This window comes from Pongo pygmaeus, chromosome 5 (genome assembly GCF_028885625.2).
Source record: "Pongo pygmaeus isolate AG05252 chromosome 5, NHGRI_mPonPyg2-v2.0_pri, whole genome shotgun sequence".
NCBI lineage: Eukaryota > Metazoa > Chordata > Mammalia > Primates > Hominidae > Pongo > Pongo pygmaeus.
The window spans coordinates 71,929,808-73,041,189 of NC_072378.2; the positions used below are offsets into that span (position 1 = coordinate 71,929,808).

Genomic DNA, 1,111,382 nt, shown 5'->3' on the forward strand with positions numbered 1-1,111,382 from the left:
GGTTTGATTGTCTTAAAATCAGTAACACTTTTAAAATAACTTTCTGTTTCTTTTTTTTTCTTTTTTTTTTTTTTGACAGGATCTCCCTCTGTCGCCCAAGGCTGTAGTGCAGTGGTGCGATCTCAGCTCACTGCAACCTCCGCTTCCAGGGTACAAGCGATTGTTGTGCCTCAGCCTCCCATGTAGCTGGGACTACAGGCGTGCACCACGACCACTGGTTAATTTTTGTATTTTTAGTAGAGTTGGGGTTTTACCAGGTTGCCCAGCCTAGTCTTGAACTCCTGACCTCAAGCAATCTGCCTGCCTCGGCCTTCCAAAGTGCTGGAATTACAGGCGTGAGTCACCGCGCCCGGCTTAACTTTCTGTTTCCTAAGCTCATTTTGTTGATATATATTTTTAGCTTGTAAGCATAAGTTGTTTTATACTACGTCTGTTAATTTCAGTATCTGAATTTTTATGGATCTCTATTGTCTATTTTCAAGCAAGGGCTTCTTTACTTCTGGTTCATGCTTATTCTGCGGATATAGCTCTTTTCAGACTCTGCAGTTAGGTAGAAACTGATTTTTGAAGTGTGTTCCCTTGTATCAGGATGCTGCCAAAACCACAGTTCGGTTTCACAGTTGTTTCTTTCAATAGATAAATACCCTCTGGGCAAAAGCAAGTTTTAGTTTGGGACATAACTCTCTGAATTTTCAGTTTATCCTAGATTTGGCCAGGTAATTTTTTACTATCTTGTTAGCTCACTTACGCTTTTCAGAAATGTTTGAAACATTTTATCTAGCTTTTTAAGTTGTTATTTCAGGATGTTGTGGGCCCACCATACATTATTCTGTATTATTTTCAAGTTTGAATCATGTAAAATAGTATGAATTTAGAAATTACACATGCACACACCCCCACACCACACACAGGTTGAGGAAGGACTCTGAAGATGTACTTGTGAGAGTAGGAAAATTTGGGAGAAGTTTATCAAAGCTATCCACACCATAATACCCTGTAAAATCAGCCACACAACCATGGAGTCTGTGTTTTGTTATTTACTTTTGAGGCTTAACAAAAAAGATGTACAGATTGCCAAAACTTCTTGGCACAAATACAACTAAAACATAGAATGCAGCTTGGGGTGAAGGAGAACAGATTTATTTTCCATATTAATCACATAAGTTCATTTACTACTAAATGTTTCTAAGGCAGTTGAATTTAAAATAATCTATCAGGTTTTTTTTCTTTAGTTTTAAAACTGTGCTTTCAAATTAGCTAAAAGGAAAGATGATAATGGGTAGCGTTACATTCAGTGTGTACTCACTAGCGTGCTGAGCTCTGGAAAAGTCACTAAATGGAGTCTACGAAGGTAAGAGAGTGCGAGCAGAGTCCTACACAAGAAAGCTCATGCACTGATCTATCATCAACTGAAGACAGGCCTCTATAAGGCAGTAACAACTTCAAAAAGCAATAGATAAGTGGATCTTAAATGAGGCCCTTGGTCAGCAATTATGCCTTAAGCAAAGAGTTATAAATTATAAGCAGCTTGAAGAAGGAACAATTAAGATAGCACTAATAAGAAAAGATAAAGATACCCCCAAAAAGCTGAGCGGAAAATAACAAGAGCATATATTTGACAAACATGTTCTTATTTAATACCCCGTAAATAAAACATCAATTTAGGTGGTTATGAGAGATGACAGCGTGCTGGCAGTCCTCACAGCCCGCGCTCGCTCTGGGCGCCTCCTCTGCCTGGGCTCCCACTTTGGTGGCACTTGAGGAGCCCTTCAGCCCACTGCTGCACTGTGGGAGCCCCTTTCTGTGCTGGCCAAGGCCGGAGCCCACTCCCTCAGCTTGCAGGGAGGTGTGGAGGGAGAGGCGCCAGCGGGAACTGGGGCTGCTTGCGGTGCTTGCAGGCCAGCTGGAGTTCCGCGTGGGCATGGGCTTGGCGGGCCCCGCACTCGGAGCTGCCGGCCGGCCCTGCAGGCCCGGGCAATGAAGGACTTAGCACCCGGGCCAGCGGCTGCGGAGGGTGTACTGGGTCCCCCAGCAGTGCCAGCCCACCGGCGCTGCGATCGATTTCTCACCGGGCCTTAGCTGCCTTCCCAAGGGGCAGGCCTCGGGACTGCAGCCCACCATTCCTGAGCCTTCCCCCGCCTCCGTGGGTTCCTGTGCAGCCCGAGCCTCCCTGACGAGCGCCACCCCTTGCTCCATGGCGCCCAGTCCCATCCACCACCCAAGAGCTGAGGAGTGCGAGCCCATGGCGTGGGACTGGCAGGCAGCTCCACCTGCAGCCCCGGTGCGGGATCCACTGGGTGAAGCCAGCTGGGCTCCTGAGTCTGGTGGGGACGTGGAGAATCTTTTTGTCTAGCTCAGGGATTGTAAATACACCAATGGGCACTCTGTATCTAGCTCAAGGTTTGTAAACACACCAATCAGCACCCTGTGTCTAGCTCAGGGTTTGTGAGTGCACCAATGGACACTCTGTATCTAGCTGCTCTGGTGGGGCCTTGGAGAACCTTTGTGTCCATACTCTGTATCTAACTAATCTGATGGGGAGGAGAACCTTTGTATCTAGCTCAGGGACTGTAAACGCACCAATCAGCACCCTGTCAAAACAGGCCACTGGCCTCTACCAATCAGCAGGATGTGGGTGGGGCCAGATAAGAGAATAAAAGCAGGCTGCCCCAGGCAACAGTGCCAACCCGCTTGGGTCTCCTTCCAGACTGTGGAAGCTTTGTTCTTTCACTCTTTGCAGTAAATCTTGCTACCGCTCACTCTTTGGGTCCACACTGCTTTTATGAGCTGTAACACTCACCGCGAAGGTCTGCAACTTCACTCTTGAAACCAGTGAGACCACGAGCCCACCGGGAGGAAGGAAGCGCCGCCTTAAGAGCTGTAACACCGCGAAGGTCTGCAGCTTCACTCCTGATCCAGCGAGACCATGAACCCACCAGAAGGAAGAAACTCTGAACACATCCGAAAGTCAGAAGGAGCAAACTCCAGACAAGCCACCTTAAGAGCTGTAACACTCACTGCGAGGGTCCGCGGCTTCATTTTCTTGAAGTCAGTGAGACCAAGAACCCACCAATTCCGTACACAGTAGTACTGACGGAAAAACAGTAAGATATTTTCATATCAAAAGAACTGTAATTTCAATGAAGACAAAAGATGATTCAGGATATCTATAAGTCCCATGGAACACAGTCTGCAAGAAAAAGATCATCTGTGAACAGACTGCAAATTCTCTCACATCAAGCTGTACTTTAAGATGTCTTAATCCTGTACATACAGCAATCTTAGAAGGTCAAGAATAGTAGATTGGTGAGCTGTCATTATGATGCTGTTTGTCTCTTCGCCCCTCACCAAAAAATGGCTTCTCCTGTACCAAAAAGACATTTTAGAAATTACAGATGGGTTGACTTATTCAGAATCAGATCTACTCTGAGAGCCTATGGAATATCTTACAGGAAATGAACTAATAAAAGTTTCTGTTAGTTATCACATTTTGAATATGAGTTTTCCCTCCAGCACTTACTGGAGATAGTTTTTTCAATTATTTTCATTAAATATTGAGTAGATACAAAAATACTTATAAAATATATGTAAAGTACAAAAATAGCAATGCAACCCTTAAATAAACACGTTTACCTACAATCCAGTTTAAGAAACACAATATTACTATCACTTTGCAAATCTCATAAATGCTGTTCACCAATCCTGTCCCATTTCTTGGCCCTCCCTACCATTCCAAGTAACTACAATTTCTGTATCATTCCTTTGTTACTAAATATGTTTTTTAAATAGCTACCAAATATGTTTGTATATGCAAACACTATATTGTTTACTTTTGCATGGTTTAATACTGTATTTAAATGGAATTATCAAGTATAGCAAAATCTTCTTGAATTTGGCTTCATTGCTCCTATTATAAGATTCATTCATGTTGTATGTGGTTATAATTCACTCATTTTACTGCTATTTACTGTTTCATTGTAGGAATATCCCACATTTTATTTATTCAGTTTACTATTGGGTTGTTTCCAGGTTTTGCTGTTAACAGATAGTGCTTCTAAAGACATTCTTACACATATTTTTTGGTATCCGTATGCATGTGATTTGAGGAATATATAGACAAAAGTAGAATTGCTAAATCATAAGATTGATGCATCTTCTGCTCAAATGGAAAACATCAAATGTTTTTGAAGTGATGGTTCAAATTTATATTTCCACCAAGAACACATAGTGGGCAGGTGGTTCTGTATACCAGACAAAATATGATGTTCTCAGATTTTAGTATTTTTGCCAGTCTGGCAAATATGAGTTAGCTTCTCTTTGTAGTCTTAATTTCCATTCCCCTTAATCTTAACGATATTGAATATTTTATATATTTTCTGTTTCAAGTGAAATGACTCTTCAGATTTTGTTTTCCTTTTATTCTTTTTGGCCCATTCTATTGGATTGTTTGTCTTTTACTTGTAATTTTGTGGTTTCTTTATATATTCTAGACTCTAATGCTTTGTCGGTTATATGCATTCCAAATATCTTCTAAATTTAGTTTCACTTTTTATTTACTTTATGAATATTTTGAGCAGAAGTTCTTTATTTTAATGTGCTCATTGACATATTTTGGGGGGATCTTCCTTTAAAAGCCTTCTCTGTGCTGTAGGCATAACGATATTCTCCATCATTACAGCAGTTGAAAATTATTTTTATGTTTGGGTTTAGGTCCAATTTTATTTTTCTCCATAATTGTTCCAATACCTTTTCTGTTTTAGTCCCTTAATCGTCATTAATATAAAATGTCAACTCATCATCAAGTGAGTTTATATATGTTTTATGCTGTTTCAGGGCACTCTTCTATTTTGTTGACTGGCTTAGTTACTATAGTGTTATAATTATCCCTTAAAATTTATCTGAATAAGACACCTTTATTCTTTTCAGAGACTTCTGGGCTACTTAGGGCTCTTTGCTCTTCAGTATAAATTTTAGAATCAGTTTGTTAAGTTCATCATAAAATAAAAGACAAGCAAACAAAAAAGAAAATTTGTCAGAACTTTTACTAGAATTGCACTTAGTTCATAGATAAATGGAGAAGACAACTGATATCTTTATAATATCGTATCTTTCAATCATAAACATGGTGTGTCTCTCCGCTTATTTAGGTCTTGGTCTTACCTATTACTTTTCTGTTAAGTTTGATATTTTTTCTCATTAATGTCTTGCATATTTTTGGTAATTGATTCTTAATTTTTTAATGTTATGTGAAAGGTTATATTTGTTTGATTCCATTTTCTCTTTGTTGCTAATATATAGAAGTATGGCTAAAGTTTTTTATTAATTCATGTGTCCAGCAGTCTTGATAAATATACTCAATTATTCTTTAGAGGTTTCTAGATTTTAAAAAATCATATCATCTACGAAAAATAAGAGTTTTATTTTTCCCCCCTAAATTTCATAGATCTTTTATCTTCCCTTGCTGCCCTGACAAATGCCCGACTAGAAGAGGTGGCAGCAAGAACCGCTGTTTCTGTCTTATCTTAAAAGGACTGTTTTCTGTTTTATCATTAGGTAGTCTCTGGGGTTTTGAACATCTTTAAATAGGGACTTTTTTACTTTCAAATCTTGGTTTGATAAGAGCTTTAACACATACAAAGGTTTAATTTTATTAAATTATTTATCTGTACCCATTTATATAATTATACATTTCTCCTAAATTTGTTAATGTGGTATATTACTGAAGCTTATTTTCTGTTAAACGACCTTATATTCCCAAATGAACACACATTTGCCAGAATGTTTATTACTTTTAAACAATGCTGATCTTTTCTTTAAGATGTTAACATATAAGTTCACAAGTTAGTTTGGACAGTAATTTTTGTTATATATTGTCCTCTAAGTTTCAGAACCAAGGTAATGAAAGCCTCGTAAGTTGAGCTAGGAATAGGTCATTATCATTTCCTCTATTTTTTTTAACCATCACAATATTAAGGGGTCTTCAAAAACGAGTTTCTTGAGATTTCTTTTTTTTCTTTATTTCTTCTTAAAAAAATATGGGATATATGTGCAGAACGTGGAGATTTGTTACGTAGGTGTACATGTGCCATGGTGGTTAGCTGCACCTATTGACCCATCCTCTAAGTTCCCTCCCCTCACCCCACACCCTACAACAATGTGGGTTGTTCCCCTCTCTGTGTCCATTTGTTCTCATTTTTCAACTCCCACTTATGAGTGAGAACATGAGGTGTATGGTTTTCTGTTCCTGTGTTAGTTTGCTGATATTTCCTCTATTTTTATAGTTGAGGATAGTTTGGGTGGGATTGGAATTAATTCATCTATTGAATGTTTGCTGGACTTTATGAATAAAATAGTAGAAGCTTTTTTGGAACACTATATGAGAAGGAAGACTTTCAACTACTGATTTTATTTTTTTAATAGTGACAACTCAATTTGGGCTTACCCCCCGTACCTATTTCTACTTAAGTTAGTTTGATTTATATTATTATAGAAATTTGTCTTTTGTACCTAACACTTTAAACGTATTGGTATAATATTTGAACAATAACTTAAATTACACAGACTGCCTAGTTATGTTCCCCACCCCTCCACTGGTAATAGTATTTTTCACTCTTTTCTCCTTTGCACAGTCTGTTTGTGAATTTTGACATTCATTTCCAATAATTTTTGGCGTTATTTATTCTCTCTGTTTTCTTCTCATTTGATTTTCTATCTTCGATTTTTCTATTTTCTTTCATTTGATTTTTCTATTTTATATGTCTATTTTCCTTTCATTTTCTATTTTGGGGGATGAACTCAGGGTTTTTTTCTGTTAGTAATTTCTTAAACTCATTCATTAAGAGGCTTTTTAAATTTTCTAATATAATAATTTGAAGCTTTCTGTTTCTTTCTAATAACCGCTTTAGCATTATCACATAAGTTTGATATGCAGCATTTGTATTATCATTCAGTTTCCAGTTCTTCCTAAGTTTTGTTATAATTTCTTCTTTGACCTATGTGTTTTTTTAGAAATATTTAACTTCCAAAAGTGTGAATTTTCCCTAATCTTTTTGTTTATTACTTCTGACTTAATTATACCGGGGTCATGGAATTTGTTCTGCCTGACTCCAGTCATTTGAAGTTTGGCAAACCCTGTTTTATGGCACAACATGTGGTTAATTTTGTAAAAGTTCTAAGTGTCCTTGAATGGAAGGGGTATTTTGCAGTTGATTCATTAGGTTAAATTGTTAATTGTGTTATTCGAATATTCTGTGCTCTCACTGACTTTACATGTCTAATCTTGCAATTATTAGACAAATGTGTTAAAATCTCCCAGTCTTATCGTGTATTTGTCTTTTCATCCTTTTCATTTCATACATGTACACATACGTAAAAAACTGTGTTTTTAAGTAGATGCATACAAATCAGAAATCTTTAGTCTCACCAGTAAATTGAAACTTTTCTCCACTTTGCAATTACTCTTTCATCTCTATAAATGTTTTTGGCCCTAAAATATATGTTGTCTGTATTTACATAATTATATGGTTATACCACTCTTTTTCTTATTTCGATTTTTTTTAACTTTTTTGAGACAGGGTCTCGTCTCACTCTGTCGCCCAGGCTGTGGTGCAATGGTACGATCTTGGCTCACTGCAACCTCCACCTCCCTGGTTCAAGTAATTCTCATGCCTCAGCCTCCCGTGTAGCTGAATTACAGGTATGCACCATCATGCCTGGCTAATTTTTGTATTTTTAGTAGAGCCAGGGTTTTGCCATGTTGGCCAGGCTGGCCTTGAACTTTTAGCCTCAAGTAATCTGCCTGCCTTGGGATTACAGGTGTGAGCCACCACTCCTGGCCTCAACTTATATTTTAGATATACAAGGTACATGTGTAGGTTTGTTACATGGGTATATTGCATGATGCTGAGGTTTGGGGTACAGATCCCATCACCCAGGTAGTGAGCATGACACCCAATAGGTAGTTTTTAAACCTATGCCCCTTTCATCCTCTTCCCTCTAGTAGACCCAGGTGTCTATTGTTCCCAAGTCTATGTCCATGTGTGCTCAGTGTTCAGCTCCCATTTATAAGTGAGAATATGCAGCATTTGATTTTCTGCTCCTGAGTTAATTCACTTAGGATTATGGCCTCCAGCTATTCCATGTTGCTACAAAGGACATGATTTTATTCCTTTTTATGGCTGCATAGTACTCCATAGTGTATAAGTACCACATTTAAAAAATGCAATTCATTATTGTTGGGCACATAAGTTGACATTGACCTTGGCAAAGAATTTTTGGCTAAGTCTCCAAAAGCAATTACAGCAAAAGCAGAAATTGACAAGTAGAACCTAATTAAACTAAAGAGCTTCTGCACAGCAAAAGAAACTATCAACAGAGTACACTGAATATATTTGCAAACTATGCATTCAATAAAGGTCTAATATCCAGAATCTATAATGAATTTAAACAAATCAACAACCAAAGAAAAAAAATTAAAAAATAGGCAAAGGACATGAAACAGACACTTCTCAAAAGAAGCCATTTATTTTTTGACGAGCATTTTCCCAGCTTTGCTCCAGTTGTCCATGTTCAAATTGTTTCCTGAAGGTTTAGGTAGGTCTTTCATTTTTTAATCAAGACTGAAAATTCTTGTCTTTTACTGGATCATTTTAACTGGATCATTAATTATATTTTTATATTCCTGCAGGTAAAATTAGGATATGTAATAGTAACAACACAAAAATGCAGATTAATTTCCCCAAATATCAATAAAACATTCTTACATTCATATAACAAGCTACCAAAGACTTTTGCATTATGTAAAGCAATTAAATCACAACTTTTGAAATGATTTAATGGCTTTGTTTAATGGGCTGTATATTGACTCTGTTGTGTCTAGTGTATTTTGTAATGGATGCAAATTTCCTTGACTTTCTATGCTCACTAATAAATGTGTATTGTTATGTAACCAAACAAAGAAATCATATGTTTAAAATGGCAGGGACACTATTTAAATTGGATCTAGGTGTTAAGTGCCTTCAGATAACTGACAGACACAAACAAAGAAGCTAAACCCAAGGAAAATCATATTAGTTAGAAAAAAGACGTTATCCGTATAAGAGCTGGGATATTCAGCAAGACCTATAAAACCTCCTTCCTGAACATACACACAACTTGACATTTTGCTGGTGCATTCATGTGTATATCATAGTTTTTGTCTCAGATATTAGATCACTACAAAATTAATTGTGGATTTTGCTACTGAAAGTAATGGCAGAAACTGAAATTACTTTTGCATCAACCTAATAGTAAATTTTTAATAAAACATTTGCAAGTCATTACTGCAAATATCTAAATGTTGAGAGTTGAGAAGAGAGGGGTATTTATTTGGATTTATTTCTACTGTCCTATTTTTGTGCTATTTGTCCCTCTTTATCTGTTCCTTTTTCTAATTTGTTGTTTTGGGTTGTCTTCTTAAATATTGAATAGATATTTTCCTCACTCATGTTTTCCTCCACAGATTTGAAAGTTACATATACTATTTCTATGTTTTATTGGTTACCTTAACATTTTCAGCCTGTATACTTAACTTATACAAATCTGAACATACTGCTTTAAATAATGATTTTATTAAATTTTAAGTCGATCACTCCTTCCTAACTTATATGTAATTATTGAATACCATAGCTTACCTTATTTTAAACCCCCAAAAAGTATTGTTTTAGGCACTCAATGTTGTTTATATTTACCCATATATTTACCACTTTCTTTGTCCTTTAATCCTTTTTGTATTTTCCATGTGGAATTGGTTTTATTTTCCTTGAGTATATCTTTTGAATTTTTTAAGAGAGTGTCTTTTGGTTGTGAAATTTCTCACCTTTTCCTCACCTGACAATAACATTATTTTTCATTCTTCAAAATTATTTTTGCTAAGTATAATCCTACACTGACAGGCGTTTTCTCTCATCACATTGAAAGTACTCCACTGTTTCCTGGCTTCCATTATTGTTGCTGAGAAATCAATTGTCAATCAAAATATAGTTCCTTTATCACTGGTAATTTTTTTCCCAATACATAATAGAAGGATATAATTTTAGGGTACATGTGATATTTTGATACATGTATAAAATGTGTAATCACCAAGGCAACTGGGACATCCATAACCCCCAAAATTGACCCTTTCTTTATGTTGGGAACATTCCAGTTCCTCTCTATCAGTAGTTTTCAACTATATGACAAATTATTGTTAACTGTAATCATCCTACTGTACTTTTGAACACTAGATCTTATTTCTTCTATCTTTAACTGTATTTTTATACCCATTTAGCAGTGTTCCTTCTTCCCCCCACCTCCCTCCTATCTTTCTCAGCCTCTGGTAACCACCAATCAACTTTACCTCCACAAGATCCACTTTTTTAGCTTCCACGTAAGTGAGAACATGCAGTATATGTCTTTCTGTGCCTGCTTATTTCATGTAATACAATGACCTCTACTATTTATGTTGCTGCAATGACAGGATTTCATTGCAATTATTTTTGAGGCTGAATAATATTCCACTATTTATATGTACCACATTTTCTTTGTCATTAAATTTTTAAATGATATTGATACAAGAGATAGAAAAATTATTTAGGCAGATAGTGAGGGTAAAAGAGTCCTCAGCAGAACTTCCCTTCTAACAAAAAGTGGCTCAATATTTTTTTTTTTTTTTTTTTTTGAGATGGAGTTTCGCTCTTGTTGCCCAGGCTGGAGTGCAATGGGGAGCAATCTCGGCTCACCGCAAGCTCTGCCTCCTAGGTTCAAGCGATTCTTCTGCCTCAGCCTCCTGAGTAGCTGGGAATACAGGCATGTGCCACCACACCCAGCTAGTTTTGTATTTTTAGTAGAGATGGGGTTTCTCCATGTTGGTCAGGCTGGTCTCAAACTCCTGACCTCAGGTGATCCGCCTGCCTTGGCCTCCCAAAGTGCTGGGATTACAGGCATGAGCCACGGCCTTTTTTTTTTTTTCTAACAAAAAGCAGCCTGAAAGATCAAGCTGCAAACATAGACAAGGAAGCTGGAAGCTTGCATGGAGGGATACTAGCAGCTGCACAAAAAGAAATGGGCTACCTGGGGGCCATCCATGTCCACCATGGGGGTTCCACCTTCCCACTTTTTTAGCATACACACAGTAAGAAAGAAATGAGCAACATGGACAAGCTCAGGCAGAGAACCCATCTGCATAATAAAAGATTGGGGTGGGGCTGCCAGAGATTCACGCCCTATGTAGATGGCACACCAGGTCCTATGTTTGTCATGCCCTATGCAAATCAGACACCGCCTCCCGACTAGTTCATCTATAAAAACACCTGCATTTCATCACAGATCTGCAACCCATTTTTCTGGGACCCCTCTCTTTAACAGAGAGATATTCTCTTTTTTTACCTATTAAATTCCCACTCTTTTTTTTTTTAAACATTTGTACTTTTGCTTTTATTCAAAAGTTCTGTTGGATTTATTTCAAGATTAAGGACCACAGTATGATAGTCAGCCAAGAACTTAATTTTAGTGTACAAACTGCTTTAAACTACATATACATTTTCAGAGTTAGGGAAATATAATATAGTGTCCTTCAGTTTAAATGTTGAGAAAAACTTTGCAAACATACAGAAGAAAAATCGTTTTTATATATGTTCCTTTGGTTCACTAAACTTTCTCCTTTTTGGTACTGACTTGACTAGAAGAATCAGAGTGATGGAGCACTATTCTCCCAGATTCATGTTGACTTCTCTTCCGATTTTCTTCGGAAGATGTTACTGGTTGATTTCCATTTGCCATTATTCTGAAAGACTTTCCTCTTCTTGTTTTGCTTTCAGACATATCAAGTTCTGATGTTTTATTGACTAACTGCTCAACCTGAGAATGAGAAATGGAAAGATCTGGACTTTCTTTATACCTCATAATTTCATCTTCCTCACAAACTAAACTTGGTTCTCCGAGTTCAGAAAATCGAGGTTTTTTGGTTTTTTTTCCTGCTCTTCCATTTTAGTTTCAATGTCCAAATCATCACTTGTATAATGCACCTGTTCATCTTCTACATCTTTGTCCCTCAGGATTTTGTGAAGTCGTGATTTTATTTGTTTTGGTGATAGTATAGTTGAATAAATATTTTCCATTCGTTCTCTCTCAGTGGTCGCTTTTACTTTGAAGGTGTGAAAAGGTGTTGAGACTTTGCCCACATTTAAATACATAGGTTCCCCTTCAAATATAACTCCTTCGCAATCACCATCCTTAAAACTGGGAGGCTGGTAATCTGGGGGTATAACTTCGTCATAGTAAAAACGTTTCATAGTCAAACAAACATCACTAGGTAAAGGCCCCAGATTTTGCATTAGGATATAAATCTTGCGAATGAGGAGAGTGCTTGCTTTCTTGGTGTCAGTACATAACATGCTAGACTCGTTGCTTTGGTTTTCACTTATGAAGTCCATAAGTGATCCATTATCGGTGTATTTGAATTTGAATTGGTAACATTCTGAAATTGTCTGAGGATCTTCTGGGTTTGTGTATATATAGCTAGAACAGCCATCCTCAGATATTTTTTCTGTAAAGCATCGTAACATCCTAGTATCCATTTCACTAACTGTGTAGATCCTGGGCAATTTTTATCTTCTCTCAGTATTTTGACACAAAGATCATCTAGATATCTGGTTCCATAAGCACATTCTGGAAATATTCCTCTCAAATACGTGATACAGGATACTGAAACTGCGAGGAGCCTCTTCACTAACACCAAAGACAGGTGATATCTTATTGGGAAATACCAGTGCAGTCATGGAAGTCCTCTGCAACTGGGCAGTGGCCATCTTCTTGTGATAAAATATTTTCTTTAATTCAAAATTATGTCTGAGGGGCAGGTGCCAGAAAATTCCCACTCTTAACCTCACTCTTTGTGTGCCCACATCTTTGATCTCCGTGGTCGTGAGACAACAAACCTCAGATGTTACTCCAGACAATGAAGCCCCTTCAATATATTTTGAGAGTACATGTAATATTTTGATACCTGTATACAATGTGTAATGATCAAATCAGGGTAATTGGGATATCCATCACCTCAAACATTTATCTTTTCTTTGTACCACATTTTCTGTATCCATTCATCCACTGATGGACACTTAGGTTAATTCCAGTATTTCAATTATTTATTTTTAATTTTTGTGGGTACTATATATATATACACTAGGTGTACATATTTATTGGGTACCTAAGATGTTTTGATGCAGGAATGCAATGCATAATAATCACATCATGGAAAATGGGATATCTGTCCTCTCAAGGATTTATCCTTTGTGTTACAAAAAAATCCAATTATACTCTTTTAGTTATCTGAAAATGTACAGTTAAGTTATTATTAACTATAGTCACCCTGTTGTGCTAGCAAATAGTAGGTCTTATTCATTCTTTCCAACTATTTTTTGTATCCATTCACCATCGTCACCTCCCCAACACCCTCCACTACCCTTCCCGGTCTCCTGTAAGTATTCTTTTACTCTCTATCCTCATGAGTTCAATTGTTTTGATTTGTAGATTCCCACAAATAAGTGAGAATGTATGAAGTTTGTCTTTCAGTGCCTGGCTTGTTTGACTTAACATGATTACCTCCATTCCATTCATGTGGTTACAAATGACAAGATCTCATTCTTTATGGTTGAATAGTACTCCACTGTGTATATGTACCATGTTTTCTTTCTCCATTCATCTGTTGGACACAGGTTGCTTTCACACCTTGGCTAATATGAAAAGTGCTGCAACAAAAAATGGGAATGGAGATATCTCTTTGATATACTGATTTCCTTTATTTTGGATATGTAGCCAGCAGTGGGATTGCTAGATCAAATGTCAGCTCTGTTTTTAGATTTCTGAGGAACATCCAAACTGTTCTCCATAGTGGTTGTACTAATTTAGATTCCCACTAACAGTGTACAAGAGTTCCCCTTTCTCCACTTCCTCACCAGCATTTGTTATTGCCTGTCTTTTGGTGTTTGTTTTGAGACAAGGTCTGGCTCTAGCATTCAGGCCGGAGTACAGCGGTATAATCTTTGCTCACTGTAACCTCCACCTCTTGGGCTCAAGCCATCCTCCTACCTCAGTCTCCCAAGTAGCTGGGACTATATGCAGACACCACCATGCCTAATTAATTGTTGATTTTTTTTTTTTTTTTTTTTTGTAGAGGCAGGGCTGCCTAGGTGGGTCTTGAACCTGTAAGCTCAAGTGATCCGCCTGCCTTGGCCTCCCAAAGTGCTGGGATCACAGGCATGAGCCACTGCACCCAGCCTTGTCTGTCTTTTGAATATAAGCCATTTTAACTGGCATGAGATAATGTCTCATTGTAGTTTTGATTTGCGTATATCTGAGGATCAATGATGTTGAACACTTCTTCATATGTCTGTCTACCATTTGTATGTCTTCTTTTGAGAAATGTCTATTCAAATATTTTGCCTGTGTTTTGATTGTATTATTAGATTTTTTTCCTCTTATATGTGGCTCTTGTACACACATAAAATTAAATACCTAGGAATTAACCAAAGAAATGAAAGATCTCTATAACGGGATTTTTTTTTTATTTCTTCTTCAGATTGTTCACTCTTCGCATATAGAAATGCTACTGATTTCTGTATGTTGATTTTGTAGCTGGAAACTTTACTGAATTGGTTTATCAGTTCTAACAGTTTTTTGGTGGAGTCTTTAGGTTTTTCCAAACATAAGATTGTATAACCTGCAAACAAGTAACAATGATAATTTGACTTCTTTCATTCTAATTTGAATGCCCTTTCTTTCTTTCTTTTCTCTGATTTCTCTAGCTAGGCAGACACACGGGATCTCTGTCTCTGTTTTGAGCCACGTAAAGTTGGGGTTGAAGTGACACACACACCACTGTGGCCACCACCACTAGGACGATGGCTGGGTCAGACCTGAAGCCAGAATGGCACTGGGTCTCACCCAAGGCCTACTGTAACCACTCCCTGGCTACTGGCTATGTTTGCTCAAGACCCTGGGTTTCTACAATTAGCAGGTGGTAAAGCCAGCCAGTCCTGTGTCTTTTTCTTCAGGGCAGTGAGTTCCACCATGCCCTGAGCAGGTCCAGAGGTGCTGTCTGGGAACCAGGGACTAGAGTCAAAAACCTTAGAACTCTACCTGATACTCTATTTGTACTGCTGTTAATCTAGCACACAAATCACAAGACAAGTCCTTCCCACTCTTCCCTCTCCTTTCTGAAGGCAGAGGAGCCTTGCCCATGGCTGTTGCCACCACAGGCTCATGGGGTGTCCTGCCAGACTATGGTTGATGTTCTCTTAAGTCCCATGACTCTTCAGTCGGCTTGTGGTAAATGCTGTCTGGGCTAGGACTTACCCTTCAGAGCAGTGGGCTTCCTTCTGGCCCAAGACAGACCCAGAAATGACATCCAAGAGCCATGTCCTGGAATTGGGGACCTCAAAACTCACTTGGTGCTCTACCCCCATGTAGCTGTGCAAGACAAAGTCCCTTTTACTTTACCCTCCACTTTTCTCACATAGAAGAGTGTAGCCCCATAGCAACCATAGTTGGAAATGTGCTGAGTCTCACCTAAAGCCAGCAAGTCTCAGAGTTTCACCCAATGCCCTCAGCATAGTACCTGGGTATCATTGCTGGCTATTCAGGGCCCAAAGCCTCTTCAGTTAGCAGGTAATGAATCCTGCCATGACTGGTTTCTTCCCTTTAAGGCAACATGTTCCATTCTGGCCCAGGGTGTGTGTAGAAATGTCATCCATGAGCTTGGGCCTGGAAACGGGGCTTCACTACTCTTACAGGCACCTTATCTTACTGTAGCAGAGCTGGTATCCAAGATGCGAGACAAAGTCCTTCCCACTTTTACCTTTCCTCTCCTCAAGCAGAAGGAAGGGGCCTCTTTTGGAGCTGTGAGCTGTGCAGCCTGGGGTTAGGGGAGGAGTGATGCCAGCACTCCATTAGCCATCCCTGCTGGTAACTCAGTAAGTCCCCCCAGTCCACTGGCTCTGGGCTCAGTTCAGCACTAGGACTTGCCTAGAAGTTGCAGTTCTTGTGGCCTAGATTGCCTTTCAAGTTTATTTAGGGCCCCAGAATACCTTCAGCCACAGTAGCGAGGTCTGTAGGAACTCAGGTTTGGACCACTGGGATTGGCAGTTCCCCTCTGGCTAGGGCTGGTTTAATGCTCTCTCTGTGGGCTGCTGTCAGCTGAGTTTGGTCCAGTTTTGCTTTCTGCTGTAACAGGTAGTGCTGAGTTCAATGCCTCACAATTACTGCACTTTCCCTCTTGCCAGTGCACAGAAATGCTCTCTGCACCATGCCTCTGCTGCCAGGGGATGGGGACAGGTGGAGTCCACAAGTCAAGACTGTTTTTCCTACCTCTTCAGTGCCTCTTTGAGTGACATGAAGTTAAAAGCAGGTACTGTGAGTGCTCACCTGATCTTTGGTTCTTACTAAGGTGCTTTTTTTTCTGTAGATAGTTGTTAAATTGGTGTCCTTGCAGAAGGTACAATTGGCAGAGCTTTCTATGCTGCCATCTTGCTCTACCTCCTGATTCCATATCTTCACTATTGTGAATAGTGTTGCAATAAACACAGGCGTGCAGATATCTTTTCTCTATACTGATTCCCTTTCTTTCTTTGAGGTATAACCAGTAGAGGGATTGTTGGATCATATGGTAGTTTCATTTTGAGGTTTTTGAGGAACCGCCATACTGTTTTGGCATAGTGGCTGTACTAATTTACATTCCCACTAATAATGGGATATGAGTGTTCTTCTTTCTCCTTACCTTTGCCAGCATTTGTTATTTTTTATCTTTTTGATAAAAGCCATTCTAACTGGAGTGAAATATTATCTCATCATGGTTTTGATTTGCATTTCCCTGATGATTAGTGATGTTGAGCATTTTTTATATACCTGTTGGCCATTTGTATGTCTTCTTTTAAGAAATGGCTATTCAGATATTTTGCCCATTATTTAATTGGGTCATTTGATTTTGCTGTTATGTTCCTTACATATTCTGTTTATTAATCCATTGTCAATTGGATAGTTGGCAAATATTTTCTCTCATATCTCTTCACTTTGTTGATTGTTTCCTTTGCTGTGCAGAGGATGTGATGCCATTTCTGCTTTTGTTGTCTGTGCTTTTCAAATCTTACCAATAAAATATTTGCTCAAACCAATATCCTGAAGCATTCCCCAATGTTTTCTTCTAGTATTTTCATAGTTTTGGGTCTTAGATTTAAGTCTTTAATCTATTTTGATTGATGTAGTTGTGAAAGAATTTTCAGCTGATCTATAGCATTCCATAGTTTAAATTACATAAGTGAGATGTTCATTTATTTTTATTTATTCTGTTTTAGGTTCACCACTTTATAGACTGATTTTTTTTGTCACATCATCAAATTTCCCAATTTTTTTTTCAAATATTGCTTCTACCTCATTCATATTCCTCTATTTCTAGAACTCCAACTTTTAAAATCGGATTAGAATTTTTTACTCTGTTCTACCTAATTCTTTTCTGTCATATTTCCTCTTTTTCTGATTGTGTTACTTTCTGAATAAATTCTTCAGATCCATTATCTAGTTCACTAATCTTCTCATGACATATTTAATCATCCATCATATCTAACCATTATTTATATTTCAATATTTTTTCCTTTCTGAAATTTTTACTTTGTTCTTTTTTAAGTCTGCTTGTTGCTTGTTAATTTTATAGCACCTTGGTGTATTTTAATCCTCTCTTTTGAAGCATATATATGTTAAAAATGCTAAGTGTTGCCATTTTATAGTGTGACTGATAAATCTAATATCTAAATGTTTTGCTAGTTTGAATTATTTATTTGTTTACTCTGCTGGTACTCATTCATATTGCTGTGTTTCCTTGGGTGCTTGTGATTTTGGCAATTAACTTCCATTTACTAGAACTTTCTCTGCAAGTATTCCTTGAGGCCTGGCTTGCTATTGGGTAGCTTGTTTTCATTTCCTTCTTTTAAGTTCCTGAGGATGCTACCAACCTGGTACACTTCTAAACTAAAATAGTATTAATAGCCTCTTTGAACTACCCAGATGATATGAATTCAATCTGCAATGCTTATGTACTGACCTATTAAATTATTAAGAAAACTTTATCTCCCATAAATCTAATACTAAGTTTTAATACAACTAGTTATTTTGTAATCTGTTTTCTATTAGCCCTCTTTATTCAGCTCCTTGGAGTTCTAGGCCGGGAGAAACACCTATGAGACCCGAGAGAATCACCTATGAGACCCTACCTTGAGTAATTTTGTCTCTTGTTACTATCTGCCACTGCCCTACGAAAATTAAGGTTTAAGTTCATCTGAATGTTGGCAATTATCTTCAGGGGGATAGTTCCACTTGCCTGCCAGAATTGTCATTTCATATTCGTTTTTGACCTCTGAGGGAGGCTGAATCAGAGTGCGTCTTCTTCCACAATCCCAGAAACGGTCCTTATTATGTCAATTAGCGTGTGTATATGCACATGCAAAAACACATATATATGCACATGTATGTGTTTGGGTTGTTTCAGTTTTTGTTGCATCTGAATCCATGAGAGCCCTTCAAAAAAATCATCTACATAGCCTGTGAACCCTATCAGCAATACCAGGTAATGATTTCTGCTTGTCCTGGAAAGGAGATTAAATAAAATTCAGATTCTTGTAACCCTTCCCCAAAGATAGAGACTACGTAATGTCCTCAAATTCCCTGTTAAATCTTTTTATTTGTTTGAGGCTTGTGTAGTTGATTACTTGCTTATTTGTTGCTTGCAACAAATCATACTCTGACATTGCCCACAAATAATTGCCCCAGAAATAAAAGGTGTAATTTTTAAATCTGTGTATTAATTTTTATATAAATGCCAACTTTGTGGTCACAATTCCAACAGACTGATGACATTGAATATGATTCTGTCCTTGCACCTCGGAATCACAATCTGTGGAACTTGAACTCTTTCAAGGGGACAAGCATAAGGAATATTTCTATGGGTAGGGGACATTGGTCATGTTTTCCTACTTGTCAGTTGCTTTTGAGTGTTCTTGCTTTGTTTGAGTAATTCCAGGCTCTAACAGTGCCAGAGCACCACGATAAAGGCAGGAAAAATAGAATGGTCCCACTTAAGACTTTGAATCGGAAATGAGTAACTTAGGAGGTAGAACAAACTCAGCTTCCATTTGGTTGGCTTAATGGAGCAGTGTTGATTTTAAGACCAACTACTAGCTAAAGGAGATATCATGCTGTTGGAAATTGCAGTACAATAAAGAAAAGTTCCAGCAAATAGGATGTTCACTGTGGCATCAATATTATCAGACCAGTTTTGCATGGTTTGGTACATTGTTCCTAAATGCTTAGCTTTGGGTCTTGTTCTCTAACCCTTGCCTCAATAATGTGTGCAAATCAATACTCTCCAAATAAACTCCTTTTAATTTAATTAATCAGAGCCAGCTACTGTTGTTCTCATCTGAGAACCAGAACCAAAACAAAAGTCAATGCCAGGAGCACTACAAGGAACAAAGGGCCCAGCCATTTACAGCCTGGGGAGCCAGTGACTCTTGATAGACACTACAGACAGGTAGTTGCATGCTAGATCTGGAGTATAGACAATGTGCCAGCTGAGGTTGGAATGTTAAAGCAAATGCTACCAAATTTTCAGAATATTTGTGTGTAGTAGACTTAACTTTCTGTTTTCAGCAAATTTCTACAAGAAAGAGATGAAAACCTTAATGATTAGCAACTGTTCTATTTCTAAGAAAGATATGTTAAATCTTCCACTGTAATTGTTAATTTGTCAAATCCCTCTTGTAGTTCAGTGTTTGCTTTATATATTTTGAACCCGTATTATTTCATCCATACAAATTTAGAATTGCTGTATTATCCTGGTGAGTTGAAACTTCTATCATTATGAAATGCCTCTTTAATCTCTAATAATGCTTTCAGCCTTAAAATCTATGTTGTCTGATACTGGCATAATCATGTCTTTTTCTGTCCTTTTACATTCAACCTTCTGTATCTGTGAATTTAAGGTATGTCACTTGGGTAATCAAGGGGGTGGCCTATTGTAGACGTTGCTGGTTGTCTGTCTGTTCCCCATTTGTTTACATGGTTCTCAATTATTTCCAGTATATCCAACTAAAATAATTCACTTTCCTTACCTTACTTGTAGTTGTGGTTGGTCATGAGATGGTTCTGGCCAATAAGCTGCAGGTAAAAATTCATCAGGAGGACACCCTTTCTGAATAGGAAGCAAAGTCCATTTTGCCCTTGAGCCTTTCCCTTATTCTCACTTGGAATTTTATACATAATGTCTGGAAACATAGCTGCCACTGTTGTGACCGTAAGGATGAATGACACATGCTAAGCAGGTGAAAGTGGCAAATGGATAAAGTTAGGCCTTATGTCTTTGTGGAGGCTTGCCTGCCTGACTCTTGACTCGAGGCTTCTCTGCTTGAAACAAATAGGCCTTACTTAAACCAGTGTTTTGGGGAGGGGGTCTCTATTAGCCGCTGAACACATTCTTTTTTTTTTTTTTTTTTTGAGACAAAGTCTCACTGTTTCCCAGGCTGGAGTGCAGTGGCGCAATCTCGGCTCACTGCAAGCTCCACTTCCCGGGTTCACGCCATTCTCCTGCCTCAGCCTCCCAAGTAGCTGGGACTACAGGCGCCCGCCACCATGCCCAGTTAATTTTTTTGTCTATTTAGTAGAGACGGGGTTTCACCGTGTTAGCCAGGGTGGTCTCGATCTCCTGACCTCGTGATCCATCCGCCTCGGCCTCCCAAAGTGCTGGGATTGCAGGCGTGAGCCACCGCACCCGGCCCACATTCTTAAGATACAATTATAATGTTAGGATTCAGAATCTCCAGGAAAGGGGTATCTGTACACCTAGAAATACCAGGTTCAGTTAGGGAAGTGACTCTGTTCTTCTCTCCTGTGTTTGAAGCCAGAATGATCAGTGTTTATGGGCCTTTGCAGATATATCTTTCTTCTTCTCTTATATGTGGCTGTTAATAAAATTTCTAAATAGACAACCCTCTATTCCTAAAAGCATTTTCTAATTTGGAGAGATATATGGTTTTGTGGTTAAGATCACAGTTTCTGGAGTCAGCAATTGTTCCTATTCTGTTCATATCCCCACTTTTTGGTTACTGCTTGTATGATACTGAGCAATCTCTTAATGTTTCTGAGCTTAATTTCCACATCTCAAAAATGGGGAGAGTAGTAATGCCCATGTCATATAGTTGTGGCAGGATCAAATGCAATTCTTCAGAAAAGCATGTAGGAGAGTGTATATTGACTTTTTTTTCCATCAAGAGTTACAATTTAAAACTTGGAACTATTTTAGAATTTCTGCATTGGTTGAAAGAAATTTAAACTCCATTCCAACTCTAAAATTCAATAGCTCTGTTAAATATATGAGGGTTGCGTGATGGAGAAAATCAGAACAAAAAGTTTAAAAAAAAATAGAATGGGAGAGGGAGGCTGAATTTATTCAGATTCAAGTACATGTATGTTTCTGTATATTTACTTTAATATAACTTAGCTTTGGAACTACTAAAAACATGATAACTCATAGTCTGAGTGATGTTGGATTTGCCAGTTATGTTCCTTTACAAGAAGATATCTTAAAATAAATAAACATTCCAATATGTTGTGACTCTTAATTTTTTCTCCTGATACTTTTCTTCTTTTCTCCATAACAAAGCTGGAAGCCATCCATAAGTGTTATTTAACATTTACGGAGCACCTAATAAGTGCAAGGCACTGGCATCTATTATACCGAAACACATTATTGTCTCTCATTTTGAAAATGAGAAAACTGGGGGACCGAGAGACTAAACACTGCATCCAGATTTACTTGTATGTTAAATAGGGTTATTGGGATTTAGGTTAATCCATGTAAAATCTCTGATTTTGTCAGTATAATTCAAAACAGAAAACAATTTTGCACAAGTTTAATCATTTTTTAAGACAAAAAATTAGAACATTGTTCCAGGAGTATTAAGGAAATAGGAGTACTTTCATAATTCAAACCTGAAGAGTAGCTTTATTTTTCTTAAAGGAATGACTTTCTTTTCCAGAACAAAGAAACTTAAGGACCCCAGTAGATCAGTGAAGATGGAAATAAATGCAATATTTTGAGGATTTATGTACCCATGAGCTTACAACCAAATTGAATATGAACATGTATATACATAAAAAATAAATACTACCTATGGAAAACCTATTTTTGATTTAGCAGATTAAAAACAAGCTTTTCCAAAAGAGAGGAAAATTTATTAAGTAAGAAAATACATTAAGCCACTTCTGGCCTTTTAATATCTTCAAATTCTAACAGATTTCCTTCTAACCAGAGACCATTGTTATACAAAAAAATTTTTAGCTGCTATAGTACATTCGTATATTCTATACGACATAGTACATTCGTATATTACTAACTGAAGTAAAAAAATGTCAGTTTGATACAACTCTTCTAAGGTTATGAATGTGTATTTTTATTACATTTCTCAAATATGATGCAGCAACCCACAATGGAAACACTTGCATTAAAATGACACTCAGACCAGATGTCCATGCTTGAATCTCTCATAAAATGTCTCTAATGAAGTGGTGAATAGGCATCTATGAACTCTAGTTATTTTAATTTGCTAATTGATATTTTATTACCACCTTAATCTAAAGAGCCCTTGTATAAATTTATATGGAATTAGATAAAATTATAATAAACCTATAGTGTCATTTGAGGCATCTACATTCCAATGCAATCAAGAAAAAAAGTCTCAGAAGAGCCCACAAAACCCTGAACCAATTAGCCATTTATTTGTTCTCTGGATTTTTTGCTGCCTCTTTCATTTCTATCCAATAGTAGAAGCAGGAAGGTATGTTCATTTTTAGGTATACAAAAATACTGTTATTATTTTAACCTTCTAGAATATTGCAAAGTCTGACATGCTTACTCACCTGTTGACTTTCTCTGGTTTTGTATACATTGAAAGATTTTACTTTAAGTGGAAAAATGTTTTTCATATGAACATCTAGCATCATTTCCCCAGGTGTATTACAAAAACTAAAATTCTAAATATAGAAATAAATGGTATGTAGACCAACAAATATCACCAAATGGCAGCAAGCAAAACTGCCCACCTCAATACCTTCAAAGGCTGACCTAAAAAGTTTGTTTAAAGCAGGGTTTCTCAACTTTGGCACTATTGACATTTTGGGCAGGATAATTCCTTTTTTGTGGGGAGCTATCCTGTAAATTGTAGAATTTTTAGCAGCATCCCTGGCCTCTAAACCCAGATGCCAGTAGCAACAATTTCCCACACCCTCCCCCATAGCACGTACTAAGCCAACCAAAAACATCACCGGACATTGCAAATATCATCTGGGGGGCAAAGTTATCACTGTTGTAAAGAATTAGCTCCAGAGGAATAAATGTTTATAAAACATGTTAGTTGGTTTGGGGTTATCAAGTTTTAGATAATTTTTCTATCATTCCATGTTATGTATTTAAGTTCGCTCTAAAAATATTTTACATCTTTTGAAAAAATACAGTAAACTATGGCATGAATTAGGTAGGGATAATGTTTGTTCTACAGTTTTAACATACGGTAGGAACTCAGCAATTGTAGGTTGGATTGAGGAATGGATAAATTAAAAAAATTCTCATTAAGGGAATGAGATAGGGGCTTGGTCTAAACTCAAGCATTATTAGTCATGACCCAGCTAGCCACTGTAGAACTGAACACTGACAGCCCAGGCAAGGGGCCCAGGCAAGGGCTGGGGAGAATGGCCTCAACATCAGGTGTGGGCAGGAAATTGTCTGCTAGGCAGAAGAGTGTATTCTTTTTTGTAGAATTATGCACTAGCAGGTTATTCAATGTGTATAACACAGAAATGCTAGAGCCAAGATGACATCCAGAGGTTCAGTAGGTGGGTAGGCAGGCAATTGACATTGTGGAAGTAGGTAAACCTGTAACAGGACTCTAGTCAACATTTTAAGATATGGGTCAAGACTTCAATTCCTGAGAGATGACTGAAACAAAAATGAGTATGTCCCATGATAGCGTACTGGTTAGGCGGCAGAGATAAAGACTTAAGCATAGAAATGACTTTAGTATACTTACCAGAATTGAGGTTCTGGCTGTACTCATAGTCTTCCCTCGTACTGCATGAGTAGATTCATGGTAGTTTGTATGCTTTAGTGGGCAATATTTTAAAGCTTAGATTGCAACTATATTAATACATATATATGTGTTTATATATGCACTCACTAAACTACACATACATACATGCTCTTGGCTTTAAAATATTCAAACTCTGCCAGGTGCCATGGCTCACACCTGTAATCCCAGAATTTTGGGAGGCCAAGGGAGGAGGACTGCTTGAGCCCAGGAGTTCAAGACAAGCCTGGGCAACATAGTGAGATGACGATTCTACAAAAAATGAAGGAAAAAAAAAAAAAGCTAGGTGTGGTGGCATGAAACTGGAGTCCCAGCTACTCAGGAGGCTGAGGTGGAAAGATTGCTTGAGACCAGGAGTTCAAGGCTGCAGTGAGTTATGATCACAGCACTGCACTCCAAATTGTGCAGCAGAGTGAGACCCTGAGACTCTGTCTCTAAAATAAAAAATAAAAAGTATCCAAACTCTGGAAGACTAATTTGGAATAGAAACACCATTATTCTGAGTAAATGTGATCCTATAATATAACCATATGAAAAATGTAATGAGAGTTCAAGGCTATTTTCTGACAGAAAGACCTATAACAAAAATCCAAAATCTCAGTTCAAGGGCTTTTTAGGGACCACAAACCTTTCTGTCCTAGATCCTCCCTGATAGAAGTGTCATCAAGGTACTCCCAACCAAATCATGAGAAATAATGCAGATTACCAGGGATGTCAAGGAAGTTCTAGCTATTCCAAATTTTCCCATATATCCCATATAAGTCATCCTGAAGATATCCTCAAGAGAATCTTTGTAAAATTCATTCCTTTGGCTGGGCGTGGTGGCTCATGCCTGTAATCCCAGCACTTTGGGAGGCTGAGGTGGGAAGATCACGAGGTCAGGAGTTTGAGACCAGCCCGGCCAATATAGTGAAACCCTGTCTCTAAAATACAAAAATTAGCCAGGTTTGGTGGTGTGTGCCTGTAGTCCCAGCTACTCAGGAGGCTGAGGCAGGAGAATCGCTTGAAACCAGGAGGTGGAGGTTGCAGTGAGCTGAGATTGCACCATTGCACTCTAGCCTGGGCAACAGAGTGAGACTCCATCTCAAAAAATTAAAAAAAAAAAAAACAACTCATTCCTTTAAGAATTACAGCCCAAGGGCCAATAATCTGGGATTGATTAGCTAGGTTTTTAAAAATTATTTCCAAGAGTCTGTGAGCCTCAAAAGTTGAAATTGTATGCAAAATTATAAGTTTTTAAAAACTTTTTTGAAGGCTTTCATCAAATTCTCAGACCTCTGCCATTCAGAAAACTTTAGAATCATAAATTCACAGATATTCTAGAATAATGAATTCAACAGCTCTCACCAGACATCTGAAATATCACAGATATTTTAGAATGAAGGATGAAATATCCATTACCATTTGAATATTGCTGTTAAAAGTAGAATGATATGCAAAACTCTATACATTAAGGTTTACTTTGTTTAGTTGTATCTAGTAGTACTTTGTTTAGTTGTATTAATAAAATATACATCTATGACTGCATAGCCTGGTACACTATGAGACATAGTTGCTTTCATCTGCTTTTAAACTTCACAAATAGTCACTTGAACGAGATCATCTGCAAAACTTAAAGTTTCTCTTCTGGGTTACCTCAAGGTTTACTCATATAATCTGTTTTTTTTTTTTTTTTACAAGTTTACATTACTATTTTTTTGTATCTGCTAAATTTCAGCTAAATATTAACAATTACAGAAGCGAATGTTTCAGAGAATTAATCAGCTATTATTTCAAATTGCAGGCTAAATCACAAGTGGAACCCAAGCTAAATCTTGTTATACATAAATATTAGTAGTAGTTAACATTTACTGAGTACTTATTATGTGTCAGCACTAAGATAAGACCTTTACATAAACTATTTTGTTTAACCACCCCAAAAGTCCTGTGATAAGGATATTATTATCCTCACTTTAAACATGAAAGAAACAAAGACTTAGTGAGATTTGGTAATCAGCCAGGAATCAAGATCCCACAATTCATAAGTTTCTTTATGATTCCAAATCCTTAGCATATTTTAAAATATATTTAAATATGTATTAGTATTTATTGCTCCACTTTCGATTTTTCGATTTTTGTCATCAAAACTAATATTGGGTCTGTGGCCCCCTGCTTCTTTCTTTTTTTTTTTTTTGAGACGGAGTCTTGCTCTGTCACCCAGGCTGGAGTGCAGTGGCCCGATCTCATCTCACTGCAAGCTCTGCCTCCCGGGTTCACCCCATTCTCCGGCCTCAGCCTCCCGAGTAGCTGGGACTACAGGTGCCTGCCACCTCGCCCAGCTAATTTTTTTGTATTTTTAGTAGAGACAGGGTTTCACCGTGTTAGCCAGGATGGTCTCGATCTCCTGACCTCATGATCCACCCGCCTCGGCCTCCCAAAGTGCTGGGATTACAGGCGTGAGCCACCGCACCCCGCCTTCTTTCTCATTTTTAATCTTCCTATTCACAACAGAATATATCTTCTTCCTTAAAACAATTTCAACTTTGTGTCTCTCTCTTTAAAAAAAAAAAAAAATTTCAGTCTTAGATACAAAATAACATGCAAAAAGGAAACCAGAAACTTGAAAACATGCCAAGTAATACTCCCTTTATGTCACAGTCCCTGTATTATGTATCAACAAAATTTTACACCAGAGTGGTAAAATTCAACTTGATTGCAATCTCACATTCCCTTTCTTTTTTAGGACATTTGCCTCTTGCTCCAATTAACTCTTTTTACTTTCATGATTCCTACACAGGGCCCACACTTTGTAGTGTTTAAATCCTAATGCTTTTTATAATCCAGAGAATCCAGTCACTGCTGCAGACCCAGGATAGCCAAAAACTCAGGCCCACCACCTCTGGCTATCACTGGCCTCCTCCTTTTGTCTTAGTGGACCACGAGCCTTGTCATTTTGTAACTGAGCCATGACTCAAAAATAGGCAGGAAGTATCCTTTTTTTTTTTTTTTTTTTCCCCCGAGACGGAGTCTCGCTCTGTCGCCTGGGCTCGAGTGCAGTGGCAGGATCTCGGCTCACTGCAAGCTCCACCTCCCAGGTTCATGCCATTCTCCTTCCTCAGCTAGGACTACAGGCGCCCGCCACCGAGCCCGGCTAATTTTTTGTGTTTTTAGTAGAGATGGGGTTTCACTGTGTTAGCCAGGATGGTCTCTATCTCCTGACCTCGTGATCCGCCCGCCTTGGCCTCCCAAAGTGCTGGGATTACAGGCGTGAGCCACGGCGCCTGGCCTGGAAGTATTCTAAATACTCCAACAAACAGGACCATTCTGTAGTTCAGTGGTTTTTCAAAAACAACTTTAATAGCATTTCTGTTAATATAATTTTATGCAGAAAGCTAATATGTATATATAAGAAAAAAGCAAATATCTTATTGAAACTCCAGAAACTTGATGACGCCACTCTTGCCAATCCCTGACCTGTCTGAGGGACTCTCGGTATCTCCTGTAGCTTTCAGTAGCACTGTTGAAAACTGTGTTGAATACTTAGCAGGTATTGACTTTCTTTTTCTGATCTGGTCAGTTCCTCAGCCTTGATTACAAATAAAATCAAACAAAAATGTAGTTTATCTAGCATGCATTTTCCTTCTTGGTAAAACTAAACATGAAAAATGCATACTTATTAAATAGAATTTTTTGAAATGTTAGAAATAAAATATAATGGCTTTTATTAAAATGTTATCAAAGTACTCAATAAAATCAATAAAAGATGTCCAAGTTGTTGCAGGCCCCACAATTGACAGTGAAATAGTATCTGTCAAAATTGCAGCTTAGTTGTCCAAACACCTGTGCAGGCTCAGCCTCGGGACCTTTGAGAGTGGCTGTAACAGCCACTCAAGTCTCAAGTGAATCAACATTATTTTGTGTAGTGCCTTCTTCAAACCTAAATCTTCTGCTTGCTTCTACCACTTTAAAATAATTATCTCCATTCCCTTATCTTCAAATTGTTTCTCTGCTCACTCTGATCTAATTTCTATTTCTACAATTCTGCAAGGAAATAAAAATAAAAACAACTTCTTCAAATGACCTCTTCGTTGCTAAATCCAAAATCCTTACCTTATTTGATTTCTTTCAGGCATTTCCCTAATGAAGCTCCTTTTTTCGCTATTGTAGCAGTGGTCCTCAGTGGTTACTCAGGTTTCTTTATTTAAGTCTCTTTCCCTACTTGCTCCTTCTCTCTTATCCTGAATGGTCACGCTTACCAGGGTTGGGTTCTCAGGCCTCTTCCTTTTTAAACAAATCTGCATGCTTCCCCAGGTAATTTGATTCCGACTTATTGATTTCACCCATTATAAATATAGGTTGATGATTCTCAAATTTCAATTTCTAGCTCCCCCTGAGCTGTAGGTCCATATATCCAAGCATCAACTGGATATCTCCACTGAGCTGTCTCAACAGGTATGTCAAACTCAATACAAAATTGAACACCTTTCCCTTCTTCAGACTGCCTTCTCTTTGACCTTCGATTGAGTAAATGATACCATCATTTACTCAGATATTTGTACCTGAAATGGGAAGTTAGGCTTAACTTGTGTCCATGGATTGGTAGCTTCACAAACCTACTATAGCATAAACACTGTATCGTTATCATCTTTGAGTCTCCACTTGGAACAGTGTGTGCCACTTGTAGGTGTACAATCCATATCAAGCCTTTTCTGAAAGTAGAAGTAGTGACATGTAGTGTTTCTGGCTTAACATTCTTCAGTGGTTCTCCCCACTCACGTCAGGATAAAATCCAAAGTTCTTGCCAAGACTTTGTCATACAGCCCTTGTCTTACTTCTGCTGCCTCCTGCTTATAGCTACACCTCCAAAAGCCACTGAGCTTCAGTAGAATCCAACTACTTATTATTCTCAAAGTATGATCAGCTCTCAAAATTTCACATCTTCTCTGGCTGGGCGTGGTGGCTCACATCTGTAATTCCAACGCTTTGGGAGGCCAAGGTGGGCGGATTATTTGAGGTGAGGAGTTCAACACCAGACTGGCCAACATAGTGAAACCCTGTTTCCAATAAAAGTACAAAAATTAGCTGGGCGTGGTGGCGTATGCCTGTAGTCCCAGCTACTCGGGGGGCTGAAGCAGGAGAATCACTTGAACCTGGGAGGTGGAGGTTGCAGTGAGCTGAGATTGTGCCTGCACTCCAGCCTGGGCGACACAGCAAGACTCCGTCACATCTTCTCAAATGTTTTCTCTTTGAGCTATCCCTCATGTCTTCACCAAAGTCTAGTTATTCCTCAAGACTTAGCTCAGCTATTATATTCTTTAGGAACCTCTGTAGCTTCTATAACATTCTGTGCAAACCTCTGTGAACTCATCACCATGTTATAATTACTTGCTCATTTATCCATCTCCCCCACTAGTCTATGAACATAATAAGAATCAGGACTGTCTTTCATCATTGCACCACTCCAGGTAGCTGACACCTGATAGTTGAAGATTACTTGTTGAAGAGAGTAATAAGTTTTGAGAACTTCGTAAAAGAAGCTTTAATTTCCTTTTAAAAAACAATGGTAAAATGTCAGTACCACTAGGGGGCACAGACTAGTAACAGAATTTTCCGGTACACTAGCTTAAAAGAGATGTTTGCCTTCTGTGGCAACCTCTTCACATAGTTTCTAAATATTTGGATCTTAAAAAGTTCAACTAACTCTATTATTCCCAGAGAGATATGTTTAAATAGTTGGCTAAAAGATAGAGAGCAGTGCTGACATATTAACATGTCAGAAAAAATGAAATCAGGTATGGCCAAATACGATCAACAGGGTTTTATAAATAAAGCTGAGAATAGCATTAAGAAAAAGATCAAAATGTAAATACAATTTCAAGAAATTGATACTATGAGACTTGGGACTATTTTTAAAATTTCAGCACAGAAGAGTATCTATGCAGGGAAACTCCTACTTCCACAGGAAAAGTGAAGAGAAATATTGAAGCTATTTCTGTGTTTAGAATAAAACCTCAAATCCTCCTCCAAGATAACCAATAGAAACTTTCCAGTACTTTTCATTTGTAACAAAACCCATTAAGATTATTAATACACAATAATAGGCTAAGTATTTTTTATTCAAAAGCTGATATAGATTACTAGTTAAAAATCTAGTTTTGGTTCTGTTTTTGCCCTGCCTCAGCTAATTTTTAGTTTAAAAAAAATTAACTTGTCTACACCTCAGTTTCTGCCCCTATAAATTGGATATGATTGTAGTGCCTACTTATGAAACTATTGTCACAATTAAGTGAAACTTATTTTGTTTTATTTTATTTTATTTTATTTTGAGACAGAGTCTCACACTCTGTTGCCCAGGCTAGAGTGCAGTGGCACCATCTTGGTTCACTACAACCTCCACTTCCCAGGTTCAAGCGATTCTCATGCCTCAGCCTCCTGAGTAGCTGGGATTACAGGCACCTGCCACCACGCCCAGCTAATTTTTGTATTTTTTAGTTTGGAGACGGGGTTTCACCATGTTGGCCAGGCTGGTCTTGAACTCCTGATCTCAAGTGATCCACCCACTTCAGCTTCCCAAAGTGCTGGGATTATAGGCATGAGCTACCACATCCGGCCTGAAATAATTATTGTAAACCACAGTGCCTAACACATACAAAACACATGATAAGTATTTGCTATTATTTTGCTTCAACAATTGTGATCAGCACAATATTTCAGTAATTCCTAGAAACAGTAATTTTGTTAGCTGCTGGAATAAAAATGGTGAGAACTTGTTGAGCCCTTTCCGCACTATTTCTCTACCAGCCTCTCCTTACAGCCACACTCATTCACAATCACCTCCTTTCTGCATCCCTGGGGCAGAGGCTGTTCTGAAGAACAATGTCCCATTTGCTGTGTGAGGTAGGCCTGGGACTCCTACTGTGTTATGACTCTCATGCAGTCTGGTGAGGCTCATATGATCTCTGACATTGTCCTGGGTTCTCTGATTAATTTCTGCTTGTTGAAGAAACAGCATGAAAAGTTTGTATCATATCTCTTAGAGATAAGAATTGTTGATGACTGATCAAAACAAATGGTATATTATGCTGATACATTTAAAATAATAGTAGGAGATAAATATGTCTACTGAACCAATGGTTATTATATCTATGAAATGCAATATAGCTGCTATGCTTATTGGTTTGGTTATGGCCTGATTGGAAGGAAATAAAAGCTAAGGAGAAGGGTGGTGTAGCTTAAAGGGACCCCTATTCAGGAGTCTGGAGACTTCAGTTCTACCCCTAAGCTTACAAGGCAAATTGCTGAGCCCTGTGCACATCATTAAACAGCAGTCAATCATGAATTTCCATTTCTCCATTAGTGCACTTTCTTTTTGTTGATTATTTTCTACTTTTTTAGTTTTATATTTGCCCCTTCATTATTTTCCCAAGCAGACTCATGTCACATGCATTTCCTTTTTATTACAGGGTTTAAGAATTCTATTTATCATTCCCTGTCTGATTAGTCCAGGAATTTCACACTGGATCAAAATGCATCCATATCACTAAAGAGTGGCTACTAAAGAGTGTATCTTGTAGTAGGAGAGGGGGCAAATGAGAAAATGGGTAGGCATGAAGAAGAAGGAAAGTGGGAGAGTAATGAGTCATTGATGCTTTGTGAAACTTGTCCAGATCCAGTTATTCTGCCCCTCTTATGGGCATTGAAAGTCGTTTTTTTGTGCATCTCTAGCTCATGTATAGAATTTTAAATATTATTATTTCAGAGTACCTTTCAGAAGAATAATACAATGGGATAGAAAACACACTGAGGCCAGGAGCAGTGGCTCATGCCTGTAATCCCAGCACTTTGAGAGACTGAGGTGGAAGAATTGCTTGAGTTCAGGAGTTGGAGACCAGCCTGGGCAACACAGCAAGACCCCATCTCCAAAAAAGAAAAAGAAACACACTAAAATAAAATATCTCTAGAAACTACGTTCAGTTGAAACCATATCCATGTAGACTTCAGAAAATGTTTCCAAGGTCATAAATTTCAGGCAAGCATCTTAAGAGAATGAATGAGTAAAAGCAAACACATCTCAAAAGATGGGGAGGGCCAATCAACTCACATACTTTACACTAGCAGTTAACATTTGCCTTTACCTCTACCTCTTCATAATGCTCTAATGTAATTATAATGCATAGAATATACACTGTTGTTTTACTCACTGCTCAGTCTGCCTATCCTCTTTTCTAAACTTGAATTTTAATATTTCAGCAAAACGAACTAATAAAAGGCAGTTTCCTAGCAACGTCTGTATTCAAAGGAACAACAACAAAGCTTAATCACAAACACCTTATTTTCTCCAAAGTTAATTCCCGTCTTTTGAGGGAAGTTAGCAGGTAGCAGATAAAGCAAGGTGCAAACAGAGACTCTTGTAGGAGAGGCTGGCACAGCCTCACTTGGCTTTTTCTTCCTGGGCATTGAAAGGTAGTATGGTTAGAACTTCAGCTAAGCCAGTCTTTCCCAATGGTTGCAGTCAGAGATTGATACAAAACCCCAGAACTGTTTGCTATTTTATCCATCCTCTGCTGGAGATGCAGATTGATTGGTGGAAGGAACAGTGAACTAGGAAGCCAGGTTGTTGGATTCCTAGTAACTCTCACACTACCCGCGAAAACTTGAGCGGGTCCTCTTTTTCTGGGCTATGTATCCAAATGGCGGTTACTCTAGAAGACATAAGCAGCTCAAAACTGCTACCAGTAACCGGGTCTTTTTTATTTTTTAATTAAGCTTAAATGGCATTTGCTTAATCAATAACACAGTTTCACTAGAATTAATGCTGCATCCCCAGAAAAACATCACTTAGAATAACAGCTGGCTGTCTTCCAGGGAAACGTGTCTCGGTGTCCTGCCTTCCTGACACTTCTTGCCTGTACGCGGGGCCCAGCCGCGCCAGAGAGATGGAAGTGACTTTACCTACCCAGCGAAAGTAGAAGTCTGCAACAAGGAAAACAGCTAAGTTAAGAGGAAGTGGTTTTCATTTTACTGCTTGCAGAAAGGCCAAGATTTTGACGTTTAAAGCGGGCACACGAGTCATTTTAAGTCTCTAGATCTTTCACCCTGAAAGTCCCTGCACAGAAACTCCATAGGGAGTCTAAATATAGCAACAGCACCCCCCTCCCGCCCCCTCTGCCTTCAGTCAGGGTCCCGAGCAGCTCTAGGATTGCAGAGCTTACTCCAGGGCGCTCTCTGCATCTGCCTCGAATAGCACCGCACGGAGCAACCTCTCTCGCACCTCCACAGTGCGTGGGTGTGAAGTGTATTAGGGGAAAGCTAGAGAGTGACTCTGGGTAATGGTGCTCGGCTCACAGTCACATGGCGTCGCCGCCAGCTGCACAGAGCTCCCAGCTAGCTTCTGCTGCCCAGAGGCTTGGGAGGAAGGAAGGAGAGAAGCAGGCTCCTGCTGGTGACCAGGAGCAGGCGAGAGGGCTTCACACAAATAATAGTGATAATAAAGAGTAAAAGCAAAGCATTTAAATCGAGCTATTGTAGAAGACACAAATCAGCTGCCGCGGGCGTGGGTGTGTGTACAGGGTGGAGGAGAATTGGGAAAGTATTTATCTCAGAGGGGCAGAGACAGCTGCAAGAAGATTTTTGTCTTAGCATTGTTTTAATCTTAGGAAAGGAAAAGGCCCGAAGGAATCCACCTTGCAACTATCTGCTATGTCTTTGTGGTGGAAGCTTAGTTTTCCCTTCAATTTAATTTGATGATTGTTTTCTTTCATATTTGGGGAAGAGCCACTCTGTTGGAAGAAGTCCCCGAGCCTGGCACCCTTCAGTTTTCCCTATGCTGAATGTGAGGTTTAAACTGCCTTTTCTTTGTAATACACTGTTTCTGAAGGCCAGAGGCCGCGGCCAGTGGCACCGTGGCCTCTCTCTCCGCCAAGGGCGCATGGGCCTTGGGCCACCCAGGTGCCAGAGGTGGTGGAAGACCCAGTCAATTGTTCCTTGCAACAGGTCTCTAAGCTTGTATGTTACAACATAAGGTGGGTGGGGTCGGAACCCCGAAAAGCCGGCGTCCTGGACACCCCATCCTCCAGGTTTTCTTTCCCAGACACTGGGGTCCTCGCTGCCGCTGCCGAACTTCTCAATCATATGACTTTCTCGGACTTAAATGGAAATTTCTTGACGGAGGGAACTGGGTTTGTTCTCCCAGGCTTCGCGCTGCAATCAGGCAGAGCCCCGGGGCAGCTCGCTCACCGCGGAGGAGCCACTTTGGAGTTGTACGCCCTTTCCACACCCCACCCATGGACTGGAAAGGATGTTCAGTTACTCGCGGGCTTGTTGTCTGATACTGGGATGGAAAGTCACAGTCCGCAGGCTGGAGTGAGGCGCGGGAAGATGCCTGGTCCTTGCCTCGCGGACTTGGCAGCCGCGTCCTTCGAGTCTGTCCACTGAACTGCTGAGGACTCGCCCGTGTGCGGGGACCCGAGTGCCACTTCCCGGAGCGTTACCTTGCGCTGCAGCCTCCAGGCTAGCTAATACCTGGAGGGCAGGGCAGGGCTGTTCCCGCTCTCACCCCTTGCGGAAGGATGGCAGAATCCGGCGCAGCGACGTAGCAGCGGGAGAGCACAGGGACCTGCATCTCCAGTTTCTCCTCTGGACACAAGGCTGACTTCACCTTCCGGACAGCTGCAAAGCCCCCGCCAGAACCAAACCAAACTCGCGCCTCGGAGAGGGGCTTCTGGGGCCGGTTCGCTGCAGGGCGTGGGGAGTGGAGAGAGGGAAGGGGAAGCCTGGAGCTGGGTGTGCGCGCGTGGGAGCGCGCCTCGGAGCGCCCCGCACTCCCCCACTCTATCCCCGGGGGCACTTTGGGAAGGAGGGAGTGGTAGTCGCGGGAATGAGGGAGCAAGAGAAACCCGCTCAAAGTGACGCCCCAAACAGGTCCGGATTTAGAATTCGAAGCTAAAGGCTGTTAGAAATTGGGACTCCTTGGCCTCCTCTGCAGCCCCTCCTTTCCCGCCCCGAAGCCCGGGCGGTTTGCTGGCTGCCTGCTTCCCCGCCCCCGGCTCAGAGGTCTCTGGCTGGCGGGCGCCCCGTCGGCCGCCGGCTTCCTCCTTGAAACCCGCCGGCGCACATGAGGCCGCTGCCCCCGCCGCAGGCGCTGGCGGCCCCCTCGCGGTGCCCGTGGTGATGCCATGCCCCGCCACCACGCGGGAGGAGAGGAGGGCGGCGCCGCCGGGCTCTGGGTGAAGAGCGGCGCAGCGGCGGCGGCGGCGGGCGGGGGGCGCTTGGGCAGCGGCATGAAGGATGTGGAGTCGGGCCGGGGCAGGGTGCTGCTGAACTCGGCAGCCGCCAGGGGCGACGGCCTGCTACTGCTGGGCACCCGCGCGGCCACGCTCGGTGGCGGCGGCGGTGGCCTGAGGGAGAGCCGCCGGGGCAAGCAGGGGGCCCGGATGAGCCTGCTGGGGAAGCCGCTCTCTTACACGAGTAGCCAGAGCTGCCGGCGCAACGTCAAGTACCGGCGGGTGCAGAACTACCTGTACAACGTGCTGGAGAGACCCCGCGGCTGGGCGTTCATCTACCACGCTTTCGTGTGAGTACCCGCGCCCCCTGCTATGCCCGCTCCAGGGGACCACTGTCCCTGGCCCCCCGGGGCGTGCTCCGCGCTCGCGCCCTTGGGCCCCGCGCGCGTGCACACGTGGTGGCTTTTATTTCTTCGCACGTGTTCGTGGTCTTCCTTCTGGAGCATCTCCCCTCCCCCAGCCCCACTTCTCTCATCTCTACAGCTTGAACCTTTTCCCCGAGGACACCCAATGAACTGCCCGGTAGCTTCAGGCTCCCGGGGCGAGAGCCAGGCAGACGTGGGACTTAGGCTGCGCGGATAATTGGGAGCAATTAGGTCCCAAGATACGTAAACTTCAACCGAACGGGGCGCCCGGGAGCTAGGGAATGCAAAGGGAGGACAGGCACCCGTGTGAGGCTTGAGAGTATATTGGAGAGGTTAGGAGGTGATGGCGGGGTAGGACGGGGAGAAGTGAGGGGGCACCGAGAGCTAGGTCCTCAGTCCTAGGGGCGGAGTAGGGGAAGCTGCTACTTGGAGAGAGCTGCTAGGTTTTAAGTGCGCCCGGAAACACGCCTCGCCACCACCCAGCCACCACCAACGGAAAATCTGTCAGTGCATGTAGCCCTTCCTGCCACGGAGAAGGTGGCCAAGGTCTAGAGGAGGCCAGCAGGCCAGGCGAAGCAACGCTTCCGCGCTGCAGGGGGCGGGGAGGCAGCGGGGAACCTGGGGCGCAGAAACGCTGGCAGAGGTGCGATAGCAGAAGCGCAAATGGGTCGCCTCGGACAGAGATCGGGCAGTGGGTTAAGTCCCCGTTTGTGGCGCGGAGTCAGAGACAGAGAGAGAGAGAGAGAGAGAGAGTGTGTGTGTGTGTGTGTGTGTGTGTGAAGTAAGCCTTCTCCATCTAGCAGAGAATGCTTAATGAGAAAATGATTGGAAGCAAATGTTTATTTTTCCCTTAGGCATTTAAAACCTTTCAGTGGCTTTAAAGTTTACTACTGTTTTTCCCACAAAGTCCATTCATTCAGTCTCCTATTAGAGTTACGTTTATCTGGGCATTTTAAGGTTGTTTTATAATGTTACCTCGTGTCTAATTCTTTTTTCTTCCTCTTCTTCTTTTGCTTCCTCTTTTTTTAGTATTATTATTTCTGCTTCTTTTTTGTTAAGATGAAATATAAAGATATCAACCTTAGAAGACCAGTAGAGAAAGTTGCAGATACTTGCTGATACATTCCTTGTTTCCTAGTAAAATAAGTTTTGAGCACACGGACTAGGTTTCTTTTAGAAATAAGTTGTGTCATCCATACGTAGCTCTCTCCTGGGATGTAGAATTAGCATCAACACCAGAAACGTGTTTTGAAATAACATGGAAGAAGGGCTGGTTTTGTAACTAGGTGAACCTGGAATTTACCCACATAAGAGTCAGGAAATTGGTGGAGTCTACAATCTGTGGGGCTCTGGTGTCTGGAAAATTTTACAGTCCCAGATTGATGTGAACATGTAGCATTAGGCAGAATATTCCAGCCAACTTTCCGTTTTACAATGCACGCAAGGAGAACGGTTGTGTTGCATCATTATTACATCAAAAAGTGTAACTTTTATGTAAAATTCACATTTATTTAAATGTGGTTAGGATAATGATAGAGAAATGCAACTGACACTTTTCATGTTAATCTCCTCTGACCTGATATATAATTAAACATATTACTTAATAAGCCTGGTAAATTATTTTGACCTGTCAGAATATACTGAAATAATTTAGCAATTAAGATGCTCAATTTGGTAGCAAATATATATACTGTATAGGTTATGGTTTTTTTCTTTACAACAGTATGCTCAAAACATTTCTAGCCTTTCTTTTTTTATATTATGCATTGTATATTCAGAGAGAGTTAAAGAAAGCGTTGGTTGGTGCGCATACTTTGCATCTCCTAACTTGTTCTTGAACATGAATGAGAACTTGCAACGCAACATTTTCTTTTCCATGTGTTGGTGTTAACAGGTTTGTATGGGCTTACAGAATTTTAAAACATTGATAAATGATTTTTCCAAAGGTTCAAGGTTGGATACTTCTCTATCTACCAAGCTTTATCAGTCTAGCAGTATCTTTAGTAGTAGACAGGAAATAAATTGTGTACTTAATAGATGTAGCAAATGTGAAGTTTTGCATTATACATTTTAGAGTCTGAAACTGCAATGCCTCAGCAATTAGATAGGGGTGCTATATCCACATTAGCACAAAGAGGGAATGGATAGGATCATCTTCTGGGAGGATTGTGCACAACTAAGCAGACCCTGAGGAAAGAGGCCATCTTTGGAAGTTGCTGCTTGTGATTTTAAATGAGCTTTAGAATAGCCAGACTTTACACATTACATTCATTTATCGAAGTTGCTTTATGCTGTAAGTTTAACTAGACCCCAATAAAATAATTTTGAGAGAGGTGTAACTAACTAATTCCCTGCCAGCCTGGGAATCCCCAAATCTTATTTTAATAACAGTATTTGTAGCATATTAAAGTTCTTGCCAAGAACAAGTGCACTGTGATTAATGAGGTACTTCGGGGTGAATTTACTTGGTCGACCAGTGTTTTCACTGCCAAGAAACAAGAAAAGCATGTTTAAAGTTATGCTTGAGGTAAATATAAATTTCTATTATTTATGCAAAAATAATTATTATAATGGTATTTTAGGGTTATAAAATGTCTTTTCAAGAGTACATATCTTAGCCTATTGATAGGATGGCTGGACAGAGCAAGGGATGATCTACTTCAAATATTTTCCCTTAAACTTTATAAATTAGTGGAGATTAGGAGATCCTTGCCCTTACTATTCTTTAGGATTTACCTGACAGCCATATTTCCTATCTTCAACTTTTCTTCATTTTATTAGTGTGCTATTCAAACATGAGGTGACTCATTTCCTTGAATGTTGTTTGTCCCTTTTTAATTCCTCCTCATTTAAGGAAAATTTTGAAGAATAATGACGGTAGTAGAGAACACAGGATGGGGCTTTGTATATAAATTTGCATTGATGCAGCAAATGTGGTTCTGAGAAGTTACATGGGAAATGGTGTTGCAGATACATGTAATTGATCACTTTGCCTAATGTATCTTTGCCTGACTTAATGCTATGGATGTGAATTTATAGATATTAAACAAGGAGACAAGAAGTCACCCAAGCTAGGAGCTCTGAAGTCATCCTTTTTATCATACTTACTCCCTCTGGTCAGACAAAAGGTCATTAAATACTGTTTGTTTACTTTATAGGTATTTTTCAAATACATTCCCTTTTCTTCTTTACCACTTCTATTCCATTCTGTTTCTTACCTCTCCATTAGATGATTTGTAATATTCTCCTGCCTGATTATCTGGTTTCTGTTCTCAGCCTTCTCTCTGCTCTAACATCATAGTATTGTTCGTTAAATGCAAATCTTACCATATCATCCCCTTGCCTAAAATATTTCCATGACTCTCATCATCTACTCCTTCATCTATTTATCCATCTACAATTATTGGAGTGTGTAATATGTGCTAATTCTCAAATTAACAAGGCAAAGGCCTCCACTCTGGAGGAAGGAAAAGACGCCAGCAAGGGACTACTACAAGCCTGTGAACAAGTGTGAAACAATGTTATTGGTGTGCTTAGAGAGAGAGGTTACAAAGTGACATGAGAAAAGAAAAAGAAGTGAAGCCTGGGCAGAAAAGTCAGCACAGGCTTCAAAGGGGAATTGAGATGTAAGCTGAGTTTCCACAAATGAGTAGTTAATTTTCAGGTGGGCACAGCAGGAGGGAATGAACAATCTTGACAGAGAAAACAGCTTGAGTAAAGATATGGAGTTGTGAATCAGCGCAGTAATTCTAGGTACTGTTAAGTATTTTCAGGGTGAGGAAAGCCACAAGAAATGGTGATAGAGCAAAAGGCAAGTCACCAATCTCTTGGATAGCTTCAGATGCTGACCATAGAATCTGGTATTTATCCTGTAGGCAGTAGTGGTCATTGAATGGTGATAATCAGGGGAATGACATAATCAGATATAAATTTTGGAAAGATCTGCCTTTCATTAGTTCAGCAAATAAATTGGAGTGCAAAATGGAGTCAATATGGCCTATAAGGAGATGATACCAATTGTGCAAATTTTCCATTCATTGTTGCATTCATTTATTCATAAACTTATTCTGTAAATGTCTGTTGACTATCGACTATATGCTGTGGATCATACTAGAAAGGTGAGAGATGATTGCCTAAGGAACTAAGGCAGTAACTGTGGGGTTGAGAAGGAGGAGTTTAACCAAAGAAATGTTAAGGAGATAAAATTTGCAGATTGTTTTCACCAGTCTGACATGTGGTATGAGGAAGATGATTCTGACTTGGTTGATTTGAGGAATGGAAGTGCCATTCACTAATATATGGGACAAAGAGTGAAGGGCACATATTCTGGCGAATATAATGGGTTTGGATTTGAACATGTTGGGCTTTAGATGTTTTTGAGTCATTCAGGTGGAGATTTTAAGTGGTGGGAACATAGCAGTGAACAAGGCACAGTCTATTTCCAACCATGTTAGATCAGCAACCAGAACTGTTTCTGGCACATAGATAACACTCAATAAAATATTTTTGAATGAATGGAATCATTTACAAATCTGGAGTTTAATCTAAATATATAACCAGATATTTAGCTTTGAAAGCCTATGTCAGTTTTGCGGTAGTTAAAGCAATGAGTAGAAAAAATGAGATAGTCCAAAGAATATATAGAGTGAGTGAGGGCATAGTGGAAGCCAGAGACTGGGGAACACCAACACCAAGCAGTGGATGAAAAAGTAAGAGAGCCAATGGAAGAACCTGGGAAAAGCTTTACAGCAACCCAAAGGCCAAGGGAAAATCTGGGAGATCTTATTTTCATGAAAGCAAAGGAAGATGCATATGGAAAAAAGGTTATGGCCAGCAGTTTCCAATGCTGCAGAAAGGACTAGAAAAGTTAGGTAAGATTTCATTGGATTTCTTATGAAGGAGGCCACTGGTGGCCTTTGCTGCTGCAGCTTCAGTGGAGTGCTAAGGGTCATAAATATGATTCAAGTGGACTGAGGAGTGGTTAAGACTTGGGAAAATGGACACAGTAGTGTAGGTTAGACTCCAGATTCCTTGGAAGAGTTCACACAAGACCCTCAGGGCATAGACTACTGTATAGCTACTCCCCTCTAATAGGCACTCTAAGCCCCACCCTTACTGCACTGCTCCACCCTGTGTCTCACCACCCTGTGTTTGCTCATGCTGTTTTCTTGGATTCTCCCCACATCTTGCACCCTTGCTATTAAACTCCTAATGTTTCTTCAAAGTATGTTCAAAGATCACTTCCTCTTGGGTATATTTCCAAACAGTTCCCTTCCCTCTGCCAGGATGAGTTAGGTGCCCCTTGTTTCAGGTTCCATGGCACTCTACCAATGTCATTATAATGGTGCTTCCCCCATTGTACTGTCATCGTGGGCTACTTGGTCTGTCTCTCCCACATGAGAGCGAGATTCCATACAGTGAAATTTCTACTTATTTCTAAATATTAAGTGCCTAACAAGGTGCCTTGTGTCTAGTAGACCCTCCATAAATGCTTGCTTAATTGAGTAAGTAAATAATTTTCCTTATAAGCCTTCCACAGAGGAGCTTCAGGGTGAGCCAAAGCTGAAAGAACTACCAAGTCTTTTTAGTTTTCTTAGAAGTAAGATACTGACGATTCATTTAAAAGAAAAAAGATGTGGGACTAGAAGTAGGAGATTAGTGCTTTGCTTGTAGCTTTGCCACTAATTAATTCTGTAAGTCATTTCACACTTCTGGGTCTCCAAATCTTCATCTGTGATATGGGCACAATCGTGTCTGTGATCCGAGATGGTGGAGGATACTGTAGAGAGTCTAAAATGCTATCATAAAAGAGAAAGAGTATTTGGAATAAGAAGCAATCTGATCTTTTTATCATTTCCTTTCCTCTTCTCTTAGCTTGAGGGTTGCCTCTTAACTAGTTGCTTTAACTTAATTCCTAAATCCCCAAGGTCTCTGTGCTACATAGTAGCCAAAGTTATCTTTCTTTCTTCTTGTTTGTTTGAGATGGAGCCTCACTCCATTGCCCAAGCTGGAGTGCAGTGGTGCGATCTCAGCTCACTCCAACCTCAGCTTACCAAGTTCAAGCGATTTTGCTGCCTCAGCCTCCTGAGTAGCTGGGATTACAGACGTGCGCCGTCATACCTGGCTAATTGTTTTTGTATTTTTAGTAGAGATGGGGTTTCACTATGTTGGCCAGGCTAGTCTCATTCTCCTGACCTCAAGTGATCTGCCCACCTCAGCCTCCCAAAGTGCTGGGATTACAGGCATGAGCCACCACACCTGGCCCAAAGTGATCTTCCTAAAGACTTAACAGAACACATCACTCCTCCTCTGCTTGGAGGAGGATCTGTTTATTGCTTGCCTCTCCCCTGACACCCAGTTCTTTAAAGGCAGGGGTTTCTGTCTTATTCATTATTATATCACCAGCACCCAGAACACTGCCTGTCACATAAAAGATGCTCCATACACACTGATTCATTTACTGACACCCCAGATCTCCAAAATACACTATTAGTTCCCTTGTGGCAGATGGAATTTTACTCTGTTGGCCATTCTATGTGTCAGACTCACTTAGACCTAATGAATTACTTTACTACTTACATATATATTCTATTCTGAATTAAGTTTATGTCTATAGAGACTGATGTTTACATATTCTTTTTGCTCCTGCATTCCTTTAAAAAATCACTGATTTCTCTCAAGTCTACAGAGGCCTTGTAGAAGTTATACTGCTTTATACTGTGCTGATATATAAAATGTTTCATCCTCTTCTAATCAGTCTTTAGAAATCTAAACAATGCTATTGTACTTGAAGACCATATTACAATTAGAAATGTTGAAAAGTATTACAATATTAGTACTGGGAATATGATAGCCTAAAAGGAAAAAAAATGAAAAGGGTATTTCAAAATGAAATGAAGGACTGATACAAAAAAACACTATAAACAAGAAAGATAGCCAGCAGCATTCTGAAAATTGCTTGCAAAGAAGTAGTGCCAGTTTTAATTTTTAATTGCAAATGGCTATTTTGGCAGATGAAAATGCCAGCAGAGCATGTTTTATCCTAGCCCAATGGTGTGAAACTACTTGAAGCCCAATTGTTGAACAGTCACAGCTCACAGTTATGTTTAATATGTATGTGTTTTCATTTTAATTTCCTTTTTCTTCAGCCATTTATGAGTGCGTTATTTGAAGTTTTATTTGATTGCAACCTGGGAGAAAGATTGGCCACACATCTGCACTTTTTTTCATAATTAAAAAAATTCTTTGATGGTCTCAGAGTTTCAGGTGATCTTTTAATCCTTTGCAATCAGTGTGTCTGAAGAATGAGCTTCCTAAATGTTATTAAAGTCATCAATTTCTAAACTTAAAAATAGCTTGAAGTTTTTCATCATATACATTTGTGTATTGTGCATATATATTTCATACTCATACAAATACACATGCAACATGTGCACATACATACTGTTATCTTTTAGCAGAGAATTTGTGTTAGTGTAAATATGTCTATTTCCCTTTGTTTTGATCCTCTAAAAGTAAAAAACACTTGAATAAAATGCAGTTTAGAAATAAAAAGAACATTAAATTTACTCTTGATAATATAGAGCTTATCTCATAATTTGAAAGATAATTAAATTTTTACATGATGAAGAGATATACACTTTTTACAAACTCAGTCATAGTGGTCATTGTTCTCATTTATTGTACCTGTGAGGTAATTCTAGAATCCCTATTCCTTCTTCAGTCAGTGGCTGGATAATCTAATTATAATGTTATAATCCATCATTTCTCTTTTTGAACAGTCAGTTTAGTTTAACATTTGCTTAACAGCCATTATGAATGCCAGGTAATGTGCTAGATGCTGGTGGTTCAAAGAAAGGAACGATGTGGACCTGACCTCAAAGAAATCCATTGGAGAATATGACAGATTTAGATTTAATGATCAACTTTACTTTTCCTATACAGGTACCAGTTTCTTAATCTATAAAATATCAGTACCAGTTTCTTAATCTATAAAATAGGAATAAAATATTACTTCAAGGTGTTATATGTATAGTATATGTGTACATAATGTTTAATATATACATATTAACAATTAGCATGGTGGCTGTCACTGAAACTAGAGGGAAAAATAGAGACAATGTGGTAGAAGGCTGTATTTATATGATAAAGGTCTAGGATTTTATTCTCTATGTGATGGGCAATGTTTGAGGAAGATAGGATTTAGGCAAATAATAATGTCATTGGATTTCCATTTTAGACTGGTGATTCTACTAGCTCTATCAGTGATGGCTTGAGGGAGACAAAACTGGAGGTAGAGGATACATTTTAAAACTGTTGTTCCAACTGAAGCAAGAGATAATTGGGACTTAGACTGGGGCAGTGGTAGGAAGGATGGGGGAAGGGTGTGACAATAGAGTTGAAATGTATTAGTGAATGATTGAATGTGGAAGATTAAGAGATACAGATTTGTTATTTCCAGATTATTGGATTGGGTGCTTGGATAAATAGTGGTGCTATTGACTGAAATCAGTAGAGGTGGAACAACAGGTTGGCGAATTGCAGGGGTGATAAAATGAGTTTAGCTTTGGAAATGCTGAGCTTTTGGTGCCTGTGGGAATTCCAACTATAAATATACAGCAGCTCTTGGATGATTATTTAAAAGATGTAAAATACAGACAGGAGTTAAAATCACGAGGAAGGCAAATAAAGATAAAGGGTAGGAGGTCAAGGATGGAAATCTAGAGAATACCAACATTTAATTGATAAGCAAAGGAAACAAGGAATGAAATGGAGTAGACAGGAGGCTATAAGGAAACACTAGACAAAAAGATGGTCAGGGTTGTGGAAACAAAGGGTATTGAAAGAGTTTCAAAAAAAATAAAAGTAACCAACTCTGAAATGTAGAGAGTGGTTTAGTAAGATAAAGACCCATCAGAAATTACCTTTGGATCTGGCAATGTGGTATTTATTCTTCAGTGATTTTATAAACTCATCAGTGTTAACCTTCAGTGAAGCAGTGAGGGCAGAGGCAGATTGCTGTTAGCTGAGAAATGAATCAGAAGTGAGGAGAGGAAACAGCATATTTAGGCCATATGTTCACTTAGTTTGGCAAGAATAAAAGGGAGATTGGACACTAGCTACAAGGAAATACAAGGCTAAAAGGAAAATCAGGAGAGAATAAAGTTATAAAGAAGAAGTTTTTTTATCACAAATAATCATTTTAATGATTCTGTGCTGGACATTGTTCTAAATGCTTTATGCACATTAATTCTTTTTTTCCTCAGAATAACCCTAATAAGTAATATTAGTGTTATCACCTTCCTTTCAGCAAACCAGAATACCAAAGTAGGGGGAGGTTTAGTAACCTGTCCAAAGTCAGCTACTGAGTTAATGGCAGAACAGGGCTTTGAACCAAGGCAGGTTGGCCGAGAGCCACACATGCTTATCTGCTTATCCACTATATTTTATTTCCGTTACTTTGCCTGTTAGAGTTTTAGATTTTTTCTTTCTTTCTTTCTTTTTTTTTTTTTTTTTTTGTTGAGATGGAGTCTCACTCCATCGCCCAGGCTGGATTTCAGTGGCGCGATCCCGACTCACTGCAAGCTCCGCTTCCTGGGTTCACACCATTCTCCCGCCTCAGCCTCCCAAGTAGCAGGGACTACAGGCGCCCGCGACCACCCCTGGCTAATTTTGTTTTTGTATTTTTAGTAGAGACGGGGTTTCACCGTGTTAGCCAGGATGGTCTCCATTTCCTGACCTCGTGATCCGCCCGCCTCAGCCTCCCGAAGTGTTGGGATTACAGGCGTGAGCCACCGCGCCCGGCCAGGTTTTTTTCTTTTTTTAAAAAAATCAACTATTATTTTAGAGACAGGGGTACTTGTGCAGGTTTGTTACATGGGTATATTGCATCCAGGTAGTGAGCATAGTACCCAATAGTTAGTTTTTCAACCCATGGCTCTTCTCTTCCTCCCGCTTCTAGTAGTCCCAAGTGTCTATTGTTCCCATGTTTACATCTGTATGTGCTTAGTATTTATCTCACACTTCTAAGTGAGAACATGTGGTACTTGGTTTTCTTTTCTTACATTAATTCACTTAGGATTATGGCTTCCAGCTACATCCATGTTGCGGCAAAGGACATGATTTCATTCTTTTTTATGGCTGCATAGAATGCTATGGTGTATATGTACCATTTTTTTTTTCATCCAATCCACCATTGATGGGCACCTAGGTTGATTCCATGTCTTTGCTATTGTGAGTAGCATGGCAATGAACATATGAGTGTGTGTGTCTTTTTGGTATGATGGTCTATTTCCTTTGGGTATATACCCAGTAATGGGATTGCTGGGTGAAATGGTAGTTCTGTTTTAATTTATTTGAGAAATCTCCAAATTGCTTTCCATAGTGACTCAACTAATTTACATTCCCACTAACAGTGTATAGGTGGTCCCTTTTCTCTGCAGTCTCACCTGCATCTGTTGTTTTTTGGCTTTTTAATAATAATCATTCTGATGGTATGAGATGGTATCTCATTGTGGTTTTGATTTGAACTTCTCTGAGAATTAGTGATGATGAGCATTTTTTCGTATGCTTGGGGGCCGCTCGTATGTCTTCTTTTGAGAAGTGTCTGTTCATGTCCTTTGCCCACTTTTTAATAGGGTTGTTTTTTGCTTGTTGATTTGTTTAAGTTCATAGACTTTGGATATTAGAGCTTTGTCAGATGCATAGATTGTGAATATTTTCTCCCATTTTGTAAGTTGTCTGTTTACAAATCAGAGACGGCACAAATAAATGGAGAAACATTCCATGCTCATGGATTGGAAAAATCAATATTGTTAACATGGCCACACTGCCCAAAGCAAATTACAGATTCAATGTTATTCCTGTCAAACTACAATGCCATTCTTCACAGAATTAGATAAAACTATTCTAACATTCATATGGAGCCAAAAAAAGAACCCGAATAGCCAAAGCAATCCTAAGCAAAAAGAACAAAGCTGGAGGCATCACTATCTGAATTCAAACTATAAGGCTATACCAAACAAAACAGTGTGGTACTCATACAAAAACAGACACATAGACCAATGGAACAGAATAGAAAACTCAGAAATAAAGTGGCACACTTACGATCTGATCTTCAACAAGGCCAACAAAAACGAGTAATGGGGAGAGGGCTCTCCAGTTCAATAAATGGTGCTGGGATAACTGGCTAGCCATATGCAGAAGAATTAAACTGGACCCCTGCCTTTCACCATATACAAAAATTATCTCAAGATGGATTAAAGATTTAAATATAAGACCTCAAACTAGAAAAATCCTGGAAGAAAACCTAAGAAATAGTTTTCTCAACATCAGCCTTGGCAAAGAATTTTTGACTAAGTCCCCAAAAGCAACTGAAGCAAAACCAAGAACTGACAAGTGGGACCTAATTAAACTAAAGAGCTTAGGCCGCTATAATCTTGATTGTGGATGGTATGTGTGGGCCCAGGGCTCCTCATATCAGATGGGTAGAGTAATTATAAAAACTACTTTGGGGTCTAGTATAGCTCTCAGCAATATAGTGTGTGCACAATAAATGTTTGTTGAATAAATGAATTATAGTTAAAATGCCTTATTACGTAGTATCAAGGAATTACTTTTAACTTTGTATCAAGCATGTTTGTTTCTCTGCCTTCACATTCTAACCAGCTTAAGTTCTAATTTTTCTTTAAATATTTTTCTGACGGTGCTAGCTTATTTTCTTACCATTATGCACCTCCCATAGCCTTTATTATTTGGACTATGTACTTTATTCCTTAATTACATTATTACATTGTATTCTAATTTGGTTTTTATCTAATTCTTTATAAATAGTTTGTGTATGTAAAGAAACCAAAGTACCCTCTTTCTTTTGTATCCTATATAGGGCATTATGCCCAGGTTTTCATTCTTTTGGTTTTGTTTGTTTGTTTGCTTTTGTTTGTTTGTTTGTTTTTGAGACAGAGTGTCACTCTGTTGCCCAGGCTGGAGTGCAGTGGTGCGATTTCGGCTCACTGCAACCTCCGCCTCCCAGGTTCAAGCAATTCTCCTGCCTCAGCCTCCCGAGTAGCTGGGATTAGAGGCTCCCACCACCATGCCTGGCTAATGTTTTTGTATTTTTAGTAGAGATGGGGTTTTGTCGTCTTGACCAGGCTGGTCTCGAACTCCTGACCTCAGGTGATCCACCTGCCTCGGCCTCCCAAAGTGCTCGGATTACAGGCGTGAGCCACTGCGCCCGACCTTCATTCTTTATTTTTAATCAAAATTCACCTAGCTTATTACCACCAGTGGAACTATTTGAATGTTTAACTTTATTTTTCCAAACAGGAATTTCCTTAAATTCTACTAGTTTGTATTGCATAGCAACTTGTATTGATTATCTGAATAATAATTTGTTCCCCTCACTCTTTTTTTTTTTTTTTTTTTTTTTTGAGACAGAGTCTCTGTCACCCAGGCTGGAGTGCAGTGGTACAGTCACAGCTCACTGCAGCCTCCATCATCCACGCTCAAGCAATTCTCCCATCTCAGCCTCTTGAGTAGCTGAGACCACAGGCACAGATCACCATGCCCAGCTAATTTTTTTTTTATGATTTGTAGAGACAGGGTCTCACTATGTTGCTCAGGCTGGTTTTGAACTCCTGGGCTCAAGCAATCCTCCCGCCTTGGCCTCACAAAGTGCTGGGATTATAGGCATGAGCTGCTGTGCTTGGCCCTGAATAATAATTTCTTAATGTAATTTCCTATAAACATTAAATTCCCAATTTATACAGTCATCATGGAATACCTAAGATTCACTACAAAATAGCATCATTGCTTCATTTAAGTCTCATAATGGCTGAATATAGAACATGTTTACTCCAAACTGATTTTTTGATTTTTTTCTTCTCTTTAAAATAATAAATACTCATTTTCTTTACACTAGTGTGAATATATTTCATTCAACTTCCATGCTATTCTCTCTCCCCTCCCACATTTACATTTTCCCTGGATGTTTCTTACTTTTCCTTTCCCCTTGGTCTAATTGTATTTTTCCTCCAGTTAAATTGCTCCTAGTTTTTTTTTTTTTCTTTCTCTCTGTGCTTCTACCTTTCTGGAATGGTGTTTCTCCCCATTTCTTTATACAAAATGTTACTTTCTCTTCCTCTGAAAGCTGTCTGTTCTTAAGAGAGGCTTGAATTTCTAATTACATGCTCTAAGAGTGTACTGCCTAAGTAGACTGGGTACCTAATTTACATATTGCTCTATGGTAATTAATAGAGACTTCTAGAAAATGTGGATTTTAGAAGTATAAGGGGAGAACCCTATTTTTCTAGGGGTTTTAGTTATGCTCAAATTTCTTAGAAGATAAGGAGTGAAGCCTTAAAATCGCTGAAGTTTTCTAACATCTATATATTATTTCTGAAATTTGGGAATAGTCAGATATTCAGTGAATAATTTTAAAAGTTTATACCTTCCGTTTTGGAAGTTGACTACTTTGAAAGTTGACTGTATACTTTGGAAGTATATAGTTAAGAAATAAATTAGAAATTAGTTTTTATGCCATGTAGAATTATTATATAAAAATGCACAATAAAGAAGTCCAAATATATTTGTAACATAGTTAAATATCAGTTAAAAATATTTACCCCAGTGGCTGTTATAATCATTAGGAGTTTCTTTACTCAGTGAGCCAAGAATAGATCTATAATCTGGCATCACAGAGCTGTACTTTTTCTGTTTTATTGAGAGGTTAAAGCATGGTCTCAAAATGCAAATGTATCATAGGAGTACATAGGAGATAGAAAACCACCTGCATTTTTTTCTGGTTGAAAATTTTTCCAAAGCATAGACCTCGTGAAAGCAATTCTCATAACCTTTTCTAGAATGAAAAACAAGTTTAAGGCTTCTATTTCTCTAAACCTGTTTTCTCTCACACCTGAATGAATCTAGGAGGATTGGATGGAGTTGAGAATTTAGATTCTTCTCCCCATGTTTTGAGTCATTGGCTACATTTCTCAGCTTTCTGGTTTGTAAAATTAGGATATAATTCTTCAATGTTTGTTTAATAACCTGACCTCTTGCTAAGTGTAAGGCCCTAGAGTAGGAACTACAGGGCTTAACATAAATAAGACATAGCATATTCCCTCAAGAAATTTTCATCTAGAAGGATATTCATTTACTGTTTACTGAGCCTCAAAAACCATCTCTCTGAATTGACTTAGGATAAAAGCAAAGTTTGGCCTTTCTACAGTGGCATTAGCTATTGCTCCTTTTGAAGGGATTTACAAGGTAAACTCCAGGATCACCATGTACAGAACTGCTGATTGCCAGTTCTCTTGACCCCTTGGGAAACTTTGGAGCTTGGCATTCAGCTGCCTGTGCAAGTGGGCGTTCTGCTCAGGGCGTTCCCACAGTGAGACCAAACACAGGAGTTCCCACTGATCATAGTAATTTCTAAACAGTAGTAATTAAACTAGTTAAACTAAGTGTTCTAGTTAATAAAACATTCTGAGTAGGTTTAATTTGCTCCAAAGTATTTTAAAAAAATAAGAAAGAATCCAATGCTGTTTGATAATACTTTGTTTGGAGATGTTATTTTTTTCTCCCTAAATGGGTTAAGAATAATAATATAAACCAAAAAGTTGTGTTTTTTTTTAACAAAATGAAGTGTCTGTTTATTTTCAGTATACACTTTAAGCTTCTAATATTGTTCTCTTAATTCTATTACATGAAAGGAAAATATTATACCTAGCCTTCCAAGAACACAATATAGAGTGGACACTCAAATATTGAATGAGTGAGTGCCCAGTGCATATTGTGTTATTGGAACACTTTGGAAACACTTCTTCCATTTGTTCAACTTTCTCCAGTCATGTGGAAAATGGCTTTTTTCTTCAACTAAGAGTGGTACTTCCCAGTGCAGCTAAGGTCAAAAAGTGTTAGAAATGTGTGTTCATTGCAATCTCTAAGGTGCTTTTTATCCATCTTTTAAAGACTGCATACTTCAAATGGATTTCAGACCTAGATCAGCAGTCAGGTTAAAGAATCGCCAAGTGAGATTAAACTAGTTTTAAATTTATCATGCCTGATGATAAAATCCTATAGTCCTGTTTTGGTATGTCAAATGGAAAAGGCAGAGAAATTGATTGGCAATCCAAATGACATTTGGGAACTCACTTAGAACCTTCACGATAGGATCCTGAACCCAAGGACCACCTACTCTTACTCATCTAGTCCTTGACATAGAATAAATTACAGTTTGTTTTGGGGAAACAGTTTTAACAAGCTCTAACATTCAAATTTGCATTCCAGTATTTTTCTCTAGAAGAAACCCGGGTAAGTTCCCTTAGCTTCAGATCCATCAAGGAATAAACAAAATGAGATGGGTTAGGATCTTCCCAAACGAAGCAGCTACCCTGGTTACGTAGGTCCTACTTTAGTTGTGCACTGAGATCATCCTGCAATCCTTTCAAAGGTAGGACAGGAAGCATAATAGGAAAGAAAACTATGTAGTCATCATATTTGTGCCAGTCGTGTGGACTCCTATACAGTAGTTCAGGCTACCAATTTGGTTGGGCCATGCTTCAGTAGCCCATTATTCCTTTTGCTCAATAGAATGGCCCCAGTCATTCCCCTGAAATTGGAAGTTAGAGTTTCACAGTATCTCTAGCAGGAAAGATTCCCTTACATGGTTCCAGATCTTTTACATCTAGTATTGGACTTGATGAGCTACTTTACAAATTACATTTCCTAAACTAGTTGGGTCATGCTGCTGAGAGCTGTTTTCCAGAGGTAGTGGGTATGGAGTTTTATTCCAGGCTTCAGGGCAGGAAGTGGATAATAAAAATACATTTATAGATGGCACTAAGTGAGGTAGCCTAGAAAACCGTAAATAAGAATAATCAAACTATCAGGTTGTACTGGAGAAGACAGAATATTCCTCTAATTGAAGGGTAGCTATCATAATTTACAATTGTCATCAATGAAGGATTGTACTTTTTTTCTCCAAAAAAGGTTAAAGGCAAATATCTATTTTTTTTGTTTCTTGTTCATTCAAATTCCCTTTCCACACTGCAATCTTAATATAGATTTCTGGAGCACGTGATAATATACTTAAAAGACCTATTCACAATAAATCTGTTATGTTTTTGTACTTGTTTCAAGGGTGACATGTAAAGTTAGTGGTTGCTCTACAGTAAGCATCTGGTAGTGGAGTGGCAGTGCAGCTTGACAAGGACCTGGACTGGAGTGTCAGCCCTGGGAATGTGCAGAAACGGAGAATAGGAGAAAATTCAAAGGGAGAACTGGAGTTCTTAGCTCTCCATTGGCTTCTGGTTGGCAAAAGAGATGAAAGAATCAAAATGTTCATGGTTCCAAGCAAGTGTGACTGTGAGCACGCAGAAGTTACTTAATTCTGTTTTAGGTAAAGAACAAGCACAAGCAGACATGTGGCCTGTTTGGGCTTTGGGAAAGACAGGGGATCATCAGTTACCAATGTAGAGGGATGGATGAAGAAATAAGGTGCTTGGAGAAGAAGAGTGTATGGAAAAAGATTTAGGGAATACTGGCATCTTGGGAAATGAGAAGAGAAAGATTTGCAAAAGAGACAAAGAAGAGAAAAACTAGGAAAATACAACATCCACAGGAAGACTGTCTCTCAAAGGATTGCAATGGGATAAAAATATTACAAAGAAAAGAAGTGAAAATGTATGATAATGTAGAAAGCCAGGATAGAAGGCTAGGGGCCAGAACCTAGAAGAAAACTTTGCCTTCTAGGAGTGGATAGCATCTGCAGTGCCGTGTGTTAGGAGGACATCCAATTTCACAGGAAATATGATGTCCTGGAAAAAAAAGGCCAGAACAACCCAGCAACTAGGTTGTGTGCAGACATAGCAATCAGTTTTTCAAAAGGGACCATGCAGGGTGAGGAATGTCCCTGAAAGTATCACTGTATAACTGGGATGGAGACTCCAGAAGAGAGGGTGATATTTAGGGAGCCTCGAATGAAACCAGGGATATCTGGCTGGAAAGCAATCTTGCAGTCTCTAAGAGAGATGCTGATAAGTGCAAAGCAGTTCTAAAGAGCTTGAGATAACGCACCAAACAGTGCTTGCAGAGGAGAAGGGAGACAGATTAGGGTGCATAATTGATAAATAAATGGGTAAAGAGAGAGGGAGAATGGTAGATTAGGAATCAAGAGAGTAAAGCTAAACTTTTATTTCTCCAAGCAGCTGGAGGTCTGTACAAATAAAAAAGCCTCAGGAACCCCCTTCCCTGAGAAGGGGAAAGATTAAAGTAATTGAGAATAACAAGATCCTGGAGTTATGGTAAATAAAAGTTTAAGTTGGTTAAAAAAAAGTTTGGAATGGCAACATTGGGAGCTACGATAAGGCAACGTTGGGAGATAAATAACACGATGTCTTGACAACTGCAAAGGCCCTGATAGAGTTCAGGCATGATCACGTAGAAGGCTACCTGGTGTGTGAGACTGTGAGAATTTCTCTAACAGTAGTGTGCAGGGTAAATTTTAAAAAGCAGATGGAGCCCTAACCCAAGTCTGGCAACTTTGTAGCCAAAGTAAAGGGAATGAGAAATTTTCTAGAAGTCACACACATTGAACATGTGTGACCTTGACCTTGGGCAAATCGTAAACCCCTCTAAGCACCAACCATCTGATAAATGTGGAAATAAGGAGACAAAGTGTTAAAGCTCCTTATATAATTGCTGGCGCAAAAAAAAAAAAAGTAATTTTTATACTTTGTAACCATATATAGTCTATAGCCTCTTCAGAGGAGGAAATGCTGCAATAATAGACACGTGAAAAAACATGTGTTCAACGAATAAATGAGTGAATAAGTGAATTAGCATAACACTTATTTAACAACAGCATTGTATTTGGTGCCAAGATTATAGAGCCAGATATTTCCTGTTGTGTGTACAAGTTCTCTGAGCTTGAACAAAAAGATTTTTCTTCAGAAATAAAGCCATATTTTATAATCTCTTTATTTTTGAGTGTGTAGATAAAAACACACTCTTAAAGCAGGAACTACTGTTTTGACACATTTAAGTAATAGGATTAGAGAGTTGGAAGGACCTCTGGTGACCGACTCTGGTGCTGTCTTTTTTAGATGGGAAAACAGCCTGCAAAAATGTTAAGTAGCTTCCTCAGGATCAAGTACTATTGGAGCCAGCATTGGTGGTCAATCCTGTATAGAAATGACTTCAGTTGTAGATCTGTGACCTGCCTTACTTACCTTCCTCTACCGAAGGTACTCTGTAATTCTAAATAAATGAATATTGACATTTATTTTAAATACTATTGTTTGTTCAACTATTCCATGAAGAATATTCTTTAAATAAGCATTGTAGTGCTAACAGGGAAAATATTTTTCCCTTTTATAAACTTATAATAGCTGGCAAAAGATAGTAATTTCCATGACTTTTCTTTCTTCTAAGGAAGTTAAAAATTCTGAAGACGGTGTTTTTCTTGGAGTTAAACCATATATTGACTTGATCTTTAAAGGATCTAGTAAGTGAATAGATCAAGTAAGAAACAAATTAGTATTTAGCCCATTCAGTTGCAGCACAGTGGTTTCTTTCCAGATCTGAAAATGTGACAAATATTTCCTGAAATCAAGCAAGTGGGTGTGGGAAAGAGTATGTATAAATGTTACATGAGGAATCCAAAATCATCATCATCATCACACACACACACAAAAATGCATTTATTATTTCACACACAATTTCATTACACTTGGTAAATTAATTAGGGCAAGGCAAATGTATTCATCCAGACATTCAAATAAGCAGAAACATCTGTGCAGTCTTTAAATCTGCCATGTTAAACAGGCCTACCACTCTGTTTATATGCCCCAAAGAGCCTGAACCAAGACAGATGTAAGTAGGAGCAGCCGGATTTGACCCTAACTCTTGAAAATCCTGCCCTGCTTGAGAGGTGAGGCATATCTTCAGCTTTGCAAGCACACTATTTTGTGTGTGTGTGTGTAAGAGAGAGAGAAAATGATTAAAATTAATATGAATTTGGTTCCCCCTCCTCGTATTTCTTTGTCTATATTAATATACTTTTTAATTGTTAATATTATCATTAGAAAGGTGATGGTTTCATGAATGAATTATGAAGGAGAAAAGAATTTTGATATTTAAAATTGTTGGCCAATAATTGACCATTTTCTGCCTGGGTCACGTACGTGCACTGAGAGGTTGAAGTGTACTGTATGTGCTTCTTCAGGCATTTCCTATTTATCTGAGACACTTTTGAGACAGAGAGGTGACTGGAGAAAATGAAGGGGTCTCATTTATTTTTATGAACAATTCTCTGTGACTCATTACTCTCACAATTTTTGAATATCTACAATCTTTTCTCTCAGTTTTCTTAACCTCCACGCTGATGGTTCTGATTCAGAGCTACTTCATTTATTACTCAAACACAGCTTGGGGAAGGGAAGGGGGATGTAAGGCAGTAGAGGCTCAATTCCCCTTGTTATTATACATGGCTATTGCTATTTGTCCTAGGGAAGAGAGTTAGCTTGGCCCTACTAGATAAAGAGCATGTTAAAAAGGCCTCCCAAATTTACAAGTAAAAAACATTTTCGAGTAAAAAACAAGCAAACATATCCTTTGCCCATTAAACATTTTGTTTTGTTTGTTTTTTAAAATGAGCAAGGGATATGAACAGACATTTTTCTTTTTAAACTCTTATTTATTTATTTATTTATTTTTATCCACTTTTATTTTAAGTTCTGGGGTACATGTGCAGGATGTGCAGGTTTGTTACATAGGTAAACGTGTGCCACAGTGGTTTGCTGCACAGATCAACCCCATCACCCAGGCGTTAAGTCCAGCAAACAGATACTTTTCAAAAGAAAATATATATGTGGCCAACAAGCACATGAAAAAAATGCTCAATGTCACTGATCATTAGAGAAATGCAAATCAAAACCACAATGAGATACCATCTCACACCAGTCAGAATGGCTATTGTTAAAATGTCTAAAAATAACAGATGCTGGCAAGGTTGTGGAGAAAAGGGAACTCTCATAACCTGTTGGTGGGAGTGTAAATTAGTGCAATCATTGTGGAAATCAGTATGATGATTCCTCAAAGAACTAAACATAGAGCTGCCATTCAACCCAGAAATCCCATTACTGGATATGTACCCAAAGGAATATAAATGGTTCTGCCATAAAGACACATATACACGTATGTTCATTGTAACACTATTCACAATAGCAAAGACATGGAGTCAAACTAAATGCCCATCAGTGGTAGACTGGATAAAGAAAATGTGGTACATGTATTCTACGGACTACTACACAGACATAAAAAAGAATGAGCTTATATCCTTTGCAGGAACATGGATGGAGCTGGAGGCCATCATCCTTAGCAAACTAACACAATAACAGAAAACCGAATATTGCATGTTCTCACTTATAAGTGGGAGATAAATGATGAAAACACGTGGATGCAAAGAAGGGAACAACAGACACTGGGGTCTACTTGAGGGTGGAAGTTGGGAGGAGGGAGAGGAACAGAAAAAATAACTATTGAGTCCTAGGCTTAGTACCTGGGTAACAAAATAAATCTGTACGACAAACCCCTGTGACAAGAGTTTACCTAAATAACAAACCTGCACATGTACCCCTGAACTTAAAAGTTATTTTCAAAAAGGCCTCCTTTGGTCATGGAGATTTGTACACAAACACAGAGCATTTTCCATTGATCCTCAGATAAAGGCACCCTGCAGTTATTTAACCCTGACTTCACATACCAAAGGAAGTCTAATTATTTGATGTGTGCTAAACATCCTCAGTGTGGTGCTGCTGTTCAGCCACATTAAATTCACAGGACAAGTCTGCACCCTATGTAGTACAGATTGAGTATCCTTAATCCAAAAGTCTGAAATCCAAAATACTCCAAAATATGTAACTTTTTGAGTGCTGGAATGATTCTCAAAGGAAATGCTCATCGGAGCATTTCAGATTTTGCATTTTGGATTAGGGATGCTCAACCAGTAAGTGTCTGCAAATATTTCAAATTTTCAAAAAAAACCTGGAGAGGCCAAAACACTTCTGGTCACAAGCATTTCAGATAAGGGATACTCAAACCTATCAATCTATTAAACTTTTTGATGCCTCCTAAAGACAGCCACAGCTGTTATGTATTTGTCACAGAAACCAGAATTTTCTTTAATTTAGAGATTTCTTTAATTTAGATAGTTTGCAAAGATGTAAGCATAAGAATGTTCTCTGAAACATTGTTTTGTAATTTTAAAAGTCTAGAAAAAACATAAAACTATGTTATTAGCATCTAGTTAAATCAATGATGGCAAAACTGTCCAAGGGAAAACTGCATCCTTTGAAAAGAATGAGGTGGATATGTATGACATGGTGTAGCATGATTTCTAAAATGAAAAAAAAAAAACAAGGTATAAACCAGTATGTACAGCACATACAGGTATTCACTTTGTAAATTAAAAAATACACACATAGTAGGTTGTTCTCATTCTGTTCCATAAGGTCACTGCAAATACTGAATTAGCAAATACCGACTCATTGCTCCTAGTGGAAATACAGGGTTAGGTCCTACGAGCCTTTGGTCATAACATTTTCATCAATGGATCAATACATAACCTTATTTTATGTGTGTTTCTGTTTAGAGATACATTATTTAATATATATTGTTGATTCATTAACACTGAACTCACAGTCTGTAACTCATACCTGAATGTTATCTTACACATATTTTCTCCGTAAGGCACATCACAGCCTTCCTGTGGTTAGGAACGCTAGATCACCCTTCAGCCTGGTTCAGTGTTAGCTGGGAACATATGTGAGAGGAGAGGTTCAAATTTTTGGCTGGTCTGCATATGTCTGCAAATGACCTCAAAAGTGCTGTATTAACTTAGAGGTTACAAATCAATTTTGAGTAGATAAATTCTTAAATATGAAATCCACAAATAATGAGGATCAGCAATACATAGATAGCATGTATGCATGTATATAAATGGAAAGTTTCTGGAAGGATTAAACTACTTGATGAAAGTTATCTTTGGCGAACAGGGCTGTGGGACAGGAATGAGACAAGGTGCACCTTTTATTGTAACCCTCTTTGCCCTACATGACTTTTTTACTGTGTGCATCCCATAGTCCTTCTTATTCTCTGTCTCCTCCTTTTCTCCCACCATCACTATCATCGTCATTCTCTCAGCAAGCCAGTGCATCTTCTGAAGAACTCTAGGGACAAGGTTTTATTTGAGCCAAATTGCTCACAGTGAATATTCTCTGAATCAGGCTCCTGGAAAAGTTGGTGTACATAATTTTGCAAATTAGGAGTATTTTACAAATGCTAAGTATGACACTTAGAACATGAGTTCTCAGGGTAATTTGTGTCACATAATATTACCCCATATCCCAGCATGCTGGGACGGCCTGGACTTTGAGTACTTTTTGTCTGTCAAATACTCTTACTTAGGGGTCATACACAGTGGCTCATGCCTGTAATCAGCACGGTGAGAGGCTGAGGTGGGTGGATTGTGTTGGAGCCTGGAGTTCAAGATCAATCTGGGCTACATAGTGAGACCTTGTCACCAAAAAAAAAAAAAAAAAAAAAAAAAAATTAAACATAGTAGCTGGGTATGGTAGGTGCATGCCCTAGTCCTAGCTACTTGGGAGGCTGTGGCGGGAGGATCACCTGAGCTCAGGGGTTTGCAGCTGCAGTGAACAATGATGATGCCACAGCACTCCAGCCTGGGTGATACAGCAAGACCTTGTCTCAAGGGGGAAAAAAAAAAAAAAACACTTACACACAAAACAAACCAAGAAAAAAACCCACCAAATACTCTTACTTACATTCTTATTGCAGGTTGCCAGAATGGAAGTTTAATAAGTAGGAAATGAATAATATTAATAATATAACAGTAAGTATTAAGTCAGCATATGACATATGGTATTGAAATTCTCTTCAGGTTGAATTCTCGTTTTTAGTCTACCTGCATCTCCCTCATAGAAAGGAGAAGAAGGGAAGAGGTAGTGAGACTCTGGGTTTGGTCCTTGCTGGCTTTGTGCTGGGCCCACTCAGAGTTCTTGGGTCTCACCTTCCTCAGGATGTCCAGACTCAAGAGCATTCAGTTGTGGTTTGTCCTTATCATGCTTGGCTTCTTGAATGAGTTTGAAATCTTGCTATTTTTAACTTGTAACTTTAGAAGATTGGAAAAGGTTTTAATTTTTGTTTGCTTCTTTCTTTGCATATCTCATGGTGAGTCCTTTAATGAAAGAAAAGCCTGAAGAGAAAGTAACTACTTACCTCCATGAAAGGCATTTTTTTTCTTAATGAATGTAGAGATTTCCACTTCCTCCCAGGTACTTCATGTGATGTACTGTGCCCCTAGTTAAAAGTAAGCTGAAGCCAAGCTGACTGACAGTAGATCAAGAAAACAATGTATAAGGCATGCCCAATTATAGATGGAATACATTCATATTAATGGTATCCCATGGACTATCACCCTATGTCCATTGTTAATCTGTAATCTGAAATAATTCAAATCTCTATATAATTGGGTTTCTTACAGCAGGATCCCATCCATCATACTACATCTTCTCAAATATTGAGAATATTGTCTTTTAAATATGTTTGTATACATATACACATATATATGTACATATATAATGAAACTGTGAAAAATACGTCTTCATTTGATAAAAAAAGTCAACAGGCTTATAAAGAATAACTTTAGCAGCAAATGATGAGTTTATTTTAAAAATAAATTTTGTAAATGTATGGACCTCTAAAAATAAAAATACTAAAATTTCTTATATGTTTATTTTCCTTACCAAATATGACAGTTATCCACAAGTGGAACAGATTGTAGTTATTGCTGATCTTATGTCTGAAAAACTACATGGATTTGGGGGAAGAAAAAAAGCATATGGTTATCTATTGGTCTACATAGTTTACTGTTGCATGGGTAGACAGAAGCCTTCAGTAAAACTAAAGGGACCTTTTCTGATCAAACCCTGTGTATGGCTGATATATGTTCTGCCAATCCAGCCTTGCTTGAGTTTAAGGGTGCCTTCTAGCCTGGGGTCAATTTCTCTGTGATTGGTTTAGTGTCATTTGCCCATAAGCATACATTGCAGGGTGCTGCCCAAGGGCAAGTGCACAGCTTAGGTACATCATCTCATTTACAAATCACCATCCGGCCATGTCTATGAGCACTGAGATATGAATCATCATTACTTATACACTTTAGTCACATTTGAAGTTCTTCTTGCTTACTAACCCTATAAAACTCTCAAATGAATTATAATCCTCAAATTCATATAACTATCCTATCCATTTCCTGTAGGCAGAGCCATATGCTCTGAGAGGTACTTGGTAAACATAGGCACAGAACAGACTCTAATCACGTCTTGTAAATCTGGGGTCAATTATAAATAATAAATAAAGTTTTATTGAAACACCATTATGCACATTCATTTATTTACTGTCTGTGACTATTCTTACATTACAACAATAGAGTTGAGTGGTAACAACAGTGATCTACAGCTGAAAAAGCTGAAAATGTTTACTATCTGGCCTAGGCGAGAAAACTATGCTTTCTATGATGTGTCCTTGCCATGTAGGCAGGTGACTTATGGAGAAATGGGATGAAAAAATGGACATGGTGAGTCAATCATCAGTAGAGTTGAATTGAAAGAATGCCATTAGTTGGAGGCAGAGTCATGGCAAGAGAGCGAGAGTGCAAGGTAAAGTTGTGAGGAAGAAGAAGCCATGCATTAAGAAGAGAAACCTGGTCAGGAGACAGAAGGCTGCACAACAACCCAGAAAAATAAAACAACAAGAGATGCCATAAGATGAAAGAAAGAAAGAGAGAGGCAGAGACAGAGACTCAGAGACTGATCATCTGGCATATGGCCCTGAGGCAGAGATTAGCTTGTTCCTCAAGTTCCCTAGGTTTCTGACAGCTGTTCAGTTCACAGATACATGTACGTAATGCCCCCGACCTCCAGGACCCCCGTCTATGGACAGCAAGGAGCTCTTTTTGCAATCAAAAGGGAGGGACCAAAACAGATCATTATGTATTGGGCCATAATGAGGCAACTTTATTTCTTTGATTTGTGAGTTCCTATGGGAATGACTCCCCCATTAGATCTCAGTATTGACGATAGGTATGAATAAGCTAATTTGGGTAGAAAAGTCACTTCATGTAGTAGAATGCAATGTTGACCATTAAGATATCTCATACATCATGAAATTAAATAAGATTTCCCTTTTATTTCATTTGTTCAGCCACTCAGTAAATATTGAAGACCTATTAAGTATAAAGAAGTGCAAGACAGCTTGATGGATTAGAACATGTATGTAACAGACCCACTCCCAGGGAACATGTACAATCTTGTATGAAAGTTGAGACAGATACACTGATGACTACCACACAGAGAAACCTATGGTAATTAAATTTAATAATTATTTATAGCAGGCACATTATGTACTAAAACATAAAGAACATAAGGCCATTCACCATGGCTATTGAGATGGATGAGGCTGAGCCTTTGACGTTGGAAGAATAGTAGCACTGTGCACAAGAACCGAGGATCACTTCTTGCCGTCAAGACCAGGGAAGCCATCATGGAACATCGTGCGGTTGGCACAAGAGATAGAATGCCCATTGCAACATCATTGGTAATAGAAAAAAATGAAAATGTCCATAAGGATAATAATGAGTAAATAACTGGCAGTGTCATTATATAGGAAAATACCATACAGTAATTGAAATGAATGAATTAGAGCTACATGAATCTATATTGATATATCTCAAGCCTAATGTTGAGCCAAAAATAAAGGTGCAAAAACATTTTTATAGTGTGAGACAAACTATACAATATTTTAAAACATGGCAACCAATACTTTTATATTACTTAGACCAGTATACATATGTTGTATAGATTTTTTTTAATGTTTAGACTTGGTAGATACAAGGATAGCTTTTAAATATGGAGGGGGAAAAAGACAGGAAAATGATATTGAGGAGGCATATGCAGGAGTTTCTACTGTATGTGAATATTTAAATTTTTTTAAGACCTAAGCCTGCAGAAATATAGCAAAATGGGAGATGAATACATGGGCATTCATTTTTTTTTTTTATTCTCAGAGGTCTTCTGTTTGAAATATCTCAGAAGAGAAAAAAGAAAAGCCTACGTGTGTTTATGTGGAGACACATTCCAAAGAAGGGACATGTGGCTGGTTATACTCAAGGTGGTTATGTTCAGTTAATCTACCAAACTGGATGATATGGGTCAGGACCCAGTTTTAGTTCAGAGGTCCTCAGTTTTATTGTGTGCTTAGTCGTATTACTCAACTGAGTGAAATTAGTTTTTGATAGAGTCAGGGTACCACTTCGTGTGACCAAACGAATGTACGAAGCCTGGAGATGGCTGTGTTTGAGTACAGGCTTTGTCCTGCTCGCACATGTGCAGCTGTGCATCTATGGACAGCAGTAGAGGGCTTCTAAGAACACTGGTGGCAAATATGTCAGGAGTCCCTGGCCAATACTGTTGATGCGAAGCTAAGGTTCTAAACTGTTTTGGATCACAGCCTCTTTCAGAATCTCTACGTATTTTAAAAACCTGTGAAGAATGTCCTTAAACAGACATACACATGTATGTGCACATATGCACGATTACATGAATTTCCAGAAGTTCATAAACTAAGGGGTTTAAGAACCTTAGGAAACTCGTGTATAAGCACATTACCTTAGATAAATTTGGTCAAATCCTCCAGTGAAGATAACTAATGGTGCAGTTTCTGTGAAAACACACAGGACTCTGGAAATGGAGCTACAGACCCAGTAAAGAGTTTGTACAACTCAGTGAGACTTCCTAAATTCATTGATTTACATACTCTGCTAACCACCATCAATCTTGGCACACAAATGACCAGAATATACCGAATCTATCTTTGCTTTATTTGTTTTGTAATGGTTCTTGAATGCTTCTTTAAAGAATAAAACTACTGGACATAGAAAATTCTTCAGCTTGTACAATCATTTAGGATGGTGTAATTCAGATGAAGCATTACATGTGAAAAGGAAACTCAGTCAGATGACAAGCAGATTCTTGGCATCCAACCCTGACCACCAATGCAGAATATGACTAAGGAATAACATTTTTAGTAAAAGGTCACAGACAACATGAACTTAACACATTTTTATTCACCTGGTGGCAAATAGAAATGAAATCCCAGAAGCTTGGCTCCTTGAATAAATATTGCAGTGACTGACACATCCAAATATATTTAATACAAACAGTCTCTCATTGCAAGTGCTGTGTTTTTTCTGACCATTACATATTTTTACTCATTATTTACACAGCTAATGACTCTTTTATAATGTTAAACTCCACCTTCCATTTTTCTGAAATTATGTTTATATAGTTATTGGTTTGATGGAATAATTAAAATGCACTTATGTGAGATATAAACTAAGTTTCCTTTTCCTGTCTTGTTTCTTATAATTTAATCTGTGTTAGGTCATTCAACTAGTAATTGTTATTCTAATAATTTCCCCTATTTTCTTTTCTTTGAACTGGCTGACTAGCTAAAGTGTATAAAAACAGTGACTCATAGACATGCGTTTTGAAGTAACCAATATAAATAGGTACATTCTGGTTATATCACATTTTAAACAACTGCTTAGTCAAATGAAATGCAAAAAGAAAAACAGAAAGAAAAGTATTTCAAATACTTTGAAATGTGCGCTTCAAGCTGACTTTCAGAATAGGTGCACATTTATGTAGCTATGTAAAAAAGAGGGGGAAAAACACAGAAATTCCAAAATATTTTCAAACTGGCTTAGACATCTTGACACTTTACTGTTTTCCTCTGCCAGGAGAGTAAATGAGTGGTTTGCCCTCTGGGGAAAAATCCATTTAAAAGCGAAAATATTTTAAATGCACACACCTTTTTACAAGAAAGAAAAGAATAGTTCTTAGTAGTGGGGGAGTGGGTGGGATATATGTGTATGGAAGGGCACAGTGAAATGTATTAGTATAGGGTCTTGTTTACTTGTATTTTCTTCCTTTTTGTCATTCCTCACACATTTACATGGTTAGCACTGGTGATACAAAGAAGAAAGAAATATTCCTAGCCTTCACGTGGTTTCAGTCTAAAGGGAGAACACTCAGGAAAAACAGTGTGCATCAACCTAGAGATTCTATGAGAATGAAATGTGCAGTATCTAATCCCATGGGCAGAGGAGAGGATGGTCAGAGGAGGTCATGTTTAAATTGGGTCAATTAAGGTTGCAAAGGGTCAGCCTATTTTAAAAGGACACATGGGAAGGAATAGGAACAGAGGCCAGATGCAGGAGATAATATTTTGTAAACTGTTTTGTAAATGATAAATTGTACCTTCTGTGTGGAGGTAAAGTATGAGGGGAGATTTCTGCCTTCTTCCTATCTTGTTCTCATATATTTGTTTATATATTTAACATAGCTACCCCCTTATGGCATTATAATTACCTGATTACCTTTTAATCTACTCTGTGAAGTCCCTAAGAGTAGGAGCAGTACTTTATCCATCTCTTTTCCCTAGTGCCTAACAGGTCCAGGCAGCTGGTAGATACAAAATGAAGACTCTTTTAGCTGAACTGAGTGAATGAAAGGATGGACAGATGGATGGATAGATAGATACTCTGTAATTACAAAGAAATGTACTTGGGCTATGACTCCTTCAGTGGAAAAAGCAACATAGCAGAAAAAATGCAATATATGGGGTGTGGTAGAATTGTAAAAATATTTTTACTAGAAATATTCTTGGACTTTATGACAAATTAGAAATTATTTCCTTCTATGCCTGGCCCTTCCAAAATTTCACATTCATGCATACACTAGTATACTTGTTAAATTGTTGGACGAAAATCTCCTTCGATTTAGAAGTCTATTATTTTGTTGAGATGACAGTTTTTAACTAGTAATGAAAGTTTTCCAATGAAAACACTCTAATTTTGAATTATGTGAAAATAAACAGCTGAGTATACTGGAACAATCTTAATTCTGTTCAACTCCTTAAAATGATATTACATATCAAAGAGTACACCTTTAAACTACTAATGGAGGAAAATAAAATAACTCAAGGAGAGAAAGCAGACAGCTGGAATTTTTGGGAAATGTCTGTGGTATTTGGGTTTATTTTTAAGGGAAAGAAAAATTTCCCATTAAATTTTATAACACAATAACACTTTTAAAACTTATACTCAAAAAGAATCTCTATAATGCTGTTGTAAAACTCAGATTATATTTTATTCATGAATTACAGATTTCTTTTTTGATGACGATGGTTAGGGTAAGAAGCAGGCTTTTATAAGCTTCATTTATCTCTTTTAATTACCTCCTTCTCCTGTCTCAATGCTCACACTTACACTCACTTTAAAAAATTTTTATCTTTCATGGGATCTATATCTAAATAACACCACATCATATGTAAATTAAGAAACATTCCAAATATTCTCTGGGACATTGAAAGGAAATCAAGCAAACCATTCTGTAATGTGTAGGCAACTTTAAAAGTGCTTGAGGCAGAAGCAAAAAAAAAAAAAAAAAAAAAAGTGAGAGAAAGAGGCTTTCTAGCCTGTGTCTTTTTTAGTTAGATGTTTCAGAAGATGAAGAAGTTTTAATTATGTGCTTCCTTAGAGTGGGATATTAATTCCTCTGAATCATTCTCTCCAATTTTGAGTCCCACTCTCATTTTTCTCTCCCTCTTCTCCCGGTTTTTCCCCTCCCTCTTTACCTTTTCTCCTCCCTCTTTTTCCTCCCTCCCCTTTCCTTCTCCCACAAAAAGCCAGAATTGCTTGGTGGTAATTCCCTAGAATTGAGCAGGATTGAACTGGGGGTCACTCTGGCTTTGTACTGTTCCCTTTCTTATCTAACCTGAATATCCTTGGATCCGTAAGACTTTTTCTGATCCATATCACAGTCTTTTTCTCTCCTCACCCTTGCCAGTGGGATTTCTCGTGGGCTTTTGGAGAGGTAGAAGGCATACTTGTGAATGTCAAAAGAACTGTATTCCTGTATTCTGTTTTAACCCTGAAGAGAGGCACTGTGCTAGTGAGGAAAGAACACCCAATCCTAGTCAAAGGACTGAGTTCAATTCAGCCTTACAAGAGGCTCTAAGTATGATCTCAGACAAGGAAACTTCAGGCCCCAGTTTTGCCATCTAGAAAATGAGAATGGTTAGAACTATATCACACTGAGGATTATGTGAATTTATATATATATATATATATATAAAGCCATGCACCCAAATGCTGTTTACAGCATTCTGTGATGAATTCCCTATTTCAGTTGGTACCATTTATTCACAGACAATCACAGGTATTCAGAGATTGTAAGAATTATGGTAGCAATTGCTTACTATAGTTTGTTTATTCCATTAGAGTGGCTTTCATTTCTTTTTAAAAGAGAGACCTCTCCCTTGGATTTTCGTTATAATATGTTTCACCTGCCACATTTTCTGAATTTTCCATGTCTCGAAGCCTTTGTGATGGTGTTTCATAATGAACCTGCAGGTTGTCAGAATCAGTGGAGCATGCCATTTACTGCGTGTCTTAGATACGCTCAATGATTCTTTCTTTCCCGAGTGCTTCAAGTTTTGGCTTTAAAGATCCTCCTTTGTTTTAATAGATTTTCCATTAGTGTCTGCTTATGTAATTTTATCTCCATTTCTAATTGTGAAATTTGTTACATAGATGTAAATTTTCTTTCAGTATTATTCAGAGAGAAGATAATGGTTGATACCCAAAAGAGGAAGCTAAAAATGCCTTTTAAAATTCTTACTATATTTTGGTGATTTTTTTTTCCTGTTGGTCTCTGTTGTTTATTTATTTATTTATTTATTTATTATTATTATACTTTAGGTTTTAGGGTACATGTGCACAATGTGCAGGTTAGTTACATATGTATACATGTGCCATGCTGGTGCGCTGCACCCACTAACTCATCATCTAGCATTAGGTATATCTCCCAATTGGTGATTTTTACCAATGGCGTTATTTTATAGTTGTGGTCATTATACTGTTTATTAAAAATATTTATTTGAAATTACTGCATGAATGCCAATCTCTGAATAACATCTTTGCAAATATAGCATGTTATTTTGTCAGTCCAAATGTGTGCTAAATACTAATTCATGTTGTTAAATGTGGATACAAAAATAGTTAATTCTCTTGCTAAGGGTACTCATTTATCAAAGTAAAGTAACATTTTAATATTTTTCAAGACAACTATTTTTAAATATTTATTAGAGAAACTGTTCTAGGAGAAAAATTAAGATAAGGTATTATGTATTTTACTCTGTTATGGACACATACATATTTGGATATCGGATAGTTTCATATCAAATTACATATCTTTGTACTCAATAAATATTAGAAAAACTGTTTACTCATCTGTAAAATATAAATAATAGCATCTTCTCATTGAGTTACTTTGAAAATAAATAAAAATAATACATACATACAGGACTTAACCTAGTATCTACCATAATGTAAGCACATAATGAATACTTAATACATGATTGAGTACATGCTATAAATATAACCCAGAATAAGACAATAGGAACATAAAAATAGAAATGATCAACATTTTAGATAGGGGAAAACAGAAGGGAAATACAGAGAAATGACATCATTGTGTTTGAGACCATATGGTATTAGAATTGGAATAGAAGGAAACTGGAGTTGGGGGAGGGAACTGGAAGAGTGTTGGGGGTTTGGGAATGAAGAGGTGATACTAAGTTGTGTTTGGGAATATATTGGATTTAAAGTGATAGAAGGTAATTGTAGTGAAGATGGACTGTAGTCATCTCATGGATTGGACCAGAACTTTAACATTGTTCATTTAGTTTTCCGAGAGATATTTATTGTGGGTCAATACTATGTGCTAGACACTGTGCATTGGTACAGTAACCAAGGTACAGTAAACCAAGGATGGAAATACATAAATTTGTGAGTCAGTTTTCTGAGTGAAAGTTAGAAATGAGGATCAATGTACTAGGCATGAAGTGTTGGTTAGTGATTACAAATAGGAGAGGAGAAAAGAAAAGTCCCCAATGACACAAGACTAGAGGCTGAAGACATATCAAGAGAGTACTGCACGAGGGGAGAAGACAACTTTAAAACATTGTGATTTTCAGAAGAATCACTTTTATATAAATTGAATGCTTTCTAGAGCTTAAGATCATTCTTATATGTTTCAGTAACAGAAAATGAAGATAAAGATAGATTATTCTTGGCTTTTTACCTATTTACACATGAAAATGATTACACACATCTACTTATTCTAGTATGATACTATTTTCATTAAAATAAAGGTATTGAAGCAATTGTTCAATGAACGAAGAAAACTGTACTTTTGACTAAATTGTAATTAAGTATGCTTGAACATTTTTAAATGCTTAGTTCTGTAATTTTCTGCACAATATGTAGTAAACCAGACATATTTCCAATAAACGCTGCTTACCTTCTTTTTGTTTCCATGTTTAATAGCCAAGGTCTGTCTTTCATTCTTTCTTTCTTTCTTTCCTTCTTTCTTTCTTTCTTTCTTTCTGTTTTTCTTTCTCTCTCTCAGAAAAGAAAAAACAAGCCTTGGATTCTTGTTTCAGTAGCTATGTGCAAACAAAATGGAAAAAAAAAAAACAGAGAAAAGTCCTCCACAATAAATCGTAGTGGACATATAATCTGTATAACGCAAAACTTAGTCACCAAAGGATACTTGAAATGCTGCTAGATCAGTTCAAATCAGCAAATATGTATTGACTTCCCATTTTTTAGTACTATGTTAGGTGCTACAGACCACAAGCTCACAATCTTCAAATTAAGGAGACAGTTATATAAATGACATAAAGGAGAATCTGTCCATCACTGTGAGACATCCAAATGGCTATGAAGATTCCAAGGAGAGACAGAGCATCTCGTTGAGAGAGAGCAAGAAGAAATTCCTAGAGAAAGTGGAATTAGAGAGGAATGGGGAGTAAGAAACGAGAGTAATGCCAGGCTCCAGATGAGGAACAACATGGGCAAAGACATGGAGACAAGCTTGGTGTGTGGTGTTCCTAGGGAATTATTGTCCTGTTGACTGAAGAAAAAGGGACATAAAAGTGGAAGACTGATAGGAGATTTGGATAGAGAGGAATATGTCGGGACATACTGTGAGTGCTATCATGAGGAAATTCAGATTGATTCAATAGGCAATGAAGAGCCATTAATGGATTTTGGGTAGGGGAATTACATTACTGGAGCAGCAATTTAGAAGACTGATATGACAGCAATGCATAGTATATTCTGGAATGAAGAAAAATGGCAATTGGAGAAACTGGCTGGGAACCTATTGTTATAGTTTAGCAGTTAATGAAAGTCTGAACCAGGATGGAATGAAAATGAAAGAATCTATATATGGGTCTTCCAAGATGCAGATATTGAGAAACATTCCATACATCCAAAGTTCACGTCTGTATAGTATTTTAAATTTCCATTTGCCCTCAGATATTTGGCACAGATCTGAGAGTAACCTTATTGGCACAGGTGATTCTCAGCTGCAGAGCACCACTTTTGTCTGTATTAATGGTGTCTTCTCTTCTTTACAAGGCCACCAAAGTGGATGCATAATTAAAATTTGTTGCTGTTTCTACTCTACTTGTCGTGGACACTCATGCAGCCAAATTTCATTGGGGACCCAGGACCACACAAAACAGTGTGGTGTTATGAGCTGGTTGCCCCAGGAGTTTTAGAAAGTCTTCTTAATTACTTTAAAAAGGCAGCAGCTCTCCTCACCCACTGTAACTTGAACATTGCATGTTTGGCCTCTAGGATCAGTCTTCAAATGCATCTCTACCTAGTATTCCATCAGGAGCAATTGGTATATTTGAAAATGTATTGCTTTATTTAATTTTCATGAAGCTCAGTTTCCCACATAGTAAAAACAATAATCTCTGAGCAAAAATAATTTCAGTTATTCTTATCACATTGTCTATTCATCTGTTATATCTTTGCAACATTAAACTGCATTTAATTATAATAAAACATTTAACACAAGTAACTGAAAAACAAAAATCTTTCTCAACTGATTATTCTTAGTCTTGCTTTTATCTCCCTTTTACCTAATAAAAGCAAATTTAGTTTTTTTCATTTATGAATCCAATAAACATCATAGACTCAACTTCCTGATATTTATGCTCTATGAGGGTTTCTCCACCACACAAATTTATATGCACTGAGAGCATCTTATCTCTGGCTCTGACACTTTTGGCCTGGACCTAATCACTGCCATTGACCATTGCATCTGGGATGCATTAGACTCTGTCACTAGGTGCTTCAAGATTTTATTGTATAACACCATTTAACAAATTATTTTATTAATAACCCAAACCCTGGGAATCAAGGTGCATTTTAAAGCCTAATAAAATTATGGTTTGGGAGGCCAAGGTGGGAGGATCACTTGAAGCCAGGAGTTTGAGACCAATCTGAGCAGCACAGTGAGACTCCATCTCTGCAAAAATAAAAAATAGAAAACATTAGCTGGGTGTGGTGGTGAATGTCTATAGTCATAGCTACTCAAGAGATTGAGGCAAGAGGATAGTTTGAACCCAGGAGTTTGAGGTTATGGTGAATTATGATTGCACCAGTGCACTCCAGCCTGAATGACAGAGAAAAACCCTGTCTCTAAAACTAAAATAAATGGAAATAAAATAAGATAGAAAATAAAATTAAAATGATGGCATGGGAGACCACTCACATTTCACAAATTTGTTTTAGCCTCTACACAAATACTAGTAATTAAATCATATTTTTTAAATTGTAAGATTTAGAAATGTGGATGTGATTTTCCATATGTAAGAGAATCACAATTTTTTCTCATCCTCTATAAAAATTCATCCCCTGATTAATTCACCCAGTTGACAAATAGATACTTTTTCAATGAAATATATTTAAGTATTATAGTGCACTTTCTCAGACCACAAGAGGTTATTTATTTTACTTCTGAAGGTTTTGAAGTTTGCCTCATAGACTATAAGTGCCTAAGGAAAGAAACAGGGTCTTGTTCACCTGCAGTGGTTCCTGGGAGATGCTCAGAAGTTTACTCAGAGTTGCATAATGTGCCAAGACTATAAAAATTTTTTCCTCAAACTAAAGCCTTTGTAGATAGAAATCTATAGCTTATTTGCAAATGATGCTATGCTATGTTATAGTTACAGCTTACTTTTATATTTGTTGCACTTGTATAATTGTTACAATTTTATAAGAGAATTTAATGCAGCCTATAAAGCAACATTAGTTTATCTTTGATATTCCCAAATCTACCTATTCTCACTTGTTATTCATACTTTGAGACTTCTCCAACCTCACTTTTCTTGGGAAGGTCCACAGAATCTGATGCATTGAGGCCACATTAAGATGTAAATGATTACCAGACTTCTGAAATATTTGCATTTTAATCCACAACTTAGATTCAAGTGAGTCATAGCTATGTTTTGTATTCTGGGCATCTGCAGGCCAGGAAGTATGATGGGCAGCCCAAGAAGTTCTCCTGAAGCTCTTGAAATCCTTCCCTTTTGGGCTTAGAACATTGATAAAGATTCAGTCTGAATTCCAAAATGTCTGTTTTGAAAGAATAAATGCCCAGGAAGACCCTTTGAAAATAAAATGGGTTTGTTCTACAAATTAGATATTTATGTTTGTCAAGTTAAATAGTTAATTACTTCATTTTTGGTGATGTGTAAACAATTTAATTTTATTTATTTTTTATTTATTTTTTTGAGACAGAGTCTTGCTCTGTCACCCAGGCTGGAGTGCAGTGGCACGGTCTTGGCTCATTGCAACCTCCGCCTCCCAGGTTCAAGCGATTCTCTTGCCTCAGCCTCCCAAGTAGCTGGGATTATAGACGCCCACCACCATGTCCAGCTAAGTTTTATATTTTTTGTAGTGATGGGGTTTCACCATGTTGGCCAGGCTGGTCCCAAACTCCTGACCTCAAGTGATCCACCTGCCTCAGCCTCCCAAAGTGCTGGGATTACAGGATATATATATATATAATATATATATATTTTTTTGAGACAGAGTCTTGCTCTGTCGGCCAGGCTGGAGTGCAGTGGCACAATCTCACCTCACTGCAACCTCCGTCTCTCGGGCTCAAGCAATTCTCCTGACTCAGCCTCCCAAGTAGCTGGGATTACAGGCATGTGCCACCATGCCCGGCTAATTTTTGTATTTTTTGTAGAGACGGGGTTTCACCATGTTAACCAGGCTGATCTCGAACTCCTGAACTCAGGTAATCCACCCACCTCAGCCTCCCAAAGTGCTGGGATTACAGGCATGAGCCACCTCGCCCAGCCTACCCAAATATATTTCACGATACACATTTCTTAGAATCATGAATTTTTTTACAGTGGTTCATGGCTTTAAAAATTAATGAGAGATTTCTAAACATATTTAGAATCCAGACATTCCCAAGGTGTGCTATACATACAGCTTAGCAATTAGGCAGATATTGTAAGGATTTTTTAAACGTCTCCGTTAATGGGAAAGATCAGTTTACCTACATTTAAGATTGCCTTCTTGCAACTTTCCATCTCTCATTTGAGCCTTATTCTGCACAATATAATTTAATCAACAGTAATCCACTTTTAAATTTCCACCCATATCTCTTGTTTATCCAACTGTCTTATTAATATTTCCAAGGATGGCTATAGACATTTCTGCCTGAATATGCACAAAGCCAACTTCCTGGTTGTCCTCATCCCCTCATTCCAAACTTGAACCTGTATAATCATCCTCATCTAGGTATCTTGCCACACCCAACTCCATTTTTCTAGCCACTCAGATAAAAACAACCCAACAAAAAGGCAAATAAACAACCATCTATCTTAGTTCATTCGTGCTGCCATAACAAAATACCATAGACTGGATAATTTATAAATAATATAAATTTATTTCTCAGATTTCTGGAAGCTGGGAATTCCAAGATCAGAACACTAGCAAATTTGGTGTCTGGTGAGGGCTACTCTTTGCTTCCGAGATGGTGCCTTTTTACGGAGTCCTCAGAAGGGAACTAATGCTGTGTCCTCACGTGGAAGAAGGAATGGAAGGGCAAAAAAGGGATTAGGGTGCTCCTTTCAACCTCTTTCATAAGGTCACTGAATCTTTTCTTGAGGGCTTTGCCCTCATGACTTAATTACCTCCAAAAGGCCTTGCCACTTGGTATTATCACTTTGGAGATGGATTGTCAATATATAAATTTGGAGGGATACATTTAGACCATAACATCCCCTCAGTCCCCCATAAAAAGCAACAATTTTGAATTATCTTGTCCATTTTTTTTCTTTTTGAAAATGCCATGTCCAATTGATAAAATAATCCTTCATGATATCTCTATAGCCTTTCCACTTCTAACCACCTTCTCCACTTTCATCTTGGTAGTTTCTACAGTGGCTGCCTACAGAGTTTCCTACTTCCGTTCTTGTCCTTTGTGGGCTGTTTTCAACACTGAAGCTAGAACAAACCTTTTAAAACCTAAGTCAGGTCATATATTTCCTCTGTTGAGGACGTTTATGCAGTATTACTGAAGTGTTATGAATATTATTAATAATAGTATAAGCTAATGTGTGTTGATCACTTACTCTGTAGCGGAGCCTGTGCTAAAATAGTACAAGCTGATTCTCATTTTATCCCCACCACAACCTCTTACTCCTATTTTATGCATGAGAAACTGAGCTATAGAAAGTGAACAATTACTCAAGATCGCTTAAATTATGAGGTGGCAGAGCTATCTTTGAGCTTAAGCTGTCAGATTCTAGAGCACGGACATGAAAAAACTAAGCTCTATGTTCTCTCCTTTCTTTGTAACTGTTTAACCTCTTAACATGGTATACTCAAGGTCTATCTGATAATCCCTTTTTATCAGTGAAAAGGCGAAAAATAACATGTGCCATATTTTGAAGGACAGCTTTGTAATGAAGTTTCTTAGCATCCTGTTTTTTAAGAAGTAGTTAGCAGTACACTGAGTAAATACCAAATATTTCTTTTGACATTGATGGTCCCAGCAGCATTTCAGTGTCCCGGAGCAACTCCTACTAAGTTTTAATGTTTATCTTGCACTTCACTCTTCATTAAAATTCTACTATTGGTGTCCTATTTTGACTTTTAATCATAATTTGTCCTTTTAAAATCATTGCTCATTCAGGCAATAAGTGAGTATAAGTAATAAATGCTGTTTTCAGAAAATTGCATTAATAAATTCTGTTCTTCATGAGAACAAACAGGTACTAAAATGAATGTAATTGTAGATAAAGAAGAATTTGTTCAGTTGTGAAGTGGTACTGTGTTTTATCAGACTAGTAATGATGGCTGGAACCAAAGTTATTATAACCTAAATATTGGCATATAATAAAAAGTACTCTTTAAAATTTATAGAGGTCTCGTGTGTGTCGGTGACAAAATTTTTAAAATCATACTTTTTTTCATAAAGTTTAAACAAATATAAATTTCATCCACTACCCAGTTTTAAAATATTTATTATTTTCCAATATTTCAGATATTCACGTCTAAATAATTGTCCAAAGGAAACTCATTATATATATATTGATATTTAACCCTGTTGTCAAGAACTGAGCCACTAATGTGTTAATACTTATTTTCTTAGAAATGTAATATTCTATGTAATTATTATTTATATGTAAGTTATAATAACACATTGAGAATTTACCAAATGGAGTACAACATAATACTGACATGAGTTTCTATTTTAAAGTATTTCTAAAACTATCTCCATAGTTTTTCTTTAGTCCTATCATGCAGGCTTATCAGCTTACTTAGCATGATGACTGTTTCACAATTATACAATTAATAAAAAGTGAATGACTTCCTTGAGGTACAGGAGTTACTCTAGAAAAATATAAGTTAACCCACCATCTATAATAATCTCAAATTACTGTAATATAATTGAGAATACATGGAAGATTTTTTTTCCCCATAGGAGTCAGTTTCTTACCATATGTTTTCCATTTATTCAGCCCGACTTTTTTAGTGTTGATGTAGGCTTGGAAATGTTTTTACTATTGCCCTGCGTTTTCCATGACACACACCCAATATGTATCACTAGAGTGTAGTGATTAGATGAGATTTAGAGACATGAAGATTGGGATTTAAAGGCTGCCTGTGACTTAACTAGTTTCGTTGGCTTGTTATTTGGTGTTTATTTAATCTCCCTATGCTTGTTCTTCATGGGTTCATATATGTAAAGCATTTAGCATACAATGGTGCATAATGGACCATTTTTCTGCATTTATAGCATCTCATCAATGGGCTAGAAAAGCTTCTTGAGATGAAAAACTGGACTGTTTCCAAATTATTTATTTATGTTTAGCCATCACAGCACCCAACAGAGAGTGTCACATTCAAAATGAACTTATGTGATAGACATGGTGCAGTGCTCATGCTTTCCCATACAACCCATCTTTTTTCATGCAGTGTTTGGTTCATATTTTCTTCCTTCTCCTAAACTTCTTTTTTGCATAATCTTTCTTCTTATTTCTTTCCTCATCTGATGCATAACTGTTTCCCTATTTAGAAAGCAATCTTTATTATTACTTCTTTTCCTCTCAGCACATTTATATCTTAAACCTTATTTTTTAGTGCAGCTGAGAAGAATAAATTCTATTGCCATGTAAGCACATTTACTTCAGTCACAATTTATCCTTAATATTTTTAATGATCAAAAGTACTAGCCATGAAAAATAGGTATTTTATGTCCTAGGAATAAGAGGAAAAATAAATAAAATTTTGTACTTTCCTTCTATAGTAAAATATCTGTGCCTTGTTTCTTTTTAATTCTCTCTAGCCAATCAGAAATGTGGTGATGATATGATAACATAAATAACTTTTGTCTGGAATGTTTTTATTGAAAAGCAGATGTGAATCAGCTACTAGACAGATATCATTACACCATGCCCATGAGAGACAAAAAAGAAATTAAAAATTAAATAATATTCACAAATAGCTAAACTAAAGCAAGTAAGACATCAAAAACTCAGGTTAACTCCTGGGAAATAACCTTTTTTTTTTTTTTTCTTTTACCTTTAGAAAGGCTCCTGATATTGTTTAGCAAATACAATATTGTGGCCAACTTAAGAACTGAATCACTGTTCATCTTTTTAGGAGATTGCTTTGTTCTGTTTTGTTTAAGCTGCCCTAACTATTAGTAAGAGAAAAACAAAGAAGGCTATTTTGAGAGCTACAAATATTCATCATACAAATATAATGATCTAGAATAATTGCTGATTAATAAATAAACCGCATTTATTGCTTATACTCACTGATACTACTTTCTATGCATATCAGTGAGTGTATGTTGCTCTTTTAAAAACCTTCCAAGAGAAAATATTTTAAAGCTCTTCCAGAAAACTCATTCCTGATACAATAGTAGTTGCTTGAGAATTAAAATAATCCTGTTTCTCAAGAACAGAAAACCAAACACTGCATGTTCTCTCTCGTAAGTGAGAGTTGAACAATGAGAACACATGGACATAGGGAGGGGAACATCACACACCGGGGCCTGTCAGGGGGTGGGGGGCTAGGGAAGGGGTAGCATTAGTAGAAATACCTAATGTAGGTGATGGGTGCAGCAAACCACCATGGCACGTGTATACCTATGTAACAAACCTGCACGTTCTGCACATGTATCCCAGAACTTAAAGTATAATTTTTAAAAATCGTGTTTCTAAGGAGGCCTAAAGTTTCACTTCATTAAGATCTGTCAAGGATGTAAAGCATTAAATATTGCAATTATAATCATATTTTGTAATCATATTTGGTATTTTGCCCCCTACAAGGTTGACTGAGACTAAACCAGTCTTCCTAAGAGTGAGTACACCAAAAATTTAGGTAACAACCTGGTTACCTTAATTGCTGCTTAAAATTAGTTCTTAGGAAGTCACACTTCTCTAAAATTAAATGAAGTTTTTAAAAAAGTAATATTCAGATTTTGGTTGTAAGTATAAAGCTGTAAGTCGAGAATAAATCTGAAATTGGCATAATTTATGCTATGTCCAAAAGATCCGAAATACAAGTTCCCAAAAAAGGAAATTAAAGTTTAGGAACATGACCTAAGTATAGTGCTTTCCCATTAAAGTGTGGAGCTTTTAAAATGCATTCTTCAATTCCGAAATAAGACTTTCTTTCAAAGGCACTTCTTTTTCAAATTTTATGGTGTGAAACACAAAATATATTCTTTAAAAAAAATAAGTTCTTCTAGTGTTCTCAACCATTCTTTATATGTGTGTTGACAGTGTGTCCTATGCTTTAAATCTTCAAGTATATTATCTGTACTCACTTTGGCTATCTATTTTCAGACCATCCAGTTTCGGATTTTGTTTGGAGATATTTCTCTGGACCATCACCCTACACCCCAGAGTTTCTAACTAATGACCTTGTTTCCTTCCTCCCCCTTCAACCTGTCACAATTTCCTAAATACTTTGCACATTTACCTGTAAAAGCTGCTGACTTCAAAAGGACTTTAAACATTATTCTAAAGTGCTAGTGGACATGGAATACAGGAGTGACCAGAAAGTGTTAGGAGGGGATGTAGATAATGAATCCTGTGTGATGGGGAAGTGCAAGAGGGGAGTGCAGAGTTGGAATCTAAAGTTAATACAAAAAAGGAAAAGTTCATACAGTTAAATTTATTCCTGAAATCTCTTAAAACGTCGGGTCTTCCTGTTCCTTGACAAATAACAAAATGTATTCTAAAAACACAGTTTGTATTAATGAAATATAAGTTTAGTAAATATTATTTGGAAATCAGACCAGGTGCGGTGGCTCATCCCTGTAATCCCAGCATGTTGGGAGGCTGAGGCAGGCAGGTCACTTGAGGTCAGGAGTTTGAAACCAGCCTGGCCAACATGGCAAAGCCCTGTCTCTACTAGAAAAAGCAAAAATTGACTGGGTATGGTGGCACATGTCTGAAATCCCAGCTACTCAGGAGGCTGAGGCAGGAGAGTCCCTTGAACCTGGGAGGCAGAGCTTGCAGTGAGCTGAGATCGCACCCACTGCACTCCAGCCTGGGCAACAGAGCAATACTCTGTCTCAAGAGAAACAAACGAACAAACAAACAAAAAACACGAAAGCTATATAAGAGAAGCAGGGAAAATAAACTGAGCTCATGAAATGACAGTTTGAGAAAATAATATCATCAAATGACTCGATGTAAGGCCATGACTCAAAGGGATTTCATTGGGATAATGTGAGTTAAATGAATACAAAAGAAATAGGACATTATTCAAAACTGTTACTGTCATTTTTACCATTAAATGTAATTGTCATTAATCTCATAAATATCCCCTACTGAATTCCTGACAACAAAGTAATTAGCTACATAGACATTTTATCAACTAGGTAGGCACACTGTAGTTTACAAGTACAAATATATTTTTGCGTAAAAGCATTGTTTTTGAGAATAAAATAAAGCCTTCAAAAATATGTAACTGCCTGGGTGTGGTGTCTCACGCCTGTAATCCCAGCACTTTGGGAGGCAGCAGTAGGTGTATCACTTGAGGTTCAGAGTTGGAGACCAGCCTGGCCAACGTGGTGAAACCCTGTCTCTGCTAAAAATAAAAATTAGCCAGGTGTGGTGGTGCACGCCTGTAGTCCCAGCTACTCAGTAGGCTGAGGCAAGAAAATCACTTGTACCTGGGAGACAGAGGCTGCAGTGAGCCAAGATCGTGCCACCTCCAGCCTGGACGACAGAGTAATACCCTGTCAAAAAAAAAAAAAAAAAAAAATCTCAGTTTTAAGACTGTGAGTTGAGGATAAACCCCATTTGTGTAATATGGCGTTTTAAAAGTAAGTACGAGAGTCTAAATCTATTGTCATCATTTAAATCCACCAAAGATTTGCCAAGAATTTCTGAAAAGAAAATCAGTAGCATTCTGGTAAACCTCTAACTAGTTCTGTGTGGCTTATTCACATTATAGATTGGCCATTACATAAGAAACAACTTTCCAAATCAGGACTCACATGGGGGCATTAGAAGCACAGTCTCTGCCCAAAGCAACCAGACTACTTCCTTTTTTTCCATATAACTATATTTTTCATGGATAGTCCCTGTTTTCAAATTTCCACTTGTTTACCCTTGTTGGCACAGATCATAAAGAGTTGCCGCGTGAGGGTGATTATAGGGTGCCAGAAGTTATATAATGCACACTCTGTTGTCTTTGAGGTAATAGCCCCAGGAGGCCACACCACTGCTATATTATATTACAGAGTGGCTATTTCTTAACCTCTTTGGAATTGACTCAGAATCCCTTAATGAACTACATAAGAATTTTAGTCATTATTTGGCTTCTGGTCATGAATAAAGTTACCCCAAACCTGTTACCCACCTTACTCACTACTCTTGGCTTCTCATGACCTCATATTTGTTTCCATAATCAGAATAATAGGAAACAATTCTAAACCAGGAGTTCTATAAATGGGTTCAGCTGTGGGAGTAAAATAGGAGTAATTTCATAGCTTCTCCGTATAATTGCACTGTATCTGTAAGAGTAGAAGACTTCAATCTTAAAAGATTTGAGGAGGTTATTTCCACACATTAAAAGGTAAAGTTAAATATCATTCATTTTTCAGAGGTAAATAACGATAAATAAAGAGAGATATACATTACGATATTAAAAAGGACTTTAATGTTATAATTTAAAAAGTCTCTAAACTCGTATTCATTTTAGTGGTGTGTAAAAGGAAAATAACAACTGGAATAAATTTACGTATTGATTTGTGGAGAACTCACATCTTATCCCAAAATTATGACATTATCAATTAATCAATATCACTATCATAAAACTGAATGATTTAAAAATGAAAGAGCATTTAATATTTTTCGCCAAATTTAATAGGCTAAGTGGTTTACTTTAAACTCTGTTTTGAATCAATTTAGATTTATAAGTTTGAATCTCATTTGTGCCTTGAAAAAATTATTTAATTTCTTTTTAAATGACTTAATGTATTGAAATTATACCTAATGGCTAATTTGTAATGAAATTATTCAAAATACTTACAAAATTTACTCTAAAGTGATCTGAAATACAGATTTATTTATTGAATGTTAACATGAAGTTTTGAGAAATATGTTAATAATGTACTAAAGTAAAATCCTAGTATTTTATTATGAACGTTTACACTTAAAAACTTTGAGAGTGCATTATTATAAAATTCACAATAAAGTCCAGTAAGAAACTTATTAAGTATATTCATGATACAATGGTGAACTAACTCCTAGGGTTCCAACTAAATGTGCAATTAGTAGGTTATGGTTTCCATCTTTTACAATTACATGTTCCATTGTTTTTAGATATACTACAATAAACATGCCTAAAATACTGGTCATGATAAATTAGCAAACAAATCAATTGAACAACTTTTAAAAGATGTGTGCTACTATAACTTTAGCAAATATTCATTAGGAAATAAATGAAATACTTTTTTTTCAAAGAAGATGTGAGAAACAGCTTCTGATAAGAAATGTCTGGTGTCTGCTGCTACTCTTCTGCCACTCTGCCCCCACATCTGTTTTCAGTTGCCTTTACAACAAATCTTTAGGATAGCTCAGCTCAAAAATTGGATCTCATCAAGCAAGGGGAGTGGAATGGGCTTAATCTATCAAATTAAGGCAGCCACCAAAGATGACTTAAGCCTCACCTCTGTCTCTGCTCTAGAGTTAGGCACCATTAAGCCTCCTATTGTACTTGTGTTGATCACTCAGACTCGTATCCCAACTTCACCCTGCATTGCCCTATCCAGGGGAATTCAGGCCTTTGCCTTTTTTTGTTTTGAAAGCTGACAGTTCAGGAATAAGAAAATTGAAAATCACCATTAGATAAATACTATAGAAATAGTTATTGATAGCAAGATCTGCCAGTGGGTGTTAAAATAAGTGAATAAGAGATGAAGGAGAAACAGGATGTTTATATTGTCTCAAAGTATTTCACCCAAGATATTTATTAATTACGAAGAAAAAGATAGTCACTTTACAGTGAAAAAATCAAGCAGGCACCAGTTGATGATTCAGTTAATGTCAACAGTAACAGGATACATTTATATCAAATGATTGAGGTTAATATCAACAGTAATAAAATATATCCATATTATGTTTCCTAATGTAATAGTAATAGGGCATATTGAAATCATGTATTCCTATATGGTGGTATTCATGTTAACAATGCATAATCTTAATCTAATGAGAAAATATCAGATGAGTGCAAGCTGAGAAACATTTTACAAAATAACTGACCAGTAATCTTCAAAAATTTCAAGGTCATGAAAGGCAAGGAAAGACCAAGAGACTATCACACATTGGAGGAGATTAAGGAGATATGACGAGCAATTACAATGTGGGATCTTGGTTTGGATCTTGGAACAGAATAAGGACATTATTGAAAAAACTGTGAAATTCAAAGAAAATTTGTAGTTAGTTAATACTATAATAATATTAATTCCTTGGTTTTGATAAATGTACTATGATTATATAAGAAGTTGGGAAGGCTGGGGAAAGTGTACAGAAACTCTCCTATACACGATAGTATAGGGTGTACAATTTTTGCCTCTTTTTCTATAATTCTTAATAAGTTCAAAATTTAAAAAGTTATTTCTTAAAAAAGGAAAGTTGACAGCCCAAATCAATGTAATTCAACTGCATTGACTAAACATAATTACTGAGCATCAACTCTGTGTTAAGCATTGCAGAGGATACGATGATGAGAAAACGGAATTTCTGCCTTCAAGCAATTTACAGTTTGGTAAGAGCAATGAAATAAATTAAGGTAGCTATATGAGAGTTGGCACAAAGAGGACAGAAATGACCTCCTGTTGGGACTCTGTGTGTGTGTGTGTGTGTGTGTGTGTGTGTGTGTGTGTGTGTGTGTGTGTGTTTTGGGTGAGGTGGTAGGTTTAGAAAAGTTTTTTTGTGAGCATAACATGAACTAGAACTTGATTACTCCAGGTGTAACCAGAACTTGGTTACTCCAGGTGATTCATTAGTAGATGTCTTGCTCAAGTCAGGCTGCCATAACAAAATTCCATAGACTGGATGGCTTAAACAATGGAAACCTCACAGTTCTGGAGGCTGGAAGTTTCAGATCTTGGTGCTGGCTGATGTGGTTACTGGGGAGGCCCTCTTTCTGGGAGCTCATGTTCTCTCTCCCCACTATGTGAGAACATGGCAAGAAGGCAGCCACCTACAAACCAGAAAGAGGGCCTCCTCAGTAACCACATCAGCCAGCACCAAGATCTGAAACTTCCAGCCTTCTTAGAAGGACATTAGTCCTATTGGATTATGGCCAGGCCCTAAAGACCTTCTTTAACCTTAATTACCTTCATACAGGCCCTGTTTTCAAATATACTTATTGGGGATACAGACTTCAATGTATGAATTATGGAGGGACACAAGCATTTAGTCTCTGACATTCCACCCCTGGGCCCCCAAAATTTATGTCCTTTTTTCGTGCAAAATGCATTCATTCCATCCTATCAGCCCCAAAAGTCTTAATGCATCAAGCATCAACTCTAAAGTCTAAATTCTAAAATCTCATCTAAATATTATTTAAGTCAGATGGATGAGACTCAAGGTATGATTCATCTTGAGGCAAAATTCCTCTCCAGCTGTGAAACTGTGAAACCAGACAAGCTAATGGGCTTCCAAAATACAATGATAAGACAGTTATAGGATAGATGTTCCTATCACAAAAGGGAAAAATCAGAAGGAATGAAGAGGTGATGGATCCTGAACAAGTCAAACTTAGCAAGGCAAATTTCCATTTGATCTTGAGGTTGGAGAATAATTGTCTTTGGCTTGAATAATCCTCTTTGGCTTGAATAATCCTCGTTGACTTTCCAGGCCTACTGGGGTTGGCAGCATCACTGCCACAGCTCTGCAGGGTGGCCCCGCCTTGTGGGTCTCTGAGGCAGCTCCACTCTCTGAAACCAAGCAGGAAAGAGCCTTACCCACCTGTCTTCCCCTCCCCCTGGGCCTGTGGTGGGAGTGGCAGTCCTGACCATCTCTGAATTGCTTTCAGAGTCATTCTTCCCTTTCTTTGAAGACTAGTTTGTGTTCATAGACAAAGAGCTCTATGGTCTGGTCCTGTAGAACCCAAGAAGTTTGAAGCCTTCTGTTATTCCATCCCATTTTCTGTCTCCCCTATTCTTCAAACTGGCAGAGTCTCTGCTAGTGTAATCCTATTCCTGGCTCTGCTGAGATGGCTGATTACATTCATGAATTGCACCTATGCTCTCTATCAAGCAGTTGTTCAGCCATACCCTTAGCGCTTAGTGTTCTCTTCAAAACAAACTTTCTTTCCTTCTTTTTTTTTTTTTCTTTTTTGGAATGTGGATGGGCTGAGAAATTTCCAAATCTCTTAGTTCTGGTTCCTTTATACTTAACAGTTCCTTCTTCCATTCATCTCTTTCGTCTTGAATTTGACTATAAGCAGTGAGAACCACAGCTACAAGTTTAATACCCTACTGAGTGTCCAGTTTTATTGCTCACAATTCCTTCTTTCTACAAAACACTAAAGCACAATTCAGGCAAGGTCTTTGCCACTTTATAACAAGGATCAACTTTCCTCTAAGTTTTAATCACCTGTTCCTCATTTCCATCTGGGCCCTCATCAGAATGACCTTTAACGTCCATATTTTTACTAACATTCAGTTCATAATTATGTATGTATTCACTAAGAAGATGAAAGCCTTCTCTCCAGCTCTCCTCTTTTCTTTGTGAGCTCTCACCAGTGTTGCCTTTAATGTTCATATTTCTACCTATGCTCCCTTATGGCAATCTTAGCTTTTTCTAGCATGTACCTCCAGCTCTTGCAGCCTCTACCCATCACTGAGTTCCAAAACCACTTTAGAACTTTTAGGGTTTTTGTTTTTAGGTACTTTTTTACAGCTTTACCCTGCTTCTTAATCCCAAAATCTGTCATAATCAGTTCAGGCTGCCATAATAAAATGCCATAGTGGTATTAAACAACAGAATAAGTGACTTAAACAACATGAATTTATTTTCCCACAGTTCTGGATGCTAGAAGTCCCAGAGTGAGGTGCCAGCCAGTTTGGTTCTTGGCTTTCTTCCTGGCTGTAGACAGACACCTTCTTGCTGTGTGCTCCCGTGGTGGAGAGAGACAGTATGAGATCTCTCATGTCTCTTCTTATAAGGACATGAATCTTATAGGATCAGAGCCCCACTCTTACATTCTTGTTTAACCTTACTTACCTCAATAGGTAAGGACATAAGACATAAACAAGGACATAAGAGTGGGGCTCTGATCCTATAGATCAGATCCTGTAGACCCGGTAGGGCCTCCAAAGGCCCTATCTCTAAATAGTCATATTGGGGGTTGGATATTCAACATTCAAAACACTAGAGCACAATTCAGACAAATTCTTTGCCACCTTATAACAAGGATCACCTTTTCTCCAAGTTTGTATAACCTGCTGCTCATTTCCATCTCAGTCCTCATCCAAATGACCTTTAATGCCCATATTTCTACCAACATTCAGTTCACGATTGTTTAGTATTCACTAAGAAGATGAAAGCGTTCTCTCAGGCATTCTCCCTTTTCTTTCGGAGCTCTCAGATTTGAGGGATTTTGAGGGGATACAACATTAAGTTAGTAAGAGTAGACAGCCTTTACTTTGGGAAAACTGAATGAGTCACTTGCTCAGGAGAAAGGAATAGGGATACTGATGAGTTTCATGGGGAGTCTACAATGAGGGCTTGTAGGGCTGTGTGGAAGGCGTAGATGTGTTTATTTTCAGAATAGCCAGAAGGATTTCTCATAGTTATGCTACTAGCATTTTGATAAAGTCTCAGTAATTGTGACTACTGAGGTTTTCATAAACTTTATTCCAAACCACATACCTTTGTGGTTTTTACTTGAGTCTTGTTTTCTAGAGAGACAAGATAATGACAATGAACACATTTTTATTCATCACTTTAAACTTGTGCTCCCTCTTGGGCTTAAATTTTCTAATATTATTTTTTTAAGAAAAGCACCAATTTTATACAGAATGTAATACTTTCACCTTTATACATGACAAAGTATTAGGATTATCAAAAATGTAACCATGACAACAGGCTTCCTTTCAACCTAGTTCATGATAGCAGAGTACATGGGCATGCAGATTCTTGGCAGGAAATATTTTTTGGTGGTATATGTATATACATAGATATGCATAAATATACATATATATATCACCAGAAATTTTTTTGTTGTTGTTTTTTTTTGTTTTGTTTTGTTTTGTTTTTTGAGATGGAGTCTCGCTCTGTCACCCAGGCTGGAGTGCAGTGGCGTGATCTCGGCTCACTGCGAGCTCCGCCTCCCAGGTTCACACCATTCTCCTGCCTCAGCCTCCCGAGTAGCTGGGACTACAGGCACCCACCACCACGCCTGGCCAATTTTTTGTATTTTTAGTAGAGACAGGGTTTCACTGTGTTAGCCAGAATGGTCTCAATCTTGTGACCTCATGATCCACCCGCCTCGGCCTCCCAAAGTGCTGGGATTACAGGCATGAGCCACCACGCGTGGCCAAATTTTTTTTTTTTTTTTTTTGAGACAGAGTCTACTCTTATCACCCTGGCTGGAGTGCAGTGACATGATCTCGGCTCATTGCAACCTCTGCCTCCCAAGTTCAAGGTATCCTCATGCCTCAGCCTCCCAAGTCTAGGACCATGCCTGGCTAATTTTTGTATTTTTTGTAGAGATGGAGTTTTGCCATGTTGGGCAGACTTGTCTTGAACTCCTGACCTCGAGTGATCCACCCACCTCTGCCTCCCAAAGTGCTGGGATTACAGGGGTGAGCCACTGCACCCAGCCTTCACCAGAAAATTTTATATGTATATAAACATAGAGTAAGCATTTTTTAATAGAAGATAGTTAAAAAGACACGCTAAGATCCACTAAGATTATTTCATAGACATAAGTAGACAGCCTAGTGTTTTTAAAAGTAAAAGTATATAAGTTTTGGTGTCAGAAGTTCTAGTTTCTGATACAGTCTTTGGCACTTTCTGGCTATATATGCTTTGGAAAGTGACAACCTCCTGGGGCTTTAATTTCCTCATCTGAGGAAAACGGAAGCTTTATCCCCTGCCGTACCTACCTTACAGAATTGTCAGAATCAGAAGACATCATGCCCAAGAAAGGACTTTGTAAAGTATTGATTTCACTCATTATTTCATTACTATAATAATGGTTGTTTTCTAATATGTATCACTTTCATTTCATAACTAAAGATGATAGGAAAAATCTAGAAGTATCAGAGTTAGAGTAAAAAATGATAGGAATGATAAAAAGCCCTTGTGAAAAAATTAAGTGATTTGTAGTGATTATGCATGAGAAAGAGAAGGCTAGTAGGTAATCCAATAATTGTCTTGAAGCACTTGAAAACTACTCCAGTGAGTTAATACTGATGACCAGACTGGGAAAGTTCAGCATGAGTTATTTAGGCTAACTAAACCAAATAACTTTCCAGTAGTGAGGTTACTACAAAGTAGAATTGGCCTCTGGGGAGGCTGTGGAATCCCATTTGTGACAGCTGTCCCATTGCCTGGGGATAGCTAACCTCCAGTCTTGCCTGGAGTCAAGGACTGTAACTCCAGAGACTCAGGGCTCCCACCCCTTCAGCTTTGTGCTCTGTGCCTCCGTATGGATCTAGGGTGTTGGGTGAGTGGGCAAGGGAACTTCTTATTTTCCTGGTCATAATTGTTTACTTACAGAAGAAAAAGCAAGCAGTTGAAAGAGACACCCTAAATATATAATGCATCAAGTGTATTTTCTTCCTTGAAATACACTTTACTTTTCCTTGGAAAGTAAAATGTCCAATTTTTATTTTAAAATATTGGAAACAATATTGTTTACTGAATATAGTAAACAATAGAACATACTTCTTTCCAAGGTTATTTTCACTTAAAGTGATTGAGATGTGAAAGAAGACAAGAAAAAAGAGGTAGACTAGGAAGAGAGGGGGCAAAGGGAAGGAGTCTGGAATGGAGGGATTCAGACAGGCAAAGGCAGTGACCCATGCGGAGGAGTGGAGGGGGTGGAGAGGTAAGGCAAGGAAGGAGGACGTGGAGTGGGAATATTTTAGGTTTAGTAAAGGGTGCACCCCACTCTTCCTTTGGACTGTGGAAATTGGCATTGTTATCCTTTATCCTCTGCTTTCAAAGAGTTAGTTAGCTGGTTAATCACTATGTTCAGATCTTCAACTATCTGATACCTTTACTTTGGTCCATTACTTGAGAGGGTCACCAGATTGGACACTAGAAGTTATTTTCTATGCTTTGGTAGCAGTGACAAAGCAGTTTTATTCAGATTAAATTGAACCAAATGTTCTCAAACTAGAAGTTCTCCACTTCAACTGTATGGAGAGGATAATGTGAATCAACTTTTTTATTTCTAGAATTTCAACCAGTATTAGTATAATGTTACTCTAAAAGCATTGCTTCATTATTTATTATAATAAAAATGTTATCTTATAAGCTACTTTTCTAGCCTTAAAGACTTAAAAATTGAAACTGTACCATGAATAGTAAGTGTCACTATGGATCCTTTTTGGAAACAGGAGAAGGAAATATCTATCTGTATGTCTGCCTATCTGTCTGTCTATCTGTCCATCATCCAATGTTTTGATTTTTTTTTTTTGGAGAAATTATTTCCCATTTTTCCAAAGTCTTGATAATACTTAGAGTTAAATTTCTTAACTAGATTAATTGCAGAATGGATTCAAGAGATGCTAAATGGAGATCCTTAAGAAAGTGGGCTATATATTGTGTACAGTGCACATTGCTCGGGTGACGGGTACAACAAAACCTCAGAAATCACCACTAAAGAACTTACTGTACCCCCAAAACTATTGAAATAAAAATTTAAAATAAAAAAAAATATTTTTAAGTTAAAAAAAAAGAGACCGGGTATGGTGGCTCACATGTGTAATCCCAGCACTTTGGGAGGCCAAGGCGGGCAGATCACTTGAGCTCAGGGCTCGTGACCAGCCTGGCCAACATGGTGAAACCCCGTCTCTACTAAAAATACAAAAATTAGCCAGATGCTGTGGCATGTGCCTGTAGCCCCAGCTACTCGGGAGGCTGAGGCACGAGAATTGCTTGAACCTGGGAGGCAGAGGTTGCAGTGAGCTGAGATCGCGTCACTGCATTCCAGCCTGAGTGACAGGGTGAGATCCTGTCTCTAAATAAATAAATAAACAAAGTTTAAAAACAAAGAAAGTGGGAGTAAGTGTGGCAAATTTTCTTTGATCATCTAACTAAGGCTTTGCTATCAACTAATTTTGATCTTCCACTTCAGAGAATAGCTCTATTTTATTATTCGGTGAATAAATATGTGTGTGGGCCTAACTGCATGGATGCTATAGATCTCTTACTTTAAGTAATGTAATTATTACATAAAGACTGCTTTGTAGAAAGTTCCTTGCTAAGTTGCACTTTAGATTTTTCATTACGTAAGGCACTGAGTTCAGTCTTTAAAAAATTCAGTAGTTATTTTTTGCTTTGCTCAGGTCTTTTTGAGGCAAACAAAACCAACCAACCAAAAAACAAACAAAAAAATTTTCTCTGGTTGTATTTCCCAAAAGACTTATATATTGGTACCTGGGGACCACTCAGTTTTCAAAACTGAATATCCAAAGCAGTCTTGGGGACACATAAGGCTTAGTAGTCATGAACATATTTGTTAAGTTATTAAGTTAATTATACTTTCTATCCAAGGGACTTCTAAGGAACTACAAAATTGTCATCTATTGTAAAGGAAATTTTAGTTCCCGGGGAAAATTAGAGAAAGAGGTTTAAATTGTATTAATTTATCTTGGAATTGAAGTAATATTTAAATTAAAACATTGTGCTTCTGAATTCTATTGTGGAAAACCAGTCTTTGCCTAGGGCCCACTGATTTCGATTTTCAGTTCTGCCTCTGGTGTCTGCCCCTACTTTGTCTTGCAGTCTTGCATCTTACCAAACAATCTGATATTAACCATCAGTAGTTAAGATTCAGTGACTGGACAATAGCGATAACTGCCAGTGAGATAATAACTGAACTTTCTTGGCATGCTTCTCATACCAGCTTTCTGAAGGTATGTGTGACAGTTTTCCAGAATGACTCCCAGTGAAACTTTGTTTTTGTGGAATTCATGTCCCTTATTTCACTCTAGATTCTTTTAAACTAAGCCTTAGGGTTTTATATTCCTGTAGCCTTATACTATTAATATTTAGAAGGATTTTCCAGTGATTTATGAGATGGGAGCATTGGCTTAGAAAAATTGATCCATTTTAGAATTGAGGGAGTAAATCACTGAACATTTTAACCTAGTTTACTAGACAGTCTCTTTCTTTTGTTTTTAAGCATATCCATTCTGAATCTTTTATTGATGTTGAAACTGGTTATTGCTCCTATGTAACTGTTTAAGTAAATTCAGAGCATTGTATCTTTGGAGGTACAATTATTATAGGATTTAATTTCATTAACTCTTGCAAAGACCTTTGGACTTTTGAGGTTACAAAAGCAGTGTTTTTGGATAATGGGAGGTAACTAACCTGCCTTGATCTACTGCACATCCTATTTCGTACTTCATGAAAACGACTGGCTATTCTCTACTCTTATCTAGAACACAAAGACACATCAGCATGCACATCAGCATGTGAGTTAGGAATGGGAGAAGTGTGTGGGAATGTAATGTATCTGAAAGAATGGAAAATTTTGTCTTTCTCTCCCTTTTTCTTGGATTGTTTAAATTTTTTTATGTCACAAAGTAGCAGAATAAAATTTCCATCATAAAGTATTTTACTCTGTTATAAACTCAATTTTACTGAGTCAGAATATGCTCAGGGCTGACACAGGAGGGAGAAGATATTTCCGTTGTGTGGTAAGTCTGAGAAGAAGCAGGTTGGTATCTCTGTTCCCAGTTTTTGAAGTGAATTTCTGGTGTAAGCATCTCAAATATTCCTAAATTAAGAAAGAACATAAATATTTCTGTATGGAAATGTTAGAAAACAAGATTCTGGTAATTAGTATGAAATTTTACTATTCATCCCTTTAGATTGCCATGGTTGCATTAATTGACCAACATTATTTTTTAAAAATGCTGTCACTTCTCCTTGTTTATATCTATTTTTGCTTTTTTCCATACATTTGACATTTTCTTTAAAATCTGGGCATAATCTTTGTTATACAAATTTTATTCTGGTTCCTTATAAAATGCTGATTAAAAGTATTTTTATGTGGAGATGAAATCAATGTGTCAAGATTCTTCATTTTATTTTCCTTCAAAAAAGGCTGCTGTAACATAGGACGAAATGTTAAGGGTGCTTGCTGGCATAACTCCAAAGCGGTGTTTTTGGATAACAGGGAGTCTTTAATTCTCAGGTATAATTGATATTTTTAGTTAGTACTTTTCTTTTCAGCTTTGTTTTTGGTTTGATTTGGGGTATATGTATGTATGTATGTTTCCATAACAAGTTTTGAATTTTTTTGAAGACTTATCTTCTTAGGCCACCAAACCAAATTAGTTCAGTAATTATAGTCTCAGTTTACCTTGTTTCCCTCTCAGTGGGTCAACCAAAACCGCATGGCATACTACTCTCTGAAGCCTCTACTACCCTGCTCCTCCGTGTTGACATGTGGTCAGGCAAGCCAGGACTTACTCACATCAGCTACATCAGTTACTAGGGTAAGAAACGCTGGGCCTTTCAGATGCTGTCCTCCAGAAACACCAGCACCAGCCTTTGGGTTTAAGATCACCTGGTGAGATTGGTTATCTTTAGTGAATGGTGCAGATGGGATAGTTTCTAGACAATTTGGGAACCTCAGAAATGGGAGTATTTATATTAGGATGACATAAAATAACTCTTTGTGCCCCAGGGATCTTGCAGTAAAGATTATCATCACAGTTGGCCATACCATGAACTTTTCTAAGCTATTTAAATTTACCTTGAAATGTTATCCATGTCTGCTGTCACAGAAATTAAATGTATCTGGCATTAACATTTTACTCATGCTTGCCTTGCCTTTACTAAATCTTATCTTGTAATTGAAGAACTTAACTATTTTTAATTCTGAATACAATATGCCTCAGAATAAGGTTTTAAGGTTTAGGTAAGGTAAAGTTTAACTTTAGTTTGTATCTGTGACACCTAACACAATACTAAGGAATTTGACTGAATGAGAAATTTATTCTAGGCACCCACCATATTCAAAACATACTAAGTACCTAGGAATTACTTATAGAATAGATGTAACTCTATTGAACTATAAATCAAATATCAACATACAAAGTTGAGTGAGCAGACTTGTTTGCCTCTTTTCATTTTTTGTTACACCGATGGATACCACATGTCTTAGGTGATTGGGGGTGCAGTGGCTAGTAATTACTGCCATTATTGTCTGTGATACAGCAGTGTTCAGATAGCAGCTATTCTGCTTAAAATCAGATGAACAAGATATTATGTTTGTCTTTGTTTATGGAAAAAAAGACATTTTATTAAATTGTGGTTAGAGGCCTTTTAGCATAAAGGATGAATGGTTTCTTGGAATTACAACTTGAATATTTTGAGAGAAACAAATGAAAAGTATCTCACTGTAGGGCTGAATTGGTTTGTGACCTTGCTTCTTTAGCTGAAATCCATTGACTCTCTCAGAAGTGTTGCTAGAAGAAGAAATAATCCTATAAAAGGATATTAAGCAATGCTAAGAAAAAGGTGATGATAATAATAATGCTTTCAGCTCACCATGTGCCAAACATCATATTAAACACTTTAAGTGCATTATTGCATTGAATTTTCACAACCCTATACCATATCCTCATTTTACAGATGGAGAAAATTGAAGCCTAGAAAGATCAAGAAGCTTTCTCCAGGCCATAAATAGAGGAAACAGGATTCAAATCAGATAGATCCCAGGGCTTGTTCTCTTCAACACCACATTACCCCACATTATTATTCAATTATTAAATAAAACCTTGCATTAGTGGCATTTCCAAATGCATAACAAAAAAAATAAAGAAAAAAAGTAACACTGGTCATATGTATGTGTGCATTTTTTATACAAATTACATTATTCCATTTGTTTTTCTGGAAATTTTTATTGCATTGAGTTGCTAGAATACCATAATATAAAACTTGGCATTTTCTCAATAAATGTGTATGATGCTCTAGTAAGTGTTTAAGATGTCTTTGGAACAACATTTAATTTGTAAGATCTTTTTTATTAATGTGCTGAATTAAGTAATTATTTCTTTCCCACTTTGGGTATGTTCCATATTTGATTTTCTGCTGCTTTCAAGAAGCCATACAATAGAATTCTTAATCCCGTTTTGACTCAACTTCTTTCCAAAAACTAAAATAAAAAGCATGAAGCACTTGTTTTATCTTATTAGAAAAGCCAATAAAATGAAAGAATCCTCAAAGCAATTTTTTCAAAATATAAAATTGGCAGAGTACTTTGTTTATGAAACTATGGAAACCAAGTTGAGATTTATAAACAAGGACTTCAAAACTTGTTTTGCTAATGCAGTGTCACTCAAGAATTCACTGAACCTCACAAGGTAAACTTGCAGAGAATGTTTGTTTTGGGAAATGATGATGATGACAGGCAAGAATCTTCTAGGTAGAAAATTGAATTTTAATTCAGCTACCATACAATTCACTCTTTCAAAGTATGCAAGTCGGCCAGGCATGGTGGCTCACATCTGTAATCCCCACTTTGGGAGGCTGAGGTGGGCAGATCACCTGAGGGGTCAGGAGTTCGAGACCAGCCTGGGCAACATGATGAAACCCTCTCTCTACTAAAATTACAAAAATTAGCTGGATGTGGTGGTGCATGCCTGCAATCCCAGCTACTCGGGAGGCTGAGGCAGGAGAATAGCTTGGACACAGGAGACAGAGGTTGCAGTGAGCCAAGATCGTGCCACTGCACTCCAGCCTGGGCTGGGTGACAGAGCAAGGCTCCATCTCAAAAATAAAAAATTTTTTAAAAAGTATAAAATTCAGTGAGTTTTAGGATATCCACAGAGCTAAACAACCATTATCACTATGGAATTCCAAAATATTTTTATTATTCTAAAAAAGGAGCCTCCTTATCCATAAGCAGTACTCTCCATCCACTACCACCACCCCTTTCCTAGGTAACCTTCTATCCATTTCTTATCTCTATGTATTTGCCTATTCTGGACATTTGGTACAAATGGAATCATGTAATATGTGGCCCTTTGTGCCTTTTCTTTCACTTAATGTTTTCAAGGTACATTCATGGTGTAGCATGTATGAATATTTCATTTCTTTTTACTGCTAAATAATATTCGGTTGTGTGGATATACCACAGTTTGTTTATCCACCAGTCAGTTAATGTGTGTTTGCATCAGCTTATTTTGTTTATACTAAAATTCTGAAGAGTAGGAGCAGGAATACCATCCATGCTAGTTTCCAACTGGAGAATGATAACACTCTTGCCTTCTCTCTCAAATTAAACAAAATCACAGCCAATGAAATGAAGATACCTTTAGAAAGAAAAACGTTGACTTATTTAGGCAATAGATAACCATTTTTTACTCATTAAAATGCTTCAGTAAGTTAATTTTGCTTCTCATTACTTTGCCTAGCATTTGCTAGTGTAAATTCATTGTGTGGAACCCCCCCAAAATCCACATTTACAAAAATATAAGAGGAAATATCCCCTTTCAATTAAGTATAAAAATAACCAAGGTAGTGTTATGAAACTAAAAGTATAAATTAGCATTATGTTTTCTCATTGGCTTTGTTGGATTAGTCCTAAATAACCCAAAAGGAAACATAAATTTCAATTTGTAGGGGGTTTGTGATCTGATACTTTTAAGTGGGTGTTTAGCAAGTGGCAACAGAAGAAAGAGCACTAGACTGCAATTACTTACTGCAAATCACAAGCTGCTGGAAACACTGCTTACTGATTGTATACCAAAGCGCTTGAGTAAAAAAGTGTGGAAGGGCTATGAAAGCCCTGCTTCTCCTGTTACTTGCTTCTGTAAACCAGGACACAAGTTGAGTGAGCTGTGCATTTATTAGAGCTCTCTTATAGAGCACGTAGATCCTGCATGTTTGGGAAGTTACAACATTGAGGACGTGAGAAGAAAGCAATGGGGGCTTTCTGTGTATGTGAGAATAAAGCAACGGGGGCTTGCTGTGTGATGATGCTAGTTTGTAACTACTATTATGATAACAATAACGATGATAAGAGATAATAATAGCTTTTTTTCATTGAGTAATTATTCTCTGTTGGGCTCTTTGCATCTACACATTACCTCTTAGCATTACAACCCTCCTGGATAAGTTTTATTATCTCCATTTTACAGGCAAGAAAAGTATGCCACTGAAGAGTGAAGTAACTTTTCCTTGTGTCAGCTAGCTAATAAGTAACAGAACTGAAATTCAAACCCAGATCCAAAGTCTCTCTCTTTGAACTAGTCAAGGATGGATAATTAATGTTTGACATTAAAACCATAGATGCTTCAAATCCATAATATTGATGATAATATGACTTATGTGGCCCAAAAGATGCAGCCTCTCCATGCATGCCCTAAGTAAACCTGTTTTGCCAGCTTTTGTTCTGGATCTTGCACCTTCACAGTTGCCCCTTTAAGCTTATCCCCACAGCTTATTATCATCATGCTGTGATCCCAGGACATTCAGAAGATGTGATAGAGTTTTCATGGGATAAACCTGTGAACCATTCCCTTTCAATACCTTCAGTGCCCCTTTCTAACTTATAGAATATGGAGTCAGTCTAAAATATTTAAGTTTTCCCTTGAGAATTCTCTAGACCTATCCTAGATTTGCTCCTGGGTTGCCTTGGAGAATAAAGAGTTCTTCCCTAAGGGGGAACTGGAAAAATCCTGGAGTTCCCCAGGACTTGAGGATTTCCTGGAGTGACCTCCTTCTTGTGAGATCCTTCAGATCCATGGTCCCAGCTTTAAAGTATGTGGAGAAAAGTGCCTCAGTAGAGTTATCTCTGTCCCAAGCCACTTCATAAAATACTTCCTTATATATTTTAATGCTTAGCAGTCCCATCTGTAACATTACAGGGATTGGACAATTCCTCCCATGGTTATGTTCTTTGGCCAGCACAGTATTAAACAAAACAAAACAAAACAAAAAACCCTCTATATTGTTTTTAGGAACAAAATGCTTGCTCTAGTTCTCCATAGTCTCCTCCAATATCTATTGTATCACAACCAGCCAACTTCCGTGATTAACACTCCCTGCCTGACCCTAAAGTTGTTTGCTTCTGAAAGTACTGGAAGTGATCATCTTCTAAATTTCTTCCAGCTCTACTATCCTCTGATTCTCTCCTTATTTTCAGTTTACAAAAAGGATTTGTACCTTTTTTTTCCTTTGGCCCCACACTTGTGTCTTCCTTGCTTCCTTTCATTCTGCTTTTCTGACCTTCCCTTCAGTGCTCAGACATCAAGTGCTTCAACCCACTCTTGGCTGCCCAAGTTCTCTGCCATGGCCTCTTTCCCTCTCTCAGGAATCCAGCCCTCAAAGTTCTCCTCTTATACACCTACTTTACTCTTAATACATTTTCTATCTCTATGAAGAATCATGAAAGTAAGCTCTTTAAATTGATTCATAATGAAAATAGATTATTCCTGGTATCTTCTATTTTACCATTAGGAAGGAGGGTGGGAGTGGGATGAGGAGGTGCTTAGGAGCTCCAATGAGTCTTTAATCGGTCAAGGCCAGGGTGGCGAGGATGAAAGGGTTGTGGAAGGGAAAGACCTAATCTGCTGATTTTTTAACACTTACCAAAGAAAGAGGAGAAAGGCTCCTCCAGGAGCCTCTTTACGTTTTTATGTTGAAAAGAGGAGCTGATCGCTGCCCCACTTAGAAATGTCTCACTACCTTCTCTGGAGAGGATGCCTTCTTTAAGGATGGCTCTGCCCTCAGCCATATGTGATTTGTTAACTCAGAGTGTCTTCCTTGGCCTGGATGCCGAGGATGGAAGATGGCGTCCTTACTGCTTCACCTGTTTTACCACAATTTTGTTAAGTGGAGAAATTATGGGTAATTAACTGAAGTTTACACAAATGCTAAGTGTTAAAACTAGTTCTCAAACTAAAGTGTGTCTGAACCCCAAAGCCAAGCCTTTGCTGTCAGACTTTCTGAGGCTCTCAGAATCCCCCATTTTCAGGTACCTGTGGTGAGAGGAGGGAGAAATCAGCACACACATTCTCACTTACTCTTGGATTCTGGTCTTTGGTGGGAGCTTGAAGCAAGTGCTTGTTAGCCACATACCTTTTTTTTTTTTTTTTTTTTTTTTGAGACAGAGTCTCGCTCTGTCGCCCAGGCTGGAGTGCAGTGGCGCGATCTCGGCTCACTGCAAGCTCTGCCTCCTGGGTTCACGCCATTCTCCTGCCTCAACCTTCCAAGTAGCTGGGACTACAGGTATGTGCCACCACACCGGGCTAATTTTTTGTATTTTTAGTAGAGATGGGTTCACCATGTTAGCCAGGATGGTCTCGATCTCTTGAACTCATGATCCACCCGCCTCGTTCTCCCAAAGGGCTGGGATTACAGGCATCAGCCACTGCGCCTGGCCCACATATACTTTTTCTCTTGCCCAGCTGATCTTAATTGTATATGGTTTAGATGTCTCTTAGGAATGCCTGGGTTCATGTGTTTGGTGTGGTAAAAAAAAAAAATGCCATTTGTGTAACTGCTTACCAACTACCAAGTTATGATGAATAAAGTAATTATGTCAAAAATTTTAGGTTTACATTGTCTGGAGCTTATAATTTTATAATTGCTGTTAACAGCTAGTTTTTCTTTTATGTTTTCACATTATTTTCTGTCTTCATGGAAAGTCTTAACCTGTGAGAAAGCCATCAGTATCTTCATTTTAGTAATAATGAAACAGAGACTTAGTTTACCAACCCACATGGTCAATATCAACACACAGGTCTTTTGATTCCAAACCCTACAAGAAAACTCTGTTCATGTATGTATAATCATTACCTATTATGCACATAGCATGATCACCTGGTCTCTATGAAGCAAAAACAAAAAGCCCGACATGATTCTCTCAGCCTTCCAATTCTGAATGAGTATGATTCCACCATCCATAGTCACCAAGGTCCTTATTCATTGAAGATCCTTCCTTAGTCAGATCCTGAGGCTTTTGTGTGCACTGGCAGCGATGGCATCCCACACTTCCCTGACACCGGAGGTTACCTACAGAAAAGATCCTAGTTGCTTGCCAATTTTAAGGCACATCCATGTAGTAGAGTGAGAGCCTGCACCGACAAAGTATTGTGGTTTCTTCCCAAGAAACTGTTTCTTAACTATTTTGCCTGGAAAACTCCATCCACAGAGGCAGACAGTAAAAGTTTCCAAAAATCTTTCATCAGTGTCTTTGAGATAGACTTGCCTCTGCCACCTGGGCATTAGTATCAGGCCTTGATATTGATCATTACACATTGTATACATGTATCAAAATATCACACTGTATCTCCAAAATAGGTACAATTGTCTGTCAATCAAAAATCATAATGCAAGAAAAAAGTGTTGTTTTCATGCACTTGGAATGGGCCTTTGCATATGTTATCTATGTAATACTATGCATTGTCATTTGGAAAGTTTTAGTTCACTGGTTATGAAAACCTTCCAAATACTGACATATTAATTTATGAAATAACAAAATGTTACATTTATTAATATGAATTAATAATGCTGGCATATGATAAAGAATGTGTGTGTATGCATGTGTGTCTGTGTGTGTATATGTGTGTATTTCTCTGTGTGTGTATGCGTGTGTGTCTGTGTATTTCTGAGGCCCCTAGGCATTGCTCCATTTCTCCTCTGTATAATTCTTAAGAAACATTTCCATTGGGCTGCATTTCTTGGCCTACACCATTGTCCCTCCCTCTATTTTGTTTGTTTATACTTCAGGCCAAAAACAAAACAAGCACAAATAAGCACACTGAACAAAAAAGAGAAAAGGGCCATTAAAATGAGATGAAAAGAGAGGGTGTAGGACTGTGTTGTGCAGAATGACTGAATGAGTCCAGGCAAACTCTGATTTGTTTGTAAGTTCTATTTTATCTATTTTAGTAACCTGTATTGAAAGCCTGGACCCAAAGAGCTGAGATCCTAATTCAATGGTTTCTGTCTGTGATACAAAAAGTTTCTGGCTACTCACTAAGAGGTTTGCTTAGAGTAAATCCCTCAGTCAAGAGAAACATACTGTTTTGAATTGAAGCTCAGTTTTTAGTTAACAAAATTATATGCATTCCAACATACACTGGTTTTGTTCCTTTTCTTTTGAGCTGGATATACATGAATATAATACAAAATCAAAAGATATACGATGGTTAACAGTGAGAATTCTTCCACCCCATTCCTGGCCGCCTGACAACCAATTTCTTACTCCAGAGACAACTACTATCCTTGCATTTTTTATATCCTTCAGAGATGTTGTATGCATTATCACTATAGATGTAAGTTTTTGTTTTTTTCATAAATGTTGTATCATACACACTGTATATTATGCCTTAGCAGTTTATACAGTACTGCCTTACTCATTTGCAGAGTATACAGAATTCCATCAACTGGATGTGAACTAATTTATTTAACTGCCTTCAATTATTTCTAATATTTTCTATTATATTTCAAGGAAAATGCTTATATGAATGTCATTTTACTTGTATGTTAGTGTATCAAGAGGATAACTACCTGTAAGTGTATCTTGGGCTCCTCTAAGAAAATACCATTGCTGAGTGGCTTAAAAAATAGACATTTATTTCTCACAGTTCTAGAGCAGGAAAGACCTAGATCAAGATGCCAACAGATTCAATTCTTAGTAAGGGTCCTCTTCCTAGCTTGCAGATAGTTGCCACCTAGCCGCGTGATCATGTGACCTCTTCTTTGTGCATGCTTAGAGAGAGAGCTGTGGTATCTCTTCTTTTTCAAGGATGTTGACCCCATTATAGGGCTTCATCTTCATGACCTCATCGGAACCTGATTTACCTCCCAAATGTCCCACCCCCTAACAATATCACATTGGGGGTTAGAGCTTCAACATATGAACTTTAATATGTTGAAAATTCAGCTCATAACATGACTGGGTCAAACTGTGTAAGATTTTGGCAGATTTGCTATTGCTTCACATGGGGTCCTGCCCGTTTCCAATATAAGAAAGAGTAAGACTTTGAACCTTGCCAACAAAGTGTATTATCAAATTTTGTGATGTTCCCTCCAGCTGATAGGTCAAAATGATAGCTCAGTATAGTTTCAATTTACATTTCTTTTGTTAATATATAAGGCGGATGAACATTTCATATGTTTAGTAACTGTTAGCACTTTATTTTTCTAAGAAGTAGCTATTCACAGTCTACCCACTTTTCTGTTGGATTGATGATCCTTTTCTTATTGCTTCATATGTGTATGTGAAAATTGTCATTTTTCTTTCATATAAGCTGTAAATACTTTTGCCAGTTTGTCTTGCGTCTTGATTTTTGTTAAGGGTGTTTTTATTTTTCATAATAACTTTCTAAAAATTTGTCTTGTATTGCATCTGAAAGATGAAATTATAAATTACTTCACTGCCCATCTTTGAGAATCTTTATGGGTTTGTTTTTTTTTTTACTTTTAAGTCTTTGATACATCTGGGACTATTGTACATGTTATGAGATAAGAATCCAATATCTTTGTTTGATTTTATTGTTTTGTTCCTTCTTTTAATGTTACTCAGGTGTTCTGTATCTGTTTATTTCTTCAGAAGAAAATAGGTTAATCTATCAAATAAGGGAACATATCTCAAAAAAGTCATAAAAGGGCTAAATTATATGATTCTATATGATTATCTACTGATTTTTGTCACTGTAAACATAATCTGGATAATTCAGATTTAGAATGTGTGTGTAATTAAATATATTTTAGGACAGTTCTTAATTTATCAGTTAATTGTGTAACTCTTGTATTTAATTTACAGAATCTATAAATTACATTTATATAGTGAAGAAGAGTTACCTTGAGCAGCCAGAAGTAGCATCAACACCAAGATTCTCCAAGGCTGTATTTGAAGCGTTACTGAATACTTAAGCCAATATTGCTCTCTGCTCTGTTTCCACTGACGTTGATTGTCTGGACCACATATTTGAGTGGAAAATCATCTTCCTTATTATGTTATTTCTATTATATATGTCTTATCTACCTTCCCCAGAAAAGCTATGAACTCCTTAGCAGAGAGATCATGATCTATACTTCTATTTAATCTGTTCAGCAAATATATTGAATGTCTACCATGCTCCAAACACTATCCTGAGGACAAGAGAGACAAAGAGAACCGTAGGCCCTGCCTTCAAAGAGCACATGGCTAGTGGAGACAGTGAGTCGACAATGACAATACATGTGACCATATTTACAGCGCTCCAAGAAGTTAAGAAAAACGCCATCTGATTTGGACTGGGAAGAACTTTGTGGGGATTTAAGGAGATAAAAAGTGAAAGCATACTTGAAGTGCTAGGCAAATGACGGATATAAAGTAAGTTTAGGAAAGTCCTGAGTAACATTTTACTTCTGTTTATATTATAAGCATTGTGTCTCAAACTGTAGAATGATGTTTCATTTATTTGGCTTTTTCTAGGAAAAAGAAATGAAATATTTTTCCTAAGAAGTGAAAAGAGCCCATAAGAGCTCAGATTTGCAAAATGCTAGGCTTTTTATTGATCCTTTTTTTTTTTTTTTTTGCCACGGAATGAGTCTCTCTCTGTCACCCAGGCTGGAGCGCAGTGGCACGATCTCGACTCATTGCAACCTCCACCTCCCAGGTTCAAGCGATTCTTCTGCCTCAGCCTCCCAAGTAGCTGGGACTACAGGTGCGCATCACCAAGCCCAGCTAATTTTTGTATTTTTAGTAGAGACGGGGTTTCACCATATTGGCCGGGATGGTCTCGATTTCTTGACCTTGTGATCCACCTGCCTCGGCCTCCCAATATTGATCACTTTTTAAAGTGTTCTAAATGCATGTTACATTGCTTTCTTAATCTAACTATACTGAGCAGAGTTTACACTTTATTTGAGGTTTCAGAAATAGCATTCAGAACATCTTCTTTTGTACAACACAGCAACTTCAGGGGCTCTTCAAGATCTCCCGGGTTACTAGGTTCTTGAAGTTCACTCTTTTAAGAGTTTCTTTCCTATTGTCTAAGTCTAGACTAGGATCCAAGTTTACTTCCAGCATTTCTTTATCTTTATCCTTCTTCATTTGCAGCTTCTTCTTGTTTATGCATTGGGAAACCAGATGAAGAAACTGGTCCAAATTACAGTATACCTAAAAGGAGAATTTACAGGGTCTCTGTGGCAGAAGGGAGTTCCCGCTTGTAAATAAATATAAAAGTTTTAGTGCAAAAACATATGCAATCAATTTTTACTGTCATCATATCTGTTAAAATTATTGTTTGTTTCTCTCAGCAATGTTCAATACAGTTGAGGTTTCTGGATAAGTTATCTAAGTATATACGGAGTATGGTCATACATTAAAAAAATACAAAAGGTTTCAGACAGCTTTTAATGTCATTCTTCAAATTCTTATTAAAATTGCATCGTATTTGTCTATAGACAATATTTACCCACCTAACTTGTTTGAATGTTCTATAATAATGCAAAATGTCTATGATTGCAAGAAAAGTGAGTTTTTAAAATTTTTGGTCTTTTGGTGTGTTTTTTTTTCTCATTGTAACTGAGTTGCCCAAAAATATAAGCTTGGTAAAAACTTATTACCTCAAGAAATATTTCATGTCAAAACAGAGCACATGTTAAAGTAAAAACAATTCTTTAGACAGAGGAAAACATTATAGCTATAAAAATAATTAAAGAGTTTTGACTATTAAAAATGTAACCTTAAGTCATTAAGTGTTCATTACTCATTCAAAGTTCTTGCAGTTGGGAATTTACTGATGGCCTATTTGCAGTTAATTTTGAGGTTTAAAGTAAATGAACTTACCAGATATAACCCTCGGGAGTCCTGGTTAGAAAACAAAAACCTTGCAGCTACTCCCATAGCTCTACAAACCTGTGGTGCTTTCAAGCATCAATGGCGGAACAGAATGAGTAAGAACAGAGACAAGGGGGCAGTGACTAAGGGACCTTAAATCATGAGTCTAATTCCCCTGGGACATAGCTAGCCTTCACACAGAAAAAACAAAACAGAAAATCTCCACCAAAAAGAAGCATTCTTCGATCTCAAGCAACATCCCTAACTCATCCAAAGTGGTCATTTGTCCAAGGGGGACTGGATGAGAGAGCATCAACCCAGAAAAGTTAAGGAGCATCTGGCAGATGCGGAATCCCAAACAGCAGCCTCGCTAACAGAGTAAAACACATTTGTGAGAGACCCACACTGGAACATTTCAGTCCCTTTAGAAAGTTTCAGAGGTGGCAGACTTTGTAGTAGCTGAGAATTTGTGTTTAACTAAAAATTGGAAGATTATATATACTTATACCCACAAAGTATTAGGCAAATGGTAAAAGTTTTAAAATTATTGATACTGTGGTAAAATTTACATACCTGAAATGCATTACAATTCAGTAACATTGCATGCAGTTTTAAAATAACTTAGCTATATTTAGTTTTTCTAGTCAAAAACAAGCTTTTTTTTTTTTGCAACGTCAGTGCAATAGGAAAGTGAAAAACAAAACAAAAACCCATAGTAAGTTGACAGTAATCTGATTGGGTAACTGATTTTTCTTCTGTTTCAAGAGTTATTTAGTTATTTAAGAGTTACTTAAAGAGTACAAAATTAAATTTGTAACTTGAATTTCCAGATTTAGCTGGAGTGGCTTATAAAAGCATGAAAATGGCCAGGCGCAGTTGCTCACGTCTATAATTCCAGCACTTTGGGAGCTGAGTGGGTGGATCACTTGAGACCAGGAGTTCGAGACCAGCCTGGCTAACATGGTGAAACCCCATCTCTACTAAAAATATAAAAATTAGCCGGGTATGGTGGCGGGTGCTGTAGTCCTAGCTACTCAGGAGGCTGAGGCAAGAGAATCGCCTGAACCCAGAAGCCAGAGGTTTCAGTGAGCCGAGATCCTGTCTCCAAAAAAACAAAAAAGAAAAGAAAAAGAAAACATGCTGTTTCCACAGAATTAATTTGTTACAATCAAACATAGTTGCTGTCCTATGTTTATTAATATAATTTCATCATCATCATCATCATCATCATCATCATCATCATCATATTTTCAAGTTACTCTTCCTAAATTTTTTTTACCTGCTTCTGAATCTCTGTTCTTTGGTTCCCGCTCTTCTCTTTGCCTCATCTCCCTCACTGAATTGTGTGTTTCATGAAAGGAAATTTGTTTCCTATTTAGGGTTGTGGACAGAGGACTGGTAAAATTTCTTGTCACCTACTATTGAATCAAGTTTACTTAATGTAAAACATTGATGTTCCTAGTTATTTGTAAATCTACAAAAGATTTACAGTAGAAGAGGCAAAGCCTGTGAAGTGTCAACATAAAGGCTGCTGCTGCTGTCAACATCTGTTCCCCCAACTGCATACAGAACTCTAATGGGGCACCCCATGCCTCCTGAAATCTGTTACCAAGAGAAAAAAAAAAAAGCCTAATAGTAAAATACTTTTTATTTCTTAAGCCACAACAATAGTGAAACTGTATGTGTTCTTTTGCAGTTTTTTTCCATTCTTCATAGGAAAGATGCTAAAGTATAATTTCATTTAGAATACCATATATAAATTATATATAGATGTCCTTTAAGAATTATAAAAATAATGAAAATTATATTTATCCTTATGCCTTATGTTTTCCTTAATATTTCCTAAAGAATTGTTACATATCAGAAAACAATTCAAAATATTCAGAATTATTAGCCTCTTAACCACTGTGTTTATTAGCTTAAACTAGTAATAGAGAGCAAACTGGCTTTTCTTCTTAGCATAGGTTTTTGGAAACTTGAACTCAAAAATCAGTAAATTCAAAAGGAGTTATAGTTTCAGAGTATTTGGCATAATATATTTGAAAAGAATATTCTCTTCACTTATCTTTGTTTGCATTAGACTTGTGTTAATTATGTGATTCCTCTCCATAGCATCAATAATAAAGAGATCTCAAGTTGGAATGTATAGTTCTATTTTTCATAAGTATCATTTAAAAACCAATTTATAAACCCTGTGACTTATGAAATATTTGTGAACAAAACACCCAATGCCACTGGAATAATTCAAATGAAAGAGGGTCTTACATTGAGCAATTTGTCAGTTTAATACCTGCCCTTTACAATTGCTCTGCAGTTGACCCTTTAGTCCTATTTTGAGTTAGCAGATGAAAATAAGGTTTCCCTTGAAGTAGTGGTTGCTAAGGGCAACTGGTACTGACGCCAAAGACGAATACTCTACCTCCTTAGTATAATGCCTACTTTGTGAGCTAAATAAAGAGCTAAATTGTAGAGAAGAAAGTTGTACAAATGTGAAATATCAAGAAAGGAATAGAAACAGGAATATTAGAGATGGGAAAATACGAAAAAGAATTACTATAATCACTTTTTTGGTAACTGCCTGGCATTTTGGACAGATGTCCTTATCTCCTGGGCACTCTGCATTTCCACCTTTCATAGCTAGAAAATTAACATTGTTCACTGGGGCAAGACTTTCTTTTGTAATATGAATTCATGTCATTAGTTCTTAATGGATTTTGGCAAAATGGAAGTGAGACTGTGATAGAAATATTTGTCAACTTTTTAGGCTTGAATTTTCAAGCGTAAATATTTTGTGTCAGTAGAATTGCTTTATGCTATTTGGACAACTTGTAATGTGCAGGGTCAGTTATCTCTAACTCCATGTCAGTACAGATTGTTTTATGAACATGTTGGTTTAATGAGAGAGTCTTCATATAGAATGTGTTATAACAGTGTTCATAATTTCTTTGACCAAATTGCACTTAATGTATTCATTGCTGTGATTTCAGAAAGGTTTTTAAAGACTTCATTGTATCCTAGGCAATGCTGTTTCTAAAGGGTGAGTTCATTACTCCTTTATGAGCATCTGCTCGATGCCAGGTGTTTTGCCTGTCTACAAGGAGCCCACAGACTGGGAAGATGGACATAAAATCAAGTAATTACAGATAAGTATACTGTGAGCTATAATCAAGGCATAAATTTGATGTTATAGGAGCACAGAGTGAGACACATTCACTGAGTAAGTCACATTTAGCTTGCAGGATGGTTTGGAGTTTGCAGGTTGTGCGAGAAACATCTGCCTGCAGCAGCATTCCTTCCATGATTATCAAGGTTCATGCAACTGATCTGTTTCATTGCACGTGTTTGAATGTCTCTTTCCTTCCTCTACACTTCTAGAATTAATTTGTTGGTTAAGGAAGATAACTCAGCTAGAGGAATCAGTGGGTTTTTTAATATGAGAGTCTGCAAATACATTTCTTGTAAGTGTGAACATTTTGAAATTTTCTAAGGTGATGAAGAACAAAATGAAACTCTGTAAGGCGCAGCTAGGAATGGCCTCTGCAGGAAAGTGTCAACTTTATGTTCCAGATTTCTCAGGACAGTCTAGACTCCAAGTGAGTCCTTTTACCCTGCTAGAAGTTTGCTTATCAGACCTTATGTACTGATGCTCTTGATCATAGAAATATGGTCAATGTAGCAAAGACACAAAGGAATGAAGGAGGGCTGGTGAGGCCCTGCTGTAATATGGTGCAGGATTTATGAGACTGGAAAAGTAAGTAAAGACATACTGTAGAAGGTTTTGTATGCAACACCAAGAAATTTGGACTTTGTCCTCTAGGCAAAGGAGCCATCACATTTTTCAAAAAGGAATGAGGAGGTGGAATTATTTTTATAATTTATTTTCTATAAATTGTCTGGAAAGGGATTATTTTTAAAAAAGAATATTTCAAATAGCAATATAGAGAATGGATTGGGCTTAAGTTTTCAAGAAAAAGACTAACTTTGAAGTATAGATTTATGTGTTATTAACTTATAGATAATAATTAAAGCCATAGGAAATGGGTGGGAGAACCCAAAGGAAGCATGTGGAATAAGAAGACAAGCAGGAAGAAGGAAGGAATCATTAAAAGCATATGTGAATATGAAAAAGAGGAGAAACGTGCACATGAGACTTGGAAGGAGTGTTTAGAGAGTTAGAAGAGAATCAGGAGAGTGTATTTGGGAGCAAGATGTGGAGAGATTTTAAGAGAGAGGAGTTGATAAGGAGTGCCAAATCCTGTTAGGGCTGTAGGATGAGACTTGAAAAAGTGGATTTGGCAATTAGGCCATTTGAACCTTAGCACTGGTAGATTCACTTCATAAGGTCTTCTTTGTTAGAAAACAAAACATAACAAAGCTGTTAGTAATGGGATTCAAGATTCTTTAGCAGGGCAAGGAAGTAAAAGTTTTTCTCTGGAGGGAGAAAAAGGGGAAGATTGCAGGAAAATGAAATAAATGTTAGGGCCCAGTAAAGGAAGCCCTAATCATAGAATTGTAGGACTGGCTATTACTGGTTGTTTAAATTGTACCACCATAGGTCAAAACTCCACCTAAACTATTCCAGAGAGGTGAATATTGTAATTGCTTATACAGAATCCTAATTATGAGCTAATAAGAAGAGGCATTAAAACTAGCACCCCACTGATTTAATTTGGAGAGAGACATTTATATTAGCTGTTTCTAAGACTTATCTTTTAATTCTTCCCAAAACCAGTTATTTCACAGTTGGCTCACAGTTTTGAAAGTAGAACAGCTAGAGTAAAGAAAGAAATTTACAGCTTCAGACGTTTAGTTTCTGAAGGTGTCAGAATCCCATGTTTCTCTTTTATTTATTTTTCACTGAATTTTGGAGAACACTGATTAACTTAAAGTTTTAGATTTAACTTTTTCGTATGGGCCATTACACATGAATGCCAGCTGTCTTCTGCCAAGCAAAAACTAGGACAGTCCCATTCCAGCCCACCCTGTTTTAAGCTACAGGGTCACTGAGAATGTAGTGAGAAATTATGCATTTTTGATCATGTAAAATATGGATCCTTTTTTTTTCTAGTAATTACTGTCTTCCATATTTCACAATTTATCATTTCTGTGAGTAATAGCAGCACAAAAAATATGCAACATCTGTGTCCCTTAGAAGGGGCCCTCAGAGAGGCCTTGCATAGGGTTGTGCCCCCCTGTGGCTGGGCAGGAAGACTTGGTCTGCAGATAAACTAGCTAGATAATGGATGGTTTCTGTTATTTTGGTCTGAAGGCTTGATATGTAAGAGATGCATCCTTACGTTGTGCCTGTCCTTTCTTCTCATGGATTAAGAGATGCGGAGGGGTTATGTGGCAGAGTTAGGAGAAAAAAACATTGGCCTGGGTAGGAGTTCTGGCCTCTAGTGTTGACCTGGGCCCATATAAACTCCGTAGCTGATGGTGGGCAAGTCAATGAAGCTCACTGAGCCAGAATTTCCTCATCTATAAGATAAAGGTGGTTGTGCCACCCTGACTACTTCATAGAATGGCAGTGAGGACCCAAGGTAAGAATACCTGGACAGACTACCTCAAGAAATGTGTTATTGTCATGATACTGGAACTACACCTTTTTTTAAAATAATTTCAACTTTTAGATGCAGGGCATACATATGTGACTTTGTTACATGAGTATATTGCATGATGCTGAAGTTTGGGGTGCAAATAATTCCACCACCCAGGTACTGAGCATAGTACCCAACAGTTTTAAAGCCTTTCCCCGCTCTATTAGTTCCCTATGTCTGTTGATGCCATCTTTATGGCCATCAGTACCCAATGTTTAGCTCCCACTTATAAGTCTCACTGAGAACTTGTGGTATTGGTTTTTTTATTTCTGAGTTAATTCACTTAGGATAATGGCCTCCAGCTGCATCTATATTGCTGCAAAGGATATGGTTTCATTCATTTTTATGGCTGTGTAGTATTCCATGATATATATATATATACCACATTTTCTTTATCCAGTCCACCAATGATGGGCACCTAGGTCAATTCTATGTCTTTGCTATTATGATTAGTGCTGCATTGTACATATACCTCTCTATATTCTAGGACAACTGCTGTCAAGATATTTGTACACATAAATGACCATTGTTGTAAAACATAGCATCATGTGTCTATATTTCATGACTTCAATGCTGTTTCAAAAGGACCTTAGTTTTTACCTAAACTCAATAACATTTTTATTTCTATTTTTTCTTTATGATTTTTTAAGCTTACTGAAAAGTACAGAAAACAATAAATATTTCCATACTTTCCTCTTATGTAAAATGGTGCCACCATCTTGTCACATTTCCTTCAAATTTTCTTACAACAAAACAAAGCTTACAGAGGTTGCTGAAACCCCACCTCTCCATCCCATTCGCCTCTTTTCCTCTCTGAATGTTATTATCTTTAAATGTTCACACAATGACAAAAATCATCTAACAACACTTCTCAGAACATATACATGCCATTTAGCTATGCATGACTGTGTTTATAATATATAATATTACATATATTGGATTATAAATATTATGTATGATTTTATGTAAATATATATGTGTAAACATACACATATACACACGTACACTTATTTTGCGAAGATTTAAACTTGTACTTAAATTGTTTCATTCAAAAATAAGGTTTTCAAGAGCTGGGCGAGGTGGCTCATGTATCTAATCCCAGCTATTCAGGAAGCTAAGATGGGATAATAGCTTGTGCCCAGAAGCTCAAGGCCAGCCTGGGCAACATAGCAAGTCTCTGTCTCTAAAAAATAAAAAATAAAGAAAGGGTAACAATTTTTTTAAAAGTGAGCCAAAAGTAATGTTTTGAGAGATTCAGCCATATTGATGCATGCAGTTTTAGTTTATTTTAACATGAGAAGAGAATGTGGCTATTAAATTGCTGGTAAGAAGGTACAAATATCTAGTAGACCAATTTGGAAAAAACAAGTAAATTTGGGGGAATGTATATCCTGTGACCCAGCAATTTCACTTCTCCGCATGAGAAACTCTTACACATGTGCACAAAGATATCTAAAAGGTTGTTCGCAGCAATGGTTTTAATAGTGAAAACCTGGAAGTAATTTAAGTGGCCCTCATTAGTAACACGGGCAAACAGTGGAATATTATACAGCAGTGAAAATAGCATTTTAATAAAATGAATTATGGTAATCAGAAAAATTGTCAAACTATTAACCACATATAAATCTACAAACAATACTTGATAAAATATGGGTGTGAAAAAATTTTTAATATTAGGCACTTTATGAAGCAAGATGTTTTTTTCTCTTATACCCTATTCATCATAATTTTTACATAATCTGTTTCCTTTTTAAATGAATGTATTAGGCTTGCATGAGATAATTACAGAAGAATAATAAGACATTTTCAAAAAAGATTCAGGTTAATAAATGGGCAAGTTCTATTTTGCAATTTTTCTCCAACATTTTTGTGTGATGCTGAGTGGCAACTCTTTATCTCTTAGTGGGCCACAATCAAAGAACTCCATAAATTAGTGTTATTTATGGGTTATCTGCTTTAAGAAAATCTGGCATATTAAAACATAGACTTAAAAATATATAGTAAGCTGGAGATTTTTTAAAATAGATGTATACTTGGATTTATAATTGGAAACACCTTTGCATAGGAACACTCCTAGTATCTTAAATATGGCTTACTATGTGAAATTTATTTTTTCAAAGCTTCAAGAATACATATATTGCATAAAGAAGAAAAGTATATTGATAGTAGTAATTTTAGCGCTAAATAATGATTGACACTTCAATGCCACATATTAGTAGCTCTAGTGATAAAAGTCTATCAAAGATGAAGATAATCAGTTTACTTCTCCCCCTTCCAAAGTCTGATATTTATTTGAGGTCAATCGTGGTATCATTCTTTAATTTCATATCTTGTCATGTTCATCACCATAAAGTTGAGGTAAAATTCTTTTAACTCATTCTGTAAAACTGTTAAGCTATAAATCAGATGTTCATTAAAGTCAAGTAGAGTTTAGTTTTGTGATTTCATTCTCCTCAAGAATCATTAAGCGATCTTTTCCCTGTGAAACGGTACTTCAATGAGGATTGATTTTGTAGCTCAAATAGGATGGTTGTTTTTACTGGTCATTCCCCATGTTCATTTATCCTAATCTTACCAATTATGCACTTCTGGGTACCAACTGAACTGTGGAAGGAGCAAGTGGGATGCAAGGGAAGACAAAAGGGCCATATAGAAGTCATAGGACACAATAACTCATGGTGGGTCACAACTTTATTTCAGCAGTTTCTTCTCTGAAATGTGGTGTGCAAATTCTAGATTTATTCCTAGATTTAAACCTTAAATTCTAGATTTAAACCTTAAACTATATACGGTGAAAGCAGCTGATGGTAGTAAAACAAACTGTAATCCAAGATGAATTTCAGAGTGAGAAAATTTAGAAGAAATTAGGATACAATTCCTTAGGCTTCTGTGAAAAATAAGCAAGGCAGGAGTGATGAAGAAATATTTGGTGATGAAAGTCAAGAGAATTACACTAAAATAAATTACTTAGGACATGAGTTTAGTTACTGCAGTTTTATGTGGAAGTTTACATTTTTAACTATTTCATCTGTTATGTTGTTTTATTAAAAGGGTTCCTTTTTTCAGCTTTATTGAGGTGTAATTGGTAAATAGATATGTTAATTAGCTTGATTATGGCAATTATTTCACAGTGTATACACAGGTCTAAATGTCAAATTATATACCTTAAACATATACAATTTTTACTAAAGAAGTTCTTGGTTAAAAAAAATACCTTTTCAAAGTGTATCAACTGGGGATGGTGGCTCATGCCTGTAATCCCAGTACTTTGGGAGGCTGAGGTGAGAGGATTACTTGAGGCCACTAGTTCAATACCAGCCTGGGCAGCATAGTGAGTCCCTGTCTCTACAAAAATAAACAAATAAATAATAAAAGTGTGTCTGTTGATGTTTGTAATTGATTTCCGCTCAAGTAATCAAGTCAGTAGCTTCAGAATAAAGTTATTCTTTATTTTAAAACCCAAATAGGTAAAGCACCAGTAAAAATGAATGTATTTAGACTTTTTTTTTCTTTTTGAGACAGAGTTTCACTCTTGTTGCCCAGGTTGGAGTGCAATGGCATGATCTCGGCTCACCCCACAACCTCCGCCTCCCGGGTTCAAGTGACTCTCCTGCCTCAGCCTCCTGAGTAGGTGGGATTACAGGCATGTGCCACTATGCCTGGCTAATTTTGTGTTTTGAGTAGGGATGGGGGTTTCTCCATATTGGTCAGGCTGGTCTCGAACTCCCGACCTCAGATGATCCGCCTGCTTCGGCCTCCCAAAATGCTGGGATTACAGGCATGAGCCACCGCACCTGGCTTGTTTTGTTTGTTTGTTTGAATGTTGCAATTATGGGGGGATTTTCTGGGCATTATATGAACATGTTGAAAGGTGTTTAAATAGGGAAAAGAGAATAAATGTTCCATGATAATTTGGAAGTAAATCTATGTTTTTTTCTTCTTCTTCTTCTTTTTTTTTTTTTCTGGAGAGATAAGATATCACTCTGTTGCCCAGGTGGTAGTGCTGGAGTGCAGTGGCATGATCATAACTCACTGCAACCTGGGCTCAGGCAATCCTCCTGTCTCAGCATCCTGAGTAGCTAGGACTGCAGGCATGTACTTCCATGCCTGGCTATTTTTTTTATTTTTAGTGTTGTAGAGATGGGGTCTTGCTGTGTTGTCCAGGCTGGTCTCTAACTTATTGCCTCAAGCTGTCATCCTGCCTTGGCATCCGACAGTGCTGGGATTACAGGTGTAAGTCACCATGCCCAGCCGACTTAAGTTTTCTTAAGGATTTATTATACTTTAAAAGGCAGAATAGAGTTAACAGTAACACAGTCTCATAATTAGAGATTATATTGATTTCTTGTTGGAAGTGCCAGAAGGTACCCATTCTAACGCTATTTTGGCTGAATCTCATAGATAAGGATTGCACTTTGGAAAAACTAAGGGTAAGATGGTACATGGATGGTTAAAAATCTGAATCAGCTATTAGAGCTGAAATCAGGTGGGACCTTCTAAATTTTAGATCCAGATTCTCTTCTAGGGAATAGCTTTTATGGAAAGGGAAGTGAAAATATTTTTATCTAGTCTGCTTTGTGGTATGAAATACTGTTGATCAGACGACTGCTCAGGTTCAAATTAACAGTGACTAAAGATGAGATCAGTAGTTAAGCGCTGACAAACTGTCATTTAGAGATTCACAAATTGTGCCAATGACCAAAAGGGAACTTAAATATTTTTTATTTGTATCAGCTGAGTAAGACCTTTCTTGGCTCCTCTCTTGACCTCCAGAATGAATGATTTAAGTCTAATGTTTTTTCTTACCAGGAGAGTTACATTATCCTGCTTGGCTGCTTATATCAAGTTAATTAGAAGATTGCCAATTTCCCCACTCTATTAGAAGCTATATAAATATCACAATTAAAGGACAAATGATGGCTCTGCTAATCTCAATAATTTATAATTTGATGATCTAAAGGTTTATTTAATATAAGAATATTTTAACAACATAAATTTTTATTCTTAGCCACTTAGTTTAGTTCATGTTGGGATTAAATGGCTAATTTGAACTTTGGTTAATTTGAAAATGTAGCATAATACAGTTCAGACTTAAGTACTCTTATTTTGGAGTACTGTTCATTACTTAGACTGTTAAATTAAACTTCTGTGAGCAAAGCAGTTAACATTTATTGAATCTATGTTTTGGGCATCAAGCTTTCCATGCAACACGCCTTACTTTTCATGCATAATTAATTGTTCCTTATTGTTCCTCTTCATCTGTAAAATAAGCATAAGAACTAGAACCATTTCAAAGGCTTGTTTGAGGATTAAGTGAAATTTATAGAAAGCACTTAAAACATTATAGAGTAAGCACTCAATAAATGTAAAATATTAAAATCAGCTGCTTTGACCGTCAAAACAGTCATATGTTTTGTCGTGTTATTATCATGTTTAGGCATTATTGTTGTCCCAACTCTTAAATGGGCAGGAAGCTCACATAACTAATAACTAACAAAGCTGGGATACAAATTCAGTTCTGTTTGGTTTTAGGGTCCGGTCTTTTATCTACATTCAAAGAGATAAATGGCCAATCTATATATCTATATCTATCTATCTATATCTATCTGTCTGTCTATCTCTCTCTCTCTCTCTCTCTCTTAGTTTAAGGTATTCTGAATTCTTCAAACAATTTCTGCCATGAATAATTCCATCCCTACCATCACTGTTCTGGCTCAGGCCCATTCAACTTTCTCCCATTCCTTTTTTATTTTTTTAAGATTGATTAGGTTTTGGTGGAGTGTCTACTCTTAAAACACAATATCCAGTTCTGTGTTTCTAAACCACGCTGAAAATTGCTTGATGTGTCACAAGTAACTTTTTTCAAACTAGTAAAATAGTACAATAAAAATCTAAATTTTAGAAATGACTTTTTAAACCTAAATTCTAGCAGATATAAGATTATTCCTAAAATAGTGACCCATTCACTCCGCCATGATCTTATATGCTTTCTTGAGAGGGAAAGCAATGGTGGAGCTGCAAGCAGTCCTCCAGCAACCTTACACAAAGCAGAGACCGAGCACCGGCACATTCCCAGCACAGGCTCTTCCATTCCCTCCATCACGGAGGCCAGGTGAAAGGCCCAGAATAGCTGAGCAAACCCATCCCTCAGCTAAGCCTCTGTGGAGGTTTTCTTTCTGCCTTAATTGACCAGATAAAAAAGAAGTATTAATATTACCTAGAATCATCAGATACCCTGTAATTTTAAAAGCAAATCACATAGTTTTCATTCTTCTGACATGCGACTACGTTGCTGTTTACTAAGTTCATTGTAGACATGCAACAGCAACAACTGCAACAAAATTTCCAGATGGGACTTTAATACCAGAGATATGAGGGGAAATTTCTAGTAACTTGAATTACTAAAATGACTCTCTGAGAGATTAATAAATTGTATTTTGGTGTACTTTGTATAGAAGGCTATTTGTTAAGTACTAGCTCAAGGTAAAAGGATGTTTAATTAAAGCTTCATATTCATGAAAATTTAACGAAACAATCAGCCAAATTGTTTTACTATAGTTGTGCAGCAGTTAACTGAAACTCACATAATGTTTAAGGCTTTTTACCCCAACTTCAGACCCTCTGAAACAAACTCCACTTGGTTTAACCTCAAAAATACTGCTTTAGACAATTTTTTTAACTTCTGAGGAGCAAGAAGCAAATTAATTTTACGATATCAGTTTTGCAAATAAAATGTTGTCAAAGGATGAATAACAAATTTGTTAATTTTGTAAATAGTGTTGCAAATTCTATAGCTAAGAATTATTTTGTACTCCATGCATACGTAGAAAAGAAATAGAGATTTGTGGGGGCGGTTCTTTTTTTGATTTTTGTTTTGTTTAGAGTTGCGGGTCTCATTCTGTTGCCCAGGCTGGAGTGCAGTGGCACCATCATGACTCACTGCCTCAAACTCCTGAGCTCAAGCAATTCTCCCACCTCCACCAAGCCTGGCTAATTTATTTTTAATTTTAATTTTTTGAGACAGAGTCTCACTCTGTCACCGAGGCTGGAGTGCAATGGTGCAATCTCGGCTCACCGCAACCCCCACCTCTGGGGCTCAAGTGATCCTCCCAAGAAGCTTGATGTGCACCGTGAAGCCTGACTAATTTTTGTATTTTCTGTAGAGACAGGGTTTTGCCATGTTGCCCAGGCTGGTCTCCAGCTCCTGGGATCAAGCGATCTGCCAACCTCGGCCTCCCAAAGTGCTGGCATTACAGGTGTGAGCCACCATGCCCAGCTAATATTTTTTTAATTTTGTGGGCTGTTTTTTGAGGTATTTAAATAAACTCCATGTTACATCTTCATACATCATTATTAGAGAGAATGCTCAACTAAATTGTTACATTCTTTCCACAGCACAATAGAATTACAGAATAATTCAAAGCAAATACAAATTATTTTCTTAGCCCATCTTCTTAATTTGTAATGTTGTCCCAGAATACCCTTTCAGAATAAATTAACATTTACAAACAAATGAGTTTTCAATAAGGATACATTATGAGTGTGAGGTTGAGCAAAGATAAAATACTAACATTTGTGTAGCAATGTGAAGGGCTGCTTAGATAACGGTAGGAAACAAATACACAATCACCAATTCATGTGGCTCAAGGGAAATAAATATGAACATTCCTGAGTTATTGGCCAAGATTAAGGAAATACAAGGTTTTTTTTTTCTTAAGGAGTATGAAAAGGTTTAGGAAACAGGTAATTTTTTGCAAGTGATAAAAAAGTATTAAATGCCTGGAATGTTGGAATAAATAGCTATGATCGAAGTAGAGAAAGATGTGTTTTTAAGGAACAAAAGCTCCCTTTGTTTTGTTCCACTCTCTGTGGAAATGCTTTAAGACTTAGCCCTGAGGACTGTGAAGCATCAGATAAGTTGTGATGTTCTCCCATGTCTTCAGCATGTGACCCATTCACACAGAATATTCAGATACAGATATGGGTTCTAACTGCCAAGTAGTGTACATTTCCCTAGACTTCATTGCAATTGATTAAAAAAAAATGGCCACTTTACGGTATGATTTCACTTCATAAAGGTACCATTTTGGCAGATTCAGATAAAAAGAAATCATTCATATTTATTATCATTCTGCATGTTTAGCCTTTTTCCTTCCTTAGAATCAGTCTTGATTACTTTTAAAGGGACTTTACTAATCTTTATCTTCCTCTCCATCCTGCCATCACTGACCTGCCTCAATCCCTGTTCAACTCTCTCTTATTCAGTCTCCTATGTGGGTTGTCCCACTGCTTTCTGTCCTCTGCACAGCCACAAGGCAGTCTGTTTAGGATGCAGATCTGTTTCTGTCATCCCGCTACTAGACCCCCACAGTGGCTCCTCACAACCAGCCTATAGCAGACAAGCTTTTATTAGAGCAGACGATACTCCTTGTGTGCAAAAGTGGTGGTTATTTGCCATCTACTCTGCCCTTCAGATTCTCAACTCCACTCCAGCAACTCTGAATTTCTTGCAGTGTCCTGCCCTTCCCAGCATCTTATCTTTGCCCATGCTGCTCCTTAGCATTCATTCTCTTTCCTCTTACTCTAACTTCTCCTTTTAGACTCAGCTCCCATATCACCTCCTCCAGACATTTGTTGAATGACCACGTTCTGGGCATATCTGAATTACTGCACTTCTGTGGTTTTTTTTGTTTGTTTGTTTTGTTTTGTTTTGTAGTTAAGTATCTGTCTCCTCCAGTAGTGTTAATTTCTGAGGGATTGGAACAATGTCATACTAATCCAACAAAACCAGAAAGGCTGAAAATAGTTAGTTAAACCATTTCTTAAAAAATGTTTTATTTGGCCAGAACCAGGGTACACAGACATAAATTCCTGTAAACAAGCATTTGCAAAGAACCCAGTTCAGTTTATAAAGTAGCAAGTTTAGGTGGTTTCGATGTATGTCAGTATTTTTAAGTATTCCCTCATATGGTCTGATTTTTTAAAAAACATTTTCCATTTATTGAATTCTATTTGTGATGTGTGTTTCAATTTTCAGCTAGATTGCAAGAATGTATATGGCCCTGCAAAGAAAGTAATTACCTAGGATGAAGACATTTGATATATTTGCTGTTCCTGTGAAATTTGTAAAACTATTCATTCTAAGAGATTTTCTCTTAAAATGAGATTTTTAGAAAGGGAAAATTCATTAAATAGTTTACTTGTGGCTGCTTTTAAATACTAATATTTTGTGCTATACTTTGTGTGCCTTAAAAAATTTGGCAAAACGATACTTTTCTACGAAAATAAAAATGAGTCTTAGCCTAGTTCTTTCTTAATACTGATAACTGCATCTAACGTAGGTGTTAATTTTGTTAATTTTTAACAACAGTTTCTGTTCTAGGGTTGAACTTCACACTTTCAGATATGATTTTATTATCAAAAATCAGGCTTTGGGGAAGGTCATTTCCTATTTTCCTCTCTTTTATGTATGTAATTATAAATCTTTAGAGAAATATTCCTCCCTATGTTTATGGAGTAACAGTAAAATCATGTTAAATTCATTTTTAAAAATTGTTTTCTAAAACCTCCAAAAGCAAACTGAAATATTCGCAGGTTTATTATTTAAACCTTTAAATAATGCATTCACAATATGCATGCTCTCTTTGTCTTTATAAATTACTCTGGTTATTTTTTCCCAATTTCTCGGAAATTACCCAGTGAGAACCCTGCAGGACTGCATGCAGAGGTACTCAGTAAGTTAATTTAGGCAACTGCAGTAATGGCTTTCTTTGCTTAGCATGATATATTAAATATTTTGCAAAAAATAAAATCACATGTAGAATGACTTATGTCTATAGAAATTCTATAATTTGATGGGTTCTTTCCTAAGAAAAAGGGGATATTAATTGTTATAAATGATAAAAAAAAGTTACTTCCATTCATGTAAAATATAAAGTTTCCTCTTTGCTTAGAATTACCTTTTAAAACATGGAATATTACTATCTGATCTTTATGTATCTTAATCCTATTGCAAATCTTTTGATTTGGTGATACAGCAAAGAACACGCTATGTCTTTCCCTACCTCACTAAGTTTATTACATTTAAAAGATGATTATAATGCTATTGCATTAAATGTATAAGTTGTTTACAGAGAAAATGTTAACTTTGTAAATTTTATTATGCCCCCCTCAGTTCAGAAATGTGGAGGCACACCTCTGACTATGCAATAGCTTAGCCCACCTTTCAAGTTATTTCTAATATGATTCTTTCATGGTGTCTTTGCTCCGAATAAACTGAACTAGTCAGTGTTTCTCCAATAATTTTTATTCTTTTCTGCCTCTCTGCCTTTGCTCAATCTATTTTTCCACCTGATATGCTTTCCTTGGTGTTCAGTCCAAATCCCAAACACATCATTCCCCTTAACCACATAGGGAGGTGGTGACATTCTGGATACTTCCACCATGGGGCGTACTAAATAACTGGTTATTCACTTCAGTCTATATAGTCAAGTTGTGAGAACTGATATCCTGGATCATTAGAATTCACTGCGTGTCTGCCAGTTATCAATAGGTTAAACCACAGAAAATAAAGCTAGAATATGTCTTTGTATTGAATGCATTTATTCTTTTTTCAATGTTTGACATGTATGAATAATACAGATATACTTTGCCAAGATATATATGTTAAAATTGTCTCTATAGAGTAAAAGAAATACAAGTTGCTTCTTTGTGAAAGCTTCATGCTTTCTTAAAACAGGAAACTAAGTAGGTGCAGATTGACATGTTGAAGCATTTTGGTGCAACTATTCTTAAAAATGCCTAGAGGTTTTACTGTCCAAATTTTTTTTGTTTTTTTTAATTGTTGTTTTTTTTGTTTGTCGTTGTTGTTGTTGTTTTGCTAAAGCACAGCTAATACAATAAATCAAAATTTGTAAAATGTAATCTCTTCCCCTGTAGGATTTTGTGGTCCCTTTAAAAAATAAGGTAGGGAAGAAAATTTCAAAGCAATTATCAGACCTAATTTTTAACACAAAAGACCTGTCAGATTTTATACCCTTATTACTTTAATCTGGGAGGTAATTTGTTATATTGTTATAATGTTGACAGGCTCAAATTCCCTGAAATAAATTATCAGAATAAGACGTGTAGTATAAAAGATAGAAAAATTTATTCTTTTGGGTATTGCTTCCTACCAAAAAGAAGTGAGATTTGTGTGTGTGTGTGTGTGTGTGTGTGTGCACATTTAAACAAAAGAAAAAATAACAAACTATTAAAATGAAGTATTATGTTTGCATAAATTGATTTTACAATAAATATTGGACAAATCTTTGCTGCATGAAGAGCTGGTTAATTTATTTTAGAATTTTGATTAAATGAGGCAGCAAAAGTCGGAAATATTAAGCACTAAAAAAATGAAATTTGGTTAAAATGTCACTCAAAGTATAGTTATGTTTTTTCTTTTTATCATGAATTATTGAATGGATCAAAACAAAAGCATCTTATCTACCACTGTAAATCTAGCCATTATTATTTCTTATTTTATTAAAGCAGAAACATAACATGCTTTGAGTACAAATTCTGAAGTGGAAAGGATGTTTTCTGTGTAAGATGAAGGATTCTGATAAATTTAATATTTTATAAAATATCTTGTTACAATTAAAATTTAAAAGATGCCTTGCTTTGCTTATGGCCCTGTGGTGGGTACTAAAGTATTTATTATGTGAATAATATGTTCATATATATGCATAATTTTATAATTGAAGAATCTGAGTCCATATGTGAATGTATATATTTACATATTTTAATCAGCTTAAGAATATCAATCTGTAACTATTTGTTTCTTATTATTCCCATGCCCAAATCACTTTTCAATATTGGCTTAAGTGAATGACAAAATATTAACTACTTTAAGTGATAGGTTCTTTACCTTAGTCAGTTCCTAATATAGCAGCCTAAACTGATGTCATAGAGGCCTTGAAAGCATCAAGGTGCCTTCTACATATCTGAATGAAAACAAAAGCATAATTTAACTGAAAAGAAGACTGTGACTACTGCAAATGTTCATAAAAAGAACAGAATAGTTTTCTATAGTAATCCACACCATCTGTGATTAAAAAGTGTCATCTTTACTATTCCCTCTTGTCAAAAGAACAATACTTAGAACCACATGTAATAACTTTCCATGCTCATTCATATTTATAAACATGAAGACACATATAGCAACATAATCATTCTACCAGTATTATACTTTTAGGGAAAATTTATTAACTTAATTGTTTCTTGGTTTTTATATCAGGGACAAAGATGTTTAGCTAACATGATCATACAAACTATGAGTGTGTGTGTGTATGTGTGTATACACATTTAGGCATGTGCACCAACCAAGGTTTTCAATTGGAAATGGCAATTAGCTACTTCATAAATGCTTTTGGCTATGTATGCATATTCACAAAGCCACCTGCTTTTTAAAAGTATTGAAAATTTTTATTACTAAATTTCAAATCAGAATTTTACGAATGTTGCCTATCCTACTAGAGACCAATGTTGATTAATACTCTTTTAAATATCAAGGCAGAAAACCCAAATTAATATTAACATAATTAAGATAAATCAGTATTAATTTGTGTTGCTAATAGGGATGTTCTGTATGTGATCATTGTGTCCTGTGTCCTCACCTGCAGGCATTATCCTTATATGTGTGTATATATATATTTATTTCAGAATTTTAAAAATGACATTGTTATACTTTATATCTGGATTCAGTAGGGAATGAAACAAAGTTTGTATTTGTTAATTGAAATGCATAATATTGAAAACTATCCAAAAATTGCCTTGAGAAAAATTATAGCCAAGATAAAATGCTTAAATATTCAATTTATTTCATGATCCTTGAATCTCCTGGAACTTAAATTATATATTAACCTGATAATAGTTAACTTAGGACAGAATGTAAACTTATAAATTTTATGTGCACATGTTTAACCATTCATCAGACACAGAACTTCTTTTATTTTGAGACAGTCTTGCTCTGCCACCCAGGCTGGAGTGCAGTGGTGCAATCATAGCTCCCTGCAACCTCGAAATCTTGGGTTCAAGAGACCCTCCTACATCAGCCTTCTGAGTAGCTGGGACCACATATGGTGCCACCACAACTGGCTAATTTTTTTATTTTGCAGGCTGGTCTCGAACTCCTGGCTTCAAGCAATCCTCCCACCTTGGCTTCCAAAGTGTTGGGTTTACGGGCGTGAGCCACTGCCTCAAGCCAGAATGTCTTGATGAAATCTGAATTGAAAAGATTTTGTTTCCACCAGCTATCCAGGGCAAAACGGAGTAGGACCACAGTAATCCTTGATAGTAGCTCTCTTTACTCTTCCTAGATTTACTCTTAGATCTGTACTTCTCAATAGTCTTTACTTTCTTAATCATATGACCTCCTACAATAAGGTTTTTGTTTTATTTGGGTTTTCGTCAATGTATTTGTTGATATTTAAATTTTAATTGCAACAAAATGACAAAACTTCATGAATTTTATTTTTTTCAAATAATTTTTCACATTAAGACATATATTACATATATTAAGATATGAAATGAAAAGAGGGTGGAGAAATATTTGGAAAAATTTGATTATATGTATTAAGATGTGAAATGCAAAAGAGGGTGGAGAAAATTTTTGGAAAAAATTTTGAAGTATAAAAGGGAAACTTCTTTTAGATGTTCTTAAAGACATGAAATCACTTCGAATTTTACTCTATTGCAAAGAGAAGAAAAAGCTACATTTGAGCTTATTAAGCAAATACATTTTTGGGGTGGGTGGCAGGGGGGACAGGGTCTCACTCTGTTGCCCAGGCTGGAGTGCAGTGCTGCAATCCACAGCTTACTACAACCTCTGCCTCATGGGCTCAAGCAACCCTCCCACCTGAGCCTCCTGAGTAGCTGGGACTATAAGCCCACACCACCCTGCCCAGCTAATTTTTGTATTTTTTGTAGAGACGGGGTCTGGCCATGCCCCGCCTGGTCTCCTGAGCTCAAGTGATCCACCTCCCTTCGCCTTCTAAAGTGCTGGAATTATAAAAGTGAGCCACTGCACCCAGCCCACAAATACTTTTTTTTTTCACACTTCTCCCTAGGTTGAAAAACAAATCAATGGCAACAAAAGCCAAAATTGACAAATGGGATCTAATGAAACTAAAGAGCTTCTGCACAGCAAAAGAAACTACCATCAGAGTGAACAGGCAACCTACAAAATGGGAGAAAATTTTCGCAACCTACTCATCTGACAAGGGGCTAATATCCAGAATTTACAATTAACTCAAACAAATTTACAAGAAAAAAACAAACAACCCCATCAAAAAGTGGGCAAAGGACATGAACAGACACTTCTCAAAAGAAGACATTTATGCAGCCAAAAAACACATGAAAAAATGCTCACCATCACTGGCCATCAGAGAAATGCAAATCAAAACCACAATGAGATACCATCTCACACCAGTTAGAATGGCAACCATTACAAAGTCAGGAAACAACAGGTGCTGGAGAGGATGTGGAGAAATAGGAACACTTTTACACTGTTGGTGGGACTGTAAACTAGTTCAACCCTTGTGGAAGTCGGTGTGGCGATTCCTCAGGGATCTAGAACTAGAAATACCATTTGACCCAGCCATCCCATTACTGGGTATATACCCAAAGGACTATAAATCATGCTGCTATAAAGACACATGCACACGTATGTTTATTGTGGCACTATTCACAATAGCAAAGACTTGGAACCAACCCAAATGCCCAGCAATGATAGACTGGATTAAGAAAATGTGGCACATATACACCATGGAATACTATGCAGCCATAAAAAATGATGAGTTCATGTCCTTTGTAGGGACATGGATGAAATTGGAAATCATCATTCTCAGTAAACTATCGCAAGAACAAAAAACCAAACACCGCATATTCTCACTCATAGGTGGGAATTGAACAATGAGAACACATGGACACAGGAAGGGGAACATCACACTCTGGAGACTGTTGTGGGGTGGGGGGAGTGGGGAGGGATAGCTTTAGGAGATATACCTAATGCTAAATGACGAGTTAGTGGGTGCAGCACACCAGCATGGCACATGTATACATATGTAACTAACCTGCACATTGTGCACATGTACCCTAAAACTTAAAGTATAATAATAATAAAATAAAATAAAATAAAAAAGGAAAAAAAAAAGAAAAACAAATCAAAATGACAATAGGTGTAGCTACTCTTTTGGCTCCAGTACTTTTCAGGAAGTAATCAGGTTCCTACCATGATATGGTGGAAGAGAAAGATCACAATTCTCTAAAATTTTGCAAATATGATATATATAGTTTTTATTAAGTTACTTCTACTTTTTGATAAATTCCAAAATAATCTAAATATAATGTTGATCAGTTTTGTTGAACTCCTGTCCTCAACTGACCCGCCCACCTTGGCCTCACAAAGGTGCTGGGATTACAGGCATGAGGCACCATGCCCAGTGATCAGTTTTCCTTCCTTTTAAGATTCTCTAAAAATGAAACATGCATAGAAAATATATCTACTTTCTTAATAATACTTGGTTTGAACTAGAAGTTATTCTCAAAATGTGCTTTTATTGCCTTGTTTTTAGGGCATTTATTTCAATCCATACAAAACATCCAAATAATCTGGTCTTGGAATCCCATTCATTAGTGAACTAAAGGACCATCCAAAAAAATAACAGTCTGGGGTTACACTTGATCCTTGGAGAGGAAATATTTCTAGAAATATAAATTCTGTCATTCTCTTTTCTCCTGTAATTTACATAACATTCTGATGGCGGTTTTATGGCCCCTAGCAGAGATTTGGCCCAGAAAAGACATGCTTAAACTGAGGGTATACCCCTGCTAAGTCAAAATGAATTGTGAAATCACTAGAAATGGCTACAACTTCTCTTCATGTTGTGCAAATTGTTTCAAGATGTTTTCTATAAACTTTCACTACTTTTGCTTTATTTTTCTTTCATTTAACAAATATTTACTAAGAACACACCATGTGCTAGCCACTAGATCTTAAGTGCCAAGTCACTGGTGAGCATAACAGACATTCTTCCTGTACTACAGAGATTACCCTCTGGTGGAGAAAACAGTAAGAATCAAATAACCATACAAATAAATACACCCATTAATTTATTCAAAAAATATATATTGAGCGCTCCCTGTGTTATGAATCTGTACTAGATTTGTGGAATATAGTACCTGAACCCATGAATCTTACATTCTGGTGCACAAATTAAACAGTAAGCAAATAAACAAATAAGTAAATATTATTATGGCAGGTGGTGCTATGAAGAAAAATAAAGCTGTATAAGGGCATAGAAAATTTGAGGGGTTGAAATAACATGTTTAGAGAGGAATGGAGTGAGTAAGGGAAAGAATGGTAACAGATAAGGCCAGTGAGATAGGAAAAGGCCTGGTCTTCCACATGGCAAACAGTGCTTGTTATTACAAATGGTGAAAGTGCACTGTAACAAATACAAGATGTTAAGAGAATGGACAACTAGAAGCCTACCCAAGGGAATCAGGGGAAGCTTCTGTTAAGAACTGAATTGTGTCCTCCCAAAATTCAAAATTTATTTAACTCTCAATGTAGCAATCAGAATTCAATTAATAAGCTGGCATTGGTAAGTTCTTACCATTCAGTAATTACTTTGAATGTAAATGGATTAAATTATCCAATCAAAAGGCGTGGAGTGGATGACTGGATTAAAAAAGTTTAAAAAGCAAAACAAAACAAGACCCAACTGTATGCTGCCTACAAGAGACTAATTTCACCTTAAAATACACTCAGACTGAAAGTGCAGGAATGGGATAAATTATTACCTGCCAATGGAAATGAGAAGAGGGGTAGCTATACTTATTTCAGACCAAATAGACTTTGGGCCAAAAACTGTAAAAAGAGACAAAGAAGGTTATTATGTGGTGATAAAAGGGTCATTTCATTAAGAAAATATAGCAATTGTAAATACATATGCACCCAACATTGGAGCATCTAAATATATAAAGCAGACATGAAGAGATTTGAAGGGAGACATAGACTGCAACAAAATAATAGTGGGGGACATCAATACCCCACTTTTAACATTGGACATATCATTCAGACATAAAGTCAATAAGGAAACATTGGACTTGAATTATACTTTGGGCCAAATGGACCTAACAGACATATACAGAACATTCTACCCAACAGCAACAGGATATACATTCTTCTGAAGCATACACAGAACATTCTGCAGAATAGATGTTAGGTTAGGCCACAAAACAAGATCAAAATTAAGATCCAAATCATATTGAATATCTCTTCTGACCATAGTAGTAGGAAACTAGAAATCAATAAGAGAAAGAACCACGGAAAATTAGCAAATATGTGGAAATTAATTCCCCGTGTGACTGTATTTGGAAATAGGGACTTTAAAGAAGTAACTAAGGTAAAATGAGGTTGTAAGAGTGGAGCCTTAATCCAATAGGACTGGTGTCCTCCTTATCAGAAGAAGAAGAAACATTAAGAATAAATGTACACAGAGAAAAGACCATGTGAGGACACAGCAAGAAGTAGCCATTTACAAACCAAGCAGAGAGGCCTCAGGAGAAACCAACCCTGCCAACACCATGATCTTGGACTTCCAGCCTTCAGAAATGTGAGAAATTAAATTTCTGTTGTTTAAGCTACCCAGTCTGTGCCATTTTGTTATGGCAGTGGTAGCAGACTGATAAAAAAGAGTTAACCCCTTGAAAAGAAGCATAAAGGAACAACATGTGCAAAGCACTTGGTGCATTTGAGAATCTGAAAGAAAGCTGAAGCTAGAAATGACACATGAGAGTGATGCCTGGGGAGATGAAAGAGGTAGAGGGAAGCCAAATCATACAAGGTCTGGTGGACTTTGGCCTTTATCCTAAAGGGCTGACATGATTTGATCTTCATTTTTAAACATCATCTGACTGTGGAGAATTGGAGTAGGGAAAGTGTAGGTGCAGGGAGACCTATCCAAAGGTACCAGGTGATAAATTACGCTAGATTTGGAAAGGTGAGAGTGGAGTTGGAGAGAAGCGGATTGATCTTTAAGAATGAATTTGATGGAACAAGGATTTCTTCTACATTTCTGGGTTTTTCAGATGGAAGGAAGTTGGTGCCATTTTAGAAATGGAAAACATTGGACTTATAATTTTATCCCCAACTTGACAGTTCCATTTTGGCCATGCTGAATTTGAGATGCTTCTGAAACATCCAAGTGGAGAATCAGTCAGTGAATGAATCTGGAGCTCAGAGAACAGATGGACTGGAAATATAAACTTGGAGGTCAAAGCATATGTGTAGTAATCAAAATATGCTACAGTTTCAGTTCTCTGTAGACAGGGATTTTATCTGTTTCGTTCACTGATGTATGTCAAATGCATGGAACAGTGCTGGTATACAGGAGGTACTGAATACATGTTTGTTTTAGGAATGAATGAATGAATGATGAATGGATAGATTACCTAGGAAAGAGTTTGACATAAAATGAGAAACAGATCTAGAATAAAACCCTGGGGAACACCTACATTTATAGGCTTGGAAGAAGAGAATCAGCTTACAAAGAAATAGCAAAGCAATTGTCACAGACAGAAATTCATAGAGTCCAAGGTTTAAGCAGCCAGGGGAAGAAGGCGCTTCAAGAAGGAAAGAGAATATATACTCTGAAGTGAGTAGCATGCAGCAGCAAGCCTAGCATATGAATGAACACTTCTGAATCCTAAAAGCAAGACCAGCTTTAAAATACTTGAATCTGTTTGTCACTCTTGTCAATCTTTGAATCTAATAAAATTTAATTTATTTTGTGTAAGATTTACCTCAGGTAATAGCTGCTTGGAACTACCTTTGAAAGCACATCTCTGACACATTCTCAGCAGGGGTGGATATACGATAACATCAACATTCTTTGTATTAAATTATGACCATAATGACAGTTGGGGAAAAATGTAAGCAACTAATAGAACACCAATAGGTTTTCTTGACAAGCTCACTTGGAGTATCCTCTCTGGATGAAAGCTCAATAATTTTTTGCTTTACTACCTCCTCCTGTTACTTCACTCTGTACTCCCTTATACTTCTGCATAAGAAAAACTTTATTAACTTCATGTATAACCACATAATGAGTCATAATTAAGATTCAGATGAGCAGTAAAACAATTTTATATCACCACCTGTATATACCTTCTAAAAATAGATGTTTATTAGTTACTTAGTTTTGGTCAGTCTTCCCTTGGAAGATAATCTATGTGGGAACAAAAACTCTCTCTCTCCTATTTGCTGCATTCCCAGACCCAAAACTGTGCCTGACATATTTCAGGTGCTCAGTAATATGTACATAATAAATAAATGAATACATGCTTAAAGTCGCACGGCAGGAGGTAGATATAAAAATGCTGGTTGGGTTTGCAGCTTAGCCAGAGATGCAATTCCTAATATCAAGTTACGCATTTGAAATCCAAGCAAACATCTTGGCTTGCTAACATCTCTGGCTGATTTTTAAGCCCCAGCCCCATTTCAGATGTTTCCACATGAAAGCCAAACAGGCATTTTGAACTCCAGGTGTCCCAAACGTGACTCTTTCCTTTTCTTCCTGCACCACCCTTCCCCAGCCGTCATAACTTCGCCTCTAAAAGGCTTTTCTTATCTTTGAGAGAAGCATCGCCATCCCATCAACCTGTTCATCTGAGTTACAAAAATTTTCTACCTTCATCAGAAGTCCAACCAATCACCAAATTCTATTAATTTGGCTTCTACAATTTTTTTTCATATCCACCTTCCAAGTCATCTTGGTTCATAGAATGACTTGCATTTTCCCAGCAGTTGCAGTGATCTCCTAGGAGTTCTGGTGCCTCTAGCCTCTCTCTTCTCCAGTCAGTATTCCATATTGTCAGCCAAGATTTGCTAAAATAAGCAACTGATACAAATCTTCATTAACCAACAAGAGAACATCAGTTAAGTTCCTTTTATGCATCTATTCTAGGCTAAAGGAATAAGTGCTTGAAGCCAACAGAAGGTTCTTTGTCTTAGAGAGGGGCATGGAGACTAGATAGGCTTATGTCACTGCCCTTCTCAGGCTTCTTCTTTACAGTGGAGTAAAACTTAACCACTTAAGATGATATTCCCAGACCTTTAAGTTCAGACTCTCTCGCCTTTCTAGCTTCATCCCATATCATTTCCAAAATCCTAAATATAGTCTACCTGGATCCTGTGTTGTGTCGAAAGAGTTATGCACTTCCATCTGGAGTTATGCCTTTTTCATCTTATTTCCCTAACTGGAATGAGTTTCCCTTTCCCCTATGCACAAGATAAAATGCCATTCATTCTTTGAATCTCAACTCAAATGTTAGCTCACCTATGTGTCCTTACCCATTACACAGACTTCATTTATTTCTCTGTAAGAACAATTACAACTGCTGTGGAGCAGATTCTGAGCAACATAGAGACATATGTTCCTAGTGAGTCCATTTGTTGTTGAGGGCCTCTTCTTACTAATTCTTAATCTCTACCTAATTAACTATCTTAGGTATTAAGTTCATATCAACTACTATGTTTGTAAGAATTTCCTAGATTCCATACTTTATGCTCTCTAAAGCATTACCCATCATTGTGCAATGCTGCAATAGCTGCTGGGTTCTTTATTTGTAAAGTTCTTGTCTCTGATCTGTAGCAATGGAGAAGCTTGTCATAACCCTTTTGGTAGAAAGGCTCATACCATCTTTGGAGTTCAAGATGGAAATGGATCCTCCACTAAACTGAAAAAAAAAAGCCTTTATAACACATCCCATGCAATGTTGTTAAATACTTTGCTTTTCCTTCTCTCTCTGATATGGCTTAGGAATAGTTGCTTATATAATTCATGCTTAATGTTGTGTGGGTTACAAAAGGACATGAAAATATCTTTTTATCATGAGTATGGATAGTTACCTTGGGTATTGTTTGATAGCTAAAGTGCTTTCACTGATGACCACCCGACCAGTTTAATTGTCAGCTGATACATGTCAGAACTCCTTCATATACTGGCTAATTTCTGTCAGTTTCTAAATGATAACTGCTAATGTCAAGGCAGTTCAAAAATAGCAAAAACTTGATTTCCTCTTAATATCTTGAGGATCATATTCATGGGCACCAGGGAGTCTGGAAAAAAAATCTGATGGATTTTTCTCATCATATTTAGAATAAACAAATCAATGCTAGAAATTGTTTCTAACAGGAGATAATAAAGGAAATGGGCAAACAAAAATAAATATATAGTCTCTGTGAGCCAATTGTTTTTGTAAACTGCATGAGATTTTTTTAATGTAGGCAAGAATTCTAAAATTATACAGTTAAGCTAAATAACATAGTATTTGTTCCTGTCATTAATTGTCTTTCAATTGGGACCAAAATTGGTGTTTAAATGTTGTATTATAAAGAAATGCATGCAAATTATTTATTAGTGAATATTTATTTAATTGGACAGAGGTAAGTGAGAGTGTTATTTATCTGTAGCCTGGCCAATTTCAGGCAAGTAATTGCAGGATGAGGAGCAACTCCAGTCCCTGTACCTGCTGGTGAGATCACTGAAGAACTCACTCAGTGTTTGTAGCACACAGAATGGCCACGGTTACATACCTGAGTGCATTCACAGTATAACCAAGCCCAAATCCTCGGCCAAATCCCTAAGGGAATCTGGGTTTTACCTTGCAAACTTTGGCTGCTAGGCAGTTACAGAGCCTTGTTATGCTGTAGGCTCTCAGTAAACATGTTTGCCCTGCATTATTACAAAGACTTTCTTGGTACAGAAATTCAGACAAGATCATGAAGCATAGGGTGAAAATACAGGAATAAGCAGAAGGAGCCAATTCTAAAGTTTTCTGAAGTCAGCTCATACCTTCATAAATAGTGAGCCTCCTTGGTCGCTCACTGAAACAAAAAAGATGGACATGTAATTTACCTAGAAATATGGATGCCTCTAAATTTTCAAAAGGAAAATCATTTAAAATATGACATTTATAAAGTATCTTAAGATAATATTTGGTTTTATACTATGGTATTTTAATGATAATTAGGGAAATTAAATGCTATGAAATTCTAATGATATTCTGGTACTAACTAGGATAATTATTTTACAAAATCTGAATAATATAATCTCCGTTTTTCATCTTTTAAGAAATATTATATCTAAATATAATAATTTTCCTTTGTTATGTATATCAGAATTCAAATGTTTGTGATTGATACTTATGTTATACTTTTTACCGTTGATCTTAACAACAATCACTCTAATAAGCTTTCTACTTATGCCAGTGATAATATTATAGAGTTCCTCTTCTACAATTTGCCTTTGTAATCAAGTTATGAGCCACATAAAAATTCCTAATATGTTATAGTTGCATCTTGTTCTTAACTCAAATGTCATTGCTCATCTTGATTATTTATGTTGTTTATCATAAGGAATTCCAACTGATTTTTCCACAGCCCCCCAAAATAAAATTTGTCTTTTAAGTTTATTTAAAAGAATAGGACATACTTCTGAAAAAAGTAAAAATCGATTCTGAAATATTTAAATGGCTGTTCATGAGAATAAATGCATACTTCACAAAGTGACTATTTCATACAGGAAAGCAATTATTTGGATGTGTAAGGCTTGGTATGTGTGGTCATACTTTTTATCTGTTTACTTATAAATGAATAACCATATTAGCATGAAAAAATTCTTAGCATCAAGGAGGCTTTTGTTTTAATTCCTGGTTTTAAGTTCATTTGCTTAGCTGAGTATTCATTTGGCTTTTGTAATACCTAAAGCAGTGGTCGAAACCTGGCTTAGGGGCTACTTCATGGCCTTTAATTGTTTCAGGAGAAGCTTTAGTTTTTATCGATTAATCCTGGGTACCACATTTTGTACAGAAGATTGAATTTTTTTTTTTTACACAGGTAAGACTTGTTTAGTGACATATGGCCGTATATAGTAGGTGTTTAATTACTATCTATTAAGTGGATGTTGGATGTCAGACATGAACTGTCATATTTAGATTTTCTGACATTTGAGAGAAGCATTCAACTTTGGTGAGACAAGAGAGAAGATTGTGTTTTCACAAAAGCACCCTTTAGAGAACAGATTGCAGGGATGTGTATTCATAAAGTGACGTATAAACTTTTTGCTCAGCTTTAACCACTTTCCTCAATGCCATCTCAAAGCAGCAACTTAAATTCAATTATGCATTTGATCAACACAATGTTTATTAAACACCAATTGCATGCCAAAGAGTCTTCCAGGGATGGGGAAAACAGAGCTTCTATGGAGTTTGCATTCTAATGGAGGGAGTGATGATAATTCTCAAAGATGCTGCAATTCATTTGTGAGCATGTTTCTGATTATTGACAAAATGTGAATCTTAATCCCCATGTAGTGGAATCTCACTGGCATAATATGATGAGCTTCACAAACTGTGTCACAGCAGGAAGTGCCAGTTATTTAGTTTGAGCAAATCTAGACAATTTGAATGTCTAACACCTAGTCTTCTTTCACCCATGTTGTAAATGGCCTGCTTAAGAGGAATGGTTGAGCCAATCAACAGTAAGTTATTGTATATCTCAAAATTGCTAGAAGAAGGGAATTTTTATGTTCCCACCATAAAGAAATGATCAATTTTAAGGTGATGGATATGCTAATTACTCTGATTTGATTATTATACAACATATACTTGTATTGAAACATACTGTATTTCATAAATACGTACAATTATTATGTGTCAAAAATTTTTAAAATATTTTGAAAAGAGAAATGGTTGACCACTCTAGATTTCACAGGAATTAATTACCAAGTAACATATCATGAGAGAACATTCTTGGATGTTATTTTAGAAAATAACACATGTATTGTCAGTATGGGAACACTTATTTTTGGTACAGTCTTTAATAAAGCCTTTATTCATTTATCTGGGGCCTTGGGGCTCTCAATCTTAGCATTAACCACGTATTTAAAGGGTGATAGGCACAACATAAATTGAATCATTAGTTTAGAATTGCTCCCCATGAGGCTGCCTGTAGATTTTTGTTATCATCCATCTAAGCCACAGAAATAAAAATCGAGTGAATACTTTTGTTTATGTACCATGAATGCATTTCCCAAAAGCATGAAAAATATTCCTAGCACTAAGGAGGTGTTTGAAAAATTTATTTATTAAGGACCATTTGTTTAGTAGAATATTCACTCAGCTTTTACAGTACAGTACTACCAAGAGTAGTTGGATTTCTGCCTTGGAGTCTTCCATGGTATGACCTCACACAACTCTTTCTCCCAAACATCATATGCCAGTCATTACCTGCATATGTCTAAGAGGGCAAGGATCCCACCCTCTATGGCCACCCCAAAGCATACATGCCTCATGCATGAGGTTTATTATTTACATTCTTACAAATTGACTTTGGGTGAAGAGTTTACCCTGTATTGCTAAAAATTTGCCTTGAGTGACTTTCCTGAGAAACTGAGGTTCCCTTGGCAGTCAGTATTTACTGATTCTAAATTCCATTAGAAATCCATGATCTTCTAAGAAAGTTCCTCCAAGTTGATCCTAAGAAGGTATGAATAGTTAATTATGTTACAATGTATGCCTCTCCTTTTGCTGGTCTGCATGTTCTGCTTGCCAGTTTTCCACATGCAGTTGGTGGCATTAAGCAGCAGCTGCATTCCTTTTATCTTGGTTTTCAATTGGAGATTGAGGAGCTAAGCCAGGTCTTGAGATTCTTCCTTTCTGCTCTTTTTTTTTTTTTTTTTTTTTTAAAAAAAAAAACAGCCTCGCTCTGTCGCCAGGCTGGAGTGCAGTAGTGTGATCTCCGCTTACTGCAACCTCCGCCTCCCAGGTTCAAGTGATTCTCCTGCCTCAGCTTCCCGAGTAGCTGGGACTACAGGTACGTGCCACCACGCCTGGCTAATTTTTGTATTTTTAGTAGAGACGGGGTTTCACCATGTTGGCCAGGATGGTCTCAATCTCTTGACCTCGTGATCCGCCCACCTCAGCCTCCCAAAGTGCTGGAGGCGTGAGCCACCGCACCCAGCCTCTGCTCCGTCTTACGGTCTTATTTGAAATACTTTCACGCATTTGGGGTACCTAGACAAGGAGAGACTAAACAAATGATAGTTTCTCCTCAGCTTCCGTTATAGGTTCCATTTTAAGCCTGCTATTGTAGATCAATTGCTCTTTTTGCATTGAAATGTAAAGATAGTTTAATTTTGTTTTATAAAAATAACTCCTAAGAAATAGTTCAAACATGGATGTAAAATGCTGTCAATGGGAAAAATGGAGACAGGTAGAGGTATTTATGTTTAGCATTTATTTATTTCTTCATTCAATAACTGTTTACTGAGAATCTCCTATTTGTTGGGATCCGTGGGGCATAAATAGATAAGATATAGTTCTACTTCATTAGAACCTGTAGTCTAAATGGGAAAATTCTAATCTTGCCCTGAACCAGCAGGAATCTGAATTCCCGTTCAGATATTTAGACCAACTTTTCTGATGGAAAAGTATTCTGTCTTCCCTGTGAGGCGTATTTTGAAAGACTGACAATGCTCATTGAGGTGGAAGACAGAGGCAGAGATCTCTCTGCATTAGGCATCCCTTGCTGTTTCCATTCTACCTGCTGTTTCCAAACATAACTAGGCTCAGAAGCCCCTCTCTCATGGGTTTCTCTGAGTACATCCCAATATTCTTAAGTAATGATGAAGTAACAGGAAAAAAATTAATAACCGAAGTTCAGCTATATACCAGCAATATTCCATTTAATTCTCTTAACAATGAGATGATATAGATATTTGGCTAATGAAAAACCTGGATACTAAATGGCCAAGCCAAGCCAGGATTCAAAGCCATGTCTATGTGACTCCATAGGCTTGCACTTTTAAAGTCCTAATTTTGGGGCCTTTTGCTTAGAGATCCTTCTCTGTGAAGGTGGCACCTATTCTTGGCAGTGGTGGCCCAGTGAGCCCTTTGTGGGTAGCTCCCATAGGTTCCTCTCTTGCCTCTCTGGTAACTCCTTTGCTTTCTCAAACAACTCCTCAGGGATTGGACCGTGCAGTGTCACTCTCTCAGCACCAGCTCTAGAACCCTCTAATGCAGGCAGTTCTCTAGACTGTTCCCGAGGCACTTACTCAGGAACTGACACTCCAGACTTGGGGCCTCCTGTCTTGAGACCACAGAGCTGGAGTTTATCACCAGTGTCTCAGGTCATCGAATAATTTGGCAAAATCTCATATTTCCCTTCATCCTCATCCTTTCTATGCCTGATATGTACACTAAACTTTGGTGGGGACTCAGCAAACATTTGAGTCAATGTTAGACAGGTGACCCGCCGCCATATCTGTTAGGCATGCGTGCAAGGCAGTGCTCATCATCATGCCACCATGTGGCCTCTGGCAGTGTCCTTTGTCCCATACTGAGGAACTGCAGACACTGTGCTTTTGAGTCACAGTGTCTCAACTTTTTGTAGTTTTAGTATCATCTCCATTGCTTTTTACTGCTATAAGTGCACAGTCCACTTAACCTTCTGGCAAGTTAGCTGCTTTTAACCTGCCATGGAATGGATACTCAGGGTATTACAATGCTTTTTTACATTATACTTAAAAGGACAGATGACAAAACTCCCAGAAAATGACTTCTCTATGAATTAGTGAATTTGTTTAAGTTTTGAATGTACCAAATTAATTGTTGCCTGTTCTAGGGGCATTTTTGCTTCCTCCGTGGTTCTCACCTATATCATGTTATTTGTGTTGCTGAGTCCTTGGAAAAAGTGATTGCAAAGGCTATTTTCTTTTCCCTTGTTCCCACAGATTCTAGATAGGGTTGGACCTTGTGATTTTCTGCAGTTTCTTTCCTACTTAGCCATTTTCCAGCCAAAGAGGTTTCTGCTAACATGTAGAATTCCTTTTATGAGGAATCCATGCTATCATCAGTGCGGAGTGATATGTGAGTCATAATTGCTATACTCATAAAACTCCTAGAAATGTAGAATGATAAGATATTTTACAGATTAGTTTGTCTCATCTTCTTATTTTCAGACTGAGAAAATGCAGACCATGGAGATTAAGGGATTTATTCAAGGTCCCAGAGATAGTGGGCTCCAAATCAGAAGAAAATTTCAACTTCTAGCTCTAAGTCCATTGCTTTTCCCTCTCTCAATACCTATTGCTTCTTCTTCTTAAAAAGAATCAGGAATATCTATTAAATGATTGTAGATTTCATATTTAAGTTTTTGAGTAGTTAGTCTCCTGTAAGTGAGCATTCCTTGGAAGACAAAGCAGCAAAGTAAAAAGTGTATGAATTTAGAAGCCAGACAGACAATAACCAAATAGAGGTTCTATCATTTCCTACCTATGTGATAATGGAAAAGCTTTTTTAATCCCTCTACACCTCAGCTTTCTGATCCGTAAAAACAGAGATTATAACATCAACATGTAGGGTTACTGTGAGGATTTTAAAAATTAATATTATATAGTGTTTAGAACAGTACTCAGCACATAGTAAGTATTCAGTCAGTGAGATGTGCAGTTCTTGGATGTCTTCTTCCCCTTTATCAGAAACAGGTAACTTTTTTTTTCCTTTATGCTTAAAAGAGTGAATTTTGTTGCAGTGTTATTATTTTAGGTTTGGGATAAATCTTACAAACAAACTAGCGTGTAAACAAGCTTAAAATACACTTTTGATTTGCACTTTTTCTTTTTAAGTCCTGATCTCATTCACCTCATAGACTGGGGAAAGAGTGAATGTAGATTTATGAAGACGTTTACACGTCATAGCCCAGCATTTCCCAAACCATGGTCTTAGACCACTTGCATCAGAATCATCTGTAGGGATTGTTTAAAGAAGAAGATTCCTGGACTCCACCACAGACTCATAAATACTGTATCTTCATCACAGATCCAGTGATGAAGAGGCCCAGGAACCTCTGTGTTATAACAAACACGAAATGTGTTTTTATACACTAATTTTTGAGAACCACTGTTACAGATGAATCACCAGTTAAACTCCAGATTACTTGACCAAAAATATTACTTTAATCATGCTACTTCCCTGTTTTCTCACTTGTCTTCAATTGGCCAAGGAGGGCTATCAGGCTGTGTGAACTTTATGGCTGTCCTACCTTATGGTACACTGAAAATATGCCCCCAAAGATGTCCATGTGTTTGTCCTCAGGGTCTGGGAATAGGGTACCTTATTTGGCAAAGGAACTTTGCAGATGTGCCTAAATTAAAGATCTTGAGATGGGAAGATTGTTCTGGATTATACAGGTTGGGCCAAGTGCCATCAAAAGGGACTTCAAAAGAGAAGGAAGGAGAATCAGAGTTAATACATGATGACAGAAGCAAGAGACTGGAGTGATACAAGGAAGGGGTCCTGAGCTAAGGAAGCTGAAAAAGGAAGGGAAACTGATTCTCCTTTCAGAGTCTTCAGAAGGAACCAGCCCTGCTGGTACCTTGACTTTAGCCCAGGGAGGCTGATTTTGGACTTCTGACCTCCAGAACTATAAGATAATACAAGGCATACTGTCCCTTTGCTCCATCTCTGTCCACTACTTCTATGAATTTTTCAAAGTTCTGAATAAAACATTTCTCCTGTCTAAAAGCCGTCCTTGGCCCTTCCAGCCAAGAGTTATTTCCCCTTCTCTGAAGTTCTAAGTCAATCCTGTCTAAAAGCCGTCCTTGGCCCTTCCAGCCAAGAGTTATTTCCCCTTCTCTGAAGTTCTAAGTCAATCAGAATCTGTGCAATTTATTGTGCATTCAGTTATGAAAAGCTCTGTCTAGGAGTGTTTATATGCAAGATCTTTCAAATCAGAACACCTAGGTTTAAATCCTGATTCTGCCACAACTACCTTGGAGAAGTTTCTTAGACTCTCCAAATCTCATTGTCTTCATTTGTATCAATCGCATCAGATGGTGAAGTTTAGAGATGCTCCACCTAGAAGTGAACTGACATGGTGGCTGAATCAGAGTCAGGACTTCACACATGTGGCAATCATGGGAGGCATTGTTCCTTCAGCATAGCTCGGATTATTGTCATAAACATGACTATTCAGACCATGTTGTTGACATTTTATTAACATGTTCATGTTTCTGTTTCCCTGTTAATCCCATGAAATTAAGCATGATAATAATTATGATAACAATAATAATAATAATAGCAAAGTAGTATAGTGAAAGGAGTGTTAGGGTTTGGTTGACTTTTTTTTTTTTTTTTTTTTTTTTTTTTTTTTTTGAGACACGTCTCTTTCTGTCACCCAGGCTGGAGTGTAGTGGCATGATCACAGCTCACTGCATCCTTGACTTCCTGGGTTCAGGTGATCCTCCTGCCTCAGCTTCCCAAGTAGCTAGGACTACAGGTGTGTGCTACTACACCTGGCTAATTTCTGTATCTTTTGTAGAGACGGGGTTTCACCTTGCTGCCCAGGCTGAGCTCAAGCAATCCTCCCTGGGCTCAAGCAATCCTCCCACCTCAACCTCTGAAAGTGCTGGGATTACAGGCATGAGCCACCACGCCCAGCCTGATTTTGGTAGTCTTTTGTTTCAGTTCTAGCTTTGCAATTTACTGGAATGTGGAAAGAAAAGTACATGATTTGTTTATATTTAAAATGGAAATAATAATGGTACTTACTCTTAATTATTTTAATATGAAGTAAGATTTCAAGATTAAAGTCTTACAGTACCTAACACATGGTAAACATTTAGTATGTGTTAACTTATTAACGGTAATTGGTATCTAATTTTCTTTTTTATTTGTTTCTGTTCTATACTATGAATCTTGATATATCTGTTACTTTACATATGGCAATAATATGAGAAACAGGAGGAATAATACTGGATAAACATCTAATATTTAATGTTATGCTTTGCTATCATATGCATTATAGGATATAAATCTCACAGACAGGGTTTGCTGTTGGAGCAATGCTCATGCTATGAATGTGTGCAAGAAACACATAAAGCCTGCCTAGGAACCTCTATTCTCCCCTCACTTTTTTTACTTCTTTCTTTTCCTTTTTCCTTCCTTTCTTTCTTTCTTTCATCACAGGTGATCATATAAATAGTTTGGTATCTTAAGTACTTTAAAATCCATTGGATTTTAGAGCAATTTTTCAAAAAAAAAAATCTATGATTCAATACATTGCCATTCATCATTACCTTGCCTTTACAACTCTTCATGCTATTTTAGTGCAGATGAGAACTCTCCTATTGTAGCTAATTTGAATTCATTTTTCAAATGAGAATCCATGAACTACTATGCTAAAATTAAGGTCTGTTACATCTTCTGCACTTCCATTGTCTGCTAATGTTGTAATATGATTTTTAAGTAATTGACTTTCTTTTGACATGCTTTCTTATTTAGAAACTCAGGCTTATTTGTAAATCTGTTGTCTCTATAGATGTTTATGTATTTTACATAGATGTTTTCTCTGTGGTTTGTTCCCTAATTATTTTAGAGAGTCTTGGAATTACTTATTTTTATGTAAGACATATAAAATAGCTCCATATGACCAAGGAAATGTGATACAAAAATGCTAGGAAAACTTGGTAGTAATACTACTTTTGTGGTTAAAGGCAAGGAAAGGAAAATCAAGCCAATTCCTATAAGAAGAAAAAAGTATACTTGAATATACTAAATAGATGATCCTTGCCATTTAATATTTTTAAAGCAAATAAAAATTACCTCTTCTTTTTTCTTTTGCTTCTTTTATTCAAAGAAAGACGTAATTTTATAAATAACTTGCAGGATTAAAGTTACCTGAAAGGCAATTGGGAGTTTCCCCTCTGACCTGTGGGATAGTCAGTTCTTTGTGTATTCTTCCTAGAATACAAAAGGGGTAATTGCAGTTGTTGTAAGCTCCCCCTAGAAACTTTTTCTAGTAGCCCAGTGCCTTGGAAATTGTCCATGAACTTACACACACACACCACATGTGAATTTAATATGAGAAATGGAGGATTCATTTGAAAAACTATAAAACATGTGCTCTGTTGAGAGATTTATGCCTCTTGTGTCCCTCCTTGGCCACCGTGCATGAGTGCCGTGGCTGAGAAGTAAAAGTCAGAGCTGAATGAAGCCCACATTACTTTATAGACTTGACGACCTGTGGTTTTACTCATGAATAAGCAACAACTCATGCTTGTACAAAATGCCTGTTTGTCTGGGTCTCTCTCAGTTAAAAAGAGGTATTTTAAGTCAAATAGAAAATATATTGTTTAACTTACCATAGGCTTCAGTGCAGAAATACAAGTCATATATTATTTCATAACATGGTTGCATTGGAGAAGGGAAACCATATAAACAATTCAACATAATTCTAATAATGTCTTGTTCACCCAAGATAAAATTAACCACCTATCTTATAGAATACACTACGTTAAAAATTTATTTCTTATGTACTAAAGTGAGGATGTATTTATTACTTAGAATGTTTTCTCTGTTTTTCCCCAAAATATGGTTTCTATTAAAAAAAACTTTATAGAGAATTTGGTATCCTTTCAAATAGACTTTTTAATGCAGTATGAAATTATAATCTAGTTGATGATAAAATTACATTGAGTTATATTAACTATTAATATATATATTCCCCAAATCTGTAAACTCTTAATATCTTTAATGAAGATTAAGTAGTAATGATTATTTCTATGCTTGTACAAGTTTTCCCAAAAATGATTAATCATATTAATTGTTGTTTTGGGGGGAATTCCACAGATTAATTTAAAAGTAGTATATGTGGGGGGACATTTCTTGAGGAAGTGTAGTAGTAAAAGAGAATTTCTATAAGAATTATTTTTGAAGGTTGAACTCACAGAAGTAGGGAGTAGAATAGTGGTTGCCAGAGGCTGAGGGAGGGAGATGGAAAGGGAAGGAGGAGATGTTGATCAAAGAGTACACAATTTTAATTAGGCAAGAGGAATAAGCTTTAGTGGTCTGTTGTGCAGAATGGTGGTTATAATAAAAATGCATTGTAGGTTTCAAACTTGCTAAAGGATGAGATTTTAAATGTTTTCACCACAAAAAAATGGTCAGTATGTGAGGTGACAGCTTTGTTAATTAGCTTGATGTAATCATTCCATAGTGTAAAAATATATCAAAACTTCACATTGTCTCCCATAAATAAATATAATTATTACTTGTCAATTAAACATTTTTAAAATGATTGTGTTTAGTCACCAAAGACAGTGTCTTTTATTCTTAGTAACAACCTCCATTTTGGATTAGAATATTTGAATTTTATAGTGAAAATAATCTACAAAATCAGTTATGCATTTATCAGATAGTTTATAACAAAAATGGATGCATCACAGTCATAGCTTTCTTAGCACAGTTTTCTGAAATGACTTAATCCCAAAGTAATTTACAGGCAGACTAAATGGATTTATTAAGTATAAAAATCCTCATCTCACATTATCTAAGAAAAAAATTGATGTGTGGTAAAAAAAAAATTAATTCACAATAATAACATGAGCCCTTACACTTATCAGAAAAACCCAGGTATTTACAAAGTATAGATAAAAATCTGTTTTTAAAATTTTTTTTAATTTTTTTTTTTTTTTTTTTTTTTTTGAGATGGAGTCTGGCTCTGTCACCCAGGCTGGAGTGCAGTGGCGCGATCTCGGCTCACTGCAACCTCCACCTCCCGGGTTCAAGCAGTTCTCCTGCCTCAGCCTCCCGAGTAGCTGGGACTACAGGTGCCCATCACCATGCCCGGCTAATTCCCTGTATTTTTTTTAGTAGAGATGGGGTTTCACTGTGTTAGCCAGGATGGTCTCGATCTCCTGATGTCATGATCCGCCCACCTCGGCCTCCCAAAGTGCTGGGATTACAGGCGTGAGCCACCACGCCCAGCCAAAAATCTGTTTTTTAATATTGCCATATTCTCACAACAAACAGCTTCTTTTCATAAATTTTAAAGTTCAAGGTAAACACGGCACCTTTTAAAAATCTTGTGAAAGGTGACTGCCAGTGCAGGCATGGCAAATAGGGGGAGATGATCAGATGATTAAAAAAGAATGGAGAACAGATTATGAATGTTGTTGAATAAATGCCGAAAAAATTTAATATTCTCTTTAATTCTCTTTTGTAGTTAAAGGAAAGAAAGAATAGTGAGGAATAAAATAGAGAGGATACAAAAAGCAGAAGCAAAAACAGATGAAAGCCTTAAGCTCTAATGATTTTTTAATTTTTTTCAAATTGTTTTAGAGATGGGGTCTCACTGTGTCACCCAGGTTGGAGCGCAGTGGCGTGATCAAAGTTCACTGCAGCCTTAACTTCCTGGGCTCAAGCAATCTTGAGGCTTACTTTTAAAGATAAACCATTCAGATCACTCTTAGTCGTGACATACAGAGAAGTGATTTTTTTGTTGTTGAAATATAAGTCAGTTGGTTAACTACTATAATACTTCAGTAAGGATTTCAGTCGTTAAATGTGAAAATACTTTCTTGAAATTGAGTAAACGTAACCATTAATTTTAAACTGTGATGAACCATATACCCCACGTAGCACAGCAGACCTGCCATGGGGGCAAGAGGGACAAAAAGTGAGAGATGTTCTGAGCAGTAACTTCTCACATAGTCACTTCTAGCTCCTGGGCTAGAGATTCCTACTTTACATCTTGATCAAGATTTATGAGGAAATTAAAAATGCAGAAAATGTCAAGCCCATCTCTGAAGTATGATTCCCAGTTTGTATAAGATTGTCATCTCATAATATCTAAACATTATTCTTCATATTAAAAATGTTTTCACATGAAAATTCAATGATGGCATTTATGTACTCAGTGTCCATCCCTCTCAAAGAATATCCCTGTTGTTTTCTGAGGGGCAGCTACTTTGATTTCACAATTTTTCTGGATTTTTTTTACTTTTGTAGACATATAGCAGTGATTTACAATGATTGCCTCTAAAATAATTTAGAGTCAATAGCTAGCAACTGGTACTCCTTCAATAATGCCTCAGGTTTCTGGATTGGTGTGTTAGCTGTTGCCACAATAATACTGCATAATATATTACCTAAACCTGAGGGGTATTCAGGAAGTATTTATTTCTTCCTCTCAGTTTGGCTGGGGTCAGCTGAGGTTTGGCTGATCTAGGCTGTCTTCAGCTGGGCTTGGCCTTAAGTTGCAGGTTGGGTCTAGGTCTGCTGCACCTTGATTTCATTATTCTTGAACCAAGAGCTCTGTAAGTCAGAGTCTTCCCATGGCCTTAAGTTGCAGGTTGGGTCTATGTCCACCGCACCTTTATTTCATTCTTCTTGGGCCAGGAGCTATATGAGGCAGGGTCTTCTCATGGCAAAAGGCAGAGTAAATGCACCAAAGCCCAACCTGGCAATAACATTTTAATCCTCTGCTAGTGTACTTCTGCTAACATACTACTTGTCAGCAGAAGTCACATGGCCAAGCCTAATAACAGTGAGGAAGGAAAATATCCTTTGATTCCAGTGGTAGGTTATGCAAAGTCATATAGCATATGGTATAGCTATGGGAAAGAGTATTAGAAACAATAATGCAATATACCATGTTCCACCTTCTAGATCACAATTATTCACATGCCACCCACACACAAAATAGCTTACTTCTGTCTCATTTTATATATAAATATAATTTTAGGAAATTCTCATACTTTTAATCATAAGTATGAAATCAAGTTCAAACTACAGGATCTTATTATTTATACCTGTTCCAGATGCAGTTCTTCTTGATCTGAAGGCCTGTTAATTTAAAAAAACAAATTATCTAATGCCCCCCAACACACACTCCCAACATGTAATAGTGGAGTACTTTGGTCAGTGTGCCTCTCATTGTCCACCTTTTGAATAGAATATTCATTGTGATTATCCTGTGAACAATCCATTCAAAAAGGGGGACAATGAGAGACACACAGCAGTCATTGGTCCATAGCAATTCTGAAAATTGCCAGGTCTTCCTATTCTGGAGGAAGGTAATGTTCTTTGATTAGGTATTGCTTCTGTTCCCTGGAAATTAGCTAGAGAGAAAAAGAGGTTGTATCAACACTTGCCTTGGTGAATGTATTCAGAAGCCATCAGGGTCTTCAAGACAAACAAAGAAAAAAATTTCCTTTTATTTTTGACATTTTCTGTACTTCATTAATATGACATCTCCTGGTACATAACTACCCAGGTCTTGAGATTTCTAAAGTTCTCAGTGATATGATCTTTTCTTTCTTTATCTTACTAATAAATACTTATTTAGGTTTTTGCCTAGATAGCATATTTTAATGACCCAAGCATCAAAAAGTATGCAAATGTATAAAGTGAACATGTACTTCCCAATATATTTTTATTTTTCTTATCTTTTTTTACACACACAATAGTAGTATACTATAAGTACTGCACAATGTTCTTTTTTTCACTTAATATATATCATAGATTTTTCCATATCAGTGCATTAAGAGTGCCCTCATTTTTTAGAGCTATATATTATTCCATTTAATGGACATACCATTATTTATTAAAGGATAATTAAGGTGTTTCCAGAGCTTTTCTATTATAGATAATTGTTGCAATGACTAATCTTGTATGTGTGTCTTTTCACACATGGGTTAATATATTTGTAAAAAAAAATTATAAAAGTGGAAATGTAAAGTCAAAGGGTTTAGGAGGTTTTGTTTTGTTTTGTTTTTCTGTCACCCAGGCTGGAGTGCAGTGGCACAATCTCAGCTCATGGCAACCTTTGCCTCCTGGGTTCAAGCGATTCTCCTGCCTCAGCCTCCCAAGTAGCTGGGACTAGAGGCGCGTGCCACCATACCTGGCTAATTTTTGCATTTTTAGTAGAAACAGGGTTTCGCCATGTTGTCCAGGCTTGTCTCAAACTCCTGACCTCAGGTGATCCTCCTTGCTGGGATTACAGGCGTGAGCCACCATGGCTGGCCTAGCTTATGAGTTTTTAATTTTAAAAGAAACTACTGAATTGCCTTCAATAGAATTTCTAACAGTACTTACTCCCACCAATAATATAAAGAGGGCTTCTTTATCTACAATCTCGTCAACACTGTGTTAACAAACTTTTGGAATTTGCTCAATGAAGTGAAAATGAAGTTGCTTTTCCTTTTTATGCATGAGAGAGAACTTATTTCAGGTATTAGAGAAGTTTTTGCATTTTTCTAAACAAATTTACTTTCTTATACCGGGCCTATATTTTATTTGGTTGTTGGCTTCTACTGCCTTCAGTAGATATTAGGGCTAGGCACAATGGCTCACACTTATAATCCCAGCATTTTGGGAGGCCGAGGTGGGAGGAACTTTTGAGGCTAGGAGTTTGAGACCACCTTGCGCCACATAGTAAAATCCCATCTCTAGAATCCAAGATTCTAGAGAATCTAGAACCCCATGCATGGTGATGTGAACCTGTACTCCTAACTACTCAGGAGGCTGAGGTGGAACGATCACTTGAGCCCAGTACTTCAAGGCTACAGTGAGCTATGATCACACCACTGCACTGTAGCCTGGGTGACAGAGCAAGACCCTGTCACTATATAAAGACAGAAATAATAAATAAATAAAAGATAAGTGAATATTTTGTAGGACCTGCATATATGCCAAGGAAATTAGTCCTTTTTAGGTTAATTGAATTGTAAATATTTTTCGTATTATTGACTTTACTTATATTTTAAACAACTATTTAGATTTTTTTGTCTTTCTTTAATATGGATTAATTTATTAGTTTTTCTATTATGGCTTTTAAATTTTAGGAAATAGAAAGGCCTTCCACCACTTTGAGGTTATAAAAATAATTCTCCTGTACATTTATTCTAGTACTTTTGTTATTTTGTTTTGTTACATTACTCTCTGATCCTTTTAGAATTTGTTTCTGGTGCAATGTAAGACAGGGATTCAACTTTTTTTGTATGGCCACCCAGTTGTCTTAGCACCATTTATTGTACAGCTCATCTTTTCTATACACATATGAAATGCCACTTTTATCATATACCAAAATTTCATTTATTTTTTGTGTCTGTAATTTTATATTTTGCTTCTTAAATTTACATCTCTTCATGCATATATCATTTTAATTACTGAGGCTTTATGGTGTTTTATGTGGTAGAGTTACTCATTCTTCATTACACTTTTTCAGAATTTTCCTGGCTGCTCTTGTTTGTTTCTTTTTCCATATAAACTTTAGAATGAGTTTATTTTGTTCTGAGAAAAAAAAAAAGTATTGACATTCAGGGTGCCATTACATTTACAAATTAGCTGTGAAAGGATGAATGTTTTTATGGTACATTTTCTTATCCAAGAACATAGTACGCATTTCTATTTATGTATTTTATGTCCCTTAGAAGCATCTTAAAAGCTTTCTTCATATGGTTCTTGCATATTTCTCATTAAATGTTTTTCTATTTCTGATTCTATTTATGGCTTAGCATATGTGATACTAAAAAGGAAGGACTCCAGCTGTTTTAACCCTGGTTCTACCTCCAAATTCCCACAGATTAGAAGAAACAGATAGATGTTATAAGTAAGCAGATAAAAGTTTTAAGTGAAAATGAGGGGACAGGTGGGTAGAGATAGCATATTGGGTGCTAACTAGTTTTTGTCATCCTATCCAAGGAAAGTCACCAGATTTGTCTGGCACGCACAACACGGGCAAAGCACAATGGAGATAGAAAGGTCTCAGAAGGCAGAGCAGTTGTCATTTAGAAGCAGAAAAGCAGTGGATCCAAGAATTTTTATTAGGCTTGGCTCCATATAAAAGCTATCCCAAATAACAGTGTCTTTCAACACAATAAAGGTTTATTTTTCTCTCATGTAAATGAGTTATGGGTATAGGCATTCCAACACTGTTATGGGACTAACTTACACATCTGTGATTCAGGCTTCTTTATTTTCCCTCATTACTATCTTTAGTGTGTGATCTCCATCCTCAAGTTTGCCTCATGGTTCATGATGGCTGCTTAAGCTCTCACCAACATGCACATTTCAGGCATGAGACAAAGAAAAGAAGAGTTAGGAAAAATGTGTGTACCTTCAAGCGAAGCCGGTTCTCTTCTAATACTTTTCAAGAAGCCCTACTCTGTCACTCATCTCCTCCTTAAGTATACAAGAGGTTGCTCCCAACAATATAGAGATTCTATTACTAAGGAACAAGGAGAGAATGGATTTTGGGGAGACAACTTCCAGTCCTGCCACGAGGAACAAACCTTCAAAAAATTATATCCTCCAAACGTGTTGAGAAGTGAGAAGGAAAATACCAAGAAGAAAATAGGAAAGTGAATAAAATGAGTACAGTTCAATTAGTTATCATGTTTTAGAATAATTTAAGACAAAGTAGTGCTCAGAAAAACCTGAGCTAGATATTGCTTCTTTGATTTTTTAGTTTTTGAACTTGAAAATGTTTTCAAGAGTAATTGAATCACGTGTTCCCTTTTTTCCTTTGGAACTGGAACCTCAGTAAGGGGTTAAAATACAATCCCCAATGAGTACAGTTGGTACAGGGGTCACAAAGATGATTAAGACATAGTCCCTGCCTTGAGTAATATGCAATTAGTGTGGAAGGCAAATAGATACAGAGATACTTCTAGTGTGGAGTGAGGAGTGATCTGACAGAGGTGAGCTCAGGGTAAGAGGGACTACATATTACAGGAACCTGAGGAAGCCTGAGTAGGGGAGTAGCATTAGGAAGGGGAGGGGAGGTGGAAATTGCACTGAGTCCCAAAGGATCAGTTGCAGGGGAGGGTGTGGATGTATATGAGGGAACGGGAGGAGGTAGTGGGAGGATAGAATTAGTTAGCTAAAGAGAAGAGCCAATGGGCAGAGAACTTGCCCAGCAAGAACAGAGTATGTGAAGTCTAGCAAGTGAAAGAGAGCACTGTTTATTCAAGGGCTTTGCCCACTCTTATGTCTATCTTCAGTTGGGAATGACTGAAGAGATGAAAGTGGAGAGGAAGCCACTGGGACTAGATCATAAAGGGCCTTTGGGACAAACTGCTTGATTTTTCCATTATGCTTGAGTGCAGGAATCACTGGAGGACTTGAAGCAGGGATGTGATGTGCTCAGACTTGCATTTCAGAAAAATGAATATAGAGGCACAGTGAGAATGGGTTGGAGGTCAGCAAGATTCAAAGAAAAGAGTACTAAAGATGCACATTAGACAAGAAATGATAAGGGCTTAAACAAAGTAAAGAGTGGCAAGTGACTTGCAAGTCCTTAAGGCGGGAAAAGGGGGAAGAAACTACAGTATTTGGCATGGACTGAATCAGGAAGTGGGGAAAATGGGGGAAAGAAAGGAGGAGGATGCTCTAGTTTCTGTCCTGGACAACTATGTGAAAAGTATTACTCTTCATTAAGAAGTGAAAACAGGAAGGAAAGTAGATTTTGTAGCAAAAATAAGGTGTGTTCAGTTTTCTGTGAAATGGGGTTAAGATGCTAGTTGGACATTCACATGGGACTAGAGAGGGTTTGAACTTAGGAAAAGAACTGGGCTGGAGAAATAAGTTTAAGGGTAGCCTTAAGCCATGCTGTGACTAAGCCACGGTGAGTAGGGCAGGGTGAAAGGAGGACAGAACTATGAATAATACAACATTTAGGAACAGGAGGATGAGTGAATAAAGGAGGCAGAGAAGGAACCAAAAACAAGGAGAAGTGAAACTAGGCAATAGTAGCACTGTAGAAGTAAAGAAAAACACTTCAAATACTATAGATGTCAAGTAAAGTAAGAGCCACCATACTTATTGGATTTAGCCATAAAAAGATCGTTGAGGAACAACGCAAGTTAGCTTTAGCAGAAAGATAAGGATGAGGAGTGCCTGAGCACCAAGGAAGATAAACGTAAAATACTTTCAAGCAGTGATGCTCATTGAGTTAGGGAGAAGTTAGACTTTATATCCATCTTTTTAAAAATGGAAGAGTCATGAGCAAGTTTAAAGCCAACAAAGGTGAGAGACAGACAGTATAAGAAAGAGAGGAGATGCTGAAGCAAGTTTCTGAGAAGTTAGCAGCAAGAGGAATTTGGAGAATATGTGAAAGGATTAACCTTGAACCTCCAGTGTAAGAGGAAGAAAGAAAACCTGGATAAGTGTGGCTAAGAGGCTCCTAAGTGCTGGGGAGGACAGCAATGACAGCAACTGTACGTCTTAATGGTTTCTAATGGGTAATTGAGGAATGAGTTGCCTAGGAACAGATCCTGCATCGGTCCTGCAGCCCCATGAGGCTGAAGATTTCGAATTTGTACTTCCTCCAGTACACGTGGCTATGTCATATTCTCCATTAGTGCTCTGCTCAGTAATTCAGGTATAAGGTAGCTGAGAACAGTTTGATTTACACAGGGTTGAAGTTCTCCCAAATAGGTGTGAAGGGAGGACAAGGGGACAAAGAAGGACAAGAGACTTGTTGGTTTGGGCAATAAAGTGGCTACATTGGAAAGAGAATGAAGACAAAAGACCAACATGGTTAATTCTGCGGGATGGGCTTGAGATTAGATCTTGTTGATATTTAAAAATTAATTAAAGTCAAAGTGAGAAGCGAGCTGTAAGTTTGATTGCAGAGGAGCTTTGTAATACTGTGATTTCCCTTTCAAATTCAAGACTGAAAAATGTTATTTAATTGAATGTTAAATTGTTATTGCTTGATCCAAAATGACTTAGTCTCATATGAATAATCAAATATTATCATAATATATTCCTATTTAAAATATGGTATCAAGTACTTAACACAAATTTTTTAAATCATGTTCAATAACTAGTTTTTGTTGTTGTTGTTGTTGTTGTTGTTGTTTTGAAATGGAGTCTTGCTCTGTCTCCCAGGCTGGAGTGCAGTGGTATGATCTCGGCTCACCACAAGCTCCGCCTCCCAGGTTCACGCCATTCTCCTGCCTCAGCCTCCCGAGTAGCTGGGGCTACAGGCATCCACCACCACACCTGGCTAATTTTTGTATTTTTAGTAGAGACAGGGTTTCAACTAGTATTTTTTTTAAATGCAGCATTGAAGTTATAGCTGATTTCATTTGATGTTTGAGACTTTTAGTTGTGCTGTGGTTTCAAATCCCCCTTTTGATACCCAGTTAAGATTAATCTTTTTTACTTACAAGCTATTATTCTACTTCATAGGCATATAACCTTTTATTGCAGTAGAGCCCAGAAAAACTGGTGGATGATGTTGCAATTTATATATCACAAACTGCAATAATTTTAGGTTCTGTCATATAATTTTAGTAATTTTATTTAAAATTTAAGATTACCCACTTTAGGCCCTGTAGTAACAGAATAACTTCTTCAGAGATCAATTTTCTCAGCTATAAAATCAAGGGACTAGATTGCTTGTTAACTCTAATTCTATGATTCTTTATTTTAATCTTATTTTCAATTTCACTTCAACTTCATGATAATTCTAATATCAGTTAATTAACTGTGCACAGTTACAAATTCTGTAACTCAGTCTCTAAGCCTTCTACATTGGCACAAGAGGAAGGCCATTGGTTAGAAGAGAAGTCAAGTGACTACTTGTGGATAGTTTAGCAAATATCTAACATACTGGAAAAAAATTCAAGATGCAAGACTTGCTGTTGGATAACTTGGTGATCAAAAAAACTCTTTTCTTAGACTAAATATCTAATGACAATTGATTATTATAACCTATATTTAAGCTTAACACTAGCAGTATCTGTAGGATGGTTCTTCTGAAAGAATTATATAGTTCAGGACATGTATGGACAAGGCTGCACCTTCAGAATCAAGTATTTTATTTCGGCAGAATCCAATATGAAAATTACCATTTCTTTCAAGAAAAGTGTTGAAGACATTATTTGCATTTTAGATGTTTTCAAATGACATATTTTGAAGACTAGGTTGAAGCCATTGTTATAATAAATAGCTTCCAATGTTTCTCTTAAAAGAGTTATTCTTTTTGTATACAATAGAGTACTACTAATATTTTTAATGTCTTAATAATGCACTAAATATAGTGTCTTTAAACTATCTTCATAAAAAATGACTATGTATCTTTAAATAATCAAAGAAAAATCTTAATTTTTAGAACTATTTTTCATTTATTTTTAAAACAAAGTTTTGAATTAGTGAGTTTCAAGCACAATACTACTTGTCATTCCTCTAGATTTAGAATTCAGATTATTATTGGTGACTATTAGTTAGAAGGGTCTTCTATTAAGCAAATTGGATTGTTTTTATTTTTAAGAATTTTATAAATGTAGTCATTTTAGATGCTTTGAAAAATGAAGAAGCTTTCATCTCTCTTCTAATTTGTATAAAAGTTTTATTTATATAACAAGTAGAAATTTAACATTTTTCTAGCATTTTTTAATAAATTTGAAAAACTACTTAGACAATATTATTTTTTATCTTTTTAAGCTAAATAACTTAAAAACAAATTTTTATGGCAGAATGTGTATAGCTAGTGTAGCAACTTCAAAACTGGATATTTCTTTTATTTTTGTTTCTTTTTTTATTAATAGTTTTTTTTAAGAAACATGAAACTCACAATTTAAGATTCACACGCATATGTGCATACACACACATACACACACACACACACACACGGATTCCCCAATTGAAATTTTTAACAAGATTTGTGACACTGACAATTTTTGTCAGAATGTATCAAAAGCTCTAAAATATCTCGTCCCTTTGACCCTTGAATTCTATTCCCAGGAGTATAACCCAAGAAAACAAGAAAAATGTTTCTGTACAAATAATTTTAGCAGTGTTATGTATGATATTAAAAAGTGGCAGCAATCTCAATGTCCAATAATAGGGGGCATAATTGAGTAAATTATGGTTCAATAGTAGTGTGGATTACATTGACAAAAAAATGATGAATATAAATTGCTAAGAAAAAATATGATAATCTGCTTATGAAGTAATATAAAATGAGAAAGTGTAGAATTAACATAATATAAATTATGCTTACATGTAAAAAAAGATTTCAAAGGAAAAAATTTACATAGGCAATACGTAAAGGTGAAAGTATTCTTTTTAAAAATACTTTAAATTTGATGTGACAGTAAACATATTTGTAATATAGAGCTTTTAAAGAATGTCAACTGTATGATGAATATAAACAAGGTTTCTTTTTTTTTTTGAGATGGAGTCTCACTCACTCCGTCGCCCAGGCTGGAGAACAGTGGCGCGATCTCAGCTCACTGCAACCTCCTCCTCCGGGTTCAAGTGATTCTCCTGCCTCAGCCTCCTGAGTAGCTGGGATTACAGGCATCTGCCATCACGCCCAGCTAATTTTTATATTTTTAGTAGAGGCGGGATTTCACCATGTTGGCCAAGCTGGTTTGAACTCCTGGCCTCAAGTGATCTGCCCGCCTTGGCCTTCCAAAGTTCTGGGATTACAGGTGTTAGCCACCAAGCCCAGTCAGGTTTCATTTTAGTAGTAACAGTGTGATCATAACTTTCATCATATATATTATTTAATGCTAGTAAAATATTTATAATAAAAGAAGAAAAACTACGTAATTGTTATGATATGTCTAATCAGCAATCAAACAAAGCTAGCACTGCCTCTGATGGAACAACAATATACAAAGGATAAAGGTGTGTGACTTCTATCCAGAAAACACAGGTGATTTTTTTTTTTTCTCTTGGAAAGCCACGAGCCTGGTGCAGTTAGAAGCATTTCCTGAGAGTGTCTGAGAGAAGGCTTGGGTGGACATTGGAGGACCTGCGAATTTTGGCTCATTAGTAGGGCTTGATATCAATTTAGTGGATAGAGAACTACATATTGGTTTTTGTTTGCTTACTTTTGTATCATATATTTTGGAAACTTTTCCTTTTACATTTCAATGCTAATGAAATCACATTCCCTATTGACTTTCTTATATTTGTACTTTATAATAATACTTACAGGTAAGTATTGTTTCATGAAACTTGTCTCAGTTTTATCTTCAGGGAAGGTGCAAGGTGGAGAGGTAGAAGGGCAGAGGAGAGGAAAGGAGAGCAAGAATATAAAATTTGTTACTAGGGGCTGGGCGTGGTGGCTCACATCTGTAATCCCAGCACTTTGGGAAGCCAAGGTGGGTGGATCACGAGGTCAGGAGATCGAGACCATCCTGGCTAACACGGTGAAACCCCGTCTCTACTAAAAATACAAAAAATTAGCCAGGCGTGGTGGTGGGCACCTATAGTTCCAGCTACTCGGGAGGCTGAGGCAGGAGAATGGCGTGAACCCAGGAGGTGGAGGCTGCAGAGAGCCGAGATCGCGCCACTGCACTCCAGCCTGGGTGACAAAGCAAGACTCCATCTCAAAAAAAAAAAAAAAAAAAAAATTGTTACTTATGGTTTGAGTGAAAAAACTTTGAAAAATAATACCTTACAGGGCAAAAATAATCTGTTGACAAGACAGGACTCAAAATGTTGACTTTCCAGGTTTCTCAGATTCAAAACAGCCTCAGGCCCTTGTGACCTCATTCACCAGGAGAAGTTCTTGGGCTGCTTTCAATTCCCAGAGACTTCATTATAGAATCCAGATATTCTGGTATGTAAAAAAAATTTATTCTCTAAATTACTATAAATATATTAAAATATTATATTACACTTTAGGTTCTCAACTTTGTCCATTTACTATTTTTTAGTATATCTAAAACAGTATGCTAATAAACTGGTAAGACTTTTAGTTTACATATTCTTTATAATATCTTATGTTTCTTTATTTCTTTCTGCTATTGTATTGATTTATGACATTATTTTCCATGGTCAATTACAATAATTTGCATGGTAGCATAGAAAAAAAAAATTAAGAAATGAGGGCAACCAAGATGTCCTTCAGTAGGTGAATGGGTTAATGAACTGTGGCACATTCAGACAATGGAATATTACTCAGGGCAAAAAAAAATAAGGTATCACATCATGAAAAGACATGCAGGAACATTCAATGCATATTACTAAGTGAAAGAAGCCAATCTGAAAAGGCTATATGCTGTATGATTCCAACTATATGACATTCTGGAAACAGCAAAACTATAGGGATAGTTAAAAGATCAGTGGTTGCCAGGGGTTAGGGAGAAGGAGGGATGATGAGGCAGAACCCGGAGGATTTTTAGGGCAATGAAACTACTCCATGTGATACTATTATTATGTAAATATGTTATACATTTGTCAAAACCCAAATAATGTACAACACCAAGATTGAACCCTAATGTAAACCATGGACTTTGGGTGATAATGATGGGTCAGGGTAGGTTCGTTGATTGTAACCAAGGTTCCAGTTTGGTGGGGGATCTCAATAGTGGAGAAAGCTGTACCTTGTGTGGAGCCACAGGGTATATGGGAGTGCTATACTTTTGCTCAATTTTGCTGTGGACCTAAAAGTGCTCTTGAAAATAGTTTATTTTAAATAAAAAAAAGGAATTATGAATTAATATGAGAATTGCCAAAAGGATATAATTTTGGGGGAATTATAGAAATCAGCTACATAATAATTTTGGGGGAATTATAGAAATCAGCTACATAATTCCATGGAGTAGCTCTGCTGAAAGTCTAACAATAGTGCTGTGTCCAAAGGACTGAAGCAACCATCTGTGGTGTGCTATGGGGGCCAACACAGAAGACAAGGAAAAAAATCTTAAATTTTACCACATCCTGTTCTATCAATGACCTTTCCACCAACTGCTTATTTTAATTTTACTCTGCTTCATCTCTATTGCTTCTGAACTTCCTTTTCGTTTCATAATAGAAACTCTGAGCCTTTGCCGCTTCACTAAATTTCATTTTAAAACCTATTCTTTCTTAGAAATGATAATACAGAAACCACTTTTACAAATACAACATTTAAAGAAAATCACAGTCACCTAAATAATTTGTTTCTGTATCAGAGAAGGCAGTGGAGCTACAGACGGTTTGTTCAGTCAGCTGAGGATTTAGGACTGAGGAACTGTTAATTCCCACAGCAGCTCTACTGACTATTCGATAGTCCCAGGACCTGAAGTCTTTCAGAGTCTGCTTCATGCACTATAAATATATAAAATGAGAAAATAAAATTAATTATTGTGTTTTAAGAATATTTATAGCACTGTAAGTTTAGGCTATTATATTAATTATCTATCTCTGTGCAACAAGATACCATAAACTTGGTGCCTCAGAAGCACATAAATTTATTATCTCACAGATTCTTGGGGTCAGGAGTGTAGGCAAGACTTACCTGGATTATCTGCTCAGGGTCTTACTTGGTTAAAATCAAGGTGTTGGCCACTAACAAACTGAGGTACCAGAGAAATTGTTTTTCCAAGTGTTTATTACAGTAATCCCCTAGCCTTCTCAATAGGTTTCAGTGTCTTCCCTGGATAGTGACATTGCAGAGAGCTACTGTCATTTTTCCAACTATCTTCAGTTCAAAAATATTTACTAAGTACTTCTTATTTGCCAGTTTAAAGCATTGGAAGTAAGAGACAAATCAGAGGACCTGTTCTCAGGGAACATATGATCTACTAGCAAAGCAAATTGGGGGAATGATGTGAAGGGAGACCAAGTCTGAGTCATTTTGAGAAGAGGATGGAAACTCAGGTTCAATTTGTCTTGAGAGAAACTTCCCCACTAGTGAGTAACTAAAATTCTATGCAGATGTTACATTTGCCATGAGTACCTGTTACATTTGGAGACTGAAACAGTCTGCAGAGGTTATCCAAATTGAAAGCTAAAATGAGATTCTCAAAGAAAGATTAAGTCCAAATAGCAATTTTATGGCAGGGTTTGTGGAGGATCTGGGCAGAGATCACAGGCAATGGATATAGTTGAGCGATATAGTTGTATTCACCCAGCCCATAAGGGAGATGAAATTCTGACAAGAGTATCATAGGGTGAATGAAGACTTCTCCAAGCAGAGTTATGCAGATGGATGAAAAGATTCTAGGAAGTTAGTTGGATTGTGTGCTGAAAGTGTCAGCAAGCTGCTGGTGCCATTTTATGCCCTGAACCCTATAGGTAGATCCCTAAGGATTTCAGCTGCTAAGCCCTGAAATCCTGTTAGTGCTTGTCTCCTTCTCCAGTCTCCTTTACCTGCCCTCTAATTATGACTTTACTGATGCTGATTGAGCATCTTTGGGAGGGAGACCTAGGAATTGTTCCGAGTCGTTCAGTGTGTTTGCAGTGTAATGACCCTTGGTGCCAAAGTAACACCATTAGAGGGCTCTTTCCTGGGGAAAAACTTAAAAGTGTCAGGATGACATTGGTCACCTATAAATTAGGGAAGAGAGTGCAGATGAGAATTCAGGTGAAGTCAGTGATGTCTTGCCCTTTTCCTGAGGGCGAAATACAGGAGTTGGGATGTTTAGAAAAGCTGAATAGGCAACGAGTTGAACTTTGATTGGCATGAGCTTGAATGTCAGATTGCCCAGTGAAAGTGTTCTGAAAAGAAGCTCCATGGTTAAGGTGTCAAAGTATCACATCAGTGAATACAATGTTTCCTTTTCTGTGGCTTTTCTAATAATAATGAATAGCCAGGAAGATTTTGTGGTTTACTTGCAGAGATGGCACCCCATGACTTCCTATCACCTTTGGGAGCCAGCCTGTAAGGCAGAGAGTCCCAAAGGTGAAGAGACTCTCTCTCACCTGGGAGAGTAGGGGTCCCAATGTCTCTTAGGGCAGTGTTTCTCAAACTTACATGAGCACATGAATCACCTGGGACTCTTACTAAGATGTAGGGTCTGATGTAGTAGGTTAGAGAGGTGGAGGAGGTGAAAATAAAAATTTGCATTTCAAACAAGTTTCCAGGTTATTCAGGTGCTTCTGGTCCATAATCTTCATTTTAAGTAACAAAACTTTGGAGCATTAGAATAGGAAAGACATACCTTAGATGAGGTTATTGTGGCCTTGATATACTATAAAGCCACAAAATGAGAGGAAACATAGCTTACCCCATTAGCTGATGTACGAACTAATAAAAGAACGATTCAGGATCACTTACAGATCTATGAGAAAAAAACAAAACCCAGGCAAACAAATACGCTTCCTGGTGGTAGTTTCTGTCTTTTCTTAAGAATATGTTATAAAAGAACAGGAAATCTGGCAGTTGCTAGAAAAGCAGACAAACCTAACTCCATTGTCCCCTAAGTCTGAAGGACATAATCTTCTGTTTTAAGTTTTAGGGGTCACTTAATACCAGATGGTTAAGTAACTTGGTCATGCTACTACCCACAACCTACCCGCTTCATGCCCTGCCATTGAGCCTATATCTCCCACTGGCTCTCAACTGCCTTCATACAGTAATACTGGAAGCAACTGAAGGTTTACTTGCTTGGGGATGAATTCTATGCTTAGTTATCAAGTATTCTAGAGTGACTTGTGGTCGGGGGAAGGGTTGAGAATCTCTCTAGGAGTGGAGTCACAGTGGAGCCCTGGTTAGAAGATAGCTTCAGTATTCTTTATTGTAAATAGGTCATTTGAATTTTTAATGCCATGCAATTCAAGGATCGCCACATAATTTGTATTTCTCTTAAACTTAATGCAGTGAAACTTTCCTTGTGTAATAGATGCTTTTGTAACGCAATCTTGGAAATAGTTTTCAAAGTTCATAAGGGTTGCAAAAGTTCTACTTGATCTGCTCGCATATACAATTGTTCCTTTCCCTGCTCCTCTTTCTACTGCTATTTATATCAACTGTCCTCCAGGAGATCAGTTTTCTTCTCAGTATCTGATATAAATAACCACAGTTCTCTAAGCATGGTCTGTTCAAAATTTCCAGGTAGTTCATGGACTGATATCTGGTTAACTGTATTCATGATGTGGCAGTGACATGCATTTCTTACTAATATCTATTAATACTCTTTATATAAAATGCAATAACGGTTGCACCTGACCTCAATGATATATTTATTAAAAACCCTGCTATTTTTAATGGACAGGTAAGATGAGTTTGGATACTGCAGGGTCATTCAGAAACAAGCAGCAGTGATATTCCTTTAGGCCATGCCCTTGAGTTGAAATTTTCCCTGAGAGTCAACTCCAAATGCAGAAATGAACATAATGTACCCAATAGAATGCAGTTGTCTGATTTGCCCCAAGCCTGTTCAATATCTTTCAGACCGAAGGAGTGTGGGCTTCTGCTTATTTTCATGTTCCTTATACTTTAACTAAAAGAAACCGGAAATATTCTTGCTTCTTTGAAAATATTACAGATAATAAAAACTGGAATACAAAACTCTCTTTTTAGGGGTGAATATTGTTTTTAGTTTAAAATTGTCCATGTGAAAGGCTAGTCAGTCTATCTTCTGCAAAAAATTCTTCAAAAACCTTTGATCATTTTAACCATTTTAGGTGTATTTTGAGCTAAAATGCACTCTTGACTTCAGGTAATATAGCAGCAGACATTAAATACTTAGAAGATTTAAAGGTCAAACTATGGAACAGAAGTAGAAGTTTTAACTATATAAATAACAGCATTAATAAATAGGCTTTAGTTTTTCTCCACTGGTAATGAGTCAAAATATTATTAAATATAATTAATGAAATATCTTATAATATACATTATGTATGTTAAATATTTTTTATTTTAGTCATCAAAACAATTTAATGATTTTAATAGAATTTTAATAGGTTTAAGCTAACATTACCAAGCAGCTTCATAATTTAAATTTTAAAATGAATTTGTAGTAAACACAAACCCATTTTATTTTTATTTTATATTATACAATATAATGGATGACAACAGAATGTAATGGTAATTTTTCAAATCCAATTTATTAACGTACCTAGTAGTGACCATACCAAGATTATGCTGTGGTAAACCCTTTTTTTTTTATTATTATTTTTTTATTGCCATGAGTAAGATTTTATTTTATTTTTTGATTTTATTTTTTCTTTTAATTTTTTTTTCTCTTTTTTCTTTTTATTATTATTATTATTATTATTATTATTATTATTATTATACTTTAGGCTCTATGGTACATGTGTGCAACGTGCAGGTAAGTTACATATGTATACATGTGCCATGCTGGTGCGCTGCACCCACCAACTCGTCATCTAGCATTAGGTATCTCTCCCAATGCTATCCCTCCCCCCTTCCCCCACCCCACAACAGTCCCCGAAGTGTGATGTTCCCCTTCCTGTGTCCATGTGTTCTCATTGTTCAATTCCCACCTATGAGTGAGAATATGCGGTGTTTGGTTTTTTGTTCTTGCGATAGTTTACTGAGAATGATGATTTCCAATTTCATCCATGTCCCTACAAAGGACATGAACTCATCATTTTTTATGGCTGCATAGTATTCCATGGTGTATATGTGCCACATTTTCTTAATCCAGTCTATCATTGTTGGACATTTGGGTTGGTTCCAAGTCTTTGCTATTGTGAATAATGCTGCAATAAACATACGAGTGCATGTGTCTTTATAGCAGCATGATTTATAGTCCTGTGGGAATATACCCAGTAATGGGATGGCTGGGTCAAATGGAATTTCTAGTTCTAGATCCCTGAGGAATCGCCACACTGACTTCCACAAGGGTTGAACTAGTTTACAGTCCCACCAACAGTGTAAAAGTGTTCCTATTTCTCCACATCCTCTCCAGCACCTGTTGTTTCCTGACTTTGTAATGGTTGCCATTCTAACTGGTGTGAGATGGTATCTCATTGTGGTTTTGATTTGCATTTCTCTGATGGCCAGTGATGGTGAGCATTTTTTCATGTGTTTTTTGGCTGCATAAATGTCTTCTTTTGAGAAGTGTCTGTTCATGTCCTTCACCCACTTTTTGATGGGGTTGTTTGTTTTTTTCTTGTAAATTTGTTGGAGTTCATTGTAGATTCTGGAAATTAGCCCTTTGTCAGATGAGTAGGTTGTGAAAATTTTCTCCCATTTTGTAGGTTGCCTGTTCACTCTGATGGTAGTTTCCTTTGCTGTGCAGAAGCTCTTTAGTTTAATGAGATCCCATTTGTCAATTTTGGCTTTTGTTGCCATTGCTTTTGGTGTTTTAGACATGAAGTCCTTGCCCATGCCTATGTCCTGAATGGTAATGCCTAGGTTTTCTTCTAGGGTTTTTATGGTTTTAGGTCTAACATTTAAGTCTTTAATCCATCTTGAATTGATTTTTGTATAAGGTGTAAGGAAGGGATCCAGTTTCAGCTTTCTACATATGGCTAGCCAGTTTTCCCAGCACCATTTATGAAATAGGGAATCCTTTCCTCATTTCTTGTTTTTCTCAGGTTTGTCAAAGATCAGATAGTTGTAGATATGTGGCATTATTTCTGAGGCCTCTGTTCTGTTCCATTGATCTATATCTCTGTTTTGGTACCAGTACCATGCTGTTTTGGTTACTGTAGCCTTGTAGTATAGTTTGAAGTCAGGTAGTGTAATGCCTCCAGCTTTGTTCTTTTGGCTTAGGATTGACGTGGTGATGCGGGCTCTTTTTTGGTTCCATATGAACTTTAAAGTAGTTTTTTCCAATTCTGTGAAGAAAGTCATTGGTAACTTGATGGGGATGGCATTGAATCTGTAAATTACCTTGGGAAGGATGGCCATTTTCATGATATTGATTCTTCCTACCCATGAGCATGGAATGTTCTTCCATTTGTTTGTATCCTCTTTTATTTCCTTGAGCAGTGGTTTGTAGTTCTCCTTGAAGAGGTCCTTCACATCCCTTGTAAGTTGTATTCCTAGGTATTTTATTCTCTTTGAAGCAATTGTGAATGGGAGTTCACTCATGATTTGGCTCTCTGTTTGTCTGTTATTGATGTATAAGAATGCTTGTGATTTTTGTACGTTGATTTTGTATCCTGAGACTTTGCTGAAGTTGCTTATCAGCTTAAAGAGATTTTGGGCTGAGCCAATGGGGTTTTCTAGATATACTATCATGTCATCTGCAAACAGGGACAATTTGACTTCCTCTTTTCCTACTTGAATACCCTTGATTTCCTTCTGCCTAATTGCCCTGGCCAGAACTTCCAACACTATGTTGAATAGAAGTGGTGAGAGAGGGCATCCCTGTCTTGTGCCAGTTTTCAAAGGGAATGCTTCCAGTTTTTGCCCATTCAGTATGATATTGGCTGTGGGTCTGTCATAAATAGCTCTTATTATTTTGAGATACGTCCCATCAATACCTAATTTATTGAGAGTTTTTAGCATGAAGGGTTGTTGAATTTTGTCAAAGGCCTTTTCTGCATCTATTGAGATAATCATGTGGTTTTTGTCTTTGCTTCTGTTTATATGCTGGATTACATTTATTGATTTGCGTATATTGAACCAGCCTTGCATCCCAGGGATGAAGCCCACTTGATCATGGTGGATAAGCTTTTTGATGTGCTGCTGGATTCGGTTTGCCAGTATTTTATTGAGGATATTTTCATCAATGTTCATCAAGGATATTGGTCTAAAATTCTCTTTTTTTGTTGTGTCTCTGCCAGGCTTTGGTATCAGGATGATGCTGGCCTCATAAAATGAGTTAGGGAGAATTCCCTCTTTTTCTATTGATTGGAATAGTTTCAGAAGGAATGGTACCAGCTCCTCCTTGTACCTCTGGTAGAATTCGGCTGTGAACCCGTCTGGTCCTGGACTTTTTTTGGTTGGTAAGCTATTGATTATTGCCACAATTTCAGCTCCTGTTATTGGTCTATTCAGAGATTCAACTTCTTCCTGGTTTAGTCTTGGGAGGGTGTATGTGTTGAGGAATTTATCCATTTCTTCTAGATTTTCTAGTTTATTTGCGTAGAGGTGTTTGTAATATTCTCTGATGGTAGTTTGTATTTCTGTGGGATCGGTGATGATATCCCCTTTATCATTTTTTATTGCATCTATTTGATTCTTCTCTCTTTTTTTCTTTATTAATCTTGCTAGCGGTCTATCAATTTTGTTGATCCTTTCAAAAAACCAGCTCCTGGATTCATTGATTTTTTGAAGGGTTTTTTGTGTCTCTATTTCCTTCAGTTCTGCTCTGATTTTAGTTATTTCTTGCCTTCTGCTAGCTTTTGAATGTGTTTGCTCTTGCTTTTCTAGTTCTTTTAATTGTGATGTTAGGGTGTCAATTTTGGATCTTTCCTGCTTTCTCTTGTGGGCATTTAGTGCTATAAATTTCCCTCTACACACTGCTTTGAATGCATCCCAGAGATTCTGGTATGTTGTGTCTTGGTTCTCGTTGGTTTCAAAGAACATTTTTATTTCTGCCTTCATTTCGTTATGTACCCAGTAGTCATTCAGGAGCAGGTTGTTCAGTTTCCATGTAGTTGAGCGGTTTTGAGTGAGATTCTTAATCCTGAGTTCTAGCTTGATTGCACTGTGATCTGAGAGATAGTTTGTTATAATTTCTGTTCTTTTACATTTATTGAGGAGAGCTTTACTTCCAAGTATATGGTCAATTTTGGAATAGGTGTGGTGTGGGGCTGAAAAAAATGTATATTCTGTTGATTTGGGGTGGAGAGTTCTGTAGATGTCTATTAGGTCTGCTTGGTGCAGAGCTGAGTTCAATTCCTGGGTATCCTTGTTGACTTTCTGTCTCGTTGATCTGTCTAATGTTGACAGTGGGGTGTTAAAGTCTCCCATTATTAATGTTTGGGAGTCTAAGTCTCTTTGTAGGTCACTCAGGACTTGCTTTATGAATCTGGGTGCTCCTGTATTGGGTGCATATATATTTAGGATAGTTAGCTCTTCTTGTTGAATTAATCCCTTTACCATTATGTAATGGCCTTCTTTGTCTCTTTTGATCTTTGTTGGTTTAAAGTCTGTTTTATCAGAGACTAGGATTGCAACCCCTGCTTTTTTTTGTTTTCCATTTGCTTGGTAGATCTTCCTCCATCCTTTTATTTTGAGCCTATGTGTGTCTCTGCACGTGAGATGGGTTTCCTGAATACAGCACACTGATGGGTCTTGAGTCTTTATCCAATTTGCCAGTCTGTGTCTTTTAACTGGAGCATTTAGTCCATTTACATTTAAAGTTAATATTGTTATGTGTGAATTTGATCCTGTCATTATGATGTTAGCTGGTTATTTTGCTCGTTAGTTGATGCAGTCTCTTCCTAGTCTCAATGGTCTTTACATTTCGGTATGATTTTGCAGTGGCTGGTACCGGTTGTGCCTTTCCATGTTTAGCGCTTCCTTCAGGAGCTCTTTTAGGGCAGGCCTGGTGGTGACAAAATCTCTCAGCATTTGCTTGTCTGTAAAGTATTTTATTTCTCCTTCACTTATGAAGCTTAGTTTGGCTGGATATGAAATTCTGGGTTGAAAATTCTTTTCTTTAAGAATGTTGAATATTGGCCCCCACTCTCTTCTGGCTTGTAGGGTTTCTGCTGAGAGATCCGCTGTTAGTCTGTTGGGCTTCCCTTTGATGGTAACCCGACCTTTCTCTCTGGCTGCCCTTAACATTTTTTCCTTCATTTCAACTTTGGTGAATCTGACAATTATGTGTCTTGGAGTTGCTCTTCTCGAGGAGTATCTTTGTGGCGTTCTCTGTATTTCCTGAATCTGAATGTTGGCCTGCCTTGCTAGATTGGGGAAGTTCTCCTGGATAATATCCTGCAGAGTGTTTTCCAACTTGGTTCCATTCTCCCCGTCACTTTCAGGTACACCAATCAGACGTAGATTTGGTCTTTTCACATAGTCCCACATTTCTTGGAGGCTTTGCTCATTTCTTTTTATTCTTTTTTCTCTAAACTTCCCTTCTCGCTTCATTTCATTCATTTCATCTTCCAGGACTGATACCCTTTCTTCCATTTGATCGCATCGGCTCCTGAGGCTTCTGCATTCTTCACGTAGTTCTCGAGCCTTGGTTTTCAGCTCCATCAGCTCCTTTAAGCGCTTCTCTGTATTGGTTATTCTAGTTATACATTCTTCTAAATTTTTTTCAAAGTTTTCAACTTCTTTGCCTTTGGTTTGAATATCCTCCCGTAGCTCGGAGTAATTTGATCGTCTGAAGCCTTCTTCTCTCAGCTCGTCAAAGTCATTCTCCGTCCAGCTATGTTCCGTTGCTGGTGAGGAACTGCGTTCCTTTGGAGGAGGAGAGGTACTCTGCTTTTTAGAGTTTCCAGTTTTTCTGCTCTGTTTTTTCCCCATCTTTGTGGTTTTATCTACTTTTGGTCTTTGATGATGGTGATGTACAGATGGGTTTTTGGTTTGGGTGTCCTTTCTGTTAGTTTTCCTTCTAACAGACAGGACCCTCAGCTGCAGGTCTGTTGGAGTACCTGGCCGGCCGCCGTGTGAGGTGTCAGTCTGCCCCTGCTGGGGGGTGCCTCCCAGTTAGGCTGCTCGGGGGTCAGGGGTCAGGGACCCACTTGAGGAGGCAGTCAGCAGGTTCTCAGATCTCCAGCTGTGTGCTGGGAGAACCACTGCTCTCCTCAAAGCTGTCAGACAGGGACATTTAAGTCTGCAGAGGTTACTGCTGTCTTTTTGTTTGTCTGTGCCCTGCCCCCAGAGGTGGAGCCTACAGAGGCAGGCAGGCCTCCTTGAGCTGTGGTGGGCTCCACCCAGTTCAAGCTTCCAGGCTGCTTTGTTTACCTAAGTGAGCCTGGGCAATGGCGGGCGCCCCTCCCCCAGCCTCGCTGCCGACTTGCTGTGTGATCTCAGACTGCTGTGCTAGCAATCAGCGAGACTCCGTGGGCGTAGGACCCTCTGAGCCAGGTGTGGGCTATATTCTCCTGGGGCACCGTTTCCTAAGCCCGTCGGAAAAGCACAGTATTCAGGTGGGAGTGGCCCGATTTTCCAGGTGCCGTCTGTCACCCCTGGAAAGGGAACTCCCTGACCCCTTGAGCTTCCCGAGTGAGGCAATGCCTCGCCCCTGCTTCGGCTGGTGCACGGTGCACTCACCCACTGACCTGCGCCCACTGTCTGGCACTCCCTAGTGAGATGAACACGGTACCTCAGATGGAAATGCAGAAATCACCCGTCTTCTGCGTCGCTCGCGCTGGGAGCTGTAGACCGGAGCTGTTCCTATTCGGCCATCTTGGCTCATGAGTCTGTGGTAAACCCTTTTAAAATCTAAATCCTTTCCTTACTATTAGGTCCATGCTTATATTCACTTTTTATCTATTACAAACAACTTTAGGGAAAGAATGCTGGAACTGGATTCAACCTCTGGTTTGTATTCTTACCAGATCTGTTGACACTGAGTCTTAGCTTTCTCTTTGACGAATTGCGGACTCTAATCTGTACGTTGCCTATTTTTTGGAGTAATATTAACTGAGGTGAAAATAAAGTATTAGATGTAACATGAATTTTTTTATTGTATCTTTCATGGTAGACTGACTAGGTTTTGCTGCAGTAACATAAGAAAAACAAAGCCCCAAGTCTCAGTGAATATAATCTTAGCCCATAGGCAGAAGTTCGTTTCTCCCTCATGCTTCATGTCTACAGGAGCTCAGCTTATAATCCCTTTGAGACCCAGCCTAACGGAAACCCCATGTTAGCATGTGTTTTCATAATCACCAGGTCAGGGAAAAGATACTGGTAAATCATGCACTGGCACTTAAAATGTTCTTCCAGAAATGATACCTCTGCTCATACTCTGTTGGCCAAAGTAAGTCACATGGCCACACAGGTAAGCTCAGAGTAGGTGGGGAAGTGCATTTCTATCATGAGCTTAGAGGGAGAGGGGAACAGGCATATCTACGATGAGATCTAATGACTATCACAGGTATTTAAATGTAAAACTGTAATCTATTTATCCTATGGTGAAGTTAGTGGAGAAATTATTTTTGCCTTGCAATGGTAAGGAGGACTGTTATGTAACTTTCTACTATGAATTATAGATGTGTACTGCCCTCTACTTCTCATCTATTGAGAAGGGGAGATGTTCTGATATGAAATAAATAAGCATCAGAATACTTTTTTCACAATATATGCACTATTATGTTTCTATCAGTAGGAACAGACAGCTATACAAAAGTGAAATAGAAAAAATGGTAAGAGGGCCGGGCATGGTGGCTCATGCCTGTAATCCCAGTACTTTGGGAGGCCAAGGTGGGCAGATCACCTGAGGTCAGGAGTTCGAGACCAGCCTGGCCAACATGGTGAAACCCTGTCTCTACTAAAAATACAAAAATTAACCAGGTGTGGTGGTGGGAGCCTGTAGTCCCAGCTGCTTGGGAGGCTGAGGCAGGAGAATCACTTGAACCCGGGAGGCAGAGGTTGCAGTGAGCCAAGATCATGCCACTGCACTCCAGCCTGGTGACAGAGCGAGACTCCATCTAAAAAAAAAAAAAAAGAAAAGAAAAAGAAAAAATGGTAAGAAAGGCAACAGAGGTACAACAGATTTGCTGAGAAATCCTATAGTTAGAATGGGGGAGGTTCTTTGGGAAACATGAGTTAAGGACTGGATATTGAAACCTGGAATGGATATGGATTTATGGACAGGAAAGGATGATCTATAATACAGAGAAGTATAATTCAACACAGGAATTCTGATTTCCAGGCTATTACTAGAATACACTATTTCCAGGCTATTAATGACTACATTTATGTTATTTTTGCTAAAATATCAGGACCTTTTAATCTAATGACTCAGCTCTTCTGTGTCTTTGTTTTTCTTGCACTTTGTCTTATTGCTTTGCCATTTAAAAATCCAGCCATGAAAGGAATTTTGGAAATTGTGTTCTTTTCCATGTATGTAATTGCTCCTTAAAACTGAAAAGATCAATTAGGAAATTATTGGCTCCTTCATACTTCTTTTACCACCTCTATTTATTAATTGATTGAATTGGGTTCGCCAGGTTTAGCTCTTTAATATCAGATCAGTAAAAGATGAAATGTTTAAATTAAGTGAGCACATGTAATTTTCACACTCCTTGCAATTTCTAGGAGCCACATCCAATCATTCAGGATTGTCAGTCACTAACGGCAGCAATCAAGGCTAGAATCAGAGTACTTGCAACTTTTCATTCTTTTTCCTAAACTTCAGCCTACATTTATGGGAATAATAATGCAGCCATGCTTTCCTCAAACGCAGTTTATATTTTTGTTTGACATTAAAGCAGCTTTTTGAGACAAGAATTAAGATTGTTGCCCTGATGCTAGTCATAGTGAATTTCTAACCCTTCTAACCTTTCTTAAAGGAGATGGTTCTTTGTTTCCTTGGGCTGCCGTATCAAATTACCACAAACTGAGTGGTTCAAAAGAACAGAAATGTATTCTCTCACAGTACTTGATGCCAGAAGTTTGAAGTCAAGGTGTGTCTGAAGGTCATATTCTTTCTGAAGGCTCCAGGGAAGAAGCCTTCCTTGTCTCTTCCTAACATCTAGTGGTCCCTAGCAATCCTTGACGTGTGTTGGCGTGTAGCCGCCTCACTCCGGTCTCTGCCTCTGTCATCACATGGCTTTTTGCCCTCTGTCTCCCCGTATCTCTAACTCCAAATTTCTCTCTCCTTATAAGGACACCAGTGGTTGAAATTAGGGTCCACTGTAATCCAGTGTGATCACGTCTTAATTATATCTGCAAAGACTCTATTTGCAAAAAAAAAAAAAAAAAAAAAGAGTCACATTCACAAATACCAGAGTTTAGGACTTCAACATATCTTTATAGGACTTCAACATATCTTTATAGGAGACACAAATCAGCTCACAACAATGGCATTATTGAAACTTTTTTGTAATTTTTTAGCATTCTATTTGCAGGATTCTGTGGGATACTTCCGCTCCCAGCCCAGAAATATATGCCAGTTACTAATTTCATCAAGATTTTTATTCCCCTTGCTACCGATTGCAACCTTATTTAAAAGTCTGCATTATTGTTCACCTGCCCCAAGACCTGGTTTTTTGATATCCAGTCGTCTCTTTCTCATGATTTTCTCCGTGCAACTTGTTAAACTTTTACTTTCTTTCAGAAAGCACTGGGAGGCAGTTCAGCTGTACCAGGGTAGACAGGCTGGTGATCAAGGGTGAGTCAGGGATTTGCTGACAGGTACTAATGGGAGTAGTCATTGAACTAAACCTGAAGCAACGGTGAAACAAAACAAGGTTTGCATCACTTCTAAAGAAGATACTTAGAATTGTTTTCTTCCTCTTGCTTCAACAACTGCATTGGATATATTTAGCTGAATGCTTTATTTTGACTCTAAGCAAAATCTCATAGCAATATCTTCTCTTTCAAAGTACCATTAATGTAATTTTGAGTACAGGAATAAGGAAAAAAGTTAGAAAATTTCATTAAGCATAATAAATTGAGATCAAACACCACCAGATAATACATCAAGAATATTAACATTAACAACATCCTTTTATGTTATGCTACATTATTGTGTTAAATTAATGTATGCCATACATTATAGATACTAATGTAGTAGTTGTGGAAAATAATGAAGCTCTTTGATTCTATCTAGCAGAACTGCAAACTCTTAATTATAATAACAAAAGATTATATGTTACACTCTAAGTCTTGCCTAGAATGACACAAGATATGGATTTTGAGTTATTTTAAGGATTATATTATAATACTTATATTTATGTTCTAGTTCAGGGGTTGATGATAACCTAAGGTCCAGAATTTGGATAGGAAAAAAATGTATTTATTTTTCCTAACTCTAACTGATATTTGATATCTCCTTCAATTATTAATGTAAGCCACAAACCTCAGTGGTTTTGGCATCAATAGAAATCCTAGATTAATTTTAAATTACATCACAGGTATTGAATATATCTCAAATATAATTTATACTTAGCCCTTCTTCAAAATTATGTTAGCTACTTAGACCTGCTGTGATACCTTATTTAATGCATTAATAAAGAATTCTTTTAATATTTTGATAACTATTTCTATATAATCATTTTTCCTTGTAATATTTTTATTTTATGCATTTTAAAACAATTATGTTAAAAAGGGTTCCTCGGGTTTCATGGGACTGCCAAAGTGGCCCATGACACAAAATCAGATAAAAATTTCTATGCTAGTTTTAGTACCTTCTGTTTCATGATGGCAAATTAAAAGACAGGTTCAAATGTCAGCGTTATATACTACAATTTTATTTCTTTTTCAGTCAGACAATTCATTAATCATCTGATATTTTTTATAATACGATACCTAACATGGGGATAAATGACTGAAAAAACAGGGTTGTAAAAATAGAAGCATAGCATACATTCCTGTCCTCAATGATATTCAGTCTAGTTGGTTACATAGCATATGAATTGCCATTGTCCATATCATATCTTAAAATAATTCTTATACTGTATTTTTATAATGCTTTAAAAAATGTACTCAAAATGCTGTCCTCCGTAAGAATTCATTGAACACCATCAACAGGGTTATTAAATTGGTAAAGCAAGATCCTACTAGGTTTATAAATAAAGAAAAGGCTTTCCCTTAAGTAGTGAGAGATGAAGCAAGAAAACAGCTCTCCCAAATTGTAGTTCAGTGGGACTTTCATTTCACATCATTTCCTTAGAAAAATCCTACATCAGAAAATCTTCAGTCTTTTTCATTGTATAATCTATACATTTCCAAAAAGTGTAAGATGGCTTGTTAAGAATAAAGTGTGGTTTGGTTGTGTAAGACCAACCAGAAAGGGGAAAGAGACGAGGAATGATGTTGAGATTGGGAGTAGTTGCTGTCTGTGATCTTTTATACAGTTGATGTGTGATAGTTGTTTGTTTGTTTGTTTTTTAATTCCAACCTGTTCTTAAATGCAAATACAAAAACTAGAGAAAGAGATGGAATCAAGCTAAGGTTAAACTCAAAGTGACTTCAGTATCAACTGGTTGGTTGTATGTAGCCTTTCTGTCAAAAAAAACTGTGCCCTGGGTTCTTTTTACTCAAGAAGTATTCCATAAAACAACTGCCTATTGGTGCATTACTTCACAGCCTGTTATGAATGAGAATCTTGAGTCCCACCCCAGACTTAATGAATCAGAACCTGCATGTCAACAAAATTCTCAAGTGATTTGAATATACAGTAAAGTTTGAGAACCACAGATGACTTTCAATTCACCCATAATAACTGAGAAAAGACTGTAAATTCCTACACCTTGTTCTTCCATAATTTAAGGAGTTTCTTGCTGTTGTTTCTACCTTCATTAAGGGATATGAGGCCCATGCTAAGAAAAATGCATTTAATAACTACTTTGAGTGAAAAATCCCACTAAATCAGGCAGTTGTTCCTAAAGAGGATTTAAACAGATTTTCATCATAGCCAGCATGGTATCTGAGAAAAACCTGCCCCTGTTGGTGCTGTACCAGGCAAACTCAGTGAATGTAAGTGGCAAATGTTTAGGGAGAACAAGAAGGCCCAAGTATTGCATTTAGGCAAATCATAAGTGCATAGTGTGCCAGAGAAAACAAATGTTTTTCCTGCACTGGCTCTGACACGTTCACACATGAATGTATTTCATTCAGAAAAAGTAAAGGCTCTAGAATGGCACAGTCTGGTTTTATGAGAAACAGATGTGCCATGGTTCACCCACTCCCTGACCCCCTGTGGTTTGCCCATGACTCAACTTTCTTGAATGAGGGGAGTTAACTCTTGGATTCTGAACAAATTCTAAATTACATATTTATTTTCTTCCTCCTCATACTTCTTTTCACCATTCATTGCCATGATAGAACCTTACAATTCTGAGAAGTTTGAATTCTCAACACCCCAAAACATTTTCATTTAAAGTTGAATCCTTGCTAAAGGTGAATCCTTGCTCTGATATTTAGATTGAGATTCTGTTAGAAGTTCAAATAGAATACCAATTTATCCAGCCAGTTAGAGTGATTTTTGGTTTATATTTTAAAGCCACCTGGTTATGAGGTATCTTTACTTACTGCCTATTTTGTTGGTTGAGGATAGGAATTATTACCAGTCAGAAATATGCTTTTGATGCCATTGGTTAGTCACTTAATTTTCAGCTACCTCTGTTTATTAGAATAATGTGGAAAAATTTTAAAAATATGTTTCTCAAACTTTAATTCAGTTAATACCTGCTGTTAAATGTTACTGTGAACTACTTGCTCCAACTGCTTACAAGCAGCCAAAAGGAAGGATTTGAACTTCATTACATTTTATCTCTCCTGCCATGCTCTGCCTTCCACTCCACAGAAAAGGGACAGGGAAATAGTCCAATCATAGGTAGGTGGATGGAAAAATACAAGGCACAAATAGCCCACATAGGGAATAATCATACCTTAAACAGTCACTGACAACATTTAAAAAATATATTTTTATTTCCATTTATGTAATCAACTTAGGGTTGTTTTTGACCTACCACTGAGGCATTTGGTTTTTCTTTTCATAGGATCTTTTTCATTTATTTCTTCAGAAGCATTATCTAATTAAAAGCAAACATTTAAATTAACATGGCCTGTCAAGGAAGTACAAACCAGTCATGAGTTAAACTATAATTACAATGACAACAATGTCAAAAAGAAAAAGCAAAAACCTTTTTAAAAGCCTGTAATTACTTCATTGTTTATAATTTTTAATTGGAATGCAAGTAACAGGGAATTCAAATTTCATAAAACCATGGTCTGTGTATCTTGTTATCAAAATGCTATCCAAATAGCACATGGCAAAATGTAATTTTTTTATGTAAATGGGGAGACTTATGAGACAAAGAAGCAAATAATCTGGCCACAATATGAGTCTTTGGCAAACCTTGGAAGGGAACTCCCAAGTGCATTTCCTGAAAGAGTACTTTGTGTGTTCAAATGTACTAACTCTATCCAGAGTGAAAGAATGCCTAGGAATGAATAATCTGCACAGTCTGATAGAATTAAGTGTTAATTATTTAGGAGTAAAATTTACTAGAAATCAATTTCAGTATCATTTTCAGATTTGGTTTTCAGAAAAGGAAATACCCTGTTTTAATAGGTTCAGAAATGCAGGACTACTTAAAGTTTACTCGGGTAAGATAACGCTTAATAAATTATCAATGTACTTTGGGATTTATTAATTTTATAAACAATAAAACTAGATGTTGCTAGATTTCGGTAATAGACTGAGCTGTAGAAAATTAATGATCTTTTAAAAAGACAGTTGATTTTTCACATGGCCACTGTATGATGCTTTTTAAGTTCACTTGATTAAAAAGGTGACAATAATAACATTTCAAAATTTAAGTCATTCTATATGATCGAATATGGTTCTATTTGATACATTAAAATATCTTAATTTGAAGTTAAAAATGCTTTGAATTAAATAGATATATAATAAAAATGTTGAATTCTTGTGTCATGCATACTGATTTTGTACCTCATAAGCAAAGCTACAATGGTACTAACAGGGTGTAATTTGTTCAAAATAAATTTTTATACCAGATGATAGTAACCTTAAAAAGGATTTTTATTGCTCAAGCCTTCCACTTCCATTCCTTTGACATACTTAACGAGTTTCATCAATTTATGTCATTCAAAAAGATACATCTTCTGAGTATGCCAGTTGACCAAATCTATTATTTTGGGTGTTTGCTCAGATAGAGCTGGTACTGCGATGAAAAAAAAATGGCTAAGATATGGTTCCTACCATTAAGAAGCCTATGATTTGGCTAAAGAGAAAAATCTATCCAAAACTAGGTTTAATACAAGAAGGATTATCCAGAGTGCTGGTAGGGAGAGAGACACATAGGAGAGTAAGAAGTAGAATTTGAATTGGGTTTTAGGGGATAAGCAATGTTTTTTTTTTGAAATATTGAAAGGCAATTTCAGGAAAAGGGTACAGTGTGAGCCAAGGCATGGACTCAAGAAAGTACAGGATGAATTTAGGTAATGAATCATCTGTGTAATTTGGAATCAAAATGAAAAAAAAAGGTATAAGAAAATAAGAGATGAAAACATAAGTCAAAGCCAGATTTGAGAAAGCTTAAATGATGTACTACGGCATTGAGATGAGTCTTTAGATCATGAGGGACCAAGAAAAAAACATAATTTTTTGTCATTAGGTAAAATTCATGTTCATTATTAAAAAGGAGAAATGTAAAGTAAATATACACATTTACAATACAAAAATCATCAAACACTCTGAACCACTTGAAACTGCCATTTTCAAAAGTCAACAGCAGTCAAATATCATCACTTTAATATAGCTCATCTTAATAATTGATTTGGAATCAGAAATGCGCATTTTACCATTGCCTTTTTTTATGAAAATAGATTCTTAAAAAGCAGCATAATTAGGATTAATATAGGCATCACTCTTATTTAGTACAAAAAGCAATGGATCAATTCTGTCATTTTTGACCACCTACTGTGCTCTGAGCATACTGTAAGGCACATTACCTACCTTTATTCATTCATTATTACTTGAATCACTTTAATGATAAATGATGGTTAGAAAATATTTATATAGATTTTCCCAAATCATCTGCAAGTAAGTGATTTCCTATCCTTTAAAGATAGGAAAGTGATGCTCAAGATATTTATATAAATTTCACCAAGTAGTTAGCAAGTAAATGGTGGTGATAGGATTCAAATGTACATCTTTTGCCTTTTGTTTGTTTGGGGTTTGGATTTGGTTTTTGCTATTATACTACCATACATTGCTTCACGTTGGGGGTAAGCTATCTCCATAGCATGACCCAGCAATCCCCCAGTGAAAAGTCAAACATTTATTGAGCATCTGTCTTGAAGGAGACCCCAAATCAGGTGCTGGGTGTAAGGGCTGACAGCACGAAAGACATTGTCCTTTTTCTTATGGAGCTTATATCTGAGTTGGGAGACAGGTGCAAAATGTTAGTTACAAACTAATTTCTTCACTAAAGTCATGCTATGTGCAAGGAGGTAAAGTACAGATGAGTTGATGTTGTATAAGAGGAGGAAGTTAATCTCCAAAGCAGGAAAAACGACCTCAGACATTTAAGCTAATACCTGAAGGTAAGTAGAAATTAATGAGTTAATGGAAATGAGAGAACTTTAGGCAAAGAAAACAGCCGAGGTACAGATTTCTGCTTTCTTTAGGTAACAACTATATCTCAAGGTAAACAAGCTTGGAATAAAAAGCAGGGTCCTAAAGAACATAGTTTCACTCTGGCTCTGCCCCACACATTGATATGAGCAACCAATTATCTTCAATTATTTCTGTGAGTCTCCAGGTTGTATTCATACATGTTCACAACCACAGTCCATTAAACAATTTGGGTCTTCATACTCTCCTGAATTGCCTAAATTCCAAAGTGTGTACAGTTTAGGCTAACAAATGAGAACAGCCAGTCCATGTAAAATAGGGGACTAGACTAAGTTATTTTGAAGCTGTATTTCTGTCCTAATAACCTATCATATTGTGTTTCTGATTTTCTACAAGTATTAATGCTATAAAATTAAATGTTTGGTTTTATTAGAAACAGGGCATAGTGGATATGTACAGTAACAAAGGACAGGAAGTGAAGAATGAATTGATCGAGGTTCTTCTAGATAGACTCTAAAAGAATACTTCCAAGAGACAGGAAATATTGTATACCTATTGTCAATGTTTGAATATTATTAATGAATTAATAATTAAAATGTAAGGCAAGTTCTTACTTGCTAAGAAGACCTGTGCAGTCATGTAACAAACACCATGATGAAGCTATAGAATGCTTCCATAACCCCCAAAATTTCTCCATTTCTCTTCCTTTGGTACTAGTTTCTGACAGTCACTGATCTGATTTCTGGCTCTATAGTTTGGCCTTTTCCAGAATGTCACATAACAGGAATCATACAGTATGTAGCTTTTTATGATTGGCTTTTTTTCACTTGGCATAATGCTTTTAAGATGAATCCATTTTGTTATGTGTATCATTACCTTATTTCTTATATTTTTGAGTTGGATCCCATTTTACAGGTATACCATAAAAGGATAATTTGTTTATTCTTTCATTAATTGTTGGATATTTGGTTTGATGATTATGAATGAAATTTCTATAAACAGTCTCAGATAGATCCTTGTGTGGGGACTTTACTTGGATAAATACATAGGAGAAGGAGTCCTTGATTGCATAGTAAGTGTATATTTAACTTTATAAGAAAATGCCAAATGTTTTCCAAAGTTGCTGTACCATTTTACATTCTCTTCAGTAATGAGTGAGTTTCATTTCAACATCTAAACCAACACTTGGTGGTGATTGTTTATAAATTTTAGCCATTCTACTTGGCATCTAATAGTATCTTATAGTTTTAATCTAATTTGCATTTTTCTAATACTTAATGATGGTGAACATCATTTCACATGATGTTTGCCACTCATATCTCAAGTGATGTACCTTTTAAAATATTTTGACCAATTCTAAGAGAAAAATGGGTTGTCTGCTTTTCATTCTTGAATTGTAAGAGCTCTTTATGAATTCAGGATGGAAGTTATATTTAATGAGTTGGGTGTTTTACATATATTTTCTCTAAGTCTATGACTTGCCTTTTAATTCTGTTAGTATGTAGTACTTTTTAAACTTGTGTAGATTCTTTGAGATTTTCTACATAGACAATCATGTGGTCTGCAAATAAAAGACAGTTTTATTTATTCCTTTCTAATATGTATAATTTTGATTTCTTTTTTGTACTTTATTACATTGGTTAGAACCTTCATTATGATGTTGAATAGAAATAATGAGAGCATTCTTGCCATATTCCTGGTGTTAGGTAAAAACACTCATTCTTTCACCATTAAGTGTGATGTTACTTATAGGTTAACTTTAGGTGCCCTTTTTCAGGTTGAGGAAGTTCCTTTCTATTCCAAGTTTGCTGAGGGTTTTTATCATTAATAGATGCTAAATTTTGTCAAATGCTATTTTTATATCTGTTGAGATGTTGATTTTTATTTGTGTAATAGTTGTTGTTAATATGCTGTATATTGACCCAAACTTGCATTTCTGGGATGAGCTCACTTGGTCATGATGTATCATCTTTTTCGTGTATCATTAGACTTGATTTACTAAAGTTTTGTTGTGGTTTGAGAGCATACTTTATATCAGCGCTTCTCAACTAGGGACAGTTTTGCTCCCCAAACAACATTGGGAGTGTCTGGAGAAATATTTAGTTGCCACATTTGAGGGAAGAGAGAGGATTTTCTACTGGCATCTAGCAGATAGGGACCAAGGATGCTGCCAAATATCCTAAATTGCATAGGAAAGCACCCCACAACAAAGAACTATCTGGCCCCAATGTTGATAGTGCAAGTTCAAGAAATGTTGCTGTATGGGATCTCAAAAATTTTAAATTTGTTCAGATTTATTATTTTATGACCCAGAATATGACTATCTTGGTGAATGTTCAATGTACACATGAAAACAATGTTTATCCTTTTAAGATAGGGAAGAATGTTGTATAAATGTCAATTAGGTCAAGTTGGTTGACAGTGTTGTTCAAATTTTGTATATCCTTACTGAATTTTATACCTACTTATTCTATAGAATCCTGGAAGAAAAGTGTTGAAATTTCCAACTATAATTGTGAGTTTGTCACTTTTTTTTTAGTTCTATGAGTTTTTTACTGTTTTTTTACATCTTATTTTATTCATGTCTATTAGTTTTTTGCTTCTTGTATTATGAAGTTCTGTTGTTAAATATATTCAGGTTTTTACATATTATTGAAGAATTGACCTCTTTATTATTATGTAATGTCTCTCTATTCCTGGTAATATTTCTTGTTCAGAAGTCTACTTTTTCTGATAGTAATACAGTCACTCCAGCTTTTTTTTGATTAGCATTTGTGTGGTATATTTTTTCATCCTTTAATTTTTAACCTATGCCTTTATATTTAAAGTGTGTTTATTTATAACACATATAAAGTACATTTATTTATAGAGTTGGGACTTTCTTTAATTTAATTTGACAATTTCTGTCTATTGATATTTTAGAGCATTTACATTTAATGTGATTATCAATATAGTAAACTTAAGTTTACCATATTGCTAGTTGTTTACTATTGATTTAATATGTTCTTTGTTCCTTTTCCTTCTTTTCCTACCTGTGGATTAACTAAATATTTTTATGATTCCATTTTTATCTACATTACTGATCTATAAGTTCTTCCTCTTTTCAAATATTTTTAGTAGTTGTTCTGGTATTTACAGTAAATATCTTTAAGCTATCACAGTCTATCTTCAAGTAATTTATATCATTTCACCTGTAGTATCAGGACCTCACAGCACATATTCCATTTACTCCTTTCCATTCTTTGTGTTATTATCATACATTTTACTTCTACTTATAAGCCTCACAATACATTGTTACTATGCTTGATTTAGGCAGTCAATTATCTTTAAAAGTGATTAAAAATAATTTTTAAAAATATCCTTTATATGTACCTTTATTTCTGTCATTTTCAGTGCTACTTATTTCTTTACATAGCCCACAATTTCCATCTGGTACCATATGCATTCTGTCTTAAGGACTTCCTTTAACTTTTCTTCTAGCATAGGTCTGCTGGCTTCATGCCTGTCCTCCAGCAGCAGGCAGTCACCTCCTGCATGCCTCTGCCACAGCAGGGACCTCTCTCTCGTTTCCTGCTCCCAGTCTTTCTCATAAGCACCTCACGTAGGCCTGTGGAAAAGTTTATAAATAAGTGTGGGCTTCCCTGTGTGTGGAGTTCCTAGGTATTTCAAACTAATAATAGTTCATACTTGTCTTTTAGAAATATGTGAAAATTTTAGCTAATTTTTTCCTACTCACATTTGTGTAGGGAGGCCACCTATTTTTCCCATGCTTTGCCAAAGATTAAATACTTTGTGTGTCCCTCTTGAGGGACATATCACTCTTTGAACTTCAGTTTACTTGGCTGCCTTGAACCTCAGCTCTCTAATGGGCTCAAGGAAAGTAGTAATTTTGTACATCTTCTGGCTTTTGGTTGTTGTTAGCAGGAGCAACCTTCTCTTGTATCTGTCTACAACATTTACCAAAGTGGAACTCCTCTTTTCAGCATCTTAAACAAATTTTGGATTTGAAATGGCTCAAAGCATTTGGGAACTCTGTTTTACATATATTTTAAAATGAAGCTTCTATAGTTCTGTGGTATCTTATATGATCTTAACTGTTAACTACTTGGAAGGATATGTGTCATCTATTAGTAACTTGTAGGGTTTTTGTTTTTAGAGATTATTTGTCATAACCCCAAAGGGTCTATTTCTACATAAGTATTGAAATCATTTTTCAAAAAGCAGCAATAGCAAAAGCTGCTATAAATTTCATGGCTAAAGGTTGGGAGTTATTTGGGCGTGATGGTGTCTTCTGATATTAACCTTGTGATCAGCCTAAATTCCTATTTATTACATTTTTACTTGTTTTTATTCCTATAAATATATATAAGATTAATAGTCAACTTATGGAACATTTGTCACTGGAACATATTTGTCATTCCCTATTTATATATATGCAAATGAAATACACATACTTGATCAAAGTAAATGCATTAAAAACAATCATTATCTTTAATTCCTTTGAATCTGTACTACATACAAAAGACATAGGTTTAGGATTCTCTACAAATTCTTAAGTATAATTAAATCAGAATTAAGGTGGTCATCTACATATTGAAAGCTGCCTTCCAAATGAACGAAATGTAATATAACATTTCAAATATAAAAGGAAATGTTGATGCCCATGAAATAATTTCATCTTCATTTATCTAGGATCAAATATTGTGAAGAAATTTAACATTATCTATAGATTAATATAAAAAGAAATGCGATGGGCTGTAATTGAGCATTCAAATTAAGTTTTTCATATAGTGTGCTCATATGTTAGACCTTTAAAAAATGTGAATCAGATCTAATCATAGCAGCAGTGAGTGATAATGCAGTTTGCCAGCTAAGGCAAGGCACCCTAGGAAAATGCTATTCATATAACATTGCCTAATCAGTGTATATCTAAGTCATCTTTAAAGGAAAATGTATACAGATGCTCCTCCATTTATGATGGGGTTATGTCCAGATAAAGTCATTGTAAGTTGAAAATATCATTAATCAAAAATGAATTTAAAACACTTAACTTCCCAAACATCATAGCTTAGCCTAGCCTACCTTAAAAGTGCTCAGACACTTAACATTAACCTACAGCTGGGCAAAATTATCTAACACAAAGCCTATTTTACAATAAAATGTTAAATATTTCATGGAATTTATTGAATGCTGTACTGAAAGTGAAAAGCAGAATGGCTGTATGGGTACTTGAAGTATGGTTTCTACTGTGTGCTTATTATTTTCATGGTGTCATAAAGTCAAAAAATCATAGCCTAACCCTGGTTAAGTCATGGACCATCTGTATGTCCTTCATATACAAGATTTTATTATTTTACTTTTCAGAATTTCTCACTGTGATGAAATTAATGTAGTTGGGAAAATAATACTGGATTTAAATTCATTTCTAAGAACAGAAGAAAATTAAAGATATTAATTATGAAGTTACAAAACATATCAATGAGCTCTTTTTGGAATTTGAGTTTAGTATTTGAGTCAGAGTGATGTGAGAGATATTTATTTGCTAAGCATGAAGCAGAGACTTCAGTGGCTGCAGTAGCATAGTATCTGCTCCCAAGTGGTTTCCAGTCTGGTAAAGGGGTATACAGAGCCTCAGTCTAAGTGCTGCAGGAGGCATGGACAGGATTCAGAATGCCCAGAGGTCCCCCAGGCAGCCAGGGAAGGGAAACACTGAAGATGGAGATCATTGGAGGAGGATGGCATTGCAAGCAGAAGATAAGAAAGAATCCCTTCTTCTCATCCACATGACACATATCATAAGATCATATGGCCTCAAAATCATAACTCTTCTTATTTTCCTTAAGAACATGGAGTTTCACATGCAATTAACTTAAATCTTCCCAGCCCTCCATTCTCCCTTCAATAATTACCTTTCTATTTTGCTGTTCATCTAATGCGCTTTAACACTATGCTATGTTAGAACTATTTTTTCTATTCTGTTTATTTTCAGGCTTTTAAGAAATTTTTATCAGACGATTTTAGTAATTCATGTGAAAAAGCATAAATTTACCAATCTGTAGCAGCAGATAATCCAAGGGAGAGTTCATGCTAGAACTGGGGGACCGGGAGTAAATGTTCTCCTAACTAAGAGCTTAGGTCAAACTAGAATCCAAGAGAGTAGAGAGGTAAAGCCTGTGCTAAGAGCCAGAATATAGCAAGAAGCCTTTGATACTCTCAGCTGCCAACTAGGAAATGGGTGAGAACAGGCACACAAATGAGCAAAGGGGTAGAAATGAGATTTACAGCAATTGTGATATATTTATTCAGTGCCTATAATCATCTTTGAATACACTCATTTGTTTAGATTGTGCATTCTGTGTTGCGTATTTGTTGATTAACATTTTCATTAGTTTACCATTGTAGAAACAAAAATAGTAAGTTATGTGTCTGTAAGAAGGAGACATGTCCTGCTAGGCCCTGTCCAGAAGTCTTACTAACTTGGATGACTTAAAGATATGATTAAAGGAATAAAGCCATGTTAGGAAGAAGTGGTTATTAACATCACCCAGAATGGCCAGAAATTTCAGCATAAATATTTATGAGAGAGTCCATTGAAACTACACATTTAGTAAGGGAAAACAAGATTTTTGGCTTTTGAGAGCTTTCTACTGGACAAAAAACTTTAAAGTCAAAAGCTAGTCAAAGGTGCCACGTGATACTTCTTGTTTCAGATGAAGCTGGCTGTCTATCACAGAACAACCACTGCACAGCATCCAGAGTTAGCATTAAACCCAAAAGCTTTGGAGATGAATGACTCCCTTAAGATTTCTCTCTGAGAATGTGAAGAGATGGGATCTAAACTCAAAGACTCTGATCCATAAATTTTTGGAGCTGTAAGTTTGAGGTCAAAAGACGTGAATCTTAGGAAACAAATTTCCTTTTCTCCAGGGCTTCCTGTCTCTTTCTTCTTCCAGTTATAAGGGAAAAAAAATATTACAGTAGAAGAAAAAATGGTCAGTGCAAGCTGATCTTGGCTAAGGTTAAAGGAGGCCCATACAATAATGGTCTGCCTCTTTCCATTTTTATTTAGCTTCCCAATAGAATAATGATCATGCTGTGGAATGTTTTGGAATAATTATTTCTGGCAGAGGCATCACTCAGGTTTTGCCTGTATGTAAATGGAGGACTGTTTCCTTGTGGGTAGATGACCATGCCTCCCAATTTACCTGGCACTGTCTCAGGTTGTGCCCCTTTCTTCTCAAAATACCATGATTTGGATGGAAATATAAATGGCCACCCTGTTAATGAGCCACTCTTTTAGAGATGGCTCCCTCCCAGAAGGAAAGCTACCTAAAATACCCTCAGATGGTATTAAATATTAATGAAAAGTAAACTTTAAATATTTTCTCGTCACATTGAAATAACTAAAGTAAAAGAAGTGCAATTAACAGTAAAGGGATAATGCTTCACATACACATGCATGCACACACACACATTCACACACACGCTCTGGCCTATTTTTCAAATGGAAGTGCCTGTGAGGCTTGAAAGTATGATAAGAAAAAAAGGGAAGAAAATAGATAAGATGTGCAAATGAGACAACCCTTACAAAAAGGGTGAAGGGACAAGAAGTGCAGCCAATCCTGAGCAGAATGTACTGAAACACTCAGCATTTCTTCCCCAGGATGGCACGCTCCTCTGAAGAAATAATTTCATATGAAGGAGAAGGGTCCCCTTTCCAGATAACAGGCTTTCTCTTCAAAGCGAGGGTATGCAACTACTGGACTTTGTCTATACTTGGTAACTTTTATAAATAAACCAAGTCTGGTAATTCATGCTGTACCAAGAAAGGCTCTAGTTAGAAGAGCAGCATTAGCATTTTAGATTTTGGTCTAACAGACAGTGTAGCAAGGTCTCCTGGGTAAAGTTTTAAGAGCAATCAGAGCTAATAAAAAGATAGGCTTGTCAGCACCTGAACAATGTGGAAAAGGAGAGCCAGTGGCTTGGCTTTTGATTTTGAACTGGACCCAAAACAATTTGAACAATTGTTTTTTTCAGGAGTACGTGTGTGTGTGTGTGTGTGTGTGTGCACGTGTGCTCTTGTTTGTGCATAGCCTGTGCGTGGGGTGAGGGGGTTCATAAACATAGATACAGTTCAGCTTTGGAATAAAAGTGAAAGGCATTTTTAGTTGCTTTCAAAACCTCTAAAAATAGCCATAAGTCTCTGCCAAAGCTAATATAGACAGGATTCCCATGGAAACCCTCTGGGCTAGAAGGGGCGGGTATTATTTTTTCACTGGTTATTCGTTAAAAGACTCCTACCCGTTTTCTATAATGTAGGAGTGTGTTTACTGTCAAAACTGTTGAACCAAATCTTAAAGGCACCTGCTTATCTGTTCTACTTATCAGGAGAGAAAGTACAGTAGTGTCTGTACTTAATAAAAAATTTTCACAAGGAATGCGTTACTTAAGAAAAAAAAGTACCACCTTCTTTCACATTCTGTGCTTATATGTTCTGTAGCTAGTTTTTAAATTCCTACTTTGAGTCCATGGTCACAGCCAGATTTCATGATATTTTTACCCATATATTTATCTGTGATAACAGTCATCTTTTTTTACATTTTCTCATTTTGGGTGGTGCCTTATCTGGATGTACGTGTCAATTCCGAGGAACTAAGAATTAAAGGATGTATGATCGGCCTAGAATTTGACATTGTGAAGTTAACCCTTAGGAATTTTCATTTTCTTCACTTTCAGATGGAAGATTAAAATTTCAAAAAATATTAAGAGCTAAGAATGATGAACTTATTTCTTTTCTTTTGAATTATAACACCTTAAGTATTTTAACAAAATAATTAGCTGTTATCACTATCAGTTTACAAATACAGAGATAAGAAGAACTTAAATATTTTTAATGATTACAAAAAGCAAGAATACAATAGAATTATAAAAGTATTTTCCATATATTTCAGTAGATTCAGATTATGACTAGTTAAATGATTAACTGATAGTTATTTTAAAAACTTTGATTGCTTTATTCTTTGATTTTATTCTTTTTCTTCTTTCTAATAATGCATTTTCTAAACCATATTATGAGTAATAATTAACATATGTACATGGTTCTTAATAACCTACTAAACACTTCCATGTAAATCATATTTAATCGTCATAAATATAAACATAAAGGTTTATAAAGTCACCATTTTTATAATTATTCTACAATTATGAAATAATATAAATATTCTTTATATGTCATTTCGTTGTATTTCCTCATGTGGTTAATGTCATTTAACCTATAGTTCTAGAAGATGTTTTCTAGTAACTACAATATGCATATTTTTTTGCTTAGTATTTTACATCTTTAAGTAAAGATTGAGGAGGAAACGTAATACCCTAAAATATTACAGCTCACCAAACATACCATGGAGTTATACTTTAGTATATTCTTAGTCCCAAATAGCAGGAGTAGTGGCTAGAAACAAACCTTTGATAAGTAGAAGTCCCCCAGATTCCTAGATAGTATCTGGAAGCATCCAGGGCCTGGTGCTGAAAGGATCTGGTTTTCTTCTTCTGTCGTAGTGGCTAAGAGGCCTGTATAGAAAAAGTTGTGGGTCTCACAGACAGCGATCTTATCACTAGAGCTGGGTTAGGGGTATATTCAGGAGGCATTTTCCTTCTTCTCAGCCCCACTTGCAAGAGACATTCACTATACCCAGAGGCAAGTCCAGTAGAAATGCCAGGTAAATCTGAAATATGTACTACCATTCTATATAGGAAAAATTCAAAAAATCACGTCAAATATCTGGGGGGAAGGAAAGGAAAGGGTATCACAATCAGGAAATAACGTTTTTGTGGTTAACTTTGCAGATTTTAAATTGTTGGTTTTAGTTTTGTGAGACTAAAGGGAGGTGAAAAGGGAGGAGGGAGGTCCTAGTGTAAAAAGCGTAGGTTTGGGAATTACTCAGGCCTGGGTTTTAAACACAGCTTTGCCATCCAACTAGCCAATGACTTTAGAATACTTAAAAAAAAATAGAATATGTTTTAAGTTTAGATCTTACACACTTTTTGATTGAAGACAGCAGAGTTAATTATATGAGGTGGATCATGTATCATTTTAACCAGGCATCAGCTTTCACAATGGTTAAACAATGCTTGACACTGAAGGATTTTGAAAACATCAGGACGAAAAGGTGGTGTAGTATGGCCAAAAATGTGATACTGTTGTAATCTGCCAGAAAGCTGATTTAGCTTGGGCAGTGTTTCCTAGGTACTAGAATAAACACAACTTATTGTCCAGATGAGAAGAGGATGATAGTGTGTTGTGATTAAATGAGTAAGTAATACTTATATATTGTTTGCTGCTGTTTGAACAACTAACATTTACTGCTGTGTCTCATGAATTACTTAAGTATATTACAATCATCAATTTTAGTTAGATTTTCTCTTCATTTACTAAATCGGCCTATCATTGTCACTTAAATCTTATTTAAATATTTAATCTTATCTTCCCAAGATATAATAGTAATTGGGCAGCACTGAGCCATTTTAGTAATGCTTGTAGTAAGCACACACATGCACACTGAAACCTATACAAGTATATTGATAAGCTATTATCCAGAATCAGATGTTTTCATAAATAAAAATTTGTTCCATAAATGGTAGATTTTAGTTTACCTAGGGGTAAACTGTGAATCATGTAATGCATCACTTATTTATTACAAACATAAAAGTTCACTTTCATATAAAGATATATCTTTATATTTATTTTTCTGAAAAAATGCTAGCACTCTGAGCCCTGGGTATGTCACTTCCATAGCACATTGAATGGTATTAACAAGCCTTACGTTAATTATTTTTTAAACAGGCTTAGTAGCCCCACAGGCGGGATGTGTTGGCCTTAAAGGGCTGAGTTATTATAAACACTATCTGGGTAGACATTTAAAAGAAACAGTGTGGGAGTTAAAATTACAGGTTCAAGAACCTATTTTTCGTCTTTCTCCCACACATATACTCATCTCCTGTCATATTATTTCCCAAAAGTTTGCAAATTTCCAGCATTTCTCCATAAATCCTTCTTTTAAATAAGTGCATAAAATGTCAATTACAAGTCATGCTTGGTGCCCTTTATTGTCTTAAGATTCTTAATATCTGAATGTTTAGAATGTAAATTCTTACAATTCTAATACCTTAGTATTTGAAAACATTATGTTATGAGTACAAAGGTGTTCATTTCAAGACTGAGGCTTCTATTGTAATTTCTGTCCTAAAGGAGGCCTCCAGCCAGGGCTTTCTCTGAATTCTGTAATATTCTAGTTAAGGGTTTGGCAAGTAAGGAGAGGGAAAGCCTAAAGAGGAAGATACGTGAAAGAACAAAGTAATGTTTTCCAATAGTCCCTTGAGGGGTAAACATGAGCTGTTGTGGAAAGAAACAGGACTTTTGGGAGAGAAAAAACCTGGGTTGAATTCTGATTCCACCATTTTGTTGTCCTGTATCCTTGAGAAAGTATGTAATCCCTTTTCACTTTTGTCTCCATTTCAATATAGAACACTAATGAAAACAACTTTTTTATCAGATCCAGTACTCTCTTTTGTAAAATGATTCAGTAACTCTAAGTTACTGTGCAAGTATAAGGTCTTATAATCATTATTTTGATAATAGCTACCAAGAATGAGGAAAGAAAATCTAAGTAGCCAAGTCACTAGAAAGGCTGCATTTGCCAAGGTCATACTTAGAACACCGGGAAAGGTTCATATGTGACATCTAATAATGAAAAAAACACTCTGATAGTTTAATTATAAAATTAGGCTCAATTCTAAATTGTACTCATTTGGGACAACAAAAAGAAAAATAAAAACCAAGCAACCAACAAACTGTATGAGACTTTATCAAAATATATTCCCCTAACCCACTAGGTAGAAATTGGTGATAAGACAAAAGAATATAAAGTATTTGGTGTGAAAAATAAATATGAAGCGTCTACTATGTACTGGCTACTATTGGAAGTGCTAGGGATACTGTTTTGAACAAGGAAAGCACAATCCCTGATCCCTTTTTTATTTTTCTTCTATTTTTAGTTTTTGTGGGTAAGTAGTATGTGTATATATTTACAGGGTACATGAGATGTTTGATACAGGCCTGCAATGTGAAATAAGCACATCATGAAGAATGGGACATCCATCCCCTCAAGCATTTATCCATTGGGTTGCAAACAATCCAGTTTTACTCTTTAAAAATTTATTTTAAAGTGTACAGTTATTATTTACTATAGTCATCCTTTTGTACCATCAAATAGTAGGTCTTATTCATTCTCTCTATTTTTTGTACCCATTAACCATTCCTACTTCCCCCTGCCCCCAGCACCCCACTACCCTTGCAGGCCTCTAGTAACTATCCTTCTAGTCTCCATGTCCATGAGTTCAATTATTTTGATTTTTAGATCCCAGACAAGTGAGTGAGAACATGCAATGTTTGTCTTTCTGTGCCTGGCTTATTTCACTTCACATAATGATCTCCAGTTCCATCCATGTTGTTGCAAATGACTGGATCTCATTCATTTTTATGGCTGAATAATGCTGTATTATGTATACGTACCACATTTTCTTTATTCATTTATCTATTGATGAACGCTTAGGTTGCTTCCAAATCTTAGCTGTTGTAAACAGTGCTGCAACAACATAGGAATGCAGATATCTCTTCAATATATTGATTTCATTTCATTTGGGTATACACCCAGCAGTGGGATTGCTGGATCATATGGTAGCTCAATTTTTAGTTTTTTGAGAATCCTTCAAACTGTTCTCCATAGTGGTTGTACTAATTTACATTCCCACCAACAGTGTGCAAGTGTTCCCTTTTCTGCACATTCTTGCCAGCATGATCCTTTAGTTTATATTCTGGTTGTGGGGGAACAGTGGGCAGGGTGGAGGGAGGAGAAATACAATCAATAATCAATAAATAAGAATCTCAGATAAAGATAGGGCCATGCAGAAAGCTAAAACAGAGCAATGAGTCAAAATGACCAATGTCTACTTTACACTGGGTGGTCAAGAAAGTCCATGGTGATATTTAAGCAGAAGTCTTAATGATCAAAAATAAGCCAACACTTTGAAGACTGAAATAAGCGTGTTCCATGAAGAGGGACCAGATATTATCAAAAAAGATCCTAAGACGGAAATGATGTAGAGGGTCTTGAGGATCAGCATGGCTGGAACATACCAATAAGGCAGACGTGAGGATTCATGTACTGAGAAATAGGCAGGAGGCAGCTGATATCAAGTTCCCTATATCACAGGTAAGCTGTTTAGATTGTATTATAAGCATGATGAGTTACCACTGTGGCGTTTTAGGCAGGAGAATGACTTGATCTGATTTGTGTGTATATAAAACATAATGCTCTATGGTGATTAGACTGTATGTGGGAAACAAGAGTGGAAACTGGGAGACCTGCTAGGAGATTATTACGGAAGAGACCTAGTGGCTTCAACTAGGATGATAGTAACAAAGACATTAATTCATTCATCTGTTTATGCCTTCAACAAATATTAACTAATGATCTACTGTGTGCCAAGTCCTCTCTAGACATTAGGCATGCACCAAGGGTCAAAAGCAAAGAAACTGCCTTTATGTGGCTTATATTCAGTAGAGGATATAGACAATCAAGGGGAAATAAGAGTGATGGGTCTACTTTTAGATAGGACGGTCAGGGAAGACTTCTGCTCATACCTAAATGAAGAGAGGGAGCAAGCATTGCAGTTGTCTGGGACAAAAGGGACTCAGACAGAGAGATAGCAAGAAGACCCTAGGATGGGAATGTGCTTGAGGAGTTGGGATAACAGCACTATGGCTGGAGCACATTTGGGTAGGAGACAAATGGCAAGAGTTTAGATCTGGAGGCCAGCTAAAAGCTAGATCATGCAAGGCTGGGTAGACTATAACACGGCCTTTGAATTTTGTTCTAAATTCATTGAAGGTCATCAGAGGGCTTTGAAAAAGGAAGTGACTTGATCTGATCTGTATTTTAAAATAATCACTCTGGCTACTGTGGGAAGAAAAAGATAATGGATATGGCAGTACTAGAAAGGAAGCAGTAGAACCTATTTGGAGACTATCGGACTAAACCAGGCAAAAGATGATGGCGGATTGGCCTAGGTAGGTACCAGTGGAAGTAGTAAGAATTGTTCATTTTCCAGATACAATTTGAAGGTAGAGCCTGCAGGATTTGCTAACACTTTCTATGTTGGAGATGAGAGTAAAGAGCCAAGAAAATTCCAAGGCTTTTGTCCTGAACAATTGAGCAAATGGTGACACCATTTGCTGGAGATGAGAGGGAAAAATATGGTATGTTGGGGGCAATAAGGGAAGGTTGGGGATCAAATGTTTGCGTTTGGGCGTGTTAAGTTAGAGATGCCTATTGTGGAGTTTGCTAGTAGAAAGTTGTATATATAAAGCTAGAGTTTAGAGTAGAAGATGAACTTAGAGACATATATGTGTGTCATCACAGCATAAAGATGGTATTTAAGCTATATAACTAAATGAAATCAGCTAGAAAATGAAGGTAGGTAGAAAAGAGGAGATGAAGAGAATGAATTTAAAATGTGCTTTGAAGATAGAGATAAGAGAACTTGCTGATGGGTCAGGGTAAGGAACAATCATAGCTAAATTTGTTTTCAACAACCGAGTGGATAGGTATAATTCACTGAGTTGGGAGAGACTGGAGAAGGAGCAACAATAAGTTTGTGGGAAAGGAATGAAGAGTTGTCTTTCGGTATCTTAAATTTAATGTACCTGTTAGAAATGCAAATGAACTTGTTAATGCATAATAGACATTTAAAATCAAGAGTGAAATCAGTTAATGGTGTTAGGGTAACTGGATAGCCACATGAAAAAGAATGAAATTGGACCCTTACCTCATATTATACACAAAAATTAAGTCAAAATGGATCAAGACCTAAATGTAAGAGCTGAAACTGCAAAGCTCTTAGAAGAAAACACAGGAGTAAATCATTATAATCTTGGTTTTGAGAAAGAATTATTAAATATGACACCAAAAGCCCAGCAATAGAAGAAAAAATTAGATAAATTTGATTTCATCAAAGTTAAAAAATTTTTGTGCTTCAAAAGACACCATAAAGAAAGTGAGAAGAGAACACACAGAATGGGAGAAACTATTTGCAAATTGCATATCCGATAAGATTATAATAACCAGAATATATTAAAAAGTCTTACAACTCAATAGTATAAAGACATTTCATTTTAACAAATGAGTGAAGGATCTAAGTAGATGTTTCTCCAAAAAAGATACGCAGATGGCAAGTAATACATGAAAAGATGTTTGATACCATTAGCCATCAGTGAAATGCAAAACAAAAGCACAATGAGATACCACTTCACCCCAACTGGGATGGCTATAGTAAAAAAGGCAGATAATGACATGTGGAGGAGGATATGGAAATACTGGAACCCTCATATATGCTGGTAGGAATGTAAAATGGTGCAGTAATTTTGGAAAACAGTCAAACAGGCTGGCAGTTTCTCAAAGGCTTAAATTTAATATTATCATATGACCCAGCAATTCCACTAATAGACATATATCCAAGAGAAATGAAAACATATGTCCACACAAAAACTTGAACATTAATGTTCATAGAAGCATTGTTCATAATAGCCTAAAAGTGGAAATGCCCCCAAATGTCCATCAACTAATGAATGGGTAAATAAAACGTGGTGTGAGAGGCGGGGATGTGTCAGAGATAGTTAAGAGGAACTGGGCAGTGACTACTAAAAGGTACAGGATTTCTTTTAGAGGGAACCGTCAGCTGAAACCTAAAAAGAGGTTGAATACAAGGAGACCAGATGACTGACTATTGAGTTTGGTGGCCTGGAAACAATTGGTGGAGAGCCTTCTTGGTGGAGTTGAGGAGGAAAGTCGAACTGGAATGGATGGAGGAGACAAAAGGTGAGGAAGGGAAGATAACTTCTGATAGCTTCTTCGAGAAATTTTGCTTTGAAGACAAACAGAAGATGGGACAGGAAATGGGTTAAAGTTGACTTTTGTTATTTATTTTCTTTGTTTTAGAGCAGCTTTGCTTTTTGATGTGACTGTTGTAGTACAGAAAGAGAAATTGATGGTACGAATGGGAGATAGAGAATAATTATTGAAGTCTCTGAGAGAGAATGAGTCCAGATGGAAAACGGATGAACCTTAGATAGAGATGGGCCCTTCATTCAACGTAATTGGAGGAAAGTGGAAGACTGAGTAGGTAAAAATAATTGGCCCCAGTTATCATATCACAATCTACTTCATGAGAATTAATGAGCTTCTTTATAGTTACCTTATTTTTAAAACCACTGTGTGTGTGTGTGTGCACGTGCGTGTGTGCATTAATGTATTAAATTTATTTTCATTGTAAAACCGAATTTTTGTTTCCCTTTCATCATGTCCCAATCTGGGATCATCCAACATGGTTTACATTTAAAAATATTTCACTGCCCACTTCACAATTGGAGCTATCTGTAAGGCTTTAGCCAACAATTCTTGCAATGGAGGAGAGGGAAGCATTTCATCATATGGAAAAATAGCCACTCTGCAAATAGTGAATCTCCCAATCTTTGGCCCTAGCCCGGAAGTCCCCAAGTACTCTCCCTTCCTCAGATACTTTGCTTTTCCTATTTCCACGTATGCAATGATCAGAAAAGGATAAGCCTCCAGAAGAGAACAGAGTTAAATAATTTTGACTCTAAAACAGAAATAATCATGCCATGCCAATACATGAATAGAGAACAAATGCATATATATTGTTTTGTTCATATTTTCAAAAGGAATTTTGAATTTTTGAAAGTAACATGGGAATAAAATCAGTGATATAATGTTTAATGCTATATGCATAATAAAAATACATACTTTTAAGGTAACAGCTATGTTTGGATTGTTGGATAGAATAAAGTATCAAAATAAATCTAAGCATGATCAAATACAAAATCATAGATACATCATAAAATACGAGGGCTATCTGTATTTTTTCAATCCTTAGAATCATCTGATGGAGTTTCTAAAATAAAATATCAATGTCTAAGCTCCACCCCAGATCAATTAAATCAGAATATCTGGAGGGGTACCTGAGCAGAGATTTTTTTTTTTTTTTTAAAGCTCTGTAGCTGATTCCATGTGCAGCCAGGATTGAGAACCTTTGGGCTGATTATTGACAACTTCCTGTAGAAATGCACAGAACTGCCTCATAAGCTTGAGTTCTGGACATTGCAGACTGCCTGCTACTGACATACGGAAGGAAAAAAAAAAAACCACTAAAATGCAATTCTACACCTTCTGAAACTTCTTATTTCATAGCTTTGTCTGAAAACAAAGCTTTGTATAAAGGACAAGAAGTTAAAATGTTGGGCTTTTCTCTTGGTTTGTTTCAATATGGGGAGGTAGAATAAAAAGTTCATCAGGCTTTGGAGATACAAAGAACTCAACAGCTGTTAATTTGATTGAAGTGGGAAGTCAGCCAGACTAAGAACTATTTTTAGGCAGTGTGTTGACAGGTGTTTTACCTTCTCTCACGCCCTCCTGGACAGGGCTTGCCTAGAGTAGATCTGAGTTTTAAAACTTTCAATAAAAGAAACAGAAGCCTGTAAAAACAGAGTCCACAGCAAGTAAGCCGTCTCTACACCATCTCAAGCAACAGGTTGAGAAAGCTTAAATGGGAGATATGGTTTCAAAATGGACTTTAATGGCTCATTTGACTGAAATTTATTTTAGGGAGAAATGGATTCTAGAAAATGTTGGCAGTTATATCAGGTGAAATTATTTTGTTGTCAATAATCCAAAAATGAGAGCAATGGGAAGAGAGGAAAGAGACAAAGGCCAAGTAGGTCTAGCTCTTGAGATGATGGACATGGTACCTCAGTAAGCATTGGGAAACATCTCACATATTATGCTTTTGTGTTAAAGATGATAAAGCATTGGTAGATGATTGTGAAATGTTTCAGTGATGGCTTGACAAGTAAATTTATTTCAGGGGTTTGACAAGAATAAAATATAATGAAACAAAATATTATAATCTTTGAAAGATACAAAATACAATGACGGTAAATATTATAATCTGCAGAACAATCAGTTTTGTTTTTAAAAACAGAGTCTGTAAGATGACCTGAATCACACATTTATAAATCAAAAATATTTAGTATGAAATCAATAATTATTTCAAGGAGAAAGGAAACATTATTTATGTATGTGTACCGATTTTATTTTCCATGCTTTTAGAGTGCTGTATTGCCTGTGGACTTTAAATATTTAAATTCCTAGTCTGTTATTAATACTAATTTAGTATTTGCATGCGAATATCATTTTAGTTTTATCATTTTCAGTTGTAGCTGAAAAGCTAAAACTACTTAAGGATTCCATTGTGTATACGATCATAAATTAGTAATATTATCCCCTAAAAGTTTTATCAAAGTAAATATACCACTACAGAAAAGATTCCTTCATTTATTTATTCATCCACAAACTTTTACTGCTCACTAATGTGTCAAGCTCTCTATTGGCTTTCACATTTAGAGAGAAATATGAAATTCTCTCAGCCCTCAAGGGACCCTCAATCTAGAAGGGAGAAGGGGGTGGGGAATTATAACCAAAGAATGCCAGTAAATTTGGTACACTGAAAGAAGTTGTTGCACATATAGTGAAGGAGCAGATAAAGGAGTGGGCAGCCTTCTGGAGGGTGAGTGGGGATGAAAGTGAGAGAAACAGGTTTGCTGTGTGCATGCAGATTTAACTGTGGCCAGGCAGAGGGGAATGGGTGGGTGTGGGGCGGACAGTGACAACAGCAGGTCTCAAAAAGTAAGTAGGCATTTAGGGTTCAGACAAGATGGAAGGGTATCCATTTATTCAAACTTATGAAAATAACAATAAATATATCTTGACTTAAACTTAATTTTTTGAAATAAAGGACTTGAAGAATGGGAGGACGTTCAATCTATTAGGCAACCAAAGTATTTTTCAGCAATTTAAAAGCCAATAGTATACAAGAATTCCCTTTTCTCCACGCCAACACTTGTTATTGCTTGTCTTTTTGATAATAGCCATCCCAGCATATGTGAAGTTATAGTTCATTGTGGTTTTGCTTTGCATTTCCCTGCTGATTAGTAATGTAGATCACCTTTTCATATTTAGGTGCTCTTCCCACACACACAATAAAGAGTAACTATGTGAGATGATGGATATGTTAAGACATTTGAATATAGTAACCATTTCACTGTGTGTGTGTGTGTGTGTGTGTGTGTATAAATATATATATATATAAACATCATGTTCTATACCTTAAATATATGCAAAAAAAATGGCTTCTGATGGTAATGTTACTTGTAAGTAGGAACTTTTTTCAGGCCTCATTAAAACAAGACTTCTGTGATTTTGATAAGAGATTTATGTAGTAGCTCTTGTGAGTTGAAAAGCTAGGGAGATAGATACAAGGAACTAGAGGATGGGATCTATGGTTGGGGTATTTATGTATAGGGAACAAGGACCTCATAAAGCCCTAGACTATTATACGCAAAAAGCATGCTTTTGTTTATTTCTCTGGGGAGATAGTCTATAGTTTTCAGCAAATTCTAACGTGATTCATAACCCTAAAAAGTTGATTTTTTGCCTTAAGGACTTACTTTATATTTTATGATACTGACTTTTCACTGAGTATCTTTATTATTGTGAGTTTGTGAAAAATATTGCACTATGAAATTTAGCCCTAAATTAGCAAATTCTCTATCTTGACTTACATTTTCTCTAGTGCACTTACAATTTTAAGGATATTACATATCTTTTAAAATACTTACACAGAGAATACATCGATGCAAAAGATCACATACAAAATTTCAATGTAGACCTGAACTTATAATCAACCATTGCAATAGCCTCTAATAGCCTATTTTATGACAAAGTGCCATGAGGAAACTCTTAAAGCTAATTGTTGAAAAGAATGATAATGAACAAGTTTTAGAGAGTGGACAGCAGGTTATAATATTTATATATAACTCATTATAAATTGTCAAGTGGCTTTATACACTAAGAAGAGAAATTTAATTTTTATTCTGGTAAAATAAATAGCTTCAGAGAAGTGAAAATAAAAACAGATATTCTGACAACATTAACATGTGTTAACCTTGTGAAATGGCCACCCTTAACCAGCCTCCATCTGGGGTTGTTCTAATGAGATAATGTAGGGAAAGTGCTATGCATCTAACATGTCAGCCGAAGCTAACTCAAAATCCACTAAATCCCACAAGATGTATTGAAGGGCTGTGCAGCATTCCTACTTGCTCAACCTGTCAATTGTTGCTTGTTGGATAAGAAAACAACATTACTTTTAAAACATGTCACTGAACTGCAATGTTCAGAAAAAATAACAGCACCACCCTTTCTCACTTGCGAACATTGAGAAATGTTCAACTACAGCTTTTTCCTAAGAACTCTGAAGCTACCAAAGAGCTTTTATTGAAAGAACAATGTCTGCACACCTACCACACCTGAATTGCAATAATTCTTTATAGTTCTCTAACAGGAAATTTTAAAATTAAACTATATCGTTAAGGACATCTTTTGTTTCCATGTCACGGATAATCTAGATTTTAGCTTATCAGTGTTGCCCTTTATAAAACACTATATTGAATATATCAATAAGCAAAAGGATCTAGGACTAGAAATAACCATTTGACCCAGCAATCCCATTACTGGGTCAAATTACTGGGTATATACCCAAAGGATTATAAATCATTCTACTATAAAGACACATGCACACATATATTTATTGCAGCACCATTTACAATAGCAAAGACGTGGAACCAACCCAAATGCCCATCAGTGATAGACTGGATAAAGAAAATGTGGCACATATACACCATGGAATGCTATGCAGCCATAAAAAAGGATGAGTTCATGTCCTGTGCAGGGACATGGATGAAGCTGGAAACCATCATTCTCAGCAAACTTGTTCTCACTCATAAATGGGAGTTGAGCAATGAGAACACATGGACACAGGGAGGGGAACATCACACACCAGGGCCTGTCAGGGGGTGGGAAGCTAGGGGAGGGATAGCATTAGGAGAAATACCTAATGTAGATGATGGGTTGATGGATGCAGCAAACCACCATGGCATGTGTATACCTGTGTAACAAACCTACACGTTTTGCACATGTATCCCAGAACTCAAGTAAAATTAAAAAAAAAAAAAACAAAGGTAATATTATATAGATGCTATTCACTGGTCTAAATGTTTTTAAAAGTTAAATTTATATTTAGTTTGAAGCATTCTTTTCATACCTGAAAAACTATTTTTTCAAATGGAAATCTTTTTTTGACTTCCCTAACAATTAAAATATTTGGCAAAATCAATATCAAACTTTCTAAAATGTGTATGGAAATGTAAAGGGCAGCTAATTCTTCAGATGGATTTATATTACAAAATATAAGACCTATTATACAACCGTAGCATTTAAGACAGTGTAGTATTGGTGAGAGGTTAGATAGCAATAAATCAATGGAATAGAATAGAGAGTCCAGAAGCAGACCCATGCTTACTGGTCATCTTATTTATGACAAAGATGACACTGTGGTGCAGTGCAAAAATAATTTTTTTTCCCCAGCAAGAACTGCAAGGTCAATTGGATAGCCTTATGGGAAAGAAAAATGAATCTTGACTCTTTCATCACAATATACACGAAAATCAATTCTAGATGAATTGCAAATCTAGGTGTAAAGGTTAAAAACAAAATCTTCTAAAATAGGGGTTGGCAAACTTTTCTTGAAGTGCCCAATATTAAATATTTCAGGCTTTGCATATCCTACAGTCTCTGTCACAATTATTCAACCCTCTTCCATGGTAGCACAAAATAAGTCATAAACAATATATAAGCAGATGAGCCTGTCTGAGCTCCAGTAAAACTTTATTTATAAAAACAGGTGACAGGCTGGATTTGGATTGCAGGCTATAGCTTTCCAATCCCTTTTCTAAAACATCTTTTTGAAGCTCAAGTAAGCAAAGATTTCTTAAACTAAAACAAAGGGTAACCAAAAAATAAAATGTGCTGTATTAGGTTACATTAACATTTAAAAAATGTGTTTATCAAAAGACACTGTTAAGATTATGAAAAGGCAATCCACACAGTGAAAGAAGATATTCAAAATACATATATTCAACAAAGAATTTATATCCAGTATATAAACACACACACACACACACACACACCCTACAGATTAATAAGAACAAAGACAATCCAACAGCAAAAAAGAACAGGAAATTATGAAAGTTTCACAAAAGATAATATCAAATGGCCAATAAACATGAAAAGGTTCTCAGCTTAATTAGTTATCAGTAAAATAAAAAATAAAATGTCAATGACATACTTCTATGTATCCACAGACGAAAAAGATTGGCAATTCCAAATGTTGTCAAGGATGCAGAACAAATGGGACTTGTACCCTGCTGGTGACTGTGTCAATAGGTACAACTCCTTTGGAAAACTGCATTATCTACTTGAGGTAATCATAGGTGTCCTATGATCTAACAATTTCATTCTTTGGTAGCAACACAAATGTGTCCATATGTTCATGAAAAGACATATCCCCGAATGTCCATAGTGGCAGTATCCATATTGTCACAACCTGGGAACTATCCAACGCACAGCAACAGAAGGAAACATAAATGCATGTGTTATATTCACACTAGGAATAGCATACAGCAGTGGGAATGACCTACAACTATACATATGGAAAGACACTGTGATATATTTACATAATATGCATTCATACTACACAGCAATAAGAATAATCTAAAACTATATGCAGCAACATGGATGAATGTCACCTCACCTCCACCTCCCCCAAAAAATATTGAGTGAAAGAAGCCAGAAGCAAATGAACACACTTTGTCCCTTTCCCTGCTTTATGTTTATTTTGTTCTCCTTTTATTTCTATTTAATGTAAATTTGGTGTTTCAAAAATAACCCACAATTCATAAGCCTATACTGATACAAATAAGTGATTGAATAAATTAATCAATGAAGGAGAAGAGACACATTTGCCATGCAGAAGAACTCCAAATAATTTATGTAGATAACCCCCATGGAGCTGGAGCATACCTCTGCCTTTTAAGGGCAGTCTGCACATAGTGACTTCCACAATATGGACAGGAGGGGAGAAAAATAACTTTACAGTGGAGAAGGCTGGCAAACGTTACCTCAGCCAGGTGATTGTCGTCGACATCATCACTCATAAGTCATTTGACAATATGCAGCCTTGGCATGATGTGATGAGAATGGCACTTCACATCTGCGGTCTTCCTCCCCAAATCCCATAACCCCAGTCCCATCATGGTAACGTCAGACATGCCCACATTGAAGGACATTCCACAAAATAGCTCATCTGTACTCCTCAAAACTGTCAAGGTCATCCAAAACAAGGAAAGCCTGAGAACTTGTCAGAGCCAAGAATATCCTAGGAGACACGAAATCTAAATGTAGTGCAGTATCCTGGATGGGATCTAGAACAGAAAAAATGATATGAGGTAAAAACTAAGGAAATCTGAATAAAGTATGGACTTTAATAATGTATCAATATTGGTTCATTAATTATGAGACAGGTACCCTACTAATGTAATATGTTAGCAATAGGGGAAACTTGGTACAAGATGTACTAGAACTTTCTGTACTATCTTTGCAAGTTTTCTGTAAATCTAAAATTATTCCAAAATTAAAATTGTATTTAAAATAATAAACAATTCATATAGTAGGCACTGTGTTACACTGCAACTGGGAAGCATGCTCTCCAACATCAAGTTATTAACAATAAGAGAATAGGTAGAAAACAAGGAATAGTTGCATAACCCAATAGCCATTTATAATGTAGTAATTATTCTTTGTTTTTTCTACAAATTTAAATAGATTTCTAGTCATTAAACTTTATGAATGTGAATTACTTCTGTTTACTCCAACACATTAAGGTAGGAGCTTTATGAACAATTACTTAGAGATATTTTAAGTTCAACTCTTTATATATCAAACTTCATGCAGAAGAGATGAGTGATGAAATAGGGAATGTTTTTGTTAGTAATTATGGACTATTAAAAATTAACTTTCACTCCATTACACTCTTCCAACAAATATAATAGAAGCATCACAGAATGTTGGAACTGAAAGGGACATTTAAGAGATTAGTTCAGCTCCTTAACTTCACATGAAATAACTGAGTGCCAGAGAATTTGAGACTTGCCCAAGGTCATAATAAATTTGTGGGAGAGTTGGAATTCACTTATTCAGTTGAGTGAGCGTTTACAGAGTATTTATTATGTTTCAAGCACTGTGATAGGTGCAAGAGATATAAAAATTAGTGAGAATTTATCCTTCAGGTGGAGGAGGCAGGGACAGGGAGAGGCAGAAAAATAAATAGATGAATACAGTACAGTGTAGAAACAAGCCAGCAGACATGAGGACAGGGTGCCATGAAATGAAGGAACAGATTCATTTGATACAACTCAGGCATCACCTGAGCCTTTGGAAGATGCGTGGGATTTACACTGGTGAGGAGGCCAGGAACAGACATTCCAAGCAAAGCAGATCACATGAGCCAGAGGTAAAAGAGGGAAAGGGAAATAATGTGTTGTGAAGAGCTCCATCCAGCTTCCAGGAACTGCAGAATAGTGTAAGCAGGGAGCTGGGATGGATGAAACCATAAATGCTAGATCCTGGAGAGGATTTTGTACCATTTAACGAGCTAAGTCTTTATCATGTAAGAAATAGAAAGTTATTGTAAGGTTTTGAATTTTAGTTTGGCCACTCAGATGGCTTAGTGGAAGTTAGATTCGAGAAGGACAGACATTACTGGGAACCCTATCAAAGAGAAAAGTGGTGATAAATATGCAGCAGGGGACGTGGAGTCAATAAATATTTAAGAAAAATGATTTGCGATTAGTTGGTTGGGGGTGGGGTAAGTGGGGTGGGTGGATGAAGGTGTTGGCCGAGGAGTCTTGAGCTAGACTCCTAGTCTATACTACAGATCTTTGGAACTTCAAATCACAAGAAGCACATATTAGCCCCGAGCTACATTTACACATTTTTCCACCTCCACCCTAGGAAGCAGCTCTGAATATCAGCAAGTGAAACAGTTTTTGATAAGCATTTAAACAACAACAACAAAACTCACATCCTTTTGGTCTTATCCTAGGTCAAAAGGTACCTTCTTGGCCTACACACATATAATCAAGAGACCACAGAGGTGATTCTTTGAAGAGCCAAGAGAATTTGCTTCCAAGGCTTTTGTCTTTACTCCTAGGCTACAGAGCCTGCCCTAAATTTCAGGTATACCCTATAGAGGCCATCACCTTGAATCTCTGCCCCGACACACCCTCCATTAGGCTTTGACTGTGGGTGATTGTGCTGCCTATAAAAGAGAATGCATGAAGAGGATCAAGAGAAAATATAATGAGTTCACCTTTAAAAAAGCTAAACTTCAAATGCCTGTAGAATATTCAGTTACAGAAAATCAATTGGCAGTAGGATAATCAACTCTGAAACTCAAGGAAGGCATACAATTTGAAAGTCAAAGGTCATGGTAAGAGAAAAACATGAACATGGATGCTATTTTTCAAGGAGAGTCTCTAGCATAAGTGGAAAAGTGGAAAGAATGTCAGGCCAAAGATGAAGGTCACAGGGTCACCAGCACTTGAAGTACAGCTCTCCAGCAGAAAATTCAATGAAGAATTAATAGGTTTTAGAAATCTATTGCATAATATGATGACTACAGTAACATAAGCATGTACTGTATACAGGCCAGGCGCAGTGGCTCACGCCTCTAATCCCAGTACTTTGGGAAGTGGAGACAGGCAGATCACTTGAGCTCAGAAGTTTGAGACCTGCCTGGGTAACATGACAAAACCCCATCTGTACCAAAAAATACAAAAATTAGCCAGGCATGGTGGCACTTACCTGTGGTTCCAGCTACTCGGGAAGCTGAGGTGGGGGGGTCGCTTGACCCCCAGAGGAGGAGACTGCAATGAGCAGAGATCATGCCACTGCACTCCAGCCTGGGAGACAGAGCAAGACCCTGTCACAGAAAAAAAAAAAAAAAAGAATATACTGTATACTTGAAAACTGCTAAAAGAATAGATTTTAAATATTCCCACCACAAAAAAAAAGATAACTATGTGAGGTGATAGATATGTTAATTAGCTTGACTATGGTAATAATTTCACAATGTGTATGTATATGAAAACATCATGTTGTATAGTGTAAATAAATACAATTTATATTTGTCAATTCAACCTCAATAAAACTGGAGAAAAAAATTTAAATAAAATCAACAGCACAGTCAGAAATGTATCAGAGAAACTAGAAGAGAGTTGTATCCCAGAGCACAGAAGTTCAAATAGTTTTCAAAACAAAGTGATCAATTGTATTGAATATAGAAGAGGTGCCGCTATAAATAGCTTTGTAAAGATATTCATTAAATTTGGTAATGAAGAGGACAAAGGTAACTTTAGTGAAGTGATTTCACTGTAGTGCTTGTCTTTAGTCACAGTGAGGTGGATTGATGAGCATGTGAGTGAAGAAGTTGAGACTGCTTTTCCAGACTGTTCTTTGAAAGTGTGGATGAAATTGGAAGGAGAAAGGCAAGAAAACATTTAGGAGCAGAGCCATGGGAGACTCTTGATCTTGTCTGTTTGATTTGGGATGAGATGCTTAGTATATTTTTAGGCTACAGGGAAGGATGCCCCCTAGAAAGCTGGTGTTGACAAGAGAGGGCATTATGAGGCAGAGTCCTGGAGGAAGAAGGGGAGGCCCAGGCCAGGGTCACAGGCACACCGAATGGGGGCTGGCATTCAACAGTCAAAGGATGATAAGAATATTTCTTTCTCAGACCCAGAAAGGAAGGAAGCAAACCATTATAAGTGAATATGTAGACAAGTTTGTGAGAATGTGCGTATGTCTCTCAGAAAGACTGGTGGGACAGAAGGGAGTTGAAAGAGATCATATTTGACTGTTATTTATTTACTTATTCATTTTTTTTTTCCTAGTAAGAGGTAAGGTAATCTGCTGAGGATAAGGTTAGGTGGAGTTCTAGGAGAGCAGTGAGTATTTGGATGAAGACTGAGGAGAGCAGGCAAAGGAATTACTGAGGAAAAAAAATAGGAAGATTAAACTAAGCAGGAGGGTTCTTTTGGCATTTTGTTTTTTGTTTTGAGACAGGGTGTGATTCTGTTACCCAGGCTGGAGTACAGGGGCACAAGAATGGCTCACTACAGCTTGGACCTTCCAGGCTCAAGGGATACTACCACCTCAGCTTCCCTAGTAGCTGGGACCACAGGCACGAGCCACCATGCCCAGCTAATTTAATTTTCTGTGTGTGTGTGTATGTGTGTGTGTGAGAGAGAGAAAGTAAAGACAGGGTCTCCCTCTATTGCCCAGGCTGGTCTCAAACTCCTAGCTTCAAGCTGTCCTCCCAGCTGGGCATCCCAAAGTGCTGGGATTACAGGCATGAGCCACCATGCTGAGCCAAGAGTGGGAGATTCTTAATTGGGATCAGCAACAATCTATAGTCTTGCATAACTTTTCAGTTGTACTCAACTACCACTATTTAGTTAAAGGCATTTATTAAATTTTCTTTGCTATGTTCTTGGCATTATGCATTGCAAACATTACCACAAACCACAGTAGGTAGGTACATTTATTACCCCAATTTACAGGTTAAGTAACTTCTCCAAGTTTGCACAGCTGGTAAAAAGGCAGAACAGAGGCCGGTCCAACTCCAAACCATATGTTATTTTCCATATGTTATACTTCCTCCCAAGGAATTGGAGCTTTAAGAATTGATAAGACATTTTGCTTAGCCTGAGGAAATTCCTAATGCACAAGAGAAGATATGCCAATAAATAATCACAAGCAAATGTGAGGGATTGATATGCTCAAAGAGCAGAGAATAGGAGCCCATCATTCTGATGAAAGCTTCAGGGAAGCCTCAGGGGGCTGACACCTGAGCACTGACTAGGTCTGAGTTTATATTCACCAGGTGGACAAGGAGTCTGGAGCATCCCAGACTTGGGGACTGTATGAGCAAGGACAAGGAGGTGTGAGAAGTCATCCCAGTTTTGCTCAAGGCATCTGGGACATAAAGTGACTGTTGGGTGAGGAGTGGAAGACTTGGGGGGAGATATGAGATCAGATAATAAGCGGTATTGTATCTACTGAGAACTTTATCTGGTAATCAACTGGATAACATGTAAGGTTTTAAATAAGAATGATATTAGATTTGAGTTTTACAAACATGATCGTGTTGGTAACAGGCAGGGTGGAGTATAGAATAGGGAGATCAATAATTATAATAATTATAAGCTGTCACTTACTCCGTCTGGATCAGGCACTATGTAAATGATTTTCGTAGATTCAGCAATTTAATCATAGAAAAGAAAGAACCAGCCCCAGGTTTCTAGCTCTGAAACCAGTGTTCTTTCCACTGTTCTCTTATTTTTCATAGTTTTCTTGTTTATATCTAAACATAAATCTTCTGACACTAATAATCATTCAAATAGTGTCCCTACCCAAATTCGTATCTATGCAGAATCTCAGAATGTGATCTTATTTGGAAATAGAGTCTTTGTGGATGTAATTAGTTGTTAACGTGAGGTTGCTAAGAGAGTGGGCTCTAAAGCCCACGACCGGTATCCTTGTGAGAAGAGAGGACACACAGAAAGGAATATGAAGGCCAAGACAGAGATTGGGATGATGCAGCCACAAGCCAGAGAATGCCAAGGATTGCCAGGACCCACCAGAAGCTAGGAAGGGGCAAGGAAGAATTTGTCCCTAGAGTCTTCAGAGGGAGCATGGCTTTGGTGACACCTTAATTTAGGGCTTTTAGCCTCCACAATTGTGAGAGAATAGATTTGTTGTCTCAAGCCACCAAATTTGCGGTGGTTATGGCAGCCCTAGGAAACTAATACACCTTTCTTGTTATATTTCCAGCTAGGGATATATTCTTATATGTTTATAACTGTGTGGATTTTGAGGGAGAAATCACTCACAGTTGATGATCTCATGGGCCTGCCATCTTTGTCTTTATTGCATTTCACTGTCATTTGCCTGATAGGTTAATCTCATTTGGATTCCCTGGGGCAAATCTTGTTTTATCTTCATGTTGATATTGCTGCCCATACTCTTAAGTATTTTGGGTTACAAAAGCAGAATTGTCTTTTAACCCTAGCCTGGCAGTAACATGAAGACCTACTTTATAACCAAAACAATTTCTATGCTTGAAAAAAGTATTATATAAAAGTGCTCAAGCCTGCTTTCAACTTGACTTTTGCACTGACCTAGGGGTTGACAGAGTCTGCTTTTATTCAAGACTGGAAATATCAGGAGCTGTTTGCAAAGTACATGATAAGCCAGTTAAGCAGTTGAACACAAAGAGAGTCTTTTTATATCTTATTTGAAACCCTGAGTTTCGACAACATAGAACTGTAAAATTTTAGAGCTAGCCAAATAGAATTGACATGCAATGAATAGGAGTTAAAATCATTTTAATTTTGATCAAAACAATAGTATTGACTTTAACCCTACATCATTTGTCACTTTTGCTGCCAACCATTTTCTTGTTGACATGTCACTTACATTTGTTACCTACTTCACAAATGCTCCTGGGATTGGTTCTCCTTACAATTCATTTTTCATAGAGGAAAGCTGGACATAAATGCATTTGAGGTTTTCTAGGGTTACCTATTCAGACTCTTCAGTCACAGAGACAATCTTATGCACCCTCTCTCTCTCTCTCTCTCCCACAAGAGCTTTCAGGTACATCCTGATGATAAAGAGAGAGACATGATGACTTGAGCAGTTCTATGCAGAGCATCTTCTCCACACCCTATACCGTGGTCCCACACAGCGCAGTTCATTTCATGCTTCCCCATGAATGAGAGTATTGTAAGTTGTATGTGCATGAAGAAATAAATGATTATCCCATTCTCCAGAAACACAAATGCAGTATCACAAAGCATGCACCATTTTCCTTTTAAAATTCCTTCCTGAAAAGTGTTTGTGGTTGTTGTTTTGATGAATTAATCATATTAGGACACAGAACGCAGATCATAAGGTCAGTGATGAAGAAACTCGTAACACTCAAGTTTCAATGGAAATGTTTCCTGCTCAGAAAGTCCCCTTGTCCCTCTGTGTCTCCTAACCCCCATTTTATTTTATCATAACATCAGGTTTTATCATAATACCTGGTTTTCTTATTTATTAATGTATTCATTGGCCTCTTGTCTGTCTAGACTTATAGGCTCTTATGTGCCTCACCACTACATTATCTACAGAGCCTAGAATGGTTCCTGTTGCTAATCAAATGTTTTTCAATGAATGAATCAATGACTACAGCTAGATATCCCAGGAATTATAAGGAGTAAGAATTCAGAGAAAGAAGAAGTAGTGGAAGCTGTAGGTAACTGAAGACAGGTTTTTTAGCAGAGCAGTAGAAGCCGGGACTCTGGTAGGGGACCTAGAGCGAAAATCTTTGGTAATGTTGAGAAGGAGTTAGCTTCAAGTATTCAGAGACAAAGGAAAGAGGCATTCAGAGGATGGGCACAAAACAGTTATGGGTGGGAGAGGATGAAAGGGCATTTCCTAGAGTTGTGTCCTTCAGGCAGCTGTAGAGAGAGATGGTGGAGGGGGTTACGTAAGCTGAACACTCTCAAAGCTGACCTATAAAATATACAAAGTAAATTGGACTCTCAGTAAAGGAAATTGCCCAGTTCCTAAGCACCATTTTCAGAGGCTTCACAATAAGAGTATTCATTCTGAAATCCTACATTTGCGTGTATATACATACTCCATGGAAAATGGCCTTATAATATAGCAATGATGTGCAATGCAGTAACATGCTGGAAAAAAAATAGTGTAGACTTTGAAATGAAGTAACTAAATCACAATATGCAAGACATATTCAAGCAAATATTCAGATAAAGTTACCTGTCAGTGGGATGTGTCTTTGCCTGTTCTCTCTACCTGTGATTCCACATGGCTTTATATAGGAAACAAGAGAGGCTTATTTCACCCAAAATATCCTAGGTATTTTTTTATCCTCAATATTGCCAGATAAAGAAATTACAGAAAGAAGGCAGAGCATATCATTGTGTTGAAAGAAAAGTAAGGAACTCTAGTTATATCAACATTACCCAATGTCACCTGGTTACATTAAAAAGTTCTGAATAAACAACTTGAGGGGAAAAAGACATTTTCCTTTTCTGAGTTAATATGTCTCTGTGCTGTAATCTGGGCATCTTTTCAACTTTCCTTTGTTGACTTGGCTGTTTTTGGATTGGAGGCTTCTTTTTCTTATCTGTGTGGAGGAATGCTTTTCTAACTAGAGCCTGATGATTTTGCTGAGATGACAAGGCTTGTGTGGGTTTACCACAGAACACAAAAGGCCGTGTAGCCCAAAAAGAACTTAAATATGTTCTCTAATACCCAAGGGCTTACCAAATGTGGAGGTAACATTCACATTCCAACATGAGGAGCTGCCACACCACCTCTCCTGACTCTATACCTCTGGTGGCAATCTCACCCTTCCTCGAATCCTCAACCCTTCTGGCCAAGGGTCTGGGCACACATTCAGCCAAGTGCTGTGATGGACACTCTTTCATTTGGAGAGAGCATGATCAAGATGTGAAGGAGCTGCATGTGTTACTGACTGTGCTTCCAAACCACCACTGCTGTTCAGGGCATTGCATTTCTCCTATATATAAAACCTTCCCTAGATTCCAAACTTGATGAGTCAAGACCTGACAGAGAGAAGAGAAGGGAGAGAGCAGAGAGAATCAGATAAGTGGATGAAAGATGTAAGAGAAGCACAGTCATTGGGAGATTTCTGCTGTGGAGGGGAGAAGACTTTTATTATAATAATATTATAAACAATAGTTACTCTATGAGGTAATGTTGTATTCACTGCAGGTAATAGAAAATTAGACTAACAGTAGCTTAATGAGGTCAGGATTTATTTTCCCACACAATATAAAAACTAAAAGAAGTCAGGCCTCCACAGTGTCATGCAGGACTGGGGCTCTGCCTGGCCTACTTTCCTCAATGTGTCATCCCCATGTTCATCCTCTCATGGTCACAAGATGGTTGCTGCACCTCCAACCTGCATTCCAGTCAAGTGGCAAAGTGACCAAGAGGCTACTAGCAAGGCTTTTCCTTTTTATGGGAAAAGATCTTCTTCGAGGAATTCCTACCCATGTCCCTTTGGCCAGAACTGAGTCATGTGGTAACCCTTATGTGCAGGAGAGACTCAGAGCTTGGGAATTCACTATTCTAGCCTCCGTGGTAGAGATTACCCCAGAAGAGAGAAAGTGATGGTAATGGATTCTGGATTAACCATTATGAGTCAAGCCCAAATTATCACATAATCAAAGGAAAATAATACACCTAAGCACCAAACTACAAAAAGCTAAACAGCAGTTAAAAAATGATCAAAGATTATCCAGCCAGAGGCAACAACATCAGCCAATAAAGATAACACCAACCAAAAGCAATTGACCAACACTAAAGTGCATTAGACTTGCTTGGCTTTCATTTAGCATCTCATGAAGTATTTCTTCTCTTATATCATTGAAGACAAATAGAAAAAGAATATTTTAGAATTAACACAGAGCATTTTTTCTCCTGGGATGTTAGAGGAACACATGCCCGCCTGAGTCTCCCTGGCACTGTGACTATGCTCCTTTGGTCTGGGGCAAAGCTTCTAGTAGCAAAGGTTGGAGACACCATGGAGCTGGGATTGTAACTGGAAAGCATGACAAGGATAGGGAGTTAGTCAAGAACAGGAGCCGGGGTCAGGCACAGTGGCTCACACCTGTAATCCCAGCACTTTGGGAGGCCGAGGCGGGTGGATTGCCTGAGGTCAGGAGTTTGAGACCAGCCTGGCCAACATAGTGATACCCCGTCTCTACTAAAAATACAAAAAATTAGCTGGGCATGGTGGTGGGCGCCTGTAATCCCAGATACTCGGGAGGCTGAGTCAGGAGAATCGCTTGAACCTGGGAGGTGGAGGTTGCCCTGAGCCAAGATCGCACCATTGCACTCCAGCCTGGGCAATAAGAGCGAAACTCTGTCTCAAAAAAAAAAAAAAAAAAAAAAAAAAAAAAAAAAAAAAAAAAAAAAAACACACACAAAACAAAACAAATCAAAAAAAGAACAGTATCAGGGCAGATTTTGTGTATTTTTCTCATTTGTCCTTCCTCTCTGGCACCTGATTAACATTTAGCCTTCAAGTTGAAGCTAAATCATCACCGCTTGCTTGGAGTCTGTTGTACCTCCTGGGTGCACACATCACAGAGTTACATCCATTCCCGCAGTAAACAATTACTTAGAAGCCACCATGTTCCAAACTCTGCCATAAACCCTGGGTTTAGAACAGTTCAACCTCTGCTGTCTAGAGTAGCACTACCCAAGAGACATAAAATAGGAGCCCCATAGGTAATTTAAAGTTTTCTGTTATTTACATTTAAAAAGAAACGGGTAAAATTAATTTTATTTTATTTATTTTATTATTATTATTATTATACTTTAGGTTTTATGGTACATGTGCGCAATGTGCAAGTAAGTTACATATGTATACATGTGCCATGCTGGTGCGCTGCACCCACTAACTCATCATCTAGCATTAGGTATATCTCCCAATGCTATCCCTCCCCCCTCCCCCCACCCCACAACAGTCCCCGAAGTGTGATGTTCCCCTTCCTGTGTCCATGTGTTCTCATTGTTCAATTCCCACCTATGAGTGAGAATATGCGGTGTTTGGTTTTTTGTTCTTGCGATAGTTTACTGAGAATGATGATTTCTAATTTCATCCATGTCCCTACAAAGGACATGAACTCATCATTTTTTATGGCTGCATAGTATTCCATGGTGTATATGTGCCACATTTTCTTAATCCAGTCTATCATTGTTGGACATTTGGGTTGGTTCCAAGTCTTTGCTATTGTGAATAATGCCTCAATAAACATACGTGTGCATGTGTCTTTATAGCAGCATGATTTATAGCCCTTTGGGTATATACCCAGTAATGGGATGGCTGGGTCGAATGGAATTTCTAGTTCTAGATCCCTGAGGAATCGCCACACTGACTTCCACAAGGGTTGAACTAGTTTACAGTCCCACCAACAGTGTAAAAGTGTTCCTATTTCTCCACATCCTCTCCCCCACCTGTTGTTTCCTGACTTTTTAATGATTGCCATTCTAACTGGTGTGAGATGGTATCTCATAGCGGTTTTGATTTGCATTTCTCTGATGGCCAGTGATGGTGAGTATTTTTTCATGTGTTTTTTGGCTGCATAAATGTCTTCTTTTGAGAAGTGTCTGTTCATGTCCTTTGCCCACTTTTTGATGGGGTTGTTTGTTTTTTTCTTGTAAATTTGTTGGAGTTCATTGTAGATTCTGGATATTAGCCCTTTGTCAGATGAGTAGGTTGTGAAAATTTTCTCCCATTTTGCCTGTTCACTCTGATGGTAGTTTCTTTTGCTGTGCAGAAGCTCTTTAGTTTAATTAGATCCCATTTGTCAATTTTGGCTTTTGTGGCCATTGCTTTTGGTGTTTTAGACATGAAGTCCTTGCCCATGCCTATGTCCTGAATGGTAATGCCTAGGTTTTCTTCTAGGGTTTTTATGGTTTTAGGTCTAACATTTAACTCTTTAATCCATCTTGAATTGATTTTTGTATAAGGTGTAAGGAAGGGATCCAGTTTCAGCTTTCTGCATATGGCTAGCCAGTTTTCCCAGCACCATTTATGAAATAGGGAATCCTTTCCTCATTTCTTGTTTTTCTCAGGTTTGTCAAAGATCAGATAGTTGTAGATATGCGGCATTATTTCTGATGGCTCTGTTCTGTTCCATTGATCTATATCTCTGTTTTGGTACCAGTACCATGCTGTTTTGGTTACTGTAGCCTTGTAGTATAGTTTGAAGTCAGGTAGTGTGATGCCTCCAGCTTTGTTCTTTTGGCTTAGGATTGACTTGGCGATGCGGGCTCTTTTTTGGTTCCATATGAACTTTAAAGTAGTTTTTTCCAATTCTGTGAAGAAAGTCATTGGTGGCTTGATGGGGATGGCATTGAATCTGTAAATTACCTTGGTAAGGATGGCCATTTTCACGATATTGATTCTTCCTATCCATGAGCATGGAATGTTCTTCCATTTGTTTGTATCCTCTTTTATTTCCTTGAGCAGTGGTTTGTAGTTCTCCTTGAAGAGGTCCTTCACATCCCTTGTAAGTTGGATTCCTAGGTATTTTATTCTCTTTGAAGCAATTGTGAATGGGAGTTCACTCATGATTTGGCTCTCTGTTTGTCTGTTATTGATGTATAAGAATGCTTGTGATTTTTGTACATTGATTTTGTATCCTGAGACTTTGCTGAAGTTGTTTATCAGCTTAAGGAGATTTTGGGCTGAGACAATGGGGTTTTCTAGATATACAATCATGTCATCTGCAAACAGGGCTAATTTGACTTCCTCTTTTCCTAATTGAATACCCTTGATTTCCTTCTCCTGCCTAATTGCCCTGGCCAGAACTTCCAACACTATGTTGAATGGAAGTGGTGAGAGAGGGCATCCCTGTCTTGTGCCAGTTTTCAAAGGGAATGCTTCCAGTTTTTGCCCATTCAGTATGATATTGGCTGTGGGTTTGTCATAGATAGCTCTTATTATTTTGAGATATGTCCCATCAATACCTAATTTATTGAGAGTTTTTAGCGTGAAGGGTTGTTGAATTTTGTCAAAGGCCTTTTCTGCATCTATTGAGATAATCATGTGGTTTTTGTCTTTGGTTCTGTTCATATGCTGGATTACATTTATTGATTTGTGTATATTGAACCAGCCTTGCATCCCAGGGATGAGGCCCACTTGATCATGGTGGATAAGCTTTTTGATGTGCTGCTGGATTCTGTTTGCCAGTATTTTATTGAGGATTTTTGCATCAATGTTCATCAAGGATATTGGTCTAAAATTCTCTTTTTTGGTTGTGTCTCTGGCAGGCTTTGGTATCAGGATGATGCTGGCCTCATAAAATGAGTTAGGGAGGATTCCCTCTTTTTCTATTGATTGGAATAGTTTCAGAAGGAATGGTACCAGTTCCTCCTTGTACCTCTGGTAGAATTCGGCTGTGAACCCGTCTGGTCCTGGACTTTTTTTGGTTGGTAAGCTATTGATTATTGCCACAATTTCAGCTCCTGTTATTGGTCTATTCAGAGATTCAACTTCTTCCTGGTTTAGTCTTGGGAGGGTGTATGTGTCGAGGAATTTATCCATTTCTTCTAGATTTTCTAGTTTATTTGCGTAGAGGTGTTTGTAGTATTCTCTGATGGTAGTTTGTATTTCTGTGGGATCGGTGGTGATATCCCCTTTATCATTTTTTATTGCATCTATTAGATTCTTCTCTCTTTTTTTCTTTATTAATCTTCCTAGCGGTCTATCAATTTTGTTGATCCTTTCAAAAAACCAGCTCCTGGATTCATTAATTTTTTGAAGGGTTTTTTGTGTCTCTATTTCCTTCAGTTCTGCTCTGATTTTAGTTATTTCTTGCCTTCTGCTAGCTTTTGAATGTGTTTTCTCTTGCTTTTCTAGTTCTTTTAATTGTGAAGTTAGGGTGTCAACTTTGGATCTTTCCTGCTTTCTCTTGTGGGCATTTAGTGCTATAAATTTCCCTCTACACACTGCTTTGAATGCATCCCAGAGATTCTGGTATGTTGTGTCTTGGTTCTCGTTGGTTTCAAAGAACATCTTTATTTCTGCCTTCATTTCGTTATGTACCCAGTAGTCATTCAGGAGCAGGTTGTTCAGTTTCCATGTAGTTGAGCGGTTTTGAGTGAGATTCTTAATCCTGAGTTCTAGCTTGATTGCACTGTGATCTGAGAGATAGTTTGTTATAAGTTCTGTTCTTTACATTTATTGAGGAGAGCTTTACTTCCAAGTATGTGGTCAATTTTGGAATAGGTGTGGTGTGGGGCTGAAAAAAATGTATATTCTGTTGATTTGGGGTGGAGAGTTCTGTAGATGTCTATTAGGTCTGCTTGGTGCAGAGCTGAGTTCAATTCCTGGGTATCCTTGTTGACTTTCTGTCTCGTTGATCTGTCTAATGTTGACAGTGGGGTGTTAAAGTCTCCCATTATTATTGTGTGGGAGTCTAAGTCTCTTTGTAGGTCACTCAGGACTTGCTTTATGAATCTGGGTGCTCCTGTATTGGGTGCATATATATTTAGGATAGTTAGCTCTTCTTGTTGAATTAATCCCTTTACCATTATGTAATGGCCTTCTTTGTCTCTTTTGATCTTTGTTGGTTTAAAGTCTGTTTTATCAGAGACTAGGATTGCAACCCCTGCCTTTTTTTGTTTTCCATTTGCTTGGTAGATCTTCCTCCATCCTTTTATTTTGAGCCTATGTGTGTCTCTGCACATGAGATGGGTTTCCTGAATACAGCACACTGATGGGTCTTGAGTCTTTATCCAATTTGCCAGTCTGTGTCTTTTAATTGGAGCATTTAGTCCATTTACATTTAAAGTTAATATTGTTATGTGTGAATTTGATCCTGTCATTATGATGTTAGCTGGTTATTTTGCTCGTTAGTTGATGCAGTCTCTTCCTAGTCTCAATGGTCTTTACATTTTGGCATGATTTTGCAGTGGCTGGTACCGGTTGTGCCTTTCCATGTTTAGTGCTTCCTTCAGGAGCTCTTTTAGGGCAGGCCTGGTGGTGATAAAATCTCTCAGCATTTGCTTGTCTGTAAAGTATTTTATTTCTCCTTCACTTATGAAGCTTAGTTTAGCTGGATATGAAATTCTGGGTTGAAAATTCTTTTCTTTAAGAATGTTGAATATTGGCCCCCACTCTCTTCTGGCTTGTAGGGTTTCTGCCGAGAGATCCGCTGTTAGTCTGATGGGCTTCCCTTTGATGGTAACCCGACCTTTCTCTCTGGCTGCCCTTAACATTTTTTCCTTCATTTCAACTTTGGTGAATCTGACAATTATGTGTCTTGGAGTTGCTCTTCTCGAGGCGTATCTTTGTGGCGTTCTCTGTATTTCCTGAATCTGAATGTTGGCCTGCCTTGCTAGATTGGGGAACTTCTCCTGGATAATATCCTGCAGAGTGTTTTCCAACTTGGTTCCATTCTCCCCGTCACTTTCAGGTACGCCAATCAGACATAGATTTGGTCTTTTCACATAGTCCCACATTTCTTGGAGGCTTTGCTCATTTCTTTTTATTCTTTTTTCTCTAAACTTCCCTTCTCGCTTCATTTCATTCATTTCATCTTCCAGGGCTGATACCCTTTCTTCCATTTGATCGCATCGGCTCCTGAGGCTTCTGCATTCTTCACGTAGTTCTCGAGCCTTGGTTTTCAGCTCCATCAGCTCCTTTAAGCACTTCTCTGTATTGGTTATTCTAGTTATACATTCTTCTAAAATTTTTTCAAAGTTTTCAAGTTCTTTGCCTTTGGTTTGAATATCCTCCCGTAGTAGCTCGGAGTAATTTGATCGTCTGAAGCCTTCTTCTCTCAGCTCGTCAAAGTCATTCTCCGTCCAGCTTTGTTCCGTTGCTGGTGAGGAACTGCGCTCCTTTGGAGGAGGAGAGGTAGTCTGCTTTTTAGAGTTTCCAGTTTTTCTGCTCTGTTTTTTCCCCATCTTTGTGGTTTTATCTACTTTTGGTCTTTGATGATGGTGATGTACAGATGGGTTTTTGGTGTGGATGTCCTTTCTGTAGTTTTCCTTCTAACAGACAGGACCCTCAGCTGCAGGTCTGTTGGAGTACCTGGCTGGCCGTGTGAGGTGTCAGTCTGCCCCTGCTGGGGGGTGCCTCCCAGTTAGGCTGCTCGGGGGTCAGGGGTCAGGGACCCACTTGAGGAGGCAGTCAGCCCGTTCTCAGATCTCCAGCTGTGTGCTGGGAGAACCACTGCTCTCCTCAAAGCTGTCAGACAGGGACATTTAAGTCTGCAGAGGTTACTGCTTTCTTTTTGTTTGTCTGTGCCCTGCCCCCAGAGGTGGAGCCTACAGAGGCAGGCAGGCCTCCTTGAGCTGTGGTGGGCTCCACCCAGTTCAAGCTTCCAGGCTGCTTTGTTTACCTAAGCGGGCCTGGGCGATGGCGGGCGCCCCTCCCCCAGTCTCGCTGCCGACTTGCTGTTTGATCTCAGACTGCTGTGCTAGCAATCAGCGAGACTCCGTGGGCGTAGGACCCTCTGAGCCAGGTGCGGGCTATAATCTCCTGGGGCACCGTTTCCTAAGCCCAACGGAAAAGCACAGTATTCGGGTGGGAGTGGCCTGATTTTCCAGGTGCAGTCTGTCACACCTGAAAAGGGAACTCCCTGACCCCTTGCGCTTTCCGAGTGAGGCAATGCCTTGCCCCTGCTTCGGCTGGTGCATGGTGCACTCACCCACTGACCTGCGCCCACTGTCTGACACTCCCTAGTGAGATGAACACGGTACCTCAGATGGAAATACAGACATCACCTGTCTTCTGCGTCGCTCACGCTGGGAGCTGTAGACCAGAGCTGTTCCTATTCGGCCATCTTGGCTCCTCCCCCCCATAATCTTGGCTCCTCCCCCCATAATCTAATTTTAATGATAGATTTGATTTAAACCAGTATATGCAAAATATTACTATTTTGACACAATTGTTATGACATATAAAAATTATTAGTGAGATATGTTATACTCTTTTTTTCATACAGCCTCCAAAATCCAGTGTGTATTTTAACACAGCACACCTCAATTTGAACCAACCACATTTCAAGTGGTCGGTAGCCACATGGGTGAGTGGCTGCTATGTCAGACGACGTTGCTCTAGAGCTTACAGACTGTAAATAATGATTTATTATAAAATGTGCTTAAATTCTTTGTAGATTCTGGATATTAGCCCTTTGTCAGAAGGATAGATTGCAAAAATTTGTAACAAAACTGCATGTTCTACACATGTACCCCAGAACTTAGAGTAAAATAAATAAATAAATAAACATGCTAACTATGCCTGATAAATGTCTAATTTATACAGCTCACATCATGTGGTAATGGGGAAGCAGTCTCATTGAGGAAAGGCAGTGGCTTCTCTAGTCAGTTCTCCAAATGAAGTCATTTGTCTCAGTGATTTCTCCATTACCCAGAGTCTAGATCTCAGCCACATCGGTTTAGAAAACTTGATTTATTCAAAGTCCTAAAGTTTATTTACTTCGCAATGCTGGCTTCTCACAACAGAATTCTGAGAGACCGGTGTATTAGAAATGAGAATCCTGGTTCATTTGTGATGAAACAAGTCTTTGCATTTGTATTATCTCCACAGATCAGGGTTTGGCTACCAGGGTTTGGCTACCACAGACCAGGGTTTGGCAGCCCCCCCACCTGTTTTTGTACAGCCACAAACTCACAGTGGTTTTTGCATTTTTACATTTAAAATGGAAGAAGTCAAAAGAAGAATAAAATTTTTTGATAGATGAAAATTGTACAAAATTCAAATGTCATTGTCTATAAATAAAGTTTTACTGGAACACAGCCATACTCATTCATTTAAGTATTATCTATAACTGCTTTTGTGCTACAATAGCAAAGTTGAATAGTTGCAACAGAGACCATATGGCCCACAAAGCCTAAAATATTTACTATCTTGCCCATTACAGAAAATGTTTGCCAAACCCATGTTATGTATGTGAATCACTTGAGGAGCTTTAGAGACGTACAAATATTCAGCACTACCCTCAAGTAATTCAGATTTAATTAGTCTCTGGTGAGGCCTAAGTATCAGTATTTAAAAAAAAAAAAAAATTGAATGCTGTAGCCAATCTATGTAGGAAGCCAAAGTAACCAGAAGGTTGTGTGGAAATCATGGATGCAGAACAAAGAGAATCAAGAAAGTAACTTGAGTACCCGTCCTCCCAGTCCATGCCTGTCAGCATACAGGACACTTGAGTCAGCATGCCAAGGCAAATTCTTCTGAGTCAGTGCTCATCCCTGTTCCTATTCACCTCTGTGACCTTGATGTTCCTACGTTTCCAAACTTAACCAGCTCCTCTATTGATTGGCACATTCTTCCTGTGCATTCACCAGTTAATCCTGCCTTATCAGCCTGAGGGCCAATCTGTCTCTCTAACATGATTCTGTTTATGTCTGTTCTGAGTCACTATGTGCTGCTTTAATAGGTTTCTTAAGACCAATCTGATTTTTCTGTTTTGTTGTTTTCCAAAATGTTTCCTGGTTGCCTCAGTGCCCATGCCTTAGACAACTTACATTCCAATTGCTGCTTTTCTTGGGTATCTTTGCATTTCCAGCCTGACATCAACTAGTCACTTAAGTGTTTGGTGGATGGGCTCATTGGTAGCTGAATAAGTGAATGGATGAATGAGTGGGGAAGAAAAGTTGGAAAAAAAATACAGGAGGAATTTTGTAGACTATGTATTGAGCTTACAGACTACGTATAGAGCTTACAGACTATAAATAATGATTTATTATAAAATGTGCTAACAAACCAGAATGTCCAGATTCAAATCCTGACTCTGCTACTTTCCCTGGAAAGTCCCATGGGAAGATCCTTTTGCCTTTATTAACAAGACTTCGGATATCTGTAAGATGGGAAGAGTAACACATACTTCACTGAATAGTATGGGGATGACTTATCAAATACAGTAGCACCTACTCCAATGCCTGACTCATAATAGCTTCTAAATAGAAAGTTTCCTTCTTCTTCCTTCTGTTTAGCTAAGGCATCCTTTCACACTTAAAATGGCCTGAATTGTTTATAGTTAAAAATAGTTTGCTGTCTTATTTATTATACTATACAGCAGATAGCAGTATTATTAAAGAGAACTTGGTAAAAATATTTTATTGTTTGAACAAATAGTTTATAACAATTTTTCAAATAATTCTGGATTCTATAATTCTATATTAACCTTATAGTTTGATGTCATGGTTCTAATAATGGAATTTTTACAATAACAGTATCATATACCTATTCATTTGTAGTCCATGTCTTTTTTTGTATAAGATGAAATTTTATTTTTTCTTCAAAGGCTTTTTAAGTTTTAAGGTAGGATATTACTTCATTTGAACCCATGTCTTATATTTTATATCCTTAGGAAAAACACGGGCCATCCTAAAAAACTTGTCCTTTCTTATTTGTTGGTTTCTGAATAGCTGTAGATATTGAAGGATTAAAAGTTTTCGACCCTAGCTTCACATTAGAAATCCCAGAGGAGATACTTTTAACCTTTAAATACCAATGCCAAGCCCCAGTGCAAACCATACTTTCTGATGGTGGAGCCAAAGGCATTATCTGTTTTCAGTCTTCCAGATGATACCAATGTGTAGCCAAAGTTGGGAGCTACTAATCTAAACCCACCCTCTATGGTTTTTGTTAGTGTATGTGTGTGTGTGTGTGTGTGTGTGTGTGTGTGTGTGTGTGTTGAGACACAGTCTTGCTCTGTCGCCTAGGATGGAGTGCAGTGGCACAATCTTGGCTCACTGCAACCTCCGCCTCTAGGTTCAAGGGATTATTGTGCCTCAGCCTGCTGAGTAGCTGAGATCGCAGGCACCCACCACCACACCTGGCTAATCCACCCTCTATGTTTAACATATGAGACAAAATGAAGTACAGAGGTGAAACGATTGGCCCAAAGCCCTTCAGCTTAACTGAAACTGAAACTCAGGTGTTCTAGCTCAGACCAGTGTTTCAGGCTAATCCTAAACCAAGAATTTTAGGACATACAGTTTTCTTGATGCATACAAAAACTTCACTGTAAGGAATATTTTTTAAGTTAATTTAAATATATAGAGAAAGGAAATATAACTTGTTATAGAAAGGGTATCAGTAATAGAAGAATTAAGTATACTTCATGTATTAGATGTGGTGACTTATTCATCATTAGGTCTGTTTTGTGAGGTAGACATTATCATTTATAAATTTCATATATTTTAAATGAGGAAACTGATACACAAAGAGATCAATAGACTTGCATTAGGTCACACAGCTGGTGAGTGGCAAAGTCAGGAAAGGAACTCAAAACATAGGACGCTTAGTCCCACCTTTCTTTTCCCTTCCTAAAAATAGAACCCTATATTTGTACAATATAATTTTTGTTTTGTTTTGCTTTTGGAGGCCGAGTGGAAAGGACCTCTTGGATAGGAGTGGCGAACAAAATGCACTTACGTTTCACAGTGGACCATTTTATAATTAACTTGGATGAGGCCCAGTGTGAGAGAACAGAAGAATAGTATTGAGATGAGGGGATCCTGCAGTGTCCAAATAGAATTAGAACTAGACGCCACTTGTCAAGATAAATGTTTGACAAAACGGGCATGTCTCTCCAGAATTCATTAGAATGTTGTTTTAATATTAACAATTTCTTAAAGCAATGCTGTTGATGCTTAAGAAGTTATACTAACAAGTTTTCCTTTGTTCTTCCTTGGTCCAGTTCTTTTGTGCTCTATAGAATGACTGTAATCACAAAATAAGCTCCCAAAGTAGTGAAAGTTCCTTAGTATAAATGATAAGGTCAGTAAAGCCCAGAGAAGCCACATCCAACATCACTTGAGCTAGAATGCAATGAAGATGAATTTAGTAGCTAATTCAATTTGACATCAAGTTGAGCTACAGATTAAATATAGAAAAATAGCCAGGCACAGAAAGACAAACTTCGCATGTTCTCACTTATTTGTAGGGACTAAAAATTAAAACAATTGTATTCATGGAGATAGAGAATAAAAGGATAGTTACCAGAGGCTGGAAAGGGTAGTGACAGGTGCTGTTCTTCACAGCGAAGTGGGGATGGTTAATGGGTACAAAAAATCATTAGAAATAATGAATAAGACCTAGTGTTTGCTAGTGCAACAGGGTGACTATAGTAAAAATATTTTTATTGTACATTTAAAAATAACTAAAATAACATGATCAGATTGTTTGTAACACAAAGAATAAATGCTTAAGGGGATGGATATCCCCTAAATAAATAAATATAGAAAAAACTTGGATAAATGTTTCTATTAGGGAAAAATAAAGTCATTTAGAACATTAAGGACATTAAAAGAATAAAGTACACAGTATTAAACTTGAAGATAAAAAACAGAGTTTTTAGGTCCAAAGAATTATATTCAGTGTTTGTTTGTTCAACAAAGGGTTTTTGTTTGTTTGTTGTTTTGTTTTGTTTTGTTTTACTTGTTTTTAGTATGTGCCAGAAATTGTCCTGGGTCTGGAGGTAACAATGGCACACATGGGGGGAAATCATCAATAAACAGTCAATAAGTCAATAAACAAGATCATTGCATCTTTGTAAGTACTCTGAAGAAAATAAACAGGATGTGGTCTTGGAAAGTGGATGAGAATGGCTTCTTCCATAGAGAAGCTTCAAGGGCCTCTCAGGAGAAGCAGCATTTGAGGTGAGATCTGAAGGCTGAGAAAGAGCCAGCCACAGGATGAGCTAAATGCCTGATACAGCAGCTATGCATATGAGAGCGATAGAAAAGAGGCCAAAGTGTGCTGTAATATATGTCCACGTACTCACACATGCATATCCACACATGTGTGTGCATGTGCGCACTGAATGATGACGAAATGTGAACATCATCTAAACTAGTATCCAGAAATCAGGATAGGTAAATTCCCTTGACATCATATTTTGAAGTGTTCTAACTCCCTTTTCTCCTACCCAATGCCCTCCCTCTCACCCCAAGCACATACATGGAACCTGGAAAAACATTAAAAATATTGACTTCCAGAAAGGTACATTACATCTTTATCTCTAGTTCAGGATGTCATATCAAATGACTCCTGCCTATGTTTGGTTGGTGGATGACTTTTGTAAATTCAACTATTTGGAAACCACTAGTTTTCAAAGGACTAATGTGCAGCAAAAGAAAATGTCTAAGCCTGCTTTGTGCTGCTGTCACAGAATACTTGAGACTGGGTGACGTATAAAGAACAGAAATTTATTGTTTCACAGTTGTGAAACCTGTGAAGCCCAAGATTGAAGGACCATGTCTAGTGAGGGCTTTCTTTCTCTGTCATAATATGTTGGAAGGCATCACGTACCAAGAGACCCCGCAGGAGAGATGGAAGGGGCCAAACTCATCCTTCATAAGGATGCCACTTCTCTGATAACAGCATTAATCCATGTGAGGGCAGAGCCCCTATGACCTAATCAACTCCTAAGGTGCTGCTGTCAACACTATTGCATTGGAGATTAAGTTTTCAACACATGAACTTTGGGGGACACAATCAAGCCATAGCAGCCAGCCACTATATTTTCACGGAAAGAAAACATATTGAGACTCCCACAAAGTAAACTTCTTTGGATGCCATGAGTGTAAAATCTTGATTTGAGCTTCATTTCACAGCTATGGTGGCAAATCAAATTGTTAAATATATTTGTGAGTCTGTAATTATGGAGAAAGTCATTGTCTCATAATATATTCCAAAAATGTTTAAATATTTGTTTGTTTTCTTCTTTTTTCAGTGTCTCATAGTCTTTCTCTTTTACCATGCCCATTTATTTCTCGACATCACCATTCATGAACCTTCCCAACATGGTTTTAAATTCAAGTTTCTTGTTTTTTCTGCTTTGGTAGGATCTTGCCATACCATTCCCTTGCCCTTCGAAGTAAAATAAAGCCAATAGTAGAGACATCCTCTTGTATCAGCATTTTGGAATCAATATTTTCATAAGTGTTTTACAGGTAAATCAGCTCTTGGATAAAGTGGAGCTTTAAGAAAGTCTGGCCTTTAAAATGACTATATTCTGGTAATCACAAAGTCATGAAACAGAGCATTTCAGTGATGATGGGTCATGTTTTTTCAGTCTTAATTTAGATTTTTTTTCAACTGACTTTTGAGTTGCTGTTACAATTCAACCTGCCTCTGGTGTTTTATATGCCTTAAAACTTGTTGCTACTGTACAATAACCAGGTGAGTGTAGCTACAGGGTTCCAATTACTTTGGCAAAGGAGGCTTATTACATTGTCTCCAACTAAGCACATAATTAATGTCTCTATTTCAAGGCTATTTCAGCAAATTCAAAACCCAGAATCTATCCATACATATTTAGGGATGCATGGGAACACTTGTGATGTCTTCATTGCAGCAGACAGTAATACCAGAGGAATTTTTGGAAGAATATGGAATACTTTATCATGGGTTGCAAATAGTTTAAAGATGTGATTTGAAATTAAACATGTTGTTCTAAAAAGTCTCCATGGAAATAGAATGTAATAGAATTACCCACCTCCTGGGAGAGTTTTTCTATGGGTGAGACATTTTCAGATTGTTACAATGTCTGAGCAGGCATTATATGGCAAGAGAGCACATAGGAGAGAAATATCTGTCTACAGTGCATAGGGCATTTGCACTTTGAGTATACTGCTGGACAGTTATGTAGGTAAAAAGTCTGTTTATAATCATCTGAACTTCAGCTTATCTCCATTTTGCAAATAAACACAAAGTATTTTTGCACAATCTTAACACTCATTGAATTTTGCAGGAATGCAGCTACCATATACATGAAGAGAATATTGTGGTTAGTTTTGTTTGGAACTTTACCAAGAATTGGTCGCCATTTCAAAAAAAAAATCACACCATTGATGGCAGCACAGCTTGTGGCATTTGAGTTGCCAATAAAACATGCCCATATTATTATACATTTACAGCAGTTGCAGTTGCGAGGATTCTGCATTTAGGTGCCACCATCCAACAATTTAATTATATTTTGTAATCAAGCAGATCATGCCCAAACATTTACCTATAGAAATACATTTTTGTCATGAATTCCTCTTCTTATTTTTCCCCTTATATTATGGGGGAGTTGGCATTTTGTGTTTAGGCAAGTTATTTTATTTATTAATTTCTTTTCAGAATATTAGAAGGACATTTAATTATATTATCAATGGAGAGTTAGGTGAGATAAGATCAAGAACAATTCTGAAATATATCACTCCTCCAAGAAAAAGGGGGATGTGGTGCATGTGCACACATGTGCCCTTTAATGCAAAGAAAGAAGCAGGAAACGGAGATGGGAGAATTGGCCTTGATTTCAGCTCTTATTGAGTGTCAGGCCGTGTGCCCAGCCTTTCAAATCCATGATCTCATTTTTTGTGCACAGCGCTGAGAAATGCCATGTGTGCTTTGAATCCTGTAGCCCCAGAGTGCCACATTGGGAGCTGACTGCTTGACATTCGGAGATCAGAGAATGAGAGGAAATGAGCACATGAATATTCTTGACATTGCTGGAGTGTTAGAATTATTTAAAAGTTCTATTAAATAAGTGACAGTCTCAGAGCCTGATTTATGGTAGTTAATGAAATTTTCACAAAGAAGTATTATCATAAAATTCGAAGAAAATCATAGTAGCTGCGCACACAAATTCACATGCATATGAATGTCAGTGCACATTGGTGCATTCATGCTTCCTATTTATAGCTTTCGGGACACATCCGAAAGTGATAAATGAACATTGAAATGCTACACATATGTTTATATCCACTTATAGCTATGGGGTTGTCTCAAAATGTGGTATCTCCACTGAGCCAAATCCCAGGCATTTAGAAAGTACGAAAAATTTAAAACTTTAAAGTGAACCAAAGAGGAGAGAGAGAAAAAAAAAAACCCTAAAACTGAGAGATATGGCAATCATAAACCTGGCACCAAATTACTTTTTAAAGTGCAGTATGAAAAATGAAATGTGTCAGAATTGGTTACTAATACTTCTTTGTTGGCTAATTGTCATTTTTAAAGTGTTGGCTAATTGTCATTTTTAAAGACTGATAAAAGAGGACCTTTCTGATACACAGACATCGCCATGGCATTTTTAACCCTTGAGGATAATTTTACTATATATAATATTTCAGGGGTGCAAATGTAAACATTATAATTTCAGATAAGGGACAGATTGCTTTCTTTTAAAAATGCCCAGGTAAAACTAAAGGTTAGCACTTAATGAGGGGTGTGTGTCTGTTCATCTCTTTTTTTATTGACCCAAATAATGCTGTAAGAAGAAATAAAACAAAGCAAAAGAGACCAAGTTCAGAGGAGAGTGTACCTGTGCTGAAAAGATGGCGTTTTGCAACCACTGCAATAAAATGAAAATGACTAGAATTTTGAAAACCTTTTTCTTAAGTTTCATTTGGTTGCAAGTTGCAGAAACCCAAATAAAACTGATTTAAGCAAAAAACAAAATGTTAGGTCACCTGACTAAGAAGTCCAAGGGTATTACTTGCTTCAGGCATAGCTAGATACAAGGAATTGAATTTTGTTAAGTTGTCTATCTCTCTTGCCATCTCTTGACTCTGCTCTGTCTCATCTGAATTGACTTCTGTCTAGGTAGATACTTCCGACATGTTGGTGGACAGAAGCATAATATCTAAATTATTCTAGTCCGAGCAAAACAAAACTTTCTTTTTCCAAAAATTAAAAAAAGGGGGGAGTGAGTGTCTTATTCAACCAACTTGGGTCATATGCCCATGAAGCAAATACTGTGGGCTTGGGGATGAATTATGCTGATTGCCAGGCCAAGGTTATGTGTCTCTAAGATAGGAGCAGGGAGGTGTCAGCCCCATCACAACCTGAACCAAATGCACTGATACCACAGGAGATGAGATTCTATACCCTCCAATTGCTAGCAGCCCAACCCAAGAGGGAGCAGTCAGATATTGCAAAAATTTGTATTGCATATATTATACTAACATAAATTTTAATTTTGTACATATCCCTCTTGAGATGCAAGAATGCATAGTTAGAGAATAACTGAATTTCAAAACTGAAAAAGATCTTGTAAGTTATGTAGTTAAACATCATCAATTTAAATATCTTTTTGAGAATTCACTCGTCTTTAAATTGAGTCTTACTAATTGCAAAAACTGGTTATTGTATAGCAGTGCAAAATACTAGGTAGGAGTAATATAACGTATGAATCAGAATTGTATTAAAAGCATTTGTTTTATATCCCAAAGATATTTTAGGAGTCACTCACTGATGTGAACTACAGGGATTATTACCAAAAGTTTACACAAAAATTGTTTTAATCTGATTTTCCCCATCCCAGCTATGTTATCACTTCTAAAGTCTCTATTATTATCATGACTTTTTACTCAGTTTAAAATGTTCATTGAAAAGTAATTCTAACTTCTTTTTGTATATATATTTGTTCCTCTGCTCACTATTTCTCCTAATTATTACAGAGAAGGACAACTGGTATGCCCTGTTTACTAGTAAAAAACAATCACTTCATAAATATACACCTTTCAGAAAATGTACACCTTTAAAAGAAATCCAAAGTGAACCCCAAATGTACAGTCACACACTTAAATCCAAATTCCAATAGCTCACACTAAATAGAGAAGTATTTATAATAGAAATGTATTTGTGCTTCTAATAACCAATAAGTATATGAATATTCATATTTGCCTATTATAGGCAAGTCATTATTAAATATAATTTATGGAAGCAGTTACAAAATATTAAATATATTTTGAAGTAATTGCCGAGTCCTTTGTACAAAGGAAGAGAAATTTGACCCAACTAATAATCTCCCATTATTAGAGATTTTGTCACTGTCAGTTTGAGTTTACATTTGAAAATTATGTGACTGCCTGTAATCCCACTCCCAAGCCCGGACAATGATGTAGGTGTTGTATTTCAAAACTAGCCAGGACCACAGAGAGCTAAAGGAGCTCTTTTTTGCCTGCAACTGGTTACCTCAATTCATTAGAGCTGATAATGAGGCCAAGGCCAAGGCCAGGGCTATGACCTCTGTGAATGTCCTAAGCTCCCTGGATATGAAGCCACAGACCATAGCACTGTCTCTGTCCTTAAGGAGAATAAGATTCGAAGGATATGGACAGAGTAATGCAAAACACTCTCCAACATTATAAGGCCATCTACATAGCATGCTGTCCAGTGCTAGTGGCCAGACTCTTCATTCCAGAGTTATTCACATCATAAATGGGAATTATAAAATGACAGGAATCTTTGCTGACCCATGAAAGCTGATTTAAGGTTTCAACATAATTAGCTGTATTTGTGATATTAAGACAGTAATATTAAATTTTGCAAGAAATAATGATATAAAAAATTCCAAAGGTCAAAATTGAAATACAAATAGACACTATAATGGGATTAAAGGGCAAGAACATCTAATGGTGAATCTGTTCAATGAATATAATGAGATTATTCTCAGGCAGATGAGTCCCTAGCTTAAACAAGAAAATGAGCTATGCAGAGCAGAGATATAATATTGCAACTTCTATGAACTCACTGCCTTTACATTTTGTCAACACACATTAATTCTGATTTCTTTTAGGAAAACCGAATTACTATGAGAAGTATCAGCAAAGCTTCATGAACATAAATAAATTTTTATTTAATCCTAAATTTATCTGAACTAGCTAATTTATTCACTATTCCAGTTAGAACAGCATATCAAATGAAAACTCACAATGCCCATGAACTGTACAATTCTTTGATTTATCAAAATATTAAGTATAGGCCAGGTGTGATGGCTCATGCCTGTAATCCCAGCACTTTGGGAGGCTAAGGTAGGCAGACTGCTTGAGCCCAACCTGGGCAACATGGCAAAAACCCATCTCTACAAAACATACGAAAAAATTAGCTGGGAATGTTGGCACGCACCTGTCATCCCAGCTACTCAGGAGGCTGAGGTGGGAGAACCGCCTGAGCCCAGGAGGTCAAGGTTGCAGTGAGCAGTGATCGCTCCACTGCACCCCAGCCTGGGAAACAGAATAAGACCCTGCCAAAAAAAAAAAAAAAAAGTGTTTAGTATAAATACTGCTTGTTACAGTTACATTGACAAATACCCTTAACATGCTATCAGAGCTCAGCCACTAAGTTAATGTTATATTTAATAGGTTATTATAGTGATACTGTTTAGCCAGTTGAGGTTTTAATTGTGTAAGTAGGATACATTACAAATTAAGAAACTTTATTAGATTTTTATAGAATCGTGGCTTAGTGCATGAGTTATAACATAGACTTATGATGTGAATAAACAAAAAAATAAGATCAAATTTTGGCCAGTATTTTGAGCAGGAAAAAATCAACATATTAAATCATTGGGATATTATTTATAATTATAAAAACATTAATTCTTAACTAGAATTATACCTTCTATATTCATTATTAGTTGTGAATTAATTATTAAATGCCTCAAATATGAATATAACCATGTGTAAGATGCTAAACCAGTCACTGAGGTAAAACAAATAAATGTGAAAATTGTTGACCTTTTTAAGGAATTTATGGCCTAGAATGTATGCAAGATATAAAATACTAAACAAGAAGCAATTTAAAGCACTCTGTGATACCCATGAGTGAATTGGGGTGTAAATCCTCTAATAGTTAAAAAACAGAACACAGTCACTATGAGATTTTAGCTAGGTCTTCAGAGATTAATATACTTCATATTAGTAACATGTGCTTGAAAGTTCATGAGTATGTCCAGATACTTCTTATCTCAATATTTCCTTGGATGTAATTACTCTACTTCTTTGAAATATCTTTTAAGCCGGTATTATGGTTTGAAGGTATCCTGCAAAGTTTATGTGTTGGAAAGTTAATCCCCAACGCAACAGTGTTGGGAGGGAGGGCCTAATATGAGGTGATTCAGTGATGAAGGCTCTGCCCTTAAATGGTTTAAAGTTGTTATGACAGAAGTGAGTTAGTCATCAGAAGAGTGGGTTTGTTATTCAAACGAGTTTGGTTCTCTCGATTGCATGTGCTCTCCTCCTCTTCTGCCTTCTGCCATGGGACAATGCAGCAAGAAAGCACTCACAAGACACAGGCCCCTTGGACTTCCCAGCCTCCAGAACTGTAAGAAATACGTCTCCATTTTTTATAAACCACCCAGTCTCAGGTATTCTGTTACAGAAGCACAAAACAGACTAAGCTGTTATTTCCATTTCAAGCATTAGGTTTCACTTAGTGTAATACATAATATAATTTAGAAATATGAATATTCTCAGTTAGGTGCACAGAATGGGATTGATCAAGCCCCCAGTTCATGGTACACAGACATTAATAGTCCTGAGATTGGCTTCCTTTTTATATAATACTTCATTTTAAAAATTGTATTTGTCTACCCTATCTCCTATTTTCAATCCCATTTTCCCTATTTGTGTATATTTAATGTAGGACTGTTCACTTCATTTTTAGATTTTTATGAATGCATATATATGTATATTTATATACATATATAAAACATATGATTATGTGTGGGATATGTTTTTAAATTTACAAACATTTAGTTATATAAATGGCAAAGAGTGGTGTATCAGCCAGTGTTCTCCAGAGAAACAGCCAGTAAGATATTTTATTTATATAGAGAGACAAAGAGAGAGAGAGAAGAGAGACAGAGAGACAGATTGCTTTCAAGGAATTTGCTTGCTTACACAACTGTGGGGACTGAGAAGTCTGAAATCTGTAGGGCAGGCCAGCAGACCGGAAACTCAGGAAGGAGCTGATGCTGTAGTCCTGCTGCCGAATTTCTAAAGGAACTCTTGGTTTTGCTCTTTAGTCCTTTTGGCCAATTGAATGAGGCCCATCCGCACTGTCAAGGTAATCTCCTATGCTTAAAGTCAACTGATTGTAGATGTTAACCACATCTACAAAATGCCTTCACTGCAACAGCTGTATTATTATTTGATTACTGGGTACTATCATTTAGCCAAACTGACACATAAAACTTGTCCTTATACATGGCTTCTGGTTTCCTGTTCTGCTTAAGATTTCCCCCACTTCTTCAAGTAACTTTATTTTAGTTTAAAACTATACACGTAGCTTCAACAACAGAATACACTTGTGGACTTAGGTTGTATATCACTTCAACTCAAGAAAAAGAATCTGTATTTCCTACAGTCCAGTCTAGTAACATTTCTTTGAGATCAAACACGGAGGTTCCAGAGTTTGAATGTGAAATGAATATGATGGAAGCACTGAAACTGGTTCTTGGCATCATAGTCCTTAACTGTGGGACTGCCTGCAGTCCTGTCCTTGAATGAGAGTGATAACCAGCCTTCCTTGAGCACATTCTGCATGCCAGACCTTGGGCCAAGAGCTTTTTATGCACTTTATTTATTTCTCACAGCAACCTCATAAAACTCTTCCAAATGGTGTAACAGAGAATTAAATGTGTAGCCCTCCAGATGATACTGAAGACGCATCAAGCTACTTTGAAAAAAATATATTTTAAATTTTATTTATTATATCATATGTTCTGTTTACTATATTTTAAGGCCATTTAGAATAATTCAGATTAAGACAGAGGAAAAAAATTTACTTTGATTACTAGTACCTTATTGTGTACTTTAAATCTGACTCTTGATAACCAGACTAATAATTATAAGAGAAAGCCTACCTTTATTCCCACTCCTATATCAGACTGTCTGAGTTACAATTTGAATTTCAAAGGTAATGCCACACACTTTTTATTGATTGGAATAGTTTCAGAAGGAATGGTACCAGTTCCTCTTTGTACCTCTGGTAGAATTCGGCTGTGAAACCATCTGGTCCTGGACTCTTTTTGGTTGGTAAGCTATTGATTATTGCCACAATTTCAGAGCCTGTTATTGGTCTATTCAGAGATTCAACTTCTTCCTGGTTTAGTCTTGGGAGGGTGTATGCGTCGAGGAATTTATCCATTTCTTCTAGATTTTCTAGTTTATTTGCGTAGAGGTGTTTGTAGTATTCTCTGATGGTAGTTTGTATTTCTGTGGGATCGGTGGTGATATCTCCTTTATCATTTTTTATTGTGTCTATTTGATTCTTCTCTCTTTTCTTCTTTATTAGTCTTGCTAGTGGTCCATCAATTTTGTTGATCCTTTCAAAAAACCAGCTCCTGGATTCATTAATTGTTTGAAGGGTTTTTTGTGTCTCTATTTCCTTCAGTTCTGCTCTGATTTTAGTTATTTCTTGCCTTCTGCTAGCTTTTGAATGTCTTTGCTCTTGCTTTTCTAGTTCTTTTAATTGTGATGTTAGGATGTCAATTTTGGATCTTTCCTGCTTTCTCTTGTGGGCATTTAGTGCTATAAATTTCCCTCTACACACTGCTTTGAATGCATCCCAGAGATTCTGGTATGTTGTGTCTTGGTTCTCGTTGGTTTCAAAGAACATCTTTATTTCTGCCTTCATTTCGTTATGTACCCAGTAGTCATTCAGGAGCAGGTTGTTCAGTTTCCATGTAGTTGAGTGGTTTTCAGTGAGTTTCTCAATCCTGAGTTCTAGTTTGATTGCACTGTGGTCTGAGAGACAGTTTGTTATAATTTCTGATCTTTTACATTTGCTGAGGAGAGCTTTACTTCCAACTACGTGGTCAATTTTGGAATAGGTGTGGTGTGGGGCGGAAAAAAATGTATATTCTATTGATTTGGAGTGGAGAGTTCTGTAGATGTCTATTAGGTCTGCTTGGTGCAGAGTTGAGTTCAATTCCTGGGTATCCTTGTGAACTTTCTGTCTCATTGATCTGTCTAATGTTGACAGTGGAGTGTTAAAGTCTCCCATTATTATTGTGTGGGAGTCTAAGTCTCTTTGTAGGTCACTCAGGACTTGCTTTATGAATCTGGGTGCTCCTGTATTGGGTGCATACATATTTAGGATAGTTAGCTCTTCTTGTTGAATTGATCCCTTTACCATTATGTAATGGCCTTCTTTGTCTCTTTTGATCTTTGTTGGTCTACAGTCTGTTTTATCAGAGACTAGGATTGCAACCCCTGCCTTTTTTTGTTTTCTATTTGCTTGGTAGATCTTCCTCCATCCTTTTATTTTGAGCCTATGTGTGTCTCTGCACATGAGATGGGTTTCCTGAATACAGCACACTGATGGGTCTTGAGTCTTTATCCAATTTGCCAGTCTGTGTCTTTTAATTGGAGCATTTAGTCCATTTACATTTAAAGTTAATATTGTTATGTGTGAATTTGATCCTGTCATTATGATGTTAGCTGGTTATTTTGCTCGTTAGTTGATGCAGTTTCTTCCTAGCCTCGATGGTCTTTACAATTTGGCATGATTTTGCAGTAGCTGGTACCGGTTGTTCCTTTCCATGTTTAGTGCTTCCTTCAGGAGTTCTTTTAGGGCAGGCCTGGTGGTGACAAAATCTCTCAGCATTTGCTTGTCTGTAAAGGATTTTATTTCTCCTTCACTTATGAAGCTTAGTTTGGCTGGACATGAAATTCTGGGTTGAAAATTCTTTTCTTTAAGAATGTTGAATATTGGCCCCCACTCTCTTCTGGCTTGTAGAGTTTCTGCCGAGAGATCCACTGTTAGTCTGATGGGCTTCCCTTTGTGGGTAACCCGACCTTTCTCTCTGGCTGCCCTTAACCTTTTTTCCTTCATTTCAACTTTGGTGAATCTGACAATTATGTGTCTTGGAGTTGCTCTTCTCGAGGAGTATCTTTGTGGCGTTCTCTATATTTCCTGAATCTGAATGTTGGCCTGCCTTGCTAGATTGGGGAAGTTCTCCTGGATAATATCCTGCAGAGTGTTTTCCAACTTGGTTCCATTCTCCCTGTCATTTTCAGGTACACAAATCAGACGTAGATTTGGTCTTTTCACATAGTCCCACATTTCTTGGAGGCTTTGTTCATTTCTTTTTATTCTTTTGTCTCTAAACTTCCCTTCTCGCTTCATTTCATTCATTTCATCTTCCATCACTGACCTCTCATTCTTTATGCGGCAAAACAATGGTAGCAATTTTAGGTCACTCAAACATTTTTACAACAAAATAAACAATCCTCTTTTTACTTAATCTGCAGATAAAATTAACCATCGACTCAGCTTTGTCCCTTATGTGGGCAAAGCAAAACCCAACCTCATATCATTACTTTAACTTAGAAAGAATTCTGTTTGTGTTAGTTATAGTCTCATTTCAGTAACATAGATCGTAAGACATAATTCTGAAGATGAGCTTTTTGCATATTTCTGAATCAAAGTAGTTGGTTTGGAAAGAGCCCTATAGTCTGCATAGAGGAATCCTCTTAAGGCCCAAGAACTCATGTCTCACCACCAGTTGAAAATAGAGCAGAGGCCTGAATTCGGAACCCCCGGCCCTGACCCCAACTGCAGCCCAGTCAATTACACTGCATTCTGGTCTTACTAGAGCTCAGTCTCATAGAACTTGTTCTTGTAAACTCTGTGCTCATATAAACATGCACCTCTGCATTGAACTTAAGGAATTATAACATCATCATTGTATTGCCGTGACTGCCCCTATTTCCTTATGATTCTTCCACAGCCCTATCAACTCCTAGACTGCATCACTGTTAAAGTTTCCTGAGATAATCAGGAAGATTTTCTAAGAGATTGCACCAGGACATTTGTTCAGGCCTCTAATAGCAGAACCCTACTTGTTTCTTGAGGCAACCATGGAGTTCAGTCTCAGACCAACCACAGTCAATAATTGTCTTAGACACAATCTTTGTTCCTATATTCCCACTGATTCTCCTTGTTTTAAAAGAAACAATTTCAGAAGTGAAGAGGGGCATGCAATGCCACGTACATGTTCATTCTCACCATTTTAATTTTTGCATATAAAAACCTATATAATAGACTCAACAAAAATCTGGGCTGCGAACAGATAGTTAATGGGAGAAAAGTCACCTCACTGCCTCATTGCTAACTACTAAGAGCCATGCCTCCCAAAGTCTTGTATGAGAATTGCCAAACGTATAAATTTCTCCAAGGACCTTAGCTCTCACGGGCTTTTCTGAAAGTTTATGCTTAATGGTTTTCATTTCCAAAAGTAGAGCTTATACCAGCTAGTTCTGCACAATGTGTCCACACCAGAATATTCCCTACAGGCACTGGATCTGTCCTATAAATTAGTCTTTATCAGATTTCTTCTCAGAACTCTGGAGGTTTGATGACATTGTATAAATACTTTAATTGTTATGTAGTTTTGAGAAAAACAAAAAATACTCCTAATATGTTCACAAATCATCACCCTAGAAAGTATTAGACCTACTTGTTGCTGTCAGATACTTTTTAGTTTGTTGGTTCTTTGACTAAATACTTAATATCATGATCTTCCTCTTCTTTTTAATTTTCCTGAAGTGGCTTTTCAGAGATTCCCCTAAGATAGGTTCTTCTAAACTGTTATAAATAATACTTTTGTTTGTGAGTAATATAAGCCCAATAATCTTCGTTTGAATAACTTTAGTAGCTATAAATAGATGCATTTCAGGAGATAAAATAAAGCATAGCAAATTATAAAACATAGATTCTTGAATATAAGCTTGAATATATAAATATAGATTGATATAAACTTGTGCATTTATATAAACTTACATGTCACCATTCTGACTTTTTTGAGAAATGTTTTACAGTATACTTTTTAATGTTAAATTTTTGTGAGTACATAGTAGGTTCCTACGTTTATAAGGCATACAAGGCATGATAATCACATCACCTCAAGCATTTATTCATTGTGTTAAAATAATCCAATTATACTCCTTTCATTATTTTTAAATATACAATAAATTACTGTTGACTGTAGTCACCCGGTTGTGCTATCAAATAATAGGTTTTATTTATTCTATCTAACTATATGTTTTTACCCATTAACCATCCCCCCACCCCTCCACTGCCCTTCCCTAGCCTCTAATAACCATTATTCCACTCTCTATCTCCATGGGTTCAATTGTTTTGATTTTTAGATCCCACAAATAAGTGAGAACATGTGATGTTTGTCTTTATGTGCCTGGCTCATTTCATTTAACATAATGACTCTAGTTCCATCTATGTTGTTGCGCATGACAGAATCTCATTCTTCTTTATAGCCCAGTAGTACTCTATAGTGTACCATGTTCTATTTATCCACTCATCTGACAATGGACACAGATTGCTTCCAAATCTTGGCTGTTATGAATAGTGTGCAATAAACATGGGAGTGCAGATATCTCTTCAGTATACTGATTTCCTTTCTTTTGGGTACATACCAGCAATGGTATTGCTGAATCCTATAGTAGCTCTATTTGTAGTTTTTTGAGGAACCTCCAACTGTTCTCCATAGTGTTTGTACTGATTTATATTCCCACTAACAGTATACAAGGGTTTTTCCCTTTATTCCACATTCTCACCAGCATTTGCTATTGCCTGTCTTTTGGATAAAAGCGATTTTAACTGGAGTGAGTTGATATCTCATTATAGTTTTGATTTGCATTTCTCTGATAACCAGTGATTTGAACACCTTTTTCATATACCTGTTTGCAATTTGTATGTCTTCTTTTGAGAAATGTCCATTCAGATTTTTGCCCATTTTAAAATCAGATTATTGGACTTTTTTCTATAAAGTTGTCTGAGCTTCTTACATATTCTGATTACTAATCCCTTGTCAGATGGATAGTTTGAAAATATTTTCTCCCATTCTGTGGGTTGTCTCTTCACTTTTTTGATTGTTTCCCTTGCTGTGCAGAAGCTTTTTAACTTGATGTGATCCCATTTGTCCATTTTTGCTTTGGTTGCCTGTACTTGTAAGATATTACTGAAGAAATCTTTGCCCACTCCAATGTGCTGGAGAGTCTCTCCAATGTTTTCTTGTAGTAGTTTCATAGTTTGGCATCTTAGACTTAAGCCTTTAATGGATTCTGATTTGATTTTCACATATAGCAGGAGATAGGGGTCTATTTTCATTCTTCTGCATATGGAAGCTTCCCAGCACCATTTATTGAAGAGACTATCCTTTCCCTAACATATCTTCTTGGCACTTCTATTGAAAAATGAGTTCACTGTAGATATATAGATATATGGATTTGTTTCTGGGTTCTCTATTCTGTTCCACTGATCTATGTGTCTGTTTTTATGTCATTACCATGCTGTTTGGGTTACTATACCTCTGTGGTACAATTTGAAGCCAGCTAATGTGATGCCTCCAGTTTTGTTCTTTTTGCCCAGAATAACTTCAGCTATTCTGGGTCTTTTGTGATTCCGTATAAATTTTAGAATTTTTCTTTCTATTTCCATGAAGAATGTAATTAGTATTTTGATAGGGATTGCACTGAATCTGTAGACTGCTTTAAGTAGTATGAATATTTTAACAGTATTGATTCCCCACCTATGGACATGGAATATCTTTCTGTTTTATTGTTTCCTCTTCAATTTCCTTTATCAGTGTTTTATAATTTTCATCATAGAAATCCTTCAATTCTTTGGTTAATTCCTAGGTATTTTATTTTATTTGTAGCTGTTGTAAATGGGATCACTTCCTTGATTTCTTTTTCAGATTGTCTGCTGTTGGCATATAAAAATGCTTCATAGTATACTTTACTTCATGGTGCCTGAAATCTGCTGAACGGCAACTGGTGACAGAGAGCTGAAGAAAGTGGAGCCCAGAAATGTCTTGGATTTTGACTATCTCTTTCTTTTATGGTCTTTCATGATGCTAAACAAGTCCTGTGTGCTTAGATAGAAACTGAAGCTTGTGAGAATGTTTTCTCTTTTACCTGGGGTGGATTGGGATCCTCACCATACAGCATTAATTTCTTGGCTATATATATAATCATAGAAGACAATAGAGGCATCATTCCAGACAATATTTTTAAAGCCATTTGGCACAAGAAATAAGACAAGCAAAAATCCAAAAAGTGACAAAAGCTCTACCCAATGAGGGGGTCAGTCCCCATCTAAGTAATGCAAAAATGGGATTGGCTTGAGGAAGTAGGAATGGGAACTCAGTACTGAAGTTACAGGCCAAATCAAAAGATAGGAAATGTGGAAGACATATTTCTTCAAAAAGATAACATAAAGTGCTTAGGGTCAGTTCAAGAAAAGCCTTAAGGATCAAACCTGAAGAGACAAAAAATAGCAACAGATGAAGTAAGGCAATAAGCAGAGAATCATAATACTTACACAACTTCAAGAGGTTCTCTTGATATGACCTGCTGAGAAATAAAATATTATCTGAAAATTGCAAGACTCCAAGATGTTGGCCCAATGTTCCTATTATTAAGGAATTAAATGTGTCTTCTGCATTTCCCATATTTTGATTTGGCTTGTAACTGCAGTACTAAGTTCCCATTCCTACTTCCTCAAGCCAAACCCATTTTTGCTCCTTGCACGGTAAACCACTGGACTGAATCTCATTAAGTCTTCCTTTCAAATTTTATTTATTAATTTTCAGTTTCGTTTTTCTCCTATATGAGAATAAGATCGACAAACAGCTTTACAGTTTGAAAAACTTCTTTCTATAAATAATAAACATTCAGTTTTATAAGCAGCCTTTGTCTCTGTTACTATTTATTATGTATATGTTACATTTCTCATGGACATTTCTCAATGAGAATTTTTAATCTCTGTGGTAAGGTGTTTTCTTCCATTTATTTATTTATTTATTTATGCATTTATTTGTTTATTTTGATGTCAGGAAGCCCTACAATTTAGTTGACTTATTTAATCATTCAAGAGAATAATATTGAAACAGTGAATTTTGATAGCAGCATGTCTGGGTTCAATTATTAGCTACATCTTGCTAATCTGTATAATAGTCATACCATAGGGCTTAGTTAATTGTAAATACTCAATATATATTTATTTTTAACCTCACCATGTTTACTTAGTATTTATTATGAAAAAACAATACAATAGTTATTTCAAAAGTAATTGATTGATTTATGCAATAATTATCTTTACTTTCAAGAGGGTTAAATTCTATTAAATTATAAATGATAAATTTAATTATCATCTATAATCAACAGCATCTTTTACTGTTTAGAAATTATTTCTCTACTTAGTATCAGGATCTCTCCTGTCCTGATGATTATTATCATTACTTTTTTTTTTAGTGACAGAGTTTTGCTCCATCACCCAGGCTGGAGTGTGGTGATCCAATTACAGCTCACTGCAGCCTCAAACCCCTGAACTCAAGGGATCCTTTTGCCTCAGCCTCCTAAGTAGCTAGGACTAAAGGCATGCACTACTATCCCTGGCTAATTTTTTTAAAAAATATTTTGTAGAGACGGGGTCTCAATATGTTGCCCAGGCTGATCTTAAACTCCTGACCTCAAGCAATCCTCCCACCTAGGCATCCTAAAGTGTGAGCCTCCACACCTGGCCTAGACCCAAAGAATAAATAATAATGAGTTGCTCTGTGCAAGAGGTTGACACAGGATGTGGAAAAGTGTTCCAGGCAGAGGAAGCTGCAAGTGCAAATCCCTACAGAGCAAAAGTACATGGTCTTTGGGGTAACTGGAAGTCCAGTATGGCTGTTATAGAAAGGGAAGTGAGAAGAAAGTAGGTAGTGTTAAATAACTTGGACTTCATCCTGACAGTATTAACTTGCCAAAGAAGAGTTAGGAGGAGACAGATGTGATCAAATATGTTTCACTGGCAGCAGCATGGGAGTTCACTAGGGGCAGGGTGGGGACAGAAATTGAAGGAGAGAGTCAATGGTGGCCTTATCTGGGCTAGTGGCAAAGGAAATGGAGAGAAGCGGACTGATTTGAGTGATACTTAGGAATATCTAAGAAAGAAAAAGTTGTTACGATTTTGAATATTTTGCAAACAATCAAACGCACACTTAAGAGAGGATACATTAAAGGAGTATTCACTTTGGGAATGGCAAAAATGGAGAGATGCAATATAAAGAAACAGAGACTAAGTTGATTTATTTTTGTATGGTCTGGAATATTTAGTTAAAGTGTCTACATCAACCAAACCAGAATACAAGGCGTTGTTCCGTGCAAGAGGGTGCACAGAGCACTGTATGAGGGTACCCATTATCAAAACCCATCATGTTTTTATTAGCTATTAATTTTCTCCTATTTCTTATGTTACTCATCCTGATAATCCACTGCATCTATTTAAAATAAATGGAAAGGCCCTTTTTACTTTTTATTTGTGTGTCTAGTGCCCCAGCACTTTCAAGGAGCCTTTCCCAAGGCAGGTAGTGAATGAAGAACAACTATAAAAGTGACACCACTGCCGGGCGCGGTGGCTGATGCCTGTAATCCTAGCACTTGGGAAGCCAAGGTGGGAGGATTGCCTGAGGTCAGGGGTTTGAGACCAGTCTGACCAACATAGTGAAACCCTGTCTCTACTAAAAATACAAAAAACAAAAAATAATAACCAGGTGTGGTGGCATGTGCCTGTAATCCCAGCTACTCAGGAGGCTGAGGCAGGGGAATTGCTTGAACCAGGGAGGTGGAGGTTGCAGTGAGCTGAGATCGCGCCACTGCACTCCAGCCTGGGTGATGGAGTGAGACTCTGGCTCAAAAAAAAATAAAAAGTGACACCACATTTTTTGAGTCATGTCTATGTTGACTAGGTAAAACCTTGCACACAGAAGAACACATGTAAAAATTACAATCCATGTGGGCTGAATGCTGACTATGTTGGATGGAAATTTGCACGTAGGGCACTTCTCTACAATTCAGTCCTAAAAATGTCAAGACAAAGGAGCATTTAGTGGCAGTCATTCTGGATAACAAAGATGCACTGCTTTCTAATGCTTCCCTTTACTTTCACATTTTTCTAAAGTTCACAGATGTGCCCTCGATGTGGTCTGCGTATTTTTGTGAACTGCTGGAAAATTTCACTCACACACCAATGGATCCAATGAACACAAAATACCTCTTCCAGAGAGCAGTTGCCAATAAGCAGTATTTTTAGAGGCACATGTCACAGTTTCTGTTTGCTTCTGTTGTGACTTTTAATGGGCCCTGAATGATTAAGAAACAGCCTCTGATAAAAGGCATCGCCCGACTGCTTCATTATGTACTATGGGTAGTAAATGTTTACTACACAGTGGGCTCAAGCTAACATGTTATTAAACCATGTTCCAGTTACATCAGCGCCCAGAGAATAGCTTTTCTCTTGAACATGTTTATCATTTCCTTAAATGCTCCTTAACAATGATGTCATATTATTTATGCATGCTTCCTCAGGAAAATACGTTGGTTAATTTTATTAATTATTTGGTAAACTTTGTTACTCACTCTAGGAGACTACACCTGTTTCCAATAATTTTCTCTTACATGTTGAGTACAGGAATTCTATTGAGATAAGAAGTGAGAAGTGAAGGACACAAATATAGATCTAAACACTAGAGCTAATAGGACATTTTATTGCATAGAATGCATGTGGTATGTTGCTGGGACTAGTTTTCCTGTGAGAATTGGAGAACCAGGATTTCTGCTATCTGACCAGAGTAGAAATCTATTCTCTTTTCTCATTGTCAGAGTAATGACAGTATAAAAATTTCTCACCCTCCAGCATTAGCAGGGAAACTTTCTATTTCTTCTACTGTGATTGGAAATGAAAAAGGAAATGCTTGCTTTTGAAAACACTTCCAGCTACTATAATGTTAATACTATAAATTATGATGGCGAGTAAGAGGAGGGGAAAAGTCATTCAGGTGCCATTTTGGCTTTCCATGAGCATGGCTATAAAAATAAAGTGCCTCTTTGGGCATGCTTAGTCATTACTTTGGGGTTAAAGTTGAAGTCAGAAAAAAAACTATCTGAAACATAGACATGTGTTTTTCATTCTGACATAAAGAATTAACAATTTTCCCCAGCTACAACTATGGAGGGTTAGTATCTTTTAATCTGTCTGTTTTCTAAAACAGCATGGTAACATTTTATTTTGGCTAACCTAGAGGTGCCAAGAATACCCTGTGTCTGGTTCTCCTTGGTACAGAGTATTCGCTGTATAAACTGATGAGGTTCATTTCCATGTGTTTATAAAAAGGCAGGAAAATGTCTTCTTGCCTAAAACTCATGCATGGCATCATTGCAAACGGCATTGCTCAAGCACAGATCTCGCCTGGTGGCTCCAAAACGAAAGGAGAGTGGGGAGTTGCCAGGGTCAGAGCCTTCGTGCAAAATAAGCTGCCACTAACTGGCATTGAGCTTCCGTAACTCCCTGTGCTGGGTTTGCAGTGAAGGAAAATTGTGTTGATGGTCAGTTCTAAAAGCATATTTCTGGTAGAAAAGAAAAATAGTGGAGAGAGATTTTATTCTTTCTACCTCTTCCCAGACTACTCTGCTCAGGCTTCCTGAATCTAAGGAAGTCTAATAAATTCTGAATTCTAGAGAGTAAATTATGAAGGTTCATTTGAATGTCATCTGCTACCCAAGTTCTATACACCCCCTCTTAGGAAAGAATCATAATTTATTATAATTATTTTTCTGTGTTTGTGGATAAGTATACCATAAATGATATACACAAGCATCTCTTTCCTACTAAAAAAGAATGCTATATTCTACCAGTAGTTTTCGTAAAAGAGTAAAAGAGACTCCTCTCAGAATTAATCTTCTACACTCCTATAGCTCTGTCACAGTAACAGCATGTGTCACAACTGGCATGTATTGAATTATTTAAGGATGATTCTTTCTGCCCCAGTAGATTAAGAGCCTGTGGAGGCCAAGTTCCAGGTGTCTCTCATTCTTGGACTTCTGTTACCAGAAAGGGGTCCCAGTTCAGACCCCTAAAGAGGGTTCTTGAATCTCACACAAGAAAGAATTTGGGATGAGTCCATAGAGTAAAGGGAATACAAGTTTCTTTGAGAAATAAAGAAACAAAAGAATGGCTACTCCATAGGCAGAGCAGTCCCAGGGGCTGCTGGTTGGCTATTTATAGGGTTATTTCTTGATTATCTGCTAAACAACGGGTGGAATAGTCATGAGATTTCCGGGGGAAAGAGGTAGGCAATTCCCAGAACTGAGGTTTCCTCCCCTTTTTAGACCATATAGGGTGACTTCCTGACGTTGCCATGGCATTTGAAAACAGTCATGGGGCTGGAGTGTCTTTTAGCATGCCAATGCATTACAATTAGCTTATAATGAGCAGTGAAGATGACCAAAGGTCACTTTCATTGCCATCTTTGTTTTGGTGGGTTTTGGCTGTCTTCTTTATTACATCCTGTTTTATCCGCAGGGTCTTTATGACCTGTGTCTTATGATACCAGTCCTGCCAACCTCCTGTCTCATCCTCTGACTAAGAATGCCTGACCTCCTTGGAATGCAGCCCAGCAAATCTTATCCTCATTTTATGCAGTCCTTATTCAAGAGGGAACCACTCTGGTTTGAATGCCTCTGACACTACAACGCGTGGGCCAGCACTCTACCTGTAGTAGGTGCTCCAATCATGTTTATCGAATGAAATCATATTGTACAGGGAGCCCATACGGAATATCATTTATACTCTGCTAAAAAGCATTTAATTTTAGGATGGATTTAATGGCAAAACTTCTGTGTACTGACATGGGACTTACTGCTAAAATTGTGTACACAGGGGACCTTGGAATTGCCATGATAAAAATCAGTAAGAAAGAGCTAAGTGCCACTTTTGTATGAGGAACGTCACTCCTGGCCATAAATGGAGTCAGAGAGGCTTATTGACTTTGTGTAGAATGGAGCTAGGTTGATTAGATTGGCTCCAAAGGCTAGCTCCACTTAAAAGCCATAGTAAGTGGCACATTAAGTGCACCCAAGCTAAATTTCTCACTGTAAAGAAACATTGCAAAGGCTTTAAGAACAAGTGACAGCAAATTACAAAATAAGCAGCAAGCCAGGATTTACCCTACTACCTACTGTCACAACAATTACCAGGTCAAGTGAGGGGCATTTTAAAATGGAAACACTATTTTTTTAATTTAAGTGGATTAAAAATGCATATTTCCCTGAGTGATTTATAATCTGTTGATAATTATTTTATAAGATACTATTACAATATAGTATACACTGCCTTGAAAACATTCCAAGTGAGATTGCTTTCCTGGTGAACATGCATTAGTTTTAATTTTTCTTTGTCATGCCCCACCTAGAAATGCTGTTTATTCACTCATAAGGAACTATGATGTTTAATCTATTTGATTTTCTGTTCATTGTATCTGTTTTTATCATTTACCTATGACTAAAGTGAACAGTGAGAAATATATATTTAAACCAAACAAAACTTTTAAAATAGCTTTTTTTCAGGGGCTTATTTCCAGAATTCTCCCAGAGTGAAAGTCGTACCCTAAGATTATGTTAGGCCACCTGGGGAAACATTTATTTTTTATTTTTTTCCATAAAGTCTGTATTCTTTGTTAAATGGAAACATTTACTTTTGAAGCCTACTCAGGTATAGTTTATTGCTTCATAAGAGTAATTTGAGTTTACAAAGCTTTCCATCAGTTTGTTAGCATGTTGCACATATCTGGGAATAGAAACTTAACTGTTTTTAATCCAAATGGGCCTCTTCCTTTACTTCCCACAATTAATAGAAATTACTGTCTCTCACACCCACCTCATGTACCACCTTTTAAAGTGAAAGCTTTAAAACGGTTGTCCCTAGGTATCCAAGAGGTATTGATTCCAGGACTCCAGGGATTGGTTTCAGGACCCCTGTGGATACCAAAATCTGCAGGTGCTCAAGTCCCTGATATAAAATGGTGTAGTATTGTATATGGCCCAAGCACATTCTCTCATATACTTTAAATCATCTGTAGATTAATTATAATATCTAATATAATGTAATTGTTATGCAAATAGTTGTTTTACTATATTTTTTATTTGTATTACTTTTTTGTTGTAATGTTATTGTTTATTTTTTCAAATATTCTTGTCCTCTTGTTGGTTGACTCTGTGGATGTGGAGAGTCGACTGTACCCTGTTGTACTCCTTGGATCAGGTATTTAGGAGCAATGGCTGGATTATTAGTGGGTTATTCTGGGCTTGCTGACTGTATAAAGATTTGGTTTATGTCACTGTCACCCAGAGCCTATGGGGCCAGGCAGGATCAGAGGAGGAAAGAGGGCAGGCAGGACTGCTACCAGAGCAAGAGCATGGCCCAGTGCAGAGCCAGGCCCAAGGCCACTGATGCACAACATTTTGGATCTAGGAACAGAAGGAAAGGGAACGGTAGGAAGCAGAAGACAAGGTGGTGGTCCTGTCCACCCTGGAAAATGAGTGTCTGCCTCTGAGAATAGGATGAATTAGCCAGGCTCAGTGGTGCTCCTCCACCGCAGTGCAGTGTAATGGCTCACTATCCAACCTGCAGCCAGGCTGCCTGGCTGCAAGTCCTCACTCTGGTACTTACTAATTGTGTAACCTTAGGGAGATTACTCAAGCTCTACAAGCACCTGTTTCTTCATCTGTAAAATGAGGGTTATAAAATCATTACAAACCTCATAGATTCCTGTGAAGATTACTTAGAAAATGTAAAATACTCTAGCTCACTCCTGTAAAGAGCAATGCCTGACACAGGAAATTAAGCATTTTTGCATCATATGTCTTTTGCAGCTCCAACTGCACACCATTAAACTCTTTAAATTCTGTATGGCTTTCTTCTACCACTACTATCTGCTATGCTCTTTGTTTCTGTGTCAAATCCTTGGCAGTAAATTAATTTTTTAATTCAAATCCAGTGGTTTACTCATGTCAAGCACCTAAGCATAGCGGCATAGTCTCAGTCTTTCCCTTTATCATCTTGTTAATTGTCAAAGCTGATGAGGACACTACCAATCCAGGCCACAGTGACATAAGAAGAATTAATTCTTTTCTTGGTTATTTTTGTATGCATTTCCTTTAAAGCAGAATACCCTCACTTAGAGTTTTAAGTAGGAGACAATTTGTCAGAAGATAATGCTTATTTGGAGTTTTAAGTAGGAAACAGTTTGGTGTAATATTCATAATTTTATATGAATTTGTACATAGAATCTTATCAGCTGAATTCAGAAAACAATGAGCAAATATCAGGCAAGGAGAGGCATGGGAAGGGAGTGGAGAAGTGGACCATGGTCAAGAAATGTGGGATTCAGTTTGGGATAATTTATTTGAAGTCCTATATGATGTATGGAGTTCTAGTGCTTGGGGTTTTAGAAGATGCAAAGGAGAATCAGCTTTTACTCTCAAGGAGCCTATAGAGTCAGGTGGGTGATACATAACATGTAGATGGGGACTTTATAACCTCAGAACCTAACACATGCCTAGCACATAGAAACTGCGAATCACTCACTTTTTATCCTTAGGACACAGCAAATGAGAAAATTTAATAAAAGGTTAAAATCAGATTTTTATAAGTATCATAAGAGAGGTGTAAAGTTCTATGTGGTATACACAAGGAGAGATGAAGGAAAGATGTGGAAGACCAAGCACTTGACTGGGTCTTCCAAGATGTGCAGAATATGTGGCTTTGTGGGTGGAGAAGACATGAGCAAAGGCAGCAAGGTGAGAAGATTCAGGAAACATTGTGAGCAGTTTAGTTTGACGAAAGGGAAGTGGTGAGAAATGAAGTTGAAAAGTAGATTGGTTCCAAACCAATCAGGACTTTCAAAGCTAAGCTTAGATATTTGAACGTGATTCTACAGGCAATGAGGATCCAAGGAAAACTTTATATCAGAGTAGCAGCATGATCAGATTTAAGCGTCAGGAAGTCACATCATTAAAATGGATCAACAGCTTAACTATTGGGCAGTGAGTTTAGAAATGAGACTGGTGCAAGAGGGATTTATTTAGAAGATAAAATTGATATGACTCATTTTGCACCTCTAAGTGACAGATGATGGTGCCACTAGCAGAGCCAGACAGCCCCAAAAGAAGATCTGGCTTGATGGAAAGATGACGAGTTTAACTGGGGGCACATTAAGTTGTTGGTGCTGGCAGGACATTCAACACCAAAACTCATGAGAGAGATTTTCAGTGGAGAAATCATTCATGTACAGAAAATAATTGAAGCCTTGGAATTACCAAAGGAGAAAGTGCCTGAGAACAGAGGCTTAAGCCCATTTCCTTAAGGAACACCCCCATTTGCAGAGCAAGAGCACACAAAGAGTGAATGGCAAGAAATGAGGTGAATGCTTTGGAGAGCTACAGAAGTCACAGGGGGAGAAGGTGTCAGAAAGGAAAGTCCAGACAAGAATTTTATTGTCGCAAGTAAATATGGAACCTGAGAAGAGATGCTGAACTTGATGACTAAGAGAAAACTGGTGACCTTTCAGGAGAGTAGAAGAGTAGTAAGGGTCAAAGGCATGCTGTGAAAGATTAAGGAGCGAATAGGTGGTGAGCAAGTAGAAGCAATGAGCATAGAAGACTTTCTCAAGATGCTTGGTAGTAAAAGCAAAGACATCCTAGAATTATCTTAATTTTATTATTTGCTTAAAAGTCACCAACTTCATTTGACAACTTAACAGAATAGTAAAATTAAAGTAACTTTGTAAGAACAGGGAGACTACAACAGGCTATAAACTGGAAGAAAGTTTCCAGTGCCCCATAAGGGAGTAAAATTGAAAAATAACAGTGGGTGGTGAAGACCACAAAGCAAGTGGGAAAATATGGGATCAAGGATATAATTGACATGTTCCAATTTTATGAAATCCACGTTGCATATATAGATTAATGTAACAATTAACATGGTCTCCCAAACAGCTCAGAGATGGCCACGAGAATTCCAACAGTGTATGAGCCATTTTGTAATCCAGTCATGTGGTCACCCATGGATGTGGCCTGTCTTCCCGAGGATGAATTAATTACCTTATCTCTTTATTCATTGTCTTTCCATTCCCATTGTCTTAGTAATATCAGAGAAGTAGACTGAGTAATCTTTTCACAAGAGCACTCCTCAAGGTGGAAAAGGAAACTAGACTCTCAGTAGCACATTCAGCAAAGAGTAGAGAGAAACAGTCCTCCTAAAACCTGCCTTGCATGTGAAAGACAGGAGTCAGGTACAACTATTTCACTGACCTGAGAAATACAGAAAGACGTTTGGGGTGTTGTCCAGGGACTGCTAGGTTGCATTTATTGTCAATGTGAGTAAGAATTGTCTAAGAGTAAAATATTGAGGAAGACAAAATGAATATTTGCCTACTTCTACAACCAAGAAGGGATATATAGAAGAGTTCATCTGGAAAGTAAAATCACATTAAAATGCTACAAATTAATGTAGTTTTTATTGTTAATATTATTATCAACACTAATAGAAATGGCATAAACATACCTTCACACTTGCTACTATATATTGAATTAAAAAATGGGAGAGATAAGGCTAAATTTTTCCTAGTTCAACAATGATTCAATTCATATGAGAAAACTGAGCATGGTTTGTTCATTTTGAATGCCTTAAACCAAATATTTTAACGTGCATTACTCACAATTAGATTCCAAAAAGGTAAAACAAACGTGATGCTACAGCACTAGTACAAACGCAGCAAAAATGCATTTTAAAAGCAGGAATACTACTTCAGAAAAATGTATTAAAATTGAACATGAGCTTGAGAAAGTACCACTCAGTGCAATCATGGAACCACAATTAAAGCTAGGCAAGACGTGGAAGGTTTCCTGATAGCCTTGTTTTATAATTGCAGAAACTGAGGGCTGAGCTCAGTTGCTCATGCCTGTAATCCCAGCACTTTGGGAGGCGGAGGTGAGTGGATCACTTGAGGCCAAGACTGTGAGACCAGCCTGACCATTATGGAGAAACCCTGTGTTTACTAAAAGTACAAAAATTAGGTGGGCATGGTGGCGCGTGCCTGTAATCCCAGCTACTCAGGAGGCTGAGGTGGGAGGATCACTTGAGCCCAGGAAGCAGAGGTTGCAGTGAGCCGTGATTGCACCATTGCACTCCAGCCTGGGGGAGAGAGCAAGACTCTGACTCAAAAAAAGAAAAAAAGAAACTGAGTCCCACACAAAAAAAAAGAAAAAAAGAAACTGAGGCCCAAGGTGTCCAAGAGCCCCATTAAATGAATGCTTAAAGAGAAATCAAGCAAAATCCCTTCCATAAATCAGTAGGATACATAATACTATGATAGATTTTATATTCATCAGTTAACTTTTTAAAAAATCGAAGCTCAGTTTGAATGAACCTTAACTTAAAAGTAATAAAATCAGCCCTTTTACATCATAAGAATTTGAAAAAGTTGTGAATAAGCATTCACACATACTTATTTAAACTTGTATTAAATGTGAAGAAAGGCTGAATAATAAAAAGGAAATTTCACTGAGAAATCATATGTTAATGTCATCATGGTTTCAAAAAGTTAACTTGTTTTCTCTCTTGATTATAACCATACATCTCTGATTTAATAAATTTTGTGAGTCTGTATTAATACAGTTGTGTGTATTGTTAAGAAATTGTCAGAATTTTTTAAAAATGATTTTTCACAGAAAGTAAGCATACTGCAAGAAGAAAACAGCAAGGAAGGGTATTTTTCTGAGTACTATACATTTCAGTTATATTTGTGGTACCTATGTGACAATCTTAATTATTGGTTTTATAAAAGCTAAGATCAAGTAATTTGAAATTTACATAAACATTGCCCTTAATATTTAACTAAAATATAATATAAATTAAATTGGAGATGTTATATTTGATTTATCTTTTACAGAAGTATAAATATTACACCATATGAGTTATTTTATTAACCCTTGTGTTAACAATTATTTTTGAGATATTTTGGAACTTTTAATAACAGAATTACTTAATGATTCTTTAATAAAGAATTATAAATTATGTATTATTTTAAAATAAATAATTTAAATTTTTAAGTTTTAAAAACATTTTCATATTTTAAATAATTTTTAGTATTTCTTTAAATAATCTTTAATTATTTATCTATTTAACAAAGAATTAGTGTTTTTAATAACAAGATAAAATTGGCATTGTTTTCTATTTCACAGTAATGCTTCAGTCAGATACATTTGCTTTGTTAGACATGATACATGCTCTGAAAAAAGAGTTAATGACTGTGCGTGCATTCATTATGAGGTAGAAAATTCTTACTACTATTGATCTTGTTATTTCATGATTTGAAAATCTTAAAAGTTAGTAAGATGTGCACTAGATGTAGGGAATTAATATTTGTTTTTTGGTTTTCTTAACAGTTCGACAATTTTATTTTTAATTTTTTAATTATTTGTTAAAATTTGTGTGGGTGCATAGTAGGTGTATAAATTTATGGTGTATGTGAGATGTTTTGATACAGGAATGCAATGTGAAATAAGCACATCATGGAGAATGGGGTAGCCATCCCCTCAAGCATTTATCCTTTGAGTTATAAACAGTCCAACTACATTCTTTAAGTTATTATAAAATAAACAATTAAGTTATTATCAACTATAGTCACCCAGCAATAAAGCTACTAAAAAATCAGCATACTGATGAATGAAAATACCAGGAATTTAAAATGGAATCGTATTACATAACTTGATTCATATTATTTCATAATTTAAAGCTCTTTTTGTACAAATCACTATTAAAATCAGTACTATTTAGTGTTTCTTCCAAGAGTATTCAAAAGTAAGAATTATCTGATATTCCATAAGCAATCCAAAGTGAATAGTTGGTAAAACTGTTGGGGTCCTATAGATACGTGCCCTTGCTCCAGGAAAAACTGCTTTCTCCCATCTCCTGGCTTCCAGTCCAGTGTCCCAGAGGCTCTGGCTGACAGGCTAGCATGAGCCATCATGCCTCTTGGTATGTCTCACTGAAGTAATTTCTCACCTATCATGTTTTGCCATCTCAGCTTTGTCCCAGTGCCTCTTGAGCTTCTCCGAAGGTAACCTAAGCTTCCTGTTTGTCTGCCTATTGCAACAGAACCTATTGCCACTTCCTTGGCAGCCTGTTGACTTGGAAATAGAACTACATTTGATTTCTGCTCCTGACACTTTCTGAGCTTCCTCTCTGGTCTTCTCTGCTTCCATTCCTTCCTCTGCCTTTTGCTTTACAGATCCCCTTTTAAAGTCCCTTCTATCTGGGTATTACTCTACTCTTCCATTTTTCTCCCTCTTCATATCTGGGGCATTAGAATCCATTGTACCAGTGTAGGCCCATTAAGGACAGATGCTTCCACTCTGCAGTAAGAATTGTGTCTCAGTTTATATTTTTCTCTATAGACATATGTCAACTTCTCTTGTCATAGTGCGTGTACATGGAGGTTGAACAAGCAGAGGACCTCATGGTTCCAATTTGACATCCAAAATACTATCACCATCAGCTGTAAATTTGGGGAAACTGAGGGACAAAGAGGTTAAATCACTTGGATGAGTCATCCAACTGGTGAGACTATGAACTGGGATTCAAGCTCAGAGAGTCAGGATGATGAAGTGTTGCTCCTAAACACTTACCTTAATATGAGGGTAAGCAGGCAGGGTGAAATATTGAGGACACTAACAAATCTAGTCACCCTTTACCTGGGTCCTTCTTTTTCTTTCTTTCTTTTTTTTTTTTTTGTAAGTTGATTTAATAGGTTGTGAGTTTATCTATGAATTCCAAAAAGTAGGTGTGTTCTTTAATAAGCAGTGTATTTGAGTATCTCGTTTTCCTATAGAGAGGAGAATAAAATATGTAAAAGCAGGAAGACAGAGGAAGCCTGGGTGAAAGGCTCAGAGAATGTGGTAGCATTTTTTTTTCTCTCCTTGGCATCAAATCAAAGACAGACTCACAGAAAAAGACAGGAAACCCTCAAGATACTAATGAAATGTATCATTTCCCTCTGTAGTGAGGACCTGCCTCTGATCACCAGTAAAGCCTCAAAGCCATAACAACACATATGGTGTTTATGAATTTAGGATTTTACAGAAGCATTATAAGAGTTGTCATTTTCCAAACAGTGCTTTGTATGTTCATCGTGTACTTGCTGGAATATTTTGTGAGTACATGTACAAACTGTGTCACTGGAGTTTGGCTGGGCTTCTGGAGAAAAGAAGCTGATACATGGATAACGGCAAAGCATGTTGTGACGTGGATGCAAGGGCAGAGAAATAAAAGACATAGGTCTCACCAATGACTGTGTAGCTTCAAGAGCTGGGGGAATGAGGAAGACAATGTGGGGATGTTGAGACAAAGAGACATAAAAGCAGTAAACCACAAGGGACAGATGCTAGAGGTGTGTCAGGGGTTGCAAGTCTATTTTATAAACGGTGGTAGAATATTTGGCCTAGTCACCCAACATTAATGTTCTAAGCAACCTGAAATCTCTCCACAAAAGAAGCTTTCTATGCAATTCCTATTTCACACACTCCAACTGTCCCCTAAGGAGTCATTCTAAAGAAGGAATACAAGAGATCCATCCTGAGTTCTAATTCTCTTCTCTCTAACATGTGGACACTTATAGATATTATCTTTCTCCTTGAGCTCAGCTGCAGCATGCATATAAATAAGAAACAAATTTACTTGTCTACCTCCCAAATAGTCTTTCATTGAATTTCACGTATTAGGTCTTGTTACTATGGAAGACATTTTGGGCTAAATATTCCATCACAACTGAAATGCTACAGCCGTTTATCTCTCCTTCTGAATAGTATTTGTGACAGATCAGCCAGCTGCTCATGAAGTTTCAAGATTTTTTGTTTGGTTTTTTTTTTTTTTTAATGTATTAGAGTTTTCTCTACATCTGGTAATTTCTGACATTACAAGTCTCTCAAATCATACCTGTATCTCTTTTGCTTCTGCTTTTATTGAAAAACAATTATTTCTTGCCTGGACTATTTTACTCCTCTTCTGTTGCATTTCTTGGGGCCTGGGTCTGTAGTACCCTCTCACTGCAGTGTCTTAGTGTCATTGCCAAAGCTGCCCTCATAGAACTCTATGTAGTGATTTCTAGTTTTTCTCTCCAGGTCCGTGGCCATGCTTCTTATTGCCTAATGAACCAGGAGCAAGGAGTTCGATCTCTGCATTAGCCTCTGATCACAGCCCCTGAATGGCCGTGTCTCATCCTTCATGCATCCTCTCTGCGACTCTCAGAAAGAGTTTCCTGGTCAGTCTTTTCCCTAATAACCTAGGGCTCATAGCATGCTCCATAATGCCCTTTCTTTTCCCTCAAGGGACCTTTGAAAATATCTCTGGCATACAACAGGAGGGGCCTGGATGTCTAGTACCTTCTGTGACCAGCTGCAGAGACTATCAAATCCCTGAAATGACTGCCTAAGAATGCAACTCCCAGGCCACCCCACCCTGCAACATCAATTTAAATTTTCCTCAGAGGAAATATTATTATTTCTTGGTCAGCATCTGCCACTGTATGTGGTCATTTGGGCGACTGCAGTTCTGCAAACTTACCTCTAGACATAAGAGATGTTTAAAATAGACACTTAGGGATTTACTAACTGATAAAATCATAGAATGATATGCATGTTTTTTTGGAACTTTTTTGTACTCCCTATTCCTTATGTATTATCTGCTGAGCTTTGTTCATAAGTTTGGTCTGCACATGGTTAGCAGGGACTAAAAACCACAAAGTATAGAGATAGAGACATCCACAAGATGCTTCCATAAAGCATGCTTTCCTAGTGCTTTCAGGAACTTTCGGATGCTTCTGTCTCTTTGTTTTTTTCTTAAATAATAAGTTTTATCTTCTGTCCATTATTATTGAGGGTCTAGCATTTATGGAGAATAGGACAGCAAATCAATCTATAAGCTCTTTTAGTTTTCCTACTACTGCTAAAACAAATTACTACAAACTTAGTGACTTAAAACAACACAAATGTATTATCTTATAGCTCTGGAGGCCAGAAGTCCAAAATAGGTCATAGGGAATAAAATCAAGGTGAATGCAGAGCTATATTCCTCCTGGAGGCTATAGGAGAGAATGCATTTCCTCTTTTTCCACATTCCACAAACCACCTGTATTCCTTCACTCATGACCCCATGTCACTTAGATCCCTGCTTCCATTGTCTCCTCAGACTTGGACCCTCCTGCTTCCTTTTTACAAGGATCATTGTGATCACATTGGGCCCACTTTGATCATATAGGATAATCAACCCGCCCCAAGAGTCTTAATCACTTCTCCAAAGTCTCTTTGCCATATGAGGCAATATATTTATAGGTTCCAGGGATTAGAATGTGATTCTATTTGGGAGACCTCCCCAACCCCCACTTAATTGTAAATTTGAACCTACATGTAATACTTTTCACATATTGCATTGAAAATAAACATGTTAATATTTTTATTAAGACAAGAAAGTTGTTTTTTAAGATCACAACAAGCAGTTACTTGGAATTTTCATGAAAGAATATTTACCACATGGTCTTAGTACATCTTGGTGGCTAGATATCAAATTGTGGTTGCTGACTTCTTTACATTGATTGTATGTATCATTAAATATGGATGAGACCTAAAACTGCCAGAGTCCATCCAATACAAAAATACAAGTGTTTTTAGGAAACTCTTAGAATTTTCACATGTAAGAATGTGTCACATTTCTGAAAAAATTCTACCCAGTGACACCATTTCTTACTATGCCTATGTGTTTTTTCAGCGTTAGTATTTGAACGTAAACACTTTTCCCTATAAAAGCCTATAAGACAACAGCAGCTGCAGAAGGGAGGCCTGCATGTTGTTGGCAGGCTCTGGGGCTCACTCGGGTTCCTGACCCAGGCCTTTCTGAGTCTTCCAGATGCTTCACACTTCCCTGCACATCCTACTTCTGTGACACCCCCGAAGTTGCACTTATGGTCCAAGCTAAATGCTACCTCAGGAGCTCAGAAACAAAGAACACTGGAGTGAAAAAAAAATTCCGAATTATGCTTGTAAACCAAATATATATGGATAGTGTGAATTGTGCAGACAACACATTCAAATACATTTCATATGGTGAAGTCTAGCCAACCTCAAATCTATTAGTCTGATCTGCTTCATCCACTACATTTGTGTAAGATTACCCTTCCTTCATAGTAAACACATATGTAAAATATTTTAATGTGTTTTTGTTAGATTCGTTTTGTTTCCAAATTGTTTCTATTAATAAGTACCATTTTATATGTTTTCTCCTATATTTCTTGTTTTCATCCAGGACTGCTAGATTCCAGTAAGAAGAAAATTAAACATTAGAGGTTTGTCTTCCATATTGTTTCAGAAAATTAGGTTCCCTTTTTAAATAATTACTAATATTTGAAGATTATGAAACATAAATTAATCACAAGTGCCATACCTATTATTTTAGAAGCAATTGAGCAATATAAATGGTCTTCAGTTTTACCAGTTCTTGATCTGTAGTAAATTCGGGGAGTGGCAGGGTCTGTGAAGTAATGAAGAAAAAAATTTATTTTAAAAAAGAGAGCAAAAATGATACCTAAATTAGAAAATCATTGGTTTTATTTCTTGTATCAAAATATCTGATAATTTTAACATTCATTATGTGTTCTTAAAAGAACACATAATGTTCATCAGTTTTCTCATCTTTTTTTTTCTTTTTCTCATCAGTTTTTCTGTTTTTCACTTGGCATTTACTGATATTTTCTATCGCCTGAGTAATTTAAGAGCCTGCAAAATTAACCGGCCTTTCAATTTGCACATGTACTTATTATGGTAAAATCAATATTTTCACCCTAGGATTGATCATGTACTTTGCAGTCTAATGATAAGGAGAAAACTAACCTCAGAAGAGTGAAGCTATGCTGGCCAGCAATGGAGATTTGATAGGGAAGAAATGTGTCATATCACCTGGATATAACCAACTAACAGCTTGATATATATGATTACAAGCCAAACCCTACATTTAGTCTCTCTCTCTTTCTTTCTCTGTCTCTCTCTCTCTCTCTCTCGTCTTTATACTGTAGATTATAAAGTTTGGATACATAAACAGTCATCCCACTTATTTCTAACACAATTCTGCAATAATAATGCCTTTTCAGTGTGTAGCTTTCATTGTTTTCAAAGCACCTTTATAGCCATTCTCTCCCTTGATCTTTACAACAACCCTGAGAAGTGGGCAGGAGAGACAGTAATCTTCCCATTTTGACACATGAAGAAACCTCTTCAAGCTTCACTGTCTTTGAGGACCTCTGGGTAATGATGTCATCTGTCCTGAAACTGCCAGATGACTTTTGCTCTAGAAGCAGGCTAGGGAGAAAAAACAAAACAAAACAATAACAACAACAACAAAAAACGAACATTTAGGCTGGGAGACTGAGCTGTCTTTTCCTCCTTCACCCCTAAAAATCTACTTTGCAAAGAGAGCAACATCCACTCACCATCCCCAACACTTTCTGTTCCCCTTCCCTGATTTCTATTTTTTCCACAACACTTACTGCTTTTGGTTGTGCTGCACTGTATTTCATTTATTTACTTACTGTACTTGTTGTCTGGCTTCCCCACTAGAATGTAAGATCCTTGAAAGTAAGGATTTTTGTTTGTTTTATACATATCTCCCCTGCAATGAGAACAGTGCCACTGGTAGAAGGCATAAGAAAATGCCAGAATGAGTCACTGAGTGCAGACTGGAACTGGGAACAGGAACAGTTAGCTGGTGGTCCACAGGGAAGGTTCTCTCCTTTTCCTTGGTGAGAGTGAGAAGTCTTTATTTGCGAGAGGAAGAGAGCATGACTTAGAATAACAGTTTGGCTTTAGGTGGGACCTACATTATGCAACATGTGGAACTTGGAGGGCCTTGGAGAAGCTGAGCTTGGGAGCAGGCTCACTTGCCTGGGGAAGGGAAGTCTCTCAGCCCATTATTTGGCCACCTGGCAATAGTTGTTAGTCAGTCCTGTTTGTCTACCCACACTGGCACATGGGAGACACTGTATTTGTCAAATGAATGAATGATGAATGAATGAAACCAGTCATTTGTATATTGAAGTAAATCAATGTCATGGAATGTTTTATGTTTAAATGAAGAGAGAAAACTTTAATCAGATTAAATATAGAAAGGATATTTGGAATCTAGAAGGCCAACCCTGTTGTTCAATCACAGTTGCCTCCATGGGGGTCAACCTTAAGCGTTGTGCCTGCAAGCAATCACACTTCTCTGGTGGAAAAGCCATTCTGATTCTGGGGCCCTTTTCCCACCATTTCCCTTCATCCACAGCAAGGAGCTTCAGCTCTGGAGACTGTAATTTGCACAAAGCAATTCAGGGTATAAAAGCAAAACTACATACTTGCAAGGTAAAGATACCAATTCATTCGACTGTAACCATCAAAAGATACATATACACATATATGACATGAGGAATACTTTAGTCACCAGTTACCCTTCCTGCAAGATTAGTCATTAGATCCCATGATAGGCCTTGTTAATGCCTTGGGGAAAAAACAGATAATTATAATGAGTTAAATTTAGAAACAACAGTCATTTTCTGTGGATTAGAAATAGTGAAAGTCAGTGTCTTTCTATCAGTCTTTCACATCAAAAGCTACAAGAAAATCATAAGAAATAATGAATAGAAAGAAATATGTACTATTTCTAATTGAAAAATGGCTTTTATTTCAGCTCCCTTGTATGGCTACCTGCTTAAATATAATCATGCTTATGTTTAATGTCTCCTATAGGTTCCTGCTATGATCTTATTTTTTTCAATTGTTCTTGGGTTTTAAAAAAATATTTGTTTGACAAATAATAATTATACATTTTCATGGGATAGATAGTGATGTTTCAATCCATATAATGTATAATGATCAGAACAGGGTAATTTGCATATCTATCATCTCTAATATTTATCATTTCCTTGTGTTAGAAACATTCAGTTATTTCTTCTAGCTATTTGAAACAATATAATACATTATTGTTAACTGTAGTCCTCCTACAGTGGTACAAAACATTATAACTGATTCCTCCTATTTAGCCATAATTTTTATATCCTTTAACAAATCTCTCCCTATCCCTCTCTTCTCCCTACCCTCCCCAGCCTCCAGTTTCCTCTGTTCTACTTTATACTTCCAAGAGATCAACTTTTTTTAGCTTCTGCACATGGATGAGAACATGTGGTGTTTAACTTTCTGTTCCTGGCTTATTTCACATAACGTAATGTCCTCCAGTTCCATCTATGTTGCTATGAATGATAGGAATTCATTCTTTTTATGGCTGAATAGTATTCCATTGTGTATGTATGCCACATTTTCTTGATCCATTCATCTGTTGTGGTACACCTCAGTTGATGCTGTATCTTGGCTATTGTGAATAGTGTGGCAATAAACATGGGTGTGCAGATGTCTTTTTGATACAATGACTTTCTTTCCTTTGGATAAGTTCCCAGTAGTGGCATTGCTGGATTATATAGTCATTCTATTTGTAGTTTTATGAGAAACCTCCATACTGTTCTCTATAGTGGCTGTACTAGTTTATGTTCCCAACAACAGGTATAATATACAGTTCCCTTTTCTCCACACGCTCACCACCATTTGTTATTTTTTGTCTTTTTTATAATAGCCATCCTAACTGGGGTAAGAAGATACCACATTGTGGTTTTGATTTGCATTTTCCTGATGATTAGTGATATCAAACATTTTTAAATATATTTGTTGGCCATTTGTATATCTTCCTTATACAATGTCTGTTCAGATAATTTGACCGTTTTTTACTCAGATTGTTTGTGTTTTTTGCTGTTGATATGTTTGAGTTCCTTGTATATTCTAGATATTAATCCCCTATTGAATGAGTAGCTTACAAATATTTTCTTCCATTCTATAAGTTGTCTTTTTGCTCTGTTGATGTTTCCTTTGCTGTGCAGAAGCTTTTTAGTTTTATATAATCCCAGTTGTTTATTTTTGCTTTTGTTGCCTGTGCTTTTGAGGTCTTGATCATAAAATATTTTCCCAGACCAATGTCCTGAACTGTCTCTCATATGTTTTTTCCTAGTAATTTTATCATTTCAGGTCCTACATTTAGGTCTTTCATCCACTTTGAGTTGATTTTTATATAGGGTAAGAGGTGGAAGTCTAGTTTTATTCTTCTGTGTATGGATATCCAGTTTTCCCAGCAGCATTTATTGATGAGACTGTCCTTTCTCAAATGAGTGTTCTAGGCACCTTTATTAAAAATCAGTTGGCTGTAGATATGTGAATTAATTGCTGGGTTCTTTATTCTGTTCCATTCTTCTGTGTGTCTGTTTTTATGTTAGTACTATGCTGTTGTAGTTCCTGCAGGTTTGTAGTATATATTGAGGACTGGTAGCGTGGTACCGCCATCTTTGTTCTTTTTGCTCAGGATTGCTTTGGCTACTCAGAGTCCTTTGTGGTTCTATTCAAATTGTGTTTTTTTTCTATTTCTGTGAATAATGTCATTGGTATTTTGATAGGAATTGCATTGAATCTGTAGATTGCATTGGGTAGTATTGTCATTTCAACAATATTAATTCTTCTAATCCATGACCACAGGATCTTTCCATTTGTTTGTATCCTCTTCAATTCCTTTCATTAGTGTTTTGTAGTGTTCCTTATAGAGGTCTTTCATCTTCTTGGTTAAATTTATTCCTAGGTATTTTACTTTTTTGTAGCTATTGTAAATGAGATTGCCTTCTTGATTTCTTTTTGTTAGTTCATTCATGTACAGAAATGCTACTCATTTTTGTATATTAATTCTGTATCCTGCAACTTTACCGAATTCGTTTATCAGTGCTAAGAGTTTTTTGGTAGAGCCTTTAATTTTTCCGTACATAAGGTCACGTCACCTACAGAGACAATCTGACTTCTTCTTTTCCTCTTTAAAAAATATCTTTTTACTACCTACCTCTATTTGTCAAAATGACTTTTTCTCCTTTACAATGTGGATGCCTCTTTATTTTGTCTGGTCTAATTGCTCTGGCTAGTACTTCCAGTACTATGTTGAATAAAAGTGGTGAGAGTGGGCAGCCTTCCTATTCTAGTTCTTAGAGGAAAAGCTTTCAGCTTTTCCCCATTCAGAAAGATGTTAGCTGTGGTGGTCTTTGTTTTAATACAACCTACAAAATAAAATACGTTTATGTACATATCTAGATATATATACACACATTAAACATAATGTGTATGTATCCATATATGTATATTCATATTTATATAGACCTAAATACATCTGCGTAGATATATGACATGTTCATGATAAACTAGTTTGACTGTGGTGTGGCCCACACACCTTTGCTTGCCTGTTTCTCCTCCCACAGTACTGTGGCTCCCCAGAGAGGCTCTCATATATGCCCTGCTCCAAGAGCCCCAACATGTATCCTGTTCTGCAGCAGGACTGCTTATGGAGATGCTCTTTATCAACTAGGTAGCGCTCATTTCTGTATGTTCCTGAAATCTGGAAAACCTCAGGACAGAAAATGAATTTATTTTTAAAGTGGAATTTAATGCAGCAATTAGACAGATGAGAAATATTTTTGGCCCAAGGCATTTCCGTTCACACCTTATAAAGGAGCATTTTTGGTTCTGCTTACAAATGACTTTACCATAGTATTGAAAGTGTCTCTCTCTCTCTTCTCTTCTCTCTCTCTCTCTCCTGCTTAAAAATGACTTTACCATGGTATTAAAGGTCTCTCTCAATTCTTTCATTCATTTATTCAATATATACTTAATATATTCTATGTGCAAGGCACAGTGCAAATAACTCTCGAAGATGTTTTACACTTGTAAGACATGTGCCCAAAATGCTACAGCATTAATTTGCCACATGTATTATTTGGACAATTCGGTAGATGTCATAGAGGTTCTAGAAGAAGGAATGTTTCTGGACCAAGGATCAGAATAACATTCAGGGAGGAGGTGGGAAGCATACAAAGATGGAATGAAGAGATGTTTGAGACAAAGTAAATTTTCAAGTTTACATAAAAGAGAAGGTTTTTCTAAGAGAGAAGTGGGAAAGTGGGACTAAAAAGAATTGTAGCAAACAAGTTGTAGGTAATTCCAAATGTGGGCTGAGGGGCCTTAGATTTGTGTATTGACAGGTAAAGAGAGCCATACCAATAACAGACAGAGAGCCAAATCATGAGTGAATTCCCATTCACAATTGCTTCAAAGAGAATAAAATACCTAGGAATCCAACTTAAAAGGGATGTGAAGAACCTCTTCAAGGAGAACTACAAACCACTGCTCAACGAAATAAAAGAGGACACAAACAAATGGAAGAACATTCCAGGTTCATGGATAGGAAGAATCAATATCGTGAAAATGGCCATACTGCCCAAGGTAATTTATAGATTCAATGCCATCCCCATCAAGCTACCAATGACTTTCTTCACAGAATTGGAAAAAAACTACTTTAAAGTTCATATGGAACCAAAAAAGAGCCTGCATTGCCAAGACAATCCTAAGCCAAAAGAACAAAGCTGGAGGCATCATGCTACCTGACTTCAAACTATACTACAAAGCTACAGTAACCAAAACAGCATGGCACTGGTAACAGAACAGAACAGAGGCCTCAGAAATAATACCACACATCTACAACCATCTGGTCTTTGACAAACATGACAAAAACAAGAAATGGGGAAAGGATTCCCTATTTAATAAATGGTGCTGGGAAAACTGGCTAGCCATATGTAGAAAGCTCAAACTGGATCCCTTCCTTACACCTTATACAAAAATTAATTCAAGATGGATTAAAGACTTAAATGTTAGACCTAAAACCATAAAAACCCTAGAAGAAAACCTAGGCAATACCATTCAGGGCATAGGCATGGGCAAGGACCTCATGTCTAAAACACCAAAAGCAATGGCAACAAAAGCCAAAATTGACAAATGGGATCTAATTAAACTAAAGAGCTTCTGCACAGCAAAAGAAACTACCATCAGAGTGAATAGGCAACCTCCAGAATGGGAGAAAATTTTTGCAATCTACTCATCTGACAAAGGGCTAATATCCAGAATCTACAAAGAACTCCAACAAATTTACAAGAAAAAAACAACCCCATCAAAAAGTGGGCAAAAGATATGCACAGACATTTCTCAAAAGAAGACATTTATGCAGCCAACAGACACATGAAAAAAATGCTCATCATCACTGGCCTTCAGAGAAATGCAAATCAAAACCACAATGAGATAGCATCTCACACCAGTTAGAATGGCGATCATTAAAAAGTCAGGAAACAACAGGTGGGGGAGAGGATGTGGAGAAATAGGAACACTTTTACACTGTTGGTGGGACTGTAAACTAGTTCTACCATTGTGGAAGACAGTGTGGCGATTCCTCAGGGATCTAGAACTAGAAATACCATTTGACCCAGCCATCCCATTACTGGGTGTATACCCAAAGGATTATAAATCATGCTGCTATAAAGACACATGCACACATGTGTTTATTGTGGCACTATTCACAATAGCAAAGACTTGGAACCAACCCAAATGTCCATCAATGACAGACTGGATTAAGAAAATGTGGCACATATACACCGTGGAATACTATGCAGCCATAAAAAAGGATGAGTTCATGTCCTTTGTAGGGACATGGATGAAGCTGGAAACCATCATTCTCAGCAAACTATTGCAAGGACAAAAAACCAAACATCACATGTTCTCACTCATAGGTGGGAATTGAACAATGAGAACACTTGGACACAGGAAGGGGAACATCACACACCGGAGCCTGTCGTGGGATGGGGGACAGGGGAGGGAAAGCATTAGGAGATATGCCTAATGTAAATGACCAGTTAATGGGTGCAGCACGCCAACATGGCACATGTATACATACATAACAAACCTGCACGTTGTGCACATGTACCCTAGAACTTAAAGTGTAATTTAAATTAAATTAACGGAAAAAAAAAGAATGTCTTTAAGAGACGGACATTGTTGCAGAGCTCTTTTACTAGGGTTAAACTGGAGTACAGAGAAGATTAGAGTGGGGCTTTAGTGAGGTGTGTGAGCCTGATTTCAGGGAGTATGTAAAGGCTGGGAAACATGAATTGTAAGGCAGAGATGTTGGGGGCTAACAGAGAGGGAGGGGGTCAAAGGTAACCAAGGTGTCAATCCTAGATGTCTGGTAGAATAGTGTAGCATTTAATGGAATCAGAACATCAGGATGAAGGCAGTATTAATTGCCTACAGGTGATAAAAGTTGTCCGCAGAAAATATCCAGCAGGTAGCAGGAAAGACAGACAGAATTGGGATTTGGGAAAGAGTCTGGACTAAAGGTGCATATTTGAGAGTTGCTCATGGAGAGATGAGAATTGATGAGATGTGGCAATGGATTAGACGTTTAGAAGAATGAGAGGAAAGAGAATTAATGAGAGCAGAATCCTTTTTGTTTTTACCTAAATTTTAATGATGAGCCCTAGCTTTTACTGTCCTCCCTGTTTTAACTGACTCTCTATACCCTCAGTAGTTCTCAACTGAAGGCAATTTTTTTTTTAAGTATGAGAAGGAGAGGGTGTGATACCACTGGCATCCCTGGGTAGAGGCCAGGGAAGCCACTAAGCATCGTGTCATGCACGGGACAGCCCCACAACAAAGGATTCTCTGGCCCAAAATGTCAGTATTGCCAAGGTTAGAAACACTGCTCTGTGTCTGCCAAAAGAAAATCCCTTCGGTGTCTTGTTTAGTCAAGCAAACTGTCCCCTAAATTTGGTTATCTCCTACAAGAAATGGAAAGCAGAAATCCTTTCAGAACAAAATACGCTCTCCCACAAGGGTCTCTAATTCTTCCTGCACACTTCTCCATAGAAGAAAGACTAAATATTCAAGAATGACAATTTGGGAGTAGATTATTTTTTATAAAAGCAAGCAAACACTCATCTTATTTTTCAAGTAATTCCAACTGAACACATATATGGTAAAAGCCACTGGGAGGAAAACCAGGAAAGGGCTCCCACATGCTCATATCTGTTCTGGATGTTCACAGACATATATGTTAAGTAAACAGCATGCCCATGTACTTGAGCAGCCCAGGTCTGCCTTTGAACCTTCTTTCCTGCTTGCCGTGGGCAGCATTGATCTACATGGGCTGTGTTGTGCTTGTACTTCATTGCACAGTTTCCAAGTGTTTCTGCACTTGGAAATAATATTTTATTTTTGCAACATTCCTTAAGGGATGTCTAGTTGATTCATTGTGATAAAATTGGAACAATAAGAACATGTGAAAGAATCTAAATATTCATGAACTGTTCGACAGGCCACTTAACTTCTCTGTGTGACAGCATTTTAGCACAGTGCTTAAGGGAGGAAATTCTGTGCTATTCTGTCCAGAACATCTCTTTCTCTGTTTCCTCATCCATAAAGTGAGGATGGTAACGTGCCCATCTCGTAGGGTTATTCGGGAGGTGGAGTAAGCTAAATTATTAGCCACATCCCCTAAGTTCTGGAACCATCATAACAACATTATTCAGCATTGCTTGCTTAGCGTTTCACCAAACCAAACTCTTCATATTTTATTATATTGTATACTTTGAAGTGACGTGTATTACCCCACATGGATATACTGATTTCTTCCCTTGTCAATGACACAAAAATAATCATGAAATATTTCTTAGCCTGAAAAATGTTGTGTTTTTACCAGGATGACATTTTGTAAATATGTGTGGGTATCTTTAGAATGCCCCCATACCAAAAATATTGATAGGGTTTTAACATTAATTAACTTTATAAATAGTGAGATCAAAGAAATTTTGCTTCTTCTTTGCTTGGTTGATTTCTAAAATGTTTTCACTGGAATGAAGTTAATGTTTAAATTAAATACGAGAAAACAACGAATATTTAAATATAAAAGTTGCATGGGTTTTTTTCAGTATTTATTTTAGAAAAACCTGAAAGTTCATCCATAGAAAAGTAGAAAAATTATGACATATTTATATGATGGAATAACTATACAACAATGAAAAGCAATGACATTTTTATATTTGTTGATATCTATAGATCTCAAAAATATAAGGTTGGATGAAAGAAGCAATATACAAAAGAATATATAAAGTTATACTACTTGTGTAAATGTAATAAGAGACATTATGCAATGGACTATGGGTAGCAATTGTATCTGGTAAAGGAAGTAGAGGAATAGGCTGGGGAAGAAAAGGGAGACCTCAACTTTATGAAAAATGTATTTCTTTTATAAATCCAAATGAATACATAAGAATCAAAATGACAAAATGTGAACATTTGTGAATTTTGGGGGTGGATACATGAGTGTTTGTTATATTATTCTCTGTACTTTTCTGTATTTTTAAGCCTTAAAAAAGAAAAAAAAGACTTTCATTAAATTGGGCTTGGATATAGAAAAAAAGAATTGAATTGACTGCAAAGTAACAAGTCTAAAATTAGGATAATTTGCCAAGACCTGTACTGCTCAAAAGTAATTCTCATTCCCATTCCAGTAAGAAGTTTAGTGTTGGATATTATGGATATTCATCTGACTCTGAAATATGTGCCTATATAGAATAAATGATTTTATTGTTTGAGTAGAGACTCTAAAGAGAATACACTGAAAGATGCTTGCAAAATATAGGAATTGATTTTTATAATTTGCAAGACCTGATTACAGGTAGTCTGACACTTGTCAGGGTTTACCCAAAATAGTTCTATTGAACATAAGCTACCCTTGGATAAGAAGACTGAAGCACAATTAAATTCTATCCTTTTTTGCTCAAGGAAACCTTAAGATTGGTCCTTTGCTGCAAGACCCTGTTGACCTTCCTTCTTTTATGTGGAAATAGAATTCTTGTACTCCTTAGAAAACCAAAGCAAGGTCTATAATCCTTTTTAACATGCATGTGTAACTTCCATTAACACATATCCCAGATAATATTCCAGCACTGCTATTTTTGTTGTATGGCTCTCAGATGGAATGTAGAAAAACAGCCAGGAATGATTTTCTTTTGGTTCCAGGTCCCATGCACTTTATTTCATTTTCCAGCTGCCCTTCCTCCACAAAACTGAAACTGAGCCAGTTTTGTTTTCTGGCTCTAAATTTGATCATAAATTATGTAAATTTATAAAGTAAATTTTATAAATGTTTTACTTAGTCAACCTCCATTTCAAGTATGTGAAACCCCCAAACTCAGGAATATGTTCAAGTGGTAACTTTTTTTTCTTTACAAACAGGATACAACATGAATTTTCTCCAGACACTGTAAGCATAGACCCAGCTCAAGGATGGTCAATGCGTATAATGGTTTCTTTCCTCCCCATCACTAACCATAGTGGCTATTGCTCATATATTAAAGTGGTCTTTCCTGCCAATCTTAGAAGCAACCTCAGGATTTTCGTCAACATTACACGCTCAATTAATCTGAATTAATACCCAAGAAGAAACCTATTTACTCTTGCTGCAGATGTATTCCAGAATGTATGGAATTCCTTTCTGCTTCATAATCTGGCTAATTAAATATTGCATCAATTATATTGGTTTAAATATTGCATCAATTATATTGGTTGAGACCATTTTTCCCTTTCAGTTTCTAATAGTAGAGTACCATCAGCTGTCTAGGAAGCAAAATTGACTAAAATTTTGTGATTCTTAGATCACAAAATAAGAAATATATTTTTTCGTCACTGAAATTTCACTCACTATTTTTATCATGAGTAGAGTAAATTTATCAACCATGTTATTTATTATAATACATGGAGTGAATGATTATTATGCTTCAGACATTGTGCCAAGTGTCATACATGTATTTCCTCATTTTATCTTTGCAACAACTTCATGGAGTAGGTTTTATCATTATACAGATAAGAACACTGAGGTGTAGAGAGATTAAGGAATTTGTCCAGTAAAACCTGAAAGTGGCACAGTTCTGTTTCAAATCCATATACCTCCCAAGCTCTTTAACCATTACGCTACACTCGGTACTCACTTTCTAATTATTTACTCGGTTTTACTATTATAACTCTTTGGTTTATTTACATCTATTGTGTCTTCATAATGGAATGACTATATAATAGTGTATCGCTGTGCTGCTTCTCAGCTCCACATTCAGTGGCATCACAGTGGTAGCTTGAAATGAGCCATAGACAGAGAATTTATGCCACAGAAGTTGGCAAATGCTACAAATTAGGGTTTTTTGTTTTATTGAGACCCAGTTGTTAAACATTTACCAGAATGCCACTGACCACATTGGTGTTGTTCTTGTTATTTCTGTTTGTTGTTTTTGCAGTTGGTTTTGCCCTCATTGGCTTCCTCACTAATAATATAATTTTGAGTGTAAGTTAAGATTGTGGTGGATGAATCTAATCAGAGAGTGAGAAGAATGATGAGCCTCATTAGATTATCTAGTCAAGCTGCAAATTACTTAATTAAAAAAGCCTGAATTTTAAGAACAGAAATATTTATTAGATGGCAAATAGAAAAGTAGAAAATGGGGTTTCTGAGAATAAACTGATGATTATGTGACCCTCAGATAAGTATCTAAAATTTTTAATTGTATTTATTAGAGCAAAACTGGAGAAGAATTTACAAATTTGGTGCTCTCTCTCTCTGTATATATATATATATTTGAGACAGGGTCACTCAATCACCCAGGCTCATAATACAGTGGCATGATTGTAGCTCACTGCAGGCTCAAATTCCTGAGCTCAAGCAATTCTCCCACCTCAGCCTCCCAAGTAGCTGGGACTACACTTGTGTGCCACCACACTCTGCTAATTTTTTTTTTTTTTCTGTAGAGACAGGGTCTCACTGTTTTGCCCAAGCTGGTCTTGAACTCCTGTGCTTCAGCAATCCTCTTGCCTCAAACTTATATTCATTTTTTATGTAAACACTTTGATATATTTTATAGTCTCCAGCTATCTGCAATGTCTGGGATCACTGTCTATACAAGGTAATTTATCGTTTCAATTTCTAAAGGAAAGTGGTGAGATTTTGAGAGCAGAGCTGGGCCTGTTTTATCCTTTTATTTCCATTCTCTATCCCACCCTCTGTCTTTTGATAATGCATTGCAATTTGTAAATACTGATAAATAACTGGAATTCATCTAGCCATAAGATTCATAGCTGGTGTTCTCTTTTTAATGTAATATATTGTATTTCCTGCAAGTCTGATAGAATATGGAACTGGGTGGAAAATCTGCATATTTCTGTTCTCATGTAGAATTGCTAAATAATATTCTACTTCACCTTTTATATAAACCTTCATATGAACCACTTAGCACTTCCTGGAGACCAATATGACATCAAATTTTCAAATTAATAAAATTACATCATAATTCATGTGTTCATTCATTCAACAAATTTTTGATGAAGTAAAATAATAGTATAAACATAACAACTACTATTTATTGAACACTTAATATGCTCCAGGTTCTAGTATACATACTTTACTTGCTGTATCCTATACAAAACACACAACAACATCATGAGGTAGCTGTTAATATTATTCCTATTTAAAATATGAAGAAACTACTATTTGGAAAGTTGAAGTTACTTGTCCAGATCTGAATCCAGATAATTGTTTCTTAATTCTGAGCTCTTCATTATTTAATACCTTGCCTTTGTATTTAACACCTGTACTAGATGTTATATGGAATGTCAGAGAAACCTGTAATATTGTTGTGAATATTGAACTTTCAGTCTCATTGGAGAAAATATACATGGTAATGATTACATTGAAACTGTGAGTATGTATTCATTTAGCCTCAAAAATCCATCAAATGTAAAAGGCATAAATGTAGGACTTTCTTCTCAGTAATACTGGGTTTCTGTTGCTATACTGCTTCCTTTTGCCAGCATAAGATATTCATATATCATGGCAAAATAGATCAGAGAAGTCATGTTATATGTTTTTTAAAGATGTAATATGTTTAACATATATATGTTTAAACATGTTATGTATACATGTTATATATATATGTTGAAGCATGTTATATATGTTTAAACATGTTATAGGTTTTTTACCTTAAATATTTGGAAAGTACACTATACATTGAATTAATCTGGCTAAATAGAAACCTGATAATATATGTTACGGACACCAAGTTTTTTTTTTTTGGATTCTTCGTCTTTATTATTATACTTTAAGTTTTAGGGTACATGTGCACAACGTGCAGGTTTGTTACATATGTATACATGTGCCATGTTGGTGTGCTGCACCCATTAACTCTTCATTTAACATTAGGTATATCTCCTAATGCTATCCCTCCCCCCTCCCCCCACCCCACAACAGGCCCCAATACCAAGTTATTTGATAGCTCTTTCATGGTTTCTTCAAACACCAACCTCTGTCACCAACTCTCTAAATAGGATATCAATGTCCGAGACTTCAGTAGCTCTTTTCCTATGGACACCAGTATTGATTGAATACTTCCTTTGCTTCTTGTGCAGTGTGCTAGAAAGTTGTCCCCAAAGTAGAATAAAATAGATCTCCGTACTCCCTGAAAAAAATATTTTGTAAAAGGAAATCAGTAAATGAGATTCAGTAATCACTCACAAATATTCCCTACCATCTTTGCTGTGTCTAATGTATACAAAACATAACTTAAAAACATAGCTTAACAACACTGCTCTCAAATTATATCACTTTAATTTTCATGAATTATGTTTACATATTTTGTATCATATAACCTAAAGAAACACCAACACTTAAAAAAATAGTTACAGACCACAAATTTGTGAGAAATTTCACTTCACACCATTTTATATAGTTGGTATTCTCCTTATAAATGTTATTATATATTGTATTCTCTAGAAGTCTGTTAGAATATGGAGCTGAGTGTGAAATTTGCATATTTTTGTTCTCACTTAGGATTGCCAAGTAATGTTTTAGTTCACTTTTTACATAGGACTGAGTCCAAGTATTTAAAAGGATTTTTTTCTTGGTTAATTTTAACTATTTTATGGCCTTTCAAGAGCAGTAGGTTTTAGGTATTTTTCTGGACTGTGTATTTGACTAACAACACATACAGTTCTTGTGTGAAAATTATTTAGAAATACACTTTCTTCCAGATACTACTTCCATTTGTGTGGAAATTGTCTTAGTATACTGGTGATATTATTTTTATTTTCTCTGCAGAGATTTCATATCATTTTATACATTACAAGCATTTTTGTTTTATCATATTGAGCATATTCTAATAGCTGCTTTAAAATATTTGCCTTATAATTCCAAAATTTGTGTCATCTTTGGATTGGCATCTGTTGGTTATTTCTCCCTTAAAAGTAGATCGTGTTTTCCTGGCTGTTTGTCAAATAATTTTGAATTCTATCCTGGACACTGCAGGGTTCATGTTGTGGGGTCTCTGGATTCTATTACATTACTCTAAAGGTTGTTGATGTTTTTGTTTTAGAAGACAATTATCTTGGTTAGACTCAAACTGTGAACCATCTCCCCTACAGTTATTGGTAGCTCAGTTCACCATTCAGAGTACTTTTATTTTGTTTTTTATTTAAGTTTTTGATTGACAAATTATAAATGTATATATTTATGGAGTACAACATGATGTTTTGATATATGTATATAATATGGAATGATTAAGTAAGCTAATTAACATATCTATTACCTCACATAATTTTTTATGGTGAGAACACTTGAAATTCACTTTTGGTAATCTCAAAATATATAATACAACATATTTTTAGCTCTAGTCACCATGTTGTGCCATAGATCTCAAAAACTTATTTCTCATATCAGTGCATGGGTGGTTTGGTGGTAGAATTCTCACCTGCCAAAAATTTATTTCTCCTGTCTAACTGAAACTTTGTTCCCTTCGACCAATATCTCTCTATTTCCCTTACCTCCCAACCTCTGGTAACTACCAATCTACTCTCTGTTTTTATGAGTTTGACTGTTTAACTCATCCAAATAACAGAATTATCTTTTTTTAAGGCTGAGTAGTATTCCATTGTGTATATATACCACATTTTCTTTATCCATTCATTCGCTGCTGGATACTTAGGGTGATTCTGTATCTTGACAACTGTGAATAATGCTGCAGGGAACATAGCAGTGCAGGTCTCTCTTAGACATACTGATTTCAAATCCTTTGGATATGTACCCAGAAGTAGGATACCTGGCTCATGTGGTAATTTTATTTTTAGTATTTTAAAGATCCTCCATAATGGTTTTTCATAATGCTTCTATTGTGTCCTGTGCTTGCATACTTAAAAGAATAGCAAGAGACGAGCGGAATTTATACACAAAACTTGGAGTCCTCTTTCTCAGGCTCTCTCCTTTATGAAGTTCCCCAGCTCACTCGCTAGTGGTTCTTTCCTTATGTTGCTCCAGCTACCCTCAGTATAAAACTGTGAAGATCTAAAACTCAACCCATACCAGTCACTTACTCCAAGTATTGACTCCCCTTCAAAATCTTCCTACTTTTGTTCACTCTCCAAGCCCCCCGGCTAGTTGTTTTTCTGTATTTTGACCAGTTGTTATTTGCAAGAGGTTCAATTAGGAGCTTACTCTTCCAGATTACAAATGTAAACTCCTATACTGATTTTAGAGAGCAAAACATTTTACTATTTGCCAGAAACACCTTGCAATAATATAGAAATGTGTGAAGTTTGTGATTCATGGACTAGGCAGTGGACAGTCTTCTGTGAGCAGCAGCTCTGATAATGTATGCATATTATGGCACCAGCGCACACAGTTATTTTGATACTATTAAGCTTATGGATGGTTGTTTTACATAAAGTCTACGGTTATGTTTTACATTTGCCCCTGGTCCTCACCTTCACTGAGATGCTCACCTAAAGCACCAAAGTACGCATACTGTTGAGAATCAATTCCGCTCTCAAGTAACTACAGAGCTTTCCCATCATGTTCTGAGTAATTCATTACAATACGTAATATAGAATTGCCAAGAAAGTCCAACTTAAATCTCACCTACTGCCTCAGTCACTGCCACACCTGCAAGCTAAATCCTACACCTCTTCATAGTCTCCCTTTCTAACCACACTGCATATTGCTCACTACTTGTAAAACTATCGTAATTTCTATTAGTTTTGCATCACCACTATTTCGACTACGAACCCTTGATGGTGAAGACAAGCCATGTGCCTCCTACTAACATATTGAATCGAAAACTTCTACCTAGCTTGAAAAGACCTTCTTGAACTGCATGCATCCCATTCTTCCAACTTGTTTTACTGCTGTAATTATGGACTTGTCCCCTTCCTTATTACGTCATAGGTATAGCATATCACTCTCCACGCAGACCTTTGTTGCAAAATGCTTAGGATATTGATGACAACTGGAGTGGATAACTTAAAAAATAAATTTAAAAAAACGCTTAGGATATTGAAAGAAATACCTCTAAATTTCTACATTCTTTCTCATGCACATTCCTCCTAAAACTAATTGTTAAAGAGTATAGTGCCATATTTCTTACATGCTCTTTTTATTCCCCATAATCTCTTAGCCCTTTTTCTGCCAATGTTATACCAGATTATTCCTTTATATATTCCTATATATATTCCTTATATTTCATATAAGCATGAAAATGTTCTTTCTCTCATTTGGATATGTAATCCTAATTAAACAAAGTCCCAGTATTTTCTTAAAAGATATGGAGCTCATCTGTCGACTTGTACCAATATCAGATTAATTACTGCAATTATCAAGAAACATTTGAGGAATGTTGACATTCAAATCAACTATAGCATAAAACATGTACCAAAAAGATGATGATGTTAAATAACTTTTAGAAGACTATGAATCTTGGTTGTCAAGGGGTCCTTAATTGCTATCACATTGTCTCTTGCTTAATGCACATAAAGTATAAAAGTAACTTTAATAAAAACTAACTCAAGAATAGAACAAATCAGAACTATAATAGGATTAGTAAGTTCTATTAGCTGGACATTCACACACATCACGAAGCAAGGGTTCGGGAGAGATCAGGCTAAAGAGGTTTCTGGTGGAGGAGGGTCAACTCTAAGGAAAACATTGGCAGTTGATAGGATGTGGAAACATCATCTGTTGAAATGACTTCCACAATGAGAGAGAAACATCTTTCTCTCTTAACAAATCATTACATCTCCACTGTCCATTGCACTTTGGCCCCTGTGTTTTTAAAATAGCTGGAAAGTATTCACTGTGCCTGTAGGGCTAGACAGCAATAGGAATGATAAAAAGAAGAGTTGACAACTATGATTCATTGAATGTATACTGCGTGCATACATGGTGCTCATTTGTATTGGCCAGACAATTTGTAAAACCATTATAATAATCCTCATTTTTCAGAAGAAGAACCTGATTCTCAGGTCACAATGTAGTTTATCTAAGATCACACTGATGGAAGTGGCATAACTGGGATTATAATTCACACCCATCTGACTCTTAAATTTAAGCTAGTGGCTGAACTAATTTACACTCCTACCAACAGTGTAAAAGTGTTTCTATTTCGCCACATCCTCTCCAGCATCTGTTGTTTCCTGACTTTTTAATGATCGCCATTCTAACTGTCATCAGATGGTATCTCATTATGGTTTTGATTTGCATTTCTCTAATGACTAGTGATGCTGAGCTTTTTTTCATATGTTTGTTGGCAGTATAAACGTCTTCTTTTGAGAAGTGTCTGTTTACATCTTTTGCTCACTTTTTGATGTGGCTCTTTGTGTTTTTCTTGTAAATTTAAGTTATTTGTAGATTCTGGATATTAGCCCTTTGTCAGATGGACAGATTGCAAAAATTTTCTCCCCTTCTGTAGGTTGCCTATTTGCTCTGATGATAGTTTCTTTGCTGTGCAGAAGATCTTTTTAATTAGATCCCATTTGTCAATTTTGGCTTTTGTTGCCATTGCTTTTGGTATTTTAGTCATGAAGTCTTTGCCCATGCCTATGTCCTGAATGGTATTGCCTGGGTTTTCCTCTAGGGTTTTTATGGTTTTAGGTCTTATATTTAAGTCTTTAATCCATCTTGAGTTAATTTTTGTATAAGGTTTAAGGAAGGAGTTGTTTCAGTTTTCTGCATATGGCTAGCCAGTCTTCCCAAAACCGTTTATTAAATAGGGAATCCTTTCCCCATTGCTTGTTTTTGTCAGGTTTGTCAAAGATCAGATGGTTGTAGATGTGTGGCATTATTTCTGAGGCCTCTGTTCTGTTCTGTTGGTCTATATATCTGTTTTGGTATCAGTAACATGCTGTTTTGGTTACCATAGGCTTATAGTGTAGTTTGAAGTCAGGTAGCATGATGCCTCCAGCTTTGTTCTTTTTGCTTAGGATTGTCTTGGCTATATGGGCTCTTTTTTGGTTCCATATGAAATTTAATGTGGTTTTTTCCAATTCTGTGAAGAAAGTCAATGGTAGCTTGATGGGGATAACATTGAATCTATAAATTACTTTGGGCAGTATGGCCATTTTCATGATATTGATTCTTCCTATCCATGAGCATGGTGGGAGACAGTGTGGAAATTCCTCAAGGATCTAGAACCAGAAATACCGTTTGACCCAGCAATCCCATTACTGGGTATATACCCAAAGGATTATAAATCATTCTACTATAAAGACACATCCACACATATGCAGCACTGTTCACAATAGCAAAGACTTGGAACCAACCCAAATGCCCATCAATGATAGACTGGATAAAGAAAATGTGGCACATATACACCATGGAATACTATGCAGCATAAAAAAGAATGAGTTCATGTCCTTTCAGGGACATGGATGAAGCTGGAAACCATCATTCTCGGCAAACTTGCTCTCACTCATATGTGGGAGTTGAACAATGAGAGAACACATGGACACAGGGAAGGGAACATCACACACCAGGGCCTGTCAGTGGGTGGGGGGCTATGGGAAGTATAGCATTAGGAGAAATACCTAATGTCGATGACGGTTCGATGGGTGCAGGAAACCACCACGGCACACGTATACCTATGTAACAAACCTGCATGTTCTGTGTTCTGCACATGTATTCCAGAACTTAAAGTATAATAATTAAAAAAAAAATTAAGCTAGTAACCACTGCAAGACACAGTGCTTTTTGGAGAGAATGAGCTCATCAAATAAGCGCATACCTTGTAAGCTCTCTCTGGAAAGATTCAAGTTATAGATGTGAAAAAGCTTTGAAAGCCAGAGAGTGCTACAGAGATGCAAGGCATTGTTCCTGTTTATTTACTTTTCTTTGTTTTTCCCCTTTTCTGTAGTCACCTTTGGTAAATAGGAGAATCATCTTAAAAATGTGCAATTCTCTTCAGGTTATTCTCTAGATCTGTTCTATAATGAAACGTATTCTTCAGTAACCTAAGACAGTATAAAATAGTAGAATTACTATAAGATAAACACCTAACCTCTATAATTCAAACTGTACATATCACCCTTTATTTTCTATTAATCTAACCTTTTGTAATGCGTACCCAAACATAAGGATCAACTAGTAAACCTGACTCAAGTCTTCACCTTCAAGTATTGCATAAAAGCAAAATTATACCAATGAAAATAAAAGGCCTCTGTAAAAATCCTGCAAAGTACATAATTTTAAAAAGTAAAACAAATTGTAAAGTAATCAGTCCTATAGAAATGACATCCCTAACCTTTCCCTAAATTACATGAAGGTTGTGACATTTCGTGGCCACTGGCACAGCTAAATATAAACGGATTATTCTGTGCCTGCTCCCTGTGCTTTTGCTGACTGACACAACAATTAAGGAAACAAGTTTCCTTCGTAAATTATAGCTCCATGCAGCTTTGAGTAAGCAGAAAGTGTACATTAGAAATATTTTTAGCTTGACGTGAAACTTTCCAAAGGCTCCTAATTAAGCAGTTAAGTCCAAGAAACTATAATTGCAACTGCCAAAATAACTGGGAAATCATACCTTGGATGGGATCAATCTTAAACTAAAACTATTGTTTGGAAAATCTTATGAAAAGACTTTATTATTCTTTAACATCCTCCTTAACAGAAGGGTACTTCTAATATTGCCCACTTTCTGAGAAATTCAGGTGCACTGTTTATTTGCAGAGTATATATACAGTGAGTGTGTAAACAAATCCTAGCAAAAAGAATGACTATAAGCATTGGTCATTTGTCACTAGAAAATAAACCTCCAGAGTCTTGTCCTAGTGAACACTAAGACAGAGCATCACCAACCCATGGGTCAGATATGGATTCTCACCATGGATTCAGCTATCAGAAACAGTAGAAGAGGTCTTTTGAGAACACCATCTCACTTATACCTTGATCCAAAAGCTATTTAACCTCCGTAGATGTGTCACATTTCCAAAAGAATAGTAGCAGAGTTTTATGCAGACTATTTCTATACAGCTCAGATATCAGATATTGTTATATGAAGGTAATGATTATTATATTTTAAATGCTTTCAGGTGAAAACATCAGTTGCGTTCATGGGAATGTTCAGAGTCAGAGCATATATGAATTTAAAATAACAGTCATCTAGCTCCTGTTGTCATAACAAAGTCATGTTATGGTCACTGATGCAGTTACCTTGACAAATCTGTGATGGTGTTTAGAGGATTTTATATTCATGTAATTTAAATAAATAAGCATATTAAAGTGGTGTTTATTTCACTATTATCTTTATTTGAATTTCTTTATGTTATTATTTTGATTCAGTTTAATCCCAAATTAGAAATGTTGGTAGCAGATTAAGAGGCACAAAGTGGGCTGTCAGTAAAACTTTTTTGACAGCTGCATTTATCGAATACTTATCATGGGCACCAGGTAATGCATGCATTTACTCACTGAATCCCCAATGCTAATGTTATAGCCATTTCTACTCAGATGAGGGGACTGAGGGTCAGAGAGGTTAGGAAGCCTGTTCAGGGTGACACAATACAAAGTGTCATAAATTGGGTTTGTACTCAGCCACTCTGGCTATTAACATCAGCAGTATGTTAATGGGTCAACGCTTGTTAAGTGTCCCAAGAATGAATGCAAACTACTCCAGCTTAGAGGAAATCATCAAACAACAGAATATAGTGTCCAAAAATGAGACTTAGTTTTAAACAAACACATCACATTTGTTTCATATATATATAGTTTCAGAATAGGTCCCCAGGAACGCTCTCAACCTATACTAATGGCATCACCATTTCTCAAAGAGTTGTGGCGCTATCCTTGGGAACTGATTTTAGAATCAGTTAATAAGCCACTGTCTTACACAATGTAGCCTAATGGCTTCACAGTCTCACCACTCTTCTTCTAAAACTGAAGTGGGGCCTGGCACAGTGGCTCACACCTGTAATCCCAACATTGACGTGGGAGGATTGCTTGATCTCAGGAGTTTGAGACCAGCCTAGGAAACATAGTGAGACCTCATCTCTACAGCGGAAAAGAAAAAAATCAGCCAAGCAAGGTAGTGCATGCCCTGTAGTCCCAGCTACTTGGGAGACTGAGGCAGAAGGGTCACTTGAGCCCAGGAGGTCAAGGCTGTAGTGAGCCACCATTGTGCCACTGCACTTCAGCTTGGGTAACAGAGCAAGGCTCTTTCTAAAAAAAAAAAAAAAAAAAACAAAGGTCTGCCCTGACGCTTATGTACCTTCCTTCCCAAACTTGGCTCTGAATGACATTTGACTGTTAAAAGTGTCAAATTCATCCTCAAAGGGTGAAAATGTGCCAATTGTCAAAGTAGTTAAAAGGTCCTATTGCAATTTACTTTAATCAATTCCAAAAATGTTTTGAGTAATGAAGGCATTATTATAAATGTGTAGTCCATTAAGTTGGAAGATCTGATGAGGATCCTATTCATTTGGATAAATAAGTTATTTAAAAAGACCCCCAAAACAGGCCTCATTCCTTTAAAGTCCATGTGTGAAACTTCTGCCTTGCTCCACATTCTGTGCTAGGGGATATATGGGTTGACATAGAAAGTAAGGTGGATAGTTACTGATTCTTTTTTTATCCTAGAAAGTTGTAAGGTTGACATTGTCTCTTAAAAAAATAATAATAATAAAATAAATAAAAAATAAAAATTCCCTTGCACTCCAATATAGTTGTTGTTTTCTTTTTTTCTTTGAGATGGAGTTTCACTCGTATTGCCCAGGCTGGAGTGTAATGGCACAGTTTCAGCTCATGCAATCTCCACCTCCTGGGTTCAAGCAATTCTCCTGCCTCAGCCTCCTGAGTAGCTGGATTACAGGAATGCGCCACCACACCCGGCTAATTTTGTATTTTTAGTAAAGACGGTTTCTCCATGTTGTTCAGACTGGTCTCGAACTCCCGGCCTCAGGTGATCCGTCCACCTTGGTCTCCCAAAGTGCTAGGATTACAGGTGTGAGCCACTGCATCCAATAGAGTCTTTACATGGTTGTGGTGGTGACTGGGGGTGGACAACAGCAATTTACCAGAAGTGGAAGAGTAAAGGATTTTAATTGAGAATTGGCCTTAGGCAAAGCTTAAAAGTCAAAACTTTGTCTTTCAAAACCCCGTTAGATCTCCCCAGAACCTCTATTTCCTCTCCCAGTGAGCTTCGCTCCTCCTCCAATCATCCTCCCATCCCCTGTATTTCAATGCTTGCTGTCAGAAAAGTACTAGCTAATGGCAGCTTGCCATTATGTATATGGCCAACCACTTGTATTTGCATTAGACAGTGAAACTTTCAGAGAAGGAAAAAGCAGACTAAGCCACAGAGGAAAGCTTCTATCCTCTGCACCCACTCTTCTTCATGGAGACTTCCAAACCAAACCATCTCTGACACTTAGAGTGGTAGCACCTTCCTCAGATCGGGAAAGCCAAATAGCTTAGAAGATTACATTAAATTTACTGGTATAATCAAAATAATATATCACAAGCCATGAATATCTGAAGAGACCCTTGAATTTCTGGCATTGTATCTCCATCCAGAAAAGCTAAAAAAAAAACTCCCAATGAAAAGCGTCCAATTTTAAAGGAAATACCTGAAATTAGTCTACTTCATGTCCCCAGGAGGCAAGGATACCAGACCTGTGGTATTTCCTAAGCACTTGAAAGGCCAACAGTGACCTCATCATGTAAATATCTTTATGATAAACTCTCAGGACAGCCTTTTTTTTTTTTCTTACTTTAAGTTCCAGGATACATGTGCAGAACATGCAGGTTTGTTACATAGGTATACATGTGCCATGGTGGTTTGCTGCATCTATCAACCCATCATTTGGGTTTTAAGACCTGCATGCATTAGCTGTTTGTCCTGATGCTCTCTCTCTCCTCGCCCCCCCACCCCCGACAGGCCCAGGTATGTGTTGTTCCCCTTAATAGTGATAAAGTTTACCCTCGACAAGAATGTAACATTGATCAACATTAACACTGACTAATGCTGGTTCATTAATAACAAATATGTTTAGTTAACAAGATTAAAATTAAAGTTTTCTTGTGCAATTTGGAATGAAGAGAGGGGGACCCTGACTTAGTTTTGTAACTCAAATAACTTTACCCATCCCTAAAAGTCTATCTAACCCAAAAGAAAAATGACAAACAGACAACTTTTAAAAACATCACTTCAGCCTTCAGACATCTGATTGACAAGACTAAACATATCCACATGACTCCACTCCACTATGAAGCCATGTGGTGGGAGGTTATTGAATCGTGGGGGCGATTACCCCCATGCTGTTCTGTAATAGTGAGTGAGTTCTCACGAGATCTAATGGTCTTATAAAAGGCTTCTCCTGCTTTGCTCAGCACTTCTCCTTGCTGCTGCCATGTGAAGAAGGACGTGTTTGCTTCCCCTTCTGCCATAATTGCAAGTTTCTTAAGGTCCCCCCAGCCATGCTAAACTGTGAGTCAAATAAGCCTGCTTCCTTTATAAATGACCCAGTCTCAGGTATGTCTTTATTAACAGTATGAGAACAAACTAATACAATGCCATATTTGACTTTCTGTTTCTGAGTTGCTTCACTTAATAGCCTCCAGTTCCATCTGTGTTGTGGCAAATGATTTCATTCTTTTTAATGGCTGAGTAGCGTATGTACACATACACACACACACACACATGCACATGCACATGCACACCAAATTTTCCTTATGCAGTCATCCTTTGATGGACATTTAAATTGATTACATGTATTTTATTGTGAATAATGTTGCAATAAAATACAAGTGCAGGTATCTTTTTGCTATCACAATTTCTTTTCCTTTGGGTAGATACCAAGTCGTGGGATTGCTGGATTGAATGGTAGCTCTATTTTTAGTTCTTTGAGAAATCTCCATAGTGTTTTCCATAGAGGTTGTACTAATTTACATTCCCACCAACAGTATATAAGCATTCCCTTTTCTCTGCATCCTTGCCAACATCTGTTATTTTTTGTATTTTTAATGATAGAAAGATATTTCTGATTCCTCAAAAGGCACTGTTTTTAAGTAGGTCTGAGAAGTCCAGTTGAGTCATAAACTGGTGCCATGTGGTTTCATGTTGGCATGTGAAAATCTGATGATCTGCAAGAACTACATGCCCACCAGACAGATTCAGGGAAAAGGGGGCAAGCAGACAGAAATAAAAAATTCCAGCAATTTAAAACTTAAACAATGTATCAGTGTTTCTTTCCACATAGCCCCTCTATGTTTGTGGAGAGAGAGGTCCTCTTCAAGAGGATTCATCAACAATGGAAGAGTCTTTGAAACATTGATCCTGTCAGGTCTTGATCCTATCAGGTCTTGACTCTCATGAACCTTTTCTCTCTCCACTCAGTGGTGGATTTATTTATAGTAATTCACAAATGGCTCCCAGAGTCACCAACTTGTTGGAATTTATAATACACACCCCAAAATAAATCTTAAACATTCTACTATTTAACATTTTTCTGCATCAAATATAATCGTTATCTAAATATATTGGGTCTACAGAGAATGTTTTTTGAAGATGTCAACTTATGCTGGTTTCCTTCTTGTACACTTAGTCAATTTATGAATTTTTAGGACAAGAAATTTTATAACATTAGGGTCTTTTTTTACCCAAGATAAAAAATGCTTATTTAGAAGAATAAGTTTGTATGAGTTCTAGGAAGGTACATTGTCAGGTAATAGATATAAGGCTGGCTGTGTCTTAGATCAGCCAATTTCATGGAGAACAGAATTGCTGTCCAGTACAAATGAAATATGAGTCAAAGTCTGGACTTGAGTTTGAATCTAAAGTAGTTTACTTATCTGAGATGGCTTGCACAGTTGGCACGATCTACAATGGCATTCATTTCAGAGTTGCTTGAAGTTGGCTTTCTATGTAAAAGAGAGGCAGAGCTATGGCTTTTTAGCTCTTGCTCTAAGATTCAGATCTATTAAATTATTTTTATTGAGCGCCTACTACACACGCAGCAGCAGCACTCTGTCAATTTCATTGTAACTCCTGGAAAAGACATCTCTGGTATGACTCTTGTCCCCAGATCTCCTGCGGGAATAATAATCTTTCACACTCACTTAGTTCCTGGAGATGCTGTGATAATTGACAAGTGAATGTTTGTGAAGTACTTGAAATCCTCAGATGAACCTGTTATGTAAACATGGAAGAATGCTGCCTTTCCAGGTCACAGCCATAGCTGGAGCTTCTCTAAACAACCAGGTTTTCCTGGTTGGATGCTACTTGCCTAAGACTGTTATTTTGAGATAGCTGGTGTGTCCTTTATTAATATGTATCCCTGACTCTTGGCTCAGTGGAAGACAAAGATATGATGACCAAATTATATTTTACATGGGCTAAATGTCTCCTAATCTCTCATTTCTTTTGAATGGAGTGCCTCAAATCTTGATGATGATTCATTATACATTTATAAAAAAAGCGAAAGAAAAAGAAAACTTGCTTCTTGACTAACAGATACTCCTCGTATTCAGGAAGATTCTTGCAAGGATATTAAAACCCTCAAAATAATAGTCTGCTTAGAAGTTGGTTCACATATAATAAAAGGGAGACATTTCTCAAGTTCTATCAAATTTCAAAATAATTTAAGAAATCATCACATTAAAACAATGTATTATCAGATTAAGGATGGTATTGTTATAACCTTTTCAAGTAGTTCAAACGTTAGAAAACTATTCATATGAAGGTTTTTTAATAGACTCAGTGAACATCTTGCAAATTTATTTTGTAAGCTGCTGAAAATCCCTACTAGTTTAACTTGTCAACATACATCTTAAATTATTAGTTCAATGACACTTTCTACAAAATACAATTTTGTGTCTCTTGTAATGTGTGTCGACAGTTATCTGTATTAATTAGCACTCATCAGTCAGGAACTGAGCTCATTTCCAGCTGTTACTCTGGGACCAGCTCAACAAAGACTCCCATTATCTAAGCAAGCCCAGCTATTGGTCCTTCAATCTAAATGTCATAGTTTTCTGGGTAAAGCTTTATTCCCACTTGTTTTTTTAATACCTAAACTATTATTGTCATGGCTTGCAATTTACTGAAAAGATCATTTTCTGAAGAAGGCATGTAGAAGGCAAAACACAAATTTTACCCAAAGTAGATTTTAGACTTTTTCAGTCTGTGATATATATTCAACTGATTTGAGTCCCGTCAACTTCTCTCCACCCTCTACATTCATTTACATAAAATCTAAGTTATTCTGTAAACACTTTAGGGGCAAATTAATACTTTAAAAAATTACCTATACTTATTAATAAAGTTAAGAATAGTTATTATTTGTTCGGTAACATTTTATTTTACAGAGTTGTTTTTCTTGAAAATAATTGAGATACTTTTTCCAGAACAAGATTTTTATATGTAGATATCAATAAATTTGTTATATGTAGATTGATATCAAGAAATTTCACCTTATTAATCTAGATACCTGTAATGTAAAAATAGGTAGCTAGAGATGGAGGTAGTTCACTGCATATATAAATACACATACACATACTATTAGTAGTTACTATCCTTTGTGTTTCTCATTTTTCTTCAGTAAAACTAATTAATAAACAGCAAGGTTCTCTGTGGCCTTCCTAATAGTGTTTAAAATGAACTCTTTAGCAATATTAAAGAGAACACAAACAATAATTTAAGTATGAGTAAATGGGACATATTTCATGATATTTATATAAACATGAATGTCTACCTACCCCAGTGGTGTGCTGGAAGTTGCTCATACAAGCTTGTGAGAGCTGGATGTTAAATTTTCTGGATTTTAGAAAGGAAATCAATACATCAAAGATATATCTACACTACCATGTTTATTGCAGCATTATTCACAGTAGCCAAAATATAGAATCAACCTATGTGCCCATCAATGGATGAATGGATTTTTTTTTAATTTGGTATATATACACAATGGAATATTATTCAGCCATAAAAATAATGAAATCCCGTCATTGCAACAACACGGATGGAACTGGAGGCTATTATGTTAAGTGAAATAAGCCAGCCACAGAAAGACAAATATCACATGCTCTCACTCATATATCGGAGCAAAAAAAAGTGGATCTCATGAAGATAGAGAGTAGATTGGTAGTTACCAGAGACCAGAGAGGGCAGTGGAAAGAAGATGAAGGGGAAATATATATATATGTAAATGGTACTTAATGGTAAAGATGTTAAATTTTGTATGTATACTTTACCTCAATAAAAAATAAGATAAAATAATTTTTTAGGAATTTTATGAGCCCACTTTTAAACACACAGGTCAAACAATTATATAAACATAATTAAATAAATTACATTAAAAACAATAAATACTCCAAACTTATCACTCTCTAATTATTGTATTGCCTATGTTCTTGGAATTATATATTATCTCTACATGATGAAATATTTTATCATAGAGAGCTACCATTACAGACTTCTTCCCAACTTCACAGTCAATGACATCTCTTTTTAAAGCTTACAATAGCAGAAGTATTTATACCATGGAAAACGGCAAATGCTGTGCATTAGCATTTATTTTTCCTGGAGAGTTGATTATCAAACAATTAGTAGCACACCACCAATTTATCCTAGCAAAATTCTTAGGTAAATAATTATGTTGATCCTTTATATCAATTTATCCCTCCCTCCTGATAGACTTTAGTCAAAGTGAAGAAAGTACATCTTATGTTCCCTTCTTCCAAGAGACAGTTATCCAATAGACAGTTGGATAAGACATATGTATTTATCTTAAATTCTGTAAAAAGTGCTTTGAGATTTTGTGATTCTAAGCCCTCTTTCTAAATTTGAACTTCAGGTGGGATCCTAGACAACACTGAACATTTCTTTCCTTTTGGGAGGCTGCGGGGGAGACAGTGTCTCCTTCTGTTGCCCAGGCTAGATTGCGGTGGTGCCATCTCAGCTCACTGAAACTGTCACCTCCCAGATTCAAGCAATTCTCCTGTCTCAACCACCCGAGAAGCTGGGACTACAGGCACGTGCCACTACGCCTGGCTAATTTTTGTGTTGTTATTAGAGACAGGATTTCGCCATGTTGGCCAAACTGGTCTCGAACTCCTGGCCTCAAGTAATCTGCCCACCTCTTTTTGTATGTAGGCTAGCAAATAATTTTTGTTTTGCACCCTTCTGTGGGGCAGCCCTGGCTGACGTGAAGCCATGTTGAGTGATTGTCCTGCATCCAACAGCAGGAATGAAGCTTAACAGGCACTGAAGGGAAGTGAAGCAACCCTGGGGAAGGGGAGGATTCGGTATAAATGTAACACATCAAAGTAATTCATCAGTAGTGCCCTTTCCAACAATAGCCCAAGTCTTTACAGTTCCATTTCCATTCATTTTTATTTTGTAGTAAATTATCATGTTTCTTATAAATATTTAGAGAAATGTATAGTTGGATTATTAATATGCACACTGAAACTTAAAGGTATATTTATTACTTTCTGCACACCTCCTAGATGGAATAAATATGCCATTTTTTGTAAACCACTTCTAACAGGGACCATGACAGACGAAATCATGCCAGTGCCCTACTTTGTAGTGAAGTATCTGTGCAATGAGGTTACGACGACCTAATAAACGGATATACCATGAGAATGCTTAAGAACCTGCGTGCAACATTACCTTTAAGATTTAAATGAGTTCTTCTCTGAAAATATAATGCAGATCTTTTCAACTTAGTAGAAAAGCATGCTTTTAGTTTGCTTAGTAGAAAAGTAGTAACATTAGAAAAGGGGGGAAATAGATGTATGAATATAAATAATTTTTTTACAATTTTGTTGTATTGAACTTTCAAATTAGCCAACTAATGGTACATATAAAATAATTATAATCACACTTTACTTAGACAACATTAAATATGGGATCATCAGAGTATTATCTGTGATCGCAAAACTGTTAACAGATTATGTAGCTTTGTTAGAAAAAAAGTTTCTTTTCACTATTAATATGTGTTCATTTATGTAAAAAATTCAATAGCACTATAAAATTCTCCTAAAGTTTTTAAAAATAATCCAAAAAACTTTACAATGTCTATCATTAAGTCTTAAAAGAGAGAATAAGAGTGAGTATATGTTAAAGGATTCTTTTATTATACTTCAGTCCTTTGAGGCATTGTGTTTTCTATTCATCTTTTTTATAATGTCAAAACATGAAAAAATCATATCTAAATGACTTGTTAAGGAGTTAGTAACAACCTCTCTCTTTCTTTATACACACACACACACACCATGGTTTGTGTGTGTGTGTGTGTGTGTGTGCATGTGTAGATTAGAGCAAGCAGATTAACTTTATAATGCTGGTTGAGAAGTGCCATTTATGAGTTCACAATTTTCCAATTCTAATTACATAGCCTTGTGGAAGGAAAGACATAATTATCATTTCTAGTGTCCCTGGCCTCACTGAGCAAATGGCTCTTGATATTGACATTTTGTACCATGGATAATGATACTTTCCCTTCATTTAGTGGAACAAGAAGTGCTATACAAGCACTCACTCATCAATGACCATTGTTTTATCATCAATTATCACACATTAGAAAAGAAACAGCACCAAGCCTCACCCAGTATAAATTATTATGTTCTCACCAAGCCTCACCAGTATTAAACATTCAAATTTAGTTCAGGCTTTGGATAGGAAGATAAGAAACTATGCCATGGTGGACCAAATTTTTTTAAACCAGTTCTAGCATTTTAAACAAGATAAATTAAAACTATTTGAAATTTAAACGTTTATATTTAAGGAACATGAAAGCCTGGCTAAAATTAACTAGATACTTAAAAAAAAAAGTTCATCATCTAGTTACACTAAATACATTATTTTACTAAAATGCTAGGTTAAAAGAAGGAATTATTAAAATAAATGGCAATACAAATAAAGAAAGGTAATTTGTGTTTTTGTCTATATCAGTATGCATACATACATGCACAAAAAATAACTTAAGCAAAAGTAAGTAGATCTTAATTTTATACACCACAGTCCATTATATTTGTAGACAAAGCTAAGATACAAAAATTTTATTGTTTGCTCAAGTATTTTTATTTATACTGACAAGACACCAAGGAAATGATGTTCATATGGGTTAATGTAGTTTGGAAAGGCACTCTGGTGAAATTTTGGCTAATATTAGACTTGGGGGAGAAAGCACTATTATGGAAACCAAGGGCTTGGAAGTAAATGGTCTATGAGTCAGAAGCATATTATGCTGTAGAAATAATGAGTGCTACCAGCTGAGATACAAAATTCACCATGCAGATTTCACCCTCTGGTATAGAGATTTTAAATTAGATTTTAGCTAAAGGCCTATTTTCTGAAAATCTTAACTAAAATTGTTGCCTGAAATTTGTCAGTATATCTGAATTTATCTTGACTTAATTAACCAAGAAGTTGAATATGGGATCCTGTATAAAACCATTGTAATTCACATCCATACCTCTCAAAAGAAGCAAAAATGAGAAGTTTTGTTTCCTATGAATTGAGGAAAGTATACACTCTTACTGTGAAAATTTTGAATGAACATTTTAAAATATCTTTATTAGGCACAGCTGCATACAAATGGTATTTCTAGTTTGGCTCTGTTCTATTAGCAATTCTGTTGTTTCTATCATTGACTTTTTCCATCTTTCTTCAAGCATTCTGGAAAGAGTCCTTCTAAGAAATCAACGCACATAAGACTGGTTTAGATTACAGCCTAACTGGCATGTATTTCTTTGCTCAATTTTTTCATTGCAGTAATCTTGAAGTTGACAGTGACATAAGCCTCTTACCTTAAAAGGTTCAGAGATTCCCTACATGAATTTTAGTTTCTTAGATAAGGGTTTTTTTTCATAATTGGAAAATGTATAATTTAATAAGAATTTAATAATAAAAGGCCAATAATTTTACCAAATCCTTGATAGCAATATATATGTATGTATACATACACACACACACACACACATATATACACACACACACACACACACGTATGTGTATTTAAATAAAGGTGCTTTCCAGCAGGGTAGACAAGTTGGGCAAGGGAAATATGGTATGAGCTCTCTCCTTTATGACTCCCCTGCCCCATTGAATCCTTATAAAAATATTAGACTAGTGATGGAAATTTGTCAACAGTTACAGAATAAGAAAATACATTAAATCTGAATATATGGTGCTGAATACAGACAATAATTCTTTAAAAACTTATCTAATGACAAAGAAATATTTGTGCATTAATTAAAATTGATTGATGAAAGTGCCCAGGATCTAGACCGTTGTATTGTGGAGGTCCCCATGGCCAGCAGATCTACTCCATGGCCAATGCTGGTGATGTAGCTTCACACACCCCAGGTTGTGCTACAGTAGAAGAACCCCAGACCCTGCCCCTCCCCCCGTGGGGCTGGAGATGCAGAATGCTGGGGACATGCCTGAGGGTTATGGACAGACATGCTTAAGCAGAACAAAGGAGGACATATCAGGCCCAGAATAGGGGAAGATACTCTGTCACAAAGTGGCAAGCCCAGCACAGGCTGTGAAGGCTCTTAACTCCCACTAGGGAAATATCACAGGCCCATAGCACTCATGTGGCCATGCAGGGGCCAACAATCTGTGCATGACTGCCTTTCCCAACAGAAAGATATATGACTAGAAGAAAAAAAGGACTATTCAAACTATTCTTAATAAACTTTTTTCAAAGAAATAAAGCTCTTATTCTCTAGGTTTCTAATGTTTTAAGTTACAGTATACTAAACAAATATTTATTTTATTCTTTTTTCATTTCCCTAAGCATTTATAACTGGCAACGAGAGAATTTTTAATGTTTACATTAAAAATTTTTAAAGGCCATGGATCCATCATAATTTTTTCCATTGATTATTAAGATCACTTTGCACAGTTTCAATTTTCAGGCATTTTCATGGTCCCATTTTACTGTGAAAAGACTGACTATATGCTTCTAATGTTGGTATATGCTACAGGAAGGGCAGTTTACATACAAAACAAGTTTACAGGATGAAGCCTTTTCAATTGCCTCAGTAATGACCTTGATATTCTGTCTTTGTGATTAAGCATAAAACTAAAAGACCTTAGAATGTAAGTGAGCATCTATCCAGTGAAATAATTTGTGTTTTTTGCATATTTACAAGTCAGGGAAGAAAAAACAATGGCAGCTTCGTTGACCCAGTATGTTGATTTGTGACCTGAAATACTGGAAATTTTCTCAGTACATGTTATATCACATACTGATTATTAACAGTTATTTACTGATAGCTCAATACGTATGTAAGAGAGGAGACACAAGTGCATGGCATGGACCCTACTCTCAAAGAGTTCACAGTTTAATTGAAGAATAAAGGTATGTTCACTAATTTACACAGTAAACATTTCTTGAATGCCTACTATGTGCCAGGCATTGGGCAAACTCTTGGTATTCATGAGAAAACAAAATGCACAAATAACTCTGCCTCATAGAACTTGCATTCCTCAATAGTGAGTAAGAAAAAATATATTCAAGTGAAAAATGGTGTAGAACAAAAAGGAGAACGAATAGGGCTTAGAGGTTGCGAGAAGTCATTAGAGAAAGCAGAATTTGAGCTGAATTATAGCTAGTAGAACTATATATGGAGTACACCTTAGAATAAACTTATTCTAAATTTTTCCCATGACATTTAACTTTAAAATACATTTTTGCTTTGAAAAAATTCATTTATAAATATAGAGAAAAATTTCACAGATGCTGAGCTATGCTTTAAAATTGTTTCTATATTTCTACGAAAATATATGTGTGGCATGTCTCTACATCCATAGAAATTTATTTCAAAAGTTCGTTTGCATTTGCACGCTGAGATCAGATGTTCCTATGTTTCTGTCACTTCATACTCTTTTTTCCAAGAAAAGAGACTGTTTTGCTGACACACATAAATTTTTGGAGGGTTAGATCATTTTCTTATTGTAGAACATGTATACATATTTATATATATTTATATTTTTCCAATATAAATATTGGAAAACATTTTTCTGAAAATAGTAACCTTCAAAATGTGATTTTTTTTAACATTGTTGCTCTCCAACCCTCATATTTATATTTTCAGTTTAGTACATTTTTTCTTTATATTTAATTTTTCCATTATTTCATTTTAAACATTCTGGTTTTATATCCCGTTTATTTGTCTTTCTAAGAATAACTTTCTTATATATAGCATCTCTCTGTTGTCTAACCCTTCCATTCCAAGATGTTCTCCAGTTCTGTATCTTGATTGTGGTGGTGGTTATAAATCTATGCATGTAATAAAATTTCATAAAATTATACACACACATTCAAAAGAGCATAAAAACTGGTGAAATTTAATTAATATCTACAGTTTAGTTAATTTCATTGTGTCAGTGCTGTTTTCTTGGTTTTGATGAAGTGTTATAGTTATGTAAGATGTTGCCATGGAAGAAGCTGGATGAAATCTACACAAAACCTTTCGATGCTAGTTTTGCAATTTTTATGAGTCTATACATATTTCAAAATAAAAAGATTTTTAAGAATATTCTCTAGTTTTCATCCTTATTCAGATTAGACCTGTTTATGCCATATAAATGTAAAAGGTTTATATACTCAAAGAGCGTATAACTTCCTCTTTCAAAAACTCCAAGGCTCTCTGATATGACACAGACAGTTTTATTATAATAGAGTTGTATTATAATATTTGAAGTTTTATTATACTAGAGTTCTATAATAATAAACTTTTCCTTTTAACTACATATGCCTATTCCATAATGCCTTGAGAAAAAATTCCAATCAGTGGCATTGAACACATCTATTGATAGAAATTATATTTTTTTAAGCATGGGTGGCAAAAGTTATTTAATGAAGCATCTTCCAATGTGCAGAAATGGTTGACAAATAATGTACCCTTGTTTTCCCCATATTTTTCATATTTTTTTAATTTGACTATATCATACATCACTTTTTCCAATATATGATTTTATCTTTGCTTCTCCTAAAATGCCATTTCTCTATTTTTCTCAAATTTAACTCTGTATTTTTTCTTGTATCTTGTGCCTACCTCCCTCACTTATTCCTGACTTTTTTTTTCTTTTGGAGCCAGGGTCTCATTCTGTCTGTCGCCCAGGCTGAAGTGCAGTGGAGCAATCACAGCTCATGGCAGCCTCGACCTCCCCAGGCTCAGGTGATCCTTCCATTTCAGCCTCCCAGATAGCTGGGACTACAGGCATGCACTACCACTCGCGGATAATTTTTTCATGTGTGTATTTTTAGTAGAGACAGAGTTTTGCCCTGTTTCTCAGGCTGGTCTCTAACTCCTGGGCTCAAGTGCTCTGCCTGCCTTGGCCTTCCAAAATGCTAGGATTACAAGTGTGAGCCACTGTGCCTGACCTGTTCCTGATTTTTAAATACCTGATTGTCCTCTTCTTTTGTCATTTCTTTATTATTATGTAATGCTATTCACCAAAAAAAAAAGCTTTTTCCCCTTTTGTTGTCTCCATCCCCAAAAAGTGATTATTGATCTCTTCTTTATGTAAGATACTAGGCAGGACCCCAAAGGGAAGACAATGCCCTCTCCTGAAAAGCCAAGGCCCAGTGAAGAGATGAGAGACAGGTACAATGAAACAAATACAAACGGTATGAATAAAAATACAAATGATGTGAGGCTCCTGATGCTAAGTGTCACAAGCACGATGACACTTCTCCAGCCCTATTTCCATTTCTACTCTAAATTAATTTTGTCTTCTTTTGAAGTCTCACCTGTAAGGTAGCAGACCATAAAAAATACCTGACCCTCTGAACTACTTAAACTTAATTCCAATTCGATTATTTCAACAGGACCTTTTCAACATGCTCGGTCTTTCTTGGTGGGGGAAAGTTTTTAAAGCCCTAAAATACAGGAATTGGAGTCGTGACTTCACCCTTTATTAAGTGTGTGACTTTGGCTTACTTAGTCTTTCCTAGGCTTCCGTTTGCTCATCTGTAAAATAATGGGAGTGATGATATAGAAGTGTTCTGAGGATCCTGTGAGACAATTCATGGAAAACACTTAGTACAATACCACAAAATTTGTCAGCACAGTGTATATTATTTTTCTTTTTTTTTAATTATCAAGGTCAGTGACTTTTAGAGAATCAACGTATTCATTTTCTACTGCAAGAACTTTAATCAAGTAGTATCTAATTTCCTTGTAAAAATCTGTTCCAGAGATACTTCCCCCTTCTAAAACGTTACTGTATTTCATACACTTTGAGGTATGAATTTAACTCCTATGATCTTTATTTCTGTTTATTCTTGGTATTAATGTATTCCTGGCTCATCACTGTCCTTTTAAGGCATGTGTGTGTGTGTGTGTGTGTGTGTGTGTGTGTGTGTGTGTGAATGTTTTACAGGAATAGAGGAAGGGAAAGGAAAAGAGGCCAGACTCTACTCTGAGTAGTCTTCTCTTTGATTGTTATTTTTTGTCCATTTCATAGACATTAGTGATTATATATACAATATTAGAAGCTTTATCTGAAGTGTTCTGTGGATATTAGGGTTGAGAGCTCACGATTTTTAAGATAGCAATATAAGTATTGCTATCCAGTCCTCTAAAATATTCCCAGGCTGATAGGATTAGAAGAGTGGCCACCAGGCAATTTGAAACCCTTCAAGGACGTGATGGAATGAAGAAGTCCAGCCAAACAGGGAAAGAGCATGTGCCTCATGAATTTTCTTTTTTGTTAATAATGACTCAAGAAGAAAACAGGTGGTTGTAACTATGCAGACCAAGCAGCAAAATTCCAAATACAGAAAATAAACCTCAGAGATTCCTTTAAAGGATGATTTAAACACACAAATAAATTCCTAGGGGGACAGTAACAAAATTGAAATATGTAGAAGAAAGACCAGTGGGGTGTGTAGGGAATTAGAGAATGAGCTGTGAGTGTGACCCTCAGAATCCCGGGAGCACATAGGCTTCCAGAGATGAAATGGCCAAAGAAAGAATTCACCAGAATGTCCCTAAGTAAAGGTCTCTAGAAAAAAGTTTCCTTGGAAATTCAGTTCAGATTCCTCCTGACCTTCTGCAAAAGATCCTCCTTAGTGTGTATCTGGATATCTTCCTCAGAAATGACTTGCTTGTAAACAGAGGGAAAAGGAAATTAATGGAGCTTAAGCTTTAGGGCCCCTCACTTGAGCTTCATGGGACCCTGTACCAAATTGTCTGTTGTAATTTTGAATTCTTCTTCTGGAGAAGGCTCCCAAAATGATATATGTTTCAGGCCCCATAAAACCTGGATCCACCCCCAGCTGTCAAGTATAAAAACTCCTTTAAACCAACTAGAGTAAGTCATCTCTCCTGACGTCTCTAGCTTTTTCTTTCTACCCTTTTCACTGTGTCTGCTCCTTTTTCCTGCCCTCTGCCAGTTTTCTCAGCCTACTCGTGACTTCCCGGCCCTACTAAATCTTTAGTACATGTGGTTCTGGCTGGCAGTGGTGCTAAGTCTGGCTCAGACTCTATGTGAACTTTCAAACCAAACTCCCACAAGCAAGTTAACTGACTCCTGTCCTTCTGCCCCAATTCCAAATTCCTTGGAGAGGGACCTGTCTGTCTAGCACAAGCTGGTTGTCACCTGGATCCAGTCAGCTGTAGCTGGGCTAACTGGGGAGGGTCCTGTCATGGGCCCATAGAACTGCTTCTTGGAAAGTGAGAGGGGAAATTCTCTAAGGAGGAGTAAGTGAGGAGGCCATAAATGTCATGTCTACTGTATTTAAAAAGGAAGTTGACTAAGTGTTTTCAATCTGCCAAAGATACACTAATAGCTGAACAGGGAGGGGCACTAGCAAATAACTTGCTTTCTCATTATGATTCCCGTAGTGTTCCAAAGCCACTGCTTTCCTGCTGTCTCTTTTTTTAGTACTTTTTAAATCCCTCAGTAAGTTTCTTTCAAAAGATTTTTTCTAATTAACAGAATATGTCATAAGCTCATTCTAGTATTCTACCACCGTTATAATCAAGTTTTGTCCAGTGAGTCCATTAGGCTAGGGGAAAAAACCTAGCCAATGTCTTCCTACTTTTTTTATTTATTTATTTATTTATTCATTTATTTATTCATTTATTCATTTTTGAGACACGGTCTCGCTCTGTCACTTAGGCTGGAGTCCAGTGGTGCAATATTGGTTCATCGCAGCCTTAACCTCCTGAGCTCAAGCAATCCTCCCACCTCAGCCTCCCGAATAACTGGGACTACAGGCACTCAGCACCATGCCTGGCTAAGTTTTTAATTTTTTGTACAGAGAAGGTCTCACTGTGTTGCCCAGATTCATCTTGAACTCCTGGACGCAAGCAATCCTTCTGCCTCATCATCCCAAAGTGCAGGGATTATAGGCACAAACCGCTCGCTGCACTGGACCACCAATGTCTTTTAAATATCTAAAAATATAATAATTCTTTGTTTTTCTCTTCGCACTGTTATTCATAGGAATGTTGCCAAAAAAGAGAAATTGTGTTATTTTCCAGAGAAAATAGGCGAAAAACCAGAAGCAGCTTATGGCGGACTAAATGACTCAGTTGCTACTGTGTGTATAAACATACCCTGTAAAGTGTAGAAGATGCATTTCTCAGCAACAGGTGTGCCTTAAATGTGTTAGATGGGAACAGAGGAAAAGCATGGCCCCATGCTTCTAGGAAAAAAACAGCCTTTTCCTGCCCATACTAAATAGCCACTTACAGACTAGAGTTTTTCCAGACCCTTATATGTTAATCCTTTTGAACAAGTTACCAGATAGCTGAACACAAACTGGGTCAAGCAAGTCTGTTTCTCAGAAGGCAAGATGTCCCATCCTAACACCATAAATCATACTCACTTTAGAAATACGTTTTTCTTTGATCCAAATGTCTTTTCTTAATAACTCATTCCTAAGATTTACATTTTCAGATTCCTGTTTTTGCATATGATTGCATGAAATATTTTTTGCCATTACACACAGTGCATTTTATTGAAAGGACTCTAAAGGGCTTAGGGAAAGGAAAATTTCCCTAAGCTGCAAAGAAAGTCAGATAATCATTCTGAAACATAATAAAAACTAGTTTTTAAAAATAGCTCATGATAGGTAATGGGGAGTAGGTAGACCCAAACAAGACTGGTCAGTTTCTACCTGGACAATAAAGTAAGGCATTAATTTCCGTCAGATATAGGTATTTCTGCAGCAGATATTTTTTAGAATTTTTTTAAAAGTTGTATAAGGGTGTTTTATTTATCAGAGAAAATAAATGTATTTTGAAGTGTTTGAAATGTAATCAAAAAATTACAGCTGAAAACATCAATTATTTACATTTATGTTACACAAATAATTGTAAGTCTTGCATACTGGAAGTAAACAATAAAAGTGTGAATTTTCTTTTGACCACCCCTTTCCCCTACCAGGAGAATAATGGCTCTATGGCAAAGGCAGTTTGTACCTCAGTCCATATCCATCGCCTTCTTATTGGCATTGCAGAGGGATTGCAGGCTCCCTGCGGCAAGTAGCTCAATGACCAAATATCAAAACTGTCTGAGTCTGTACCCTGCTGCCCATGTCATAAATTCTTGTATCTTAATGTATCAATTTTTATATGCTTTATTTTTGCTTATGCTTTTTATTCCTATGCCCTTTCCCTTGTACTCTACACCTACCTGAAATGCAGCACGCATGCCAGCCATGCCTATATCCCATGAACGCTACCTCCAATGCTACCTGACTATCTACCCTTCCACTTTTCTTTTCATTATCATTAAAGTAATAATGGGCCATTAGTACTACTCAAGACACAAAGCCAAGGAGTTTACAAATAATAAATTACTAAGTACTATCCTAGGAGCCTTCCTAACTTAATGCCAGTTCCAAAACGGCAAACTCTTTGCCCAGAAGCAATATATGTTCACTGAGAAAATCTGGGTCAGTACATGGCCTTAGTTAAGCCACTTGTTTTTTCTTTATTTCATTTTCCCCCACTGTGGAATTAGCCTGATTATTGGCAAAACACTCTGATATTTTTATTAAATATTAAAATGTTAGCAGTAGCCAAAGCTTGAGTGAATTCGATTTTATGAAGCCATGCAGAATTATTTGGAGATGCTAGCTTCTCTCAATAATAACATCACTACATAATTTAATTTCATACACATACACACAGGGTCCTAAAAGTCTTAGCACAATTTTAGGCTTAACTAATTTAGAAATATAAGTGCTACAAACTTAAAAAAAAAAAAAACTCCACATAATTTGAAAGTTTAACTAGACTTCTTTCTCATTTGTTTACTTTTGTCAATTTTTTATAATAAAATTTTAGTTTTGATTGTTTTTGTTTAAACATTTGCTACTTTCAGTCAGAAAAACTGATATGTATTTCAAGGACATGGAAAAACTAGCATTGTAAGAATTACAGAGCTCTTCACATCTAAGTCAATATTTGTACATTGCTTTAAATATAGTTCATGTCTTTCATCCAGGAAACACTTGTTGAGAACCTTCTACCTGTAAGGCCTACATTACATCAGTTACATTTCTTCATTTAATCCTTACTGCATCTTTGGAGTTAGATATCATATTCCTCACTTGGAAAATGAGGAACTTGAAGTCTAAAGGAGTGAAGTGACTTTACCATGATACTTAGAAATTGTATGTGGAAATCTGGACCTCAATCCAAAATCCTCCAGGTCTGCATCTCAAGTTCTTTCCACACTCTTGAATTATCACTCTCCTTGTTGATGTTCTGCGTATAGACTCTATTTCATTCAAGTGTGGATATATCTAAAAGTCCTCATGAAAATGTATATTGAAAGACAGTCTGGGCCAAAATACAGAAAATTCATAAGCCAAATACCTCATAGGTATAATCTCCTTTATCCAGCATAATTAAAGGAACTAAGCAGAATTAGTGGATTCACTACAGAATATCGAACCTATCTCAGGTCATATAATGGTCCTGCCACCACTCTTCTCTCTGTAAGATTCAGTGCATTATCTCTTTGACAGGCTAATCCCTAGGATGAGCTCTTTTGATCATAAGAGATCCTGAACAGGATGTTTTGCCATCCAGAAAACCAGCACCACTGAGACGCCAGCTGGAGACATGTCATGAAAACTTGGCCCTAATTCCAAAGCCAACAGTGTGTTGAAATTAGGGCATATCATTTGCTTAGTTCCTGACTGCATACTTTACAACTGACAACCGAGATTACTAATAATGTCTTCTACTCATGTGTACCCCTCATCCAGGAGGATTCCAAGTCATTGTATCAGTGTGTAGCAGCCATTTAAGTCTCTGATTATAGAGTGCTTTTAAGTCCTCAGAATCTTTATTGTGGAGCAGTGCTTTTCTGCAGAGAAGGATTCTCCATTAAAGATCTAAACCTTATAAGCACTTCCTGGAACCATACTGCCTGTGTCAACTTGCCTGGTAGACAGACAAACATTTTATTGAACATATACTATATCCCGAGAGCTTTACATTATGTAATCTCAATTAATCCCACAGTATTTTCAAAATAGCTGTTATTAAACCCATTTTTTAAACAGGAATACTAAGACTTAAGTAAAATAGATAACTTGCCCAGAGGTCACATAATATAAAATAACAGAGACAGGGTTGAAATCATGTTTGTCTGATTCTGGAGTCTTCATGTTTACAACTTTATTATGCCCCCTCAGAATTTCCCCATCATGCTTATTCTAGTTTCCTCCACCATCTCTCTTTTTTTTTTTTTTTTTTTTTTTTTGAAACGGTCTCACTCTGGTTGCCCAGGCTGAAGTGCAGCGGTGTGATCTCGGCCCACTGCAGCCTCAACCTCCCAGGCTCAGGTGATCCTCTGACCTCAGCCTCCTGAGCAGTTGGGACTACAGATGCACACCACCATGCCTGGCTAATTTTTTGTATTTTTAGTAGAGATGGGGGTTTCACCATGTTGCCCAGGCTGGTCTCAAACTCCTAGACTCAAGCAATCCATTCGCCTCAACCTCCCAAAGTACTGTGATTACAGACATGAGCCACTGCATCTGGCCCAGCCATCTCCATCTTTATCCTCCTTTATAAGAATCTTAGGCTTATCCAAACAAGCTAAAAGAGATGATACAGTTGTGTGTTTACAGTTAGACGCATAGATCTGTCTCCAAACCACACTTAAGTCAAACCCTTTAGTTCATTTCAGTCCCTGCCATACATCCACATCAACAATCAGTTAATTTGAAAGCATGAAAACAGTTTCAGAATTTAGACTGTGACCTAATCTAACCATATTGCCTAAGGACCTTGAATCTCATAACCTCCATCATTAACATTCTCAACGCCATTAAAGATGTAATTAGAGTATCTCCCTTAATTTGGAAAACTACATGAACTTCTTAATTTTAACCACCTCCCCTTTATCTGCATGAGCTCAAATTATTTCCTGGCAAAATGTATTTAATTTTTTTTCTGTCAAGCCCTTATGAATTTAATTGATTAAGCTCTGTCACTGCCACAACTGATACAGGCATATATTGGATATTTGAGAGGCTCGCCTATTAGTTTAATAGTTCAATGATAAATATATGTGTATACATAGAATTGAAGGAAGATAGTTTGAAATTATGTATGGGAATCAGCATTTGCTCTATGGAAGGAAATAAGTTACTAAATTGTAATCTAACTAAATATATCACAAAAAATTGGCTTAGCTTTTGCTTTCTCAGAGTTTCTCACAGTTTTCTTTATACTCCTCTTTAAAAAAGTAATTGTAAGAAAATAGTTTGGTTTTGTTTCATTTGAGAATTATTTAAGTTAGAATGCTTGATACCTGAAGCTCAGAGTCTCTCTTGCCAGTCTGTTAACAACTTTCTTTGGTCTTAAGGTGCCTTAAAAGAAACACAGAATGTTGTAGAACAAGGAGAATTATAAATCCACATTGGTGAAACCAACCTGCATTAGTGCTGTGTGTGTTTAGGGCATACTTGAAGAAAAATATAGATAAATGGAAGCATATTCCAAACAGAGCCAATAAGAAGGAGAAGGGATTTTTAAAACTTCACAAAGAGGTATAGTTGAAGGAACTCAAGATGTTTAACCCAAAGAAAAGAAATTGCAGAGGAAATAGAGCAGCTGTTTCCAAATAATTGGAGATTCTGGCTGAGTATGGTGGCTCATGCCTGTAATCCCAACACTTTGGGAGGCTGAGGTGGAAGGATCACTTGAGGACAGGAGTTAAAGACCAGCCTGAGCAACATGGCAAAACCCCTTCTCTTAAAAAAAAAAAATTAACCAAGTACAGTGGGACATGCCTGTGGTCCTAGCTACTGGGAAGGTCAAGGCAAGAGGATTGCTTGAGCCCCAACACACAAGACTTCAGAGAGGTATGATCAGCCACTGCACTCCAGGCTGGGCAAGAGTGAGACTCTATCTCTAACAATAATAATAATAATAATAATAATAATAATAATAATAATAATAATAATTGGAGAGTCTTGTGTGGAAAAGCAATTTAGACCTGTTATTTGAGATTCCAAGGAACAGAACCAGGGCCAATCCATCAGTCACATAGAGTTACATGGACTGCATGTAACTTCATGGGAGTCCTCCACAAGGACTTCCAGACAAGGAGGTAAATGTGGGCTGAAATTTTGCCATGCTCCTATGGCCAAGCACTGTGGCTTGGATTAGGCTGTGGTATGTAGAGTTTCTTTTAAAAAAATTGGTCTGTCTAGAAGAGATGCCTTTTTGTAATGTGCCCAAAAGCACTGTGTGTGTTATGTAGACCCTGATTTCATGTTCACAGAATTAAAACATTTCTAATTAGTCATTTCTTTTCATGAGATAAAGTCAGCTTCTTCAAAAACTAGTGGCCTCTTGGATCTCCAAGCCCCAAGAAATTGGATGATGACTTCATAGAAATTTCATTCTAATCATGATACACACAGGCCTATTAACCAGAGGGAGTCTGGAAGTGGCCCAGACCTGAGCCTCAATTCTGGCACTGGCAGTGGTTGTTCGAAGAGTGGACCTAGCCGCAATGGAAGGAAATGTATTCAGGAGGCTGCCATATTGCATTCAGTGAGTGTTATGATTGGCAACCGGTAACTGCAGTTGCAGCTGGCATCAAGAACCAGGCAAAGGTAACAGTCAGGTGGAGCACAATCACGGGAAAGAGAGCAACCAGTAAGCTCTATGGACAGAGCCAAATGGATGGCAGTCTACATGGTAGCTGAGCTCCCATAACGAGATGGTGTTCTGAGGAGATCTGCGGAAAGTGAGGCAGCCCCCACTTCCTAAGGAAGGTAATGAAAATAGGGATTCAAGTACAAGAAACAAGGCTGAGGGACTGGGGATAAAGTGGGGATGGTTAATGGGTACAAAAATATAGAGATAGAACGAATAAGGTCTAGTATTTCGCAGCACAACAGAACAATAATTTACTGTAAACTTAAAAATAACTATTATAAAAGAGTGGGATTGTAATGTTCCTAACACAAAGAAATGATAAATGCTTGAGATAATGGATACCCAATTACCCTGATTTGATTATTACACACTGTATGCCTGTATCAAAACATCACCTGTACCCCACAAATATATACACATATTATATGTACCCATAATAATTTTTAAAAATTAAAAAGAAAGAAACAATGTCAAGAGCCACTTTCTGGTCAAGACTTAGTCTCTGATAAAAGAAAAACACCCAGTAAGAATTAGTGCTTACCTATAGTGCAGGATTTGTGAGGGGGCTGTCTCCCCAGTTGTCAAACCGGAATTCCTTCTATCCCGGACGTGTTGGGGATCTGAGCTTGGGGCAGACTGACACTGCAGGTGAGGGTCATTGACTTACTTGAGAGCAGGGAACCAGGCAATTTGGAAAATGAAAATATTAGGTTAGCATTTAGACAAAATGGTCCTTTAGGTATGTTCTAACCCTTACATATTCTGATTCTGTAGTAATAGATGGACTTCGTTGCACTTTAGTTTTTCCATTTTCCCATTTACTTTGGTTAAATACATGAGTGTCTTTTCCCCTGTAGGCTTCCTCGCTCATCTTTGACAAGCATCGCCTTTGTAAAGACAGAACATTTTGACACAGCCTTTTTGATATTCAGTCACGTCAAGATATAAAAATGTTTTTACATTGAAAAGGATGAAACTTTTGCTTTGTTAAAGAAGTACTTTTTAATGACAAAAAAAAAAATGGGGGTGGTGTTTTCGAGTAATGTGCCTAAGGGATGTTTTCACTTCTATGCCTTCCTTCAGGATATTCCCCACAGGGGGAGCGAGGCCCAGTGTCAGGTCAAGGCTGGACATGGGGTGCAGCACAACTTCAGGGCAGCCCACAAGGCCAGGGTGCGATGAGGGTCAAAGAGAATTTGGATAATTTTTGTGCAAAGAACTTGGTATTTAAAGAAGTTAAAAATATAATGGTTTGCTCTTTAAGGCATATCAAAATATTCCCTTGCCAAAATTGCTGCATTGAAAAGTCCACACCATTAAAATGGCCCTGTCAAAATTTCACCTGCACGTGCTCATACTGTAAAGTACAGCTATTTCTGAAGTGCTGGTGTTTTGATTATTATTCTGTTTGGCTATTATTTAAAAATGTTAAAATTTAGAATCATGGTATAATTATTACATTGTATAGTCAGATACCTGGATTTTTGTCATGACTGCGATGACATCAGGATAAATAACCCTGCTCCTTGGCTCCTTGGCTCCTTGGGCGATGTATTTGTCTTTTGGCTTTTGGGGTTTTTGTTTTGTTTTGTTTTGGAGACAAGTTCTCTCTCTGTCACCTAGGCTGGAGTGCAGTGGCATGATCTGCAGCTCACTGCAGCCTCAACCTCCCAGGCTCAGATGATCTTCCTACCTCAGCCTCCTGAGTAGCTGAGGCTAATTTTTGTATTTTTTGTAGACATGGTGTTTCGCCATGTTGTCCAGGCTGCTCTCAGACTCCTGGGCTCAAGTGATCAGCCTGCCGCAGCCTCTGAAAGTGCTGGAATTACAGGTGTGAGCCACTGCACCCAGCCGGGTGGCATATTTTATGTCTCTTCCATACTTATGTGCCCTATAATCTTGGCTAAAAAAATACAATAAATTCGTCATCTTTATTAAATAGCATCCAAATACTTAAAGCCACTCATTTTTTAAACTGTTTTATTATAATTTGATTGTTCTGAAAAATTACTTATTTAAATGCCTATATTATTGATTTGAATGCCCCTATACCTAACACGTAACCAGGTAGAAATTTTAATTATACAGTGTACTAATAATCCAGTAATGCAGATTTCTTATGTGTGTCATCATGATAACTATAATTTATACTACACTATATGTGGTACATAGGCTTTTAAAAGTCAAATATTCACTAGAAGAGGATGATGGTTATTTCTCTGCTGCTTCAGTTTTCTTGTGTTAAATTTTTCCTTTCATGTTTTAACCATTTGGGAGTAAAATCTTGAAAAGAATAGGTTTTTTAGCTTCCAGGTAGATACCCTGAGAATACACACACATAGCTCCAGGATTGGAGTGACTGGTGCTTTTCATATAGTAATAGTCCCTGTTGAGCATCCTCTATGCCCCAGTCCTGCGTACTCTGCCCACTGCATCGCTATTATCACCACAAGCTTTTGAGAAAAGAACAAGCATCCTCATTTCGTAGAAGACTGAACCAAAAGAGGTCTTCTTCATTAAATAATTTTTTTTAATTTGGAAGAAGAGATCATTTAAATATATATCACTGTTATGGTTTGACTTTTAATTTTTTGGTTCACCATGTGACATATTCTGATTTTGATTCTGCAAAACCTAGTAGGAAATTCTGGGAAACAAATGAAGTAGATTGCTAGCTTTTCCCTTCTCTCATTATTTTCCACTCTTTGTAATGCATTTACATATTCATGTAGTAAATGCTGTGATGATATGGCGGCCAACTCCTTCATCATTTAATCTGTTAAATAAACAAATGTGCGTTGGAATCAATCACTAAAGAAATAGCTACTCACTAAAGTCAAAGATTTATTTTACTTTGAGTATAATAACTCGCTTGTAGTTGTAACAAGCAAACTTAAACCAAAATATTCTAAATTATACTTGCCATATTAATCCAAAAAGAACAATATTTAACCTAAATGTAAACTAAAAGCCAACATGTTGATCCACTAATTACAGAATAATAAAAGCCAGACTAAAATCAAAGAAACTGCCCCAGGTTCCTTGTAATATACTCTGACTCTGTACTTAAAGTTACCTCTCCCACTTTCTCCCACCCCTCTGAGTATTAGTCCAAGTATACATTTTTCCATCTATCAAAATCTGGGATTGAGCAGGCATTCATCTGTAACCTCATAGTTTTTCCTCAGATAGATCATTGAAAAGATAAATGTTCTAACTGGGAGGAATGGAGAAAATTTTGCTCTTTCCTCCCTCTTCCAGGATAGGAGGCTTCCCTAAAGAACAAGAAACAAAAACAAAGAAAGAAAGAACAGCAAAACAAATAAACAAACCTAGATGTCCAGGAAATTATGCATGTTTCTTGACAGAGTTTCTTCAGTCTTTGAAATGGACAGATGGATGAATAGATGGAAGAGGAAATGATTTTATGTAACAGCTTTATCCAAACGTGTTCACATGTACCTCTCTCCCTTCCCTTTACTTCCTAAAGAAGTGCTTTCAGCATGCGTTTGAGTCATGACCTAATGTAATATGTGTTGTTATTAACCTGCTATTAAAATTAAGGGCTGAAATTTTTAAATTCTGATTTTAAGTTAAATCAATCATAGCGATCTCTGTTATAATGTCACTTTTGCTAATTTGCCTTCCAGTATATTTGTCATAAGAGCGTAAGGAGGTCTACTCTGTAGAAAATGGACCAACAAGGGTGTGTTGCACATGTGGACGTGGTTTGTCTTGTGAGTCTCAGCAAAAAACAAAATGTTAGGACCTACTGCTCTGAAATAGCAATCATAGCTGGTACTTGCTGAATAATTTCTATATGCCAGAAATTGTTTCAAGATCTTTACATGGATTATTTCATTTAAACCTCTCAAAAGCTCTGTTAGGCAGGTATCGTTATTCCTATTTTATAGCCTAATGTGCTTAAGTAACTCAACCAAGGTCACACAACTGGTAATTCATAGAGCCAGGATTTGAACCCAGACCATCCAGCACAGGCCTACACTTTGCTGATTTACAATGAGGAAAAATTTTCATTTTGCAATTTGTACAAAAATAGGGGGACCTACATTCAAAGCAACTTCATTATTCAATGAAGAGTATTATTCAATACTCTCCCATCTCTGGAGAGTATTCAAATTATGAATATTGTCAACCAAAAAACCTTGAAATTGATGTCCATATTTTACATCAAATTATTTTTATAGAGAATTCATTCATACAGGTATTGGAGAACCTAAACATAATCCCTGTGAACTTTCCAGATAGTTCTTCTACTAAAAATCAGAAAGATATGCATGATTTTTCTGCTCTAAAAGTGTCCGGAAATGAGAGTGCTCACATTTTTGTAGCGGCCCACTAAAGCATTTTATACACTTACAGAATCTCCTTTCTTTTAAATCTAAGCCTTCCTAGAATTAATATATCTTTCACTTTCTTTTCAATCAATGAGCTTTTGTTTTCATTCTCTATAAATACTTTATATTCAGATAATTTTTCTAATCACTTTTTCTCTCTTATTAATATTGCTGAAGCTAAAATAAAATGTACCAGTTGAACATGATATTTGAGTTTAATGTTTTTATTTGTATTTAGTTATTGGAATGAGACATGCTCTTCACCTTGGGTAAGTTAAAAACCATTATTATAGTTTAAGGTTCTGTGTTACATCTGTCGCCAATATGGTGTGTTCTTCCTGAAGTATATCATCAATTTTGTAAAACAACCTCAAATCCCAGTAAGTAAAGCAGTTCTGCAGGTACTTGTACAATCTGGGTGAGATTTTATTTGACCCCATCAAAAATCTTACTCTAATACAATCCTCCAACCTTTTATGGACAGGAAAAGAACAGAAATGCTTACATGATATTTCTGCTTCCAGATATCAGATGTGATTTATTACTGAGTAAGGCAACTGGCACAATGGCTTTAACTGGCTTAGAAGAGCCTAACTGTACTTTCTCCTTAATCATGTTAGTAGCAATCTTAGTATTTAATTACATTTCCAGATCATCTCAATAGGAGTAGTGTTTTTCGTACATTAAAAATAATCTAGAAAAAACTGTTTTATTGTTTCCTAGACAAATGAGATGAGCTAGTCTCTCAGACCAGAAACATTCTAAGATAATAATTCAATATATATGCTTATATTTTAAAATTCTTCTCTTATGTGCATATATACATATATCTTTTACAAAACTTTAATGACAGTCAGCAAGTATGTTGATAATTATGAGTTGAGAAAAAGCTGTATAAACCATTACACTCGGGGATATATAAACTCTGGAATGTATTTTTGATTAAAGCTCCGCACTTTACTTAGATATAAGTAAAGATTTATATCTTTACTTGTATTTTATTTATATTTATATTTCTAAAATCCAGCTGATATTACATTTAATGTTTTTAATTATGATATCCTTTAAGCATTAAAAATCATAGTTTTTAAGCTAAATGAGAATGCCCTTCTCAAAACTGAAAGGACAAATATTTTTGTCCTTTGCTATATTGAGTGTAGGAAAATAAAGGAATATCATGGTTTTAGTTTTCTGGAAAATACATTATGAATAATTTTACCTAATTAGATAAGCTAGACATGGTTATGTATAATTTTTTTAAAAAATTTTACAAAGTGAATTCATTCATCTACCTAGAAGAGATAAATATGCACTAAATTTCTTAGATCAGATAAGGTAACAAAGTTGTAGAAATGGGGATAAATAGAGTTTGGGACCTGGATGGTCTATCTACATAAATATTTATTGCAAATGGTTTAACAATCATACAATGAGATTTTGCAGGAAAATTTATTTTCACTTTAATCACTGAAATAACTAAGACCAAAACAGAAAAACCTATTCTTCCTCAAATCCAATGGGAAGAATTAATGAGAAGAAAAAGAGCCAAAAGGCCTTTTGTCAAATAAATAATGATACCATAAATAATAATAATAACAGCTACCTTTTACTGAGTGCCTGCCACAAACCTGGCACTGTGCTAGGTACCTTACATTGTCCTCATTCCTCACAGCACACAAGAAACTGAGCGTCACACTCTAGTTGAAGGGCAGAACAAGATTTCGGTCCCTAGCCCACGTGCTTCATTGAGTTACACACTTCTCTGAAATGCTTGTATTTAAAAGTACGCACGAAAGCATAAAACGATTACATCTGTACAAAATGGAAAAACACATTTCTCAAAAACATATAGCAGGGTTTATATTGTAGCCAATTATTATTTTCTTTAACTAACATTGTACACATTTTTTCCAATAATGTTACCATTAATGAAAATACTCTGGGGATGTGGTTCTGGAATTGCCTGAAAATCCTACAGCATATTCCCTTTGATTGTCTAAACTGGTGGAAGAAATTTGTCTGGGGAGATTCATTTCATTTTTAAAAGCAGCCTGAAGGCACTTAGAACCTTGTTTTATGCATAAGGTGGTGATTAAAGTAGTTAATACAATATTGCTCAAAACTCTTTTACAGAAAGTCCATTATGACAACCTCATCACAGTGAACTCAGCCACAGCCACACAATCCCTTGGCTTTGTTTTATGCAGAATCTCTCAGATTCATCATTATTCCTCTATAGCAATCAATTTAATTGAGCATTTTATCCAATAATATGAATTCTCCAAGAATGTCATTTGTATCACAGGAATAAATCAACATTCATTTCACTTAGATTTTCACAAGTAAACTTTTCTCCATGTTGGAGTTTCCAGTGCAGACTTTAATTGTTTATTTCCAGGTTTTATTGGAAACAACATATTTCATCACCAGTTACCAGTTTTCTCAGATACACATTATTTTGTCAAAAGAACACAACAAATGTCAAGTTGTCACTGCTTGTTAATCAGTCATAATGTGTGAAACATCTTGGCAGAAACTTCTTTCATTCTTGCTTTGTTTTAAATGAAAATGTTTTGTTATGTAATTTTAATTACTCAATCATCATCTTCCCAGTAAATCTATTTTTTAGTAGCCCAAATCTATGTCCAATTCAGTATTTCTATTGGTCCCTTGGGTTCTTCATGTATTTTTATTTGAATTTTTACATCAGAAATATTAATTGAAATAATTTTAACATATAATGGATAATATTATCATCACTAATGTACCTGCTATCAATAAACAAATATTAATTTTTTGTTATGATTATTTTAGTGTTTTGAAAAATATTTCAGGTAAAATTTCATGTGCTATCTTCCCTTCCTCAGTTGACATTTCTATGTTTTGATTACTGTTTACATGGTAACCCATATATATAATGTATAGAGTTGTTTGTGTTACTTTTTTATAGAAATTATGTCACATGATATAATATTTTCTGTAATTGCTTTTTCACTTAACCTAGTCAATTGGCTTTTCGATATCTTAGGGGAGGTGTCTTTTTTATACAGAAAACAACATTTATAGTTAGTTATTTGTCTCAAAATTATTATCCTGTTTAAAAGAGTTTTAATTATAAAGCCTAGTGTTTCATAAGATTTTAGAGCAAATTTACAAATTTAAAACTAGTAATTTTGTGAATAAATTAATATATCATCTTTAATTGTTCTTGAATTAATATTCCATTGGTTTATGCATTTAATAGGTTAAAATTCCCTATATATTTGAAAATATCTAAAGAAAAATTAAGCAAGCTCTCTTAAACATTTTTAATGAAAACCACGAATTGGATATATCTGTTTCTAGCACTTCAAACACCCAGGAAGCAGACTCTCAAATACTCATAAAAACAATAAAATCTTCCTAAGCACTCAAACACTGCTTGTAAACAATGAGCCTAAGTGGATAATTCTAATAAATCAGATTGCCTTGAGCATCTATATATTGATTTAAAATTAAGGTAAATCTGTTTAAGTATTTCAATTAAAATCTCGTCTTTTACGTCAGATTCCTTTAAATGCCTCTCTTTAAAAAGCAGATAGCACAAGTTAAAATTAACAAAAAAGATACAAATCATTACTACACTTGGATTTAATACAAAAGTATTATACTAAGCATTTGTTTCATGTCTTTTTCCATCTCCATCATGTGTCATACTATCAAGAGTTAAAATTGTTTATCACAGAAGCAAAATAACCATCTCAAACTGGCTGTTTAGTTAGAGATCAAGTTTACAGAGTACAGAATTAGGACCTTGGTATGTTTGCAGATTTGGATTATGGCAAGAGATTTGAGACTAAGACACAGGAACCTGAGTGTACTTTCTTACATGGCAGAGCCAGTGATCATTGGGATGGGATCTTCCTCACACTGCCATCTGCTGCGGTGTCAAGTAGTCTTTTGCAGAGAAATGGTTTCTCATGGTCTATCCCGTATACATCCCTTAATTATCACTCTCACTCATTTTTTTTAAATTTTGTTTTACTTTAATTTCCAGGATACATGTACAGAATGTGCAGGTTTGTTACATAGGTATACATGTGCCATGGTGGTTTGCTGCACCTGTCAACCTGTCATCTAGGTTTTAAGCCCCCAATGCATTAGGCATTTGTCCTAATGCTATCCCTCTCCTTGCCCTGAACCTCCGACAGGCCCTGGTATGTGTTGTTCCCTTCTCTGTGTCCATGTATTCTCCTTGTTCAACTCCCACTTATGAATGAGAACATGTAGTGTTTGGTTTTCTGTTCCTGTGTTAGTTTGCTGAGGATAATGGCTTCCAGCTTCATCCATGTCCCTGCAAAGGACAAGATCTCACTCTATTTTATGGCTGCCTAGTATCTCATGGTGTATATGTACCACATTTTTTTTTTATCCAGTCTATCATTGATGGGCATTTGGGTTGGTTCCATGTCTTTGCTATTGTAAATAGTGCTGCAATAAACATACATGTGCATGTATCTTTATAGTAGAATGTTTTATAATCCTTTGGGTATATACCCAGTAATGGGATTGCTGGGTCAAATGTTATTTCTGGTTCTAGATCCTTGAGGAATTGCCACACTGTCTTCCACAATAGTTGAACTAATTTACACTCTCACCAACAGTGTGAAAGCATTCCTATTTCTCCATGTCCTCTCCAGCATCTGTTGTTTCCTGACGTTTTAATGATCGCCATTCTAACTGGCATGAGATGGTATCTTGTTTTGATTTGCATTTCTGTAATGACCAGTGATGATGAGCTTTTGTCCATATGTTCATTGGCCACAGACCTCATACAGACTCCTTGAATTTTTACCTTCTGACTTTTTCTAATGGAACTGAGGCAAATAAAATACAATACAGTTAAGTTTCAGTTAAGTATCTTCTGTAGATGTTATTAAAAATCCATAGGCCAGGTACGGTGGCTCATGCCTGTGATCCCAGCACTTTCGGAGGCCGAGGCGGGTGGATGACTTGAGGTCGGGAGTTCCAGACCAGCCTGACCAACGTGGTGAAACCCCGTCTCTACTAAATACAAAAAATTAGCGGGGCATGGTGGCATATGCCTGTAATCCCAGCTACTTGGGAGGCTGAGGCAGGAGAATCGCTTGAACCTGGGAGGCAGAGGTTGCAGTGAGCCGAGATTGCGCCACTGCACTCCAGCCTGGGCAACGAGAGTGAAACTCCATCTCAAAAAGAAAAAGAAAAAGAAAATCCATAGATGCCTTTGCTTTCATATATCTTCTATCATTGTCCTAGTTTGTGTAACATTATGAACTCATGACCTTTGACAGGATTATCATTTTCTTTTTTGGTACTCTGATTGTCACAACCCCAGGAGGCTTTCTTTCCCCCCTTACAGAACCATTCCCAGACATCTTTGAAAGCATTCTCACTTCCTGGTAACAATTACATAGTTCAAATACAACTTTATTTTCTCTACCCCATGACAGGGAATCAAATACTCTCCAAGGAGTCCTGGCTGGCTACTTTTATGGAATATAGAGACCAAAATCTGGGCATTAGGGGTGCAGGTCAAATTGTTACTCATGAGAAAGAAATGGTGACATTTTCCCAGCCTACGTAATGACTGAGCTGGGAGAGAGATTTTTTGAAGTTCATGTGAACTTCATGAAGTTCATTTAACCTTTAAATTAAATTGTATTAAGCCTTGTTAAAAACTTTTTTGTTCTAATATAAAATGTCTTTTCTCATTTATTTCCCTTTCAGACTATCATTCTTTCACCACTCTGAATATGCCATTTTATTAGTTGCTATATTAAATTATGTGATTAAATTATGAGAATGTCTAACCTTTGTATAATTAGATGTGATTTGCTAAGATCATGTATCCCTCTCAGCTGCCACTGAGTCTTTTTCTTTATATAAATCATAATGTTATAGTCATATTTTGGATAAGCATTATGTTTTCAAGAAACATTATGTTTCTTTCTATGTTATATATAATTTTTGACTATAAGAGACAATGCTGTAAACAAATATCCTTATGTATGTCTCTATCACTATCTGCCAGTTTCTCTGAGGTCTAAATCTAAAAGTATAATTTTTAGGTTATAGGTTCTGCTCACTTTTAATTTTACTAGATATTGACAAATCACCTTTCAAACTGGGCAGACAATTTGCACTCCCTCCAAGAGTGGTGGGAGATATGAGATTTCCAATTTCTCCTTATTCTTACCAATACTTGATACTGTCAACTGTTTTAATTTTTTGCCACTTCTGATAAGAAATTACTCCTCTTCATTGTTTTACTTTTCACTCCCTTCATTACAAATGAGATTGAACATCTTTTCATGTTTTTATTTCCTGTGTAGGATTTCTGTTTAATGAATTTCTTGTCCATATCCTTGCCCATTTCTGTTTTTGTGTCTTTTTCTTTTCCTAATGATGTTTCATATTCTAAATATTTACCATATATGTTAATATAAATCTTCTCTTAGGCACTTTACTTCTAACATTGTGGTACCTTTTATTGTAGAGACGTATGTGTCTACATAGACAATTTAACAGTTTGTTTAATCGTCTTGTGTTTTGTGTCTTATGATACAAAAAATACTTTCTTGCCCTAATGTAATGAGGATATGCTCCTAAATTTTCGAGATGTCTCAAGTTCTTTTTTCACATTCAGGTCTTTAAATCATTTGGAGTGGTTTTTTTGTGTGTGATTTTTTTTAAAGTCTAATTTATTTTGTATTCCTTTCCAGTGGCAACTGTTCCAATATCACGTTTAGTCCATTTTCCTATTTTCTTTACTGGTTTTTAATACCAAGATCAATATATGCTCGAGTAGCCTCCTGGGCCGCATATTCTTTTGCACAGCTCTGCTTTTCTTCTATCCCTGTAGCCACCAATATTCTTGATTACTACATATTTATAACATCTGGTAGAACAACTCTCTACTTCCTGATTTCTTTTTCTTAATTGTTATGTCTAATCTTGGATCTTTACTCTCCATATGATAATCAAATCACTTTTTCAGTCTGCCCTTTCCCCAGGGAAAACTGTTTATGGTTTGTTTGGAAAATGACAGAATTTATAGAAAAATTCAAAAGAACTTATATCCAAAAAATATTGTGTCTTTATCTTTTCAAGGTGCTATGACAAAATAATATAACTAGGTGGCTTATAAACAACAGAAATTTATTTCTCAGTTTTAAACTCTGGGAAGTCCAAGATCGAGGTGACAGCAGATTCAGTGTCTGGCGAACAGGCGCCTGCTTTCTGGCTCATAGATGAAACCACCTAGCTGTGTCCTCACATGGTGGAAGGGGAGAGGGGTCTCTCTTGTGCCTCTTTTATAAGAGCACTAGTCCCATTCATGAGGCTTGACCTCCATGACATAATTACCTCCTAAAGGCCCAACCTCCTAATATCATTACCTTGGGACTTAGGGTTTTGACATATGAATTTGAAGGGGACACAATTATTCAGACCATAGCACTTGTTATCCATGCACTTGTGTGGCCAAATTCCGGTCTTCTGTGAGTAACAATGAAGGTTACAGACATATGCGTGTATCTGTTATATTTATGCCTGAGAATCTTAAAGCTTTTGTTGCCCCTGTGAATAGTGTCTTATTATTCTATTTCATTTTCTACTTTGCTATTGTGGCTGCAGAGTAACACTACTGATTTTTATGTTTTGGTCTTATATCCTGGCAACCTTGCTGAATTACCTAGTTAGCTTTACTAGGTTTTATATTATCTTGGATATTATATATAAATTATGTCAACTTTTTTCTCTACCCTGCTAAAACTCAGTTTCTTGCCTTATTGCTTTTACTAGAATGTCCAGTACAGCGTTAAATGGTAGGACTGATAGCCCTTAAAGGCCAAATACCAAGAGCAAAAACATGAACAGTTGAATTGATCCAAGATTGATGGAGCAGAGAGGATTAAAGATGTCGACAAGATTCTGTATACAACTGGACAGTGCTGATATGATGATGGCAATGATGATGATAGCCAACTTTTAATGAGTGATTGTCACTACATTTCAGAAACAGGGCTAAATATTTTATATTTGTATTGTACTTAAACCTTAGGAAAGCCATAGAGGAAGGAAACTCTTATTATCACTATCTTAGGGATAAGAAAATCAGTCCTAGCAAGGTTTAGTGGCTTGCTCATGGCCACACAGCTATCAGTTGATGGACACAGAGCACTAATCCAAGCTGCAGGTTCAATCCCTTAGAATCCTCAGTGGTAGACCATCAACTAGTTCTTTAGCTCTGTGAAGAACAGAATTAGAGGTAATAGACTTCAATTTGGGCATAAATGGTTTTAAGCCCATTTTCACTTCTTCTTCAAGTATGTCTCTGATTATTTTCTCTGGAGTTTTTGAAAACAGATAGAAACCCATGTTTTTTAGATTTCACTTAATAAACAATTATTGCACACCAATCATGTGACAAGCATGATAAGATAGTCAAAGATATTATCTATCAACATTTCTTCAAAGAGATTTCAGTGTACTAAAGCAGATGAATGAGGATATGACCAACTATAATTTCAAGCAGAATTTTAAAAGTGTTACAAGTAAAAGTACAAGCAAAATGCTACCTTGGATAAAAGCCAGGGAATAGATTATATTACTTTTTATTTTATTTTATTTTATTTTATTTTTGAGACAGTCTCACTCTGTTGCCCAGGCTGGAGTGCAGTGGCATGATCTCGGCTCACTGCAGTCTCCACCTCCTGGCTTCAAGTGATTTTCCTGCCTCAGCCTCCGAGGAAGCTGGGATTGCAGGCGCATGCCACCACACTCAACTAATTTTTGTATTTTCAGTAGAGATGGGGTTTCACCATGTTGGCTAGCTTGTCTCAATCTCCTGACGTCAGGTGATCTGCCCGCCTCGACCTCCCAAAGTGCTGGGATTACAAGCATGAGTCACACCTGGCTGTATGTAGATTACCTTTTGAGACAGTTTTCAGTGGTGATTCTGCAATTCAGTCATTATTTTTAGGATTTTTGATTGTCTATTCACTGATTAAAAAAATAAAAGGATGGAAATGAGTAAATTTATCTGGACACTTGCCCATGCACTTGATTTTTTAAATGAACGGAATAAAGAAAACAAAAAGACAGTATACTTTCCTATTAAGTAATAATTTTGTAAAATATGTGATGCCACTTCAAAGGCCAAAATATCCCAATTTAAATTTTTTTTTTTCTTTTATTATTATTATTATTATTATTATTATTATACTTTAGGTTTTATGGTACATGTGCGCAATGTGCAGGTAAGTTACATATGTATACATGTGCCATACTGGTGCGCTGCACCCACCAACTCGTCAGCTAGCATTAGGTATATCTCCCAATGCTATCCCTCCCCCCTCCCCCCACCCCACAACAGTCCCCAGAGTGTGATGTTCCCCTTCCTGTGTCCATGTGTTCTCATTGTTCAATTCCCACCTATGAGTGAGAATATGCGGTGTTTGGTTTTTTGTTCTTGCGATACTTTACTGAGAATGATGATTTCCAATTTCATCCATGTCCCTACAAAGGACGTGAACTCATCATTTTTTATGGCTGCATAGTATTCCATGGTGTATATGTGCCACATTTTCTTAATCCAGTCTATCATTGTTGGACATTTGGGTTGGTTCCAAGTCTTTGCTATTGTGAATAATGCCGCAATAAACATACGTGTGCATGTGTCTTTATAGCAGCATGATTTATAGCCCTTTGGGTATATACCCAGTAATGGGATGGCTGGGTCGAATGGAATTTCTAGTTCTAGATCCCTGAGGAATCGCCACACTGACTTCCACAAGGGTTGAACTAGTTTACAGTCCCACCAACAGTGTAAAAGTGTTCCTATTTCTCCACATCCTCTCCAGCACCTGTTGTTTCCGGACTTTTTAATGATTGCCATTCTAACTGGTGTGAGATGGTATCTCATTGTGGTTTTGATTTGCATTTCTCTGATGGCCAGTGATGGTGAGCATTTTTTCATGTGTTTTTTGGCTGCATAAATGTCTTCTTTTGAGAAGTGTCTGTTCATGTCCTTCGCCCACTTTTTGATGGGGTTGGTTTTTTTTTCTTGTAAATTTGTTGGAGTTCATTGTAGATTCTGGATATTAGCCCTTTGTCAGATGAGTAGGTTGCAAAAATTTTCTCCCATTTTGTAGGTTGCCTGTTCACTCTGATGGTAGTTTCTTTTGCTGTGCAGAAGCTCTTTAGTTTAATTAGATCCCATTTGTCAATTTTGGCTTTTGTTGCCATTGCTTTTGGTGTTTTAGACATGAAGTCCTTGCCCATGCCTATGTCCTGAATGGTAATGCCTAGGTTTTCTTCTAGGGTTTTTATGGTTTCAGGTCTAACGTTTAAGTCTTTAATCCATCTTGAATTGATTTTTGTATAAGGTGTAAGGAAGGGATCCAGTTTCAGCTTTCTACATATGGCTAGCCAGTTTTCCCAGCACCATTTATTAAATAGGGAATCCTTTCCCCATTTCTTGTTTTTGTCAGGTTTGTCAAAGATCAGATACTTGTAGATATGTGGCATTATTTCTGATGGCTCTGTTCTGTTCCATTGATCTATATCTCTGTTTTGGTACCAGTACCATGCTGTTTTGGTTACTGTAGCCTTGTAGTATAGTTTGAAGTCAGGTAGTGTGATGCCTCCAGCTTTGTTCTTTTGGCTTAGGATTGACTTGGCGATGCGGGCTCTTTTTTGGTTCCATATGAACTTTAAAGTAGTTTTTTCCAGTTCTGTGAAGAAAGTCATTGGTAGCTTGATGGGGATGGCATTGAATCTGTAAATTACCTTGGGAAGGATGGCCATTTTCATGATATTGATTCTTCCTACCCATGAGCATGGAATGTTCTTCCATTTGTTTGTATCCTCTTTTATTTCCTTGAGCAGTGGTTTGTAGTTCTCCTTGAAGAGGTCTTTCACATCCCTTGTAAGTTGGATTCCTAGGTATTTTATTCTCTTTGAAGCAATTGTGAATGGGAGTTCACTCATGATTTGGCTCTCTGTTTGTCTGTTATTGATGTATAAGAATGCTTGTGATTTTTGCACATTGATTTTGTATCCTGAGACTTTGCTGAAGTTGCTTATCAGCTTAAGGAGATTTTGGGCTGAGACAATGGGGTTTTCTAGATATACAATCATGTCATCTGCAAACAGGGACAATTTGACTTCCTCTTTTCCTAATTGAATACCCTTGATTTCCTTCTCCTGCCTAATTGCCCTGGCCAGAACTTCCAACACTATGTTGAATAGAAGTGGTGAGAGAGGGCATCCCTGTCTTGTGCCAGTTTTCAAAGGGAATGCTTCCAGTTTTTGCCCATTCAGTATGATATTGGCTGTGGGTTTGTCATAAATAGCTCTTATTATTTTGAGATACGTCCCATCAATTCCTAATTTATTGAGAGTTTTTAGCATGAAGAGTTGTTGAATTTTGTCAAAGGCCTTTTCTGCATCTATTGAGATAATCATGTGGTTTTTGTCTTTCGTTCTGTTTATATGCTGGATTACATTTATTGATTTGCGTATATTGAACCAGCCTTGCATCCCAGGGATGAAGCCCACTTGATCATGGTGGATAAGCTTTTTGATGTGCTGCTGGATTCTGTTTGCCAGTATTTTATTGAGGATTTTTGCATCAATGTTCATCAAGGATATTGGTCTAAAATTCTCTTTTTTGGTTGTGTCTCTGGCAGGCTTTGGTATCAGGATGATGCTGGCCTCATAAAATGAGTTAGGGAGGCTTCCCTCTTTTTCTATTGATTGGAATAGTTTCAGAAGGAATGGTACCAGCTCCTCCTTGTACCTCTGGTAGAATTCGGCTGTGAATCCATCTGGACCTGGACTTTTTTTGGTTGGTAAGCTATTGATTATTGCCACAATTTCAGCTCCTGTTATTGGTCTATTCAGAGATTCAACTTCTTCCTGGTTTAATCTTGGGAGGGTGTATGTGTTGAGGAATTTATCCATTTCTTCTAGATTTTCTAGTTTATTTGCATAGAGGTGTTTGTAATATTCTCTGATGGTAGTTTGTATTTCTGTGGGATCGGTGGTGATATCCCCTTTATCATTTTTTATTGCATCTATTTGATTCTTCTCTCTTTTTTTCTTTATTAATCTTGCTAGCGGTCTATCAATTTTGTTGATCCTTTCAAAAAACCAGCTCCTGGATTCATTGATTTTTTGAAGGGTTTTTTGTGTCTCTATTTCCTTCAGTTCTGCTCTGATTTTAGTTATTTCTTGCCTTCTGCTAGCTTTTGAATGTGTTTGCTCTTGCTTTTCTAGTTCTTTTAATTGTGATGTTAGGGTGTCAATTTTGGATCTTTCCTGCTTTCTCTTGTGGGCATTTAGTGCTATAAATTTCCCTCTACACACTGCTTTGAATGCATCCCAGAGATTCTGGTATGTTGTGTCTTGGTTCTCGTTGGTTTCAAAGAACATCTTTATTTCTGCCTTCATTTCGTTATGTACCCAGTAGTCATTCAGGAGCAGGTTGTTCAGTTTCCACGTAGTTGAGCGGTTTTGAGTGAGATTCTTAATCCTGAGTTCTAGCTTGATTGCACTGTGATCTGAGAGACAGTTTGTTACAATTTCTGTTCTTTTACATTTATTGAGGAGAGCTTTACTTCCAAGTATATGGTCAATTTTGGAATAGGTGAGGTGTGGTGCTGAAAAAAAATGTATATTCTGTTGATTTGGGGTGGAGAGTTCTGTAGATGTCTATTAGGTCCGCTTGGTGCAGAGCTGAGTTCAATTCCTGGGTATCCTTGTTGACTTTCTGTCTCGTTGATCTGTCTAATGTTGATAGTGGGGTGTTAAAGTCTCCCATTATTAATGTGTGGGAGTCTAAGTCTCTTTGTAGGTCACTCAGGACTTGCTTTATGAATCTGGGTGCTCCTGTATTGGGTGCATATATATTTAGGATAGTTAGCTCTTCTTGTTGAATTAATCCCTTTACCATTATGTAATGGCCTTCTTTGTCTCTTTTGATCTTTGTTGGTTTAAAGTCTGTTTTATCAGAGACTAGGATTGCAACCCCTGCCTTTTTTTGTTTTCCATTTGCTTGGTAGATCTTCCTCCATCCTTTTATTTTGAGCCTATGTGTGTCTCTGCACGTGAGATGGGTTTCCTGAATACAGCACACTGATGGGTCTTGAGTCTTTATCCAGTTTGCCAGTCTGTGTCTTTTAATTGGAGCATTTAGTCCATTTACATTTAAAGTTAATATTGTTATGTGTGAATTTGATCCTGTCATTATGATGTTAGCTGGATATTTTGCTCGTTAGTTGATGTAGTCTCTTCCTAGTCTCGATGTTCTTTACATTTTGGTATGATTTTGCAGTGGCTGGTACCGGTTGTGCCTTTCCATGTTTGGCGATTCCTTCAGGAGCTCTTTTAGGGCAGGCCTGGTGGTGACAAAATCTCTCAGCATTTGCTTGTCTGTAAAGTATTTTATTTCTCCTTCACTTATGAAGCTTAGTTTGGCAGGATATGAAATTCTGGGTTGAAAATTCTTTTCTTTAAGAATGTTGAATATTGGCCCCCACTCTCTTCTGGCTTGTAGGGTTTCTGCCGAGAGATCCGCTGTTAGTCTGATGGGCTTCCCTTTGATGGTAACCCGACCTTTCTCTCTGGCTGCCCTTAACATTTTTTCCTTCATTTCAACTTTGGTGAATCTGACAATTATGTGTCTTGGAGTTGCTCTTCTCGAGGAGTATCTTTGTGGCGTTCTCTGTATTTCCTGAATCTGAATGTTGGCCTGCCTTGCTAGATTGGGGAAGTTCTCCTGGATAATATCCTGCAGAGTGTTTTCCAACTTGTTTCCATTCTCCCCGTCACTTTCAGGTACACCAATCAGACGTAGATTTGGTCTTTTCACATAGTCCCACATTTCTTGGAGGCTTTGCTCGTTTCTTTTTATTCTTTTTTCTCTAAACTTCCCTTCTCGCTTCATTTCATTCATTTCATCTTCCAGGGCTGATACCCTTTCTTCCATTTGATCGCATCGGCTCCTGAGGCTTCTGCATTCTTCACGTAGTTCTCGAGCCTTGGTTTTCAGCTCCATCAGCTCCTTTAAGCACTTCTCTGTATTGGTTATTCTAGTTATACATTCTTCTAAATTTTTTTCAAAGTTTTCAACTTCTTTGCCTTTGGTTTGAATATCCTCCCGTAGCTCGGAGTAATTTGATCGTCTGAAGCCTTCTTCTCTCAGCTCGTCAAAGTCATTCTCCGTCCAGGTTTGTTCCGTTGCTGGTGAGGAACTGCGTTCCTTTGGAGGAGGAGAGGTACTCTGGTTTTTAGAGTTTCCAGTTTTTCTGCTCTGTTTTTTCCCCATCTTTGTGGTTTTATCTACTTTTGGTCTTTGATGATGGTGATGTACAGATGGGTTTTTGGTGTGGATGTCCTTTCTGTTAGCTTTCCTTCTAACAGACAGAACCCTCAGCTGCAGGTCTGTTGGAGTACCTGGCCGGCCGTGTGAGGTGTCAGTCTGCCCCTGCTGGGGGGTGCCTCCCAGTTAGGCTGCTCGGGGGTCGGTGTCAGGGACCCACTTGAGGAGGCAGTCAGCCCGTTCTCAGATCTCCAGCTGCGTGCTGGGAGAACCACTGCTCTCCTCAAAGCTGTCAGACAGGGACATTTAAGTCTGCAGAGGTTACCCAATTTAAATTTTAAAAGACCTGTGCTATCACAGATATATTTAATCTCTGAATTTTAGTCCTGCTGTACAAAGAGAGCATCATGTTAAAAGTAGATGTGGGTGGTTCTAAGATTCATTTGCATAATTGTTAGTAATGCAGAGCAGAGTACAGGCATCAACTAGGAAATACTCTTTATGAAAGGCCTGAACTTGCACAAGCAAATCTTGGGGAAACTTCCTCTGAATACATAAGATACCATAAAAATAAAAATAAAAATGCCCCTAAATGCAGTGGAATGAGTGAGAGAATCCATCAGCAGGTGATGTGTTCAGGGAAAGTCCAAGACATGGTATTGTATAAAGTTAAGAGAATCAGATTTAAATGCTCAAAATTTTGGTCCTTTTACTTGGCTTTTCTTTGACTTTTGGATATTCATTTTTCTAAAAATCAACATTTTAAAATTCACTTTTGAGGGTTTGGGAGTAATTATGCACATGTATGGACATATTGCTTTTATTTTCTTCCCTTTGATCAGCACACATCATAGACATTCTAGGAATGGTTTAACTCATGTCTCTGCATTCTGCTGGGTTGGTGCTGATTATGAGGTGATTTTCCAAAGAATACATGGACGTTTGACAACAGTGTATGCATGCAACATCATAAGAGCTTTATGGTCTTTAATTTTGGAAGCAACTTTTTTTCATGTGGGAAAAATAGATCGATATCCCATTTTATCTTCAACTTGATTTAGATAATTTTAATGTGACTAACAAGTTATGACTCACGCATTTGTTGGTCTGTAATTAATCACAGGCCTAAGATCCATCAGAAACTCACTCTTCTGTGAGATTTCCAGTAGTTGTGAACCTTATGTTCACCAATCTTCTTGCTTTACTCTTAAGAGGTGTCAAGTAATCATTGTCTGATGAGAGCAACTGAAAATAAGAACAGCACCCATGCTCTGCACTCTCAAAATGTTAAACAATGTGATTTTCCCTCTTACACTGTTTCTGTCTATTTATTTATACTACCATTACATTGTAGAGTAGTAGTTGATGCCTCCTGTTCTCAAAAGAACAATGTTGTTGTTGTTGTTGTTTTTCTGGGTGTGCTGTCTTTGTAAAACAAAGTGAGAAATTATAACATGAAAAATCCTGATAAGACTACTTTTTCTGCTGAGCTCATGCTCTATTAAAAAAATCCCTGAAACATCCATTGTTGGATTTTTATAGATTCCTCTTGAAAATTCAGAGCCAAAAACTTTTAAAAGGTTTAAGAAAAGAAATAAAAAGAAGAGAAAGTCCAATATGAAGCAAATACACTTGGGATGGAGCTGACTCAGGAAGAAAGAAGTCAAAAAAATAGAGCATTTGCAAGGAACAGTGAGAGATAACATCAGAAAGACAGCATTGTATACGCGCAGGAGCCAGGGGTGCAGAAGAACTGAACAGAAAAGTTCTCATTGCTACCTGCAGGAAAATCTTATGCTGAAGCTCATTACACAGCAGCCAATGAGTAAGAATAAGAGGAGACCAGACGGCCACCTGGGCTGCCACAAAATATAAGGAAATGGAGAGAACAAAGAATACAGAAAGTAGGAACCTAAAATAAGGCAGATTAAGAAGAGTGAGGTGGTACTTCAAATGCCAAAGAAGTACAAGTACCATTGAATAAGTACAAGTTGCTGCTGAAAGGATGTCATTAATACAATTAAATGCAACCATATATGACATAGTGATCATTATGGTTATTGCTTGTAAGAATCAATATTCTTAAGGACATATGTAATAGTCTTCTTTAGTTTCTCAGAATTTATATGATGAGATTAATCTCTGCCACATCAAGTAGATCTTCAAAGATATAACTCAATTTAAAAACCTGATATATATCAAACAACTGAGGTTTGAATTATCTGACCAAAAAGTTTTACATCATGATTAGAATGATGTTCTTGCCTGAAGATACTCCCTTGTCAATCTAGGATATAACCCAGAGCCTACAAATCCTGGTAAAAACTACTTTTCACAGCTCATGCTATATTAAAAATCCCTGAAGCATTCATTGTTGGATTTTATAGACTCCTCTTGAAAATTCAGAGCCAAAACCTTTTAAAGGGTTTAGGAAAAGAAATATAAAGGGAAAAGAAATATAAAGGAAAAAGAAGGAAAAGTCCAATACGAAACAAATACACTTGGGAAAGAAAGAAGTCATCATAATAGAGCATTTGCAAGCAACAGTGAGAGATGAGAGATAGCATCAGAAAAAGAGTATTGTGTATGCATAGAGGGTCCATCCTCAGAGATACAGCCTCACTTTCCTTTTGATGTGTTCAAGTGAATCTCTGAAACCGTGTATAGTGTTGAGTCTATAGCAATAGAAATCATTATAAAAATTCAAAGAATGAGATACTTTTTTTTTTTTGAGACAGAGTCTTTCTTTGTCAGTCAGGCTGGAGAGCAGTGAGGCAATCTTGGCTCACTGCAACTTCGGCCTCCTGGGCTTAATCAATCCTCTTACCTCAGCCTCCTGAGTAGCTGGGACCACAGATGCACATCACCATGCTCGCCTAACTTTTTGTATTTTAGGTAGAGACAGGGTTTCACCATGTTTCCCAGGCTGGTCCTGAACTCCTGAGCTCAAGCGATTCATCCACCTTGGCCTCCCAAATTGCTGGGACTACAGGCGTGAGCCACCTTGCCTGGCAAGGTAATTTAAATTTTTAAAATGTAGGTCATGGCTAACTATCATAATAATTATTATACTCCTCTCTTCCTACACACAAGTCACTTCTCTCAGCCTCAGTTACCCCATCTTTAAAATGAAATATTAATAATGGCAAATTCATAGGATAGTTATGAAGATTAATATGAGACAATACGCATAAAGTATCAGAACAACTAGACAACTTGCTAAATAAATGATTCAACAAAAATTAGCTTGTATGATTTTTAATTTGTCAGCTTCATAAGTACAGGGATGATTTCAATTTTGACTACCTTTATAAATACAGCCAGCTTCATACATCAGTGCATTAGTAAATAACAGAAACTTATTATTTCTTGACTAAATAAATTATGACATGGTAAGAAATGGTTCCTGCCCTCAGGATGAACACAATCAACTGAAAAAGATAAAAAATTCGACATTTACAAAAGAATGTACTTTGGTAGGCTGAAGCAGGAGGATCACTTGAGCCCAGGATTCCAAGTCCAGCTTAGGGAACGTAGTGAGACCCTCTCTCTAAAAAAATTTTTAAATTTTTAAAAAGAATGTACTAAATATTATAAAATGGGAAATTTGAAGCACTATGAGAAGGACTTACCTTTCTAACAATATGACAGAATATGTACTCTGAAAATCCTTTTTATAACATCACTTACAAAAATACATAGTTGAGCTGACAAAAAAATAAGAGAGCCCCTTAAAGGCCTAAATTAAAGAGCGATTTTGAATTCAGAGAGAAAATAGTTGACGTCTGCCATGTGCTTCTGCCATTGCCTAGTGGCTGAGAGCTTAGATCACACATGCACAAGGGAAAGGAAGCAGAGCCTTCTAGCTGGTAAGAGGGTCCCAAGTAAAGCAAAAACTGCTTAAGGACAATTGCCACAAATAAATAAAAAAATTGGGTGAGGGAACCACCTCAGAAAGGGAGAGACTAAAAAAAATTAATCTATTTCAACCTTGGATCTCATTGGAGGGAGGAAAAACATCTCCTAGCTCTTACATCAGTGTCAACTTGAGTTCACATTATCTGTGTGCTCCCCCAAACCTAAGTTCACACCTCACATAAGCAAAAGAAAATCATCTCTGGGAGAATAACCTTTACCCCAAGACTCCAAGAATTCTAACAAATGAATACCCAAAGAGCATGAGCTAACATGAGTGAGGGTCAGCAAAAGAAACAAATTACAGACTCAGACCATCAAAGATTGCAGATAGTGTGTCAGGCAGTTTCAGAATGTAAAATAGACAAGTAAAATCTTCAATAAGTAGAAGAGCATTCCATAAATATGAGTGGGGAGCAAGGGAACATTAGAGATACACAGGCATCATACCTGAAAGAAGAATGAATATATTTCATAGAAATTATTATGTGTATGTATGTGTGTGTGCCTGTGTAGTAAACATTAGCATCTTAGACACAACTGAAGAGAGACCTAGTAAAGTAAAATATAGACATGAAGAAATTACCCAGAATGCAATATAAAGGGGAAGAGGATGAAAAATATGAAACAGAAGTTAAAAGGTACATTTAATCAGAATTCCAGAAAGAATACAGAATTATAGAGAAGAGGAAATATTTTAGAACATGATTGTTAAGAAATTTCCAGAATTGAAGAGAAACAGCAGTTATCCAATTCAAGCAGCAAAATTTATTCCAAAGTGGAGTAATAAGAAGAAATCCATACACACTATAGACAAACTGTAGAACACAGAATAGTCTCATTAGAAGCCAGAGAAAATAAGCAGACAACATAAGAAAGAATGACAATTAGACTGACAATTCTTAGCAATAACGGAATATAGAAGACTGAAATAATTATTTTAAAGTTCTGAGAGAAAAATTACTGACAAGTGTAATTGTATGTGTTTCAAGCACAAAAGCAAAACAACTTTGTTTTTGGTCATTCCAAAAAATAAATATTAAAAACTGGGACTAAATAATTTATTACCCAGAAACCCTCACACGTGTATTTTCCTAAAAGGTCTACTTCAATAAGTAGGCAAATTGCCCCAGAAAGGATGTTTTATCTAAAGACAAAAAAGAATGATGAGTATTATTATGTAATTATAAGCAAATAGATGGAAAAAGCTAATTGTTATAGTGTTAAAAACTACTGTAAAACAATTGCAAATAAATTTTAAGAGGATTATCAGAATAAAAACGTTCTAAGAAAGAAGGAAAATTTTCTTAAAGGAAGATGTATTAGTCCATTTTTATGCTGCTGATAAAGACATACGTGAGACTAGAAAGAAAAAGATGTTTAGTGGACTTACATTTCCACATGGCTGGGAAGGCCTCACAATCATGGTGAATGGCAAGGAGAAGCAAGTCACATCTTACTTGGACAGCAGCAGGCAAAGAGAGAACTTGTGCAGGGAAACTCACCATTTTGAAAACCATCAGATCTCATGAGACTTATTCACCATCACAAGAACAGCACAGGAAAGACCCATCCCCATAATTCAATCACCTCCCACCATGACACGTGGGAATTGTGGGAGTTACAATTCAAGATGAGATTTGGGTGAGGACACAGCCAAACCATATCAGAAGATCTGAGATACAAGAAAGTATAATGAATAGATAAATCTAAACAAATGTTGACTACAAATAATTGAAAATAATATTTAATTTGCACATTAAATAATACAATTAAAAAGCAAGACAACAGCATATCAGTTGTTGATAGTGGTGGTGATTAAAGTTGTGTTCAGAGGTCCTTGTATTATTCCAAAAGTGGGTAAATACACTGATTAAATTTAAACTTTATTGAGTTATGTATGCATATTAGGAATTAGAGTAACCACTAAAATTATAGAGTTCAAGACTGCACTTCCAAAACTAGCAGACAGAAAAACTAAGAAGAGGAAAAAAAAACCTAATTAGCTCAAGAAGACGAAAAGGAGAAAATTTTTAAAAGCACAAATATACTGTTAACCAAGTTAGTGAAAATTGGCTAAATACTTGAATTAAAAGACAAAGAATGACAGATAATACATTTTAACTAACAGTATTATGTTTATAAGCAGCCCACTTAAAAATATAACACATTAATATTAAAAGTAAAATTGTGAGAAAAATAACTACCAAGAAAACAAACCAAAGGGAGCTGATATAGCTTTAAAATCAGATGAAATAAAGTTTAAGACCATGAAAAACATTGTCAGAGATAAAGAGGGTTAATACATAAAGTAAAACATTAAAATTTGGCAGAACTACAAGAAGAAACTAGCAGATCCCGTCTGCTAAGAAGTAGAAGGTAAGTTAATGCATCCTAGGCAGTACAAGGAAGGTTTTCCGGAAATGATGAAACCTGTATTGGGACTCAAAGATGCGGAAGTTGGCAAAATAAATAGGGTAGAATTGATAAAGGAAACAAGTTTACAAAAGCAGAGAACATAGCATTTCTGAGAAACTGCAAGTACTTTAACATGATGCTGTGCACAGAGGGCCGGTAATAATGAGGAGTAAATGAAGAACTAGCATACTAGTTTTATGCACTGTTAGACTTCATCTTGAAAAATGCAGAAAATCACTGAAGAACCTTAAGCAGACAAGAGTCATAGTCAAATTTTACTTTGAGACCAGTAATTCTGGTGGTGCTGAGCATAATGGCTTAGAAGGAATCCAGACTGCATTTGTGATGAACCACACATGTTTCTGGTCTCAGAATCGGGGGACCATAAAGTAGTGACAACGACTGTAAAACCAAATGTCAGTCCACATGACCTGGGCCTTACTGCTCTTTGTAATGCCCAGATAATAAATTTCCAGTTCCACTAAGTGTTAGTGAATACCCATCACTTGGCCAAATATAGGGGTGTCTTACTTTTCTGCCATGTTGCATTCCTGAATAGTCCTTCATTCACATTTTTAAATTCATTTAATATTTATTGTGCAAACTACTACTTCCAAGCACACTTTTATAGGCACTGGGGATACAGCAGTGGGCAGAAGAAAAAATTCCCTGCCTTCATGGAGCGCACAGTCTGTATGTACATCTTTGTGTCTGTGTCTCTGTGTGCTTGTATATGTATAGGAAGATACAGACAATAAACATTCCACATAAGTAAATTATATAGGACATTAAAGAGTAGTAAATACTATGGAAAAATAAAAGAGAGTAAGGGAGATGGACAGTGCCCGAGCAAAGAAAAGATTACAATTTTTAGGTGTCATGAGGGAACCTTGCTAAGGAAATATCTGAACTAGGACTTGAATGCAGTAAGGAAAAAACCATGCAAATATCGAATGAACAGTATTCCAGGCAGCAGCAACAATAAAGTTAAAGACCCTGGAGTGTGATTGTGCTTGGTGTGTTGAAGAACATCAAGGAAGTCACTGTGGCTGGAACAGAATGAGGCAGAGGGGAAGCAGATTAGATAGGACCTTGGAGCCTTGGAAGCCACTGGGAAGCTTTGATCAGAGAGCTGCTCAACAGCATATAACTGATGCATTTATAGTGTGTATTAGGAATAGCCTGAGATATATTCAAGTAAAGACTTACATTCTCCCTTCACCTTCTACCCTCCTTTCTTGCCATCTCTGATAATTGAAGGTGTAAAATGAAGCAGTACCACCAAGGCCATGGTAAGAGAAACAAACTCACCTTGACTCAGCATCTGCTATGTGCCAAGTGCCATGCTAGAAACTATAGTTTTATCTCAATTCAGCAGCAAAATCAGTCTATCAGGTTTCAGTGGCACAAAGAAGAGAACTCAGAAATATTTTAGTCAATTACCAAATGGTAAGCTACAATTTTTTAAATAAGTACCCCCTGCATAAAGAAAAGATAAATTTTTAAGTTGATGGATTTCTGAATTACTCGGATTTGATCATTAGACATTATATGAATATATCAAAATATTGCATGTACCTAGAAAATGTGTACATCCATTTTGTATCAATAATAATTTTTTAAAAGCCCCCAAGCCCTCTCGGACATTTGCTAAGGGCATTGTGGCTGTCTGCAGCCCTACATGCAGAAACCTCCATGAATATGTAGGGTACAAGGCAGAGAGAACTGAGTTCAGTCAGAGCTGAACGGTGCCTGGAATGTGCCCAGCCTCCCAAGAAGATGTCTATTTACCCTCAGCGAGCAGTCACAGTGCCCTCTGCCCAGGAGGGCAGGATTAGCTTTGAAGCAGGGTTGTTTGTTTCTCTTTTTAGAAAAGCTCTGTTGAAACATAACTGATATATTTAAAATTGCATATATTTAATATATACATTTTGATGGGTTCGGACATATGTACATACTTGTGATACCATCACCATAATCAGCATACTAAGCATATTCATCACCTGTCAAAATTACCTTGTGTTCTTTTGTGGTTTTGTGATAAGAGCACGTAATATGAGCTCTATCCTCTTAACATACTTTAAAGGGTACGATACCATAATGTTAACTACAGCTACTATATTGTACAGCAGATCTCTAGAACTTACTCATCTGGTATGACTGAAACTGTATATAGGGTTTTTCATTTCTGTGGCAACTCTCTATATGAAAGAGCTGTTTGTGGGGGAAGTTATTAGGATGCATTAAAACAAGTCATTGAGAATAGCAGTGGGGTTGTGGTGTGTGGCAGTGGCTGCTGCTATGGGAGGTTGTGTGCCTAGTGATCATGAATTGTGCCACCACTGGCACCATTTGAGAATGGATGGAATACTAGGACACACCAGGATCAAAACCATCTTGCTGAGGTTCTTATTCTTGATCGAAATAGATTTGTATTTCATAAATCATCAGATAAAAACCTTTGTGTCTTAACTAAAAGTAAAGTGGGGGTCCCAGCGACAAGCTTTGCAAAATCCCCACATCACTTAAGCACATCATATCAGAAGACAGCAGAAAGAATTGTGAACATCAAGATCGACACCAAACATCTGGCCCTTGTAAAGAGAACACGTAGCCCTCCCAAGGGAATTCTAGTAATTGGAATGGAATGAACTCTATCCAAGTATATGCAAAACTCTTAAATGAGTTTAACAAATTATTGTCCACTGTTGTGGAAGAATTTTGGGAAATGGGAAAGGTGCTGGAAGACTAGAGACAGACAAATTTTATTGTTGATTCTACTATGTTAGGCAATTTCAAGAGCCAACAAGCTTCATATTGATCAAAAGCAATATTCCAGAATGTATTTAATAGGTGGGTATATGAGTACTTTGAAAAGCAAGTGTCCTTGGGATCCTGTCTGTGCTCACCAATAGCAAGTCACATTACTCTTACTTTAATTCCCTGTTTGACAGATTTACTATGTCCATAATGCTAGTATTGCAGTTAAATTCAGATTTCAGTAAAGTAGTTGACAAAATCTAACATGAAAGTCTTCAGAAAATGTTCATTTATTCAATTCTACACTTGAGTATGTGTAAATGGTTGGATGTGTAAATGGTTGGATGAGCATACTCAAAAAGTGTCAATTCAGATATTCTAGAGAATTATCAATATATGAATGAAGATATGTGGATAAAGGATCCTTCATACCCAGATAACCTATGATTTTAATACTCTTACCTGATTACTATCACTATTAACCATGGCTAAAAAGCCTAGAAAAAGGTGAAAAATTAAAGTGACTTAAAGAAAACACCATATAACTAAAATTGCCTGCTCCATATGCCCCCCAAAATGGTTACATAATCTACAGTCATGTAATGAATGCCTCAAAAATAATGGAGTTGCATAATTTATGCACTGATGTTAGAATTCAGTGCCACCTAAGGTGCAACTCTACCATCTTGTTTAATCCTTTCTAAAATAAAGAAATATATAAACATATACTGATTTTAGATGCTGAATTTTAAAACAAAAATATAATCGCTATTATCAGGCAAGACTATTCTAGGATCCCCTATCATCCATTCTCTATTTACCTCAAAAATCTGATAGTAATCTAGAAGGCAGGAAGGCTTGAATGTCCACACATTTGGATATAGGCTTTCAGAGGCTCTCAGATATTGGATTATAGTAATTATTGTTATGTTAACAACACTGTGAATACTACACTTTATGGTCAATTTAAAGGAAACTTAGGGTCATTTTTACTGTGTGCAATGGTATGTCTTTCTCATTAGATTTAGAGCCTAATCCCCACGTAAGAGGCTACTCTCATTTGCATTAGCTATATATACACTCTCACAGAATGATGGACAAAGATTTCTCTCTCCCCTCAAAAAGGAAAACCATTAACATTTACTGGGTGCTTGCTAAAAGAGCATCATTTTAGGATCTCTAAGTACTTTAATTAAAACATACAACCTTCCTTCAGGAAGGTCAGAACTCATCTCCATCAGCAGCATCACTTTATGCACAACTGAAAGTTCCTGTTCTTAGGTTCTTACTGCTCTAGGTGATCTTAGACTGGTCTAGTAGATCTAAAATAGGTCAAGTTTGATCAGATAATTTGTAGTGCATCAATTGGTCAGAGCCCTTGACATACATAGGTCTTCTCTAGTTTTGAGGAGGAACATTGCTAACTCACATTTGTGATGAAAGTTCACCCAGATCCCTGTAGCAAACTATGCCGGTGGCTTCACTACAGAGGTACCTCTCTGGCAGATTTGGAGATTGCAAGCAAATGTATCAAACCCTAATGTGCTATGACAGGAGGATTTCCTCCACCAATCACAAGTAGAAATGCCTGGGAGCTATTATTCAATAGGAAACAAAGCTCCTTCAGCTGAAAAGCAATTTGCAGACTGACACTCCTGCTGCAGCAATTTTTATCATGAGTTTGTACTTTGAATCGAACCTACCTTAAAAAAAAAAAAGACAATGTGTCTTATATCCTGGATGTTCCAGATTTTGAAAAAGAACATTCATAGCAGAAAGTATCAGTTTTCGGAAGCTCTTCTGCTCTGAATTAAAATATCAGAGTTGGGTTTTTTTTTTCTGTTTAAACAAGAAAAAAGTATCGTGCCCATAACAAATTATATTGTTTATCAGTCATATAAGCTCATAAAGCAGAACCATATAAATACAGTCCCTGTAAAGTTATAGTAGGAAAAAATAGACATATTGACATCCTGGGGGAAGAGGTGGCCATGTTCATTTTCCATTTGCCTACCCCAGAACATTCCATATTGTGTAAAATTTTTCCATGCATGTGCATCTCCAAAAATGAAAATAAAAATTATAAAACAGTTTTGTGAGCATGCTGCCAGCAGGAGAGTAGGGTAGGGCTAGATGCATAATCAACCTTTTTGATGTAAGGACTGCTGGCAAAGCAGTGTGGGCCAGCAGAGCACATGGGAAGCTGAGGAGCAGCCATAGATACACTGGAGACTTCTCTGTCCCCGGCTGCATTGAGATGTATGCATCAGGCTATTGTGCTTTTTTTTAAATACCAATTCTAGATTTTTTTTTCTTTGTAAAATAAGGTTATCAAAAAGAGGAGCGCAGAATGTTTCTGCCAGTTTGTGAGTGTGTGACAATGGGCAGGAAACCTGGCTGTCTTCAACAGAAAGAGAACCACCAGGAACCACCAGGAGAATGGAAGAGATGCTTTTACAGGGAGCTTGAGAGAAAATTTTGACACACATCTTCCCCAACCTAATCTGCAATGCAATGCTTTAGGGAGAGCCAGGCACCATGTTAAAATCTGGTTAAACTAAATATTGTACTGTTTTCTTTTCTTGGTAAACACTGACTTGGTAAGAAAAAATGATATCCTTTGTATATGAATTTGTTCTCCCGGTAATAATAATGAATTTAGAGCTATTTTTCCACACCATTTTTGCTGCCCAGGCAGATATTATCAAGCCAGCTCACTAAGTTTAAGTGAGTAATCCAAGAACATTCATTTATTTAATAAACTTTAATTAAGCATCTACTCTATGCCAGGCACAGTACTTGGTACAATCACAATAGAAATATTGCCTCTACTCCAAGCTCCTGCTTATTGAAACTATACCAGGGAGGCTTAGCTTTCCCAGGTCATCCTGGGACCCTGAACCCACAGCTCCTAGCAGGGATTCTCATCCTTTCTGATGTTCTAATACTATATAATTAGGTATATAATTGGGTATTGTGAACCACCCTCACTCCTAAAAGTATGATTAGAGTTTGTTTGTCCTATACATTAAAATGAAAATAATTTGGTGTAGAACTTTATAGTAGACTTCAAGATAACTAAAAACGTTCTCAAACACTGAAATCTAAACAACCATTCTGCAAGAGCAGCTTTTCTGGGCCCTTTTAACATTTGTCATCTCTATTGACTCAAATGAGTCAAAGCAATTATTCTGACACTTGAAATTTTACCTTTAACGTTTCCTGGGAAACATAGCTTATACTCACCTCTACACTTCTTGTGGGTTCATTTAAAGAGGAAGTAATCTGGAAAACAGCCGTGAATAACAGAATTACCCAGTACCTTGATGTTTTCTCATTTCTCTGCCAGCATTCAGCCCAACAGCTGTCACTGTACCTCTATAGGAACTTAGTTCTTGTATGGCAACTTGAGTGGCATTGAGCTCTGATAGAAGGTCATAACATCTTTGTTAGAAATAATATGCAAATTTTTCCAAGAGGTTATGTCTCAAGTTTCTATTCTAAAAGCAAGAAAAGTCACAAAACAAATTTCTTTGTAGATCAAATATTAAGAGATGAAGAAAATTAATTTCCATCTGGCTTTTGTCTTGGTTGACAATTCTTCTGGGATAAGGTTGATTATTTTTATGATTCCTCATGGAGACTGTCAGCTCTGCCTGATTAACTGAAAACTAGCATAAAAAGATTGTATAATGAACATTATTCATATAAAATCATTCCTTTTAGAGGCTAAATAAGAAAATTTGCCTTACATAGAGGGAAACTTGGTACTCTATGTTGGTTGTCTTACTTTGATTACCAAAAATCACTTTTTGAATCCTGTATGATAACTCCCATATTTTAGAGTAGCAATTGATCTCATAGGGAGTAAATAACATGGCCACACAACTATTATGTGGTCAGACAAAGATTTGAGTGCAGTAATTATTACCTGGGAGTGTTCATGAGCACGTGTGCACACACACACACAAGCCTCAGCTCCACATGTTCTGATTCAGTAGGTTTAGGGTGTAGCCCCAGTAATCCCAGCACTTTGGGAGGCCGAGACGGGCGGATCACGAGGTCATGAGATTGAGACCATCCTGGCTAACACAGTGAAACCCCGTCTCTACTAAAAAAAAAAAAAAAAAAAAAAAATTCAAAAATATTAGCTGGGCGTGGTGGCGGGTGCCTGTAGTCCCAGCTACTTGGGAGGCTGAGGCAGGAGAATGGCATGAACCCAGGAGGCAGAGCTTGCAGTGAGTAGAGATCGCGCCACTGCACACCAGCCTAGGCAACAGAGCAAGACTCCGTCTCAAAAAAAACAAACAAAAAAAAGCTCCATAGGTGATTCGTGTGCTCCTCCCAGTTAGGAACCACTACCCAATATGCTACTTCAACTACAGAAGGGCTGTGAAATGACAAGAATGCTCCCCGAAACATCTGATTAACAATTCAAAAACGTGCCATTGAGAATGTGATTTTTTAAAATAAGACCTTTTGAAGGAAAAGAAGAAAGGGTGCAGTTATATGTATTCTTTAAGAAAAAACAAAACCAAGGAGAACGAGGGTTAGGAGGAACATTAAGTAACACTTTGAATTAGTCATTACTGTGTACAGTATAATGAACTCAATTTCTGAGTTGTTTAACCACTGAGGAATATGTATAATATATATTCAACATATATTATTTACAGTCAACGTATATTATATATAATATATACTATATATATATTCAACATATTTATAAAACTTACCCATAATAGGCCTAATGCATTTATTTAATGTTTATGTATATTAAAACTGTTAATCTTTTTAAAGAATGGAAAAAGGACTTTAGAGGCTTTTCTCTTACATCCAAAGTAATATGTATTAATTCAAGGGATTTATAAAGTATTACAGGTCAGAAGGGCTTTGTATCTATTCCAGAAAATGAAGTTACTTACTAGAAATTTCAGTGAGATCTTTACTAGATGGATTGGACAAATTCTAAGATAGTTGGACATTGTAGAAGGATTTTTTTTATTTTAAAACAATGTGCCTAAGTCACAAAACTTAATAGTCACAAAATAGAAAATGGATTGAGTTCCAAAAGTTTATTTATTGGCAAGTCTATTAAATTATAACAAAGTTATGTACAAATTATAATAAAGTACCCAATAAGAGTTTGTAAAGGAGGTCACAATGTAGCTGAAATGTCATATAGTTTCCTTGAAAAATACTTGAAAATAATACTTCTATACTTATTTAGCAGTATTTAAACCAAGTCTTTAATTGAGTAGCCATAGTAGGTATAAAAACACTGTTGGAAACGGCAGACAAAAAGCAAGTTTTAACTTGGCATGTTGACTGTACTCTAAAGATACCCTATGTGGATTATTTACTTAGTAAATCGTATTAATGATGATCTCCATTAAATGTTTAGAGGAAGATTATTGAAGAAAAACAAAAAGAAATATCTACCTACTTATAGTGGGTCTCGAATTTCAATTGCCAAGAAACTGAACAGTTTATGTAAAATGCAGATTCCATGCTGTAATTGCAGAGATTCAGACTCAGAAGGTCAGATATTGGAAACTTTATATTTTTAACAATACACAGTAAGAAGCACTAAAAATTTGTCCATAACTGTACTGCTTTTTGCTTGTCCCAGTATAATTTTTAGTAACACCCACTCCCAGTCTCAGTGTACTTATTCAGATGATAAATTATGGTCAACGGAGGTTTAGAGTACGCGGAATTCTCTAAAGTCTTCCAAGTTGTGAAAAGTGCCGCTCCTAGAATTGGTAGGACTCCCTGCCACCGTATAGTCACGGGTACCTTTGCTGTGTGGTGGTCACAGAGCCATCTCTCAAAAACTCATAGAAAACACAAGTATTGTTGAAACCACTCCAAAAGAGGTCTCCTTTGGTGTTCTCTTACTAGGGAATCCTGAGTCCTGGTTTTTTGTTTGTTGGTTGGTTGGTTGGTTGGTTGGTTTTTTGTTTTTTTCTTCTAGTAAGTTCTTATCTACCATGCTCTCATATGACAGTCATCTTAGGAGGTCATTCCGAGCAACATGAAAAGCAAGAATAAGAGCCCCAACATAGAAGACAGAACGTATTTGGGTAATGATGGGAAGAGCAGAGTACTCCAGGCATAGAAGGAGAAAGAAGGTAAAAGTGCAGATTGGACCACTTTGGGGCCCAGGATAATGGGGGAAAAAATCGGGATTACATGGCTTCTGTGATGGAAATTATTGGGAAAAAAATGTATTAAAAAATGAGGGTCCAGCAGGGCAAGGTGGCTCATGTCTGTAATCCTAGCACTTTGGGAGGCCGAGGCGGGTAGATCACTTGAGGTCAGGAGTTTGAGACCAGCCTGGCTAACATGGTGAAACCCCGTCTCTACTAAAAATACAAAAAAATTAGCCGGGCATGGTGGCACACACTTGTAATCCCAGCTTCTTGGGAGGCTGAAGCAGGAGGATCGCTTGAACCTGGGAGGCAGCTGTTGCGGGGAGCCGAGATTGTACCACCACATTCCAGCATGGGCAACAGAGTGAGACTCCCTCTCAAGAAGACAAACAAAAAAAATGAGGGTCACTCAGAGATGAAACTTTTCTTAACTTTTTCTTGGTTAACTAAGAGAACACATATGAAAATACTTGGTAAACAAACAAACGAACAAACAAAAATAGAACCAAGAGAAGAAATAGCAAAAGAAAAGGCAAAAAGGAGGAGAGGAAGTACGAAAGCTGTGGCTCCACTAGGACAGGCCCTAGAAGTAAGGAAGGGGAGGACCACAGCCTAAAATCATGGCTTTGTTGGGGATGGGGGCCAGTGGAAGGGAAATATTTCTGAAACTAATTTTAAGTGTAAGTGAACTCCCTAGAAAATATTTTTGTCTTATAATTGATACTGTGCTTCTTCTAAAAAATGAGGTAGTATCTATTCCCTCTACACTTCCCAAATCCTGTCAGTCCTGTTCATACTACCAAAACAGACCAAGGCAGGAATGGTTTTCTTGAATATTTTGTTCATCTTCCATGACAGATGTAGAAGTTCAAGTACTAAAAGTTTGCTGTTTAATTAATATTCAGGTAAAATACATTTTTTATTTGTTAATGAACAATGGCACCTGAGAGGAAAATGTCTGTATACATGAGGGGGAAACGTTTGTGTAATGAGATTTTTTTTTAAATTTTACTTTAAGTTCCAGGATACATGTGCAGAACATTCAGGTTTGTTACATAGGTATATGTGTGCCATGGTGGTTTACTGCATCTATCAACCCGTCAGTGAGGTTTTAAGCCCTGCATGCATTAGCTTTTTGTCCTGATGCTCTTCCTCCCCTCGCCACCCCCCACCCCCGGCTATAGGCCCCAGAGTGTGTTGTTCCCCTCTCTGTGTCCCTGTGTTCTCATTGTTCAACTCCCACTTATGAGTGAGAACAGGTAGTGTTTGGTTTTCTGTTCCTGTGTTAGTTTGCTGAGAATGATGGCTTCCAGCTTCATCCATGTCCCTGCAAAGGACATGATCTCATTCCTTTTTATGGCTGCATAGTATTCCATGGTATATGTGTACCACATTTCTTTGTCCAGTCTATAATTGATGAACATTTGGGTTGGTTCCATGTCTTTGCTATTGTGAATAGTGCTGCAATAAATGTAAGTGTGCATGTGTCTTTATAATAGAATGATTTATATTCCTTTGGGTATATACCCAGTAACGGGATTGCTGGGTCAAATGTTATTTCTGGTTCTAGATCCTTGAGGAATTGCCACACTGTATTCCATAATGGTTGAGCTAATTTATACTCCCACCAACAGTGTAAAAGCGTTCCTCTTTCTCCACAGCCTCTCCAGCATCTGTTGTTTCTTGATTTTTTAATAATTGCCATTCTGACTGGCATGAGATGGTATCTCATGTGGTTGTGATCTGCATTTCTCTAATGGTCAGTGATGTTGAGCTTTTTTTCATATGTTTGTTGGCCGCATAAATGCCTTCTTTTAAGAAGTATCTGTTCATGTCCTTTGCCCACTTTTTGATAGGGCTCTTTGTTTTTTTCTTGTGAATTTGTTTAAGTTCCTTATAAATTCTGTATATTAGACCTTTGTCACATGGGTAGATTGCAATAATTTTTTCCCATTATGTAGGTTGCCTGCACTCTGATGATAGTTTCTTTTGCTCTGCAGAAGACTGAGACATTATTAAACAGATAATTCATGACCTGACATTTCATTTACATTTTAACAAAAATATTTTTTCCTGATGTTCCATGTTTTTCTCAAAAGTCATTTCTAATAATCATGTACTATTCCAACTTGTACATGTACCAATATTTCCCAGCAACCATCATCCTTTCTTGATACATTTAAGATTCTTTTTCTTTCAAATATTGCTGTGCATTGGATTTTTCCTTCTCTCAGATCATTTACTAATGATAGAATCATGAGAGTGTGATTATGGGGTCAAACAATATGAATAGTTTTGAGGTGCATGATACATATTTCCAAACTACTTGAAAATAGATTTATACACACATTCTGCACTGTGTAAAATTTTTATCTCAAATTTAATTATTTTGATAATAAAATATATTTATTTTTCTTAATTTACTTTGGCTTACTTATTAGATCAAACATATTTACCCATATTTTCTCTTTCTTTGAAGTTTTCTTCTTTTCTTTTTTTATTTTTCCATAGATTATAAGGGTACAGGTGGTGTTTGATTACAAGAGTGAGTTCTTTAGTGGTGACTTCTGAGATTTTGGGGTACCCATCACCAGAACAGTCTACACTTCATGCTATGTGTAGTCTTTTATCCCTCGCCCCCTTCCCACCCTTCAACCCAAGTCCCCAAAGTCCACCGTATCATTCTTTCTGTTTTTTTTTTTTTTTTTTTTTATGAGACAGAGTCTCACTCTGTCACCCAGGCTGGAGTGCAGTGGCATGATCTCTGCTCACTGCAACCTCCGCCTCCCAGGTTCAAGTGATTCTCCTGCCTCAGCCTCCTGAGGATCTGGGCGTGCACCACCATGCCCCGTTACCTTTTGTATTTTTAGTAGAAATGGGGTTTCACCATGTTGGTCAGGCTGGTCTCGAACTCCTGACCTCGTGATCCACCCGCCTCGGCCTCCCAAACTGCTGGGATTACGGGCGTCAGCCACTGCGCCCGACCTATTGTACCATTCTTATGCATTTGTGTCCTCATAGCTTTGCTCCCACATATCAGTGAGAACATACAATGATTGGTTTTCCATTCCTGAGTTACTTCACTTAGAATAATAGTCTCCAATCTCATCCAGATCACTGTGAATGCCGTGAATTCATTCTTTCTTATGTCTGAGTATCTATATATATATATATCTCATCATATATATATATAAAGAAACTTTATATATATGTAAAAAGAAACTGTGGTATATATATGATGGAATATATATATATATAAACTGTGGTATACATATGATTTATTTTATATATATTCCATCATATATATATACTCCATCATATATATATATATTCCATCATATATATATATATATATATATTCCATCATATATATATATATATATTCCATCATATATATATATATATATATGTATTTATATATACCACAGTTTCTTTATTCCCTGTTGATTGATGGGCATTTGGGTTGGTTCCACAATTTTGCAGTTGCAAATTGTGCTGCTATAAACATGCATGTGCAAGTATCTTTTTCGCATAATGACTCCTTTTTCTCTGGGTAGATACCCAGTAGTGGGGTTGCTGGATCAAATAGTAGTTCTGCTTTTAGTTCTTTAAGGAATCTCCACACTGCTTTCCATAGTGTTGTACTAGTTTATATTCTCACCAGCAGTGTAGAAGTGTTCCCTCATCACTGCATCCACGCCAACATCTACTGTTTTTTTTTTATTTTTTTAATGGCCATTCTTGCAGGAGTAAGGTGGTATCATATTGTGGTTTTGATTTGCATCCTCTGATTATTAGTGATTTTGGGCATTTGTTCATATGTTTGTTGGCCATTTGTATATCTTCTTTTGAGAATTATCTATTCATGTCCTTAGCCCATTTTTTTATTATACTTTAAGTTCTAGGGTACATGTGCACAACGTGCAGGTTTGTTACATATGTATACGTGTGCCATGTTGGTGTGCTGCACCCATTAACTCATCATTTACCTTAGGTATATCTCCTAATGCTGTCCCTCCCCCCTCCCACCTCCCCCCACCCCACAACAGGCCCCGGTGTGTGATGTTCCCCTTCCCTTAGCCCATTTTTTGATGGCATTTATTTTTCTTGCTGATTTATTTGAGTTTGTTGTAGATTCTGGATATTAGTCCTTTGTCACATATATAGATTGCAAAGATTTTCTTCCGTTCTATGGATTGTCAGTTTATTCTGCTTACTGTTCCTTTTGTCATGCAAAAGCTCTTTTAATTAAGTCCCCGCTATTTATCTCTGTTTTTATTGCATTTGCTTTTGGCTTCTTGGTCATGAAATCCTTACCTAAGCCAATGTCTAGAAGGGTTTTTCCAATGTTGTCTTCTAGAATTTATAGAGTTTCAGGTCCTAGATTTAAGTCCTTAATCCATCTTGAATTGATTTTTGTATAAGGTGAGAGACAAGGATCCAATTTCATTCTCCTACATGTGGCTTGCCAATTATTCCAGCACCATTTGTTGAATAGGGTGTCCTTTCCCCACTTTATGTTTTTGTTTGCTTTGTCAAAGATCAGTTAGCTGTAAGTATCTGGGTTTATTTCTAGGTTCTGTATTCTGTCCCATTGGTCTATGTGCCTATTTTTATACCAGTACCATGCTGTCTTGGTGACTATGGCCTTATAGTATAGTTTGAAATCAGGTAATGTGATGCCTCCAGATTTGTTCTTTTTGCTTAGTCTTGCTTTGGCTATGTGGGCTCTTTTCTGGTTCCATATGAATTTTATCATTGTTTTTTCTAATTCTGTGAAGAATTATGGTGGTATTTTGATGGAAATTGCATTGAATTTGTAGATTGATTTTAGCAGTATGGTTGTTTTCACAATATTGATTCTACCCATCCGTGAGCATGGAATGTGTTTTCATTTGTGTGTATCATCTATGATTTCTTTCAGCAGTGTTTTGTAGTTTTCCTTGTAGAGGTCTTTCACCTCCTCAGTTAGGTATATTTGTAACTATTTTTTTGCAGCTATTGTAAAAGGGGTTGTGTTCTTGATTTGATTTTCAGCTTGGTCGCTGTTGGTATACAGAAGAGCTACTTATTTGTGTACATTAGTTTTGTATCTGGAAACTTTGCTGAATTCTTTTATCAGTTCTAGGAGCTTTCTGGAGAAGTCTTTAGGGTTTTCAAGGTAAACAATCATACCATCAGCAAACAGTGACAGTTTGACATCCTCTTTAATGATTTGGATGTTCTTTATTTCTTTCTCTTGTCTGATCACTCTGTCTAGGACTTCCAGTACTATGTTGAAGAGGAGTGGTGAGAGTGGGCATCCTTGTCTTGTTCCAGTTCTCAGAGGGAATGCTTTCAACTTTTCCCCAATCAGTATTATGTTGGCTCTGGGTTTTTCATACATGACTTTTACTAAATTGAAGTATGTCCTGTATGTGCCAGTTTTGTTGAGAGTTTTAATCATAAAGAGATGCTGGATTTGTCAAATGCTTTTACTGCATCTATTGAGATGATCATGTGATTTTGGTTTTTAATTCTGTTTATGTGGTGTATCACATTTATTGACTTGCATATGTTAAACTATCCCTGCATCCCTGGCATGAAACCCATTTGATCATGGTGGATTATCTTTTTGATATGTTGTTAGATTCGGTTACCTAGTATTTTGTTAATGATTTTAGCATCTATGTGCATCAAGGATGTGGGTCTGTAGTTTTCTTTTTTGGTTATGTCCTTTTCTGGTTTGGGTATTAGGGTGATGCTGGCTTCATAGAATGATGTAGGGAGGATTCCCTCTTTATCTTATGAAATAGTATCAACAGGATCGGTACCAATTCTTCTTTGAGTGTTGGGTAGAAATCCGCTGTAAATCCATCTGGTCCTGGACTTTTTTGTTGGTAATTTTTAAATTATTATTTCAATATCGCTGCTTGTTATTGATCTGTTTAGAGTAGCTAATTCTTCCTGCTTTAAGCTAGGAGGGTTGTATCTTTGCAGGAATTTATCCATCTCTTCTAGGTTTTCTACTTTATGCGCGTAAAGGTGTTTATAGTAACCTGAATGATCTTTCGTATTTCTGTGGTGTCAGTTTTAATATCTCCCATTTCATTTCTTATTGAGCTTATTTGGATTGTCTCTCTTCTCTCCTTGGTTAATCTTGCTAATGGTCTATCAATTTGATTTATCTTTTCAAATAACCAACTTTTTGTTTCATTTATCTTTTGTAATTTTTTGTTTCAAATTCATTTAGTTCTGCTCTGATTTTTGTTATTTCCTTTCTTCTGCTAAGTTTGGGTTTGGTGTGTTCTTGTTTCTCTAGTTCCTTGAGGTGTGACCTTAGATTGTGAGTTTGTGCTCTTACTGTCTTTTTGATGTAGGCCTTTAGGACTATGAACTTTCCTATTAGCACCACCTTTGCTGTATCCCAGAGGTTTTGATAGGTTGTGTCACTATCGTCGTTCAATTCAAAGAATTTTGTAATTTCCATCTTGATTTCATTTTTGACCCAGTGATCACTCAGGATCAGGTTATTCAATTTCCATGTATTTGCATGGTTTTGAAGGTTCCTTTTGGAGTTGACTTCCAGTTTTATTCCACTGTGGTCTGAAAGAGTGCTTGATACAATTTCAATTTTCTTAAATTTATTGAGGCTTGTTTTGTGGCCTATCATATGGTCTATCTTGGAGAAAGTTCCATGCACTGTTGAATAGAATGTGTATTCTGCAGTTGTTGGATGGAATGTTCTGTGTATATCTGTTAAGACCATTTGTTCCAAGGTATAGTTTAAATCCATTATTTCTTTGTTGACTTTCTTTCTTGATGACCTGTCTGGTGCTGTCAGTGGAGTATTGAAGTCCCCCACTATTACTGTGTTGCTATGTATCTCATTTCTTAGGGCTATTAGTAATTGTTTTATAAATTTGCAGGCTCTAGTGTTAAGTCCATATATGTTTAGGACTGTGATATTTTCCTGTTGGACAAGGCCTTTTACCATTATATAATGTCCCTCTCTGTCTTTTTTAACTGCTGTTGCTTTGAAGTTTGTTTTGTCTGATACAAGAATAGCTTTAAATGTGTTTTGTCTGATATAAGAATAGCTTGCTTTTGGTGTCCATTTGCATGAAATGCCTTTTTCCACCCCTTTCCTTTAAGTTTAATGGTCCTTATGTGTTAGATGAGTGTCTTGAAGGCAGCAGATAGTTGGTTGATGAATTCTTATCCATGCTGCTGTTCTGTACCTTTTAAGTGGAGCATTTAGGCCATTTACATTCAATGTTAGTATTGAAATGTGAGGTACCATTCCATTCATCATGCTATTTGTTGCCTGTGTACCTTGGTTTTTTGTTTGTTTTTTTAAATTGTATTTTTGTCTTATAGGTCCTGTGAGATTTATATTTTAAAGAGGTTCTGTTTTGATGTGTTTCCAGGATTTGTTTCAAGATTTAGAGCTCCTTTTAGCAGTTCTTGTAGTATTGGCTAGTAGTGGTGAATTCTCTCAGCATTTGTTTGTCTGAAAAAGACTGTCTTTCATTCATATATGAAGCTTAGTTTCTCTGGATACAAAATTCTTGGCTGATAATTGTTTTGTTTGAAGAAGCTGAAGATTGGGCCCCAATCCCTTCTAGCTTGTAGGATTTCTGCTGAGAAATCTGCTGTTAATCTAATAGGTTTTCCTTTATAGGTTACCTGGTGCTTTTGTCTCACAGTTTTTAAGATACTTTCCTTCATTTTAATAACCTTCATTTAGATAACCTGATGACAATGTGCCTAGGCAATGATCTTTTTGTGATGAATTTTCAGGGTGTTCTTTGTGCTTCTTGTATTTGTATGTCTAGTTCTCTAGCAAGGCTGGGGAAGTTTTCTTCAATTATTCCCCCAAATATGTTTTCCAAATGTTTAGATTTCTCTTCTCCCTCAGGGATGCTAATTATTTTTAGGTTTGGTCATTTAACATAATCCCAGACTTCTTGGAGGATTTGTTTATATTTTCTTATTCTATTGTCTTTGTCTCTGTTGGATTGGGTTAATTCAAAGGCCTTATCTTCAAGCTCTGAATTTCTTTATTCTACTTGTTCAATTCTATTGCTGAGACTTTCCAGGGCATTTTGCATTTCTATAAGTGCGTCCGATGCTTCCAGAAGTTTTGATTTTTTTTTATTTATGCTATTTATTTCATTGAATATTTCTCCCTTCACTTCTCCTATCATTTGTTGGATTTCCTTGCACTGGGCTTCACCTGTCTCTAGTGCCTGCCTGATTAGCTTAATAAATAACCTCCTGAATTCTTTTACAGGTAAATCAGGGATTCTTCTTGGTTCGGGTCCATTGCTGGTGAGCTAGTGTGATTTTGCAGGGGCATGTTAAAGAGCCTTGTTTTGTCATATTACCAGTGTTGGTTTTCTGGTTCCTTCTCATTTGGGTAGGCTCTGTCAGAGGGAAGGTCTAGGGCTGAAGGTTGTTGTCCTGATTATTTTGTCCCATGGGGTGTTCCCTTGATGTAGTACTCTCCCCCTTTTCCAGTGGATGTGGCTTCCTGAGAGCCAAGCTGTAGTGATTGTTATCTCTTTTCTGGGTCTAGTCACCTCGCTCCTGGCTGGTACTGGGGGTTGTCGGCACAGGCTCCAGGCTAGTACTGTGGGTTATCTGCATGGAGTTCTATGATGTGAACCATCTATGGGACTCTCAACTATGGATACCAGCACCTGTTCCAGTAGAGGTGTCAGGGGGGTGAAATGGACTCTATGCTGGTTCTTAACTTTGGTGGTTTAATGCTCTATCTTTATGCTGCTTGGCCTCCTGCCAGGAGGTGGCACTTTCCAGAGAGCATCATCTGTGGCAGTATGGAGAGGAATCAGTGGTGGACAGGGCCCTAGAACTCCCAAAAGTATATGCCCTTTGTGTTCAGTTACCTGGGTGGGTAGGGAAAGACCATCAGGTGGGGGCAGGGCTAAGCATGTCTGAACTCCTTGGGCAGGTCTTACTGTGGCTGCTGTGGGGGATGGGGGTGAGGTTTCCAGGTTAATAGAGTTATGTAGGTAGGAGGATTATGGCTGCCTCTGCTGAGTCATGCAGGTTGTCAGGGAAGTGGGGGAAAGCCTGCTGTCACAGTCCTCACCCATCTTCCACACAATCTGAAGGGCCGGGCTCACTCCCACCACACCCTTGCTAGCAGCACTGAGTCTGTTTCCAGGCAGCGGGCAAGCAGGGCTGAGAACTTGCCCCAGGCTACCTGCCTCCTAGCCGCAAAAGAAAGTAGGGCATTAGTTCTTCCTCCACCTGTGGAGTCTGCATGCTGGATTTGCACCCTCCCCTGAGTTCTGATCAGGAGGTTTCTTGACCAGTTCGAATTGTTACAAACTTCAGCTGGAGATTTCCTTTTCCCTGTCGTGTTTTCCCTCTGCCTCTGGCCACCTTCCTGAAGGGTCCCTGTGGTGCCAGGCAATGACGGCCTGCTTGGGGACCCAGCAAGTTCCCAAGGCCTTTCCCGCTGCTTCCTCTAACCCTGTATTTCACTTGGCTGTCTAAATTGACTGAGCTTCAGGTACGGTCAGAATCTTCACCTGTAAACTAGGCCTTTAGTTTCCCCAGTGGGGATGTGTGTTCAGGGGCAGAGGATCTCCCTTTCCCACTTCCACATTTGGACACACACAGTATTTGGGGTGTCTTCCAGGCCTGCAGGAGCAATCCACTTCCTTCAGAGGGTCTGTGGGTCCTTTCGAGTTCCCTGATTTATTCCTACAGTTGTTCTGGGGCAAAAATTCAAGATATAAGCCTCCACATACTGCTCCGTCCATCAGAGTTGGGGCTGCAGTCTAGTCCTGCCTCTCATTTGCCATGATGGATTATTTTCTTTCTGAAGTTTTCTGATTATGTTATTATCTATTTACTAGTTGGGGTCATGTTTTTCTTAAAGATTATAAGAAATCTTGTAGTCAATGACTGTCATATTAGTGACCATGCTTTTTTTCCACCTAGATTATATGGTGCCTTTTAGATTTTAGTGTATTCCTTTGAATCACGTAAGAATTTCAAATGTTTATTACTTTTACTGTGTTGTTTTGTGCATGCTTATAAAAGTCTACCCCCACAGAGGAGGGAGAGGACCAGAAAAAATACTGTTGGATACTAGGCTTAGTACTGGGGTGATGAAATCATCAGTACAACAAACCCCCATGACACAAGTTTACCTATATAACAAATCTGCACATGTACCCCTGAACCTAAGGTAAAAATTTAAATAAATAAATAATAAAAGTCCATCTTCAAATTGATTTTCTATAACTAATCATTTATATTTTTATTTAGACTGTTTGGAGCTTTATTATTTACAACTAGCTTCAATATATATGGAATGTATTTTTGGTTAATGCTGTGATACAAAGACTTCACATTATTTTCTCTTTATAAATAGCCACTTGTCCTACAATTTATTAATCCTTCCTTCTCTACTATGGTAATTGTGGCTATTTATTTTACTATAAGTAAAAGGAGCTCGGTGTTTATTTCCTCCTAGGCTATCTCCTTTTCTTCCTTGACAGTCTTATCAATCATATGACATGACAGACCATCTTAACTATTATACCTTATATTTTTATTAAAAATAAGCTTTCAACAAAATTTATGACAAGTCAGTATAAATGATTTTACTTTACTTGGAGAAGAGATTCTGACCAATCTTCATCTGCAAAATAGGTCAGCTGAGGTTTCTAAGCAATCCAGTAAAGACTTTTTATAAAAGTGAGTTTGGGTACTTTTTTTTAATGAGAAGGAGGTCACTTAAAAGATGTAATGTTCCAAATCCACATCATTAAGAGAATAAAAACTTAGTGGTGCCTTTTTCTGTTAATTATTTCTAACCACCTATCATGCTGTGACACCAGTGGAGATATAGGCTTTTCTTTTCCTAAGAAATTAGCACATACAATGAACCATGACAAGTAATTATCATAACTCTTGAAATTTTAATATATAGGAACATTGCCACAGTGTTATTTTTGAACAGATCTCCTAAATTGCTTTCTACTAGTCTTTCAATGACATATACCTTGAAAATGTGGAACACTTAAAAAGAGCTTAAATACACAGAAATAGAAAATGCAAGTGTGATTACCATAGGTGGAGAGAGGGAGAACAAGGGGAGATGTACACCAAAGGATACAAAATAGCAGATATGTAGGATGAACAAGTCTAGAGATCCAATGTACAACATGAGAACTAAAGTTAATAAAATTGTGTTGTGCTTGGAATTTTTGTTAAACAAATAGATTTAGCTGCTTTTGTCACAAAAAAAGTAATTATGTGAGATGATAGATATGTTAATCTTCTTCACTATAGTAACCCTTTTGCTATCTATATGTATCCCATAACATCATTTTGTAAAACTCAAATATAAACAATAAAATTTATAATTTGTAATTTTGATCTTTATTTTCCCCTAGACATTTAAAAATATGTCAAAGAATATACTTCATCCACAGGCAGATTTTTCATATCCATTTAACTATGTCTCCAGAGAGCACTTATTAACAGAAGCTAAACATATGGACTTTCTAAAATTAAGAAAACCTTTTTGGAACTTGAAAAGACTTTTGAATAGGGCTAGAAGCAACAAGCCATAGTGAATTATTCAAAACCAGGATATCAAAGAAATGCAGGAAGTAATTTCGTGCTGTAGAAGCAAAGCTCTGTAAATTGATATGTGATGATATTCAGGATAGTTTAATTTGGTAGCCTGGAAGAGAATCAAATGAATTGAAGAAATTCTTATAAATATTTCTTTCTTCTTTTTTAAAATTAAAGATATCTGCTAATTTGAATATGCCACCTGTGCTTTACTCCAATGTTCAAATTTCTTTTTATGAATTCCAAAAAATGCATCTAATTTTACAAATATTCCTCATTCTCTACAATTAAAAATATATGTATATAATTTAATATTCTTGTGAAATCAAATATCTAAAATAGAAAAATCCTAACACAGACCTTACTTTATGATCATCTTTGTGATATTCTAAATCCTCAGATATTTTAAAATTGAAACAATGGGGAAGTTTTCAAATAAAAGATCTTATTTCACTTGAAAGAAAAATGTAGGTGTAAGGGGAAAAGTTATAGGTAATAAGATTTAATGGCTGTGAGAAATAGACAAAAACTGATAGTGTTCTCTAGAGAAAATAGCTTTGGGGCAGACAGAAGAGAGATGAGGTGTGATACTGAGTGAAGTTTTAAAAATAAAGAAAACAGAAGCAGTAATAGCAGAGAAAGAACAGGAATTAAAGAGAAAATTTAATCAGAGGATAACGTGTGAAGAGTCCCCAACTATTTTCTTGATCAATATGATGGGAAATTAAGCGTTAAATTTTTCCAAAGTGAGAATAATGATCTTTGACCAAAATTAGCTTGTTTCCCTGGATAGAGGCTAGGATAAGGTAATGTTTGTAGTGGTTTAGGTGGGGAGACAGCCTGCATTGAGGCTCTGGGCCAGAGCTGGGGCCTCAAGAACCATGATGAGAGCTAAGCAGTTCAAGAGGATGTTTTCTAGAACTCTTGAACCCTAATGGAAACCCAAAGACTGGAACAATGTTGAAAGATAAGACCCTCACTCATCATGTGCCTATTTGGAGGTTTCTTAGCTTCCTAATATAGAAGACAGAATTCAAAGCAGATACCTAAAGGAATATCTGGGAGATTTCTAAATTAATAGACTGACTGTATCTAAGGCAGAAAATAAAATGTTTCAAACTGTTAATCACAGGCAATTTTACTTTAAGTGAGATTAAAGATTTTGGACATCCTCTCAGCCAAAATTTAGACATCAACCCACATTTACCGGACAAAACAAAATGTGATAATCAGTGAGAACAGTTCCAGGTTGTTCCTTGCTCTTGAATGTGACTGACATTCATATCCATTTAACTGTGTCTCCAGAGAGCACTTATTAACAGAAGCTAAACATATGGACCTTCTAAAATTAAGAAAACCTTTTTGGAACTTGAAAAGACTTTTGAATAGGGCTAGAAGCTACAAGCCATAGTGAATTATTCAAAACCAGGATATCAAAGAAATGGAGGAAGTAATTTTGTGCTGTAATGTGGATATGAACTCCACATTAATGTGGAGTTATATATCCATTAATAAAATGAAGTCATCCCTTTATCAAAATATATGCATCCCTTTATCAAATGCAACTCAGTTATATTTTTTTACTTGAATTGCACAGTTACAAACACATTACTGTCACCAGTTTGTGAATACACCTAAATCACAGGAATACTATTTAACTATAATGATAATCTGATTATTATTTATAATATTAAGTTCTAGGATTCATTATGATTTTATTTCTCACACATTTCCAAGGAAATTCCAAATTACTAAGTTTAGAGCTGGACAGGACCTTTAAGTTGAATTCTTTTAACCTTCTCATCTTATAGTTGAGAAAATAAAACGATACAGTTTACATTTGTTCAGTGTTAACACAGTGAGGGGTAGAAAAGGAAACATTTGCCAGTGCATATAATGCTTATATTGAATATTATAAGAATTGCATTTTTTCTACTACTGCCTATGGACCATTCTCTTACCTATCATTCTTCACCCGATTAGCCATTAGTGTGTACATATTCATAAACCTAAACCTTTTCAATTATAATAACTCTTATAGAATGGAAAGGTAGGGGGGTGTGTGTGTGTGGGTGTGTGTGTTTGTGTGTGTGTGTGGCTGATAAATTATTGACTTCTGTGTACTATTCTTTACCCATACTTTATCACTTCTTACCTGGACCTCCTTCTCTTCTAACTCAAATACGCTTGCACTCTAAATTTTGTTGCTGTGTCTCTGGATAACTTCATAAATAAGAAACCGAAAGAGGATAAAAGTGAACATAAGTATCAATTTATATATAAAGTGGGAAGCATGAATTTGACTTGGTACTCACTCTATGAGCAGCACTGAAGCAGGTATAGGGATTTATCAGCTTCATGTCAGCTGACCACCACAAGAAGCCATAAATGGAAGATACATGTTGTCTTAGACACTTGCAAGGGAGGATAAGTGAGAGAGAGGCCTGAGCAAAGAAGCTCACACACAGGGCCTGTGCCCATGACTCCAGATGAAGCCAAGGTCAGGCTGTGAACAGGTCTGTTAGCTATACTAACCAAGAAGTTTTTAACTGTATCCCAAGGGCAATGGAAAGCCGATGAAGGCTTTACAGCAAGAAAATGACAAGACGAGATTTATGTTTTGGAAGAATCCTCCTGGCTTAAATGTACAGAATGGAGAAAGAGTGGTGCAAAGGACAGAATGTTTATGACACCCAACCCCAAATTTTGTTGAAATCCTAACTCCTAATGTGATGGGATTAAGAGGTTGGGCCTTTGGAAGTTAATTATGCCATTAGGGTGGAGCCCTGATGAATGTTATTAATGTCCTTATGAAAAGAGGCCAGAGAGCTAGCTAGCCTCTCTTTCCGCCATGTGAGGCTACAATAAGAAGTTGGTAGTCTGCAACCCAGAAGGGGGCCTCACCAGAACTCCACCATTCTGACACCCTGATCTTAGATTTTCATCCTCTAGAACTGTGAGAAGTAAATTGCCATCATTTGCAAGCCACCAGTTTATGGTACTTTGTTAAACAGCCCAAACCGACTAAGACAAGTGGGAAGGGGCTGAGTAGTAAGATCAATGCCTAGAATAGTGCTTGGCAAATAGGAGATGACAGATGAATAACTGTTGAGTATGTATGACAGCAGAAAAACCAATTATGATGCTGTTGAGAAATCCAGGCAGGAGAAGGCATCACTGGGGCCAGCATGGTAGCTGTCACTGAGTGTGCATTAGGATTAAGTGTCTAATGCAAGTGTGCAGAACTAAGAACATCCTATGTTTTTATGGTGTGTCCAAATCCAGAGTAAAGACAAAGTTTTTTATTTTGTTTGCCAAGGTAGCATTTTCCTTTTAGCAGTTTTTCTTCTTTAAAGATGTACTCTTTCACCACTAAAGTTGCATTACCTCTGAATTGGCAGTTTTGCTGATGGCTTCTGTGGTCTGGAGGCTTGCCCATTTATTTTCTGATTTCCCCTTTGGCAGTGCACATTTCTGCTCTCATTCTTCACTGCAAGGTTCAAATATATAAGCATTCTAGTTACTAACAACCAAGAGACGAAGAGATTGGGGGATAAAAGTACAAGAGCAAGCAGATTCATACCTGATGAGTTATTGGAGTGTTTCCCTTAATCAATGCCATTGTCATCCCAAATGTTGACAGGCCAAGCTTGGATAGGATCCAGTATACTCACTGTCACTGAAACTAGTTAATTACTTGGAGGGCATTATGTGTGGTGGTAGCACAGGGCTATGTACATATAGCAAATCAAAAAAAAAAACTTAATGGGCATATTAATTCATAACTTTTTCATAGTAAGCATCGATGGATTAGATCTGTTTACTAAATTTATAGATACTTCCACTAGAGAATAAAGCTTTTCACCTCCTTGTTAATCCAGGGTCCTCCTTGCTTAGTTTCAGAGCTATTTGTGATTTACCAGCACTGACAACTACTGTTTTCCTTTTTGGTTCATTTATCAGAGAGGTTTCTAGCCTTGTGTAATGCAAAATGCTCAGGCTTTGTTACCATACTAATTTGGGTTTAAATTCAAGTCATGGGATATTTTAGCTTGGTGACCATGGGCAAATTGTCAAATTTTTCTGAGTCTGGCATTCTCCTAGTATAATAATCACAATCCCAAAGAAGTGCTTGATGAGTTTCATTTGATTATTTATGTTCTTTTAAGTCTAGCACAATGTTAGACACATAAAAGGAATGAATCTTCATGACCGTTGTATCAAATAAAAAAGTTCTCCAATGCTATCTTTGTTGTATTTAAACACATTAGATAGGCAGAAATATTTTTAAATAGATGCTCAGAGGTAATCACACTGGTGTTATTTGAATTCTATATTATTACTTGGAAGACTGCATTAACTTCCTTTAAAAGGACATGGGGACCTTTCAGAGGGTGGAAGGTGGGAGATGGGAGAGGATCAGGAGAAATAATTAATGGGTACTAGTCTTAATACTTGGGTTATGAAATAATCTGTACAACAATCCCCCATGACACAAATTTACCTATGTAACAAACCTGCACATGTACCCCTGAGCTTAAGATGAAAGTTTTTTTAATGGTGCATACTTCTGCATTCTCATTTATGATATATACATTAAGCCTAATTTAACTTAGATAAAAATAATAACTCAAAATATCTGGGATAATAGCTTGAAATTTTAGGTGTATCTTTCCAATTTCTATTTTTTCACCACAAGTAGATTTCAGTAAGATTTTAATCAATGGCAGTGTTGATTCTAAACAAGACTGGGGAACTCTCAAGTTATCCCTTGTGATAAAATTATGGAAATTCAGACCTAAAATATATCTTCAAGGCCACTAGATCATCATGAGTTTATGGTAGTAAGTGGCACTATGTCAACATAACTATTCCCTAGAGCAGTGGTTCCCATTTGTATTCTGAGGACCAATGGGAGACTTTGAGTTGTGGCATGCGGTGTGTGAGTCCCTGGGTCCACTGTTAACTGTAGAAAATCAGTATTATGTATCCTACATATGTATGCAGCTGCTTTTCAAAAGTATACAGGCACTATTGTGATTAGAAAAATACAAATTCATTACAAGGCATCACTGCATTTCAGTAGTGTTTTGTTATGTGTTTTCTTAACCAACCGTTGTGTAAAGTCTATCTGTTCTCATATGAAAACTGTAAACATTTTAAACAGTGTAGGGGAAGGAAATATCTTCTCTTCCTATCTTAGAGTCATGGCTGAGGCCCCTGTAAGAAAAGATAGATTAACAAGGAAAGCTTACAGATTCGTTTAATGTAGGTTTTCATGACATGGGAACCTTCATAAAGAAATGAAACAGGTAAAGTTGTGTATTTTTATGCTTAGGTTTGATAAAGAGTGGACAGTCCTGAGAAATATGATTGGAGGACAAAAGGGAATGACCTAATGGTAACAAACTGGGGGAACTTAACACGGCGTGTTTGTTCAGATTCTTCTCTGGGTCTGTGTGTCATCAAAGATAAGGATGTTCCTTTCCTCCAGGTATAGGGAGGGCACCTCTGGAATGAGGATCTTATGATCTGCTTCAGGGAATACGAGGGAGGGAAAGGTAAGAGTGACCCTGCTGCTTAGGCTGTTTTGTCAAATACCAAGGTGACATGCTTTGGGGTAGAATATCCCGAACCCCCACCAATGGAGTCCTTGTATTTGAAGGTCAGAGGCTTGGATTTATTCATATGGGCATAACAACTTTGAATAAAGAAACCATGGCATATGCAGATAGCATCTGGAGTGCTTACTCAGTTTAAGCTGGGGAAGAAAGTAATGAGGAACTTGATAAGAGAATAACAGTACTAGAGAAAAGCTATGAAGGATACATGGGCTTACTTTCTTGGTGAAGGAAGATGATTTTTAGCCTGCCAATGTTTTAATTTATTAAACTACCAGAAGGGAGTACTTTAGGGAAGAAATAACAAAGCTCAACAAAGGGCTATCTTTCACAAGCAGGCCACCCTGTGAACTCAACCTCGTCAGTGCCAATAAGGAGGACTGGTCTCATGCTTCAAGATTCCAGCTTCCCCCTAACACATCTAGCATGCAATAGGGTTCTCTCTTGCCCATTTTAGATGTGAAAATATAAATTTAAACTTAAAACAAGGAATAAATTAAACAGGAAAACTCCCATTGCTATGACAAAAGAAGCTTCAAACCCTCAAAGAGCTAAGGAGTAGATCTTGGTTTCTTTGCTAAGGAGCTTGTCTTATGAGGCTAAGTTGATGGGGGCTTTCTAGCCACTGGAGGCCATGGAATAGCCATTGGCTAGATCCTTACATTCAGGTCTCAAGCCAGGGGGCTCGGGGAGTAATGTATTATACCTAGGATGGAGGTGGGAGCCTTTGGAAGAATGCAAGCCCAGCAAGTCTCCTACTCAAAGGAAACATGCAAAACCCAGACCAAATAAACACTCTGGCTATCTGGCTGTCTTCACCTCTCAGTAGAGAAGGTTGCCTTTTCTATGGCCCTGCACTTTCAAAAAAGATATCGAGAGAAAGTTACAAGAATAATACAAGAACCAGAGTATAGAACTGTTAATTTAAAAAAAGATAAACAGATTGAGGTTATTTAGTCAAGAGAAGAGATGCCAAAAGGAACATCTTAATAATGGTTTTTTAGCAAAAAGTAAAAAATAAAAATAAAAAATGCTGCAGTGAAAATGCAGATCTATTTTTTTCCACTGAGGCAAAATAAGAAATAGCCAGAGTTGGCAACAAGTTATATTTAGATTAGGCATGAGGAAAGACTTCTCAGTTATGAGGGATGTCTATTCTAATTATAAAGGGTATATAGCTTGACTGCTTATACAGTCTGTCTTCAAGGATATTTTGCCTCTTATTTTTAAAAGCTTAAATAACTATTGATTCTTTTCTCCCAAATAAAAAGGTTCATGCTTTTTGTTCTTTAAAAAAAAATCACAACAAAGAATCCAACAAAATTGATCAAATGGCTTCCATAGTGAGTAATTTTCCTGAGTTTTTCCCAAATACATATTCCTTACATCTCCCAGAAAATAGCAGATTCCATCTTAAATATTTAAATTTTAGAAAATGTTATTTTTAATGAGAAATGTATTTGTCTCTGCTAAGAACTTAAAGATTTAAAGCATAGCAGACATTTTCCTGTGTCATGTGTGCCTCACCTGTACACATAATCACACACAATCATGCACACACACAGGCACACTGACTAAACTTTAAGTGCTGTCAAAAAAATAATCTCCAACCAATAGAAAATGACAAGTGCATTTATTGTATGTCTGTTTTCACATCCAATCTTGTATAGTTATTTATGTAAGATCTTGTACCTGAATATTAACACATAAAAATAAATCTGGCTTGAAATGTTAAGATTCTTGAAGGACATAGATGCTACTAAAAATCATAATCAGTACCAAAATTCTCACCTAAACTAGAATTTCTAGTGCAAGCAGAGCCTCACACATGAATTTGCTAATTGAATTCTTCCCTAGACTGTGGATATTAGGCAGCTTTGGTTTTTATCTCTGATAGATAATCCTGGGGAATTGAGACATTACTGTAGAAGTGGTCTTTTGGAGAAAATTCATTTTTAATGGTAAATTATTAAAAACGGGGCTCTTTTATACCACAGAGACAGTGTGGAAACATTGGTGTTTCTATGGCAGCAATTTCTCATTTTATGTCTTTTTCCCAGCCACTTTATTATTTACACAGGTTTAGTAATAGGTATTAATTCCTAATACAAAGTAAAAACAATTCAGGTTTCACACCAAGCATTACATGGTCATAACCCAGTAACTACCAGATATTCTGCCTGCCTTTGAATATTTAAGATTTAGTTGATATTAGCTCATGCTCTCTAAGACTTTTCAGGAGAATAGACCAAAAGAAAATCTAAGTAAGCCAGAGGGGAATAAAAAAAAGGAACTGTGCCGATGATAGAGAGAGGCAGATTACTATGAGATGCCAACTCACTTCACTCCCCCTTACAAACAGTTGTGCAAATACCACTGCTTCCTAAGCACTATCGGAGGAGAAAAGCATGTTTGTATTCAGCCTGATTATTCCATCCGCAGATCTTAGCAGTAAAATTTTCTCAAGTCTGAAAGGGAGAACATTTTTCCTATTGTCAGTTCCACGGGGGTAGAATTGAATTCTTCCCTTTCATATCTCATTGTTAAGTAAATTCAAAAAGTTTTCCTATATAACTACAGTCTTCTGCAAGATTTTATTTAATAATTGATTTTATTTACCCCCCCCCCAAAAAAAGTTTACTTGATGGGCCATTTCTGCCTCTGGCAATGATGTTTCCAAATGAGGAATGATGCCTCTAAGATGGAGCCTCAAGTATTGGAAGTTTCAACTTCTGCAGTCACTTACAGGGAAGATTTGAAGGTGGCTGGGTAGACCCTGTACTGAAATACCCGCCTAGAGAGGTGTCTAATACTTCCACATGAATGCTCATTTTCTTGTCCTCTTCCTGTATCATGAACATATTCCCTGGCCATGGAGGAATAAGGCATCAGTGTTCTCATACATCCACAGGAATGAGTTCTACGTCCCAGAAGAGAGGCCAGGCAACTGGAGAGGAGCCCAGGGTGCTGAAGGGAGATCTGATGCAGGGAGGAGTTAGGGAGCAGACAGTCCTCAAAATTTCCTCTGCTGATGCTTATCTTCTATGGTGTGTGGTAGAAATAAATTAGATTGAATAAATCTTGAGAAAGCATTAAGCCAGAAAAAAATACCAATATTTATTTCACCCTTACTTTCCCTTTTCTGTTGTAAATTTGAAATATTTTTAAAAGTATGAAAGTAATAACACTGTAAGACATGAACAAGCTTTTTGTTAAACTGAAACCGTCAAAAACCTACAGAGAACTTAATCTGGAACAGATTCTGGGGGATTTAGGAGCCCCCCAATTTTTTAATTTTAATTTTAATTTTTATTTTTTTATTTTTTTGAGACAGAGTCTTGCTCTGTCACCCAGGCTGGAGTGCAGTGGCATGATCTCAGCTCACTGCAACTTCCACCTCCCGGGTTCAAGCGATTCTCCTGCCTCAGCCTCCTGAGTAGTTGGGACTACAGGCACATGCCACCACACCCAGCTAATTTTTGTATTTTTAGTAGAGACGGGGTTTCACCATGTTGGCCAGGATGGTCTCGATTTCTTGGCCTCGTGATCCACCTGCCTCAGCCTCCCAAAGTGCTAAGATTACAGGCATGAGTCACCATGAGCGGCCAGGAGCTCCCTTTTCATAATGTGTTTTGCCCTGGGAAGGAAGAACATGCCCAAGAAGCCTGCTGCCCACTCCCTCCCACTCCACCCTTCAAGTTACTATACCCTGGATCAGGATTTCTCAACATCAGCACTATTGACATTTGGGCCAGATGTTTCTTTTCTGGGGGGGGCTGTCCTGTGCCTTGTAAGATGTTTAGCAGCATCCTTACTGTCTGCCCACTAGATGCAATAGCACCCCACATCCCTTAGTTGTAACAACCAAAAATGTCTCCAGATATTGCCAAATATTCCTGGGAAGGGTGTGAGGGCCAGGGGGAACAAACTGTATCCAGTTGAGAACAATTGATCTAGATGAAACTTTCCAAACTGAGTTTCCTGTGTCACTATGCCCCATAAAAATGTGGCCTCTTGGGAACTGGTGCATGCTCTCCTCTCTCTTAAAGATGCCTGCTGCACAGTGGCATATTAGAATCTCTCAAAGTCCAGCTTGTCTTTGTTTAAACTCCTTTAAGTGTGGGACCCCTGTTTTTCACTAATGTCAATCAGTACTTTGTGGAACTCTTTGTCTTTGAAACACTCTGGATTGCCTTGGACTGATAGACCCTAGTATAATGGACAATTTTGTTTATATTAATTGTTCATGTGCTCAAAAGTCTCTGAACATGAAAGTTATCATTTTTGTGAACATGTCTCAAGATCATGAGAGACGTTTTTATATGAGGAAAGGCACATTTTATTCCTCCAGGACCTTGAAAATTTGGGGAAGAGTCAGAGTGATAGAGAAAAGGACAGAGGTGACAGAAAAGTTCCTAATTAGAACTTCAAAGAAAATTGAGGGCTGGCTGGCCCTACCTTCCTTTCCCTTCCAGAAAATCAAGCCAAACCAATCAATACAATGAGAGGGAGAAAAATGGAAATACCTGGCCTAGAGAACCACCAAATAAAATTTTAGGGTCCTATCTACTAATTGGGGGCCCCTATGCTGTATATACTTCTATGATACTATAATATGTTAGGGTGAAAGAACTGAAGTCATGCAAACAAGCTGAAGTAAACAAGCAGCAAGTATTGAAAAGGAAAGTTGCATGAAGTCCAGATTTATAAAGACTAGAGTTAGAAAGATAAAATTTCAGGAGCTGAAGTGCTGCCTTCTCTTCTCCCTTCTTGCCTTGTCTTCTCTCCTCTTCTTTTCTCTCTTTTTGTTCTCCTTTCTCTCCCTCCCCTTCCCTGCCATCTTCCTGATGGTTTCAGTTCTCATAATTTCAGTTAGCACATGACTTTGTGACTTTGTTGTGATCTAGGGCTGACTTTGGCCCTGATTCTAGATGGCTTTTTCCCAAAATGACTTGATCGTTCATGGCCAACCAATGGACTAGGTGGCCTTGCATCAGGTGTTTGCCTCTGGTCCAGTCATCTGAAGCCAAGGAAAGATGGGGCAGGCAAAAAATAAATTAGAGGGTCACCTAGACTACTCATTCAGCAGGCTTTAAGGACAAAGGCAGCTCTTAAAGAAGTCATGGGAAAGACAGAAACCTCAAAACATAGCCATTGCCACCTATGCTGTGTATAGTTTAAGCAGTAGTAGCCACATAAACAAAAACAATAATAATAGCATTATTGAGTGGTTGAGTGCTAACAACAAATATGTCAGGTACTTTTCTAAATGTTTTTTGGTAATACACTCATCTTATTCTCAAAACAAATCTATGGGTTAGATATAGTTATATGTTGTATTTTTCAGATGAGGAAACAGAGGACTGAAGTTCAGTTCCCAAAATCAAGCAGCTGATAGATGGTGTAGCCAGGATTCAAACCTACGCATCTGGCTCACAGTCTATGCTCTTAGTTAATCTGCTGAGCTCCCTTTCTGAAAAAAAAAATTAATCATAATAATCAGAATGTAAAAAATATAACTTCAGGAAAGTAGATGCCTAGATTTTGGCAAACTGTTCTGGGTGGGCTTGCATTTCAGAAAAAGTATCAGCCAATATTGAAGGAAGCCTGCCTTTGGTTATAGACCAATCATGTCATTTGTCTCTGACATTCCATGCCCAAGATGGATGTGTTCTTCGAGAGCTCACTAGTAATTTACTCCACTTAGAGTTTGTCTGTTTGTTTGTTGCTTGGAGCCAAGAGCCTAAGCCCAGCAATTGTCCACTACAATCCAGAGCTGGAGCCTGGCTGCTCACCAAAAGTGTCTTGCAGCAGCACTGCCTCTACCTCCATTATATAAGAGAGTAGGGCCAGGCACAGTGGCTCATACCTGAAATTCCAGCACTTTAGGTGGCCAAGGTGGGCGGATCACCTGAGGTCGGGAGTTTGAGACCAGCTGGCCAGCATGGTGAAACCCCGTCTCTACTAAAAATGCAAAAATTAGCCAAGCAGGTGCCTCTGATTCCAGCTACTCGGGAGGCTGAGGCAGGGGAATCGCTTGAACCCAGGAGGCAGAGGTTGCAGTGAGCCAAGATCACCACTGCACTCCTGCCTGGACAACAGAGCAGGATACTATATCAAAAAAAGGGGGGAGAGGGATTCTGCCTGTCTCCTCACTTCCAGTCAGTCTGTCCATCTGTGTTATAAGATGTACCTCTCTTCTTTTATTGGTAAACCAAAAGAATGGTTTGATCCCTTTAAAAATGGTAGAGTATTCTGAGCCAGAGTGTTGGAATACGCATCTAAGATGATCCGTGACCCTATGCAGATCATTTATACTCCCCATAGCTTGCTCTGTTATTAATAGGTGGCCATTAAAGCCTCTTTCTGAAGACTTCTGCCACTCAGGTGTTATTTCAGAATCAGGAAACTCAAATCTTTAACATTTTTCTGACATTTATTTGAGTGAAGAAAAAGCCTGACACTCTTTTCTTTTTCTAGGTTCTACATTTTTGCTCAGAATAATATTAATAGTCTGTCTTTTAGAAATATTTTTCTTACTAAATCTCAGCCAGTACTTTTTATATGTGTATTTTGTCTAACTTTCTAAGTACAGTGGTTTTGCCACACACTAAAATGTGGATGGATCAACCATCTTCTTTAACTAGGGAGTCAAGGGGTTCTGCTTGCTACCACAGCACTTATCTGGCTTCAATAGATGTAATCTTAGGCTGTACATTTGAGTTGTTTTCAATTGGGAACAAAAATTACCTTAAATGTTCTTCCTTATGTGTTTAATTAAACTCAATTCAACAGACATTTATTGGACCACCTGAAACATGAAAAAACACTATGATATTACCCTAGTGAACTCAAAGAGCAGTGAAATAAAGCCCTGCCAGAAAGGGGCTTATTGTCTAGTTGGGCTGAAGGGATAGAGGAAGAGACAGACTAAAACAAGAGTTAGAGTAAGCAGCCCCAAGTTCCATATTAAGATTGATCTCGTAACATGGGGAATAATATACGAGTTATAAAATCAGTATAGCCATGCTGCTTGAGTTGAAAGGAAACAGCAGTAAGATTCAATTAGAAATAAATAGGAAATGCTTCATTAGAGGCCACTGTGCAGGAAATATAGTTAGGAGAACCAGATGGTCAAATATATGAAGAAAGACACAGAAATAAGAATACACATGGCAAGTTTAGAAAATAATGTGAAGGTTGATTGGGCTCAACAGCATGTTTGGCGTGAGTAGAAGATGAGCAATAAATAGTTGACCAGGGGCATTTCTGGAAAGCCCAAGTATGTAGTGAGTGGCAAAGAGCAAGATAGTGGTGTACTGGGGAGTTTCGGGGAGTAGACAGACGTATCAGGGTTTGAATCCTGGAGCTGCTACTTACTAGTTGTATGACCTTGCTTGCATGAGAGATTCTCTTTGCGCATCAGTTTCCTCCTCAGTAAAATTGGGAAGGGAAAATAAGATAATCTACTTCACCAGGTTATTGCAATAATTGCCTCAGCTAAACCATTTTAAGTTCTTTTTAGGCACTCAATAAGTATTTATTAATAAGTACTCATAATAAGTACTCTAAATTTGTTGACTAATGTTTGTCCTAGAGTCTTGAAGTGGACATTTTTGACAGAAAATTTCCCAGTGGACCAAAACAAAGCTGGGTGTCAGTAATTCATAACTCACTGAATCACTGAACCTAAACCCAACTTGGCTTTATATTATTGGCTGAATATATTAACTTTGTCAGTTAAGGATGTAAAGAAAAATTTAAGACATGTGGCTCCCTCAACTTGAAATTCTTGATACAGTTAATGAATGTTCCTCCAAAAAAGGTTGTGGGTGGGAGAGAACAGAGCCAAGAAAATCCATTTACTTACAGCTTTTGGTGGTATGTAACCAGCAATTCACTCAAACGATATCAGAGGTACTATCCCCAGTTCTGTAAGACCAACTTCATATTTGTGGACATATTTTATGTATAAACATCCTAAGGAATCTAAACATATAGCAAAAACTCACTTAATCCTCATGGATTATTTAATAGATAAGAATATTATTTTACTGTCTGTGCTTTAGCTATCTGTTATATAATGCTCTACTTTTTATGCAATCTTTGTTATTTAATTTTATTTTTCAATTGAGAAATAATATTATATATACTTACAGTTTACAACATGATTTTTGATATATGTATACACTATGGAATGACTAAATCAAGATAACTAACATATCCTTGACCTCATATTGTTTTTTTTTGTAGCAAGAACATTTAAAATCTGCTCTCAGTAATTTTCAAGTAGGCAGTACATTGTTTTTAATCATAGTTACCATTATCCACAATAGATCTCCTGAGCTTATTCCTCCTGTCTAACTGAAATGTTGTATGCTCTGACCAACATCTCCCCATATCCCTCTCACCAGCCCCTAGTAACCACAATTCTACTCTCTGCTTCTATGTTCTCAACTTTTTCAAATTCCATGTAAAAGTGAGATCATGTGGTATTTGTCTTTCTATGCCTGGTTTATTTCACTTAACATAGTGTCCTCCAGTTTCATCCATGTTGTGGCAAATGACTAGATTTCCTTCTTTTTTAAGGCTGAATAATATTTCATTGGGTATATAGGACATCTTTCTTTCTTTTTTTTTTTTTTTTTTTTTTTTGAGATGGAATCTCACTCTGTCACTCAGGCTGGAGTGCAGTGTCTCAATCTTGGCTCACTGCAACCTCAGCCTCCTGGGTTCAAGTGATTCTCCTGCCTCAACCCCCCAAGTAGCTGGGATTACAGGCACCCACCACCACTCCTGGCTAATTTTTGTATTTTTAGTAGAGACGGGCTTCCACCATGTTGGCCAGGCTGGTCTCAAACTCCTGACCTCAAGCAATCCACCTACCTCTGCCTCCCAAAGTGCTGGGATTACAGATGTGAGCCACCGCACCCAGCCAGGACACCTTTCTTTATCCATTTATCTGTTGATGGACACTTAGATTGATTCTGTATCTTGGTGATTGTGAATAATGCTTCAGTAAACTTGAGAGTTCAGATATCTCTTCCACATACTGATTTCATTTCCTTTAGAAATAGAAGTAGAATTGCTGGATCATGTGATAGTTCTAGATTTATTTTTTTGGGGAGTCACAGAACATTCTGTTTTCCATAATGGCTGTAATAACATTCCCACCAATAGTGTACATGGGCTCCCTTTTCTCCATATCCTCACCAGTACTAATTATCTCTTTGTCTTTTTGGTAATAGCTATCTTAACAGGTGTGAGGTGATGTCTCATTATGGTTTTAATTTTCATTTCCCTGATGATTAGTGATGCTAAGCCTTTCTTTATATACCTGCCGGTCATTTGTGTGTCTTCTTTTGAGAAATTTTTTTCATCCTTTGCCCATTTGTTGCAGTTTTTAAAATTTCAACTTTAATTTTAGATACAGAGGGTACATATGCAGGTTTGTTACATGGGTATATTGCACCTAGGTAATGAGTATAGTACCCAACAGGTAGTTTTTCAACCCAAATTTGCCTTTCTCCCTGCCCTAGTAGTCTGCAGTGTCTACTGTTCCCAAGTTTATGTTCATGTGTGCTCAATGTTTAGCTCCCACTTATAAGTGAGAACACACAGTATTTGGTTTTTTGTTCCTGCATTAGTTCACTTAGGATTATTTTGCCCACTTTTATTTGTTTTTTTTTTTTTGCTAGTGGGTCATTTGAATTATACAATATTTAAATAAAAGAGAACCATAAACAGTTTTTGTCTTAGGGGATAATTTTTTAACACAATGGTTTCCTTTTCAGGTCAAGATGAGCTCAGAAAAAAGGTACTAAAATAATTCAATCATAGTTTACTAAATGAGAACATTTTGCTAATACTTTATGGGTTACATGAATAACATTCAACTTGGGAGATTTTTATAGTATTTTTCATTTTGATTTCTTTTTCTAAAGAATATTAATGTCAAAACAAGTTTTCTTATAGTTCATCTTCTAATCATTATACACCATAACATGCTCACTGGAGATCTACCAATCATTTTTATAACAATTTCCAATGCAGCTGAGATGTGAACTCATGACAGATTTTTTTAGTTTTTTGAGATTGAAGAACAGATTTCAAAATAACACATTGAACTAATCACAGGAAACTAGGAAGCAGAAATAGCAATTTTTCTGAACATAAATTAATATTGGAACTATCAAGTCAGTAATTTTATTTGAAAGTGAAAACTGGGGTCACCAAAATCCCACTTAGAGGTTGTCACCTCACACTGAAGACTAAGATAAAAGCGACTTCTCAAGTGGGTCCCCATCCGCATCCTAGCTGTGGGCATCCTGTTCTTCCAGACCCCACAGCCTATTGTCATCAACAGCACATCTCTGGCACTGTGATTAGCTCAATGTGCTATTTTTAAATCTACTATTCATGCTCAGAGCTCTCACGCAGGTGGAAGACCCTTGCCTTCCCTTCCCAGAGCTATGCAGTATTCTTCTCCTCTCTCACCCTCCTTCCACTCACGTACCACACACACACCTTCAACACTTCGACCTCCCTTATGGGGTGAGCAACTGCTGTCTTGGTTTGCCTACAACTGAAGGATATCTTGGGATATGGAATTTTTGGTACTAAACCCAGGACATTGGGTCACATAGGTGAGGAGTGATGAGGGGTGAGATAGTGAGGGACCTCTGGCTGTTCCTCATCTTATTCTTTTTTTTTCCTTTTGTTCCCTAAAAAATTATTCATATAAACAAGGAACAGAGGATCCTTTTACTGTTCAATTAGTTCTTCTCAAAAATGTATCATTTAAGGGCATGATTTTCTTAATCTATTAACCGTTTTCTGAAAAATGTCCTAAGATTTATAAATCATAAAAATGTTTATGTTTATTTGATAATATGTAGCAGAAGTAGATGGACCTACTGTTGAAAATTCTCTCTCACTAAAACATTAGCACCTCTTAATAAAGGGAATAATTGAGTGATTTTTTTTCTCAGAAAGGTGTCTAAATAAGTATACCCAACATTCTGGATAAGAATGTTCTCATGTAGCATCCTGTAAATGAGTGAGAAGAAAACAGAGGCAAGATAATATATATGGAGGCTTGGAAATCTAGATGAGTTTCCAGATGGATCTCTTCAATCCAAATCTGTCAACTCAGTAAAGATGTTTATAAAAATCAGTCAAAACAGCTGCCAGGCATCTGAATCACTTAATTAAATGCTCTATATCTCAACTAGTTGCTTTTGCATCTTGTAATAATGTCCCTAAGAAGGCAACATCATCAGAATAGATCCACAAATGTTCATTTATGCATTCAAATATTTCTTAATTGAGCATCCAGTATGTGCCACTTGCTCTTCTAGACATGTTCTAAGAAATATGGCCTCAGTTCCTGTGCTTAAGGAGTATATAATACACTGGGGATACAAAACAGAAAACAATAACCCATTAAATACATAACCACAACCTTCAGCTGCTGCTGAAGGTGACAGTCATTAATTGTAGAGAATTTTGAACGCCAAGACAAAGGCTTTGCATTTTATGTGAAATGTAATGAGAAGCTACCGAAGAGTTTTACACTTAGAAACTTAGATATGCAGTCCATTCAATGTTGGATAAAGATTACTCTATCTACCTTTGTGAAAATGACATAAGAATGAGAGAAAAATAGCAGGGAGCCAGAAGAGGCTGCATCTCAGCATCTGGTGGATCCAGAATTGTTCTCCTCAGCTGTCAGGAGGCGGAGGATTGAGAGCTGAGGCTGAGTGTCTGCTTGCTTACCCCTTTGCCTTCAGGGGTCCACCCTCATTCATCCTATGAACTACCAGAGATGATGATAAACTGCTCTGCCCCCACTGAATTTTATTGGTTTGGGACACAAAACTGACTTTAAAAGGTTAATTAGTATTACTGCTGCAAGGAATCAGCTCATGAAAAGTTATACTGCATTAAAAACTAGCAGGCTTACATTATTTATGGAAAACAGCTGTTGACAATTGTCTGCTAAAGCTTCATTTCTTCCCATTTTCCTTCTCTCTATCTGGCACTTTATTATAATTTCTAGAAGTTGGTGTACTTTTTAACTATGATCATTATTTCTGATCATATAGTTGGTGATGTAAACAGTGGTAATGACTCCTTAGGCTTCAAATTATATTAAAAGACAATGAGCAATATCTAAGCGGTACCAACAACACTAATATTCCTTAGAATTTTTCATTTAATTATTTGAAGAAAAAAACTTGTAATTGTGAAGGTTTGAAATCCTCTTTATATAATGTTTCTAAGAGAAAGATAAGAGTTGTAGTTTGCTGAAAATCCTGTAAGAACAGTGATGTGCTCCAACAAGTTTCTCATTACCATGGTGACTTCTCTTCTTTTAATTTCAACAAATCATTCTTAATACTTGATAGATGTTTAGACAGAGTCAACACTTAGAGGCTGCATCTAAAAAATAAAAAAGCCTCACAAAACATTGACACAAAATTAAATTTTATAAAACTGGCTAACTTTGGGCCCACTGGGGGATGAGGGGGAGGATTTATATGTGTTTCAGTAGTACTTAGTGATTCTTTATTAGCCATGTGGAAATGCTAAAAGTTTTACAACCCGAATTCTGTAGTTTTAATTTGTGGCAAATATCCTTGGACTAAGTCCCACTGAGCTTCTCAAATATTTCAACTATGACAAGCTTCAAATTTTTTTCAGAAAATATGACTTGTTCATATCTCACTTTGGAAAACTGTTTGATTTGTTTATACTACAAATCAGAGAAGCAAGTCATCTCTTATTTTGTGATGAATTGTTTTTGTCATGTGTTCTCCTATGACTTTAGAGATCCTAGAGATTTCTACAAACAACAGCTTTTAGCCTAATCTAGGTGACAATGAGACGAACACAATAAGAATTTTAAATAAATTCAGTGTCTCACAACAGAATCATATCAATCTAGAGAAATGAGAAAAAGAGGTAAGTAGATAAGAAAATCTATCTTCCTACTGTTGGAAAACAAACTATTTCAAGATCATGATGTAACTAATATGAATACCAACTCAACCATACTCTGTATTTTTCTTTAACATTACATACTTTATTGCTTCCATTAATTGAATTTTCTAAGATTCTATTGAATTTACCAGTCTATAATGTTTTAATTAAGCATATTGGTATAAATTTGCAGTCATTTATAGGTGACCAATACAAGTTTTTTTTCACTTGTTTTGGAAAAAGATAGATAATTCTGGACTCACAGATCTCTAGGCACTGTTCCTGGTCATAACAAGTATTCAAGAAACATTGGTTTCCTTTCCTGTACCTAACACCTTCTACACATTACAGGAAGAAAAACATGTCATCCTTGAAGAACTTAGTCTGGAGAATAAATACATGAAAAGGAGGGAAAATAGAAAAATTACATGCTAAGAAATGTGTACTGCTTGAGAACTCTTTAAGCAACAAAAGTGTTGTCTCTATTAAAAGCAGACAGGTGAGGTTACCTGAGAAGAAACCCGTGCCTTCATGTTAATCTCTTTATCATGGGGCAGGTCCTTAGGTACAAAACAGATCTGAACTTCTTGGTTTCTGTTACTCCTAATTTAACTGGCTAAATCAGTAATATGACTTTGCTTTTAGCCAGTTATACTAGACAGATATTTTATTGAGTACTCTTTGAATTTAGAAAATAAAAAGTTCTAAAATATGCCCAGTGATGTAGGAACTATATGCAGTTGGAAGGACTCTTTGCCAAAACTCTAAAGAATCTTGTAGATTCCTTGCAATGTGTTTCATAATTGCTACCTGGGTTACGTTCGTACTAAAATCCTTTCTTCATGGGAATAATCTTAGAGTTAAATAACTTTCTATTAACCTTTTAACTACCTCCTCTCTATAAATTTTTAAAGAAAATTCACTTAAATTAATTTTAGTATGGGAGACTGTAAGCAGAAGGCCCCATAGATTTTGGATCTGTGGTAGCACAGGAAATTTTCTTTTCTTTCTTTAAATAAGCCTTATTTTAGAAAAACAAATTTCTAGCTAGCTGGCTACAAAGATAGATAGAAGTAGACAGAGATATAGATATAGGTATGGAGTAGACTCTAATATGTCTCTATGTATATCTATGAGGAAAAGTAATTCTTAGTCTAATTCCTATGGAAATTAGACATTAGAATAAATGCTAATATACCTAGCACAGTTCTCTACTCTGCAGGTGCCCATAAGCTCTTTATTTTTTATTCATTAATTCTTCACTCAACCACCCAGGATTTATTAAACATTCTGTGCCAAGCACTCTGCTGGGTGTTAGAGATATAAAGATAAGTAAGACTTGGTCCCTGTATTTAAAGACTCACAAAGCATCCTAAGGCTAGCTCCCATTCCTTAAGTCATGTGTATAGAAGTATAGAGAGATCATTATGATTATATTATTAATCAGTCCTATAAACCATATTTTAAAATCCTAACCTCATAAATGCTGACCCATAACAGAGGTTCCTCATAACTAGCTGTAAAACCATAAAAAAGTCCTTTAATTTCTCAATGCATTAAGAAGTTTGATTTGTAAAATGTGGTACTGAAACTAAGATCCCTTTTATATTTGTAGGATTGAGCTGAAAGTTACTACTGATTGAATGCCATGTTGATGTGGATGAAGAGAGGAGTTGAAAGCTTGTCAGTTAACCAACAGAAAAAAATAAAAGTTCGGTGGAATAAGACCAAATGGACAATGAACTGCCCACTCGCTAAACCTCCCACAGGCACATAAAGTGACTGCCAAAAAGTGCACTCTCAGTTGTCTGGGCCCATGGAAATATCTGGCACAGTCTCTTATCCATTAAAATCCTAAATATATTAATTAAGAACCTTGTCTTTGGAATTGCAAAACCAACTGCATGTGTTTCATGTGGCTTTAAACTGCAAAGTTGTCAATTTATAAGTTTGCAGTCGTGCCAATGGAATACATAAAGTACCTAAAGTACAATGGAGTACATAAAGTACAATGTACATAAAGTACATAAAGTACAATGGAGTACATAAAGTACTCTAGTTTGAACCAGAAGTTTTATTAAACTATTGGATAGAGGAAAATGGTCCAAGATAAGAACATGCAAATCCAGAACATGAAAAATGCTCATTTTACCCAGGATAATTTAAAATGTATACAATTTGTTAGATATAATTGTTGGTGAAATTAATAAAGAATATCAAAAAGCCCATTAGGTAGATATTTGTTAATATTAAACACAGTCTTGTGACAGGAAATATCAAGAACAAGGATTGCATTTTATTCATTTTTTGTTTAGATGAAACTTATATAATTTAACTTTTCTTTATTCCATAACTGTCAGGAAGCTTAGTGTAAGATTTGATGCTCATTCCTAGTAACTGGTAACTATTTGTGCTCTCCTCCTTTTCTTACATTTGATGTTATTGTTTAGTGTTTGTCCCACTTTATGAATGACCATTTTTTAGGCTTTCTTAAGTCATCTTTGCAGAGGTCATATTAATAAAAAAAAAGTGTGCCTTTGTCTCATCATAGAGTTGAACAGTGTTCCTTATGTGGAGTAGGAGCTTAACACGTATTTGCCACATTGTTAATTCATTGGTGAAGGATTTCATAAATAAACCTAGAGAAAAAGATATCCACTAACATATTAAATATTTTTTAAAAGCAAGTTCATCTGAAAGGAGCAACTATGTCTATTATCTTAAAACTTCAAAGGAAGTTTTTCTTTAAATGTAAAACATACCTCTTAATTCCAGAAAGACTGATCCTTCATTTGGCTTTTGTGCATTTTAGCCAGTCTTGGCTTTCTAAATCATGTTGAAAACAAACAGAGCATTTGTGCCATGTTTGCTGTTAACTAAGTAATAAACCAAGAGGCTTTAGCTAATTTTTTGAGGTCATTAACATGATGTAGTTAATCACCTTAGTTAAGACATATGGACATTTTACAAAAAAAAAAAAAAAAAAAAAAAAAACACCGTGCAAATGGTCCTTGAAATAAGGTTAAATAGATCTAATTTATGTTAAACTTTAATTAACCATATGCACTACTGCATGATAACGTGCATGCATATGTTGCTTACATTAATTGCTTTCATAAGTTGATTACTGCAACACACTTTGGCTTCTGTTCATTTAAAACTTAACAAATGTTCGCACCAGCTGTGGAAGTGATTGAAGGCAATAAATGAATGAGTAAACCATTGGTTTACTTGTTTAAATTAAATCTGCTATCTCAAGCTGTCCTGTGTCTTAATACATTAGAAAAGACACTTGGGAATCAATGATCATGTAATTCCTATTTTAATAACTGTTAGTCATACTTAAAGTAATAGGGACATTGAACTTTTACATTTGTTGGCTAACCTCTGCTTTCTAGAATTTACTGGGCCATCATTGACTATGGTTTACTTTTATTACAGCAGAATTGAGCTATACTTTCATATAATTAGATATTTGTGTGGTCTTTGTATAAAAGCATACAGACTCTGTCATGCCTGATGTCTTTTATTGCCCACTTTAACTGGATACTAAAGTTTGTGTTTAAAGAGATGATTTATACAGACAAAGAACTTCTTCTAAAAAATAATAGAATTCATATTTTATTGAAACTAAAGTTTACTTTTTTATTACATCATTTGTCTCTCTGAATCTGTAGCATGTTGGCCAATATAGTGTGATAATAAATTACTACTAGAATACCTCATATGAAAACTTATATTTTTCTTGACTATTATTTGAATCACTTTTTTAAGAATCAAATTTCAGGATATCTGGTTAAAGATGGTGGGTTGAACACATACATTAGCCTCTGAGCCCCTTCTGAAACCACATCAAAATGAATATAAAGAGGTCTTTTAAAGATCCTAAATCACTAGGACACACGAAATAAAAGAGAACACAAACAACCCTGGAAAGCATATGGACAACTGGTTACTGACTTAGCAGAACCTAGAAAGTTAAATCCTAAGTCAGCAGGTGGGAAAGCCAAGAAACCTGATTTATATTGCAGACCAAAAGGCGAGCAACTAGTGGCTCCAGGCACCTCTGGAAGTGGAAGCAAAGTGAGGCTAAAACAAAAACCTTCTTGTAAATTTCCTTAAGAGGCATTTAGACACCCAGGGCCCCTTCCCAACTCTGCATGCGAGGTAATTGCCTCACACTTTGCCTCACACTTTGGCAAAAATTGGAGGAGGATTCTCTGGAAGGCCTGCCAGAGAGAGCTTCCAGATTGTAGTCCCCAAGGGCTAGAGTTGAGGGAGGAATACTGGACTGAAAACAGGCAGGTAAAATGAAAGCTAATACATTACGGATAAGCTCTCCCTCACTTGACTCCCAAAACACCCACCAGGCACTGGAAGAGGCTTCTCTCAGGAATCTGCAGCCCAAGAATAAACACCTGACTGCATAGAAATAAGGGCAGAGGGGATGATGTGGGGAGCTCCTCATGAAAAGACCCAGCCACATTGCCCTAAAGCCCATTTAGCTAACAGAGCTTCCAATTAGCATCTACTCTTCTCACCAGTTGGCTTATCTGAGGATGGAGTTTGTAAGGTCTTAATAATAGAAACATTGAATATGAATTATAAATCTGTCAGGTGAGAGCTGCGACATGGAAAATATGTGTGTTTTTGTGTGTATGTGTGCGTGTGTATGCATGTGTGTGATGAGCGTGGCAGGGAAATAAGGAGAAAGGGAGCTACATCCTCATCTTCCTAATAGGAAGACAATAGATGAGGCCTAAACCTGGATAACTGAGAAGCAGCAAATAGGCATCTTATTTAGATTTTCTAACTAACTGATTTAGTTAGACCTGAAAGCAGTTGACTTGGGAGCAGGAAACTATGTGCCTCTCTCAATGATATGCACATTATCACTTTGACAAAAATAAACACTTCATTTAAAATTGTAATAGATGCTTACATAGTTTTCATTTTAAAAACAAACTTTAAAGAGAGTAAGAGAAAGCCGTTTTTCTTTTTTTAATCAATTTCCCATACTTGTTATTTTATAACTTATTTTCATGTAGATCCTCTGATTATCTGCTATTTTAAGACCCACATAGCCTAGGAATTAGCATTTTTGGACACCCTGTCCTACATCATCTCATATACGGTATCTTAAAATGCATCTATATCCTGCATAAATTATATGTGGTATAAAATTAAAGAGAGTTTTTGTAATGTTGCTTTTTGAACTATTATCACTTCAAGAAACTCATCTACTTTATGACTTATTTGTTAGCATTGTCAGCTTTTCTGTGCTGTATTTTATACTAAAACTGTTTCTGAAAATGCCTGAAAAAATGTTTCTTGAAAATTCATTTAACATTGCCTTTCTCAACTAAGAATATATCTGCCAATTGACTATGATTTTTATAAAACATTAATTATGTTGCTTTAAAACAGGTTTGAACATGAAAAACAAATTCAATGTCATTCTAGAGTAATAACCCTCAGGAAAATACCAGGACAGGAGAAAAATCTGAATATTTAATAAGCCAATATATTTTGGAGTATGACAAAATCACCTTCAGATGCTCAGATTAAAAAAATTCTGGACAGAACTTACCATGTTAAGGATTTAAAAGTTTTAATTACATTAGGATTTACCTTAAGAGATATTGTGATAACTATAGATAAGAGCCAAAAGGAGCCCCATGAGATTAGCCTTTCCTGGCCCGAATGTTTTATCTCTCTGCATCTGATTAGTTTCTATCATCTGTTGAAGGATTATGCCTTTGCTTCTGGCGGGATGCCATCCATAATTCTTACAGGATGAACTTCCCAGTCTGTTGGCGGTGGAGGGGATGAGGGAGGTTAGGAGGCAGCACCCTTTTTCTTCTGGAGATTTGCACCTTGCTTCTAACCATATCATGTTAGCTCAGTCTCTGCTGTGAGTACTGATTAATGATCTGTCATCTGTCACATGTAATTAATTCTACTTGATTGGTTCAAATTAGCTCTAGTGAGTTGACCGTTACTTATCTTCCACTCCATAAACCTAAATCTTGAGATCCTTAAAAAATAGGTAAAAATCATGCTGCAAAAATACGGTGTATAAATCAATTGCATTTCTTTGACTTATAAATTGTTACTTTCTTTAATTTGATTACATTGAGGTCATGTGTCTCCTCCTAACAATAATAGTAACTGTTTGGTAGAGGGTTTTACAGTTTACCTTTGCACTCACAAATACTGATTTATCATTACTATAAGCCGATAATTATTCTAGTTTTAGGCAAGGTCCCTGATCTCATAGAACTTTTTTCTTGAAAGAGGCTATACAAACAATAAACAAGCAAATAAATGTAATTAAACAGGTAAACAAATAAATGTACACCATCTCTGAGCCCAGGAGTTAAAGGCTGCAATGAGCTATGACCACACTACTACACTCCAGCCTAGGCAACAAAGGGAGATGCTATCTGTAAATAACAATAAGAAGAAGAGATAAAAACTGGTTGTTTAAGGAATAAAGGCATGTCAGAGGCATGAAGATCCTACTTTAGTTTGAGTTACGGGGTTTCTCTGAGGAGGTAACACTTGAAATGAAGGCAGATAATCTGCTGAACATACATCTAGGGACAGAGTGTTCCATGCAGAGCCAATAGAAAGGCCCTAAATTAATTATGGCAACCTATATATATCAGTGATGATGGTGATGATGATTGATGATGACAACAATGATCATGGTAAAAAGGAAGATAATGATGTTGATGATGGTGGTGGTGGTAATGATGATAATGGTGATGATGGTGGTGATGACAGTGGTGACAGTGTGATAACGGTGGTGGTGGTGATATCCTACATTTATAAGTGTAGCTCAATAAAACTAAATAAAATGCCCATGGTCACACAATTAGTAAATTATATAGATCCCCGGACAAAGTTATTTAGTGACAATGAGATTTCAAAGGTGATCTGAAGTTTGGCCTTTTGGCTGTTATATCAGAAGTGCTTTAGATAATTACCATATCTTTGCAGGAATCCCCTAATTTCAAAACTCATCTTTAAGTGTTTCCCAAATTATAGGGACTAATCCTATGCTGAAGGAATCCTAGTACTCCATCTTGGTAACAGGAGGCTCTTTCTCTTTTGTCTGGGCTCTCACGGCCTATATAGCTCAGCTATGTTTTTTCACTCCACTGATCAACAATGTCAGTCAACTCCGAAAGCTTGGTTTTAAGCATCTCACTTCTTATTCTTGCAACACTCACTTTAGTGTCCCCAATCCCATTAAATCTTTGGCCCATTGAAACCTCTAATACAGTGACACTGACAATACCCATCACCTCACTCAGGTACTCACTTTCTTCTTTTAACTAGTACAAATTCCATGTACCTTCACTATGACACTCCCTTGCAATGAATCCCCTTTCTCAACAAAACTTCCAACTTTAACTGAATCCATATATTGGCCTTGTCCTATCTTTTTTTTTTTTTTTTTTTGAGATGGAGTTTTGCTCTTGTCACCCAGGCTGGAGTGCAATGGCGTGATCTTGGCTCACTGCAACCTCCGCCTCCCAGGTTCAAGTGATTCTCCTGCCTCAGCCTCCCGAGTAGCTGGGATTACAGGCGCCCACCACCACACCCAGCTAATTTTTGTATTTTTAGTAGAGATGGGGTTTCACCACGTTGGCCAGGCTGATCTCGAACACCTGACCTCAGGTGATCCACCCACCTCGGCCTCCCAAAGTGCTGGGATTACAGGCATGAGCCACCTCACCCAGCCAGCCTTGTCCTATCTTTGTCTTGTGCCTGAGAAACTAAACACTGGGAAAATCACATAATCATGCTGACTGGTATCCCTTTAAGTCTATGACCATGTGTCTCAAATGGGTCCTCATTCCCCTGCTAAGCATACTGCCAGCACTCAGAAGCAGCTGCATCAAATCTTCTCTTCTTTGCATGATTAGTTGTTTCCTTTCTCTTGCATCATTCTCACCAGCTTTTTGACATGATCTAATATATCCCTTTAAAAACAAAACAAACACCTTGGCTCTGTTATCCCCATCCAGCTTATGCCTATTTCTCTGTTCCTCTTTATAGCAAAACCTCTCAAAGGGATGGTCTCCACTTCCTTCACCTCCCATTCACTCTAATTCGTTCCTACTGAGGTTCCACTCTCATCTTTTCAATGAAACGGTTTTTGCCAAATTCAAAATCCTCACTGTACCAAATTCAATGGCATTTCATCTGCCCTCCTCTCACTCTACCTCAAAGCAGTATTCCATGCTTTGGATCCAGTATTCCAGATCAGCCTCCTTGAAACTTTCTTTTCTTGCATTCGGAGACTCAACACTCTCCAGGTTTTCTCTTCTCTCCTAGGAGAACCCTTCGCAGCCTTCTTAATAATTTCCCTTAAATGGTCGCAGTCAATGCTATGTCTTCAAATCCCATCTCTTCTGGTAATGCCCTTTTTTATTTGCTTCTCTGATCTCCAGACTCCCAACTAGAAGCCTCTCTCACATTTCCACTTACTTGTCTGAGAGTCTTCTCAAACTTGGCACAGCCAAAACAGAGTCAACTAGAGTTTTGATGTCACCCAAAAAATCAGAGAAATAATTTCCCTAATCATTTCATCTGAAATAACCTACCCACCTATTCTCTATCCCATTATTCATTTTTGTTTTCTTCATGTCACTATCAGAAATTTTTACTCACTTTGTTATTTTCTTGTGCCTGATCTACTTTCCCACCAAAATGAAAGCTCTGTGGGGGCAAGGACGAGGAGCTCATCTGACTTATTCTGGCTTTAGTCTCAGAGCACAATACGATGCCTGATTCATAGCAAACACTCAGTAAATATTTATTATAAAATTAATTAGAAAATGAATGAAAGAAAAATTAAACACTTCAACTTTAACATTAAATTTAATTCAAAGATCTAAGTGAGGGGTTTTCCTAAAATAAGGAAAGGTAGCATAGAATTAGATGTTGTATTAAAATGCATCACATGCAAAGTTTTAAATATATAAAGGTATCATTTTTCCAATCTCTTGCAACTGAAATTATAACCACAGAAAATATTATATTTTGTATTCTGTAATTCAGTTATCAGATTTTTTAAATTAATTAATCTACTTAACTCATTAAAATATAAATTCTCTAACAAATTCTTGGCTTTTGTCAAAATCTTTTTCTTGCCTCCCTCTTCCTCAACTTAAATTTCCACATGTAATTCAATTTCTCTGAGCCTTGGTTTTCTCATCTTTGGGCTTGATGACTTCCAGTTTTCAAATTCTCTGACTCTGTCTTAACATTATCATATACAGATGTGTTCTTGTTCATGGATTTGCTTGTCTCTAATTTTCTCACATTTTCATTTGTGTATTTTGCATAATTGAGATAGAACTGCGGCTGTAACTGTAACTGGAGCTATATGCGTCTCCAGAGAGCTGAGAGTACAAACAAAATAGCTAACTTATAAAAACAACTATTCATATTGATAAATTACACATATGAGCTGAGGATTTAAAAGAGTAAAGTAAAATTTTATTGTAGTAATTTACAAATAATGCTCTACAAAAAATGAATTAGTGCTTTATGAACCCAGAGATGCTTTAAAATTCTTTAATAGTCACTCTCTCCTCAATTTTTTTGGATATCCAGGGAAAGCAGGACTTGCTCCTGTATGATATTCTGTAAGTCCTGGACAAATTCAGCTGCCAGCTGAAGTCCATTTTACTTCAGGCAAGGAACTATGTCTTCCTTTGCTTGAACCAGCAAGAATCTGCCCTGAGGGACAGGATAACAAACCTTCACAGGCATGCAACCACCAGAACCACATTTAAACGAAAGTTATGCTTGCCTCTACCACAGAAGCATACGTCTGTAACATATAGCACACATTACCAAAATAAATATAATTTTGATCAAATTAAAGTATGTTTCAATAAAAAGTAATTTTCTTTTCTTCTGTAAGCCTTTTAATAATTCATTCCTATATCAATTTGGCTATGTAAAAGCAGGTGGATTGTGCATCCTCTCCCAAAATGAAGAACAAAATTGAACAATCAGCCACACAAAGAAGTCCTCAGAAAGCTGCATGCTCTCAAATTTGCCAATTAACAAGAGAAAAATGTGTGTTACTCTTTTAAGTTCTCTGTTATTATGCATGTGTAAACCTCATTTTATAGTAAAAAATTTTTTATTTTAATACATAAAATCAATTCAGGGTTAAAGATAATGGGAGTTTTTATTTAAGTTCTACATAAAGGTCCAAATATATTTATGTAGACCCCAAGTTTTCTCAGTAGTCTATCACCCTAATTTGACCATGATGGAGTTAATACTGGCTATGTAGTCAAAAGGCATAGCTTTATCACTTACAACTGGGAAATGTGAGCATATCACTCACTCTTTCTAAGTCTGTTTTTGTCATTTTCAAAAAGTATAACCCTGCCCTGACCACCTTACAAGGTTGTTCTGATGAAATGAGATGATGCCAGATTAAAATACTTGGCATACAAATGAAAAGTTGGATTTCTTGAGCAGAGAGCACTGTGTCCCTAGTAACTAATTAATTCATTAATTAAGACATTAATTTAATAAACTAAAGCATTTCCTGAGGCACTGGGGCTTCAAGAATAAGTAGGACAAAAAAATAGATTCATGGTTGCCTAAGCCTGGGAGGTAGGAATGGGGTGGAGGCAAATGATCAGGGGACTTCTATTTGGAGTGATAGAAATGATTTCATAAGATGTGGTACTAGTTGCACAATTCTGTAAATGTACTAATATCATAAAATTGTACATTTATTTATGTATTTATTTATTTTTCTTGAGATGGAGTCTCGCTCTGTCACCCAGACTGGAGTGCAGTGGCATGATCTCGGCTCACTGCAACCTCCAACTCCCAGGTTCAAGCAATTTTCCTGCTTCAGCCTCCCAAGTAGCTGAGAATACAGGCATGCACCACCACACCTGGCTAATTCTTGTATTTTTTTTTAGTAGAGATGGGGTTTCGCCATGTTGGTTAGGCTGGTCTCAAACTGCTGACCTCAAGCAATCTACCTGCCTTGGCCTCCCGAAGTGCTGAGATTACAGGCATGAGCCACCATGCCCAACAAATTGTACATTTAAAACCATTGAATTTTATGATATGTATATTATACCTCAAGAGAGCTTTTTTAAAAAAATAAAGCATGGTTCCTACCATCAAGAAGCTTATAGTCAAGTGGGGAAAACTGCCATATAAACAAAAGAAGGCTACAGTATGCTAGAGAAATGTGGATGTTGTTGTTGTTCGCCTAAAGTTATACATAATTGAAACTTCAAGTGATTTAAGTATTTTAAAAGAAACGTTAAATACTTCTAACATTAGTAATACTGTTTCAGACCCAGAACAGATTTCGTGCTCTATTGTAAGACATATAATATCTAAAACTTGCAAAAACTCATTAACCCTGTACCACGCTTGTCATCTATGAGACTGTATTTTAAGAAACAAGGCCTTGACATGTCTGGAAATGTTGCCAATATTGTCAATTTGATGTTCGTTGAGCATTACAGAACGCTCAGTGCTTTTGGCGAGCAGGTGGAAGCTGGGTTGAGGAGGAGCGGCTGGGCCCTGGCACACTTGATTGCTTGAACCCAGTCCCTCAGGGACACTAGCTGGCAGGGCTCCCGGATCATCACAAAGCAAGCAGGACAGAAGGGGTAGGCAGAGCGGAGACTGCCAACCCACCACAGCTGGGGGCTCTCCTTCCACTCGGAGTAAGTCTGCAATTCCAGCCCATGCGTTCTTTCTCCAGAGACACTTTTCTGCTTTAGGGAAATGTAAAGGACACCCTTATTCTGGGTTTGAAATTGGATTTCCAACTCTGTCAAGCATCCTTTATTTCCAGAAGTTGTCCTAGTTTAAATTCTAAGCCTCCAGACTTTTTCTTTAACTTACAAACAGGTCGTCCTTGGAGAAACACCTCTCCACTAAGCACCTGCCTCCCTGAACACGTGTCGTATATTGTTTTCTTCCAGCCTATTCCATACACCTCAGAGGAGAAATGCCTCATGTATGCTTCCCCACTGATTAATTTATGCAGTCTTTCATTCACTCAACAAATACTTATCAGGGCTTATTATCTGCTTAAACTTGATGCAAGCCTATGAATCAGAGAGTATCTCTGGTATAGACCACTTAAAGCTACCTGCACATCTCCCAACTGAGCTGGTATTTGGCCCCTGGCTGCCCCATGAGCACATGTTCCCTTAGCAGAGAGTAGGCATTTCTTTCTTTTCACGTCTACGGAAGATGAGTAAAATGTACAAATGGGTAGAAAGATTAATAGCAACAATCATTTACCCACTGGTTTTCTCTGTTTTGTAACTAAATGTGAAGGCAGCACATAAAAAAGGTTTATTCTCCATGGTGTCTTTCTCTCTGAGTCATTTTAAGGTTTGAAAGAAATATTCATTCTTCTTAAAATGCCTCTCTGGGCCTTAGTTTTCTCTCTTATAAAATGAGGTTGTTGTATTCACAACCTCCAAGCACTCTTTAAGCTTGAACATTCTTTGATGTTCTGAATCATACCCAAAATTCAGCCCTTTATTTCCCATTGAGAGGTAGAGATTTGAAGCAGAAGCAGAAAGGGCCTGCCTATTCCCAAAAAGAAGATTTAATAATTTGACAATGTCTACCAAAGGAAACTGAATCATTATGCATTATTATTGAGACAGTTATTATTTCAGCCAAATTATTAACATTTCAGCAGGAAACTTTTTTGCCTGGCTCTGATACTTGTTTTAATGCCCAAGACAGGTGTTGCCTAACCTGGCCTGAATCGTACCTGACTGGAGAGTCTCCCCAGCCCTACTCATGCCCCAGCAAGGGCTGCAACAGTCATGTCCAGTCACTGGTGATGGGATCACTGGGACGATAAGAAGACAGGCCCAGTGTGACTAGGATTCTGGGATGCTACCAGCTGTCAGTCAATACTACCAGATGGGGACAGAGATGGCTTTAATGTGTATGTCCTAGTAAACCATTTTAGTCAGAATAATAGAGACCACTGAGACAAATCACTTCAATTGCTTAATAATCTGCTTGCTCTACAAAGAAGCAGTATCAGGTAGCAATTAAGCACAAGGATTCTGAATCTGAGTCTACCTGTGTTTGAGTCATGGCTTCTGCACATACTAGCTCTGTAACTCTTAGCCTTAGTGTTCCCTGTTGGTAAAGGGGGAATAACAGTAAAGTTGTTTTAACGATTAAATAAGGGTAATATATGCAAAGTATTTAGAGAAATAGCTGGCACATGATAACCTGCGTTAATTATCTGTATGCTATAACTCCCTGTGGAAAAAAAAAATTTAATTAAAATTCAGTCATAAAGAAAAAAAAATTAGATGAGTGAAAAAAATACGGCATAATATGAAGGACATTAGTGTCGAGTGGGGTCTTATTAATAAAGGTTCAGAAATCCCTGTTCCATAAGATGGTCATCAGACTGAAATGTTTATAAAGTACCTAGACTAAGATAGATCTCGGTGAGTATTAATTCCCTTTCCCTGTCTAATATCCTCAATTTTATTTCTTTTGCCTTCTTTTTAAATTTATTTTTCTGTTTATTTTTTAACCTTGCTTCCTTCTATCTGCATGCATAGGATGGACGTTGCCTAACCTGGCCTGAATCTTATCTGTCTGGAGAGTCTCCCCAGCCCTGCTCATCTTCCTTCCTTCTTTCCTTCCTTCCTTCCTTCTTTCCTTCCTTCCTTCTTTCCTTCCTTTCTTCCTTCCTTCTTTTCTTCCTTCTTTCCTCCCTTCCTTCCTTCTTTCCTCCTTCCTTCCTTCCTCCTTCCCTCCCTTCCTCCCTTCCTTCCTTCCCTCCCTTCTTTCCTTCCTCCTTCTCTCCCTCTCTTCATTCCTTCCTTCCTCCTTCCCTCCTTCCCTCCCTCCCTTCTTTCCTTCCTTCTTCCCTCTCTCCCTTCCTTCCTCCCTTCCTCCCTCCCTTCCTTCCTTCCTCCCTTCCTCCTTCCCTCCCTCTTTTCCTTCTTCCCTCCCTTCCTTCCTTCCTCCTTCCCTCCCTCCCTTCCTTCCTTCCTCCTTCTCTCCCTCCCTTCCTTCCTTCCCCCTTCCCTCCCTCCCTCCCTCCCTTCCTTCCTTCCTTCCTCCATCCCTCCCTCCCTTCCTCCCTTCATTCCTTCCTTCCTTCCTCCCCTCCCTCCTCCCTTCCCCACCCCCACCTCCCTCCCCATCTCTTTCTTTCTTTCTTTTCTCTCTCAACTACTGATTGCTGGTTTCCTTCTCCATGCCAGGCACTTTGTGGCTCCTTGGGATAAAGTTGGGAAACAAACCAACACTGTTCTGACCCTCTTATAGTCTAATGCAGGGAAAAGTTATTCATCAGATTACTTCATTAATGAACGTGTAAATACAACTTTAGATAAGTGTTCTGAGCAAACACAATGTTGTTTTGTAAGGGCATATGTCTGAAACACCATGCCTGTGAGAGGCTGTGAGAGAGTTTACCCAACCCATAAGTGGGGAAGGGCATTTTCTGCTAAAGCAGTAACTCTTACAGAGAACCTGTGACCAGAGCTGCCATTTTAAGAATGTGACTGAAGCTCAGGGAGGCAGGTAACAGAGGTGCTAAGGCTCTCTACTGGAGAGATTTCAGAGAAATAGGACAATATCTAGCAAAAATTTGCTTTGCCTTATATATAACCGAACAGTATTTTATGATTTATTTCTAAATAAGAGTTTCTTTTCCATTTACAGAATCACACGTATTAAATATGTAAATGTTATTCACTGACCTGGAGTATCCAAATTAAACCTATTTCTCTTATTCCACATAAATTAATGTTAATATTATTTTCAGTAATTGCCCCCATAACAGCCAAACATGCATCGAGAATTGTGTGATTATGTAAAAATTGAGAAGTGGAATCATTCTTGACACCTTAGCTCCGTACCTGCCAAGTAGACATAAGGAGGCTCAAAAATATATGCTACAGATAAAAAATTAAAGAGACTGACAGATAAAAGAATTAAAGAAAGCATAACCTCAGTGGCAGAGAAATTCTGCTTTCAGTATACTAATTGCCTTTTAACTTTTCAGATTGTTTTGGGAAAATTTGAATACAGAAGTGAAGGTTCAAAAATATCTGAGCCTTCTGAGCAGAAATACAGGTTTCTTTAAAATAGTTTTTCGTCCTGTGTTCACTGTGGTGCTACGGGGACTCTAAGGTGATATGGAATGACTGCGGTAGTGGCAGTGTCTAAACCTAACATGTCCAGTTTAATTTGCCAAAAAGTTTCTCACTTTGACCTTGGCCTGCATCTATCTGGATAAGCCTATTTGGCTGATTTCAGGAAGAAAAATGGCTATAGTTTTGAATGAAAAAATCACCTTTTTGAAGTTTGTCTTTCACTTTATGCCGTATTTGGCATACTTGGCTAGATTTCACAAACTGTTTAAACTTACAAAGCTGAACTGCTCTGAGAGGAGATTTGGAAATTAAATAATCGATTTTTTTTTATCCTTTTCATGATCATACCATTGATGCAACTAAAGGCAATTCAACATTAAAACAAACACAATTTCTTTTTGTTTACTACTTAAATGTAGCCTGCACTGTTAGTAATACATGTTATTTTCTCACCCTTTTCTAAATTAAATGTGTAGTTCAACCATTTTTCAAAAGCATCTGCCTCTTATACTGTCACTGAAAGATGATTGTGCCCTTCCTTGTGCCATACAGAATCTGCATAAATATATCCTAAACTACAAGCTATTGTTGAGGTTCTACCACTTCAGATGGGGAACTGAACATAAAGAATTTGCTAGTGTCAAATGAATGCAAAGCTGGTCTCTCTGTGATGAGGCTTATTTTTAGTTACTAACAATTTTTGAAGCCTAAATTACAGAAAATAGCAATCATTTTCTAGTGCATTGGCTCTTAAAATTAATCAGGCAACTGGGTTAATAATAGCATATTTTTATTAATAACCTACAGAAACACCTGTACTTATTCATCAGAAATCTTCAAAATGATATTCTAGTCAAGAAGTGTCAAATTATCGTTTGAAAATTATTGAATAAATTCTAGGAGTAGTTTATTACTAAGAGTGAGTTAAATACCTTTTCAGCACATTCATTTGAGGAGACACAGTGGCATAGAGGTTAAGAGCAAAAGGTACTCAGTTAGACTACCTAGATTCCAACCTTAGTTTTAATGGCTACTATGTGATCTTGAGGAAGTTACTTCTCTGGGCATCAGTTTTCTCATCTGTAAAATGGGAATGATATTAGTAACACAAAATGACTGCTAAGATCTGGCTCCTACTTTGCACAAGGCACTGTGCATGAGCAAGAGAGAGAATGACAGATAGATATTACATGCCTAGTACTCTTCTAGGATTTAACCTTCACAATAGCTGTATAAGGCAGAAAGTATTATTTCCCCCTTTTTACAGATAAAGACATTTAGAAACCAAGAAGGTAAACAACTTGCCTGAATTTATCAGGGAAAGTATCAGAGCCTGAATTTAGACCCAGAATGTTTAGCCCGAAAGTCTGCCTTCAAACACTAATCTACAATGCCTGATTCACACATCAACATATGGCTGTTATTTAATGAGATGATATAGATAAACCACTTAGATCATTGCATGGTTCCAGTAAATATTCAATGAGTATTCATTACTATTATTAGTTTATGTATTGTCTCCTTTATTGCATTAAATACTTAATTTTCCACTAAGATTTTTTTCTTATACCCTCTTTTGCCACATTTTGTGAGATTTGGTAAGATTATCTTGGGGTCAACACATAATAAAAGGCATCACACATTTTTTGTTTCTAATAATTTCATGCACCAGAGTGTCAAACAAATCAAGGTCAATTTTTAAAAAGGTATTCATTCATTTTTTTCTACAAATACTTATTGAGCACCTACTACATGCCCGATATTATTTCAGGACCTATTCTAAGGCATTCAGCAGAGAACAAGACAAACGCCTGTCTCTCACACAGGTTACCTCCTAGTGAATCATTTTGTCATTAACTGAATTCAAACTTGAGCCTTTAATCCTGGGAAATAGTGCTATAACTAAAACTGAAATCTTCCACTGTTAAAGACTTGGGACATTAGCAGGAAAATGTTTACACAGCCCACAGCCCTCTGTGTCACTGGCCTTTCCTCATGGGCTTAAGAAAACTGCTTCAGAGAAAACCTCTGAAAAACCTGCCACCAACCTGTGGCAGCCTACCTCAAACCAGCAGCTGAAGGACAGAGCACAGACATTCCAGGATCTCTGAGAACTGTATCCTTAAATAAAGCCCATTCAAAAAGGATGCACTGATCATGTTTTTCTCCACTGGAACATGAGTGGATGTTTCACAAGTCACCCATTCTCCTCATTGCTGCGTGGTGAAAGCCACAAGTTCCAAAATAGATGCTGAGGCTTTCAAATTCCTGAGGACAGAATTTGATTCTTATTCCCTTAAGTTATTTTTCTCTTGCCCTCATCCTTTCAAAAAAAAAAATTCATATTCTGCTACTATCGATATCTCATGTGAAATAATTATATTAGTGAAAGCTTTTCATATCAGATTATGTCCTTTGAACATACAAGGAAAAAACTCATTATTGTAACAATATGATCATTCAAGATGCTTTTTTTAGTCATTTTATTATTTGAAGGGAAATGAGTTTATAAAAAAATATAATTTCCTACAAATTTAAAGGAAAAGCATGTGCTTCTTTTTTCTTTTTCTTTTCTTTTTTTTTTAATTATAAGTTTTAGGGTACATGTGCACAACGTGCAGGTTAGTTACATATGTATACATGTGCCATGTTGGTGTGCTGCACCCAGTAACTCATCATTTAACATTAGGTATATCTCCAAATGCTATCCCTCCCCCTTCCCCCCACCCCATGACAGGCCCCGGTGTGTGATGTTCCCCTTCCTGCGTCCATGGTTTTTTTTTGTTTTGTTTTTTGAGACAGAGTCTTGTTCTGTCACCCATGCTGGAGTGCAGTGGTGCAATCTTGGCTCACAGTAACCTCTGTCTCCTGGGTTCAGGTGATTCTCCTGCCTCAGCCTTCTGAGTAGCTGGGACTACAAGTGCACACCACCATGCCTGGCTAATTTTTAAATTTTTTAGTAGAGACAGGTTTTCACCATGTTGACAGGCTGGTCTCGAACTTCTGGCCTCAAGTGATCTGCCTGCCTCGGCCTCCCAAAGCGCTGGGATTACAGGCATGAGCCACCGCTCCCCAACTGATATATGTATACATTGTGGAATGATTATATCAAACAAATTAACATATCCATGTTTCTTTATTCTGCAATACTGGTGTAGAATATTCTTAAGAGACTGAGGAGGAGAAAAGAAGTACATATATTGACCACTCACAAATTTTAACATTTAATCTCATTTAATTCTCATAACAACACTGGAAGTAAGTACATGTAACCCTCATTTAACCAAGTGAAAACAGAGATTCGGGAGAGCCATGTAACTGCTTCACTTTCACTGACACAGCAGAGCCAGGACTAGACCAGCTGTAACCAAAGGTCATGTCTTCTCACGAACCACAGTATTTTACTTCAGCAGAGGCCATGTAGATATCCATAAGATCACCGCTGTTCAAGAGAAAACAGTTCCAAACAGCCTTTTATAGAACCAATTGCTACATATATCACATTCATATTAACATGAAAAACCATCTATATGTGTTCCTGTAGTTCATCAAAAAACTATCAAAACAATGTTAAAGCAATTATGCCTCTCAGATGAAGTGTTACATTTTAAACAAATTACGTGATGATTCCATTAAAAGGAATAAAAATAATGTAATTGACACAGGTGAGATTAGCACCTTTCCCCATTCATTTTATGATATAACTTTTAAAGACATCATCATCATCAAATAATATTTATTACACACTGTAATTCCTAGAAGAGCAGGATTTGGACTGAAAAACATGACAGTTACAAGCAAGACTTATTGCTTATTTAATACATCATAGACTGCTATAGAAGTGTTATGTTTTTATATAATGATTAGGAAAACCTTTGCATTAATTTGTAGAAAAAAAAATAGAGAAAAATCAAAAGCCTACAAAAATTTTTGTACAACTTTGAATTTAACTATTTCCTCTAAGAAGCCAAAGACACATTTATTTCTTCTCTGCCTTAACATTCAATGTAATTGAAAAAGCTAGGAGACAAGGAAATAAATATGGATTTGTTTAATGGTAAAGTGCTTGATATTGCTGTTATAACTTGACTATTGAACAACTTGCATTCAGAAATCTTAAAGTATCTCAATCATTTACAACACATTGGAGAGGAAGATTCCTTTCTCTCATTTTCCTCCTATGATAATAAAGACCAGCAAGGGAATGTACAGAGAGTTTCACAATGAGTACTCTCATTGTGTAATCATGACCAGTCCCCAGACTTTCGAGTCTGATGGTCTTCCAGTCTGGCAGTCTCACAACTCTTCATATTCCTAGCCTTTGCACTTTTAGTTTTCCACCAGTGATTATTTTAACCATATCCCTAGATGACCAACATCCATATAGCCTTTGAACCTCAATATTAACCGCAGCTGTATTATTGAGCTCACAGGGCCTTCTATGTAGGCTTTCGTGGATAATATTTAATAAGATAATGTACAGGGGGAAAAGGTAAACAATTTTTCTAACATTGAAACTAATATATATGCTTCACTTAACACGCTATTTTTCCTGAGCTTTGAATATGAAATAGGCATTGTTTCACACTACAAATTTGAGGTCAGGCAGTTTTTAATTTACTCTTTTCATGCTAAATTTGGAGTATCTAAAGTTATTATCATCATCAAAAATATTTATTCAGACTATACTTTATAGAAGAAGGGCAGAGTTTGGACTGATAAACATAACGGAGATACAAGCAAGACTTATTGCTTACTTAGTAGGTCATTTTCCGTTTTAACTACTTTAGAGGTGTTAAGTCTCTTCTTAGCCGCTGGTTTGAAATATCTAAAGCTCAGCAGAATATCTCTAATGAAATACCAATGGAAGTGTTGAAGGGTTTCTTACTCTTAGTTTGAAATTCAATTCTGATAGATATAATTGACTGCACCACATCCAGAAACATTATCTGTTTATCTTTGTGCATTTCAAAAGGCAGAAAAAAAAGTTGACTTACCTTATAAAGAGATCTCATGGCATGTATCTATATCTCTCAGTCCATCAGTCAACACGTCTATCAAGAATGGCCATGTTTATTCTGTCAAATATTAAATGATGAGACTTATGATTGCAGCCAAAGAGGACATATCTATTTGGAAAGTTATACAGATAAGTGACATGAAGATAGAGAGTTTATAGTTCATTTTTGTTTTACTAGAAACAATTACAGAATACTTTAACTAGAACGTTGGCTTCTGTACAGTTTAGATACAGTAAAAATATTTTTAAAAAACATTTTAAAAAACAGTTTCATGAAACTCTTAGGGATCCAATTATAAAATATTATGGAGAGCTACTAACATACTGAAGTTTTCCAGAACAACAAGAAAATCAATTAATGTAGCACCACATCAGTTTAAAAAGCAATTTATCAACTTTTCCTACCAACTCAGGGTCAAATTTCATTGTGTCAAAAAGTTAATTTTAAAATAATTGCTGGAGTGAACTTTGATTAACAATAGCACAAATTTGAAGGAAATGTGTTAAGGTTCCTTGAGGTCATTCTAATGAGACTAAGAAAAGGAAAATATATTGGCTTCACAAATGGCCAAGATCTTTTTAAAACCAGCTTACAAGTCCAACTGACCTGTCGTTACCATACTTCACAGTTAAGAATCATGAGAACAACTTGTTCCGAATCTTCTGGCTGACTCCCCAAGCAGAGTGAGCATTGAGTATCTTCTGTGATTAACATATAAACTGTTTTATTCAGTTTTGGCTTCCTTTCTCTCTGTTCCATGAGAGAAAGGAAAAGAAAAAAAAATTCTTTTTCTTTTTAATGGATTTACAGTCAGTAGAAATTTTTCCTCTCAAGGTATGTATTATAAGAAAAAAGAAAGTGGACATTGATTTTATAGTATTTTTCTATACTTAAACCTATACCCAAGTAATGTATGTTTTACATTTTCAAAAAAATTTTCCATAAGTTATTATCTATATGTTTCAGTATTTAGGTTATTTGTTGTACTAATAGATTAACATATGCCAAGAGTTCATTATCATTTTCTTTAAATAGATTCAGAAAGGAAAGCCTGAAAGAGCTTGAATTTTATAAAGAGAAGATGAAGATTTTACATATGATGACTTTAATTGATGTTGACAATATTATCTCCTTGAAATTTCTTAGGATAGGAGAGAAGCATACTTGTGGACCAAAGGAAGTTTTAAACAGCAAACAAATGCACATATACTGTCTTGTTGGAGCCCCATTCTCTCTGAAAAACACTTTTTTAATTTTTTCACTCTTTTTTGGTTAGTATTGTTATTGGATCAAAATCAAAGTAGTGTTCCTTGATTGGCAATGTTCATTTTTTTTATATTCATTCAGGAAACAGCAGAAAAGGACACTTATTTTTAACTCATTAAAATTAAAGCTCAGACACAACATCTTTGGCTTTCTCAAATGGATGCTGAAGGCTGGAAAGTTGAGTCTGGCTTGCAACTAATATTAATTTTCTGCAGCATTATATAAATCATCTGCCTGTGCTGTCTCACAGAAAATATAAATAGTGGAAAAATTATTTTCTCTTTTGGAGATATTATGGCTTTTGGCTCTCATGGTCTAGGCCAAAGGGTGCAAAATAGAATTACATGTGGCAAATAGCATTTCCAACCATGTCAAGTGGAGCAAGACCCTTAGATCCACCATGTTGAAACAGAGCCTCCCATGTAAAGTGGTGGACAAGGACAGCTGTAAATATCCTTGTAATACTTTTGTGTCTCTCTCATTTCTTTAAAGTAGATTATGAAACATCAACATCAATAATGCAACATTTTTCTGAGCTTATACTCCATATGCATATTGTAGTGCCAATATTATAAACTGTAGAGAAAATTTTTAACTACGTGAGTATAGCTTTAAACATTTTCATATTACACGCATTTTTACATGTACTTCAAGCCAATATTTGATCACATTCAATTTTGACATTTTTGCTCGAAATTGCCAAAATTTTGCACTGAATGAACACATGAATGAACATTTCTGCAATAGTTAATAAATCACTCTTTCCATTCTTTTTCATAAATCATTATGGGAATAAAACTAGCTGCTGCTCCCACAAAAATTACACTGGGAAGCAAGAATAACATTTCCCTTGCCCTTTCCCTCCCCCAATAAACTAAATTTGTTTTTTTAAATGGTTATCAATTTAATGCTGTATTTAACCATGTAAGAAGAACAAAAGTTCTTCCCTTTTTTTCAAAATGCTATATCCTCTCAAATAGTTTTTTTATTTAAAACTCTCTTGTACAATCTTTTTATTCAAAACTCTCTACCCTTTTCAAATTTCCAAAAGAGATAAAAAAAAATTGCTTTTGTTCCTTCAGGAGCAGAATTAGTATAAGAATATCCCAGAAATTTCTCTTGAATTATATTTCAACAAGGATCCTGGAAAGCCACATCACTAAAAATCAAGAATAGCTAAAAAAAACTAAGAATTTTGCCTGCTAGAAGTTTGATCCCTTACTGCTTTTTAAAAAAATCTGTCTTGATAGCAGTTTGTAACAATAACTGGTAGCGTATTCAGTATCATTTCTTCATGACATGCCACTAGCAGCCAATCTTGGTAAACAAACTGATTAAAAGATTATCTGTCACCCAGGGTTTCATCATCCTCTACAGTGATTCACTTGTTTGGAATCAAGGCACAGTCTGAAGTCACTGAATGGAGCTGATGAAGCTAATGCTTCACAAATAGAAAATGAAAATCGTCTGAAAACCAGAGAGAAAATCCTCACTGATTATTGCCAACTTGTTGGTAGAATTCTGACAGTATGGTCTCCATGCATGAATCACAGGAACCATCGGTTGCAGCAGAGCCCTTCAGCTGTCTCACTTCCTCCAGTGGCATGAGCCTGCTGCTGTACTTTGTATTCACCTGGTGACAGTGATGACAAAGATGCTAACACCTGCTGCAGCGATGAGCACACAGGCATGAGCAGTCCTTCCACAGTTGTGTGTGTGTCGGAGGGCACTGGAGGGGAAGTGAATTCCAAGGGCTGGAGCGGTAGAACAATTCCAATCTAGCATGATCTGTCTTGAATTCTAAGAATATGTTTTCATAACTTGGAGGGGGGCCATATCATGGAAGGGGGAAACCCAAATATTGACGCTTTTTGCCTATCATGATGTCATAAGGATTAATCATCCAAATGTAACTTTCTGAGCTCTACAAAAGGTCATGTGATATCAAATTTCTATTAGTAATTAGATAGATATCTGATCCCAAGCCCTCAGAGCAATCTTCTCTGGCCTTTTTTGTTACTGCTGCTTAGAGCTGAGAATCCCTGTTTTCTGAAAACTTTAAGCCTGATTTCTAGTTCCTCCTGCCTTTTCCCAAATCCCAAAACATCAATGTTAAATCAACTTGAGTATTTTCACATGCAAAGGAAGTATTTGAACATGGAACAAGTGTGGATATTCTCCCAATTATCAGGATTTTCAACTTTCTTATTCTTCTCAGATCCTCTCTTCCCCCTAAAAATTATTCTGTTAATTTAACCCCTTAGCCTTCTTTTGTTGTTGTTGTTGTTTTGTTTGTTGGTTGGTTGGTTGGTTTTTGTTTGTTTGAGATGGAGTCTTGCTCTGTTGACCAGGCTGGAGTGCAGTGGTGCAATCTCAGCTCACTGCAACCTCTGCCTCCCGGGTTCAACCAATTCTCCCTGCCTCAGCCTCCTGAGTAGCTGAGATTACAGGCACCCACCACCACGCCCAGCAAATTTTTTTTTTTTTTTTTAGTAGAGAAGAGGTTTCACCCTGTTGGCCAGGTTGGTCTTGAACTCTTGACCTCAGGTGATCTACCCCCTTGGTCTCCCAAAGTACTAGGATTACAGGTGAGAGCCACTGTGCCTGGCCTAACCCCTTAGCCTTCTATTAATAATACAAAAAGATATGTCCTCCCCTAAGATACGCAACCTTTCAGTAATTATAAAAGTACATACCTGTGCTCAGTTTTTATTCGATGATGCTGTTTTTATTTTATTTTAATCCACAGCTATTTTCCACAAAACATCCTATAGAATAGATACTTTCTTAGGGATGAGAATTATGTATTATGTACTTAGAACAAGGGCAAAATTTAATTCTTAGTACATGGCAAAGCTGATCTCATTCCTGAAGAGTGTAATGTACTTCTAGAACTTCATCTTCTATCCAAATCCATTAAATTAAAAGAGATTGAGGGAACTGAGTGGAAAAGTCATCAACATTTCACTAAATAAAATGAAATCTCTCTGAAATTAGTTTGGCTTATAAAACTCTAGCTAGATAGAAACGTTTGTTCCTGACACACTGAAGTCATTACTTAAGAGCAATTGTGCATTTGGGGAAAAAAATGGCCATTGTAAGTTTGCAAAGTTGAAGGTAAGAAGGATGGATGGTGAAATGGAAGCAAACAAGGTTTCAGTAAGATTAGTATTGTTGGATAAGGATAGTTGATGTGTCACACAACAGAGCCAACTTTAAAGTTTGGCTTCAAAGAAAACTCTCCAAGAAAACCCACTTGTGCATGTACACACACACACACAAAGCAAACACAAACACTTGGTAGTTTCTCCCTTTCATTTGTGCTAACAACTTTTCCATTCTACTTGGTCTAGGATTTTCTTTTCCTTTTTGATATGCTTTAAGTTTTGCATCCTTGAAAATAAATTTTATTAGACATGATGCTAGATTCACTTTAGACCCTTGTGTTGTACACTTCTTAATAAACATAGCTCATAACTTCTCCTTCTAGACCACAGTAGTCTAGAATCTGTCTTGCCACTGTGTTAAGAAGCACCCCAAAATTTTAGAAAATATTTTTATAGTGGTGTAAAATTACCTTAATAAAATCAGAAACTCTATAAAATATTTCAGCCTTGTATACCAATGCTAAATTCTAAACCTAATTTCATGTTGTAAATTATTTTCTAGCTTAAGCTAAAAAGTTTAGACCTTGTGACACTCAAAGCCAACTGATCAAATTCTACCTTCTTTGAAGTGCCCTTTCTTGGATAGTAACTGCTTCTTTCCTCAGTAATTTTCTAACTAGCAAAACCTTGAAGACCTTTCTCAGGAATCTTCCCTACCATTCATCCCTTCTTTATCATCCTGCCAAAATCATTTCTTCACTGGGACTTTTTGCTATAATTACCTCAATTTTGTTGTTTAACTCAAAAGTAATAAACTCATATGCTACATCTAGATTACAAATTCCAGAAATAGAGATTGAACTCTTTCCTGCATTTCCTGTTTTTTCTGAGGATCCAGTAATGTGCCCTTGAATGCAATAAATGCTACTCACCCACTCCAGTAGGCTGTTTCCATCTGATTCTGTTGTTCATCCCTTCAGTGATTATTTGTTAAGTACCTAGTGCATTTTGAGTGCACTGTGTGGCTCTAGATACACACCACATAGTGAAACAGACTTCGTCCCTGCCCTCGTGGACCTTACAACCCCATGATGAAGCCCACATAACAAGAGATTTCTCTGGACACAAATTTTATCCAGTGAAGATGTTTTTAAAATGTGATTAATTAACATTTTTTCAGGTGAACTTTAGCCTGACTTGCAGCCAACTAGCTACAAACCAAGATTTCTTTCTTGTGAATAACAATTTAAATTGGCAAATTGTGAATCCCAAGATCTTTCCAGTCCTCACTGAATGTGATAAAGCCATTTATGTTGAACCCAGTGTGTGTTTTAGTTGCTTTCTCATAATGTAGGAAATGGCATCAACAAATTGTAAAATGTTTAATGACTGAAACAACAATTATACTTAAATTCCTTTTCAAATCCAATGAATCATACTAACCTGTAACCTCTGTCCCTCTCCCTCCCCACGGAATAAGAGCTCCTCTCTTATGGCAGCCCCCACCAATCCCTGCTGCCCCCTTTAAAATCCCTTCATGCCCATCCCTTCTGTAACTAAGAAATCTTGGACTGTTTGCACCAACTTCAGGAAACACGAAGAGGTCTCACATTTTTAGTTGCCTTTGGAGATGGGAGCAGGGTAGATAGTCAGGAGTAGAATGAGACTTCCTCAAGATATGCACGTTACAGAATTTTGACTTTTAAAGATTGAGAATGTACAAAAACTTAAAAGAAAAAATATGACGAAAATAAAGAGAGGCAGTATGGTGAGAAAATGAAGTGACTGGAGGAGACAGCATAGCCAATATTTCACGCACAATCATTAGTCTTTATCTCATCTTTCTGGACCCCAGATTTTCCCTGGGGTGACTTATGAAATTTTGATTAACGAACCACCAACAAAGAACAGAGGCAAAACTGAGTCAACAAAAGGCCCTTGATACTTAAGTTCAGATTCCTTGGCAATCTTTCAAAGTTTTTCTTTGGCAGACCTCAGCACAACCATGTAAGAATGTCTACGTCTTTGAGTTCATCTTCATATTCTTTATACAGCTTTCTTATCTGTGACACAGAAAAAGTTTCACTAAAACCATATCAAGCTTCTGGTTCCAACTATAGGTCTGTGTTAGAGAGCCACACCTGAAAAATCAAGCATGTCAGATACAGACCTGTATGCCTTTACTGCTGTTCAAGAGGAAAGTGTAAGTGCTGTGGGAGGAAGGGAGGAGGAGGAGCCAGAGGCTTGGTAGGGGTGAAGGTAGATGGAGAAGAATGACTAAAAGTAAGTGCAAAAAATACTGCAGGAAAGCAGTTTGAGATATCTAAGGCAGCATTCCAGTGTATCCACTTAAGGAAGGGTTGTTAATACAGCTATACTTTTGTGGATAAGAAATTAACTTACTGTATAATTGCATTCTCAGAAGATCTTTGAAGACTCTTCTGTGTGTGTGTGTGTGTGTGTTGATAAAAACTCTCACTTCTAGTAAACTTAGAATAATAGGCTATGTCTTGCTAATCTATCTCATTGGTTATTGAAAAACTGTCGCTCTGTAGTCAGGGGTGGCAGGAATTTAAGTTGAAAGCATGATATGACTACAAAATGTGCATTTCTAGATATGCAGCCCTTCCCCATACAGACTTGGCAGAATAAGTTAGTTTAAATGGTTGGTTCCATCTGTGTGGTAAAATTGTGTCTGACATCTGTTTAAAATGAGCACATGATGCTTGAAAAAGAAGGGCAAGCCTCACTGTTGAACGTGATGGAATCTGGAGGCCATGGCCCTCATGTGTATGTACAAGCTCACAGCTCACACGGTTCACCAGTCTTGTCAGCTGTTACTACCTTTTTATCTGGATCCTGTTAACTTGAGATTTGTTCTTAGCTTATGGAAAAGGTCTCCCTGTGTTTTCTTCCTCCAGATAGGAGAAGTCTCTTGGCAGAGTTCTTCAAAGGCAGTTAAGTCAGTAGCATCATGGAAATTTGGCAGCAAGTTGAGTACCAGAGCAGATCTAAATGTTAGTTTAGGTTATTTTCACAAGCAATTGTTCCACAATTTTTCATCCCTTTATTTTAGCAGTTAGCATAATCACTCACAACCGTTCCTAAAGTGAACCTGCTTGTCCATTCTTATCATTGTGTAGTCTGAATAACCATGAAATTTAAATTTAAATTGGATACATAAACATGGCAAAACATGAATAAATCATCCAAGGCCTTCTGAATTGTTCAGTTTTCACCTGCTTAAAGTTAATGCAAAAAGTCAAATTGAGGCCTTTGATTAGATAAAAAATTGAACAACTAGATTACTTTGATATATTTCATCTCTGGTAATTTTGTTCTTTTGCCTTTTAAATCATTTTAAATTGCTTTGAGTGTTGGCAAAATGCATGCTCAGCCTAATCTATTATAACTATAGTAGGAACTTTGTGCCTCTAATTAAAAAAGAAAATGTATATTCTAGGTGATTTAATCCATTCTGTATTTGTTGGGTTACTGGGAAGTGTTGCAGATTAATATAGAAGGAATTAGGACTTGGTCCTTGAATAGTGTCTCAGATATTAAAGATCTTGAAACTGAATTATTTTGCATTTTGTACTTTGAAAACATTGTGATGCACCAAAGTAACATAAAACTGGGTCTTCTAAGGTTATGTTTTTTAAAGGTACTATGCAAAAACAATAATTCTTGCCTGTAGTAGCATAAAAATGGGTCTTCTAAGGTTATGTTTTTTGAAAGTACTATGCAAAAGCAATGTTTCTTGCCTGTAGTAGCATAAAAATGGGTCTCCTAAGGTTATGTTTTTGAAGGTACTATGCAAAAACAATAATTCTTGCCTCTAGTCCCAGCTACTAGGGAGGCAGAGGTGGGAGGAATGCTTGAGCCCTGGAGGAGGAAGTTGCAGTGAGCTGAGATAGCACAACTGCACTCCAGGCTGGGTGACACAGAGTAAGACTCCATCTCAAAACAAAATAAAACAAAACAAACCCAGTAATTCTCAAAATAAGGCCAACCTTAAAATATCCCAGGTGCTAAATCATGTAGCCTATAATCTGATACCACTATTTAACAGAAACTTTTCCATTGCTGTCAACTAAAAGGGAAGAAAAGGGAATGAAACTAATAAATTCTGAGCACATGCTTCATGTTGGTTACATTTAGTACTTTACATTTGCTTTTTGTGCTAAATCCTTTACTAAGTTTATCATTTCATGCAATACCTGCAATAACCCACTGACAACATCTTTATTTTACATATGAAAGAAACAGATTCAGAGAGGTTGCTCAAAGCCACACAAGTCAGTTATCAGAAGAAAAAAGATCCAAACCAGAGCCAAAATTATTTAGCAGCCTCAAAAAAATTGACTTCAATGTCTAACCTTCCCTCGTGTTTAAATACTCTTTCCAGGATAGGAGATGTAATTAAAACAATAGCTAAACAAAAACTCAAGCCATTATATCCCTTGAGGGCTGGGGGGAAGATTTAAATTGGTTTTGTTGTTATTTGGTTTTTTTCTTTTTTCTTTTTTCTTTTTTTTTTTTTTTTGAAGCTTCTTTTTAACTCTTTTTTCTTTCTTTCTTTTTTTATTTGTTTTTTATTTGTTGTGGTTTTTTTTGGTAGAAACAGGGTCTTGCTATGTTGCTCAGGCTGGTCTCAAACTCCTGGCCTGAAGCTATCCTCCCATCTCCGCCTCCCAAAATGTTGAGATTATAGACATGAACTGCTGCACCCAGCCTTTGCTTTTTCTTGACATGAAATCTTACATGCAAAACCTACGTATTCAACAGATTAAAACTGAGATACTCTTGTTGGAGGAGAAAAGGGGCAAGGTAAGCTGAACTCCTGAAACTCTGGCTTTCCCCCTCTCCCACCAAGATGGGCTTCTGACATCTCAGAAGGACCACTGGTTTAAGTTATGTTAAGCAATCTGAATGTATAATAGACTTACTGTTAATAGACTATTTAAAGGTTCCTGAAAAGTAAGCATGGATGAAAGCAGATGTTTGGAGCACTAGGAGTTCAGGCCCATTGCATTACAGTGCCCAGACACTAGCAGCCAGGCTGGGCTCTGCCTCTACTTTAGAGCACAGCCTTGAGTGCTTCACTTCACCTTGTGGATCTGGGTTTTCTAAACTTCACAATGAGTAAGGGTGGACCTAGAGCAGCAGATCTCAACCCTGGCTGTAATGTACATATGTAGGAAGCTTTTTTTTTTTTTTTTTAAGATGGGGTCTTGCTCCGTTGCCCAGGCTGGAGTGCAGTGGCACAATCTCAGCTCATTGCAACCTCCACCTCCCAGGTTTAAGCAATTATCCAGCCTCTGCCTCCCTAGTAGCTGGGATTACAGGTGCACACCACCACACTTGGCTAATTTTTGTGTTTTTAGTAGAGACAGGGTTTCACCATGTTGGCCAGGCTGGTCTTGAACTCTTGAGCTCAAATGATCTGCCCGCCTCGGCCTCCCAAAATGCTGGTATTACAGGCACGAGCCCCTGCACCCAGCCGTAGGAAGTTTTTAAAATGCCAATACGAAGGCCTCGCTCCCAGGGATTCCAATTTACTTTCATCTTTGGAGCAAGCCTGAACATGATCATTTTTAAAATACTCCCCTGATGATTCTAATATGCAGCCAGAATGGAGAGCCACTGGTCAGGGTGATCTCCCTATTTCCTTCCATGTCTACACTGATTGTTTTCATCGAAATGCTAATAAGGATATTTTTAAATGCCTCTGCCTCCTGTTCCATAGCATCGGGAGCTTAAGGAAAGTTCATTCTTATGTCACTCTCCTAGTGTCCATATTATTCATGGATTGAATTTAATCACGTCATGGTCCTTTTTCATAGAAAACCTGAGAAAAAGGTGGGTAGCTTAAGGAGCTCCCCAGGAAAAGATTTCATTCTTGTTCTCATCTTTTTTTCCAGGTCTTTTCAATGTTTTCTATAAATCACTCTTAAATGTTAAGTCTTACAAATTATAAAAAAGAAAAATTCTGAGCCCTCCTTCAGAATGACTACATTATTTTCTAGATTCCTTAAAGCAAGTGCTGTGCCTTATGAACTGATGTGTCCCCAGCACCTAATATAGTGAGTGCCTGGCACATAATAGGTGCTCCATCTTTTTTTTTTCTTTTTATGAATGAAAGGCATCCAAGCTTTCAAAATTCCGACTCATGTTATGTGGAAAGGGCTCCCTTATGAAGCTCAAACTGCCCATTACAAGAGAACAGTTCGAACATGATATAAAACAAATGGGCAGTAGAGAGGTAGTCAATGCGATAGCCTCCCCATCCCCATCCCAAGGTTACCAGGTGGGAAGATGAGTGGTTGATTTGATAGGGATTATCTCACATAACCTCTTTACAACATATAGTTAGTAGAAGCACAACTTACTGTTGTGTTCAATTTATAAACACTGTTTCAAAATTGTTTTTCATGTGAGGTTTAATATCCTGCCTGTCTAGCCCCAGATACCGATTCTACACACCCCTCCATCATATCCATGGGCACAATCACAGCCACTCCCTTCATCAAACACGTGCTCACTTTCTAGGCTCTCACTTTAAGTGTCTATCTGTAAGCTATCAAAGTCAAACATTTCTGCTATATTGATATGGTTAGGGGATTTAGATTATTTTGTGCAGGTATATTAAGGTAAAACAAAATATGAAAACCATATGAGGCCTAACATATGAGGTACATAGTAAATATGTGTTCAATTAATGTTAGCAGGCCTTACACTAAGGTCAAGAATCAGGTAACAATTCCAGTGGCATAAATGGAAGAATTGCCCTAATAAGTAAATTGGAAACATAATTTCTTACATTTTCAAAGTGCAATACATTATCTGAAAACAGGAAAAAATGTGGTAACCATCCATAGTAACACATTAGGGAGAGATGTTAATGTTCCTATACCACAGCCAGGATCTATTTCACTAACAACACCAATGAATGCAAAACTTTATGAAAGCCTATATATATGCTACCCGTTTATGGCAGTAAACGTGAAGAGAAGAGGTGTTTATCTTTCTCTTTTCTCCTGAATACATCTGAATTATACCTCAATACTTAGAATATTAGCAGCCAGCTAGTACTTTTTGCTTTCCCTCTCGAAAATATGAACTTTAAATCAGATATTTTTGCAGGAGAAAATAAGTTTAGTAATCCGGGGTCTTGTTATGAGGCAGAATATGCATCAATAAGCAGAATAAAATGCATTCAGCTTTCAGGCTAGGCCTGGGCAATAACGACCCTGCAAATCAGAGCTAGAATTCTAAATGCTGTGCCTGGGAATCTTGCCCAGGGCCTTTTGGGCTCTCATTTTTGCTGTTTTGTATTTGCTATTTCATTTATATGCATCAAACTAATACCAACTTTCATATTTGGGCAAGAAAAGGAAGAGAGAATGGTTGCTAGAATTAAAGAACTCCAAGGAACTCTCTAAGGAACATAGCTCCTAATAAAGGTTTCAGAGTTCTATATTTTTAGAAAACATGTATGTATTGATTATCTACAAAGATATTCAACACACATCCTTAATTCTAGAAATAATGCTACTAGTTGTGGATACCATGAAAATATTTTAGGAGGCAGTTTACTACAGCGTATCTGAGTTGAAAGAGTAGCAAGCAATATTCTTTTGGTTATATAATATGCTGGGCAGCCCTGAGATTCAGAAATGTTGAGGAAAACAAGAGTTCTTCCCCATAAATAAATCACACTGTCTCATTTTAGAGTTTACAGTATAAAATGATAGTTTTTATCATTTTTTAAGTTGCTTTGGGGAAAACTCAAACTGAAACTGTTGGTGAATGAAATTTTGTAAACTTGAGAATCCAGGAGATTCACGATACAATTCAAACCTAATTACAGGAATTATATCCCAAAGCACAAAAGTGTGAAAAGTGTCTTGAGTGGGTTTAATTTCTTAACTAAGCTTTCAACAATAGCTCTTTTCATCTAAGACTTGAAAACAAATAAATATAGAGTGATTTTATGCTGCTAAGGATTTTTGAAAACAGGCCAAGTTGTAGGCCAGAAGGGAAAGGAATGCTTTGATACACGCTATTTTGCGTGTGCTGAGTTTTTATCTCCAACAGAGTAGGATCATGATGAAAGAAGCCTGACAACACACCCTATTGACATTATTGTGACATCAGAGCCCCTCAAATAATGGGAATTACTAACATAAAACTAAGTAAGGGGGAGAAAGTGACCAAATGATCCCATGGCCATTCCGTCACAGTATCACTAGCACAAATGATCAAGATCTATCAATAAGCAACTAATTAAGACAAACTTTACACTGCCTATGATGTCAATTTATAAAAATATTTATTTGTGAAATAAACATCTCCAGTCCCTTATTTTCTTAACTTTTTAATAAATATTTAAGTGTATCCCTCAATATTCTATTTCAGTGCCCCCAAATAAATTTTTTGTTATTGTTGTTGTTTTGTTTTGTTTTTATTTTTTGAGACGGAGTCTCACGCTGTCACCCAGGCTGGAGTGCAATGGGGCGATCTTGGCTCACTGCAACCTCCGCCTCCTGGGTTCAAGTGATTCTCCTGCCTCGGCCTCCCAAGTAGCTGGGATTAAAGGTACCTGCCACCATACCTGGCTAATTTTTTGTATTTTTAGTAGAGACGGTGTTTCACTATGTTGGCCAGGCTGGTCTCAAAGTCCTGACCTTGTGATCCGCCTGCCTCAGTCTCCCAAAGTGCTGGGATTACAGGTGTGAGCCACCGTGCCCAACCCAGATAAGTTACTTTTATACAGAATTGTTATCTAATGAAACAAAAAAAGACTCTTCTATCCAGGCACGGTGGCCTGTGCCTATAGTTCCCAGCACTCAGGACCCTCTTGTCTTCTGAGTAGCTGGAACTACAGGTGCAGGCCACCATACTTCAGAGGTGGGAGGATCATTTAAGCCCAGGAATTCGAGGCTGCAGTGAGCTGTGATCACATCAATACACTCTAGCCTGAGGGACAGCTCATCTCTTTAAAAAAAAAAAAAATGCAGTTAGAGCCAGGCATGGCGGGCTTGTACCTGTAGTTTCCACTAGTGAGCCTGAGGTAGAAAGATAGCTTGAGCCCAGGAGTTTGAGACCAGCCTGGGCAACATAGTGAGACACTGTCTCCAAAGTTACTATTCTAAATGGTTAATAATTTATTCACTTCTGAAGCTGATGAAACTTAATAAACTGAAAAGTAAATATAAAATATGATGTGGACCCTCATTATATACTGTGGACAAGAGTGATATAAAAGAAAAATTAGATAATGACACAAAATATACATTTATAATCACATGCCAAACTAGGCAAGACCACAAGCGTTTTTTGGAAATTATTTCAGGTTAAAGTGGAGTGGACTGGGGAAGGCAGGGTTGGTGGGGATTTGGATGGGCTGAGACGAGAGGATAAAGCATTTCAGGTGTGGACTTCAGAAAGGATGAACAAATGAGCTTGAAAATGATGAAATCCATTCACGTAATTGTGCATGTGGAGAAAAGAGGTTGACAGAGGAGAACAGAGAGATTATATCTGTAAGTGAAGTAACTCAGGAATGGAAAACCTAAAACCACATGTTCTCACTTGTAAGTGGTAGCCAAGGGCAGGTGGGGTGGCTCACACTTGTAATCCCAGAACTTTGGGAGGCCAAGGCAGGCAGATCCCTTGAGTCTAGTAGTTCAAGATCAGCCTGGGCAACATGGTGAAACCCCGTATCAACAAAAAGTACAAAAAATTAACTGGGCATGGTGGTGTGCACCTGTAGTCCCAGCTACTTGGGAGGCTGAGGCAGGAGGATCGCTTGAGCCTGGGAGACAGAGATTGCAGTGAGCCAAGATCATGCCACTGCACTCTAGCCTGGGTGACAGAGTGAGACCTTGTTTCTCTAAATATATATATATATAGGAGCTAAGCTATAGGTATGTAAAGGCATACAGAGTGATAAAATAGACATCAGAGACTCAGAGGCGGGAGAAAGAGAGAGGAGTGAGGGATGAAAAACTATCCATTGAGCACAACATACATTACTCAAGTGATGGGTGCACTAAAATCCCAGACTTCGCTGCTATACAATTCATCCATGTAACTGAAAACCACTTGTACACCTAAAGCTACTGAAATTTTTTAAAATTAATAAGTGAAATAAATCACTAAGCTCAGAACAAACAAAGAGGGAGAAACCATGTCTGGGTCATGCATGGTGGCCTTGAAAGGCAGCTGAAACCTTGTTTAGTCCAGAGGGCCACAGAGAATCACTGAAGGTTGTTAGAGATGGAAACCGAACTGAAATAAGGAGGAATTCAGGAGTAATTTATAGACTGTGTGGCAGCAGAGAAAAAGTGGAGCCAGACAGACTAATAGGGAACCAATGGCAGCATCCAGTTGTGAGGCCGCTGGAGCCCGGACTGGATGGAGACAATTTACTTGCTTCTCAAGACCACACACTGTCCCTCTGCAAAGGACCTTATGCTTGCTATTATGCAATGCCCAACTACAATCAACACCTATCTTTCATTTAGGAATTTTGTTACCTGAGAATTTAGATGCATTAAAGACACTGATTCTTTATTTCCTCTAAATTAATGAGATTTATATCTCATACTTCTCTGAGGAAAAAAAAGGTTTAATCCTAGTTCTAATGTTTGTAAGCTGAAACATCCTCATTTCTCAAAAAATAAATAAATAAATAAAGCACTAAGTTAATTTACATATTTACAAGAGAAAAAACTTTCTGCAGTTGGTTGAGTTTATGTGACGAGTATTTTCAGACATTTTGGAGTGAGTTTCCTTTGAAGACAGTGATAAGAGTTTTAACTTCAGGTCTAAAGTAAAATATTTTAAATGGCTCCTTAGCTTTGCTTGCTAAAAAGTAGAACATCATCCAATGGAGATGGAAAAAAACCCTCTTTGCTTGGCCAGTGCAATACATGGGCTGCATATATGGAACTCATACTTGCAAATGGTCTATTTAAAGCTTGAGTCAAAATATGATTTGACTAATATATTTTAGCACCTGTTTTTCACTGAACAAACCTTAGTCTTACTGGAATTAAATGTATTATTTATTTTAATTTATGACTATTTTGTCTTACTAAATGCCAAGAAAATCAGTTGATATCTGCATTTCTAATACATGAAAATGCCTAAAATCTGGAAAGGAGTATTGTTTAGCAAATAAATACACATTGCTTAAATGATAGTATAATAGAAAACATTCATGTTAAAAACTGAGTTGGAAACTTTCATTTAGATTGCTATAGCTATTAATCACAGCTTTTATTTTATTTATTTATTTATTTATTTATTTATTGAGATGGAATCTCACTCTGTTGCCCACACTGGAGTGCAGTGGTGTGATCTTGGCTCACTGTAACCTTCGCCTCCCAGGTTCAAGCAATTCTCGTGCCTCGGCCTCCTGAGTAGCTGGGACCACAGGCACGCACCACCACGTCTGGCTAATTTTTAGTATTTTTTAGTAGGGAAGGGTTTCACCACGTTGACCAGCCTGGTCTTGAACTCCTGGCATCAAGTGACCTACCTGCCTTGGCCTCCCAAAATGCTGCAATTACAGGCATGAGCCAACTCACTCAGCCCACAGATTTTATTTTTAAGATGGTGAGCTTTGTATTTTTTTTGTGAAGTCAGTCATGATGAGTTTCAGTGCCTTATTTGAGGTCTCACAATTTTCTTTTGCTTGAGAAAATTTTTTAAAAATGAATATTTACTTAAATGAATCATAGCAATGCTGTCTTGACCACTTTTACAACATTAGTTCTCAAGTCAGTGAGTTTCTTGGCAGCTTTGTATTTATTCAATCAGTGTACTCAGTAAACGTAATTGTGCCCTGATAGACTTTTAAATGTAAGTTATCAAACATTAAAAATGATGGCATCATTTAAGCTGCTCACTTTACTCCTCTGGATGACCCTTGCAATTACATGTGGATTATTATAGAGATCTGGTCAAATGTTTTGTATTAATCAATAGTAGGAACAAGCCTCATTACTCTCAAGTTTCTAAGAATATTTGCAGCCTCCATAGGTTTTCATGTTGTAATTCTGTTTATTTGTTGATTCTAAAACAAACCACCTTTATTTATAGTGAAAATATACCTTAGGGTGCAGAAAGACATTATATGTATATGAACTATAAATACCTTATTGATTTCCCATCCTCGGTGATTATAAGAAAATATTCATTTAAGATCATCTTTTATATAATTTAATAACAGCAATACCATTCTTTGCTTTTTAAATAAAAAAGTTATGATACTTAGAATTTTACCTATTTTGAAATTTATATGTAATTTATACAGAGTTGATCCTCAATATTATTAGTGTACTCCATGTTTACAAATTTGCTAACCCACTAAAAATGTATTTATGAGGTGAAATCAACACCTATGGCACCTTTGTGGCCATTTACAGAACAACAAAAAAATTTTAGTCTCCCAACATTCGGGTTCTCAACTGAGTTTGAACAAACTGACACTCTGTCTTCTTGTTTCAGCACTCACACTGTAAACACGTGTCCCTTGCAAGACCTATTTTCTGCTGTTTTTCACATTTTCGTGCTTTTATTTTTTTAAAAACATTCTTTTTTGGTTTATGTTTTATTTATTTATTTATTTGTTTATTTTGTAGAAATTGGGTCTCACTATGTTTCCTAGGCTGGTCTCAAACTCCCGGTCTCAAGTGATCCTCCCACCTCGGCCTCGAGTGCTGGGGTTACAGGCACGCTCAGCCTTTTGTGCTTTTTGTTGATAATTTCACCACTTAAAATTGGCCCCAAGAGTAGTGCTGAAGTGCTGTCTAATGTTCCAAAGCACAAGAAGGCTGTGATGAGCCTCTTGGAGGAAACACAGTTGGTTAGATAAGCTTCTTTCAGGCATGAGTTACAGTGCTCTTGGCTGTGAGTTCAACATTAATGAATCAACAATATTAAATAACGTATCATTAAATGGAAGCACAGGTAAAACAATAATATGTATTGATAAGTTGATGAAACTGTTGAGACCAGAGGCTCCCGGGGACTTAGTCCTGTATATCCCTACGAGCAATGGCTTGGTATTTACTAATTCAGTATTTGTAGTGACTTCACAGAACATAACTGCCACTGCAAATAATGAGAATTGGCTGTATTTCCTTCTGTTTTTTTCTTTCCTAGAAGCCATTTTCTCAACATTTCTTCGTGAACTATTATGGCCTCATCGGGAATGTGAAATGTGGCATCTGAGCAGATGTTCTTATTGTTTTCCTATCCACTGACCCACAGCATCAAACAATTCAGAGGAGAAAAGTGGCCCTGTCGTCTCCAGAGTTATTATCTATTTTATTTTTAAATCCAAACTTCCACAATCAAGTTGCTATTAAGATTTATCTTATTAGCATTTAAATGTTTAGGAAATGCTCATTACTGGGTTAGGCACAAAAAAGTCATATTGCTTGAAAAGTGCTATTTGTAAAACAGAATGGCCCACTTTGTCTATGTGTAAGAGGATCTGCTGCACATTTTTATGTGGAATAATATTGTCATGGATTTGGACATATGTGGAAGTGCTATTTGTGTTTATGCAGATCAACCTCTTGGTTTTACAGAAGAGAGATGCCAGTCCCAGGCAGGTTAAAGTGCCTGCCCAAGGCCGTGTGCTGGAGCAGAAGGGGAGGTGCTGCCTCCAGTAGAGTTAGAGCACTTCCCACCATCAACCACCATGAGGTCCTGAAGCCAAATACAGAAGATAGCATATATTTTTATTACTTTGAGACATCATCCTGAGCCCAAGAAGAATTTCTTGTTGCTATCTCATAAATATATTACTTTGTTATTCATTAGTTTAGGCACTTTATGATTAGCAGTCAAATATTCCCAATAAGGTTCGAATCAAAAATGTTATTTTGTTTTTGAATTATGAAAAGAAAAGCAGGCTAGGTGTGGTGGCTCATGCCTGTAATCCCAGAATTTTGGGAGGCCGAGGCAGGTGGATCACCTGAAGTTAGGAGTTTGAGACCAGCCTGGCCAACATGGTGAAACCCTGTCTCTATTAAAAATACAAAAAAAAAAACAATAGTTGGGCATGGTGGCAGGCGCCTGTAATCCCAGCTACTCAGGAGGCTGAGGAAGAAGAATCTCTTGAACCCGGGAGGCAGAGGTTGCAGTGAGGCAAGATCACCACACTGCACTCCAGCCTCGGTGACAAGAGTGAAACTCCATCAAAGAAAGAAAGAAAGAAAAAGAGAGAGAGAGAGAGAAAAGAAAAGCAATATTTTGAAAGATATCCTCTTAAATTTGTGGTGACCCTCAAATATTTATGCTAAAACTTAACTTTCATTATGGAAACAGAAACATGGGTTCAATTTAAAATCCATGACTGGATCATGAGCGGGGCAAAGTGAGAGGCATTGTGAGATAGGGCCAAATGCTTCGAGAATTTACTCCATACAGACTGTGTTCCGGAACCCAGCACTTCCTCTGTGACTCAATAACTGGCACATGTGGTTGGCAGGGACTATCAACAGCTGATTTCAATAAAAGTTACCCAATTACACCTTGAAGACCTGTTGTTTCTGGAGTGAGTTGGAGGAATTAAGGAATGTGGACTGAGTTTTTAAAATGTATCTTATAGAAGTCAGAGGAAGATATAGAAGGACAGGGATATACTCAAGATACAATATTTTCTTCTACTGTACTTTTTGTTACATGGAGCAGAATTTTAGCGTTGGATCCCTTCAGCTGTGACAAAGGAGAAGGTCCATGGTTATAAAGTTTTTCATTAGACTCTCCTCACACACAGGAAATGAACTTCCATAAATTTAATGATATGACTCTTAGGGTTTTATTTCTCCCATTTTATAACCCTCTTTAGGATAGAAACACATTTCTTGCACTATAAAAATTTTAGTCAGTAAATTTTTCATATTCTCACTGTGATTTGATAATCAGTCTGCACACCCTTCCTATGCAATAACTTTTGATCAGTATATTGAAATATAATAGTATTATGTAATTTAAGATGTACATCTTAAAGACAAAAAACATCCCTTTATTTAATTCGAGATAAATAAATCAATGAGGAAAATGTATGGTGAAAAGTTTGGGCATATATTTGTTATCTTTCAATATATTTTTCATTTTTTTCTTTTTATTTCCTTCAACCATATGATGCAATCAACGGGTATTTGTTGGGTGCTTTGATGTTTTCAGATCTATGCTATGCACTACAAGAGTCTCAAAAAGGAATGAAGAACAAAGTCCCTGCTCTCAAGAATGTAGAGTTTTCCACACAAGGTTCTAAAAACCATTAAGGTCACTTAAGATATCAGTCAGAAGGTGAATAGGATGATGTTCCTGGATGCAAATTTTAGAAATGTGGCATACTAAAATCTTCCCCTGGAACTTCACCATTCACACCTAAGAAGTTAAAGATGTCTCAATAGGGTCTCACTATGTTGTCCAGGCAGGTCTCAAACTTCTGGCCTCAAGAGATCCCCCTACCTTGGCCTCCCAACATGTGGAGGTTACAGGCATAAGCCACTGCACCTGACCCATTTTCTCCTTCTGAAAACTCTTTTGGATTTCAGGATACCATGTTCTTTGGATTCTTCCCCCCTTACTCTGACCTTCCTTCTTGACCCTCACTGTCTCTTCCTCATTCGCAGGGCCACTTCTCCTTAGGGACCCCAACACAACCAAGTCTCAAAATTAGACATCTGGTATATGTGACAAAGATATGTTTTCATTTATTTAAAATGTGAATAGAAACTTACATACACACAAAAACATACAAACACACACACACTCACGGTGTCTCAGAAGTTCTGCAACAAAGAAATCCAGTTATTGTCATTGAACCCAGAACTCCCTAAATGTATTTGAGAGAGCAACTTTTTCTTGAGACAGATCTATAAAAATCTCTTGGGATAATGGTGTTCTATGGAAAACAGTCTGGGGAATATTGAATTAGAGAACCATGTGAGACATTTTATTATTAACATGCAAACTCAAAGTGCTGAAAGTGTAGAGAAGAGAAATATCATTATGATCTAGGTGGGTGAAGAAAAGAATCTCAAAGGAGGATAGGCTTTTAAAGAAATAAGTGAAAAAAAACAGAACATTGTGATGAGGAGGGGTAAATTCAGATTATATCTCCCAAATTGATGATATTGATTATTTGAAAGAGGAAGGCAAAGGTGTAGACAATGATTATTAATGACTTTGACTTTCTAAGTTATACATTTCTGTATTGTTTATGTACTTGTTTTTACAAAGTTTTACAAATGTTTTACAAAGTGGCTTATTCTTATAATCCAGAGATATTTTCCTAAAACTAACTAAAGTTTATTTATCAGGTTAACTAATGATGTGTATAGCTCTTACTTCCACAATTATCCATATATACATATATGCAATATTTACAAACTTAGAGATGTACAAATATAATATCTTGGCCAAAAATAATTGAAGCATCAAAGTCAACCTACATTGTAATCTTGGGCAGCACCTGTTGTTTATTCATCTCTCAAATGTGGCTGACTTCAGGGATGAGAATAAACAACGTGATCTCTTACTAAGCTTCCCTTTGGACTAGTCATCCAATTGGTATGTGATGACTTTATACCTGAAACTAAGGAGTCGAGGAATAAGCTGAAAATAGCCAACTTGAGTTTCCTAAGTACAGTTTGGCTTCTGTAAGAACTGTTTGGTTGCTCCTCAATTTCAGTGTATTCATTTTTTAAAGTATATTCATTTTAAAAGCGGCAAATTCAGGTATTACTTAATAATTAAGAAGCACTTATGCCCAAACAGAAGATATGTTTACAATCAAATTTGAAAGTAATTGAACTGATAACCCTCTAGACAAAGGAGATGTGTTATAATAAATATTATTGTCAGCTTTCCTTCGTCTTAAGATTTTTTGAATCTTGGAAGAAGATATGCATGAACTTTGTGTTGGGTATTTATAAATGTATACACATATATACACAGCAAAGTGTAAGCACAATACAGGTATAACATGTAAGGTTAGACCATGTAAACTTGCTGAAATTCAGTTGTTTCTGACCTACAATAATGGCAGTTTCATATGGTTGAACCTAATGGTTTGTCTCAGTCATTAGTTAGTGGTGCCTCCTCCCTTAGGTAGAGTTTGCCAATTGTGTTGGGATGGTATTTTCACTCTTGTAGCATTCCCAACTTGTATCAGAATTCCCTTCATCTTGCCTCCTCTACCTTTATATTATTCTATTCTGTCATTTTTCTCCTAGATACGACTGGACAGATTGTTTACTTATAGCAGTCCCTATATGTTAATCCATTTCTTGGTCAACAAATTCTCAAACATCAGACCTTAAAGGTCAAAGAAAATCCCTGTGTTGAATTCATTATCATGTATACCGAATTAGTCAACTATTGCGGCTCTTTCCCTATTATCTATCCCTATTTCTGTTACTGTTGATGTTGTCTGGGAGTATCTAAACACTCCCAGGAATTCAGGTACTTAAGAGGACTGTCTGGATAACAATGTCTGGTTATCTGATGTCAACTTCTGAACCTCTTGGCAGGAGTCCTAAGGCCTGCATAGAAGATTGGCTCTAGGACAAATGCTATCAAGAAAATATTCCCATTGGGTGCAGGTGACTCAGCCCTTTAATCCAAATCACTCAGGAGGCTGAGGTGGGAGGAGTCCTTGAGGCCAGGAGTTTGAGACCAGCTTGGGCAATGTAGCAAGATCCTATCTCTAAAAAAATAAAACAAATTAGCAGGGCATAGTGGTGTGCACTAGAAGTTCCAGTTACTCCAGAGGCTGAGGTGAGGGGATCACTTGAGCCGGGGAGTTCAAGGCTGCAGTGAGCTATAATCACACCACTGCACTCTAGCTTGGATGACAGAGCAAGACCCCATCTCTAAAAATATAATAAAAGACAAAAAAGAAACTACTCCCCCATAATGCAAACATGCTTATTACTATTTGGATTCCTATAGTTTATTCTTCCTTGCCCCTCACTATGATTACAGATCAAAATAACTTCCAGCTTCAGTGGATTAAGTATTTAAACCTTGATGTGACCATCCAATAGTTTGATTACTACCATGTGTGTATTACATATGCACATGTATTCAATGCTGATACAATAATCTGTAAATAGAAAATTGCAATAGTTTTCTATATGCAGTTTCAGTAGTACCAAAGCTAATTACCAGTTGAGAAGAATTTGGCTTTATAAGAGGTAAGCCAAAAGAACAAAGTTGGAGGCATCACACTACCTGACTTCGAAGTATACTACAAGGCTACAGTAACCAAAACAGCATGGTACTGGTACCGAAACAGAGATATAGACTAATGGAACAGAACAGAGCCCTCAGAAATAATACCACACATCTACAACTATCTGATCTTTGACAAATCTGACAAAAACAAGCAATGGGGAAAGGATTCCCTGTTTAACAAATGGTGCTGGGAAAACTGGCTAGCCATATGTAGAAAGCTGAAACTGGATCCCTTCCTTAAACCTTATACAAAAATTAATTCAAGATGGATTAAAGACTTAAATGTTAGACCTAAAACCATAAAAACCCTAGAAGAAAACCTAGGCAATACCATTCAGGACATAGGCATGGGCAAGGACTTCATGTCTAAAACACCAAAAGCAATGGCAACAAAAGCCAAAATTGACAAATGGGATCTACTTAAACTAAAGAGCTTCTGCACAGCAAAAGAAGCTACCATCAGAGTGAACAGACAACCTACAGAGTGGGAGAAAATTTTTGCAATCTACTCATCTGACAAAGGGCTAATATCCAGAATCTACAAAGAACTCAAACAAATTTACAAGAAAAAAACATACAACCCCGTCAACAAGTGGGCGAAGGATATGAACAGACACATGTCAAAAGAAGACATTTATGCAGCCAAAAGACACATGAAAAAATGTTCATCATCACTGGCCATCAGAGAAATGCAAATCAAAACCACAATGAGATACCATCTCACACCAGTTAGAATGGCAATCATTAAAAAGTCAGGAAACAACAGGTGGGTGAGAGGATGTGGAGAAATAGGAACACTTTTACACTGTTGGTGGGACTGTAAACTAGTTCTACCATTGTGGAAGACAGTGTGGCGATTCCTCAAGAATCTAGAACTAGAAATACCATTTGACCCAGCCATCCCATTACTGGGTATGTACCCAAAGGATTATAAATCATGCTGCTATAAAGACACATGCACACGTATGTTTACTGCGGCACTATTCACAATAGCAAAGACCTGGAACCAACCCAAATGTCCAACAATGATAGACTGAAATGTGGCACATATACACCATGGAATACTATGCAGCCATAAAAAATGATGGGTTCATGTCCTTCGTAGGGACATGGATGAAGCTGGAAACCATCATTCTCAGCAAACTATCGCAAGGACAAAAAACCAAACATCACATGTTCTCACTCATAGGTGGGAATTGAACAATGAAAACACTTGGACACAGGAAGGAGGACATCACACACCGAGGCCTGTTGTGGGGTAGGAGGAGGGGGGAGGGATAGCACTAGGAGTTATACCTAATGTAAATGACCAGTTAATGGGTGCAGCACACCAACATGGCACATATATACATATGTAACAAACCTGCACATTGTGCACATGTACCCTAGAACTTAAAGTATAATTTAAAAAAAAGAGGTACTAAATATGATCTAGTGAGTTCTGTGGCAGACATTTTTAGGTAGAAACAGGGACAATATCTTGTTATGGCTTCTTGATGGGCTCAAAGGCTGTATTGCCTTTCTAGCTACTGGTAAAGAAATTCTCTAACCCTAACCAACAAGTGCCTCAGCCTCTACCTCTGCAAACTGCAGTCAATCTGAAGGCAATCTGCCATGCCAGAAAGCCAGTTTTCAGAATCTCCCTTTCAGAAATCTAATATGGAAATAGACAGTCTTGTAGACTTGCATTATCTATTTACTAGTGAATAGATGAATATCTACTTGCCATTAAATATAGCAATTAACCAATAGAAGTCAACAATCATTGAGCTGCTTCTTTTTTTTTTTTCTTTATTTCTTCTGAAAAAACAAATGGAATACATGTGCAGAACATGCAGTTTTGTTACATAGGTATATGTGTGCCATGGTGGTTTGCTGCATCTATTGACCCATCCCCTAAGTTCGCTCCCCTCACCGCCTACCCCCCAACAAGCCCTGGTGTGTGCTGTTCCCCTCTCTGTGTTCATGTGTTCTCAATGTTCAACTCCCACTTATGAGTGAGAACATGCGGTGTTTGGTTTTCTGTTCCTGTGTTAGTTTGCTGAGGATGATGGCTTCCAGCTTCATTCATATCCCTGCAAAGGACATGATCTCATTCGTTTTTAAGAGCTGCTTCTTTGTACAAGTGCCTAGTGGTTAACACAAGTGCCTAGTAGGTGTTCAATAAATTTTTCTTCCACTAAATTAAAAGGAGTAAAATAAAGGCCTAATCTCAGGGGCACTATAATCCTCTCATAAGAATACAATGTGTTTGTATAATGTTTGTATTTCATCACCTACATAATCAAATCCTATCTACACACAGCATGTATTAGACTTCATTTTACCAATGAATAAAATTGAAGCTAACAGTACATCAGAGATTTGTCCAACAGTTACAACCTAGGAAGTAGTGAAACTCAACTTAACTCTAGGCCTTCTAATGTGTAATTCAATGATAGTTCTACCACATCTCCCTGGTTCACTAAATCAAACTGAAAAAGAAACACTTTGGGTAACAGAGGAAAACCATAGCCACATTCACTGATGTCCCAAATGGGTTGAAAAATGAGTCCCACTTTCTGCAATAAATGGCCCTCAATTAATAATTTATTGGTCATAGGTTACAGGTTATCATAGTCATATCATATTGATAGGCCTATAAATGTTTTACCATTAGTAAAAAGAAAATCTCAAGATTTGGGAGTCATGGGAAATCTTTGCACCTTCCTCTCAATTTACTGTGAACCTAAAACTTCTCTAAAAAAACCTAAGTCACTCAAAAGAAAAATATGGGTCAACAATACTTTTTTAGAGATGCCATGGATTTTTTTGTCAAGCATTTTGCAATTTTCTTTTTACTGGAGGGAAAGGATTTTGTAGAAATCCTTTGAAAGGCTGAATTATTATGGGAAATAATTTTGAACTTTGAGAACATTAAATTGCTTTGTTTCCCAAAGCTTTGTGGCAAAAAAGAGATGCTCTGGAAAACTTTTCAAGCACTTAGAATTTTACAGTGATGTAAAAGTTGTCTGATACCCATTATGGGTAATAGTACCTGGTTAGTTTTCTATTGCTTTTCTTTGAATTACGGTTTTCCACCAAGCAACGTTAAACGGGAAAGACAAAGATCAAATACTCTTTATAGCAGCATGATTTATAGTCCTTTGGGTATATACCCAGTAATGGGATGGCTGGGTCGAATGGAATTTCTAGTTCTAGATCCCTGAGGAATCGCCACACTGACTTCCACAAGGGTTGAACTAGTTTACAGTCCCACCAACAGTGTAAAAGTGTTCCTATTTCTCCACATCCTCTCCAGCACCTGTTGTTTCCTGACTTTTTAATGATTGCCATTCTAACTGGTGTGAGATGGCTGCTATAAAGACACATGCACACGTATGTTTATTGCTGCATTATTCGCAATAGCAAAGACTTGGAACCAACCCAAATGTCCAACAATGATAGACTGGATTAAGAAAATGTGGCACATATACACCATGGAATACTATGCAGCCATAAGAAATGATGAGTTCATGTCCTTTGTAGGGACATGGATGAAATTGGAAATCATCATTCTCAGTAAACTATCGCAAGAACAAAAAACCAAACACCGCATATTCTCACTCATAGGTGGGAATTGAACAATGAGAACACATGGACACAGGAAGGGGAACATCACACTTCGGGGACTGTTGTGGGGTGGGGGGAGGGGGGAAGGATAACATTGGGAGATATACCTAATGCTAGATGACGAGTTGGTGGGTGCAGCGCACCAGCATGGCACATGTATACATATGTAACTTACCTGCACATTGCGCACATGTACCATAAAATCTAAAGTATTATAATAATAATAATAATAATAATAAAAGAAAAAAAATGGGAAAAAAAAAGATCAAATACTCTTCTGATCGACTGATGCTCATTTTATCTAATACAAATGACAAAAAGGGAATAGTAAAGAACAGAAACAGTTTTTCTGTCACTTGCAAAATAGTATTGGGAACTTAGTTCTGCCAAAGAAATTATGAAACATGTGACATCTCTAACTGCCTTTATTTTTCCTTTGGTTATTTTTGTATTTAAAGAGACAAAAACATTCAATAGTGTACATAAATTTTTCCCATGTTTTAAATTTATTTTTGAATGATAACCTTTAAATTCACAATAAGTTCTGACATAAAAGTACATTTATGATGGGCCCTTTATCATGAGCACCTGAGTAGGAGGAGACATACACTGAAAACCTTGCTGGGGGAGAACTAACAATGTCTTGCCAGATGAGAATGGAAATCACATTTTAGCCCTTGTAATACACTAAACCGAGGGTTAGTAACCTATGGACCAAATCCAGCTTTCCACTTGTCTTTGTAAATAAAGTTTTATTAGAACATAATTACACCTATTCATTTACAGTTTGTAGCTGCTTTTGCACTACAACTGCAGTGCTGAGCAGCTCCTAGAGAGACCATATGGCTCACAAAATCTAAAATATTTACTATCTGGTCCTTTACAGAAAAAGTTTGTCCACCCCTGCTATAAATCTTTCTCTCTTCCCTTCCTCTCCTACAGATGGCAATAACTAGTGGCAAAAAAAAAAAAAAAAAAAAAAAAAAAAGGCCTAGACTCTCTTATGGCAAGAAGTGAAAAATAACGCATTTTTTTCTGGATTGTGCAGGTGATACTTCTGGGTCCCTGCCAGCCTCGTGCATTTTCAAGGGCCTAGGAATCAGAAACCATTTCTGACTTTTTGACAGCATAGCCCTCCTCCCACTACTCTCTAAATAGAAGCACTGACATCAGAGTATCCTAAAACAACTGAATATGGGACATGTTTATTTACTGCATCCCTGTCAGCTTACTAATTAGAAAACTGAGTTATGTTTCTCTTTTAAAAAATAGGACAGGTGCCCATGAAAACTGAAAATTTAGGGCAAACTATCTATGCTAATAACACTTTCTACTTTTTTTTTTTTTTTTAGATGTAGTCTTGCTCTGTCATCCAGGCTGGAGTGCAGTGGCATGATCTCGGCTCACTGCAACCTCCGCCTCCCGGGTTCAAGCAATTCTCCTGCCTCAGCCTCCCAAGTAGCTGGGACTACAGGTGCACGGCACACTCGGCTAATTTTTTGTATTTTAGTAGATAGGGTTTCACTGTGTTGCCCAGGCTGGTCTTAAACTCCTAAGTTCAGGCAATCTACTCGCCTCGGCCTCCCAAAGTGCTGGGATTACAGGCATGAACCACCACTCCCGACCCTAACACTTTCTACTTTTACATCTCCTAACACCATTTAATATGTTTTAGTTTCAACTGTGCACCTAAAACAGTAATAACAAAATTTAAGTAAACATCTCTAGAACTTTCAGTGAAGGATAAAATATGTTAGGTAAAGCCACATTTTTATCTTTCTTTTTATCCTCCTAATGTGTTTCTATCTACATAAAATCATCAACTTCAATTTTTTTTTGGTCACAAAAAAAAGCTTGATGCTTATATATATAGCAGCAGCAAGAAAAAAAAAACATACCTTTTTTTTTTACTTACCAGACCCCAGAGGAGTGACTACAGCTTTAAAGCTGACTGTGAATATATTTTTGGAGAGAGGAAGTTTGTGTTGTCTAGTGTCCATCGCTTGCCAACTTTTCTGATCTATAAAATACTTCAGTGACTTCACACACTGATGCTGGCTTTCAGCTTTCTTTTAGCTCTGGTCACCAAGAGCAACAAGTGCCATTGTAGGTCAATCCCTAGAGAAACATCTATCTTCTCTATTCCTTGGGCAGGTACTTTCATGTGTAGTAGTTTCAGAGTTTATGGTTATTACTCTCTGGAGACCATCTGTCTGCTGGGTTTATTTTTTCCTGATGTTGTACCACATCATAAAGTCTACTGCCAAGAGTACTTTACTCAAGAAGATTTTGTTTTCTGCTGTTTTAGTCACTTCACTACTTTATTTCTGTAAGCCAAATCGAGTGGAGAAAATCAGTAGCAATTCCCCATTCCATAGGCCCTGTAGCATAACCTGGCTCAGTTTGGTTGCAAGTTCTTATTTTGTGACTGCTTTAAAACATTCTCCTCACACAAGAGGTGATGGGTCCTCTTGTATATACGTGTAACAAAGAGCTGCACTGAGATTTTCCATGAAATGTGAGTGCGCTCAGAAAGCCTTTCCAAGTTTTTTAAAACAAGTGAATTACGTAGGTCTAATAAGTTGAAAGTAACCAAATTCATAATTGATTTTTATTAGCAAATATAGTACTTTGAAATAGCTTTTTATGCTGCGTGACCCATGGTTAACAAAAAAATAGCTTTTTGTTTCCAGGGAAAAATAAGTTTAAGCTTATTTTTATCCTTTCTTACTTTAGTTCCCAATAATCATATTTAAATAAATGTACTCCAGAGTTTCTATTTTTCATTTTCAGATAATGTAATGGTTATTATCATATAGTCATAGAAAATTGCAATGATTAAGTCATTATTTGCCTAATAAATTTACAACCTTTTTACGGAAAAATGATTCTGGCCAGACAAATGTTGTCAAACATCTTTTAATGTGTTTTCAACCTTTGTCATAGCTCACTTTCTTGCATAAACAGAGCCTTCCAAACAAAGCATGGAAAATTTAATCCACATAGATTCATATTATCAAAACTATTACACCGGATTATTTTCCATAGTGTCAGCATTTACATTAATCTCTTGAGAAGATAACTTTAAAAGGAACACACATAGATTTTACAATGTCTCTTCCTCACCCTTACAAATAATTTTTATTCTATTCACGGCTATAATTAGCACTTCCTGTAAGGCAGCCCTTTTCTCGGTTGTGGATGGGCACACTGTGAATTCATTAGCATGGTAGCCAGGTCAGCAGAGTCATTAGTGGTCATTTTAATGATGACTTGGAAACCCTGCCTGGTCAATTTAACTGAGGCTCATTCCCATGTACTGACTGCAGCCAAGCAGCTTCACAGTATTACCCATTTATTTAGGCGGCTTCAAATAGTTTCCCAGGAACTGGAGTAACAAGAGGCTGAATGCAGAGGTCTGTGTGTCAAGAAGTTTCCATGACTAGTGAACCCTGAGCACTTTTCTGTACACATTCAAACCCAACTTTTACGTTCATTCTTCAAATGGGTTTGCTTAGACCAAGCCAGATTACTTGAGCACCTTAAATTTTGCTGGGTATTGTTTCATGTTTTACATTTATAAGCGTTTTGCATTTTAAGCAGGGATTTTATATAATAAACCAATATAATTCATTGTCATAATTGTTATCCATGTTAGCGAAAACTTGTAAAATTATGTAGCAATTATGTGTCAATCGGCATTTTTAACTCTCTTTGGCATTTATTTATTATGTTAAAACACAGATTCTCATTTTGAGGCTATCTCATTTTATTCTCAAAACAATGCTAGAGGAGAAGTAGTGAGGATGTGGAAAGGAGGCCATGTACCTGGGACACGAAGAGTATGAGCTTGGGGATCAGCTGACATCTGACTTGCAGACTGTGGCTGCAGGCAGGGGAAGTAGCAAACAAAAGCATGAAGTTTCATTATTATATCATGTTATTATGTTACAGCATGATATTGTGCAGGAAACAGAAACCAGCCAGACCTGCCTAGAAGGTCTATCTGGAGAAATGGAAGAATTAATGTTCTTGTGAGGACCTTAAAAGCCAGATGAATGAGTCTGGATGTGATAGCAAGGGAAAGGAACCATAAGTTTTAAAACAAGGAATTGGCATGATAAAAGCAGTTCCATAGAAAGCAGGGGCCGGAAGACCTATGCAGGCTGAATTCCAAATGCACCATTGCTTTGGCTTGATGACTTTAGGTGTTTGGGGGTTTCACTTACAGATTCAATAAATGTCACCTTTTCAGTGAGAGAGACCTTCCCTGACCACCCTGTCCCTACGTTCAACTATCCCCACTTCTGCATCCTATCCTCTTTCTCTGCTGTTTTTTTCTCCTTAGCAGTTATCACTTTCAAAAACAGTATGCATTTTATGTAATAATACGTGGTTTATGGCCCATCTTTCCCGCTATGATATAAGTTCTGTAAGGGCAGAGATTTTTGTCTATTTAGTCACTATTACATCTTCAGCACCTAGAACACTGCCTGGCACATAGTAGCCCCTGAATACTACATGTTGAATGCATCAATGAATTGGTTAGTACCTGTACCAAGTCCTATTCTTGATACTAGAAATAAAGTAGTTAATAAGAGACATAAGTTATCTGCTCTCATGGAGGATACATCTTAGTAGAGGATACCAAAATAAACAGAGTTGTAATTCCAAATGGTGCTGTTTGCTCAGAGGAAAATATAACATAGTTAACAAGAATATCAAATATCAAATAAATGCTCTCCTGTTGCACACATTGAATATATAACAGTCGAAAAGGCTGTTTTGGTTTCCAGTTTTGAATTCATTATTCCTGAACAATATACACTGGTTTTTTAATCACAGTTATTTTTCCTGGAAAAGACACAGAAACAGCTTGCAAAAGCAAGAAACTGACTGTGATAGATTTCTAAATTGTAGATCTTATTCCATTCAGCAAGATCATTCCCAGCCATTCCATTCAGACATGAACTGCATGTCCCATCTACTATGATGAAAAACATCCTTTTCAACTGCTATCAAGAAGTAGACACTTTTCATTTATTTTGACAGGCCAGTATCTATTTGGTTCTTTCCACACTGAATGAGTATCTTCAAGAAACTCAGACTTCTGATAGGGACTCAGTGATGAGGCAACGATTAAGAAGAATCTGGACTTTCCCATTCCAAAGCCTCTTCTCAAGGCAGTTGTGATCCTTTTAAAAAACACAGACTGAAGTAAGTGGACAGAATAAATACATAGATAAAGAAACACAGAAGTTAGGAACACAATTTTTTTATTATTATACTTTGAGTTCTAGGGTACATGTGCACAACGTGCAGGTTTGTTACATATGTATACATGTGCCATGCTGGTGTGCTGCACCCATTAACTCGTCATTTACATTAGGTATTTCTCCTAATGCTATCCCTCCCCCATCCCCCAACCCCACAACAGGCCCCAATGTGTGACGTTCCCCACTCTGTGTCCAAGTGTTCTCATTGTTCAGTTCCTGCTTATGAGTGAGAACATGCAGTGTTTGGTTTTCTGTCCTTGTGATACTTGCTCAGAATGATGGTTTCCAGCTTCATCCATGTCCCTACAAAGGATAGGAACTCATCCTTTTTTATGGCAGCATAGTATTCCATGGTGTATATATGCCACATTTTCTTAATCCAGTCTATCATTGATGGACTTTTGGGTTGGTTCCAAGTCTTTGCTATTGTGAATAGTGCCACAGTAAACATATGTGTATATGTGTCTTTATAGTAGCATGATTTATAATCCTTTGGGTATATACCCAGTAATGGGAATGCTGGGTGAAATGGTATTTCTAGTTCTAGATTCTTGAGGAATCGCCACACTGTCTTCCACAATGGTTGAACGAATTTACTCCCACCAACAGTGTAAAAGTGTTCCTATTTCTCCACATCCTCTCCAGCATCTGTTCTTTCCTGACTTTTTAATGATCGCCATTCTAACTGGTGTGAGATGGTATCTCATTGTGGTTTTGATTTGCATTTCTCTGACGACCAGTGATGATGAGCATTTTTTCATGTGTCTGTTGGCTGCATAAATATCTTCTTTTGAGAAGTGTCTGTTGATATCCTTTGCCTACTTTTTGATGGGCTTTTTTTATTTTTTCTTGTAAATTTGTTTAAGTTCTTTGTAGACTCTGGATATTAGTCCTTTGTTAGATGGGTAGATTGCAAAAATTTTCTCCCATTCTGTAGGTTGCCTGTTCACTCTGATGGTAGTCTCTTTTGCCATGCAGAAGCTCTTAGTTTAATTAGATTCCATTTGTCAATTTTGGCTTTTGTTGCCATTGCTTTTGATGTTTTAGTCATGAAGTCCTTGCCCATGCCTATGTCCTGAATGGTATTGCCTAGGTTTTCTTCTAGGGTTTTTATGGTTTTAGGTCTAACATTTAAGTCTTTGATCCATCTTGAATTAATTTTTGTATAAGGTTTAAGGAAGGGATCCAGTTTCAGCTTTCTACATATGGCTAGCCAGTTTTCCCAGCACCATTTATTAAATAGGGAATTCTTTCCCCATTTCTTGTTTTTGTCAGGTTTGCCAAAGATCAGATGGTTGTAGATGTGTGGTGTTATTTCTGAGGCCTCTGTTCTGTTCCATTGGTCTATATCTCTGTTTTGGCACCAGTACCATGCTGTTTTGGTTACTGTAGCCTTGTAGTATAGTTTCAAGTCAGGTAGCATCATGCCTCCAGCTTTATTCTTTTTGCTGAGGATTGACTTGGCAATGTGGGCTCTTTTTTTGGTTCCATATGAACTTTAAAGTAGTTTTTCCCAATTCTTTGAAGAAAGTCACTGGTAGCTTGATGGGGATGGCATTGAATCTATAAATTACCTTGGGTGGTATGGCCATTTTCACAATATTGATTCTTCCTATCCATGAGCATGGAATGTTCTTCCATTTGTTTGTGTCCTCTTTTATTTCATTGAGCAGTGGTTTGTTCTTCTCCTTGAAAAGGTCCTTCACATCCTTGTAAGTTGGATTCCTGGGTATTTCATTCTCTTTGTAGCAATTTTGAATGGGAGGTCACAAATGATTTGGCTCTGTTTGTCTGTTATTGATGTATAGGAATGCTTGTGATTTTTGCACATGGATTTTGTATCCTGAGACTTTGCTGAAGTTGCTTATTAGCTTAAGGAGATTTTGGGCTGAGAGGATGGGGTTTTCTAAATATACAATCATGTCATCTGCAAACAGGGACAATTTGACTTCCTCTTTTCCTAATTGAATACCCTTTATTGCTTTCTCTTGCCTGATTGCCCTGGCCAGAACTTCCAACACTATGTTGAATAGGAGTGATGAGAGAGGGCATCCCTGTCTTGTGCCAGTTTTCAAAGGGAATGCTTCCAGTTTTTGCCCATTCATATGATATTGGTTGTGGGTTTGTCATAAATAGCTCTTATTATTTTGAGATATGTTCCATCAATACGTAGTTTATTGAGAGGGCTGTTGAATTTTGTCAAAGGCCTTTTCTGCATCTGTTGAGATAATCAAGTGGTTTTTGTCTTTGATTCTGTTTATGTGATGGATTACGTCTGTTGATTTGCATATGTTGAACCAGCCTTGCATCCCAGGGATGAAGCCAACTTGGTCTTGGTGGATAAGCTTTTTGACGTGCTGCTGATTTGGTTTGCCAGTATTTTATTGACGATTGTCACATTGATGTTCATCAGGGATATTGGTCTAAAATTCTCTTTTTTTGTTGTGTCTCTGCCAGGCTTTGGTATCAGGATGATGCTGGCCTCATAAAATGAGTTAGGAAGGATTCCCTCTTTTTCTATTGATTGGAATAGTTTCAGAAGAAATGGTACCAGCTCCTCTTTGTACTGCTGGTAGAATTCAGCTGTGAACACTTCTGGTCCTGGACTTTTTTTGGTTGGTAAGCTATTAATTGTTGCCTCAATTTCAGAGCCTGTTATTGGTCTATTCAGGGATTCAACTTCTTCCTGGTTTAGTCTTGGGAGGGTGTATATGTATAGGAATTTATCTATTTCTTCTAGATTTTTTAGTTTATTTGCAGAGAGGTGTTTATTGTATTCTCTGATGGTAGTTTGTATTTCTGTGGGATCTGTGGTGATATCCCCTTTATCATTTTTTATTGCATCTATTTGATTCTTCTCTCTTCTCTTCTTTATTAGTCTTGCTAGTGGTCTATCAATTTTGTTGATCGTTTCAAAAAGCCAGCTCCTGGATTCATTGATTTTTTGAAGGGTTTTTTTGTGTCTCTATCTCCTTCAGTTCTGCTCTGATCTTAGTTATTCCTTGCCTTCTGCTAGCTTTTGAATGTGTTTGCTCTTGCTTCTCTACTTCTTTTAATTTTTATGTTAAGGTGTTGATTTTAGATCTTTCCTGCTTTCTCTTGTGGGCATCTAGTGCTATAAATTTCCCTCTACACACTGCTTTAAATGTGTCCCAGAGATTCTGGTTGTGTCTTTGTTCTCATTGCTTTCAAAGAACATCTTTATTTCTGCCTTCATTTCATTATTTACCCAGTAGTCACTCAGGAGCAGGTTGTTCAGTTTCCACACAGTCGTGCAATTTTGAGTGAGTTTCTTAATCCTGAGTTCTAATTTGATTGCACTGTGGTCTGAGAGACAGTTTGTTGTGATTTCTGTTCTTTTACATTTGGTGAGGAGTGCTTTACTTCCAACTATGTGGTCAATTTTGGAATAAGTGCGATGTGGTGCTGAGAAGAATGTACATTCTGTTGATTTGGGGTGGAAAGTTCTGTAGATGTCTATTAGGTCTGCTTGGTGCAGAGCTGTATAACAAGTCCTGTATATTCTTGTTAACCTTCTGTCTCATTGATCTGTCTAATATTGACAGTGAGATGTTAAAGTTTCCCATTATTATTGTGTGGGAGTCTAAGTCTCTTTGTAAGTCTCTAAGGACTTGCTTTATGAATCTGGGTGCTCCTGTATTGGGTGCATATATATTTAGGATAGTTAGCTCTTCTTGTTGAATTGATCCCATTATGTAATGGCCTTCTTTGTCTTCTTTGTCTCTTTTGATCTTTGTTGGTTTAAAGTCTGTTTTATCAGAGACTAGGATTGCAACCTCTGCTTTTTTTTTTTTTTTTTTTTTTGCTTTCCATTTGCTTGGTAGATCTTCCTGCATCTCTTTATCTTGAGCCTATGTGTGTCTCTGCACATGAGATGGGTTTTCTGAATACAGCGCACTGATGGGTCTTGACTCTTTATCCAATTTGCCATTCTGTGTCTTTTAATTGGGGCATTTATCCCATCTACATTTAAGGTTAATATTGTTACATGTGAATTTGATCCTGTCATTATGATGTTAGCTGGTTATTTTGCCCATTAGTTATGCAGTTTCTTCCTAGCAACAATGGTCTTTACAATTTTACATGTTTTTGCAGTGGCTGGTACCGGTTGTTCCTTTCCATGTTTAGTGCTTCCTTTAGGAGCTCTTGTCAGGCAGGCCTGGTGGTAACAAAATCTCTCAGCATTTGCTTGTCTGTAAAGGATTTTGTTTCTCCTTCACTTATGAAGCTTGGTTTGGCTGGATATGAAATTCTGGGTTGAAAATTCTTTTCTTTAAGAATGTTGAATATTTGCCCCCACTCTCTTCTGGCTTATTGAGTTTCTGCCGAGAGATCCACTGTTAGTCTGATGGGATTCCCTTTGTGGGTAACCCGACCTTTCTCTCTGGCTGCCCTTAATATTTTTTCCTTCATTTCAACCTTGGTGAATCTGACAATTATGTGTCTCGGGGTTGTTCTTCTCAAGGAATATCTTCGTGGTGTTCTCTGTATTTCCTGGTTTGAATGTTGGCCTGCCTTGCTAGGTTGGGGAAGTTCTCCTGGATAATATCCTGAAGAGTGTTTTCCAACTTGGTTCCATTCGCTCTGTCACTTTCAGGTACACAAATCAAATGTAGATTTTGTCTTTTCACATAGTGCCACATTTCTGGAGGCTTTGTTCATTTCTTTTTACTCTTTTTTCTCTAAACTTCTCTTCTCACTTCATTTCATTAATTTGATCTTCAATCACTGATACCCTTTCTTCCACTTGATCAAATAGGCTGTTGAAGCTTGTGCATGCATCACGTAGTTCTCGTGCCATGGTTTTCAGCTCCATCAGGTCAGTTGAGGTCTTCTCTACACTGTTTATTCTAGTTAGCCATTCATCTAATCTTTTTTCAAGGTTTTTAGCTTCCTTGTGATGGGCTCAAACATCCTCCTTTAGCTCGGAGAAGTTTGTTATTACCAACCTTCTGAAGCCTACTTCTGCCAACTCGTCAAAGTCATTCTCTATCCAGTTTTGTTCCATTGCTGGTGAGGAGCTGTGATCCTTTGGAGGAGAAGAGGTGCTCTGCTTTTTAGAATTTTCAGCTTTTCTGCTCTTGTTTCTCCCCATCTTTGTGGTTTTATCTACCTTTGGTCTTTGATGATGGTGATCTACAGATGGGGTTTTGGTGTGGATGTCCTTTTTGTGGATGTTGATGCTATTCCTTTCTGTTTGTTAATTTTCCTTCTAACAGTCAGGTCCCTCAGCTGCAGATCTATTGGAGTTTGCTGGCGGTCCACTCCAACCCTGTTTTCCTGGGTATCACCAGTGGAGGCTGCAGAACAGCAAATATTGCAGAATAGCAAATATTGCTGCCTGACCCTTCCTCTGGAAGCTTCGTCCCAGAGGGGCATCTGGCTGTATGAGGTGTCAGTCGGCCCCTACTAGGAGATGTCTCGCAGTTAGGCTACATGGGGGTCAGGGACCCAGTTGAGGAAGCAGTGTGTCCATTCTCAGATCTTGAACACCATGCTGGGAGAACCACTGCTCTCTTCAGAGCTGTCAGACAGGGACGTTTAAGTCTGCAGTGGTTTCTGCTGCCTTTTGTTCAGCTATGCCCTGCCCCCAGAGGTGGAGTTTACAGAGGCAGGCAGGCCTTGTTGAGCTGCGGTGGGCTCCACCCAGTTTGAGCTTCCAGGCTGCTTTGTTTACCTACTGAAGCCTCAGCAATGTGGATGCCCCTCCCGCAGCCCCTCCCGCAGCCAGGCTGCCGCCTCACAGTTTGATCTTGGACTGCTGTGCTAGCAGTGAGCAAGGCTCCATGGGCGTGAGTCCCATCGAGCCAGGCACGGGATATACTCTTCTGGTTTGCTGTTTGCTAAGACCATTGGAAAAGCCCAGTATTTGGGTGGCAGTGTCTCGATTTTCCAGGTACAGTCTGTCACAGCTTCCTTTGGCTAGGAAATGGAAATCCCCCCACCCCTTGTGTTTCCTGGGTGAGGCAATACCCCGCCTTGCTTCAGCTCGCCCTCCATGGGCTGCACCCACTGTCCAACTGGTCCCAGTGAGATGAACCAGGTACCTCAGTTGGAAATGCAGAAATCACCCGTCTTCTGTGTCAATCACGCTGGGAGCTGCAGACCAGAGCTGTTGCTATTCGGCCATCTTGGAACCAATCCGAACAATTTTTTTTAATAACAGTAAAAACAAGAAATTTGAAGCCCCGGAGAGGGCCTATAAGAAAAGCAAGAAGTCAGGCACAGTGGCTCACACCTGTAATCCCAGCACTTTGCGAGGCCAATGCAGGAAGATCACATGAGATCAGTAGTTAGACCAGCCTGGACAACACAGTGAGACTCTGTCGCTACAAAAATTTTTGTCTAAATTAACCAGGCATAGTGGCATGCACTGGTAGTCCTAGACACTTGGGAGGCTGAAGCAGGAGGATTGCGTGAGCCCAGATGTTCAAGGCTGCAGTAAGCTATGATCTGGCCTCTGTACACCAGTGTGGGCGACAGAGCAATATGTTGTGACACATGCACCAAAAAAAAGAGAAGCAAGAAAGAATGTAGGAAGAAATCAATCTTGTTCACCCAGAAATTCTCCAAAGAACTCAGATTTTTTACTCTGTGTTTTTAAATATTGAGAAAATGGAAAGCATGTTAACTAACAGCATATTTTTAACAATTTAAAAAACCACATTTATCAAGAGTAATTTCAGATGAGCTGAAAGCCAGATAAACCACAACATTCCCCTGTCCCCAAAAAGGACTTTTTTAAATTACAGGAATAGAGAAGAAATAATCCCACTTGTTGGTGGCCACTATTGTTACAGTAACACCAAGAGATGAGAGCTATGAAAATCATAACCTCTTCCTAATTTTCCATCAAAAAGCCTGATTTTCCACCACGGAATGCAAATGAAAACCACAATGATATTTCATCTCACACTAGTCAGAATGGCTAGTATTAAAAAGTCAAAAAACAACAGATGCTGGTGAGGCTGTGGAGAAAAGGGACCACTTATATACTGTTAGTGGGAAGGTAAATTAGTTCAACTACTGTGGAAAGCAGTTTAGAGATTTCTTAAAGAACTTAAAGCAGAAAACTACCATTTGACCCAGCAATACCGTTACTGGCTATATACCCAAAGGAAAATAGATCATTACACCAAAAAGACACATGTATTCCTGTGTTCATTGCTGCACTATTCACAACAGCAAAAATATGGAGTCAACTAGCTGCCCATCAATGGTGAATCGGATAAAGAAAATGTGGAGGCCAGGTATGGTTGCTCATGACTGTAATCCCAGCACTTTGGGAGGTCAAAGCAGGTGAATCATGAGGTCAGGAGTTCAAGACCAGCCTGGCCAACATGGTGAAACCCCGTTTCTACTAAAAATACAAAAAATTAACTGGGCCTTGTGGTGGGCACCTGTAATCCTAGCTACTCGGGAGGCTGAGGCAGGAGAATCGCTTGAACCCGGCAGGCAGAAGGTGCAGTGAGCCGAGATTGCACCATTGCACTCCAGCCTGGGTGACAGTGTGAGACTCCATCTCAAAAGAAAAAAAGAAAGAAAGAAAAGAAAGAAAAGAAAGAAAGAAAGAAAGAAAGAAAGAAAGAAAGAAAGAAAGAAAAAGAAAATGTGGAACACATACACCATGGAATACTACACAGCCATAAAAAAGAATGAAATTGGGGTCACCGTGGAGCAGGCTCTCATGTGGAGGTGGGGAAGTTTGGCCCATCAGAATGATCACCAAGACACACAAAGCAGACCTGGGCCCTGGGCTCCCAGAGAAGAAAAAGAAGAAAGTGGTCAAAGAACCAGAGACTCAATACTCAATTTTAAACAATGATGATTACTTTGCCAATGTTTCTCCTATAAGTGCCACATCCCCCTCTAAGAGTGTGGTCCAAGGGAAGGCACCTGAGATGCCTCTAGTGAAGAAAATAAGAAAAAGAAGGGTGTCAGCACCCTTTGCGAGGAACACGTAGAACCTGACACCACACTGCGTGCCAGACGGCCAGAGAAGTCACCCAGCCCCAGGAAGCAGGTGCTTGGCCATTTGGAGTTCCTCTGTGAGGAGAAGAAAAAGAAGTCACCTCCAGCCATGTTCCATGCCTCTGGGGTGAAAACTTCCCCAGACCCCAGACAGGGTGAAGAGGAAACCAGAGTTGGCAAGAAGCTCAAAATACACAAGAAGGAAACAAAGGGGGCCCAGGATCCCACAGCCCTCTCAGTCCAGAACCCTTGGTTCTGCGAGGCTGGGGATGCTGTGGACACTTGCTCAGTGGGGAAGAAGGGTGAGGAACAGGCAGCCTTGGAAGCAGAAGAGCCCCAGGGAGTACAGTGGGAAGGTGAAGAAGAAGAAAAAAAAATCCACCAGGAGGGAGACGCCCTCCCAGGCCACTCCAAGCCCTCCAGGTCCATGGAGAGCAGCCCTAGGAAAGGAAGTAAAAAGAAGCCAAAGTTGAGGCTCCAGAATACATCCATCCCCAAAGGAGATGGCCCTAAGGCCCCCGCGAAGAAAAAGATGAAGTCCAAGAAGGTAGAGCAGCCAATCATTGAGGAGCCGGCTCTGAAAAGGAAGAAAAAGAACAAGAGGAAAGAGAGTGGGACAGCAAAAGACCCTTGGAAGGAGGAAACAGACACGGACTTAGAGGTGGTGTTGGAAAAGAAAGGCAACATGGACGAGGCACACATAGACCAGGTGAGGCGAAAGGCCTTACAAGGACAGATCGATCGAGAGTCAGGCAAAACGGAAGCTTCTGAAACCAGGAAGTGGACAGGAACCTAGTTTGGCCAGTGGGATACTGCTGGTTTTGAGAACGAGGAACAGAAACTGAAGTTTCTCAAACTTACGGGTGGCTTCAAAAACCTGTCCCCTTCGTTCAGCCGCCACCCCCTCCCTGACCCCCAGCATGATTGCAAGGTCCAACATAGCCCTCAGCAAGAAGGCGGCCGACAGCCTGCAGCAGAATCTGCAGCAGGACTGTGACCAGGCCATGAGCTGGAAGTACAGCCGCGGAGCCGGTCTCTGCTTCTCCACCGCCCCCAACAAGATCTTTTATATTCATAGGAACGTTTCCAAGTTAGTCAAGCTGGAAGATTAAACTCTAGAGTTTTGTCCCCTCAAAACTGCCACAATTGCTTTGATTATCCCATTTATGCTGGAGATTACAAGTTTTTTTGTGTGTGAAAAATCAGATCTTGGTGATGACCTTGAGCAGTAGGATATAAATAACTCCCATAAACTTAGCGTTCCAATAATGGAACACTAGGCATAAATGGGTTATTCAGTTGTGCTGATGAAAGCCATCTGACAGTTGGCTCACATTGAACACCTGTGGAGACTAAGGACAAGGACAAGGACAACTATCTTGATGGGCTTGGATGAACTGGGGAGAGGCAGCTCATGTTTGGGGAGCCAGGAGAACAAGTGAGTGGCTAAAACCTCCTGTTTTCTGTGTTAAACATTCCGTCCCTGTTTGAGACATCAGTGTGTACAGATGACCTTTGTTGAGTGTTTAGCAGGTGCTAGGCACATACTAGTGTTTTCCTTAATGTGTTTAATCTTCATAATTATGAAATGGGTGCTACTATTATCCGCATCTTATAGATGAGGCAACGGAAGTTCAGGGATAAAGTAATAAAATGCCCTGGGATCACCCAACCACTAAAAACAAACAAACGAAAGAATGAAATAATGTCCTTTGTCCCAACATGGATGGAACTGGAGGCCAAAGTCCTAAGCAAATTAGTACAGGAACAAAAAAACAAATACCAGATGTTCTTACTTATAAGTGGATGCTAAATGTTAAGTACCCACGGTCGTAAACATGGGAACAATAGACACTGCGGACTACTAGAGGGGAGGGGAAGGAGAGGGGCATGGGTCAAAAAACTACCTACTGGGTACTGTGATGACTACCAGAGTGTAATACCCATGTAGCAAATCTGTAGATGTACCCCCTGTATCTAAAATAAAACTTGGGGGAAAAAAGCATGATTTTCTTTTTTTAAACTAAAAGGGATTTTTAAAAATATGATTAAGAAACAGTGAAAATATGAGATGGGAAAACTGTTGGCTATTAATGAGTTCATATTTTTGCATTTAGATTTGTATCATAAGGCATCAAAGTATTTGGAGATGAAGCTGAAGAACTTTCATTAATAATTTCTCATAATATTTTAGCTTTTATTTATGTTCAGGAGTATGATAAATTTTAATAAATCTTGAAAAAATGTGATGAATGCCAAATGACCAGAGAGAGAGAAAATATCCTGAGTGTCAAAAAGGAGTAAAATAGGAGGCCCCGGGCTTTGTATATTGATAAGCTCAATAACAATTCCTAGAAATATTCTAGATAGAATATTAAGCAAATGATTTATAATAAATTTGAGGGCCAGGCACAGTGGCTCATGCCTGTAATCCCAGCACTTTGGGAGGCCGAGGCGAGTGGATCACTTCAGGTCAGGAGTTCAAGACCAGCCTGACCAACATGGTGAAGCCCCATCTCTACTAAAAATGCAAAATTAGCCAGGCATGGTGGTGCACGCCTGGAGTCCCAGTTACTTGGGAGGCTGAGGCAGGAGAATCGCTTGAACCCAGGAGGTGGAGTTTGCAGTGAGCTGAGATTGTGCCATTTCACTCCAGCCTAGGCAACAAGAGCGAAACTCTATCTCAAAAAAGAAAAAAGGGAAAGAACAACTATCATTACTAGAAAATAACATAAGTTCATCAAGAGTAAAAAAATTACATTAAATAATGCTTAATAATGCTTATTTCTTATTTTGATAGGTTAACCAGATTGCTACATCAGGGGAATACAGTAGATAAAATGTCTTGATTTCAGCAAAGCACTGATAAGTGTTTTATAATATCTTTGAGGGAAAGAAAGAGAAATTCAGGTAGGTTGATAGTAGTCTTGGGAGAAGAGGTACCTGATAGGGGGGCTCCAGAGTCAAGATATAGTGTTTGTAAAGAAATCCGAAAGATAAGGGTAAGACATTAGGAGGTTCTTGTTTAGGGAGTGGGTAGTTCATGCTAGGAATAAATGAATCAAGATTACCATAGTAATATGTAAATGTAACAAATATAAAGACTTTCCAGAAATCCAAGTGAGCAAAATCTATTCATTTTCATTTAAGTTCAATTTGAATCAATGGTGTCATTTAGTTCTTTTAAAAAGAATGCAACTTTAGATTGAATACTCCCATTTCAAAGAAAGAGTAGTAATAGACAAAAACACATCTTTACGGCTTTTGTTATTTGGTCAAATATATCCTGAATACCTTGTAACGTGCAGAAAACATCTGTGGCTGCTTACATAATATATGTAGTATAAGTGGATAAAAATAAGCAAAAGTTTGTCTTCCCATTTAACTGAAAGCCCTGGTTAGGACACAGACTATGCCTGAGTTCCCAGTTCCTGGTACAATGTCTGTAAATATTTGTGATTGATATAATACAGTGAAAGTAAGGTAATGATAGAACAGTGCAAAGAAATTGGGAATGAAGTCAATCCATAAAAATGTATGCCAGAAGGATCTGGGACACTATTACTATTTGTAATGTGGGTCCCAAATTCACCTTTGAGCCTCTTGACAGCCAAGGCACGGAAACAAATATGTTAAAAGATCACAGTCTCCAAAACCTAAAACTTCATCCCTTTTGCCAGAAGCAATGTGTTAATAGATTTTTCTTGCAATAAAATCCTGAGAGAAATTTCCCACAGGATGCCTCGTTGAGCAAATACAATGTGAAATAGGGAGAAATTCTTAAAATACAGTAAGCTGGTTAAATGCTTTTTACTCCTTCTTAACGAAATAGCAGAAAATCCAATACAGTTTAGTTAAAGTAATTCCTTTAGGGACCAAAGAAGTAAGGTCCAAGTACGCAGATTGCCAGTGGTCAGCTTTGCTCCAGGCCCTGTGGTGTGGTAGGAAAAGTACAACAAATTAAGTGATTGCATATCCTTGAGACAGTCTTTTTTGAAACCAAACTTTTGCTGTAGCTGGGCAGTATCAAGTTTGAATCTGTATTCCCCAGCAAGAATGGACAATGCAGATATTTACTGTTGGTGATTAAATGCCAATTCTTTTGCTTACACTGAAGAATGAGAATGAGTCTGAGTCCCACTTTGAGGGATGTAGCAACAAACTGGGCAAACGTAAAGAACAGTGACAAGGAGAATGACATCAGGACATAATTTCATATGCAAAGTAGACAGCAAACTGGGCTCGGTATATTGAATCTGAAGACCAACAGGGAAGTCATGATAAAACCAACCTCAAACATCTGAAGAACTCTCTTAGGGAGGAAGGAGCACACATCTGCTGTGGTCCAGATCCTGACCAAGGAGTAAAGGTCCCAGACAAGGAGAGCAAACTCAGGAGAAAATCAATTTCCAACGGTAGAGCTGTCTGTAACAGGGCTATGCCGCCGTAAAATGATGGGAGGGTCCTGGATTCTGGAGGGGTTTAGAGAGAGACTGCACAACTGTCTATCAGTGATGTTTCAAAAATAATCCCTGTCCTCAAAGGGAGACTGAATCAGAAATCCTTCTGGCCACACGAATTCCCTGATCCTGGGATGAGAAGGCATGCTCCATGTCTGTCTATGCAGAGTCCACTGACTGCTCTAAGGGAAACCTCTTGAACTGTTTATGGGTTCTGTTGCCATCTCCTAGCCATAGTCCTCAAGAAATACTCTAAGCAAGCAGAAACGACAGTTTCCCATATCCTCCAATTTCCTCTTAACATCCCACATGTAAAATGCAACATTTCATTCTTTAAAAACTGTTCGCTGATGACGATATTTTTAAAACTTCACAGGCCGGGCACGGTGGCTCATGCCTGCAATCCTAGCACTTTGGGAGGTAGAGGCGTGCAGATCACGAGGTCAGGAGATCGAGACCATCCTGGCTAAAGTGGTGAAACCCCATCTCTACTAAAAATACAAAAAAAAAAAAAATTAGCCAAGCATGGTGATGGGCGCCTGTAGTCCCAGCTACTCAGGAGGCTGAGGAAGGAGAATGGTGTGAATATGGAAGGCGGAGCTTGCAGTGAGCCAAGATTGCATCACTGCACTCCAGCCTGGGTGACAGAGCAAGACTCTGTCTCAAAAAAAAAAAACAAAAAAAAAAACTTCACAGAGATTTCAGTGATAGTATTTATTGATTAGGGTCTTTGTTAATATTTAAGATTCATTGCACTTGAAAAGCAGAATCGTGTAGTGTTCTAATCAATTATTCCAAATCACCGTTAAAGACACCAAAAATGTCATATTTAATTTTTATTGCTTTGCAATGGAAGCTGAGGCATGCTCTGGGTAGATCTCAGGTGCCAAATGCACTTCTCTTATGGAAACATTATGCAAAAAGGATATTTTGCAAAGTACCAAGTTTAGAAAGAAAGGTAAATTTAGGATGCTGGAAGAAAGAAATGACTCCAGTGCTTCCCTCTTCTGATGAAGTTTTGATTTCATTAGGTGGCCTGTCCTCCAGGCAAAGTGCTGTGGCAGCCAGTGGGGTCAGCTATAGTCTCTAATGTCAGCATGCACACTCCAGTCATCATAATTCATGAAATGCTTTCAAGGTCCCCTTGAGATCACTGAAGGTCAGTGAGAGCACTGAAGATCATACTTCATCAAAGCAGTACTTTAAAATTTATGAAAAGTCAGAAGCAGGGTTGAATTTCCTTTGGAAGTTATTTCTGAAGAATTGTTTTCTTAAAATATTCTATATCTTCTTCCTGTTAGCATCTTTTATTTCAATCCCATGGTTCCATTCCATTTAAAACATTTAAGGGCCGGGCACGGTGGCTCATGCCTGTAATCCCAGCACTTTGGGAGGCTGACGCGGGCGGATTACGAGGTCAGGAGATCGAGACCATCCTGGCTAACACAGTGAAACCCCATGTCTACTAAAAATACAAAAAAAATTAGCCGGGCTTGGTGGTGGGTGCCTGTAGTCCCAGCTACTCGGGAGGCTGAGGCAGGAGAATGGCGTGAACCTGGGAGGTGGAGCTTGCAGTAGGTCGAGATCACGCCACTGCACTCCAGCCTGGGCAACAGAGCGAGACTCCATCTCAAAAAAAAAAAAAAAATTTAAGATCTCCCCTCCTTCAAAACTTTCTTAATGAGTATAACTAACTTACATGGGCCATTATGCCATGGAACACTTACAGTCTGCCAAAATGCTTGCAGAGAGCACCTGCTAGGTGGAAATGTGTGTTTGCTTCAATCAGCAAAGCCTACTCTGTTGATTGGACTGTTGCATCATGCTAAGTTCAGGGAGATGTCTACTTTAAACCTCAGCTCCATTTCTCCTTTCTTCATTGCATCATTCACAATTGTTTGTGAGTATCTGGGGATTGTGTGTTTGTGTGAATGCCAATAGGGTAACTTGCCATGGTTCGTTCAGTAGAGCTTTTCTGAATGTTTTATTTTCACATCATTTTCACTCTTGCTAAATGAATCTGTGCTTGATGCACTAGTTCTGGAAGCTAGACATCATCTGTTATACAAGCACCCATGAGATTCCCAAGTCAAGCTTTTTGTCAAATTAAATCTGACAAATTGATTCTTAATTAACCCACAAGAAAGGCTGATGATAGTTTTCTTGAGTAAACATAGAGTCCTTTGAGTTGGTAATATTTAAATTTTTTATAAATTTCCTTCTTTTTCTCTTACAATAATCAGTGCCTTCCAAATAAGTTTTGGATGAAAGATCTAGATCAAAATGAATTTCCTCAGAAACAAAATATAAATGACTGTTTCAGGCAAAATAAAGGCCAATAGCTGTTCCAGACTAATTTTGAAGGAATATCCATCTTATGATACCTCAGGATTAATGTATACATGGAAAAACATTCATATTTTTTAAACTCATCATAAAGCTGACAGGTGCAAAAATGGGCCCTCTTCCAACCCCGTCTTACCAATTCTCAATTACAGATGTCTTAATTTTTATGTGTGCCATGGGCCCTTCAGCAATCTTGTGGAAACTATGAACCATTCCTCAAATATATGTGACTACAAAAGGAAAAATTATGTTGAAGTCTATTATTAAAACATTACACAAATTTGCAATATGGCAATGCATATGCTTCTTTATTAAAAACAACCCCTAGCAGTGGGGCTAATAGCTACATAATCTTGAAATGATGAGCAAAATCAATATTCAAGATGAAACAATTATGGTTTCATCTACAACTGTAAAATGAAATTTTAAAATCTGTAATTTTTGGGAGCAACAAATTCACAAGTACGGCTAATACCATCATGATCTATTGCCATGGTTAGTGAAAGATAAACACATGATTTTTCCCCCTCTATGTTCACAACCCCCTAAATTTTACACACAGATCCCCTGGAGGACCATGGACTCTACATTAGGGTAGCCTGAGCCCAGTGACTCTTGCCACTGCTTCTACTTGTATTCAACCACTAGAGAGGTGCATTGGGGTCATGGTCAGTACTCAGCATGCATACATGTGCACAGGATCCTCAGAAGCAATAGAGTCAGCAAACCCACACACAAACCCCACTATGTCACTGCCAATCAGCCCAACATCTGAACACTGTCACCTTAGAGGGGTCACTCTGTGTCAGTTCAGTGTTTTCTCCAGCCAGAAAGTCTGCCTCTGGCAACGATACCAAGAGCTAATTCAGAGCAGAATGTGTTCATTGTTCTCCATGATGTCATTTGCCAAATGAAATAAATCGTTCTAGAATATCCTCTATGCTTATTTACCAAAACTTTATATGCTTGGTCTGCACTGTCAGGATAACATGTTCCATACATTTACTTCTTCTAGGGGGAAAAAAAATACTTCCATATCTCCAGCTAGAATTTGTACCCGAGATTTAAATCCACATTTCCATGTGAATGTCTAAAACTGGATTTATCCCCTTCTCCCCAAAACCAGTTTCTCCTTCTGACTTTGACTTTTCTTCTCCTAACTTGTACAGTCATCTCAGACTTCCCAGCCACCACACCCGCTTCCCAGACTCCACTCCCCAATTTACAGCATCCCTTCAGTCTCCCTGTTTACTCCATTCTCATTTCTACTATGTTCATTTACAGCCTAACCTGGATTCACTGTTACCCTTGTTCCTGCCTCTCACTACTCAGATCCATTCTATACACACTGCTGCCAACTTAATTTTCCCAGAAGGCAACTCTGATGACCCTTTTATCCTGTCCAGAAATCTTCAATGGCTCCCCATTTTCTACTGAACTAAATGCAGATTCTGCCCTACAAGCCTCTCCTCCACTTAGCTCCAGACTCCCAATTCAGCCACCTGTTTCATCCTGTTCTGCAAACTTTGATAATTCTTGTTCCATGAAACAAAAGGCAAATAGTTTGCCTCATTCATTTTCTGACTTGCTGCCTTTCACATTTTGTACCCTCCTTTTAGGATGTGTTTCTCCAGAAATTTCTCTTGTTGAAACCTTACTCTTCCTTCAAAGACCATCTCAAATACCATCTCTTTTTTGGAACCCTTCTTGATGTGCTCCCACCTTTCCCAACTAAATAGAATCCCTCCCCACTTTCAGCCTCTGTAGCATTTTTCTTAGCACTTATCTGCCTCTGCCTTTCATTCTGATCCAATATGTTCACTTTGCCCACCTCACTAGATTTTAATTCCTAATGGTAAGAATTTGTAGACCATTCCTGAAAATCCATTTTTTGCATAGGAATTATTTCAATACAATTGAAAACATGTATTGAGTACCATTGTAAAAGGCACTGTACCAAAGGCTACCAGCTGTACAAGGCTAAATTAAAACAGCATTCAAATATTGATGAAGAAGGAACTAGCAATAAGGTGTGTTTTGAGCACAGACATAGAGATTATAAAACTGCCATTGGGATGCTCTTGAAGGAGGAAAGCATCTTAATGATTAAATAATCCCCTGCTTGCTTTTCCAAGTGTTTTCTGGTAAACCTGGACTTGGTGGGGAAAGGGAGGGAATATCCAGATAACGGCTCCTCACCAGAGGAGAACATCTATCACTGTCATCTGATGCCACATCATCCTCCCAACTACCTTAGTAATCCCTGTATTTCACTTTCTCATTTGTAGTTTGGGGGTCAGGTAGGTGCACTGGATTTTGACCACTAGTTTGCAAATTTTAGTCCATTAGGACCAACTTAAAATATAATCCACAGTATCCTGAATCATTAGATGCATGAATCAAAAGTAGGATGATGCCAGACACACTGTGGGATGCTGAGGTGGGAGGATCCCTTGAGGCCAGGAGTTTGAGACCAGCCTCAGCAACATGGTGAGACCCTGTCTCTACAAAAAATTTTAAAAAAAAATTAGCCAGGCCTGCTGGCCTGCACCTGTAGTCCCAGCTACTCAGGAGGCTGAGGTGGGAGGATGGCTTGAATCCTAGGAGTTCAAGGTTAAAGTTACAATGAGCTATGAATGCACCACTGCACTCTAGCCTGGTCAACAGAGAAAGACCCTATTTCTAAAAAAATAAAAATGAAAAATAAAAAAGCATGATGAATCCTTAACATCGTGTACTAGGTTTTTTCCACTAGCAGGATCTTTCCTTTTGGAGACTTCTGTTTAGAATGGCAACCCCTTTCCCCTCAGTTTGAGGAGATAGAGAAGTGTCTACCTGAGCCGAGAATACCACCACCATTCTCATCTCTGTTGCTTATTCAGCACACTGCGTAGAGGCTTAGACTACACAGTGCTTAGGTTCTCTTTCTGCTACACAACCTTGGAAAAGCTACAAATGTTAATTCTCAGTTTTCATATCTGTAAAATTGGGATTATAATAATTTTATTCCATAAATTGCTGGCGATAACGTAGAGATAATTGATAATGTAAGAATGAGGAGAATGCATTTAAAAGGGGCTTAGCACAGTATCCAGCTTATAGGAACCCCTCTATGAATGTTAGCCATTATTATCAGCATAGAAAACATGTTGGGATAAATATAAAGAAACAAGGAATAAATGTAGTGGGGTCATCTATTGACCCCTGAATAGTCGGGGGTCAACAAACATTTCTGTGGGCCTTACTGTCCCTGTTATAACTACTCAGTTCTGCAATCATAGCATGAAAGCAGCCATAGACAATACATAAATGAATGACTGTGACTGTGTGCTGATAAAACTTTATTTACACAAACAGGCATTAGGAGCCAGATTTGTCCTGTAGGCATAATTAGGCAAACTCTGGCTATAGTGCCCAAACCCTGGCCTTTGGGAACTTCCAATCAAGTGTGGTGGTAAGACTTGTAAGACTTTTCAGGGGAAGCAAGGAGGAGTCAGGGACTAACTTCACCATCATCCAGAGGAGCATAGAAACTTGGTATTTTAAGACAGCTTACTATATGAATTTCCCAGAGAGGAACACAAGTAAAAAATACGGCCTAGAACAAGTAGCTCAGGTTTTTTTTTAATACTGCCTTTCAAAATAAGTAACTTCAACTTTGAAACAGAGCCTTCCCTTTTAGTAGACGTTTTCCTTGGAAACTCAGCTCCCTCCTTGATTGTAGAAGTTACACATTTGTAGGAATAAAAATATCTGTAGATTAATTGATAGACAATGCCTGATCCTGACTTCTGTTCCTTATCCTTAAATATGAATAGACAGAGCTGAGAAGTCATTTATCCAGCAGTTTGACTAGAAGGAAATGGAAAGTGTATGGGTAGCAGAGGAAATCATTCACTTCCTTTTCTATTCTTATTATTAATATATGATCTTATTATTAATAATATAAAGGAATAGCAAATGAGAATCCATGAGCAATATCAGACCCTGAAAATGATCCGGTGGCTGAGTAACAACCAATTAGGACACTTGATAGTTTAGTAAAGTTGCCAAACAGGAGACAGACTCGGCTCCTTTGAATAAAGTGTGACTGCAGCGTGGGTTCCCCAGATAGGAGAGAAAGAACATACTTTCTGGGCCTCTCTCAGGATCGTTGTTTGGGAAGGAAGTTGTATGGGAAATTCACAAACTCTTAGATGCTAACATTTAAATGCAGCGTGCCACACACACAAACCCACAAACACAACCTTTTTTTCATCAATAAAATTGCAGAGGAGCCCCATTTGCACAGTATATCATATTGTATTTTAATATCCAAAATGGCTAGTCCCTTCCAGAGTTTTTATGAGTTCATGTGTGCTAATTTAATGGGCCTGGTGCTTTATTCATTTGAAGCAAGAAATTAAGTCTGTGATAATAAGGCAAGGTTCTTATCAGATTTTTCTTTTTTGTTGTTTTACAGTTTTCTCCTTGTCTTTGGTTGCTTGATTTTGTCAGTGTTTTCTACCATCCCTGAGCACACAAAATTGGCCTCAAGTTGCCTCTTGATCCTGGTAAGTGAAACATGAACAAGAACGTACATGAATGTTGTATAAGAACTGCCTATAACATTTATACTATGCATCTTATCCTACAAAAAAATCCTATCTAAAAAAGAGTTACTGAGAAATATAAAAATTTCAAAGATTACTGAAACATTTGCCCACCAATTTAACATGTAGTCAATCCTTAGAAATACATAGAAATGTTCAGGATTACTATTACACAGCAATATCTTGTGTTGTAGATATATTATAAATAGAAGGCAATATTAGAAAGCAGTTTTAAGTATGTTTATCTATGCTAATAAACAAATTATATAAGAAGAGTCAGTATCTATGAGCCCTCTCATTATATTGTGAAAGACTATAGAGTAGAGAGCATTTTCCAATAACTGTAATTTGGCAGTAGCTAAATATAATTGGCCAAGAACTATGAACATATGGCACCTCATAAGAAAATAGAAGGCTCCTTCATGCTCTTTTCAACCAACAGACTGCATTATGAGTTTTGCTGCTAATGCAGTTACCTGGTGATAAATTCTGCAGTTTGCTCTGTTTCCATTATGCTGTCAATCCTCAACCACACAGAATTGCTCAATTCCCTTTAAAATGGAAAAAGACCCGAAGATATTTTTATCAGAATTATTCTGAGCCTTTTAAGCTCTCATACTTTCTATTACAACTAAACTATAGCACTGTACACTCAAATCACATCTGATTGAAAGTTTGGTTCATTTTCAACTATTTTGACCCACTCACTTTGCCCAAAATTATCAGATTTGACAGTCTTAGAGCTATTTGAATGAACTATAAACTGGAACAGCTCACTGTTTCTGTAAAGCCTAGGGGTATACAGAAGCAGGAGGAAAACGGTAAGATGGTTTACGTGCCCTAATAAGCAGAGGTTCATTATGTTACAGCAATAAATATTGAATATGAAAAAATTGTTACTACCATGAAGGTGGAAACTGAAAGATTTCAACTCATATAACCTGAGAGAGGGGGCAGATGCTTTTCCCACCTTTGCTTTCAGATGGCTAGTTTGTACTTAAGGTTGCTAAGACATCATCAAGTCTTTCAGTGCAATATCAGGGAGAACTCATTTTGAATCTGTAATAAATCTCTCTGAATTCATTTGCATACAAATTGTGCTCTAGCAGCATATTGCTCATGTTAAGGTTACCGTTTCAAAGCCCAAGGTAGAGAACAGATAGACCAAAGAGCACATCAGAGATCTGTTCCATTTGCAAGCTTTTCCTTTGGGTAGAAAGTAGGCTTTTAACCTTGCCCACCCTTTTGATAACACGAATGATCTGAGCTCAAGGGCTAAGGTATAGCTGGCTTTTACGTCCACATATAGAACTACAACCAGGAATTTTAGACTGAAAATATAAATCTGATTTTTAAACTTGGAAACAAAAAACTGGATCTACTGCATGACCAATATTGGGAATAAATCAATCATTAGGAATCTCATGAAAAGATTTCTTCCAGAGCCAGGTCAAAAATCCAAAATGTTAGATTTATGTCCTCCAAACCTCTGAAATATAAATTCTGTCATTGCTAATGAATTTCTAAATAGTCCATAGAAACCCATGTAATCACAAAGTCTAAAACTGATTAGTATCTTGACTTTTAAAACCTGTTGAATAGTGAACAATGGATCAGAGTTTAGTAACTAGAGTTCATTTAGTAGAAAATAAAAATGTAGATGTCAGTCTTGAATGCTTTCCGATTTAGCAAGGTGGAAATGAGTTCCTCTATGCAGGTGAGGCCTTTGTTTTGAGCAATGTGGTTAGTGCTACAGATAGATATTCGCAGAAACCTGTTGCAACAAGGCTTTCCATAGGGAGAGGGTTTGTTAATCCTACTATCTTTGTACTGTAGTGATACATTGTCAAAGTATATTCTCAAAACCTACCTAAAAATATGCAGACTGCATTGCAGAGCTAAGATTCACTGATAATATTCTTCACCAATGTTTTCTCCAAAATCTTTTTATCTGGACAAAAAAATTCAAATACAGTCTTTGTTTTACTTTTTCTTTAGCAATGAATAAATTAGGAAAGCATTAATATTTTAATTATTTTTCACAATGAGTTAACATAGTATATTATAAAAGTTCAATCACTTGTAGAAGATTTGGAAAAGTCAATCGTTAAGATGACAAATCTTAATGATTTAAGTAATGTCTCATTTATTACCTTTCAACATGTATTTTTGAGACAGTTACTATGATTTCAAAGTCACAGAACTCATAGAACACGATTCTGATTAGCAGTAAAGTTCCCGAGATGAGACATATCGAAGGAATTACCATCCAAAGGAAGAAGAAGGATTATCATTCAAATAGTAAAAAGGAATGGCTTTTAAAATGCTTGCAAGACCAGGCACAGTGACTCACGCATGTAATCCCAGCACTTTGGGAGGCCGAGACAGGCAAATCACTTGAGGTCAGGAGTTTGATACCAGGCTGGCCAACACAGTGAAAGCCCGTCTCTACGAAAAAAACACAAAAATTATCCGGGTGTGGTGGCATACACCTGTAATCCCAGCTATTTGTGAGGCTGAGGCAAGAGAATAGCTTGAACCCAGGAGGCAGAGGTTGCAGTGAACCGGGATTGCACCACTGCACTCCAGCCTGGGCAACAGAGCAAGACTCCATCTCAAAAATGAATAAAATAAAATAAAATGTTTGCAAAAATGTACAATAAATCCATATTTGTACACTTTTCATGTACACTGTTGATGTATAAAGACAACACCAGAGGTGTACATTTAGAACTATGTATAAATCCTATATCGGGATTGTGTATTTTTTCATAACTTCCATCCCTTTTGGGTTTTTTAACATTTTAAAATATGTTCAGATATTTCCTACAATTCTATTTCTGTGCAAGTGAAAGGCACCCACACTTGTGACAGGGAGCACACTACAGGCAAACCTGGCTTGTAGACAGAGCCCTCTTTGACACTCACTCTTTTCCACCTAATTGTTCCTTTGAGGGCACCAGTGTGTTAGGTGCAGGCCATCCCTTTAGACATCTCTTGCTTGCCTCCTGGGGGCCCCCATAAAGACTTTAGCTGTCCATCCCACATCCAAAAAGGAAGTCTCCCCTCATTTCCATCCAGAATGGCACTGCCAACGCTCTTGTAAACTTGTAACTTCACAAACTTGCCTTGGTTACAAGCCAAATGAATACCTGTGTTAATTTGCTCATTTATTCTTTTCAGTTGTGGGAACTGAGGTTTCAGCCTATACAACCAGGTTCCTTATTTCTCTCCATAGAAGCAGTAGAGCATAGACTTAAGAATGTGATACAGATCATAGTCGGGCTCCATGCATTCAAATTTCACTCCTGTCCAATTTTAGCTGTGCGATTTGGAAAATCACTCCACTGTGCCTTAGTTTTCTTATCTGTTAAAAGTGAATAGGAGGATTCTAGAAGAAAGACAGAGTAGGAATCACCAGGATTCTGTCTCCCCACCTAAACAACAATTGCACTGACAGAATTTGATGTAATTCAATGGATGAAACTCTGGAATCTATTGAATGTTTGCAACTTACAGAGGAAGGCTTGGATGGTAAGTTGCAGTTAATTTTGGTCCATTTCAGCTCTTAGCACAGTGATAGCTACCCATCCCGTGAGTCCAGGCCCATTGCAGGCAGCTGTGCACATGTTCCAGGAGGGACCTGAACACAGCTTATAAGGGCCAGGATGGGCAAAAAGAACCCTGTCCTCCAAATATCAGAAATCTGACCTCGGACCACTAATTGCTGCTTCTGATCACAGAGGCGCAGACAAAAAATGTGGCAGCCATTGCTGTTGCACCTTCACCCACTGCTGTAAGCCCCTCCCCCACCAGCAGAAGTGACTTCTAGGGGGTTAAAAGGATCCTCCCCACATCCTTCATTTTTCTTTTTTTCTTTTTTGGAATACAGTGTATAAAGATGTAATTATGTAACATTAATAACCGAAAGGTGTAGGGCTAGAGATGTAAAGGAGCAGAGTTTTTGTATGCCATTAAAGTTAAACTGGTATAAATTCAAATTAGAGTGTTATAACTTTAGGATGTTAATTTAATTCCCATGGCAACCACAAAGAAAATAGCTATAGAATATACACAAGGAGAAGTGAGAAAGGAATTCAAACATTTCACTACAAAAAAAAATGAACTAAACACAAAAGAAGGTAGCAATTCAGGAAATGAGAGACAAAAAAAAACTGTAAAGTATATATAAAACAAAGAGCAAAATGATGAAAGTATCTCCTTATCAGTAATTACTTTAAATGTAAGTGGATAAAAGTTTCTAGTAAAAGACAGAGATTGGCAGAATTGATAAAAATACATCATTCAACTATGTATATGCTTAGTACAAGAGACTTACTTTAGATTCAAAGACACAAATACATTGACAGTAAAAGGGTGGAAAAGATATTTTATGCAAATAGTAAACAAAAGAGAGCAGAGGTGGCTATACTAATAACATACAAAATAGACTTTAAATCAAAAAAGTTATAAGAGATAAAGAAGGGCATTATATATTAATAAAAGGTTTAATACACCAAGAAGATGAATAATTATAAACATTTATGCACCTAATAACAGGTAATAAAATACATGAAGCAAAAACTGACAAAATTAATGGGAGAAATGGATAGTTCTACAATAATACTTGAAGACTTCAATACCCTACTCTCAATAATGGATAAAACAACCAAACAGAAGATAAGTAAGAAAACAGAAGACTTAACACAATAAACCAACTAGGACTAACAGACATATACAGAACACTGTACCGAATAACAATAACATAAACATTCTTCTCAAGCGTACAGGGACATTCTCCAGCACAGGCCATTATGTTAGCCCGCAAGTTAAGTCTCAACGATTTTAAAAGATGGATACCACACAAAGTATTTTTTCCAGCCACAATGGGATGAAGTTAAATATCAATAACAGAAATAAAACTGAAATATTCAAAAATTAAACAGCATGCCTTTGTTTTATTTTTTTTTCTTGAGACAGAGTCTCACTTTGTCACCCAGGCTGGCGTACAGTGGTGGAATCTTGGCTCATTGCAACCTCGACCTCCTAGGTTCAAGAGATTCTCCTGCCTCTCAGCCTGCTGAGTAGCTGGGACTACAGGCATGCACCACCACTCCCAGCTAATTTTTGCATTTTTAGTAGAGGCAGGGTTTCACCATATTAGCCAGGCTGGTCTTGAACTCCTGACCTCAAGTGATCTACCTGCCTCAGCCTCCCAAAGTGCTGGGATTACAGGTGTCAGCCACTGTGCCCAGCCTAAACAGCATACTTTTAAACAACCAATGGGTCAAAAAATAAGTCTTAGAAATTAATGAAAACAAAATGCAACCTGCCAAAACCTATGGGACACAGTGAAAGTTGTGGTAAGATTAAAATTTATAGCTATAAATGCTTACATTAAAAAAAAGAAATATCTCAAATCAGCAACTTCATTTTACAACTTAAGGAGCTAAAAAAGAATACACTAGACCCAAGCTAGCCAGAACAAAGGAAACAATAAACATGGATAAATGAAATAAAGACTAGAAAAACAATAAAGAAAATCAATGAAACCAAAAGTTCGCTGTTAGAAAAGGTTGACAAAACAGACAAACCTTTAGATAGATGAACTAAGAAAAAAGAATACTCGAATTAATAGAATCAGAAATGAAAATGAGAATATTGCTACTGATTCTACAGAAATAAAAAGGACCATAAGAGAGTACTATGAACAATTGTATGCCAACACATTGGAAATCTAGATGAAATGGACAAATTTGTGGAAACACAAAACCTACCAAGACTAAATCACAAAGAAATAGAAATCGAATAGAGCTATAACTAGTAAGGAGATTGAATCAGTAATAAAAAATCTTTCAGCCACAACAAAGAAGCCCAGGATCTGATGGCTTCACTAGTGAATTCTAACAAACATTTAAAGAACTAATATAAATCCTTCTGAAACTATTCCAAAAAAATAAAAAAGAAGCAACACTTCCTAACTAATTCTATGAGGCATTACTTTGATGCCAAAGACATAAGAAAAAGAAAACCATAGACCATTATTTCTTACGAACATTAGTGTAAAAATCATCAACAAAATGCTCGTATATTTAGCAGAATATCAAGAGGATTATACACCTTAGTCAAAGGGGATTTAGTCCTTCAATGAAAGAACAATTCAACACACAAAAATTGATGAGTGTTATATGCCACATTAACAGAATGAAGGGAAGATGCCACATAATTATCTCAATTGATGCCAGAAAAAACATTTGAAAAAATTCAGTACCCTTCTATGATCAAAATATATATATATACTCCACAAACTAGGAATGGAAGAAAACTACCTCAACATGATAAAAGCCACATATGAAAAACCTACAGCCAACATCATACACAAAGGTGAAAGACTAAAACTTTTCCTCTAAGATCAGGAAGAAGGCAAGGATGTCTGCCTTTGCCATCCCTGTTCAACAAAGTACTAGACGACTGTACTAATTGCTAGCTACAGCAATTAGGCAACTATTAAATAAAAGAAACAAAAGGCATCCCAACTGAAAAAGTAAGTAAAATTATCCCTGTATACAGATGATGTGATCTTATATGTAGGAACCCCTGAAGATTTAAAAAAAAAAACTGTAAGAAATAATAAATGAATTCAGCAAAGTAGCAGGATGCAAAGTCAATATACAAAAATGAGTTTCATTTTACCAACAATGAAGAATTTAGAAAGGAAACTATGAAAACAATTCCATTTATAATAATATCAAAAAATACTTAGGAATTAACTTAACCAAGGAGATGAAGAACTTGTACAATGAAAACTACAATAACATTGCTGAAATAAATTAATAAGACATAAATAAATGGAAACTCATTCCCTGTCCATAGTTTTCAGAACTTAATATTGTTAACATGTCCAAAGTGATCTACAGAGTCAATGCAATTCCTATCAAAATCCCAATGATGTTTTTTGCAGAAATAGAAAAACCCATCCTAGAATTCATATAGAATTTTAAGGGACCCCCAAATTGCCAAAACTATTTTGAAAGTAAAGAACAAAGCTGAAGGACTTATAATTTTTTATTTTAAAACTTACTACTACAAAGCTACAGTAATCAATCATGAGGTAGTTTCCTATAACATTATGAATGTATTTAAGCTACAGTAATCAATCATGATGTAGTTTCCTGTAACATTATGAATGTATTTAATACCACTGAACTAGACTTTAAAATGATTAAGCTGTAAATTTTATGTTATATATAGGCATAAAGACCAACATTTAGACCCATGGAATAGAATAGAAAGTCCAGAAATAAACCCACACACATATGGTCAAATGACTTTTGACCATTCAGTGGGGAAAGGGCAGTCTTTTCAACAAATGGCGATGGAAATATTAGATATCCACATGTGAAAGAATGAAGCTGGACCCTTACCTAAGACAATACACAAAAATTAAGTTGAAATGCATTAAAAACCTAAAACTATAACATTGTTAGAGGAAAACATAAGGCAAAAGCTTCATGACATTGGATTTGTCAGTGATTTCTTGGACATAACACCAAAGGCGTAGGCAACAAAAGAAAAAAATAGAGAAACTGAACTTCATAAAAATTTAAAATGTTTGTGCATCAGAAGGCAGTATCAACAGAGAAAAAAGGCAACACACAGAATGAGAGAAAATATCTGCAAATAACATACCTGATAAGGGGTTAATATCTGGACTATGTAGAGAATTTCTGAAACTCAACAACAAAAACAACCTGATGAGCAAAGGACTTGAATAAACATGTCTCAAAAAAAAAAGAGGTACAAATGGCCAATAAGCACATGAAAAGATGCTCAACATTATTAATCATTAGGGAAGTGCAAATCAAAACTACACTGAGTACCACCTCACACCCGTTAGGATGGCTACTATCACAGAAACAGAAAATAACAAATGTTGGTGAGGACGTGGCAAAATGGAATCCTTGTTCACAGTTGGTGGGACTGTGAAATGCTATAGCCACTATGGAAAACAATACAGCTTTTTTTCCCTCAAAAAAATAAAAAATAGAATTACATGATGCAGCAATTCCACTTCTGGATGTCTGCCAAAAAAACACTGATGGCAAGGTCTCAAAGAGATGTGTACACCCATGTTCATAGCAGCATTGTTCACAATAGCCAGAATGTGGAAACGACCCAAGTGTATACTGACAAGTGAATGGATAAGCAAAATATGGCATATACATACAAAAAAAGTATTCACCCTTAAAAGGAAGGAAATTTTGACATATGCTTCAACATGGATTAATGTTGGGGACATTATGCCAAGTGAAATTAGCCAGCCACAAAAAGAAAAATAATGTATGATTTCACTTGTATGAGTGAGATACCTAGAATAGTCAAAAAATTATAGAGACAAAGTGGAATGGTTGTTGCCAGAGGCTGTAGGGATCAGGGAATAGTGAGTTATTGTTTAATAGATAAAGAGTTTCAGCATTACAAGAAGAAAAGAGTTAGGGAGATGGGTAGTGGGGATGGTTCTGTAACATTATGAATGTATTTAATACCACTAAACCATACTTTAAAATGGTTAAGCTGTAAATTTTATATTACATATATTTTACCACAATAAAAAAAATTGAGAAAAATCTTTTAAAAGATTAAATGAGCATTAGGAAAAATAGCTAATACACGCTGGGCTTAATACCTAAGTGATGGGTTGATAGATGCAGCAAACCACCATGGCACAAGTTTACCTATGTAACAAACCTGTACATCCTGCACATGTACCCCGGAACTTAAAATAAAACTAAAAATTAAAAAAAATTAAATGAAATTTAAAACTCAAAAAAAGTGGTTAATGATATAGCCTACTTCATAATGCTGATGCGAAAATTAGATAAATTCAAGTGCTTAGGACTGGGCCCAACAGAAAGAAGACTCTTGGAAAGCTAGCAAATACGATCATCATGGGATCTTCCATGTTTAATGGAGACCTCATAGGGCCACAAGTACAGGTGAACTGTGGAACATTTGAAAATGCTACACTTGAGAAAATATTATATTTTATAACAGAAAACAAGTATCTGTGTAAGAGTTTTCTCACCGCAATCAAACACTGTTAATTATGGAAGCTTGCTACATAAACATGTTCTCTAAAAGTGACTCAGTGGTATACATTCAGCATGCAGCATGTGTTCACAATAGCCACTTATTTCTGGTGACTAATGAAACTGATTTCAATTGTTGCAGCATTTTAGTAAATATGTCTGATGACAGTGCTTGTGGCTTTATATCTCTTCTCTCGATGTCTGCATCTACTGAGTGAAACATCGGGCAGGAATAAATCCAGATCTGATGGACTTGCTTGCTCTGCCATCACCCTGGTGATAAAATTTGTGAACTCAAGAACATGTATGAAATTGTGTGTCCACATTCCAAGGACAGTTAAAAGCTGGTGTTAATTTCCTATATTTGGTGACTCCATCAAAAATGAAAGGGAGCCAGCATTTTTTAAGTACCCTTCATTTATTAGGCTCACTGATTTCTCACTAGAAAAATAAAACTGGCAATGTAAGTATCCCCTCCCATTTTCACAAATAGTTAAATAAGTTGTGCAAGATAACACACCAAGTGTAAAATAGCCAAGATTCCAGCTTAGGCCTGGCTGAGGAAAAGACTGGGCTGTCTTCAGAGCATCCCGCTGCCTCTCATTCTCCTGCTTCTTTCAAGGCTGACAAGATTACCAAAATGCATTTGCCAGCACCCAATGAAGTGCTCATGTCTAAGGCTTCTTTTTGTTCCATATGTGCCAAATGAGGCTTACAACACTTTTACTTAGGATGCTATGCTTTCATAAAGAGTTCCACTTACCAAGTTATCACAAATGGGCATATGAATTCAGACCACTAGAAGTTCTTTGTACTGAGAATTCTAAATTCTGTTTTGCAAATATTCAAGAGCCTGATTCATGGGGTAAATAGTCAAGTATAAAAGTTCATCTTCTAGCCCCAGTTCACTTTACTCAGGTGAGTATCATGCTGTTGAAATGAGTTCTCCTATTTCCAGGTTAGACTATTGTGGTAAGTTTTGTTTGGTTTGTTTTGATTTCATTAGCCAAAGGTTGTAGGTTTTAGCATTGTATTTCCCACCTTTTTGAGAACAATACTGTCTGGAGTGAATTTCCTCTCTGTTAAAGAACTTCTTGCCATCCAGATTAATTTTAAAGTATTTATTTTAAGTTTTTAGATGAAAATTGTCCATCATGTTGAGAATAGAAAACTCCATTTGATGAAAGTGATGCATATTATTTGCAAAATTCTTATTGCAGGTTATCATTTCTAAAATTGCCCACCCATAAGCAGTAAAAGGAATGCCACTATCAATTTTAGCAAGATAGAGCCTGTCTCAGTATATTTGTTCTTGTACCCTCCTGCTGTGTTAGAAAGACTCCAAACTACAAATGGATCGTGCTCAGCATCTGGATGAGTACTCTATCCAGGCTTTCCAAAACATCCAGATGTTTGACAGCTTCTACATATGCATATTTTCTCCTTATGCTTCAGGTAGCAAAGTAAACATGGGTTTATTGTTTCCTTGCACAGTGACTCTGCTCCTGAATTGTGTACAAACTCAATTTAGGCAGGTCTAATTATATCTTAAATGTACTAGTGGAGCTTACTATTTAAAGAAAATCTATAGGGAATTCTTTTGTAAAGTGAAGCATCCCCTTGAAAAGGTAATAACAGCTACATAATTTGTTACATGTTTGTTTTCTTTTTAATGCGGGCACATGCATTTTTAATTGCCATATAACTATTCCCTGTATATATATAACATGGTATTGAAGAATTGGAGACATTGTTGCCACTTCCTATATACCAGTATTAACGGGGGAGGGAAAAATCAGCCACAAGCACATTTACCAATCCTTGCAAAGTAGAAAGGTTTGCACATGAAATTGTAAGGGTTTGATATAGAATGAGATGACAGTAGTCTTTACATTTAAAACTTCTGGTATTAAACATTGTAAGAGAGGATAACAGAGTGTAAGGATAAGAATCCATTTGAGGATATTAAATCTTATGTTTGTAAAGGCAGTAACACAGTATGAGATATGAAGCAATCAGATGTGAGGAATGAGCGATGCTTCTTTAGATTTATCACATCCCTATAATTTACTGCAGAAAGCTCTCAGAATATCCCAATGAACATTGAAAACTGCAATTATTTTCCTTTGCTTTTCTTTCATCAAGGAAAATGCAAATAAACTCTAAAATGATTCACAGAGACTAACGACCCTCGTCAATCTGCCGATGACTGAAAAGAAAAAAGCAGGAATAGTTAAACACCTACACTGAATCTTAACAGAGGGATAATAACATAGTAAGTTGCCCCATAAAAAGTATTTCAGATATTAGAGGAAAGAATTTTTGAAGCTAAAGATAATTATTGTGCCTGAAAAAGACCATGCCTCTATCTACAATTAAGGAAGGAAAGAATTTTCCATATTTTTGTGCAAACATTGATGTCTAACCAAGTGGTCCAGGCTATACCACCGAACTCTATACAACTTTGTTTCAAGACTTGACAGGCTACCCAGCAGACATCGTTAGAGCTATAAATGAGCCATATTCAACCAGGTCCACACTGATGTTTAGCTCTTATGCCCTTTTGAGCTTCACAAAAGTATATCTGACCGAGAGAGAAAGAGAAACAAGGTAGTATGATAAATTTTACAGGGTTACTGGAAAATAAAAGAAGTCAAAATGTTTGTCAGTAAAAGGAAAAACACCCTTCCCTTACTATCTTTCCATGCTGTGATCGTTTCCATCATTTGAAACCTAGACCAAATACCTCCTCCTTCCTGAAATAAACTTTCTTTCCTCTAACTTTCCTCAGTCCTGTCTACTTGACATTGTATCTTCTCCATTATTCATTTATTCAACAAGATGTGTGCAGTACCCAATATGGATGAGGCATTCTTTTTTAGGAGCTGAGGAGATAGCAATGAACAAAACAGCCAAAATCTCTGTTCTCATGGAGCTCATGTTTTTGTAGAAGACCTAGAATAAACAAACAGGAAAATCAATATATTAGATATTACAAATGAAAGAAAAGCAAGTAAAAGGAATAGGTAATGAAGGAATGTTTAGATAGTATGTTTAGAGAAGTCCACTGAAACGAGTGGCAGAGACTCGAATGGAATGAGGCAAATGAGGCATGCAAACATTAGGGAAAAGAACATGCCGGGCAGATAGAGCTTCAAGGACATAAGCTTTAGACAGGAGCATACCTGGTGAGACAAGGAAGGGCAAGAAGATGAGCAACTGAAGGAGGGTAAGCCAGGGGTGGGAGAAGTGGAGAAAATGAGGCACCAGTTGAACTGTAAATTTCCTGAGAAGAGAATCCAAAGATGATTCAGTGACACCACTTAATACAGTAATAGTTGGTGGCAAATCATCAGTAAATGAAAGGAGATGGCCCATTTAATTTTATAACACTAATATTGACATGTTCATGGAATCATGGATATGGCACCAAAATTCAGACAATATGCAGGACCTGACTTTAGAATGGACTAGAGCAGAGAGTAAAGGGATAGGAGACATTTAGGAAGCAAGTGAAGTTATTCAAGTAAAACACAATAGAGCCCTAAACCAAACAGAGGCAGCATGAATAGGGAAAGGGCATGGACTAGAACAATATAGAGAACTTACAGGTTAAACCAAAACTGTAAGTCCTGTATAATTGGTTTGTGCCTCACAGAGATTTCTGGGAGGGCTTTCCTCAGCAGATTAGAAGTATTCTGCCCCTTCAGTTACTACATAGCTGCAGGTTACCTGCCTACTGCCAGACGTGGTTTGCTTTGTCTGTGGTTCCCATTTGCTTACTGCCTCTCTGATTGAGACCTGCCGTCTTGCTCTGGCCTACGTATCCCAACTCTGGATTTCCCACTTGGTCTCTGATCCTGTGGATTTCTATAGATTTTCATATATTTCTCTGGGTTCTACTTACTTCCTCTTCTAATTTCTCCAGGTCCAGTCCCTTAACTCATGCAATTTTAACTCAAATATATATTAAATGCTTCCTACATTTTAGCCCCTGTGCTGGGGTCTGGAGTCCCAAAAATGAATAAGGCATCGCCCTGCCCTGGAAGAATTCATTGTCCACAGTATGGTATTTTCTACAACCTCTGACTGATTCCAGAAGAAAATAACCTTGAAATCATGGTGAAATTACTAAATTAGAAGATGAGAGAGACATAGGTTAATTCATCATTTTTTAAGTTCCCACTTTAAGACATATCCACACAAGAAAATAGGTCTATCTCTAAGTCATTTTTCATCTTGGAGATTACAAATGAGATGATCAAAAACTATTTTCAATATAGGTTACTACTGATCATGCCCATTTATTGAATATTGCTTTGATACTGCACAAAGCCAAAAGCTGGAAGCAATAGGGTAGGTCCCACTGTTCCCCATGCAGGCATACACACCAGGGGTTACAACTAAAGTGAGAAGACACATCATGCCTCTGCAAAGTAGATTAGAGAAAAATTTTCCAAGCTGTAAATGGCAGCTTGACAAACAACATTACAGGCTGGATTCAATGAAAACGCTGCAGACCTGGCTCCCTCCAGGGCTATAAATCACAATGAATACACAGAACATTACTGGAAAATGGAGAACAGAAAAGAGACTGTGCAAGTGTTACAAGCCCTCCAGCCTTGGCTCACTGAAGACTAATTGAGGGAGATTCAGTGCCGCAAGGTCTCAGCATCATGGGAAAACCTGGAAAGCCCTCCTCACGAAAGAACACTGCAGAAGAGTCTTAACAAAGAAATGGAAACTCCAGACCAAAACAGCTCTCAGGGGGTACCAGGAGGGTAGAAAGTAAAAGAGGACCACCCCTAGGAGTGCAGGGCAGGAGGGAGGACTCACGCTGGTTCTCACTCCCCACCCCTTACTCTCCTGAACGTTATTTTTTAAATCAGGTGAAATCAAGTATGAAGAACATCAAATGCAACCTTAAAAGAAAGAGAAATCCCAACATATTATGTTGGAGGAGTGTTATGCAGAAGTGGAGAAGGGCCGGGGGGGCATTCCTGCCTCTTTGACTTAATGATAATAATGACTGGAGAATTTGTGAGTTAATTACACCTCTATAAGTCTGGAGGTTTCTCTGCCTGTCAGTTAGCCCACCTGTTTCTCTTCCATAGGCTCCTTTCTGAGTCACTTTCTGGTCTTGACCTATAGCCTACGGCGGTGGAGAATTGGATGCCCAGGGTCACTGTAGCCAGGCAGGGATGCGCATACAACTGGCTGAGGCAAGTGGGCTGTGTGATGAGGTTGGGAAGCTTGTCAGTTTGTAGAGTCCGAGAAAGAGCTATGGAGAGCTCTAGGATAGAGGTCAAGCTGTGTCCTTCGAAACCCCAACACTGTGAGGACAAACGTTTCCTTGAGTCACTTCTGCAGGTTTTTTTTTTTATCTTGAGCTGTTCATTGATTCATTAATTCATTTATTCACTCATCAAATATTCACTAAGGACCTACCAGGTATGCTGTGAGCCAGGGGCATGGCATACATTATATAACAGCTGTACACTGAGATACTCATATAGTCCCTATCCCTGTCTGTGATGATTCTTTAAAATTATTTTCCTAGTTAAATCAGGTGGAGAATGTGGAGCATTATGCAAATACAGTCAATCTGCTACCTTAAGTTTCCCTAATGCAAGTTACCTCATCCACAATTTATGAAATTGTACATACAGTAATGATGTCAATGTAACACAGAAGTTAGAGATTATTTTTCTCATATAATAGCAGCTCAGCATACAACACATTGGCCTACCTGAATGCACCAAGCTTGAAGGAATGCAGTACTGCCATGTCTACCTTCTTTATTTTGGATACTCGCTCTTCCTTGGAAGTTACTTAGGCAGGTCTTCCCAGTCTTGTGCAGAAGACACAAACATAGATGGTGAACAGAAGTAATCCCTCATTAGCATCACCACATTGTATGCAAAGCCAACACCTCTCTCTACCTGTGACATATGACAGGGTGACCTTATCTCCATAATGCAGCAGCCTGAATATTTACCAGCATCCCAGTCCATCAAGCTCTCTTCACCTACGTGTAAGTGAAGGCCAAGATTACTCCAGCATTTCCTTATTAGAATTTGACATGCCTTTTTAATTGTACTTCTATCTTATTAGAATTGTTTTCGTTAGGTCTCTGTTTACAAAGTTTCCTAGGTTTAGAGTGGTTTGGTTGAGTTCTATTTTTATCATAAGCCCTGTTCTTTTTAGTGTGAAATCTTGCCCGAAACTATGTTTTCCAGCAATGTATATATGGCACTGTGGCAGGAAAGCCCATATTTAAGTGGATAGAGTTTACAGCATTCTGCCTATTCAAAAGTACACTATATTCTGATTGATAATGCAGTGTTTTCAAGTGAAAGACATCAACAACACAAACTAAGCTTGGAGGGTATTATCCTTAGGTCCCATAAATCAAAAGGATAAAAGGATAAAACCTGCATCAGGACATGGTTTGGAGTATTCTTCATCCAATCAAACTTTTCTACTCTCCTTTATCCAGCTATATTAAAGAAATCTTTAAGCTTTACAAACCGATTTATCAAAAGTTCAAATTTTTAAAATTAGCCTAAATTTTAATAGAGGAAACTATCAGGCAGTTTAGATTGAAAAACAATGTTATATGGTGTTAAAGTTAGAAACAAATTTTACAGCTATTACTATAGCACAAACAATATTTTATTAAAAATATAAGACAATCTGATTTAATAATTATAAACTTTCTTTTTCACTTATTTATGTATTTTGACATTTTCTCAGTGCATAACACCTATAACATTGGGATCATTCTGTCTTTTCCTATTTTTAACCCAGAGTAAAATTCCAAATTTTTTTAGAATTAAAAGATTTAATTCTTTACCTTATCAGAGAGGAAAAAACAAAGTCTTTTATCTGTCCACTCACAATAGAGAACACTTCTTACACCAGATGTGTGGGGGTTTTTCCCTACAGGCAAAACAAGTGATCAGTTTTACAGTGGACACCAGCTGGGTGTCCTCTAATTCAATTCAGTTCTGATACTATCCACCTGGAGATAGAGTCAGATCCCACAGATCTTGTGGCTCAGTCCCATGAGACTGCCCCAACTTTCAGATGCCAATTGCAAGCTTTAGATTTGTTTTCTTACCTATGCTTCCAGCCAATCAGCTATAGATCAGAGTTCTCGTGACCTTCTCCTTGGGCTCAATTAATTTGCTGGAATGGCTCACAGAACTCAGGGAAACATTTATTTCATTTACCAGCTTATTATAAAGGATATTACAAAGGATACAGATGAAGAGATGCATAGGGCAAGGTTATGTAGGAAGGGGTGCCAAGATTCTATGCCCTTTCTGGGCACACCATCCTTCAGGAACCTCCAGATGTTCAGCTATACAGAAGTTCTTCAAACCTTGTCCTTTTTTATTTTTATGGAGGGTGCTTCATTACATAGACATGATTGATTAAATCATTGTCCACTGATGATCAACTTAACATTCAGCCCCTTTCCCATCCTTGGAGGTTGGGTGGTGGGATTAAAAATCCCAACCCTCTAACCCTGTCTTGGTCTTTCTGGTGACAAGCCTCCATCCTGAAGCTGCTTAGGGGTTTCCAGCTACCAGTCAATTCATACAAAAAGACGCTTATCACTTTGAAGATTCTAAGGATTTTAAGAGTTGTATGCCAGGAAACAAGGAGAAAGACCAAATATACTGTGTATTTCACAGTATCACACCTTGCTACACACAGGCTTCTCACACCCTGATCTTTCCTACATCTGCAGGCTAATTTCTGCACCAATTTCCCTTAAAGGTGCCCACATATGCACCAGTGCATGTGCACACGCACACAGTACACGCACACATGCACACACACGCACACAGTCATGTGCTACACTCCAGCAATACTAAACCATTCATATTTTTCATGCACACACTGTCTCTGTGCCTTTAGAAATAATGTTCCTTCTATTTGAAAAACCCAGTTCTACCACTTCCCTTCACCATCTTGGTAATTCCTATCAATTTATTAATTCTCAGCTCGCTCTCTTCTTGAAAGTTTTCCCTGACTCTCCGGGAGTTGTTACATTCCCTACCCTTGTGTTCTGGGGTTCAACACAGCTCAGAGGGAATGGTCTGTAGCAGTGGATGGTCTATAACAGTGTTCATCACACTCTGCTACAGTTGTTGTTTCCTACGTACTTTTATTTCTGTTAGATTGAAAACTATATAAGAATAGGAACTATCTGTTAGTAGTCTATGTATTTCCTAGTATGTATCACAGTACTTATCATACAAGAGGTGCTCAATACCTATGTGAATAACCTGACCATTCAATCTAAGGAAGCCAGCAGTGATTCTCCACATGTATTCCTGTTTTATTGTCTTTATAGAATTTATAACTATTTGATGTTTGCTGGCTTATTTGTTACTGTCTTTCATTATTGGTTTTATTATACATCAGAACATAAGCTCCCTAAGAGTGGACCCTTATTGTTTTGTTCATCACTTTACCCCCAGTGCCTAGAACAAAATAGGTATTCAGTGCCTGGAGCAAAAGAGATGCAAGATAAAACTGTCAACTGCATGTAATGAATGAGTAGATTCAGGTTTTTCTCTCCTGTACTAATAGCAAGCTTTTTAATAAATTAGTATATAGGTTCAATGCCTCCATGGAGACATTAAAATACTCTGGTTTCAATTAATCTTGCAATTTTAGCAGTATTAAATTCCAAAAACAATTTTTCACTAATTTGGAAGATCTATAAAGGCAACTGTAATTAAGTAATGTGGAACACAAGTTTCAAAATCTAAAATAAAGTGATTATTTGCTCATTTTGTGCCTCTTTTTTTTTTCACTCTTCCTCATTTTTTTCTGAGATTCACTTACCCTTCTGAGTCTGGGCTAATCAATCATTTATGTTATTAAAGTAAACATGCTAATCTAATATCAAAGCAGTATAATCATTCACATTAAAGAATAATAGTATAACATGAGTCTGTAGCCAACATTAGAAATGCATAAGATCATGTAACAAGAATTACTGCAAAGACCTAGCCAGTTATTCAACACTAACATATTTTAATTAAAAACTCATTTAGTAATAACTGAATGATTCACTAGTGATCTCTAGATGCAAAAAAAAAAAAAAGACTAGTGTCTTCAAACAGCTTCCTATAACATTTTAGATCAACTGAGCCTAGTCAAACTAAAACATAGTTATCAATCCCTCCTCAGACCTCACATGATACTTTTGTTTTTCACTTTTAACACATATTTTGCTTTCAAAGCACTGTGTCCAGTTAAACATAAACTGGACACAGTGGCTCATGCCTATAATCCCAACAACTTGGAATGCTGAGGAAAGGGGATCACTTAAAGCCAAGAGCCCAAGACCAGCCTGAGCAACACAGTAAGTCCTCATCTAGCACATGCCTATAGTCCTAGCTACTCAGAAGGCTAAAGTGGGAGGATTGCTTGAGCCCAGGAGTTCAAGGCTGCAGTAAGTTATGATCATGCCACTGCATGCCAGCCTGGGTGACAGAATGAGTTTCAGTCTCTGGAAAAAAAAAAATGCATTAACCAAGCATTTCTTGAGTGCCCACTAGTTCTAAGTTCAGTGCCCTAGCTCATTCCTGACTTCATTCATGCTTAAATGAGAGGACCTAAAGTAAGTAGAATGAGAGCCTAATTGGTTACAAGAGAGGAAGGGACTCATTTCCACTGGCAATTGAAGGTAGCTTCCATAGATGGAGACATTTGAGGTGGTTCTAGCATCACAAAGGTCTTGGTCAGACTGGCTACATTTTATGGGGGTCAGGTAGATGAACAGAAGCTCAAAGGAAGATTGAAACAGAGAAGAACCTACTCTTCTGGGTACAGTCATTTGAATTTTATGTTGTAAGTGATTGGAAATGGAAAGGAGGTCCTTAAGTAGCACAATGACCTGATCAAATTTGGTTTTGAGAAAGATAATTCTGACTATGTCTTGAGGAACAATTGGAATGGAGAAGGAATAGTGGAGGGCAGGAAGGAATGGAGGCTGCTGCATTGCCCAGAAGCTGCATGAGCATCAGGACTGAAATAGAGGCAGAAAAGATGGAGAAGAAAAACTGAATTCATAGAACATTTCTGAGGCCAAGCCATCAAGGGGTGGTGTTTGAGGTGGGAGGCTGGAGGTGAGGATTCGCACTTTCTGACTTTGGGGCATGGTCAGATAGTGATGACATCAGCCAAGACTAAGAACACGTGGTGTTCAACAATTTCAGAGGAGAGATAGGCTGGTTTTAAATATATTACATTTGATTCATTTGGGGACCATCAGAAGGTACGGGAAATATTTATCTATAGTCCAGGAGATGCGGGAGTCTGGATTTGGAGATCATGGCTATGTAGAGAAAACGAAGGGACCTCGTGAGGTGGAGAGTGAAAAAAATGGATAAGGAAAGAGTAGCCACCATTATGATGAGCAAAACACTCTGCAAACAGACCCAATATTAACACTCTTCATTTTTGTATTAAGCCCCTAGGAACCTTCGTTTAAAGCAGTGCTTCTGTTAAAATTTAGACTTGAGGCATTTCATCAGGTGCCTTCCCAGGGCATGGCCTAACACCTGCATCATTTTCAATGCTAGCATTTAACCGGTTAGAGTATTAGCTTACAGAAGTCTTCATCCAAAGTCCTGGTGGTCCGGGATGATGGAAGCAAAATTGGGGATGGAGTCTTCTTCCTTTGAAAGAGCTATGGATTAACATTGCATTGAGGACTCATTGAAATTAATTTTTTTAAAGAGCTCACTGGGAACCATTCTTAAACCTAATCTAGGATTAAAAAAAACAGAAATCTTTAGGGTAATTGCAATCACCTGCTACTGCCAATTTTCCCGAAGGACAAAGGGATGGAATTCTCCAAGAAATGGAACACCTTGGAAGGTTTAGGTTTTTTATCTACATAAATATCATTCTTTGCAGGATACTAGCATCATCCCCAAATGCCAATTCTCTTTCCAATAATTACTGGGTCAATCAAAATTGCCTCCTAATGCATCAAAGGGAATGTCTTGCTCTTGACAACCACTCACCTAAGCTATTATGAACTGTAAGCAGTCAGTCCTTACCCTTAAGCCTCTGGCATAAATAATCCTGGCCAAATACCTGAGCAGCAAATATCAATATAGGAGTTCAACCACTGGCACAAGCACCTGCATCATTAGGACAGAATGATTTCAAAGGACAAGGTAATTAAACAAAAAAAAATAACCTTAGGTTACCCACATATGTGAACCTCCCTTGATATGCCATCAACTGAAAGCAATAGATAGATGATAGATTAGATAGATAGATAGATAGATAGTTGATAGATAGACAGGTAGATCTCAAAGTTTGAGGTTTGCAGCAGATGAGGGCAGGAAGGCAAAAGAGAAGAATTAATTGCTTGGGAAAAGCTCCAAGAAAAGAAAAATTCATCTGGAATGAGGGATTACTCTTTCTCTTGACTCAGTAATATTCAGAAATATAGAGGAATAAAATAAAATCTTAACATAATTTGACTCTAGCCAGAGCCAGAATTCAGTTTTATGTTTCTTTCAACTGCCAACAACTTTTTTTTAATTATAAGATGGAAATTTCTAACCACTATAGTGACTAGCAGCTTTTTATAAGACTGACATTTCAGATGAACAAAAACATTATTCAAGGAGATTCACTTTCCAACAGACAAAATGTGACCAAAGCAAATAACGACATTCAAGTTGTATGAATCAGGCCCTAGCCTATAAATGTTCAGTGCATTCTGCATGACAATAGTCATCCCACTGCCCACCTTCCCGCCAGCACAGTGTCTCTCCTCAACACTCAAAGATTTCAATTAAGTAATAGTATCAATTATAAGCCACATGCTTTTCTTAATATTTTGAACACTCAACATTTGATTGAGAGGCAGAGAAAGATAGGTATTATGTCCCTAACTTCCTTATTAATATTCTCACTTCATGGCCACTCCTTTACACGCAGTGCTAAAGTCAGAAAATAAGATAAATTCAAAGTCTCTACTCCCCAGCTTTGGCTTACATGCCAGAAAAAGTGAAAAGTGATCTAATTCTCTCTATTGTCATATTCCAAAGACATCCGAGCCAGACATTTGTCAAAATTGGAGAAAAGGATGGCAATTTAACCAAAACTGTTGCAACATAATTGATGCTCTAGATTTTCCAGCAAGAAGAAATTGAGCAGCTGAACAAGATAAGCAAGCATTCTACAAACTTATAAATAAAAACATTTCAGCCGGGAGCGGTGGCTCATGCCTGTAATCCCAGAACTTTGGGAGGCTGAGGTGGGCAGATCACCTGAAGTCAGGAGTTCAAGAACAGCCTGCCCAACATGGCGAAACCCCATCTCTATTAAAAATACAAAAAAATCAGCTGGGCGTGGTGGCACACACCTATAATCCCAGCTACTCAGGAGGCTGAGGCAGGAGAATCACTTGGGCCGGGAGGCAGAGGTTGCAGTGAGCCGAGATTGCACCACGGCACTCCAGCCTGGGCGACAAGAGCGAAACTCCATCTCAAAAAAAGAAAAAAAATTCAAGTGTTCCGAATTCCCATTTAAATGTATTTTGGAAAGTATATAAAAATCAAATATAAGATGGTTCTTCCCATATCTGCTGTTTTTCTTTCCTTTATTGCCAGTAAACAATACCAAATCTCACATTGTTTCTCACTCCTCAAAGACATTCTTGGAAACTTGTCCGTTCATGGCCACATTGAGGACCAGGGCTGAGTAGCTGTGGGTTGGCACTTGGCAGTGAGCAGAATAGTATTCACTTGAAAGTTCTCATAATTATGGAAAATCGTCTAATGAGGATATGATATATTTATATTTTCAAGCCTCTGCTTTTAGCATGCATCAGGGAATGCCTTGTTCTTAGCTTAGATTCTCATTCCTATTCCCTTGCCTAGAATAGACATACTTATGAGTCTTGTCCCAGTTTCCATGCCCTGATCCTCGGATCATCTCCAGGTGCCCAGTTCCTTTCAGAGGGATCTTCTGTCTCTACCAGAACCTGGTGAGGGATGAGAGCAGCTGTGGTCAGAGCACAAATCCAAACTTCTGGCCCAAGGCCTTTGTCCTGGAATGTACTCCCCATTTCTTGCAGAGTAAAAGTCAAAGTTCTTACAGTGACCTAAAAACTATGTAGGGACACAATCTAGTCAGCCATTCCCAGATATCCTCACCTCCTATCCCTCTCCTTTTACCCAGTCTACTTCAGCCACCCTGGTCTCCTTGTTCCTCATTCACACTCAGAGTTTTTGCACCAACTGATCCTTCTGTCTTGAAACTTCTTTCATCAGATATCTGCTTGACTCCCTTAATAACTTAAAGTTTGCTCCAAAAGGCCTACCCTGCTCCTGTTTAAAGCTGGAAACCTTCCATCTCTTCCCGGCACCTTCATCCTCTTTTATCACTCTCTATAGCACTTATCTTCCAATGCTCTATCTTTCTATATCCCAATGTACTTGTTCATTATATTATCTGCTTGCTTCCACTAGAAACATCAAATGGACATGGATATGTTTACTCTGTTCAGTTCTGTATTCCATCATTTAGAAGAGCACCTGGCTCACCAAATATTTAATGAGTGGACTTATTTTATTTAACAGAGTTAAAGTGATTTCTATGTATCAGGCACTGTTCTAAGCACTGTAAAAATATTAATTCATTTAAAGTCTGGTAACAACCCTATTAAGAATGGATTTTTCATTCCAATTTTATAGAAAAAAAACTGAGGCACAGAGAGGTTAAGTTAAATTGCACACATTCCATAAATGGCAGAGCGCCTCCATGCTTCTATCCCCTGGGCTCTGCTGAATGAATGAATGAGACATAGTGGAAACCACCTTTTCTGCACTTTGTCCTGAGCGTCCCATTCTGACCAAATTAATGATCCCAGTGTTTGACATTGACCCAATGAAGTCAATGTGCTGGCCCTTTGCTTCCCCAAAACTTGTAGCTTATTAGTTATTTAGAAGCCAGTATCAAGGAGAAAGAGGCAAGTAGGCCTTATCTACTGGGATAGGTCTACCTTTTAGTAGAAGTATGAAAAGGATCAAAACAGAATATGCAAATACAGATCAAGGAACTAGTGAAGATAGGGCTGTGGAAATGAATCTCAAGCCCCTTGGATCAGCGGTAGACCCTTCCTTCTGGTCCAGCTTGTCATGCTTTGCTAGGCTAAGGGCTGCCTCCACAGATGGCAGGAACCTGGAACTTACCTGTGGGACAGACCGACACGTATTTGCATAATAATTTGTACAGCTAGCTGTAGCTTATTGGAATGATTACTTCAATGTTTGCAAAATATTTAAGATGATTGAAAGGGGGTAATTAGCATTTGGGAGGAGGCATATCTCCTATCAATTTTCCTTTGAGTTGATACTTAGGGAATCTCTGCTAACAAACTGTTGCCAAATAAAGATCCTGCTGGGTTTTCTTTAATTAATGAGATGGCTTGATTGTAATTATTCCATTAATTGTTTAAATGTAAATAAGTGCTATTAAGGGTCTTGAAAAGTGTTTCCTCTTAAATATGCTAAATCTTCCCCCTTGTTCTCTCATTTCTGTTCTGAATTTGCCTAGTAAATCCTCTTTTAATAAATAATACAAAAATAAGCATCACCCAAACTCTAGTGGTAAAATCACAAATTCTGAATTAATGGAGTCTGAATGGAAGTGATGAATTGTATTAGTGTTCTGGAAGAAGATAAGATTCCATTGAATCCATATTTACTATGCAAACAAGCAGGGTAATAAAACAGAAGAAGTTGTAAAAATGGGAACTTTCAACAGTGTAAACAATTTATAGTCTCTGATGAGATACCAATCTTGGATATATAAACCTAGTCTTTGAATACTGTACTTTCAGTGACTCTAGATACTCTTTATTATGGGGGAAAAAAATTCTCGCCTTAATACAATTCTATTCCCTGCCTGCCAAGATATGGGCCTGGGGGATACTGTACTTTCAGTGACTTTAGAAACTGTTTATTATGGGGGAAAAATGCTTGCTTTAATACAATTCTATTCCCTGCTTGCCAAAATATGGAGCAGCAGAGTCTCCCCAGCTCCCACACCTGCAGAGAGATTCTTGGGGCTTCCACCATGACAAGACGGTGTGAACAACACAGCTGCACAATCAGGCTACCTGTAGGGAGGTGTGAGAGCATTTCCTCCCTCAAGGCTTCGTGGCTGGCCTGGAATGTAAGCAAGGATGAAAAAGGGGATGTAAACGAGAGAGGCAAGAGTTGTTTCCTTTTCAGCTTAGGAAATTTTTCAGAGCTCTCCTTGTTTCAAGAGGAGAATCCACTGCTGTGGGTTCCTTGTTCCTTTTTCCTTCAGCCCAGCCACCCCGTTCACTCTGAGCCAGGCTGTAAATTTACTTCCTGTGCACCTTGCTCCAGGACTTCTTTTGTCTAGATTTTACAAAAGGTCAACTTGACACCGCTGTATCACTTTACATCTATTCAGGCATCCCATGCTGCTTAGGAAATAGTAAGAAGTGCACTTTCTCTCTCCAGTACATTCTTTTCTGGGCAGACTCTTGGTTCTGAATAGACAGTTATTTTTGCCCAGAGCTTATTTCTTGTTGATGTCCTGTAAATTCAATATATGGGTCTATATTTCCATGGCTTTGGTCACTAGTTGTGTACAGGATGCTTTATTAGTTAAAATTGTGAATCAGTCCTCTCATATATCATTAAACTACTAGCATGGTCTCCAAATCAAGTGTCGTGTTGCCAGGTAGGAATAAATCTACAACCAAATAAAGGAGCAGGAGAGTAGAGAAGGGTTTCAAGTTACTGTGGCAGATCAGTTCCCTCCTATACCAAGTGATTTTCCAAATCAATTCAAGCAATGGCAATTCATCCTGCTGTGGATGGAGGCCATCACCCATCAGAGGTTGTTTGGCAAGTGTGTGTGCATAATGGGTGGCAAGCAGGCAGTGATGTATTAATTAAGACATATTGATGATGTGAGCAGAGGTGTATGACAGCAATAATATTCCAAACACTACTGTGAGCAAATAAGAGTGATGGCTTATGTACAATAGGAGTCATCTCTATCAGAGATAAAGGTTACACTTAGCAAGCAAGGCATTTTCTCTCCAGCAGGGAAACTTTAGAAAAACAAATGGGAATCAGAATGTAGCTTGGTAAATAACACAACAGAGAAACGGATTGTGATAGAAAAAAAGGATACTCCCATGAATTCCTGGATTCAGCTGTCAGGATAATTCACCATTAAATTTAACTGCTAAATATTTGCCATGTGCTAAGTGTTATGCATAGGGAGCATTAAAAAAAAATGCATTCTAAAACACTTGGAAATTGCCCAGGTAGTTCTCTTGTTTTTATCCTCAACTCAGTTTTTTTTTTTAAGCCAGTATAGAAACATATTGATTCTTAATCTATTGTTTAATGGTTCAAATGAACAATAAGCAGAAGAGATTATTAAATTAGTTCAAGATTATCTCTGATCAGGCCTTTCATCTTACTCAATTTAAGAGTATACTTGATTTGGCTGGGCGCGGTGGCTCACGCTTGTAATCCCAGCACTTTGGGAGGCCGAGGCAGGCAGATCACAAGGTCAGGAGATCGAGACCATCCTGGCTAACATGGTGAAACCCCGTCTCTACCAAAAATACAAAAAATTAGCTGGGCGTAGCTACTCGGGAGGCTGAGGCAGGAGAATGGCGTGAACCTGGGAGGCAGAGCTTGCAGCGAGCCGAGATTGCGTCACTGCACTCCAGCGACAGAGCCAGACTCCGTCTCAAAAAAAAAGAGTATACTTGATTTCTGGCATGAGTGGTCTTGAATGATTTTGATGGATGACTGGAAACAATTAGAGATATAAATAAATAGCACAGAATCATGACAGATTTCGTGAAGAATACACTGCGAAGATTCACATGGTTAATAAAATTGAAATTATTAAAATAAAAGAGCCTGCATATATTAGATTTTTCTTTGTGATCTAGTTGTTCAAAGCAGCAGAAAACTTTAAATTTTCCTTAATTTTGAAAGTGTGATTAATGGAATATTGTTACAATGCCATAGATTTATATACTTTGAGGATCGTTAACTTCTTTATGTTTATTAGAAATTGCACTGAGAGCTAATATGCAGTTTCTATTGGTGGTGATATGTTCTGTTAACAGGGCCTCCTGTCAGTTTTTATTCGAGATTTTTGCCTTTCCTGTTCTTTTGCATGAGCCTAACTGACTGAGTTTCAATATCAAGTTCTGAAAGCAAGTGAGCATACTAGTGTGCATGCAATATGCACAGAAAGATGTGTTTTCCTACCTCTCAAAGCTCACCAAAGGATATTACTCATATTGCCACAAAGTACATTTACACCAATAATATACACTTTGGTAATGGGAAAAATAAATAATCTTAGGTAATAAAATGCACTTTGGTGCTTATAAAGGAAAATAATCATCATAGGTAGAAGAGGAGGAAGGCAAGACTAGGTTTTGATTCAAAATGTTTTCTCTTTTGCTAGGAAGTCTAGAAGGAATTTGGTCAAATGACCTGAGGAGGCAAGGAGATTTCTCCCAGTGGTATATGGCGGTCCACAAGAAGCCTAGGGGCAGAGAAACAAAGCAAGATCGTATCTGATTTCTACAGGACTCCAACACTACCCTGCCGATAGCCTTTTATCCTCTGAAAGCCACGATCCCAAAGGTTTCCATTTCTTCCAGGTTTTTCACATTCTACCAACAAGCAGAATGTCTTCCCCACTGACAGCTCAACAGTTGAGCTTTTCCGGGTTCTACCCCTTCATCAACACAGCCTTTGCTTTCCTGGTTACTGAGTAAATAAAACACACTGGCCACTTCTGCTTAGCCTTCAGGAGCCACTCTGTCTCCACCCTGAAGTTCCATTTCCTCCAAGAACTAAGACATTTGGAGATTCTGCCTAAAATATGCTTAAATAAAAGGGATAAACTGTCTCTCACTTTCTTTCCCCAACAGCTTGTCTTAAGAACAACTGTGTAACCATTAGTGAAAAATCCTTTCAGGCTAGTAAAATGTAAAAAGAGAAGAGATATCGGGTAACAACAAATGAAAATAAAATCATTCAGTGGTAGAAACCATAGGAGTGAAACTGGGTAGTTACTGTCCTCCAGCTTACATTAATCAAAATAAGCCCACACTGTCACTAAGACACCTTGCAGTAAGAAGCCATTCATCCCCTCATTGCAATTAGTGTCATAAAGCTGAATAGACAGGTCAGAAATGAAAATCATAGGCCAATTAACTTCTTCTCATTTTTCCACCTCCAGCTAGCTCTTTTTGAGAATTTTATTTTAATAGATAATAAAACAGTATGCTAATTGGGTGGTGATGAGCCTGAAGCCTTGAACTGAAGGAAACTTCAACAAACATTTGGCTAGGGTCTTCTCTAGGCAGAGGAGCTACGACAGTGGGTAAGGCATTTCTCCAGAAACCACCACTCAGCAGAACTTCTGGCATGAGATTTTGTGAGTTTTCTAGTGGTGTGTCTTATCTTCCCCCAATAGATTATAAATTCCTCGAGGGTGACAGAACACATTGCTGATCTTTATATCCTGCATGTTTATGGTATTCAGTAGACATTTATAAAATGAATTCATGAAAAGCAGAACATCTAGAAATGAAGTCAACATTGCAGTGAAGTTAGTTACACTAAACTCTGTAAATACCCTCAAGGAAGAAGGAAGAAGCAGATTTTCTGGAAATCAAGGGATCTCCCAGTATAAGAGCAATTCCTTTGGTCCAAAGAAGGGCAGCTATAAGAATAGAGACATAACTCCTCCGTAAGAAAGATAAAAATTCTGAAAGTTCTCTAAGAACATGCCCAGCCCTGACCTGCCTCTCACTCTTAGTAGCATGGAAGCCGTACCATCTCTTGTCTTGACACAAGCATCTACTTCAATCCACAGGACAAATATCACCAATATGAGAAGATAAGATCTGTTTTATAATCAACTTGGTTGACATGTACTAATTTCTCAAGGTCAGGATAGCTCTCTAAATAGAAATACTTGTTTGTTTTAAGGAATTTTATTTAAATTTGTGTATCTTAAATTTTAATTTGATCTCGGCTCACTGCAACCTCCACCTCCCAGGTTCAAGCAATTCTCCTGCCTCAGCCTCCTGAGTAGCTGGGATTACAGGTGCCTGTCACCATGCCTGGCCAATTTTTGTATTTTTAGTAGAGACCAGATTTCACCATGTTAACCAGGCTGGTCTCGAACTCCTGACTTCAAGTGATCTACTCACCTCGGTCTCCCAAAGTGCTGAGATTACGGGCATGAACCACTGCTCCCGGCCTCATGTAGTTCTTAAGAGGAAGAAAAGCCTATAAATTGGTGAGAAGTAGACAAATTAGCCATTTGAATCAAATGAAAACTTGGTTTGATTTCATTCATTTTGGAGACACTTTTGGTGTTTCCATTTTGATCTGATTCAGGACATTGATCTTCGATTCTAAGTTGAACTGGTTAATTTGTGATTATTTTACCAAATCATAACAGAATACATATCTGGGTCCAGTTCAAGGTACAGCAAGCCATTTTCAATGTTTCCAGGTTGGTGTTTATGATTCATACATGAATCATTTGGGCATGCAGACACACCCAAATAGAAACCTCAAACCAATTAAGGTATAAACAGGTTTAGGATGGGGGAGGATGGACAACCAAAAAAACCTCGACGAGGCTCCTGCACAAAGGGCACCACTTCAGCTTGGTCCCATGGGCAGACTTCACCTGTGGCAGGTGAAGGGGAAAGCCTAAGACTTCCTGTGCCTTGATGCAGATGTGACTTACAGAACATAAAACGTAAAGGCAGAAGGGATCATCTGGGTGGCTGTTCATACTAGGCAGGCATTATAGCTGCTGACGAGAGCCAACCCATCCCTAAGGATCTAAAATCACTACAAGAGAGGACAGAAGTCCTCTCATCATGGCATCCCAACTAGTAACTGGGATGCATAGGGCCACTCCAGGTAGGCAGCGAGGGGTAAACCAGGAATGTCCTGCTGTTCCCAACTCTTTTCCCCAAGAAGGGGGCACCCACTTCCTGCCTCCAGCCCATGTGGTCTCAATTCATGGCCTCAATACCTGATAAAAACCAGCCTTGATCCTTCCTTAGTAACAAAGTGTCAATCAGTCATTTGGATGGGGCATTTTCAAACTATTGCCTTCCTTATGATCTTCTGAAGAACCTCTGGGATAAACGAACATTGTTATTTAGGTATGGTTAAATGAATTACTTTTCAGGAGCAGATTTATATATTAACAGGTGTGAAAAACTTGAATGGATAAATCATTTATAAAGAAATTTCAGGAATCAACTAATCCCAAGGGGAAGACCCACTAAGGCACTAGATTTTGCTGGAGCTACTCAAACAAATTCATCTATCATATCTTCCTAAGCCTTCCAATCAATGAGGCTAACCACAGTGACACTGTCTGTCAAAACTACCTCAGTCATTTTTTTCCAAGGCAGGAAGCATCCATACCCCTTCACACATTAATCTAGTTTCCCCTATCTCCACCCTACTCCCATTTCTACGATCCCCTTCTCCCCATACCCACCCCCTGCAGCATCTACTAGCCAACTTAGTAAAGTTCTGTCACGCTCTCACAACCACCTCTGTGCAGCAATGATTCTGTAAATATCCATGTGTCCTCAACTCCAGGTCAAATTAGTTCCTTTGGTAAAAACATTCATGCCCTCAAATTCTCTTCCAATACACTAATATACCTTCCCAAAAAGTAAGGAGAAGTTTGAAAGCTACCTAGATTGATGATGGTATGTGATGTTCTATAAGTTATAGTTAGTAAGCATGTTTGTAGGATATTTTTCTGCTCTCCAAAGAGACACAATTCCGGAAGATATTTACTTTTGTATATTTCCACATTTTGGTTTAAGTTTGGAGCCATCTCTAGATCTTAATTTCATTCCCCTAATACGTGTTATACTAGTAGAATTTTCCAAATTACATAGAATTATAACTGCAACCCTTCTTACTGATGCCTTTTTTTTTTTTTTTTTTTTGCATTTTACAATGCAGTTTACGTCACAAATTCTTTCCCTGCAGGGATTAAGTAAAGAGGCATGTTGACCTGCTAGCCCTATGTTACTTTAAGTATATGCACACACACAAAAAGGAACAAAAATAGCTGGGAATTGATTATGTTGATATTCTGAATAAAAGCAATAGTTCTAATTATGTATGTCTAATTAGCCACAGCTCTTCAAGAATTGGTGCAAATGTCACAGGGTTTATAATGTCGGCATTTCATCTTCACGAAAATGCTATTTGATGGCATAAAACCAGAAAAAACTAATGGTCACAGAAGACAGCTTGTAGATTAGACAAAGGTCACTGTGTTTTAATGAACAGTGCTGTTAATTAATGAGAAAACAACTGGAACATGAGCTTTTAAGCATTGTGAATTTGTACCCAAAAAATCAATCTGCCTAAAACAATTTTAAGTAGCTAAAAAACAAAATAACTGCAAAAACATAATTTAAACCTCAAATAGTACAGCAGAGTTATATGTATCAATTAAATTGAATCACCGTTCTCAGGTATGACATATGAAGAGGCTTCTTTAATGCCTGGAAAAGAGGGTTAATATGGATTGGTATTCTGAATACATATTGTAGATAAAATTCAAGACTAGCTCTACCACTGCCTCTTTTTTTTTTTTTTGAGACAGAGTCTCGCTCTGTCACCCAGGCTGGAGTGCAGTGGCACGATCTCGGCCCACTGCAAGCTCCGCCTCCCAGGTTCACACCATTCTCCTTCCTCAGCCTCCTGAGTAGCTGGGACTACAGGCACCCGCCACCACGCCCGGCTAATTTTTTGTATTTTTAGTAGAGACGGGGTTTCACCTTATTAGCCAGGATGGTCTCGATCTCCTGACCTCGTGATCTGCCTGCCTCGGCCTCCCAAAGTGCTGGGATTACAGGTGTGAGCCACTGCGCCCAGCCACCACTGCCTGTTAGGAGTCTTAATTTCCTTATCATTTAAGAAGAATAAGAAAGTTCTTCTATGTTTTACCAAAATTCTGTGAGGACAAATGAGGAACCATTGTAACTCCTACAAAGTGAGTGATAAAAATAATAAACATTTATTGCCTTTGCTTTTGTAAAGAGCTATCCAAGACAAGCTTCTAGGGGCTTAAATAAGGAAGGACAGGACCATTGTTAATAACATCAAGTTTCCACTACAGCTTTCCTCCAAACAAGTCAAATATTCTGAATATTATTCACTAATCTCTTTAGCTGCCATTTCAGTAAATAGCGAGCATTTTATTTCAACTAAAACCAAGCAAGAGAAAATGAACTACTTTATCCTGAGGTACAGCAGCAAAGGCACCAGAACTTGTCTCATGGCTTACCCAGCAAGGGTCAGAAGAACCATCCCTAATTTAAATCATCTCGACTGAATGTAACAGATTTTTGTATTTTCAACTCATACGAAAATAAAACAATGAGACCTCATCCAAAGGATGATTTAGACAGTACCTCTAAACAAAACACAGTGAGATCAGACCTAGCATCTGGATTTGAAGAACACATTTCCTCTTATGAGTCTATCCCATTGTCTAGATTGCTGGCAATGGCTTTAATTTAAATTGTTATTGAGATAATTGTAGATTCACATGAAGTTGTAAGATATGGTAGACATATCCTGTGTATACTTTACCCAATTTCCTCAAAAGGTAATATTTTGTAAAACTATAGTATAATATCACAACCAGGATAATAATATTGATACAGCTCACAAATCTCATTCAGATTTCTCCAGTTTTACTTGAATACATTTGTGTGCGTGTGTGTGTGTGTGTGTGTGTGTGTGTATTAGCTCTGTACAGTTTTATCATATGCAGAGATTAGTATATCTAAAACAACAATCAAGATATTGGACAGTTCCGGCCGGGCGCAGTGGCTCACTCCTGTAATCCCAGCACTTTGGGAGGCCGAGGCAGGTGGATCACGAGGTCAGGAGATCGAGACCATCCTGGCTAACATGGTGAAACCCTGTCTCTACTAAAAATACAAAAAATTAGCTGGGTGTGGTGGTGGGCGCCTGTAGTCCCAGCTACTCAGGAGGCTGAGGCAGGCAAATGGCATTAACCCGGGAGGTGGAGCTTGCAGTGAGCCGAGATCACACCACTGCACTCCAGCCTGGGCAACAGAGCGAGACTCTGTCTCAAAAAAAATAAAATTAAAAAAAAAGATATTGGACAGTTCCATTGTCACAAGGATCTCTCAAGTTGCTCCTTGCTAACCACATCCACCTTCTCCTTCGCACTTGCACACCCCTTCCCTTCTCCAGCCTGACCCCAGCAACCACTAATCTGTTCTCCATTTCTGAAATGTTTTTATTTCAAAAATGTTATATAAATGGAATAATACAGTGTATAACTTTTTAAGACTGACTTTTTTTGCACTCAACATAATTCCCTGGCAATTCATTTATGTTACTCTGTGTATCAATAGTTCATTCATTTTTATTATTGAGTAGCATTCCATGGTATGGAGGCACCAGAGCTTGTTTAACCATCCTCATGGTGAAGGACATCTGGGCTGTTTTGGGGGTCTGGTCATTATGAATAATTCTTCTGTGAACACTCATGTACAGGTTTTTGTATAAACATAAGTTTTCATGTCTCTGACACAAATGCCCAAGAGAACAATTGCTGAGTCATATGGTAACTATATGTCCAGTTTTATAAGAAACGACCATGCTCAGAGGGACTATACTGTTTTACATTCCCATCAGCAGTGTTTGAATGGTCCAGCTTCTCTGCATCCTCCCCAGCATTTTGTGTTGTCACTATTTTTTGCCACTATTTTTTATTTCAGCCATTCTGCTAGCTGTGTAGTGATACCATTGCAATCTAATTTGCATTTTTTTGATGGCTAATGATGTCAAATAGCTTTTCATGTGCTTCTTTGCCATATCTTTTATGTATGTCCTCTTTTATGAATATCCTGTTTATACCTTTGCCAATTTTCTAATTGAGTTTTTGGTTTTTTACTGTTGAGTTTTAAGGTTTCTTTATATATTTTAGATATTAGTCCTTTGTCAGATATGTGATTTACAAACATTTTCTCCCAGTCTATGGCTTGTCTTTTCATCCTTAGTACCTGGGCTCTCACAGAGTAAGTTTTTACTTTTGATGGAGTCCAATTTGTCATTTTTTCCTTTTATAACTTCTGCTTTTGATGTCAAGATTAAGAACTCTTTGCTTAGTCCAAATCCCAAAAAGTCTCCATTTTTTTCCTAAAAGTTTTATTATTTTATGTTTAATTTTTAAACCCATGGTCCATTTTTAAATGATTATCATAAGACAGGAAGTATAGATTAAGGTCCACTTTTTTGCCTATAGATGTCCAACTTTTCCAGCATCATTTGTTGAGGGCTCTTCTCCCTCCATTGAAATGCTTTTGCACCTTTAAAACAAATCAGCTGAGCATATTTGTGTGGGTCTAGTTCTGAATTCTCTATTCTGTTCACTGTTCTATATGTCTATATGTTCTATATGTCTATGCCTCCACCAATCCACAGTCTTGATTACTGGAGCTATAATAGTAGGCCTTAATATCAGGTAAAGTGATTGATCTTGTTTTATTCTTCTTTGTCAGCATTGTTTTAGCTATTCCAGGTCCTGTGCATTTCCATATAAATTTTAAAATAAGTTTGTATCTACCCCCCAAAAAAAAACTTTGCTGAGATTTTGACAGGAATTTTATTAGACCTGTAGATCAATTTGGGAAGAATTGACATCTTTGCTATGATCAGTCTTTCAATTCATAAACATGGTATTTCTTCTCACTTATTTAGGTCTTCTCTGATTTCTTTTATCTGCATTTTGTAATCTCAATGCACATAAACTGTATGTGTTTTTCTAAGTGGATATTTAAGTATTATTTTTATTTGGAATTATTATAAATAATAATTTTGTGTTTCTAATTTTCGTTTCCACATGATCATTGTTAGTATAAAGAAATATGATTAATTTTTTACATTGATCATACATCGTGCAGTCTTAGTGAACTCACTCGTTTCAAGAGTGTCTTCGTAGATTCCTTGGGATTTTTCTGTAGACCATCATGCCATTTGTAAATAGAGACCATTTTATGTTTACCTTTCCAAACTGCATGCCTTTTTTTTTCTTTTATTTGGCTTATTGCAGCAACTATTAATATAACTTACAATACTATGTTGAATAAGAGTGAAAGTATACATCTTGGTTGTTCTTAATGTTGGGGAAAAGCATTCAGTCTTTCACTAGTAAGTATGAAGTTAGGTTTGTTGTAAATGCTATTTATCGAATTAAACTGTTAAACCTCTTTTCCTAACTTGCTGAGAGTTTTTTTAATCGTAAATGGGTGTTGGATTTTGTCAAATGCTATTTCTTCATCAGTTTATATGGTTATATGTTTTTTTCTTTAGCTTTATTATATAATGCATTATATTGATTGATTTCAACCATTGAGCTAGCCTTGCATACCTGGAATAAATCCTACTTGCCTATATATTGACTGATTGACTGCTAATATTTTGCTGAGGATTTTTGTGTCTAAGTTTATGATAAATATGGGTATGTAGTTTTTGTTTTGCTTTGTTTTATTGTCTTTGTCTGGTTCTGGTGTCAGGATAACACTGACTTCATAAAATGATTGAGAGAGGTTTTTCTCCTCTATTTTCTCGGAGAAATTGTGTGAAAATGACGTATTCTTATTCAAATGTCTGGTTGATTTTGCCAGTGAAACCATTTGACCTGGACATTTCTGTTTGGGGAGATTTTAAACTATGAGTTCAATTGCTTTAGAGGTTATAGGGCTACCTAGATTGTCTATTTCTTCTTTGTTGAGTTTTGGTAGCTTGTAGTTTTAAAGGATTTGGTCCATTTCTTCTAAGTTATCAAGTGTATGGGCATAAAGTTACCATAGTACTCCTTCATTTTTTCAGTGGCTGTAGAATCTGTACTGATATCCCCTATTACATTCCTGACATTGGGGATTTTTGTTAGCTTTCAAGACAGAGATTTATCAATTTTATTGATTTTCTCAAGGAACCACTTTTTTGTTTCATGGATTTTCCATATTGTTTTCCTCTTTTCAGTTTCATTAATTTTTGCTCTTTTCTATATTATTTCCTTCTATCTGCTTCCGTTGGGTTTATTTTACCCTTCTTTTTCCAATTTCTTGAGGTAGGTACTCAGATTATTAATATGAGAACTTTCTTCATCTATAATGTAAGCATTTAATGCTATAAATTTTCCTCTCAGCACTGCTTTTACTGCATCCTACATATTTTATGTCATTTTTTTATTTTCATTCGGTTCAGTGTTTTTTTAATTTTTTGAGACTTTCTGTTTGACCAATGGATTACTGTGAATATTGTTTAATTTCCAAATGTTTAGAGATTTGCTTGTTGTCTTTCTGTTATTGATTTCTAGTTTTATTCCATTGTGGCTTGAGAACACATTCTATCTGATTTTATTCTTTTAAACTTGTTGAAATTTGTTTATGACCCAGAATATAATCTATCTTAATAAATGTGCATGGGTGCTTTTAAAAAATGTGTATTCTGCTGATGTTGGGTGAAATGTCTCATATCAGTCAGATCCTGCAGGTTGAATGTGTTGTTTGAATAGTTCACATACTTGTTAATTTTCTTTCTAGTAGTTCTATGCCCATAGTTCTGAGCAAGGATAAGATGGGTTGATGAAGTTCCCAAATACGACTTAACATTTGTCTATTTTTCCTTTCAGCCCTATTAGTTTTGCTTTATGAATTTTGAGACTGTCTTGTCATTTTTCCCTCACCTCCTTAAAAAAAAAAAGCAGCAAGCAATATTTCTGAACAATAGGGCTTGAATAAAGAACTTGTAAATGTAATTTATCCTGCCTTACTGCAGCATAGGAATAGTGCAGTGACTTTGGCATACCTAAGAACAATGGGCGTATATCTGTCATTTGTTAAGAAGAATGGACATATTGGTGTCATCTGTTTCCATGAAAAAGAAAAATTACTACACGGTAGTGTTCTGGGGCTCAGGCCACATTTGGGATTTTCTTGGGATCCCTTATAATATGAGTACTCAAAACTGGAGTGCCAAATGTCCTGGAATAAGTAGGAATTAGGGGCAGGGATTAAAAAGTGGATCTGCCATTCAACCTAGGTTGGGCACAGGTACAACTACATGGGCATTTTGGGCCTGAGTATGTTTTCCATATTTGGAAAGATGTGCTGGATTAACAACAAATGATCTGGCACTTTAGATACCTTAATAAATGAACAGACTTAACTACCCAGATATACATTCAAAACCAAAACAAAGCCAAAATCAAACAAAACCTTTGGATCATTAATGAATGTATGTTGACCCTAGTTTTGGTTATCTGTGCATAAAGTCATCTTTGAAGGTTTATCCTATAAGTAATTTTGAATAACTGTGAGTAAGCAGTGATGATATTGGGTATTTATTTCCCATCATGAGAAATATTTGTGGATTACTTAGTGCAAAATAAGAGAAGGATAGAATGATATAGCTCTACTAGGCATTTCAAAAGTGCAGCATATCATCACATGCTCTAATTAAAGAAACAGACATTTGCCTGAAATTTGCAACAAAAATGCCACTTTTATAAATTTGGTAACAGTTTTTATCCTGCGAGTAAGAATGGGAGAATGGGGAGTAGGTTAGAATGTTTACTTTCTCTGCTTTATATTTCTGTGATGTTTGAAAGTTTTAATAAAGACATTATATTATTTTTACAATTAAGCTATTACAACAACAATCTATAAATATTGTTCTACATTATAAATGTTGAATCAACCCTCGTTTTAAAACAAGAAAGGGAATTATTTTTTAAAGGAAAAACAATTTTGATAAATTAAGTGCCTGTCCCTATAGAGACAACAAGGTGACTGTGCTAAGCTTGCTCCAGAAATGCTTTCATTTTACAAATTCCATTTGGTTTTTCATTCTACCACCACTCTAGCTGGCCTTTCCCCAGGGTTAACTCACAACTCTTCCTAAATAATCTCAGTCATTTTCCTGGAGCAGGTGTTGTTTTCTAGGCAGCTCTCGCCTAAGGGCAGCATAATAATTAACAAGCTTCAGATCTGGAGGATTCAGGGTCTCATTTCTGGCAAAGGATATGTGTGTCACACTGTAATGCTTTTGAAACTTACTGTTTTATAAGGAGATTTTGACACTGTAACGAAAGAATTCAGTATACTTCTAAATATTTGCTTCTTTTTCTCTAAGAACAACTCTCGAAGATTTAGAGATTATGTCACTCCTTGCAGCAAAATGAAGCTCTATTTTCCGTAAAACTTGCCATTATATTTCAGGATCGCTATTTTATTTCAGATATTTCACATGTTACTGGGTAGTTAAAGTCAGCTACACTATAAATTCCAGACGAGACAGATCCATTATTCAGCCTGCACATTTAGTATTGAAACTGACTCCCAAATTTGCGAAGCATTAATGACTTGAAAAGGAATAGCGTTCCATGATAGGAAATGCAGACAGTATGAGGTTTAAATGCCTTCCAGATTTAGTTTGATTTGGAGAAAGGAAATGTTCTTAACTTTAGATATTAACAACTAGATCCTTTAGACAAAGTGCCTAAATGTTCCAAAGTATTCATAGAGCTTCTTACCATGGTTTGCTCCATAATGCTTCTCTCTGATATGTCTTATCTGATATTTTAGGAGTTCGTGATGATTGTCGTCTTTGGTTTGGAGTTCATCATTCGAATCTGGTCTGCGGGTTGCTGTTGTCGGTATAGAGGATGGCAAGGAAGACTGAGGTTTGCTCGAAAGCCCTTCTGTGTTATAGGTGAATATCAGAGTCTCAGATACCTGGACTATGACACCAACATTCTTTTCTTCTATCTCCTGTTTTGCGATATTTGATTAATATTAAAAGCTAACATCCATGGAGTACTTATCATGGACCGGGCACTCTTGTGTTTTGAAAATGTTGACTCATTTGATGTTGTCTCCACAGCATTATGAGGTAGATATTTTTATTATCCCCATTTTACAGTTGAAGAATTTGAGGCAAAGAGAGGCTGAGTTAGTTGCTGAATGTCATACAGCTACTAAGTGGTAGAGCTGGAATTTTAGCCAGGCAATCTGGCTCTAGAATACCCACTTATATCAATTAACTTATATGGAAATACATATTTCTCCAGTGTTGCGCTGATTTAGGGGAACATTGATTTCAGTGAGTATAAAAAACCCTTTTTGCTCTACAATGTGACACCAGGTTATGCTCTGGATCAGCTGGAATAGATAGCCATACATTGGTACTGGTAATGCATATCAATTACCATTCTTCAAGAATGATTATAAGTATGGTTTGCTTAATACATTTGTAACTGTAGACTGGACAAAGTGCTCTACACTCTGAAATACGAATCCCCCACCTCCAATCCAAAATACTCAAATACATAGCACATCTCTGCACCTCCCTAGCTGCCATTATTTCTGAGAGACATCATTCATCTGGGTTCCAGCTTGAAATTATACTTCCTAATGAAGATGCCATAGAGCATTCTGGAATTAAGATCTAACATTTCCCAGTAATATTTAAAAGTATTATAAAATGGAAAAGTCTATATATAAAAGCTATTATTATTATTATTTAGCAGCTAAATTTGGCTCTCTTGCTTTTTTGTCTTTCTCACTTCTTAGGCAGCCATTCAAATCCAAATACTGAAAATTCTTGATGAGGCTTATTTATTTCAACTATCTTCAACCTGAAAAAGTAGGTTTTTAATTTACAAAATAGTTTAGGCTATCTTCTACAGCTACCACAGGTTTTCTGTTTTGTTTTAGGAGTCAGGAATTGTTGAGTAATATTCTTAGTTTCCTCCCTTACTCCTGTTCCCTATCGTGGGGGCAGAGTGGATTTAAGGAAGAAAGTGTATCACCATCCATGGGCACTGTTAAGAAGAATCCTTTATTCCATACTTCTTTTATAGTATGCACATCTCAAAAGTCTCCACTTATTAAACCAGAATTTATGGAAATGTGGCTGTGTGTGAGGCACTGGTGTTACAATAGTGAATCTAGTGGAATTCTCAGTTAAATCTATCTTAAAATACCTTGTTTGGCCCTCATGAATGCAGTCTGTTTGTCTGGCTGTCTATCTTCTCCTATAATAGGCTTTACTTCTTTTCGGAAGCCATCATGCTAAGGTATGGAGCAAAGTAGGTGGTAACTCCAAGCCTTGCAGGTTCATAAAGCCCAAGGCATATTAGTGAAGGCATTAGATTTTTCTCCCGGGAGATGCTTTTTTCTCTCTGAATTCTCTACTCAGGCAGCATTACAAAGGACTGTAACTTGATGTGAAACTACTGCACAAGTACTTTCTGTCCCCTAAGGGGCCCAAACAAAACAATTCACAAGGCAGATGGTTAGCCAAGATTCACTCAACTTCTACAGGATAAGGTCAGTTCATGGATGACTGGAAAAATGTTTCATTCCAGATTTTAAAACCAATTAAAAATTCGTTTTGTTCCAATTTCAGAAGCAATGCCAACGTATCTCTGGCCTCCATGCGAAAAAGAAAGCTTTTTCCCAGATGTCTGCTGCCTTTTGATAGCTGTTTTCAGCTATGGATACATCAACACATCTTAGTCCTTTAGTCTTTCTCTTCCTGTCTCAGGTCCTTGCAGGTCTTGATATAATATGTAGTTCTAAAAATGGTGTTATGTTATCTATAATCTTACTTGCCTTTGGACGTATCAATAGTGACCTTAAAAATTTAGTATGATGCCTGGCGCAGTCACTCCTGCCTGTAATCCCAGCCCTTTGGAAGGCTGAGGAAGGCAGATCACTTGAGCCCAGGAGTTTAAGACCAGCCTGGGATGGAAAGACCTGTCTCTACAAAAATTTAAAAATTAGCTGGGCATGGTGGCATACACCTGTAGTCCCAGCTACTCAGAAGGCTGAAACTGGAGGATCACTTGAGCCCAGGAGTTTGAGGCTGCAGTGAGCCATGTTCCTGCCACTACACTCCAGCCTAAGTAAAAAGAGTAAGACCCTGTCTCAAAAAAATACTAGTATGACATGGTTTAGGCATAATTGCAGTTTTGTTAACCCTTCAGACCTTTTCTTTATTTAGATATTTTACCTCTAGTAAATTAATTGCTTTGGAAGAAAATTTCATGGGTAAATATATAATGAATCCCCATTAGAACAAAGTCTAGATTTGTACTTACAGTTAGGATAATTATGAATTTTTTTAGTCTTTTATTAAATGTACATGTTTGAACCCATGTTCCAGCTGAATGGATGTTATAGTGAAGCATGTTCAAATGTGGCTTATCAGTATGAGGTCAGTAAAATTTAACCTACACAAAGGAATCAAACATCAACTTCCTGAAGGCAGCAAGCTGTACCAGATGACTGTTGAGACTATTTCTAGGCCTGTTCAACAGGTTCATAAAAATGCTTGATGTAACTGGTAAAATACTAAAGTGAACACTGTAGTCCCCTTGTTCAACCTAATTTACTGTGACAAAATGAAAAAAGAAATAGCATCTCTTATCTGCCCATGATAACTGTTCTGAATGGGTGTTTGGAAATATAGCTAAAACCTCTCAAAACTTCATGTATTTGTAAGATTTGATTACTCTGAACATGCCAAGTACACACCCAAATATGTTTAGAAGTGTTGAGCATTCGAGAAAAGAACATAGAAAAGATTGTGGTAGACTGGCTGTGCCTTCAACCTGGGAAATGCTTTCTGTAAGCACACCAATGTTTTTCTTTCCAGTTGGAAACACACTGAAGCTGCTAGAGTGGTCAGCTAACAAGCCCCATGTACTGTTGCACCCTATTAACAAAGGCCCAATTGATAGAGGTTTTATGGGCTAATTACTGAAGATTTTAGCATGTCCCCTTCTGAACTGCCCACCTTCCTTACCCCCGCACTCTAGCCAAAACCAAGAGCATTTCAAAAGCCCACTGATTTCACAAATCCTAAAATCATTACGTATTTGTGTTTGGAAAACATATTTTAAACAATTGTAACATAAGGGAAGAAATAAATCTATTTAATTTTTTTAATTAGGTACTTTCTTTCATTACTACTGTATATTGATTTATCTCTGCTTGGTTTTAAGCATTTGCTTTGAAAATTAGTAAAAATCTTATCTAGAATATAAAATTCTTCCTCATATCTGTATGTTCAATTTTTATCTCTCCCCTAAGACTCTTCTGTCATAATAACATTCTATAGCTATGAGCACTAATTGCTGTATTGCTGATGTGAATTGTCAAGTGTGTTTTGGGATGACCACCCAAGCTGCCCTTCATTTACCCGGACTGGCTGCTTTATGATTTCTCTATGTGAAAACACAAAACACTCACCCAATAACATCGGCATAAAGAATTTGTGAATAACCTCTAAGACTGATTTCATAGTCATTCTTTTTTCTAGCTTTCACTACTGACCTACCCAAAAATTGCAAATAGACCAAAGGCTGAAACTCGGATCACAATAATGAGCCTGATGTGTCAGGAAGCCAACAAATTACTTCTCACAGTGGCTTTTTTTAGATTCCTTGGTGACGCTTTCCAAAGGCAGATATAACAGGGCCATATTTTTCAGTCTTGCAGGGAGTCTCAGTGAGAAAATACCAGCCTGTTGTTAGTCTTGGATCTGTATTTGATGCTAAGTGTAAGTTGATTTCTTATTGTTATTTTAACAGTTTATTTTCAGTGTAATTATTTCCATAAGAGGACAAAAGAGACATAAAATAAAATTTTATTTTATCTTATGTGGATAAAATAAAATTGAAGCCTTTATTAAAATCAACCACATGGCTGAGACTACTCTAATATATCTATGATTTCATCTTATTAAAAGGCAACTTAAGTTGCTAATGTGTTCAAAAGTTAGATGACAGACTCCCAAAACTGCCACTGTGTTCTAAATTGATTTGAGACATCATTTTTCTGTTTCTCTGTCTTCTCTATCCTTTGTTCTAAGAGACTTACTCTTCAATGGCATTATTTTCTATACCTTCTACTCCCTTTTCCCCTTTAGTAGAAATTATATTATTTCACTTATTTTCTGTTAGTCATACACTCTTCTGCAACTTTTTACTTCTAAGTGTTCAAACTCCCTTAGTGCACATAGATTCCTTCCATGTGATTAACTGGACCATCTGAGGACAATTAAAACCTGTTGGATTGGCTGATCACAAAACATTAAAACAATTTTAATCCCTCTAGTTAATAGTAGCTGATATTTATTGAGAACTACTATATATTAGGTACTACTATAAGCGCTTTATAAATATGGTCTTATTTAATTCTACGTAAGTACTATAATGTCCTTATTTATTTTATTTTATTTTATTTTACTTTACTTTATTTTATTTTATTTTATCTTATTTTATTTTTTGAGGCAGAGTTTCCCTCTATCACCCAGGCTGGAGTCCAGTGGCACAGTCTCAGCTCACTGCAACCTCCGCCTCCTGGGTTCAAGCCATTCTCATGCCTCAGCCTCCCGAGTAGCTGGGACTACAGGCACATGCCACCACACCCAGCTAATTTTTGCATTTTTAGTAGAGATAGGATTTCACCATGTTCAGGCTGGTCTTGAACTCCTGGCCTCAAGTGATCCACCTGCCTCAGCTTCCCAAAGTGCTTGTATTACAGGTGTGAGCCACCATGCCTGGCCTTTATAATGTCCTATTTTATAGATGAGGAAGTAAGACAAGACTGAAGACTTTATAGATGAGGAAGTAAGACAAACTTAAAAAGATGATAGGTGAAAGAACCTGGATTTATTTCTCATGATTTCACTCTAGAAAAATATACATACCCAACTGGAAAATTGTCTTTACTGTTTATTAGCATTTTAAAATTAAATTTAATTGAACCTTATCTGTTGTCATCAACTTGTAAACAGAAGAACATGATACTATTATGCTTATTATTAGTAATTCAAGATCTTTAAAGAAAAGCCAGGCTTTATAGAACATTAATTGCAGTATCAGCCTTAATTATATCAACTAAATTATGTTACCTATTGCTGCTCTCTAACCTGAATGGGAAATTAGGACCTAAAATAGACTTACTTACCTGTATCAAACTTGCATATGCTCTTGAGTTGATGTTATCATGAGGCTCCCTGTGTATTTCCAAATTGGAGACATCTGGAGAGTAAGTAACGTTACTCGCAGGAATACCTTCAAATGTTTTTTAACATTAATAAACTATTAGTAATTTAGGTAATTGTTGACCTGGTACACAAACTTGAAAGTTGAACTTACAAGGTAGCTTGATTAGCTGATATGGTTGGACCACATGAAGAAAATTTATTTCCAAAGAGGAAAATGAATAAGGATTATTTCCCACTCTTTCTATAAACTTTAGTAGAGCACTATGATATACTGTATTAACATTCTGTACTATCACATGTTACATAAGAAAATTCATTCACAGACAGGGTATTTATTATGTGTCAAACACAATCTTAAGTATAAAGGATTCAAAAGCGACTAAAACATGGTCCCTGCCTGTAAGAATAGAATCTCCTGTGCCCTTAGAGAATGGCAAAACTTAAAGGAGGTATACTATAATTATGGTGTTACAGAGCAAAGGTGATGGAAATTGAAGTAGTCCTAGAAAGAAGGCTATAGAATATCATGAATGATTGTATAAAACAAAGAAGCAAAGGACTACCCCCAGGTTTTCAAATTATGTTTGAGTCATCCACCGAACATTTATACAATTTCTACCATGTCCAAGCATGCTTATGGATGCTGGAGAGGCTGTATGGCACCAAATGGACAAGGTCTTCCTTCTTATAGAGATAATATTCAAGTGGACAAAGAAAAACAATACACAAATATGTTTTTGAAAAACAAGATAATGTCAGCTACAGATAAGCACAATGAAGAAAATAAAACAGAAAGAGTAGAGGCTACCTTAGCTTGGGTGGTCTGAGAAAGTCTTTCTAAGTAGTTGACACTTGAGTTGACCTGAATATTAAGAAGAAGCCAGCCATGAGAAGGTTTAGACACAGATCTTTCCAGGCCAGGGAATAGTAATTGCAAGGATTATTAACAATTGATGAGCTTGGGTTGTACAAGGTGGAGACATAAGGTCTTGTGGCTGGAGCTCAATGAGCAGTGGGGAGAATAGCAGAAGGTGATAGGGGAGACAGGCAGAGGTCACACCCTGAAGGCCATGTAGGCTCTGCTACCCTGAATCAAGGTTCCTTCTAAAGACAGGCCACCAGGCAAAGGTCCAACGGGTTGCTGGCAGGCCTAATATGAATACTATTATGAGGCCTATTATGAATACTGAATATGAACAGCATTCTGAATATGAACAGCAACATTAATCAGGCAACAAAAAGTATGGCTGTTTAATGCCCTGGGTTTTTTAGTCATCTATGCCTGTTGGAACTTCATATCAGCAATATACAAATTATTACCCATTCTGAAAAATATAAACATAAGTTTATAAGGAAATAATCCTTTGAATTTTCTGTTTCCTATATTTCTGCCCTTAGAAACATAAAATTTTACATTGTTTTTTAAAATGTTATTTTTCTATGAGGAACTGGAATTAGAATGTGATGGAAACTTTTTTACAGCCCCAGTGGTATCACCAGTAAGCAATTCCTAAGATCCTCCTTGCCAAAGGACTCTGTTCCATACTCTTAGTTATGATGATTGCAGTGCAGAATTATTTCATTAAAGATTGTTTATTTCTTTTGCGAAATTGTCCCTTTTTGCCTTGAGATGTTATCTGAAACTGTATGATCAATAAGAAGCATTAAACTGTCACTATGGGGTAAATTTTCAAAGTGGTGCCTGCAATTTGCCAGTATGAGTCCCATTAACTTCAGTGGAAGTCCTGCAGTTAAACCCCTGCACATGGCTTTGAAAATGTTCTACAGTTTGTCTTTGTGGTGCCTTTTTTATTTTTAATAAATATCACAGAGCAACTCAGTGCATAGTTGATTGCAGTATTTAAGAATATGGATAATGTACTATGCAGGAGGAGACTTTTAAAATTAGATTTTAAAGCTTCATTTCTATTAAGAGTCACAACAATAATATAAATATATCTTTAGTTCTTCAAAGAGCACCTTTCTATAAAGGAATTTGAAGCTCAATTAGAATATAGAGCTTATAAAGCAGCACCATGTCTCTCTGAGACATTGTTTATTTCACTCTATAGACAGAAAAGTCGAGGCACTGTGAAGTGAGGGTGCTTTGTCCTTAGCCCATAAATCAGCAGTAAAGCTAGGAATAGCATGCTGGCCTCCCAATAGCCCATTGCTCTAAAGCACTGCCTCTTGTTAGAGTCAAATTTAATTATAGTATAATCTGTTTAATCTACATGTGGAGAAATAATGAAGGAGCAGGAAAAATGAATTTCTTAACAGATCAGTGGAAAACCATATTACATAGATTAGCAACTGTCTTTTCAAGATCCATATTTTCAGCATGTACTAGATGGTGTCTGATGCCATGAAAGCAAATATTCTAATTCCACTGGCCAGAACTGGCAAAGAACTTCTTATTTTCCTCGCTTTGAAACATAAGTAAAGGGGTTCCACTTGAAAATTAATAAGCCATGTGATATGATTCGATTCCTGTCCCCAAATCTCCCTCCTTCTAGGGGCCATTGTCTAAAGTCTAAAAGAAAACAGACCAGGCACAGTGGCTCATGCCTGTAATCCCAGCACTTTAAAGGGAGAGCAAGGTAGAAGGATCACTTGAGCCTAGGAGTTCAAAATCATCAACCTGGGCAACGTAATGAGACCCTATCTCTACAAAAAAAAAAAAAAAAAAAAAAACAAAACTGTAATAGCTGGGTGGAACACACTGGTAGTCTCAGCTACTCAGGAGGCTGATAGGAGAAGGTAACTTCTGCCTAGGAGTTCAAGGCTGCAGTGAACTATGATTGTACCACTGTACTGCAGCCTGGGCCACAGAGTAAGACAGAGAGAGAGACAGAGAGACAAAGAGAAAGGAAGGAAGGAAAGAAGGAAGGAGGGAAGGAAGGAAGGAAAGAAGGAAGGAGGGAAGGAAGGAAGGAAAGAAGGAAGGAGGGAAGGAAGGAAGGAAGGAAGGGAAGAAGGAAGGGAAGGAGGGATGGAGGGAGGGAGGGAAAGAAAGGAAAGAAAATAGATGTAACTATTATCAAAGATGTTCAATTTTTTATTTTGGAATAACTTTAGACTTACTTAGAAGTTGCAAAAATACTACAGAATTTCCATGTTCAAATGTGCTCTTTACCTAACTTTCCCCAAAATATTTTACCTACGTATACTGCAATTATCAAAACTAGGATATGAATACATACTATTAACTATATTCTTTATTTGAATTTCACCAGTTTTTACATGCGCTCAATTTTTATATACACTCCTATAAAATTTTCTCACATGTATATATGCATTTAACCACCACCACAATCAAAATACAGAACTTTTCCATCACCCTAAATAAACTTGGAATGATATACTTTATATTATTCCTCTACAGGTACTCCCTCTCTTCAATCCTAACCCCTGGGAACCACTATATCTGTTCTGTTTCACTATAATTTTGTCATTTTTATAATGTTACATAAATGAAATTATAAAGTAGTAATCTTTTGAAATTGGCTTTTTCTTACACAGTATGATGCTCTTGAGATCCATCCAAGTGCATCAATAGTGCATTCCTGTTTATTGCTTAATAGAATTCCATGATCTAGATGTAACACAATTTGTATATTCACTTACCTAATCAAGGTCATTTGGGCTGCTTCTAGTTTTTGGCTATTACAAATAAGGCAGCTATGTACATTCATGTGTAGGTTTGTGTATGAACATAAGTTTTTATTTCTCTAGGGTCATATAGTGCTGGTTCACCTTTATCAGAAACTGCCAAACTATTTCCTTTTAAAATATAGAAATGCCAATGCGAACACGTGCATGGAGGTCAGCAGCCCCACCCCCTGCCCCACGCTGCCACTGCTGCCAGTGTGAACATATGCATGGAGGCTGGCAGCCCCACGCTCACCACTAGCCTGCCCCCGCACTGACACTGCTACCAGCATGAGCTTGCACATGGAGGCCGGCAGCCCCATGGCCACCAGCACTCTGCCCCAGTTGATGAGCATTCACCCCACCACACTGCCACTTGCTCTTGGCACTGCTCTTGGCACTTACAAATGAGCACAGATCCTGCTGCCACCACCCCAACAAAGTGGTTTGGCTGGCACCACCCATCAGAGTATTGTGGCCAGAGGTTCAGGAACACCTCAGCCCCTCCACTGCAGCAGTTTCCTAACATCAAGGGGCCAGAGAACAAAGTCAGAGATCCAGTAACAGCCTCCCAAAGTTGCAGCATGCAGCCCAAAAGTTCTGAGCTGAGCCTTGCCCCCTAAATTCTTCCAGAAATGAAGCCAGTCAACTGAACCCACCTTATATGAGATTCAAACCTTCCAGGGCATCAAAGAAGATAGAGGCAAAAAAAAAAAACCTATCCAAAGGACAGCAATTTCAAAGACTGAAGGAAAATCAGCCCACACAGATGATAAAGAACCAGTGCAAGAGCTCTGGCAACTCAAAAGTCAGAGTGCTTTCTTACCTCCAAACAACTGTAGTACTTCCCCAGCAATGGTTCTTAAACAGGCTGAAATGACAAAAACAGAAATCAGAATGTGGATAGGAACAGAGATCACTGAGATTCAGGAGACAGTGAAAACCTAATCCAGGGATTCTAAGGAATACAACAAAGTGATACAGGAGATGAAAGATGAAATGGCCACTTTAAGAAAGAACAGAACTGATCTGATAGAGCTGAAAAACTCACTTCAAGAATTCCAGAATACAATCACAAATATAACAGCAGAATCGATCAAGCTGAGGAAAGAATCTCAGAGCTTGAATATCGCTTCTCTGAAATAACTCAGTCAGACAAAAATAAAGAAAAAAAGATTAAAGAAGAATGAACAAAATCTCCAAAGTAAGGGATTATGTAAAGACACCAAATCTATGACTCACTGATGTCCCTGAAAGAGAGGGAGAGAAAGCAAGCAACTTGGAGAACATATTTCAGGATATCATCCATGAAAATTCCCCCAACTTCACTAGAGAGGCCAACATTCAAATTCAGAAAATGCAGAGAACCCTTGTGAGATACTACACAAATAACCACCCCCAAGACACATACTTGTCAGATTCTCTAAGGTCAAAATGAAACAAAAAATGTTAACAGCAGCTAAAGAGAAGGGGCAGGCCACCTCCCAAGGAAACCCCATCAGGCTAACAGCACACCTTTCAGCAGAAACTCTATAAGCCAGCAGAGATTGAGGACCTATATTCAGCATTATTAAAGAAAAGAAATTCCAAACAAGAATTTCATATCCAGCCAAACTAAGCTTCATGAGTGAAGGAGAAATAAGATTCTTTTCAGGCAAGCAAATGCTAAGGGAATTCATTACCATCAGACCTGCCTTATAAGAGGTCCTAAAGAGAGTGTTAAATATGGAAAGGAAAAATTATTACTGGCAACTACAAAAACGTGCTTAAGTACATACACCATTGATGCCAAAAAGCAACCACACAAACAGATCTGCATAATAACCAACTAACAACACAAAACAGGATTTGATCCTTCAAATCCACACATATCAATATTAACCTTAAATGTAAATGGGCTAAATGCCCAATTAAAAGGCACAGAGTGGCAAGTTGGACAAAGAAGCAAGACCCAACAGTATGCTGTCTTGAATAGACCCATTTCACATGCAGTGACACACATAGGATAAAACTAAAGGGATGGAGAAAAATCTACCAAGCAAATGGAAAACAGAAAAAAGCAGGAGTTGCTATTCTACGTTCAAACAAAACAGACTTTAAACCAACAAAAATCAAAAAAGATAAAGAAAGGCATTACATAATGGTAAAGGGTTCACCTCAAAAGGCCAGACTTAACTATCCTGAATAGATATGCATCCAAAACAGGAGCACCCAAATTCATAGAGCAAGTTTTTAGAGACCCACAAAGAGATTTAGATAACCACACAATAATAGTGGGAGACTTTAACATCCCACTGGCAGTATTAGACAGGTCACTGAGGCAGAAAACTAACAAAGAAATTCAGGACCGGAATTTGACACTTGACCAAATAGACCTAATAGACATCTACAGAAATCTCCACCCAAAAACAAGAGTGTATATATTCTTCTCGTCTGCACATGGCCCATAATCTAAAATTGACCAATCAGCCATAAAACAATCCTTAGCAAATAAAAAAAAAATCATACCAACCACACTCTCAGACTACAGTGCAATAAATATAGAAATTAATGGAAATTAACCTGCTTCTGAATGACTTTGGGGTAAACAATGAAATTAAGGCAGAAATCCAGAAATTATTTGAAACTAATTAGAACAAAGATACTACATACCAGAATCTCTGGGACACAGCTAAAGCAATATTAAGAGGGAAGTTTATAGGGCTGAATGCCTACATCAAAAAGTTAGAAAGATTTTAAGTTAACAACTGAACATCACACCTAGAGGAAACAGAGAAACAAGAGCAGATCAACCCCAAAGCTAGTAGAACACAAGAAATTAAAATCAGAGCTAAACTGAAGGAAATTGAGACACAAAAAAACCTACAGAAGATCAATGAATCCAGGACTTGGTTCTTTGAAAGAATAAATAAGATAGATAAAACGCTAGCTAGACTAATAAGGAAAAAAAGAGAGAAGATCAAAATAAACACAATCAGAAATGACAAAGGGATGTTACCACCTACCCCACAAAAATTTTAAAAACCCTCAGAGACTACTAAAAACACCTCTATGCGCACAAGCTAGAAAACCTAGAAGAAATGGATAAATTCCTTGAAACATACAACCTTCCAAGATTGAACCAGGAAGAAATTGAATCCTGGGCAGAGACCAATAATGAGTTCCAAAATTGAATCAGTAATAAAAAGCCTACCAACCAGAAAAAGCCCGGGACCAGAGGGATTTACAGCTGAATATTACAAGAAGTATAAAGAAAAGCTGGTACCATTCCTACTGAAACTATTCCAAAAAACAGAGGAGGAGGGACTCCTCCCTAACTCATTCTATGAAACCAGCATCATCCTGATACCAAAACCTGGCAGGGACACAACAACAACAAAAAAACAAAACTTCAGGCCAAATCCTTGATGAACATAGATGCAAAAATTCTCAATAAAATCCTAGTGAAATGAATCCAGCAGCACTTCAAAAAGCTAATCCACCACTATCAAGGAGGCTTCGTCCCTGGGACACAAGTTTGGTTCAACATACACAAATGAATAAATGTGATTCATCACATATACAGAATTAAAAACAAAAACCACATGATCATCTCAATAAATGCAGAAAAGCCTTTTGGTAAAGTTCAACATCCCTTCATGTTAAAAACCCTCAACAAACTAGGCATTGAAGGAACATACTTCAAAATAATAAGAGCCATCTATGAGAAACCCACAGCCAACATCATATTGAATGGGCAAAAGCAGGAAGCATTCTTATTAAACACCAGAACAAAACAAGGATGTCCTCTCTTACCAGTCCTTTTCAACATAGTACTGGAAGTCCTAGCCAGAGCAATCAGGCAAGAGAAAGATATAAAAGCCATCTGAATAGAGGGGAAGTCAAACTGTCCCTGATTCCAGTCAGTATGATTCTATGCCTAGAAAACCCCATAATCTCTGCTCCAAAGCTCCTTGATTTGATAAACAACTTCAGCAAAGCTTCAGGATACAAAGTCAATGTACAAAAATCAGTAGAATCCCTATGCACCAACAACATCCAAGTTGAGAGCCAAATCAAGAATGCTATCCCCCAAGCCTGCCACCATGGCCACCAACAAACTGGTGCAGATCCGGCACAGTGAGAGTGCGTGGAACCTGGAGAACCACTTCAGCGGCTGGTACAATGCCGTCCTGAGCCTGGCGGGCCATGAGCAGGCACTGCAAGATGCTGGCTATGAGTTTGACATCTGCTTCACCTCAGTGCAGAAGAGAGTGATCCCGACCTTCTGGACAGTGCTAGATGCCATTGATCAGATGTAGCTGCCAATAGTGAGGACTTGGCTCCTCAATGAGCAGCACTATGGGGCTCTAACCGGTCTCAATAAAGCAGAAACTGCTGCAAAATATGGTGAGGCCCAGGTGAAGATCTGCAGGCGCTCCTATGATGTCCCACCACCTCTAATGGAGCCCTACCATCCTTTCTACAGCGACATCGGTAAGGATCACAGGTATGCAGACTTCACAGAAAATCACCTACCCTCCTGTGAGAGTCTGAAGGACACTATTGCCAGAGCTCTGCTCTTCTGGAATGAAGAAATATTTCCCCAGATCAAGGAGGGGAAACGGGTACTGATTGCAGCCCATGGCAACAGCCTCTGGGGCATTGTCAAGCATCTGAAGGGTCTCTCTGAAGAGGCTATCATGGAGCTCAACCTGCCAACTGGCATTCCCGTTGTCTATGAATTGGACAAGAACTTGAAGCCCATCAAGCCCACGCAGTTCCTGGGGGATGAAGAGACCATGTGCAAAGCCATGGAAGTTGTGGCTACCCAGGGCAAAGCCAAGAAGTGAAGGCCAGCAAACAGGCACCCTCCCTGCCCATTGCATCCATCTGCCCCTCCCTCCTGCGCATGTCACACTGACCACATCTATAGACATCTTGAGTTGCAGCTGCAGATGGGGACTGGTGGCTCCCATTTTCATTTTAGCCATTTTGTCTTCTGCACCCACTCCCTTCATACATTCTAGTCAGAATAGCACTTCTAGGGCACAGGTTCTCAGTCTAAGCTGTGGAAAAGCCCCCCTTATCCAAGAGAGTTCAAAGGTAGCAACTTGGGTTTTTGCAAGTGCTTTGTTTACTAAGGACTTGTGAGGAGGAACCATGCTGAGTTACGACCAATGAGGAGAAGCAAGAGAGCCTGTCTGCCCCCAGGAGCTAGTCCTGTGCTTGTCTGTAGTCAGGCCACTGCCTGGGGGCTCTAGTCATCCCAGTGGAAGATGAATGTAACCTGCATGGTGATGTGACAACTGTTTCCTCCCTGACCCCAGAGGAACTGGCTCTAGAAGGTTGGGATCAATCCTGAATTTAGTTTATGTGTTACATTTACTTTTATTTTTAAAAAAAGTATAGTGTATATAAATAATACAGAACAATAACCCTTCTAAGAGTTTCTCGTGGTGGTTGAAATAGTCCCACATGTGGTCATCAGAAAATAAGCCATTCCTCATACCAATATGGGATAAGCTCCTTGACCTCTGAGGGGCAGGAGTGCTTCATGCTGTGTGTTTTAGAATCCCTCTCTGCCTTGTTTCATGGCAGTGAAATGCCTCTTGGTCCTCTCCAAGTGTGTTTTTCACTGATTTCTGAATCATGTTGTAGTTGCTTGGCCCTGCCACATAGGTCTAGTGTTCATTTGCGCATAACTGTATTAAATCCTTTTTCCAGATCAGTATAATAAAGGAGTGATGTGCAATAAAAAAAAAAAGAATGCCATCCCATGCACACCAGTTAGAATGGTGATCATTAAAAAGTCAGGAAACAACAGGTGCTGGAGAGGATGTGGAGAAATAGGAACATTTTTACACTGTTAGTGGCACTGTAAACTAGTTCAACCATTGTGGAAGACAGTGTGGCGATTCCTCAAGGATCTAGAACTAGAAATACCATTTGACCCAGCCATCCCATTACTGGGTATATACTCAAAGGATTATAAATCATGCTGCTATAAAGACACATGCACATGTATGTTTATTGCAGCACTATTCACAATAGCAAAGACTTGGAACCAACCCAAAAGTCCATCAATGATAGACTGGATTAAGAAAATGTGGCACATATACACCATGGAACACTATGCAGCCATAAAAAAGGATGAGTTCATGTCCTTTGTAGGGACATGGATGAAGCTGGAAACCATCATTCTGAGCAAACTATCACAAGGACAGAAAACCAAACACTGCATGTTCTCACTCATAGGTGGGAATTGAACAACGAGAACACTTGGATGCAGGGTGGGGAACATCACACACCGGGGCCCGTCATGGGGTGGGGGGAAGGGGGGAGGGATAGCATTAGGAGATATACCTAATGTAAACGACAAGTTAATGGGTGCAGCACACCAACATGGCACATGTATACATATGTAACAAATCTGCACATTGTGCACATGTACCCTAGAACTTAAAGTGTAATAAAAAATAAATAAATAAATAAAAATTAAAAAAATAAAATGAATAAAATACATAGAAATACAGCTAACCAGGTAGGTGAAAGATCTCTACAACAAGCATTATAAAACACTGCTCAAAGTAATCCAAGATGATGTAAATAAAAGGAAAAGCATTCCATGCTCATGGATAGGAAGAAGCAATATTGTTAAAATGGCCATATTGCCCAAAGCTATTTACAGATTCAGTGCTATTCCTATCAAACTACCAGTTCTTCACAGAATTAGAAAAAAAAAATTATTTAAAAATTTGTGTGAAACCAAAAAAAAAAGCCTGAATAGCCAAGGCAATTCTAAGCAAAAACAACAAAGCCAGAGGTATCACATTGTGTGACTTCAATCTATATTACAAGGCTACAGTAACCACAACAGCATGGTACTGGTACAAAACACATAGACCAATGGAACAGAAGAGACAGCCCAGAAATAATGCCACACACAAACCATTTGATCTTAAACAAACCTAACAAAAACAAGCAATGGGAAAAGAAATTCCTATTCCATAAATGGTGCTGGGATAACTGGCTAGCCATATGCAGAAGATTGAAATTGGACACCTTGTTTATACCATATACAAAAATCAACTCAAGATGAGTTAAAGGCTTAAATATAAAACCTAAAACTGGCTGGGCACGGTGCCTCACGCCGGTAATCCCAGCACTTTGGGAGGCCGAGGCAGGCGGATCACGAGGTCAGGAGATCGAGACCATCCTGGCTAACATGGTGAAACCCCATCTCTACTAAAAATACAAAAAATTAGCCGGGCGAGGTGGCGGGCGCCTGTAGTCCCAGCTATTCGGGAGGCTGAGGCAGGAGAATGGCATGAACGCGGGAGGCGGAGCTTGCAGTGAGCCGAGATCGCACCACTGCACTCCAGCCTGGGCGACACTGAGACTCCGTCTCAAAAAAAAAACAAAAACAAAAAAAACCTAAAACTATAAAAACCCTGGAAGATGACTTGGGAAATACCACTCTGGACATAGGACCTGGCAAAGATTTTATGACAAAGACAAAAGCAATTGCAACAAAAACAAAAATTGACCAATTTTGTCAATTAAACTAAAGAGATCTAATTAAACTAAACAGCTTCTGCACAGCAAAAGAAACTATCAACAGAGTGAACAGACAACCTACAGAATAGGAGAAAATATTTGCAAACTATGCATCTGACAAAGGTCTATTATCCAGAATCTGTAAGGAATTTAAACAAATTTACAGGCAAAAAAACAAACAACCCCATTAAAAAATGGGCAAAGGCCTTGAATGGACACTTTTAAAAGAAGACATACACATGGCCAACAAGCATACAAAAAAATGCTCAACATTACTAATCTTTAGAGAAATGCAAATCAAAACCACAATAAGGTACCATCTCACAAAAGTCAGAATGGCTATTACTAAAAAGTCAAAAAATAACAGATGCTGGCAAGATTATGGAGAAAAAGGAATGCTTGCTGGTGGGAATGTAAATTAGTTCAGCCGTTGTAGAAAGCCATTTGACAATTTCTCAAAGAACTCAAAACGGAATTACCATTTGACCCAGTAATCTCACTATTGGGTTTATTCTCAAAGGAATATAACTCGTTCTACCTTAAAGACATATGCACTCATATATTCATCACAGCACTATTCACAATAGCAAAGACATGAAATCAACCTACATGCCCATTGATGGTGGATTGGATAAAGAAAATGTGGTACATATACACCATAAATACTACACAGCCATAAAAAAGAACAAGATCATGTATTTTGCAACAACATGGATGAGGCTGGAGGCCATTCACCTAAGCGAACTAACACAGGAACAGAAAACCAAATACACATGTTCTCACTTACAAGTGAGAGCTAAACATTGAGTTATATGGTCACAAACAAGAGAACAACAGACATGGGAGCCTACTTGAGGATGGAAAGTAGGAGAAGGGAGAGCATAAAAAAACTACCTATCAGGTACTATGCTTTTTACCTGGGTGATGAAATAATCTGAACATCAAACCCCCATAATATACAGTTCACCTATATAACAAACCTGCACATGTACCACAGAACCTGAAATAAAAGTTTAAAAATAAATCATAAAATAAAATGTTGAAATGCGTAGAATGTTTCATGGCATTAAATTAGACCATGCTGTCTTAAATGACATCTTATTTTCATAGAAATCATGTTTCTGCTTTTTCTGTTTTCCTATGAAAATTATTTTAATAAGCGGAAGTTGCTGAAATTTATATTTTACCACTTGAGTCAAGAAACAAATGAAAGTATTGCCCATTAAGGAGCAGTTCTTCATGCTGTGATAAATGAATATAAGTATTATGTTTACATAGATGAAGTATAAAGAGACCAATTAATGTAAAAAGCCAATACTGTACAAATTCCTGAAAGACCATTATTTAAATCTAACTTTAATTTTTAGAAAGTCCTTATTCAAGCAAACTTTACTGAGACCAATACTAATTATACTTTCTTGCTAAAAGATACAGATAATGACGTTAGTTAGAGCCTTAAAGTACTACTCCAACGGAATAAAATATTTAAAATTGCCACTAAGACCCAATGGTGCTTTATAGAGAGTTGGGTCCGATATTCATGGTTCTAATGTGATCTAAAAAGAAGTCATTTGTTCTCCTTAATTCAACACCTCTCAGAAATTGCCCTATTCTTAAAACTATTCTCTAAGACTACTTTTCCTCCAAGACTCTGCCAAATGTCTCCCCTTGGATCTTCCATCATAACCAACAAAAACATTATTTTCTCAAAGTCAGAAACAACCCTGTGTGGCCAAAATATATGAATCCCAACTTCATTCTCACTCTGGTTGTAAGAAATGCTGGAATAATTAATTACTCATTTGGAAAAAAATAAAGCTGTATCCATATCTACCTTACCAGATTCCAAGATAAACTCCAAATAAATCAAAGATTTAAATTAAATAAGACCATAAAATACTGGGCAGAAGAAATTGGTGAATTCTCTTGGAACCTTGGAATCTGGAAAGATTTTCTAATTATAATTAAAAATACAAAAGTCATAGAAGAAAATATTGATAGAATACATAAAATCAAAGAATACTGTATGATAAACTAAACAGCAAAGTCAAAAGACAAATGTGGAAAAATATTTACAACTCCTACCAAAAAATAGAGGCTAATCACCTTAAATTATAAGGAGCTCTAGAAATCAAGAAAAACCCAACAACCTAACAGAAAATAAAATGGATATGAACAGACTGGTCATAGAATAAGAAATACATATACACTTCTTAAACATACCCAGTCTCACTCATAAAAATGAAATGCAAATGAAAGCATTCTCTCACCTATCAGATTGGCAAAAATCTGCAGTTTGACCACACACTTTATTGACGAGACTGCAAGGAAATAGGCATTCACATGCCACAGGAGTGCAAAGGGGTATCACCCTTATGGAAGAGTGCCAATATCTACCAAAATTACTTAAGCATTTACTCTTTGACCCAGGAAGTCTACTTCCTAATAATTTCATCAATTTATAGTAAATGTTCACTATAGCTGAATAAACTATTATACATCCAAACAATAAAATATAGTGAAGACCTTTCTGCACGGCTACAGAAGAATCTCGAGATATATGAAATAAAAGAAAAATGAAATGTAATACTGCATATATAGTGCGCTACTTTTGTGTAAGAAAGGAGAAAAATAAAAGTTTACATTCATATTGCTTGTGTTTGTATAAAGAAACATTGAAATAATTTTTACAAAAAGAAGAGAATAAAAATGTTTAACTGAGGATAGCGAATGGGGACAGCATGAATGGAAACAGGGGTAGGAGCAAGATTTTTCAGCATTTACCTCTTTATGTCATTTTGATGTTTAAAATATAAATATGTTAACTATTCAAAAACTAAATTAAAAGAATTATTGCCTGGCACAGATGAAGTACAGTTTAGATGTTGACTATTATTATTTTTGTATAGCAATATTGGGATAGGTTAATGGGCTCATATTATGTACAGTTGTTCCGAATCTACTCACACTCCGGGCACTTTTGTCATTGCAAAGAGGGACAATGCCAAAGATAATTTACCATAGGATTTCCATGTGCACCTCCTCAGTTCTAGGCTGAAGTAACGTAGAATGGCATTTTTAACCCACGAAAAGCTCTATTCTAAAAGATGCTTTATTATTTGCCTTAATTGCTCTTCATATATTTCCTTAATTTTAAACTTAGAATTTTAGTTGTACCTTTTCAAAGGATTGCCCAAGAAGATGCAATGAGATGATACATGTAAAGTGCTTAGCTTAATGCCTGGTGTTTAATCAATACTCCATAACTCTTAGGGTTAGCAAACAGAATTATAAAAGTGATGTGTTCAGTGAAGCCTCTAATCAATCCTAGAATCGATACCTACAATCAGAAAAAAATTAGCAACTCAGACCGTCTTTGTATGTTTTTGTTTATTATTTTTCCTCAAAATATCTTTAATACGGCCTTCCTAGAATTTGAGAGTCTGTGTATCTTAAATAAGAATACATTTTATTTTAAGAGGTAAATGGAAGGAGCAAGACCCAAGACAGGTACTTTTTGAGTCTGGAGTCCTTAGATATAATAAATAATTTCAGGAATGGTATGTATGGTACCTAAAGGATGTGGGTTAATTAGAAGGGCTTTTGAAGCTTTCTTGTAGACTGGTTGTTAATTATGGCTTCACCTATGTTTCTCCCAGAAGGCTTCCCTGGCCTCTTAACTAAGTTAATTGTCCCTGCAATGTGCTCCTTGTATTTCTTCTATCATAACATTCATCACTCATGATTGTGGTTACTCGATTCAGGGTCTTCTATGCAAACCATCCTTTCAGCCTTGTGCAGACAGAAGGCATCTATCTGGTCCACACCAGCCATGCCCTTTAATATTACATACCCAGGTCCTAGAAGCTTCTGGCCACAATGAATGTGTATTGAATGAATAAAAAATTCAGAAAACTGCAAGCTAGTAAACAGTCACATGAGAAGCGTCATCCCCAGGGCCCCCATCACAACCCGTATACACGCAAAGTAAAAACAACACAGTCAGCATGAGCAAATAGAGAAAAAAAATGTGGCAATTATTCAAGCAATGCAAGGTGAAAACTAGCCCCTTTGCCTCAGTTATCAGAGGTTTTGAAAAGGATATTTTTTGCCTGCATTTTTTAATCTAATTGCTTCAATTATTTTATTTGGTCATGTGAACATGATTATATTTTTTAATAAAGTGCTTAATTTGCATGCATGCTTTAAATTGTAGGTTCTTTTACAGGAGGCTTGTCTACTCCCATATTGCCTTTTTCTCACTTATTTTACTTCTGCCTTTTGCAAAATGTTTTAAATATTTGATTTTAGCCCCTACCACAGACTCCAAATCTGTGCTTGGAATTTGGAGATCAAAGTACTGTAGCTAATCCTTAGGACATTTGCCATTGTGTGACTTAAGAATCCATCTCTTATCAAGTTTCTGTGGTTTTCTGGAGTATTTACTGGTCACAGTGTCAAAATGTGCACATCTGAAACTATTTTTGAATTATGCTTTCTTTATACTCTTCCATATTTAGTTAATGGGAAAATATCCAGCTCCTGAATGGTATTGAACTCGATAAGGCCATCTCCAGTCTCCTTATAAAGGATTACTAAGTTGTAGTATCACATGTTTTCAATAAACCTTGTTTTTGTTCTCCTTTAAACAGAGCGTGTCTTATTCAAAAAGCTCATGACAGTAAGAAAGGAATTGATAATGAAAAGAAAGTGAGTCCAAAGCAAGATTTTTCCCCATAGCTTTAGGATTTGTTATAAGACAATGTGTTTCACCGCCTGACCTGCAGCTTCGGGAGTTGGTTGCCATGACTTCTGATCCTGTTTCTGGAAGTAATTTATCGCATTATCTTGTACAAGCCTCTCTGGGACACTATTTCTTTCCTTTTAAGCGCAGATAAGAGCAGCAATACACTTTGCAGCGTTCATAAACAGCAATACGTAAAAGCAAATATGAAATTAGAAAGTTCCAAAAACTGCTCTAATCTAGTGCCAGTGAGGGAAAATTTTGGTAAGGATTTTATAAGTAAAGATGAGAGTTAGATGCATAATTACATGTGACCTGTTTGGTTAATAATCCCACTGAAATACAGATAGATAGATGATAGATAGATAGATAGATAGATAGATAGATAATAGACAGACAGACAGATAGATAGATAGATGATAGATAGACAGACAGATAGATAGATCGATAGATGGATATAATAGATATACACATGGCAACAAGCAAGATTTTCAAAATTATAATGAATGTCAGGTATTTATTCTTGGCTTATATTTACTCAGATTCACTCTTTAAAGTGCTATCGTTTTATTCTTCACAGGAGGAAAAGTCTATTTTCACACCCCAGTGTTTATCCCTAAGGATTAGCCAAGTGCCTAAACTGTATCCATTTCATATTTCCAAAAATAGGAAATTGTGCATTGAAAAATATTAAGAGAGCCAGGTGAACCAGGTAATTCTAAATTTTCCCAGATAATACTTAGAATGAATTCCCATCCATAAATGTCCTTTGCTAAGTGACGTTTCATCTCAAGTGGCATCTCCATTGTAACATCCAAGTAACACAGTCTATTCAAAGAACTTCCTGAAGATATCCTTTCAAAAACTTTTAGCAGTAGGTGATGATTAATCATAATCTGTATGTCATCTGAAAATAAATACCAAGTTTTTTAAAGAAAAATTACATATCCCAACACTACTAAACATAACTGGCTGCTAAGTTTCAGAGAGTCCATGCCATTTAACTGCTTAGAGTAAGTGCAAAAAGGGAGTATTATAAATTAGGTATTGTAGTTTTGCTCTGTAAATTTAAACCCATAATGCCATTGTTTAAATATTCAAGCTATGACCTTGAATAAGATATCCAAGCATGGAATTTCATCATAGGATGTTGGGATTTCCAGCAGATGTTTCAAATTTGATTATTCATTGGTGGAATCCAAATCTTTTTTTTTTAAATCTGCAGTCAAATACTGGTATGGGGTTCTGTTTAGGAATCAAAACTGACTGCAGCTTTGTCATTTGGTGTGTGTGAAAATAGGTACTGAAGAAAATTTTAAATGTCTGACGATAGCAACGTGAAAATTGCTGCTTCTAAAAGCTGTCTCGAACTTTCTATATAAAAGAACGTAATATAAAGCCACTGTATCATTGCCCTAAACCATGTTCTAAAGCATCAGAAAATACACATGACTTTTCATCTCTTCGATTTATTGAAAACTGCTGGAATTACACCTAGGTAATTTACTCAAGATACTAGAGTATGCCTTAAATAGGATGTACCTCCTACTCATTCATGACTCTCAGGGGTCAAATGCTTCTCTCCTGTTTTATAAATACAGAAACACAGCTTCCTTACCTCCTTCAGTCTGTAACCCACATCTGAAATTAAATGTTTGTGATCACACTTTGAAGCAATTTGTTTCAGTAGGTTACTGATATTGCAAGGGATTCGTCCTGTAGCATGAAAAAAAAAATCTACTGCCTGACTCTGCATCCCTGACCTTTCCCCCAGACTCCAGCCCCATTCACCATCTACCAAATGCCTACTAGGCATCTCAAAATTAACATGGCCATAACGGAACAAGTAGTTCTGCCCTTCAAATAGTGCTCCTTTCTCACCTATCCCCAGTGGTATTTCCCCAGCTTAGTTAATGGCACTTTATTCACCCGATTGCTTAGACCAAAAACCCTGAAGTCAGCCTTAGACTCCCTCCTTTGTCTCATCCCACAGTCAGTCCTTCAGCAAGTCTTGGCCTCTCCACCTTCACAATGTGCACCAAATCCAGCTCCTTTACAGCTCCTCCTGACTTTAACATCACTCTTGTAAAGCTGCTCTCACCCTTTGTCCAGGCCACAGCAGTGGCTTCTTAACTGGCCTTCCAGCTTCCTCTCTGACATCTGGCTTCATTTCTGGCATCCAGCCCCCTCCTGGTTGGTTTCCCAAAGGCAACCAAAATGATCTTGTAAAATACACATCTGATCCTGCACTCTGCCAAAAACCCTTCCCCTGCCGCTATCATATAATACTTAGAAGGACATCTAAAGCTATTCCCAAAGCTGTCATGATCTGGCTGGAGCCTTCCCTCACTCCGCTCCAGCTAACTTGATCTCCTTGCCTTCCCTTGAACACACTGAACACACTTCCACCTCAAGGTCTTTATATTTTTTTGCCTGGAACCATTTTTCCTTAGGTATGATCACAGTCACCCCTTCACTTCATTCGTCTTGGCTCCTCTGAGATGCTTTCCCATTGAGACAACCTAAAATACTAAAAACAGCCGGGCTCAGTGGCTCATGCCTATAATCCCAGCATTTTGAGAGGCCAAGGCGGGTGGATCACTTGAGGTCAGGAGTTCGAGACCAGCCTGGCCAATATGGTGAAACCCCATCTCTGCCAAAAATACAAAATTAGCCTGGAGTGGTGGTGCACACCTGTAATCCCAGCTACTCGGGAAGCTGAGGCAGGAAAATTGCTTGAACCCGAGAGGTGGAGGTTGCAGGGAGCTGAGATCATGCCATTGCACTCCAGCCTGGGTGACAGAGACTGTCTCAAAAATAAAATAAAAACTAAAATATTAAAAACATGTTAATTATAAGGTGTTTGCTAAATTTTACCTGAATATCAACCGTTTGCAAGTAGCTATATTCCCTATTCTTAATAATACTTTACTTCTTGGAATTTCACATTAAGATAGAACACCTGCCCCTCTGTGACTCCACCCTCATCCTGCTCTGCATTTCCCCAGGGTTTTTGTCACTACCTAACATTATATTCTGTACTTGTTTATTGCTTTAACATCAGCCTACCCCAGAAGAACATAAGCTCCATGAGGGCAGAAAACTTTTCTGTTTTATTCACTGCTCTATGCCTCATGCTTGGCTTATAGTAGACATGCAACAAAAAATATTTGTCAAATGAACTAATGAATGAATGAATAAATTGCCTTAACACTTAATTTGAGAAAAGTCATATCCAAAACACTCCTTCTAATGCTTCCTCGTTCAACCAGTATCCAAAATGAAAAATGTACCACTTAGAATTTGAGAAATTCAAAGTTAGAAAGGATCCTTGACACTTGCCAGTTCAATCCAACTATTTTAAAGGTATGGAAACCAGCCCTGAGAGATAAGTGGTGACAAAGCTAGTTAATGGCAAACAGATAATTAAACTAGGCATAGTTCAATGTTCTTTATGCTTCCATGCTTTACATCTCTGTTTCTTTTGGAAGTTCCTTCTGTATACATAAGCAAATATAATGGAACCAGAACATTTCCATTCCTTCTTATCTTGCTGCTCTGTTGGCAATAAAACATCTGGCACATGATATACATGGGACACTAAAAAAATTATAAATTTCTGCAGAAAAGGGCTCACATTGATAAGGCAGGTTGACCTTTCTGTCTCAATCTGCTGTCCCACTGGGACAACCTAAAATATAAAAAACATGTTAATTATAATATTTTCACTAAATTTTACCTGAACATCAACTATTTGCACATAGTTATATTCCCTATTCTTGATAATACTTTACTTCTTGGAATATCACATGTAAGCCTTTGTTTGACTTTCTACATCCCTGTTTACTACACTTTCTATGAAATAAAAGCTACCAAAAGAGAAACATGGGAAAAAAATATATAAGTGCTCTGGAAACAGAAATTAGCTTGATTTTTTGCTCCATTTACCAGCTAAATGACTTTGGATAAGATTCTTGGACTTTCTTAGTATCACATTACTGATCTACAAAATTGAAGGGAAAGGTATATCTATAAAACATTTTTTTTAGATTGAGAGTTAACATGATACCAGGCACACTAAGGCAGACTAAAGGCTTTATATGTATTATTTCACTTAATCATCCCAATAGCCCTGTGAGAAAAAGGATCTATTCCCTATTTGCAGGTGAGGACTCCAAGACTCAGCAAGATTAATAGGCCCAAGATCACACAACTAAGAAAGGACAGAACTAGAAATACCTGGGCTGTTGCACATGAAGTTTACACTCATAACCTCTGTGCCTCCTTGAAGGGCTATTATGGAGAAACAATGAAATAGAGTCTGTGTACTGAGCATCCCACACAGCCTCATATATCAGGGGTACTCAATAAATGTTGCCCATTTCTCTTCTGTTTTCCCACCACTGACTAAATAAATTACCTTGGCCAATGTACTAACCTTTCTAGGCCATAGCTTCTTTTTTAAATAAATTATGGTTCTCTTTTTTCTCATTACAAAAGCAATACATGGCTATTAAAGATCATTTGGACAAAAGAGATATATATATATAAACTAAAATTTGTACATAATCTTACCATCTAAAGATAATCACCATTAATATGCAAATATATGTATTTATACTATTTATTTTTCTATATACTATAAAAATACATAATCTGGCCAGGTGCAATGACTCACACCTGTAATCCCAGCACTTTAGGAGGCCAAGGCTGGTGGATCACTTGAGGTCAGGAGTTCGATACCAGCCTGACCAACATGGTGAAACATCGTCTCTACTAAAAATACAAAAATTAGCTGGGCATGGTGGCAGGTGCCTGTAATCCCAGCTACTGGGGAGGCTGAGGCAGAAGAAACACTTGAATCCCGGAGGTGGAGGTTGCAGTGAGCTGAGATTGCGCCATTGCACTCCAGCCTGGGCAAAAAGAGGGAAACTCCATCTCAAAAAAACAAAAAAAAATACATAATATTTTGGGAGAGCAAAACTGAAATCCTGCTGTCCTGCTATGTAATCAGTTATTTAAATAATGATGTTTAGAAATATTTTATCTCACAATATTCTTCTAAGACATGATGTTTTGTGGCTGTATCGCATTTGTGGTAATAATAATAGTAATAATAAATTAGCTCAAATGTATTGTATGTTAGTATTGTACTGAGATGTTTCACAGTTAACTTATTCAATTCTTACAACCCTATGACATAGGTACCTTTATTATCTACATTTTACAGATAAAGAAACTGAGGCACAGAAAGATTCAGTCACTTAACCAGGTAACCCAGCTATTAAGCGGCAGAGCCAGGATTGGAACTCAGGCACGTGAGCACCACAGCCCATGCTCTGGAAGGGATATACCATGTTGGTTTTTATTAATCCATCCTTATTAGAAATCTGGATTGGTTCTCATTTTTTATACTGTTACTAATAGTGTTAGGTATGAGCTTGGAGGAGAAAAAAATAGTTTAATAAGTAGGCTGATGCAAAATTTTGTTAACATCTACAATTTTATCATACATCCCTACAGTTTAAATTCCTGAAATAATAGCTATTCACATTGTTAATGGTTTTGTCAAATAATGTCAAATTGCTCCCCCAAAAAAATACCATACCAATTTATTCTTACAGAAAATCTTCATCAAATAACTTTTTTTCTCTGCCTTGCCAACACTGACAATTCATTTTTTTAAACTTTGTCAGTTTGATAGAATAAAATGGTACCTTTCTACTATTTTAAATTTCAAAACTAGAAATTGTAAAGAACTTCTTTCTATATATTAATTAGTCATTGTTTCTTCTTCCTAGGATAAATTTGTATTTGTGCCTTCCATCCAATTTTCTACTAGCATGTTTTCTTAGCGTTTTATGTTTATATATTAAAGATATTAATCTTTTGTTCATCATCATATATGTTGCCATTTTTTTCCAGGTTTGTTTTTTGCATTTCAATCTGTGTAGAGTTCTTTTTTAATGTATGGAATTTTTGTGTATTCGTGCCTTCACTTCTCAACTGCAAAATACGGGAGATTAAACTATATTATTTTTAAGACCTTTGAAATTATAAAATTGTATTCTATTTCTTTCCTAATTACTACAAACAAATAACTTATCAAGTAAGTATCTATCAAATAAGTTTTGAACATCTACAGTATGATATGTACGGAGCTAGTCACTGAGGTTACAAAAAAAATAGGCATGTCTGCAGGCCATTGGTTTCTTACAGCTTACTATAGAAGAGACCAGCAAGTAAACAGACTACTAGTATAATCATGGGTAATAAGTGTTATGACAGGAGCATACCTCAGACTTCTGGGCACAAGTGGCCTTGACTGGTTATATCTGTGCTGAGTTCCAGAAGCAAGCAGAAGTCAACCAGGTAAAGAAGGGAGAAGGGGCTTCCAGGCAGAGCAGCAGCATTTTATAGAGCACTTTGAATGCCAGGTAGCAGAATTTGATCTTCCTTCTACGTATTGGAAGGCCTTTTTTAAATCACAGAGGTAATATAATCATCTTAACATTTTCATGTGGTACTAGAACACAAAGTGGTTTACAGAAAGGAAAAACAGGAGAGTGAAAACCAGGCCATACATTGTAGGGATGACCAAGAGAGAAGTAGCATAGGCCCGAACTAAGGAGGAGACAGGATAAATGGAAAGAGAAAATTAGATATGAAACATACTACGGAAGCAGAATCAATAAAAGTAAACCACTCAGTAGATATGAGATGAGGAAGACAATAAAGAAGGAGATGTTAATCTGTGAATTTAATATGTGGTCTGTATCAGAATTTTGTTGTTTAACTTGATTCATTTATTCTGAAATTCACTTGGGAAAAATAAATAGGTTTACAATAATTGATACTACTTTGAAAAGGAATAACATTAGTGTCATATGAATATAGGAATAGGCAATAAAACATAATAGAATCCCAAAATAAGCTTCTCAATAAGTATATGGAAACATTTGGAGAATGACAGAGTTTTTATTTAGATGGTACTGGGAAAATTGACTTTCATATGGGATAAAAAGTAAGATTAGTTCTCTACTTCACCACAGAGACAAACAAAAATTCCGTTAAAACTAATGATTGTATAAGTTAGAGTAATGTTTAGTTATTATATAAATCTCCAAATTCTAGTAACTAAATAAAATAGAAGTTTATTTCTTACTTGTGTAATAGTCCAATGAAGGTGTTCTTTGTTTGGGGTTAGGATATACGGTAAAGACTCTGTTACATGCAGTCATTCAGGAACCCAGGCTGACAAAGGCACTGCCATCTTCAGCATATGGCTTCTAAGGGCATTCTTAGTACCAAACTGCAACTGACATAGAAAAAGAGAAAGTGATAAGCCATATGTGCTTGCCCTCAACCGGGAAGTGGCATACATCATTTCCATTCATCTTCATTAACTAGAATTAGTCACCTCATCTCACCCAGAAGCAAGGGGTCCCGGGAAATGAGACCTCTAGATGGGCAACCACTTCTCAGAGATAATGCTGTACCTTAGAAGGGAAGCACATATCTGTGGTAGACAGCTAGCTACCTTTGCCACAAAGACTATTCTGAATAGTAAACATAAATTCATTAACTAAATAAGCATGTAAGTGTGCCAAAATAAAATATAGGAAAATATTTTTATAATCTTGGTTGGACAAAGTCATTCTAGACAACTTAACTTCTGTGACTTAAAAATGACATGAAATCCAGGAGTCTAAAACAGGAGGGGGATGGTTTTATTTTTCCCACTGTATTTGCAAAGATTGAAGACTTATAATATCCCAGGTAATATATGAATATACTTACAACCATGTCTATCACGTAGTGAACAGTAAACATTAGCTTTTACTAGTACTGTTTTTATTATTATTAGCATTCCTTTTTATTAGCAAGGAGAGAGAAATAAGTGTTTCCATACATTGTTAGTGAGAATTGGTACCATCATTTTGAAGACATCTTGATATCAATCACAAATCAAAATATGCCAAGAATTCAGTCTCAAGAAATTTAGCCTTAAATTCCTTATCCTAAAAATAAATGTACAGGACTATTCATTTCAGCCTCATTTTAATAGCAAAACCAAAGTAACCTAAAAATTCATTAATAAGTGTCTTAGTCTATTTGTGTTATAATAAAGGAATACACAAAGCTGGGTATTCATAAAGAAAGTAGGTTTATGTGGCTCACAGTTCTGCAGGCTGTACAAAAAGCATGGTGCCTGCATCTGCTCCTGGTGAGAATCTCAGGCTGCCTCCACTCATGGCAGAAGGTGAAGTGGGGCCAACATGTGCTGAGATCACATGGCGAGAGATGAAGCAAGACATAAGTGCCATTTTCTTTTTAACAACCAAATCTTAAGGGAACTGACAGAGCCAGAACTCAGTCATTACTTCATGGACGGTACCAAGCCATTCATGAGCGATCCTCCCCCATGACCCAAACACCTCTCCCATTAGGCTTCACCTCTAACACTGGGGATCACATTTCAACATGACATTTGGAGGTCAAATATCCAAACTATAGCATAAGTAATTGGTTAATTAAATAAATTATTGTCCTACCTTATACATATTTGTATTGTTTCGATATTTTACTTTATAACTTTAAAATGTATATTTTATTAAAATTATTCAAAATTTAGCTTATAGTGAGGACACTAGAATAATTCAAAAAACTGGAACAAAAAAATGTGGTGGGAGAGGGGGATAAAAACATTAAGAACATTGTATTTGTTGTACTTCTGATTGTCTCAGAGAGAACAAGATGAAGTGAGTTTAAAGGGAAAGAGGTAAATTTATGTTAGTTATTAGGGAAAACTTTCTGAGACTATAGAATAACTTTTAATTTACAAAAATTTTAAAAGCCTGAAGTCTCCAGACAGTTTCTAGAAGTCAAGACATACCCTCTTTGTGGCTTACTTACCTCGAGAGAATTTATCTGTCCTTATAACTACTAGTTTGAAAGTGTTCAACCATGCTTTGTTTGATCCAGATGATTTAGTTCTTTTCATTGTGCTTTTACATTGAGCTATGTTATACTTTCTAATACATGCATTATGCAGTGTAATTGTAGCAACAAAACACAGTCCATCAGGTTCAGATGTACAACTGGCCTTGCTCTAACCCAATCCTTGAGTTCACAATAGGGAAGCTTTAGATGTAAATAATGAAGGCTTTTTGGTATTTCAGTGACTAACACCTTTTAGACAGGGTCCATGGTGATCAATTCATATTGATTTTGCTGACTAAATAATACTTGAGCAAAGTTCCAGGGGCATCTAAAAATAAGCTCTTTCACAGTCCTTATGTGTCTTAAATATCATTATAGTATTTATTTTGTTCAAATCTTTGCAGTCACCTCAAATTTCAAGAATTAATGTGTAAATCATTCTAAGTGATGCAGTAAATTAGTGAACCTACTTCCTAATACCTTGTAAACCTATATTTCACATTTCTACTGGGCTGCTTATAATCAATAGCTCTTTCTTCACTACTTCCCAACTTGTTCTGATTTGTTTCCTTTGAGAGAGGTAGATTTTAAGAGTTCCAGATTACATGCTTTTTTTTTTCATGCGACTTAGAGCTTCTCCTTGTTTATTAGAAGTTCTATTTCTTTCTCTAGCCCCATTTTCTCTTGAAGCAGCCATAAAAGGACCATCTGTTTTTCAGCATCATTTTATTTCTGCTTTCTCCTCCCTGCACTTTTCTCTTCTCTGAATGCTTTATGCGATAACAATTTATTCCTGATTTATTATCCACCTGCTTTCATAGCCTCCCCCTTTCTGTTCCTCCTCCATCCCTATCCCACCCTGGATGGAGTGGTATACCATAATTCTTCAGGACACAGCTTTGAAGTCAAGTAAGGGCCAGCTCAACCACTTATGCATGTTAGTGACTTGACCACTATAAGCCTCAATTTCTTCATTTATAAGAAAGAGAAGGTTATAATGCCATCTACTACATAGGGTGGCTTGAAGAATTAAATAAAATAATGTACATCAGGGTTTCTCAGCCTTGGCACTACTGACATTTGGGGCTGAGTCATTCTTTGTTCTGGAGGCTGTCCTGGGCATTGTAGGATGGTTAGCAGCAACCCTAGTCTCTACCACCAGATGCTCATAGCAACCCCCTTCCCAGCTATGACGATGCAAAGTGTCTCCAGACATAGCTAAATGTCCCAGGGAGGCAAAATTGTCCCCATTCGGAATCATTGACGTATATAAAACATCTAGCACAGTGCCTGGTACATAGTAGGGACTTGATCAAAATTGTGATGGATGGATGGTCAGATGAATGATTGAATATTCATTTTTAATACAAGTGTCTAATATAATTCTTGACAGTCAATTAACTACTTAATACATAAATGGATAAACAAATGAACCTGAAGCCAGTGAGCTTCAAGTGCTGTCCATAGTTTCTACTTTACAACAAAATGTGTTATCTTCACTAAAAACAAGCTTCCTATGTTTCAAAAAATATTTTAGACAATTAACTAACTGCACAGCTTAAGCTACTCCCCCAATTTAATATATATGCACATACTTTAAATAATAGGGAGATTTTAAAATAAACTCTAATGGATGATAGCTATAACAATTATGTTGCTGTAGAATTCAGTGCTAAAAATTGAAGTGATCCTTTGATTAACCTGAGTATTTTAGGTTGATATCCCAGTCAATAAGCCATTGATGTGGTAAGAGAACAAAGCTCAGCCAACTTTTAAGTGTTTTTTAATCTAATTTATCTTATATAAGTATTTATTAAGTGCCTACTACATTTCAGGCACTGTTCTAGGTACTCAGGATACATTCGTGAACAAAACAGTGATCCAACACTGTGGAACCACCGTTCTATGAAATAGATCACAAAAATAATAAATACATAAATAGAAATAAAAATAAAGACTACTCATAACTTGTAAAATACTAGCCTAGGAAATAGTCTAGGTGGTACTGACAGCAAAATTCCAGTGGATGACTGTAACCCAACCAGAAACATTTTTGTGACTGCACTCACTGTTTGCCATTTGGTTGCTCATCTATGATTTCAGTTCACTGAACTCTAACTTTCTCGTCTGATCTGAATTACAATGAGGGTATTAAATCAAATCTGTGGTTACCTTTGCATATTTTGGAACTTCAAACATTTAGATTGTGATTCGCTGTGTGCCTAAATTTTTAAATTGTCTCAAATCAACAATCTTTCTCTTACTTTTCTAGGTTTTCTCTAATGAACTAACTTTATAGCATACTTTTTGTGCTGTAGTCTAACAAACCTATAGCTGAGTTTTTTAAAAAATGAATACAATATATGCTTTTTCTGCCTCACTTTTTCATCTGTAAAATGGGATCTGTGGGATACCTAACACATAAAGTCATTATAAGGATTAAATAAGGTAATATTTATTTAAAAAAAAAAACCTTAGAACTAAAGAAAATGCCAAGCACATAGTAAGTTTTAAGTGTAGTATTTTCTGCACCCCTACTAGCCATGTACTTATTTCTAGTATTTCCAATATTTTAGCATAGTAAATGAGGTAGTATATCTTTTTCTTTTCTTTCTACACTTGGGAGAAAGCAGGATTACAATGAAATAAAAGCAAAATGTATGCCCAACAGGGTCATATAAATAATGTCTGTTTGTAAACCACTAGTCTCAGGAGTAAATCCCTCAACATGATGAAAACCAAGAGATGTGTTTGCACATAACTCTTTTTATAAAGTTTTTTTAATTGCAAAGACACAGTCATTGTTATAAACTTCCAACATACAGAAATTAATAATTTACAAAGTGAAAAGCCCCTTTATGCATATATTTACTTCAGCTCACTCCCTTTAGAAATAATTAATAGTAATAATTAGTGTATACTCTCACTTTTTTTTTTTTTTTTTTTTTGAGACGCAGTCTTGCTCTGTCGCTAGGCTGGAATGCAGTGGCACGATCTTGGCTCACTGCAACCTCCGCCTCCTGGGTTCAAGGGATTCTCATGCCTCAGCCTTCTGAGTAGCTGGGATTACAGGCACATGCCACCACACCCAGCTAATTTTTGTATTTTTAGTAGAGACAGTGTTTCACCATGTTGGCCAGAATGGTCTCGATCTCCTGACCTCGTGATCCGCCCACCTTGGCCTCCCAAAGTGCTGGGATAACAGGTGTGAGCCACTGCACGCAGCCTAGTCTCAAATTTTTTTCCTAGTCATATACTAATATATATTTCTATTAAAATAAAATCACATTGTACATACTGTTTTGCAACTGGCCTTTATTCACTTAAAATATGTCTTTGGTGTCAGTGTCAACACATTTAGTTTCTTCTTGTTTCCAACAGCTGCCAAGAGTGGTAACTGTCTTTGGCTCTCTGGGTACTTACCCACAAAAGCACATGCATTTAGAGCTGGTGGAAAAAGTCCTTCAGGGCAGGCACCGGTGGCTCACACCTGTAATCTCAACTCTTTGGGAGGCCAAGGCTAGCAGATGATGTGAGCTCAGGAGTTCGAGATCAGCCTGGGCAACATAGCAATACCCCATCTCTACAAAAAAATACAAAAATTAGCCAGGCGTGTTGGTGCATGCCTGTAGTCCTAGCTCCTTGGGAGGCTGAGGTGGGACACAGAGGTTGCAGTGAGCGGAGCTCATGCCACTGCACTCCAGCCTGGGTGATAGAGTGAGACCCTGTCAAAGGATGGAAAGAAGGAAGAAAGGAGAGGAGAGGAGAGGAGAGAAGAAGCCCTTTGGCTGAAACTTGCACTGCCAACAACTGACCCCCTCTCTCTCAAGGCACTGACCCAGAAAGGGGCACCAGCAGAGAGGCTCAGAAGATCTTCTCAGTCCACACCAGGAGACCAGACCTTTCTCAGTGCAGGGAGAAGGATGAGCTGAATGAGGAATACTCACTCATACAGCAGTTAATCCAGAGGATGACAGAAACATTACAAATGTGACACCCTTGAAATGGAACTCCTCTTTGGAGTGTGGAAGCCCAGTCATGCACAACCCACTTGGAGCAGGAAGGAAATTGTATTTGAGGATGTTAAAGTCAAGCTAACTTTTATTAAAATTGCCACAGGAGGCCATTCATCCCCACTTCACTTATCCCACTTCAAAGCCTACTTCCCATCACTCAGATGTTTACTTATGGAGTGATTAAGTTTTCTTTTAACTTTTCTATGCTTTCATCAGATGCTCTTTTTCTCTTTTTTGTTTAAAAAAGGCAGATTTTTCAGCCAAATGTCAATAGGTCAAATATTAAGTATTCATTCCCTTGCAATGCACAGTGTTTATACTTACATACCCTATTATAACAAATGTAATATTATTTAATTATGCAGCAAACTTACACATAATTGGTGAACCAGGTCTAAAGAATACTCTATACAGGAAGCATAGAGTATTCAGCTTAGTTGAGGCCTTTGTTAAACAATATGCAAAGTTGCAGGTGCCACATTAGGGAATTTTGGGAGAAAGGAAATGCAAACTTATTTGGCAGGAAAACAAGAGAAATGATTATATCTCACAGCACTTTCATGGCTGGACACATTTACATGCCTCTGTCACATCACCCAGAAGCTGTGGTGTTGAGGGCTGAGGCAGGAGCTCCTTTTGCCACAGGAAAAAGGAGGAAATGAGAGACACTGTGAAAGGTTGCCCCAAAGTCTTAAGGCTCCCTGAAACCTTGGGTTTTTTGAGCACCATTGTCCAATCTGTTGAAGGTTAAATAATACGTTGTTCAAAATTGCATATGTAAAGTGCAGAATGGCCAAAGGGTCAGAACTACAGCAATAGGTAGGTCCCATTCTCTGCCTTTTCATTCTTCAGTCTCAGAAGTGCCACAGAGGCCGAGTGGCACTAGGTGCAGCTGGGAATCAAGATCTGTTTATCTGTACTTTAAATAGGTCAAAGTGAACCTTTTGGAAATATTGTTTTGGTAAATAAAAATTCCTGGTCGTGCTAACTGTGGCTGTTTCGACCTGTTTCTTTCAGATACCATTGTTCTTATCGCTTCAATAGCAGTTGTTTCTGCAAAAACTCAGGGTAATATTTTTGCCACGTCTGCACTCAGAAGTCTCCGTTTCCTACAGATCCTCCGCATGGTGCGCATGGACCGAAGGGGAGGCACTTGGAAATTACTGGGTTCGGTGGTTTATGCTCACAGCAAGGTAAAATTTGCTCTCTAAACTTAAAAAACACAATTTTTGAAACTTTTTCATTGATTGCTGTAATATTTAATAAACCTGTCACAAGAAAACTTAGTCACTACATGGACACAGGAAGGGGAACATCACACACTGGGGACTGTCGTGGGGTTGGGGGAGGGAGGAGGGATAGCATTAGGAGATAAACCTAATGCTAAATGACGAGTTAATAGGTGCAGCACACCAACATGGCACATGTATACATATGTAACAAACCTGCACATTGTGCACATGTACCCTAAAACTTAAAGTATAATAATAATAAAATTAAAAACAACAACAAAAAAAAAAAAAAAAGAAAACTTAGTCATTGCAGAAATTGGTTAAAACAATTTTGGGACATGATGTACAATGGATTATTTAAGAGCCGTCATGAACATCCAAGAAGTAGTAAAGTGAATAGAATCATCATAGAATTCTTTTTTCCTTTTTCAAAGATTTCCCACCTCTAAAAATCTTTCATTCCTTTTATATCTAGGAATTAATCACAGCTTGGTACATAGGATTTTTGGTTCTTATTTTTTCATCTTTCCTTGTCTATCTGGTGGAAAAGGATGCCAATAAAGAGTTTTCTACATATGCAGATGCTCTCTGGTGGGGCACAGTAAGTATAAAAATACATCTTTTATTTATTGGATGTTGTGAATTTTTTTTTAATACAATGTAATGATTCCTATGGATGGTTTCAATAAAAATATTAACTTGCAAAAGAGAGTTATGTGGAAAATAAATACTACTTATTATTGTCTAAAGGCTTTCCACATCTTTTTAGGCCAACTAAGTTATCTTGTAAACCATCATTAATATTTCTTGAGTGCTAGATTGTTGCCAAAATTAAAAATATATAAAATATATAAATATATATCATTTTTTAAATGGTGATTAAAACATTGATAGTTTGTTTATTTGTTTTAACTTTGTGGAGCACAAATTTAAATTATCAATTGTTGCATTGATTTTCCACTCTTCAAAAGTTTATCTGGGGTTAAAAAATGAATGGAAGCTGTGAATAAAATTGCAGCACAAAGAAATGAAAAAGAAGGCTGGTAACCATCTGTGAGATCAGAGATTATAGTCACCTAATTTCAAAACTTTCCTCTTAAAACCTACTTTTTCTTTATATTGTTATTAAAGAATAATTTTCCAAATAAATAAAGTAAAATCATGATTCTTACATAGAGAGAAAATCAACACATGCTAAACATTCATTTATCTCATTTTAAAAGTTTAAGTCATTATTAATGAAGAAACCAGTAAGATGTTAAAACCAGTTCAAAGCACTATCCAAAGGACAGAAACATTTAAAGATCAGGAATATTGAAATCAATGTGCAAATAGAGGCAAAACTGGCTCCTTCCACAGTGTGGGAGGGAAGTCAGTTCAACCTCCACTAGGCAGAATTTATTTACATGTCCATAGGCAAGAATTATTTTGCATTGCTACCAGTTATCAACAACTTACAGAGTTGTAAAATAGCTCAAAGGCTATGAAAAGAGCAGAGCCCCGTAAAATCAGAATCCAAAAACCTGGAAGGGTGTACTCTGAACAACGCATAGTTTTCCACTGAAGCAAAAATTTTCCCTGCATTGTAAAGAATTTATGAAGCAGTCATTGGAACTAGTGCCCTAATAAGAATCTCATGGGATATAGGAGTGCTTTATGCAATGTATAAATTACATTTCTTTTTATTTTATTCCTTTAAGGTATTCCAAAGGGGAGTTATATGAAAATAATCATAGCCAAACATGGTGGCTCACACCTGTAATCCAAGCACTTTGGGAGGCCAAGGCAGGCCAGTTGCTTGAGCTCAGGCATTTGAGACCAGCCTGGGCAAAATGGCAAGACCCCAGCTCTACAAAAAATACAAAAATTAGCCAGATGTGGTGGCACGCTCCTGTAGTCCCAGCTACCCGGGAGGCTGAGGTGACAGAATCACTTGAGCCTGGGAGGTAGATTATAAATGCTCGTCTAAAGAATGTCCATATCGTTTTGGTCCAAAAAACCCCATAAGTCCTCTTTTAAACCACCCTTAGTATTTCTTGAGCTTTAGATTGTTGCCAAAATAAAAATATATCATTTTCTTAAGCTGTGATTTAAACAATGATAGGCTTTTTATTTGTTTGTTTAGTGAAGCACAGAGTTACCAATTGTTGCATTGTTCCACTACTCATCAAAAGCTCATCAGCAAGACCCAGAACATTTGTCAGAGACGAGGAAAATTTGTTAGGGCTGTATTAAGCAGAACTTGTTGTATTTGTTGATTGCACAGCAGCAATAAAATGAATAAAAATGAGAAATACATTCACCTAAAGATTCGAATTTTTTTCTTAAGTTATCTAAGTAAATGTCTACAAGATTATGCCATTGGTTTCAAAGGATTCTGTTGGTTTAATAATGTGGTTTCCGGCTGCTCTTCACTATTCACAAGCAATAATGGGCATTTCGAAAAAGAGTGGAAACTTGAAAGAGAGCAGTCATCTGACATTCTCAAAATACTTTTTACATGTAGAGAGCAAATGAAAATCTGTGACTCATGAGGGGATAAACTGTAAACTGAGAAAACAGGAGGCTTTTCTTGCCAGCAAGGGGAAGACAGTTTATCATCCCAGCCTTCAAAGCAATGGTTTGAATTCAAGTTTAATTTTGCTTCTCTTGGATAATTCTAATGTATTTGACTTACTGAAGCACCCAGGTGCCCCTTTTCCCACTGAGATGCAGTTGTTGGTGAGTTTAGCCTGGCAGCTCATTATCCTTCTTTTTATTAGTCTTCCTTTTCTCCTTATTACGAAAAAGAATTGCTGTATTGTGTGTTAAACAGTGTGTGGGAAACTCTTAATATACTTCTCAGTTAGTCACCAGTTTGTTTCTTTTGCCAGAATAACCCACACAGTAGGTTTTCAAAGGTCATATCTGTGACTTTCGGGGGAAGAAACATTTTCATTGATTTCCCTTTCAGTTGTGCTAATTTGACTGACATGTAACCCGTACTTAACAGGTTCCTGAATGGCCTAATTATGTTTCTATTTAAAAAAAAAAAATCTAGTCTTGAATATGACAGTAAAACTTTTATAAGATATCAAACTTCAAAGAATTTTTTAAGGCCTTATTTGTCCGTAGCAGGTTTGTTGATATTAGCTGACTCATTAATGAAATTGTCTGAATCCTAAAAAGACAGAAAAAGCAAACAAACAAGAGAGCTCATTGTTTCTATTCATTTTAAGAAGAACATATACTAGATTCCTAGTGGGAAATAAAATAAATTTAGACTATTATACCTTTTATTTATACATTAATCAAGACCTTAGTGAAAATTATGGTTGGGTATTTCTTAGTTAAAATTGCCCATGTTGCACCTAATGGAAACCTTAATAACTATGGAAGTATCCAGAATAAATAGGGAAATGATAGCATCCTAAATGAGAGTATTTCTAAGTGTTACACTTTGATGAAAAAAGGAAATCCCCTATATTAAAAGAGCCCACAATATCAACATTAAGTATCAAAATATAGGTTTTGTTCCACAGATACTCTGTGCTCGTGAATTTTCAATACTAACTCTGGAACTCCTTCCATTAAGATAGTGAGATCTGTCCCCTAGATCAACTTTTGGAGGGATATCATGGTGGGATCAGTGCTGCTCAAAAGAACTTTGATCCCTGAAAGCAGTTTCATATTAGTGAATAGCAATACCTAGCTCACTGAGTAAGTGAAATAGATATAAAAGACCTGGTACCAAGGACATAGCAAGTGCCCAATCAAATATGACAGCTATTGTTGGTGTAGACATCGTTGCTGTGGAAGTTAAATGAAAGCACCTTTAATACAAAAGGAAAAAAAAAGAGCTATGTGTTTTGATGCAGACCCACAGTTTGAACACAGAAGAGGCTTGGGAATTGGAGGTTGTGATGAAAAGATGTCCTGGGTTCTGATGTGGCAACTAAAGTTGCATTGATGGCAGGAAATGGAAGAGGGAAGTAGCTCTAGTAGCTGAGGCACTGAGAGCTGCTGGAAAAGGGGATCTTCTGATTGTTGGGTAGAGCTCCATTTATTATCATTTTCTATTGTTATTTTTCTCATTTTTGGTTGTTCCAGATTTATTCTGAAATAATTTAAGAATGGGTTTCCCTGGAGTTATTTTCTGCTTTTAAATCCTTCCTGTTGTTATTTTTCTCTTTTTGATCTGCTTTAGATTTATTTTGAAACAACTTAAGATCAGGTTTTCCTGCACTCCAGCCTGGGTGATTGAGTGAGACCCTGCCTCAAAGACTCCCTTGGGGAGAATTATACTGTGCCATGGAAATCTACCAACAGTATATTGTTCACATGAACACATTAGCTATAAACTAATGTACATAGATATACTAGAAACATAATTGTATCTTCAAAATCAGGTCAGTAAATATTTGTTGATTTGTTACCTGAAAGAAAGAAGGATTTATATCTCCCGATTTGTAATTAATTCTGCTATTGAAAAGAAAAAAACTTTAGCCTAACCAGTGTCTTAAATTATAATCTGACCATAGCCTCAGCCACCTCATTTAAAAAAAAAAAATCAAGAAAAGTCTGGACCAGAGTTTTCATTTGTTTTTCAGTATTATTTCTGAGGAAGAATTCCTGAATGCTAAACACACGAAGATGCCCCCACTGTACCTCAGATTTTCCTAACATAATTACAACTTTATGCCAACATTTCCAACCCACAGATTTTCAGAATGTATTTTCTTTCACCTATGTGACTGTATTTGAGCATAGGAAACATAAGGGCCAAAATATATCTAAGCTGTTTCTATCTGCAAGACACCTTCAAGTAAGTGGTCCATCTCAAGAGATGGTACAAAATACCAGGGATTCCTGAGGCCAGCTGTGGGGAGGTAGCAGGGCGAAGCAGGCCATCCCTGCCCAGATCCTCATCCGTCTTGTTACCCTGCAGCCTGAAAAGGCAGCTGCCAGCTTCTCAGGTCAAGAATTGTGGCAAGAAATGGCAGCTTCTTACTTAAGGAGAATACTACTCTGCCTAGAACTTTACTGAAAGAGATGGTGGACATTTTTGTCACTTGTAATTTATTTTTTAATTTTAAAAAGTAAATTCAAAACTTCATGACCTTACCTATGATATTATAAAGATCATACTCAAAAGTCACGAGTATGAATCACAGAAGATTTTTGTAATAAAAATGTAATCTATCCAGTGCATGTTCACCAGCATATTTCTTACAAGCTCTGGAATGAGGCAAAAAAATGGAATTATGTCCAATATTGTGATGTAAAGGTCCATCTCTCCTATTCTCCTGCTTCTCATCTCTTACACACACGTATATATAAGCAAAATGTCACGCTCACATGGGTGTGGGAAATCAAAGCTCACAAAACACTATTTAGTTTACTTGCCCACTCATGTAAATATTGTATTTGTTTTAGAATAGAGTAGAAGTTCTCAGAACTTATTTCCTCTTCACTGACTGGCCAGATTAACCAACACTCCTCACTCCCACAAAACATACTGAGGCTTGCAGAGCACAAAATGCTCTTTAGTATCCACAGAATTCTGTTCTTAACATTGTTTGAATGCTTGCAAAGAGTCAGCATGTTCATTACCAAACCTTTTTTTTTTTTTTTTTTTTAAACAGGGTCTCACTCTGTCACATAAGTTGCAGTGCATTGGTGCAATTATGGCTCACTGCAGCCTCAACCTCCCAGGTTCGAGCAGCCCTCCCGCCTCAGCCTCCTGAGTAGCTGGGACCCCAGGCACGTGCCACCATGCCCAGCTAATTTTTTACTAATTTTTTGAAAAAAAGGGGTCTCACCATGTTGCCCAGGCTGGTCTCAAACTCCTGGGTTCAAGCAATCTGTCTGCCTTGGCCTCCCAAAGTGCTGGGATTACAGGCACGAGCCACTGTGCTCGTCCCATTCCCAAACCTTTTTATGCCAGTTGTATTTGTAATTATAATGGCATGGTTTAATTTTATATTATTGCATAAACTGATGACATATGGTACAGAAAGAAAGATGGATGGTTTACGAAAATAGAATGCTTTAGAAAAGCTTGATAAATGCAAAATACTAAATATACTAAAATACTAAAAATACTTTAAAATCAGGGGTGAACACACAACTATGTGGGGGAAAAAATCTTAAATATCTAGGACTCTGTCCTCAGATAGCTCCCACAAAAGTTGAGTTTATGCGCCACTAAAAAAAAATTAATTTTAAAAAACATTAAAATTAAGGGAAATAAGTGATGCATTATGAGTGAGATTTATGCAAAAAAGATAAGGCAGAACCTCAATTGCAGAACACATTCTTCATCAAGAATATTACATTTATGTGCTTTAGGCTAAAATAAAATATGCAACATATAAGTCTTTTTGTGATTATCTGCATTAGTCAAATTTCTGACTAAGCAACCAAGTAGCCATCATAGAAGTTTCAATTAAGAAGACTTCTGTGTGTATTCTCATGCATTAATATATAATATCAGAAAATTATCTCACCAACAGAGAATAACAAGGCTCTCTCATAAGAACATTTATTTTACATTGATTCAACTGCTTTATGGTTCTACTAATTCCCTTGCAACACATTAGCTATGCAGAGTAAAAGTCTGATGTATTGTGATTCACTTTTAACACTGTATATATTAGAAGAGAATTAAATGCTTTGACTCAGAAAGTATCAAAAATATATTAGTACAAAAAGAACCCATTAACCGACCACACTTTAGTTCTTTCTGTCATCCCAAACCCACCCAATCCCTGTCATCCCCACCTACCTAGCCCATATGTAGTCATGAAGCATCCTCATGGTTCACCCAAGATGAACAGAGTCACTGGGTTTAATTCCAGCACCATCACCCATGGGACTCAACCCTTGCACCCTAATGCCATATGCACATGTAGAACTGGCAGAGAATTACACAACAAAGGGGGCGGGGTGTGATGGAAGTATCTTCAAAGGAGCAACTATATTATTTATTTAATGTTGGATTCCCAGTCTAAAGATAGTGTAAAGGGATTATTTATTTAATGTTGGATTCCCAGTCTAAAGACAGTGTAAAGGGAGTGTGTTATTTATTTGTTTTTCTTTATAACAGTAATCCATTTTTTCCAAAATCAGCTCTGGCTCTTTAACTTCATTTGGCCCATATTACTGTGTTAACTGTATACTGTTAAGTAATAATAGCCACCTGCCCTTCTGCCTGGGAGTCACTGACGTACACAGTTCGTAGGCATCTGCAATACAGAGATGATGAGGTACAATGGAATAAGTCATCTTGCCATGCCACGCCGTCAGGATGCTGCCGGGTTCTTGAAGATCTGTGAGGAATGTTTCTAGAAAACAAACTGACTGCCTCATCACCCAATTCAATTGTGAAGTCTAGGTGTGATTTCCTCCAAGCCCCTAAAGATCACATATGCAGCCTCTCCAGGTTCTCTGAAACATGCTGCTATTCCAGAATCTCCCCACTTATTCTGAAGAACTGGTGCCTTTGGATTCTTGTGTGGGCCTGCCCTTTCTCCGACCCTGAACCTAAATGAAACTAATCATTACTGGGTTCTACCAGTGAAAAGATTCACAACATTTTTCAAAGGCAGAAAGAGATTTATTATTTAGTACAAGCATGGGAGAATAAGAACCAAGAGGGCTTCTGCTACTCAGTTCATGTACAAAGGATCAACTGATAAACATTAGCAGGGCCTCCCAAGTGCTAGGAAAAAAAAAAAGAAACATAATGTAGTTGTACAGTTCCAAGGAGACTCCCTGGTACTTCAAGGACAGCTTGACCTGAAAGTCCAGAAAAATCAATGAATATCTATGCAGCGCTCATCTAAGGATGGTTTATCAAATGCAGCTGGTCCTTGACTTAGAATGTCAAAGCCAGATCAAGCAGATGGGTCAGGGTGAATACCTGGAAAAGATTAACATCTTTTTATTTTTTTTTTATTTTTTATTTTTTTTTTTTTATTTTTTTTTAAAACACTCATATTGCCATATGTATATTTTTATACTACAAAGTGATACAATTTTTGTTAATTTTCTTGCCTTGATTACTCTTTACCTGTATAGTATTTAAATCTTTACATAAGATCACAATTATAGTGAATAGTAATTTATTCAACTCAAAATCTTCATAGGATTTAGAAAATTTAAGTCCTTTACCAAAGGGATTGACTTTTAACTTCATTAAAGGTTGCAAACAATATCAAATCCTTGGTAAAGCCACATTCGATCTTTGGCACTCCAGGATTTTGAGCTATAACTGTAGTGATCACTAATATGTCATTTCTAAACTGACGGTCATAATGACTAAAACCTCTCATAAATCGATTTTAAAATACTTCCTTCAAAGCCAGTAAACATTCCAAGTTAATAAGCTGTTGAACAATTTCTTCTTTTGAAGATTTTTTCTGATAAGTTGCAAAGTGTTTCTGATGAAGGAAATAAAAGCTGTCCAGAGAAATCTGGGTCATTGAGGTGAGCACAGATTCCATTGGCTGCTTGTGCTTTCATCATTACAGTACAATTAACTTCAGAAGTAGAAAGATGCTGCAGAATTTTAAGTACCCAAAGTTTCTCAACAAGTTGATTTTCAAGCAAGATCATTAACTGGATCATTGTTTTTGCCAATCCTCCAGCTTCAGCCATTTGAATCTTGTATGATGAACTCGCTTGCTGGTAACCTGGAATATGCTTCTTTGGTGGTTGCGCCTGATAAAAGTCAACAATACGCTTACAATTTTGTATCCTCAATTCAGAACTTGGTATTTTCATTAAGCCACCCAGAAGCGCGATTGAATTAGCAGTATCTCCAGCATAAGTTATTTCTTTTTTTTTTTTTTTTTTTTTTCATATTTTAATTTTTTTATTATTACAGAAGTGATACATAATTGCAATGCAAACATTTAGAAAATAGAATTAGTAAGCAAAAGAAAATAAAACTTGCCCTTAATCTTAGCATGTAGGGCTAAAACTAGTATTAGCATTTTGGCATCTTTCCTGCTAATCTTTTTTTTTTTTTTTTTTTTCTTTTTTTTTTTTTTAATTTCTGAAGTATTTATTGATCATTCTTGGGTGTTTCTCGGAGAGGGGGATATGGCAGGGTCATAGGATAATAGTGGAGAGAAGGTCAGGAGATAAACACATGAACAAAGGTCTCTGGTTTTCCTAGGCAGAGGACCCTGCGGCCTTCTGCAGTGTTTGTGCCCCTGAGTACTTGAGATTAGGGAGTGGTGATGACTCTTAAAGAGCATGCTGCCTTCAAGCATGTGTTTAACAAAGCACATCTTGCACCACCCTTAATCCATTTAACCCTGAGTTGACACAGCACATGTTTCAGAGAGCAGGGGGCTGGGGGAAAGGCCATAGATCAACAGCATCCCAAGGCAGAAGAATTTCTCCTAGTCAGAACAAAATGGAGTCTCCTATGCCCACCCCTTTCTACACAGACACAGCAACAATCTGATCTCTCCTTCCTTTCCCCACACTTCCTCCCCTTCTCTTCAACAAAACCGCCATCGTCCTCATGGCCCGCTCCCGATGGTCGCTGTCTCTTCGGAGCTGTTGGGTACACCTCCCAGACAGGGCAGCCGGGCAGAGGCGCTCCTCACCTCCCAGACAGGGCGGCTGGGCAGAGGCGCCCCTCGCTTCCCAGACGGGGCCGCCCGGGCAGAGGCGCTCCTCTCCTCCCAGACGGGGCGGCCGGGCAGAGGCGCTCCTCACTTCCCCGACGGGGCCGCCCGGGCAGAGGCGCTCCTCGCTTCCCAGACGGGGCCGCCCGGGCAGAGGCGCTCCTCAGTTCCTCCCAGACCGGGTGGCAGCCGGGCAGAGGTGCTCCTCACCTCCCAGACGGGGCTGCCGGGCAGAGGCGCTCCTCACTTCCCCGACGGGGCGGCCGAGCAGAGGCGCTCCTCACTTCCCAGAGGGGGCGGCCGAGCAGAGGTGCTCCTCACTTCCCAGAGGGGGCGGCCGGGCAGAGGCGCTCCTCACTTCCCAGACGGGGCGGCCGGGCAGAGACGCTCCTCACTTCCTCCCAGATGGGGTGGCGGCCAGGCAGAGGCGCTCCTCACCTCCCAGACAGGGCGGCCGGGCAGAGGCGCTCCTCACTTCCCAGACTGGGCGGCCGGGCAGAGGCGCTCCTCACCTCCTAGACGGGGCGACCAGGCAGAGGCGCTCCTCACTTCCCAGACGGTGTGGCGGCTGGGCAGAGGTGCTCCTCCCTTCCCAGATGGGGCAGCCAGGCAGAGGCGCTCCTCACTTCCTCCCAGACGGGGTGGCGGCCAGGCAGAGGCGCTCCTCACTTCCCAGAGGGGGCGGCCGGGCAGAGGTGCTCCTCACTTCCTCCCAGACGGGGTGGCAGCCGGGCAGAGGCACTCCTCACCTCCCAGACGGGGCGGCCGGGCAGAGGTGCTCCTCATCTCCCAGATGGGGCGGCCGGGCAGAGGTGCTCCTCATCTCCCAGACGGGGCAGCCGGGCAGAGATGCTCCTCACTTCCTCCCAGACGGGGTGACGGCCGGGCAGAGGCACTCCTCACCTCCCAGACGGGGCGGCCGGGCAGAGGCGCTCCTCACCTCCCAGACGGAGTGGTCAGGCAGAGGCGCTCCTCACTTCCCATATGGGGTGGCGGCCGGGCAGAGGCGCTCCTCACTTCCCAGATGGGGCAGCCGGGCAGAGGTGCTCCTCACTTCCTCCCAGACGGGGTGGCAGCCGGGCAGAGGCGCTCCTCACCTCCCAGACGGGGTGGCCGGGCAGAGGCGCTCCTCCCTTCCCAGACGGAGTGGCCAGGCAGAGGCGCTCCTCACCTCCCAGAGTGGGCGGCCGGGCAGAGGTGCTCCTCACTTCCTCCCAGACGGGGTGGCGGCCAGGCAGAGGCGCTCCTCACCTCCCAGACGGGGCGGCCGGGCAGAGGCACTCCTCACCTCCCAGAGTGGGCGGCCGGGCAGAGGCGCTCCTCACTTCCCAGAGTGGGCGGCCGGGCAGAGGCGCTCCTCACTTCCCAGAGTGTGCGGCCGGGCAGAGGCGCTCCTCACTTCCCATAGGGGGTGGCAGCCGGGCAGAGGCGCTCCTCACTTCCTCCCAGACGGGGTGGCGGCCAGGCAGAGGCGCTCCTCACCTCCCAGACGGGGCGGCCGGGCAGAGGCACTCCTCACCTCCCAGACGGGGCGGCTGGGCAGAGGCGCTCCTCACCTCCCAGAAGGGGCGGCTGGGCAGAGGCGCTCCTCACTTCCCATGTGGGGTGGCAGCCGGGCAGAGGCGCTCCTCACTTCCCATAGGGGGTGGCAGCCGGGCAGAGGCGCTCCTCACTTCCCAGATGGGGCAGCTGGGCAGAGGTGCTCCTCACTTCCTCCCAGACGGGGTGGCGGCCAGGCAGAGGCGCTCCTCACCTCCCAGACGGGGCGGCCGGGCAGAGGCACTCCTCACCTCCCAGACGGGGCGGCTGGGCAGAGGCGCTCCTCACCTCCCAGAAGGGGCGGCTGGGCAGAGGCGCTCCTCACTTCCCATGTGGGGTGGCAGCCGGGCAGAGGCGCTCCTCACTTCCCAGACGGGGTGGCGGCCAGGCAGAGGCGCTCCTCACTTCCCAGATAGGGCAACAGGGCAGAGGCGCTCCTCACTTCCTCCCAGACGGGGCGGCCGGGCAGAGGTGCTCCTCATCTCCCAGACGGGGCAGCCGGGCAGAGGCGCTCCTCACTTCCTCCCAGGCGGGGTGGCTGCCGGGCAGAGGTGCTCCTCACTTCCCAGACGGGGCGGCCGGGCAGAGGCGCTCCTCCCTTCCCAGACGGGGCGGCCGGGCAGAGGCGCTCCTCACTTCCTCCCAGACGGGGTGGCAGCCGGGCAGAGGTACTCCTCACATCCCAGACGATGGGCGGCCGGGCAGAGGCGCTCCTCACTTCCTCCCAGACGGGGTGGCAGCCGGGCAGAGGCGCTCCTCACATCCCAGACGATGGGCGGCCGGGCAGAGGCGCTCCTCACTTCCCAGATAGGGCGGCCGGGCAGAGGGGCTCCTCACATCCCAGACGATGGGCGGCCAGGCAGAGACGCTCCTCACTTCCTAGACAACATCTTTTTATTGTAAGCACATCTTAAAGACTTCATAATTTTATGTCTGGTGCTACCTTTCTGTTCACATCATGAAGCCCAGGTGTCCTCTTTACCTCCACAGAAGGGAAATGATGCATGCACTCTCCAGGCAAAAAACAAAGGAAACCCACACCAACTCCCTCTCTGGCATAGAGGGGGACAAAACTGCCACCCTGTTGCCAGATCCTTCCCAAGCCTAAGCTGCCAACAAAAGGTCCCTACGCTTTCAACCAGGAAACATCCCTAGCTCGTTTGAAATCAGAGTGGAGAAAGTTATTGAGGCTGGGGGTTCAGTTGCTGGCTATTCAGGTCCCTTGCATTCAGTGAAATGTGATCATCCCGGAAGCCTGAACCAGAGTATAGGGAGAAAGTGGGCAGAGTCTTTGCTCACCCCCAGAGGAACTCCAGAGTGCTGTTCTCAGATTTCCCAACCTTCTATTCTCCCCCACAAACCACCCCTGTAAGAGAAAGGGGCCACCCTAAATTCAGAATTAAAGAAAGCAGGCACTCTTTTCTACTCAGGATGAAACACTGAGCACATTGTCATTTGGCTGTGTCCCATTCTTCAGAGTTAGAGTCAGTGGTTTAAAACCCACTCTGTGAGCACTGGGCCGAGCAAATGTATTATTCGAATGAAAAGCAAAGCAAACCATGAAACGTAACATTTTTGCTGTGACCAAACCATGAAAGTTCTTCTTCAGTCTATTATTATTAATAAACCAATGTAAAAGGATTAAGCTATTTTTCGGAAAAAGTATAGTAGATTAATATCTGTCCCACATATATAAAGATTAAGAATAAAATTGACCTGGGAATTTTTTTTCTGCATTCTCAAGGAATTCTTTTGAGAATTCCTTATTAATACTGCTGGTGACATTAGAAATTTGGTTCCTGTAAAGTTTTACTACATATTCCCTCTCTCTGACATTTGGATGAGTACTTCCAACCAGCAGACCTCTTATTAACCTGTCCTTGACCCCTTCTCAGACCTTCACAGCCCAAGCCTCTTTGCCTATTCCAAGCCTCTGACTCCCCACACATGATCCTACCTTCTCCTTGTCTATAATTGAAAGGACAGACATAAGCATTCCTAATCCTTCCCTCCACTCACACTGAGGCCACATCATACCCCCACTGTGGAAGCGCTGTCCTTTCACACCGCCTGGGCTAACCCCTCCAACTGTGCCCTTAACCCGATTCCTTCTTGGGTACTTTACCCCATCAGGAAGCTGCCACCCCTTCCCTCTTCAGTCTCACCCTCTGTGCAAACATGCACAAGTACATCCTGGAAAGCCTCCCCTCAAGTCAGAGATTCCTGGGAGTTCTTGCCCTCTACATCTCACTTCAGTTGTTGCCAATGTTCTTGAAAGTATTATTCATTTATTTACTAAATATTTAGTGAATTTCTCTCACTTTGTGGCAAGCATTATGCTAGATGTCAGGGAAATAAAGAGCAAGCTGAGGTTCCACTTTCTAGTTAAGGAAATAAGAATCCCTACCCAAAGAAAAATACAACACACTATCACTCATGTTAATCTTATTACGTAACAAGGAGTTGTAATAGAGAGTAATCAGAGACTGTACTGAAGATAGGTAGGGAAGGCCTCTCCAATGAGGGAGTATTTTGGATAAGAACTGAAGGATGAAAAGGAGCCCTGGGAAGAGTGAGGAAAACGGCAATTCCAGCTGAGGGAACAGCTTGTGCAAAGGCCCTGAGGCAGAAAGATCCTGGCTTGTTTGAAGAGCCAAAAGGCCACTGTCGTTAAAGTGCAGTGAGCAAAGGTAAAATCAAAATGATCTTAGGTAGGCAGAGACAGCTTAATTAGTAGCTTAGAATTCATTTTGAATTCAACAGCTAGCCAATGAAGGATTTTTAGATGGAAATAAGAAAATGATACCCCTTGCAGGTATATGAAGAAGGAACTAGAGGAAAGCAAAAGCGAAAGCAGAGAGAGCAATTAAGAGGCTACTTATAGCAGCCTGGTCTACCATGGTGGCAGCAAAGACAGAGAAAAGGGGGTGAATTTGCAAAAACCTAAGGAGATCAAATCAACAGGACTTGCTGATAGATTCCATGGGGGGAGTGAGGGAAATGAATAATTAGGATGATTCTGAGGCTTCTGACATGAGCAAGTGGATAGACTAGTGGAGCTCTTGGTTAAGACAGGAAGGAATATATTTGGTAGAAATAAGAGTTCTGTTTTAGACACATTGAGTTTAAATGACTGTGTGACATCTAAATGGAACTGTCAACTGCAGATACGTGAATTGGGAACTCAGAAAAGTGGCCTGGCCTAGAGGTATAAATTTGGCGTGGTTAGCATAAAAGTGGCATTTAAATCTATGAGAACATTTAAGATCACCTGGAAAGAGAGAAAAAAGAGGGGATAGAAAAGAAAGGAAAGCCTAAGAAGAATACAATTTTTAAAAGAAGAAAAAGACTTAGAACAAAACCTTAAAAATCCAGTGTCCAAAGGTTGAAAAGGGTAAGAGATGCCACAGAAAAAGAGCCACCAAGGAATACAAAGAGAAAACCATGGAAGTGAAGAGAAAAGTGCTTCTAGAAAGAGGTGGTCAGCTGAGCTGAATGCTTCTGAAAGGTCTGGCATCATAGAGTTTGTCTCCCTCTTTATCATTTCTGCTTCTGAATCGTTCCCCCTCTTTCAAAGCCCAGGTAAGGTGGAATGACCAGAGCAACCACTTTCTCAGTGATCACCAGTGACCACCTATCTCCACCATATTCAGTCTCTTTTCTCCATGCTCATTGTCCTTGTTTTCTTTTTCTCTCTCTCTCTCTCTTTTTTTTTTTTCCCAGATGGAGTTTCACTCTTGTTGCCCAGGCTGGAGTGCAATGGTGTGATCTTGGCTCACTGCAACCTCCACATCCTAGGTGCAATCAATTCTCCTGCCTCACCCTCCTGAGTAGCTGGGATTACAGGCATGCACCACCACACCTGGCTAGTTTTGTATGTTTAGTGGCGACAGAGTTTCATCATGTTGGCTAGGCTGGTCTCAAACTCCTGGCCTCAGGTGATCCACCTGCCTCGGCCTCCCAAAGTGCTGAGATTACAGGCATAAGCCACGGTGCCCAGACTCACTGTCCTTGTTTTCTATTAGGCTGTGACATCAGAGATTACCTGGTCTTTGTGAAACTCTCCATTCTCTATTGAGTTTCCATTTATATAACCCTTTCCCGATTGTTCTACTTTTAAAAACTTGAAAAACATAATATCCAAAGACATTCTTCTCTGACTTTCCTTTCCCTTCCATTCCTTAAATGTCTGTGTTTCTTGAGGTGTCCCTGGACCCTTTCTGTGTACCTTTTGCAATCTCAGTTATGCACATAGCTTTAACATCACCCTGTTACTGATTCTAAAACCCAAATCTCACACCAAACCAAATTTCTCTCTCAGGACTCAAGCTCTTATTCTGTTTCCTGCTAGACATTTCTGCATTAGTCATACTGACATTTGAAAAACCATTATTTGCAAAACTAAACTCTTCACCTTTGCTCCAAAACCTTCTCTTTTTCATTATAATGCTTTTATTTATGGTGCAACCGTCTTCCCACTTGAAATTTTCAAGTCACTGTTAACTTAGTCTTTCCTTTTACCTCAATCAATAAATTTATTTCTATTGAACTTCTTAAACATTTCTCTTTACTCTCCACTCTCATAGTGTCTTAACTGGTCTCTGCACCTCTCATTTCTCCCTATTTCAATCTCTCCTGTACATTTGCTGCCACAATTTCAGCTTCTAAAAGCACCACTCTGATCACATTATGTACTTTGCTTACAAAAACCTTTCGTCAGTATTTCTGGGCTGCAAAACAAGAGAGCAGAATCCTGATCCCACCCATAGGGCTTTCATTCCTTTATTCAGTAAACATATATTGAGTGACTACTGTATGCCAATCACTGTGCAAGGTGCTTGGATTCAGCAGTAAGATAAAGTCCCAACCCACGTGCAATTTACTTTCTAGTTGGGAAGGCAAACAATAAACAATTTAATCAATATACAATATCATTTCAGGTATTGATACAGTCTATGAATAAAGATGAACAGAATAAGGATTTAGGAAACAGTTGATAGGGAAGTAGCTTTTTTTGTTGTTGTTGATTTTCCTGGGGTTTTGTTTTGACTTTATGAGAAAATGACTGTTATTATTGTACAGTGTCCCCCAGCATTATTTTTCTGTAAGTTATTGGGGAACAGGTGGTTTTTTGGTTACATAAGTAAGTTCTTTCATGGTGATTGGTGAGATTTTGGTGCACCCATCACCCAAGCAGTATACACTGCACCCTATTTGTAGTCTTTTATCCCTCACCTCCTTCCCATCCTTTCACCTTGAGTCTCCAAAGTTCATTGTGACATTCTTATGCCTTTGCATCCTCATAGTTTAGCTCCCACCTATGGGTGAGAACATAGGATGTTTGGTTTTCCATTTCTGAGTTACTTCACTTAGAACAATAGTCTCCAATCTCATCTACGTGGCTGCAAATGCCATTAATTCATTCCTCTTTATGGCTGAGTAGTATTCCATCGTGTATATATATACCACAGTTTCTTTATCCACTCATTGATTGATGGGCATTTGGGTTGGTTCCAAGTTTTTGTGATTGTGAATTGTGCTGCTATAAACATGCATGTGCAAGTGTCTTTTTTGTATAATGACTTCTTTTCTTCTGGGTAGATACCCAGTAGTGAGATTGCTGGATCACATGGTTCTACTTTTAGTTCTTTAAGGAATCTCTACACTGTTTTCTATAGTGGTTGTGCTAGTTTACATTCCCACCAGCAGTGTAGATATGTTCCCTGTTCACCGCATCTCCACCAACATCTACTGTTTTTCCACTTTTTTATTATGGCCATTTTTGCAGGACTAAGGTGGTATCACATTGTGGTTTTGATTTGCATTTCCCTGGTCATTAGTGATGTTGAGCATTTTTTCATGTGTCTTGGCCATTCATATATCATCTTTTGAGAATTTTCTATTCATGTCCTTAGCCCACTTTTTGATGGGATTGTTTGTTTTTTTCTTGTTGATTTGTTTGAGTTCATTGTAGATTCTGGATATTCATCCTTTGTCAAAAGTATAGATTATAACGTTTTCTCCCACTCTGTGAGTTGTCTGTTTACTCTGCTGACTGTTTCCTTTGCCGTGCAAAAGCTCTATAGTTTAATTAAGTACCAGCAATTTATCTTTGTTTTTATTGCATTTGCTTTTGGGTTCTTGGTCTTGAAATCCTTGCCTAACTCAATGTATAGAAGGGTTTCTCCAATGTTATCTTCTAGAGTTTTTATAGTTTCAGGCTTTATATTTAAGTCCTTAATCCACCTTCAATTGATTCTTGCATATGGTGAGAAATGAGGATCCAGTTTCATTCTCCTACATATGGCTAGCCAATTATCCCAGCACCATTTGTTGAAAAGGGTGTCCTTCACTTCTCAAAAGAAGACATTTGTACAGCCAACAAAATTATGAAAAAATGCTCATCATCACTGGTCATCAAAGAAATGCAAATCAAAACCACCATGAGATACCATCTCAAGCCAGTTAAAATGGCGATCATTAAAAAGTCAGGAAACAACAGATGCTGGAGAGAATGTGGAGAAATAGGAACACTTTTACACTGTTGGTGGGAGTGTAAATTAGTTCAACCATTGTGGAAGACAGTGTGGCAACTCCTCAAGGATCTAGAACTAGACATACCATTTGACCCAGCAATCCCATTACTGGGTATATACCCAAAGGATTATAAATCATTCTACTATAAAGACACATGCACATGTATGTTTATTGCAGCACTTTTCACAGTAGTAAAGTCTTGGAACCAACCCAAATGCCCATCAATGATAGACTGGATAAAGAAAATGTGGCACATATACACCAAGGAATACTATGCAGCCATAAAAAAGGATGAGTTCATGTCCTTTGCAGGGACATGGATGAAACTGGAAACCATCATTCTCAGCAAAGTAACACAAGAAGAGAAAACCAAACACCACATGTTTTCACTCATAAGTGGGAGTTGAACAATAAGAACACATGGACACAGGGAGGGGAACATCACACACCAGGGCCTGTCAGGGGTTAGGGGGCTGGGGGAGGGATAGCATTAGGAGAAATACCTAATGTAAATGACGAGCTGATGGGTGCAGCAAACCAATGTTGCACATGTATACCTATGTAACAAACCTGCACTTTGTGCATATGTACCCCAGAACTTAAAGTATAATAAAAAAAAAAAATTCAGTCTTAAAAAAAAGAAAAAGAAAAGGTTATCCTTTCCCCATTTTATGTTTTTGTTTGCTTTGTCCAAGATCAGTTGACTGTAAGTACTTGGGTTTATTTCTTGATTCTCTATTCTGTTCCATTGGTCTATGTGCCTATTTTTATACCAGTACCATGCTGTCTTGGTGACTATGGCCTTGTAGTTTGAAATCAGGTAATGTGATGCCTCCAGGTTTGGTTGGGTTTTTTTGTTTTTTTTGTTGTTGTTGTTTGTTTGGTTCTTTTTTTTGTTTGTTTTGTTTATTTGTTTGTTTGTTTTGGCTTAGTCCTGCTCTGGCTATGTGGGCTCTTTCCTGGTTCCATGTGAATTTTATCATTGTTTTTTCTAATTCTGTGAAGAATGATAGCGGTATTTTGATGGAAATTGCATTGAATTTGTAGATTGCTTTTGGAAGATCAGTCATTTTTACAATATTGATTCTACCCATCCATGAGCATGGGATATGTTTCCATTTGTTTGTGTCATCTATGATTTCTTTCAGCAGTGTTTTGTAGTTTTCCTTGTAGAGGTCTTTCACCTCCTTGGTTAGGTATATTCCTAAGTTTTGTGGATTTTTTTTGTTTGGTTTTTTTTGTTTGGTTTGGTTTTTTTGTTTTTGCAGCTATTGTAAAGGGGATTGAGTTCTTGATTTGATTCTCAGCTTGGTCGCTGTTGGTGTATAGAAGAGACACTGATTTGTGTACGTGAATTTTGTATCCAGAAAATTTGCTGAATTCTTTTACAAGTTCTAGGAGCTTTTTGGAGGAGTCTTTAGGGTTTTCTAGGTAAACATTCATATCATCAGCAAACAGCAACAGTTTGACTTCCTCTTTAATGAGTTGGATGCCCTTTATTTCTTCCTCTTGTCTGATTGCTCTGGCAAGGACTTCCAGTATTATGTTGAAGAGGAGTGATGAGAGTCGGCATCCTTATCTTGTTCCAGTTCTCAGAGGGAATGCTTTCAACTTTTCCCCATTCAGTATTATGTTGGCTGTGGGTTTGTCATAGATGACTTTTATTACTTTTATTACATTGTTATATTATGACATTTTATTGTCATAGATGTCCTTTGTGTACCAGTTTTGTTGAGAATTTTAATGATAAAGGAATGCTAGATTTTGTCGAATGCTTTTTCTGCATCTATTGAGATGATCATGTGATTTTGGTTTTTAATTCTGTTAATGTGGTGTATCACATTTATTGACTTGCATATGTTAAACTATCCCTGCATCCCTGGCATGAAACCCATTTGATCATGGTGGATTATCTTTTTGATATGTTGTTAGATTTGGTTAGCTAGTATTTTGTTAACAATTTTAGCATCTATGTTCATCAGGGATATTGGTCGGTAGTTTTATTTTTTGATTATGTCCTTTCCTGGTTTTGGTATTAGGGTGATACCGGCTTCATAGAATGAATTAGGGCGGGTTCCTTCTTCATCTTGTGGAATAGTGTCAATAGGACTGGTATCAATTCTTCTTCGAATGTCTAGTAGAATTCTGCTGTGACTCCGTCTGGTCCTGGACTTTTTTTGTTGGTAATTTTTTAACTACCATTTCAATCTCGTTGCTTGTTATTGGTCATTCAGGGTATCTAATTCTTCCTGATTTAAACTAGGAGGGTTGTATTTTTCCAGAAATTTATCCATCTCTTCTAGATTTTCCAGTTTATGTGCGTAATGGTGTTCACAGTAGCCTTGAATGATCTTTTGTATTTCTGTGGTGTCAGTTGTAATATCTCCCATTTCATTTCTTCTTGAGCTAATTTGCATTTTCTCTCTTCTTTTCATGGTTAATCTTGCTAACAGTCTATCAATTTTATTCATTTTTAAAGAACCAGCTTTTTGTTTCATTTATCTTTTGTATTTTGTTTGTTTGTTTCAAATTCATTTGGTTCTGCTCTGATCGTGGTTATTTCCTTTCTTCTGCTGGGTCTGAGTTTGGTTTGTTCTTGCTTCTCTAGTTCCTTGAGGTGTGACCTTAGATTGTCTGTTTGTGCTCTTTCAGACATTTTGATGTAGGCATTTATGGCTATAAACTTTCCTCTTAGCATCGCCTTTGCTGTGTCCCAGAGATCTTGATATGTTGTGTCATTGTTGCCATTCAATTCAAAGAATTTTTTAATTTCCATCTTGACTTCATTTTTGGCCCAATGATCATTCAAGAGCAGGTTATTTAATTTCCATGTATTTGCATGGTTTTGAAGGTTCATTTTGGAGTTGATTTTCAGTTTTATTCCACTGTGGTCTGAGAGAGTGCTTGATATAATTTCAATTTTCTTAAATTTATTGAGGCTCATTTTGTGGCCTGTCATATGGTCTATCTTGGAGAACGTTCCATGTGCTGTTGAATAGAATGTATATTCTGTGGTTGTTGGATGGAATGTTCTGTATATATCTGTTAAGTCCATTTGTTCCAAGGTATAGTTTAAATCCATTGTTTCATTCTTGACCTTCAGTTTTGATTACCTGTCTAGTGCTGTCAGTGGAGTACTGAAGTCTCCCACTATTATTATGTTGCCACCTGTCTCATTTCTGAGGTCTGTTAGTAATTGTTTTATAAATTTGATAGCTCCAGTGTTCGGTGCATATATGTTTAGGATTGTGATATTTTCCTGTTGGACTAGGCCTTTTATCATTATATAATGCCCTTTTTGTCTTTTTTAACTGCTGTTGCTTTAAAGTTTGTTTTGTCTGTTATAAGAATAGCTACTCTCACTTGCTTTTGGTGTCCATATTCCAAAAATGTCTTTTTCCACATCTTTACCTTAAGTTTGTGTGACTTCTTATGTGTTAGGTGAGTCTCTTGAAGTCAGCAGGTAGTTGGTTGGTGAATTCTTATCAATTCTGCAATTCTATATCTTTTAAGTGGCGCATTTAAGCCATTTACATTCAACGTTAGTATTGAGATGTGAGGTACCATTCCATTCATTATGCTATTTGTTGCCTGTATACCTTGGTTTTCTGTTTTTTGTTTTTTGTTTTTGTTTTTTAAATTGTATTTTTGTTTTATAGGTCCTGTGAGATTTATGCTTTAAAGAGGTTCTGTTTTGATGTGTTTCCAGGATTTGTTTCAAGATTTAGAGCTCCTTTTAGCAGTTCTTGTAGTGGTGGCTTGGTAGTGGCGAATTCTCTCAGAATTTGTTTGTCTGAAAAAGACTGTATCTTTCCTTCATATATGAAGCATAGTTTTGCTGGATACAAAATTCTTGGCTGGTAATTGTTTTGTTTGAGGAGGCCGAAGATAGGGCCCCAATGCCTTCTAGCTTATAAGGTTTCTGCTGAGAAATCTGCTGTTAATCTAATAGGTTTTTATTTATAAGTTACCAGGTACTTTTGTCTCACTGCTCTTAAAATTCTTTCCTTCATCTTAACTTTAGATTACCTGATGACAATGTGCCTAGGTGATGATCTTTTTGCAATGAATTTCCCAGGTGTTCTTTGTGCTTCTTGTATTTGGATGTATAGGTCTCTAGCAATGCTGGGGAAGTTTTCCTCTGTTATTCCCTGAAATATGTTTTCCAAACTTTTAGATTCTCTTCTTCCTCAAGAACACTGATTATTCTTAGCTTTGGTCATCTAACATGATCCCAGACTTCTTGGAGGCTGTGTTCATATTTTCTCATTCTTTTTTCTTTGTCTTTATGGAGTGGGTTAACTGAAAGACCTTGTCTTAGGGCTCTGAACTTCTTTCTTCTACTTGTTCAATTCTATTGCTGAGACTTTCCAGAGCATTTTGCATTTCTATAAGTGTGTCCAAAGTTGCCTGAAGTTTTGACTGTTTTTTATTTATGCTATCTATTTCCTTGAATATTTCTCCCTTCATTTCTTGTATCATTTTTTGGATTTCCTTAAATCGGGCTTCACATGTCTCTGGTGTCTCCTTGATTAGCTTAATAATTAATCTCCTGAATTCTTTTTCAGGCAAATCAGGGATTTCTTCTTGGTTTGGGTCCATTGCTGGGGAGCTAGTGTGATTTTTTGGGAGTTGTAAAGAACTTTGTTTTGTCATATTACCAGAATCGGTTTCTGGTTCCTTCTCATTTGGGTAGGCTCTGTCAGAGGGAAGGTCTAGGGCTGAAGGCTGTTGTTCAGATTCTTTTGTCCCACAGGGTGTTCCCTTGGTGTAGTACTCTCCCCCTATTCCTATGGATGTGGCTTCCTGAGAGCTAAGCTGTGGTGATTGTTATCTACCTTGTGGATCTAGCCACCCAACAAGTCTTCCAAACTCCGGGCTGGCACTGGGGGTTGTCTGCACAGAGTCCTGTGATGTGAACCATCTGTGGGTTTCTCAGCCGTGGATGCTAGCACAGTATTTAGGGTGTCTCCCAGATCCTTCAAGAGCAATCTGCTTCCTTCAGGGGGTCTGTGGGTCCTCTCTATTTTCATTTTAAAGGCAGACTTTGTAATAGGACACACTAGTGGGCAAGTTATAGTTGTATACTCATAAGCAAACTGTTTAAATTATCTGAATCCAAGTTTCCTCATATGATCACAAGATGAGGTCGCACAACAGGTTGTCTGCAAGCTGGGGAGCAAGGAAGCCAGTCTGAGTCCCAAAACCCCAAAAGTAGGGAAGCCGACAGTGCAGCCTTCAGTCTGTCGTCAAAGATCCAAGAGTCCCAAAATTGAAGAACTTAGAGTCAAGTGTTCAAGACAGGAGGCACCCCGGATGGGAGAAAGATGTAGGCTGGGATACTAAGCCAGTCTTGGGAAGTGGCTTAAATTAGGTGATCTGGGATGGTTTTCTGTGGAGCTGACATTTCAGCAGGTACCTGAATGCAAACCTGGAAGTAAGAGAAATTCAGAAAGAGAAAAGCAAGGGCAAAGGTCCTTAAGCAAAAAAAAAAAAAAAAAAAGAGCTTGGTGTGCTGATGAATAGCAAGGCAGGAGGGGCAGAAGCAGAATGAGAGAGAGCATGGTAGAAGACCATATCTGAGAAGTTAGCTGAGGTCAATCATGAAGAACCCTGCAGGCCATGGAGAGGAGCTGGGACTTTGTTCTAAGAGATGTGGGGAATGCCTGGAGCAGTTAGATCATAGGAGAAGCATAATATTCAAAGACGTTCCCTGGCCTAGCTTTAGCATATCTAGTTAACCTTCTCTTTACTAATCCTTTACTTTTCTTTCATTGTAAATTGAGAAATTATAGTTGTATATATTTCTGGGGTAGAAAGTGATGCTATGATTTACAAACACAATGTGGAATCATTACATCATGCTAATTAACATATCCACCACCTCAAATACATATCAATTTTTGTGGTGGGGCTGGGTGCAGTGACTCACTCCTATAATCCCAGCATTTTGGGAGGCCAAGGCAGGGGGATCATTTGAGGTCAAGAGTTCGAGACCAGCCTGGCCAACATGGTGAAACCCCGTCTCCACTAGAAATACAAAAAATTAGCTGGATGTGGTGGTGCATGCCTGTAATCCCAGCTACTCAAGAGGCTGAAACAGGAGAATCACTTGAACCTGCAAGGCAGAGGTTGTGGTAAGCTGAGATCGTGCCACTGCACTCCAGTCTGGGTGACAGAGTGACTCAGTCTCAAAAAAAAAATGTGGTAAGAGAATTTGAAATTTAGTCTTAGTAATTTTGAAATGCACAATACACTTATTACTAACTGTATTCACCACACTGTGCAATAGATCTCATATATATATATATATATATATCATATATACACACACACATACACATATTGTTCCTGTTTAACTGAGGCTTTGTGTCCTTTGACCATCATCTCCCCATTCCCCCAACCCCCAGCCTCTGGTAACCAGCATACTACTCTCTTCTATCATGGGTTTCATTGTTTCAGATTCCACATGTAGTGAAAACATGCAGTATTTACCTTTCTGTGCCTGGCTTATTGCAGATCATCTCATTAGATGCAGAAACATCATTTGACCAAATTTTATTTCATAGTAAAAATCCTCAACAAATTAGGTACAGAAGGAATGTACCTCAACACAATAAAAAGCATATATTATAAGCCAATAGCTAACATTATACTCCACAGTGAAAAATTGAAATTCTTTCCTCTAAGATCCAGAACAAAATAAGGATGCCCACTTGAGCAAGATCTAGTGCTGTGCTGGCTTCAGTTCTAACCCAGTGCAGTCTCAGTGATGGTGGCCTCAAGGCTGCTTGTGTCGCCCCTCACCAAGCTCCAGGCACCTCAGCACAGAGAAAGAGAGACTCATTTGTTTGGGAGAATGTAAGGGAAGAGAACAGCAGTCTTTGCCCAGTAATCCAGAGAATTCTTTCAGATCTTATTCAAGACCACCAAGGTGATACCTCTGCAAGTCTATAAGAACCACAGCATTACTGGGCTTGGGGTACCCCTTAATGCAGAAATGGCTGCAGTGACCAAAAACTTAGATCATAATACTGAAGTCCCTTCAAATACCAGGAAAGCCTTCCCAAGGAAGATGGCTACAAACAAGCCCAGATTACAAACACTACAATAAATACCCAACTCTTCAATGCCCAGACACTGGCAAACAACACAACCTCAAGATCATCCAGGAAAACATGAGACACTCAACATAACACAAAGAATAAATTCAGAATTTTATCAGATAAATTTAACAAACAAATTGAAATAATTAAAAAGAATCAAGCAGAAAATCTGGAGGTCAAAAATGCAACTGACATACTGAAGAATCATCAGAGTCCCTTAATAGCAGAATTGATCAAGCAGAAGAAAGAACTAGTGAGCATGAAGACAGGCTATTTGAAAATACATGGTCAGCAGAGACAAAAGATAAAAGAATAAAAAAGAAGGAAATGCCCAAAATATCTATAAAATAGCTTCAAAGGGGCAAATCTAAGTTATTGGCCTTAAAAAGTAGGGAGAGAGAGAGGGAGAAAGTTTATTCAAAGGGATAATAACAGAACTTCCCAAACCTGGAGAAAGATATCAATATTCAAGTAAAAGAAGGTATAGAACACAAAACAGATTTAACCTCAAAGCATTTACTAATAAACTTGCAAAATTCAAGGATAAAGAAAAGATTTTAGAAGCAGCAAAACAAGAGAAATAAATAACATGCAATGGAGCTACAACACATCTGGCAGCAGACTTTTCAGTGGAAACCTTACAGGCCAGGAAAGAGTGGCATGGCATATTTAAAGTGCTGAAGGGAAAAAATATTTTATCCTCGAATAGTATATCTGGTAAAAATAGCCTTCACGAAGGAGAAATAAAGACTTTCCCAGACAAACAAAAACTGAGGCATTTCATCAACACCAGACCTGTCCTACAAGAAATGCTAAAGTGATTTCTTTAGTTTGAAAGAAAAAAGGCATTAAGGAACAATAAGAAACCATCTGAGGGTAGAAAACTCACTGGCAATAGTAAGTACACAGAAAAACAGAATATTATAGCACTATAATTGTGCTAATTACTTACATTTTAAGTAGAAAGACAAAAAGATGAACTTATTAAAAATAATAACTACAACAACTTTTCAAGATATACACAGCATAATAAGATAAAGTAGAAACAACAAAAAGTTTAAAAGTGGGATGACAAAGTTAAAATGTAGCATTTTCATTAATTTTCTTTTTGTTTATTTGTTTATGCAATCAGAGTTAAGTTGTCATCAGTTTAAAATAATGGGTTATAAGGTATTATTTGCAAGCCTCATAGTAATCTAAAATCAAAAAAGTATACAATAGATACACATAAAAAAATAAAAAGCAAGAAACTTAATCATACCACCAGAGAAAATCACTTTCACTGAAAGGAAGACAAGAAGGAAAGAAAGCAGCAAGAGAAGACCACAAAACAACTAGAAAACAAATAACAAAATGGCAGGAGTAAGTCCTTACTTATCCATAATAACACTGAATATAAATGGATTAAACTCTCCAATCAAAAGACACAGGATTGAATGGATTCAATGGATTAAAATTAAATTTTAAAAAGCAAGACCCAATGACCTGTTGACTACAAGAAACATACTTCGTCTATAAAGACTCACATAGATCGAAAATAAAGGGATAAAAAAAGATATCCCATGCAAATGGAAAGCAAAAAAGAGCAGGAGTAGCTACACTTATATCAGACAGAATAGGTTTCAAGACAAAAGCTATCAAAAGAGACAAGGAAGGTCATTATATAATGATAAAGGAATCAACTCAGCAAGAGGATATAACAACTATAAATATATATGCACCCAACACTGGAGCACCCAGATATATAAAGCAAATATTATTAGAGCTAAAGAGAGAGACATACCCCAAGACAGTAATACCTGGAAACGTCAACACCCAACTTTCAGCATTGGACAGATCATCCAGACAGAAAATCAACAAAGAAACATCAAACTTAATCTGCACAATAGGCCAAATGGACCTAATAAATATTTATAGAACATTTCATCCAACAGCTGCAGAATACTCCACACACTTCTCCTAAACACATGGATTATTCTCAAGGATAGATCAGGATAGGCCATAAGTTAGGCCACAAAACAAGTCTTAAGACATTCAAAAAATTGAAATAATATCAAGTATCTTCTCTGACCACAATTGAATGAAACTAAAAATCAGTAACAAGAGAAAATTTGGAAACTATACAAACACATGTAAATTAAACAATATGCTCCTGAATGACCAATGGGTTAATGAAGAGATTAAGAAGCAAATTGAAAAATTTCTTGAAACAAATGATAATGGAAACACAACCTATAAGAAAATCAATGGGATACAGCAAAAGGAGTACTAAAAGGGAAGTTTATAACTAAGAGCTTACATCAAAAAAGAAGAAAAACTTCAAATAAACAACCTATTATGCAACCTACAAGAGCAAGAGCAAGAGCAAACCAAACCCAAAGTTAGTAGGAGAAAGGAAATAAAGATCAGAGAAGAAATAAATGAAATTGAAACAAAGAAAATACAAAAGATAAACAAGGCCAGGCACGGTGGCTCACGCCTGTAATCCCAGCACTTTGGGGGGCCAAGGCAGGTGGATCATGAGGTCAAGAGACCGAAACCATCCTGGCTAACACAATGAAACCCTGTCTCTACTAAAAAATACAAAAAAAAATAGCTGGGCGTGGTGGCGGGCGCCTGTAGTCCCAGCTACTTGGGAAGCTGAGGCAGGAGAATGGCGTGAACCCAGGAGGCAGAGCTTGCAGTGAGCCAAGATCACACAACTGCACTCCAGCCTGGGCAACAGAGTGAGACTCTGTCTCAAAAAAAAAAAAAAAAAAAGATAAACAAAAATGACAAACTTAGCCAGACTAAGAAAAAAGGAGAAAAGACCCAAATAAATAAAACCAGAGATGAAAAAGGAGACATTAAAACTGATACTACAGAAATTCAAAGGATCATTAGAGGCTACTGTGAGAAACTATATACCAACAAATTGGAAAACCTAGAAGAAATGGATAAATTCCTATATACATACAACCTACCAACATTGAACCATGAAGAAATCCATAACCTGAAAAGACCAATAACAAGTAATGAGATTGAAGCCATAATAAAAATTCTCCCAGCAAAGAAAAACCTGAAACCTGATGGCTTTACTGTTGAATTCTCCAAACAATGAAAGAAAAACTAATACCAATCCTGCTCAAACTATTCCAAAAAGTAGAGGAGGAACAAATACTTCTAAACTCATTCTATGAGGCCAGTGTTACCCTAAAACCAAAACCAGACAAAAATGCATTTAAAAAAGAAAACTACAGGCCACCATCCCTAGTGAACATTGATGGAAAAATCCTTGACAAAATACTAGCAAACCGAATTCAACAACACATTAAAAAGATCATCCATCACGACCAAGTGAGATTTATCCCAGGGATGCAAGGATGGTTCCTCCCATATTTAGAACACAACAAAGATGCTCATTTTCACCACTGTTATTCAACATAGTACTGAAAGTCTTAGCTACAGCAATCAGAGAAGAGAGAAATAAAGAGCATCCAAATTGGGAAGGAAGAAGTCAAGTTATGCTTGTTTGCAGATGATATGATCTTATATTTGGAAAAACCTAAATTCCCCATCAAAAAACTATTAGAACTGATAAACAAATTCAGTCAAGCTGCAGAATACAAAATAAAATACAAAAATCAGTAGCATTTCTGTATGCCAACTGCAAATAATCTGAAAAAGAAATTGAGAAAATAATCCTATTTACAATAGCTACAAATAAAATTAAACACCTAGGAGTTAACCAGAGAAGTGAAAGATCTCTACAAAGAAAACTATGAAACACTGATGAAAGATATTAAAGAGGATACAAAGAAATGGAAAGGTATTTCATGTTCATGGATTAGAATAATCATTATTGTTAAAATTTCCATATTTCTCAAAGCAATTTACAAATTCAGAGCAATTCCTATGAAAAATACCAATGACATTCTTCACATAAATAGAAAAAACAGTCCTAAAATTTATATGGAACCAGAAAATACCCAGAAGAGCCAAAGCTATCCTAAGCAAAAAGAGAAAAACTGGAGAAATCACATTACCTGACTTCAAATTATGCTACAGAGATATAGTAACCAAAACAAAAATGATACTGGCATAAAAACACATACAGACCAATGGGACAGAAGACAGAAACCAGAAACAAATCAGTACATCCACAGTGAACTCATTTTTGACAAAAGTACCAAGAACATGCAATGAGGAAAGGACAGTCTCTTCAATAAAAGGTGCTGGAAAAACCAGATATCCATATGCAGAAGAATGAAATTAGAACCCTATCCCTTGCCATATGGAAAAAAATCAAATCAAAATGGGATTAAAGAGTTAAATCTAAGACCTCAATCTATGAAACTACTACAAGAAAACATGAGGGAAATTCTCCAGGGTAAGGATTTCTTGAGTAATATCCCACAAGCACAGTCAACCAAGGCAAAAATGAACAAATGGGATCACATCACGTGAAAAAGCTTCTGCACAGCAAAGGAAACAATCAACAAAATGAAGAGACAACCCACAGAATGGGAGAAAATATTTGCAAATTATCCATCTGACAAGGGATTTATAACCAGAATACATAAGGAGCTCTCATGACTATATAAAAATAAATAAAATAATCCAATTTTAAAATGGGCAAAAAATCTAAATAGATATTTCTCAAAAGACGACATTACAAACCACAAACAGGCATATGAAAAGGTGCCCAATATAATTAATCATCAGAGATATGCAAATCAAACTGCAATGAGATATCATCTCACTCCAGTAAAAATGACTTTTATCCAAAAGACAGGCAATAACAAATGCTGGCAAGGATTTGGAGAAAAAGGAACCATTGTACACTGTTGGTGGGAATGTAAATTAGTATAAATTAGCCACTATGGAGAAGAGCTTGGAGGTTTCTCATAAAGCTAAAAATAGAGCTACCATATGATCCAGCAATCCCACTGCTAGGTATATTCCCAATAAACTCTCATGTTTATTGCAGCATTATTCACAATGCAGTATATTATTCACATTGCAGTATATTCCCAATAAACTCTCATGTTTATTGCAGCATTATTCACAATGGCCAAGATTTGGAAGTAACCCAAGCATCCATCAACAGACAGATAAAGAAAATGTGGCATATATACACAATGGAGTACTATTCAGCCATTAAAAAGAATGAGAACCTGTCATTTGCAGCAACATAGATGCAAGCGGAGCTCATTTTGTTGAGTGAAATAAGCCAGGCACAGAAAGACAAATTTCACATGGTCTCATTTATTTGTGGAAGCTAAGAATTAACAGTTAAGGATTAAGAAAATGTGGCACATATACACCATGGAATACTATGCAGCCATAAAACAGGATGAGTTCATGTCCTTTGTAGGGACATGGATGAAGCTGGAAACCATCATTCTCAGCAAACTATCGCAAGGACAGAAAATCAAACACCACATGTTCTCACTCATAGGTGGGAATTGAACAATGAGAACACTTGGACACAGGATGGGGAACATCACACACTGGGGCCTGTCATGGGGTAGGGGGAGGGGGGAGGGATAGCATTAGGAGAAATACCTAATGTAGATGATGAGTTAATGGGTGCAGCGCACCAACATGGCACATGTATAACATATGTAACAAACCTGCACATTGTGCACATGTACCCTAGAACTTAAAGTATAATAATTAAAAAAAATAACTGTTAAACTCACAAAGATAGAGAGTAGAATGATGGGTACCAGAGTATGAGAAGGGTAGTGGAGAGAGTGAGCAGAGAGGGAAGCGGAGACGGTTAATGGATACCAAAAAAAGCCAGAAAGAGTGAATAACATCCAGTATTTGAAAGTACAACAGTGTGACTATAGTCAGTAATAATTTAATTGTACATTTTAAAATAATTAAGAGTATAATTGGATTATTTGTAACACAAACGATAAATGCTTGAGGTGATGGATACCTCATTTACCTGATATCATTATTACATATCACATGCCTGTATCAAAATATCCCATATAACTCATAAATATATATACCTATTATGTACCCACAAAAATTAAAAATTATTAATAAATTATTAGTTTGATTTAAAAAAAAACAAGGATGCTCACTTTTGCCACTTCTATTCAATATAGTAGTGGAAGTCCTTGCCAGAGCAGTTAGACAAGAGAAAGAAATAAAAGGCATCCAAATAAGAAAGGAAGAAAGGAAATTGCTGCTGTTTGCTGACAACATAATCTTATATATAGAAAACCCTAAATATTCCAGAAAAAACTGCTAGAACTGATAAATTCAGTACAGTTACAGGATACAAAATCAACACCACAAAAATCACTAGCATTTCTATACACTAGCAACAAACTTTCCAAAAAAGAAATCAAGAGAACAATCCCATTTACAGTAGCTACAAAAATTAAAATACTTAGGAATAAATTTAACCAAGGAGCTGAAAGACCTGTACACAGTTGTCTATAAAATATTAAAAAAATAAATTGAAGAAGTCACTAATCCTTTTTAAATCCACCATGCCCCAGTCCAGCTGAACAACTCGTACTTTTCAGAATCTACTCTATGCGTTCTCACTGCTCTGCAGCTAGCCACCTCTTTCACCTCCCTAGATCACCTTCTTTATCATTTCTGCTTCTCAAAATGTTACCCCTCTTTCAAAGCCCAGGTATGATGACATCTCCCTAGTAAAGCTCCCTCAACACCTCAAGCTTATAATAACTAATCTCTTCCTTGAATTCCCATAGCAGGTTATTTGTACCTCCATTATAATACCTCTCTCATCCTGTTTTGTATTTTAATTATTCATGTGTGGCATGTTTCTCTTATTAGGCCATAAATATCTTAGGACAAGAACTATGCCCTCATTTTTGTTCCACTACAAATCTTAACACATACCTTGCACACACCAGACCTTCAGGAAATGCCTGCCAAGGTAACGAAGGGACAGCCTAAATTAACATAAATTATTATTTTGTGTACTGATCCAGTCCTAAATCCATGGTGCTATCATTTCTGTATCACTGATGGTTATCCACTTACTTAAATAACCTTTCTTTGAATACACTTAGAAAAGACGGAAAACTGTGTTATAAGGGAGGAACAAGTATGTAGGTTATTCCTTTCCTTAAACAAAGAGAAGTTCTGTCATGCGTCATGGAAAATTAAAGCACAGTAATAAAAAGCACCAACAAGATTTGTTGAATAATGATTTAGTGGAAATGTTGCTTGCCTCCTGTTCATAGGTCCTAACTTTCCTCTCAAGTACTTAAGCTGCACATTCTATTTATTTTGTTTCTAGATTACATTGACAACTATTGGCTATGGAGACAAAACTCCCCTAACTTGGCTGGGAAGATTGCTTTCTGCAGGCTTTGCACTCCTTGGCATTTCTTTCTTTGCACTTCCTGCCGTGAGTATCTTTGCACCAATAAAGCAGTTTAAATTAGGTCTTAGAGACTTATTAGAGTGAGCTCTCACAAATTGGTATGCTTGAGAACATATCTATATCATTTACAAATATAATTTTTCCGATATAATGTTGACTTTTCTAAATATATCTACTTGGATAATTTATGAAATATGGTCTTCCCTTGGAGACACTTAATCTAAGACTTTATTTAATATAGGCTCATACTTTGTGACCAAATAATAATTCAGATGGCTAACTTCTTAGGCAACATGATACTAAGACATTTAAAATATTTGCAAAGATTTAAAGCTATCTTCTTTTAAAACTGATCCTTCCAATTTGGTTTATAATGTGTGCTACTTAAGAGACAGATGTGCACAATGGAGTATTTTTCTCTTCAGATCCATTTGAGTGAAAAGCATATGACCTTAAAGGGTGTTAAACATGTCAGATGATTTATTCATTGTGTCATCATCATTGATTTTTTTAATGAGCAGTTTCTGTATCTTATCAGAATAAAGGGCACATTTATCTGCCCCCAAGCTTCTGATTATTTTCTCCTTAGTGAATGAAGCCTGCTTTTCTGATAATTTTATTCTCTTGTGTCTTTAAAGGCAGCTGTTCAAAATATTACAGTTTGCCCCCATTTCCAAGTTCTCGCTTTTGTTCACTCCACCTGGGGTGGAGAAGGAGGAGCCAACAAAAAGGAGGGTTAAGGCGGTGGCAGCAGGAGTGCTTAAGGAAAATAGCTCCAGTCTTGCTCCAGACACAGCTCAAGCTGTGCCAACCAGAGACCCCAGAGCACCTCTCCAAAGCTCTTTTAGGTCGTAGGGCTTCTCTTCTACCTATTAATGAGTGCAGAGAACACCCTTGTCCCACCAGTGCCCAACTTGAGATTCACCAGATGGTTCTGCCCCAGAACACACTCAAAATCACAGAAAAGAGACTGAAAAGGCCATGCATATGCTTGGGTACTAGACCTCAGTTTGAATACATCTTTGTCTCATACTAACTATATGACTGCTTTTGTTTACTAGGGCTGCCTTAACAAGTACCACAGACTGGGTGGCTTAAACAATAGAAAGGTATTGTCTCACAGTTCCCAAGGCTGGACGTCGAAAATCAAAGCATTGAGAAGCCACGAGAGCCATGAGAGAAAGATCTGTTCCAGGCCTCTCTTCTTGGCTTATAGATGGCTCTTCTTCCTGTGTCTTCACGTCATATGTGTCCAAATTTCTACTTCCTAGAAGAACACCAGTCATATTGGATTAGGGTCCATCCTAATGACCTCGTTTTAACTTGATTACCTCTGTAAGGACCCTATTTTCAAACAAGGTCACATTCTGAGGTCATGGGGATTAGGACTTCAACATATGAATTTTGGAAGGACGCAATTCAGCCTGAACAGTGACCCTGAATAAGTTTCTTTTTTAATAGAATGGAGGAAGAATTATTGAGCCCAGAGAAATTTTGTGCAGACCAATGTAATAATGTAAGTCAAGTGCTTGTCATGAAGAGAACTCTCAATAAATGTTACTTCCCTTTGCCTGTATGAATCTAGAAATACATGTTTCCTGGAACAAAATGATGAAATCCAGGAGAATTAAAAAAAAAAAAATCTTACGTATCCAAGGCAACTTCATCTGGCAATCTCAACAATTCAGAACAGAGAAGAGATTCACTCAATAATCAGATTCCCTACAGGAAAATACCTTTAGAAACAATACAACACAGTCTTGGGTTTTTTCCCAAAATAATGGCACAAAATAATTGCAGCTTTTGTGTTTATATTTATCCTGAGGCCACATGTAGAGCAACCTCTATGATTCAGTGAAAAACTATGAACAAGGAGGTAGGCAACCTCTGGGCTGTTGAAATAGACAACAGTCTATGTTCTGTCCTCATAGGAGAGCCACTTGAGAACTAATTCATAACTTAGTCTTCATCCAGAGAAAATTCTGATAAACTCACCTATATGGTTTCACAATTCTTTGAAGATTATAAACAACAAATATAGAGGAAGATGATAGAACAAACACTGCAACAGAAAGAAATGGTAAAAGACTAACAGCAAAGAAGGGAAAAGGAAATCTGTGAGTAGCAAGCAGACATCAATGTTCAAAATGTGTATCCTGTCAGTAAAAATAAAATAAAATAAAAAGGGAAAACAAAATGTGTGAAGATCTAGGGCCAATTAGTGTTAGGGTCAACACACCTCTGGAAGTTGGCTGCACCCAGCACAGCAAAAAGGCAGTCCCCATAACGAAACTCTAAACTATCACAGGGAGGTTAAATATGTCACTAGGTTAAGTTAAGGTCAGAGACTAAGTAGTCATTCTTGGAAATGTTTCCAATAAAGTAAGTATGAAATTTTTATATGCAAATTAAATTAACCCATGTTGGAAATCTGAAAATTTTGTTTTCACAGAAAATAACATTTCTTAACAATGCCAAGAAAAGTAACCTCTACTAAGGATCTTTTATTGAAACCTCACAATATTTTCTGAGTCCTTATTTATTAAATGAAAGACTGAATGGTCCATATATACCTTTAGAAAAAAACAAGATTGCCAGAGATTTCATTATATCCTGTGTATCTGCCAACCAAAAGAGTTGTCTGATTGAAGTTTAGGAAGACACATTGACATTTTGCTGAGAAAGCTAGAGGTGGATTGTGGGCTGCCCCTATGTAGGGTTCCTCCCACCTGGGACACCTGAGAACCAAGAAAGAAAAGAGCCTTTCTCCATCTTACCCTCAAAGCAGAAGGGCCGTCCTGCACATCACAGAGTCATACAAGCCACCCTTCCAAAGCGCCACTGTGGGGTCACTTCCCCTGGTGCCCGCTCCATCTCTGGGCTAATGAGCTCACAGAAGAAGCCCCAGCTCGCCTGTGTTACCCTGATATGCAGGTCTTTCTCCTCTTTAGAGTGCTCCCTTGTCTTCTGCTAGATATTCCTGCTAAGAGTATTTTCATTGATGAAGAAATTGAGTTTTATAGAGACTGAATTCCTTGAGACCTCCAGCTAGTAAATTCAGGGCAAGAACTAGTGCTGTTTGACTCAAGATATTAACCATTCCATTAAAAATATTGGCCACTGTAATCCTTAACAATATTAATTAAATGTAATTATTGCATATAATAACATGTTAAAAACCATTTAAAAAAAATAGGGTATCTTGCCAGGCATGGTGATTCACGCCTGTAATCCCAGCACTTTGGGAGGCTGAGGCGGTCGGATCACAAAGTGAGGAGATGGAGACCATCCTGCCTAACACGGTGAAACCGTGTCTCTACTAAAAAATACAAAAAATCATCCGAGCGTGGTGGCGGGCACCTGTAATCCCAGCTACTCGGGAGGCTGAGGCGGGAGAATGATGTAAACCTGGAAGGCGGAACTTGCAGTGAGCTGAGATCACTCCACTGCACTCCAGCCTGGGCAACAGAGCAAGACTCCATCTCAAAAAAAATAAAAAATAAAAAAATAGGATATCTTTCAGCATCGCTTATTTGCTATGTGTGGGTTACAAATTAGGTTCATTTAATCCAGAAGATAATGAAGGGTAAATTTCTTTACATTTATTGGTGTCAGTATTTGAAGGGATGACACATATGTTCAAAGCTTAAGCCATGTTTTATGTGTGTATATCTATATAATAGACCTTATTTTCACAGACTCCTGTTTAGGTGCACCAAGCTGTGTACTAAGAGAGAGGTGGAAAAAAATTGGAAAGGAGCCATGATGAGACAATAAGCAGACCTGGTTTAATAACTGCTATAATGTACAGTCTGGCGCAAGAAATACGTAGCGAACATTTACCGTTCGTAATATATGTTTCCGAGCAATGCCAATGTGATTTTCAGCACATTTTAGATTGTTTAGCGGATGATAGATTTGTGCTATGTAGGGCCTGTCTTTATTTTCCAAAGGAGATTAAACTCCGAACCTCACATCCACATCATAAGTGCTCAAAATGGTAGCTAGTGCTGTTAATTCAATGTCTGCAAAATCTAAATTATGCTCCATACAAGTGGATTATACACATATATGCACATAAATGCATGTATATATAATACATATTATAAATATATGCTAGAAATTTTGGTATTTCATATTCTCTTACATGTCTACACTTTATAAAAAGTAGTATTAAAAGGAAAATAAAGAAATCTTTCCTAAATGATCTTAAATAGCAGAAAAAAATTAGAAGTTACAAATGACTTAAGTTGTTCTGGATTTAGAAATGGAGGGGCATTTTTATAACACCTAAATGGACGGAAATGTTGTTTAAATCTATAAACCAGATCACAGAGACCAGGTTTTTATAAAGCTTAGTTTGTACAATCACAACCTGTATGAGATACAGATCTTAGACAGTGTAAGACAGTCACTGAAAAGGAGAGATGGAAAACAGAACCTATGATGTAATTTCTAATTTCATAGTACAGTCATTTATACTAATTAATAATGGAGTAGATCATTGCTCATGAATAGCAAATAGTATTATTAGACCACTGCGTATTTTAAACATGATTACATTACTTATTGTCTGGTTATTGTCACAGATGTACTCAGAATTGTGGAATCTCAAGATAAGAAGGAAGGTTAAAGGTTATCTAGAGCCCAAAAATATCTCAGCCAAGTTATTATTCAGCTGAGATTTAACACCTTCTAGAGATGAAAAACCCACCACCTCTCCAGGCAGCCTATAGCATCTTTGAACCATCTTTGAGCTACTCTAAAAATAAAAAGAAAGAAAAACAACCATTCCTTACCTGTGGCAAATACTGACTTAGTACTTATAAAATGTCCATCTCTAACCAAAGGGTTAGACTCCTTGAAGTTTAATAAAAAACTAATAATTTATAGCTAACAAGTAAAATCCACAGACTTGAAAGCAGCAGAGCTCCCAGTCCCATGCCAATAAACTCAAGAGTTAAAGACAAAGCCCAGAGACTGAATTTAGCAAGCTCCAAAAGCCAACCCAAGGCTGAGACAAAGCATCTTGTTTTTACAAATGTTAGTAGACCAGAGCAAATTGAAAAGAGTGGGGGACATCAAAGAACCAGAATTTTGGCAGATCAAGATGATAAGCAGAAGAAAAGCAAACTGGCCCAAAACTAATGTAAACCTAGAAGGGAATACTAATCTTACTAATTCCAAAAACTGAATAGGTGAGCCAAAATAAAAATGGCAAGGAATGGTAAAAGTGTTAATTAAAATGGGAATGTGTTTTCAATGATCCACGTTCTTGTCTCTATTGTACAAATGGGCAAAATAGAAAACCCTCTACTGTATATCTTCAAAACTGAGTATCCCTGCTCTCCATTTTACTTTTCTTTTAGTAGGTATAGAGTTATAACATTATAAAGAACTACAGCTGGGACAGATTTTATACAGTCCTCTCTCCTCCATTTCATGGATAGAGAATCTAACTTTCAGAGTCTCATCAAACTGCTAGAAGTATTCCCACGTTCACAGCAGTGAGACTTTAACTCCCCCAGATTTAAAATCCAGCTCTGTCCCAAGTTGAAATTCATGTTCTCTACATTCCATCACTGGATGAGACCATTCAATCTAACTTAGGGGAAAAGAAATGTCACAGAGAAGGCCACATACACAAAAAAAAATTTTATTGTGATTTTATTTATAATCAGGGTGCCTATGTTATACCACAAAAGATAATAAATGACAATGCCTAATTGACTTACTAAAGAACAGAAGTTGTATCTCCTGGCAGTATTGCCCAACAATTTGCCATTGGCTATTGGTATTATAATGGAGAGAAATACTGCTTATTTTAATAAGTAACATGTTTATGGACAGGTTACATACCATTTGTCTTCTCTCAGACTCATTTTAGTGACTTTTTAATGTTTGTATTATTTAACAGTGCTTTTGAAATTTTTGAGTGCCATTTTTGTATTTTGTTCCAGGGCATTCTTGGCTCAGGTTTTGCATTAAAAGTACAAGAACAACACCGCCAGAAACACTTTGAGAAAAGAAGGAACCCAGCTGCCAACCTCATTCAGGTAAATGTCAATGTAATAGGTAGATGGCAACATCTGTGTCCATAGTGCTTGATGGGTCATTTTCCAATCTCTGTGCTTCATTGCTTGGTAGAACTACTGCTTTGTTTCTTTTTATAAAATGAAGTCAGAACTTAATGTACAGTCTTGGATTTGGACAGTCTTGGATTTGTTCCTCCTCTCCCAAACTGAAACACATGTATTTTTAGCAAATGGTCTATGCATTGTTCAGACTAAGTAACCATGTCAGCAAGGCCATGCAAAGGTTAGCAGTTGTGTGGCTCGTGGAATTATCTAATATGTCTTATGAATTACTTGAGGAAACATAATTGATCATTAAGTGATGGAGCAGAACAGGGCATTGTTCCCTGCATTACAATTACTTTCTCCAGCCAGATGTATGTTGCTGTTTTAAAGAACAACATATTTGTTTAGAATGTCAAGGTTTAATACCTGTGAAATTGCTTTTAGTGCCATCTAGGGCAGTTAGCAGAAATAGCTATCCTATTTTGAGAGCTGATGGGACTATGGAGTACATCAGTGTTTGAGAATATTAAACAATAAGTATATAATTTGAAGCTAGCTCCTAATACATAGGTTGTTATTTAGCATTTCATTTTCTTTTCAGTAACTCAGGATTAGCTTCAGCACTAAAAGGAATGCTTCTCCTTTTGCCATCCATATATTTTCCATCCTAGATCCAGGTTAAGAATCACAAAATATATTTTTGTTAGATTCATAATGTAGAGTTGACATTTAGTTATGGACAAAATAATTCTACAATCTAAAGTTTCTCCCCTCCTGCTATGGAAGTGGAAGCTACCAAATTTCTAAACTGGAGGGGCTTGAAGTGGTGCTCCAAGGCCCTAGGAAACTTGCCTTAACGCTGCAGTAACGGGCACACTGTTTTTTTGTTGTTGTTGTTTTGTTTTATTTTTTGTTTGTTTGTTTGTTTTGTTTTTTTGAGACAGAGTCTCGCTCTGTCGCCCAGGCTGGAGTGCAGTGGCGTGATCTCAGCTCACTGCAAGCTCCGTCTCCCGGGTTCACGCCATTCTCCTGCCTCAGCCTCCCTAGTAGCCGGGACTACAGGCGCCCGCCACCACGCCCAGCTAATTTTTTTGTATTTTTGGTAGAGACGGGGTTTCACCGTGTTAGCCAGGATGGTCTCCATCTCTCAACCTCGTGATCCACCCACCTCGGCCTCCCAAAGTGCTGGGATTACAGGCGTGAGCCACCGCGCCCGGCCACAAGCACATTGTTTTAATTTAGATTGTAGGTTTGGGTGGGTGGGTTGGTGGGAGATAACCACCGCAACCCCTACCTTTAGTGTTTATCTGTGGCTGTGATATATGCAGTGCCTCCCACAGACATGGAGCTGGGGAAAGAAGGGGGCAGTATGGCTCAGTTATATCATGAAGGAGATCTATTTATATCTAATCATTAAATGAGGACATTAATTTTTAAATCAAGCTATTCTGCAACTGTTGACAAGAAAGTAGACCATCGGGCATGACTTCCAGTGCAAATCACTGAGAATATCTATTTTTTTACATTATTTTTTACAATTTTTTTTTTTTTACTTATTCTTTACAGGTTTTAAAAGGTCACTAAAGAGAAAGTAAACTCTATTTTCTTATATGAAGTTGGAGTTTAAGATCTGATGCCAAACAATAATCAGCAGAATGGAAAGAGGACTCACACACTTTAGGACACACACAAAATACCCCAAGGTCCAGAATTCATAGCCTTTCATCTTTTAGCACTCCTTAACTGGTTACACATGTTCCAATACTTCTAATAAGTTTTTCTCTTTACTGTTCTTATCCTTTAATTTTCCTTCACTCTAGAACAATGTTTTCCAACCTGTGAGTGCAGAAGTTATTGCATGGGTTCCTTTCATCCGTCTGAGCACCAAGCTCTGTCTACATATGGAACCAATAATACATTTTACACAATAAAACCTCTTGGAATATCAGCTGTTTTGTTAGAAAGTGAGCTCTGAGGAATTTCTCATGCACATATCAGTTGTGATGATACAAAGCTGTGCTGCTCAATACAGTAACCACTAGCTACATGTAGCTTTTTACATTTAAATTAATTAAAATTAAAAACCAAGTTTGCCAATGGCACTAGCCACTTCTCAAGTGTTCAATAGCTACAAGTGGCTAACGGCTGCCATACCATACAAGAGAAATATAGAGAATAACTGCAGGAAATCTCCTGATCTAACTTATCATTATTGACTACTAGACTGTGCAACAACAATTTCCAACTGAACTTGAAAAGAAATTGTTATTTCTACAGCAAATCATTGGAGCAGAGGCATTTATATGTCTACAGTCAAAATGAGGCAAGGCCTCCCTCACAGGTAACCCTGTGGAGGAGAGGCTAATTGAACAGTTTTACTTGGAGGCCTAGAATTTTATTTTATGGAACCGGGTTATGTAACATATATTGTGATCAGTAATTGAACTTGTACAAATGCAGGTAACAATGAAGTAAAATCATGAGTTTTTATTTTACTTAAAACTCCAACTTAAATGTTGTTCTTAACAAAAATAATGCAAAATGGAAGGCTTGAAGCATTCAAGAGTACTTTAAAAATCTAATCATAGTTTCGTTAATCAAAGTAGAATCTACTAATTTTAAAAGCAATTGCTCCTTCATTTAAATGCAATTAATTTATTTATTACACATAGAAATAATAATATAATTATTAATTTGTTCATTGTTCTTCCTTGCTATATAGTCTTTAGACAGAATTCAAGGCTTTAAGCCTTGATTATATATTGTAGAAATTTCTATTTCAGGATGTAGTAGATTGAAAAGCAAACTTCATTTAATCATCCTTTCACTTTCTTACCCAATAAACCTGATTTGGTTTGCTGAACACACAAACCATCAAGCCCAAAAGCGTCTCATTTATTTTAGGCCAGAGTCACTATCTTCTTAAAAGGGCAACTGAGATGCCCAAATTGCTTCATCATTTGGTTGGTGAGAGAACTAAATTAACCAACATTTCAGGGTTTTAGGAAAAAAATTTAAAACCCCAGAAGCTTGCAGCAAATTTAGCTGTGTCAATATCTCCGCATGATTCTTTTAAATTTGCTTTTCATTTCAAGCTGGAGCAGTCTGGAAAAAGAAATTAGCTCTCAGTAATGTTTTGAATACCTGCCCAAATGTCACAACTTTTATTAATGATGCTTAAGACTCATGAAGTGCTTTTTAGTTTGCAGGGTGCTTCTAATACATTATGTTACTTGATCCTCAAGACAAGCCTAGGAGGAGCTAGGACTCAAATCCCTGCTGTCTGAATCTGAATCCATTACCCCTTTCAAAAAGCAGCATTTGCATCCTCATAAATATATGCTTTATTAGAAACAGAAACAGGGAATTAAGTAAAGGTTTGTGAAATAAATGCTGGTAGGGATAGATTAGAAAATGTTGCTTTGATGCCAACTGACCCAAAAGAAAAATATATATGCTTGTATTGAAACTTTGGCTTCCCCCAGTAAAATGACTTAGTCTCCACCCAATTACCCTAAAGCGAAGCCACTAGTCATTAAGCTCAAGCCACTTATATAGAGATTTTACATCTTTTTAGTGCTCCAGTCATAAATAAAAACAGTGCCAGGTGTGGTGACTCATGCCTGTAATCCCAGCATTTTGAGAGGCCAAGGTGGGAGGATCGCTTGAGTTCAAGATCAGTCTGGGCAGTATAGTGAGATCACATTTCTTTAATAAATAAATATAGGAACAGACTCAGAAAAAAAATCTTCAATGTGAAAAACATGAAGGCAGGAAAAAAAAACAGAAGGTAAGATAAAGTTGTGAAAATTTCCCTGAAACTAGAATAAACAGAGATTGAAAATAAAGCAAAAAAGATAAGAAACATGAAGGGCCCATCCAGGCATTCCAATACCCAGCTAATAAAGATATCTCAGCTCAAGTGCAGGGAAACTAAGAGGAAGATTTTATCAGAGAAATACAACATTATGATTCTCCGGAATAGGAGGACGGGAGTGGCCACAGTAGAAGAGCTCACCAAGTGTCCAGCACTGTGAACCGAAAACTTCACACCAACATTATCATAGTGAAATATCGGAAAACTTACAAAAAGGGGATCCTAAATGCTTTCTGAGCAGGACAGAGCCAAAGGATCAAGAATAAGGATGACATAGGATTTCTCATTAGTAACCCCAAAATTACAAGACAATGAAACAATACTTTCGAAATTATAGAAATTATTTTCAACCTAGAACTCTATATCCAGCCAAACCACCATCAAGTGTGAGAGCAGCACCAAGGCACTTTTAGGCATGCAAGATCTCAGAAATTAATCTACCATTTACCTTTACTCAAGAAACTTTGTAAATAGAATTTCTCTTCCAAAACAAGGGGATAAGCCAAGAGAGAAAGAGACATGGAGTCAAGAAAACAAGAGATTCCGCACAGGAAAGAGCAAAGGGGATTTCTATGATGATAGGGAAGGGAAGTCCCAAGACAACAGCTATGCAGGCCTTGAGAACAGAATGAGAAGGAGGCTGAGAGCTCCAGGAGAAAGATCTTCAAGGAAGCGAAAGAATGGAATTCTCAGATTTCATGACGCATTTGACCAGAGGAATTTTATAGTTCTGTTGGAAAGATCTGGAATGTAATCATAACAGGTACATATACGCAAATCAAGAAATTAAAATAGGGCAATTATAACTCCCAAAAAAAACCAAAAACTTGTATAAGAAAGAAAGAGTAGCCATAGTACATCACATTGCTGAACTGGGAACAGCAGTTACATTGTCATAATAATATTAAATAGTAACTTAGCTAAGAAGTTAAAATTAAAATGTTGATAGGATGAAAGGAGGGGAAGAGGGCAGGTAAGTGGGCAATATCATTATCTTTCAGGATAGGAAGTTAATTGATAATGTCTAAAATTTAAAAATCAAGAAATATAACTATAAGCATAATCCTTAAAAATAAGCATTCTTGGCTGGACGCAAGTGGCTCATGCCTGTAACCCCCGCACTTTGAGAGGCTAAGGTGGGAGGATCACTTGAGGCCAGGAGTTCAAGACCAACCTGTGCAACATAGCAAGACCCCACCTCTACAAAAAAATTTTAAAAAGTCAAGTGCAATGGCACACACCTGTAGTCCTCACATACCTGTAGCTACTCAGGAGGCTGAAGCCAGAGGATTGGTTGAGCCTGGGAGTTTGAAGCTTCTGTGAGCTATAATTGTACCAGTGCACTCCAGCCTGGGTGATAGATTATGACCCTGTCTCAAAAAAATAATAATAATAAATAAGGATTCTTAAAAATAGAAGCAACAACTATAAGAATTGAAGGGGTTGCCTCTGAGGAACAGAAAGTAGTGTGAAGAGAGATGTGGAAAGGGATTGCTGGTTAATAGCCTAAAACTTTCAGGACTTTGACATTTTAAACTCTGTACCTTGAAAAAATAAGCTCCATGTTCATTATTCCTTTGGATGGTCAGCTGAAACATTCTACACCATTTCCAGTAAGGATCAAACATGCCATAACGGTAATACTTGCAAGACAAACAAAATACTCCCAAAAAACTGAATTATACTGGCCTTGTACTTATTGAGCAAAGTCCAAATCTGTTTGGCTGCCTAGAGCACCAGCATCACCTGATAAATGGTAAAGTTGGCTCTCATTTTGCTTCTTGTTGATTTGTCCTTTGAATTGTATACACCATGTAAATTAACCATAGGAAATCCCTCTAAGTGTTATTTTTCTCTTGCCAACTACTGTGTGGTTTTGGCTTTAAATATAGGAACATCAGCTACTGGATCACAGGGATGTGGGCTCAAAGTTCAGCTACTAGAAACAATTTGCTAAGAGAGACCTAAGGACAAAATAAAGTTATTAGAGTGTAAAGGGCATAGAGTTCCACTTTCCACCTTCATTTTTACTGTTAACTAATACCAGCCGTGTGACAGATGCCACCTGTACCTTCCACACCTCTCATTTAAAAGGCATTTTTGGGAGATGAGTAACAAAGGGAACAAGAGCTTAGCCGTTGGGATCAATTTGATAGAAAAATAGCAAGACATCAGGTCTCATTGTAAAGAAAATATTTAATTTTCTCAGAGTGGCCTCTTTTGCCCCCAGTTTTTATAACATTCACAGGCAAAGCCTCGGTCCCATTCTTTTGTTGTTCTGTTGTTTTGAATTTTTTCACTGGTATCTAATAATGTACAGACCTGCTATATGCTTCTAGTTCTACAGGAGTCTTGCTTTCAATGTATCAAAAATCATATATGTGTGACGTCTTCTATGGAAATTGTTTAATTAAGGCAGCCGTCTGTGTCATCACAACATTAGAGGATCTCTGGGCATCACTACTACAGAAGAAGCTGCAATCCTAAATCCATATGTTTTCCTTAATTATTCTAAATCACTCTATAAATTGTGTGTATATAATATTTACAAAAATTAACATTTCAAGATGATGCAACAATAGTTGCATTATATAAGATATCAAGATACTTAGCACAAATTTCCACAGATTTGTAGATTAAATCAGCATGAGCCATGTAATGAAGGCAAGGAACTTTGGTTCAATTATTTAAACCTTCCTCAAAAATATTAAAAAGTCCCTCAGGTTCTACTACTATATTTTTCTAGTTTTTTTATATCACTTTCTGAAATGTCATTGAAGTACAATGTGCATGCAGAAAAGAGCACATATCTTAGGAGAACTGAGCACACCTGCATAACCAGCACTCAGATAAACAGAGCAGGACCTCCTGTGTACCGCTTCGCAATCACTATCCCATAAGGATAACCACTGTGCTACCTTCTAACAGCATAGAATAGTTTTCCCTGGTTTTTGTACGTTATGGAAATGTACTCCTTGGTGTCTTCTTTTTCTCACTCAACGTTATTCACATGAAGTTCATCCATATTGTTGTGTGTAGTTACATGTACTATTGCCATATAGTATTGTACTATGTAAATGTATCACAAATTTCCCGTTTATTCTACTGTTTCTGGGTATTTTGGCATTTCCAGCTTTAGTTTATTAGAAACTAACATATAGTACATATCTTTTAATGAACATATATAAGCATATATGTTGAAAATGTACCTAGGAGTGTGTAGTTGTATCACAGGATACATAAATGTTCAGCTTTCATAGAAACTTCCAGTTTTCCCAAGTAGTTGTGTCGATTTTTAACTTTTATTCAGCATACATTTATTCAATGATATTCTCAGGAAAAGGAATATTGTTAGATCACATTTTCTTCATTGTAGATTTCACAATCATGACTGATGGTTATGTACTAGGGATATGGCCCATTTAAATGAATTGGTCTGCCAGGCATGGTGGCTCACGCCTGTAATCCCAGCACTTTGGGAGGCCAAGGTGGCAGATCACTTGAGGTGAGGAGTTCAATATCAGCCTGACCAACATAGTGAAACCCTGTCTCTACTAAAAATACAAAAATTAGCTGGATGTGGTGGTGCATGCCTGTAGTCCCAGCTACTCAGGAGGCTGAGGCACGAGAATCGCTTGAACCCAGAAGGCAGAGGTGGCAGACAGCCAAGATCATGCCACTACACTCCAGCCTGGGGGACAGAGGGAGACCCTGTCTCAAATAAATAAATAATAAATAAATAGGTTTGCCACATAAAATAAAATGTTTTGATTAATCTACTATAATAAAAAAGTTTTCTCTGAGGAGACTGGAGTAAATACCTGGCCATTAGAGATGTTTGCAGACTCATTACAAAGAAAGAAATTTACCAAAATCTATATGGGAAAGTAAGGTTGGGCAATCTCTCAAATGAGCAGTTCAGATGGAAGCTTTTCCAACAACAGTCTTCAAGCAGTCAGCAAGTCTCCTTGGAGGGATTCTACGACCGAGAGCCAGGCAATTGGAGATATTGTCTCAACTCAGCCAACCTTGTATAAACCTCTTCATTTATCTGAGCCCTTTTTTTCTCACCTACAAAATAGGAATCTTAATTCACACTTTGATTGTGAGGATCACATAAAAATATTTTGTCTTATGTATGCCAGGTGTAATTATATGAAATGGAGAGAGTTTATGTTTTACATCAAAGAGCTATAAACATATTCTTAGATCATGGCATAAATACTAAGGTGTTTTGCAGCTATACACCTAGAGAGTACATTTTCCCCATCTTGTTTTAGTTCTGCTTCTTGATATCACTATCTTCATTTTTAGCATTAAAAGTATTACATAGTTCAAGGATTTCATTACTTCAATTACTAGCATACCCTGGTGTTCATTAGTTAACTAGTTAGCTTACTAGTTGCATAATGGATTTTCATTAGTCTTTTGCTTCTCCCTTATCAAATATTGATTAAAGATCAATCTCTAGAATGTATGCTCATGCTCAAGTCGCTTACCTAACTACTATCTTGGATATTAGCATTTAACCAGTCAATCATTACTTTTTGTTTTGGATAATATAGTATCTTTCCCTTACCAATTCAAAAATTACATTATATTACACTTTTTGGGCCTTTTGCTTCTTGGTGTGTTGTTTTGAAAAGCAGTTCTGGCCAGGAGCAGTGGTTCATACCTGTAATCCCAGCACTTTGGGAGGCCAAGGCAGGTGGATCTCTTGAGGTCAGGAATTTGAGACCAGCCTGGCCAGCATGGTGAAACTCCATCTCTACTAAAAACACACACAAAAAAATAGCCAGGCATGGTGGTGGGCACCTGTAGTCCCAGGTACTCTAGAGGCTGAGGCACAAGAATCACTTGAACCCAGGAGGCAGAGATTGCAGTGAGCTGAGATCGCACCACTGCACTCCAGTCTGGGCAACAGAGTGAGAGTCCATCTCAAAATAAATAAATAATATAATAAAATAAAAGAAGTTCTGATGTGGTGCAATATGTTTAACAGCCAGCTGAAAATGCCAAAGTAGCCTTCTTCCTCCTTTGGGTATTTATCAGGGCTAAGTATGAGAGGTAAAAGATTCTTCATGTGTAGTAACTTAATCATTTCTTTTTATTTTATTCTATCTCCTGCTCTCTTTTTTCTTTTTCATGTCCCCATCTATGCCACATGCAGTGTGTTTGGCGTAGTTACGCAGCTGATGAGAAATCTGTTTCCATTGCAACCTGGAAGCCACACTTGAAGGCCTTGCACACCTGCAGCCCTACCAAGTAGGTATCAGTGTGACAGCTGCCACTGTAGTTGAGTCTTTTCAAGTCTGTTAAACTGTACCCACACACACAAAAAAAAGGTGTTAATGTTTGGCTTCTCTTATTCTCTGTTGCTCCTAGAGAGATTCAAACCTATTTAGTAGCAGTTCTGGCACAAAACTAAATGGAATCAGTATCATTCCTAACAATCCACAGACTGGGGTTAAAGATTAAAATAATGTAAATTTTATAGAGATTTATTTCTACTATTTCATGCTTATTTTCTAATGTCTCATTTCATAAAGCCCACCAGCATCCTAAAGGTAAGCACACAGTTCTTGAAAAACAAGGATTATTTATTTTGCACCCATCACCTGACCCCAAGAGATGAGTGCTTAGAGAGTAATCCATCTTTGTACGTTTAGATCTCTCAAAGCCATTTCTCATCTGGATCCTCCCTGGATGGTCCTCAAGCTTTTACTTGCAGATCAAACTCATGTCAGTGGCAAAAAAAGAGAAAAATAGGAGTCCTGATAGGATTATAGTTTACAATGAGGCAATGGGACCCAGCAGATTAAAATTTGGAATTAGCATTCACAATTTTAAAGTAAGACTACTTTTCTTCACATTTCGTTGGCTACAGTAAATCACCCAGCCATGCCTAAACTCAAAGAAAATGGGGAAGTACAATTTTACCTTTTACCATGTGCCTAGAAGGAAGCAAGAACCAAGGACATTATGGACAGTCCTAATGATTACCACAAAGATCTGTAATTTAAAAAAAAAGGGGGGGGGCTTAGTCTTGGAGTCTTGGAAACCTGGACTCCAGTTCAACTATCACAGAAAATGTTAAATCATATTCACCACCTAATTAAAGAAGTCCTCATTGAAATACCAAAGCAGTAAGTCATGAGAAAGGCTTTCTGTGAGTCACCCAGCTTGATTAGCATAGTCAGTTCCTCAGGTTGTTCAAAAGTTATTAAATTGCTCATCCGACTTAGCATGTGAAAGCACCGGCTGTTTTTCTTCATAGCCCAACAAAACCTTAATCCTAGTGGCTTCATGGGATTCAGGACACCTAACTGACTCAGAAAAAACCACCTGTTCTTACTGATCTTGGGGGATATCAGCTGAGGAAACCTCCATGACATTCCCTGCCAGTGCCGTCTTAATGGAGGTTTGCGATGCAGCAGAATGCATACCATTGGGAAGCACCAGATCCATCATTAACTACATTACTTCCCTGTTCTGCCCTTGGCCTCAGTTTTCCCACCCACAAAGAGAAGGACAAGAGTTGGGCAAGATGATTCCTAAGCTCTAATGGGAAATGTCTCCTGGTGGGTGGTATCCAAAATTCTTGTCAGCACCTAGGACAGAGATATTCATAGCGCTCCAGGGATTTCAGAGAGGATGGAACCTCAGCATGGATAGAAGCATGGATGCTGTTGAATGCATGTTTGGATTAAAATCCTCTTTTCATTTAGATCTTGAAGTTTACTTGAACTTTTTATGGAGTTTAAGACCCTTTCAACATTTTGATATTAAAAAACCAAAAATAGAACATAATTCCTGTGCTATTTATTCCTTGGGATTATGAACCAAAAATAAAAATTATATAGAAATTGTATTTCTTGTCTTCATGAAGTTTGCTGGGTAAATGTAAAAAGAGAATCTGAGCAGGAAAACCGATAGAGAATTCTCAAGTGACAGAGGAGAGTGGTCTGTTATCATATGTGATTATTTGGCTTCCCACTTACTGCAGTTTTTGGATTAAAAGTCATTAAAAGCCTGGAAGAACTGTTTAATAATGAGTCAAATTCCCCCAGTAAATCAACTATTATTTTATTCACATAAGTTCTTTCTATTCGTCTGATATTTTCCCTGTCTTAAGTGGGGGTGGAGGTGGAGGAGGATTTATGCAAACACCTGTGTTCCTCATGTCCCACTGTGCCTTTCCCTCACTTTCCTTTTCCTGCAACCTCATGAACCATGGGGCTCAGCTCCATTGAATGAAAAACAGTTATTTGTCCAGAATGACACAGCAGTCACTGGTAAAGTTCATGGGAAACTAGATGTCCTAACATCTCTCCTCCTCCAGTGATGCTTCATTGCTTCAAAATGCAGAGGTTCTTAATCTTTGTTGTTGTTTTTTGTTAAACCATTGAGAATGTGATGGAAATTATGGGGTCTTTCCCAAGAAAGATAATCAATGCACAAGAAAATAAATACTTTGCCTACAATTTTAATGTATTCACAGAGTCCCTGAAGCCAAGTTCAAACTTTTGCTTTACAAAGCAAACTTGATTTAATCAAGTGACAATAATTTTCAATGACTTAGAGGGATCTTTTTATATTTAAGTGGCTTACCAAATGGAGAGTGTTGTAGTAAGAAACAGACTACAATTACTATTTTATTTACATTGTGTATTTTGCTTTAGCATTCAGCCTAAGAACTTCTGATGGGAAAGATAATTTATTCAGTCATGTATGCATTCAACAATTACTCACTGAGCACCTATGATGTGCAAGGCATAGTTCTAGGCACTGAGAATGAAGCAGTTGGAGTAAAAAAAAAAAAAAAGTTAGAATCTCTGGCCTTGGGAAGTATGTATTCAAGGGATGCTGGGATAGAAAATATAAATAAATAAATATAGGATATGTTAGATGGCATTAAGTGCTAAGGAGAAAAGTAAAATAAAGAAGGAATTTAGGGAGCATCAGAGGCTATAATTTCAAATAAATGGCAGGGAGAAGATCAATTTATCAACAATATCATCATCTTCATCATCAATGTTATTGTTATCATTAAAAAACACCAGCCCCATGCTCTTGTTCCCCATAGTTTTAGAGACATAGTGGGATGCTTTGATTCCACGAAATAGGATGAGAGAGAGGTCTAAGAAACAGCTGTGCAGGGCAGAGAGAAATGGGAGGAGGGACACTCAAACCTGCGTCTTAGCAGTTCTATTTCAAAGTTTTGTTTTAATAACAGAAGGATGTATAGAAGCAAGTACTTTTCTTGATTTTCTCCTCAAAGAGAGTGAAGCTGCAAAGGGCAAAACACAGGTAAATATGCTATTTAGGGAATGAGTCAGATATTTTATGAGGCTATGGGGAATTATCAAGCTCCAAAAACACCTTGTGGTACCTTAAGAAGTGGGGATTTGGAGATTATCTAACCTAAAGCCTTTGATTTACTCATAAGAAAACCAAAACCTGCAAGCAAATAAGGTGCCTGCCCAAAGGCACACAGCTCATTTGCAAAGAGTACAGACCCTACACCATGGTGCTTAGACCTACATTTGCTAAAATGAATTATTACAAATGCCACCCAACAGTATAGGCTAAAAGAGTTTTGGTAAATATACTATGTACCTTATTTACTCCAAGGAAATTTAGATTTTATACGATACAAAAAAAAATCTGCCTCAGCAAGTGACTGAGATACAATTCATTAATGAATCCAGGTTTAGAAACCTAAGTCTGCCAGATGCACAGGGAACAGTTATGTTGTAACTAGCAACATTCTAAGAGCCCTTGCTAATGCTGGTTAGATCAGAACCACTTTTTCTTAGCCATGGATAGCTTTGGCTAATGAAAAGTCTATTGTTTTTTATTCTACGTGGGCAGTCTTGGCTTTGCCAAGTAAATGTTGTGCTATCTCTGGTCCATATCACAAAGAATATATGTTAGCAAGTTGAGTACATTTATTATAAAGAACATTGCTTTTGTGGATCTTGCATGAAAAGAGTTACTTAAGGTATTTGATTCCCCAATCTCCAATTTGGCCATTATCAAGTGCTATAAATATATTCACTGGTTTATCATCATTTCTCTTCTGCCTGCACGCACCTGAAGGAAAGAACAAGGGGAAGCATCAAGCAGGTTTGTGATTTCTCTCTTGCTACATGTTTGTTCATAAATCTGATACCTACCAGATGTTTTAAATGTGTCTCATGTGAGTAAAATCGATCAACAAATACAAGATGAATAAAAGTGACCTTTCACAAGATTGCCTGCAAAGGTTGCTATTTTATTGATTTTTCCCCTCTTAGTATCAAAGTGTCTTTCCCTAACTCACTCCCTGCTTTTTTAAAATCTGCAGGGCATGGAATATTTGGAGGTGGGGGAGGAGGGGAACTGATCTTGGAATAGTCCTTGCTGTCATTTTCCCAGACAGAAGTCTTATCAAAGTATTCAAATATGGTAATCGAGAGAATGAAAAAGGAATTTTTTTTCTGAATGTTAAAAGTCCAGGCAGCAGTCTAGGATACACTCCCCTTCACTAGGGTCCATCTTTTGGAGTGAGATATATATATAATCTTTTTTTTTGGCAAGATGAAACCATCTCTCTGTGACATTTCCAGATCTCCAGCCCATTGAGTGCTGAGGTCTACTCAAGTGACTCAGAAAGAGCCCCACCCCCATCTTTTAGGAAGAAGACAGCCCTCCCAAAAATTCCCCAAATAATTTATTATCAATTTCCTATGACTTAGATGGAATGCATCATCAGATTACAGCAGAGAATTAAACCTAGAGGGAATACGAGGTGAAAGAAAAATTTCTTGATCTGTGTTAATGAGTACCAGGAAGTGCCTAGATTTGAGAGCAAAGCCCTGAAAAACAGAGCCAGGTGGAACCCAGCATTAATGATGTGAAGAGTGGCAGAGGCAGAACCAGCAAGGAGAATCCCAGGTGCCTGGAAAGGAAGAAGAGATACATTTTTTTTCCTATCATTGTCACTTCGTTTCCATAAAGAAATGAAGGCATCCACCTACCCAGAGTTGGTCCCTGAGTGGAGGCCAGTGTGGGCCCAGGGATTGTTCTTTTAGCTTAGTACTATTATAATAATTATGTTAATCATAATATATTTATGCAATACTGAAGCCAGTTTTGAAAGTTCACTTGGTGTATTACGGCTCTGGATTATCCATTTTTGCATTATGTTTATATGTAAAGATATACAAATCAAAACATAAATGCATTCGTCTATGATGGGAGATAGGCACGGTAGGATATACAACATCAGGCACATCTTCTGGGTAGGTAACCTACCCAAGGGATGGCATTAAAGTCCCTTCTCTTATTTGGTAGCATAGAGTTAGAGCCAAGGGCATTGGATATTCCTTGGAGATATTTCCAGGAAAAAGTCATTCTTCCCCACCTAAGAAACGTTTTTGACCAAAGAGAGGTTCTAGTCATTGGATTCAGAATAGTCTTTGCCTAGACACTGGAAGAGACAAGCTGACCAACTCTAGACCTTTAGTCCATTTTCTAGATTCCATACAGAGCTCACCATCCTTCTGTTGTGACAATTTTACTTGAAAAAAGTTACACAAAATAAGTCATAGCCATTTTAAGCTAGCTTATAGTTGCTTTGGTGATATTTTAAAAGCTTTCATTGTCTCAGGAGCTATCCATTTACTAATTATCTCAAAGGTGATCTGCCTCCAAATCCAAAGGACAGAGACCATCCTTGGCACAAATTCCAGAGCTACCTGAGAGTGCGATCACCCATCTTAGCTTCATCCTCCAAAACGGAGCTGTTAACACCTAAAAGAGAAGTTTGTAAATGACATGGAGGTGCCTCGAATAAGTGTAAACTCTATGGCAACCCTGAAGGAGGGGTCACCTTGGGCTGGCACAATGATATTGTACTGTTTTTAAATGTTAGCACAGCAGAAAACAAAGACAAAATTAAAGTGTCACTGTTGAGCTTCTGCTCACCAGTCCAAAAACAAGATTCCTATTTAGTTGTCACAATTCAAAAAAACTACCAACCAAATTTTCCACATTTATGATGTTCACATATATCTACAACATTTACCTCTCTGCATGCAGCAGACTGAGGTTGTCAAAGATAACTCACCGATAGGTTTAAATATGTACAAAACGACTGAAGTGGGTTGATGACTTAGAGAATCACACGTGGAAATTTCTTGCTTCTCTGTGGTCATTGAACATTTGGCAAAAACCACCTTGAAATAAGTCCTGCACTATTACTTAGCCTAGATTCCTTATTTAATATCTTATATTTCATACACTTAGGTGTCCTATCTTCCAACTAGCTGTCACATTACCCTGGGTAAAGCTATTACAGAATGTGCTCAATAAATAATTCTTGGATAGAGTAATAAAATGGCCTTGACCTCAAGTAGTTTGTGGGAAGAGATAAAACACCAACAAAAAATGGGAAGAGAGGAGAAATATAAAAAGAGAAATAAAAAATTAAAACATTGCAATAATCTAAGAAAAGTAAGCTGAAGCTCCCATTTAATATTATGTAAGCTTTCACCTTGTTGTGCTCCATACACAGAATTTATAATCCTGCATAATGAATGCAGAAAGGCTATTGTAATAACAATGGCAACAGTACCATCTTAGAAAGTAACAAAGTTGTCCTTACCCAAGCAAAATATGCACAAAGTAAAATGCATTTATAATGAGAGTTCTTCCTTAGAGAAGAGTAGATCTGGGTCCAGAGTATTGTTAATTAATGCTTGACCCCATTTCAAAGGAATTAATTAACACCACCCAACTGCAAAGTAATTTGCTGCCTTTGGGACCACTGAGTTATTGATGATGAGTCAGAAAGGCAGAGGAGACAAGCTTCAGCCCAAGCAGGAGCCAACATTTTCACCTTTTAGCTCAGAACTTGGAATCTCCTAAGTCCTTCTTCATGGTTTTTCTTTGTGTTACAAACTGAGAGAAACCCAAGTGTAGATGAATTCAACACAGCAGCCAACATTTGCCTCTGGGTGCCTGGCACTCTCACCAAAGGACAGAGCCATGACTGTAGAGTGGGTCATACACAGAGAGGCTTTTCTTTCTGCAACATTGATTAAGATGTCGAACACATTTATAGAACCCTTAGTTAACTATATTCCCGGCTTTGGAATGTTCTTGTTAAAAAGGGATTTTGTCTTTCTACACTGAGGTTAGGGTATGTTTAAACAAAATTTGCCTACAATGTCTTGGGCTAAGGAAAAATGTCACATTATTTATGACAGATCCAAAACTTTTCTTTAAAAATACAATGGCCAAGTGCAGTGGCTCATGCCTATAATCCCAGCACTTTGGGAGGCCAGAGAGTGGATCACCTGAGGTCAGGAGTTTGAGACCAGCCTGGCCAACATATTGTGAAACCCCGCCTCTATTTTAAAAATACAAAAATTAGTTGGGCGTGGTGCCGCATGCCTGTAGTCCCAGCTACCTGGGAAGCTGAGGCAGGAGAATCACTTGAACCTGGGAAGCAGAGGTTGCAGTGAGCTGAGATCACACCACTGCACTCCAGCCTGGACGACAGGGCAAGACTCCATCTCAAAAATAATAATATCTCAAAAAAATATAAAATATCTCAAAAAAAAATAAAATATCTCAAAAAAAATCTCAAAAAAATAAAATAAAATAAAATACAAGCCATCAATCTGAAGAAGAGCTTTTTAAATATAGCTCAACTGAGCAATAGTGAAAATACTGTTTCATCAGTTCTCTTTGGTACATTCAGGTACAAATTACTGTTAGTCTCAACTGAGTCTGCTGTTTTTTCCTCTACTCCAATCATAAAATACTTCTTTAGCATCATTTAATCACTCATTTCTTTTCCTCTGAATTCCCACTAAAACAGTACTAATCTCATATATGTGGTGGTAAATGTGTTTATTGATTTCATTCTATTAAAAAAATTCGTTGGAAAAGTCATTTTTTAAATGGGACAAGTTTTTTTCTGTTTTGATATAAATTGTCATTTTCAGAGAACTGAATTTACCTGTGAACCCATCTGTCCAGAATAAGCCAATATTCTCACCTTGAGGTTTTATGTTGTTCTCCCTTCTTCCTTGACCAGATTATCAAATAGTAGTCAGTCATCACATTGATACAAGAAGGTTTTTCCTTCTATCTACCTAAGTTTTATTGCTACAAAAACAGATTATACTATCTGAGGTTTTGAGATTATCTATACATCTTGCTGCCTCTAGTTACTCTGTCTTCTTAATCAACAATGGTTGGCTATATGCCTGCTTGATACTTAAGCTTCCTTAATGGCAATTTTAAAAGCATTGCTAGAACCCTTTCAGATTTCTTAGTAGACTAAAGTTGCTTTACCAGGTACCTGTGAGACTGTTGTAAAGATGCATGTCTTAAACGTTAAGGCAAAAATGATATTTTTATATTACATTACACTCTTGTGCTGTGAGCCACTGAGTGCTTTTTCTGAACCACTCCTGTGTGGTTGGCTTTTGGGGGAAGGGGGAGTTCTGAAGCTGTGTGTGGCTCTTGGAGAGAACTCTAGAACCCTGGTGGAAGACTGTGTGCTCTTATATTTTTTCTGCATTTATTTTCCGTTATTTCAATTTTCTTTCTTCTGTGTGCAATGAATGATCTGTGTGTGTTGTTAAACTAAACTCAATAAGACTAGACTTTGTTTTTTTTCCAACATAGTCAACTTGTGTCCTTATTGGCAAAATGTTCCATTGTTTCAAAAACAATCTTTCCAAAATGGTCTCTCCTTCTGTTCACATTTATTGATAGAGGAAATGGATTTAGTCTTCTAGCAACACGTCATAGGACTTAAAATAAGAAACATACTTTTCTTTCATTTCTTACAAACCAGCAATCTAGAATCTTTTCTTCTGTTTTGTTGAACATATATTCTGTCTGACAATTGGTTACCTATATCAACTATAAATGCAGATGTTTCACACAAACCAAGAACTTACGTTTTTAAATTTCAACAATTAATGTTATGAATTTATTGATTTCTGTAAATATTTATTCTTTGAACTTCTAAAGTATGTTATTACTCAATCATTTATACTATGTGTTATTGATATTTATTACAGGGGTAGCTATATTCTAAAGTATTTATTCTTACATGCTAACACAGAGACTATCATCATTTGTATGTAATGCCTAGTTCAAATCCAATTTTTCAACCTAGCCGTTAAGATCACTGGATATCTTTCAAGCAGCACAATTAAACAACATAGTACTCTCTGCTTAAATAGTCTGTGTACTTCTATATTAAAAACAATAAAGCCAAATGGCTTTGTTTTTATAAAAGAAAGAATCCCTAAGCACTTTCCTATTCGTGAAATGCTTAGTAATGTGCTGCTCTATTTCCCTCACTCCTAGTAAGTTCTGTAGTAATAAGCAGAAGCTCTTCAGAATGTACACCTCACGGAAGCAGAGGTACCCAGCATCCGGGCTATTGACATGAGATTTGAGAATGCCAACTAACCTCAGGTGCATGACCAGGTTACACCGCCACCCCACCTGAGCCCTGTTCAGAGACTCACTCTTTCTAGGGACTTCTTGAATGAGGTTTTCAACCCGCTTGTAATTTTCCTTGTTGCCTGTTGCCTGCTTTGATACTCTCCACCGCTGGGACATAGTCGGCGTCCCGCGTAGAACTGGCAGTCAGCCCTTTGGCGCCTCCTTGTGGTTGGTCAACTGCTGAGCTGCTGCACGCACTGGATTGTTATGGCTCAGTTGCCATATTGTGCCTGAGGCGAGAATTTGTAGAATGCTTATCCCATGAAGGGCTAAAATCCTAATTAAGTATAACAATAACTACAGCATTCTAAGTCCCAGAGGATTACTGTGGGGTTATGATGATGCCACACAGTTCCCTGGCAGAGAACAGCCAGTAGTAGACTGCATGCTAGGCCATTTGAATAACCTGTACATCTGGTTCCTAGAGACGAGAGAATTCTCTCTTTCAGGGTGACAGTGCAGGCTCTGCTGAGCATGGTCCTCAGCTGTAAATGTGGGACTGTACCCTAAGAGAGATGCTCCAATCAATGACCACAGCAATTTTTTTTTTTACTTTCTGCAAAGCAAGACCTCCTTGTTGGTCTCCTGGGGATAATCCTTGGCATTCTTCCTAAAAATACTGTTACATAAATCTTCAAAAATCATATTCATAGATGTCACCAAAAAAAAGGCAGGAAAATAATAAAAACTTCAGTGTACCAGTGAAAAGTCTATATTTTTAATCAATTCAATGTGTGCTTTCAGTAACAGTCACCTAATCAGCTTAATAGTCATTTAATCAAGACGCTGTGCTGATTTTCAAAGGGAAACAAAGTAGAAAAATAATAAAGTGAGCTTTTTGTAAGAGGACACAAGAACAGATCTTTGCCTTGGAAAAGAAAATTTTGCCTGGTTAAAAATTTCTTGATTAGAATCTTATTCTTAACTTTCATATAATTATGTCAAAAGAGAACGTGAAAACATTACATTTTTTCTAATTTGCCATGTAATATGCTGAGTTTATTTTAAAACAATTCTTGGGAATCTTTAAAATAATAGACATTAGCAAATATCCATGTAGTTGAGAAGGACAAAAGGGAAATGTTACTTAGAATTTATTTTTGTCAACTTTAAGTGCTTTAAATGATACTAAGATTTAGAGAATATTATTCACATTTTCCAATTTATTCATAAGGTAATGTCAAAATGGTTCATAGAGGCAATTTTTAAAAATATTTTTATAGGTATGATTTTTAAAATATTTTTATTATAAACAAACTGTGGTGGATTGAATGCTAATACTTTCATTTTGGATGTTTTTACTTTTTTAGTAATTTAATTTTTTTAATTTTTCATATTAAATGCTTTTATGATGGTTTATCCATTTCTTATTTATTTAGTTGACCTAGAAAAGAGATATATCTTGAAAGTTTGAGAAAATAATTTGATATTAACTAAAACCAACCTTTTATAGTAATTAGCATCTGTTAGTTCCAGAAAAGGTAATAGATAAAATCAAATATAGTGAGGACCAATTGTAATGATATCTATGTCAACTTGAGCTATTCATTAATCTAAATAAAGGTGCAGAAGTGAGCATATGCTTCCTGAACTAGATCATTGTAAATTTTAATTATGTAACAGATGTGTTGAAACTAAAAAGAGATTTGAAACTTTTACAATTTAAAAAAAAAAGCTTGAGAAAAGTAGACATTTTTGGACACTATCCCTTTGACAGATTTGTTTAAATAATTGAAGGCTTTGGGATGACATGGAAAACCTAGCCTGAGAATTAAAAGATGCAGGTTTATGATGTTATTGTTGCTCTTGTTTAATGTAATCTATCATTTAATCACACATGTGTCAAGCACAGATAAACTCTTCCACTGTTGGGATTGTTGTAAAGAACTCTTGAACCCACCTGACCTCATCACCAAACTGCCCCGCCTGTTCTTTGCATGTGCCTTCAGCAAGTCATGCTGGACTTAGCTGTGTCTGCATTTCAGAGAGGAGCTGTCAGTTGCATGGTCAACTTGTTTATTGTTTCCAGAACTCCCTGACCACCAGTTCATGATTTGATTTGTTTTCATGTAAACACACATAAAACGTGGTGCCCTTTTAGAATATCGTTTGTTAAGCAACTAGGCATGGAAAAATAAATGTTACTGTTTCTTGTTAGCTACAAAACACATATCCACTAAACACATTTGCTGTTGGCATGCTGCAGTTGGGGACAGTGGACGTTGCGGTAAGTGGAAAAAACAAGGCCTCCACTTCGTCTCAAATAAGCCTTATCCATGAGAACGCTGCTTTCATACCCCACAAAGGCTGCGGCATGACTCAGAGTAGCTGCTCTGAGAGACTTCCCTCAGACTCGTTGCCCAGGATTTCTTCAGGCCCTGCAGAGTCCTGGGCCTCTCACATTGATGACAGTATCACCTTCTAATGAATGGCATAATTTCACTATAAAGGAAACAAGAAAAAAAAAGAATGGGTACACAAAGCTTCTTACAGTTCATTTGATTCCCACAAGAATCCCTTAGCTGTGTTGCTATGTTTATCTCCAAGTTAGAGATGAGGATCCTAGCCCCCATGTGTCTATTCCCAACCTGCCCTTCCTAGCACATCATAGCATATCTCTTGATTAGGAAAGTGTGAAGATGCACTTTGGATTTTATGATTGTTGTTAATGCTTCTTTTTCAGCCCACAACAATTCGATCTTAGCCGGCATCAGAGAACTGAATGCCTGAACAAATATAATTTACCAGTAGCTGCCACAGCAAATCAATAGCCTGTTTACTAGCAGGAAATTGTGTTAGTGAACATAACATCTCATTCTGTTCATCAGTCATCACATTCATTATATGTTGGGGCTGTTCTATCTTGTGTGGTTTTCATCTCACAAGAATGAATGTAAGCATAAAAGAAATCTAATGTTAAGTGTTGTGTATTTAATATTATGTATGCGGTGCTACCAACTGCTATGAGATTGCATGAATTTATGGATAACATAATCTTGCCTGGAATATAAAATGCATGCCAAATGTAGGTATATATGTAACTGTCATCCCTGTTTACCTGTAGAAATGTCTAGAAATTACAAAGAGATATGCTCCCAAACAAAAAATAATTTTTTAAATCTCAAAAGATGAGGTTAAAGCTAAAATTACCCAACTGTTTTTCAAGTGAATTCCAAAACAGTTCTTAGTTATCTACAGTGTAATTGTGTACAAAACGCTGTATGACCTCAGTCCTTTCTACAATGAATCCAAAAAAGATGTATGTACCTGTAGAATGAGATTGATCTCAAATGAATGCAAATATAGAGATTAGATAAAGCTCAAATTTTAAATAAGGGAAAAATAATTGCTATGCTCCTACATGCTGAAAACATCTTGTCTATTGAAATATATGACCACATGAGCTTCATCAAATTATTTACCCAAGCAAAGTGGAAGAAATTGCTTGAAATGGAATAATCGTGCCTCTGTTCTCCACAGTCAGAAGCTAAGTTTTAAGGAGCGAGTGCGCATGGCTAGCCCCAGGGGCCAGAGTATTAAGAGCCGACAAGCCTCAGTAGGTGACAGGAGGTCCCCAAGCACCGACATCACAGCCGAGGGCAGTCCCACCAAAGTGCAGAAGAGCTGGAGCTTCAACGACCGAACCCGCTTCCGGCCCTCCCTGCGCCTCAAAAGTTCTCAGCCAAAACCAGTGATAGATGGTAAGCCCTGTTTTTCCGTAACCATTTTTAATTTGATAGGCTATAGTGAGTGAGATTATGAAGTAATTAATTCTCCATAGTGCCACTTGAAGAAAGAAGAAAACAACCCCAGGGAAAGAATTGTTTGTTTGTTTTATTGGAAATTTATTCATTGCCTTGGGCAAATGTGCAGAACATAAGTTTACTTTTGGAAACCACTTTGGCAGCTAAATTTACATTTCAAAGAAGCCGACAAAATGTTGTTAATTCTTCACTTGTATCTACAAATTTATTTCTCAGACAAGGGCCACATTAAGATCAATGGGACTGTCATTCTGATGTATTTGTGACGTCTGACCAGCAAAGGTCCAAGACCCAGGGACAACCAGGTGCTCTGTGAATATCTTGAAACACAGTAAGGAGGATGATCATTTCTGGTCAACAATGAAGGTGCTCTTTCCCTCTCTCACACACTCCATCTACCAGCAAATCAGAGACCACTGCTTATCTTCCTTAGAGAGGTTCCTGTTGAAAGTTATTTCGAAGTCTTCTAATGATAAGTAAAATTCAAGTTCTTCTCCCAAGAGGAATTAACCTATTTTATTTATCATATTATGTAGCAGATATTCACTTGCCAACACATTTTATTGAGTGCCACATAATTTTCATGTTTATAAAATAAAATATTTTATTTTTCACTTAAGATAAGCTTGGCTTTCCTTTTAACTAGGCCCCCTGGGATCTCTTATACTGGGCAAGGAACCAAAATCAAATAGCATTTCCCATTAATGCATAAAAACTGCAAAGGCTATCAGTCCTTCTCTTCTCTTTCCCTAAATAACGTGTATTTTCCCAGGCCCTGAAAGCTCGAGGAATAAAATTAACAACCAGGGGTCATAATCACAATGATCCGAGGATCCCTGCAGTGAAATCCCTGGAACCGCAGTCCACGGGTCCCTCTCAGCTTACTCAAAGGTCCTCAGGGATGTCTCTTCCACGCTCAAGTGAGCCACACAAGTCCCCTCTTCACGCCTCACTCCAACACCCCTGTGGATGCCATGCTCTTCAGGGCGACCCCTAGTGGCTGCACTGACGTGGCTCCTCCTGGCGGAGCTTGCAGGTCCCATATGGGCGCAGGACGGCTGATCCTGCCATGCTTCCCCGCAGCCTGTCCTGTGCTAAGGGAGGAAAAACCTCCGCCACCAACACGGGACACTCCTCCATCGAGCCACTTGCAGGATCTGAGTCACTTGTGGCACAGCTTTTCAGTGTCCTCTAGTTTCCTCACTCTCCTCCTAGGATTTTGGCTGAAAGCCCTTGAGCAGCTGAGTCAAGAGTTACCAGTGACAGGGCTTTATGTTGCACTCAAAATAGACTTGCTGAATATAAATGGGTACATCCTTTCTGGAGGGCAATTTGGCAAAATATATTAAAAGTCTTTACATATGTTTAAGCCTAGACACATCCCACCTACCAATTCTATTTCTAGAATATAATAGATACAATGAAACAATGTCAGACATTAGAAATGATGCTCTAAATTAAAAATTATTGACACAGAAAGATGATAACAAAAAATAAATCATTCCATTTATATATATTATATAAATTCATGTATCTATAGGAACAAGTCTGGAAAGATTTACAAGAATGTATGAACAGTTACCTTTGAGTGGTGAGATCACAGTTATATTTTGTTTCTTCATTTTTTAATCTGTATTTCCTAATATTTCTACAATGAACAGGTAAAGCTCTTGTAATAAGAAAGCAATAGAGGATTTTCTTTAAAAAAAAAAAAAAAAAAAAAAAAAAAAAAGCCCTCAGTTTAGAAAAGCAAAATGTTAGGGAGAGAAAAAGAAAAAAAAAAAACTAGCCCTTCAAGAAAAAAAATTAGCCCTTCCTTTCACACACTGCCCTCTCCCCTGCCCCTACTCTAGGGGTCCTTGCCCTGACTGTTACTCACCTAACACCTCTCCTTAAGCTGATTTCCTCCCAAGTGGTAGAAGGAGTAGCTTGTCTTAATGGTGGGAACCAGTCTTTGTTGAGTGCAGACATGGACTATGTAATGATGTTTAACAGCTTCTACTACTCAAGCTGCTATAACGAAGTACTAGATGCCTTAAACAACAAAAATTTATTTTCTCACGGTCTAGAGGCTAGAAGGCCAAGTTTAAGGTGTCAGCAGGGTTGGTTCCTTCTGAAGGCTTTCTTCTTGGCTTTAGATGGTCTTCTCCCTGAGTCTTTCTTTACATAGACTTTTCTCTGTACCCAGCCATGTGCAAATTTCAACTACTTATAAGGATACCAGTCATATTGGATTAGGAGCCACTCTAATAACCTCATTTTAATTTAATCACATCTCTAAAGACCCTATCTCCAAACAGTCGCAATCGGAGGTACTAGGGGTTAGGACCGTAACATATGAATTTTGGAGGGACGCAATTCAGCCCATAGACAAAGCTCATGCTCACCCACATCACAGCATCCCTGGAAAGCTGAGATGTGTCTGTATCTTCATCCTTGGCCCTGGTTTCACACTGCATTAGAAATCATACATTACATATTGCAACGGATCCATATTCTTCTAACATGGGCTTCAAAAAGCATTCAACTTTGTAGTGTAAGGTCCTTACTGTTGGCTGAGCATATTTAAATATAGAATTCATAGAATCTGGATTTTTCATTTGGAAAACAAATTCTACTTGTACTGTTTGGCCAGAGGAAAAGAATTTTTCATGGACTCTAGAGTCACCACTATCTATCACAATATTTTCAGTATCTGCAAAGATGTCTCAGAGGTACAGAAACAGAAGTCCTATTCTCTACCAAATCACAAATTGGAGAGGTCTCCTGTCATCTATTTTCTAGGTCATTTCATACGAGTACAGTTTTGTTTGTTTACAAAAGAATTGCTTCTCCCTTGTTGATGCCCATTCAATTAATTCTGAGTTTCCCAAGTGACCAGAGGACCAATTGCTGTTCTGTTGAAATTACTTTGTTGGCTACCCACCTGCAAGAGATAGTAGCTCCTGCCTCCTCATTTAATCCAATAGTCCAGAATCTTTACCTCTGATTGAATTCAATGTTGGGTCTTGGGAAACTGGAAGTTCTTTTTTTACAAGAAAAAAAATTAAGTAGCTGTCAAATAAATGTAGACTCCAGTTATACATCTTTACTTATAGTGCCTCTTTAGGTTTTAAGTATTTCTAAAATCTACTTACTACCATAGAAAATAATATATAACACTTATAGCCAGCTTTCAATTATTCCAGGTCTATTTGCCCATTCACTTCTGGGGCTGTTTTCTTCTCCTCTGCTCTCCTCACATATTTTCAGCATTCCATTGCCCATTAACATGCTCGGGGGAATAGATAAATAAAAGAAAGAATAATGGAAACTCAGATCAACCTTTAAGTTAATAACTAAAAGTTATATTTGGAAAATAATAGACCTGCAATTGAAAGATAGTATAATACAGAAACAAAAAATATTTAGGGTTAATCTGTAAATTTTAATAATTCCTGACAAATCTGATACCCTTTACTACAGACAGTAGTGTTTTCATAATTTAACGACTCTTTAAGAAGGTTATTAAATATCCATGGCATTTTTCTCTTGCTATAATTTTTAATAAGATTAATACGTTACACTTAAAAAGGATGCAGTTGTCTCTCAATATTCCATACTTGTGTGTATGAGAAAAATAGAAAGTAGCAGGCAGATGCTGAAGCCACAAATGACAAACAAAAGAAAGTAAACTCTAAAGGACTGATGTGATATTGTCATACCAAATTTATTTTGACCGCTATGATATGAATCATATTTTTAGCTGATAAATTCTATAATAAAAGATAGAAATACTCTATTCATCGATAGTATGTAACCCTCTTCATATAATTTTAGAAATTAAGTAATATAGAAATAGTTTTGTCAAGTATATGAGTAATAATAATGATAAAACTAAAGTATTGAATTCTTCCCATTGGCATGTGTTGTTCTAAATTCTTTACCTCTATTATTTTATTTAATTCTGTCAATACCCCTGTGGAGTAGCTGAGGTATTATCCCCATTTTATGGATGAGGAAACTAAGAGCTGAAACTAAGTAACTTGCCCAAGGTCTAGCAGGTATAAGTAAAGGAGCCACAATGCACATGCAGGAAATTGAATTTCACAGTCCTCCTACAAATGTATTCTAAGATGTTCTCCTAGATATTATATCAATTTCCCTTTAAGAATCTTTCATTTCTTCTCCTCCCCCAACCCCCACCACCCTCTTCTTGCCTCTGCTCTTCCAACTTCAATCGGTCAGATTCCCCTTCCCATGTAAGCCACTTGACCATGACCATGCCACTATCCCATCTTTATCCCAGCCTCAGCTGCCAAACCTCTCAACTACATCATCTCAAGGCAGCCAGAGCTAGAAGATTAGGCAAATTGGGGAAATGGCCTTTCAATGACCGTTCTGTTTTGATCAGGTATCTGGAAAGAGACTCAGGATAACAGCCATACTGGTCTGTGTCTATTTTCCCTGGGAGGGAGGCCAATGGTAGGGTCATCTGAGGCCTGTTTCAAGATGCAAAAGATGTGTCAGAAGATGCACAGGTGTTGCCAACAGACAAGCAAGTGGAAGGTGGCAGATTGCAAGTGAGAAATGGAGCAAGCAGCCAAAATCCACAAGAATGATACTAAGGTAGAGCCAGGAGAAAATCTTCGGATTTCTGGTGACTAGTTTGCTACGAAGGAGTCCTACACTTACTGAACCCCACTGCATTTGGGAGTGCCTTACAGAATTGCAATCAAAGAGTACAATAACCTGGACAGTGAAGGAGAAGGACGTAGCTTTAGGGAGCTCCACCTTACAGTGCTTGATATTAGCACCAACGTTCTGTAGTAATCAGCATGTTCGTTCCAGAAGTGGCAATAGATTGGAAGATCTGTTTCACATACATGTATAACCATGCATGTTTCAACAAGTCTAATATTGTTTCTGCTTAAGGAGAAATTACCATTCCTGCTGAGCAGTCCTCAGTGCTCATGTTAGCTGCCATGGAAGGTACATCCTCATCAGGTGTTTATGGGAAAAACTGGCACAGCCTGGGTTCAGGAGATGTTTAGGGTTCACCAAAGTGGGATGTGGGTGAGAGGAAGATGCGGAATATCTTCCGATTGTGGGGGTCCCTCAAGGCTAGTTCCTTTGTTCCAGGCACTGATGGTAATTCCTCTCTCTTCGCTACTCTTCATGTTCCTTTCTCCTCTCAGCCAGTGTACCAATTAGGATGCATTTAGCAGCAGGTCACAAAAGAAGCAGATTCAACTACCTTAAACTGTAATGCAATTTATGATACCACATAGAAAGAGGCTCGGAGATAAGACAGCTCTCCACAGAGCCTCAGGGCTCTGGCTTCATTTCTCTGATTCTCTGAGTCTTCTTTTGACTTTTTCCATCTGTCTGCCTGCCTCCTCCTCAGGCTGGAAGCAAAATGGCTACAGCAGTTGCAATATCTTCTCTAGATGCAACACTTTCAGAGGCAGAAATAGGCCATCTTATGTTTGTATCTCTTCTTAAAAGTGAGGAAAACTGTCCATTCACATCTTATTTTGCAGAATCCTCATGCCTGAAACAATCACCAGCATAAAGGATGGGACCGCCATCATTGGCTGTCACCAGTCAGGACCCAGCAGCTGGATCTCGGCCAGACTCCCCTAAAGCACATGATCAAGTGTGGGGGGAAGTAGCTGGATAAATTTAAGGATTTAGGTTTGGGGGTTGGATTTGGGGAAAGCAACTTCCCATAGTATAATATTTGATATAGCCAAGAAACCTCTTCCACTTTGGGTTGAGGGTAAGGAGGCAGCATGTCCTTAAACATGATGCTTTCTCTCAAATATTCTGTCTATATGTCATTTCTGTTCCTCTAAATGTCTGGGCTTTTAAAAACATAAAAGCCAGATTTATAATTTTTTTCACTTTTCTCTTATCACATCATTTCCATGAAACAACAAGCATAGACTAGACTGTCTCCTTGAATTTCAAATGAAAGGCGAAGTGGGTAAAGGAACAACTAGCAAAAATAAATAAATTAGTATTTCAATCATATAATCCTTCCTCACATACAGTCAGCCCATAAATGTTCTATCACCACCACCACTAAGGGAAAACTGGTACAGTTCCCTTCCTCTCCACCTCCTCAGCAGCTTCCTGACACCTCGCTCCTCAAGCTGTTTCTCTTGGTGACTCCTTCTTCCTTCTGAAGTTAATAACTAACCCAGTCTCACCTAAAAATAGCAAAAAAGTAGAAATACACCATGTGGGGTGCCAGAACCCTCAAGTCTTCTTAAAGATAGTTAGTTCATCCCCTTCCTCTCTTCTTTTAACTTCTACCTAGGTTCTAGGCCCACCAGTCTACCACAACCCTTGTTTGAAAATATCAAGATCACTGAAAACAGTGACAAAAAGGCAGCATTTTAATGCAATGGTTTTGACAACTATCCTGAACTAACAGTCTCTTGTATGCATAATGGCCTATTTTCTTCTAAGCAGTATAAATCACAGACTATCAGTATATTTGACTAATTTATGCACACGAGCTTTCGTCTTACACTAATCCTCTTTTATGCTTATTTTCCAATGGCATCTTCCTCCCTCATGTTTTTCTCAGTCTCCCCAGTTGACATTTTTGGTGTTTCCACAAAATGCCAACCACCATGCTGCACATAGCATTTTTCCTGACTTTCCATAATGATGGCCCAACTTCAGCCAGGCCTTGATTATAATTTTCCACATGATGCTTCCTGGCACTTTCTGAAATTGCCTGATAATGACTCTGCATTGTGTTGACAGAAATAATTCTTGTTAAAGCAGTATCCTATTAGGGCTTCCACTTAACCTGTTTGTGCAGATTTCTGGCCTGGGATTCTGACTGAGTAGGGCACCCATTCCTGTCAGCCTCTATTTGTAACAAAACCTGAGGGTTTTCTTTAATGTTAAGAACAAAAGGATTTATTGAGAATGACTGGATCTAAACTCTAGAAATTTATTCTCCATACTTAACTCTATATTCAGCATAATTGTTGGAGTAATTCTATGCAAAAGCCTACAAAGGGTATTCAGTAGGATTCTAAAACGCACTTTCAGTTCTTCCTTAACTTATTGGTAAAAACCATTACCTGAAGAAATTGTCTCAATTCTGATCCATAGGTGTCTTTTTTTAGTTGTCCAGGTTCTTTATTCAGCCCTTCAGGCATCTTCATTCAAAGACATATCCTACTCCTCTGCTGTGTGTCATATGTACTCTTGTCCCCCTAAGATCTGCTTTTCCTATTGGATAGAGTGACCTCTCAATCTCCGCTTTCAGACCCCAAGTGACTACGTTATTTTTTGGATTTCTGAGAGGAGTTGTGTCTTAGTCTGTTTGGACTGCTATAAAAAACATACCGTAAACTAGGCGGCCTATAAACAACAAATATTTACTTCTCACAGTTCTGGAGGCTGGAAGTCCAAGATCACGGTGCTGGCAGATTCTGTGTCTGGAGAGGGCCCACTTCCACGTGATGGAAAGGGCGAGGTTCCTCTTGGGTCTCTTTATGAGGGCACTAATCCCATTCATTAGGGCTCTGCCCTCATAGCCTAACCATCTCCCAGAGCCTCCACCTCTTAATACTATCACTTTTAGGGTTAGGGATTTAACATATAAATTCCGGGGGGACACAAACATTCAGACCATAGCAGGTTGCTTCTTCCATTACTTTTTGTGAAATGCTTGTTCTTAGTTTTTAGTGATGGGGAAATGCTTTTCTATTTTGATAAGACTGAAGTTCCACCTGGCTTTCTACTCTAATCCAAGTGCTCTTTGTATTATAGAACAGGATTTCTGTCCGATTTCTCTAGGTTCTGTCCCATTGTTTATTGTTACTCTACAGTGATAAGGAAAATTATATTCTGTTTCTGTTGGTGGGTAAAATAGCTTCCTGCTTGAGCTCTGAATGGATTTCATCTCCTCCCTTCCAGCAGAAACTGAGCTGCCAAATGACCTTCGAGTGCTGCCTTAACCATACCTTTTGGCTTCTGTAGATCCAGATTTCATTGAGAAACCCAGGGTTATAAACTGGAGCCCTATATTTTGTTTCATCAGCAAAGTGTGTGTGCATGTCCACACTGATACTTTAAAATGAATCCAAATGCTTTATTAGTTATCTATTGTTACACAGCAAATTACCCTCAATTTAGTGGTTTGAAATAACACATACTTATAATCTCACAGTTTCTATGGTCAGGTATCCAGAAGCAGTTTAGCTGAATAGTTATGGCTCAAAGTCTCATATGAGGTTGCAGTCAAGCTCTTGGCTGGAGATGCTGGGAGAGGACCCATTTCCAAGCTCAACTGAGCATTTGCTAGCAGGCCTTTTATTTCCTTGCCACATCATTCACACCCTAGGTTGCCTGAATGTCCCTATGACATGCAGCTGGCTTCCGCCAGAGAGAGCTGAGAGAGTACGCAGACAAAAGCTGCAGGCTTTTATGACCTAAGCTCAGGAGTGTTATGCCATCGCTTCTTTCATGTGTAAGTGGTCACAAAGACGAACTCTGTACAGTGTAGGCAGGGACTATACAGGGGGGTAATACCAGGAGATGAGGGCCACTGGGGACCATGTTAGAGTCTGGCTAACACAAATGCCTTTAAACAGATTATGTCTTTTAAATTGCAGATTTCAACCAGTCCCTATTGTCTTTCCAGGAACCCAAACCACCAATTCCCCATTCCTTTCAACCTCTCCGTTACCTACCTGCCTTTAATGACATGGGTTTATAACTTCTGGTCTAACTATTTTATGTCCAGTATCCTTTGTATTATATCTCAAAACAAAAAAACAATCCTGGCCTCGACCTATAGCTACACAATTATATTCCACTCTTAGTGAGGGCTCTCAAAAGGAATATTAACAAAATATTAAGTATGTGATTACTGCAGCAACAAGTTAAATAAAATGAGGAGGCCAGGCGCGGTGGTTCACGCCTGTAATCCCAGCACTTTGGGAGGCTGAGGGGGATGGATCACCTGAGGTCAGGAGCTCGAGACCAGCCTGGTCAACATGGTGAAACCCCATCTCTACTAAAGATACAAAAATTAGCCGGGCATGGTGGCGGGTACCTGTAATCCCAGCTACTCAGGAGGCTGAGGCAAGAGAATCGCTTGAATCCAGGAAGAGGAGGTTGCAGTGAGCCGAGATTGCACCCTTGCACTCCAGCCTGGGCGACAAGAGCAAGACTCCATCTCGAAAATAAATAAATAAATAAATTGAGGGAGCAGGACACCAACTAGTCAGTTGCAAAAACAAAGTGTCATAACTTCTAACCCAGCTCTCTTTCTTGTACAATGTATGGCCCCTCTTCAGCTTTTCAAGAGGTTGAAGATATGTTCTTGGTTGCTTCAAAGGGCAGAAGCAGAACTAAAAGGTGTGTGATACCAATATTTAGTTCAATATAATGACAGCTTAGCACTTAGAGACTCCACAGCAATTGAGTGGATTCCATAATTGGAAGCATTCAAATCAAAGTTGGATGATCAATAGTCAGGAATTTCTGGAAGCTTAAGGAGATCAAACCAGACAACCTCTAAGAAATTTTCTTCCAAATCTGAGTTTCTATAATCTGCTCTTCTGGACCAATGCAAAGTATCTTCCTTAGCCATTAATTCGTATCCTCACTAGCAATTCCAAACTAAGAAATGGAAGAGGAAAGCAAGGATTGGCTGAGGAATGCCAGGAGTGAGTTTTCTGTCCTTACCCTAGTTTCACATCTCTTTGATACAGAGAAAAGTGCTACCCGCTGCTTCTTGCCTCTCATTCCTCCCACTCTTTCTCTTCCCCTTTCACTGTCAGCCATAGTCCTTTCTGTCCTAAGAAGTGCATCAGGTGTGTCCCACCCACAATTGTGAGGTTTACATGTGTGCTCCATACTGGCTCATTCTTAGAACTTGGATAAGCCCTCCACTGGATTTCAATTCAAATCAGAAGGTATTTGAGGGCTGCTACTCAGAGCTAGCATGTTTCTGGGCATTTAGAAGGCAGGGAGGAGGCGTGACGACTGTCACCCCAAAGAACTTACTGTTTGTCTGTAAGTTTTACCACCCCAGCCCACCTCAGTTACAGTATTGATTGACACTGAGAGGAACAAAAGGTATCTTCCTCATTCTTCAGACTTCACAGTTTTCAGAAATAACCTGTGGGTGACGTCCAAAATTCGCACAAAATAAGCACAAAGTTAACCATTACACAAATCACAGAATTTAGCCCATATTTAAGAGAAACACTTTTCAGCTGCATGGTGATTTTTCCTTCATATATCTCAAATTATTTCCTTCAAAGGCACACTTAGTTGTCTGCTGCACAAAGAGAAACCAATATGACACAATTTTAAAATTATATTTAATCGCTTTCATGGTGTGCTCTACTTGGTAAAGAAGGAGGAAAAAAGGTTAAGTAAAGGCCAGGATCCTTTTTCTGCAATGGATGACCGACATGGGAAAGAGACGAGTTACCCAGGCTTTGCTTTTTGCTACCTGCAGTATAAAACTCCCTGACATTGTCCCAAATTCCTTTTACAGGTATTTTATTTTCAACATCTAATTTTGTTCAGCCTTTCTTCCCTTGCCATCTTTTTCTTCTTTTGCCATGTATAATGCATAACAACAATTTCTGAACTCCAAAAGCATAGAAACCTCAGAATAATATTACCTGGGAAAAATTAATCTCTGTACCTCCAGCTACCAAGAGAATCATTTGCACATGAAACCCTGAGATTTGCATCTTTCATTAATCTAATGCAGTAGCAATTCTTATACCACATCATTCTATTGGAATTGATGACTAATCATTCCCAAAACTCTTTTGAAACTATTGTTCCCATAAGTTTGTGTTTTGATTGAAAAATGTCATGACCCCATATCTCTTTACATTTGTATGTTATCTGTTGCATAGCTAACCCCTCTCCCTCAGATTTAGTGGCTTAAAACAGCAACCATTTGTTTAGCCCACAGTTCTGTTAGGCAGTTCTTCTGGTCTTAAGTGAACTGATTCATACTCTGTGTTCAGCTGCTGTATTGGCTGGTGCTGACTGGACTAAGGGGGCCTCAGTTAGGATTACTGCTCTTTGCTCATGTGGTCTCTCAACCTTCAGCAGGCTGGGCTGGTTCACATGGTGGTGGTGGGTTCCCAAGAGCAGTACATCGATATCTGAAAGGCCTCTTGAAGTTCAGGCTCAACCTATCACAGTTTAATGTCCATTATGTCCTGTTGGTCAAAGCAAATGACAAGGACAGCCCAAATGCAAGAGACAGAGAAAGAGATTCCACCTCTTCATGTGAGAAGCTGCAAGTGTTGTGGCCAGTATTGCAATCTACCATCCCAGCCATTTAAAGCTTATTTGCTTTTAGTATTTTCAACATCCTGTTGGTTCTATGAAGACAGTGTCAGTGTCTAATTGACTTTTTTATTTCTCCCTGTAGTATCCTTCACTCACAGAGCCTAAGAAAGAAAAGGAAAATAGCATTGTTAGCACCTCATGTATCGAGGCATTGGCTAGACATTTTCTGTGAATTGGTTCATTTAATACACACATAGCCATTTTGCAGATAAGGAAATTGAGACTCAGAAAATGTAAATAACTTGCCCACATAATTCAGTCTAAATGCCAAAGTTGGGGTTTGAAGTTGCACTTAGGTCTAAGTTCAAAGCTTTTTATGTTCTACCATGCTTGCTGCTTAGCATGTTTTCTTTCATATAATTCATGCTGCTAATGAAACAGTATAAACCAGCTGTATGTTAACTGTTAGTGAAATGATTTATTGTCTTCTTTTTCAGTAAATATGACAAGTCTGCTCAATTTATTCCCTTTATCATTGCATACACTACAAATATTCTCTCCCTATATCTTCACATGTCAATTAAGGTATGCAACAGTAATTTCCATTTTTTTTAAACAATGCTTATATTACCATCTCTAGACAAGTTAGTCCAGATGATTTTGGGGTTAACATGTTGGAATTTCCTGGCACTATTACTGCTAGCTGAATAAGAGTTGAAAGTCAGGGAAAAATTTACTAGATCTGTATTAGTTTGCACACTGCTATAAAGAACTACCTGAGACTGGGTGATTTATGAAGAAAAGTTAAATTGACTCACAGTTCCACAACCTGTACAGGAAGCATGCCTGGGATGCCTCAGGAAACTTACAGTCATGGCAGAAGGGCGAAGGGGAAGGAAGCATGTCTTTACATGGTAGCAGAAGAGAAAGAGAGACAGAGAGTGAGAGAGTGAGAGAGTGAGAGTGAAGCGGGAAGTGCCACACTTTTAAACCATATTCCGCCCCCATGATCCATTCACTTCCCACCCAGTCCCTCCCCCGACACTGGGAATAACAACTCAACGTGAGATTTGGGTGGGGATACAGAGCGAAACCATATCAAGGTATATTTAGAATTCTCCAGCAGATTTGATTAATAATATAGATTTGTGATTCTGCAATTTGTAGGGTCATTATAAAACATGGCTGCTTTTATTGCAATCAGATATCTCTGAATATGGTTCAAAGGAAACAGATCTCGTCCTTGTGGAGATAGGATTACATAACTCCCTCTCAGTCATTTTGCCATCGATTCAGAATGTTTCTCCCTAAGTTGAAGTACTGTTTTAGCTTAGAATGGTAAGAGCAATTCATCACCAGGCACAGTGGCTCACACCTGTGATCCCCACAATTTGGGAGGCCCAGGCCAGTGAATCACTTGAGCCCAGGAATTAGAGACTAGCCTGGGCAACATGGCGAAACCCCATCTCTACAAAAAATATAAAAATTAGCTGGGCATGGTGGCACAGGCCTATAGCCCCAGCCACTTGTGGGGCTGAGAAATGGGGGATCTTTTGAGCCCAGGAGGTTGAGGCTGCAGTGAGCCATGATCGCATCACTGCACTCCAGCCTAGGCAACAGAACAAGTCTCTGGCTCAAAAAAAAAAAAAAAAGCAATTCATTGATCTCATCTAGTTTGACTAGTTCAATTATACATGTGAGAAGGCTATCTGAGATGATGTCAGGTGTGGAGCAGTGACTATCCCGGTGATCTGAATGTGATTGACCACTTGGCTTTACCAGGATTATCTCACTGTTTGGTTCTAATAAAGGCAGTCATTCTAGTCTATGAGTTTACCTTGCTTTTGCTACAAACACTTCAATGATATACTATTGAAACTATAAAAATCTATAAAAATTGGTTTTTGTATGTGAGTTTAAAAAAAATTGTTTTCACCAGGCTGTGAGTTTTATGTCTTTGTTTTCTATTGGGAAACTAATAGTGCTATGACTATAGTATGTTCTCAAGGAAATTCTTATGAAAATTGAATTAATCAGACACAGTGCATTGTTTTGGAGTAAAACAGAACTTGTTTTAAATCCTAGTTCCCCCACCAGGTTGGGTGAGATGAGACAAACGACTTAACCTCACTGCCACTTTAAATTTGTTCTCTCTCTCTCTTTAGGGTAGTAGAAATGATACCTACCTAATAGGGTTATGTGAGTAATAATAAGGTATGATGTGTGTAAAATTCTTGTACAATGCCCAGCACAGAATAGGTGCTCAATATATTAAATATATTGTTATTATTTATTAATTAATTAATGCTGATTTCTGCATTAATTTTGACTAATTGAAATCCTGGACTTGCTTAATTTGCATGTATTTGTCTTCCCTTCTTCCAGTACTTGATGGCAATTTCTACCTGTGGTAAATGGAAGGTTAAAAGTTATATATGTTCATACGAACTTTAGTCCTTTATTCCTTGGAGTGAGTTTTAAGAGTCCTCATGTTGAATAATTCATGTAATCACAGAAATAATACTATGTACCAGGGACTGCTTCCTTTATTAAAGATAAAGGCAGTGGAAATACTGCCTTTGTCAGAAATACTTCAGTTACTCTGAGAGAGAGAGACATTGGTTTACTATATGACAGCACAGTGCATGGCAAATAATAGAAGTTTGGAAAATATTTATTTTGAATAAATGAATAATGAACACATTGTGAACAAATAAATGGTTTACTATTTAATTATTCAGGAATCAATTAAGCTTTATTAATAAAAATTGTTTGGGGGTTTTAAAAAGCCCACACACAAATGAGATGCATCACAGAAGAAAAGGGTATGATATTATTAAATTCGTTATTGCTGAATCACAGTTCAGCAATAAGCAAGTGTTTGAGGTATTCAAATAAGTGAGTATTTGAGTGACTCTAAAAAGATAATGAAACTCCTCCACTGTTCTACAGTTGCAATAATTTTTAAGGAACATATAAAAACATATTCTAGTGTTTCCATTTGAATAAAGATAGTATATATAACATATGCAATTAAAAAGAAGAAAGAAAACAAATTTTAGTGTGTTTTTCTTTTCACCTTATGGGCAGTTACTACATGTATGATCAGCAATTTTAGCAGTAGAGACCATATTAATTGTTTTTGAAAACTCTCTAGTGCTTCACACCATCACTCAAAACAGAGAAATTCCTTTTAATTAAGTGTCAGGAACTATTCCATGAAATTTTGCCAGCATTTCTGCTAACCAGTAAGTAAGGTTAATTGACAATCTTTAAGAGAGAATCTTAGAGACATTCATATCATAATTAATGTAATTTAAGATGCTGAGGATGCATGAATTACCTACTCAGTGTAAATGGGGTCTTTGATTGTGAAGAGAAATACTCAAGTGCAGTGGTATCTTACATAATAGATTCCCTCATTAGTGTGAATTAGTGTTTCTGAATGTTGCTAATTAGCAAGCCTGGGAACAAACACAGTAAAAAATCAAGTTTACCAAATCACAAAAAAAGTACTGGTTAGCATATTTGGTAAACATGGGTCGATAGCTATTTTGATTGAATCTCCCAACAACCTAGTTTACTGTGGTTGCAGGCGCTGTGCACAGTATGTTTTACCTGCCACAGGTATAATCAACCACATACTAAAAGTTTGTAATGACTGTTGAGATAAAAAAGTATTTCAGAAAGTCACTGAGAATATAGTTTTGTGAGGAATAACGAGATGATGTTCTATTTCTGATGTGACTGTAAAAAGGCATAGAACTTAAATGAGAAAATAACAACAGTGCCTCTCATTTTCCCAGAATTTATTTCAACTGGCTGTTGAGCCTGCCCTTGCTCTCTTAGGACTCATGTTAAGTAGAAATGCAGACTGTGTGCAGTTCCGGTCACCTCCTAGGGAAGCACTGAGAAGGGAGCAAGTAATAAACCTCAGGAAAAATAGGTTTTTTTGTGTGTGTCAAAGAGCAGTGGGTGATTTTTTTAAACATCTGAGATAGAATTGGTGATAAAGAAAAGTTAGGAAAGAAGACATACTGAAAAGTAAAATTGAAGGATGTGAACCAGGCAGAAAACACTGTATCTACCATGCTTTTCAAGCAATGGTAGAGTGTCGTGAAATCAAATGAATGGGTTATGATCAGCATTCTTTTAGTGAAATGAAACAAGATGGGATGAGAAGTTATGGAATGAGATGGGCATATCTGTTGTAAAATGGGATAGGATAGGACAGAAGAGGAAATACATATTATAGAATGTATCACAAGTAATAAGAGCCAGTGTCATTTCTTGAGCCTTTTAGGTTTTACTTAAAGATTTTTGGTTTTACCAAAGTGGTATATGTATACCTGGTTTTAAAGGTCAAGTAATAAAGATTAACACAAAATGAATCACAGATTTAAATATAAAGCATAAAACTTTTAGAAAAAAAGAGAAGATCTTTGGGATCTAGAACTCAGCAGAAATTTCTTAGGCTTGACAACAAAGGCACTACCCATAAAAAGAAAACTGATAGGCTGGGTGTAGTGGCTCACGCCTGTAATCCCAGCACTTTGGGAGGCCAAGGCAGGCAAATCATGAGGTCAGGAGTTCAAGACCAGCCTGGCCAACATGGTGAAACCCTCTCTCTACTAAAAATACAAAAAATTAGCTGGGCGATGTGGCAGGTGCCTGTAATCCCCGCTACTCAGGAGGCTGAGGCAGACAAATCATTTGAACCTGGCAGATGGAGGCTGCAGTGAGCCGAGATTGTGCCGCTGTACTCCAGCCTGGGCGACAGTGCAAGACTCTGAAAAAAAAAAAAAAAAAAGAGGGAGAGAGAGAGGGAGGGAGGAAGGAAGGGAGGGAGGAAGGAAGGAAGGCAGGCAGACAGGCAAGCAAGCTGATAGAATGGACCTCATTGAATTAAAAACTTTTGCTCTGCAAATGAGATTAAGGGGATGAAAAAACAAGCTGCAAATTGAGAGAAAATATGTACAAGTGACATATCTGATTAGAACATATAAAGAACCCTCAGAACACCACAGGGGAAAAAAAAAACACCAGTTGAATAAGCAAATAGGCAGAAAACGTGAAGAACATTTCACCAAAGAGCATATAAACATGGCAAACAAGTGCAAGAAAAGATGTTTAACATAATCAGCCCCATGGGGAAAGGCCAGTTAAAACTACAGGAGATATCACACCTGCCAGAATGGCTAAAACAAACAAAAAAATAGGGATGACACAAAATGCTGGGGGAGATGCAAAGAAGCCGGATCACTTACACATTGCTGGTGGGAAAAGAGTTTAGTAGTTTCTTAAAACTATTCAGTTAGTTACTATCTGACCAAGTAATTTTATTTTTGGGTATTTAGCCCAGAGAAATTGTTATGTTCCCATAAATCCTATATATGCATGGTCATAGTAGCTTTCTTTGTAATGACCCAAAACTGGAAACAACCCAGAGTAATATTAATATATATAATATATATTTTATTATATATTACATATATTATTATTTTATTATATATTACATATAATATATTAATATATTGCATATAATATTATATATGTACTATATATATTTAAAATACAACTGAATAATATTCCATAGCATGTATGTGCCACAATTTGTTTAAACTTTTGTCTATTGAAAAGTTTAACCAATAGGCAAAAGGTTAAACAAATCGTGGCACATACATGCTATGGAATACTACTCAGCAGTAAAGATGAATGAAGTATTGATACACACAACAATGCAGCTGAATCTTGTGAGAATTATGCTAAGTGAAAATATACCAATCCCAAAAGATCACATATCATTAATTACTAATTATTACTGATATACATTAATGTAGTGTGGGAAGTGTATATATATGTGTGTGTGTGTGTGTGTGTGTGTGTGTATACATATATATATATCAATTTATGTAACATTCTTGGAATTATAGAAATGCATATCATATTAGTGGTTGCCAGTAATCATGGTGGGAGCTGGGAGGGAGGGGGTGTGGCTCTAAAAGGACAACATGAGGACTCCTTGTGATGATGGAAATGTCTATATCTTGACTGGATCAGTGTTAATATTCTGGCAGTGATATTGCAGTATAGTTTTGCAAGATGTTACCATTGTAGGAAACTGAATAGAGGGTACACAGAATCTCTGTATTATGTCTTACAAATTACGTGTGAGTCTACAATTACCTCAAAATTGAAAGTTCAATTTAAAATAATAAAAGTCAAATGATATAAGCCCTTTGTTACAGAATATAATTATTTTCTTCCTCAACTCTCCCACTCTATCCCTAGACCACCTTTCCAGGAGCAGACATTTTCTATTTATTTTAGCTATTTCTCTTGATATTTACATATCTCCATATTTTTCCAACAATGTGAGTGTACTGCTAACTTCTGATTAATTCATTTTGAATACTGTTTACTTTCTATTCTGGTAAATGAAGATTTCACTCTTTTTTCACTCTTCCTTCTGCAGACCCTCCCAACCTTTCAATGTAAGTCACTATAGTTTTTTGAGAAGTCAAAATTCAGCGTCTACATTATGTATACATATTACATTGCACTATGATTGTTTCTTACCTTTTGCTTTTCCTGTAGTAAATAAATACCTTGTTCATTGTTGCTGTTTTCATAATTCTTCCCACATCTTCAATAATCTCTCGGTAATATTTTCCACAAGGTAAATTGCATCAGGTAACCAATCGGTCCCATTGTGACTTTTCTTTGAGAACACATTCTGGAAACCTCCATTCTCCTTTTACCTGAGCTGGCTGCTCTCTAAGCCTACTGCACAGCCATTATCTTTTGAATTCCCTTCTATTTTCTTCTAAATTGGATTCTCAGTTTTCAGGATCTTGCATTTTTGTCTTTCTTGATTCACTCCATTATTTCAGACAGTAAAAATCCAATTTTTTTATGTAAAAAGATGACGTGATGACAGAAGGCATGATGATGACAGCTGTCAATGTGTCTGTCCCTCAATTCACACTAGTCCTATCTGGACCAATTTCCCTCTCCACCTGACACGCTGCTTTCACACAGGAATTTTCCTTCACTCTCACCCTGCTGACTCCTGTTGCGTCTCTCTGTGTCACCCTGTTCCGTGGTTGTGTCTCCCAATCTCTTGGTTTACTTTGCCATTTTGATGAAGTACATCCTATCATACATTCCTGAGAAGAGTGTCTGGAAGGCAAAATTTTTAAGAGCTTGTATGTCTGGAAATAGTTCGTATCCATTCTAGAATATCTTATTGGGTTTTTTTTTCTCCCTTCATTTTCTCTGAAAGAAGAGAGAAAATATGAAGATATTTCTCATAATAAAGATATGAAAATCTATTATTTGAAAGTTGGACTTGGATACTGGCCCTGATTTTCTTATCCTTCCTCTTTCATTTTCTACCTCTTTGTCTTTTTGTTCTACTTTCTAGGAGTTTTGGCCAATTTTATCATCCAAATCTCTTACTAAGATTTTCATTTCTGCTATCATTTCTAAGGTCCTTTATTTTTGTTGTTTTTGACTAAGGGTTCTTTTATTTTAGTATCCTATTTTTCTTGCATGGATAGAGTATTTTGCCTTATATCTGTGAAGATATTAATGACAATGTTTTGAAATTTTCATTTCCTTAGTTTCTGTTACCTTCTAGTTGCTTTTGATCTCCATTTTTGTATTGGAAGATTTCCTTAGTTACATAGTAAATTGAATGTTTTCTCATAATAAAATGTTGGAGACTAGAAGGGTGACTGGAGTTTCTGAGTGTATTAGAGCTGATTAACTTTGATCTTCACCATAGGTTGACCTGAGTCAACCATTTTTGGGGGAATTCCTGGCAACAGTATCTTTAGCTCTTTTTTCTTGCACTGATCAGATTCCCCAGAGAGTAGTTACTCGAACTCCTAGAGGGAAAAGGTCTTACTACCATTATTATGATAGCGAGCAGGTTGTGGTGGATCCTCAACGTTCAATCTGTGTATGATCACTTAATACCCCAGCTTTTGGTTTAATACCTGTCCTTTGACTGTGTTGGATGTATCTTTGGATGAAGGGGTGAACTCTCATCCAAAGATTTCCATCTTCTGCTGGAATAGGAGGGGACCATATGCCCAGGAGTCTGGGAGAGATTGCACGCAACCTTCCTTATCTTAGTTATCCCCTCTTTATGCTTGGATCAAGAAGTACCTAATGTTGCCAATTCCTGAGCCTTTTGAGTTTTCCAAAGTGTAAATCTTGTTGTTCTTAGCTTTTCTCAGTGTTGGCATAGGGTTTTCTCTCTGGTATCAGCTAGTCAGTTACCTAACTTGTCCATCTGCTTTCCCACTTCCAAAATTATGTTGTTGTCATCTCCTTTCCTTTTCTCTTCTTTTATGGGTTTATGTCTTTTTTTAAAGTATTTCATCACTATAGTTTTAGTGGATTTTTCAAAAGGAGCAAGATTAGCTGTATATGTTCAATCTACCATCTTAACCCAGAAAGGAACTTCTGTCTTAATTATATGTGTATGTGTGCATCTTTGTATGTGTGTGTGCTGAATCACAGCATAAATTATAATCCTTATTGTGGATGAAAGCCAAAAAAGTCAGTTAGTCCAGGCCAACAAAAAGTAATCAAGTTCAGTCAAAGGCTAGTCATATTTTCTCTTTGCTATGAAAGCCTCCCATAGAGCTAAGAGAGTTTTGAAGACATATGAGGACATTTTTTCAGAATGTGGTATTCATAGGAAGCTCTAAGTCTATCTCTTTAGAAAAAAAAAGATAAGCTACATTTCCTCTAATACTGCATTTGAATGTGTCTTTCATTTCTGTTTTGAGTACTAGGATTATTTATTCTAGGTCCCAAATTTTTATGTCAAGAATGTCATAATACTAAATAAGTAAAATAAAAAATAATAAAAATAACAAGTAATCCCAGTGCTAAGTTATGCAATCTGTATCAATCTGTAATCTTCAATTCCACTAAAAAAAAAAAAAAAAAAAAAAAAAAAAAAAAAAAAAAAAAAAGTTTGCTCTCCAAATTGCATCTACTTTGGCAAAAATGCACGGAAAATGCAATTACCTGTTCTAAATACTAAAATTAGCTCTTTAACTAGAATATTGCTTTAAAAGCTCAAAAGGATATTTAACTTTGAAACCAATATGTGCTGCAGATATGGATACCTAGAGGCTTTTTTTTTCAATAAAAACTAATTTTCAGAATTTTTTTCAAATATTGTATCATTTCTACAGCCTAGAAAAAATGTAATGAGAGTGTGTTCACAGATGCATCAAAATTTTTATTATAGCATTATCTTTTATTTCTATGGGAACTCAGTGAGATAATTTTCTAACTCTTAATTTTAAAAAACTCACTTGTAAGCTATTACTCCAAATCTCCTAAGATTCAGAGTTGAGTAAACAATGGTCACATGATTGAGATTTTACAATTTCTTGCTACAGTACCAGCAATATAAAGTATTGGGATAAGTGTCAGTTTGGAAAAGGTGATAGGTGTGAAATATCCAAAAGTGACATGTGAAGTAATGCTATCTTGCTGTAAAGTATTTAGATTTCCATTAGTGCTACATTGTTCCTGAAGAGAAAAACTAAGTCTGGATTGCCTTCTTTTCTATATTAATATGGATGATACAGTGAGAGAGAGAGAGAGAGATCCCTCTTCCTTTTGTACCAATGTGAACATTCTTCTATTATTTACTAATTATAAATGTATAGATCCAAGAATTTAAAGTGGGCTTACAGGTTGCATTTCCACCTAAAAATAAACGTGCAGCATACCATATTTATTCAACAAATATTTCCAGAGTTCTACTATAAAAGTTATTCATTCTTTTACTTTAAACTTCTTTTGCCTCTTAAATATTTTCATGGGCTAATAGGGGAAGATTCTATTTAAAATGTTTATAAAAACTAAACATTATGTGGAAATTTTGGGTGTTTTTCACAGTAGGATTTTGAAGTATACCTAGTCATGAATGATCACAAAAACAAAACAAAAAAATTAACCATAGTACAACAGAAAATAATAAGGCGAACCCATGAATGGCAAGACATGGTCCTGCCCTCATGGAGCTCACTGTCTAACAAGGAAAGGGACTTGTAAACAATGAAATATAATACAGTGTAATAACTGAGAAGATACAGGCATACACAGTAAAGGAAGGGCTGCATCAGTCTTCCTTCAGAGGTGGTAGACTCTTGAAAGGCTTGTCATTCCAGAGCTAAGTCTGAGGCTCTAAACTCCATCATGCCACCCTGCACACTTCATCCTCTATGCTTAGGACCTCTCAAAATAAAAGAAATTGCTAGACTGCAAAATAAAGTTATGGTTTTCAAAGTGCCACAAAAGTTACATGTAGGCTGAAATTAAAATGGTGTGTTCTAATTATTCTGATGTTCTCCACATTGTGAGTGTCCCTTGCTATTGTTGGTGCCCCATGCATATTATAATCTGCCCACCACAAATTCAGCACCTAGAAATTACCAGCCAAACAAATAAGAAAAGCAAGGAGGATGGATGAGGGTGTGTAGACGACACCCCTTGGGAGAATGTCCAATGGTGATGACGCTTGAACAGCACCTAGAGAAGCAGTTGGAATTTGGTGTGGCTGGAGAATGGGATGGAAAGGCCATCATAAGATGAGGCTGAATGGGAGCTTCTGGGCCATCAGAACCAACTTCCTTCCCAAGGCAACCAGAGATGTGTAAGTTTCCATCTATGATGAGAAATTGACTTTGACATTAAACATCAATTGATGTACAGGAAGAGATTGGAAGGGAATATACCAAAAATTTGATAGGATTTGCCTTAGAGTGTTAAAGCCACAGGTGAATTTTTTTTTCTTTCTTTGTGATTTAATTTAAAATTCAAATTTTCAAGGTTTATACAATGCACATGTATTACTATTATAATGAGAGAAAAACAAAGTGAAAATAAAAACTATTTGAAAGGAAAAACATCTAGAGTAAAAAATACATTATCCAGAGTATTTTTCTGGGTTCCTTATTCATGCCTTGAGGACCTAGTTTGTCTCTTGGTTACTTAGCAGCATCTAACATGGAACAGGAAGAAAAGTCCCTAGTCAAGGACTTAGTGAAATGAAATTGTGCTACTGCATCAGGGCCCAAGCAGTTACTCTAAACTCTAGTTGGATTAAAGGAATTGTCTTTGGAATAGCACATGTCTAAAATGGTAACTCTAAATTTAGGATGATATTTAAGGTTTTAAGAAATGATAGCAGAGGGTGGCAGGGGGTGAGTAATTGAAATACAACCAGCAGCAGAAAGAAGGAACCCTTAGAATATAAATTATAATTCGTTACAGGTTGTAATAAATTAGTTATCACCACCATTAATAGTAGCCATTTTAATGTGTGTTCCCCATAGCATAATGAAATAGAATCATCACATACTTTATTTAAATTCCTAAAATAAAAGTGAATTGTGAGGCTGGGCGCAGTGACTCATGCCTGTAATCCCAGCACTGTGGGAGGCTAAGGCAAGCAGATCACCTGAGGTCAGGAGATCGAGACCAGTCTGGCCAACATGGTGAAACCCCATCTCTACTAAAAATAGCCAGGCGTGGTGGCACGCACCTGTAGTCCCAGCTACTCTGGAGGCTGAGGCAGGAGAATAGCTTGAACTCGGGAGGCAGAGGTTGGCATGAGCCGAGATCACACCATTGCCCTCCAGCTGGGCAACAGAACGAGACTCCATTCAAAAAAAACGAAAACAAAAACAAAAATGAATTGTGAACTTCTAGCCCTCACACTTTCACTGTAAGTAGCATATCACGATAATGGTTGCCTTTTTTATGATGATGCATAAATATTTTGTTACAAAGTACAAAAATACTTTTCACGTTTTGGTTGATTTCAAGGTTTGGAATGAATGAGGAGCAGCGGCAGGCAGGGTGACTGTGGAGAGGTGAACAATACGGCAGAGAGGGCATTCCTATGACTGTTGGCCCATCCGAGAAGATAGGAGCAGAGAAGCCATTGCGCACATGGACCATAAAACCTAAAGTATAATAATAATAATAATAAAAGAAAAGAAAAAAAAACTAATTTTATGAGAAATAAAATAGAACAGAAAATAAAAGGACATAATTTATATAGTAAATATAAGTACTGTTTTGAGAGACACCTCTATCAGTTATAAGTGTCTGAGTGTATACATTGTGATGAAACATGTATTTCTAGTCATGTTCATAAAAGTTCATAAGATCCTCTATAAAGTAGAATATTGAAAAAAAAAAAAAAGAAAGGAAAAGGCAAACGCCGTCTATCTGTTGGGTGGAGGCAGGCGCTGAGTCTGGAAGCGTGTGGGGCCACGGGGCTTGGGGCTCGGGCCTCCCTGAAGCGTGGTGGGTGCAAGGGCGAGGCGAGCAGAGAGAGGCCAGGCAGGATGAACCCCCAGGGCCAGGACCTGTTGCTATGGTGACAGCGTGAAAACAAACTGTACACTCACATATACACAAGCGTAAGCGTCTTCATTCGTGCCAGAAAACAAGCAAAATTAAACGCCTCGTTTCCTCGAACGGGAGCTACCGAAGCAAGTTTGGGTGGAAGGTCAGGCCTTGCAGGGTCCAAGTGATCCTCCGAGCTGGATCTGGGCGCCTCAGCGAGAAGGTCCCCAAATCCTCCTGGGAGGCGCTGGAGAAAGGCTTGAGGGTGCAGAAAAGGGCTGAGGAAGAGGAGGAAAGGGAAACAGGAAGGAGTCCGCTGAGTCAGGCTTAGGATTCACAATTTCTGGGGGACAGCGGCAGCTCTGCACAGGCCGGCCGCCCGGGGGCGGTGGCGGTGGGAGCTCAGGGCGCCTGTCCCGGCACCACCACAGATTCCCAGAACCAATTCCCCGGTGACCAGACTGAAGAACTAACAGAACTGACGATACTTCCATCCTTGCTGGGTGGTGTCAGAGGAAGGGAACTAGCGCACCTGGCATGGAGGGCGGCGGCAATGGTAGTGGCAGCTGGGTAGGTGAATGCAGCATGGCTGATGGCTGGGGTCAGCTCTGTGGTGTACAAAGGTTAAGGGCCCAGGCCTCTGGGGGTGCAGGGATCAGAGCAGCCCCCATCAGGTCATAGGGGTCCCGAGCGATGAAGTAAATGTGTTCCTAGGTGGAGTGCATGTTGGTGGGATTTGGAGTTGCCATTAGCTTGCTCTTGGCCATCTTGGTGTTGGCTTTGGCAAACTCTAGCCTCATGATCTGTGGGTTTTCGGGATCTAAGCGAATATCGTTCAGCGCATTTTTGGCCGCTTCTGCTCCTGTCCAGCTGTCAAAGATCACAAAACAAACAGGCTGTCTCGCGGTGAGCTTGATTAGGGACTCTTCATACCCCTTGGACGGCTGGAAGATCAAGTAGGGTTCTCTGGGTTTAATGTCCATGGGGAGGCCGCTGATAGTGTCCGGGTCTCCTCCTCCAGGAGGCCGCTGGAACCCGCGCTGGAGCCAGTGCGGGTGCTGCCGCCGCTCTCCCCCTCCCGCTGCAGATTGCTCCCGGTGCGGGGGACGGGGCGGGGGGGGCGGGAAGGGAACGTACGGGAGAGCGCGGCGGCGGCGCCGGCCCCAGCGTTGAGTGGGCATGGTTGCCTTTAAGTCCTGGAACTTTGGAAGATTTTTTTTTTTTTTTTTTTTTTTTTTTGTGGAGACGGCGTCTCCCTCTGTCGCCAGGCTGGGGTGCAATGGCGCGATCTCGGCTCACGCAACCTCCGCCTCCCGGGTTCAAACGATTCTCCTGCCTCAGCCTCCCGAGTAGCTGGGACTACAGGCACCCGCCACCACACTTGGCTAATTTTTGTCTTTTTAGTAGAGACAGGGTTTCACCATGTTGGCCAGGCTGGTCTCGAACTCCTGACTTCAGGTGATACACGTGCCTTAGCCTCCCAAAGTGCTAGGATTACAGGCATGAGCCACCGCACCCGGCCTGGAAGATTTTTTTTCTTCATTCTGTTTTCCTATTTTTCAAATACTTCATATCAAAAAGTATACATTATTTTTGTGATGGAAAAATTCTTAAATTCCTTAGGAAACTTTAAATGAAGTATAAATAATTTATAATCTCATGCACTAGTATAGCTAATTTTATTTTTACATATTCTCTTCTAGCTACTTTTCTTTTCACATACTCTTGTACATAGTTATAATCAACATAAGTAGTTTCATATTTTAATTTCATTGCACATTTTAAAATATTTTCATGTTATTACATACTATTCATAATTGTCTTTTTCAGAGCTGTGTAGTACACCTGCATGATCAAATGCTATAATTTACTATAATTTGCAGTTTTCTACTTTAGGGCATTGAAACTTACATAACTATTTTTCTATAGTAGGTGATAAACATTATTGCATTAAGCTACGTTTCTATTCTTTTTGAACTTATTTTACAAAGGAAACTTCCCTTGTATAAAATTTCAAGATTGCTGATTATATAGCAAAGACATGGAATCAATCTAAGTGCCCATCAGTGACAGATTTGATAAAGAAAATGTAGTACATACACACCATGGATACTACACAGTCATAAAACAGGATGAGATCATGTCCTTTGCAGGAACACCAATGGAGCTGGAGGCCATTATCCTCACCAAACTAACACAGGAACAAAAAACCAAATACCACATGTTCTCACTTTTAAGTGGGAGCTAAATTAGGAGAACACATGGACACAAAGAGGGGAACAACACACACTGAGGCCTACTTGAGGGTGGATGGTGGGAGGAGAGAGAGCACCAGAAAAAATAACTGTTGGATAGTTCCTGGGTGATTAAATAATCTGTACAACAAACCTGAGTTTACCGATATAATAAACCTTCTCATGTACCCCTGAACTTAAAAGTTTAAAAATCAAAAATAAAAATAAAAATAAAAAGATTGCTGATTATACATTATTTTATTGTCATAAAAATTTAATCCAATTTATATTGTCACCAGCAATGTCAAAGTGTACCAAATTCATCTCAATTTTGTATTAGTTATTATTCTTTTGCAAATTAAACCGGTATAAGTTCATGCTTTTAATTTACAATTTTTAAATTTCTAGTAAGGCTGAATAATTTTCAGTCATTTTTTGCTAGTTTTTCCTGACTGACTTATTTGTACATATATATTTTGGATTGTGATTCATTCAAATAAGTTCCTTATACATTATAGATATTAAGCTTTTTTTATATTTTGGAATTCTTCCCTAATCAAGAATTTTTGGCATTGTAATTTAGTTATTGTGGGTAGCAACATGTTCTGTCTTCATGATCAAAGCTGCCAGCTCTCTCCTTTATAATTTCTTCTATTGCCCCAAATGGGAGGACGTTCCTCCACAGACAAAACAAGTGTTTCCGCTATGTTTTTGACAATTGGGTTTTATTTTTGTCTGTGACTGTGTAAGCTGCTTGTGTGTAAAAGCAGTAGTGATTTCTTTAAAAGAGAAAGAGGGCCAAAGCCTGAGAAGAGGGGGTTTTTTGATGGCTGCGGGTAGAAGACAATGACTGGAATTCAGCAAGCTGAGGCCTTCAAGCTCAATTAAAGATGACTAGAATGTTGTGATAGGACAAAACCTTGTTCCTATATCACCAATTTATCAAAGGATTTTTAAATTGTTTTTCTGTTTTTTATGATGTAGTCATTTACTGCTGTCTTGTGAGGCACGTATGTTGTCTCAAATTGCTCCTCTGCAAAATATATCAGCAGCACCAAGGAACACAGGATGGCGGATTAGCCAAACACACTGCTCAGCTCTGGCTGAGAGAGACCAGGAGATGTCATTTTTCTACCTACAACCAGTGGTCTTTGCCCTTGGCTATACATCGGATTCTTCCAGAGAGCTGGGAACTCCAACGCCTGGGTCCTAGCCTTTGGTTTCTAATGTTATTGGTCTTGAGAGCATCCTCATTATTGGGATTTTTTTTAACACTCCCCAAATGATTTTAATGTGCAGCCAAGGTTGAAACCCACTGTAATCATTTCATCAAGAAATGCAAAGAAGATATCCAAAAGAAAAGAAGTCAATATATTGAAGAGATATCTATATTCCCATGTTTATTGCAACACTATCCACAATATCCGAAATATGGACTTAACCTAAGTGCCCATCAGTGAATGAATAAAGAAAATGTGGTATAGATACACAATGAAATATTATTCATCCATTAAAAAGAATGAAATCCTGTCATTTGCAGCAACATGGATAGGACTGGAGGCCATTATGTTAAGTGAAATGGGCCAGGCACAGAAAGAAATAGATCATGTGGGCTCATTCATATGTGGGACCGAAAAAAGTGGATCTCATGAAGACAGAGCTTAGACTGGTGGTTACCAGAGGCTGGGAAGAGAAGTTGGGAATTGGAAGAATGCGAATGAAAAGAGGTTAATTAATGGCTACAGTTTGATAGAAGAAATAAGTCCTAGCATTTGATAGGTCAGTAGGGTGACTATAGTTTACAATAATCTGTTGTATATTTCAAATAGCTCAAATAGCTAGAAAAGAATAATTCAAATGTTTCTAGCATAAAGAAAAGACAGATATTTAAGATGATGGATAGCCCAAGTACACTGATTTGATCTTTACAAGTTTTATGAATGTAATAAATTATCACATGTGCTCCAAAAATATGTACATCTATGTATCAATGAAAAATAGAATTATTTTTAAAAAGAAATGCAGAAAGAATCTAATCCGTAAAAGAAGATGACTAAGAAAAAGAACTAGAAACTACCTGTCCTTCTTCCATAAATACCTTCAACTTGATGGTAAAATTTCATAGTGGAAATAGAAATATGGTCTTTGGACATAGCAGAAGTTTCCAAAATGTTCTTCTTTACCCTCCTCTCTCTTCATCATCTAAAGTCCAAGTGGTCCTTTCCAAACAGTATAGAAAGTAGCAATTAGTAGTTTTTCAAAATTCAAAATTTGGCTTAGATCTTTTTATTTTATTTTTATTTATTTATTTATTTAGAGATGGAGTTTCACTCTTGTCACCCAGACTAGAGTGCAATGGTGCAATCTTGGCTCACTGCAACCTCCTTCTCCCACGTTCAAGCAATTCTCCTGCCTCAGCCTTCCAAGTAGCTGGGATTACAGGTGCCTACCACCATGCCCAGCTAATTTTTTTTTTGTATTTTTAGTAGAGATGGGTTTCACCATGTTGGCCAGGCTGGTCTCGAACTCCTGACCTCAGGTGATCCACCTGCCTCGGCCTCTCAAAGTGCTGGGATTACAGGCGTGAGCCACCGCACCCGGCCAGCTTATATCTTTTTAAATGTCAGGGAACAGAGTACTTGAAAGCAAATTCTGAACACTGCTAATCAATAGGAAACAGGAAAGGCTTGGGGAAGACAAACAGTTGTATTTTATATTTATTTTTCTCCCTAATGCCAAGCATGGACCATTCATGGGGCTAGCTCTGCCAGAGAGGATCCCAAGAGGATCCCTCACAGAGAGCAGGACTTTGGGGAGGACCTTATTCCATTGGCATTTTGCCCTTTTCTGAGTAGGTTTGACTAGGTGCTCACATGAGTTCACAGTCCCATAACCTACGTCTCCCAAAATACCAGGACAGAGAGGCAAATGTGTAGTTGGAGAACAGAGGGCCAGCCTCAGCTGGAAATTTAGCCCCTCCTAAGTACCTTAGCATTCAGAGGGGTTTAAGCCCCTAGGAGTAATAAGAAAGACATTTAATGTGTTATTAACTTCACTGGAAATAAAATTGACAACTCAAGATATAGCAGGTCCACAAATAAAATTGTTTCCTTCAACGTCGTTTTGTTAGATGGATGAGGAAAAAAAAATTGGTTCTTGGCTAGACCACTGTCTGTGTGGAGTTGGCACATCCTCCTCAGGCCTGCATGGGTTTTCTGCAGGTTCTCTGGTTTCCTCCCATATCCCAAAGCTGTGCACTGAAGTTCATTGACGTGTCTAAATGATCCTCATCTGAGTGAGTGTGGGGGTGTGTGTGAGCATGCTCTGCTATGAGATGTGCCCTGTCCATGGCTGTTAGCTGCCTTGTGCCCTCCGCTGCCAGGATGGGCTCCAGCTACCCTCGACCCTGAACTGGAATAAGTGGGTTGGAAAATAAATGAATGAATGAATGAATGAATGAATACAAATTATTGTAAAATCAAAATGTGTCAGACCAGACTCAGTGGCTCACACCTGTAATTCCACACTTTGGGAGGCCTAAGTGGGAGGATCATTTGAGATCGGGAGTTCAAGACCAGCCTGGGCAACATAACAAGACCTCTCCATCTCTGCAAAGAATTAAAAAATAAAAATAAAAACTAGCCGGACACAGTGACCTGTGCCTGTAGTCCTAGCTACTAGGGAGGCTAAGGAGGGAGGATAATTTGAGCCCAGGAGGTTGAAGTTGCAGTTACCTATGATCACACCACTGCACTCTAGCCTAGGCAACAGAGGGAGATGCTGTCTCAAAAAATATATAATAGTCAATAACCATACATCTGGCAGTAAAATGAGTTTGGTTAAAAATAACTAAATAGGCTGGGCACGGTGGCTCACCCCTGTAATCCTAACACTTTGGGAGATCGAGGCCTGTGGATCACCTGAGGTCAGGAGTTCAAGGCCAGCCTGGCCAACATGGGGAAACCCAGTCTCTACTAAAAATACAAAAAATTAGCTGGGCATGGTGGCAGGCACCCATAATCCCAGCTACTTGGGAAGCTGAGGCAGGAGAATCCCTTGAACCCGGGGGGTGGAGGTTGCAGTGAGCCAAGATCGCACCACTTCACTCCAGCCTGGGCTAAAGAGCAAGACTCTGTCTCAAAAATAAAATAAATAAATAAGTAAATAAGTAGCATACAATAATCATACAAATACACAGCAACTGATGCAGTAGGAAAGCACTCAGCAAGCCCACCAATATTTGCTCTTGTGTTTTTTAACTGTATAGTGGTAGGAGGTGCCCCTTCTAATTTTTGCTTTGCAATCATTTATTCTTTGATTTAACCTCCCGCCATTATGACCACTGTCACCCACTGATTAACCAAAAATTAGGTAAATAATTATCTTACTCGTTTTTATTAATCTTTCTTAAATGTATATGTAGCTCACATTTGTTTCAGTGTTTAATATTGTGTTTTGTGTCTTTATGTAGAAATTTGGTGATGTTTCTGTGACCATAAATATGCCATAGGACTTTAACTCTTCTTTAGATCAAATAGCTATGGTAAAATCATTTTCATTATATGTGATTTCACTTAAAGTCACAATTTCCAAGAACCTACCGAAGACATTAAGTGAGGACTTGGTGTACTTATGAAGCAGAAAGACGGCATCTTGCTCATTTTGGTAGCTTTGAAGCAAGAAAAAAAAATTCCCTAATTCACTCCTGCCTCAACACATGCCAGCAAAGATATATTTCCTATTCATTTGCTCTAACTACACCTACCCAAAAAAAACCAGGATTGAGTGTTTAATTTACAGCTTAAACAATCAAGTTACAAAGTGCTGTATAAAACTGCACAATCAGATGCATTTGAGTATAATGTAATTGATGACTGACTCTCATCCTCTGTCCAGCCCAATTCCTAAACAGGATGAGTCTCTTATTGGGGTACAGGATGTTGATGGAGAGTGCAACATTAGGCTGGAAGGTAATGTCTTGTAATCATTTGGGATGTTCGCAGGTTCATTTATGAGTGAACAATATAGTTTCACTATCTTTACTTTTGTGCTTATTGTGACAGTAAACATCTGCTGAAAGAAAGTTTTCCATTAACCTCAAAATTAAAGGACTCTATATTTTATGCTATTTCATTATTTGGACCTGCATTATCATATTATGGCTGGTAATATGGTGTTTTCAAATACAGAAATTATTAATATAGGCTTGCAGGATCTGTCTTGTAACCACTCCAGTGTTCCCCAGCTTTCTGAGATATGAGAAGAGACTAAGATAGAAGTACCTCTCATTCAGATTCAGATGAGGGAAAGCAGTCATATGCCTCTATTTTGAAGGACAGCATAAAACACCCTTGTGAATTCTATACTGGGAATCTTTTTTTTTTTTAAGAGACTGGGTCTCACTCTGTTGCCCAGGCTGGAGTGAAGTAGTACAGTCATAGCTAACTGCACCCTCGAACTCCTGGGCTGAAGCTATTCTCCCTCTTCAGCCTCCTGAGTAGCTTGAATGACTACAGGCACACACATCACCATGCCTGGCTTTTTTTATTTTTATTAACATTATTATTTGTAGAGACAGGGTTGCCCAGGCTGATATCAAACTCCTGGCCTTAAGCAATCCTCCTGCCCCAGCCTCCAAAAGTGCTGGGATTAAAGGAATGAGCCACCATGCCCAGCTGTACTGGGACTCTTGATAAAGTTTGTTATTCAATATTTCCTTTGGGGAGCTAACATCTGGGCATCTCCCAGGGCTCCATAATGATGGCTAGTGGCTTCAGTTTTGTCAGCCACCCAGCCTGTATATGAGTCCTCTATTCCACCTGACCTTTCCCCATCCCTTACACACCCCCCTTGAATTTCCGGGGTCTGTGTATTTCCAAGGCTCCTTTGGGTGTGGCCTGGCCCAGCACATGGCCATGGTGACCACATTGCTCAAAATCAAATCTCCTCTGGATTTGACATGGGGTCCACACCATGCCAAGTGCACCAGCCCTGTGAAGGAAAATGTAATGCGGGAGATGGGAACCCAGATACCAATAAGAGATACAAGAAGGGCAGCCCCATGTGGTGGTTCATGCCTGTAATCCCAGCACTTTGGGAGGCTGAGGCGGGCAGATCACCTGAGGTCAGGAGTTCGAGACCAGCCTGGCCAACATGATGAAACCCCGTCTCTACTAAATATTTAAAAATTAGCCGGGTGTGGTGGTGGGCACTTATAATCCCAGCTAGTTGGGAGGCTGGGGCAGGAGAATCGCTTGAACTCGGGAGGCGGAGGTTGCAGTGAGCCGAGATTGTGCTACTACACTTGAGCCTGGGTGACTCTGTCTCAAAAAAAAAAAAGAGAGAGAAATACAAGAAGGGCAAATCTGGAAGCGGTCAGAGGTGAGGCTCAGGGTCAGACAGCTCCAGAACCCAACTGCTGGGGTTAAAGTTCTCATTGTGTCATTTATTCTCCAGGTGTTGTTCGGCAAGTTTCTTAGCCTTCTGTTCCTCACTTTCATAATCTATAAAACAAGAGGTAATGGTAAAACACACTTCAGGCCGGGCGTGGTGGCTCACGCCTGTAATCCCAGCACTTTGGGAGGCCAAGGCAGGTGGATCACAAGGTCAGGAGATCGAGACCATCCTGGCTAACATGGTGAAACCCCGACTCTACTAAAAAAAATACAAAAAAAGTAGCTGGGCGTGGTGGTGGGCACCTGTAGTCTCAGCTACTTGGGAGGCTAAGGCAGGAGAATGGCATGAACCCAGGAGGCGGAGCTTGCAGTGAGCCGAGATCATGCCACTGCACTTGAGCCTGGGTGACAGAGCGAGACTCCGTCTCAAAAAAAAAAAAAAAAAAAAAAAAAAAAACTGCTTCATGGGGTTGTGATACAATTAATTAAAGTTCTTGGCACATAATTAGATTTCTCTAAAAAAAAAAAAAAAAAAAACTCTTGTTACTATCATCATCATTATTGTCCTGGAGTAAAGAATTGGAAGCCATTAGGGAAAGCTTTCCCAGCTGTATTCATTTCTTGGGCTGCCATCCCAAATTACCACAAATCAGGTGGCTTGAAAGCACAGAAGCGTATTATCTCACAGTACAGGAGTCCAGAAGTCTGAAATCATGGGATCATTATGGTTGCTTCCTTCTGGAAGCTCTGTGGGAGAAACCATCCCCTGCCTCTCTCCTAACGACTGGTGGTGGCCAACAATCCCTGGTGTTCCTTAGCTTGTAGATGCATCACTCCAGTCTCTTCTTCCATCTTCTCTGTGTCCCTATGTCTTTGCCTTTTCTGTTTCAGAAAGACATTTTTGCTGCATTTAGGGTCCCCCCCTAATCCAGTGTGATCTCATTTTGAACCTTACATAATTACATCTGCAAGACCTTTATTCCAACTAAGGTCATATTCCCATGTTCCACGTGGACATAAATCTTGGGGTGACTCTATACATCCTACTACAGCAACTAAGAGCAGGTTACAATAAAATCAGAGAAACCATGAACAATTCCTGGAAAGAATGTCGTCAAACCATGGGCACGACGTTTATGGGCTAAAAAGAGTGTGTTGTGTGCGTGGTCAATCCAGCAAACTGGCTACCCTGAAGGTCATCACTGAGTCAGAACCAACTGTCAAACACAGAGTTAATCAATGTACTCTCATTCCAACTGGGGCAAACTTCTCTGGAGAAAACATATATCTGACAGGAGCAGGCTGTACACATCAGGCAACACACACGTGTAGTGAGCTCTTTGCCCTGTCTCTCCTGACATATTGTAGTCACAATTTAACCCCAAACTCGTTCTGATACTGAGTAATGCAATGCAAAGGGCATGGGCTTTGGAGCCTCAGGGAACTGGATTCTACTGTCATCCTCTGCAACTTACTAGCTCCACTTGCCACCTTCATGGCCTCAGATGAGGTACTTACCCTCTCCAAGCCTTAATTTCTGCATCTGAAAATTGGTCATAATACCACTAACAACTTGTAAAGTTGCTCTAAGTATGAAAATTAATATATGCAGAAGCTGCACCTAAGTACCTGGTGTAAATTTCAATGAGCAGTTGCTATTTGTCTTAGTCTATTTGCACTGCTATAAAAAATGCCTGAGACTGGATAACCAATAAAGACTAGAAATTTATTTCTCACAGTTCTGGAGGTTGGAAGTTCAAGATGGCACCTTGCTATTGAGTCTCCCAGAAGGGACAAACGTTATGTCCTCACATGGTAGAAAGACCAGAGGGTAGGAGGGCCTACCTAGTTCACTCCAGCTCTTCTATAAGGTCACTAATCCCATTCATGAGAGCTCCACCCTCATAAATGAATCGCCTTCTAAAGTTCCCACATCTTAATACTATCACACTGGTGATTAAGTTTCAACATATGAATACAGGAAGACAAATTTAGAAAAATAACACTTTTATTATCATTATTGTGAGATAGTAGTTTCATCTCTCCCCTACTAGGCTTGAGGGCAAGAAAGCCAAAGGGACCTTGAAGAAGAGCTGTGAAGATCCATGTGTCTACATGTATCTCATCATCTCTTCCCGCACCACCACCTGCATTACAGCACAAAAGTAAACTGCATAAACACACAGTAAATATTCATTGATGTAAATGACACACAAACTGCATTACAAATATAAGCACTGCCTCAATGAATGAACCTCCAATAGCCTTTCAAAATTTGGAGCCCAACCAGGACAGCCCATGGCAAAGTCTTTTCCTTTCATGACTTAGCAAATGAACACTGCACAGAGCAAAGGCAACACAAAGTAGTATTAGTCTTCTAGTGTATGTCAACATTTAGAGAGGCTTGGACCATATAAAAATGGTATTTGGAGGCCAGGAGCGATGGCTCACCCCTGTAATCCCAGCACTTAGGGAGGCCAAGGCAGACGGGTCACTTGAGGCCAGTAGTTTGAGACCAGCCTGGCCAACATGGTGAAACCCCGTCTCTACTAAAAATGCAAAAATTGGCTGAGTGTGGTGGTGCGGGCCTGTAATCCCAGCTACTTGCGGGGCTGAGGCATGAGAATTGCTTGAACCCAATAGGGGTGGTGGTTACAGGGTTATAGTGAGCCAAGATCGCACCACTGCACTCCAGCCTGGGCGACAAAACAAGACATTTTCTCAAAAAAATAAGGTATTTGGAGGCCACATAACTCCTCTTTCATGAGAGCATTTTTATTACTTTATTTACTTTGTATTACCAAAGTAATACATGCTCATTGGAGAAATGTTAGAAAATACAGGCAAGCAAAAACAATAAAATCATTCTTAATTTCAGATATACAGAGTTTTTTTTCTTTAACAATATAATGTGACACTTTCCTAGTCATTAGTCTTCAACATCATTTTTTAAAGTTGTCTAATATTCCATTATATAAACCTACCAATATTCATTTGACCTATCCTCCATCACAGGAATTTTAACTTCATTCTAATATTTTGTTACTGAAAACAGAAATGCAATGAAATGAGCTTATTCCTTATTTGTTTTACAAATTCATAATAATTTGGCATTTATTATAACCCTGCTGCCTTCCCCAAACATTTGCAATTAACCCAAAAGTAAATTTCCTTGGTTTATGAAAAACTGATTTTTTATCCAGTCTGAAAATCTTCCCTCAGCTTTGGCTGTATGATCTGAAGCAAGCTCTTTCCTGGCTGCCTGTATCCAGTAACTAATAAGTAGTCAGCATTCTTGGCTCCGGCTACTTAGCTTACTTGTTCAGGGCATAAGGCTAATGGGGTCAATGTCATGGGATGTGAGCTTGATATATACAGGCCAGTTAGTTACAAGTCCAAAAACTATTTCTGTAACTCCAGACAGCTGTCACTTAAAAGCTGGCTGTTAGTTTCCAAGGAACTGGGCAAAAGAGCATAGGTGAATCAACACAAATCCATCACCAGTACTGGAAAGATAATGTGTCAATAGCTTCATCTTGTCCGTAGAAAACAGTTCAGAAAAGTATTAATATTTAAAACTGGGGAGGCTGTAGAAAAAGAAGAAAGAATAATATTGGCAAGACAATTGGCTGACCTTATACATATCTTGGTTTATCAGCTTACTCTGTGAGTATCCCGCCATTTCCATATGAGAAAAATTCAGCAACATGTTTCAAATTGCGGATGGTGGTGTTATTTAACTGGCAATATTCTCTTGCAGCTGACACAGCCCTTGGCACTGATGATGTATATGATGAAAAAGGATGCCAGTGTGATGTATCAGTGGAAGACCTCACCCCACCACTTAAAACTGTCATTCGAGCTATCAGGTTGGTGAAAATGTTGAACAACGTGATTCAGAGACATACTTACGATTAATTGAATTACTATGTTGCTAAGTTCTTTTTCTGCAGGTAAATATCCTGGAATAACCACTTTCCCTTTCCTATTCATCCATATGCCTATTGAATTGTGAAATATTTGTTTCTTAATACAAAATTCTGCTGTGTTCAACACAAAGAGTTATAAAACGTGGGTGGGATTTGAAAACCCAGGTCATATTAGAGAGATTACACAAGTCTTGGCTGTCATGTGTATTTGCTGCTTTAAGGACATTTGGTTTATTGATGCAATTGGATTTTTAAATTATTTTTATGACTTGCTCCAATCTGTATTCTGTACAGAATTGTATATCAAAGAAAAGGCCTCGTAGGTTATTTCAAAATGGGTTGAGTTCTGAAAATGGGAAACCTAAAGTATTTTGCAGTGACTTAGTCTTACTATCTGAAATGTAATTGTTAAAGGCTGATCTTAATTTGCTTCCTCTACTGATGGCAGAGAGCTAAGAGAGTATACCTAGCAACTTAAATTTACATTTTCCATGACCTTTCCCACCACACACACACACACACACACACACACACACACACACGCATTCAAGATCCGGACTAGATGAACTGCTGCATGCTCAGCTGGCCCAGTTTAACCCTTTGGGGAGAATTTGTATCTGTCAGGGAATGCTGAGTAACTATATTGCAAAAAAAAAATACCTCTGCCTGTTGGTGAAAAACTAGAAGAAAGTTCAAAATATCCAAACCAGGCCAGGTGTGGTGCCTCATGCCTGTAATCCCAGCACTTTGGGAGGCTGAGGGGGGCGGATCACTTGAAGTCAGGATAAGCCTGACTTATCTTGAACTTGAAGTTCAAGATAAGCCTGGCCAACATGGCGAAACTTTGTCTCTACTAAAAATACAAAAATTAGCTGGGTGTGGTGGCGGGCACCTGTAATCCCAGATACTTGGGAAGCTGAGGCAGGAGAATCACTTGAGCCCGGGAGGTGGAGGTTGCAATGAGCTGATATCATGCCACTGCACTCCAGCCTGGGCAACAGAACAAGATTCTGTCTCCAAAAAACAAAATAAAGTAAAATATCCAAACCAATTTAGCTATTCACATGTTTGGTCTAATCTTGAATGTTAGTATGATTGATTACTTACTTCTATTTTTAGTTGGTCATTTGGCGTCATGTTAGACATTGATTTGCTCTATAGTTGAGAGTCACTGGGAAAGCGGAAATGAGTTCTAAAGATTTTCATAAATGTTTGTGGGGGCAAAGAAAATCATGGTGTGATGAAACTCCAGAAGATGTTTAAACACTATCTGTAGCAGCAGCCTAAAAAAAAAAAAGTCCAGTTACTTCTCAATGGAACCCTCAAGTCACAAACCCTACGGGTGGAGAGATTATACCTTCCTACTTGGCCTGGACAGTCCCAGATTATGCCTCTAGTCTCATCATAAGTGTTAATAATGCTCCCATCTTTCTCAAAGTATCCCAGTTTGGACAATCAATTATATGGTCACCCTATCTCTAGTGAACCTAGAAGCCTTGGGTGATGTATAAGCCCAGATAACCCATGTAGTGAAATGATGTCTGAAGCCTTCAGTTAAAGGGACAGAGAGGATTTAGAACTGCACTGTCCAATATGATAACTACTGGCTACTTGAGGCTACTGAGGCTATTTAAATTTGAATTAATTAAAATGAAATAAATTTTAAAATTTAGTTGATCAGTCGCACCATTCATATATCAACTATTCAATAGCCACAGGTGGCCAGTGGCTACTTCATTAGACAAAGAAACAAAACATTTCCCGTGTCACAGAAAATTTTATTGAACATTACTGGTCTAGAAGTCACCTTGAAATTTTTCACGTGTTGAGTATATCCATAAAAGACCCTAAAGTAAAGGTGGGACAATTCAGTCCATGAATTAATCTGACTTGCAACAAGTATGGAAAATCTTATCTAGTGAGAGCAGATTAGGCTTCCTAAAAGTCATACTTAACCCAGTTTATGTCATTTCCCAAGAACTTCTGAAGCTTTCTGCTTTTGCCTTACAACCTATAAAAAGGATTGTGAGCTGCAAGAAAGAAAATGAAATAGGTTTATTCTGCTAGCTAAGCACTTTAGCAACAGCTTAAGATTTACTTTGTTATTCTTGAAACTCGACTGATTTTTGTGAAGTCTTTGCAGAATTCCCTTGCTTTTCAGAATTCTTTCTTGGTTCTTATTTTTAATGGAACTTTACTATTTACATGTCCATCTTTTTGTGGATTCCTGACGTTTTCTGCTTGCTGCATTGTGGTACCTGAGGGGGATGTTTTTCTCCTCCGTATCCTGATTCTGCTTAGTGGTTTTTCATCACTTCTAAATTCCATTTCAAATTAACAGATTGTGTCGCTTGAACCCAGGAGGCAGAGGCTGCGGTGAGCCGAGATTGTGCCACTGCACTTCACCCTGGGCGACAGAACAAGACTCTGTCTCAAAAATAAAAATGAAAATAAAAATAAAATAAAGAAAATACAATTAAATTAATAGATTCTGTAAAAATCTAATAGACACACTCAACAGTTTAATAACCTAATTGAAAATATTTTACTCATGGTGTACTTAATTTCTAAAGATACATAATTTAAAAACCAACTAATACCATTAGCAGCTCTAAAAAGAAGTTTGCAGGTATAAGTCCTAAATCTCATGCAGAAGGGTTCTTTTCCTAAGGTGTTTAATTATGTTAATAAGTTCAACATCAGTTGCCGGAGGGTTTTTGCCAGAACATGCCCACCTCTTGCAGCTCCCCTGAAGCAGTATGTATATGTATATTACTGATTGCAGGTGTGAAACATCTATTACTCATCTCAAAATAGTAACTCTGGGCATTTTTCTTGTTATTTTTTAATTGTTAGAATATTTAATATGAATATTTAAATATGCCTTTTGTATTTCAGTAACTCTTGCAATAGTAGTTTTTCCTAGCAGCCAAATTAAAATGTGTAACAAAAAATATGTATTCTACTGCAAGGATGACAGTATGGAAAATAATATTACTACCTTCACAAAGAGCAAAGTAAGAGTTCTTATTTTCAGTTATCAATATTTATTAAACATCTGCCATTTTCTAGAGATGAATAAATAAATAATGTCACTGTTTATGGTACATAGTAAAGAATGACTATTCTTAGACTATTTCCAAAATATGTCTTTCACTCAGAAGAAAACTTAGTTTTGTATATTTCTTCCAGAATTATCATAGATTTTTCTCAAAATATTTTTTCAGGGAAATGCAAAAATTTGCTGGAAATGTGTTTTCAAACTCACCTTTAGGAGTGAAGACTGTACTTATTTTTAACCAAAGCCCCATATTTTAGTGATTCAGTTCAAACAATGTTAAGTTTCTTTTTATCCACTCATAGAAACTAGTTCCTAAATGGAAAGATAAAATTAGCAGGAAAGTAAACAAACAAATGGATAGACTCTAGAGGATTCTACACACTCACATATACCTATTTCGTAGCAGATCACCCATTTTTCTATCACTGTCTTAAAAATATAGCCAATAAATTACCTAGATATGTTCCCTCAAAATGTCAAGCATCTGGCTAATTGGGACTATCTGAAGGTAACAGACTATTACCTTTCATGCTAGTACTTGGCTTTGTAGTCATTATATATATATATATGAATCTTGGGCAAAATTTTACAGAAAAATTAATATATGCTTTTTAAATTTAAAATAACAGGCCAGGCATGGTGGCTTATACCTGTAAACCCAGCAGTTTGGGAGGCTGAGTTGGGCAGATCACTTTAGCTCAGGAATTCAAGACCAGCCTGGGCAACATGGTGAAATCCTGTCTCTGAAGGAAAAAAAAAAAGAATGATACTAAAATAACAAATATGTGAAAGTCATATACAACTGTATATTTATGGAAGAGCCCCAGAATAATAACTTTTTAAAATATAACAGAGATTGCATTATGTACTGAACGGGCAGGTAATTTATCAGATATCCACACCAACGCAACATATAAGTACTGTGTAAAGGATTCACCATTTGGGGAAAGAGCTTTGTTAAAACAGTGCAATGCAAAGCTTACCTGCTTCTTACCAGTATTGTTTTCAATGAATTACTACATGTGGGATCAAGGCTACTCTTTTTTTTTTTTTTCAATTTTTAAAACTATTTCAACAGATATAAAATTATCCTGTCAAATTGCTATTAAAAGTTTCTAAGCACTAATCTCTTCACGGATTGGTACCCAAGAGTTGGTGAAGCAGCTCTGGTCCTCAGACCACACTTTTAAGGCCACTGTTAATAAGATCCTCAGTGACAGTTGTTTTCCTGTCCGTTTGTTTTATACAACCATGTTTTATGTCAGTTGTCAAGAACTGAATCAAAATACTGTGCAACCTGTTCCTTTTGTGAATATCAACAAAACCACTGATGCAGATTATTCATTATTCTGAAGAGAAATGACCAAGAAGCTATTGATTGTGTCTTGCTCTTACCGTCTCTTACTATCTCCGTGCAATAATGGTCATGCCTGCTATGTTTCACTTTATGAAACTTTTTCTTTCCCAGGCCAGACTAGCCTTCTAGAGAATCAAATGAATACATGAATAAGGTCCAGGGTGAAAACTCAAAGAAGTCTTTAGTTGAAGCTGACGAATGACTTTACACTGGTACCATTGGCTAATTCTATCCCTTCCTCCCACCCTCCCTGAAGCTGCTAGGGAGACCTAGTCCAAGACACAGGACAGCCTCTGTACACCCTTGAGCAACTCACATTCCCTCTTCAAGCCTCTGTTTCCTCATTGGCAAACTGGGGATGGTAATGGTATTGACCTCATAGGGTTGTAGTAAGGAATGAATAAATGAATAAACATTTGCAAAGCACTTAGAACAGTATACACGGTCAGCACTATGTAAATGCTAATATTATTACCCTTGAGTTGTCTGGACTCCTTATGCCTTCCAGCATGCTGCCTCCACTGCCCATCCTCTGCTCTGGGTCAGCCTTTTTCTTTCTGAGCTCCACCCGCTTCCATGATGAGTCACATGAGAGGAGCACTTTGTTCTGTCTTCTGAAGGGTGCTCCCATCTTCCAAAACATACACAGCCTCACCTGCTTGCATCTCCTTCACCTGGAAGCACTTGCCATTTTCCCCTTGAAGTTACCTTCCCACCACCTGGACTGAGAAATTACTCAGAGCTGGAAGAGCATTTTTTTTTTTTTTTTGAAACAGAGTTTCACTCTTGTTGCCCAGGCTGGAGTGCAAGGGCACGATCTTGGCTCACTGCAACCTCCACCTCCCAGGTTCAAGCGATTCTCCTGCCTCAGCCTCCTGAGTAGCTGGGATTAGAGACATGCACCACCATGACTGGCTAATTTTGTATTTTTAGTAAAGACAGGTTTTCTCCATGTTGGTCAGGCTGGTCTCGAACTCTCGACCTCAGGTGATCCGCCCACCTTGGCTTCCCAAAGTGCTGGGATTATAGACATGAGTCACTGTGCCTGGCCTAGAAGAGCAATTTTTTCACCCATGAGGAGCAATCATGAGCCAATGTTCCAAGTAAATCTCACCTCTTTTCTCCTCAGGGTGAGCTTGATGCCTTCCCAGGCACCCTCTGAAGAAGCAACAGGATAATGAAAGGGAGAAGTTAGCTCTTCCCTCTCCCTCCCTGACCCTTGTCGAAGCCTGACTATAGACTCTTTAAAGCTCTTCCCAGCGTTCAGTGCATGCATTTGAAAAATAGGTCTTGAGCTTCAACTGTGCACCAGGCACAGAGATAAACGTTAACAAAAAAGATGGATCCCTGCTTAGAGTTGTGAGGAACTACCAGAAAAGTAGAGTCACTTACAATGCAGAGCAGCATGTTACTACAGTGACAGAAGTACAGGACGGTTTGGGCCAACCCATATTGGCACTTTTGGGGAAGGTGGCATTTGGGAAGACTCTAAAAGAAAGAAAAGAAGAAATCTGGTAGGTATGCAGGAACTAGCCAGGTTACTAAGGAGGATGTAGAGGCTGGGCAGAGAGAACTGCAATTGCAAAGAAGCAGAAGTGAAGGTGGCATTAGAAAGCACGGGTGATGGTTGAAGGTGGAGGACAAGGATGAGGAGAGTAAGGCTGAAGAGAAGAGCAGGAACCATAAGAATGAGCAGGAATGTGGGGGATTCTAAGTACAGAAATGAATTTATCAGATCAGTGCATGATATGGTTTGGATCTGTGTCCTTGCCCAAATCTCATGTCGAACTGTAATCCCCAGTGTCAGAGGAGGAGCCTGGTGAGAGGTGATTGGATCATGGGGGCGGATTTCCCCCTTGCTGTTCTCATAATAGCAAGTGAGTTCTCATGGGATTGGTGGTTTAAAAGTGTGTAGCACCTCCCTCCCGCTTCTCTCTTTCTTCCTGCTGCTCCGGCCACATAAGAAGCCTGCTTCCCTTTTGCCTTCCGCCATGATTTTAAGTTCCCTGATGCCTCCCCAGTTGTGCTTCCTGCACAGCCTGCAGAACCATGAGCCAATGAAACCTCTTTTATTTATAAATTTTTCACACTCGGGTATTTCTTTACAGCAGTGCAAGAACGGACTAATGCAGTGCTTCATTTGAAAACTTGGAAAGATGACTCTGATTGCAATGTAAGGAATGTATTGGAAAGAGAGAACTATTATTACAATACCTGGATCTGCTGGGGCCTGAGCTGGGCAGTCATGATGGAGAATAGTCAAGGATGGATTTCAGATAGGATTTGGATATTTACTGATTGGAGAGGATGGAGGGAAAGAACAGAAGGAATCAAGGATGGCACATCTGGAGGATGGTGAGACAGGCTGGCTTCAGGGGAGATGGTGCATTATTGTGAGTGTTGAGTTCAAGGAGTCACAGTAGGGCTCAGCAGGTAGGTGGATCTCTGGATCTGACACCCAGGAGAGCAGTCTGGAATATGGACAAATTTGGTAGCTGTCAGCACAGAGATAAATGGTTTGTAGAAGTCTCACCCCAGGGAGTAAAAAGAGAAGATGGTCAACACAGAAGTCTAAGGCTCACAAACAGGAGCTGCAAAAGTAAGAATGCTCTGGAGACAGATTCAAAGCAGCCAGACAGATGGAAAACCAGGAGAGTGTGACAGAAGAGAAGCCAGAGGAGGAAAGTGTTTCAAGTAGGAGGCAGATGTCAACGCTGTTAAATGCTGCTAAGAGGTCAAAGAAGATAAAGAGTGAGAAGGTCCTTTGAAAGTGGCAACAAGGAGGTCATCTGTGACTTTGGAGAAAAATTCAGTAGAAGGAAAAGGGTTTGAAGCCAGATGGTAAATAGAACACTTTTTTAAATTACCAGACTCTTTCACTCTAATATGAACATAGATGAAGTGTCAAGAATTTCTTTGTAACTAGCAAAGGCTCATCAACTCTTCTAAAATAGCTCAGATCTGATCAGTGAACTGAAGAACCACTAATGACATTTCAGAGTTCCTGAGGTGGATATGCAAATCAGGCCTCACTGTTACCCTGGGTTGGGTGATAAAATTTTTCAGTTTTCTTGCCCCTGTGTTCTTCCTGTTCTGAAAGGCATGTATGGGACCATTATCTTGACCATCCCTAAAATGCAATCTCAGCTGTGAATCCTTCTGACATCTCACTTCATATTTCAGGCAAGAATACTCCGCAAGTAAAGAAGAGGCACATGTTTGCCATTGCGGGTTTTGTCAAATCTACAAGCTGTTTAATCATCACCAGTTCTTAATTTTGCTGATGGCATCTCTGCTATTTTAGCAGAGGTGATGAGTCTTTGTTTGCAAGTCACTATTAAGACATTCTTGACAGCCAATCTATGACATGTTACAGTAAAGGATGCTGCTAAAAGAACATTTTATGGATCATTTAGCACATATCTTTAAAATCAGCTAATATACTCCCTGGAATGTTGTTTTTGCTTGTTTTTGTTTTGAAGGTAATTACTTGTGGCTACATTTGCTCTGAGGCTGTGTTAAAGTAGCGTTTTCACTGAAGATGCACTTACTTTGTAGCATGTGAGACATTAAACCTTTTCTTTGGCTATAATTTAAACAGAGTTTTCTATTATTTGCTAAAAATATAGAATCTCTTATTCCATGCTAAAAATATTTTAAAGTAGTCAATATGTATAGTCAATTTATTTATTTACTTATTCATTTCACACTTTATTTTATTTTATTTTTTTACACTTTAAAATTTATGCAAGATTTTACACTCCTAGGAACACAAAATCCCCAAATTCAGTCGCCATATCAATGCTTACAAATTCCTGGCAGGAAAGATTTCCTCGGATCTGGAAGTTCTTGCTTGGGTTTTACTACTCTTATACCCTTAAAAGAAAATCCAACAAAATCTACAGGAGGGGCCAGGTGCAGTGACTCACGCCTATAATTTCAACACTTTGGGAGGCTGAGCTGGGAGGATGGCTTGAGCCCAGGAGTTTGAAACCAGCCTGGGAAACATAGCAAGACCCATCTCTACAAACATTAAAAAAAACAAAAACTCTGCAGGAGAGCCTACTAGATCCTGCATATAAAGGACAATAATGGCAAGCATTAGGAGAACAAGTCTACTCTCAGTGGTGGAAACAGTGTGGCCACAGGATGTCTGAATGTCCTAAGTGAGCCAAATGGAATATCTGCTTGCCCGTACAGTGAGAATATCAGACAGACTGTACACACGTGGAGCTAATTTACATTTCTCTATTAAGAGTTAAAACCAAGAAAATGAGACAGATCAGTGCATCCAGGGACTCCTGGGGTTCCTTGGTCTTGTCTAGTAACCCGATCTAAGATGAAAGAAGAGTAGAGGAATCTTAGATATATAATTTTATAACTTGCTTTGCAGATTATAAAACTGTCAGAGTTTAAATACTGTAAACACAAATACAAACCTATATTGTTGAATTATGTTTATGTATTAACAGGAAAACAACATTAAAAAGTATTCTAAATAACTAACACATATGCCTTCAATAGTGACCCAAATTATCAAGCTCTGCGGCCCTAGTTGTCTGCTGGATTTGTCCCGTGATCAGTTTCGAGTGAGGGCTGCCTCGGGAAATTCTGTGATCAAAAGGCTCTGGGTCACCTGAAGGATGAGCCTTGGGGTCCGTGCTTTTAAGACAGATAGATGCTGTATTTCTCATGGAGAGTCAGAAATCAGCAGATAGAATTTTGCAAACTGGAAGAGGGAGTATTTCAGTCTGTTTTCTGATGTTTATAACAACATCTGAAACTGAGTAATTTATAAGGATGAATTTATTTCTTACAGTTATGGAGGCTGGGAGGTCCAAGGTGGGAAGGTGTATATGGTGAGGGCCTTCTTGGTGGTGGGGACTCTCTGTGGCATCCTGAGGCAGCACAGGGCATCACATAGCAAGCGGAGAGAGCATGCTAAGTGCTAACTTAGGTCTCTCTTCCACTTCTTATAAAACCACCAGTTCCTCTCTCATGATAGCTCATTAATCATTAACCCATTAATCCATAATTCATTCATACAGACAGAGCCCTCATGATCTAATCACCTCTTAAAAGTTCGACCCCTCAATACTGCCACATGGGGCATAAAATTTCAACATGAATTTCAGAGGGGACATTCAAACCATAACAGAGGGATGTGGAATGCATGTCGGTAGTGTAAATTAACCCAAATAACCAACATAAAGTGAGGGGTTAAGGGGGAGAAACCCACATCCACCCCACAAACATAAGATCTGCAATCACAAGGGGGCCGGCCATTCAGCAACCTTCAGAAACTTAATAATATCCCCAGAGATGGGGGTGCAGAGTAGGTAAAGCACTGTCATCTTCTCCAGAAATCATATCTGATCACCTCTACCAGTCTGGGTTAAACACCCCTCTTCTGCATTCCCATATCAACCTGGGCTTCCCACCACCTTGCACATCACAAAGTGAATTTTAACTGTCTGCCTACTTGTCTATCTGCCCTACTAGACTGGAAGTGCCCCAGCAATAAGATTTGTTTCTTCATCGCTGTATCCCTGGCATCTAGCACAGAAGCTGGCATATAATAGGCACTCAATCAGTGTTTGATGAATGAACGAATGAATGAATGAATGGACAAATTATAGCGTCCCACTCAACAGGCATCACCAGGGGAGGCAGCCACATGGAGCTTATCTAGAGAGCTCCAAGCTCTGGACAAATGAAACTCTCAAATCCTATCAGAGCTCACAGTCACAGCAACCATTGTCTTGCACCATGCTTGTAGAGAGGAAGAGACTGAGGACCAAATGATCATTGTCATCACGTAGGAGGCTTCTTTAACTCTGCCAGCTCCCAGCAGTTAACAGTTCGGAGCCTAACACAATACTCAGCACAACGTCATAGGTACTCAATGAATACTCATTGTAAGAATGAATGAATCAGTCACTTTAGCACTTCCTTTCCCTTCCAAGGTAATCCTTTGAAAAATTAATGGAACTTCTTAACTACTTTTTTGCATGAAACTTCAGACCTCACTCAAGGAAGGGGAAGCATTTCGGTTCTGATTAGAGGTCTGACACCAAGGCACTCTAACGCCATGTCTATGGGTCTGACATGTGCGACTTCGAAGATTTTGCAAGCCGGCATGAATCATGATCACTTTTTTGCATGACAGCCGGGATTGTTCCACCCTCAACACACTCCACCACCACATGCCACCATCACCCCAATCCTGCCTCTACTCCAGGGGCTCTCAACCTTGGCCACACATTAGCATTACCTGAAAAGTTTTATAAAATCTTTGGACCATGCCCTGGAACAATTAAAACAGAATTTCTGGAGGTAGGTCCCAGGCATTTTTTAAAGCTCCCTAGGTGATTCCAAAGAGCAGCCAAGCTTGGGAAGTACTGCTGTCTTGACAGTCAATCAAACTGCCTCTTCAGTTCACAGTTGGCTGAGCCCTCTCCGCCCTGCACATGGTTTGGCTGCTGGCTGGGTCCGTCCATCTGTTTGGTGGTGGCAGCAGTCACTGCTGCTTCTGTTTTCTCATCATTCTTATCTCTGCATATTCATATGCAATATTTTTACCCTAATTTAGAGGATTGGAATAAGACTTTTGTAAGATTTTAGAATTCATGGCAGCACAACAAATGCACCTACATTTCCTTATAAGTGCACATGTGTTCGTGTGTATATATAGATGTCGTCTACCCAGAGTTTCACTTTGCTTTAGTTATTTCTTCATGCTCAGAAAATTGTATGAGCAGACTTCAGTTTCAAGAGGAGGTACCAGTTTAGGTTTGTGATGAATCTTTTACACCCTCTAGTGGTACCGCTGGGGCATGTCAGTTTTGTGCAATAGGTTTATTAGACTCCTAGTCTCTTCATAACCAGCAGCATCAAAGGAGACTAACCTTAGAGGTCTTTTGCTCTTTGCTGCTGTATTAGTCCCGGTGACGCAATCTACCCTCATGAAGAAAAGAAGCAGATGAATATGTAACTTACTCCTCAGCCTTTTGCTGGTCCTCCAAAGGGCTCGTCATAGGTGCTGAATGAATATTCACTGAAAGAATGGATGAATCAGTCACTTCAGCACTCCCTTTCCCTTCTAAGGTAATCCTTTGAAAAATTAGTAGAACTTCTTAACTACTTCTTGCATGAAACTTTAGACCTCTCTCAAAGGAGAGACATAGTAAAAACAGGACATTCACTTTAGCAAAAGTGTATTGAATACTTACTATGTGCCAGGCACATGTGAGTAAAAACAATCATATCATATCAAAGTGTCTTTTTCATTGTTGTTATTTTGTGTTAAAGTATTAAGATCTTAATGTTAAGACAATAGAGGAACCTTATGATTAAGAGCTCAAAGCTGGAGCCAAACTGGTTCAAGTCCTAATTCCACAATTACTGGATGTTTAACATCAGGCAAGTTACTTAACCTCTCTGTGCCTCAGTTTCTTTATCTGCAAAACGGGGATGACAATAGTACCCTTATCATAGGATTATACTATAAAGTGCTAATATTATTATCATTTTAATCATTAAATGTATCTTAAAGGTCCTAATTTAACTCTAGAATGATTTGCCCAGACATTCCTTTTTAGTAGGAAATACACAAGTCATATCAAATTTTTTTTGTAAGCATGTAAGAGGCCACCAAGGTCTTCTGCTTCTTCCCCAGGCCAGTTCATGGGCTTTCATTTATTCCTGGCTTCAGGGCATTTTCTCTTAGCTCTTCTTATCTAAACCAGGGGTCAGCAAACTATAGCCAGGGGATCAAAATCTAACCCAAGGGGCTTGTTTTTATAAATAAAGTTTTATTGAAATGTAGTTACACTCATTCATTTATTATTTATTTATTGTCCTGTGGCTGCTTGCATGCTAGAGTGGCTGACTTGAGTAGTTTCAGCAGAGACCATACAACCCACAAAGCATAAGATATTTACTACCTGGCCCTTTATAGAAGAAGCTTTCTGGCCCTTGTCTAGACTCTGAGTCTAGCTGCTTGCTCCCAGCTGTGTTTAGAGAGTAAGACACAGAAGGTTTGGGCTAGCCTATGTGAGAACTAAGCATGAAACCAGTTTTCACTCTTCTACCTGCCAACAAGGACTCCCCTACTCTCCCGGTCTCCCCTCCACCGCCTCATCCTGTAGTTAAAGCCCTTAGTATATGAAATGCAAGTCTTAGAAAAAAAATTGAAGAATTGAAAGACCTTTTGAATTCATAGTTTGATAGCTACTTTGAGACATTTTCCTCAATTTTCAGCACCCACATATTTTTCCCGGTGTCTAGAATTATTGAACTCTGAGCTTCCTTGCTCCCTGCAAGTAACGAAATAATGGCCTACTCCTCTTATCAAAGGCTAATTGGGTAGCTTTTTGCTCATAATATACCTTGGGAATATATTATATATATTTGCCGGAAAATATACCCTGTAAAGCAAAACTAACAGACTCCAAGGAGACTGATGTATATATCCTACAAATGAGGTCAAGTAAGCAGACAGCCCCTAAAATTTCTGATAAAAGGGAAAACATTACAATTATTGGAGGTGGGTAACCCATGTTAGCCATGGACTGATTCCCAGAAGGGACCTTATGAGAGAATGCAGGTGGCCAGGTTGAAAGGCAGATGTATTCCAAGCATGGGATCCCCTCTGGAAAGACAAGGACAGAGATGAATAAATGACTAATGTGGCCTTGGATTCATTTGTGTGAGAATGTCAGAGCATACAAGGCAGAGTAGGAGGTCAGACCCATAGACAGCCTAAACATTCCCCTTAATGTTTACATGGTTGCCTGCCCGGGATTCACTCTGTGTTGCAGCACTGTGAGTGGAATGGTAAAAATGTGAGCCTCGGCATCTGCAGTAACCTTGGTCTTACTAATTCTGTGACCTTGAACATGTAACTCAACCTCCTGAGCTTTACTTGACCCAAATGTCAAAGGTGGAAAATTCTTAGAGTTTTAAGTTGACAGAACGCAGGTAAAGTACTTTAGCACCGCACCAGCCATCCAGCCAAGCACAACTCTTGGAGACCCACTCAACATTAAGTTGAAGAGAGCAAGATCTATGTCTTGCTCACCTTTGTATCCCCGCCATCCAGCTCTGTGTCCAGCAGATGGATAGTGGGTGCCCAGGTTAAGTTCATTGCATCATAGAGACAGAGGCAGTTCCAGGCATTCCAAGATGACCAGAGAAATAAGAAAATGCTGCAGGGGGCAAGGAGGACAATACTAAATACTCAGAGATGCTTTCTCAAACTTAGCTTGGACACAGGTTTTCTTCTCTCTACCTTCTATTTTGATCATGAAAATCGTGTACGGTCCTGGAAGAAGTGAGAGGGGATTGGGTGGAAAGAGGGAGGCTGAGATAACTGAATAATGTAAATATGTCAAGTTATGTGACCCGGCTGACCAGGCATCTCCATTCACAGAGTATGATGGCTAAAATAGTTAGGAGCCCCAGAGAGCATCCCTCACACCTGGTCCTGCTTAGAGCAAGACAGGCACACGTGATTTTTGGAAGCACTGATAGCAATCTCCTAGGAATGAAAAACTGAGGTTGTATTCTTTTTAGACTCTAGCCACATGTTTTCTACTGTTTTCTTGATGGTCTTATAATACTGTAAATTTCATTCAACCAATATAATTCCATCCCAACAAGCTCTTCCCTCTCTTTTCCCTGGACAGTTTTGTTTTGCTATTAGGTCTTTCTTTACTTTTGCTGCTCATCATGTTGTAGTATTACATATTTCTTGACTTCCACTGTTCTTGCCTTTCTCCTTATTTCCTCAAAATGATATCTTGTTGCTTGCAATGCAGTCGCTTTGTGTAATCCTAATTACATTAGCAATCTAAGGAAAAAGAACATTATGTTTTCATGATTTTCAGTAGCAGTTTTATTTAAATGACTTTTCTGAACCACACATGGTCTTAACTATTAAATGAGTGAACATTTCTTTTACTTTAGAAAGTTTTTTTATTCATGGAGGAAACTCGGAGGCTTATGCTCTTTCTGAAATGTGCCTGAAGAACTTAAATCTATTCTAAGGCATTCTTTTTAGAAGATCTGTACAAGAGTCTGCCTTGTCACAGAAAACAAACATCTTTGAACTATGGAATAGCAAATCCTCATTTATTTCTTCAGCTAGCATTTAATGAACCCCCTATTACTTGCCAGGGATTATGCAGATGCTAAAGTAAAGAGCACAGTTCCTGGCATGAATAAATTCCAGTGGGTGAGACACACTGCCACAGATTTAGCTACATCACAGTGCATTTGAAAGCACAGAGAAAGACCATCTACCCCAGTGAGGGTGGTTAGGAAAGATTTCCTAGAGCACTTGGTGCTTGAGCTGAATCTGGAACAATTAGCATTTTAGGTAGAGTGCAAAGAGACAGAATCCTGATGAATGGGCACTTTGGTGACAGGAAAATCCAGATGGGCTGGAGAGCAGGCAGCATGCGGAGGAATGACTAGAGATGAGCATTTGGAGAGAGAAGGGGGGAGTTCTCACCATTCACTACCCTCTTCCCTCTAGAGTTGCCCGAAGTCTCCACAGTAGAGCTTCTAAACAAATAAACCTCCCATGTTCATTAAACTCTGGGCCAAGTGTTGGGATATCAAGAGTAGAAGACATAATCCCTGCATTCAAGGGTCTCACACAGTCTGGTGGAGGAAGCTAGTATATGAGTAAATAATTATAGTGTGGTGTGTTAGGTACCAAGCTAGAGGTTAATAGAGAAGTGATTAACTGTTTTGTTGGAATCATAAAAATTTCTGTGAAAGAAGTGAGCTTTTTTTGAGACAAGGTCCCACTATGTTACCCAGGCTGGAGTGCGGTGGCAAGACTGTCAAGGCTCACTGTAGCCTCGACCTCCTGGGCTCAAGTGATCCTCCCGCCTCAGCCTCCCAAGTAGCTGGGAGCATAGGCATGTGCCATCATGCATGGTTAATTTTTTATTCTTTGTAGAGACAGGGGTCTCACTATGTTGCCCAGGCTGGTCTCAAACTCCTAGGCTCAAGCAACCCTCCCTCCTCAGCCTCCCAAAGTGCTGTGATTACATGTGTAAGCCACCGCACCTGGCCAAAAGAAGTGACTTTAGAGCAGAGTTTTGAAAACACAGCAGAATTTCAGGAAAAAGGAATAGCAAATGGAAGTAATTGAAGTATATAATTGATTGGCTAGTGTTTTTGTGGACCTACACATACTTTATTGTTGCTGGAACCTAAAGTTCCAAGGATGAAGTGGAAGGTGATGAGGCAAGAGAGATAGAGGCCAGTTTATAAACAGCCATATAGGATGTGCTTCTAAGGAGTTTGATGTTTATCCTACAAGCCATGGAAAACCAATGAAGGACTTTAGGAGGGGGGTAATATGCCCTTACTTGCATTTTGAAAGGTTTCTTCTTTCTAAGGCTATAGCAGTGGAGATGCAAATGAAGGGACAGCTTTGAGAGCTATTAGGACATGCCTAGTCTTCTTTTAACAAAAGTAAAATGACAGGGTCATCATTCTTTATATAAATCATTGATTTCAAAAATATCTATGGGCCAGGTGCAGTGGTTCATGCCTGTAATCCCAGCACTTTGGAAGGCCAAGGCAGACGGATCATTTGAGCTCAGGAGTTTGAGACTAGCCTGGGCAACATAGGGAGACCCCCATCTCTACAAAAAATATAAAAATTAACCGGTGTGGGGGTATATCCTTGTAGGCCCAGCTGCTCGAGAGGCTGAGATGGGAGGATTGGCAGATCTGGGAGGTCAAGGCTGCAGTGAGCCATGATTGCGCCACTGCACTCCACCTGGCGTGACAGAGTGAGACCTTGTCTCAAAAAAAAAAAAGAGAAAAAGAAAGTCTATGCTTTTAAACATTCCCTCCACACTTATAAATCATAGAGCCTGATTTAGAACTTTCATATCTCACTTTAATCTCTTTAATGTTTTTGTTTTCAACCCACAACACAGCCAGTTGAGAAAATCTATTTGATCTCCATCTTCAAAAACTTAATCCTTAATAAGTAAGTTTTTTTTAGCGTCAGTAATACACTGGTAAATGCTGAACAACCAGCTCTTCAGGAGAAGGAAATCCTGATTTGTATTGTTTGCCAGTTTCTGTAGTGTAAATACTCCTGTCATAGCTGTTTTCAAACTACCAATGTGACATCACCCAGCAGGAATTGAGAAGATGGGCAATATTACATTATTAGATAGAATTTCCATGGTACAGACACAATATATGTGAACGACTCAAGAGCATAGAGAGTAATATACAGTAAAACAATTAGGAAATGGTGAGGTTTGAGTACATATTACCTTTATTTTTAATATAATGTATTTGATTGTAAGTCTATATAATTTAATTTTTAGTAATAGCTGTATTTAATAACCACCAAAATTCTTTTTTTAAATACTTTAAGTTCTAGGGTACATGTGCACAACGTACAGGTTTGTTACATAGGTATACATGTGCCGTGTTGGTGTGCTGCACCCATCAACTCTACATTAACATTAGGTATTTCTCCTAATGCTATCCCTCCCTCTGCTCCCCACCCCATGACAGGCCCTGGGGTGTGATGTTCCCCGCCCTGTGTCCAAGTGTTCTCATTGTTCAATTCCCACCTATAAGTGAGAACATGTGGTGTTTAATAACCACCAAATTTTTTTTTTTTTTTTTTTGATACGGAGTCTTGTTCTGTCGCCCAGGCTGGAGTGCAGTGGCACGATCTCGGCTCACTGCAAGCTCCGCCTCCCGGGTTCATGCCGTTCTCCTGCCTCAGCCTCCCAAGTAGCTGGGACTACAGGCGCCCGTCACCACACCCGGCTAATTTTTTGTATTTTTAGTAGAGATGGGGTTTCACCGTGTTAGCCAGGATGGTCTCGATTTCCTGATCTCGTGATCCACTCGCCTCTGCCTCCCAAAGTGCTAGGATTACAGGCGTGAGCCACCACGCCCAGCCTAATAACCACCAAAATTCTTAAAAGTAGTCAGTGCTTGGGAGTCAATGCAAGGTTGCTCCAGGCACCACTGCACATACTCCTCTTTTCTAAATAATTGAAATGATATTTATTAATCCAATTTTCACTATTTAATTCTCATACATAAAGTAGGAAAATCTTTAAGTAAAGCACTGGAAAAAAGGCAATACCACCTGGGGAGTGGTATGATGTATAAAAATAAATGATAAACCTATTAAGAGTTTTAAAGTCTACTCTGTTTTGCATACTTATCATTATGTGAGTATATTGAAATAACATAAAAGATAATCAGTTTCATTTTTAGTATTGATCACAATTATGAACCATGGATTTTAATTTTAACTTTAGCTAGCTCGCTCATAAATAGTAAATTATGTAAGTAAAAATAAAATTATTTAAGGTTTGCATAAACTATGACTGCGTGAGTGCTAGAGTGCAATATTATCTATCAAATGCCTTCAAAATGTACTTTCTGTTAAAACATCTCTGAAAGGAAGAGAGAAAAGCAACAAGCAACTCTTGATGAATTATCTGAAAGAGCTCACATAACATCCCACCAAGAAACAATGGCAGATCCTCATTAGGGCAAAAAAGGCAGTTGGAAGTATGTAGGTTCACATCTGGGCAGATGTGTCCCAAACCACAAATGTGTGAGCTACAGCCAGAGAGAACACACTGACTTATGCTGTAGCTTGCCCCTCTTCTACCACCATAGGAAAGAAAGAACTGTCAAAGATCCCACTCAGACTTCTCAATTCTCCAGAATTGATGCCATGGGAAAACCAGGAGGTAATGTGGCAGTGGGAACCAGACAGATCTGGGTGGAATCCTGATTTTGCCTCATACCAGTTGCTTGTTTTGGCGGGCAAGTTACTTAAGTTCTTTGAACCTCAGTTTCCCAAAATATACATAGGAGAAAGGAATATCTTATCAAGTGCTATTGAAGACATACAAAGTACTTCACATAACAAGTGGTAGACAGATGTTATGAAAACACAACCACACAACAACAAAAAAACCACCCTGGGATGTATCAAGATGATTTTCCTTTTTTCCTGCCCACCCAGGCATCATTAGCTACTTTGAAGATAGCAAAGAAGGGTTCTAGGCTGTTAGATTAGCTCTTCTGGTTTTATTCTTAATATGACTCAGGTTAGAGAATCTTCTCTTTATCTCTTTCTTTCCTTCCTCCTCTTATTCAACAAATATTTTTTACTGTGTCAGGAACTGTGCTAAGCTCTAAGCACACAATGTTCAGGAAGAATAGTAACAGTCATAGTAGAAGTGGCAACAGCAATAGCTAACTTTTATTAAGCGCTTACTGTTGAATAAAAGACATCTAGGCTGGGTGCGGTGGCTCACGCCTGTAATCCCAGCATTTTGGGAGGCTGAGGCGGGCAGATCACAAGGTCAGAAGTTCAAGACCAGCCTGGCCAACATGGTGAAACCCCTTCTCTACTAAAGATACAAAATATTAGCCAGGTGTGGTGGCATGTGCCTGTAATCCCAGCTACTCAGGAGGCTGAGGCAGGAGAATCACTTGAACCTGGGAGGTAGAAATTACTATGAGCTGAGATCGTGCCATTGCACTCCAGCCTGGATGAAAGGGTGAGACTCCGTCTCAAAAAAAAAAAAAAAAAAAAAAAAAAGCCATGTCTGCCTTTACCTAATTGACAGTCTGGTATATGGAAACAGATATTTACGTAATTGCTCAGAACCAGAAATTTCACATGTAACATATTTCATTATTTTTCTCAGTTTTTTTGATACAGGACACTAAGACTCTATGAAACCTAAATGCCGGTAAACCAATTTGGAACCAAAGCTCAATACTAAGAGGTTAAATTAAAACACTAATTTTCTTTACTTTCTGCTGAATAATTTTGCTTAAATGGTTTTGGGGGGAAAATACAAAACTTATACTGAATGAAGAAGAGATTGGTGAAAAATATGTGGTTAGAGAAAGGGAGTAAGAATATTACAGATAAATGATTCAGGAATAATTAGGATATAATTAATTGAAAGTTAATAATACAATTGCAAAGTAGGGTTTAGGCTTTTTAACCTATAAAACAATTTGGATTCCTTGAAATCAGCTGTCACCTAAGATAGGCAATGGATGTTTTCTTTTTAAACTTTACATTTGTTCCTAATCTTCCCACTTTCCACCAAGTGACAACAAATTTTGTCTCTTAGTGACTGATTCCCAGCCTGGAATCTACAAGTGTGATAATGGAAGTCTATGGGCCATTTAATAGCTGAAAAACACCAACAGGTTTAAATTTACCTGCAATAAGGCTACACAAACTAATTCAAATGTTATGTTTCTCTGCTTTCATCAGAAATTGCATCAAGTTATTGCAGGAACTAGTTATCTTAGGCAGATTAGCTATTGATGGCATCATGGAATTTGTTGATGAAATATCGTTTTAAAAGATGGGGCCCATGTTGCAGGAGGCATTGTAATAAGAGGTCTCAGTTCTGAAAAGCTTAGGCTCCCAAGCTTAGTTAAGAAATGTGTTACGGCAGGACCCGGTGGCTCATGCCTGTAGTCCCAGCACTTAGGGAGGCTGAGGCAGGAGGATTGCTTGAGCCCAAGAGTTAGAGCCTGGGCAACATAGTGAGACCTCATCTCAAAAAAAAAAAAAAAAAAAAAGTGTATTATGTTTAAAACAAAAAGAACTTGGCTAGCTAATCCAGCAGTATTCTGCAGGAATAATTTATGGGAAAAAAAAGACACAAATTTCCATATTAATGTACATTTCTCTAGAGAGAATAGAGTGTTTTGCAAACACATTTGTATCTCAAAAATGCATGCAGTTCCATAAAAGACCATTTTAACAGCCTTTATATTTTTTAAGGGATGCTATTACTAGGTGTTATATCTTGGACTTCTGGAGATCGCACGGAAAAGTTAGAATTGCATTTTGACTTTAACTTTCATTCAGGGTTTCAATGGACATTAAAAAGGCAAAACACTTAGTGTTCAGCTTCTTTTTTAGTGTGTTTTTCTATTCTTAAGGTGTGTCTCACATGAGATGTTTTTAAATTGTCCACTGTAATCTCAGGCTTTTATATTACACATCTGCAGAAGCCAAAAATAATTCGATGCATGACTTTTGCCCCCAGAGTTTCTTATATTTACTGGTAAACTATTTTGGTATCTTATATTAACAGAGTTATAAAGATTAATACGTAATATGTTCTCATACAGAATTATGAAATTTCATGTCGCGAAACGAAAGTTTAAGGAAACATTACGTCCATATGATGTAAAAGATGTCATTGAACAATATTCTGCTGGTCATCTGGACATGTTGTGTAGAATTAAAAGCCTTCAAACACGGTAAGCAATGGAAATGTCATTCCTTGTAAAGGAATGGGCGTAGAAACTATCTAGGAAGAACTTCTCTTTAGTAGAGTAAACCTCTGAACTCCATATTTTTCATTCATTTTTAGTGGGCAAATGGAATTTGCTTTTAACGTTGATTTTATTTTGCTTTTAACATAGATATAACTCAGGCATTCAAAGCATCCAACTGTCTCATTTGCCTCATCTGTAAAAATGGGAAGAAAGTTAGTTCTTGCCTTATAGGGTTGTCATGAGGATTGAACGAGTTAATGCATGTAATTCATAACATGTAACAGTCCTGGCACTGTGTCTAATAAACATCAATGGTTGTTGCTGAAGTTTGAATGATTACTGCTGCTGCTCCTCAATTATCTAAATTCCATTTATTATCTAAATTCTAATCATCCTTTGGGAATAACGTACTATTTCTCCTTCATTAAGTTTCATCCAACCATCCAACCTGTGAAGACGGGCCTTTCTCTGACCTTTATACAGTAGCAGAGTCTACTGCAGAGCACAAGAGCACTCAGAATCTTGGTGTGCTGGGCCAAAGTTGAGACTTGGCCCTTCTGTTGTTTCCTGGTTGCAAGTGTGTTCACCTTGCTCTAGACTAAGACTGAGGTCCTTCATTCATGTCCTGTATGGTTCTACAAATATACTATCCTCCTAGTAGCGTCTTATTGAGTGATTAAAAGAAATGAATTCCACACGTTAATTCCAACCACATATGGTTGATTGTGATTATCTCAAAGCCAAAATATTTAGTAAATTCAGTTTTTTAAGAGCCTTGCTTTATTACCAGCACAAATTACCAGCATTTGTGATTGTATAGTGCCCAAAATGCAAGGACTGAGACTTGAACTTTTTTTATGCCCCCACAGCACACTTAGCCCAGTGTGAGGCATACAATGGGCCCTTAGTAAAATACCTGTTCATCAATTGTTATAGAAATAACAATTTGTTAATTCATTTAGCAGGTAATTATTGAGCCCATCATGTGTGCCAGGACCTGTGGACATCCAGAGATTGATAAAATAATGACCCAGACCTTGTAGAGTTTGCAGTTTAGTAAATTAGATGTCATGGCAGGAAGTGAGTACGACCTATGTTTCTCTTCAGACAAAGTAAACTGGAAAGTTGTCAATACTCTTGATAATTCAATTCTAAACACATACAAAAAAAGAAGAAAGTGATTCTCATTTAGGCTGATCAAGTTCTCTTGGAAATTGCTTTAATTCATTCTGTAACATCTGTAACATGACCAGAGATTGTCGTCATATTGCAATCTCTGCCTAGATGGCCATGGCCTTCTAAGTTCTTTAATAAAACTGTCTATAGCTCCCAAGGTTTTATAAAGTTGAACTGCTACAGAATTTATAGAAGCAATCTTGGGTTTCTAGCTCATGTATCTTCTCCAACTTGAACTCCAAAAGAAAAAGACCATGGCTTTCTTATCTGCTTATCTTTCACATATGTACAATGGAGGCTCATAGAATAATCTGTTCTATTAATGTAAGATCACTATAGTTATGATTTTTGTCATATTTTGAAATGGTTAAATTCAGGAACTGCCTGATCAGAGGTAGAAACATATTACTTTGTAGTTTAGAACACTTTTACTTCCAGAAGATCACCCATAAGTGATTTCATCTTGGACCAGAATAATGAGAAAATTAATCTCATGTGTAATCTCATGTTAAAATAAGCATATCAACTGGAACAAGTTCTTTCTTATTTCATCTTACATAAATTGAAGATAACTGTATTTAATTTTTTTTCCAAAACTCTTCATTCTGACCTAGGGCAATCTCCACCTTCAGCCCTCATAATCAGATCTCCTCTTTCTCTGATAGTGTTGATCAAATTCTTGGAAAAGGGCAAATCACATCAGATAAGAAGAGCCGAGAGAAAATAACAGCAGAACATGAGACCACAGACGATCTCAGTATGCTCGGTCGGGTGGTCAAGGTTGAAAAACAGGTACAACTCAACTACGCTGGGTATCTTTTTTAGCCAGAATTTTTTTAATCAAAATTTATTATAAGCAATTGTATGTATTCCAGGGATTATTTTAAAATAAATAAAATCACAAAAAATGTGAATAAAATTAAATTTTCTTTGTGTGTAGACAGTGCTTCTGAAACACTCTGGATTTCCCTTTAAGGAATAGAAAATTTCATCTCATCAATTAATAGTTAATTGGAAACAACTATAGATTTCCAATAGTTGAAAATCATTTAAAAATAACAAAGATCTATTCTTCATTTGTGTTTCGGTTGTTTTTATTGTTTCTTTTTTAGGTCATTAATTTTTTTTTTTTTTTTTTTTTTTTTTTTTTTGAGACAGAGTCTCACTCTATTACCCAGGCTGGAGTGTAGTGGCATGCTCCCAGCTCACTGCAACTTCCGCCTCCTGGGTTCAAGTGATTCTCATGCCTCAGCCTCCCAAGTAGATGGGATTACAGGCATGCGCCACCAAGACCGGCGAATTTTTGTATTTTTGATAGAGACAGGTTTCACCACGTCGGCCAGGCTTGTCTCAAACTCCTGACCTCAAGTGATCCGTTTGCCTTGGCCTCCCAAAGTGCTGGGATTACAGGCATGAGCCACAGCACTCAGCAGGTCACTCCTTTTAAAAGTAAAACAAGGCCGGGTGTAGTGGCTCATGCCTGTAATCCCAACACTTTTGGAGGCCGAGGCGGGCAGATCACAAGGTCAGGAGTTCAAGACCAACCTGACCAACATGGTGAAACCGTGTCTCTACTAAAAATAAAATAAAATAAAATAAGATAAAATAAAATAAAATAAAATAAATAAAAATAAAACCTTATTATAATTCTGATGACACATTGAATGTTTGTTAACCTCAAGTCTGTTGTATCTTCATATACAAAGACAATTTTCCAGAAATCAAAAGGCTCCCCCAATTTAATCAAAAATACTTCATATATTAATTCTGGAGCGTTTTGTACCTTTTTTTTTTTATGTACCTTTAAATTCAGAATCACCTAGATTGATGCTTAAGGTATTGGTTTCATTATAGAATAAGTTCCTTACTAGATTTCTGTAGAGTTTCAGAATGTCTTCATAGAGGAGACTTAGGACAGACAATCTGACAGGAATGGGAAGTCTTTTTTTTTTTTTTTTCAGACAGGAACTTCTCTGTCACCCAGGCTGGAGTTCAGTGGCACAATCATGGCTCACTGCAGCCTCTACCTCCTGGGCTCAGTCAACCCTCCCAACTCAGCCTTCCTAGCAGCTGGGACTATGGGCATGCACCACCACACCCGGCTGATTTTTGCATTATTTTTGGTAGAGATGAGGTCTCACCATGTTGCCCAGGCTGGTCTCAAACTCCTGGGCTCAATTCTCCTGCCTCAGTCTCCCAAATTGCTGGCATTACAGGCATGAGCCACTGCACCCAGCCTGGAATGGAAAGTCTTAAAGTTGCATTTTTATAGTGCTTATATGACTTTTAAGAGGCACTATTTAAAGATGTGGTGGGGGAGAGATGCTAATAAAGACTATGTAGAAGCCAAAGTGTCCCTCTCTTCCTAAGTCCTCCTCTGGCCCCATCATTGCTAAATGCTACATTCACTAAGGGTCAAAACTGCATCGTACTTTAAATTCAATATTTCTTTAAATGTGTTGGCACACCTTGACTTCATTTTTTAAAATTAAAAAATGAAGTCCATTCTTAATAACAGATTATACTCATGTGTAACCATTTTCCTCACTTCTAGGTACAGTCTATAGAGTCCAAGCTGGACTGCCTACTAGACATCTATCAACAGGTCCTTCGGAAAGGCTCTGCCTCAGCCCTCGCTTTGGCTTCATTCCAGATCCCACCTTTTGAATGTGAACAGACATCTGACTATCAAAGCCCTGTGGATAGCAAAGATCTTTCGGGTTCTGCACAAAACAGTGGCTGCTTATCCAGATCAACTAGTGCCAACATCTCGAGAGGCCTGCAGTTCATTCTGACGCCAAATGAGTTCAGTGCCCAGACTTTCTACGCGCTTAGCCCTACTATGCACAGTCAAGCAACACAGGTGCCAATTAGTCAAAGCGATGGCTCAGCAGTGGCAGCCACCAACACCATTGCAAACCAAATAAATACGGCACCCAAGCCAGCAGCCCCAACAACTTTACAGATCCCACCTCCTCTCCCAGCCATCAAGCATCTGCCCAGGCCAGAAACTCTGCACCCTAACCCTGCAGGCTTACAGGAAAGCATTTCTGACGTCACCACCTGCCTTGTTGCCTCCAAGGAAAATGTTCAGGTTGCACAGTCAAATCTCACCAAGGACCGTTCTATGAGGAAAAGCTTTGACATGGGAGGAGAAACTCTGTTGTCTGTCTGTCCCATGGTGCCGAAGGACTTGGGCAAATCTTTGTCTGTGCAAAACCTGATCAGGTCGACCGAGGAACTGAATATACAACTTTCAGGGAGTGAGTCAAGTGGCTCCAGAGGCAGCCAAGATTTTTACCCCAAATGGAGGGAATCCAAATTGTTTATAACTGATGAAGAGGTGGGTCCCGAAGAGACAGAGACAGACACTTTTGATGCCGCACCGCAGCCTGCCAGGGAAGCTGCCTTTGCATCAGACTCTCTAAGGACTGGAAGGTCACGATCATCTCAGAGCATATGTAAGGCAGGAGAAAGTACAGATGCCCTCAGCTTGCCTCATGTCAAACTGAAATAAGTTCTTCATTTTCTTTCCAGGCATAGCAGTTCCTTTAGCCATACATATCATTGCATGAACTATTTCGAAAGCCCTTCTAAAAAGTTGAAATTGCAAGAATCGGGAAGAACATGAAAGGCAGTTTATAAGCCCGTTATCTTTTAATTGCATGAAAATGCATGTTTAGGGATGGCTAAAATTCCAAGGTGCATCGACATTAACCCACTCATTTAGTAATGTACCTTGAGTTAAAAAGCCTGAGAAACCAAACACAGCTAATGCTATGGGGTGTATGAATATGTCAAGTTTAGGTCATTTAGAAGATTTGACATTGTATTTTGAAATTATGGGAGTAAACACCTTCAAATTTCAGGCATTTCTGCTTTGTGACTAAATACAAACTACATTTTCAAGATTAGGCCATAATGTATATTTAAACACAATGGCTATCAACAGCTGCTAATAAGGTATCAACTAAAGCAGAATTGGGGAATAATAGAAATGGCTGCTTATTTCAAGATATATTTGCCAACCCATTCCTATTCAGTCATTTTATTATTAATGTAATTTGAATGTCAATTTGTGTGCTTTTGGTGATTTAGCGCTGTGGCAAGCAATTTTGCACATCATTTTCATGTTGCTCTTTATGACAAGAATGTTCTTCAATTAGAAAATGTGCAAATAATGAAATTCAGGGCCAGTGGGGCAAACAGACTATCTGACATATTTGACTTTATGAAAACATATTCCCTGATGGCAGAATCAACTTTATAAGTGGTCAACTTCTACACAAGCGTATGAAATACTGATCAGTAGAACAGCCATTGTGATTGGACTGGTTTCTCTGCAATGGCGCCAACCCCAGGCTTGCCAATACTGCCTATGTAAAGGGCAAGTGTGAGAAGCTATTCTCATTTCGCTGACATACAGGTAGGACTATGGGGGATGGGACATTTGAGTGGGACTGAGATAGGAAAGGCTTGAAAAGAACCCAGAAACACCACCAGGAAGTTGGCAAAGTAAAAGAAAATGACTTCCCCCTCAAAGGGCAATGAGAGGGAGAGAAACAAACCAAAATAGAAGAACTAGACTTTTTAGAAAATGAGTATTGCTAGGGAATTCAACTACCTAATCTTCCCTTATTCTTATATATAAGCAGAGAATTTTTGCAAGGTATTTATTTTTTAATATGCCCTGAATGTCTTTTGCTATTATGTGTACATTTTGCATATGAAAGTCTAAAACGAAACTTCCTTTACTTTTTATACTGTAGTGAAAATTTTCTATTCTTCCCAAGAATGTTGTCCCAAATCTGAAATTACTGGTTCAATTTCCTGATATAAACATTTACAATTAGAAGCTAGATAGTACTGGCAGGGTCTGCAAATCAGAACACTTAAATATATCATGGCAGCAAAAAGACCAAGGGAAACAAAATGACAAATGTGTTTATCAGAAAGCAAGCAATGCTGACTGCTTGTTAGAAACCCATCTAGCTATCTTAGGTCATCAGAACTTCAGCCAACGTAATGACATTCAAAAAAAAAGGACATAAGAGATAGCATTTCAATTCAATCAAACCCTAGCCACAGGAGGACTCAAGAAAGGAAGTTGTTTCCTTGGCAGACATTAATGCTGCCTCCAGAAGTACTTCTCCAGCAGCCAAGCAGAATGAGCTGGGTTATCAAGTGGATGTTCAAAGGAAGAAGGAAGCCCTGAACTCCACCAATCCTCCCCAGCCCTCCCCAACAGGCTTTCTCCATCATTGACTCTCCCCTGCTTTTCTTCTTCATTAACTCCTTATTCATTCCCTGCCAGTATTTTGCTTCTGAACTTCACCAGGCCTTAACCAGCCTCCATCCCCAGATCAACCAGTTCTCCGCTTTACCTAAAATGTGCTTCTCAACCTTTTAGAACCTTGTCCCTTTTGATAAACACAGAAATTTTTAAAGCTTCCTCTTCGCATCCCACTTGGATTCTAAGACAATTGGAATCATTTAGAATCTTTTTGGCTGCTGGAAACATACAGAAGATAGAGGCTAAATTTTACACTTCAGTTAAGACATTGTCAATCCTTTTAAGCAATTGTTCTCATTTTCAAAATACAGAATGTTAGTAAATTATGAAAATCAATTTTTCATCTTCATTCAACCTGAAGTTGTGACTCCCCCTCGCAAGAACGTTGCATATACACACACACACACACACACACACACACACACACACACACACACACCTCCACTGACCAAAAGCCAGACACCTGCCGTGACTGGGCAGGCTCTCTCCCAGTATTAACAGAGGAAGAGGAGGGAGGCAGCAACTTTCAGGTAGCACTGATTCTTGGACACACTCTGTCCTGGGTCGAACCCCACTGGCAGCAGGAATTCTGAATGTATTGGGGACACCTCCTTAGACCTCGTTAAGTCTCAAACACAGTACAGCTCACCCAGCATTGTGGAAGACTGAAGATTCAGAAACAAAACCTACACACAGCACTGAGGTCTTAATCATAGCAAAATGTGATAAACCGTGTTGTGAAAAACTTTTATACATTGAAGCCATGACCATTTTGTGTCTATCTTACTCTAGCACAAAAATTGGGGGATGTTAAAAGATAGTTGTGTGGAAGCTATAAGTTTCTGTCTGTCGTGTTACTCTCTGTGGAAATGAGAGGGGTCTCCCATTTACACTAAGCAAATTTCCATTGGTCAATTTTAATGATGTCTTGAAGCACAATTTAGCTGAGCACTGAGTAGCCATATGCTTTCTGAGTACAAGTGTGTCTGCCTTCTTCAACATGTAGGGTTGATCAAGCTAATACTTAATTGCAAATATCCCTTGTATGAGGTTAACTAAAAAAATTTTGCTATGTCTGATCTACATGTTTGCATTTTGTTCAACTAAATTAATATTTGTAGATTGCAAGTTTTGTTTAAAATAACTTTACTGAGTTTTTAAGTCCTGATCTGTTCTAAGGTGCCTTTCTCACCTCCCATTGATTCAGTGATTCTGAAGTTCTTAATTTGCAAGTAAAATAAGTCTACTAGAGAGGAGGAAATCAGGCACAAAGTGACCAATTCTCATGCCATTTGCAAAGCAAAACTATAAGGATGATGAAACCTGGCTAACTAAATTAATGGATCATTTCACTAAATCAGATAGAGGAAATATCATAAATATTAACTTGTCTCCCTAGAAGCTGATATTTTTCGCCTTAAATGACATGGTTGTGTTTTTGTAAGACAAACTTAATCTAATCTAATTATGTGCATTTAAGTAAGCAGTTCTAAGTCATGTATGACAATGCAATTGTCTGTTTCCTGAAAACAAATAAATCAGGAACACCATATCCATTTCAAGCTATCATTAAAGTGTAATTTCCTTTGCTCTGTTTTACTGGGATTATTTGTTTTAAAGTAAAACATTAAAAAGATGCCTATAAACAGCTAGTGTGACTATTTTTATCTGGAACTAACTAGTTGGTTCTGAACTGACTGGACCAAGTCAACCAAACTGACTGTATACAGATTTTGGACTGAAATATAAAAATTATCTTTTTGCAGTGTTATTGAAGAAGTCTTTGGTATTTTGGGAAGGGGGGAGATTTGCGTATGCTCCTGGGGTTTTTGTGAGAAATATTAATTTGAAATTGATTGTAACTCAGATACCATGCATGTGAGTTTTGTGTTATCTATAATAAAGGGATTTGCTAAACAATGTTAAGAAATGGGGACCAGGTGGGTGCCCAAATGTTGCAGCCTCTGGCTACTCAGAACTACCATTTTAAGCACCTACCTAGCTCTGCCTCACCAGGGAAGGGCTCTGCTCCAAAAGGACCTTTTTTTCTTCTTCCCTAAAAAAATCTCATTTTTTCTATTTCACTAGCAATTTTGCACTAAGTGCCAAGGGTTAATTCCAGTGGAATTATTTTCAAGGAGATACAGAATGTTAAAACTCTGGAATACAAAGCAACAAAGCCCAATAGAGATGTTTTAGACAGGAGGAAGAATTACAGAGTGGTATCCTAGAGGGAAGAAAGGGCTTCCCACTACAGCTCTAAAAAGATCAAATAGTTATGTGCCTGTTCTATCAACTTCTAGTTGAGGGAAAAGAAAATTGTGTATGGTATATGCTTGCTAGACCAACTTAAAAATGTTAAGCCGCTTCCAAACATTTTTGGAAATACTTTAGCAGTACTTCCCACTCCTACCATTTAAAGCAAAATATACTTACAACAGTTATTCTATCCTAACCATTCATGAAAATGGGCAGCCAGATCTTCAAGTGACAACTTTTATCAGTCTAGATTCAACTGCTTTGAGAATCTGGTACAAGTAAAAATTGTTTCTTTGAAAAAACTTAAATTTTATCTCACACAGTTCTGAGATTTGAAAACAAAATAGAAAACTAAAAATGTTTTTAAAATAAAAATAGGCTGAGCACAGTGGCTCACACCTGTAATCCCAGCACTTTGGGAGGCCGAGGTAGTTGGATCCCCTGAGGTCAGGAATTCAAGACCAGCCTGACCAATATGGTGAAACCCCACCTCTACTAAAAATACAAAAATTAGCCAGGTGTGGTGGTGTACGCCTATAGTCCCAGCTACTCAGGAGGCTAAGACAGGAGAATTGCTTGAACCAGAGAGGCAGAGGTTGCAGTGAGCCAAGATTGCAGAGATCACGCCACTGCACTCCAGCCTGGGCAACAGAGTGAGACTCTGTCTCAATAAATAAATAAATTAATTAATTAAATAAAACAAATTTTCATTAATTTGTTTTATTTAACAAGACTTCTCCCTCTAGCCCACCTAATTCCAAATTACTGAAGTTTTTGCTACATTTCAAAACAGAAACGTAGCAGATACATTATGCACAAACTATCGATTTAGGCACTGCCCTGAAAATCACAGCACCACAAAAACTGGTGAATGGCAAAACTTTCCTGTTCAAATAAATAGGAAGGTCAAAGGTACATTGATATGATATATTACTCTTTGCCTAGTCACATGATTTACTTCATTTCTGTCACGATGTTGGCGACTATTTTAAGTCCAGTATGCTCTAGGATACATATCAGGGTTCTAGGGTTTCCATACACTGTCATAACAGCTGCACCTACTTTTAGAACTTTTCACTTGTATGCTTTTTTAGGTTTTTTTGTTTTTGTTTTTGTTTTGTTTGTTTGTTTGTTTGTTTTGTTTGATTGTTTTTGGACACAGTCTTTCTCTCTGTCACCCAGGCTGGAGTGTGGTGGTGCAATCTCAGTTCACTGCAACCTCTACCTCCCAGGTTCAAGCAATTCTCGTGCCTCAGCTTCCTGAGTAGCTGGGATTACAGGTGTACACCACCACCCCCAGCTAATTTTTTGTGTTTTAGTAGAGACGAGGTTTCACCATGTTGCCCAGGCTGGTCTCAAACTCCTGAGCTCAGAGGATCCACTCACCTTGGTCTCTAAAAGTGCTAAGATTTACAGGCATGAGCCACCGTGCACAGCCGCTTTTATCTTTGGTGACACTCATCTCTTTCCATTACTTGCTGCTTCTTCCTTCTCTGTTCCTTTGCCTGCATTGCTGTGACTCACTTCCTGTATCACCAATCCCTATCCATTCCTGTGCCCCCAAGTAACTAGGTACTCACACCCTCCTCTTGCTGCAGCTCAGGGTGCCACTCACCCTCACATAAGCCATGAGGACATCACACCATGCACACCCCCAACACACAGATGCTTTTCAGAAGTGATGGCACTGGCGCTCCTCATCTGAGCCCTCTGGCCAATGCTGCAATGCCCAGTTCTACCCCCGTTACCAGAAATCCCTTTGCTTGCTTGGTGGGAGAGGAGGCAAACCCCACTCCAGGATGGGAGCTCCTTGCTCTTTTTTTTTTTGAGACAGGCTGGGGTGCTGTGGCGTGATCTCGACTCACTGCAACCTCAACCTCTCGGGTTCAAGAAATTTTCCTGCCTCAGCCTCCCTAGTAGCTGGGATAACAGGTGTGTGCCACCACGCCTGGCTAATTTTGGGGTTTTATTTTTTGTTGTTTTTGTTTTATTTTTCCGAGATGGAGTTTTGGTCTTGTTGCCCAGGCTGGAGTACAATGGTGCAATCTCAGCTCACTGCAACCTCCACCTCTTGGGTTCAAGCAATTCTCCTGCCTCAGCCTCCGGAGTAGCTGGGATTACAGGCATGCAACACCATGCCCATCTAATTTTTGCATTTTTAGTAGAGACGGGGTTTCACCATGTTGGCCAGGCTGGTGTTGAACTCCTGACCTCAGGTCATCCACCCTCCCCCACCTCCCAAAATGTTGGGATTACAAAGTGTTGGGATTACAGGCGTGAGCCACCACACCCGGCCTAATTTTTGTATTTTTAATAGAGATGGGGTTTTACCATGTTGGTCAGGCTGGTCTTGAACTCCTGACCTCAGGTGATCCGCCCACCTCAGCCTCCCAAAGTGCTGGGATTACAGGCATGAGCCACCACGCCTGGCCACTCCTTGCCTTTAGGGTAAACTAACTCTTCCACTCTGGGTTCCCAAGCCCTTGGTTGTCACCTGCTCCCCCTCCCCTTCCCCATATCTACAGCATCTCACCCTTTCCCTTCATAAGTATGCTTAAGCCTCTCCCATGTTACCAACAACTTTCCAGTACCCTCCCTACCTCTTTTTTTTTTTTTTTTTTTTTTGAGACGGAGTCTGGCTCTGCCGCCCAGGCTGGAGTGCAGTGGCTCGATCTCGGCTCACTGCAAGCTCCGCCTCCCGGGTTCACGCCATTCTCCTGCCTCAGCGTCCCCAGTAGCTGGGACTACAGCCGCCCACCACCACGCCCTGCTTATGTTTTGTATTTTTAGTAGAGACGGGGTTTCACTGTGTTAGCTAGGATGGTCTCGATCTCCTGACGTCGTGATCCGCCCGCCTCGGCCTCCCAAAGTGCTGGGATTACAGGCGTGAGCCACCGCGCCCTGCCGTCTCTTCCTCTTTTTTACTCTATACACCACCTTGACTTTAGAAACAAACTGCATCTTATAAAATAAATTATATAAAGTACTTCCATTTCCACAGCATCCACCCCACTAACCAGCACATGACAGTCAGACTCACGACCACCCAGCAGCACAGAAAAGCTGCACTAGAAGTTCATCTGTGACCTCTTAGAAGCTAATTCGGCCGAGCACGGTGGCTCACGCCTGTAATCCTAGCACTTTGGGAGGCCAAGGCGGGTGGATCACGAGGTCAGGAGATCGAGACCATCTTGGCTAACACGGTGAAACCCTGTCTCTACTAAAAATACAAAAAATTAGCCGGGCGAGGTAGCGGGCGCCTGTAGTCCCAGCCACTCGGGAGGCTGAGGCAGGAGAATGGCGTGAACCCCGCGGGGCGGAGCCTGCAGTGAGCCGAGATCGCGCCACTGCACTCCAGCCTGGGCGACAGCGAGACTCCGTCTCAAAAAAAAAAAAAAAAAAAGCTAATTCAAGGGACACCTTCAACCAGCATCCCTTTTGGCATTTATTTAATAGTGGACACTGCAATCACTCTTTCTTTCTCTTAAAATTTCTCATCTTTTAGAACGCCACCCCTTTCCAGTTTGTAAGTTATGGAGAAAAAAACCGAAGTATTTTTTGTAAACTCCCACTCAACAATCAACACAGAAGACTTCTGTGACCTCTGGTCACCAAGACGTGTATGGGGATTTCTCCCCACTGTCAAAAGACAAAATTACAACACATTTAGTTTGAAGATCTTAACTGGTTTTTGTTTGCAATTTTAAAATTGTGCAACACCTCCTTCTATACAACTGAATGAATGTTACAGTGAGTCAAGGAGAGGAGGCTGGTTTTATAAACTGACAAGAGCTGAGAAGGGCAGAAACAGTAAACAAAATGCAGATTGGCTTCAGTTAATTTCCTCTTAAAAGTTAAAGCAAAGGGAACTTCCTTAGCATGTTGGCTAAAACTGGCCTGTTCGGAAATTTAGTTATTGTCTCTATCTCTCTTGATTTCTTGAAAGGTCAAACAACTTAGTTTTGGCTTGGTGATGTGTAAGTTTAGCATAAGTGATTCCACTGTGGTTTGGTCTGTTGGGCCTGGCAGTAGTAGTTCAATCCAAATCAATGGGCTCCTATACATTTCCTTTAACACCACCAACAGCCAATCAATCAGTTCTGCAGTGGACACAGCTGAGTGTCTTCTAATTAAATTCAATTCTGGGCTGGGCTTAGTGGCTAACACCTGTAATCCCAGCATTTTGGGAGGTGGAGGTGGGCAGATCCCCTGAGCTCAGGCATTCAAGACCAGCCTGGACAACATGGTAAAACCCTGTCTCTACTAAAAACACAAAAATTAGCCAGGCATGGTGGTGGGCACCTGTAGTCCCAGCTTCTCAGGAGGCTGAGGCAGGAGAATCACCTCAGCCCGGGAGGCAGAGGTTGCAGTGAGCTGAGATCATGCCACTGCCCTTCAGCCTGGGCTACAGAGCTGGGCCCTGTCTCAAAAAAAAAAAAAAAAAAAAAAAAATCAATTCTGAATTATCTACCTGGAGGTAGCATTAGATCCCACAGGTTGATGACTCAGTCCCACAAGACTGCCCTCCACTTCAGATGCCAATCACAAGCCCCAGGTTGTTTTACCTGGGCTTCTGACCAACTAGGGATAAATCGAGATTCCTACAACCCACTCCTAGGATTGGACTCATTTGCTAGAGCAGCTCACAGAACTCAGGGAAACATATTTACTGGTTTATTATAAAGAATATTTCAAAGGATATGGATGAAGACATGCGTAGGGCAAAGTTACGAGGGAAAGAGTGCAGAGCTTCTACCCCCTCACCAGGCATGCCACCCTCCAGGAACCTCTGGGTGTTAAGGTATCCAGGATCTCCACAAACCCAGATCTTTTATGGTTTTATGGAAGCTTCATTACATAGACGCGATGGATTAAATCATTAGCCATTGGTGATTAGCTCAACTTTCAGCCCCTCTCCCCTTCCCAGAGTTAGAGGTGGAGCTGAAAACTTCCAACCCTCTATTCACATCTTGACCTTCCCTGTGACTAGTCCCCATCCTGAAGCTACCCAGGGGCTCCCAGCCACCAGTCGTCTCATTAGCATACTAAAGACACTCATCAATTTGCAGATTCCAAAGGTTTTAGGAGCTGTATGTCAGGAAACAGAACTAAGACCAAATACTGTACATATTTCACACTGCCACAGTCCTGCCTCTCTGACTTGGTCATCTTTACAGACTTCTCCAAGCTCCTATTGTTTCTCATTTCTTTTTCTTTTTTTTAAATTTGCTTCTTATTTTTGCCAGGCCCCTCCATCACACAGAAATATTTCATTTTTTAATCTATTTGCTGAGTGAAGGAGAACAATCAATTCAGCCACTTGAGCTGATTCAACCTTTTTTTTTGAGAGACAGAGTCTCGCTCTGTCACCCAGGCTGGAGTGCAGTGGCATGATCTCAGCTCACTGCAACCTCCGCCTCCCAGGTTCAAGCGATTCTCCTGCCTCAGCCTCCTGAGTAGCTAGGATTACAGGCATGTGCCACCACGCCCAGCTAATTTTTGTATTTTTAGTAGAGACGGGGTTTCACCATGTTGGCCAGGCTGGTCTTGAACTTCTGACCTCGTGATCTGCCAGCCTTGGCTTTCCAAAGTGCTAGGATTACAGGTATGAGCCTCAGCACCTGGCCTGTTTCGCATTTCTTAACTGTAGGTGTTCCCATGGATTCAATCAGCCTCTTCCCTTTTCTCCCTAGAGCTCCATGCCCTCCCCAGGTGGTCTCACTTATGATTTCAACTACTAATGCAGAATGATCCCACCCAATCATGTATCTCCAGCCCAGATGTCCCTCCTGAACATCACCTCTAGATGTCTTCCCTAGGGCCCAAAGTTACCACAAATGCCCCAGATTAAAACAACTTAAGGGCAGGGATATCTCACTCACATTATACCTCTAGCTTCTCACACAGTACTGTGTGGTAGGGGCTCAATATGTTAATGAACAAAAGTGTTTTGTTCACCCCGGGACTTTTATTTGGCTTTCAGCAACTTCCAACCCCTAATTTCAGAGGCTCTGCAGTCAAGAGGAAAGTGCAATCATCAAGACTTACTCACACTGTGTCACAAATTTAATCTGTTACTTTTCCCAAAGGTCTTTACTGTATAAAGTAATCTGTTACTTTTCCAAAGGGGCCCATGAAGAAATCAATGCCACATAACCAGTAATCATGTTTCTACAAGACTAGGACCTAAAGGGCCCCACTCCCATCCCACTCAGACCTCACATTCTTGGTCTGTATTCCTCCCCATACCCCAAAACAATTGAGTCAGACCCCATAGATGACACCCATGCCTAGACTTTGACCACTCATCAGAAGGACTGCCTTCTGTCAAACCTCACTGTAGACCCCAAAGAAAAAACGAGGACTATCTACTCTTCCCCTGTCCTTGTGCCCTGTAACACCATATTTCTGCTCCCCACTTCTCTTTACTCTTTCCTACCAATGCCACACCTATAGCCAGAGCCCAGCCTACACAGTCTTTGGATCCCAAGCCTTAGAATAACAACCCAGGCTTAGTGACTGCCAATATTGTGTCAAAAAATGCTTCCCAGTTACCATCAAATATAATCCTTACTACATTACCAGAAGAAACAATCTTTAACAGAAGGACAGAGGTAGGGCTAACTCCAGGCAGAACACAATTTATTCAATGACATCATCAAAGTTCCAGGTTATTTCTGTCTCTGCTGTCCTCCTTTTCAGCCACATATTGTTGGTGGCTCCTCTTATTGTCTACAAGATGACAACAGTGGCAACAAATGCCACACACCTCCTTAATCACATCTAACCAGAGACAGGAGGAGGCAGGAAACCCTCCACTCAAGTGCAGAGTATAAATCCTTTCCTAACACCTAGTTAGGTTAATACAGGTCACATGCTCATTCCTGGACCAGTGAATCACAATGTGTATGGCCTGATTGGCTTATGTCAATCACCATTCCCCTTTTGGAGCTAGGGAGATAGGGTACACCTTTACGAAACAATAGTTCTATTAGAAGAAAGATGGTGAAAGAATCCAGGCAAAAGAAAGTTGCTCACCTGAGGTAGTCAGTATTATCTCAATTTTATATGGGAAAACCAATGAGCTAAGAAATCAGTGACTTGCTGAAGATCATAAAGCCATCTACTGGTAGAGCTGCTATGTAAGTGCTCGTAATCTCATGCCAGTGTTTGAGATATTCACTCCTCCATTATGATACCTAGGCTGTACCCACACAGAAGCCTTTGGTGACTGGGATTTAGAGATGAGAATTACAGCCTTAAAATATAAAATATTAATTTCATCATTTGTGGTATGAAACTTCAGAGAGAAAATACTCTTTTTGCACGTCTTTTACAAAATAAGTTTTTTCTCTAGTTTATGAGCCATCAATTATTATACTATAGATTTAAAAGTAAACATGATATTCTCCTTGAGAATAGTGTAGTTTAGTTATATTCTTCCTTGAGCAAATTCATAAGTGTTTTTATACTTTGAATATGATCTTTCTAACTTTTATTTGGTAACTGGCCATGTAAAAACCACGTAATTAGCAAATCTTGTTGGCTTCCAAATAGATTGCAAATTCAACCATTTCCTAACACTTCTACCATTCTACTCTAGTCCAAGTCATCATTGCTCTATGATAGAGGACTGCAATTGCCTCATTATAAGATATACAGACTGCTAGAGAAAGAAAAAATTTGAACGGGAAGAGTTCAACTGAGGACAGGTTTAGCTTGCCATAATCTTGGCTAGAGAGATCCAAATGTAGATTTGGCATTGGGAGAAAGTTCTGGAATGAATTAATTCACAGCTTGAGGGACTTCAGAATCTCCATCTGGACCCTTCCTCCCACCTTTCCATTCTCCCCATTTGTCTGCACTTCAAGGTCCAGGAAAACCCTGGGGCTTCTAGGAGGGTCCCTTTTTAGAAACCCTGGTTTTCACTCAACTCAGAGCAGCCTAACCAGGCTCCAGGCCTGAGAGGAGCAGTTCCTGAAAGCACCAACTTTTGTGCCTGGCTCCTTCCCTGGGCTGGGCCTCCCCAGACTCAGCACTTGCCCAAAGAATCCCCTTCAGGGCTGAATAAGTTCATCCCAAGGTAAGAGGACAGCACATCGAAGTCTTTGCACCATAGGTAGCTTATTTTATTGGATTGCTTTGCCAATAACACTTCCTTACATTCAGGATACTTCCCTCAGACATGTGCCTAGAAGGCCTGAGAGGGACAGGTCCCGGCCACAAGTTCAAACTTTCTTCAGTGTCTTTCATGTCTTTCTCACCAAAACCGAAGCCAAGACTTCTCCTCTCAACCCCACTTCCCAGGGGAGATCAGTCCTTAATTACGAATAGAGTGAACTCAAATAGAATACCTAACAGCCAATCACTTGGTAAGGGAAAGGCTGAGGTACGCTAAGACAGATGGTTCCACTTATCCTGGAGGCCAAAGACAGGTCTCCGGTGTACGGTGGCACACTAATGGAGGCGACCAGATCATAGTTGGTCAGGGGCTGGCTCCGGACACGCTCCAGCATCTCGAGGCCTGCAGAAGAAGTGCCCAGGGCTGGTGAAGCAGGGCCCATTACTGGGGCCCTTGGCAGGCCTGGACTCCACCAGGGACATCGCAGGGAGGATGTCACCCCAGCCAGGCCTTCCAATGTAACCCATTTATACCTCCCCACTACCCTCTACTCCCTGAGCAATTGGATGCCACGAAAGTGAGCCCTTCCCTTCCCGGTGAACTTTAGGAACCACCTGGATTCCCCAGCCACACAAGGGATCCTTCAAGAATCCAAGGTGCCACACAACTCAGCCAGAACTCCACCATCAAACCCTCTACCACCACAGTTCAGCCAAGGATACCTACCTTGATCATGACGACAGGAGTCCTGGCTCCCCACACAATAGAACATGTGAAGCAGCCACTGCCTTGCCCTATGTGGTCCGACTACAGTCACACGAGTCTGGCCTGTAGCTGTGAACCAACTCTCCAGCTGAATAAGGGTGTGGCTGTGCACCTCAATGCAGCGAAGGTATGTGTCACCATGCCCTGTGAGCATAAGAGGCAAGAGGAGGGTCTATCAAGCACCAGCCCTTGGGGAGTGGGGAGGTGGCCTTGGGGGAACCAATGTGTGACTGATGAAGGTAAGACAGAAGGGAAAAATTGAAAATGGAGAAGACAAGGATGAAGGAGGGGATGTGGGCAAAGGCCACTCACCAAAGATGAGCTCCTCCTGGTCCTCTTCCATGTGGAACACCATTGGAGCATGAAAGTTTTCAGGCAGGGTCCACCACGGCTTCTTGCTGAGGGCACTTGTTCCCATGGCCATGCTCTGCTCTGACCTGATTCAGAAGAAGGGCAAGTCCAAGCAACTGGTCGGTAAAGCACTTGGAAAAAGTGAGGAAGGGCCTAGGCTCTGTCCTTAATATAAGCACCCAAAACAACCCGCCCCCTGAACCACCTTAGGGTGGGTGTTCAATCCTGGGAGGTCTTCCCAAGATAATTCATTCCAAGTAATTATCTGCTCTGAGCTTAATCCTTTCATGCCAAACTTAATCATCTGACTAGTGCTTGCTTTTCTGATGCCCCAGAATCAAAAATTTTCTTCATTCTGAATTTTGGAGTAAAGTCACTATTTTGCAATCAGCAGTGTAAGAACTGATTCAGGCAGAGATCATCAAGGGATGCTGAGACAAATGAGGAGGCAGGGCAAGGGTTGAAGGATGGAGGTGCAAGAAGGCTCCAAATGGGCTCCCTAGATTTGCACAGGTGCTGGCAGCCACCGAGTGACCACATAGTATATTCCAACAAGACTGGGTTTGTTTGGTGTGCTGCATCAAGGGAGAGCAAACAACACAGGAAAATAAGCGTGTCGTGGGGAGCCAATTATAGGAGTTGTCTAGGGGAGTCTAAGGAGTGTTTAGGGAGTAGGGACCAGTTTTCGAAAATGGGGCAATTTGGTGATTATCCTGGTAACTTTATCTGGGAGGTAGGGGGATTAATGTGGTCTTGATTACAGAGTGTCAAATCTCTCTTGTTTCAAACATAGAGTGGACTTTCTACATCTTGTTGCATGACAATCACTAAGCGATCTTGACTGGTTAAAATATTTTGCAAGAGATGTTTATGTTTGGTAGGGAAGATTCAAACTTGCCTGTCAGCTCCCAACTGCAAGTTCCTAGGTACTTTTTCACTTATCATTCTCCCCTTTTGACCAAAGACAAACTCAGCCATCAGGACTTTCATCTGTGGGGTTCAGATCTACACCATTGCCAGAATCCACTGATCACAAGTTTATCGGGACAACATTGTCTGCATCTGCATACAGTTGGTCTCTCACGTACATTTTGTTGCAAAATATAATAGTGAAAATATAATGACCACACAGTAGCATTTCAGACTGTACAGGATGCACTAGTCAAATACAATACCAGTAATTACTAGAAAAAAATGACTATTAATCCTATTAATAGGCTGCAAAGACAGAGGCCTAGATTTCAAAACCAGGCCATGAAATCATGTCCCAAATCCATCTAAATCTGATCTAGAGAGCCAGGTGGATTTGAGACTTCCAGAAGAGGCCAGAAAACCTTCCCATTTCCAATGTTCTCCGATACGGAACAATTCAATCACGTATCTACTGCCTATACAAATATTTGCTTTTTATTTTTGCCAGGCCCCTCCATCACACAGAAATATTTCATTTTTAATCTCCTATTTGCTGAGTGAAGGAGAACAATCAATTCAGCCACTTGAGCTGATTTAATTTTTTTTTTTTTTTTTTTTTGAGACAGAGTCTCACTCTGTTACCTAGGCTGGAGTGCAACGGCATGATCTCAGCTAATGGCAACCTCCGCATCCCAAGTTCAAGCGATTCTTCTGCCTCAGCCTCCTGAGTAGCTGGGATTACAGACATGCACCACCATGCCGGGCTAATTTTTGTATTTTTAGTAGAGACGGGGTTTCACCATGTTGGTTAGGCTGGTCTCGAACTCCTGACCTCATGATCCACCCACTTCGGCCTCCCAAAGTGCTGGGATTACAGGCATGAGCCACTGCGCCTAGCCTGATTTAATTTTGGGAGAAGGTCATACACTAACAGTAAATTTAGATTTTGTGCTGGCATAGAATACTTGAAAAATTCTACTTTATATTTTTAAACCTGAATCGTTAACAAGAAGCATTAACATTATAAAAAGGAGATTCCAAAATATCTGTACAAAGCATGAATAGTTCCCTAGAACAGCTCAAATAATCACAAACACACCCTACTCAAGTAAGAGAAGGAGAGTTGTCATGAGAGTTAAGGAGGCCGCTAACAAATACCCACGGACTTTACCCCATAAAGTACCTTATGAATGTCACTAATTAATAATTGAAAAAGGTTAGTTTTTTGTTTTGTTTTGTTTTTTAGACAGAGTCTCACTCTGTCGCCCAGGCTGGAGTGCAGTGGCACTATCTTGGCTCACTGCAACCTCAGCTTCCCGGGTTCAAGCAATTCTCCTGCCTCAGCCTCCCAAGTAGCTGGGATTACAGGCGCCCACCACCGTGCCCGGCTAATTTTTGTATTTTTAGTAGAGATGGGTTTCACCATCTTGGACTAGCTGGTCTTGAACTCCTGACCTTGTGATCCACCCGCCTCAGCCTCCCAAAGTGCTGGGATTACAGGTGTGAGCCACTGCACCCAGCTGGTTAATTTTCTTTTTTAAAATCAATGTGTTAACAGTTATATATCACTGTATAATAAACAAGAGGGTTTTTTAACTTTAGAAGTTAAAAAAAAACTTTAGAAGTACATGTCATTTGCCAGGTGTGGTGTCTCATGCCTGTAATCCCAACACTTTGAGAGACCAAGGTGGGTGGATCACTTGAGATCAGGAGTTCAAGACCAGCCTGGACAACATGGTGAAACCCCATCTCCACTAAAAATACAAAAATTAGACAGGCACGTGGTACATGCCTGTAATCCCAGCCACTCCGGAGGCTGAGGCAGGAGAATTGCTTGAACCCAGGAGGCAGAGGTTGCAGCGAGCGGAGATCGTGCCACTGCACTCCAGCCTGGGTGACAGAGTGAGACTTCATCTAAAAAAAAGAAGTACACATTTTATTATAATTAACCTAGGAAAACCCAACTTTGATTTTGACTTCTCAGTTTTTTATGTTATTCTTAGTTTGGTAACCAAAAGAAAACTCATAGTATGTTTGAGTACTCAAAATTTAGAGAATGTCAAGCAAAACTGAATATTCCTTTAATTTTTCCTTTAATAAAATTAAAACTGCAAATATTTTTATTAACAGTGGTCACTGCAAGAAACTCAGTAAAAGACATCTTAATAGTTTGAACATTTTGGACTTTGGGCCTGAATTTCATCTAATTATTTACTTATTTATTTTATTTTTATTTATTTATTAATTTCTTTTTTAATTTTTTGGAGACCGAGTCACTCTGTTGCCCAAGTTGGAGTGCAAGATCTCGGCTTACGGTACCCTCAACTGCCTGGGCTCAAGTAATTCTTGCACCTCAGCCTTCCAAGTAGCTGGGACTACAGGTGCGCACACTTGGCTACTTTTTGTATTTTTTCTTTTTTTCTTTTTTTTTGGTCGGGGGATGGAGATTCACTCTTGTGGCTCAGGCTGGAGTGCAATGTCCTGATCTTGGCTCACTGCAACCTCCACCTCCCAGGTTCAAGTGATTCTCCTGCCTCAGCCTCCGAGTAGCTAGGATAACAGGATCACGCCACCACGCCCAGCTAATTTTTGTATTTTTAGTAGAGACAAGGTTTTGCCATGTTGGCCAGGCTGGTCTTGAACTCCTGACCTCAGGTGATCCACCCGTTTCAGCCTCCCAAAGTGCTGGGATTACAGGCGTGAGCCACCGCGCCCGGCCAATTTTTGTATTTTTAGTAAAGATGGGGGTTTACCTTGTTGGTCAGGCTGGTCTCGAACTCCTGACATCACGTGATGCACCCGCCTCGGACTCCCAAAGTGTTGGGATTACATACACCAGCCAACGCACTCGGCCTGGGCCTGAATTTTTGAAAAAAGAATTAAGAAAATAGGTTTTAGACTAGAGTACTAGCAGTTGAAATGCATGAATTTGGGATTTATTTTGAAGACAGAGCCATCAGGATTTTTTGTTTTAAGATTTTGGGCAAGTGGCTCAAAAAAAAGTTTTTTTGGTGGGTTTTTTTTTTTTTTTTTTTTTTTTGAGATGGAGTTTTGCTCTTGTTGCCCAGGCTCGAGTGCAATGGTGCGATCTCAGCTAACCACAGCCTCTGCCTCCCGAGTTCAAGCAATTCTGCCTCAGCCTCCTGAGTAGCTGAGATTACAGGTGTGTGCCACCAAGCCTGGCTAATTTTGTATTTTCCGTAGAGATGGGGTTTCATCATGTTGGCCAGGCTGGTCTCAAACTCCCGACCTCAGGTGATCTGCCCGCCTCAGCCTCCCAAAGTGCTGGGATTACAGGCGTTAGCCACGGTGCCTGGCCTCAAAAAAAAGTTTTTAAAAATCAAATTCTAGCCAGGCAAGGTGGTTCACACCTGTAATCCCAGCACTTAGGAAGGCCGAGGCAGCTGACCTCCTTGAGCTGAGGAGTTTGAGACCACCCTGGGTAGCATGGCAAAACCTCATCTCTACCAAAAATATGAAAAGTAGCCGGGCATGATGGCCCACGCCTGTAGTCCCACCTACTCTGGAGGCTGAGGTGAGAATTGCTTGAACCCAGGAAGCAAAGGTTGCAGTGAGCTGAGATCGCACTACTGCGGGCCAGCCTGGGTGACGGAGTAAGATCCTGTCTAAAAAAAACAAAAAGCTAAAAACAAAAACAAATCAGATTCCAGACTGAGTACCCCTCCAGCGTCTTTCTACCTCTTCCTCCTGCAGCTGTGGCAGCAGCAACAGCAGTTCCTCCAACCTGAGGCTACTTCTTGAGTAATACCCATAGGCCCCTCAGCTGAGAGAGGAGCTCTCTGCCTCAAAGAAGTGTTTGTAGTCAGGGAGGGCAGTGCAGCCAGCTAGGACCAACTGGTGGCCCTGGAAAAGCACTCACACCACACACTACTGTCCTGTCGCAGGCTGTTCCCCCAAGAGTGGAGAAAAACGTGAATGCCTCAAATGAGTCTTTGCAGGGACAGCAGTAGAGACCCAGACCTGGCACCAAGTCCTGGTCCTCCCTCCAGGTAAGGCAGTGGGACTGGCTATATTGGGTTTTGCTAGTGGGAGACAGACCTGAGGAGGGAGCCTGAGTGGACTATTGTGAAAAATATGAGACCACATGTGCATCTCCTGGAAAATCATTTTGCACAGTCCTGAGATTGAGAGCTTGGAGCATCCCCCTTCTGGCTCCCTCTTTCCTTCCCCTCTCTCTTCTGTCTTCTACTTTAATCTGATGTTCCACTTCGCAGTCTGTCTCTCTCTCTCTCCCTCTTTCTCTCTCATCTTCCCTTATACCCCCTCCTTCCTCTCTCCTTCCTGATTTTCTTTTTCCTCCTAGAGAGAATTACCTTTTCTTAGAGGAAAGAAGTGGGGTGAAATAAACAGATTTTCTTCTGTCCAGGCGGAAAATAAGACAGAATATACGCTCTGAAACCGAGCATGGTGGCTCACGCCTGTAATCCCAGCACTTTCTGAGGCCGAGCTGGATGGATCACCTGAGGTCAGGAGTTCAAGACCAGCCTGGCCAACATGATGAAACACTGTGTCTACTAAAAATACGAAAAAGTTGCCAGGAATGGTGGCGCATGCCTATAATCCCAGCTACTCTGCAGGCTGAGGCAGGAGAATTGCTGGGACCTAGGAGGCAGAGGTTGCAGTCACCTGAGATCATGCCACTGCACTCCAGCCTGGGCAACAAAGTGAGACTCCATCTCAAAAAAAAAAAAAAGAATATATATATAATATATATTATATTATATATAATATATAATATATTATATATTATATAATATATTTTATATTATATATTATATATAATATATAATATATTATATAATATATAATATATTATATATTATATTTAATATAACATATTATATATTATATATTATATATTATATATTATATATATACACACACATATAATATAAATGTATGTATATGTATATGTATTATATATGTGTGTGTGTGTGCGTGTATATGTGTACACTCTGAGAAAATTAGAGTACAGAAGGCAATTAAACTGAAAAGAGAGAGTTAAGAAGATAGCCCAGTCCCTTGGTCAGTGAGGGGAAGCATCAAGTGTGACTTAATCTCCTTCTTGCAAGTAGTTACATCTCCAACTTGATTCTTTCAAATGCACAAATATTAACCAACAATCCAATCCTCTTTCAACTGCTTAATTATTGTTGCTTTTGAGTGCCAATCATCTGACTTTTCCTGTTTCCATCTGTCCTGTGGAGCTATTTGGTATTACACATCAGTGTTAGTGTCTGAACTTTGAAGGGTTTTTTGAAGAAAAAAAATTATAAATAAATTTTTAATTTCCTGAAGTTTCCTTGTATGACTTTATGTTGGGAGGCAAAAAAAAGTTAAGTTTCAAAACATTTATTCATAAGTGACACCAGTATTATCAGGGTGCTTGGATTTCTACTAAGAAAGCTAATCTTCTAGGTAGCTTTGTGTACATGTTGATAATCATATTCTCAAATATTACCTTTTTGGTAAAATTAAGCAACCATTTAACTTCTGTGCTAAAGCGTTAAGGAAAAATCAGATTCATCGACCTGCATTAAGGAAAAATCAGATTCACCAACTTGGTGGCTCTCACCTGCAATTCCAGCTACTCAGGAGGCTGGGGCAGGAGGATTGCTTGAACCTAGAAGTTCAAAGTTACAGTAGCTATAATCACGCTACTGCACTCCAGTCTGGGCGACCAGGGAAAGAGACCCAGTCTCTTAAAGAGAAAAACCAGATTCAACATCAAAAATTATCTTTGATGGATCAAAGACTTAAATATAAAACTCAAAACTATAAAAACCCTGGAAGATAAACCAAGAATACCATACTGGACATAGGAAAAGGCAAAGATTTCTTGACAAAGACACCAAAGTAATGGCAACAAAAGCAAAAATTGACAAGTCATATCTAATTAAACTTAAGAGCTTCTGCACAGCAAAAAAAACTATCAACAGAGTAAACAGACAACCTATAGAAAATATTTGCAAACTATGCATCTATGTTTGTCAGGATTCTCTGGGGAGACAGAACTATAGGATAGATGTGTATATAAAGGGGAGTTTATTAAGGAGTATTGACTCACAGGATCACAAGGTGAGGTCCCACAATAGGCCCTCTGCAAGCTGAGGAGCAAGGAAGCCAGTCCAAACCCCAAAGCTGAAGAACTTGGAGTCTGATGTTCAAGGGCAGGAAGCATCCAGCACGGGAGAAAGTTGTAGGCCAGAAGACTAATCTACTCTTTCAACGTTCTTCTGCCTGCTTTTATTCTGGCGGCACTGGCAGCTGATTAGATGTTGTCCACCCAGATTGAGGGTGGGTCTGCCTTTCCCAGTTCACTGACTCAAATGTTATCTCCTTTGGCAACACCCTCACAGACACACCTAGAAACAATACTTTGCATCCCTAAATCCAATCAAGTTGACACTTAATATTGACTATCACAGCATCTGACAAAGGTCTAATATTCAGTACCGATAAGGAACTTAAACAAATTTACAAGAGAAAAACAACTCCATTAAAAAGTGAACAAAGGACATGAGTAGACACTTTTCAAAAGACATACATGTGGCCAGGCACGGTAGCTCACACCCATAATGGAAACACTTAGGGAGGCCAAGGCGGGCAGATCACCTGAGGTCAGGAGTTTGAGAAAAGGCTGGCCAACATGGGGAAACCCCATCTCTAACAAAAATACAAAAATAAACTGGGCTTGGTGGTGGGTGCCTGTAATCCCACCTACTCAGAAGGCAGACGCAGGAGAATCACTTGAACCCAGGAGGCAGGGTTGCAGTGACCCAAGATGGCGCCACTGCACTCCAGCCTGCGTGACAGAGCAAGACTTCGTCTCAAAAAAATAAAAAATAAAAAAGACATACATGCAGCCAAAAAGCATATGAACAAAAGCTCAATATCAGGCCAGGCTCGGTGGCTCACGCCTGTAATCCCAGCACTTTGGGAGGCCGAGGCAGGAGGATCACGAGGTCAGGAGATCGAGACCATCCTGGCCAACATAGTGCAACTCTGTCTCTACTAAAAATACAAAAATTAGCTGGGCATGGTGGCACGTGCCTGTAGTCCCAGCTACTCAGGAGGCTGAGGCAGGAGAATCGCTTGAACCCAAGAGGCAGAAGTTGCAGTGAGCCGAGATCACACCACTGCAGTGCAGCCTGGTGACAAAGTGAGACTCCATCTCAAAGAAAAAAAAAAAAATTCAATATCACTGATAATTAGAGAAATGCAAATAAAAACCACAATGAGGTGCCATCTCACACATCAATCAGAATGGCTATTTTAAAAAGTCATAAGACCGGGCATGGTGGCTCATGCCTGTAATCCCAGCACTTTGGGAGGCCAAGACAGATGGATCAACGAGGTCAGAAGTTCAAGACCAGCCAGGACAAGATGGTGAAACCCCATCTCTATTAAAAATACAAAAAAATTGGCCAGGCATGATGGCGGGCACCTGTAATCCCAGCTACTTGGTAGGCTGAGGCAGAGAATTGCTTGAACCCAGGAGGCAGAGGTAGCAGGTAGCTGAGTTCACACCATTGTACTCCAGCCTGGGCGACAGAGTAAGACTCCAACTCAAAAAAAAAAAAAAAAAACTCAAAAAATAACCAATGCCGGTGAGATTGCAGAAAAAAACAGAACACTTACACACTGTTTTATACACTGTTGGTGGGAGCGTAAATTAGTTCAACCATTGAGAAAGCAGTATGGTCATTCCTCAAACCGCTAAAAGCAGAAGTACCATTTGATCCAGCAAGCCCATTACTGGATATCTATCCAGAAGAATATAAATCATTCTACCATAAAAATATATGCATATGAATATTCATTACAGTTCTATTCATGATAGAAAAGACATAGAATCAACCTAAATGCCCATCAATGACAGACTGGATAAAGAAAATTTAGTACATATAAACCATGGAATACTATGCAGCCATAAAAAAGAACAAGATAATATCTTTTGCAGGAACATGGATGGGGCTGAAGGCCATTATCCTTAGCAAACTAACACAGGAAGAGAAAACCAAATATTGTATGTTCTCACTTACCAGTGGGAGCCAAATGATAAGAACTCATGAATACAAAGAAGTAAACAACAGACATTAAGTTCTACTTGAGGGTGGAGGGTAAGAAAAGGGAAAGAAGCAGGAAAGATAAATAGTGGGTAAAGGGCTTAATACCCAGGTAATGAAATAATGTGTACAACAAACTCCCATGACACAAGCTTACCTATGTAACAAACCTTCACACGTGTCCCAAAATCTAAAATACAAGTTTTACAAAAATTATCTTTGAAAAATAACTAACCACTTATATAGTCAGCAGGGGAGGAGGAGAAGGCAGCCAGCTAGGACCAGTTGGTGACCCTGGAAAAATTATTCATGCACAATTATGGAAATAATATTATCCTAAGTACCACATAGGACAACAAACACAGAGTCAGAGATGGTGTGCAGTGAGTTGTCTAATACTAGTTATGCACAATCTTGGTTACCTCATATTTTAGAGCAATAAAAAAGGCAAGGTTTGCAAGTGTAACACATGGAGTAAGTAATCATCTTTATTTCATATATTCATGGGAAGGTGCACACACATAGCAAAGACAGGAGTCCTCATACTCTCAGCTTTGCCTGTCCCTGCTGGATGTGGACTCACAGCAAGATGGGCACATCTGAAACCAAAAGTGTCAATAATTTTCTGATGGTAGAGGGTTTTTTTGGTTTTGTTTTTCTTGTTTTGTTTTGAGTTTAGAGACAGGGTCTTGACCTATTGCCCAGGCCAGAGAGTAGTGACGCAATCATACCTCACTGATGTCTCAAACTCCTGTACTCAAGTGATCCTCCTGCCTCAGCCTCCCAAAGCACCAGGATTACAGGCATGAGGCACTGCACCCAGCCTCATTGTAGAGTATTTATTTATTTATTTATTTATTTATTTGAGACAGGGTCTCATTCTGTCGCCCAGGCTGGAGCGCAGTGGCACGATCTCAGCTCACTGCAACCTGCACCTCCCAGGTTCAAGTGATTCTCCTGTCTCAGACTCCCGAGTAGCTGGGACTACAGGCACGCACCACCACACCCAGCTAACTTTTGTATTTTTAGTAGATACTGGATCCACGATGTTGTCTATGCTGGTCTTGAACTCCTGGCCTCAAGTGATCCACAGCCTCTCAAAGTGCTGAGATTACAGGCGTGAGCCACCATGCCTGGTGATACAGCATTTAAAAAGCAGGACTATGCTAACAAATACGCACTCAAATGAAATATAGTTTTTATTGCATCCTACATGAGTTTCTCAAGATTCCTTATACTTGAACAAATAGATAATCTATGAGAATTTGGCAGCTTCAAATGTATGGGTTTCATTTAGCACGGCTTCTCAAGTTCCCAGGCCATAAATCCATTTCTTATTCAGTGGCTCTATCACTCTGTCAGTCTCTGGCTCACAGCTGCAGTTTTTCTACTCCCAGATGACGTCAAAACATAGAAAAATAGAATCCTGTTTAGTGCTGATGGACATTAACTTCTAACATCAATTTAACTCCAGGTGATTAGTTTAGACTAATCGTGATAATCTCATTCCCCTTGCCACTGATTGCTTTAGGAAATGGCACATGTCCCAGTTTTGAAATGAAGTAAAACCTAAAGGAGGCTTCCAGCAGAGGTTGTCTCATTTCTGAAAACAGACACAAAAAAAGGACTCATATCTTCTTTCTTTCTCCTGGTGTTTATGATGGGATATGATTTTGGAAACGGCTACAGGTATTTTGCTACCAACCTGAAGAGGAAGCCAACACAAGGTAGAAAGGGAGCCCTTGGCATAATATGCCTGGAATGTCTGCTATTGGCACTAATACAGTGTTTTATTAGCATCCAATTGGACCAGTGTTTCCTATGATTTGCTGTTCAAAGCATGCTACATGATTCTGGTCCCTTTTACATACTTCTCTCATTTTGATTGATTGAGCTCAGCAATGTTCCACTTTCCAAGGAGGGAGAATGAACTGCAGGTAACAAGTGTTCTATCACATAAAACCTCAAGAGTGAAAAGCACAAAGTATGTCTTGATTATTTTCATTAATAAGCACTTTCCAAGTCATATTAAGCATCAAAGAATTTATAATCAAAATGTATATGCAGTAATTCAGGCCCTATTGAGTACCAAAAAACTAATACTATAGAAAAATCCTTACCACTTCATCTTGTAGCCAAAAATATATAAATAAATAGAGAAAAAAGAAAAATACTATTTCTACATTAAATGTCAAAGCCCTTCATTTGGAATTCTCTTACTGTGTATCTTGCTGAAGAGAAATCCTATTAATACAACTAGTATGAGAAAGTCTGCAGTGATATTTCTGTCAAACCTGAAGAAATACACTGGGACAAATCCAATAAATGTAACAAAAGTCAAACATTTATTCTAAAGGACATTAGACTTAATGTTGAATCAGAGAACCTTTAGGTGGAGAAAAATATTATCGATAATATAGAAAGCCAATCATTGGTCTGCTAACCTAAACATGTATCAGAAAAAAATTTACATCTAACCCATAGAAAGTTTCAGTCCCGTCTTAATTTTTAAGTATCACTGAATGTACACTGGAAAATAACATAAGCAATGAGAAATGTTTCAATGTCTTTTCATCTTATTTTGGTCATGAGAAAACTCACATTGTAATGAATTGCAACTATACTAAAGTCATAGATTCAGCTATTTTGCCCTCAAGGAAGTACACAATTCAATGACACAAATAATGTAAAGTAAATCATATCCTTTTAAATTTTTTTTTTTTTTTTTTTAGACAGGGTCTCCTTCACTCATCCAGGCTGGAGGGCAGTGGTACCATCACAGCTTACTGTACCCTCAACCTCTCAGGCTCATTTGATCCTCACGTCTCAGCCTCCTTAGTAGCTGGGACTACTACAGGCATGCCCCACCAGGCTCAGCTAGTTTTTTTGTAGTTTTTGTAGAGATGGGGTTTCTCCATGTTGCCCTGGCTGGTCTTGACCTCCTGAGGTCAAGCAATCATCCCACCAGAGCCTCCCAAAGTCCTGGGCTTACATGCGTGAGCCACCCAGCCCCACCTAAATCATATCCTTAAGTAATGATTTTGTTGGAAAGTTTTTTACAAGTATCACAACATATTCAAAGTAAATTAGCTCTTCCTGGTGATTTAGAGCAATTGTCAGGCAAACTTTTTCTATAAAGGGCCAGAGAGTAAATATTTTATGTTTTATGTCATGCAGTCTCTGTCAAAACTACTCACTCACCAATTGCAGTGCAAAACTGGTCAAAAGCAATACATAAATAAATGATAGGTACCGGTCTATCTCAAAAAACTCTATTTATAAGCACACATTGAATTTTATATAATTCAATGCATAATCAAATATTAACCTTCTTTTAATTTTTTAAACCATGTAAGCCATGTGATCCATGATTCCTAAACCACAAGCTGTACAAAAAGCAGACAAAAAAATGGATTAGTCCTACCATGTACTAAGTAGTACAAAACTTCAATAAATACAAGGCTGTGTTTTATTGATGCATGAACAGAAAGGCACATTAATGAAATAGAATAGAAAACCAAAAAAACACCCACATATATGCATAGAAATTTAATATTTGATAAAGGAGGCAATTCAGATTAGTGTGGAAAAGGTGGATTACTCATTCAATGATTGAATAATCATTGGGATAAACAGATTCAGCTATTAAAAATCCAATTGAGACCAGGCTCAGTGCTTCACACATGTAATCCCAACACTTTGGGAGGCTGAGGCACAAGGATCACTTGAGCCCAGGAGATTGAGATCAGCCTGGGCAAGATGGTGAAATCTTTTCTCTACAAAAGTGAAATAAATTAAAAAATTAGACAGGAGAAGTTATGTGCACCTGTAGTCCCAGCTACTTGGGAGGCTGAGATGGGAAAATAACTTGAGCCCAGAAGTTTGAGGCTGCTATGAGCTATGATTACGCCACTGCACTCCAGCCTGCGTGACAGAGTGAGACCCTGTCTCCAAAAAATAAAACAGTAAGAATAGATGTAAAAGTATAGATGTATAAAATATTAAAAATCCGTTTGAACCAGACCTAACAACCAAAATCAAAACACATCTCAGGAATATCAAATATTTAAATGTTAAAAAACAAGCCCAAACCATACCAGAGGAAACCACTACCAAATATTTTACAGTCCTGGAATGAGGAGGGCATTTCTAAGAATGAAACAAAATCCAGAGACAATAAATATAAAAAGATTCATGAATTCATCTCATAGATATTAAAAATATCTACATGGCAAATTCCACCAAAACAATGTAAAAAACAAAGGACACACTGGAAAGAAGAATTTGTGGCTCATTTCACAAACAAAGCACTAATTTTCATAATATATCAAGAGGTACTACAAATCAATAACAACCTAATGGACAACAGCCTAAATAGACAGGTCACAGAAAGTGCAATATAAATTGTCTTTATACATATGAATGAAAAGGTATCGGGAAAGACATAGGAGAATCCAATGAGAAGATATTCAGTGCCACTTGGAATAACATAAATGCAATTTTAAACATCACTAAGAAACATTTTTCATCTATCAGACTGACAACAGTTTAAAATATCTGGGTTTTGTTTTTGTTTTGAGACAGATTTGCTCTTGTCATCCAGGCTGGAGCGCAGTGGTGCAATCTCGGCTCACTGCAACCTCTGCCTCCCAGGTTCAAGTGATTCTCCTGCTTCAGCCTCCCGAGTAGCTGGGATTACAGGTGCCCACCACCATGCCTGGCTAATTTTTGTATTTTTAGTAGAGACGAGGTTTGACTATGTTGGCCAGGCTGGTCTCAAACACTTGACCTAGGTGATCCACCCGCCTTGGCCTCCCAAAGTGCTGGAATTACTGGCATGAGCCACCACGCCCAGCCATTCTTATGCCTAGTATTGTAGAATGTGCTTCACTCCTTTACAGGATTTTCTTTGTTTTGTTTTGTTGTTTGAGACAGGGTCTCCCTCTGTCACCCAGGCTGGAGTGCAGTGGCGCAAGCTCCACTCACTGCAACCTCCGCCTCCCCTGCTCAAGCCATCCTCCCACCCCAAACCCTTCTCCCAGCAGCTGGGATGACAGTTGCCCACCACGAAACCTGGCTAATTTGTTTATATTTTTGGGAGAAACAGGGTTTCACCAAGTTGTCCAGGCTGGTCTCAAACTCCTGAGCCCCCCTTGGCCTCCCAAAGTGCTGGAATTACAAAGATGAGCCACAGTGCCCAGCCACTACAATTTGATTTCTTTCAACATTTTCTCTACTTGTTTTTCCACTCTGAATATGACCTTTCTAACTTATGTGTTTTTGTTGTCTTTTTGAGACATAGCTTTACTCTATTTACCCCAGCAGGAGCACAATGGCATGATCTCCGCTCAACGAAACCTCCACCACCCGGATTCAAGGGATTCTCCTGCCTCAGCCCCCCGAGTAGCTGGGATTACAGGCATATGCACCACCATGCCCGGCTACTTTTGTATGTTTAGTAGAGATTGGGTTTCTCCATGTTGGTCAGGCTGGTCTCAAATTCCCAACCTCAGGTGATCCGCCCGCCTCAGCCTCCCAAAGTCGTGGGATTACGGGTGTGAGCCACCGTGCCCGGCTGACCTTTCTAACTTATATTTGGTAACTGGCCTTGTAAAAGCCATGTAATCAGCAAATCTTGTTGGCTTCAAAATAGGTCCCAAATTCAACCATTTCCTAACACATCTACCACTCCACTCTGGTCCAAGTCACCATCGTCACTCTCCTAGAGTACTGCAATTGCCTCATTATAGATACAAAATGCTGGAGAAAAGGCAAATTTGAAGAGGAAGAGTTCTACTGAGGACAGGTTTAGCTTGCCATAATCTTGGCTACAGAAAGATGTAGATTCTGCAATCGGAGAAGGTTCTTCAATGGAGATTCAGGAAGCCTTCCTAGTCAATTTAATTCATGGCTTGAGGGACTTCAGAATCCTTTGCTCCCTGAAAACCACCCCCTCCACTCTCACCCCCACCCACAAACTTGGGCAATCAGGGACAAGGCTGGCTACCTCATATTCACCAGATTCCCTGGCTGCCTACTTCACCAGGCAGTTGGGGTGGGAACACTTTCCATCTCTATCTGGACCCTTCCTCCCACCTTTCCATTCTCCCCATTTGTCTGCACTTCAAGGTCCAGGAAAACCCTGGGGCTCCTAGGGTGGTCCCTTTTCAGAAGCCCCCATTTTCACTCAACTCAGAGCAGCCTAACCAGGCTCCAGGCCTGAGAGGAGCAGTTCCTGAAAGCGCTGACTTGTGTGCCTGGCTCATTCCCTGGGCTGGGCCTCCCCAGACCTCAGCACTTGCCCAGAGAATCCCCTTCAGGGCTGGATAAGTTCATCCTAAGGAAAGCGGACAGCACATCAAAGGCTTTGCATCATAGGTAGCTTATTTTATTGGATTGCTTTGCCAATAACACTTCTTACTCTCAGGAGACTTCCCTCAGACACATGCCTAGAAGGTCTGAGAGGGGCAGGTCTGGCCACAAATTCAAACTTTCTTCAGTGTTTTTCATGTCTTTCTCACCAAAAGCGAAGCCAAGACTTCCCCTCTCATCCCCTTTTCCCAGGGGAGATCAGTCTTCAGTGTACGGTGGCAGGCTAACGGAGGTGACCAGGTCATCATTGGTCAGGGGCTGGCTTCGGACACGCTCTAGCATCTTCAGACCTGCAAAAGAATTGCCTGGAGCTGAAGAACCAGAGTCCATTACTGAGGCCCTTAGTAGGCCCAGACTCCACCAGGAAGGTTCCAGAGAGGATGTCACCCCAGCCCGGGTCTTCCAAGGTAACCCATTTACTCCTCCCTGCTACCCTCTCCTCCATGAGCAATCACATGCCACAAAAATGAGCCCTTCCCTTCCCAATGGACTCTGGGAAGCACCTGGATTCCCCAGCCACACAAGGGATTCTTCGAATCCAAGATGCCACACAACACAGCCAGAACTCCACCATGAAGCCCTCCACCTCCACAGTTCAGCCAAGGATACCTACCTTGAGCGTGACACTTGGAGTACTGGCTCCCCACGCAATGGAACATGAGCAGCAGCCACTGCTTTGCCATTAGTGGTCCAACTACAGTCACACGAGTCTGGCCTGTAGCTGTGAAACAACTCTCCAGCTGAATAAGGGTGTGGCTGTGCAGCTCAATGCAGCGAAGGTATGTGTCATCAAGTCCTGTAAGCACAAGAGGTGAGAAGAGAAACTGTCAGCCACCAGTCCTTGGGGAGTGAGGAGGTGGCCTTGAGGGTAGGGATGTGTGACTCATGAAGGTGGGAGGAGAGGGGAAGACTGAAAATCGAGAAGGGGATGAAGGAGGCCGGCCTAGCGCAGTGACTCATGCCTGTAATCCCAGCACTTTGGGAGGCCGAGGCAGGCAGATCAGTTGAGGTCAGGAGTTCCACACACGCCTGGCTAACATGGTGAAACCCCGTCTCTACAAAAAAATACGAAAAATTAGCCGGGGGTGGTGGCAGGCGCCTGTAGTCCCAGCTACTCGGGAGGCTGCGGCAAGAGAATGGCGTGACCCCGGGAGGCGGAACTTGCGGTGAGCCGAGATCACGCCACTGCACTCCAGCCTGGGCGACCGAGATTCCATATCAAAAAAAAAGAAAAAAGAAAAAAGAAAAACATAAGGCCAGTCGCGGTGGCTCACGCTTGTATTCCCAGCAGTTTGGGAGGCCGAGGCTGGCAGATCACGAGGTCAGAAGATCGAGACCATCCTGGCTCACACGGTGAAACCTCATCTCTACTAAAAATACAAAAAATTAGCCGGGCGTGATGGCGGGCGCCTGTAGTCCCAGCTACTCTGGAGGCTGAGGTGAGAGAATGGCGTGAACCCGGGAGGCAGAGCTTGCAGTGAGCCGAGATCGCGCCACTGAATTCCAGCCTGGGCGGCAGAGCAAGACTCCATCTCAAGTCTCCAAAAAAAAAAAAAAAAATACAAAAACTAGTTAGGCGTGTTGGCAGGCGCCTGTAATCCCAGGTACTCCGCAGGCTGAAGCAGGAGAATCACTTGAACCCAAAAGGCAAAAGTTGCAGTGAGCCAAGATCACGAGCGAGAATCTGTCTCAAAAAAATAAAAATAAAAAACAAATGAAGGAGGGGACATGGGCAAAGGCCACTCACCGAAGATGAGCTCCTCCTGGTCCTCTTCCATGTGGAACACCATTGGAGAATGAAAGTTTTCGGGCAGGGTCCACCACGGCTCCTTGCTGAGAGCACTCGTTCCCACGGCCATGCTCTGCTCCCACCTGATTCAGAATAGGGGAAAGTCTAACAAACTGGTTGGCAAAAGACTTGGAAAAGCGAGGAAGGGCCTAGGCTCTGTCCTTAATAAGGAATCCAAACAACCCGCCCCTTGATCCACCTTAGGGTGGATGTCCAATCCCCAGAGGTCTTCCCAAGATACTTCATTGCAAGTAATTATCTGCTCTGAGCTTAATCCTTTCAAGTCAAACTTAATCATCTGATAAGTGCTTGGCTTTCTGATGTCCTGGAATCAGAAATTTTTCTTCACTCTAAGTTCAAAGGATTTTGGAGCAGGGAGTTGAGGGTATGGAGGTGCAGGAAGCCTCCAAATGGGCTCCCTAGATTTGCACAGGTGTCGGCAGCCACCCAGTGACCACACAGTGTATTCCAACACGACTGAGTTTATTTGGTGTGTTGCGTCAAGGGAGAGCAAACAACACAGGAAAATAAACTCGATAGGATAGTGTCATAGGGAGCCCATAGTAGGAGTTGACTAGGGCAGTCTAAGGCATGTTTAAGGAGTAGGAGCCAGTTCTCTAAAATGGGGCAATTTGATGATTATTCTGGTAAATTTATCTAGGAAGTTGAGAGACTAATGTGGTCTTCACTGCAGAATGTTCTCTCTCTCTGGTTTCAAATATAGTTACACAATAGACTTTCTATATCTTATTGCGTGACAATCACTGAGCAATCTTGACTGCTTAAAATATTTTTCGGCTGGGTGCAGTGGCTCACGCCTGTAATCCCAGCACTTTGGGAGGCTGAGGTGGGCGGATCAGGAGGGCAGGAGTTCGAGACCAGCCTGACCAACATGCTGAAACCCCGTCTCTACTAAAAACACAAAAAAATTAGCTGGAGTGTGGTGGTGCACGCCTGTAATCCCAGCTACTCAGGAGGCTGCCACAGGATAATCGCTTGAAGCCGGAAGGCAGAGGTTGCAGTGAGCCAAGATCACACCACTGCACTCCAGCCTGGGCGACAGAGTGAGACCCCATCTCAAAAAAAAAAAAAATTTTTGCAGGAGATTTTTGCAGGAAATTTTTTGTGTTTGGTAGGGAAGATTCAGCTTGGTCTGTCAGCTTCCCATTGCAAGTTCCTGGGTGATTTTTCACTTTTCAGCCTCCTCTTTTGACCAAAGACAAAGTCAGCCATCAGGACTTTCATCTGTGAGGTTCAGATCTACACCACTGTTGGAGTCCACAGATCACAAGGTTATCAGGAGAACGTTCTCTGCATCCACATACATTTGGTCTCTCATATACATTTTGTACAAAATATACAAGTGAAAATATAATGACTGCACAGTAGCATTTAAGACTGAACAGGAGGCCAGGCACTGTGATTCACGCCTGTAATCCCAGCCCTTTGGGAGGCCAAGGCGTGTGGACCACCTGAGGTCAGCAGTTCAAGGCCAGCCTGGCCAACATGGTGAAACTTCGTCTCTACTAAAGATACAAAAATTATCAGGGCATGGTTGCGGGCGCCTGTAATGCCAGCTACTCAGGAGGCTGAGGCAAGAGAATCACTTGAAACCAGGAGGCACAGGTTGCAATGAGCTGAGATCACGCCATTGCAGTCCAGCCTTGGGGGCAAGAGAGAAACTCCATCTCAAAAAAAAAAAAAAGAAAAAGAAAAAGAAAGACTGAACAGGATGTACTAGTCAAATGCAGGTAATTACTAGAAACAAAATGATTATTAGTCCTAGTAATAGGTTGCAAAGACAAAGGCCGATTTCAAAACCAGACCATGAAATCATGTCCCAACTCCATCTGAATCTGTTCTAGAGAGACAGGTAGTCTTTTAACCTTGCCACAAAACTCTTCTGCCTCAACAGTAATGTTTTAGGGAGGTGCTGCAAACAGTGTTTGCTATCAAATAAAAGCTGTCCTTGGCTGACCAAGAAGAAACCAAAAACTATGAAATCATTCATAACCACCATGAAACTTTAATTTAAGCTAGGTTGCTGAACCTCCAGAAAAGAAGTTGTGTCATCAATTGATTTCTGCTAGGACCAGAGACACATTTTGGACCACCTTTTCTGTCATATTATTCCTATTACTGGAATTGGAGCTCCCAGAGTATAGATGAAGAGGGAGTCGGTCATCTCTCCTGGAAGGTCTCCTGAATAGTCCATACTTTTCTCAGAGAAACATAATTTCCTATAGGAGTAGATGTTTAAAATATTGAAAAATATTATTAATAAAATAGTCTAAAACTCACTCCATATTACACAAGTTTGTATAATGATCAGGTGACCTGATATCCACATAAAAAGTAGTGCCTTAGTGTTGCACAAAGTGAAAGGGATATGGGGCGTATAAGCGTCATTTATCACAGTGAGAGCAAGACAACTAGTTCAACATGTGAACACTGCTTGAGTGGAGGCTGAGGAGTCACTGAAGATTAAGGACTAACACTGCAAGGAGAGACTCAATACGTTATTGCGATAATGTCAGCAGACATACTTTGTTGTTTGAGGTCATCCTGTGGCCAGGATTTCACTACCAGCCCCAGCAACAGAGTAAGACTTCGTCTTTACTAAAAACTAAAAGCAATAACCGAGTGAGGTGATGCGCACCTGCAGTCCTAGCTTATCCAGAGGCTGAGGTGGGTGGATCACTTGAGCCCAGGAGTTTCAGCTAGAATCATACAACCACACTCCAGGCTGGGTGACACAGCAAGATTCTGTCTCTTAAGAGAAAAATTTTAAGCTAAATAAAAATTTAAAAAACAATAGCTATAGTTGAGGAAAAAATAAGAAAGTTTTCCCTTTCCTTAGGTGGCAGGAAAAATTCTCTAATATAGAAAATTGAGGCCAGACATGGTGGCTCACGCCTGTAATCCCAGCACTTCGGATGCCGAGGCAGGTGGATCACTTGAGGTCAGGAATTTGAGACTGGCCTGGCCAACATGGTGAAACCCCGTCTCCACTAAAAATATGAAAGTCAGCCAGGCATGGTGACATAAGCCTGTAATCCCAGCTACTTGAGGGGCTGAGGCAGGAGAATCACTTGAACCAGGGAGGCAGAGGTTGTGCCACTGCACTCCAGTTTGGGTGACAAGAGCAAAAAAACTTTGCCTAAAAAAAAAAAAAAAAAAGAAGAAGATCAAGATAAACTGTCATTCGTCATTTGTGAAAGAATCCTTTTCTTTGAGACAGAGTCTCACTTGTTGCCCAGGCTGGAGTGCGGTAGTCCGATCTTATCTCACTGCCTCAGCCTGCTAAGTAGTTGAGATTACAGGTGGGTGACACCATGCCCACGCCCAGCTAATTTCTGCATTTTTGTATTTTTAGTAGAGACAGGGTTTCACCATGATAGCCAGCCTGGTCTCAGACTCAGGGCTTCAGGTATTCTGCCTGCCTGGTTCTCCCAAAGTGCTAGGATTACAGGCATGAGCCACCTCGCCAGGCCGAGTTTGTGAAAGAATCTTAAAAACTTTTGGTTGCCCTCTAGGGAACGCTTAAGCACAATGATAAGTACAGCAAAATTTTAAAAAGAGGGCAAAGATACCAGAACATGTATCTTGTTTTATTGTCTTGGGTGGAAGTATCTACTCGGGGTCATCAAAGCTTGATCTGAAGACACTGGTTTGGTCATCTTCTTCCAAAAATCGTTGTTCTGGAAGATACTTAAGAATTCTCAGTTTATGGTTTCTTGATGATGTCCTTAATTTATTAAGGCCAACGGTAGTTTTTCCTCTGATTTTGAAATGTTTAGTCTTTTCCAAAAGATAAATCTTCAGATTTCTAGTCATGTAGAGCCATTAGGTGGATATTTGGGGGAAGATTATTGTTATCTATTAAAAGCTAGACACATCAAATGAATCCTTTGTAGTATTTAGAAATGTGAGCTTGTGATATGGCAGAGTACAGGTTCAGAAGTGAATTCCTAAATGTATGGAGAAGCCTATGGATTCCAGGAGGAGTTGATGTCATTGTCTTCAAGGCTAATAGCAATTCCCAAGCCATGGAAGTTTGAGTCTCGGAGAACATTCTCAAACTTAGTTTTATAGAATTCATTTTTTTCTAATTGTTCTTTATTTATTTATTTATTTATTTATTTATTTATTTATTTATTTTTTGAGACCGGGTTTAGTTCTTGCTGCCCAGGCAGGATTGCAATGGTGCAGTGGTCTCGGCTCACTGCAACCTCCACCTCCCAGGTTCAAGCAATTCTCCTGCCTCAGCCTCCCGAGTAGCTGGGATTACAGGCATGAGCCACCACACCTGGCTAATTTTTTTGTATTTTAGTAAAGATGGGGTTCCACCATGTTGGCCAGGCTGGTCTCAAACTCTTGAACTCAGGTGATCCACCCACCTTGGCCTCCCAAAGTGCTGGGATTACAGGTGTGAGCCACCATGCCCCTCCTTCTTTCTAATTGTTCTAAATATTCATTTGGTACAGCAAGATTGTTTATTCATACTAAAAAACATTTGGAGCTGTTTTTTTGTGTACCACAACCCCTCTCCCCAATTACTGAAGAATACATTGGAATTCCTTAAGTCCAGAATAACAGTCAAGCAATTTTATCATCAAAATCTTGTCTGTCTATCAGGAATATCCTCAATCCATTCTGGAGATAAGCAGACAATGACTAGAACATATTTACAAACCATCAGTATGGCAACTGCTTTGGTTAATGCTACTTGTTTAGCATAGTGGCAAATTATTTCCTCAGGATTCTGGGCTATTGCCCTTTAAATTAGTCTCCATTTTATTATATGGCTACTCCCTTAGGTAATAGCAAAGCTTCTAAAAGTTCTTTAATTTCTTGCCTTTTTGGGTTTTGGTTTGGTTTGGTTTGGGTTTTTTTTTTTTTTTTTTTTTTTTTTTTAAACAGAGTCTCACTCTGTCTCCCTGGCTGGAGTGCCTGGTGCGATCTCGGCCCTCGACAGCCTCCATCTCCCAGGTGCAAGCCATTCTCCTGCCTCAGCCTCTCGAGTAGCTGGGATTACACGCGCAAACCACCACGCCCAGTTTATTTTTGTATTTTTAGCAGAAACGGGGTTTCGCCATGTAGCCATGCTGGTCTCCAACTCCTGACTTCAAGTGATCCGCCCGCCTCGGCCTCCCGAAGTGCAGGGATTACAGGCATGAGCCACTGTGCCCGGCCAATTTCTTGCCATTTTTAATGAGACTTCTACAAGAGGTCAGAAAACCTCTCAATTTCCAAATTTTCTCATATGGACCAACTCAATCACACATCTACTGCCCATATAAATATTTGCTTTTATTTATTTTATTTATTTATTTTTAGCAGGACCCTCCATCACTCAAAAATTGTTCCTCTTTTAATCTCTCCTTCGCTGAATGAAGGAGAACAATTCAGCCACTTGAGCTGATTTTAACTTCTGGGAGAAGATTATACGCTAACGGTAAATTTGGAATCGTGATAGCATAGAGTACTTGAAAAAATCTACTTTACATTTTTAAACATTAAGCATTAACAAGAGACATGAATTTTTTTTTTTTTTTTTAGACGGAGTTTCGCTCTTGTTGCCCAGGATGCAGTGCAATGGCGTAATCTCGGCTAACTGCAACCTCCTCCTCCCGGGTTCAACAGATTCTCCTGCCTCAGCCTCCGGACTAGCTGGGATTACAGGCGCGCGCCACCACACCCGGCTAATTTTGTATTTTTAGTAGAGACGGGGTTTCTCCGTGTTGGTCAGGCTGGTCTCGAATTCCCGACCTCAGATGATCTGCCAGCCTCGGCCTCCTAAAGTGCTGGGATTACAGGCGTGAGCCACCGCGCCCAGCCAAGAAACATTAATATTAAAAAAAAAAAAAAAACTTTCCAAAATATCTGTACAAAGCATGGATAGTTCCATAAAATGGTCAAATAATCACGAACACTCCCTTCTCAAGTAAGAGGAGAGTTGTCATGAGAGTTAAGGATGCCGCTAACAAATACCCAGGGACTTTAATTTACCCCATAAGTATATTATGAATGTCACTAATTTATAATTGACAAAGACAGTTTCATCTTTAAAATCAAGGTTGTAACAGTTACATGTCAGTCTATATAGTAAACAAGAAGGTTTTTTAACTTTAGAAGTACATATCATTTTATTAGAAATAACCTTTTAAAAAAAAGTTTTCTTCCGACAGTTTTTTTATGTTATTCTAAGTTTGGTAACCAAAAGAACACTCATAATATGTTTGAGTCACTCAAAATTTGCAGAACATCAAGCAAACCTGAATATTCCTTTTTATATGTAAATTAAAAGAGCGAATTTTGGCTTGAACCAGGGAGTCGGAGGTTGCACTGAGCTGAGATTGCGCCACTGCACTCCAACCTAGCGACAGAGTGAGACTCGGTCTCAAAAAAAAAAAAAAAAAAAAAAAGCAAATTTTTTTTTTTGTTGCCCAGGCTGGAGTTCACTGCAACCTATGCCTCCCAGATTCAAGCGATTCTCCTGCCTCAGCCTCCCGAGTAGCTGGGATTACAGGCATGGGCCACCATGCAGAGCTAATTTTGTATTTTTAGTAGAGGCAGGGTTTCTCCATGTTGGTAAGGCTGGTCTTGGACTCCCAACCTCAGGTGATTCGCCCACCTCGGCCTCCCAAAGGCAAATATTTTTATTAACAGTGGTCATTTCAAGAAACCAAAATAAAAGGCATCCTAATCGTTTAATTATTTTGGGGGTTGGGCTTGAATTTTAGAGAAAAAAATAAGTCAACATGTTTTAGAATAGAGTACTAGTGGTTGAAATGTATGCATTTGGGATGTATTTTGAAGACAGAGCCATCAGGATTTTGTGATTTCAAGATTTTGGGCAAGTGGCTCCCAAAAAATGTTTTTAAAAATCAGATTCCAGACCGAGTACTTAGTTCCCCCAGTGTCTTTCCACCTCTTCCTCCTGCAGCTGTGGCAGCAGCAACAGCAGTTACCCCAACTTGAGGCTGCTCCCTGAGTAATACCCATAGGCCCCCTCAGCTGAGAAAGGAGCTCTCTGCCCCCAAAGAAGTGTATGTAGTTGGGGAGGGGGTACAGCTGGCTAGGACCAACTGGTGGCCCTGGAAAAACAACAACATCTACTCACTCCTTTCCTGTTGCAGGCTGTTCCCCCAAGGGTGGTCACAAATGTAAATATCTCAAATGAATCTATGCAGGGACAGCAGCAGAGACCCAGACCTGGCACCAGGTCCTGGTCTTCCCTCCAGGTAAGGCAGCAAGACTGACTATATTGGGTTTTGGTAGTTGGAGGCAGACTGAGGAGGGAACCCCAGGTGGACTATTGTGAGAAATATGAGACCACATGTGCATCTCCTGGAAAATCATTTTGCACAGTCCTGAGATTGAGAGCCTGGAGCATCCCCATTCTGGCTCCTCTCTGTCATCCAGTCCAACACTCCATCACACCTCTCTCTCTCTCTCTCTCTCTCTCTCTCTCATCTCTCTTCTTCTCTCCTCTCCTCCTGGTTTTCTTTCTCCTGTTAGAGAAGACTGCCTTTTCTCAGAAGAAAGATGTAGGGTGAAGTAAACAGAAAGAATTCTTTCTGCCCAGAGGGAAAAATAAGATAGAATATACGATCTGAGAAAATTAGAGTATGGAATGCAATTAAACATAAAGGAAAGAGTTAACAAGACAGCCCAGCCCCTCGGTCAGTGAGGGGAAGCATCAAGTGTAACTTAAACTCCTTCTTGCAAGAGGCTACCTCTCCCACGTGATTCTTTCAAATGGACAAATATTAGCCAACCATCCAATCCACTTTCAAGTGCTTAATTACTGTTGCTTTTGAGCACTGTTCATGTTTCCATCTGTCCTTTGGAGCTATTTGGTATTGCATATCAGTGTTAATGTCTGAACTTTGAGGGGTTTTATTGAGGAAAAAAATTAGAAATAAATTATTAATTTCCTGAGATTTCCTTGTATGGCTTTATGTTGGGAGACCAAAAAAAAATTGTTTCTTTTTTTATTTTTTGAGACAGGGTCTCACTCTGTTGCCCAGGCTGGAGTGCAGTGATGCCATCTCAGCTCATGGCAACCTCCACCACCTGGGTTCGAGCAATCCTTCCACCTCAGCCTCCCTAGTAGCTGGTACTACAGGCACGCGCCGCCATTCCTGGCTAATTTTTGTTTTTAGTAGAGATGGAGTTTCACTATGTTGATCAGGCTGGTCTCAAACTCCTGACCTCTGTTGATCTGTCTACTTCGGCCTCCCAAAGTGCTGGAATTACAAGCGTGAGCCACCGGGTCCAGCAAAAAATGTTAAGTTTCAAAACATTTATCTATAAATGACACCACTGTGATCAGGATGCTTGGATTTCTACTGACAAAGCTAATCTTTTACATAGCTTTGTGTACATGTTGATAATCACTTTCTCAAATACTACCTCTTTGGTAAAATTAAGCAACCATTTAACTTTTGTGTTAAAGCTCTAAAAAAAATCGGATTCACCAATTTGGTGGCTCTGTAATTCCAGGTAAGGAGGCTGGGTCAGGAGGATTGCTTGAACATGAGAGTTCAAAGTTACAGTGGGCTATGATCATGCCACTGCACTGCAGCCTGGGCAACAGAGGGAGACCCAGTCTCTTAAAGAGAAAAATCAGATTCAACATCGAAAATTATCTTTGATGGGTCAAAGACTTAAATGTAAAACCCAAAATTATAAAAACTCTGGAAGACAATCTAAGCAATACCATCCTGGACATAGGAAAGGGCAAAGATTTCTTGACAAAGACACCAAGGCGATGGCAACAGAAGCAAAAATTGACAAGTGGGATCGAATTACACTTAAGAGCTTCTGCACAGCAAAAGAAACTATCCACGAAATAAACAGACAGCCTAAAGAAAATATTTGCAAACCATGCATCTGACAAAGGCCTAATATCCAGGATCTATAATGAACTTCAACAAATTTACAAGAGAAAAACAAACAACCCCTTAAAACGTGGGCAAAGGGCATGAGCAAACAATTTCAAAAGACATACATGCGGCCAACAAGCATATGAATAAAAGCTCAGTTTCACTGATCATTAGAGAAATGCAAATCAAAACCATAATGAGATGCCAACTCACACAAGTTAGAATGGCTATTATTAAAAAAGTCAAAGAATAACAGATGCTGGCGAGTTGCAGAAAAAAAGGGAACATATATACTGTTGGTGGGAGTGTAAATTAGTTTAGCCATTGTGGAAAGCAGTATAGTGATTCCTCAAGCTGCTAAAAGCAGAAGTACCATTCGATCCAGCAATCCCCTTACTGGGTATATACCCAGAAGAATATAAATCATTCTACCATAACGACACATGCACATGAATGTTCATTGCAGCACAATTCACAATAGCAAGCACATAAGATCAACCTAAATATCCATCAATGAGAGATTGGATAAAGAAAATGTGGTACATATACACCATGGAATACTATGCAGCCATAACAAACAGAATGAGATCATGTATTTTGCGGGAACACGGATGGAGCTGGAGGCCATTATATTTAGCAAACTAACGCAGCAAGAAGAAAACCAAATACCACTTGTTCTCACAAGTGGGAGCTAAATGATGAGAACTCAAGAATGCAAAGAAGGAAACAATAGACACTGCGGTCTACTTGAGGGTGGAGGGTAAGAAAAGGGAGAGGAGCAGAAAAGATAAATAGTGACTAATGGGCTTAATACCTGGGTGATGAAATAATCTGTACTACAAACCCCCATGACACTAGTCTACCTATGTAACCAACTTTCACGCGTACCCCCAGGCATAAACGTTTTAAGAAAATTATCTTTGGAAAATAACAAACCACTTATGTAGTCAGCAGGGGTGGAGGAGAAGGCAGCCAGCTAGGACCAGCTGGTGGCCCTGGAAAAATTATTCATGCATAATTATGAAAATAACATTATCCAAAGTACCACATAGGACCACAAACACAGTTAGAAATAGTGTGCAGTGAGTTGTCTAATGCTAGTTATGCACAATCTTGGTTACCTCATATTTTAGAGCAATAAAAAAGGCAAGGTTTGCAAGTGTAACACATGGAGTAAGTAATCATCTTTATTTATTATATTCATGGGAAGGTGCACGCACACAGGAAGGAGAAGAGCCCTGGTGCTCTTAGCTTTGCCTGTCCCTGCTGGATGTGGACTCACAGCAAGACAGGCACATCTGAAACCAAAAGTGTCAATAATTTTCTGATGATAGAGGGTTTTCCGGTTTTGTTTTTCTTATTTGGTTTGTTTTTAGAGACAGAGTCTTGCCCTATTGCCCAGGCCAGAGAGTAGTGGCGCAATCATAGCTCACTGCAGTCTCAAACTCCCGAATTCAAGCAGTTCTGCCTCAGCCTCCCAAGTAGCTAGGACTGCAGAAGTGCACCACGCCAACCAGCTAATTTGTTGCATTTTTGGTTTGGTTTGGTTTGGTTTTTTGTAGAGACAGGGTTTGCTATGTTGCCCAGGCAGGTCTCAAACTCCTGGGCTCAAGAGATCCTCCCAGCTCAGCCTCCAAAGCACTAGGATTATGGGCATGAGGCACTGCACCCGGCCTGATTGCAGAGTTTTTAAAAAGCAGGAAAATGTTAACGAATATGCACTCAAATGAAATATAGTTTCTATTGCATCCTACATGAGTTTCTCAAGATTCCTTATACTTGAACAAATAGATAATCTATGAGAAATTGGCAGCTTCAAATTTATAGGTTTCATTTAGCACGGCTTCTCAAGTTCCTAAGTCATAAATCCATTTCTTATTCAGTGGCTCTATCACTCTGTCAATCTCTGGCTCACAGTTGCAGTTTTTCAACTCCCAGATGATGTCAAAATATAGAAAAATAGAACCCTGTTTAGTGCTGATGGACATTAACTTCTAACATCAATTTAACTCCAGGTGATTAGTTTAGACTAATCGTGATAATCTCATTCCCCTTGCCACTGATTGCTTTAGGAAATGGCACATGTCCCAGTTTTGAAATGAAGTAAAACCTAAAGGAGGCTTCCAGCAGAGGTTGTCTCATTTCTGAAAAGAGACACAAAAAAGGACCCATATCTTCTTTCTTACTCCTGGTGTTTATGACGGGATATGATTTTGGAAACGGCTACAAGTATTTTGCTACCAATCTGAAGAGGAAGCCAACACAGGTGGAAAGGGAGCCCTTGGCATAATATGCCTAGAATGTCTGCTATTGGCATTAATACAGTGCTTTATTAGCATCCAACTGGACCAGTGTTTCCTGTTATTTGCTGTTCAAAGCATGCTACATGATTCTGGTCCCTTTTACATACTTCTCTCATTTTGGTTGATTGCAATGTTCCACTCTCCAAGGAGGGAGAATGAACTGCAGGTAACCAATGTTTTATCACATAAAACCTCAAGATTGAAAAACACAAAGTATGTCTTTATTATTTTCATTTATAGCACTTTCCAAGTCATATAATATTAAGTATCAAAGAATTTATAATAAAAATGTATATGCTGTATTGAGTACCAAAATACTAATACTATAGAAAAATCCTTACCACTCCATGTGGCAGCCAACAATAAATAAATAGGAAGAGAAAAATTCCTATTTATACTTTAAAAATCAAAGCCCTTCAGTTGGAATTATCTTGCTGTGTATTTTGCTCTCAGGCTGGAGTGCAGTGGTGTGATCATAACTTACAGCAGCCTCAAACTCCTGGGCTCAAGTTATTCTCCCAGCTCAGCCTCCCGAGTAGCCAGGACTATAGGTGCACACCACCACACTCGGCTAAGTTTTTATTTTTTATTTTTGTAGAGACAAGGTCTCACCATCTTCTCAGGCTGATCTGAAACTCCTAGACTCAAGCAATCCTCCTTCCTGCGCCTCCCAAATTGCTGGGATTACACATGTGAGCCACTTTGCCTGACCTCAAATGGATTTTTAAATGGTTTGCTTGTTTATCACAATGATTACTCATTCACTGATTGAGTAATCTGCCTTTCCACATTAATCTGAATCATCTTCTTTATCAAATATTAAATTTTTATGCATATATGTGGATGTATATTTGGTTTTCTATTCTATTCCATTGATTTGTCTTTCCATTTATGCATTAATAAAACACAGCCTTTTATTTACTGAAGTTTTGTACTATTTAGGACATAGATAGGACCAATGCTTTTCCCTTTTTTTTCTTTTTTTTAAATTTTACTTTAAATTCTGGGCTACATGTGCAGAATGTGCAGGTTTGTTACATAGGTATACATGTGCCATAGTGGTTTGCTGCACCCATAAACCCCTTATGTAGGTTTTAAGCCCTGTATACATTCAGTATTTGTGCTGATGCTCTCCCTCCCCTTGCTCATCCCCCCCCGCAGGCCCAGGTGTGTGATGCTCACATCCCTGTGTCCATGTGTTCTCACTGTTCAACTCCCACTTATCAGTGAGAACATGCAGTGTTTGGTTCTGTTCCTGTGTTAGTTTGCTGAGAATTATGGCTCCCAGCTTCATCCATGTCCCTACAAAGGACATGAATTCCTTCTTTTTTATGGCTGCATAGTATTCCATGGTGTATATGTACCACATTTTCTTTATCCAGTCTATCATTGATGGGCATTTGGGTTAGCTCCAAGTCTTTGCTATTGTAAATAGTGCTGCAATAAATACATGTGTGCATGTGTCTTTATAATAGAATGATTTATAATCCTTTGGGTATATACTCAGTAATGGGATTGCTGGGTCAAATGGTATTTCTGGCTCTAGATCCTTGAGGAATCACCACACTGTCTTCCACAATTTCTCATGTGTGTTTATTGTATAGATCATGGTTTAGAAATTTTTTTTTTTTTTTTTTTGAGATGGACTGTCACACTTGTTGCCCAGGCTGGAGTACACTGGTGCGATCTCGGCTCACTACAACCTCCGCTTCCCGGGTTCAAGCAATTCTCTTACCTCAGCCTCTCGAGTAGCTGGGATTACAGACGTGCACCACCATACCCAGCTATTTTTTGTATTTTTAGTAGAAACAGGGTTTCACCATGTTGGCCAGGCTGGTCTCGAACTCCTCACCTCAGGTGATCAAACCACCTCGGCCTCCCACAGTGCTGGGATTACAGGTGTGAGCTACTGTGCCCAGCCAGGAATCATTTTTACACAGCTCTAAAAAATTTAAAAAAAAATTATTTTTTCTCACACATAAAATTATGTAAAATTCATTTTGTGTTTATAAATAAAGTTATATTGGGACAGTGTGGTACCATTCAGTTATGTATTCCCTCTGACTAATTTTGCACTGTAATCATTGAGTGAGTAGTTTTGACAGAGACTGCATGACACAGAACATAAAATATTTACTATCTGGCACTTTATAGAAAAAGCTTGCCTGACTGTTGCTCTGAATCACCAGGAAGAGCTAATTTACTTTGAATACACTATGATATCTATAAAAAAAATTTCCAACAAAATCATCACTTAAGGATACAATTTTTTTTCTCTTCTTTTTTTTATTTGAGAAAGAATTTTGCTCTGTTGCCTAGGCTGGAGTGCAATGGCGTGACGTCAGCTCACTGCAACCTCCACCTCCACCTCCTGGGATCAAGCAATTCTCCTGCCTCAGCCTCTCGAGTAGCTGGGATTACACCACGCCCAGCAAATTTTTGTATTTTTAGTAGAGACAAGGTTTCACCATGTTGGCCAGGCTTGTCTCAAACTCCTGACCTCAGGTGATCGATCTGCCTTGGCCTCCCAAAGTGCTAGGATTACAGGTGTGAGCCACCGTGCCCAGCAGATACAATTTAACTTAAATTTTTTTTGTCATAGAACTATGTACTTCCTTCAGTGCAAAATAGCTGAATCTATGACTTTAGTATAGTTGCAACTCACTAAAAACTGATTTCCTCATGTCCAAAATAGAATGAAAAGACATTAAAACATTTCTGATTGATTATGTTTATATTTTCCAGTGTACATTCAATGATACTTAATAAATTAAGACAGGACTGAAACTTCCCATGGGTTAGCTATAAAAGTTTTCCATCTAGTGGGCCAGTGATTGGCCTTATATATTACCTATAGTATTTTTCTTTACTATAGGTTCTCTGATTCAACATTAAGTCTAGTGTCCTTGATCATAATTTTTTATTTTATTATATGTATTGGATTTCTCCCCAGTGTATTTCTCAGGTTTGACAGAAATATCACTGCAGGCCAGGCACAGTGGTTCACACATGTAATCCCAGCACTTTGGGAGGCCAAGGGGGGCAGATCACTTGAGCTCAGGAGTTTAAGACCAGCCTGGCCAACATGGTGAAACCCCTTGTCTACAAAAATTATAAAAATTATACGCATGGTGGTGTGCAACTGTAATCCCAACTACTCAGGAGGCTGAGGTGGGAGGATAACTGCAGCCCAAGAGTTTGAGGCTGCTGTGAGCTATGATCATACCACTGCACTCCAGCCTAGGTGACAGAGGGTCTGTCTCCAAAAAAAAAATTAAATTACATTAAAATATATATACAATAAAAATAATAAAAACCCATTTGACCCATACCTAACAACCTAAATCAAATCACATCTCAGGAATACATTTAAATAATATTATTTAAATGTAAAAAAGAAAACCCAAACCATGCCAGAGGAAACCATTACCAAATATTTTATAGTCATGGGATAAGGAGGGTATTCCTAAGAACTAAAAAAATCCAGAGGCAATAAACATAAAAAGATTCATGAATTCACCTCATAAACATTAAAAATATCTACATAGCAAATACCACCCAAACAATGTAAAAAACAAAGGACATACTGGAAAGAAGTATTTGTGGCTTATTTTACAAACAAAGCACTAATATTTATAATATATCAAGAGGTCCTATAAATCAATAACAACCTAATGGACAACAGCCTAAATAGACAGGTCACAGAAAGTGCAATATAAATTGTGTATACATATGAATGAAAAGGCATTGGAAAACACATATGGGAATCCAATAAGAAGATATTCAGTGCCACTCGTAATAAGATAAATGCAAATTAAAACAGCACTAGGAAACCATTTTTCATCTATCAATAAGACTGACAAAAATTTAAAATATTTGACACTCATCATTGGTGAGAGTGTAAGGAAACAGATACTCATACACATGTGGTAGAAGTATAAACTGTCAACAATTAGGAAGGAAACTTGGCTATATCCATTAATGCACTTTTAACAATTTATCCCACAAATATATTCACACATGTGCAAAATGACATATACACATTGCAGTACTGCAGTATTGTTTGTTACAACATAAGGTTGGAAATAACCTAAAAGTCCATCAATATGGAATGGGTTGAATGCTATATCCATACAATGGAACACTATATAGCTGTAAGAAATTATGAGAAAGTGTTTCTGCTCTAAAATGCAACCATCTGCAAGACCTATTGTTAAGTTTTTAAAAAGGCAAGGTGCTAAAGAGTATATTGTATGATGCAATCTGAATATAAAAAAGAAGACATTGTATATGTCTATTTATCTGAGAACCAAGGGTATACAAGGAATTAGAAACAGATTTCCTACAAGAAATGATACTGTATAGCTGAAGGACAGGACTTGGAGGTTATCTTTTTCACTAAAAGCATTTTTTGAATTTTGAACCCAATAAAGAAATTATCTATTCAAAAAACAAAATTTTACACTTAAATGAAAATGACATAGCTGATATTCAATTATTGGTTCAGTATAATAAAGAGTAGTTCCACATAGAGAACATAACTTAAGGCTTCAGAGGACATTCTCTATGGGAAAATAAATATTGACCCTATTGAACAGGAAATATGGTAGCAAAACACAGGCACACACACACACACACACACAAATCCATTTAGCATCATTCTTGGTTTTTTGGTGTTTTTTTGCTTTGTTTTGTTTGTTTTTGAGATGGAGTCTCACTGTGTCGCCCAGGCTGAAGTGCAGTAGCATGATCTTGGCTCACTGCAACCTCTGCTTCCCAGGTTCAACTGTTTCTCATGCCTCAGCCTCCTAAATAGCTAAGATTACAGGCATCCGCCGCCACACCCAGCTAATTTTTGTATTTTTCATAGAGACAGGGTTTTACCATGTTGGCCAGGGTGGTCTCAAACTCCTGACCTCAAGTGATCGGCCTGCCTCGGCCTCCCAAAGTGCTAGGATTACATGTTTGAGCCATCGCACCCAGCTTGTTGTGGTTGTTTTCTCTCTTTTTTTTTTTCCAGTTTCCCCACGAAAATGCTTCAGACAGGGATCCTTCAGTGGGATCATTGCTTACAGGTCATTAGAAAATGACAGCTTGGCCGGGCGCAGTGGCTTACGCCTGTAATCCCAGCACTTTGGGAGGTTGAGGCAGGTGGATCACTTGAGGCCAATAGCTCGAGACCAGCCTGGCCAACATGGCAAAACCCCATCTCTACTAAAACTACAACAAATTAGCCAGGCGTGGTGACATTCCTATAATCCCAGGGAGACTGATGCACCAGACTCGCTTGAACCTGGGAGACAGGGGTTGCAGTGAGCCGAGATCATGCTGCACTCTAGCCTGGGTGACAGAGCAAGATTCCATATCAAAAAAAGAAAAGAAAAGAAAGACGGAAAGAAAATGACAGCTCAGACTCCTTAAACTGTACTAAGGTATACACAGACCTTTGCCAGAAGTTTGATTAGAGTTAGAAATACTATGGTACCTTTGACAATCATGAGATTTTTTCCCTAGGAAATTTTTAGTAAAATCAATGTTGATTATTGTCCAAAGGTCAGGGATATACATTTATCTTTTTATGCCTAGCAAATTAGAATGTGCTTCACTCCTTTACAGGTTATTTTTATTTCAATATTAGAATACATTCCTAGCCATTAAAAAGAATTTCATGGCCGGGCGCGGTGGCTCACACCTGTAATCCCAGCACTTTGGGAGGCTGAGGCAGGTGGATCACAAGGTCAGGAGATCGAGACCATCCTGGCTAACACGGTGAAGCCCCGTATCTACTAAAAATACAAAAAATTAGCTGGGCGTGTTGGCAGGCACCTGTAGTCCCAGCTACTCAGGAGGCTGAGGCAGGAGAATGGCATGAACCCGGAGACAGAGCTTGCAGTGAACCAAGATCACACCACTACACTCCACCCTGGGCGACAGAGCGAGACTCCGTCTCAAAAATAAAATAAAATAAAAAGATGTTCATTCATTTTTCAACAAATAATTATTAAGGCACTGGGATAGGCCACAGGACTAACTGAACAATTCAATTATAGAAAGAAAAAAGTGGCCATTATGTGTAGACAATTTATTTTGGCAGTCTGTATGACAGTCTGTAAACAACCTGAATTTTTTTTTTTTTTTTTTTTGAGACAGAGTCTTACTCTGTCACCTATGCTGGAGTATGGCGGTGTGATCTTGGCTTACTGCAACCTCCACCTCCTGGGCTCAAGCAGTGCTGCAACCCCAGTGCCCACCTTAAGCAGCTGGGACGACAGGTGTGTGCCACCACACCAGGCTAATTTTTGTATTCTTGGATGAGACAGGGTTTCACCATGTTACCATTGTCTCCAACACCTGAGCCCTTCTCAGACTCCCAAGGTGCTAGGATTACAAGCATGAGCCACAGTGTTCGACTACTATAACTTGAATTCTTTCAACATTTTCTCTAAGTGTTTTTCTACTGTGAATATGATCTTTTAACCTTTATTTGGTAATTGGCCTTCTGAAAACCATGTAATTAGCAAATCTTGCTGGCTTCAAATTATGTTCCAAATTCAACCATTTCCTAACACTTCAACCACTCCACTCTGGTCCAAGTCACCATCGTCACTCTCCTAGAGTACTGCAATTACCTCATTATAAGATACAGGCTGCTGGAGAAGGGGCAAATTTGAAGAGGAAGAGTTCAACTGAGGACAGGTTTAGCTTGCCATAATCTTGCCTAGACAGATCCAAATATAGACTCGGCAATCAGAGAACGTTCTTCAGTGGAGATTCAGGAAGCCTTCGTATTTGATTTAATTCATGGCATGAGGGACTTCAGAATCCATTGCTCCCTGAAAACCACCCCATCCACCCCCACCCACAAACTTGGGCAATCAGGGACAAGGCTGGCTACCTCGTGTTCACCAGGTTCCCTGGCTGCCTACTTCACCAGGCAGTTGTGGTGGGAACACCTTCCATCTCTATCTGGACCCTTCCTCCCACCTTTCCGTTCTCCCCATTTGTCTGCACTTTAAGGTCCAGGAAAACTCTGGGGTGAATAATTTCATCCTAAGGAAAGAGGACAGCACATCGAAGCCTTTGCATCATAGGTAGCTTATTTTATTGGATTGCTTTGCCAATAACACTTTCTTACATTCAAGAGACTTCCCTCAGACACATGTCTAGAAGACCTGAGAAGGACAGGTCCTGACCACAAGTTCAAACTTTCCTCAGTGTCTTTCACGTCTTTCTCACCAAAAGTGAAGCCAAGACTACTCCTCTCATCCCCACTTCCCAGGGGAGATCAGTCCTTAATTATGGATACAGTGAACTCAAATGGAATCCCGAACAACCAATCACTTGGTAAGGAGAAGGCTGAGGAACGCTAAGACACACGGTTCCACTTATCCTGGGAGCCAAAGACAGGTCTCCAGTGTACGGTGGCACACTAATGGAGGTGACCAGGTCATCGTTGGTCAGGGGCTGGCTTCGGACACGTTCCAGCATCTCCAGGCCTGCAAAATAAGTGCCCAGGGCTAATGAACCAGGGCCCATAACTGGGGCCCATTGGCAGGCCTGGACTCCATCAGGGAGGCTGCAGGGAGGATGTCACCCCAGCCCAGGCCTTCCAAGGTAGCCCGTTTACACCTCCCAGCTACCTCTCCACCTTAAGCAATCTCATGCCACAAAAAAAAGATGAGCACTTTTCTTCCCAATGAACTCTGGGAAGCACTTGGATTCCCTAGCCACACAAGGGATTCTTCAAGAATCCAAGATGCTACACAACTTAGCCAGAATTTCACCACCAAGTCCAAAACCACAGTTCAGCCAAGGATACCTACCTCGAGCATGATGATAGGAGTCCTGGCTCCCCACGCAATAAAACATGTGCAGCAGCCACTGCCTTGCCCTATGTGGTCCGACTACAGTCACACGAGTCTGGCCTGTAGCTGTGAACCAACTCTCCAGCTGAATAAGGGTGTGGCTGTGCACCTCAATGCAGCGAAGGTATGTGTCACCATGCCCTGTGAGCATAAGAGGTGAGAGGAGGGTCTGTCAAGCACCAGCCCTTAGGGAATGGCGAGGTGGCCTTCAGGGTAGGAATATGTGACTGATGAAGGTGGGAGGGGAGAGGAAGAGTGAAAACTGAGAAGACAAGGATGAAGGCGGGGACGTTAGCAAGAGCCACTCACCGAAGATGAGCTCCTCCTGGTCCTCTTCCATGTGAAACACCATTGGTGCATGAAAGTTTTGAGGCAGGGTCCACCACGGCTTCTTGCTGAGAGCACTCGTTCCCATGTCCATGCTCTGCTCTGACCTGATACAGAATAGGGCCAAGTCCAAGCAACTGGTTGGCAAAAGACTTGGAAAAGTGAGGGAGGGCCTAGGCTCTGTCCTTAACATAGGGACCCAACAACCTGCCCCTTGAACTACCTTAGGGTGAGTGTACAATCCCGGTATCTCTTCCCAAGATAATTCATTCCAAGTAATTTTCTGTTCTGAGCTTAATCCTTCATGCCAAACTTAATCATCTGATTAGTGCTTGCCTTTCTGATGCCCTGGAATCAAAATTTTTTCTTCATTCTAAATTCAAAGGATTTTGGAGCAGATCTACTGGGTATGAACCAGGACAGGAGTTGAGGGATGGAGGTGCAAGAAGGCTCCAAATGGGCTCCCTAGATTTGCATAGGTGTTGACAGTCACCCAATGACCAGAGTGTATTCCAACAAGACGGGGTTTGTTTGGTGTGCTGCATCAAGGGAGAGCAAACAACACGGGAAAATACACTTTACACAAACAGAAGAATGTTGTAGGCAGCCAACTGTAGGAGTTAACTGGGTGAGTCTAAGGAGTGTTTAGGGTGTAGTGGCCAGTCTTCTAAAATGGGGCAATTTGGTGATTATCCTGCTAAATTTATCTAGGAAGGGAAGTAAAGAGATTAATGTGGTCTTCATTGTGGAATGTTCTCTCTCTGGTTTCAAATATAGTTACAGATGGACTTTTTACATCTTATTGCATGACAATCACTGAGCAACCTTGACTGGTTAAAATATTTAGCAAGAGATGTTTATGTATGGTAGGGAAGATTCAACTATGCCTGTCAGCTCCCAACTGTGAGTTCCTAGGTGTTTTTTACTCTTCAGCCTCCCCTTTTGACCAAAGAAAAGTCAGCCATCAGGACTTTCATCTGTGGGGTTCAGATCTACACCATTGTCAGAATCCACTTGTCACAAGTTTATCGGGAAAACGTTCTCTACATCTGCATACAGTTGGTCTCTCATGTACATTTTCTTGCAAAATATACACAGTGAATATATAATGACTCTACAGTAGCACTTAAGGCTGAACAAGATGTACTAGTCAAATTCAGGTAAGTGCTGGAAACAAAATAGTTATTAATCTTAGCAATAGGTTGCAAAGACAAAGAACTAGATTTCAAAACCAGGCCATGAAATCATGTCCCAACTCCATCTGAATCTGTTCTAGAGAGACAGGTAGTCTTTTAACCTTGCCACAAAACTCTTCTGCCTGAACAGTAATGTTTTAGCGAGGTGCTGCAAACAGTATTTGCTATCAAACAAAAGCTGTCCTTGGCTGGCCAAGAAGAAACCAAAAACTATGAAATCATTCATAACCACCATGAAACTTTAATTTAAGCTAGGTTGCTGGACCTCCAGAAAAGAAATAGTGTCATCTATTGATTTCTACTAGGACCAGAGACACATTTTGGACCACCTTTTCTAGTCATACTATTCCTATTACTGGAATTGGAGCTCCCAGAGTACAGATGAAGAGGGAGTCGGTCATCTCTCCTGGAAGGTCTCCTGAATAGTCCATACTTGCCTCATTTTATGTGTCTGAGTACCTTTCTCAAAGAAACATCATTTCCTATAGAAGTAGATGTTTAAAATATTGAAAAATATTATTAATAAAATAGTTTAAAACTCACTCCATATTACACTAGATAAGTTTGTATAATGATCTGTGACCTGATATCCACATAAAAAGTAGTGCCTTAGTGTTGCACAAAGTGAAAGGGATATGGGGTGTATAAGTGTCATTTACCACAGTGAGAGCAGGAAAATTAATTCTTCAACATGTGAACATTGCTTGAGTGAAGGCTGGGGAGTCACTGAAGATTAAGGACTAACACTGCAAGGAGAGACTCATACATTATTGCAATAATGTCAGCAGACATACTTTGTTGTTTGAGGTCAGTGTTCAATATTGATAAAACTAAAGGTAAAAATTAATACTGTCACGAAAATTCAAATTCCAGAAGAAACCTGTAGAAGAAAATCTGCCTTTTGAAGTGTTGAATAGCTATTAAATTTTTGTTAGTGGAATCAGGTAGAGGATAAAAACTGCATTAGTCAGATTTAAAACAATGAATCGGGGAGTGGTGACTCATGCCTGTAATCCCAGCACTTTGGGAGGCCAAGGCAGGGGGTTGGGGGGAGGTGGGGCGGGGGGGGTCCGTAAGCCAAGATTTTGAGACCAGACCAGGCAATAAAGGAAGACTTCATCTTTACTAAAAACTAAAAAAAATAGCCAGGTGAGGTGGTGTGCACCTGCAGTCCCAGCTATTCGGGAGGTTGAGGTGGGAAAATTGCTTGAGCACAGGAGTCTAAGCCTGCAGTGAGCTAGTAACACAGCACTACAGCCTGGGCGACAGAGCAAGACCCTGTCTCTTAAAATATGATAAAAAATTAAAAACAATAGCTATAGTCTGCAAAAAAAGCACAAGAAAGTTTTGCCTTTCCTTAGGTGGCATGGAAATTCTGTAATACAGAAGATTAAGATAAAATATAATTTGTGAAATAATCTTAAAACTTTTGGTTGGCCTCTAGGGGACAACTAGGCACTTTGATAATGAGAGCAAAATTTTTAAAGGAGGGCAAAGATACCAGAACATGTATCTTGTTTTATTGTCTTGGGTGAAAGTATCTACTTGGTGTCAGCAGCTTGAACTGAAGATGTTGGTTTGGTCGTCTTCTTCCAAAGATCATTGTTCTGGAAGATACTTAAGAATCCTCAGTTTGTGGTTCCTCAGTGAATTCCTTTCCATTGAGGACAAGGGTAGTTTTTCCTTTGATTTTTAGAAGTCTTTTCCAAAAGACTAAATCTTCAGATTTCTAGTCATGCAGAGACTAATTAGATGGATATTTGGGGAAGATTGTTGTTACCTATTAAAAGCTAGATGCATCAAATGAATCCTTTGTAGTATTTAGAAACGTGAGCTTGTGATATGGCAGAGTACAGGTTCAGGAAGTGAATTCCTAACTGTATGGAGTAGCCTATGGATCCCAGGAGGAGTTGATATTGCCATCAAGGCTAATTAGAAATTCCCAAGACATGGAAGTTCAAGTCTTGGAGAGCGTTCTCAAATTTAATGTTAGAATTCATTTTTTTCTTTCTAATTGTTCTAAATATTCATTTGGTACAGCAAGTGTGTTTATTATTGTTAAAAGGCATTTTGGAGCTGTTTTTTTAATAACAGTCACGGGAAACGTGTGCCAGATACACCCCCCACCACCCAATCACTGAAGAATACGTTGGAATTCCTTAAGTCCAGAATAATAGTCAGGCAATTTTATCAGCAAAACCTTCGCTGTCTATCAGGAATATCCTCAATCCTTTCTAGAGATAAGCAGACAATGGCTAGAACGTATTTACAAACCATCAGTATGGCAACTGCTTTGGTTAATGCTACTTGTTTAGCCTAGTCGTAAATTATTTCCTCAGGATTCCGGGTTATTGGACTTTGAATGAATCTCCACTTTATTATATGGCTACCCCCTTGGGTAACAGCAAAGCTTCTAAAAGTTTTTTAATTTCTTGCCATTTTTAATGAGACTTTCACAAGAGGTCAGAAAAACCTCTTAATTTCCAAAGTTCTCTGATATGGAGCAACTCATCACATATCTACTGCCTATGTAAATATTTGCTTTTTTTTTTTTTTTAAGCAGGCCCCTCCACCACTCAGAAATATTACCTCTTTTAATCTCTCCTTCACCGAATGAAGGAGAACTATTCAGCCACTTGAGCTGATTTAACTTCTGGGAGAAGGTCATACACTAACAGTAAATTTAGAATTGTGATAGCATAGACTACTTGAAAAATTCTAGTTTACATTTTTAAACATTAATCATTAACAAGAAACATTAATATTTTAAAAAGAACTTTCCAAAATATCTGTAAAACGCATGGACAGTTCCCTAAAACAGGTCAAATGATCACGAACACTCCCTTCTCAAGTAAGAGAAGGAGAGTTGTCACAAGAATTAAGGAGGGCACTGACAAATCCCCAGGGACTTTAATTTACCCCATAACGTATATTATGAAAGTCACCAATTGATAAGTGACAAAGACATTTTCTTCTTTATAATCAAGGTCTTAACAGTTATATGCCAGTCTGTAAAATAAACCAGAAGATCATTTAACTTTAGAAGTACACATCATTTTATTACAAATAACCTAAAAAAATTTTTTTTTCTTTTGACTTGTCAGTTTTTTGTGTTATTCTAAGCTTGGTAACCAAAAGAACACTCATAATATGTTTGAGTCACTCAAAATTTGCAGAACATCAAGCAAACCTGAATATTCCTTTTTATATATAAATTAGAAGAGCAAACATTTTTATTAACAGTGGTCATTCCAAGAAACCAAAATAAACGGCATCCTAATAGTTTGATTATTTTGCACATTGGGCTTGAATTTTAGAAAAAAAAAATAAGTCAACTTTATTTTTTCCGTTTTTTTTTTTTGAGACAGAGTTTTGCTATTGTTGCCCAGGCTGGAGTGCAATGGCATGATCTTGGCTCACTGTACCCTCTGCCTCCTGGGTTCTAGCAATTCTCCTGCCTCAGCCTCCTGATTAGCTGGGATTACAGGCATGCACCACCACGCCCAGCTAATTTTTGTATTTTTAGTAGAGACGGGGTTTCACCATGTCGGCCAGGCTGGTCTCGAACTCCTGACCTCAGGTGATCACCCACCTCAGCCTCCCAAAGTGCTGAGATTACAGGTATGAGCCAACACGCCCAGCCCAACATGTTTTAGAATAGAGTAGTAGTGGTTGAAATGTATTGGGATGTATTTTGAAGACAGAGCCCTCAGGACTTTCTGATTTCAAGATTTGGGGCAAGTAGCTCCAAAATAAAATGTTTTTAAAAATTTGATTCCATACTTCCCCCAGTGCCTTTCCACCTCTTCGTCCTGCAGCTGTGGCAGCACCAACAGCAGTTACCCCAACCTGAGGCTGCTCCCTGGGTAATACCCATAGGCCCCCTCAGCTGAGCCCCTTTCCGTGCCCCACAGACATCCATTTGAAACAATCAAGTGGACGGCCGGGCATGGTGGCTCACGCCTGTAATCCCAGCACTTTGGGAGGCCGAGGCGGGCAGATCACCTGAGGTCAGGAGTTCATAGACCAGCCTGGCCAGCATGGTGAAACCCCGTCTCTACTAAAAATACAAAAATTAGCCAGGCATAGTGGCACGCATCTGTAATCTCAGCTACTCGGGAGGCTGAGGTAGGAGAATGGCTTGACCTGGGAGGCGGAGGATGCAGTGAGTGGACATTGCACCACTGCACTCCAGCTTGGAAAACAGAGCGAGACTCTGCCTCAAAAAAAAAAAAAAAAAAAAAAAAGAGAGAATCAAGTGGAAGTGGTAGCCCCTTGCAAGAAGGAGATTCAGTCACACTTGCTGCTTCCCCTCAGTCAAAAAGCGGGGTGCAGCAAGCTAGGACCACTAGGTGGCCCTGGGAAAACACCAACACCCACTCACTCCTTTCCTGTTGCAGGCTGTTTCCCCCAGATTGGAGAGAAATGTGAATGCCTCCAACAAGTCTGTTCAGGTACAGCAGTGGAGTCCCAGACCTGGCACCAGGTCCTGGTCCTCCCTCCAGGTAAGGCATCGAGACTGGCTATAATGGGTTTTGCCAGTGGGAGACAGACCTGAGGAGAGAGCCTGGGTGGACTATAGTGAGAAATATGAGACCACATGTGCATCTCCTGGAAAATCATTTTGCACAGTCCTGAGATTGAGAGCTTGGAGCATCCCCCTTCCTGCTCCCTCTTCCCTTCCCCTCTCCTCTGTCTTCTACTTTAATCCGATGTTCCACTTCTCTCTCTGTCTCTCTCTCTCTCTGTCTCTCTCTCTCTCTCCTCTCTATTCTCTCTCATCTTCCCTTCTTCTCCCTCCTTCCTCTCTCCCTTCTCCTGGTTTTCTTTCCCTTGTTAGAGAAGACTGCCTTTTCTCAGAGGAAAGACTTAGGGTGAAGTAAACAGAAAGATTTCTTTTTGCCCAGAGGGAAAAATAAGATAGAATATACGATCTGAGAAAATTAGAGTACAGAATGCAATTACAGAAAAGAGGGAGTTAACAAGATATCCCAGCCCTTTGGTCAGTGAGGCGAAGCATCAGGTGTGACTTAATCTCCCTCTTCCAAGAGGTTACCTCTTCCACTTGATTCTTTCAAATGAACAAATATTAACCAACAATCCAATCCACTTTCAATTGCTTAATTACTGTTCCTTTTAAATGCCAACCATCTGACTTTCCCTGTTTCCATCTGTCCTGTGGAGCTATTTTGTATTGCATATCAGTGTTAATGTCTGAACTTCAAGGGATTTTTTGAAGAAAAAATTATAAATACACTATTACATTCCTGAGGTTTTCTAGTACAGCCTTTATGTTGGGAGTCAAAAAAAAAGGTAAAGTTTCAAAACATTTATTTGTAAGTGACACCAGTGTTAACAGGACACTTGGATTTCTACTGAGAAAGCTAATCTTCTAGTTAGCTTTGTGTACATGTTGATAATCACTTTCTCAATTATTAACCCTTGAGTGAAATAAAGAAACCATTTAACTTTTGTGTTAAAGCTTAAAAAATAAAAAAATCCAGCTCACCAATGTGGTGGCTAACATGAAGCTGAGGCAGGAGGATTGCTTGAACCCAGGAGTTCAAGGTGTGCTATGATCATGTCATTGCACCCCAGCCGAAGCGACAGAGTGAAACCCAGTCTCTTGAAAAAAAAAATTATATTCAACATTGAAAAAGTATCTTTGAAAAACAACAAAGTACTTACATACTGGGTAGGGGTGGCTGCCAGCTAGGGCCAGCTGGTGCCGCTGGAAAAATTATTCATGCATAATTATGAAAATAATATTATCCAAAGTACCATATAGGACCACAAACACAGAGTCAGAGATAGTGTGTGGTGAGTTGTCTAATGCTAGTTATGCACAATCTTGGTAACCTCATATTTTAGAGCAATAAAAAAGGCAAGGTTTGCAAGTGTAACACATGGAGTAAGTAATCATCTTTATTTCGTATATTCACGGGAAGCACACACGCACAGGAAGGAGAGGAGCCCTGGTGCTCTTAGCTTTGCCTGTCTCTGCTGGATGTGGACTCACAGAAAGACGGACACATCTGAAACCAAAAGTGTCAATAACTTTCTGATGGTAGAGGGGTTTTATTTTTGTTTTTATTATTTTGTTTTGTTTTTAGAAACAGGGTCTTGCCCTATTGCCCAGGCCAGAGAGTAGTGTCGTGATCATAGCTCATTGCAGTCTCAAACTCCTGGGCTCAAGTGATCCTCCCGACTCAGCCTCCAAAAGCACTGGCATTACAGGCATGAGACACTGCACCCAGCCTGATGGTAGAGTACTTAAAAAGCAGGAATATGTTAACAAATATGCACTCAAATAAAATATAGTTTCTATTGCATCCTACATGAGTTTCTCAAGATTCCTTATACTTGAACAAATAGATAATCTATGAGAAACTGACAGCTTCAAATGTATGGGTTTCATTTAGCACGGCTTCTCATGTTCCCAGGTCATAAATCCATTTCTTATTCAGTGGCTCTATCACTCTGTCAATCTCTGGCTCACAATTGCAGTTTTTCAACTCCCAGATGATGTCAAAATATAGAAAAATAGAACCCTGTTTAGTGCTGATGGACACTAACTCCTAACATCAATTGAATTCCAGGTGATTAGTTTAGACTAATCATGATAATCTCATTCCCCTTGCCAGTGATTGCTTTAGGAAATGGCACATGTCCCAGTTTTGAAATTAAGCAAAACCTAAAGGAGGCTTCCAGCAGAGGTTGTCTCATTTCTGAAGACAGACACAAGAAAGAACTTGTCTCTTCTTTCCTTCTCACAGTGTTTATAGCAGGATATGATTTTGGAAATAGCTACAAGTATTTTGCTACCAACCTGAAGAGGAAGCCAACACAAGGTGGAAAGGGAGGCAAACCAAGAAACTGAATTTGAGCCCTTGGCATAATATGCCTGGAATGCCTGCTATTGGCAATAATACAGTGCTTTATTAGCATCCAACTGGACCAGTGTTCCCTGTTACTTGCTGTTCAAATCATGCTACATGATTCTGGTCCCTTTTACATACTATTCTCATTTTGATTGATTGTGCTCAGCAATGTTCCACTCTCCAAGGAGGGAGAATGAACTGTAGGTATCAATGTTTTATCACATAAAACCTGAAAAGTGAAAAGCACAAAGTATATCTTGATTATTTTCATTCATAAGCACTTTCCAAGTTACAGAATATTAAGCATCAAATAATTTTTTTTTGAAATGGAGTCTCTTTCTGTTGCCCAGGCTGCAGTGCAGTGGTGCAATCTTGGGTCACTGCAACCTCCACCTCCCGGGTTCAAGGAATTCTCCTGCCTCAGCCTCCCGAGTAGCTGGGATTACAGGCATGCTAATTTTTGTATTTTAGTAGAGACAGGTTTTGCTATGTTGGCCAGGCTGGTATCGTCAAACTCCTGACCTCAAGCAATCTGCCCGCCTCGGCCTCCTAAAGTTCTGGGATTATAGGCTCAGCCACTGTGCCCAGCCTAGCACCAAATAATTTATAATCAAAATGTATATGCAGTAGTTCTGGCCTTATTGAGTACCAAAAAATCCTCACCACTTTATCATGTAGCGAAAAATAAATAAATAATGAGAGAAAAAGTCATATTTATACATTAAAAATCAAAGTCCTTCAGTTGGAATTCTCTTACTGTGTATCTCACTGGACAGAAATCCTATTAATACAGCTAGTATGAGAAAGTCTGCAGTGATATTTCTATCAAACCTGAGAAAATACACTGGGAATAGGTCCAATAAATGTAATAAAAGTCAAAAAATTATTCTCAAGGACACTAGACTTAATGTTGAATCAGAGAACCTATAGCGAACAAAAATACTATAGAAAGCCAATCACTGGCCCTCTAACCTAAACATGTACCAGAAAAATATTTACATCTAATGCATAAAAAGTTTCAGTCCCATCTTAATTTTTAAGTATCACTGTCTGTATACTGGAAAATATAAACATAAAAAGAAATGTTTCAATGTCTTCTATTTTGGACATAAGGAAACTCACATTTCAATGAATTGCAACTGTACTAAAACCATAGATTCAGCCATTTTGCACTCAAGGAAGTACACAGTTTGATGACAAAAATAATTTAAATTAAATCGTATCCTTTTTAAAAAATTCTTTTTTTTTTTTCCTTTTCTTTTCTTTTTTTTTTTTGAGACAGGGTGTCGTTCTGTCCTCCATGCTGGAGTACAGTAGCAAGATCACAGCTAACTGCACCCTCAGCCTCCCGGGCTCATTCGATCCTCCCGTCTCAGCCTCCTGAGTAGCCCAGGCTGATCTTGAACTCCTGGGGTCAAGCAGTTGGCCCATTTCAGCCTCCCAGAGTAGAGGGGTTATAGGCGTGAGCCACAGGGCCCAGGCCTTGGCCTAAATCATATCTTTTTTTTTTTTTTTTTTGAAACACAGTCTCACCCTGTCACCCAAGCTGGAGTGCAGTGGTGCAATCAGGGCTCACTGCAACCTCTACCTCCCAGGCTCAAACAATTCTCATGCCTCAGCCTCCTGAGCAGCAGGGACTACAGGCCTGAGCCACCATACCCAGCTAATTTTCATATTTTTTGTAGAGATGGGGGTCTCCCTATGTTGCCCAGGCTGGTCTCTAACTTGTGGGCTCAAGCAATCTGCCCTCCTCGGCCTCCCAAACTGGAGGGATTACAGGTGTGAGCCACTGCGCCCGGCCCTAAATCATATCCTAATAATAATTTTGTTGAAAATTTTTTTATAGATATCACAATGTATTTAGAGTAAATTAGCTTTTCTAGTAATTTAGAGCAATTGTCAGACAAACATTTTCTATAAAGGGCCGGACAGTAAATATTTTATACTCTGTGGCATGAAGTCTGTGTCAAAACTAGCCTCACTCAGGCTGGGTTCAATGGCTCTCACCTGTAATCCCAGCACTTTGGGAGGCCAAGGCAGGCGGATCACTTTGAGCTCAGGAGTTGGAGATCAGCCTGGGCAACATGGCAAAACCCCATTTCTTCAAAAGATAAAAAAAAAAAAAAATTAGCCAACCATGGTGGCTCACGCCTGCAGTCCCAGCTACTCAGGAGGCTGAGGCTGGAGAATGGCTTGAGTCTGGTAAACGAAGGTTGCAGTGAGCTGCGATCATGCCACTGCACTGCCACCTGGGCAACAAAGTGAGACCCTACCTCAAAAAAAAAAAAAAAAATTATCCACTCATCAAATGCAGTGCAAAAGGGGTCAGAGGCAATACATAAACGATGGGTACTGCTCTGTCCCAATAAAACTTTATTTATAAACATATATTGAATTTTATATAATTTTATGTCATAAAAGATCATCCTTTTGGTTTTTTAAACTATGTAAAAATTTTAAAATAATTCCTAAACTACAAGCTCTACAAAACACAGGCATGAAAAAGGCTTAGTCCTATCCATGTACTAAATAGTACAATACTTCAATAAATAAAAGGCTGCAGTTTTATTAATGCATGAAAAGACCAACCAGTGAAATAGAACAGAAAACCAAAAATACACCCACATACATGCATAGAAATTTAATATTTAATAAAGGGGACAATTCAGATTACTGCGGAAAAGGCGGATTACTCAATCAAGGATTGAATTATCATTGGAATAAACAGGTTAACCTGCTGGGCGCGGTGGCTCACGCCTGTAATCCCAGCACTTTGGGAGGCCGAGGGGGGTGGATCACAAGGTCAGGAGATCGACCATCCCGGCTAACACGGTGAAACCCCGTCTCTACTAAAAATACAAAAAATTAGCCGGGTGTGGTGGCAGGTGCCTGTAGTCCCAGCTACTCGGGAGGCTGAGGCAGGAGAATGGTGTGAACCCAGGAGGCGGAGCTTGCAGTGAGCCGAGATAGCACCACTGCAGTCCAGCCTGGGCGAAAGAGCGAGAGTCTGTCTCAAAAAAATAAATGAATAAAAAATAAAATAAAATAAACAGATTAACTTATTAAAAATCCATTTGAGGCCAGGTGCAATGAGTCACACGTGTAATCCCAGCACTTTGGGAGCCCAAGGAGGGAGGATCGCTTGAGCCAAGGAGCTTGAGATCAGCCTGGGCAAGATGGTGAGACCTTGTCTCCACAAAAATAAAAACAATTAAAAAATTGGCCAGGCATAGTGGTCCATGCCTGTAGTCCCAGCTGCTCAGGAGACTGAGGTGGGAAGATAACTGGAGCCCAGGAATTTGAGGCTGCAGTGAGCTATGATCACACCACTGCACTCCAGCTTGGGTGGCAGAGTGAGGCTCTGTTCTCCAACAACAACAACAATAACAACAACAAAAAACAGTAAAATTAGACTTAAATATATATGTAAAATAATAAAAATAATAAAAATTCATTTGAACTATACCTAACAACCTAAATCGAATCACACCTCAGGAACATCAAACATTTAAATGTAAAAAAGAAAACTCAAACCATACCACAGGAAACCATTAGCAAATATTTTATAGTCATGGAATAAGGAGGGCATTCGTAAGAATGAAACAAAATCCACAGACAATAAACATAAAAAGATTCAGGCTGGGCACAGTGGCTCATGCCTGTAATCCCAGCACTTTGGGAGGCCGAGCAAGGCAGGTGGGATCACTTGAGGTCAGGAGTTTAAGACCAGCCTGGCCAACATGGAGAAACCCCATCTCTACTAAAAATATAAAAATTAGCCAGGCGTGGTGGTGGGTGCCTGTTATCCCAGCTCCTCAGGAGGCTGAGGCAGGAGAATCGCTTAAGCCAGGGAGGCAGACGTTGCAGTGAGCTGAGACTGGGCCACTGCACTCCAGCCTGGGTGACAGAATGAGACTCTGTCTTAAAATAAAAATAAATAAATAAATAAATAAAAGACTACGTAGCTATAAGAAATTACAAGAAAGTGTTTCTGCTCTAAAATGCAACCATCCACAAGATATATTAAGTTAAAAAATGGCAAGGTGCTAAAGAGTATATTGTATGATGCTATCTATACAGAAAAAAGAAGAAAAGAAATTGTGTATGTGTATTTATCTGAGAACTAAGGGTACACAATAAATTAGAAACAGGTTTCTTACGGCCAGGAGCAGTGGCTCATGCCTGTAATCCCAGCACTTTGGGAGGCCGAGGTGGGTGGATCACGAGGTCAGGAGATCGAGACCAGCCTGGCTAACACGGTGAAACCCCGTCTCTACTAAAAATACAAAAAATTAGCTGGGTGAGGTGTCAGGCGCCTTTAGTCCCAGCTACTCAGGAGGCTGAGGCAGGAGAATGGCGTGACCCCGGGAGGCGGAGTTTGCAGCGCGTGGAGATCATGCCATTGCACTCCAGCTTGAGGGACAAGAGCGAGACTCCGTCTCAAAAAGAAAAAAAAAAAACAGGTTTCTTACAAGAAATGATACTGTATAGCTGACAGACAAGACTTGGAGAGTATCTTTTTCATTAAAGGCACTTTTTGAATTTTGAGCCCAATAAAGATATTATATATTCCAAAAACAAAATTTTAAATTCAAATAAAAATGACCTAGCTGAATTTTTTTCAATTATCGGTTTACTAAAAAAAAAAAATAAACTTTTTTTTTTTTTTTTTTTTTTCCAGAAGGGGTCTCTTGCTCTGTCACCCAGGCTGGAGTGCAGTAGTGAGACCTTGGCTCACTGCAGCCTCTGCCTCCTAGGTTCAAGCAATTCTCCCACCTCAGTCTCCCGAGTAGCTGGGATTACGGGGCACGCCACCACGCCCAGATAATTTTTGCATTTTTAATAGAGACAGGGTTTCACCATGTTGGCCAGGCTGGTCTTGAACTCCTGACCTCAGGTGATCCACCCGCCTTCTTGGCCTCCCAAAGTGCTGGGATTATAGGCATGAGCCACCACACCTGGCTTTTTTTTTTTTTTTTTTTTTTCAACCAGTTTCCTCAAGAAAATGCTTCAGGCAAGCATCCTTCAGTGAGATCATTGCTTGCGGTCATTAGAAAGTGACAGGTCAGACCAGACATGGTGGCTCATGCCCGTAATCCCAGCACTTTGGGAGGCCAAGGTGGGCAGATCACCTGAGGTCGGGAGTTCAAGACCAGCCTGGCCAACACAGTGAAACCCCATCTCTACTAAAAATACAAAAATTAACTGTGCACGGTGGCGGGCACCTTTCATCCCAGCTACTCACGAGGCTGAGATTGGAGAATCGCTTGAACCTGGGAGGTGGAGGCTGCAGTGAGCTGAGATCGCACCACTGCACTCCAGCCTGGGTGACAGAGTGAGACCCTGTCTCAAAAAAAAAAAAAAAAGAGGTCAGACTCCTTAAACTACATTGACGTTTATACAGACTTACAGAGCCATGATTGCCGAGCCTGAAGTCTGAATGCAGTTGGAAATACTGTGGTACCTTAGACAATCATGAGATTCTTCCCTAGGAATGTTTTAGTAAAATCAAAGTGGATTACTTTCCAAAGGTCAGGCATATACATTTATCTCCTTAGGCCTAGTAATTTAGAATGTGCTTCACTCCTTTACAGGTCCTTTTTTATTCAGTATTAGAATAAATTCCTAGCCATTAAAAAGACTTTCATTCATTGATTCAACAAATAATTATTTAGTGCCTACTATTCGGCAGGTGCTGTGCTACGCCTCAGGGGCATTATAACATTGAACAATTCATTTCTAGAAAATAGCTTCATTGAACAACTGTTGAGTATATTATTTATAAACTTATAGAAAATATTATTCTCCCATTCAAAAATGGCCATTATGTGTAGACAATTTTTACTGGCAGTCTATGAACAATCTGAACTCTTTCAACATTTGCCTTATAGACTCGCTCCAGGTTTCGACATAAGCCAGTCAGGGAGTCTGGCGTTACAAATGATATTTGGTCATCAAAAAGCAGCAGGATAGAAACTTCTAACAACTATTAACAGCCAGTTTACCAATACGTAAGCATAATCTGCCAAACATAGCTGGTGTAACTGGTGACTTCACACTTTAGCACTGCACATTTTCTTCTCAGCCAAATATGTGACAATAATAACAACATGGTAAGAGAAAGGTGCCTGTTGTTATAAGACATTTCCACATGTCTCATCTCATCTCATATAATCCACACTCCCGTTATCCCCATTTTACTATCAGGAACCTGATTTTAAGATAAGTTTCAATAGGTGTCTAACTAGTAAATGGAGTTCGAACTGGAACCCAACTCTCCTCATGCTAAGGTTTATATTCATTCTACTAAGTCATGGGCTTAGTGTTTATAAAATAAAATGCTTTAAGTAAGTTATCTAGAGGTGCACCTGAGTTAACATAATTAAAATTACCAGCTGATCCTTACAAAAAATTTCCCAAAGAAGGTTCTGACTAATATATATTAAAAGGCATGGCCAGTGGGGCATGGTGGCTCAAACCTGTAATCCTAACACTTTGGGAGGCTGAGGCAGGCAGACAGCTTGAGCCCAAGAGTTTGAGACCAGCCTGGGCAACATGGCAAAACCCCATCTCTACAAAAAATACAAAAATTAGCTGGGCATGGTGGCATGCACCTATAGTCCCAGCTACTTGAGAGGCTGAGATGGGAAGATTGCTTGAGCCCAGGAGGTCAAGGCTTCAGTGAGCTTTCATCATACCACTGCAATCCGGCCTGGGTGACAGAGTAGAGTTCATCTCAAAAGAATAAACAAAAACAAAAAGCAAGGCATGGCCTTCCTTAGGAATTTGGTTTGGGGATTCTCTAACAATAGCAACCAATTGAGGGTGTCTGGGCTCATGGTTGGGGATTTTTGTTTGTTTATTTGTTTTGAGACGAAGTCTCACTCTTTCGCCGGACTGTAGTACACGATCTTGGCTCAATGCAAGCTCCGCCTCCCAGGTTCAAGAGATTCTCCTGCCTCAGCCTCCTGAGTAGCTGGGACTACAGGTGCACACTACCACACTCGGCTAATTTTTGTATTTTTAGTAGAGATAGGGTTTCACCATGTTGGCCAGGATGGTCTCAATCTCCTGACCTTGTGATCCACCTGCCTCGGCCTCCCAAAGTGCTGGGATTACAGGCGTGAGCCACCGTGCCTGGCCCTTTTTGGTTCTTGATTATAATTCATCTTTAAATAGTTAAGAGCAACTTGTGCTGTTTGATATTCATGGCCAAGTAAAACTCTTTGACCCTCAGACAAATAGTATGATTTCATATATATGAAATATCTAGGCCAGGCATGGTAGCTCACACCTGTAATCCCAGCACTCTGGGAGGCCAAGGCAAGAGAATCGCTTAAGGCCAGGAGTTCAAGATCAGGCTGGGCAACATAGTGAGACTTCATCTCTACTAAAAATTTTTAAAATAAAAATAAATTGGGCCAGGCACAGTGGCTCACGCCTGTAATCCCAGCACTTTGGGAGGCCGAAGGTGGGCGGATCACTTGTGGTCAGGAGTTCGAGACCAGCCTGGCCAACATAGTGAAACTCTGTCTCTACTAAAATACAAAAATTAGCTGGGCATGGTGATGCACAACTGTAATCCCAGCTACTCTGGAGGCTGAGGCAGGAGAATCACTTGAATCCGGGAGGTAGGGGTTGCAGTGAGCTGAGATCGTGCCACTGCACTCCAGCCTGGGCAACAGAGTGAGACTGCGTCTCTAAATAAATAAGTAAGTAAGTAAGTAGTAATTAAGCAAGCCAGGTGTGGTGGCACGCATCTATAGTATCAACTACTTGGGAGACTAAGGTGGAAGGATCACTTGAGCCTGGGAAGTTGAGGCTGCAGTGAGCCATGATTATGCCACTGCACTCCGGCCTAGGTGACAGAGAGAGACCCTGTCTCAAAAAAGAAAAAAAAAAGAAATATCTAGAATAAGCAAATATATCAGCAAAAGGTCTCCTACTACTGCTTGACCTACAAGAAAGAGTCAAATAAGTGTTAGCCCAGTTAAAGTGAACGTTGAGTCTCTGCATCACAGCTCATGCTGTTAGTAGGAAGGATGCATTTGACCATTCCACAAGATTAAAAGATTTCTTACTGAGAATCCAAGGGCCAAAGGCGGAAGGTGGAGGGGGTGATCAACTCTGAAACCTAGATTCAAAAAGCACTTCTATGTGACCTCAGAAAAGGTACCTATCTCTCAGCATCAGTTTCCCTACCTGTAAAATGGTATTAATCATTCCTAATTCCCAGCAGTTGCTGGATCACATAAGTTAATGTGCCTGAGTGCAAGGCTGCGAGCCTTCTGCCTCTCCCTAAGACACAGGTGAGCTGCTCATCCAGCAGATGGAGATTGTCTGGAAGGGCCTATTGGGCTGCCTACTATCGTCTCAAGCTTTGAGCTGCTAGGGCTAGAGGCCTGACCCAACGGGAGCCAACTGGTGAGAGGAATGGCAGTAATTGCAAGGGCAGGGCTTGCAGGAAGAATTTTTAATAGAATCTGCTGCTCAGGAGCCTTACACAAATTCCTTGGGGCCCTGCTTCTTCCTACTCCATGCCAGGGCAATACTGGGAACAACATGCTCTTAAGGGAACCTGGTGGCTTAAGACAGAATATTTTGAGATTCAGATAGTGTTTTACTTTCCCGTGTGGCTATGAAAGTGATTCTAGAGTTGGCACTCAAGTCCAGGTCCCATCTTTCCTCATTTTGGAAGGCTTTCTGCTGACAAATCCAATATGCTTTTTTTTTTTTTTTTTTTTTGAGACAGAGTCTCGCTCTGTCGCGCAGGCTAGAGTGCAGTGGCTATTCATAGGTGCAGTTATAGTGCACTAGCCTGGAGTTCCTGGGCTCAAGCCATCCTCCTGCCCTAGCTTCCTGAATAACTAGGACTACAGCCATGCACTACCACACCTGGCTAAATCCAATTATTTTAAATTAGCTGGAAGAAGAAAGACATTGGGGTTCTTCTTACTTCTCCTTGAGAGGACCAGATTTGGTCCCCAATTTTTAGAACAAAAATATTTACATTGAGAAAGCCAAGGATAGATCAAAGGGAATGCAGAAGCAGTCACATACTAGTTACATGCAGCAAGAAAGTCATCCTTTAGATTTACAAACTCCTTGTCATGTTGTTTCCTCTCTTGGCCCCTTCTCCACACTTTTAAACAAGCATGTTGTGGTCTAAGTTGAGAGCTTGACAAGGTTTTTGCTATGGTTGAGACATCAATCTCTTTTGTAATTGAATCTATTCACCAGGGATAGTGTGAGCAAACCATGTTCAAGCTCTTTGTCTTTGTCCTAACTAGGCATTTACCATATAAACAATAAGAAACAAGCCCCTGCAAGTCTTTCTTTTTAACCAATTATCTGGCTGTTTATCTTGCTGTAGTCCTGCCTTCATTAAAAGCTGTCCAGGGGGTAGGGCACATTCTTTGGAAGCATATCTAAGATGCCAATTTCTTTGCATTTCAGTGAAAAGTAAGTCATCAGGGTATTTGGGACATCTCTTCAAGCTTTTCTTGATGGTCTGTATCAGCATGGCCCCCCTCCTTTCCAGCTTTCCTCATTCCTACTTTAGAGTCCGCTATTGTGCCTTTATGCCTTCAAATTGGGGTATACCCATATATCCATATAAAAAACATTTTTCTTTCTGTAGTCATTACAGGGGAGTCCAGTGTGATTTACAGAACAAATTGAAATCATTCTATCAAGATGTAACAAAGAATTAAGGGGAAGGGTCTGGGCTGGGGAATGTTAATTAGCCCCTAACCCACCCTATCATCTTTCTCTAGTTCACAAAGATAACTGTCAATTTATCCTCAATGTTCAGAATAATGCCTTATACCTAGTAAGCAATCAACAAATATTTGTTTAGAGAATGAGTAAACTATTACCATAGTTTATTTACCTGCTGAAATTATATTTTTCTAATTTTAAACTATTATGCAAAAAATGTTTCCAGTTAAATATTTTGCATACCTCTTTTTGAACACCTGTTTATCTGTAGAATAAAAAAGTTAAATTAGAATGTCTGAAGCAATGTTTTTCATTATAATCAATATTACTTCAAAGATTACTTAATTTTAATATTTTAACTTCAATTAATACTGCCAAATCTACCCCCACCCCTAGCAGTGGCTATCCTGATTTATACTTCTACTAAGAATATTCACTTTTCCACAAAATTGATATTTTCAAATTTCAGTTTTAGCCAGTGTGGGAGAAAATGGATCTCTCTATTGTTTTGCTTTGCATGCCAGCATCACTAGTGCAGTTAAGCATCTTTTTTATGTGGTCAGTTTTATTTCATTCTTACTTCTTCATCTATTGTCTATTTATACATTTGCCCATTTCTCTATAGGGTTGTCTTTTTCTTATACATATTTGTTTTCACTGTCTATTCCAGATGTTAATTCTTTGTGCACTGTATGTTTCCTCTTTTTAAACTTTATTCATGGCATTTTTGTTCTATGAAACATTTTAGCCCATAATCTCACATCATGGAAGAGTAATTACCTTGCAAACCTCTCTTGTCTGCTCCTACTCAGTAGCATCAAATCCAGTTGATTCAAGTCTTACCCTCTCTTTAGAGGAAATATAGTGTGGTGATTAGAAGCATAGGCCAGGCATGGTGGCTCACGCCTGTAATCCCAGCACTTCGGGAGGCCGAGGTGAGCAGATTACCTGAGGTCAGGAGTTTGAGACCAGCCTGGCCAACATGGTGAAATCCCGTCTCTACTAAAAATACAAAAATTAGCTGGGCATGGTGGCACATGCCTGTAATCCCAGCTGCTTGAGAGGCTGAAGCATGAGAATGGCTTGAACCCAGAAGGTGGGGATTGTAGTGAGCTAAGATCACGCCACTGCCTGGCAACAGAGCTAGACTCTGTCTCAAAAAAAAAATAAATAAATAAAATTTTTTTTAAAAAATAAGCATAGACTCTAGGACCAGGCACAGTGGCTCACACCTGTAATCCCAACACTTTGCGAGGTCGAGGCAGGCGGACCCCTTGAGCCCAGGAATTTGAGACCAGCCTGGGCAATATAGTGAAACCCTGTCACTACAAAAAAAATACAAAAAAAAAAAAAAATAGGCTGGGAGTGGTGGCTCACACCTGTAATCCCAGCACTTTGGGAGGCCAAGGCCGGTGGATCACAAGGTCAGGAGTTCAAAACCAGCCTGGCCAAGGTGGTGAAACCCCGTCTCTGCTAAAAATACAAAAATTAGCTGGGCATGGCGGCAGGCACCTGTAATCCCAGCTACTCAGGAGGCTGAGGCAGGAGAATCACTTGAACCCGGGAGATGGAGGTTGCAGTGAGCCAAGATCACACCACTGCACTCCAGCCTGGGTGACAAAGCAAGACTCCATCTCAAAAAAAAAAAAAAAAAGCCTAGCTGGGCAAGGTGGTATGTGCCTGAGGTCCCAGCTACTCAGGAGGCTGAGGTGATAGAATTCACTGAGCCCGGCAGGTTGGGGCTGCAGTGAGCCATGATGGTGCCACAGCACTCCAGCCTAGGCAACAGGAAAGAGGCCCTTCTCAAAAAAAAAAAAAAAAAAAAAATCATAGACTCTGGGGCCAAATTGATGTGCTCAAGCAAAGGTTTTGCCACTTACTGTGTAACCTTGGGCCAGTAGCTTAACCTCTCTTGACCTCACTTGCCTTCTTTGTAAACCAGAGGTGATAACAGTATACCCATTTCATAGGGCTGTGGTGAGAACTAGATGAGTTAATACATTCAAAAAGCTTAAAAGTGTCTGGTGCATAGCAAGTGCTACGTAAATGTTAAACCTTTCCTGCCCTTTTCATCTGCTCCTCCTTTTCCTTTTTTCTTGTTACAGCATTCCTTCTTTTTTTCTTACTATTTCCTCACTATGCCTTTGCTTGAATACTAAAAAGAAACTACTGGTCCAACAGCAGGCAACACCTCATGCGATTACTTTAAATGACTTCAAAAGAATACAAATATATCCAGCACAATAGTTTACATTTTAAAGGTGTTACACCCATTTTGTTTTGAGATGTGTCAACAAAACCCGTGTTTCTTTTCTTTCTACAAGTTTAAAATGTCCCCAAATCAATTAACAATAGAGGAAAGTCACGCTGTTTTAATTTTTCTCTTTATACTGCTATCTCCTATTTCCCCTGTTTTTACACTTCTTTGCAGCTCACTTTCCTTATCTGTAAGATATTCTTAGGATGAACTTAGTAAGAAATGTGCAAGATCTAGATGAAGACCCACCAGATAGGATGCTCTCTTGCAGACACGCAACTCACTGACTCAACCAATGAGGAAATTATCCCACAAAGCAGATAATCCTAATGGAGGGCAGAATTCAGGACTGAGCATCTCAGTGATGCCGCCGGGAACCCAGGCTTCTCTGTCCCTTCACCGGACTAACCGAGTTCGAGACCACACGGGGGTCAGGTAGCCAAGGCTGGGCTTTGACGGTAGGAATGAAGGAGGTGAGGGTGGCGCGCCGCAGGCCTGGGCCACTCCCTGAGTAGGGCGGCGGCGGCGGCGGCAGCAGCGGCTGCAGGCCCGGCCGATTGTGAGGAGACAGCGGTGCCTCCTGGGCCGCGCACCCTACCCTTCCCGGGGTCCCGGCTCGCGCCGCGGCCGCGCGAGGCGCGCTCGAGCGGAAGTGGCGGCGATCCCGCCGGAAGCGCGCGGCTGCGGCGCGGGAAGCAACCCAGAGCCCTCCTCCCACCTGCTCTGTGTAGGAGACAGCCTGCGGAGCCCACTGCCGGCGCGCCGAGAGCCCAGCAGCTCTTGAGTCCGGGAAGCAAGGGTGGGCGGAGGGACGAGCCAGTGGCAATGACCCAGACCCCGACCCCCATTGCTGACCCAGCGGAGCTGCTTGGTGAGTGGCCTCCAGGCGGCATCTCTTGCTCTCAGCCCGGAGGGGGTTTTGGGGACCCAGGCTGTGGGGCTGCCTCTTCCCATGCCTTCAGTTCACCCAGAGATGGGGGTGAAAAAACCTAGAGACCCTCGGGAGTCGGTCCACCAAGAGAGGTCCAGACTCCCCAGGAATGTTGCCTGGGGAGGGGTGTCGCGGGGGGGATGACCCAGGCCCACCCTCTGCAGGGCACTTAAAATGCGCCACATCCCCAGTGAACAGCCTGTCACGCATCACACCGTGGTGTATTTGAGATCCCATCTGCCACTTGGGCTGGAGGGAAATGAGTGTTTTTGGGTTTCTTGTCATTGCTTCCTGCGGATTCCATTTTACTCCTGTTGGTTTATGGCCTCAAACATGAATTTGAAGAATTTGGCCCTCCCTGGCAGTATTGGGAAGAAGACTGTTTTGTTCAACTCCGTTTGGACAATTAGTTGGGAGTATTTACAAAAGGTCGGGCCAGGCACGGTGGCTCACACCTGTAATCCCAACACTTTGGGAGGCCAAAGAGCAAGGATCGCTTGAGCCCAGGAGTTCGAAACCAGCTGGGGCAACAGAGGGAGACCTTGTCTCTACAAAAAATTTAAAAATTAGCTGGGCATGGTGGTGCACGCCTGTAGTCCCAGCTATACGGGAAGCTGAGGTGGGAGGATTGCTTGAGCCCGAGAGTTTGAGGCTGCTGTGAGCTGAGATCGCGCCACTGCATTCCAGCCCGGGAAACAAAGCAAGACCCTGTCTGAGGTCGACTCTGCCCCCAGGAAGGTATGGGACTTGCAATCTTATCTAGGTTGCGTCTTTTTCACTGAAATCACGAAATCACTAAGGTAAGTAGGGAAGGGTCACACGGACACCAATAAAAGTTCTAACTTTGAGGACTCCTCCAGTATTCTTTTCATCCTAAAGCTTCTGGCCTATCAGCTAGGTCAGACACAGCCTAGGAGTCTCAAGCCAGTACAGGAACAAGGAGGCAGGTTGCCCTCTTGGGGCAAAGCTGTGGCTCCACCCTTGATGAAGAAGGCCTGTAGGAACCCAGGACCTGTGAGCAGGTAGAGTCCTGAAGGTTGAAGATTCTGTGGAGCAGGTATGTGCAGTGCCAGTGCGCAACCAGCAACTGATGGACAGGAACAGATAGAGATGCTCTGAGTGCATTCCTTTGGCAAGCCTGGGCCAGAGGCACACAGGATGGAATTAGTCATGTGGTATCATAGGCCAGGTGTGGAAGCAAATGAGCCAGAGTGGAACCAGGACCAGCCAGGGCCAAGGCAGGGAGAAGAGTTCCTCTAGCTGACATTGACAGGAAAGCAGAGTCAAAAATCTGGAATGGTTTGCTTCCAAGACTGGATGCTGCCTAATGACCTCGAAGGCCAGTGATACCTGGACTCTTGAGTGAGCAAGGCAGATTTTGGAATGAGCACACAACTTCAAGTAAGCCCAGACATGATTACCTGTAGTTTCTGCTGCTCTTAGAGGCAGAATCATCTGAGAACTGATTGAGGAGTGCATGTATATCCCAGAGACTAGTGCACTCTAGGATAAAAGGAATCATTCAGCCCTTACTCTTGGATGCAGGGTGTAGTTTTAATAAAATGTCACAGAACAAATTTCTAAGACCTTTAGGTTGAGTGAATGTTAGTTTGTCTAGTAGTATATTTCTCATCAGTTACCTATTTAGCTGTTCTGCATAGGCCTTTGAGATAAGGAAATAAGTAAGATAAATTCTCCCCAGAAACCCCAAAACAATTACAATGTTGAGAGAAGAATGAAGTAGGAACTCTGTACTGAGGAAGGAATTGAGTGGACAGAAAAGAGGTGACTGCCTGAGGTCAGGAGTTCAAGACCAGCCTGGCCAACATGGTGAAACCCCATCTCTACAAAAATACAAAAATTAGCCAGGCATGATGGTGGATGCCTGTAATCCCAGCTACGCGGGAGGCTGAGGCAGGAGAATTGCTAGAACCTGGGAGTGAGCCAAGACTGTGCCATTGCACTCTGGCCTGGGCAAGTGAGCGAGACTCAACAGAGCAAGACTCCGTCTCAAAAAAAAAGAGGTAACTGGTGACTGGTCACTGTGAGCTGGATTGGAGGAAGGTGGGAATGGAGACTAAGGGCTCTTGCTGAGAGGAGTTTGAGTAAGCCTTTTTCAGGTTCTCTTGTCTTTAGCATTTAAATCCTGGACTTCATAAGTAGACTGATAGTTGTGGCATCAACACAACTAAAAGGCAGGGTTACCCTCTTAGAGTACACTTGGAAAATCAGTCTGAAATGAAAGAAACTTTGTTGGTGAAGTGGAAGTGGAAGTTTTGGTTGGTTGCAGAGTGGCTTATACCTGTAATCCTAACATTTTGGGAGGCAAAGGTGGGAGGATTGCTTGAGACCAGGAGTTTGAGACCAGCCTGGGCAACATGGCGAGACCCCTTTTCTTTTTCTTTTTTCTGGGGGGAGACAAGGTCTGGCTTTGTTACCCAGGCTAAAGTGCAGTGCAATGGCACTCACACTCACCCAACTTAAGGGTCTTAGTATCCATACAAAAAGCATTGACAAAAAGCATGCCATATGTTAAGATCAAGGTTTATCTTTGGGTGTTGAGTGCAACACTTGTTATAAGAGGCAAAATAAACTTAGAAGCAAAGGAGTGGATAAGGATCTGTCTTGGGGTAAAATCCAAAGATTAGTTGTGATCAGAGTATAGTACCTTTTGGCCTGACTTACATAACAAACTCTGCAAAATGTTAAAACCTTTAATGAAAACAAGTGAGATGTTGGACTCTAGTGTCACTCTTAATAATGAAATAACCAACATTTGTTGAGCTTTTACTACATACCACAGGTGTTCTTCTAAGCTTTTTACTTTCATTAGCTCAATAGTCCTTGCCTTATCATATAATAGGCACTACTGCATGGATATATGTTGTCATTTACTGAGGAAGCAGTTATCAAGAGCCCAGACAAAAAGCTGAGAAATCTGAGTTGACTTTAAAGTCCTCCTGTGTTTCAACAAGGGTGCCAAGACCATTCGATGGAGGAGGGACAGTCTTTTCAAAAAATGGTTCTTGGAAAGCTGGATATCCACATACAAAAGAATGTTGTTGGCCTCCTTACCTTATACCAGATACAGAACTTAGAGTGGATCAAAGACCTAAATGTAAAACCGTTAGAAGAAAACACAGGGCAAAAGCTTCATGATGTTAGATTGGCAATGATTTCTCAGATATGACTCCAAAAGCATAGGCAACAACAACAAAAAAGATGAATTGGATTTCATCAAAATTATAAACTTTTGTGCATCAAAGAATGTGAAGAAGAATGAAAAGACAACCCACAGAATGAGAAAAAAATATTTGCAAATCATGTATCTGATAAGAGATTAATACAACCCAATTGAAACATAAACAAAGTAGCCAAGTGTGTTGGCACACACTTATAGTCCCTACTATTCAGGAGGCTGAGGCAGGAGGATTGCTGAGCCCAGAAGTTCGAGACCAGCCTGGGCAACATAGCAAGGCCCTATCTCAAACAATAAATTATAAGCAAAGGACTTAAATAGACATTTCTCCAAAGACGATATACAAATGGCCAATAAGAACATGAAAAGATGTTCAACATCACTAGTCATTAGGGAAATGCAGATCAAAACCACAATGAGATACCAGTTCATACCCATTAGAATGGCTGTTATCAAAAAAATGGGGCCAAGCACAGTGGCTCACGCCTGTAATCCCAGCACTCTAGGAGGCCAAGGCAGGTGGATCACCTAAGGTCAGGAGTTCAAGACCAGCCTGGCCAACATGGCAAAACCCCGTCTCTACCAAAAAATGCAAAAATTAGCTGGTTGTGGTGGCAGGCGCCTGTAGTCCCAGCTACTCGGGAGGCTGAGGCACGAGAATTGCTTGAACCTGGGAGACAGAGGTTGCAGTGAGCTGAGATCACGCCACTGCACTCCAGACTGGGTGACAGAGGAAGACTCCATCTCAAAAAAAAAAAAAAAAAAAGAAAAGAAAAAATGGAAAAGACAAAATTGTTGGCAAAGATACTGAGAAGTTTGAACCCTTGTTATTACTGGTAGGAATATAAAATGGTGCAGCCACTGTGGAAAACAGTTTGATGTGTCCTCAGAAAGTTAGAGAATTACCTTATGACCCAGCAATTCCATTTTTAGGTATATATTCAAAAGAATTGAAAGCAGAGACTGAAATAAGTACAGATACTTGGATGCCAGTATTTATAATAGCATTATTCACAGTGGCCAAAATGTGGAACCAACCCAAGAATCCATGAGCAGATGAATGGATAAACAAAATGTGATTTAGACATACAACAGAATATTATTCAGCCTTTTTTTTTTTTTTTTGAGACGGAGTTTCGTTCTTATTGCCCAGGCTGGAGTGCGATGGCACGATCTCGGCTCACCGCAACCTCCGCCTCCTGGGTTCAAGCAATTCTCCTGCCTCAGCCTCCTGAGGAGCTGGGGTAACAGGCACGCACCACCATGCCTGGCTAATTTATATATTTTTAGTAGAGACGGGGTTTCTCCATGTTGGTCAGGCTGGTCTCAAACTCCCAACCTCACGTGATCTGCCCCACCTCGGCCTCCCAAAGTGCTGGGATTACAGGCATGAGCCACTGTGCCCAGCCTGAATCTTTTTATGTTTATTTTCTGTGGATTTTGTTTCATTCTTACGAATGCCCTCCTTATTCCATGACTATAAAATATTTGCTAATGGTTTCCTGTGGTATGGTTTGAGTTTTCTTTTTTACATTTAAATGTTTGATGTTCCTGAGGTGTGATTCGATTTAGGTTGTTAGGTATAGTTCAAATGAATTTTTATTATTTTTATTATTTTACATATATATTTAAGTCTAATTTTACTGTTTTTTGTTGTTGTTATTGTTGTTGTTGTTGTTGGAGACAGAGCCTCACTCTGCCACCCAAGCTGGAGTGCAGTGGTGTGATCATAGCTCACTGCAGCCTCAAATTCCTGGGCTCCAGTTATCTTCCCACCTCAGTCTCCTGAGCAGCTGGGACTACAGGCATGTGGACCACTATGCCTGGCCAATTTTTTAATTTTTATTTTTGTGGAAACAAGGTCTCACCGTCTTGCCCAGGCTGATCTCAAGCTCCTTGGCTCAAGCGATCCTCCCTCTTTGGCGTCCCAAAGTGCTGGGATTACAGGTGTGACCTATTGCACCTGGCCTCAAATGGATTTTTAATAGGTTAACCTGTTTATTCCAATGGTAATTCAGTCCTTGATTGAGTAATCCGCCTTTTCCACAGTAATCTGAATGGTCCCCTTTATTAAATATTAAATTTCTATGCATATATGTGGGTGTATTTTTGGTTTTCTGTTCTATTTCATTGATTGGTTTTTTCATGCATTAATAAAACTGCAGCCTTTTATTTATTGAAGTATTGTACTATTTAGTACATGGATAGGACTAAGCCTTTTTCATGCGTGTTTTTTGTAGAGCTTGTAGTTTAGGAATCATTTTAAAATTTTTATATGGTTTAACCCGGGAGGCAGAGGTTGCAGTGAGCTGAGATTTTGCCACTACACTCCAACCTGGGCAACAGAGCGAGACTCCATTCCAAAAAAATAAGAAAAAGAAAAACAGAAAAATAATAATTACATCTGCAAAGACCTTATTTCCAGGTAAGTCCACATTCACAAGTATCAGGAATTAGAACTTGGACATATCTTTTTGAGGTATTCAGTTTAACCCACTATACCCAGTTGACAATATATATCAACACCCTCTTCACTTAGTGTCCTGAAGGAAATGATCCTATAGTGGAAAAGTTTTTGTTTCTATTTTTTCTTTTTTTTCTTTTTTTTTTCTGAAATCGAGTTTTGCTCTTGTCGCCCAGGCTGGAGTGCAGTGGCGCGATCTCAGCTCACTGCAACCTCCACCTCCCAGGTTCAAGTGATTCTCCTGCCTCAGCCTCCCGAGTAGCTGGGACTACAGGCGCGTGCCACCACGCCTGGCTAATTTTTTGTATTTTTAGTAGAGACAGGGTTTCACCATCTTGGCCAGGCTGGTCTCGATCTCCTGACCTCATGATCCGCCCACATCGGCCTCTCAAAGTGCTGGGATTACAAGCGTGAGCCACCGCACCCGACCTGTTGCTCTTTTTCTTTGTACATTCTGTCAATATTTTAATCGTTAATTAGTAAATGATGGCAGTGTTTTTCAGACTGCAAGTTGTCACCCATTAGAGAATGGTGAAATTAGCTTAGTCGGTCACAATCAATACCCTTTATAATATAAAAGAGAATGGAGCAAAGTCTATTAATTTCTTTTTGAAATATATAGACATGATGTAAAAAAAATTTTTTTTTTTGGTCGGGGGGACAGAATCTCACTCTGACGCCCAGGCTGGAGTGCAGTGGCATGATCTCGGCTCACTGCAACCACCTCCGCCCTCTGGGTCCAAGTGATTTTCTGCCTCAGCCTCCTGAGTAGCTGGGATTACAGGCACCCACCACCACACCCGGCTAATTTTGTATTTTTAGTTTCACCATCTTGGCCAGGCTGGTCTTGAACTCCTGACCTCGTGATCCACCTGCCTTGGCCTCCCAAAGTGCTGGGATTACAGGCGTAATCCACCGTGCCTGGTGTAAAATGTATTTTTTATTATGAGTCTAAGTCAAAAAAGCGTAAGAAACATGTATGATGCATTCTTACCTTGTAATAGTGAATAGCCATTAAGAAGACTGAGGTTGGGCTGGGCGCAGTGGCTCACACCTGTAATCTCAGCACTATGGGAGGCCAAGGCGGGTGGATCACCTGAGGTCAGGAGTTCAAGACCAGCCTGGCCAACATGGTGAAACCCCTTCTGTACTAAAAATACAAGAATTAGCCAGGCATGGTGGCGCTTGCCTGTAATCCCAGCTTCTAGGGGGTGTTGAGGCAGGAGGATCACTTGAACCTGGGAGGCGGATGTTGCAGTGAGCTGAGATCGTGCCACTGTACTCCAGCCTGGGCAACAGAGTGAGACTCCATCTCAAAAAAAAAATAAGAAGACTGAGGTTGATCAGTATGTACTGACAGATGGGGATGTCCTTAGTACATATGGATGTGGACTGAAAAATCAACTCTTTATAGTGTAATCCCATTAAAAAAAAGTTACAAATTGTGCTTTTCCATAAGTAGTGTTGACTGTCAACACCAGACAACACTACTCATAGAAAGGTACAATTTGTCTCTGAAGGTCCACCAGAAAAAACGTGTGATCACACACACCTACGTTTATTAGAATTCCTACACCATCTTTTTTTTTTTTTTTTTTTTTTTGAGACGGAATGTTGCTCTGTCACCCAGGCTGGAGTGCAATGGAGCAATCTCAGCTCACTGCAACCTCTGCCTCCCAGGTTCAAGCTATTCTCCTGCCTCAGCCTCCCGAGTAGCTGGGACTACAGGCAACTGCCACCACGTCAGGGTTTCACCATGTTGTCTAGGCTGGTCTCGAACTCCTGACCTTGTGATCCGCTCACCCCAGCCTCCCAAAGTGCTGGGATTACAGGCATGAGCCACCGCGCCTGGCCCTCCTACACCATCTTGATAGAACCATAGCACAATCTCAGAAGGAAAAAGCCAGGTAGAAGGCCAGACGTGGTGGCTCACACCCATAATCCCAGCGCTTTGGGAGGCCGAGATGGGCAGATCACTTCAGATCAGGAGTTCGAGACCAGCCTAGCCAACATGGTAAAATCCCATCTCTACTAAAAATACAAAAATTAGCCAGGCTTGGTGGCGGGTGCCTGTAATCCCAGCTACTCAGGAGGCTAAGGCGGGAGAATCGCTTGAACCCAGAAGGCAGAGGTTGCAGTGAGCTGAGATGGCACCACTACACTCTAGCCTGGGTGACAGAGCAAGACTCCATCTTGAGGGGGGGGAAAAAAAAGCCAGGGAGAGATCTTTATATTTTAGGGCCTGGGCTGGATAATTTTCTTTTCTTTCTTTTTTTCTTTTTTTTTTTTTGGAGATGGAGTCTCACTCTGTCACCCAGGCTGGAGTGTAATGGGGTGATCTTGGCTTACTGCAACCTCCACCTCCCAGGTTCAAGCGATTCTCCTGCCTCAGCCTCCCAAGTAGCTGGGATCATAGGCACGTGCCACCACGCCTGGCTAATTTTTGTATTTTTAGTAGAGATGGGGTTTCATCATGTTGGATAGGCTGGTCTCAAACTCCTGACTTCGTGAGCCGCCCACCTCGGCCTCCCAAAGTGCTGGGATTACAGGCGTGAGCCACCGCACCTGGCTTTTTTGTTTGTTTGGTTTTTGTTCTTTTTTTTTTTTTTTTTTTAAGACAGAGTCTCTCTCTGTTGCCCAGGCTGGAATGCAGTGGCGTGATCTCGGCTCACTGCAACCTTCGGCTCCTGGGTTCAAGCAATTCTCCTATCTCAGCCTCCCAAGTAGCTGGGACTACAGGCACCTGCCACCACGCCCGGCTAATTTTTTGTATTTTTAGTAGAGACGGGGTTTCACCGTGTTAGCCAGGATGGTCTCGATCTCCTGACCTCGTGATCTGCCCACCTCGGCCTCCCAAAGTGCTGGAATTATAGGCACGAGCCACCGCTCCCAGCCTAAAATTGACATTTTAAAATGTTATTTTATTTATTCATTTTAAAATAATAGTAATAAGCCAGGCACGGGCCAGGCGCCGTGGCTCACGCCTGTAGTCCCAGCACTTTGGGAGGCCGAGGTGGGCAGATCACGAGGTCAGGAGACCGAGACCATCCTGGCTAACACGGTGAAACCCCGTCTCTACTAAAAATACAAAAAATTAGCCGGGCGTGGTGGCAGGTGCCTGTAGTCCCAGCAACTCAGGAGGCTGAGGCAGGAGAATGGCATGAATGCAGGAGAATGGTGTGAACCCAAGAGGTGGAGCTTGCAGTGAGCCGAGATCACGCCACTGCCCTCCAGACTGGGAAACAGGGCAATACTCTGTCTTAGAAAAAATAAAAAAATAAGCCAGGCACAATGGTTCACACCTATAATCCTAACACTTTGGGAGGCAAAGGTGGGAGGATCACTTGAAGCCAAGAGTGGAGACCAGCCTGAGCAACCTAATGAAACTGCATCTCTATAAAAAATAAAATGTTAACCAGGTGTGGTGGCACATGCCTGTAGTCCCAGCTGCTTGGGTAGATTGCTTGAATTCGGGAGTTTGAGGCTACAGTGAAATACGATGGAGCCACTGCATACCAGCCTGGGCGACAGGGTGAGACCCTTTCTCTAAAAAAAATAAAATGACAGTAATAGCCACTACATGTTATAACATTTTTATTAAATCAATTTTTATCCAATATTAACATAACATTACATTTTTAATGAAAAATAACTATTTGCCAAAACAAAAAAGAATGGCATCATTTTACATTTTTGCAAATATGTATAGCGGGGCTCATTAGGCGATTGCCTGGACTCTCATCCCAGTCCACTTCTATTTATTAGCTGGTTAGCATTGCAGCAATCATCCTCATTCTAATGCATCCATTACTGAGAAAAAGGAATCTATGAACTCTACCTAATGTTGGTGAGCAGTGTGCCTTATATGGTTTGGCTCTGTGTTCCCACCCAAATCTCACCTTGAATTGTAATAATCCCCACATGTAAAGGGCAAGACCAGGTGGAAATAATTGGATCATGGGGGCGGTTTCCCCCATGCTGTTCTTGTGATGAGTGACTCTCACGACATCTGATGGTTTTATAAGCATCTGGCATTTCCCCTACTGGCGCTCATTCATTCTCCTACCACCCTGTGAAAAGGTGCGTTCCGCCATGATTGTAAGTTTCCTGAGGTCTCCCCAGCAATGTGGAACTGTGAGTCAATTAAACCTCTTTTCTTTGTAAAGTACCCAGTCTCGTGTAGCAGCATAACAGACTAATACAGTGCCTTTGGTAATTTTATAACATTTATTATTGGGAAACAACTGGAGCGAAGAAGGCCTGTATTCCAACCCAGGTTCATGTACCCTAACCATGCGAGCACCACCTGGACTGGCTGGAGATGGGATCTATGCACTGCTGAGGCCTTGTACTGGCTAGCCAGGATCTGAGGGAGCCAATTAGCGGGTGCCCCTGAAGGAGGTGGGGCTTACAGAAGGAACTAACCTGGCACCATGGGCCAATCTAGAGCAGTCTTGTCCTGTCCCCAGTCCACAAGGGATTCTCTCTAATTTCAGATCCCAGTCTGAGGCCGAGTGCGGTGGCTCATGCCTGTAATCCCAGCACTTTGGGAGGCCCAGGCGGGCAGATCACCTGAGGTTGGGAATTCGAGACCAGCCTGACCAACATGGAGAAACCCCGTCCCTACTAAAAATACAAAAAGCTGGGCATGGTGGCACATACCTATAATCCCAACTACTCGGGAGGCTGAGGCAGGAGAATCACTTGAACCCAGGAGGCGAAGGTTGTGGTCAGCCAAGATCGCACCACTGCACTCCAGCCTGGGCAACAAGAGCAAAACTCTGTCTTAAAAACAAAACAACAAAAAAACAAAAACAGATCCCAGTCTGTTTGCAGGCAATGGCACCCAGCCTGGTTGCAACCCTGTGCAGGGTGACACGGCTCTATGGGAACTGTGTCCATCCCGGAAAGGGACTCCTTTTGCATACTTGCCTCACTGGTGCAGGTTTAGGCACATTCTGAAACCATCAGTGCTTTGCTTGGTGGCTGGTCACCTGGAAAAGATATTTGGTAAGTGTCCTGGAGTCTTTACCACTGTGCTACACTTTTGACTCCCCTGGCTCACACTAAACCACCCGCCTGAAACCTAAGGCAGACTCTGGTGTCCTGCAGGCCAGCATCCCAGTGACGTCTTTCCCCTCTCCCCCCAGTCCCCTCCCAGCCTTGCCCCATTTGGTAAAACTTCAACCTTCCTTTCTACACAGGCTGAAGCAGAGTCTTCCTCCTGGTGTTCCAGCAGGAGTTTAAGGTCCTGCTCCATATAGGACAGCCAGATTCTGAGGGCAATGTTGAGATCCTCATCTCCAGAAGGTGGTGGTGCCAGAAACATGACAAAAGGCTGATTCACGGGCCAGGCGCAGTGGCTCACGCCTGTATTCCCAGCACTTTGGGAGGCCAAGGCGGGTGGATCATGAGGTCAAGAGTTCGAGACCATCCTGGCCAATATGGTGAAACCCTGTCTCTACTAAAAATACAAAAAATTAGCTGGGCGTGGTGGCGCACACCTGTAGTCCCGGCTACTTGGCAGGCTGAGGCAGGAGAATTGCTCGAACCGGGAGGAGGAGGTTGCAGTGAGCCAAGATGGCACCACTGCACTCCAGCCTGGTGACAGAGCAAGACTCCATCTCAGAATAAATAAATAAATAAAAAAGGCTGATTCACATCTTGGCAGGGAGATCCTGAAAGAAACAGGCTGGGGGTAAGGAGCTTCATGTGCCCAGGCCCAAGGTGGTAGAAACCTAGGCCATCTGTGCTATGGGATCCATCCTCTCACTTGCACAACTTCCCTCCCACAGGACTGGGACTCCCTCTCACATCCTGGGAAGCTAGGATTCCTTGGTTTTCAGAGTAATCATGGAAGCCCCGGAATGAGGCACTGTGGGAGGCCACTGGGAAATCCAAAGAAGAAGAGGTTTGAAGATCTCCTATCCCAGACCCTTCCCTCCATCTGCCCCTCCAAACCTCTCTTTTAAGAGATTGAGAAGGAATCCAGCTGGCTTCCACTTTCTGTGACAAAACTCCTGCCTCGGTGCACGACTCCATTTCTCTGCAGTTTGTGCATCCCATAAAAAAGTAAAATAAAAAATAAAAACTCCAGCCCAGAAAGTCCTGTACTCAGTGATTCTCACACTTAGAATGAACCCAGGAGCACTATAAACATGCAGCTCACCCTGCACAGCCTCCCTCCCTTCCAGCAGTCAAGCATACTGGCAAATGACTTCACCTTCCTGTTCTTCAGTCTCCTCGCCTGTAAAATGGGGCTACTGACAGCAGCCTACTTACAGATTTTTCCCCAAGGATTAAAGGAATGAATGAATATGGTAAAGCACTTAGAACACATGGGAAGTGCTTAATAAATATTAGTTATCATTATTTATTTATTGGGTGTTCTGGGTGATTCTGTTGCAGGTGGTCTGCTCTAGAGTGACCAGTAGGGTAGCCTCAGCCGTGTTTTCTGTAGGGTCACTTTCTCTGTATATCCTTATGTGTTCCTGTACAGTGTGCCTCCTCAATTCCATGCTTTACTTCTAGGAATAGTGATGTTCAGCCTGGAAACCATGAATTCGCTTAAAACAGAATACTCATTCCAGTGCTTTCGTCTTAGTCACAGTGATGAACAGACTGAGTGAAGCCTGAAGTCACTGGAAATAGGTCGGGAGACTGCCCAGGAAGCTGTTAACAAAACTATGGGCCAGGCATCATGGTTGACACTGTAATCCCAGCATATTAGGACACCAAGGCAGGAGGATCACTTGAGCCCAGGAGTTCAAGACCAGCCTAGCAAACATGGTGAAACCCTGTCTCCACAAAAAATACAAAAATTAGCGGGGCGTGGTGGTGTACGCCTGTCATCCCAGCTACTCGGGAGGATGAGGCAAGAGAATTGCTTGAACCCGGAAGGTGGAGGTTGCAGTGAGCAGTGATCGTGCCACTGCTCTCCAGCCTGGGCGGCAGACTGAGTGAGATTCCATCTGAAAAAAAAAAGAGGCCTGGTGTGGTGGCTCAGGCCTGTAATCCTAGCACTTTGGGAGGCTGAGGCAGGTGGATCACCTGAGGTCAAGAGGTCAGGACCAGCCTGTCCAACATGGTGAAACCCCGTCTCTACTAAAAATGCAAAAATTAGCCAGATGTGGTGGCACATGCCTGTAATCCCAGCTACTTCGGAGGCTGAGGCAGGAGAATCATTTGAACCCAGGGTGTGGAAGTTGCAGTGAACCAAGACCGTGCCACTTCACTGGGCGAAAAAGCAAAACTTCATCTCCAAAAAAAGAAAAGTATTAAAAAAAATAAAAACTAGCCAGGCTTGGTAGCATGTGCCTGTTGCCCCTTCTAGTTGGAAGGCTGAGGTGGGAAGATCGCTTGAGCTTGGGAGGTTAAGGCTGCAATGAGCAGTGGTTGCACCACCTCACTCCAACCTGGGGTCAGAAGGAGACCCTGTCTCAAAAAAACAACTTTGTAAACTGTTATCCACACCTTAGTGCAGTGGGATAAAACTGTGTCCAGTAGCCTTGGCCTCCGAGGCCCTGTCTGAATCCTCCTTTTTTGCACCTGTAGCTAAAGGGCAGCAAGTGTTTTCTGTACTCTATATTCACTTTTAGACAGGTCACTTTTAGAGACTTGTTTAAAGATTCAAAATAAGTTATAATAAAAAATAAATGTAAAATATACCTAGCGATTGGTATCGATTGACAAGAAAGCTTTCTTTGCTTGCTCCCACATGAAGAAAAAAGGTGAAGAATTAACAAAAGGTTGGTTCAGCTTTTCAATTTTTTTGCATTAAGTGGGTGTAGCTAGGATAATTAATGTCCCAGGGAACTTTTGTAAATAAGGAAGAACATTCCTGTTTTTTCTTTCATTAATGCTAGTTTTGAAAAAATAGGCTCTATAAATTAAGTTTTTATGTGTTGAAACATTGACAAACTGATTCCATTCTCCTTAACTGTTAGTTAAAAAGAAGTCTGGCCGGGCACGGTGGCTCACACCTGTAATTCAAGACTGGGAGGCGGAGGCGGGTGGATCACCTGAGGTCAGGAGTTCCAGACCAGCCTACCCAACATGGTGAAACCCCATCTCTACTAAAAATACAAAAATTAGCCAGGCATGTTGGCATGCGCCTGTAATCCCAGCTACTCAAGAGGCTGAGGCAGGAGAATCGCCTGAACCCAGGAGGCAGAGGTTGCAGTGAGCCAAGTTTGTGCCATTGCACTCCAGCCTGGGTGACAGAGCAAGACTGTCTCCAAAAAAAACAGAACAAGTCTTTCATGTTTCTTTATCATGATTTTCAGTAGCTTAAATGACAAAACACATTATCAGTTAGTATAAAACTTTAAAATACCGCTTGGGCCAAGCGCAATTGCTTATATCTGTAATCCCAGCACTTTGGGAGACCGAGGCAGGAAGATTGCTTGAGTCCAGTTCAAAACAAGCCTGGGCAATATAGTGAGACCTTGTCTCTATAAAAAAAACTTAAAAATTAGCCAGGCATGTTGGCATGTATCTATAGTCCCAGCTACAGAGGTAGCAGTAGGTGGGACAGAGGCAGGAGGATCGCTTGGGCCTGGAAGGTTCAGGCTGCAGTGGGCCATGATCACACCAGCCACTGTGCTATAGTCTGTATGATGGAGACCGTGTCTCAAAAAAAAAAAAAAAAAAAAAAAATCACTGAATTAGCATTTGGTGTATGTCAGGTTTTATGGTTTTTATTGTTTGTGAAGTTAAATATCTTTTTATACCTTTGTCAAACATTTGTGTTTCTTTTGTAGATGCTTTCTCTCTCTCTCTCGGGTGTTTTTTTTTTTTTTTTGAAATGGAGTCTTGCTCTGTCACCCAGGCTGGAGTGCAGTGGTGCGATCTCGGCTCACTGCGACCTCTGCCTCCCAGGTTCAAGCGATTCTCCTGCCTCAGCCTCCCAAGTAGCTAGGATTACAGGCACAAGCCACCACGCCCAGCTAATTTTTTTTTTTTTTTTTTTTTTTTTTGTATTTTTAGTAGAAACGGGGTTTCACCGCCACATTGGCCAGGCTGGTCTCAAACTCCTGACCTCAAGTGATCCCCCCACCTCAGCCTCCCAAAATGCTGGGATTACAGGTGTGAGCCATGGCACCTGGCCAGAATGCCTTCTCATGTCCTTTGCCTATATTTCTATTGATGTGTTTCTTTTTCTTACTAGTCTACAACAACTTTTTATTTTTTTATTTTTAGAGACAGGGTCTCGCTATGTTGCCCAGGCTGGTCTTGAACTCCTGGCCTCAAACAATTCTCCTGCCTTGGCCTCCCAGAGTGCTGGGATTACAGGCATGAGCCACTGTAGGCTAACCCTAGCTCTTTATTTTTCATTTTAGTTTTCATTTGGTTTTACTTTTATTTATAGTACTTTTTCAGTATCACAAATGTTGATGTTTTTATGGGACTAAATCCATTCAACTTTTTCATTATGAATTTTTGCATTATGATTTTTATTTTATTACAGTATATTGTTGTAATTTTTTTGTTTTATTGTTGTTGTTAATTTCTTACTGTGCCTAACATAAATTAAACTTTATCATAGGTATGTATGCATAGGAAAAATCACAGTACATATAGAGTTCAGTTATATTCATGGTTTCAGGCATCCACTGGAAGTCTTGGACCGTATCCCCCAAGGATAAGGGGGCACTATTGTACACGAATTTTACAGATGAGGACAGTATGAGAACATCAAATAACGTTTTTCCTGCCTCTTTGTCACTTTTCATGTGAATACATTCTCTCACACTTGGCTACAAACTCCTTTTTGGCATGGATGATAAATCTATATTCTTTTACTACTGAGACCCTAGGTACACAGTTAAACACTAGATGATTGACTGTTACAGTGATTGCATATTTATCAACCAGTTAGCCTTAATTAATGCATGTGGTATTAATGAATAAAAACCAGGTCAATCTGGCATGGTGGCTCATGCCTATAATCCCGGCACTTTGGGAGGCCAAGGCTCGCAGATCACTTGCACTCAGGAGTTCAAGACCAGCCTGGCCAACATGGCGAAACCCTGTCTCTACTAAAAATACAAAAAACTTAGCCAGGCATAGTGGCGCACACCTGTAATCCAGCTACTTGGGAGCCTGAGGCAGGAGAATTGCTTGAACCTGGGAGGTGGAGGCTGCAGTGAGCCGAGATCGCGCTCCAGCCTAGGTAACAGAGCGAGACTCTGTCTCAAAAAATAAAAATGAAAATAAAAAACCAAGCCAACTATATGGCCATTTGACTGTATATAAATCTCTGTATATGCTCTACAGTATCAAGAAAAGTCTGCTAAAATTGCATATTAATAATTGGGAAAATTTATTGAATTTTTTTTCTCCATTTGCCTCAATGATAACATGGGACCATGGATTTTTTTTTTTTTTTTTTTTTTTTAAAGAGATGTGGTATCGCTGTCACCCAGGCTGGAGTGCAGTGGCGAACATAGCTCACTGCAGCCTTGACCTCTTAGGCTCGAGCAATCCTCCTGCCTCAGTCCCCCAAGTAACTTGGACTATAGGCATACACCACCACACCCAGCTAATGTTTATATTTTTCGTAGAGACAGAGTTTTGCTGTGTTGCCCAGGCTGATCTCCAACTCCTGAGCTTATGCAATCCACTCACCTTGGCCTCCCAAAGTGCCGGGATTACAGGCGTAAGCCACCTTGCCCGGCCAAGATGAGGTATTATTACATCATTATTGTGAGGTACTGTTGGGCCCTCTTTCTATTTTGTTATTTTGTATGTGATCATTATTGTTTCTCATCATTCCTGTTCTTGGTATAGTTCCTACTTTTTCTGCATTCCTTTGGCCTATTCACAGTTGACTACATCCACCCTTCTCTACTTTTATAGTTAGAGAAATGTGATAGCCAGTCCTACACTTACTAGAAGAAATAATACCCAGATTATTTACCCTCCTTCAAATTAAAATTAATAAAGATTAAACATATCCTTTTTTATTTTATTTATTTTTGAGGAGACAGTCTCACTGTCACCCAGGCTGGAGTGCAGTGGCACGATCACAACTCACTACAGCCTCTACCTACCCATGCTCAGGTGATCCTCCCATCTCAGCCTCCCAAGTAGCTGGAACCACAGGCATGCACCACCATGCTTGGCTAATGTTTGTATTTTATTTTTTGTAGAGATGGGGTTTTGCATGTTGTCCAGGCTGGTCTCGAACTCTTGGGCTCAAGCGATCAGCCCACCTCAGCCTCCCAAAGTGCTGAGATTACTGGCATGACCCAACATGCCCAGCCAAACATATCCTTCTATGTGACTTATTTGTGAATTACAATGGTCTTTAATTTCTTTTTTTTTTTTTTTGAGACTTTTTCTTTTCACTCTTGTTGCCCAGGCTGGAGTGCAATGGCATAATCTCGGCTCACCGCAACCTCGGCCTCCCAGGTTCAAGTGATTCTCCTGCCTCAGCCTCCCGAGTAGCTGGGATTACAGGCATGTACCACCACACACAGCTAATTTTGTATTTTTAGTAGAGATGGGGTTTCTCCATATTGGTCAGGCTGGTCTCAAACTCCAGACCTCAGGTGACCTGTCCACCTTGGCCTCCCAAAGTGCTGGAATTACAGGTGTGAGACACCAGGCCCAACCTAATTTCTTTTTTAATAGCTTTTTAAATCTTGTCAGTTTGCATTTTCCCCAGAACTCCCTTCTGTGATCATATATCTTCTTCCTAAAGCACATCCTTTAAAAGTTTTGGCTGGGCGTGGTGGCTTACGCTTGTAATCCCCACTTTGGGAGGCCAAGTAGGGCAGATCACTTGAGGTCAGGAGTTTGAGATCAGCCTGGCCAACATGGGGAAACGCTGTCTCTACTAAAAATACAAAAATTAGCCTGGCATGGTGGTGCCTGTCTGTAATCCCAGCACTTTGGGAGGCCAAGGCAGGGGGATCACCTGAGGTCAGGAGTTTGAGACCAGCCTAACATGGAGAAACCTTGTCTCTATTAAAAATAGAAAAATTATCCAGGAGTGGTGGCACACACCTGTAATCCCGGCTACTCAAGAGGCTGAGGCAGGAGAATCACTTGAACCCGGGAGGCAGAGGTTGCAGTGAGCCAAGCTCATGCCACTGCACTCCAGCCTGGGCAACAGAACGAGACTCTCTCAAAAAAAAAAAAAAAAAAAACACCTGGGTGCGGTGGGTCACATCTGTAATCCCCGCGTTTCCTGAAGGTCAGGAGTTCAAGACCAGCCTGGCCAACATGGTGAAACCCCGTCTCTACTTAAAATATAAAAAATCAGCCAGGCATAGTGGTGGGCGCCTGTAATCCCAGCTACTTGGGAGGCTGAGGCAAGAGAATCGCTTGAACCCAGGAGGCAAAGATTCCAGTGAGCCGAGATCACACCATTGCGCTCCAGCCTGGGCAGTAAGAGTGAAACTTCATCTCAAAAAAAAAAAAAAAAAATAGTTTTAGATTTACAGAAGAATTGTGAGGATAGTACAGAGTGCCCATTTACCCCATACTCAGTTTTTCCTATTATTAACATCTTATATTAAAGCCCATACTTTATTCTGATTTCCTTAGTTTTTACCTAGGGTCCTTTTTCTGCCCTAGGAGCCCAAACAGTGTACCACATTACATTTAGTCATCATGTCTCCTTAGGCTCCTCTTGGCTGTGACAGATTCTCAGACTTTTTTTTGTTTTTGATGACCTTGACAGTTTTGAGGCATGCTGGTCAAGTATATTTTAAGATGCCACTCTAGGCCAGGTGCGGTGGCTCACGCCTGTAATCCCTGCACTTGGGGAGGCCAAGGTGGGTGGATCGCTTGAGGCTGGGAGTTTGAGACCAGCCTGGCCAACATGGTGAAACCCCATCTCCACTAAAAATACAAAAATTAGCCAGGCGTGGTGGCACGCGCATGTAGTCCTAGCTACTCAGGAGGTTGAGGCATGAGAATTGCTTGTACTCGGAAGGCGGAGCTTGTAGTTAGCCAAGATTACACCACTGCACTCCAGTCTGAGTGACAGAGTGAGACTGTCTAAAAAAAAAAAAAAGATGCCACTCTAGTGGAGTTTGTCTGAAGTCTCATGATTAGACTGGGATTAGGGGTTTTGAGGAGGAAGACCATAAAGTAAGCGCCATTTTCATCACATTATACCTGAAACTGCCATTGCAAAATTATAACTGAGACAGTGAAAAAGAGCTGATCTAACCAACTCCATCTTGCTTCTAACCTCCAAACTGTCCTTTTTCATTCCTGGGCTTAGGCTCAACTAACTTTAGGAGGAACTTAGTTTATAGGTTAAAACAAAGATGATAACAGCCCTTTCCCAAAACAAACCTCCTTCTTGCCTGGGGACTAGACTCCCTTTGTAGGACTTGTGGAGCCACAAGGTTAGAAATTATAGTTTAGGAGTCATGCAGCTGGAGGCTACAAGATTCTGACCCTCCCTAAACTGCTCTTAAGATCAGTGCTTGAGATACTTTACAGACCCTGCACTTGATGGATCAGCTGGCACCACCACCCAGATCGATAAACTGGCTCATCTGATCTTGTGGCCCCCACCCAGGAACTGACTCAGTGCAAGAGGCTTTAATTCCCTATGATTTCACCTCTGACCTAACCAATCAACACTCTCGACACACTGTCCTTCCCCCACCCACCATATTATCCTTCAAAACTCTGAACCCCGAATGCTCCTGGAGACAGATTTGAGTAATAATAAAACTCTGGTCTCCTGCACAGCCGACTCTACGTGAATTACTTTCTCTCTTACAATTCGCCTGTCTTTATAAATTGGCTCTGTCTAGGAAATGGGCAAGGTGAACCCACTGGGCAGTTACATACCGGAGGTACATGGTATTAACATGACTTCAATTTTTATGTTGACCTTGATCATCAGGCTGAAGTAGTCTGTCAGTCCTCTCCACTGTAAAGTTACTCATCCCTTCCTTTTCCTTTTTGTAATCTTTTGAAGGAAGTTGTTACGTATAGCTCACATTTAATGAAGGAACCGGGAGTTATGCTCCACCTCCATGAGGACAGAGTACCTACATAAATTATTTGAAATTCTGCATGGGAGATTTGTCTGTTCTACCTCATTTATTTAATTATTCATTTTTTAACTGTATGGACTCAAGTGTTAATAGTTTTTTTTCTTAAAGAAGCAGCTTTTGGTTTTGTTTATCCTATTTTGTTTCTTATTCCATTGGCTTTTGCTTTAATCTTTTATTTCCTTAGGTGTTTTGTTATATAGAGACAGGGTCTCACAGTGTTGCCCAGGCTGGTCTCAAGTGATCCACGCAAGTCTCAACTCCCGACCTCAAGTGATCCTCCTCCTTCCCAGGCCTCCCAAAGTGCTGGGATTACAGGTGTAAGCTCCTGGCCCTTAGTTTTTATTTCTTTAGGATCATTCTGTTTTCTTTAATTTTTGGAGTTGAATCTTTACCTTACTGGTTTTCATTCTTTTTTTTTTTTTTTTTTTTTTGGAGACAGAGTCTCTCTCTGTCGCCCAGGCTGGAGTGCAGTGGCGCGATCTTGGCTCACTGCAACCTCCGCCTCCCAGGTTCAAATTTTTGTATTTTTAGTAGGGAAAAGGTTTCACCGTGTTGGCCAGGCTGGTCTTGAACTCCTGACCTCAGGTGATCCTCCCGCCTCCGCCTCCCACAGTGCTGGGATTACAGGTGTGACCACCGTGCCCAGCCCCATTCTTTCCTCTTTGATAACTGCAGTATTTTCCCACTCCACCCTTCATCCTCTCCAGCACATTGAAACCACCTTTGCAAAGATTATGACAATGAGAGAAGTCTAGCACGGCTGACCCCATCTTGCTTCTAGCCTCACGGGCTGGCTGTCCTCACTCATTCCTAGGCATAGGCCAAACTAACCTTGGGAGGAATGTAATTGCTAGTTTAACTTTAAGGCAAGGATGATAACAGTTCCTCTCTAAAACGGATCCCCTCCTTGTTCAGGAACTGAAACAGCCTTTGTAAGACTAATGAAAACCCACAATATTAGGATTATGAGAGGGCCTGACTTCTGCCAAAATGTAGGCTTAGTTTTTGTAATCCCTTACTGCTCAGAAGGTATGGGGTCATAGGTTACAAGATTTGTGACTTCCTCGTAGATAAGATCACTATTGTAAAACCTAAGATTGATCTTTTGAATTGTTTTTCAAACTTTTGCATTCTGGCAACTGACATACCCTACCGGGGCCCATGACTCCTGACTCAACCAGTCCTGTGGTCCCCACCCAGAGGTGGGCTTAGTGCACAAGGACCATTTTCCACATCCCTAAGATTTCATCTTCAACCATTCCCTAGCCCCCTGCTCACCAAATTATCTATAAAAACTCTGGCCTCTGAGCTCTCAGGGAGGCAGATTTTAGTAATCTTAAACTCCTGTCTCTCTGCTTGGCTGGCCTTGCATTAATTAAACTATTTCTTTACTACCACAATGCTGTCTCCGTGAATTGGATTTCCCTGTGTAGCAGGCAAGAAGAACCTGTTGGATGATTCCAACATTGCTGGATTGATAGCAGCCTCATCTGCCAGGCTCAAACTCCAGGCATGCTCTTAAAGCTGCCCTTTCTCTTGGGATATCAGGCTTACCACCCTTCCTGACCTTCTTTGAATCTTGAAAAGATTAAAGGATTGCCTGTGAAGTTTTGTGTCTGTTACTTTGCTTTTTTTTTTTAGACGGAGTTTCGCTCTTGTCACCCAGGCTGGAATGCAGTGGCGCAATCTCGGCTCACTGCAACCTCTGCCTCCTGGGTTCAAGCGATTCTCCTGCCTCAGCCTCCCAAGTAGCTGGGATTACAGGCACATGCCACCACACTTGGCTAATTTTTGTATTTTTAGTAGAGATGGGGTTTCACCATGTTGGCCAGGCTAGTCTCGAACTGCTGACCTCAGGTGATCCGCCCGCCTCAGCCTCCCAAAGTGTTGGGATTACAAGTGTGAGCCACCCTGTGTGTCTGTTACTTTGCATTATAAATATCCCACTCTTTAAATTTCCATAGAGTTTGTTTTGCCATAGAAACACAATGTTACTTTTTATTCATCATCTTTTAAAGTCTTGGCAAAAATCCCACCAGTCCTACCAGAGACCATTGACTCTGCTGATTTGGCCTCTATGCCTTATTCATGCTTATCATGACTCTTCTTTTTTTTTTTTTTAAGATGGAATCTAGCTCTGTAGCCCAGGCTGCAGTGCAGTGGCATGATCTCAGCTCACTGCAACCTCTGCCTCCCGGGTTCAAGCAATTCTCCTGCCTCAGCCTCCCTAGTAGCTGAGATTACAGGCACCTGCCACCATGCTCAGCTAATTTTTGTATTTTTTAGCAGAGACAGGGTTTCGCCATGTTGGCCAGGCTGGTCTCAAACTCCTGACGTCAGGTGATCTGCCTGCCTCGGCCTCCCAAAGTGCTGGGATTACAGGCGTGAGTCACCGCACCCGGCCCATTTTCTATTTTTAGAGGAATCAGGCTTTCCAGATTTTGGTCAGTTCCTAGTTCCAAAACTGATCAAAGTTAGCCACCAGATGGAGCTCAATCTTATCTTAACTCCATCCCCAGCTTGTTCTTTAAAAGACAAACTGGAAAGGCCTTTTTTCTCCTTTATGCTAGTTTCCAAAGCACATTTCCTATAAATAATCACATTTAGAAAAGGAAAGGACAAAGGGGAAAACTATTAAACTTATCTATCCACATGATGCAGCAAAACTGTCCACTCAGAAAGGCAAGACTTAGAACCATGATTCAGCAAAACTGTCCACTCAGCAAGGGAAGACTTGGAACCCATCTGTGTAGCCAGTGAGAACTCTACACCCATTCCCAGCCTTATCCTGCTGCCAAACCATACCACAGTGTGTCAGGGAATAAGAGCTACTTTTCCTTGCTCGGTCCTAAATGGATTCACTCATTTGTGTGGGGTTTTTTTAAGTCAGTAAAGGAAAAATTCAGAACTCCAAAAAAGTCTCTATATAGTTTACATAAGATGTTATCGGTGATAATTAGATACTAATCACATTAATTTCTCAGATTCACTGCTCTTGAGGACTTCTTGTCTTGAAATACATGAAAATTCAGAACTATGAAGAAAAAGAGGGACCTGATGATAAAGAGACCTGATTCCCTCATTTATACCTGAGATAATGGATGGTATCACTAACAAATCAACTTTTCATTGATCAACTAAGCACTGAGAGCCACACCTCTTCTATTCTCTAAAAAATAATTACAAAGATGAGCATGCAGAATGTGTTATGACAAAGAGCAATATATAATTTTAAAGAACCAGATGAGGCAGGGCATGGTGGCTAACATCTACAATCCCAGCACTTTGGGAGGCCAAGGCAGGAGGATCATTTGAGGTCAGGAGTTTGAGACCAGCCTGACGAATGTGGTGAAACCCCATCTCTACTAAAAATAGTGAAAATTAGCTGGGCATGGTAGCTTGCACCTGTAATCTCAGTTACTTGGGAGGCCAAGGCAGGAGAATCACTTGAACCTGAGAGGCAGAGGTTGCAGTGAGCTGAGTTCACGCCACTGCACTCCAGCCTGAGCAACAGAGTGAGACTCTGTCTCAAAAAAAAAAAAAAAAAAGAACCAGATACTGCTTTCAGGATTTAATGCCCTGACAAGGATCCTGAAAGATGATGTAATCCTACTACCAGGAAGGCTCCCAGAAGCATGGAAATAACAGTGGCCCACACTAAGTGAGGTAGAAATGCCAAAATTGTAGCAAAAGGTAGATGAATGAAAAGGCTCGGAAAAGTGAGTATGCTATAGACTATATACTGCAAATAGTTGGAAAATCCACAAGAGGACCCAGAAAATATATTACTTACCAAAGCAATAAGAAATGTTCTAGTGAGAATGTCACCAACACCGCTAAGTTCAGTCGTGGCTCTTCTCTGACAGCCGGGACTTACAGTAGGAGATGCCGTGATAAAACTGGTCTCTAATAGCAATTGCGATGATAGCCACTATCCCCCAAAGGCCAGTCAAGGCCAGTTAACCCTCAGATGCCAGAAAGACACAATCATCATAACAAGTGGCAAGTCAGCTTCACAGAGGGACCTGACTACTAGAGGGTTATTAAATGACTAAGGAAAAATATCTGGGCAGCCAACAAGAGTACTATTCAATCTGTAGATCAAAGAAATCAAGGCTAGATGATTAGGCTGGAAGCAGTAGTCTCATGCTCCCTTGCCCAGTTTCCAGACATACGCCAGTTTCCAGATGTGAAACTCAATGACTAAAGGAGAGGCCAGATCCCCAGGAGGAAGGACCTGGCAATGCTATGGCAGTACATAGTAATGGTTCCCTATTCCTTCCCACAAAGGAACCTACAGTCATTTACTTCAGGTAATATACACTGGGAAAAGAGAAATAGCCAAACATCATAGACTCTTGGACACAAGGTCCCAGTTGACAATGATACATGTAGACTCAGCATCCTCTGCCACTCCTCTTAGAGGGAGGACATATGGGGTCAAGTAATAAATGGAGTCCTAAGATCTAGCTCACAGTGGGCCCACTGGGTTCATAACCCACCTAGTGATCATTTTCTCAGCTTCCAAATGTATACTTGGAATGGAGATTCTTGGCAGCTGGCACAACCCTAATATTGATTCTACTCCTCTGGGGTGAAATTAGAGTGGAGAAGTGCTAATGAAGCCCTCTGAAACTGCCCCCACCATCTTCCCGATCAAGACCAAATCAAATCCAATATTACATCCCGGGGGGAATGGCAGAAGCTAGTGGCACCCTTAAAGACCTAAAGGATAGAGTTAGTCTTCATCATATCTCCATTTAATTCACCACTCTGGTGCCTGCAAAAATCAGATGGATCCGAGAAGATGGCAGTGAACTGCTGCAGACTCAACCAAGTGGTGGCACTAATTGCAGTTGCTGTGCCAGGTGTGGTGTTTTTATTAGAAACTGACTAACACAACCTTTGATATGAGATATGCAGCCACTGATCTGGAGAAGTAAGTATTCTCTTCCATCCCTATCAGAAAAGATCAGAAACAGTTTTCTTGGGCCGGGCGCGGTGGTTCACGCCTGTAATCCCAGCACTTTAGGAGGCCAAGGTGGGTGAATCACTTGGGGTCAGGAGGTCAAGACCAGCCTGGGCACTTGGTTAAACCCCATCTCTACTAAAAATACAAACATTAGCTGAGCATAGTGGTGCATGACTGTAGTCCCAGCTACTCAGGAGGCTGAGGCAGGAGAATCACTTGAACCTAGGAGGCAGAGGTTGCGGTGAGCTGAGATCATGCCACTGCACTCCAACCTGGGTGACAGAGTGAGACTTCGTCTTAAAAAAAAAAAAAAAAAAAGTTTTCTTTGAGCAGGGTGCAATGGCACACACCTGTTTTCCTAGCTACTCAGGAGCCAGAGGCAGAGGATCACTTGAAGCCAGGAGTTTAAGGCTGTAGAAGGGTATGATGGCATATGTGAATTAGCCACTGCACACCAGCCTGAACAACATAGTATAGTAAGACCCCCATCTCAAAAAAAAAAAAAAAAGGTAATTACTGACAGGTGGTAGAGGTAGGGAGTGTTTAGATAATGGAAAAGCCTAGCCTAATAACACAGCCTAGTAGATGGTCTTAAAGTTTTCAGCCCCAATTAAACCTGAATAGATTAAAATATCCAATCATTTCTTGCATATCAGAGACACACTCAGTACAAAAGGACATAATCCTTTTTCAGCCAAAGACAGACAAATGGATTAGGCATAAGAATAAAATCTAGGTCAGGCACAGTGGCTCATGCCTGTAATATCAGCACTTTGGGAGGCCCCAGGCAGGAGGATTACTTGAACTCAAGAGTTTAAGACCAGCCCGGGCAACATAGCAAGACCCTCTCCATGTTGGGGTCTCTTTAAAAACACACACAGCTGGGCGCGGTGGCTCATGCCTGTAATCCTAGCACTTTGGAGGCCAAGGCGGGCGGATTACCTGAGGTCAGGAGTTCGACACCAGTCTGGCTAACATGGTGAAACCCCATCTCTACTAAAAATACAAAAATTAGCCAGGCATGGTGGCAGGCACCTGTAATCCCAGCTACTCGGGAGGCTGAGGCAGGAGAATCGCTTGAGCCTGGGAGGCGGAGGTTGCAGTGAGTCGAGATCGTGCCACTGCACTCCAGCCTGGGTGATAGAGTGAGACTGCGTCTCAAAAAACTAAAAAGACAACACACACACACACACACACACACGGCCAGGTGCGGTGGCTCACACCTATAATCCTAGCACTTTGGGAGGCCGAGGTGGGCGAATCATTTGAGGCCAAGAGTTCGAGACCAGCCTGGGCAACATGGCAAAACCCTGTCTCCTCTAAAAATATAAAAGTTAGCCAGGTGTAATGGCACATATCTAGTCCCAGCTACTCAGGAGGCTGAGGCAGGAGAATCACTTGAACCCGGGAGGCAGAGGTTGCAGTGAGCCGAGATCATGCCACTGCACTGTAGCCTGGGTGACAGAGTGAGACTCCATCAAAAAAAAATTAAACACACACATACACAAATCTAATGTATCAGATATCCTTAAATGCTTCTAACACTGAAAATGAGACGAATATCACAAATTAGAATGGTTATCACATTACACATAAGTGGGTTACAAAAACTGATTTTATTATACACATATACTTTTTAATTTACATTTGGATTAAAACTTTTTTTATTATACACTCTTGGCATATGTAACATTCAGATAGTTCTCTTTCTAGCACTATGATAATCTCATCAGATCCCAACAGTTGGGGAGGAGGACTTGATTTCAGACTATCCAGTTTGCAAATCCATATCACATATGCCTTTACAAATTATTTTGAATAGGTAATATGCATTACACAAACACTATACAGTGAAGTCTTTTTCAACCTCTCTCAGTTAATTATATCTTCTCAAAACTATTCTACGCAAACACAAAGACATATGTACTATATGTTTTTGTTTTTGTTTTGAGACAGAGTCTCACTCTGTCACCTAGGCTGGAGTGCAGTGGTGCGATCTCAGCTCACTGCAACCTCTGCCTCCTGAGTTCAAGCAATTCTCCTGCCTCAGCCTCCCAAGTAGCTGAGATTACAGGCATGTGCCACCATGCCTGGCTAAATTTTGTATTTTTAGTAGAGACGAGATTTTGCCACGTTGGCCAGACTGGTCTAAAACCCCCGACCTCAGGTGATAGGCCCACCTCAGCCTCCCAAAGTGCTAGGATTACAGTCATGAGCCATCATTACCAGCCTACTATATATATCTTTAACACTATATACAATACACACAGTTTGCACCTTTTTTCCTTCATTTAATAATGTATCTTGAGAATTGTTCCATTTGGCACTTCATCTAAGTACAAATTATTTTTTCTCCGACTAAAATATAGATTTCATGATGATGAGCACTTATCTTTTCACTGCTTTTTATTTTTAAATGTGTTTTTCTGTTTTTTCATGAATATTTAGTTTGTATGCTATCTTTTGCCTTTGTCAGTAATGCTATTGCAATCAATATCCTTGTACATGCCAATTCTTACAAGTAGGAGTATAAATACAGGACGAAATTCCAAACGTAGATTTGCTCTGTCAAGGGGTATGTACATTTCCAATTGATAAGGTATTGCCAAATGTCTTCCCATTGAGGTTGAACCAATTTATATACTCACTAGCCTTGTTGCTAACATTATAACACAAGAAGCATTAAAATTGATTTTTGAACAAAATCAATGTATATGCTTTTAAGTGTTCTTTCTTTTTAAAAAATCATTATTGGAAAATGCAAGCAGGAATACATGGCAAGCAGAGCACATGCAATGGCCAGAATTCCTACAGCAGAAATGACTTCAACATTTGGTTATAAAGATTTTCTCCAAATGGTTTGTTGAAATAACTTGAGTCTTCAAGGTTTAATTTTCCAAATGTTGGCTCAAACCTGCACTGAAATTCTGGCCTACAGTATCCTAGCAAAAATTTCCCTTTGCAAGATACTGAGGTATATTGGCAAAACCGCGGATCACATGACTCCAGGAGTTTGAGACCAGCCTCGCCAACATGGTGAAATCCTGTCTCTACTAAAAATACTAAAATTAGCCGGGCATGGTGGGGCATGCTTGTAGTCCCAGCTACTCAGGAGGCTGAGGCAGAAGAATCCTTGAACCTGGGAGGCAGAGGTTGCAGTGAAGGCGACAGAACGAGACTCTGTCTTAAAAAAAAAAAAAAAAAAAAAAGTAGAGGTCAAGGCAAGCATTCCTAGGGACCAGGTAGAACCCAACTGGAGAGGAAGATGACACGATTCAACATACTGTGGAGGAGGGAGAGTAGGTTTTATCCAGGATCACATGGGATAAATGCAAGGACAGGCTCAAGTTTCCCACATGCAGCATTTCTCAATCCCATTTTCCTTGGCAAGAGTTCTTCCCGTTACTAGGCTATTCCAATATAGACTAAGCTCTTGCCCTGGAAGGACTCTATACTTTGCAATTTTTTTTTTTTTTTTTTTTTTTTTTTTTGAGACAGTTTTGTTCTGTCACCCAGGCCGGAGTGCAATGGCGCCATCTTGGCTCACAGCAACCTCCACCTCCCGGGTTCAAGCAATTCTCCTGCCTCAGCCTCCTGAGTAGCTGGGATTACAGGCACCCGCCACCACACTCGGCTAATTTTTGTATTTTTAGTACAGACGGGGTTTCACCATGTCCGTCAGGGTCAGGATCACCTGACCTCAGGTGATCCACCTGCCTCGGCCTTGCAAAGTGCTGGGATTACAGGCGTGAGCCACCATGCCCGGCCTGCGAACTTTTAAGATGTTATTAGAGACAGGATTCCGCTCTGTCACCCAGTCTGGAATGCAGTGGTACAATCATAGCTCACTGCAGCCTCCAACTACTTAGCTCAAGCGATCCTCCTGCCTCAGCCTCTCAAGTAACTAGGATTATATGGAGGAGCCACAGCCTGGTAAATTTCTAAGTAAACATATACTATTACACTCCTTACGGGGAGGAAGAGGAGGAGGGTGGCATGTCGAAGAAAGAGGATGCAACTTGTAGAGAGTAAGTGAATGAAGGGGGAATTCCGGCAAAGAATTGCCGACTTGAGGCTGACTTCGTCTTTCAGGGTCCACGAGGCTGGTCTCAGACCTATTGGGAGTCCCTCTGCGTCAGCGGAAACCTCCAAGACGAGCCACCGGATGCCACCGACAGCACGCAGCTGGACCAGCACGGGGGAGGGCCTTCGTGGGTCGAGAGCTCGCTCCAGAGATAGTTGGTGCTTTTCTTTCAGGAGAAGAATCCCTGGCGGAGTCTGACCGTTCTCCGGCGCACAGCCCCGGGGGTGGGCACAGCAACCGCCCGTGCTGAAGGGACTGACGCCTCCGGCCAGCAGCCAAGTTAAACGCACTGTTCAGTGAGCAGCTGTGTTGGAGACAGCGCGGTTCACATTCTTTTCCAACGGAGCCGCTGACTGCGGAGCTGGGAGGGGACGTGACAGAACCCAGCCATCCAAGGTCCCCCTACCCCTCCCCAGCTGGGACCTCGGGCTGCTTCCGAGCTGCGCTGGGTGGGGTCAAGGAGCCGCCCCTCTGGGCCGCGTCCCTCCCTCACGCCCTGCACCCTGGCCCTGTGTGGCCGGCGGGGCAGCCTAAAAGGGCGGAAGGATGCAGGGGCGGAGGGGGATCGGGTTGTACGCCTAGCTCAGACCCCCCAGCCGGGACCCCTCGCGCTGTTGGACACGCCAGCCTCCCGACCCTCCGGCTCCTACGGGAGGTGACAAGGACCCTGCCAACCTGACCTGAATGGCCCAGTTTGACACAGATCAGATTTTCAATGAATGAGACCGTGGTGTGGTCTAGGCGGAGGGATGAGAGGAGGGGACTCTTTTGGGATAAGTGGAGGGGACTCTTTTGGTATAAGTGGGGGCGGCGTAAGGAGGGGATTCTTTTCCTGGGCTGAGGAGAACGCAGGGACAAAGAACACAGGGGTAGTTGAGTGAGCAGGTGAGGGAGGCCCTGGGCTGGTTCCCCACCTTCTCAGGATCGGAGCCACTTACTTCCTGGTACTCTCTGCAGTCTCCCGGCGTTAAATAACATCCCTTTGCTGGAGACTCTGGATTCACATCCATAATCCCAGCCTCCCCTACTCATCCCCTCACGCTTCCCGTGAACTAACCTTGAAGGACCCGACCAGAGCCCTGACCTCCGTCCCACACACCTGCTACATGGAAGGTGTTCTCCACATCAGTTCAAGGCAGTGTCACCCTTCAGGATGTTCAGGCTCTAAACCTTGGAGTCCTCCTCCAGATTTCTCTCTCCTTCTTTCTCCTTGTCTCTCCCTTGCACTTACGGTTCTCTTTTCCTTCGTAGCTTTGTAGCTCATTCCCCCTTCCACTTTCCACACCACCTTCTGGTCTGTTAATTAAATATTACCTGGTTTCCACTGACACCTTCCCTGGGTTCCCAATTTAAAATCACAACATCATCCTCCTCCTCTGCTTTTTTTTTCCAAATTATATCCTCACCCAATTATGTATTCTCATTAATCTTGCTTAATTAATTAGCAGACATTATTAATGCCTGTTTCCCCCGTCACCACCACTAGACTATGAACTCCTAAGGACTCCTTCCTTCCACCACTGTTGTACCCGCTTCACCTAGAACTGCTTGGCACATACAATGTGCTCCATAAATATTTGTTGAATGAAAGACTAGGCACAACTTAGGATTCACTCCCTCATGTGGCATCCATAAGCCCTGTATGCAGGTAAAATGTCAATGGGTTGACTAAATATTGGAAGTGGAAAAAAATTCACCTCTTTGGTTTGCAGTTGTCTAGGACCTTTAGGCCAATGGAAAACCCAGTTTTCCTTAGAATTAAGCCAGTGCCGCCAGACTTGCCAGTTTACCATGCTGGTCTGACTGGTCCTCAGCATGGGTCATACATGTCCAATGAATTCAAACAAAATCTTGAGAAGACACAAACCTTGCCCTTCGGCTGGGCGCGGTGGCTCACACCTTCAGAGGCCGAGGCAGGTGGATCGCGAGGTCAGGAGATCGAGACCATCCTGGCTAACATGGTGAAACCCCGTCTCTACTAAAAATACAAAAAATTAGCCGGGCGTGGTGGCGGGCGCCTGTAGTCCCAGCTACTCAGGAGGCTGAGGCAGGAGAATGGCGTGAACCCGGGAGGTGGAGGTTGCAGTGAGCAGAGACCGCGCCACTGCACTCCAGCCTGGGCGACAGAGCAAGACTCTGTCTCATTGAAAAAAAAAAAAAGACTTCCTAGATGGGGTGGCGGCGGGGCAGAGGCTGTAATCTTAGCACTTTAGGAGGCCAAGGCAGGCGGTTGGGAGGTGGAGGTTGTAGCGAGCCGAGATCACGCCAATGAACTCCAGCCTGAGCAACATTGAGCACTGAGTGAGCGAGACTCCGTCTGCAATCCCAGCACCTCGGGAGGCGGAGGCGGGCAGATCACTCGAGGCCAGGAGCTGGAGACCAGCCGGGTCAACAGGGCGAAACCCCGTCTCCACCAAAAACCAGTCAGGCGTTGCGGCGTGCGCCTGCGGTCCCGGGCACTCGGCAGGCCGAGGCAGGAGAATCACAGGAGCCCGAGGCAGGGAGGTTGCAGCGAGCCGAGATCACCGCAGTGCAGTCCAGCTTCGGCAACAGAGGGAGACCGAGAGAAGGAGAGGGAGACCGAAGAAGGGAGAGGGGGAGGGGGAGGGGGAGGGGGAGGGGGAGGGGGAGGCAGATTAAATATTCTTTCCAGTGCTTTTGGATTTAGCTTTTCAGAAGGCAGAAGATCACCTTCACCTGTCCTTCCAAATTCTTTCTGATTGCTGATTTCCCACCAGGACTTTGTCTTCTATGCTCCCCGGCTGCGGATTAACAAGCGGATCTTGGCCTTGTGCATGGGGAACCATGAACTATACATGCGCCGTCGTAAGCCTGACACCATTGAGGTGCAGCAGATGAAGGCACAGGCCCGGGAGGAGAAGCACCAGAAGCAGATGGAGCGTGCTATGCTGGAAAATGAGAAGAAGAAGCGTGAAATGGCAGAAAAGGAGAAAGAGAAGATTGAACGGGAGAAGGAGGAGCTGATGGAGAGGCTGAAGCAGATCGAGGAACAGACTAAGAAGGCTCAGCAAGAACTGGAAGAACAGACCCGTAGGGCTCTGGAACTTGAGCAGGAACGGAAGCGTGCCCAGAGCGAGGCTGAAAAGCTAGCCAAGGAGCGTCAAGAAGCTGAAGAGGCCAAGGAGGCCTTGCTGCAGGCCTCCCGGGACCAGAAAAAGACTCAGGAACAGCTGGCCTTGGAAATGGCAGAGCTGACAGCTCGAATCTCCCAGCTGGAGATGGCCCGACAGAAGAAGGAGAGTGAGGCTGTGGAGTGGCAGCAGAAGGCCCAGATGGTACAGGAAGACTTGGAGAAGACCCGTGCTGAGCTGAAGACTGCCATGAGTACACCTCATGTGGCAGAGCCTGCTGAGAATGAGCAGGATGAGCAGGATGAGAATGGGGCAGAGGCTAGTGCTGACCTACGGGCTGATGCTATGGCCAAGGACCGCAGTGAGGAGGAACGTACCACTGAGGCAGAGAAGAATGAGCGTGTGCAGAAGCACCTGAAGGCCCTCACTTCGGAGCTGGCCAATGCCCGAGATGAGTCCAAGAAGACTGCCAATGACATGATCCATGCTGAGAACATGCGGCTGGGCCGAGACAAATACAAGACCCTGCGCCAGATCCGGCAGGGCAACACCAAGCAGCGCATTGATGAATTTGAGTCTATGTAATGGGCACCCAGCCTCTAGGGACCCCTCCTCCCTTTTTCCTTGTCCCCACACTCCTACACCTAACTCACCTAACTCATACTGTGCTGGAGCCACTAACTAGAGCAGCGCTGGAGTCATGCCAAGCATTTAATGTAGCCATGGGACCAAACCTAGCCCCTTAGCCCCCACCCACTTCCCTGGGCAAATGAATGGCTCACTATGGTGCCAATGGAACCTCCTTTCTCTTCTCTGTTCCATTTAATCTGTATTGCTAGAATATCCTACTTCTCCAGCCTAGAGGTACTTTCCACTTGATTTTGCAAATGCCCTTACACTTACTGTTGTCCTATGGGAGTCAAGTGTGGAGTAGGTTGGAAGCTAGCTCCCCTCCCCTCCCTTACCACTGTCTTCTTCAGGGTCCTGAGATTTACAGGGTTGGAGTGTTACGCGGTCTAGGGAATGAGACAGGACCTTGGATATCTGCTCCAGGATGTCACCTGACCTTAAATTTGTCCTCCCATCCCGTTTAGAGTTATTTAGGCTTTGTAATGATTGGGGGATAAAAAGATGTTCAGTAATTTTTGTTTCTACCTCCCAGATTGGACCTGTTACAAACTCAGCCTCAATAAGCCTTGTCGTTGACTTTAGGGACTCAATTTCTCCCCAGGGTGAATGGGGGAAATGGTGCCTTCAAGAGCCTTCACCAAACGTACTAGAAGGTCATTGGCCATTCTATTCTGGCAAGGCTGAGTAGAAGATCCTACCCCAATTCCTTATAGGAGTATAGGCCTGTCTAAAGTGAGCTCTATGGGCAGAGCTACCCCTTACTTATTATTCCAGATCTGCGGTCACTTCGTGGGATCTGCTCCTCCCTGCTTTAATACCCAAATCCTCTCCAGCAATAACAGTAGGGATGAGTACCCAAAAGCTCAGCCAGCCCCATCAGGACTCTTGTGAAAAGAGAGGATATGTTCACACCTAGTGTCAGTATTTTCCCTGCCAGGGGTTTTAGGTCTCTTCCCCTCTTAGAGCTACTTGGGCCATAGCTCCTGCTCCACAGCCATCCCAGCCTTGGAATCTAGAGCTTGATGCCAGTAGGCTCAACTAGGGAGTGAGTGCAAGAAGCTGAGTATGGTGAGAGAAGCCTGTGCCCTGATCCAAGTTTACTCAACCCTCTCACGTGACCAAAATCCCCTTCTCATCACTCCCCTCCAAAGAGGTGACTGGGCCCTGCCTCTGTTTGACAAACCTCTAACCCAGGTCTTGACATCAGCTGTTCTGTACCTTGGAGCTGTAAACCAGAGAGCTGCTGGGGATTCTGGCCTAGTCCCTTCCACACCCCCACCCCTTGCTCTCAATCCAGGAGCATCCACCTCCTTCTCTGTCTCATGTGTGCTCTTCTTCTTTCTACAGTATTATGTATTCTACTGATATCTAAATATTGATTTCTGCCTTCCTTGTTAATGCACCATTAGAAGATATTAGTCTTGGGGCAAGATCATTTTGGCCTCATTCCTTTACCACCCCCACACCTGGAAAGCATATACTATACTACAAAATGACATTTTGCCAAAATTATTAATATAAGAAGCTTTCAGTATTAGTGATGTCATCTGTCACTATAGGTCATACAATCCATTCTTAAAGTACTTGTTATTTGTTTTTATTATTACTGTATGTCTTCTCCCCAGGGTTCAGTCCTCAAGGGGCCATCCTGTCCCACCATGCAGTGCCCCTAGCTTAGAGCCTCCCTCAATTCCCCCTGGCCACCACCCCCTACTCTGTGCCTGACCTGGAGGAGTCTTGTGTGCATTGCTGTGAATTAACTCACTTGGTGATATGTCCTGTATTGGCTAAATTCAAACCTGGAATTGTGGGGCAATCTATTAATAGCTGCCTTAAAGTCAGTAACTTACCCTTAGGGAGGCTGGGGAAAAAGGTTAGATTTTGTATTCAGGGGTTTTTTGTGTACTTTTTGGGTTTTTTAAAAATTGTTTTTGGAGGGGTTTATGCTCAATCCATGTTCTATTTCAGTGCCAATAAAATTTAGGAAGACTTCAAAAAAAAAAAAAAAAAAAAACTTTGCCCTTCATTCCCCATTTCTATCAAAATCTACACAGAGTTTTGAACAGGCATTTTAAAATCAACAATATATTATTTACAATTTTGTTAGTATACATAACTCTAACTCACTGTTAAAAATTGCCTGTCTTTATATCCATTAAATGACACTTGCATATGCTCCAATTTTTCACTAATGATTTCGAGAGCATACTGGGACACAGGTGTCTGGACCTTTCATAAGTTAACAGAATTCCTAGCAATGGAATTGTGTATGCAGTATGGAAATACCTTATAATATACTGTCCTGGTTATTGTAAAGGTGAACCAACAATCTGTTAAATTTAGAGCAAGTTGTAGAAAATTATATGGTACTTAATTCTGTGCTATATGTATAATGGTTTCTTAGGGTTTTTAAAATTTTTTTCTTAGAGACAGTGTCTCACTCTCTTGCCCAGTCTGGAGTGCAGTGGCACAATCACAGCTCACTGCAGCCTCAACCTCCTAGGTTCAAGTGATACTCCTACCTCACCTCCCAAGTAGCTGGGACTACAGGCATGTGCCACCATGTCCAGCTAACTTTTTTTTTTTTTTTAAGAGAGAGGGACCTCACTATGTTGCCCAGTTTAGTCTTGAACTCCTGGGCTCAAGCATTCCTGCCTCAGCCTCCCAAAGTGCTGGCACTACAGGCATGAGTCACTGCACCCTGCCTGCTGCTATATATAATGTACATTTTAAGAACTCTATATAGATTCATTTATGTATATGTTTAGAAAAAAATTCTGGAATGGGCCGCGCACAGTGGCTCACACCTGTAATTCCAGCACTTTGGGAGGCCGAGGCGGGCAGATCATGAGGTCAGGAGTTCGAGACCAGCCTGACCAACTGGTGAAACCCTGTCTCTACTAAAAAAATACAAAAATTAGCTGGACATGGTGGCACACACCTGTAATCCCAGCTACTCGGGAGGCTGGGGCAGGAGGATCACTTGAAGCCAGGAGGTGGAGGTTGTGGTGAGCCAAGATCGTGCCATTGCACTCCAGCCTGGGCAACAGAGCAAGACTATGTCTCAAAAAAAATAAACAAAGAAAAGAAAAGAAATTCTGGAATGAATCAAAATACAGTCATGCATCATTTAACAGGGATTCATTCTGAAAAATGCACTGTTAGGAGATTTCATAGTTGTGCAAACATTATAGAGTGTACTTACACAAACCTAGATTGTATAGCCTACTATACACCCAAGCTATATGGTAAAAGCTTATTACCCCTAGGCTACAAACCTGTATGGCATATTATTCAACTGAATCCTGTAGGCAACTGTAATACAATGGGTAGTACTGTACTTTTTATAGGACTGGCAGTGCAATAGGTTTGTTTACACAAGCATCATGCCAAACACTTCATGTGTTGTGCTGTCACCATTCTGATGGTTACGATGCCACTGTTATAGGAATTTTTCAGCTCTATTATAGTCTGGTGGGACCACTATTGTATTTGAGGCCCATCATTGACTGAAATGTCATTATGTGATATAGATATATGAGATACTATTCAGCCTAAAAATATGGAAATCTGGCCGGGCACGGTGGCTCATGCCTGTAATCCCAGCACTTTGGGAGGCTGAGGTGTGCCGATCACATGAGGTCAGGAGTTTGAGACCAGCCTGGCCAACATAGTGAAACCCGGTCTCTACTAAAAATACAAAAATTAGCTAGGTGTGATGGCGCATGCCTGTAATCCCAGCTACTCTGGAGGCTGAAGCACAAGAATTGCTTGAACCCAAGAGGCAGAGGTTGCAGTGAGTCGACATTGTGCCACTGCACTCCAGCCTGGGCAACAGAGTGAGACTCTGCCTGAAAAATAAAAATAAAAATAAAAAGATGGAAATCCTGTCATTTTCAGTGACATGGATAAACTTGGAGGATATTATGTTAAGTGAAATAAACCAGGCAAAGAAAGAAAAATATCTCATGCTTTCACCTATGTGTGGAATGTACAGAAGTTGAACTCATAGAGAATAAAATGGTGGTTACAAGAGATTTGGGAGTGGGGGGTTTCAGGAGCCATTGGTGAAGAAACGACAGCTATTCCATGAAGGTTCCCGTTGATAAATGCAGAAGAGAGAGAGAGAGAGAAAGTCACCACTGGACCACAGTAATCATTGCCTCAGGCAAAATTGACCCCTGATGCTAAAACTCATGGGTAATGGTTTAAGCAGAAACAAGATATTTGCATAGTCTGAAGTATCTCCTCCACAATATTTAGTAATACAAATGGAAGAACCACAAGTTTTCAGTAAAGAACACAAGCAAGTGATTTCCTAGCCAAGTGATCAAAATTAACATCACCTGTCCTGAAATACGATGCACTGAGAAGGGCACATGATCACATCATTTTGCAGCATCCTTCTCAATAATGTATAGCTTCAGTCTAATCCTGAGAAAACATCAGACAAACCCAAACTGAGATGCATTCTAGAAAATAACTGATATTCTTCAGAAGTGCCAAGGTCATGAAAGACAGGATAGACTAAGAAACTGTGCAAGATGAGACAAGACTAAGGACACAGGACAACTAAACATGATGTGGGATTGTGAATTGTATCCTAGAACAGAAAAACTAAATTCATGAAAAAAATGGTGAAATGCAAATAATTTCTTAGTTTTGAAAATTATTTTGTGGGCCAGGCACAGTGGGTCACACCTGTAATCCTGAAACTTTGGGAGGCCAAGGCGGGTGGATCACCTGAGGTCAAGAGCTCGAAACCAGCCTGGCCAACATGGAGAAACTCCTTCTCTACTAAAAATACAAAACTTAGCCAGGCATGGTGGCAGATATCTGTAATCCCAGGTGCTCGGGAGGCTGATGCATGAGAATCGCTTGAACCCAGGAGGTGGAGGTTGCAGTGAGCCAAGATCACGCCATTGCACACCAGCCTAGGCGACAGAGCAAGACTCCATCTCAAAAAAAAAGAAAAAAAATCGTTCTATGATCAGGTAAGATGCTAACATAAGTAGAAGCTGCGTAGTGGTGTATTGAAACACTATGATTTTTGAAATTCTTTTGAAAGTCTAAAATTATCTCAAAATTAAAAATGAAAAAAGTAAAGGTACAATATATAAAATATTCTGCCACACATTAAAATACATACATATACATACATATAAAATATGCATATATTACATAAAATTTCTTTGGGTAGAGCTGCAAGACTGAGACCCATGAATGGGAGAGGCTTTTCATGTTTTATTTTTATAAATATATGTAGTAGAGGCGGGGTCTCATTATGTTGCCCAGGCTGGTCTTGAACTCCTGGGCTCCAGCGATCTCTCCCACCTTGGTCTCCCAAAGTACTAGGATGACAGGCGTGAGCCACTGCGCCAGCCACTTTTGTTCACATACCCTTTTATATCTTCTGAATTTGCTGCAGTGACATATATTACATATTTTAAAACAAAAATTAAGTTAAATCAAAGAAAAGGTTGGTAACATAACGAGTGGATTGCTAGACTTAGCCTAATAATTGGCTCAGGTTTCACAGAACTGGACTATGAAACAAGGTCCAGTTTCCTTCCTGAATCTATCAGTCACCAACATAGCTGGGCTGGGATGCTTTTTCTTTGGAGGTCTTAGAAAACTACTAAAACCCAAAGAAGGTATCAAGATATTTCCTGGTAATATTTTTGCAATTCTGGGAACATATATAACAAATTGCATCCTATTCCAGTATTAAAATAAGTATAGAGGCCAGATGCAGTGCCTCACACTTGTAATCCAAGCACTTTGGGAGGCCGAGGTGGGCAGATCACCTGAGGTCAGGGGTTCAAGACCAGCCTGGCCAATATGGTGAAACCTCATCTCTACTAAAAATACAAAAATTAGCTGGGCATGGTGGCTGACTCCTGTAATCTCAGCTTCTTAGGAGGCTGAGGCATGAAAATTGCTTGAACCTGGGAAGCAGAGGTTGCAGTGAGTCAAGATTGCACTACTGCACTCCAGCCTGCCTAAGTGACAGAGCAAGACTTCATCTCAAAAATATATATACAATATAAAAAATATATGGAGAGATAATAAAGAAACAAATTTGAAGTCATGGAATTCGCATTTCTTAAACTGGTTTCAATGAAACTGTTATCTATTTTGTATTCACTACAATCATAAGGAGACAACATAGCATAAGAGCCAAGATTCAAATCTCAACTTTTCCATTTACTGGTTGAGTGACTTTAGATAAGTTTTTTAGTTTCTCTGTGTCTGAATTTCAAGGCAGTAATCAGAGAACCAATCTCATGGGCTTCTTTGAATATTGAAGAAGAGCACACATCCAAAACAGAAAGGACCTGGCACTTGAGCAAGCCCTCAAAGGTTAACAAATAAATTTTTAAGATATTCTAGCTACTTTTAAAAGTTTTTAGCATTTAAGAGAATATAATATATTGGATTTTGATTTAATTATTATTATTTTTTGAGACATAGTCTCACTCTGTCACCCAGGCTAGAGTGCAGTGGCGTGATCTTGGCTCAATGCAACCTCCACCTCCTGGGTTCAAGTGATTCTCCTGCCTCAGGCTCCCAAGTAGCTGGGATTACAGGAGCCCGCCACCACACCCGGCTAATTTTTGTATTTTTAGTAGAGACAGGGTTCACCATGTTGGCCAGGATGGTCTTGAACTCCTGACCTCAACTGATCTGCCCACCTTGGCCTCCCAAAGTGCTAGAATTACAGGCGTGAGCCACCACGCCCAGCCAATTTAATTTTTTATTTATTTTATTTATTTATTTGTGTGTGTGTGTGTGTGAGATGGAGTCTCAGTCTTGTTGCCCAGGTTGGAGGGCAGTAGCACGATCTTGGCTCACTGCAACCTCTGCCTCCCAGGTTCAAGCAATTCTCCTGCCTCAGCCTCCCGAGTAGCTAGGATTACAGACGCCCACCACTATGCCCAGCTAATTTTTTTGTATTTTTAATGAAGATGGGGTTTCACCATGTTGGCCAGGCTGGTCTCGAACTCCTCCTGACCTCAGGTGATTCACCCACCTCAGCTTCCCAAAGTGCTGGGATTACAGGTGTGAGCCACCATGCCTGGCCTCTGATTATTTTTAAATTGAGCAAATTATATTTTTAAGTCTGTAAGTTTTGGGTTATTAGTTATGAAAGCAGGTACATATGCACTTAGTGTTTTTATTGCGGAAATGTTAATTAGTAGTCATAAATTAAGTAATCAGGGACCAAACAAGGTAGAAACGAGTATTCTTTATCTTCAACCAGAATGAATCTTTCCATACAGCTCCCTGAATCCTCACCCTTCCCGCCTCCTGCTCCTACTTATACTCCTCCTTCTACCAGAAGCTGCTACCCTCCACCAGAGCTCTAAATCACAACCCCTCTGCTTTCACTGGGGCTTGGAGGCTGCTACCTCTAGACTCTCCCTCCCACTGCATCAACCCTGCCCTTCCTCACCCGACACCCTGAGTAATTAAGCTCCCTCTTCCCCCAGCCTCTCCGTTCCCAGCTATTTCCCCATCTCAACAAAAATTATCCAGGTTTTCCCATCCAGGAGCATCAGTTCTGCTTACTAAAAACGTCCACTAAACATATTCCACATGCATCCCCATTTAAATTTTTCAACTCACTCCAACCTGGTTTCTAAGAATCTCACTCCTGCAACTGAACTGCTTCTGCTAAAGCTAGCAGCGAGCCCTGTGGTTCAAAAACCAAGGAGCTATTTTATGCCCTCATCTGACTGGACTGCTGGACAGAATTCCCCAGAATAGATAATACCCTCCTTGTAGCTTGGGATGGGGGTTGGTGCCCCGGGGCAGTGGGGGTGGGAGTTGAAGACTCTTTAGAAAATTTTCACTTAGCTGGGCGAGGTGGCTCACGCCTGTAATCTCAACACTTTGAGAGGCCGAGGCAGGTAGATCACGAGGTCAACAGATTGAGACCATCCTGGCCAACATGGTGAAACCCCGTCTCTACTAAAAATACAAAAAAAATAGCGAGGTGTGGTGGCGCACGCCTGTAGTCCCAGCTACTTAGGAGACTGAGGCAGGAGAATCGCTTGAACCCAGGAGGCAGAGGTTGCAGTGAGTTGAGATTGAGCCACTGCACTCCAGCCTGGGCGACAGACCAGAAAAGAAAGAAAGAAAAGAAAGAAAGGAAAATTTTCACTTAAACACCCAAACACTGTGAGAAGACACAACTACCTTTTGAAAATGTTTTTCCTTTTACCCTGGAAAGAACACTGATCAACACTAAACTAATGTAAATTATTTATTATATAACCATTACAGCGGCCGGGCAAGGTGGCTCATGTCTGTAATCCCAGCACTTTGGGAGGCAGAGGCGGGTGGGTCACGAGGTTAGGAGTTCAAGAAGAGCCTGGACAAGATGGCGAAACCCCGTCTGTATTAAAAATACAAAAATTAGCCAGGCGTGATGCCGGACGCCTGTAATCTCAGCTACTCGGGAGGCTGGCAGAGAATTGCTTGAATCCGGGAAGCGGAGGTTGCAACGAGCCGAGATCAGGCCACTGCACTCCAGCCTGGGGACAGAGCGAGACTCCGTCTCAAAATAAATAAATAAATAAATAAATAAATAAATAAAATCATTAGAGCATTATTTAAAAGCTGGAGTTTGCAATTACTTAAACCATTACAGATTTAAGAACAATTGCCCACACACTCACATCCATTTCCCTGTCCCCATCTTTCATGGCACAAACAGAACTGGGGTCTTGGCCTCTTGATCCCCAGGCCAGCAGGCTTTCCGCAAGCAACGCCATCCCTGCCTGAGATTCCCTCAGGCCCCAGCCTTAAACGGAGTGCCCAGAGGCCCATGAAGAACTGTGCAACCGCCTGGCTCCTGCTCTGGCTAAAAAGAGAGCAGCTGATCATGTGCATGCCTTGCGGAGATGACCCTAGAGCTGTGATTTTTCAACAGCATGCATCCACATCACCTGGAGGTCTTCCTAAAACAGGGGTCTCTGTGCCTCACCCCCAGAGTTTCTGATTCTGTGGATGTGGGGTAGGCGACAGAGTTTGTTTTTGAGACAGAGTCTCACTCTGTCGCCCAGGCTGGAGTGCAGTAATGGTGCAATCCCTGCTCACTGCAACCTCCGTCTCCCGGGCTCAAGTGATTCTCCTGCCTCAGCCTCCCGAGTAGCTGGGATTACAGGCACCGCACCACCAGGCCCAGCTAATTTTTTTTTTTTTTTTTTTTTTTGAGACGGAGTCTGGCTCAGTTGCCCAGGCTGGAGGGCAGTGACACGATCACGGCTCACTGCAAGTTCCGCCTCCTGGGTTCACGCCATTCTCCTGCCTCAGCCTCCCGAGCAGCTGGGACTACAGGTGCCTGCCACCACGTCTGGCTAATTTTTTGTATTTTTAGTAGAGACAGGGTTTCACCGTGTTAGCCAGAATGTTCTTGATCCCCTGACCTCATGATCCACCCGCCTTGGCCTCCCGAAGTGCTGGGATTATAGGCGTGAGCCACCACGCCCGGCTGCAATTTTTGTATTTTTAGTAGAGATGAGGTTTCACTATGTTGGCCAGGCTGGTCTTGAGCTCCTGACCTCAGGTGATCCACCTGCCTCAGCCTCCCAAAATGTTGGGATTACAGGCGTGAACCACCGCGTCCGGCTTTTTTTTTTTTTTTTTTTTCTTTTTGGACAGGGTCTCACTCCGATTGCCCAGGCTGGAGTGCAGTGACACGATTTTGGCTCACTGCAGCCTCGACCTCCCCGGGCTCAGGTGATCCTCCCGAGTAGCTGGGACTTCAGGTGGACGCCACATAGCCCAGCTAATTTTTCATAATTTTTTTTAGAGACAAGATTTCACCATGTTGCCCAGGCTGTGACTTCTGGGCTCAAGCGATCCTCCCACCTCTGCCTCCCAAAGTACTGGGATTGCAGGCGTCAGCCACCGCGCCCGGCCGAGTTTTTTGTTGTTGTTTTTTGTTGGTTTGTTTTTTGTTTTTTGTTTTTTCTTGAGACGGAGTCTCGCTCTGTTGCCCAGGCTGGAGAGCAGTGGCGCGATCTCGGCTCACTGCAACCTCCTTCTCCCAGGATCAAGCGATTCTTCTGCCTCCGCCTCCCTAGTAGCTGGGATTACAGGCATGCGCGCCAGGCTAATTTTTGTATTTTTAGTAGAGATGGGTTTCACCATGTTGGCCAGGCGGTTCTGAAACTCCTGACCTCAAGTGATCGGCCTCGGCCTCCCAAAGTGCTGGGATTACAGGCGTGAGCCAACGCGCCTGGCAGTTTGCATTTTTAAGGAGTTCTCAGGTGATGCTGATTCTGCTGATCGCGGGACTCCGCTTTGAGATCAGCTCTCCTAGAGTATCTAAATGAGGGGGCAGACCCGCAAAAGAGATTTAGTGGAAGATGGCCCCCTAGAGGAGCTGCCCTGGGATTCCCGGGACTTCTAAACCTACAGTGCACAAATGTCCTAGATTTTCCACATTTGGTTGCTTCTAGCCACAATCTTCCTTCCCAACCACATCTTGCTCTTTCTACTCACAAACCAGGAGGCACACCCAGGGTTTTTTTTTTAACTTGGTGATTTGCAGAACTGTCCTAGGCCTTCAGACTAAGGAGCTGGAGTGATCCTGAAAGATCCTGGAAGCGAAACTCACCTTTCCGGGCACCTAGGTGAAGGAAGATTTTCCTACCAGGGCCCCTGAAGCCACTCACCTCGATTTCTGCGGATCCGAAGGTGGAAAGACACTGTCCCGATCAGGAGCATAGCAAGGATCTGGAGAAAGGGTCATCCATAAATGAAGATCAGGACTCCGCATTCCGAGACTGTTTCAATCACAAATAAGACTCGGAACAGCCTCTGGAAGGCCGACAGCATTTCGCGTTTCTGGCCTGGGAAAGGAAGGGTGCGCTAAGGCACGAGTAGTACAGCTCCTCCCTGCACCGCAGAGCCCGCCGGCGGGAAGAGACCAGACACCAACGGAGAAGCGAAGTTCAGGACGCGAAGGAAAGGGCTACTTCGGGTCGGGGTCAGCCCAGACTGGACCAATAATGCACAGTCTAGGTGGATTAACGCGCCACCTCGAGAGGTGGGCACGGGACCACATGCGGCTGGCAAGACCTCCCAGGGCTCAAGCTCCAGGCTCGGTCACCGAACAACGGTGATAACATCCACAACTCTACGTAAACCATCTTTGGGCCCTGATCGTTCTCCAATAACCGACTGAACTGAGGGCGTGACCAAACGACAAGAACCGGCGGAGAGGACCCGGAGAACGGAGCAGCATCCCGCCGCCCGCCTCCAGGAAAGCCTGAGGCACTGGAGCAGAAGGGTCTGGGCTCCGCGCCTTAATTACACCGCCCTGGACCCGCCTCTTCCGCGACTCTCCTCTGACCCGCACCCGAGGGTGCTGTCCCGCCCACGGACTCGCTCGCCCTCCGTTTCTTCGATCCTTTAGACGACTTTTTACCGTTCAGGGATGCTCTCCGTTACCGCCTCTGCCATTCGGTTGCCCTCCCTGCGGTCCAAGGGCCTGGAACACTCCCCAGGGCTGCCAGGCTAGCGTTTTCCAGGGGCTCCAGCCTACAGCGCCGCCACCGGGGGCTGGAGCCAGAAACGCAGGGGCCGGGGGCTCACTGGCTGCCTAGTAGGGGGCGTCGAAAATGGGGCTGGGTGTATAAGAATGCTTGTGATTTTTGCACGTTGATTTTGTATCCTGAGACTTTGCTGAAGTTGCTTATCAGCTTAAGGAGATTTCGGGCTAAGACGATGGGGTTTTCTAAATATACAATCATGTCATCTGCAAACAGGGACAATTTGACTTCCTCTTTTCCTAATTGAATACCCTTTATTTCTTTCTCCTGCCTGATTGCCCTGGCCAGAACTTCCAACACTATGTTGAATAGAGTGGTGAGAGAGGGCATCCTTGTCTTGTGCCAGTTTTCTAAGGGAATGCTACCAGGTTTTGCCTATTCAGTACGATATTGTCTGCGGGTTTGTCATGAATAGCTCTTATTATTTTGAGATACGTCCCATCAATACCTAATTTATTGAGAGTTTTTAGCATGAAGGGTTGTTGAATTTTGTCAAAGGCCTTTTCTGCATCTATTGAAATAATCATGTGGTTTTTGTCTTTGGTTCTGTTTATATGATGGATTACATTTATTGATTTGCATATGTTGAACCAACCTTGCATCCCAGGGATGAGGCCCACTTGATCATGGTGGATAAGCTTTTTGATGTGCTGCTGGATTCGGTTTGCCAGTATTTTATTGAGGATTTTTGCATTGATGTTCATCAGGGATATTGGTCTAAAATTCTCTTTTTTTGTTATGTCTCTGCCAGGCTTTGGTATCAAGATGATGCTGGCCTCATAAAATGAGTTAGGGAGGATTCCCTCTTTTTCTATTGATTGGAATAGTTTCAGAAGGAATGGTACCAGCTCCTCCTTGTACCTCTGGTAGAATTCGGCTGTGAATCCGTCTGGTCCTGGACTTTTTTGGTTGGTAGGCTATTAATTATTGGTTCAATTTCAGAGCCTGTTATTGGTCTATTCAGGGATTCAGTTTCTTCCTGGTTTAGTCTTGAGAGGGTGTATGTGTCCAGGAATTTATCCATTTCTTATAGATTTTCTAGTTTATTTGCATAGAGGTGTTTATAGTATTCTCTGATGGTAGTTTGTATTTCTGTGGGATCAGTGGTGGTATCCCCTTTATCATTTTTTATTGCATCTGTTTGATTCTTCTCTCTTTTCTTCTTTATTAGTCTTGCTATCAGTCTATCAATTTTGTTGATCTTTTCAAAAAACCAGCTCCTGTATTCATTGATTTTTTGAAGGGTTTTTGTGTCTCTATCTCCTTCAGTTCTGCTCTGATCTTAGTTATTTCTTGCCTTCTGCTAGCTTTTGAATGTGTTTGCTCTTGCTTCTCTAGTTCTTTTAATTGTGATGTTAGGGTGTCAATTTTAGATCTTTCCTGCTTTCTCTTGTGGGCATTTAGTGCTATAAATTTCCCTCTACACACTGCTTTAAATGTGTTCCAGAGATTCTGGTATGTTGTGTCTTTGTTCTCATTGGTTTCAAAGAACATCTTTATTTCTGCCTTCATTTTGTTATGTACCCACTAGTCATTCAGGAGCAGGTTGTTCAGTTTCCATGTTGTTGAGCGGTTTTGAGTGAGTTTCTTAATCCTGAGTTCTAGTTTGATTGCACTGTGGTCTGAGAGACAGTTTGTTATAATTTCTGTTCTTTTACATTTGCTGAGGAGTGCTTTACTTCCAACTATGTGGTCAATTTTGGAATAAGTGCAGTGTGGTGCTGAGAAGAATGTACATTATGTTGATTTGGGGTGGAGAGTTCTGTAGATGTCTATTAGGTCTGCTTGGTGCAGAGCCGAGTTCAATTCCTGGATATCTTTTTTAATTTTTTGTCTCATGGATCTGTCTAATGTTGACAGTGGGGCGTTAAAGTCTCCCATTATTATTGTATGGGAGTCTAAGTCTCCTTGTAGGTCTCTAAGGGCTTCTTTTATGAATCTGGGTGCCTGTATTGGGTGCATATATATTTTGGATAGTTGGCTCTTCTTGTTGAATTGATCCCTTTACCATTATGTATTTACCTTCTTTGTCTCTTTTGATCTTTGTTGGTTTAAAGTCTGTTTTATCAGTGACTAGGATTGCAACCCCTGCCTTTTTTCTTTTCCATTTGCTTGGTAGATCTTACTCCATCCCTTTATTTTGAGCCTATGTGTGTCTCTGCACCTGAGATGGGTCTCCTGAATACAGCACACTGATAGGTCTTGACGCTTTATCCAATTTGCCAGTCTGTGTCTTTTAATTGGAGCATTTAGCCCATTTACATTTAAGGTTAATATTATTATGTGTGAATTTGATCCTGTCATTATGATGTTAGCTGGTTATTTTGCTTGTTAGTTGATGCAGTTTCTTCCTAGACAAACAGAGAGCCAAATCATGAGTGAACTCCCATTCACAATTGCTTCAAAGAGAAGAAAATACCTAGGAATCCAACTTACAAGGGATGTGAAGAACCTCTTCAAGGAGAACTACAAACCACTGCTCAACAAAATAAAAGAGGACACAAACAAATGGAACAACATTCCACGTTCATGGATAGGAAGAATCAATATCATGAAAATGGCCATAGTGCCCAAGGTAATTTATAGATTCAATGCCATCCCCATCAAGCTACCAATGACTTTCTTCACAGAATTGGAAAAAACTACTTTAAAGTTCATATGGAACCAAAAAAGAGCCCACATTGCCAAGACAATCCTCAGCCAAAAGAACAAAGCTGGAGGCATCACGCTACCTGACTTCAAACTATACTACAAGGCTACAGTAACCAAAACAGCATGCTACTTGTACCAAAACAGAGATACAGACCAATGGAACAGAATAGAGCCCTCAGAAATAATACCACACATTTACAACCATCTGATCTTTGACAAACCTGACAAAAACAAGAAATGGGGAAGGGATTCCCTATTTAATAAACGGTGCTGGGAAAACTGGCTAGCCATATGTAGAAAGCTGAAACTGGATCCCTTCCTCACACCTTATACAAAAATTAATTCAAGATGGATTAAAGACTTAAATGTTAGACCTAAAACCATAAAAACTCTAGAAGAAAACCTAGGCAATACCATTCAGGACATAGGCATGGGCAAAGACTTCATGTTTAAAACACCAAAAGCAATGGCAACAAAAGCCAAAATTGACAAATGGGATCTAATTAAACTAAAGAGCCTCTGCACAGCAAAAGAAACTACCATCAGAGTGAACAGGCAGCCTACAGAATGGGAGAAAATTTTTGCAATCTACTCATCTGACAAAGGGCTAATATCCAGAATCTACAAAGAACTCAAACAAACTTACAGGAAAAAAACAAACAACCCCATCAAAAAGTGGGCAAAGGATATGAACAGACACTTCTCAAAAGAAGACATTTATGCAGCCAACAGACACATGGATAAATGCTCATCGTCACTGGCCATCAGAGAAATGCAAATCAAAACCACAATGAGATACCATCTCACACCAGTTAAAATGGCGATCATTAAAAAGTCAGGAAACAACAGGTGCTAGAGAGGATGTTGAGATATAGGAACACTTTTACACTGTTGGTGGGACTGTAAGCTAGTTCAACCATTGTGGAGGACAGTGTGGTGATTCCTCAAGGATCTAGAACTAGAAATACTACTTGACCCAGCGATGCCATTACTGGGTATATACCCAAAGGATTATAAATCATGCTGCTATAAAGACACATGCACACGTATGTTTATTGTGGCACTATTCACAATAGCAAAGACTTGGAACCAACCCAAACGTTCATCAATGATAGACTGGATTAAGAAAATGTGGCACATAGACACCATGGAATACTATGCAGCCATAAAAAATGATGAGTTCACGTCCTCTGTAGGGACATGGATGAAGCTGGAAACCATCATTCTCAGCAAACTATCGCGAGGACAAAATAACCAAACACCGCATGTTCTCACTCATAGGTGGGAATTGAACAATGAGAACACTTTGACACAGGAAGGGGAACATCACTCACCAGGGCCTGTCTGTGGGGTGGGGGGCTGGGGGAGGGATAGCATTAGGAGATATACCTAACTTAGATTAGATGACGAGTTAATGGGTGCAGCACACCAATGTGGCACATGTATACATATGTAACAAACCTGCACGTTGTGCACATGTACCCTAGAACTTAAAGTATAATTAAAAAAAAAAAAAAAAAGACAATGGGGCTGGGGTGTGGGCGGCGGAAAAATGGAACCCCCGCCTTCTCTGAGGAAGCCAGGATACATCCTCAAAGCCCCAGAGCTCCCGGGCCGCCTCTCTCTGCCTCCGGCTCGGCGCTCCCCCGCTCTTCTGGGGAACCTGCGAGCGGACACTGGGCCCGGCGGCGGGACTCAGACCCATGTGGGCGACGCGCCTTCTCGAGCTGTCAGCTCGTGACCCCCTACGAGAAAACTGAGGCTCCCGGGACCAGAACAGATGTGTTTGGAGAGGAGGGAACTTGAACTTGGGTCCAATGCTCGATGGCTCCAAGGTCGGCGCCGTCCCTACCATAGCAGATTCACCATTCGAGTGTTCCATTTTACACACACGAATCCGCGCGAGGCAGGAGGAACAGAGCGCAGATACACGGCGGCAGCGGCTTCGCTGGGCACTGGGAGGCCGGTGGGCTTCTCCCAGGCCACCCTCTCCCCGCCCAGCACACTCAGGCGCCCGCCTCTGCTCTGCGCCTCGGCTGCTCCAGGTGCTGGTGCCAATGTATAGTCTAGTCCTCTCTCGCTTCTCCGACCTCTGGTGTTGGGTATCCCCTGGCGATCGCGGGAACCCTCAGAGCAGCCGAATGGGGTCTGTGCGGAACCGAGCGCGAGCCCCAATCCCTGTGGCTTTAGAACTCCCCGGAGCTTAGGTTATTGGAGGCCCACCAGCCTTACCGATTTAGGTAAAGGAGTAAATAAATTGGCACCTGTAAGACAAGAGTCTGAGCTACAGATAGTGGCAGCATACTGCAGCTCCTGACTTACAGCCCTGAATTTAGATGGCTCCTTCACAATTCGCCAGAGCTGGTAGGAGGAGCGGGGACGTGGGAACAGATAGAACAGATAGGGAGGTAGTATGTGGAAGTGTATGTGCCGGGAGGACCTTGGTTAGAGCCCTGACTTGGCCATTTACAAGTTGTGTGATCTTGGACAATTTACTTATGTGAGCCTGGGTGTTCCAACTTGAAAAGGAATATAATTATTTTTTCTTTGCAACAATGGAGGTGGGGAGGTAGTATTTGAGTGCTACTAGGCATAAACTAGTGTGGGTATTTTGCATGTTAGGGTTTCACTGGAAATGCCTCCTTTCTGACTGCCCCCTATGCACGCACACACACACAATCTATTCTATTCCCTCGATGGTGAGTAAGGAAGGATAGAGGAAGCCTCTTTCCTCTTAGTGTACCTTCCTTGCCACCTTGCATTTACAATAGCTACTTCTAGGCACTGAACCATATTTTTAAAGACTCTTCTCTCACTGTTGCTTGATGTTACATGGATTAATAGGTATAGGGTCCAAGGTTCAGGGCAGTCACAGAGTTTTATAGACATTTTTTTTTTCCAGTTATTTCAAGGTCAGACACTAACCCTAAGGCAACATAAGGCATACTAATTAGAGCAAGGAATTTACCCCGAGATCCATGCTAGCTTCATGGACTCTATGCTTGTTTGTTAAATATGCATATATAGCTTTCAGCATAGTATCTAAGGCAGTGCTGTTCAATAGACTTTCCTGCAGTGATGGGGATATATATAAAATTGTGTTGTTCAATATGGTAGCCACTAGCCACATGTGGCTGTTGAGCTCCTGAAATGTGGCTGGTGCTATGAGAAATTGAATTTTTAATTTTATTTAATTTTAAGTAAGTTAAATTTAAATTGCCAAATATGACTAGTAACTAATGTATTGGACAGTGTTAACTCCAAAGAATTCATTACCTTCCCTATCTCCCTAAAAATAGTAAGCACTTAGCGAATTTTGTCATAAACCTTAGCAAATTGTCATAAACCTTGAATAGATAATCAAAAGCCAAATAAAATATTAAATTGAAACTGGAATCCTTTCAATATTACTCCCTACTGAATGAATTGTGGACCCAGCTTTGCAAAAGAATAACAAGAAGAAAAGCTAAGATGAGGGGAGATGGTGTCAAAAATGAGGATTGGGGCTGGGCACAGTGGTTCACACCTGTAATCCCAGCACTTTGGGAAGCAAAGGTGGAGGTGGGCAGATGGTTTGAGCCCAGGAGTTCGAGACCAACCTGGGCAACATGATGAAACCCCGTCTCTACAAAATAATTTAAAAATTTTTTTAAAAATTAGTTGAGCATGGTGGCACATGCTTTTGGTCCCAACTACGGGGGAGGCTGAGACAGGAGGATCGCTTAAGCCAGGGAGCTCAAGGCTTCAGTGGGCTGAGATCATGCCACTGAACTCCAGCCTGGGTGACAGAGTGAGAACCCGTCTCAAAAAACAAAAAAAAAAAAAAAAAAAAATGAGGATTGGGGATGTACTTGCTAGCTTTTTCTTTTGTTATGCATGTAACAAAGGTCCACAAAATGGCTTACAATTACAAAGGTTTCTTTTTCTTTTATATTACTCATCTGTAAGCTGTCTTTACTCTTGGACCCAGCTAATGTAGCAGCCCCATCTAGGACATGCCAGATACTCTTCTGTGATATGAAGCTTGGTTATGTAACAAATGGAGAGAGAAGTATATATACTTCTTCCTCAAAGAGGGGAACCAAAGAAGAATTAAAGAAAACAGCCTGCATGTCCATCATAGAAAATGAGTTAAATAGAGCCATACAATATACTAGAGAGCAACTAAAAAATGAACTAAAACTGTGATACATCCATATGATATAATATTATTCAGCAATGAAAAGAATTAAGCTATCAAGCCAAAGAAAGGCATGGAGGAACCTATATTGCTAAGTGGAAAAAGCCAGTCTGTAAAAGTAACATACTGCATGATTCCAACAATATAACATTCTGGAAAAGGCAAAAATATTAGGTTGATGCAAAAGTACTTTATACAACCTAATATAAGTGATAGTAAAAACATCAGTGGTTGCTAGTGGCTTGGGGAAAAGGGGAAGGATGAATAGGTGAAGTGCAAGATTTTTTAGGGCAGTGAAATTATTCTGTATCATGCTATTAATGGTGGCTACATGTCATTATGCATTTCTCAAACTATAGAACTTTATAACACAAAAAGTGGACCTCAATGTATGCATATTAAAAAGAAATCATTTAGGAGGTTGGGAGAACCCAGAAAAGAATTCAGACTCTGGCCAGGCACAGTGGCTCACGCCTGTAATCCCAGCACTTTGGGAGGCTAAGGCGGGCGGATCCTGAGGTCAGGAAATTGAGACCATCCTGGCTAACACAGCAAAACCCTGTCTCTACTAAAAATCCAAAAAATTAGCTGGGCATGGTAGCAGTCGCCTGTATTCCCAGCTACTCAGGAGGCTGAAGCAGGAGAATTGCTTGAACCCGGGAGGCGGAGGTTGCAGTGAGCCAAGATTGCATCACTGCACTCCAGCCTCAGCAACAGAGCAAGACTCCATCTCCAAAAAAAAAAAAAAAAAAAAAAAAAATTCGGACTCTGACAGGGTACTCTAACTATATTATAGTTACATTAAACAACACACTTAAAGGGGCAGGGTGAAAGTGCTGACATAAGTAACTTTGGAAGTGAATGGAGTTGGTAAGACTATAAGTAAAAAAAAAAAAAACCTGCACATAAGAACTGTACTCTAGTTGATAAAGTTAAATCCTGATATAGTAGTCCCTCATTATCTGCAGTTTCTCTTTCACAGTTTCAGTTACTGACAGTCAACAAGAAGATAGGTATGTACAATACAATAAGATATTTTGAGTGAGAGAGACCAGAATCATGTAACTTTTGTTATAGTATATGTATTAGTCCATTTTCATGCTGCAGATACAGACATACCTGAGACTGGGAAGAAAAAAGTTTAATGGACTTACAGTTCCACATGGCTGAGGACACCTCACAATTATGGCAGAAGGCAAAAAGCAGCAAGTCACTTCTTACATGGATAGTGGCAGACAAAAAGAGTTTGTGCAGGGAAACTCCTATTTTTAAAACCATCAGATCCCATGAAACCACTTCACTATCATGACAACAGTATGGGGAAGACCCCCCCAAACCATGATTCAATCATCTCCCACTGGGTGCCTCCCACAACATGTAGGAATTATGGGAGCTACAAGATGAGATTTGGGTGGGGACACAGAGCCAAACCATATTAGTATATTTTATAATTGTTCTATTTCATTATTGTTAATCTTTTACTGTGCCTAATTTATAAATGAATCTTACATAGGCTGGGCACAGTGGCTCTTAACTATAATCCTAGGACTTTGGGAGGCTGAGGTGGGAGGATTGCCTGAGCTCAGGAGTTCAAGACTAGACTGGGCAACACAGTGAAACACTGTCTCTACTAAAATACAAAAAAATTAGCCAGGCGTGGTGTCACAAGCCTGTAGTCCCAGCTACTCAGGAGGCTGAAGCAGGAGAATTGCTTGAATCCAGGAGGCAGAAGTTGCATTGAGCCAAGATCACACCACTGCACTCCAGCCTGGGTGACAGAGCAAGACTCCATCTCCAAAAAAAAAAAAAAAAAAAAGGAAAGGAAAAGAGAGGAGAGGAGAGGAAGAAACTTTACCATAGGTATGTATGTATGTTTGTATAGAAAAAACAGTATATATAGAATTGGGTACTATCCGTGGTTTCAGGCATTTGGGGATATGGAAATGTATCCCTCACAGGTAAGGGGGGAATAATGTACTGCTATACAAAAATACTGCAATTGAATAATTAAGTAAATAGTTGGTGGATGATGGGAGCCAGGTTTCTCACTGTTGGAGTGGGAATTTACAGATAAGCAATGATCTATGATCTATACAACATAGAATGATATATGTGGTCATGGGTTAGAGTTGGAGGTATCAGTAAGAAATCATTTTTAATTTAAGAACATGGTGAAACACTGTCTCTGCTAAAATACAAAAAAATTAGCCAGGCATGGTGTCACAAGCCTGTAGTCCCAGCTACTCGGGAGGCTGAGGCAGGAGAATTGCTTGAATCTGGGAGGCAGAGGTTGCATTGAGCCAAGATCATGCCACTGCACTCCAGCCTGGGTGACGGAGTGAGACTCCATCTCAAAAACAAAAAAAAAGAAAAAGAAAAAGAAAAAGAAAAAAAATATTTCTATATACACATATATTTCTTTTTTTTCTTTGAGACGGAGTCTCACCCTTGTCACCCAGGCTGGAGTGCAGTGGCACAATCGCAGCTCACTGCAACCTCCGTCTCCCAGGGTCAAGCGATTCTCTTGCCTCAGCCTCGCAAGTAGCTGGGATTACAGGCATCTGCCATCACGCCTGGCTAATTTTTGTATTTTTAGTAGTGACAGGGTTTCACAATGTTGGCCACATATATTTCTTTGCTCTGTCAGAGGTGGCCTAAAAGAACCAACACCCTGGTAGCAACAAGCACACCTAATACTCAGATTTTGGTTTCTAATACCATTTTCCATTAAAGGAACTCCTTGGAGAAATGGCTTGAGGACTGGGCAAGAAATATACAAAATAAGCCTGAAGCACATTACAGTACCAGAAAATAAAGTGCTCAAGAAAAAAGTGGTGGGGTGGCTGGGTATGGTGGCTCATGCCTGTAATCCCAGCACTTTGGGCAGCCAAGGCGGGTGGGTCACTTGAGGCCAGGAGTTCAAGACCAGCTTGGCCATCATGATGAAACCCCATCTCTACTAAAAATACAAAAATTAGCTCGGCATGGTGGTCCACGCCTGTAACTCTAGCTACTCTGGAGGCTGAAGCAAGAGAATCACTTGGACCCAGAGGCGGAGGCTGCAGTGAGCCAAGATTGTGCCATTGCACTCCAGCCTGGGCAACAGAGCAATACTCTGTCTCAAAAAACAAAAGAGTGATGGGGGTATGTCAAAGGAACAAAAGAAGCAATGGAAAAAGCTCTCAATAGCCAAAGCTGGAATAAGTTTTTTTTTTTTTTGAGACAGAGTCTCATTCTGTCACCCAGGCTGGAGTGCAGTGGTGTGATCTCGGCTCACTGCAACCTCTACCTCCCACATTCAAGCAATTCTCCTGCCTCAGCCTCCTGAGTAGCTGGGACTACAGGTGCCCACCACCATGCCTGGCTAATTTTTGTATTTTTAGTAGAGACGGGTTTCACCATGTTGGCTAGGCTGGTCTCGAACTCCTGACCTTGGGATCCTCCCGCCTCAGCCTCCCAAAGTGCTGGGATTACAGGCGTGAGCCACTGTGCCCGGCCTGGAATAATTTAAAAAATAAAGTATTGGATTATACCAAAAATGTAAAATGAATATCAACGATCTGAGAATGAAGGTGCATTTTTAAAAAAGAATATCCACGAGTTCATATCAGTATAAATAAATCCACAAATTAATATGTGAAGAAAAGATGAATCTCCTGTGCAGAAAAATTTTAAATAAATAAGTAGATACTTCATCCTAAGGAGGAAGAGCATGACTCCTCACTGCTTAATTGTAGGCTGTGCCTGTTGATTTTCTTCAAAAGAATACAGAATGGAGAAGGGGTGGAGAAGAGTAACTTTACAGTGGAGAATCCTGACAAACGCTACCTTAGCCAGGTGATCAATGTGAACAGTCATACAACATGCTGATAGTGTGCACCCTTGATATGATGTGATGAAGATGGTACTTTAGGCCGGGCACAGTGACTCAACGCCTGTAATCTTAGCACTTTGCGAAACTGAGACGGGCAGATTGCTTGAGGCCAGGAGTTTGAGACCAACCTGGCCAACATGGTAAAACCACATCTCTACCAAAAATACAAAAATTAGCCCAGTTGGCCGGGCGCAGTGGCTCACGCCTGTAATCCCAGCACTTTGGGAGGCCAAGGAGGGCGGATCACGAGGTCAGGAGATCGAGACCATCCTGGCTAACACGATGAAACCCCGTCTCTACTAAAAATACAAAAAAAATTAGCCGGGCGTGGTTGCGGGCGCCTGTAGTCCCAGCTACTCGGAAGGCTGAGGCAGGAGAATGGCGTGAACCCAGGAGGCAGAGCTTGCCGTGAGCCGAGATCCTGCCACTGCATTCCAGCCTGGGCGGCAGAGAGAGACTCCATCTAAAAAAAAAAAAAAAAAAAAAAAAAATTAGCCCAGCATGGTGGTGCACAACTGTAGTCCCAGCTACTCAGGATGCTAAGGTACAAGAATCGCTTGAACCCAGGAGGTGAAGGTTGCAGTGAGCAAGATCATGCCACTGCACTCCAGCCTGGGTGACACAGCAAGACTGTCTCAAAAAAAGAAAAACAGTACTTTATCTCTGTGATCTTCCTCTCCAAAAATCTAAAATCTGAGCCTAATCATAAGAAAAAAATCAGGCCATATGTGGTGGCTCACACCTGTAATCCCAGCACTTTGGGAGGCCGAGGCAGGTGGATCACCTGAGGTCAGAAGTTCAAGGTCAGCCTGTCCAACGTGGTGAAACCCCGTCTCTACTAAAAATACCAAAAATTAGCCAGGCGTAGTGGCAGGCACCTGTAATCCCAGCTACTCAGGAGGCTGAGACAGGAAAATCGCTTGAACCCGGGAGGCAGAAGTTTCAGTGAGCCGAGATCGCACCATTGAACTCCAGCGTGATCAACAAGAGCGAAACTCCGTCTCAAAAAGAAAAAAGAAAATTAAAAGAAAAAAATCAGACAAATTCCAATAGAAGGAGAGCATCCTAAAATGTACCTAACCAGTAGTCTTCAGAACTGCCAAGGTCATCAAAGACAAAGAATGAGAAAATGTCATAGCCAAGAAGAGCCTAAGGAGAAAAATGACAATTTAAAGTGGTAACCTGAATGGGATCTTGGAACAGAAAAAAAGACATTAGGTAAAAATGTAGAAAATCTGAGTAAGTATGGGCTGGGCGTGGTGGCTCACGTTTGTAATCCCAGCACTTTGGGAGGCCGAGGCAGGCAGATCACCTGAGGTCAGGAGTTCAAGACCAGCCTGACCAACATGGAGAAACCCAGTCTCTACTAAAAATACAAAAATTAGCCAGGCGTGGTGGCACCTGCCTGTAATCCCAGCTACTCGGGAGGCTGAGGCAGGAGAATCGCTTGAACCCAGAAGCCAGAGGTTGCAGTGAGCCGAGATCGCACCATTGCTCTCCAGCCTGGGCAACAAGAGCAAAACTCCATCTCAAAAAAAAAAAAAAAAGAAAGAAAAAAAGAAAATCTGAGTAAGTATGAACTTTATCACTGTTGATTCTTAATAGTAAGAAATGTATTTGTTAACTATGTATATGATACACTTAATAATATGGGATGTTATTAGGCCAGGCGTGGTGGCTCCCACCTGTAATCCCAGCACTTTGGGAGGCCAAGGCGGGTGGATCATGAGATCAGGAGTTTAAGACCAGCCTGGCCAACATAGTGAAACCCCGTCTCTACTAAAAATACAAAAATTAGCCAGGTGTGGTGGCATGTGCCTGTAGTCCCAGCTACTCAGGAGGCTGAGGTGGGAGAATCACTTGAACCCGGGAGGCGAAGGTTGTAGTGAGCCGAGATCACACCATTGCACTCCAGCCTGGGTGACAAAAAAATAAATAAATAATATGGGATGTTATTCACAGGGGAAACTGGGATTATGTAGTATGGAATGGTACTATCTGCTCATTTTTTTTTTTTTAATTTAAAACTTTTCAGTGAAGTGTGTGTGGTCTGAGAATGGAATTGGGCCCAGGAACCGCTCTGTCCTCCTTTCCCCACCCTTACCCCTGCTTCCCAATAACCTCTGAAGCACTAGGTCCCATAGGCCAGGCTGACCCCCTGCACCCCTGGTGTCTGCAGACTACTGTCTCAGTTTCCTAGCCAGTCCAGGAGGTGGAGGAACAGCCTGGGCATGTGGTGTGAGATCAAGCCCCAGATGCACAACATCCACCTGTGCAAAGACAAACATGGCAAGACTGGGCTGCAGCTGCAGACCACCACCAAGGGGCTCTTTGTGCAGGTGGTCCAGGCCAACACCACTGCATCCCTCATGCTGCTGTGCTTTGGGGACCAAATCCTACAGATTGATGGGCATGACTGTGCCAAGTGGAACATGGAAAAAGCCCATCTGGCAGATAAGAGAGGGAATTGGCCAAGAAGATTGTTATGGTCATTCAGGACAGGATAGTCCAGTGGATTGTCACCATGTACAAGGACAGCACAGGCCATGGTGGCTTCATCATCAAGAAGGGAAAGGTCTTCCCTGTGGTCAAAGGGAGCTCTGTGGTCCTCATGGACTCTTCACCAACCACCATGTGTGCCAGGTTCAAGAACGTTTAACAAGCACTGTGCAGAGTGTCATTGGGCTGAAAGAGATCTCAGAGATTCTGGCCACAGCCAGGAACATTGTCACCCTGATCATCACCCCCACTGTGATCTATGAGCACATAGTCAAAAAGTTTTCCCTGACCCATCGCCACCACATCATGGACCACTTCATCCCAGATGCCTGAAGCCACAGGAGGGCAGCTTAGGCCCTCCCACCCTCCTGCAGGAAAGGCCAGCCACTCTTGAATGACAGGTTGCAGCCTGCCTGCTGCCCCAGGACAAGGCTTTGTTGAGGGGATGTATTCCAGATGGGTGGACATCAGATGGTGTGAGTCTATCATTTGTACACACAGACCTCCTTAAAGCCTCATACTTCTAGCTGGGCTGAGGCTTGGGCAGGGCCCACAGGCAACCGATCATAGCTCACTGCAGCCTTGCATTTCAGGGCTCAAGCAATCCTCCCACCTCAGCCTCCCGAGTAGCTGGGATTATAGGCGCATGCTATCACACTGTGCTTTTTTTTTTTTTTTTTTTTAGTTTTTGTAGAAATAGGGTCCCACTAAGTTGCCCAGGCTGGTCTCAAACTCCTGGACTCAAGCAATCCTCCCACCTCAGCCTCGCACAGTGCTGGGATTACAGGCATGAGTCACCATGCTCACACTTGACCTTCTGTGCTGGCTTAACTGCTGGGCATGGAAGCAGGCTGGCTAAACACTTCAATGTGCAATTGAATCCCAAGAAAACAGTTACATATTTTAAAAGAAGGAAACTACATTCTGAGAACTTTTTATTTGCCTTTATTTGCTCTTTGTCAGACTGTAATAATTATAACCTTTTACAGTTTTTGAATAAAGATTTTGTTGTAAACAAACTTAAAAAGAACTTCTAAAACCTAAAATCTATTAATAAAAACTGAATAATTATAAAATACTTACAAATGAAATTATGTGGGTCAGATGCAGTGGCTCATGCCTATAATCCCAGCACTTTGGGTGGCCAAGATAGGAGGATTACTTGAGCCCAGGAGTTTGGGACCAGCCTGGGCAACATAGTGAGACCCTCATCTCTATAAAAACAATAATAATAATAATTTTAATTTGTAAAAAATGATGTGATGTCTAGAATTTGCTTCAATCTGGATATGGGAAATATGATAAAAACAAGATTATTGTTAACAGGTGAAGCTAAATAATAGGTAAATTAAGTTCATTACACTGGTCCCTCTATCTTTGTCTGAAATATTTTGTTATAGAAAGTAAAACAAAAATTAATTTTTTTTTAAAAAAGAATGAGTTCTGCTGGGCACGGTGGCTCACTCTTGTAATCCCAGCACTTTGGGAGGCCAAGGCAGGCGGATCATGAGGTCAGGAGATCAAGACCATCCTGGCTAACACGGTGAAACCTCGTCTCTACTAAAAATACAAAAAAATTAGCTGGGCGTAGTGGCAGGCACCTGTAGTCCCAGCTACTCGGGAGGCTGAGGCAGGAGAATGGTGTGAACTCCAGAGGTGGAGCTTGCAGTGAGCCAAGATTGCGCCACTGCACTCCAGCCTGGGCGACAGAGCAAGACTCCATATCAAAAAAAAAAAAAAAAAAAAGAATGAGTTCAAATTCTATGCCCAGATATGGAAAGGAAAAAAGCTTGAGAGTAGGTTAAGAAGGGGTATTTTACTTGTCATCTTATATCCTTCTGTACTGTGTGTGTATTAAAAAATACAGCATTAAGCCTGGGCATCGTGGCTCATGCCTATAATCCAAGCATTCTGGGAGGCCGAGGTGGGTGGATTACCTGAGATCAGGAGTTTGAGGCCAACCTGGCCAACATGATGAAACCCCATCTCTACTAAAAATAAAAAAATTAGCCGGGCATGGTGGTGGGCGCCTGTAATCCCACTTACCCAGGAGGTGGAGGCGGGAGAATTGCTTGAACTGGGAGGCAGAGTTTGCAGTAAACTGAGATCGCGCCACTGCACTCCAGCCTGGGTGACAGAGCAAGACTTATTCTCAAAAAAAAAAAAAAAAAAAAATAGAAATCTTGGAATACATTTTAATAACAGAAAAAGCTTAACAGATATGCATTTAACAGATAATAAACCTGCAAAACTTCCCAGGGTCATAAAGGTGCCAGGTAGGCCAGGCTCATGCCTGTAATCCCAGCACTGTGGGAGGCTGAGGCAGGCAGATCCCCTGAGGTCAGGAGTTTGAGACCAGCCTGGCCAACATGACAAAAACCCATCTCTACTAAAAATACAAAAATTAGCTAGGCATGGTGGTGGGCACCTGTAATCCCAGCTACTCGGGAGGCTGAGGCAAGAGAATCGCTTGAACCTGGGAGGCAGAGGTTGCAGTGAGCCAAGATAGTGCCATTGCACTCCAGCCTGGACAATGAGAGCGAAACTCCATGAAAAAAAAAGAAAAAAAGTTACAGGTAAATTTAGGTTGTTTTTTTATCATTGCTAGTTGTTGATATTGTTCTCTTCTTGCTTCACCTTTGTCTGCAATTATTCAAACTGCTGTGATAGCTGCTCCTCTTCTACAGAGCTGGGGTTCCGCATGGCTGGGGTTCAGTGTGCCAGGAAGCCCTTGGACCAATCAGACTCAGCAAGCTGACTCATGGCTGTTCTTCCTATATATGAGAAAAAATGTGACAATTCTTCCTATATATGAGAATAATAATTTGATAAATGACAACTAGGAGAGCATGGCACTCAAGTATTGAGCCATTCCCTTCCAAAAAAGAACTTCTACAACTTACAATCCACAGGGTAGAGGGTAGGAGAAATGAGGAAATTAAATTTTCTTCAAAATCTTTATCTTCTGGCCGGGTGCGGTGGCTCACGCCTGTAATCCCAGCACTTTGGGAGGCTAAGGCAGGCAAATCATGGGGTCAGGAGTTCGAGACCAGCCTGACCAACATGGTGAAACCCTGTCTCTACTAAAAATACAAAAATTAGCAGGGAATGGTGGTGCACACCTGTAATCCCAGCTACTCAGGAGGCTGAGGCAGGAGAATCACTTGAACCCGGGGGGCAGAGATTGCAGTGAGCCAAGATCATGCCTCTGCACTCCAGCCTGGGTGACAGAGCGAGACTCCGTCTCAAAAAAAAAAAAAAAAAAAAGAAAGAAAAAAAAGCTTTATCTTGTTCTGTATCATTATACTACTGACTACTTTGTAATGTTCTATTGAAGCATGAAGAAAAGCAGTATATTAATGCCCTGAACAAGAGATAACTTGTTATCAGTAGCTCAGGTATGAAAAAGGGAAGCAATCTGCTCATCCTCAAAAGACCTACAACCAGGCTGTATCTTTAAAACATGATCATCAGCCAACCTCTCTTTCTACAGAGCTACCTCTCCAAAGAAGGGACAGGGTCTTCAACTTTTTAAGTTCTTAAACAATTCAAATTAAGTTTTAAAACCACATTAGCAAAAGGCAGATGACTGAGAAACCAATGTGAGTAACATGTGATTATTACTTAATAACATCTTGAGTAGCAAAAAAAGGACCTTCACCAAAAAAACTCAACTGAATAATATCTGTTTATAAACTTCTAGTCTTACACTCACTGCAACTTTAAAAGATGCAATCGGCCAGGCATGGTAGCTCACGCCTATAATCCCAGTACTTTGGGAAGCCGAGGCGGGTGGATCACTCGAGGTCAGGAGTTCGAGACCAGCCTGGCCAGCATGGTAAAACCCTGTCTCTACTAAAAATACAAAAAATTAGCTGGGTGTGGTGGCACGTGCCCGTAGTCCCAGGTATTCGGGAGGCTGAGGTGGAAGAATCACTTGAACCCGGGAAGCAGATGTTGCAATGAACCGAGATCATGCCATTGCTCTCCAGCCTGGGTGACAGAGCAAGACTCCATCTCAAAATAAAATAAAATAAAATATAATAAGGGTGCAATCAATCAGTTTAGGCCCTGGTAAAGAAAATGAAGTGTTCTTGACTTTGGCTACAAAGTACCTTAAAGGATCTTAGACCAACTGCAGAAGGAGGCTAACTGTACCCAGACTCCCACAGTTAATGAGGTTTGTCCTCATGTAAATGATGGTTATTATGCTGAAAGATGATTGGTAAATGAACTTGGAAGTTCTTCCCTTTTCTCTTTTCCTTTTACGTATTTGATGATCTCTGGAGGAGTTTATGATGAAGACTGCTCTGAAAAAGTGTCCTAAAAATTCTAAGACAAAGGCTTCTTTGCCTCCTAAATAAGACGCTGAAAAATAGCAAGCTTAAGAATCACCATAAATAAGATTCTAGCTCTACCTAGTGGCCAAAAATGGGATTAACCCCTGAAATGAGGAATTTTACCAAATTTGCAAAACTGTGAGAGATCTTAACAGAAAATAGGGAGACAGAGGGGGACCCAAATGTTAAGTTAAAAGGACAGGCACTAGGTCAAAATACGTATGGTTGCTCTCTTCCCAGCACAGTCGCAGCCCTCAGCCCACTCAGGATAATGGCGACACCTGAGGTACTGAACATGAAAAAAAACTGTATGAGGCAGGGCGTGGTGGCTCACGCCTGTAATCCCAGCACTTTGTGATGCCGAGCTGGGCGGATCACCTGAGGTCAGGAGTTCAAGACCAGCCTGGCCAACATGGCGAAACCCTGTCTCTACAAAAAATATAAAAATTAGCTGAGCGTGGTGGCAGACGCCTGTAATTCCAGCTACTCAGGAGGCTGAGGCAGGAGAATCATTTGAACCCGAAAGGCAGAGGTTTCAGTTAGCCAAGATTGTGCCATTGCACTCCTGCCTATGCAACAAGAGCAAAACTCTGTCTCAAAAAAATAAATACAAATTAGCTGGGCATGATGGCGGGCACCTGTAGTCCCAGCTACTTGGGAGGCTGAGACAAGAGAATCACTGGAACCCGGGAGGCAGAAGTTGCAGTAAGCCAAGATTGTGGCATTGCACTCCAGCATGGGCAACAAGAGCGAGACTCTGTCTCAAAACAAAACAAAAACTGTATGAAGGTAAAACAAAAGAAGTCTACAGATTGTTAGATGGTCCAGGAAAAGTCCTCCTGAAGTCCAAGGACCCAATTACAGTGGTTAATGCAGCTAGAAAAAATCACCTGGAAGGGTAGTTTTCAGTTGTTACAGGAAGCAGATATTAAAACTGTTTTCACCAGAAAATGTGGGGAGACAGCTTTCATTGCACCCTAGTGTGAAGTGGTTCCAATTGAATGGGTTTGCAGAATAGCAACTGGTTCATTTCTCAAAAGAAATAAATCCCAGTGGCAAGGAAGGATATAAGTTTTATCCATCTAAAGTGGAGATGTTTTTCAAGGATGATGCCAATAATGACCCACAGTGATCTGAGGAACAGTTGATTGCTGCAAAATTTTGCTTTATTGGACTTGTTATAGGCCAAACTGAAGGGGATATCATGAGTCATGCTACACAGGTTATTTTTGAAATACTGGAGAAATCCTGGTTACCCCAGAACTATACACTGGTTGATATGAAGATTGAATTTGGTGTTGATATAATCACCAAAGAAATTGTTCTTGCTGATGATTCCTGGAAACTGGCCATTACGAGATTCAGGCCAACAGAAAGACAAACAGTCTTATTGGGAGCTCAAAGAAGTAACTCCTGAAGGGCTCCAAATGGTAAAGAAAAGCTTTGAGGCCAGGCACAGTGACTCATGCCTGTAATCCCAGCACTTTGGGAGGCCGAGGCAGGCAGATCACCCGAGGTCAGGAGCTCGAGAGCAGCCTGGCCAACATGGTGAAACCCTGTCTCTACTAAAAATACAAAAATTAGCTGGGCGAGGTGGCGCACGCCTGTAGTCCCAGCTACTCAGGAGGCTGAGGCAAGAGAATCGCTTGAACCCGGGAGGCAGAGCTTGCAGTGAGCCAAGATCGCATCACTGCACTCCAGCCTGGGCGACAGAGTGAGACCCCGTCTCAAAAAAAAAAAAAAAAAAAGAAAAAGAAAAAGAAAAGAAAAGCTTTGAGTGGGTTGCAGAGATAGTCAAGTTGCTTTTGAAATCAGAAAGTTAGTGCACGGTTGTAGTATTGATGAGCTCTACTTCTGATCTTGGTCACTGTGAAAACATCAAGGCCTGTGGAAATGTTGGCACTCCATGTAAACTATCCACACACAGAGGACCAAATGAAACCCTAAAAATTAAAGCTGCGTGTGAAGGGGATGGCATTGCTATTGTACTTGTGGCAGTGGCAGGCAGAAGCAATGGTTTGGGACCAGTGATGTCTGGGAACACTGCATATCCAGTTATCAGCTGTCCTCCCCTCACACCAGACTGGGGAGCTCAGGATGTGTGGTCTCTCTTTGAGTACCTAGTGGTCTTGGCTGTTCAACCATCCTTTCTCCAGAAGGATTAGCTCAGTTTGCGGCTCAGTATTTGGATTAAACAACCATTTGTATGGGGCAAATTGCAAGCAGGCATTTTTGAACACATGGATTTCTTTGAAGCTGGCTGACAAGAAAATCAGATAATGTAATTTATAAGAAAGAACATCATTCAATTTTTAGGGGAGGGAAACTGTAAATTTCTAATTTAGCTGCAGGAAAATCAAGATGAAAAGGTGATTTTAAATTAGAGAACACAAGTAAAACTTATTAGTGAATGAATGCTTCCCTAGATCCATATTAATAAATATGACCACCTAACCCATCCTTTCTTGAGCTAGACACCAACATTTTTCAGCCAGTCTTTATCATTCCTCTGATTTTACCCGTTTTTCTTAAGTATTAATGGTCTCTAGTATTGAGTTTCTTCCTTAATACTGATTGGATGATCTTAACTCTCTCAGCTACAACTAGCATTACTGACTCCCAGCCATGTGCCTCTAGACTTGGTTTCTTTTTTTATTTTTGGTGGTGTTTGTTTGTTTTGAGTCAGGGTTTCACTGTCACCCAGGCTGGAGTGCAGTGGCATAATCCTGGCTCACGGTTGCCTCCTGCTCCTGGACTCAAGCAGTTCTCTCACCTTAGCCTCCCAAAGTGCTGGGATTACAGGAGTGAGCCACTGTGCCTGGCTAGATTCTTATTTTCAACTGTCCATTTCTCCCTGTACATCGCATGGCCATTCCCATAAAAACCAGAATGCTCCCAATTTTATCAATCTTCCATCTAGCCTATAACTCTCGGTATACTCACTGTTGCAAGTCAGAAGCTTGATTTCATCCTTGATGTTTTTCTCTGACCTTTCACATCTCACTCATCACCAAGTCATATTGATTTTAATTTCTGATTATCTCTTGAGTTTACCCTGTCTTCTCATCCTCTGTACAAAAGCCTCAAGTGAGGATCAAATTCAACATTATCCTGATCTATACCAGTCCCCATTCTCAATCCAGCCTTTTCCAAGTTGATTGCCCAAGGACTTCTAACATAATATACTCTTACCTATTTTGCACCACAGACTTCTTTGAAAACATATGTTGTTGACTCTCTCTGGAGAACATTGCACACATAAAATTTACCAACATATTTCATTGGTTCTTGGGTTCTCCTGAAGCCGATCCATGGTTTGTAAATTAAGAATTGCTGATGTGGGTGGGGCATAGTAGCTCACGCCTGTAATCTCAGCACTTTGGGAGGCCGAGTTGGGTGGATCACCTGAGGTCAGGAGTTCGAGACCAGCCTGGCCAACATGGTGAAACCCCAGCTCTACTGAAAATACAAAAATAGGCCAAGAGCAGTGGCTCACACCTGCAATCCCAGCACTTTGGGAGGTCGAGGCAGGCAGATCACGAGGTCAAGAGATTGAGACCATCCTGGCCAACATGGTGAAACCCTGTCTCTATTAAAAATACAAAAAAAAAAAAATTAGCCAGACGTGGTGGTGGGCACCTGTAGTCCCAGCTACTCGGGAAGCTGAGGCAGGAGAATCACTTGAACCTGGGAGGCGGAGGCTGCAGTGAGCTGAGATCACTCCACTGCACTCCAGCCTGGGCAACAGAGACTCCATCTCAAAAAAAAAAAAAAAAAAAAAGAAAGAAAATACAAAAATAAGCCAAGCATGGTGGCGCATGCCTGTAATCCCAGCTACTCAGGAGGCTGAGGTAGGAGAATCGCTTGAATCTGGGAAGCAGAGATTGCAGTGAGCCAAGGTCGTGCCACTGCACTCCAGCTTGGACAACAGAGCGAGACTCCATCTCAGAAAAAAAAAAAAAGAATTGCTGATATGACCATGAAGGGAATTCATTTTCCTCATAATTTTTGGACTGCCACACATTGCTAACTTTAGTTCTTTGAAGGCTTACATTTTTAAAATTAAAAACTATGTATTAGTAGAACTTTATCTTCACTGCCTCCATGAAACCTTTTGTGACCACAATGACTACAAGTAATTCTTTCTCTGTTGAATTGTAAGCTCCAGAATAGAAGCAAATGTCATTGTACACTGTATTTCCCTCACATTGTGTTATGATCTGATGTGCTATGTTTAGCTATCTGCCAGAGACAGATAAATTATAAAACTCATGTGTACTACTTAAGTTTCTATCTTATACTGGTTTGTCTAGAGCAACTAAAAGGATTTAGAAAATTAAAAAACAAAAAACAACAACAAAAAAACCCTATGGTCAGATGTTCAATCTTTGGCCGGGAGTGGTGGTTCACACCTGTAATCCCAACACTTTGGGAGGCTGAGGCAGGCAGATCACTTGAGGCCAGGAATTCCAGACCAGCCTGACTAACATGGCAAAACTTCATCTCTACTAAAAATACCAAAAAAAAAAAAAAAAATAGCTGGGCATGGTGGCACACGCCTCCCAGCTATTCAGGAGGCTAAGACATGAGAATCATTTGAACCCAGGAGGCGGAGGCTGCAGTGAGCTGAGATTGCACCACTGCACTCCAGCCTGGGTGACAGACTGAGACTCCTTCTCATAAAAATAAAAACAAAATAAAAAATTATTCAAGTGAGATGGCATGTACCTATAGTTCCAGCTAATTGGGAGGTAGAGGCAGGAGAATCTCTTCTGCTCAAGAGTTCAAAGCTACAGTGAGCTATGACTGTGCCACTGCACTCCAGCCTGGGTGATGGAGCAAGACTCAGTCTAAAAAAAAAAAAAAAAAAGAGGCTGGGCGCGGTGGCTCACACTTGTAATCCCAGCACGTTGGGAGGCCGAGGCGGGCAGATCATGAGGTCAGGAGATCGAGACCATCCTGGCTAACATGGTGAAACACCGTCTCTACTAAAAAATTAGCCAGGTTTGGTGGCGTATGCCTGTAATCCCAGCTACTCGGGAGGCTGAGGCAGGAGAATTGCTTGAACCCGGGAGGTAGAGGCTGCAGTGAGCCAAGATCGTGCCACTGCACTCCAGCCTGGGTGACAGAGCAAGACTCCGTCAAAAAAAAAAAAAAAACACACACACACACAAATAAAATCTATTTTTTAAAAAACGATAGTAGGTAAGACAAGCTTTAGCTCATTGCCCACCTTGTGGGTATAAAAGGGAAGCTTGATCACTGGTAGAGATTTGATAAAGACAAGTGTAGAGAGCTTCAGAAGTACCACTCAGAGAGCTTGCCCCGTGTCCTCTAGAATTTGGGAATGAGGAGGCTGGTAACTGACCCATGCCTAACTAGTCCTAAGGCAAAACGCTGGCTAGCTACCCTAGCTCCCACAAGCAAGAAGTGTCTTCCGTGAGAAGAGGTTACACGTCCATGAAAAGAGGATCAAAGGCAGCTGCTTCCCGTGGACCAGATTGAGCCATCCTTTGTTGTCTTGAAAAGGACACCAGCAAAAATGGCCCAGGCCAGCAGAGTTGATGTGGTGGAAGCACAAAGCAGGCAAGAAGAAAAAGAGCAAGGATTCAGTTCGAGAGATAAAGTGAGTGCTTTTGAGAGAAATCATGTTACGTGCCAGGCTGCAAAAATGATTAGACAGGGTTCCTGTCTCTGTGCTTTGAAGCCATTGGAAGGTAAGTGGGTATTGAAATAATTTCAATATAGCATGATGCTGAGGAGGTTAGATTTTATCCTGTAAGGCTCGGATATCAGTGCCACTGAATGATTTAAGGGGATTTCACAATCAGATTTGGTGGCAATGTGAAATAGAGTTATGATGGGGCTAAATATGGAGGCAGAGAAAACAGATCAAAACATCAATTGCTACATTCAAAATGAGTGTCAAGAGCCTGACCTAAGAAAGTGGTAGTAGGTACGGAAAAGAAAAGGCAACTCAAGAAAAATCTGTGCAAGAACCAAAACCCTGGCAATGCCTGAAAACTGATTTGATTTAGGAAATGGGGATGAGAAAAAGAGTGAAAAATAGCAAAATAAGATACTGTTTTATTCATACAGACTGACCAAACAAACTGGGTATATGAAAATTTTGAGAATGGGAAGAAACTGACACAATGCATTTTTGGCAGAAATGAAGACTGGTACAGACATTCTGGTGCTCAATGTACTCATATTTAGTAAAATTGGGTATGAAAACCATAAACATACCCCGCATCACAGAAAGCAAACTCTGAGAAAATTATCTGAGAAATGTTGCCATATGCCCATAGAGGATACTCATCACAGCAGTTTGTAGAAGTAGGGAACTAAAAGCAATCTAAATATCTAACACTAGGGTGAAGTATCAGTAAAATATGTAATGTTGGCCAGGCATGATGGCTCACACCTGTAGTCCCAGCACTTTGGGAGGCCAACAGTGGTAGATCACTTGAGGTTAGGAGTTCAAGACCTGCCTGGTCCACGTGGTGAAAACCCATCTCTACTAAAAAATACAAAAATTACCCAGGCTTGCTGGTGTGTGCCTATAGTCCCAGCTACCTAGGAGGCTGAGGCAAGAGAATCGCTTGAACCTGGGTGTTGGATGTTGCAGTGAGCCAAGATCACACCACTGCACTCCAGCCTCGGTAATAGAGCAAGACTGTCTCAAAAAAAAAAAAAAAAAGTACTCTGGGCCCAGTGGCTCACGCCTGTAATCCCAGCACTTTGGGAGGCCAAACCGGGTGGACCACACCCGGAGTTTGAGACTCTCAGGACCACTCTCAGGAGTTTGAGACCAACCTGGCCAAAATGGCGAAACCCCGTCTTTACTAAAAAATACAAAAATTAGCCAGACATGGTGGCGTGTACCTGTAGCCCCGGCACTCAGGAGGCTGAGCCAGGAGAATCGCTTGAACCGGGGAGGCGGAGGTTGCACTGAGCCGAGATCCTGCCATTGCACTCCAGCCTGGGCGACACAGTGAGACTCCATCTCAAAATAAATAAATAAATAAATAAAATAAAGAAATAAATCGCCAAGGGGCAGTGGCTCACGCCTGTAATCCCAGCACTTTGGGAGGCCAAGGCAGGCAGATCACGAGGTCAGGAGATCGAGACCATCCTGGCTAACATGGTGAAACCCCATCTCTACTAAAAATACAAAAAAATTAGCCAGGCGTGGTGATGGGCGCCTTTAGTCCCAGCTACTTGGGAGGCTGAGGCAGAAGAATGGCATGAACCCGGGAGGCAGAGCTTGCAGTGAGCCGAGATTGGGCCACTGCGCTCCAGCCTGGGCGACAAAGCGAGACTCCATCTCAAATACAAAAAAAAGAAAGAAATAATGTAATGTGTGCTTTGGAAAACAAAGCAACTATTAGAAGAAATAAAGATATGCACAGAAATATATAGAGGGCTTAAGGAGGTGATATTATATTTTAAAAGTAAGAAAGAATTAAATCAGCCAGGCATGGAGGCTTACCCTGTAATCCTAGCACTTTGGGAGGCCAAAGCTGGAGCACCATTTGAGCCCAAGCATTTGAGATAAGCCTGGCCAACATGGTGAAATCCCCTCTCTACAAAATATCAAAAATTAGCTGAGTATGGTGGTGTACACCTGTAATCCCCACCACCCAGGAGGCTGAGGTGGGAGAATCGCTTGAGCCTGGGAGGTTGAGGCTGCAATGAGCTGAGATCATAACACTGCACTCCAGCCTGGGAAACAGAGTGAGAATCCATCTCAAAAAAAAAAAAAAAAAAGGAAAAAAAAAAAAGAATATATAACACAGTAACATCTGTGTAAATGTTAATCATATACATACACAGAGCCATACAATATTTTAATAGGGCCAGGCACAGTGGCTCACACCTGTAATCCCAGAACTTTGGGAGGCTGAGGTGGGCACATCACCTGAGCTCAGGAGTTTGAGACAAGTCTGGGCAACATAGTGAGACCATGTCTCTGCAAAAAAGTTTTTTTAGTCAGGTGTGGTGGTGCACACCTGTAGTCCCAGCTACTCGGGAGGCTGAGATAGGAGGGGATTGCTTGAGCCTAGCATGTCAACGTTGCAGTGAGCCATGGATCACACCACTGCATCCAGCCTGGATGACATAGCAAGACCTTGTCTCAAAAAGAAAAAAAAATAATGATAACTAGACAGTGAAGAAACTAGACAAGGCTGGCCGGGTCCAGTGGTTCACACCTGTAATCCCAGCACGATGGGAGGCGGAGGCGGGTGGATCACGAGGTCAGGAGATCGAGACCATCCTGGCTAACACAGTGAAGCCCCTTCTTTACTAAAAAAAAAAATACAAAAATTAGCCAGGCGTGGCAGCGTGCACCAGTAGTCCCAGCTATTCGGGAGGCTGAGACAGGAGAATGGCGTGAACTTGGGAGGTGGAGCTTGCAGTGAGCCAAGATCACACCACTGCACTCCAGCCTGGGCGACAGAGCAAGACTCTGTCTCAAAAAAAAAAAAAAGAAAAAGAAAAAAAAGAAACTAGACAAGGCCTTAATCAGGTCATCAAATTTCACATCACCAATGAGGGGCAGAAGGACATCATGTGCCTCTAGATGTGATGTCCTGAGAAGGATGAAACATTGACAAACATTATTTAAAACAAAAGCAACAAAAAAACTGTATTCTTGGTTGGGCATGGTGGCTCACATCTGTAATCCCAGCACTTTGGGAGGCCGAGGTGGGTGGATAACCTGAGGTCAGGAGTTTGAGACCAGCCTAGCCAACATGGCAAAACCCCGTCTCTACTAAAACTACAAAAATTAGCTAGGCATGGTTGCACGTGCCTGTAGTCCCAGCTACTCAGGAGGCTGAGGCAGGAGAATCACTTGAACCCAGGAGGCAAACATTGCAGTAAGCCGAGATCGCGCCACTGCACTCCTGCCTGGGTGACAGAATGAGACTCCATCTCAAAAAATAAATAAATACATAAATAAATGTTCTGAATCTGGTAACTGTGCTATACTTATGTAAGAGATGATCCTTGTTCTTAAGAAATACATACTGTATTGAGGGATAAATGGACATAATATAGTCAACCTATTCTCAGATGGTTCCAAAAAATAATAATATATTACATATACATATGTGTGTGTATGAGAGAAAGGAAGAGAAATATGAGTGAGAAAATATATGTTGTGAAATGTTTATAAGGGTATATGGAAGTTCTTTGTATTATTTTATCTGTGAGTTTGGAATTATTTCCAAATAAAAAGTTTAATTGTTTTGACATCAAAACACAACAAACTATGAAATTCATCAAAATATGGAAGGTGGCTGGACGTGGTGGCTCACGCCTATAATCCCAGCACTTTGGGAGGCCAAGGTGGAAGGATGGCTTGAGCCCAGAAGTTCAAAATGAGGAGGAACTCGCCAGGAGCGGTGGCTCACGCCTGTAATCCTAGCACTTTGGGAGGCCAAGTCAGGGGGATCACAAGGTCAGGAGTTCAAGACCAGCCTGGCTAAGATGGTGAAACCCCGTCCGACTAAATTAGCCGGGCGTGGTGGTGGGCACCTGTAATCCCAGCTACTTGGGAGGCTGAGGCAGAGAATCACTTGAACCCAGGAGGCAGAGGCTGCAGTGAGATGAGATCGCGCCACTGCACTCCAGCCTGGGCAACAGAGCGAGACTCCATCTCAAAAAAAAAAAAAAATGAGGAGGAACTCAAATGATCCTCCCAGTTTAGCCTCCCAAAGTTCTGGGATTACAGGCATGAGCTGCCTCACCAGCCGCTTAGTCTTTCTTATAAACTTTTTTTAACCTTAAAGAAATAATTTAAGAACTAATATCATTTGTGATGAAAAATGCTTATTTGAAGTTCAATATTTTCTTCAATTTCACCCATTTTTCTTTCATCTATAAAATTCAAGTAAAACTGATTTCAATAATGTTCACATGTTAGTGGTAACAATTTCTAGTAGTAATGCGATGGGTGCTGTTTCTACCTTCATCTTTATACTTTTCTGTTCTGCTTGAAATGTCTTATACTGCATTAACTCAACTTTACAAGAATAATTAAATGATCATCCCATTAAACCGGAAAGCAAATACGTAAGTGCATCAAGTTTTTAAAGTTGTTGATTTCTGATGGTGGGGATGATCTTTATAACTAGGGGTGTGTGTGTGTGTGTTGTGTGTGTGTTTTATTTTCAAAAAAAGGTAGGAAGGCATCAAAATGTATATGGTGCTCTGAACAAGAAACAAGTGTCTCTTATACAAGTGCCTCTTTCCTCCCAGTCAATATCCCTTAGGCCAGGCCGGGCACGGTGGCTCACGCCTGTAATCCCAGCACTTTGGGAGGCTGAGGCAGGCGGATCGTCTGAGGTCAGGAGTTCCAGACCAGCCTGGCCAACACGGTGAAACTCCATCTCTACTAAAAATACAAACAAATTAGATGGGTGTGGTGGTGGGCGCTTGCAATCCCAGCTACTCAGGAAGGAGGCTGAGGCAGAAGAATCACTTGAACCCAGGAGGCAGAGGTTGCAGTGAGCTGAGATGGTGCCATTGCACTCCAGCCTGGGCAACAAGAACAAAAACTCCATCACCAAAGAAAAAAAACAATTCCCTAAACCAAAATGTGATTCTCCAGATAGGTAGTGTCCTTGTCAATATGGTGGCAGGAGTTTTCGGCATGTCCTTGAGGGAAACTAATAAGGTATCCTCTAGGCTTATCCAAAGCTGCTGAATTTGCTTTTTTTTTTTTTTTTTTTGAGATGGAGTTTCACTCTTGTTTCCCAGGCTTGAGTGCCGTGGCACAATCTCAGGTCACCGCAACCTCCACCTCCTGGGTTCAAGCGATTCTCCCGCCTCAGCCTCTTGAGTAGCTGGGATTACAGGTATGCACCACCATGCCCAGCTAATTTTTTGTATTTTTAGTAGAGACAGGGTTTCTCCATGTTGGTCAGGCTGGTCTCGAACTCCCAACTTCAGGCGATCTGCCCACCTTGGCCTCCCAAAGTGCTGGGATTACAGGCATGAGCCATGGCGCCCAGCCCCAAGGCACATTCTCTTGATCGTGGTGATGGTTTCATGGGTATATGTATGTATATATATAGTCAAAATTCATCAAATTGTACACTTTATGTGTGATTTATTTCATAAATTATACCTCAGTAAATCTGTTGAAAATGCTCAAAAGCAAAACAAAATAAATAAACAACTAGATACCCATACATATCTGTTAGAAAAGCTATCATTTTTGGCCAGCCACGATGGCTCACACCTATAATCCCAGCACTTTGGGAGGCTGAGGCAGTTGGATCACTTGGGGTCAGGAGTTCCAGACCAGCCTGACAAACATGGTGAAACCCCATCTCTACTAAAAATACAAATATTAGCCAGGCATGGTGGTGGGTGTCTGTAATCCCAGCTACTCAGGAGGCTGAGGCAGGAGAATCACTTGAACCCAGGAGGCGGAGGTTGCAGTGAGTCAACATCACGCCATTGCACTCCAGCCTGGGTGACAGAGCGAAACTTCATCTCAAAAATAAAAAAAAAAAATTAGCCCAGTGTGGTAGCCCATGTCTGAATTCCCAGCTACTTCGGAGGCTGAGGCAGGAGAATCACTTGAACCTGGGAGGCGGAGGTTGCAGTGAGCTGGGATCGCACCATTGTACTCCAGCCTGGGCAACAAGAGCGAAACTCTGTCTTGAAAAAAAAAAGTTAACATTTTTAAAATGATGACTTCCCATATCTCCCCCTGGCAGGCACAAATTAATGGATTTATAATAGTAAATTGGGGATGAAGTAAAGTACAAATAGCCAATATTCCTCTCCATACACAAAATCCTCTGGGACAGTAAAAGATCTTAGTAATATCTACGCAGTACCAAATAAAAATAAATAATGTTCCTCTAAAAGCCCTGTAATAGAATGTTAAAATAGGGCTCTTTGTAGTTTAGTCTGAGGCCCCAAATCTGAGAAAAATAGATCCAAATACCCACACATTCTATTAGAAGAAGCTAGAGCATCTATGGAGGGCTTGCAAAGGGGTTGCTTGGCAAAAATCCAGCTCTACCAGCATTAGCCCATCACCCAACTCCAGTCTATGTACAGAAGGCTAAAATTTTAATGAGAGAGTAAGGATTTCTTTAGAAAGATTGTGTTCACTCCCATGAGAGAGGCAAGGGATTCTTCCCCAACCTCCTCCCAAGTTAAGAGAGGGGTCTTCAGGAGAACCATCAAGATATTTTGTTCTGTGTCCTCTAGAATTGATGGATCATGGAGTCTAGTAAATAGCTGATACCTGAAATAGTCTACAGGCAAAAGGCTGGCCAGCTGCCCCAGTGGCAAAGCAAGGGAGGTGACTAGAGTGGAATAGGCGGTGCTTCCCCTGCCAGTGGGCAAAAGTGCATGGCCTAGAGAAGAGAGCCAGCATGAGTCATCCTGAGAAGAAGTCAGCCCAAAGACTTCCAAGGAGAGCATACATCCACTGCAGCTTTTGCAGTCCTCTTAGGAGGTCCTCAGAGATCCCTCTACTGGGGCCCTCTAACAGCACATTATGATCAAGAGTTAAGTGACCTCAGATTGAGTGGTCATTTATGATGCCCTCTATCCCCTGGCTGATATGAAACTGTGCTGGACATTTTCGTTTCTGAAAGTGAACCCCGCACCCCCCACCCCACACACACACCCACAAAAGGCTGTGAAACCTCCTTGAGATTTCATTTAGGAGATGTGGAAGAGTAATTTGACTGAGCAAATTGAATGGTGAATAGTGAGATTTGTTTTCTTTTTTTTTTTTTGCATGCACTGAGCCAAATCCAACTCAATAAAAACTAGTTACACTGATAATACATATTAGATACAAAAACAAAATGTGTTTAATGTGTCACCAGGCCATTTTGTAATTTTGTGAACATCATAGAGTGTACTAACATAAACTTAGATGGTATAAACTACTACAACGTGTACTAACATAAACTTAAATGGTATAAACTGCTACAACCCAGTCTATACGGTATAGCCTATTGCTCCTAGTCTACAAACCTTTACAGCATGTTATCATACTGAATACTGTAGGCAACTGTATGCATTCCATTATTGACTGAATCATCCTTACACGGCAGTGCATGACTGTGTTTGAGTGCTTAACCACCTGCCAGATGCCTTTCTAAACCTTTAACATATTAACTCATTCGATCTTCACAACTTCAGGAGGTACTACAGTTATTACCCTAATTTTCAGATGGAGAAACAAAAACACAAAGAGTGTATCTAAGGACATACAGCTACTAAGTTTTCATAATGCTCAGCCTTTTCCTTGTAGATAGAACAAGCAAAGAAAACTCCCCTTCTCCACAAACACAACCCAGAGCAATTCTTTTCCTTATTAGATTCATGTTTGTATCATTTAAACAAGACCTAGGCAGGTGCGGTGGCTCAAGCCCATAATCCCAGCACTTTGGGAAGCCAAGGCAGGTGGATCACCTGAGGTCAGGAGTTCAAGACCAGCCTGCCCAACATGGTGAAACCCCGTCTCTACTAAAAATACAAAACTTAGCTGGGCGCGGTGGTAGGTGCCTATAATACCAGCTATTAGGGAGGCTGAGGCAGAAGAATCGCTTGAACCTGGGAGGCAGAGGTTGCAGTGAGCCGAGACCGAGCAACTGCACTCCAGCCTGGGTGACAGGGTAAGACCTTGTCTCAAAAAAAAAGAAAAAAAAAGATCTATGGTGATGAATGGAGAACACTTCTTGTGTTCTCTTAACCTCCAAGGTAGAAGGGAGGCAAAAGTCACATTAACCGAATTCATTTATTTTTAAGCCAGTGTCTCTCAATCTTTAGTGTGCATCAGAATCACCTGGAGGACTGTTAAACCATGGGTTACTAGGACCAACCCAAGAATTTCTGATTCAGTGTATCTAAGGTGGATCTGATAATCTGAATTTTTTTTTTTTTTTTTTTTTTTTTTGAGACATTGTCTCACTCCGTTGCCTGGCTGGAGTGAAGTGGAGCAATCTGCCTCACTGCAGCCTCTGCCTCCCAGGTTCAAGCAATTCTCCTGCCTCAGCCTCCTGAGTAGCTGGAGGTACCTGCTACCATGCCTGGCAAATTTTTTTATTTGTGGTAGAGACAGGGTTTCACCATGTTGACCAAGCTGGTCTCGAACTCCTAACCTCAAGTGAGGTCTTCCCAAAGTGCTGGGATTACCGGTGTGAGCCACCATGCCTAGCCTGAGAATTTGTGTTTCTAACAAGTCCTCAGATGACGCTGGTCAAGGGGCCACTTTGAGAATGACGGTATTAGGACCCTTAACTTCCTCAACTTCAGTTTTCTCACTGATAAAATGGGCATAACAATAGTGATGTTGTGTCTATTAATGGAGACATGGAAGAAGAAGTGTTTAGTTAATTGTACAGCTATAGAGGAACATAGTTAGCAATTACTATTATTGCACATTTGACTTTAAGAGTGAATGAATGCTAGGCCAGACTCAGAGGCTAGCACCTGTAATCCCAGGACTTTGGGAGGCCAAAGCAGGCAGATCATTTGAGGTAAGGAGTTTGAGACCAGCCTGGCCAACATGGTGAAACCCCATCTCTACTAAAAATACAAAAATTAGCTGGGCCTGGCATCCTACGCCTAGTCCCAACTACTCAGGAGGCTGAGGCAGGAGAATCACTTGAATCCAGGAGGCAGGGGTTGCGGTGAGCTGAGATCCTGCCACTGCACTCCAGCCTGGGGACAGAGTGAGACTCCGTCTCACCAAAAAAAAAAAAAAAAAAAAAAAAAGCCAGGTGCGGTGGCTCACACCTGTAATCCTAGCAATTTGGGAAGGAGGCTGAGGTGGGTGTATCACCTGAGGTCAGGAGGTCGAGACCAGCCTGGCCAACATGGTAAAACCCCATCTCTACTAAAAATACAAAAGTTAGCCGGGCGTAGTGGCAGGTGTCTATAATCCCAGCTACTCAGGAGACTGAGGCAGGAGAATCACTTGAACCCAGGAGGCAGAGCTTGCAGTGAACCAAGATCACACCACTTGACTCCAGCCTGGGCAAAAGGGCAAAACTCCATCAAAAAAAAAAGAAAGAGAGACAGAGAGAGAGAAAGCAAGCAAGCAAGCAAGCAAGAAAGAACGGAAAAGAGAGGGAAGGGAAGGGAAGGGGAGGGGAGGAGAGGGAAGGGAAGGGAAGGGAAGGGAAGGGAAGGGAAGGGAAGGGAAGGGAAGGGAAGGGAAGGGAAGGGAAGGGAAGGGAAAGGAAGGGAAGGAAAGGGAGCTGATGCTACGCTATGGTAAGTGTAGATGTTTGATCTTTCAGACCTTACCATAGCAATCCATATTCAAATATGTGGGCATAACGAGGGACTCAATATCAAGTGGAACGAAGGGAAGACCATCTTCACGTGTTAACTCCTCATCCAATCTGCCAATACAATAAATTTTCTTATGTATCCTGCCAAGAATGTTTCCCACACATACACACACATACTGGAGTTTCACTGTATACAAATTGTTGTTGTTGAGATGGAGTTTCGCTCTTGTCACCCAGGCTGGAGTGCAATGGCATGATCTCAGCTCACTGCAACCTCTGCCTCCCGAGTAGCTGGGATTACAGGCGCCACCACCACGCCTGGCTAATTTTTTGTATTTTTAGTACAGATGGGGTTTTGCCATGTTAGGCAGGCTGGTCTTGAACTCCTGACCTCAGGTGATCCACCCGCCTTGGCCTCCCAAAGTGCTGGGATTACAGGCTTCAGCCACCGCGCCTGGCTCACTGTACATAAATTTAACTGATCCAAAGATCAGCAAGAATTCCCTTCAGCTACCCAAAGTGTGAATATCCCACTGGGCTGATATATGATAGATGCACCTGAAAGCAATAACTGGGATATATGTTGTATGGCAGACAAACCTGAGAGCAGTAACTTAAGAAATGAAAGTTGCCACGTGGCACTTGCTGCCAGGAGGGTGCTAAGTGAAGATGCTATATAAACGGCATGCTTTTTGCAAATGGTTGTGGTTCTCCTGTCCAGTCCACTGTCAATGGACTGTCCCTGTATGTAAGTTCCCCCTAATAAAACCCTATGTCTCCTCCACTGGCTCCAGGTCTATTCTTTGACTTCTTGTACCTGGTGCCATCCCTACTGAAGTTAATAGGGGTCTGGCACTACAGCTGACTGTTGGAGATATATATTATTCCACAACCTAGGCATTAAATGCAGGCAAATTAATTCATATCATGTTCAACTTTTAGATAAATATCTAGCTATGACTAATTATGAGGAATTTTGTACTCACTGTATTTTTGCACTAATTTTTGTACTCACTATATTTGGCACCTTTAAGCTAAAGCCCCTTAAAAATGCAAGTAGGTGGTATCTCCCTTTATATCCTGCACACAAGATTACATTTGTTAAACTGCTGTGTCAGAGAGTTCTCCACATTGAGCCAGAATCTGCATCCACAAACTTCCAAACACTAGAACTTATTTTGGCTTCTAAAATATCACAGAATGGTTCACAGTCATCTTTTATTGATGATAAAGCCTTCAAGATGTTAGACAGATGCCTTCTCTCACTGCACCCTAATCCTCCTTCATTCATCTTATGACATTATCTTAAAAAATTATGCTTACTGTTAAAGAAAATAAGTCAAAATTAGTAAGCTTGCTTTTAGTTAAATAAAACAACTAATTTCCCTTCTTCAGGAAATACTGAAGTTTTGCATGAAGGACATGACCCCTCAATCATATTTACATTACCAAATGACTTGCTGGTAGATAACCATATCTGAATTCAAAAGACTAAAAAGTTTCTCTTTGGAGTAAAAATTAAAGAAACAAGAATTACCTCAAAAAGTTCCCCACACTCCTAGCCCTTCTCTCTAACCCAGAGATCTGTGAACTACATTTTTTTCTTTTACACGCAGCACCCCTAGGCCATGCAACAAGTATTTGAACAAAAAGGAACCACTTCAGAAACTAGAAATGGGACCTTCAGAACCATGTGGGCTAAGAACCAGCCCTAGCTTTAGCCCTCGGCCTCCAAAATGTTCAAACCAAAGTATGATAGCCATTACAAATAAGGCTGCAAAGGACATTCTTTATAAAACAATTCCTAGAAGGTTGGTTTTTTTTGGGGGGGGGGGGGTTGTTTTTGTCTTTGTTTTTTTGTTGTTTTTTTTCATTATCTCAGCTCACTGCAACCTCCCATTTCCCAGGTTCAACTGATTCTCCTGCCTCAGGCTCCCGAGTAGCTGGGACTACAGGCATACCCCACCACACCTGGCTAATTTTCGTATTTTTAGTAGAGACGGGGTTTTGCCATATTGGCCAGGCTGGTCTTGAACTCCAGACCTCAAGTGATCCGCTCTCCCCAGCCTCCTAAAGTGCTGAGATTACAGGCATGAACCACAGTGCTTGGTATCCTAGAAGTTATCTTGAATTGTCATGTTGAGATGCAGAATATCAGGAACTTTTTCCAAATGGCATCGGTTTAAATGTCTGCCAAACTCACAGGTGAAAAAATGCATTTAATTGTGTCGATGCACATTTCTAAGCTAGAGGCTGAATACTTCTCTCAGAAGCATGTGGGTTATTTGCATTTCTTCATTTGCTGATTGTTCGGTTATGATATACTTACTGAGGATGGGCGCGGTGGCTTACGCCTGTAATCCCAACATTTTGGGAGGCCAAGGTGGGCAGATCAGCTGAAGTCAGGAATTTGAGACCAGCCTGGCCAACATAGTAAAACTCTGTCTCTACTAAAAATACAAAAATTAGCTGGGTGTGGTGGCATGTGCCTGTAGTCTCAGCTACTTGGGAGACTGAGGCAGGAGAATCACTTGAACCAGGAGACAGGGAGGTTGCGGTGAGCCAAGATCAAGCCACTGTACTCCAGCCTGGATGACAGAGCAAGACTCTGAAGGAAAAAAAAAAAAGAAAAAAGATATACTTACTGATTAGTTTTGAGATGGAGTTTTGCTCTTGTTGCCCTGGCTAGAGTGCAATTGGCGCTATCTCAGCTCACCGCAACCTCTGCCTCCTGGGTTCAAGCAATTCTCCTGCCTCAGCCTCCCAAGTAGCTGGGATTACAGGCAAGTGCCACCATGCCCAGCTAATTTTGTATTTTTCAGTGAGGGGGGGGGTTCTCCATGTTGGTCAGGCTGGTCTCCAACTCCTGACTTCAGGTGATCTGCCTGCCTCAGCCTCCTAAAGTGCTGGGATTATAGGCATGAGCCACCTCTCTGGGCCTACTTACTGATTTGTGAGAATTATTTAACTACTCATGTATTAGCCACTTGCTCATCCTTATATTGCTGATTTGCCCCTCACCCCACCTCATTTTGACTTTTTTAAAAGAATAGGGGCCAGGCACGGTGGCTGACACCTGTAATCCCAGCACTTTGAGAGGCTAAGGTAGGCAGATCGCCAGAGGTCAGGAGTTCGAGACCAACCTGGCCAACATGGTGAAACCCCCCTCTACTAAAAATACAAAAATTAGCTGGGCGTGATGGCACACACCTGTAATCCCAGCTACTCAGGAGGCTGAGGCAGGAGAATCGCTTGAACCGGGAGGTGGAGGTTGCTGTGAGCTAAGATTGTGCCACTGCCCTCCAGCCTGGGCAACAGAGTGAGACTCCATCTCAAAAACATTAAAAATATAAAAAAAAATGGGATTTTCCAATTTTTTTAGCTCCCTGATCTAGTATTATTTTGATTTATGATTTCTGCCTTTGATGTTGGGTTTATAGAAACCTGATTATATAATTTATTATTTAAATATTTTTTTCTATCAGTTTTTTGTTTTTTTGTTTTTTTGAGACAGAGTCGCACATTGTCATCCAGGGTGGAGTGCAGTGGTGCCATCTCGGCTCACTGCAAACTCCGCCTCCCGGGTTCATCCCATTCTCCTGCCTCAGCCTCCCAAGTAGCTCGGAGTACAGGCGCCCGCCACCACACCAGGCTAGTTTTTTGTATTTTTAGTAGAGAAGGGCTTTCACCGTGTTAGCCAGGATGGTCTCGATCTCCTGACTTTGTGATCTGCCCGCCTCGACCTCCCAAAGTGCTGGGATTACAGGCGTGAGCCACCGCGCCCAGCCTTTTCTACCAGTTCTTACATTTACATTTTTAATTTATTTTTTAAAGACAGGGTCTTGCTCCATCACCCACGCTGGAGTGCAGTGGTAAAATCAGAGCTGACTGCCAGCTTCCAACTCCCAGGATCAAGCAATCCTCCCACCTATCTCAGCTTTCCTGAGCAGCTGGTACTACAGGCATGTTCCACCACACCCAGCTAATTTCTTAATTTTTGTAGAGATCAGGTCTTGCTATGTTGCCCAGGCTGGTCTAGAACTCCTGGCCTCAAGCAATCCTTCCACCTTGGCCTCCCAAATTGCTGAGATTACAGATGTGAGCCACAATTTTATTTTTAGTTTACAACAGGAACCTGGGGGTAGGGGGGTAAATCAAATAATCCTAAGTAATCATTAATCTTGGAAAATCAAGTTATAGGGCTTGAGTGAGAATTGCCATCCTAACCAACCAACATCTTCTCATCACCCAGATGTCAGCTGGCTCTGCCAGCCTACCCCACCCACAAAATCGCCATCCTGAACATGGGATAGCCCCTGACCCCAGCACTTGATTATCTGTATTCTTTAAAAAGACAGATGGGCCTGGGACTCTTCTCATCAAAATTTACTAAACCTTCAAAAAGAGATAAATTGTCTATCTGTTCCTCTTTTTAGTTCTTTTCCCTCCCACAGACCCCAAGCCCTGTTTTCTTTTGCCCTAATACTCCTGTTTCTTTTGCCCTACTTGTCCCCATTAAATTCCCATGCCTGTGAAAGAAGTTTAGGCTAGGAGCCCTATGTTGCACATTTTCTTCTCCTTTTATAGTGGTACAATGAAATATTACAGTCATCTCTCCATTTCCGAGAGATTTGTTTCAGCACCTCCTCTCCCATACCAAAATCCACAGATGTTCAAGTTCTTAATGTAAAATGGCATGTTTACATATAACCTATGAAAATCCTCCCCTATACTTTTTAATAATCTCTAGATTACTAACAATACAAATGCTATGTAAATAGTTACATTGTGTTGGGGTTTATTTGTATCTTTACTGTTGTATTGTTATTGTTTTCTTTCTGAATATTTTTGATGGGAGGTTGGTTGAATCTGTGGATGCAGAACAGTGGATACAAAGGTTTGATCATAGTTAATTTGGCTCTTTTGTTTTGTTTTACAGTACTGCTCCTTGCAGAACAGGGCTAACTCATGGGCAGTGATCCCAGGGTCAGCTAATTTGGCATTTTCGTGAAGGTAAATCTTATCTATCCCCAATGCAACAATATTTAGACTGTTGAAGTTAGAAGGAAAAGAGGAATCCCATGAAACTAAGACCAGCTTTTGACAATTGGAGTGAAGTTTGGATAACCTGGTCCTTCCCTTTCTGCAGCAGAGATTGCAAAATGGCTACAAGACTTGGTGCAGCAGCCCCTCTCTGGACAAATTCCAACGCTGGAATTCTAGTGCCATACAGATAACTCCTCGAAAAAAATATTTCTGCCTCTGATTAGTTACTACACAATTTAATGTTCCAAATTTCTTTCATGTAAGTAACACTCCAGAAACTTGTTTTCTGAAAATAGTCTCTGAAATCCTGAAAATGTTCATGGGCCACATTTTCATTTTTGTTTTCTTCCTAAAACACCACTCCTGAGCATGTAGCAAAGCCGACACTCAACAAATATATATATATATATATATATATATATATATATATATATATGCTTTTTTCTTTTTTTTTTTTTGAGAAGGAGTCTAGCTGCATCACCCACGCTGGAGCACAGTGGCGCAATCTCGGTTCACCACAACCTCTGCCTCCTAGGTTCAAGCAATTCTCCTGCCTCAGCCTCCCAAGTAGCTGGGATTACAGGCGCCCTCCACCACGCCCAGCTTTTTTCTATTTTTAGTAGAGACGGGGTTTCACTATGTTGCTTAGGCTGGTCTCGAACTCCTGACCTCGTGATCCGCCCGCCTCAGCCTCCCAAAGTGCTGGAATTACAGGCGTGAGCCACCGCGCCCGGCCTTCAACAAATATTTCAATAATGGCATTCAACAAATGAGTCGATGAAAACAGTGGAGAGGCAGGGCAGAGCCATTAGAGAAGAATCTGGATCCAAACGGATCCTAGGATCCTCGCTGCCGGGGACAGGGAAACAGCTTATCTGAGTGGTTCCGGGTGGTTCCATAGTCACCTCCTGCTCAAAACCTTTGGATGGGTTACCCTTGCTCTCTGCAAGGTCTGCGAGGCCTCGGGTGGAACTGCCCCGCTTCCGGCCATGCCCCAGCCGGCTCAACCTTCTGGCCTAGCCACCATCCTCTGTTCCCAGGCCTGCACTTCCCTTCCTCCTCGGCTGGCTCACTGCTGCCGGTCACTCAGATCTCACCGGAGGTGACTTCCTTGGAGGACCGTCCCTGACCTCCCTGCCCAGGTCTAGTCCCCAACATTTCAGCCTCCCAGCACAGCACCGACGTTCATTTCTCGGATTGTTACATCCACGTGGCTCCTAACCAGACCGGAAGCTCCCGGAGGGCCCGCCTGCCTACAGAGGTTGGGAGACTTGCTCCAGACCACCCTGCAGGCGGCTTCAGTCCCAGGAGACCTAACAGCGCCTGCCTCGGAGCCCACTTGGGAATGAGTTGGGCATAGGTGACCCCGCGGGGCCCTGCGAGGAACATCCACACCCACTCCGGCTTCCCCTCTCCCGCTGTATCAGCCCACCCAAAGGGTAAAAAGTCTCACAGGGCCCGGAAGGGCGCGGCGGCTCACGCCTGTAATCCCAGCATTCTGGGAGGCTGAGGCGGGCGGATCACCCGAGGTTAGAAGTTGGAGACCATCCTAGCCAACATGGCAAAACCCGGTCTCTACTCAAAATACAAAAATTAGCCGGGCAGGGCGGCGCGCGCCTGTAATCCCAGCTACCCGGGAGGCTGCGCAAGAGAATCGCTTGAATCCCGGTGTTGGAGGTTGCAGTGAGCCGAGATCGTGCCACTGCACTCCAGCCTGGCAACAGAGTGAGACTCCGTCGCAAAAAATAAGTTAAAAACATTTCTTAGGGCCCCCAAAGAAATCACGTATACATTTAAATGTAAGACAGAAATACTGGGAGGTGGTGTGATTGGTGGGATCTCGATTTCCTTAAATGGACAATGAGAATATTTTGAGAATTCAGTTAATAAAAGAGCCCAGCTTCTAGCCCTGCGGAGCTAGAAGCTCTCAATCAGCGTTGGCTATTGTCAATATTATTAGCCACTTTAGGGTCGGAGGATTATACTTGTTTGGGTGTTATATCGCTTGTTATTTAAAGGCTTTCTTGGACTAAGCACTTGTTTTATCTCCTCTCCAAAACTCTTCAATCCCATTGTCAGACCCTCCTTAGGGTGGACCCCTCTCATCTGCATTACAAGAAAGCTTGGTTCCTGTAATTGTCGCACTTAACCTTGGTGGAAACTGATCACCAGCTGCAAACTCAAAGAAAACCGCTCCAAGGCAAACACTGCTTTTCACCTTCAGACTTTTACTTCCAAAATTTTACCTATGAATTTTCTTAAAGTATTTTATTGCTGTTATTTTTGGTTTGGGGGGTTGGGAGACGGGAGCTGAAAAATTTTCAGTCCAGGACGTGCATGGAATTTATGGCAGATTCTTAAATTTCCCATTTTTGATACCATAATTGACACCTACTCACTTAAAGTTTCTGCATTTAGAAACTCTACCTTTAAGAGGGAACTCTAGGCCAGGCACGGTGTCTCACACCTGTACGCTCAGAGCTTTGGGAAGCCAAGGCAGGTGGATCGTTTGAGATATTGAGTTCGAGACCAGCCTGGCCAACATGGTGAAAACCCGGTCGAGTTTATAAATGCCATAAAGAAAAAATAAAGCAGGTTAAGCAGACTGTAGAGAAGAAGATCTCTCCTGAGTATGGACCACCTGGGAGAAGAGAACAAAACCCTTTGAAAATCTGAGATTTCGGCCAGGCATGGTGGCTTACACCTGTAATCCCAGCTACCCACCCGTAATCCCAGCTACTCACCCGTAATCCCAGCTACTCGGGAGGCTGAGGCAGGAGAATTGCTTGAAAGGGGCGAGGGCGGGGGAGGGGGGTCGCGGAGGTTGCAGTGAGCCATCGCTCCATTGCACTCCAGCCTGGGCGACAAGAGCAAAACTCGTCTCCAAAAAAAAAAAAAAGAAAGAAAACAAACACACACACACAAAACGTGCTACACTAACAATGGTTCTGACTTCCCATATTTTTGTTGGACATATTTGCTTTTCAGCTTATATACAAAATATCAACCTACTATAGGGTTGTTTTCAAGTGAGTCCAGGTCACTTGAGACAATCATCGCATCTCTCATAGGTTTTTAGTTCAGTGCTGCATCTCAGGACCCTAGCCAAGTGTGCCTTTGGACCCTCGTTTTGTCTTTGGAGGGTTTCAGTTAAGGGTTAAACTCAGGGCCACATCTCAGCTGTGCTTCAGAGATATTTAAGGTAGTACCTACAATCCATCAACCACACTGAACTATCAACTTATTTAAAACTTTATTGTTAAAATGGGAAAAAATGAAGAAAAAAACACTTTTTATTGACAACCATCAAAGAAATATTCACAACAAGACTCAGAGCCAAGGGTTTTCCCTTAACTCTTTAAGGGAACAGATGGTTTTCCCTTAACTCTTTAGGCTGGAACAGATTTTAAAACAAGCTGAAGGAATCACTCTAGCTCTGGCCACAACCTAATCTCTGCATCCTGGCCTTCACTGCATTGGCTGGAAGCTGGTTCACTTCATCCAAGGGCCTAGTTCGAGGGCATTCATGGCTTCGGCAAGTTTGAGCATCCCTGCACCAGAAATAGCGACAGCGGCGTGAGTTTGGGGGAAAATAGTAAGCCCCCTGACTGTTCTCCGCCTCTTTCAGGGTTCGTTTCTGGGACTTCTGATGCAGGAGTTCTGGGCCTGAGAGTCAGGCCCAGAACCTCGGAACCCGAGACTACTCGGCCCATTCGAACATTCTCCAAGAAACTGAAGGGGACGGGGAGGCGGTTGAGATAGCTCAGATAACCCTGCCCAGTAGGTCCAGCACCAGCCGCCTTTCACCATAGTCTCACTCCTGGGTCTCCAAGACCGACGGCCGGCACTCTGGGGCCCCCACTCCCAAAGGGGTCTTGGGAAGGCCCAGATGCCAAGGGCACCCCTGGTGACGCCCAAGGTGCTGGCAGCGAGCAAGACAAGAGAGACAGGAGAAAGAGGAGAGGGCTGGAGGAGAGGCGTGAAGCGGCCCCCGCGAGCCTGTGTTTCGCGTACCCAGTCCCTGGGCCTCTCACCTCGCTCCTGGCGCTGGCGGTGCCACTCAGCCATGGACTGGAGCATCCACTTGGTCCGGAGCTTGTACAAATAGGAGCCGTAAATCACGACCTCGGTGAGGTCTGAAGACTCCAGAGCCTTCAGCTCGAGCATGGCCTTGCTCACCTGCTCGATGTAAGGGATTCGAGATCCGTCCTGGCCTGTTGGGGAAAAGGGATGAGAGCCCCGGGCCGGCTGAGGCTCCCGAGACGGGGCAGCCCGCCAGTACTAGGCACACTCACCGAACATGGCTTTCAGCAGCCGCGTCTGGACCTGGAACACCTCTGGATCTTTCAGGTCTTCGGGAACTTTCACCCACGGCGGGATATGTCTATGTGCCGGGAGAGTTCCCATCTTATGACCCTCACAACCAAAACCACGCTCCAGCGCAAGCCAGGCCCAATCACGCCGGCCGAGGCTCAGCGGTGATAAAGCCTCGCACCTGGTGGCCCCGCCCCCGGCCAGGCCCAGCCCCCAGCCCGGGCCAGGACCCCGAGTCCGTGCGCCGCCGCCCTGGCTGCGGTCCAGCAGGTTGCCATCCCTTCCGCTTCCCGCGACTTCGGGAGAGCCTCACCCGGGCCCAGCTGTCTCCAAGTTAACTAGGGTTTCCACCTGCATTGACCTGTGTCTTTCGCACCAGAATCCCATGGGCTTGGGAATGGCTGGGGGCAGGGCGCTCTTGCCTCTTCCTCTAGGGAACAACCGGTGGGACCTGAACCTCGGAAAGCGGGCGTCCAGGCTTGAGGGTGCGAGGACCATCCAGTAGCTGCCGAATCGAGTTCCTGCTTCACACGTTCCAAAGAAGGGTCCGTATCCCCTCGGCCTTAAGGAGCAGGACCCGCGGCTCCACTTTGCTGGCGACCCGGACAACGTCCCGGGAACTCTGGAGGAACTCTTGCCATTGAACAAAAGAGAAAACCGAAATTCGGAAATTGATTATCTTACCTGAAGGGATTAACGTTCTTCGAAGCCCCTGGCTCTAGAGCCTTTGAACCCACCCGGATTTTAAAGCTCACCTGTGCCCTGCCTGCGCACTCCAGCCAAAACTGGTCCAGGCTTCTGGCTCCTCTGTAAATAAATTTGGTTTATTCGTTTTTTAAACATAGTGTTTGGAGCGATGCACTGGATTCACTCGATGAGAGTGCGATTTCACTGTTTTATGGCTTTACAGATGATGATTAAGCTGGCATTTCCAGTCCTGGTAACATCTAATATCCCATATCCCCTCAGCTGTCCATTATTGAGGGTTTCTTAAGGCAGATCTCTACACACACACACACACACACACACATATAATGGGTTCTTTTGCAACCACCAGTGTAGTTAATTTAGAAAATGATCATCAATAGCTAAAATTATCAGATGAAGACGTTGAGGAACTAGATAGTCACAAGTTTGGAAGCCCTAGGCACAGATTATGAATTGCAAAGGAGAAAAAAACGTTCCTTTACAGTAGAGACTTGGAAGAAGCCACCTTAACCCAAGTTAGCATCACCAATAATGGGACAAATGGACTTCTGGTTCAATATCTGAAAAACAAAAAGAGGACTGTTTTATTAATTGACTAAAGAGACACTAAATGCTGTGTGCATAGTTCAAATAATTCTGAATCAAAGATGGGGGGTGCATTTCAGGACAATGAAGGAAATTTTAATATGCCCTGTATTTCAAAGTAGTATTAGAAACTTCTAAAGTTTAGAAACTTGTAGAGTAGGATAAGTGTACTACAGTTATGTAAGATAAGGTCATTATTCTCAGGAGAAACATGCTAAAGTATGTAGAGTGAATTGGGTTTCTTTGTTTTTATTTTTATTATTTTTTTAAATTAAATTTAAATTTTTTGAGACAGAGTCTCACTCTATTGCTCAGGCTGGAGTGCAGTGGCACGATCTCTGCTCACTGCAACCTCCACCTCCCAGGTTCAAGCGGTTCTGCTTCAGCCTCCCCAGTAGCTGGGATTACAGGTGCCAGCTACCATGCTCAGCTAATTTTTGTATTTTTAGTAGAGACAGGGTTTCATCATGTTGACCAGGCTGGTCTCGAACTCGAACTCCTGACCTCAAGTGATCTGCCCACCTCGGCCCCCCAAACTGCTGGGATTACAGGCATGAGCCACCACACCTGGCCAAATAATCAAATATATATATATATATGGAGTCTTAGCTCACTGCAACCTCTGCCTCCCTGGTTCAAACAATTCTCCTGCCTCAGCTTCCTGAGTAGCTGGGATTACAGGCACCTACCACCACACTGGCTAATTTTTGTATTTTTAGTAGAGATGGAGTTGCACCACGTTGGCCAGGCTGGTCTCGAACTCCTGACCTCCTGATCTGCCTGCCTCAGCCTCCCAAAGTGCTGGGATTACAGGTGTAAGTCACCGCGCCCAGCCATAAACTTTCAGTTTCCCATCTCCCATTCCACCTGCAGCCCAAGCTCCCTTTTTCCTGTGACCCAGACTCTTATGGAAAGCAACCCTCACTTCTACTTCTGTATACCTCATTTATTCCTAAAAATGTTATTCCATGGTACCTTCCTTTGCATTTCAAGAAAACTCACTCTGGACCTGCACTGTCCAGTACAAAAGTCACTAGTCACATGAGGACTGGAAATGTGTCTAGTCTGATTTGAGATATGCTAAGTGTAAGCTACCTGTAAAATTTTGATGACATTAGTATCAAAAGTTTAAATATTCTCATTAACAATTTTAGACTGATTATATGTTAAAATTATAATATGTTGGTTTTTCCTTTTTTAAAATTTGTTTTCAGTTAAGACAGGGTCTTGTTGGCTGGATGGGGTGGCTCATGCCTATAATCCCAGCACTTTGAGAGGCTAAGGCTGGCGGATCATCTGACCTCAGGGGTTCAAGAGTAGCCTGGGCAACATGACGAAACCCCGTATCTACAAAAAAGATAAAAATTAGCCAGGTATGGGGGTGCATGCTTGTAGTCCTAGCTAATGGGGAGACTGAGACACAAGGAACTGCTTGAGCCCAGGAGGTGGAGGTTGCAGTGAGACAAGATCGCGCTATTGCACTCTAGCCTGGGTGACAGAGTGAGATCCTGTCTCAAAAAAAAAAAAAGAAAACAGGGTCTCGCTATGTTGCCCAGGCTGGTCTCAAACTCCTGCTCAAACTCCTGCACTCAAGGGATCCACCCACCTCAGTTTCCCAAAGTGCTGGGATTACAGGCGCAAGCCACTGTGCCCAGCCAAAATGATAATATTTTGGATATATTAAAGTAAATAAGATATAATATTCAAATTCATTTCACATTTTTTTTCTACTGAGGCTATGAGAATGCTAGTATTATTTGTCTCTCATTCTATTTCAGTTGGACAGTGTTGCTCTAGATGGTTTCCTACAACTTTCTAAGTATCTAATCCAAAACTCTTTTATATGTACATAATTCATCATGCCTAGCTAATTTTTTTTATTTTATTATATTTTTGAGACAGAGTTGCGCTCTTGTCGCCCAGGCTGGAGTGCAATGGAGCGATCTCAGCTCACTGCAACCTCTGCCTCTCGGGTTCAAGTGATTCTCCTGCCTGAGTAGCTGGGATTACAGGAATGCACCACCACGCCCAGCTAATTTTGTGTTTTTAATAGAGATGGGGTTTCTCCATGTTGGTCAGGCTGGTCTCGAACTCCCGACCTTGCCAAGGAAATAATTCTTGCCAAGGAAAATGGGATTGAGAAATGCTGCATGTGGGAAACTTGAGCCTGTCCTTGCATTTATCCCATGTGATCCTGGATAAAATCCACTCTCCCTCGTCCACAGCATATTGAATTGTGTCATCTTCCTCTCCAGTTGGGTTCTACCTGGTCCCTAGGAATGCCTGCCTTGCCCTCTGTCTACTTCGATCTGAGCTCGGTTTCTGTTGTTTAAAATGGTGGTTTCTCCAATACACCTCAACATCTTGGAAAGGGGGATTTTTGCTAGGATACTGAAGGCCGGAATTTCAGTGCAGGTATGAGCCAACAGTTGGAAAGTTAAACCTTGAAGACTTGAGTTATTTCAAAAAATTATTTGGAGAAAAAGTTTTATTTATTTATTTATTTTTTTTTATTTTTTATTTACTTATTTATTTTTTGAGACGGAGTCTCGCTCTGTCGCCCAGGCGGGAGTGCAGTGGCGTGATCTCGGCTCACTGCAAGCTCCGCCTCCTGGGTTCACACCATTCTCCTGCCTCAGCCTCCCGAGTAGCTGGGACTACAGGCGCCTGCCACCACACCCGGCTAATTTTTTGTATTTTCAGTAGAGACGGGGTTTCACTGTGTTAGCCAGGATGGTCTCGAACTCCTGACCTCAAGTGATCCACCTGCCTTGGCCTCCCAAAGTGCTGGGATTACAGGCATGAGCCACCGCGCCAGGCCTATTTACTTATTTTTGAGACAATGTCTCACTTTGTTGTCCAGGTTGAGTACAGTGTGGTGATCTCGGCTCACTGCAGCTTTGGCCTCCCTGGTTCAAGCGATCCTCCCACCTCAGTCTTCCCAGTAGCTGAGACCACAGGCATGCGCCACCATGCATGATTAATTTTTTAGTTTTTATGGAGATGAGGCTCTCCCTATGTTGCCCAGGCTGGTCTAGAACTCCTAGCATCAAGCAATCCTCCAGCCTCAGCCTCCCAAAGTGCTGGGATTACAGGTGTGAGCCACCACGCCCAGCCCTGGAGAAAATTTTTATAACCAAATGTTAAAGATCACTTCTGCTGTATGTCTGGGTTGCAGCAAGTGTCTTAGAGGACATCTGGCCATTGCATGGGCTCTGCCTGCCACCCATCCGTACTTGCATTTCCAAATAATGATTTGTTAGAAAGGAGGAACACTTAAAAGCATATGCATTGGTTTTATCCAAAATTAATGTCAATGTTTATCATATTATAATATTAGCAACAAGGCTGGTGAGTATATAGGTTGGTTCGACCTCAGTGGGACGCCATTTGGCAATACCTTATCAATTGGAAATTCACAGATCCTTTGACTCAGCAATTCTACATTTGAAATTTCATCCTATAGTTATACTCCCCCTTGTAAGAAATGACATGTAGAAGGATACTGATTTCAATAGCATTACTAGCTCCAGTAAAAGATACCATACAAGGTAAATATTCATGAAGATTGGGAAAAAATACATATTAAAGAAATAAGGCTGGGTTCCGTGGCTCATGCCTGTAATCCCAACACTTTGGGAGGCTAAGGTGGGAGAATCACTTGAACCCAGGAGTTCGAGACCATCCTGGGCATATAGTGGCCATGTTGCAGGCACTGACACATGATGAAACCCCATCTCTATTAAAAATACAAAAATTAGCTGGGCATGGTGGCAGATGCCTGTAATCCCAGCTACTCAGGAGGCTGAGGCATGAGAATCGCTTGAACCCAGGAGGTGGAGGTTGCAGTGAGCCAATATTGCACCACTGCACTCCAGCCTGTTGACAGAGCGAGGCTCCATCTCAAAAAAAAAAAAAAAAAAGACAAAAACAAAAACAAAAAAAGACCAGCCTGTTCTAAAAAAAAAATTAAAACAAATTAGTTCTGATGGCACATGCCCGTGATCTTAGCTACTTAGGAAGCTGAGGTGGGAGGATCACTTGAGCCCAGAAGTTGGAGGCTGCTGTGAACTATGATGGGTCACTGCACTCTAGCCTGGGTGACGGAGTGAGATGCTGTCTCATCAAAAATAAATAAATAAATAAATCCATTATTAATATCTAGAAAAATAAAACTTTGTCAAGAAAAGAAATCATAGTATATACAGCTATGAATAGTTTACAAAGTCGTAATAGTGCAAACATTGAATATTGATCTAACAAAATCATATCTCTGTTTTAAGACGATCTAGGTCTGATGCACGTAGTTAAGTCCCAGCTTACCTGGGTTGGAAGATGGTGAAAGATAGTGGTAGATACAGAAATCCTAGCCTCCCAAAGTACTAGGATTACATGCGTGAGCCACTGTGCCCCGTCGTTTTTTGTTTTTTGTTTGTTTGTTTGTGTGTGTGTTTTCTTTTTTTTTTTTTTTTTTTTTTTTTTTGAGAGGGAGTCTCGCACTGTCGCCCAGGATGGAGTGCAATGGCGCAATCTCGGCTCATTGCAACCTCCGCCTCCCGGGTTCAAGCGATTCTCCTGCCTCAGCCAGCCGAGTACCTGGGATTACAGGCGCCAGTCACCACGCCCAGATAATTTTTGTGTTTTTAGTAGAAACGGGATTTCGCCATGTTAGTCAGGCTGCTCTCAAACTCCTGACCTCTTGATCCGCCTGCCTCGGCCTCCCAAAGTGCTGGGATTATAGGTGTGAGCCACTGCGCCCGGCCTTCTCCGTCATTTTTTGACATTTTTTCTTTTTTTTTTTTTTCCGAGACAGAGTCTTGCTCTCTCCTCCAGGCTGGAGTGCAATGGCACAATCTTGGCTCACTGCAACCTCTGCCTCCTGGGTTCAAGCGATTCTCCTGTCTCAGTCTCCCGAGTAGCTGGGATTACAGGCCCCTGCCACCATATCTGGCTAATTTTTGTATTTTTAGTAGAGATGGGGTTTCACCATGTTGGCCAGGCTGGTCTTGAACTCCTAACCTCAGGTGATGCACCCGCCTTGGCCTCCCAAATTGCTGGGATTACATGCGTAAGCCACCACCCCCGGCCTCTTTTTTGACTTTTTTTTTTTTTTTTTTTTTTTTTTTTTGAGACGGAATCTCACTCTATCACCCAGGCTGGAGTGCAGTGGCTCAGTCTCAGCTCACTGCAACCTCCACCCTCTGAGTTCAAGCAATTCTCCGGCCTCAGTCTCCCGAGTAGCTGGGATTACAGGCACCTGCCACTGCGCCTGGCTAATTTTTGTATTTTTAGTACAGATGGGGTTTCACCATGTTGGCCAGGCTGGTCTTGAACTCCTGACCTTGTGATCCACCCGCCTCGGCCTCCCAAAGTGCTGGGATTACAGGCATGAGCCACCATGCCTGCCCTGTTTTTTGAGTTTTTAATAAAAGTCATTGTGACTGGTGTATGATGGTATATTGGTGTGATTTTAATTTGCATTCCTCTTCTGATTAGTGATGCTGAGCATTTTTTCATGTGTTTGTAGGCTGCCCGTATTTCTTCTTTTGATAAATATCTCTTCGTGCTCCTTGCCCAGTTTTGTTTGTTTGTTTTGTGGAGACAGTCTCGCTGTATCCAGCAGGCTGCAGAGCAGTAGCCTGATATCGGCTCATTGCAACCTCCGCCTCAGGAGTTCAAGCGATTCTCACGCCTCAGCTTCCTGAGTAGCTGGGATTACAGGTGCCCGTCACCATGCCCGGCTAATTTTTGTATTTTTAGTAGAGACAGGATTTAGCCATGTTGGCCAGGCTGGTCTAGAACTCCTGGCGTGAGCCACTGCACCCGGCTTTGCCCCATTTTTAATGGGTTTTTTTTTCTTGTTGTTTTGCAAAGTACTTTAATCGTCTCAATTAGCAAGAATTTTCCAACTACTAAATCATTCCTACATATCAAATATATTCAGCCAGCTGGGCGTGGTCTGAATATATACATTCGGCCTATTAATGTGGCAAACCTGAAGTTCTCTTCAGTATTTCAATACTGAATAAAAATAAATTATAAATTATAATTTATCTTATAGTAACACATCTAAAACAGTTATTATTATTATTATTTTTGAGACAGGGTCTTACTCTGTCACCCAGGGGGGAGTGCAGAGGCACCATCTCTGCTTACTGTAGCCTCAGCCTCTCTGGGATCAGGTGATTGTCCCACCTCAGCCTTCCGAGTAGCTGGGACTACAGGTGCGTGCCACCTAGTCCAGCTAATTTTTGTATTTTTTGTAGGGATAGGGTTTTATCATTTTGCCCAGGCCAGAAGGATTGCTTGAGACCAGCTTGGGCAACATAACGAACCCTTGTCAGAAAGGGAAGGGGAAAAGAAAAGAAAGGAAAAGGGAAAGGAAAAAGGAAAAGAAGGAAGAAAGAGACAAATATAATTGTGTTATTTAGAGAACAGAGTCATCACTGGGCATGGTGGCAGGGGCTTGTAGTCCCAGCTACTGGGGCAGCTGAGGAGGGAGGATCTGTTGAGCCCAGGAGATGGAGGCTGCAGTGAGCTATAATCACATCACTGCCCCCTAGCCTGGGTGACACAGAGAGACCCTGTAGCAAATTTTAAAAATTAAAAATAAAAAAGAGAATAGAGATGTCAAAAATTTTCAAGGAATCTCATCTTGTGTCCAAACCGCGAGAACTATCTGTGGTTAGGTGTGTTCACGGCTGCATTAATTAAAAGCGTGCTATAGTCCCACTACTGGGGAGGCTAAAGAGGGAGGATTTTTTTGAGCCCTTGGGTTCGAAGCCAACCTGGGCAACATAGCCAGGCCCCATAACTTTTTTCTATCCATTTTTTTTTTTTTTTTACTATGCAAATTTCACTACACAGACCCTATAACAGAAAAAAAAAAAAAAGAAAGAAAGAAAGAAAAAAGGCGGGCGCTTACTCTGCTCTGTACTCAGCAGTCTCAGGCAAGTGACAGAAGAATCTGAAAACCTGGTCCAGAGGGAGGAAACGTAGTGGCCAGGGATCAGAAGCATGTGAGGGACCTATGAAGTATTCATACTGCAAGTATTAGTTCTTTCCTCTGGGAGAGATACTGGGCTTGCCCACGCCTTCCTGAGTCCATGGTTAAGATTCCTGCTGGGCACCAGCAGATTCCTGGTGCCCACAGCTCGGTTCCTCCTACGTGTGCGCTGGGAAAAGGGCTGCTCCTGACAGAAGGGACACTCTAAGAGCAGCCCAGGAACCAGTGCACTTGTGCGGCCTCGGAAGAAGCCGGGGCTCCTGGAGGCGGAGGCGAGGCCTGGGACCCAATGAGAAGGGCGCGGCTAGAGTGGGGGCTGGCCAAAAGCCCTTGAAATAAGGCCCAGGCGGAACCGCGATTCTAGTCACTCAGCTCCAGCTCGGCCTTTAGGTTTGCTGTGGTGTTCTTGTCTCCTGCAGGACCTGCCGCAGCATGGACACTCCCAGGCGGTTTCCGACGCTCGTGCAACTGATGCAGCCAAAAGCAATGCCCGTCGAGGTGCTCGGTCACCTCCCTAAGCGGTTCTCTTGGTTCCACTCTGAGTTCCTGAAGAATCCGAAGGTAGTTCGCCTTGAGGTTTGGCTGGTGGAAAAGATCTTCGGTGAGTGGACCAAGAAGGGGCAGCCCCCATGCGGCTTCTTTCTGCCACCCATACCCACACCCCACATATTCTGGCTGCGTTCCAAGGCAATCCTCCCCAGTAGCCAATGCCCTCTGGCTGTCTCCTCCTTCCACCTTCCCCCCGCCCCCCAGACCCCCGGGAGCCACCCCTCCCTCACAGCCTCTCTGCTACCCGCGCAGGCCGGGGCGGAGAACGCATCCCTCACGTCCAGGGTATGTCCCAAATCTTGATTCACGTGAATCGGTTGGACCCTAACGGCGAGGCTGAGATCTTGGTATTTGGGAGGCCTTCTTACCAGGAGGACACAATCAAGATGATCATGAACTTGGCTGACTATCACCGCCAGCTCCAGGCGAAAGGTATGGGGCTGGGAATAGGGCTACCTGGAGCAAACCCTGGCTCCGTAGGAGTGATCCTGGGGTTTCCTGGCTGCTGGGGCGGCAGTCTCGCCCTCCCAGTCGGCCCGCGGTTGGTGGGTGGGGGAGGGGGCGGTTCTCGCTGCCACGGATCCAGAAGGCCAAATTGAACCCTCGTTCTGGGATTCCTGGCTCCTACTCCCGCAGGCCGCTTGGGTGACTGGCCTTTTTTGGAGAGGATATAGAGACACAGCTGTGGCCTCTGCACACTGCTCTTCTTCCAGGCTCAGGACAGGCCCTCGCCCAGGATGTCGCGACTCAGAAGGCCGAGACCCAGCGGTCTTCAATAGAAGTCCGGGAGGCCGGGACGCAGCGTTCGGTGGAGGTCCGGGAGGCCGGGACCCAGCGTTCGGTGGAAGTCCGGGAGGTCGGGACACAGGGTTCTCCGGTGGAGGTGCAGGAGGCCGGGACCCAGCAGTCTCTCCAGGCTGCCAACCAGTCGGGGACCCAGCGATCCCCCGAAGCTGCCAGCAAGGCAGTGACCCAGCGGTTTCGCGAGGATGCCCGGGACCCAGTTACCAGATTATGAAGGCATCTCAGGCCCTGGAGCCAGAGCCAGTCAGGGGTTAAAGTGAAAGCCCGTATTTCCGCCCAGAAGCTAAAGGATGATGTGGATTTTGTGTTTTACCCTTTCTGTTGCATGGTTGCAAACACAAACTTGAGTTCTAATAAAGAATTGCAAAGTGGAAGCCCGCCCCCCCACCTCCCGACTTAAGTCCAGGAAGCTGGGGTGGTGAGGAAGGATGATGTGGATTGTTTTTGTTTTACACCTTCTGTTGAATGGTTGCCAACACAAACTTGAGTTCTAATAAATAATTGCATTTCCCTAAAGTCTGTATTTTGGAAGGTAGAGGGCAGGGAAAGGCGCATTCCTCTAACAGCCCAGTTCTGCCCTGCGCAGCTCTCTACCTCGAGGCAGGTGGGGCCTGTGGTTCCTAGCCGCCCAAGGTGGCAATCTTCCCCGGCTGTGGTCCGGTGTGCCCCTTGTACTCCTTAATAGCACGCATCTGGCTTTAACAGGTGAGACGCCTCTCTGGCCCACTAGGAAACCTCTCCAAGCCCTCTGTCCTTCTACTCAAGGTGACTTGGGATGAGAAAACTGGGTCGCTTGGGGGCCAGCTGGATTTGGAAGGCCCTGGGTGTATTGCTACTCTGTCACAGAACACTTTCCCAGCTGGGGAAAATGACATCGGGGAAGGGGAAAACCAAGAGACCCGAGCTGCACTCTGGCTGCACTGTTGCCGTCTTCAGGTCTTGCTTCGGTCACCCACCTTCCACGAAGGTCGTAGACACCAGCAAGATACAGACACCGGCTACTTTTTCCTCAGTTACTATGGCAGCGAGGAGCCCCAGCAGAGAACACTTTGGCTTCCCTACGGTCACAGCTTTGGTCAGGGCGCTGGGATGCAGGTCCCTGAGCCTGCGAATTAATCTAGAAGGATGCAAGCCAACAGCTGGGTGCTAGGATTAAACAATAGCACGCAGTAATTCTATAATTAGGATTTTTTTTTTTTTTTTTTTTTTACCAACCAAGAATCACTGGTAATCTTCATTTTATTTTGGAGACAGAATCTCGCTCTGTGGCCCAGGCTGGAGTGCAACGAGCTCAATCTCGCCTCAACACAACCTCTGCCTCCCGGGTTCAAACGATTCTTCTGCCTCAGCCTCCTGAGTAGCTGGGACTACAGGCCCGTGCCACCACGCTCAGCTAATTTTTGTGTTTTTAGTAGAGAAGGGGCTTCACCATGTTGGCCAGGCTGATCTGACCTCAGGTGATGCACCCGCCTGGGTCTCCGAAAGTGCTGGGATTACAGGCATGAGCCACCACGCCCGGCCAATCACTAGTAATTTTTAAAAGTTCAAAGCTAACTTTAAATATCAGGGGAATGTCTATCAGACTCTTTTTGTCACTGCTAATTATCACTCCAGTTTAAAATAATCATGTATCTTACAATAAGGGAATTACCACATAAAGCTGAATTTACAATAACTTATTAGCAACTTTTAACCGCTAATCATTTTATTAAAATAGTTGACTAATTTTAGAAGAACTTTAGAACACTTTAAACTCAAAATCAACACAAAATCAGTTTCAAATGAGGCTACATCAGAGCAGAGCTAAAACTCAATGTGTATGTTGTCTTTCTCTGTGTAATACCCACCTTACCAGAATGTCAGGTTCTCTCCTTTACAAGCTGTTTTCACTGTCCTTGCCCAAACTCAGTGTTACCAATCTATTTTATGTTCATGTGTAACTTTTCTTTTTCTGATATCTACCCCCTATTTTAATTAAGTAGCTTTATAGACTGTTTAAGAGGGCAAGTCTACTTTTTTTTTTTTTTTTCTTTTTTTTTGAGACAGAGTCTCACTCTGTCACCCAGGCTGGAATGCAACGGCATTCCACTGCAACCTCCACCTCCTGGGTTTAAGCAATTCTCCTGCCTCAGCCTCCCGAGCAGCTGGAATTACAGGCGCCCATCACCACACCTGGCTGATTTTTGTATTTTTAGTAGAGACAGGGTTTCACCATGTTGGCCACACTGGTCAACACCTGTCTCAGCTTCCCAAAGTGCTGAGAATACAGGCCTGAGCCACCATGTCCGGCCCTCACAACCTTTTCAACTCATATCCAAAACATCTATGAACATCTTTCCCAGAACTGACACTTTAAGTTTCACCTATTCATATGGCTGCTTCTTTATCTAAACACCCAGTAAATGGAAACTCTATATCATGCTGAATTATAGATGCCATCAAGCCAAGCCAGCTGCCCAGCATGGAGGAACAGGAGAGGTTGCCCTATGCCAAGAGTCTTGAGAATCAAAGAGTTCAAATATTGCCCAAATATAGTCACATTCTGAGGTACTGGGGATTAGGACTTCAATATATGTCAATGTGTACAAAGGATGGAAGGACTTTAGGATCATACAGTATTTTTGGAAAAATTAGAATAAGTTTTAAGCTTACCCCTTTTTCCCCAATAATGAAATATTTAATGGGCCAGGTGCAGTGGCTTATGCCTGTAATCCCACCACTTTGGAAGGCCAAGGCAGGTGGATCAGTTGAGGGCACGAGTTCGAGACCAGACTGGCCATTCTCTACTAAAAATACAAAAATTAGCCGGGCATGGTGGTAGGTGCCTGTAATCCCAGCTATTCGGGAGGCTGAGGCAAGAGAATCGCTTGAACCCGGGAGGCAGAGGTTTCAGTGAGCCAAGATTGCACCATTGCACTCCAGCCTGGGTGACAGAGCGAGACTGTCTCAATAAAAACCCAAAATGTTCAATGGTTTTATAAAAATTCCACCAGGGGTCAGGCACGGTGGCTCACGCCTGTAATACCAGCACTTTGGGAGGCTGAGGCAGGTGGATCACGAGGTCAGGAAACCGAGACCATCCTGGCTAACATGGTGAAACCCCGTCTCTACTAAAAATACAAAAAATTAGCTGGGCGTGGTGGCACACACCTGTAATCCCAGCTACTCAGGAGGCTGAGGCAGCAGAATCGCTTGAACCTGGGAGATGGAGGTTGCAGTAAGCCAAGATCGTGCAACTGCACTCCAGCCTGGGTGACAAAGCGAGACTCTGTCTCAAAAAATAAAATAAAATAAAATAAATAAATAAAAATAAAAATCCCACCAGGGCCAGGTGCAGTGGCTCACGCCTCTAATCCCAGCACTTTGGGAGGCCAAGGCGGGAGAATCACCTGAGGTCAGGAGTTTGAGACCACCCTTGCAACATGGTGAAATCCCGTCTCTACTAAAAATACGAAAATTAGCCAGGCTTGTTGGCACATGCCAGTAATCCCAGCTACTTGGGAGGCTGAGGCGGAAGAATTGCTTGAATACGGGAGGCGGAGGTTGTAGTGAGCCGAGATCACACCACTGCACTCCAGCCTGGGTAACAGAGCGAGACTCCATCTCAAAAATAAATAAAAATAAACAATAAAAATCTCACCAGGAAAGCCGGGCGCGGTGGCTCACGCCTGTAATCCCAGCACTTTGGGAGGACGAGGCAGACGGATCACGAGGTCAGGAGATCGAGACCATCCTGGCTAACACGATGAAACCCCGTCTCTACTAAAAATACAAAAAAAAAAAATTAGCTGGGCGTGGTGGCGGGCGCCTGTAGTCCCAGCTACTCGAGAGGCTGAGGCAGGAGAATGGCGTGAACCCGGGAGGCGGAGCTTGCAGTGAGCCAAGATTGCACCACTGCACTCCAGCATGGGCGACAGAGCGAGACTCTGTCTCAAAAAAAAAAAAAAAAGATCTCACCAGGAAAAACTTGAAAGCATTCATCAGATTTCTACGGGAGACAATTAGGAGCTCCTAAACTTAAGAGTGGGGACATGGGAGAACACATAGGAAACAGTAATTAACTACATAAAATAAAAATCTTTCACATGCAAAAAAAATATTTAAGAGGGTGGAAAATACTGGTAATAACAGATCATTGTTACAAAAGCTTATAGAGATAAATAAAAATCCTTATCTTCACCAGTTGAAAGAAGTCAAGAAAGGAATCGCCGGGCATGGTGGCTCACGCCTGTAATCCCAGCACTTTGGGAGGCTGAGGCGGGCGGATCACAAGGCCAGGAGATCGAAACCATCCTGGCTAACACGGTGAAACCCCGTCTCTACTAAAAATACAAAAAATTAGCTGGGCGTGGTGGCGGGCGCCTGCAGTCCCAGCTACTCGGGAGACTGAGGCAGGAGAATGGTGTGAACCCAGGAGGCGAAGTTTGCAGTGAGCCGAGATTGTGCCACTGCACTCCAGCCTGGGGGACAGAGCGACTCCATCTCAAAAAAAAAAAAAAAAAGGAATGAAGAAAAATGTAAAACTGAAACAAAGAAAATATTCAACATCACCTCGAATCAAAAAAGCACAATTAAAGAGACTTGTGAGTTTAAAACGCTTGCAAAAGACTGGAATACTTTATTGCCAAGGAGTGAATAAATTCCATGATTCAAACCAATCCAAATTGTGCTTGAACCCACAGGGCTTTTGGCACCTTTCGCCCCAAAAATTCTACTTCCAGAAAATGGGGCGGCAAGGATAGGAGCTCTTTTGCAGAGATTGGTAATTTCAGTACAACACGTAGTGGAAAAACAACCTGGCCCATGCCGGACACCTGTGCAGCCTTGCCTTGTAGAAAAAAGGGAGACAGCCGGCTCCAAGGCAGGGCGCCATCCACAAGCCAAGGTGCCTGGGAACCCTGCTCTTCCGTGGTGAATCGCAAAACTACCATTAATGAACGCTGACCGCCCAGGCTTGCTTCTTGCAATGTCATCCTGTGCCCAATGGACGCCCCACTCCAGGAAAACGCACAGCTGGTGCTCTTCGGGGGATCAATTACCAGCTTCAAAGTGAGAGCCTCAGATAAGCTGCTTTAGTAGTACGTGTGAGCTCATCAGAAATGAAATTTTAAGCCCCACCCCAACAGTACTGAATCAGAATTCTCTGGAGAAGGAGCCTAGGAAATTGTGTTTTAACAAGCTCCCAAGGTGATTTCTTACAAGCTTTAAAGTTTGAGGACCAATTATGTAAAAACAAAACAGATCACCATTTGTGAGGTTATCTGCCCCTGCATATCTGCCCCCTGTGGGTGAGGGCCTCATTCTGACCAGAAAATCATAAAAGGATTAGGAATTTCAAAATGATGGGAATTCAGGAAAAAAAAAACAAAAACCTACAAAACTGTAACCTGCCCACCCTTCATATCAAAACATGAGTGGGAGTCAATCTTTTATAAATTTGCTTTATTATAAGTGTGTGAAGATCTTAATGCTTTTGGCAAAATAGCCATTTCTTTATTAGAACAGTTTAAACTCACTCTTGCAACAAAATAAACCACATTCCATCAAGACACAGGAAAAAGGAATACAGGGATTTAGGAATGCTATACTTGCTTCTCTTCAACTTTAGCAGCCAAAGTTAGAAAGTTAAGATGTTCCCAACAGTAACTATGTTGTCTTAAGCAACAGGATCCTGGGGAGAGTGGGGGTCTGATGCATGGGCCTTCAAGTTCTTCTCAAGGTGTTTCATCTTCTCAGCTGGAAGAGAAGCAGTTGATACTAACCATGGACAGGGACAAGTGTTCGCTGTTTCGAACTACTCCGTGATTGGGAGTTGGGGAGGAGAGAAAAGATCTGCGATAGTGCTGTAACCCAGCTGAGGCTGACTTGGGCAGTGATGGGTCTGAATCTATCAGATCTCCGCTGACTTTCCCAAGGCCCTACCCCAGGATCCCCTCCCAACAAACTTCGTACAGCTCCCTGGGGTCTGGAAACCAAGAAATTTTGAGAAGGTTAAGGGAGGATGGAAGGAAGCCGAGCAAGGCCAGTATGGTCACTCGTGGCTTCCTCCACATGCAGGTTCTCAAAGACCCTCACCTCGGGCACGGTGTTCCCGGTGAAACCATGCCAGGCACAGGAGCATGCTCTTCACCCGATTCTGTACACGGGGCCGCCCGAAAACGGTGATTTCGACTAGGTTCCCTGAGTCCACTATGTCCACTGTCAGCAGGGCCTGGCTCGTCCACTCCATTTCTGGAATTATGGCTCGGTCTGGGCCTAAACAAGTAAGGAAAAACTCTGAGGGGCTGCACGGTGACAGGTTAGAAGCTGGACTTGAAGGGAATGTTGGCCAGGGAAGGGAAGAGCTGGAAGGTGAGCATCACTGCAACACTCCTGGCTTGCGAATCTGGGAAAGAGTCTGTAGAGAGCTGCTCTGCCGAGCATCTCTCAGACTGGAGGTGGACAACCCACTAGCACACCTGGGGTCGCTCACCAAAGAGCTCGTCTGCCAGCCATGCCTCTAGGTAGAACACCAAAGGGTCTCTCAGTTCCTGCACCGGAAACCACCAGGGCCGGATGCGAATCTGTGGCGGCGGAAGTGGTAACCTACGCAGCTGCTCCAGGGAGTGGGCCGGAGTCTGTTTGCCCCGCTGGGACTCAGCGGCACCAGCATCATCAACCATACTGGGACCAGCAGCCGCGGAGCGCGCTCGAGGCGGCTTTCGCGAGACCTCCTCCAGACCCAGGCGCGAAGCTCGGGCTCTCTTTTACCATATTCGATCCGCTCCACCCCTTCCGGCGGCGCCTCGCACCGCGTCTGGGTGAGCGGCTGCAATCGACGTCCCGTCATAGAGGCACATTGGACACTTCCTGCGCTGCCTCAATCGCCGGGATTGCCTCTTTGACCTTGAACTAGTATTCATTTGGCCTCCTGTTGGGTCTCCAATGCTCTCCTTCGTCATCTCTGCTCATAAGGTATGCTTAGCCTGAAAGTCCTCTGCCCACCTTATAGCTGATTAACTGTGAGTTTGAATTGACGACTCTATTAATAGACTGGGAATCACCTTTGCTGGCTAGGTTAAGGTTTCATCGTTACCTCCCAAAGATAGGTAGATCGGACCCAGGGCAGGCTTGTTGAATGTGTCAGTTTTCTCTGTTCTGCCACCTGTTATCTTCTGACTCTCCGGATGGTTACCATTTTTAAATCATTCAAGCAAGTGTGTCATGTTTTAAACAAAATGTCAGAGGTGGTCTTATAGAACATGTAGCAAGTTAGACAATTTTCCTTTATTTCCAGTATCCTAAGACAACCATTATCGATGGACATTTTTTTCCCAATGTTTGTAATTTTAATTAAAAATTTGAATTATGAAAGGTTTCACACATCCAAAAAAGTGATATAACACGGCCATGTACCCTCCCCGAGTTTAACAGATGTTGACATTTCCCCACATTTGCCTCACTCCTCTGTTTTTAAAATAGATATTACTCAAGCATCTTTCCTTTCCCTCTCCAGAGGAAATCATCCTGAAGCTAGTGTGTATATATCATCCCCATGCATGTCCTTACACATTTTCTACTATATTTGTAGAAATATTGTTTGGTAGTTGTTTCACAATAGATAGTATCTGCTGAATATACTATTTCGTTCTTACAATTAACTATGTGTTTGTTTTAAAACTTCTATTTTTCTGAGATAGGTCTCACTCTCTTGCCTAGACTGGAATGCAGTGGCACGATCTCGGCTCACTGAAGCCTCGACCTCCCAGGCCTAAGTGACCCTCCCATCTCAGCCTCCTGAGTAGCTGAGACCACAGGCACCTGTCACCACACCCAGCTATTTTCCAGCTTTTTGTTGTTGTTGTTGTTTGTTTGTCTGTTTGTAGAGACAGGGTCCCACTATGTTGCCAGGCTGGTTTTGAACTCCTAGGCTCAAGCAGTCCTCTCACTTTGGCCTCCCAAAGTGCTGGGATTACAGGCGTGAGCCGCCACAGCCAGCATAGAAGACAAAACTCAAAATAGTGGAAAGCATGTTCCAGACTCCATATGATCATCTAGGACTGTGTGGAGGTTCCAGTTTTCTGCCCCTGAGCCCACCCCCTCTTACCCTCAATGGTTTCTGAGAAAACTTGACTATCAGATGTGTAGGGCATACTTACAGGAAAACAAGATTTAGCTATGGCTCTGATGCAATAAACATTTAAAACCTTAATCTGGCCAGGCAAGGTGGCTCATGCCTATAATCCCAGCACTTTGGGAGGCCAAGGCAGGAGGATCACTTGAGGTCAGGAGTTTGAGACCAGCCTGACCAACATGGAGAAAACCCGTCTCTACTAAAAATACAAAAATTAGATGGGTGTGGGCCAGACACGGTCGCTCATGCCTGTAATCCCAGCACTTTGGGAGGCTGAGGTGGGCAGATCACCTGAGGTTGGGAGTTCAAGACCAGCCTGACCAACATGGAGAAACCTAGTCTCTACTAAAAATACAAAAGATTAGACGGACATGGTGATGCATGCCTATAATCCCAGCTACTCAGGAGGTTGAGGCAGGAGAATCGCTTGAACCCAGGAGGCAAAGGTTGTCGTGAGCCAAGATCACACCATTGCACTCCAGCCTGGACAACAAGCAAAACTCCGTCTCAAAAAAAAAAAAAAAAAAAAAATGGCCAGTGTGTGGTGGTTACCTGCAATCCCAGCTACTCGAAAGGATGAGGCAGGAGAATTGCTTGAACCCCAGAGGCAAAGGTTGCAGTGAGCCAAGATGGCACCACTACACTCCAGCCTGGGCTACAGAGTGAGACTCCATCTCAAAAAACAAACAAACAAACAAACAAAAACCCCTTAACCTAATCAAGGCCAGATAGTGTGGCTCGTGCCTGTAATCCCAGCCCTTTAGGAGGTGGAGGCTAGCAGATCGCTTAAGCCAAGGGGTTTGAGGGTGCAGTGAGCCATGATCACACCACTGCACTCCTGCTTGGGTGACAGAGTGAGACCCCAAAAATAAACCTAAAAAAATTTAAAGCCTTAATCTAATCATGAGATGCACTTACATTACTGTAGACAAAGAATATTTTACCCAGCACGTATAGAATTTTAACGGCTTCTTCAGGGGGACTGTGGTGATCTGAGCCACACAGGAATAAGTTAACTTCTCTCAAATTCTACTTCCTGGTGTGGAAAAGATGGCACCCCATTATCCTGTGGGGATCTTCTGCCATAAACCCCACGTAAATCCCCAGCATGCTGGACACCGTGAAGCAGTTAGTCTCAGACACAACTCGGTCTCAGGTGTAACCCAACAGTGGCTAGTTCAGTTATTTCTTCCTCAGGGAAGAAATGATCCTGTGGGATTACTGCTCTCCCCTGAGGAAAGAACCTCCCTGCTCAGTGAGAGGCCAGAATCTGATTCGCAAGTGTTGGTTTCGCGCCTCTCAGCTTTGGGGAGACCGATACGCCTTTGCACCTGAGCCTGCCCAAACGGGAAGGCTATTGTGCAAGAAACCTTTTGGGAGCTCAGACGGTCATGTGGGCCTCCTTGGAAGCCTGGGGACAAGTGGGCAGTTTTCCCGAGTGCATGGAAGCCAACACCAGAGATTGAGGTGGAGAGATGCACTGAGCCAACCTGGCCGGGTTAATCGAACACTTCTCCCACCATCTGGGTTAGCTTCTTGGGGTGCCAGGGATCCTGCAGTGGGCCTGACGCCAGCCCGAGATCAAAATGGGAAAGCGGCCAGAGCAAATTGACGTTCCACAGAGCTCTTAAGGGCTGGAAGATTCTTTCTCACTTTCTCTCTCTTTTTCTTTCCTTCTCTTCTTTTCTTTTTTGAGACAGGGTCTCACTCTGTCACCCAGGCTGGAGTGCAGTGGCACGATCTCAGCTCACTGGGTAGCTGAGGCAGGTGCATGCCATCACACCCACTGTAGAGACAGAGGTCTCCCTATGTTGCCCAGGCTAGTCTCGAACTCCTGGGCTCAAGCAGTCCTCCCGCCTTGGCCTCCCAAAATGTTGGACTACAGGCATGAGCCACTGCAACTGGCCAGGGCCAGAAGATTTTAAGTATGCAATTATTTTTTATTTATTTATTTATTTAGAGACAAAGTTTTGCTCTTTTGCTCAGGCTGGAGTGCAATGGCGAATCTTGGCTCACTGCAGCCTCCGCCTCCTGGGTTCAAGTGATTCTCCTGCCTAGGCCTCCCAAGTAGCTGGGATTACAGGCATGCACCACCACACCCAGCTAATTTTGTATTTTTACTAGAGGTGGAGTTTCATCATGTTGTCCAGGCTGGTCTTGAACTCCTGACCTCAGGTGATCTACCCACCTCGGCCTCCCAAAGTGCTGAGATTACAGCCTTGAGCCACTGCGCCTTGCCAAAAATGTATTTTTTTAAATATATTTTTAAAATATATATACATGCCTGTAATCCCATCACTTTGGGAGGCTGAGGCGGGAGCATCACTTGAGCTTAGGAGTTTGAGACCACCCTGGGCAACATAGAGAGGACCTGTCTCTACAAAAAATAAAATAATTAGCTGGTTGTGGTGACATGCGCCTGTAGTCCCAGCTACTCGGGAAGCTGAGGAAGGATAGCCTGAGTGCACAAGGTCGAGGCTGCAGTGAGCTATGACTGCACCACTGCACTCTAGCCTGGGTGACAGAGACCCCATCTCTAAAAAAATAAAATAAAGATAACGTACAATTTTATGTATTTTTTTAATGGAGGAAAGAGGCTCCATTAAAAGTACCTGGAGTCTATGAAAGTCATAATGCCTGGCTGCCTTCATCCAGTGATGTGGAACCCCAGAGGCCCCAGTATGACTAGGCCCTTTCCAGGACCCACTCCCATGTGTTTGCCCAGCTTTCCACTTCTGTGGTACAGAGCCAATCAGATCTACAGGACCAAAACTTGAAGCCAACCCCAATCCTACCAGCAACAAAAGATGATGGTTGCAGAGATGGTAAAGAAGGCTTAGATTCCAGGCCTGCCCCCAGCCCTGAAATTGTAGTCAAACACATACTTCTCCTTTCACCTTACCTTCTCTGTATATTTGCCTGTGTGATCATAGTCTGGAGTTTTTTGTTTTTGTTTTTTGAGATGTGGTTTCACCATATTGTCCAAGCTGGTCTGGAACTCCTAGGCTCCAGCAACCCTCCTGCCTTGGTCTCCCAAAGTGCTGGGATTACGACATGAGCCGTGCCCAGCCTAGCCTGGAGTTTTTACTGGACCTATTAAAATATGTCTCCTAATCGTTGTTTTGATTTACTGATGGGGGAAGGGAGACTGATCTCATACTTAACTATTTATTTACTTATTTATTTATTTATTTATTTTTGAGACGGAGTCTCGCTCTTGTCGCCCAGGCTGGAGTGCAGTGGCGGGATCTTGGCCCACTGCAACCTCCACCTCCCAGGTTCAAGCTATTCTCCTGCCACAGCCTCCTGAGTAGCTGGGATTACAGGCTCCTGCCATCCATGCCCGGCTAATTTTTGTACTTTCAGTAGAGACGGGGTTTCGCCATGTTGGCCAGGCTGGTCTCAAACTCCTGACCTCAGGTGATCCACCCACTTTAGCCTCCCAAAGTGCTGGGATTACAGGCATGAGCCACCGCACCCAGCCAACTCTTCTTTTAAAAAACAGACTTTCCTTGCTGACATACTTGAGTAGCTTTGGTTGTATTTAAGGTGAAGCTGAGCTTTCTAACCATTTCTAGAATCCCCTCCAAGGCACCTCTTTACTAAGAGAACTAACCTTTTCGCAGCTAAGAGAAGAGAAAGTAAAAATTAGATTAGTGAGCCTAGAGGGATAGCTCAGACCTGTAATCCCAGCACTGTGGGAGATAGGAGGACTGCCTGAGGCCAGGAGTTATAGACCAGCCTGGGCAGCATAAGGAGGCCCTGTTTCCACAAAAAAATTAAAAATTAACCCGGTGTGGTGTCTCATGCCTTGTAGTCCCAACTACTCTGGGAGCTGCAGGCAGGAGGATCCCTTTAGTCGAGGAGTCAGAGGCTGCAATGAGCTATGATGGCACCATTGCACTCCAGCCTGGACTCTCTCTTTTTTCCTTATATATAAAACATATATATGCTTATATATAATATATATAACATATATATGCTTATATATAATATATATAACATATATATGCTTATATATATTATATGTAATATATATTATATTATATATATTATATGTAATATATATTATATTATATATATTACATATAATATATATGTTATATATATTATATATAGTATATATTTATATAAAATTAAGTTTTATATTATATAACTATATCCGTGAGAGAAAAGAGAAATCTGCCATCATTTATACCAGGTTGAGACAGACACAGAGAGAAATCTGCCATCATTTATACCAGGTTGAGACAGACACAGATAAAACCAGCTGCAAAATTAAGTTTCTCCCAAAGACATGCTGCAGCTGTAAATTGTCATAATGAGCTCGCTTTTTTTTTTTTTTTTTTTTTTTTTTTTAAGATGGAGTCTCGCTCTGTTGCCTAGGCTGGAGTGCAGTGGCACGATCTCTGCTCACTGCAACCTCTGCCTCCCAGGTTCAAGTGATTCTCCTGCCTCAGCCTCCCGAGTAGCTGGGATTACAGGCACCCGCCACCACGGCCAGGTGAATTTTTGTAAAGACGGGGTTTTACCATGTTGGCCAGGCTGGTCTCGAACTCCTGACCTCAAGTAGTCCACCCACCTCAGCCTCCAAAAGTGTTGTGATTACAGGTGTGAGCCACCGCACCCAGCCGATCTCCCATTTTTGAATGACTATTATGTTCTTACTCAGTGAGAAACATTATTCTCTAAAATTACAGACTATCAGAAAATGTACTATTTAAATTTATTTATCAGTAACAATGAAACATCCATTTTTGCCTGGAGGATCTAAGTCACTTTATTTATTTTTTAATTTTGTTTTTCTTTTTTCATTTGTTTTTCTAAGTCACTTTGATACAAAGAAACAGCCTTAATTGACAATTCAGTCGCAGCTGTTTCGGACAAGGGGTTTTTGAATACAACATTCCACATCTATCTCAATTAAGGACCCTGGGTTCACTTCACTGTCAAGATCTGATGTTGATCCTTATACATACAGCCCAGAGAAACATGATTTTATTTATTTATTTATTTATTTATTTATTTATTTATTCGAGACGGTGTCTGTTGCTCAGGCTGGAGTGGAATGGCAAGATCTCAGCTTACTGCAACCTCCACCTCCCGAGTTCAAGCAATTCTCCTGCCTCAGCCTCCAGAGTAGCTGGGATTACAGGCGCCCACCATCAAGCCTGGCTGATTTTTGTGGTGTTCATTTGTTTGTTTTTTTGAGACGGAGTCTCACTCTGTCACCCAGGCTGGAGTGCAGTGGCGTGATCTCGGCTCACCGCAACCTCCACCTCCCAGGTTCAAGTGATTCTCCTGCCTCAGCCTCCCAAGTAGCTGGGATTACTGGTGCCTGCCACCATGCCTGGCTAATTTTTATATTTTTAGTAGAGAAGAGGTTTCACCATGTTGGCCAGCCTGGTCTCGAACTCCTGACCTCAGGTGATCCACCCGCTTTGGCCTCCCAAAGTGCTGAGATTACAGGCGTGAGCCACTGCACCCAGCCCATGGTTTTATTTAGAGTTTATTTCTCTCTTCCCTAAAATTGTAAAAAAATTTATTGTTGGTGAGATGCCCCATGGTTCTTTGGCTACATCCTTATATAATTGTGTTTTACCATTAGAATTCTATGTTCTTTCATTCTGCCATTGCCAGTTAACACAATTAGCCAGACATATGTGGTTTCATTATCATGGGAGAGAGAAACTGACTACAATCTTAAGCCAGCCTTGGTGTAAACTTTAAAGGCACATCCAAGGAAGTTTCTAGAGCTGTTCTATTTGCTGAAAATATAATCCTGTGAAAACTGTAAAGATGAGACAGAAACTGGAGCCAAAACCTCAAGACCCCTTTTAAATGTAGGCAGCATGTTTTGCTTCAGCTGAGAGAGAACTATAGGGCTCTGCTCACAAAGCAATAAGGGTGAGTAGTTTCTGGGAGGGCTTTATTATCTGCCTCAGGAGTAGATAAACAACCTGCTCATGCATGCAATAGAGTCACCACACCTCCAACGTTCTCAAGTTCTTGTGAATATACCATTTCTACTTTATGAGTGAACTGTGCTATGCAACTGCCTCTCTACTCAAATGTTTCTCTGATATCACCCAAGATGTGACAGGTATTTGTGGCCTCAAAATTAACTCATGTAAGTGAGTTTGTTGGGTTTGGTTTTGAACAGCATACTATAAAAAGCCAGCAATATTTTTATGTATTTATTTATATTTACTTGTATTGATTCATTCATTCATTGACAGAGTCTTACTCTGGCACCTAGACGGGAGTGCAGTGGCATAATCACAGCTCACTGTAGCCTTGACCGTCTGGACTCAAGCAATTCTCCTGCCTCAGTCTCCTGAGGAGCTGGAACTACAGGTGAGTGCAACCACACCTAGCTAATATTTTTTAAAATTATGTTTTGTAGAAACGAGTTCTTGCTATGTTGCCAAGGTTGGTCTTGAACTCTTGGCCGCAACCGAGCCTTCTACCTTGGCCTTCCTGAAGTGCTAGGATTATGGGTGTGAGCCACCACCGCACCTATAACCTATAGCTGTACCAGGCAGCTTTTAAGTTAAAAACCTGAGTTTTCACCAAGTAACCCTATTTAATTTATGCCAAAGGCTCCAGCCTGCATATATTATTGTTACAAATTCTTCTTCATTTTTTTTTTTTTTTTTTTGAGATAGTATCTCACTCTGACACCCAGACTGGAGTGGGTCTTGGCTCACTACAACCTCCACTTCCAGGACTCAAGCGATCCTCCCACCTCAGCCTCTAGAGTAGCTGGGATGACAGGTGCGTACAACCATGCCCAGCTAATGTTTTTGTATTTTATTGTAAAGATGGGGTTTCTCCATGTTGGCCAGGCTGGTCTTGAACTCCTGAGCTCGAGCAATCCACCCACCTCAGCCTCCCAAAATGCTGGGATTATGGGCCTGAGCCACCAGGCCCAGCTACAAACTCTAAGATCATCTAAGCCAGCAGTTCCCAAATGTTTGGGTCCCCCTGCTCTTAAAAATCATTGAGGCCGGGCATGGTGGCTCATGCCTGATCATACCACTGTACTCCGGCCGAGGTGACAGAATGAAACTCCAACTCAAAAAAAAAATCTATATATATATTGAGTACCAGCAGGACGCAGTAGCTCAGGCCTGTAATCCCAGCACTTTGGGTGGCCAAGGCAAGTGGATCCCTTGAGGTCAGGAGTTCAAGACCAGCCTGGCCAACATGATGAAACCCCATCTCTACTAAAAAATCCAAAAATTAGCCGAGCGTGGTGACATGTGCCTGTGGTCCCAGCTATTTGGGAGGCTGAGGTAGGGGAATTGCTTGAGCCCAGGAGGTGGAGTTTGCAGTGGGCCGAGATTTCACCACTGCACTCCAGCCAGCCTGGGCAACAGAGCCAGATCCTGTCTCCAGAAGAAAAAAAAATTATTGAGTACCCTAAAGAGCTTTTGTTTTGTAAGGTATAGATACTGATATTTACTATATTAGAAATTCAAACTTTGGGAAACCTAATTCAATGACTATAACTCATGTTAACATGGATAACCTTTTAATGAAAAATGATTATGATTATGATTATTATTTTTTGAGACAGGGTCTCTGTCACCCAGGCTGGAGTGCAGTGGCATGATCTCAGCTCACTGCAACCTCTACCTCCCGGGTTCAAGCAATTATCCTGCCTCAGCCTACTGAGTAGCTGGGATTACAGGCATGCGCTACCACGTCCGGCTAATTTTTATGTTTTTGTAGAGACAGGGTTTCACCATGTTGTCCAGGCTGGTCTCAAACTCCTGGGCTCAAGCAATCCTCCTGCCTCAGCCTCCCAAAGTGCTAGGATTATAGGTGTGAGCCACCACGCCTGGCCTGAAAAATAATTTGTTTCTCAAAACAAATTCAGTGGCCTGGCCGGGCATGGTGGCTCACGCCTGTAATCCCAGCACTTTGGAGGCCAAGGTGGGTGGATCACTTGAGGTCAGAAGTTTGAGACCAACCTGGCCAACATGGTGAAACCTAGTCTCTACTAAAAATACAAAATTAGCCGGGCATGGTAGTGTGCACCTGTAATCCCAGTTACTTAGGAGGCTGAGGCAGGAGAATCGCTTGAACCCAGGAGGTGGAGGTTGCAGTGAGTCGAGATTGTGCCACTGCACTCCACTCTGGGCAACAGAGCAAGACTCTATCTCAAAAAAAAAAAAAAAAAAGAAAGAAAAGTGGCCTTATTTTACATGTTTGTAAATCTGTTTAATGTCTGGCCTAATAGACAACAGCTGGTTTCTCATATCTTTTTTTGTTTTTTAATGGTTTTTAAAAATTGAGACAGGGTTTTGCTATGTTGCCCAACCTGGTCTTAAACTCCAGAGCTCTGAGCTCAAGCAGTCTGCCCACTTCCAACTCCGAAAGTGCTGGGATTACAGGCATCAGCACCATGCCCAGCCTCATATCCTATTCCAAATTAAATCTGTTGCAATATGTTGTTTTGATTGAAGAAAATCCAGCCTCACACAGATATTTAGATAATTGTGGACACTATTCTTTCTACTATACCAACACTCAGCAAATGGTAGCTTCTTACACTTTGAATGGCTTTTTTATTCGTGCATGATTTTGTAACATCACTCAGTCATTAGGAAAATATTGGTTTATTGAAATACTTAATTTTCCAAATACTGACTCATTTCATTATACAGTATAATAAAAAATCACATTGATTAGTACCACCACCAGTCTCATCAGAAAAATGTAATAATTGGGAAGGTGTCAAGACAGTGGTGATACAAGTTTTCCAAAATTCTTTTTTTTTTTTTTTTTTTTTTTTTGAGACAGGGTCTCGCTCTGTTGCCCAGGCTGGAGTGTGGTGGTGCAATCTCCACTCACTACAACCTCTGTCTCCTGGGCTTAAGCGATTCTCTCATCTCAGCCTCCTGAGCAGTTATTGAAATGCACCAATAACAATGCTAATGAGTGTTGATAGCAGTGTTTTTCAACATGGAAATAAACAGAAGTGACCAAATGTCTATCTATAAAAGAAAGGATAAATTGCAGCAGATCCATACAATGAAATGTTATATACCATTGAAAATTAATAAACTACTCCCAACATGAGTGAGCTAAAAGACACTATAGGATTCCATTTATATAAAGTTCAGAAAGTAAGCAAGTTTGATCTGGGTGGTTGTTACATCACTATTACTTTGAAATTTTCTTGAGTGTCACACTTAATGATTTATATACTTTTTAGTAAGCAGATTAAACTTTGAGTTGTTTTTTGTTTTTAAAGAGGACTTTAGAGATCTAGACACCAAATATGATTAGTCTCAACAGACTGTGATTTATCTACACATTAGAAACTATACGGTAGAGAGGCTAGAGAAGATGAAGTAAGTTGAGTCACATTTGGATGTTGATTAATACAATCAAGGCCAGGCACGGTGGCTCACGCTTGTAATCCCAGCACTTTGGGAGGTCTAGGCGGGTGGATCACTTGGGGTTAGGAGTTCGAGACCAGCCTGGCCAACACGACTAAACCCTATCTCTACTAAAAATAATAATAGGCTGGGCGCGGTGGCTCACGCTTATAATCCCAGCACGTTGGGAGGCCGAGGTGGGCGGATCACGAGGTCAGGAGATGGAGACCACGGTGAAACCCCATCTCTACTAAAAATATAAAAAATTAGCCGGGCGTGGTGGCGGGCGCCTGTAATCCCAGCTACTCGGAGAGGCTGAGGCAGGAGAATGGTGTGAACCCGGGAGGCGGAGCTTGCAGTGAGCTGAGATCACGCCACTACACTCCAGTACTCCAGCCTGGGTGACAGAGCGAGACTCCGTCTCAAAAAAAAATAATAATAATAATAATAATTATAAAATTTAGCTAGGCGTGGTGGCGGGCGCCTGTAATCCCAGCTCCTTCGGAGGCTGAGGCAGGAGAATTGCTTGAACCCGGGAGGTGGAGGTTGCAGTGGGCCAAGATTGCACCATTGCACTCCAGCCTGGACAACAAGAGTGAAACTCCATTTCAAAAAGAAGAAAAAATCAAAAAGATGAAACAAAACAAAAAAGTGTTTAAAAAAAAAAAAAAAGAAGAAGAAAAAGAAAAAGAAGATGGAGTAAGTTCCAAAACAGAAAAATAGCAGTGAATGAGAAGGGAGGTGGATAGGCCCAAGTTCACTCACAAGATGTGGAATTCAGGCTACTTGGATTTCAGGCTGAGTCTTTGAGGTATGCCTTCAGGCACCAGAGAGCTTCACTCTGGATACCTAGAGTAGCCTGGAGGAAGAGCTGAAGGCCAAGACCATATGTTGGCAAATCTCGAAATTGAAAGCTAGTTGAAGAAAAGGTGTTTTAGGTGGGGAAGGAAAGGTTGAGAAAGTTAGTCCTCACTTTGCCAAAAACTGCAGTGTTCCAGTAAAGCAGGAACAGACACTACTTTGCAGAGGACTAAAGGTAAGCATGGGCTGAGGAATTCAAGATGGCCAGTACACTCTTCTTGGTAGCCTGAATGTCCAGGGAAAGAGGTGGGCCGGTGTGGGGGAACAATTAATATAAAAAACCAGGCTGGGCGCGGTGGCTCACACCTGTAATCCTAGCACTTTGGAAGGCTGAGGTGGGTAGATCACTTGAAGTCAGGAGTTCAAGACCAGCCTGGCCGACATGGCGAAACCCATGTCTACTAAAAAGGCAAAAATTAGCCGGGAGTGGTGGCACTGTGCCTGTAAACCCAGCTACTTGGGAGGCTGAGGCTGGAGAATCACTTGAACCTGGGAGGCAGAGGTTGCAGTGAACCGAGATTGCGCCACTGTATTCCAGCCTGGGTGATATACCGAGACTCTGTCTCAAAAACAAAACAAAACAAACAAAAAACAAAGGATTGTAACTTTGGGTTTTTGTTTTTGTTTTTCTTTTTGGTTTGTTTTATTTTTGAGATAGGGATTTGCTCTGTCACTCAGGCTGCAGTGCAGTGGTGTGATCATGGCTCACTGCAGCCTTAACCTCCCAGGCTCAAGTGATTCCCCCCGCCTCAGCCTCCCTAGTAACCTGCGACCACAGGCATGCACTACCACACCTGGCTAATTTTTTTTTTTTTTTTTTTGAGATGGAGTCTCACTCTGTTGCCCAGGCTGGAGTGTAGTGGCGTGATCTCAGCTCACCACAACCTCCGCCTCCCGGGTTCAAGTGATTCTCCTGCCTCAGCCTCCCGAGTAGCTGGGATTACAGGCACGTGCCACCATGCCCAGCTAATTTTTGTATTTTCAGTAGAGATGGGGTTTCACTATATTGGCCAGGCTGGTCTCGAACTCCTGACCTCGTGATCCACCTGCCTCAGCCTCCCAAAGTGCTGGGATTACAAGCATGAGCCACCGTGCCTGGCCACACCTGGCTAATTTTTAAATTTTTTGTAGAGAGCAGGTCTCACCATGTTGTCCAGACTGGTCTCAAACTCCTGGGCTCAAGTGATCCTCCTGCCCCAGTCTTCCAAAGTGTGAGGATTATAGGCATGAGCCACCACGCCCAGCCTACTATGTTTGTTTGTTGTAGCTAGGACTACAGGCATGCACCACCATGCCCTGCTAGTTTTTAATTTTATTTTTATAGAGATGGGATCTCACTATGTTGCCCAGGCTAGGCTTGAACTCCTGGCCTCAAGCAATCCTCCTGGCTCAGCCTCCCAAAGTGTGGTGAGCCAATATGCTCAGTGGTTTTTAACTTTTTTTTTTTTTTTTTTGAGACGGAGTCTGACTCTGTCACCCAGGCTTGGGTGCAGTGGCACAATCTCAGCTCACCGCAGCCTCCACCTCCCAGGCTCAGCCTTCCAAGTAACTGGAACTACAGGCATGCGCCACCATACACGTCTAATTTTTGTATTTTTTTATCGAGATGGGGTTTCCCCCTGTTGGCCAGGTTGGTCTCAACTCCTGGCCTCAAGGGATCTGCCCACCTGGGCCTCCCGAAGTGCTGGGATTACATGTGTGAGCCACCACACCTGGCTGTAAATCTGAAGTAGAAGAAACCATCTATACAAGCAGTTCACCTAAAAGATTTCTTAGGGCCGGTAACACTAAGGGAATTGTAGAAACTGCTTCTAGTTTCTTGATCAAGTAGTTGGCAAAATCATCCAGGAGCCAGGAGACATAGCCTTATTTAGTGTGGGCTAACAACAGGGAAAATGACTAGGAAGGAAGAACAAACTAAAATCAATGCAGGGGCCGGGCACAGTGGCTCACACCTGTAATCTCAGCACTTTGGGAGGCTGAGGTGGGTGGATCACTTGAGGTCAGGAGTTTGAGACCAGCTTGGTCAATATGGTGAAACCCCATCTCTACTAAAAATAGCTGGGTGTGGTGGCGCATGCCTGTAGTCTCAGCTGCTCAGAAGGCTGAGGCAGGAGAATCACTTCAACCCAGGAGGCGGAGGTTGCAGTGAGCCGAGATTGCGCCACCGCACTCCAGCCTGGGTAACAGAGTGAGACTCCATCTCAGAATAAAATAAAATCAATGCAGTCAGTGCAAGAAGGAAGTAATAAAGATTAGAGTAAAAATTATGTAGAAAATAAAGAAAAATCAAAACTGGGTTCTTTAAAAAGATAAAACTGACAAGTCTTTAGATAGAATAACCAAGGAAAAAAGACTCAAATTACTAAGATCAGAAATGAATGTGAGAGCCTGGTGCAGTGGGTCACACCTGTAATCACACTTTGGGAGGCTGAGGCAGGCAGATCATTGAGCCCAGGAATTCAAGACCAGCCTGGGCAACATAATGAAACCCCATCTCTACAAAAAATACAACAATTAGCCAGGTGTGGTGGCACATGCCTGTAATCCCAGCTACTTCGGAGGCTGAGGCAGGAGGATCACTTGAGCCAAGGAGGTCAAGGCTGCAGTGAGCCAAAATCATGACAGTGCACTCCAGCCCAGGCAACAGAGTGACACCCTGTGTCTAAATAAATAAATATAATAAAAATAAAAAATAAAGGAATGAATGGAGGACATTACTACTCACCTTATTGACCTTACAGATATAAAAAGGATTATAAGGTAATACTACAGAACAACTATATGACATAAATTAGATAACCTAGATGGAATGAATAAGTTCCTAGAAAAACATAAACTACTCACAATAAACAGAAAATCTGAATAAACCTGTCATTAAGAGATTGAATTAGTAATGACATTTCCCACAAACAAAAGCTTAAGCCCAGATGGCTTTACTGATGAATCCAACCAAGTATTTAAAGGAGAACTAATGTCAATCTTTCAAACTCTTCCAAAAAATAGAAGATGAAAGAACACTTCCCAACTAATTATATCAGCATCACCTTAATACCATAACCACAGACATCACAAGAAAAGAAACAACTACAGACCAATATTCCTGAGTAATAAAGATGCAAAAATCTTAAATAAAAAATGAGCAAACTTGGTTGGGCATGGTGGCTCATGCTGGTAATCTCAGCCATTTAGGAGGCCTAGGTGGGAGGATCACTTGAGCCCAGGAGTTCCAGGTATTGAGCCATGATTGTGCCACTGCACTCCATCACTTGAACTCCTGGGCTCAAGTCATCAGCCTGCCTCAGCCTCCCAGCCTAGGCAACAACAACAAGACAAACAAACCTGTCTTTTTTTGAGATTCAGTCTTGCTCTGTCACCCAGGCTGAAGTGCAGTGGCACAATCTCGGCTCACTGCAACCTGTGCCTCCCGGGTTCAAGCGATTCTCCTATCTCAGCCTCCTGAGTAGCTGGGATTACAGGCACGTGCCACCACGCCTGGCTAATTTTTTTATTTTTAGTAGAGACGGGGTTTCACCGTGTTAGCCAGGATGGTCTCAATCTCCTGACCTCGTGATCTGCCTCCCTCGGCCTCCCAAAGTGCTGGGATTACAGGTGTAGCCACCACACCCAGCCTCAAACCTGTCTTAAAAAAGGCAAATGGAGGCTGGGCGTGGTGGCTCACACCTGTAATCCCAGCACTTTGGGAGGCCGAGGGAGGCAGATCACGAGGTCAGGAGATTGAGACCATCCTGGCTAACACGGTGAAACCCCGTCTCTACTAAAAATACAAAAAAATTAGCCGGGTGTGGTGGCAGGTGCCTGTAGTCCCAGCTACTGGGGAGGCTGAGGCAGGAAAATGGCGTGAACCCGCGAGGGGAGCTTGCAGTGAGCCGAGATTGCGCCACTGCACTCCAGCCTGGGCGACAGAGTGAGACTCCGTCTCAAACAACAACAACAAAAAAGACAAATGGAATTCAGCATTATTAAAAAAAAAATTACATACCATGATTAAGGGGATTTATCCCAGGAATGCAAGGCTAGATTAAATCAAAAGTCAATTAATATGGCATATTAATAGAATAAAGGACAAAAACTACATGAACATTTCAAGAGATGCAGCAAATGCATTTTACAAAATCAACACCTACTACTAGGAATACAAAGTCTCTCCCCCAGCCTAAATAAAAACTCTCTTTTTTTTTTTTTTCGGAGTCTTGCTCTATTGACTAGGCTGGAGTGCAGTGGTGCAGTCTTGGCTCACTGCAACCTCCACGTTTCAAGTTCAAGCAATTCTCCTACCTCAGCCTCCTGAGTAGCTGGGATTACAGGCGCCTGCCACCATGCCTGGCTTATTTTTTGTATTTTTAGTGGAGACGGGTTTCACCATGTTGGCCAGGCTGGTCTTGAACTACTGAGCTCGTGATCCACCCACCTCGGCCTCCCAAAGTGCTGGGATTACGGGCATGAGCCACTGTGCCTGGCCAAAAGCTCTTTTCAAAAAGCCCACCGCTAACATTATATATGATACTTAATGGTAAAAAGACTGAATTCCTTCCCCTGAAAGATCAGGAAGAGGGCAAAGATACCTACTTTCACTTTTATTCAACATTGTACTGGAGGTTCTAGCCAGTGCAATCAGGCAAGAAATAGAAGGCATGCATACTAAAGAATACCAACAACATGCTTTTCTTTTTTTTTTTTTTTTTTCTGAGACAGAGTTCGCTTTTGTTGCCCAGGCTGTAGTGCAATGGCGCGATGTTGGCTCACTGCAACCTCAGCCTCCCGGGTTCAAGCAATTCTGCCTCAGCTGCCCGAGTAGCGGGGATTACAGGCATGTGCCACCATGCCCAGCTAATTTTGTATTTTTAGTAGAGACGGGGTTTCTCCATGTTGATCAGGCTATTCTCGAACTCCCAACCTCAGGTGATCTGCCTGCCTTGGCCTCCCAAAGTGCTGGGATTACAGGCATGAGCCACCACACCAGGCCAACAACATGCTTTTCTATGTAGGAAATCCTAAGGAATCCACCAAAAAAACAAACAAATAGAATGAATGAGTTCAGTAAGGTTGCAGAATACAAAATCAATATACACAAAATCTAAATACTTTTACAAGTTTAGTAAGTGTATAACTTGAAAACTATAAAACCTTGATGAAAGAATTAAAGATGTAAATAAATGGAGAGTTATTTCATTCATGGACTAGAAGACTCAGAAGATGAATTTAGACCCTTACCTCATGACATACACAAAAATTAACTTGAAAAAGAACTGCAGCCGGGCGCGGTGGCTCACGCCTGTAATCCCAGCACTTTGGGAGGCCAAGGTGGGTGGATCAACTGAGGTCATGAGTTCAGGACCAGCATGGCCAACGTGGTGAAACCCTGTCTCTATTAAAAATACAAAAAAATTAGCCGGGCATGGTGGCAGGTGCCTGTAATCCCAGCTACTCAGGATGCTGAGGCAGGAGAATCACTTGAACCCGGGAGGCGGAGGTTGCAGTGAGCCGAGATCGCGCCATTGCACTCCAGCCTGAGCGACCAAGAGTGAAGGGCAAAACTCCATCTCAAAAAAAAAAAAAAAAAAAAAAAAAAGAACAGCAGAGCTCAATGAAAGGGCTAAAACCAAAACTCTTAGCAGAAAACAGAAAAGTAAACCTTCATGCTCATGGCTTAAAATATCTTTGTTTATATATATATATTTTTGTTTAACATAGAATGTAAAAAGCAAAAGTGGTTTTAAAAATTAGTAAGTCAGAGTCCATCAAAATTCAAAACTTTGGAAGTATTAAGAAAGCAAAAATAACCACCAGGCATGGTGGCTCACACCTGTAATCCCAGCACTTTGGGAGGCCGAGGTGGGTGGATAACTTGGTCAAGAGTTTGAGACCAGTGTGGCCAACATGGTGAAACCCAGTCTCTACCAAAAATACAACAAAAAAATTAGCCGGGTGTGGTGGCAGGTGCCTTTAATCCTGGCTACTTGGGAGGCCAAGGCAAGAGAATCGCTCGAACATGCGAGGCGGAGGTTGCAGTGAGCCGAGATAGCAACACTGCACTCCAGCCTGAGTGACATGAGCAAAAATCCATCTCAAAAACAAAATAAAATAATATAAAAATAAAATCAGTGCTGGATTAATGTGAGTATTCATGTTTATATAATTACTTATTCTATTGATTGATTGATTGATTGATTGAGACGGAGTCTCTGTCTCCCAGGCTGGAGTGTAGTGGTATGGTCTTGGCTCACTGCAACCTCCACCTCCTGGGTTCAAATGATTCTCCTGCCTCAGCCTCCTGAGTAGCTGGGACTACAGGTACGTGCCACCATGCCCGGCTAATTTTTTTGTATTAATGTTTATATAATTTGAGGGTAAAAACAGACCCTTCTAAATCATGGCTCCAAAGGCTGCCACCATAAGGGAACGATGATAGTTCTGACAACATTAGAATTTTATTTTACTTATTTTGAGACAGGGTCTTGCTCTGTTGCCCATGCTGGAGTGCAGTAGCACAATCTGGGCTTACCTGCAACTTCCGCCTCCTGTGTTCCAGCGATTCTCATGCCTCAGTGCCTCAGCCATCTGATTACCTGGGACGACAGGCATGCGGCACCACACCAAGCTAATTTTTGTATTTTTAGTAGAGAGATTTCGCCATATTGGCCAGGCTGGTGCCAAACTCCTGATCTCAGGTGATCCGTCCGCCTCGGCCTCCCAAAGTGCTGGGATTACAGGTGTGAGCCACCGCACTGGGCCTGACAACAATGGAATTAAAACTTCTTTTAGTGAGAAAAAAAATCCTTATGCCTCCCCCTCCCCCAAAGTGAAATGAAAATACAAATGATAAACAGTGAAGAATGTATAACAAAAAATTATATGTCTAACAACATGGGAAATGTTTATTATAAAATTTAATGGGAAAATTCAGAGTGCAAAATTGAATAGTAGAATCTCAAAAGTTTGCCTAGAAGAAAACTCAGAAGGACTAAATTTATCTCTGGGTAATATTTTTATTTTTCCAAATGTATGCAGTGAACACGTTAATTCTAAAATCATCTTAAAGCCAAAGTTATCTATCCTAATGCCAGTAACGGTAGCTTTTTTCTTGAAAAAGGGATGGCAGCTGGAGGCTGGAATCCCCTTCCTCCTGGGAACTGCACCCATGGGTTCCTGAGAGGCAAAGTGGCAGAACAGAAAATGCTCAGCTTTGGCATCACCTCCACTTGGGTTCCCAAGTACTGGGCTCCTCTGACTTCGGTTTCTTCATCGTGAAATGGGGATACCCATATCCATCTCACAGGAGTTTTCTAAGAATTAAATGAGTCTGGCATGTTGTAAGTGCCCAATATAAGATAATGCCACCTTCTCTAGTCCAGGTGGTAAGTGAAAACTTAAGGAGCGGATTTTCCAAAATCAGCGCCTGCTGCTCCGAGCCAAGGGTGCGGTGTTTGCTGCCTCCTTGTGGGAGAGTGTGGCTCCTTGCCTGGCGGAGTCGGAGGAATAAGTTCTCGGAGGGTAGAGGGACCGTTCCTTCTCCTAGCTCCGCCAAACCCACATTGGGGGTACTCGCTCAGGGATCCCGCAGCGGTGCAAATGCGAAGAAAAGCCGCGACGCGAGCTGGAACCTGGGGCGGTGCCTCTGGCGCGTCGCTATCCAGAGGAGCTACGTGGAGACGGCAGGCCACTTAGTACCAATGCAGACCCGGGAGCTTTGAGGAAGCCAGAGGCTTCGGACAGAAGAAACCGCCTGGCAGGCGGAGGAGAAAGGCCAGGGCTCCCCTCCTGATGTTGAGGCTTGCCGGAGGGAAATGGCACCGAGGACCTGGGGCGATTGATTCAGCTTGTACCCCAGGAGCAGAAGTCCCTGCCCTACTCCGGAACTGGCGGTCAACTCCCTCAGGTCACACCCGAGGCAAAAATGCAAGCTGGTGGAAATTTTCTGCTTTCAGGTCAAAATTGGGCGTGAACTCCACCTTTTTATCTTTTTTTTTTTGGTGGGCAAAAGTAGGTGGTAGAACGAACTTGAAAGCCCCGCAGGCATATCCAATTTCTACTTGCTTAGTGAATGCTTTTCTAACCAAGCTGGGATTTAGGATAAGAGATTCCACCGCTTTTTATCGCAAAAGGCTTAGGCTTAGGCTGTCACAGGTCTAAAAAAGCAACTTATTTTGCTCTATGTTGTGAAAAAATTTAAAATACAGAACTCATAGGTGGGAATTGAACAATGAGAACACATGGACACAGGAAGGGGAACATCACACACTGGGGACTGTTGTGGGGTGGGGGGAGGCGGGAGGGATAGCATTAGAGATACCTAATGCTAAATGACGAGTTAATGGGTGCAGCACACCAACATGGCACATGTATACATATGTAACAAACCTGCACATTGTGCACATGTACCCTAAAACTTAAAGTATAATAATAATATAAATAAATAAAATACAGAACTAAAAATATTCGTGTTACCTGGAATTACCGTTTTAGATATCTTTCCTCACCACGTGAGAACACAGTATCAAAATGTTAAATCCGCCGGGCGCAGATCACTTGAGGCCAGGAGTTAGAGACCAGCCTGGTTGGCATAGTGAAACCCGGTCTCTACTAAAAATACAAAAATTAGCCAGCTGTGGGGTGCACCTGGGGTCCCAGCAGCTCAGGAGGCTGAGGGAGGAGAATCACTTCAATCCGGATCACTTGAATCCGGGAGGCGGAGGTTGTGCTGAGCCCAGATCCCGCCACTGCACTCCAGCCTGGCCCACAGGGAAAGAAAAAAAGAAAAAAAAAAAAAAAGTTATTTACTAATCCACTGCCCAAACTCAAGGACATAGCTGATCCAATTAAAAACACAACAAAAATGAAAAGCTTGACAGACATAAAATTCCCTTTTTAGACTTTATCTTTTAGAACAATTTTAGGTTCACAGCAAGTATTGTCGTCTCTTGGGATTTTGGGGGTATTGGTCCCAGGACCTCCAAAGATACTTAATCCCAGGGTTGCTTAAATTCTTCACATAAAATGGCATAGTATTTGCATATAACCTATGCAGAGCTTCCCTTATACTTTAAATCATCTCTGGATTACCTGTAATACCTAATACTAGGTAAATAGTTATTCTACTTTATTGGTTATTTTGCTTTTTTTGTTTTATTTTTATGAGGTTTGATCTTATTTATTTGTTACCCAAAAACTTTTTTTTTTTTGAGATGGAGTTTCGTTCTTGTCGCCTGGAGTGTGATGGTGCGATCTCGGGTTACTGCAACCTCTGCCTCCTGGGTTCAAGTGATTCTCCTGCCTCAGCCTCTCACGTAGCTGGAGCTATAGGCATGCACCACCATGCCCAGCTAATTTTTTTTTCTTTTTTTTTTTTTTTTTTTGTATTTTTAGTAGAGAGGGGGGTTTCGCCATGTTGGCCAGGCTGGTCTCAAACTCCTGACCTCAGGTGATCCGCCTGCCTTGGCCTCCCAAAGTGCTGGGATTACAGGCGTGAGCCACTGAGCCTAGCCAAAACTCTTATTTTTGACTGGACTCAGAAGCTCTCAGAGGACAGTCTGTGTCTCTTGGCAATTTGTTCCTGGTGTTTTTCTTTGGCTTCCTTTATTCTCTTGTCCAAAAGTTTAGCATATTCTGTGGTCTCTTCCTTATTTTTTTTAGTAGGTTGTTTCTTCAGAGCAATAAGCCAGGTGTTTGTGTTGTGGGACATGAGGAGTAACAAGACAGTGAGTCTTGGGTGCTTTGGCCCTGTGTGTCTTATCTTTGTTATAACAAGGAGTTTTCTTATAACATATTGGTGGACATCATCTTTTTAGAGAAATTGAAGTTTTTGGATTCTGCTAGCTCTTCTGGGTCCCGGGGGATGAGGCAGTATATTATCAGGCAGTTCAGGATTAGCCTTCTCTCTAACAATAACTGAGTTGAGAATACTCAGATTGGCATCCACAATACAACCTTGAACAGATTTGTGCATTCTTTCTTCAGTTCTCCTTGGAGGAGAGGAATACCCCTTATTCAGTAGCAGGCAGACACAGTCTTGGGCCAAAATACCCTGCTTCATGAGGAAGCCTCATCTGTTGTCCCCACCACTGCTTCCGACCACATAACCCTTCTATTCTTCACCTAGAGCATCAGCATCAACATCTGTGACTACAGCTTCTCAGAAAAAGTATGACATCTGCAATCCTCATCCACTTCAAAGAGATTCTGGCAGCCAGAGACTGGGAAGGAGACATTCAGCTTCATCTTGAAGCAGCTGATTGTGTCTGAGGCACCATGAAAAGGAGAGGTTTTTATAAGTGTTAATTGTTTATCAAGAGAAACTATTTCTTAGCCCACATATTCCCATTTCTTAGTTCAGGAACACAGGTCAGTGACAAGCACGTGAGGTTTCTTCAAAGCCCTGGAAGCCATTGTTTATGAGTCATGGTTATTGTCTTTGATGGGTATGTCCTTCCTGGCTGTTGAAAGTTCCTAGTTTACGTGAAGGTTCACTCTCAGTGTTAGAATAATTTTGGCCTCATAGAATGAGTTAGGAAGTATCCCTCTGCTTCTACTTTCTGGAAGAGATTCTATGAGGCCAGCATTATCCTAATACTAAAACCAGTCAAAGACATTACAAGGAAAGTACAGACCAGTATTTCTGACTAACATAGATGCAAAAATCCTTAATAAAATCTCAGCACGTTGAATCCAACAAAATTCCTTTCTAAGGATTGTTAATACTACCCATTTCAGATTAAAGATCAGAGAAGGGAAATTAAATGCCTATCAGTTATTTAATGTTTTTTATCTTTGTTTTTTGTTTTTTTTGAGATGGAATTTCACTTGTTTCCCAGGCTGGAGTGCAATGGCGCAATCTTGGCTCACTGCCAACTTCTGCCTCCCCGGTTCAAGCAATTCTCTTGCCTCAGTTTCTCAAGTAGCTGGGATTACACACATTCTCCACCATGCCTGGCTAATTTTTTGTATTTAGTAGAGATGGGGTTTCACCATGTTGGTCATGCTGGTCTTGGACTCCTGAACTCAGGCGATCTACCCACCTCAGCCTCCCAAGGTGCTGAGATTACAGGCATGAGCCACCGCGCCTGGCCTATTTCCTAGGTAATCCTTTTTTTTTTGAGATGGAGTCTCTCACTCTGTCGCCAGGCTGAAGTGCAGTGGCACAACCTCGGCTCACTGCAACCTCTGCCTCCCGGGTTCAAGCAATTCTTCTGCCTCAGCCTCTTGAGTAGCTGGGACTACAGGTGCATGCAACCACCTGTAATTTTTGTATTTTTAGTAGAGACAGAGTTTCACCACGTTGGCCAGGATTGTCTCGATCCTCAAGATCTGCCCACCTCAGCCTCCCAAAGTGCTGGAATTACAGGTGTGAGCCACCATGCCCGGCCTTTTCCTAGGTAATCCAATAGCGCTTTATTCATATTTCTCCAGAGATGATGGCATTAAGAGTTAATATACTTATTGAATATGAGTTAACCCATTCAACTCAGGATGGACCAGGTCTTGTACTTTCTTTTTTCAATCTGAGGCAGTGATTGAAATAGCATTAAAATAGGTGTCCACTGTGGGTTGTTATGTTTGTTTGTTTGTTTTCTGACAGTCTCGTTCTGTCACCTAGGTTGGAATGCGGTGGCGCAATCTCGGCTCACTGCAACTTCCGCCTCCCAGGTACAAGCAATTCTTCTGCCTCAGCCTCCCGAGTAGCTGGGATTACAAGGCACCCACCACCATGCCTGGCTAATTATTTAATTAATTAATTAATTTTTTTGAGACAGAGTCTCACTCTGTCACCAGGTTGGAGTGCAGTGGCGTGATCTCGGCTCACTGCAACCTCCACCTCCTGGGTTCAAGCAATTCTCCTGCCTCAGCCTCCCAGGTAGCTGGGACTGCAGGCGCATACCACCACGCCCAGCTAATTTTTGTATTTTTAGTAGAGATGGGGTTTCACCATGTTGGCCAGGATGGTCTCGATCTCTTGACCTTGTGATCCACCCACCTCTGCCTCCCAAAGTGCTGGGATTAAAGGCATGAGCCACCGCATCCAGCCAATATTTTTTGCATTTTTATTAGAGATGGGGTTTCACCATGTTGGCCAGGCTGGTCACGAGCTCCAGACCTCAAGTGATCTGCCTGCCTCACCTTCCCAAGGTGCTGGGATTACAGGCATGAGCCACACCATGCCTGGCCTGGTGTCCACTGTGTTTGATGGATGATTGAACTGAAAAAAAAAAAAAAATTTTTTTCTGAGACAGAGTCTCTGCTGTGTTGCCCAGACTGGAGTGCAGTGACACCATTTCGGCATTTTGGCTCACTGTAGCCTCAACCTCCCTGGCTCAGTGATCCTTCCACCTCAGCCTCCTGAGTAGCTGGGACTACAGCCTATACCACCACACCCGGCAGGGTCTCACTATGTTACCCAGACTGGTGTTGAACCTTGGGGCTCAAGAGATCCTCCGCCTAGGCCTCCTAAAGTGTTGAGATTACAGGTATGAGTTATCCCTGCTGGCCTAAACTGAAATTTGTTCGGATAATTCAAAGATCCTAATCAAAGGAGTGCACTTGCAGCTGGCTTGAAGCCCTGGAGTAGTAGTATATCCAGCCACAGAGCCAGGCTGCAGTGATGGTAATGCTTCAGGAATCTATTCAATTTATTTCCTTAGCTCTAAAATTATGGCAGGCCAGGCACTGTGGCTCATGCCTGTAATTCCTGAACTGGGTGAGGCCAAGGCAGGAGGAGTTGGATACCAGCCCGGGCAACATAGGGAGGTCTTGTCTTTACAAAATAATTAGCCTGGTGTGGTAGTGCACACCTGTAGTCCCAACTATTCGGGAGGCTGTGGTGGGAGTATCACTTGAGTCCAACAGGTCGAATCTGCAGTGAGCAGTGATCGCACCACTGCACTCCAGCCTAGGCGACAGAGGTCAAAACCAAAACAAAATAAACAAAAAAAAAAACATAGCAAACATCCAGAAGACTGTGTAGAGCAATGAATGTCTCTCAAGCCAGTGATCTTTTTCTCTTCATTTTTCATGTCAGGCGGGTGGTGTGCCCACTTCGTAACAAGGTTTGAGGGAGACACATTTGACACAAGAGCATGAAAACCCAATCACACTTATGACTTACAAAAGGATCAAGTCAGTGATCTTTAAGCTGTGGGCCATTAAATACATTTTGTGAGCCGAGTACAGTGGCTCAGGCCTGTAACCCCAGCATTATGGGAGGTGGAGGTGGGAGGATCACTTGAGTCCAGGAGTTCAAGACCAGCCTTGGGCAACATACTGGGAACTCCCGTCTCTATTAAAATATATTTTTTTTAATTTTGTGGATTACAACCATTTAAAAAACTAAAATAAGCTTAAATGGATCAAAATGCAGCTTACATAGCGAGGATAAATGCTGTTTTGTCAATCTGTTGTTTCAAGTTTTTTATGTGTGGATTGGGTCACCTTGTAACAGTGACTTACCTTTATTGGTCACGGTTGAAAACATTTCCGGTGCAGTGGCTGACTGTAATCCCAGCACTTTGGGAGGCCGAGGCTGGAAGATCACTTGAAGCCAGAAGCCAAGAGTTCAAGACCTGCCTGGGCAACACGGCGACACCCCGTCTCTATTTAAAAAGAAAAAAAAAGTTTCCAAGGCACTGAGATGCCAGGAACCCGAGGTGTGTGTCCAGTAGGGGCGGGAGCAAAGTGGGCGTTTGGAAAAAGTCCCATGCCTGGAAAGGAATACACGGTGGAGCACATTGACTACCTCAAGGCATGCTCCCACGGTTCAGAAAGCCGATTGGCTAAAACTGGGAAAGTCCCGCCCACGACGCTCACTGGCCAATGGCTGCGTGAAATCAGGGCGAAGTGGGCGGGATAGAGGGCGTGGGCCGGGGGTGGGGTGCTAGCCTCGTGCGGGCTCCTTAAGTAGCGGCTGCGTGGCTTCCCTGGCACGCTAGTCTTACGACGGCACGGTCAGGTGGTGTAGAGCTGGACGGCAACGACGTCGGACGCGCCCCTTCTTGGAACAATGTCCCACCACGGAGGAGCTCCCAAGGCCTCTACATGGGTCGTTGCTAGTCGGCGAAGCTCGACAGTGTCCCGAGCGCCAGAGAGGAGGCCGGCGGAGGAGTTGAATCGAAGAGGTCCTGAAGGATATAGTGTCGGCAGAGGTGGTCGCTGGAGAGGCCCCTCTAGGCCCCCGGAGGCCGTGGCCGCTGGTCACGAGGAACCGCCGCTGTGTTTTGCTTTGAAGACCCAATTTGTGGGCGCGGTAATCGGTGAGAATGGGTGTGGCTGGCAGGGCAGGATAGGTGGGGCCAGGGGCGGAGCCTGAGCGAAGGCATTTCCTCCTCGCTGCCTCACCTCCAATCAGCTGCCACCTAGTGAGGTTCAGGTCTCTCCCAGAGCTATTTGTAAAACTTGGGGATAGAGTATAATTTAATCTGGCCGGGCGCGTTGGCTCACGACTGTAATCCCAGCACTTTGGGAGGCCGAGGCGGGCGGATCACCCCAGATCAGGAGTTCGAGACCAGATTGGCCAACATGGCGAAACCCTGTCTCTACTAAAAATATATATATATTTAAAAAATAGCTGGGCGTGGTGGCGCGCGCCTGTAATCCCAGATACTCCGGAGGCTGAGGCAGGAGAATGGCTTGAACCCGGCGGCAGAAGTTGGCAGTGAGCTGAGATCGCGCCACTGCACTCCAGCCTGGGTGACAGAGCAAGACTCCGTCTCAATTTAAAAAAAAAAAAAAGTAATTTAATCCACCTTTTGGTGTTTATACAGACAATGTATTTGGGAGAGCAACTCCTAGAAGACTAATGAAGTCTTAGGGCTGAAGAGGGATCCTTAGAACAGGCCTTTTAACAGACAGCTAACCCCAGAATGAAAAACAAAACTTAATCAGTCTTTCTATGAGTACCATTTAGAGCCAGAAATCAAAGAAAAGCTATAAGGTCATTGTAGGGCTGCCTAGAGCAGTTGTATCTTGCTTTTAGTTTCCTTAATTTTTAAAAAGTTAAAAACCTTTTCTTACTACATCTTGAGTGTTAACATTCAATTCTGAATTTTTTAATTTTTTTCTTTCTTTTGATTTTTTTTTTTTTTTTGAGACAGCCCTGTGGCCCCGGCTGGAGTGCAGTGTGGCGTGATCTCGGCTCCCTACAACTTCCACCTCCCGGGCTCAAGCGATTCTTGCACCTCAGCCTCCCTAGTAGCTGAAATTACAGACGTGCGCCACCACGCCTGGCTAATTTTTGTGTTTTTAGTAAAGATGAGGTTTCACCATATTACCCAGGATGGTCTCGAACTCCTGTGGATCCACCCACCTCGGCCTCCCAAAGTGCTGGGATTACAGACGTAAGCCACCGTGCCCGGCCCATTTCTGAATTTTTTTGAAAAGCATTTAAAAATGATTAGAATGATTACCCCATTGATTGCCATTAAGCCCGAGTATAAAGTGCCACATTTTACCTATTAGGTATATTTCACCGTTTTTAAAACCTGAGAAAAATGAACAGATGGAGGCTGCTACAAAATAGTGCATTATAAGACTAATTGCTATACTACCCACAGATTCATTGGCCTTTCAGAAGGCTTGGGCTCAAGATCTGAAGAATGATGCTCCATGAAAGAAAGCCACTAGGTTTGCAATAAAAATCACTTAAGTTAATACTTAGCAGATGAAAGGGCACTGTGCTGCAGAGCACTCACTTGATGTTGGATCTGAATCCATCTTTTTTATTGTAAAAAATGAAATACCCTCTTTTAAATGTATATCACACAATACTAGCAATAAGCACAATGTTGTATCCCAGATCTCTGGAACTTGCATGACTAAAACTGTATGCTCCTTGAACAGCTCCCCATTTTTTTCCTGCCCCATCCCAGGGAACCACCATTTACATTGTTTCTGAGTTAGATTACTTTAGATAATCCATATAAGTAGAATCATGAGTAATTGTCTTTGTAATTGGCTCATTTCTCTAAGAATAATATCCTCCAGGCTTACCCATTTTGTAGCATGAGACAGGATTTTCTTCCTTACTAAGGCTGAATGGTATTCCATTATTAAGTATATACCTTACTTTATCTATTAATCAGTCTATGATAAATGGGTAGCTTCCACCTTTTGATTTCGGTAGTGTTATTATGAAAATGGGAGTGCAATATATCTTTGAGACTCTGCTTTAAATTCTTTTGGATGTATACCCCAAGTGAGACTGCTGGATCATATGTTAATTTTATTTTTAATTTTTTAGGAAATCGATACTATTTTCCATAGTGGCAGCACCATTTTCAATCCCACCAGCAGTACTCAGGGGTTCCAGTTTCTCCACATTCTTACCAACGCTTTTTTTCTGTTTTTGATAATGGTCATCCTACCAGATGTGAGGTGACAATCATTTTGTGGTTTCAATTTGCGTGGACCTGATTAGTGATGTTGAACATCTCATGCCTGTTGGCCATTTGTGTGTCATTGGAGAAATGTCTATTCAAGTGTTTGCCCATTTTTCAAAGCTTATTTGTTGAGTTGTATGAAAGAGTTCCAATTTCTACATCCTCTCCACCAATTTGGACCCAATTAGGTTTTGTGCAAGCTGATACAGAATCCATCGTCTCCACCTGTCTGGGATAAGAGTCTCCTAAAACCCACCAAAATTTGGAATAGAACCTCTTGCTTCCCTCTTTCCAAACAAAAAATGATTGTTGAACCCTAGGAGCATTTGGGGGGAAGAACTAGAGAATGTTTGTTGAGGAAAATGGGTAAATTTTCAACTTACTAATTTCAACTTATAACAATATATTCCTTTGTTTTTAAAAACAGGTCGTGGTGGGTCAAAAATAAAGAATATACAAAGTACAACAAACACCACAATCCAAGTAAGCCATCTGTGTTCTTCAGCCCTTAAGAGAGCATCATGCATTTCTAAGGGAGCACCTAACTCTACTTTTCTTTTTAAGACAGCCTCATTCTGTCTCCCAGGCTGGAGTGCAGTGACGTGATATCAGGTCGCTACAACCTCCGCCTCCTGGGTTCAAGCAATTCTCCTGCTTCAGCCTCCTGAGTAGCTGGAATTACAGGTTCCCACCACCAAGCCCAGCTAATTTTTTTTATTTTTATTTTTTATTTTTAGTAGAGACGGGGTTTTACCATGTTGGCCAGGCTGCTCCCAACTCCTGGCCTCAAGTGATTCACCTGCCTTGGCCTCCCAAAGTGTTGGGATTACGGGCATGAGCCGCTGCACCAGGCCTTAACTCTAATTTCTGCCAAGTTATTAACATACTAGGGTAAATTAGGTAAGTTGCCAAAGTTCTTCATACTCCTTATTCTCAAGAAGCCACCTGAATTTTAAGCTGTTCCAGGTGTAGGTTTTGGGACTCTTGGAGGTAAAAATCTTTTTTTTTTTTTTTTGAGACAGAGTCTCGCTCTGTCGCCCAGGCTGGAGTGCAGTGGCACGATCTTGGCTCACTGCAACCTTCGCCTCCCGGGTTCAAGCAATTCTCCTGCCTCAGCCTCTGGAGTAGCTGGGATTACAGGCACATGCCACTGTGCCTGGCTAATTTTTGTATTTTTAGTAGAGATGGGGTTTCACCATGTTGGCCAGGCTAGTCTTGAACTCCTGACCTCGGGTGATCCGCCCACCTCTGCCTCCCAAAGTGCTGGGATTACAGGTGTGAGCCACCAGGCCCAGTCGGAGGTAAAAATCGTTAGAGATAATCTGCATAAGAATGAGATCACTGGAATATTCATCATGTCCAAAAGGTCTTCCTTCCAGAGAGAACCCTTTCCTCAAACTTTGGCTAGCTCTTGTATTCTCTATCTTAGTGAATGATAGCAACATTCACTGAGTTTACAAGTCTGTAATCTGACTATCCACATTGGTATTTCCTTATTCTCATTCACTGCTAAGTCTTGACTATTTCTTGGGCTTCTCACGGGGAATGTCATCATTTGCCTTCCCCCCAACTGTATGTCCTGCTTCTATTTGTATCCTCTAATCATTCTCCACTGTGGTCAGAACGATAATTTTATTTTTTTATATTTTTTTGAGACGTGAGTCTTGCTCTGTCGCCCAGGCTGAAGTGCACTGGTGCAATCTTAGCTCACCGCAACCACTGCCTCCTGGGTTCAAGAGATTCTCCTGCCTCAGCCTCCAGAGTAGCTGGGATTACAGGTGCCCTTCCAGCTCGCCTGGCTAATTTTTGTACTTTCAGTAGAGACAGGGTTTCACTGTATTGGCCAGGCTGGTCTCAAACTCCTGATCTCAGATAATCCACCCGCCTCAGCCTCCCAAAGTGCTGGGATTACAGGTGTGAGCCACTGCGCTTGGCTAGAACAATCATTTTAAAACACAAATTATTTGTGTCCCTTTCCTATGTGAAAGCCTTTCATAGTATCTCAGGCCTGTAAGTCTAGACTCCTTAAAGTTGTTGACTTGATTCTGGCCTGTTCACTCTCTCCAGTGTCCTCTCCCCTGATTCCTTGAGTACTCCACCCACTTCCTGACACACGCTGCTACCATAGCTTTTTCCTCATAAATAATTCCTTCTCACCTTTCAGGGAAGTCTAAGGCCCCCATTCTGTGTAGTTGTCCCTTTCCATAGCATCCCATAATGGCCTCGTTTCAGCACTCATACAGAGTTGTAGTGCCTGTAAATACTGTAGATGATAAACATTGTTTGAATTGCCAACCTAACGCAAAATTTGGTGTGCAGTATTTTCTAGATAAATATTGAATCCATTAGGGTATTTGAAATTATAGATGTTGATAGGTGTTACTTGTAGATTCTATTCACAAAATGTGTCAGTCTTGTAAACGTAAGCCCCTAACAGTATACATGAGTTAAGTATAGAATCCCATCAAGTTAAAAATTTACCTAAGTAACCTGGCAGTTCAATAAACTCTCTATATAGCACATAGATTATGTCATTTCAGCCCTACAATTCTGTAAAATTAGCGAAACAAATACCATTTTATAGGTTGGAGACCTCAGAATCAAAATAATATTATCTGTCAGGTTAATGCCTTAATTATTTCTCTACACTATTTGCTGAGTTTATTCCCTAGCTATCCAATTTTAAATGTTCAGGTTGTCCTGCCCCTCTCCCTCTGACCAGGAGGTAAATCCCAGAGTAACTATAAGTAGTATTCTTCTCTAACTAGAAATTTAGACATTGATTGGTAGTAATACTGTATTTACTTTATACTGTAATAGTTTTTGAAGTTGAGTGATTGTTGGAAGGGGTTAGGGGCTTAGGGAACTTTTTTTTTTTTAGGGAACTTTTAAGTCTCACCTCTTTTTCCCCTTGTACCTAGATAATACAAGAACAACCAGAATCATTAGTCAAAATTTTTGGCAGCAAGGCAATGCAAATGAAAGCAAAAGCAGTGATAGACAATTTTGTTAAAAAGCTAGAAGAAAATTACAATTCAGAATGTGAAGTTGGTAAGTAATTTTCTCCCACTGAAGCCCTTTAAAAATTTTTAATTTCATTCAGTGTTATAAGCCATTATACCTGATTTCACTTTCTGATTCAAAGCATTCGGCTGCCATAAATGTAGTCTTAATGATTTTTTACTATGAATGAAAGCCCAGAATATTTTTCCTCAAATTAAAATACCAGAGCTCTATGTTCATGCCTAGCAGTTTTACTTTTAGCCACAGGGAAGTGAAAATGAAATAACCCTTTATTTTTATTTATTTATTTTTTGTCTTTGTGTTAATCTAGTTCTCGCAAGCAGGGAAATAACCCTTTAATACACACACTTTAGTGTTAGTGGGTAGAGTAAGGATTGGTCCCAGGATCCTAACCCTAGTCTTGTCTTCAGATTCATGGCTGACATTGAAAACTGCTTAAATATTTGGTTATTTTAAAAATCTCAGGTCTGTTTAGAATAGAGAAAACAATTACTGAATCATATCTAGATGCAATGTGAAAGTAGAATAGAGACACCTGGGTTTAGAAGGCACCATTGCCTTTTAGTGTTTCTTGGGGAAAAAGACAAGGTCTAAGATTCTATTTTTGTATCTGTCTCATTTATTTATTTTTATTTTTATTTTATTTTTAAAACTGTTTTGAGACAGGTTCTCACTGTGTTTTCCAGGCTGGAGTGCAGTGGTGTGATCATGGCTCATTATAGCCTTGGCCTCCTGGGCGGGAGTGATTCTCCCACCTCAGCCTGTCGAGTAGCTGGGACCACAGGTGTGTGCCACACACCCAGCTAATTAAATTTTGTAGAGTAGAGATGGGGTTTCACCACGTTGCCTAGGCTAGTCTTGAGTCCTGAGTTCAAGCGATCCTCTCCACCAGCCTCACAAAGTGCTGGTATTACAGGAGTGAGCTACCAAGCCTGGCTCTTCGTCTGTTCATCTGAGATAATATCTGCTTCCCAGGAATATTATTGTAACGACTGAGTAATGGGTATGACAATATTTTAGCAAACATTAGGCTTGTATTATTTTACTTACCTTCTCCAATCAAATTAAATTTTTATAAGTTGTTGAATGATAACAAATGACAAGGTTGTCATGTTAATGTGGTACAGAAACCCCAAATTTTATATTTTAAGCGTTGTCTGGTTATTAAAAAACAAACTAGAGGCCGGGCGCGGTGGCTCACGCTTGTAATCCCAGCACTTTGGGAAGCCGAGGTGGGTGGATCACAAGGTCAGGAGATAGAGACCATCCTGGCTAACATGGTGAAACCCCGTCTCTACTAAAAAATACAAAAATTAGCCGGGCGTGGCGGCGTGCGCCTGTAGTCCCAGCTGCTGGGGAGGCTGAGGCAAGAGAATGGCGTGAACCTGGGAGGTGGAGCTTGCAGTGAGCCGAGATCGCGCCACTGCACTCCAGCCTGGGGGACAGAGCGAGACTCCGTCTCAAAAAAAAAAAAAAAAAAAAAAGAAAGAAAAAAACTAATCGATACAAATGTTTTTAACAGATACTGCATTCCAACCTTCCGTTGGAAAAGATGGAAGCACAGATAGCAATGTTGTTGCAGGAGATCGGCCATTGATAGATTGGGATCAAATTAGAGAGGAAGGTTTGAAATGGCAAAAAACAAAGTGGGCAGGTCAGTGCTGCTTCCTAATATTTACATATATTGTTTCTGTTAACTGCAGTTTTTATTCTCTGTACAATGTCTGTGTTTTATTTTTAGTAATGAAATGTATATGAAAATAGTAAAATCTAAAATGCTGCAATTAGTCCCTAGGTTATGATAGTTTCTATGTTGTCAGCTGTCATTTATGCTATAGGGGAAATATTAAACCTATTTATAGTCTGTCAGCGGTAACTCACTGCAAAGGGCTAATGAAATACGAAAAAATCAGTCCCAGGGGGAAAATAGGAAGGGAGTAAACATGCAAACCATAAGTTAACATTGTTGCTGTGATTGAGTAAAAATAGATCTTGGAGTATCCTGGTTGACAAGAGCAAAAAAAAAAGGGAAAGCCATTAAATATAAGAAGCATTACAGTTCTTGGCAGCATTTTGTTTGTTTGTTTAAATTTTGTTTTTGATTTTTATTTTTCAATTTAAAGATGAGATCTCACTATCCTGTCCAGGCTAGTCTCGAACTCCTGGCTTCAAGTGATCCTCTCCTCTTACCCTCCCAAAGTGCTGGGATTACAGATGTCAGGCACTGTGCCCAGCCTTGTTTGAATTTTATTTTATTTTATTTTTTGAGATAGAGTCTTGCTGTGTCACCCAGGCTGGAGTGCAGTGGCGCGATCTTGGCTTACCACAACCTCCATCTCCCAGGCTCAAGTGATTGCTGTGCCTTAGCCTCCCAAGTACCTGGGATTATGATGTGTGCCAGCAAGCCCAGATAATTTTTATATTTTTAGTAGAGATGGGGTTTCACCATGTTGGCCAGGCTGGTCTCAAACCCCTGGCCTTAAGTGATCCACCTGCCTCGGCCTCCCAAAGTGCTGGGATTACAGGCGTGAGCCCCCCACCCAGCCCTTTTGTTTGAATTTTAAATGAGATTTCTCACGTGGAACATTATATATGGGGGATAATGCTTCATTATTCAAGCACTAGCCTTGGCTCTCGGGAGGAGGCAGCAATACAACATCTTTTATTTAAAATTTAAAAGCACTAATATGTTAACCAAAATATTGACAGTTATTGCTACTATGTTGGTCAAGACCTCTGCAAGTTACGTTTCCTGTGCGGCCTAAACAGTTTGTGTTGGGAAGATTTGGGATCAGGGACCAGGGAAAGGATTTAAGTTTGGAAGAGGTATAATAAGCTTTTAAGAAATGTAGCTAGGCCGGGCCCAGTGGCTCATGCCTGTAATCCCAGCACTTTGGGAGGCCGAGGCTGGTGGATCACCTGAGGTCAGGAGTTCAAGACCAGCCTGGGCAATATGGTGAAATCCCATCTCTACTAAAAATACAAAAATTAGCTGGGTGTGGTGGCACATGCCTGTAATCCCATCTACTGAGGAGGCTGAGGCAGGAGAATCGCTTGACCCTGGGAGGTGGAGGTTGCAGTGAGCCGAGATTGCATCATTGCACTCCAGCCTGGGCGACAGAGTAAGACTCCATCTCAAAAAGAAAAAAGAAAAGAAAAGAAATGTAACTTAAGAGAGTAGACCAAGGATATAAATTTAATTTCTAAAAAAGGAATTGGATGGACCTTCAAAGAAAAGATAATCAAACTATTATGTGTGGGAGTATATTTATCAGTTGTGGTGTTTGATGTCTTACAAAGCATGCTTCATTTTAATTTTTATTAAATTTTTTTTGAGGGTTTCACTCTGTTGCCTAGGCTAGAGTGGAGTAGCAAAATCACAGGTCATTCCAGCCTCCATCTCCCAGGCTCAAGTGATCCTCCCACCTCAGCCTCTCAAGTAGTTGGGACTACAGGCACATACCACCATGCCAGGCTAATTTTTTTTTTTTTTTTTAAACGGAGTTTTGCTCTTGTTGCCCAGGCTGGAGTGCAGTGGCGCAATCTCAGCACAGTGCAACCTCTGCCTCCTGGGTTCAAGTGATTCTCCTGCTTCAGGCTCCTGAGTAGCTAGGATTACAGGCGTCTGCCACCATGCTCGGCTAATTTTTTGTATTTTTAGTACAGATAGGGTTTCACTATGTTGGCCAGGCTGGTCTCGAACTCCTGACCTCAGGTGATCCACCCGCCTTGGCCTCCCAAAAGTGCTAGGATTACAGGCGTGAGCCGCCACCCCCTGGCCCCTTTTTTTTTCTGAGACAGAGTTTCACTTTTGTTGCCCAGGCTGGAGTGCAGTGGTGCTGTCTCGGCTCACTGCAACCTCCGCCTCTCTGAGTAGCTGGGATTACAGGCATGTGCCACTGTGCTGGGAGAATTTTTGTAATTTTTTGTTTTTAGTAGAGATGGGTTTCACCATGTTGGTCAGGCTCATCTCAAACACCTGACCTCAGGTGATCCACCCGCTTCAGCCTCCTGAAGTGCCAAGATTACAGGTATGAGCCACTGCGCCTGGCCACCAGGCTAATCTTTAAAAATTTTCTGTAGAGACAGGGTGTCACTATTTTGCCCAGGCTCAAGTGATGCTCCCTTGCCAGCCTCTCAAAGTGCTGGGATTAGAGGTGTAAGCTACTGTGCCTAACCTCCAGAAAGGGAGATCTCTTCGATGGGAGCAAGCCTCGTTGGCAAAGTGTAGAACTATCAAATGGTATGCATGGTAAATAAAATATATTGTAGTATGATTTCTGTAGCTTTGACTAAGTATTCATGATGCTGTAAAATTTATCAGTGTGGATTTTCGCCTTTGTCCCAGATTTACCACCAATTAAGAAAAACTTTTATAAAGAGTCCACTGCCACAAGCACCATGTCAAAAGTACAAGCAGATAGTTGGAGGTGGGTAGTTTTATTACCTAGTTGTGTAAGTATTTGTATAGTTAGGTTATTGGTATTAACACTTTGGGCAAATGTGAAATGATATTTGAAGGCTACGCCTTCAATATTCAAATGAAAATGTGTCCACTTACATGATATTTTAGAACATTGTTGTCTAGTAAAACTTCCTGCAGTGATGGAAAATGGTCTATATTTGTGTCCAATGGAGTAGACTGGCACTTAAAGTATGGCTGGTGTAATTAAGCAAATGAATGTTTATATTAAATTGAAATAGCCATGTGTGGCTAGTGCCTACTATATTGGACAGCAATTTTAGAGAATTATTTCTCCAGTAGTTGAATTGAAAAAAAAAAAGATCTAATCTTGTTAATTTCTTAAACTCTTCAGTCCTTGTTACCTGAAATTGGAAGGTTTTAATTGCAATGGTTTTTCTTACTATTAAAGTCTGATAAAACTAAGAGATGCATGGAATAGCAGAATGGTTAAGGTGAGGAGCAGGGTAACTTACTGTATGATCACCTGTCAAATTGAGAATACTTCCTAACACATAGGATTTTTAAGGATGCATTAATGAAATATGGAACATCATAGGCCCTCAATGTTTGCCAAATCTGGTTTTAATTTATGAAGCATGATTTTCAGGCTCCTCATCTTTGATCCATGAAACATTCATTGACCTACTACTGTATAATGTTTTTAACTTTTCCATTGCAACTATTCTCAGATAAGAGACAGATGGACTCCTGCTTCTATTTCTTTATGCATTTCATTATAACTTCCCTGACAGTCTCATTTTAATCAGTTGTAGTTGAATTTCTAGATAAGACCAGAACTGATTTTGGAGAATGTCTTGCTTGGGGAGTAAAGTGAGGAAAGCCACTGATGTTTTTTATTCTTTGAAGGAAAGAAAATTTTAACATAACGTGGGATGACTTGAAGGATGGGGAGAAACGACCTATCCCCAATCCTGCCTGCACATTTGATGACGCCTTTCAGTGTTATCCTGAGGTTATGGAAAACATTAAAAAGGCAGGTTTTCAAAAGCCAACACCTATTCAGGTATGCTTTCATTAATTACAATATTTCACTCAATGTTTTTCTTCAAAACCAGTGATATCTGATTGTTAGAAGACACCAGGGAGCAACTGTCTCTTAGCATTCCCCCAGCACCTTCTCCCTAGAGTTCAAAAAATCTTTGTTGAAAGAAGTTTGGAGCTGGGAAAGAAGGAACAGTTGGCAAAAAATATGTACTTTTTTTTTTTTTTTTTGAGACAGTTTTGCTGTTGTTGCCCAGGCTGGAATGCAATGGTGCAATCTCAGCTCACCACAACCTCTGTCTCCCAGGTTCAAGCAAGTCTCCTGCCTCAGCCTCCCTTGTAGCTGGGAGTACAGACATGTGCTACCATGCCCAGCTAATTTTTGTATTTTTAGTAGAGACGGGGTTTCTCTATGTTGGTCAGGCTAGTCTCGAACTCCCAACCTCAGGAGATCTGCCCGCCTCGGCCTCCCAAAGTGCTGGGATTACAGGCGTGAGCCACCATGCCCAGCAAAAGATGTACTTTTTGTGTTAATGTTTATTATTCCGTTTCAGTCACAGGCATGGCCCATTGTGTTGCAAGGAATAGATCTTATAGGAGTAGCCCAGACTGGAACAGGAAAAACATTGTGTTATTTAATGCCTGGATTTATTCATCTGGACCTTCAACCCAGGTAAGAATTCCTATGGCTGGTTTCTTCTTATGGAGGTTTAATAGATTTAGATATCAAAAATTTAATTAAAGTTTCTTTACCTATTGCTTGATCCAAAGGTAATGCGTAGCTTCAGAGAAGATGCAAAGAATTAGACACTTAAATTGTGCTGGTGAAAGTATAAACTGGCAAAACATTTTTAGGAGGCAATAGGTAATATCTACCAAAAGCCTTAGTAGTGAAACAGTGGAAACTGTTTAAACTATGTTCAATACACTTATCTATTCCATGATAAAATATTTGACATTTTAAATGTTAATGAAAAGACCATCTTAAACAAAAGGCTGGTATTGGGAAGTTGGATTTTAGGGTGTGTGGCTTTTTTTAATTTCCCTACTTTATGGTAAATATGTATTGCTTTTGTAATAAGAAAAAGTGTATAGAAACTAACACTAATCTCTCAGTAAAGCAATCTTATATCTGATAAAATAATACATTTTCTTATGGGGAATTTGGCATATTCTATGTAATGTCAGCCATTTTTTAGGTACATAGATTTTAATTAGCAAAGTCTGTAACATATAGAGACTACTTTTAATCATATACCTTCTCACAAAAAGGCATAGTCTAACTATATCTAACTGATACTCATTGCTACAAAATTTTTTTTTTTGAGACAGAGTTTTCGCTCTTATTGCCCAGCCTGGAGTGCAGTGGCGCGATCCTGGCTTACTGCAACCTCCGGCTCCTGGATTCAAGTGATTCTCCTGCCTCAGCCTCCCAAGTAGCTGGGATTACAGGCGCCTGCTGCCATGTCTGGCTAATTTTTTATATTTTTAGTTGAGATGGGGTTTCACCATGTTGGCTAGGCTGGTCTCAAACTCGTGACCTCAGGTAATCCGACCGCCTTGGCCTCCCAAAGTGCTGGGATTACAGGCGTGAGCCACCACGCCTGGCTTGTTGCTACAAATCTTGATGGCACTGAATAAATGTACCATGCATCTGAGACAAGTAATTTAATATTAATCTGTTTTCTCTCCAAAGCCTTAAAGGTCAAAGGAATAGACCTGGAATGTTAGTTCTAACTCCCACTCGGGAATTAGCACTTCAAGTAGAAGGAGAATGTTGCAAATATTCATATAAAGGGCTTCGGAGGTAGGTAATTTTTTTTTCCATTCCTTCACCAGTATCATATTTTAATCATTTGTAGCTTTATACATCTTCCCCATCATTGTTCACACATTCGGAGAATCCAAATGGCTCAACATGGGTCAGGCATTTAGCACTACTCTAATCAATCAGAGCCTGGGTCAGGTGATGGTACAAATATTGCTCTTTAGGATACAACATTATGGATTGATGGGTGTACATAATTCTCAGAAAGGGGCAGATACCCCTAAAGGTACCTGATAATTGATTTTTATCCCTTTTATTGGATTTTAAGTTGTGATGAGATATTCTGTGCCTAAACATTAACCTTTAGATTTTTTCTTTTTAAGTGTTTGTGTATATGGTGGTGGAAATAGAGATGAACAAATAGAAGAGCTTAGAAAAGGTGTAGATATCATAATTGCAACTCCTGGAAGATTGAATGATCTGCAAATGAATAACTTTGTCAATCTGAAGAATATAACCTACTTGGTAATCATGGAAATAGGGGTTTGGGATGTTGGGTTCAAAAATAACTGAACTGGCCGGGCGCAGTGGGTCACGCCTGTAATCCGAACACTTTGGGAGGCCAAGGCAGGTGGATCACCTAAGGTCAGGAGTTCGAGACCAACCTGACCAATATGATGAAACTCCGTCTCTACTAAAAGTACAAAAATTAGCCAGGTGTGGTGGCATGCACCTGTAATCCCAGCTACTCTGGAGGCTGAGACAGGAGAATCGCTTGAACCTGGGAGGCGGAGGTTGCAGTGAGCCAAGATCATGCCATTGCACCCCAGCCTGGTCAACAAGAGCGAAACTCCATCTCAAAAAATAAAAAATGACTGAACTATTATTTTATTTTCTCTTCCCTCCCCTTGAGCTTTTAATAGTTTTAATCAACTCCCAAGTGCTTGAGTATCAGTTTCTTTTAGAATGGCTGTCGATTTTATTTTATTTTTTATTTTTTTATTTTGAGACACAGTTTTGCTCTTGTTGCCCAGGCTGGAGTGCTGTGGCATGATCTTGGCTCACTGCAACCTTCACCTCCCAGGTTCAAGTGATTCTCCTGCCTCAGCCTTCCCAGCAGCTGGGACTGCAGGCTCCCACCACCACACCTGGCTAATTTTTTCTTTTTAGTAGAGACGAGGTTTCACCATGTTGGCCAGGCTGGTCTTAAACTCCTAACCTCAGGTGATCCACCTGCCTCGGCCTGCCAAAGTGCTGGGATGACAGGCGTGATCCACCACACCAGGCTATGACTGTCAATTTTATAATGGCTGTAGGAATATTTCTCATTCTCTTTAGCATGTTGAAAGAATTAAGACTTCTATTTGAAATTATCATGCATGTTTACTTTAAATTTTGGAAAATAGGTACACAGTAATTAAAATCTACTTGGATATTTTAGACACTTAAAATTTTGTTTAAGGAGATTTGGAAGCTATTGGAAAGCCAACAAAAATCCATATAGACAACATACAATGATAAATTGCTTAGTATTCTGACCTCTGGAGAAATTAAAATCGTGGCTTAAGTAATAGGGGAAATGAGAAAAGCCTTTCTTAGTGTTCTACTAATAAAGAAAGCATATGTGTTATTACCTGCCTCCCATATCTAATCTAACCACATTCTTTTTTGTCAATGCAGGTTTTAGATGAAGCAGACAAGATGTTGGACATGGGATTTGAACCCCAGATAATGAAGATTTTGTTAGATGTGCGCCCAGATAGGCAGACAGTTATGACCAGGTAGGTATATGCCTAATTACTGTGTGCAAAATAGAAATCAGTGGAATAGAATCTCATTCTGTTTGGATTTTCCCACAATATTTGAGCATTACTTGGAAATGTTGAAATCTTTAGGTGAAACATCTCATAACATTGGAAGTAGACCAGTGTAACAATAAGTGCTTATTCATGACTGTTGGGTTTCCTAAGTTACAGATAGGGATTTCAACACAAACATTTACTTATCATAGTAAGGTCTCACTTTTGAATAAAGGGTTCACTTGTCTAAGGAGATAAGCATTTGATTACTGAATACTTATTGCTCACAATAAAACAGGAAGCAATGATTATTTGAATATAGAGTGATCTATAAAGAATGATATCTCCTAGGCTTATATCCTTTGTCTTCATTAGTATAAATAACAACATTGGCCGGGCAAACTGGCTCATGCCTATAATCCCAGCTCTTTGGGAGGCCGAGGTGGGTGGATCACCTGAGGTCAGGAGTTTGAGGCCAGCCTGGCCAACATGGTGAAACCTCGTCTCTACTAAAAATACAAACTTAGCCGGGCACAGTGGCGCACACCTGTAGTCCCAGCTACTGGGAAGACTGAGGCAGGAGGATCGTTTGAACCTGGGAGGTAGAGGTTGCTGTGAGCCAAGATTATGCCACTGCACTCCAATCTGGGCAACAAGAGTGAAAATCTGTCTCAAAAGAAAAAAAAAAAAAAAGAAAGAATGATATATCCTGGGCTTATATACTTTGTCTTTATTAGTATAAATAATATAAAATTTAAAAAATACAAAATCCCCTCACATAGTTTTATTACAAATAACCTTCCTATTTCAAGAAAAGTGAATGTATTTATTTATTTTGAGACAAAGTCTCGCTGACACTCAAGCCGGAGTGCAGCAGCACGATCTCGGCTCACTGCAACCTCTGCCTTCCGGGTTCAAGCAATTCTCCTGTCTCAGCCTCCTGAGTAGCTGGGACTTACAGGCACACGTCACCATGCCCAGCTAATTATTGTATTTTTACTGATGGAGTTTCGCCATGTTGGCCAGGCTGGTCTCAAACTCCTGACCTCAGGTGATCCATCTATCTAGGCCTCCCAAAGTGCTGGGATTACAAGCTTGAGCCACAATGCCCAGCCCAAGAAAAGAGAACTTAGATTTTATTGAATTACTGTGAAGGTATAAAAAGTGGTCACTTTCATTATTTTATATATAGTTGAGGAAACATTTAAATGCAGATATTCTTTGATCAGTATATTTTGAAAGTTTGTTTTGTTTTGTGTTTTGAGATAGGGTCTCACTCTGTCACCCAGGATGGAGTGCAGTGGCACCATTTTGGCTCACTGCAATCTCAGCCTTCCCAGCTCAAGTGATTCTCCCACCTCAGCCTTCTGAGTAACTGGAACTACAGGTGCATGCCACCACACCCAGCTAATTTTTGAATTTTTTGTAGAGACAGAGTTTTTACCATGTTGCCCAGGCTAGTCTTGAACTCCTGAGCTCAAGTGATCCACCCACCTAAGCCTCCCAAAGTGCTGGGATTATAGGCATGAGCCAACAACATTTTAAAAGATTTTTATGGCCAGGCGCTGTGGCTCACGCCTATAATTCCAGCACTTTGGGAGGCTGAGGCAGGCGGATCACGAGGTCAGGAGATCAAGACCATCCTGGCTAACACGGTGAAACACTGTCTCTACTAAATTTACCCAGGAGTGGTGGCAGGCACCTGTAGTCCCAGCTACTTGGGAGGCTAAGGCAGGAGAATGGCATGAACCTGGGAGGTGGAGCTTGCAGTGAGCCGAGATCATGCCACTGCACTCCAGCCTGGGTGACAGAGCAAGACTCCATCTCAAAAAAAAAAGATTTTTATTTGGCTTAAATACTTGGTATTGCCTGCTGACACTATGAAAAATTGGAATTTTTTTGTCGTTTATAAAGGCCAAGAGATAAAATTAACCTAACAGTAATCCCTTTTAGTACCTTTTGTCTTTTTTTTTTTTTTTTTGAGACAGAGTCTCACTCTGTCACCCAGGCTGGAGTGCAGTGGCGTGATCTCTGCTCACTGCAACCTCTGCCTCCCAGATTCAAGTGATTCTTCTGCCTTAGCCTCCTGAGTAGCTGGGATTATAGGCATGCACCACCACGCCTGACTTATTTTTGTATTTTTAGTAGGCACAGAGTTTCCCCATGTTGACCAGGCTGGTCTTGAACTCCTGACCTCAAGTGATCCGCCTCTCCTCAGCCTCGCAAAGTGCTGAGATTACAGACATGAGCCACCACACACGGCCTTACCTTTTCATAGATTAGTATTTAGTTGAAGGTGTACAGGTATCCTTTGGTTCATAAAAACCTAGTATTTATTTACTTATTTATGAGACGGAGTTTCGCTTTTGTTGTGTTGGCTGGAGTACAGTGGCACAATCTCGGCTCACTGCAACCTCCGCCTCCTGGGCTCAAGCCATTTTCCTGCCTCAGCCTCTGGAGTAGCTAGGATTACAGGCACCCGCTAACACACCCAGCTAATTTTTGTATTTTCAGTAGAGATGGGGTTTTATCATGTTGCCAGGCTAATCTTGAACTCCTGACCTCAGGTGATCCACCTGCCTTGGCTTCCCAAAGTTCTGGAATTACAGGCGTGAGCCACTGGGCCCAGCCAAAAACCTATTTATTAAACATATTTGTTTCATCTAATAGCTTTACAGTAGTTGAGTAATCAGTGAATTAACGGTTAAATTTGCCTTACTTATTGAAAAAATAAGAAGTACTAAATTTGTCTTTCACGAGTAACTTGGTTCATAGCATGCTTAAGGAAACATAGTAATGTTTTTACGACAAAATTGTAATGTTTGTAACTTGTATTCCCAGTGCTACATGGCCTCATTCAGTTCATCGCCTCGCACAATCTTATTTGAAAGAACCAATGATTGTCTATGTTGGTACATTGGATCTAGTTGTAAGCTTTTTTTTATTACTATTGTTTAACATTTCTTATGAAAATTCTGAAGATAGCTAATTTTGGTGTGCCTAGTCTGCCCACTCCCCAGTTTTAGGGCAAATCACACTTGCATATAGTTTTAATAGAGCTATAATACCATTATCTCATTTGAAATTTCAATAGTCAGCTAATACCATCAACCTCTAGTCAGGGCCTATATATATATATCTATATATAGATAGATAGATAGATATCTATATATAGATAGATAGATAGATATCTATATATAGATAGATAGATAGATATCTATATATAGATAGATAGATAGATATCTATATATAGATAGATAGATAGATATCTATATATAGATAGATAGATAGATATCTATATATAGATAGATAGATAGATATCTCTATATAGATAGATAGATAGATATCTCTATATAGATAGATAGATAGATATCTCTATATAGATAGATAGATAGATATCTCTATATAGATAGATAGATATATATAGATAGATATCTATCTATATATATAGATAGATATATATAGATAGATATCTCTATATATATAGAGATATCTATCTATATATATAGATATAGATATAGATATAGATATAGATATATATTTTTTTTTTTTTTTGTGACAGAGTCTCACTCTATTGCCCAGGCTGGAGTGCAGTAGGGTGATCTCAGCTCACTGCAACCTCTGCCTCCTGGGTTCAAGTGATTCTTGTGCCTCAGCCTCCTGAGTAGCTGGGATTACAAGCATGGCTACCACTCCTGGCTAAGTTTTGTATTTTAGTAGAGACAGGGTTTTGCGATGTTGGCCAGGTTGGTCTCAAACTCCTGACCTCAGGTGATCGCCCCCCTTGGCCTCCCAAAGTGCTGGAATTACAGGCGTGAGCCACCGCACCCAGCAAAGTCAGGGTTTATATTTTTCTGATACCTAATTTTAACCCTGTTAGAATCAGGGTCTAAACATAAGTCTACATATATACATAAATATAAGTCTATTCCCTTTATGAAGTTAAGACTGAATATTGGGTTCATGTGATGTCAGTGGGAACCCTCCATTATAATATATAAAGTTCTCTTTCTGGCTTTTTGCTTAATCATTAATAAATGAAATTGGCCTTTCACTTAATCATTAATAATAATGGGTCATTGCCTACGCCCCTTATTTCATTAGGGATTTATAAATGGTGATCCATTTAACATTTGTTTTATAAAATGGTTAGAGACATTGCACCACTGCACTCCAGCCCGGGTGACACAGTGAGACTCTGTCTCAAAAATAAATAAATAAAATGATTAGAGACAAATAGTTGGTTGAAGGAATGGTACCAATAGTATTTTGAGGTTAAGTGACGTCTAAGATACAAATCTTGAGTAGAAACAGGTAATTTTTTTAGGACGTCTGCCATTTTGCTTAGCAGTTTATTAAAAACGTTAACCAATGAGAGAGAAGATGCATTTTGAGCTGATGTATGTGGTCTCACCCTCAATCATGATGACCTTGATGAACTATGTTCTTTGAATCCTTTAGGCTGTAAGTTCAGTGAAGCAAAATATAATTGTAACCACCGAGGAAGAGAAATGGAGTCACATGCAAACTTTTCTACAGAATATGTCATCCACAGACAAAGTCATTGTCTTCGTTTCTCGAAAAGCTGTGTAGGTGTTTTTTCTTGTGTGTCCATTATAATTAATTAAATTGATTAGGATCATTTCTATTTGTATACTAATTTCAAATGGGGGTGATAAGTCTGTTATGTTACTTTAGATTTTTGCTAACAGAAGTAAAACTGGTGGCATTAGAATAAGCACCTAAGAATGCTGAGTTTATCTTTTGCTTCAGTGCGGATCACTTATCAAGTGACCTAATACTTGGAAATATATCAATAGAGTCTCTGCATGGAGATAGAGAACAGAGAGATCGGGAGAAAGCATTAGAGAACTTTAAAACAGGTATGTTTATGTAATTAATATTTCATATAGTTTAAAATTAGTGCAATACCTGGGCTTGGCTGAGTGACATCTTTTCATGAAACCCATTTATTTCTAAGATCTGTCCTCACCTTCTGTATCCTAAAACTACACTCATTAGAGCTCTAAACATTAATCTGCCTTTAAGCATTAAATAAACACAAAAGACTTTAAACTTGGATATCAAGGTATTAATATGCAACAGAAAATATATCTGAAGTTATCTGAAAAATGTATCTTTCTGTCATGGTTCGAAGGGTTTAGGACCCATTTGCTGAAACATGGTATCTTGTAACTTGCCGGCAGTTACTTTTCCATTTTCACAAAGTAAGCATTTTAATGTAAACAGTAAGAAATAAAATTGATTAAATTAGTTAGGGCAAATATACTTTTTAGATCTTGGGTTGGTTTATACCAGAATGGTTCAGTGTTCATTTGGCTTTACTTTCTAGGCAAAGTGAGAATACTAATTGCAACTGATCTAGCCTCTAGAGGACTTGATGTCCATGATGTTACACATGTCTATAATTTTGACTTTCCACGGAATATTGAAGAATATGTACACCGAATAGGGCGCACAGGAAGAGCAGGGTAAGTAAGCTTAGTCCACCCATGAAAGGCCAATTCTAGATTCTCCTTATTCCTCTCACGAACTTCTTGCCCAGAAAACCATTTTTTCTATTACCTATAATTTTTCAGCTACTTCTCAGATTCTGCTTGCTACTTTATTTATCCCTGTTCATTTGCTTGTGCCAGACTCAACCTGATTCCATCCATGATTAGCTTCTTATATCTGGTTCTATGTGTTTTATATCTAGTGTCACCACTGGGCTCTGTACCCAGTGGTTACTCTGAAGGTTATTGACAAATTAGTATGGATATGAGAAGACCTTTTTCCTCTTAAGAGAGCTACCACTGGGCCGGGCATGGTGGCTTACGTCGGTAATCCTAGCACTTTGGGAGGCCGAGGCAGGTGGATCATGAGGTCAGGAGATCGAGACCATCCTGGCTAACACGGTGAAACCCTGTCTCTACTAAAAATACAAAAAACTTACCTGGGCGTGGTGGCAGGCGCCTGTAGTCCCAGCTACTCGGGAGGCTGAGGCAGGAGAATCACTTGAACCCATGAGGCAGAGGTTGCAGTAAGCCAAGATTGCGCCATTGCAACTCCAGCCTGGGCGACAGTGCAAGACTCCGTCTCAAAAAATAAATAAATAAATAAAAGAGAGGTACCATCATATACCCCCTTTGCTGTTTAAACCACAGCAGATTTAGATTCCAAATCTGTTTGACCTTAAATCTTAATACATTCCAGCTTCTGTGAAAAAGTTTTCATTTGTCTTATTCTGTATTAACTGAATAATGAATACATATTATAAATGAGATGACATGAGTTTTTTCCCCCACACTAAAGGAGGACTGGTGTTTCCATTACAACTTTGACTAGAAATGATTGGAGGGTTGCCTCTGAATTAATTACTATTCTGGAAAGAGCAAATCAGGTGAGACTATGCAATTCATTAGAAATCTACCTGTTATCAGTTTCTCAGTCAGTTATGCCAGGTACTATGGCTTGCTCTTCATCAGGAAACTTCAAATAAGTTTTCAACACGTTTTGAGGGCTTTAGCATGGCAATGATAAGAAACTATGGGAGCATATAACTGGGAAACTTAATCTAATGGGGGTGAGCAATGAAAGCCCCGCTGAGGAAGAAATCAGTAGAGTGGAGGTGGGGAGAGTTGTAGAAGATGGGGTAAATGTTCCAGCAGGGGGAACATATTCAGGCTCAGAGGTCAGAAAGAATATATAGAAAATGCTACCATATAAAGGCGCATTAAGGGCACTTGGGGCCAGGCGCGGTGGTTCACGCCTGTAATCCCAGCACTTTGGGAGGCCAAGGCGGGCGGATCACGAGGTCAGGAGATCAAGACCATCCTGGCTAACACAGTGAAACCCTGTCTCTACTAAAAATACAAAAAAATTAGCGGGGCATGGTGGCGGGCGCTTGTAGTCCCAGCTACTCGGGAGGCTGAGGCAGGAGAATGGCGTGAACCCTGGGGGTCGGAGCCTGCAGTGAGCCGAGATCGCACCACTGCACTTCAGCCTGGGTGACAGCGAGACTCCATCTCAAAAAAAAAAAAAAAAAAAAAAAAAGGGCACTTGGAAGCAGCTGAAGCAGCAAATTTTATAGCCTGTAGATGTATGTAGGGTTTAATCGAGATACCCGTTTCTGTTTAAAGGATGTCATGTAACCAGCTGTGCGATTATCTGAAATTACTTGGATGCATTTTAGTGTTGTAGAAAAGAACTCAGAATCCTAATAACAACACATTGAATAATTTCAGAGTATTCCAGAGGAGCTTGTATCAATGGCTGAGAGGTTTAAGGCACATCAACAGAAAAGGGAAATGGAAAGAAAAATGGAAAGACCTCAAGGAAGGCCCAAGAAGTTTCATTAATGTCTTCTGTACTAGTGTGGTAGAGGTAAAAGTTCAATAACACATGGACTTTAAAATGCATGCTTACTTAAACTAGGCTTTGTTAATAATGTTTATTGCAATGAGCATGATCTCTAAGTCATTAACATAATAAATTAGGTGTTACTCATATCTATTACTTAATCCTTCTGTGTATACATGGAAAAGAATGAAAGCCAGGTCTTTTTGTACTCATGTTTATAGCAGCACTATTCATAATAGTCAAGGGTATACAACCCAAGCATCCATCAGTGAATGAGTAGATAAACACAATGGAATATCATTCAGCCCTAAAAAGGAAGAAAACTCAGTCATATAGATGAACCTTGAGGACATTATGCTTAGAGAAATAAGCCAATTACAAGGACATACTATATTATTCCACTTGTAAGAGGTACTTAGAATAGTAAAATTCACAGTGACAGAAAATAGAATGGTGGTTACCAAGGACTTGGGAAGTGGGTAGGGGGAATTGTTTGGTAGATAGAGAGTTTTTCATGGCATGAAAGTTTTGGAGGCCATACACAGTGGCTCACGCCTGTAATCCCAGCACTTTGGGAGGCCAAGGCAGGCGGATCACTTGAGGTTAGGAGTTTGAGACCAACCTGGCCAACGTGGCAAAACCCCGTCTCTATTAAAAATACAAAAATTAGCCAGGCATGGTGGCACCCACCTGTAATCCCAGCTATATGAGAGACTGAGGCAGGAGAATCACTTGAATCTGGGAAGTGGAGGTTGCAGTGAGGTGAGTTCGGGCCACTGCACTCCAGCCTGGACAACAGGATGCTGTCTCCAGTTTTGGAGATTAACTGCACAACAATGAATATACACTGCAGAGTTGCACACTTAAAAATGGTTATGGTAAATTTGGATATGTTTATTTAATCACTATTAAGCTTTTTAAAAACAATGTTGGGGTCAGCAATTTACATTTTTTTTTCTATTTTTCAGAATTCAAGATTTTTTAGAAATATAGTAAGACGGAAATTGGACATGTTGGCAGTCTGAAGAGACCGAACTGATTTGACTGATTCTTAAAATAATAGTGTTTGAAAATATAGAATCCAATGTTTTATACTTTCTTTAATAAAAACAGAAGTGTTTAAACTTGGAAGTTGTTTCCTGGATTTTAATTAAGGAGTGTAGCATTAGAATATTTTTCTTTTAATCTTTTAAACTGTCTCCTGTAATTTTGCTGCATGTCATAAGGCCAGTCTTTCAGAATTTAATGTTCAGATTTTGTCATGGCAGTGAAAAAGATGTTTTCAAACAAAGAATCAGCACCTAAAAAAATACTGTTAACAATAAATGTTCATTTCTGTGATAAAAAGACAAGTTGATAATTTGTCTTTCTGTATAGCGTTTTAATTTGTGTTTGCTAAATAATATTTTATTGGAGTATACTTTTCTTAAATTATCCTTTACCCACTTTGAAATGAAACAGTAAATTATTTCATAAGGTCAAAATCTGCAACAACACTTTTTCTTTCCATTTTAGCCTATGGCTTCATGCTAAAACCCTTGGAAAATCAAATTGCACTTCCATGAAATTTTCTTTGATCAAATTACCATCATCCTTCCCTTACAGTTTTATGTTATGTATTCCACCATAAATGAGGGTAACTTATATTAACTTTCAGAATTTATGAGTATATACTTATGTATAATTAGTTTAAGCCTTCATCACGTGAATTTTTCATTACCGCAATAATTGCTTCCTGTTATTAGTGATAAGGTTAAATAGAGAGCCTAATAGAGGAAAGAAAAGAAAGGTAAAAGCAGAAATGAATAAATAGGAAAACAGAGTTCAGTGAAAACCAACAGCAGCTTCTTTAGTAAGACCAATCAAATAAGTTTCTGGTAAGTCTGGGAGTGGGGAGTTGTAGGGATGTAGAGACATTAAAAAATGAGAACAATGCTGGGCGCGGTGGCTCATGCCTGTAATCCCAGCACTTTGGGAGGCCGAGGCGGGAGGGGAGGATCACGACATCAAGAGATCAAGACCGTCTTGGCTAACACGATGAAAACTTGTTTCTAAAAATACAAAAATTAGCTGGGCGTGGTAGCGCATGCTTGTGGTCCCAGCTGCTTAATAAAGATATACACAGACATCTCATAATAAAACTCCAGAATACCAAAGACAAAAATCCTAAAATCAGTCAGAGAAAAATTGAGGCAGAAGAATAGCAGAGGAAGTCAGGGACAAAGGGAACCCTTTGATGTAGGCTAGCTTAAGTGATAGCAAAAACAAAACATGTAAGATAGCAGAAGCAGAACATACGAAATAAGGGAGTAAGCAGTGAGTTAAAACATACAGGATAAAAAATAAGTCACAAGGACTTGCAGTAGGAATTTAGTCACAAAAAATGAAAGTAAAGATGAGCAGCCAGGTGCGGTGACTCACATCTGTAATCCTAACACTTTGGGGGGCCGAGGCGGGTGGATCATTTGAGGTCAGGAGTTCGAGATTAGCCTGGCCAACATACTGAAACTCCTTCTCTACTAAAAATTCAAAAATTACCCAGGGGTGGTGGGGCATGCCTGTAATCCCAGCTACTCAGGAGGCTGAGGCAGGAGAATCACTTAAGCCTGGGAGGCAGAGGTTGCGGTGAGCCCAGATCATGCTACTGCACTCCAGTCTGGGTGACAGAGTGAGACCCTGTCTCAAAAAAAAAAAAAAAAAAAAAAATAAGGTTAAGCAAGGATGAGCAATTAGGTTACAAAAAATAAAGTGAGGGTAAGCAAGTGAGGAAAAAAAAGGCCATGAAATGTAACAAACCAGGCTGATCTCATCTCACAGAAGTCAGTCAGCTCTCCCCTTTCTGAGAGTGCTGAATAAGCTTTTGCTGCTTTGCTTTACTATCTGTGTGTGTCTCATCCAAGTCTTTGTTCAAGACACCAAGTGCCAGGCCAGGCACGGTGGCTCACGTCTGTAATCCCAGCACTTTGGGAGACCGAGGCAGGCAGAACACTGGAGGTCAGGAGTTCGAGACCAGCCTGCCCAACATGGTGAAACCCCGTCTCTACTGAAAATATGAAAATTAGCCAGGCATGGTGGCGCAGGCCTGTAGTCCCAATCAGGAGGCTGAGGCAGGAGAATCGCTGGAGACCAGGAGGCGGAGGTTGCAGTGAGCTGAGATCGGGCCACTGCACTCTAGCCTGGGTGACAGAGTGAGACTCCGTCTCAAAAATGAACAAACAAAACAAGACACCAGGAGCCTGGAATTGCGTGGCACTACCCCAGTAACAAAATGTTAGATTAATAATGCTATTTCTCTGTATTTTCACTGTTTTTTTTTTAACACTTTAATGTGAACATCTGATTTTTTCACATTGAACACATATTACTTTTTTTTTTTTTTTGAGACAGAGTTTCACTCTTGTTGCCCAGGCTGGAGTGCAATGGCACAATCTCGGCTCACCCACAACCTCCGCCTCCCAGGTTCAAGCAACTCTCCTGCCTCAGCCTCCCAAGTAGCTGGGATTACAGGCATCCACCCTCACACCCGGCAAAATGAAAAAAATTTAAAAGTAACATGTCTTTAGGCCACCGCGCCCGGCAAAATGAAAAAATTTAAAAATAATATGTGTTCAGGCCGTGCACAGTGGCTCATGCCTGTAATACCAGCACTTTGGGAGGACGAGGCGGGCGGATCACCAGAGGTCGGAAGTTCGAGCCCAGCCTGACCAACATGGAGAAACCCGATCTCTACTAAAAATACAAAATTAGCCAGATGTGGTGGCGGGCGCTTACAATCTCAGCTACTCGGGAGGCTGAGGCAGGAGAATCGCTTGAACTTGGGAGGTGGAGTTTGCAGTGAGCCAAGATTAGGTCATTGCTCTCCAGCCTGGGCAACAAGAGGGAAATTCTGTCTCAAAAAAAAAAATTGTTTTCATTTTTATCAAAGTCAAATATACATGTACTGTATGGAAGCAAATTGTTCTACAAGGCTTAATTATTTATTTTTGTTTTTATTTTTTATTTATATTTCTCTGCCAGAAATCTTGGACTATACAAAGCTTATTTAAAAAGTAGTCTGTTGTCAGAAAAGATGGTAGCCTAGTCTTGGTATTCTTGTGGAGAACTTAGAAAACTTGAAGAGTACTTGTACCCAAATTGGATTGTGCTTTAATGGACAATGGCTGTATTTTCCCCCATGTCAAAAGAATCCTAATGAAAGCAGTTGTTTTTCAAGTTCCTAGGGGGTCCAGTTGTCCAGAATCCCCAAGGATAAGATGCTCCCTATAAGAGTAGAACTTTAACCTCACTCACTGACATCGTAGGAGCCTCTAGCTGTGGAATTTCTTAGGAACTCAAACTTTCAAAAGCATCCAGAGAGTCAAAGCTGGGGGAAAAAAAGCACAGAAAAATAATAAAATTTTTAGGCCGGGTGCAGTGGCTCACGCCTTAATCCCAGCACTTTGGAAGGCCAAGGCAGGTGGATCACGAGGTCAAGCATTCAAGACCAGCCTGGCCAACATAGTGAAACCCTGTCTCTACTAGAAATACAAAAATTAGGCGGGTGTGGTGGTGGGCGCCTGTAATCCCAGCTACTTGGGAGGCTAAGGCAGGAGAATCACTTGAACTCGGGAGGCGGAGGTTGCAGTGAGCCAAGATCGCGCCACTACACCCCAGCCTGGGTGACAGAGCAAGACTCCGTCTCAAAAAAAAAATAATAATAATAACAATAATAATAACATTTTTTATTATTTTTAATATTATTTATTTATTTATTTAGAGATGGAACTTCGCTCTTGTTGCCCAGGCTTGACTGCAATGGCACGATCTCGGCTCACTGCAACCTCTGCCTCCCAGGTTCAAGCAATTCTGCCTCAGCCTTCCTGAGTAGCTGGGATTACAGGCATGCACCACCACACCTGGCCAATTTTGTATTTTTAGTAGAGATGGGGTTTCTCCATGTTGATCAGGCTGGTCTCGAATTCCTGACCTCAGGTGATCCGCCCGCCTCGGCCTCCCAAAGTGCTGGGATTACAGGCATGAGCCATGGCACCTGGCCATAAAATTTATTTTTTATATTCTACTAATAACTGCTGTTGTACTTGGGCATGATCAATCATATAACTGTCATTTTTTGGTTTTATTCTGTTTTGGTTTGGTTTTTGCCAACTATATTCATATTTACAAAAAAACTAAATAAAATCATTTTGTTTTAAAAAAAAGTAGTCCTGAACCCTTCCACCCTTCATTTTCCACTCCCAAGATGTAACCTTTTCATCTTTTAGCCATTAATAAATTGCTTATACTGCAATTTCTTGGTTTTAAAAATTTGACATCTACTGACTTCCCACTATAAGAGAGATTAATTCAGTTTTTGCATACCTGTGACAGTCAGACCCTCAGGGTTGTCCTGTGGCCCCCCACCTCCTGAGGTTCACATCTATGTAGTAAAGAATTTAACCTAACCCAAAGAAAAGTCTCACCTTTGCCCTTGGCTTCTGAAAGGTAATGGCTAAATTCTTGGAATGTGCCAGAAAGTATAACAATGTGATTTATGGTGGGGTCTTTGGGTCATGGTATCAGCTTATACTGTTTGCCCTCCAGAGGAGCTGGAGACTGAGGTTAGACATACGGCCAGCCAACCATGAGCTGCAGTAACTCTGGACATGGCTCAGGTGAGCTTCCCTGGCTGGCAATATTCTGTATCGGCACACATTGATGCCAAGAGAATAACATGTCCATGACTCCACCAAAAGACAACAGAAAGTGCTGTGTTTGCTACTCTCTTAAACTCTGCCTAATGCACTTCTTCCTTTGGCTGATTTAAACTTGCATGCTTACTATATAATAAACTGCAACCATGAGCATAGTGGTTTCAGTGAGTTCTGTGAGTCTTTCATCAAACCTCAGGGTGGTTTTAGGAATCCCTTGAAACTGCAATTGTTGACAGAAATGAGGGTGGTCTTATGGGAACTGTTTTTCCCCTAACTGTATCGCTGGCATCTGAGACAACAAGAACACCCTTGAGTGATTCCTCTCCTCTTGGGTATGAGTGGGACCTTTGACTTGCTTCCAATCAATAGAATACCGTACAGGCAACGGACTGTACATAATTACGTGTATGTAATTGTGTTAAACAAGTTTGTAGCACTCCTCTTGCTGGAGTACCCCGCTTGCTGGCTTTGAAGAATCGAGCTACTGTTGTGGGCTGCCTATGTTGGGAGGCTCACATGGTAAGGAACTGAAGACAGCTTCTAGGAACTGAGGGCAACCTCTGGCTGACAGCAAGAAACTGAAGCCCTCAGTCCTACAAATGTAAAGGAACTAAATTCTGCCAACAAAAATGGATCCTTCTCCAGTCAAGCCTCAGAAGAGGCTACAGTGCTGGCTGACATCTTAATTATAGCCTTGAGAGACTCTGAGCAGAGCCACACCCAGAACTTTGGCCCATTGAAAATGTGAGATAATAAATATGAGTTGTTTTAAGCCTCTAAGGTTGTGGTTAATTGCTACACAGGAAACTAATGTAATCTCCCTACCACTATCACCATACAGAAACTAAGCCTATTGTCCTATCCTAACCACAGAGTGGGTAATCATAATTTCTTTTTTTCTTTTCTCATTAAAAAATTTTTTTTTAATTTTTTTTTTTTTTTTTTTTTTGAGATGGAGTCTCGCTCTGTCACCAGGCTGGAGTGCAGTGGCACAGTCTTGGCTCACTGCAACCTCTGCCTCCTGGGTTCAAGCGATTCTCCTGCCTCAGCCTCCCAAGTAGCTGGGATTACAGGCACGTACCACCATGCTTGTCTAGTTTTTGTATTTTTAGTAGAGATGGGGTTTCACCATGTTGGCCAGGCTGGTCTTGAACTCCTGACCTCATGATCCGCCCGCCTCGGCCTATCAAAGTGCTGGAATTACAGGCGTGAGCCACCGCCCCTGGCTTTTAATTTTTTTAAAGTTGACAACAGTCCATAACTTCAATAAGATTAATAGTCAATGGTTACATTACTATGACTTTGTCAATACTTAAACAGCTGAACAATATTCTCATATCAGACTTTTCTTTCACGCATTCATTTTTCTTATGGAGTTAAAAATTGCTTAGATTGGCCAGGCACGGTGGCTCACGCCTGTAATTTCAGCACTTTGGGAGGCTGAGATGGGTGTATCACCTGAGGTCAGGAGTTCGAGACCAGCTTGACCAACATGGTGAAACTCCGTCTCTACTAAAAATACAAAAATAATTAGCCAGGCATGGTGGCATGCAACTGTAGTCTCAGCTACTTGGGAGGCTGAGGCAGGAGAATTGCTTGAACCAAGAGGAGGAGGTTGCAGTGAGCCAGGATCGTGCCACTGCACTCCAGCCTGGGCGACAGAGTGAGACTGTCTCAAAAAAAAAAAAAAAAAAATTGCTTAGATTATTTTATTTGCATAGTGGTCTATTTATCATTAATTGTCCCCAAAACTCTTCAAATGTCTAATGTTTCTCTTAGTATGTTCAAACGTAGAGCCTGTTAAACAAGATGTATAAAGCAAAAACCATAAAAAATTCAATTTATTCTCAAAGGCTTGAATGAGAAAAAAATCAACTCCATTAAAATTTAAAAATCTTTACAATAAACAAAACAATACAAAACAAAAAACCTTGTTTACTAAAAGACACCAAAAAAGGTGCAGACAACCCACATGGCAGAAGTTATTTGTTACACAGACAACAAATGAAAGATAAGTACCCCAAATATATTAAGAACTTCCCAAAACAATGAGAAGAAAACTAACCCATAAGAAAATGTGCAAAATATATGAACAGGAAAAATTTAACAAACAGCAGTTGCCTCTAGGCTAAATGCTACCTAAAAATAAAAAAAGTGTTACTGAAAGTAAAAATAAATAGATAACAGAAAATAAGTTAGGTTTTACATTTAGTCACACATATTAAAATAAAGTATCTTCTGTTTTCTTTTAAGATTATGTATTTCAGCTGGGCGCGGTGGCTCACACCTGTAATCCCAGCACTTTGGGAGGCTGAGGTGGGCGGATCACAAGGTAAGGAGATCGAGACCATCCTGGCTAACACGGTGAAACCCGGTCTTTACTAAAAATACAAAAAATTAGCCAGGTGTGGTGGCGGGCGCCTGTGGTCCCAACTACTCAGAAGGCTGAGGCAGGAGAATGGCATGAACCCAGGAAGCAGAGCTTGCAGTGAGCCAAGATCATGCCACTGGACTCCAGCCTGGGCGACAGAGCGAGACTACATCTCAAAAAAAAAAAAAAAAAAAAAAGATTATGTATTTCCTGGCCAGGCACGGTGGAGAGCTGTTTTTCAGTAAGTACTTGATGAATTTAATTAAGGTGATATGTACTTTATCTTTTTTTATTCCAACCTGAAAATGTGATTTATTTATTTATTTGCCTGCATGATAAAGCAAACATGGTAATGTTTTAGATTTCAAATACTACTTTTGTTTCTTATTCCTTGACTAATCTTTTTCCTAGGATAGTCAATACTTTATACTGATTAGAGTTTATTACAACAAACTGAAAACTGAATAATTATTTACATTCATTTTAGTCAATTATTGCTGTGACAAATTTCAAACATTCCAATTATTACAGTCACTAATTTTTGTTATTTTGTTGCTTTTTTAAAAAATTATTTTAAGAATTTCCTAATTTATTTTTCTTATTTATTTATTTATTTATTGAGAGGGAGTCTTGCTCTGTCACCCAGGATGGAGTGCAGTGGTGCCATCTTGACTCACTGCAACCTCCACCTCCCAGCTTCAAATGATTCTCATGTCTAATCCTCCCAAGTAGCTGGGATTACAGGTATGCATCACCATGCCTGGCTAATTTTTATATTTTTAGTAGAGATGGAGTTTCAGCATATTGGTCAGGCTGGTCTCAAACTCCTGACCTCAAGTGATCCGCCTGCCTCGGCCTCCAAAGTGCTGGGATTACAGGTGTGAGCCACAGCGCCTGGCCCCTTTTTAAATTTTTCTTGTATTCTCCAGGATTTAGGGTGACTCTAGTTCTTAGATCTTTCTAAAAATACAATCTCAAAATTCATCAAAAACTGGAAACTCATTGTTTCTTTCATATTCAATTTGCTTTGTCAGAAATTCTTTACTTCTTTTGTCAATTAAGTTGCTAGAGAATAGATTGAATCCAGGAATAAAATAATTCCCAAGTTGTTCTGTCCTGAGGCACTGAAGAAAGTATGTCACGCAGTTATCAAAGCAGAGGCCCAGGTCTTTGGGGTCCCACTGACTGTCTTGAGGGTTCTGGGTACATACGTGAAAGAAGGCAGTTTTCACATGATAAGAAGAGAATTTATCCAGATGTTTTTTGTCTTTAAACCTTTCTTTCAGCTGTTCTAAAAGGTATTTCATTAGTTTTAAACAATCTTTCCTGTTGAATAAAAAAGGAAAACACTTATTTTTACTTATTTACATTCAACAAAGGATTTTAGGCATCTCATAGCAAAAACATAAACAATAAAGATATGTAATAACATAAATATAGGCCAGGCATGGTGAGACACGCCTGTAATCCCAGCACTTTGGGAGGCTGAGGCGGGGGGATCACCTAAGATCAGGAGTTTGAGACCAGCCTGACTAATATGGTGAAACCCTGTTTCTACTAAAAATACAAAAATTAGCTGGGCGTGGTGGTGCACACCTGTAATCCCAGCTCCTCTGGAGGCTGAGGCACGAGAATCGCTTGAAGCCAGGAGGCAGAGGTTGCAGTGAGCCAAGATCGCGTCATTGCACTCCAGCCTGGGCAACAAGAACGAAACTCCATCACACAAAAAAAACAAAAACAAAAACAAAAACAAAAAAGCCGGGTGCGGTGGCTCATGCCTGTAATCTCAGCATTTTGGGAGGCTTAGGCAGGTGGATCATGAGGTCAAGAGTTCGAGATCAGCCTGGCCAGTATGCTGAAACCCCATCTCTACTAAAAATACAAAAATTAGCCAGGTGTGGCGTGCACCTATAATCCCAGCTACTCGGGAGGCTGAGGCAGGAGAATCACTTGAACCCAGGAGGCAGAGGTTGCAGTGAGCCAAGATCATGCCACTGCACTCCAGCCTGGGCAACAAGTGAGACTCCATCTCAAAATAAAATAAAATAAAATAAAATAAAATTAAATTAAAATAAAATAAATAACATAAATACAACAGTCACACTAAAATCTGATTATGTTTTCAAATATATGGTTTGAAGTTTCAAAAACGCATTTTTTCCCTCTCTTTCCCATTCTTAGCTTAAATATATTCTATCAATTTCTTCAACTGTATAAAGCTAACAGATATTTATACTATTTTTTTTTTGAGACAGGGTCTCACTCTGTCACTCAGGCTAGGGTGCAGTGATACAATCTTGGCTCACTGCAACCTCTGACCCTCCCCTCACCCCCCTCAAGCAATCCAAAATCTTGTTTTGTTATAAAATTATTTTACTTTATTGAACTGCAAATTTAATATAATTTTTCTCTTTTTTAAAATCCACTGATTGTATCACAAAGTTATTTACATTATTAAGAGTACCATAGATAATCTGCCATCTCATCTAGTTATTTAGTAGTTGACAAAATGTACTATTTATGAAACTATTTAGCCTTATCAACAATATTTCTTTTTCTTATTTTTCTTTTTTTTTTTTTTTTGAGACGGAGTCTTGCTCTGTTGCCCAGGCTGGAGTGCAGTGGTGTGATCTCAGCTCACCGCAACCTCTGCCTACTGGGTTCAAGCGATTCTCCTGCCTCAACCTTCTAAGTAGCTGGGATTATAGGCACATGCCACCTCGCCCGGCTAATTTTTGCATTTTTGTAGAGACAGGGTTTCATAACGTTGGCCAGGCTGGTCTCGAACTCCTGACCTCAGGTGATCTACCTGCCTCGGCCTCCCAAAGAGCTGGGATTACAGGCGTGAGCCACTGTGCCCGGCCAACAATATAGTTTTCTTAATGCTTGCTTCAAAGCCTGCATATGAGATCTTAAAGAACCTCTGTGCCTGCATGTTGGACATTTTTGTTTTGACTTTTTAACTCTTGTGATCTTTATACTGGCCAACTTACTTACTTACTTACTTTATTTATTTATTTATTTATTTATTTATTTATTTAAGATGGAGTCTTGCTCTGTTGCCCAGGCTGGAGTGCAGTGGCATGATCTCAGCTTATTGCAACCTCTGTCTCCCGGGTTCAGGTGATTCTCTTGCCTCAGCCTCCTGAGTAGCAGGGATTACAGGCACGCTCCACTGCGCCCAGCTAATTTTTGTATTTTTAGTAGAGACGGGGTTTCGCCATGTAGGCCAGGCTGGTCTCGAATTCCTGACCTCAGGTGATCTACCTGCCCCGGCCTCCCAAAGTGCTGGGATTACAGGCGTGAGCCACCATGCCTGGCCAATACTGGCCAACTTTAGAAACTCAAATGAAAAATTCCTTTTCAATCTTAGTTCTTTATGGTGTGTATGCCATCACAAAAAAAAATGGTGGGGTGCAGTGTCTCATCCCTGTACTTCCAAGACTTTGGGAGGCCAAGGCGGGAAGATTACTTGAACCCAGGAGTTGGTGACCAGCCTGCCTGGGCAACAAAGGGAGACCACCATCTCTACCAATAAAAAAAAATTTTTTTTGAGACAGGGTGTCACTATGTCACCCAGGTTGCAGTGCAGTGGCACGATCATGGCTCACTGCAGCCTTGATTTTCTGGGCTCAAGCCATTCTCCTACCTCAGCCTCCCAAGTAGCTGGGACCACAGGCACCAGTCACCATGCCTGGCTAATTTTTAAATTTTTTATGGAGGCGGGGTCTCACCATGTTGCTAGGCTGGGATTACAGGTGTGAGCCAACAGGCCCTCTACAAAATTTTTTTTTAAATTAGCCGAGCATGGTGGCATGCACCTGTAATCTCAGCTACTTGGGGGGCTGAGGTAGGATGATTGCTTGAGCCCAGGAGACCAAGGCTGTGGTGAGCTGTAATTGTGCCACTGCACTCCAGTCTGGGTGACAGAGTGAAAGTCTGTTTCAAAAAAAAAAAATTACTCACTTAGTGTTGTTTTCAGTTTGGCCAATCAATCCCTAGCCATCAACACAACCCAACTATCCCAAAGCAAGCCCAGTATCTAACAAGAGCGACCTTTTGGCCTCCTCCAATTATATGGCATTAATATCCATTACTTTTAAACAAGCAGAATACTAAGACCCATTGAATTGTCATGGCTAGTGCTCATACCCTCTCACTCTGTCCTACTGATACATCTATACAAAAACACATTCATCTGATCCAGGGTTCAGAACTACTATTCCCTAGCCTTGCCTTCTAACAACACCCTTTCCTTGGCCCTTTGGATCTAGCTTCTCTGGTTTCATACTCACACTCTCCCCAGCTCAACCCAATCCTGCCCCGCTCCCCAGACCCAACCCAGCTTAGCTCTTCAGGTCTGAGGTGTGGAGTCAACAAATAATTAAGCATACCATAGATAATCTGTCATTTAACAAAATAAGGCTGTTACCTGCAACATTTCACTTCTTTGTCTTCACAGCACGTTTTAGATTTTCCATGATTGTTCAAAATTTCCTTTTCGATGTGAGAGAAGGATAGCCGCCATGTTTCTTCTTAATTTCAAAAAGAAAAACAAAAAAGCACTTTACCCAAAGCATCCATATCTAAACAATATTCAAGTGGTTTCCCTCACGAAAATATTCTGGGGCTGGGCATGGGGGCTCACGCCTGTAATCCCAGCACTTTGGGAGGCCAAGGAGGGTGGATCACCTGAGGTCGGGAGTTCGAGACCAGCCTGACCAACATGGAGAAACCCCATCCCTACTAAAAATACGAAAAAAATTATCCTGGCATGGTGGCACATGCCTGTAATCCCAGCTACTCGGGAGGCTGAGGAAGGAGAATCGCTTGAACCCGGGAGGTGGAGGTTGCTGTGAGCCGAGATCGCACCATTGCACTCTAGCCTGGGCAACAAGAGCAAAACTCCATCAAAAAAAAAAAAAAAAAAGAAAGAAAAAGAAAATATTCTGAAAAAATCTTAGGAGTGAATCAAAAGAAGTGAACAGATAAATAATTACGTATAAAAATAAGTACACTGAGACAAAAAATGGGCCTAACTGAAAAAAAAATGGAAGTCACAGCTTAATATAGTTAGCAATAGTAAGATGTATTACCTTTTATATATTGCTAAATTCCCTTTGTTAAATATTTTGTTTCAATAATAATTTGAATCAATTTATTCACTTTTTCTGTAGCATCCTTACAGGTTCTATATTAATACAAAATGAATTGAGGACCATTTCCTTTATTCTTATTTATGAGAGTTTGTGTAAATATAGAATGATTTCGGCTGGGCGAGGTGGCTCACACCTGTAATCCCAGCACTTTGGGAGGCTGAGGTGAGCGGATCACAAGTTCGGGAGATCAAGACCATTCTGGCTAACACAGTGAAATCTCGCCTCTACTAAAAATACAAAAAATTAGCCGGGCATGGTGACGGGCACCTGTAATCCCAGCTACTTGGGAGGCTGAGGCAGGAGAATGGCATGAACCCAGGAGGTGGAGCTTGCAGTGAGCCGAGATCGCGCCACTACACTCCAGCCTGGACAACAGCGCAAGACTCTGTCTCAAAAAAAAAAAAAAAAAAAAAGATTTCTCCCCGAGTCTTACCCTGGCTAGCTCTTTTATGCTCTGACCATCATCCTGTTACTTCGTGGTTTTATACTGGCAATCTATAAGTGGTTTATAATCTGAATGATTTTTCAGAAAAATCAATCAATATAATCTGTCACATTAACAGAATAGAAGAGAAATACGTGATTGTCTCAATAGATGAAGAAAATGAAGCTCTTAAAATCCTATAGTCGTTCATCATTAAAAAAACACCTCTTAGCAATTTAAGTCTAGATGGACACTTGATTCCATAAAAGGTAGATTTTAGAAAACTATAGCAACAATCATTATGTGAGGTAAAAAGTTGGAGAGAGAAATCAGAAAGAAGGCAAAACATCTGTTATCTCTATTTCTGTTCCACATGCACTGAGTGTCATAGCAAGCACAGTAAGGGAAGGAAAAACAGGGTTACACACTGGAAAGAGAGAAACAAAGCCATCATTATTCATAGGTGATGTAATTGCATATACAGGAAATACAAAAGAATCTACAATGCTGGGCATGGTGGCTCATGCCTGTAATCCCAGCACTTCAGGAGGCCGAGACAGGAGACCGGCCTGGCCAACATGGTGAAACACCATATCTACTAAAAATAGAAAGATTAGCTTAGCCTGTGTGGTGGCGTGTGCCTACACATACCACATGTATGTATGTATTTGTATATAGTCCCAGCTACTTGGGAGGCTGAGGCAGGAGAATCCCTTGAACCTGGAATGCCGAGGTTGCAGTGAGTCGAGATCATGCCACTGCACTCCAGCCTGGGCAACAGAGTGAGACTCCATCTCAAAAAAGAAAGAAAAAGAAAAAAGAAAAAAAAATGTAAATAAATTCACCAAATCAATTAAAAGAGTTACCAAGATTATGGACACAAAAATCAAAGGTATTTTGATATATGGCAATAAACAAAAAATGAAATTTTTAGAAAGATGTTACTTACAATAGTATAAAAACTAGCAATTAGGCTGGGTGCAGTGGCTCATGCCTGTAATCCCAACACCGTGGGAGGCCAAGGTGAGCAGATCACCTGAGGTATGAGGTTCAAGAGCAGCCTGGGAAACATGGCGAAACTCCGTCGCTACTAGAAATACAAAAATTAGCCAGGCATTGTGGCACACAACTGTAATCCCAGCTACTCAGGAGGCTGAGGCAGGGGAATTGCTTGAATTCAGGAGGCAGAGGTTGCAGCGAGCCGAGATCATGCCATTGCACTCCAGCCTGGATGACAGAGTGAGACTCAGTCTCAAAAAACAAAAACAAAAACAAAAAACAAACAAAAAAACCACCCAACAATTACCTTCTAGATCTAACTGCTAATGAAATATGGATGAGGCCTGGCGCAGTGGCTCACTCCTGTAATCCCAGCACTTTGGGAGGCTGAGGCGGTGAATCACCTGAGGTCAGGAGTTCGAGACCAGCTGGACCAACATGGTGAAACCCCATTTCTACTAAAAATACAAACATTTAGCCGGGCATAGGGGCACAAGCCTGTAATCCCAGCTACTCTGGAGGCTAAGGCAGGAGAATCACTTAAACCTGGGAGGCGGAGGTTGCAGTGAACCGAGATCGGGCGATTGCACTCCAGGCTCGGCAACAAGAGCAAAACTCCCTCTCAAAAAAACAAAACAACAACAACAACAAAAAGAAATATGGATGAAAGCAGGACATGCTAAACGACACTTCTAGAATGCACTCTACAAAATCCTCTCTTTGAGAAACTCTACAGGAAAAATAACCTGTTTCTTCAATGAGTAAATTGAAGTAAATTGAGTAAATTTTATTCAAGGAATAAAAAAGTTATGAAAGAGGAAGTTATGAGTTAAAAGAGATATAACAGACATTTAACAGACATATTGGTCAGTCACAATGTATGAACCTTATTTGAATCCTGATCCAAACAGGCTGATCCAAACATACAAAAAAAGTATGACACTTACAAGACAAGTGGAAATTTTAATACTGAATAAGTGTTTGATATTAGGGAATTATTACTTTTTTCTTTCATTTTTTGAGACAAGATTTCCCTCTATCACCCAGGCTGGAGTGCATGAACACAGCTCACTGAAACCTCGACTTCCCAGCCTCAAGCAATCTTCTCATGTCAGCCTTTCCAATAGTGGGACCAGAAGCATACATCACCATGACTGGCTAATTTTTGGATTTTTTTGTAGAGACGGGGTCTCTCCACCTTGCCCAGGCTGATCTCGAACTCTTGGGCTCCAGCAATCCTCCCATCTCCCAAAGTGCTGGAATTACAGATGTGAGCCACTGTGCCCAGCCAATATAAGAAAATTATTATTTGTTTATGCATTTTTTTTTTATTTATTTGTTTTTTGAGATTGAGTCTCGCTCTGTTGCCTAGGCTGGAGTGCAGTGACACCATCTCAGCTCACTGCAACATCTGCCTTCCAGGTTCAAGTGATTCTCCTGCCTCAGCCTCCCGAGTAACTGGGATTACAGGCATGCGCCACCATGCCCAGCTGATTTTGTATTTTTAGTAGAGATGGGGTTTCACCATGTTGGCCAGGCTGGTCTCGCACTCCTGACCTCAGATGACCCACCTGCCTTGGCCTCCCAAAGTGCTTGGATTACAGGTGTGAGCCACCGCTCCCAGTCATTTATCATTTTTTTAAGACAAGGTTTCACTTTGTCACCCAGGCTGGAGCGTAGTGACATGATGTCGGCTCACGGAAGCCTTGACCTCCTAGGCTCAAGTGATTCTCCCACCTCAGCCCCCCAAATAGCTGGGACAACAGGTGCATATTACCACACCCAGCTAATTTATTTTGTATTTTTTGAAGAGACAGGGTTTTGTCACGTGGCCCAGGCTTGAACTCCTGGGCTCAAGTGATCCACCCACCTCAGCCTCCCAAAATGCTGGTATTACAAGCATGAGCCACCACTCCCAGCCCAGTCTCCTTTGGTACTGGTTTAAAATTTTCATAATAAAAAGTTTTGGCCAGGTGCAGTGGCTCACGCCTGTCATCCCAGCACTTTGGGAGGCCGAGGTGAGCAGATCACCTGAGGTCAGGAGTTTGAGAGCAGCCTGGACAACATGGTGAAACCCCATCTCTACTAAAAATACAAAAACTAGCCAGGGACGGTGGTGGGCACCTGTAATCCCAGCTACTCAGGAGGCTGAGGCAGGAGAATCGCTTGAACCCAGGAGGTGGAGGGTGCAGTGAGCCGAGATCGCACCACTGCACTCCAGCCTGGGTGACAGAGTGAGACTCCATCTCAAAATAAATAAATAAATAAATAGTTTTAAAATAGATCAATTACCTATGAATAAATTAACAAAAGATATACAAAACCTCTGCAGAGAAAATGCTATTGAGTGAAGCTGGGAAGTATTAGAGGAGATCTAAATAAGTGGATTGGGAGACTCAATATTGTTAACATATCAACTCTCTCCCATGTTTATTTTTTTTAATACAGACAGTGTCTTGTTCTGTTGCCCAGGCTGGAGTGCAGTGGCAAGATCACAGCTCACTGTAACCTCAAACTCCTGAGCTTAAGTGATTCTCTTGCATAACTAAGACTACAAGCTACAAGTGCACACCACCACGCCTGGCTAATTTTTAAAAAAGTTTTTATAGAGATGAAGACTCACAACTCTCTATAAAAACTTTTATAGAGAGTTTTTTTTTTTTAATTTTTTTTTGAGACGGAGTCTCTCTCTGTCGCCAGGCTGGAGTGCAATGGCACGATCTCGGCTCATTGCAACCTCTGCCTCCTGGGTTCAAGCGATTCTCCTGCCTCAGCCTCCCGAGTAGCTAGGACTACAGGCACGTGCCACCATGCCCAGCTAATTTTTGTATTTTTAGTACAGATGGGGTTTTACCATGTTGGCCAGGATGGTCTCGATCTCTTGACCTTGTAATCCACCCACCTCGGCCTTCCAAAGTGCTGGGATTACAGGCGTGAGCCACCACGCCTGGCTAGAGTTTTTACACAGTGTTGTCCAAGATGGTCTTGAACTCCTCACCTCAAGCAACTCTCCTTCCTCAGCCTTCTGAAGTGCTGGAATTACAGGCATCAGTCATCATTCCTGGCCCCAAATTTATCTATAGATTCAACATTATCTCAATCAAAATTCCAAAAAGTATTTTGTGGAATCTGACAAGCTGATTTCAAAATTTATACGAGAATGCAAAGGGTCAAGACTCTCTCAGACACCCTTGGAGAAAAACAAAGTGGTAGAACTTGCCCTAAAAGATATTGAGACTAATTATAAAGCTACATTATGTACAACAACATGGTACAAAGATAGACAAAGATTTTAATGGGACAGAATAAAGAGTTCAGGGATAGCTACACAATATGGTGGGCCCTCTGTATATGAGGGTTTCACATCTGAGAATTCAACCAACTGTGAATTGAAACCCACAGATATGGAGGGCCAAGTGTATTATATCATTTTATGTAAGAGATTTGAGCATCTGTGGACTTCGGTGTCTGCAGGGTACCCTGGAGCCAATCCTGAGGGTCAACTGTATATGACTGTAAAGAAAGGTGGCACGTACCGTTGATAAAATGTGATAAGGATGGCACTTTGCCTCTGTGACCTTCCTCCCCCAAACCAATAACTCTGATCTAATCATAAGAAACATAATAAAGAAATCTCAAGTAAAGGACATTCTACAAAATACCTAACTAGTACTCCTCAAAACTGTTAAAACCAAAAAACTGTCACAGTCAAGAGTAGCTTAAGGAGACATGACAACTAAATGCAATATGGTATCCTAAATGGGATCTTGGAACAGTAAAAGGACATTAAGAAAAACTAAGGAAATCTGGATAAAGTATAGAATTTTTTTTTTTTTTTAATGGAGTCTCGCTGTGTCACCTAGACTGGAGTGCAGTGGCATGATCTTGGCTCACTGCAACTCGACCCACCGAGTTCAAGTGATTTCCTGTCTCAGCCTCCCAAGTAGCTGGGACTAAGGCACATGCCACCACGCCTGGCTAATTTTTGTATTTTTTTAGTAGAGACGGGGTTTTGCCATGTTAGCCAGGGTGGTTTCAAACTCTTGATTTCAGGTGATCTGCCCACCTCGGCCTCCCAAAGTGCTGGGATTACAGGCAAGACTCACTGTGCCCAGCAGATATAGCCCTTAGCTAACAATAATATATCAATATTGGTTTATTAATTATTAAATGTATTGTATTAATGTGAGATATTAATAACAGGAAAATGGGGGTGCTGCAGTGGCACGTGTCTGTAGTCCCAGTTACTTGATAAGGTGAGGCGGGAGGATCATTGAGCTCAGTTTGAGACCAGCATGGACAACATAGTGAAACTCTGCCCCACTACCTCCCCCAGAAAAAACCCGAGGGGAATGGGTATGGGGTTATACGGGAACTCTCTGTACTATCTTCACAATTTTTCTGTAAATATAAAACTATGTTAAAACGAAAAGTTTATTTTTAAATAAACTACACTGAGATATCATTTCTCACTTTTTGGACTACTGGCAAGAATTTCAATTGGCAAAAAGTTTAACAAGTCAGTGAGGTTGAGAGTGAAACAGGTACTCTGATACATTGCTGTGGAAAAGCAAATTGGAATGATGCCTATGGAGATCTGGGAAATGCCTAGCAATATTACATAACGATTTACTCTTTGACCAGCTATAAAAATAGACTTTAAAAAGGAATGGGTGTTATCTCTATATAGAGGTATGGAGTGAGATAGAAAATATCTTGTTAAATTAAAAGAAAAAAAGTGTTATATCTGAGAGCAGGGCTTCTATAAAATTAAAAAATAAACCAAATTAATAAAATTATAAAGAAAAACATATGGTCTGGCCATGATGGCTCATGCCTATAATCCCAGCACTTTAGGAGGCCAAAGTGGGAGGACTGCTTGAGGCCAGGAGTTTGAGACCAGCCTGGGCAACATAGCAAGACCCTGTGTCTACTTTAAAAAAAAAAAAAAAAAAAAGGTGTACTTTTTATTTAAAAGGGGGTGGCATACAAATATATTTTATATGTATATAAATTAGTATATTATCTAATATTTATATGTTTAATCTACCTTTTTCAAAGTAATACCAGTATTATTACCAATAATACACTTATAAAAAACAGCTTATAATTTTTTTGCAGCTTTTTGTCCTTAAGATAAAAGGACAGTCAAAATACCAAGTTTTAAACCCACTTGAAAACATGTCCACTGATTACAGTGTCGTGCACCTGTAATCTCAGCTATTTGGGAAGTGGGAGACTGAGACGGGAGGATCACTTGAACCCAGGAGTTCAGCTCCAAGAAGAACAACCCTAACTCCTGGGCTCAATGATCCTCCTGCCTCAGCCTCCCGAAGGCTGAGGAAACTAGGACTATAAGCACATGCCACTGCACCCCCATTTCCCTATTATTAACATCCCATATTCATAAAATACATTGGTACAATAAACCAATACTGATACATTATTGTTAACTAAAGTCTATACTTTATCCAGATTTCCTTAGTTTTTACCTGATTTATCTTAAATATATATATTAAATATATATATTTATATGAATATATTTACATAAGTATTTACATGTAATATATTATGTATAATTTATATGTAATATGTCATATAATATAAAACATTGTATATAATTTATATTATATACTATATACACATTTATATGCCATCCCCTTTTTAAAACAAAAGGCACACCTTTTTCTTTGTTTTTGAGACAGGGTCTCACTCTGTCGCCCAGGCTGGAGTGCAGTAGCACCATCTTGGCTCACTGCAGCCTCAACCTCCAGGGCTCAAGTGATCACCTGACATCAGCCTCTTGAATAGTTGGGACTACAGGCATGCACCACCACGCCTGGCTAATTTTTGTATTTTTAGTAGAGACAGGCTTTCACCATGTTGCCCACGCTGGTCTCGAACTCCTGAGCTCAAATGATCCACCCGCTTCAGCCTCCCAAAGTACTGGGATTATAGGTTTGAGCCATTATATGAGTGAGAGAGAGAGAGAGAATATATTTACTTACACTTTTAAAACACGGAAGGCCAGGCACGGTGGCTCACGCCTGTAATCCCAGTACTTTGGGAGTCCAAGGTGGGTGGACCACCTGAGGTCGGGAGTTCAAGACCAGCCTGGCCAGCGTGGTGAAACCTCATCTCTACTAAAAACACAAAAATTAGCCAGGCATGGTGGCACACACCTGTAATCCCATCTACTCCAGGAGGCTGAGGCAGGAGAATCACTTGAACCTGGGAGGCGAAGGCTGCAGTGAGCCAAGATCGCCCCACTGTGCTCCAGCCTGGGCAACAGAGTGAGACTGTCTCAAAAACAAATAAATAAATAAAATAAAAAATAAAACATGGAAGGGTAAACTAAAAACAATTAAAAATGTTTCTAATCAGGGAAGGAGAGAAAAGCATGGAGAGGACATGAACAGAAGATGTTTCTCTAACTGTACCTTTTTCCACAGCTTTGACTTTGGAACCACGTATATACTTTATAAATTTATGAAACAAATTAAATCAAAATTTAAAAACCAGTATCTAAAAACAGATAATGTAATGAAACAAGTTAATTTACCTATGTTGAGTTAAACTGTCCGGAGACATTTTTTTTTGGCGGGTGGCGTATAGAGGACTTCTTGCTATGTTACCCGGGATGGAGTGCAGTGGCATGATCATAGCTCACTATAGCCCTGAACCTCTGGGCTTAAGCAATCCTCCCACCTCAACTTCCTGAGTAGCTGAGACTATAGGCACGGGCCAGTGTGCCTGGCTGACCATTTTTTTGAGTGGGTTAAAAACCTCATATTTTGACTGTCCTTTTATCTTAAGAACAAAAAAACTGCAAGTAAATCATAAACTGTTTTTTAAATAAATTATATCCTTGGTAATAAAACTGGTATTATTTTGAAACAGGTCGATTTTTAAAATTTAAAATTTTTAATCAAAAATCAATAAAAACAAGGCGAGGCACGGTGGCTCATGCCTGTAATCTTTGGGAGATGGAGATGGGTGGATCACCTGAAGTTGGGAGTTCGAGATCAGACTGGCCAATATGGTGAAACCCAGTCTCTACTAAAAATACAAAAAATTAGCTGGGCATGGTGGCGTGCAGCTGTAGTCCCAGCTACTCGAGATGTTGAAGTGGGAGAATTGTTTGAACCCAGGAGGTGGAGGTTGCAGTGAGCCAAGATTGCACGACTGCACTCCAACCTGGGCGACACCGTGAGACTCTGTCTCAAAAAATAAACAAATAAAAATAAATAAAAACAAAAACATAATATTTTTAAAAATATAGCTTGTGAGACCAGGGAATTTCTAGTAGAATGTTTAGAGAAAGAAAAGATACAGCAGGTGTTATAAGTGTCTCCAATCTAGTACAAATATTTTCACTGTTAAGTCCCTCTGTTCACATACACTCACACACATACACAGAAGCAGAGTTTTGTCTAATTATACATAATCTGGAATGATGGCAGATGCAGAACAGCCAAGGGTAACAGAAAGCAGAGGTGAAGCTAAGCATCCAGCACCAGCCTTCACTTTCTTTCATTTTAATGGAAGAATGCAAAGAACTCCCTAACCATGGCCAGGTGCAGTGACTCATGCCTGTAATCCCAGCACTTTGGGAGGCTGAGGCAGGTGGATCACGAGGTCAAGAGATGGAGACAATCCTGGCCAACATAGTGAAACCCTATCTCTACTAAAAATACAAAAATTAGCCTCGCGTGGTGGCACGCGCCTGTAGTCCCAACTACTCGTGAGGCTGAGGCAGGAGAATCGCTTGAACCCAGGAGGCAGAGGTTGCAGTGAGCCAAGATCACACCACTGCACTCCAGCCTGGGCAACAAAGCAAGAATCCATCTCAAAAAAAAAAAAAAAAAAAAAAAAGAACTGCCTAACCACATAGGCCACAGGGCCACCAAAGGACTCTTCTTCGTCTCTAAGGTGATTTATCTTCCAGTGTTCCCCAGGACAGTATGGAGTCAGCAAGAGATGGTATGGGGTCCTGTTGCAATTTCTGTATCACTTACAGTGAGGGTTTCCTGGGGCAGCTATTTTAAAAATTGTTCAGTTTGCAGAACAACCTCTTTGCAGAAAGCTATAATTCATTTTGTAAAAACATGAATAATGATATACGTAAGTACCCTTCATAGACTATTTTTCTTACAGAAAATGATTCCTCTACGTATGCAATATATGAAGTTATGATGTGTGTCCACAAAAACACAAACCATCAAACTAAGCATGATTGACTATTTCTGGGCTTTTTTCAGCAATACTCATTTATAACTTGGTTCATTTGTTTTATGGTCCCCTTCAATTTCCCTGGAATCCAATAGTAGTAGGTGCCAAAAGTCCTATATAAATCTATGGGAGAAAATGAAAATAATCAGCTACTTTCTTTTTTTTTTTAGACTAAATCACAAAGGAAAAAACTACTTCCCAGGAGTTTGAGACCAGCCTGGCCAACATGGTGAAACCCCGTCTCTACTAAAAATACAAAAAAATTAGCCAGGCATGGTAGCGGGCACCTGTAGTCTCAGCTACTCGGGAGGATGGGGCAGGAGAATCGCTTTAACTCGGGAGGCGCAGGTTGCAGCAAGCTGAGATTGTGCCACTGCACTTCAGCCTGGGCAACAAGAGCAAAACTCTGTTTCAGAACAAAAAAAAAGAAAGAAAGAAAAAAAAAGTTACTCCCTTCTACCTTCAAAAATATCACCATTATAAAGTTTTAGCTGTAGACCAACTCAGTCTGGTTCTTGGAAGTTGAATTTTACCCAAGAGCACAGCCTGAAAACCCATCCTGATCTGTGAGGCTGAGACACACTGCATAGGAGCAGTGGAATGGGAAGATGAAGGAAAGAGAGAACCAGGGCTGAGAATGAGATTCTAGACTCTAATGATAATATTAATATGTAATAACGTATAACTGGCATGAACAGAATTGGCCACAGAACTGCATGCACATTTTATCTTTCCAGAATTTTTCAAGTAGTTTTGGTTAACACAGTGTACAGATGAGCAAATCGGTTTAGAAAGCATCATAACTAGCTCGAATTCACACAACTAGCAGAAGGAGCCTCAGGATTCAGAACCAGGGCAGTCTGACTCCAAGGCCAATACTGCTTTTCTTTACCGAAAAAATAAATAAATAAATAAAATAAAATTCAAATATGGATTACTAGACATTTTAAAGCTGAGTATTTGATATTAATACTACAACTTTGCCCTTTTCAATTCTGTCTGTCACCAGACTCCCATCTTATAACCTATTTTGCCTGATGGCTCTTGAAATGACAACAGCATTGGTTGGCTGTTGATCTTATACTGCCTGAACATACAACATTAACAACTCTTTTACGTCTTTAAGTTAACTTTAATATTTAAAATACCTTGGAAACCATTTCCTTCCTTTGCATGCTTGGGTACAAGGTAAAATGGCTTTAGTCTTAGTTGCTTCCTAACTTTTGCTGAAAGCCAGTTTTTAATGGGCAGGCCTTCTTGGGTGCTAGCAGGCCAGCTACTTTTTGATTCCAAAGCCAGGGTTATATCCACAGATATTTCTTCACTAATAAGAAGTGTTACAGCAGGGCTCCCTCCTCTTTTCCTCTTCATGATGACATCTGTATCTGGTTGAACATATAAAAGAAAAGAAAGTATTTATTAATCCAATTTTCTCTGGAAATACAGAGGAAATAATGTAACTATAATTGAAGATCTCTGGCGTGCTAAGTATGAAGTAAACATTAGTGGTAAAACGAAACTGGCTCTAAAAGGCGAAGTGTTTTACTAAACCAATATTGGCTGGGCTTGATGGCTCATGCCTGTAATCGCAGCACTTTGGGAGGCCGAGACAGGTGGATCACTTGAGGTCAGGAGTTCGAGACCAGCCTGGCCAACATGGTGGAACCCCATCTCTACTAAAAATACAAAAATTAGACGGGCATGGTGGCGAATGCCTGTAAGCCCAGCTACTCGGGAGGCTGAGGCATGAGAATCGCTTGAACCCAGGAGGCGGAGGTTGCAGTGAGCCGAGATCACACCACTACACTCCAGCCTGGGCGACAGATTAAGACTCTGTCTCAAAAAAGGAAAAAAAAAAAACACACACACAATAATTACTGATATCTCCCATTGGGAGGCATTGTCAAGATGGTGTGGGGCATATATGATGAAGGGGTCTCTGTAGACTTTGAGGTTTAAGAGTGCTATGATTAAATTTTCTTTTCTTCTTTTTCTTTTCTTTTCTTTTCTTTTTTCTTTTTTGAGACAGAGTTTCACTCTTGTTGTCTTGTTGCCCAGGCTGGAGTGCAGTGGCACGATCTTGGCTCACCGCAACTTCTGCCTCCCGGGTTCAAGTGATCCTCCTGCCTCAGCTTCCTGAGTAGCTGGGATTACAGGCATGTGCCACCGCGCCTGGTTAAATTTTCATTACAAATTATAGATGGCAGAATGGAGGGAAGCCTAGAGAAGAGGCCAGATGGGCAAGAGGGAAGAGACAGGCAGCAAAAAGACCACAGCAACAGCCCGGCACAGAGGCTGGGTGCCATGGCAGCATAGAGGCAGTGAGCATCAAGACACGGGGAAGAAATGAGAGCAACTAAAGAAGTCCAAATCAACATAACTGGTCATGAGTTGAGTCTACGATGTGAGGAGGAAAGTAGGAGCCTTGGGATGCCATCCCAGGATCTCGGCCTTCCTAGGCCTAATGGCTGATGTTGGTTCCATTCCCCAAAACGGAATAAGCAGGAAGAAGAAAGATTGGGCCAAGCTGAACTTCATGAGATACAATGAGCTCTAGATACCTGTGGGACACTCAAGTGGAGATGGCTGCTGGGTGGGTGGCTATGGTCAGAAATTTAGATGGCTTTGGGAGTTGGGGGTTTATAAGCAGTAAAGACTACTACCCTCAGATAAGACTTCCACAGTGAGGAAGTAGAGCACAAAGGAGAAAATGCTAGAAAAATCTGCAAATCTGGCCACCTGTTACCCAAACCTGGCCACCTCTCCTGTTACCACTGCGGAAGTAAGTGTCCATCTACCTTACTTTTTTTGAGACAAAGTCTCGCTCTGTAGCCCAGGCTGGATGGAGTGCAGTGGTGTGATATCAGCTCACTGCAAACTCCACCTCCCAGCTTCAAGTGATTCTCCTGCCTCAACCTCCTGAGTAGCTGGGATTACAGGCATGCACCACCACACCTGGCTAATTTTTGTATTTTTAGTAGAGACGGGGTTTCACCATGTTGGCCAGGCTGGTCTTGAACTCTTGAGCTCAAATGATCTGCCCACCTTGGCCTCCCAAAGTGCTGGGGTTACAAGTGTGAGCCACTGTGCCTGGCCCTCCATCTACCTTTCAAAGGCCACCTCTGCCCATAGTCTCTGGACCCCTTCCTTCTCAACTTCTCAAGTACCATGCTCTTCAACTATTTCCTCTCCTACATCAGCCATCTCTCCCTCCCTGCTAGATTATTCTGAAATTCATACAAAGGGTTACAGGGTATACCTCTCCTTTCACCCCACATCTTCCTCCTCTCCATACTCACCCATATTTCTGCTTCCTTCCAGCCCAAACTTTTTTTTTTTTTTTTTTTTTTTTAACAGGGTCCCGTTCTGTCACCCAGGCTGGAGTGCAGTAGCGTGAACATGGCTCACTGCAGCCTCAACCTCCTAGGTTCAAGCAATCCTCTTGCCTCAGCATCGTATGTAGCTGGGACCACAGGCACATGCCGCCACTCCTGGCTAATGAAAAAAATTTTTTTTTCTGAGACAATCTCGCTCTGTCGCCTAGGCTGGAGTACAGTGGTGCAATCTCAGCTCACTGCAACCTCTGTCTCCCAGGCTCAAGCAATTCTCTTGCCTCAACTTCCTGAGTAGCTATGATTATAGGCATGTGCCACCACGCCTGGCTAATTTTTGTATTTTTAGTACAGACGGGGTTTCATCATCTTGGCCAGGCTGGTCTTGAACTCCTGACCTTGTGATCCACCCACCTCGGCCTCCCAAAGTGCTGGGATTACAGGTGTGAGCCACCATGCCTAAAATTTTTTTTGTAGAGATGGACTCTCACTTTGTTGCCCAGGCTGGTCTTGAACTGCTGGGCTCAAGCAATCCTTCTGCCTTGGCCTCTCAAAGTGCTGAGACACCACAGTCAGCCCAGACAGAACTTTCTAGAGTGGCCTACACATGTTATCTCCACTGCAACCCTGCCTTTTCACTCTGTGTCCATCACCCCACTGACATTTCTCTTGTCAACCCCACAAGACCAAAGAACAAATCCATTGGATTTCTGGATGTCAGTAGCATTCCAAACTGACCACTCCTTCTACAAAACACTCATAGTCTCCTTTTGTTCATTCTCTTCTTCCCAAACTTTTTTTTTTTTTTTTTTGACACACGGTCTCACTCTGTCGCCCAGGCTGGAGTGCAGTGGTGTGGTCTCGGCTCACTGCAACCTCTGCCTCCTGGGTTCAAGCAATTCTCTGCCTCAGCCTCCCAAGTAGCTGGGATTACAGGCACTCGCCACCACGCCTGGCTAATTTTTTGTATTTTTAGTCAAGACGGGGTTTCACCATCTTGGCCAGGCTGGTCTTGAACTCCTGACCTTGTGATCCACCCGCCTCGGCCTCCCAAAGTGCTGGGATTACAGGCGTGAGCCACCGCGCCCGGCTCTTCCCAAACTCTAATGGAATTCTCTGCTTACCACTCTACTTAACATTGCAACTTCCCCCCCACCTCCATCTCCCACATTCCTGATCCCTCTCACTTTGCTATACTTCTTCACAATAGCACTTACTACTTTCTAGTATACAAGATAATCATTTTCTCCATTTGTTATTAATTGTATGTCTGTGCTTGCAAGATTTTTTCCATTTTTTCCATTTGTTACTAATTGTATGCCTGTGCTTGCAAGATAAAGCTCATAATCTAATATATAACACAAATTGCAGTGAGTGCTCTGAAGGGAATAAACTGGGAAAAGTGATAGCAATTAGGGTGGAATGGGGTGGTGAAGCCAAGCCATGAGGCAGAAAAAAAGAGCTTGGAAAGATCTAGGAACAAAAAGAGGCTCTTGCGGAAAAGATGAAGTTACATGAAATGAAGCTGAAGAGGCAGCCAGGGACCAGATTCTGTACTGACTTGTAGACCCTGAAAAGGAGTTTAGATTTTATTTTATTTTATTTTTGAGATGGAGTCTTGCTCTGTCGCCCAGGCTGGAGTGCAGTGGCACGATCTCAGCTCACTGCAACCTCCACCTCCCAGATTCAAGCGATTCTCCTGCCTCAGCCTCCCAAGTAGCTGGGATTACAGGCACCCACCACCACGCCTGGCTAATTTTTGTATTTTTAGTATAGATGGGGTTTCACCATCTTAGCCAGGCTGGTCTTGAACTCCTGACCTCGTGATACACCTACCTCAGCTTCCCAAAGTGCTGGGATTACAGGTGTGAGCCACTGCGCCTGGTCAGATTTTATTTTTATTTTATTTTATTTTATTTTATTTTGAGATGGAGTTTCGCTCTTGTCACTCAGGCTGGAGTGCAATGGCCGGATCTCGGCTTACTGCAACCTCTGCTTCCCAGGTTCAAGCAATTCTCCTGCCTCAGCCTCCCAAGTAGCTGGGATTACAGACATGCGCCACCACACCCGGCTAATTTTTGTATTTTTAGTAGAGATGGGGTTTCTCCATGTTGGCCAGGCTGGTCTCAAACTCCCGAGCTCAGGTGATCCACCCACCTCAGCCTCCCAAAGTGCTGGGATTACAGGTGTGAGCCACTGCACCTGGCACCAGATTTTATTATCTGATCATTGAGAAGCCAGGTTTCCATCAGAGAGTAATGACTGGCTTTGTATTTTTAAACATTTACTCTGGCTTCTAAGGACAGATATTATAAGAAGGCAAATACGGAGATTAGAAAGGAAAATGATGTAATAGTTCAGGTAGAAGATGGTGGCAGCTTAGATGGGGTGGGAATAGCGTGCTGGGATTGAAGCAGCAGACAGGTCCAAGCTGTCTTGCATCTGGATTAAGCATAGGGGGTAAGAGAGAGGATTAAATTAAGATGGTTCCCAGGTTTCTGGATTGTGCGTCTGGGTGGATTGATTGTGCCATTTTCTGAGATGGGAAGGACTGAGGCAAAACATAGTTTGGTATATGAATTAAGTTACGTTTATTGGCTTTGGATATGTTTGGTCATAGATTCCTGTGGTACATCAACATCAAAGTGGATACGTTAAGTATGTAGCTGGATATAGGTTTGGAGTGCAAAGGATACATCTGGGCTGCAAGTAAACATTTGGGAGTCATCGTCATATAGGTGGCATTGGGAATGGATGAAATACCTAGGCAGAGAGTGTAGATTCCTTTATCCATCAATTTAATCAATATCCATTGATTATTTAATCGAATTTAATCAATCATTTAATTTAATCAATATTCATTGATTATCTAATGTGTAGATGTTCTAGTTATTTAGGATTCATTAGTGAACAAATAGATGAAGACCTCTACCCTTCTGTACTTTATAATCTTGTAATCATATTATAAGTAATTGCCAATGTACACTCCTCTACTGACGTTTCTTGACCTCTCTACTGCACTTTTTCTTACTGCAGAGAGGTCAAGAAGCATGAGAAGGGGAGTGTACATTGGCAGTTACTAGGTATAATTAAACCTTTAAGAATCAAAAGGCAAAAATCTTACCTTTAATGTTGTTAATTTCTTCCTTAATGATTTTCCTAAACTTTGACAGCATCTTAGAAGCTGATAATATTTCACCTTCTAAAAACTGACTCAGAGGATTTTCTTTCGGATTTCTTTTAAATTTCACAAAGTAATATGCACCAGTGTTGGAATATTCTTCTAGTTGAATTCTGGGGACTTCCAGTTTAAACATGACATCAAATTCATTAGGTGCAGAAATCTAAGAAACAGTAAAAATAGCACTGAAATATTTGCTTATGAATATTTTCCAAGTGACTGGAACTTTTTAAAAAATTTCCACTTAAAACTTTACTTTAAAAAGCAAGATACATAATGTCTATATATACCCTCTGGGAGTGGGAATAGTGGAGCTGGCAGGAGGTGGAAGAGTATTACCAGTTTCATTTTGTAGGTTCTACACTCAATTAATTTTTTTACCATGACCTAGCATTATTTTTATAACTAAAAATGATTTTAGGCCAAGTGCACACCTATAATTAAATTTCGTGGGGCCAGGTGCAGTGGCTCATGCCTGTAATCCCAGCACTTTGGGAGGCCGAGGCGGGCGATTCACCTGAGGTCAGGTGTTCGAGACTAGCCTGGTCCAACATGGTGAAACCCCGTCTCTACTAAAAATACAAAAATTAGCCGGGCGTAGTGGCATGCGCCTGTAATCCCAGCTACTCGGGAGGCTGAAGCAGGAGAATTGCTTGAACTTGGAAGGCAGATGTTGCAGTGAGCCAAGATAGTGTCACTGTACTCCAGCCTGGGCAACAGAGCAAGACTCCGTCTCAAAAAAAAAAAAATTTGTGTATGATATGTGGTAGGGAATCAAGGTTCATGTTTTTTCCTACATAGATATCCAATTGACCCAGCATTATTCATTGAAAAAAAAAATCGTCCTTTCGGCCAGGCGCGGTGGCTCACGCTTGTAATCCCAGCACTTTGGGAGGCCGAGGCAGGCGAATCACAAGGTCAAGAGATCAAGACCATCCTGGCCAACATGGTGAAACCTCGTCTCTATTAAAAATATGAAAATTAGCTAGGTGTAGTGGCATGCACCTGTAGTTCCAGCTACTCAGGAGGCTGAGGCAGGAGACTTGCTTGAACCCGGGAGGCGGAGGTTGCAGTGAGCCGGGATCGCACCATTGCACTCCAGCCTGGGTGACAGAACGAGACTCCGTCTCAAAAAAAAAAAAAAAAAATCCTTTTTCCCACTGAATTACATTGCTGCATATTTTGTGTACTATATTGAATTATACGTGCAGGATTCTTTCTGAACTTTCTATTCAATTGGCCTATTTTTCTATCACTGCATCAATAACACCTGCTTAATTAGACTAGCTTTATGGTAAGTCTTGCTCTTTGGTAGACTAAATCTTCAAACATTTTTTCCCTTACAATTTCCTTGCCTATTCTAGGTCCATTGCACTTCCATATAAATCTTTTAATCAGGCTAGGCGGGGTGGCTCACACCTGTAATCCCAGCAATTTAGGAGGCCAAGGTGGGCAGATTACCTGAGGTTAGGAGTTCGAGACTAGCCTGGCCAAAGTGGTGAAACCCCGTCTCTACTAAAAATACAAATATTAACCGGGTGTGGTGGTGGACGCCTATAATCCCAGCTACTTGGGAGGCTGAGGCAAGAGAATCGCTTGAACCCGGGGGACGGAGGTTGCAGTGAGCCAAGATCAAGCCACTTCACTCCAGCCTGGGCAAAAGTGTGAAACTCTGTTCCAAAATAAAAATAAAAATAAAAAAATAAATCTTTTGGGCCAGGCGAGGTGGCTTATGCCTGTAATCAATCCCAGCACTTTGGGAGGCCGAGGCGGGCAGATCATGAGATCAGGAGATCGAGACCATCCCGGCTAACACGGTGAAACCCCGTCTCTACTAAAAATACAAAAAATTAGCCGGGCATAGTGGCGGGCACCTGTAGTCCCAGCTACTCGGGAGGCTGAGGCAGGAGAATGGCGTGAACTCAGGAGGTGGAGTTTGCAGTGAGCCGAGATCGCACCACTGCACTCCAGCCTGGGCGACAGTGCGAGGCTCCGTCTCAAAAAATAAATGAATACATATTTTAATCAGTTTGTCAATTTAATTTAAAAAACTGATGATATTTCAACTGAGATTGCATTAAATCTAGAACAATTTGAGGAAAAATGAACACGACATAGTTGTCAATTACTTCCTCTTCAAATTTACCCAGTTATGTTTTTAGGTTTTGAATATCTTTAGTGATATTTATTCCTAAATATTTGATTTTTAAATTGTTTTTCAAGTTTCCAGTTTTTTTTTTTTTTTTTTTTGAGACAGAGTTTCACTCTTGTCACTGAGGCTGGAGTGCAATGGAGCAAGCTTGGCTCACTGCAACCTCTGCTTCCTGAGCTCAAGCAATTCTCTTGCCTCAGCCTCCCAAGTAGCTGGGAATACAGGCGCGCACCAACACGCCCAGCTAATTTTTGTATTTTTAGTAGAGACAGGGTTTTGCCACGTTGACCAGGCTGGTCTCAAACTCCTAACCCCAAGTGATCTGCCTGCCTCTACCTCCCAAAGTGCTGGGATTACAGGCGTGAGCCACTATGCCTGGCCAAAGTTTTCAATTTTTATTTTTTAGAGATGGGGTCTCTAGGCTGGAGTACAGTGGTTACTCACAGATAGATCATAGTGCACTGCAGCCTCAAACTCCTGACTTGATGTGATTCTCCCACCTCGGCCTCCCAAATAGCTACGACTATCAGAATGCACCAAGGGACCTAGCTTTGATATTTTTGATGATATTCTAAATGGTATTTTCATTTTGTTTTTAATCTTGTTAGTATATTGAAATATTTTTATTTTTGTTTATTGACTTTGCAACCAGCAATTTTGCTAATTTACTAATTATTTCCAACAGTTTATACATGAAGCCAATCAAGTCATCTACACATAATGATTTCATCACTCTTTTTCCCATCTTATGCCTTTATTTTCCTTGTCTTGCTGCATCAGCTGTATGTATTCCTTTACGTTCTTTTTGTTGTTGTTCAACATTATTTATGTAATTCATTTTCACTGTTCATGTTGCTGTAGTTTGTTCCTTTTCTTTACCAGTTAATATACCATTACTTAAAACCACTGGCCGGGCGCGGTGGCTCACGCCTGTAATTCCAGTACTTTGGGAGGCTGAGACGGGTGGATCACCTGAGGTCAGGAGTTTGAGACCAGCCTTACCAACATGGAGAAACCCCATCTCTACTAAAAATACAAAAAATTAGCCAGGCATGGTGGTGCATTCCTGTAATCCCAGCTACTCGGGAGGCTGAGGCAGGAGAATCGCTTGAACCTGGGAGGCAGAGGTTGCACTGAGCTGAGGCCACCCACGCCATTGTACTCCAGCCCAGGCGACAAGAGTGAAACTCTGTCTCAAAACAAAACAAAACAAAAACAAACAAACAAAACTACAATTAATTGATTTCTATGTAACCTTTTCACTGAGTCCAAACTATATAAATAGTAAAGTACATTAACACTTAGAATGAAAAGAACATATGGACTGACAATTCTACAGGGAATTTCTACAAGAAACTTCCCAAGTATTTTCAAGAGTTTTTTTTTTTACCTAGAATTTGTAGTCCCAGGTAGCTGGGACTATGTGTGTGTGCCACCACATCCAGTTAATTTTTAACTTATTTTTGGTAGAGCTGGGGTCTCACCATGTTGTCCAGGCTGGACTCAAACTCCTGGCCTCAAGTTCCTCCTGCCTCAGCCTCCCATGGTGCTAGGATCACAGGCATGAGTTCACTGTACCTGGCCCACATATGCCTCATAATCAGTAATAGAAAAAGTTTTAGGCTGGGTGTGGTGGCTCACGCCTGTAATCCCAGCACTTTGAAAGGCTGATGCAGGTGGATCACTTGAGGTCAGGAGTTCGAGACCAGCCTGGCCAACATGCTGAAACCTTATCTCTACTAAACATACAAAATTAGCCAGGTGAGGTGACGCCCGCCTATAATCCCAGTTACTCCGGAGGCTGAGGCAGGAGACTCACTTGAACCCGGGAGGCAGAGGTTACAGTGAGCCAAGATCACATCACTGCCCTCCACCCTGGGTGACAGAGCAAGACTCCATCTCAAAAAAAGAAAAAAGAAAAAGAAAAAAAGAAAAAGTTTTAGATAAAACAAATTTCACTGGATTTCTTTTCATTGGCATAATTTTTAAAAACAAAGTGGTTCTGGGCCAGGCATGGTGGCTCACGCCTGCAATCCCAGCACTTTGGGAGGCCGAGGCGGGAAGATCATGAGGTCAGGAGATAGAGACCAGCCTGGCTAACATGGTGAAACCCCGTCTCTACTAAAAATACAAAAATTAGCTGGGCATGGTGGCGGGCGCCTGTAGTCCCAGCTACCTGGGAGGCTGAGGCAGTAGAATGGTGTGAACCCTGTAGGCAGGGCTTGCAGTGAGCCGAGATCACGCCACTGCACTCCAGCCTGGGTGACAGAGTGAGACTCTGTCTCAAACACACACACACACACACACACACACAAAGTGGTTCTGAATGGAGACTGTCTTCTGAATGTCTTGTTCTCTAATTCTAACTAGTAACTTTCTTTTTCCTTTGGACTTGCCATATACAGTAATTGAACTGAATTGATACTTACGTAATAAGAATCATGCTCAATCAGAGACATATCTGATGCTGAAAAGTAAATTAGTTAATTAAAAAGAATCATGCTCAAGACACAGTCTGGGCTGGGTGCGGTGGCTCAAGCCTGTAATCCCAGCACTTAGGGAGGCCGAGGCGGGTGGATCATCTGAGGTCAGAGTTCGAGACCAGCCTGGCCAACATGGTGAAACCCCATCTCTACTAAAAATACATAAATTAGCCGGGAGTGGTGGCAGGCACCTGTAATCCCTGCTATTTGGGAGGCTGAAGCAGGAGAATCGCTTGAACCTGGAAACCGGAGGTTGCAGTGAAACCTAGATGGCACCACTGCACTACAGCCTGGGCAACAAGAGTGAAACTCCATCAAAAAAAGAAAAAGAAAGAAGAAAGAAAAGAAAGAAAGAACGAAATAGAGAGAGAGGAAGAGAGGGAGGGAGGGAGGGAGGAAAAGAGAGAGACAGAGAGACAGAGAGAAGAAAAGAGAATAGAAGAGAAGAGAAAAGAAGCCGGGCGCGGTGGCTCACACCTGTAATCCCAGCACTTTGGGAGGCTGAGGGTGGCAGATCACCTGAGGTCGGGAGTTCTAGACCAGCCTGACCAACATGGAGAAAGCCCGTCTCTACTAAAAATACAAAATTAGCCAGGGTGGACGCTCATGCTTGTAATCCCATCTACTCAGGAGGCTGAGACAGGAGAATCGCTTGAACGTGGGAGGCGGAGGTTGCGGTGAGCCGAGATTGAGCCATTGCACTCCAGCCTGGGTAACAAGAGCGAAACTCCGTCTCAAAAAAAAAAAAAAAAAAAAAGAAAAAGAAAGAAACAAATCTGTCACTGGGCAAGAAACACGCTCCAGTCAGGAACCTGCTTCTAAACTTTCAATTTACACAGGAATGATTAATGACTCAATCACCCACAAGCAAATGGAGCTGTGTAATACACACATCAAAGTAATTATACGGAATGTGTATCTAGAAAGCGTTTTAGTATCTGTAGGGAATATTCTTATTTGTTTGTTTAACATTATACTGTAAACTTCCCATGATTTCTGTGTTAAGAAATTGGGGACAGACGGCCGGGCGCGGTAGCTCACGCCTGTAATCCCAGCACTTTGGAAGGCCGAGACGAGCGAATCACGAGGTCAGGAGATCGAGACCATCCTGGCTAACACGGTGAAACTCCGTCTCTACTAAAAATACAAAAAAAAAAAAAAAAAAAATAGCCAGGCATGGTGGCGGGCGCCTGTAGTCCCAGCTACTCAGGAGGCTGAGGCAGGAGAATGGCGTGAACCCGGGAGGCGGAGCTTGCAGTGAGCCGAGATGGCGCCACTGCACTCCAGCCCGGGGGACGCAGCGAGACTCCGCCTCAAAAAAAAAAAAAAAAAAAAAAAAGAAAAGAAAAGAAAAAAGAAAAAAAAGAAATTGGGGACAGACGGAATAGCAGGTGAGGGGGCAGGGAGGAAGAGGGGGAGATAAACTGAAGATCTTTTTTCTATGGAGTAAGAAGTCTTCCTCACAGGAAAAAGTCTACGTGGAATTTTTAACAGACCACTTCAAATTATCCAAGTCAATATCTGACTTGGGACCTCAGGTCCACACCATCAAACACTGCCCTGTTACGGAAACTCGATACATGTCTTCTTGCATGAATGAACCCATACGTTTGAATTCCCCCGGGAGCAGTGTCTTGAAATTAGCCAGCAATCAGTACCGATTGGTTGTCTGATCGTTGGATGTGTAGATGAATAAACGAACAGTTTGTCGTTTTACTTAGAATAGGCTACCGAAAAACATGCAAAAGTCTAAGTTACTTCCGAAGGGAAGTGAGGGGCGCGACCCGGGGAAGGTAGGGACTGCGGATTGCGGAAGGCCGAGCAGCGGGGCTCGGCGGGAGGGCGCCAAGCAGCTCACCTTCACGTGCTCATAGTAGCTCCCGGTGCGCAGCAGCCCGACGCCTCTGAACTCGGAGTTGTACTTCTGCAGTCTGCGCAGCAGGTGGTCCACAACCCTGTTCACCACCTCCGCCGCCTTGGAGATTTCCAGGCGGCTGAGCTTCAACTTCTCCAAAACCGCCCGGAGCTTCGAGGCCCCAGGCGCCGCATCCCTCCATATGGGGGCCGAGACCGGCAGGCCGAGGCTGGGCACGTCCCAGGGCCGGGGCGGGGGTCTTGGCTTCGGAGAGCAGCGCGCGCCCCTTTGGCGGCAAGAACCAGCCCTGGAAAGAGCCGGCTCCCGAGCCGCAGTTGGCTCCAGCCCCTCTGCCCCAGGGGCGCTGGTGGCGTCAGAGGGCTGCGTGTCCTGGGCGCGCTGAGGGGCCTTTTTGGCGCGGGCCCCAGTTGCGCGGCCGGGCGGCCTCTCCTGGGTGTCCGGGCCGCTCTTTTTCTGCCGGGATCCTGACTTCCTGGCGGGGCCGAACTTTCCCGCCTTAGGCAGGGCGGCCTCGGGGACAGCCGGAGACTCGTTGGGATCCGTCGGGGCGCCCCTGGCACTCCGCGCGGAAGCCTCGGGGGCAGTGGCTCCGGCCTCGGAAGCTCTCCGCATGGCCTTTCCGTGCCAAGGCTGCATGGCTGGCGCTTTCTGTTCCCCGAAAGAAGAATCCGTTTCAGGAAAAGGCCGCAAGAGGAAGAGCCAGCAGCAGCTTTTGGAAACCAACCACTACTGGCGGGCACACAGCGTCTGCGACCCGAAGGGGAACCCCAGGCTGGGAAGTCGCTGGGAGCCACGCCCATGCCGCGAAGAGGCTGGCCGCGGCCTTTCCTGAGGCTACAAAAGTCTCGAAGTTTCTAACCCTCCAGGGCAATCCGTGCCCCTGTCTTAAGAAGATGAGGTAGGGCCGGGCGCGGTGGCTCACGCCTGTAACCTCAGTATCCGAGAGGCCGAGGGGGGCGGGTCGCTTGAGCTCAGGAGTTTGAGACCAGCCTGGGCAACCCAGCAAGACCTGGTCTCTCTTATAATTAAATATATATATATATGTGTGTGTGTGTGTGTGTGTGTGTGTGTGTGTGTGTGTTACCTGGGCACAGTGACTCATGCCTGTAATCCCAGCAATCTGGGAGACCGAGGTGGGCGGATCACCTGAGGTCAGGAGTTCAAGACCAGCCTGGCCAACAAGGCGAAAGAAGCCCCGTCTGTACTAAAAAATACAAAGATTAGCTGGGCGTGGTGACGGGCACCTGTAATCCCAGCTACTTGGGAGGCTGAGGCTGGAGAATCACTTGAAGGCGGGAGGCGGAGGTTGCAGTGAGCCGAGAGGTGCCACTTCACTCCAGACTGGGCGACAGAGGGAGACTCTGTCTCAAAAAAGAAAAAGAGGCCAGGCGCGGTGGCTCACGCCTATAATCTCAGCACTTTGGGAGGCCAAGGAGGGCGGATCACGAGGCCAAGAGATCGAGACCTTCCTGGCCAACATGGTGAAACCCCGTCTCTACTAAAAATACAAAAAATTAGCTGGGCTTGGGGGTGCCTGTAGTCCCAGCTACTCGGGAGGCCGAGACAGAGAACTGCCTGAACCCGGGAGGCAGGGGTTGCAGTGAGCCGAGATCGCGCCACTGCACTCCAGCCTGGGCAACAGAACAAGACTCCATCACAAAACAAAACAAAACAAAACAAAACAAAAACATTGACAGAGAAACTTTTCTCTTTCAAGTGAAAGTTTTTTTAAATTTAATTTTGGTTTGAGTTAGGGGGGCGCTATCTCGGCTCACTGCAACCTCAGCCACCAGGGCTCAAGCGATCCTCCCACCTCAGCATCCTGAGTAGCTGTTACTACAGGTGCGGACACCATGCCCAGCTTTTTCTTTTCTTTTCTTTTTAATTTTTTTGTATACATGGGGAGGTCTTACTATGTTGCCCTTTGTGGTCTCGAACTCCTAGACTCAAGCGATTCTCCCTCCTCAGCCTCCCAAAATGTTGGGATTGTAGGCATGAGCCACTGTGCCCTGCCACAGAAACTTTTTATTTTCTTTTTTTTTTTCTTTTTCTTTTTTCTTTCTTTCTTTTCTTTCTTTTTTTTTTTTTTTTTTTTTTTTTTTGAGACGGAATTTCGCTCTTGTCACCCAGGCGGAGTGCAATGGCGCGATCTTGGCTCACTGCAACCTCCGCCTCCTGGGTTCAAGCAATTCTCCTGCCTCAGCCTCCCGGGTAGCTGGGATTACAGACGCCCACCACCACGCCCAGCTAATTTTTCGTTATTTTTAGTAGAGACGGGGTTTCGCTATGTTGGCCAGGCTGCTCTCAAACTGCTGACCTCAAGGATCCACCCGCCTCGGCCTCCCAAAGTGCTGTGATTACAGGCATGAGCCACGGCGCCCGGCCAGAAACTTTTCCCTTTTTTTTTTTTTTCCTGAGATGGAGTCTCATTCTGTCCCCTAGGCTGGAGTGCAGTGGCACGATCTCGGCTCACTGTAACCTCTGCCTCCCGGATTCAAGCGATTCTCCTGCCTCAGCCTCCGAAGTAGCTGGGACTACAGGTGTGCGCCGCCATGCCCGGCTAATTTTTGTATTTTTAGTAGAAAAGAGTTTCACCATATTGGCCAGGCTGGTCTGGGACTCCTTATCTCGTGATCCACCTGCCTCGGCCTCCCAAACTGTTGGGATTACGGGCATGAGCCACAGCGCCCGGCCAACTTTTTCAATGTAAATTTAAATAGGGGTTTTGAAAAATCAATAAGAAATAAAATAATAATTTTTAAAAAGAAAAAAATTAATAAGAAATGAAAAATACTTTGAAAAAAGAAAATAATAAGAAAGAGAAAATATTCAACTTTTACAAGATGGAAAGAAACGAAGATTGACTGCAATTGGAGTAAATACTTCTATTTGACATTTTTTAAAAAGCACAGAAAATCTTTAAAATGTTGTGTAAAGTTTCTGCCTGGTGCAGTGACTCACGCCTATAATCCCGGCACTTTGGAAGGCCAAGGTGAGTGGATCACTTGAGGTCAGGAGTTCAAGACCAGCCTGTCCAGCATGGTGAAAACCATCTCTACTAAAAATACAAAAATTAGCCAGGTGTGGTGGGCCATGCTTGTAAACCCAGCTACTGGGGAGGCTGAGGCGGGAGAATTGCTTGAATCGGGAAAGCGGAGGTGGTAATGAGCCAAGATCAGGCCACTGCACTCCATCCTGGGCGACAGGGCAAATGACTCTGTCTCAGGGGGAAAAAAAGTTGTGTAAAGTTCTCTCTTTTTATTTTATTTTATTCATTTTTGAGACGGAGTTTTGCTCTTGTTGCCCAGGCTGGAGTGCAATGGCACAATCTCGGCTCACCACACCCTCCGCCTCCAGGGTTCAAGAGATTCTCCTGACTCAGCCTCTTGCACAGCTGGGACTACAGGCATGCCCCACCATGCCCAGCTAATTTTTATATGGTTTTGTAGAGATGTGGTTTCACCATGTTTCCCAGGCTGGTCCCCAACAAGCTATCTGCCTGCCTCAGCCTCCCAAAGTGCTGTTACTGGCATGAGCCACTGCACCTGACCTGGCATTTACATTTTAAATCATTCATATTGCTTCAGCTGTTGTGATTCTAGAGTATCTCAATGCAGGCTTTCAAATATCTTTTTTTTTTTTTCGAGTTGGAGTTTCACTTTTGTTGTCCAGGCTGGAGTGCAATGGTGCTATCTCGGCCCTCTGTAACCTCCGCCTCCTGGGTTCAAGCGATTCTCCTGCCTCAACCTCCTGAGTAGCTGGGATTATAGGCGCCTGCCACCACATCCAGCTAATTTTTTTACCTTTTTAGTAGAGATGGGTTTTCACCATGTTGGCCAGGCTGGTCTCAAACTCCTGACCTCAGGTGATCTGCCCCCTTTGGCCTCCCAAAGTGTTGGGATTACAGGCGTGAGCCACCTTGCCTGGCCTTCAAGTATCTATTTCTAAAGCCCTTGATAGAAATGCATATTAGAGGTCAGGCGCAGTGGCTCATGCCTATAATCCCAGCACTTTAGGAGCCCTAGATCTGCTGAGGTCAGGAGTTCAAGACCAGCCTGGCCTACATGATGAAACTTTGTCTCTACTAAAAATACAAAAAATTAGCCAGGTGTGATGGCACATGTCTGTGATCCCAGTTACTCAGGAGGCTGAGGCAGGAGAATAGCTTGAACCCAGGAAGCAGAGGTTGCAGTGAGTGAGATCCTGCCACTGCACTCCAGCCTGGGCGACAGAACGAGACTCTGTCTGAAAAAAAAAAATAATAATAATAATAAAAGAAATGCATATTAAACAAGAACCTCTTGGGTTTAGAAAGCCTTGACTACTTTTTTTTTCCTTTGTACTATTTGAACCATTTTTGGGGGGTGTATAATTCAATGATATTAAGTATGTTCACATTCCTATGCAACCATCACTATCATCTGTTTTCAAAACTCTTCATCTTGCAAAACTGAAACTCTGTACCCATAAACAATAACTCCTCATTCTCTCCTCTCTCTAGCCCCTGGCAACCACCATTCTACTTTCTGACTGTGATTTTGACTGCTCTAAGTACTTTATGTCAGTGAAATGATGCAATGTTTGTCTTTTTGTTACTGGCTTATCGCTCTTAGCCAATGTTCATCTATGTTGCAAGAATTTCCTTCCGTTTTAGGGCTAAATAGTATTGCTTTGTATGTATATATCACATTTTGTTTATCCATTCACCTGTCAAAGGACAAAAATGCCTTACTTTTTTAAAAGATTTCCCTGAAACAAGTATTTTTATATATCCTTCTCTTAAGTTCAAAGAGATTTTTACCACCCTGGAGCAATGAGCCGTAGTTTGAATTAGGATGCCAGAAAGGTATATTTTTCTCTTGTGAAATATAAAAGGAGGAGGAATAGAAGGAGGACCATTGCATAGTCAAACTTGTTCCCAAGCCAACCAATTTCAGGGAAGAGTAAAATGGAAGTTGAAATGTGGAAATCCATTTCCTTGAAACTGCAAGAGCTGTCCAGGTGTGGTGGCTCATGCCTGTAATCCCAGCAGTTTGGCAGATCTACACAGGCAGATCACCTGAGGTCAGGAGTTCAAGACCAGCCTGGCCAACATGGTGAAACCCCATCTCTACTAAAAACACAAAAATTAGCCAGGTGTGGTGATGCATGCCTGTAATCCCAACTACTTGGGAGGCTGAGGCAGGAGAATCGCTTGAACCCAGGAGGCAGAGGTTGCAGTGATCTGAGATCGTGCCACTGCACTCCAGCCTAGACGACAAAGTGAGACTCCATCACCAAAAAAAAAAAAAGAAAAAAGAAAAAAAAAAAGAAACTGCAAGTGCATCTGGATAGTCTTCCAGGGTGTTGAGGGGTAACTGCCACATTCTGAAGGCCTCTGCTCTATGGTTCTATTTGTTTTCTCCAAGGACTTCAGCTGCTTGTCATGAAATCCTGTAAATGACTCTACAGTTAGTTTAATGCTCTCTTCCGGGCTGGGTGCAGTGGCTCACTCCTGTAATCCCAGCACTTTGGGAGGCTGAGGCGGGCAGATCTCAAGGTCAGGAGTTCGAGACCAGCCTGGGCAAGATGGTGAAACCTGTCTCTACTAAAAATACAAAAATTAGATGGGCGTGGTGGCGGGCGCCTGTAATCCCAGCTACTCGGGAGGCTGAGGCAGGAGGATTGAACCTGGGAGGTGGAGGTTGCAGTGAGCCAAGATGTCACCATTGCACTTCAGACTGGGCAACAGAGCAAGACTCCATCTCAAAAAAAAAAAACCATAAAAATAAATGCTCTCAGCCGGGCGTGGTGGCTCACGCCTGTAATCCCAGCACTTTGGGAGGCTGAGGCGGGTGGATCACCTGAGGTCGGAAGTTTGAGACCAGCCTGACCAATATGGTGAAACCCCATCTCTGCTAAAAATACAAAAATTAGCCTTGCGTGGTGGCCGGCACCCATAGTCCCAGCTACACGGGAGGCTGAGGCAGGAGAATTGCTTGAACCTGGGAGGCGGAGGTTGCAGTGAGCCGAGATTGCACCACTGCACTCCAGACTGGGAGACACAGTGAGACTCCGTCTCAAAAAAAAAAATAAAATAAAACAAAATAAAATAAATGCTCTCTTCTATCAGTTTCTAAAGTCCCCTTAAGTCACTGGTGGTTTCTTTAACCGGAAGCTGCAAGCAACAATCCACTGGGCCAGATCAAATATCTCTACTATTGGCCTACCAAAGGAGGAGAACTCATTCTTTATTCAACCTTGCTGCAGCAATCAGTGTCCAAATCACAGAGAAAATGACTGTTCAGTTGAGTCTTGATGTGGAACTTGGATTTTATCTAGTAGGAAACCCCAGGAAATTTATTTGTGGGTATATATTTTATCTAGTTGACTTTACCACTTCTTTTTTTTTTTTTTTTTCTGAGACAGTGTCTCACTCTGCCACCCAAGCTGGAGTGCAGCAGTGCAATGTCAGCTCATTGCAGCAATTCGTACCTCAGCCTCCCAAGTAGCTGGGATTACAGGCACACGCCACCACCCTGGCTAATTTTTGTATTTTTAGTAGAGATGAGGTTTCACCATGCTGTCCAGGCTGGTCTTGAACTTCTGGCTTCAAATGATATGCCCACACTGGCTTCCCAAAATGCTGGGATTACATCTTACTCTGTATGCCTCATGTTTGTCTCTAGTCAGCCTTGGGTATGAGAACATCTGGTAGAGCCTACCTCAGTCATAAGCCTAGAAAGTGATCTCCCTGTGACTTTGTAGCCTTGACCTGTCTATAACCTGTCCACAGCCTTCTAGACAGATAAACTAAAATTCCCACCTTGCCTGCATACAGCTGCCTGGGCCAGAGAATCATACCCCAGAAGTTGATCCTTTTGCAAGCCCCTCTGTGAAGCCCACCTGTGGCCCAGGAAGTCTACACAGAGCTGCTGCTTCCTCTGTAAACCCCCCATTTTGCACTGCACATGCTTTCTAAAGGCTTTCTGTACTTGAGATATGAACGCCTTCCCACTTTAATTTTTGGGTACTTTCCCTCATCCCTAAGGTATCATCTAGAGTTTCCTTATGTCTTAAGTTATTGTTATTTTTTTTTTGGATGGAAAAGTGTTCATGATTATTAAGTAAAGAATAGATTACAAAACAATGCACACACTATGATCTAATTTTTATTTAAAAATATTTAACCAAAGTTGCAGAAAGCGAAAAAAAAAATTTAAATAAAAAAATATCAAAAATAGGCTGGGAGCGGGGCTCACACCTGTAATCCTAGCACTTTGGGAGGATTGCTTGAGGCCAGGAGTTCAAGACCAACCTGGGCAACATAGTGAGACACCCCCTCCCTCAACCCCATGTCTACAAACAAACAAACAAAAAACAACAACAAAGAAACCAAATTAGCCAGGCCTAGTGTCTGCCCACATCTGTGGTCCCAGCTATTTGGGAGATGGAGGCGGGAGGATTGCTTGAGCCCAGGAGGCGGAGATTGCAGTGAGCCATGATAGCGCCACTTCACTCCAGCCTGGGCAACAGAAGGAGATCGTATTAAAAAAAAAAATAAAGAAAAGAAATAATGTTTACTGTTTTTTGTTTTATGGGTTTTTGTTTTGTTTTGTTTTTTTGAGACAGGGTCTCAGTCACCCAGGCTTGAGTGCAGTGGCACCATCTGGGCTCACTGCAACCTGTGCCTCCTGGGTTCAAGCAATTCTCCTGCCTCAGCCTCCTGAGTAGCTGGGACTACAGGCACGCAGCACCATGCCAGGTTAATTTTTCTATTTTTAGTAGAGATAGGGTTTCGCCATATTGGCCAGGCTTGTCCCAAACTCCTGGCGGACTCAAGTGATCCGCCACCTTGGCCTCCCAAAGTGTTGGGATTACAGGCGTGAGCCACCACTCCTGGCCTATGTATTTGATACTTTTTATAATTAGAACAATAAAACTGCCACACTGTAGGGAGACCCCCTGAAACTATTGCTACGGAATAAAAGATGAAATGCTCCTGATTATTGTAAATACAAAGTTGCATGCAAGATTGTGTAAAGAGAATGCCAGGTTGGACTGCCAGAATGAGCCAACAGCGGGTGATGTGCTTCCCCCTGCAGAGAGCCTATGAACGGACGTGCATCACCAAGATTCCTATCCCAGAAAAGCAGATGTTCATAGCTCTGGGAATGGAAGGCAACCCTTGTGGAAAGCCTCTAAACGGACGCATGAGGGGCGCCTGTCCCTATGGGTAAGATAGGGCTATAAATACCCTCATCTTGCCACGGCTCTTCTAGGCCTCTTCAGGGTTAAGGCATACTCCCTTCTGAGAATTTCTTGTCTAACTGATTGTCTAGCTTCACATCCTGTTTCTATGGATTGTTTGTAACCAGCTTTTGCTGCAACTGTTAATGCTGATTAATATCTTGCTAATCATAGGTTATGGAAAGACTGTTTCTGTTTTAAGGCTCTGTTAGAAATTACTGATGCACACACTATATTGTAAATTCTTATCTCTGTGTACTGTACTTCTGCATACAGATGTTATGTTAAAGAATTACTTCATCCCCATGTGACCATCTCACCTCATAATCAAATGACCCTAAATCCCTCACTAACCTACCCCTGCCCTCACTAAACTTAATAATAAATGCTGGTATATCCAGTGTATTGGCAGCATCGCAGGACCAGGAGGCAGTGACCCCCCCTTGGACCCAGCTTTCACTATCTTGTGTGTGTCTATTATTTCTTGACCTGCCAATCCGCCTGAGAACAAAGAAAGAGCCCCATTGCATTGTAGGCTGCTGGCCAGATCCTGCAATACCACACTTGTTTTATTCTCCAGTCAAACGTTTCCTTTCTGAGAAAGGCTGTGAGTTGAGAAAGGCTGTGAATTCCAAAAGGCTGGATATTTAACCTCCAAGCAACCGATTCTTCTAATTAGCCATCATGAATCTCTCTTTTTTTTTTTGAGACGGAGTCTCACTCTTGTCGCCAGGCTGGAGTGCAGTGGCACGATCTCGGCTCACTGCAACCTCTGCCTACGGGTTCAAGCAATTCTCCTGCCTCAGTCTCCCAAGTAGCTGGGGCTACAGGTGCATGCCGCCACACCTGGCTAATTTTTTTTTGTATTTTAGTACAGACGGGGTTTCACCATGTTGCCCAGATTGGTCTCTAACTCCTGAGCTCAGGCAATCCGCCCCCCTTGGCCTCCCAAAGTGCTAGGATTACAGGCGTGAGCCACCATGCCCGGGCACCATCATGAATTTTTCAGTCCACAGATATATTTGAACTCCTTTCGAATCTATTCTTTTTCTTTTCTTTCTTTTTTTTTTTTTTTTGAGACGGAGTCTTGCTCTGTCGCCCAGGCTGGAGTGCAGTGGCACAATCTTGGCTCACTGCAACCTCCGCCTCCCAGGTTCAAGCGATTCTCCTGCCTCAGCCTCCTGAGTAGCTGGGATTACAGGTGCACGCCACCACTCCCGGCTTATTTTTTTTTTTTAGTAGAGATGGGGTTTCACCATGTTGGCCAGGATGGTCTCCATCTCCTGACCTTGTGATCCACCTGCTTCGGCCTCTCAGAGTGCTGGGAATACAGGCGTGAGCCAGCGCGCCCGGCCCGAATCTATTCTTATTTTCAGCTCTTAGTTTTTATAGACAAACAGAAGGTGACAGTGTATCAGATTGTCCGATCACAAAGATCTGATAAGGCAAAGTGATCAAATTCATTGATCGTAGGTGGCCACCTGGCGATAAAGACTGCAGGGCCTGAGAAAGTACAAAAGATGACCTTTAGTAGGAGCTCCCAACCCAGAACCACAGGAAATCAAAAAGCCTGCACGGGCGGATCACGAGGTCAGGAGATCGAGAACATCCTGGCTAATAGGGTGAAACCCAGTCTCTACTAAAAATACAAAAAATTAGCCGGGCGTAGTGGCGGGCGCCTGTAGTCCCAGCTACTCCGGAGGCTGAGGCAGGAGAATGGCGCGAACCCGGGAGGTGGAGCTTGCAGTGAGCCGAAATCGCGCCACTGCACTCCAGCCTGGGCGACAGAGCGAGACTCCGTCTCAAAAAAAATAATAATAAATAAATAAAAATAAAAAATAAAAAAAAAAGCCCGCACTAACTAGGAAAGAAAATACGCAACCGGCCATCTGTGAGATCACCCACCTCCCTCACCAGGAAAGTAGCTCCAAACCGCCAATCAGCGGCGACGCTGGACGTAGACGTCCTACGCTGTGATATTAAAGCAAGATGGCCGCCCCCTGCAGATTTTCTTCTGTTGCGTAAGTTTTTTTGGCCGTCACTCGTGTCAGCTTCAAAGTCAGATAGATTTTCTCCCAGCATGTTCTACTTCCGAGGCTGTGGCCGTTGGGTCGCGGCTTCCTTCACCAAGCTACAATTTCCGTTGGCACGGTTGAGCAGTGACAGCACGGCGCCCCGGACTCCGCACTTCGACGTGATAGTCATTGGTGGAGGACATGCCGGGACTGAGGCAGCCACCGCCGCCGCTAGGTGCGGCTCTCGGACTCTGCTCCTCACTCACCGCGTGGACACGATCGGTGAGGAGCGCGGGTGCTGTGGAACTTGGCGTAGGACGCAGGCTGCTTCCTTCCCGCCTCCCCCGGTCTGAAGCGGGGGACCTCTTCCCTCCCTCAAAGCTAGTGAGAATCCTACCTTCTGTGGTTTTAGCCTCGATCAGTGTCTCGCAAGGATCAGGCGGGCCAGGCCAGAACTCTATATTAGTCTATTCTGCGAACCATAGATTATGCTGCTGCTGACAGTCGTCCGTTGTGGGAGGTTGGGGTTCGGGGTCCGTGCCTTGGGAAAGGGAGAAACTTCAAGAATACTCGCTGGTAACTTCTTAGTTCATTGCTGCGTTTACCTTCTACTATGTTACTCCAGATAAAGGGTGAATTAACATTATTAACAATGGTTTATGGCCAGGTGCAGTGGCTCACTTCTTTAATCCCGGCACTTTGGGATGCCCAGGCAGGTGGATCACCTGAGGTCAGGAGTTTGAGACCAGCTTGGCCAACACGGCGAAACCCCGTCTCTACTAAAAATACAAAAATTAGCCGGGCATGGTGGCGGGCGCCTATAATCCCAGCTATTCGGGAGGCTGAGGCAGGAGAATCGCTTGAATCCGGGGGCAGAGGTTGTAGTGAGCCGAGATTGCGCCACTTCACTCCAGCCTGGGCAAAAGAGCAAAACTCCGTCTCAAAATAATGATAATATTAATAAAATTTTAAAAAATCGTTTATCAAACGGTTCTTGTGTTTTTATTTAAAAAAAGATTTTTTTAGAGACAAGGTCTCGCTATGTTGCCCAGGCTGGAGTGCAGTGATTACTCATAGGCACGATCGTTGCACATTACAGGCTCCGCTTTCTGGACTCAAGAACTTTTCTTGCCTCTGCCTAACCAGTAGCTGGGATTTCAGGTGCGCAGTACTCTGCCCAGCCTGATCTTTGTGTTTCTGTCAAGATTTTGTGATGCCCTTTGGAAGAACCATGCTACCTTTTTTTTTTTTTTTAGACGGAGTCTTGCACTGTCACCCAGGCTCAAGTGCAGTGGCACCATCTCGGCTCACTGCAAGCTCCGCCTCCCGGGTTAATGCCATTCTCCTGCCTCAGCCTGCCGAGTAGCTGGGACTACAGGCACCCACCACCACGCCCGGCTAATTTTTTTTTTCTTTGTATTTTTAGTAGAGACGGGGTTTCACCATGTTAGCCAGGATGGTCTCGATCTCCTGACCTTGTGATCCGCCCGCCTCGGCCTCCCAAAGTGCTGGGATTACAGACATGAGCCACCGCGCCCAGCGCCATGCTACCTTTTGCATCCTGTATTCCTTCTGGGTTGTCGTCCCTGGATTTTGTGCTTAGTACTGGACAGTACTTTTTTTGCTCTAATGAGTAATGGTTGGATGGCCATTCTGTAGCATCATGACAGATACTAGCTAAAACATCAACTTGTAAATTATATATGCCTCTGTCTTTCCTCCTTCCTTTTGCTTAGGAGCGAGCAGTAATTAGAATATTTACTTGTTTTGTAAAAGTTGTGAATAAATCACGTATTTATTCCTGAAATTCTTCCTTAAAATGACCATTCAGCTCATAACTGTGAAGAAATATATACTATTAACTGCGGTTTTGTGGGTGGGGGAGAGGAGGCTATATGATTTCCTAAAAGATTATACTTTTCTCATCATACGTTCAAGTGGGTTTTTTTTTTCTTTTCTTTTCTTTTTTTCATTTTTGAGACAGAGTTTTGCTGTTGTTGACCAGGCTAGAATGCAGTGGCGCGATCTTGGCTCACTGCAACCTCCACCTCCCGGGTTCAAGCGATTTCCTGCCTCAGCCTCCCAAGTAGCTGGGATTAGAGGAGCCCACCACCACGCCCAGCTAATTTTTTGTATTTTTAGTAGAGATGGGGTTTCATCATGTTGGCCAGGCTGGTCTCAAACTCCTGACTTCAGGTGATCCACCCGTGTCAGCCTCCCAAAGTGCTGGGATTACAGGCGTGAGCCACCATGCCTGGCCTGTTGTTTATATTTTTAAAAAATAAAGACCTAGTGCTTGCTTTAGCAACAACATAAACTAAAGTTGGAATGATGTAGGGATTAGCATAGCCCCTGCACAAGGATGATGCACAAATTTGTGAAGTGTTCCATATTTTTAAAAAATAATAATAAAGACCTAGGCCAGGGGTGATTACTCACGCTTGTAATCCCAGCATTTGGGGAGCCCAGGAGTCTTCTATTTCAAAGGAAGAAGGAGGAAAATAATCTACCACAGCTGTCATTCCTGTTTTTACAGTAGAGAGACTAAGGTATGTTAGGTAACTTGCCATGATCACAGAGCTCATAAGTGGTAGGTCTAGAAATTGAGCCAGATATCTCTTTCACACACACTCCTCATAATGACACTTCATGCTCATAATCACAGTGCTATCCAGTCTCCCTGTGGAGACCATTAAAACTTTTGGTGGTCTTGGCTGGGCACGGTGGCTCATGCCTGTAATCCCAGCAGTTTGGGAGGCCAAGGCGGGCAGATCACCTGATGTCGGGAGTTCGAGACCAGCCTGACCAACATGGAGAAACCCTGTCTCTATTAAAAATACAAAATTAGCCAGGTGTGGTGGCGTATGCCTGTAATCCCAGCTACTCGGGAGGCTGAGGCAGGAGAATCACTTGAACTCGGGAGGTGGAGGTTGCAGTGAGCTAAGATCGTGCCATTGCACTCCAGCCTGGGCAACAAGAGCGAAACTCTGTCTCAAAAAAAAAAAAAAAGAACAACTTTTGGAGGTCTTGATTCTTGATGTGGTGGCAGTGGATATGTGGATATTGACACAACCTGCCCATCCCTCCACCTCCCATAAAAACTTTTGAGGTAACCACATGGGTTTAGACCTCCAGGTAAGACTGGGTAAATGTAAGGGAAAGGTATAAAATATTGTCTTCACTCGAAAGAAATTTGTAATTTAATTATATTTAATTCTGCAAAATAAGTGCAAAAAGAAAATATTAGATGGCATTTATGGAAGACGTAATTGGTTGTAACTGAACCAGTGCCAAGGGGCTTGTTTTTTCTTTTTTCTTTTTTCTTGTTTTTTTTTCTTTGAGACGGAGTCTCACTGTTGTCACCCAGGCTGGAGTGTGATGGTGCCATCTCGGCTCACTGCAACCTCAGCCTCCCAGGTTCAAGCAATTCTTTTGCCTCAGCCTCCCAAGTAGCTGGGATTACAGGTGCAAACTGCCACACCTGGCTATTTTTTTGTATTTTAGTAGAGACGGGGTTTCACCGTGTCGCCCAGGGTGGTCTCAAACTCCTGAGCTCCAGCAATCCACCCTCCTTGGCCTCCCAAAGTGCTAGGATTACAGGCGTGAGCCACCACACCCGGCCCTGTTTTTTATTTATTTATCTATTTTTGTCCTTATTTATGTTGAAGGACTAGGGACTTCTTACAAGTGTGCTTTATTTGGTAGATTCCTCTGGTGCTGTATCAAAAAAGAACAAATAAATTTAAAAACCAAGTATACTTGATTTAGAAAGGTTTCATGGGGTAAGAATTACATATTTGAAAGGAAAAGGCAACCTAGTGAAACAGTAAAAATATGCATCAAGGAAGAGATTCAAAAGAAAATTCAGGCCGGGCACAGTGGCTCACGGCTGTAATCCCAGCACTTTGGGAGGCCGAGGTGGGCAGATCACCTGAGGTCAGGAGTTTGAGACCAGTCTGGTCAACATAGTGAAACCCATCTCTACCAAAAATACAAAAATTAGCCGAGCGTGGTGCCGGACACCTGTAATCCCAGCCACTCGGGATGCTGAGGCAGGAGAATCACTTGAACCCAGGAGGCAGAGGTTGCAGTGAGCCGAGATTGTACCACTGCACTCCAGCCTGGGTGACAGAGTGAGACTCCGTCTTAAAAAAAACAAAAGGAAGTTCAGGAAGTGGTTTGTCATCCATGTTGCCCTGGACACTTTTGCATCCCATTGGGTCTTTGGGATTTTCTTTGTAGTATATCTTTCACGTTTTCTATTTTTTATCAGATGATTATAGTCACCTGTATAAATATTTCCTTATTAAGTAGTCACTATGTGCAAGGTGCTCGTATATTTATTTTGTTTATGTCTATTCTCTTTAGGTCAGATGTCATGTAATCCTTCCTTTGGTGGCATCGGAAAGGGACATTTAATGAGGGAAGTAGATGCGTTGGATGGCCTGTGTTCTCGCATCTGTGACCAGTCTGGTGTACATTATAAAGTATTAAACCGGCGTAAGGGACCAGCTGTGTGGGGTCTGAGAGCTCAGATTGATAGGAAACTCTATAAACAGAACATGCAGGTAAGAATAGGGCATGAGCACAGGAAAGATTACAGTGATTGTTTAATTACCATGTTTCAACTGGCATTTTCTTTTGACAGAAAGAAATCTTAAATACACCACTGCTTACTGTTCAGGAGGGAGCTGTAGAAGATCTTATTCTTACAGAACCAGAGCCTGAACACACTGGGAAATGCCGTGTCAGTGGGGTTGTTTTGGGTATGTATTGGTTATAGATGGTGTATGATAACAGCATATCAAATTCCATGTGAGAAATTTATTTTAGAGCAAAGTGTGGAGATATGTTGCTTATTCAAGGAACTTGTTGCATTTTCTCTACCTGGATGAGGAAAACTATATAAATAAATACGTTTCTCTTTTCATCTTGGCATTTATGATGCTCAGTCAAATTCTAGGCTCATCAGTACCATGTTCCATCTTAGTGTAGAACTTTATAATCTGCATATTTATGTCTCCCTGTCTCCCCATCTTTCTATTGTAATTTCTGTTTTTTCTGGTTCGGACTTTAATTTTTTTAAAAATTCATATTTTAACAGCTTATATATATGTTTATGTAAAAGAGTTATGTATGTTTTTTATCAAAATAACTCATGCATATAATTTTTTCTTAAAATTTTAAAAGAGTCTGGGCATGGTGGCTCATGCCTGTAATCCTAGCACTTTAGGAGGCCGAGGTAGGTGGATTGCTTGAGCACCAGAGTTTGAGACCAGCCTCGGCAAGATGGCAAAACCTCATGTCTACAAAAAAATACAAAAATTAGCCGGTGTGGTAGCAGGTGCCTGTAGTCTCAGCTACTCAAGTAGCTGAAGTGGGAGGATTGCTTGAGCCCAGGAGGTTGAGACTTCAGTGAGCTGTGATTATGCCACTGCACTCCAGCCTGGGCAACAGAGTGAGACCCTGTGTCAAAAAAAAAAAAATAAATAAGTTTGGGTGTAGTCGCTCACACCTGCAATCCCAACACTTTGGGAGGCCAAGGCAGGCAGATCGCCTGAGGTTGGGAGTTCAAGACCAGCCTGAACAACATGGAGAAACACATCTCTACTAAAAATACAAAATTAGCCAGGTGTGGTGGCGCATGCTTGAAATCCCAGCTACTCAGGAGGCTGAGGCCAGAGAATCACTTGAACCTAGGAGGCGGAGGTTGCGGTGAGCCGAGATCACACCATTGCTCTCCAGCCTGGGCAACAAGAGCGAAACTCTGTCTCTAAATGAATAAATAAATAAATAAATAAGAAAGAAATTTAGAAATTTATGTGGGAAAACAACCATCTTCCTTCCCTGGAGACAGACACTTCAACTTTTTTAGTTGTCACTTATTGTATATACTTCCATATTTCTAAATAGCAGGCTTATGTTTTTACTTCCTAATTTACAGTTCTAGACATTACCTATTAACTTTTTTTTTTTTTTTTTTGAAACGGAGTCTTACTCTGTGTCAGGCTGGAATGCAGTGGTGTGATATCGGCTCACTGCAACCTCCATCTCCTGGGTTCAAGTGATTCTCCTGCCTCAGCCTCCTGAGTAGCTGGGACTACAGGCACGTACCACCATGCCCAGCTAATTTTTGTATCTTTAGTAGAGATGGGGTTTCACCACGTTGGCCGGGATGGTCTCGTTCTCCTGACCTTGTGATCCACCCGCCTTGCCCTCTCAGAGTGCTGGGATTACAGCTGTGAGCCACCGCACCCAGCCATCTGTTAACATTTTTTGAGACAGAGTCTGGCTCTGTTGCCTAGGCTGGAGTGCAGTGGTAACATCTCGGCTCACTGCAACGTTCCCCTCCCAGGTTCAAGCAATTCTCCTGCCTCAGCCTCCCAAGTAGCTGGGATTACAGGCGACTGCCACCATGCCCGGCTAATTTTTTGTATTTTTAGTAGAGACAGGGTTTCACCATGTTGGTCAGGCTGGTCTTGAACTCCTGACCTCAAGGGATACACCTGCCTCAGCGTCTGAAAATGCTGGGATTACAGGCGTGAGCACTGTGCCCAGCCTATTAACTTATTATTATGGTAATTCTCTTTAATGTCCAATTTTCCTTCCCTCTCTCCTTCTGATATAATTATACCATAATTTTTGGTTGATAGTATTTACATTATTGACTAAGTATTGTTTACTGCATGGAAGTGTATTATGTTTGTCCCTTTCATATACTTGGTTTTGCCTTGAGTTAATAATCGCTTTATTTTATTTATTTATTTATTTTGAGACAGAGTCTCGCTCTGTCACCCAGGCTGGAGTGCAGTGGTACGATCTTGGCTCACTGCAACCTCCATCTCCCAGGTTCAAGCAATTCTCCTGCCTCAGCCTCCCGAGTAGCTGGGATTACAGACACCAGCAACCACGCCCAGCTAATTTTTGTGTTTTTAGTGGAGACAGGGTTTTACCATGTTGGCCAGGCTGGTCTCGAACTCCTGACCTCAAGTGATCCACCTACCTCCACCTCCCAAAGTGCTGGTGTTACAGGCGTGAGCCACCACACCTGGCCTTCTCCAGAGTTTTTAGTTGTGTTTATGTGTTTGGGCTGCTCTCTTTCATGTACACAACTTCCTTTAAGTATCTAGCAAACTTTGGTTTTCTGTTTACTTCTTTGCGTTTTTGGTTTTGGAGACAGGGTCTTACTCTGTCACCCAGGTTGGAGTGCAGTGGCACTATGATCGCTCACTGTAGCCTCCACCTCCCAGAGGTGATCCTCCCACCTCAACCTCCCAAGTAGCTGGGACTATAGGTGTACACCACCACACCCAGCTTATTTTCAATTTTTTTGGAGACGTGGGATCTCCCTATGTTGCCTCCCTGTGTTGCCTAGACTGGTCTTGAACTCCTAGGCTCAAGTGATCCTCCCACCTCAACCACCCAAAGTGTTGGGATTACAGGCATGAGCTGCCATGCCCAGCCTGTTACATTTTTAAATGAGGCACTAGGTCGGGCATGGTGGCTCACGCCTGTAATCCCAGCACTTTGGGAGGCTGAGGCGGGCAGATCACCTGAGGTCAGGAGTTCGAGACTAGCCTGGCCAACGTGGTGAACCTGTCTCTACTAAAAATACAAAAATTAGCTGGGCGTGGTGGCATGCACCTGTAATCCCAGCTACTCAGGAGGCTGAGGCAAGAGAATCGCTTGAACCCAGGAGGCGGAGGTTGCAGTGAGCCGAGATCGTGCCACTGCACTCCAGCCTGGGCGACAAGAGTGAGACTCCATATCTAAATAAATAAATAAGGCACTAAAACACTGACTGGAAGATTTGTGTGTGCACAGTTAATTTTATTGCCTGGCTGATTCTGGTGGTGATTAAGACTTGAACTGCCGGACGTGGTGGCTCACACCTGTAATCCCAGCACTTTAGGAGGCCGAGGTGGGTGGATCACCTGAGGCTGGGAATTCGAGACCAGCCTGACCAACACGGAGAAACCCCGTCTCTACTAAAAATACAAAATTACCCAGGTGTGGTGGCACATGCCTGTAATCCCAGCCACTTGGGAGGCTGAGGCAGGAGAACCACTTGAACCCTGGAGGTGCGGGTTGTGGTAAGCCATGATAGTGCCACTGCACTCCAGCCTGGTAACGAGCGAAACTCCATCTCAAAAAAAAAAGAAAAGATTTGAACCAGTCTTTTGGTTTGGTGAATTCTCAAATATCAATGTCTGTTAGTTCTCAGAAGAATCAATTTTCCACCTAAGAGAATAATATGGCTGCCCACTAGCGTTCTGGGAACAAAATGGTAAGAGAGGCTGTGCCAGGGAGTGTCATCTTTTATTTTATTTTATTTTATTTATTTATTTATTTATTTTTATTTTATTTATTTATTTATTTTTGAGACAGAGTCTCACTGTGTAGCCCAGGCTGGAGTGCAATGGCGCGATCTCGGCTTACTGCAACCTCTGCCCACCAGGTTCAAGCGATTCTCCTGCCTCAGCCTCTCGAGTAGCTGGGACTACAGGCGCGTGCCACCATGCCTGGCTAATTTTTTGTATTTTTAGTAGAGATGGGGTTTCACCGTGTTAGCCAGTATGGTCTCAATCTCCTGACCTTGTGGTCCGCCCACCTCGGCCTCCTGTGGTGGGATTACAGGCTGGGATTACAGTGCTGGGATTACCGGCATGAGCCACCACGCGTGGCCCAGGAGTGTCATCTTTTAAAATACATATCTTAATTCCCATTTTCATTTTTATTATAGATTTATTAATTTTCTTGATTGGGAAATACATACTTAGGGCCAACAACTTAAAGGCTACAAAAAGCATATAGAGTGAAAAGATAGTCTGTCTTAGCTGGGCATTATGGGCATTATGTGATTATGGCTCACACCTGTAATCCCAGCACTTTGGGAGGCTGAGGCAGGTGGATCACCTGAGGTCAGGAGTTTGAGACCAGTCTGGCCAACATGGCGAAACTCATCTCTACTAAAAATACAAAAATTAGCCAGGCATGATGGCTCACGCCTGTAGTCCCAGCTACTCAGGAGGCTGAGGCAGGAGAATCACTTGAACCTGGGAGATGGAGGTTGCAGTGAGCCGAGATCTTGCTACTGCACTTCAGCCTGGGTGAGAGAGCAAGAGTCTGTCTCAATAGAAAAAAAAAAAGATAGTCTGTCTCCTTCACTTTGTCCCCTCAACCAGCCAGTTTTCTTTCTCAGGAGCATTTGCTTTGTTAATCTGTTGTGTGGTCTTTCTACCTAGGCATATGTACATGTCTTCATGCATATGTATACATATTTTTTGTTGTTTTCACAAAATTGTAGCATATTATACACACTGTTCCTCTGTACTTTTTTTTTTTTTTTTTAAAAACTTAATCTGTGTTTGCTTTGCTTTTGGAGGCCATGCTTTTTTTTTTTTAAGTTTGTGGGTTTGTTCCGATGGTTACCTTAAAAGCTATGATTTTATATATAATATAATATGCTCACTGACTTCCCTCAAGTAACAATTACTAAATTAGTTTTACTTTCATTTGCTTTTCTCCCCCGACTTACTTTATTTTCCAGATTTAATGGTTATATTGTTTTTATTGGTATTTACCTTTATACCCTTAAATTGTTTATTTTTTTTATTTTTGAGACAAGTTCTCACCCTATTGCTTAGGCTGGAGTGCAGTGGCATGATCACAGCTCACTGTAGCCTCGACCACCTGGACCCAAGTGATCTTCCTGCCTCAGCCTCCTGTGTAGCTGGGACCACAGGCATGTGTCCCCACCCCTGGCTAATTTGTTATTTTTTTTTTTGTAGAGATGGGGGTCTCACTATGTTGCCAGGACTGGTCTTGAACCCTGGGGCTCCAGTGATCTTCCTGCCCCAGTCTCTCAAAGTGTTCGTATTATAGTCATGAGCCACTGAGCCTGGCCGATTTAATTTAATATCTTTAAATGCTGTTTTCTGATCCTGTCCATATTTTATAGGCCCAACAATAACAATTTTTTTGTGGTAAAATATACAAACCATAAAATGTACCATTTTAACCCTTTTTAAGTGTACAATTCAGTGCTATTAAGGACGTTGACAGTGTTGTGCACCCATCACCACCAACGGTCTCTTGAACTTTTTCATCATCCCAAATTAAAATTCTGTACCCATTAAACAAAAAGTCCCCATTACCTGAAGAATAAACCTCCATTTTACTGTAAGGTAGAGCTATCTGAGGACAGAACCTTAATGTGTAAATTTCAGCTGTTTCTTTCATTTTCTGGCCCAAGTTTCATTTCTACATTCCTCCTCAGTTCTTATTCTCAGTTCTCTAATTTCTGAGCCTTTGCAGGGCAAATTAGTTCATTCTTATTGATATATCTTCTCTTCAGTTATTAATACTTAAGTTATAGCTATCTCCCCTCTGCTAGATGAGTTACCATTCTTCCAACCACTTTCTGTCTTTCAAAAATATATTGAAATTTCTCATCTTCTGACTGGTTGTTTTTCATTACTTGTCCTTTTGGTTTTATACCTTTTTTATTCCCCTATTTAATTTTCTTTGAGTTTTAGAAGGGAGAAGAAATGTGAGGTTGTATGCCATATTTATCCTGAAGTCTAAAATTAATTAATTTTTTAAATTAATTGAGACTAACTTTTTAGTGTTGATATGATTTTAGGTACATGTGAATTGGTGATAACACATTGTATTCTCCCTCCTAGATTGCTTAGATTGAGATTGATAACATATTAGCCTTCTTACTCATTTAAAATTCTTTGGGGTAGGGGAAATGGGAAGATATTGCTCAAAGGTTACACATTTTCAGCTGTAAGTTGAATAAGTTCTAGCAATCTAGTGAGCAGTATGGTAACTGTAGTTAATAATAATGTATGATATACTTGAAATTTGCTAAGAGAGTAGATTGTAAGTGTTCTCACCACACAAACAAAACGTGTAACTATGTGAGGTGATGGTTATATTAATTAGCTTGATTATGGGTATTATCACAGAAGGTATACTTGTATCAAAACACCATGTTGCATACTCTATAAATATGTACAGTTTTTTATATGTCTGTTATATGTCGATAAGGCTTGAAAAAACAAAAATATTAAAAAAGATTCTCAAGTTTCTAAAGACTGATAGTTTTTCTGTGGTTGTAATGTAAAATAGTCACATTCCATTTTGATCCATGGTAACAATTTAAAAAATGACTTTAGGCTGGGCACGGTGGCTCACGCCTGTAAGTAATCCCAGCGCTTTGGGAGGCAGAGGTGGGTGGATCACCTGAGGTCGGGAATTCAAGACCAGCCTGACCAACATGGAGAAACCCCATCTCTACTAAAAATATAAAACTAGCTGAGCGTGGTGGCGCATGCCTGTAATCTCAGCTACTCGGGAGGCTGAGGCAGAATTGCTTGAACCTGGGGGGCGGAGGTTGCAGTGAGCGGAGATTGCACCACTGCCCTCCAGCCTGGCGATAGAGTCAGACTTCATCTCAGATAAATACATAGATAGATAGATAGATAGATAGATAGATAGATAGATAGATAAGATAGATAGATAATGACTTTATTCTTTTTTCTTGTTATTTAGTGGATGGAAGCACAGTATATGCAGAGAGTGTGATTCTGACTACTGGGACATTTCTGAGAGGCATAATTGTAATCGGATTGGAGACGCATCCAGCAGGACGTTTAGGGGATCAGCCTTCTATAGGATTGGCTCAGACACTGGAGAAGTTAGGGTTTGTGGTGGGAAGGTTGAAGACTGGGACTCCACCCCGAATTGCCAAAGAGTCCATTAATTTCAGTATTCTAAACAAGCATACACCGGACAATCCATCCATACCATTCAGCTTTACCAATGAGACAGTATGGATTAAGGTAAGATACTTTATGAAAACCTGGCTTACAGCTGGTATTGGCTATTTACAGCAGGAAGTATTGTAACTTTTTTTTTTTTTTTTTGGCAGCAGTTCACTTTATAGCACTATTGCTTATAGTGCAAAGAAGTGATTTTTTTTTTTTTTTTTTTTTTGAGATAAGGTCTCACCTTGTCACCCAGGCTGGAGTGCAGTGGTACAATTATGGGTCACTACAGCCTTGACTTCCTGGGCTCAAGCGATCCTCCCACCTCAACCCCCTTGAGTAGCTGAGACCATAGGCATGAGCCATTGTGCCTGGCTTTTTAAAATTTTTTTGAGAAATGGGGTTTCACTGTGTTGCCCAGGCTGGTCTCAAACTCCTGGGCTCAAAGGATCCACCCGCTCTTGGCCTCCCAAAGTGCTGGGATTGCAGGTGTAAACCACCGAACCCAGCCAAAGAAGTAATCCTTTTTTTTTTTGAGGTGGAGACCTGGTCTGTCATCCAGACTGGAGAGCAGTGGCACGATCTCAGCTCACTGCAACCTCTGCCTCCTGGGTTCAAGCAGTTCTTCTGCCTCAGCCTCCCTAGTATACAGGCGCGCGCCACCACACCCGGCTAATTTTTATATTTTTAATAGAGACAGGGTTTCACCATATTGGCCAGGCTGGTCTCGAACTCCTGACCTCATGATCCACCCACTTTAGCCTGTCAAAGGACTGGGATTATAGGCGTCAGCCACTGCACTCAGCCTAAAGAAGTAATCTCTAAAAGGGATTAGCTAACTTGGCTAATTGGGTATTTCCCCATAAATCGTAAATTTCTTTTTTTTTTTTTTTTTTTTTTTTTTTTTGAGACAGTCTCACTCTGTCGCCCTGCTGGAGTGCAATGGCGAAATCTTGGCGCACTGCAACTTCCGCATCCTGAGTTCAAGCGATTCTCCCACCTCAGCCTCCCTAGTAGCTGGGATTTCAAGCACCCGCCATCATGCCTGGCTAATTTTTATAGTTTTGTAGAGACGGGGTTTCACCATGTTGGCCAGGCTGGTTTTGAACTCCTGACCTCAGGTGATCCGCCTGCCTCAACCTTCCAAAGTGCTGGTGCTGGGATTACAGGTGTGAGCCACTGCACCCGACTTTTTTTTTTTTTTTTTTTCTTTTTTTGAGACGGAGTTTCGCCATTGTTGCCCTGGCTGGAGTGCAATGGCGCAATCTCAGCTTACTGCAGCCTCCGCCTCCCGGGTTCAAGCAATTCTCCTGCCTTAGCCTCCTGAGTAGCTGGGATTACAGGCTCCTGCCACCACACTGGCTAGTTTTTGTATTTTTAATAGAGATGGTGTTTCGCCATGTTGGCCAGGCTGGTCTCAAACTCCTTACCTTAGGTGATCCACCCTTCTCAGCCTCCCAAAGTGCTAGCATTACAGGCATGAGCCACCGTGCCTGGCAAATCTTAAATTTCATTACTTTTATAACCTTACATATTTTGTAAATTAAGCTTTTATTTAAAAAAATTTTTTTCATTTATTATTATTTTTAATAGAGACAGGGTCTTGCCATATTGCCCAGGCTGGTCTCGTACTCCTGAGCTCAAGCCATCCGCCCACCTCAGCCTCTCAAAGTGCTGAAATTACAGGCATGAGCCACCGTGCCTGGTCAAATGGGCGTTTTTTGTTTTGTTTTGTTTTGCTTTTTGAGATGGAGATTCAGTCTTGTTGCCCAGCCCGTGGTGCAATGGCACGATCTCAGCTCACTGCAGCCTCCGCCCCCTGGGTTCAAGCAATTCTCCTGCCTCGGCCTCCCTAGTAGTTGGGATTACAGGTGCCCACCGCCATGCCCAGCTAATTTGTTTTTGTATTTTTAGTAGAGACAGGGTTTCACCATGTTGATCAGGCTGGTCTTGAACTCTCTTTTTTTTTTTTTTTGAGATGGCATTTCACTCTTGTTGCCCAGGCTGGAGTACAACAGCGCGATCTCAGCTCACTGCAACGTCCACCTCCCGGGTTCAAGCAATTCTCCCGCCTCAGCCTCTTGAGTAGCTGGGATTACAGGCATGTGCCACCACACCCAGCTAATTTTGTATTTTTAGTAAATGGGGTTTCTCAATGTTGGTCAGGCTAGTCACGAACTCCCAACCTCAGGTGATCCTCCCGCCTCGGCCTCCCAAAGTGTGAGCCACCACACCCAACTGAGCCACCGCACCCAACTGGTCTCAAACTCTTGACCTCAGGTGATCCACCTTCAGCCTCCCAAAATGCTGGGATTACAGGCGTGAGCCACCATGCCGGGCCTAAATTAAGCTTTTGAAACAATATCAGGTGGTGCTGCTGGAAAGGCAGCTGCCCCCTTGCCCATCACACAGTGCATTTTTGTGGAGAACCTGACACTGAACCATTCTTAGACGACCTGCTTCTGGGGTGGGGTTTCAGACATAGCAGAGCAACTACCTCGCTGCGATCTGTTGAAAGTTAACCCTCGGCTGGGCGCGGTGGCTCATGCCTGTAATCCCAACAGTTTGGGAGGCCGAGGCGGGTGGATCACTTGAGGTCAGGAGTTCAAGACCAGTCTGGCCAACATGGTGAAACTCCATCCCTACTAAAAAAAAAAAATTAGCCAGGCATGGTGGCTCATGCCTGTAATCCCAGCTACTCGGGAGGCTGAGGCAGGAAAATTGCTCGAACCTGGGAGGCGGAGGTTGCAGTTAGCTGTGATTGTGCCACTGCACTCCAGCCTCCAGCCTGGGCAACAGAGCAAGACTCCATCTCAAAAAAAAAGAAGAAAAAGAAAGTTAACCCTCAACACATATAAATGATTTTATTTTAAAAAGACAGAGAAAAACAAAAAGTAAGCAACATCGAGAAAAAGTTGTAAGACTTTTCTCGATGTAAGAGTTTTTTTACAACAAACTCCTATAAACCATTGAAAGTCAGTCACTGTTAATATTTTACCATATTTATCTCTATAGATATATCAATTTATGTCCATATTTACTGTGTAATATGGTAATATACACATTTATTCTTATTCTTTTTTTTCTGGAATATTTGGGAGTAAATTGCAGAGATGATGAGCTCTTACCTTAAGCCTATATCTCAACTAAGCACAGAGGCATCCTTTTATATAACCCTTATGCAATGATGAAATTCAGAGTACGATGCAGGGACAGTAAAATTTAAATTTTTTTTTTTTTTTTTTTTTGAGACGGAGTTTCACACTATCCCCCAGGCTGGAGTACAGTGGTGCAATCTCGGCTTACTGCAATCTCACCTTCTGGGTTCAATCAGTTCTCATGCCTCAGCCTCCTCAGTAGCCGGGATTACAGGCACCCGCCAACACGCCTGACTAATTTTTGTATTTTTAGTAGACACAGGGTTTCACCATGTTGGGCAGGCTGGTTTTGAACTCCTGTTCTCAAATGATCTGCCCGCCTTGGCCTCCCAAAGTGTTAGGATTACAGGCATGAGCCACTGCGCCTGACTAAAAAATTTTTTTAAAGACAGAAAAGAGTCCGGGCGCAGTGGCTCATGCCTGTAATCCTAGCACTTTGGGAGGCCGAGGCAGGTGGATCACTTGAGGTCAGGAGTTCAAGACCAGCCTGGCCAATATGGTTAAACCCCACCTCTACTAAAAATACAAAAATTAGCTGGGCGTGGTGGCATGTGCCTGTAATCCCAGCTACTCAGGAGGCTGAGGCATGAGAATCGCTTGAACCAGGGATGGGGAGGTTGCAGTGAGCCGAGATTGTGCCACTGCACTCCAGCCTGGGCAACAGCAAGACTATGTCTCAAAAAAAAAAAAAAAAAAAAAATCAGAGAATTTAACGCTGATACAGTGCTATTATCTAACATAAAGTCCATAGTCACATTTTGCTAATTGGTAAATATTGTCCAAAGCAGCTTTTTTTTTTTTTTTTTTTTGAGATAGGATCTCACTGTGTTGCCCAGGCTGGAGTGCAGTGGTGTAGTCTCGGCTCACTGTAACCTCCGTCTCCCAGGCTCAGATGATCCTTCTACCTCAGCCTCCCAAGTAGCTGCGACCACAGGTGCTCGCCACCAAGCCTGGCTACTTTTTGTATTTTTTGTAGCGATGAGTTTTTGCAGTGTCACCCAGGCTGGTCTCAAACTCATGGACCGAAGGGATCTGCCTGCCTTGGGCCCCCAAAGTGCTGGGATTACAAGTATGAGCCACCAAGCCTAGCCCAAAACAACCTTTTTATTCCCAATCAAGGGTCATGCATTGTGTTTAATTGTCATTTCTCTTTAAAGTATTTTATCTGGAACAGTTTGTCAATCTTTAATGATGCCAACATTTTTGAAGTGTAGAGGCCACTTTTACCTATCTTTTGAGTTTTAAAAAAATGTGGCTTGGCATGCTGGCTCACGCCTGTAATCCCAGCACTTTGGGAGGCCGAGGCAGGTGGATCACAAGGTCAAAAGATTGAGACCATCCTGGCCAACATGGTGAAACCCCGTCTCTACTAAAAATACAAAAATTAGCTGGGTATGGTGGCATGCCCCTGTAGTCCCAGCTACTTGGGAGGCTGAGGCAGAATTGCTTGAACCCGGGAGGCAGAGGTTGCAGTGAGCAGAGATGATGCCACTGCACTCCAGCCTGGTGACAGAGCAAGACTCTGTCTCAAAAAAAAAAAGTATATTGTGTGTGTTTAAGATTGAGGATGAAGAATTGGCCAGGCACAGTGACTCTCACGTGTAATACCAGCACTTTGGGAGGCCAAGGTAGGAGGATCACTTAAGCCTAGCAGTTCAAGACCAGCCTGGGCAACATAATGAGACCCTGTCTGTACAAAAAAAAAAGAATTGATGGTCCTAGTTTCTGGTGAGTGTTATCCTGATGTATGGCTTCAAATATTCTGTTACTTTGAGCAAGATACTTTTATATATTTGCTTTGGTAGTATGCAAATTATGATAACCCTTCTTTTTTGAGACAGAGTCTTGCCTAGGCTGGAGTGCAATGGTAATGGCGCAAGCTTGGCTCACTGCAACCTCCACCCCCTGGGTTCAAGCAATTCTCCTGCCTCAGCCTCCCAAGTAGCTGGGATTACAGGCACCTGCCACCATGCCTGGCTAATTTTTTGTATTTTTTTAGTAGAGACGGAGTTTTACCATGTTGACCAGGCTGTTCTCAAACTCCTGACCTCAGGTGATCCAACCTGCCTTGGCCTCCCAAAGTGCTGGGATTACAGGCGTGAGCCACGGCGCCCAGCCCAAACAAAGCAAGGAGTCCCTGGGTGGGCACAAAAACACTTTTTTTTTCCTTTTTTTTTTTTTTTGAGACGGAATCTCGCCCTGTTGTCCAGGCTGGAGTGCAATGGTGCAATCTCAGCTCACTGCAACCTCTGCCTCCCAGGTTCAAGCGATTCTCTTGCCTCAGCCTTCCGAGTAGCTGGGATTACAGGCACCCGCCACCATGCCCAGCTAATTTTTGTATTTTTAGTAGAGACAGGATTTCACCATGTTGGCCAGGCTGGTCTCAAACTTCTGACCTCGTGCTCCACCCGCCTTGGCCTCCCAAAGTGTTGGTATTACAGGTGTGAGCCACTTGCGCTTGGCAATAACTTTTTTAAAAAAGTAACCATGGCCAGGCACGGTGGCTCACACCTGTAATCCCAGCACTTTGGGAGGCTGAGGCAGGTGGATCGCCTGAGGTCAAGAGTTCGAGACCAGCCTGGCCAACATAGTGAAACCCCGTCTCTACTGAAAATACAAAAATTAGTGGGGTGTAGTGGCGTGAACCTGTAATCCCAGCTACTCAGGAGGCTGAGGCAGGCAGAATCGCTTAAACCTGGGAGGTGGAGGTTGCAGTGAACTGAGATTGTACCATTGCACTCCAGCCTGGGTGACGGGGTGAGACTCCATCTCAAAAAAAAAAAAAAAGAAAGTAACCACAAGATTATTATTATACCCAGCAAAACAAAATTTCTGGGCTGGGCGCAGTGGCTCACAGTGGCTGTCAGCCCTTTGGGAGGCCAAGTTGGGAGGATCACTTGAGGCCAGGAGATTGAGACCAGCCTAGGTAACATAGTGAGACCCTGTCTGTACAAAAAATTTAAAAATTAGCTTGGCATGGTGGCTTTCACTTGTAGTCCCTGCTACTGCGGAGGCTGAGGTAGGGGGATTGCTTGAGTCCAGAAATTGAATGCTGCAATGAGCTATGATCAAGCCACTGCACTCCAGTCTAGGTGACAGAATGAGACCTTGTTTCTAAAAAAAAAAAAAAACACAACATAATTTCCTAACATCATCTTGCACTCAGTATTCAGTTTTCTCTATTTGCCTCAAAAATGTTTTTTACAGTTGTTTTATTTGAACCAGGAACCTTATTGATGATATGTTTTGTTGATGACTGTTGTGATACCTCAGTTCTGGTTTTCTTAGTTTAAAAGAGTTTAAACAGGAGACACACAGCAAAAGAAGTGCAGCATAGAGTAATTTATTGCAAAAGAAAAATAATATTTTAAAAGTTAGTTGCATAATAGACAGTACACCCTGAGAGTGAGAATTCAGGGTGGAGTGCTCATTAAGAATGAGAAAGCAAATACTGGCACTAAGGAGACTCCCTATATGGGAGTTTTACATACTTATTAATAGGAGGTAGAAAGAGTTGTTACTTGTAAGCATGTTCTAGGTGGTCTTCTGGGTGCACAAGTGTAGTAAGTAGCTGTACATGCTTGTTCATATATCACATGTCTCATTAGCATCTTAAACCTCCACCCACGGGTGTGTCTTTTACTATTAAAACGAGTAAAGGGTCAGTTTGAGGACAAGTAAAATCAAAGTGCACATGCTCTCTATAGGGCAAAGTCCCTACTGAAGATAGCATTGCTTGAATGAGCTCAATTACAATGTGAATACTGAGGTTTAGTATGCTAATTGTATGGTCACCATGGTTGCTGCCTCCTGAGAACGTGGTTACTTCTTTGACTACCTATCCTGCCTTAGCTTTATAACAGCCTCCCTCCTTTTTTTCTCTTTTAAGCATTACATATGGAAGAAATTGAGTCATTTGTTCTCTAAAATTTCCCTCATTCTTCATTTGTCTGATTGTACCCCTCTGATGACTTAATTATGTTCCTCTAAACTATTTCCTTTAAACTACTGGTTACGGCCGGGCATGGTGACTCATGCCTGTAATCCCAGCACTTGGGGAGGCAGAGGCAGGCGGATCACCTGAGGTCAGGAGTTTGAGACCAGCTTGGCCAACATGGTGAAACTCTGTCTCTACCAAAAATACAAAAATTAGCCGAACGTAGTGATGCATGCCTGTTATCCCAGCTACTTGGGAGGCTGAGGCAGGAGAATCGCTTGAACCCGGGACACGGAGGTTGGAGTGAGCTGAGATCGCGCTACTGCCCTCCAGCCTGGGCAACAGAGTGAGACTCTGTCTCAAAAAATAAAAACATTAAAAAAAAAATTAAACTGCTAGTTAGATTTAGAGGTTTGCTTAAATTTAACTTCATCTTTTGGGATGTTTATTTTTGGCAAGAATACTTCATAAGTAATACTAGGCATTATGCACAAGTTTAGTGTCTATTAAAGTCAGTACATATCATGTGGAATTTATTTGGATAAGAGAGAAACTAGTAGATAAGCAAATCAGTATTGCATCTGGTTACTGTTTTTTAGCCAGAAGATCAGCTGCCATGTTACTTGACTCACACCAACCCTAGAGTGGATGAGATTGTCCTTAAGAACCTTCACCTTAATAGTCATGTTAAAGAAACGACAAGAGGACCTCGGTAAGGACAAAATGTCAGTGCTCAGTTACTTTAAGGAATGATGTCAATCCTCTTTTGTTCATTTCAAGTTTATTTAAATGTTCTATTCTAGATACTGTCCCTCCATTGAATCAAAAGTTCTGCGTTTTCCAAACCGTCTACATCAGGTTTGGTTGGAACCTGAAGGAATGGATTCTGACCTTATCTACCCACAGGGGTTATCTATGACGCTACCAGCTGAGTTACAAGAGAAAATGATCACATGCATCAGAGGCTTGGAGAAAGCTAAAGTGATTCAGCCAGGTAAAGAGGATCACAAGTGCCCTTCAATATAAGATGAGCATTGTTTTCATGGTCAGTGAGGAAGCCTTAGCTACAGTCATTGTTGCTCAGAACCTCAGAAGATAAAGCCCAACACCTATACATTTTAAATAGTCTGTTTTTTGTTTGTTTGTTTTGAGACGGAGTTTTGCTCTTGTTGCCCAGGATGGAGTGCAATGGTGCGATCTCGGCTCACCACAACCTCCCCCTGCCAGGTTCGTGATTCTTCTGCCTCAGCCTCCTGAGTAGCTGGGATTACAGGCATGCATCACCATGCTCCGCTAATTTTGTATTTTTAGTAGAGACAGGGTTTCTCCATGTTGGTCAGGCTGGTCTCAAACTCCCGACCTCAGGTGATCCACCTGCCTTGGCCCCCCAAAGTGCTGAGATTACAGGTGTGAGCCACTGCTCCTGACCTAAATAGTCTGTTTTTAAAGGGTATTTAAGGGTAATGCTTGCATCTCTATCTTGAGCAAATCCAGCTCTGTATTTACTTATTTAATGTCTTTATTCTTTGGTCAGGTTACGGTGTTCAGTATGATTACTTAGATCCCCGTCAGATCACTCCTTCCCTGGAGACTCATTTGGTTCAACGACTCTTCTTTGCTGGACAGATCAATGGCACCACTGGTTATGAGGAAGCTGCAGCTCAAGTAAGAAGTTAAGATGTTAATGTAAACTGAAAGGGACTATTTAACTGGTATTTCTCCTTTTAATGTCTGTTGTGTTAACTATGTAGATCTTAGATACAATTCATACTAATAGAAGACAATTTCTGTTTCAGGGTGTTTGGAGATGGCTTTTGTAGATAATAGGATTTTTTTTTTTTTTTTTTTTTTTGAGACAGAGTCTTGCTCTCTTGCCAGGTGGGAGTGCAGTGATATGATCTCCCGGGTTCAAGCGATCCTCCTGCCTCAGCCCTCCCTAGTAGCTGGGACTGCAGGCATGCACCACAACACCCAGCTAATTTTTGCATTTTTAGTGGAGATATGGTTTCACTGTGTTGGCCAGGCTGGTCTCAAACTCCTGACCTCAGGTGATCCACCTGCCTTGGCTTCCCAAAGTGCTGGGATTACAGGTGTGAACCACCTTGCCCAGCCAATAATAGGATTATTAAAACACTATGGCTTTATTACTCTTTTCTGAGCTCCTGTGTGATATCATATTTTGATTAGATGTATTGCTTCTGAAGTTTAAAATTTATTTTAATATACTTCATTAGAAATTATTATATTATTATTCCTTGTAAGTCAGAAATTATTTTATTTTTATTTGCAAGTGGGAAAAGGCTGCAAATAGAGAAAAGGCTATTTGCACTCTGGGAGGCTGAGTAGAGAGAATTGCTTGAGCCAGGAGTTCGAGACCAGCCTGAGTAACGTAGTGAGACCCCCATCTCTACAAAAATATGTAAAAATTAGCCAGGTGTGATGGCATGTGCCTATAGTCCCAGCTACTTGGGAGGATGAGGTGGGAGGATTGCTTAAACTCAGGAAGTCGAGGCTGCAGTGAGCCAAGATTATGCCACTACACTCCAGCCTAGGTGACAGAGGAAGACCCTGTCTCTGGATAAAAAAAAGATTAGTCCCCGCAGAGTGCAGCTTATCAGGAAGATTAGATAGATATCTCTGAAAACAATGAATCATAGCCTTCTAAAGTGATATATTACCCATATTCTATTTCTGAATATGGATCACATTTTCTACCTCTATTGTATCCCTTAGGGGCAATACTTGCTTTCTTCCTGTCCCATGCCATTGTTTCCGGGTAGTGTTCTGAATGGGACAGCCATTTGTTTAGTTCATGATGGCCTTTTAAACATTTCAGTGCTCTTGCAGGGTGTGATAGCTGGAATCAACGCCAGTCTTCGGGTCAGTCGCAAGCCTCCCTTTGTGGTTAGCCGAACAGAAGGTTACATAGGAGTCTTGATTGATGACCTCACTACTCTGGGCACCAGTGAACCATACCGCATGTTTACCAGCCGAGTAGAGTTCCGTTTGTCACTGCGCCCTGATAATGCTGACAGCCGGCTCACACTGCGAGGTAACTCTTTCCTGAGTCCTGCAATCCAGCCAGGCATGGTGGCTCACACCTATAATCCAGGCAATTTGAGAGACCAAGGCAAGAGGATCACTTGAGGCCAGGAGTTTAGGACTAGCCTGGGCAACATAGTGAGACCCTGTCTCTACAAAAAAATTTGCTTTAAAAACCACACTTCTCATTATATTCTCTTTCTCCCTTCCCTAGGGTATAAAGACGCTGGCTGTGTGTCCCAGCAACGATATGAAAGAGCTTGTTGGATGAAGTCTTCTTTAGAAGAAGGCATTTCTGTGTTGAAATCTATTGAGTTTTCGAGCTCTAAATGGAAAAAATTAATCCCAGAGGCTTCTATAAGTACTAGTAGAAGTCTGCCTGTCAGGTATGCATTTTTAATATAGACCTTTCTCACTTTTTATAGAAAAATAAGATCATAAGATCATTTCATAGAGACATTACCTATGTGTTCCTACCTACACATTTCAAATGAATGTAGCTTGTTTTGGCTTCTTTTCAAAATCCTTTAGCTGTAACTCATCTGTTTTCTTTTTTTGAGATGGAGTCTCGCTCTTTCACCCAGGCCAGACTGCAGTGGCGCGATCTCAGTTCACTGCAAGCTCCGCCTCCTGGGTTCGCGCCATTCTCCTGCCTCAGCCCCCCTGAGTAGCTGGGACTACAGGCGCCTACCACCGCGCCCGGCTAATTTTTTGTAGTTTTTAGTAGAGACAGGGTTTCACCGTGTTAGCCAGGATGGTCTCGATCTCCTGACCTCGTGATCCACCCACCTCGGCCTCCCAAAGTGCTGGGATTACAGGCATGAGCCACTGCGCCCAGCCTAACTCATCTGTTTTCTAAGTATTAAAAAATATATGGCTGGATGCAGTGGCTCACACCTATAATCCCAGCATTTTGGGAGGCCGAGGCAGTCGGATCACTTGAGTTCAGGAGTTTGAGACCCGCCTGGCCAATGTGGCAAAATCCCATCTCTACTAAAAATACAAAAATTAGCCAGGCATGGTAGTGCACACCTGTAATCCCAGCTACTTGGGAGGTTGAGGCAGGAGAATCACTTGAACCTGGGAGGCAGAGGTTGCAGTGAGCCAAGATCACGCCTCTGCACTCCAGCCTGGGTGACAGAGTGAGACCCTGTCTCAAAGAAAAGAAAAAAATCACATATATATATTCTAAATTATTATTTTTATTTTTTATATGATTTCTCTGTGGCTCCCGTTGAGTTCTTTTGGCTTTCATAAGATTTAGAAGGCTCAAACCAAGAAAAGTAGTTATCTGCTTTCTTTTCTAGGCTTGGAGCAATGTGGAAATGATCTTATCTTGTCCGTGAGCTATAGCAAGGAAACTCCTTTGTTTTTAGTTTTTTTTTGAGACGGAGTTTCACTCTCGTTGCTCAGGCTGGAGTGCAATGATGCGATCTCGGCTCATCGCAACCTCCCAGCTTCTGGGTTCAAGTGATTCTCCTGCCTCAGCCTCCCAAGTAGCTGGGATTATAGGCATGTGCCACCATGCTCGGCTAATTTTGTATTTTTAGTAGAGATGGGGTTTCTCCACGTTGGTCAGGCTGATCACAAACTCCCAACCTCAGGTGATCCCCCTGCCTCGGCCTCCCAAAGTGCTGGGATTATAGGCGTCAGCCACCGCGTCCTGCGGTTGAAACTGCTTTGATAAATAAAGCAGAGTGTTACAAATTCTCTGGACTTACTTGAAGAGTCCCTTGCTACATCTTAGGGTTTTTTGTCCTTTTCTGTCCATCATTCTAGTTATATGGCCTCTGAGTTTAAAATACATTAATATAGAGCATTTTTGCTCCAGAGGTATATTCCTGAGGATCTTACATAATTCGAAATCTGTATATTTTACCCTTGATTTTTCCTATTTGAAAAAATTTAAACTAATTAGAATGAGAGAAGATCCCCAGAAGGCATAAATCTGCAATCATTGTAGCTTAGAAGTACATTATGCACATTATGGTGGCATTGATCATGGGGCTGTGTCTCCAGTATATTTTCCCCCTTTTTAAATCCCCATTTTCCTTATGATTTTTTTTTTCAACTTAAAGATATAACCATTTTAATGTTCTTCATTATCTCTAATCTTTTCAAGTGTTCCTTCCTTAATTGCAATCTGGCATATGTCCTTGTTTGGATTTTGTTTCATCAGGATGTTTTATCTTTTCTAACTTCTGTTCCTGAGTTTTCAGTGTCTTTTTTTTTTTTTTTTTTTTTGAGATGGGAGTCTCGCTGTGTCACCCAGGCTGGAGTGCAGTGGCACGATCTCGGCTCACTGCAACCTCTGCCTCCCAGGTTCATGAGATTCTCCTGCCTTAGCCTCCCAAGTAGTTGGGATTACAGGTGCCTGCCACCACACCTGGCTGATATTTTTTTTTTTTTTTTTTTGAGATGGAGTCTCACTCTGTCAGGAGCGCAGTGGCACGATCTTGGCTCACTGCAACCTCTGCCTCCCGGGTTCAAGCAATTCTCCTGCCTCAGCCACCTGAGTAGCTAGGATTACAGGCGTGCACCACCACACCCGGCTAATTTTTATATTTTTAGTAGAGACAGGGTTTCACCATGTTGGCCAGGCTGGTCTCGAACTCTTGACCTCAAGTGATCCACCTGCCTTGGCCTCTCAAAGTGCTGGGATTACAGGCATGAGCCACCATGCCTGGCCCAAGTTTTTATTTTCATGAGGGTTTCCCAAAGCACTAGCACCAGCAATGAAACAGATTTTTAATAATTGTAACAGCAGGTTTTGAAGAATTTGTGTAATCATCCTTCATATCAGGGGATCTCATTCGTAGAAATGACAGCCTTATTCACAAATAAGGATGGTGGATATCTTTGTCCATTCAGACTGCTATAACAAAACACCTTAGACTGGATAATTTATAAACAACAGTAATTTATTGCTGACAGTTTTGGAGACTGAAGTCCAAGATCAAGGCACCAGCAGATTAGGTGTCTGGTGAGGGCTTGCTGTTTGCTTCCAAGATGGTGCCTTCTTGCTGTGTTCTCACATAGCAAAAGTGCAAAAAGCTCCCCAACCCTCTTTTATAGGGGCACTAATCCCACTTATGAGCACCAGAACCCTCACGCCCTAATCACCTCCTAAGGCCCCCACCTCTAAAAACTGTCATATTGAGCATTAGATTCCAACATAAGAATTTAAGGGGGGGATACCACCAACATTCAGACTATAGCAGTGGATATATTTGTTTACCAGCTAACTGGCACCAGGAAATGGTTGTAGTGTAAGCAGTTTAAAATTGACTGATTTCTCCAGCTGTTTATTCATTTGTTTAAATTTAGGAGGGTTCACATTATTTCAAAAGTTGGACAAAGAATTTATAACACAGGCCAGGCATAGTGGCTCATGCCTGTAATCCCATCGTTTTGGGAGGCTGAGGTGGGCAGATCACTTGAGGCCAGAAGTCAAGACCAGACATGGCAAAACCGTGTCTCTACTAAACATACAAAAATTAGCCAGGCATGGTGGAGCACACCTGTAATCCCAGCTATTCAAGAGGCTGAGGGAGGAGAATCACTTGAACCTAGAAGGCAGAAGTTGCAGTGAGCCGAAATCACACCACTGCACTCCAGCCTGCGTGACACAGCGAGTCTCTGTATCAAAAAAAAAAAAAAAAAAGAATTTATATAACACTATGCTTTCTTTTTATAACAAATATTACAGTAATTCATGTAATAGGAACTTGCATTGAATGTGACTAATGTGTACTGAGGAATATTGAGAGTGTGGGAAGTGATTGTTTTCAACAGTCCCAGATGCTAACTGATGAATAAAAAGATGAACAAATGAACAATGAAAACTTATCAGCTATGTTTTTACCATACCAATCCCACGAGTAGCCATTTTGTTTAGATGGATTTTTTTAAAAAGGTCAGTTTAAAAAGGTAATTTGGCCAGATTCCTTTTTAATTCAGGCATATTTCCCTTCAGGAGGAATCAGTCTACATATTTGATTTGAGAATATTTGCAGTCTACCACTTAGCCTTTCTTTTTTTTTGAGATGGAGTCTCACTCTGTCACCCAGGCTGGAGTGCAGTGGCACAACCTTGGCTCACTGCAACCTCCGCCTCCTGGGTTCAAGTGATTCTCCTGCCTCAGCCTCCTGAGTAGCTGGGCCTACAGGCACTTGCTGCCATGCCTGGCTAATTTTTGTTTGTATTTTTAGTAGAGACAGGGTTTCACCGTGTTAGCCAGGATGGTCTCAATCTCCTTACCTCGAGATCTGCCTGCCTTGGCCTCCCAAAGTGCTGGGATTACAGGCGTGAGCCACTGCGCCCGGCCTTAGCCTTTCTTAGTGAACTCACTTGATCAATGCCCAGACATATAAAGCTAAAAAGATTTTAAAATCTGCTTAAAAATACACTTGCTGCATACATGCCAGACTATGTAGTAAGCGCTGACCAGTTGAACCTGACTCTGAACAGGCATTTAACAGAAGAGATACACAAATGCATGTACATGTGCACCTATGCATAACACATACACACGCATTTTCTGTCAGGATTACAGAGAAATGTGTTGATGGGTTAGGTAGCTCAGAAATTCCCTCCTGGCTTTGTTGAAGTATGCTAACTTATCCATTCTTTGCCAGAGCTCTGTACTCTGAGGCTTAGGCTTGATTCAAAGCAGGTCTGGAAGTTTGGAGGAGTTGAGAATAGCTCAAAGCCTTGTGAACAGATTATTTTAAAACTATCTCGAATTCTGGTGCTCAGGTGATCCTCCTACCTCTGCCTCCCAAAGTGCTGGGATTACAGACATAATCCCCCCAAAAAATAACATAATTACCATTTTAACTATTTCTAAGTGTACATTTCAGTAGTTTAAGTATATTCATATGGTTGCAAAATAGATCTCCAGGACTTTTTCATCTTGCAAAACTCAAACACTATACCCATTAGACAGTAACTCCCACTTTCTCTCCTTCCCCCAGCCCCTGGTAACCCCATTCTACTCTGTTTCTATGGATTTGACTAGAATCATACAGTATGTGGCCAGGTGCGGTGGCTCACGCCTGTAATCCCAGCACTTTGGGAAGCCGAGGCGGGCAGATCACCTGAGATCAGGAGTTCGAAACCAGCCTGGCCAACATGGTGAAACCTCGTCTCTACTAAAAAATACAAAAGTTAGCCGGGCATGGTGGCAGGCACCTTAATCCCAGCTACTTGGGAGGCAAAGGCAGGAGAATCGTTTGAACCTGGGAAGCGGAGGTTGCAGTGAGCCGAGATCAAGCCATTGCACTCAAACCTGGGGGACAAGAGTGAGACTTCTCTCAAAGAAAAAGAAAAGATTCATACAGTATGTGTTTTTGTGACTGGCTTATTTCATGTAACATAATGTCTTCACGACCAGACATGGTGGCTCATGCCTGGAATCCCAGCACTTTGGGAGGCTAAGGTGGGAGGATCCCTTGAACCCAGGAGGTCGAGGCTGCAATAAGCTGCATTTGTGCCACTGCCCTCCAGCCGGGGTGACAGAGCAAGACCCATTCTCAATAATAATAGTAATAAATGTCCTCAGGGTTCATCTACCTCGTAACATGTAACAGGATTTTATTCCTTTTTAAGGTTGAATGATACTGCATTTTATGTATATACCACATTGTGTTTATCTATTCATCTGTTGATGGACACTTGAGTTGCTTTCACCTTATTGTAAATGTAAATGTTAATGTACATGTTAGTGCTGCTATGAACATAGGTATAAAAAGATATCTTCAAGACCCTGCTTTCAATTTTTTTTTTTTTTTTGAGACCGTCTCACTCTGTCACTCAGGTTGGAATGGCATGATTTCTGCTCACTGCAACCTTCGCCCCTGGGTTCCAGCTATTCTTGTGCCTCAGCCTCCCAAGTAGCTGGGATTACAGGCACCCACCACCACACCCAGCTACTTTTTGTATTTTTAGTAAAGATGGGGTTTTGCCATGTTGGCTAGGCTGGTCTCGAACTCCTGACCACCTGCCTCGGCCTCCCAAAATGCTGGGATTACAGGCATGACCCACCACACCTGGCCCCTGCTTTCAGTTTTTTTGAATGTATACCCAGAAGTGGAATTGCAGCATAATGTGGTAGTTGTAGGTCTTTGTGGGTTTTTTTTTTTTTTCTTATTTTTTTTTTTTTTTTTTTTAGAGACAGGATCTTGCTATGTTTCCCAGGCCAGTGTGCAGTGGCTTTTCACAGGCACAGATCCCACTACTGATCAGCACAGGAGTTTTGGCTGACCTGGGCTGGCTCACCCCTTCTTAGGCAACCTGGTAATCCCCTGCTCCTGGGAGGTCACCGTATTGATGCTGAACTTAGCGTGGAGACCCAATCAGCGTAGCGCACTACAGTCCAGAACTCCTGGGCTCAAGCGATCCTCCCGCCTCAGCCTCCTGAGTAGCTGAGACTACATGCTCGCACCACCACACCTGGCAGTAGTTCTAGTTTTAATTTTTTGAGGAACTGTTTTCTATCGTGATCGCATCATTTTACAATCCCTTCAACAGTGCACAAGATTTCCCATTTCTCCACATACTCACCAACAGTTGTCATCTGTTTTTTGATAGTAGCCATCCTAATGGATGTGAGGTGATATCTCATTGTGGCTTTGATTTTATTTCTCTGATGATTAGTAGATGTTGAGCATCTTTTCATGTGCTTGTTAGCTATTTTTATATCATTGGAGAAGTATCTATTCAAATTCTTTGCCCATTTTTTTAATCAGTTGTTTAGGTTTTTTTTCCAGAGACAGGGTCTCCCTCTGTCACCCAGGGTGGAGTGCAGTGGTACAATCATAGCTCACTGCAGCCTCAAGCTCCATGACTCAGGTGATCCTCCCACCTCAGCCTCCCAAGTAGCTAGGACCACAGGTACACACCACCACATCCAGCTAGATTTTTATTTCTTGTAGAGACAGGATCTTGCTGTGTTGCCAAGGTTGGTCTTGAACTCTTGGCCACAATTAACTCTCCTACCTTGGCCTCCCAAAGCACTAGGATTACAGACGTAGTCACCATGCCTCGCCAGATTTTTTTATTGTTGAATTGTAGTTCTTTATGTATTCTGGATATTAACCCCATTTCAGATATATGATTTGCAAGTATTTTCTCCCATTCTGTGGATTGTGTTTTCACTCTGTTGTTTGTATCCTTTGATGTACATTTTTTAAAAATTTAATGTAGGCTGGGCACGATAACTTGTGCCTGTAATTTCAGCACTTGGGAGGCTGAGGCAAGCAGATTACCTGAGGTCAGGAGTTCAAGACGAGCCTGGCCAGTGTGGCAAAACCCCATCTCTACCAAAAATACAAAAAAAAAAAAAAAAATTAGCTGCGCATGGTGGCACATGCCTGTAGTCCCAGCTACTGAGCGGGCTGAAGCACGAGAATTGCTTGAACCCGGGAGATGGAGGTTGCAGTGAGCACAGACCATGCCACTGCACTCTGCCTGGATGACAGAGCAAGACTCTGTCTAAAACAACAACAACAACAAAATGGATCTAGTTCCATTTGTCTACTTTTGCTTTTGTTTCTTGTGCTTTTGGTGTCAGCCAAGAAATCACTGGCAAAGCTAATGTCATGAAGCTTTTCCTGTATGTTTTCTTCTAGAAGTTTTATAGCTTAAGGCCTTTCCTTAGGTCTTTAATCCATATGGTGTTGACTTTTGTATGTGACATAAGGTAAGGGTCCAACTTCATTCTTTTGCTATTTGGATATCCAGCTTTCTCAACATTATTTGTTGAAGAGACCCCCACTGGGTGGTCTTGGTATGCTTGTCAAAATCATTTGATTATATAGTGAGGGTTTATTTCTGGGTTTTCTTTTTTCTTTCTTTTTGTATATTATTATACTTTTAAGTTCTAGGGTACATGTGCACAACGTGCAGGTTTGTTACATATATATACATGTGCCACGTTGGTGTGCTGCACCTGTTAACTCAACATTTACATTAGGTATATCTCCTAATGCTATCCCTCCCCCCTTCCCCCACCCCACAACAGGCCCCGGCGTGTGATGTTCCCCACCCTGTGTCCAAGTGTTCTCATTGTTCATTTCTGACCTATGAGTGAGAACATGCAATGTTTGGTTTTCTGTCCTTGTGATAGTTTGCTCAGAATGATGGTTTCCAGCTTCATCCATGTCCCTACAAAGGACATGAACTCATCCTTTTTTATGGCTGCATAGTATTCCATGGTGTATATGTGCCACATTTTCTTAATCCAGTCTGTCATTGATGGATATTTGGGTTGGTTCCAAGTCTTTGCTATTGTGAATAGTGCCGCAATAAACATACGTGTGCATGTGTCTTTATAGCAGCATGATTTATAATCCTTTGGGTGTATACCCAGTAATGGAATGGCTGGGTCAAATGGTATTTCTAGTTCTAGATCCTTGACGAATCACTACACTGCCTTCCACAATGGTTAAACTAGTTTACAGTCCCACCAACAGTGTAAAAGTGTTCCTATTTCTCCACATCCTCTCCAGCACCTGTTGTTTCGTGACTTTTTAATGATCACCATTCTAACTGGTGTGAGATGGTATCTCATTGTGGTTTTGATTTGCGTTTCTCTGATGGCCAGTGATGATGAGCATTTATCCATGTGCCTGTTGGCTGCATAAATGTCTTCTTTTGAGAAGTGTCTGTTCATATCCTTTGCCCACTTTTTGATGGAGTTGTTTGATTTTTTCTTGTAAATTTGTTTAAGTTCTTTATAGATTCTGGATATTAGCCCTTTGTCAGATGGGTAGATTGTAAAAATTTTCTCCCATTCTGTAGGTTGCCTGTTCACTCCGATGGTAGTTTCTTTTGCTGTGCAGAAGCTCTTTAGTTTAATTAGATCCCATTTGTCAATTTTGGCGTTTGTTGCCATTGCTTTTGGTGTTTTATTCATGGAGTCCTTGCCCATGCCTATGTCCTAAATGGTGTTGCCTAGGTTTTCTTCTAGGTCTTTTTATGGTTTTAGGTCTAACATTTAAGTCTTTAATCCATCTTGAATTAATTTTTGTATAAGGTGTAAGGAAGGGATCCAGTTTCAGCTTTCTACATATGGCTAGCCAGTTTTCTATTTCTGGGTTTTCTATTCCACTGGTCTGTGTATCTGTCTTTGTGCCAGTACCATGCTGTTTTGATTACTGTAGCTTTGTAATATGTTTGAAATCAGGAAGTATAAGGCCTCTAACCATGTTCTTTTTTCAAAATTGTTTTGATTATTTGGGGTCCCTTGTGATTCCATACAAATTTTAGGATGAAATTTTCTATTTCTAAAAAAAAAAAAAAAAAAGCCATGGCAATAACCTTCTAAATAAATTACAACAAAATAAAGGTATATGTAAATGAAGTAAGTAATAATTAACAGAGCAACAAGTGACCTAGCTAGGTCCATTTTAGGAGAAGGTCTAAGTCAAGTTGGGGGTGGGGGCTTTGTAATATCAAGAGGGGAGACCTGAGATCAGTATAAAAGGGATTAAAGTGGTCATAGGAGCTCCAGCACTTCTGAAGGCTAAACATAGCTGAAGTTTTGCTCACTAGTTTGATCTCAACAAGTGCCAATGAATTAAGTTATTGGAAATCTCACTGGAACTATGTGCATTAATACTTAGGCATGTTCTTCTGTTGGCCTAGGTAAGTTGCCTGGGAATTTTAGTAATTGTCCCTGCTATCTGCATACGTTGCTCTCCTCTCCCAAGGAAAGGTAAGGCATTGGCCATGGAGGCTTTAGCCCATCCAGAGTGGGTAGTAGAAGCAGAATTGAGAAGTGACTATCAAAAATTTCCATGTGGTAAAAGTTGACATGTAGATTATACCAAATTAGGAGAAAAAAAAATCAGACAGAATATTTATGAACCAGCCGGGCACAGTAGCTTACTTATGTAATCCTGGCACTTTGGGAGGCCGAGGTACGCAGATCGCCTGGGCAACATGACAAAACCCTGTCTCTACAAAAAAAAAGAAAGAAGAAAAAGACTTATGAACTCCTATAACATTTTTATCAGTTTGTTTTGGAGAGACTTAAAACATGCTCATAATGGCCTCTTGTTCTTCCTTAGGGAGTTCAGTAAAAGAAAATAGGAGATCCCTGTCATGGTTCCTAGCATGCAAAAGGATGACTAATTCACAGGACTGTAGGACTTAACATGGCTTAGATGTAAAGTACATTCCAGTGCTTAGGGAATTCAGTGAAACCCTTGTTATGAGATGATATTCTATGTGAAAGGAAAGACAAATGGATTACAGCCATGCCACCCTTACCAGCAACTTAATTCTCCAGATAAGGAGCTGGGGAGAATCAAATAATACGTCTTATTGAGGTGCTACTGTTTAGCAGATGCTGCTGCATTTGCTCACTATACTTAGAAATAATCTTTTGGGGCCGGGCGTGGTAGTTCATGCCTGTAATCCCAGCAGTTTAGCGGATCACGAGGTCAGGAGTTCGAGACCAGCCTGGCCAGCATGGTGAAACCCCGTCTCTACTAAAAATACAAAAAATTAGCTGGGCATCGTGGCGCATGCCTGTAGTCCCAGCTACTAGGGAGTCTGAGGCAGGAGAATTGCTTGAACCCAGCAGGTGGGGATTGCAGTGAGCCAAGATTGCACCACTGCACTTCAGTCTGGGTGACAGAGCGAGACTCCATCTCAAAAAAAAAAAAAAAGAAACAATCTTTTGGTATTTATTCCGAGATCTGATATTATTTCAAAGAATCTTGTTCTTGATCTGCCTTATATGACATGGATCCTTATGTTAATGAAACTTTCATATATTTGCAGAGCTCTCGATGTTCTGAAGTATGAGGAAGTTGACATGGATTCATTAGCCAAGGCTGTTCCAGAGCCCTTGAAGAAGTATACTAAATGTAGAGAGTTGGCTGAAAGACTGAAAATAGAAGGTAGAAAATAATTTTTGACTTAACATACCTTTATCATTTGTGCAAATTATCAATAGACAACAGATCCATTATTACTGTTGGACCAGCATAGTGTTAGCTTCTGTGCTCTTCAAAAGTGTGGTCCTCAGCTAACAGCATTGCAACACCTACAAGCTTGTTAGAAATACAGAATCGTGGCTGGGCGCGGTGGCTCATGCCTATAATCCCAGCACTTTGGGAGGCTGAGGTGGGCTGATTTCTTGAGCCTGGGCATTCCGGACCAGCCTGGCCAATATGGCAAAACCCTGTCTCTACAAAAAAAATACAAAAAATTAGCTGGATGTGAAGGTACATGCCTGTAGTGCCAACTACTATGGAGGCAGAGGTGGGAGGATTGCTTGAGGCTGGGAGGTGGAGGTTGCAGTGAGCCAAGATCGCTGTACTCCAGCCTGAGTGACAGAGCAAGATGACATCTAAAAAAAAAAAAATTAAAAAAAGGAAATACAGACTCTCAGGCTTCACCTCAGACCCACTGAGAATCTATATTTAAACATGCTTTTCAGGTGATTTACATGCACATTTCAAATAAGTGGTACTGCAGAGTCCTCCTATAAATAAATATACATATATATTATATATGTGTGTGTGTGTGTGTGTGTGTGTATATATATATATATATATATATATTTTTTTTTTTTTTTTTTTTTTTTTGAGAAGGAGTTTCCTTCTTCTTGCCCAGGCTGGGGTGCAGTGGCATGATCTCGGTTCACTGCAACCTCTGCCTCCCGGGTTCAAGTGATTCTCCTGTCTCAGCCTCTTGTGTAGCTGGGATTATAGGCATGCACCACCACGCCTGGCTAATTTTTTGTATTTTTAGTGGACACGGGGTTTCACCATGTTGGCCAGGCTGGTCTCGAACTCCTGGCCTTAGGTGATCTGCCTGCCTCGGCCTCCCAAAGTGCAGGGATTACATACAGGAGTGAGCCACTGCACCTGGCCAAAAATAAATATTTTTTATAGGAGGGTGCCACAGTACCACTTATTTGAAGTGTGTGTGTGTGTGTGTGTGTGTGTGTGTGTGTGTGTGTACCACTTATTTGATATGTGTGTGTGTGTGTGTGTGTGTGTGTGTGTGTGTGTGTGTGTGTTGGTTTTTTCTTTTTTGAGATGGAGTTTCACTCTTGTTGCCCAGGCTGGAGTGCAATGGTGCAATCTTGGCTCACTACAACCTACACCTCCCAGGTTCAAGCAATTCTCCTGCCTCAGCCTCCCAAGTAGCTGGGGTTACAGGGCCCCACCACAAGGCCTGGCAAATTTTTGTATTTTTAGTAGAGACAGGGTCTCATCACATTGGCCAGGCTTGTCTCAAACTCCTGACCTCAGGTGATCCCCCCACCTCGGCCTCCCAAAGTGCTGGGATTACAGGTGTGAGCCACTGCACCCAGCATATATATATGTCTTTATATATTTTTTTTAACCTTGAACTTTCTTTTTATACTCTCCCCACCTAACGTTTTAATAATGAGAAAAATAATACTATCTTTGGCTTTGACAGTATACTGAAATACTCTACCATTGACAAATACTTACTTTGTATCAATACTCTTGGTCAGTTTATAGACCATCAAAGCCACAAGTGTCTCTGGTAGTTGCTCTGCATTTTTTTAAGTTTTTCATAATGAAAATTTTTATTATGAAAATACCGAAGCTGGGCGTAGTGGCTCACGCCTGTAATCCCAGCACTTTGGGAGGCTGAGGTGGGCAGATCACCTGAGGTCAGGAGTTCGAGACTAGCCTGGCCAACATGGTGAAACCCCACCTCTACTAAAAATACAAAAAAAATTAGCTGAGCATGGTGGTGGGCACCTATAATCCCAGCTACTCGGGAGGCTGAGGCAGGAGAATTGCTTGCACCCAGGAGACGGAGGTTGCAGTGAGCCGAGATCGCACCATTGCACTCCAGCCTGAGCGACAAGAGCGAGACTTCATCTTACAAAAGAAAAAAAAAATACTGAGAATAATATTGGCTTCTGCATTTTGATAGAAGGTGTCTTTTCATGGGTGGAAAATGATCTAGTGAAAAAAGCAGGGAACAGGATAACATGGTGAGAAGGGAAGACAAAGTTGGATGATGGTGTGCTGTTCAAACAGGAAAAGACTGTGCTCTTTGGGAACCAGCCAGAATGGTGATTATGCTGCATTCCTTCTAGCAGTGGCATTTTCTTTTTTGAGATGGAGTCTCGCTTTGTCGCCCAGGCTGGAGTCCAGTGGTGCAATTTTGGCTCACTGCAACCTCCACCTCCTGGGTTCAAACAATTCTCCTGCCTCAGCCTCCTGAGTAGCTGGGAGTACAGGCATGCACCACCACGCCTGGCTAATTTTTTTATTTTTAGTAGAGACGAGGTTTCACTATTTGGCCAGGCTGGTCTTGAACTCCTGACTTCAGGTGATCTACCCGCCTCGGCCTCCCAAAGTGCTGGGATTACAGGCATGATCCACTGCTCCTGGCCTTTTTTTTTTTTTTTTTTTTTTTTTTCTTTTTGAGACAGAGTCTTACTCTGTCACCCTGTCGCCCAGGCTGGAGTGCAGTGATGCAGTCTCAACTCACTGCAACCTCGACCTCCTGGGTTCAAGCCGTTCTCCTGCCTCAGTCTCTCGGGTAGCTGGGACTATAGGCGCGCACCACCACACCTGGCTAATTTTTGTATTTTTTTAGTAGAGATAGTGTTTCACCATGTTAGCCAGGCTGGTCTCAAACACCTGACCTCAGATGATCTGCCCACTTCGGCCTCCCAAAGTTGTTGGGATTACAGGCATGAGCCACCATACCCAGCTAGCATTTTTTTCAGTTCCACAAAGGCCTATCACCTTGCAATGCTTTGGATGTCTGTGTAGGATGACCCAAGTGCTAGCTACCATTCCACCACACAAGTTTACAAAAGTCTAGCAACAAAAGGAAACTCATCAGAAACTCTAGAATTATTCTTCCAAATGATTAAACACTAGCAATATATTAAGGTAGAAGAAGGATCATTGACCTGTTATTTTACCATCACAATTTCTCTATTGAGTAAAAATTTCTTTATTAAACACTTAGGGCTGTTAGCTCTGGGGAAGAGTGATTATATATTTTAAACTTGGTTTGCAGTGTAACTTTGTTCAATAAATCGTCAGGTTCAGGTTAGGATAATCCAGAAAAATTATCATTAACTTGTTTGTAGGAAGCCCTGACTTCAAACATTGAATAGCTACTGTTTTTACTTGTTCTTTAAAGACTCTGGCATATATAAAGACTCTCAAAACTATCATGGCTTAAAAAAAAAAAACTATACTGGATTGAAGTATAACACATATCAGTGGTTTTCAGATTGCTACCTGAATCCCTCCACTAGACAAAACATTTCTTGAGGGCATAAATCAGTGTCAGATTCTTCTTTGTATTCTCTCTCTTGTTTTGTTATATGTGAATATATATAACATTATACCCTTATATACCTTTAGCATATGCATTACCTCATATATTCCATGATACCTTGACGAGTCTATTCTTGAGTCATAACATTATATTACAATTTGCTATACTAATTTATTATATTACAATATTATATAAGCTATTTACATGCATTATTTCATTTGATACTTAGAACTGCCCTGTGAAGGACAGATACTAGCATTGTTGTCCCAGTTTTACAGATAAGTGGTAATTGCCCAAGATCACACAGTTGGTGAGTGACAGAGCTGGGACTGGAACCTACCTTGTCTGATTGCAAATCCTGTGTACTTCACAACTATTCTTTGTTGCCATAAAGACCCTCAGAAGTCATCTGGGCCAGCCCTTGCAATTTCTAGAAAAAGAAGCTAAGTCCCAAAATGATGATGATGTGCGCATAGTCAGAGGGTAATTCATTGTTGGAGTCAGACACAGAGATGAGATGTTCTGGCTGCCAGTCAAGTGATGGAAGAAGATGCTACCAAAACCTCAGAGGACTCCCTTTCTTGAACAGGACAGAATAAGCACCTCAATTTAGGTTTTAAAACAGGGTTTTAATTTAATTTTCTAAGAGCAGAATGCTTTAAACAAAATAATTGCTGAATTATCTTCCTAACATCACTTTTGAACAATCCTTTAACTAAATTATTTAAATTATGTTTTGTCAACTAAGAAGCTTTACTTTTAAAATTTATAGCTCTATATGAAGATAATTCAAAAAACCATTTTCTTAGAGAAGTAGCTTATCTCGGCTGGGCATGGTGGCTCATGCCTATAATCACAGCACTTTTGGAGGCCAAGGTGGGCAGATCATGAGGTCAGGAGTTCGAGACCAGCCTGGCTAACATGGTGAAAACCCGTCTCTACTAAAAATACAAAGATTAGCCGGGCATGGTGGCGCACATCTATAATCCCAGCTACTCAGGAGGCTGAGGCAGGAGAAATTGCTTGAACCCCGGACGTGGAGGTTGCAGTGAGCCGAGATCGTGCCACTGCACTCCAGCCTAGGCAACAAGCAAGACTCCGTCTCAAAAAAAGAGAGAAATAGCTTATCTCTAGGACATAAAATTCAGCCTCACAGCCTGTTGAGAAAAATATTCCAACCAAGATTTCCACTGACAGCCTAAGCAAATTCTTTTTTTTTTTTTTTTTGAGACGGAGTCTCGCTCTGTCGCTCAGGCTGGAGTGCAATAGCGCTATATCGGCCCACTGCAACCTCCGCCTCCCGGGTTCAAGCAATTCTCCTGTCTTAGCCTCCCGAGTAGCTGGGATTACAGGTGGATGCCACCACGCCTGGCTAATTTTTTATATTTTTAGTAGAGATGGCATTTCACCATGTTCCCCATGCTGGTCTCGAACTCCTGAGCTCAGACTCTCCACCCGCGTCGGCCTCCCAAAGTGTTAGTATCACAGGCATGAGCCACCATGCCTGGCCACAAATTCTTTTTTTACTTTTAATTTTCCGGATATTTGAAAAGGACATGCACTAAACTACTAGACAAAATGTTGTAGTTAATATGCGAGACACTCCATTTATCTTTGCTTCAGTTTCCTCTTATGTAAAAGGGAACGCCTACCCAACCTATCTCATGAAGTGAGTGTTGAATGAGATGATGTACACAAAAGCTTTTTGTAAATTGTAAGAGGCTACATAAATGTAAGTTGTTAGTATAATATAATCTGGGTATTATAACGTGATTCTGATTTTGTTCACCAGCCACTTATGAATCAGTGTTGTTCCATCAGCTACAAGAAATAAAGGGAGTTCAGCAAGATGAAGCTCTCCAACTGCCAAAAGACCTAGATTATTTGACTATCAGGGATGTGTCTTTGTCCCATGAAGTTCGAGAGAAACTACATTTTAGTCGTCCACAGACGGTAAGAAAATAGGCAGGGGAATAGAAACAAGTTATAAAGATACAGTGCTTTAATTTTTTAAATCTGGGGTTATAATGGCCATATAACTAATGTTTTATTTAGTAATAAACTTCCAGCCTGGGCAACACAGCAAGACCCCACCTCTACAAAAATACAAAAATTAGCTGGGCATGGTGGCATGCACCTGCAAGTGCCAGCTACTCGGGAGGCTGAGGTGGCAGATACCTGAGCCCAAGACACTGAGGCTGCGGTGAGCCATGATTGCACCACTGCACTTCAGCCTGGGCAACAGAGTGAGACCCTGTCTCAAAAAAAAAAAGAAACTTGACCTCAGATTTTTTTCTTATGTTTCTAAGACAGATGTCGGTATGAGAGATGATAAAGCTTCACTTTAACTAAATAACTGGAAGTCAAGAATTGGTTTGATTGGAAATATTCTCTAGTCCCAACCATGTGATAAAGCATCAGAGCAAACTATGCAAGATAGTACACGTGTATGGCTTAAAGGAAACCATACTAGGTTAAAATATAACTCATATTAGTGATTTTCAAGTCACTACTTGGAGTCCTCCTTAGGAGTTCCATAGTGTTGCCTTGGAAACTAATGGGATAAAGAGGGGAGCCAAAAAATGCCCCCACCACATGCTTCAGGCTAATTGTGAGAGGGTGTATGCGTGTTCTTTTGTGTAAACAAATAAACCTTTAATTTACTGTATAGTAATTAGTATTGGGCTTCTAATAAATATTTAAAGACTGATAAACTGTACTTACTGATTCTGAGATACGCTTTTCTCCACATTTTAACATCTCTAAAATTGCATCTTTTTTTTTTTGAAATAGAGTCTCACTCTGTCACCAGGCTGGAGTGCAGTGGAACGATCTCGGCTCACTGCAACCTCTGCCTCCTGGGTTCAAGCGATTCCCCTACCTCAGCCTCCCAAGTAGCTGGGACTACAGGCGCATGCCACCACACTCGGCTAATTTTTTTTTGTACTTTTAGCAGAGACGGGGTTTCACCATGTTGGCTGGGATGGTCTCGATCTCCTGACCTCATGATCCGCCCGCCTTGGCCTCCCAAAATCCTGGGATTACAGGCGTGAGCCACTGCGCCCGGCCAATTGCATCTTTAATATCTCAAAAATTGATGGTGTGTCACAGTTTAATGGGCTTTTTTTTTTTTAGTAGTGGTTCATAAAATAAAGGGGCATATTACAAAAATATAGACTGTAGAAAAATTTGAAAAAAACTATTTTTACAGGAAGGAGTGATTTCATTAATATAAGATGGTATTCTTAGCAACAGTCATCATGGAAACCAGGAAAATAAGCCTTAAATATTATGACTTTGTCCCTTCCTATTGATTTCAGATTATGTTTGTATTGATAATCATAGGCTACACTGCTACACTGTCCAACATGATAGCCACTCGCCAATTGTGGTTATTTACATTAATTAAAATTAAATAGGCCAGGTGCAGTGGCACGCACCTATAGTCCCAGCTACTTGGGAGGCTGAGGTGGGAGGATCGCTTAAGCCCAGGAGGTAGAGGCTGCAGCAAGTCATGATTGTACCACTACACCCCAGCCTGGGTGACAGAGTGAGACCCTGTCTCAAAAAAAAAAAAAAAAGAAAAAAATTAAATAAAATGTAAAATTCAGCTCCTCAGTCTTACTAGCCACATTTCAAGTGCACAGTAGCCACATATGACTAGTGGCTACCATATTGGACACTGCATTATTGCAGTGCACATGTTATAGAAGATTTCCATCATCATAGAAAGTTCAGTTGGACAGCACTGGTCGTGGGAGTTCAGAACCCCTTGCCCACAATTCCATAATACAAAAGGCTCTGGCAGAAGTTTGCCACAAGCTCATTTGGTAGCAAAACTGAGCTCAGCTCAAAAGAGGCTATATGGTCTTTATACTGTTTAGAGTGAAAATTCATACCTTTCACTGTAAAAATACACTGCAGAAATATTAATAGGATTAAAAATGTGGGGTGCTGCCCCACACACTGCTGAGGCTGTTACATTATATACCGCTTCAAGGATTATATATATCTTATTACAAAAACGTATGGCTTCAAGGATTTCATTTCATTTTAATTTTTTGAGAGGGGCTTACTCTGTCACCCAGGCTGGAGTGCAGTGGCATAATCACAGCTCACTGCATTCTCGACTTCCCAGGCTCAAGTGATCCTCCCACCTTTGTTTTCTGAGAGGCTAGTACTACAAGTGTGCACCACCATCCTAAGCTAATTTTTTTTAATTTTCTGTAGAGACAGAGTCTCACCCACTATTTTGCCCAGGCTGGCCTCAAGAGTTTCACATAAGGGACTGTGGACCTATATTTGAAGAAAGGAACTTGATTACAGTTTTTCTTAGTTTAATGGGATGAAAAAGTAGATACTCTAACATCTATTAGTTATGTAATCTTGCACAAGCTATTTTAACATTTCTGTGCCTCAGTTTCCCATTTGTAAAATGAAGACATAAAATAATATTTCCTTTATCTACTTTACAAGGAAATACATTAAGATAATACATCAAAATAATAATTAAGAAAATATTATATAAACTATACTATACAGATTGATATTTGGAGGAAAATAGATTTGATTTGACATAGCATAGCTCACTTAGTTTCTCTTGTGGTATTGATTCTTAGATCGGGGCTGCTAGTCGCATACCCGGAGTAACACCTGCTGCCATCATCAATCTGCTGAGATTTGTGAAGACCACTCAACGAAGACAGGCAGCTATGAATGAATCATCCAAAACTGATCAATACTTATGTGATGCAGACAGACTTCGAGAGAGAGAGTTATAGCTTTCAATTCATAAAAGATTTTTAAAGAGCATGTGAATAATTTGATCAATACAAGAGTATAGATAAAAGAATTATTTAGCACATGTTAAAATAGCTTTATTAGATTACTATGGGTTTGCTGTTAATTTCTGAGTGGGACAGAAATTATAATTGTGCTTTTTTGTGTATATGAAAAAACTAGTCGTAAACAATTTGTACTCTTTCTTTAAGGAGCTCTAATACAAATAACTTTGTGCAGTGTTCATCAAAGAGAGAGATAGTGAACCTAAAACTGAACCTGGAAAAAAACTCAACATGCAGATTTGCCTACTCATAGGGACTTTGCCTATTAAGTCTACCAAATTAAAAGTCTTATCATTCAGCGTGTTTTGAGAGTTAATAATCTTTTGCTTGGTTATACTAGGCTAGGAAGCAATATGAAAGCCCTTAAATTCTCAAAACTAAAGACTTGAGATTATATAAAATTATCCAGAATCATTCAGCTAATACTATTGGAATATAGTACGTAGGGTGAAAGTTGACAGAAATCTGTACTTCTTCAGGAAATCCTCACTGGTAATTGTTTTGAACATTAATGAAAGCCCTATAAAATAGAAAGATTGGAAATCACCATTGTTTCCTATTATCCACAGTGTGGATACTTATTTGGTGACCTAGTTATGGGAGAATTGAGTAACATTCGTTATTTTATATCATACCATAAAAATATTTTCTTAAGAAACTGTCATGGCCATCATTTCTTAACAATGAAGACAGGTCCATAATAACTGGTGAGTGGTGTTTCCCTGTTTTTAAGTCAGAATGACAGAAAAAACAGAATGGTAGTAGTACCCCTCTTCCTCTCCAGTACTTCAATGGTATGTCTTCACAGGGGTTAGAGTGGGATAATCAGCTGGGCCTTTTAACTGAGATACCTCAGATACCTCAACCATTCTGAATAGACTAAGGGATGAATACAGCCAAATGGGCCAGACAGCCCTGCTTGTCTCTGGAATTCCAACCCGGATCTCTGGTGTCAGCCTAGGGAGAAGCTCCCATGTCACCTTCGGGCCAAAGCAGGTACTCAGGAGAGTTCTAAGGGCCCCAAAATCACTTTGGCTATAGATGTGTACGTTAAGCCTGATTATGGGTGTGAGGCAACCAAGTATCTTGTTACTATAATTGCATATGGCCACTTGGATGTAGCTTAGTTTTCATGGGTTTATTTTATCTAATTTTAGTCTTTCCAGAAAGCAATAAGATTAGTAACAAGTAAAAAGTATTTGTAATGCTGGATAATTTAGGAATGATGAATATTTTTTAATACTTGATTTAGTGATTTCAAAAGGTCGTAACTTTTAGTCATAGCTACTCCTGGGCAAAATTCTTATTACAGAGACAATATTAATTACAATACCACACTGTATATATATTTTGAAAAGAGGCTGGTTGCAGCAGCTCACGCCTGTAATCCCGGCACTTTGGGAGGCTGAGGCAGGTGGATAACCTGAAGTCAGGAGTTCAAGACCAGCCTGGCCAACATGGCAAAACCCCATCTCCACTAAAAATACAAAAATTAGCCAGGCGTGGTGGAGCAAGCCTGTAGTCCCAGCTACTCAGGAGGCTGAGGCAGGAGAATCGCTTGAACCCAGGAGGCAGAGGTTGCAGTGAGCTGAGATTGTGCCACTGCACTCCAGCCTGGGTGACAGAGTGAGACTCTGTTTCAAAAAAAAGAAAAAGAAAAGAAGGTATTTTGTGTTTTTGTGCTACCTGTTCAGCAAAATAATGAAATTCATTGTTTCTAAACTTTTTTTTCTGATTAAATACAAGAGTAAAAGCAATGAATGGAATGCCTTTTGAATAGAATATAACAAAAATTTATCTTAAAGAAACAGGAAGTAACCTGGCACAGTGGCTCACGCCTGTAATCCCAGCACTTTGGGAAGCTGAGGCAGGCGGATCACGAGGTCAGGAGATCGAGACCATCCTGCCCAACATGGTGAAACCCCGTCTCTACTAAAAATACAAAAATTAGCTAGGTGTGTTGGCACGCGCCTGTAGTCCCAGCTACTCGGGAGGCTGAGGCAAGAGAATCACTTGAACTCAGGAGGCAGAGGTTGCAGTGAGCCAAGATCATGCCACTGCACTCCAGCCTGGCAACAGAGTGAGACTCCGTCTCAAAAAAAAAAAAAGAAACAGGAAGTTCAAATGTTTTGGGAGGTTCTTGACAGCTACAATTTGGGGCTAGTGACACTACACATATAAAGAAACTTTAAGGTTTCTTTGTAATAAAGGTTTGTAATGCTATTCCATTACAATAGTAACTGTCTCACTGAAAAATGTTTCATGGAAAATACATATTTTAGATTCTATGATTTGCTTTAGGATGTGAACTTCTTTATTTTTTAGAGACAGGGTCTCACTCTGTTGCCCAGGCTGTAGTGCAGTGGTACAATCATAGCTCACTGCAGCCTTGATCTCCTGGGCTCAAGTGATCCTTATGCCTCAGCCTCCCAAGTGGCTGGGACTACAGGCACATGCCACCACGCCTGGCTAAGTTTTAAAAAAATTTTTTGTAGGAGTGAAGTCTCACTATGTTGCCCAGGCTGGTCTTGAACTTCTGGCCTCAAATGATCCTCTTGCCTTGGCCTCCCAAAGTGCTCAGATTACAGGCATGAGCCACCACACCTGGCCTGAAACCTCTTTAAATCCACAATGTTTGTATTTTAACTTAAACAAAATTACATCACTTAATATGTCAAAACAGCCTACCCTCTGGTGCTGCTAGGCAGAAGTACTACAGAATATGATGCCCTAGGAAGAAATCAGCTAAAAATGTAACCTTACTCAATGTAGTTACTTCATAGAAATCCCATCACTGACAATAATCAGCTGCCAACGAAAGCTGGCCATACTTGTGACTTCCTCTATTCACCACAGACCAGACTGCCTAGCAGTTGAAAAAGCCAGGTATTTTTTCAATTCAATTCAACAGGAACACCAAAAAATAAGAAATGGCTAAGAAACACTTAAGTATTTGTAAAATTACTGGGGGAGGAAGGATAAAGATATGAACCTATGCTAAATTAAACAATTATGGCCTTGAAAATGAAGTTCCTTTATAGCCAAGAGCTTAAATTTTGTTACTGATGGTTTTAAAAGTATTTTGTCATTTTTTAGTTTCAACCTAGATTGGAATAGCCATGGCTTTTCCACTTCAGAAATTTCAACTCCTAGAAGAATGCCCTGTCCAGAAGAAGTGGTCAGGAGTATCAGGAAAGCCACCAGCAGAGACTAGGGGTTTATTCTGATCTGGAAGAGCCGCTTAACACTGGAATGCACACAGTGAAAATTAACTGTTCCCCTTACACTCCCTCTCCACAATACTTCTATTATTACACTTACTTCATTCTACCTTAATGTTTTTATTTTATGTTTTTATTTAGAGACAAGATCTCACTCTGCCACCCTGGCTGGAGTGCAGTGGCATGATTACAGCTCACTGCAGCCTCAACCTCCCTGGCTCAAGCTATTCTCCCACCTCAGCCCTCCAAGTAGCTGGGACTACAGGTGTGCACCACCATGCACGGCTAATTTTTAAGTTTTTGTAGACATGGGGTCTTACTATGTTGCCCAGGCTGGTCTCAAAGTCCTGGGCTCAAGTAATCCTCCCTCTTCAGCCTCCTGTGTCGGTGATATTACAGGCATGAGCCACCATGTGCCTGGCCCTACCTTAATGTTGATATCTGTCTACCTTAACAAGATATAAGCCTTGTAAATATAAGCAATATCACAGTTGTAGATGCTCGTGCTTTTTAAATAGATTAATGAATACTACTAAAGGCAAGAAATGGTATTACTAAAACTCAAGTGAATAATTAAATGAGATCAAAATATTTGTGACAGGCCAGGCACGGTGGCTCATGCCTGTAATCCCAGCACTTTGGGAGGCCAGGCGGATCACTTGAGCTCAGCAGTTCAAGACCAGCCTGGGCAACATGGCGAAACTCCGTCTTTACCAAAAATACAAAAATTAGCCAAGCATGGTGGCACGTACCTGTTGTTCCAGCAACTTGGGGACTGAGGCAGGAGAATTACTTGAGCCGGGGAGTTTGAGGCTGCAGTGAGTTGATAGCATGCCACCACACTCCAGCCTGGGCAACAGAGCGAGACCCTGCCTGAAAAAAAGCCCGGGTGTGGTGGCCCACATCTGTAATCCCAGCATTTTGGGATTACAGATCTGCCAGCGCAAGCAGATCACTTGAGGATAGGAGTTTGAGACCAGCCTGACCAACATGTTGAAACCCCATCTCTATTAAAATACAAAAATTAGCTGGGCGTGGTGGCATGTGCCTGTAATCCGAGCTACTCAGGCGGCTGAGGCACAAGAATCGCTTGAACCTGGGAGATGGAAGTTGCAATGAGCTGAGATCAAGCCACTACACTCCAGCCTGGGCGACAGCAAGACTCTGTCTCAAAAAAAAAAAAAAATGTGTACACTCATGTTCAAAGTAGCATTAATTCACAATAGCCAAAAGCTGGAAGTAGCCCAAGTATCCACCAATGAATGAAAGGATAAACAAAATGTGGCATATACATACAATGGAATATTATACAGCCTTAAAAAGGAAGGAAATTCATATACATGCTACAAAATGGATAAACCTTGAAAAAGTTATGCTAAGTGAAATCAGCCAGTCACAAAAAGACAAATACTGTATGATTCCCTTATAAGAATTACCTGGAGCACTCAAATTCATAGAGACAGTAAAATGATGGTTACCAGGGGATGGGGGAGGGAGAAACAGGAAACTATTCTTTAGTGAGTACAGAATTTCAGTTCTTTTGTTTTTGTTTTTGAGATGGAGCCTCGCACTGTCACCCAGGCTGGAGTGCAATGGTGTGATCTTGGTTCACTGCAACCTCTGCCTCCTAGGTTCAAACGATTCTTCTGCCTCAGTCTCCTGAGTCTGCGATTACAGGCACCCACCACCACACCCAGCTAATTTTTGTAGTTTTAGTAGAGACAGGGTTTCACATCTTGGCCAGGCTAGTCTCGAACTCCTGACCTCATGATCCGCCCACCTTGACCTCCCAAAGTGCTGGGATTACAGGCGTGAGCCACCATGCCCAGCCCAGAATTTCAGTTTTGCAAGATGAAAAGAGTTCTGGAAATGGTTGATGGTGATGGTTGCACAACAATTTGAATATTTTAAATGCCAGTGAACTGTTCATTTACAAATGGTTAGGATGGAATTTTTCTTTTTCTTTTTTTTTTTCTTGAGACGGAGTCTCGCTCTGTCACTCAGGCTGGAATGCAGTGGTACTATCTCGGCTCACTGCAACCTCCGCCTGCTGGGTTAAAGTGATTCTCTTGCCTCAGCCTCCCAAGTAGCTGAGACTACAGGCGCGTGCCACCACACCCAGCTAATTTTTTGTATTTTTAGTGGAGACGGGGTTTCACCATGTTAGCCAGATGGTCTTGGTCTCCTGACCTCGTGATCCACCTCCCTCAGCCTCTCAAAGTGCTGGAATTACAGGCATGAGCCACTGCGCATGGCCAAGATGGAAATTTTTATGTTCTTTGATATGGTTTGGCTGTGTCCCCACCCAAATCTCAACTTGAACTGTATCTCTCAGAATTCCCACGTGTTGTGGGAGGGACCCACAGGGAGGTAATTGAATCACAAGGGCCGGTTTTTACCATGGTTTCTTGTGATAGTGAATAAGTCTCACAAGATCTGATGGGTTTATCAGGAGTTTCCGATTTTGCTTCTTCCTCATTTTCTCTTGCCGCTCCCATGTAAGAAGTGCCTTTCGCCTCCCGCCAAGATTCTGAGGCTTCCTCAGCCATGTGGAACTTTGGGAACAAAAAGAGGTTTAATTGGACTTAAAGTTCCAATTAAAGTTTCAGGTATGTCTTTATCAGCAGCATGAAAATGAACTAATAAGTGTTTTATCACTTTTTTTTTTTTTTTTTTTTTTTTTTGAGATGGAGTTTCGCTCTTGTTGCCCAGGCTGGAGTGCAATGGCGCAACATCAGGTCACTGCAAACTCTGCCTCCCGGGTTCAAGTGAGTCTCTTGCCTCAGCCTCCTGAGTAGCTGGGATTACAGGCTTGTGCCACCACACCTGGCTAATTTTTGTATTTTTAGTAGAGACAGAGTTTCACCATGTTGGCCAGGCTAGTCTCGAACTCCTGATCTCAGGTGATCCACCTGCCTCGGCCTCCCAAAGTGCTGGGATTACAGACTGGGATTATAGATGTGAGCCACTGCACCCAGCAATACCCTATGCTTTTATGCCAAAGAGAAAGCATGCAATTATTTTGACCTAGGACTTCATTTTGACTGTCACTGACCAAAATCAACATTTTCCAAACTGCTGGCTGCAATTCATTAGTAAGTCATGAAATTTTTTGTCATGGGTAGTAAATACTATCCTTGGAAATTTTTGTTGCATTATTTTTTTTTTCCTCTTTGAGACAGGGTCTTGGTCTGTCACCCAGGTTGGAGCACAGTGGCATGATCATAGCCCACTGTAACCTTGAACTCCTGGCCTGAAGCAATCCTCCCACTCAGCCTCCCAAAGTGATGGGATTACAGGCATGAGCCACCATGCCCAGCTTGTTTCAGTAACTCACACGCAAATTATATTCACCAATTTTTTTTTTTTGAGATGGCATCTTGCTCTATCACCCAGGCTGGAGTACAGTGGCACGGTCTTAGCTCACTGCAACCTCTGCCTCCCGGGTTCAAGCAATTCTGCCTCAGCCTCCTGAGTATGTGGGATTACAGGCGCACGGCTGTAATCCACCATGCCCGGATAATTTTTGTATTTTTAGTAGAGACGGGGTTTCACAAAGTTGGCCAGGCTGATCTCGAACTTCTGACCTCAGGTGATCCACCCACCTTGGCTTCCCAAAGTGGGTGGATTACCTCTGGGATTACAGGCGTGAGCCACCGCGTTCGGTCTATATTCACCAATTTTAAGATGCACATCTTTCCATATTTTAGTATCTCTAAGTTGGAGTATGTCTTACAATTAATGGCATCTGACAGTTATAACTGGCAGCATTTGTGACGGAAAAACATCTTAGATGCAATGAAATACAGTGTGTGTGTTTGTATTGTGCTGCAATATAAAATGTATTTCAGGCCAGGTATGGTGGCTCACACCTGTAATCCCAGCACCTTGGAAGGCCAAAGTGGGAGGATCACTTGAGCCCAGGAATTCAAGGCTGCAGTGAGCTGTGATCATACCACTGTACTCCAGCCTAGGCAACAGAGCAAGACCCAGTCTCTAAAAAATAAATGAAAATATGTTTCTTATTGTGGATCACAGTCAAAAGTTTGAAAAAAAACAATCTGTTTGAACAGCACTACTTTCTGACAGGAAAACCCCAACAGGTTAGGATCTGTGTATTCCTCAGAGTAAGAATTTTTCTAAAAAGTTTTTAAAAACTTGAAGTCTTACTGATCTCTTCCTATGCTCCAATTTTATAGATATAACTTAGCCTTGCGAGGTGATATAATTAAAGTCTAATGTCAAGTTGCTGTTGAGCATAGATCTCAGGTCTTCTGACTTCACAACATCTTTCTGCTACTTGCAGTGGATTTTTCCCTCCTAGGGACCAGAGGTCCTCTACTGGATTAAAAGTTGCTCCATCCCGGCAGGGTGCAGTGGCTCACGCCTGTAATCCCAACACTTTGGGAGGCCAAGGCGGGCAGATCACAAGGTCAGGAAATCGAGACCATCCTGGCTAACACGGTGAAACCCCGTGTCTACTAAAAATACGAAAAATTAGCCGGGCGTGGTGGCGGGCGCCTGTAGTCCCAGCTACTCGGGAGGCTGAGGCAGGAGAATGGCGTGAACCCGGGAGGCGGAGCTGGCAGTGAGCCGAGCCAAGATCGCGCCACTGCACTCTAGCCTGGGCGACAAAGCAAGACTCTGTCTCAAAAAAAAAAAAAAATTTCTCCATCCCTTTTGAACAATCTGGAAGCCTGTTTCTCTTAACCTTCAGTTCCCATTCCAATCCTTTGTAACCTATTTCAGGTTAAGCATTTATGGAGTTGCCATGCTTAATTAGCCATTATGGCACTCACTCTATTTCAAAGGTTATCCCAGAGTTTGGAGGCTGTAGGGGAATTCAGAGAGTGTGAATTTCACTTGAACAGCACCCTCTGCAGACTTAAAATATTCTTCCTATATCTGAAGACAATAATAATTCCTTAGAATTTGCTAGGCTAAACAACTATTTTTTAGTCCAGTGGCTTGTAATTAAGTCATTTTTAGTCTTTAATTATGTTGGTTGCTTTTAGAATTCTCTTTTAGAGTTGGTCTACATCCTTTTAAAACATGGGCAATCCAAATTTATAACAGTAAATTAAGATACATAAAAAAAAAAACGGCTAAATTTAAAAGGAAACACTTCTAGAATATACTGTATTTTGACACAAGACCAGACTGTGCTATGTGTATGTGGTGTTTCAAGTAATTTAAGAAAACTGTTTGAATTTTCTGTATTTCCAATTTCACAAGAAACAACCTCAAGGAGGGCAGTTTAACTGAAAATTCAGAGGTATTATAGCTCTGAAGAAAAATACCGATGAGCAGTTATACAAAATGAGAAATTGAGTTCTAAGAAATGCATCCCTAACTTCAACATAAAGATAGCTATGAGAAAACGTTCTTTGTACCCAACCATAAATGAATAAAAATCACCTCATTTCTCATCAGATGTTTACTGAGTTGCTAGTTATATATAGAATCCTGCAAGAGGCTCAACAGGGAAGTCCAAAGAGTCAATCAAGAAGGTATGATAATGGCTAAAGAGGGTGACTGTAGGTCAATGCTCCATGAGGTTCTTCTTTTGTTGCACCAATATAGCTGCACTGTTATACCCATATGGTTACAATCCAGGCCTCAGAAAATGTTGCAGATGCCCTCACCAGAAGGCTGAGAACCAGTTCCTCAGTTTGCATGCCTCCAGACAGCACTAGAAGTCAAACTCAAATTACTTACATGGTAACTTAGTTTATCCCAACACCAACTAGGATGTTCCCTCAATCACATGATTGTACTGAAAATATAACCAAGTTTTATTTATGTTTTTTCATTTGATATTATTTATGTTTTTCATTTGGTATTAGCTATCTGGCATTTAACCTCTGAAAACCACACAATCTTCTATACGCTTTTTTCACTGGAATAAATGAAACTGTTTACTTTTGACTTAGGTCTGTTTGGCTTTATACAAGCAATAACCCATATTTTAGACAATGTCTCAAAAGGGATTGTGTTAAAGGAAATATCCAGGCTGCATATTGTGCTTTTATCTGTTTTGAGTTAGCTTTAAATGTAAAGTTTGACAAAAGCAAAACTACATGAACTCTTTTAGGGAAACCATGACTGGCTAAAATAGAAACTTTTAATTCCTAATATAAAGATTATTTACTCCCACTTTGACCTTATAACTCTAAGTGGCAGAGCAAATTACTTTTGTGTGCCCAAAAATGGCAAGTAAATTTAAAGCTATCACCTTCTTCACCTTGCTTTTATTAAACATTTGATAAAATTTTCACAATTGCCTTGTGATTAAAATTATGAAATAGGGCCTGTGTTATAGTATTGTTAGGTAAATTTTCAACCACTTGGCCCACCATAATCAAATAACAATTCTCTAGTGCAGTACCACAGACCTCTGTCTTTAGATTTACTTTGTCTAGTACTTAAAGTAAAAACACAAAAACATAAATATCAGATCCGTAAATCACAAAGTCCACATTTTTACTTATTCATGCTAGAGAGCAGGCTCCAGATACAAAATTAACGAGATGATAAGATACAGCGGTGATAAAGCAAACTCCCAACAGTTGAGTTTTTAAAATTAACCATACAGTGGTATGGTGTCCTGAATTGGATCCTGAAACAGAAAAAAAAGGCTATGGATAGAAAAATTGGTGAAATCTGAATAGTCTGGAGAGTAGTAACATAACAATGTAGGCTGGGTGTGGTGGCTCATGCCTGTAATCCCAGCACTTTGGGAGGGAGGTGGGAGGACTGCTTGAGCTCAAAGTTTGAGACCAGCCTGGACAATATAGTGAGATCTCATCTCTATTATTTTTATTACAAAAAAAAGTGTCTTAGTTTTGACAAACGTACCATGATAATGTAAGATGTTAATATTAGGGAAGGCAAACTGGGTGAGGGTTATATGGAAACTCTTATCTTTGCAACTTTTCCGTGTATCTAAAGTTATTCCAAAATAAATGTAAGAACCAGGCGTGGTGGCTCACACCTGTAATCCCACCACTTTGGGAGGCCGAGGCAGGCGGATCACAAGGTAAGGAGTTCGAGACCAGCCTGGCCAACATGGTGAAACCCTGTCTCTACTATGAAAAATTAGCTGGGTTTGGTGGTGCATGCCTGTAATCCCAGCTACTTGGGAGGCTGAGGCAGGAGAATAGCTTGAACCTGTGAGGTGGAGGTTGCAGTGAGCTGAGATCACACCATTGCACTCCAGCCTGGGCGACAGGGCAAGACTCCATCTCAAATAAAATAAAATAAAATAAAATGAAACAAAATAAATGTAAGGTAAGGAAAAGACCATATACGGGCAGATCACTTTAGGTCAGGAGTTCAAGACCAGCCTGGCCAACATGGTGAAACCCTGTCTCTACTAAAAATACAAAAATTAGCCGGGCGTGGTGGCACGCTCCTGTAGTCCCAGCTACTGGGGAGGCTGAAGCAGGAGAATTGCCTGAACCTGGAAGGCAGAGGTTGCAGTAAACTGAGATAGTGCCACTGCACTCCAGCCTGGGCAACAGAATGAGACTCTCAAAAAAAAAAAAAAAAAAAAAAAAAAATGCGTCTGGGAAGAACAGCATGGGAAGAATCTAGAAACCATGTGACCTAAGATTAAGAAACAGCTGTAGGAACTGAAAGTGTTTAGCTCAGATGTGACTAAGGGGTATCAATTGGTGTCTTCAAGTATTGTGGCTGTCGTAGATAAGAGAATGAAAAACACAAAAAAGAAAAAAGGAAAAAGTTTTAAAAAGAGAGAATGAAGTAATTTAATTACACTAGAGCCTAGGTGTAATGAGAAGTTAGCCAGCAGGCAAATTTAAATAAATATTGAAGGGCTGGGCACTGTGGCTCAGGTCTGTAATCCCAGCACTTTGGGAGGCCAAGGTGGGTGGATCAGTTGAGGTCAGTTTGAGACCAGCCTGGCCAACATGGTGAAACCCCATCTCTACTAAAAATACAAAAATTAGCTGGGTGTGATGGTGGGCACCTGTAATCCCAGTTACCTGGGAGGCTAAGGCAGGAGAATCACTTGAACTCAGGAGGTGGAGGCTACAGTGAGCCAGGATCACACCACTGCACTCTAGCCTGGACAGCAGAGCGAGACTCCATCTCAAAAATAGAAAATACAAAATAAATAAATATTGAAAACAAATTCATGGCCTGGTGTGGTGGCTCATGCCTATAATCCTAGCACTTTGGGAGCCTGAGGGGGGTGGATCACTTGAGGTCAGGAGTTCGAGACCAGTCTGGCCAACATGGTGAAACCCCATCTGTACTAAAAATACAAAAATTAGCCAGGTGTGGTGGCATGCACCTGTAGTCCTAGCTACTTGGGAGGCCGAGGCAGGAGAATCACTTGAACTCAGGAAGTGGAGGCTATAGTGAGCCGAGATGGAGCCACTGTACTCCAGTCTGGGTGCCAACATGAGACTCTGTCTCAAAAACAAAACAAAATGAAACAAAAACAAATTCATCTAGTAACAGGACAATTTAGGAGAAGGTAAACTCCGCACGACTTAACTTCTCTATGCATCAGTCTGTCATCTGTAACATGGGTACCTGCCCCCTGCCATGGCTGTTGTGAGGAATTCAGAGATGTCTTTGCCCTCCAATGTATGACATACACATCATCAAGGTAATCAAGGTCAGGCGCATGGCTCATGCCTATAATCCCAACACTTTGGGAAGCCGAAGCAGGATTGCGTGAGGCTAGGAGTTCAAGATCAGCCTAAGCAACATAGCAAATCCCCTTCTCTACCCCCCCCCAAAAAAAAAAACAAGCCAGGTGTGGTGGCACCTGTAGTGCCAGCTCCTGGCGAGGCTGAGGCAACAGAATCGCTTGAGCCCAGGAGTTTGAGGTTGCAGTGAGCCATAGCCATGATTGTGCCACTGCACTCTAGCTTGCACTTTAGTGAGACCTTGTCTCTAAAATAAAAAATAAATAATAAACAAATTAAATATTTCAATGAATATATTCAAAGTTTATTTGAGTAGGTTAGATTAAAAGGTTTTTAATTTTCTTCTCAGATTTTCTGACTCTATGTGATTGTCCTGAGGCCAAATTAAGCCTTAAATACTGAGATGTCTAAAAAGTAATATAAGCTGGGTGCAGTGGCTCATGCCTGTAATAGAAGCACTTTGGGAGGCCGAAGCAGGTGGATCACTTGAGGTCAGGAGTTCGAGACCAGCATGGCCAACATGGTAAAACCCCTTCTCTACTAAAAATACAAAAATTAGCTGGGTGTGGTGGTGCACGCCTATAGTCCCAGCTACTTGGGAACCTGAGGCACAAGAAATGCTTGAACTGGGGAGGTGGAGGTGGCAGTGAGCTGATAAAGCATCATTGCATGCCAGCCTGGGCAACAGAGTGAAACTCTGTCTCAAAAAAAAAAAAAGTGTCAAAACAATAAATAAAATAAAAATATATAGGGCCGGGTGTGGTGGCTCATGCCTGTAATCCTAGCACTTTGGGAGGCCAAGTCAGGCAGATCACGAGGTCAAGAGATCAAGACCATCCTGGCCAACATGGTGAAACCCCATCTCTATTAAAAACACAAAAATTAGCTGGGCATGGTGCTGTGCGCCTGTAGTCCCAGCTACTTGGGAGGCTGAGGCAGGAGAATCACTTGAACCTGGGAGGCAGAGGTTGCAGTGTGCCGAGACCAAGCCATTGCACTCCAGCCTGGTGACAGAGTGAGACTCTGTCTCAAGAAAATAAATATATATGTGTGTGTGTGTGTATGCATATATATAATTATATATATTATATGTAGGAGTTAGGGGAGAATATGAAAACATTGTGTGTGTGTATGCATATATATATTTCACACACAATGTTTTCATATTCTCCCCTAACTCCTACTTATCCTTCAGGTCTCAGCTATTTCTGGCAAATACCTTCTCTGGCCAGTCTAAATTATGTCCCTTTCATTTACTCTTCTCCCTCATGGTATATTTCTCTTTTCCTTCATAGTACCATCACAACTCAAAATTAGCTACTTTTATTTATTGAATCTCTATCTCCCCCACTAACTATAAACTCAAAGTTCAATAACCAGGTCCATTTTGTTCATAGCTCTATCCCCAGTGCCTAGAACGGTGCCTAGAACATAGTAAGCACAATATTTTCTAAACAAATAACTTCACTGACCTGCAAAATATCAGTTTAACACTCATGTAGTCTATTTGTCTTCCTCAAAAAAGTTAATCTCTTAATTACTAAATGGTTCAGCCACTTTGGAAACAGCTCGGCAGCTTCTTAAAAAGCATACGCTTTGCCACTCAGCCCAGTAATCACTTTCCTAGCTATTTACACAAATAAAATAAAAACATCATTACATACAAAACTATATGTGGACATTTATAGCAGCTTTATTAATAATTGCCCCAAACTGGAAACAACTAAATGCCCCTCAGCTGGGAATGAATACACAAACTGTCATACACCCATTAAAAAGGAAGAGATTACTGATACACGCAAAATGAATGCATCTCAAATACATCATGCTAAGTTAAAGAGGCCAGACTCGGCTGGGTGCGGTGGCTCAGGCCTGTAACCCCAGCACTTTGGGAGGCCAAGATGGGTAGACCACCTGAGGTCAGGAGTTAAGAGACCAGCCTGACCAACATGGTAAAACCCTGTCTCTACTGAAAATACAAAAATTAGGCAGGTGTGGTGGTGGGCACCTGTGGGCCCAGCTACTCAGGTGGCTGAGGCAGGAGAATTGCTTGAACCTAGGAGACGGGGTCTCACTGTTGCCCAGGCTGGAGTACAGTAGCACCATCATAGCTCACTGCAGCCTCAGCCTCCCAGGATGAAGTGATCCTCTTGCCTGAACCCCCCAGAGTAGCTTGGGACTACAGGTGTGCACGACCATGCCCAGCTAATTTTTATTATTATATATATACTTTTTTGAGATGGGGTAGCTCTCTGTCGTCCAGGCTGGAGTGCAATGACGCAATCTCGGCTCACTGCAAGCTCCGCCTCTCGGGTTAATGCCATTCTCCTGCCTCAACCTCCTGAGTAGCTGAGACTACAGGCGCCCGCCACCACGCCCGGCTAATTTCTTTTTTTTTTTTAGTAGAGACGGGGTTTCACCGTTTTAGCCAGGACGGTCTTGATCTCCTGACCTCGTGATCCACCCACCTCGGCCTCCCAAAGTGCTGGGATTACAGGCGTAAGCCACCGCGCCCAGCATTTTTATTTTTTGAGAGTCTTGCCCTGTCACCCAGGCTGGAGTGCCCTGGCAAGATCTTGGCTCACTGCAACCCCTACCTTCCAAGCTAAAGGGATTCTCCTGCCTCAGCCTCAGTTGGGACTATAGGCATGTGCTACCACAGCTTGCTTTTCTTTTGCATTTTTAGCAAATCTTCTGGCCTCAGCCTCCCAAAGTGCTAGGATTCGAGGCACTGCGCCCAGCCTTTCGTTTTTTGTTTTTTTTTTTTTTTGAGATGGAGTCTTTCTCTGTCGCCCAGGCTGGAGTGCAGTGGTGTGATCTTGGCTCAGCCTCCTGAGTAGCTGGAACTACAAGCACCCGCCACCACATCCAGCTAATTTTGTATTTTCAGTAGAGATGGGGTTTCACCATATTAGCAAGGCTGGTCTGGAACTCCTGACTTTGTGATCCCCCCACCTCCGCCTCCCAAAATGGTGGAATTACAGGCGTGAGCCACCACCTGGCCTGCTTCATTTTCTAATATTCCTTGCTTAGAATTATTGCAACATTAACGTTTATCTTTGTTGTCACTGTCTCCCATAGAGCCCACAAAACTAAACCCTGAGATCCATAGGCCTGCTAAAAACAGTCCCAAAGTAAATGACAAAAATGTTTAATTGCAAATAATTAGGTAAGAGAAAAAGGACATTTAAGTATCAGGGTAGTTCGAGCTCAATGAAATCTTTTAGAATTACACTAAAAAATAAATGGTAAGTTACTAAGTTTGGAACTCCGTCTCAAAAAAAAAAAAAAAATCACGAAGATAACGCAATGCTAAAATCTGCCTATCAATGTAAACTGTCAACATTCTCCACTAGAAAGAACTGAAACTGGGTTGAGGTTAGCAGGTCTGAACAAATCGCGTCCCACTAAGAGCACATGGGTTCTTCCTTGAGTCACTGCCGACGTCCTGGTACATCTGAGATTTGAAAGATAAATATCAGATTAACTGGGAAAGATACAGTACAGGCAGATCACTTGAGCCCAGGAGTTGACCAGCCTGGGCAACATGGCAAAATACAAAAATTAGCCAGGCATGGTGGCAAAAACCTGTGGTCCCCGCTATTCAGGGAAGATCACTTGAGCCCAGAAGTCAGGGATGCAGTTAGCCATAACTTCCACTCCAGCCAGGGCAAGAGTAAAACCCTGTCTAAACAAAAAAACCCAAGCACTACCTTGAAATCAACTGAAGTTAGTTCTCACTTTTGAAATCCACTCCAAAATTTTTAACCAATTCCAACATAGTAACTGTTAAAAGAAATGCCACTTCATCTTAAAGCTTAAAATTCATTTATTGTTGTGAGCAAGTTTGTAATGAATACCAGCAGGTGGTGGTCAAGCCACAGTTATCTAAGACACTGGGTTTCACAGAGGAAGTTAATCTCAGTATGCAAGTGAACTGACTCATTCCTGTTTCCAGTGGGAACAATTTTTCAGTTAAATCTTGCTTCCTTGCATGTCAACACAATTCTCTACAGGTAAATCTTACAGGTGTCAACTTTCATTATCAGGGCATCTATTGGCCATCTATTAAAAGCCTTACCTGTCTTTTCTACTGTCATCCAGCAAATCTTAGACAATTTACTTGTGTAAACATTAAATAAGATAGCAAAGAAACTAAGGACAAAAATCTCTATTTCAATTTAGACTTGATACCTCAGAGCACTGGCTGATGGGAAGGCATTTTATCTAATTCAGACTTAAATGAGGGTAAAGGATAACATTTCAAGTTACAAGCTTGTCTATGGCCAATTCAAGAACCTTTGAATCTTGAGTAACACACATTGCCAGTCACTTTAAGAGGCCTTGTCTCTTGGGCTGCTTTAACTCCTGCTTAGCATGTAACACATGTCCTGGCCAGGCATGGTAGCTCATGCCTGTAATTCCAGCACTTTAGGAGGCCGAGGCAATCACCTAAGGTCAGGAGTTTGAGACTAGCCTGACCAACATGAAAAAACCTCATCTCTATTAAAAACACCAAATCTGCCCATGCCTGTAATCCCAGCTACTTGGGAGGCTGAAGTAGAATTGCTTGAACCCAGGAGATTGCAGTGAGATTTTGCCATTGCATTCTAGCCTGGGCAATAAGAACTCCATCTTAAAAAAAATATTTAAAAAACCATCACACAAAAAACATGTCCTTTAATTTTACCTATCCTTCAAACTTAAGCTTATAAAAGGTCTTATTTTAACCTTTTATAAGCTTAAATTTTATATAATTTATAAATTATAAAAATTATAATTTATATAATTTATAAAATTTATAATATAATTTTATATAATTTATAAAATTATAAAAGGTTATAATTTTCCTTTTATAACCACACAAAAAATACCTTTAGACACCCTTACATATGGGAAGTCAGGCACAGTGGCTCATGCCTGTAATCCCAGCAGGAAGATCATGGAAAGTGTTTTTCAAATGCACAAATGCTTAAAGATTCAGGAGTAAGTGGGCTATTACTGACACCTGTTAAGCCTATTACCATGTAGTTTCATTGCTAGTGACCAAAGTAGACAAATTGCTACTTATCAAAGCATAAAAGGTATTAGACTCTGCAGAAAATAAATGTAGATTAGGCTGTCCAATTTTATAGCTACTTCAAATTGCCATCTTTTTCTATTAGAACCTTGTTCCTATTCTGAATAGCACTCAATAAAACTTGTGAAGCCATGAAACTAGCATAAAGCTTACTCCACTGACTTCAAAATGGATCCTTCCACTCATAGGGTGTGCACTAGCCACTGCACTTAAATTTATATCATGGCAAATAGTCAACTTTCACTGCCCAGTCATTTTAACCTACGTTTCAAAATGCACATCCCAGTAATCTGGAAATATTGTTTCCAAAGATTCACTTAACGTTGGTTTAATGACATGAAGCTTTCTATGCAATACAAGGACTCATAGCATTTGGCCTGCTTTAGTGACAGGCAATCAGTAACATGCTGCATCTCTCCAGTGTTGTAATCAAAGCAAACCTCCCATAGCTTAAAACGAGATTCCTTCCCCTTCCAATTATGTGGGGGGAAAACAACCCTATCTCCACCCAAAAGTGTTAACTCAAGAATTACATTTTCAAGAAGTTTCCAGATTCATAAAACCAGAATTAGATGTCTTTCACCTAAATGTCTCGGTGTTGACCAAAGGAACACACAGGTTTCTCATTAAACTTTTTTAATGGGTCTCAAAATTCTGTGACAAATTTTTGGTCAAGTTGTTTCCATTAAAAAGTACTGATTTTAAAAACTAATAACTTAAAACTGCCACACGCAAAAAAGAAAACCAAAGTGGTCCACAAAACATTCTCCTTTCCTTCTGAAGGTTTTACGATGCATTGTTATCATTAACCAGTCTTTTACTACTAAACTTAAATGGCCAATTGAAACAAACAGTTCTGAGACCGTTCTTCCACCACTGATTAAGAGTGGGGTGGCAGGTATTAGGGATAATATTCATTTAGCCTTCTGAGCTTTCTGGGCAGACTTGGTGACCTTGCCAGCTCCAGCAGCCTTCTTGTCCACTGCTTTGATGACACCCACTGCAACTGTCTGTCTCATATCACGAACAGCAAAGCGACCTATTAAAAAAAAAGTTAATTATTACCAAAAGTACTGTTCAGTTGTATTTTTCATCTTTAACACAACTTATTTACATTTAAGTAGTCATCCTTACCCAAAGGTGGATAGTCTGAGAAGCTCTCAACACACATGGGCTTGCCAGGAACCATATCAACAATGGCAGCATCACCAGACTTCAAGAATTTAGGGCCATCTTCCAGCTTTTTACCAGAACGGCGATCAATCTTTTCCTTCAGCTCAGCAAACTTGCATGCAATGTGAGCCGTGTGGCAATCCAATACAGGGGCATAGCCAGCGCTAATTTGGCCTGGATGGTTCAGGATAATCACCTTGGAAAAAAGATTTGGGTTCAGTGCAAATCCAAAGTCTCAAATCAAATGACTTTAGCTTCTGCAATAAGTTAATGTTACTTTAAATTGTTACCTGAGCAGTGAAGCCAGCTGCTTCCATTGGTGGGTCATTTTTGCTGTCACCAGCAACGTTGCCACGACGAACATCCTTGACAGACACATTCTTGACATTGAAGCCCACATTGTCCCCAGGAAGAGCTTCACTCAAAGCTTCATGGTGCATTTCGACAGATTTTACTTCGGTTGTAACGTTGACTGGAGCAAAGGTGACCACCATACCGGGTTTGAGAACACCAGTCTCCACTCGGCCAACAGGAACAGTACCAATTCCTAAAAATATTTACAGCATACTAAATACCTATGAAGGCAGACAGTACTCTATCAACTCAAATTCAACTTTGTTTACAGCCAACTTACCACCAATTTTGTAGACATCCTGGAGAGGCAGGCGCAAGGGCTTGTCAGTTGGACGAGTTGGTGGTAGGATGCAGTCCAGAGCCTCAAGCAGCGTGGTTCCACTGGCATTGCCATCCTTACGGGTGACTTTCCATCCCTTGAACCAAGGCATCTGAAACACAAGCATGCCAATTTGTGTAAGCATGAAATCGCCATTCCCAGAGCTTTTTAACAACGGTCTTGAAAGCCACTTACGTTAGCACTTGGCTCCAGCATGTTGTCACCATTCCAACCAGAAATTGGCACAAATGCTACTGTGTCGGGGTTGTAGCCAATTTTCTTAATGTAAGTGCTGACTTCCTTAACAATTTCCTCATATCTCTTCTGGCTGTAGGGTGGCTCAGTGGAATCCATTTTGTTAACACCAACAATTAGTTGTTTCACACCCAGTGTGTAAGCCAGAAGGGCATGCTCTCGGGTCTGCCCATTCTTGGAGATACCAGCTTCAAATTCACCAACACCAGCAGCAACAATCAGGACAGCACAGTCAGCCTTTCAAGAAAGCAAAGACATATCCCTGTCAACTCTCCAAAGGACAAAACCAGTGTACAAAACAAGCCTTTCGGGATAAAGAAACCTAGAATTATTAATCCCACCAACCTGAGATGTCCCTGTAATCATGTTTTTGATGAAGTCTCTGTGTCCTGGGGCGTCAATGATAGTCACATAGTACTTGCTGGTCTCAAATTTCCACAAGGAGATATCAATGGTGATACCACGTTCACGCTCAGCTTTCAGTTTATCCAAGACCCAGGCATACTTGAAGGAGCCCTTTCCCATCTGTAAGGATTAAGAGTCGTTACTTGGTTACTAAAACACAAACTCCAGCTTCAATTTCCTTGCCCCCAGCCTTTAATTGGCAGTTTCCACTTTACAACTGCAAGTCCAAAGTGATTTTAGTCACTTCGATAGGGTTACAGAAGCAACCAAAAAGCAGACTTTTTTAAGTAGGATCTTAACTATTAACATCCAAATCTAAACTACTCACTAGCAATACGATTACAGAAGTCACCAAAAGCAAAATGATTTCATAAGTAAGGTCTTAACTATTAGCATCCAGATCTAAACCACTCACTAGTTCTGGGGAATCACCTAATGATTCTGCTGGTAAAACTCATTTTAGTCGACCTTTCTCTTTCTGGTATTAAACATACCTCAGCAGCCTCCTTCTCAAATTTTTCAATGGTTCTTTTGTCGATGCCACCACATTTATAGATCAGATGGCCAGTAGTGGTGGACTTGCCCGAATCTACGTGTCCAATGACGACAATGTTGATATGAGTCTTTTCCTTTCCCATTTTGGCTTTTAGGGATAGTTTTCACGACACCTGAAATGGAAGAAAAAAACTTTGAACCACTGTCTGAGGCTTGGGAATAAGCCAAGATCCAAACTCAAAAAGGGCAAATTCCAAGGAGAATTACATCAAGTGCCAAGCTGGCCTAACTCTTCAGTCTCCACCCACTAAGTGTGGGGAAACTCCATCGCATAAAACCCCTCCCCCCAACCTAAAGACAACGTACTCCAAAAGCTCATAGAACTAATCGAGGTGCCTGGACGGCGCCCGGTACTCCGTGGAGTCACATGAAGCGACCGCCGAGGAAGGAAAGGCCCTTTTCCTTTGTGTGGGTGACTCACCCGCCCGCTCTCCCGGGCGCCGCGTCCTCCATTTTGAGCTCCCTGCAGCAGGGCCGGGAAGCGGCCATCTTTCCGCTCAAGCAACTGGTGCCGACCGGGCCAGCCTTGCCGCCCAGGGCGGGGCGACACACGGCGGCGCGAGGCCAGGCACCAGAGCAGGCCGGCCAGCTTGAGACTACCCCCGTCCGACTCTCGGTGACCGCGCTCGCAGGCCCCGCCTCGCCGAACATGTGCGCTGGGACGCACCGGCCCCGTCGCCGCCCGCGGCCCCAAAAACCGAAATACCAGTGTGCAGATCCTGGCCCGCATTTACAAGACTATCTCGCCAGAAAAAAAGCGTCGCAGCTGGTCATCAAAAAATTTAAATGGCTAGAGACTTAGCGAAAGCAACGAGGCAGGCGCGAAGGTGCCACCAGATTCGCACGCGGCGGCCCCAGCGCCCAAGCCAGGCCTCAACTCAAGCACGAGGCGAAGGGGCTCCTTAAGCGCAAGGCCTCGAACTCTCCCACCCACTTCCAACCCGAAGCTCGGGATCAAGAATCACGTACTGCAGCCAGGGGCGTGGAAGTAATGAAAGGCACGCGAGGGCCATAGCCCGTAAAGAGGCCAGGCCCGCGGGAACCACACACGGCACTCACCTGTGTTCTGGCGGCAAACCCGTTGCGAAAAAGAACGTTCACGGCGACTACTGCACTTATATACGGTTCTCCCCCACCCTCGGGAAAAAGGCGGAGCCAGTACACGACATCACTTTCCCAGTTTACCCCGCGCCACCTTCTCTAGGCACCGGTTCAATTGCCGACCCCTCCCCCCAACTTCTCGGGGACTGTGGGCGATGTGCGCTCTGCCCACTGACGGGCACCGGAGCCTCACGCATGCTCTTCTCCACCTCAGTGATGACGAGAGCGGGAGGGTGAGGGGGCGGGAACGCAGCGATCTCTGGGTTCTAGGTTAGTGGGAGTTTAACGACGGTCCCTGGGATTCCCCAAGGCAGGGGCGAGTCCTTTTGTATGAATTACTCTCAGCTCCGGTCCGGGCGGGTGGGGGGGGGGGTGGTGACGGGGAGGCGGCTTGGAAGGGACGCGCAGAATCTTCCCTCTACCATTGCTGGCTTAGCCCCAAAGGTTGTATTGAGATTAGGGTGTACCTTCGCCCCTCAATCAGCCTCCTGTCCTCAGCCTTGCCACCTCGCTAGTCCGGGACAAATCCCTAGAGCGTCTTCCTCTGCGGGTCTCAGCCCAGCCCCGGGTTGGCTCTTCCTCTGCTCCGGCTTCCGCGCCCCTCCCGTGTGGCAAGGAGTACCAGGCCCGGGGACCCCGAGGGGCTTGGGGCGAAGGGTCGGGACTGGGGGCCTCCTTAACGGCTCACGGACTTGCGAGAGGTTCGGCTCGATGGCCGTGAAAGCGACGAATCTGCTCCTGTGCTGACCTCTTAGCTCCTTCCATTCAAAGCCAGCTGCTTTTATGGAAGCCCGTAACACGTCATCTCCCCCCTGGTACTCCAGATGTCCAGGCTTTCAGTTTAGAATAGACTCAGTCCTACAGTTAGCTTTAGATCTAATTCTAGTTTTGTTACGCCAAAAAGTTCTTGCGAGTGTGTGTGTGTGTGTGCCTCATGGTACTTTTTAAATTAAAAGGTGTACAGTCATTTGATTGCCAACATAAGGAACCTAAAATGCTTTCAGATTTTCCACATGATCTCATGTAGAGACTAAGATCTACAGCATCAGCAAGTTTATCCACCCAGTTTCCTAACCCCAACACTTGCTATGAAGTCACAGCTTCTCCTATTTAAATAAGTGCCTATTATATTTAAATAAGTGCTGTCGTTTTCTCTCATCCTATAGATTGTAACTGCATTTTAGCATAAATCTAGGGCAAGATTGGATGAGCTTGGCCTTTTTGGATGGCTATCAAGGCAGGCCTTGGGAAATGCTCCTCTGAGGAAAGAAGAACGTTTATTTTTAATGAGCTAATTACTAGATCATTATGTTTCTTCTTCCAGCTGTAGAATATCACTGCCCAGCTTCTCGAACAAACTTATTTATTAACAAGTATTTGAGAACCTACTATGTGGCCAACGCTAAGTACTGTGGAGTTCCTTCTGGAGAGGAAACCACAATCAAATTGGAAGAGGAAAACAAGTTGGGAAGCAGTTAAAGGCAAACGCGCATGGTGCTTTCTTGGTTTCTATATCTTTGTAGTATAGTTTTTCTAGTCCTTTCAGTTTTCACAGTCCACTTTTTTTTCTTTCTTTCTTTGTTTTTTTTTTTTTTTTTTTTTGAGACGGAGTCCTACTCTGTTGCCCAGGCTGGAGTGCAGTGGCGCGATCTCGGCTCACTGCAAGCTCTGCCTCCCGAGTTCAAGCGATTCCTCCTGCCTCAGCCTACCAAGTAGCTGGGACTACAAGCGCGCCTCACAAATTTTTGTATTTTTAGAAGAGACGGGGTTTCACCATGTTGGCGAGGCTGGTCTCGAACTGCTGACCTCAAGTGATCCACCCGGCTCGGTCTCCCAAAGTGCTGGGATGACAGGCGTGAGCCACGGTGCCCGGCCACAGTCAAAGTTTTTCCTCAAGCCCCTGTGATTGCGGATAATAATAAACGCTTTATAAGTACCTTACACAGAATGTTTTTTAAAATATCACGCAAGGAATGACAAAATTACATGAATCCTTGATTTATAAATCTAATTTATAGATTACCTAAGTAATCTATTGTGCAACACAGACTGGGTGTTCTGAATGTTGCGATAGTGGCCGAGACTTTCATTAGGTGAAAGGAGATCTCAATTCTCGCGTTTAAGAACCAACACTGGACCGGGCGCTGTGGCTCACGCCTATAATACCAGCACCTTGGGAGGCCGAGGCGGACGTATAACTTGAGGCCAGGAGTTCGAGACCAGCCTGGCCAACACGATGAAACCCTGTGTCTACTAAAAATACTAAATTAGCCAGGCATGGTGGCGCATGCCTGTAATCCCAGCTACTCGGGAGGCTGAGGCAGGAGAATCGCTTGAGCCCGGGAAGCGGAGGTTGCAGTGAGCCAAGATCACGCAATTGCACTCCAGCCTGGGCGACCGAGTGAGACCTTGTCTCAAAACAAAACAAAAAACCAATACCTTTGAGCCCATCGGAGCCATATTATTGTGCGTTAGGGGTAGTCACTGGCCACGAGCATTTTCTCAGGGCAGAGATCACATTTCTGCTCTCAGTGGGGCCAGGGTGGGCCGGAAGCTGGAGAGGGACTGGAACGCCGGTCCCGGGGAAGCCCCGCGCGCACCGGGGCGCACCCTGCTTCCTAGGGAGGGAGGCTGGGGCAGCAAGGCGGGCGCGGGTGGTCCTTGCCCCGCGCCAGCTCGCCAGGCCATGTCGCTGGCGTTTCTCCAGCACTGGGTCACCTGCGGGCTGGCGGGGTCCCGCGGCGAACAGCTGGGTGGTATGGATCCGCCGCTCGAGCCTCCCCAGCGTCAGGTCGCCAGGGTCCGCCCTGCCACTCGCCCCACCTTGAGGTCACTTTTCTTCCGCCTTCTGACTGCGGAAGGAAGGGCCCGGGAGGGAGCAGAAAACCTCACGTGGCTCGGGGTGAGGGTCGGTTTTTGTCACCGTGAGCTGGCCTCTAAAAGACTTTTTAAGTCTCAAGTCTTCTTTTTCTTCTTATTTTAAATCCCTTTTTCCCCAGACCCTGTGTTTTCAACATAATCATAACGGATTCCCCGCACCCCTACGCCTTTACAGAGATCCAGTATGCTTTTTACTGCCTTAAATGTTAAAGCGGTAACAGTAACGATGTTGAGGCTCGTAAATGTGTTTTGGGGTCATAATCTAAGGTAGTATTTGCTGAAGATTTTTCTTAAACTTGCTCATAACCATTTAGAGTGACAAACTTAAAATATATTGTAAGTAAAAATCAACATGACCCCTTTTAGGAAGAAAAACAAAGATTTCAGTTATTTACATAGGAATAAGGCAAACAAGAATCGTTCTTTGAGGTACATAATTGTGATTCACCAAGCTTTCAGTATATCTAACCACTCTGCTATTAGTCTAATTTAAAGCAGCCTTAAATAGTTACATTTTACCATGGCTTGCCATGTGAAAATGATTTTTAAATCTTTTTATCTGCTGTAGCTACCTCCGAAGAAAAGATGATGGCCCGGTGCAGTGGCTCACGCCTGTAATCCCAGCACTTTGGGAGGCCGAGTCAGGCGGATCACCTGAGGTAAGAATTCGAGACCAGCCTGGCCAACATGGTGAGACTCCCGTCTCTACTAAAGACACAAAAATTAGCCAGGCGTGGTGGTGTGCACCTGTAATCACAGCTACTTGGGACGCTGAGGCAGGAGAATTGCTTGAACCCGGGAGGAGGAGGTTGCAGTGAGCAGAAATCGTGCCACTGCACTCCAGCCTGGCTAACAAAGTAAGACTGCATCTCAGAAAAAACTATATATATATGTATATATTTTTAAAGGGATATTTTAGAATATGATTAAGCCAAGGAACTATTTGGACTGATAATCCAGTTTTTTTTTTTTGAGATGGAGTCTCACTCTGTCATCCAGGCTGGAGTGCAGTGGCGAGATCTCGGCTCACTGCAAGCTCCGCCTCCGGGTTCATGCCATTCTGCCTCAGACTCCCGAGTAGCTGGGACTACAGGCGCCCGCCACCACATCCAGCTAATTTTTTGTATTTTTTTAGTAGAGATGGGGTTTCACCATGTTAGCCAGGATGGTCTCGATCTCCTGACCTCGTGATCTGCCCAGCTCGGCCTCCCAAAGTGCTAGGATTACAGGCGTGAGCCACCCCGCCCAGCCGAGAATCCAAATAAAATGGCACTTTAGTGTGACAGGCACTGTTCTAATATTTGCAATATTTATTGTAATCCTACCACCCACATTGTATAGATGGAGCAGCAATGGGCAACAGGCAGTTTATGCGTAATAAGCACATATAGACATATATTCTTTTTTAAAGTTTTACCTTTTTTTGCACAAAATGGTAAAATACAGTATGCCACCTTGCTTTTTTCACCTAATACAGCTTGGTGATCTTTTTTCATGGATACCTTAGGGCCCAGCAGAGCAGGATTGGAACCAGGGTAATCTGTCAGAGAGCTAGTCCTAACCCTTACCAGCAGGTCGAGGCAGCCTGATATAATGAAAATATCAGTGGCATCGGTGTCAGAAAATTAGGGATTTAGCCCTCACTCTTCTGCTTAGACCTGTGACAGCCCAGCAGTTCTGAGTACATCTGTGAAATGGGTCGCCTCTTTGTTCCTACTTAACACCTATGACACAATTCTAATATGCAATGACATGAAAAGACATGGGGGCTCTTTATTAGTACAAAAGACAGTGTTTCTACAGGCTTTTTGGAGAATGCCTGTCCTTAATTGGTATGCCTGTGACACCAACTTGAGTCAGTAGAGAAAATAAACTCATTAGTATCTTTGTAATTGTAAGCATTTTTACGTAGGTAATACATGTACATAGTAAGAAATTCTACAGAGGTTATACAATGAAATGTTACTCTCATTTTAGCAGTTTAAAGAAAGTCTGAAGAATACTCCAGGAAAATTGAGGAAACTAAAGCTATTTCTACTACTGGTCTCATAATTGCAAAGCCATTGCCTACCATGATAAGTGCTCTCTTACTTGGTATGAAGGAAATGATTTTCTTCTCTCGCTATTTTTTTTAGTAAGTATATTATTTTATTGCTACATTAGAAATGAAAATAAACTCTGAGAAGCTGCAAAAGCATGCAACTTCATAAAGATTATGAAGCAATGGAGCCACTCATAGAAGGCTAAAATTAGCTTTTCCTGTAGGAGGTGCAAAGACTATACACACACAGGTCATCAATGGTTAGATTATTGGCAGCATCTGCCATGTGGAATTTATGCGCCAATGGGAAGATTTTTGGTGTTTTGCTTTGTTTTGTTTTGTTTTGAGACAGAGTCTTATTCTGTCACCCAGGCTAGAATACAGTGGCATGATCTTGGCTCACTACAACCTCCGCCTTCCAGGTTCAAGTGATTCACCCGCCTGAGACTTCCAAGTAGCTGGGATTACAGGCATACACCACCATGCCTGATTCATTTTTTTATTTGTTTGTTTGTTTGAGATGGAGTCTCACTCTGTCACCCAGGCTGGAATGCAGTGTCGCGATCTCAGCTCACTGCAACCTCCGCCTCCCGGGTTCAAGCAATTCTCCTGCCTCAGTCTCCCAAGTAGCTGTGACTACAGACACGTGCCACTACACCTGGCTAATTTTTGTATTTTTAATAGAGACAGGGCTTAGCCATGTTGGCCAGGGTGGTCTCGAACTCCTGACCTCAGGTGATCCACCCACCTCAGCCTACCAAAGATTACAGACGTGAGCCACCATGCCCAGCCCCCATTATATGATATTTGAACACCCCTATTTCTCCTGCTGGATAGTTTCCTTGGAAGAAAGCATATTTTTTTCTCCAGTGTTAGTTTTCTTCAATTTTGACCTGTCAAACTTCACTTCTGACAAGTCTGGGTTTATCACTCATCTTGATTAAAAGAAAGCCTGAAGGCTTGAAGACTCGTGAAACGCTGGGCTGAGACCATACTGCTCACTCTGGACCAGATTAGGGTTCCTGAGCAGAGCCCAGCAGTTGTAAGCCCAGTAGCAGGGCCCCCTCACTCAGTATTCATTTATGAATCCATATTTTATAAATCATATCAATTTTCAGTATTTCTTTGTCTTCATAGGTGATATAGTTAACAGAGCACTTGACTAAGAGACAAGCTGGAATATATTCGTAGTCCCACATAATTTCTTTATCAGAGTGATCTCGAATAAATCACACTTGAGCTCTTTATTTCTTTTTTTTATTTTTATTTTTTGAGATGGAGTCTCGCACTGTCACCCAGGCTGAAATGCAGTGGTGCAATCTCTGGTCACTGCAACCTCCGCCTCCTGGGTTCAAGTGATTCTTCTGTCTCAACCTCCCAAGCAGCTGGGATTACAGGTGCCCACCACCATGCCTGGCTAATTTTTTTGTATTTTTAGTAGAGACGAGGTTTCACTATGTTGGCCAGGCTGGTCTTGAACTCCTGACCTCATGATCTGCCCTCCTCGGCCTCCCAAATTGCTGGGATTACAGGCATGAGCCACCGCGCCTGGCCTGAGCTCATTATTTCATAGTAAAGTAATCTAACATCTATTTCATAGAATTGATCATAAGGGTTAAATAAGATAATGGACCAGATGATGCAAACCATTTTTACAAATGTCAGCGCTCATTATACTTAGAAAATAATCATTAGCGCTTTTATTTTATTTATTTATTTTTTTGAGACAGAGTCTTGCTCTGTCACCCAGGCTGGAGTGCAGTGGCATGATCTCGGCTCACTGTAACCTCCGCCTCCCGGATTCAAACAATTCTCCTGCCTCAGCCTCCGGAGTAGCTGGGATTATGGGCACACGCCACCACGCCTAGCTAATTTTTGTATTTTTAGTAGAGATGGAGTTTCACCATGTTGGCCAGGCTGTTCTCAAACTCCTGACCTCAGGAAATCTGCCTGCTTTGGCCTCCCAAAGTGCTGGGATTGCAGGCGTGAGCCACTGCGCCCAGCCAGCTCTTTTAAAAAGCAAAAATCTGGCCGGGCGCGGTGGCTTATGCCTGTAATCCCAGCTCTCAGGGAGGCAGAGGCGGGAGGAGAGCTTGAGCCTGGGAGTTCTAGACCTACCTGGGCAATATAGCAAGACCCTGTTCTCCACAAAAAGGAAGAAAAAAAAAGACAAAAAAAAAAGCAAAAATCTGTTTAAAATGTAGAGTAATTTACAAATTCTCAACATTTATCCTAATAATGAGTACTATTTGGTCAATTTCATTTAAGTATTAGAACTATAGATTCACCAATCTATACAGGTGTTATACATACATGTGACAATGTGTGTGTTCTATAAGTGGCAAGGACTTTTGAATTACGACATTCAATATATGTTGGTGCTGGGCATGGCAGCTTGTGCCACTAATTCCAGCTACTCAGGAGGCTGAGGTGGGAGGATGACTTAAGGCCAGGAGTTTGAGGCTGCAGTGAGATATGATTATTGCCATCTGGGCAACAGAGTGAGACCCTCATGTCTGAAAAAAAAAAAAAGATGATGGTAATTGTGCAGGACTTCTGAAGTCAGTCTTTATTCATCTATCCATCAAACATTTATTGAGCATCTGTTCTGTGCCAGGCACTGAGCTAGGCACTAGGAGACAAAAAGCAATCTCTGCTGCATAGCATATGTGGCAGAGCCCTGGAGAGGTAGGGGAAGGAAGACAAATAGTAAACAGGTAACTCCAGGAGAGCATGAGTCCTGGAACCAAGTATGCCTAGGGTGCTTTTGAGCATTCAGGACAGATCCAGACTCAGGGAGGGGATGAGGACAGCAGCAGGCAAAGCTTCCCAGAGGGTAGAGAGTCTCACCTGGGTTTGGAGGACAGCAGCAGGGAAACCTTCTCAAAGGACAGAAAGTCTCACCTGGGTTTGGTATGAACTGTGGGCATAAGCCGGTGAAAGGAGGCTATGAAGGTGGGAGGCTATGGAGTTGACTGCTCTAGGAAAGAAAGTGGGAGGAAGAGTTTACTCCTACAGGACAGTAACAGAGAGCAAGATAGATCTGTCTGGGGGCATTCACCAAGGCCCTCAAGGAGCCTGTGAAGAACGTTGAATCTCTGGAGACAGACCAGGCTGGATCCAAGTCTCGCGTCCGCCACTTGCTGAACATGTGGCTCTGGGCAAGGTATTTGGTCTGTTTAAGCTTCAGATCCCGTGTCTGTAAAAAGGAGATAATAATAACTATTCCGTAAGACTGCTGTGAAAAATTAGATAAGAAAAGTATTTCAAATGCTGAGCAAGATTTCTTTGCACCAAGTTAGAATAGCAATTGGCAGGAACTTTTTCGTTTGTTCTTTTTTGTTTGTTTCAATCCATTGTGTTTATTACATATTACTTTAAGAACAAAGAGGCTCTGAAGTTAGAACATTTTCACTCATATCTCTGTTGGCTCTACCACAACCAGAGGTAGAACGTTTAGCAAGTGATTTAACCTCACTGAGCCTCAGTTTTCGTATCTATAAAGTGATGATAATAATAAATAATATCTACCCCATAGGCTCGTGGTAAGGATTAAATGAGACAATCAATGTAAAATACTACTTAACCCAGTGCTGGACATGTAGTAAGCATTCAGTAAATTTTAATTGTTCTTTGATACATTATTTAATTTTTTGTTATTTGAGATTCCTCATTAACTAGCATCTTATTATAGAATGAAGTTTCTTTACTAAGAAAGTGCCATAATGACCTTGCCTTGAGCTCTGTATTTAATATTCCCGCATTTCAGGTTTCCTTATTAATTTTCCTATAACTTGCATTTTCAGAATCTTAAAGATGCTGTTCGCTGGGCATGGTGGCTCATGCCTTTAATCCCAGAATTTTGGGAGGCTGAGGCAGTCAGATCAGTGGAGTCCAGGAGTTCAAGACGAGCCTGGGTGACGTGGCGAAACCCTGTCTTTCTTTTTTTTTCTTCTTTTTTTGGAGACGGAATCTCACTCTGTCGCCCAGACTGGAGTGCAGTGGCGTGACCTCAGCTCTCTGCAGCCTCTACCTCCCAGGTTCAAGCATTTCTCCTGCCTCAGCCTCCCAAGTGGCTGCGACTAGAGGCGTTCACCGCCAAGCCCAGCTAATTTTTTTGTATTTTTAGTAGAGACAGGGTTTCACCATGTTGGCCAGGATGGTCTTGATCTCCTGACCTCGTGATCCGTCCGCCTCAGCCTCCCAAAGTGCTGGGATTATAGACGTGAGCCACCGCACTGGCCTATTCTATTTTTAAAAAAAAGAAAAAAAAGATGCTGTTTTAGTCCACGGGGGCTGCTATTACAAAATACCTTAGACTAGGTAACTTATAAACAACAGAAATTTGTTACAGTTCTGGAGCCTGGGAAGTTTAAGATCAAGGCACTAGCAGATTCTGTGTCTGGTGAGGACTTGCTCTCTGCTTCAAAGATTGTGCCTTTCAGCTGCATTCCCACATGGCAGAAAAGTCAAGGCGGTTCCCTCAGGCTCAGGCTTCTTTAATACGGGCATTTATTAAAGGATAGAGCTCTCATGACTTAATCACTTCCCAAAAGCCCTACCTCTTAGTACTATCATACCTATTACATTCCAACTTATGAATTTTGGAGGGACATCAACATTCAGACCATAGCAGATGCCATGGTTTTTGTTTTTGTTTTTGAGACAGAGTCCTGCTCTGTCGCCCAGGCTGGAGTGCAGTGGGCGATCTTGGCTCACTGCAATCTCCCTCTCCTAGGTTCAAGCAATTCTCCTGCCTCAGCCTCCCTAGTAGCTGGGACTACAGGCGCGTGCCACCATGCCCGGCCCTGGTTTGTTTTTTTGAGACAGTTTCATTCTGTCACCAAGGCTGGAGTGCAATGGCACAATCATAGCTTATTGCAGCCTTGACCTCCCAAGCTTCAAGCAATCCTCCCACCTCAGCCCCCCGGAGTAGCTGGGACTATAGGCCTGTGCCAACACACCTGGCTAATTTTTACATTTTTTGTAGAGATGGTCTCTCCCTCTGTTGCCCAGGCTGATCTCAAACCCCTGGGCTCAAGCTATCCTCTGGCCTCCACCTCTCAAAGTGCTAGGATTACAGGTGTGAGCCATAGAGCCTGGCCAGATGTCATGGTTTTTTTGTTGTTTGTTTGTTTTTTGTTTTTTTTTGAGACGGGGTTTCGCTCTTGTTGCCCGGGCTGGAGTGCAATGCCATGATCTCGGCTCACCGCAATCTCGGCTCACCACAACCTCTGCCTCCTGAGTTTAAGTGATTCTTCTGCCTCAGCCTCCCGAGTAGCTGGGATTACAGGCATGCACCACCACGCCTGGCTAATTTTGTATTTTCAGTAGAGATGGGGTTTCTCCATGTTGGTCAGGCTGTTCTCGAACTCCCAACCTCAGGTGATCTGCCTGCCTCTGCCTCCCAAAGTGCTGGCATTACAGGTGTGAGCCACCACGCCTGACGATGTCATGTTTTAAATAATTGTGGACGAGGTAGGAGGATTGCTTGAAGTCCAGGAGTTCAAGCCAGCCTCGGCAACATAGTGAGTGCGCATCTCTACAAAAGACTTTTAAAAATTCGCTGGGTGTGGTGGCGCACAGTGTGATCTCAGCTACTTAGGAGGCTGAGGCTGTAGGATTGCTTGAGCCCAGGAGTTCAAGGCTGCAGTGAACTATGATTGTACCATTGCACTCCAGCCTAGGCAACACAGTGAGACACTACCTCTAAAAAGATAAAATATAATGTAAAAATACCAGCCTGGCCAACATGGCAAAACCCCGTCTCTAATAAAGATACAAAAATTAGCTGGGCACGGTGGTGCACGCCTGTAATCCCAGCTACTCGGGAGGCTGAGGCAAGATAATTGCTTCAACCAGGGAGGCGGAAGTTGAGGTGAGCCAAGATTGCACCATTGCACTCCAGCCTGGGTGACAGAGTGAGACTATGTCTCAAAAAAAAAAAAGAAAAGTAAAAATAGATAAATTATTGTGAACATTATGGAGTTAGAAATATTAAGGGAAACAAGTTTGTTTAATTAAAAAACACGTAATTTTTTTTTTTTTTTTTGAGATGGAGTCTCACTCTGTCACTCAGGCTAGAGTACAGTGGCACAATCTCAGCTCACTGCAGCCTCTGCCTCCTAGGTTCAAGCGATTCTCCTGCCTCAAGCCTCAGGTGATTCTCCTGCCTCAAGCCTCAAGCGATTCTCCTGTCTCAAGCCTCTCAAGTAGCTGGGACTACACGTGCCCACCACCATGCTTGGCTAATTTTTTTCGTATTTTTGGTAGAGACGGGATTTTGCCATGTTGGCCAGGCTGGTCTCAAACTCTTGACCTCAGGTGATCTGCCCACCTCAGCCTCCCAAAGTGCTGGGATTACAGGCATGAGCCACTGTGCCTGGCCAAAAACCTAGGATTTTTAAAAGATGAAAAGCAGCGTAAACAATCACTTCTAATTCTAAAATCCTGTCATTTCTTTTCTAAGATTAAATTTTCTTTATTCTTTTTAATTTTTTTCTTTTAAAATATAGTATCTCTTGAATTGTTGCTATGTCATTGCCTTTGTTTATCTAGTACCATCTGCTTCTGCTATATCTATTGGCAAGCTGTTCTTGCTGCAAAAGGAACTTTGCAGATTTAGTTTTAAAAAACACCCAACCATTTCATATGTCACATATTCATCAATGAAAAGGGAAAACCAGGTCTCAATAACTAGAAAACCACTATGGTAAGCTCTTAGATCATCATCTTCTTTTTTTTCTTTTTTTCTCACAATGAAGAAAGAATCTGGAAGAAGCCATCATGTGAATACAAACTATTGACAATTCTCTCCATTAATTTGTTGTTGTTGTTGTTGTTTTGAGTCAAAGTTTTTGCTCTCGTTGCCCAGGCTGGAGTGCAATGGCATGATCTTGGCTCACTGCAACCTCTGCCGCCTGGCTTGAAATGATTCTCCTGCCTCAGCCTCCTGAGTAGCTGTGATTACAGGTGCCCACCACCACACCCAGCTAATTTTTTATATTTTTAGTAGAGACAAGGTTTCACCATGTTGGCCAGGCTGGTCTCGAACTCCTGACCTTCAGGTGATCCACCTGCCTTGGTCTCCCAAAGTGCTGGGATTACAGGTGTGAGCCACCACACCCGGCCTCTCCATTAATTTGTATATCTGCCACCTGGGGACCCACTGTAAAATAACTACTACTGTTCCTTTATGGATAATACTGTATTATTTTCACACTTGATTTCATTAATTCCAGTTAACGTATACCAACTTTTGTGCTCAAGATCTAGAACAATAAACTCTTCACTTGGAAGACAATTTAATCTCTATGTAGTGAAAACCACTAATTTTACAGGTGAGAAACTCTGGGAATGACTGAGTGATTTGCCCAGTGCTCATGTGGCTAAAGATCAAGCCTGCCCACCCACCTTATGACTTCCATTTTTTGCCTTTAGCGAGCAAAGCAGTAGGGATTAAAAGTGTATGTTCTAGAGCCAGACTAGCTGGGTTCCAAGCCCAACTCTTAATATTTAATAGCTATGTGACCTGAGTCATATTAAACTCTTTAAGTCTTAGCTTCTTTATTTGCAAAATGAGGATAATATTCCTCATTTATAAAATTATGACAAATAAGTTAATATACGTATTCTAAATTATTTACATTGTCTAAGTATTAACTATCATGTTTTGTTCATTATTCTACCTTCAGGACCTAAAACAGTACCTGTACAATGACTTTGCCAAATGAATAATTGAATGGATAAAGGATAAGCTGCCTCCCTATGCCATCATTGACTAGTTGACTTAAAAAAATTTTTTTAACATATATTTTTGTGGAAGGATGGTTCTCACTGTCAGACATCAATAGGTTAGTTTGAGTTGCAGAAGGTAAGTGAAAACTGTAGGTAGGACTACTTTTAAGATTTTTGATCTACATTAATATGTTATGAAGAAATAATATGGCTGAACATTTCCCAAATTTAGTGAAGGATAGATTCAACCCAATGAATGAAAACCAAGCAAGATAGTAAGACTTTGTTTAGGCACATTGTAGTCATCAGTCAGACTGGTGAAAACTAAAGTTTAAGAAAAAAACTTGGATGGGCTTGGTGGCTCATACCTGTAATCCTAGCACCTTCAGAGGCCGAGGCAAGAAGGGATTGCTTGAGCCCAGGAGTTCAAGACCAGCCTCAGCAACAAAGTGAGACCTTATCTCTACAAATAATTAACTGGGCATGGTGGTATGCACTTGTGGTCCCAGCTACTTGGGGAGCTGAGGTGGGAGGATCACTTGAGCCCAGGAGGTTGAGGCTGTAGTGAGCCATGATTGCGACACTGCACTCCAGCCTGGGTGACAAAGCAAGACCCTGTTTCAAAAACAAAAACAAATGACACAACAAAATACTCCTTTTGGAGGGCAGTGGCCAAGTCTGTAAATGCCACCCCAGGAATGGGAACTGTTATATTCCTTCCTCTTCCACTTTCCATTGCAACCAATAAAGATGGTTTGTAACATTAAAAAAAGAAGGAAGAAAGGAAGGGAGGAGCCAGAGAGGGAGGGAAAGAAAAGAAAAAGAAAAACTGAAAGTTCTCAGAGAAAAATACATTACATACAAGGGACACATTACATACATGGGAGCAATGGTTGACCGCTTTTCGTTAGGAACATGGAAGCTAGGAGGTAAATGAACAACATCTTAAAGTACTGAAGGAAAAAACAAAATATGTCAACTTAGAACTCTAGTGAAACTATCCTTCACAAATGAAGACAATAAAATCACAATGAGATATCACTACACACCCACTAAAGTAGCTAAAATTAAAGAAAGACTAACAATACCATCTCTTGGCAAGCAATTAGGAGTCTTATACAGCTGGTGAGAATGTAAAATGGTACAATCTTTTAGGAAAACAGTTTAGCAGTTTCTAAAAAAAAGTTAAACATACATCTGCCATATGACCATCCATTCCACTTTCAAGTGTTTACCCAAGAGAAATGAAAGCATATATCCAAACAAAGAATTGGGCCAAAATGTTCATAGCAGCTTTATTTTATCCACAAACATGGAAATGACCCAAATGTCCATCAACAGGTGAATGGAAAACAAATGGTGGTATATCCATATACTAGAAAACTACTTAGCAATAAAGACGAATGAACTATTGACAAATCCAAAGACATGAATGACTTTCAAAATACTTGTGCTGGGCAGGGCGTGGTGGCTCATGCCTATAAATTCCAGCACTTCAGAAGCCCAAGGTGGGAGGCTTGCTTGAGGCCAGGCATTTGAGACCAGCCTGGGCAATATAGCAAGACCCCCATCTCTATTTAAAAATTAAAAAAAGCGGCTGGGCATGGCGACTCACGCTTGTAATCCCAGCACTTTGGGAGGCTGAGTGGGCAGATCACCTGAGGTCAGGAGTTCAAGACCAGCCTGGACAACATGGTGAAACCCCATCTCTACTAAAAATACAAAAATTAGCTGGGTGTGGTGGCTGGTGCCTGTAGTCCCAGCTACTTGGGAGGCTGAGGCACGAGAATCTCTTGAACCTGGGAGACAGAGGTTGTAGTGAGCCGAGATCCCACCATTGCACTCCAGCCTGGCGACAGAGCAAGACTCCATTTCAAAAAAAAAAAAAAAAAAAGGTCCCCTGTTACTTTCCATTATAGCTTCTTCTTTGTTTCCTTCTAAACACTTACCACATGTAATTATCTTATTCATTTGACTATTATTTCAGCTTTGTCTCCTCTCCTAGAATTGAAATTCCAAAGCAAAGATCTTTCCTGACTTTTTTTGTTTTAACCATGGTATCCAGTGTGTGGTGCATAGTAGATGTTCAGTAGACATCTGTTGAATGAATAAATAGAGAGGGAATCTGGGAATGCAGTCTGCTTCTCCTCAAGTACATATATTTCACTGACATTGTCTTCAGTTTTAACTATGAAAACCTGCCCTTGGGTATTACAAATCATTCTATAGTTCATATATTTTCCAGCCATCTTCCTAATGTGCCTTGGTCTTTCTTCTTTTCTAGTTTGGACTTGCACTATGTTTTCTTGCTTGTTTTTTTGTTTTTGTTTTTGTTTTTTTGGCGACGGTGGAGATGGAGTCTCACTCTGTAGCCCAGGCTGGAATACAGTGGTGCAATCTCGGCTCACTGCAATCTCCACCTTCCGGGTTCAAGCAATTCTCCTGCCTCAACCTCCTGAGTAGCTGGGAATACAGGCACGTGCCACCATGCCTGGCTAATTTTTGTATTTTTAGTAGAGATGGGGTTTCATCGTGTTGGTCAGGCTGGTCTCGAACTCCTGACCTCAGATGATCCACCTGCCTCGGCCTCCCAAAGTGCTGGGATTACAGGTAGGAACCACCCCGCCCAGCTTTTTTATTTTTTCTTTCTTTCAAAGAAAATTTCTCATTCTGTTGCTTAGTCTACAGTGCAGTAGCGTGATCATAGCTCACTATAACCTCCAACTCCTGGGCTCAAGGGATTCGCCTGCCTTAGCCTCCTAAGTAGCTGGGACTACAGGCCCACACCACCATACCTAGCTACTTGCTTGATTTTTTAAAGTTTGCCTGGGAGTGAGGGGTTCACCCAGGCCCTGGTAGAGGTAGGGAACATCCTTAAACATCGTTGCCTTGATGTCTACTTAGCAAATAAAGAATGACGTTTTCATGTGGCCTAATCAAAAGAGTTGGTCACACTTATAACTAGGACTGGCTTAAAGACAAGTACGGGATGGTAAGGGCTGAAGGAACTCATTGAGAACAGAGACATGCCTCTGTTTCTTTATCATCCAACCATTAATCCATCCCCTTTCAGTAATTATAGTGTTTACTGATCTCAGACCCAGACAAGAACCATTCTACATGTTTTATACATATTAACTAATTTAATTCTTACAGTTACTATAAGGGTAAATAATGTTAATATCCCCAGTTTATAAATGAGAAAACTTATGGCCGGGTGTGGTGGCTCACACCTGTAATCCCAGCACTTTGGGAGGCTAAGGTGGGTGGATCACCTAAGGTCAGGAGTTCAAGACTAGCCTGGCCAACATGGTGAAACCCCATCTCTACTAAAAATACAAAAAAAAAAAAAAAAAAAATTAGCTGGGCGTGGTGGCATGTGCCTGTAATCCCAGCTACTCGAGAGGCTGAGCAGGAGAATTGCTTGAACCTGGGAGGCAGAGGTTGCAGTGAGCCGAGATTGTGCCATTGCACTCCAGCCTGGGAGACAAGAGCGAGACTCTTTATTATTTAAAAAAGTAATAATAATAAAATAAAATAAATGAGAAACCTGATAAGCACCTATTAAGCATTATTGTTCAGTGGTCTTTGAGAATAATCAGATAACCGTTATAGGGTCAGATAATGCAGTTTACAAAAAAAGCTATGATAGTGGCTCACACCTGTAATCCCAGCACTTTGGGAGGCCGAGGCAGGCGGATCACAACGTCAGAAGTTGGAGACCAGCCTGGCCAATATGGTAAAACCGTGTCTCTACTGAAAATACAAAAATTAGCTGGGCCTGGTGGCGGGTGCCTGTAGTCCCAGCTACTCGGGAGGCTGAGGCAGAAGAATTGCTTTAACCCAGGAGGCGGAGTTGCAGTGAGCCGAGATAGCACCACTGCACTCGAGCCTGGGCAACAGAGTGAGACTCCATCTAAAAAAAAAAAAAAAGCTGTGACAGTTTTCCAAATCATTTTTGAAATGTAATGATGATAGAACAGTATTTAAGCAAAATTACATATACTGTTTTAGGATTATGGAAAGTGTTATTGCCATATAAATTATACATTTTAAGATGAAGTCAGTGCTAAACAGGAGAAATAAAGTGCTGTGGCTACAGGAAGGACACTGGGGGAATGGGAAGAACACAGTATTGGGTTTGGAGAGACTTGGCACTGAATCAGATCTCTGTTCCTCATGAGTTTTATGATCTTGAGCAAAGTGCATGAGCTTGAGTTTCTACAATTCTGAGTAAGAGTAATGAAGCCTCTGGAGGTCTTGTGAATTCCCCACATTGAGCTGTGCCCTTCTCTGTGCTTTCCCATCACTGTTTGTGATGTCTTGCATATCATTTGCCACATGGAAAGTACCTTTATTTTTTATTCTATTTATTTATTTATTTATTTTTGAAACAGTGTCTCACTCTGTCGCCCAGACTGGAGTGCAGTAGTGTGATCTTGGCTCACTGCAACCTCTGCCTCCCAGGTTCAAGCGATTCTCCTGCCTCAGCCTCCGGAGTAGCTGGGACTACAGGTGCCTGCCACCACGCCCAGCTAATTATTGTATTTTTTAGTAGAGGCGTGGTTTCACCATGTTGGCTAGGCTGGTCTTGAACTCCCGACCTTAAATGAGCCAACCACCTCGACCTCCCACAGTCCTGAGATTACAGGCATGAGCCCCCATGCCTGATCAGAAAGTACCTTTTTTAAAAAATTAACTTTTTGTTTTGTTTTGTTTTTAGAGACAGAGTCTCCCCCTGTGGCCCAGGCTGGAGTGCAGTGACACTATCACAGCTCACTGCAGCCTGAAACTCCTGGGTTCAAGTGATACTCCTGCCTCAGCCTCCCGCGTACCTGGGACCACAGGCGCATACCACCATGCCTGGCTAATTTTTTATTTTTTGTAGAGATGGGGGTCTCACTGTGTGAGACCCAGGCTAGCCCAGGCTAGCCTCGAATTCCTGGGTTCCAGCGATCCTCCCACCTCAGCCTCCCAAAGTGCTGGGATTACAGGCGTGGGCCACCATGCCCATCACAGGCATGAATAAGCCACAATGCCCACTTCTCTTTGTAAATATACATGAATTGTAGGGAATATCTGATAATTATCTCCTTTGCCCCTTGACCCATAGGCCTCAAGAAAGCAAGGACCAGACAGATAATGGTTCACCACTAGATTGCACCTGGGGAATCCTCATAGAGAATATGGGTCTTGAAAGATATCAAGAGGCTGGACGTGGTGGCTCACACCTGTAATCCCAGCACTTTGGGAGGCCGAGGCAAGTGGATCACCTGAGGTCGGGAGTTTGAGACCAGCCTGACCAACATGGAGAAACCCTGTCTCTACTAAAAATACAAAATACAAAATTAGTCAGGTGTGGTAGAGAGTACCTGTAATCCCAGCCACTCAGGAGGCTGAGGCAGGAGAATTGCTTGAACCTGAGAGGCAGAGGTTGCAGTGGGCCCAGATTATGCCTCTGCACTTCAGCCTGGGTGAAAGAGGGAGACTCCACCTCCAAAAAATAATAAAAAATAAAAAAAGAGATGTGAATTCATGGCTTGTTTAAGGAAAACTGAGTAGTCCGGTGTGGTTCTAGAACAGTGATTCTCAAACCAAGAGTGTTCATTCCCCCTGTCCCCACCCCCTCCCCTGGGACAATTGACAATGTGTGGAAACATTTTTTTTTTTTTTTTTGAGATGGAGTTTCACTTTTGTCACCCAGGCTGGAGTGCAATGGCAGGATCTCAGCTCCCTGCAACCTCTGCCTCCCAGGTTCAAGTGATTCTCCAGCCTCAGCCTCCCAAGTAGCTAGGATTACAGGTGTGTACCACCACACCTGGCTAATTTTTGTATTTTTATTTTTTTATTTTTTGAGATGAAGTCTTGCTCTTGTCCTCCAGGTTGGAGTGCAGTAGCATGATCTTGGCTCACTGCACTCCTAATTTTTGTATTTTTAGTAGAGACGGGGTTTCACCATCTTGGCCAGGCTGATCTTGAACTCCTGACCTCATGATCCACCTGTCTTGGCCTCTTGAAGCGCTGGGATTATAGGCATGAGCCAACGCGTCCAGCCTGAAAATCCTTTTTTTTTTTTTAAATTTATTTATTTATTTTTGAGACTGAGTGTCGCTTTGTCACCCAGGTTAGAGTGCAGTGGCACCATCCCAGGTTAGAGTGCACAGGCAACATCCACCTCCTGGTGTGTCCGGAATCGGTGGGTTCTTGGTCTCACTGACTTTAAGAATGAAGCCGCGGACCCTCGCGGTGAGTGTTACAGCTCTTCAGGTGGCGCGTCTGGAGTTTGTTCCTTCTGATGTTCGGATGTGTTCGGAGTCTCTTCCTTCTGGTGGGTTCGTGGTCTCGCTGGCTCAGGAGTGAAGCTGCAGACCTTCGTGGTGAGTGTTACAGCTCTTAAGGTGGCGTGTCTGGAGTTGTTCATTCCTCCCGGTGGGCTCGTGATCTCGCTGGCTTCAGGAGTGAAGCTACAGATTTTGCGGTGAGTGTTACAGCTCATAAAAGCAGTGTGGACCCAAAGAGTGAGCAGCAGCAAGTTTTATTGCAAAGAGCGAAAGAACAAAGCTTCCACAGTGTGGAAGGGGACCCAAGCTGGTTGCCACTGCTGGTTTGGGCAGCCTGCTTTTATTCTCTTATCTGGCCCCACCCACATCCTGCTGATGGGTAGAGCCCAGTGGTCTATTTTGACAGGGCGCTGATTGGTGGGTTTACAATCCCTGAGCTAGACACAAAGGTTCTCCACATCCCCATCAGATTAGTTAGATACAGAGTATCGACACAAAGGTTCTCCAAGGCCCCACCAGAGTAGCTAGATACAGAGTGTTGATTGGTACACTCACAAACCCTAAGCTAGACACAGGGTGCTGATTGGTGTGTTTACAAACCTTGAGCTAGATACAGAGTGCGGATTGGTGTATTTACAATCCCTGAGCTAGACATAAAGGTTCTCCAAGGCCCCACCAGAGTAGCCAGATACAGAGTGTCGATTGGTGCATTCACAAACCCTGAGCTAGACACACGGTGCTGATTGGAGTGTTTACAAACCTTGAGTTAGACATAAAGGTTCTCCAAGGCCCCACCAGAGCAGCTAGATACAGAGTGTCGATCGGTGCACTCACAAACCTTGAGCTAAACACAGGGTGCTGATTGGAGTGTTTACAAACCTTGAACTAGATACAGCGTGCTGACTGGTGTGTTTACCATCCCTGAGCTAGACATAAAGGTTCTCTAAGGCCCCACCAGAGCAGCTAGATACAGTGTCGATTGGTGCACTCACAAACCCTGAGCTAGACACAGGGTGCTGATTGGTGTGTTTACAAACCTTGAGGTAGACATAAAGGTTCTCCAAGGCCCCACCAGAGCAGCTAGATACAGAGTGTCAATTGGTGCACTCACAAACCTTGAGCTAAACACAGGGTGCTGATTGGAGTGTTTACAAACCTTGAGCTAGATACAGAGTGCCAATTGGTGTATTTACAATCCCTGAGCTAGACATAAAGGTTCTCCAAGGCCCTACCAGACTCAGGAGCCCAGCTGGCTTCACCCAGTGGATCCCGCACCAGGGCTGCAGGTGGAGCTGCCTGCCACTCCCGGTGCCCTGTGCCCGCACTCCTCAGCCCTTGGGTGGTCGATGGGACTGGGCACCGTGGAGCAGGGGGCGGCGCTCGTAAGGGAGGCTCAGGCTGCACAGGAACCCACGGAGGCGGGGGAAGGCTTAGGCATGGCGGGCTGCAGTCCCGAGGCCTGCCCAGCGGGAAGGCAGCTAAGGCCCGGCGAGAAATCGAGCGCAGCGCCGGTGGGCTGGCACTGCTGGGGGACCCAGTACACCCTCCACAGCCACTGGCCTAGGTGCTAAGTCCCTCATTGCCCGGGGCCGGCAGGGCCAGCGGGCTGCTCCGAGTGCAGGGCCCGCCAAGCCCACGCCCACCCAGAACTCCAGCTGGCCTGCAAGCGCCCCACGCAGCCCTGATTCCGGCTCACGCCTCTCCCTCCACACCTCCCCGCAAGCTGAGGGAGTGGGGTCTGGCCTTGGCCAGCCCAGAATGGGGCTCCCACAGTGCAGCGGTGGGCTGAAGGGCTCCTCAAGTGCCGCCAAAGTAGGAGCCCAGGCAGAGGAGGCGCCGAGAGCAAGCGAGGGCTGTGAGGGCTGCCAGCACGCTGTCACCTCTCTCTGGGTTCAAGTGATTCTTCTGCCTCAGCCTCCCGAGTAGCTGGGATTACAGGTGTGTACCACCACGCCCAGCTAATTTTTTGTGTTTTAAGTAGAGACGGGGTTTCACTGTGTTGGCCAGGCTGGTCTGGAATTCCTGACCTCAGGTGATCTGCCTGCCTCGGCCTCCCAAAGTGCTGAGATTACAGGCGTGAGCCACCGTGCCCGGCCTGAACATTTCTTATTGTCATGACTTTGGGATCCTACTGGCACCTAATGAGTGGCAGCTAATGATGCTGCTAAACGTCTTACAGTGCGCAGAACAGCCCCCTACAACAAGGCACTATCCAGCCCCAAATGTCAACAGTGTCAAGGCCGAGAAACCCTGCTCTAGAAAAAATAAAATTGGGTACACAGTTTGAGGCTTTATCATGGGACTCCAAGTCCAGTTTTACAATCTCCAACACTGTTTAGGACTAATAAATACTTGTGGAATAAATTTAAGCCTTGAAAAACCAGTTAAATGGTAAATTCAGGGCAAATGTTGAAGAAAACTTTATCAGATACAGAAAGGAAGAGGAAGTACTTTTCCTCTTCAGTCAGGCCATCTCTTCAGACATATATCATCTTTTTTTTTTTTTTGTGAGATGGAGTCTCGGTCTGTTGCCCAGGCTGGAGTGCAGTGGTGCAATCTCGGCTCACTGCAAGCTCTACTTCCCAGGTTCATGCCATTCTCCTGCCTCAGCCTCCCAAGTAGCTGGGACTATAGGCACCCGCTGCCACGCCCTGCTAATTTTTTTTTGTATTTTTAGTAGAGACGGGGTTTCACCATGTTAGCCAGGATGGTCTCGATCTCCTGACCTCATGATCCACCTGCCTCGGCCTCCCAAAGTACTGGGATTATAGGCGTGAGCCACTGCGCCCACCCATATGTCATCTTTAAAAGGATTTTCAGGCTGGGTGTGGTGGCTCACGCCTGTAATACCAGCACTTTAGGAGGCCAACCGGGTGGATCATCTGAGGTCAGGAGTTCAAGACTAGCCTGGCCAACATGGTGAAACCCCGTCTCTACTAAAAATACAAAAATTAGCCGGATGGAGTGGCACGCATCTGTAGTCCCAGCTACTCGGGAGGCTGAGGCTGGAGAATCGCTTGAACCTGGGAGGTGGAGGTTGCAGTGAGCTGAGATGGTGCCACTGCACTCTAACCTGGGCGACAAAGTGATACTCGGTCTCAAAAATAAATAATAAATAAATAAATAAATAAAAAGGATTTTCAGGCCGGACGTGTTGGCTCACGCCTGTAATCCCAGCATTTCAAGAGGCCAAGACAGGTGGATCACGAGGTCAGGAGTTCAAGATCAGCCTGGCCAAGATGATGAAACCCCGTCTCTACTAAAAATACAAAAATTAGCTGGGCATGGTGGCAGGTGCTGTAATCCCAGCTACTCCGGAGGCTGAGGCAGAGAATTGCTTGAACCCAGGAGGCAGAGGTTGCAGTGAGCCAAGATCGCACCACTGCACTCCAGCCTGGGTGACAGAGCGAGGCTCCATCTCAAAATAAAATAAAATAAAGGATTTTGCTCAGCCAGGTGGGGTGGCTTACGCCTGGGATCCCAGCACTTTGGGAGGCGGAGGCAAGAGGACTGCTTGAGCCCAGGAGTTTGAGACCAGCCTGGGCAACATAGCAAGACCTTGTATCTATGGGGGAAAAAATGGATTTTTCTCTAATAAGGACCATTTTCTATTTCATGTAAGGATGGACATGTTTGAAACTTAATCCACCAGTTTAAATAATATTTAATTCTTGTTTAAAATCTTTTTTTTTTTTTGTTGAGATGGAGTCTTGCTCTGTTGCCCAGGCTGGAGTGCAGTGGCGTGATCTCGGCTCACTGCAAGCTCCGCCTCCTCTGTTCACGCCATTCTCCTGCCTCAGCCTCCCGAGTAGCTGGGACTACAGACTCCCGCCACCACGCCCGGCTAATTTTTTGTATTTTTTTAGTAGAGACGGGGTTTCACCATGTTAGCCAGGATGGTCTCGATCTCCTGACCTCGTGATCCACATGCCTCGACCTCCCAAAGCACTGGGATTACAGGCATGAGCCACCACTCCCAGCTAAAATCTTTATAATTTTAATTTAATTTTATTTTTTTGAGATGGAGTGTCACTCTGTTGCCCAGGCTGGAGTGCAGTGGTGAGATCTTGGGTCACTGCAACCTCCACCTCCCAGGTTAAAGCGATTCTCCTGCCTCAGCCTCTGGAGTAGCTGGAACTACAGGCGTGTGCCCCCACGCCCGGCTAATTTTTACTGTATTTTTAGTAGAGACGGGGTTTCACTGTGTTAGCCAGGCTAGTCTTGATCTTCTAACCTCATGATCTGCCTGCCTCAGCCTCCCAAAGTGCTGGGATTACAGGCGTGAGCCACTGCGCCTGGCTTTTGATTCTTTCAGTTACATTTTCTAGGCAATTTAATTATCTTTGATGATCTTGTTTAAGCCTATTTAATTGTCTGTTAGATTTCAGGGATGGATAATGGAAACAAACAAAAAGTCTTTGCACATTTAGCTTTTTTTTTTTTTTCTGGAGACGGAGTCTGGCTCTGTCACCTAGGCTGTAGTGCAATGGCACGATCTCAGCTCACTGCAACCTCTGCCTCCCGGATTCAAGTGATTCTCATGCCTCAGCCTGCCGAGTAGCTGGGATTGCAAGCACCCACCATCATGCCCGGCTAATTTTTGTATTTTTAGTAGAGACAGGGTTTCACCATGTTGGCCAGGCTGGTCTTGAACTCCTGAGCTCAGGTGATCCACTCACCTTGGCCTCCCAAACTGCTGGGATTACAGGTGTGAACCACCACGCCTGGCCATTAAGTATTCTTAAATTGTTTCTTGACTGGGCACGGTGGCTCACGCCCATAATCTCAACAGTTTGGGAGGCCATGTCGAGAGGACTGCTTGAGCTCAGGAGTTCAAGTTCAGCCTGGGCAACATAGGGAGACCCTGTCTCTACAAAATATAAAAATAAATTAGCTGGGCGTGGTGTCACACCTGTGATCCCAGCTACTTGGGAGGTTGAGGCAGGAGAAATGCTTGAGTCCTGGAGGCTGAGGCTGCAGTGAGCTGTGATCGCACTGCACTCCAGCCTGGGTGACAGAGAGCTTGTCTCAAAAAATAAAATAAAATAATTTATTGTAGTTACTAAGCATACATTTGAATTTCTGATGTTAACAGTATGGGACTCCTTTTAGAAGTAAACAGATTACTGAATCAAAAAATAATTAACCAGGCTGGGTGCAGTGGTTCACGGCCTGTAATCCCAGCACGCTGTGAGGCCAAGGCGAGTGGATCACTTGAGCCCAGGAGTTCCAGATCAGCCTGGGCAACATGACGAAACCTCATCTTTACAAAATAAAATAATAGCTGGGCGTGGTGGGGAGCACTTGTGGTTCCAGCTGCTTGGGAGGCTGAGATGGGAGGATCACTTGAGCTCTCGGGGCAGAGGTTTCAGTGAGCCATGATTGTGCCAGTGCACTCCAGTCTGGGTGACAGAGCAAGACCCTGTCTCAAAATAAAATAAAATAAAATAAAATAAAATAACCAAAATGTACAACTATTAATATAGAAAAGGCACAATATCAAGCTGAAAATAGCAAATGAGTTCAAGAGTAGGGAATAACTACAGTGGGACTGTTTGTGCAGCAAAGGAAAAAGAGGGTATAATGCTGTGCGTATCACTCAAGAGTTTCCAAAAGACAGTATTAGAGATTGTAAAACACTATTAAGATAGTCACTAATTTCTACTTTAATCTTTTGCCTTATTTTGCTTAAAAAAAAATGGACATCTTAAGGTTAAAACTCTTAATAAAGTCACAGAGCTTTTCTTTTATAATGCTCAATTAGAAGTTAAGGAGAGGCCAGGCATGGTGACTCTCAAGCCTGTAATCCTAGCACTTTAGGAGGCTGAGGTGAGCAGATCGCTTGAGCCCAAGAGTTCGAGACCAGCCTGGGCAACATAGTGAGACCCCATCTGAAAAAAAACCCAAAAAATTAAAAAGAAAAATAAAAGAAGTTAAGGGGGAAAGTTTTTAATCAGAATGCATAGCTGGTTGGTAGGAAGCCAAGACAGCCTTGTAATACTGTCTAAAGCCCAGAGTATTGAAATGCAAATGTCTGCATTGAAACAACTGATCTCAACATAAGTGTGATTGCTTTGTTCTGGGTTATGGCTATTCCTGTGTTGTCTTTTTTAGGATTTATAAGTGACCCTATGTATTGTTTAAAGATTTGTTTGAGAGGCCAGGCGTGGTGGCTGACACCTGTAATCCCAGCACTTTGGGAGGCCGAGGCAGGCAGATCATGAGGTCAGGAGTTCAAGACTAGCTTGGCCAACATGGTGAAACTATGTTTTAGTCTCTACTAAAAATACACAATTTAGCCAGATGTGGTGGTGCACCCTTGTAATCCCAGCTACTTGGGAGGCTGAGACAGAAGAATCACTTGAACCTGGGAGGTGGAGGTTGCAGTAAGCCGAGATTGTACCATTGCACAACAGCCTGGGCAATAGAGTGAGACTCTGTCTAAAAAAAAAAAAAAAAAAAAAAAGAAAGAGAAAAAGAAAAGAAAGAAAAAAAAAGATTCTTGTGAGAGCAAATGAAAACACTTGACACTTCACAAATCAAAACACTAGTTTTATTACAGAAGGCTGCCTTAATGCTAGAAGGCTAGAAGGCAATCAACAGGAATGATCAGCCCAAGACTGGAGAAGATAGAGCTGCATGGAGAATAGGCAAATGTTTGCACCGTTCTCATAGATCCTGGGCTTCTTTTACACTAGACATTCCATAATTAGTTATATAAGTGGCTATTTTTACAGCCAGGTCTGCTTGTTACAGAGGGTTTTCTTTTCTTCTTAGACAGAGTCTTGCCATGTTGACCAGGCTGCTCTCAAACTCCTGGGCTCAAGCGATCCTCCTGCCTCAGCTTCCCAAGAAGCTGGGACTACAGGCATGCACCACCATACCTGGCTTTCTCCTTTCTTCTTTCTCCTCCCCCTCCTTCTTTTTTTTTCCTCGTCTTCTCTCATCTTCTTTGTCGTTTTTTTTTTTGAGACAGGGTCTCATTCTGTCACCCAGGCTGGAGTGTAGTGGTATAATCTTGGCTCACTGCAACCTCTGCCTCCTGGGCTCAAGTGAGCCTCCCACTTCAGCCTCCCAAGTAGCCGAGACTACAGGTGCACACCACCATGCCTGGCTAATTTTTCTCTTCTTCTTCTTCTTCCTCTTCTCCCTTCTCCTTCGCCTTCCTCCTCCTCCTCCTCTTATTTCTTCTTCTTGTTCTTTTTTTTTGAGACAAGGTCTCTCTCTGTTGCCCAGGCTGGAGGGCAGTGGCATGATCACCGATTTGTGCAGCTTCGACCTCCTAGACTCAAGTGATCCTCCCACCTCAGCCTCCTGAGAAGCTGGGACTACAGATGCACACCACCCCACCTGGCTTATTTTCTCTTCTTTCTTTTTTTTTTTTTTTTTTTGTAGAGATGGGGTCTTGCTGTGTTGTCCAGGCTGGTCTTGAACTCCTGGACTCAAACAATCCTCCTGCCTCAGCCTCCAGAGTTAATTTGCAGACATTCTTACATCTCCTTCTCTACCTCTACACCTCTTTTCAACAAAATCCCTATTCTTGTTTCATTAGGACTACATTAGGACTACAAAAAAATCCCTATTCTTGCTGAAGTCAGGAGTCTTTTTTTTTTTTTTTCTTGAGATGGAGTTTCACTCTTTTTGCCCAGGCTGGAGTGCAATGGCGTGATCTTGGCCCACTGCAATCTCTGCCTCCCAGGTTCAAGCGATTCTCCCGCCTCAGACTCCTAAGTAGGTGGGATTACAGGCGTGTGCCACCACCCCAGGCTAATTTTTGTGTTTTTAGTAGAGATGGGATTTCACCATGTTGGCCAGGCTGGTCTTGAACTCCTGACCTCAGGTGATCCACACATCTTGACGTCCCAGAGTGCTGGGATTACAGGTGTGAACCACCACGCCCGGCCAGGAGTCTTTTAAAAAATCAATCAATCAATGAATGAAGGTCAGGCTCAGTAGTTCACACCTGTAATCTCAACACTTTGTGGGGCCAAGGGAAAAGGCTCGTTTGAGCCTAGGGGTTGGAAACCAGCCTGGGCAACATAGTGATACATCACCTCTACAAAAAAAAAAAAAAAAATTAGCTGGGTGTGGTGGCACACTGTAGTCCCATCTACTTGGGAGGCTGAGGTGGGAGGATCACTTGAGCCTGGGATGTCGACACTACAGTGAGCTGTGATTGTACCACTGCACTCCAGCCTGGGCAACAGAGCAAGACATTGTCTCAAGAAAAAAAAAAAAAAAGAGTGCATTTTATGATATGTAAATTGTACCTCAATAAGTTGAGTTTTTAAAGATCAGTGTGTCTCAACTACTCATCCCTCTTCCCAAATCCTTTCATTTATTTTGGCAGGATACTGTTAAAAGACCAAATTCTTGGCTGAATGCAGTGGCTCACACCTGTAGTCCCAGCACTTTGGGAGGCCGAGATGGGTGGATCACGAGGTCAGGAGTTCAAGACCAGCCTGGCCAACATGGTGAAACCCCATCTCTACTAAAAATACAAAAATTAGCCAGGCATGACGGTGGGTGCCTGTAATCCCAGCTGCTTGGGAGGCTGAAGCAGGAGAATTGCTTGAGCCCAGGAGGTGGAGGTTGCAGTGAGTCGAGATCAGGCTATTGCACTACAGCCTGGGTGATAGAACATGACTTCATCTCAAATAAATAAATAAATAAATAAAATTCTTTTCTAAAAGCCCTTCAGGTCATTAAGTTACCATGTGTTTATATGTGCATAAAAGCATACTATCCACACATATGTGCAAAATTTAATTGAACTCACTGGGCCTCCAGTTATGTTTTAGTGACATATAATGACTATATTTGGCCTGGTGCAGTGGCTCATGTCTGTAATCCTAGCACTTTGAAGGGCCAAGGTGGGTGGATTACTTGAGCTCAGGAGCTCGATACCAGCCTGGGCAACATGGCGAAACCCTGTCCTCTACTAAAAATACCCCCAAACGTTAGCCGGATGTGGTGACACATACCTGTAGTACCAGCTACTCAGGAGGCTGAGGTGGGAGGATCGCTTGAGCCCAGGAGGCGGAAGTTGCAGTGAACCGAGATCGTGCCACCGCACTCCAGCTTGGGTGACAGAGTGAGATCCCCATCTCAAAAAAAAAAAAAAAAGACAATATTGTTTGAAATCACATTACCAGTTTTTGGACCCGAAAGCTGAAACAGCCTCTTTTGAATCAACAGTAATAGAAAAGAAATTCTTAGAATCCTGTAGAAAGAGGGAAATAGCATTCATATTCTTCTCACCACTACTCCATTTCTCCCAGTTCCTGATTTATGTATTTTGTGGTGTTTTGTTTTGTTTTGTTTTGTTGTGTGTTTTTGTCCTGGTACTGATTGTTTTGTTTTGTGGTTTGTGGTTGTGAAACTTGAGTTTGAGAATTGAAAAGAAATTGATTACTAACTCAAGATAGAATAAAAATAACCCTAAAGATTGAGCTTGAAGAGGTCAAATATTTTTTCTTCCTTCTGTACTATAAACAAAGTGCAAGGGCAGGTACATTCCTTGTAGAAAATCATCAAACTTTTGAAATAGCCCAAAGATAACTTTTTTTTTCTTTTTGAGACAAAGTCTTGCTCTGTCACCCAGGCTGGAGGGCAGTGGCACCATCTTGGCTCACTGCAACCTCTGCCTTATGGGTTCAAGTGATTCTCCTGCCTCAGCCTCCCGAGTAGCTAATATTTTTGTATTTGCAGTAGAGGTGCAGTTTCACCATGTTGGCCAGGCTGGTCTTAAATGCCTGACCTCAAGTGATCTGCCTGCCTCCCAAAGTGCTGGAATTACAGGTGTGAGCCACCACACCCAGCCTGATAACTTTTTCTCCCTGGGAGGTGGCAAGGTTTATCGCGATAAGATACATAACATAATGTCCATCATTTGAACCACTCCCAAGTGTACAATTCCGTGGCTAAACTGTATCTACAATGTTGTGTAATTATCACTATCTATACCTAAAATGTTTTTATCATCCCTGAAAAAAACTTTATACCCATTAACTAACAACTCTCTTAGACAAGGTGGCATGGAAATTAAACAAAACAAAACAAAAACCTCTCCCTTCCCACTCCCCATAATCCCTGGTAGACTCTCCTCTACCAGAGTGTTTTAAATATTTGATTTTTTTTTTTTTTTTTGAGACAGAATCTCGATCTGTTACCCAGTCTGGAGTGCAATGACACTATCTTGGCTCACGGCAACCTCTACCTCCCAGGTTCAAGTGACTCTCGTGCCTCAGCCTTCTGAGAGGCTGGGATTACAGGTGCATGCCACGAGGCCCAGTTAATTTTTGTAGTTTTAGTAGAGATGGGGTTTCAGCATGTTGGCCAGGTTGGTCTCAAACTCCTGACCTCAAGTGATCCACACGCCTTGTCCTCCTGGAGTGCTGGGATTACAGACATGAGCTACCGAGCCCAGCCCTTCTGCTCTTTATTAATATGCTTGTTTTTTACAGAGGTCTTTATAGCTTATTTAGGCCCCCTGAATTTCACAAGTTGTGAACACTTCAACATTTTGTTAGAGTGTCAAGTCCTATTCATGTCTGAACAGTGAAAGTACTGATAAAAAAAAATAAGATCTTATGCTAACAAGTTATTATTCTTTAAGATAAAACTACAAACCGTACCTTAATTAACAGCCTTGTTATTCTTTTCCAAAGCTCTTTTTGAAGTTACTCACCCTGCTGGTCACATGTGAGGCATTATCTCATTCTCTGTACTTCCCAAATCCAATCCATTCATAGTTTGTCCTTCTCAGTAACTTAACTTATGCCTTCATCAGTATTAAACTATTCCAGTCCACGAAAAGTAGTTTTATAAAGACCTAATGAAATAGCTAGGGTTTTATTTTTTATTTTTATTTTTTAAGCTAAAACATTACTCAATTTGTGTGGCCATGTTGCAACTGTGAGAGTTTTGGCGAGTCAATATTAGCTCAGGGGTAACATTCATTAAAATTCAAACCAGTTGTTAACTTGGAAAACAGCAATGCAATAATACGGCCACTTGGAATTTACTCCCTGTTCAGTGCTGTCCTTAGTTCCCAGGGGATACAAAAAGGACCACACTGGCTGGGTGTGGAGGCTCACACCTGTAATCCTAGCACTTTGGGAGGCCAAGGTGGATGGATCACCCGAGGTCAGGAATTCGAGACCAGCCTGGCCAACACGGTGAAACCCCGTCTCTACTAAAAATACAAAAAAATTAGCTGGGCATGGTGGCAGGCACTTGTAATCCCAGCTACTTGGGAGGCTGAGGTAGGAGAATCGCTTGAACCCAGGAGGCAGAGGTTGCAGTGAGCTGAGATTGTGCCATTGCATGCCAGACTGGGTGACAGGGTGAGACTCTGTTTCAGAAAAAAAAAGAACCACACTATCTTTGAGGAGCTTCCATTTCAGTGGGAAAGACAAAATAAATGTACACGAAACTATAATGCATTTATTAATAAAGTGGACAACTCCCATTTGCTGCAAGTCACTGTATTATAAATTATTTAGTCCTTACAACTATTAAATGAGATAGGTATTATAACCACTTCACAGATAAGAGAACAGAGGCTTTGAGAAATTAAGAAACTTGCTTAAGATAGCAACCCATAAGTGACTGCCTGGATCCAAAGAAAATTCTTTTTTTTTAAAATAAATTAAAAAAAAATAGAGATGGGGTCTCGCTATATTGACCAGGCTTGTTTTAAACTCCTGGCCTCAAGAGATCCTCCCAGCTCAGCCTTCCAAAGTGCTGGAACTACAGGCATGAGCCATCATGCTTGGCCTCCAAAGCAAATTCTTCTCCCCCTCCACCACTCAGATTATCTGGTCCACTCTCCTCCATTTAAGAAATAAAGAGTTAGCATGGGGAAAGCAACTTATTTTCTTCCTAATTTATAACAATAGCTGTTGTTAAAATCAGTGCAACAAGCATAATGTGCTTAAGCAAAAAGGTCATGCTGATGTAAGAAGCTCATACCAGACAATTCATTCATAAGAATATGTTTTGTTTGGGGTAAATGCTATAAAGAAAAAACATTTAAACTAAAATTTAAAATATTTAATCTAAATTTAACTTAAATTTTTAAAATTTTGCATTTAACTCTAAAGTTATTTTAAAAGTAAAGCTACAGTGCTAGAATCTACCAAGGAAGGTAGATATAATTGTGATTTGGTGCCTATCATGCTTGCAGAGATCATTTAAGTCAGTCCCCAGAAGACCATGTCAGCCAGGCCTCCAAGGTTTGTTTCTGGCAGACTAGGAAGAAACCAGAATGTCTCCTACTTAGATTTGCAAAAGGGATAGCTCATTTAATTAAAATTCCTGTTGGTCAGCACTGATAATGTCATCAATAGGTCAAGGCCAGGCTGCCACCAGGGTATTCAACATGTAGGCCCATGCCAAAACATGCCAAAATTCCTAGGACTTAGAATGGAAGGTGGAGACAGCATTATCATCCCCTAAAGAGCTTTGTCCAGAGATTCAGTGAGATTACAAAATGATAACATAGACACAAAAAAAGTAAGGGGAAAACTTGCCTAGGATGATCAACAAAACAACCAATTAATCAAGATTATGATAGGATGTTGTGATTGATGGTTACACATAACAAAGTACTTAGGATTATTTCTAAAAATAAATCTTATCCTGTGTGAGTGTATAATGGGAACTGTCTGAACTATCTTTGCAAATTTTCTGTAAATCCAAATTATTCGAAAATAATTAGAGAAAATAGTTGAAGAAAAAATCTTATCACTTCCTTGATGGGATTAAAGAGCGGAGGAGTCTGGCAGGGGAGTTAGGGGTGGAGGGTAGGGAAAGCGGGGGTGTTGGAGGGATGCACCCCCCTTCCCCAGCAATGTATTTTGGAAGCCCCAAGAAACCCATGAAATCCTAATAGTCTTTTACTGTTAGAATGGGAAGTAAAAGCACTCAGAAGTTACCCTAAGAAGCTAACTATCCTATATGTAAACTTAAATAATCAGTATCTGTGGCTGGGCACGGTGACTCATGCCTGTAATCCCAGCACTTTGGGAGGCCGAAGCAGGAGGATCACTTGAGGTTAGGAGTTCGAGACCAGCCTGCTCAACATGGTGAAACCCGGACTCTACTAAAAAAATACAAAAATTAGCTGGTCGTGGTGACAGGTGCCTGAAGTCCCAGCTACTAGGGAGGCTGAGGGAGGAGAATTGCTTGAATTTGGGAGGCAGAGGTTGCAGTGAACCAAGATTGCACTACTGCACTCCAGCCTGAGTGACAGAGCGAGACTTGGTCTCAAAAGAAAAAAAAATTGTATTAAAAAAAAATAACAGGCTGGGCATGGTGACTCATACCTGTAATCCCAGCACTTTAGGAGGCCGAGGTGTTCAGATCACTTGAGGTCAGGAGTTTGAGACCAGCCTGGCCAACATGGTGAAACCCTGTCTCTACCAAAAATTGAAAAATTAACCAGATGTGCTCGCTTGGACCCAGGAGGCAGAGGTTGAGGTGAGCTGAGATTGTGCCACTGCACTCCAGCCTGGGCAACAGAGGGAAACTCTGCCTCAAAAGAAAAAAAAGATAATAATAATAATCAATATTTGTTCTCACATGGAAATCCATTTTAGTTTTTGTTTCAATTTTATTTACACTGTTAGTGCAATAACTCTTTTTCAAGTTCACCTGCAAAATAGACAATTAAAAGTTACATTACATTATTTACTTTTTTTTTTTTTTTTTTTGAGATGGAGTCTCGCTCTGTTGCCAGGCTGGAGTGCAATAGCGTGATCTCAGCTCACTGCAACCTCTGCCTCTCGGGTTCAAGCGATTCTCCTGCCCCAGCCTCCTGAGTAGCTGGGACTACAGGCATGCACCACCACACCCAACTAATTTTTGTATTTTTAGTAGACGAGGTTTCACCATGTTGGCCAGGATGGTCTCGATCTCTTGACCTCGTGATCCACCCGCCTCGGCCTCCCCAAGTGCTGGGATTACAGGCATGAGCCACCACGCCCGGCCATTTACATTTTTAAACAACTGAGACATTATAATAAGGAACGGAATAAAGTTATAGTACAATAAAGATTTTCTAAAGTTTTCAATATAAAACCAGTTTGCCTAGGAGCAAACAAAGATTCAGAAACAAAAACTTTCTATAGATCTTCAGCCAGTCGGCGCCTGTAGTCCTCAGTCGGAGGCTGAGGCAAGTTCTGATGGTAGATCTGACAGATTTAAAAGTGTTTTGCCACCACCCTACACTGTTTAGCAAAAAATGTAATACTTCTCGCCCATTTATTTAGGTATTTTCTTCCTCACACTTATGTGATTGCTAAATTTAATGCATATGCTTGGCACGATAGTAATCCTAGCACTTTGAGAGGCCGAGACAGGTAGATCACTTGAGGTCAGAAGTTTGAGAACAGCCTGGCCAAAGTGGTGAAACCCTGTCTCTACTGAAAATACAAAAATGGCTGGGCACAGTGGCTCACGCCTGTAATCCCAGCACTTTGGGAGGCCGAGATGGGTGGATCACGAGGTCAGGAGTTCAAGACCAGCCTGGCCAAGATGCTGAAACTCCGTCTCTACTAAAAATACAAAAAAATTAGCCAGGCGTGGTGGTGTGTGCCTGTAATCCCAGCTACTCAGGAGGCTGGGGCAGGAGAATCGCTTGAACCCAGGTGGCAGAGATTGCAGTGAGCTGAGATCGTGCCACTGCACTCCAGCCTGGGTGACAGAGCAAGATTCCATCTCAAAATAAAATAAAATAAAAATACAAAACTTAGCTGGGCATGGTGGCACATGCCAGGGGTCCCAGCTACTTGGGAGGCTGAGGTGGAAGGATCACTTGAGCCCTGGAGGTGGAGGTTGAACTGAGCCGAGATCGTGTCATTGCACTCCAGCCTGGATGGTGGAGTGAGACCCTGTCTCAAAAAAAAAAAAAAAGAAAGAAAAAAAATTATGTAATGCATACAGTGTTTCAAAGTATGGTCTATGACTAAAAATACATCAGAATTATCCAGGCTACAGGGTAAAAATGCCAATTTTGGGGTGCTGCCCAGTCTCTGATCAATTGAATCACAATCTCTGGGGTGGGGTCTGGAAATATGCCCATTTAACCAGTTGTCCTAAGTAGATTTTTTTTTTTTTTTTTTTTTTTTTTTTTTGTGACAGAGTCTTGCTCTGTTGCCAGGCTGGAGTGCAGTGGCACGATCTTGGCTCACTGCAATCTTTGCCTCCCGGCTTCAAGTGATTCTCCTGCCTCAGACTCCTGAGTACCTGGGATTACAGGCATGTACCACCGCACCCAGCTAATTTTTTTTTGTTTTTTTAGTAGAGATGGGGTTTCACCATGTTGGCCAGGATGGTCTCGATCTCCTGATCTCATGATCCTCAGCCTCCAAAAGTGCTGGGATTATAAGTGTGAGCCACCTCACCTGGCTGTCCCAAGTAAATTTATATGGATTTATTTATTTATTGAGATGGAGTTTCGCTCTCATTGCCCACGCTGGAGTGCAATGGTGCGATCTCAGCTCACCAAAACCTCCGCCTCCTGGGTTTAAGTGATTCTTCTGCCTCAGCCTCCCGAGTAGTTGGGATTACAGGCATGTGCCACCGCACCTGGCTAATTTTGTATTTCTAGTAGAGATGGGGTTTCTCCATGTTGGTCAGGCTGGTCTTGAACTCCCGACCTCAGGTGATCCACCCGCCTCAGCCTCCCATAGTGCTGGGATTACAGGCTTGAGCCACTGCACCCAGCTTTATATGCATTTAGTATGAAAAGAGAGTGAGGCAGGGGGCGAGGTGGCTCATGCCTATAATCCCTGTAGTTTGGGAGGCCAAGGCTGGAAGATTGATTGAGGCCAGGAGTTTGAGACCAGCCTGAGCAACATAGCAATCCCCTGTCTCTACAAAATATTTTCTAAAAAATTAGCTGGGCATGGTGGTGTGTGCCCAGCTATTCAGGAGGCTGAGGTGAGAGGACTGCTTGAGACCAGGAGTTTCAGCCTACAATGATCTGTGATCATGCCACTGCACTCCAGCCTGGGTGCCAGAGTAAGACTCTGTCTCAAAAAAAAAAAAGTGATATTTTTCAACAGTCCATCCATATATTTTTTAAAAATGTGTCTTTTTAAAAAAAAATTTAACAGAATAGAGACAAAATCTCACTATGTTGCCCAGGGTGGTTTTGAACCTCTGAGCTCAAGTGATCCTCCTGCCTCAGCCTCCCAAAGTGCTAGGACTACAGGCATGAGTCACCATACCCGGCCATAAATTATGTTTTTTAATAACTTTTTTTTACATTATTTCAAGTTACACTATGGGTTTGTTGTTGTTGTTGTTGTTGTCGTTTGTTTTGAGACAGGGTCTGGCTGTTTCACCCAGGCTGGAGAGCAGTGGCTCAATCTTGGCTCACTGCAAACTCTGCCTCCGGGGCTCAAGTGATCCTCCCACCTCAGCCTCCCAAGTAGCTGAGACTACTGGCATGTGCCACCATGCCCGGCTAATTTTTGTATTTTTTGTAGAGATGGGTTTTGCCATGTTCTCCAAGCTGGTCTTGAATACCTAGACTCAAATGATCTGCTTGCCTTGGCCTCCCAAAGTGCTGGGACTACAGGCATAAGCCACCATACTGGGTGATCCACACTTCTCGAACTCATGTCCTCTCACAGCTGCTGCCAAGAACTCTCAAAGTCAATCACTTCACTTTGATGGATCTTTGTTGGTGGCCTTGAACTCGAGGTCGTTAGGGGGAAGCAAGCGTTTCTGGATTAGAAATGTAAATAATAACAGTAACAAGAGTTAGAGGCACGGCATGGTGGCTCATGCCTGTAATCCCAGCACTTAAGGAGGCCGAGGCAGGCGGATCACCTGAGGTCAGGAATTTAAGACCAGACTGACCAACATGGAGAAACCCCATCTCCACTAAAAATACAAAATTAGCTGGGCATGGTGGCACATACCTATAATCCCAGCTACTCAGGAGGTTGAGGCAGGGGAATCGCTTTAACCCAGGAGGTGGAGGTTTTGGTGAGCTGACATCGCACCATTGCACTTCAGCCTGGGCTACAAGAGCGAAACTCCGTCTCAAAAAAAAAAAAGTTAGAAATTACAGATCTATTTCATTTTATTATTTTATTTTATTTTATTATTTTATTTATTTGAGACACAGTCTCACTCTGTCATCCAGGCTGGAGTGCAGTGGCATGATTTCAGCTCACTGCAATCCCTGGCTCAAGCACAGATCACATTTTAAAAGCAAGTAGATACAGCTGGGTGCAGTGGCTCAGGCCTGTAATCCCAGTACTTTGGGAGGCCGAGGTGGGCGGATCACGAGGTCAGGAGTTTGAGACCAGCCTGGCTAACATGGTGAAACCCCATCTCTACTAAAGATACAAAAAATTAGCCGGGTGTGGTGGCGGGTCCCTGTAATCCCAGCTACTTGGGAGGCTGAGGCAGGAGAAGGCTTAACTTGGGAGGTAGAGGTTGCAGTGAGCCGAGACAGCGCCACTGCACTCCAGCCTGAGTGATAGAGCAGAGAATCCATCTCAAAAAAAAAAAAAAAAAAAAAAAAAGCAAGTAGATACAACACCTTAGTTGTTGCCTTCCATTGTTACAGATGGCTCTTCTGAGAGACGAATATACTTGGCCTTCCTACATAGCATGATGCTTTCAACACTTGATGCTATTGAAGATGTAAATGTTTCCCATCTTCTCCCTCCCCTTTCATTTTCCTTCCTATTTCTTCCCTTGTGGTTACTCTTTTCTCTCTCTGGTATAAAAATGCTGGAAAGTGATACACTAAAATGTTAACAGTGGTTGTCTCTAGTGAGTGTGACTGTGGATAGGTAATTTTCTTTACCTCTCCACTTTCTACTTTCACCTTGCCAATGTTAAGTCAGTCAGCAAACTTAAAAAAAAAAACAAAAAACAAAAAACATGTAGCCGGGCATGGTGGCTCACGCCTATAATCTCAGCACTTTGGGAGGCCAAGGCGGGTGGATCACTTGAGGTCAGGAGTTCAAGACCAGCCTGGCTAACATGGTGAAACCCTGTCTCTACTAAAAATACAAAAATTAGCTGGGCAAAGTGGTGGGCGCCTGTAATCCCAGCTACTCAGGAGGCTGAGGTAGGAGAACTGCTTGAACCCAGGAGGCGGAGGTTGCAGTGAGCTGAGATTGCACCACCGCACTCCAGCCTGGGCAACAGGGAGAGACTCCATCTGAAAAAACAACAACAACAAAGCCACATGTATATGAGAAGGGAGAACCCTGTGGAAGGGACCACTGGCTAACTTAAAAAGAGGGAAAGTAGGGAGACTCGTGATATGTTTGTGTTTCTTCACCACTTACATGTAGGTTTTGAAAATTAAAACTTTCTCTAGTTTTTTTTTTTTCCTGCTCCATTTTCCTCCTTTTCTTGCTGATCCTATCTTCTCACCCTCCCCAACTGAGAATTCTTTATTAGCAAAGCAGCTGGCTGACACTTGCTGGAATGAAAGAGCCACTGTCCAGTCTTGCTATTTAAGTTTAAGCCACACTGCATTTATGTATAGCCTCTTTCTCCTGGAGGATTGAGATACCTCTTTATAATTCCACTGCTATTTTTAACATCCTCACAGAGCAAAGAGAAAGCTAGTCCCTTCATCTTTGAGCTGGTCACTCGTTTTCTGAATCTCCATTTTCCCAGGGCAGATAATACAGAGCAGGAGAGATCTGCACAGTTAGAACGTGGTCTTGGGTCATTACCTCTTTCCATACTCTTAAAGAATCCAGACCTCTTAGTCATTAAAAAAGCCATAGGGAAATCAGGAAAACACATGTATATTGCTTTGTATTGGGAAAATTATCTTATAATCATTTATAACCTCAGCAGCATCACACAACTTTGCTCTCTAATCCTGAGTGAAGAATGCCCCAGACAATGAATAGCTCAGTACATCCGGCAAAGGCAAAAGATATTCCAGCAGGCGCTCCAGGCTCTCAGTCCCCGGGCCATATGGCCTTGATAACTTCCCCAATTACTCTGGAAACTGTTAATTTTTCAGTCTGCACTTGAAACAGAGCTATAATTGTCCAGTGAACGCAGAGGAAGAAGGTAAGTCAGCCCCTGGAGAAGATACCCTGAGCACTGCCCTGTTGCCATGGCTGTGCCCAGGGTGCTCGGCTTGCAGGCAGAGAATTATACCCAAGAATAGGAGGTCCAGGCAAGCTGCCTCGCCTGTGCCCTGCTCAGTGAAGAAGGAAATGAATTTTAACTCCAGACGCAGCACTCACTTTTAGCTATGGGGATTATTTTAGCTATCTCCAGTTCTCCAGTCTGGGTTTGTGTTCCAAGTGTGAAGACATCAACCATCCCTCCCACCCCGACCCCTTTTTTTTGAGACAGGGTCTCGCTGTGTGGCCCAGGCTTGAGTGCAGTGGGGCGATTATGGCTCACTGCAGCCTGGACTCCCGGGTTCAAGGGATCCTCCCAGCTCAAACTCCTGGAGTAGAAAGGATCACAGGCATGCACCACCACACCTGGCTGTGTGTGTATGTGTGTGTGTGTACCATGCCTGTGTGTGCGTGTGTATGTGTGTAAAGATGGGGGTGTCACTATGTTGCCCAGGCTGGTCTGGAACTCTTGGGCTGAAGTGATCCTCCCCCTCAGCCTCCCAAAATGTTGGGATTACAGTTATGAGCCACTGTGCCCAGCTTAAATATTTTAAATAGTCCTAAAGACAGAAGTCCCTTGACTCTTCAGAAAAATGGGAAAATAGTTTAAGGCATTCTCACCACCACAAATGGCTGTGGCAGTACATTCACATTTATAGTTGTCAGGGCATTTATAGTTGGTTAGAGACTTGTCCTTTATAAAACCACTTCAACCAATCTTGCTCTCATCTTTCTTTTGATGTTGGGTTACTTTTTTACATTAGAGACTAAATGTAGGCTAATGGATGAGACTTCAGGGAGAAACAGAAAATGGGAAGTTTTAATCAGGGTTGTAAGCTGAAAGGAATATTTTAACTTGAATTGCCCAGTATAAATATACATAGATAAACCAAAAGCAAAAAAGATTTGGAACCTCTCTATTTGCTGCATTAATGCATAAGAAAGCCTAGCTAAAATCAGATTCTCTTATCAACAGTAATCTATATGCTTTTCCCAATTAAAAGAACTTTAACACTCCAGTGGGTGTTGTGATGAATGACTACTGATGTCATTCAACCACATTAATTCACCCAATATGCCCCAAGGAGTAGCTGTAGCCTTAGTGATCCAGAAACACAAAAGACAGGTTGGTCAGGTCCTTCACCCTCTGGAGGGCAGGTGGGGGTGGACTGATGGCACTGGAGGGGACAAGTGTGAACAGAAAGTGATACGTATTTCAGTATGGTATTAACAGGCCCCCATATCCTTCCAAACTTGAAATATGAGGTTTCTGGTTTCTGGGCAGCTCAGAAAAGGGATGTCTTACAGGGTTGGGGGTGTCTAGGACTGAGCTTAGTTATTGTCTTGCTTTGCCCAGGACAGTTACAGAGCTGGGGAAGGGAGGGGGAGGAGCCCCATCCTTCAGGAGGGGGAGCACCACCTGGGGTCTACTAGGGAACAGCTCACCCACACTGAAGACAGGCTGATTTCCCTCACGTTTTTTCTTTCTTCACTAATTTGACCTCTGCTATTACAGAGGTCAAATTTTGTTCTTTCTCCATCCTCATTCCCTACCTTGCCCCTTCCTTTGTTCTCACTAAACAAAAATAACAAAGAGCCTTGGGCTCTAAACTGAGGTATGTTGCAGGCGGTGGGCTTGGTTAGTTAAGGTTCTAGAGTCTAGGGCTGCACTTGGTCCTGTTGTTTCTCTCTAATCATAGAGAAACTTCCACACTCGTAAATTTTCCTTTCTTCCTTTTTTTTTCCCCCAGACAGCATCTTGCTCTGTCACCCAGGGCTGGGTGCAGTGGGACGATCTTAGCCCATTGCAACCTCCCACTCCGGAGCTCAAGTAATCCTCCCACCTCAGCTTCCTGAGTAGCTGGGATTACAGGTGTGTGCCACCACATCTGGCTAATTTTTGTAGAGATGGGGGTTCTCTCCATGTTGCCCAGACTGGTTTTGGACTCCTGAGCTCAAGAGATTCTCCCGCTTTGGCCTCCAAAATTGCTGGGATTAAAGGCGTGAGTCACACTGCCCGGCCTCGCTCCTTTCTTTTCTAAGTGAGCGTGTGTGTGCGTGTGTGTGTGTGTGTGTGTGTGTATTTTACTGTATTTATTTTTTTATTTTTGAGATGGTGTCTCGTTCTGTCACCCAGGCTGGAGTGCAGTGGCGCGACCTCGGCTCACTGCAACCTCTGCCTCCCGGATTCAAGCGATTCTCCTGCCTCAGCCTCCCGAGTAGCTGGGATCACAGGCGCCCGCCACCACGCCCGGCTAAGTGCTTTTCAAAATGGCTACCAAACCTTTTTGCCTCGTTTGGTTACAAACTTTACCTAGAACCCAGTTCTTCCCATTGTTGACTCTTGGCATTAACAAAATGAACAGGCCGGGCGCCGTGGCTCACGTCTGTAATCCCAGCACTTTGGGAGGCCGAGGCAGGCGGATCACCTGAGGTCAGGAGTTGAAGACCAGCCTGGCCAACAAAGTGAAGCCTTGTCTCTACTAAAAATACAAAAATTAGCCGGGTATGGTAGGGTGCGCCTGTGGTCTCAGCTACTCGGGAGGCTGAAGCAGGAGAATCGCTTGAACTTGGGAGGTGGAGGTTGCAGTGAGCCGAGGTCGTGCCACTGCACTCCATCCTGGGCGACAGTGAGACTCTGACTCAAAAAAAAAAAAAAAGAAAAAAGAAAACCCCAAATGAACAGAAATACGTGTTTTATTGATATAGGATCTGTGACATCATCCTTGAAAAAACCCAGGAAAAGCCCACAAGTACCTATGAAATAGCTTTGAAGCATTTTTTAAAAAAAATTGTCTGGCAGAAGGCCTAAAAAACTCCGAGGTAGCTGGTGATATTTTCTATTTTAAATACCAGGGAATTAAGGCGCAGAGGTGACTAAGGTTTACACAGCAGAGAGCTGCAGCGCCTAGAGTCAATGCAGGTCGTCGTTAGCCCTGGACTATTTCTGCCACTACCAGGGTTTTCAACAAAGAACAGCACGTGTGACAAAAATCCATCTGTTTGTTTCTCTTTTTGAATTACTTAACCTTTGAATATTCAACCTTTTGCCTTCTTTTGCTTTATGTTTTCATACCATCTTATCCTCAAAGAAGAGGAAATACTTATCTTCTTTTGTAAGCCTTTGTGTCTAAGAACACAAATGAAGTATTTAGGGACAATTGCTTTGATTTTTACAAGAAAACTCAGTGGCTATTTTGGGTGACTGTGTGCTTTGCTAGCAAATAGAAATAGAGAAAATCTGGCATCTCAAGGTGAAATGAGAGTAAACAGTTTCCAGAATTTTCTCCCTCTCTCCTTCCTTAATAATTGCAAATTGCCACTGCTTATAACCATAATAGAAACTAGACATGTCTACCGGCCTTCCTCAATGAAAAAAATAAAAAAGAAAAGAAACTAGACATGACATAGAGATGTCACTTATGAAAAAAAAAAATTCAAAGGAATCTCACTTCTGCTTTCAACATTTCTTATCAAATCCAGTTTCTAGGACACAAATCATTCTGCAACCCCTCCTTCCAATTTCTAATCCTATTTTAATCACTGAAATGGGCAGAGTCAGATTTTATGTATGACAATTAATCCCCTATGCAAAGTTAAAACTAATTTTAGGGTAAACAAAAAGTTAACTTCAAAGAGCTAGGGGCTGGGCGCGGTGGCTCACGCCTGTAATACCAGCACCTTGGAAGCCGAGGCGGGCGGATCACTTGAGGTCAGGAGTTTGAGACCAGTGGCCAACATGGTGAAACCCCGTCTCTACTAAAAATACAAAAATTAGCTGGACGTGGTGGCAGCTGCCTGTAATCCCAGCTATTCGGGAAGCTGAGGCAGGAGAACCACTTGGAGCCCGGGGGTGGACGTTGCAGTGAGCCAAGATACTGCACTCCAGCCTGGGTGACAGAGTGAGGCTGTGTCTCACACAAACAAATTGTCTCACACAAACAAACAAACAAAGACACACACAAAGATCTAGGAATTAAAATCTCAGTAAACACCCCAATCCCATCACTCTATTACCGTAGCTTTCTTTTTTTTTTTTTTTTTTTTTTTTGAGACAGAGTCTCGCTCTGTTGCCCAGGCTGGAGTGCAGTGGCGCCATCTCAGCTCACTGCAAGCTCTGTCACTCGGGTTCACGCCATTCTCCTGCCTCAGCCTCCCGAGTAGCTGGGACTACAGGCGCCCACCACCGCACCCTGCTAATTTTTTATATTTTTAGTAGAGACAGGGTTTCACGGTGTTAGCCAGGATGGTCTCGATCTCCTGACCTCATGATGCACCCGCCTCGGCCTCCCAAAGTGCTGGGATTACAGGCGTGAGCCACCTCGCCCGGCCCTATTACTGTAGCTTTCTTGATACCTGACTGATAACTAAATGTCAGTGCTAATAGCTCAAGCTCTATCTCTAAAGTTTAGAATTTCCTTTTTTTTTTTTTTTTCTGAGACAGAGTCTCGCTCTATTGCCCAGGCTGGAGGGCAGTGGCACAATCTTGGCTCACTGCAACCTCCAACTCCCTGGTTCAAGTGATTCTTCTGCCTCAGTCTCCAGAGTAGCTGGGACTACAGGCATACGCCACCACGCCCAGCTAATTTTTGTATTTTTAGTAGAGATGGGGTTTTGCCACGCTGGCCAAGCTGGTCTCAAACTCCTGACCTTGTGATCTGCCTGCCTTGGCCTCCCAAAGTGCTAGGATTACAGGGGTGAGCCACTGTGCCCGGCCAACTTTAGAATTTTCTAAGTCACCAAAAGGCTTTGACATTTTAACGACTGACCCAGACATTTGACAGAGGCCCCTTTGCAATTGGGAAACGACTTGGAAAATAATAATGTTCACTTGCCACTGGAAATTTTCAAAGGGATTAGTTGAATTTATCCAACAGTGCATGAATACCTAGTATCACCAGGAACCAATTTGGGTCTACATGGGTACATTCAGAGGTTACTACCTTCTAACCTTATCAGAAGGTGACTAGGGAATGGATAAGCAAGGAATTCATCCTATTCCTGTCATTGGCCTAGTGACTATTCCCCAAAGAGAATGGAATCTCATTACCATTTGCCTTTTTTCTTTTTTAATTTTTTTTATGCTTTAAGGGGGTGTATAATGTAAGAAATGATTTGGATTTCTGCTCCTGGATGCTATAGTTTTGGAGATTTAGGCTCCAATCTCTAAAGTTCGTATCTGCAATTGTGCAATCATTAGGTATTTTATTTGTCTATGAAGTATGGCTACAGTTGTATCATAAATCAGAATTATTAATCGTAAATCTCAGTTGAGATCTTTTTATTTGTTTTTAACCTTGTATCCTGAAAGCCTAAAACAGTGTTTGATTCTTTTTTTTTTTTTTTTTTTTAGATGGAGTCTTGCCGTGTTGCCCAGGCTGGAACACAGCAGCAGGATCTCAGCTCACTGCAACCTCTGCCTCCTGAGTTCAAGCGATTGTCCCGCCTCAGCCTCCTGAGTAGCTGGGACTACAGGCACTCGCCACCACTTCTGGCTAGTTTTTGTATTTTTAGTAGAGACAGAGTTTCACCATGTTGGCCAGGCTGGTCTCGAACTCCTGACCTCAGGTGATCTGCCCGCCTCTGCCTCCCAAAGTGCTGGGATTACAGGAGTGAGCCACCGTGCCCAGCCAGTGTTTGATTCTTAATGAATATTCTTAGATAACAAACAGATAAATTTTTTTTTTTAATTTTTTTTTCTTGAGACGGCATCTCGCTCTGTCACCCAAGCTGGAGTGCAATGGCTTGATCTCAGCTCACTGCAACCTCCACCTCCTGGGTTCAAGTGATTCTCCTGCCTCAGCCTCCCGAGTAGCTGGGACTACAGGCACCCGCTACCACACTCAGCTAATTTTTATACTTTTAATAGAGACGGGGTTTCACCATGTTGGCCAGGATGGTCTCGATCTCTTGACCTTGTGATCCACCTGCCTTGGCCTCCCAAAGTGCTGGGATTACAGGCGTGAGCCACCACGCCCGGCCACAAACAGATAAATTTTTGTTGAGTAAACGAATGTTCCAGTGAATGATCTTTTTGGAAATTAAGTTGATTCCTAAATTACAATGGAGAAATTTAAACAAAAACCATCTCATGGTTCCTATTGTAAAAAGTGACATGCTGGGCGCAGTGGCTCATGCCTCTAATCCCAGCACTTTGGGAGGCCGAGGTGGGTGGATCATGAGATCAGGAGATTGAGACCACTGCTTGAACCCAGGAGGCTCAGGTTGCAGTGAGCCGAGATCGTGCCACTGCACTCCAGCCTGGCAACAGAGCCAGATTCTGTCTTTTATTTTTTTTTTTGAGACAGAGTCTGGCTGTATCGCCCAGGCTGGAGTGCAGTGGCATGATCTCGGCTCACTGCAAGCTCCATCTGCTGGGTTCGCGCCATTCTCCTGCCTCAGCCTCCTGAGTAGCTGGGACTACAGGTGCCCACCACCGCACCCGGCTAGATTCTGTCTTAAAAAAAAAAGGGGGGGCCGGGCCTGGTGGCTCACGCCTGTAATCGCAGCACTTTGGGAGGCCGAGGCGGGTGCATCATGAGGTCAGGAGATCGAGACCATCCTGCCTAACACGGTGAAACCCTGTCTCTACTAAAAATACAAAAAATCAGCCAGGTGCAGTGGCAGGTGCCTGTAGTCCCAGCTACTTAGGAGGCTGAGGCAGGAGAATGGCATGAACCTGGGAGGCGGAGTTTGCAGTGAGCCGAGATCACGCCACTGCACTCCAGCCTGGGCGATACAGCCAGACTCCGTCTCAAAAAAAAAAAAAAAAGGGACAACATAGGTTGGGTGTGGTAACTCACATCTGTAATGGGCCTTTGGGAGGCCCAGGTGGGAGAGTCACTTGAGCCCAGAAATTTGAGACCAGCCTGGGCAACCCAGTGAGACTCCGTCTCTATTTACATACAGAAAAAAAAAAAGTGATAACATGGACACATTAGGCAAATATTATTCAAGCAATTGTTAGCAAGAACTTAATAATATATGGTATGAGGAACTGTGTGCATGAAATGGATCATAGAAAACAATAATAATTCTAAGGCCGGTTTTCATGGAGGAGACAGAACTGAACTGAGCCTTAATTGCTTAGTTTGTAGAAAGCAAAGGAGATAAGCAAAAACATTCCAGTGAAGGGGATATGTCACAGTAGGCTAGGAACAGTGAGAAATCTGCTTGACTAACCTGAAAGTGGGAAGGCTCAGAATAAAATGGGAAAGGGTGTGTCAGATACCAGAGGGCCTTGAAGATCACACAGAGGTGTTTAAACTTGATCCAGTGGGAAACAGGGAGCCACAAGGGGTTTTAATGGGGTGACTAAATTAGCGAAAATAATGTATAAGGAAGTTAGCTGGAAATGCCAATAATATTAATTTCCTTCTACTGAAGACCTGATGTGTGCCAGGCACTAGGCAAACAGCCCTAACATAAGAATTTTTGCTCCCATGTAGCGGCTTAGTTAAATGAGAATCCAAGAGGCGACTCACTTGAGCCATAGAGTCAGTAAACGGCTGAGTTAAGACCTACACTTGGGTCCTACGTCAGAGGCGTGTGAACCAGAGCAACTCCATCTTGAACAGGGGCTAGGTAAAATAAGGCTGAGACCATCTGGGCGGCATTCCCAGACGGTCTAAGTCACAGGATGAGATACGGGGTCAGCACAAGACACAGGTCATAAAGACCTTGCTGATAAAACAGGTTGCACTAAAGAAGCTGGCCAAAACCCATCAAAACCAAGATGGCGACGAGAGTGACCACTGGTCGTTCTCACTGCTATACTCCTACCAGAACCGTGACAGTTTACTAATGCCATGGCAATGTCAGGAAGTTACCCTATGTGGTCTAAAAAGGGGAGGAACTCTCAGTTCCGGAAACTGCCCACCCCTTTCCTGGAAAACTCATGAATAAGACACCCCTTGTTTAGCATATAATCAAGAAATAACCATAAAAGTGGGCTGGGTGTGGTGGTTCATGCCTGTAATCCCAACACTTTGGGAGGTCGAGGCAAACAGATCACCTGAGGTCAGGAGTTCGAGTCTAGCATGGCTAACATGGCGAAACCCCATCTCTACTAAAAATACAAAAAAGTTAGGCGTGGTGGCGGGTGCCTGTAATCCCAGCTACTGGGGAGGCTGAGGCAGGAGAATCGCTTAAACCGGGGAAGTGGAGGTTGCAGTGAGCTGAGATCGTACCATTGTACTCCAGGCTGGGTGACAAGAGCAGAACTCTGTCTTAAAAACAAAAACAAAATAAAAAAACACCATAAAATAGCCAACCAGCAGCCCATGCTGCTGCTCTGCCTGTGAGGAGCCATTCTTTATTTCTTTACTTTATTAATAAACTTACTTTCACTTTACTCTATGGATTCAGCTCAAATTCTTTCTTGCTCGAGATCCAAGAACCCTCTCTAAGGGTCTGGATCAGGACCCTTTCTGGTAATACACCTATCATTTACATGTTCTCTGTCTGTTTTCATGCTACAACAGCAGAATTGTGCAGTTGGACAGAGACCCTATGTCCCACAAAGTCTTAAATTTGTACTATCTGTCCCTTTTCAGAAAAAGTCTGCTGACTCCTGTAGAGCTTTGCTATTCAGTGTGGCCTGTGGACCAGGAACAAGGGGCAACCTCTGGGAGTTTGTTAGGAAGGAAGCATCTTGGGCACCCCTTAGACCTGTTGAATTCAAATCTGCATTTTAGCAAGATTCCAAATGAATCTGTATGCACATTAAGTATAAGAAGCATTGTTGGCCAGGCATGGTGGCTTACTCCTGTAATCTCAGCACTTCGGGAGGCTGAGGCGTGCGGATCACCTGAGGTCAGCAGTTTGACACCAGCTGGCCTATGTGGTGAAACCCCGTCTCTACTGCTAGTATGGTGGTGGGCACCTGTAATCCCAGCTACTTGGGAGGCGGAGGCAGAAGAATTGCTTGAACCTGGGAGGCAGAGGGTGTGGTGAGCCGAAATTGTGCCACTGCACTCCAGCCTGGGTGACAGAGCGAGATTCCATCTCAAAAAAAAAAAAAAAAAAAAGCATTGTTAAAATACTGTGCTATTTTGGCTGAAGAGTTAGAGAAGGACAAGCCTAGCAACTAGGACACTGGGTAGCTTAAGACTAGAAGACAGAGGCGGAAGGGACAGGGTCCACAAACATTTAAAGAATGTCTGCCATTTGAGTGTGCACAGGCAGCTACACATTCCTGCCCCAGGCCTCTGGGATTCCTGCATATTTAGTGTAGAGAATAGGAAGTCATATGCAAGTTAAAATACAAATCTGTATTCCTTATTATTAAAGTGTGTTTTGCCATGGCATTTTGAACCAGCGATAATCAAATGAGCCACTATTCAACTTCCCACCTCCCTAAAATTGGCCTGAAGGACTGCTTGGAGGGAAGTTTTAAGAGATAGTAGCTCAAATATTTTGCTAATGCAGTTTTGAAAATGCTAGAGTAGATGTGAGTAAGATGATGTAGCCTGCATCTTCTGTCAAAGGTGCCATTTGATGGTTTTCTAATTTTCTTTCTTTCTTTTCAGAGTCTCACTCTGTCGCCCAGGCTGGAGTACAGTGGTGCAATCTCAGCTCACTGCAACCTCCACCTCCTGGGCTCAAGTGATTCTCCCACCTGTCCCAAGTAGCTGGGACCACAGGTGCACACCACCACGCCTGGCTAATTTTTTGTAGACATGGGGTTTTTCCATGTTGCCCAGGCTGGTCTTGAACTCCTGAGCTCAAGGGATCCACCCACCTTGGCTTCCCAAAGTGCTGGGATTACAGGTGTGAGCCACCATGCCCAGCTTCTAGTTTGCTTTTTAATCATTACTCAAATTCACGGAAGAATTTACTGGCTCTCCAGTTTGAAACCACCCTGGAATTTACATTCATAACCTCCTATTATATGCCACTAAACATCACAGTATTTCCATTTGCTGAGACTGTGGTTCCAAACTATATATCTAAGGATGAATTTGCATTTGCTCAACTAATAGATAATATGCTAGGCCCCAAGGATATGTATGTATAAACAAGACAGGGCAAAAAGTTCTGAATTCCAGAAAGTTGACAGTCTGAAGAGAAGATAGATATTATAAAATGGTAAACAGCAAAACATTTTGGGTGAGCACAGAGAAAGAAACAAGTGACTCTGACTATAAATGCTGGTTAAGATATATATGTATTATGCATTTCAAATATTTTTATTTTAAAATATTATATATACATATATACATATACACATATATAAATATCATGTATATATGTGTATATTGTATATATGTATATATATGTATATATTGTCTCTTTATATGTATCTATATGTATATATTGTCTCTTTTTTTTAAGAGACAGGTCTTGCTCTGCCATCTAGGCTGCAGTGTAGTAGCACAATCATAACTCACTCCAACCTTGAACTCCTCAACTCAAGCAACCCTTTGCCTCAGCCTCCCCAGTAGCTGGGATTAAAGGAGTGCACTACCATGCCCAGCTTTTTTTTTTTTTTTTTTTTTGAGACAGAATCTTGCTCTGTCACCCAAGCTGAAGTGCAGTGGTGTGATCTTGGCTCACTGCAACCTCCGCCTCTAGGGTCCAAGCGATTCTCCTGCCTCATCCTCTGGGATAGCTAGGATTACAGGCATCTGTAACCACGCCCAGCTGATTTTTCTATTTTTTTTCAGTAGAGAGGAGGTTTCACCACGTTGGCCAGGCTGGTCTCGAACTCCTGGCCTCAAGAGATTCACCTTCCTTGGCCTCCAAAGTGGTGGGAATACAGGCATGAGCCCCCTGCCTGGCCTGATTTGCTTTTCATAATTTGATTTCCAGTCCAGGAGCAGTGGCTCATGCCTGTAATTCCAGCACTTTGGGAGGCTGAGGCAGGCAGATCACTTGAGCCCAGGAGTTCCAGACCAGCCTGGGCAACATGGAGAAATTCTGTCTCTACAAAAAATACAAAAAGACTAGCCAGGCATAGTGGTGAGTGCCTGTAGTCCCAGCTACTTTGGAGGCTGAGGTGGGAGGATCACTTGAGCCTGGGAGGTCAAGGCTGCAGTGAGCTCTGCTTCTGCCACTGCACCCCAGCCTGGTTGACAGAAAGAGACTGTATTTAAAAAAAAAAAAAAATTTTTTTTTGATTTCCCATTATTTTGAGGGAGCCAGGATAACACATCCTAGCTGATGGCCCCACAGTTATTCCCGGGAGGTGGGGCTTCCTGGTGTGTTTCTGGTGTATTCTTGGTGTGTTCTCGGCTCACAGGGCGGAGTCAGGTTTTCCTCATGCTCAGCCAGCTTGGTGACAAATTGAGGTTGCGTAAGGGAGCAGGGTACAAAGTACATGTGTTGTGCTTCAGTTTGCATCCGTCTGGTCTGTTACACATACTATCTGGAAAATACTGTGGGGTGGGTGGTGTGAGGGCAAATTGGGAAGAAGACCTTGTGAAGCATTAAGGTGAAGCTGAGCAGAGGCAGGGAAGGGTATGGGACTAGCAGCCAAGGATTTAGGATTTAGACTGCCAAAGATTGTCAACTGAGGTAGAAAATGGGTTCTTGGAGTGACTATGATTACAGCAGGCCAACTGGGGCTGCCTGGTTCCAGATCCCATGCAAGCCAGGATGATGATGATCTGCTTGATGTCTTTACTCTGGAGCTACGGCAGAAGGCTTCAGCACTTTAAAATAATGTTTGTCATACCTCACAATACACCCACCACATTACCTGGAGACCAGGTGAACTGAAAACACAGATTGGTGGGCCCAGAGTTTCTAATTTTGTAGGTTTGGGTAGTACTCAGTAATTTGCTTTTTTTTTTTTTTTTGAGACGAAGTCTCGCTTTGTTGCCCAGGCTGGAGTGCAGTGGACTGCAACCTCTCCCTCCTGGGTTCAAACGATTCTCCTGCCTCAGCCTCCCGAGTCACTGAGATTACAGGTACCCACCACCACACCTGGCTAATTTTTGTATTTTCAGTAGAGATGGGGTTTGGCCATGTTGGCCAGGCTGGTTTCAAACTCCTGACCTCAAGTGATCCTCCTGCCTTGGCCTCCCAAAGTGCTGGGATTACAGGCATGAGCCACTGTGCCCAGCAATAATTTGCATTTTAACAAGTTTAAAAGTAATGCATATTCTTTGAAACTACTGGTCCTTATAGCACACTTTAAGAACCATTGCTTGAATATGATGACTGGTTAAGAGACTCTTTGCCTTGGCCAGGTGCGGTGGCTCATGCCTGTAATCCCAGCACTTTGGGAGGCCGAGGCGGGCAGATCATGAGGTCAGGAGATCGAGACCATCCTGGCTAACATGGTAAAACCCCGTCTCTACTAAAAAAAAAAAATACAAAAAAATTAGCCGGGTGTGCTAGCAGGCGCCTGTAGTCCCAGCTACTCGGGAGGCTGAGGCAGGAGAATGGCATGAACCTGGGAGGCGGAGCTTGCAGTGAGCCGAGATTGCGCCACTGCACTCCAGCCTGGGTGACAGAGCGAGACTCTGTCTAAAAAAAAAAAAAAAAAAGAAAAAAAAAAAAAAAGAAACTCTCTGCCTCAGAAATCAGACTCAGAAACCAAGTGGCTCGCTGGGTGGTCAAGAAGTATGCCCCAGGGCCAGTTCTATAAATTTCTAAGCTTCTTCCTTCCCCAAATCCTGCCAGCCTGCAAGCATCAATTCAGAAATAGTTATTTCCCAGTCATTTTGCCCTTGTTACATATCTTCCAGTTAGTTTATGTGCACGTTGAATATAACAGTTGAACAAGTATGTCTTTGAATATAATGTCTTTTTTTTTTTTTTTTTTTTTTTTGAGATGGAGTCTCGCTCTGTCGCCCAGGCTGGCTGGAGTGCAGTGGCACAATCTTGGCTCACTGCAACCTCTGCCTCCCGGGTTCAAGTGATTCTCCTGCCTCAGCCTCCCAAGTAGCTGGGATTTCATGTGTGTGCTACCATGCCCGGCTAATTTTTGTATTTTTAGTAGAGACAGGGTTTCACCATGTTGGCCAGGTCGGTCTCGAGTGGTCTCAAGTGATCCACCCACCTTGGCCTCCCAAAGTACTGGGATTATAGGCATGAGCCACCATGCCCTGCCAGATATAATAATGTCTTTATAAATCAAGAATACCACTAGATAGCCTGTAGGATAATTTCAAAGAATTCATACTTATAAAATGGAATATTGGACTACTCTCTTAGTAGGACTGCCTTTGGAAAGCACGTGGTCAAATCCTGTGGGTTCCAGCAATCTTGCTAGTGTCTCCTTATTACATTACCTGCCCTTTATTCTGGCTCCCAGCTGTTGCAGTTTCCCTCTCAGCTCACCTGAATATGTGTATTGGCCTATAGTGTTCTCTGGAAAAACTTGTGGGAACAGAGCAGTCTGGGAACTGAACAGCAGGATTTGGGCAAGGCATGATGAGGAAGCAGGCTTTCAACTGAGGCAGTCGTTCGTCATTGTAAAAATTACTACCGCTGCACTGATCTTGCTCCAAACTCCAGAGGCACATAGCTCCAGGGACTCAGAAGGGCCAAGAACCCTAGCATGGAAGCCCAGCTGTGTTTGGCACACATAATCCGCATCTCCCTGTTTAACTTAAACAGATACTTGGTCAAGTGCTTCGTCTTTGGATTTGTATGCATTTTACTTAACTACTTGGCTGTAAATTCCCTGGCACATAAGCAAATGATTTTATTTTTAATTTTTATATATTTATTATTTATTTTTGAGATGGAGTCTCGCTCTGTTGCCCAGGCTGGAGTGCAGTGGCACGATCTCGGCTCATTGCAACTTTTGTCTCCCAGGTTCCCCAAAGCAATTCTCCTGCCTCAGCCTCCTGAGTAGCTGGGATCATAGGTGTTCACCACCACGCCTGGCTAATTTTTGTATTTTTAGTAGAGATGGGATTTCATCATGTTGGCCAGGCTGGTCTGGAACGCCTGACCTCAAGTGATCCACCCGCCTTGGCCTCCCAAAGTGCTGGGATTACAGGCGTGAGCCACCGTGCCCATATTTGCTTATGTATGCATGCATCTGCACGTGTATGTGTGTGTGTGTTTTCTAGTTTAGTGTGCAGGGCCAATTATTCTGCGAGCCAGGCTGATATAGCATGTTCTCCTTCATCTTTAGATACAGGGGACCAAGAAGCTTAGTTCCATGTGGTATGTGTTTCATTGGCTGGGACAGAAGGTGTCTGTGAGCCATGGGTATTAGGGTTAGAAGCAAACAAGACGTGGTATTCAGATGTGACATATTAGGGTTAGAAGCAAACAAGACGTGGTATTCAGATGTGACATATTAGGGTTAGAAGGAAACAAGATGTGGTACCATTCAGAGGGCCTAGGGAGCTGGATCCTACACCTTGGCAAACTGTTTTGTAATTAGATGCTATAACTGTTTTGGAGTGTCACCCTTGATGTATAAGCCTTATTTTTTACTTTCTTTTTTTCCTTTTCCTTTTTCTTTCTTTGTGAAATGATCAGGAAGAAGACATATAAGCCTTAAAGCTTAGTAAACCTTTGGGTTCTGTGCATTTGGCCATCATTCCAGTCGTCAGTATTGTGCAGGCCAGGTACTTGAGATCTGTTTTTGTAAACCAGGAACCCGAGGCACAGAGCAAGTAAGTGGATAGAAACAAATGCTGTAAGAACAAATAATTGTATTTAAAAATTTATGATTTTCATTTATTTTTCAGAAGCATTAATGAGTAGATAGTAATTTCTGGGTATTAAAAAACCATCAGAGACATTTCTTTTTCCTTATAAAAGAAGTCATAACAGTGAACATTTATAGCACTTAGCTTACTAAGGGTTTCACATCCTATAATTGCCAGCACTTTAGCAGGCTGAGAGGGGAGGACCGCTTGAGGCCAGAAGTTCAAGACCAGCCTGGGTAACATAGCAAGACCCTGTCTCTATTTAAAAAAATAATAAAAACAAAGCATTTCACATGTATTTTAGAAATTAGACCTTCCGAAGTTGTGAGATTTGTAATAATGTTCATTTTAGAGACTAGAAAACTAAGCCTCATGAAGGCCATGTGACTTGTCCACCATTGCACCAGTGCTGAGTGGCAGATCTCTGGTCTGGAAGCCACATTCTTCTCACTATACCATGTTGCCATTTTTCACCAACTGGTACACGATGCATATTCTCCAAGACAGAAGGGAAGGAGGCTTGATTAATCGAGGCTCAGCCTTTCCTCATAGTTTTGGGGCTGTAAGACATGTGCATTGTAAGTGAACCATAAGGTCTGCTTGCCTCAGAGCAGGTTAGTTCACACCCTGCTGCTGCTTTTAAGCAATGCAGGATGAACAGAGCTTGGGAGCAATTTTCTCTCACTCCCATGGTGGCATCTCTTCAGCTCACTTTCTCTGTACTGCTCCTCTTAGGTTTATGGCTGTGCAGTTGTCAGTGCTCCTGTCAGTCTTTCCAACCTTCCCTCTAAATTTCTGGCACCAGCAGTTGGCCTAGAACATGCTGATCTTCAGCACCCTGACAGAAAAGGCTGCTATCACAGTGGAAAGTGTGGCTTCCTGGGCTGCCTCTTGGCAAAGGGCTCTAGCTTGTACAGATTTGGGTTAGCCCCAGGGTTTATCAGTTCCAGGAGAGGTGTTGAAGGGCTGTGACAAATGCCTGCCCTGGCAGATGGAGGAAGCTCTGGCTAGCTTGAGAGTGCAGTGTAATAACAGCTGCCCTGAGAAGGGACTTCCAGCCATTCTTGTGCTGAGATTGTGTCCGGAATTGGTGGGTTCTTGGTCTCACTGACTTCAAGAATGAAGCCACGGACACTTGCGGTGAGTGTTACAGTTCTTAAAGGCAGCGTGTCCAGAGTTTCTCCTTCTGATGTTCAGATGTGTTCGGCGTTTCTTCCTTCTGGTGGGTTCGTGGTCTCGCTGGCTCAGGAGTGAAGCTGCAGACCTTCGGGTGAGTGTTACAGCTCTTAAGGTGGCGCATCTGGAGTTGTTTGTTCCTCCCGGTGGGTTCGTGATCTCGCTGGCTTCAGGAGTGAAGCTGCAGACCTTTGCGGTGAGTGTTACAGCTCATAAAGGCAGTGTGGACCCGAAGAGTGAGCAGCAGCAAGATTTATTGCAAAGAGCGAAAGAACAAAGCTTCCACAGTGTGGAAGGGGACCCAAACGGGTTGCCACTGCTGGTTTGGGCAGCCTGCTTTTATTCTCTTATCTGGCCCCACCCACATCCTGCTGATTGGTAGAGCCCAGTGGTCTGTTTTGACAGAGCCCTGATTGGTGCGTTTGCAATCCCTGAGCTAGACACAAAGGTTCTCCAAGTCCCCACCAGATTAGCTAGATACAGAGTGTCAAAGGTTCTCCAAGTCCCCACCAGAGTAGCTAGATACAGAGTGTCAACTGGTGCATTCACAAACCCTGAGCTAGACACAGGGTGCTGATTGGTGTGTTCACAAACCTTGAGCTAAATACAGAGTGCGGATTGGTGTATTTACAATCCCTGAGCTAGACATAAAGGTTCTCCAAGGCCCCACCAGAGTAGCTAGATACAGAGTTTCCATTGGCGCCTTCACAAACCCTGAGCTAGACACAGGGTGCTGATTGGTGTATTTACAATCCCTTAGCTAGAGATAAAGGTTCTCCATGTCCCCGCCAGACTCAGGAGCCCAGCTGGCTTCACCCAGTGGATCCCGCACTGGGGCTGCAGATGGAGCTGCCCGCCAGTCCCCGTGCGTGCACCCGTACTCCTCAGCCCTTGGGTGGTCGATGGGACTGGGCGCCGTGGAGCAGGGGGTGGTGCTCGTTGGGGAGGCTAGGGCCACACAGGAGCCCATGGAGGGGGTGGGAGGCTCAGGCATGGCGGGTTGCAGGTCCCGAGCCCTGCCCCACAGGAAGGCAGCTAAGGCCTGGTGAGAAATCGAGCCCAGCGCCGGTGGGCTGGCACTGCTGGGGGACCCAGTACACCCTCCGCAGCCGCTGGCCGGGGTGCTAAGCCCCTCATTGCCCGGGGCCGGAGGGCCCGAGTGCAGGGCCCGCCAAGCCCACGCCCACTGGGAACTCCAGCTGGCCCGCAAGCGCTGCGCCCAGCCCTGGTTCCCGCTCGGGCCTCTCCCTCCACACCTCCCTGCAAGCTGAGGGAGCCAGCTCTGGCCTTGGCCAGCCCAGAAAGGGGCTCCCACAGTGCAGCGGTAGGCTGAAGGGCTCCTCAAGTGATGCCAAAGTGGGAGCCCAGGCAGAGGAGGCGCAGAGAGTGAGCCAGGGCTGTGAGGACTGCCAGCACGCTGTCACCTCTCAAGCTAACATCGGCAGCTGTGCTGACCCACCTGTTAGGTGAGGCCTTCACAAGCACTAGCATCTATAGGGATCTTTACTTCCAATTCATTGGCAGTTCCCACTACTGTGACACAGAAAGAATCAAAGAGGGATCCAAAAGAATTAGCCAAAATTCGGCTGGGCATGGTGGCTCATGCCTATAATCCCAGCACTTTGGGAGGTTGAGGTGGGTAGATCATCTAAGGTCAAGAGTTCGAGACCAGCCTGGCCAACATGGTGAAAACCCGTCTCTACTAAAAATAGAAAAATTAGCTGTGTGCGGTGGTGTGCACCTGTAATCCCAGCTACTCGGGAGGCTGAGGCAGGAGAATTGCTTGAACCCAAGAGACAGAGGTTGCAGTGAGCTGAGATTGTGCCACTGCACTCCAGGCTGGGCCACGGAGCAAGACTCCGTCTCCAGAAAAAAAAAAAAAGAATTAGTCAGAGTTCTTTCTTGAGAGCCATCCTTGTCAAGAAATCTGGATGTGGGAGGCTGTAGACTTGGATTCCAGGGTTGGCTCTGATGTTGGGATATTGTTGGATGCTACAGAAAACTGACTCAGTCTGGCTTAAACAAAGGGGAAATGTATTATTTTTCATAACTAGAAGTAGGGTAAGCTCTAGGCCCGGTCTGATCAATGGCTCAGCAATGTCATTAAGGACCCAGGGTACTTTCTGTCTCCCTACTCCTCCTCAATGTTGGTGTCATCCTAACACCAATGCTGCTGATTTTTCCTTATGATTCCGAGATGATTCCTACTAAGGCTGCCAGTAGCAATCAGAGTTATAGGCTTCTCTTGTAACTACCAGCAGGCAGAACCTCTCCTATTATGGACTATAAATCCTTTGTTTCAGTCTGATCAGCCCAACTTAGGCCTCCAGCCTACACTCCTGGATCAACAACTGTCACCATGGGAATGTTGTGCTAATGGGCTCAGAACTGCCCTGTCCAATATGGAAGCTACTAGCCATATGTGGCTATTGAGCTTTTAAAATGTAGTCCGAATTAAGTTGTAAGTGTAAAATACTCCAGAAACTTCAGCTGGACATGGTGGCTCATGCCTGTAATCCCGGCACTTTGGGAGGCCGAGGGGGGCTTGAGCCCAGGAGTTTGAGACCAGCCTGGCCAACATGGTGAAACCATGTCTCTACTAAAAACATAAAAATTAGCCGGGTGTGGTGGTACACGTCTGTAGTCCCATCTACTCAGGAGGCTGAGGCAGTATAATTGCTTGAACCCAGGAAACGGAGGTTGCAGTGAGCCAGGGGGGATCATGCCACTGTACTCCAGCCTGGGCGACAGAGCGAGACTTGGACTCAAATTAAAAAAAATAAAATTCCAAAAACTTCATAACATACACACACATAAAATATCTATTTAATGTTTTTTTCTTTTAAAAATTAGTTTCATTTTTATTTTTTACTTAGAAACAAGGTCTTGCTATGTTGGCTAGGCTGGTCTCCAACTCCTGAATTCAAGTGATCCTCCTGCCTCGGCCTCCCAAGTGCTGGGATTATAGAAGCCACTGTACCCAGCTTATTTATTTTTTTTTATATTGATTACATGTTGAAGGCTAGCTGTGCTGGCTCACGCCTGTAATCCCAGCACTTCGGGAGGCTGAGATAGGCAGATCGCTTGAGGACAGGAGTTTGAAACCAGCCTGGCCAACATGGTGAAACCCTGTCTCTACTAAAAATACAAAAATTAGCTGGGCATAGTGGTTCATGTCTGTAATCCCAGCTACTCAGGAGGCAGGAGAATTGCTTGAACCCATGAGGCGGAGGTTGCAGTGAGCTGAGATCGAACCACTGCACTCCAGCCTGGGCGACAGAACAAGAACCTGTCTCAAGGCCGGGTGTGGTGGCTCACGCCTGTAATCCCAGCACTTTGGGAGGCCGAGGCGGGCGGATCACGAGGTCAGGAGATTGAGACCACCCTAGCTAACACGGTGAAACCCTGTCTCTACCAAAAACACAAAAAATTATGCGGGTGTGGTGGCAGGCATTTGTAGTCCCACCTACTCGGGAGGCTGAGGCAGGAGAATGGCGTGAACCTGGGAGGCGGAGCTTGCAGTGAGCCAAGATCGCGCCACTGCACTCCAGCCTGGGCAACAGAGCAAGACTCCGTCTCAAAAAAAAAAAAAAAAAAAAAAGCAAAAAAAACAAAAACAAAAAACAAAAAACCAACAACAAAAACAACCATGTTGAAATAATATTTTGGATATATTGAGTTAAATAAAATTTATTATTAAAATTAATTTAATCTGTTTTTTTTTGGTCTTTTTTTTCCTGTTTGTGGAGAATGGGGCCTTGCTATATTGCCCAGGCAGGTCTCAAACCCTTGAGCTCAAGCTATCCTCCCACCTCTGCCTCCCTAAGTGTTGAAATTACAGGCATGACGCATTGTGTTTGGCTATTTTTAATTTTTTTATTTTATTTCATGTTGCGGGAAGTCAGGGACCCTGAACAGAGGGACCGGCTGAAGCCAAGGCAGAAGAACATGGATTGTGAAGATTTCATGGACATTTATTAGTTCCCCAAATTAATACTTTTATAATTTCTTATGCCTGTCTTTACTGCAATCTCTAAACATAAATTGTGAAGATTTCATGGACACTTATCACTTCCCCAATCAATACCCTTGTGATTTCCTATGCCTGTCTTTACTTTAATCTCTTAAACCTGTCATCTCATAAGCTGAGGAGGATGTATGTCCCCTCAGGACCCTGTGATGATTGCGTTAACTGCACAAATTGTAGAGCATGTGTGTTTGAACAATATGAAATCTGGGCACCTTGAAAAAAGAACAGGGTAACAGCAATGTTCAGGGAACAAGAGAGATAACCTTAAACTCTGACCACCGGTGAGCTGGGCAGAACAGAGCCATATTTCTCTTCTTCCAAAAGCAAATGGGAGAAATATTGCTGAATTCTTTTTCTCAGCAAGGAACATCCCTGAGAAAGAGAATGTGCCCCTGAGGGTAGGCCACTAAAATGGCCCCCTTGGGTGTGGCCATCTTCTATGGTCGAAACTGTAGGGATGAAATAAGCCCCAGGCTCCCATAGTGCTCCCAGGCTTATTAGGATGAGGAAATTCCCACCTAATAAATTTTTGGTCAGACTGGTTGTCTGCTCTCAAACCTTGTCTCCTGATAAGATGTTATCAATGACAATGGTGCCTGAAACTTCATTAGCAATTTTAATTTCGCCAGGGTCCTGTGGTCCTGTGATCTGGCCCTGCCTCCACTTGCCTTGTGATATTCTATTACCTTGTGAAGCATGTGATCTCAGTGACCCACACCCTATGGTACACTCCCTCCCCTTTGAAAATCACTAATAAAAACTTGCTGATTTTACGGCTTGCAGGGCATCACGGAACCTACCGACATGTGATGTCTCCCCCGGACGCCCAGCTTTAAAATTTCTCTCTTGTACTCTGTCCCTTTATTCCTCAACCTGGCCGATGCTTAGGGAAAATAGAAAAGAACCTATGTGACTACTGGGGGCAGGTTCCCCGATAATTTCACTTTTTTTTTTTTTTGAGATGGAGTCTCACTCTGTTACCCAGGCTGGAGTACAGTGGCATGATCTTGGCTCACTGCAACCTCTGCCTCCTGGGTTCAAGTGATTCTCCTGCCTCAGCCTCCCCAGTAGCTAGGATTACAAATGTGAGCCACCATGCCTGGCTAATTTTTGTATTTTTAGTAGAGACGGGATTTCACCATATTGGTCAGGCTGGTTTTGAACTTCTGACCTCAGGTGATCCACCCACTTCAGCCTCCCAAAGTGCTGGGATTACAGGTGTGAGCCACCTCGCCCAGCCTGTTTTTTATTTTTTTGAGATGGAGTCTCGCTGTGTCGCCCAGGCTGGAGTGCAGTGGTGCCATCTTGCCTCACTGCAACCTCCACCTCCAGGGTTCAAGCGATTCTCATGCCTCAGCCACCCAAGTAGCTGGGATTACAGGCGTAAGCCACCACACCTGGGCTATTTTTAATTTTTTAATGTGGCTACTAGAAAATTTAAAATTACAGGCTGGGTGTGGTGGCTGATGCCTGTAATCCCAGCACTTTGGGAGGCCAAGACGGGCAGATCACTCTGAGGTCAGGAGTTTGAGACCAGCCTGGCCAACATGGCGAAACCCCATCTTTACTAAAAATACAAAAATTCTCTGGGCTTGATGGCATGCGCCTGTAATCCCAGCTATTTGGGAGGCTGAGACAGGAGAATCGCTTGAACCTGGGAGGCAGAGGTTGCAGTATGAGCCGAGATTGCACCACTGTACTCTAGCCTCGGTGACAGAGCGAGACTCTGTCTCAAAATAAATACATAAAATAAAATAAAATTACATTTGTAAGTTGATTTCTGTTTCTGTTTGATAGCACTGGCTCAGACAAATCAGGATCTATTTCTAGAAATGGAGAGGGATAAATTCCTGAACAAAATCATGTTTTTTTTTGTTTGTTTGTTTGTTTTTAAGAAGGAGGAAGTATTTTCTTTTTGAAATAATGCATTATATTTCTCTACAGATATTTAACAGAGAAGATGGATGAAGGGCAAACAATGAGAAACTATACATTCACTGAGAACTATTTATGTGCAAATGTGCTGTGCTCAGTGTTGTGGGGAAAAGAAATTGCTGACCACGTAGGGGAGATAAGATATGTAGGCATGTGAGTGGTGAAGACAAAGGCTGTAGAATTTCAGACTTCAGAGATATTCTGTCTTGTGTGACAATGAATGCTAGCTTGATCTGGGCCTTGAAGGTAGATGGGGTTTCAATAAAAGAAGTCAGGTGGAGAAGGATGGCTTGGGAGGCATTCTAGGTGGAGAGAAAAGCACAGAGAAAATGCCGAGGCAGGAAAGCATAAACTGAATTTTAGTTTAGCCGAAGCTGAGTGCTAGAGAGAAAGAAGACTGGGTCACACTGCTAAAGGCCTCACAGCACCAAGTTGAATCTTAGTGGTAGCTTTATTATGGGATGCCCGAAGGGAGCATTTATTAGAGGCATAGGCAGCAGTAAAACACATCTTAATGTACTTTAGCAAAGGAGCTTAATTAAGCCAGGTTGTACCTCCCCTATTGCTCTTAGGAAGCAGTCACAGGTCAGATCAGCATAATTTAGTGCTTGGAGCATGGTTCTAATCCCACCTGTGCAATTTTACTAGTTTTGAGATTTTAGGCAATTTATTTAACCTCTCTTTGCTTCAGTTTCCCTACCTGTAAAAATGGAAATGAAGGCCGGGCGAGGTGGCTCACGCCTGTAATCCCAGCACTTTGGGAGGCTGAGGCAGGCGGATCACTTGAGGTCAGGAGTTCAAGGCCAGTCTGGCCAACATGGTGAAACCTTGTCTGTACTAAAAATACAAAAACTAGCTGAGCGTGGTAGTGCGTGCCACTTGGGATGCTGAGGCAGGAGAATCGCTTGAACCTGGGAGGTGGAGGTTGCCGTGGGCCAAGATTGCGCCACGGCACTCCAGCCTGGGCGACAGAGCGAGACTCTGTCTCAAAAAAAAAAAAAAAAAAAAAAAAAAGGGAATGATAATAGTAGTACCTACTTAATAGAGTTGTGAGAATTAACTGAATTAACATATGTAAGAGTAAGACTACACAGTGTCTGCACATACAGTACCTACTATAAGAGTTTGTTTAAAAAAAGTTGGTTTGCTATTGCTAACTACACATAGGCAACTAGGAAGCCACAGTCAGGAAAAAAATCTTTTCCCCCCAAATCTGTATCTATGTAAGTAATAACTCTGTGTGTATAAAGATAATGCACAGAGAGAATCCTGTGGGAAGAAATACCACTGTTAGATCAGTCTGGCTAGTTCTACGTCCCCTGCAGCACTTGCTAACCCTGCTTTGCTGATGTCAACAGAAATTGTTGCGTGCGTTTACAGATAAATCTCCAAGTATTTAACAAAAGTGGAGCAAAATACACTTACTAGGTCTAAGCATTTTTAACAAAACAGGATATTTTTCAAAGTGTAGAGCTGAATTAGGCTTTTTTTTTTTTCCTTTTTTTTTTTGAGACAGAGTCTCGCTCTGTCACCCAGGCTGGAGTGCAATGGCATGGTCTCAGCTCACTGCAACCTTTGCCTCCGGGTTCAAGGAATTCTTCTGCCTCAGCCTCCCCAGTAGCTGGGATTGAAGGTGCCCGCCACCACGCCTGGCTAATTTTGGAATTCTTAGTAGAGATGGGGTTTCACCATGTTGCCCAGGATGGTCTTGATCTCTTGACCTCATGTTCCGCCCACCTTGGCCTCCTAAAGTTTGGGATTACAGGCGTGAGCCACTGCACCTGGCAGGAAGGAAGATTTAGAGGGCAACTTGTCAATTTGGATGGCATCCTGGGCTGTGGGGCTGGCAGGAAGCTGTCCTGGACAGGGCACAGTGTGGCCAGGACAATAGGGAGCAGAGGCACCGGTGGGAGGGATTTGCCAGAGGCGGTGCCTCCCTTCCCCAGCAGGGCCTGTGCTCCAGATCTTGTGCCACTTGACATGCAGAGCCTGGGTGCAACCTGCAGAAACCACGTGGGCTGTGCCCCAGCCTTGGGGTGGGTGTGGACCTGGTCTCCCTGGGGACACTGGAAGGGCCTCTGGGAGATATTTAGGGCGCAGCCTGGACATCTATACCATGCACTGGCAAACACACAAACAACAAAAAAAACAGGGTATTCAATATAGTCTATTGATTTTTAAATGTTGGCTGCAGCTGTTACATTCCTCGAGAGTAACTGAGTCCCACACAAGAAACCCTAAGCTCAACAGATTCTCTATTAGATGATTGCATTTTTTCAGAAACAATCTCCTAACCACCAGGCCTCTGGCCAATTTGTTTTCTGAATTCCTGTTCCTGCCAGAAAGGGCAAATTCATTATCCTGTGAGGTCCAAGCTGGCCTCTTGGAGGTACAGCAAAGCCTTTTACCCCTGGCCTGGAAGCAAAGGCTTGCCGTGTGGGGCCCTTGGGCTTTTTTTTTTTCTCGAAAGTTTTCTGGTGAGTTAAAAAAATGTGCTCAGAGTCCTACCCAACCCCACCCCCATCCCCAGCCCAGGCGAGTTGATGTGTGGATTCCTGGCATTTGTTATTTGCTGCCCAAATGACCCTGGCCTCTGGGAATGAGGCCCCGGACCTTTGCTTTTATGTCCCAGAGCTCCTGAGAGTTTTACAAAATTATCATAATTATATTTCAATCTTAAGAGCTAGTTCTGCATTTTAGGCTAAAAAGCAAGAAATGAGGGACAAGAAAGTCACTTTTTGCCTAGTGTCCCTGCTGCCCCCAGCGGTCAGCAGCCTCTGGCGCTGAGGGTGTAGACCCGGGTTCTGAGGCCCCAGTGTGACTTTCCATTGTTCGCGAGGCCCTCACCCGCTGAGCCGCCCGGGCTGAGTCATTCTAAATTCCTTTCTTTGTGTTTTCTCTCTGCAATCACGCAGAAATGGTTGCTCCACTAGTCATCTTCTTTCCTTAAACCAAAAAGAAAGAAAAAAAATCTAGCCTTTGATAGTTCTTATTCACGAATCAGCTAAAATATGAGTCAAACACAAGTTTCCTGAGAGCTATAAATATTTGCTGCACCCCACCCTACTGGGAAATACCCACAGTCCGTGTTTCGCCACCGAGTGGCTCAAATCTGGAGGATTTCTTTGGTGTCCGGGGTAAAACGATCCCTGCTGTGAGTGGTTTTTAGGGCAGTGAATCTGTAATGTATTCCAAGCTTCTGAAGACAGACAGGGGGTGTGTGTGTGTGTGTGTGTGTGTGTGTGTGTGTGTGTGTGTTTATGATTTAACAATCGGTTCTTTAAAACGTATTTTTTAAAATACAAAGTCTTTATGGTGAAAGTTATGGACATTGACACTGGGATGAGAGAGTGGAGAAAGTAGTGAACTGAATGGCATCCTCCAGGAGTGTCAGTGTTTTGTTTTTTGGTGTTTTTATTGGCAAGTAAATATGGGTCATTTGGCATGGCCAGTGGGCTGACATGAATATCAACAAGGGCCACTTTGTAGGCCACAGAAGCCACCTTATCATCCAGTCTCAGGTGTAAAGTTTGAGGGTGGATTGGGGAGGGTCATTCCAGCCTGAAGCCCAAGGGCCAGAGACCCTGGATTTGGGGTTCTAAAGTCAGGCGGAACAGTTTTGGGGCTGACCTTGAGTTTTTGTATTTGTTTTTTACAATGCATTCTTTTTCCGATTGTTATTATTTTTAATGACCGAAAGCAATCTATAGTCAATGCAATTGCTATAAAAATACCAATGACATTCTTCACAGAAATAGAAAAAAAAATCCCTAAAATTAATATGGAACCATAAAGACTCCAACTAGCCAAAGCTATACTGAGCAAAATGAACAAAGCTGGAGGTATTACACTATCTGATTCAAAATATACTACAAAGTGATAGTAACTGAAACAGCATGGTATTGGCATAAAAACAGACACAGACCAATGGAACAGAATAGAGAACCCAGAAATAAATCCACATATTTACAGTCAACATTTTTTTATAAAGGCACAATGTACATACACCAGGAAAAGGACACCTCCTTCAATAAATGATCCTGGGAAAACTGGATATCCATATGCAGAAGAATGAAACTGGACCCCTCACCATCTCTGGACATACTGCCTATGAGTTAGCCCTGCTCCTCACACAGCAGCAGGGAAAAAAAAAAAATTAGGAACTAGACCCCTATTTCTTACCATATGCTAAAATCAACTAGTCTGGGTGTGGTGGCTTATGCCTGTAATCTCAGCACTTTGAGAGGCTGAGGCAGGTGGATCACTTGAGCCCAGGAGTTTGAGACCAGCTTGGCCAACATGGCAAAACCCTGTCTCTACTAAAAATACAAAAATTAGCCAGGTGTGATGGCATGTGCCTGTAGTCCCAGCTACTCAGGAGGCTGAGGTACGAGAATCACTTGAACCCAGGAGCTGGAGGCTGCAACGAGTCAAGATCACACCACTGCGCTCCAGTCTGGGCAACAGTGAGACCCTGTCTCAAAAAAAAAAAGAATAAAACACCTGTATATGAATGTTCTAGCAGTGTTATTCATAACTGACAAAAAATAGAAACATCAGCTAACGAATAAACAAATAAATAATAATATATCCATTCAATGGAATATTATTTGGCAATAAAAAAGGAATGAAGTACAGATACATGCTACAGGAGGATGAACCTAGAAAACATGCTAAGAGAAAGAAGCCAGTCACAACAGATCACATATTCTATAAGAAATGTCCAGAATAGTCGTATCTATAGAGACAGAAAGTAGGTTAGTGGTTGACTGGGACTGGGAAGAGAGAGGGAATGAAGAGTGACTGTGAATGGTTATGAGGTTCCTTTACAGGGTGATGACGTGTTCTGTAATTAGACATTTAATAGTTTTACAACCCTGAATACACTAAAAAATCACTAAATTGTACACTTTTTAAAAAAAGAGATGGGGTCTTGCTATGTTTCCTAGGCTCAAGTAATCCTCCCTCCATAGCCTCCTGAGTAGCTGAGCCCTACAGGCCCACTCCATCATGCCCAGCTGAATTGTACACTTTTATTTTATTTATTTATTTATGTATTTATTTATGAGATGGAGTCTTGCTGTGTTGCCCAGGCTGGAGTGCAGTGGTACAATCTCAGCTCACTGCAACCTCCACCTCCTGGGTTCAAGTGATTCTCCCGTCTCAGCCTCCTGAGTAGCTGGGGTTACAGGCATGCGCCACAACGCCTGGCTAATTTTGTATTTTTAGTAGAGACGGGGTTTCACCATCTTGGCCAGGCTGGTCTCAAACTCCTGACCTCAGGTGATCTGCCTGCCTCGGCCTCCCAAAGTGCTGGGATTTCAGGCATGAGCCACTGCGCCCAGCCTACTCAACGTTTTTGAGGTCTCTATATGGTCTTGAATTATATTATTCCATAATAAACATCCACCAGATTTAACTTATATTTCTCTAATCATGGACACCTGGGTTGCCTCCAACTCTGATCACAATAAACAGTGTGGAGTATATGCTTTCTTAGGGACTTCAGCAAATCACTCTGGGACATATACCCAGATGTGGGGCATATATACAGGGCCAATGGACACATTTTTATTTAATTCAAATACAAACATTTTGCTTTCTGGAATGAGTTTGCCAGTTTATATCCCACACTTACTCCCTTTGTGGACAAGAATTTTTGTCTTCCCACATCCTTTGCCAACACTTAGCATCAGGTTTTATAATTTTTTTTTTTTTAGATGGAATTTCGCTTCTGTTGTCCAGGCTGGAGTGCAATGGTGTGATACTGGCTCACTGCAACCTCTGCCTCCTGGGTTCAAGAGATTCACCTGCCTCAGCCTCCCTAGTAGCTGGGATTACAGGCACCTGCCACTACACCCGGCTTTTTTTTTTTTTTGGTATTTTTAGTAGAGACGGGTTTTGTTGTATTGGCCAGGCTGAGCTCGAGCTCCTGACCTCAGGTGATTGCCTGCCTCGGCCTCCCAAAGTGCTGGGATTACAGGCGTGAGCCACCATGCCTGGCCATATTTTCTAATTTTTGCCAATCTGATGGATCTAAAGTAATATTTTATTATAGTTTAGTGTGCATTTCTTTTCTCCTTTCCTTTCCTTTTCTTTTTTTTTTTTTTGAGACGGAGTTTTGTTCTTGTAGCCCAGGCTGGAGTGCAGTGGCGCCACCTCGGCTCACTGCAACCTCCGTCTCCCGGGTTCAAGCAATTCTCCTGACTCAGCCTCCCTAGTAGCTGGGATTACAGGCGCCCACCATTACACCTGGCTAATTTTTGTATTTTTAGTAGAGACAGGGTTTCACCATGTTGGCCAGGCTGGGTTCAAACTCCTGAGCTCAGGTGATCCACCTGCCTTGGCCTCCCAAAGTGCTGGGATTACAGGCGTGAGCCACTGTGTCTGGCCTTCTTTTTTTTTTTCTTTACACGTTTTTTCTTTCTTTTCTTTGTTTTATTTTATTGTTTTATAGAGGAGAGGGTCTCACTATGTTGCCCAGGCTGGTCTTGAACTCCTAGGCTTAAGTGTTAGCCTCCCAAAATGCTAGGATTGCAGATGTTACAGATGTGAGCCACCACGCCCAGCCTGAAATATCTTCTTAGTGTTAAAAAAAAAAAAAAAAGAGAAGTGCATTATAATAGATATTGTAGGCCGGGCACAGTGACTCACATCTGTAATCCCGGCGCTTTGAGAGGCCGAGGTGGATAGATCATGAGGTCAGGAGTTTAAGACTAACCTGGCCAAGATGGTGAAACCCGGTCTCTACTGAAAATACCCGCTGGGCGCGGTGGCTCACGCCTGTAATCCCAGCACTGTGGGAGGCTGAGGTGGGTGGATTACGAGGTCAGGAGATCGAGACCATCCTGGCTAACACGGTGAAACCCCATCTCTACTAAAAATACAAAAAAATTAGCTAGGCGTGGTGGTGGGTGCTTGTAGTCGCAGCTACTCGGGAGGCTGAGGCAGGAGAATGGCGTGAACCCGGGAGGTGGAGCTTGCAGTGAGCGGAGATTGCGCCACTACAATCCAGCCTGGGCAACAGAGCGAGACTCCGTCTCAAAAATAAATAAATAAATAAATAAAAACACAAAAAAATTAGTGAGGTGTGGTGGTGGGCGCCTGTAATCCCAGATGCTGGGGAGGCTGAGGCAGATTGAACCCAGGAGGCCGAGGTTGCAGTGAGCCGAGATCGTGCCACTGCACTCCAGCCTGGGTGACACAGCGAGACTCTGTCTCAAAAAAAAAAAAAAAAATTAGATATTATATGGGTGATTTATTCAACATACAGACTTGAGTTTCCTCTAACAGCATTCATTACTTCATACAAAACAGTTATTTTTTTTTTTTTTTCTGAGATGGAGTCTTGCTCTGTTGCCCAGGCTGGAGTACAGTGGTGTGATCTCGGCTCCCTGCAACCTCCACCTCCCGAGTTCAAGTGATTCTCCTCCCTCAGCCTCCTGAGTAGCTAGGACTACAGGCTCACGCCACCATGCCCAGCTAATTTTTGTATTTTTAGTAGAGACGGGGTTTCACTATGTTGGTCAGGCTGATCTCAAACTCCTGATCTTAAGTGATTCTCCCGCCTTGGCCTCCCAAAGTGCTGGGATTATAAGCGTGAGCCACCATGCCCAGCCCAAAACAGTTCTTAAGCATTAAAAAGATCAGACTCTTTATCCTTTCCAGATCACTTTTAGTATCAACAAAACTTCTGGGGAAAGTTCAAGTTTCAGACTGTAGAGTGAAGGCTATAAAACGTGCTTAACAGAAGGGGCTATTTGTAGTGCTCTAAAGCATGATTGGGACCACGATGCACACTTGATTGGAGAGGTGATACCACTGTTGGACGTGTTAGCATATTTCAGTTGTTTCTGACAGTGAGAGTGCTTAAGAAAAAGATTTAATACTATATATGTATATTCCTACCCCTCTACCAAAATCTAGACGATTACGGACTGAGAATGTGTATGAGAGGAAACTGATAGTTTCTATAGTTTTTTAGCTCAGTTGTGCAACAGTGGCTTCTCACTCACAAGCACAGGACTGGCAGTGATGTAACACTTCTAAGTTTCCGCCTCCCCCAACATCAAGATAAAGTGAAAGTAAACAGGCACTTGGAAAATTACTAGTGTTCTTCCTCCACCAGGCACATAAGAAAAGGTGGCAGAAAATTCCTTACATTTCATTTATTTTCAGTATTGCTTATGCTCACAGCTTTCCATTGCACAGCTCCTAGAAAGAATTTTCTATATTATCCTTTGAGAGTAAAAACTTTTATAATTGGCTTTTCTACTTATGGTTGCTCTAAAAGGCAGAGGCATCTGAAAAGGCTTTGTGATCCATCTTAATTTACATGTCTATGAGAAAGATAATTTATTCTTTAACTGAAATTAGACATTTACCCCATGTCTCTTCTTCTGAGGCAGTAACATGCTTTTACTGAGAGGAACCAGGCCATTTCCTATAGTGGTCTTCCTGCCTTCAAATTTAAATATTACATCAGTCTTTTTCTGTTTGGGGGAATTTCTCTCTCTCTCTTTTCTTTTTTGTGAGACAGCGTCTGGCTCTGTCACCCAGGCTGGAGGGCAGTGGTATGATCTTGGCTCACTGAAGCCTTGACCACTTGGGCTCAAGCTATCCTCCCACCTCAACCTCCTGAGTAGCTGAGACCACAGGCGTGCACCACCATGGCTGGCTTTTTTGTTTGTTTGTTTTGTTTTTGTGATAGCTTTGGTCCCAATATTTGGGGGAATTTTATTTTGAACATCCAGAGGGGAGATAAGATAATCTACTCTGCAACGGAGTCTAAACTCAGATATCTCTATTTCTGATTTCCTGAAAATGAAACAAAGGCTGAAGTAAGAAAGACATTACCATGGCTAATACAAACTGCTGTCTTCAGCGTTTGTCTCAAGTTCTTTCATAAACTGGACTCTCAAGGTCAGTTGGCACACTTCTTTCCCATTGGATTTGCTTGTTGGGTGGATAATAATGCTTTTACATGAGAGGTTTTGAAGGCTGGAGCTTATAAAGAAAAACGCTTGATAAATAAAAATGTGAGCTCCAGGAGAAAAGGGACTTGGCTTATTTCTTTTTTTTTCCCACTTCCATGTCATTGCACAAAAAGCAATGCCTGGTACATAGTGGGTGCTCATTAAATACTTGTTGACTAACTGGGAGAAGTATTTTGCATATACAAAACTAAGCTACTCTCAAACACTTTCAAAACTATTTGCTAATAATTACCACTTATAACTTATTTTGATGTTAGCATATTTATTCATTAAAAGCTTGCACTACTGTTGACCTGGAGCCTTATTGAAAAAAAAAATTAAAAAGCAGTTGGCACATTTAATTTTTTGGGTCAGCAGAAAACATATGAAAAAAACAATATATGAGATCAAAAATTTCTATTTATTGGCCAGGTGCAGTGGCTCACACCTGTAATCCCAGCACTTTGGGAGGCCTTTGTGGGCAGATCACCTGAGGTCAGGAGTTCGAGACCAGCCTGGCTAACATGGCAAACCTCGTCTCTACGAAAAATACAAAAACTAGCTGGGCATGGTGGCAGGCACCTGTAATCCCAGCTATTTGGGAAGCTGAGGCAGGAGAATCACTTGAACCCGGGAGGTGGAGGTTGCAGTGAGCCAAGATCGTGCCACTGCACTCCAGTATGGGCAACAAAAGTGAAACTCCATCTCAAAAAAAAAAATTATGTATTTATTTATTATTTTTTGAGACAGGGTCTTGCTCTGTTGCCCAGGCTGGAGTGGCTTGGTGTGAACATGGCTCACTGTGGCCTCAACCTCCCGGGCTCAGGTGATCCTCCCACCTCAGCCTCCTGAGTAGCTGGGACCACAGTTCTGTGCTAGCACACCTGGCTAAGGTTTTAAAAAATTTTTTGTAGAGATGGGGTCTTGCCTTGTTGTGCAGTGTGGTATTGAATTCCTGGGCTCAAGCAATCCTCCTGCCCTCAGCCTCATAAAGTATTGGGATTACAGGTGTGAGCCTTTGTGCCTGGTCAAAAATATCAATTTATAGTCTATTTAACTAAAAGGTTGTTATTTAATAAGCATCCTAAGTGAACTAAGCACATGTTGTTATGAGTGAGACCATGCTGAGATGAATGGAATGGACCCTGCCCTCAAGATGCTTGTGATGAATCTATTACTGGGACAGACACAGACATGTGTTCATAAGTATTATAAAGAAAGAAGGCCAGGTGCAGTGGCTCATGGGAGGCTGAGGCTGGCAGATTGCCTGAGCTCAGGGGTTCGAGGCCAGCCTGGGCAACAAGATGAAAACCCGTCTCTACTAAAAATACAAAAAATTAGCCAGATGTGGTGGCATGGACCTGTAGTCCCAGCTATTCAGGAGGCTGAGGCAGGAGAATTTCTTGAACCTGGGAGGCAGAGGTTGCAGTGAGCGGAGATTACACCACTGCACTACAGCCTGGACAACAGAGCAAGACTCTGTCTCCAAAAAAAAAAAAAAAAAATGAGGAAGGGGATCAAGGAGTCAAGGAGTCAGAAGGAGCTCCAGGGAGGGAAAGGGCTGTGTCAGATGCATCTTTGTATCCTTGTTGTCTAGCAAAGGGTAGATGCTTAGTATTCGCTGAATGAATGAAGAAATTCTGTCTTCCACATAACTGAGCCTAAATCCTTGAGTTTAAAATAAAGGAAAACCCAAAAATAAATAAATAATGTGGCACTTTAGTAGGTTAAATGGAGACACCACATCTAGATCAGGGAGGGTGGAAGAAATTAGGGGGGTCGTGAAGGAGGTGGCAAGGTTGAGGAGAGACCTTCCAGGCCCAAAGAAGGAAATTAATAAAGGTATGAAGAGGAAAGGGAAGATGGAGAGAAGGCGTGGGGAAGTGAAGCAGCCAGATCGCTGCAACAAGGCATGGTTCCCTTCATAAGATAAGGGTAGGGTAGGCTGAACCTAGGGGTGAGGAGGGCACAGCTGCTGGGTGGGAGAGTTTACTGGGCAGGCCCAGGGAAGCCATGGGGCTCACCATGGGGCTCACCATGGGGGACCACCTTAATCAGAGAGATTAGTTGTATTGGGACGATGAACTCAACACTGGTGGGAAGCTGGGATAGAAGAGGGCAAGACTAAAGGCAGTGATACCACTTAACTTTTCTATTCTAGGTGGAAACAAAAGCCACTAGACTCTTACTTAGGAGATGACAGAGGGGTTTTTTTTTTTTTTTTGGAGAAAGACTCTCGCTCTGTCACTCAGTCTGGAGTGCAGTGAGATCTCAGCTCACTGCAGCCTCGACCTCCTGGGCTCAAGTGATTCTCCCAACTCAGCCTCCTGAATAACTGGAGCTACAGGTATGCACCACCATGCCCGGCTAATTTTTTGTATTTTTTGTAAAGACCAGGTTTCACCATGTTGCCCAAGCTGGTCTCAAACTCCCGGGCTCAAGCCATCTATCCACCTTGACCTTCCAAAGTACTGGGATTTCAGGTGTGAGGCACTGTGCCTGGCCTGGAAGAAGGATTAAGAAAAAGAAAAATTCCAGGCCGGACATGGTGGCTTACACCTGTAATCCCAGCACTTTGAAAGGCCAAGGCGGGAGGATCACTTGAACCCAGGAGACTAGACTGGACAACATAGTGAAACCCCACCTCTACAAAATACAAAAATTAACTGGGCATGGTGGTGCAGACCTGTAGTACCAGCTAGTCTGGAGGCTGAAGTGGGAGGATCTCTTGAGCCTGCAGGGTAGAGGCTGCAGTGAGCTGTGATCATGCCATGCCCTCCAGCCTGGGTGACAGAGTGATACTCTGTTTCAAAACAAACAAAAAATTCCAGGGACATGAAAAAACTGAAATGGAAGAGACAGGTGCTTTTTTTGTTTTTTTTTTGACGGGGTCTCCTTTTGTTGCCCAGGCTGGAGGGCAGTAGTGCGATCCCGGCTCACTGCAACCTCCATCTCCCGGGTGGAAGAGATTCTCCTGCCTCAGCCTCCTGAGTAGCTGGGAACTACAGGTCTGCACCACCATGTCCAGCTAATTTTTTGTATTTTGTAGGACTAAAGGAGGGCGCCACCATGCCTGGCTAATGTTTTTGTATTTTTAGTAGAGAAGGGGTTTCACCATGTTAGCCAGGCTGGTCTGGAACTCTTGACCTCAGGCACTCCGCCTGCCTTGGCCTCCCAAAGTGCTGGGATTACAGGTGTGAGCCACTGTGCCCGGTCGGCAGGTGGTTGTTTCGACACAGAGTAGGGGGTTTGGTGGGAGGCTAGGGAGGAGGAACAAAAATGACTTTGGGCCAAGCCTAAGTGACTGGGGAAATGTACTTTTAAGAGAAATAAGAAGGTGGTGGGAACAGCCAGTTTTATTTAGAATGGGGGTGGGGGAGTGAGGTTAGATTGAAATAGTCTCAGGTGCAAGGAAGGATAGCCAGTTGGGGATGTCCAGCAGGTAGTTAAAAACCTACCGGTGCCGGGCGTGGTGGCTCACGCCTGTAATCCCAGCACTTTGGGAGGCCGAGGTGGGCGGATCACAAGGTCAGGAGATCGAGACCATCCCGGCTAACATGGTGAAACCCCCGTCTCTACTAAAAATACAAAAAATTAGCCCGGCGTGGTGGCGGGCGACTGTAGTCCCAGCTACTCAGGAGGCTGAGGCAGGAGAATGGCGTGAACCTGGGAGGCGGAGCTTGCAGTGAGCTGAGATCGGGCCACTGCACTTCAGCCTGGGCAACAGAGCGAGACTCCGTCTCAAAAAAAAAGAAAACCTAACGGTGATTACACAACAGCTTGGGCAACAGGTCTTTTGTTTTTAAAACAATATATTTGGCCAGACACTGCAATCCCAGCACTTTGGGAGGCCGAGGTGGGCGAATCACGAGGTCAGGAGTTCGTAGACCAGCCTGGCCAACATGGTGAAACCCCATCTCTACTAAAAATACAAAAATTAGCCAGGTATGGTGGCGCATGCCTTTAGTCCCAGCTACTCGGGAGGCTGAGGCAGGGGAATCGCTGAACCTGGGAGGCGGAGGTCGCAGTGAGCAGAGATCGCACCACTGCACTCCAGCCTGGGCAACAGAGCAAGAGTCCGTCTCAAAAAAAATGGCTTCACGCCATTCTCCTGTCTCAGCCTCCCGAGTAGCTGGGACTACAGGCACCTGCCACCATGCCTGGCTAATTTTTTGGTATTTTTAGTAGAGGTGGGGTTTCACCGTGTTAGTCAGGATGGTCTCGATCTCCTGACCTTGTGATCTGCCCGCCTTGGCCTCCCAAAGTGCTGGGATTACAGGCGTGAGCCACCGTGCCCCGCCCAAATGTGTTTTTTTCTTATCTCTCATTCAACAACAATAAACACAGAAGACTTCTGTGATTAAAAGGGTGTGGGTTTTTCCTCACACACCAACTAAGCAATCAGTTCTGCAACAGACATCAGCTGGGTGTCTCCCAATTGAGTGCTGACACTGTCTACCTGGAGGTAGCATCAGATTCCACAGGTCGAAGGCCCAGTCCACAAGATTGCCCACCACTGCAGACACCAGTCCCAAGTCTAGGCTTCTGGAACTTGTGACCTGCTGGCTTCAAGTTGAGGTTTTCACAACTGCCTCTTTTGGTTCAATCAATTTGCTAGAGTGATTCGAAGAACTCAGGGAAACACTTATGTTTATCATTTATTATAAAGGATGTTACAAAGGACACAGATGAAGAGATGCATAGGGCAATGTCTGGGGAAAGGGATGAGGAACTTCCATGCCCTCTCTGGGCGTGCCACCCTCCAGGAACCTCCATGCGTTCAGCTATCAGTAGGCTCCCCAAACCCTGTCTTATTAGGCCTTTCATGGAGACTTCATTGGATAGTCATGATTAACAACCATGTAGAAATGTGATTGGACAGAAAGGGTGTGATCTAACACTAATAGACTCAGAGGGAAGCCCAGCAAGTCCTGTCCAGATTCTTCTTGGCCTCTCTGTGCAGCATTCCTTCCTCCAGGTTATGGAGAGGACTCTTCTCAAATGTGGGCATGGGGTCTTATGAACTACAGTCCAACAAGGTAGGCCATAGAATTTTTTTTTTTTTTTTTGAGACGGAGTCTCACTTTGTCACCCAGGCTGGAGTGCAGTGGTGCAATCTTGGCTCACTGTAACCTCCGCCTCCCGGGTTCAAGTGATTCTCCTGCCTCAGCCTCCCGAGTAGCTGGGACTACAGGCGCCCGCCACCACGCCTGGCTCATTTTTGTATTTTTAGTAGGGACGGGGTTTCACCGTATTGGCCAGACTGGTCTCGAACTCCTGACCTTGTGATCCGCCGGCCTCAGCCTCCCAAAGTGCTGGGATTACAGGTATGAGCCACCGCCCCAGCCACAGAATTTCTTTATGACCAGTTCCAAAGATTCCTGCCTTGGGAGAAAAAGCAGCAGGTGAAACGAGGGCAGGAGAGGATCAGAGAGATTCTGTTTCCTGAGGCGACTTCTGAGGGCTAAAGGCGCTCAACACAACAAGACCTATGGGAGTTACGAGCCTCAGACCATGGATGAAAATCTATATCTATAGCTATATATATCTATAAAATCACACACTGTTTTCCAGTTTCTTGAGTATTATCTTAGAGATATTCTGTACACTTGTGATTTAATGTCCCCAGGAGACTTCTGTATTTTTATTTAAGGACTAGAGAAGACGTGTATCTCTGAGATAGAAGGAAAAGAACAAGGGGAGAGACTGAAGAAGTAAATGAAAGAGGAGCTACTAACTGGGCGTGATAGCACATGCCTGGGTAGTGCCAGCTACTTGGAAGGCTGAGACAGGAGGATTGCTTGAGCTCAGCTTGGGCAACAAAGCAAGACCCTGTCTCAATTATTTAAAAAAAGAAGAATTACTGAAGCAAGTCCTTAGAGGAGGTGGAAGAGAGAGAATCAGTGTAGTGTGGGCATATGCTTTAGCAAGAAGGATTGACTCTATTCAGAGCTAGGAAGGGCAGGTTGATGGCAACAGAGATTTCTGATGCTGTATCCCTTAGGAGGCCCAAGTTCCTCGGCTTTGTGGTAGCAGAAATGTGTGTAGAGAAGATGATGGCTCGAGCAGGATGCAGAAAAGATGTCAAAGAGTCACTGTGGACACTAGGAAATATCACAGAACTGTCAGATCCAAAAATCAATTCACAGAGGTTTATTTTGATGATTTATAAAAGAAACATTACCATAGCAATTTAAAGCTATTTACAAATTTAAAAATAAATTTACATAAATGTATTCACATCACATTAAACAGTTTTAAAATATTACAGGTAGTGTCGAACACAAAACATAAACTAAGTTTTAAGCCACATAGGTGTTCTGAAAGCATGCTCAACAACCATAACCACTGGAGGATGGTCCACTGGAAAAATATGATTTCAGGAACCGGAAGTAAAGATGATTACCCTAGTCTCAGGTGATGTGGCCTTTAAAAGTCACTTTAACTTTAAACTGCAACCACAAACTTAGATGAAGACAGACTGAACAAACAGTGAGAATTAATTTTTAAAAAAATTCTCGTGTAGCTTAAAAACACAGAACAGGCTGGGCACAGTGGCTCATGCCTGTAGTCTCAACACTTTGTGAGGCCGAGACAGGAGGATCACTTGAAGCCAGGAGTTCAAAACCAGCCTGGGCAACAAAACGAGACCCCATCTCTACAAGATACAAACAAACAAAACACAGCACATAGAAATTTATACTGTGATCCATGTGAGAGTAGATTTAGACCAGGATGATCTTATTTGTGACTGACTGGGCATCGCACTTTTCTTTTTTCTTTTTTTTTTGAGACGGAGTCTCGCTCCATTGCCCAGGCTGGAGTGCAGTGGCGCAATCTTGGTTCACTGCAACCTCCACCTCCCGGGTTCAAGTGATTCTCCTACCTCAGCCTCCTGAGTATCTGTGATTACAGGCGCCTGCCACCACGCCCAGCTAATTTTTTGTATTTTTAGTAGAGATGGGGTTTCACCATGCTGGCCAGGCTGGTCTTGAACTCCTGATCTCATGATTCGCCCGCCTCAGCCCCCCAAAGTGCTGGGATTACAGGCATGAGCCACCGCGCCTGGCCGCTTCATGCTTTTCTTTTGCAGGTTGCATGCCAGCCGATATTCCTCTGTGCTGGGAAGGGAAAGTTTGAGGATGTATCAAGACCACAGCAGTGGATCTCACTGCTCTTGCCTACTCAGGGCTTTATCTACACATTAATAGCCCCTCAGAGGAAAGGCACCAGCCGAAGAGTCGACACTGGCTCTGGGCTTGGATGCTGCCTCTGATAAACGCTGGGCACTCTGACCCTGAAGCCAGGGAGGGAGTGCTTGGCAGCTGCCTGGGCACACTCCCCTCAGTCCAGTTGCCAGGCCAAATTATACAGTGGATGGCAGCTCCACAGAGATGCTAAAGTTTGAGATCTAAGTGTCAGAGAGAGCTGACAATTTTTATGAGGAAAGTGAACAACAACAGGTGTTTATCAGTACCTGAGAATTATCATCTAGTTTAATTAAGCAAAGGTATTAGGAGGTCTGTTTCAGCTCATTCCCTTTAGTATGGCCCTAAAAAATCAACAGAACTCTCCTACTTCATGTTGCCCGACTTGCAGCCAGGTATGTGAACCTAAAGTAGAAGTCCTAGCATATATATTATTCATAATTAAACACAGTTCATTTTATTATTCTGGCAACTAGTGATATTTCATGATTACAAGCCTTAAAAATCTAATACAAGTACAGTTAAAAAAAGACATAGAATGCTTACACAATATGGAAGGCACTTTGAGGTTACATGATAAATAAAAATACATTAATAGAGGCAGGATTATTTATTGGTTCCTTCAGTGTCTGTGTCCATGGCGATCGAGAGCCCAGTTTTGTACTTCACCTTTGGCAAATAGTGTAAAGAAAATGGCGCCAAAAACGTTAATAGCAGCAGCAATATAGAACACGGTTTGCCATTCTCCAACAGTGTTCTATAAAGAAAGAAAAAAATGCAAGTGAAATAAAATTTTGTTTGTAGTTCACTTCATTAAAAAGATAGTGTCACAAGACTGTTAAAACAGCCACATTATTCATAAAAGCCTCATCCTTGGAACAACCCAAATGTCCACCAGCAGTAGGATAGTGGTATATTTGTTCAACGGAATACGATACAGCAATGAGAATGGGATACAACATCATAAATACAGCTCACAAACAAAATATGAAGCAAAAGAAGCCAGACAAAAAAGGTACATACTAAATTATTCCATTTATATAAAGCCCAAAGTCAGACCATACTAATCTATGGGGTTAAAAGTTGGGAGAGTGGTTCCTCTTGGTGAGGGTGAAGGAAAAATAGCAGGAAGTGGTACCTGGGGTCTTACTGAGGGAGGTAATATTCTGTTTCTTGACTGGGTGCTGGTTACACAGATGTATTAACTTTGTGGAACTTCATCTAGCTGCACACTTTAGATTTGTGCATTTATTTGTTTTTATTTTTGAGACAGAGTCTCACTCTGTCACCCAGTCTGGAGTGCAGTGGCGCAATCTCGGCTCACTGCAGCCTCCACTTTCTGGGCTGAGGCAATCCTCCCAACTCAGCCTTCCAAGGAGCTGGGATTAGAGGTGCATGCTACCATGCCTGGCTAATTTTCTTTGTGTATATATATATATATATATATACACACACATATATATACACGTGTATATATATATACGTGTATATATATATTTTTAGTAGAGATGGAGTTTCGCCATGTTTCCCAGGCTGGTCTTGAACTCCTGGGCTCAAGTGATTCGCTCACCTCAGCCTCCCACAGTGATGGTATTACAGGTGTGAGCCACCACACCTGGCCTGGATTTGTGCATTTAAAAGAAGTTATACTTCAATAAAAAGTTTACTGAAGATAGATAGATATACTTCAATAAAAAGTGTACTGGCATGTCCCTGAATCATGCCTAACACTAACTAATACTAGGAAAGTCTTACGCCTGTGCACAGTCTCCCAGGTTCTCAGGTGAAAGGTGTCAGGTGGATCAAGTAAATACGGTTAAGATGAACTCAAGTTCAGCTTTGAGGATCTGTGACATCAGAGAGAGGCCTGGCAAGTATAAAAGATCTTGAATGGCATACAAAGCAGGATATAACATGGGATCTGTCAGTAAGACAACTGTTCAGTGTATAACCCTGTGGCATAAAAATATCAGACAGTTATCTAAATTTCTGGGTCATGTGACCACCTTTAACAACCATTTTTTGGATTTTTTCAATTTCAGTCTAACCAGAGTGGTGACTATATTTGCAGCATTAAATAAAAAACACACGGCCGGGCGTGGTGGATCACGCCTGTAATCCCAGCACTTTGGGAGGCTGAGGCGGGCGGATCACGAGGTCCGGAGATCGAGACCATCCTGGCTAACATGGTGAAACCCCGTCTCTACTAAAAATATAAAAAATTAGCCAGGCGTGGTGGCCGGCGCCTGTAGTCCCAGCTACTCGGGAGGCTGAGGCAGGAGAACGGCGTGAACCTGGGAGGCGGAGCTTGCAGTGAGCCGAGATCACTCCACTGCACTCCAGCTTGGGCAACAGAACAAGACTCCCTCTCAAAAAAAAAAAACAAACAAACAAAAAAAAAAACAAAAAAAAACTGGCTGGGCGTGGTGGCTCATGCTTGTAATCCCGGCACTTTGGGAGGCTGAGGTGGGTGGATCACCCGAGGTCAGGAGTTCAAGACCAGCCTGGCCAACACGGCGAGACCCTGTCCCTACTAAAAATACAAAAATTAGCTGGGCGTGGTGGTAGGCTCCTGTAATCCCAGCTACTCGGGAGGCTGAGGCAGGAGAATTGCTTGAACGTGGGAGACGGAGGTTGCGGTGAGCTGAGATCATGCCATTGCACTCCAGCCTGGGGAACAAGAGCGAAACTCTGTCTCAAAAATACATAAATAAATTAAAAAACCAGGCCAGAAGTGGTGGCTCACGCCTGTAATCCCAGCACTTTGGGAGGCTGTGGCGGGCAGATCACGAGGTCAGGAGATCAAGACCGTCCTGGCTAACAAGGTGAAACCCTGTCTCTACTAAAAATACAAAAAATTAGCCAGGCATGGTGGCAGGCAACCGTAATCCCAGCTACTTGGGAGGCTGAGGCAGGAGAATGGCGTGAACCCGGGAGGCGGAGTTTGCAGTGAGCTGAGATCGTGCCACTGCACTCCAGCCTGGGCAACAGAGCGAGAGTCCGTCTCAAAAACAAAACAAAAAAACAAACCAAGTAGGCCAGGCATGGTGGCTCATGCCTATAATTCCAGCACTTTGGGAGGCCGAGATAGGTGGATACCTTGACAGGAGTTTGAGACCAGCCTGGGCAAGGTGGTGAAACCCCATCTCTACAAGAAGTAGAAAAATTAGCTGGACATGGTGGTGTACACCTGTAGTCCCAGCTACTTGGGGGGGCTGAGATAGGAAGATCACCTGAGCCTGGGGAGGTTGAGCCTGCAGTGAGCCATGATCGCGCCACTGCACTCTAGCCTGGGCGATGGAGACCCCGTCTCAAAAAACAAAGAAACAAACAAACAAACAAAAAACCCAAACAAACAAGCAGTAGAACTAGCAATGAGGAAGTGAAAGAGAAGGCGCTGGGAAGCCAGTATGAGGTCATTTATTTGGGAAAAAAGGAGAAACATGAAGAAAGAAACACCCTGTGGTGGTTATACTTGTTTGAGATGAATGCGTTTTAGTGAAAAAAAATCTTAGATACTCATCTTAAATTCTGCTGAGGAATCAGTCAATAATTACATCTTATACCAGAAAGAAATGTTTGAAACAGCTTCTTAGGATTACTAAGACAAAGCTGCCCTGTGTGGTCTCTGGGATAAAATAATACTTCAGTGTTATCTGAAGGCAATGAGTGAACTTAAAATCAATCATTGTACTACAAGTCTCACACAGCTCCTAGTTTGTTTTTTAACAAAAATTCCACCAGTTTTTAGAGAATACTGTTTTGTTTATAACAACATTGAACCTCAGACACACTTTGAATTTTAATTACTGCATTATTTATTTATATGCTGACTCATTCCACAAACTTTTTGAGGCAATGCTTGAAGTAAGAAATTACAGGCTGGGCGCGGTGGCTCATGCCTGATATCCCAGCACTTTCGGAGGCTGAGGCGGGTGGATCATTTGAGGTCAGGAGTTCGAGACCAGCCTGGCCAACATGGTGAAACCCCATCTGTACTAAAAATACAAAAATTAGCCGGGTGTGGTGGCACATGCCTGTAGTCCTAGCTACTTGGGAGACTGAGGCAGGAGAATCGTTTGAACCCGGGAGGCGGAGGTTGCAGTGAGCTGAGATCACGCCACTGCCCTCCAACCTGGGGGACAAGTGAGACTTCATCTCAAAAAAAAAAAAAAAAAAGAAAGAAATTACAATTGTGAAGGCAAGTGTGTGCTTTTCCTTTTTAAAAATAATATGCTTTAGAGTTTTATTTGGCTGGGTGCAGTGGCTGACTCCTGTAATCCCAGCACTTTGGGAGGCCGAGATGGGCGGATCACCTGAGGTCGGGAGTTCGAAACCAGCCTGACCAACATGGAGAAGCTCCGTCTCTATTAAAAATACAAAATTAGCTGGGTGTGGTGGCGCATGCCTGTAATCCCAGCTATTCGGGAGGCTGAGGCAGGAAAATCACTGGAACCCGGGAGGCAGAGGTTGTGGTAAGCTGAGATCACACCATTGCACTCCAGCCTGGGCAACAAGAGCGAAACTCCGTCTCAAAAAAAAAAAAAACCACACACACAAACAAAAAACAAAAATTAGCAGGGCATAGTGGTGGGTGCCTGTAGTCCCAGCTACTCGGGAGGCTGAGGCAGGAGAATTGCTTGAACTTGGGAGGCAGAGGTTGCAGTGAGCTGAGACTGCACCACTGTACTCCAGACTGGGCAACGGAGTGCGAAACTTATTTTATTTTACTTTATTTATTTTTATTTTTATTTTTTATTTATTTTATTTTTTTGAGACAGGGTCTCCCGCTCTCACCCAGGCTGGAGTGCAGAGGCGTGATCATAGCTCACTGCAGCCTCAAAACCCTGGGCTCATGCATCCACCTGCCTTAGCCTCCTAAGTAGCTGGGAATACATGTACAAACCACACCCAGCTAAAACAGTGATATCCTTTTAACAGCATTAAACAAATGCTGTAACATATCCCAAATCAAGTGCAGTTCCCACTTGTAAACATACAAGACTTTAATTCAGGAATCCATATTTCCCTAGCAGAAGTACTGGCATTATCAGTAAGTGAAATGAACACATGGTAGTGAGCTGACTTAGGTTCTGGTGTTGCCACCCTGCTCCATGAGGACAACGTTAAACATTTTGGATATGTCCATATTGAGACACAGAACTTTAGAAAAAGCATTTCTACAGCATTCCTTTTTATTAAGTGAGACGAAATAGTAACAGGGAGGTACCGTGTCACTTAAGGAATTAGAAATGGTAGATGTGGAGAAGAAATAGGAACACTATCTGTGGGGAACACATATATGTCCGAAATCAGTATATTTGGTAATAAGAAAGTCTGTAAGTATGTCCTGAAATTCTTTTTTTTTTTTTTTTTTTTGAGACGGAGTCTTGCTCTGTTGCCAGACTGGAGTACAGTGGCGATGTTGGCTTACTGCAACCTCCGCCTCCTGGGTTTGAGCGATTCTGGTGCCTCAGCCTCCTGAGTAGCTGGGACTACAGGCACCTGCCACCACACCGGCTAATTTTTGTATTTTTAGTAGAGATGGGGTTTCACCATGTTGGTGAGGCTGGTATTGAACTCCTGACCTCGTGATCCACCTGCCTCGGCCTCCCAAAGTGCTGGGATTACAGGCATGAGCCACTGCGCCCGGCCAATATCACAACTTTTAACTACTTGTGTGGTTTCAGCTACAATGTCTTCATTTGACTTAGTTCAATTGTTTTGTCTAAAATCCAGAAAGTGTTCTTTGAAAATATACTTTCCCATCTATTAAGGCATTTAGCTTTTTGTTGCTAAAAAGAATTTCATAAGAACATTTAGAATTTTAAACTTAATTAAAATACACTGAACTTTGACACAGATGTGCAGCTCCAAAACCTTTCCAGTTTACAAGTAAATTATCTACTTACATCAGGGGTCAGACTTTTAGCAATGACGGGCCCAACCATTCCTGGAATAGTGGCAAATGTATTTGTGATGCCCAGGAGGATACCAGCATACCTGCAGAAACATTTTCATAGAAGTTTATTATTGTGATACACATTTAAACAGCTTTTCTTCTTTTTTTTTTTTTTGAGACAGAGTCTCACTCTGTGGCCCAGGCTTGAGGGCAGTGGGATGATCCCAGCTCACTGCAGCCTCTGCCTCCCGGGTTCAAGCGTGCCTTAGCCTCCTGAGTAGCGAGGACTACAGGCATCCACCATCATGCCGGGCTAGTTTTGTATTTTTAGTAGAGCTGGGGTCTCACCATGTTGGCCAGGCTGCTCTAGAGCTCCTGACCTCAAGTGATCTGCCTGCCTCGGCCTCCCAAAGTGCTGAGATTACAAGTATGAGCCACGGCACCTGGCGGCTTCTTTCAATAGACAGCTATTCTGCTCCAGGTTGTGTTCTTGTGAAATTTTATGTCTAAACAAAATGTCTTATTGAAATGGGATTTTATATTCAGCTGGTGAAAAACTTGCATTTCAATAGTTAAGTAGCATTTTAACATTACATAGAGGAAGGCCGGGCGCGGTGGCTCACATCTGTAATCCCAGCACTTTGGGAGGCTGAGGCAGGTGGATCACGAGGTCAGGAGATCGAGACCATCCTGGCTAACATGGTGAAACTCCGTCTCTACCAAAAATACAAAAAAATTAGCCGGGCGTGATGGCGGGCGCCTGTAGTCCCAGCTACTCGGGAGGCTGAGGCAGGAGAATGGCGTGAACCTAGGAGGCGGAGCTTGCAGTGAGCAGAGATCGTGCCACTGCACTCCAGCCTGGCCAACAGAGCGAGACTCCGTCTCAAAAAAAAAAAAAAAATTACATAGAGGAACACAGCCATGGAAAAACCCCTTTTATAGTGATATAGGAAAGTTCTGAGATAACATTTTCATACAGAAAGCTTGGCATGTCTAGCTTAAAGTTTTTTAAGTTAAAAAAATTTCTTTCCTGATTTGAAAATTCAATTGTAATTAATTTTTGAAAATTAATAAGAAAAAATAAAAAAATAAGGAAGTAAAATTACCTATAATTCTTCCCCATAGAGATGATCAACATTAACATTTTCATAAATATCCTATTTTTTTCTATCTGTATATATTTCTAGTATGTTATTATAGACGTGAGATCATATCAAACATAAAATTTACTTGTTCCATTAATTACTTTTTTTTTTTTTTTTGAGACGGAGTTTCTGTCGCTCAGGCTGGAGTACAGTGGCGCGATCTCAGCTCATTGCAACCTCCAACTCCTGGGTTCAAGTGATTCTTCTGCTTCAGCCTCCCGAGTAGCTGGGACTACATGCGCATGCCATGTAGGTCAGGCTGGTCTTGAACTCCTGATCTCAGGTGATCTACCTGCCTCGGCTTCCCAAATTGCTGGGATTACAGGCGTGAGCCACTGCACCTGGCCCGATAATTCATTTTTAAAATTGCTGCCTCTTTTTTTTTTTTTTTTTGAGACAGAGTTTTGCTCTTGTTGCCCAGACTGGAGTGCAATGGCATGATCTCGGCTCACTACAACTTCCACCTCCCCAGTTCAAGTGATTCTCCTTCCTCAGCCTCCTGAGTAGCTGGGATTACAGGCATGCACCACCACACCTGGGTAATTTTGTATTTTTAGTAGAAACGGGGTTTCACCATGTTGGTTAGGCTGGTCTCGAACTCCTGACCTCAGGTGATCCGCCTGCCCCAGCCTCCCATAGTGCTGGGATTACAGGTGTGAGCCACTGCGCCCGGCTTAAAATTGCTGTCTCTTTACTAGGATGTTTGTCCTGTATATATTCATGAATTCTGGACTTTGAAGATTGTATCTCTTAGGTATCATTTCACATAATCTTATACCTCCTGTATTTCCTGTACACTGATAGTTTCTAGACTCTAGATCCTAGGGGGTTCATTAGATTTAGGTTTAATGTTTTTGGTAAAAAAAACAAAACAAACAAACAAACAAAAAACACTTTAAGATGAAGGAGGAGTTCAGTTAAAAAAAGTACTGCTTAACTAATTCAGTTATGTATAAAGATCACGAAGTTTTATGTTCCAAACTTGTGCATACACACAGCACTATAACAAAACCATGAAGTACAGATCTTTTTGGCTTATCCCCTTTAGGGGTGTATCTAAATTAACCAAGCTTGGCAGAGCCTCTCTTTTTTATGTTTTCTTTTTAAACCATTAACACCTTGGCAGTAAGAGGAGTCAACTGCAATGTTGCCAGCCCTTCCAGTGACAGATATTAAGTGCAGACGAATGCCGTGAAATTCTAAATGTCAGCAACAAGAAGCTCATTCAAGTACTTATATTTCACTTGGCCAGGACAGGCCATGAAAGATTGATGACTACTTGGAAGAAAACAAGTTGTATGGACTCAGTCTGGATTCTGTGCTGTTGGAGTACTATTGGAATTAATAGCTGAAAATCTATCTAATTCCCATGAATTCGGGCAACAAAATTACCATAGAAAAATCTCTATTTTGGGGCCGGGTGTGGTGTTGCATGCCTGTAATCCCAGCATTTTGGGAGGCTGAGGTGGGCGAATTGCTTGAGCCCAGGAGTTTGAGACCAGCCTGGGCAACATGGTGAAACCTTGTCTCTACAAAAAATAAACAAACACACAAAAAATTAGCTGGCTATGTTGGTTCAGGCTGTAGACCCGCTACTCAGGAGGCTGAGGTGGGAGGATTGCAGGAGGATTGCTTGAGACTGCAGTGAGCCGTGATCTTGCTACTGTACTCCAGCCTTGGTGACAGGGTGTGACTCTGTCTCAAAAAATAATAAATAAATTAATAAAATAAAATCTCTATTTCAGTCTATAGAAGTAAAGGCCTATAAAATCCAAGTACACATTTATATGTTAATAGGAATATTATTTATTGGAAAACCTTGTATCTATTTACTATTTATTGGAAAACCTTATATCAGACATGTTTATAAGGGTTTTATATATCATATAATTATAAAGTCAACCCCATGAGGAAGGATTATCTTCATTTTATTTTTTTATTTTTAAAATTTTAAAATTTTTTTATTTTTTAAATTTTAAAATTTTGTTAAGTTTTTAGAGATGGGATCTTGCTATATTGCCCAGGCAGGTCTTGAACTGCTGGGCCCAAATGATCCTCCCACCTTGGCCTTCTAAAGTCCTGGGATTACAGGCGAGAGCCACTGCACCCAGCTGGATAATCTTCATTTTATAGATGAAGAAAAACCATAAAATGTCACCCAATTTGTCTGATTCTGAATCAGTACTTAATATTATAATGTTATAATCTACAATGCTACTTTAAAAAAACAAACTCCGTAAAAAAAAAAAAACTCAGTAATCACTGAACCCAATCTGTAGGAAAGATAAATTTTCTCATGCTTCATTTTTCACCACAAGCCCTGGTGTTGAACTTGTTTATGGTCCTCAAGTGCTCCTGTTTTAACTAGTAGAGTGTTACACTGAACGGGCCCTCAGTTGTTACCACAACAAAAAGCAACTATGAAAAACATAAGATATGTAATCCGCAATAAGATATGTAGTCAAGACTCCCGCAACTAGAAATAACTGGTGTGCTTTGAACAAAGAAATTCCAGTTGGAAAAGAAAAACTAAAAAGCTCATCTGAAGAGCTGAATAAAAATATAAGAAAGTTATCCTTTGAGCTAGAACTGCAAGGTTTACACACACACACACACACACACACACACACACACACACACACACACACACACACACACACACACTAAGGGAGATAAATAATTTCGACTTTGGGCTGGGCATGGTGGCTGACGCCTGTAATCCTAGCACTTTGGGAGGCTGAGGCTGGCGGATCACCTGAGGTTGGGAGTTTGAGACCAGCATGACCAACATGGAGAAACTCCGTCTCTACTAAAAATACAAAATTAGCAGGGTGTGGTGGCACCTGCCTGTAATCCCAGCTACTCGGGAGGCTGAGGCAGGAGAATCACTTGAACCCAAGAGGCAGAGGTTGCGGTGAGCCGAGATTGCACCATTGCACTCCAGCCTGGGCAACAAGAATGAAACTCCGTCTCAAAAACAAAACAAAACAAAAAACAAATAATAATAATAATTTTGAATTTGATGAGATTTATTTATTTATTTTTTTGAGACTGAGTCTCGCTCTGTAGCCCAGGCTGGAGTGCAGTAGCGCAATCTCTGCTCACTGCAACCTCCAACTCCTGGGTTCAAGGAATTCTCATGCCTCAGCCTCCTGAGTCACTGGGATTATAGTCGCCCGCCACCACACCTGGCTAATTTTTGTATTTTTAGTAGAGATGGGGTTTCACCATGTTGGTCAGGCTGGTCTGGAGCTCCTAACCTCAAACGATCCAACCGCCTCAGCCTCCCAAAGTGCTGGGATTACAGGCGTGAGCCACCTCGCCGGCCTACTTACATTTGAATAGTTGTGTCTCAGTCAGCTGAGAACAAGTACAGCAGTCCTCATTATCTGAGGCATAAAGGCACTTGCTTACCATCCTCCCAACTGCTACAACTATTTGCTGGCGTCATTTATGTTACTAAAACGGTTTAGCTTCTTATGATATCTAGATAAATGTCTTTTTCGGCTTATAAGACTCATAAAATTTCAGGGTTGGACCTGGGTCTTTAAGATGTAGACTTCAACCACCCACCTGATGCTTGAAGCTCAGGCACAGGATCCCCCTGCTGCCTGTCCAGCATTATACTTCATGACATGACCCACCATCCTCCAGGCCAGCTTAAGCTTTTACAGATGCCAGCAGGAATCATGTTACTTTCATGTTTGTGTCTTCAGCATCTGGTATAGTGCCTGGCACAGTGTTTCTCAAATGACCAGATCCATTAATGAGCATGCTATTACGCTGAAATTTAGTAGTGACAAATTTATCTAATTGTACATCCAATTCATCTTTCTCCACCTTGTCCAAAAGGGTATCTATCATAGGAGACCTGGCTGAAGTCCTGACATATCAAATCTACTATATTTTCTTTATTCTATTAGCCTAAAAATTATGTTGAGAAGTTAGACTGTTTTGCCATTTTGGCTCTTAGTGACCCAGTAGTGGCTCTTTAGTGGTCAGCATTTTCCTTTCCGAAAGCACAACAATCTTCACTTTAATATTTTACTTGGATTGATCTGTGACCCTGGTCACCACATCTGACTCAAAGTTAGCCAGGAAATAATTACATTTATTGCATTATATGCAAATACCTTTATTGCATTCTGAGCAAAGTGTTCTGTGTGTGTTCTATTTAATCTTCACAACGATCTTATAAGGTAGGTACCACAGATATTTGGTTTTCTTTTTCTTCAGCATCTATTTTCATCTTTTGACAATAGCACTATTTTTTTTTTTTTGAGATGGAGTTTCACTCTTGTCACCCAGGCTAGAGTGCAATGGCTCACTGTAACCTCCACCTCCCAGGTTCAAGTGATTTCCTGCCTCATCCTTCCAAGCAGCTGGGATTACAGGTCCTACCACCCCACCTGGCTAATTTTATATTTTTAGTAGAGACAGAGTTTCACCATGTTGGCTGGGCTGGTCTTGAACTCCCGACCTCAGGTGATCTGCCCACCTTGGTCTCCCAAAGTGCTGGGATTACAGGCATGAGCCATTACACCCAGCCGACCATAGCTCCAATTTTTATCCGATGATCCAATTTTCTTTCATTGCTAGTTCAAGAGAGCAGGGTTGGGGGCCCTCATCAGATTCCAGAGATGCTGACAAGACTTCAGGAACCTGATGAATCCTAAGCTACCTTTTAGATTTATTAAATGGAGTGGGTGACTTACCACCTTCTGGCTGGATGGCTGCTGAACCAATTTTATGTTCCTTATAATTTTTTTTTTTTTTTTTGAGATGGAGTCTCACTTTGTTGCCCAGGCTGGAGCACAGTGGCACAATCTCGGCTCACAGCAACCTCTGCCTCCTGGGTTCAAGCAATTCTCCTGCCTCAGCCTCCTGAGAAGCTGGGACTACAGGTGTGCGCCATCACTCCCTGCTAGTTTTTGTATTTTTAGTAGAGACGGGGTTTCACCATGTTGGCCAGGGTGATCTCAAACTCCTGACCTCAGGTGATCCAACCGCCTCAGCCTCCCAAAGTGTTGGGATTACAGGCGTGAGCTACCGTGCCCGGCTCAAAATGACTCATGTTTATTTACATCTTCATGTGTTACAGTGGATGTTATCGATGGATTCCTCAGCATCCATTCCCACTCCCCACCCCCATCTGTGTAGCAATAGTGACATCTGAGGGGCACTGACCCTTTGACTTCTAACTTTTGGGGTAGGTGCTGATTGTCCTAAAGTCACATGATATTCTCTTGGCCATTGGGGTTGGTTCATGTGACTCAGTTTGGGTCAACCAAAATGAAGCCCAGGACTTATTTCCATGGTTGAGAGAGGAAAAGATCCTTTTCTTTCTGCTTGATGTGAATGAAGAAGCATGTAGTCCTGATTGCTGCTGGCAATCATTTCATTGTGTGATTTTATAAGCAGACCCAGTTTTAGGACAAAACTACTACTGTAAAAGACAGAGTGAGAAAGAAACAATCTGTGGCGATATTAGTAGGCAGCTGGATATCAACTCTTGCCTGAAGCCTATTATCTCTGGATACAATTAAGTGAATCAATAGATTATGCTGTTTAGCCCAGTTTAAATTAGAATTTCTATACTTCAACTAAAAACATCCTAAGTAATAACATAGCCTAGAACTATTTCTTGCCAAAACTCTCAATTCCCATATCCCTTTGACTATTCATCAACCCTAGGCTTGACAAAACCTCAAGTCTTGGCCAGGTGCTGTGGCTCATGCCTGTAATCCTAGCACTTCGGGGGGCTGAGGCGGGAAGATCACTTGAGGCCAGGAGACTGAGACCACCCTGGGCAAGATAGGGAGACCCCATCTCTACAAAATATTTTTTGAAAAATTAACCAGGCATGGTGATGTGTGCCTGCAGTCCCAGCGACTCAGGAGGCTGAGCAGGAAGGATTACTTGATCCCAGGAGTTCAAGGCCACAGTGAACTACAATGGCGTCACTGCACTCTAGCCTGGGTGACAGAGTGCAGCTTATCTTAGAGTATTTATTGAAGAGATAGGAGACTGAGGATTCATAGAAATTAGAAGATTCTGTAGCAGTCCGGGTGTGAAGATTTTGAGGTAGTGATTTTGTCTTTTCTCCAAAATCAATTCATATCTATTATTTTTACAAATAAAGTGCATTAAAACTTTTGGGTTAAAATATTTACATAGCTCCCTTATTTACCTTGTCAACTGGCACAAAATGGTTTTAGAAGTATGTGGCTTAAAGAATGTTTCCAGAGAGGTAGCTGTATTTTGGGCTTAAAAGTAAAAATTTTAGGTTCAAGTTTTGGCTCTATCATTTATTGTATTAGCTGTGTGCTGTAAGATAAATCACTTAACTTCTCTTAAGTTTCCTTAGCATTCAAATAGGGCAAAAATACTTACTTCAAAGGCATGCTTTAAGGGTAAAATGGATAGTGTTTATGAAAGTGATGTGTAAACTATCAAGTGCTACACAAATATATTTGCACATAGGTAATATAGTTAGACAAATCAATTGGTCTACTCTTTGACATTCATTCATCTGACAAAATGCCTACTACATGCCAAGTGCCATGGAGAGCCCTGAGGACAATAAGGGAGTTTCTGCCTTCACAGAGTTCCTAGTCTAGCTGGGTGAACAGACACAGTTATAATGAGTTATTGCAATGTTCTAATGAGAGCACTGTGGACAGAAGTGATGATAGTTAAAAGTTTAAATTTAAAAACAACTTCCTGCTTTAACTATTGTGTAAATTAAAATCTTGTTAAGAATTTAAAGTCATTCCTATAGTAGTCAAATCCATAGAGGCAGAAAGTAGAATGTTGGTTGCAGGGCCTGGGAGGAAGGAGAAATGGGAGATGGTGTTTAATGGGTACAGTTTCTGTTGAGAAGATGAAATTGTTCTAGAGATTGTTGGTGGTGCTAGTTATGAAACAATGTGAATACTTAATGCCACAGAACTGCATACTTAAAAATGGTAAGTTTTATATCATATCTATTTTATCAGGTTTTTTTTTTATAGATGGAGTCTTGCTCTTGTTCCCCAGGCTGAAGTGCAATAACGCGATCTCAGCTCACTGCAACCTCTGCCTCCTGGGTTCAAGTGATTCTCCTGCCTCAGCCTCCTGAGTAGCTGGGATTACAGGTGCCCGCCATCATGCCTGGCTAATTTTTGTATTTTTAGTAGAGATAGGGCTTCGCCATGTTGGCCAGGCTGGTCTCAAACTCCTGACCTCAGGTTATCCGCCTGCCTCGGCCTCCCAAGGTGCTGGGATTATAGGCGTGAGTCACCGCCTTTGGCCTTTTATCAAGATTTTTAAAAATATAATTTAAAGTCAATCACAGCAAATCTTTATATTAGTACTCACGAAGGAGCAATATCCAGATGGTTGATGCTAAATCCAGAAGAGCAAAAGCCTCCCAGTGTTGTTGATATAGTTAGGAAAGCAACGGCCAAAGAATAATCACAGCCAATGAAGCCAGCAGCTACCAGGAATACTGCAGGTCCAATCATTCCTGGAGTTAAAAAGTTATAAAAGGGAAAAAAACCCAGCATTAATATTTGCTCTACCTTAATATGGTATAAATCTGAAATCTGAAATTGCTGCCACCTACTGTAGAAACACTATATTGCCTGAAAGACTAACAAATTTCATGAGAAAAAAAAACTGCTGGAAAACATGGGCGTAATACAACTAATGTACTATAAAAGGAAAATCTCATTATGCAATGTTATTAAATCTACATGTGGCCAAAACTCAGCTAAAATTCCATGGTGTTAGAGAAGAACAAGACAAGAACAACTTAAAAATATGTTTCTAGAGGGAAGCAATAGCTGACACAGAATGTGATTTAAAATACATATAACCAAAGGAGATAAACTGAATAATAAACTTTTTTGGATGAGGTTAGAATAATACTCCATCTTGCCCGGGTGTGGCAGCTCACACCTGTAATCTCAGCACTTTAGGAGGCTGAGGCAGGAGAATCACTTGAGGCCAGGAGTTTGAGGCCAGCCTGGGCAACACAGCAAGACCCTGTCTCTACGAAATATTAAAAACAAAATTCACCAGGCATGGTGGTGGACACCTGTAGTCCTGGCTGCTCAGGAGGCTGAGGTGGGAGGATTGCTTGAGCCCAGAAGTTCAAGGTTACAGTGAGCTATGATGGCACCACTGCACTCCAGCCTGGGTTGTCAGAGCAAGACCTTGTCTCTTAAAAAGATTTTTAAAAATCTCTTGTCTTCATTCTCTCTCTCTCTCTTTTTTTTGAGCTGGAGTCTTGCTCTGTCACCCAGGCTGGAGTGCAGTGGCGCGATCTGGGCTCACTGCCACCTCCGCCTCCCAGGTTCAAGTGGTTCTCCTGCCTCAGCCTCCTGAATAGCTGGAATTACAGGCCTGGGCCATCACACCCAGCTAATTTTTGTATTTTTAGTAGAGATAGGGTTTCGCCATGTTGGCCAGGCTGTTCTCAAACTCCTAACCTCAAGCGATCCACCCACCTTGCCTCCCAAAGTGCTGGGATTACAGGTGTGAGCCACCACGCCCAGCCTTGGTTTTTTTTTTTTTTTTTCCTGCCCCACATAATCTGCAGGAATCCTCCCTAGTATTAACAACTGATAAGAATACATATTGGTCATTACAGGGAGTTAAGCCTAAAATATGAGAAGGGACTTAATGAGTGGGCTGTCAGTTTTTCTGTGTCTACAGCAGTGCTATCCAATAGCTCTCTGTGATGATGGAAATGTTGTATTTGTATATACTGCAACTGAGGAACTTTAAAAAACATTTCAATTACATTTATTTACTTATTTATTTATTTTCTTATTTTTTTGAGACAGCGTCTCACTGTCGTCAGGCTGGAGTGCAGTGGTGCGATCATGACTCACTGCAGCCTTGACTTCCCAGGCTCAAGTGATCCTCTGCCTTGGCTTCCTGAGTAGCTGGGACTACAGGTACACACCACCATGTCTGATTTAATTTAATTTCATTACTTTTATTTATTTATTTTGAAATAGGATCTCATTCTGTTACCCAGGCTGGAGTGCAGTGGCACAATCTGAGCTCACTGCAACCTCTGCCTCCCAGGTGTAAGCAAGTCTTGTGCCTCAGCCTCCTGAGTAGCTGGGATTACAGGCTTGTGCCACCATGCCTGGCTAATTTTTTTTTTTTTTCACTCTTTTTCCCCAGACTGGAGTGCAGTGGCGTAATCTTGTCACTGCAACCTCCGCCTCCCAGGTTCAAGCAATTCTCCTGCCTCGGCCTCCTGAATAGCTGGGACAGCCACACACCACCACGCCAAGCTAATTTTTGTATTAGAGACGGGGTTTCACCATGTTGGCCAGCCTGGTTTTGAGCTCCTGACCTCAAGTATCTGCCCGCCTCCGCCTCTGCCTCCCAAAGCACTGGGATTACAGGCAAGAGCCACCGAGCCCAGCCAGGGTCTTTTTATAATGTAATTACTGAAGTATAGTCACTGAGACTTCCAGGGTCTCTACTGGAGACCTTTAAAAAGTTAAATGATTGTCTTAGACAGTTTTATTTTTATGTACCTTTTTTTCTAACTATTTTTAGAGACAGGGTATTGCTCTGTTGCCTAGGTTGGAGTGCAGTGTTGTGATCATAGCTCTCTGCAGCCTCAAACAACTAGGCTCAAGAGATTTTCTCACCTTAGCCTCTGGAGTAGCTGGGACTACAGATACGTACCATCATGCCCAACTGATTAGATAGTTTTAAAAGTTACCTTTCTAGGCCGGGCACAGTGGCTCACACCTGTAATTCCAGCACTTTGAAAGGCTGAGGTGGGAGGATCGCTTGAGCCCAGGAATTTGTGACTAACCTGAGCAACATGGTAAAACCATGTCTCTACAAAAAATCAAAAATAATTAGCTGGGTGCTGTGGCGTGACCTGTAGTCCCAGCTGCTCAGGAGACTGAGGTGGGAGAATTACTTGAGCCTAGGAGGTTGAGGCTGTAGTAAGCCATGGTTGTCTATCCTGGCCAACGGAGCAAGACCCTGTCTCAAAAAAAAAAAAAAAAAAAATTACCTTTCTGAAAGCAGAGTCTGAAACACATGAATATTTATGGTTTCTTTGAGTTCTTTGATTTATAGCTCCTTATTTGATATAATAATGCTAGTAAATATTTTTGGATTGAAACTTAAAATGCACTCACTTAGAAAGGGGATGGAGTCTTAAAAATATTTTGATTACATCTTGTCTAAAGTTGATATAAAAATCTTCATTGCAAAGTCTGAGCTGAAAGCATAGTGATTTATAAAATTGTGAGGGGTGATGTTTGGCACAGCAAGCCATTTTAAAAATAATTATAAGCCATGGTGGACATAAATCTTTTATAAATCTTTTTTTTTTTTTTTGAGACAGGATCTCACTCTGTTGCCCAGGCTGGAGTGCAGTGGTGCGATTTCAGCTCACTGCAACCTCTGCCTCCTGGGTTCAAGCAATTCTTCTGCTTCAGCCTCCCAAGTAGCTGGGATTACAGGCACTTGCCACCACGCCCAGCTAATTTTTGTATTTTTAGTAGACAGGGTTTCACCATGTTGGTCAGACTGGTCTCGAACTCCTGACCTTGTGATCTGCTCACCTCAGCCTCCCAAAGTGCTAGATTATAGGCATAAGCCACCGTGCCCAGTGAATATTATAAATCTTAATCCTCAAAATGTATGATTCAAAAAGAAACGTATTGTAAAGAAATGCACTTAAATGCATCATAGTGTTTTGTTATGTGAACAAAATAAAAGACTAATATTATCATTTTTATTTTGTCTTGAACTGTTGTGATATTGTGATTTTAAAAAATATGGCTGGGGGCTGGGTGTGGTGGCTCACACCTGTAATCCTAGCACTTTGGGAGGCTGAAGCAGCAGGATTGCTTAAGGCCAGGAGTTCAAGGCCAATGTGGGCAATAAAGCGAGGCCTTGTCCCATTAAAGAAAAAAATTAAACAGAATGGCTGGGGCTGGGTATGGTGGCTCACTTCTGTAGTCCCAGCACTTTGGGAAGCCAAGGCGGGCAGATGGCTTGAGTTCAGGAGTTAAAGACCAGCCTGGACAACGTGGTGAAACCCCGTCTTTAGTAAAAATTTAAACATTAGCTGGGTATGGTGGTATGTGCCTGTAGTCCTAGCTACTCAGGAGGCTGAGGTGGGAGGATCACCTGAGGCTGAGGAGGTTGAGGCTGCAGTGAGTCAAGATCATGCCACCACACTCCAGCCTGGGCTAAGAGTGAGCCCCTGTCTCAAGAAAAAAAAAAAAAAAAAAAAAGAAAAGTAAAGAAAAGAAAAGAAATATGACCAGTGTGGTGGCTCATGTCTGTAATCCCAACATTTTGGGATGCTGAGGCAGGAAGATCACTTCAGGCCAGGAATTCAAGACCAGACTGGGCAACATAGCAAGACCCCATTTCTATTAAAAAATTGTTTTAAAAAAGAAATATATATTTGGTCTCTGCCCCTGGTTTTTTGGCACACAGCTCCTAAAACTTTTGGAATTTCTGGAGTGGTAACAGTGTCTTTTGTATGCTAATGAGACAATTGGTGGCTGGGGGTCCCCATACAGCTTCAGGATGGTGGCTGGATTAGAGGTCTGGGACTTTTGGCACCACCCCCAAACTCCAGAGAGGGGAGAGGGGCTGAAGGTTGAGTCAGTCATCAATGGCCAATGATTTAATCAATCATGCCCATTTAACGAAGTCTCCATACAAACTCAAAGGGACAGGATTTGGATGAACTTTTGAGGTCGGGGTTCTTAGAGGGTGGTGTTCCAGGAGAGGGCATGAAAACTCCCTACTCGGTCCCACATATGTTGCCCTATGCAGCTTTTCCATCTGGCTGTTCATCTATATCCTTTGCAATACCCTTTATAATAAGTGGGTAAACATAAAATAAAGTGTTTCTCTGAGTTCTCTGAGATGCTCTAGCAGATTAACTGAACCTGACAAGAGAGTCATGGGAACCCTGATTTATAGGCGGTCAGTCAGAAGCAGAGGTCACAAGCTGGGACTTGTGATTGGTATCCAAAGGGGGGCGGTCTTGTGGAACTGAGCCCTCAACCTATAGGATCTGATGCTACCACCAGCTGGACAGTGTCAGAACTGAATTACAGGATACCTAGCTGGTGTCCGCTGCAGAACTGGCTATGTGTAGACAGAAATCCCCACAAACATTTTGGTGATAGAGCGAAGTGTTCTGTGTTGAGCATTGTGTTAACTGTGTGTAAAAGTGGGAAACACACTTCGTTTTCCTATCTCCAATGACTGTAAACATGGTAAATAACTGTAAACCAAAACAAAACCTGATTTGCTTCACTTACCTATAAGGCTAAAAATTCTGCGAACACATAAAGTTGAAAAATTCCATTTTGCCCTTAAATTGTCAGCAGCTTGACCAGACAGGATCATACATAACCAAGAACCTAAATAAGGCAATGAAGACAAAAGCCCATTCTGGAAGGAATAAGAAGATACAGGATTAATTATGGTGAGAGAAAAAAACAAAACATACACATTCATCACAGCCAATGACCACCACTTGAAAGCAAAGGAAATGCATAGCAATATGTTGTTAATTTTTAAATATAATTACAGTAAATAAGTCCGGCTGTCAGAAGGATTTTAGCGTTCAGTCCAAGGCAGTCCCTAAGAGTCTGTCTCAGAGGGAAATAAGGCTTGCCCTAGTCCTGTCTGCTTCGGGTAATCTTGACTGTTTCTCTGGGATTTGGGTTGTGGGAGAAGACAAGCCTTCCTGTTAGCCTATGGATTCTCCCTACTGAACATTTTCATCTTCCATTCTCACTTATTTATTTAAAAAAAATTTTTTTTACTATAAAATAAAACGCAGATGCAGAAAAACACATAAGTCAAACATAGCTTAATGAATCACTTGTAGCTAGGACTACAAGTGCCTGCCACCATGCCTGGCTAATTTTTATATTTTTAGTAGAGATGGGGTTTCACCATGTTGGCCAGGCTGGCCTCGAACTCTTGACCTCAAGTGATCTGCCCACCTCGGCCTCCCAAAGTGCTGTGATTACAGGTGTGAACCACCGGGCCCGGCTGGATTTGCTATTTTTAATCTTCCTGTGGATCTCAGTTTTACCCCAAATGATAATTACCAAATTAACCTTTCAATGCACAGTTGAATGCAATTAATCACTGTAGTAGTATATTATTTATTTTTTTCTTTTTTAAAAATCAGCCCCACTTTATAGTTGAAATGTGGTAGTAGATTATAATCAGGCTCTGTTAACAGAGAACTTGGGAAAAATAAGATTGCTCACAATGAATCCGTCCCATGATATTGCGAAAACCTAGTTTCAATTTAACTTCTGTCAGTGCAATTTGTGAATATATTTCTATATAGTGATCTTGTTTTTCAGAAGTAGACAGAGGAGTTCTTCACAGCTTAGCTGCCTGAAGTTTTAAGGTTTGGTCCACATAGCCAGGCCAATGTTTATAGTATACTTTGGAATGTGAGTGACTGAGGATTCACTTTAATAGTTTTTAAAGCAGGTAAGTCCATGTAGCCAGTGGGGTTGTGCAGTCAGCCTTGTTAGCATTTTTTTTTTCTCCTGGGACAGAGTCTTGTTCTGCTGCCCAGGCTGGAGTGCAGGGGCATGATCTCAGCTCACTGCAACCTTCGCCTCCTGGGTTCAAGAGATTCTCGTGCCTCAGCCTCCCTAGTAGCTGGGATTACAGGTGTATGCCACCATGCCTGGTTAATTTTTTTTTTGTATTTTTAGTAGAGACGGTTTTGCTGTATTATCCAATCTGGTCTCGAACTCCTGGGCTCAAGCAGTCCTTCTGTCTCAGCCTCCCAAAATGCTGGGATTATTTTTGTATTATTATTATTATTTTTTGAGATGGAGTTTCGCTCTTGTTGCCCAGGCTGGAGTGCAATGGCTTGATCCCGGGTCACCACAACTTCCGCTTCCCGGGTTCAAGCAATTCTCCTGCCTCAGCCTCCCGAGTAGATGGGATTACAGGCATGCACTACCACGCCTGGTTAATTTTGTATTTTTAGTAGAGACGGGGTTTCTCCATATTGGTCAGGCTGGTCTCGAACTCCTGACCTCAGGTGATCTGCCTGCCTCGGCCTCCCAAAGTGCTGGGATTATAGGCGTGAGCCACCGCGCCTGGCCTTTTTTGTATTTTTAACAGCGACAGGGTTTCACCATGTTGCCCAGTCTGGTCTCGAATGCCTGGCCTCAAGTGATCCACCTGCCTCGATCTCCCAAAGTGGTAGGATTATAGGTGTGAGCCACTACACCCGGCCTGATGTCGGGCATCCTTACATGTGCTTATTGGCCATCTGTGTATCTTTGGAGAAATGTGTATTCGTATTCAAGTCCTTTGCCCATTTTAAAAACTGAATTGTCTTTTTATTATTGAATTGTAAGAATTCTTAATATATCTGGATACTAGACCCTTATCAGATGTTTGATTTATAAATGCTTTCTCCCATTCAGTGGGTTGTTTTTCATTTTCTTGATAGCCCTTTGATGTATAAGAATCTCTAAAATTTAGGACAGCAGAGTAAAATGGAAGATACAAAATAACTGAATTTTATATAGATGAGAACCAATTCTGTGTATGGTCTTATACTATATATATAAGAAGCAGATGATTATTTTTTCTTACCTCTTGAACATTGAACCTTAGGATCTCCTTCATATAAGTAGGCAATAATGTCAATAAAGTATAAAAAGTCCAGTTGTAAGAAAAGTGTGCAACTACAATAGCCCAAAGTGGCAGGGATTTTAAAATGGGTACCCACGGCACTGACTTCTGTGAAGAAAGCTGAAGAAAACAGGAATAATTAGGATAAACTACGGCTACGTTAATGCTTAGATCTGTACTGTATCAGCTAAAACTCTATCCAGAATTCACACAGAATATCACCTTAATTAGTAAACTCCAAATTTTTAAATCAACTCCTTTGAAATATTAAATAGCAAAATACATGATAAATATTTAGTTGTTTGATTTTTAAAAAAATATATTAACTAGAAAGCCCATGATTCAGATTAGAGGAAAAAAATGTATTCGTAGAGCTATAATGTCAACCCTAAACATTCTTCATGAATGTCAGAAGTCACCTGCAGCATTGATTTATCTATTTCTTTCTTTCTTTTTTTTTTTTTTTTTTCTTTTTTGAGACAAGTTTCACCCTTGTTGCCCAGGCTGGAGTGCAATGGCACAATCTCGGCTCACTGCAACCTCTGCCTCCTGGGTTCAAGTGATTCTCCTGCCTCAGCCTCCCAAGTAGCTGGGATTATAGGCATACTCCACCATGCCTGGCTAATTTTTGCATTTTTAGTAGAAACGGGGTTTTGCCATGTTGGTTAGGCTGGTCTTGAACTCCTGACTGCAAGTGATTCGACCCAAAGTGCTGGGATTACAGGCGTGAGCCACTGTGCCCGGTCTGAATATAGTTTCACAGTCAAATTCAGAGGTTGACATAAGGGTAAAGGAAAGAGATTGGAAGGTCCTGTTAGAATTCATGTTTAATTATCCAATCTTTATTCAATTGAAATGATTTATAAGAATTAGGCAATACAAGGTTTCTGTATGCAGCCATATGCAGTAGTGGTCTTTAAAGCAGGGTAAAAGCACCACAGGGGTATGCAAGATGATCTGCTGGGGTGAGGAAAGACATATTTCTATTTATTTCCATTTTTACTCATTTTTATTATAAAAATAAAAAAACACACTCTATTAATATTTAATAAATATGTTGGCCCTGGAGTATGTCAGGTGATTACAAATTGTATGAGTCCCCCAATTCAGAGGGGTTAATAATGGCACCCTCACTTGTTTGTTTGCCCTCAGAGTATTATAGCATATTGCAATTTAAGTACTATTTTATTTTATTTTATTTTAAGAGAGTCTTGCTCTGTCACCCAGGCTGGAGTGCAGTGGCACGATCTCAGCTCACTGCAACTTCTGCCTCCCCAGTTCAAGCCGGATTCTCCTGCCTCAGCCTAACGAGTAGCTGGGACTATGGGCATGCACCACCATGCCTGACTAATTTTTGTATTTTCAGTAGAGACAAGGTTTCACTATGTTGGCCAGGCTGGTCTCGAACTCCTGACCTCAGGTGATCCGCCCACCTTGGCCTCCCAAAGTGTTGGGATTACAGGCGTGAGCCACCGCACCTGGCCTATGTATTTTTTTTTGAGATGGAGTCTTGCTCTATTGCCCAGGCTGGAGTGCAGTGGTGCAATCTCAGCTCACTGCAACCTCTGCCTCCCGGGTTCAAGCGATTCTCCGGCCTCAGCCCCCCAAGTAGCTGGGATTACAGGTGTGCACCATCACATCTGGCTAATTTTTGTATTTTAGTAGAGGCGGGGTTTCGTCATGTTGGCCAGGCTGGTTTCGAACTCCTGACCTGAAGTGATCTGCCTGCCTCAGCCTCCCAAAGTTCTGGGATTGCAGGTGTGAGCCACTGGCCCCAGCGTAATTGATTTATTTTAAGTGTCTTCTATTTTTATTTATTTATTTATTTATTTATTTATTTATTTATTTTTGAGATGGAGTCTCACTCTGTTGCTCAGGCTGGATTGCAGTGGCGTGATTTCGGCTCACTGCAACTTCCATCTCCTGGGTTCAAGTGATTCTCCTGCCTTAGCCTCCTGAGTAGCTGGAACCACAGGCATGTGACACCATGTCCGCCAAATGTTTTGTATTTTTAGTAGAGACAGGATTTCACCGTGTTAGCCAGGATGGTCTCGATCTCCTGACCTCGTGATCTGTCCGCCTCAGCCTCCCAAAGTGCTGGGATTACAGGCGTAAGCCACCGTACCAGCTGAGCTCTCACTTTTCTTGATGAGTCCTTTGTCAGCTACTTCGCCAAGCAAAATAATGGCAGATTATTAACTATAACATAGTCAAACACATTGCTCCCTTTAAACATTATTATATTAACAAATTATGGCTGGGCATGGTGGCTCACGTCTGTAATTCCAGCACTTTGGGAGGCTGAGGCAGGCAGATAACTGGAGGCCAACAGTTCGAGACCAACCTGGCAACATGGTGAAACCCTGTCTCTACTAAAAATACAAAAATTAGCCGGGTGTGGTGGCGCGCAGCAGTAATTCCAGCTGGTTAAGAGTCTGAGTCTGAGGCATTGCTTGAACCCGGGAGGTGGAGGTTGCGGAGAGCTGAGATCACGCTACTGCACTCCCACCTGGGCGACAGAGTGAGACTCCATCTCAAAAAATAAAAACAACAAATTATTTGTAATTTTTAAGTTATAGCAAAAAAGTTTTTTTCTATTAAGATGTCAATTTTATGTATATTCTGTTTATTTCATCTATCCATCCTTTAAAAAGTCTATTTCTGTATATATTTTATGATATAGATAAGTATCATAGTACATATAGATAACTTAAGAATAAATATACGGCCAGGCGTGGTGGCTCACGCCAGTAATCCCAGCACTTTGGGAGGCCGAGGCAGGCGGATCACGAGGTCAAGAGATCAAGACCATCCTGGCCAACATGGTGAAACCCCGTCTCTACTAAAAATACAAAAATTAGCTGGATGTGGTGGCATGACCTGTAGTCCCAGCTACTCGGGAGGCTGAGGCAGGAGAATCACTTGAACTCAGGAGGCGGAGGTTGCAGTGAGCTGAGATCACACCACTGCACTCCAGCTTGGCGACAGAGCAACACTCTGTCTCAAAAGAAAAAAAAAAAAAAAAAATATATATATATATATATATATATATATATACATACATTCAGATTGTGAGCCTCCCACCTGTTTATTGATTCTTGCATGATCAAGAAAGCTTGGATACCATTGATTTAGGGCATCAGATTTTTATATTTCCTATACGCTAAGACTGTTGCTTTTCTCAAAAGCAAGAACAATCTATGTTTCTGCCTTCAGAGTTCACAGTTGCTGTTATTTTAAAAAGAGGAAGAACCAGTATTGCCCAACCTTCTTCTGGCCTTTTTCATATGGACTTTTTACTTGACATCTTTGTAGATATGCTCTTGTGTTTTTTAATTACAAATTTTTAAAAATTATTATTTATTTATGAGATGGAGTCTTGCTCTGTTGTCCAGGATGGAGTGCAGTGGCACGATCTTGGCTCACTGCAACCTCTGCCTCTGAGGTTCAAACGATTCTCCTGCCTCAGCCTCCCGAGTAGCTGGGATTACAGGCGTCTGCCACCACCCCTGGTTGATTTTTGTATTTTTAATAGAGACGGGGTTTCACCGTGTTGGCCAGGCTGGTGGCGAACTTCTGACCTCAGGTGATCCGCCAGCCTCAGCCTCCCAAAGTGCTGGGATTACAGGCGTGAGCTAGTGAGCCATTGCACTTGGTTGTATTTTTTAATATGATCAAAGATGTACAGATATAGGGAAAGAGAAGGAGAGAGAACATTGATTCTTTTACAGCAGTGGTCTTCAACTCCAGCTATACTTTACAATTATAGGGGCCTGTGTCCTACTCTCCGTCTATTGAATAAACAAAACAAAAACAAGTAAAGCAAAAAAACTCTGAGTGTAGGGCCAAGGAATCTAAGTTTTAAAAGGCTTCACTGGTGATTCTATAGAGCAGTGGGTTCCCAAACTTTGCTGCATATAAGAATCACCCAGGGGAGCCTTAAAAACACTGAGACCAAGTTCACACTACAGACCAATTGAATAGGTTGTGGGTGGGTGGGAGGTAAGTATCCCTAGTTTTTGAAGATCCCTGGGTGATTTCAACACGCAGCAAGTTTGGGACCCACTGCTGTAGAGATCAGATTTTAAAAAGTCTGCCCTTATCCTTCTTGATTGAAAAGCTCAGGGCAGAGAGGATTTTAGAGTTTGAAGGAATTTGGAACGTAGCTCTTTTTATATGGCTTTGAAATCCACAAAGGAAGTGAAATCATTCTTTTATGCTGAAAGGTACAAGCGTAAATGTATTTGATCTCTGAAAACCGAATATATTCTGAAGAATGTATCCTACCTCTTGGAAATATAACCTGAAATAAGACATATTTAATTTTAGTCACACTGGTATGTTTTTACAACCTATAAATATCAATTGAGTTTTTGATAATCTGATGTTTTTGGACAATCACCCAACCAAGATGAGCTGTATGTCTAACACATAAGCCCTACACATGGCAGGTTCTCAATAGCTGCTTATCAAATGAATACAAGGCTCACAGGGTTAGAGGCTTAGAAAGAAGAATGTGAAATGTATGTATTCCAGCTTAGTGTTCATTTATAACCTAGGTACAACACAACAGTTTTCTGTTCTCCCAATATGAATTGTAAGATCAACTTATAGTATTTCCACATTACAAGTTATATTTCAGGAGGAAAGTCTTCATTTATAAAAACTTTCAAGTTAAAGATGAATTTTCAAATGTTACTAGGAGAAACTATCTGTGTATCTAGCAGATATTTATAAAAAAATCCTTCAAGAGTTTAATGTAGTGCTGTCCAATAGAACTTTCCATGATGATGGAAATGTTCTATATGCACATTGTCCACATGGTAACCAGTAGTTACATGCGGTTATTAAATCTTGTCCTTCTAACAGGTTGATGAAAGAAAATGAAGTGAAACAAAACCTTTGTCATATGTGTGACATATGTGTGACTGAATAACTAAATTTTTTAGTTTTTAGACGGAGTCTTGCTCTGTTGCCCAGGCTGGAGTTCAGTGGAGCGATCTCGGCTCACTACAACCTCCGCCTCCTGGGTTCAAGTGATTCTCCCACCTCAGCCTCCTGAGTAGCTGGGATTACAAGCACTCGCTGTCATGCCTGGCTAATTTTTGTATTTTTGCAGAGACGGGGTTTCACTAAGTTGACCAGGCTGGTCTTGAACTCCTGACCTCAGGTGATCCGCTCACTTTGGCCTCCCGAAGTGCTGGGATTACAGGCGTGAGCCACCACGCCTGGCCAGAACTAATTTTTTTTTTTTCTTGAGACGGAGTCTTGCTCTGTCGCCAGGCTGGAGTGCAGTGTCGTGATCTCGGCTCACCGCAACCTCCGCCTCCCAGGTTCAAGTGATTCTCTTGCCTCAGCTTCCTGAGTAGCTGGGACTACAGGCGCGTGCCACTACGCCTGGCTAATTTTTGTATTTTTAGTAGAGATGGGATTTCACCATGTTGGCCAGGATGGTCTCGATCTCTTGACCTCGTGATCCGCCCACCTCAGCCTCCCAAAGTACTGGGATTACAGGTGTGAGCCACCGTGCCCAGCCAAAACTAAATTTTTAATTAAATTAGTTAAATTAAAAATATAACAGCCACGTGGGGCTAGTGGCTACCATACTGGACAACACAAGGTTGGGCTGAAGAAGGTACAAAACAGCTTTTTTTTGATGTTCTGGATCTAGAAATTATTCTCTTGCTATTGTTTCTAACACACTACTATCTTGCCAATCAAGCAATGTAAACACATACTCTTGATGGCTTCATCATATCTAATTGTTGGCAAAAAATTAAAAATTATGAAAGCATTTTTTTTTTTTTTTTTTTTGAGAAGGAATCTCACTCTGTTGCCCAGGCTGGAGTGCAGTGGCACGATCTCAACTCACTGCAGCCTCTGCCTCCCGGGTTCGAGCAATTCTCCTGACTCAGCCTCCTGAGCAGCTGGGATTATAGGCACCTGCTACCATGCCCGGCTAATTTTTGTATTTTTAGTAGAGATAGGGTTTCACCACGTTGGCCAGGCTAGTCTAGAACTCTTAACCTCAGGCGATCCACCTGCCTCAAAAGTGCTGGGATTACAGGCGTGAGCCACTGTGTCTGCCACTTTTTTTTTTTTTTTTTTTTTTTGAGACAGAGTCTCGCTGTTGCCCAGGCTGGAGTGCAGTGGCACGATCTCGGCTCACTGCAGGCTCCATCCCCTGGGGTTCACGCCATTCTCTTGCCTCAGCCTCCTGAGTAGCTGGGACTACAGGCGTCCGCCACCTCGCCCGGCTAATTTTTTTTTTTTTTTATTTTTAGTAGAGACGGGGTTTCACCATGTTAGCCAGGATGGTCTCGATCTCCTGACCTCGTGATCCGCCCGCCTCAGCCTCCCAAAGTTCTGGGATTACAGGCGTGAGCCACTGCGCCCGGCCCACTTTTTTTTTTTGAGACAGGGTTTCACTCTGTTGCGCAGGCTGGAGTGCAGAGGTGCGATCACAGCTACTGCAACCTCAATCTCCTGGGCTCTAGTGATCCTCTCACCTCAGCCTCCTGAGTAGCTGAGACTACAGGCATGTGCCACAATGCCGGGTAATTTTTAAATTTTTTGTAGAAATGGGGTCTCCCTATGTTGCCCAGGCAGGTCTCTAACCCCTGGGCTCAAGTGATCCTTCCACCTAGGCCTCCCAAAGTGATGGGATTACAGGCATAAGTCACTGCACCTCGTCCTGAAAGTTCTTATTAGAGGGCTATATTATTCTAAAATACCACTGCTGATAAAAGAAAATATATATGCGTGGCTGGGCGTGGTGGCTCACACCTGTAATCCCAGCACTTTGGAGGCCAAGGCAGGTGGATCACTTGAGGCCAGGAGTTCGAGACCAACTTGGCCAACACAGTGAAACCCTGGCTCTACTAAAAATATAAACAATTAGCTGGGAATGGTGGTGCGTGCATGTAATCCCAGCTACTCGGGAAGCTGAGGCATGAGAATCGCTTGAACCTGGGAAGCAGAGGTTGCAATGAGCTGAGATAGTGCCACTGCTCTCCAGCTTGGGGAACAGAGGGAGACTCTGTCCTCCCCACCCCCACCCCCCAAAAAGGAAAATACATATAGGCAAAAAAATTTAAAATTGCTCAGATCATTTGCTCAGCCAACATTTTGAAAGCAAATATACTTTGGAGATTTAAATGATAATGGAATTTGTGAAGGAAAAATCAATGAGATCCTGAATCTTGTATACAGAATGTATCATCGAATTTCTAATAATAGCTCAATCAACTTTTTTTCATATAAGCTGAAACAGAAAAGGACAAACTATAAAAATTATTTGTCATGAAATGTGTGAAATATAGAGGGTAAGATCACTCGACAAATACTTGAATATATTCTAATATGCCATTTAAAAAAAATTTCTTGTCAAATGCAAGTAACAGCAAATTGATTTAGCAAAGTTACATGTAAAAAATGCTCTTAATTTCTGTCTTAATTTGACAACTAAATATTCAAACCAAGGTCCCCATTTGATTTGCTTTGCAATGCTGCAAAATTGTATACTCTTCCTAAAAGGCATAAAGGAGAAGTAAAATAGTTACAAAACATGCTATCTTCAGGCTGGGCATGGTGGCTCATGCCTGTAATCCCAGCACTTTGGAGGCTGAGGCGGGCAGTTCACTTGAGTTCACAAGTTCAAGACCAGCCTGGGCAACATGGCAAAACCCTGTCTCTACAAAAAATACAAAAATTAGCCAGGCTTTGTGGTACACACCTGTCGTCCCAACTACTTGGTAGGCTGAGGTGGGAGGATGGCTTGAACCCAGGAGGCGGAGGGAAGCTGCAGTGAGCCGAGATCATGCTACTGCACTCCAGCCTAGGCAATAGAACCAGACCTTGTGTCAAAAACAAAAAACAAACCCAGAACCAACCAAACAAGAAAACCCCATGATATCCTCGGAATTAAGAAAAGAAGAAGCCAGGTGTGGTGGCTCATGCCTGTAATCCCAGCACTTTGGGAGGCCGAACCTGGTAGATCACCTGAGGTTGGGAGTTCGAGACCAGCCTGACCAACATGCAGAAACCCTGTCTCCCCTAAAAATACAAAAAATTAGCCGGGCGTGGTGGTGCATGCCTGTAATCCCAGCTACTCGGGAGGCTGAGGCAGGAGAATCACTAGAACCCAGGAGGTGGAGGTTGCAGTGAGCCAGGATTGCACCATTGCACTCCAGCCTGGGCAACAAGAGTGAGACTCTGTCTCAAAAAAAAAAAAAAAAAAAAAAAAAGAAGAGAAAAGAAGAAGAAAGAAAAGAAGAGGAACAACAAAAATAGCAGATATATAGGAAAGAACACTTCAATGGGTGAAGTGGTAATGTCTTTCCACAATTCATTAAAAGGAGATCTTCAACATAGAGGAGTAGCTGATGATCTTAAAGCACTCACTACTCATGAGATGGTCCTTCTGAATTTAACTGCAGTGTGCAATGAAGATTTTTATTTCTCTCTCTCTCTCTTTTTTTTTTTTTTTTTTGAGATAGAGTCTTGCTCTGTCGCCCAGGCTGGAGTGCAGCGGTACGATCTCGGCTCACTGTAACCTCCGCCTCCCAGGTTCAAGTGATTCTTCTGCCTCAGCCTCTCGAGTAGCTGGGACTACAAGCACATGCTATGACGCCTGGCTAATTTTTGTATTTTTACTAGAGAAGGAGTTTTGTCATATTGGCCAGGCTGGTCTTGAACTCCTGACCTCATGATCCGCCTGCCTTGGCCTCCCAAAGTGCTGGGATTACAGGTGTGAGCCACCGTACCCAGCCTATTCTTCTTCTTGTAGAAATTTCTGAATCAGAATTAGAACTATATATGCTATCATAATTGTAAAATCCACTTATTGTAAAAATGAAATCACATTTCTACCTGTAAGTACTGACTTTTTCTTGGTTGGATAACTGAGAAAACATTCGAACTACAACTCTTGCTTGTCCAGCTCAGATCTCCTTCGGCATGACTGCCAGCATAAGCTATCTACAATGCAAACCTGATTCTGTCACTTCGAGCTTACAAATACTTCATGGCATCCCAGTGCCTAAAGGATAAAGGCTAAGCTCCTTAGGGAGGCACAGAGGACCCTCTGTGACCTGACTTCCACCTGTTCCTCCTCCTGCTGTTTTTTGCCTTTACCTTATGCATGAAAGCAACACCCAACAGCCACACTTCCTAGAAGGTGTCACTCTCTCTCTAGAAGATATCACTCTTTCTCTCAGGAAAGTGAGAAAGAAAAAAAGCAGTCAGGCCAGGTGTGGTGGCTCCCACCTGTAATACAAGCACTTTGGGAGATGAAGGTGGGTGGATCACCTGAGGTTGGGAGTTTGAGACCAGCCTGACCAACATGGAGAAACCCTGTCTCTACTAAAAATACAAAATTAGCTGGGCGTGGTGGTGCACACCTGTTATCCCGGCTACTCGGGAGGCTGAGGCAGGAGAGTCACTTGAAACTGGGAGGCGGATGTTACAGTGAGCTGAGATCGTGCCATTGCACTTCAGCCTGGGCAAAAAGAGCAAAACTCTGTCTCAAAAGAAAAAAAAAAAAAAAAAAAAAGAAAGCAAAAAAGCAGTCCTGGGCTGCGGTAAGCTCAACTGTCCTGGTTCTAACATCTAGGCCTGGGGTTGTCCTGTTGAACCGAAACCAGGCCACTCTATGAGCATGCTGGAGCAAGACAAAAATAAGACCACTTTACAGTGAGCTGAGATCGCCCCACTGCATGAAGTCTGGGAGACAGAGCGAGACCCTGTCTCTAAAAAGAAGAAGAAGAAGAAAAAAAACCATTCCACGTCATGTCTGAGCACAGACAAAAACAAGAATGCCATAAACTACAAAAAAACGAGAAACATTTTCCTCTCCTAGCTAATATGAGTGACTGCTGTGCCCTTACTAATCACAGCTTTGTCCCACCTTCTAGATAAAAATTCATCATAGAATTATCAAATCCAGAGCAAAATATTAATTCTTTAAACCCTTCCCAAAGTCACCTAATGGCAGTCTAAACTGCAGCAAGTTCCTCTCAACTCTGCACTGAGATGCCCCATGGTTCTTCATGGTGTGCTTTCTTCCTCACTGCAACGAACCAAGAAACCCAACTTGTTCAACTATAAGTGTGTTCCTTTGGCCAAAAGGCACTGACACAAGGAAGCTTTTCCTATCTGCCCCAGGCTGGCTGAGGACTGCCACCTTCTCTGTTCCAAAGATGTCCTGTACCTTATAGCACTGCATTATGCAGGCTATATTATATTGAAATTCTGTCCATCCATGTCTGTCTCCCTCTGGAGACCTCGGGCCCCACAGGAACCATGTTTTATTTTTTTCCTCATATTCATTTTTAAGTCCTCAGCTGACAAAGAACCTAGGTCATAGTAAAGTATCAAAAAAAAAAAAATGTTTAAAGAATGAATGAGTAGATGCTGCACATTTCTTGGGTCCAAGATTTAAAGGTGGAGGAGCTTCATGTAACACATCATTTTACGACATTGTCAACTATAACGTCATGTGCTTTAAGAATGCAGTCTGGTTGTACACGGTGACTCATGCCTGTAATCCCAGCATTTTGGGAGTCTAAGGCAGGAAGACTCCTTAAGCCCAGCAGTTTGAGACCAGCTTGATCATCATACGGACACTCCGTCTCTACAAAAAATAATTAGCTAGGCATGGTGGTGTGCACCTGTAGTTCCAGCTACTCAAGAGGCTGAGGTGGGAAGACTGCTTGAACCTGTAGGGTTGAGGCTGCACTGAGCTGTGATGGTGCCACTGCACTCCAGCCTGGGCACTGAGCTAGACTCAAAAAAAAGAGAATGCAATCTGGGCTTCTCCTCCTAACTCTCTTGCCTCTGAATATTCCTTTTTCTGAAGCATGTGGAGAAACAACCTAAGTTTGGACAGATTAAGACACATATCAATGTAGAGAAAGCTTTTATTTATTTATTTATTTATTATTTTTTTTTAAGACAGGGTCTTGCTCTGTTGCCCAAGCTGGAGTGCAGTAGCACAAACACAGCTTACTACACCCTTGACTTCCCAGGCTCACTCAATCCTCCTGCCGCAGCCAGCTGAGTAGCTGGGACTACAGGTGTGTAACCTCATGCTTGGCTAATTTTTAAATTTTTCATAGAGATGAGGTCTCCTCATGTTGCCCAGGCTGGTCTCAATTCCTGGGCTCAAGCAATCCTTCCATCTTGGCCTCCCCAAGTGTTGGGATTACAGATGCGAGCCACCACCCCTGGCCAAGGGAAAGCTTTTTAAAAAATTTAAACAAACTCAAAAGTTTTATAAGTTCTGGAAGATCATGATAAAAATGAAATATTGGAGAAAGCAAGCTGTTACCCATCAATGTTGAGAAAATGACAAAACATATCAAGTTTTACATGGCAACATCTGTTTATAATGTGTTAAATTTTTTTTACCTGTTCCTTAAGGGGAAAGAGTGGGTAACTCAAATAACATCATGTAGGACTCTAAACTTTCAAAATAACTTAACTTTTTTTTTTTGAGACATGGTCTTGCTCTGTTGCCCAGGTTGGAGTGCAATGGCTGATCATAGTTCACTGCAACCTTGACCTGCTGGACTCAAGCAGCCCCCTTGCTTCAGCCTCCTGAGGAGCTGGAACTGCACTTGTGTGCCACCACACCCAACTAAAACTTTCTTTTTATTTGTATTAAATTTTTTTTTTTTTTTTTTTTTGCTGGGAAGACTCAGACCCAAGTAACCTTGGATATGAGCTCTCCACCTGGTTAAAACTTTATTATAGTGCTGATTGCTTCTGTTTCTAAGTTTTTGCCAATCTTTGGCAAAGATCAAGACAGGTCATAATTCTTAAAGTTCAGCTGCTTGTAGAGACATTTATAGCAAAATAAAAAACTTAAAAAGAAATGTTAAAGAGTACATTTTTTCTTCTTTTTAGAGATGGGGTCTCGCTATGTTTTCCAGGCTGGTCTTGAACTCCAGGGCTCAAGAAAACTGCCTGCCTTAGCCTCCCAAAGTGCTGGGATTACAGACATAAATCACCATGCCCAGCCAAGACTAAGTTGTTAATTTTACTGCCTGGTTATACTGTATATAAATATTTAAAATATCAATCTTGGGCTAGGCACAGTGGTTCATGCCTGTAATCCCAGCACTTTGGGAGGCCAAGGTGGGAGGATCGCTTGAGGCCAGGAGTTCGAGACAGCCTGGCCAATACGATGAAATCCCGTCTCTACTAAAAATACAAAAAATTAGCTGGGAGTGGTGGCATGCACCTGTAATCCCAGCAACTCAGGAGGCTGAGGCAGGAGAATTGCTTGAACCAGGGAGATAGAGGTTGCAGTGAGCCGAGATTGTGCCACTACACTCCAGCCTGGGTGAGAGAGCAAAACTCCGTCTAAAAAAAAAAAAACAAAAAATAAGATAAAATATCAATCATGATAATTTAATAGGAAAAGTTTTAAATATTTTATGTTCTTAAACTAATAAAGTGACTTTGAAGCCAACAAGAATGCTGAAAACAAATTGTGTATATTTTAATCTTTCCTAATGTTTTTATGTTCTTTTATTCTACTCAAAAGGCAAACATTTTATTTCCATGGTTTGAGAATTTAGTATATTGAATTATGATAGATTTTTATTTCTGATTTGCCTTTGTGCTCGATTAAGTGATTGAAATCTGGTTTTAAAAAGATACAAATTTTTTTCTAAAGACCTACTCTAGAAGAGCAAACAGATGTATATCATATTATAATATTATATCATAATAAATGTGCTGTTCTCTTTCTGACACTCATTTAAAATATAGATACAGGTCCAATATCCCTTGTTTGAAATGCTTGGAACCAGAAGTGTTTTGGATTCTGGATTTTAGAATATTTGTATCACATACCTTCCCAGTTAAGCATCCTAAATCTTGTTTTTCTTTTCGAGATGGAGTCTCGCTCTGTCGCCCAGGCTGGAGTGCAGTGGCACGATCTCAGCTCGCTGCAACCTCCGCCTCCTGGGTTCAAGGAATTCTCCTGTCTCAGCCTCCCGAGTAGCTGAGACTACAGGTGTGTGCCACCACGCCCAGCTAATTTTTGTATTTTTAGCAGAGATGGGGTTTTGTCATGTTGGCCGGGCTGATCTCGAACTCCTGACCTCAGGCGATCCGCCTGCCTCAGCCTCCCAAAGTGCTGGGATTACAGGAGTGAGCCATCAGGCTGGCCAAGCATCCTAAATCTTAAAATCCAAAAATCTGAACTGTGAAATGCTCCAATGAGCATTTCCTTTGAGCATCATGTAGGTTCTCAAAAACTTTTGGATTTCAGAGTATTTTGGATTTAGAATTTTCAGATTTGGGATGCATAACTGTATAAACACACTAGTTGGTTTTCTAACAACTAATGGTCAGAATAAGAATCCTTTCACGAATTGCACATTTTATTTTGTACTAATCAAGTGGAAAAAACAAACAAGACTCATTTGATCATCACTACACTAAAAGGTTTTAAAATGACTTAAAAATATTTTTTATAGTTTAGAAAACTATACTTTCTATAAAAAATGAAAGAACTGAAATTCTTCAGACAATACTTTGTTCATATTTATGTATTTAAAAAATTCTTTTAAATATTTTAAATGTTTTGTAGAGAAAGGGTCTCACTATGTTGACTAGGCTAGTCTCCTGACCTCAAATGATCCTCCCACCTAGACCTCCCCAAAGTACTGGGATTACAAGTGTGAGCCACTGCACCCAGCCAGACAATACTTTGGATATTTATTTCATTTGCCTATTCTACTTTGTCTAGAGCATGCACAATAGGAATATCTATTTTTAAAAACTGATATCTTAATTCTGAAGAAAAAAAGTTTCTGATATTATTTTTAAAATGTGTCAAAGTCCATACCTGATTTCTTAATGATGAAAGAATGTATTCCTTTTCATAATGGGAAATTCTCTTGTGTTTTTGTGGTGTGTCACTAACTAACCAGATCCACAAAAGAAACCAAAATATTCCAATAGTACCTTAAAATAGAAAAATAATAGATAAAATTAGAATGTACCAAATAACAAACAAAACAAAACAAAAACACAAAATTAGAATGCACCAACAACAATTTTTACGTGTCTTGAAAAAATTATGTAACTATAAATTCAATGTAAAACTGACTTCAGTTTGGATTCAATTTCAAGTTTCTCTCAATTCTTTAATGGGATAATTGCTATAACTGTATTATTGCTTATACATTTTGAAGAAAACAACTTTTTTTTTTTTGAGATAGAGTCTCGCTCTATTGCACAGGCTGGAGTGCAGTGACGTGATCTCAGCTCACTGCAACCTCCGCCTGCCGGGTTCAAGCAACTCTACTGTCTCAGCCTCCTGAGTAGCTGGGACTACAGGCACGTGCCACCATGCCTGGCTAATTTTTGTATTTTGAGTAGAGACGGGGTTCCACCATGTTGGCCAGGCTGGTCTTGAACTCCTGACCTCGTGATCCACCCGCCTCGGTCTCCCAAAGTGCTGGGATTACAGGTGTGAGCCACTGCACCCAGCCAGAAGAAAACACCTTTTAACCACATGACTTTGCCTATCAGGGTCTACCAGACAAATCTTTTTGAAGATACATTTCCACAATCTACATATTTCCAAAGGTGTCTGTTTTTGTTAGTTGATTTCTAAATTTTGATTGCAGATATATTTCTTGCATGACATGTCTATGTGAAAATCTAATTTATTAAAAATGTGTATCATGCTGCCAAGGAAATTGAGCAATAAAATGCCTTGGGACTAAGTAAAAAGAAAAAAAAACATTAAAACTACCAAGTGAGAACATCCTACTTTGCTTGAGAAGAAATTCAAAATACCTAAGACAGTGATTTTTTGATAGCAAATGTACTATTTAAGTGCAGGATCAACAGTCATTTCTACTGAGAAATATTCCAAAACTAACATCAGCTCATAACTCAAATAGGTCAAGTAAATCATACCAACTTGTAAAACAGGTTATCAGGAAGTGTTTTAGAACTGTGGTTCAGTGATTTGGAAGATATATTTTTAAAACATTATTAGGCTACTATTATTACATTTTGAATTTGTTACATTATAATTTAGTTAAAATTTTAAACTTACCAAAAAAGTAGAAGACATAAGTCCAATTCATATAGTAGCAAATTATTCCAGAAAGAGGAAGAGAAATTACTGTTCCAAGCTGTGCTCCTAGAACAACACATAAGACTATTTTATAAACTTTGGAGAGAGAGAAACAAGGATAGGACAGACAAGTCTACTGCTTACAGAGGATGGGTAACAGGCTGGGCACAGTGGCTCATGCCTGTAATCCCTGCACTTTGGGAGGCTGATGCGGGTGGATCACCTGAGCCTAGGAGTTTGAGACCAGCCTGGGCAATATGGCAAACTCCTATCTGTACTAAAAATACAAAAATTATCTGGGCATGGTGGTGGTGCACGCCTGTAGTACTAGCTACTTAGCTACTTGGGAGGCTGAGGTGGGAGGATTGCTTCAGCTGTTGAGGCTGCAGTGAGGGGCGATTGTGCCACTGCACTCCAGCCTGGAGTGAGACCCTGTCTCAAAAAAAAAAAGGCTAAAATTTGGTCCCATAGAAACAAGATTAGAAAAAAGATATAGAAGTAGTGTAACAGGACAAGCAAAGGAATGGAAGTAGTAAAGCGGAGAGTAGGCTTGGGAACTTCATTTGGGTAAAGGAAAGGAAAAGAAGATAAAGCTGGAAAAATAGGTTGGACAGTTGAACAGTTACTGAGTACCTACCTACTCCATGCTAGGCACTATCTGCCAGAGATATAAGGCTAGCTGCAACAAGGTAGTGAAGACTGTAAATAATCTTGCCCCTAGTTCAAGGAGTTTGGGATTTATTCAATAGGTAAAGGGGAACCTTAGATAGTACCTGTTCTTGAACCTATCATCAGATTTCTCATGTCAATCTCCACATAGCTGCAAGAATAATCTTCTTAAAATGTAATTGAATCATGCCTCTTAAAAAACAATCTACATTTTTTCCTGTAGCCTGTAAGACCTGATATAACCCGGCTCTTATCTCTTTCTCTAACCTCATCTTATGCCATCATCCTCCTTACTCACTGAGTTCTAGCCATCCAAAGTAGTTTTCCACTTCTTTGAACCCTTATGTTATTTCTTGCCTGAGTGCCCTTGTACATGCTGTTCTGATTGGCTGAAATGCTCTTCTCCCTGAATGAATGGTTTGTTTTTATCCTTCAGATTTTAGCTTAAAAGTACCACAGAGAGGTCTTTTCTCAACTACTGTATTTAAAAACCAGTCTGGTGGAAAAATTTTAATTCAGTCAATGAAAGAAAGGCTAGAATTTCTTATGCAATCTGGTAAAATTATAATTCACTTATATAAAACTCATGTTATCTCACCTGTAGATCAAAATGATGGCAAATAAAGATGCAATAGAAAAAAGATGCATGAAGAGAGGGGTTGAGAATCACGATACATTCATTAGTTAATCAAAACAGAAATCACAATTTAAGGACAAAAACATTCAATTCTCTAGCTACTGGCCTTTCTTTTTCTTTTTTTTAAAATAGCATCTCTAAACAAACAAAAATAAAATTTAAAAACCCCAAAAAAGTAATCAGAAAAAGAAAAAAAAAATAGCATCTCTATACCAATATCTGAAAACACAACATACGCAACATACTTTGAAATAGATGATGGCAGATGGGGAAAATGACATTAGTCAATTAAGGTGCATTACTATAAGTTGTTGAGCCAAAGAGAAAAATTGGTAATAAAGTTATACTACCGAAACTTAATGTTCTCCCCAAAGGGGCATCCAATCCAACATTGCATCATTCTGGTATGCAGGCCCTTTTTCCCCAAGGTTGATATATACATAACATATTACAGCAAAATTTGATAATTATTATCTCACCTGCATATGAAATGCTAAGAAGCTTGCTTCTTTCAAGAGGGGGGGCCCAAGAAGACCACATGGCATGCATGGCTGGAAATGTAACACCCTGAGAGAAGGGAACATGATATTTCTGATGAAATGTAAGGTAGTTTTGTTAATGCTTTAAAGTAAGTTAAGTATTTTGCTACAAAAGCATTTTCTGGATAAGAATCAAACCAGAATCAGGTTCCATGAAATGAGATATTTTTACAGTGTTAAGTGAAAATACCTTATAATGAAGTACTTTCAGAATTTGAGGCTGGGTGTGGTGGCTCATGCCTATAATCCCAGCAGTTTGGGAGGCCAAGGCAGGAGGATTGCTTGAGCCCAGGAGTTCGAGATCAGCCTGGGTAACATAGTGAGACACCATTTCTTAAAAAAAAAAAGTAAAACTCCCCAAAGATTCATGGATTTTGGAACTGGTTTTAAGACAACAAGATAAGGGTTACAATAAATCTAAAATAATTGTACTGAGTGAGGACATAAAGGGATCATGCTCAAGGTTAATTTTACTCATTCACTTTATTAATCACCTGAATGAAAGGGAGTATTACTAACTTATAACTTTAAAAAATACTGAGCTAATACTTTGGGATACTGAAAAAAAATTCAAGCTGACAATCAACCAGAAAAACAGTCCTATTAAAAAAAGGATGAATTTAATTAGCATGTTTACAGACTTTCTTCTTTTTTTTCCTGTGATAACAAGCCTAGTAGATGCCAATTACTGACATGGAGAGGTAATAGGATGTGGAAACAGGGAGTTTCATAGAGACTGGGTAAATGAGGAGATACCACAGGAGAGTGGGAGAGAACAGCTCTCCTTGGACACTCTCTGTGTCACTTCAGAAAGATTAGTTAACCTCCCTGAACTTCAAGGCAGTTGCATAATTGTTGTAAAGATAAATGGTAGCTAGTGCTATTATTAGTGGAGAGAAGAATAAATGTTTTAATACTTTGTACTTTCCACTGACTCTTTCAAAAACAAAAACAAAAGGAATTAAAAAAAAAGTAATACCAATGGAAGGCAAAGATGATTTAGGTACATTGCAAATCAATAAGAATCTATATCATGGAGCATCCACAGGATGAGTCATTATAGAAGAAAACTTAAGATGTTTGGAAATGCCCACAGAGATTATGTTGTAGAAAACTTTATTATAAAATCTAGGGACAATGTAGGTATATTTATGGTGAATCAGATGGTAGGAATGCAAAATAGTAATCTAAGTGTCCCTTATGAATGAGGAAATGCACCTGTGATACATATTGAAGGGATGAAGAAGGACGAGAGAACCTGAGAATAAACACAACTTAAATTCTATTTAGTTGTCGGCTGGACACGGTGGCGCATGCCTGTAATCCCAGCACTTTGGGAGGCGGAGGCGGGCAGATCACTTGATGCCAGAAGTTTGAGACCAGCCTGGCCAACATGGTGAAACCCCGTCTCTACTAAAAATACAAAAATTAGCCAGGCGTGGTGGCGCATGCCTGTAATCCCATCTACTTGGGAGGCTGAGGAAGGAGAATTGCTTGAACTCGGGAGGCGGAGGTTGCAGTGAGCCGAGATTGTGCCACTGCACTCCAGCCTGGGCAACAGAGTGAGACTCCGTCTCAAAAACTAGAAAAAAAAAATAAATGAATAAATAAAATATCACCTGAGATAACAGTAGTAATATGATCAATATGCTGTAATGTTAAATTAGTGGCATAAACTGGAAGTAAAATATGGGAATACATTCAGCAAGGAGATTCAATACTAGGATCAGAGAAAATATGCTAGATTTAAGTATATTTTACTTTGTCAAGAAGAATAGGAACCTGGTAATAGAGGAGTAATTTTAATTTTGTGATCAGGAAGGGTTTACTTAATGGACCTCTATTGATAAGAACAAAATAAAAACATTCAGATGAATGAAAAATCTTTAAATAGTACCTGGCAATTTCCAAAGTATTCTAGCAATCCTTATCACATATGAATTTTATATCTAATCTGTGACTGAAAACAGGGAAGGTATTTTAGTCCCAGTTTAAAAAATGATGGGACTGAGGTCTAGAGATTAGAGCTTACCTAAGGTTTCACTGTTAGATACAATAGAGCTATTATTCAAACTCTGGTCCAGTGTTCATTCCAACAGCATGATACACTGCTACTTAAAATAATCTTCATGCTCTACACCAAGCCCAGTGGCCATTATCTTGCTTGAATTAAATAAATGCAAGAGAGCAAAATACAACTTTCCCTGGATTTCAGAGGTAGAAGTTCAAAGTTATAAAGGAAAAGTGAAAATTATTAAGTATGGGGGTACACATGATGAAATACGAAAGAAAAGTGGGAAGGAAAAGAAAGACAAGAATCAAAATTTTAAAAAATGATAAAACTATTAAGAGGAGGGAAATAAAAGAGGCAAAAATCAATAATACTTCTAAAAAGAGCAGAATCATAGAACTAAATTGAGATAGTTATATAAAATCATAAAATATTTGTCTCTAAGTTACAAGACCAGAAAAAATAAAAGAATAAGTGATAAAAAAGAAATTCAACGCAACTCAACAGTCTATTGTGTAAAATGTGCTTCAGACTTGGGCATCAATGATAGAGCAGAGTTAAACTGTGGCAAGAGTACAAGAGGTAAGGATGGTCAATCTTAACCATTTTTTTTTCTTTTGAGATGGAGACTTGCTGTTGTCCAGGCTGGAGTGCAGTGGTGCGATCTTGGCTCTGCCTCCCGGGTTCCAGCAATTCTCCCACTTCATCCGCCCGAGAAGCTGTGATTGCAGGTGTGCACCGCCATGCCTGGCTAATTTTTGTATTTTTAGTAGAGACGGGGTTTCACCAGGTTGGCCAGGCTGGTCTCAAACTCCTGACCTCAAGTGATCCACCTACCTCGGCCTCCCAAAATGCTGGGATTACAGGCATGAGCCACCACGCCTGACCTATCTTAACCATTTATTAGTGGTTTATTTTCTTCTCTCCTAAAGTATGAGCTATGAAGTCTCTTTTGGAAAAATTCTTTCTCTGGTTTTTGAGTAAAGGTTCCAATTTCGGGGTGCTCCTACTAGAGACCTCATTTACCACAAACAAAATCTATTCAGGTAATTTTCTAGTTAGTCCTTTCTCTAAAAAATAAACCCCTGTTATCATCCAATGTTATTTTTTGGTTCATATTCATACCAAAGAATGACATCTTTAAGAAGAAGAGAAGGAGACACAGGGTAAGAAGTAAAACAAGAGAGAAAAGAAAATTACCTCTCCTAGTCCTTCTAGTGCTCTGAGTACAATGAGTGGTCCAACTCCTAAATCTGCAGCAATGGGAGTGAACAGGGTGAGGACAGCAGTGCCAAGGATCCCAAATCCTAGCAGCAGTTTCCCCCCTATTTTGCTGGCAACATATCCTCCAGGAATCTGTGTGATGATGTAGCCATAAAAAAAGGAACCGAGAATCCATCCCTGAGTTTCTGCATCCCATTGGTACTTCTTACCCTACAAAAATCAGAAAAGAAAAAATACAATCCTTTAAGACCTTCACGGAGCAGCTCTTTTCTCTTACTGGCATGTAAGTACATATAAATGAGATTTTGAACCACTATTTTGGACTGAAGAACATGCAAACTTTCTAGTAGGTGGGTGAGTCATAACAATATAGACATACAGCATTTATAAGTGAATGAAAAAGAACTGACAGTCGTAAACTTCAAGAAGGTTTGCAATTTTATAAAACTAGACTGCAGGATGAGCTGCAGAAGCTTTATAATAACTATGACCAAGAAGGCTCACAAAAGAATCACAAAAAAGGCTTGGGTATTTCTGAGCCTACTATGGTTCGGGAGGCTGCCGTCCCCCTGGCCCTGCCTCCCCCTCCCAAAAAAAGAGTCACAGGCTTAATCCAGAAAGCTATTAAACAGAAAACTGTAGTGGCTGAGCTAGGCTATGGGAACCAGGCTTGGTTTTAATCCTAGCTCTATTACTTACCAAATGTGTGATCTGGGAAGAGGAAATGAAGTAGGCACATAAAATAAGGCTTGATGTACAGTTAGTGTTTACTTAATGCTGGCTATTAACATGCATAAATGTAGGTATTAATAATACCTCCCCATTTCAGATCAAGCACTTAAACAAGCATATGGAACAATTCCAAAGAGCAAGAATTTAAATCAAGCCACAAACTTCATGTGAATAGAACCTGTGTTTTCATTAGTAGCAGCACATAGTAAGGTACTAATGAAGATTTAGTGACTGATCTGAGTATCTGACATCTTTAATGCAGTGTAGCTCTATAACAAAGCCAACATGTCAAGAACCATTCCGTGATTTCTTTCTACTGCTGATATAAGGCTGATGAAGATAAGTAGCAGGGTCAACAAAAGCACTTTGCAAAGAAAAAGACACAAAGCAAACTCCTACTTTTCCTTATTTAGGGTACCAATTTGCAGTTTATCTGTGGAATTCTAGGATTTCATGTACATTCCAGCAGTATTGTCCCTGAAGGTCACAGGTTGGAGTGGAGAAAGTGAGTGATGTGTACCCAAATGTTACTCAGCAACATTATTAAAGTCAAATATAAAGATTTTTGGAGAGATTTATTTTGTTTAGAGAGAAACCCTCTTTCCTGCTTGAATGCTCTGCTGGTGAATGATAGAGGAGATTCATCTAAGTATGAACTAGTACCTTCGTGAGCACTGAAAATGGGTGAAAATTTATTTATTTATTTATTTTTAATTAATTTTTTTTTTTTTTTGAGACGGAATTTCGCTGTCGCCCAGGCTGGAGTGCAGTGGCGCGATCTCGGCTCACTGCAGGCTCTGCCCCCTGGGGTTCACACCATTCCCCCGCCTCAGCCTCCTGAGTAGCTGGGACTACAGGCGCCCACAACCTCGACCGTCTAATTTTTTGTATTTTCAGTAGAGACAGGGTTTCACCGTGTTAGCCAGGATGGTCTCGATCTCCTGACCTCGTGATCCGCCCGCCTCGGCCTCCCAAAGTGCTGGGATTACAGGCGTGAGCCACCGCGCCCGGTCAAAAATTTATTATTTTTTATTTATTTATTTTTTTGAGACGGAGTCTTGCTCTTGTTGCCCAGGCTGGAGTGGAATGGCATGATCTCAGCTCACTGCAAACTCCACCTCCCAGGTTCAAGCAATTCTCCTGCCTCAGCCTCCTGAGTAGCTGGGATTATAGGTGTGTGCTACCATGCCCAACTAATTTTTGTATTTTTAGTAGAGACAGGGTTTCACCACATTGGCCAGGCTGGTCTCGAACTCCTCACCTCAGGTGATCCACCTGCCTCAGCCTCCCAAAGTGCTGGGATTACAGGCATGAGTCACTGCGCCCAGCCTGCAAATGTACTTCTAAAAAGAATACTAGCTTTTCTTTCTGTACTGTCTCCTTGTGTGATAAGCAACATAAAATGAAGTATATATAACTTAATTATAAACAAATGATGAATACACATTTATCAATTCCACTATAACATAAGGCAGGCAAAATGACTTATGCAGCTTAGGTTGGGCATGTGTACATTCAGAAAAGAATGTCCTAAGAACTCTCTTGCAGCTGTAACTCTATAAGTGATATAGGGTTATAAATAATACTTGTATAAAAGCTATTTAGAAAATTTAAAACAGTTTAATTTTCTGTTATATAAAACAGGTTTTTCCAAATTTTCTTTAAGCGTGGTATGTTTATAGAGGGAATGGAAGAACTACTTTTCAAACAGATGAAGGTGTATTACGGCATAGCAGTAGTAGCTATATTTACAAGTTATTGCCCAATCAGTTCCTGGGAAAACACAAAAAGAAAGTGATTCAGAGTATACACGAACAAAGTATGGTTTCTGTAGGATGAAAAAAGACCTTTTAATATTTTTACTTGCAAGTATTTTAGGATAATTAAAATTGTTTCCTTAAAAAATAGCACCTACCGTTTGATTATGATGAACTTTTATGGGAGCAGAATGCTCTGGACACGCCTTGGAAGTTCTATTATCTTCTAAAGTTGTATTTGAATCTACCATATCCACTAACGCAACACTCAGATTCACACGTAATGCATACACAATGAAGAAACCAAAAAAGGCCAAAATTGCTAAGTTGTAACGAGCAGAGCAGCACACTGGAGCTGAAATAAAGATTGGGGAAAATTTTTATTTATTTAAAAATTTTTATTTTTAGAGACAGGGTTTCGCCATGTTGCTCAGGCTGGTCTTGAACTCCTGGGGTCAAGCCATCCACCCACCTCAGCCTCCCAAAGTGCTGTGATTATAGGCATTGGCCAGCACACCCGGCTGCTTTAATTAAAAGAGTTAATTACATGATATTGTCTAAATAATGAAAAAGGTTGCTTTTTAAAAGTACAAAAATAATTATGAAAAAATGTTAAAGAATATTCTTAGATTAAGCAAATCTAAGAAACATTTATCAAAGATTAGCTGTTCCTCATATCTGTAGTTTTGGTAAAAATTTCACACGAGAGCCTGAACTATAAGAAAGTTCATTAAAACATGGAGGTAGTAGTTTTATCACCTTTGCTGAGAAAAAGATCTATTCCAGATTCAAACTGAACCCCTACTCCTTGTCAGCTGGCAAAGATATACGGCATGAGAAAAGCAGGTAAGGAGGTTTAATGGCATTACTATTTCTGAAAAACTATCTGAAACATGGTCAATAAGTACTTGAGTACTTACAATGACATGATATATTACTGATTATGAGTTAGTAGCCATTTCATTGTTAAATGTAGCATAGCAAAAAAAATTTACTGCCAAGGGTAGGGCATGAAATCTCTCTTGATAAATTTCTTACCTCGAAGAGTATCCTCAAAGGCTGGGTTTGAATCAGAAGCCATGATTAATACTTAAAGCCATCATAAACTAAATGCATTTAAGAATCTAGAAGCAAACTTGCAGAACCTATGACAGTTGCAGCATCTGTGACAGTTGCTCAGTAGTTATCAAGCGTAAAGGGCTCACAGTAAAAAGGGAAATCAGTGAACGTACCACGATGATTTTAAAAAAAAGGATGCCGGGCACAGTGGCTCACGCCTGTGATCCCAGCACTTTGGGAGGCCGAGGCGGGCGGATCACCTGAGGTCGGGAGATGGAGACCATCCTGGCTAACACGGTGAAAACCCGTCTCTACTAAAAATACAAAAAATTAGCCGGGCGTGGTCGCGGGCGCCTGTAGTCCCAGCTACTCGGGAGGCTGAGGCAGGAGAATGGCGTGAACCCGGGAGGCGGAGCTTGCAGCGAGCCGAGATCGCGCCACTGCACTCCAGCCTGGGCGACAGAGACAGAGACTCCGTCTCAAAAAAAAAAAAAAAAAAAAAAAAAAAAGGAATGCAGAGTAGGTTGGAGGAACCAATAAAAGGATCATGTGAGAGGAGGAGTTTTGACCTATTTATTACTCTAACTGTGGGCTTATGCATAGTTTCTCTTTTTTCTTCTTTTACTGAGTTGCAGAATTGGAGAGGGATGGGATTCAGGATGCTGATTAAGGATAATCAACCTCTTAGTAACAAAGAGAAATTAGCTAATCCAGAGTCTGAACATCTTTAGGTTTAGTAAACTCTGAGTGGCTGATAAATACCTCTTTAAAGATATAAACATGTATTTCATTAAGCAATGACATATTAAAATTAAAATTAAATGAAAATATGTGTGCTTTTATTTGGTAATGACACATCAACATCATATAAATGTGTGTATGTTTTTCCCCTACTTAAGAATCCTGGTGTTTTCATTAACCTAGCATCAAAGGAGAGAATATATTTTACAGAATACAAAAGTCTTGATACTGGCTCAGATGAACTAATTTAGACTGAAACATTAATGAATATGCACAACTATACTTAGGTTTATATTAATATATTATGATCCAACTCACTTTTCTGTATGCCCTCCTATGTTTAACAACTGCTATTATTATTTTTTTCCCTGTGTAAGATTTACTTCTTTTAACAGGAAACTTTTCATTTGGCATTCTTAAATCCTTTCTTCAGGGGTACAGCTATGAAATTTATGGTACCACTACCATAGTTAGATCCAGATCTGTAAGAACTGAATTTCTAAAGTTCTATTCACATTGTCTCTATTACTAGAATCTAGGCGAATTTGCTTTCTGCTGCAACCAAACGGGCAGTTGTCCAGTTAATGACAGTTTGGATATTGTGAGAAATGTTTGTAAAAAAACACATTTTCTTTTTTCTTTTTTTTTTTTTAGAGACAGGGTCTTGCTCTGTTGCCCAAGCTGGAGTACAGGGGGTGATCATAACTTTCTGTAACCTCGAATCCCTGGGCTCAAGTGATCCTCTCACCTCAGCCTCTTGAGTAGCTGGGACTAAAGGCATATGTCAGCATATCTGACTAATTTTAAAATTTTTACTTGTAGAGTCAGGGTCTCACTATTTTGCCCAGGCTGGTCTTGAACTTTTGGCTTCAAGCAATCCTCCCCTCTCAGCCTGCCAAAGTACTGGGATTATAGACGTGAGCCACTGTGCCCAGCAGAACACGTTTTCTTTATCATTGTCAGGTGATATTACCTAGAAGTCTAGCAGGGGGACTCGAAAATCTCGCTAAATTCGTGCATTAAAATGTGTTACTTCGAGCAATTTGGAGCAAGAAAAATCCAGATTTATGTACTATGTCTGTTTTGTCAATGCAGCATTTAAAAAGATCATTACCTATTTCAGCAAAGGAGTGATGAGATGTGATCTATGGTTTAAAGAGCTTATCTGGTTGATGGTTTAAAGAGCTCATCTGGTCCCTGTATGGAGACTATAGAAAGGAGAAGTGTGAAGGGTGTAAGGAATGTACAGTCAGGGAGATCACTTAAAGGACTACTGTAGCTTTCCAGCTAAGAGATGAAAGTGGCTTAAACTAGAGTGAAAGCAGCAGTGAAGAAAAATGGGCAGATTTGAGATGTTTAAAGGCAGAATTAACACGCCTTGCCCAAATGTTAGATGTGGGAGTAAGTGAAGTGGAGGGATGAAGTTATTAGTAATTCTCTTACTCTAAAAAACTGTATTTTATGCTACTGTAACTTGTAATGTTATTACTTCATTCTATCCTTATTTGCAGTTATCTTATTTTACTGTATGTTATTAGTTTTCCCTAAGTGATGCTTTATTTGGACTATGATATACCTTATCATGTGAATTACAAGGGGCTAGACGGTTGAGAAGTGAAAGAAAGGTAAGTAAAATGATTTCGAATTACTCGTGGTATTACTTGGAAATCTAACCTACAAGTTATAGATCAGGCAACTTTAACTTTTGGGTGCATAGTCAATAATCAGAAAATAAAAAGCGGCCAGGTACGGTGGCTCACGCCTGTAATCCCAGCACTTTGGGAGGATGAGGCGGGCGGATCACCTGAAGTCAGGAGTTTGTAGACCAGCCTGGCCAACATGGTGAAACCCTGTCTCCACTAAAAATACAAAAATTAGCCGGGCATGGTGGCAGGCACCTGTAATCCCAGCTACTTGGGAGGTTGAGGCAGGAGAATCACTTGAACCTGGGAGTTGGACGTTGCAGTGAGCCGAGATCACGCCATTGCACTCCAGCCTGGGGGACAAGAGCGAGACTTCGTCTCAAAAAAAAAAAAAAGAAAATAAAAAGCCAACTCAGGTGTCACAAAGTATATTACTATGAGATTCTAAGAAATATTAAAAATAAACAATTACTAGCTAATAAAATGGTTGCTGATTACAAATATATTCAATCAGAAAATTTTTATTTCAAGAAGGTATAGCAGTAAAGAAAAACATGCCTGTGAATGTGAATATTCTTTGAAATTGATCCAACAAAAGCATGCTTGCACGACCAAGAGAGAGAACATCCATTGAGCATCAAGTTCAAAGCAAAATCATGCTTGCATAAGGAACATGGCACCCATCAAAAACAAACATCAGCTTCTAAAATATGTTTTAAACTTAGGAATGTGTGTGGGTGTAACTGAAAGTACACAGGCTAATTTAGAGTGGGACCTGGGAATGAATCTCGTTTCTGATTTTTCACTGGCTGTGTGCTTTTGTAGAAATTACTTAATAGTTTTCATCCTCAGGTTTCCTAGCTATAATATGAGAGACCACCATCTACTCACTGGGCTGCATGGGGATTAAATGAAATACTGCAAGACATTATAGCAGGCACTTAGTAAAAAGGATTTCTTCCTCCTTTTTATCTGGAGAAAGTTATGCAAATAAGACAAAGTACTATGTACATATATATAAAAAGGAACAAAAGAGGCACATTAATCTGACAGAGGGGACAGTGGAGACAGTCAGAGAAGGCCTCTTGGAGAAGTCTTCTTCAAGGAGCAGGAAGTCACCAGTAGGGACAGATGGAACAATCCAAGCAAAGGCAGCAGCATGTACAGAGGTATGGAAATGAGACAGATAAACATAGGGAGAGCAGGACATTCTAAATGATCTGTAGTATCTAGATTATGTACTGTAGTAACTCTAAGAACTAACACTATTGAGTGGGATAGTGGATATTAAGTTTAATAACATAAAATAATATGTAATTTTTTTTTTTTTTGGAGATGGAGTCTTTCTCCGTCTCCCAGGCTGGAGTGCAGTGGCACGATCTCGGCTCACTGCAACCTCCATCTCCCAGGTTCAAGCAATTCTCCTGCCTCAGCTTCCCAAGTAGCTGGGACTACAGGCATGCACCACCACGCCCAGCTAATTTTTGTAGTTTTGGTAGAGATGGGATTTCACCACGTTAGCCAGGCTGGTCTCAAACTCCTGACCTCAGGCAATCCGCCCACCTTGGCATCCCAAAGCGTTGGGATTACAGGCGTGAGCCACCATGCCTGGACAATAATAGATAGTATTTATTACAAGCCGGGCATGGTGGCTCACACTCGTAATCCCAGCACTTTGGGAAGCTGAGATGGGGGAGGATTGCTTGAGCCCAGGAGTTCAAGACCAGCCTGGGCAACATGGTGAAACCCCATCTCTACAAAAAATTTCAAAATTAGCTGGTTGCGGTGTTGTGCACCTGTAATCCCAGCTACTTGGGAGGCTGAGGTGGGAGGATGGCTTGAGTCTGGGAAGTTGAGGCTGCAGTGAGCTGTGATTGTGCCACTGCACTTCAGCCTGGGCAACAGAATAAGACTGTCTCAAAAAACAAATATTACTAAGCACTTTCTATATGCTTGGCACTAGTCCAAGTATTTTGCCTGAATTAGGGTTATGATAAGGATTCACTGAGTTAGTAATGTAAAATACTTAGAAGAGTGCTTGGCACAGAGTAACTGTGAATTATTATGTTTTTTTTCTGGAAATTAGGTTATTTCTTAGGAATTGAGGTTAGTTCTCATTTGTGAGAAATTGGGATCTGGGAAAAGTAAGAAGTTGTTGAAGAGAGTGGGGGCATGAGGTTCTCAGTGAAACACAGGAATGCTGAGCAGATACCCGTACAGAACTGGTGGGAACAATCTGCCCTAGGGTGTAACTTCATAAGCACTGCATGCCTGTGCTCAGGAGTAGGCACTAAGAAAGCAGATAGCTAGCACTGAGATGGATGTGATGACAAAGCAGGGGGCAAGCGAATTGAGAGTATTGGCAAGAAATTAAAGTGTTGGGCTGGGTGCTGTGGCTCATGCCTGTAATCCTGGCACTTTGGGAGGCTGACGCAGGAGGATCGCTTGAGCCCAGGAGTTTGAGACCAGCCTGGGCAACTAAGTGAGACCTTGTTTCTACAAAAAAAATAGAAAAAAAGGCCAGGCGTGGTGGCTCACGCCTGTAATCCCAGCACTTTGGGAGGCTGAGGCAGGCGGATCATGAAGTCAGGAGATCGAGACCATCCCAGCTAACACGGTGAAACCCCGTCTGTACTAAAAATAGAAAAAATTAGCCGGGTGTGGTGGCGGCCGCCTGTAGTCCCAGCTACTAGGAGGCTGAGGCAGGAGAATGGTGTGAACCCGGGAGGTGGAGCGTGCAGTGAGCTGAGATAGCGCCACTGCAGTCCAGCCTGGGCAAAAGAGCGAGACTCCGTCTCAAAAAAAAAAAAAAAAAAAAAGTAAAAAATTAGCCAGGTGTGGTGGCACATGCCTGTAGTCCCAGTTCTTCAGGAGGCTTAGGTAGGAGGGTCACTTGAGCCTGGGAGGTTGAGGCTGCAGTAAGACCTGTTTGTGCCACTGCATTCTAGCCTGGGCAACAGAGCGAGACCCTGAAAAAAAAAAAAGAAAATAAAGTATTGGACTTTGATTATAACCCAAGAAGAAAGCAAAATGGAGAGGTCTGAAAGTTTAGGAAAATATACACTAGAATATAAAAGTCTATAAGGGCAGGAGCTTTTGTTCTGTTTTGTTTACTTCTTTGTATCTCCAGTGTCTAGAGCAATGTATGGGAGAATTAGCATGCTGACACAATTCTACTTTCTACACTTTGTATTCTACTTATGGAATACTCATGACAGTAATTAAGACAGACAGACTCATAATCCTATCAAACCTTCAGATCTACTAATTACCAATTTACAGTAAACCAGGAGGGCAGAAGATGTTAAAGGACAACACAGGGATATAAAATTGCAAGGAAAAGAAAAAGGAGCAGGGCAGGGGAAACAAATTAAAAGAGACAAAAAGCATTTCAATCATTTGGAAGGTATGGACATTATTGAGATCCTGTTTGAACACACTATAAAAAATGGGAACATAGGCCAGGCCCAGTGGCTCACACCTGTAATCCCAGCACTTTGGGAGGCCAAGGCGGGTGGATCACCTGAGGTCAGAAGTTAGAGACCAGCCTTGCCAACATGGTGAAACTCCGTCTCTACTAAAAATACAAAAATTAGCTGGGTGTGGTGGCATGGGCCTGTAATCCCAGCTACTCGGGAGGCTGAGGCAGGAGAATCACTTGAACTGGGGAGGCGGAGGCTGCAGTGAGCCGAGATCGCATCACTGCACTCCAGCCTGGGCGACAGAGCAAGACTCCGTCTCAAAAAAAAAAAATAAATAAATAAATCAGGACATAATTGAGGAAATATGAACACTGAGTATTTTGTAAGTATTATTATTATTTTTTGAGACGAAGTCTTGCTCTTGTCCCCCAGGCTGGAGTGCAGGGGCGTGATCTCGGGTCACTGCAAGCTCTGCCTCCTGGGTTCACGCCAATCTCCTGCCTCAGCCTCCCCAGTGGCTGGGACTACAGGCGCCCGCCACCACGCCCGGCTAATTTTTTTTATTTTTAGTAGAGACGGGGTTTCACCTTGTTAGCCGGGATGGTCTCAGTCTCCTGACCTCAGGTGATCCGCCCACCTCGGCCTCCCAAAGTGCGTAAGTATTATTTTTATTTGCTGTGATAATGGTACTGTAGTTATGTTAAAAAGAGTCCTTATCTTTTAGAGGTAAATAACTGAAATATTTACATATGAAATGACATGGTATGTGGGATTTGCTTCAAAATACACAGTATGTATGAGCATAAGGCAAGACTGGCCATGAATTGATAACTCTTTAATCTGGGTGCTGGTTACGTGGGGGCTCATTATATACTTCTCTTAATTGCCATATATGCTCCTCCTCTATAAAACTTATCATATTCTAAATAGCAAAAACAGTATGTTACTACTATTTCCACTTCACTTGCTTTCCAGTGGGTATGTAAAGAGGGAAAATAAAAAAGGAAATGGTTATAACAAAGGTAGCCACCTCAAGCCAGGAAGGACAGGGCCAGTACCATAAGATCCATATACTCAACACATGAATCAAGTAGGGATTGTTTTTAAAAGCGATGCTATAAGCTACTTTTTTTAAAATCAACTTTATTGAAGTATAATTTACATGATAAATGTATACATTTGTCCATCTCAATCTTTATTGAGTTGTATAACTTTTCAATCCACATCTCTGCCAACATTTGGTATTATCAGCCTTTTGGATTTTAGCTATTCTACTGGGTGTATAGTGCCTCGTTGTAGTTTTAATCTGCATTTTCCTGAGAATAATGTTTAACATTTGTGCTAAATTTTGATTATACATATACATATTTTTCAATTGTAACAATGTAATAGTCTCTGGCAAATATCTTATTATTATAACTTTTATTTCTGTATTTCTATATTATTTTATGAGGAATATTATGCAATTTGAACACTACAAGCCACAGAAAATGATCAGTTTATGGAACTAAGTCCAACTTCCAGGTAAAACGTAACTATGGTATGGTATTTACAGTTTGCGTTGACTAAAATAAGCTCCCAGCTGCCAGATGGAGCTATAATGTTGCCACCTCTACTGCCACCATCTGGTAACATTAAAAACAAATAAAAATATAGAAACTATACAATTCTGGGTCAGCCAAAGTCAAATTTCCAATGCAACTCTCTCACACACAGATCTTTGAAACTATAAAATGCGTTCAAACTGATTTGTTCTTTAGTGTTCGTTACTTTTAAATAAACTATATTACAAAATTGTCAAATAGCAAAATATTTCAATTTTCTCAAATTCAGGGAAGATGCTTTATGAAGCACCTGCTTTTCGATTTGTTCCAAGACCTTTGGCAAATTACGTTAGAACTCTATAGGTATCTTGAGGATAACTGAACCTTTTCCTAACTTAAATCATAGACTGCCAGACGGAAAAAAAAATGTCCTCGATGTTTTTAGTCTCTTACTGCACAATGTCAAGATATTCGCTGGGTTATACAATAATTGCCCTCTGCATACTCACAAATGTTAACTCCAGTTCTTTTTTCTCTTCCCTCTCCGCCTAAGAAGCTACCAGGTCACATGCTGGCGGATACGCAGTGGCGGAAACCTAGCGGTGACAGGGAAGGACAGCCCTCTGCCTACTGATCTGCAGGTTTCGCCTCCAGTTTGCTCTTACACCGGGGACCTCCGCTCGGACCTTAGCCCATTCATTTGATGATTCTCTCCCAGTTCGTTCTTCCACTGGGTCCCTTGCTCAGCACTACCCAAAATAACCACCATCTCAGCGCCCGCTGCACTGCCGCTCCCCGCCCCCGCCCCGTGGGGCTGCACCTGCCGAGGCCCAGGTTCGGCTCCGCGATCACGGTCGCGGCCCCCGGGGTCTCCGAGGGGCTTCTGCGCACCGAGGCAGGCGGGACTGAGCGGGACTCTGAACGGGCTCCCCTCCTAATGTCCCTCGCGCCTGAGCAGCTCCGGTCCCGCCGGCGCAGGGTGCGGGTACTCGGGCCATGCCGGCCCAGAGACCGCCGGCCCAGAGACCGCCGCCCACTCGAAGCCCCTGGACGGCCCCGCCGCTTACCGGCTCTGGCCCGTGGGGCACTAGGCAGAAGAGGCGTGCGGTCCGTGTTCTCTTCGCCATCGTTCCGGGCCAGGTCTCGAACCGGAGACCTCATGACGCCTACGTGGAGCAGGGGTACTCGCCACCTGGCAGAGAAAGGCGCGCCGGCCCGACAGCCCGAAGCCCCCGGGCCGAGCTGGCTGGACCGGGCGGGGCGGGGGCGATGACACCGCCCCACGGCCACGTCTAGTCCCCGCGGTCCCGCCCAGAGGCGGCCGCGCCGACTCCGCCCCCGCCGCCATCTTAGGTGTGGGCAACTCTGGCGTGGGTTGGGCTAGGGAAGCAGAGTTCCGGGAGTTCTCGTAGGATTGGCGCAAAGTGAGCCCGCCCCGCCGGTCTACGCATGCCGGGGAGCTGTTGTTCGAACTACCGTCTCTCCCGCTCTTGCACCTCCTTGTAAAGTGCAGGGGCCGCCCTTCCCGCAGCGAGGATGAGTGGGAGCTTGCGGGCGGGCAGTGGGGACTTGAATTGCACATAATTAAGGGGAGGGCTTCGACCGAACTAGGGAAGTGGGTGGTGTGCATTTCACAATTTGACATTCACTTGTTAGCAGTCAGTTGCCATACTGTTAGCAACCTTTGTACGATCTACCCCGTGACTGTGACGGCATATTGTCCCTAAAATAGCTTTTTTTTTTTTTTTTTCTCCCAGACAGGGTCTTGCCCTGTTGCCCAAGATGGAATGCAGTGGCGCAATCGCAGCTCACTGCAACCTCCAACTCCAGGACTCAAGGGATTCTCTTCAGCTCCCCCAAGTAGCTGGGACTACAGGGGCATGCCACCACATCTGGCTAATTTTGTTTCTACTTTTTATTTTTGTAGAGGCGTGGTCTTATTATATTGCCCAGGCTGGTTTCGAACTCCTGGGCTCAAGCAATCCTCCTCGGCCTCCCAAAGTGCTGGGATTACAGGCGTGAGCCACTGCTCCTGGTCCTAAAATAGCTTTTAGGTGGAAAAACAGCAATGGAAATTTGTTGAGTCCTATGATGTTGCTGGTTTTATAGGTAAAAATAATCAACATAGGTAGTTTCATATAGTTCGACCTATGGAATCCTCTGATGTATGTGTGCATGTTATATCTCCACGATAGAATTTGGATAGATTGTGCTAGCATTTGCGGACTCTGAGAAAGTGAAACTAGGAAAACCCAGCTTGCCTTGGCAGGGCGGATCTGGATCCGCTAATAAAGGCTGTCTCTGTGGAGGTAGAAAATAAGATGTAGATGCTCTCGGAGAGTTTGGTGTAGACAGGGAAGACCCGCAAGCCACTAATTCAGTAAACCAGGTTAGAAGCTTAGTGAGGTCCACGTGAGAACAAAGGGGAGGGTCCTTTACCTAGAAGGGAGGGCGAGGATTTCTGTAGGCATCCCTACCTCCAGATCAGTAAATGCTAGGGAAGTTCTCAAGTTAAAGCAGCAAATCAAGCCTTGTTTCTGAGTTACTGAATTACCATGTAGATTTTTACACTCTCTAAGGGTTGTAGAAAAATGCAATTTTCAAACTTGATTATGCAGAGTCACCTGGCAAATCCTTTTAAAATGTAGATTCAGATTCAGCAGATCTGGTGTGATTGTTAATTTTATGTATTAACTTGCTGGATGTCTTTGGATGAGGTTAACACTAAAATCATTGAACTTTGTGTAAATATGGCTGCCTTCCATAATCTGGGTGGGCTTCCTTCAATCAGTTGAAGGCCTGTCTAGAATAAAAAATCCGACTCCCCCACTTCTCTTCTCCAAGCAAGGGAGACTTCTACAGCAGAGTGTCCTCAGACTTGATCTGCACCACAGGTCCTCCTGGGTCTCCAGGCATGTGCACCATCATCTGTTTTGGGTCTGTAGTCGGCCAGCCTATATTGTGAAAGCCAAAACTTTATTACCCAAACTACCCAATTGGGGCTGTTTCTCTGAGAAGCCCAGTACATCTGGGATGGGCCTGAGATTCTGTATTGCTAACAAGCTCCCAGATGACCAAGGTTATAGATAACTTGGGCCAGGGAATATAGGTTGCAACAGACTTGAAAGACTTCAAACCAGAGGAATTCTTTTTTTAAATATTTCTTATTTTAGAAATTTTAGGTTTACATAAAAGTTGCAAAGATAGTACAGTGAGTTCTCCATACCCTTTGCTTAGTTTGACCTATTATTAAGATCTTACATTAGTATCATGCATATATCATAACTAACGAGCCGGTATAGATAATTATTAACTGAAGTTCATACTTAATTTGCATTTCTTTAATTTTTACCTAATATCTTTTTTTGGTTCCAGGATCTCATCCAGGATGCCACATTACACGTCTCCTTAGGCTCCTCTAGATTGACAGTTCCTGACTTTCATTGCTTTTGCTGACCTTGACAGTTTTGTAGAGTACTGGTAGGTTTTGTAGAAAGTGTCTTAATGTGGGTTGTTGAATTTTTTTTTGAGACGAAGTCACGCTCTGTCGTCCAGGCTGGAGTGCAGTGGCACGATCTCGGCTCACTGCAACCTCCACCTCCCAGGTTCAAGCGATTCTCCTGCCTCAACCTCCCGAGTAGCTGGGACTATAGGTGTGTGCCACCACGCCCGGCTTTTTGTATTTTTAGTAGAGACGGGGTTTCACCATGTTTGCCAGGATGGTCTCCATCTCCTGACCTTGTGATCCCCTGCCTCAGCCTCCCAAAGTGCTGGGATTGCAGGCCTGAACCACCGCCCCTGGCCTGAATGTTTTTCTTATAATTAGACTGGGGTTATGGATTTTTGAGGGAAAGGTCATAGAGGTAAAGGGCCATTCTCATCATGTAATGTCAAGGGAATGTGCTGTCAACTTATTTATCACTGATGATTATCACTAGTGATGGTAAGCCTCATCACATGCCTGAGGTCGTGTTTGTCAGGTGTTTTCACCGTGAAGTTAACTCATTTCCCCCCGGCCTTACTTTTCTCTTTGGAAGGAAATCAGTATGTGCAGCCTTCACTTAAGGGGTGGGGAGTTATCTACTCCACCAGTTTCAGGGGGAGAATTCTTTTGTTTGGGAGATTTGTTTATTCTCCTACATTTATTTACTTATTCAGTCATTTATTTTTATTAGTATGATATCATGGTTACTTATTTTATACTTTGGGTTATACTCCCAACACTATGTTATTTATTTTGTTGCTCAAATTGTTCCAGCTTTAGTGACTAAGAGCTCTTTCAGTTGGCTCTTGTGTCTTGCATGCCTCCATTGTTGTATTTTTTGAGCATTCCCTTACTTTCTGGTACAACAAGATGTTCCAGGCTCATCTTGTGTATTGTCTACCCCTGCCATTTCTATAAGGAGAATGATATTACAAACTAAGATCTGAGCATTGAGTGTACTTCTTCCTATTGCAGTGTCATTGATTCTAGGTTCAGAGGAGGTACTTTGGTTTTTGTTTTGTTTTATAGTCTTCCCAAGAAGATTTTGAGACAGGATCTTCCTCTGTCACCTAAGCTTGAGTGCAGAGGTGTGATCACGGCTCCCTGTAGGCTCCACCTCCTGGGCTCAAGTGATCCTCCTACCTCAGCCTCCCCGGTAGCTGAGACCACAGGCATGTGCCACCACCCCCTGCTAATTTAAAAAAATTTTTGTTAGAGACAGGGCCTCCCTGTGATGCCCAGGCTGGGCTCAAGCAGTCCTCCTGCCTTGACTTTCCAAGGTATTGATATGATAGGTGTGAACCACCGTGCCTGGCCCCAAGAAGATTAAAAAAAAAAAGTATGATGACACATTTTTTCCCCTTTATATCTGGCATTTATTTCCTGATTGCACACTACCACAGAAGATCATTGTTGGTGTTATTTATTTATTATTATTATTTTTTTGAGACAGAGTTTCACTCTTGTTGCTCAGGCTGGAGTACCGTGGTGCAATCTCAGTTCACTGCAACCTCGTGGGTTCAAGCGATTCTCCTGCCTTAGCCTCCGGAGTAGCTGGGATTACAGGTGCCCACCACCACGCCCAGCTAATTTTTTGTATTTTAGTAGAGATAGGGTTTCACCATGTTGGCCAGGCTGGTCTTGAACTCCTGACCTCAGGTGATCCAACCATCTCGGCCTCCCAAAGTGTTGGGATTACAGGTGTGAGCCTCCATGCCTAGCCTATTTTTTTTTTTTCTCCTTTCCTGGTCTTCTTTTTTTCTTACATGGTTTGTTTGAATCTGGATCCATTCATGTTCAGACCTCACATACCGTAGAAATCTCTCACATGTCTTTATGTTTTCTTCTTGCAATTTCTCTTTCTTTCTTTCTTTCCTTCCTTCCTTCCTTCCTTCCTTCCTTCCTTCCTTCCTTCTTTCTTTCTTTCTTTCTTCTTCTCTTTCTCTCTTTCTCTCTCTCTCGCTCTTTCTTTTTTTTTTTTTTAATGGAGTTTCGCTCTTGTTGCCCAGGCTGGAGTGCAGTGGAACGATCTTGGCTCAGTGGAACCTCCACCTCCCAGGTCCAATCAATTCTCCTGCCTCAGCCTCCCGAGTAGCTGGGACTACAGGTGTGTGCCACCACGCCTGGCTAATTTTTGTATTTTTAGTAGAGACGGGGTTTTGCCATGTTGGCCAGGCTGGTCTCAAACTCCTGACCTCAGGTAGTCTGCCCGCCTTGGCCTCCCACAGTGGTGGGATTATAGGCATGAGCCACTGTGCCCGGCCTCATATTTATTCTTTAGTTGATACTTTTCCTTTATCAACACTTTAGACTAGCACTGTTCAGTAGAAATATAATGCAAGCCATAGATGTAATTTTAAATTTTCTAGTAGCCACATTAAAAAAGTAAAACAAAGCAAAACAAAAATGGGGAAATTAATTGTATAACATGCATTTTTAATCCGATATATCAGTTCAACATGTAATCAATATAAAATGATTAATGAGATAAGCTCTTTTGTTGGTACTAATTTTTTATTTATTTTTTATTTATTTTTTTTTTGAGATGGAGTCTTGCTCTGTCACCCAGGCTGGAGTGAAATGGCATGATCTTGGCTCACTGCAACCTCCACCTCCCAGGTTCAAGCAATTTTCCTGCCTCAGCCTCCTGAGAAGCTGGGATTACAGGCACCTACCACCACACCTGGCTAATTTTTGTATTTTTAGTAGAGACGGGGTTTCACCATGTTGACCAGGCTGGTCTCGAACTCCTGACTTCAGGCTATCTGCCCACCTCGGCCTCCCAAAGTGCTGGGATTACAGGCGTGAGCCACCATGCCCGGCCTGGTACTAAATTTTTGAAACCCAGTGTGTATTTTATACCTATGGCACATCTCCATTAGGACCAGCCACATTTCAAGTGCTCAATAGCCACATTGTGTCTGGGTCTACCATATTGGACAGCATAGTTCTAGACCATGTGAGGGCTTATACTCTCTGTCTCTCCCATCCCCCATCCTGTCTTTGGATGGGAAAGGAACACCTTTTGGATAGAGTATCTAGTTCAAAAGCCTCTAGCTGTTTTTCTTAGTTTCTTCTTCCCTCAAATGAAGATAATAATAGAAACATTTTCATAGGGGTGTTGTAAGAATTAGATAATTAAATAAGATAATGCCTGTAAATTACAGTACTGTACCTGGTGGGTACTGTACTGTAATTATTACATTTCAATATATGTTAGCCATTAGCATTTTTTTTTTTGAGACGGAGTTTAACCTTCATTACCCAGGCTGGAGTGCAGTGGCGTGATCTCGGCTCACTGCAACCTCCACCTCCTGGGTTCCAGCGATTCTCCTGCCTCAGCCTCCTGAGTTGCTGGGATTGCAGGAGCCTGCCACCACACCCAGCTAATTTTTGTTATTTTTAATAGAGATGGGGTTTCAGCATGTTGGCCAGGCTGGTCTTGAACTCCTGACCTCAGATGATTCACCCCCACTTGGCCTCTCAAAGTGCTGGGATTACAGGTGTGAGCCACCGCGCTTGGCCACCATTACCATTTTTTTAGAGTTAAACTTGCTTTGCAAAATGAGCTTACCTATCTTAGGAACAACCCGTTTGATTTTAATTATAATTATATCTCTTTTAGGATACATATCATTTTCTGTATGGAATTTTATAGTTAGTAGTTGATTGTTTAATGTTTTAGTTTCCTTTTATAACTATAGGTTTCCTAGGAGCTGGAACCAAGTCTTATTTATTTTTTGCAACCTGAGCAGATCCCAATTCTCGTCCTTTCACTGTGTTCATTGTGTTTCACAGTGCCTCATCATATTGGCCTTAGTGAAATTTTCAAGTATGTAGGACTATATGGGGAATAAAAAGTTAAATGGAGGGGCAAATATTTAAATCACCAATTTAGTAATTAATTAGTTTTTGAGACGGAGTCTCACTCTGTTGTCCAGGCTGGAGTGCAGTGGTGCAATCTGTGCTCACTGCAACCTCCACCTCCAGGGTTCAAGCAGTTCTGTCTCAGCCTCCTGAGTAATTGGGATTACAGGCACCTGCCACCACACCTGGCTAATTTCTGTATTTTTAGTAAAGACAGGTTTTACCGTGTTGGCCAGGCTGGGCTCAAACTCCCGATGTCAAGTGATCCGCCTGCCTCGGTCTCCCAAAGTGCTGGGATTACAGGCGTGAGCCACTGCACCCAGCCTGAACCATTAATTTAGACTTGGTAAACTTGGTAAAGGAATTTTTTGATGAACAATATGGTTCTATAAAATAATCCTTTTTTACTGGGCGCGGTGGCTCATGCCTGTGATCCCAGCACTTTGGGAGGCCGAGGCAGGCAGATCACCTGAGGTCAGGAGTTCAAGACCAGCCTGACCAACATGGAGAAACCCCGTCTCTACTAAAAATACAAAATTAGCCGGGTGTGGTGGCTCATGCCTGTAATCCCAGCTACTCGGGAGGCTAAGGCAGGAGAATTGCTTGAACCCAGGAGGCGGAGGTTGCCGTGAGCCGAGATCATGCCACTGCACTCCAACCTGGGCAAAAAGAGCGAAACTCTGTCTCAAAAACAAAAAAAAATTATAATAATAATCCCTTTTTTAATACCAGCTTTTCCTCTAAAATAAATTATAATAAATTATAAAGATTATTGGCCAGGCGTGGTGGCTCACACCTGTAATACCAGCACTTTGGGAAGCTGAGGTGGGAGGATTGCTTGAGTCCAGGAGTTCGAGACCAGCCAGGACAACAAAGCAAGACCCCCATCTCTATAAAACAAACAAAACCTAAAAGAAAAAACTGGCTGGGCGTGGTGGCTCACGCCTGTAATCTCAGCACTTTGGGAGGCTGAGATGGGCAGATCACCTGAGGTCAGGAGTTCTAGACCATCCTGGCCAACATGGTGAAACTCCGTCTCTACTAAAAATACAAAAATTAGCCAGGCATGGTGGTGGGTGCCTGTAATTTCAACTATTCGGGCTCAAGCAATCCGCCTGCCTTGGCCTCCCAAATTGCTGGGATTACAGGCATGAGCCACGGTGCTCGGCCTGTTATCCCTTTTAAAAACTTTTCAATAGTAGCTTATTGCTTAGATATTCACATTTTTGATTGTGCATCTCATCACTAAAAATTTTGAATATGCACTGATAAGGGCAGAACGAGATATCTTTCTTCACGCATCATAAGGGGCACAGCTGACACTCATATAATGAAAGGCAGGTTAACAAGATAACAGATAACAAGTTTAATCAAAGTTGTTTTTTTTTTTTTTTTTTTTTTGAGACGGAGTCTTGCTCTTTTGCCCAGGCTGGAGTGCAGTGGTGCAATCTCGGCTCACTGCAAGCTCTGCCTCCTGGGTTCACGCCATTCTCCTGCCTCAGCCTCCCGAGTAGCTGGGACTACAGGCGCCCGCCACCATGCCCGGCTAATTTTTTATATTTTTATTAGAGATGGGGTTTCACCGTGTTAGCCAGGATGAGTCTCGATCTCCTGACCTCGTGATCCACCCGCCTCGGCCTCCCAAAGTGCTGGGATTACAGGTGTGAGCCACCGCGCCCGGCCAATTTAATCAAAGTTTTATGTGATATGGGAGCTTCAGAAATGAAGCTCCAAAGACCCAGGGCAAACTGTCTCTTTTTATGCTTGGGTTCAGTGAAGAATGGAGAGCTGTGTAGAAATGTGATTGAATAAAAGGGTATGATCTAGTGGCAACAGACTGAGAGTGGGGAAACCCAGCAAAGCTTGTCATTTCAAAATCTTAGTCTCTGTGTAGCATTCTTTCCTCCTGGATGTGGGACAGGGTGCCTCTGGAATGAAGGCCTTCAAGGGAGAAAGGAGAAGTGAACTTTCTAGGTTTTATGGCTTGCTTTGGGGGACAGGGGTTCTAGTTTCTTTTTTTTTTTGAGACAGAGTCTCGCTCTGTCACCCAGGCTGGAGCGCAGTAGCGCGATCTTGGCTCACTGCAAGCTCTGCCTCCCGGGTTCACGCCATTCTCCTGCCTCAGCCTCCCAAGTAGCTGGGACTACAGTCGCCCGCCACCACGCCCAGCTAATTTTTTGTATTTTTAGTAGAGACGGGGTTTCACCATGTTAGCCAGGATGGTCTCGATCTCCTGACCTTGTGATCTGCCCGCCTCGGCCTCCCAAAGTGCTAGGATTACAGGCGTAAGCCACCGCACCCGGCCAGGAGGTTCTAGTTTCTATGACCTGCATTGGAGAAGAATAATCCTGGTTTTTCTATTACTCAGTTTGAAGAAGAAAGAGGATGGGGAGACAGGAGGGCAGGAGAAGGTCAGAGAGACCTTGTTTCTGAGATTGCTTCTGAGGCTTCCCAATCTCCTTTAGTTCAAAGTACTCAGCATGACAAAGTGCCATACTTTGGGATACCTTTTTCTGAGCCACAACCATATCCAATATGTATATATTTCTCTATAAAGTACACACACACTATAAACACTCAACAAACGCTTAAAAAGGATGAATTGCAGACTATTGATAAGCAGAATATATAAGGAACTCAAACAACTCAATGGCAAACCCCACAAATAATCCAATTTAAAAATAGGCAAAAGACCTGAATAGACATTTCTCAAAAGAACACATACCAGTGACCAACAGGTATATTAAAACATGCTCAGTATCACTACTTGTTAGGGAAATACATACCAAAACTGCAATGAGATATCATATCACCCTACTTAGAATGCCTATTACAAAAATACAAAAAAATGACAAATTCTGGTGATGATGCAGGGAGAGGAATGCTTGTACACTGTTGTTGGGATGTAAAGTAGTACGGCCATTATGGAAAACAGTATGTAAGTTCCTCAAAAAACTAAAAATAGAACTATCATATGATCTGGCAGTCCCACTGCTAGGTATATATCTAAAAGAGAGGAAATCAGTATATTGGGGAGATATCTCCACTCCCATGTTTATCGTAGCTCAGCTCTAGTCTCAGTAGCCAAGATATGAAATCAACCTGTGTCCATCAAGAGATGAATGGATAAAGAAAATGTGGTATGTATATATGATGGAATATTATTCAGCCATAGAGAAGAATGAAATCCTGTCATTTGCAACAACATGGATGGTACTCAAGGTCATTATGTTAAGTGAAATAAGCCAGGCGCAGAAAGACAAATTCATATGTTCTTACTCATATAGGGGAGCTAAAAAAGTGGATCTCATGGAGGCAGAGAATTGAATAGTAGTTACCAGAGGTTGGGAAGGGTAGGGAGAAGAGGGGATGAAGAGAAGTTGGTTAATGGGTACAAAAATACACTTAGATAGAAGCAATAAATTCTAGTATTCAATAGTATAGGAAGGAGACTATAGTTAACAAAAATATATTATGTATTTCACAATAGCTGGAAGAGAATCGGAATGATCCCCACACAAAGAAGAGATAAATGTTTGAGGTGATGGATATTCCAATTACAGTGATTTGATCATTACACATTGTATACAGGTATCAGAATATCATATGTACCCCCAAAATATGTATAACCATTAAATAGTAATAAAAAAGCTCATCTAAAGAATTAAAAAGGATGAGAAAAAATATAAATGCTCTGATTTTTTTCTGGGTCATTTGCCCATGCTCTCGGGTGAGTGCACCCCACTTTGGAGATCACTGTCTAGAGGATAAAATCAAAATTCTTTGGTATAGATCACAAGGCCTTTACAAACTGGCCCCAGCTGACATTTCCAGTCCCATCTTCCACAACTGTGGCCACCTGCTCTGTGCTGCACACGTTGTTCTATTCATTGAACTTCATAGATAGCATGTTTTCCTTGTGTTGTTTCCTCCACCTGTTTGCTTCTTTTGTGTATTGTAAGTTCTTATTTGTCCTTTGAGGCTAAAAGATAACCTTTTATTTAGTGATTGCTTGATAATCTCTCCCTTACTCTGTGCTCTTTTGTATATTGTACACACCTTTGTTACAGCATACTGTGTTAAAGTTATCTAAGGCAGTTGAATAGTATGTAAGTCATTCCTTGAGAGCAGGAACCTTGACTTATTTTTCATTTCTTGCTTTAAGCAGAGATGAGCATTTATGGAGCCCCATATTGTCTGTAAGGCACTGTCCTGGTTGCTATGGAGGGTATACACTATTAGTGGAGCAGATGGATACACAAGATGTATAAGCATGGTTTCTGCTTTCAAGGAGCTTATAAGTGAAAGGCACCTTGAAGGAAATATTTCTTAAAACTGTGCAAGGGAAATATAAAGTATTTTCCTAACAGTTATGGAAGTCAGAGGACATATTTTTATATCTATTATGCAAGTGGCATAAGATTATATCTATTTTTATATCTATTATGCAAGTGGCATAAGATTAATGTATTCCAGAAGAAAAGTGATTAATATTTTTAGCAAAGAGTTTCAATAATGGAATCTGGACATACTTTCCCATATCCTATTTCCTCTAGGCAGCTGTACTGTCAGATGTCCTCAGATAGTGTTCAAAATAGGAGAGGCATATGTGCATAGTTTTCTGTTTATCTTATGGCATGCACTCATTGTTTTTATAGCAGAATTTGGATTTCCTCAGTGCTTTTCAACTTAACAATTGGGTAGTTCTTGTGGCATACCCACAGAGACATGAATATTATTATAACCATTTTAAAGAGGAAAACTAAGAGATGGCAACCGAATGAAGTGATTTGTCCGAGGTTAGCGGCAGCCACTATTACAATTCAGATTTATTGCCTTTCATAGTATTCAAATTCTAGGTGGTGCTTCTTCATAATTGTCTTAATTTTGTACATGTTGTATGTTATTTTTGCATCTTAAAACTTGGAGCACAATTTCACTTAGTCTTGGAAGTCATTTCAATGATAAGTATATAATATGTGTTCAATTGCTGATTACAAATTATGTGGCATTTTCTTTGTCAATTTCAGTTACTTGCTTTAGGGGAGCTGAAAACACAGCCACTGTAAATGTATACACACACACACATACACACACACATACACATTAGTAATGTTACATCTGTGAAAAGCTTGGAAGAGAGCAATCTTTCAAATTTAAACACATTGAAAAATATAAAAAGACTTGTCACAGTTTTATCTCTTTTTTTTTTTTTTTTTGAGATGGAGTCTCACTCTGTTGCCCAGGCTGGAGTGCAGTGGTGTGATCTCGGCTCACTGCAACCCCCACCCCCTGGGTTTAAGTGATTCTCCTGCCTCAGCCTCCTGAGTAGCTGGGATTACAGGCGCCTGCCACTACGCCTGGCTAATTTTTGGTATTTTTAGTAGAGACGGGGTTTCACCATCTTGGTCAGGCTGGTCTTGAACTCCTGACCTTGTGATCCACCTGCCTTGGCCTTCCAAAGTGCTGGGATTACAGATGTAAGCCACCACACCGACCATTTTATCTTTTTGACTCCAGAGAATTTAAAATAAATCAAATTTTGCAGGTATTGTAAAATATTAGTGGAGCAGAAAGAAAATCAGCTGGTAGAATCACACAAGAAACAGAATGACCTTTAGACATGAGCTAAAAGTGCATGCAAAGCAAGTAAAAATTGCAAGACTCAGGCAGATTAAAAGATTAAGGTTAAAATCTGTTCTTTTAAGTAATATGTGAAGCCAAAGAGGGCTGTTGAGTCAGCCTTTCCTGTTAATCCTTTTTGGTCTGAAATCTTTTCACACATCATATATTCATATTTTCTGACCAAGGAAATATACAGAGGCTCAGAAACTAATTGCTGTTGTTTTATAACAGGGAAAAAATCTCAAAATCAATGGAATTAAAAAAACTGCTATATTGAAGTATAAATGATATATGAAAATTGCACTATTTAATGTAGACAATTTTATGAGTCTAGACATATACCCACATCTCTGAAACCATCACCGCAATTGAGGTAGTGGACACATACAGCACCTTCAAAAGTCTCCATATGCCTCTTTGGTTTCTTCTTGTTGTGAGAACACCTAACATGAGATCTACCCTCTTAACTTTTTAAGTGCACAGTACAGTGTTACTAACTATAGGCACTGTGTTGTACAGCAGATCTCTAGAACTTATTCACATTGCTTAACTGAAGTTTTGTAGATATTAAACAAAAACTCCCTATTTTCTCCCCCTCTAACCCCTGGCAAGTTCATTCTATTTTTTGCTTCTATGTGTTTGACTATTTTAAATACCTCATACAAGTGGAATCATGCAGTATTTGAACTTCTGTGTCTCGCTTATTTCGCTAAACATAATGTCTTCCAGGTTCACTTCATGTTGTCACAAATGACAGTATTGCCGTCTTTTTAAAAGCTGAATAATATTCCATAGTATGAATATACCAGATTTTCTTTAGCCATTCATCCGTAGACGAAAATTTGAGTTGTTTCCATGTCTTGGCTATTGTGAGTAATGCTACAATGAATATGAGAGTGCAGATATCTCTTCCATATACTGATTTCAATTCTTTTGGATATACACCCAGAAATGGGATTGCTGGATCATATGGTAGTTCTATTTTTAATTTTGTGAAGAGCCTCTATACTGTTTTCCACAGTGGCTGCATGATTTTACATTACTACCCTAAGCATACAAGGGTTCCCTTTTCTCCACATCCTTGCCAAAATTTGTTATCTTTTGTTTCTTTGATAATAGCCACCCTAACAGGTGTCAGATAATATCTCGTTGTGGTTTTGATTTGCATTTCTCTGATGATTAGTGATGTTGAGCATGTTTTCAAATATCTGTTGGCCATTTATATGTCTTCTTTTGAGAAATGTCTATTCAAGTCCCTTGCCTATTTTTTAATATGATTATTTAGTTTTTTTTGCTACTTATATATTTTTGGTATTAACCTTTTATCAAATGTATAGTTTGCAAATATTTTTTCCCATTTAGTAAGTTGTCCTTTCTCTCTGTTGTTTCCTTTGCTATGTAGAAGCTTTTTAGTTTGATGTAGTCCTGCTTGTCTAGTTTTCCTTTTGGCTTTTTTGTCTGTGCATTTGGTGTCATATTCAAGAAATAATTGCCAACACTCTGTATTTCTATGTTTTTTTCTAGGAGTTTTACAGTCCTGTTTTTTTTTTTAGTGCACTGCCCTAGGGAAATGGGATGGGTGGTTTATGGCAGTCTGATGACTCTGCGAGATTGGGAGAATGTACACAACCCTGAAATTACTCCTCCAGGAAGAGAGGAATGAATGTGCACATCATAAGAAACTATTTATTTACTTATTTATTTATTTATTCTTTAAGCACTGAGTATCACTTAGGACATAGAAAACATTTGAGAGGCTCCTAGGATCTCTAGCCTGGCCTATTGGTAAAGGTCTTTCTCCACTGAAGCCAGTCCATGAATCAATGGATTTTGATATTTCATGTTAAAACATCATCACAACCTACCAATTAATACAATATAGCTCTTTTTCTGATAAATATATTCTTTGAGTTTTATATAAATTCAATCATATTTAAGATGACAGTAGAGTTTATGATGTATAGAGAAGCTGTGATTAATTCTTTTGAAAAGAAATAGCTGGATTTTCATTTTTTAGGTGTTCTTTTAATAGGGCACATTTATACTGGTTTTTCCATTCAGTAATTTCAGTAAAATGAGAAATGTAGTCATGCTTAGTTTATCTTTATTTTTTTAATGAAAAGATTTAATACTTCACTGGCAAGTATCTAGAGCAGAGCAATAGTTTATCTATTTCATTCAATTCCTTATGAATAAAAATTGTAACCTTGTAAGTCAGTAGTTATAATGCAATGAATCAGAATATTTAAGTTCAATCCTGTCTATTAAAAAAAATTCCATCAGAATTGGTTATATCAGTTGGTGAAATGACTCCAATCCCTATTGACAGGCCTCTTTGTGGAAATAAACAAACACAAAGACCCCAAAGAACAAATACCCAACAACAGAAAACCAAAACTTAATCTACAGAATGTGATTGATTGATCTACTCCCTAAACCCCAGATAAAAGCCAACAGCAATAAGTAGATAATTAAGCATGCTGTGTGGTGACATCCTTACATATAAAGGAAAGCACAAGGCTGAGGTGAGAGGATTGCATGAGGCCAGGACTTCAGTGCTGCAGTAAGTCATGATCGTGCCAGCCTGCCAGTCTGGGCAACACAGTGAGACCTGATGTCTAAAAATAAAAAATAACAATAAAGGGATGCACTTCTACTAGGTTTTAGTTTTAACTTGTGAGCAGAAAATAATGAGATGTGTGAAGGAGAGAGATCTAAGAAATAGTTGTTAAGACAGTTCTAGGACAAAAGTTCCAAAAGTATTTTGAAGGCTAGAACAATTGAGAAAAGGTATTTAATTTGTTAAATTTGCATTCTTTTACAGTAATTTGTGTTTATTTGAAAAAACTTCAGTCGCTCTATTGCTTTATCATTACCTGATTATCTCTCATGTAGCCAAGTTGCCAGCTTAGCCATTGTGATGTCAAGAGAGGCAGACCTGATACAACAGTTTTTGTGGAGAAGAGCCTCAGTGAGTTAATAAGGAAATGATAATGCCTTTTATGGGGACAACAGGGTTGCTTTTGTTTTTCCTGGAAAAAAATCATGGGTGGACTGTGGGGAGGACTTTTACCTAAAGGAGAAGAGATGTTCATAATAAAGCCAGAAACTAAGGTTATTGATATGGTTTGGCCCTGTGTCCCCATCCAAATCTCATCTTGTAGCTCCCATAATTCCCACGTGTTGTGTGAGGGATCTGGTGAGAGATAATTGAATCATGGGGGTAGATCTTTCCTGTGCTGTTCTAGTGATAGTGAATGAGTCTCATGAGATCTGATGGTTTTAAAAGCGAGAGTTACCCTGCACAAGCTCTCTTCTCTTGTCTGCTGCCATGTGAGACGTGCCTTTCACCTTCTGCCATGATTATGAGGCTTCTCTAGCCACTTGGAGCTGTTAAGTCCAATAAATCTCTTTCTTTTGTAAACTGCCCAGTCTCAGGTATGTCTTTATCAGCAGTGTGAAAATGGACTAATACAATTATTAACTTCTTAATAACTCTGTGGCAACAGTGCTTGCAAGCTAAAACTCACATGAAAAGAATATACCTGCCACTGCTTTGGTCCAATGTAATAAGAAGCAAAAGAAAATGAATACTCAGTGCCTGGTATGTGTCAGACACCATAGTAAGCAGTTACACATGTTATTTAACTCTCTAGCATCCAGTGTTTCGTATCTTAATTTTTTTTTTTTTTTTGAGACAGAGTCTTGCTCTGTTGCCCAGGCTGGAGTGCAGTGTTGCAATCTTGGCTCACTGCACCCTCCGCCTCCTGGATTCAAGCGATTCTCCTGCCTCAGCCTCCTGAGTAGTTGGGATTACAGGCATGTACCACCACGCCTGGCTCATTTTTGTATTTTTAGTAGAGACGGGGCCTCTCCATGTTGATCAGGCTGGTCTCAAACTCTTGACCTTGTGATCTGCCCGCCTCAGCCTCCCAAAGTGCTAGGATTACAGGCATGAGCCATCATGCCTGGCCTAAAAAAAAAAAAAATTTAACTGAAATAGACATGGGGTCTCGCTATGTTGCCCAGGGTGATCTTGAACTTGTTGGCTCAAGACATCTGCCAGCCTCAGCCTCCTAAAGTGCTGAAATTACAGGCGTGAGCCACGGCACCTAGCCATGTTTGGTATCTTTATTCTCATTATACGGTTGAGAAAATCTGACATCAGAGAGAGTAACCTGCTTAAGCACAGGGGTTAGAATGTGTGTCAGGCTTACTCCAAATCCCATGCTTTTTCCATGCTGAGTTCCAGTAGATCATTTATGTATTCCTCATGCACAGGGAAGTACAAGATGGTAGAATGGGAGATAGATGGAACAAATTTGGCAAAATAGTCTATAGTAGTTGATTATCCTATTCTTTACCTGGTGTAGATTTGAAATTTTTCATAATGAAAAGGTTTTTTAAGGAATATACTGTTTTTAAAGGATTGTGCTGATCTGTTTCCTTATGACAGTAGGGTATAAGAAGCAGAATTAGAATGTTGTCTAGGTTTCCAAATCACCACCTGTTGCACAACAATGAAGAGGGACAGGGTGGGGATGACTGGGTTTTAACTAAGTAATAATTGGAATTCCTTTTGAAGCCTTGTGTTGTATTGGCCATTGAATCCAAAGGTAGGATAATTTCCTTAAAACTTTATCATAACATTCAATTTATACATTCCCATGCCTAAGTAATCAGAAATAAACCAATGAGAAACAATGACTCTGAGATAGAACTGAAGCTATCATTGAAAGTCCCTTCAAGCCTGGGCAACATGGTGAAACCCTGCCTGTACTAAAAATACAAAAAATTAGCCAGGGTGCACGCCTATAGTCTCAGCTACTCGGGAGGCTGAGGTGGGATGATGGTTTGAGCCTTAGAGGCAGAAGTTGCATGAGTCCAGATCGTGCCACTGCGGTGAGCCTGGGCGGAAAAAAAAGGAAGTCTATCCCTTCTAAGCTTTAAAAAGTCATGATAGCGTTAATTTCCTTAAACCAGCGTTATAACATTTAATTCACTCATTCCTGTGCCTAAATAATCAGAAAATGTCAACAACGAAAACACTCACTCTGAGAAATAATTGAAACTATAGAAATAATGTTGGCCGACTGAGCTTTCCCAGAATAGTTGGAATCATACAGTATGTAGTCTTTTCAGATTGGCTTCTTTCATTAGCAATAAGCATTTAAGGTTCCTTCATATTGTTTCATTGTTTGATAACCATTTCTTTATTTTCTTTTTCTTTTTGAGATGGAGTCTTGCTCTGTCATCCAGGCTGGAGTGCAGTGGCACCATCTTGGCTCACTGCAACCTCCACTTCCTGGGTTCAAGCAATTCTTCTGCTTCAGCTTCCTGAGCAGCTGGGATTACAGGCGTTTGCCACCACAACCGGCTAATCTTTGTATTTTTAGTAGAGATGGGGTTTCACCATGTTGACCAGGCTGGTCTCAAATTCCTGACCTCAGGTGATCTGCCTGTCTCGGCCTCCCAAAGTGCTGGGATTACAAGTGTGAGCCTGGGGTGACAGTTTTTGTATAATTTGATTTTATGTTAACTGATGGGATAAAAAAAAATGTCTGGCCAATAAAGAGTTAAAGCTAGTCAAGGTCAAAGCAGTGCCTATTTCTTTTTTCTTTTTTCTTTTCTTTTCTTTTTTTCTTTTTTTTGAGATAGAGTCTCTTTCTGTCTCCTAGGCTGGTGTGCAATGGCATGATCTCTGCACACTGCAGCCTCCCGCAGGGTTTCCCCACGTTGGCCAGGCTGGTCTCAAACTTCTGACCTCAAATGATCCACCCACCTTGGCCTCCCAAAGTGCTGGGATTACAGACATGAGCCACTTGAGGTCAGGACACCAGCCCAGTGAACATGGTGAAACCCCGTTTCTGCTAAAAATACAAAAAATTAGGCCGGGTGGCACAGCGGTGGCTCATGCCAGCACTTTGGGAGGCTGAGGCAGGCGGATCACGATGTCAGGTGTTCGAGACCAGCTTGACCAACATGGTGAAACCCTGCCTCTATTAAAAATACAAAAATTAGCCAGGCATGATGGCGTGTGCCTGTAATCCCAGCTACACGGGAGGCTGAGGCAGGAGAATCACTTGAACCTGGGAGGCAGAGGCTGCAGTGAGCAAAGGTTGCGCCACTGCACTCCAGCCTGAGTGACAGAGCGAGACTCCATCTAAAAAAAAAATATATGTATATATATTAGCCAGGCGTGGTGGCACATGCCTGTAATCCCAGTTACTCCGGAGGCTAAGGCAGGAGAATAGCTTGAACCCAGGAGGCGAGGCTACAGTGAGCTGAGATTGCACCACTGCACTCCAGCCTGGGTGACAAAGTGAGACTCTATTTCAAATAAATAAATAAATAAATAAATAAATAAATAAATAAAACAAAAACTAGCCAGGCACAGTAGTGCTCACCTGTAATCCCAGCTACTCAGGAGGCTGAGGTGGGAGAATCACTTAAACCTTGAAGGCCAAGTTTGCAGTGAGCCAAGATGATGCCACTGCACGCCAACCTGGGCAACAGAGTGAGACCCTATCTCAAGAAAAAAAATAAAAGAATTACATTTTTGGCCGGGCACGGTGGCTTATGCCTGTAATTTCAGCACTTTGAGAGGCCAAGGCAGGCAGATCACCTGAGGTCAAGAGTTCGAGACCAGCCTGGCCAACATGGTAAAACCCCATCTCTACTCAAAATACAAATAAATTAGCCAGGTGTGGTGGCACACACCTGTAATCCCAGCTAGTAGGGAGGCTGAGGCAGGAGAATAGCTTGAACCTGGGAGGCAGAGGTTGCAGTGATCTGAGATTGTGCCACTGCACTCCAGCCTGGGCAACAGAGCAAGACTCCGTCTGAAAAAAAAATTGCTTAAATTTTTTTTTTTTTTTAACAATTAGGAGCATCTTTTCATAGTTTTATCAATAACTGTATTACCATTGTCACACTGTGCTCAGGTCTGAATGTTTATGTCCCTCCACCCACTACCCCAAATTCGTATGTTGAAACCTAATCACCAATGTGATGGTATTAGGAGGTGGAGCCTTTGGGAGGTGATTAGGTCATGAGGGCAGAGGCCTCATGAATGAGATTAGTGCCCTCATAAAAGAGGCCCCAAGAGAACTGCCTTGCCCCTTCTACCATGTGAAGACACAGCAAGAAAGTATTATCTATGAACTAGGAAAAGGGTCCTTACCAGACACTGAATCCACCAGCACCTTGATCTTCCAGCCTCCAGAACTGTAAGAAATAAATTCTGTGTTTATGTCTATTTTGTTACAGCAGTCTGAATGGACTAAGAAACATTGTTACAGACATATCTTTTTTTTTTTTTTTTTTTGAAATGGAGTGTCACTCTGTCACCCAGGCTGGAGTGCAGTGGTGTGATCTTGGCTCACTACAACCTTGATCTCCTGGGCTCAAGCAATTCTCCTCTCTCAGCCTCCCAAGTAGCTGGGATTACAAGTGTGCATCACCTCGCCCAGCTAATTTTTGTATTTTTTATAGAGACAGGGTTTCATCATGTTGGCCAGGTTGGTCTCGTACTCCTGACCTCAAATGATCTGTCTGCCTCAGTGTCCCAAAATGCAGGGATTACAGGCTACAGGTGTGAGCCATTGAGCCTGGCCAGAAATATCTTTTATTTTATATATATATATATATAATATGTATATATATAATATGTATATATAATATGTATATATGTATATATATAATATGTATATATGTATATATATAATATGTATATATGTATATATATAATATGTATATGTATATATGTATATATGTATATATGTAATATGTATATATAATATGTATATATGTGTATATATAATATGTATATATGTGTATATATATGTATATATAATATGTATATATGTATATATAATATGTATATATGTAAATATATTATCTATATATATACACACACACAAAATTTATATATATATATCAAATTTTTAAATTTTAAATATATAAAGATGGGGTCTCGCTGTATTGATCAGGCTGGTTTTGAGTTCCTGGCCTCAAGCGATCCTCGGCTTGCCAAAGTGTTGGGATTACAGGTGCAAGCCACTGCTGCTGGCTTGTAACAGAAATATCTGTTCTCTTTCCCTTGATTTTACCCAGTAATTATTAACTCTGAGACACAAAGAGAAGGATGAGGCTATATGGGGTTCCTGTGGTTATCTCCAATAATATGTTGCATCAACTTCCTTGACCACTAGGTGGCAGGCTGGTGCAGAATGGCAGCTGCTAGGGAAACTGGACAGTGTTCTGACTGACTTCTATGGACACCAGCATGATGATGACCATCTGCAGCAGGCTTTTCCTGTATTCAGAATGTAAAATGTAGATGAACTCAAGTGTCTGTCACCTTATGGACCTTCAGCCCCAATGACTGTTCTTCATTTCTGCTTTAGACCTTCATACACAAAAAACTAAGTGTCTTATTGAGGAAAATTATTATCTTACTGTTATTCCAGGGGTCCTTAGAGAGACATCTGGAATGTAGAGGGTTCACAGTCTAAAATTTTGAGTCATTTCTGAAAACCCATATAAACATGTAACAAAGATTAGAAAACAAAACAAAACACCATAGAACCCAGAAGTGGTGATGGGAATTGTAAAGAATGTATTAACTACGGTCCCTGGAGAGACACTGCAGCCCAATAGAATTATCTCCACTTTTCACTGTTTATGAGAAGTCAAAGGTTTCAGGCTGAATTGGCTTTCAGGGATTCTTCCCTGGTAAGGATCCAGATCTTTTATCTTTCACTTTACTCTTTTCTCCTTTGTAATGTTATTACCTCCAGTATTGGAAGGGGAAGGCCAGTGTCTTAACCAAAATAAAGAAACTTTTGCTCTCAAGCTTTTTATATTGAGCAAATTCTATTTTGGAGACTGACAAATTGATCTGCCATAAATGACCTCCATGGGAGTGACATTGTTGTCTGGTTGAGCTACTGCCTCTGGTTCTTGAATCTTCCCAGACTCTCTCCTTCCCTCCCTCCTTCCACCCCAGCTCTTGTCTTTCATGGCCCGACTTCTGGTTCCAGTGCTAGCCTGTCCCCCTGAGGTGAGCTATTTTATATCCTCACTCAGTATTCCAAGGTTGCCTTGTTAGTCCTGTTGCTGTGTTATTGATGAGGCTCTATGGCTGGCACCTGAACTTCTTACTTATACTACTCTTCTATTTTGAGACTCTTAGTGCTATTCACACTCAAGGCAATTCACTTTTACTTTTTTCATTTCCCTGTGGTTGCTTTATGGAAACAAATTAATGGAAAATTCAAGAGGACCATGTGTGGTGGCTCACGCCTGTAATCCTAGCACTTTGAGAAGCCAAGGCAGGCAGATTGCTTGAGCTCAGGAGTTTGAGACCAGCCCGGGCAATATGGTGAAACCCTGTTTCTACTAAAAATACAAAAAATTAGCCAGGCATGGTGGCTCATGCCTTTAGTCCCAGCTACTTGGGAGGCTAAGGAGGGAGGACTGCTTAAGCCCAGGAGTTTGATGCTACAGTGAGCCGTGATTGTGCCACTGCACTCCAGCCTGGGTGACAAAGCAAGACCCTGTCTCAAAAAAAAAAAAAAAAAAAGAAAAAGAAAGGAAGAAAATTCAAAAGACTTTACAGACATACTTTTAGAACTTATAAGAGTTCAGTAGGGTTGTTGAATACAAGTCCAACATGCAAAAAATCTTGTATATCACCAATAACCCATCAGGTAATGAAATAAAATAAAACACACCATTTACAAGAACATTAGGTCTATAAATCTGACATAGGATACGTAGACATTTATGGAGTAAAGTACAAAATATTATTGTAGTACACAAAAGCATAAATATGGAACTATACCATGCTCATGTATGGGAACATTCGATTTCATAAAGGTGTTGATTCTAAGTTAATCTACAAGTTAAATGGAAACATGATGGCAATAAAAATGCTGCCACTCTTTTTCCTCTGAAACTAGACAGGCTAAAATTCAAATGGAGAAATAATAGTCTAAGAACAGTCAAAAACAATTCTGAAAAAGAACTAAGGGAGGAGCTTTGCCTGTTAGATATCAAAACCTAACACAAAATTATATTAATTAAAGCATGAGACGTTTGGCCCAGGGATAGACAAACAGATCAATGGAAGAGAAATGAGAACTCGGAAATAGACTGAAGGATACATGGCAAATTGATATACATGTAGTATATTATCTCTTTCTGTGAGTGATAGAAAACTCAAAGTCGCAATGGCTTAAACAAGATAGATTTTTATTTCTCTCGCAAGAAGTCCAGAGGAGGGCAGGCGAGTGGTGGCTTATGCCTGTAATCCCAGCACTTTGGGAGGCTGAGGCGGGCAGATCACTTGAGCTCAGGAGTTTGAGACCAACCTGGGCAACATGGTGAAACCCCGTCTCTACAAAAAACACAAAAAATTAGCTGGGTGTACTAGCATGCACCTGTGGTCTTAGCTACTTGGGAGGCTGAGGTGGGAGGATTGCTTGAGCCCAGGAGGCAGAGGTTGCAGTGAGCTGAGATCGCCCCACTGCACTCCAGCCTGGGTGACACAGGCAGACCATGTTTTTTTTTTTTTTTTTTTAAAGGATTGGTAAAGGATTCAGCTCAAGATCTGGAGGCAGGTAACTTAAGAAAGTAAAGCCAAGACCACAAACCCAGAGATATGAGTGAATTCGTGATTCATTTCTATTTGGTTTGTTTCCATTTCAAGCCATTTTTATATTTCTACAATGACTATTTTCTAAATATATTATATACAGATTTATGTAATTATATTATTATTATTTTTTTTTTAAAAGAAAAAGAAAAAAGAAGTCTGGAGGAGTCAGGTGTGATGTCTTACACCTATAATCCCAACGCTTTGGGATTTGGGAGGCCGAGGTACAATTGCTTCAGCTCAGTAGTTCAAGACCAGCCTGGGTAACACAGTGAGACCTTGTCTCTACTAAAAATAAAAAAAGTTATCCAGGTGTGGTGGCATCTAGTCCCCGTGGGGAGGCTGAGGTGGGAGGATCACTTGAGCCCAGGAGTTCGAGGCTGCAAAGAACTATGATCCAGCCATTACACTCCAGCCTGAGTGACAGAGCAAGACACTTCAAAAGGAAAAAACAAAACAAAACAAACAAAGAATTCCAGAGGAGTGAGGGACTTAGACTTCTATTACTGGGCATGGCCTCCTTTTCTTTGTTTTTTATTTTTGAGCTGGAGTTTCACTCTTGTTGTCCAGGCTGGAATGCAATGGTGCAATCTCGGCTCACTCCAACCTCTACTTCCCAGTTCAAAGGATTCTCCTGTCTCAGTCTCTCGAGTAGCTGGGATTACAGATGCATGCCACCACACCCAGCTAATTTTTGTATTTTTAGTAGAGACGAGGTTTCGCCATGTTGACCAGGCTGGTCTTGAACTCCTGACCTCATGTGATCCCCCCGCCTCGGTCTCCCAAAGTGCTGGGATTACAGGCATGAGCCACCGTGACTGGCCGTCATGGCCTCCTTTTCTAAACTCAACTACTGCTTCCAGATGGCTGCTCCAGCTCCAGCCACCATGTCTGTAGTCCACTAGAAGGAAAGAGGGAAAGAAAGGAAAAAGACATGCCTCCTCCCTTTGGGGACATTTCCCAAAGAATGCACACTCTATTTTCACTAACAACTCCATGGCCACACCCAGCTGCAAGTACGACTGGGAAATGTAGTTAATTTTGGGTGCCCATGTTTCCAGCTAAAAATTCTTTTACTATTTTTAGAGCTGAGCCTGGCAGGGTGAGCAGAAGTGAAAATGTGGCAAGTGTGTGTGAACGACGCAGGCTCAGGGTGAGTCTTGAAGTGGGGACTGCATGGCAAGGCAAGTCCAGCCAGGATGGATGAGATAATGTCAGAACTGAGTCTAACAAAGTATATTTTGCTTGTAGAATGTCATGTGAAATGTAAAGGAATCACCATTGTTAATATAAATTTTGGAGAAAAAAGTTATATTCCAAAAGTTTTTAGAGCCCATTTCTAAAGGTTTCTGCAGTTTACAATTAAAACGTCCCTAGTCCTGCACCCTTGGATAATTAAAAAAACAAGTTTAATATTTTATCAAGCAGGAAAAGGCAGCAATTTATATTTCAGTACTAGCAACAATAGAGAAAACAAATGAGAAAAAAATAGAGAAAACAAATGAGAGAAAAATGATAGATGTTTTTCTTTTCTTTTCTGTTTTTTGTTTTTTGTTTTTTTTGAGATGGAGTCTCCCTTTGTTGTCTAGGCTGGAGTGCAGCGGCATGATCTCGACTCACTGCAACCGCCTCCTGGGTTCAAGTGATTCTTGTGCCTCAGCCTTTGAGTAGCTGGGATTATAGGCACGAGCCACCATGCCCAGCTAATTTTTGTGTTTTTAGTAGAGATGGGGTTTCACCATGTTGGCCAGGCTGGTCTCGAACTCCTGACCTCAGGTGATCTGCCTCCCTTGGCCTCCCAAAGTGCTGGGATTACAGGCGTGTGTCACCACACCCGGGTATAGATGTTTTTCAGTGTTGTTTTTGGTGAACCATGTTTTACGTGGAAAGTTTATCATAGTGTTTTGTTTTAGAGGAAAATAAAACTATATGTGGCTGATAAAGGATTCAGCCCAAGATCTGGAGGCAGGTAACTTAAGAAAGTAAAGCCGAGACCACAAACCCAGAGATATGAGTGAATTTGTGATTCATTTCTATTCGGTTTTTTTCCATTTCAAGCCATTTTTATATTTCTACAATGACTATTTTCTAACTGTGTTACATACAGATTTATGTAATTATATTATTTTTTATTCTTTTTCTTTATACAATTCTTTTTGAAGAAATCTGATTTGCTAGAAGTTCAACAGGCAAACACATTTTTGCATAAGGAGGTAAATATAATCTTATAACAGCCATTGAAGCTTGATTGATGATACCTTTGACTAAAATATGCCAGTGTAAGGGTGTGGCATACTTAAAAATATTTAAGAGTGGGTGGAGAAATTGCCCTTAAGCCAAGACGGCTTAACCTTGGTAGAAATAATTGAACTCAGGGGTGTGTTTGTTGTATTTTGTGGGGGCAGACAGGATGTGAAAAATGAGCTTTTGTGTTCTGGATGAGCAGTGAAAGGGCAGTGGCTGAAGAGAGAGCTTTGAGGCAATGGTAGACTCTCCACGCAGCTGGCCAATCTTGCCCAAAGAGAGTCCTGTAGGGGAAAGGTCCATGCCTGAAAGTCTGGCACTTAGTCAGGAGTTCCTTCCTGCAAAGAGATGGATTGATGGGGAAGAGGGCATTTGGCCCAGTCCAGGGCTGCTACAACTGCTTAATTGTGCACTTAATGATCCAGTGCTTTCTACCTCTCATTCCAATCTTCCCTTCTTGGGTGTCATTCATCTTCTGAGTTTCAAAGCATGGTGCCTGGGTTCTGGGCAGGACAAAAGTGGAAGAGCCAAAGGCTGGTTCCCTTGAGGTGTTGTCTCCATTCAGGAAGAGAATGCTTTTTCTTCAGTCTTCATTTTACATCTCCTTATCCAGGATTACCATACATGGACATGTCTAGCTGGATTGAGCCTAGAAATTTGCCTATTTTTGCTTTCCAGATTCTGGCAAAGGAATACACAGTACAGGAAAGGAATGGATAGCTTTTCAGTGGCCCATCTGCAGTGCTCCCTCATAAGACAAGTTGGTAGTTACATAGAAAGTGTCTGAAAACCAAAAGTCCATTTAAATCCATGGCTTCGTTCCATTCTCTCTCTTTTTTACCCCAGTGATATTGAGGTGTAATTGACAAAATTTTATATATTTAAGGTATACAATGTGATGTATGTGATGTTTGATATACATACACATTGTGGAATAATTACCACAGACAAGCTAATTATAATATCCATCACCTTACAGTTACCATTTGTGTGTGTGTGTATGTGGTGAGAACATTTAAGATCCACTCTTTAAGCATATTTCAAGAATACAATATGGTATTATTGTATTAGTCTGTTTTCATGCTGCTGATAAAGATACACCAAGACTGGGTAATTTATACAGGAAAAAGTGTTCCATGTGACTGGGGAGGTCTCACAATCATGGTGGAAGGCAAGGAGAAACAAGTCATGTCTTACATGGATGGCAGCAGGCAAAGAGAGAGCTTGTGTAGGGAAACTTCCCCCACTTTTTTTTTGGGGGGATGGAGTTTCGCTTTTGTCACCCAGGCTGGAGTGCAATGGTACAATCTGGGCTCACTGCAACTTTCACCTTCTGGGTTCAAGTGATTCTCCTGTCTCAGCCTCCTGAGTAGCTGGGATTACAGGTGCATACCACCAGGCCTGGCTAATTTTTATATTTTTAGTAGAGATGGGGTATCATCATGTTGGCCAGGCTGTTCTCAAACTCCTGACCTCAGGTGATCTGCCCACCTTAGCCTCCCAAAGTGCTGGGATTACAGGCCTGAGCCACCGCACCTGGCTGGAAATTCCGATTTTAAAAACCATCAGATCTCATGAGACTTATTCACTATCATGAGAACAGCATGGGAAAGATCCCCCCTGCCATGATTCAATTACCTCCTACTGGGACCCTCCCACAACATGTGGGAATTCAAGATGAGATATGGGTTGGGACACAGCAAAACCATATCATTCCACCCCGGCCCCTCCCAAATCTCATTTCAAAACCAGTCATGCCTTCCAACAGTCCCCTAAACTCTTAACTCACTTCAGCATTAACTCAAAAGTCCACAGTCCCAAGTCTCATATGAGATGAAGCAAGTCCCTTCTGCCTATGGGCCTGTAAAATCAAAAGCAGGTTAGTTGCTTCCTAGATACAATGGAGGTACAGGCATTGGGTAAATACAGCCATTCCAAATAGGAGAAATTGGCCAAAACAAAGGGGCTACAGGTCCCATGCAAGTCCAAAATCTAGTGGGGCAGTCAAATCTTAAAAGTTCAAAATGATTTCCTTTGACTCCATGTCTCACATCCAGGTCATGCTGATGCAAGAGGTGGGTTCCCATGGTCTTGGGCAGTTCTGCTCCTGTGGCTTTTCAGGGTACAGCCTTCCTCCTGGCTGCTTTCACTGGCTGATGTTGAGTGTCTGCGGCTTTTCCAGGCACACAGTGCAAGATGTGGGTGGATCTACCATTCTGAGGTCTGGAGGACGTGGCCCTCTTCTCACAGCTCCACTAGGCAGTGCCCCAGTAGGGAATCTGTGTGGGGGCTCCCATCCCCCATTTCTCTTCAGAGGTTCTTGCCCTAGCAGAGGTTCTCCATGAGGACACCACCCCTACAGCAAACTTCTGCCTGGGCATCCAGGCATTTTTATACATCTTCTGAAATCTAGGCAGAGGTTCCCAAACCTTAATTCTTGACTTCTGTGCACCTGCAGGCTGAACACCACATGGAAGCTGCCAAGGCTGAGGCTTGCACCCTCTGAAACCATGGCCCGAGCTCTACATTGGCCCCTTTTAGCCACTGCTAGAGTGGCTGGGACACAGGGCACCAAGTCCCTAGGCTGCACACAGCACAGGGACCCTGGGCCCAGCCCATGAAATCACTTTTTCCTCCTAAGCTTCCGGGCCTGTGATGGGAGGGGCTGCTGCCAAGTTCTCTGACATGCCCTGGAGACATTTTCCCCATTGTCTTGGTGATTAACATTCGGCTCCTCATTACTTATGCAAATTTCTGCAGCCGGTTTGAATTTCTCCTCAGAAAATGGGATTTGCTTTTCTATTGCATTGTCAGGCTGCACATTTTCCAAACTTCTATGCTCTGTGTCGCTTTTGAAACTGAAAGCCTTTAACAGCACCCAAGTCACCTCTTGAATGCTTTGCTGCTTAGAAATTTCTTCCACCAGATACCCTAAATCATCTCTCTCTAGTTCAAAGTTCCAGAAATCTCTAGGGCAGGGACAAAATGCCACCAGTCTCTTTGCTAAAACATAACAAGAATCACCTTTGCTCCAGTTCCCAACAAGTTCCTCATCTCGGTCTGAGACCACCTCAGCCTGGATTTCATTGTGCATATCACTATCAATATTTTGGTCAAAGCCATTCAACAAGTCTCTAGGAAGTTCCAAACGTTCCCACATTTTCCTGTCTTCTTCTGAGCCCCCCAAACTGTTCTGACCTCTGCCTGTTACCCATTTCCAAAGTCACTTCCACATTTTTGGGTACCTTTTTAGCAGTGCCCACTCTACTGGTACCAATTTACTGTATTAGTCCATTTTCACACTGCTGATAAAGACATACCCGAGACTGGGCAATTTACAAAAGAAAGAGGTTTAATGGACTTACAGTTCCATGTGGTTGGGGGAAGCCTCATAATCATGGTGGAAGGCAAGAGGAGCAAGTCACATCTTACATGGATGGCAGCAGGCAAAGAGAGAGAGCTTGTGCAGTGGAACTCCCATTTTTAAAACCACCAGATCTCATGAGATTTATTCACTATCATGAGAACAGCATGGGAAAGACCTGCTCCCATGATTCAATTACCTCCCACTAGGTTCCTCCCATGACACTTAGAAACTGTGGGAGTTACAATTCAAGA

The 1,111,382-nt window shown here is 40.2% G+C and overlaps 14 protein-coding genes, 1 long non-coding RNA gene, 2 other non-coding genes and 5 pseudogenes across 29 annotated transcripts; 10 read left to right on the forward strand and 12 right to left on the reverse strand.

Moving 5' to 3' along the window:
* Positions 1 to 11,642: 11,642 nt before the first annotated feature.
* Positions 11,643 to 12,824, reverse strand: LOC129039328 (HORMA domain-containing protein 1-like; annotated as a pseudogene).
* Positions 12,825 to 34,753: 21,929 nt separating this feature from the next.
* KCNQ5 (potassium voltage-gated channel subfamily Q member 5) lies at positions 34,754 to 627,273 on the forward strand. 3 transcript variants are annotated; one of them, XM_054490397.2, is made up of 14 exons: positions 34,765 to 35,748; positions 428,202 to 428,292; positions 466,195 to 466,321; positions 501,539 to 501,714; positions 502,229 to 502,354; positions 533,835 to 533,945; positions 539,882 to 539,977; positions 549,049 to 549,143; positions 552,981 to 553,007; positions 561,879 to 562,099; positions 598,225 to 598,333; positions 619,003 to 619,134; positions 620,994 to 621,120; positions 622,883 to 627,273. In XM_054490397.2, exons 1-14 carry the CDS (start codon positions 35,351 to 35,353, stop codon positions 623,843 to 623,845), a joined length of 2,799 nt encoding a protein of 932 aa, XP_054346372.1. In that variant the 5' UTR covers positions 34,765 to 35,350; the 3' UTR covers positions 623,846 to 627,273. The 3 variants fall into 3 exon arrangements, with proteins under 3 accessions (XP_054346374.1, XP_054346372.1, XP_054346373.1); XM_054490399.2 differs by lacking the exon at positions 533,835 to 533,945 and having other exon boundaries at positions 34,754 to 35,748; XM_054490398.2 differs by lacking the exon at positions 552,981 to 553,007 and having other exon boundaries at positions 34,782 to 35,748.
* LOC129037967 (lysine-rich nucleolar protein 1-like) lies at positions 416,442 to 418,045 on the forward strand (annotated as a pseudogene).
* LOC129037968 (phosphoglycerate mutase 1-like) lies at positions 479,365 to 480,111 on the forward strand (annotated as a pseudogene).
* Positions 563,128 to 571,953, reverse strand: LOC129037970 (uncharacterized). The gene is made up of 5 exons (XR_008503030.1): positions 571,865 to 571,953; positions 565,089 to 565,216; positions 564,042 to 564,615; positions 563,745 to 563,810; positions 563,128 to 563,482 (listed from the first exon to the last, which is right to left on the reverse strand). It is a non-coding gene; the product is annotated as an uncharacterized LOC129037970 (long non-coding RNA).
* Positions 585,960 to 587,778, reverse strand: LOC129038226 (RNA-binding protein with multiple splicing 2-like; annotated as a pseudogene).
* An 8,961-nt stretch (positions 627,274 to 636,234) lies between the features above and the next one.
* Positions 636,235 to 637,191, reverse strand: LOC129037971 (KH homology domain-containing protein 1-like). The gene is made up of 3 exons (XM_054490400.2): positions 637,080 to 637,191; positions 636,729 to 636,911; positions 636,235 to 636,404 (listed from the first exon to the last, which is right to left on the reverse strand). The coding sequence occupies exons 1-3, from the start codon at positions 637,189 to 637,191 to the stop codon at positions 636,235 to 636,237; spliced, it is 465 nt and encodes a 154-aa protein (XP_054346375.2).
* Positions 637,192 to 652,486: 15,295 nt separating this feature from the next.
* Positions 652,487 to 673,349, reverse strand: KHDC1L (KH domain containing 1 like). Its single transcript, XM_054490404.2, has 4 exons — positions 673,302 to 673,349; positions 654,240 to 654,364; positions 653,106 to 653,288; positions 652,487 to 652,782 (listed from the first exon to the last, which is right to left on the reverse strand). Exons 2-4 carry the CDS (start codon positions 654,349 to 654,351, stop codon positions 652,691 to 652,693), a joined length of 387 nt encoding a protein of 128 aa, XP_054346379.1. The 5' UTR covers positions 654,352 to 654,364; positions 673,302 to 673,349; the 3' UTR covers positions 652,487 to 652,690.
* KHDC1 (KH domain containing 1) lies at positions 672,564 to 694,360 on the reverse strand. The gene is made up of 4 exons (XM_054490403.2): positions 694,134 to 694,360; positions 673,653 to 673,777; positions 673,302 to 673,484; positions 672,564 to 672,974 (listed from the first exon to the last, which is right to left on the reverse strand). The coding sequence occupies exons 2-4, from the start codon at positions 673,762 to 673,764 to the stop codon at positions 672,775 to 672,777; spliced, it is 495 nt and encodes a 164-aa protein (XP_054346378.1). The 5' UTR covers positions 673,765 to 673,777; positions 694,134 to 694,360; the 3' UTR covers positions 672,564 to 672,774.
* LOC129039069 (uncharacterized) lies at positions 694,020 to 725,551 on the forward strand. Its single transcript, XM_063666927.1, has 3 exons — positions 694,020 to 694,159; positions 694,240 to 694,595; positions 723,413 to 725,551. The coding sequence occupies exons 1-3, from the start codon at positions 694,020 to 694,022 to the stop codon at positions 723,652 to 723,654; spliced, it is 738 nt and encodes a 245-aa protein (XP_063522997.1). The 3' UTR covers positions 723,655 to 725,551.
* Positions 725,552 to 726,104: 553 nt separating this feature from the next.
* On the forward strand, positions 726,105 to 728,832 carry LOC129039221 (moesin-like). Its single transcript, XM_054492796.2, has one exon. It carries the CDS (start codon positions 726,200 to 726,202, stop codon positions 727,079 to 727,081), a length of 882 nt encoding a protein of 293 aa, XP_054348771.1. The 5' UTR covers positions 726,105 to 726,199; the 3' UTR covers positions 727,082 to 728,832.
* Positions 728,833 to 756,473: 27,641 nt separating this feature from the next.
* Positions 756,474 to 758,530, forward strand: LOC129038895 (bifunctional phosphoribosylaminoimidazole carboxylase/phosphoribosylaminoimidazole succinocarboxamide synthetase-like; annotated as a pseudogene).
* A 21,277-nt stretch (positions 758,531 to 779,807) lies between these two features.
* On the reverse strand, positions 779,808 to 781,029 carry DPPA5 (developmental pluripotency associated 5). The gene is made up of 3 exons (XM_054492488.1): positions 780,867 to 781,029; positions 780,606 to 780,785; positions 779,808 to 780,122 (listed from the first exon to the last, which is right to left on the reverse strand). The coding sequence occupies exons 1-3, from the start codon at positions 780,976 to 780,978 to the stop codon at positions 780,064 to 780,066; spliced, it is 351 nt and encodes a 116-aa protein (XP_054348463.1). The 5' UTR covers positions 780,979 to 781,029; the 3' UTR covers positions 779,808 to 780,063.
* An 8,515-nt stretch (positions 781,030 to 789,544) lies between these two features.
* Positions 789,545 to 791,048, forward strand: KHDC3L (KH domain containing 3 like, subcortical maternal complex member). Its single transcript, XM_054492489.1, has 3 exons — positions 789,545 to 789,785; positions 789,986 to 790,165; positions 790,447 to 791,048. The coding sequence occupies exons 1-3, from the start codon at positions 789,617 to 789,619 to the stop codon at positions 790,749 to 790,751; spliced, it is 654 nt and encodes a 217-aa protein (XP_054348464.1). The 5' UTR covers positions 789,545 to 789,616; the 3' UTR covers positions 790,752 to 791,048.
* A 4,916-nt stretch (positions 791,049 to 795,964) lies between these two features.
* OOEP (oocyte expressed protein) lies at positions 795,965 to 797,579 on the reverse strand. The gene is made up of 3 exons (XM_054492494.2): positions 797,010 to 797,579; positions 796,613 to 796,792; positions 795,965 to 796,273 (listed from the first exon to the last, which is right to left on the reverse strand). Exons 1-3 carry the CDS (start codon positions 797,197 to 797,199, stop codon positions 796,194 to 796,196), a joined length of 450 nt encoding a protein of 149 aa, XP_054348469.1. The 5' UTR covers positions 797,200 to 797,579; the 3' UTR covers positions 795,965 to 796,193.
* A 24,351-nt stretch (positions 797,580 to 821,930) lies between these two features.
* Positions 821,931 to 822,031, reverse strand: LOC129039801 (small nucleolar RNA U13). Its single transcript, XR_008503499.1, has one exon. It is a non-coding gene; the product is annotated as a small nucleolar RNA U13 (small nucleolar RNA).
* Positions 822,032 to 822,730: 699 nt separating this feature from the next.
* Positions 822,731 to 845,839, forward strand: DDX43 (DEAD-box helicase 43). 3 transcript variants are annotated; one of them, XM_054492491.2, is made up of 16 exons: positions 822,731 to 823,164; positions 825,716 to 825,771; positions 828,210 to 828,339; positions 829,835 to 829,966; positions 832,661 to 832,742; positions 833,645 to 833,801; positions 834,334 to 834,452; positions 835,476 to 835,586; positions 835,931 to 836,072; positions 837,228 to 837,328; positions 840,188 to 840,275; positions 841,808 to 841,935; positions 842,120 to 842,229; positions 842,700 to 842,838; positions 844,594 to 844,732; positions 845,677 to 845,839. In XM_054492491.2, the coding sequence occupies exons 1-16, from the start codon at positions 822,915 to 822,917 to the stop codon at positions 845,731 to 845,733; spliced, it is 1,941 nt and encodes a 646-aa protein (XP_054348466.1). In that variant the 5' UTR covers positions 822,731 to 822,914; the 3' UTR covers positions 845,734 to 845,839. The 3 variants fall into 3 exon arrangements, with proteins under 3 accessions (XP_054348466.1, XP_054348465.1, XP_054348467.1); XM_054492490.1 differs by lacking the exon at positions 845,677 to 845,839 and adding an exon at positions 843,662 to 843,749 and having other exon boundaries at positions 844,594 to 845,266; XM_054492492.1 differs by lacking the exons at positions 825,716 to 825,771; positions 828,210 to 828,339; positions 845,677 to 845,839 and adding an exon at positions 843,662 to 843,749 and having other exon boundaries at positions 822,770 to 823,164; positions 844,594 to 845,266.
* A 6,373-nt stretch (positions 845,840 to 852,212) lies between these two features.
* Positions 852,213 to 881,386, reverse strand: CGAS (cyclic GMP-AMP synthase). The gene is made up of 5 exons (XM_054492994.2): positions 880,590 to 881,386; positions 874,040 to 874,259; positions 868,732 to 868,968; positions 857,202 to 857,304; positions 852,213 to 854,095 (listed from the first exon to the last, which is right to left on the reverse strand). Exons 1-5 carry the CDS (start codon positions 881,241 to 881,243, stop codon positions 853,744 to 853,746), a joined length of 1,566 nt encoding a protein of 521 aa, XP_054348969.1. The 5' UTR covers positions 881,244 to 881,386; the 3' UTR covers positions 852,213 to 853,743.
* Positions 881,387 to 890,786: 9,400 nt separating this feature from the next.
* On the forward strand, positions 890,787 to 932,211 carry MTO1 (mitochondrial tRNA translation optimization 1). Of its 3 annotated transcripts, XM_054492993.2 has the most exons (13): positions 890,792 to 891,133; positions 895,220 to 895,419; positions 895,500 to 895,617; positions 902,414 to 902,703; positions 910,323 to 910,435; positions 910,527 to 910,717; positions 910,876 to 910,950; positions 911,258 to 911,388; positions 912,571 to 912,775; positions 912,980 to 913,151; positions 923,557 to 923,675; positions 928,862 to 929,022; positions 931,689 to 932,211. In XM_054492993.2, exons 1-13 carry the CDS (start codon positions 890,917 to 890,919, stop codon positions 931,848 to 931,850), a joined length of 2,154 nt encoding a protein of 717 aa, XP_054348968.1. In that variant the 5' UTR covers positions 890,792 to 890,916; the 3' UTR covers positions 931,851 to 932,211. The 3 variants fall into 3 exon arrangements, with proteins under 3 accessions (XP_054348965.1, XP_054348968.1, XP_054348963.1); XM_054492990.2 differs by lacking the exon at positions 910,876 to 910,950 and having other exon boundaries at positions 890,787 to 890,857; XM_054492988.2 differs by lacking the exon at positions 910,876 to 910,950 and having other exon boundaries at positions 890,793 to 891,133.
* LOC129039713 (U6 spliceosomal RNA) lies at positions 893,146 to 893,248 on the forward strand. Its single transcript, XR_008503429.1, has one exon. It is a non-coding gene; the product is annotated as a U6 spliceosomal RNA (small nuclear RNA).
* A 17,303-nt stretch (positions 932,212 to 949,514) lies between the features above and the next one.
* EEF1A1 (eukaryotic translation elongation factor 1 alpha 1) lies at positions 949,515 to 953,811 on the reverse strand. The gene is made up of 8 exons (XM_054492995.2): positions 953,016 to 953,811; positions 951,896 to 952,069; positions 951,342 to 951,521; positions 950,937 to 951,233; positions 950,703 to 950,853; positions 950,359 to 950,615; positions 950,030 to 950,264; positions 949,515 to 949,934 (listed from the first exon to the last, which is right to left on the reverse strand). The coding sequence occupies exons 2-8, from the start codon at positions 952,037 to 952,039 to the stop codon at positions 949,810 to 949,812; spliced, it is 1,389 nt and encodes a 462-aa protein (XP_054348970.1). The 5' UTR covers positions 952,040 to 952,069; positions 953,016 to 953,811; the 3' UTR covers positions 949,515 to 949,809.
* A 74,190-nt stretch (positions 953,812 to 1,028,001) lies between these two features.
* SLC17A5 (solute carrier family 17 member 5) lies at positions 1,028,002 to 1,083,318 on the reverse strand. 7 transcript variants are annotated; one of them, XR_010126728.1, is made up of 12 exons: positions 1,082,952 to 1,083,318; positions 1,073,634 to 1,073,830; positions 1,070,963 to 1,071,196; positions 1,067,692 to 1,067,779; positions 1,065,886 to 1,065,972; positions 1,064,662 to 1,064,780; positions 1,050,762 to 1,050,920; positions 1,048,436 to 1,048,568; positions 1,043,478 to 1,043,625; positions 1,034,984 to 1,035,074; positions 1,028,944 to 1,029,828; positions 1,028,002 to 1,028,428 (listed from the first exon to the last, which is right to left on the reverse strand). XR_010126728.1 is itself a non-coding variant. In XM_054492317.2 (11 exons), exons 1-11 carry the CDS (start codon positions 1,083,043 to 1,083,045, stop codon positions 1,029,694 to 1,029,696), a joined length of 1,485 nt encoding a protein of 494 aa, XP_054348292.1. In that variant the 5' UTR covers positions 1,083,046 to 1,083,203; the 3' UTR covers positions 1,028,002 to 1,029,693. The 7 variants fall into 7 exon arrangements, 4 of the variants coding, with proteins under 4 accessions (XP_054348292.1, XP_054348293.1, XP_054348294.1 ...); XR_010126729.1 differs by lacking the exon at positions 1,082,952 to 1,083,318 and adding an exon at positions 1,074,514 to 1,074,914; XR_010126730.1 differs by lacking the exon at positions 1,073,634 to 1,073,830 and having other exon boundaries at positions 1,082,952 to 1,083,152.
* Between the last annotated feature and the right edge of the window lie 28,064 nt (positions 1,083,319 to 1,111,382).

What these genes read in the sequence shown, in the direction of transcription:
- OOEP (XM_054492494.2), bottom strand. Translation starts at nt 797,199, where the DNA reads ATGGTTGATGATGCTGGTGCCGCTGAGTCCCAGCGGGGCAAACAGACT. An exon ending in GCTGGCAGACGAGCTCTTTG is followed by an intron (nt 796,793 to 797,009) that starts GTGAGCGACCCC and finishes TTACTTGTTTAG; the next exon opens with GCCCAGACCGAGCCATAATT. An exon ending in CCGGGAACACCGTGCCCGAG is followed by an intron (nt 796,274 to 796,612) that starts GTGAGGGTCTTT and finishes CTTCTCTTCCAG; the next exon opens with CTGAGAAGATGAAACACCTT.
- MTO1 (XM_054492993.2), top strand. Translation starts at nt 890,917, where the DNA reads ATGTTCTACTTCCGAGGCTGTGGCCGTTGGGTCGCGGCTTCCTTCACC. An exon ending in TGTCAGTGGGGTTGTTTTGG is followed by an intron (nt 895,618 to 902,413) that starts GTATGTATTGGT and finishes CTTGTTATTTAG; the next exon opens with TGGATGGAAGCACAGTATAT. An exon ending in TGAAAGACTGAAAATAGAAG is followed by an intron (nt 923,676 to 928,861) that starts GTAGAAAATAAT and finishes TTTGTTCACCAG; the next exon opens with CCACTTATGAATCAGTGTTG.
- KHDC1L (XM_054490404.2), bottom strand. Translation starts at nt 654,351, where the DNA reads ATGGCCGTGGGAACGAGTGCTCTCAGCAAGGAGCCGTGGTGGACCCTG. An exon ending in CCAGGAGGAGCTCATCTTCG is followed by an intron (nt 653,289 to 654,239) that starts GTGAGTGGCCTT and finishes TTGTGCTTACAG; the next exon opens with GACTTGATGACACATACCTT. An exon ending in CTCCAAGTGTCACGCTCAAG is followed by an intron (nt 652,783 to 653,105) that starts GTAGGTATCCTT and finishes ATTCTTTTGCAG; the next exon opens with GTCTGAAGATGCTAGAGCGT.
- DDX43 (XM_054492490.1), top strand. Translation starts at nt 822,915, where the DNA reads ATGTCCCACCACGGAGGAGCTCCCAAGGCCTCTACATGGGTCGTTGCT. An exon ending in TCATATAAAGGGCTTCGGAG is followed by an intron (nt 835,587 to 835,930) that starts GTAGGTAATTTT and finishes TTTCTTTTTAAG; the next exon opens with TGTTTGTGTATATGGTGGTG. An exon ending in TGAAGAATATAACCTACTTG is followed by an intron (nt 836,073 to 837,227) that starts GTAATCATGGAA and finishes TTGTCAATGCAG; the next exon opens with GTTTTAGATGAAGCAGACAA.
- EEF1A1 (XM_054492995.2), bottom strand. Translation starts at nt 952,039, where the DNA reads ATGGGAAAGGAAAAGACTCATATCAACATTGTCGTCATTGGACACGTA. An exon ending in TTGAGAAGGAGGCTGCTGAG is followed by an intron (nt 951,522 to 951,895) that starts GTATGTTTAATA and finishes TAATCCTTACAG; the next exon opens with ATGGGAAAGGGCTCCTTCAA. An exon ending in CAGCTGGCTTCACTGCTCAG is followed by an intron (nt 950,265 to 950,358) that starts GTAACAATTTAA and finishes CTTTTTTCCAAG; the next exon opens with GTGATTATCCTGAACCATCC.
- SLC17A5 (XM_054492317.2), bottom strand. Translation starts at nt 1,083,045, where the DNA reads ATGAGGTCTCCGGTTCGAGACCTGGCCCGGAACGATGGCGAAGAGAAC. An exon ending in TCTTAGCATTTCATATGCAG is followed by an intron (nt 1,065,973 to 1,067,691) that starts GTGAGATAATAA and finishes GTGTTGTTCTAG; the next exon opens with GAGCACAGCTTGGAACAGTA. An exon ending in TTTCATCATTAAGAAATCAG is followed by an intron (nt 1,050,921 to 1,064,661) that starts GTATGGACTTTG and finishes TGTTTTCTTCAG; the next exon opens with CTTTCTTCACAGAAGTCAGT.
- KCNQ5 (XM_054490397.2), top strand. Translation starts at nt 35,351, where the DNA reads ATGCCCCGCCACCACGCGGGAGGAGAGGAGGGCGGCGCCGCCGGGCTC. An exon ending in CAAGTTGCCTCTTGATCCTG is followed by an intron (nt 428,293 to 466,194) that starts GTAAGTGAAACA and finishes CTGATATTTTAG; the next exon opens with GAGTTCGTGATGATTGTCGT. An exon ending in TGGTTTATGCTCACAGCAAG is followed by an intron (nt 501,715 to 502,228) that starts GTAAAATTTGCT and finishes TTTTATATCTAG; the next exon opens with GAATTAATCACAGCTTGGTA.
- DPPA5 (XM_054492488.1), bottom strand. Translation starts at nt 780,978, where the DNA reads ATGGGAACTCTCCCGGCACATAGACATATCCCGCCGTGGGTGAAAGTT. An exon ending in GCTGCTGAAAGCCATGTTCG is followed by an intron (nt 780,786 to 780,866) that starts GTGAGTGTGCCT and finishes TTTCCCCAACAG; the next exon opens with GCCAGGACGGATCTCGAATC. An exon ending in CCGCCAGCGCCAGGAGCGAG is followed by an intron (nt 780,123 to 780,605) that starts GTGAGAGGCCCA and finishes TTTCTGGTGCAG; the next exon opens with GGATGCTCAAACTTGCCGAA.
- LOC129037971 (XM_054490400.2), bottom strand. Translation starts at nt 637,191, where the DNA reads ATGGCCATGGGAACAAGTGCCCTCAGCAAGAAGCCGTGGTGGACCCTG. An exon ending in CCAGGAGGAGCTCATCTTTG is followed by an intron (nt 636,912 to 637,079) that starts GTGAGTGGCCTT and finishes TTATGCTCACAG; the next exon opens with GGCATGGTGACACATACCTT. An exon ending in CTCCTGTCGTCATGATCAAG is followed by an intron (nt 636,405 to 636,728) that starts GTAGGTATCCTT and finishes CTTCTTCTGCAG; the next exon opens with GCCTCGAGATGCTGGAGCGT.
- LOC129039069 (XM_063666927.1), top strand. Translation starts at nt 694,020, where the DNA reads ATGAGGAAATTATCCCACAAAGCAGATAATCCTAATGGAGGGCAGAAT. An exon ending in CGAGACCACACGGGGGTCAG is followed by an intron (nt 694,160 to 694,239) that starts GTAGCCAAGGCT and finishes CTCCCTGAGTAG; the next exon opens with GGCGGCGGCGGCGGCGGCAG. An exon ending in TGACCCAGCGGAGCTGCTTG is followed by an intron (nt 694,596 to 723,412) that starts GTGAGTGGCCTC and finishes TTCGTCTTTCAG; the next exon opens with GGTCCACGAGGCTGGTCTCA.
- KHDC1 (XM_054490403.2), bottom strand. Translation starts at nt 673,764, where the DNA reads ATGGACATGGGAACGAGTGCTCTCAGCAAGAAGCCGTGGTGGACCCTG. An exon ending in CCAGGAGGAGCTCATCTTCG is followed by an intron (nt 673,485 to 673,652) that starts GTGAGTGGCTCT and finishes TTATGCTCACAG; the next exon opens with GGCATGGTGACACATACCTT. An exon ending in CTCCTATCATCATGCTCGAG is followed by an intron (nt 672,975 to 673,301) that starts GTAGGTATCCTT and finishes CTTATTTTGCAG; the next exon opens with GCCTGGAGATGCTGGAACGT.
- KHDC3L (XM_054492489.1), top strand. Translation starts at nt 789,617, where the DNA reads ATGGACACTCCCAGGCGGTTTCCGACGCTCGTGCAACTGATGCAGCCA. An exon ending in GCTGGTGGAAAAGATCTTCG is followed by an intron (nt 789,786 to 789,985) that starts GTGAGTGGACCA and finishes CTACCCGCGCAG; the next exon opens with GCCGGGGCGGAGAACGCATC. An exon ending in CCGCCAGCTCCAGGCGAAAG is followed by an intron (nt 790,166 to 790,446) that starts GTATGGGGCTGG and finishes CTCTTCTTCCAG; the next exon opens with GCTCAGGACAGGCCCTCGCC.
- LOC129039221 (XM_054492796.2), top strand. Translation starts at nt 726,200, where the DNA reads ATGGGGAACCATGAACTATACATGCGCCGTCGTAAGCCTGACACCATT.
- CGAS (XM_054492994.2), bottom strand. Translation starts at nt 881,243, where the DNA reads ATGCAGCCTTGGCACGGAAAGGCCATGCGGAGAGCTTCCGAGGCCGGA. An exon ending in GGAAGGAAATGGTTTCCAAG is followed by an intron (nt 857,305 to 868,731) that starts GTATTTTAAATA and finishes TTTGAAATTAAG; the next exon opens with AAGAAACATGGCGGCTATCC. An exon ending in AAAGAAGTGAAATGTTGCAG is followed by an intron (nt 854,096 to 857,201) that starts GTAACAGCCTTA and finishes TTTATTCAACAG; the next exon opens with GAAAGATTGTTTAAAACTAA.